Source organism: Malaya genurostris, chromosome 1, assembly GCF_030247185.1.
Source record: "Malaya genurostris strain Urasoe2022 chromosome 1, Malgen_1.1, whole genome shotgun sequence".
In the NCBI taxonomy this organism is placed as follows: domain Eukaryota; kingdom Metazoa; phylum Arthropoda; class Insecta; order Diptera; family Culicidae; genus Malaya; species Malaya genurostris.
Genome location: NC_080570.1, coordinates 121,862,830 through 122,751,013, shown reverse-complemented (window position 1 = coordinate 122,751,013; position 888,184 = coordinate 121,862,830). Strand labels below are relative to the sequence as shown.

The 888,184-nt window shown below is 38.5% G+C and overlaps 1 protein-coding gene across 1 annotated transcript; it reads left to right on the top strand.

Moving 5' to 3' along the window:
• The first annotated feature begins 97,235 nt into the window (after positions 1 to 97,235).
• Positions 97,236 to 805,272, top strand: LOC131425663 (alpha-2 adrenergic receptor). Its single transcript, XM_058587719.1, has 4 exons — positions 97,236 to 98,886; positions 192,657 to 194,595; positions 788,590 to 788,748; positions 799,062 to 805,272. Exons 2-4 carry the CDS (start codon positions 193,930 to 193,932, stop codon positions 800,094 to 800,096), a joined length of 1,860 nt encoding a protein of 619 aa, XP_058443702.1. The 5' UTR covers positions 97,236 to 98,886; positions 192,657 to 193,929; the 3' UTR covers positions 800,097 to 805,272.
• Positions 805,273 to 888,184: the final 82,912 nt, after the last annotated feature.

Below are 888,184 nucleotides of genomic sequence, written 5' to 3'. Positions count from 1 at the left end.
GTAACTATTTTTAAGCGTGAAAAAAAGTGTATGACAAGTATGTAAACAAAGAGTTGACCTGCGTCAGACTCTGTCATCTTGGAGCGAAATCAATCTTCAGTTCAGCAACGCCATCGCACGGCATCACATTCAACATATCATGTCACTTGTATGGGTGCGCAGTGCTGCTATTTTAGCGCGAACGACTTTGACATTTTTCTCTTCTTCTTCTTCTTCTATGTACGATATTGGATGCGGACTCGCCTGAGGGCGCCATGCTCGCAAAAAATGATGTTGCCAATGATTTGTTTGGGAAATGTCAGAGCTGGATATCTTGTTAATATGATGTTTTTGCCTGCATTGAGCAGTTGCAAAAAGAAATAAAACAGTAAAGAATTTTTCGATTTTGGAAGTCTCAAAATTTTCCTATGTTACAAAGTCAATTTTCACAAAAAAAAATTAAGTTTCACCAGATCTGGACATTTCACACATTTCTAAGATATTTGGAATCAAAATTTTGTTTTCTTTAGTTTGGAAGTTTCGGATTTCCGAAGTTACGCGATTTTTTAAGCGGACTTCCGAAGTTACGCGGTTTTTTTGCGCGGTACGTATCCCCCGCGTAAAAAGAGTCCTCAGTGTACTACGTTGACTGACAGTTTCTTATGTCAAAATAATGCTTTTCCAGATCTCGGCTAAACTTTTCTAATCCCATTCTAATCCATCCCTCCTAAACTTTTTACTCCCGGTAAAACTTGTTTTTTTTTTGTTATGATGTCATGGCTACTTTGACGGAGAACTGCTGTTGTCGAATAGCTTGTCAATTGAAATAGTCGAAAAGTGACAGAAAATGCTAGCAGGGTTGTGCTTGACTGGCAATCATATCATTATTATTTTTTCGTTTCGTCTTTGACTTATCAGTGCAGAGCATTGCACTTCGTTGCAAAACAAAAAGTGTTCTGTAAGTAGCAGAAACTCTACGCCTGCTTAGCGGTTCAAATTGAACTGCCGAGTTTAGCACTAAGCAGTTCAATTTAAACTGCTCTGCACTTATGAGTCAAAGACGAAACGTAAAAATAATAAAAACGGTTATGTGCCCTAGCACAAAATTTGGCTAACCCCTAAATGAATCATATCATGTTATTTAGGGAAAACATGTTTTAATGTGACGTTTCTGAATATGGAATAACACGGAAGAAAAACATGTTATTTCGATTGAAACAGTGAAATCAGAGTTAAAAGTTGATCCCCTGGAGTGAAGCGTGGTTCAAAGTCGAGAGCTAACTGGTCCAAACGGCCTTTTGCAGAACCTCAAAAGTAATGTAAAGAACTCATTTAACTGTCTTAAACTGCCTCCCTACTACCTAGATCACAAACGCAAACTTTTGAAACCAAATGGTCCTTTTCAGGACTACAAAAGCATAAACTGTCAAATGGTATCAAATCAATTAGTATCTATACACATCTCGAATGCAGTCCTACGTCAATCTCGTGGTTATGTGTCTGGCATAACCTATTCCAAGTTTTTTTTCCTTTTGCCTTTCTCTATAGAAAGGTATTAGAATTGTTGGAAAAACCGACTTTCGAACGGAGCCTCGGAGACCCATAGTGTTATACACCATTCGACTCAGTTCGACGAGATCGGAAAATGTCTCTGTGTGTGTGCAATTTTAGAAGATATTTGAACGCGCTCAATTTTCTCAGAGATGACTGAACCGATTTTATCAAACTTGGGCTCGTTTGAAAGCTACTGTCGGGCCATTGATCAAGTTCGAAGATCAAATGGCTGTGACTTTTGGTTCCAGATATATGATGGTATATGTGACGTCACCGACAAAACTCGTTGATTTTCACCGCTCTTATATATATAAGGGTGCCAACATTTAGGGATCACCTCTATTTTTGTTAAGCTCTAGTGCTCAAAAGTTTAAGCACCTCGAAAAAAGCCTTCATGCAAAATTTGAGCTAAATCGGACATGCGTAAGGGGTGCTGCCTGGTGGTAAAGGTTTGACAATTTTCGATCTTGAAAAAGCACCATAGGGGGGAGTACATGAAATCTCCAAAATCGAAAATTTTTTTTGATGCCAAAACTCTTAAAACTGCATAAAACATCGAAATTTAGTGTCATCTAAAAAAATTTTGTCGTGAATACGACTTACTTTACTATGGGGTGCCTTTTCAAAATTTACCCTCTGAGAGTGATAAGTTTTTGATCGTGAATATCTTTTGTTGTATCTAACGAATCAACATAATTTTTGCTACATGCCATCGAAATTATGATCACAATTTTATGACAAAATTTTCAGTTGTGTGACATAATCTCAAATAATTCAAAATTAAACTTTTCTGAAATGTTTGGTATAAACGAGTATCAAAGAAGATAATTCATAAGGCGCGTTTACCTTTTTAGTATTTTGAAAGCTCATAGCTCAGTGATCTTTGGAAGGATTTATATAATCTAACTACCAATAGAATCGAAATTTTTCAACTTAAACGTGTATAGCAAAAGCATTGAAGTTTTTCAATAGTACACTATTGAAAAACCTGTCTCATTAGACCCATGTCAACACCAGCCAATCAGAACGCGTTCTGAGGAAGAGAAGAAAATAGCAGCTGCTGTACAACAAATCGTTCAAGAAAAATGTTCCGAAAAGTGGTGAATATCGTAGTGAGTTCCTCAATTTGGTCCTTCTGAATGCTAGAAACGAATCCCTACAGCATATTGATAGTTTCTTTCAATAAATTATGCAAATCCGAAATGAAATAATCGACATTAAAATTCTATATGCGGCTATTTTTATAGCCGTTAGGTCCGCCCATTAGTGAAAAAGCTACAAACGAAATCACATAAAAGTAAATCTCTTAACAAAAATTGAATCAGTTTGGATTCTATCGCCACTGCGAGCAGATGTATTTTGTGTCGTTTGCAAAGATGGTTTCGCTTTCGACAAGAGCGATTACGTCACAGCTGCCAGTCATTTGCATTGGTGAAAAAACAACGATGGAGAGCATTACACAAAATCAGCCGATTCTAATGGCTCTAAAAGTTTTCTAAAGAGCTATTAGGATTTGTTGTTCGCAAATCGAAAGAAAATATCCTCAGTTTAATGCAAATGTAGAACAGTTTGGTTAGATTTTTGCACTTTTCGCTGTGTGAAATTCACAGTAATCGAGAATAATCGAGATCAAGTGAAGCCTTCTTTGTTTTTGCGAAAAATGTGGAAAAGGGGAATGCTTGCATAATTCATACAATTGATCAACTAATTGATATTCGGAAGTGTTAAGGAACATGTCAGTTGTTTTCGTATTCACGACATCCAGTTATGTCTCTGACATTACCCACTCGCCTTTTTTTTGGAAAAATCAACTTTCTGCGAAATTTTGATATTTTGATAGTCCCAAAAAGTCGATTTTTTCAAAAAAAAATTTTTTCGAGATGACACTAAATCTCGACGTTTCATGAAATTATAAGCCTTTTGGCATTAAATTTTTTTTTTCGATTTCGAAAATTTCATGTACTTTTTTAAGATATATGAAAATTCCACTAAGTGGACTAAGAAGAGTTTTTTTTATTTTAGCATCACTGTTCTCATACAAATAGGCAACGCAAATGTCAAGCACTAGTTTGGAAAAATGATGCTGACTGTGTGACATAAACACTGAGGCATGCTTTTGTGAACTACTTGAATCAATCTAATCTATTGGTGTCAAAATTAATATCCGAAATTATTTAATAAATGTATGAAACATATTTTCATGAGACTGTTATGAAAGAAGAGAAAGGCATTATCACACCACTAGGTGGATAAAGAAGGGTTTTGCCTTTCTCATATAGAAAGGTTATGCAATCACTGTGAAAAACGACGGGCCGAGTGTCATATACCATTCGACTCAGTTCGTCGAGTACGCAAAATGTCTGTGTGTGTATGTGTGTGTATGTGTATGTGTTCCGGAATTATAGGGTAAAATGTGCAAAAAATTGTTAAAATAAGTGCACTAACTTTTTTCTCAGAGATGGCTGAACCGATTTTCACAAACTTAGGTTCAAATGAAATGTCTTGAGGTCCCATACAAAATTCCTGAATATTATTTGGATTCGACTTCTGGTTCGGGAGTTATGGGGTAAAATGTGGAAAAAAAAGAAAATATGTGTTCTAATTTTTCTCATAGATGGCGCGACCGATTTTCACAAACTTAGATTCAAATGAAAGGTCCTGTGGCCCCATGCGTAGTTCCTGAATTTCATGCGGAACCGTCTTTCGGATCCGAAAATATAGGGTAAAGTGTGTTAAAAATTGTATACCATCACTGAAAATGGGGAAAAACCTTGAAAAAATTTCTAAATCGACCTCAAATCTTTTCCAATTGATAGTTTTATCAGTAGGCGGTCAAACAAACCGATTTCGGTTATTCTTTCAAGAATAGAAGAGAATTATTTTGAAGAATACCACAGCATTATATATGATAGTATGATTGATATGAGAAAGGCATCATTACACCACTAGGTGGATTAAAACAGGTTTTTTAAGTTACGATCAATATCTTAAAAAGAAACAGTTCTAGGGTTCGAAAATTACTATAAAGTGCGTGTTAAATTCTAATGAAATCTAATTCTAATGGAAAATCTAGTTGCACTGGTTTTATTCCGATATATGTCAAAATAACGCTGTTAAGGGCATATTCAGCATTGTTCTAGTTCTGCATTGTTTATGTCAGTTACAAAATTTAAATCTGGATTTTATAACAAGAAAAACTGACAGCCCCAGCAGTGTTTTACTCGTGTTTGGAATATACAAAAAAATAGAACGGCATCGTAGACCAGTTTTAAATTTGACAGAAGAACTGGTCGAATGGGGATACGTTTGTTCCAGTTTCTGTTCTATTATAAATCTTCCATATAGAACTTCTAGCTGCTGAATTTGCTCTAAGTGTGTGTGTGTGTTTCATCGGCTGAGCATCCGATATTTTCATGTTTTTAAAAGGACTAATCCAGATAAGGCTAACCGTAAAATTATAAATTTACAATCGAAAGGAAACAAAAACGACCCAATAAATTTCAATAGTCGAATTGATTCCAAACTGGTTCTACAAATAGCGTGTTTTGTCTTACAGTTAGCATTAGACCCTTTTAAGATGAATTCTGACAAATTTAACCTGAGAGTGAAATAGTGCAATATTTTGTTTTGATAAATAAAAATCGATTGAGGTGAAATTAGGAACAGAGTAGTGAACATATTAGAAGTGTTTCTTAACTGGTTATTTTTTTATACAAGTTTAATTTCCAAGAAATGTGAATCAGTTCTCAATGTGGAGCAAGGCGAATTAAGCAGATATATGAAATAATTATAGTGATTTTAGTGAACAAATCAGATATTTGTGGTAACGTCCTAACAAATGAGATAAAAAAGGGAGCCATAACCCTCTATTTAAAAAAAAGAAGCATCTATCGGGAACTTATTCTTATTTTCCAGGAATATTCTGAATTCCGGACCAGCACAGGACAGAAGCCAATTTTGGAGTCCTCGATCGAGGTGAAACGTTCTGCATTGGCCGAAACAGGCTATAGTTAAATGGCACAAAATATGGACAATTATGTTGGTGAGACCTTATTTTTTCCATTAAATATTTCACCTAACGAATCAGTTTTCAGGTTTCAAAGCACTTTAAAGCAAGAAAGCCGGGCCTGTTTCGGTCATGACAATCGGTTTCACACATGTCATCACGGTATCGGCGCTAAAAAAAATGACAAACAAAAAAATCAACCGATATTTCAGGGGGCAGCTAACATCCCTCCCGAGAAGCTCCAGTCCATAATCGATCACGGTCCAACAGTATAGGGACCGTGCACGATAACAAGTAGCGCCATTAGTGGCGAATAGGCGAAAAAGCTCTACCATAGCTTTACACTGTTACCATATGTTCACGCTGAATAAAATAGTCAATTTTAATACAACCTAGTGGTGTAATGTAGTATAACCAACAGAATGAAACAGTTCTCCGACATCCATGAGAAAACGAAGTGAGTTCCACTATTTTAGGTATTCCGGGCACTGGAACCCGAGAACCAGTATAATCGAAGTTGGCTCGTATGGCTAACATGACCTACAAACAGTACTTGTTTTTATTCAAATTTTGAAGATTTTATACGATTTTGACATCCTACTCTAAACGACGAATTTAATTCCATCCAAAAAATATGCACAATTTTCGGTAGGAGCATAAGATCTTTCATTTGAACCTAAGATTAGGAATACCGGACTGCTATCTCTGAGAAAAGTAAGTGCGATCCTTTCTTGAGTATATGACTATTATTTGCCGTCGTTGTTCAAGAACCGGGAACTAGGATAGCCGGAATCGATTTGGTTGGCTGTCTACTGATAATGGCTACCGATTGGAATACATTCAAGACCAATTTAGAAAATTTTTACTTGTTTAGTTTCGACTCTTTAAGTGACAGTATACAATTTTTAACACACTTTATCCTATAATTCCGGAACCGAAAGTCGAATCCGGATGAAATTCAGGAACTCCATGAAAAACCACGAGACCTTTTATTTGAATATAAGTTGGTCAACATCGATTAAGTTTTTTTTTAGAAACACACACAGACATTGCCCAACTCGACGAACTGAGTGGAATAGCATATGACACTTGGTCAATTTTTACTAGTCGATTTTCAAGTGATTGTATAACCTTTCTATATGAGAAAGGCAAAACAGTTCAGCGTTTCAATAAAATGATTATTTGTTGTTAGCTTCGTGACTCGTATTTTCAATATACGTCAAACTGGCTATTGCTGAGATTGCTAGCATTTTTACGATTACAATTTATTTTCTTGCTATGGACCATCCTGTGAATTATTTGAACTTTTAGCTAAAATTTGACGGTCGGGCAGTTATTTTTTATCGAGTAGCTAAATTTATCTAAAACTGTGGCCCATTTCAAAGTTTGACGGATGGAAAATTATTTGGGTCTATTTTGCTCTGAAAATAAAGTAATAGCAAGTGGTGTAATGATTGCAATTCAGCGAAAGTAAGAACAACTTCGAGATAAACGTACTTCATTTAAAAACCCTTCTTAATCCACCTAGTGGTGTGATAATGCCTTTCTCTTCTTTCATAACAGTCTCATGAAAATATGTTTCATACTTTTATTAAATAATTTGGGATACTAATTTTGACACCAATTGATTCAGATTGATTCGAGTAGTTCACAAAAGCATGCTTCAGTGTTTATGTCACACAGTCAGCATCCTTTTTCCAAACTAGTGCTTGACATTTGCGTTGCCTATTTGTATGAGAACAGTGATGCTAATCTAAAATAAAAAACCCTTCTTAATCCACCTAGTGGTGCGATAATGCCTTTCTCTTCTTTCATAACAGTCTCATGAAAATATGTTTCATACTTTTATTAAATAATTTTGGATACTAATTTTGACACCAATTGATTCAGATTGATTCGAGTAGGTCACAAAAGCATGCTTCAGAGTTTATGTCACACAGTCAGCATCATTTTTCCAAACTAGTGCTTGACATTTGCGTTGCCTATTTGTATAAGAACAGTGATGCTAATCTAAAAAAAGCCTTCTTAGTCCACTTAGTGGGATTTTCATATATCTTGAAAAATCACCATAGGGGGGAGTACATGAAATTTTCGAAATCGAAAAAAAATTTTTGATGCCAAACGGCTTAGAATTGCATGAAACGTCAAAATATAGTGTCATCTCGAAAAAAAAATTTTTTGAAAATATCGACTTTTTGGGACTTAGAAAAAATATGAAAATTTTTCTCCCCAGAAAGTTGATTTTTTCAAAAAAATTTTTTTTTGAGATGACACTAAATTTCGATGTTTTATGCAGTTTTAAGAGTTTTGGCATCAAAAAAAATTTTCGATTTTGGAAATTTCATGTACTCCCCCCTATGGTGCTTTTTCAAGATCGATAATTGTCAAACCTTTACCACCGGGCAGCACCCCTTAAGCATGTCCGATTTAGGTCAAATTTTGCATGAAGGCTTTTTTCGAGGTGCTTAAACTTTTGAGCACTAGAACTTTACGAAAATAGAGTTGATCCCAAAATTTTGGCACCCTTATATATACAAGAGCGGTAAAAATCAACGTGTTTTGTCGGTTACGTCACTTATACCATCATATATCTGGAACCAAAAGTCACAACCATTTGATCTTCGAACTTGATCAACGGCCCGACAGTAGCTTTCAAACGAGCCCAAGTTTGTTAAAATCGGATCAGCCATCTCTGAGAAAATTGAGCGCGTTCAAATACAACGCTTTTTGTCGGTTACGTCACTTATACAATCATATCTCCGGAACCAAAAGTCACAACCATTTGATCTTCGAACTTGATCAATGGCCCGCCAGTAGCTTTCAAACGAGTCCAAGTTTGTTCAAATCGGTTCAGCCATCTCTGAGAAAATTGAGCGCGTTCAAATACAACGCTTTTTGTCGGTTACGTCACTTATACAATCATATCTCCGGAACCAAAAGTCACAGCCATTTTATCTTCGAACTTGATCAATGCCCCGATAGTAGCTTTCAAACGAGCCCAAGTTTGTTAAAATCGGTTGAGCCATCTCTGAGAAAATTGAGCGCGTTCAAATATCTTCGAAAAGTGCACACACATACACACATACACACATACACACACACACACACACACACACACACAGACATTTTCCGATCTCGTCGAGCTGAGTCGAATGGTATATAACACTATGGGTCTCCGAGGCTCCGTTCGAAAGTCGGTTTTTCCAGCAATTCTAATACCTTTCTATAGAGAAAGGCAAAAAGCCTTCTTAGTCCACTTAGTGGGATTTTCATATATCTTGAAAAATCACCATAGGGGGGAGTACATGAAATTTTCGAAATCGAAAAAAAATTTTTGATGCCAAACGGCTTAGAATTGCATGAAACGTCAAAATATAGTGTCATCTCGAAAAAAAAATTTTTTGAAAATATCGACTTTTTGGGACTTAGAAAAAATATGAAAATTTTTCTAAGTCCCAGAAAGTTGATTTTTTCAAAAAAATTTTTTTTTGAGATGACACTAAATTTCGATGTTTTATGCAGTTTTAAGAGTTTTGGCATCAAAAAAAATTTTCGATTTTGGAAATTTCATGTACTCCCCCCTATGGTGCTTTTTCAAGATCGATAATTGTCAAACCTTTACCACCGGGCAGCACCCCTTAAGCATGTCCGATTTAGGTCAAATTTTGCATGAAGGCTTTTTTCGAGGTGCTTAAACTTTTGAGCACTAGAACTTTACGAAAATAGAGTTGATCCCAAAATTTTGGCACCCTTATATATACAAGAGCGGTAAAAATCAACGTGTTTTGTCGGTTACGTCACTTATACCATCATATATCTGGAACCAAAAGTCACAACCATTTGATCTTCGAACTTGATCAACGGCCCGACAGTAGCTTTCAAACGAGCCCAAGTTTGTTAAAATCGGATCAGCCATCTCTGAGAAAATTGAGCGCGTTCAAATACAACGCTTTTTGTCGGTTACGTCACTTATACAATCATATCTCCGGAACCAAAAGTCACAACCATTTGATCTTCGAACTTGATCAATGGCCCGCCAGTAGCTTTCAAACGAGTCCAAGTTTGTTCAAATCGGTTCAGCCATCTCTGAGAAAATTGAGCGCGTTCAAATACAACGCTTTTTGTCGGTTACGTCACTTATACAATCATATCTCCGGAACCAAAAGTCACAGCCATTTTATCTTCGAACTTGATCAATGCCCCGATAGTAGCTTTCAAACGAGCCCAAGTTTGTTAAAATCGGTTGAGCCATCTCTGAGAAAATTGAGCGCGTTCAAATATCTTCGAAAAGTGCACACACATACACACATACACACATACACACACACACACACACACACACACAGACATTTTCCGATCTCGTCGAGCTGAGTCGAATGGTATATAACACTATGGGTCTCCGAGGCTCCGTTCGAAAGTCGGTTTTTCCAGCAATTCTAATACCTTTCTATAGAGAAAGGCAAAAAGCCTTCTTAGTCCACTTAGTGGGATTTTCATATATCTTGAAAAATCACCATAGGGGGGAGTACATGAAATTTTCGAAATCGAAAAAAAATTTTTGATGCCAAACGGCTTAGAATTGCATGAAACGTCAAAATATAGTGTCATCTCGAAAAAAAAATTTTTTGAAAATATCGACTTTTTGGGACTTAGAAAAAATATGAAAATTTTTCTAAGTCCCAGAAAGTTGATTTTTTCAAAAAAATTTTTTTTTGAGATGACACTAAATTTCGATGTTTTATGCAGTTTTAAGAGTTTTGGCATCAAAAAAAATTTTCGATTTTGGAAATTTCATGTACTCCCCCCTATGGTGCTTTTTCAAGATCGATAATTGTCAAACCTTTACCACCGGGCAGCACCCCTTAAGCATGTCCGATTTAGGTCAAATTTTGCATGAAGGCTTTTTTCGAGGTGCTTAAACTTTTGAGCACTAGAACTTTACGAAAATAGAGTTGATCCCAAAATTTTGGCACCCTTATATATACAAGAGCGGTAAAAATCAACGTGTTTTGTCGGTTACGTCACTTATACCATCATATATCTGGAACCAAAAGTCACAACCATTTGATCTTCGAACTTGATCAACGGCCCGACAGTAGCTTTCAAACGAGCCCAAGTTTGTTAAAATCGGATCAGCCATCTCTGAGAAAATTGAGCGCGTTCAAATACAACGCTTTTTGTCGGTTACGTCACTTATACAATCATATCTCCGGAACCAAAAGTCACAACCATTTGATCTTCGAACTTGATCAATGGCCCGCCAGTAGCTTTCAAACGAGTCCAAGTTTGTTCAAATCGGTTCAGCCATCTCTGAGAAAATTGAGCGCGTTCAAATACAACGCTTTTTGTCGGTTACGTCACTTATACAATCATATCTCCGGAACCAAAAGTCACAGCCATTTTATCTTCGAACTTGATCAATGCCCCGATAGTAGCTTTCAAACGAGCCCAAGTTTGTTAAAATCGGTTGAGCCATCTCTGAGAAAATTGAGCGCGTTCAAATATCTTCGAAAAGTGCACACACATACACACATACACACATACACACACACACACACACACACACACACAGACATTTTCCGATCTCGTCGAGCTGAGTCGAATGGTATATAACACTATGGGTCTCCGAGGCTCCGTTCGAAAGTCGGTTTTTCCAGCAATTCTAATACCTTTCTATAGAGAAAGGCAAAAAGCCTTCTTAGTCCACTTAGTGGGATTTTCATATATCTTGAAAAATCACCATAGGGGGGAGTACATGAAATTTTCGAAATCGAAAAAAAATTTTTGATGCCAAACGGCTTAGAATTGCATGAAACGTCAAAATATAGTGTCATCTCGAAAAAAAAATTTTTTGAAAATATCGACTTTTTGGGACTTAGAAAAAATATGAAAATTTTTCTAAGTCCCAGAAAGTTGATTTTTTCAAAAAAATTTTTTTTTGAGATGACACTAAATTTCGATGTTTTATGCAGTTTTAAGAGTTTTGGCATCAAAAAAAATTTTCGATTTTGGAAATTTCATGTACTCCCCCCTATGGTGCTTTTTCAAGATCGATAATTGTCAAACCTTTACCACCGGGCAGCACCCCTTAAGCATGTCCGATTTAGGTCAAATTTTGCATGAAGGCTTTTTTCGAGGTGCTTAAACTTTTGAGCACTAGAACTTTACGAAAATAGAGTTGATCCCAAAATTTTGGCACCCTTATATATACAAGAGCGGTAAAAATCAACGTGTTTTGTCGGTTACGTCACTTATACCATCATATATCTGGAACCAAAAGTCACAACCATTTGATCTTCGAACTTGATCAACGGCCCGACAGTAGCTTTCAAACGAGCCCAAGTTTGTTAAAATCGGATCAGCCATCTCTGAGAAAATTGAGCGCGTTCAAATACAACGCTTTTTGTCGGTTACGTCACTTATACAATCATATCTCCGGAACCAAAAGTCACAACCATTTGATCTTCGAACTTGATCAATGGCCCGCCAGTAGCTTTCAAACGAGTCCAAGTTTGTTCAAATCGGTTCAGCCATCTCTGAGAAAATTGAGCGCGTTCAAATACAACGCTTTTTGTCGGTTACGTCACTTATACAATCATATCTCCGGAACCAAAAGTCACAGCCATTTTATCTTCGAACTTGATCAATGCCCCGATAGTAGCTTTCAAACGAGCCCAAGTTTGTTAAAATCGGTTGAGCCATCTCTGAGAAAATTGAGCGCGTTCAAATATCTTCGAAAAGTGCACACACATACACACATACACACATACACACACACACACACACACACACACAGACATTTTCCGATCTCGTCGAGCTGAGTCGAATGGTATATAACACTATGGGTCTCCGAGGCTCCGTTCGAAAGTCGGTTTTTCCAGCAATTCTAATACCTTTCTATAGAGAAAGGCAAAAAGCCTTCTTAGTCCACTTAGTGGGATTTTCATATATCTTGAAAAATCACCATAGGGGGGAGTACATGAAATTTTCGAAATCGAAAAAAAATTTTTGATGCCAAACGGCTTAGAATTGCATGAAACGTCAAAATATAGTGTCATCTCGAAAAAAAAATTTTTTGAAAATATCGACTTTTTGGGACTTAGAAAAAATATGAAAATTTTTCTAAGTCCCAGAAAGTTGATTTTTTCAAAAAAATTTTTTTTTGAGATGACACTAAATTTCGATGTTTTATGCAGTTTTAAGAGTTTTGGCATCAAAAAAAATTTTCGATTTTGGAAATTTCATGTACTCCCCCCTATGGTGCTTTTTCAAGATCGATAATTGTCAAACCTTTACCACCGGGCAGCACCCCTTAAGCATGTCCGATTTAGGTCAAATTTTGCATGAAGGCTTTTTTCGAGGTGCTTAAACTTTTGAGCACTAGAACTTTACGAAAATAGAGTTGATCCCAAAATTTTGGCACCCTTATATATACAAGAGCGGTAAAAATCAACGTGTTTTGTCGGTTACGTCACTTATACCATCATATATCTGGAACCAAAAGTCACAACCATTTGATCTTCGAACTTGATCAACGGCCCGACAGTAGCTTTCAAACGAGCCCAAGTTTGTTAAAATCGGATCAGCCATCTCTGAGAAAATTGAGCGCGTTCAAATACAACGCTTTTTGTCGGTTACGTCACTTATACAATCATATCTCCGGAACCAAAAGTCACAACCATTTGATCTTCGAACTTGATCAATGGCCCGCCAGTAGCTTTCAAACGAGTCCAAGTTTGTTCAAATCGGTTCAGCCATCTCTGAGAAAATTGAGCGCGTTCAAATACAACGCTTTTTGTCGGTTACGTCACTTATACAATCATATCTCCGGAACCAAAAGTCACAGCCATTTTATCTTCGAACTTGATCAATGCCCCGATAGTAGCTTTCAAACGAGCCCAAGTTTGTTAAAATCGGTTGAGCCATCTCTGAGAAAATTGAGCGCGTTCAAATATCTTCGAAAAGTGCACACACATACACACATACACACATACACACACACACACACACACACACACAGACATTTTCCGATCTCGTCGAGCTGAGTCGAATGGTATATAACACTATGGGTCTCCGAGGCTCCGTTCGAAAGTCGGTTTTTCCAGCAATTCTAATACCTTTCTATAGAGAAAGGCAAAAAGCCTTCTTAGTCCACTTAGTGGGATTTTCATATATCTTGAAAAATCACCATAGGGGGGAGTACATGAAATTTTCGAAATCGAAAAAAAATTTTTGATGCCAAACGGCTTAGAATTGCATGAAACGTCAAAATATAGTGTCATCTCGAAAAAAAAATTTTTTGAAAATATCGACTTTTTGGGACTTAGAAAAAATATGAAAATTTTTCTAAGTCCCAGAAAGTTGATTTTTTCAAAAAAATTTTTTTTTGAGATGACACTAAATTTCGATGTTTTATGCAGTTTTAAGAGTTTTGGCATCAAAAAAAATTTTCGATTTTGGAAATTTCATGTACTCCCCCCTATGGTGCTTTTTCAAGATCGATAATTGTCAAACCTTTACCACCGGGCAGCACCCCTTAAGCATGTCCGATTTAGGTCAAATTTTGCATGAAGGCTTTTTTCGAGGTGCTTAAACTTTTGAGCACTAGAACTTTACGAAAATAGAGTTGATCCCAAAATTTTGGCACCCTTATATATACAAGAGCGGTAAAAATCAACGTGTTTTGTCGGTTACGTCACTTATACCATCATATATCTGGAACCAAAAGTCACAACCATTTGATCTTCGAACTTGATCAACGGCCCGACAGTAGCTTTCAAACGAGCCCAAGTTTGTTAAAATCGGATCAGCCATCTCTGAGAAAATTGAGCGCGTTCAAATACAACGCTTTTTGTCGGTTACGTCACTTATACAATCATATCTCCGGAACCAAAAGTCACAACCATTTGATCTTCGAACTTGATCAATGGCCCGCCAGTAGCTTTCAAACGAGTCCAAGTTTGTTCAAATCGGTTCAGCCATCTCTGAGAAAATTGAGCGCGTTCAAATACAACGCTTTTTGTCGGTTACGTCACTTATACAATCATATCTCCGGAACCAAAAGTCACAGCCATTTTATCTTCGAACTTGATCAATGCCCCGATAGTAGCTTTCAAACGAGCCCAAGTTTGTTAAAATCGGTTGAGCCATCTCTGAGAAAATTGAGCGCGTTCAAATATCTTCGAAAAGTGCACACACATACACACATACACACATACACACACACACACACACACACACACACACACAGACATTTTCCGATCTCGTCGAGCTGAGTCGAATGGTATATAACACTATGGGTCTCCGAGGCTCCGTTCGAAAGTCGGTTTTTCCAGCAATTCTAATACCTTTCTATAGAGAAAGGCAAAAAGCCTTCTTAGTCCACTTAGTGGGATTTTCATATATCTTGAAAAATCACCATAGGGGGGAGTACATGAAATTTTCGAAATCGAAAAAAAATTTTTGATGCCAAACGGCTTAGAATTGCATGAAACGTCAAAATATAGTGTCATCTCGAAAAAAAAATTTTTTGAAAATATCGACTTTTTGGGACTTAGAAAAAATATGAAAATTTTTCTAAGTCCCAGAAAGTTGATTTTTTCAAAAAAATTTTTTTTTGAGATGACACTAAATTTCGATGTTTTATGCAGTTTTAAGAGTTTTGGCATCAAAAAAAATTTTCGATTTTGGAAATTTCATGTACTCCCCCCTATGGTGCTTTTTCAAGATCGATAATTGTCAAACCTTTACCACCGGGCAGCACCCCTTAAGCATGTCCGATTTAGGTCAAATTTTGCATGAAGGCTTTTTTCGAGGTGCTTAAACTTTTGAGCACTAGAACTTTACGAAAATAGAGTTGATCCCAAAATTTTGGCACCCTTATATATACAAGAGCGGTAAAAATCAACGTGTTTTGTCGGTTACGTCACTTATACCATCATATATCTGGAACCAAAAGTCACAACCATTTGATCTTCGAACTTGATCAACGGCCCGACAGTAGCTTTCAAACGAGCCCAAGTTTGTTAAAATCGGATCAGCCATCTCTGAGAAAATTGAGCGCGTTCAAATACAACGCTTTTTGTCGGTTACGTCACTTATACAATCATATCTCCGGAACCAAAAGTCACAACCATTTGATCTTCGAACTTGATCAATGGCCCGCCAGTAGCTTTCAAACGAGTCCAAGTTTGTTCAAATCGGTTCAGCCATCTCTGAGAAAATTGAGCGCGTTCAAATACAACGCTTTTTGTCGGTTACGTCACTTATACAATCATATCTCCGGAACCAAAAGTCACAGCCATTTTATCTTCGAACTTGATCAATGCCCCGATAGTAGCTTTCAAACGAGCCCAAGTTTGTTAAAATCGGTTGAGCCATCTCTGAGAAAATTGAGCGCGTTCAAATATCTTCGAAAAGTGCACACACATACACACATACACACATACACACACACACACACACACACAGACATTTTCCGATCTCGTCGAGCTGAGTCGAATGGTATATAACACTATGGGTCTCCGAGGCTCCGTTCGAAAGTCGGTTTTTCCAGCAATTCTAATACCTTTCTATAGAGAAAGGCAAAAAGCCTTCTTAGTCCACTTAGTGGGATTTTCATATATCTTGAAAAATCACCATAGGGGGGAGTACATGAAATTTTCGAAATCGAAAAAAAATTTTTGATGCCAAACGGCTTAGAATTGCATGAAACGTCAAAATATAGTGTCATCTCGAAAAAAAAATTTTTTGAAAATATCGACTTTTTGGGACTTAGAAAAAATATGAAAATTTTTCTAAGTCCCAGAAAGTTGATTTTTTCAAAAAAATTTTTTTTTGAGATGACACTAAATTTCGATGTTTTATGCAGTTTTAAGAGTTTTGGCATCAAAAAAAATTTTCGATTTTGGAAATTTCATGTACTCCCCCCTATGGTGCTTTTTCAAGATCGATAATTGTCAAACCTTTACCACCGGGCAGCACCCCTTAAGCATGTCCGATTTAGGTCAAATTTTGCATGAAGGCTTTTTTCGAGGTGCTTAAACTTTTGAGCACTAGAACTTTACGAAAATAGAGTTGATCCCAAAATTTTGGCACCCTTATATATACAAGAGCGGTAAAAATCAACGTGTTTTGTCGGTTACGTCACTTATACCATCATATATCTGGAACCAAAAGTCACAACCATTTGATCTTCGAACTTGATCAACGGCCCGACAGTAGCTTTCAAACGAGCCCAAGTTTGTTAAAATCGGATCAGCCATCTCTGAGAAAATTGAGCGCGTTCAAATACAACGCTTTTTGTCGGTTACGTCACTTATACAATCATATCTCCGGAACCAAAAGTCACAACCATTTGATCTTCGAACTTGATCAATGGCCCGCCAGTAGCTTTCAAACGAGTCCAAGTTTGTTCAAATCGGTTCAGCCATCTCTGAGAAAATTGAGCGCGTTCAAATACAACGCTTTTTGTCGGTTACGTCACTTATACAATCATATCTCCGGAACCAAAAGTCACAGCCATTTTATCTTCGAACTTGATCAATGCCCCGATAGTAGCTTTCAAACGAGCCCAAGTTTGTTAAAATCGGTTGAGCCATCTCTGAGAAAATTGAGCGCGTTCAAATATCTTCGAAAAGTGCACACACATACACACATACACACATACACACACACACACACACACACACACACAGACATTTTCCGATCTCGTCGAGCTGAGTCGAATGGTATATAACACTATGGGTCTCCGAGGCTCCGTTCGAAAGTCGGTTTTTCCAGCAATTCTAATACCTTTCTATAGAGAAAGGCAAAAAGCCTTCTTAGTCCACTTAGTGGGATTTTCATATATCTTGAAAAATCACCATAGGGGGGAGTACATGAAATTTTCGAAATCGAAAAAAAATTTTTGATGCCAAACGGCTTAGAATTGCATGAAACGTCAAAATATAGTGTCATCTCGAAAAAAAAATTTTTTGAAAATATCGACTTTTTGGGACTTAGAAAAAATATGAAAATTTTTCTAAGTCCCAGAAAGTTGATTTTTTCAAAAAAATTTTTTTTTGAGATGACACTAAATTTCGATGTTTTATGCAGTTTTAAGAGTTTTGGCATCAAAAAAAATTTTCGATTTTGGAAATTTCATGTACTCCCCCCTATGGTGCTTTTTCAAGATCGATAATTGTCAAACCTTTACCACCGGGCAGCACCCCTTAAGCATGTCCGATTTAGGTCAAATTTTGCATGAAGGCTTTTTTCGAGGTGCTTAAACTTTTGAGCACTAGAACTTTACGAAAATAGAGTTGATCCCAAAATTTTGGCACCCTTATATATACAAGAGCGGTAAAAATCAACGTGTTTTGTCGGTTACGTCACTTATACCATCATATATCTGGAACCAAAAGTCACAACCATTTGATCTTCGAACTTGATCAACGGCCCGACAGTAGCTTTCAAACGAGCCCAAGTTTGTTAAAATCGGATCAGCCATCTCTGAGAAAATTGAGCGCGTTCAAATACAACGCTTTTTGTCGGTTACGTCACTTATACAATCATATCTCCGGAACCAAAAGTCACAACCATTTGATCTTCGAACTTGATCAATGGCCCGCCAGTAGCTTTCAAACGAGTCCAAGTTTGTTCAAATCGGTTCAGCCATCTCTGAGAAAATTGAGCGCGTTCAAATACAACGCTTTTTGTCGGTTACGTCACTTATACAATCATATCTCCGGAACCAAAAGTCACAGCCATTTTATCTTCGAACTTGATCAATGCCCCGATAGTAGCTTTCAAACGAGCCCAAGTTTGTTAAAATCGGTTGAGCCATCTCTGAGAAAATTGAGCGCGTTCAAATATCTTCGAAAAGTGCACACACATACACACATACACACATACACACACACACACACACACACACACAGACATTTTCCGATCTCGTCGAGCTGAGTCGAATGGTATATAACACTATGGGTCTCCGAGGCTCCGTTCGAAAGTCGGTTTTTCCAGCAATTCTAATACCTTTCTATAGAGAAAGGCAAAAAGCCTTCTTAGTCCACTTAGTGGGATTTTCATATATCTTGAAAAATCACCATAGGGGGGAGTACATGAAATTTTCGAAATCGAAAAAAAATTTTTGATGCCAAACGGCTTAGAATTGCATGAAACGTCAAAATATAGTGTCATCTCGAAAAAAAAATTTTTTGAAAATATCGACTTTTTGGGACTTAGAAAAAATATGAAAATTTTTCTAAGTCCCAGAAAGTTGATTTTTTCAAAAAAATTTTTTTTTGAGATGACACTAAATTTCGATGTTTTATGCAGTTTTAAGAGTTTTGGCATCAAAAAAAATTTTCGATTTTGGAAATTTCATGTACTCCCCCCTATGGTGCTTTTTCAAGATCGATAATTGTCAAACCTTTACCACCGGGCAGCACCCCTTAAGCATGTCCGATTTAGGTCAAATTTTGCATGAAGGCTTTTTTCGAGGTGCTTAAACTTTTGAGCACTAGAACTTTACGAAAATAGAGTTGATCCCAAAATTTTGGCACCCTTATATATACAAGAGCGGTAAAAATCAACGTGTTTTGTCGGTTACGTCACTTATACCATCATATATCTGGAACCAAAAGTCACAACCATTTGATCTTCGAACTTGATCAACGGCCCGACAGTAGCTTTCAAACGAGCCCAAGTTTGTTAAAATCGGATCAGCCATCTCTGAGAAAATTGAGCGCGTTCAAATACAACGCTTTTTGTCGGTTACGTCACTTATACAATCATATCTCCGGAACCAAAAGTCACAACCATTTGATCTTCGAACTTGATCAATGGCCCGCCAGTAGCTTTCAAACGAGTCCAAGTTTGTTCAAATCGGTTCAGCCATCTCTGAGAAAATTGAGCGCGTTCAAATACAACGCTTTTTGTCGGTTACGTCACTTATACAATCATATCTCCGGATCTCCGGAACCAAAAGTCACAGCCATTTTATCTTCGAACTTGATCAATGCCCCGATAGTAGCTTTCAAACGAGCCCAAGTTTGTTAAAATCGGTTGAGCCATCTCTGAGAAAATTGAGCGCGTTCAAATATCTTCGAAAAGTGCACACACATACACACATACACACATACACACACACACACACACACACACAGACATTTTCCGATCTCGTCGAGCTGAGTCGAATGGTATATAACACTATGGGTCTCCGAGGCTCCGTTCGAAAGTCGGTTTTTCCAGCAATTCTAATACCTTTCTATAGAGAAAGGCAAAAAGCCTTCTTAGTCCACTTAGTGGGATTTTCATATATCTTGAAAAATCACCATAGGGGGGAGTACATGAAATTTTCGAAATCGAAAAAAAATTTTTGATGCCAAACGGCTTAGAATTGCATGAAACGTCAAAATATAGTGTCATCTCGAAAAAAAAATTTTTTGAAAATATCGACTTTTTGGGACTTAGAAAAAATATGAAAATTTTTCTAAGTCCCAGAAAGTTGATTTTTTCAAAAAAATTTTTTTTTGAGATGACACTAAATTTCGATGTTTTATGCAGTTTTAAGAGTTTTGGCATCAAAAAAAATTTTCGATTTTGGAAATTTCATGTACTCCCCCCTATGGTGCTTTTTCAAGATCGATAATTGTCAAACCTTTACCACCGGGCAGCACCCCTTAAGCATGTCCGATTTAGGTCAAATTTTGCATGAAGGCTTTTTTCGAGGTGCTTAAACTTTTGAGCACTAGAACTTTACGAAAATAGAGTTGATCCCAAAATTTTGGCACCCTTATATATACAAGAGCGGTAAAAATCAACGTGTTTTGTCGGTTACGTCACTTATACCATCATATATCTGGAACCAAAAGTCACAACCATTTGATCTTCGAACTTGATCAACGGCCCGACAGTAGCTTTCAAACGAGCCCAAGTTTGTTAAAATCGGATCAGCCATCTCTGAGAAAATTGAGCGCGTTCAAATACAACGCTTTTTGTCGGTTACGTCACTTATACAATCATATCTCCGGAACCAAAAGTCACAACCATTTGATCTTCGAACTTGATCAATGGCCCGCCAGTAGCTTTCAAACGAGTCCAAGTTTGTTCAAATCGGTTCAGCCATCTCTGAGAAAATTGAGCGCGTTCAAATACAACGCTTTTTGTCGGTTACGTCACTTATACAATCATATCTCCGGAACCAAAAGTCACAGCCATTTTATCTTCGAACTTGATCAATGCCCCGATAGTAGCTTTCAAACGAGCCCAAGTTTGTTAAAATCGGTTGAGCCATCTCTGAGAAAATTGAGCGCGTTCAAATATCTTCGAAAAGTGCACACACATACACACATACACACATACACACACACACACACACACACACACACAGACATTTTCCGATCTCGTCGAGCTGAGTCGAATGGTATATAACACTATGGGTCTCCGAGGCTCCGTTCGAAAGTCGGTTTTTCCAGCAATTCTAATACCTTTCTATAGAGAAAGGCAAAAAGCCTTCTTAGTCCACTTAGTGGGATTTTCATATATCTTGAAAAATCACCATAGGGGGGAGTACATGAAATTTTCGAAATCGAAAAAAAATTTTTGATGCCAAACGGCTTAGAATTGCATGAAACGTCAAAATATAGTGTCATCTCGAAAAAAAAATTTTTTGAAAATATCGACTTTTTGGGACTTAGAAAAAATATGAAAATTTTTCTAAGTCCCAGAAAGTTGATTTTTTCAAAAAAATTTTTTTTTGAGATGACACTAAATTTCGATGTTTTATGCAGTTTTAAGAGTTTTGGCATCAAAAAAAATTTTCGATTTTGGAAATTTCATGTACTCCCCCCTATGGTGCTTTTTCAAGATCGATAATTGTCAAACCTTTACCACCGGGCAGCACCCCTTAAGCATGTCCGATTTAGGTCAAATTTTGCATGAAGGCTTTTTTCGAGGTGCTTAAACTTTTGAGCACTAGAACTTTACGAAAATAGAGTTGATCCCAAAATTTTGGCACCCTTATATATACAAGAGCGGTAAAAATCAACGTGTTTTGTCGGTTACGTCACTTATACCATCATATATCTGGAACCAAAAGTCACAACCATTTGATCTTCGAACTTGATCAACGGCCCGACAGTAGCTTTCAAACGAGCCCAAGTTTGTTAAAATCGGATCAGCCATCTCTGAGAAAATTGAGCGCGTTCAAATACAACGCTTTTTGTCGGTTACGTCACTTATACAATCATATCTCCGGAACCAAAAGTCACAACCATTTGATCTTCGAACTTGATCAATGGCCCGCCAGTAGCTTTCAAACGAGTCCAAGTTTGTTCAAATCGGTTCAGCCATCTCTGAGAAAATTGAGCGCGTTCAAATACAACGCTTTTTGTCGGTTACGTCACTTATACAATCATATCTCCGGAACCAAAAGTCACAGCCATTTTATCTTCGAACTTGATCAATGCCCCGATAGTAGCTTTCAAACGAGCCCAAGTTTGTTAAAATCGGTTGAGCCATCTCTGAGAAAATTGAGCGCGTTCAAATATCTTCGAAAAGTGCACACACATACACACATACACACATACACACACACACACACACACACACAGACATTTTCCGATCTCGTCGAGCTGAGTCGAATGGTATATAACACTATGGGTCTCCGAGGCTCCGTTCGAAAGTCGGTTTTTCCAGCAATTCTAATACCTTTCTATAGAGAAAGGCAAAAAGCCTTCTTAGTCCACTTAGTGGGATTTTCATATATCTTGAAAAATCACCATAGGGGGGAGTACATGAAATTTTCGAAATCGAAAAAAAATTTTTGATGCCAAACGGCTTAGAATTGCATGAAACGTCAAAATATAGTGTCATCTCGAAAAAAAAATTTTTTGAAAATATCGACTTTTTGGGACTTAGAAAAAATATGAAAATTTTTCTAAGTCCCAGAAAGTTGATTTTTTCAAAAAAATTTTTTTTTGAGATGACACTAAATTTCGATGTTTTATGCAGTTTTAAGAGTTTTGGCATCAAAAAAAATTTTCGATTTTGGAAATTTCATGTACTCCCCCCTATGGTGCTTTTTCAAGATCGATAATTGTCAAACCTTTACCACCGGGCAGCACCCCTTAAGCATGTCCGATTTAGGTCAAATTTTGCATGAAGGCTTTTTTCGAGGTGCTTAAACTTTTGAGCACTAGAACTTTACGAAAATAGAGTTGATCCCAAAATTTTGGCACCCTTATATATACAAGAGCGGTAAAAATCAACGTGTTTTGTCGGTTACGTCACTTATACCATCATATATCTGGAACCAAAAGTCACAACCATTTGATCTTCGAACTTGATCAACGGCCCGACAGTAGCTTTCAAACGAGCCCAAGTTTGTTAAAATCGGATCAGCCATCTCTGAGAAAATTGAGCGCGTTCAAATACAACGCTTTTTGTCGGTTACGTCACTTATACAATCATATCTCCGGAACCAAAAGTCACAACCATTTGATCTTCGAACTTGATCAATGGCCCGCCAGTAGCTTTCAAACGAGTCCAAGTTTGTTCAAATCGGTTCAGCCATCTCTGAGAAAATTGAGCGCGTTCAAATACAACGCTTTTTGTCGGTTACGTCACTTATACAATCATATCTCCGGAACCAAAAGTCACAGCCATTTTATCTTCGAACTTGATCAATGCCCCGATAGTAGCTTTCAAACGAGCCCAAGTTTGTTAAAATCGGTTGAGCCATCTCTGAGAAAATTGAGCGCGTTCAAATATCTTCGAAAAGTGCACACACATACACACATACACACATACACACACACACACACACACACACACAGACATTTTCCGATCTCGTCGAGCTGAGTCGAATGGTATATAACACTATGGGTCTCCGAGGCTCCGTTCGAAAGTCGGTTTTTCCAGCAATTCTAATACCTTTCTATAGAGAAAGGCAAAAAGCCTTCTTAGTCCACTTAGTGAAATTGTCATATATCTTGAAAAATCACCATAGGGGGGATTACATGAAATTTTCAAAATCGAAAAAAAAATTTTGATGCCAAAAGGCTTAGAATTGCATGAAACGTCGAGATTTAGTGTCATCTCAAAAAAAAATTTTTTTGAAAAAATCGACTTTTTGGGACTTAGAAAAAATATGAAAATTTTTCTAAGTCCCAGAAAGTTGATTTTTTCAAAAAAAATTTTTTTCGAGATGACACTAAATTTCGATGTTTTATGCAGTTTTAAGAGTTTTGGCATCAAAAAAAATTTTTTATTTTGGAAATTTCATGTACTCCCCCCTATGGTGCTTTTTCAAGATCGATAATTGTCAAACCTTTACCACCGGGCAGCACCCCTTAAGCATGTCCGATTTAGGTCAAATTTTGCATGAAGGCTTTTTTCGAGGTGCTTAAACTTTTGAGCACTAGAACTTTACGAAAATAGAGTTGATCCCAAAATTTTGGCACCCTTATATATACAAGAGCGGTAAAAATCAACGTGTTTTGTCGGTTACGTCACTTATACAATCATATTTCTGGAACCAAAAGTCACAACCATTTGATCTTCGAACTTGATCAATGGCACGACAGTAGCTTTCAAACGAGCCCAAGTTTGTTGAAATCGGATCAGCCATCTCTGAGAAAATTGAGCGCGTTCAAATACAACGCTTTTTGTCGGTTACGTCACTTATAGAATCATATCTCCGGAACCAAAAATCACAGCCATTTGATCTTCGAACTTGATCAATGGCCCGACAGTAGCTTTCAAACGAGCCCAAGTTTGTTCAAATCGGTTCAGCCATCTCTGAGAAAATTGAGCGCGTTCAAATACAACGCTTTTTGTCGGTTACGTCACTTATAGAATCATATCTCCTGAACCAAAAATCACAGCCATTTGATCTTCGAACTTGATCAATGGCCCGACAGTAGCTTTCAAACGAGCCCAAGTTTGTTCAAATCGGTTCAGCCATCTCTGAGAAAATTGAGCGCGTTCAAATATCTTCGAAAAGTGCACACACATACACACACACATACACACACACACAGACATTTTCCGATCTCGACGAACTGAGTCGAATGGTATATAACACTATGGGTCTCCGAGGCTCCGTTCGAAAGTCGGTTTTTCCAGCAATTCTAATACCTTTCTATAGAGAAAGGCAAAAAGCCTTCTTAGTCCACTTAGTGAAATTGTCATATATCTTGAAAAATCACCATAGGGGGGATTACATGAAATTTTCAAAATCGAAAAAAAAATTTTGATGCCAAAAGGCTTAGAATTGCATGAAACGTCGAGATTTAGTGTCATCTCAAAAAAAAATTTTTTTGAAAAAATCGACTTTTTGGGACTTAGAAAAAATATGAAAATTTTTCTAAGTCCCAGAAAGTTGATTTTTTCAAAAAAAATTTTTTTCGAGATGACACTAAATTTCGATGTTTTATGCAGTTTTAAGAGTTTTGGCATCAAAAAAAATTTTCGATTTTGGAAATTTCATGTACTCCCCCCTATGGTGCTTTTTCAAGATCGATAATTGTCAAACCTTTACCACCGGGCAGCACCCCTTAAGCATGTCCGATTTAGGTCAAATTTTGCATGAAGGCTTTTTTCGAGGTGCTTAAACTTTTGAGCACTAGAACTTTACGAAAATAGAGTTGATCCCAAAATTTTGGCACCCTTATATATATAAGAGCGGTAAAAATCAACGTGTTTTGTCGGTTACGTCATTTATACCATCATATATCTGGAACCAAAAGTCACAACCATTTGATCTTCGAACTTGATCAACGGCCCGACAGTAGCTTTCAAACGAGCCCAAGTTTGTTAAAATCGGATCAGCCATCTCTGAGAAAATTGAGCGCGTTCAAATACAACGCTTTTTGTCGGTTACGTCACTTATATGATCATATCTCCGGAACCAAAACTCACAACCATTTGATCTTCGAACTTGATCAATAACCCGATAGTAGCTTTCAAACGAGCCCAAGTTTGTTAAAATCGGTTCAGCCATCTCTGAGAAAATTGAGCGCGTTCAAATAGCACGATTTTTGTCGGTTACGTCACTTATACAATCATATCTCCGGAACCAAAAGTCACAGCCATTTGATCTTCGAACTTGATCAATGGCCCGCCAGTAGCTTTCAAACGAGTCCAAGTTTGTTCAAATCGGTTCAGCCATCTCTGAGAAAATTGAGCGCGTTCAAATACAACGCTTTTTGTCGGTTACGTCACTTATACAATCATATCTCCGGAACCAAAAGTCACAGCCATTTGATCTTCGAACTTGATCAATGGCCCGCCAGTAGCTTTCAAACGAGTCCAAGTTTGTTCAAATCGGTTCAGCCATCTCTGAGAAAATTGAGCGCGTTCAAATACAACGCTTTTTGTCGGTTACGTCACTTATACAATCATATCTCCGGAACCAAAAGTCACAGCCATTTTATCTTCGAACTTGATCAATGCCCCGATAGTAGCTTTCAAACGAGCCCAAGTTTGTTAAAATCGGTTGAGCCATCTCTGAGAAAATTGAGCGCGTTCAAATATCTTCGAAAAGTGCACACACATACACACACACACACATACACACACACACATACACACACACACAGACATTTTCCGATCTCGTCGAGCTGAGTCGAATGGTATATAACACTATGGGTCTCCGAGGCTCCGTTCGAAAGTCGGTTTTTCCAGCAATTCTAATACCTTTCTATAGAGAAAGGCAAAAAGCCTTCTTAGTCCACTTAGTGAAATTTTCATATATCTTGAAAAATCACCATAGGGGGGAGTACATGAAATTTTCGAAATCGAAAAAAAATTTTTGATGCCAAAAGGCTTAGAATTGCATGAAACGTCGAGATTTAGTGTCATCTCGAAAAAAAATTTTTTTGAAAAAATCGACTTTTTGGGACTTAGAAAAAATATGAAAATTTTTCTAAGTCCCAGAAAGTTGATTTTTTCAAAAAAATTTTTTTTCGAGATGACACTAAATTTCGATGTTTTATGCAGTTTTAAGAGTTTTGGCATCAAAAAAAATTTTCGATTTTGGAAATTTCATGTACTCCCCCCTATGGTGCTTTTTCAAGATCGAAAATTGCCAAACCTTTACCACCGGGCAGCACCCCTTAAGCATGTCCGATTTAGGTCAAATTTTGCATGAAGACTTTTTTCGAGGTGCTTAAACTTTTGAGCACTAGAACTTTACGAAAATAGAGTTGATCCCAAAATTTTGGCACCCTTATATATATAAGAGCGGTAAAAATCAACGTGTTTTGTCGGTTACGTCACTTATACCATCATATATCTGGAACCAAAAGTCACAACCATTTGATCTTCGAACTTGATCAACGGCCCGACAGTAGCTTTCAAACGAGCCCAAGTTTGTTAAAATCGGATCAGCCATCTCTGATAAAATTGAGCGCGTTCAAATACAACGCTTTTTGTCGGTTACGTCACTTATACGATCATATCTCCGGAACCAAAACTCACAACCATTTGATCTTCGAACTTGATCAATAGCCCGACAGTAGCTTTCAAACGAGCCCAAGTTTGTTAAAATCGGTTCAGCCATCTCTGAGAAAATTGAGCGCGTTCAAATAGCACGATTTTTGTCGGTTACGTCACTTATACCATCATATCTCCGGAACCAAAAGTCTCAGCCATTTGATCTTCGAACTTGATCAATGGCCCGACAGTAGCTTTCAAACGAGCCCAAGTTTGTTCAAATCGGTTCAGCCATCTCTGATAAAATTGAGCGCGTTCAAATACAACGCTTTTTGTCGGTTACGTCACTTATACGATCATATCTCCGGAACCAAAACTCACAACCATTTGATCTTCGAACTTGATCAATAGCCCGACAGTAGCTTTCAAACGAGCCCAAGTTTGTTAAAATCGGTTCAGCCATCTCTGAGAAAATTGAGCGCGTTCAAATAGCACGATTTTTGTCGGTTACGTCACTTATACCATCATATCTCCTGAACTAAAAATCACAGCCATTTGATCTTCGAACTTGATCAATGGCCCGACAGTAGCTTTCAAACGAGCCCAAGTTTGTTCAAATCGGTTCAGCCATCTCTGAGAAAATTGAGCGCGTTCAAATATCTTCGAAAAGTGCACACACATACACACACACACACATACACACACACACACATACACACACACACACAGACATTTTCCGATCTCGACGAACTGAGTCGAATGGTATATAACACTATGGGTCTCCGAGGCTCCGTTCGAAAGTCGGTTTTTCCAGCAATTCTAATACCTTTCTATAGAGAAAGGCAAAAATATTTAAACTTTTTATTGGGGTATTTTCTTTGAGTGAAAGTATAAAAAGAAATTACACAGAAGCAATTTTTACTAATGGTCTGAAATTAGAATGTTTTAGCAAGATATTTTTCAGTGTTTCCGGTCAAGTCGATTGAAAAATCATTTAATGTGCTGAGAATATCGTTCGAGTGTTTGAATTTGAGTGAATATGACAAATATTAGACACAAATCCAACTGCAATGACAGAAAATGACGTGGCCGTATTTAGATACAGAATGAATAATTCGATTCAAAATTTAATAGTCAGTCGATGTTGCACAATCGTTCGCACCACACGCGAATAATTCCATAGGGTTCGGAAAAAAAATCCCCAGAGAAAATACGCTAGAAAGTATTTTCAAACTCAGTTTACAAGTTTTGCTATGGTCGCATTATTTTATCCACTCGCCGCCTCGTGCGCTGTCGTCGCCGGCCACTAAACCACGCCCTCGTGCACGGTCCCTATAATAGTTCACATTATTCCTTTTGTTTGCTCCAGAACACACACACGTGAACAATAGACAGTCTCCAACGGGTTCGAACTGCGATGCTTCAGCTTTTCAGAATTTTAAAATAATAGATTTTGTTTGCAGGGCTTTCAGGTTTATATTTCCAGCATGATCGATGTCGGTCTTTTCAACAAACAAATGCACGTACGCACACACACACAGTTTCCCCATTCCGGAAATGTGAGCATAATGTGTTCCATTTGTTTGTCTCGCTGTGAAAACTGTTTGACTGTCAGTGTTTGTTGGTTGGTCCAATGTCCGGGGTCAAGTAAATCCGAGTTTTGTGTATGGGTTTTTTTTTGACGTTTTTCTCGCCTACTATTATGCAGAATGGATGGTTGGCCCGTTGTTTATCTTCGGTTGATGAATCGGGTTGGTGAGTGAGGTCGAGTTGGCCAATTTTGTGACAAGCTTTTGACGTGGTTGTGTCGAATTGTGTACGGTGGTTACCCCGTTGAATTATGTGAGTTTTTCACCTGAACGACTGCTGGCTGCTCTGGTTGCGTGTGTCGGTGTAAAGAGGCCAATAATAATTCAATTAACTCTCGCTGGTTCCCGTCGAGCGTGTGAATTTTCGATGTTGGGTTTGCCTGCTCCTCAGTTACCGCCACCCGATCAGATCGTTACTATCAGGATGTCGCTGATAGCGCACTGAATTTCCAGTACTAAATGCCGTTCGAAAATGAGCATTTTTTATGGTGTGAACATTTTAATAACCAACGCTCGTCTGGGAGCATCAACTTGCGATTATTTAGACGGTTCTGAGGGCGGTACCGTCACAACCCATCTTTTCGTTCTGCGTCAACACCTACTTAATGACTTGGAAATAAGCAACAAAACGGTCGTCCTCGTACATTCATTCTCCGGTCGGTGAAAAAGAATACACTTCACCTGGACCGAAACATCGGGTCCGGGTTCCCACTCTAGCGAGCTTCAAGTGTGATAATAATGATGATGGGTAATGACCCGGCCGGCACCACCAAAAGCACACTGACACCAGTCAGCAGTCCCTCTCGGATACGTGTCCTCTTTTCTACGAGAACTTCAGCTCATTTACCCGGCTGACAGCAGAAACGTATCCGTTTCGGGTTGACTCGCAACCAACTTGAAATGTTGGTTTTTCCTTCGAACGACGGAACACGAGTGTTAGCCGTCAGGGAAGAGGGGAGGCGAGAAACCGCATGGACACTGATAGCATTTCGAATCGCTTCGAAGACGAAACCAGCTTTGACACTCAGCTTCCATATTTCTCGTATTACATATCGTATTGTTATAATTAAAAGTTATGTTCGGGTGCGGTCAACCGGCAGCCGAACGAACTCATTTCGGACTGAACGTTGAAAGATTTCTCCAGGAAATGAGTGGCTGCTCTTTTCGAATGGGTGGGAGGGTCATTGAAGTTCAATAGAATACGAGACCGGAAGTTGTAAAGTGGAAACATGAAAATGATTGTACCATTTCTGTGAACAGCCTGTATTAACTTCTGCAAGAAATATATCTTTCGTTCATTCTTTGACACTTTCAGTTATCCTTCTTTAATCGATAAACAGATCACTGTAATCTAGTTCACTAAGTAGGCTAAGATACAATCAGGGTTGCCACTTTTGCAGATATTCAACGGATGTGGCCTAATTGTTTGTATTCGCCGATCTATGCTGTTTTTGTTTCTGCATAGTTTCCTCAGAGATGTATTTCTATAAACTTAGATTCAATTGATTCTTCAAACCACAAATAATCACAAATTCTGAAATAACAATGTGATTCGTTGAAATCTTTTTCATTTTGATGGTGTTTTTCATAATTGACTCTAGTTTGTAGTTCTTGTTGGCAAATGTCCCAATAATCTAACTAAGATCGACCGCTTCCGGTTCTGGAAGCATCGGAAATAGTGATCCAGTATTCCCAAACCGCGCTCACTCCAATTTCTTCGAAATGGCTAAGCCGATTTTCATAATCCTGGCTTCAAAAGATAGGTTTTATGGTAATATAGAAAACTCGCGAATTTTATCCGAATCCAACTTCCGGTTCCTAAGATACTCAACGTGTAGTTAAAATAATATTGCAAACTAACTTGTAATTGTTAAATTATATCGATATGATTACAAAGCAAGTCAACATTTTAATTTCGATATACTTGAAGCTTGGAGCGCTGAAACCAACGAAGCCATTTTGAATCCAAAACTTGCATGGAATTAACATGCTTCTTGTTTTTCGCTACCGACATTACCCACACACATTCAAAACGAAGCGGAGTTTCTGTAGTTGATAAGAAAACTGATCTCATTCATCGAAAAACTTATAAAGACTGTCCCAGAAAGTATGGACGCACTTTGTTTTGCTGTAAATAATTCACAAGTGTTAGATATTCAAATTTTATTCGATATACTGATAATATTAGACTACAACAACAGAATATTATTCTCAACATTTGCTACTTAGCCATTGTAGACTAGCTGGCGCACCTTCTTGCGAACGTTCCTCATTGAATTCCGTATAGACTTTTTGGTGACAAGTTTTGAAACTTTTTTCCAATCTTTTTCGAACTGTTGAATGGTTTCGGCTGCCGAGAGACATGTTTCCTAAGATGTGCCTTCGTTAATGCCCAAAATTCCTCAATTGGTCGAAGTTGTGGGAAATTTGGTGGATTCATGTCCTTTGGGACGATAGTGACAATTTTGGTAGTATACCATTCTACCATTGATTTCGAGTAGTGGCAGGAAGCAAGATCTGGCCAGAAGACAACAGGATCCTTGTGGCTTCGAATCATGGGTAGAAGTCGTTTTTGTAAACATTCCTTGATGTATATTTCGCTGTTCATTGAAGCAGTGGTGATGAAGGGTTTCGAAATCTTACCGCAGCTGCACATTGCTTGCTAGACTATAGCTTACTTAACAAAATTTTCGATTTTTCAATCGATGTATCGGACTGGTTCAACACTTGCCCTTCTCGCACTGTATAATATTGTGGTCCCGGCAAGGACTTGTAATCGAGTTTCACGTAGGTTTCGTCGTCCATGATTATGCAGTTCAAATTTCCAGCAAGAATCGTATTGTACAGCTTTCGAACCCTCGGCCTGATCGATGCTTCTTGTTTCGGACTACGTTTTGGTTGTTTCTGTTTCTTATAGGTTCGAAGATTCAAACGTTCTTTAGCACGAAGAACGTTTGACTTCGAAGTGCCCACTTTTGTCGTGAATACGACTTACTTTACTATGGGGCGCCTTTTCAAAATTTACTCTCTGAGAGAGGGATAAGTTTTTGATCATGAATATCTCTCGTTGCATCAACATCATTTTTGCTACATACCATCTTAAATATGATCATCAATTTATGGTAACATTTTCAGTTTTATGACATAATCAAAAATAATTCAAAACTAAAATTTTCTGAAATGTTTGGTATCAAAGAAGAAAACTTATGACGCGTGTTTGCCTTTCTCGTACCCGAAGCCGAAAGGTTTTGATGTAGTAAACAACATTTCATTTCTACGTTTCCTACTGGATAGGTAAGAAACGGTTAACACTTGGTATATTTCGTTCTTGTCTGCGCAGTTGACTGAACAGTAAGTGAAGCAAGTGCATCATTTCGGTTTGTTGAGGTCCACAGCTCAGTTCCCAGTACCAGTATCGAGAATTCAGTTTCTGAATAAAATTTCAGAATTTAGTTCCAGATACAGAATCAAGTGTTCAGTTCAGCTGCGTGGCGGTTTTTTTGTACATCGTTTGCAGTGTAAGTTTCACTTCAAACAAGAGCGATTGTGTCATCCAGCTACTGGTCGTTTGCATTGGAGAAACATACAACGAAAAGAGAACAAAAATTGGGAACATCCACAAATTCAGACCTTCAAAGGGTTCTAATTTGTCATCTAAAGAACTTTTAGAATAACGTATCTGTTGAAATATACAAATCGAACATAATTAGTTTAGTGAAAGTTTACAGTCTGATAGATTCAAATTAGAAAATTTTAGCATGAGGTAACCACAAATAATTCTAATTTTAATTGCATTTTTCCTAACTATTTCATAAGTGAAAAAGTGAATTCTGAATGTGTAGCTGAAACCGAGGTTTAGAACTTGATTCTGCGCCTGTATTCTGGAACTGAGATCATGGTCTCGATTTCAGGCCTGGGCTCTCGAACTAAATTTCAGAAATGAATTGTGGACATAGATCTGAATTTTGAAACTGAATTCTGGAGCTGAAGATGCGTATCAGGCCAGAATTCAGTTTCGAAATTTATGTCCGGAATTCAGAATACAGTATCAGAGTCCTGAAACTGGATTCAGAACCTTCAGACCGGAATTCTGTAGCTAACACTCAACTGTAGAGTATCGGTCCAGAGTACATTACTAGGATTCAGATTCTGTGCCAAGCCAAAATCCTGGTCTTGAATGTAGTTCCACAACACAGTGATCAGTTCAGCAATCCAGAATTTAGTTCTACAATTCAGCTTCGGAGCTCCGTTCCTGAACCTAGCATCAAATTTGAGAATTCATATTCAAAATCCAGTTCTAGCAGTCAACTTCTAAATTTGGTTCAGGAAAGTCCAAAATTTATATTCTTCAATATCAAAGAAACTGAATCATTCATTTCATTAGTATTCATGTCATCCGGTTGTGTCTCTGACATTACCCACCAGTGTTTTTTTTGGCCACATCTCGAACTGAAACCTCCTTCTTGTGCTCGAATGCCTTCAGTATACGTTTATCCAACTGAGGGTTAGCAGGACCTTTTTTTCGACCCGTTTTCGGTTTATCCTCAAAGGTGTTATCCTCACCGAACTTCCTGATTCCATTTCGCACGGCTTTTTCACTTACTCCTTCCATTTTTGCTATCTTTCCGCGTTCTGTGCACCATTTGTAAACAATGTTCTGCTGAAAGTCCACGCATTTCGAAACAAACTAATGAAGACGAATAAACAACTACACAAGTATCTAGAGAAGAGTGTAAACAACAAGACGCAGCCATTAAAATTGACAGATTCTGAACCATTGCGAAAGGGCAGCGGTTTTTGGTTGCGTCCATACTTTCTGGAACAGTCTTTTTACTTGTTCCGTTTGTAAATTGAATACCGGGTCCGGCACTCGAAGTGTAACCAATTAAAAAGGCCATAAATTGCAAAATTACTTTTACTTAATTCGAAATACAAAATGTGTAAAAATAATACAAAATTCAGAATCAATTCACTTTTGCTCGATATGACCACCTTTTGCCTTGACTATGGCCTTGAGACGGTCAAAAAACGAATCGCAAGCTGCCCGAATGTGACTTGCAGGTGTAATTTGGCCCACTCGCGGACAATAACTTTTTTCAGCGCCTCGAGACTGGTGTATCTTTTAGTTCGGACTTTGCTCTCCAAAATGGCCCAAAGAGAATAATCCATTGAATTTGCATCTGGTGAATTCGAGAGCCATTGTGTGGACGTGATGAAGTTCGGAACGTTGTTTTTCAGCCATTCTTGGTTCACTCGAGCTTTGTGAGACGGAGCCGAGTCCTGCTGAAACGTCCATGGTCTGCCACCGAAATGTTTGTCTGCGCACGGCTTCAAAGCAACCTCCAGAATACTTTCACGATAATATGTCGCCTTTACCTTGACGCCAGGCTCGAAGGTCTGAAGTTGGTTACACTTCGAGTGCCGGACCCTGTAAGCATCGTTGCAAAATAATTTCTAAATCATCCAGTGCTTTCCAATCGCTAGAAGTCAACGAAATCGATGGTATTGAAATTCGTTGAATTTCCATGAAAAGCGTAGGAAGCTTTCTCAACGAAGTGTTCGAATGTATTCCTCGCAGCCCAAATAAGGATTGCTTGAAAAAAATACAGGCGGGTAATGTCAGAGACATAACTGGATGATGTGGATACAAATAAATCTGACATGCTTTTCCACACTTTTTTCGTTAGTTTGAGCGAATTCTATGCATATTTATTATAAAGTAGTAAAACAAACATATTAGAAACACATTTATGTCCAATCTTACTAAAAATTTGGAATAGTTGCATTTTTCATGGTACTGTAAGTAAAATGATTTCGATGACCGACCTATGATATGTAAAAAATTAATTGAAAATATAAAAATTTTTAATTTACAACGCAAAATATTCGTATTTTTTTTTATTTTCTGGAATACCTGTCAAGAAGTGTCAGAACACATATAGCAATGTATAAACCATAAGTTGAAAACAAAAGGATGCAATAGTTCATGCCGAATTTTTTAGAAACTGCTCGGTTTTTTCTGTTTGAATTTGAAAACTCGAAATTCATAAGAATACTGATCGGATTCGTCAAATCATGATTCATGAGCAGAATGAGCGGTACACCGTAAGTTTTATTCTATAACAAGCCATGGACAATTTTGTTGTAGGCGAGAAAATCAATTATAGGAGCATTTTGGTTAATAATTGAATGACTAAATTGACCGTCTTAAACAACATGCACAAATATGTCTCTCTCTAATTATTCAACTAGGAATACCCATGATTTATAACCATCCATAGTGTCTTTTTTACTAGCGAACAAAACGTGTCGTAAGCCAACAGCACTCAATCGCTGAAAAAATTCCGTATTCCTGTGTCGGTTTTGCGCGATACGCTTTGTGCGATGATTCGTTCAATTCATGTGTTTGAAATTTCGCGCGTCCTATTTTTTCATCGAATTTCACCTTGATGCTCTTTTATACCAATTTTTCAGAAAACTTTAAATTATTTGTGGTTTTCGCAAACTACTGAAAATTTTATCAGAAATTGCTAAACATATTTTCGATAGTATGAAGAAGAAATTATGTTGCTGCCTTAAATACAACAATAGATATTCACGATTAGTACTAATAGTAAAAAAAACTTGCAGAAGTGTGTGCAAGATACGACCGATTGCGATAACATTAAAAATGCAATAATTGAAACATTAACGAAAATATATTAATGGTAGATGCTACGGTTCTTTGTTTTAGATTTAAGGAATAATAGTTTTCGTAGAATATTTCTACTGATTTATAGAACAATTCTAGTTTAAGCGTTTATCATTTGGATAGCGCGTACATTATTATAAAGAGCTATTGCTAATATTTCCTGTACTAATATTGATATTGTTTGGCACCAATTTCAACCTGTGTTTGTCGTTCGCCGAAGTTGATATCGGGCACAATTTCAGGTCAACGAGCCAATGTTGTTCGTATTCACTGCAATCCGATTATGTCTCTGACATTATTCACTCGTCTTTTTTCTATTCCATAGAACTGATATTAGCTTCCATTAATCTAGTAATTTTTTAAATTTTTAATATTTTTTTTGCTTAACTCGGGAAAATTGTGTTGATATTTTGACAGACAACCTCGCTTAAATGATGCCTGTTCTTTAATAAGCAATGTCGCATCCGAAAATAACATGACTGATACACAGTGAAAAATTATAAATTATAAACGATGCAGTTCATAACTACTTAACTTTTTAAATGACCCAAATTTCTGCTCGTAGAGACTTTTTAACAGAGTCCGAGTATAATTTGCACTGTATGAAATTATATGCACCATTCACCAGCCAGGCAGAAATGTGCTTCTGTGGTTCAGTCGATTAACTGACTTGCTGTGTGATCTAATGTTTCTCGGTTCAAGTCGCGCAGTTGTTATCGATTTTTTGTTTTTTATTCCAGTCGATTTGAAAACATGTATTGTTCAAAACGTACAATTTTATATGTTCTTGAATATAAATTTAAGAGAAATATGACGCTCCATTTATTGCATCAGATCTAACATCGCAAGAATTTTGCGAATTTTTGAATCACATCGATCACACAAAATCGGTAGTAATTTTAAGCAACAATTATTCCTGATTCCTCTAAGATCAATCACTGGATGATTCGATCAGTATTGATATTATTTTTAAAGCGGTGAGTGGTCTAGTGAATTATGATGGTCAATTTATATGCACGAGGATGCTCGAATTGATGAGAATTGTAAATTTGTAAGCTTCAGGAATGCTCCTCTAGCAAGTCTTATCACCAGAGTTGGGAAAACTACCGGTTTCGTTACGGCACGGTTTACGTGGTATGAACACATGTTCTCATTTGATGCTCACCTTGTTCAATTTCGCAACAGATTGTTTAAATTGAATATAGCTTTTTTGAAAATAATCAGTTTGAATCGTAATGACATTGATATTTTTAATTTTTTCAATTTTCACTTCACAATAGCAATACGAAATGCAAAGCTAATGAAAAAAAATTCTCTCCGAATAGTGACAGAGGACAGTTTTAACTCAAGCTGGTTGATTTACACTCTTGTACTATTTGGATTAAACCCAATAAAATGCAATTTAGCATGAGTTTGATTGATAAAAGTAACAGGAGCGCATAATATTGCATATCTCAAACACGTAGCAGTCAAAGCGTTCGAATGGCTCATTTGAATTGATGTAGTGTAATCCAATGCTACTATTACTTCTGTGTTTGATATTCAAGCTACGTTGGGAATTAGTGTTTAATCTGCTGCCCAATATGCTTGGTGACTGTAGTTTTATCAAAAAACTACAAAAAAAACAGAATATTATGCGGCACGGAAATGTTGGGGAGGCCTCAACATCGAAATTTTAGGGGAAGTAAAAATGGGCCTTGCCTTCCCTAATCCTCACGTCTGATTTTGATGCATGACGTCAATTCTGTTGCATGACTTTCCAGATAAACTCATTGAATTTTTTTTATTTTGACGAAAATACGTCTCACTTAAAAAAAAAATTCGCCCGGTGGAACAATGGGTGGAACTTAATACTAAATATCTCGAGCAGTACTAAACACAACGACTTAATGCTTTCTCCATGGCATCTGAAATATGACCAACAATTTACGTTTAAATTTTCAATTGCATGTGTGAGATATCCACAAATATATGTTTGGGGTTTGAGCGGTTAGTGGAATGAAACTGAAGGTCCCTCTAAATTCCACTATGAAGTTTTTCAGAGTGGAATTTAAGGGAACTTGATTTTTTTTTCAAAAACGGTTTATCCACAAATAGCTAAAAAAAATCAGTGTACCTAAACTTTTGGAAACGAAGTAGATGTTTAGAATTGAGAACTAAGACTCTGAAACTAAGTCCTAATTCGAGATTGCTTGGCTAGATTATTAGAACTGGTTTCTTCACTAGATTTTGTAACTAAAGCTTGCTTCATTTAGAATTGGAACAAACTTTTGCTCATATTGTGGCGCTCCTGGTGGACGGATTTGGAAGCTCTTGGCGCCCACGTGTCGGGAATTTTGTCAGCTTCACGTATGATTTTTGACATTCCGAAAATCGACTGTACTTTGTAAACAATCAACATGGAAGCCGAAAGAAGGAAAAAAAATTGTGCACAGTTATTTGGAAAATCCATTGTGGTCTGCATCTAGGCTAGCTAAACAGCTGGAATTGCCCAGAAATACGGTATGGCGCGTTATCAAACGGTATAAGAAAACATTGACGACGATTCGGAAGCCTCAAGCCAATCGTCGGAGTCGAACTGACGACCGGAAATTGCGTGGTAAGATTTTGAAGACGATTAAGAAGAATCCTAATCTGTCGGACCGTGATTTGGTCAGAAAATTCGGTGCTGCCCATAGTACCGTGAGAAGAACTCGACTCCAGAAGGAATCAAGTCTTATCGAGCTAGCAAACAGCCAAATCGGACCATGAAACAGAATAGTGTGGTCAAAATTCGTGCTCGGAAACTATATGACCAGGTGCTGACCAAGTTCAACGGGTGTCTTCTGATGGACGATGAAACCTGTGGCAAGGCTGACTTCGGTCAAATCCCAGGTCAAAAATTTTACTTGGCAACGGCTCGGGGGATGTTCCAGCCAATTTTAAATTTGTTTTTGCCGACAAATTTGCAAGAAAATTTATGATTTGGCCGGGCATTTGCAGCTGCGGCAAAAAAAACGAAAGTTTTTGTTACAAATAAGACAATGACATCGGAACTATACCGAAAAGAGTGTCTCCAAAAACGAATTTTGCCGTTCATTCGATCCCACGACCATCCTGTAATGTTTTGGCCAGATTTGGCAAGCTGTCATTACAGCAAAGCTGTTTAGGAATGGTATGCAGAGAAAGTGGTCCAGTTTGTTCCGAAAAACCTTAAACCACTCAACTGCCCCCAGTTCCGCCCTATTGAGAAATACTGGGCAATCATGAAGAGGAGACTCAAGGCAAAGGGAAACGTTGTCAAAGACATCAATCAGATGACGACCTGGTGGAATAAGATAGCTAAAACGATGGACGAAGAAGGTGTGCGCCGCCTACTGAGCCGTGTTACAGGAAAAATTCGAGAATTCCTTCAAAACCGTGACGAATAATTTTATCCGTATTTTTTCTTAAAAGTATGAAGAAAACGCTACATTTGTATAAAAAAAGATCTTGAATACAATAATAAATAACTGAAATACAGGCAATTGTCTTTGTTCCAATTCTATTTGAAGCAAGCTTTAAATTTAGTGTCTTAACTGGAACTAAGTTTGAGAACTGAGTTCCACATTAGAATTTTGAAACTTTAAACAGTAAAAGTTGCAAAATTCACACAATCAATCAACGATAATCGATATTAGGGAGAGTGCAAGGAGCATGTAAATTTTATTCGTATTCACGTCCTCCAGTTATGGCTGTGACATTACCTATCCGCTTTTTTTTCTGCCATACTTCCAGTAAATTGACTATGATTTTTCTCAACCATTACACCGTGTTCAATCAAAACCAAACACTGTAAAACTGACATACCGCGGTTTTGGTTTCTTCAATATGGTAGACAATTTGTGCACTTGGGCACTGTGTGCTCGGTTATGTTTTCCAAAGCCAAGTTTCGTTTTCTGCCAATTTTATAATTGATTAGACTTCTGTGGGAAAATTATTTCCACAGTCCATTTCCCTCACCACCAGTGATGCCACTTTTCGTTGAAGTCAAATCCGTAGATTTGGTTTCAAGTGTACTTATACTAGTACATTTTCATGAACTTAACAGCTTTAAGCTCTAATCCACAAAGCTAGGCTTCCAATAAAAACAGATCAATGGCTAATTTTTTTATTTCATTTTATTTGGGAGCAGGGAAAAGCCCGCTGGAGCTGAAATTTACAATCTCTCTCTCTCCAGCGGGCATAAAACCTCCTCATCGTTTTATATCAACGGATTACAAAGATCCAACAGATATACTGCTTAATACTAAGGGCTTAAAGTTAAATTACTCCCGGCGGGGGTCAAGAGTGACTGGACGGTGATGTTGAAGGCCGCATCCTGCTGTCCATGAGGGTCCGTGAGAGTCCGCAGGAAAACCCCCAAGTCACAAACACTCGGTGGGTGTTCGGCATGCTGAACATCAAAGAGAGTGGCCCTCGGAGAGCGGTGAATAATAGCAATACAGGAAAGAGAGGAGAGAAAAGGAGAGAAGTGAATATTGTAGTAAATGGAATTACGAAGGGGTTCGAAGGGGTAATAGTAATAATAGATGCATGATTACAATTTTTATTGAACAAGCCAAAAAAAAATGCAGGCGATATAACAATGTTTAATTATTTTCCGTTTAACAGTTCGGCTGAAAAGTTCGTATCGTTTAATAGAAACACACATTTTTTTGCCAAAATTCGTTCTTATTATTCAACATAATTGCCATCAGAGGCGATACAGCGATTATAGCGATCTTCCAACTTTTCGATACCATTTTTGTAGTACGATTTGTTCTTTGCCTCAAAATAGGCCTCAGTTTCAGCGATTACCTCTTCATTGCTTCTAAATTTTTTACCAGCGAGCATTCTCTTGAGGTCTGAGAACAGGAAAAAGTCACTGGGGGCCAAATCTGGAGAATACGGTGGATGAGGGAGCAATTCGAAGCCCAATTCGTTCAATTTCAGCATGGTTTTCATCGACTTGTGACACGGTGCATTGGCTTGATGAAACAAAACTTTTTCTTCTTCAAATGAGGCCGTTTTTTTTTTAAATTTCGTCCTGCAAACGCTCTAATAACGCTATAAAATAGTCACTGCTGATGGTTTTTCCCTTTTCAAGGTAGTCGATGAAAATTATACCATGCGAATCCCAAAATACAGACTCCATAACCATACCGGCCGATTGTTGAGTCTTTCTACGCTTTGGGTTCGGTTCATCGCGTGCAGTCCACTCAGCTGACTGTCGATTGGACTCCGGAGTGAAGTGATGGAGCCATGTTTCGTACATTGTTATATATCGACGAAAAAAATCGGTTTTATTTCGATATAACAGCTCCAAACACTGCTCAGAATCATCAATTCGTTGTTGTTTTTGATCGATTGTGAGCTCACGCGGCACCCATTTTGCACAAAGCTTTCTCATATCCAAATATTCGTGAATAATATGTCCAACACGTTCCTTTGATATCTTTAGGGTGTCAGCTATCTCGATCAACTTCACTTTGCGGTCATTGAAAATCATTTTTTGGATTTTTTTCACGTTTTCATCGGTAACAGCCTCTTTTGGACGTCCACTGCGTTCATCGTCTTCGGTGGTCATATGACCAGTACGAAATTTTGCAAACCACTTACGAATTGTTGCTTCGCCCGGTGCAGAGTCTGGATAACACTCATCAAGCCATTTTTGGTATCGGCGGCACTTTTTTTCATCAAAAAGTAGTGTTTCATCAACACACGAAATTCCTTTTTTTCCATTTTTTTCACAATAACAAAAGTAGCTTCACTCAAAATGCAATATCTAACAAACTAATAATCAGACAGCTGACAAATTTATACACGTATCTTTTGAAGATTAGTACTAACTGAAAATGGTATGGATTTAATTCTAGTGGCGCCCTCTCATAGAAACGATACGAACTTTTCAGCCGATCTGTTATATCTCTTGATATATAATGCTAGATCAGGAGATTTCTGGTAAAAGTATGCTAAATCCGTAGATCCGTAGAAAAGACAGAAAACCGTAGATCTACGGATAAATCCGTATGGTTGACATCACTGCTCACCACACATATACGAATACGCCCCGTGTATGAAAACCAGTGATGCCAGATTTGCAGATTCAATTCTAAATTTACTGATTTCTAAAGAACGCTGCAGATGTTTATTGATCCACAGTCCAAATTGACATTTTCAATCGATAAAATTGAAAAATGTCCGAAATTATTGTGTGAAATGTGTGGTTTATTTAATCGATTCAGACTTACTATCAGAGACATCTATTGGAAAACGGTGAAAGTTGTGCACTTAACATACAAACAAAAGAACGTTTTTCGTATCAGCTAGTGGATGTTCATTTGATACCAATGTTGAATGACATTCAGTAATAGCCGTTCAACCGAGAAGGTTGTGTATAGAAGCGTACAGTTTAATAACGCTGGTTAGTTTACACGCGTTAAATACGACAACGGTTGAACTACAGGTAGAGACCTGTTGGCAACAGCCGTTAAAACGTATAGTCGTGCTGCATAAGAGAGCCCTAGTGCTGGGCCAAGCTGGTGAAGGAAACAACAAAGGGCGTTTCCCAAGCTCTACCCAGGCCACAATATACAGCCACAAGTGCTGAGCAGGAGAGTGCAAAGGCACATTGAAGAAGAAGAGTGCAAAGGCACACAGAAGCTGGAGAGTGCAAAAGCACACCGGTGCGAAGGCACTTCGGTGCAGAAGCATATCGGTGCGGAGCACAAGGAAGAAGGAGACAAGACAACTCGGTCTTTCCACTGCCATACAACACGCAGGTATACACCGGTGACCTGCGCTGGTTGCAGCTGGCGAAGACAAAAGTAAATCGGAAATCGAGTGGTGCTGGATGTCAGGTAGCAGTAGCATCACATCCAACAATCAGCATCCAACAAGAACATCTAGAGCAACGAGGATCTACACGGCAGTGCAACGGAGATAGACAACAATTTCAAGGTAGAAGTTTTTTCTTTTCCTTTTGATTGAGTACTGTGTAGTATTGGTTTCATTTTTTACTTTAAAGTTTGATTAAAAATTTTAATGTGATGGATGAATCCATGGACGTAAATCCTAGCATGAATCCTATACCCCCACGAACGAAAAAATATCAGGAGAGCTCTTCTGGGCCTTGGATAGTCTTTTTTAGACGTATATCAAAGCCATTAAACATTTACCAAATTTCTAAAGGTTTGACATCACGATTCTCTTAAATCAAAGAGATCATAAAAGTAAATAACGATAAAATTCGTGTTGTGGTAAATAATTTGAAACACGCGAATGATATTGTCTCTTTGGAACATTTCAATAAAGAGTATAAAGTTTACATACCCTCCAAAGATGTCGAAATTGACGGTGTTGTTACCGAAGCGAGTCTTTCGGTAGATGATTTACTCAAGCATGGTGTTGGTCGTTTCAAGAACTCTATGCTTGAGGGTGTGAAAATACTGGAGTGCAAACAACTGTACTCAGTAGTTTATGAAGAGGGAAAAAAAGTTTATCGCCCATCAGACTCGTTTCGAGTGACATTTGCCGGATCTGCGTTGCCGTCCCATGTCTATGTCGATAAAATTCGCCTCCCTGTTCGGCTTTTTGTTCCAAATGTAATGAATTGTACGAACTGCAAAAAATTCGGACACACAGCTACTTACTGTAGCAATAAACCAAAATGTATTAAGTGTGAAGGACCTCATAAAGATAATGATTGCAACAAGGAAATTGAAAAATGTATTTATTGTGGGGAAAGTCCTCATGAGGATATTTCAGTATGCACTGCATTTAAAGTGCACAAAGACAAAATTAAGCTTTCTTTAAAAGCACGGTCTAAGCGCACATATGCAGAAATGCTTAAAACGGTCATTGATGTCCCCCCTTTGGAAACCGAAAACGGGTTTTCAAATCTAGAGGAAACAGAGGACTCTGACTCTGACGAAAATAGTGAAGGTAATTCGTTTATCACTACCCAAGGGTCAGTTAAGAGAAAGAAGTCTTCTTCCAAATTACCAAAAAAGACACCTAAAGTTTCATCTTCAAAAAAAGATCCCCGTGTTAAACAAAAAAAGTCAAAACCAAAGACTGTGCCTCCTGGTTTGTCAAATTCACAAACCAATCCAGGATCTAGCACAGAAAAAGGTAATAATCCTGTGGGCTCCATTTCACAGCCACCAACAGGATTACTGAAGTTTTCGGAAATTGTTGAATGGATTTTCTCAGCATTCAATATATCTGAACCCTTAAAGACCCTCATAATGGCATTCCTTCCAATAGCTAGAAATTTTTTGAAGCAGTTATCAGCTCAATGGCCAATTGTCTCAGGTTTTGTATCTTTTGATGGATAATTTATCACCCGCCGCAAATGATACAATCACTGTCCTGCAGTGGAATTGTCGAAGCATCATGCCAAAACTTGATTCATTTAAAATTTTATTGCATAGTCAAAAATGTGATGTATTTGCTTTATGCGAAACATGGCTTACTTCAAACATAGCTTTAAATTTTAATGATTTTAACATTATACGTCTCGATAGAGACTCTCCGTATGGTGGAGTGCTTTTGGGAATTAAGAAATGCTGTTCCTTTTATAGATTAAACATCCCTTCAACTTCTAGTATAGAAGTTGTTGCTTGCCAAATAAACATTAAAGGCAAAGATATTTGCATAGCTTCGGTTTATATTCCTCCAAAAGCACAAGTTGGACAGCGACAGCTTAATGAAATGGTTGAAGCCCTTCCTGCTCCACGATTGATTCTGGGGGATTTAAATTCGCACGGAATGATGTGGGGTTCCGTTTACAATGATAGCAGATCATCTTTAATACAAAACATTTGTGACAATTTTAGCATGACGGTATTAAATATGGGTAGCATGACACGGATCCCAAGACCTCCTGCACGCCCAAGTGCATTAGATCTATCTCTTTGCTCAACATCAATTCGACTAGATTGCACCTGGAAAATATTGCCTGATTTACACGGTAGCGATCATTTACCAATCATCATCTCAATTAGCTGTAACAAATGTATTGCTAATTCAGCTAGTATTCCATATGATTTGACAAAAAATATCGACTGGATTAAATACCAAAGTAGAATCTCTAGTATTTTGAATTCAATGGAAGAGCTCCCCCCACTTGAAGAATATGACTTCCTCGTTTGTTCGATTCTGGAGGCCGCAGAACAATCCCAAACTAAACGCTTTCCTGGGCCAACGACTAACAGAAGGCCTCCCAACCCCTGGTGGGACAAAGAGTGCTCAGAGGCTAAACTCGCAAAACAAAATGCTTGCAAGACGTTTCTAAAACGGGGAGGAGGAACTCCTCAGAATTTTGAAAAACTTATGGTTTTAGAAACAAAGTTCAAGAGCATACTACGGGCCAAGAAATGTAGCTATTCTAGACATTTTGTCGAAGGTTTGGCAAGAGAAACCTCAATGAGCACTCTTTGGAACACGGCCAGACGAATGAGGAATCGTAACGTGGGCAATGAGTGTGATGAATACTCGAACCGATGGATATTTGACTTTGCTAGGAAAGTTTGCCCAGATTCTGTTCCTACGCAGAGCATTATACGGGAATCTCCTCCAAATAATGGTTTTATTAATAACCCATTTTCAATGATGGAATTTTCTATAGCACTCTTGTCTTGTAACAATAACGCCCCTGGGTTGGACAGAATTAAATTCAACTTGGTGAAGAATCTGCCCGACCTCGCAAAAAGACGTTTGTTGGAATTGTTCAACAAGTTTCTTGAGCAAAATATTGTTCCACCTGACTGGAGACAAGTGAAAGTTATCGCCATTCAAAAGCCGGGGAAACCAGCTTCCAATCACAACTCATATAGACCCATTGCGATGTTGTCCTGCATCAGAAAATTGTTCGAAAAAATTATTCTACGACGTCTCGACACTTGGGTCGAGACGAACGGTTTGTTGTCAGATACTCAGTTTGGCTTCCGTAGAAATAAAGGGACGAATGATTGCCTTGCATTACTTTCGTCTGACATCCAAATTGCCTTCGCTCAAAAGCAACAAATGGCATCTGTATTTTTAGACATTAAAGGAGCATTTGATTCAGTTTCCATTGATGTTCTTTCAGACAAGCTCCACCAACATGGACTTCCAGCGGTTATAAATAATTATTTGCACAACCTTTTGTCAGAGAAGTGCATGTATTTTTCACATGGCGATTTGGCAACATTCAGAATTAGCTACATGGGTCTCCCGCAAGGCTCATGCCTCAGTCCGCTCCTCTATAATTTTTACGTGAATGACATTGACAGCTGTCTAGTAACCCCATGTACACTAAGACAATTGGCAGATGATGGCGTGGTTTCAGTTACTGGGCCCAAAGCTATTGATCTGCATAAACCATTGCAAGATACCTTAGATAACTTGTTCGTTTGGGCTGTTCATCTTGGTATCGAATTCTCTGCGGAGAAAACAGAGTTAGTCGTCTTTTCAAGAAAGCATGATCCCGCGCAGCTTCAGCTCCATATGATGGGAAGAATGATCCAACAGGTTTTAACTTTTAAATACCTCGGGGTGTGGTTCGATTCCAAATGCACGTGGGGAGGACACATTAGGTATCTGATAACGAAATGCCAACAAAGAGTAAATTTTCTTCGAACAATAACAGGATCTTGGTGGGGTGCTCATCCGGAAGATCTAATAAAATTGTATCAAACAACGATACTTTCAGTGATGGAATATGGATGCGTTTGTTTTCGTTCCGCTGCAAACTCTCATTTTATCAAACTTGAGCGAATTCAGTACCGTTGTTTGCGAATTGCCTTAGGCTGCATGCATTCGACACATACAATGAGTCTTGAAGTTCTGGCGGGAGTTCTTCCATTAAAAGATCGATTTTGGGAGCTTTCATCACGCCTGCTAATAAGATGTGAGGTGCTGAATCCCATGGTAATTAATAATTTCGAACGACTAGTCGAGCTTCGATCTCAAACAAAATTTATGACAGTATATTTTAACCATATGTCACAGGAAATCAACCCTTCAAGATATATTCCTATCCGTGTCAGCATCCTAAGTGCCCCTGACTCAACTTTATTTTTCGATACATCCATGCAGCGTGAAGTGCGTGGAATCCCGGATCATCTACGCTCGACGGAAATCCCAAAAATATTTTCAAGTAAGTTCAGGCATATTGACTCTGAGAAAATGTTTTATACGGACGGATCGCGAATTGAAGAAGCGACAGGGTTTGGTATGTTCAACAATAATGTTTCGGCCTCATTTAGGCTTCAAGAACCTGCATCTGTTTATATAGCAGAGCTAGCAGCAGTTCATTATAGTTTGAGTGTAATCGTCACATTATCTCCAAACCATTATTTCCTCTTCACAGATAGTCTGAGTGCAATTGAAGCCATTCGCTCAAACGCTGCTGGCAAAAATGAACCGTTTTTCCTGGGCAAAATAAAACAGTGCCTGAACGACATATTGAACAATAATTATCTAATCACTATAGTCTGGGCACAGACTAACAGACATGACAGTATGAGTAAATTCTTATAAAAATAATTTTTCGTGATGCACTAGTTCCACCTATATTGTACTGCGCGAACTATTTACTATCTGTACACCCCTTGTGTTATGTAAAAGTTTTTTTACTAGTTGGTTTCCCCTCGTTTGTCAACACCGATCAGCTGCTTGCAGGGATGCCTGATTTCATCGAAATATTTGAAAATGAATCGTCACAATAAATTATTGGATTACGTTGATAATATATTTAACTTTTTCGCGATGTTGGAAGGTAACCATTTATTTTTTCTCAACGTTGCTCATCTAGATTATTTTTTATTGTGTTGGTAATTTTCACCCGAAATCAAGTGGCGGCAGACAAGAAGCAAGTAAATATTGTAACAAAACGGGTTCGATTTTGTATTGCGTTGGAGGATGAGAAGTAGGCACAATTATGTATATAGTTTTAGCAATATGTATTAAATCTGTATCCTGCATGAAATTCGCATGGACGTATACAAATCAATACATTACAGGTAATTCTGTATGAATGGCAACTCTGTTGGTAAATGAAAAAAATAAACACAGTCTAGATGACAGACAGGATGTTTTTGATAGGGTAACGTGGCGCCATCATGACACATGTGAGTACTGTCCCAAATAAAGGAATATTCGAAATGACCGTTAAAATGATTGAAGAATCTAATTTGAGTGTCCTGTCTGTTAGTCTGTGGTCTGGGTCCCGGCTCATTGCTCCATTCCTGGCAATGAAAGAGCCGATATTTTAGCCAAACGTGGTGCAATTGAGGGTGAAATTTATGAGCGACCGATTGCTTTCAACGAATTCTATAGCTCGTCTCGCCAAAGAACACTTGCCAGCTGGCAAGCATCTTGGGATAGAGATGATCTGGGTCGGTGGATGCACTCAATTATTCCGAAAATATCGACAAAGGCATGGTTCAGGGGACTGGATGTGAGTAGAGATTTCATTCGTGTGATGTCTAGACTCATGTCCAATCACTACACGTTAGATGCACATCTCCTTCGAATTGGGTTCTCCGAGACTAATCATTGTGCTTGCGGAGAAGGTTATCGGGATATTGATCATGTCGTTTGGACATGCGTGGAGTATCGTGATGTCAGATCTCAACTAATAAATTCTTTGCGTACCCAAGGTAGACTATCCAATATCCCAGTTCGAGACATTCTTGCTTGTCGTGACCTTTCATACATGAATCTTATTTATCATTTCATAAAGAAAATTGGAGTTTCAATTTAATAAAGGCCCCTTTTAAGACTTAGTTCTGATCCCAGCTGCGTCCATGAGTTCAACCAATAGCTAAATTAGAATAAAAATTATGTAATGATACAAACAAACTCGAAACAGTTTATGAAATTATCAACAAAATGTCTGAAAATAACAGCTTATTTTATAATTTATAGAAGTTAATCGTTTGGTTCAAATAATATTTCCGAGTAGATTTCATAATTAATGACGAGTTACCTAAGATGATATTTAAGCTATAAGAGAATATGTTTTAATAAATTCAAAACGTTGTGACTATGTTAGAATTAAATTAGGATAAGAATATTATGTAAAAGTGATGCTACGGCGAAGAAAAACTTATGTAAACTGCCTTAAGAAATAAACGTATTTATGGAAAAAAAAACCAATGTTGAATTAGGTAAGATAATTCCTGTAATGAAAAAGTCAATTTCATTCAAATTCCCATTCTGAGAACACAAATTAACAACCTTTGAAAAAAAAAACCATCAATTCGATTAGACAACCTAGAACTGCTAATCTAATGAGAAGTTGTTTATGCAAGGCTTCCGATCAGAACAAATTTCTTTCAATTTATTCGAGTAGCTCTTAAACTAATTTCATTGAGTTCTGAGTATCTTTTTTTTTTCGTTCAACCGTACTGTGAGTGTGTATTTGTGTGTGTATGTGCGCGTACGAATGTGCGTTCGAACATGCAGGTATCCAGCAAAACCAAAAAGAAAAACCGAATGACAGGAACGACAAAACCCCAAACCGGTTTCAATCAACCTAATTCGAATCCCATGTTGTCTCCAATGGTTCCAAGCTCGGTTGCTTTCTTTCTGCTTGCCGGGTAGTTTTTTTTCTTTCCGATTGTGGAAAGCCGTGGAAAGAACGAGTGAGAGAGATAGAGAGAGAGAGTGTGGAGTCAATTTCCCTGCAATCAGTCACCACACTTCAGCTTAATGGGGGTAACGTTTTGTCGTAATGTCATATGTACACTGGCAGACACACGCACACACACACACACACACACACACACACACACACACACACACACACACACACACACACACACACACACACACATCAACAGAAGGCAAACCCGCATGAAGCGCACCTTTTTCGGCATTCAACATTGGAAACGGTACATTTTGGAGGATGGTAGAGGATGGAGGGCTCATAAATTTTCCAGGCTACATTCAGGAAGCCTTTCAGTTTTCGTCACTCTGTAATGATTACCTCTCAGATTCGTGGTGTGTGCAGTTGCCATTCCCGTTGAAATATGTATGCAATAATGGCATTGTAAGCTTTTTTTTTCGCCAGCCCTGTTTCGTTCAGACTACAGTTTAGTTAAAATGATTTGTGGGAAATGCGTTGAATGCTAAAGCAGTGGAAGACAAACAAAGGGCAAACATTTTCGGTTGCTGTTTTGGAATAAGTGATTTCAACGAATTTTCCTTTATTATTCAACAACTACACCAGCCGCAGATTTCAATTTTTTTGTTATAACAAATTGAATCCATTACTTCCCGTCTACCGTTCCGAAAGTTTCTTCGCTCCATTAGTCGAGATACCTCCACAGATTACCGGCACGAACGATGAATCAACTTTCTATTATCGCAAAACGCTCCTCCTCTGATCCTGATTACACTTGATGTGTAATAGAGCTCACTCACTTGCTCGCTCGCTCACTCACATGTAATGAATTGCAACGGGGATCCTTTAAGTGCAGTAAAGTTTTCGTCACGAAGGTGAAATAATAATGGATGATATCAGGTCGCAATCCTTCGGGCAGCATTTTATGCATGCAAGCGAAACAGCGTAATCTCGGTTCGGTCCTGCTGCTGCTGCTGCTTCTTTACTGGGGCGCGTGTGTGTGTGTGTAGCGACAAACGAGTTCCCGTCCTAGCTGGCCTGCTGGTACCAACCAGGGAGGGGCCATTCAAAAAATTATGAATTCACATCCAAGCACCAAATGATGATCTCTATGTTTTAAAGTTTGGCGCATCTTTTTCAATCTTTTAAACTCTAATTTTTTTTTCTAAAGATTATAAATCATTTTGGATTCCGCTGGAATCCCACTAAAATGATATAATGTATAATCTTTGTGATACTTTTAGCATGACAGTTTGGAATATGGGTAGTTTGATACGGACCACAAGACCTCTTGTACGTTTAAGAACATTAGATTCGTTAGATTAGACTTCAATTTTACTTGATTGCGCCAGGAAAGTATTTTATGATTTACATGGCAGCAATCGAATCAGTCGTTCAATCATATCGAGTCATTATTGACCGATATTCAATCGGAGCTGACCAAAATAAACAACATTAATACTGCAGCCGAAAAAAAATATCATTGGAATTTTCTAAGCTATCAGAAACCATATGTATGCCTGAATCTCTTGCTGAAGATTTGGGTAAATCAAGTAATACACTGGCAATTAATGCGCAGTCGGCAATCGAAAGATGCACTGCAGCTCTACTTCACAAATTTGACGAATTCAAAACAAGAACAAGACCCTAGTAATCTCAACATAGACACGAACAAAATCGTCTACCAAATTATGGACGAAGTTAAATTTTTATCGTCAGAATTTTCTAACCCAAGGCCAGAAAAGAAATTCGCCCATCCAAGCTTACAAGAAGAACTATTGGACTGTACTCCTGAACTCGACAGTACAACTTTAGAAACAGAGGAGGAAATTCAAGCATGCTACAGTGGCTGGCGCTTCATTGGAAGTAAAAAAATCGGGAAACGAGACTGGAATGAGTATGACAAGAAACAGCGCACTCGACGGCTGCAAGAAAAACAAGCAGACAAAGCAAACCTCAGACGGAAACATCGGAAGCGGAAACAACAAAACTCAGACATACGTAATTATAGAGGAATTTCCATTATCTCGGACATTCCAAAATTATCAATTGGAAAATATTTCAACAAGTAAAAAATTACATAACTCCAAAACAACATGGCTTTTTCAAAGGTCGTTCTACGTCAACAAATCTCCTGGAATTCATTACATTCACTTTGGAAGCTATGGACAATGGAAATTATGTCGAAACTCTCTATACTGACTTCAGCAAAGCTTTCGACAGAATTGACATACCATTATTACTATTCAAAATTAAAAAAATATGGCATTGAACAAAAACTTTTAGAATGGCTTGAATCATATCTCACAAAACGAAAACAAATTGTACGCTATCAAAACACATACTCCAAATCAATAAATGTCACTTCAGGTGTTCCCCAAGGTTCCCATTTAGGCCCTCTTCTTTCTATCTTGTACGTAAACGACACTTCCTTCTTACTCAAACATCTAAAAGTACTTGTATATGCAGACGACATGAAGCTCTTCATGGAAATAAAAAATGCTGTAGATGCTGAAGTATTCCAATATGAAATTAACGTATTCAACATTTGGTGCAATAGAAGCTTACTCCAACTAAACGTTAAAAAATGTAGTTCAGTAACGTTTAGTAGAAAAATCATGTCTCCTACTATTAACATATATTTTGGGAAACCAACCTGTACAAAATGTAAAATTATTAGAGACCTAGGCGTAATTTTAGACTCAAAACTTACTCTCGTGGAGCATTTTAATACAATTGTCAATAAAGCAAACAGTATGTTAGGCTTCATTAAACGTTTTAGTCATAATTTTCAGGACCCTTACACAATAAAATTATTATATACAACATACTTTAGGCCAATTTTGGAATACTGCAGCATAGTATGGAACCCATGTACCTCCGTACACGTCGAACGCATCGAATCTGTTCGAAAACAATTTCTGCTGTATGCGCTTCGTAGACTAAACTGGACTACATTTCCTCTTCCATCATATAAAGCGCGTTGTATGCTCATAAACTTACAAACACTCGAAGAACGTCGCCAAGCTACAACGACGTTATTTCTCAACGAGTACAATCTGAATCATTGCTTTCACAACTAAAATTTTATGCTCCTAGTCGCCATCTCAGAAGTCGTCAAATATTCTCGAAAAAAAACTAAAACAAATTATGCCAAGAATAATCCTATTAATCAAATGATGCGCTTTCATAACGAAAACTGCCAAAAAATCGAACTTACTATGTCCAGGAAACAAATAAAAGAAAAATTGAAATTAAATCGTAGAAATAATGTATAGCATATAAGAAACCATTGTAACTTTTTTTGTCGTGAATACGACTTACTTTACTATGGGGTGCCTTTTCAAAATTTACCCTCTGAGAGAGTGATAAGTTTTTGATCGTGAATATCTCTTGTTGTATCTAACAAATCAAGATAATTTTTGCTACATGCCATCAGGAATATGATCACATTTTTATGATAAAATTTTCAGTTGTGTGACACAATCTTAAATAATTCAAAATTAAACTTTTCTGAAATGTTTGGTATCAACGAGTAACAAAGAGGATAATTCATAAGGCGCGTTTGCCTTTCTCGTATTTTTCAAGCTCATAGCACAGTGATCTGTGAAAGGATTTATATAATCTAACTACCAATAAAATCGAAATTTTTCAACTTAAGCGTGTATAGAAAAAGCATTGAAGAATTTCAATAGTACACTATTGAAAAACCTATCTCATTTGACCCATGTCAACACCAGCCAATCAGAACGCGTTCTGAAAAAGAGAACCAAATATCTGCTGCTGTACAACAAATCGTTCGAGAAAAATGTTCCGAACAGTGTTTAATATCGTAGTGAGTTCCACAATTTGGTCCTTCTGAATGGCAGGGAATGAATCCCGTACAGCACCCTGATAGTTTCTTTCAATGAAATGCAAATTCGAAATGAAAAAATGACATTAAAATTCTGCATGCGGCTATTTTTATAGCCGTTAGGACCGCCTATTAGTGAAAAAGCTACAAACGAAATCACGTAAAAAGAAACCTCTTAACAAAAATTGAATCAGTTTAGATTCTATCGCCACTGCGAGCAGATGTGTTTTGTGTCGTCTGCACAGCTAGTTTCGCTTTCGACAAAAGCGATTACGTCACAGCTGGCAGTCATTAGCATTGGTGAAAAAACAACGGGAGCATTACACAAAATCAGCCGTTCTAATGGCTCAAAAGTTTTCTAAAGAACAATTAGGATTTGTTGCTCGCAAATCGAAGGTAAGTCCCCAGTTTAGTGCAAATCTAGAACAGTTTGGTTAGATTTGTTCACTTTTCGCTGTGTGAAATTCACAGTAATCGAGATCAAGTGAAGCCTTCTTTGTTTTTTGCGAAAAATGTTCCAGAGTTCAATGTTGAAGAGAATAACCCAATTTGACCCTTATGATTGCTAGAAACGAATCCCTACAGCATATTGATAGTTTCTATCAATAAACTATGCAAATCCGAAATTAAATAATCGACATTAAAATTCTGTATGCGGCTATTTTTATAGCCGTTAGGACCGCCCATTAGTGAAAAAGCTACAAACGAAATCAGGTAGAAACAAGCCTCTCAACAAAAAGTGAAGCTCTCTTTGTTTTTTGCGAAAAATGTGCAAAAGGGGAATGCTTGCATAATTCATACAATTGATCAACTAATTGATATTCGGAAGTGTTAAGGAACATGTCAGTTGTTTTCGTATTCACGACATCCAGTCATGTCTCTGACATTACCCACCAGCCTTTTTGTCTGTAGTCTACATTCGTTTGACGAATAAATAAATAAACACAGGTAACTTGTTTACCATTCTACTTCACATCACCTACTGGATATGTTTCGTTCATTCTAGCCCGCGCAGCAGAAAGTAAAGCAAGTACCCTACCCCAAACTGTTACAAACCCGGTGAACGACCAGAATTAGGTTAAAACCGGGGATAAATAAACGATATAATAATAATAATAATTACATAATCAGTTTCAGTATCAAGAGTTTAGTTCAACATGGAATCAATCTCACGGTGAGAGGTATTGCTGCGGGACGCTCTCAATGCGAGTTTTGCTTCAAACGAGAGCGATTGCGTCTTCTTGCTGCTGGTCGTTTGCATTGGAGCAAAAATACCACGAAAAGTGCACAACGATGGGAAACGTTATACAAAATCAGTTCTTTCAAGGGATCCAAATGTTATCTAAAGAACTACGAAGATAACTTATCTGCAAATCGAGGATTATTTTTTAGCTTTATGTACTCTTCGCAGTGAAAATAAAGCCAGCATTTGGCTGCTTCGTGTTCGAGAAACATACTCCGAACGATGTTTAATATAGTAGGGAATTCCACAATTGGTCCCTTCCGAAAGCCAGAACTGAATCCAAATCCGAAATGAAATTCAAAATTCTTTATGCTAATATTTTTGTTCGCCGTTAGGATCGCCTGTTTGTGAAAAAGTTGCAAACGAATTCACATAAATGGACTAATATGTTGTAATATGAGCCTTTAACACTGAATCTCCTCACATATTCCAGACCATGTAATATGAATATTTAAGACTAAATCTTTCACACACCCCAGACCACACGCACTTAACAAAAACCCGTAAAAGCACCCTTCCACGAAAACCTAGGTCTTGGTATTACATTCCTGTAGTGGAATTTGACCTTCTGTTTCAACAGACTTCGCAGCCGTTTCAGAGTGTACAGAACCATTGCATGGCTAGTGCTACGATTCTACTGACACTACGAATCCTTCCAGGTCGGGGCTCGAACATACGACAACTGGTTTGTAAGACCAGCGCCCTATGCATTAAACCGCCAACCCACGAAAAACTAGCAACCTACATGAAATAAAAACATTACCTACATGAAGGCAACTAAAATATCAACACTTGCACGTTTCGGTGATCCAGCGAAAAAACGCAGTGGTCATAAAACTCGACTACAGAAACAAGGAAGCATCAAGTTTCAAATCGTTATGTCATCGAAGTAACAGAAAACAAACAGCACAACAGCCTGTGTCACTTCCCTCTTCTTCACGTCCCTCATGTCCAACAATCGATACAAGTCAACACGACCTAAAATAACAGTAACTCAAGAACACACACACTAACTCAAACCGACACTCACGAGAATAACCCAACATGCTATCGGCTCTCCTCTCCGTATCACACCCGCTCACGCTCACCAAGAAGCTTTACTCACTCTTTTACCCACGAAATATACAATGGCCGACACGATACAACGAGTCCCATTGGTTAAGCCAGATTTACATTGCGCGTTCTAACTCCTCCTCCCGGATTCTCAGTGATCCCAATTGTAAACACTAATTAGCTAGGCTAGGAGAGAATAGACTATATAAGTTGAAGAACTGATAAAAATATAGCAATCTTAATCTCAACCTTAATCAATTCTCAATGTAAAATTCATGTTCAAATGTTTATTTGTTTTGGATAGCGCTTTTAAGAAGAATTATTTCTATTATTTCCAATACTTTCGTTGTATGTTATCACATTTGATATTGGTTTTATTATAATTATTTTCCAAATTAAGTCCTAATTTTAACCTGTATTTGTCGTTCACCGGAGTTTATATCGATCTTAATAAGGGTACAGATTCCTTTTCAGCGAGCCAATGTTATTCGTATTCATGTCAATTCGATTATGTCTATGACATTACCCACCCATATTTTTCAGTCTAGAGGCAACTGAACAAGCCTAAACCAAATGGTTTACATGAACAACGACAATTGGAAGATTACTTAATTCTTGGTAAAACAAAGCTTATACTATTCACGCGAAACAGATTGTAATATAATCCATCATAGTTGTGAAAGAAAACAGGTATTAGATAGCAAATACAATTGCTTTATCAGTGGTGGTTAATTGCGAATCGTACGTCAGTTTCAGAGTCAGATCTTTGAGCGAGTTATTAACCGAGACAGTGTCAGTTGCTCTCGGTGGTGGGGGTGATTCATCCATTTGAACAAGTCACCCGCACCAACGACCCAAATAGTGGTCGGCAAGCTTAACCTGGAAGTGTGTTAGGATGTCGGCAAAAAGGACTTCGGTCGTTAGCCTTTGCCTGCCTTAATGTCTACCGACGTAACCGATGCCATTGGTGAATTTATTTTTTGTGGTCAATACTCGTGACGACACATTAAATTGATGAAATCATTGAGATGAATTGTGAGCTAGTACTTGTTCATCCAAAAAACTATCTGAAGTATAGGCGTTAAGATCTACCGGAAGTACAAAGTACAATAATCTTCACACTTCATACTCGTGATTCACTGAAATCCTTGAATGACTGAAAATACTCCTGAAATATATCAGAACATTTTCCTTTTACGATTCGTCTTAGACTTGTCAATGCATAGCAGCTCATGTTGAACTGTAATACCTACCTAGTAGTCCAGCATTAATCGGTCAGTATAAGCCGAAAAAAAAACGTTTTCGTTCGGCACGTTAGTACACGGGCAGAATTCCGATTCTGCAAATGAGCGAAATGAGTCATGATTGCAGAAAACAGGGTGAATTTTCATGTTATGATTATACACCATGATCAAAAATTCTCGAATCATGAACTATTTGCTCTTTTTTGGGTGAAACTGAACGCATATTACATTAGTGAGTATAAATTCAGGATTATTGGTGTTATGACGGTCCTATCCTTGCAGTATAAACTTAGGCGTCGTTTCTAAAAATGTGCCAAATTCGGGTACGGGTTTAGGAATTCAAGAATCGTTTAATAACATATTTTTTGCCAGAAATGGACAAAAAACGTTGGCTATCAAAAGCCGATTGTTCCAAAACACAAATGTTTTTATCCGGTTTGTGCATTTAAATGTTTTTTTTATTGTTTTTTGCATTCACCAAAACTTAAACGGGTTTCCCAAACTAAGTTTTACTCATCCGATTGTTTCCTTCAACCGTTCAGATATGAAACAAAATGGTATTATGAACGCATTTTATACGTATGACTCCAACATTTTTCCTGAAATTTTGGCTTTTGAATAGCCAAGGAGCTAGTCTCTTCTAAAGCATAATTTGAATTTATAGTTTTTGAATCGTTTTCGGTAAAAAAATGTTTTGGTTTTGAGCAACGACGTAAAAGCACTGTGTGCTCTGAACAGTTAATTGTTTATTACTCCGGGTATGCTTCCATACTTTTTTTTTGTAGATAATAAAGAATCCAGTCAGACATATTTCATATTAAAATCTTTCAATTTTGTGAACCTGCGGCATAGTTTGTTTTGTTTTTCCAATTAACTGTTTGGAAAAAAATTTTATACGTAAATGATGTAGGTATACCTTAAATTAATTTTTTTATATCGATATATCCACAAGGTACCATGCAAAAGTTCGAGGAGTTTTTAATCAGCGCGGCTCCTAGTGCCACCATCCGTCTGAAATTTGTATCCGTCAATTGTGTTTCCTCCAGTGTTGTCGTATAAAATTTCCATGACATTTGGAGACGTAGAGAAGCTGAGATATCGCGCTAAGTGTAAAAAAGAGCAGCATTAAGATTTATTTTAAACTTGTTAAAACATTGATCGAAACTCATCAAACAAGTTTATTGCGATGATTGTCTATCCCGTAGCCGTATTCATGAGTGGAGTAAACGTTTTCAAAAGGGGAGGGAATGACTGGGAAGACGACGAACGTTCGGCCGGCCAAAGAATGTTGTGAACGAAAGGAATTTGTGCGTGAATACCTTAAAAAAGAGCCGCAATCATCGCTTAAATACATGGAATCGGAACTATCGATATTCCCAGCGTTGATTTATCTTATTTTAACAGAAAATTTGAATCCCAGAAAGGTTTGTGCTCGATTTGTTCCGCACACATTGAAACTACACGAAAAATACTTCAGAATTCAACATTCAAGAGACATAACTGAAAAGGCCAAAAAGGACCCAAACTTTTTTTTATTCGATTGTGACTGGTGACGAAACATGGTGCTTTGAATATGAGCCCGAAACCGAGCGTCAAAGTGCGAATCAGGAATCAGAACAAATTGGCTCAAATGGCACGTTCCCCTTGATATTTGGAGATTTGTGCCTAGCCATCAATTTGTTTTTAGCATCATTTTCCCGATATATAAGAGGGAAGGATTGAAAGGAAATGGTAAGGGTTGGACTAGGAGGATGGGAAAAATTGACGACACAAAAACACATAAAAGCAGAAGTAAATTCTGCACCCCTAAGGGATGCTGAACAATCTGCTGAGGATCACATTTAGTAGAAGCAGAAGTAAATTCTGAACCTCTACGAGGTCCCGAACAGTCTGCTATTAATAAAACCTCCAACCCCCGAGAGGATTTAGAGATTTTACAAAAGCGACACCATTCTGCACTCCCAGAAGAATGCAGAACGATTCGCAGTATGTACGAGCAGAAGTAAATTCGGTACCCCCTAAAGGATGCCAAACAATCTGCTAAACCCAATTTAATGTGAATACAGAAGGGATTCATTCACTCCAGGAAGAACGATGAACCGTTCTGACTATAGATCCATACCACATTGGGTGAGAGACGAGAGAATATCCTTCAATTTTAGCTCCGCATACACAGACTCAACCATGTATGGAGAACCAAAAACCCGGATACGTAACTGCGTCAAATCACACGAATAATACTCAGCACGTTGAATAGTAGCCATGTGATAATTGAGTTTGCAATGTCCAGTCAGAGCTCTGACCAGAATACTGCAATGATGCTTGGAGAAATGCAGTAGACACTTTGACATTTTCAGCTTTAAATCTGGTAGAAATGCTTTTGTCTGAGCGCAAGTTTGCAAGCTGCGCCAGTAGCTGGCATGTTTGGATGCAGCCCAAGAACGAATCTTGTGCTTTATCCAACTAGTTGAAATTGGTAAAGCTGGTTCAGGACCAACGAAATCATTCGTTGCACCAGCTCTAGCCAACTCATCAGCCCATTCATTTCCAGTAATACCAGAATGGCCGGGTACCCATAAGAAGTAAACAGCATTTGAAATGCTGATGTCTTCAATTTGAGTTCGACATGCGATCACTAGATTCGACCGTGAGTCATTCGAACTGAGTGCTTTTAAGGCTGCCTCACTGTCGGAACAAAAATAAATTCGTTTACCACAGATCCTCTGCTGAAGTGCCGATTGTAATCCACACAGAATTGCGTAGATTTCTGCTTGGAACGCAGTACAGTATCTACCAAGTGAAAGGGACTGCTTCAGCCTCATTTCACGACAGTAGACACCAGCACGACCATTCAACAGAGAACCGTCCGTATAACAATTTATGTGTTCATCAAGTTGTCGTTCCAGACAACCAGACAACCATTCCTCACGAAGAGGATAGCTCAAATTGAGTGTTTTGAAAGGAAAACTGCACGTGAGAGTTAGGTCACTAGGAGCGAGTAAATACTCATCCCACGTAACCATTTGAGACCACAAGCGAGTGTGGCTGGTAGCATAATCTAAGGGGTTACTGTTCCAAAGCCCTGTAACCTTAAGACGGTATGCACAAGATAATGCTTCTTGTTTTAGGAACACATGTAGTGGTTAAATACACAGCAGCAGTAGAAGTTGTCGTGAATGCTCCTGTCATCGCCATTAGGACCATCCTTTGGAGATGATTTAGCTTTGACTGAACTGTCGCGACTTCTCCTTTCTGCCACCATACAAGACAACCATATGCTAAAATTAGTCTAACAATAGTTGTGTAGATCCAATGAATATATCTGGGTTTGAGTCCCCATGATTTTCCGAAAGCTCGTCTGCATTGGCCGAAAGCCATGTAAGCTCTTCTAATCCTGAAGTCAATGTGAGCAGACTAATACAGTTTAGAGTCAAGAAGAATATCCCCGACGTATTTAACTTGATGGACCACAGTGACTTCTGACCAAAGAACTGCAACGGACGAGCTCCTGTGATTATCCTACGATGAGTGAAAAGCACCATTGATGTTTTGCCCGGATTTACAGATAATCCAACCTGACAACACCATTGTTCAACAGATCGCAGGGCTTGCTGCATTAAATCGAAGAGAGTGTTAATGCTTATACCGGTCATCAATATATGATAATCGTCGGCAAAACCATAAGTCGGAAATCCAAGGTTATTAAGTTTCCTTAACAAACCATCAGCGACTAGGTTCCATAAAAGTGGGGATAGTACACCACCTTGAGGACACCCACAGACACTCAGCTTTCTAATCTCTGCTTGCCGAAGCGATGAACAAAGAAGTCGATTGCTAAGCATTGCGTGTATCCAATTTGTGATACTTGAAGGTATGCCATGACCACGGGCTGCTTCCAGAATTGAATTGAAAGACACGCCAAAGGCACCTTCAATATCTAGGAAAACTCCCAAGCAAGATTGCTTTTGTGAGAAAGTTTTTTCAATGTTGTACACAACATCATGTAACAGGGTTGTAGTGGACTTTCCACGCTGGTAAGCATGTTGCATTCCATGTAGCGGTTGCACGCCCAGACTAACATTCCTGATATAGTGATCGACTATGCGTTCCACTGTTTTAAGAAGAAATGAGCTAAGACTGATAGGCCTGAAACTCTTCGCTTCCTCATAAGTGTCGCGACCGCCTTTGGGAATAAATTTGACAATTATTTCCTGCCAGGCTCTTGGAATATATCCAGTCGCAAGACTAAAAGTAAGTATTTTCTTCAAAACATGTTTGAAATGTTCATACCCTTTCTGCAGTAACACTGGGAAAACTCCATCCTTTCCAGGAGACTTGTGCGGAGCAAAACTCTCAACTGCCCATTTGACCGATTCAATCGTCACGACACTTCGAGCAAGGGCCCTAGAATCGTAACTACCTGAAAAAGTCTCGGAAAGAGCTGTCGGTGATGGATCCATACAACCTGGAAAGTGAGTGTTAAAAAGATAGTGAAGTACATCACCTTCATCAGACAAGTGTTCACCATCTGACGTTCTTAAGAAACTGACATTAAAGTCCTTAGACTTCGAAAGTAACTTATTTAATCTGCTAGCCTCGTTGAGACTAGAGACATTTGTGCAGAGGCTTTTCCAACCACTTCGCTCAGACGATCGAAGAGCATTTTTGTAAGCCCTTCGAGCCGACACGAATGCCCCCGACCCATCTCTGCGTCGGTGGTTCCAAGCTCTTCTGCATAGTTTCCTTAGTCTAGCAAGTTCAGCATTCCACCAAGGAGTTCCTCTAGTAGCTCGCACAATCCGAAGTGGACAAGCCTCTTCATATGCTGCAACTATGAGTGAGTTTGTCTCGTCGACAACATTTTCCAAATCAATTGGGGTTTCAATTGTTGGTTGGTATCCGTAAAATCTGGTCGCCAAGCCCTCTTCATAGAGGTCTCAGTTTGTAGATTTGGGATTACGATATGTGATAATATCAAATTTAACGTTTGAATGATCAAAGAATATGTACTTATGATCAGACAACGAAGGTTCGAGCTCATCGGAGACGAGCCAATTCACCAACTCATGCGCAATTCTATCAGAGCAGAGAGTTACGTCCAAAACCTCCTCTCTTCCAGATCTCGCAAAAGTTGGACGGTTTCCTGCATTGACTATGTGCAGGTTTGTACTGCTCACAAATTCCATCATATCAGAGCCTCTCGAATTTATATCTGTGCTGCCCCAAATGATATGGTGAGCATTGATGCCACTGCCGATTACAAGCGGTAAATCACTCTTGCATCAGTATGATACAAGTTTTTTGAAGTCATCGCTTGGCGAAGGTTGGTTATGCGGTAAATATGCCGAACAATAGACATATTTCCTGTCTATGCCATCAATAGTCATACCAACTGTGACAGCACAAATATCCCGAGTTCCGAGCTCCGATATGAGAGAAATATCGAGAGCACTGTTTGCAAGTATGCATGCTCGAGGCATTTCACGTGGATTAGTCATACCGGTCTTGTTAAAGGCAACAAAGACTGGGTTTAACAATTTTCCAACGTAGAAGTTTCCCTTTTGGAAATATGGTTCTTGTACCAAAGCTATAGAAGCTTTACCTTCTTGCAGAAGTCTGGATAGATTCATAGTTGCTGTACGTTTATGCTGAAGATTGATCTGTGCCACTCTAACTATTATCAATTAGAGTAACGAACATTTCACCTCCAGCACCAACCGTACAACAACTACAAGAAACCAAATATATTGGCTTATAATCGCCTATAGCGAACCATGCAAGGATTTTTTTAAATGTTTTAATCATTTAAATCCCACGAGTTGCGAAGAAAGAAGTCGTTCACTGTGCCAGAGCTTCGCTTAACACAGTAAGGGAAAACCCCAAGATATTCCGTTCACGACTGCATTGTTTAACCTCCTGCAGCCATTCAGCCATCGGCACGGAAATACACCTTGACTTAGGAGTTCCTATTTTTGTGGCCTTTTACGACATGGAACAGGAAACCAGTGGATCAATTCTTGGTAGAAAATAATTCCGCCGGATGCCACACGGCTTCCCTGTTTAGTGGACTTGTACCACCGGTACAGATGGACCGTACCGTTATTCTTAGCCAGTTGGGAAACCGCTACCGACACTACACGGCTATCTAGGCTGCTCAGAGAGGGAAGTTGACATTGATGGTTAACTTCCATGGATGGCCGAGTAGCCGTTAAAAAAAAGTGCGAAGTGACAGTCCTAATGTCGGCTCTTTGTTCGATGCTAATTTTCCAACCGACACTACAAATGTACTGTCATATTTAGCGCGATATCTCAGCTTCTCTACGTCTTCAAATGTCATGGAAATTTTATACAACACTGAAGGACACACTATTGACGGATACAAATTTTAGACAAATGGCGAACCTAGAAGCCGCACTGTTGAAAAAGTCCATGGACATGGTTTGATTTTCTACTGAAACATATAAACTATTTACACTCATTCTTATTCGACCAACTCGAATTTTGCTTGTAATACCACTTAATCTGTTTGTACATGCTCACTTTCATTTTCTTTCTCAGAAATCTGACAAGAATTGAATCAAACGCTCTTTTTATGTCCAAAAATACAGATGCCATTTGTTGTTTTTGAGCGAAGGCAATTTGGATGTCAGACGAAAGTAATGCAAGGCAATCATTCGTCGCTTTATTTCTACGGAAACCAAACTGCGTATCTGACAATCTTGCAATTTTGGATCGTTTGGTAGGGAACTTAATCACCTATCTTGGGGCAACAATTTATCCAAATCAATAATGGTAGTGTTTTGTGAATCGCTATAAAATTTTGAAAAAATTGGTTAAAAATATTTAGTCCTTTTAAAAAGACAGTCTGGATCAATTTTGGAAGAAAAAAAGTACGCAAAGTGATTGTTTCGGACAACAAATCAAATTGTGTCGATGTTTGCGAAAAATGTCAAATAACGCTATGTTTTATTTAATTTATGCGAAATTTAATTTACGCACCCCCAAACTTTGCGTGGTTATAATGTACAAATTTTTTAATGCACATATGACAGTTTTTCCAATCAGTACACTGAACCAAACAACTCCAAATATATGGAATATTTCTCGATATACACTGCACGAAAAAATAAGCTGTAAATACGGTTTAGAATCTGATACTAACTCGGATGAGTACATTTTGTTATTATAAAAATCCCTTTTCCTATAAATATGTGTGAAATGTGCACGCAGAACTAACATAATTAATCATAATGTTAGTTCCAGAATTTTACCAACGTTTGCCGAATTATGTACTACAATTTCTTGATTTGAAAAATTACGGTTACGGTGACAGAAATATACAATATTAGGTTGTTTAATAAATAAATAAATAAATAAATGCTTCAAAACAAAACAATTTAGTTTTTTTTTTATTACAAAATATCTAAATTATCTAATACAAACTGAAACCCTTATGCTACTAATCTTAGGCCAAATCGGCGAGTTTGATCTCCATCACGAAGCAGGGAATTAATTTTGATATGTTTAATGTGAATTCTGGGAGGTGCTCTGGTCCCTCCTGACATAGGTTGTGTCCATTCATTCGTGTCGAATACCCTGTGTCTCGGTTACTATAACGATAATATTTATATTCATTAAATTTTTTTTGCAATTGATAGTAAAAAATCATTAAGGATCTTGATGTAAGGTAAATCAAAGTTTCCCAGGATATCTCTTATGGGTATTGGTGTAGGTCGACCTATTTTCGATAATGATTTTATCAGTTCAGTTCTAGCATCCGCTAACAATTCGCATTTCCACACCACATGGTCAATGTCTTCATAATCACTGCCACATTCACAGATATTACTTTCTATTATATTCACACGATAGAGATGTCTTTTTGATCCATAATGATTCGACATTATTCGAGATATATTTCTAATACAGTTCCTTGTTAAATGAGTATCGGTAAACCAGGCTTTATTATTGCCGTTCGGATGTATAGAGTAACACCATCTGCCCTTCTCACTCTCATTCCAAGACCTTTGCCATTCTTTCAAATCTGGAAAGTACTCGGTTATTTCGACCGATCGACTGAATAGGGATAAGTTTGGTACACCTGATTTCGCTAATGCATCAGCCTGCTCATTACCGTATATCGAACAATGTGCAGGGATCCATAGGAAAAGTATTGAATAACCCAGTCGGATTAGGTGAGATGAAATATTACGGACTCTGAGGACCGTCAAGCTTGTATTCTTAATGTTCCGATTACTTTTAAGGGCCTCTAGTGCGCTTAAACTATCTGTACATATCACGTAATCAGATAGAGGAAGTTTCTTTATCATTTCACAGCAATGGAGTATGGCAGTTACTTCCGCTGTAAAAACAGAACATGGGTTTTGTAGATGAAAACTACATTTAGCGATAGTGTTGAAGACTCCAAATCCCGAGGTGTCGAATGATTTTGAACCATCCGTGTAAAAAATATTAATTTGATTATACTTTGTAAGTTTCTGTTGTACAATTGCTGTTGCTGTATGTGTTAAACAGTGTTTAGGGATTCCCCTAAGCTGGTCGTGAATGGATGTGTCTATTTTAAGGTAGAACGAGTGGTCTGTTATACCATACGAAAAATAGTTTTCGACAGCGATACTGTTTAGATCAACCGTAATACAGTGTATGTATGTTCTGAGAATTCTACAGGAAGGATTTAGCTCGAATAATGAATTCATTACATCAACTACGGGGTATTGGCATGAAAAACATTTGAGGATGAACCGGCAGTTGAGTTCAAAAAATCTAAGTTTCAAAGGTAGAATTCCCGCGAGCACTTCCAATGATTTGGTGTGGGTTGATTGCATCAAGCCCAAGGCAATGCGAATACATCGATTCTGAATTCTACACAATTTCATAACATGTATATCAGCTGCATGGCCGAAGACAAAACAATCATATTCTAATACGGAGAGTATTGTGGTTTTATAGAGTGTGAGCAAAAGCGATGGGTGCGCTCCCCACCACGTACCGGATATTGCTCTTAGGAAATTGATTCTTTTTTGGCATTTTCTATGAACGTAATTAATGTGGACCTTCCATGTTAGTCGGGTATCAAACCATACACCTAAATATTTATATTCAAAGACCATTTTAATTTGCATGCCGTACATTTTCAGATCAATGTTAGGGGTTGTCATTTTTCTGGAGAATACTATTAGTTCTGTTTTTGTAACCGAAAATTTAAGTCCGTTTATTTCTCCCCATTGTACTAGTCCATCCAAAGAGGATTGTAGTTTCGATCGCATTAGTTCTCTATCCTGGCCGGATATCTCGATCACAAAGTCATCGGCATATTGAGTCAACACACATTCACTTGCTACTGATTTCTCCACGTCACTGGTGTACAGATTGAACAGGAAAGGGCTAAGGCTTGAACCTTGGGGTAACCCGAAAAAACTGTGACGAATCGATTTTACCGAGTTGTTCACATCAAAATACATTATTTTTTTTGATAGCAGATTTAGTAGAAAATTTACTAGGCATGACGGAATACCGAATCTTTGCATTTTTGCACACAGTATTTCGATAATTACTGAGTCGTATGCTCCAGCAATATCAATGAACACTGTGACCATTTCTTCTTTTTTATTTAGCGAAAGTTCCGCTTCTACGGCTATGAGTGCAAGGCAGTATCGCGTACCTCTCCCTTGCCTGAATCCATACTGTCTCTTGGCCATGATCTTTTCCCTCTCAGCCCAAATTTCTAATCGGTACACGATAACATACATATGGGTCGGTAGGAGTTTTCTGAGCAAGGGTCCTTATCAGGCTTTAAAATGCACACAACTTTAATTTGCCTCCATTCTTCCGGACAAGAATTTTCAATGATAAAAGCATTGGACATTTCTAATAACATCTGTTTAAATTGCAGAGGCAATTTTGTCAGTACGATGAATCTCAGATTATCCAACCCCGCTGATGTGTTCTTTGTTGACGTGAGCGCAAATTCAAGTTCCTCTATAGTATACGGACAGGCTGACTCGGGAACCTGCTCTTCACTTTCCGAAAAGTTCAGATGTGGGTTGTTCTGAACATAGTCGGGAAAAATTTTGCTGCAAATCGTTCTACCCAGTCCTCAGAATTTTTATGTAATGGGGAAGTAGGGAATTTACTGTTACGTAAATGACGGGCAGTAGCCCATAAGGTAGACATGGCTGTGTCCTTGTTTAAGTTTTCTACGAAGCTCTTCCAGTAGCCGCGTTTCTTTGACTTCGTGAGACGACTAAATGACGCTTCAAGGCGTTTGTATTCAGGAAAATCCTCTCTGCGCCCAGTGACTCGAAACCGTTTGTATGCTTCCGACTTTATTAGTAGTTTTTCTGAGCACGAATGGTCCCACCATACCGTGGGAGGACGTTTTCTGGGGGGTTTGATTTGAGTAGATTTAGTTTGTGATTCGCTTAAGCATTCTATAATGATTTTTGAGAACGTCTGGTATTTTTCTTTCGTATTTTTAACGTTCGTAATTTCTTCAGCCCTTCCCTGTAGTTTTTGTGAAAACTGATTCCAGTTTACGTTTTTTGACAACTCGTGATTATATACTTTCTTGAAGAGCAAAATCGTATATATATTGGAAGATGATCACTACCAAATGGATCATTCAACACCTTCCAAGTACAGTCTACAGCAAGTGACGCTGAACATATAGAGAGATCAACACACGATGGTGCCACCGGAGGACAGGTCACTCTGGTAGCACTGCCGTCATTAAGCACCGATAGATGGAACTCATCTATTAGATCTCCGATAATATGAGCTCGGCCATCGTCCTTTGATGATCCCCACGCAATTCCATGGGAATTTAAATCTCCCAAAATTACACGGAACGACCGAAATTAGCTCTGCGCCTAATTCGTAACAACAAAATTTCCAAAATAACTATAAAATTAGTTAAAATGTAGAATTTACTGTGCTGAAAAAAACTCTTATTTTTAGAGAAAGTGTTTAGTTGGCGAATATTCTGGACACAAACCAGCAATATTTCAATCCAACACGAAATTCTCATTGACAACTAATTTCGTTATTAAAATCAGAAACTTTGATTCTATTTATCTATCACCGTCATTACTGAAGGACAGCAGTGTCAAAGCAAAACAATCCATTAAAAAGCTAAAAGGGACATTCTTGTTGAAACTGCTCGCAAATTGTTTAGATGTTTTTCGCATGTGTTACGATATATCCCTATATAATTTTCTAAACCGATATGTAAAAATGACGTAAACTGTTAGTGGAAAGTGTATTTATTCAGAATTTCTGCGCAGTTAAAGCGATTGTGCGTAATAATGTTTCTACGCGAAACAGTGAAGTGAGTTTTGAATGTTGCACTCTAATTGTACACGTCAAATGATTTTTTTTTGTATCTTCTCATTCCGGGCTACGCCGTCCGGTGTACTACTTGTATTCGGTTTGTGTTTTCCGAGTGCTCAAAGTTTTCAGTGAGAGAGTCGATTTCGCGAAGTCGAATGAAGAAAACAGCGATTTAGAAGTAAAATTTTCAAAAAGAAGTTTATGTCTCGCTTATGTCTTTTTCTCCAATACAACATCGTATTTATACCTTCAAATATAGAAAAGATAACCGCGACTGAAATTTTTTTCGTTAGTAGTGTGCCATCTAGTGGCTAGTAGTCATTACGGTGTTAACGAGCGCCATATAGCTGCTAATTGCAGAAACCAATTCAACCATTTATGTTGGTTGAAAACAACGTTTTATTTCTCTAATTCAACTAAAAAATTAGTTGAATGGATATGAAGCGTGCCTTAGCTAAGAAATGACAGCACGTTTCATTGGTGAATTCAACTAAAAAAATAGCCATTTCAAGAAATATTTTATTATTATTAAGAAAATTAGAATTAAAAAATCTAAATTGGCAAAAGTAAGATTTTTTTAGTTGTCTCAAAAAATAACTAACTAAAATCAGAAAATCAACTAATTTTTTCGCCAAAATGCTAATTTCGGCCTTTCCGTGTACGCATGGCTTTGGTATTTTTTCTAAAATCTCTCTAAAATCACTTCCCGAAAGCTCCTGTTTGGAGGAATATAAACTGAAACTATTGAGCAATCAAAGTTGTTCATCTTGATCCTACAACCCACGCACTCTAGATACCCTACACTAGGTAGCTTGAGGCACTCGAATTGAATGTTGTTTCGTATGCCGATTAACACTCCACCGTACGGTACTAATCGATCCTTGCGAATAATGTTGAAAGAGGCAATGGAAAGATAGTTTTCTTTAGTTAACCATGATTCACAAATACAAAAAATGTCTATATCATACTCGGTTATCATTGCACGCAGACCATCAAGTTTCGGTATTACACTTCGGCTATTCCACTGGAGAAACGAAATATTTTTCTTTGTGATTGTATTATTCATGTTTTTCTGAGAAAAGGTCAAAGAGGGGCAAATATGTCTTCACTTTCTCCCATACTATTTTTAGTACTGGGCTGATTTTGTCTACTAGGTTGCGCCAGAACACGTCGAGATTAAGGGCATCGCAAAACATTTTGAGAATTCCTGCTAACGACCAACTAGGGCAACGGCTCCCTATTTCATCTGAGCTCCTATTCCCATCTCATCCCTTCACCTCATAACTTTGAACATGAATAATATTTTACAACCTACCGGAAGCAAACTGTGAAATGTTTTAAAATGATTTGAAAAGCTATTGTCACACTTTCCTATTGAAAGAAATGGTTTTAAATTCTTCGGTGATCGTTTTTTTCATATAAAATAAACTCACTTTTCAATTTAGTACACACTTTCGTCTCAAGATTTACAGTTCGTCATGTTTCTGAATATCTACTAATCGATTCGTCTCAAAACATGATCACTATTTCGCACAATTACACTACCATTGAATGCTGGATGACTTCATAATTAGTTATGTTCACTTGCCACTTGTTTAGTTAACGATTAAAAACTTCAAAATTTACCCGACAAGCAATAAAAATCTTCAAAACTATGAGATGAAAGTTTTTCACTTCGTTCACTTGATTGCGCTTTGTTTTCATCTCATTTGGTTTCGCAAAGTTGCCAAGTTATCGTATAATGTTACAAAACAAAAATTGTTTTTCTTCTTCAAAATCTCATAAAAAAGTCTGTTTTTTGGTATCCGTGCCATTAGTTTAATTATATTAATGATATTAATATTTCAATAAAACTGTTTCTGCTTCGAATATTACCAGAAAGAACGTGTTAAATACTAATGAAATAACCATTGTGGCAAATCTAGTAGCACTGGTTTCATTCCGCTATACGCCAACATAACGCTGTGAAGTGTGTGTGTGTTTCATCGGCTGTGCACAGAGATGCCAGGTATTTTCATAGAAAATATGTATTACTTTTCATAGAAAGTCTATATCTGTTCTATCTGTTTTCACTAATAAAATGATGTTAAAAGATAGTTCTTTATATCTCCGTAAGTCATTGCCTCATTAATTAGATAATTCAACGAATAAATTTTTTACCAATAATAATAATATGGAAAAATACTGGTGGGTACGGTTGTATCGTTTGAGTTGTATATCTGGCAGCGGTAAGGCAGTCGGTCACCAGAATGTCTGCAAGCCATATTTTTCCAGCTGGCAGCCATGCTAATGCGGGTGAGTGGAATATTTTTTTTTGATTGCTGTCGCCATTGCTAATTTATAGGATGAATAAAAGATCAACGATAGGATGGATAAAAATCCATTGAGATGAAATTAGGAGCAGAGTAGTGGAAACATCATTAGTGTTTTTAGCTGTTTTATAAATATTAGTTGAATTTTCAAGAAATGTGAATCAATTTTCAACGTGGAGCAAAGCGAATGAAGCAGTAATATGAAATAGTTACAGTGATTTTAGTGGCTAAATCGGGGTTTGAAGGCGACGTCCTTACAAATGAGATGAAATAGGGAGCCCTTACCCTATTTGGTTTTAGTTCCGGAGCTTGACCACTATCAGTTTTACGGAACCCGGGAACGTCCCTCGTTCGCGGAAGCGGTGGAAAGGTCTGGTTTACCTTCTTCTGGTTATCTACTTTAGCGCGATCCAGTCTTTTGTTACTTTGTTCACCTCGTTTTCTTTTTCGCCACATATGCTATATCGTATTTTATTGGTACAGAATTTGTCAGTGTGACCCAGAGTAATTGGCATCTATTGCACATCATTACTTTTGGGGAATATAATCTCACTTTTATCAGTACGTTGCTAACACATACATACTCGGGTAACGCTGTTCCAGAAAACGTGACCCGTAGTGCATTAGATGGCATCAACCTAACCTCACTTTCGTTGTTTTCCTGTATAACAAGTCTTTCGCAATCTAAAATGGGTATCTGCGGAAGGCCTATCTTCTTAAATTTCCCTACTCCTGATTTCAGTATGTCCTCTGGCGTGACTTCACTGTCGTATATTACCCCGTCGATCTCTACCAGATCTGCAGGAATATATACTCGGTAAACATTTTCGAATCGCGGTAGTTAACCTATTTCATTTGCCTCCTCTCTTTTGGTTAAGGAAATTCTTATTTTGTTCAAATTCACTTCACGTATTTCTGTAATCGATTTGAAATGCTTATATAGTTCTGATGAGATTAAGAGCACATTTATGGGAGTCGAAGTGTCAAACAATTTAGTATATTCAGTGCCAAACAAATTTTCTATTTGTCGAATTTTGGAATGGTTCGTTTGTCGAAAGAAATTCAATTACTTTTTAGAAAATAAATATCGAAATTTCAAATTTTGACTTAAAATTTAAACTATTCGCAAAACAGTTCACAGCAAGGGGCATATCGCTTAGTAATATAGACTTTTAATTCATAGACAATTTATAAAACTGACAATTTTCTTTTACATTCAAGCTTTCCCTGAGAGAAAAGATAATTTGCAGTTAATTTAAATTCAATGTCATGAACGCAATGAAAAACAAAAAATCGCATCCAAAGTAACTTGTCATACACCGTTCATTTCATTTTAAATTTTTTGATATATTCTGTATATCAGAAGTGATCTGACAAAGATCGCCCTCACAAGTTTCGTGATGATAAGCGTTTCAGCACAATTCATAATATTCATGAGCAAAGTTCAATATTACTTTTTTTTTTTTTTTTTTTGTTTCAATTATAGAGGTTTTAACATAAATGTCATTCGCCTCTTCGGGCCAGAAAAACTTTCTGACCCTACGTGCGGGGTTGGGAATCGAACCCAGGCGGGCGGCGTGAAGGGCATCGACTTACCCATCACGCTATACCCGTCCCACATTCAATATTACTTCATAACTCTTGAAAGGGAAGACGATAGGTCTAAAGGAGCATAATTCTACATTATTTATAGGCGATATCTACCTTCGTCATCTATATGTGGGCATCATGCTCAATTATTTTCGACATTTCACTTCTGGGTGCACGCTGAACGCAAACTGTTAAACATGACGGAACTAATAGCCTTTTTCGTCACGAGATGATGTTACTGTGATGTCTTTTTCGTTATTATCGTGATGTCTTTTTCGTTATTATCCTTAAAACATCATTTGCTTCCGCAATTCTATGATTTTTTGTAGGGCAGATTGTAAACCTACTTGGCCCTATATTTATGAGTCTGTGTAACTTATTTGTACTAAGCCAGGGAGGACGCATCAAAATCATTTTGAGAATTCTATTTTGAATTTTTTGAAGCGTTTTCTTCAGCGTTTTCTTTTGGAACAACATTTTGACCAAATAGGTACTGCTCATAAAACTTGGCCGGTGTGAGAATTTGTTTATAAATTAATAAGTCGTTCTTTAAACCGAACTTGGAATTTTTGTTTTTAAAAGGGTATAAATGTTTAATTCATTTATTACACTTTGCCCGGATTCCTTCCAGGCGTTTTTTGTCATACGTTAAACTTAAGTACTTTGCTTGATCAGACGATGGAATTGATCCAAGCTATTTAAAAATTTGGAAACATTTCCGCGATCGATTTCGCGCAGCATTTTTTGAATTTGTCTGTTTCAAAGTCGGTAGGTTCAATGGACCAAACCGTGAGGAATAATCGAACGGATTTTCTTTTGGGTACGTAAATTATGAACGGCCCCCGAATGACCGAAATCCATTCCGGATTGGAAAACTGCGCTCTTTTTTCGCAGCATGATCCAACATTGTACAACACGCCGTTCGGTTCGTAACACTCTGGATCTGGATCTGGAAACCTGTAACCGTAACCGGTTGATGGAGCTGCGTTCTCAGCGGCAAGTTGGTACGTACATTCTTTTGCTGGACACCATTCCGTAATGAAGCACCATTTCATGCTTCGTTTGTCCGCACGTTTTGGCACCATTGCCGATGGCGGTCGTGTTCCGTAGATAGCGACGAACAGATCCACCGGTAGATTGCGTGTTCACAAATTCGTGTCACACCGAACGACTGGGCGGCTGGGCCAATGCTGAGTGAGTGAGGCGAGTGCATAAAAATACCCGATAATGAGTGCCCCGTAATTGCATTGGGCTTCACATTTGCATAGGCGCGTGTGTGTTTGGATGGAGTCGCATTAACCGGCTAAGAGAGTTAGCGAGACGCGTAGACCGCGAGACGATGTGATCGCGTTTTTCTTCGTTTCTTTCATCGCGCCAAGCTTGGGGCTGTGGGCTGTGGGCTGCGAATGCACGTACGCGCATAACTTCCCAGTCCGATATGGTGGCTGACGCGGGTGTGAGCATGCATGAGAAATTGCGCTATTGTTTGTGGCGCCCAAGCCGACACAACCGGCGAAGTGCATGCGGCGTAGGCAAGATTGTCCGAGCGGTTTGTTCCATTTTTAAAGAGGTTTTTACTCTGTTCTATTACGTTTAATTGAGCAGAAAAAAATTGTTACCGAATGAGTGTCGGGTTCTTTAATAGGTTTGTTGGCAGAACCATCAAAAAGTCGGACGCTGATTGGCGCCGCTTTGGATCAAACTGATTTTATTTGAAATTTTTCTTTATGGCACATTGCTTCCTGTGGTTTCATTTGTTGTAACTAGTTCCGTCGGTGGTGTGGTCATTTGCACAGTGGATCAATCTAGAATAAAAAGGGATTCCCGGTTAATAATCCAAAGTACAGCTGTGTTGTAAATTTTCTAAAAAAATGTTTATCAGTAATGCAACTTAAGTACGAAAAAAATAATTATTCCATCCGACAGCCCGACCGGTTCCAATGTGCAACTTGTACCTACCTGTTTTACCGTCCCGGCTGATATCCGGATAGGACCCGCGCGGACATCCCGTGCGGATTAAAATTGAAATGAGAAATATGGTAATTTGGCTAATGGTGAACACTGATTTAATCTTAGTAATTTATTTCATACGAATAATGAAAATAATCCCACTGGAATTGATTCTGATATGTTTGCGGCGGGTTACATAGTGTTCGGTTTTCGGAAATAAAACATTCGACTTGAACGTGGAACGTCCAAGTTTCAATTCAATGGAGTTCTCGGTGAACAAAATTGCAATTACAAAAAAAAAAACGGAGAGTTTCAATGTTTATTCCATAATTGATTAGATAATTTACTCTATCATAGGGACATGGCTGTTGGTCGGCCGAGAATATGAGTGATTATTTGGAGCCTCGCCAGCTTCGAGCTTTTGCAGTCCAACGTTTTCGCCATGTGCTTTTAGGTTATTCGGTCCTCGCATAACTTGGAATTAGGAAATCGCAGTATTTCGGTACTGCTACCGAAATACTGCCTATTTGCCTATTTGCCTATTTGCCTATTTGCCTATTTGCCTATTTGCCTATTTGCCTATTTGCCTATTTGCCTATTTGCCTATTTGCCTATTTGCCTATTTGCCTATTTGCCTATTTGCCTATTTGCCTATTTGCCTATTTGCCTATTTGCCTATTTGCCTATTTGCCTATTTGCCTATTTGCCTATTTGCCTATTTGCCTATTTGCCTATTTGCCTATTTGCCTATTTGCCTATTTGCCTATTTGCCTATTTGCCTATTTGCCTATTTGCCTATTTGCCTATTTGCCTATTTGCCTATTTGCCTATTTGCCTATTTGCCTATTTGCCTATTTGCCTATTTGCCTATTTGCCTATTTGCCTATTTGCCTATTTGCCTATTTGCCTATTTGCCTATTTGCCTATTTGCCTATTTGCCTATTTGCCTATTTGCCTATTTGCCTATTTGCCTATTTGCCTATTTGCCTATTTGCCTATTTGCCTATTTGCCTATTTGCCTATTTGCCTATTTGCCTATTTGCCTATTTGCCTATTTGCCTATTTGCCTATTTGCCTATTTGCCTATTTGCCTATTTGCCTATTTGCCTATTTGCCTATTTGCCTATTTGCCTATATGCCTTTTGCCTTTTGCCTTTTGCCTTTTGCCTTTTGCCTTTTGCCTTTTGCCTTTTGCCTTTTGCCTTTTGCCTTTTGCCTTTTGCCTTTTGCCTTTTGCCTTTTGCCTTTTGCCTTTTGCCTTTTGCCTTTTGCCTTTTGCCTTTTGCCTTTTGCCTTTTGCCTTTTGCCTTTTGCCTTTTGCCTTTTGCCTGATCCACTGCAATTTTGTTCTACTTTCTCCGGTTTTGTTGTCTCAAGTTCTGCTCTTCTGGTCTGATTTTTTTCTTAGTCTTTTGGACTACAAAACCTCTATTTTCTTCTTGCTCTTGTTTTTTCGCTCTCCTGATATTCTAGTTTTTCGTTCTCCAATCTTCAAGACTGTTGAAGTTCTGGACTTCGGGACATTAGTTTTTTGTTCTTCTGATTTCCAGGTTCTCTAGTTCTTGATCATAAATGATAATAAGTATTCTGATCTGACCTCTGACCTCTGTTTTTCGTGACTTGATGTGTACTGATTTCAATTTTTTCGTTGCTTCTGGTAATCTTTTTCTTCGCTCTCTTAATATTCTAGTTTTTGTTTTGTTTCCACCGATTTTCTGGTTTTCAAGAATATTGATCTTCTAGACTTCGAGACATCAGTTTTTTGTTTTTCCAATTTCCAGGTCCTCTCGTTCATGGTCATGTAGTCTTTTTTACCTCAGGTTTCTATGACTTTTCTTTTTTTCATTTAAATATTTTGTTTTACTTTTCTTCGATTCTGCTAGTCCTTTTTGGTTTCTGATTTTCTGTTAATCTGTTTTTTACGTTTACTTTTATCTGATGTTTTACGTTTTTTCACGTTTTACTCTCTTCTGATGTTTTGATACTCTGATTATTTTTTCTGTTTTCTGGGTTTCTTATCCCTTATTGTTCTACTCTTCTGTTTCTCAAGTTTCAAAATTTACCCTCTGGGATGATAATGATAAGTTTTTGATCGTGAATATCGCTGTTGTTTGTCTTCTATTACTTTTTTTTTACTTTCCTGAAAATTTGCCGCTCTTCTTGACTACTGGTTTTTCTGTTCATCTGGTCTTTTTTGTTTTACGTTCTTCTGTCCTTTGCATATTTGTTTTTACAGTGTTCTGAAGTTTTGTTTTCCCGGGTTTCCTATGTCCTAGAATTTTGCTCTTCTCTTTCTCAAGTTTTCTATTTGGATGGTTATGTTATTTTCCAGAATTGTCGTCTTCTGGTATTCTAGTATTGTGCTCTGTCGTTTTTCGGGCTTCTGATTTTCAGGTCTTCTGATCTTCTAGCTTTTTAGGCTTCGGTTTACATATTCTTTCAATTACCAGGTTTTCTGATTCTCCAGACATCTGCTTTTCAGGACTTTTGTTCTTCTTTTTTTTTGGTTTTTCATATTATGGTATTTATAAATATTAATTTGTCATATTGTTTCATTTTTCTTGTATCCTGTCAATCTGAGTTATATGGAATTATATTTTCTGGACTTCTTTTTCGGTAGTCTGCTGGACTTTTTATTTGACCTGCTTTTGTTATTTTGTTCTTTTGTTCTTTTGTTCTTTTGTTTTTTTGTTCTTTTGTTCTTTTGTTCTTTTGTTCTTTTGTTCTTTTGTTCTTTTGTTCTTTTGTTCTTTTGTTCTTTTGTTCTTTTGTTCTTTTGTTCTTTTGTTCTTTTGTTATTTTGTTCTTTTGTTCTTTTGTTCTTTTGTTCTTTTGTTCTTTTGTTTTTTTGTTCTTTTGTTCTTTTGTTCTTTTGTTCTTTTGTTCTTTTGTTTTTTTGTTCTTTTGTTCTTTTGTTCTTTTGTTCTTTTGTTCTTTTGTTCTTTTGTTCTTTTGTTCTTTTGTTCTTTTGTTCTTTTGTTCTTTTGTTCTTTTGTTCTTTTGTTCTTTTGTTCTTTTGTTCTTTTGTTCTTTTGTTCTTTTGTTCTTTTGTTCTTTTGTTCTTTTGTTCTTTTGTTCTTTTGTTCTTTTGTTCTTTTGTTCTTTTGTTCTTTTGTTCTTTTGTTCTTTTGTTCTTTTGTTCTTTTGTTCTTTTGTTCTTTTGTTCTTTTGTTCTTTTGTTCTTTTGTTCTTTTGTTCTTTTGTTCTTTTGTTCTTTTGTTCTTTTGTTCTTTTGTTCTTTTGTTCTTTTGTTCTTTTGTTCTTTTGTTCTTTTGTTCTTTTGTTCTTTTGTTCTTTTGTTCTTTTGTTCTTTTGTTCTTTTGTTCTTTTGTTCTTTTGTTCTTTTGTTCTTTTGTTCTTTTGTTCTTTTGTTCTTTTGTTCTTTTGTTCTTTTGTTCTTTTGTTCTTTTGTTCTTTTGTTCTTTTGTTCTTTTGTTCTTTTGTTCTTTTGTTCTTTTGTTCTTTTGTTCTTTTGTTCTTTTGTTCTTTTGTTCTTTTGTTCTTTTGTTCTTTTGTTCTTTTGTTCTTTTGTTCTTTTGTTCTTTTGTTCTTTTGTTCTTTTGTTCTTTTGTTCTTTTGTTCTTTTGTTCTTTTGTTCTTTTGTTCTTTTGTTCTTTTGTTCTTTTGTTCTTTTGTTCTTTTGTTCTTTTGTTCTTTTGTTCTTTTGTTCTTTTGTTCTTTTGTTCTTTTGTTCTTTTGTTCTTTTGTTCTTTTGTTCTTTTGTTCTTTTGTTCTTTTGTTCTTTTGTTCTTTTGTTCTTTTGTTCTTTTGTTCTTTTGTTCTTTTGTTCTTTTGTTCTTTTGTTCTTTCGTTCTTTTGTTCTTTTGTTCTTTTGTTCTTTTGTTCTTTTGTTCTTTTGTTCTTTCGTTCTTTTGTTCTTTTGTTCTTTTGTTCTTTTGTTCTTTTGTTCTTTTGTTCTTTTGTTCTTTTGTTCTTTTGTTCTTTTGTTCTTTTGTTCTTTTGTTCTTTTGTTCTTTTGTTCTTTTGTTCTTTTGTTCTTTTGTTCTTTTGTTCATTTGTTCTTTTGTTCTTTTGTTCTTATGTTGTTCGTCAATTATTCTGTTATTCTTAAACTTATATCTTGTTATTTTCGGTGTTTACTTTTCTGTGCTTTCGTCGTTATATTTCCTGATTCTCTGTTCTTTTCTATCATGTTTTTTCATCAGTTTATTTGTTGTTTTAACCTGTTTTATTTTATTTTCAGTTTCTTGTTCTTCTATCTGTTAACTGTTTTTTTTTTGTAATTTTATTCTAGTCAGTTTTTTTGTTTTTAGTTTTATATTATAGATATTCTCGTCAGTTTTTTTATCTTGGAGTTTTAAAACTTTTGTTATACATTTCCTTTTTCCAGATCTTAGTATATTTTTTAGTTCTTCTGGTCACTAACTATTGTTATATAATATTTTTTTAGTTTATCTGTTTTTGATTCTAATTTTAAGCTCTGGTGGCTTTTCAGTTTTTCTATTCCACAGTTTTTGTGTACATTTTTCTGATTAGTTTTCTGTTTGTCAGCTTTTGATAATCGTATTTGGGTTTCGAATGATAAAAAACGTTGAAAGCTGCAATTTCCCCGCTAGTAATGTCAAAGTTTCTGCGGTAAAACTTTAAGTAATCCGAGTAAATTTGACAATTAAAACAAAATGGGTATTAGTAACGCTATTCCAAACATTGCTTCCATGATACCGCCGAGGCAAGTGCAGTAAGTGCTTTGCTCTTCCTTCTTTCGGGACATAGCGGTAGTTAGTAAAACGAAGGAACAAGATCGGGTTACTTGAATCAACTTCGACTTTTGGCATCCGCCAAGCTTTGGTCTTCCGAGACGTCCACGGAAAGTTTGAAATCAGAAAAAACTAGCTTGCGAATGCGTAGGACTCGGAATTAAAATTTATGGGGCTGTGTTATTTCCAGACGTGTAAACATATTTTACTAAACTATTTTCCAACTTGCTTTGAATAGACGTGATGAGAATGAGTTATTACTTTCCGTGTTGCAGCGTTCCGATTACGCCTCAATGACGGCCAGAATCCGAAAGATAGCATCAGCTAGATTTAATTTTCCATAACTTTGCAGATTTTTTTCGCATCAGCGACCCGCACGAAGCGTAATAGTTAGCCCAGTTCCGTAAATAATACAGTATAGAATGTGTACATCAAATGGGGACTTTGAGGCCTGGTATGCGGTGTCGGGAGAAGGCGGAAAAACATCCCGAAACAAAAAAAAAAAATCCTTGCGTTTATTTACAGATTATTAAAATTTCCTAGCTGCAACGCAGCGCCAAACGACGAACGAGCGAACTCTGTTTTAGATCAGCAAGTACGAAAAATAAAAATAGACGAAATAAATTCGATTGTGTTTGATAAAATTTAGCAGTGCAACTCAATATTTTTTCATAGTAGTTTTTTTTTTCAAACGAGTTGTTGTGATGCGGAACGTAATCCGAAAAAAAAAGTTACCGGGTATTCCGGACGCGAAGAGTAGGAAATTTCGTTTGCCTCTTTTTCGTACATTCACATAAAATCCACACACACACACCTACATTCAAAGGACAAAAGTGCTGTGTAACGTGGCACCTTATTCACTATAAGCTACTCTGCGGTTGGTTACACGGTGGGAGGATAATAATTTAATAAATATTAAATGGCAACGCAAAAAGTTTTTCCTCTGTTGTCGTCGTCTCTCTTTTCGGATGTGCCAAGGAATGACTGCAAGGGCCAGTGAGGCCAGACTTGTTAACGGAAGGAGGATGGCGGCGGAAGAGACAGAATGAATTGAAAATGTGTTGACGTGCGAGTATAATATTACGTTGATGCCGTTGAACACGGGCACTTACCAGGGCACACACACACACACACACACACAGACACAAACCGTATGATCCAATTTATTTGAGGTAACTAATTTCTTTGTCGGCTTTGTGCTGTCCGGCCTGGATGTGATGTAATGTTGAAATGAGATGAAATATTTACTAACCTTTTGCCTTGGTTACAGACGAGGGCCCGTTTCCGTAAATAGCGATTTAGTGTGTAAATCATCAACAGCTCCTCGTATTTTAGTTGGACCGTTGTTGAACTGCAAAATAAATCAGACAAGCTGTGAGGCTTCTGGTCCAGCTCAAATCCATGTTCAAGTCCCAAGTCCCAAGTCCCAAGTCCCAAGTCCCAAGTCCCAAGTCCCAAGTCCCAAGTCCCAAGTCCCAAGTCCCAAGTCCCAAGTCCCAAGTCCCAAGTCCCAAGTCCCAAGTCCCAAGTCCCAAGTCCCAAGTCCCAAGTCCCAAGTCCCAAGTCCCAAGTCCCAAGTCCCAAGTCCCAAGTCCCAAGTCCCAAGTCCCAAGTCCCAAGTCCCAAGTCCCAAGTCCCAAGTCCCAAGTCCCAAGTCCCAAGTCCCAAGTCCCAAGTCCCAAGTCCCAAGTCCCAAGTCCCAAGTCCCAAGTCCCAAGTCCCAAGTCCCAAGTCCCAAGTCCCAAGTCCCAAGTCCCAAGTCCCAAGTCCCAAGTCCCAAGTCCCAAGTCCCAAGTCCCAAGTCCCAAGTCCCAAGTCCCAAGTCCCAAGTCCCAAGTCCCAAGTCCCAAGTCCCAAGTCCCAAGTCCCAAGTCCCAAGTCCCAAGTCCCAAGTCCCAAGTCCCAAGTCCCAAGTCCCAAGTCCCAAGTCCCAAGTCCCAAGTCCCAAGTCCCAAGTCCCAAGTCCCAAGTCCCAAGTCCCAAGTTTCTTTTTTTCATTCGATTTCTGAAGAATGCCCTTTGTGTTCTTGAAAGTAAGACACCAGTCTAGATTTATTTTCTCCAATACTAAATAATTGTACTTGTTTGGAGCGAAGATCTACATCTGACCTACATCTACATCTGACATTCTGACAATGACCTCCAAATTTGTGAATTCGGCGAACAAACTGTTTCAAATTGTGTAAGCGATTTGTCCCAAGCTTCATATTCATTTGAGCCCAATCGTTCTCAATTGGATTTGGCGACTGAGAGGGCCAATCCTAGGTCACGACACCATTTTGCTCCTTTGCTCATTCAAGACAAGTTTTTCACTCAACATCGGTTTTTGAAACGTACTTCGAAATTTCCAATTTTTTTCGATCAAATGTATGCGAACTGTTCCGTATGATATATTTGTACCTTTTTGGTCAATTTTTAAGCACCTTCGCGTAAAGGTAATGTCGGATTCTTCAAAAACAGGTCACAAATCACTTTATCGTCTTTTTCTGTCAATACACCGACAGAGCCGCGATTTGGAAAGTCGTCAACATTTATCACCTCTTTAAAACGATTCACCCACTTACTCGAAAACTGTTTCGTCTTTTTCATGTATTTTGCCGCAACAGCTTGTGTCATTTTGAAACCTTTCGGGTGCGAGCCCAAAAAAAAACTGCCTAGAAGCGCGTAGCCTTCTGCCCTCTGTGTTAAAAAGAAATATCACATCATTCCACTCTACCGATCTTGAATAATCGTGACCACGCTCTTATGTAACAGACTGTAAATTCCGAACTCGAATTTGAAAACTGAATTCAAAGCCTGGATAATCTGGAACTGAATTTCGGATCCTGATTTGAAAAGTAAGTTCTGGACCTGAAACTGGATTCGAAATCGGATTTCTTGACAAGCATTTTTCAGATTATAAATCGGATAGAGCTGGATCCTGAAACTAAATTCCAAAACACAATTCTGTCGCAGCTATCAAATCCAGAACTGAATGCTGACACGAAATTTAGTTTCAGAATTTAGAACCGGTTGCATAATGCCTGAACAGAAATCTCGAATTAGAAACTAAATTCAGTCCAAAATTCTCCGGACCAGAAACCCAAAACTTCTAATTCTAAAACTGAGATTCAAATTAGAAATTTTCAATTGAAATCTGCACCTGAATTCTGAACTCAAGTTCCGGAACAGTGTACATATTCAGAACTTAATGATTGTCTGAACCTAAGTTTCATAAAAATAGATAAAAGTCTTGAATATTGATCTGAAATTCGAAATTTCGGATCAGCAGCATTTAGTTCCAGACCAAAACTCTGGTCCGGAAACAATCCAAAACTCCGAATTAGAGTCAGAATTCGGGAAATGAATTTCGAATCAGCATCCTGTTTCAGAATTTAGAATTTCAAAATAATCAAATTCCGAAAACATTCATTTTCAAAACTGAACTATAGTCCGGAAATTAGTTCCAGAATTCGGGCATAGAATCCAGATTGAGAACTCTGGGACCAAATTCAGAATCAAATCTTATTTTTATTTTTTATCGTGAGAGGATAAAGACTATGAAAATTATAGAGCCATAGTACTCAAGGAAGAGTGAGGTTGTGAGTGTAAAGTGCAGAAAAGTGAAACGTGACAAGAGTCATTCAAGTAAGCAGAAAACTACTCGCATCTAAACTTTTATCTTCTAGCAGAGGAGTCGAACTTGAGCGAATCATCGGAGTCTTTGATACTTATGTCAGAAAGTAAAGGTACAGGTCGTTTTACCATTTACTATCTACTTCTGGATTCTGGAACTAAACTCCGGATCAGCATTCAGTTCCAAAACTGAGTTGTGGCTCGAAACAGCGTCTGTTCTCCATGTTAGGAGCGGCTGATTACCGGCCTTGTGTCAGTGTGGGACTCTAAACAGTACTGACACGATGGCCCTCCGGTGAGACAAGAGGTTGGTGCAGGCCTAACAAGTCGCCCGGAAAACACATGTTACGCACAATCAAGTAAGAAATACCACTTGGAATAATCAGCAAAGACCTATGCAACGAACAAAGAACTACATGGAACTGCAAATCGGTGGGTTTTCCAGGATACGATCGAATGCTGCATGATGAGCTTCAAATCCCCGGCTTCGATGTCGTAGCACTGCAGGAGCTTTGTTGAACGGTACAGAAGGTGTGGAAAAGTAGGCATCGAGCGGCTGCCTTCTACCAGAGCTGTGGCTCAACCAGCGTTCAAGGAACGGGATTTATAGTATTGGACAAGATGCGTCAGCGCGAGATTGGGTCGCAGCCATTCAGCGATAGGATGGGCGGATTGTCTCGGGTTGGCGGTTCAATGCATAGGGCACTGGTCTTACAAACCAGTTGTCGTATGTTCGAGTCCCAACCTGGAAGGATTCGTAGTGTCAGTAGGATCGTAGCACCAGCCATGCAATGGTTCAGTACACTCTGAATCGGCTGCGAAGTCTGTTGAAACAGAAGGTTAAATTCCACTACAGGAATGTCATACCAAAGCTTTTTATATGTGCGTATTGAAGATCAAGGGCCGTTTCTTCAATTACAGCATCATCAACGTGCACTGCCCACATGAGACGAGACCCGATGACGAGAAGGAAGCATTTTACGCGCACCCGGAACGAACCTACGACAGCTGTCCACGGCGGGATGTAAAACTCGTCATCGACGACATGAATGCTCAGGTAGGCTGGGAGGTAATGTACAGGCCTGTGATCGGGCTGGAGAGCATGGACGCGGCAACAAACGACAACGGCCAACGATGCGTGAACTTTGCAGCCTCCCGAGGAATGGAAGTTCGAAGAACCTTGTTCCCCCGAAAAGATTTTATCAAAGCCACCTAGAGATCCCTGAACAACATACGGAAAATCAAATCGACCACGTTCTCCCCACGGGCGACGTGGAAGTATTCGCTCAAAACTATCGACGGTGCACAACACTCGTCGCACAGGATCGCCGGGATTCAATCTCGAGCAGCTACGTAGCGTTCGTACTGCAGAGGAATACGCGCAACAACTGGAGCAAGTGCTACCAACGGAAGAGCAGCTTGGCGCGGCGACTCTTAAAGACGGCTGGAGGAACAACCGTGCATCCGTTCTAGGTGCGAGGTTATCGAATCGAGGAAATGACTGGTTTGACGGCGAATGTCAGCAGTTGGTCGAAGAGAAGAATGCAGCAAGGGCATCGCACTAGAGCGAACGAGGAATGATACAGACAAGCACGGAACAGACAGAACACGGTTTTCCGGAGGAAAAGCGCCACCAGGAAGACCAAGATCGCGAAGCGATGGAACAGATGTACCGCGCAAATAACACACGGATGTACTATGAGAGACTGAACCGCTCACGTAGAGGCTACACGCCACATGCCGAAATGTGCAGAGATACCTTCTCACGAACGGACGTGAGGTACTATGACGAGCATCTGAATGGCGAAGCACAAGATACAGAGCCGACGACAGTTTCCCAGCACCTGATTTGTCCGAGATAAATGAGGAGATCGGCAAGCTGAGGAACAACAAAGCCGCGGGCATTGACCAATTACCAGGCGAGCTGCTCCAAAAACATGGAGGAGAGGCTCTGACTAGAGCGCTGCGCTGGATCTGTATTGTGAGCCCTGGCACATTTCAGACAACGGCTTCTGACGTGACAGTGTCTAGCACCATGGTCATATTGGAGACAATTCGTGCATTAAATGACTTTTCGATGCATAGGCTTACATTTTTGCCATTTCACAATGATATGGAATAGCGATTTTATTGTCTTCAACTGGCTCATGGTTGTAGAGCTGGATTAAGTACAGCTGGTCACGACATCGGTGTTCCTTGTTATGCCGTTTTATCTTGTAGCCGTTCAACGGCTTTAATTTGACTTCATTTAGGGTTATTTTTAATTCCTCCTCCTGCATATCTGGCAGTCCACGGAGTACCACTTCCAGTGGTTTGTTGACAGCGAAGTTATGCGTGAAGAATTCCGTCTTCGTTTGCTTCAAACAGGACTGTACTGTCTTATAATGGTTCATTGCAGGCGGATTGTTGTTTGCAGACCTTTGCTTATCAAGGTGATGAAGTCCGCACGAATGGTAGGAGGAAACCCCTTCACGTATAAGGGCGACAGTATCTCTTTTTTCTCTACTACCTCTTCCGGGAGTATCCCGAGCGGTTTTTTTCTTTCAAGTAACTTCTTGGTACTACTGTCTTCGAATTTCGAAGATTCACGAGACAACGATCATAACATAACGTGATAAAAACGATAACTAATAAATGATTATACAACGAAAACTTGAAGTGGTAACAACCGAGAAAAGCACGTCCGACCGTAACGTTTGTTCGATCGAGAACGAATTGAATGGATGAAATAGGTTCTTTTTATAGCTACTCCGTAGCTATTGTGAGAACGATGCGTCGATCACTATCTCAAAACCGTCGTCCGAGGTAGAAAAAAGCAAGGAGGCATCATGAGTTTTCCTCTTCGATGCTCGAAACGACGCGACGGTCGAACGTGACATTATCCTAGCGAACGTCGTAGTCCTACGTCAAAGAGGCAACCGCACTGACACGTAGAGCAATTTTTCATCGTGCTAGAGGCCTAAATCGTAACGCGAGTTGCCTCATTTTGTCTTCGGTAAAAACATATTCCATGACCACGAACTGTTACGATACCCGCAAAAAAGCGTCACCTGGCAACCATGATTATATTTGTATACAACACAAACTTGGTGTAATGTGGCAAAATATCAAGGAAATCTTAGAAATGCATGAAAAGTCCTGATCTGGTGTAATCTAAAAAAAATTTTTGGTTCGATTTTGGGACTTTGAGAAGAGCGTAACTTCGAAAATCCGCGTAGAAAAAAACAAATCGAAAAAAAGATTTTTGATGTTAAATGTCTAAGAAATGCATGAATAGTCGAGATCTGGTGTAATCTAGAAAAAACATGTTTTGTGAATAATCGAACATTTTTAAGCGTCAGAGAGTTGACATAAAAATATTCGGGATAACACCAGATCTCGAAATTTCATGCATTTCTAAGACAAAACAAGAAAACCGCGTAATTTCGGAAATCCGCGTAAAAAAAGCATAATCTCAGTGTATTGCTGATCGTGTATTGTACTTTTACGATTCTGCACTATAATTAAACGTTTATAACAACAGAAATTACATCAAACATAGCCTTAAATTTTAATGACTCTAACATTATACGTCTCGATAGAGACTCCCCGTATGGCGGAGTCATTTTAGGAATAAGGAAATGTTATTCCTTTTATAGATTAAACATTCCTTCGACTTCTAGTATAGAAGTTGTTGCTTGTCAAATAAACATTAAAGGAAAAGATATTTGTATAGCTTCGGTTTATATTCCGCCAAAAGCACAAGTTGGACAGCGACAGCTTAATGAAATGGTTGAAGCCCTTCCTGCTCCACGATTGATTCTAGGGGATTTAAATTCGCACGGTATTATGTGGGGTTCCGTTTACAATGATAACAGATCATCTTTAATACAAAACATTTGTGACAGTTTTAACATGACAGTTTTTAATATGGGTAGCATGACACGGATCCCAAGACCTCCTGCACGCCCAAGTGCATTAGATCTATCTCTTTGCTCAACATCAATTCGACTAGATTGCACCTGGAAAATATTGCCTGATTTACACGGTAGCGATCATTTACCAATCACCATCTCAATTAGCAGTAACAAAGGCATTGCTAATTCAGTTAATATTCCATATGATTTGACAAAAAATGTTGACTGGATTAAATAACAAAGTAATATTTCAAGTGTCTTAACTTCAATGGAAGAGCTCCCCCCAGATGCTAAGCACGCGAAACAAAATGCTTTCAAGACGTTTTTGAAACGAGGAGAAGGAACTCCTCAGAATTTTGAAAAATTCTTGACTTTAGAAACAAAGTACAAGAGCATACTACGGGCCAAGAAATGTAGCTATTCTAGACATTTTGTCGAAGGTTTGGCAAGAGAAACCTCAATGAGCACTCTTTGGAACACGGCCAGACGAATGAGGAATCGTAACGTGGGCAATGAGAGTGATGAATACTTGAACCGATGGATATTTGACTTTGCTAGGAAAGTTTGCCCAGATTCTGTTCCTACGCAGAGCATTATTAGGGAATCTCCTCCAAATAATGGTTTTATTAATAACCCATTTTCAATGATGGAATTTTCTATAGCACTCTTGTCTTGTAACAATAACGCACCTGGGTTGGACAGAATTAAATTCAACTTGGTGAAGAATCTGCCCGACCTCGCAAAAAGACGTTTGTTGGAATTGTTCAACAAGTTTCTTGAGCAAAATATTGTCCCACCTGACTGGAGGCAAGTGAAAATTATCGCCATTCAAAAGCCGGGGAAACCAGCTCCCAATCACAACTCATATAGATCCATTGCGATGTTGTCCGAAAAAATTATTCTTCGACGTCTCGACACTTGGGTCGAGACGAACGGGTTGTTGTCTGATACTCAGTTTGGCTTCCGTAGAAATAAAGGGATGAATGATTGCCTTGCATTACTTGCGTCTGACATCCAAATTGCCTTCGCTCAAAAACAACAAATGGCATCTGTATTTTTAGACATAAAAGGAGCTTTTGATTCAGTTTCCATTGATGTTTTTTCAGACAAGCTCCACCAACATGGTCTTCCAGCGGTTATAAATAATTATTTGCATAACCTTTTGTCAGAGAAGTGCATGTATTTTTCACATGGCGATTTGGCAACAATCAGAATTAGCTACATGGGTCTCCCGCAAGGCTCATGCCTCAGTCCGCTTATCTATAATTTTTACGTGAATGACATTGACAGCTTTCTAGTGACCCCATGAACACTAAGACAATTGGTAGATGAAGGCGTGGTTTCAGTTACTGGAATACCCAAAGCTATGGATCTGCAAAAACCATTGCAAGATACCTTAGATAACTCGTCCGTTTGGGCTGTTCATCTGGGTATCGAATTCTCTGCGGAGAAAACAGAGCTGGTCGTCTTCTCAAGAAAGCATGATCCCGCGCAGCTTCAGCTTCATATGATGTCAAGAATGATCCAACAGGTTTTGACTTTCAAATACCTCGGGGTGTGGTTTGATTCCAAATGTACGTGGGGAGGACACATTATTTATCTGATAACAAAATGCCAACAAAGAGTAAATTTTCTTCGAACAATAACAGGATCTTGGTGGGGTGCTCATCCGGAAGATCTAATAAAATTGTATCAGACAACGATACTTTCAGTGATGAAATATGGATGCGTTTGCTTTCGTTTCGCTGCAAACTCTCATATTATCAAATTAGAGCGAATTCAATATCGTTGTTTGCGAATTGCTTTAGGCTGCATGCACTCGACACATACAATGAAGTTCTGGCGGGAGTTCTTCCATTGAAGGATCGTTTTTGGGAGCTTTCATCGCGACTGCTAATAAGATGTGAGATACTGAATCCCCTGGTTATTAATAACTTCGAAAGGCTAGTTGAGCTTCAATCTCAAACAAGATTCATGACAGTATATTTTAACCATATGTCACAGGAAATCGACCCTTCAAGATATTTTCCTATCCGTGACATCCTCCTAAATGTTCCTGACTCAACGTTATTTTTCGACACATCCATACAGCGCGAAGTGCGTGGAATTCCCGAACACCTATGTTCAATGGAAATCCCAACAATATTTACAAGTAAGTTCAGGCATATTGACTCTGAGAAAATGTTTTACACGGACGAATCACGAATCTGTTTATATAGCAGAGTTAGCAGCAGTTCATTATAGTTTGAAAGTAATCGTCACATTATCTCCAAACCATTATTTTCTCTTCACAGATAGTCTTAGTGCAATTGAAGCCATTCTCTCAAACGCTGCTGGCAAACATGAACCGTGTTTCTTGGGCAAAATAAAACAGTGCCTGAACGTCATGTTGAATAATAATTATCGAATCACAATAATTTGGGTCCCGGCTCATTGATCCATTCCAGGCAATAAAAGAGTCGTTATTTTAGCCAAACGTGGTGCTATTCATCGTGAAATTTATGAGAGACCGATTGCTTTCAACGAATTGTATAGCGCGTCTCGCCAAAGAACACTTGCCACCTGGCAAGCTTCTTGGGATAAAGATGATCTGGGTCGGTGGATGCACTCAATTATTCCTAAAATATCGACAAAGGCATGGTTCAGGGACTGGATGTAAGTAGGGACTTCGTTCGTGTGATGTTCAGACTCATGTCCAATCACTACACGTTAGATGCACATCTTCTTCGAATTGGACTTTCCGAGACTAATCATTGTGCTTGTGGCGAAGTTTACCGCGATATTGACCATGTTGTTTGGACACGGAGTATCGTGATGTCAGATCTCAATTAATAAATTCCTTGCGTACTCAAGGTAGACTATCCAATGTCCCAGTTCGCGACATTATTACTTGCCGTGACGTTCCTTTCATGAAACTTCTTTATCATTTCATTAAATCCATTGGAGTTCCAATTAAAATTTTATTTTATGTTAGACTGTTTTCTCTTCCATGAGTTCAACCAATAGCCAACTATATGATATTGAATAAAAGTGATGAACTGATACAAACAAACCTGAAATAGCTATAAGATCATGTACAAAACAAATGTATTTTATTTAATGTAACTTATAATAGCAACTCGCTTGATATAAACAGTGTTTAGATTAACTAATGAATACCATCATACTAATATGATATTCGAAATGTATTAGGTTTAAAGTACTATGTATTGTGGATGCCACGGCGAAGAAAAACTTATGTACATTGCCTATGAAATAAACGTATTTATGAAAAAAAACATAATAGAAATCGTTCTTTGGTTTAAAATTTTAGTTGCCTTGTTCTAGATCATCAGTTCGGACAATTTCAAGGGGCTGTTGCTTACAGTTTTTGAAACTGTTTTTTTTCTCAAGCACAACTAAACCTACATTCTAGAGTAGATGCTGACCGGCAACGACTTAACTTAAATTAACTACATGGAAAAGGTTATTGTATTAAATTCGATACTATTTATAAAAACCCAACTTGTCAAACTACGGGATACTCCGTTTCCAATGATTTTGAGTCGCGTTTGAATAAATTTTAGACTTCGATCGAGATTTGCACTCGGTTAGCTACTTCAAAACAATGAGAAAAAAATTTAAACAAAAAAAAAATTGAATGTGAACATTAAAAAATAATGAAATTATACGACATGTAAGTCAATAGTACTTCAAAATAGACCTCAGTTCAATCGAAATTCCTATTTAAAAGCATGATCGATGTAAAGTTAAACTGGAATGCATTGATTTTTCAATGAACAAGATTGCTAATTAAAAAAAAAACGCTTATTTTTGTTCTCAAAATATATGGAAAAACAAGGAACGGTAAATTACCTTTCCATTCAATTATCTGCTCCAAATACGTCATAAACATTTATGTAAATTCACAGAATAGTTTTATCTCTGTAGTACACAGTACATATCAGATTTGAATTATGGCTATTCTGGTTGAGAAATAAATTAATGAAAAAGGCAGAAAAACTAGTTTTTACTGGCTCGAATTAAAAAAATCATAAATATTCAAACAAAATGCTCCTCCCCAAGTCACATATTTGGATAGCTGCTTCAAATAGAATCACATCTTTTTAATTATAATTAGCCTCCCATTTTCATCCTTCCCCCTCTCCCTGTCTTTCTCGTTCCGACCATTGGACAACATTAAAGCGATGCCGCGTAAAGTAGCGGAAACCGCAAAAACACACATCGCTCGTAGGCGAATGTTTTCCGGATATAACGAACAACATACAGGTAAGCAAAAGAAGAAAAAAAAATGAGAAAAAAAACTCACGACCGTCTAGTAATGTTTACACACCTGAAAGGCAAAAAAAACATAAACTTCTACGGCACACACGGAAAAGTAACTCTTCGAAAAGTGAGAGAATAATTGCGAAGAGAGTCCACCAGACCACCAACGAGCGAGAGAGTTGAATTCATTCCCATCGCTGAGGACAGGAGTTGGATTTCGGTACACCCGTCTTGGCAGCAATCGTAGCAGGCGAGAGCGTCTCTCTCGCCTGCTCGTAGTCGTAGCAGCAGCAGTTGATCAACAGTTTTTGCCGGAAAACGTGAGTTTTTCCGTGTGGAAACTGAACTATCAGCGAGTATCGGGCGCGTCACTCACAGAGACCGTGCGGATGCTGTGAGCTCCGCTGGTCTCTCAATCACTCTCCTCTCCTCTCCTGTGCTGGCTCCGATGGCTGGCTTCAACTGTTGGTGGTTTCCACCGTGGGGTAGGACAAGTACGACTCTTCGTGGCAAGTGGAGCAGAAGGAAAATGTTTAAATTAGTGCTTGGGTGTTTCGAAGCGAATGTACTCGATTGCCGTTTAGTTTGCTGGAAGAGGTCATCAGTCGTAATAATGATTGAAGTCGGTCCACTTCGGCAGGAGGAGGAGGAGGTGGTAAGTAGATTTTGAGCAGGGAGCTCTGGAAGCTGTTTCCGGCTTGAAGTGACGACGGGAAGCCCGGAAACGCTAGCGATTATTTTTGGTAATCCTGCTTGAAAGTTGTGAAGAATAATAACCTTGATGTCTAACATAATCATGTCATTATTCAAAATGCTTCAATCCCTCGGCAGAATTTTAAGCATTTGGTTTGATAATCTTCTCAGTCGATTTTTGAGGTTGAAGATGGTTCGAAGGGAGCGTTAGAGATTCTTACATTGAATCAAAATACTTTTTTTTGCATTTTTAAAGATTTTATCTAACATTTATATTCCAATTTTTTGTATTCAAGGTTACAAATTAATGGAGTCTAAAGCAATCATAGTCCAACTAAATTTCCCGTTTGATCAAAGCCAATTCAGGATAACAATCAACTTCAATTTGAGCAGTGCACCCAAACCGAATCTTAGGTTTTGACTTTGTCTTTGATTCACCTGCCTCATAATTAATCCAAGGTGGTATCAATGATCGTTATTTAGCTTAAAAACTACTACTTTATCGAAGATATTTTGTATCTGTTTTTTACTAACCTGTTGGATTTTGATGATCTGTTGGTTTTTAAAACGTGCTTAATCCACCTAGCAGTGAGATGATACCTTTTTGACGTGATAACGTCTCACTTTACTATAGCGTACCTTTTCAAACTTCGTCCTATGAAAGAATGGGTAGAATTCAATCATAAATATCGCGCGTTGTACTAAACGTAGCAACATGATTCTTTTTACATGCCATCAGAAATATGATCAGCAATTTGTAATCAAATTTTCAATAGTCCGACCGTAAATAACTCATAAATCAAGTTTTCTCTAACTTTTGGAAACAATCGCCCTTATTCTGAATAACGTCGTATCGTTTTTTTCCTCGTATTTCATTTGTGTTCCCCATAACGCTAGCAAAATCAAAGGTAGTGTGAACAACTGGCAACACGGTCGTACATGACAGGTCGGTGCTGGAAAGAGATGCTACATCGGCAGCTAGAGCAAATGTCAAAATCAAACCACATGCAGGACGGAGCAGACGTAAAAAATAATCATTACTATTTTCTCACAATTTGATAACCTAAGTTTGCAAAATTTGTTACTCTATGAGTAAATTAATATCCTAAATTTGTTCTCTACTTATCTGCTAATAGTACGGAAGTAAGTAAAACTAAATTGATTAAATTTAAATGCTAATTAGTACGGTTACAGAGGTGATAGTACGGAACAAGTGAGGTTAAATACTGCAAGGAAGAGCAAGGAAGATAACCGAAATTTGTAAGCTTTATTGAATTTATTGAAACCTATATTAAATGAAATAAATTTGCAGCTAAAACCGTGCACCACCAATACAACTGTGGTCTGCTGTATTTGAGTTCGGTGAACTTGCTCGGACTGCGCCAACAGGTAGCTATGATTCGATCGAACCACATTCGATCGATAAATCAATACGTCGTTATTCAGAATAAGGGCGAATGAGTCAGTCAGTCTCGATTTTCTACTCGACGAGTATAAAAGGTAAACTTTGATCGAACATTTTTTTTTCTTCTTAGACGGAACTGGACGTCGTGGCGAGGATCTTCCACCAATATCAGTAACAATAAACTTTCTGCATGGTATAATCTCATTCGCATTTTGGACGTCGTGACGAGCATTCGCCTGAAACCAGCAGCACCAAAAGGAACTGAATTTTGGATTTAATTCTAGAGCTGAATACAGAACCCGTTCTGGTCTACCTGAATTCTAGACTTAAGTTCAGAATTTAGTTCCAGAGTAACAGATTCAGAACTAAAAACTATGACTCTGGAACTAAATCGCAATTTCTAACCCTGGAACTGATTTTTCGACTAGATTTTGGAACTGACTTCAGTTCCTTAATTTATGTTCGGAATTGAAATCTAGAGTTCTGATTTTGGATTTTAACCTAGGGAATCATGAGCAAAGTTCACGATATGAATTTTAGATCTGGATTTTTTAACTAAAGGTTACATTTGAATTTCTAAATTCAGTTTCAGAATCCATTTCCAGAATTCAGAGCCTGCATGTTACTAAATACGGAACATGGATTCTGGAGTTATATTTTGGAACTGAAAACTTTACTACGGTTTGCAATTCATGTTTGAAATTCTGTTCTAGACCTAAATTGGATTCTGAAAATGAGTTCAGATCGATAATTCTAAACTAAATTTATTGATCTAGATTCCAAACATGAATTTTGCTACTGAATTCCGAATCTGCCACAGATTTCGAATTTATTTATTGAATCCAGCTTCAGAATTCAGAAATTAAACTTAAAGATGCAAAATGACTCAACAGTTGTAAACATTAGATATGTTCCGCAAATCGCTTCTTTTAGAATTATTAGAATGTTCCCAAAGGATTATGTAAAACTTTATTCGTAGTAACGTCCTCCAGTTATGTTTGTGACATTATCCATCCGCCTTTTTTAATTAATCCACAGATTTTCTGCATCAATATTCGTTTGTCTCGTAAAAATTGAGACTAGAGAAACTGGTTATCGGCTGCTTTATTAAAATAAGTTGGACAATTCCAATATTCATACTTGCTAAAAACCAATCGAGCTAAAATATTATACTGCAGAGTACTGTCTTTAATCTTTAATTCACTTGGAAATGATTTTCAAGATCGGTTGGGACAGGTTTTATCGAAAAATGGCAAATTTTGACATAAAAGTTTGTAAAACTCAAAAAGTAAACAGCAGATCTAGAAACAAAAATAATAGCGACAACATATTTCCAGAGAGACCTTTCATTGGCAACTAGTTTTTGGTGAAAATCAGACCAACCATCTTTGAGAAATACGGCTGTTAATTTTGCGCACACACACACAGACGTTTGCTCAGTTCGTCGAGCTGAATCGATTGGTATATGACGCTCGGCCCTACTGGCTTTTCAAAGTTTCAACAAGCTTAGTCTTGTTTGAAAGCTACTATCAATGGCACACATTGATCAAGATCGAAGTTCGAATGGCTGCCGCTTTCGGTTCCGAATATAGAATGGTATAAGTGACAGAAGCGACAAAACGCGTTGTTTTTTACCACTCATTTTTTCAGATATGGCCTATCCGGTTTTAACAAGCCTAGCTACTGTTGAATTGTGGGTCAAGTTTGTATATCAAATGGCAGGCACTTCCGGTTCCGGAGATATAATGGTATAAGTGACATAAGCGACAAAACGCGTTATTTTTTACCCTTCAATTTACTCAGATATGACCAGCCCGATTCTAACAAGTCTAGGCTTGTTTGAGAGCTTCTATTTAATTGTGGATGAAATTCGTAGACCAATACCTTCTAGTTCTGAAGATATAATAGTATAAGTGACGTAACCGACTAACCGCACATTGTCCATCGGCTGAATTTTCTCGCAGATGACTCAACGAATTTCGATAAACTTATTCGCAGGCCAACAATGTCAATCAAATTTGGAAGGGTTTTGGTGAATATTTTCGGTTCGAGAGATGTAATGTTATATGTGACGTAACCGACAAATCCCAGTGTTTTTGAATGCAAGAAAACCTCCTGGAGATGGAAGAATCAATTTCGAAAGACTTAGACTCGTTTGAAACCTACTATTAGGTTATTTGATAAGGTCACCATACTTCTTTTCGATTATAGAGGTTTTAACCTTAAGGTCATTCGCCTCTTCGGACCAGAAAAATTTTCTGACCCTATGTGCGGGGTTGGGAATCGAACGCAGATGGGCTGCGTGAAAGGAATCGACCCATCACGCTATACCCGTCCCCGGTCACAATACTAATGAACGAGGCTAGAATATTGCAAATGTTTTTATGAGATTATTTAAATGGCAAGAGAAAGGCTTGTTCGCACCGTTAGGTGGATTAAGGAGGAGTTTTGAATATGCATCAGTCGATTTCGACAATTTTTGGCTACCTCGGTGGCTATTTATTTCATCTTACTGACTGAGATTGCTGAATTGACTTCTACACATCTGGAACAATTTTATACAATGGCATTAATGACTAAAGCGACAAATTGCACTTTTATCGATCCGATCAACTCATTCGGAGATGACTGAACTGATCCCGGCAATGTGGGGCTGATTTTAAAATCATTATCAAGCCATTGGTCAAGTTTTGAAGGCTCTTGGCTAACCCTCTTTTTTCGAAGATATAATCCCACAAGTGGCGTAATCGACAAATCACATTTTTCTCTATCGGTTCAATTTTCGTAAAGATCACTAAACCGATTCAGGTTCATTCATAGAAACAGAGTTCTCGAAGATCACTTACAAATGGGTTACGGCACATTATTCCTGTTTGGGATATATCATCAGAAAAATGACGTAACCGACATAGCGTCACATTTCCCTATTAGATCACTATGGCGAAGATGGCTCAACCTCATTATGGTCTAGTATCATTATCAAAATTATCCAGTTTGGTCTAGAACTTAATCATGAATCGACCTAGGAAGAAACAACACTTGCAAATTATTGAATTTTACTATCAAAATTCATGCTCCGTTAAGATAGTGTTAAAAATTGTGTTCAGCGACGAAGCTTATTGCTGGTTGAATGCATATGTCAACAAGCAAAATTGCCGCACAGTAAGTGAAGATCAGCCAGAAGCATTGCAAGAGCTACCAATACATCCCACAAAAGTCACTGTTTGGTGTGGAATATGTGAGACGGTGGTATCATCGAGCCGTACTTCTTCAAAGGCGATGATGGCCGGAACGTTACTGTGAATGGCGAGCGCTACCGTGCTCGATTTTTTTTTGCCCGAAATGGAAAAATTTGACATGCCTGACATGTGGTTTCAACAAGACGGTGCCACATCCCACACGGCACGTGAAACAATGACCAAATTCGGTGAGTAGTTTATCTCAAATGGCCGTCTAGATTATGCCATTTAACGCCTTTGGACATTTTTCTTGTGGGACCATGTTAAGGCTCATGTCCACAAGGATAAACCAGCAACGATTGACGCACTGAAAGCCAATATTAAATCATTTATTCACGAAATACCGGCCGATATATTGGAGAGAGAGTGTGCTAAAATTGGACTAAAGCGGAGCCGCGGCCAATGTTTGAAAGAAATCATCTTCAAACATTAAATTGCATTGATCATTCTATTGATTCTAATAAAGATTTCATCAATTTTCTCATTTTTTTGTTGTTTTGAAAATCAAATCGTATACCTCTTAAAAAATCACCCTTCAGTTCAATATGACAAAAAATGTAGTGCTCGGAAACCTAACTAACTATTTGGTTACTAATAATGTTATGGAGAAGCACCCGCCACCTTGTTTTAACCAGTACAAAACATCTTCGTACTATTGTTCCTACACAGTTTGGACTTAGTCTTATCAGAACTAACATAGTTGCGGATTGCAACTTGGTCTTAGGTCTTGGGTCTGGATCTTGGTCTTGGCTTTTGGGTTATGGGTTTTGGGTTTTGGGTTTTGGATTTTGAGTCTTGAGTCTTGAGTCTTGAGTCTTGAGTCTTGAGTCTCGAGTCTTGAGTCTTGAGTCTTGAGTCTTAAGTCTTGAGTCTTGAGTCTTGAGTCGTGAGTCTTGAGTCTTGAGTCTTGAGTCTTGAGTCTTGGGTCTTGAGTCTTGGGTCTTGGGTCGTGAGTCTAGGGTCTTAAAGATATGTCTGTACATTTTCACAATACTTCATAAAGCGGAGATAATGTATCTCTTGATTTTTCTCTTGATCTTGGTCTTGGTCTTGGTCTTGGTCTTGGTCTTGGTCTTGGTCTTGGTCTTGGTCTTGGTCTTGGTCTTGGTCTTGGTCTTGGTCTTGGTCTTGGTCTTGGTCTTGGTCTTGGTCTTGGTCTTGGTCTTGGTCTTGGTCTTGGTCTTGGTCTTAGGTCGGTACATGACTGACCTAACATTCCACCAAAAACGCTATAGATGACGCCACTGCACATAATAACATTTTCAGAAAAGTCACTCGGTCAACCAGTTCCGGGCTCTCCTCTATCATCGTATCGATTTTGAACTGAAAATTAAGTTTACCATAAATTGTAAGGATGCCAAAGATTAACATTCCAATAATTCAAACCAGAAAAAACTGCACTCTGGTCTAGTTAGGCAAGCTATCGCGGTATGTCATTTCAAGTTCATTCAAAACTTCTTTCGTTATTCAGATCGCGAAAGGGACCAAAACGAGTTGAACGTGTGCCAATATTGCTTCTCTCGCACCAGCGTGTCCTTGACTCTTTCGCTGTTGTAGTCCCGCTTGGATTGTGCACTGATATCTCGACTGTTGCTTATGTTTATCTAAATCATTTTTTTTTTTGAGCACGACACCACGACTAACAAATCGGGCTCCTTTCGGTCATTATTATCATCCATGCACGTTCGACCCACCCCGAAGGAGAAGCCCCAAGGAAGCTGAGAGCATGAGTTCCCTCTGTGGATGAACATTTCCGTCGTCACTCAGAGACCCCCGTGTTTGTTCGCTCTCGAGATTTTCTTCGCAAAGGGAAATTTTCATACAGGGAGAGACTCGGGAGCGACTCTCGAAAGCACGGCATGCTTGGATCATCGACGACCGACCAGCTGGAAAGAACACGTCGGAAAACGAATCGAGTCAGCGCGGGTTGCCTTCAGTACGGATTTCGACTCGTCCCGGGCAAGTAACGAAAAATCGACACGCGCGGTTAGTCGGGTTTCCCAGTTCCCAATTGTTGGGCTCCTTCTGCTGATATCTGTGAGTGAAGGGCTAAGCTTTGCTGCACTGTTTTTTTTTCTGGCTATCTCCATTTCACGAGTCCACTTCCCCCCACGTCCACACACCAACCATTCCCGTGGACCGTGGAAAGTGGCAATCATCGAAAGCATCGACCGGCGGTTCGGAGTTTCGGGATTTTTTTGTTTTTGGACCCTGTTGTTCGACACCGTCCGGACGGTGGAAAGACGGTGGTGTTAGCTGCTGGGGGCGACGGCGGTGGTCAACAAGTTATTGCATTCCCTTCTGTAGGACGCGTTGGACGGGCACCGTCGGGCGTCGCGGTGAGTAATGATTAGGCTACGCGATTTGAATCCTAATCCGAGCACGAACGATGACCGACGATGATGCGTTGAGCTGAAAACGACGATGAAGTTTTGGGCGACCGACCCACCGACGGAAAAAGGCAACGGAAATCGATCTCCTGAAATGTGTTGTTTTTTCCGGCTAGTTGATTCGGCGGGTGCAAAAAGCTATTCGAAGATGTAACGACGATGACAGTCGCGCCCTGAATAGGTAATAGGTTGTCTCCTGTATCTCTCTCTCTTTCTGTCGTCGTCTGTTTCTCGTGCTATCTGCCTGTCTGTCTATCCCTTGCATTTGCCGCTCCAGTCCAGAAGTGGTTGAAAGTCGTACGTTTTTATTATTCCATTGCTTCTCGCGCTCGGTCCGGGAGTGTAAGAAAATCTGTGGCAAATCGCGAGCTGCTGCGATTAAAGCGCCGCCTCAAACGTGCCAATTGGATCATGATGCCATCATAATCAGATTCGAAATCCGTGACGAAGACAATCGCCGACCGTTTCCAAAGGGTTTCGGGATCAGCCTGTTGTGCCGTGCCGTGCCGTTCGGAAACAACAACAACAACAAGAACGGAGAATAGCGCACGAGAAATACAGGAGGACGGTTTCAGTCGTCCATCTGAGAGGAAATTAAATTTTGATGTAAAGGAACTGATTTCTGGTGCGGCTAAGGGAAGAACCATTGCAGAATGACAGGTGGCAGAGGGACGAAATGGGCAGCACCGCCGAAGGTCCTTTTTTTTGCTCACCGTGAGCTCAGTTGAGGCGATACGGCGAAAAGCCAACAAGTGAAAGAACAACAACAACAACAACAATTGCTTGTCAGAAGCGAAGAAGCAGCGAAGTGATTGTCTGTGTGGTGATTCAAATGTGTGATACCGTAACCGTGAAGAAGATAAATGGAAATTATATAAACGCGGAGATAGCATTTCTGTGTTCGGGGTATTTTTTTCTTCCTCGCTACTGCTGCTGTTGAACAGCGAGAAGAATTAGAGAAATTGTTCGTGTGTCTGTGTTAACGTGCAAAGGATCTCCGCTGATAACGAGATAGATAGTAGAAAGAAGCAAAAAAAAAAACGGAACGAGATCGGAAGGCAACATTCGTCTAGCGTTTAGATTTTTTTTTCAACCAAAGTGAAACGATAACGAGAAGAAGAAAAAAAGCGCAGCAGGCGGCGCGAAGAACAGGAAACTTCTTGTTGGAAAGGATTCAACCTGGCGCAGGAATAATCATCTGCAGAATTCAACGGTAAGCGGAACCGAAAAGCATAACCAACCCCCCCCCCCCCCCCCCCACTCCCCCCCTCCGGGGAAAAAATGATGGTGATGGCTTGAAATATAGTTTCTCTTCTGCTAAAAATTATGATTGATAACAAGAACTTAGCTCTAGTATGTTATGCTGAACAATATTTAGTTTTGGTGGTATTTGTTAGAAGCAACAAACATATTGGATATATGAAAGGAAATTAGGTTATTCGGTTGTCGTAACCAATAACTGAAAACCAATATTTCGAATCTGCATGTTATCGAATCAGTTAGGAAAACTGATCCGGTAACATATCTCATCAGAGTGCTAGTACATCTTAAGCAGCCCAAGATTAACCAATAAGCCCAAGATTCAGTGGCCAAAAAGGTCGGAATGATGCTCACATCGCTTTCTAAGATATTGCTTGATCTATTTCACGAACTTATCTTCAAAGAAAAGGTGTTATTATCCCGTATGACATTTAATTTTCTCGAGATCCAGCTTCAATTTTCAGTCGTCGTTAGAAGTAACGACTCAACAAAACAGAAAAATCTTCTCCACTTGGTTCAAAACTGTTTCAATTTCAAGGTTTTGTATGTTGGTTTTATACAAACTTCGTCTTACCGATCTTCGGTTCCTGGAAGTAGTGGCCAAAAATTCCAAAACAGAACGTACAGAGATTTACCAGAGTTGACTTGGCCGATTTTCACAAATGATAGATAGATAGACAGGGTCAAATCCGAATCCGGCTTCTGGTTCCAGAATTTGGAGTGCTCAAAATCTCAAACAGTCATACATGTCAATTGAAGACGATTCAGTCAAGACCGTCGTGAACATGAGCCCAAATGGTAACTCTGTATTCAAGAATACTGTAAACTAGTTTCTTGAGGCGATAAACTTCTAAAAACCTCGCGCAAAGGCAGGCAGAGCTCGCGATCGAAAATGATGTTCGCACGGAAAGACCGAAATCAGAATTTTGGCGAAAAAATTAGTTGATTTTCTGATTTTAGTTAGTTATTTTTTGAGACAACTAAAAAATATCTTACTTTTGCTAATTTAGATTTTTTAATTCTCATTCCCTTATTTCAAATAAAATATTTGTTGAAATGGCTATTTTTATAGTTGAATTCACCAATTAAACGTGCTGTCATTTCTTATCTAAAGCACACTCCATTTCCATTCAACTAGTTTTTTAGTTGAATTAGAGAAATAAAACGTTGTTTACAACTAACATAAATAGTTGAATTGGCTTCTGCAATTCGCAGCTATATGGCGCACTGTCACCGAACAAACGTTAATACCGAAATGACTACTAGCCACTAGATGGTACACTACTATCTGAAAGAATTTTTCAGTCGCGGTTGTCTTTTCTATATTGGCAGGTATAAATACGATGTTGTATTGGAGAAAAAGACATAAACGAAACGTGAACTTCTTTTTGAAACTTTTTCTTCTAAATCGCTGTTTTCTTCATACGACTTCGCGAAATCGACTCTCTCACTGAAAACTTTTAGCACTCGGAAAACAAAAACCGAATACAAGTAGTACACCGGACGGCGTATCCCGGAGTTTGGAAGATACAAAAACATCATTTGACATATACAATTAGAGTGCAACATTCGGAACTCACTTCACTGTTCCGCGGAAAAACATTATTACGCACAATGAATAAATACACTTCCCACTGAGAGTTTACGTCATTTTTACAAATCGGTTTAGGAATTTATACATGGATATGTCGTAACCCATGCGAAAAACATCTAAACAATTTGCAAGCAGTTTCAATAAGACTGTCCTTTTAAGCTTTTCAATGGATTGTTTGGCTTTGACACTTTTCATGAGTTTTTGCTAATAAACTTTTTAATAAAACCAATTTAATTTTTGTTTTCTTTGTGCTGTACTTCAGTAATGATGGTGATAGATAAATAGAAACAAATTTTCTGATTTTAATAACAAAATTAGTTGTCAATGAGAATTTCGTGTTGGATTGAAGTATTGCTGGTTCATGTCCAGGATATTCGCCAACTAAACACATTCTCTAAAAATAAGAGTTTTTTCCAGCAAAGTAAATTCTCAATTTTAACTAATTTTATAGTTAGTTTGGAAATTTTGTTGTTACAATCAACTAATTCAAAAACAGTAATACGAATTAGGCGTAGAGCTAATTTCGCTCGTTCCGTGCGGTTTTTTTTACAGACAGAACTTTTCTAACCGTAGGGTTGTTACGAAAAATTTTGAAATCAAAACACGCGAGATCCGCGCGAAGTCAACAACTAAAACGCGCGAAGTTGTAATTTAAAACGCGCGATATTCGTACGAAGCATTTACACTATAAAAATTATACAGTTATTACTTTCCGCAGAACTTAAAAATCCACTTGAATATAATCTAAAACTCTGCATAAATTTTTTTTTTGAAAGAAGTTAACCAGATTTCAGCGAGGACATTTTTTTTTCAAGATCTTCTTGTTCGGCAGACTTTTCCTTCTCGGTAAGAAGAATTTTAAGAGCTGAGTGGTGGGTTTTTTGCTATTTTCCCGTTTCAAATTATATTTTCTTGGAAACGGTGCAGAATGTAGAAAAACCCACCAGACAATGTTTTCGAAATTTAGCTGAGAGTACTCTGTGAAATTTTCAGAATGATTCATTGAGTTTAGCGGTCGTGTTGTATTTTTTTCTGACTGAAGAACTGCTGAAAATTGGAACGCTCGGAAATGCATACCTCTACTTGTTCATCGAATATCTCGGCTTTGAATACTTGTATCATAAATCTACAGTGACAAAGTCTAGATAATTTAGTTTAGATGCGATTAGTACATAAAAACATATATGTTATCGCGATAAAAATAAAGTCTTGTATTTTTCTGTGAAACAAAGTCCGTTTCAATGCATCCGCCATTTTTTCGCTTTGGTTTCCTGAGGGCATTCTGAAAAAGGTGAGAGAAATAAAATCGGCTCGACAAGGTTGCCAAACACACAGACATTCAATCTTTGTGAAAGTTGAATACTTTTTCATTGTTCATTGGAATCCATGTAATGTCCAACCCATACGATAGATTAATGTGATAAAACTTCTCATCAAAATAATAAAATGTATGCTGGCAACCCGGTACAGTTCGCTCATATACGAGAGAGTATAAGAGAAATACGATGCGCAAAGGGAATTGAGCGAGCCACGTGGTCTATTTAAAAATCAACACGCGACCCTCTGTCCTCAGATCTTAAGGTAGACCACATCAGGATTATCTGATTTAATCTTTATAATTTCCATTTCAATTATTAATCACCTACTATTTAGTTTTTGTTTTCTGAGACAGCGCCTTTTCTTGTCGGACTTTATTCTGAATGTCTTTCTTTTCTTTTTTTGGAGCAGGGAAAAGCCTACTGGAGTTAGTTTCCCACAAACTTGCTATCCAGTAGGCATAAAACTTATTTATCTTTTGCATCAACAGATTACAATTATCCAAACTATACATTTCCTTAAATCTTGTACTTCAATAACATGAGGAACGATTTCTTGATAACATTACGTGATAAATGAAAGCCGGAACAACTGAAACATTTGTTAAATATGCGGTACATGCTAGTGATGGACTCATTATATTCATAATTAGTTTTAGCATAGGAAATCCGAAGAAAAAATAGGATCGAAAATTATGACGTCGAATGTCTAATTGTAACAATTGCAATAGCTCAGAGCAATCGATTCGCGACTGAAGTAGGTCTGCCACATAGCTAGCCTTACAATCATCGCGAAGGACTGATAATAAATCGAGACCAATGCAGCGGTCATGGTAACTCGGTAAGTTTAAAGGATATTTTAATGGAAGACGTCGAAGAGCGAATCGGACAAATTTGCGATGAATCGCTTCAATGCATTGGATACCGTTTTGGTGATAATGTGACCAGATGACAGAAGCATATCCGAGAGTTGAGCTTACTAAAGCGCAATATAGAGCCTTCAAGCAATGTGCATCAAAGAATTCTTTAGTAACGCGGAAAATAAATCCTAATAGCTTCGAGGCCTCGGAGATAGTAAATTCTATGAGCTTCTTAAAATTTAACTTGGAATCCAGAAGAACACCCGGGTCCTTCACAGAGGATGCGCGTTCGAGAGCAGTTTGTGAAATATTATAGTCGAACTTGAATACAGACTTTTTGCGACTAAAAGAGATGACGGAGAATTTAGTGGTATTCAAAACCATATAGTAAATGTTACACCAATTGATTAAATTATTGGTTAAACTAACTGCTCTTATAGGAACTCTGAGTCACTAGAACACTTGATAGAAAAATTTAGATCGTTGAGATACAATAAAAATATAAACGGTCCAAGGTGACTTCCTCGAGGAACTTCATAGGTAACCGTAAATGGTGAGGTTGTACAATCTTCTATTTTCAGTATCAGATATGATCGAAGCCAATTCAAAAACTATCCGTTAAATCCCAGTCTACTTAACTTGAAGATCGTTTTGGACTGATTGATTTTTTCGATCGTAACAGCGAAATCGATGTACACTAAGGTCTTTTTTGCGCGGTTTTTTATCCGATTTTTTACGCAGCTTTTTTACGCGGATTTCCGAAGCTACGCAATTTTTTAGATGGATTTCCGAAGTTACGCGGTATTCTTGTTTTGTCTTAGAAATGCATGAAACGTCGAGATCTGGCGTTTTCTGAATTTTTTTAAGTCAACTCTCTGACACTTTTTTTTCATATTAAATTTTTTTTTTTAATTTTTTTTCATGTTATCTCGTTTTTTCATATATTTCTAAGACAATTGGCTTAAAAAAATGATCGATTTTGGAAATCTGAAATTTTTCCTAAGTTCCTAAATCTGTTTTCACAAAAAAATTTTTTTTTGAGATTACAATCTGGACGTTTCATGCAATCAAACATCGAACAAAAAATTCTTTCATTCTGAGATTTTTTACGCGGATCTCCGAAGCTGCTTGTAAAAAAGGTATGATGAAGGAAATGTTGGTAACTAAATTTGTGGAAGTTGAACACTTTGGCATGAATCCATGCTGAGTCTCAGATATGTAGTCAGAGCAACTAAGTGTTATAAAATCCAGAACTATAATTCCAAACAACTTCGATACAGCGCACAAAGCTGCACGGTAGTTGGATACTTTTGTAAACTGGAAACACATAGGATTTCTTTCATATTTCACGAAAAATTCCAGAACACAAAGAGCAATTGAAAATGTTGGATAGTGGAACTATCAAACGATTAGAACAATTTATCACCACGGATGGAATCCTGTCGATTCCAGCATTAGATAAACGTTTTAACCTTTTCTCCTTCGTTTCTTTTCTTGCCCAACTCGAGATCGCAGAGTATGAAAACGAAGTTTTGTCCATTGAAGGAACTATTTGCCTCCTCGTAAATTTTTTCAAGGTTTTCACGGCCAACTCTACCAATTGCTGAAACTTTCTCCCACCTTTAGTGTTTTGGGGTTTCAAAACTGAGCTATTTTTTGTTAACAAATGATTCACAAATGTGAAACAATGTTTCTTGAAATTCGCGCGAAATCTGCGCCATCGTATCAAAATCTGAGCAGAAACCGCGCGAAATTTGCGCGACCGTAACAACCCTGCAACTGGAACTGTCATTATTGAGTGTTTAAATAAAAAAACCATTTCAATGTCCAATTTTAAATTAAACCATTTTAATGTCAATTTATAGAACACAACAATCCACATGACATGTGGATAGATTTTAAGAGGTGGAAATCCGATTCGTGATGAACGGAAAGAATCTTCTAAATTTGTAGGTCAGAGATGGCTTAGGGTTTGGGATCAGTTAATAGTTCGGGGGAGCCAAACCAGGTGAACAAGGTGGACGGGCAAATAATTGGAACTCTAAACCGTTTATTTTAACCATGGTACCGATGCACATATGCTTCAGATAAGGCCATTTCACGGCTCAATTGCTCCATTATTACACGCCAATACTTGCAGTATGTTTTGTAGTAGTCCTCCAAAAGCATACCATGACAATTCCTGAAAACCGACATCACGATTTTTTTCGACCAATTGAGCCTCCTTTGAGGCACTTATGCCGTTTCGAAGCGCTCGTTTCGACTTTAGTCCATCATCGGGTAATCTTTCTGTTATCTGGATCAAGCCAAAGAAGTGTTCGAAGTGCGCTCGCGTTCGTCTTTTTAGGGCTAAATGAGTATTTGCGGGATCCAGTGACAGGATATCTTTTTCATCTGCAGAATATTGCTCAACTATGATATGCTCGTGATTTTTCTCTTTCCGATCATCGAGAACAACTTTACGTTTTATCATTATTGTCATTTTTTCACCTGGTTTCAACCTTCATTTTATGTAAGTAGTTTTGACACTATCTGTGGCAATGGAGTTTCGACCATCAAGCAACTTTTAAAACCCCTGTTTCACGTGTTCAAACTTTTTTTTTATTCGGTTTCGGATTTTCATTATAAAAAAATTATTTCTTGTGCAAAGATCTTTCGACGTGAATACGTTTTACTTTACTGTGGACCGCTTTTAAAAAATCCACCTCATAGAAGAATGGGTAGAACTTAATCGTGAATATCTCGAGTTTTACTGAACACAACAACGCAATTCTTTCTCCATGTCGTCAGCAATATGATCAATAATTGATGATTAAATTTTCAACAGTGTAGAACTCCAAAATTTAATTTTCTCAAACTTATAACGAAAATTAAAAGGACAACTCATCACGCTTGTTTGCCTTTCTCGTACCCGCGACGACGGTTTTCAGGTACATAGACACTTATCAGTCGCCATGTTCAACTGAATGAGTATAGACGGTAAATCATGGTCGAAAATCGATCATTGCTTTTTGTGCTTTGCACGGAACTGGACGCGGTACGTTTTACAGTACACATTTTATATAAAAATGATGAATAAAACAAAATAAAGCTATTATCAGATGATATTTATTTATCATCTCATTTTTTTTTATTTCTCAGTGGAAATGAAATACATATTTCAATTAAATAAAAATAACAAAATATACGAATCAGGAATTAATCATCAATTGTATACATTTGTATCGTTTTAATTGCCTTCGATTACGATCTTTCTGCAGTTGCCGTCTCGTATTTTTCTTTTGATGAAATTTGACGAAGCAGTCCATGTTTTGTTTTGAGGTAATTCTAGAATTCAACGCATTCGTATCTTAAATTGCACTTCACAATCAGTATCGCTTCCACTGTATCCACTTCCAAGCATGTCTTATCTGTGGTCCAAGTTTTATTGACTGCAGAAAATATGCGTTCCACTGATGCTGATGTTCCTGGTAAGCATAAAATATACTCAACTAATATGGCAATGTCTTTGTACTCGCAATCTGCACTTTTGAGATGGTTGAATATTTCCACCCAGCGATTCGCAATTGAAACGTTGCCAATTCTCCATTTTGTGATATTTTCATCAGTGCAATAGTTTTTAAGATATCTGAATTGAGTGTGCAAATTTGTCGCATTTTCATTAGCATCGTACAAATTGTATTCGCTCAGCTTGTTCATAACAGCTTCGACATCATTCCATTTTGGCGTTTCTTTCAATGCTACCCACGCAAAAAGTTTCAGCGGCTCAAAGGCCCTGTCCAAATATCAAAGTAGGCATTTACAGCAGCTTCGTGTTTTTTCGCTTTAATATGACGTGCAATGGCGGCGTTACCACCACTTGCAGTGGAAAAAATTCTACCACATTTTTTGCACAACACTTCACCTTCTATTTTCGTTTTTTCGAGAAACGGATACTTTTGGCGAATATTCTGATTTAGCGTGTTCTTCCTTTTTGGTGGAGACATTTCTTTTCTGTTGTAAATCAACGCACTTTGAACTAGAATAAACAATAAACAGACCAGAGATACCAGGTACAAAATTCAAATATCTTCAGACAGGGTTGCTAAAGTCTGTATATCCGAAAAAAAAATCTGCAGTTAGCAAGTATGTCTTTATTTCTCTATAAAGTGTGATACGCTAAACTGACTTGACGAGCAAAAAAAAAGTCTGTCAATTTTGACGAAAGTCAGCGAGAAACTAGATTTTCAAAAGTCTGCACAACAAAAAATGTCTGCCGCACTATGTACGAAATCTGCAGATTTACAGACAAATCTGCAGATCTGGCATCTCTGGAACAGACCATGACGAAAAGGAGAGCGACAATTTTTTTGACATTCCCATTCGTTATGTTGCAGAGATGCCATTTATACAGATTTACCTGTATTATACAGATTAAAGCATGCGAATACAGATTTCCTAAACTTAATATAGATTTATACAGATTTCACAAAAAATTGGATCTCGAGACGAAAAAAAAGTTTCATAATCAATGGGGAAATCACAAACTGATCTGAAAACCTTGAAATGGTGTTGGTATTTGAAGTTGAGCGCTTAGATCCCACATCAACGAAATGAAAACGAAATTGTGTTTTGTTGATTATGATTGTTGATGAAAATTTGCCTACACTTAATTTCGTCGTATATTATTGAATTTCTCATTATAAAACCAAGAAATGTTGGGATAACATTATACATATATACAGATTTTTCATACAACGTAATACAGATTTTCTATGAAAATATATGGCATCTCTGTTATGATGTCATGAACAATACTATCGTCTCACAAAAAAGGGCCAAGCTATAAATGACAGATTCTCTTTGTTTATGTGGCGATTCGCAAAATACCAGATTGATTTAATATTTGATGATTATTAACACTTCGCATTAGTCTCAAGCAAAATCCTTAATCTTTCGAATATTATTAGAAACTGAGAAAATTACTATAAAATCGCAGCAATAATCGAAAAAGAACGTAAACAAAGAGAGGCTCTCATTTGAAAATATGCCCTTCTGTCGTGAAACGATCGAATTCATCGTTCGCTGTGTGCAGAAATGCCAGATTCACAGATGAATCCCTGGCTGTTTGCATCTATTTATATTCGCTATGTGATTGTGATATGCGTTGACATCAAATTGTATGGGATATTATCAATTATCAAGTATATCCGCATATCACTTGATATCAGGTATTATTTTTTATTACCACGGAACATAAACTATTTTCGGTACACCAAAATTTAAAGCGTCAAAGGAATAAAATCATGTATTTATTTATCTCTGTTTGAAAAAAACAAGACGTTTGAATGGCAAAATACAGTACAAAGAAAAATACAGTACATTTTATAGTGAAAAACAGTACGCAGTATTTGGGTCCAAAATACAGTACAATACTGTAAAATACAGTACGGATCCGAGCCTTAGGTATAATCCTTCAAACGCTCCGGTTGCGCTCTCATTTGCTCTTTGGATGGCGTGTCGACCAGCAACTATAGATTATCAGTAATCGCGATCTGCTTCTAAATAGTGGGTTTTGGATTCGGGATTTGACTTTTTTGAATTCTAGAAAAATCCTAATACTGAATTTCGGAGATGAATCCAGAACCTGGATTCTGCTTCACCTGAATCTGAGCTTAATTTCAGGTTTAGAAGTTCTAAGAGTCGGTTTCAGAATTTAGGGAGTGTATCGAAAATAACCTATCCACACTTTTTTCTTTTAAATTATAATATAAAACGATATTCTATTCAAACTAAAAATTGATCCTTTATTGTACGAGGTTAAACTTGAGCATAATGAAAACCGGATGAAATTTTAGTTATTCCTTCACGAATTTTCGAACTTTTAATCGAACGCTCTTCATCAAGTTCCGGACAAGTGTTGCATCGCATTTTTTGGACACTTGAGCCCAATTTTTTTTTACTCCTGCATGTTCCCAGCTCCCAGTCTTCTAGAAGACCCTCTTCACGATTGATTGACTTCAAACCACAAGAACATATTGCTTGCCATACCAGTACTTTTCGACCGAATTTCTCCACTTGAATCGACCTGTCCGCTTCGCTCACATCCTCCCCAACGACGACAGTAAAGTATTTTGGAAGGGTTTTTGAGTCCTTCTTCAAATAAGTCTCATCGTCCATCAAAACGCATGCATCCGGACACTGCAAAAGACGCGAATACAATTTTCGGGCCCTTGTTGCTGCTCGCGTCTTCTGTTCTACACTTTGTTTCGAGATTTTCTGATTCTTGTAGGTCTTCAGGTGATTTCGCCTCTTGATACGCTGGATCATTCCGACATTCGTTCTTGCTTTTTTAGCCAAATCACGTATTGACATTGATTTGTTCTTCATGATTATAGATACCACTTTTTGGTCCAGTTTCGGTTTGGAAGAACCGTGTTTTCTGCCTCTTCCTGGTAGCTCATCCAAAGAATAGTGTTCCCCAAACTTATTAATGATGGTTAAATTCCAAACCGCTTCGCCAAAACGATTTTAATTCTTTTTCCAATGCAAAAAAGCGTAAAGCTAGCGGATTAAAATGACCCGTAGCCAACAGAAGCAATAACCGTTCGGAACCTCTTTAACAACCGCGTTAATGGATCCGGTGGGATTTCCCGCCTAATGTGTTTTTTCCGTTTTGACAATGTTCAAGCAGGCGGAAACCAAGCCCGTCGGCGTCCCGGTGACACCACGAAGCCTGCCCTAGACCTGTCTCGGAATTTCGTTTCCATTTGGCCATTCATCTGTCAGTTAGTCTCTTTTGGGAAATCCCATTCATGTTGACCGACCGTTGCCTGAATGTGTCGTATATTTTGGTTCAGCTTTCGTCGGAAAAATGATGACATACGACCACATCACACTCACACTCACACACAAATCTCCGGGCTTCCTTTTTTTCTCTCGTCTGCCGAGTTCAAAACAGTAACCGCCTCCGGATGCAGAGTCCGAAGACCGAAGTCCAAGTACCGAAATTGGAAAAGGCCAAAGCAATTGCTCGAATATGCGGGCTCACTCACAACGTACAATGCCCAAACACATCTATAATCCATCAAACGGGGACCGCACCGCATTGGAACACCGGTCATGACAAATGATTCGAGTAGCTGGCGGGAAAGATAACTGGAACTGTTGAGCATGGAATTTTTTTTGGGTCGTCTACTATTTTTTCGGGTGCCAAAGGAAAACGCCTAAACGTTGTGAGATCTGAGCGGCTGTTCTGCTCAAATATTAAAGCTTGCAGTTTTAAACTCCCGTCTATCTGCCCATTATTAGAAGCGGAATTCCACCACCCCTTTTTTTGTTGACAAGCCCTAATCCTACCGCCTGGACCTAAACGTTACGAATTCCCTCAGGTGAATGATACCGAAATCCCTGGAGTGTTTGTTTTGAGCCTGACCCGATGGAACACCGACACGAACAAATAAAAAAAAATTGGCATGATTAGTCCGAGACTATGTAGCTTGATCGATCGATGTCATAATTGTCACTGGAATTATTTTCTGTTTCATCAGTTCACTGCCCAAAGACAATAACAACAACAACAACAACAACGGGACCAAAAAATAAATAACAGCCCATCAATCATATTCAAGCTTCAACAAAGGACCGTCCGACAAACAGCCATCGACACCCTCGGACCTGACTGAACACCGAACCTTGCCGGTGGAGGAGGAAGTGGCGATTTGACGTGACAAGGTATTAGAGTGGGATTGTCATCCGGGAAGATGGGGAGGATGGGAAATTGAGCCTCCAGTGGTTCCACAAGAGCGCAAATAATTAATGATTTTTAAGCGGCTTTCGGTTTGATCGGTTTCTTCGTATGGTGAAGCTTGGAAGAACAATCTTGTACCTATAGTTCATTGCTCTGAAAATTCCGACTCTTCAAATTAATTTCGTTTTGACGAAAAATCGTCAAACAACAGTAGGAAACACAAAAAATACCAATATATAGACCCATTGCGATGTTGTCCTGCATCAGAAAATTGTTCGAAAAAATTATTCTTCGACGTCTCGACACTGGGGTCGAGACGAACGGTTTGTTGTCAGATACTCAGTTTGGTTTCCGTAGAAATAAATGGACGAATGGTTGCCTTGCATTACTTTCGTCTGACATCCAAATTGCCTTCGCTCAAAAACAAAATAGCATCTCGGGGTGTGGTTTGATTCCAAATGCACGTGGGGAGGACACATTAGGTATCTGATAACGAAATGCCAACAAAGAGTAAATTTTCTTCGAACAATAACAGGATCTTGGTGGGGTGCTCATCCGGAAGATCTAATAAAATTGTATCAGACAACGATACTTCCAGTGATGGAATATGGATGCGTTTGCTTTCGTTCCGCTGCAAATTCTTATTTCATCAAACTGGAGCGAATTTAATATCATTGTTTGCGAATTGCTTTAGGCTGCATGCACTCGACACATACAATGAAGTTCTGGCGGGAGTTCTTCCATTGAAAGATCGTTTTTGGGAGCTTTCATCGCGACTGCAAATAAGATGTGAGGAATCCCCTGGTTATTAACAACTTCGAAAGGCTAGTTGAGCTTCAATCTCAAACAAGATTCATGACAGTATATTTTAACCATATGTCACAGGAAATCGACCCTTCAAGATATATTCCTATCCGTGACAGCCTCCTAAATGTTCCTGACTCAACTTTTTTTTTTTATTTATTTATTTCTTATTCCTTCATCTGACCTGTTATAGTTACCATGAAGCATTGGAAGGGGAAAAGCCCAATTGAAAATAATTCAATCGTCCAATTGGGCGTAAAAACCCCTTCGTCTTTTCTGACGGTTGACAATAATACAGTTCTACATACATTTTCATATTACATTGTGGGCTTACACTTATACATTACAATAATCTTCTTAGTCTATCTTTAAAAACATCACATGAAATGGAAAAATCAAAACGTTCATAGCCACTATTACACATTCCCCTAATGGGTTCGTTTTGTCCATAGTCAGTACGTTGATAGTCAAGTCTTAAAAAGTTCCGCGATCTTAAAGTTCTAGGTGGTACATTGATATTTACTTGAGAAAGGATATTAGGAGCGTCAATTTGTCCCATCAATAGTTTCCCTATAAATACAGCTCTGGAAATATTTCTCCTTTTTGAAAGTGTGTCCATACCCAGTAATCAACAACGATCAGTACAAGGTGGTAATTCTGTCGGGTTGCGCCAAGGTAAAGATCTGAGGGCGTAGCGGAGGAATTTAGCTTGTATTGATTCAATTCGGTTAATCCAAACGTCCGCGTAAGGACACCATATTACCGATGAAGCTTCAAGAACAGATCGGACAAGGGTGAAATACTATGATCTGAAACAGTAAGGGTCACTGAATTCTTTTGCTATTTTAAAGATAAATCCAAGATTCCGGTTAGCTTGTGCAATGATATGGGAGTAGTGGTCTCTGAACGACAGCTGAGAATCAAGTACTACACCTAAGTCCCTTACAATTGATACTCTCTCAAGGAATTCTCCAAAAATAGTGTATCTCCAGAGAATAGGTTCTTTCTTGCGTGTGAATGAAATAACGGAGCTTTTCGATATACTAAGCGTCAATCGGTTACGCGTACACCAGTCGCTGAAGACATCAACTTGTCGTTGTAAAGCCATGCAGTCTTCTTCAGATCTAATGATATGAAATAGCTTGAGATCGTCTGCATAAACAAGCCTACACCCTGGTGGCAAGGCAAAACAGATGTCGTTGTAGAACAAAGAAAATAGCATAGGTCCGAGATTGCTACCTTGAGGCACACCCGACAGATTCGAGAAGCTATTTGATTCACAATTTCCAAGCTTAACAGAAAGTGAACGGCCACCAAGATACGATTTGAGCCAATCTGTGAATGTTTCCGATGCACCTAGTATTCGAATTTTCGCAAGTAGCAGAGTATGGTCAACACAATCGAACGCTGCTTTAAGGTCTGTATAAACTGTATCAACCTGTGCTCTATCTTCAATGTTTCTGATGCAGTGTGACGTAAACTGAACTAAATTCGTAGCTGTTGATCTACCGGGGAAAAAACCATGTTGATCGGTCAATATGTATGATTTGTTTTTTTTTTAACAGAACATTGCTAACGAGAATTTCGAATAACTTAGAACCAGCACAAAGAGAAGTGATACCGCGGTAATTTGCTACGTCTTGCTTATTTCCTTTCCTGAACACAGGGAACATGTACGATTTTTTCCAGCATTGTGGAAATATTCCTTGCGACAGAGACTTATTGAAGATTATCTTTAGAGGAACACACAGTGCATTCGCGCATCGTTTGAGTATGATGGCAGGAATGCCATCTGGGCCAGTTGATGTTGATGACTTCAGTTTTTTCAACGCAAAAATGATTTCTTCGCATGTGAATTGAATGTTACCAAGACTTATAATATCGCAAGGAACATCTCTGAGCCCGAATTTCATCTGAGCAGGATCAATGAAATTGTTTCGAAGACACTTAAGAAATGTTTAGCGAACAAGTTGCAAATTCCAGAAGATGAATTTGAACATTCATTTCCAAGAGTCATAGTAGAAGGGAGGCCTACCTCCTTGCGTTTACTATTCACGAAAGACCAGAAACGTTTTGGATGTTGTTTAAGATCGGCTTGTGTTTGTAAAACATGTCTAGAATAAAGCATGCGGTTATAGACCTTCTAGTTGTTACTAGCGAGAGTGAATTCGTGCTTAGTTATAGGGTTGCGTCGATTTGTATAATGCCGAAGTGCAGCTGCTCTTACGCGTTTCAATGCACGAAGGTGCCGATTTGACCAAGGTGGTTTTGGGCGAGGTCGTGACGCTGGTACATGTAGATTAAACAAATATTTCAGCACATGTGTAAGCTTTTCTACCGCTACATTGACATCAGTTACATTATCCAAAAGAGATCCCCAATCAATTGACTCTAATGAGCTATTTAATCCGGTGAAATCGGTTTTCGAGAAGTTAAATTTCGAGTCTTCGACAGTATTGTTGAAGCAAACTTTTTGGTAGCATGTCAATTCAGCCAGAAGAGGTGGATGATGAGGATCAATCCCAACGAGAGGCTCGACAGCTTGACGCACGTGACAATTCGCTAATGCTTCCTCGTTTATGAACAGTAGAGATGGTCGGGTATCGGGTATTTTACCCGAAACCCGACCCGTACCCGTACCCGACGGGTTTTTGGTCGGGTACGGGTAAAAATTTTTATTTTCAATCGGGTACGGGTCGGTTACGGGTAAAAATTTTTACTGCTCACTCGGGTACGGGTCGGGTACGGGTAAAAAAATTTACCGCTCACTCGGGTACGGGTCGGGTACGGGTAAATTTTTTTTTTGATCGATTACCCGACCATTTGTACTTCACATAAATATGTTTATACGTTGACGAGATTTTTTCATTGCAAAACAGTTCTTCCGAAAAATAATGGTTTTGATTCGCGCCTAGGACCAGACCTGTCAACTGCCATCAACATCTTTTTCCAGAAAAAAACATTTTTTTCTTCATTTAAAAATAAGATCAATCATAGTTACGTGAAAAGTTATGTGAATATTTCCCGCCCTACTTTGTTTATAACATATTTAATAAGACACACTGCCTTAGCTCTATGATGTTGCGGTCGGAATCTGCTTTTCTCGTAGGTTTCAATGGACTGCCATTTTAAAGCTGTTTAATGCAAAATCCAGTAAAAATTATTTGATTCATATACTGCCCATACTCGCATATTAGTCTCATATCGATTTTCGCCAATTATGAGTTAGCTTGAGGAATGGAGTCTTTCCTCGATATACTCTCAGAAATTGCAATGAAAGTTGAGGGTTTGTTCAGTAAAATATAAAAAAATATCAACTCATTTCTGTGTCCCATATGCCAAAGTACCCGCATATCAGTCCCATTCAGTGCAAAATTTCAATAATTTCATTTGTTGCAATATTGGAACAGCAAAGGTGTATTAGCGATATTTCATGTAATAATACCCAGATTTAGCATTAGGGAGCAAAGCAAAGTCTTGGCATTACATTCCTTTCGTGGAATTTGGCCTTTCTGTTTCAACAGACTTCGCAGCCGATTCTTAGTGTACAGAATCATTGCATGGCTAGTACTATGGATCCTACTGACACTAAGAATCCTTCCAGGTCGGGGCTCGAACATACGACAGCTGGCTTGTAAGACCAGCGTCCTATGCATTGAACCGCCAACCTGGGACCAGCATTAGGGAGCACAATAAATAAAAAAAATCGGAAATAAACTTTTGATCGTCTTTTTCTCAACATGCCGATTTCCCATATGGGACTGATATGCAAGTATGTGCAGTATATAAAATGTAGTGTAGTTCTCATATCACATTCAGATACCAGAAAACTGTTATTTAAAATATTGGTTGGAGATTTTCAAAATTTTCATAAAAATCATTAGGATTCTTACCATAAAAACATGAACATTTATTTCAGAAAATCTGCATAGAAGTTCTTCTTATTCTGCACTTCTGGGTGGTGTCACCTCACTTGAAATGGCACCGATTGATGGCACAGCAAGTTGGGCTATATTGCCAGTTAATTTTCGTTTCTTTTCACTACAAGTGAAAATCTCGATGCGTGACAACGTGTAGTCGCAAAAGTAAGGGTGAAAATCTTTTCTCGCGAAATACTCAAATTTTCACCGTGTTCACTCGTTAAGGGTTCCACCGGAGATAACACAGAAGTTCAATGGCTGTAAAAACCACCAGCTACCGATAACATCGTGCGTGTGGGTTTGTGAGGCTTAGTTGGGTTTGTGAGGCATAGTTGACAGATTAATTTAAATCAAAATCATAATTCATTTTGCTTTGTAGTAAAAAATTGTAACCAAAAAAATTTCCTACGAATGTTCAAACTACTTACACTTGAAGGACTCACTGTTCACCATGTTCAAAATTGAATTTTTCACATCGGGAATACACGTACATTGTTTGATTCTTTGGTCAATTCACGTAAACGAACTGATAACACACTATTCATTCTAGAGGATGTTCGCATAACATTCATTTTCGTCACGTATAATACTCAATTTGACAGTTGGAACTATTTTACGTGATTTTTCAAGTGATTCGAATGTGAATTTTTATTTGTGTGTCAAGATAACGAGCACGCTTACTTGTGGTTCTAAAGAATTGGATCAAAAGTCGCATTGTTTCGTAAAAACCATACCTACCAAAAATTGAATACAACGGGTATTACGACATTTTGGGTAAATATGCTTCTCGAAAAATTTGAGTTGATATTACTCCCTTTTGTTGACATTTGTAAATGAGTATAATGTACCAAAGACATTGAAAATCTACAGGGTCCGCCATCTAATATTTATTTTTGAACTAGCGGTTATTTTGACAGAAACTTAGTTGTATCCTTCCGCTGAACGAAAATGGATGTGTATACGCTTGAGGACCGCGTGAAAATAGTGCAATTTTACTTTAAAAATCATGGTAATGTTGCGGAATGTGTGCAAAAAAATCATCTTCTCGGGTGAGGCACATTTTCATCTCGGCGGGTATGTTAATAAGCAAAATTGTCGCATCTGGGGACGGAAAACCCGCACGTCATCATTGAGAAGCCGATCTCAGAGAGTGACGGTTTGGTGCGGATTTTTGTCTGGCGGCATCATTGGGCCTTTTTTTCTTAGAAAATGAGGCAGGAGCCGCCGCCACGGTCAATGGTGAGCGGTACCGCGCCATGATTTGCGATTGTTTCTTCCCGTTACTTGAAGAGGAAGACTTGTACACCTTTTGGTTCCAACAAGACGGCGCACCGTGCCACACAGCCAACGCTACGATCGATCATCTGTGCACAGACTTCGAAGATCGAATTATCAGTCGAAATTCGGATGTCGTTTGGCCGCCTCGGAGTTGTGATTTGACACCGTTAGACTATTATCTTTGAGCGGCTGTCAAATATAAGTGTTATGTGGACAAGCCAGAGACAATTCAAGCCTTGAAGGATAACATTCGTGCATCCATAGCTGAAATAAAGCTGCATACAATCGAAAATGTATTAAAAAACTGGACCGACCGTATGGCGTACTGTAAGGCCAGCCGAGGCAGTCATTTGAATGAAATTATATTCCACAATTACCCGGAAGGATTGTACTTTAACATGAAAAAATAAACTTTGAATTCGGATGAACCGTTTGTATTTTTTTTACAAGTTTAAAAAAAAGTTACATTACATTATTCATGCTTCACAGTGTATTTATATGTTTAAAAGTAAACAAGCATTTTAATGTATTTTTCTTACCAACTAGAGCCTAATACGGCTCGATATCTAAAACACTTTATTTTTTCCATACTGAATTTTGGTAAAATTTTTACTACTCATTCGGGTCGGGTACGGGTACAGGTAATTTTTAATCGGGTACGGGTCGGGTACGGGTAAAATTTTTAATTTTTTTCGGGTACGGGTCGGGTACGGGTAATTTTTTAAATTTTTAATCGGATACGGGTCGGGTACGGGTAATTTTTTTTGCTGATCACTCGGGTACGGGTCGGGTTCGGGTATAAGAATTTCTATACCCGACCATCTCTAATGAACAGAAGATCTAGAGTACGATTCAATCTGTTTGTCACCATACTAATTTGGAACATATTTAAAAGAGACATCCCGTCTATTAGAGTGCAATTTGCTCCCGAAAGAGAGGAAGATGACGGATCGATGGTAGCATAACCGTAGGAAGTATTCTTCCATACAAGACCAGGTTGATTGAAATCTCCAAATAGCAAATGAGAAGTAGAAGGATCCAGTCCACTTGCAATATTCAATGCAGAATCAATATGCTGTTGTATCATGCTTGCGTTGCTTGCCATATCAGGTGGAATGTAGACCACACCCACGCAGACATTATAATCGCGACTACCTATATGAACCCAGAGCTGTTCTAAAATATTGTTACAGTTTGTGTTTGCTTTTGACATTAATCGGTTAGTAACAGCAATAAGTACACCACCGCCTCTTTTTTTACCAACACTTTTTGAGTCACGATCATTCTGGTAGACTGTGTAACCAGGACCAAACAACTGCAGCGAGGAGATGTCGTCGTTCAGCCATGTCTCCGATAGTACAATCACATCAAATTCCGCATCATAAACAGCAACAAAGAAGTCGTCGATTTTGGTGCGCAAACCTCGCACGTTTTGATAGTATATTTTTAGTTGTACAGTAGTAGCATCAGGATCCGGATCTGCGATGTCAGTCAGCAGGCGAGTGACGGAATCGGGATTGCAGACGTCATTCTCAGTCATTGGCTGCAAACAGGAGTTCTTTTGAGGAGGTGCAGTATCGAGTGTAGCTTCGAGAGGACATATACCCTCCCAAGCTTTACCTGGAGAAAAAAATATGGCGGCATCAGGAACTGGGGATAAATTCATAGCAGCATCAGGATCCGGATCTGCGATGTCAGTCAGCAGGCGAGTGACGGAATCGGGATTGCAGACGTCATTCTCAGTCATTGGCTGCAAACAGGAGTTCTTTTGAGGAGGTGCAGTATCGAGTGTAGCTTCGACACATCCATGCAGCGCGAAGTGCGTGGAATCCCGGAACACCTACGTTCGATGGAAATCCCAGAACTGATGGCAAATAAGTTCAGGCATATTAACTCTGAGAAAATATTTCACACGGACGGATCACGAATTGAAGAGGATACTGGGTTTGGTATATTCAACAATATTGTTTCGGTTTCATTTAGGCTCCAAGAACCTGCATCTGTTTATATAGCAGAGTTAGCAGCAGTTCATTATAGTTTGAAAGTAATCGTCACATTATCTCCAAACCATTATTTTCTTTTCACTGATAGTCTGAGTGCAATTGAAGCCATTCGCTCAAACGCTGCTGGCAAAAATGAACCGTTTTTCTTGGGCAAAATAAAACAGTGCCTGAACGACATTTTGAACAATAATTATCAAATCACAATAGTTTGGGTCCCGGCTCATTGCTCCATTCCAGGCAATGAAAGAGCCGATATTTTAGCCAAACGTGGTGCTATTGAGGGTGAAATTTATGAGAGACCGATTGCTTTCAACGAATTCTATAGCGCGTCTCGCCAAAGAACACTTGCCACCTGGCAAGCTTCTTGGGATAGAGATGATCTGGGTCGGTGGATGCACTCAATTATTCCGAATATATCGACAAAGGCATGGTTCAGGGGACTGGATGTGAGTAGGGATTTCATTCGTGTGATGTCCAGACTCATGTCCAATCACTACACGTTAGATGCGCATCTCCTTCGAATTGGACTTTCCGATACTAATCATTGTGCTTGTGGCGAAGGTTATCGCGATATTGATCATGTCGTTTGGATATGCGTGGAGTATCGTGATGTCAGATCTCAACTAATAAATTCCTTGCGTACCCAAGGTATACTATCCAATGTCCCAGTTCGCGACATTCTTGCTTGTCGTGACGTTCCTTACATGAAACTTCTTTATTATTTCATTAGGTCCATTGGAGTTCCAATTTAAATTTTATTTTATGTTAGATTGTTTTCTCTTCCATGAGTTCAACCAATAGCCAACTATATGATATTGAATAAAAGTGATGAACTGATACAAACAAACCTGAAATAGTTAAAAGATCATGTTCAAAATAAATGTATTTTATTTAATGTAATTTATAATAGCAACTCGCTTGATAAAAACAGTGTTTAGAATAACTAATGAATACCGATATACTAATATGATTATCGAAATGTATTAGGCTGAAAGTACTATGTATTGTGGATGACACGGCATAGAAAAACTTATGTATATTGCCTATGGAATAAACGCATTTATGAAAAAAAAAAATGTCTTTACCCGTCAAACGATACTGACGAAAGGGGGTTTGATGGTTGTGTATAGTTTAAAAAGTTGCTTGCGACGTGAGGCCAAAATGGAGACAAGCTTCTAATAAAACCTTACCAGCCATACTCGGAGTTCCATCTCACAATAAAAGTCTTAATGAATATACGGTCAAGTTAAAAAAATCGAGGATTGCGACACTTTCTGAACAAACTTATTCGATGATTCACCAAAATCGAATAAATTTTCAACTAGGGAGAAAGTTCGAACACACGCTGCAATAGGTTCGTTGGTTACAAACGATGTCCGATGGAATCTTCGTTGTAGCAAACCTGTTGATCGTAGAGTTTGATCAGGATCTCTGGAGAATCGTCAAAAAATTTACCGAACCACGGAATTGAATCTTAGTGTGTAAATTATATAATAATTCTAAAGACTACGAACCTAGAAAAAAATGTGTAAATTTAAATTCTCCGAGACTAGCTTTAAAATAGTCTCCGATAATCGAACACATGTTTAATGCATTCTGACATATTTTTATGTATTGAATCATTGTCTGAGTTGTCTGCTTGAAAGGCGGGATATGTTGGACATAATTTTTAATCATTCTTGAGAACATCAGTCATTCAATGAACTACGTTTTTATGAATCGTATCACATGTGGATTTGCGTGCCTGTAACTTTCGTAATTTTTTTTTGCAAAAACAAAACAAACAATCAAAAATTATCTATCTTAGGAAGTGATAAAACTGAGAGTACGGAAAGTGTTCTCGTTGAGGCTTTCTTTCTTTCATTTATATCTCGTTATTTTGGTAGTTCATCTACCAATGCTTTATTGAAAAGTTTTCAGACTTAAGCTAACCTACTGCCTGTTCTATAATGTACATAGAGGCGGGAGGAGCCAGTTGCAATTCTTTCGTTAAATAAATTGTTGGCGGGAGAGAGGAGAGCGTTTTACGACCTGTTACTAATTTGGATGCACGGTACTTGAAGGATAAAGGATGTAAGGATTGGTGTTTGGGATTTTAGTGCATGTTCGGTTTTAGTTTATGATCTGTGATCAGAGAAGGGTTGGTTAGAGATCGTGTGAATGCTGGAATGTGGGAAAGTATTTCGTTTGGGTTAGTCGGGTCAATATTATCATGCTACAAAAGGTTTGAACGAATAATCAAAAGTTCATAAATATATTAGAAATTGTTATTTTTTTTCATTTTACAATGAATTACGAGATGATATTTTCTATGAAAAACGCCTTACTCACAAAACGGAGGTTGTTATAGTTCTCAGAAAAAGAATATGAATTTTACCGGTGACATGATTCTACAAACGATACAATGCATAACTATTCAAAATGTCAAATGACGTAATATTCCATTCGTGCAGAATTTTACAGGCTCCGAGTGTAATTTGCACTTGGCTACTGAGTGCCGCTGTATATATGTATCAATTATTCATTATCCAGATATGTGTTTCGGTGGCTCAGTCGATTAACTGGTGTGCTTTGTGATCTAATGTTTCTCGGTTCAAGTAGCGCTGTTACCATCAATTTGTGTTTTATTCCATTCGATTTCAAGCCAAGTAATTTTCAAATCACACAATTTTACATGCTCTTGAATATAGGTTTGTGTGAAATACGACACAGCATTCATGTGCATCTTATAAGATGTAAAATCACAAGATTTTTACCTTTTTTATATATATAAAAAATAGGTACACCCGAACCTCCATTTACGTAGTAATCGGGACTACGTAAATCGAATTATGACGTAAAAAAAGTTTACGTTATTTGGAATTTTCGACGTAGAAAAAGTTTTCCTTATTTATATGTATTATTAGATATGTATAATATATTGGATAGTTATGGAACGAAAATTATGAGTATTTACAGGAAAAGGATGTTCTAAGCAGCATCAATTTCCAAGATGGTGACTTCCGGTTTATTGATATTCCTTGAAAACTCTTACAATATGGCTATTTTCGGAACGGGATTGATGAGTGGATGTCGGAAAACGATGTTTAAGGTGGTTCTGAATTCCAAGATGGCGACTTCCGGTTTATTGATATTCCTTGAAAACCCTTACAATATGGGTATTTTAGAAACGGGATTGATGAGTAGATGTCGGAAAATGATGTTTAAGGTGGTTCTGAATTCCAAGATGGCGACTTCCGGTTTATTGAAAACCATTACAATATGGGTATTTTCGGAACGGGTTTGATGAGTGGATGTCGGAAAACGATGTCTGAGGTGTTTCTGATTTTCAAGGTGGCGACTTCCGGTTTATTAATATTCCTTGAAAACCCTTACAATATGGGTATTTTAGAAACGGGATTGATGAGTAGATGTCGGAAAATGATGTTTAAGGTGGTTCTGATTTCCAAGATGGCGACTTCCGGTTTATTAATATTCCTTGAAAACCATTACAATATGGGTATTTTCGGAACGGGTTTGATGAGTAGATGTCGGAAAACGATGTTTGAGGTGGTTCTGAATTCCAAGATGGCGACTTCCGGTTTATTGAAAACCCTTACAATATGGCTATTTTCGGAACGGGATTGATGAGTGGATGTCGGAAAACGATGTTTAAGGTGGTTCTGAATTTCAAGATGGCGGCTTCCGGTTTATCGATATTCCTTGAAAACCCTTACAATATGGGTATTTTCGGAACGGGTTTGATGAGTGGATGTCGGAAAATGATGTTTAAGGTGGTTCTGATTTCCAAGATGGCGACTTCCGGTTTATTAATATTCCTTGAAAACCATTACAATATGGGTATTTTCGGAACGGGATTGATGAGTAGATGTCGGAAAACGATGTTTAAGGTGGTTCTGAATTCCAAGATGGCGGCTTCCGGTTTATCGATATTCCTTGAAAACCCTTACAATATGGGTATTTTCGGAACGGGTTTGATGAGTGGATGTCGGAAAATGATGTTTAAGGTGGTTCTGATTTCCAAGATGGCGACTTCCGATTTATTGATATTCCTTGAAAACTCTCATAATATAGGTATTTTTACGGATTACAGTATGTTTCATGACATTTTGTCTCGGACCGATTTTAGCACGATTCGTTTTTGGCAACATAATCGTTCGAATATGACATATTGGAAAGATGGCAGTACTTCCGAATTGAGAACGATTTCATAATTATATTGATTTAAACTGCTTACAGCAATAAATGCTGGAAGAACATAACACCCATATACCATTCGAATCAGTTCGTCGAGATCAGCAAATGCGTATGTGACAAATAATTTCACTCTATTTTTTACCTATTTTTCGAGGATGACTCAACCGTTTTCTACAAACTCAGATTCATATGAAAATTCGTATGCTCCTAAATAAGGTTCCTGAATTATGTTTGGATCCGACTTCTGGTTCCGGCACTACAGGATGATATGTGAAACGAAATTAAAGTTGTGTAACTCATTTTCCTCGTAGATGGCTGAACCGAGATTCAAATGAAATCTAAGAATCATCTAAGATTTGCTGATTTGAATAGTCGACAACCAAATAAACTTATTTCAGGTTTAGTGGTATTCAGTTTTTGATTGGGAAGGTACCCAACAATTTAACTCGTACTACGATTTCTCAAAGGTGTCTACACTGATTTTTAAAAATTTTGAAACAAATGTAAACTACTCGGTGAATTCATCTGCCTTCGGCTACACCAATTTTCGAATTCCGGCTCCAGTATCGAATCGTTTCTCAAAGCTCAATCGTTTTCTCAAATAAAGCCAAATCGAATTTGAGAAACAAAAATTCAAATTAAAATAAACGTATAGTCTCACAAAAAATTAATTAATTTTATCCAATTCTGACTTCCGATTCTGGAATTACAGGAGGATGAATTTTTAAAATTCAAACCGATATAGGAGATGACAATCCCGAAAAGCTTTAAAGTTGGATTCAAAATTATTGCAATTTATTCACTATACGAATCGGTTTGGGTTATGCTGGTTCCTGAATACCGGCTCTGGAAGTACCTTAAATTACCGTAAATTCTAAAGTGGAACTTACTTCGACATATCATGGAATGTTTAATCGATTGTCCCACTTTTAGATAGAGTAATGAGTGATCAAAATGTCAAATTGCAGCGTAAAACGAATGTCACCGATGTCATTAAAATAATGTCACGCCGAAGAATATTCATGAAAAAACACATGCGGATTAATAAAAAAAGGTATCATCTCACTGCTAAGTGGATTAAGCACGTTTTTTTAACTGAGTCTGATTGACTAAGATCTGACAAAAATTGTCTGTCCATGGACTAAGAATGTTTGATAAGGGATGAAAAAAAATCATTAGATTCAATTGAATGACAAAATTAGAGAGGAAGTGCATTGAGTTCGTCATCTGATTAACATCTAGTACTCAATATATAGGATTAGGCGGTTGGATTTTTTGAATAGTTGACGAAAAATTTACATTTGAATTATTTTAATTAGAAAGAACTTCGTTTTAGATACCTTTGATATGCGATTCGTCCTACAATTTACACTTCTTGATGATTTGAAAACAACATTCGGCACTTCAATTGTGAATAAAATGCTAAAGCCAGGGTTAACGTAGACCAACACCCGAAACAGCTTTGTAAAATCTAATCAACACGAAACGAATTCAATGTCCGAAACACGACCAAATCAAGTTAAATCACACCAAAAAGCTAATAATTTATCGACCATGGCTTTAATTTTCCAACGCCTACCTTGCTATCAGTTAGTCAGGCGAACGTAAATTTCCTATCAGAAATAGATCTTCTCTGGCAATAAATATTGTTTATGACTCAATTAGCGATAGGAAGGATTTCATTCCTGCCATAACTCCATTACAGCAATCAAGCCAGGGGTCTACCGTGTTCTCCGTGAATTCCTTCTCGTTTAGCAGTAACATTCCGGCTATGGCCGCCACCGTCACTCCAATCCCAGACTCGGACACATTGCGCGATTATCGGAAAAGCAGTAGAGAAGCGATTTCAATCTGTTACTGTTTTTGTGTTCGGCGCCCCCGTTTCCGCGAACACGTCACGCGAATTCTCACGTTACGTAGCGTTTAATTGCTCGACCCAATTGTTCATCGATTAGACGGAATCCGCTTGGACAAACGGCCGACTGCGCATCGGAAAACATCGACCTGCGAATGACAGGGTGGGAACTCGTTTACAGCATTATTATAATTAGACTATAAATTTAAACCAAACCGGGCTTGTTGATCCAAACGAATGCTGAAGGCTGCTTAGGGAGAAACTTTATCATACAATTAAATGTACAACAAATGCTAATGTAGTCGCGTATCGGGCGAACAAGATCGCCGAACATCACCGGTGGAAAATTGAAAAATAGTTCATTAAATGTTTACCCCAATCATTCAACGGGGATGCAATCTGTGTGGCGCACAGATTAGAAGTTTCGTGTTAAATTACGTTAAATATTCTGATCCGTGTCCATGGGTAAATTGTGTTATTTTTCCCGGGTTTTCAACATTCATTACAATTAAGCTCGTTAGAAAACAAGCGGCGTTGTTTTTGTTTTTCATGTTCTATTACGTTTTAGGGAAAAAACAGTGAGAAACTTACCAATGGAAGCAAGCCTTTATACCAAAAATATGTTTGTTCACTCAAAGTAATTTATATAAATTATGCAGAATTGTGCAGTAATCATATTTAATTCGATGCGATTAGATATAATTCTTACGTTTATCTCTACATTCATGATGAAAGTGAAAGCGCAATAAATATTTACATTTGGAGAAACCTCAAAATTTTTGTGATACGATTTTGTCGAAAATCGCTTTGCACAGTGCCATTATGCCGCAGACCATTTCAAAGTGGGAAATTTTCCTTGCAGTAATTTTTCCAAAGGTCATTTTAACAAAGTCCATATTGCTAAAAGCCCTTTTTTGTCAAAGGCAATTTTAGCAAAGGCCATTCTACAATACGTTTCATCAAAGGCCATTTATTTTCAAAGGCCTTTTTAGCTAAAAACCCTGTTTACCAAAAAACCTTTTTACCGAGGGCACTTTTGGTGAAAGCATTTTTTTTTTCAAATACAAATTTTCTAAAGGCCATTTTTTCGAAGGGCACTTTACCAAAGGGCATTTTTTTCCAAAGAGCCTTTTTGCCGAAAAACTTTTTTCCCAAAGAGCCTTTTTGCCAAAGGCATTTTTATTTTTCCCCATAGGCCCCCATTAGCCTCTTTCTCAGAAGCGCTTTAAACCACAGACACTTTTGCCAAGAGCTCATTCTGTCGACGGTCCTTATCACCAATGGCCGTTTTTGCCAAAGGATCTTTTTACCAAAGGACCCTTTTTTCCAAAGAGCCTTTTTGCCGAAAAACCTTTTTCCCAAAGAGCCTTTTTGCCAAAGGGTCTTTTTTCCAAAGAGATTTTGGCATTAAAAATGCCTTACTCTTCACTATATGTATGGGGCCGGGTGTCAATTAAAAGTTTCAAAAATAGTCGCGTAACCTTTTTGTGTCATAATTTTGAACGTTAATAACTCGGTCATTTTTTGATGGATTGTTATAATTTAACAATCAATCGATCCGGAAACTTTTAACTTAAACATGTATGACGACGTCGTTTCAGTATTTCAATAGCATACTATTGAAAAAATGGTTGGAATCGACCTATGTTTTCATCCACCAATCCCTGTTGTAGAAAATGACGTCAACTTCTTGTTCGGCATAGGAGGCTTTGCGTCATGCATAAAAACACCGCAACGTTATGCGTAGTATGAAGAGAAATCTATAAATATAGGCTGCACAATATTTCTTTGCCTAGTTGATGTTTGACTGTGAATGAACAAGTAGCTCGTCCAGTGAGCTGATGACTGGATTGTATATGCATTCACTTGCTGGATTGTCGCTTTTGCATTATGTGTTGGTGAAATTTCCTGTTGTCTGCGCAACACCGTGTTCGCTTGAGTATCTTATAGGGCAACGGCTCCCTATTTCATCTGAGCTCCTATTTCCATCTCATCCCTTCACCTCATAACTTTGAACATGAATAATATTTTACAACCTACCGGAAGCAAACTGTGAAATGTTTTAAAATGATTTGAAAAGCTATTGTCACACTTTCCTTTTGAAAGAAATGGTTTTAAATTCTTCGGTGATCGTTTTTTTCATATAAAATAAACTCACTTTTCAATTTAGGACACATTTTCGTCTCAAGATTTACAGTTCGTCATGTTTCTGAATATCTACTAATCGATTCGTCTCAAAACATGATCACTACTTCGCACAATTACACTACCATTGAATGCTGGATGACTTCTTAATTAGTTATGTTCACTTGCCACTTGTTTAGTTAACGATTAAAAACTTCAAAATTTACTCGACCAGCAATAAAAGTCTTCAAAAATATGAGATGAAAGTTTTTCACTTCGTTCACTTGATTTCGCTTTGTTTTCATCTCATTTGGTTTCGCAAAGTTGCCAAGTTATCTCATAATGTTACAAAACAAAAATTGTTTATCTTCTTCAAATTATTATCAAAAAGTATATTTTTGGTATCCGTGACATTAGTTTAATAATATTATTGATATTAATATTTCAATAAAACTGTTTCTGCTTCGAATATTACCAGAAAGAACGTGTTAAATACTAATGAAATAACCATTGTGGCAAATCTAGTAGCACTGGTTTCATTCCGCTATACGCCAACATAACGCTGTGAAGTGTGTGTGTGTTTCATCGGCTGTGCACAGAGATGCCAGGTATTTTCATAGAAAATATGTATTTGCATAGAAAGTCTATATCTGTTCTATCTGTTTTCACTAATAAAATGATGTTAAAAGATAGTTCTTTAGATCTCCGTAAGTCATTGCCCCATTAATTAGATAATTCAACGAATAAATTTTTTACCAATAATAATAATGTGGAAAAATCCTGGTGGGTACGGTTGTATCGTTTGAGTTGTATATCTGGCAGCGGTAAGGCAGTCGATCACCAGAATGTCTGCAAGCCATATTTTTTCTGCTGGCAGCGTTTAGTCAGCCATCTGGCAGCCATGCGAATGCGGGTGAGAGTGTAATAGTGGAATATTTTGTTTTGATTGCTGTCGCCATTGTTAATTTATAGGATGAATAAAAGATCAACGATAGGATGGATAAAAATCCATTGAGATGAAATTAGGAGCAGAGTAGTGAAAACATCATTAGTGTTTTTAGCTGTTTTATAAATATTAGTTGAATTTTCAAGAAATGTGAATCAATTTTCAACGTGGAGCAAGGCGAATGAAGCAGTAATATGAAATAAATCGGGGTTTGAAGGCGACGTCCTCACAAATGAGATGAAATAGGGAGCCCTTACCCTATATCATCTAGCTATTGAAGAACCGAATCAGCGTGGTTACCGATTCTTTTGAAATATCCCTTGTATTTAGCAAATTTTTGGTCGATTTTGCCATTAAAAATGCCTTACACTTCGCTTCCCGAGGCTGGGTGTCAATTTAAAACATGCAAAACTAATAGCGTAACATTTTTCTGTCATAATTTTGAACGCTTATAACTCAGTCATTTGTTGATGGATTTATATAATTCAACAACCAATCGATTCGGAAACATTTAACTTAAACTTATGAGATGACGTTATTTGAATATTTCAATTGCATACCATTGAAAAATTGGTTTGAATTGATTATTTCATTTTGGTTCTCTGGTAACTATCAGGCCAATTTAGAATTATCGGCGATAGATTTTTTGCGGATCTAATTTGCAGCGCTTGTTGCTCGATGATTTGTTAATGGATTTTCCTAATTTATATTATTCCAAAGCTTCAATATTGTAAGCTTAAAAATGTTTCAATTTGTCAATGGATCGGTTTGCATACTTAAATTTCAATTCCCATACGAACAAAACGTGACAATGTGACTGAAGAAGTTGTTGCCCCACCAGGAATTGAACGCTTCAAAAGATTCAAAATTAAATTCTGAAACTTCTAAAAGCGGCCTCCTCGGTTTGGTAGTATAAATGAGTTCCACAGGCTCACATATACAGTACAATTAGATGCAATATCATAGAGTATCAAAGATAAACTAAAGGTAAGTTTACCTGCGGTTTTACATGTATCCTTTGAATAAGAACCCTCGTAGAATTTGGTTAACCGCCAGTTTCAGTTTAATTATTATTTCCTTCAAAACAATAAACGTCTGATGACTACACGCGTTGTAACTATGACAATTTTCATTCATATGTTAATAACATCAGGTTACAATATTAACAAAATTTCGGAATTTTGTTGCGTATCCATTCCGTATATTCCTAATATGCCAAAGCGAAAATCAATGTAAGTAACTAAATATTTTATGCGGACTGTTTCACATGTTTTTTTTCTCGTATTGTTGCCATATTATTTACCGACATTTTCCGAAGATTATTGACGATTTTGAAGAAGGATTAATAAAATTACACTATTACTGAGTGTACCGGTACAACATCTTTCGTTAAAATAAATAAAATCGTTTCTTGGATCGATTAACTGTTTATAAAATTAATAAGTTTGTAAGTTTCTCGAAAATTATTATCATAAAATAAAAGTTTTATTTGTTCAGGTTTAAATGTTTAGGTTGTTTGTATCTAAAATTGAGCTTTCGAGTAACTTTGAATTCAACATAATTGACTTCTAGTTAAAGGACGTTATTCAAAAACTTAACAGTGTAAAAATTTGTGGAAAGGGATCAAAATTGAATAGAATCAATAATCAAGAAAGATTCTAATTGTCAATTTTATCATTCGCTAACAATCTCAGCGCTTAAACTAGAACAAGTTTGTAATTAGTCAATTGAATATGTTTTTAGTCTAGTGTATCATCATAGAAACGTTTCATTTTTAATGTTATTGTGCTCGGTCGTGTCTTGAATACAACCCTCTAATTTTTTTGCCATAGGGCTTTTTACCAAAGAACCTTTTGACAATTTTGCCAGAGAACATTTTACCAAAGGCATTTTTATTTTTTCCCCATAGGCTTTGTTTTTTAAAAGCCTCTTTTTCAGAAGTGCTTTAAACCACAGACACTTTTGCCAAGAGCTCATCCTGTCAACGGTCCTTATCACCAATGGCCCTTCTTGCCAAAGGATCTTCTTACCAAAGGATCTTATAGAAAAAGACCCTTCATACCAAAGGGTTCATTTTGCCAAAAGTCCTTTCAGTCAAAGGCACATTTTGCCAAGGGCCCTCTTTACCAAGGGTTTTTTAATCAAAGTCCCTTTTTGACTTTGTGATCAAAGTTCCTTTTGGTTGAAGGCCTTATTTGCCAATGGCCGTTTTTCCTAATGGCCTTTTAGCTGACTTTTATGCCAACGGTTTTTTATGGTAACAACCCTTTTTTCGCGAAAGGTCGTATTCCAAAAATTTGCTTTTTTGCCAAAAAGAACTTCTTTTTCAGAGGCATTTTTGGCCAAAGCTCTTGTTACCATAGGCTTTTTTGCCAAAATTCTTTTTATTAGAGGTTATTCTTGCTAAAGGCTCCTTTAACCAAAGGTCCTTTTCGAGAAAGGCTCTTTTTCCTGAAGGTCTTTTTAGTTAAAGTCCCTTTTTGTTGAAGGCATTTCTTTCCTAACACCCTTTTTGCCAAAAGCCGTTTTTTGCTAATGGCTCAATTTGCCGAAAGAAGAAGAGGAAGAGGCTCTTTTTGCAAAGTTGCTTTTTGTAATCGTTTTTTGCTAACGGCTTTTTATTGTCAGTGGATTTTTATGCCAACGGTGCCAACGACCTTTTAAGACTACGGCCTTTTATGTCAACGGTTTTTTTTCCAAAAGACCGTTTATCCGAATCCTTCTTTTATCAAATACATTTTATGACTTTTATGCCAACGGTTTATAAGCTAATGTATTTTTATGCCAATGGCTCTTGTAGATCAACGACCCTTTCTGCGAAAGGCTTTTCTTTGTCAAAGGGCTTTTTACAAAAAAGAACTTTTGTTTTCAGAGGCAGTTTTGGCCAAAGCTATTGTTACCATAGGCACCTTCACCAATTTTTGTTTGTTTTAACCAAAGGCTTTTTTACCTAGAGTCCTTTTCTAGAAAGGCCCTCTTTCAGAAGGTCAAAGTCCCTTTTTGTCGAAGGCTTTTCTTCCAAACACTATTATCAAAGGCTCTTTCTGCCAAAGGCTCTTTTTGCAAAGTTGCTTTAAAGCGCATCTGAGAAAGAGGCTTTTAAAAAACAAAGCCTATGGGGAAAAAATAAAAATGCCTTTGGTAAAATGTTCTCTGGCAAAATTGTCAAAAGGCTCTTTGGTAAAAAGCCCTATGACAAAAAATCTCTTTGGAAAAAAGACCCTTTGGCAAAAAGGCTCTTTGGGAAAAAGGTTTTTCGGCAAAAAGGCTCTTTGGAAAAAAATGCCCTTTGGTGAAGTGCCCTTCGAAAAAATGGCCTTTAGAAAATTTGTATTTGAAAAAAAAATGCTTTCACCAAAAGTGCCCTCGGTAAAAAGGTTTTTTGGTAAACAGGGTTTTTAGCTAAAAAGGCCTTTGAAAATAAATGGCCTTTGATGAAACGTATTGTAGAATGGCCTTTGCTAAAATTGCCTTTGATAAAAAAGGGCTTTTAGCAATATGGACTTTGTTAAAATGACCTTTGGAAAAATTACTTCAAGGAAAATTTCCCACTTTGAAATGGTCTGCGGCATAATGGCACTGTGCAAAGCGATTTTCGACAAAATCGTACCACAAAAATTTTGAGGTTTCTCCAAATGTAAATATTTATTGCGCTTTCACTTTCATCATGAATGTAGAGATAAACGTAAGAATTATATCTAATCGCATCGAATTAAATATGATTACTGCACAATTCTGCATAATTTATATAAATTACTTTGAGTGAACAAACATATTTTTGGTATAAAGGCTTGCTTCCATTGGTAAGTTTCTCACTGTTTTTTCCCCTAAAACGTAATAGAATATGAAAAACAAAAACAACGCCGCTTGTTTTCTAACGAGCTTAATTGTAATGAATGTTGAAAACCCGGGAAAAACAGCTTTTCTGCTAACGGATTTTCATTGCCAATGGCTTTTTATGCCAACGGTGCCAACGATCTTTTAGGACAACGGCCTTTTATGTCAGCGGGTTTTTTACGAACAAAGATTCTTTTTGCGAAAGCCAGTCTTTTCCGAAGGTTTTTTGCCAAATACCTTTTTTGTCAACTGACTTATATGGCCCTTTTATGTCGACGGCCTTTTTTGCGATAGGCTTAATTCCAAAAAATTGCTCTATATATATGTTCTTTTTGCCAAGAAAAACTTCTTTTTAGAGGCCTTTTTGTCAAAGCTCTTGTTACCATACGATTTTTTGCTGGAGGTCTTTTTTAAAAGGTCCGTTTTGACAAAGGTGGTACCTGACACATGCTCTTGCTGCCAGAGTTACTTTTTGTTTTATGTTTTTTTGGTATTGGCAATTTTTGATAGATTTCTTTTAACCAAAAGCCTTTCTTACAGAAACTATTTTTCGCGAAAGGTCCTTTTGTAAAAGGTGTTTTTGTGAAAGGCCCCTTTTCCTTATGGTCCTTTTTACCAAAGGCCTTTCTTGTAAGAAGGCCGTTTTGCCGTAAGACCACTTCACCAAAAGTCCACCTTGTCAAAAGACCATTTTGCCAATAATCTTGACACAATTTTGCCGCTGGTATTACAATTGTAGGCTATCCAGGAAAGGCAATTTTATCTATTTTTTTTCAAAGCTATTATGTCATAGGCAATTTTGTCGAACTTCCTCATTTCAATAACCAAACCCAAGTCATTTTGTAAAATTTTGCTGATGGGTGGTCGAGTTCTTGATATCATAGTCCCGAACATTGAGTACGTTTTTTATGACAATCACTGATATTTCGGGTTTGTGGGATTAACCGGAAAAATTTCACATCCAGTAAATGAAGCACGATAAAAAATCATGAAACAGCGGGCCGACTGTAATTCCTTCGCCTTCGAATCCTCCCACACTGTAGTGATTGAACTCCACACGACTGAACCTATTTGCTGTTTTAAAATGCGTCAACATCACACAGACTCAGTTTCAGTGAAATTTATTAATAGCATCAAATGAAAAGCTTCATGAAGTATGAAAAATACATCAAAAGGTTACGAGTTCTACATAACAGTTGGTTCGAGTTTCAATAAAGTACATTGGAAATACTCATATTGTTTGCTCAGGTAAAGCAAAAAATATTTTGTTTGAACTTACAGAAGCATCAACAGCAACAAAAAATGATGCATTTGTTTACTGATGTTACGAAGCAATGAACAAGTTTCAAATTAGGAAAAGATACCAATCCGGAAGGGTACAAATTAAACCCGATCTGATAAAACCCAGGCTAGTGATTTGAAGTCAAGATTGAAAATAGAGCATATCAAAGTCGAATGCGGGGCGGTGGTGAGCTGTTTGATGCACCCCCCCCCCCTAGTTGGTCCCTAGTGCTGAGTGAAACGACTGCCATCGTCGATACGAGAACCGACTTGTCATCATCACTAAGCTGGCAATCATTCTGTGTTTCGAGTGATGTAGCTGATTCAACATGAAACATCCGGTAAGCTTGCAAGTGGAAAGTTATCGTGAGAATCAAACTACATATCTGGCTTTATACGGGATCCGAGAGGATAATTCTTTTGACGTGAATACGTCAAAAGTTATACCATGGGAAAGAGTGATAAGGTTTTTTTTGATTGTGGATATGTTTCGTGAAGCAAGATTGGTGGAAGATTGCAGAAATAACCTATAAGTTGATAAGCCCTATAAATGCATAGGCTTTCGCAGTAACAAAAACAAAGTGGATACCGTTCTGATCACTTGGAAGTATAAGACCCTCTCAATGTCCAATTGTAGATATTTCATTTGCATTCACTACTTCAAATGACAACAATCCACTGCATAGATCATTAACGAATAGCATGAGAATAAGTGGTTCGAGATGGCTTCCTTGTTTAGATTCGTGAAGAACAAAAAAAAAAGTCTTTTTAAGTCGTAAATCACATCAAAAGTATCCCAATTTGTTGGCCTTATTAGTAGGCCATACATACTTACTTTGGTGGTTTCCGGTTCCGGAAGTAGCGGTTCGAACTTCAAAATGGAACTCGCACAATCCTCCCAAAAACCAACTTCATGACCTTTTCGCCTCATGCAGTCTCTCTAGACCATTTCGGACGACAATCTATTGTCGGGTAACCTTTCTGTTCCCTGTCGTATAATAATGGATCCAGGTTTCGTCAACAGTTTCCCACTGACATCAAAAGTCAAACCGAATCTAATCACCATAATCGAAAACGCTTCCGAAGTGTGCTCGCGCTCGTCTTTTTAGTCCTGAGTATTAGGGTGCCAATGTTTTACGGTTATCTCTAATTTCGTTAAGCGATAGTGCTCAAAAGTTTAAGCACCACAAAAAGTCCATATGCAAAATTTGAACGAAGTCGGATATTTATTATTTATTATTAAATTTATTCATGTGACAATAAAATGGTCTCAATGTATATGTTTTAGTCAAGTCATAAAATTGTAGATCGCTGTATTTTCTGCGCGAACTTGTGTGATGGGTTAGGGGTGCTGCCCAGCGGTCAAAATTGTGAATTTTACAGGTGACCTAATTCTACAAACGATTTAATTCATAGCTACTAAACTTTTCAAATAACCCAAACTTTCACTCGTATAGAATTTTACAGGCTCCTAGTATAATGTGCGACTGTATGAATTTATTTGCACCATTTACCGGCCGAGCAGATATGTGCATCTGTGGTTCAGTCGATTAACTGACTTGCTTTGTGATCTAATGTTTCTCGGTTCAAGTCGCGCAGTTGCTGTTAATCTTTTGTTTTTTATTTCATTCGAATTGAAGCCATGTATTGTATTGTTTGTAACGCGATAACTTCCGAACTACTGAACGGATTGCCACCAAACTTGGCACAGATACTTCTTGTATTTCAGGGATGGTTTAGGGAGTATATTGATAGGGGAGGGAGCTTAGCAAGTGTCATAAACAAGGGGGGGGTCAAGGAAAAATTCATATAACTTGACAAGAATCGATACGTTTTGAAGACCGTAGAAACCATTTTTCATACCTTGGATATGACTATAGGGGGGGGGGGAGTTGGTGGATGTAGCAAGTGCCTTCAAATAGGGGGGTCTAATGTTTAAAACGACATAATTCCGAAACTACTGAACGGATTGCCACCAAGCTTGGCACAGATACTTCTTGCTCTTCTGAGATGGTCATAAGCGTATTTATATGAGGGGAGGGAACGTAGTAAGTGTTCTTAACAGGGGGAGGTCATGAAAAAATTTGTCTAATTTGACGAGAATCGATAGTTTTTTTAAGACCATAGAAACATTTTGCATATATAAGATATGATTATATGGAGAGTGGATGTAGCAAGTGCCTTTAAAAAGGGGGGGTGTAATGTTTGTAATGGCATAACCCCAGAATCACTAAACGGTTTGCTATCAAATTTGGTACATGTACTTCTTGCTATTCAGAGATAGTCATAAGCGTATTTTTATGGGACGAGGGAGCGTAGCAAGTGTCATAATCAAGGAGGGGTCATGAAAAACTTCATATAACTTGATGAAAAACGATTGTTTTTTGAAGATCTTAGAAACATTTTGCATACCGTAGATTTAATTTAATGGGGGTTGGATGCAGCAGATGCCTTTAAAAAGGGGGGCGTCATGTTTGTAATGGCATAACTTCAAAACTACTTAACGGATTGCTATCGAACCTGGTACATGTACTTCTTGCTCTTCAGATATGGTTATAAGAATGTCTCCATGAGGGGAGGGAGCGTAGCAAGTGTCCTTAACAGAGGTGGTCATTAAAAATATCTAATTTGACGAGAATCGGTACTTCTTGAAGACACTTTTTGCACAACTTAGATAAGATTATAAGGATATTCTGTGGGGAGAGGGTGTAGTAAGTTCCTCTAAAAAAGGTGTGTAATGTTTGTAACGGCATAACTCCGGAACTATTGCACGAATTGCTATAAAATTTGGTACAGTTATTACTTGATCTTCAGAAATAGTCATAAAGGTATTTTTTATAGGGGAGGAAGCGTAGCAAGTATCATTAACAGGAGGGGCCATGAAAAACCTCATAAAATGGGGGATGTAACGGCATAGCTCCGACACTACTGAACGGATTGCTATCACACTTGGCATAGCTACTTTTTGCTCTTCAGGGATAGTTGTCAGATAGTTGTGGGGGAGAGAGCGTAGCATCTATCCTTAACAGGGGTCATGAAAAAAATTATTTAATTTGACGAAAATCGATACTTTTTGAAGACCATAGATACCATTTGAAGACCATAGATACTCTAAAAAGGGGATGTAATGTTTGTAACGGCGCAACTCCGGAACTACTGAACGGATTGCTATCAAATTTGGCACAAAGAAGCTCTTCAGAAATGATCATTAGGACATTTTCAGGGGGGAAAGTGTGTAGGAAGTGTCCTTAACAGGGGGGGGGGGAGAGGGTCAATGACGAAATTTGAAGAGAATCGACATTTAGACTAGAAGGAGGGGTTTTTGAAAATAAATCTTAATCTCCCATTTTTTATAAAACAAGAGAGTGGCAAGAATTTCAAGGTTGTATTTTTCTTTGAATAATTTAAAAAGATCTGTTTCCATTTTGCCGGGGAATTCAAAGAACTAAGGGAAAATAAACTTTGTCTGTCTATGAACGCGAGTGTATTTAAGTCTCTGCATAACTACAAAACAACTAAACGAATCGCCACCAAGTTTGGCAATTGTACCAAAGGTGGGAGTCGATATTTTTTGAAAAGCACAGATACATTACTCAGGGTAATCATGGAGAAGATCTGTAATAAGTTCACTGACAAAAAGGAAGTTAAATCAAAATAGATTATAAGGTTATTTTGAGGGTGAGAGAGTGCAGTAAGTGCCCCGAACATGGAAAATTGATCGGGTTTCACGACAAATTGCTACTTCTTCACGAGTACAGTATATTTCTAGCAACTAAGTGAGGTTCACAAAAATATTCACAAGAGTGAGGGGTAATAAGTATTCTCAAAATTGATCTGAATTGACGAAATCATACAATCAATGTGCATTTTTTTATGTAAATTGAGAAAACTGTCGACGCAAGGTGATGGAAATGAGATTACAACATTTGTATTAACTAAATCGTTATTCCATAAGTTTTTCTCCCCGATGAACGACCAAAATGGTTAAAGCCGTTGTAAAACAAAAGATATAAAAAAATTATTCTATAGTAGTTATAATGATAAATAGCCTTTCGTTATAAAATAATCATTATCAAATGGAAAATTTTGAGCAATTCATGATGTCATAAAACATTTTATAACGAGAAGGGAGTAGCAAGTGTTCATAGCCATGGAAGCCAAAGGTATTGTAGATCGAATGTGACGAGGAAGTACGGAAGTACGTTACAAGCACATATACATATGAAACTCGGAGGTTACTAAGAAGGTATTTTTAGAGAGAGATCGGTGAGATCTGATATGGGACACTGATCATTCGCAATCAGAACATGAACGGAGTATTATTCAATCGGGTTTCGTCTTAGTTGGGTTTCATTGCAATTAGAGTATCAATGGGGAGGACAATTTCTAGATTTTTTTTCGGCCTTGCCTTCACGAAACTTTTCCGAGCCACGCCGGGTAATTAAAAATAAAGCCCGTTTTCTTTATCTACATTAGTACTTCTGAAATATCTCATATGTAAAACAATGGATGAATTGTTTTTCCCCGCGTTTAATCCAGAAAGTCTACTCTTTTGAATAAGGATTGATTCAAGATTCTCATAACGGAGTTCCCAAAAAAAAAACTAGTTGACCTTATTAGCTACTACGCATCAAAGCATTTGCTTTAATCGAAACAGTCTCATTAAAATATTGTTTGACTTCTTATTAAGATAATTTTTAATTTAGGTTCATTTTTGACACCAATTTGATTCGAGTAGTCTACAAAAGCATGCTTCAGAGTTTATGTCACATACTCGGCATCATTTCTCAAATCAAACCCTTGATATTTGCGTTGCCTTTTTGTGTGAGAAGAATGATGTTAATCTAAAAAATTCGTTGAAAGGAATTGAAAGGACACTTTATATCAGTGGTTCCCAAACTTTTTTTTGCTGAATACTCATTTTGGATGTTTTATTTTTTCTACTACTTATTAAGTCGGAAGATTTTAAATTTCAATGCAGGGATTACCGTTTAGTTTTAAGTTAACATAAGTTTCAAATTTGGAGTAGAGAGAAAATGCTAGTTATTTTTTTAATCCTGCAATGTTAAAATAACATTATAATTAAAGATTCTATCGAACAAACATTCGGTATGAAAAAAACGCATCAAAATCTCACATATCATTGCCCAGCCGGCGAATCGAAGAGAGATTTGATTGGTAAGGAAAGGACTAGATAAGAGTTTGCGTATGGCGTGAGGTTTGAGGCTTGAAACTAATATTTTAACCAAACCAGTCGTGCTCAGTCAGATCTCACCGGGAAGTCTACTGAATTGTGTTTCATAATATCCAGAGTAGTTCAATTTACAGAGAGATTTTCCCGTATCGGGACAGGTTGAAAATTGAAAACTGTCTGAGAATTTGTGTCGCAAGGTGTCGTATGTCGATTAGGGATCGTACTCGGAAGGTAAAGTATTGATACCTAGGGTATCGGGATACCAAAATTTTGGGTATCGATACATGGTATCAAAAGGCAATAAAGTATCGATACCTGTAAGTATCAATTGATACTTGAGCAGCAGCAGGTTTTTTCATCAATTTGTTGTGAAACTAGTATACACATATTTCTTGCCACATAGATTGCACCTCACCTTTCGTGACTTTTGGTCCACTTCAAAGAATTTCACATTTCACTTATTTTCTCAAAAAATTTCATATCATAACCTTTATGTCGATACACGGATACTACACTAAAAGCCAATTCCTATTGAACATTTAGGAGTTTCGTTGGTTTGTGCAAAAGCACATATTCTTTTTCTTCGGTTAGTCAGTGCTAATTTTGCAGTTTAAATTGAACTACTATTATTATTACCACGGAACCAGGGACGGACGGAACGGAAGCACCAGGCTCGCGCATGTATTGGTATGACGTGGACTAGCGCTCGTTGAAATTCGTTCTCAACAATCTCGCGTCGTCCCACAGGCGCACTGAGAGAGACTGAGTGTGAAATATTGAAATGTTTGAATCCTCTGAGAGTATGGCCTTTATGTGCCTGTTTTGTTGATGGTTTTCGCTCAGTTCACTTTCTTTCAGTGCAAGAAGCGAGATTGTCGAGAACAAATTTCAACAACGGCTAGTCTACGTCATTCTAATCCATGCACGAGTCTGGCGCTTCGTAAAATCCGAAGAAAAAAAAAAGTTCAATTGGGGACGGGTATAGCGGAATGGGTTAGTCGATGCCTTTCACGCAGCCCACCTGGGTTCGATTCCCAACCCTGAACATAGTCTTAGAAAGTGTTTCTAGCCCGAAGAGGCGAATAACCTTAAGGTTAAAGCCTCTGTAATTGAAACAAAAAAAATTACGTCGTAATGGGAATTGACTTTCATCCGTTGCGATACTATAAGTATCGAGACCAAAAGTATCGATACTAACAGTATCGCTCTGATGGTATATCGATACCAGAAATACTCGATTCTTGAAAAAAAGTATCGATACCTCAAAGTATCGACTCGGTATCGGACATCCCTAATGTCGATCTTTTTATTTGACCAATGTGGTAAAACTGATCGAAATTGACGGGAGACAAAACTTCTTGAAAAGCACGGATATTTCTCGTTTTTCAGAGGTGTTTGTAGAATTTTAGGTACAGCATGAAGTCTGTGTCGGAAATGACCAATTTGAGACTCCTTTGAGCACATTGCACATAAGAAAGTTTATTCTCAATACCGATAAAATTCATTGTCATAACAAAAAATGTGTTATCGAAGTTTTGAATGTGCGAGTGCGCAATTATCGATCTTTTAGCAAAGGAAATTTGTGGCCAGTGGCATTATTTGGAAATATGTTGCACGTTTCTGTATTCAATGCATTTGGTAAATTTCAAAACTATATTCTATTCCTATTTATAGTTATAGTACGTTTCAATAGTATATTTCAAATTGATACATAAGAACCTATGTGTTACAATTTTTGAGAGACGGATGCGGGTTAATTAAATTGTTCGCGTTGCATTTGCAAGCTGACTTAACACATGGATCAATAAGTCCCGAGACTAAAGCAGAGATGGCACTCCTAGTAAACCAGTAACCACGACTTTCTAGAGTACTAACCTTTGCTTGAAACGGGTCAAAATTTTAAACAGAAACAGCTGAGTTATCGAGGTTGGAGTGAAGTCATTTTGTAGTTTGTTTAAAAAATGGAAAAAACCGAGTTTCGTGTTTCGATAAAACATTGTTTTTTAATGGGTAAAAACACCGTGCAAGCGAAACAATGGATTGAAAAATGTTATCCGGACTCTTGTCCATCAAAAGCAACGATTTGTCGGTGGTTCGCCGAGTTTGAACGTGGTCGTACCGACACAAATGTCGATGAAAACAATGGCGAAATTGAACGAATTGGGCTTTGATCTGCTTCCCCATCCCCCATACTCGCCAGATTTAGCCCCCAGTGACTACTAGCTCTTTGTTGATCTTAAAAAAATGCTCCAGGGAAAAAGATTTGGCTCAAATGAGGAGGTCATCGCTGAAACTGAAGCTTATTTTGAAGCGAAAGATAAATTTTTTTATAAACATGGTATTGAAAAATTGGAAAAACGTTGGAACCATTGTATCACCCTAAAATGTGATTATGTTGATGAATAAAAAAAAATTTTGCAAAAAAAATATTGTTTCCATTGTTAGTCTCGGGACTTATTGATCCATGTGTTACGTACTTAGAGTACACAATGTCGCATTCAACCCCAACAAGCATCTTACCTACTGTCTAATTTTAGTATTTACTTCTAGATTAGTTAAAAGTAGTAATGCGTCAAAATTTTGCTCGCATATCTCAAAAATTCAAGTTACTCGCACGGGAAGTAGTCGAAATTGATGAATGTGGCCAAAGTAACTGTTACTAATGTAATAAAAGTATTCAAAGAACGCTTGACCAAGCGAACTAAACTGGGGAGAAATCGAACGCCGTATGTCACAAAATCGTAGAAAAGAATAGCCCGGAACCCAGTTTTAGCACTTATACTTTCGACTAACGACTTGCGATTAGCAAATCAAGTCAGTCGGTTGAGCAAACAGATGGTGAAGTCTGATTACAACGTATAGGATTATAAAACCTCTAACAGAATTTTCAGAACAGGAAAATTCTACGGCTACTTAAAAAAGAGAGATTTTCAAATACTTTGAACTGTCGAAGTTCGCAAAGAAATTCCTTGAGTGGTGAGCCATTTGTTCCAATGGCTTGAAGAGCGATATTTGAGTCACAACAGGAATCATCAACCGGAAAATGTATGTACCGAAGCGTCTGGACAAACGTTTGCTTCCTTTCCTCAAGTAATGCAACTGCTTCATTCTGTTTTGGCGAGATTTTTGGATCTGGCATACTCAAGAAGAAGCACAGGCTGTTGTCAGTAAAATGCAGTTCAAGGCAAACAGACAAGATGCAGTTTTTTTTGGTGAGGAAAGTTGAACGAAACGGATAGTCGCATTTACTACAACGAAAGCATGAGTGAATATTATGTCTATAATGTATATGAATGGAACTTGGAATATTGAAATAGTTTGAATTTTATAATTGGATCTCTTTATACTCATTGTTGTCAGTTCAATGTTTGAAGGCAACACACTCTTCAAATAATTCCTTAATGTTTTTTGCAATGCTCACTTTAATTTTATTTCTTACTAGCTGACCCGTCGAACTTCGTCTCGCCTGAAATTATTTTTTTAAATTTGTGTTTTCGAACAGCAGAGTTGCCAAACGTTAATGTTTCTTTCCATTATTTTACTGATTACTTGGCTTACAATAAACGAATTACGACAAATTCATATCCAACACAATAACTTCGTCCCGAAGAAGAAATATCATCAAGAATTATTGTGGATATGTTCAATGCTTTTGTTACGCAAAAACTAAACAAATGCACCGTTTGCCATCTCATCCTTCGAGTCAGTGTATTGGACAGAGATTGTAGATCTCTCTTAAACTAAAGATTTGACATGTGGGATGATGGATTGGATTGAATCATATCTGACTGGTCGTAGTATGACCGTGAGAATTGGCGACTGCGTTACTCCATCATTCATCGTTAGCTCTGGCGTTCCTCAGGGAAGCCATCTAGAACCATTCATATTTCTGCTATATCTAAATGATCTGAATTTCGCTTTGCAATGCATGAAGCTATCATTCGCCGACGATTTCAAACTGTTTCATCTCATCAAATATCTGAAAGACTCAAACTTCTTGCAGTCACAGTTGGATGTATTTTTTAACTGGTGTAACGTCAACAGAATGGTTATAAACGCCTTCAAATGCTTCGTTATCTCCTTCTCTCGTAAACGAACCACGATCATGTATGATTACACTATTCCGCAAGCTGTACTAAAACGGGAGACATCAAATAAGGATCTAGGAGTGTTATTGGATTCAAAACTTAGTTTCAAAGATCACAAAGAATCTCTAACGCATTAAAGATGCTAGGATTCATCTTTCGCATCTCAAAAAATTTCAATAACATATACTGCCTGAAATCGTTATATTGCGCTCTAGTTCGTTCTACACTGGAGTATGCTGTTGTTGTTTGGGCACCATATTACCAAACTGATAAGCTGCGCATTGAAACTGTTCAGCGCAAGTTCATTCGTTTTGCTTTGCGTCGCCTGCCCTGGAGAGATCCATTTAATCTTCCAAGCTACGAAAATCGTTGTAGGCTCATACACTTCGATTTGCTATCTGTCCGCCGTGATACACAAAAAGCTGTTTCCGTCGCGGACCACATCCAATCTCGAATTGATAGTGCAGATCTCCTACAACAGCTAAGTTTTGACATTCTTCGGCGTAATTTGCGGTTTAACCCCTTTCTCAGAATTCCTCGTGCTAGAACTAACTATGGGTTCATTGAACCGTTTTCGAGTATGTTCCGCGTATTCAATACTTGCTCTGATGAATTTGATTTCAATTTATCTCGTAACACCATTAAAACCCGTTATCTCCGAATCTTTTCCCGCTAGTTTTATTTACATAATTAGACGATATGAATAGTTGTTAGTTAGCTTTGTAGTTTAAATAAGGGTAACTAAAGATTTCGTTATGTATCATTTGGTCAAATGTTATCTGTTGATACAAAAGATGAGAAGGTTTTATGCCTGCTGGAGAAGGAGAACCAAAATCTCAGCTCCAGCAGGCTTTTCCCTTGCTCCTAAATAAACAAATAAATAAATTAACAGATGGATGAAAAAGAGATGACCAAGATAAATACTTTAAATTGACCCCACAAATTTCTAAAAGCAGCCCTCGGGGATTGTTGTTTATCATTGAATATTAAGACTTATTTGTACTGAAGACGTTTAAAATTCAATAGCAAATCCTTAGGGATTATCGAAAGTAATCAACTAATTTTGAACGGTTGCCCATAACTTACTTCACCGCTAGTGATATTACTTAGTCGTGTTTGATGAATGTTCGTAGCAGGATAATGACAGGATCAATTTTCGATTAACGAATTAGCGATAAAATGAGAAATACTTGGACATTCGAAAGTTCAAATTACCCTTTTATTAAATACTGTGTCCATTAACTTTGACATGAACGCTATATTCGTTCAAGAATTGTATCAAAAGGCCTCTCATTCGTCGAGCCACCACATCGGTTTGCTTAGTATTCAGTCCTGAGAATCAATATTCGGTTCTAGCGGAGTGAACATGAGGAGTGATTATTCTTATCGTTAAAGCCAATGTATAAAACAGCAGATCTCACAACTAATGGTTCTTACATGCCACGATTTCTCCTTCAGATATGATATTCACGATTCGCATATGGTAATTCGTCAAGTCAAGTTCGGAAAATGAAATGATTTGGCTAAAGCAGCTTACAAATGTCATGAATACCATAAATATTTTCATCTGAACTCATTATTTCAACAGCAGAATCCTATCATTGATACGTAAAAAAATCATTACATAATTTGATTTGTTCAACTTACGCCCACGATGACCAACATAATTCATCTAACTACATCTACTGGTAAATGACATTAGAACTTGTGCTTCTGTTTACGGTATAGCTAAAACAGTCATTTGGCAAGTAATGATTTTGATACCCTATTAAGCACGTGTTTCCAAATGACGAATCAATCATGCATGTAAAATCTCCACCCAAATCTACTCGTTGCGCGCCAAACGATTTTCCAAAGATCTAGTATTCTTTTCTTCAACGGCGAAATACGGAGCATCTCCTTGCGCGCCAAACATCAATTGTAGATCTAGCAATCATTGGCGACTTTTGCAGTGGAAAATTCCATTGTCCATACAAAATAAGTTTATTGGTTTTTCCCACTTTTCCGGTAAGTTTTCCTAATTTTTTTGATGTACGAACCCGGTGGGGGTAAAAACTGATCAAACAAAAAAAAAGCATCTCAATCCGTCCATCCGTTCTTACGTGATGCGATTACAAAGAATGATCTCTGCATTTTATATATATAGATGAATCTCACAAGTATTTCAAAATTTACCCTGTTCATGAATGGGTAGAATTCAATCGCGAATATCTACTGGTGTATTTAACGCCTCAAACGGTGAAAATCGATCATTTCTTTTCGTGCGTTCGATGGAAGCAGACGTCGTGGGAGTTAAACCTTCAACCAGCAGCGACGGAGAGAGCGCCTTCTGCGTGGTTAAAACCTCAAACGCTCAGGTAGCAACTTTCATTCGCTTGCTGGTCTTCAAGGCGAGCAGACTGCCATCGCGAGAGTTAAACCATCAACCAGCAGCGACGGAGAGAGCGCCTTCTGCGTGGTTAAAACCTCAAACGCTCAGGTAGCAACTTTCATTCGCTTGCTGGCCTTCAAGGCGAGCAGACTGCCATCGCGAGAGTTAAACCATCAACCAGCAGCGACGGAGAGAGCGCCTTCTGCGTGGTTAAAACCTCAAACGCTCAGGTAGCAACTTTCATTCGCTTGCTGGTCTTCAAGGCGAGCAGACTGCCATCGCGAGAGTTAAACCATCAACCAGCAGCGACGGAGAGAGCGCCTTCTGCGTGGTTAAAACCTCAAACGCTCAGGTAGCAACTTTTATTCGCTTGCTGGCCTTCAAGGCGAGCAGACTGCCATCGCGAGAGTTAAACCATCAACCAGCAGCGACGGAGAGAGCGCCTTCTGCGTGGTTAAAACCTCAAACGCTCAGGTAGCAACTTTCATTCGCTTGCTGGCCTTCAAGGCGAGCAGACTGCCATCGCGAGAGTTAAACCATCAACCAGCAGCGACGGAGAGAGCGCCTTCTGCGTGGTTAAAACCTCAAACGCTCAGGTAGCAACTTTCATTCGCTTGCTGGTCTTCAAGGCGAGCAGACTGCCATCGCGAGAGTTAAACCATCAACCAGCAGCGACGGAGAGAGCGCCTTCTGCGTGGTTAAAACCTCAAACGCTCAGGTAGCAACTTTCATTCGCTTGCTGGCCATCAAAGCGAGAAGACTGCTATCGCGGGAGTCAAACCAGCAGCGACGAAGAGAGCACCTGCCATCATTAGGTTTTCGGTAGTCGTAACGAGAAGTTCAATTTTCAGATTTTAGTTCCGCAATATAGGTTCAGAATTCAGAGCCTGCGTGCTGAAACTGGATTCTGGAACTGTATTCCGGAACTAATTTGAGTTTCGAAATTGCAATTCTAGAATTGAAACTGGATTCTGAGTCTGTTATTGGTTCTAAATTTAGTTCTTGAACTCAGGATCCAGTTCTTTATTCCAGACTTCTTCTATTCGGTTCTTTTTAGAACCATAATAATACTCCTAAAGAATTATGCGGAAATTTATTTTACTGTACTCTATAAAACCCATTCTGGTAGTCATGGCGAAAAATCGTCTTCATGTTTTAGAGCTTAGTTCTGGAATATGGGTTTAGAATTTAGTCTGCGTGCTGAACTAACTCAAATCGTCACCATTTTTTCATTATAAAGAACTATACTCCTTATTTTATAATATTTAATTGCGTTTCAGAATGTTGAATGTAACTAATCTGTAATTTAGTCTAGGCGCATCGTTTAAATTTCTAATAATGAAAGAGGGGAAAGTTGCACAATTCAAACAATCGATGAGCTACCAATTCCAATTCGGAAGCATAAATGAAGCGTGTCATATTCGTATTCACGACATCCAGTTATGTCTCTGACATTACACACCCGTACTTTTTTCTAGACCCCAACGTTTCTGTATGATTTTTTTCTTAATTTTTAAATTTTTGGTGGTTGTTCAAAGTGAAAACTACGATTTTTCACGAAAAAATTCGCCATTTTGTGGCTGTTAAACCTCCCCAAAGTAACAAACAACGAAAAGAAAAACGTTGGGGTCTGGTTTTTATATGTAGAAATTGTGTGCAAAATTTGAAAAAAAATTGGTACAGTAGTTTTTGAATGACGATGGACACGGACCTTCAAAACCTGCTTTCGGGGAAAACGAGTTTAAAGGTTTTTTTTTCTATAAAATCATTGGAAACAATTAATTACTCCAGGGAGCCTTTTTTTTCTTTTATAATTTATTATAACGAAACATTTCAAGAATGTTTTATCAAGTTTTGAAGTCAATCGAAGTAGAAATCCTGGGCCTGTACGCCGAGCTCTTGCTTCTTCGTAGAATGAGATAGCCATAGATAAAGGTCCATAACTTCCAGACTTTCGTTCCAATAGGCTTGAAAATTTCTCAGAAAATTCTTCAAATGTTTTACTATACGAAAATATAGAGAAAATAATAAATGATTTTTCAAAAGTGTTTGACCCTACTCGCCCCTTAAATTTAAAATCAAATCGTTCTTATAATTGATTTTTACGCCTACTGTGAAATTGTTCATTCTTTGTTACGCATCAAAATCTTTGGAAAACTAGAAATATCTAGTTTGTGAAGAGCATATCATATCAGTGAATAAGTGAATAATATTTTTTTCCATTTCTCATGAACTTTTAAAATAATTATAGATACTTTTTGTCTACGCTTGGCTACTGGATTTAAATACACTAAGGTCTTTTTTATGCGGTCTTTTTATGCGACTTTTTATATGCGAATTTTCTGAGTTATGCGGTTTTTTATGCGGTACGTAAACTCACATAAAAAAAGACTTCGGTGTAATTTTTATTTTACATTTCTTAAATTCGGTTGGTGGACATTCTTTCAAATCGCAATACATTGTGTATTTTCGAGACGAGTTTGACAAGTAGGTTTTATAAAATAATGTCATAACAATTCTCAAATTAGAAATCCTAGAAGGCTAAAAACGATTTATTGTGGATTTCCCGATTTATGAATTAACAGTTCGGCTGAAAAGTTCGTATCGTTTAATAGAAACACACATTTTTTTTGCCAAAATTCGTTTCTATTATTCAACATAATTGCCATCAGAGGCGATGCAGCGATTATAGCGATCTTCCAACTTTTCGATACCATTTTTGTAGTACGATTTGTCCTTCGCCTCAAAATAGGCCTCAGTTTCAGCGATTACCTCTTCATTGCTTCTAAATTTTTTACCAGCGAGCATTCTCTTGAGGTCTGAGAACAGGAAAAAGTCACTGGGGGCCAAATCTGGAGAATACGGTGGATGAGGGAGCAATTCGAAGCCCAATTCGTTCAATTTCCGCATGGTTTTCATCGACTTGTGACACGGTGCATTGTCTTGATGAAACAAAACTTTTTTCTTCTTCAAATGAGGCCGTTTTTTTGAAATTTCGTCCTTCAAACGCTCTAATAACGCTATATAATAGTAGGTGTGATGGTTTTTCCCTTTTCAAAGTAGTCGATGAAAATTATACCATGCGAATCCCAAAATACAGACGCCATAACCTTACCGGCCGATTGTTGAGTCTTTCCACGCTTTGGGTTCGGTTCATCGCGTGCAGTCCACTCAGCTGACTGTCGATTGAACTCCGGAGTGAAGTGATGGAGCCATGTTTCGTCCATTGTTATATATCGACGAAAAAAATCGGTTTTATTTCGATATAACAGCTCCAAACACTGCTCAGAATCATCAATTCGTTGTTGTTTTTGATCGATTGTGAGCTCACGCGGCACCCATTTTGTACAAAGCTTTCTCATATCCAAATATTCGTGAATAATATGTCCAACACGTTCCTTTGATATCTTTAGGGTGTCAGCTATCTCGATCAACTTCACTTTACGGTCATTGAAAATCATTTTGTGGATTTTTTTCACGTTTTCATCGGTAACAGCCTCTTTTGGACGTCCACTGCATTCATCGTCTTCGGTGCTCATATGACCAGTACGAAATTTTGCAAACCACTTACGAATCGTTGCTTCGCCCGGTGCAGAGTCTGGATAACACTCATCAAGCCATTTTTTGGTATCGGCGGCACTTTTTTTCATCAAAAAGTAGTGTTTCATCAACACACGAAATTCCTTTTTTTCCATTTTTTTCACAATAACAAAAGTAGCTTCACTCAAAATGCAATATCTCACAAACTAATAATCAGACAGCTGTCAAATTTATACACGTATTTTTTGAAGGTTGGTACTAACTGAAAATGGTATGGATTTAATTCTAGTGGCGCCCTCTCATAGAAACGATACGAACTTTTCAGCCGATCTGTTAATTTGAACAGTGCATTTTTGATTGAATCGGTCTTGTCCCCTATGCCACATCGTAATTTTGTGCTCTTGTGTGTTCCGCCTTATAATTGTACGGTTTCAATTATGCAGGTTACGCATAGAAAGTTTGCAAAATTCACACAATTAAAAAAGGCGGGTGGGTAATGTCACAGACATAACTGGAGGACGTGAATACGAATAAAACTGACATATTTCTTTCTCACTTCCGGATGGAGATAATCATTCGTATTAGATTGTGTATATTGTGAAACTTTCGTTGCTTCGCTTCCAGAATTTTAAAGATGCATCTTTACTACAGTACGACTAATTGACGGTAAACATATTCTACCATACAATTAAATAACACGGAACAAATACAGTTTTGTTGATTTAGATACTAGTAGAAATACTCAAAATCCTTTGGAAATATTTTAGTGGTTCTAAAAAATCGCTTTGCGTAATTTGTTTAATGTTTATAACTGTTAAAATTCAAGAACTAATATAAAAATTTGGGGCACGCTGAATTCGGAATTCAGCTGCAAATTTTCAGAATCTAGATCAAAAACTCAGGTCTTAAATTTAGTTCTAGAAGTAAGGACCTGAAGTTAAATTTACAATTTTCCAAATTGCGCTATAGAACTAAATTCTTAACTTGAATTCCAAGTCTTAATATAGGAACTAAATTCAGTTCCAGTATCTAGTTCCAGAAATCATGTTCACAATTTAGTTCCAACGTGTAGGTTCTGAATTCTGGAAATTAATGCTGAGACTGAATTGATTAATTAAATTCTGAAACTTAATTCAGGAATTAAACTCTGGTTTTCAATTCAGTTTCGGTGTTCAGACCCAATATTTAATTTCAGAATTCTGATCTAAAATTCATATTCTGAATTTCGTGCATGAATTCTGAAAAATCCTAAATCATGTCTCTGGATTCGAAACCAAGAATAAGGAACTGAATTTGAAACCATTTTCAAAATCCTGAAATAGGATTCAGTTCTAGAGTCATAGTTTTAAATTCTGAATCTGTGATCTGAAACGAAATTTTGAAATAGAAGTACGAAACTAAATTCGGAACTTAAAACTACAAGGATCAGCCCCATGGGATTGTTGTTCGAGCCATTGGTGTTGAACAAGGCAACTAAAATTTCTAATGATCGACATTTTCAATTAATCGTCACACTTTTGAATCCGCAAATGCACGAGAGTCTGCTTAGATTAATCTTTATTAGGAACCAACACCGGACACGCGAACCCAGAATATAGACTCGATTTGTCGTGATTTGAATTTGTTTTGTAGCCGACGAAATTACATCAATAGCCCAAACGAATGCAATTATATGTTTGTACATGATTGCGTAACGGATATCGATATTTAAGCTTCTCTTCGCCAAGCTTGTGTTCAAGTTCTGTATGCAAGCAGTTATTTTTATAGCGTTTCTCTACCATTACTACCATTCTGCGATTTCGGTTGCAGCGATAAACTATTTCTCATTATCAATCGAGTTCATCTTATATAAATTAGAAATTAATCTTATGCACTCAAAATTTACCCTGGGGTAGTTGTCATTTTCTCAAGTGAAACGACATAACATGGGATTTCATCCAATCTTGCATGACACAAGATCAGAGCATACCAATTAAAGCTTCAAATCGTGTATGGCACTTTTTGTCCTGCTGTCTAGCAACAACCTACCTCTAGCATGTTACGCGTAGGACTGGAACGTTAGCTATAATTTTACTTATATTTATAGCTTCGCGTTCTTCCAACAGTTTCGCATTTGCATCGATTGACCAATCAGAGCCATGCTTTCCTTGATATATCGCTTACTCCTTCAAAACCGTCGACTATATCAGGTAAATCCGGTATGCTGGAGATTTTTTGCAGACAAAATTGGACACTGCTAGCTATTAATCAACATTTCAATGATATACAATTAAAAATACATGGCTATGAACATTCAAATCAATACGTAGAAATATTTCCAATCAAATGGTGACATAATATTAATAATTGATACAGAATTGACTAAGCTGTAATTGTTCAAAACCTGACCACATTTCTACGTGTTTTTCTTGAGTTTCTAATTTGCACCCCTATATAGAAAAAAATGTGTTCCACATTAAAATTAACTTCAGAATTCAGGTGGACCAGAATCTAGGTTCTGAGATTAGTTCTTGAATTTAACTAAAAATTTAGTTCTTTGCTACTGCTGGTTTACTGCTAGCCACGACATCTGAATGCGAAGACGAGCACCACTTGAGCATTTGAAGTTTTTATTACCTCATTATTGCTGATGGTGGTGAAGAACCTCAGCACGAGATCCAGTTCCGTCTAACGTACTAGAAAATATGAATAATTCTCGGCCAGAAGAACACCGGATCTGATATGTGCCTGACTACCTCAAAACCGTCGTCCTGGTGCCAAAAAGGCAAGCAAACGTGATGAGTTTTCCTCGTTGTTTCCAAAAGTTTGAAAAAAAAAGAGATTTTGAGTTATTTATGGTTTCTTTACACTGTTGAAAATTCAATCACAAATTCCTGATTATATTGCTGATAGCATGGAGAAAGTATTATGTTGTTGTGTTAAGTAAAACGAGAGATATTCACGATCAAAAACTTATCACTCTCCCAGAGGGTAAATTTTGAAAAGGCTCCCCTAGTAAAGTATGTCGTATTAACGACAAAATTAGATGGTTCATTACACGTGCGATTTTAAATATTCGGATGTGTGGGGAAAGTATATCAGTCTTATTCGCACTTGCGTCATTCGGTTATGTCTCTGACATTACCCTCTTGACTTTTTTTGTAAAAATTATCTTAATCTTATTATAATTATCTAACCATTGGCTTCATAAATATTTGTTCATGTAAACAGCATTATCATGCAATTTTAAAGAACATACTTGTTTAACAATGAATTCTTCTGTTGTTTTTTACACTGTCAATTACAGAAAAACGTCAATTCCGTAACTGATGAATGCTCAATCACCTTTAAATATATCAACATGAATGTTTCTGGTGAAAGAATCTTAAATATTTCAACCTGAAACGTTTTTAGCTTTTTTTTTGTTTTGCGTTTTGTTGTCATCGTTTTCAACCAACTGACAGCATTTTAAAGCAACATTTTTTTACCTATTGTTTATTGTTTATTTTATTGTTTGGTTACGGTAATATCAACAGATGTGATTGTTTAATCAATAACATTCTAGTTGTTACAACCCTGGGCGGGAAACAACATTCGCAGAAGTGTGATTTTGTGATCTCGAGGTTCTCCGTGTAACTTCGGGAGAAATGTTCAAGATGTTTTCGTGTAGCAGTTGCCACATACTTTTCAATTTACCGTCACAAAAATGAAAAATGCAAAAGTTTTCATTCGCTTCCGATGAATGAGTGCCCCTAAAAAGAACAGCCATTGCACCGAGCACTGAGGAAAAAAACAAGCTAAATGCGCTTAATACCTCATTTTAAATGGACTTTTCCACTGCAGCATCATCAAAACAAAAAAAAAAAAACTTCAGAAAAACTGCATTACAGTTTCCCCATCAATGGTTGTTTTCCGAACATTTTCAGTAGAATCTTAATGAGTGATGCGATGAGATGGTGAAACTGAGAGTTTCTTTAGCGTGAGGAAGCAAACTTTCGGCACGGTAATTTATTATTCTACGGGTGCCGACCACCGACCATTCGTCTAAATTCGAAACGTCCAACCGAGTGCTGTTTGAGGGTTTGACGGAGTCGATTGCATGAAATATCTGCAGTCATTTCGAAAGCAAAACAACTAGAGAGAGAGAGAGAGCGAAAATAAACAAAGTCATCTCTATTTGGGTCAAACATGAAACACGAATCGTCGAAGCTTTTAAATCATTTTCATGGCCGTCGTTTATCTTCATGATCATATTTTTCTGTTGGCAAACAATGAAAATCCCGAGCTATAGCCGAAGTAGAGGAAAACACGTGTCGAAATGATTGCAGCTAAAGCATCTATTAACTGATCGAAGCAAGCGCATCATAAATTATCTGTCATTCCTGAAATAGATTTTCGTGAAACCGTGCGCGAACCGGACAAAACAACAACAAACCCGAGCAGTGTCCGTTGAATTATTGGAAGACACCGTGAAATCTACGTCCACCACCACCATCGAACAACGCGTTCCTGACATTGTAACTTTGCGAAAGGTACAAATTATTCAAGCTTAGTTCCCAATGCCAGTAGTGCTTCGGAGAGTGAAAAACATGGTCCAAACGAAGAAGCATGCCATGGCTTCACCCGTCACGAAACCGATAGCTTGCAAACGTTTGTTCTGCTTTAATCGGTTGTTTCGAACTGAAACAAGTTTCCACCTGTTTTGTACGGTAAGTTTCCCTAGAACGAACAGTTTTTTTTTTGTCTGATGACGGTTTGGTAAAAAGGGCGGCAGCAGCTAAAACTCAGGTTGGTCAGTCTCCCCTACCGAAAGCAAACCCTCCGCTCAGCTAACTATAGCTAGGTGTTAGTAATGAGGTAGTAAGCAGCAGATACCAGTTGCTTCCCACGGCTCATTAGCACGCCACCACTCCGCTGGCTGAACATTACAAACCCCATTTCCCCCTCTGCTCTCCACCATCGTCATCGTCATCGTCATCGTAAATGAGAATATGCTCTCGCGGTACGGTGCGTCGCGGCGGGTAACTAAAACCAACTACTAATTGCAGGTGTCATTATCGATCCATCAAATCGCACATATTCGCACGCCATTACGAAATGGATATGAGCCGGGAATTTTACGTATTACTGTGTCATCTACAGATTTTCTTGTTCGGTCTCGAACGTTGGAGAGGGGGAGTGGAGAAAATTGCTTACTGCCGACGCCGGCAAACCTACAGCCTTTTCGTATTTACATATCAGATGGTAATGAGTTCTGTTTCGCCAGATTCGTACAGAGAGATCACATAAATTATGAAATAATAGCAGCTGGGTTTGTTGGCTTTTGGTTGGCAATTCGAAACGGAGCTCGCTGTGGTTTTGCATAACATGTTGCCCCCTCCCCTTCATTCTCCATTCGAACTCGCATTCGATGCGAAACATGAAAATTAGAAACGTTTTACTAAGTTGAGATGCAAATTTTCTAGGATTCAGAAAATGTTCTATACTTGGAGAAAAGTTTTGACATCGTTAGATTAATGGTGTTGATGCATTTAAATGAAGCTCCGGAGTGAAATTCATGTTTCGTCACACACACATACACACACACATTCGTGATTCATATTGACAAGAATTTGAAATTATCTCACATGTTTAGACAAAGCAAAAATGCAATGTGGCAAGGTTCGTTTTGTTGGGATACAAGAGTGTTAAATGATGTCTCAAATTGCAAGCATGAGAATCACGCCATTTGTATGGAAGTGAAATGATGAACAATTGAGTAACATGAAAACTTTTTACATAAAATGTGCTGTAGCACCTGATGCTAGAGACGTATCTGAGTACTTGTTTTATCTAATTTTTCCTCCATTGTTGGGAGTGTATATTTAACTATGAATCGGATTGTCGAAACCTAAACGATGCGTTTGGTATGCGCATTGTTTAGTCTAAGTGATCTGGTTTTTTGTCGTGAATACGACTTACTTCACTATGGGGTGCCTTTTCAAAATTAGCCATATGGAAGAATGGGCAGAACTTAATCGTGAATATCTCGACTTGTATTAATGGTAGCAACATAATTCTTTCACCATTTCATCAAAATTTTTGATCAGGAATTTAGGATAATATTTTGAACAGTGTGAGATAACCACAAACAACTCAAAAATTAGGTTTTCTCAAAATTTGAAAACAATGCGGAAAACTCTTCACTTTCGCTTGGGTTTTTCGCGCAAGGACGACGATTTTGAGGTAGTCAGGCACATATCTTCAACTGAATGCGTATAAAAGGGGAACCGTGGTGAAAATCGATCATTCGTCATCTAACACTCGATGTGGATAGACGAATAACCTACTACGACTAATTTCGATTTTGTTTTATTTTTTATTCGCAGTTGTCTACCTACCCAAGCTATAGGTAAAAACCGCCATAGATCCGAGAAGGATCCAAAGGATGCTAAGCGTCTGAAACCAAGTGATGTACAGGTAAACGACCGTTTGCTGAGTAAAAACCAATATGCTGATCTGCCAGTTGATGTCGAAGAGGAACTGCAGAAGAAGGAAAAAATGCCGCCTTTCTACCTGAAGGGCTTCCCACCAACTCTACGCTCGGATTTCAACACACTGATCAGCAAAGGACTACAGGCAACAATCCGTTTATGTACTGAAGGCTACAAAATAACTGTTCCGGCTTTGAACCACTACAAAGGAGTGGAATGTTATCTGAAGCAGACAAAAGCGGAATACTTCACACACGATATTGCCGCCAACAAACCTATGAAGGTTGTACTTCGAGGACTACCCGACATGATGGAAGCCGAACTAAAGCAGGCACTGTCGGAGGCTGGACTAAAGCCTTTGATGGTGTTCAAAATGAAGCGACATAATACGGACAAAAAGTTTAGAGATCAACTGTACCTGATTCATCTGGAGAAGGGCTCCATCACCATGAGTCAACTGAAAACGATTAAATCGTTATTTCACATAATCATCGAATGGCAAAAGTATAAACCGGTACATCGGGATGTCACACAGTGCACGAACTGTTTGAACTACGGCCATGGAGCGAGGAATTGCCACATGAAAAGTCGGTGCGGGAAATGTGCCGAACCACACAATACCAACGATTGCCTACTAGATGACATCGCTGTAAAATGTGTGAACTGTGATGGCGACCATCCATCTACTAGCAAATCGTGTCCCAAACGTGCTGAGTTCACAAAAAATCGACAACAGGCGTCCCGTAAACAATCAACGCGCAAGAATGTTCCACAGAAGGATTAAAATAATTTTTACAAGCAAAGGATGACTCTGGTGATTTATTCTCTGCTGAACAACTGATCGTCATTTTTGAAACAATGACAACAAAACTACGAAACTGCAGAACGCGGTTAGATCAAATCAACGCCTTAGGCAAATTCATCATCGAATATGCAATATAATGAGTTGGTTGTAGTAAATTGGAATGCTTGCTCACTCAGGAGCAAAACTGCTGAATTGTCCGACTTTCTTCAAGAGAAGAATGCCGATATTGCTATTTTAACTGAAACTCATCTTAAACCTGAAATTTCTATTTTTATTTCCAACTAGCTGACCCGTCGAACTTCGTCTCGCCTGAAATTATTTTTTTAAATTTGTGTTTTCGGACAGCATAGTTGTCAAACGTCAAACGACCATTCATATTTCTGCTATATCTAAAAGATCTGAATTTCGCATTGCAATGCATGAACTATTATTCGCCGACGATTTGAAGCTGTTTCATCTCATCGAAGATCTGAAAGACTCAAATTTCTTGCAGTCACAGTTGAATGAATTTTCTAACTGATGCAACGTCAACAGAATGGTCCTGATCGCTTCTAAATGGTCCGTTATCTTCTTCTCTCGTAAACGAACCACGATCATGTATGATTACATTAAAACGGGAGACATCAATTAAGGATCTAAGAGTGTTATTGGATTCAAAACTTAGTTTCAAAGATCACTTAGAATATACCCTTTCTAAAGCATTAAAGATGCTAGGTTTCATCTTTCGCCTCTCAAAAAATTTCAATAACATATACTGCCTGAAATCGTTATATTGCGCTCTAGTTCGCGAGTATGCTGTTGTTGTTTGGGCACCATATTATCAAACAGATAAGCTACGCATTGAAACTGTTCAGTGCAAGTTCATTCGGTTTGCTTTGCGTCGCCTGCCCTGGAGAGATCCATTGAATCATCCAAGCTACGAAAATCGTTGTAGGCTTATACACTTCGATTTGCTATCTGTCCGCCGTGATACACAAAAAGCTGTTTTATTTGTTTATTTGTTTATTTTATAGTTCATCTGACAATGTATGTCTGAAAGAATAAAAAATTTTAATGTCAAAGTAAAACTTAAAGTACATTATTACGGTAGACAACACGAAAACGGTCAAGTAATCTAAGATAAAAAACATTAGACGACACGTTGAAATTAAAATATTCGGCAAATTCATTGAATCGTAGGCAAACGGATCTGAATGGTTCATTTTGACCATATAGTGTGTTACGAGTTTCCAATAGCAGAAAAGGTCGTTGTCGAAGAGGCCTCTCAGGAGTATACAAATTTAGTCGCTCGAGTAAAGCAGGGCAGTCTACACTACCCAAAAGCAGTTTCGCAGCAAATGATGCTTGAGCATATGCTCTTCTCAATTCCAAAGGTTCAAGATTTAGTAAACGGCAACGGTCCTCGTATGACGGTAGCTGCGTTGGATCAGACCAAGGTAAAAACCGCAATGCGTATCTCACGAATTTTCGTTGAATTGCCTCAATCCTGGTAATCCAATTAGAGTGGAACGGGCACCATACAATCGCATTAGATTCGAGCGATGACCGAACCAGCGAGCAATATAGGGATCTCAAACATAACGGATCACGGAACTCGGACGAAATCTTAAAGATGAAGCCCAGTTGTCGGTTTGCTTTACGAATGATGTTGTCATAGTGTAACTTGAAAGTAACTTCACGATCCAGAATCACGCCAAGATCTTTAATGTGCTCTGTTCGGGCGAGGGAGCATCCTGAGATTTTGTAATCGAAAGCAACTGGAGCTTTTTTACGGTGGAAGGAAATAATCCTGCATTTTTCGACGCTTAAGTCCAAAAGGTTTCTAGAGCACCAATTTTGGAATACATTCAGCATTTTTTGTAATTCGATGCAGTCCGAAAGGCACTTGATGATTTGAAAAATTTTTGTATCGTCTGCGTAAAATAATCGACAATCCAGTGGCAAAAGCAGAGACACATCGTTGATGTAGATCGAGAACAGCAGCGGGCCGAGTATGCTACCTTGTGGAACTCCAGAAAGGTTCGAAAACTCATCCGACATAGCCGAGCCAATTAAAACTCGCACACAGCGTTGCGATAAATAGGATCTGAACCAACAAACTGCACGAGTAGAAACGCCAAGTAACTCCAATTTCTTTAGAAGGATTCCATGATCTACCCGATCGAATGCCGCCTTAAGATCGATGTAAGCCGCATCAATCTGCAACCCGCAGTCCAAATTCCGTAAACAGTTTGAAGTGAACTGCATGAGATTTGTCGAAACCGACCGTTTTGGAAAGAAGCCATGTTGTTGAGAATCTATATAATTTTTGCAACACGAAAACAAAATGTCGTTCACGATGATTTCAAACAGCTTGGAGCAAGCACACAATGACGTTATTCCTCGATAGTTAGCAACATTACGCTTGTCGTCTTTTTTGTGGACCGGAAACATATGGGATGACTTCCAACGCAAGGGAAACTCACTTCGTTGAACCGAGAGATTAAATAGTATTGCTAACGGACGGATTAGGGCTTCAGAACAACGTTTTAGCACACAAGATGGGATTCCATCCGGACCGACAGCAAACGATAACTTTAGTCGAAGTAAGGCAGCTGTAACCATGTCATCTGTGATGTGAGGTATGTCGAAATTAAACACGTCACGTGGCATACCAACTGTGGATTCTTCTATCTGTCTCGATGTGGCGCAATGATCGTGGAAAACATGTTTGAAGTGTTGCGCAAACAAAATGCATTTCTCATTATCATTGCTGGCTGTTTCCTGTTCTAAGAACATAGAGCGCGGTAAGCCGGTTTCGTTTCGTTTCGAGTTAACAAACGACCAAAAACGTTTTGGATTTCGGCGAAGGTTCTCCTCGGTTCGTCTTACATATTGAGTATAGAGAAAGCGATTGTAGTGGCGGTATCTATTACTGTGAAAATTTAGCTGGCGTTTAAAGTAAGCAGAACGGGAGTTGCAGTATTTTCGAAGAGCAGCAGATCGAGCACGCTTGAATGCACGTAACCGACTATTAGACCAAGGTGGCTTCTGTGTAGGTCGTTTAGGGGGAACAGCACAGGAAATAGCGAACTCAACTGCTTCGCTGAAATACTCTACAGCATCGTTAACATCGGAAATTGCATCAAGAGCGCGCCAATTTGTGTGAGAGAGTAAATCGTTCAAAACGTTGTAATCTGCTCGTCGAAAATCTGGGTAATGCAGTACAGCAGACTCTTCAAAGACGACTGGTGTCAGTATTCTGAGAGAAACTTCAATGGCGGGATGATCAGCGTCGAGGTCCGTAAGAGGTTCAATCGGCGATGAAACGGTGGTGATTGGTGTGGCAATATCATTGGCGAGAACAAGATCCAACAGGCGAGCATTTCGATTCAGCAGATCGTTGATTTGGTTGAACCCGTTTAGATTAAACCCGTCAAAAAGAGCGCTGCTGGCGGTTGACATATGCGAATGCAATAGATCAATGTACGGTAAGCCTTTCTCTGAGAAATGCCACTGAATACCGGATTGGTTGTAGTCGCCAAAAAGAAGTGCAGGAGTGTGAGGATCGAAACGTGATGAAATCGAGCACAATGAGTCTACATGTGCACATATGCTCATAAAATCATTTTTCCGATCTGGTGGCAGGTAAATCACACCAATACTGACAGCAACTTGTGGCAGCTTGACTACAATCCAAAGCTGTTCAATGGTGTCAGAGATCGGTGAGGGATCGATGTAACAATTCAATTTTTTAGACACAGCTATCAAGACACCACCTCCGCGAGTTTTATGACTGTTAGCCGGGGACCGATCGGTACGAAAAACGGTATACTGATGTCCGAAAAGTTGAGTGGAGAAAATTTGATCGTCGAGCCAGGTCTCTGTCAGAACGATGACGTCATGTACTGCTTCCATTACAGACAAAAAGAATCCATCTATTTTTGTCCGTAATCCACGCACGTTTTGGTAATAGATGCTGATGCACTCAGACGATGAAGTAGAGCAGGGTGGATGGCTAAAATGCATTTGAGTATCAGGAACAGCAGGATTAGAACAAACAAAATACTCGCCTGGAGTAGCAAGTCGAAAGTCCCCACTACCATCACCAACCACAGGACCGGGACGATGACGATGTTGGATGTCAGCGGAGAGCACGACTGGGCCGGGTGGTTGGGGGACTTCCTCAATGCTTGTTACAGGGTGTCCCGGAGCGTGTGATGAGAATGGGTTGACTAAAACATCTCTGAATTGGTGACTAAAGGGATGCTAGGTGTAACTCGTTCAGAAGCACGCATTCTTCGTTGATCGACGAATTCGCGGAACAAAATTCCACTAGGCCAGGTAGATGCATCCAGTGATTTTTCTTTTAACGCAGGGTCAAGTCCAATTTTGAACGAGATGAATGACATTTTAGAGACATCTGCTTCTTTCGGAACCAGCCGTACCACATCAACAGCATCGGACACATCCAGACAACGAGAGATGATTTTTTGTATATCATCGGGAGTAACCAAGGGCTGGAATCCCGATAAGTAAATCCAAAATTTCTGTGGCGCGGGTGGAGTAACGATGAACGGAACAGATAAATCACTCAAGTCGATAGACTTAGTTCCACGATCTGCGGTCACTTGCACGGGGCGACCGTTGTTTCCACGGCGCCGCTTCACTCCTAATTTTGGCCAATTATTACCGATAGAGGGATCAGAAGTCGAACGCTCAGACACTAAATGTTCGACTTGTTTGCTTAGCGATTGGACCAGATCAAATAGTTGACGAACCTGAGCAGATAGATTGGCCGAATTGGAAGGTTGGAACTCCTGATCATCCAAAGTGTCTTTAATGTAAACAGAAACGCTGCGACCATTCAACTCAACTCTGCATTTTGAGCAAACAAAAATCGCTTTATTCTGAGTGAACAGATCCCTGTTCGAGCGATTGTTAAAACCGCAGCACTGTTGACTAATGTGGAAGAAATCATCACAAAAGCCACAACGCACCGGCTCCAGATCGTTGATTAGCAAGTGACACTCTCCGCACAATTTTTTTCCATTTTTGCTTTGCACGGGTTTATTAGTGATAAAGTGCGGGAGCAAGCTGAGCAATAGGGCACAAAAAAAAACAAGGAGTGAAGTGTAAGATGTCGCGATACAAAGAAATTAGCCTTCACTATTAAGCACTCGTAGGGCACCAACCGAATTCAACTCCAGTCGAAAGCCGATCTTAATTAATTAGAGTCTCAGAACAGCTAACAATAATAACGAAAAAATTTGATTTTGCAGCCGAAAAAACGGTTAAAAATTCTCTAATAAAAGCGCGTCAGACTCACGAACAGTGTTGCGAGCTATTAAGTCGTCGTGGACTTAATCCAATCTCGAATTGATAGTGCAGATCTCCTACAACAGCTAAGTTTCTACATTCTTCTGCGTAATTTGCGTAATTAATCCCTTTCTCAGAATTCCTCGTGCTAGAACTAATTATGGCTTCATTGAACACATTTTCGAGTATGTGTCGCGTATTCAATACTTGCTCTGATGGATTTAATTTCAATTTATCTCGTAACGCCATTAAAACCCGTTTTCTCCAAATCTTTTCCCGCTAGTTTTATTAGGATAATTAGACAATATGAATAGTTGTTTGTTAGCTTTGTAGTTTAAATAAGGGTAATTAAAGATTTCGTTATGTATCATTTGGTCAAATGCTATCTGGTGATACAAAACATGAGAAGGTTTTATGCCTGCTGGAGAAGGAGAACCAAAATCTCAGCTCCAGCGGACTTTTCCCTTGCTCCTAAATAAACAAATTAACATTAACTGAAATTAACTGAAGATGTTTAAAAATTTAATAGCAAATCCTTAGGGATTATCGAAAGTAATAAACTAATTTTGAACGGTTGTCCATAACCTGCTTCACCGCTAGTGATATTATCGTTTTGCTTAGTATTCAGTTCTGAGAATCAATATTCTGTTCTAGCGGAGTGAAAGGAGGAGTGATTATACCAGTGTTCTTCTTATCGTTAAAGCCAATGTATAAAACAGCAGATCTCACAACTAATGGTTCTTACATGCCATGATTTATCCTTCAGATATGATATTCACGATTCGCATATGGTAATTCGTCAAGTAATCCAATGTTCGGAAAATGAAATGATTTGGCTGCAGCTTACAAATGTCATGAATACCATCCTAAGCAGACTGCTTTGAAGTAAACCACTCTTGAAAACTCACCCGAATCGGTTGAACAAACTTCAGCTTGCTAAATGCAAGGGAAATATTTTCATCTAAACTCATTATTTCAACAGCAGAATCCTATCATTGATACGTAAAAAAATCATTACATAATTTGATTTGTTCAACTCACGTCCACGATGGCCAACATTCTTCATCTACTTATACTGGTAAATGACATTAGAACTTGTGCTTCTGTTTACGGTATAGCTAAAACAGTCATTTGGCAAGTAATGATTTTGATACCCTATTAAGCACGTGCTTCCAAATGACGAATCAATCATGCATGTAAAATCTCCACCCAAATCTACTCGTTGCGCGCCAAACGATTTTCCAAAGATCTAGTATTCTTTTCTTCAACGGCGAAATACTGAGCGCGCCAAACATCAATTGTAGATCTAGCAATCATTGGCGACTTTTTCAGTGGAAAATTCCATTGTCCATACAAAATAACTTTGTTGGTTTTTCCCACTTTTCCGGTAAGTTTTCCTAATTTTTTGATGTACGAACCCGGTGGGGGTAAAAACTGATCAAACAAAAAAAAAGCATCTCAATCCGTCCATCCGTTCTTACGTGATGCGATTACAAAGAATGATCTCTGCATTTTTATATATATAGATTACAGGATTCACAGACTCGACAGGACAACTACCAGAGGAGGGGGAGTTGCCATTGCCGTTAAACGATCCATTCAGCACAGGCTTCTGTCAGCCTTTAAATTGCAACTTATAGAAGCCATCGGAATTGAGATTACAACGACGATGCGACCCATCATCATCATTGCAGCGTACTGCCCCAAACAAACAAATCTTCGAGATGGTACGTGTGCATCATTGAAGCGAGATCTAGCTATGCTCACTCGACGACAGAACAAATTCATCATTGCTGGGGACCTGAACGCACGGCATGAGCTGTGGGGAAACAGAAGACAGAATCGAAACGGATTCGTACTTGCCGAAGATTACGAAGCTGGACAATACAACATCTTCGCTCCGGATCAACCAACGCGACTTTCCAGATCGGGAGTTCATTCCATTTTGGATATATTTATCAGCAACATCGCCATAGACAGCTCTCCGGTTGTCTTCTACGAGCTCTCTTCTGACCACTTTCCAGTAATATTGACGTTGGGATCTTCACCAGAAACAGTGCCTATTCAACCTCGGAGGAACTATTATCGCACCGATTGGGTCCAATTTCAACAAATCGCCGACCAACTTATTAATATCGATCTGCCACTTGATTCCCCGATGGAAATCGATGCGGCCCTATCTTCCTTCCAGCATTCAATCACAGTCGCTCGTGATAGGACGGTTCCAGTACAACATATGCCGAGTTCCTCTCTTCAAATCGACAGTGTCACCAAGAAACTCATCCGACTTCGGAATATCTACCGGAGGCAGTATCAACGAACTGGCATTCTAGATAGGAAGACTACTTATAACAACTTAACTAGGATAATCCAGGAAAGGATATCTGAGCTTCGCAACAGGAACTTCCAGCAAAAGCTTCGAGAAATTCTCCCACATTCAAAGCCCTTCTGGTCCTTAACGAAGGTGCTTAAGAAAAACCGAAGCCTATTCCTCCTCTGATGTCACCCCAGGACGCAGCTGAAGGAATACCTTTAATCACACCAGTAGAGAAGGCAAATGTGCTAGGCCAGCAGTTTGTGTGTTCTCACAATTTAGGACTTAACATTGTTAGTCCATATGAAAGAGCCGTTGCTAATAGCGTAGCTGAGGTTGACCAATCAAACAGTTTAGTTCCTGAGGAAAGTAGAGTCACTGCGAATGAGCTGATGGCTATTGTGAAAAAATCCAAAAATATGGAGGCCCCCGGTTTCGACAACACATTCAACATTGAGCTGAAACATTTGAGTATTCGCTCATTTGTCTTCTTAGCTAAACTTTTTAACAGGTGCTGGGAGCTTGGTTACTTCCCTTCAATGTGGAAGTTAGCTAAAGTTATCCCAGTTTTGAAACCGGGGAAAGATCCTTCCTTTTCCAAGAGCTATCGGCCCATCAGCTTACTCTCTGCCCTATCCAAGCTGTTTGAAAAGTCAATACTAAGGCGAATTCTTGCTTTCGCAGATGAACAGTTTGGGTTCCGGAAAGGAAGATCCACCATCCACCAGCTCACAAGGGTTAACAACGTCATCCAGCAAAACAAATCAGTGTCCAAAACGACTGCCATGGCAATATTGGATATTGAAAAAGCATTCGATAATGTGTGGCACGATGGACTGGTGTTCAAACTGCATCGGTATAATTTTCCCATGTATCTTATTAAAATTATCTTGCAGATAGAGCATTCCAGGTTTCTCTGAATAATGCACTTTCAGAAAGATTTACTATTCCTGCTGGTGTACCCCAGGGAAGTATCCTAGGTCCCATTCTATACAACATTTTCACATCAGACATCCCACCTCTTCCAGGTGGTGGTGTTCTGTCACAATTTGCTGATGATACTGCCATTCTTTACAAAGGTCGTGTCATTAATGCTCTGAAAAATAAACTACAGACAGGTCTGGACGCTTTAACGGAATATTTTACAAGCTGGAAAATTGTGATCAATGCAGCAAAAACTCGGGTCATCTTGTTTCCACATTCAAGATCTCCAAAACTTGTTCCATCAGACGAAGGCAGAATACGATTCGGTGATGAGGTCATTCAATGGTCCGATGAAGTTATCTATCTAGGACTCACCGACGACACGACCAGACACTCCGAAGAAAAATCGGAATAAAAAGTGCGACCCCTTGAAAATGACAAAAACTAACTATTCGAGCAACACTGTTTAAGTTGCTATGAGCTAGTTACCAAGGAGCACCCAAATAAATAAACAAACAGTTTGAAACAGTTGTGGAAAAATTCCACATTTCATGATTATTCAAAATCATTTACAAAAAACTGCAAAAAATAATAATTCATTCGAGGGCTGAATTGTATATAAAGTTTGTCAAACGCCGATGCTTGGTGAGTGGTTATCTTCGTATAAATGGATTTCTAAACGCTTTGTGTTTTTTAGTTCGATCTCAGAAAAAGATATCATGATGGATTGGTTAGTATCATTACTAGTGAAGTTCTCTGGAGCGATTTGTCAAAAAGTCTACATTCAATCGGCTGACACCTAGCGAAGTCCGGACAATTCGTTGCGTTTTACAGGTAATTCAGATCCCCAACGCAAAAATGTTCTAGTACAGATACATTTTTATTAAATCTTAAGGCTGGACTTCAAAATAGACGACATAAAAGGTTGAAACTTTAAACGATGAATGTAAGTATTTCTGGGAACGTTATGAAAGTGATAAATGCTTAGTTAGATGAATATATTCCCTCTGAAGATAACACACGATAAGTTTTTTATTGCCTTAAACAACCGAAATCAATTTTTTGGTGGTGAATAATTTGCGTTGCCGGTTCGGTACGCCACTACGAATTACATATTCGTTATGAGACAAGTACTCCAGAAGTGTCGCGCCATTGACTTCAAAGCGGCATACGACACAATCGCTATGGCAGAATTTATTCTGAAAGAATAAATTTAATACCTATCAGCGGGCCAACTACACTCAACGGTTCCGTTTTAAGTGAGAAGCTCTTGTTTATGTTTACATTCAATATGTGGTTTCCAAGGATACTGGTAACTGTTTTTCAAAATCAATAATTTACCAACTTGTGTTGCCAGTTTCAACATTTTTTCAAGCGATTCCGTTTTGACATTACCAGTTACTGAGGGGTAGTTAGATTTGCGATACAGTTTTTATAGTCGAGTGGCAGGTCGTGTCGTCGGACTCACCTTTGACAGACATCTGATATTCAGGTCACATGTTGACAAAATCGTTCAAAAATGCAGCATACTCATTAGGTCTCTGTATCCGCTGATTTGTAGAACATCTAAACTATGCCTGAAGAATCAGATGGCTGTCTATAAACAAATCATCTACCCCGCAATTGAATACGCAGTCCCTGTTTGGCGGGGCTGTGCACGAACACACAAACTTAGGCTTCAGCGCATTCAAAGTAAGATCTTAAAGATGATTCTAAATCTACCCCCTTGGACAAGGACTAGTGAAGTACATGAGATGGCCTCCCTGGATATACTAGAACAAAAATTCGAACAATACTGCACGAAATTTGAAGAGAGGTGCTCAATCTCTGAAATACAAATAATTCAAAATTTGTACGTATTAGGTTAGGGATAGTTATAAGTAGGTAGATATTGTAATAATTAAAATAAATATTATGATTAAACATTAGTATGTAAAACAAGAGTAACTAAAACACCTATTATTAATAATGAATCGTATGAACAACAAAGATGAAAGGCCAAAGGGTCAAAACACTTGTACTGTAGAATGTTGATGTAATACACAAAAATAAGATTAATAAACAGATATTTATGCAAAAAAAAATGAAAATCGATCATTTCTTTTCATGCGTTCGATGGTAGCAGACGTAGTGGGAGTTAAACCTTCAACCAGCAGCGACGAAGAGAGCACCTTCTGCGTGGTTAAAACCTCAAACGCTCAGGTCGCAACTCTCATTTGCTTTTCGGTAGTCGTAACGAGAAGTTCAAGTTTCAGATTTTAGTTCCGCAATATAGTTTTAGAATTCAGAGCCTGCGTTCTGAACCTGGATTCTGGAACTGTATTCCGGAATTGATTTGAGTTTCGAAATTGCAGTTCTAGAATTGAAACTGAATTCTGAGTCTGTTATTGGTTCTATATTTAGTTCTTGAACTCAGGGTCCAGTTCTTTATTCCAGACTTCTTCTATTCGGTTCTTGAACTATAATAATACTCCTAAAGAATTATGCGGAATTTTACTTTACTGTACTCTATACAACCAATTCTGGTAGTCATGGCGAAAAATCGTCTTCAAGTTTCAGAGCTTACACGATCAACATCTGGGGTTGTTTCTATCTAAATTAGTCATAATCTTGTCCTCGCTTAATAGTTAAAATAACAAAAAATATAACTTAATTTAACCTAGGTGATAACAAAATTGTTACAAACCTTGATATGTAAATATCAATATTATATCAAAATTTGTTACAAATTTAGTACGACTATTCAGCTGTTATTACCCATTGTTTGCGGGGAAAGGCAAATCTAAAAATAGCTTTCGCGAATTAAGATTAAATTGCATACCTTTAGGCGATTTGATTTGCCATAAAAAAGTCATGCACAGTCAAGCGACTGGTTTCGAACCGGGAAGTTTTGAGTTGCCAACATACGCTACGATTGCATCGGGGCATGAGAACCAACTGAGGATGGAAGGATATATTTTCATCATATAATAACTAGTGTAAGTCCATATTGCTACAAAAATAATCTATCGCTATCCATCTCTTTCGTCGTTTCCTTTCAACCGGCATAGGAATGACAAAGGGGCTATTTTAGAACTATGAGCAAGCTTTTTTTTTTTGGTACTGAAGAATATTAGTAAATGAACGGAAATGATTAAATTTAGTGAAACAAACAAAACCTTATAAAATCTGAGGAAATTAACTAACGAATGATAGTTTTCAGTTCTTTCTTCTTTGTGCCAAGAGGGCCGACTTTCAAATAACATTCGAATCAGTTCGCAGTAGGGAATTGTCTGTACGTGTATGTGTGTCGATTGGCGTATGAATGACAAAGGGGCTATTTTAGAACTATGAGCAACCTTTTTTTTTGGTACTGAAGAATAGTTGATTGGAATAAAAATTCGAATTTAAATTGGAATAAAAATTCGTTTGAAAGACAGTGAAAAACCAGAAGAAGTGTATATAACATCGATTCGAATATCAAGTTTTTATGATTGATGATCAACCAATTGCCCATTAGTCACAAAAGTTTGCGATATCCGCAGCCAGAAGTCCCGCAAGTAATGTTTAAAAACCATCAAAATTGAACATTCATTCCGGTTTGATTGTGACTCAGAAAAATGATTCAAATGGAAAGTCTCCTAATGCGGGTCGGTTGCTTTCAACTCTACATTGCAAATTTCGAATCCCAGCTCATGGTTGGAAGTAATTAAAATACTACGATATGAGACTATCATAAATTTATCAGATATGGATAGATTGAACTTTTCAAATCGAAGGTATTATGATGCGATAAATCGTTTTTGTCTGATTCATGAATGTAAAAATGTTCATGCAATGATATAGATGACAACGGGCAAAATGCGATATCTGCAATTTGTAGATCTCATTGATGACCTAACCAACTCATTTCGATTTCACTTATTTTGGATCCAAAAATTGTGAAAATGATACGATATTACTTTAGTTTGCTTTAGGTCATGATGATATCATCAGCGCCACCAGTGAACATTTTTCAGTGTTATATTAACAAAGTTTTTTATTTAGAACTACGTAAAAATCATCAGATAAAGATAGTATAAAGTACAGCAAGAACTAAAGATAAATCGATACGAATTTTTTTCTCTATTTCCAGTACGTTCCAGAATGTCCGGTAAAACTAAAGTTGCTATATTCAATCTGAACTAGAAGACCTATGAATCGAAAAAGCATTGAGCTGAGTTTAGATTTTGAATTTCGTTTATTGCAATTGAAAAAAATGTTTGTTACTGCTCTTTATTGAAGCATAGTATTTTTCGGGTTGAAAGTCAAAAACATGATCGACAAAAGTGTTTGAACTCTTTTTTCTCATTTCTCTAGTATAGTTTTACCTTAAATATAACGGCCCTTAATATAATATCTGGACTTGATATAATCTTAATAAAATCTGATTGTTTGCTTCTGATTTGGAATCATATTTATAACATAACTAGCTGACCCGTCGAACTTCGTCTCGCCTGAAATCATTTTTTTTAATTTATGTTTTCGGACAGCAGAGTTGTCAAACGATAATGTTTCTTTCCATTATTTTACTGATTACTTGGCTTACAATAAACGAATTACGACAAATTCATATCCAACACATTAACTTCGTCCCGAAGAAGAAATATCATCAAGAATTATTGTGGAATTATATTCAATGCTTTTGTTAAGCAAAACCTAAACAAATGCACCGATTGCCATCTCATCCTTCGAGTCAGTGTATTGAACAGAGATTGTCGATCTAACTCAAACTAAAGGTTTGACATATGGGATGATGGATTGGATTGAATCATATCCGACTGGTCGTAGTACGACCGTGAAAATTGGCGACTGCGTTACTCCATCATTCATCGTGAGCTCTGGCGTTCCTCAGGGAAGCCATCTAGGACCATTCATATTTCTGCTATATCTAAATTATCTGAATTTCGTATTGCAATGTATGAAGCTATCATTCGTCGACGATTTCAAACTGTTTCATTCCATCAAAGATCTGAAAGACTCAAATTTCTTGCAATCACAGTTGGATGTATTTTCTAACTGGTACAACGTCAACAGAATGGTTATGAATGCCTCTAAATGCTTCGTTATCTCTTTCTATCGCAAGCTGTACTAAAACGGGAGACATCAATTAAGGATCTAGGAGTGTTATTGGATTCAAAACTTAGTTTCAAAGATCACATAGAATATACCCTCTCTAAGGCATGAAAGATGTTAGGTTTCATCTTTCGCATCTCAAAAAATTTCAATAACATATACTGCCTGAAATCGTTATACTGCGCTCTAGTTCGCGAGTATGCTGTTGTTGTTTGGGCACCATATTATCAAACAGATAAGCTACGCAAGTTTATTCGTTTTGCTTTGCGTCGCCTGCCCTGGAGAGATCCATTGTGATTCTTCCAAGCTACGAAAATCGATGTAGGCTCGTACACCTCGATTTGCTATCTGTCCGCCGTGATAAACTGAAAGCTGTTTTCGTCGCGGACCTCATTCAATCTCGAATTGATTGTTCAGATCTCCTACAACAGCTAAGTTTTGACATTCATCAGCGTAATTTGCGGTTTAATCCCTTTCTCAGAATTCCTCGTGCTAGAACTAACTATGGCTTTAATGAACCGTTTTCGAGTATGTTTCGCGTATTCAATACTTGCTCTGATGAATTTGATTTCAATTTATCTCGTAACTCCATTAAAACTCGTTTTCTTCGAATCTTTTCCCGCTAGTTTTATTATGATAATTAGACGATATCAATAATTGTTAGTTAGCTTTGTAGTTTAAATAAGGGTAATCTAAGATTTCGTTATGTATCATGTGGACAAATGTTATCTGTTGATACAAAAGATGAGAAGGTTTTATGCCTGCTGGAGAAGGAGAATAAAAATCTCAGCTCCAGCGGGCTTTTCCCTTGCTCCTAAATAAACAAATAAACAGATGGAGATGGAAAGAGATGACCAAGATAAGTACTTTAAATTTTTAAAAATTTAATAGCAAATCCTTAGGGATTATCGAAAGTAATAAATTGGTTTTGAACGGTTGTCCATAACCTGCTTCACCGCTAGTGATATGACTTAGTCGTGTTTGATGAATGTTCGTAGCATGATAATGACAGGATTAATTTTCGATTAACGAATTAGCGATAAAATGAAAAATTCTTGGACATTCGAAAGTTCAAATTACCCTTTTATTAAATATTGTTTCCATTAACTTTGACATGAACGCTGGATTCGTTCAAGAATTGTATCAAAAGGCCTCTTATTCGTCGAGCCACCACATCGTTTTGCTTAGTATTCAGTCCTGAGAATCAATATTCTGTTCTAGCGGAGTGAACATGATGAGTGATTATACCAGTATTCTTCTTATCGTTAAAGCCAGTGTACAAAACAGCAGATCTCACAACTAATGGTTCTTACATGTCACGATTTCTCCTTCAGATATGATATTCACGATTCGCATAAGGTAATTCTTCAAGTAATTAAAAGTTCGGAAAATTAAATGATTTGGCTTAAGCAGCTTACCAATCTGTATGAAATGTTCAAAACGACGAATGTAACAATGAGGGATTCTCTGAGTTTCGAATGTTGCACTCTAATTGTACACGTCAAATGATGTTTTTTGTATCTTCTCATTCCGGGCTACGCCGTCCGGTGTACTACTTGTATTCGGTTTTTGTTTTCCGAGTGCTCAAAGTTTTCAGTGAGAGAGTCGATTTTGCGAAGTCGAATGAAGAAAACAGCGATTTAGAAGTAAAATTTTCAAAAAGAAGTTTATGTTTCGCTTATGTCTTTTTCTCCAATACAACATCGTATTTATGCAAATATAGAAAAGATAACCGCGACTGAAATTTTTTCGGTAGTAGTGTGCCATCTAGTGGCTAGTAGTCATTACGGTGTTAACGAGCGCCATATAGCTGCTAATTGCAGAAACCAATTCAACCATTTATGTTGGTTGAAAACAACGTTTTATTTCTCTAATTCAACTAAAAAATTAGTTGAATGGATATGAAGCGTGCCTTAGCTAAGAAATGACGGCACGTTTAATTGGTGAATTCAACTTAAAAAGTAGCCATTTCAACAAATATTTTATTATTATTAAGAGAATTAGAATTAAAAAAATCTAAATTAGCAAAAGTATGATTTTTTTAGTTGTCTCAAAAACTAACTAACTAAAATCAGAAAATCAACTAATTTTTTCGCCAAAATGCTAATTTCGGTCTTTCCGTGCAGACGCAATAGGACTTTTCAACCTGAATGTTAAATCGTTTTAGATCACCAAGATAAAATTTTTTTTTATACTTCTCTTTTCTCTCACCGCTAGTCTAATACCATAACAAAGTCGTAGTGAATCGATATATGTAATTCATTAAGACTTAATTTGTCAAATGACGGAAAATTCCATTTGTAATTACTTAATGCTGGATGAGCCTGAATTTTACTGGTTCCGAATGTTATTTCTATTCGGCTAGCAAGTGCAACTGCTTGAATTTATGTGTCAGAAAAGCTGAGGCGTGCTTCCATGGCTCAGTTTATTAACGGACGTACTTTGCGATCCAATGATTATCGGATCAAGTCGCCGATTTCACTGTCAGTATTTTTCTTTTATTTCATTGAATTTCATGTACATGTTCTTGAACGTATATTTACGTGAAATGCGACGCTCCATTTATGTACATCGATAAGAGACCAGAGATCAATGTGCAAAAAGTGCAATACTTCTGTTACAGTAAAGCGAAAATGAGCAGTCAATGTACCAGTACTCGTATTATCATTTGAGCCAGTGTATTGAACAGGAACAGCAGATCTCATAAATAATGGTTTTAAGGTATCAGTATACAGACTCGTCTCGATAGATTCGTAGCAATAGAAAAAAAAAGTTTAAGTCATAGAACGAATCTTAAGTTAAACTCAAAAACAGTTCTGACTGTCTTCTTTTGAATGTTCAGTAAATGCGCTAAAACATTCAACTTTTTTTTACACATTGCATGTGACCGAATTGACCTGGTAGCTTGTGGGTAATATAAACTGTTACTAATGTTCACTACCTGCTACTCCGGCTATTCAAAAGATAAGCCCGAGTTTGTTATTGGAAAAATTAACACAATGTTGAAGAGGGATATATTTACGATTTGCACTTATGGTTATGAGACTCTGCATCTGCACTCATGGCAATGAAAATGAAGGCCCGCATTGATTTCAGTTTACTCCTAATTTGTCAACTTTGATGTTCTTCACAAACACCAAAAATTCTTATTTCATTACAAAAATCGTATTTCACAGTAGTATCTAATTAGCACTCATAATACGCGCCTTAATAAATTAATTCATGTGAAAGATAAATTCTTCCTTTCGTCAATTCGTTCAACAGTTTGCTGATTTGTTGACTGGTATACGATATTAGATTTTTTCCTCCTACCAATAATGGTTTTAATACAACATTTATTTGGTTAGCATTACGCAATTCTGTCATTTGTTCAATTATTTTGATACACCTTTAAGCACGTGGTTCGAAATGACGAATCACATCGATCAAGTACGCATGTGAAATCTCCACACAAAACTATTCGTTGCGCGCCAACAAATTTATTCGACGATCTAGTATTCTTTTCTTCCACGACCAAGCACTTATGCAACTCGTTGCGCGCCAAACATCAATCGTAAATCTAGCAATCATTGGCGACTTTTTCAGTGGAAAATTCCATTGTTCATACAATTGGTTTTTCCCACTTTTCCGATAAGTTTTCCTAATTTTTTTGATATACGAACCCGTGGGGGTAAAAACTGATCAAACAAAAAAAGAATTATCTCAATCCGTCCATCCATTCTTACGTGATGCGATTACAAAGAATGATCTCTGCATTTTTATATATATAGATGAGATATAAATATTAAGATCATATATAATTTTGATAGAATCCTGTTATGCTCTGTTGATCGAGTAGTTCCGGAATATGGGCTTAGAATTCAGAGTCTGCGTGCTGAACTAACTCAACTCGTCACTCTCCATCACGAACGCTTTCATAAACGCCCTTATTCTGAATAACGTCGTTTCGTTTTTTCCCTCGTATTTTATTTGTATTCCCAATAACACTAGCAAAATCAAAGGTAGCTATGATTCGATCGAACCACATTCGATCGAACCACATTCGATCGAAAAATCAATACGTCGTTATTCAGAATAAGGGCGAAAACGTTTTTTTCAGAGCCACCATTATTTTATTATAAAGAACTATACTGCTTATTTCTTAATATTTAATTGCGTTTCAGAATATTTAATGTAACTAATCTGTAATTTGTCTAGGCGCATCGTTTAAAATTCTAGTAATGAAAGAGGGGAAAGTTGCACAATTCAAACAATCGATCAACTACCAATTCGAATTCGGAAGCATAAATGAAGCGTGTCATATTCGTATTCACGACATCCAGTTATGTCTCTGACATTACACACCCGTACTTTTTTCTTAATAATATGAAGAAAACGCTACATTTGTATAAAACTCTTGAACTCAATAATAAATAACTGAAATACAGGCAATTGTCTTTGTTCCAATTCTATCTGAGGCTAGCATAAATATTCGATAATTGAACTAATCGAATAGTTTATAAAATTCAATAACAATAATCGAATAATTAATTAATAACACTGAAAATTGATTTAAATTTAATCGAATTGTTTGAAAATTATACTTGATTATTCAACAATCGAGTTATTTGAAAAATCCGACATTTCTACCCCAGACGACCGAAGTCCTAATGAGAGCACGACCTGAGCATTTGACGCTTTATGCCAAGTTTGCTGTTACTGATGTTGGTGGAACAACCTTACCATGACATCCAGTTCCGTCTAACGGACTAGAAGCAATGAACGATTTTCTATCACACTAACGATCACTCTACTGCAGTAAACCTCACTTTCTAGCACACAGCCTTCGCTGTCGCACCGAATGGGTATGCTCTGATCTTGTGTCATGTGAGTACGGATGAAATTCTATGTTATGTCGTTTTCGCCTGAGAAATTCGCAACTACCTCAGGGTAAATTTTGAGTGCTTAAGATTAATTTCTAATTTATATAAGATGAACTCGATTGACAATGAGAAAAAGTTTATCACTTCAACCGAAATCGCAGAATGGTAGAGAAACTTAACGCTATAAAAATAACTGCTTGCATACAAACACAACGAAGAGAAGCTTAAATATCGAAATTCGTATCGCAAGTATGTACAAAGATATAATTGCATACATTTGGGATATTGATGTGATTTCGTTAGCTATAAAACAAATACAAATCAAGGAAAACAATGTTCGGTGTTGGTTACTAATCAAGATCAATCTAAGCAGACTCTCGTGCAATGGCGGATTCAAAAGTGTGACGATTGATTAAACTGTTTGATTGCAGATCATTGGAAATTTTTGTTGCCTTGTTCCGCATTAATGGCTCGAATAACCCCATGGGGCTGATCTTTGTAGTTTTTAGTGTTGGAGTCGATTATGATTCTTTACCTTGTTTTTATTCGAAAACTTGACTAATTTTGGAAAAATCATACATACATCACTTTTTTTGTAGGATTTGTGAGTCTTCGACTACAGCCATTTGAAAAAAAAAATGGTAAAAAAAAGTTTGGCCCATTTCAAAAGTCAGTCTAGATCATTTTTGGATCAACAAAGTATGCAAAGTGGTCCTTTCTTGTGTCTAAGTTTTCATCTGCAGCAAGTTTTATGCAAATCTGAAAGGGTGCTGCCAATATTTGTTGGAGTTGGTGAGAAATTCGTTAAATGCATGTTACCGTCATCCAAGGATCAACTTCAGAAAATTAGTATACACTGAAAATAAAATGTACAAAGTTAAAAATTGCTTCACTTTTGTTATAAAAAGGAAATATATGTATCGTTCAATCTATTTAAAATTCGTAGAACATATTTTTGAAAATTATTTTTCAAGTTTTTTAAATTTGAGTTGTTGATGTTTCATGACATCTTAAGTAACAATAAACTCCTATATACATCATATAAACAAATATAAAGCATATATACGACTTGGTTGTCCTATATCTGTCTCGTGTGCATCCACAGGGTGTATATGAGATTTGATTGTCATTTGGGCTGCAATACTGTATTTCACCACTATTAGTCTTATAACTACCCATTTCAACTTTATATTCACATTATAAAAGTTCTTGAAATTTTATGCCATTTATACAGAGTCGCACTGAATCTATATAAGGTGGAATTAATGTAGGTATATAATGCGTTACGATTACTTGAGTTGCTTGTGCACAACAGCAAGTGGAGCTTCTACGGGTTTATTCTATGCGCCGTTCGCCTCACATGACCGGCATTGATTTCCAGTTTGTGTGTGTTTGGGTTCGCGTATAAGAAAATCGCTGAAATAAAATTAGAATCAATATCGAACCGACTTACATTCGGTGCGGTTCGAGAATGTCGTACAGAAGGTTTCTTCTGCATGTTTAATGTCATCGTGATTGGTCGTGTCCCTGAACATTTCTTAGGGGGTATTGTCCTCAGTATGTTCAAATTTACCTTTTCTGATAGAAAATTTGCCAGCTAACTTGTTATCTGGCAAGCAGTTTTCTGCTACTGAAAGTGAGTGCCTACTTTTCATAATTATCTTCAGCCTGATTTGGAATCCATGACAATTAGCCAGTGAGGTCAACAGTCAAATCGACGACACGACCAGACACTTCGAAGAAAAATTGCAATAAAAAGTGTTCGTGAGTGATTCACTACCAGTTACCACAGTATTGAGCGTCCCCTAGTTTATTATAAAAATAGTCTTCTCAAGCAACACTGTTCTGGTTGCTACGGACTGGTTACCAAGAAATTCCAGCGAAGTAAATAAACAAAAAAATGGACTTTCCTTTGCAGAGAAAATCAGAATTCATTCCTTTAGCGATTTCACGGTGAAAATGAAGTTCCAGTGCATAAATGTGACATGCGGGCGATGCACACGAGGAGCTCTTGAAGTAAACTACCTACTTAAGCGAAAGTATGAGCAAAATAAATAGCATTCATTTCAGGTTTGTTGAAAACAAATAGGTTATAACACCTACAACGACCGTTGTAATAACAAATCTTCGTGTTAAATGGGGCATAACCTTGGGATTACCTTTCTCTTTATGTATTATTAAAATTCACAATTGTTGGTACGGTTCTACAAATAAAATGTCAGTTGTGTGTTTGTATTAATGATAGAACGATTTCATTTGTACACTAAAATATATCACAGATTTTCTAATAGTTAATATATTTATCTAGTCTGGATTAGTTCTGATAAATAAACTGAATGTAATCCGAAATTATTATTATTCTGCATGTAGATCAAATTAGAATATTTCGGCTGAATGTAAAAATTTTCATTCTGCATTTCGATTGAGTGATGTTTTTTTATGGAAAATTCGAACTCGATAGAGAATACAAAATTTGGACCGAATAGGATTGTTACACGTCGTCGGTTACACAATCTTTAGTCCAGTTTGATTTCTAATAATCGAACCTAGTTTTGGTATATCTGCTTTTGGCATATAAACATATGTTATTAGAGAACTAACGCAGGCCATGGAGATTGAGCCTGGAACTTAGTTGGAACACGGAAACTGACAAAAGGAATCAAACTCCAACTCTTCTACAACGATCACACTTCCGTATACTCTTAATGTAGCTATCAAAAACAAGGTTCAGCAGCTATCGAGAAGGATTTGCGCTCAATCCGACGGTACAAGACATGTAAACAACACGTTAATCGAATCGTTGCTAGGATATTGGTAACTATTAGTCCAAAATAACAATTTATCGACCAAAGTTGCCAGTTTAAAAAAAATTATGCGAACTCATTTTGACATTACGAGTTACTGAGGGGTAGTTAAATTTACGATACAGTTTTGATAGACGAGTGGCAGGTCGTGTCGTCGGTCAAATGTACAGTAAATGATTGCGAGAATTTCAAAAAAAAATTCCTCGCACCACTGTAGTCATTTTACAGTATTATCAAGCAAATGTAATCAAATGTTTTTATTTCGACGAAATTGATTTTCCTTGCATGAATGAAACCAATTTAGGAAACCAACTCCGTTCGCGAAGTGTGCAGATTCTAAGCGAACCTGATTTTACGAAAACCCCTAATAAAAATCCCCACTTTGAGGAGGACACACTGCCGGTCCACTGTAAATCGCTCGCAACCGTTCCAAATGACCTGGCTTCGGCTACCGTTTTTCAATTTCTTCCTTGCCATCCTCTAAAACCAGCCGAAATATTGTCTGTTCCTCCGCCGTGATCACCTTCCTTCCCCTCAACAATCCTAATGAAATAAATCCATTCCGTCTGAATAGTAATCACGGCTGAGCGACCAATGAAAATATTTACAAAACCACAGCCAATGAAGGGAATAAATAAGCTGAGCTTCTCGCGCGCGCCGAGAGAGACTCAACACCGCATTGTCTGCTTGCGTCTCTGCGCCCTCCCTCCTCCCTGCCGGAAACAACAGCTGCAAAACTCATTTCGGAAAATTGTTGTGCCGGGATCGGGTGGGTGGTGCGATTTACTCGAGAGTTGTCAATGGGAGGTGCTTTTCGGTTGAGGTTCAAACCTCTATAGCCATCCCCCTAACTCCTGGCCCCCCGAGAACGCCAAACGGCAAACAGTGGCTTATTGTATTTACTAGTCATAGAATTTGATTCGCAGAATCTGGGGCATCTCGCCAAACGGATTTATTCAGGAGAACTAGGTTCGAGACGGGAGGCGAAACTGGGGAATGGACGGTTTGTTTATTTACATTCGTGAAGTGTGAGTACGGCCTTCGGTCGGAGTTCTTGTCAGGGATTTTAAAAATAGAATACTTGCCTACAGAGGCAAGAACAGTAGGCTTTGTTTATTTCGAATGACAGTTTGCAACTTGGCATTTCAGCCAACAATCGTAACAATCGGCCCTTCTTCCCTGTCCAGGGTAAGGTTTTCGCCAGTTTTCGAATGCGGAACTGTCAACCGAGTTTCGTGGCAGTTGCATTTCAAAAGGTGCCGATATTTTTCCCGTAGCGTACGCTAGATGGCGCCACGGTGATGGTGATGATGATGATGATGTTCGGCCAACCCACGCTCCACGTTTGCAGTGGTATTCCCTTTTTCTATGCCATTCAAATCGGTGGATTTGAATGGAAAAGCGAGTGAATGCAAAAATAGAATTTCAAAATTTGATGGATCTTTAAGCACAAACCGGACTCGGTCAAAGGAAGGGAAACGAAACCGACCGGGAAATGTGTTCTATTCCGCGTTTTGCTGCAGCCGTGTGCGGTGCGGTCTGGTGTAAATGGTAGAATTTATTTCCCAGCTCATTTTTTCCTTTTCATTTCTGTCTCTCTCTCTCTCGCTCGAGAAGGCAATAATAATAAAATGAAAGAACCACAGCGGGGAAAGCAGGACTCACAGCTGGAGTGGATGGAGTGTTTCGGCAGTGGATCCGATTTATGATGTTAGGAATTTGATTGACTGGTTGTTAGAGTTTAGAGCCCCAATGGGTTTTGCGCTTACGCTGATTAGGATCTCAATTTCGCAAATCGGGCGCTCGTTGGACTCGCGGTTGGGGCTGGTTTTGCTGCCAGAATGTCGATAGTCGTCCTGTAAGCCGGGCTGTATACATCGGATTTATTACCGAGCTTAGTTGGGCATTATGGCGACCCTTTTCGGTTGCCGTCACACTGATGAGGTGTTGATGGAGAGGTTTTGTAACGAACGATGCCTAGCCATTTCACTTACGGGAAGTTCTGAGAGAGTTCTGAGTGGAATGGTTAACTAACATTGCAGAACCTTAATCAATATGGATTGTGGACTAAGCTGAATTTATTGCACTCTATGGCGGATTTTAAAATAAGCGAATTAACTAAAGTATGAGCGAGGGGAAATGGAATCTTGAAATGTTTGGATGACTGCTTTACGACTTGGATTTATATTTCATCCATAATTATTAAATTTGTTAGTGGGCGATCAGTCTTCCGTTTCACTCATCTTGATTTGATTTTGAAACCGTACATACGTAAGGGAAGAGCAAAGCAAAGACTTGGCATTACATTCCTTTTGTGGAATTTGGCCTTTCTGTTTCAACAGACTTCGCAGTGTACAGAATCATTGCATCACTAGTACTTTGGATCCTACTGACACTAAGAATCCTTCCAGGTCGGGGCTCGAACATACGACAACTGGCTTTTAAGACCAGCGTCCTATGCATTGAACCGCCAACCCGGGACGGGAAGAGAGACATGGTCATTAAAGATGATGAAGTTCATGAGAAAGGGGTGGAACTGAAACTATCCTCACAAGAAAATGTTATTTTGTTGCTTAGTAATTTTTTTTTATAAGAATTTTTTGTTCAGGGCAATTTGCGTACAAGCTTTACGTAGCCGATTGAGCCATGTTTCTATTAGATAAAATAATTTTTTTACTATTGGATCTCGTTGTCACCCTTTTTCTAGGGGAAGAGGAGCTTCCATTTCTATCTGGCGATGATTGAGGGGCACTTTGTCCGTGGCTCATCTCCTCCTCCATTAGTGGTATCGCTGTTGGTTTCCGTTTTTTCTTCGTTTTCCTTGTAATTCTCAGTCTTGGGTTCGTTGTTAGTTGCTGTAGATGCGCCTTGTTGTGCATTGATGGCAGTTGCTGGTTGGTTTGATTGTGCACCAGGAGAACTTCGCTCACTAGTTTCCGTTGTTGGGCGGCTGTCCTTGTTTTTGTTTGAAGATGTCCTTTTCGTAGTTTCAGTGCAAGGTTTGCCGTAGTGCGCAGGTTGTTCACAAAACTGACATGTAGCCAGTTGATTTTCATACGTAATCAGCATTTTACACGGATGTATCCCGTCTTGATCACAAAAGATGTAAGATGGATTTATTTTACGTAGTTGCATACGTGCTACTCGCACGCCATTCCGGATACCCGGGAAAAAAATCCGCCATACTTCCTCACCGTACTGCGACATACTTTCCCGAACGAACTGATCGTTGGTCTGCGGGGGAAGGTCATGCATGCGTTATGACATACTAATGCCACGTTATGACAGCAAATAATCGCTAATTGGCATTTCAATCGCACTTGAGACTGAATTAAGGCCGACTTTGGCAAAACATACGGCTATTAATAGATAAAGCTTATTTATGGCTGGTGTGCATTCTGAAAACTGAGTTCTATTTGATTTACAACAGATGAGCTTTCAGATTGCATATAAAGAGCTATAAGCATTTTTGGTGCTCATAAAATGCTATTCTAATGCCATTATTAGTGCTTACTGGTTATCTGGGCAGTGATTATATATTTAACATTGTCATGATCAACACTATACACCCCGTTATTAACCGAAGCAAATGCAATTGCATCTCTTTCACGTTCGAACTTAATAGGAATACAGTTAAATGTCTTGTTGAATTGAATCTCACTTACATCATTAACGTTTAGATGCATTCGTTCCTTAAGCAAGATTTTAATTTCGTTTGCTGCTGGTCTAACTTTGCAGCGCTTGCAATCAATACAAATTGAATTTGGTCTTGTCAAGGTCAAGTTTCAGGCTTTTTTAAATCGTATTTGCCCATTTCGTACACTCTATTGTTCACTACACTGTATTGTCTTTGTTTCCGTCGTATCGACCGTAAGCAATTTTCGACTGTATCGGATGAGATGCGAGCACTAACTGAGCTTAGAAATTGATTCATCTGTAACGTAAATCTCGATCATTCGGAGAAAGTTACAAAAATTTCACTATATTAGAATTTTAATGATTAGAATTTAGGTGCTGTTGGGTTGTTCAAACATATATTACTCTACAATAAATTTCCATATACACTGAGATCTTTTTTTGTGCGGTCTTTTTTATACGGTTTTTTATGCGACTTTTTTATGCGAATTTTCAGAGTTATGCGGTTTTTTTTCATGCGGTACGTAAATTCGCATAAAAAAGACTTCAGTGTATTTAAGGTTGGTGTTGTTACTATTTAGAACATTTTATTATAAAAAAGTAACAAATATTGATTTTTTGCAAATTGAATCTATGACACATTTTTAACATGCCGCTTATATCAGGCGCGTATACGGGGAACAGTTTTAGGGGTTCAAATAACTCGACCAAAGCAGCACCCTCTCAGATTTGAATAAAACTTTCTAAACATGTTGAATTTGTCAAAAAAAAAACAGCCACTTTGCATACATTGTGTTTCCAAAATGGATGTCGATGGTCAAACTTTTTTAACTTTTTTCACCTTTCTTACATAGAAAGGCTAAGCAATCACTGTGAAAACCAACTTTTAAACGAAGGCCCGAAAGCAGAGTGCCATATACCATTCGACTCAGTTCGTCTAGATCACAAAATGTCTGTGTGTGTATGTATGTCTGTTTGTATGTGATTTATGTGTCACTCAATTTTCTCAGAGATGGCTGAAACGATTATCACAAACTCAGATTCAAATGACAGGTCTCGTGGTCCCGTAGATCCTTATTGAATTTCATCCCAATCCGACATCCGGTTCAAGAATTACAGGGTGATATGCACCAAAAAAATGAAAAAAATTGTCACTGACTTTTCTCAGTGATCGATTTTCACAAACTTAGATTCCAACGAAAGGTCTTATAGGGTCATAGCTCGCCATTGAATTTTATTATCATCAGACTTCTGGTTCCGGAATTCTAAGTTTAAAAAATGTCGAACTAAATTTTCTAAGAAATTTCTCATCCGATTTTTACAAACTGAGATGCAAACGAAAGGTCTTGAAATTCTTTAAAAAATACCTAAATTGTTGATCCAGAACCGACTTCCGGTTTCGATATTACAGCGGGGTAAGTGAAAAATGTTCAATTTCATAAGTATATTTTCAAAAGTGATGGCGAAACTTTTTATAAAACTTACTGATAAATTCATCTAGTTGGTAGGTCTTGTTAGCCAGATCCGAAAGCACGGAAAATAGTGATGAAAAGTTTCAAAAATGGAACTCACATCGATTTCTCTGCAACTATTGAACCGATTTTCACAAATCATGATTCAAATCAAAGCTCTCATTGTCTCAAAAGATACGGTACGATTCCATCCAGAGTGTCAAAACTTTCAAACCGTCATACCAAATGACGAGGCAAAACCGCTACGTGCTAATACGGAAGACGAAAACATATTGAAATCTATATTTTTAAAGAGAAAAGTCTGTAAATGTATATTTGGAGATCAAATTACAAATTCATTTAAGCTTTGTATATGAAAAGGTTAAGAAATTAAAGCGCAACGAAATGAAAAAGTTGGTCAATCGAATCTGAAAATGACAGCTGCTCTTTGTTTATAGATAGCGTTCAAACTGAGGTCTCTTTTAACCGCTTAGTTTCGGAAATCCGCGTAAAAAAAACGCAGAACTAATTTTTTTAAATGCTGAATACCTTAGAAATGCATGAAACGTCCGAATCTGGTTGGATCGAAAAAAATTTTTTTGAAAGAATTCGGCTTTAGAGTTTAGAAAAATTAGTAGATTTCCGAAATCGAAATTTTGTTTTAATACAAATGTCTTCGAAATGCATTTTCCAAGCATCGAAGAGTTGACTTAAAAAAATACTCGGAACAACACCAGATCTCGACGATTCATGCATTTCTAAGGCAAAACAAGAAAACCGGGTGACTTCGAAAATACGCGTAAAAAAACCGCGTAACTTCGGAAATCCTTGTAAAAAACTGCATAAAAAAGACCTCAGTGTATTGTAATGAAATTGGTAATCATTTTTTTACCATCATATACCATTCGACTCAGTTCGTCTAGATCACAAAATGTCTGTGTGTGTATGTATGTCTGTTTGTATGTGATTTATGTGTCACTCAATTTTCTCGGAGATGGCTGAAACGATTATCACAAACTCAGATTCAAATGACAGGTCTCGTGGTCCCGTAGATCCTTATTGAATTTCATCCCAATCCGACATCCGGTTCAAGAATTACAGGGTGATATGCACCAAAAAAATGAAAAAAATTGTCACTGACTTTTCTCAGTGATCGATTTTCACAAACTTAGATTCCAACGAAAGGTCTTATAGGGTCATAGCTCGCCATTGAATTTTATTATCATCAGACTTCTGGTTCCGGAATTCTAAGTTTAAAAAATGTCGAACTAAATTTTCTAAGAAATTTCTCATCCGATTTTTACAAACTGAGATGCAAACGAAAGGTCTTGAAATTCTTTAAAAAATACCTAAATTGTTGATCCAGAACCGACTTCCGGTTTCGATATTACAGCGGGGTAAGTGAAAAATGTTCAATTTCATAAGTATATTTTCAAAAGTGATGGCGAAACTTTTTATAAAACTTACTGATAAATTCATCTAGTTGGTAGGTCTTGTTAGCCAGATCCGAAAGCACGGAAAATAGTGATGAAAAGTTTCAAAAATGGAACTCACATCGATTTCTCTGCAACTATTGAACCGATTTTCACAAATCATGATTCAAATCAAAGCTCTCATTGTCTCAAAAGATACGGTACGATTCCATCCAGAGTGTCAAAACTTTCAAACCGTCATACCAAATGACGAGGCAAAACCGCTACGTGCTAATACGGAAGACGAAAACATATTGAAATCTATATTTTTAAAGAGAAAAGTCTGTAAATGTATATTTGGAGATCAAATTACAAATTCATTGTAGCTTTGTATATGAAAAGGTTAAGAAATTAAAGCGCAACGAAATGAAAAAGTTGGTCAATCGAATCTGAAAATGACAGCTGCTCTTTGTTTATAGATAGCGTTCAAACTGAGGTCTCTTTTAACCGCTTAGTTTCGGAAATCCGCGTAAAAAAAACGCAGAACTAATTTTTTTAAATGCTGAATACCTTAGAAATGCATGAAACGTCCGAATCTGGTTGGATCGAAAAAAATTTTTTTGAAAGAATTCGGCTTTAGAGTTTAGAAAAATTAGTAGATTTCCGAAATCGAAATTTTGTTTTAATACAAATGTCTTCGAAATGCATTTTCCAAGCATCGAAGAGTTGACTTAAAAAAATACTCGGAACAACACCAGATCTCGACGATTCATGCATTTCTAAGGCAAAACAAGAAAACCGGGTGACTTCGAAAATACGCGTAAAAAAACCGCGTAACTTCGGAAATCCTTGTAAAAAACTGCATAAAAAAGACCTCAGTGTATTGTAATGTAATTGGTAATCATTTTTTTACCATCTTACATTATGACCAAGACCACCATTTTTAATGTTTACCATCTTTGATATTCTCTTTTATTTATTTTTTGCGATGACTGAGCGGAAACATATATTGGAGAGTCCAAATGAAAGAAAAACTAACAGAAAAGATGATTTATTGGAAAAAGATACGCTCAGAGACAGGACTCGAACCTGCGTTCTTATGCATTCCGTGCATACGCGCTACAATTTCGCCACTCTGAATCTTGTTATAGACACTCTAAAACGCCAGTCAGACATGGTAGAACGTACATCGAACATGGACCCGACCGATACCATACATCCAAACATCTGCTCTGTCCATCAAACACTGGTGTTCTCGCTTTGTACCTATTTGTCGCTCAAGCATTTTCCAATTTCCAATATATCATCTTTTCCGTTAGTTTTCCATTCATTTGGCCTCTCCAATATATGTTTCCGCTTAGTCATTGCAAAAACTGAACATAGTTATGGCGGCTTTACGTCAAACCAACTAAAATTAATAAATCATCTTTTATTTAGTTTGTACTCATTTGTTAGTATTTTCACAAAATCATGATAACGATTCTAGGTATAAAAGTATACTTGTTGCCTTTATTATATAGATTTTCATAAACTTGGGCTCAAATAAAGGGTCTCATAGATCCATAGGTTGCCACTGCATTTCAATCAATGAATATGAATCCATCGAGTCGGTGTTGAACAGTCGTTCGCACCGCACGCGTATAGCTCTTGGCTCCTGGAATTTTTTTTCTGGCTACCTAGAGTTTCATTGATTCAAGGCTTCAGTCTTTTTCAAGGCTACCTGAATCACTAACTAAGTGACTAAGTGATACAAAGAGTGATATTAGAGTGACTAAGTGATACAAAGAGTGATATTAGAGTGACTAAGAAATTAATCAGCCTTTTTTAAGGCTAGCTAGGAGTCTAATCGAAGACTAATTTAGCCTAGTTAATTTAATTTAAAATTTCATTAATTTCAAAAATGCCTGCGTCCAACCGGAAAGGCAACAAGCCTAAGGCTAAAAATAATTCAATACGGAATAAATCACAATCCGTTATTCAACATTTTTCTAATAACATTCACGATCTTATAGAATCTGAATGTAAAAATAAAAGACAACGGACGGATTTCCCTTCCGTTGATCCTATGCCGTCTAACAATATTTACGAGATTCTACCTGAATCCGATTGTAGCGACATAGAAGAAAATTCTTCAAAAATTCCCAAAATGGACGCTTGTCGTTCTGGGAAGAAACATCAATCTATGCCACCAGTGACGGTGATGATTTCCGACTTCAAAGCATTCCGTACTGAGCTTTCTACTTTTCTCCTGGAAGTAAAAGTCTCATTTCAAATCGGACGAAGAGGTGAATGTCGAGTCTTGGTGGATGGATTGGAAGATTACGAACGTCTTATTCGATATTTGTCCGAAAAACTTCATAAATTTTATTCATATGATATAAAATCAGACAGACCCTTCAAGGCTGTCTTGAAAGGATTATCAAATGATCAAAGTATTGATGAAATTAAAAATGAACTAAAAAAATTGCTTGGTTTTGCCCCTTCCCAAGTAATACTTATGAAAAAAAAGAGCGAATGGTACTTCTAAACCACGCTCTGGAATTTCCCATGAACTTTACCTAATACACTTCAATCGAAGTGATGTAAACAATTTGAAAACTTTAGAAAAAGTACGTTTCATTTCCCACATTAAAATTCATTGGGAACATTATAAACGGCATAATCGTATTGCTAACTTAACGCAATGTCGTCGTTGCCAAGGCTTCGGTCATGGAACCAAAAATTGTCATATGGTGTTTGAATTGTGGTAAATCGCATTCGAAAGACGTTTGTCCAATGAATGAAACCACTGATAAATTTTCATGTTCAAATTGCAATGGAAATCATAAATCCAATTATTTGAAATGTCCTGTCAGGGAAAAAATTTTAAACGCTCGTTCGCTTAGACAACAAGTCAAATCAACGACCTTAAATTTACAGAATATACCTGAAAATTCTTCTAAGGCACCTGCCAATTCGTCTTCTAACGAAAACAATTTATTGACAGGTAAATCGACCTCGTCATCATCTTCTTCTAATGTCAGTTATGCTGGTATATTAGGTAGAAATCTATCTCCTATTTCTTCTAATGTAAATAATCAAAACACAGGACCGCCTTGCAGTTCTTCTTCTAACGAAAACAATTTATTAATAGGTAGACCGGCCAAATCATCTTCTTCTAATGGCAGTCTACCTACAAATATTCCTTCAATGCCATTCGCTTCTTTAAATGAAGTCGATTTAGGCGATATAACTGAAAATAAAATGATCTACCTACAAGATCAACTTTTTCAAATGATCATCCAAATGAATTCGACTTCATCACTTTTTGAAGCATTTCAAATCGGATGGAAAGTTGCAAATAATATTATAATGAATTTAAAATTTAACAGTGATGTTAAATAATTATTTGAATATTTTAAATTGGAATGCTCGATCTTTGAAATCGAGTGAAGATGAATTTTATAATTTTCTCAAAGTTCACAAAATTCATATTGCCATTGTGACAGAAACTTTTCTTAAACCAAATGTAAAATTGAAAAGTAATCCACATTATGTGGTTCATCGATTTGACAGGTTTACTGGAATTGGTGGTGGAGTTGCCATTTTTGTCCAACGGCAAATTAAACATCGAATTTTACCTTCTTTCAATACTAAAGTTATTGAAAGCTTGGGAATCGAAGTTGAAACCATTCATGGAATTTATTTCATCGCTGGAGCATATTTGCCATTCCAATGCACCGGCGAACAATTAAATTTCTTTAAAGGCGATTTGCAAAAACTTACAAGATATCGATCGAAATTTTTCGTAATAGGGGACTTAAATGCTAAGCATGTCCAGTGGAATTGTAGGCAAAATAACAGTAATGGTAAAATACTTCATAATCAACTCTCAGCTGGTTACTTTACAGTTCTTCATCCCAGTAATCCTACTTGTTTCTCTTCCGTGAAAAACCCGTCTACAATTGATCTGGTTCTAACAGATCAAAGTCACATTTGTAGTGAACCGATTACTCATGCTGATTTTGACTCGGATCATCTTCCTGTAACATTCAGACTTTCCAACGAAGCTATAATTAATCCAATTAGTTCTATTTTCAACTATCATAGAGCTAATTGGTTGGATTACAGATCTCACATTGAAAATCATGTGGATCATGAAACTATTTTAGAAAATTCTGCGGACATCGACACAGCAATTGATAATTTGAATCATTATATTATCGAAGCTAGAAATCTTTCAGTTCCCAAAGCTCAAACTAAATTAAATTCTCCTATCATCGATGACAATCTTCAACTGCTCATTCGGTTGAAGAATGTTCGTCGACGACAATATCAACGTTCTCGTGATCCTGCTATGAAAAACATAGTTAAGGATTTACAAAAAGAAATTAAACATAGATTTACTCTTTTGCGAAATGAAAATTTCGCTAAAGAAGTTGAACAAATTAAACCATATTCTAAACCTTTCTGGAAACTTTCTAAGGTTCTTAAGAAACCTCAGAAACCAATTCCTGCTCTCAAGGAAGGAAATCAAATACTTCTTACAAAAGGTGAAAAAGCTCAAAAACTTGCTCAGCAGTTCGAGAGTGTCCACAATTTTAATTTAAACGTTGTGAGTCCTATTGAAAATGAAGTCTCACTGAAGTATGATCATATTTCAACCCAAGTGTTATTACCAAATGACATTCTTGAGACCAATTTTGATGAAATTAAATCAATTATTAGGAAACTCAAAAACATGAAGGCTCCTGGTAATGATGGAATTTTTAATATTCTTATTAAAAATCTTCCCGATGTTGCCTTGAGACTCCTGGTTAAAATTTTCAACAAGTGTTTTTCATTAGCTTACTTCCCAAAAAGATGGAAAAACGCTAAAGTAATTCCTATCCTAAAACCTGATAAAAACCCAGCAGAAACATCAAGTTATCGCCCAATTAGTTTACTTTCTTCTATCAGTAAACTTTTTGAAAAAATTATCTTGTTAAGAATGATGACTCATATAAATGAGAATTCAATTTTTTTACCAGAGCAGTTTGGATTTCGTCATGAACATTCAACTACTCATCAACTTGTCAGAGTAACGAACATGATAAAATCAAATAAATCTTCTGGGTTATCCACTGGAGTTGCTTTTCTAGACATAGAAAAAGCATTCGACAGTGTTTGGCACAAAGGTTTAATAGCAAAAATGTCTGATTTCCAGTTTCCTATTTATTTGATCAAAATGATTCAAAATTATTTAACTGATCGTACTCTTCAGGTTAGCTATCAGAATTGTAAATCTGAATTGCTACCCGTACGAGCTGGTGTTCCGCAGGGTTCGAGTGTAGCTCCAATCTTGTATAATATTTTCACTTCTGATCTTCCAAATCTACCCGTTGGTTGTCAGAAATCGCTATTCTGTGACGACACAAGTCTGTTAGCCACAGGTAGAAATCTAAGAGTGATCTGCAGTCGCCTACAAAGAAGTTTAAATATTTTCAGTGATTATCTGTCAAAATGGAAAATTAAACCAAATGCAGCAAAAACGCAATTAATTATCTTTCCTCACAAGCCAAGAGCTTCTTTTCTAAAACCAAACAATAATCACATTCTCAAATTGAATGGCTTGGAATTGACATGGTCTGATCAAGCTAAATACTTAGGTTTAACGTATGACAAAAAACTCACTTTCAAGGATCACATTGAAGGAATCCAGGCAAAGTGTAATAAATATATTAAATGTTTATATCCTCTTATAAACAGAAATTCTAAGCTCTGTCTAAAAAACAAATTGTTAATTTATAAACAAATTTTCAGACCAGCCATGCTTTATGCGGTACCAATTTGGTCAAGCTGTTGTTCCACCAGGAAGAAAACGCTTCAAAGGATTCAGAATAAAATTATGAAAATGATTCTGAAGCGTCCTCCCTGGTTTAGTACAAATGAGTTACACAGACTCACAAATATAGAACCATTAGATGTAATGTCACATAATATTATAAGCAAATTCCGACAAAAATCGATGCAATCTTCAATTGAATCGATTCGCTCTCTGTATTAGTTAGTAAGTTAGTATATAAGTTCCTTTTCCCCATTACACAATACAAGTAGGTTTAGAATTTTCCCTACACAAAAATCTCAGAATTGCGGAAGCAAATGATGTCTTCATGGTAATAACCAAATCATATATATATATAACAGGGCTGAAAAGTCACCACTTGTGGCTGAACACCCAATTTAAATCTTAATAATTTAATTTTAACTCATATTCCAATAAATAGTTATTAAAAAAAAAAAAAAAAAAGAATATGAATCCATGTTTCGTCAATATGACCTACCAAAATTTGTTCATATTACCTGCAAAACATCTGTGACCAATTAAACACAATGGGAATGACAGTACTGGCCTGTTTAACCCGTTTTGCGGTTGATGAAAATCGATTGATATTACGAAGAAAGACCTGAAAATAGGATTACAAATGAATTCAATGACCGAACAAATCTTGTTATACCGTTTTACTCCAATTTATCATTTAAGTGAGTCTTAAGATTTTGCTCAACATTGAATCCATTTGTAATCCTACTTTCAGGTCTTTCTTCTTAATATCAATCGAGCCTGCTTTCGGTATGCGAGAGAAAGTTTAACAAGAAATACGACTTTTGATATAAATTGGGGTAAAAAGGGTTAAACAGGCTAGGTATAAAAAGGGAATTCGGGGTAAAATGAACATGATAGCGTTACGTGCGGTCCTTCTAAATACATAGAATCGATTTTACTGACCTTTTCACACCAAAAAAGTGCTTTGTCGTCAGCTGTGTCATGCCTCCAAAAAAATCGTCGCGTTTTTGGTCCATTTTCCCCACTGTGCATTGCTTCGCCTGAACGGTATATTTTACCCATAAAGAAGCCGTGTAAAATTAAAACAAGGAAGTGTTTTTGATCCTTTTTTCTGAAGCGTAACTCTTAGCATAATAACTTACAAACTAATGAATAGAATATCATGAAATTTTAACAGCTGTCTTTTAAAGGTTGATATTAACTGAAAAAAGATGACTGCAATAAAACTAGCGCCATCTATGTGTTAGGTCTGGGACTTTTCAGCTCATGTGTTAGCCATGCGAAAATTCTGTACGCTAAGAATCGGCTGCGAAATCTTTGGAAACAGAAAGACCAAATTCCACTACAGTAATGTAATTTCAGGACTCAATTGAATGTCATTTGTCTTCCAATGGTATATAAGTTCGCGAAATAGGCCAAACAACAAACCCTTATTCTGAATAACGACGTATTGATTTTTCTATCGTATTCCATTGTCTTCCCAATAACGCTAGCAAAAGCAAAGGTGGCTAGGATTCAATAGAAATACGTCGTTATTCATAATAAGGGTAAACATCTGAGTTATCGGTGTGAGTTCCATTCCGACGTTTCTGACTATCTTGAGAATTGATTGAAGTTGAGATTAAGATTGCTTTATTTTTATCAGTTCTTCAACTTATATAGTCTATTCTCTCCTAGCTTAGCGAATTAGTTTTTAAAATTGGGATCACTGAGAATCCGGGAGGAGCAGTTAGAACGCGCAATATAAATCTGGCTTAACCAATTGCCATTGTATATTTGGTGGGTAAGAGAGTGAGTAAAGCTTATTGATAAGCGTGAGCGGGTGTGATACGGAGAGGAGAGGGCGATAGCATGTTGGGTTATTCTCGTAAGTGTCGGTTTGAGTTAGTGTGTGTTCTTGAGTTACTGTTATTCTAGGTCGTGTGGACTTGTATCGATTGTGGGACATGAGGGACGTGAAGAAGAGGGAAGTGACACAGGCTGTTGTGTTTTTGTTTACTGTTACTTCGAAGACATAACGATTTGAAACTTGATGCTTCCTTGTTTCTGTAGTCAAATTTTATGACCACTGCGTTTTTTCGCTGGGTCACCGGAACGTGCAAGTGTTGATGTTTTAGTTGCCTTCATGTAGGTAATGTTTTTTATTTTATGTAGGTTTCTAGGTTTTCGTGGAAAGGTGCTTTTACGGGTTTTTGTTAAGTGCGTGTGTGAAAGATTTAGTCTTAAATATTCATATTACATGGTCTGGAATGTGTGAGGAGATTTAGTGTTAAAGGCTCATATTACAGTCTTTCCCAGCATAAAACAATGGGAGGGATGAAAGTGAGTGAAGTACGTACGCTAGGAAAGGTTATACTACTTGGCGTGTTTTGACGTAGGACTACATCTTTCTTCACTGTACTCATCTGGGTGCATTTTCAAAATTGTACAACAAGAAAGCGTAACGGAATCACTCCAGGTTTGAATTCCTAATAACTTTTTATATGTTTAACCTTTCTCTGATTGCTTCACGGAATGAATGGAAGAAGATGTACGATTGTGCCAGTTTCGCTTCAAACAAGAGCAATCGCGTCATCATGCTGCTGGTCGTTTGCATTGGAGAGAAATACAACGATTGTCTAAAGCAATGTTGCTCGAATATCAAAAATACAACGAATGTCTATGATCATCGTTCGCTTTCCTTCGCCTTTGTTCGATAATCGTTCTGGTATTCGGACTTGTCCGTATATTCGGGCGCGAACGAAGCCGACGCTGCTTCGTTACTTGCACGAATATCTATTCCTTGCAGTTGTTATTCGCATTGAACATACCCCCGAATGACTTAACGCGAATATCGAACGAATATTCATACAGCGATCATCGCCAAACCTCATTCGCGATGATCGCTCGTGCTGTCTTTGAAACATGCAAATTAAGATGTTTCCCCCCGCACTATTACTATAGTCTTATGTGTATGTGATGAACTATATTCCAGCATTCTACCATTACTGGTACCCAACGAGATAAGATGAATTTATTAGATGAAGAATGCTTTGCGAAGAATGGAAACCAACGATCTTCGCCGTGACGCTATTCGAACCAATTCGAAGAATAAAATAAATGAACGAATGACAAACGAATGTATAAAACGAACATGCACGATGTATACCAGCAGCGAAGAATGGATTAGTATATTCGGGTTCTCTACGATTATTGCTTATTCCTTTTGCACCCTTCTCTCTTTCGAGCAGTGAATAGTTCAACGTTGTTCGAGACTGGCATATTTGAAGGCAGTATAATCACAGCAAGGATGCGTGAATGAATTAGTTATACGAAGAATATTTGCAACATTGGTCTAAAGAACTAGAAAGATTACGTCTTTGCAAATCGAAGGCAAAAATAATCAGTTCAATGCAAATATAGAATAATTTAATTAGCTTCGTGCACTGTTCGCAGTTCGGTATTGTCAGCAAACGAGTGCAAATAATGCTAGCATTTGACTGCTTCACGTTCGAAAAAAATGTTCCGAACAGTGTTCAATATCGTTGAGAATTCCACAATTTGGTCATTCTGAAAGCCAGAAATAAATCCCGTACAGCATTTTGATAGTTTTTTTTTCACTAAAATATCGAGATATATGAAATATTGAAATATATGAGCGATCGTATAACTTGTGTTACATTATATTTATGTAATGACTATGAGTGTGTAATGACTAGTGCCCTTGTTTGTTTCTATCATTGCGATTGTATTTTTATGTTATCTTTTCGAAACAAATCAATTATATTTCTAAAGAAGGGAATTATATCACCATTTTTCATAGAATTTGTGTGCAAGATCCGTTTGGATTCAATACCAGTAGCACTATCTTATACATAACCATCAAAACTAGATTCTTCTTTAAATTCCTGAAACAGATTATCTAATCGCTGCCCGTTTCCTATCGTTTCAGATCACGAAACCACCGGTCGTTTCGCCGCCGTCTGACACATCGGTTCGCTACGCCGGGTAGCACCGTGTCTTCGCACGATCATCGGTCGTCGGTCGACTTTGGCAACGGGGCCACCAGTGGCCACCTTCGGAAGCGGCACAATCACGAACGAAGCTACCACCATTGGAGGAAACCGTAGTGGCAGTACTTCAACAACGCCAGTGTTGCCAGGGCGCCCAGTGCGAGTTCGGTGCGCTACCAGCAGTACGCCTACCATCCGATCGGCCGTGCGCCGGAAGAAGCGCCGGAGACGAAAGAAAAACAGCGACCACTATGGGCCACTACCGGGTGGCGTTAATGGCGTTAATTTACAATCCAACACCAACAGTAGCGTGAACAATTGTAGAGTAGAGAGTGATCGGTGGGGAACGTGGAATTGAATAAGAAGAAGAAGAATAAGAAGGAAAGGCGAGATCAGGAGTTGCCAGTCGATTTCTGTGTTTTGTGCGATCGTTTCCGTTCCGTTTCTTCAGTGTTTTGGTTCGAGTTTTCTAGATAAATAGTTATCGAAAGTTAATTGCGGTTTGACCGACGTTTTGACGGACGTCCTGTCGAACACACTTTTTCACAGCCGATTCCCCGGGGGCCGAGAGGAGCACACGACTGTAGCGGAAAATCGGAATTTCGGAGTAAAACGGGTATCCCAATCATTGTTGTTTCGTGTCGTACTACGTAGCAACAATACTCAAGTAATCAAACAAAAATTTAAAAAAAAGGAACAAAATTAAGCATACGCCACGCGCTTAAATTATCTTTGGCCGCACACGTGCACAAACAAAATGCAGTTGGCTATTGGGTTTCGCCACTAGGTAGTACATACGTAGCTTGTCAGTGTGAGTGTGTTTCGGTAAAGCAAATCAGCAGAAAGCATCCAGTGTGCGATAGTGTAAATAGGAAAAAAAATTTTCTATCATAGCCGTGTCTATCCGTAGCTTGCAAAAAAAACTCGCATTAGTGAGTCGGTCATTGAGATCTAAAATATTTAGCAAATCAAAATATAAATAAACACACATATTTAGTTTAATTCGTACATTACGAAAGCCAACAGAAAAAAAAAATCCAAACTGTCGGGAGATTGTGGGACCAGCCAATTACACTGTTTGTCACTCCGAATGTATTACCAAACGGCGAGGCTAGCCTAGACCCTCTAGCTTGCGCGCGTGTGTGTGTGTTTGTTTGTTGTAGTCATCCAATTCGGTAGGAAGAGAACACAAGACTACCAGCAGCCATCACGATGGATTATCCGTTGATTACGACGGGTAACATCTCGCAGGAGGACTTCCTGGCCATTGTCGGTGGGAACTCTTCGCTGGCGGGACTTATGCACGGTTCCGCGACGAATTCGTTGAATGATTCCCTGAACGGCGTGATGGCCACCGGCGGTGACAATCGGACTATCTTTACTGGCTACCCGAGCGGATACACACTGCCGCACATCATTATCGCATCAATTATCGTGACAATACTAATGATAGTCATCGTAGTCGGTAACATGCTGGTGATCATCGCGATCGCCACCGAGAAGGCCCTGAAGAACATCCAGAACTGGTTCATTGCGTCGCTAGCGGTGGCGGACTTCTTTCTCGGTCTGGTCATCATGCCGTTCTCGCTGGCCAACGAACTGATGGGTTACTGGATCTTCGGGAACTGGTGGTGCGATATCCATTCGGCCATGGACGTGCTGCTGTGCACGTCGTCGATTATGAACCTGTGTCTGATCTCACTCGATCGGTACTGGAGCATCACCAAAGCGATCGAATATCTCAAGTCTAGGACACCGGGCCGGGCGGCATTTATGATTGCGGCGGTGTGGATCATGTCGGCACTGGTTTGCATACCGCCGCTGCTGGGTTGGAAGGCACCCCGTCCGGAGGAGCACGTCGAGCTGCCACAGTGTCAGGTGAGTCGTGTTGAAAATGATTTTTGTATATTTAAACGCTACTTCGAAAATGATAAGAACTTTTTAGTTCATTTTTAATGAACTCAACTTATGATCATAGAACCTTCATTTTATTTAACCTCAATTTTTTACAATTCTTCAGAAAAAGCGGCTGTCTTAAAATGCAAACAAATGTCTTTTACTTTACATCGTTTCGATATTTGGTGAAGGTTGTGTTCATGGAAAACTGCAACTTACTGAAGTCTATCGTTTATGATCGAAATGTCTAAAGTGTTTATTTACGTATATTATGGGCAAGCGGTATGAAAAACTGCAATGACTATTGACTACATAACAAATACAGGGTTGCGCAATGGAACCTGGCACATTTTTACAAAGGTTATATTTATTTATTTCGTCAAGTAAATGTAGACTACTTATAAATTGTTTACAATGTTCACTTACATACAACGCATTATTTCTACGACAAAGCTGAGATTTTATTTCATTTTTGGATATAGTAAGGTCAAGATGTTCGCAGTATTGATTGTAATGGCGCATTATTCGATTGATTGGGCTATATTTTGCATAATTTGTTCTAGTGTTTTTTTCTAAAAATAATTTCCTGGTTCGTAATTGACGGCTAGGTATATGAAAATTTAATTTCGAAAATAAAGAAGGTGATTGAATGCGTTGAGCAATAATGTCGCTGATAAAATGAAGCATTGCAAAGTTGCGGCGTTCTTTAAGTGTTTGTATATTGATGAGCATGCAGCGTACTTCATATGATGGTAGAGGAAATGCTGTCCAGTTTAATTTACAAAGTGCATATGTAAGGACGCTGGTCTTACAAGCCAGTTGTCGTATGTTCGAGCCCCGACCTGGAAGGATTCTTAGTGTCAGTAGGATTCATAGTACTAGCCATGCAATAATTCTGTACACTAAGAATCGGCTGCGAAGTCTGTTGAAACAAAAAGGCCAAATTCCACAAAAGGAATGTGATACCAGGACTTTGCTTTGCTTATTGTAATATGAGCATTTAACGCTAAATCTCCGCACACATTTCAGATCATGTAATATGAATATTCAAGACTAAATCTTTCTCACACCCCAGACCACACGCACTTGACAAAATCCCGTAAAAACACTATTCCACGAAAACCTAGAGACCTACATAAAACAAATACATTACCTACATGAAGGCAACTAAAATATCAACACTTGCACTTCACGCTGACCCAAAGAAAGGTACGACGTAGACATAAATTTCGACTGCAGAAACAAGGAAGCATCAAGTTTTAATCATATGATATGCGAGTCAAAATGCCAGCAATCATGAATGCAAGTGTACGCAAAAATTGAAGACAAAAATTAGCGATGCGATGGAAGCAATTTTTTATTTTGCTTAGTTTAATTGTCTCGTAGATATTGCCCTGATAAAAAGTGTGCGTTGAACATCACAAATTAGTTTAGAAAACTTTAAACGTAATATCATTACTTATCATTGGAAGATGGCGAAACGATTGGGTTGGATAAAAATTAAACTGATAAATAAAACTGATAGTCCGCTTCAAAACGTCGTTTAAAATCGTATACTAATGTACATATAATGTACTTCCTACCTGCAATAAAACTAATGAAACAGTTTATTCAGATTTCACCGAATACTATTCTCACGTTCGTACTCCGTGCTGTTGAAATTTTGCGGCAAGTAATGGCAGATAGATTTTAAAAAAGCTGGGGTTGAATCACCTGAGGACAATCACTTTTGTAAAGTGAAAATTTTGCAGTTTATATTCTATTTCGGGTTGGTTTGATATTTATTTTATTTATGATTTTGAAAATGGACTGAAATATCTACAGTGATATTTTTTAAAATCACATATGATTATGAATGATCAAGTCCAATACGCAATATCAATATGCAATGCAAATAGAGTGACAAAAATATATTCTGAATATTGATTATAGAGGCAAGTCTAATCTTTTAATTCCAGGGATGATTTATTTTCTCATATTTTTATTATATTAAACACAATTTAACGCTTCTTCGCATAGATTTGATTTATAGAAGTAATAGGAGTGCAGGGTTTTCCACAACGTTTGAACTTACTGAGACGCCATGTAACTGCTTGCTTTGCAAAAATCAAAGCAATTAAGAAGAATGGCTAATCAGGAAATTAAGACTTTTAAATTCAGAATCACGGTTGTGGTTCCAGCCAACTGCCACAGGATGTCGAAGCATTTTGTAAAACGCAACATAAAATTGGAGGAATAGATGTTCCATTGAAATTTACTTTTGCATTTTTGTATCGCCTTATTAACTTAGTCCTATTTTAATGCATTCATTAAATTTTTGCATTTAATATTATCATTTTTGGAGTTTCACAAAACTATTGCCTCGTAAGTTTTTTTTCCAAAAGCAAACAGCAAAATAATAACGTAATGTGATATCAGTTGAGAAATTGATGAGCTGAAATCAAATTAAGATTACAATCTGATATTGCTGTCAAAAATGTGTTGAAAATAAAATGTTCTACAATTGACTCCCGAAGTGATCGGTTTAGCTTTTTTTTAAAAAAGAACATCCGCTAGAAGAAATTGTAAATTCAATTTCATAACATTTTTCAATATTCATATTACAGAGGAAACGATTTCAATTTGAAAAATAACACAATCCGCGTGGTTTATCAATTTGTCAGATAGTGCGATTTAGAATTTTTGTTACTCATATCACACATTCAGTTTTGAAACTACTCATTGCATTATTTACCTTAAAACTATGTTGAGCAACAAAATTTTTACGTGAATACTTAAAGGATCACATACAAAGAGTCCAAATGAAATATAATTCTGTTATCATATAATCAGGAGATAGTAGGAGAATATAGGATCAAGAAAAAAAAATATGCATTTAATTCCACTTTATTTAACGTCACTAATGTCACGAGACAGATAATTTTGTTGTGTTTGATTGTATGATACTTGATTTTTAGATATTTATTTCGTTATTGGAAACTGCGGAAGGTCTTCATTGCACGATTATCCATGGCACAGTTTCCACTGTAGAGAGTTTGTTTGTTTTTGATAATAATAGAAATATCATTCTTCAGTAAAATCTTATGTTGGCCTCCAAATTAGTGCCTTATACAAAATTATAGAAGTTCTATTTCGGTTTTAGTTTCTATTATATTGTAGCTCTAACGCCCTGTATATTGAATGTGACGGAATTATTTGGTGTTTATGGTTCTTCTTGTATTTGTAAGAACTAATAGTGTGTATCATCAAAGTTGGTCTCAATCTTTTTGGTAGTTGACTTGGTTCGACACAACTTGTCTCGAAGTCAATACAAATACTATTAGTTTATTATGAATGATTAACATGAAATTAGAAGCAATTATTAGTGTCATCACATATGTTTATAATTATTAAGTAAACGATCGTCGAATGGCTTTGTAATCGGTATATAAATAGTTTCACGATTATGAGAAACAATAATAATTGACAAAAACTTGTGACTATTACTTCTCAGGCATAATAAACAACCCTACATTCGACCGAATGAAAAATACCAATTTGGCATTTCGAATGAGGTATAATTTGTTTGGAAAAGTCGAACTCGATCGAAACACAAAATGAATTTATTATAGAACTACGGAATAGGAGTGAAAGTTATATATTTACGACACACAAAAACGCTCCATTAATAACCCTTTACAGTTTGATGATTAATCAATAACATATTCTGGCAGGTATCAAAGTTGTCCCTAACGCTACAAATCACGATTGAAGTATAGCAAACACCGAAGAAATGTGCAGTGAAGACAATTCAAAAAGATTCGACATCTTTCTTATAAGCTTTATACAGGAATAAAGTTTTATCCTGGGCGGTCATTCAGTTGTACCGCCATACGTCGCAGAGAACGAATCACCGTGAGTAGAAAATTCGACTCAACGCGAGTCATCAGCACCACCGAATAGCTTTCTACCTAAACGCTTCGAAACGAACTCACTGCGAGCGAACAGAGTGCATATATGATGCTTGCTTGCTTTGCCAAGCGGTACAATTCTCTGAGTGGAAGGAAATAATGAATGAAGCAGACACGGAATATATACAAACTGCTCGCCGCACGGGTAGAGCATCGCCGGTGAAAAGAATAGTTCACGAGTAATGTTTCATTGATAGGATCAGCAACCTTGCCGAACACACTAATACCGTTTTCGTTTATTGATCAGAGCAGCCCGAGAGCTGACCCAGAGTCGCCAAAACAACTTTTGATGAGTTTGTTTTAGCAACCTGGTGTCGCTCTAGATCGGACTCCAATCGCGTAGTTTCGCTCTGAAAATTTTCTCGGGTCGCACCACGCATCCATGCAAGTTTGTTTATTTTTTCTTTTTTATATGAGTTGTTGTCTAGGGCGCGTAACACGTGTTCGTTTTACTCGGATTCAGAGTTGCCCGCGTGTAGGTTCTAAAACGAAAACGGTATAAATAAACATGACATACTGTGTCACTTCCCCTTCTCGACGCCCCTCATGTCCACAACTGAATAGCAACCAGCACGACCTAGAATAACAGTAACTCAAGAACGCACACTAACTCAAACCGAAACTCACGAGAATAACCCAACATGCTATCGCCCGCTCCTCTCCGTATCACACCCGCTCACTCTCATCAAGAAGCTTATTTCCTCTCTTACTCACAAAATATACAATGGCCGACTCGATACAACTAGTCCCATTGGTTAAACCCGACTTACACTGCGCGTTCTAACTCCTTCCCCTAGATTCTCATCAATTGTAAAAAAAAGAGAAAACTAATTAACTGACTAGGAGAGGATAGGATATGAATTAAGGAACTGATAAAATAAAGAGGCATTCAGTCTTAATCACAACTCAACCTGTAATCTATTTATTTTAAACTTATGTAAAAGAAATTGTTTTTGTATAGATTCAATGCGTTCTTCGTGAATAATGTTATATGGATTCCATACTAGGCTGCAATATTCCAAGATTTTTTTTACATTGAGTTGAAGTAAACTTTCGCAGCACCAAATGTGGAAAAGATTAATTTCGTTCTGGAATATTGCAGCGTAGTTTTTAATTTCCATGAAGAGTTTCATGTCGTCTGCATATATAGGCACTTTTTAATTTTTGAGTATGAAGAAAATGTCGTTTATATTTAAAAGGAAAAGAAGAGGCCCTAGGTGAGAGCCCTGAGGTACGCCGGAGTTCATGTTTTGGAAGCGAACTACTTGTACACGATTCGTTAAGTATGTTTTAAGCCACTCTAGAAGGCTATGTTCTATGCCATATTTTTGTTGGTTGTATAGAAGTAATGGTGTGTCAGTCGGTGTAAAGAGTTTCTACGTAGTTGCCAGCGTCCATTGCGTTCAGAGTGAATGTCACTAATTCAAGGAGATTTGTTGTAGTTGAGCGGCCTTTGAAAAAGCCATGCTGTTTGTTAGTTATTACGTTCTTCAGTTGTTGAAAAAGTTTTTCGTTTACAATTTTTTCAAATAATTTTGGAATGCAAGAGACAATGGCTATTTCACGGTAGTTCCGAATGTTAGATTTTGAACCAGATTTAAAGATTGGTACGGTCACGGTCAGTTTCTGAATACGATGTATATACTTCCTGAAGAAAGTTTGCAAATTGTTTGCAGATTTCTGTACTATTGTTTCCTACATGTCCGTCGAGATGCATTTGAGATGGAAAATTGTTGATTTTTAGTTTAGTTTTTGTGTAGTTAAAAAAGTTCTTAGGGCAAGTCTTTATTTCGTTTTCAATTTTGCGGTTGTATTCTTCGTGTGCTGTGTTAATGGCTATTTTGAGTTGATTGCATGGGTTTAAGTAATTTTGAAGATGAGCATAACTTGTTCCTTGTTTGTAAGTTTTGTGTGCTTTTTGTTTTCTATTTTTCAAATGTTTCAGTTGTGAATTGAACCATACAGGTAATTTGCTGTTATGATTTTTTCTTCTTCTTTTCATGGGCAAAGTTTCGGCTAATATTTGATTATAATGTGATAGAATTTGTTTACTTCGATGTCGACATTTCCTTCTGTACTCAGTATGTTCCATCAATTTATTATACTTATCCTACACTTGACTTCTTCAAAGTCAATTTTATTGTATTCCGGCACTGCCTCATATTCCAAGTCGTAGAGAAGGGATGCATGGTGTTCGAATTTGTTTGCATTTTCGGGTGGGAAGTGAACAGAGCAGTAAATATGTTCTTCTCCCAATATTGAGACTTTTGCCCAAACATGCTCAAATTCTTTATATTTAGGAGTAATAATTTCTTCAGAAGTAAAGCAAGAGTTTATGGCTATGAGGACTCCACCTTCAGATTTTTTTCTGACAGAGAGATAAATTTCGGTCGTGCCGAAATACGTTAAAATTATTTCCAAATACTTCTTTTTGAAATTTTTTCTTCTAAATCGCTGCTTTCTTCATTCGACTTCGCGAAATCGACTCTCTCACTGAAAACTTTGAGCACTCGGAAAACAAAAACCGAATACAAGTAATACACCGGACAGTGTAGCCCAGAAGGTTGGAAGACACAAAGCTTTTTAATGGATTGTTTTGCTTTGACACTTCTCATGGGTTTTTGGCTAATAAACTTGTTAATTAAACCAATTTCATTTTTGTGTTCTTTGTGCTGTCCTTCAGTACTGATGGTGATAGAAAATAGAAATAAATTTTCTGATTTTAATAACAAATTAGTTGTCAATGAGAATTTCGTTTTGGATTGAAATATTGCTGGTTTTTGTCCAGGATATTCGCCAACTAAACAAATTCTCTAAAGATAAGAGTTTTTTTTTCAGGAAAGTAGATTCTCATTTTTAACTATTTTCATAGTTATTTTGGAAATTTTGTTGTTAAAATCAACTAATTCAAAAACAGTAATACGAATTATGCACAGAGCTAATTTCGGTCGTTCCGTGCATGGTAACGAATGTATACTGAAATCTGATCTGATATACAATGAACCTTATCATTGCAAATGTCAAGGAAAAGAACATATCTCACTTGTAGACGATCGCAGACGAGTAATTCAACTACGGTATGTAAGCTTTTTTGAAGTAGTTGAATATGTAAGTAGTCTCATCTGCACCTTTGTGCGTCTTTCGATGATAGACAAGTTAAAACAAAAAAAAAACAAGAAAAATGGCTCTATTTCATTAAATTGAAATGATAGCGGCATAGTATATTTGAGAAATTTATGTAGTTTCTAATGATAAAACACTTTGTCGAACATGAAAAACTCATATAAATTGAAAATGTGTATGTTTTCTAACAAAAACTGGTTTTAGGACACCCTTTTCAGAAAATACATTATATCATGAATTACACTCAAATTACGAGAATAGTACCTTTTGCCAATTTGTTTGAAATGACTTTCTGAACAACTTTGTCGAAGGAACTTATCCCCCAAAAATAATATTTTTATCTCACTTTTAGGGGGATGAATCTCATAAACAAAATTGATCAAAAAAAGGCGTCTTTCATTCTGAGTAACTTTGCTTAAAATACTGTACCTCAAAAAACCACGTTTCTATGAGTTATCAATTAGGAGCGTAAAATTGCGCTTCTGAACCACTGTGCACCGTTACAATTCTAAAAGCAAAGCAATTTAAAGGGGAAAAATTTACACAATTCATCAAATAATACGAACGACAATCGATATTCGGAAGTGAGAAAAAAGCATGTCAGTTTTATTCGTATTCACGCCCTCCGGTTATGTATGTGACATCACCCATCCGCCTGTTATCTCTTTAGAAAGCATTTTTTTTTCGTACGTTTCAATTTCTTCGGTCTAGTTAATTAATACCACGTGTAAACTTTCTTCTGCTGTTTTGATTCTCGGTTTCGGTCTCCGGTTTCGGAAGTAGTGGTCAAAAACTCCGAAACGAAAATCACATCGATTTCTCAGTTTCTGGTTGAAGAACACGGAATATTGTAGAATTTTGTGTGGGTCTGATTTTCGAATCTGGCATTCTAGATATGCGAAAAAGTGGACGAATTCTTCAAACTTCAATTTTATTTGTAGACCTTTTAGGTTGATGTACAAATAACACCTTAGCTTTAATATAACTCATACATTTGCAATTGTTACTTTGGAGCAATAATTAAACTCTTAAATTGTTCGATTTTCTCGATTGTTGTTGAACCAAAAAGTTGCTCTATTGAAATGATTGCAGTTTCCAGTAAGCTAGCATATAAATAACAAGCTAACATGAACCGTAATAAACTATATTTGAGTCCATAGAAGTTTGTAAAGTACCCTTGCAAAATAATACGATCTGATAAAAATCGACTCCAATCGACCACCGACAGAACACAGTGTTCCGAAGATGTTGAAACTATCTACGGACGGCTATTTCGGGGCAACACATTATCTGCAAACTTCATCATTTTCTCGGTATTATTTGCATTTGCAGAGAGTTTCCACCGAAGGAAGCCGAAGGAAGGTGGTCTATTTTCAGGATAATTCCTTTTTCACATCCTGCCACCGTGCCGCGAGTTTCGCACGTCCGGTGCCCGAAATTGGCGACTCCTTCCACCATTTCCATGGTTTGCAATTCCAACGCCTAGCATTTGGTAGCACTATGAGCTTTTTCAAAAGTTCCTTCAGCACAGCATCGTCACCGTGTTCTGCGGTGAAGGGACTTTTAATTGGAAACAATTTGCCATGTACTTCGGAGTGTGTTGACAAACGTGAGCTAGTTTACCTTGTTCGTGATGGTGGAAAACAGCCAACGATTGCATTCAATTCTTCTTCTTGTTCTTCTCTGTTCCGGCACATCCATCGGGTTTGTTTGCATTTAATTTGCGACGGTGTTTCTTGCTCTTAAGTGCGGGTGTGAATTCGTCCCGTGTATGTGAGCAGGACCAGTTCCGAACGATGAAACCTATCCAAACTTTGCTCTTGCCACGGTCGGTCGAGGACGTATCCTTTTTGGACGTCATTAAACCGGTGGTCTCCTACGAGAGTGACAGTTCCGTCGAAGTGTGTTCCACGTACAATTTTACGTGGAATGTACTGTTGAAAGGACGAAACTAATTCTCGTTTATAGTCACAATTTTAACCGAAAACCGTCGCGCGGCGACGGTAATTTGATCACGAGGACTCGTTTCCATGATTAGCTGCGTGCAATGCCGTAAATGCGTAAAAGAAAACCATGAAACAAAAACACTTTTCTGTGTAACGAAATAAAAAGCGAAGACCGACTGGTGCCCGAAATCTTTCGGCTGACAGCACAAAACACCCATCCGAGTGCGATGAGTAATAGAGCGGCCGATAAATTTTTATTAGTCATCTATAAAAAAATAACAAACTGGCAGGTGTCAGCGGATCCGTGCACTGAGCAGACCGTAGAACTGTAAGCACCTTACCGGACCGGATATATTCCAGCTTACACCCAAACACATACACACCCCTAAAGGACGAATCTTCCCGTTGGGCTGGGAAGCAGACTGGCGGCGTCTGGGAAGTGGTAAATTTAATAGCTCCGTAGTTTCCAGCTATGCACGGTGGAAAATTTGTTGTACACTGAGCACTCGGCACAGACACTTCGAACGGCAAAACGCACATCCTCACCGACATGTGCTGAGTAAATATATTTTCATGAACTTCCACCCCCCCAGCCGGTCGAACAGGTGGCCGCCATCGTTACCAGGCTCGATTGGATGCTGCAAGCTGGAAAGCAGCGTGTGTCGGCAGGTGAGTGTGGTGAAGATTATCAAAAAATAACCAGCGGCTGGGATAAGTTTATCAAACTGCGGATTGTTGTTTACGCGCTCTGGGAATGCTGTATGTTGCTTCGGTCGTTCCCATCCCAACCGACGATTCCAATCCAACCCAACCGAAGGGTGGGCTTGTGCTCAACAGAAAAAGCTATCTTCATGCAGTCAGGTAAATCGAAGGGGGATAGGTGGATAGAGCAGCCAACGCACGCTGGAATACTTTCCGCTTACGCTACATTTGGTTTTACTCAAATGAAACTTTTGAATTTATTTCGCGCGATGGTATTTTTTTTCGCTCGAGCCGGTGAGCATGGAAATTTGCGAAATTCAACCGGGAATGCTTGGGGGATTTGGTGTAACTTTGAAGTACGTGCACATTTGTTTCCACCGTAATCGTTGATAACAAATCGACGATTCGATTTGGCCTCCGGCTGATACGGTGCTGGCACCAGCGAAAGGTCGGTCGACATTTGACTACACGATTTTGCCATAAATATATCCAGTGTATTAGGGATTGCGAACGGAGTAGATGCGCGATACGCGATTGGTAGGCATAACACGGATTACACTTTTGCTAACCAACCGTCGAGTAACTGTTTGACATTTGGTGATAGCGTTTAATATTCCCGTGACATTTTTATATTTATTTGTTGTTATGCACAAACGCCCTTCACATTGAAGGGAGTGGATCCGAGATAAAACACATCATTCGAGTCCTCTAAAATCTATTTTACGTGAAAAGTAAATTGTTCATTTTATCTTACCTATTCTAAGCGCTTACTGAATTATCAATAATATCGATACTATTAATAAGCAGTGCCCTATCAAAATTTCCTCTGTACAAGAATGGGTAGAACTTAATCGCGAATATCTCTGGTTGTAATTTAGGCAGCAACATAAGTTCTTCTCCATACCATCAACAATATGTTCAACAATTTATGATAGAATTTTCAGTAGTATGAGATATCGAAAAATAACTAAAACTTGAAGTTTTCTAAAATGTTTGGTATGAACAAGCATTAAGTTGAAATTCAGTGTCAAAACGAGGCGCGTAAAATTTCAACCGCATGAATCGTACGAATCATCGCACAAAGCGTATCGTGCAAAACGGACACATAGAAATACGGAAAATTTTCCGTGGTTGAGGAGGGAATGGCAGTTCGATTTTAAGCACTGATGAGCCGAAAGTGAAACGCGACGAAATTGAGGGGCGGGTAGGGTCTAACACTTCTGAAAACTCAGCAATTTATGGGCATTTATCTTTGCCGATCTCATACTACGAAGAAATGAGAGCTGCGCGCACAGGCCCAAAACCAATTTTTGCCAGAACTTCTAGACTCATTGTAAGTGTCGAATGCATGCAGCCTAAGGCAATTCGCAAACAACGGTACTGAATTTGCTCCAGTTTGATAAAATGAGAGTTTACAGCGGAACGAAAGCAAACGCATCCATATTTCATCACTGAAAGTATCGTTGTCTGATACAATTTTATTAGATCTTCCGGATGAGCACCCCACCAAGATCCTGTTATTGTTCGAAGAAAATTTACTCTTTGTTGGCATTTTGTTATCAGATAAATACTGTGTCCTCCCCACGTACATTTGGAATCAAACCACACCCCGAGGTATTTAAAAGTTAAAACCTGTTGGATCATTCTTCCCATCATATGAAGCTGAAGCTGCGCGGGATCATGCTTTCTTGAAAAGACGACCAGCTCTGTTTTCTCCGCAGAGAATTCGACACCCAAATGAACAGCCCAATCGGACAAGTTATCTAAGGTATCTTGCAATGGTTTGTGCAGATCAATAGTTTTGGGTCCAGTAACTGAAACTACGCCATCATTTGCCAATTGTCTTAGTGTACATGGGGTTACTAGACAGCTGTCAATGTCGTTTACATAGAAATTATACAGGAGCGGACTGAGGCATGAGCCATGTAGCTAATTCTAATTGTTGCCAAATCGGCATATGAAAAATACATGCACTTCTCTGACAAAAGGTCGTCCCTTTATTTCTACGGAAACCAAACTGAGTATCTGTCAACAAACCGTTCGTCTCGACCCAAGTGTCAAGACGTCGAAGAATAATTTTTTCGAACAATTTTCTGATGCAGGACAACATTGCAATGGGTCTATAGGGACCGTGCACGGTTACAAGTAGCGCCATTAGTGGCGAATAGGCGAAAAAACTCTACCATAGCTTTACACTGTTACCATATGTTCACGCTGAATAAAATAGTCAAAAACCTGTTTTAATACAACATAGTGGTGTAATGATTCTTTTCTCACATCAATCATATTCTCATATATAATACTGTGGTATACTATTAAAAATATTTCTCTCCGATTCTTAAAATAAACCAACGAGATTGTTTGTGCATTAACTAGTAGAACCTACAGAATGAAACAGTTCTCTGACATCGATGAGAAAACGAAGGGAGTTCCATTATTGTAGGTATTTCGGGCACAAGAACCCGAGAACGTATAATCGAAGTTGGTTTGTATGTCCATCAACTAACATGATTTTAGTTGCACCCAAAAAATATGCTTAATTTTCGGTAGGAGCATAAGATCATTCATTTGAACCTAAGATTAGGAATACCGGACTAAGTGTAAAAGTAAGTGAGATCCTTTTTTGACTATTATCTGCCGTCGTTATTCGAAAACCGGGAATACTTTCGAGACCAATTTAGAAAACTTTTAACTTTTTTCGTTTCGACTCTTCAAGTGACGTACACAATTTTTAACACACTTTGCCGTATCATTCCGGAACCGAAAGTCGGATCCGGATGAAATTCAAAAACTCCGTGCAGAACCTTTCATTTGAGCATTTTCGAGAAACACACACACAAAGATAGATTGCTCAGCTCGACGAACTGAGTGGAATGGCATATGACACTTGGCCAATTTGTACTATTCAATTTTCAAGTAATTGTATAACCTTTCTATATGAGAAAGGCAAAACAGTTCAGCGTTTCAATAAAATGATTATTTGTTGTTAGCTTCGTGACTCGTATTTTCAATATACGTCAAACTGGCTACTCGTGTGATTGCTAGCTTTTTTACGATTACAATTTATATTCTTCCTCCATTCTAAGAGTATGGACCCTTCTTCGAATTATTTCAACTTTTAGTTAAAATTTGACAGTCGGGCAGTTATTTTTTATCGAGTAGTTAAATTTATCTAAAACTGTGGCCCATTTCAAAGTTTGACGGATGGAAAATTATTTGGGTCTATTTTGCTCTGAAAATAAAGTAATAGCAAGTGGTGTAATAATTGCAATTCAGCGAAAGTAAAAATAACTTCGAGATAAGCTTACTTCATTTAAAAAATATTTAAACTTTTTATTGGGGTATTTTCTTTGAGTGAAAGTATAAAAAGAAATTACACAGAAGCAATTTTTACTAATGGTCTGAAATTAGAATGTTTTAGCAAGATATTTTTCAGTGTTTCCGGTCAAGTCGATTAAAAAATAATTTAATGTGCTGAGAATATCGTTTGAGTGTTTGAATTTGAGTGAATATGACAAATATTAGACACAAATCCAACTGCAATGACAGAAAATGACGTGGCCGTATTTGGATACAGAATGAATAATTCGATTCAAAACTTAATAGTCAGTCGGTGTTGAACAATCGTTCGCACCACACGCGAATAATTCCATAGGGTTCGGAAAAAAAATCCGCAGAGAAAATACGCTAGATAGTATTTTCATACTCAGTTTACAAGTTTTGCAATGGTAGCTTTATTTTTTCTACTCGCCGCCTCGTGCGCTGTCGTCGCCGGCCACTAAACCACGCCCTCGTGCACGGTCCCTATATGAGTTGTTATTGGAAGCTGGATTCCCCGGCTTTTCAATGGCGATAACTTTCACTTGCCTCCAGTCAAGTGGAACAATATTTTGTTCAAGAAACTTGTTGAACAATTCCAACAAACGTCTTTTTGCAAGGTCGGACAGATTCTTCACCAAGTTGAGTTTATTTCTGTCCAACCCAGGAGCGTTATTGTTACAAGACATGAGTGCTATGGAAAATTCCATCATTGAAAAGGGGCTATCAATAGAATCATCATTTGGAGAAGACTCCCTAATAATGCTATGCATAGGAACAGAATCTGGACAAACGCTACATTTCTTGGCCCGAAGTATGCTCTTGTACTTGGTTTCTAAAGTCAAGAATTTTTCAAAATTCTGAGGAGTTTCTCCTCCGCGTTTTAAAAACGTCTTGAAAGCATTTTGTTTCGCGTGCTTAGCATCTGAGTACTCTTTGTCCCACCAAGGGTTTGGAGGCCTTCTGTTAGACGATGGACCAAGAAATCGTTTGGTTTGGGCTTGTTCTGCGACCTCCAGAATCGAACAAACGAGGAAGTCATATTCTTCAAGTGGAGGGAGCTTTTCCATTAAATTCAAAATACTAGAGATACTACTTTGGTATTTAATCCAGTCAATATTTTTTGTCAAATCATATGGAATATTAACTGAATCAGCAATGCCTTTGTTACTGCTAATTGATATGATGATTGGTAAATGATCGCTACCGTGTAAATCAGGAAATACTTTCCAGGTACAATCTAGTCGAATTGAAGTCGAACAAAGAGATAAATCTAATGCACTTGGACGTGCAGGAGGTCTTGGGATCCGTGTCATGCTACCCATATTTAGTACCGTCATGCTAAAATTGTTGCAAATATTCTATATTAAAGATGATCTGCTATCATTGTAAACGGAACCCCACATCATTCCGTGCGAAATGAAATCTCCTAAAATCAAACGTGGAGCAGGAAGGGCTTCGACAATTTCATAAGGCTGTCGCTGTCCAACTTGAGCTCTGGGAGGAATATATACCGAAGTAATGCAAATGTCCTTTCCTTTAATGTTTATTTGACAAGCAACAACTTCTATACTAGAAGTCGAAGGAATGTTTAATCTATAAAAGGAATAACATTTCTTAATTCCTAAAAACACTCCACCATACGGAGAGTCTCTATCGAGACGTATAATGTTAAAGTCATTAAAATTTAAGGCTATGTTTGATGTAAGCCATGTTTCGCACAAAGCAAATACATCACATTTTTGGCTATGCAACAAAACTTTAAATGAATCAAGTTTTGGCATGATGCTTCGACAATTCCACTGCAGGACAGTGATTGGATCATTTGCGGCGGAAGAAAAACTATCCATCAAATGATACAAAACCTGAGAAAACTGGCCATTGAGCTGATAACTGTTTCAAAAAAGTTCTAGCTATTGGTAGGAATGCTGTTATGATGGTCTTTAGAGGTTCAGAAATATTGAATGCTGTGAAAATCCATTCTACAATTTCCGAAAACTTCAGTAATCCTGATGGTCGCTGTGAAACGGAGCCCACTGGATTATTGTCTTTTCTTGTGCTAGTTCCTGGATTGGTTTGTGAATTTGACAAACCAGGAGGCACAGTTTTTGGTTTTAAATTTGGCTTTTTAGCTTTAACACGGGGATCTTTTTTTGAAGGTGTGATTTTAGGTGTCGTTTTTTGGTATTTTGTGGTTTGTTAATCTCCTCTTAACAGACCCTTAAGGAGTGACAAACGAGGTATCTTCACTATTTCCGTCAGAGTCAGATTCCTCTGGCTCCGCAAGATTTGAAAAACCGTTTTCGGTTTCCAAAGGTGGGACATCAATGATCGTTTTAAGCATTTCTGCATATGTGCGCTTAGACCGTGCTTTTAAAGAAAGCTTCATTTTGTCTTTACGCAACTTAAATGCAGCGCATACTGAAATATCATCATGAGGACTTTCCCCACAATAAATACATTTTTCAATTTCTTTATCGCAAAGATTTTCCTTATGAGGCCCTTGACATTTGATACATTTGGGCTTATGACTACAGTAAGTAGCCGTATACCCGAATATTTTACAGTTTGTGCAGTTCATAACATGCGGTACGAAAAGCCGAATAGGAAGACGAATTGGTTAGGCAACGCAGATCCGGCAAATGTTACTCGAAACGAATCTGAGGGCCGATAAGACTTTTTTCCATCGACAATAGATGCTGAGTACAATTGCTTGCACTCGAGTATCTTAACTCCCTCAAGCATGGAGTTTTTAAAAAAAGGCCTACTCCATTTTTAAGTAAATCATTCGATGGAATGTAAACTCTATATTCAACAGCAAATAATTTACTGGTTACAATATTGTTTGCCTGTTTCAAATCGCCAACAACAACTCGAATTTTATCTCTATTAACTTTAGAGATTTCCACAACTTTTGGATAATGTGATGTCAATTTCTTTGTAATTCGCATAAAATTTAATTCCTTTTCTTTTTTTCGAAAATATACTATCCATGGCCCAGTTGTACCCTGCGGATAATGTTTAGGCCTCGGAGTATTTAAGCTCTTACTAGTATCCGGAATCGGATTCGGATGATCTTCCATTAGATCATCCATTACATTAAATGTTTTTTTTTTGTAAATTAATAATATCAAAATGAAAACTTATGTATAGTAAAATTTCAGTTATAAGAGATATAAAAAAATTAAATTAAACTAAATCTACCTTGTTGCTGTTGTCTCTGTTCCTCTATCGTAAAGAACGACGTGAAGCTCGACCAACGATTTCCAATTGGCAGTCTTCTGTCGTTTTCTGCTATCTCAGTCGCTCTGCCGTCGTTGTGGACACCACAGAACTTGGTGTGCTGCCTGTACCTGACCCCCGGTACAGTGCTTTTGCTCTTGGTGGCGATCAAATGTGATCCTTGCAGTGCGACACTCACAATATATGTCGTCTCTTTCGATCCTACGCAGCGTACAAATTCTGGTACCCGGTAAATCATCACTGGGTTGCTTTAGCACCTCTGTGCCTTTGCACCCCTTCGTCTTCGCACCTTTATGCGATGGCACCTCTGTGACTCGTCACTTCTATGCGCTCGCACCTCTGTGTCTCTACACCTCTGTGCGTATGAACGGGATGGCCTTTGTTGTTAGCTTTCCAGTCGGGAAACACCCCGAATGTTGCCTTGGCTATTAGCATCAGCAGCTTTAACTACCTGCAACTGTTAACTCACGTGCAGCATAATCGAAACACAACCTCTTCGCTTGAATGTTTTTTACTGAATGAGTTTTACATGTTAATAGATGTAACATTATGTTATCATTGAAGAAATTACAGTATGCTTGAATTTACGTCATGCTTCCTTTTCATTTTTTCTAAAAGTGTAGCATCTATCTAAACTTATGTACCACTTTATAAAGTCTCTTCATTCAATGCAGGAAAAAACGGCAAAAATACAACATCTCCAGCTCTGCATCCAACAGAAAATGTCGACTGATTCACGACGACTCAAATATTACAATACGCTTATCGTGTAGTAGTCTCCACGTAAACAACTTACATCATCGAACAGCACCTCGCTACAGCTTTCCCCCCTTCTGACACCGGTTGGTAGATGCATTTATGAATGGATGGAACCACCAGCTTCAACGCAACCGGAAGAAATCAATCCGAACCATTTGCTTTCCATCGGGAAAGCGTTTTTTTATGCCCTGATCCCTGCAGCCAGAATCGTATGAGTGCACATTTGACTATCGGAAAAAAATATACACCCACGCAACCATTTCAGAGAGAGAGAGAGACCAGAAAAAAAACTCCTCCAACTCATTCTGCTCTATTGAACTCACGTCTATATATTTTTTTGCACCCACAATGATCGCCTTAGTTTAGAACATCACGCTTCACTAAAACCACCTTACTCGAAGGGATCCGGACCACAGGGAAGGAAGGGTGGGCCGGGTGGGGCAAACAATCTGTAGAATAGCCGTCTGTTGTTTTGCGCTTCGCTAGAAACCATAAGCCCACAAACACACTATTATTCATCCTTGGGACGTTGGGTGGGCGGGCGACGGCGGTGGGAGGCAAAGTCATCGGTTTAATATCAATTCAGGATCCAACGCCAACGTTCGCGCGTTGATGGCACTCCGGTCTTCATCGAAGTGCACAGTGGTTGGATGCGGCCATCGCGGCCAATTTGAAGCCTGCCTCGCGTGTTGCAGCCATGCCGGGTGCTCTTGGGTGCATTCCGTCCCATCGAATGAGCAGCCTCGGAGCGAACTAGCGAAAATGTGCTTGCGCTCTTTTTAATTGCTTGTGAATATTATTCATGACGAAACAATAGCAGCTAAACTGATCCGAACTACGGACGGACGGACCGGCAGTCGATGACGCTGCGGCGATTCCGGACCGCCTCGGAGAAGCCACCGACCGTACGCAGCAACAGCCCGGAGGGTTCCATCGTAGCCAGGATTCCAACAATCCGATGCTTTGAAATAATAATTTGTATGATTGCTCATCTCGCTGGTCGACCGACCGCGTTTTGCGTGTGCCATTGGCCTCCCGAAGATCCGGCTGCAAAAATGTTGACGATGCACAACCCCCCTCCTCCCACTCCGCAGAGGGGTCCCAGCGGGCCCAGTGCTAGTTTCGTGGTGCAGAGGTTTGTGCAATTATTCAGCCAATGTTTGGTTTACTGTTCTGATGAAACAGAGTGGGCCAGTGCCAGTGCCAAGTTTCAGTATATGAACCCCGAAGGACCCAGGAACTCAGGAGGAACCGGTGTCCATCGAGTATGTCTCGTGGCATGCGGCGGTATGCGCCGCGACACATCTGGTTGTGTGCAGTGAAATGTGCACGGGAGGCGTCGAAATTGTTCATTGGAAAAGGCTGTAGTAGTAGGAGTAGTAATAATAATAATAATAATAATAATAATAATAATAATAGTAATAATTGTTGTCGTTGCATTTCGAGCTGCAATGCTGGTCGTAATAATCGAACGCTAATGATCGGCGGCCTATGACCGGAAGGTACATTTGATTAGCCAAATTGGTATAATTGGAATCGCGCTGCTTCCAATTGATTGCCTAATTGAAATTGATCCCAAACGAGTTCTGGGCGACGTCATTAGGTTCGGTTCGAACCGAGTTATCTCGATGCCTGCCGATGCCATCATTTTTTTTTTTTGGTTTGGGACCCTTTCAGTTCCATCCGTTCCGTGTTTCTCCAGCCATTAGTAATTCGTTTATTTTGTTACAACGTTGGTATTTCCATTCAGGTATTCAATTCCAATTTCAGCTTACCAGCGAAGTGAATTCGAAATAACGAGATCTGTTTATTTGTTTATGAAGCACAATTATGTGCTTCGATTTTTTTGTTTCTGAAATCATCAAGTAGCAATTCACTTATACACCCAAACCTCCGTTTACGAACACTTTTTTACGTTACCTCTTTTTACGTAACTCTTTTTATGAACCAAATCCCAAATAACGTGAATCCAATGAAAACAATTTCCGGCTTCATGGAAATTACTACAATGTGGGTATTTTCGGAACGAGATTGATGAGTAGATGTCGGAAAACGATGTTTGAAGTGGTTCGGAAATCCAAGATGGCGACTTCCGGTTTGTCGATACACCGAAACCTCCATTTACGAACTAAACGGGGGTTCGTAAATGGAGGTAGTTCGTAAAAAAAGTTTACGTTATTTGGGATTTGGTTCGTGAAAAAAGTTTACGTTATTTGGAATTTGTGTAATGAATGTGGAAACCCCCAATCACATGGCCATTTTCGGAACGGATGTGATAAGTGGGTGCAAGAAAATTATGTTTGGGGTCGGTTCAAATTTCAAGATAGCGACTTCCGGTTTGTCGATATTCCTTAAAAACCCTTACAATGTGGGTATTTTCGGAAAAGGATTGATGAGTAGATGACGGAAAACGATGTTTGAAGTGATTAGTTACGGTTTTAAATTTCGACATTCTGAAAATTAATATTGAGTCGAACAGGTTCCTTTATCAGGAAGAAGACATTGCCATACTGAAAAGGTGTACATTGTTTCATCCGATTCGGAGAAAGTCGATCCTGCCAATTTATCAGCTATTTATTTCTAAAATCGCTCATAAATGTTAGAAATTCAGTGTCATGTGCCTGTCTAACTGAGTCTTACCACTTGAGCCAAATAATATTCCTTTTTCTCAATTGCTTACAAAATGTTAAATAATATTCCAGTCGACATGAGATTTTGACAAGTTTAAATAAAAACAAATGTGTCGTGATGAAAGTAACAGTACTTTTTGCGACTTTATCACGTACACTAAAACAACTGAAATTATAAAATGAAAAAAAAGGCGGGTGGGTAATGTCAGAGACATAACTGGTTGTCGTGAAAACGAAAACAACTGACATGTTCCTTAACACTTCCGAATATCAATTGGAATAATTATGCAAGCATTCCCCTTTTTCACATTTTTCCCAAAAACAAAGAAAGCTTCACTTGATCTCGATTACTGTGAATTTCACACAGCGAAAAGTGCACAAATCTAAGCAAACTGTTCTTGATTTGCAGTAAACTGAGGATATTTCCCTACGATTTGCGAACAACAAATCCTAATAGTTCTTTAGAAAACTTTTAGAGCCATTAGAACGGCTGATATTGTGTAATGCTCTCCATCGTTGTTTTTTTCCCAATGCAAATGACTGGCAGCTGTGACGGAATCGCTCTTGTCGAAAGCGAAACTAGCTGTGCAGACGACATAAAACACATCTGCTCGCAGTGGCGATTGAATCCAAACTGATTGAATTTTTGTTAAGAGATTTCCTTTTATGTGATTTCGTTTGTAGCTTTTTCACTAATGGGCGGTCCTAACGGCTATAAAAATAGCCGCATACAGAATTTTCATGTCGATTATTTCATTTCGGATTTGCATAATTTATTGAAAGAAACTATCAATATGCTGTAGGGATTCGTTTCTAGCATTCAGAAGGACCAAATTGAGGAACTCACTACGATATTCATCACTTTTCGGAACATTTTTCTCGATCGATTTGTTATACAGCAGCAGATATTTTGTTCTCTTCCTCAGAACGCGTTCTGATTGGCTGGTGTTGACATGGGTCAAGTGTACTATTGAAATACTTCAATGCTTTTGCTATACACGTTTAAATTGGAAAATTTCGATTCTATTGGTAGTTAGATTATATAAATCCTTTGACAGATCACTGAGCTATGAGCTTTATAAATACGAGAAAGGCAAACGCGCCTTATGAATTATCCTCTTCGATACTCGTTTATACCAAACATTTCAGAAAAGTTTAATTTTGAATTATTTGAGACTATGTCACAAAACTGAAAATTTTATCATAAAATTGTGATCATATTTCCGATGGCATGTCGCAAGAATTATGTTGATTCATTAGATACAACAATAGATATTCACGATCAAAAACTTATCACTCTCTCAGAGGGTAAATTTTGAAAAGGCACCCCATAGTAAAGTAAGTCGTATTCACGACAAAATTGGAGAACACGATCATTGATTTGAAACCAAATTTTAATGTTTGTGGAGGCTTCGAAATATTAGATTGTGACTTTCAGTTGTTCAATAAAATATTGAAAGCATACAATATAACTATAACAATATAAAATCTTTATCGTTTAGACGTCTACTTGTTATGGTGATTTCGAAAATATAGTACAATATTCAAACAATAATGATTAGCAGGAAACACCTTTGTCAGAAGCATAACTTTTTTTTAAACGATATATAATCATATCGTAATGATCGTCAAAGAATACCGATACAACTGAATTCACCATTTTGATTTTTTAAGCGCTTTCAAACATAATTACCCGGTATATACTCATCAAACCCGTCCCGAAAATATCCATATTGTAAATGTTTTTATGCAATATCAAAGAACCGGAAGCTGTCATCTTGGATTTCCGAACCACTTTAAACATCGTTTTCCGTCATCTACTCATCAAACCCGTTCCGAAAATACCCACATTGTAAAGGTTTTTAAGGAATATCGTCAAACCGGAAGTCGCCATCTTGGATTTCCGAACCACCTCAAACATCGTTTTCCGTCATCTACTCATCAAACTCGTTCCGAAAATACCCACATTGTAAAGGTTTTTAAGGATTATCGACAAACCGGAAGTCGCCATCTTGGATTTCCGAACCACTTCAAACATCGTTTTCCGTCATTTCCGGTCCGAAAATATCTACATTGTAAAGGTTTTTAAGGAATATCGTCAAACCGGAAGTCGCCATCTTGGATTTCCGAACAACCTCAAACATCGTTTTCCGTCATCTGCTCATCAATCCCGCTCCAAAAATACTTGTAAGGGTTTTTAAGCAATATCGGTAAATCATAAGTCGCCATCTTGGATTTCCGAACCACTTCAAACATCGTTTTCCGTCATTTCCGGTCCGAAAATATCTACATTGTAAAGGTTTTTAAGGAATATCGTCAAACCGGAAGTCGCCATCTTGGATTTCCGAACAACCTCAAACATCGTTTTCCGTCATCTACTCATCAAACCCGTTCCGAAAATACCCACATTGTAAAGGTTTTTAAGGAATATCGACAAACCGGAAGTCGCCATCTTGGATTTCCGAACCACTTTAAACATCGTTTTCCGTCATTTCCGGTCCGAAAATATCTACATTGTAAAGGTTTTTAAGGAATATCGTCAAACCGGAAGTCGCCATCTTGGATTTCCGAACCACTTTAAACATCATTTTCCGTCATCTGATCATCAATCCCGCTCCAAAAATACTTGTAAGGGTTTTTAAGCAATATCGGTAAATCATAAGTCGCCATCTTGGATTTCCGAACCACTTCAAACATCGTTTTCCGTCATTTCCGGTCCGAAAATATCTACATTGTAAAGGTTTTTAAGGAATATCGTCAAACCGGAAGTCGCCATCTTGGATTTCCGAACAACCTCAAACATCGTTTTCGTCATCTACTCATCAAACCCGTTCCGAAAATACCCACATTGTAAAGGTTTTTAAGGAATATCGACAAACCGGAAGTCGCCATCTTGGATTTCCGAACCACTTTAAACATCATTTTCCGTCATCTGCTCATCAATCCCGCTCCAAAAATACTTGTAAGGGTTTTTAAGCAATATCGGTATATCATAAGTCGCCATCTTGGATTTCCGAACCACTTCAAACATCGTTTTCCGTCATTTCCGGTCCGAAAATATCTACATTGTAAAGGTTTTTAAGGAATATCGTCAAACCGGAAGTCGCCATCTTGGATTTACGAACAACCTCAAACATCGTTTTCCGTCATCTACTCATCAAACCCGTTCCGAAAATACCCACATTGTAAAGGTTTTTAAGGAATATCGACAAACCGGAAGTCGCCATCTTGGATTTCCGAACCACTTTAAACATCATTTTCCGTCATCTGCTCATCAATCCCGCTCCAAAAATACCCATATTGTAAGGGTTTTTAAGCAATATCGGTAAATCATAAGTCGCCATCTTGGATTTCCGAACCACTTCAAACATCGTTTTCCGTCATTTCCGGTCCGAAAATATCTACATTGTAAAGGTTTTTAAGGAATATCGTCAAACCGGAAGTCGCCATCTTGGATTTCCGAACAACCTCAAACATCGTTTTCCGTCATCTACTCATCAAACCCGTTCCGAAAATACCCACATTGTAAAGGTTTTTAAGGAATATCGACAAACCGGAAGTCGCCATCTTGGATTTCCGAACCACTTTAAACATCATTTTCCGTCATCTGATCATCAATCCCGCTCCAAAAATACTTGTAAGGGTTTTTAAGCAATATCGGTAAATCATAAGTCGCCATCTTGGATTTCCGAACCACTTCAAACATCGTTTTCCGTCATTTCCGGTCCGAAAATATCTACATTGTAAAGGTTTTTAAGGAATATCGTCAAACCGGAAGTCGCCATATTGGATTTACGAACAACCTCAAACATCGTTTTCCGTCATCTACTCATCAAACCCGTTCCGAAAATACCCACATTGTAAAGGTTTTTAAGGAATATCGACAAACCGGAAGTCGCCATCTTGGATTTCCGAACCACTTTAAACATCATTTTCCGTCATCTGCTCATCAATCCCGCTCCAAAAATACCCACATTGCAAAGATTTTTAAGGAATATCGACAAACCGGAAGTCGCCATCTTGGATTTCCGAACCACTTTAAACATCATTTTCCGTCATCTGCTCATCAATCCCGCTCCAAAAATACCCATATTGTAAGGGTTTTTAAGCAATATCGGTAAATCATAAGTCGCCATCTTGGATTTCCGAACCACTTCAAACATCGTTTTTTACAGTTCCACTGCAACTATCGGGCTGATCGGACGCAAGTTCGTGTTTCTCCAGTGGTGCGGTAAATTGTTTTATTCCGCTTTCAAGGTCAGTTCGTATTCTATTGTCTGAATCAGTGCGGTCGAGTGATAGTTCGAATTAATCCGTCTTCAAGGTCAATTGTGAGTTGTGTAAAGAAGCACTGTGTGGTACCGTTAGCCAGCGCCCAGCTGGGCGCTGCTGCTATATTGTTAACAAATACATTGGACAGTGTATAGTGAAAAAACGTATAAGATTCCATTGTACAGTGCAGAAAGAGACTGCAAAAAAGTGCTTTTTCCTCTAGGAGGTTTTTTGCACTTTATTGATCAGGAATATCCACCGATTGCCTAGGACCGGGCCTTGTCTGCCGTTCACCCTTTGAGAGCTAAAGCTAAGTATTTTTGCCTTTTTCTTTTTTCCCCCTGTTCTTCAATACCACTACATTTGTCCTCCAATATTTACCCGCACGGACACATTTCCGTGCCATGACAGAAGGCACAGAATTGCCTGACCTCCCTCCAGATGACAAAATGGAATCATCTTATAGCCAAATATCTCGTGTAAAAAATTATCCCGATGGACTTGCACTCCCGGCCGGACCGTATGCGGTTTACATCCGGACCAAAGCCAACGGTAAAAAATTGAATCTTCTAAGACTTTCTGAAGACCTGTCCTCGCGATACAATACCGTACAAAAAATTGAAAAAGTACGCCCGGACAAGCTTAGGGTCTTGTTAGCCAGTGCAAAACAGGCTAATGAGATCGTTCAAAATGAGCATTTCACGCGGGAGTATCGCGTATACGTACCAGCTCGCGAAGTCGAGATAGACGGCGTGATCACCGATCCGAGTCTGACTTGCGAGGACGTTCTTAAGCATGGGGCAGGCGGTTTTAAAAACCCCCTACTCAAAAATGTTAAGATACAGGACTGCAAGCAATTGCGTTCAGTATCGACCACTGAGGATGGCACTAAGTCCTATATCCCATCAGACTCGTATCGGGTGACTTTCGTTGGCTCGGCTTTGCCTAACTACGTCCTCCTTGACCGAATTCGTTTACCTGTTCGCCTTTTTGTGCCGCGGGTCATGAACTGCACTAATTGCAAACAATTGGGACATACAGCTTCCCATTGTTGCAATAAATCCCGGTGTATAAAGTGTGGAGGGAGTCATGCGGATAACTCCTGCAGTGGAGACAATGAAAAGTGTCTCTACTGTAAGGAGGGGCCGCATGACCTCTCTGATTGTCCCGCGTACAAATTGCGCCAGGATAAGATGAGGCGTTCACTTAAGCAACATTCAAAGCGTTCTTTTGCTGAAATGTTGAAGAGTGCTACGCCTCCAGTAAACCTGTACGCTTGTTTGGCAACTGACGAGAGCGAATATGATGACCCCCTCGAAGGTACATCTTCGGCTGTCCCTCTTAGCTCATCATACAGAAAGAGAAGAAATAAATCTTTTCAAAAGCTCCCTAGTAAGGGTTCGAAGATGTCCTCTGATGGGTCTCGAAAAATTACAACAACTGGTAGTGATGGCAAAAAACCAGAGAAAAAAGCTCCAGGCCTTGGAAAATTAAATTCCGAGCAAGAATTTCCATCACTTCCTGGGACTTCAAAACCCCCGAAAGTCCCTAAAGATCAGTCAGAGAATTTACCAAATACTGGGTTTGTTAAATTCTCTGATATTGTGGACTGGATCATGTCTACTTTCAATATTTCTGAACCTCTTAAAAGCCTGATAATGGCTTTTATTCCTACAGTTAAAACATTCTTGAAGCAGTTGACTGCAAAATGGCCCCTTCTTTCAGCGATCGTATCCTTCGATGGCTAAGACACCCACCGAGGTCACGGATACAATCACTGTTATACAGTGGAATTGTAGAAGTATCATCCCAAAAATAGATCCTTTCAAATTTCTAGTAAATAATCTGAAATGTGACGCATTTGCATTGTGCGAAACTTGGCTAACTTCTGAAATACCCTTAAACCTCCACGATTTTAACATTATTCGTCTGGATCGAGATGATTCCTATGGAGGAGTACTTTTGGGGATCAAAAAGTGCTATTCTTTCTATCGCATTAACCTCCCCTCGATACCAGGTATTGAAGTTGTCGCATGTCATGTTACAATCAAAGGCAAAGACCTTTGCATTGCTTCCATCTACATTCCCCCAAGAGCCTCGGTTGGGCATCGGCGGCTGAATGATATCATAGAGCTTCTTCCCGCACCGACGTTGGTTTTAGGAGACTTTAACTCACACGGTACGGGATGGGGCTGTCTTCACGACGATAACAGATCAACTATGATCCATGATATCTGCGACAACTTCAATATGACAATCTTGAATACGGGAGAAATGACACGAATTCCTGCACCACCAGCAAGACCAAGTGCGCTAGACTTATCCCTTTGCTCGACATCGCTACGGTTGGATTGCACGTGGAAGGTAATCCCTGATCCCCACGGTAGCGATCATCTGCCTATCGTAATTTCAATCGCCACCGGATTAAGACCATCGGAAACAATCAATGTTTCGTATGACCTCACACGAAACATTGATTGGAAATGCTACGCAAATTTGATATCTGAGAATCTAGAAACAACACAAGAACTTCCTCCGGAGGAAGAGTACACGTTTTTGGCTGGCTTGATTCTCGACACCGCGACTCAGGAATCAGGAATCAGAACAAATTGGCTCAAATGGCACGTTCCCCTTGATATTTGGAGATTTGTGCCTTGCCATCAATTTGTTTTTAGCATCATTTTCCCGATATATAAGAGGGAAGGATTGAAAGGAAATGGTAAGGGTTGGACTAGGAGGATGGGAAAAATTGATGACACAAAAACACATAAAAGCAGAAGTAAATTCTGCACCCCTAAGGGATGCCGAACAATCTGCTGAGGATCACATTTAGTGGAAGCAGAAGTAAATTCTGAACCTCTACGAGGTCCCGAACAGTCTGCTGTTAATAAAACCTCCAACCCACGAGAGGATTTAGAGATCTTACAAAAGCGACACCATTCTGAACTCCCGGAAGAATGCAGAACGATTCGCAGTATGTACGAGCAGAAGTAAATTCGGCACCCCCTAAAGAATGCCAAACAATCTGCTAAACCCTATTTAAGGTGAATACAGAAGGGATTCATTCACTCCAGGAAGAACGATGAACCCTTCTGCCTATAGCTCCTTACCACATTGGGTGAGAAACGAGAGAATATCCTTCAATTTTAGCTCCGCATACACAGACTCAACCATGTATGGAGAACCAAAAACCCGGATACGTAGCTGCGTCAATGCGGGACAGTTACATATCAGATGATATGAAGTACCATAATCGCATTCACACAAATCACACGAATAATACTCAGCACGTTGAATAGTAGCCATGTGATAATTGAGTTTGCAATGTCCAGTCAGAGCTCTGACCAGAATACTGCAATGTTGCTTGGAGAAATGCAGTAGACACTTTGACATTTTCAGATTTAAATCTGGTAGAAATGCTTTTGTCTGAGCGCAAGTTTGCAAGCTGCGCCAGTAGCTGGCATGTTTGGATGCAGCCCAAGAACGAATCTTGTGATTTATCCAACTAGTTGAAAGTGGTAAAGCTGGTTCAGGACCAACGAAATCATTCGTTGCACCAGCTCTAGCCAACTCATCAGCCCATTCATTTCCAGTAATACCAGAATGGCCGGGTACCCATAAGAAGTAAACAGCATTTGAAATGCTGAGGTCTTCAATTTGAGTTCGACATGCGATCACTAGATTCGACCGTGAGTCATTCGAACTGAGTGCTTTTAAGGCTGCCTGACTGTCGGAACAAAAATAAATTCGTTTACCACAGATCCTCTGCTGAAGTGCCGATTGTACTCCACACAGAATCGCGTAGATTTCTGCTTGGAACACAGTACAGTATCTACCAAGTGAATGAGACTGCTCCAGCCTCATTTCACGACAGTAGACACCAGCACCAGCACGACCATTCAACAGAGAACCGTCCGTATAACAAACTATGTGTTCATCAAGTTGTCGTTCCAGACAACCAGACAACCATTCCTCACGAAGAGGATAGCTCACATGGAATGTTTTGAAAGGAAAACTGCATGTGAGAGTTAGGTCACTAGGAGCGAGTAAATACTCATCCCATGTAACCATTTGAGACCACAAGCGAGTGTGGCTGGTAGCATAATCTAATGGGTTACTGTTCCAAAGCCCTGTAACCTTAAGACGATATGCACAAGATAATGCTTCTTGTTTTAGGAACACATGTAGTGGTTTAATGCACAGTAGCGCCTCTAGAGCAGCAGTAGGAGTTGTCGTGAATGCTCCTGTCATCGCCATTAGGACCATCCTTTGGAGATGATTTAGCTTTGACTGAACTGTCGCGACTTCTCCTTTCTGCCACCATACAAGACAACCATATGCTAAAATTGGTCTAACAATAGTTGTGTAGATCCAATGAATATATCTGGGTTTGAGTCCCCATGATTTTCCAAAAGCTCGTCTGCATTGGCCGAAAGCCATACAAGCTCTCTTAATCCTGAAGTCAATGTGAGCAGACCAATTCAGTTTTGAGTCAAGAATAACCCCGACGTATTTAACTTGATCGACCACAGTGACCTCTGAACCGAAGAACTGTAACGGACGAGCTCCTGTGATTATCCTACGATGAGTGAAAAGCACCATTGATGTTTTGCCCGGATTTACAGACAATCCAACCTGACAACACCATTGTTCAACAGATCGCAGGGCTTGCTGCATTAAATCAAAGAGAGTGTTAATGCTTATACCGGTCATCAATATATGATAATCGTCGGCAAAACCATAAGTCGGAAATCCAAGGTTATTAAGTTTCCTTAACAAACCATCAGCGACTAGGTTCCATAAAAGTGGGGATAGTACACCACCTTGAGGACACCCACAGACACTCAGCTTTCTAATCTCTGCTTGCCGAAGCGATGAACAAAGTAGTCGATTGCTAAGCATTGCGTGTATCCAATTTGTGATACTTGAAGGTATGCCATGACCACGGGCTGCTTCCAGAATTGAATTGAAAGACACGTTATCAAAGGCACCTTCAATATCTAGGAAAACTCCCAAGCAAGATTGCTTTAGTGAGAAAGCTTTTTCAATGTTGTACACAACATCATGTAACAGGGTTGTAGTGGACTTTCCACGCTGGTAAGCATGTTGCATTCCATGTAGCGGTTGCACGCCCAGACTAACATTCCTGATATAGTGATCGACTATGCGTTCCACTGTTTTAAGAAGAAATGAGCTAAGACTGATAGGCCTGAAACTCTTCGCTTCCTCATAAGTGTCGCGACCGCCTTTGGGAATAAATTTGACAATTATTTCCTGCCAGGCTCTTGGAATATATCCAGTCGCAAGACTAAAAGTAAGTATTTTCTTCAAAACATGTTTGAAATGTTCATACCCTTTCTGCAGTAACACTGGGAAAACTCCATCCTTTCCAGGAGATTTGTACGGAGCAAAACTCTCAACTGCCCATTTGACCGATTCAATCGTCACAACGCTTCGAGCAAGGGCCCAAGAATCGTAACTACCTGAAAAAGTCTCGGGAAGAGCTGTCGGTGATGGATCCATACATCCTGGAAAGTGAGTGTTAAAAAGGCAGTGAAGTACATCACTTTCATCAGACAAGTGTTCACCATCTGAAGTTCTTAAGAAACTGACATTAAAGTCCTTAGACTTCGAAAGTAACTTATTTAATCTGCTAGCCTCGTTGAGACTAGAGACATTTGTGCAGAGGCTTTTCCGACCACTTCGCTCAGACGATCGAAGAGCATTTTTGTAAGCCCTTCGAGCCGACACGAATGCCCCCGACCCATCTCTGCGTCGGTGATTCCAAGCTCTTCTGCATAGTTTCCTTAGTCTAGCAAGTTCAGCATTCCACCAAGGAGTTCCTCTAGTAGCTCGCACAATCCGAAGTGGACAAGCCTCTTCATATGCTGCAACTATGAGTGAATTTGTCTCGTCGACAACATTTTCCAAATCAATTGGGGTTTCAATTGTTGGTTGGTACCCGTAAAATCTAGTCGCCAAGCCCTCTTCATAGAGGTCCCAGTTTGTAGATTTGGGATTACGATATGTGACAATATCAAATTTAACGTTTGAATGATCAAAGAATATGTACTTATGATCAGACAACGAAGGTTCGAGCTCATCGGAGACGAGCCAATTCACCAACTCATGCGCAATTCTATCAGAGCAGAGAGTTACGTCCAAAACCTCCTCTCTTCCAGATCTAGCAAAAGTTGGGCGGTTTCCTGCATTGACTATGTGCAGGTTTGTACTGCTCACGAATTCCATCATATCAGAGCCTCTCGAATTTATATCTGTGCTGCCCCAAATGATATGGTGAGCATTGATGTCACTGCCGATTACAAGCGGTAAATCACTCTTGCAGCAGTATGATACAACCTTTTTGAAGTCATCGCTTGGCGAAGGTTGGTTATGCGGTAAATATGCCGAACAATAGACACATTTCCTGTCTATGCCATCAATAGTCATACCAACTGTGACAGCACAAATATCCCGAGTTGAGAGCTCCGATATGAGAGAAACATCGAGAGCACTGTTTGCAAGTATGCATGCTCGAGGCATTTCACGTGGATTAGTCATACCGATCTTGTTGAAGGCAACAAAGACTGGGTTTAACAATTTTCCAACGTAGAAGTTTCCCTTTTGGAAATATGGTTCTTGAACCAAAGCTATAGAAGCTTTACCTTCTTGCAGAAGTCTGGATAGATTCATAGTTGCTGTACGTTTATGCTGAAGATTGATTTGTGCCACTCTAACCATTATAAATTAGAGTAACGAACATTCCACCTCCAGCACCAACCGTACAACAACTACAAGAAACCAAATATATTGGCTTATAATCGCCTATAGCGAACCATGTAAGGATTTTTTTAAATGTTATTATCATTTAAATCCCACGAGTTGCGAAGAAAGAAGTCGTCCACTGTGCCAGAGCTTCGCTTAACACAGTAAGGGAACACCCCAAGATATTCCGTTCACGACTGCATTGTTTAACCTCCTGCAGCCATTCAGCCATCGGCACGGAAATACACCTTGACTTAGGAGTTCCTATTTTTGTGGCCTTTTACGACATGGAACAGGAAACCAGTGGATCAATTCTTGGTAAAAAATAATTCCGCCGGATGCCACACGGCTTACCTGTTTGGTGGACTTATACCACCGGTACAGGTGGACCGTAGCGTTATTCTTAGCCAGTTGGGAAACCGCTACCGACACTACACAGCTATCTAGGCTGCTCAGAGAGGGAAGTTGCCATTGATGGTCAACTTCCATGGATGGCCGAGCAGTGACATCATTGATTGGAAATGCTACGCAAATTTGATATCTGAGAATCTAGAAACAACACAAGAACTTCCTCCGGAGGAAGAGTACACGTTTTTGGCTGGCTTGATTCTCGACACCGCGACTCAAGCTTAGACGAAACGTGTACCCGGCGCGAAAACTAACATCCGTCCCCCCAACCCGTGGTGGGACAAAGAGTGCTCAGAATTAAACGCGGAGAGAACTTCATCATTTGTCGAGTTTAGGAAAAACGGAACACCTGATAATTTTAGAAACTACGCGGCATTAGACGCTAAAATGAAAAGCTTGATTAAAGCGAAGAAAAGCGGTTATTGGCGTCGATTCGTAGACGGATTATCGAGAGAAACATCAATGAGCACTCTTTGGAACACAGCCCGACGAATGCGCAACAAAAACACCACAAACGAAAGCGAGGAATATTCTAACCGCTGGATATTCGATTTCGCTAAAAAAGTATGTCCTGACTCTGTTCCGGAACAGACAATCATGCGCGTCGCTTCATCAAACAGAAACGAAACACCTTTTTCGATGGTCGAGTTCTCACTTGCGCTTTTATCGTGTAACAATAAATCTCCGGGGTTAGACAAAATCAAATTCAACTTGTTGAAAAATTTGCCTGACTCTGCCAAAAGGCGTTTATTGAATTTATTCAATAGGCTTCTTGAGGATAATATTGTCCCACATGACTGGAGACAAGTAAGAGTTATCGCCATTCAAAAACCAGGGAAACCAGCCTCCGATCATAATTCGTATCGGCCGATTGCTATGCTTTCCTGTATCCGGAAATTGTTCGAAAAAATGATTCTGTTTCGTCTAGACAATCGGGTCGAAACTAATGGTTTGCTTTCAGATACACAATTCGGCTTCCGCAGGGGCAAAGGAACGAACGATTGTCTTGCGTTGCTCTCAACCGAAATTCAAATGGCATTTGCTCGTAAAGAACAAATGGCGTCAGTTTTCCTAGACATCAAGGGGGCTTTTGATTCAGTTTCCATAAACATCCTATCTGAGAAGTTGCATCAGCATGGTCTTTCACCAATTTTGAATAACTTTTTGTATAATCTGTTGTCCGAGAAATACATGTATTTCGCGCATGGTGATTTGTCGACAATACGATTCAGTTACATGGGTCTTCCTCAGGGCTCATGCTTAAGCCCCCTTTTATACAATTTTTACGTAAACAACATTGATGAATGTATCAACACATCCTGCACGCTTAGACAACTTGCCGACGACAGCGTTGTTTCTCTTATAGGACCAAAAGCTGCTGATCTTCAAGGACCATTACAAGATACCCTCGACAACTTGTCGACATGGGCTCTTCAAATGGGTATCGAGTTCTCTACGGAGAAAACTGAGCTAGTTGTATTTTCAAGGAAGCGAGATCCAGCACAATTACAGCTTCAACTAGGGGATGAAACCATAGCTCAGGTCTTCACATTTAAATATCTCGGGGTCTGGTTCGACTCTAAAGGCACCTGGGGATGTCACATTAGGTATCTGAAACAAAAATGCCAACAGAGAATCAATTTTCTTCGTACAATAACCGGATCATGGTGGGGTGCCCACCCAGGAGACCTGATCAGGTTATACCAAACAACGATATTGTCCGTGATGGAATACGGATGCTTTTGCTTCCGATCCGCGGCGAACACTCATTTCATCAAGCTGGAAAGAATTCAGTATCGTTGTTTGCGTATTGCCTTAGGTTGCATGCAGTCGACTCATACGATGAGTCTCGAAGTGCTCGCGGGCGTCTTACCGTTGAAAAACCGATTCTGGGATCTCTCATATCGATTGCTAATCCGATGCGACATCTTGAATCCGATGGTGATTGAAAACTTCGAAAGGCTTGTCGAGCTCAATTCTCAGACCCGTTTTATGTCCTTGTATTTTGATTACATGGCTCAGAATATTAATCCTTCTTCGTTTGTTTCCAATCGTGCTCATTTCTTGGATACTTCTGATTCTACTGTGTTTTTCGACACATCCATGAGAGAAGAAATTCGTGGAATCCCGGATCACGTGCGCCCTCAAGTGGCCCCAAATATTTTTTATAATAAATTTAGAACAGTCAACTGTGAAAAGGTGTTTTACACTGACGGTTCAAACATCAACAGGTCCACAGGCTTCGGCATCTTCAATCAAAACATCACCGCTTCTCACAAACTCAATGATCCGGCTTCAGTTTACGTCGCAGAATTAGCTGCTATTCAGTACACCCTTGAGATCATTGAAACCTTGCCCAAAGACCATTACTACATTGTCACGGACAGTCTAAGCTCAATAGAAGCTCTCCGGGCAATGAAGCCAGGAAAGTATCCCCAATATTTCCTGGGGAAAATACGGGAACACTTGCGAACTTTATCTGAACGGTCTTATTTAATATCGTTAGTCTGGGTCCCTTCGCATTGTTCCATTCCAGGCAATGAAAAGGCAGACTCATTGGCTAAGGTGGGCGCATTAGAAGGTGATATTTATGAAAGACCAATCTGCTTCAATGAATTTTTCAGTATCTCTCGTCAGAAAACTCTCGAAAGTTGGCAAACTTCATGGAGCAATGGCGAACTGGGACGATGGCTACATTCCATTATCCCTAGGGTATCGACGAAACCTTGGTTCAGGGGGATGAACGTGAGTCGCGATTTCATTCGTGTTATGTCGCGGCTCATGTCAAATCACTACACCTTCAACGCACATCTCCGGCGTGTTGAGCTTGCGGAGAGCGGTCTCTGCACCTGTGGCGACGGTTATCAGGACATCGAGCATGTCGTGTGGTCGTGCGTAGAGTATCGTGACGCCAGGTCGAAGCTACTGGAATCCCTTAGGGCCCGAGGTAGACCGCCTGAGGTTCCGGTTCGGGATGTGTTGGCGAGTCGGGATAGTTCATATATGCTTCTCATATACCAGTACCTCAAACACATTGATATACAAGTGTAATGTGTTATCCCTCGCTCAGAAAGTATAAACTCCACCTACAGGTTCGACACCAACATCCGCCCGATTCTCTCGATCCCCGTCCCTGTCCACCATCTTCATTGGAACTAACAAGATCTTTTTTTGTCACTAACTTTTTCGTTACCCCTTCCCTGTCTCTTCACCATCTCGATGGCAACTAATTAGATCTTTATCGTTTTCAAACATTTTGTTCCCACATCCCCTTTTTACCCCGTTTCCACAATATTTACTTTTTTTTCATTCTCTTCCGTAACAACACCATCATCGTCCACGGAAGGCCGCCCCAGTCGAAAACCAGCACGCGGGCCACCCGCCGGGCCTTCGTAGCCTGGGGGTGTTTCCCGCGGACCCACACGGACAGAATGATGCGGCCAACATGGATCTTCGCCAACGGCATATGGAAGACCCTCATGCAATATTCAATTCACCGGCCACTACCGATCGCTTCTCGAGAATCCGCTACCGCTACATTACATAATGATACTATTCTAGTTTTAAGTTAGTCGTAATTAAGATTAGTAAATACCCTTGGCATCTTAGAGCTTAAGCAGTGTGCCTTAAAATTATATTATAATATTGAAAAAAAAAAAAAAAAAACATCGTTTTCCGTCATCTACTCATCAATCCCGTTCCGAAAATACCCATATTGTAGTAATTTCCATGGAGCCGGAAATTGTTTTCATTGGATTCAAAAACCTCTTTTTACGAAGTTTGTTCGTAAAAAAAGTTTACTGTGCTTTAAGGAAAAAATATTAATAAAAATCATTACTTTTCATTTTTAATGAAAATTTGCACTTTCTTCTTGAATCCTCCCATCGAACACTGCGCATCTCCGGAGTCAACTTCCCCGGCACATTTGGTTCACATTTTTGTCATCTAAGTCGCGTCCCAAGCCGTTCTTACTTTTTTCTTAAGTTTTTACTTAATTTTTGCACAAAATCATTCGATGGGCAGTTGGTTGGATTTATATTTTTCTCGCTGAAAACTGTGTTATTATTGGCTGTAGTGGCAACTAGCCAAATCTCGCCAAAACTTCACGGGATCTTTATGGGCTTTAATGAAAGGTAGTAAAGATTGTCCCAGAAAGTATGGACGCAACCAAAAACCGCTGCCATTTCGCAATGGCTCAGAATTTGTCAATTTTTATGGCTGCGTTCTTTTGTTTATACTCTTCTCTAATCACTTGTGCAGTTGTTTATTCGTTTTCATTAGTTTGTTTCAAAATGCGTGGACTTTCAGCAGAACAGCGTCGAAAAATTGTGTACAAATAGTGCACAGAACGCGGACTGTCACTGAGAAACATAGCAAAAAATGGAAGGAGTAAGTGAAAAAGCCGTGCGAAATGCAATCAGGAAGTTTGGTGAGGATAACATCTTTTAGGATAAAACGGAAACGGTCCGAAAAAAAGGTCCTGCTAACCCTCAGTTGGATAAACCTATACTGAAGGCGTTCGAGCAAAAGAAGGAGGTTTCAGTTCGGGATGTGACCAAAGAAGTGGGCACTTCGAAGTCAAATGTTCTTCGTGCTAAAGAACGTTTGAATCGTCGAACCTATAATAAGCAGAAACAACCAAAACGTAGTCCGAAACGAGAAGCATCGATCAGGCCGAGGGTTCGAAAGCTGTAAAATACGATTCTTGCTGGAAGTTTGAAATGCATAATCATGGATGACGAAACCTACGTGAAACTCGATTACAAATCCTTGACGGGACCACAATATTATACGGTGCGAGAAGGGCCATTGTTAAACCAGTCCGAGACATCGATTGATGTCGAGAAATTTGGTGAGAAAGCTATGGTCTGGCAAGCAATTTGTAGCTGCGGTAAGATTTCGAAACCCTTCATCAGCACTGCTTCAATGAACAGCGAAATATACATCAAGGAATGTTTACTAAAACGACTTCTACCCACGATTCGAAGTCACAAGGATCCTTTTGTTTTCTGGCCAGATCTTGCTTTTTGCCACTACTCGAAATCAACGGTAGAATGGTATACTACCAAAAAAGTCACTTTCGTCCCAGAAGACATGAAATTGCTCACAACTTCGACTACCAAATTGCTCTTAACTTCGACCAATTAAGGAATTTTGCGCATTAACGAAGGCACATCTTAGGAAACATGTCTCGGCAGCCGAAACCATTCAACATTTCGAAAAAGATTGGAAAAAAGTGTCAAAAATAGTCGCCAAGAAGTCTGTACGGAATTTAATGAGGAACGTTCGCAAAAAGGTGCGCCAGCTAGTCTGCAATGGCTAAGTAGCAAATGTTGAGAATAATATTCTGTGGCGTAGTCTAATATTATCAGTATATCGAATAAAATTTGAATATCTAACACTTGTGAATTATTTACAGCGAAATCAAAGTGCGTCCATACTTTCTGAGACAGTCTTTATGAGTAAGTATTAGTAATAGTAATAGTAATAGTAATAGTAATAGTAATAGTAATAGTAATAGTAATAGTAATAGTAATAGTAATAGTAATAGTAATAGTAATAGTAATAGTAATAGTAATAGTAATAGTAATAGTAATAGTAATAGTAATAGTAATAGTAATAGTAATAGTAATAGTAATAGTAATAGTAATAGTAATAGTAATAGTAATAGTAATAGTAATAGTAATAGTAATAGTAATAGTAATAGTAATAGTAATAGTAATAGTAATAGTAATAGTATTAGTAATAGAGGATAGATAAATAAATAAATAGATTCAAAAAGTAGAAAAACTATAAAAACTTTCAAATTGGTCAAACACTCAGTTTGACAATGATAATAATCTGAGCTCAAGATGGGCCGGATAGAGCAAAACTATGATGCCATTAAAGAAACATTGTTGTAATAAAGATAAATTTCGCTGTTTGTGCCAAATGAATTGCAAACAACATTTTGTTTTACTTACAATTTTGCATGCTTCGCATTTTATTTTCTGTTATGCCGCAAGTTGTCTGCAATAGAAGAAGAAGAAGGGAAGCTGAAAGGATCAAAATCGGTAACTACGCGTATCCGGAGCGAATTTCCCAACGGCCAATTGAATGTTGGCGCTCACGAGGCACGCATCAAAGGCCCCTCGCTTCTTTATGGTGTGCATGCAATTGAAATCATAAATATTCGGCCGGCTAAATCGGGTCACCCCCGAAAAACCGACATTCGAGCTCAATGGAACGGATGCTGCTCGTTTGCTCGGCGGTTGCACATTAAAAGAGATTGCACGGAAATGCTTGAGCAGGACTTCATAATGGTAGAAATTAATATTTTTCAATTTTCTCTCACTCTTCCCACTCACCCGAGATTTGAGGCTGATGTTTCAGGGCCCGCCCCGGAAGTACAATCTAAATTTATTCCACACAGCAGCCTTTTCAAGGATGCTTATTCATTCTGTTTGGGAAAGACGAAGAATAAGAAGGGAAGGAGGAAAAACAGGATACGCCCAACAACAGCAACGACTTCCGAACTAGAACCGACATTTTTTTCCTCCGCTCCGTTCCTCGTCCCCCGTCTTAGCCAAGTCCGAGTCCTGGCCTCGTTTTGTGGAACGGAAGTCCTGCTTTTGCGGTTACTAATCCGCTAACGAAACCGAGTAGGATATTTCGTTTTTTTTTTCTTGTCTCCACTTCTGCTCACTTCCTCATATTTGCGAAATAAGTGACATAAACTCGCCTAGGGCGAGGTTTATTTTGAATGCTAGCGCGAAAAAGATCGCTTTGCGGAAATTGAGGGAAAACTTTTTTTTCCTTCCTTTGCTTGGCGCCAAGTTTTCATCCCGGCACAGATGAAAAATGGCCTTAGCATACCGACAAAAAAAAATACTGAAAAACGAAACGCTAAGCCTTGATGCTGAAATCCTACATCGAAGCGAATGAATATGGAACCGAGGCTTAAAAATTAATATGAGATGCGTCAGGCAGTGTGAATTATGTCTTGATTCTAATTTTCTGGGCGGTAGTCTCAAAATACGGTTTATAGAACCGTTGAAATTTAGTAGTAGTATACAAATATTTTTGCTGCTCTGTGTTCGACAAACTTTTGCAAGTTGACAGCGAGTAAAATGTTTTATCCTTATCGGAAATGACGACCGTTTTCATACCCTGAAATCGGATGTGCTTCTAATTTATTGTTGTATTTTTATAATTTATATTTAAATTTATATTTATAAATTCCTCAAAACATCGCGGCTTCCAGACATGCATTTCCCCATCTGTGCACCCGAACGAACAACTCGTCGCAGTCCGGGGTTTATTTTGCTCAATTTCATCGACTGACAGCCGTCACACGGTTTGTCCACGCTGTCTGTTTTTGGCCAGATTCCCGTGCCAGGTGTTTCGTCGTCCGTCGTCGTAGCGAACGAGGGGAGCGAAAAATAGAAGAAGAAGCTGATCGTTTTCGGGAAGCGAATCATGTCACATTTTGAATGGATTCCAAGTCGGCGTCTTACAGCACGGAAGAGGAGCACTAGCGAACAGCTGATGAGGTTTCTGGGAATGCAGTGCTTGTGTAAGGTTGGTAGAAAGACTTTTAGACATGTTTTTAATCTGTCCAACTGTGAAACGATGAAATACTTCTATGGTAATAGTAATATCACGAACAAAAGCTGCAATAAAACCATTCACCTTCATCATTACCATCGTCATCGAGAGGGAATGGTGGAAAAATTTTTTCGTGGTATTCTGAATGGTATGCGTGTCGTACGAATACGCTCAACGGAACCAATTCCATGTTATGTGACGTTTGATTACGACGCACAATGGACATGTGAATCGCAAGTCACCGACGAAAACCAAGAAGTCACTTGTCAAACTGCCTGTCAATTGTCCACTTTAGCCAGCCTAGCGAAAAATATGCAAAAATAGAACACCTTGACCATGGACAAAGGAACTTCTTTTACACAAATCACAAGTAACCACATTTCTTCTCATATAAATTATCCAGTTCAACCAACGAAACGAATACAAAACGGAGAGACTCAATTTTTGAAGGGCAATTCCGGATTTGAATTTGAATCTACTCATAAGACCATAAGACCATCCGATTAAAGCAAATTTTATGAAAACCGATTATGCCATGTTTTAGAAATTGCTATGAATGCCGGTTGGATGTTTTCGACTACCACTACCACAAAAAAAAAATCTGTGATAAATCATGCCGAAATAAGTTTTTTTTTAATAGCTTTCAATATCTGCACACTAGAAGAGTTCAATGACTAGTTTGAAGCAGTAAACTCCGCTTCGCATCATTACTTTCAAAAACAAACCTCTGAAATTGATTCTTTTTGTAATTCCGGTAATTGGATCTCCATAAAATTCAGCAGCAGTCTGCGGGATTGCAGAATCTTTTATTTGAATCTAAGTTTGTGAAAATCGGTCCAGCCATCTTCAAAAAAATCAAACACAAATTTTTGGCACATACTCATGCACCAATTTACCAAAAAACAAATAAACGAATAAACAAATAAAGCGAATGAGTAGAATAGATCAAATAATACCAATAAGTTGAATGAATCGAATGAAAATCAATTAAAGAAGCGAAGAAAACAATAAAAATCGTTTAAGAATAGAAAAATGAGTAATAATAAAATAAGACTCAAACAGAATAGAAATAAAATCGATTGAAAATCAAACAAAAATAGGTTGAAAGTTGAATGAAAAGCAAATAAAAATCGAATGAAAAACAAAGAACAATCGAACCAAAATCTTAAAAACAATTGAAATAATATGAAAAAGAATCGATTTTGAGATAACATAGAAAAAAATGATTAAAATCCATGAAAAATGAACAAATATTGAATACAAAGCGAATAAAAAGCGAATGACATTGGATGGAAAACGAATAAAAATCTAATGAAAATAGAACAAACAGTCAAATGGAAATCGAATGGATATTGAATAATCGCATACACATCAAATAAACTTCCAATCGAAGTCGAATAAAATATAAACATAAATAAAATAACAATAAAATAAAAAGTGAATAACATTCGAATAAAAATTGAAAAATATTTAAATTTTGATCGAATTAAAATCAAATAAAAATCGAATAAAGGTCGAATACAAATTTAATTAAAAAAATCAAATAAGAATCGCATAAAAATCGTGAAAAAACACCGAATAAAAATTGAATAAAAATTCTAATCGAATAAACATCAAATAAAACGCGAATAGAAATCCAAAAAAACATCCAATGAAAATTTAATAAAATTCAATTAAATTTGGAGTAAAAAATTAAATAAGAAGCGAAAGAAAATCGTGTAAAAATTAAATTGAAAGCTATTGAAATTTAATAAAAATTCAATGAAAATCGAAAGAAAATTGTAAAAAAATCGAATAAAATTTGTATAAACTCAAATGAAAATCGCATGAAAATCGAAAACACAATTGAATAAAAATCGACTGAGTATTGAGTATAATAAAAATCGAAAGAACGGCGAATAGAAATGAAATAAAAATCGAATAAAAATCGGATAAAAATCGGATGAACGCCACATAAAAATCGAATAAATTTAAATAATTTAATAATCATCGAATAAAAATCGAATAGAAATCAAAAAACCATCTAATGTAAATTCAGCAAAAATCAATTAAAAAACGAATGAGGATCGAATAAAAAGCGATTAAAAATCGAAATGAAATTGAACCAATAAAAATTGTATAAAAATCGAATAGAAATTAAATGAGAATCGAATACAAATCGAATAAAACTTGAACAAACATCGAATAAAAACCGAATAAATATCATCGAATAAAACATGAATAAAAATTTAATAAAAATTTAAAAAATATCACTTAAACAACGATTAAAAATGGAACAAAATTAAAATGGAACAGAAATTGAATAGAAATTGAATAAAAATTGAAAAAAATTAATCAAAAGTGAACAAAATTGATTAAAAATTGAATAAAAATTGAATGAGAATCGAAAATAAATCGAATAAAAACCGAATAAAAATCACGGAATAAAAACCGAATAACAATCGAACAAAAATCAAATAAAAATAGAATAAAAATCTAATTTAAATCTATTCAAAATCGAAAAAAAATTGAAAAAATATCACTGAAAAATCGATTAAAAATGGAACAAAATTTGAATAAAAATTGTGTAACAATGGAGTGAATATCGAATAAAAATCGAATGAAAACCGAAAAAATAGAATAAATATCGAATAAAAATCGAATAAAAATTGAAGAAAAATTGTATCAAAATTGAATCAAAATTTAATAAAAATCGAACAAAAATCGAATAAAAATGGAATAGAAATCGTCTGAAAATAAAAAAAAATCGAATTTACCGAATAAAAATATAATAATAATCTTATGCAAATCGATTCAAAATCGAATGAAAATTGAAATAAAATCACTTAAAAATCGATTGAAAATGGAACAAAATTGGACTTAAAATTGTGTCAAAATGGAGTACTGTTGAATAAAAATCGAATGAAAACCGAAAGAAAAATAGAATAAAAATCAAATGAAAATTGAAGAAAAAAATAAAAATTGTGTAAAAAGGTAGTGAATACCGAATAAAAATTTAAGAATTTTAAGAATTGAATAAAAATTAAATGAGAATCGAACATAAATGGAATGAAAACCAAAAAAAACCTAATAAAAAAACAAAAATCGAATTGAAAATGGAGCAAATTAAAAATGGAATAAAAATTGAATAGAAATTGAATAAAAATGGAATAAAAATTGAATCAAAAGTGAATAAAATTGAATAAAAATTGAATGAGAATCGAATATAAATCGAATAAAAACCGAGTAAAAATCACGGAATAAAAACCCAATAACAATCGAACAAAAACCGAATAAAAATCGAATTGAAAATGGAACAAATTAAATATGGATTAAAAATTGAATAGAAATTGAATAAAACTTGAATAAAAATTGAATCAAAAGTGAATAAAATTGAATAAAAATTGAATGAGAATCGAATATAAATCGAATAAAAACCGAATAAAAATCTAATAAAAATCGATTCAAAATCGAATAAAAAATTGAAATAAAAATCACTTAAAAATCGATTTATATTGGAACAAAATTGGAATAAAAATCATATGAAAATGAAGTGAATATCGAATAAAAATCGAATAAAAATCGAATAAAATAGGCATAAATGATAACCGAAAAAAATTATAATAAAAATCGAATAGAAATTGAATAGAAATTGAAGAGAAATAGAATAAAATTTGAATAAAAATTAAATAAAAATTGAATAAAAATTGAATTAAATTCGAATATAAATCGATTAAAAACCGAATAAAAGTCACCAAAAATAAAAATCGTATGAAACTATAGTGAAAATCGAATAAAAACCGAATTAAAATGAATACAAAATCGAATGAAAATTGAAAAAATATCACTTAAAAATCGAGAAAAAATGGAACAAAATTGGAATAAAAATCATATAAAAATGGAGTGAATATCGAATAAAAATCGAATGAAAACCGAAAAAAAAAATTATAATAAATATCGAAGAGAAATGGAATAAAAATTGAATGAGAATCGAATAAAATAAAATAAAAACTGGATAGAAATCACCGAATAAAAATCGAACAAAAATCGACTGAACATCAAATAAAAATCGAATAAAGATAGAATAGAGGTTGAATAAGAATCAAATGAACATAGAATAAAAATAGAATAGAGATCGAAAAAGCATCGAATCAAAACTGAACAAAAATCAATTGAGAATCGAATAAAAAGCGAATATAAATCGAATTGAAAAAGATTTAGAAACGAATGAAAATTTTAGAGAAATTGTATAAAAATCGAATAAAAATTGAATGAAAATCAAAAATAAATCGAATAAAATCTAATAAAAATCAAATAAACAACGAATTTAAAACGAATAACAAATTTAAAAAAATTAAATTAAAATCGAACATAAATTATGCCGAAATCAAATGAAAATCATACGATTTTCATTCGATTATAGAAATCAAATTAAAATCGATTGAAAATCGAAGAAAAATTAAAATAAAATCACTTGAAATCGAATAAAAATCTAACAAAATTGAAATAGAAATCGTATCAAAATTGAGTGAGTATCGAATAAAAATCGTACAAAATTGGAGTAAAAATAGAATGAAAATCTAATAAAAAAAATCGAATGAAAATACGAATGAAAATCAAATCGAAATTGAATGGAAATCGATGAAAAAAAATCTAATGAAAAACAAAATTAAAATAGCATAAAAATCGATTGAAAATCGAAAAAACTCAAAATAAATCGAATGAAAATCAAATAAAAATCGATTGCAAAATGTATAAAAATCGGAAAAGTATCGAATAAAATCATACGAAAATCGAAAAAAAAATCAGATAAAAATCGCATAAAATTCGACGAAAAAAATAAAAATGGAATAAAAGTGGAAAAAAGTGAGATAAAACCCGATTAAATATCGAATAAAAATCTAAGAAAATATTATAGAAATCATATAAAAATAGAGTAAAATTCGATTAAAATCTAAAAGTCGATTATAAAACGCATAGAATTTCAATATAATTCGAAAAAAAAAAATTTAATAAAAATAAAGTAACAATCAAATAAAAATTTAATGAAAATCATATGTAAATCGAATAAATATCGACAGAAAATTGAATGCAAATCGAATGCAATGATAAAAATCAAATAAAAAGCGATTAGAAAAAGAAATAAAACTCATTTATGAATCGAATAAAAACCGAATGAAAATCGAAAACAAAACGAACAAAACTCGAACGAAAATCAAATAAAAATCGAATGAAAATCCAATAAAAATCGAACAAAAGTCGAATAAAAATCTTATGAAAATCAAATAAAAATCGAAAATAAAACGAACAAAACTCGAACGAAAATCAAATAAAAATCGAATGAATATCGAATAAAACATCGAACAAAAGTCAAATAAAAATCTAATGAAAATCAAATGAAAATCGATCTAAAATCGAATAAAAGTAGAATTAAAATCGAATAAAAATCAATTAAAAAAAGAAAAAAACGAATAAATTTCTACTGAATCGAATGAATGAAATAAAAAATAAATCAATAAAGCAATGGGGTTATAAAGCAATGGCGTGATGATTTAGCACTCATTAGATCAATAAACAAACAAAAAAAACTCAATGAACCTACAAACTTAATCGAAAAACCTCAAAACAACAACAAAAAAACACAAACACATACAGAAACAAAGTAAAATGTAAACTCAAAAAGTAATAACTAAGAAAACAACCAAAATAAACAAAAATTCGAAAACCAGAAAATAATAAAACACAAAAAACGGATCGACAAACCAGTAGATCAAATACTGAAATTGAACAAAAAATAGAACAAAACCAGAAAATCATAAAACTATAAAATAACCAAAACATTATAAAAAATTTAAGTTCGAATGAAACTTAGAAAAAAAATCGATTTTAAATTATCAAATCCGAATCGAATAGAAATCGAATAAAAATCAAAGACTATATCGAATAAAAATCGAATGTAATGAATAGTATAAAAATGAAACGAATACTAAATAAAAAAACTGGATAAGAATCAAGAACAGGGACAAAAATCGAATGAAAATAAAATAAAAAGCGAATAAAAATCGAAAAAAATCGCATGAAAATCGAATAAAAATCAAATGAAAATTGAAAATGAAAATCGAATTAAAATCAAATATAATCGAACAAAAATTAAAAAAATAATAGAATGAAAACCGAATTAATATCGAATAAAAATGTTATAAAAAATGGCATAAAACTCGAATGAAAGTTGAACGAAAATCGAATCAAAATCGAATTTGAATCGAATAAAAATCGAATAAAAATCGGATGAAAATCGCATAAAAATCATAAAAATCGAAGCAAAATCGAAAAAAACGAATAAGGATTGAATAAAAATCGAATAACAATTACAGAAAAATAAAATAAAAATCGAATAAACTAGAAATACAAATCGAACAAAATTCAAATTCGATTTTCAATGAAAATTGAATGGAAACACATTCACACAAAAATCGATTGAAATTCGAATAGATAAATAAGTAATAAAAATCAAGTCAATCTAAATCAGAAAAAAAATATATATCGATAACAAATCGAATAGAAATCGAATGTGAATCGAAAAAGAATCGAATAAAAATCGAACAAACGTCGAATAAAAAGGGATTAACAATCGAAAAAGAATCGTACAAAAACGAAATGGAAATCAAATAAAAATTGAAGGAAAATTGGATAAAAATTAAATTTAAATGGAATGAAGACCGAAAAAAAATCGAGTAAAATAAGAACAAAAATGAAATGAAAATTGAATAAAAATCGAATGCAATTCGCACAAAAATCGAATAGAAATGGAATAAATTTCGAAAAAGAAATTGTAAAAATAAGTTATGAACATCGAATAAAAATCAAATAAAAATCGAAAAACAACCGTTTAAAATCGACTAAAAGACTAAAAAAATTGATAAAATCGGTTAGAAATTGAATAAAAATTGGAACAAAAAATGAAACTGAATGCAAGTCGAACAGAACTCGAAAAAATCTAAAAAAAAATCTAATAGAAATCAAACAAAATCCGAATCAAATCGAATAAATAACTAAACAAATAAACGGGTAAAGTAAGCATAAAAGAAATGAGATTATAGAAGAATGAAGGGATGATTTATTACTCAATAAATCAAAAAACAAGGAAAAAAACAATGAACCAACAAACTTGAAAAAACAGTACACCAACAAATTAGTAAACCAAAACAAATTCAAAATCAAGAAACCTGAAACCATAAACAAAACAATAAAAACGAGAACTAAGAAAAAGCGCACACACACCTAGAAACAAAGTAGAAAGTAAACCCAAAAAAACAGAAAACTAAGAAACTCAAAATAAACAAAAATCGAATACCAAAAAGTCAGCAAACAATAAGACCCAGAAATAAAAACAGATTGACAAACAGATAAATAAAAAAATCGAAAGTATAAAAAAGAACAAAAACCGCTTAGAAACCCGAAAATCTAAGTCTGTGGAAATAAAAAAATCGAATAATATTATGAACGAAAATGAAAGTTAAACAAACCGGCGGACGACTGCAACTAGGTTAAAGCCGGGTATAAATAGATGATGTACAAAAAATAAATTTAAAAATTTCAAGAACCGAAGCTCGCATGACTGTTTTTATTGTTTATTTCACGTGTCGTCTTCGACTCATCAGTGCATAGCAGTTCATGATGAACTGCCACGCTACTCAGCATTTCTAAGCATTTTCCGAAAATCTGCAGAAGGTTTGAATTCTAGAAACTCAACTCAACTCATGCAGATAAACCTTTTGGAATTTCACGAATCTTCTTACAACATGTGTGTCATTTGAATCAATTTTTCTGTCTTTGATGAGTGACCAACCATCTCCGAGGAAGGCAGCGAAGAACTTAGCATTGTTTTTACCCCACACCCACGCTTTCACGACGAGTGACGAGTGGAGCAGTGATAAATTGAAGTTGCACGCCTGCTGTCAAAATAACGCACTCGGATAAAATCAGAGGTAAATCATTTCCTCGCGCTTTTCGGGTTTTTCGTCATCGCCGTCGTCGTCATCGTCGTCTTCTACGCAATTATGGTCCGGCCCCTACTTCCGCCTGCTCCATCCGCATCCCCTCCGTTCGCCCCCTACGTGCACATGCCAAGCCATGCAGCATCGGATTGGAGTCGGACCGCCCGATGAAGATATTCGTGTTCTCACCGCAGCCAATTGACGTTTCACTTAACGCTTCTCGCTAACCGTAATTAGCGTTGGGTCGTCGAAAAAATTAATGATAGAAAAGTGCTACCGACAGGTCTCGTTAGTTTGACGGGGGTAATTGGATCCATGAATCAGCATCGGGCGTGTGCGTGGAAGTGGGCGGAGTGGGGGCGGTACTCTGAGAAGCGCGAAGGAATGTCAAGCGTAGATTCGAAAAACCACCGGAATTTGAATTGCCTATAACGAAGTTCCGTCGTTGACCAGCAGTAGCTAAAACAACGACAACAACAGCCAGAAGTGACGCAATTGGCAAACTGAAATCCTCTTTCTAATATCCGGACCGTGTTCAAGCAATTCATCCAACTTTCGGCACAGAGTCTACAGAAGCCGAAACTTTACATCTCATCAATCAAAAAGTTTCGAGCCTGGCTTCGATGCCCTACCAGAATTCCACAATAACCACCTTTACTTCCCCGGGGAGCCACGGTTCTCGGTCAATCCCCGGTGCCCTACCCCCTCATCCCCTCATGATTTTTCATTCTGTTTGCAGCAGCAGCAGCAGCCTCTGGTGATCCTGTTTTTAGTTCACAGATTTTCTTCTTCCAATTTCTTTTTTTTTATTCGAGAAATTTCCCATCAAATGAATCTTTTCGGGCCGCTCAAAGCCAAATACACCTGCTCAACTGGTTCCGTAACATTTCGGGCCAACAACCGGACGAAATCCTCCTGCTCGATGCAAATTCTCTTCTCACCGTAGAGAACTGGGCAAATCGATCTACCTTTCGATATTTAGGTGAGTGAGAGATTGATGACCGGAGCCGGAGCCCGAGAAAATTCCAGCCGAGGCACATTGTAATTCGGATCAGTGATTTTGGGAAGCTTTTGTTTCTCTTTTCGCCCGCTCTGTAAAGGTAACCAGCATTCGCCTCATTGGCCATTCGTTGGTTGGTTGGTTTGTTATTACTTTTCGGATTTTGCCTGTTCGCTCTTTTGCCATAAAATGAACCCTTTCGATTATTCAAAAGAAGCTTTTTTACCACCAATAGCCCCATCGCAACCCCAACCTTGGTTACCTTTGATGTTGCTTAGGATGCAGATAGGCAGATGACGATTCGCCGAACGGGGTTCATTTTTGATACTAATGAAGAGGATTTGAGGCCATTTTCGAAAGCGAATGGGATAGTGAAAAGGTTTCCGGTTGAGTTCTGAAGAAAGTATCTCTCATTAAGTATATTCGTGGCTTGAACGAGTAAAGCCGGCAATCGATTGAACTTGTGCTTAGGTTGGAAAAACGGAAATAATTTCCAACGTTTCATTTATATTGTTTTTAAGAAGCTTTAGTTAAATAGTATTTTTAAGTCGAATTTCAAGTAATATTGCGTTCCATCATGAAATTTCATCTTCAATGCCTTTGATTATTCATTAACTTATTTGATTTTCATTTGTAGTTTCGGATGACAAAAAAATTGTTCTCCGAATTTGATAGAAAAACTTCTTACTTCTAGAACTTTCTGCAATGAATGGAAAGTCCCGGGCCTCTCACTGAAAAGACGTGAATATTTTTGTTGAGAACAAGCCTCTAGATACTATCCACTTAGCACCTGATCGTGTCAGCCGAGTTCTAGTTTTCATAAAGCTATGGAAAAAAACGCAACGGTAAAATTGAATGATTTACGGTACGAATTGGTCCAGCATCCCCCGTATTTTCCAGACCGGGCCCCCAGCGACTATTATCTTTTTCCAAACCAGAAAAGGTTTCAACTGGGAAAATTTTTTTCGTCGAATGCTGAGGGCATTGCAGAAACCGAAGCCTATTTTAAAGAGCTTGACAAATATTTTTTTTTCGAAGGGTATCAAAATATTGGAGAGCTGATGGGTAAAGTGTATCGCTCTAGATGGAGAGTATACTGAAGAATACACCCAAACCTCCGTTTACGAACACTTTTATTTACGTTACCTCTTTTTACGTAACTCTTTTCACGAACCAAATCAAAAATAACGTAACCAACTTCGTAGAAAGAGGTTTTTGCATCCAATGAAAACAATTTCCGGTTCCATGGAAATTACTACAATATGGGTATTTTCGGACCGGAATCGATGAGTAGATGACGGAAAACGATGTTTGAAGTGGTTCGGAAATCCAAGATGGCGTCTTCCGGTTCGACGATATTCCTCAAAAACCTTTACAATGTGGGTATTTTCGGAACGGGTTCGATGAGTATATACCGGGAAATTATGTTTGAAAGCAATTCAAAAATCAAAATGGTGAGTTCAGTTGTATCGGTTTTCTTTGACGATCATTTCGATATGATTATATATCGTTTAAAAAAAAGTTATGCTTCTGACAAAGGTGTTTCCTGCTAATCATTATTGTTTGAATATTGTACTATATTTTCGAAATGATCATAACAAGAAGACGTCTGAACAGCTATAATAATTTTATATTGTTATAGTTATATTGTATGCTTTCAATATTTTATTGAACAACTGAAAGTTTCAATCTATATTAGATGGAAGATATGGAAGCAACCACAAACATTAAAATTTGGTTTCAAATCAATGACCGTGTTTTTCATTTTTTTATTTTCAGTGTTACACTTATAATTTCAGTTGTTTTAGTGTACGTGATAAAGTCGAAAAAAGTACTGTTACTCTCATCACGACTCATTTGTTTTTATTTAAACCTGTCAAAATCTCATGTCGGAATATGATTTAACATTTTGTAAGCCATTGAGAAAAAGGGATATTATTTGGCTCAAGTGGTAAGAGTCAGTTAGACAACAACATAACACTAAATTTTTAACATTTATGAGCAATTCCAGAAATAAATAGCAGATAAACTGGCAGGAACGACTTTCTCCGAATCGGATGAAACAATGTACACCTCTTCAGTATGGCAATCTCTTCTTCCTAATAAAGCAATCTTCTCGACTGAATATAATATTTTAGAATGTCGAAATTTAAAACCGTAACTAATCACTTCAAACATCGTTTTCCGTCATCTACTCATCAATTCCGTTTCGAAAATACCCACATTGTAAGGGTTTTTAGGAAAATTGATAAACCGGAAGTCGCCATCTTGGATTTACAAACCACTTCAAAAATCGTTTTCCGTCAACTTCCCATCAATCCCGTTCCGAAAATACCCACATTGTAAAGGTTTTTAAGGAATACCGACAAACCGGAAGTCGCCATCTTGGATTCACAAACCACTTCAAACATCGTTTTCCGTCAACTACTCATTAATTCCGGTTCGAAAATACACAAATAGTAAGGGTTTCTAGGAATATAGATAAACCGGAAGTCGCCATCTTGGATTTCCAAACCACTTCAAACATCGTTTTCCGTCAACTACTCATCAATTCTGGTTCGAAAATACCCACATTGTAAAGGTTTTTAGGAATATTGATAAACCGGAAGTCGCCATCCTGGAATTCCGAACTACTTCAAACATCGTTTTCCGTCATCTAGTCATCAATCTCGTTCCGAAAATACCCACATTGTAAAGGTTTTTAGGGAATACCGACAAACCGAAAGTCGCCATCTTGGATTTTGAACCGACCCCAAACATAATTTTCTTGCACCCACTTATCACATCCGTTCCGAAAATGGCCATGTGATTGGGGGTTTGCACATTCATTACACAAAACTTTTTTACGAACCAAATCCCAAATAACGTAAACTTTTTTTACGAACTATCTCCATTTACGGTGTAAAAAAGTTTCAACGGTAAGAAATTGACTTCTGCATACATGCATTCTCATGCAAAGAAAAGTATCTCTTCTGGAATCAATTTAAAATTATTTTTTTCAAATTAACTGGAATTCTGAAATAAATTCCTATTTCATAACTTGAAACAAAAAAAAATGGGTAATTTGTGACACTAAAACCAGATCGATTTAAAGTTTCAATTTGCATTGTATTTAAGTAGATATGTTATAAGTTGGGAGTCGGGACCGGAATTGTTCACTTTACATTCCAGTTTATTTTACATTTTTTGTAGTGACGTACAGCCTCTATCAAACTTAGAAATCTTACGGGAACGGTTCGTTATTCCGTGGAACTGCTCTGCCAGTGAGCTACCCAGGGAAGTATCGATTTAGTGATTCCTACGTAAAGTTTACCGGACATGTACACTTCGAACGGTTGTTTAAACTCAACTTCACTCCTATGTAGGTGATTAAGTAACTGAACGACAAATTTTTGTATAGTATTGGAGTTAGTTTCGTAAATGTGCGTAGTTTATACGATGTATTTAAAAATTTTCACTTTAAAGAATATTTCCGGTACAAACTAAAGATTTCAATCAATTTTTCAAACCCGAACCCGATCTAAAATGAAAAACTTTTAGCCAAGCTCGAGATAAATTTTTCTTCCAAACCCGAACCCGACCCTTACCCGATAAAAAATTTAAATCTTTATCCGTACCCGCTCGCACTCACAATAAGTTCCGAAACCTGAAAATAAACCCGAAACCCGACCATATTTTTACCCAGCAAACATATTTTTTCTGTACCCGAAACCGACAAATACCCAAATGGGCTTCAAATACAAATATCCAAGTTTTGTTGGTTTGTAACGAATATCGATGAACCGAAAGTCGCCATCTTAGATATTGAAACCACTTAGAACATGCTTTTATGATATATACTGGTCAGTATCTTTCCAAAAATATTATATAATATTATATATCGAACAATGCACATAAGCTAAAAAATTTTGTATTGAAAATTTGAGATCTTGCTTTTTCAATCAATTTTAGTGTTAATTTTTTTTCAAAAATTTAAAATATGCACTGGTTGGCAACCCTATGCATCTAGTAAATGTTTAAATGTTGTGATTTTCGATCGATATTCACTTCCTTTTCCATTCAAATCATGTTTGAATTTTTTTTCAAATTGTTAATCTTCGTTGATTGACAACACTAACACGCGATTTTTTATTGACATTGACATTCTCCTTTCACAATAATGGTATGAAATTTGACCATTTCGTGGAACAGTATCGAGATGAAAACAGCCACTAATGAATCCGTTTTGAATTTCTTCATGAAAGTTAATTACCAGCAATGAAATTGACTCCCAACTGAAAATGTAACCGATTCTATTGATGACTATCATTCTTTCGTTATATTCATCGCCAAATACGAGTAAGACTGTCGCCACTACATTCATGAAGCGATCGCTCATGACTGTCACATGCGACTTTCATCTGTACGGTTCGCGCGACATTCATGTGTGACTGCCCGGATAGTAGGCAACATGAAAATCTTCAGCACACGACATTCAAAGCAAACATCTACAGTTTTAGGTACCAACTTAGGAATTTCACTTAAAACTGTCACGTGAAGGGACCGTTTCCAGCACTGGTCTTATTAAAACATTTATAAGGTTCTATCCTCGGCGATTAGTATTGTGAGCTTATCAAATAACGTAATAGTAGCTTTCAAACTAGTCTAAGTATTCTGAAATCGTTTCTGAGAAGCTTTTTTGCATTGAAAAACACTGGGATTTGTCGGTTATAACATTACATCTCCCGTTCCGGAAATGTTCGCTATTTGATGGACATTGTTAACTTTCAAATAAGCCTAAGTTTATCGAAATTCGTTGAAAAAAAATTGTTCTTCGAAATTGATCCATGATTTTACGGTAGCTTTCAAACCTAGCCTAGACTTGTAGAAATCGGCTAAGCCATCTCTGAGAAAATTGAGCGGTGAAAGAACAACGCGTTTTGTCGGTTGATGCACATACACAGATACACTTTATTATCTCGTCGAGCTGAGTTGAGTGGTATATAACACTATGGTTTTCTGAGGCTCCGTTCGAAAGTCGCGTTCTCCAGTAATTCTATTACCTTTCTATAGAGCAAAAAACGATTCAGTGCAGAACAGCACATGGTGAGAAATTGAATTAATACTGACGCTAGTTTAATAAAAGTGCTCATTAAATGTTTTCGTCATTATAGGTTTACAATCAGTAAGGCGGGGCCAACGAGACCGTCAAATAAGTAATCTTCATCTTCATTGATTATTGTGTTGTGTATTCGTTTATTGCAACAGTAAAACCTCATTTAATGGTTTAATGGTACCATTTCGAGTGACAGTGGAAAGTTACTTTTTGGTGTTTTGGATCGTATTTTACGATATTCCCGATTCAAAGACGGCAGGAATTTTTCAAACTCATCACCCTGTTTTCCGTAACCGGAAGTCGGTTCCGAATACAATTCAACAATAGTCCATTTTCCTTTAGGTTAAGCAAAATCTCGAATGTTTTTCTAGAGAAATCATGCGAAATTGCAAAGCAAAGTCATGGTATAACATTCCTTTTGTGGAATTTGACAGAATAGAAAGGCTCATTTGAAATGTTTGCGTCATTACACGTTAACAGTGAATAACGGCTTCAAAAAATTTCATAATTTATTTTGAAATACATACTCTTTTTTTGCCCATTAGTTATTCTTTCACATTGCATTTTAATTTTCAGTCTGGCTAGTAATCTATGCAAAACCTCTGCGCTGAATATTGCAACGTTTTTCAGAGGGAATGACACACAAAGGCAATTCTCTAGCTGATCTAACAGATTATGGTTCTGTATGAGTATTGCATTAATGCAGATGCCACAATTCCAATGGTAGAAAATATCTAATGTTTCTTTAATATCGCTTTCATGTTCAACAAGGGTGTTTTTGCTGCTGAATATTGTTATCGTTACGAACGATGCCAAAAACGGTATCGGACAATGAACTACAGATGCTTTTTTATTGAGTTGAGCGCGTTTTCCTATGATGAAAAGGATTTTTTGACTTCACTGACCAAGTTTATATTGTGACTCATAACATTAAGACGATGACGGAAACATACCCATTGGACTGAAAAATGCAACAAGGTGCATCGGACGGACCTTTAGTTATTTAGTGTTATATAGAAGAATCAATACGTCTCCCGCATCGAATACCTTTTATCGTATTCGTTGAGCTGAATCATCTGCTCCTGAAGGAAAGTTTCAAATTTCTGTGTCGAAGGTCGAATTTTACACTGGTTGTAGTCCACAGCGATTGTATTTTTTTCGCCGTGGTATCAGTTTCTTTTGTTCACTAGGCTTACTCATTTCGAGATCGTCTTATTGTTCATAGCCCCTTCTATTTTCTTTGTTTCTGACATTCCGGCCGTAAGCGGTTTTTATATCGACTGAGTCTGATACGAAGATAGAAAGCGAACTGAGTCTCACGAACTGATCTCACCATAATTAGATTAAAACCCGGTCAAACAAAGAAATATCTTGAACCGATTACTTTCAATTAACATGTATTTCAATTAAAAAAAAAAATCACACTACTAACTGGCACACCTGGTAACGATAAATGGTGACGATTTCGAGCAGGTTGACGACTATACTGGTTTGGTTTTATCGATCGTTCTTGAATCTGAGGTAAAATTTCACTCTAATTTCTAAAATCAACCTTAAGATTGATTGCATAGTATTGCTATATGAAAAAGACAAAACACCTGGTAATTCGACTGCATGATAAAATTCACTTTTTTCAAAATGCGGTTTTTAACTATTTTTTTAGCACTGCAGCAGCATCCAGCAACGTTGCAACAATATCAATTCTCTATTTTCAATCGTCTTCGGTCTTCTTGCAATCGCCTGGCACGAATTCATTGCCTGGCACGAATCGAATGTGAACACATCTGAAATGAGAATTTTTTCTTCGTTAATATAAATAAATTAAAAAAAAACTTTTATACAGTCTTAATGAATATTGAACGGAAATTATCGTAATGCTGTATTAAACAACATTTTTTGTTTTTCCATTTTCGCTAAAAATATATGAAACCGATAGTTTTCCGACATGTGAACTGTGAAAAGTTTGAAAACTCCAAATTCACACCACAAACTGTTAACGATTGTCAAGCGGATGGAAAATTTGAAGAAACTTAAATTCAAACGACATATCAACGGGTACCATTGGAATGCGGTGAATAAAACCATTACTTAACCTTTGAATTTGACGGATAAAACTGTTGCCTCCCGAATAGTTGCCATTAACTTAACTTTTAGCTTCGTTTTACACTTGTTCCTGTACTTTCTGTACTTGCTGTATTTATTCCTGTACTGTTCTTGTTTAAATGCTTTCTGCATTTGTTCACTATACTTCCTGTTTCTGTTCCAGTACTCTATTCACCCTTTTGTACTCTCTGTACTTGATCCTGTACGCTCTGTGTCTGTTCCTGTTTCTATACTTTCTGCACCTGTTCTTGTACTTATTCCTGTACCTTCATTTTTTTAAGTGGATCTCGTTGTCACTCTTTTTCTAGGAGGAGAGGAGCTTCCATTTCCCTCCTGCGAGGGTTGAGGGTCACTTTGTTCGTGACTCGTCACGTCATCCATTGCCGCATCGATGGTTTTGTTGTTGATTTCCGTCTTCTTTTCGTTTTCCTTGATGTTCGCAGTCTTGAGCTCGTTGCTAGTTGCTGTAGATGCGCCTTGTTGTACATTGGTTGCAGTTGCTGGTTGGTTTGATGGTGAAACGGGAGTACTGAGCTCACTAGTTTCCATTGTTGAACGGTTGACCTTGTCTTTGGTTGGTTGATGTCCTTTTCGCAGTTTCGGTGCAAGGTTTACCGTAGTGTGCAGGTTGTTCACAAAACTGGCATGTAACCAGCTGATTTTCATAGGTAATCAGCGTTTTACACGGATGTGTCCCACCTTGACCACAATTGATGTAAGATGGAATAGCCTTACGTAGTTGCATACGTACCACTCGCACGCCATTCCGGATGCCGGGGAAAAAATTCCGCCATACTTCCCTTTCGATGGAAAGGATTTCACCGTACTGATCGGTGACCTGCGGGGGGAGGTCATGCACGCGTACTTCTATGGCATTGTCCACCATGTGCACAGGGATTTCGTATGTAATGTTATCACACTCAACACTGTGCATCTCGTTGTTAATCGAAGCGAATGCAATTGCATCTCTTTCACGTTTAAACATAATGTACACACAGTTAGACGCCTTGTTGAATAGAATCTCACTTACTTTATTAGCGTCTAGATGCATTTGTTCTTCAAGTAAGATTTCAATTTCATTTGCTGCTGGTCTAACTTTGCAACGCTTGAAATCTATACAAATTGAATTTGGTCTTGTAGGGCAAGATTCAGGCTTTGTTAAATCGTATTTGACCATTCCGTATACTCTATTGTTCACTGTACTGTATTGTCTTTGTTTCTGTTGTTTCGACCGTAAATGATTTTCGACCGTAAATGATTTTCGACTGTGTCGTGTGAGATGCGAGCACGAACTGAGCTTTCTGTACTTGTCTTGTGCTTTCTGCACCTATTCTGTACCTATTTGTCAAATCATATGGAATATTAACTGAATCAGCAATGCCTTTGTTACTGCTAATTGAGATGATGGTTGGTAAATGATCACTACCTTGTAAATCAGGAAATACTTTCCAGTTGCAATCTAGTCGAATTAAAGTCGAGCAAAGAGATAAATCTAATGCACTTGGACGTGCAGGAGGTCTTGGAACTTCAAAACTAGTCGAGTTCAAAATAAGCAATCGAAATTTTTCAAACTCAAACGCAATAATTATACACCTGTTATTGCCAATGTTATGAATGTTATGTTATGACTCTAACAGATCGGCTGAAAAGTTCGTATCGTTTCTATGAGAGGGCGCCACTAGAATTAAATCCATACCATTTTCAGTTAGTACCAACCTTCAAAAGATACGTGTAAAAATTTGACAGCTGTCTGATTATTAGTTTGTGAGATATTGCATTTTAAGTGTAGCTACTTTTGTTATTGTGAAAAAAATGGAAAAAAAGGAATTTCGTGTGTTGATGAAACACTACTTTTTGATGAAAAAAAGTGCCGCCGATACCAAAAAATGGCTTGATGAGTGTTATCCAGACTCTGCACCGGGTGAAGCAACAATTCGTAAGTGGTTTGCAGAATTTCGTACTGGTCATATGAGCACCGAAGACGATGAACGCAGTGGACGTCCAAAAGAGGCTGTTACCGATGAAAACGTGAAAAAAATCCACAAAATGATTTTCAATGACCGTAAAGTGAAGTTGATCGAGATAGCTGACACCCTAAAGATATCAAAGAAACGTGTTGGACATATTATTCACGAATATTTGGATATGAGAAAGTTTTGTGCAAAATGGGTGCCGCGTAAGCTCCTAATCGATCAAAAACAACAACGAAAACCATGCTGAAATTGAACGAATTGGGCTTCGAATTGCTCCCTCATCCACCGTATTCTCCAGATTTGGCCCCCAGTGACTTTTTCCTGTTCTCAGACCTCAAGAGAATGCTCGCTGGTAAAAAATTTAGAAGCAATGAAGAGGTAATCGACGAAACTGAGGCCTATTTTGAGGTAAAGGACAAATCGTACTACAAAAATGGTATCGAAAAGTTGGAAGATCGCTATAATCGCTGTATCACCTCTGATGGCAATTATGTTGAATACTAAAAACGAATTTTGGCAAAAAAATGTGTGTTTCTATTAAACGATACGAACTTTTCAGCCGAACTGTTAACAATTTAGACAGGAACTTTTTGCTCACACACCGATATTAGTACAAATGGCATATGCCGTGCTCACCAGGGATGCCAGGTTGAAATTTTGAGCAATTCTAAAACAGTTTCTGCAACTAAATTGTTGCAGTGACAGTGGAAAAATTATCGCATTTTATCGTGCAAATGTCCATTTAACATTTGATAATAAGTACAATCCTGAAAGTATTGTATTAGTGGCATCACTAGTTTTCATATACTGGACTTATTTGTATGTGTGAACTGCGGGAAAAGGGACTGTGCAAATGTCTTTTTTTTGCTGGAGTCTAATCAAGTTGCACAGAAATTAAATTTTTACTCTTAATTATTAAACTTTTTCCTTACCACGGATTTTCGGGTAATATCCGAATTCTTCACCACCGACGGTGTAAAAGGGTTTTTTTTCTACACCGAAAAGAGTTCATCTTAAGACAAAATACTTTCTCCACCCCCCAACATGATCAAATATCAACCACCTCATTTCAGTCTCCGCGGTCCGGCGGTGACTGAACATGAAACCAATCCCTAAATAGCACCTCAGCTCTCACGCTAAGGATCTCTCAGGACAAACCCGTATCATATTCCTTCCCGATTCCTGGGCGCTGGTGACACATGTCATCTCAGTGTGTTCCGTCATCGGGAAATAGTACCGAAGAAAAATGGACTCCGTTCGCTCAATCATCAAAATTGAATGCGTGTTCATGAATTTCCCTCCGGTCCCCTCCCGCTCCGGCCAACCGATCATATGACCGTCTTATGTTTGATTAATTCGTACCCCCGCGGTAACCCGGTGAACACCGGATACTACGCCCATACGAGAGCTTTCCGGCTCACATTCCATCAAACGTATGCCTTATTACGGACTGCTAAATCCTGTCAGTGAAGTGGCGGTTACTTGTTTTTGTGGTGACGCTATGTATGTGTGTGTGTGTGTTGGCGTTCTCTTATTTTCCGGCTGAAGTAGACATCCGACACTAGCAAAAGGGGAGACCGCAAAGAAAAGGATTAGCAACAATGGGGTTGAAACTAGCGCCAACCAGGATGCAACCGAATCCGCAACAGAGTGAACCGCAAACCAGAGGCCCCATTATTAAACCCGGACAGTCGTGGGTGCCGGGGTGAAGAAACGCTTCGCCGGGAGACTTGCCGAGCTTACCGAGATGGACTCCTCCGACTACTCCGACTCCTCCGACTTTGCCACGTAATTTGCGGAACACAAGCAACCTTGGCATGGTAAATTGCCCCAAAGGTGGAAGGTGTGTATGGCCGCCTTACAGCATTCGGTTTGAAGTTGCGTGGCATATTCTCTCTCTCTCGAGCACTGACGTCATTAGTACCTGCTGAGATTCGGGGAAGTGGAAAACTTAACATCTGATGTGAAACCTCATTAGCCATTGGAACGCCTGAACGGGAGGAAAGTTTACTTTTTTTTGCTAGACTACCGAGCCGAAAATAAGGCAATTCGTGGGCGCGATCCCGGCGAAACCAACCCCTCTTCCCCCCGGGAAATAGTTGGCAAATAGTTTCAGTACATTCTCACACGCTCGCACTTTTTTTTTTTGCTGTTCGACAAAATCCGGTTGCGGGTGGAATAAACAGCCGGCGGCTGCAGTGAACTAATGAGACCGCAAAGTGTTGAGCCGGAGCCGACTTCGCGTAGAATCTGTAACATTAAGTTTAAAATGAATGTGGTAAGCAAGCAACCCGAGAGAACGAGCGAGATGTAGAGAGAGAGGACACTGCCAATGTACCAATTGAAAAAAAAACCGTACAGTGCGAAGGGAGGAGGGTGAAAATCTCTGCTCAGCATATTCCGCTCCACGAAGCACCGAGAGCGTGTCCTGATCGACGACATACGATGGAACTGTGGCAAGGACAAGGACAAGGACGCGGGGGGGGGGGGGGGGGGGGTTGTTGGAAAGGCGGACACAGCGGACAGAGCTTAATTAAGGCTGTTCTCATTGTAGCATACATCTTCCCCCACAAACCACCTCCGCCACCATCACCATAGCAGCATTCATCTCCTCATTCGGAGCCGTCTGTTTCCGGCGGTCCGCTCGCTCTCTTTTTATTTGCCAATGAATAATTATCCTGTGTTGGTCGCGAACAATGCCCGTGATTCTTTAACAGGCTCAGTTTTCTCGTTGCCATCGCCGCAATCATCGTCGTCGTCGTCGTCGTTGTCGTCGCGATGGCGCCATATTTGACACTCATCATTTAGTAGTACAGGCTTTTGTTTACCAGGAGGCATCACTTCAGAGGGAGAATATTCGACTGATGCTGCTACTGCTGCTCCTGTCGTACGTGCAGTTGTTGAAGGTGGCGCTTCAGCAATTAATAAATGAACGACACACCAAATACATTTAAATTGGAAAATTAAGTCGGCAAACAACTGGCAGCATCAAGCACCAGTAAGAGGAGAGAGAGAGAGCTTGAAATCGAGCGGCGCTAATTGGGTTGACTGGCAGGAGGATCAGCGATGCACCGAGCCATCGAATATTACTGTCTGTTTGCCCCTCGAGGTAATGAGAACGAATTGTCAATACAAGTCGGGGCTTGGGAAGTGTCTTGCATTTCATTTTAAACGAAAAATTACAAGCAATTAGCGAAAGCATCTTTCGTGACGGTAGGAACCAGGTCGCTTTGAAGTTCATCGTTTTTTTTAAGTTCAATATTTGCCTTCTACGGGGTCGCATCCACGCTGCTAATGGGAATTGTGTCCGGTAAGGTGAATGGCAGCTTTAGTTTTTAGCAATTCCGTACTAAATCGAAAGTCGTTTTTTTCTTGTATTTTTTATTTGGCTTTTTGCATTCCTTATGATCAAAAGAGACAATTTGCAGAGTAAGTTTGTCATTTTTGGTATGGACTTACTTTTGAGAAAATCCCTTAAAAATATTCAATAATTATAGTATATATTTCAGAATCGGTGGATTTGATCGATTTGGTATCTTGTGCAATGTTTTAGGTAAATATGTTGGACTACAGCCGAACGGAATCGGATTATTTCGATCGTGTATGAAGGATTACATTCTGTATCTCGATTGAGTAGGAGTTTTCCACACAAAACCATCACTCGATCGAATTACAGGATACCAATTTTTACAGTTAACCGAATTACTGAATAAGGGGTGACTAGCTACGGATAGTAACAAAACATGAAAATTTTTCATTGACTAATATGAAGGAGACATAATTGTGCATGTTGTTTCAACACGGTCAATTTCGTCATTCAATTCATTAGCAAAATCCTTTTATAATTGCCGAATGGAAGTGTGGAATGTGGAAAAGTATGTCAGTTTTATTCGTATTCACGGCATCCAGTTATGACTCTGACATTGTTCACCCGACTTTTTGCCTTTCTTATATAGAAAGGCTATGCAATCGCTGTGAAAACCGACTTTACAACCGAGGCCCGGAAGGCCGAGTATCATATACCATTCGATTCAGTTCGTCGAGATCACAAAATGTCTGTGTGTTTTTTGTCGTGAATACGACTTTCTTTACTATGGGGTGCTTTTTCAAAATTTACCTTCTGAGAGAGTGATAAGTTTTTGATCGTGAATATCTCTTGTTGTATCTAACGAATCAACATTATTTTTGCTACATGCCATCGGAAATATGATCACCATTTTATGATAAAATTTTCAGTTGTGTGACATCAATCTTCAGTTGTGTGACATAATTTTGACATCTCAAATAATTCAAAATAAAACTTTTCCTGAAATGTTTTGTATAAACGAGTATCAAAGCTGCCAGTCGTATGCATTGGTGAAAAAACAACGAAAAGAGAACAGCGGTGGAGAGCATGATACAAAATCAGCCGTTCTAATGGCTCTAAAAGTTGTGTGACATAATTTTGACATCTCAAATAATTCAAAATAAAACTTTTCCTGAAATGTTTTGTATAAACGAGTATCAAAGCTGCCAGTCGTATGCATTGGTGAAAAAACAACGAAAAGAGAACAGCGGTGGAGAGCATGATACAAAATCAGCCGTTCTAATGGCTCTAAAAGTTTTTTAAAGAACTATTAGGATTTGTTGTTCGCAAATCGAAGGTAAATATCCTCAGTTTAGTGCAAATCTAGAACAGTTTGGTTAGATTTGTGCACTTTTCGCTGTGTGAAATTCACAGTAATCGAGATCAACTGAAGCCTTCTTTGTTTTTGCGAAAAATGTGAAAAAGGGGAATGCTTGCATAATTCATACAATTGATGAACTAATTGATACTCGGAAGTGTTAAGGAACATGTCAGTTTTATTCGTATTCACGGCATCCAGCTATGACTCTGGCATTACCCACCCGACTTTTTTTAATAGGAGGTGAAATCGCCGGATCATCATATAGGAGGTGAAATCGCCGGATCATCAAGCTATCTACACATAAGTGAACTTTTATGTGGGAGTCGAACCCGAGCTAAACCACCCCCTAAGCTTCGTTCCCTTCTTCCGGCCGGGACTACCATAAGGTATTACTTCGGCAGGGGGGACTACCCTGGACTGGTCTACGTCGCGAACTACTCTGCTAACGCCCGATGTTGGATCTAGCCTACACCGACGGAAAAGTTCCTCGACGATGGAAGTTTCCCCGGACCGACGTTCCCGAAACCCGTGAACGGTTCGAACGGCAGGGTGCTTGTGTCGGTCCAGTGATTCCGGTTGAAGGATGACTTCCGGTTCATTGGTGACCCGACGATCCACACCAGAGCTGCGTCGCAATCTACTCATCTAATCCCCATCGAAGGATCTAGACTACACCGACGGAGAGCTCCCTCCCGACACCGAATCTCGTTTTTCGCCACGCGGGACACTCGAATGAGTGCCGAGGTCGATCCGGTGATTCCGGATGGAGCCTGGCTTCCGGTTGACTGGCGCCCCGACGACTCGACTTTGGTGCTGTGGCTTCTACTCGGCTAGTCCCCGATGAAGGATCTATCCTACCCCGACGAAGAATTACCCGACGATAGAAGTTCTTCCGTAACCATCGCTTCCGATATCCGTGAACGGATCGATCGGCAGGATGCCTGACTGGCTCCAGTGATTTCGGTTGGAGGAAGGCTTCCGGTTCACTGGTGCTCAGAAGATCCATACCGGTGCTACGTCGCAATTTACTCATCTAAATTTAGACTACACCGACGGAAAAGTTCCCCGACGACTGTAAAACTCCCGAACCGACGCTTGTTCGCTGGTCCTTTAGCGGCCGGTGGTCGCGGCTGCCTGTTGCTCTGCGCTCCAATATGTGTTGCTACGGACGACTCAGTCATGTCCCCGGCGGTGGATCATTCCTACCAGGATCACTGTAGGGCGCTCTCTGGTCTTTGCGCCACTTTCTCTGCAGCGCGCACATCATCCCCGTTACTGCCCTGTCAACAACCTGTCACGTGTCTTCGTCGTGACACATCTCCTCGACAATGTTGTCGACTGTCACGCCGCACATATCGCTGCGTATCTCCGCGAACCTAGGGCATTCAAAGACGACGTACGTCGGTGTTTCCTCCACGTTCACACACGCCGGGCAAAAAGGGGAAGACGCGTGACCAAACCGAAACAGATACTTCCGGAAACAGCCATGCCCGAATAGAAAACTGCGTCAGCTGGAAGTTTACGTCTCCATGCTTCCTGCCGACACGTTTGGTAACAGTCGGTGGGACCACCTCCAGTTCGCCGCATCGTCCCACTCTTGTTGCCACTTCGCCATCGAGTCCGTTCTAGTAGCTGCTCTCGCATTCCTAGCGTTCCTCCGCCGGTAGCACTCGACGTCTTCTTCTAGGATGATGCGGATGGGCATCATCCCAGCGATAACGCATACAGCCTCCGACGAGATTGTTCTTTAGCCACTCGTAACTCTCATAGCCATGATCCGGAATGCACTGTTCAGCTTTCCACGGGTTCTCTTAGTTTTTAGCACCGCAGCCCAGGCTGGCACTCCATACCTAAGTATTGAGGTTGCAACGTTTGCCAAGAGGCGCCTCTCACTACATCTTGGACCGCCCACGTTTGGCATAATCCTCGCTACTGTATTAACCGCCTTCGCCGTCTTTCCGCAGGCATAGTCGACGTGCGCGTTAAAGTTTAGGCTGTCGTCGACCCAAGTGTTCCAAAGCGCGTTGCGATGAAATTCTCTCCTCCCCGATCGTGATCTCCCGCATTTGGACTGCTTTGCGGTTACTGACTACGAGCACTTCTGTCTTGTGATTGGCTATCTGCAGCCTCACTTCATTTATCCATCTTGCGACAGTATCTATTGACTCCGATACCAGCAATTCGACTTTATCGATTGATTCGCCAGATACCGCTAATACCAGTGTATGTGTGTGTATGTGACAAATAATGTCACTCAATTTTCTCACAGATGGCTAAAAGGTATTACGGCCGGCTGCTCGGCCATCCATGGAAGTTGACCATCAATGTTAACTTCCCTCTCTGAGCAGCCTAGATAGCCGTGTAGTGTCGGTAGCGGTTTCCCAACTGGCTAAGAATAACGCTACGGTCCACCTGTACCGGTGGTATAAGTCCACCAAACAGGTAAGCCGTGTGGCATCCGGCGGAATTATTTTTTACCAAGAATTGATCCACTGGTTTCCTGTTCCATGTCGTAAAAAGCCACAAAAATAGGAACTCCTAAGTCAAGGTGTATTTCCGTGCCGATGGCTGAATGGCTGCAGGAGGTTAAACATTGCAGTCGTGAACGGAATATCTTGGGTTTTTCCTCAAGGTGGTGTACTATCCCCACTTTTATGGAACCTAGTCGCTGATGGTTTGTTAAGGAAACTTAATAACCTTGGATTTCCGACTTATGGTTTTGCCGACGATTATCATATATTGATGACCGGTATAAGCATTAACACTCTCTTTGATTTAATGCAGCAAGCCCTGCGATCTGTTGAACAATGGTGTTGTCAGGTTGGATTATCTGTAAATCCGGGCAAAACATCAATGGTGCATTTCACTCATCGTAGGATAATTACAGGAGCTCGTCCGTTATAGTTCTTCGGTTCAGAGGTCACTGTGGTCGATCAAGTTAAATACGTCGGGGTTATTCTTGACTCAGAACTAAATTGGTCTGCTCACATTGACTTCAGGATTAAGAGAGCTTGCATGGCTTTCGGCCAATGCAGACGAGCTTTTGGAAAATCATGGGGACTCAAACCCAGATATATTCATTGGATCTACACAACTATTGTTAGACCAATTTTAGCATATGGATGTCTTGTATGGTGGCAGAAAGGAGAAGTCGCGACAGTTCAGTCAAAGCTAAATCATCTCCAAAGGATGGTCCTAATGGCGATGACAGGAGCATTCACGACAACTCCTAATGCTGCTCTAGAGGCGCTACTGTGTATTAATCCACTACATGTGTTCCTAAAACAAGAAGCATTATCTTGTGTATACCGTCTTAAGGTCACAGGGCTTTGGAACAGTAACCCATTAGATTATGCTACCAGCCACACTCGCTTGTAGTCTCAAATGGTTACGTGGGATAAGTATTTACTCGCTCCTAGTGACCTAACTCTCACATGCAGTTTTCCTTTTAAAACATTCAATGTGAGCTATCCTCTTCGTTAGGAATGGTTGTCTGGTTGTCTGGAACAACAACTTGATGAACACATAGTTTGTTATACGGACGGTTCTCTGTTGAATGATCGTGCTGATGCTGGTGTCTACTGTCGTGAAATGAGGCTGGAGCAGTCTCATTCACTTGGTAGATACTGTACTGTGTTCTAAGCAGAAATCTACGTAATTCTGTGTGGAGTACAATCGGCACTTCAGTAGAGGATCTGTGGTAAACGTATTTATTTTTGTTCCGACAGTCAGGCAGCCTTAAAAGCACTCAGTTCGAATGACTCACGGTCGAATCAAGTGATCGCATGTCGAACTCAAATTGAAGACCTCAGCATTTCAAATGCTGTTTACTTCTTATGGGTACCCGGCCATTCTGGTATTACTGGAAATGAATGGGCTGATGAGTTGGCTAGAGCTGGTGCAACGAATGATTTCGTTGGTCCTGAACCAGCTTTACCACTTTCAACTAGTTGGATAACGCACAAGATACGTTCTTGGGCTGCATCCAAACATGCCAGCTACTGACGCAGCTTGCTCAGACAAAAGCATTTCTACCAGATTTCAATCTGAAAATGTCAAAGTGTCTACTGCATTTTTCCAAGCATCATTGAAGTATTCTGGTCAGAGCTCTGACTGGACATAGCAAACTCAATTATCACATGGCTACTATTCAACGTGCTGAGTATTATTCGTGTGATTTGTGTAAATGCGATTATGGTACTTCATATCATCTGATGTGTAACTGTCCCGCATTGACGCAGCTACGTATCCGGGTTTTTGGTTCTCCATACATGGTTGAGTCTGTGTATGCGGAGCTAAAATTGAAGGATATTCTCGTTTCTCACCCAATGTGGTAAGGAGCTATAGTCAGAAGGGTTCATCGTTCTTCCTGGAGTGAATGAATCCCTTTTGTATTCACCTTAAATAGGGTTTAGCAGATTGTTTGGCATCCTTTGGGGGGTACCGAATTTACTTCTGCTCGTACATACTGCGAGTCGTTCTGCATTCTTCCGGGAGTGCAGAATGGTGTCGCTTTTGTAAGATCTCTAAATCCTCTCGGGGGTTGGAGGTTTTATCAACAGCAGACTGTTCGGGACCTCGTAGAGGTTCAGAATTTCCTTCTGCTTCCACTAAATGTGATCCTCAGCAGATTGTTCAGCATCCCTTAGGGGTGCAGAATTTACTTCTGCTTTTATGTGTTTTTGTGTCGTCAATTTTTCCCATCCTCCTAGTCCAACCCTTACCATTTCCTTTCAATCCTTCCCTCTTATATATCGGGAAAATGATGCTAAAAACAAATTGATGGCAAGGCACAAATCTCCAAATATCAAGGGGAACGTGCCATTTGAGCCAATTTGTTCTGATTTTGATTAGGCTGTCGTCGACCCAAGTGTTTCAAAGCGCGTTGCGATGAAATTCTCTCCTCCCCGATCGTGATCTCCCGCATTTGGACTGCTTTGCGGTTACTGACTACGAGCACTTCTGTCTTGTGATTGGCTATCTGCAGCCTCACTTCATTTATCCATCTTGCGACAGTATCTATTGACTCCGATACCAGCAATTCGACTTTATCGATTGATTCGCCAGATACCGCTAATACCAGTGTATGTGTGTGTATGTGACAAATAATGTCACTCAATTTTCTCACAGATGGCTACAAGGTATTACGGCCTCATACAATTTTCTTGAATTTCATTTTGATCCGACTTCTTGTTCCGAAATTACAAGGAAATATGTGTAAACTTATTAAAAAATGCGCACTCAATTTTCTTGGAAATTTCTTAACCTATTTTCACAAATTAAAAATCAAATAGAATGTCTTATATTTCTTTAAAAAGTCCTCGAAAAGTTCATCCAGATCCGACTCCCAGTTTCCGGTATTGCAATTAGTGAAAGATTTTAATTTCATGAGTATTTCTTCACAAGCAATTGCGAAACGAGGTGCTCATTTCTTACCTTACTTACTGCTAAATTTATCTAGTTGGTAGATCTTGTTAGTTATTGAATATATAAAACTACGTTGGGACTACTAATCCTCGGTTTCGCTTCCGAAAGACCCGATAATAGGGGAAAAATTCTCTAAAATCGGAACTCACTTCGATTTTTCAGCAACGGTTAAGCCGATTTTCCCGAATCATGATTCAAATTAAAGCTCTCATTGTCTTTAAATATACTGTGCAATTTCATCAAGGTCCGACTTCCGGTTCCGAAATTATAGGGCGATGAGTATCAAAACATTCAAATCGTCATTCAAAATGACGATGCAAAACTAGTTCACGACGGTACGTGCGGCTTTGATCCGTTCGCAGCGGGCTTTACATTTACATCTATATTTTTCAGGTGAAAAAAAAGCAAATTTCTAATTCTTTTATTCAATTTGTACCTATTTGTTAGTGTTATTAAAAGATCATGATAACGATGGTTTTCTATAAAAGTACACTTATTGCCTTCTTCATATAGAAAGTTTATGCCATCGTTGAAAAATTGACCCAGAGAGCTAAGTGTTCTACATCATTCGACACAGTTCATCAAGCTGAACAATGTATGTGTCGTGTGTGTGTGTGTTGAATATTGTCACTCATAAAATAAAAAATCGCATAGTCCTATAGCTTGCTATTGAATTTCACACCGTCTTTTGAGCGACGATGCAAAAAAGGGTCAAATTCTTCTAGATTTGGCGTAAAATTGATTCAATTTGTAGGCTATCGAATTTCCACAAACAGGCTCAAATAAAAATTCGTACAGTCTCATAGGTTGCTGTTTAATTTCATCCGAATCCGACTTCCGGTTCGAAAGCTATAGGGTAAAGTGTGTTCAATTATTTAGTGCGATGATGCTAAATGAAGATTTTTTTTTATTTACTTGACATAACTATTTACAAATTGAAAAGGTTATGTTAGTTCATGCCCAAAGAAAGTTTCTTATTTTATTCAAGATTGAAAAAAAAATCTTGACAGAATCTTTTAGTGATATTTTTGAAAATATAAGTACTCTGAGAAAGGCATCATTACACCACTAGGTGGATTAAAAAAAGTTTTAGGTACAATATTTGTCTCCCTGTGCATCCATGTTGCCAATGGGAATTGAGTTCGGCAATGGTTCACGCTAAATGGAAGCTGCAGTTTTTATGTAAAAATGAAGAACAAGAATAATACTATCAAATAAGTTTGAAGACTGCGAATCGCAAGCCGTATTGGATGAAGATGATACTTGTTGTCAAAAGCAATTGTAAATGTCCGACTGGTTAACGCTACGCGAAAAGTTCATAAATTCGGAAAATGGGTGCCACATGAATTGAATGGAAGACCGGATGGAATACCGACAAAAAAAACCTTGTGAAATTTTGTTTCAAAGAACCGAAAGAAAATCTTTTTTCCAAATCGCATTGTTACTGGCGATGAAAAATGGATTTGTTTTAAGAATTCTACACAAAAGAAACCATTGTTTTTGTCCGGGACAACCATTAATATTGACTGCACAGCTAGACTGATTCGACAAGAAGGCAACGCTGTGTGTTTGGTGGGATCAGAAAGGTGTGGTGTATCGTGAGCTTCTAAATCCTAATGAAACTATTAATACTAATCGCTACAGCCAACAAATGATTAATTTGAACCATGAATTTATCGAAAAACGACCAGAAATGGCCAGAATACGCGATAAAGTAATTTTGCTACCCGACAATGCACCTGCACACAACACAAACTCGGTTCAGAATCAATCAAAGCACTTGACCGCCGTATTCACCAGACTTGTTGGCCCCTTTCCGACAATCATTTGTTTTCATCGGGAAGCGCTTGAAACTCCGCGGAGTTGTCGAAAATTGTATGTCTAAACCCATGAAAACAAATGATAGTCGGAGGGGGCCAAGTCTGGGGAGTATGGCGTGTCGAACAAAAGTTTCCATCTGAGTTCAGAAATAATATTTCTGGCAGCTTTCGCTAAGTGTACACTTTCAGATTGCTTGTGGGGTATTTCGGTCATTTTTCGCTTGCTAATGCTTGTTTCAATTTCATTTTTTGCTGTCGGCAGCGATTAGTATCTACAGTTTCTCCCGGTTTGAGAAGTTTGTACTACAAGCTTTTAGATCTCCAATAAACCGATTTCGAAAAAGTCAAGCGTAGACTATCAATAGTAAATTAGATCTCTACAACTAACTGCATGTCAGTGTGGGTGATTGCCGATAATTTGGCAGAAAACGGCTCGATATTGCTCTACATTGTACACAACATTTTTAATCTGGTAGATGATGCTACAAGAACTCACTGCCTCTCAATGCATGAACCGTGAAAGAATTTTTCTACATTTTTTCGCTCTATCTCACACACTGAGTATTCCACGGCCCTTGCTAAAATAGATACAGTTTTGCAATGATCGGCGCTGTGTGAAATGTACCAAGAGAGAATCGCATGTTGACAATTATCGAACAAAATCGAATTGATAATTCGATTTGATGATACTTATACAAAGGTATAGAATCGGATCGCAAAACGAGAATGAGCATCCGTTTGTTGCTTCAGAGCGAATCTTCACAGCAGCGTGCTAACCCGTGATATTCATACGGGTCATCGAGAGAAATTCGCTAAGCATTGGTGACTACTCTATGTTAAATGAACCATGCCGGTTTTTTGTTGCTGAGATGATATCCGTCTCTCTTTGATGGCGCTGATTGAATCGTGTGAAAAGTTGGTATAGAGCGTTCTTAATACGATAAAAGCCATCTATGAGTATAAGATTGAAAAATCTGTCAGCATCAGCCAATCAGAACACGTTCTGAGGAAGAGAACAAAATATCTGCTACTGAACAACTGCATCAGCATAAAAGATGAATATTTCACTTTTTCCTATCATTTTCTAAGCAACGGTTGTCGAAGCAAGTCATACGGGAGAGCAATATCCTTTCTAAATAATATATTTTTTTATAATTATAATAATAAAAAGATTATTATTATTATTATTATTATTATTATTATTATTATTATTATTATAAAAAGATTATTATTATTATTTTTATTATTATTATTATTATTATTATTATTACTATTATTACCATTATTATTATTGTTATTACTATTAAAATTACTATTGCAAGATTGTCGATACATTTCAAAACAATCCATTGAAATTGTCTCGTACTAAAATTTTTTAAAGAATCAGATATCTTCGTACTTAAGTTTTCAAAAAATAAACTACAAGTTTGTTGTATCTAGCCCATATTAGCAAATTAAAAAGGAATTGTTTCAAATTTAGAATATACCATATTGGAATAGTAGCCTTTTCATATAACTAATCTGTGCTAGATGTAGGTAAAGCCAAGTCTTGGCATTACATTCCTTCCGTGGAATTTGGCCTTTCTGTTTCAACAGACTTCGCAGCCGGTTCTTCGCGTACAGAATCATTGCATGGCTAGTACTATGGATCCTTCTGACACTAAGAATCCTGCCAGGTCGGGGCTCGAACATACGACAGCTGGCTTGTAAGACCAGCGTCCTATGCATTGAACCGTCAACCCGGGACAGATGTAGGTGCATCGTTTCAAATTCTAGTAGAGAAAAAGGGGAAAGTTTGCGCAATTCATATAATCAATCAACTAACTAATATTCGGAAGAGTGATGGAAGCGTACCAGTTTTTTTTTCGTATTCACCACATCCAGTTATCTCGTAAAATATCACCCTCAAGGTTAAATGTAGTGGAATGCGCGCGTCGCGGTTTTGATCAATCATTCAAAAACTAGACCGATTTTCGAAAAACTAAAAACACTTAAGTTTTCGCCATTAAATTTATTACAGCTAAGTATTTTTTGAATTTTGAAATTTTGTTTTCCCGAGCCGTAATTGGTTTTTGAAATGTATAAACGGTTACTGTTTCGTTTCACGGGGATGGTTTTAGAACCGAAAAGTAGTGTTTGTAGCAGAATTTCACAAAGATTCTGAAAATACAACTCAAAATTATAAAAATCGCCAAAACAACCGAAATTTGAAAAAGTTTACCTTGGCCTTTCTGTTTCAACAGACTTCGCAGCCGATTCATAGCATAGCTCCGATTACATAGCTATAGTGCAACGATCCTATTGACACAAAGAAAAATAATAATATAATCACTTTCTACTTATTCGAAGATGACAATGAAAGTTAATTAGATCTGAATATATTGGCAGTAATTTCAGTCTAGTAATTTATTTTAACAGTGTTTTATTCGATAAGGAAGTTCGACCACACTCGATCATGCGTGTCAAGTGAATAAGGAGTGTATCTAAAATAAGCTATCCACATACATTTGTGTTGTACGCATGTATTTGTGATGGTTTTTTATGCTCAGATCCCAGCATGCTGTGCGTTTGGCTGTCAGCTTTCGTTTGTTTACTTGTTTGTGCGGTTGAAATTCTGCGTTTAAAAATGTCGCGTATTGAAAAGGAAGTGAACTTTAAGGTTTTGGAGACATGGCTAAGTGAGAAAGGTATTACTATGCGAAAATTGGCGAAGCGGTTTGGAATTCATCATGCCAGTGTTAAAACTATCCTTAAGGTGAAATGTAGCGTCATAAAATGCGCGCAAAATTTTATCCGCTTCAGTTGAACGAACCGTCGCACAAAGCATACCAAGAAAAACGGACACAAAGAAAGAAGAACTTTTTTCAATGATTGAGCGCAGTGGGTTTACCTCTCGTTATATTTGCTTGTAAAAAAGATTGGACGAAATGGATTTTTGAATCCTTCACACTTTGAATATACGCTAATTCAATCGTTATTGTTTGTGATTACTCTTAGTAATTATGAATGACTAACAATAGGTTATATGTTTATGTATTGATCAACCATGCTAACCATTGCTAACCATTGCTAACCATGTATATGCCTGTTGTTTTTCAATGTTTATCACATTGTATGTATCACGATAATACTTGGTTTGTATTTCATTCAGTAGCTTGTCAATTATGAAGTTATAGTTTTGCTATAAAAATTGCTACAATCTAAAATAATACCTGCTATACGATATCACACAGCCAGGCTTTATTGCTTCAGCAACATCAATGCATTGAACTCAGCAGAATTGGACATTATTAGCATTATAAATGACAGTTACTTAGAAAATAAACAATTTCTTACAATACCCATTTTATTGGATTCAACTCGTTTATATTTCAATACAAACCCAATGCTGCATAAATTCGCGTCATTAATTGATATGTAATTTTTGCTCACGATATAATGCCATCGTGCCCACCGTGCATTTCTCACACCACCTCAATACGAAACAGTAGCGCGCAAGCAATAAAAAATATGCGGAAAAGTTTAGGTAAACTTTTTCAAATTTCGGTTGTTTTAGCTAAAATTTTATAATTTTGAGTTGCATTTTCTGATTCTTTGTGAAATTCTGCTACAAACACTACTTTTCAGTTCTAAAATCATCCCCGTGAAACGAAACAGTAACCGTTTATACATTTCAAAAACCAATTACGGCTCGGCAAAGGAAAATATTAAAATTCTAAGAATACTTAGTTATGATAAATTTGATTTCGAAAACTTAAGTGTTTTTGGTTTTTCGAAAATCGGTCTAGTTTTTGAATAATTGAACAAAAACGCGATTTTCGCATTCCGCTACATTTCACCTTAATAAGTTTGGGGAACACTGTTCTTTGGATGAGCTACCAGGAAGAGGCAGAAAACCCGGTTCTTCCAACCCGAAACTGGACCAAAAAGTGGTATCTCTAATCATGAAGAACAAACCAATGTCAAAACGTGATTTGGCCAAAAAAGCAGGAACGAGTGTCGGAATGATCCAGCGTATCAAGAGGCGAAATCACCTGAAGACCTACAAGAAGCAGAAAATCACGAAATAAAGTGTGGAACAGAAGAAACAGCAGCAACAAGGACCCGGAAATTGTATTCGCGTCCTTTGGAGTGTCCCGATGCATGCGTTTTGATGTACGATGAGACTTATGTAAAGGAGGGCTCAAAAACCCTTCCAGGTCCACAATACTTTACTTTACTGGGGAGGATGTGAGCGATTCGAACAGGTGGATTCAAGTGGAGAAATTCGGTCAAAAGGTACTGGTATGGCAAGCAATATGTTCCTGTGGTTTGAAGTCAACCATTTTTTATACTACCGGAACTATAAATGCAGAAATCTATCGATCTGAGTGTCTCCAGAAGAGATTGCTGCCTTTATATAGAAAGCATAGTACACTTCCACTGTTTTGGCCGAATTTAGCGTAGGCTCACTATGCCAAAACCAGAAAAATATCAATCCACCAAATTGCCCTCGTGAAGAGGGTCTTCAAGAAGACTGGCAAGGCAGCTGGGAACATGCAGGAGTTCAAAAAAATTTGGGCTCAAGCGTCCAAAAAATGCGATGCAGCACTTGTCCGGAACTTGATGAAGAGCGTTCGATCAATAGCTGGAAATTCATGAAGGAATAACTTAAGTTTCATCCGGTTTTCAATATGCTCAAGTGTAACCTCGCACAATAAAGGATCAATTTTTAGTTTGAATAAAATATTGCTTTTTATCATAATTTGAAATAAAAATTTGTGGATAGCTTATTTTCGATACACTACTTACTTTTACCTCAATTCATCTCAACGACGCACAGTGGTTCGAATCAATAAAAACGTGGACATAAATCAGTAGCAGCCAAACCGTTCTTTTAATGCATATAGTTGCTTTTAAGAAATTATTTACAAATATATACCGCGTAATTTGATTCTATCCCTAATTGTTCATGGCCTACTTTGACAAAAAATTTAACCAAAAATTTTTTTTCTGAAGAGATAGAAATTTTTTCTCTTCGACAAGCTTTTATAACTGTTAAAAGTAATTTACTCTGTCAAATATACCAAAAGTGTAGGTCGCACCGTTTCGGATATACAAAGCGTTTTTTTGGCAACCCCCTTAAAATCAATTTTTTATTCATAACTTGTTTCAAGTTATTTTTTTATGCATACTTTGTTTGGAATAATTGAAGAAAATAAAAAATCCCATAATTTTGTTGAAGGTAGTGCATATGATTGTTGTTTCCTGGCAAACTTATATAACAGTTTACCTTTTTTTACCTATGATAAAACCTTACACCGAAGCGAAATATGCAACTTTATGCAGCTGATTTTTACAAAATTTATAGGAAAAGATATGCCCAACACTATAAAAAAATTCTAAGTGGAACTCGATGGAACTTTTTTTAGGCCATTCCAAAGTTAGTTTTAGTTATTGAATTATGAATACCCCCTTAAAACTAGTTTTCTAATCATAACTTGTTTCAATTTAGTTTTTTATACATACTTTATTCGGAATAATTGTAGACAATATAAAATCCAATAATTTTGTAGAAGGTAATGCATAGTTTTATTCTTTTCTGGAAAAGTTATACGAGGTCTGTTCAAAAAGTTCCCGGAATTTTTTAATTGCGCGCGTCTGGAGAGTCAGGTGGTCAAAATTTTTTTTTATTGTGTTGGTACATATGTCCCTAATGTATGATGAAATTTTTAGCTGTATTCATTGTTTACATTCTGTCTTGTAGCGGCTGGTGTAGACGTGTTTTTTTGAGCTCGGCGATTTTTGTTAGTTTAAACAATGGAAGAATTGAAGAGTCAAAGAATTTGTATTAAATTTTGCGTGAAAAATGAAATAAAGTGTAACCAAGTGTGCGAAATGTTACAGAGAGCCTACGGTGAGTCTGCTATGAACAAAAAAAAACAAGTGTTTACGAGTGGTATAAGCGTTTCCAAGATGGCCGCGAAGACGTTGAAGACGACGGGAGCGTTCGTCGTCTTCAACGTCTTCGACCCAGCACGTCAATAATCGATGAAAATATGGGAAAAGTGGAAAAAATGATTATGGATGATCGCCGAATCACTATTAGAGAAGTTGCTGATGAAGTTGGCATATCAGTTGGCTCATGCCATCATATTTTTTCAAATGTTTTGGGCATGAAACGAGTGGCAGCAAAATTCGTTCCAAAACTGCTGAATTTTGATCAAAAAAACAAACAAAAAATCATGCCCCAACCTCCTAATTCACCAGATATCGCTCCGTGTGATTTTTTCCTGTTCCCAAAGTTGAAGAGACCCATGAAAGGACAGCGTTTTCCATCGATTGAAGAGATAAAGGCAGAATCGCTGAGAGTGCTACAGAGCATTACAAAAAGTGACTATAAGGGGTGTTTCGAAGACTGGAAAAAACGCTGGCATAAGTGTATTATATCTAGGGGGGATTACTTTGAAGGGGACAATATAGATGTAGACGAATAAATAAATATTTTTTTTAGAAAAATGAGAATTCCTTGTACTTTTTCAACATCGTACATCATTTTACCTATTTTTACCTAGGAAACCTTGTACCGAAGCGAAATATGCAACTTAATGCAGCAAACTTTTACAATACTTATAGGAAAATATATTCCTAATCCAATTTATTTTCCAATGAGAATATCCTGGTACGATTCATGTGACTCATTTTCACTATGGCCATGCTGAAACCATGAATGGTTAAGAAACGGAGCGCGTCACGCGTATCTCTGTAACTCACTTTTGCAGTGAGCGTAGAGATGGGCAATTCGTTCCTGAGCCAGTGAATCGAATCTTTAAAAAGAGTTGATAGCTTACAGATCTTTTTAGTAGAACCGCAGCTCACCAGTTAACCGCACTAGTAAGCAGGGATGCCAGGTTCACAGATTAATCTGTGTTCCACAGATTTTCAACCTTTTGCAGAGATTTGAAAAATGGCACAGATTTTCACAGATTTCTGAAAATGGTCACAGATTTTTGAAATTGATCACAGTTTAGCACCAAAAATTACAGAGCGTTAGGAAATAGTGAGACCTTTTTTTGCTTACCAAAATGATTCCGATTAGTTATTATGGAAACGGGGAAACGTGCACAGATTTTGCACAGACAGGTTTTTGGCTTGATCATAGATTTTTCAAAAATGACCTCGCATCCCTGCTGGTAAGGTGGAAACAAGCTACAAGCTGACGGATTTTCGGCTCTTGAAGAGCGAGTTATAAATGAGAAGAAATGTGTGCATGAGCTTTAGTTCGTTTTTCCAAATGTGTATTTATCCTTCTTTAACAGATTGAATGAGCCTCTCACTCAGTAGGCTAAGGTACATTCAGGGATGCCACTTTTGCAGATATTCTCAAATATGACATAATAATAATTCGCAAACAAGTTAGTTCGCATAGCATTGTTCTCTATGCATCAATGATTTCGATCATGCATATGAAAGAAAAACGGCGCTCAAAACAAACCTTCAGTTCAATTTAAATGCGCTGATGAGCTGATACATTGAATCGATTTCCTTAAGTGAGCTCTTCGTAAAGGTTTGTACTTTTGCAATACTTTTCAATATTTTCATTTTTTTAACATGTGTTGAACTTTTGATAATTTTTCAGATTTTCAATATTTAAAACCCACTTTGAAAAGGCCTAAAAAAATTGCATCGAGTTCCACTTCGATTTTTTATAATATTGTTAATTGTCAAAAAGTAAACAAAATAAAAATTCCAACAATTTGCTTAAGTTTCGCGTGCAAGCATAAGCATGTTTACGCGTGTTTACGCGCACTTTGTAGTAGATACTAAGGTAATAGAGGTAGAATCTACGTAGATAAATAAAAAAAAAATGATTTTAAAATATATCTCAAAAAATAATTTTTTTACGCTATTTATATCTTCAGCAAAAATACTTCAAATGTTTTTTTCTTTAAAATGAGATAGAAAACAAAACTTTTTTTCTGTGAAAAAAAAATTTTTTTTTCGAAATTGGTGCTACCCCCTTAACAAAAATTAAGGTGCCACTTTCAAAAGAAGCGTAATATAATCTTGTAAAACTTCTTCGAAGACACGTTAGCTCTTAAAAATCAGTAAAAGTCAGTACAGACTTTTGACCGTCTTTTTCCAGTTTTGGACCACTGTGCGGCGTGAAGGGTCTGGTGAACTACTGTCAATGATACCTGTAATACTTGAATCGTTCTTTTGTCTTTAATCGTTCTTTTGTAGGAGAATCCATGCTTGCTACTTAACTCAGGCGTATACAAGGGAATCATGTTAGTCAATTATATTACTCATGATTCATAGTTCTAGTAGTAATCACTAACAATAATGAATGAATCAGAAAGTTGATAATAAATGGCTGAACTGATTGTCACAAACATATATTCAAATGAAAAGTGAAATTCGCATACGATTTTCTAGAATTTTATTTGGATCCGACTTCCGGTTCCGGAATAACAATTTTATGAAATAACGCGCACTTAATTTTCTCGGATATTATCTGTTAAGAAAACTTTCACAAACTAAGTAGCAAATGAAAGGTTTTGAAATTGTGTGAAAATGAAAATGAACTCATGAAGAGTGTTGTTTTCCCAAGCAATGACGAAACGAGGTGCACATTTTTATAAAACTTACTGCTAAATTCATCTAGTTAACAGATCTTGTTAGTTAGTGGATATATAAAACTACTTTGGGACTACTAGTCCCTGGTTTCCGCTTCCAAAAGCACCGATAATAGTGAAGAAAAGCTCCAAAAACAGAACTTACTTCAATGTCTCAGCCACGGTTAAAACCGATTTTCACGAATCATGAGCCTAAAATATACTATGCAATTTCATCCAGATCCGACTTCCGGTTCCGAAATTATAGGACGATGATGGTCAGAACATTCAACTCGTCATTCAAAATGACGATGCAAAACTGGTACGCGTCGGTACGTATTGCTGATTGCTCCGTTCGCGGCGTGCTTTGTTCAATTTCGTATAGCGTGCAGGGTTGCCACATTTAAATCTATATTTTTCAGGTGAGAAATGTGTAAATTTGTAGATCTTTTACTCAATTTGTGTTATTACAAAATCATGATAACGATGTTTTTCTATAAAAGTACACATATGTTATGAGAAAGGCAATAATCTCATATAGAAAGTTGATGCAATCACTTGAAAAATTGACTAGTGAAAATAGGTTCAAAGGGCTAAGTGTTCTATATCATTCGACACAGTTCATCAAGCTGAGCCATGTATGTGTCTGTGCGTGTATGTGTTGCTATTGAATTTCACATCATTATTTTGAACGACGATGCAAAAAAGGGTGAAATTAATCTAGATTTGGCTCAAAACTGAATCAATTTATGGGCTATTTTATGTACTTACTAATCGAACCGACTTCGGTTAGACTGGTTCCAAGTTCCCTGGTTCCAGAAGTACCGGAAATAATGGAAAAAGTCGCCTATGCTTACTAGATCATCGATAGGTGTTTAGCGCACAACGAGTTCCAGCGAGTGTTTGGCCGTCGAAGAAAAGGCTACTAGATCGTTGAAAAAATCGTTTGGCGCGCTACGAGTTGTTTTGTGTGAAGTTTTCACATGCACACTTGATCGATGTGATTCGTCATTACGTCGTACCACGTGCTCAATTGGGTATCAAAATTATTGCTTGCCAAATGATTTTATGACGGAATGCTATGTCATATGTTCTAGAAAGGCAGGAGAAAAAGTTCTGATATCATTTACCAGTTGATGAATTGTGTTCATTGGAATCAGATGGATACACAGAAAGAAATTATGAATTTTACAGGTGACATAATTCTACAAACGATACAATTCATAACTAGTTAACTTCTTAAATGACGCAATATTCCACTCGTACAGAAATTTACAGGTTCCGAGTATAATTTGCACTCGGCTAGCAAGTGAGAATGAATGAATTTATTTGCACGATTTACCAGCCAAGCAGATATGTGCTTCTGTGGCTCAGTCGGCTAACTGGTGTGCTTTGTGATCTGATGTTTTTCGGTTCGGGTCGCGTTGTTGCTGTCGATCTTTTGATTTTTGTTTCATTCGTTTTAAAGCCATGTAAATTTCAAATCACACAATTTTTCATTTTCTTGAATATAAATTTGTTTAAAATATGATGCTCCATTTATGTGTATCTGATGAGATGTAAAATCACAAGAATTTTTCGAACTGAGATTTTCCTTGCATTTTTCTTTCTAATGATTTAGATTAGACTATGCGCACACAGTAAGTGACTATTAGATATCAATGTTCAAGATGACTACCATAATGAATTGAGACTGCCATTTCATATTGCATATTCTGTGAAAAATGATCGAACTGGTAAGATCAATATCAAATTAAAATTTAAGCGTCGTCTCCAAGCAATAAATGTTCCGCAGTACCTAAAATATCGAGCTTTGTTAGAGCTCTAAAGTACACACGGATAACTTGAACGTACAGAACAGATTCTGGGAAAGCTTTCTCGCTGCTTAAAAACTGTACACACCGAATTTTTTTTACGGATGTTGGTACAGTTTTACTGACTTTCAAACAACTGAAAACATTCGGTAATCCGTTCAGTAGAAGTTTTATTTGCTGAATGAGAGAGTAGAGTTACACTGTACTTCGATCTGTCATAATTCTACTGACTTCATTCATCCACAGATAACAGATATACAGGCTCGAACAAAATTTTTCAAAATCCTGTGTAAATCCTGTCACCTACTCGACTGTTCGCCGCGTTCTTTTAAAACGTTCCACTACGTTCCGGAACGATAACAAAATCCTCCTGCCGGTAGAACTATTTCAACTACAACAATTTTAACACTTATCACACGATTTCCCTAAGTGTTAAGGACAGCTTTATCTCCATGTCGCATAAATTACACGAGAATCCGATCGAAATAAAACAAAAATAAACTTGTCATTTAACCAACAGCAAAACAACAATCAAGGATGAAGTGAATGTTGCACCCAAAATTGTGGTTCATGTGAAAGCAGCACCCAAATTGTGCTGGCAAATCGTGTCGATCGTGGTGACATCTACAAGTGTTCGCCACGCTGATTGAGCAAATTTTACACACAGTTCATATGTGAGCCTGTATATCTGTTATCTGTGATTTCGTTTATTTTAGCCTGCGCAGTTAACTGAGCAGGAAGTAAATCAAGTGCATCATTCCGGTTGGTTCAGGTCCAGAGCTCAGTTCCAGTTCTAATATCGAGAATTCAGTTCAACTTTCAATCAATTGCGGGCCGTTCGCAGAGCCAGTTTCGCTTCGAACAAGAGCGATTGCGTCAGCCTGCTGCTGGTCGTTTGCGTTGGAGCAAAATGGGGTGCATTACACAAAATCAACCATTCTAATTGATGCTTCATAAATTCTTGCTTACGTAGTTGACTCGTTCAGTCCAGATCAGAATCCAATTCTAGGGTTTAGTTCTTGAATTCAGTTTCAGAATTCAATACCTGATATTTTTTTTAATTTCCAGAACCCAGATTTAAAATTTGGTTTCTCGCCCAGAATCAAGTACCATAACTCTGGAACTGAGCCAGAATTTCAGAACTTGATTCTAAGCCGGGATTTTGAAACCGAATTCTGGATCTGAAATAGTGGTTCAGATCAGAATTCAGTTCTGCAATTCCTTGTCAGATTTCAGATTTAGAATATAGTTTAAGAATTTAGGTTCTGAATTCTGCACCAGAAATTCTGTTTCTTCAGACTGAAATTCAGGAACAGGACTCAGATCCAAAATTAAGTTGTATCTAATTAATTGAGTTCTACACTGCATTCCAAAGTCCAGGTTCGAAGTTCTAGACCAGAATGCAAGTCTAGAATTTGGTCACTAATTTGTCATTTGAGCGTTTAGTAGAATAATTTCACTCGAATAATATTTTAACACCATCCAATTCTACTATGTATTCTAGTAGAATTTGGTTCCAAAGTGCAGTTCTACAATTCTAGAAATATAACTAAACTTAGAAATTAGATGTGGTAGACCTTTGAACTAAATTCTGGCTCTTCTGAGCTGATTTCTGGATCCGAATTTGAAAATGAAATCCTCCATCGGAGTTCTGTAACTAAAACTCAGCTGCGGATCAGAATACAGGTCCAGAGTTTAGTGTTAGGATTGAGGTTCAGAATTCGGACCCGAAAAAGAATCCTGGTCTCGAATCCAGTTCCACAACACAGGTTCAGTGATGAGTTTAACTTATCAGAATGAAGTTACCGAATCTAGCATCGAAATTGAGTTTCAGAATTCAATTCTAGCATTCGTATTCATGTCATCCAGTTATGTCTCTGATATTACCCATCCGCCTTTTTATCAGACATCATCCATAGCATCTATTTCCAGTTGGACAGTAAGGATACAGACAAGCCCTGGAACCATGATTTAATCAGTCTGAAGGTTGCTAATGCCACGGGTACTACCAAGCGTTGAAGTTATCACAATAGAATTTGTTTTGATTTTTTATACTGCTAAAGTAGATTTCCCTACCGCAACCGCTCCAAATCAGACGCTGTTTCGAGTATAAGACGTGTATAACTGCTCAACGAGATTTCAATTTCTAGTTCTACCTTTCCAGAAGAACTCAATAATACTAAATAACCGAATGAGTTCAAATAACCCTATCATTACCCTATTACGAACTATTTCATTTCAACACTGTCGAAAATACGCACGGTGGGTTCATTCAACGAGACTCGGTGTGTGAAATCTCCATCGCTATTAAGGGACTTTCTCCTCTGCATGAGATCCATCACGTGCTAATAAATTGATTCGATGAGGTGACCTTTTTTGCTGCTATTTCAAAAAAAAATAACACCACGTACACTGACCGCCCTACAATTGGCTTGGCAGAAATTGAAGTCCCACCGAAAGAAGGTTGTCCACACTTCCGAGAAGGATTTTCCAGCCCTTCACCTTCTCCTACTACTTTCCAGGACAATCCGAACGTACTACACACGAACACGTAAGCAATGAATTGTGTGGATCCTTTTCAAATGGACTTAGGAGGATGGCTTGACTTTTGCCAACAGTTGGGTCATTTTTTTCGACAACGACTTCGTGTATGACGACGGGAGATTCAACGGCTCTGAACATTCCGGGCAAGGGCCTCTTTTTCCCTTCGATGCGGATCAGTGCTGATGAATGATGATTGGCGGTTTTCAGTTCCGATTGGGGGATTCCGTTCGTTATCGTCCGTGTACGTTTGTGGCCGGTGTCGTCGTTTTGAAATATTAGAAAGATTAATTTTCTGTCTGACCGTAGCGTTTTTTTTTGCTGTCTCCGACGGTGCAAAAAAACTGTCCAACACCCGGTCCCGGTGATGGAACTTTCGGAATGCTTGTTATATCGTCACAGATAGTAGTCAGTCGAACAGTGTTTGAATTATGACAGCTATTAGCTCGTCGTCGTCGTCGTCGTTGGAATCTAATTTTAGCGAAGCGTTTTGGCACACGATTCATCCGATGAAAGTAGTCGAATCGACAAGTGATTAAACCGCACCGAATGGCAATGAAATGGAACCGAAAATCGGGAATCGGGAACGAGGGGCGGGAAGTTTTTCCACTAAATTACTACCGAAAAGGCTCTCCGTCATCGTTTCAACGCGAACAGCCGAACAGCAGCAGCTCAACGGAGTGATTTTTAATTGGAAGTGATGCCTGCAGTCGGCAGACTGTAGACGAATATTCGAAGTGCGAAAATAGCTCACTTCAGCAGATCCAGTTTCATGCTCCATACCTCTCTCCCTCCCACCTAACACAGCTGGGGAAATATTTCGCCGGTTAGCATCGCTAATGTTTTTGCTTTGGCTGCCGCTGCTGGAAGGAACGGTTTCATTGACGCGGCATCTGAACTAGGGCTGAAGCCGACCGGCCGTCAAAAGGCACAGGCCGGACCGACCGGTATGAGATCAAAAATAGAACTCATAAAAAAAACAAATTCGTTCACGTTGCAAAATTCGCTGAGCAGCTCGGGGATGGATCCTATGTTGATGTTTTGCTGGCTGTCGTTCGGTCGGTCAATTTCGAAACACAGCCAATCAGTTGTAAGAGAATGTAGAGTTCTAATAACAAAAAAAAAAAGGAAAAAGAAAAAAAAAGATTGGTTCGATGGATGGCCGATTCTATCGAGATCGGTATTTCTTTTTTTTTTTTGCTCTGTTCACTTTCGATCAATCGTTCGCTGTCGGATGCTGTTGATGGGAGCGCATTTTTTTTCGCACATCGACACCCACTCTGTTATGAAGAATGATTAGCTGCGCGATTTTTTGACTGCAGTTTGAGTTTGCTGGTGGCAGCCATCAGCACAAAAACTGACGTGTTCTCCGGTTGCCACCTGCATTGAAGTGCAGTGCAAAAATTTAAAATTCGTTGTTATCCGCATAACTGGATTAGCTAGCGCGAGGAGACGCACGGCTCTTCACGAAACTACTCTTCAACCGAACATTCCGCCTGGCAAAGTGTTCAAGAGCACTCGAACAGAACTCCATCATCAAGAACGAAACTTGAATAAACATTCCTCGGGCAATCATTCCGGTCTCTCAGGTATAATCAATCCGCTTCAATTGCTGTCACAGCGCCAGATGGTACTTTCCAACTATAATTTGTTTGGAAATAGTTTCTCGTTTGGACCCACCGCAGGGCGAAGAAAACCCCGTCCCCGTCAGAGGGGAACCTGGCTGTTATAGTTTTCGATTTTCTCGAGCTTGGTGGCAGCAGAGATTTTTGATCGTCGTCGCCAATTTAACCGGCAGATTTCATGTCTAGGTTTGTTTGACCGAAACAGAAGGAAAAAACAACCCAACCCGGGGCAGAGGTTTATTTAAATATTCAATCTATTCAACGTTCACATATTGATCGTTGGGGTGCAAAGTTTCCCCATCGTGATGGACAGAGAGACGCATCCCACTTTGAAGTATGGCTCCGTCAAACCGGAAAATTAGTCATTTTCGGATGAGTTTCAAATGGTTGTGGACATTTTTGCATTCAAACTGGTTATAATTTTCATTGTCAAGCTTGGTAACTTTAACACAAATAACGCTCAGTTAGTTTTACTTCTTGAAGCATCGTCGATCCCGATCAACAAGGGAGAACAAAATTGTATCTGGGGTTGTTTGTTTTTTTCTATCTAAATTTGTCATAATCTTGGCCTCGTAAATAGTTAAAATAACAAAAATTATAACTCAATTCAACCTAGGTGATAACAAAATTGTTCTAAAACTTGATATGTAAATATCAATATTATATCTAAATTTGTTGCAAATTTAGTACGACTTTTCAGCGGTTATTTCCAGTGCACGGAACCACCCGCGATCCCATTTCAACCAGAATATTAGTTGATTTTCTGAATTCGATTGGTTAAAATTTGGTACAACTGTTCGATTGTTATTTTAACTAAACTGTCATTTTTGTTTTTCGATTAGCAAAAACGATGGTTGAAACAACTAATTCAATTGTTTGAAAAAAATTGCTGTCAATTAGTGAGGACACATACCTTTCAATTTCAACAAATATTTTAGTTGAAATAACTGGTGTTGTTATTGAAACAAAATTCTGTTAGTTGAAAAATAAATCGGTTTTATTTGTTTTAGACATTGCAAATAGTTGAATCAACTCGAACAATGATCATGATCATGTCAAGTCGAGATCAGTAAAGATCTAAATTCTAAAAAAATACTTCTGATTCGATCGGAAATGATTGATGTAGAAAAACGTTTTTAATCAGCCAAAGTGCCCGGAGGGGCGAGTAAATTAGCGAAATTTTTAAATTTACCTAAAATGAGTATTGGAAGATGATGCCTTCAAACGGTTGAACTAAAGTTATGCACTGATAATTTTAGTCAATTTATATGAGCTTGGGTGCATCAACCGCTGGGAATTGGAATTTTGCGACGGCAATTCAAACAGTCTGCTGGAAGTAAATCAATGATGGAATTTGAAGCATAAAATTTTTGCGCTTACCTGAAAGTTTACGAGATGATCATTCATTAACATTTTCTAACTTGTCACCAAATCTTTTTCGTCTTAAACAAGGTTAACTTTATCACAACACCGCTGTTAGATAAACACTTGTTATGGAATCATAAATTTCTCAAATCGAATGGACACAATTTCACCAAACGCTTTAACCATCGATGTTGTTTTCATTGACATTTTGAAGCAACGCGAACAGATTTCAACTAAAAAAGTTGTTGATTTTGCATTGCGATTATTGTTTTGCTTTCAACTGTCTCCGACATTTGACAGCAGTCAAAACAACATATTTTTCAACTACTTGAATATATGCAAATCAAAAACCATATTGGTTGAATCAAAAAGAAATTAGTTAAATCAACTATCGCAAAAATCACAAACTGCGATATCGCAATTTTATGATCGAAGGGTTCTCCGTGTGGTGGTAAATTGAGAACCGAACGCCGATGCTTCTGCAAACTTACTCAAATATGTTCACTGCATGCGATAGGTTCGAAAACTATTCCCTCGGTTAATGCGAAGGTGTTCTGTGCTCGGTGTTCGACGAAGCAATCTGATTCGAACCGTTCGGTTGGCGGACCATCGGCGAGGGCCGAGTAAACTGCGTTCGATACGATGGTTTGTTGATTTCAATTATCGCATCCTGGTTTTGAAATTATCAATGCACATGTGATCAGCACAAAAAAATTGTTTGTTCGATTGATAGATCGATCAATGGCAATTCAAATGGTATTATTTTGGACATTATCAGTGTGCGTAGGGTGGCTCGATATGGAAAATAGTAGGTTTTGAATCTTTTGAAAATTTTATGGTTTGGGTTATAGAATCTATAATAATAAGAATTGAATATTTTGGAACATTACAGCAATCGTAGAGTGGCTCAATATGAAAAGGGATTTTTTTTACTCTTGCAAACTCGATGTTTAATAAACTGGTGAGTCAATAGCAAAGAAAATTGAGTAACTTCAGGTATTTTCAACGAGCGTATTTGAATTTGATGTTCTATTGATTGTTGAATCAATAGCAGTTCAACTTGGATAATTTTAGACATTTTCAGAGAGCGTAGAGTGGCGAAATTTGAAAATTTGGATTTTTTTTACTAATTCGATGATTTATTAAATAGTAAAAAATCTTTGGAAATTATCTATTCGATGGTTTGCTGATTGTTGGATCAATAGCAGTTCGACTTGAATAATTTTGGGCATTTTCGGTGAGTGTAGGATGGCGCAATATGAAAACTTGTAAATATTTTGACTTTTGCTGATAAAATGTTTCGTATAATAGTGAATTAATAACAATTACAAATTGCTCATTTTTGAGATTTTCAGGGACCATAGGATGGTTCTATCCGTATAATTGTAAAGTTTTTGACTAATGTCAATTCGATGCTCTATTGATTGATGAATTACCAGCAGTTCAAATAAGATAATTTTCATGATGATGATAAGAACATTTTCAGCGATCGCAGGGGGGTTTAATATAAAAATTTGAAAATATTTTGATTTTTGCTATTTTAATGTTAAATTGATGAGCGAATCAGTAGCAGGTAGAATTGGATGATTTTGGACGTTTCTAGCGAGCGAGCGACGTTTGTTAATTTTGGATATTCTCAGCGAGCGCTGGATGGCTTAATATAGAAATTGTAATTTTTAAACTATTTACAATTCCATGCCAGTGGTAAAGCGAGAATCGGGAATGTTTAGAAATGTTTTCCTAGCAAAAATATGCAAAAGCTGTTCATTCGGTTTATGGTAAAGTTCGCTTGCTGTTCGGCGGAGCAATATGTACCAAACCAGACCATCGGCGAAGGTCAATTGAGCTCTATTCGATGCGTAGTTTTATTATTTATGGTTCGATGAAATTCCTACCTACATCATCAAAATTAAATTCTATTTAAAAATTACAAACAAAATCACAGGCACTTCGACGATCTGCATGTTTAAATCCGATGGTTCACCACCACTACTATTTATATATTAATCAATACAGCATCCGATTTGGAAAAATAGTTCACAATTTCTCATATAAAGCTACCTTACCACCGAACAAAATGCTTAAAATTCTAATATTCCAATTGCTATCTATTAAACATTGAATTAGCAAAAGGTAAAGTATTCCCAAATTTTTATATTAAGCCATTCCACGCCCACAAGAAATGTATAAAATTATCCTACTCGAATTTAATTCATTCACCAATCAATAAAGCATCGGATCTGCAAATTCAAATACTAACATTTTTCAAATAGGACAACACTACGCTCGCTGTAAATTGGAAATCCTATTCGAACTGCTATTGATTCACCAATTAATAGGACATTGAATCGACAATAGTCAAAAATTTAAAAATTTTCCAAATAGCACCACCCTACGCTCGATAAAAATGTAAAAAATTATCCAATTCGAACTGCTATTTATTCACTAATCAATAGCGCATTGAAATGAGATTAGTCAACAAAATTTCTATTTTCCATATACAGGCACCCTACGCTCGTTGTAAATGCCCAAAATTCCTCAATTTTAATTGCTATTGACTCACCAATTCATTCAATATCGAATTTGCAAAAGTTAAAACATTTTCAATTTATCATATTGAGCCACCCTACGCTCGCTGGAAATGTACAAAATTACCATACTCTGCTAAGCTACCGGAAAACTGAAACGTCCAGTCGCAGCTGACAAAGTTCGGTTCATCCGAAGCAACAGCCTATAGTACTCGAATCGGATGTTCATGAACATACTAGTAACGATAGGCTCACATTGCCGTTTCAACCTTCCGAGCGAACGGACGTGATTTGGATTTACTGCGAAAGCATTGAAAACCAGTTGTGTGTGTGTGATAAAGTGGTCGGACGATATTGTGTGATAGACAATAGTGCTTTTTCCTCTGAGAGGTTTTTTTTTTCGCATTATATAATAGAACAGTGCCTTATTGCGAGCGGTCGATCGAAACGGTACCGTTAGCCGATTATTGTTTCGCCGATCAAGGCCAAGTGTGCGGATTATAAACAAGCGGCCATTGTGTGAGGATTATAAATAAGTGTGCCTTTTCCTCTCGGAGGTTTTTTGCACACCATCAAAGCGGCGATACGCCGATCGACGAAGTCCAGCTTGGTGTCCCCCGTTGGATCTTAGTTAAGTACCTTTACTTCGTTTATTTTTATTTCTTTATTTGACCAGTATATTTCCCCCCGAATCATTTGTTTTTGCGCGAAAGTAGTTCCGCTATGTCTAATTTAAATCCTGCCCCCCCCCCCCGCTCCCGATGTTCAAATGGAGACTTCCCTTGTCAGTAAAAAGTCCCGCATAAAGAGCTATCCTGATGGGCTCGCACTACCGGCCGGGCCTTACGCGGTCTATTTCCGGACCAAATCAAAGGAAAGAAAACTGAATATTTTAAAAATATCGCGGGACCTGACTTCGCGATGTAATACCATTAAAAGTATTGATAGAATACGGCCAGACAAGCTCAGGGTCCTGTTTACCAGCTCAAAACAGGCTAATGAGCTTGTTCAAAAGGATCCTTTTACGCTGGAGTACCGCGTCTACGTGCCAGCTCGTGAAGTCGAAATCGACGGTGTGGTCACCGATTCGAGTTTGACTTGCGAGGATATTCTTAAGTACGGGGCGGGTTGTTTTAAAGACCCCTCACTTAAGAATGTCAAGATACTGGATTGCAAGCGATTGCATTCAGTATCGATCGCCGGGGATGGAACAAAGTCTTATCCCCAATCAGACTCTTATCGTGTGACCTTCGCCGGCTCGGCATTGCCCAACTACATCCTCTTGGACCGGGTTCGTTTGCCTGTTCGCCTATTCGTACCCCGAGTAATGAATTGTACTAATTGCAAACAACTGGGGCATACAGCTACCCATTGCAGCAATAAGCCACGTTGTGCTAACTGTGGGGAAGCTCATGCGGACGGCTCTTGCGGTAAGGATGCTGAATAGTTTCTCTACTGTAAGGAGGGTCCGCATGACCTCTCTGACTGTCCCGCTTACAAACTGCGAGGAGATCGGATGAAGCGTTCCCTGAAGGAACACTCCAAGCGTTCCTTTGCCGAGATGGTTAAGAGTGCCACCCCTCCTAAACAGGCAACGAATCCATATGCCTGCTTGTCAACTGACGAGAGCGATTCTGACGACCCTTTGGAAGGTCCATCTTCAGCGGTCCCTCATAGCTGTAGGAAAAGAATGAATAAATCTTCTCATAAGCTACCTAGTAAGGGTTCGAAGGTGTCTTCCGAAGGGCTTCGAAAAGTTACAGCTAACGGGAATCGGGAAAAATCACCGAAGCAAAAAGCTCCTGGTCTCGGAAAACTCAATTCCGAGATGGAATTCCCACCGCTTCCAGGGACTAAAAAATCCCCAAGCGTCCCTGAAAATCCACCAGAGAACCAACTAGGTGCTGGACTTATAAAGTTCTCTGATGTTGTGGACTGGATTTTTACAACTTTCAATATTTCAGACCCTCTTAGAAGCATTTTAATTGCTTTCATGCCAACAGTAAAAACATATTTGAAGCAGTTGACTGCAAATTGGCCCCTTCTTTCAGCGATTGTATCTTTCGATGGCTAAATCATCCACCGAGGTCACGGATCTAATCACTGTTTTACAGTGGAATTGCAGAAGTATTATCCCAAAAATAGATTCATTTAAATTTCTAGTAAACAATCTGAAATGTGACGCATTTGCATTGTGCGAAACTTGGCTAACTTCTGAAATACCCTTAAACTTTCACGATTTTAACATTATTCGTCTGGATCGAGATAATCCCTTTGGAGGAGTACTTTTGGGGATCAAAAAGTGCTATTCTTTCTATCGCATTAACCTCCCCTCGATACCAGGTATTGAAGTTGTCGCATGTCATGTTACAATCAAAGGTAAGGACCTTTGCATTGCTTCCATCTACATTCCCCCAAGAGCCTCGGTTGGGCATCGATGGCTCAGTGATATCGTAGAGCTCCTTCCTGCACCGACGTTGGTTTTAGGAGACTTTAACTCACACGGTACGGGATGGGGCTGTCTTCACGATGATAACAGATCAACTATGATCCATGATATCTGCGACAACTTCAATATGACAATCTTGAATACGGGAGAAATGACACGGATTCCTGCACCACCAGCAAGACCAAGTGCGCTGGATTTATCCCTTTGCTCGACATCGCTACGGTTGGATTGCACGTGGGAGGTAATTCCTGATCCCCACGGTAGTGATCATCTACCGATCGTAATATAAATCACCAGCGGCTCAAAACCATCGAAGACAATCAATGTTTCGTATGACCTCACACGAAATATTGATTGGAATAGCTATGCGACCTCGATATCTGAGAAACTTGAAAGAACTCAACAACTTCCTCCGGAGGAAGAGTACACGTTTTTGGCTGGCTTGAATCTCGACACCGCGACTCAAGCTCAGACGAAACGTGTACCCGGCGCGAAAACTAACATCCGTCCTCCCAACCCGTGGTGGGACAAAGAGTGCACAAATTTAAACGCGGAGAGAGCCTCCGCGTATAAAATATCCAGAAAAAATGGAACACCTGATAAATACCGGAATTACGCGGCGTTAGACGTTAAAACTAAGAACTTGATTAGAGCCAAGAAACGCGGTTACTGGCGTCGGTTTATAGACGGCTTAACGAAAGAAACATCTATGAGCACTCTTTGGAACACAGTCCGACGAATGCGCAATCATAACACCACGAATGAAAGCGAGGAATATTCCAACCGCTGGATATTCGATTTCGCTAAAAAAGTATGCCCAGACTCTGTTCCGGAACAGAAGATCACCAGCGCCGCGACACCAAATACAAACGAAACACCGTTTTCGATGGTAGAGCTCTCACTTGCACTCTTGTCATGTAACAATAAAGCCCCGGGATTAGACAGAATAAAATTCAACTTGTTGAAAAATCTGCCAGACCCCGCCAAAAGGCGCTTGTTGAGTTTATTCAATAAGTTCCTTGAGGACAACATTGTTCCACATGACTGGAGACAAGTGAAAGTGATCGCCATTCAAAAACCAGGAAAATCAGCCTCCGATCACAATTCGTATCGGCCGATTGCTATGCTTTCCTGTATCCGGAAATTGTTCGAAAAAATGATTCTGTTTCGTCTAGACAATTGGGTCGAGACTAATGGCTTACTTTCAGATACACAATTTGGTTTCCGCAGGGGTAAAGGAATTCGATTGTCTTGCGTTGCTCTCAACAGAAATTCAAATGGCATTTGCTCGTAAAGAACAAATGGCGTCAGTTTTCCTAGACATCAAGGGGGCTTTTGACTCAGTTTCTATAAATATCCTATCTGAGAAGCTGCATCTGCATGGTCTTTCGCCAGTTTTGAACAACTTTTTACATAATCTATTGTCTGAGAAACACATGTATTTCGCGCATGGTGATTTGTCGACAATACGATTCAGTTACATGGGTCTTCCTCAGGGCTTATGCTTAAGCCCCCTTGTATACTATTTTTACGTAAACGACATCGATAAATGTATCAACACATCTTGCACGCTAAGACAACTTGCCGACGACAGCGTTGTGTCTATTATAGGACCCAAAGCTGGCGATCTGCAAGGGCCGTTACAAGATACTCTTGTCAACTTATCCACATGGGCTCTTCAAATGGGTATCGAATTCTCTACGGAGAAAACTGAGCTGGTTGTATTTTCGAGAAAGCGAGAACCAGCACAATTACAGCTTCAACTAGGGGGTGAAACCATAGCTCAGGTCTTCACATTTAAATATCTCGGGGTCTGGTTCGACTCCAAAGGCACCTGGGGATGCCACATTAGGTATCTGAAATAAAAATGCCAACAAAGAATCAACTTTCTTCGTACAATAACCGGGTCGTGGTGGGGTGCCCATCCAGGAGACCTGATCAGGCTGTACCAAACAACGATATTGTCCGTGATGGAATACGGATCCTATTGCTTCCGATCCGCGGCGAACACTCATTTCATCAAGCTGGAAAGAATTCAGTATCGTTGTTTGCGTATTGCCTTGGGTTGCATGCAATCGACTCATACGATGAGCCTCGAAGTGCTGGCGGGTGTTGTCCCATTGAAAAACCGGTTCTGGGATCTCTCATATCGTTTGCTCATTCGATGCGACATTTTGAATTCTCTGGTGATTGAAAATTTCGAAAGGTTAGTTGAGCTTAATTCTCAAACCCGTTTTATGTCCTTGTATTTTGATCACATGGCTCAGAATATTAATCCTTCTTCGTTTGTTTCCAACCGTGCTCATTTCTTGGATACTTCTGTTTCTACTGTGTTTTTCGACACATCCATGAGAGAAGAAATTCGTGGAATTCCGGCTCACGTGCGCCCTCAAGTGGCCCCAAATATTTTTTATAATGAATTTAGAACAGTCAACTGTGAAAAGGTGTTTTACACTGACGGTTCAGACATCAACGAGTCCACAGGCTTCGGTATCTTCAATCAGAACATCACCGCTTCGTACAAACTCAGTGATCCGGCTTCAGTTTACGTCGCAGAATTAGCTGCTATTCAGTACACCCTCGAGATCATTGAAACGTTGCCCAAAGACCATTACTTCATTGTCACGGACAGTCTAAGCTCAATAGAAGCTCTCCGGGCAATGAAGCCAGGAAAGTATCCTCCATATTTCCTGGGGAAAATACGGGAACATTTGAGTACTTTATCTGAACGGTCTTATTTAATATCGTTAGTCTGGGTCCCTTCGCATTGTTACATTCCGGGCAATGAAAAGGCAGACTCATTGGCTAAAGTGGGCGCATTAGAAGGTGATATTTATGAAAGACCAATCTGCTTCAATGAATTTTTTAGTATCTCTCGTCAGAAAACTCTCGAAAGTTGGCAAACTTCATGGAGCAATGGCGAACTGGGACGATGGCTACATTTCATTATCCCTAGGGTATCGACGAAACCTTGGTTCAGGGGGATGAACGTGAGTCGCGATTTCATTCGTGTTATGTCGCGGCTCATGTCAAATCACTACACCTTCAACGCACATCTCCGGCGTATCGGGATCGTGGAGAACGGGCTCTGCACCTGTGGCGACGGTTATCAGGACATCGAGCATGTCGTGTGGTCGTGTGTAGAGTATCGCAACGCCAGGTCGAAGCTTCTGGAATCCCTCAGGGCCCGAGGTAGACCGCCTGAGGTTCCGGTTCGGGATGTGTTGGCGAGTCGGGATAGTTCATATATGCTTCTCATATACCAGTTTCTCAAACACATTAATATACAAGTGTAATCTGTTACATCTGGCTTAGAAAGTTCCTCCTATTTATCGACGTTGTTTCAACTGTGGCTAAGAATTATTTCTCAACTGCAGGTTCGACACTAACTTCCGCCGATTATCCCGATTCCTCATCTGTCCACCATCTTCATCGGAACTAACAAGATCTTTTTGCTGTCACTAACCTTCGCTTCCCCCCTCCCCGTCTCTTCACCATCTCGATGTCAACTAATTAGATCTCTGTCGTTTTAGTCATTTCATTCCCATATCCCCTTTTTACTCCGTTTTCCGCAATATTTACTTCGCTATATTTTTTTTCATTTTCTTCTGTAACAACGCCATCATCGCCCACGGAAACTTATCAACAGCATGCGGGCCACCCGCCGGGTATTCGTAACCTGGGGGTGTTTCCCGCGGACCCACACGGACCGAAGAATGCGGCCAACATGAATATTCACCAACGCCATATGGAAGACTCTCATGAAATATTCAATTCACCGGCCGATCACCACATGAAGGCTGGATCTGCCAAAGTCAACCACTGCGACCCAAATATGACATTACTTAATGATACAACCCTAGTTTTAAGTTAGTCGTAAATTTTAAATTAGTAAAAGCCCTTGGCATCTTAGAGCTTAAGCAGTGTGCCTTAAACATTATATTCTTGAATAAAAAAACGATAGGCTCACAAACTAAAGCATCGGTTCTTTCACCATCAGCCTCGCTTCTTGGTTCGGCGATGCTTGCTCGAACGATGGTATCGGCAAATTCATACTCGCGATGGTGGTTCGCTTTTTAGTTCGGAACGAACACGATTTGCGTGTTCGGAATCGATGCTTTACCACCACTGGTTATTACCCATTTTTTTGGGGAAAAGGCTTTACCGTGCAAATTTAAAAATAGATTTCGCGAAGTAAGATGAAATTGCAAATCGCCTAAAGGTATTTGATTTGCCATAAAAAAGTCATGCACAGTTAAGCGACTGGTTCCGAACCGGGAAGTTTGGAGTTGCCAACATACGCTACGATTGCATCGGAGCATGAGAACCAATTGAGGTTGGAAGGATATACATATTGGCATCATATAATAACTAGTGTAAGTCCATATTGCTACAAAAATTATCTAGCGCTCTCCACCTCTTTCGTCTAAGATTATATAAATCTATCTAGTATAAAGTGCAGCAAGAAGTAAAAATAAATCGATACGAATTTTTTTAAGATTTTTTTTATCTATTTCCAGTACATCCGGGGTCCGGGTAGACTAAAGTCGCTATTTTCAATCTGCAACAAAAAGACCTAAAAATCGAAAGAGTATTGAGCTGAGTTTAGATTTTGTTTTTCGTTTATTGCAGTGTCACTTTCGAAGACGTTTTGCAATTTTTAACACTAACAGGGTTGTTACGGTCTGCGGATTTCGCGGTTTTCGCGGATTTCGCGATTTTCGCGGATTTGGCGCGGTTTCTGCTAAGATTTGGATGCTATGGCGCGGATTTCGCGCGAATTTCAAAAAAACATCATTCCACAAAATTCTTTGCAAATTTGTTAAGCTTGTGAGTTTTAAGAAACCCTAAAAAATTAAAGATGGGCGAACGTTTCAGCAATTGGTCGAGATGGCCGAATTTTCACCTTGATGATACTAAAATTTACTAGAAGGCGGTTCTAGCCAATATTTTCTTCAGTGGACAAAATTTCGATTTTATGCTTTTCGATCTCGAGTGAAACAAGTTGCTATTTCAACATTTTGCACTCAAGGTTATTGATGTCAGATGGAAGATATCGTCTCAGTGATAATACATTTAATAATGCAATAAATGTAATAAATGGAATGCGATTCTTCAATAATATGGTAACAAATTTTGTGTATGATAAAAATCGCATTATTAAAGCAAAATTTACACGGCATGCTTACGAAGCGAAGTCTGACAATAAAAGAAACGAAGAAGTTCTGGGACTCCATCCGTGGTGATAAGAAAGTGTTCTAATAGTTTGTTGGTTCCACTATCCAATTTTTTCAATTGTTCTTTGCGTTCTGGAATTTTTCCTGAAATATGGAAGAAATCCTATGTGAACAAGGGTTTAGTATACAACTACCGTGGAATTGTTGCTTTGTGCGCTGTATCGAAGCTGTTTGAAATTATAGTTCTGGATTTTATAACACATAGTTGCTCTGACTACATATCAGAGACTCAGCTTGTATGCCAAAGCTTTCAACTTCCCCTGCTGCTTTCGACGAAATCAATCATCACATAACGATCTCCAAGGTAAGTAGGCTGGGATTAAACGGATCATTTTTTAATTGGTTTCGATCATATCTAACTGGTAATGAAACGATAGTGAAAATAGGAGCCTGTACAACCTCACCATGTGCTGTTACATCTGGAGTTCCTCACCTTGGACCGTTCGTAATTTTATTGTATCTCAACGATCTAAATTTTTCGATCAAGTTTATGAAACTATCGTTCGCCGATGATATATTTCAAAATGATTTAAATGCCACTAAATACTCCGTCGTCTCTCTTTGTAGCCAAAAATCTGCATTCAAGTTCGACTATAATATGCCACAAACTGTTCTCCAACGCGCATCGCCCTTTTAAGGAGCTGGGTGTTCTGGAAACCAAGATAAATTTTAAAGAGCACATAGAGCTTTCAATTGTTACAATTTGACATTCGACGTCGTAGTTTTCCTATTTTTTTCTTCGGATTCCCTATGTTAGAACTAATTATGGATATAACGAGCCCATTGCTAGCTACCATGTGCCGCATATTTAACAAATGTTTAAATTTTTTCGACTTTCATTTATCACGTAATGTTATCAAGAAATCGTTTCTTATGCTACTGTCTCATTAGATTTAGTTACTATAGAAGAACTAGATTTAAGGAAATGTATCATTTGGATGGTTTTAATCTATTAATGCAAAAAATGAGGAGGTTTTATGCCTGTTGAAGAACAAGTTTGACAGAAACTAATTACAGTGGGCTTTCCCTGATCCTAATAAAAGAACAAAAGATGAGGAGGAAAAGAAAGACATTCAGAGTAAAATCTGACAACAGAAGAAGGCGCTATTATAATTGAAACTGAAATTAAAAAGAGTGAATCAGATCATCATGATGTGGTCTACCTTAAAATTCTTCTAACCAAGAAGGAAATGTTTGCCGAGCAAAAAGAAGCAAAGAGCAAAAAAATATCTTCGATGAAATTTGTTTAACTTCTTTCAAAGTCACAATTGTAAGCATTTTTATTTTTTCTGTAACATTTTCCGTACATCAGAGAGTATTAATTAAGGATCAAGAGTAAACCAAGTTAACTTGTGTTGGTAATTTGTGTATTACGTACATTTTATTCAGTACATATGTCATAGATTGATATATGCAGTGCAACGAGTTTATTAAAGTGACTTGCAGCATTGAGTTTCAAACAATCTTTTTTAACAATAATTTATTCTCAAATGAATGTTAAGCCTGACATTTTGTATGAAATATCAGTTTTGAACAATTTTTCACCAACGTTTGATGGAAAATTGCTTACATTTTATGAATGTAGATTATAATTCCCTAACAAAAAAAGTTGGCAACACTGCTTCGAAGCATTTGTATTAGATTGCGCTACACAAAATAAGCAAAACTGAATATTTTCTGTTACAAAAGTAGTTTTCCGGAAAAATAAATAGTTTTACGACAACATGCCATTTCCATTGCCTTTGGGGTGTTAAATTAAAGGTTCCTATTTTACGGATTTACTTATAGAAGCTACGAAAAAAAAAATTCAGCAAAAGGAAATCCATATAGGAATGTGTTTGTTGCTAATCAAATGTGTCGGTGGAAGTAAGCTGAAACTGAGATAATTTTTCTCGAGCAGTTTTAAGGAAAACCGAAGAGTTCTAGACTAAGACACTTTTCTTGTATTGCAATTTTAAGCAGAATTAACTGATTGGTTTATTTTTCAACCATATGGAAGATTTATTGATTAAAATCAGGAAAAGAAGCGCCGGAATTTGTTTTTACGCACATATTGTTGACATTACTCATACGCTTGCAAAAGGTTTTGCTCCTTACCTAAGGGCATCGAAAAAGATGGAGAATAAAAATGAAATCGTTCGCATGGGGTTTCTCGAAGCGACGTGCTGTATGCGGACTAATTTATTGTGTTCATAAGACAAACTTATGCAGATTTTTAAATTATATTTAAGTGAGTTTTCAAGTACTGTGTAAAGTATCACCCGCATAAAATTAGTTGTCTAACGCTTCACTCAAATATCGCGCGTTTTAGTTTTCGACTTCGCGCGAATTTCGCGCGTTTTGATTTTGAATTTTTTCGTAACAACCCTGCACTTATCACTCTGTGTTTTCGGAAAACAAAAATCGGTCACCGATAAAATTGAAGAATTCAAGCATTCATTTGACTTCAATCTTGTGAAAATCATATCTGAGGAAACATTGCAGAATTCAATGAACTGAGTCGAATGCTATATAACTTTTTCCAATATTTATTAGTCGAGTTTCAAATATTTTTCCTTACCTTTCTTTGTACGTAAGAGAAAAAGCGCAAAATCAACTAGTAAAATATTTATTTTCAATTTAAAAATATAATTTGAACAAAATTTTGCACAAATTGAGTAGAATTTACTTAGGAACATTCTAAAATTTAAAATTTAGCCCGTCACTTCAAAATCAAATATCAAATTATTGTTTTCAAAAGCATCTTCAGGTATGTGAAATTGGAAAAAAATGTTTGTTACTGCTCTTTATTGAAGCATAGCATTTTTCGGGTTGAAAGTCAAAAACATGATCGACAAAAGTGTTTGAACTTATTTTTTTCTCAATTCTCTAGTATAGTTTTACCTGAAATATAACGGCCCTTAATATAATATCGGGCTATAATCTTTAAAAAATCTAAATGTTTGCATCTGATTTGGAATCATATTCATAACATAATGAGATATAAATATTAAGTTCATATAGAATTGTGATAGAATCCTGCTATGCTCTGTTGATCGGGATCAGCTTTGAATTGGTTTTAAATTTTATCTTAAATTTTTTTGCCGCCGATTTCTTGAGCAGGTTTTCAGGTTGAGACGTATTTATAGAAAGTCTTCCTCGTTGTCACGGCACCACTGAAGTGTTTCTCGACTTAAGTAGAATTTATGAAAATCTTGTAAAAAGTTTAACATGGTCTTTGTGTGTTTAATGATACAAACAAAAACTATGCAATCACTATGAAAACTGCGGCTCGGAGTGCCGAATGTTCCATGTACCATTCAACTCAGCTCGACGAACTGAGCAAATATCTGTGTGAAATAGGCACTCACTTTTTTCCGAGATAACTGAACCGAGTTTCACAAACTTAGATTGAAATAAAAGGACTTGTAGTCTCATAGCCTGCTATTGAATTTTATTTGGATCCGACTTTTGGTTCCGGAGTTATAGGGTAATAAGTAAAAGTTTCAGTATAAAATATGCACTCGATTTTTATCCGAAATGGCTCAACCGATTTTCAAAAGGTCTTGAAATTATTTGGAATTTTCTAGAACATTTTATCCGAACTCGACTTTCGGTTTCGGAGTTAGAATGCGATCAGTGGAAAATTATATATTTCTTGAGTGTTTTTTGCTTTTCTCATATAGAAAGGTTATGCAATCAATGTGAAAACCGACTTTTGAACCGAGTCCCCGAGGGCCGAGTGTCATATACCATTCGACTCAGTTCGTCGAATACGCAAAGTGTGTGTGTGTGTATGTGCGTTAGTGTGTATGTAACATTTTGTTGCACTAACTTTTCTCGGTTTCGGTTCCGGAGTTATGGGGTAAAATGTGCAAAAAAAATGAAAATATGTGTTCTAACTTTTCTCATAGATAGCGCGACCGATTTTCACACACTTATCTTTAAATGAAAGGTCCTGTGGTCCTAAAAAATAAAAAAAAATTAAAATTTTAAACCATCACTGAAAAGGGCGAAAAACCGTAAAAAGTTATCTAAATCGACCTCAAATCTTCTCCAATCGATAGTTTTTATCAGTAGACGGTCAAACAAACCAATTCCGGTTATTGTTTTAAGAATCGAAGAAAATTATTTTGAAGAATACCACAGTATTATATATGATAGTATGATTGGTACGAGAAAGACATCATTACTAGGTGGACCAACGATGGCAAAAACAGGTTCCAATCCCATGAAATAGACTGATGAATTCTTCTTGTTTGCAGAACTTATTAGTTTGTTGACATATAAACTTGATTCGGCTCTAACAGTTTCCCATTTCCTGTTCCGGAAGAGCCGAAGCCAGTGAAGATAAACTCAAAAAGTAGAACTCACTTCGATTTCTCAGCGATGCTTGAACCGATTTTCTCAAATCTTGATTTCAATTAAAGCCAATTTTGTCTCAAAAGCTACAGTGAAATTTCATCTGGATCTGACTTTCGGTTCCGCAGTTACAGGGCGATGAAAAGTGTCAAAGCTTTCAAACCACCACATAAAATGACGATACAAAACCGGTACGCACCGGTACGAGCTGTCCCGGGAGAAGAAAAAACAACTTGCCTTTTCAAAAAATGCATATAGTGGATTTGTTTTAAATTTTGTACACGCTATAAAGAAAACGAAAACGAACACTCAACCTGATTACTTACTCACTTTCCTCACATAGAGCGTAACCGATTTTCATGAACTGAGGTTAAAAAAATCTTATGATGATATGAGTCGTGTTTTAGAACTCAGGTTCAGCATTCAGCTTTAGCATTCGGCTCTAAAATACGGTTCCAGAATTGAGATTCTCACGCTTAGAAAAAACTTTACCATCCATTTTATTCGTATTCACGTCATCAGGTTATGTTTCATGACATTACCTACTCGCCTTTTCATGGATTTATTTGTTTATCTGGAGCAGAGAAAAGCGCACTGGCGTTAGTTTCTGTCAAACTTGTTTTCCAGCAAGCATAAAACCTTCCCATATATCGTTGTTCCGTTTTTTTTTTATCATTATTGATATTAGGATTTTTGATCATTTGTTTCTTCAAATATTCATTTCTCGTTAATTGCCAACGTTTCGAAGACCCTTTGTTTCACATTCTAGGCATCTTCTTTTAGTAAGTTTGACCTGATGAAGATGAAGCGACAAATCGTCGAAACGTTGCCCATCAAAACCATCGTTTTAATGCCTTGCTAGATTACATGAATTGAGGGGATTCCGGTCCAAGCTTGATAGACAGGTATTTCATTAATTACCTTTTACGTTTCGTCTTTGACTCATCAGTGCAGAGCAGTTCCAATTGAACTGTTTGGTGCTAAACTCGGCAGTTCAATTTGAACCGCTAAGCAGACGTAAAGTTTCTGCTACTTACAGAATACTTGTTATTTCCCAAAGGAGTGCAATGTCTTTTCTGACGTACCGAACGAAAACGTGTTTTCGACTATTTCTGGCCTAATTTGGCTAACCCCTATATGACCAAACCTCTTTCGGCCATGCATGCAGCGTGCTTCATATGGTGGTAAAGGAAATGCTGTCCAGTTTAATTTACAAAGTGCATATTAAAGAAAATGTTTTTGAATAGATTCGATGCGTTTTTCGTGAATAATATTGTATGGTGGCTCCCAGGTGAACATAGGAAAGAAACCTTTGAGTATTCTAAAACTTGACTCAAAGCTTTTTATAAATCGAAAGTTTGTTTATGCCCAAATTAACATTTTTGCTTTTATTTAAGATTCAAAGAAAAGTGTTTTAAAGAATTCTATTTTCTTAGTGCTTCGTAGGAAGATCGGAAATTTAAGGAGTGTATCGAAAATAAGCTATCCAAAAATTTTTCTTTCAAATTATGATAAAAAGCAATATTTTATTCAAACTAAAAATTGATCCATTATTGTGCGAGGTTAAACTTGAGCATAATGAAAACCGGCTGAAACTTAAGTTATTCCTTCACGAATTTCCGAACTTTTGATCGAACGCTCTTCATCAAGTTCCGGACAAGTGTTGCATCGCATTTTTCGGACGCTTGAGCCCAAAATTTTTCGAACTCCTGCATGTTTCCAACTGCCTTACCAGTCTTCTAGGAGACCCTCTACACGATTGCCCAGTAACGTTCAATGGGTCGAAGCTGAGGGCAATTTGGTGGATTGATATTTTTCTCAACGAAATTTATACCCTTTTCCGCAAGCCAATTGAGAGTGGTTTTGGCATAGTGAGCCGATGCAAAATCCGGCCAAAACAGTGGAGGTGTACTATGCTTCTCATATAAAAGCAGTAATCTCTTCTGGGGACACTCAGATCGATAGATTTCTGCATTTATACACGGAGAACCCGCAGATCACAAAATTACAATACTGCAATTGTTGTTTCACGCCCTGGTTGTTTCAACTAAAATGTAGTTGATTTAACTAACATATCTGTTGATTTTGTCATAACCATTCAGGTAACCAAAATTGTTGTATTCAAATGCTGTCACTTGACGGAGAACAAAGGCAGCAAAACGCAGATCAAAATACCTCTTCATTTCACCAGAAGCGTTTCATATTGAAAATTTTCAATGATAAATGAACGTCATTTATCTTAGTTACGTAGTGGTAGTTTTATGTAAGCGAAAGTATGCAGAAGAATATAACAGTTAATTGTAAAACAAGTTTTCCATGTGTTAAATAGATATTCTTACAGTATAAATGTATTATTTTATCTGAGAGTAATGTATTCTACGACAGTTCATGTCAATGTTATTAAAACCGCTTATCGCTTAAAAATTTGCTACTAAAGTGAAGTGGTACTATTTGTATTTTCTTGAAAGTGTATCTGTAGCATTAGGTTTACCAGCGAGCCATTCTGCAAGTGAAGGAAAAATTTCCTAATTCCCTGTGCCCATTTTTCTGGTGAGTTCCCTTTTGAGAATTGTAATCTTTTGATTCATTTCCATATCCTTTGTGAGTTTAGTGATAAAGATATAAGCAGTTAATTAGGTAAAATTTCGTTGTTAAAGTAGTGAACGATTAGCTACCCCGAAGAGGCTAACAGTAAAAAATATTTATTGCAATTGGCGTTTGAAATAACTGGCGTTTTATTGCAATTGGCGTTCCAAATAACTGAATAATTGATTGAAACAACTGAGACATTTTTTTTGCTTTCATGCATACAAGTAACTTTGCTGGGATTATGTCTTTGCTCAATTGCACGAGTGACACCTCATTGGAACGTTTCATTGTTCGCTCAGGGTGTTTGGCATTGCTCAACTGAAACGTTTCATTACTTGTTTGTGGTGCGTGTCTTTGCTGGGTGTCGTTGCTAAGCTTGCTGATTAGTTAAAACCAGTTGTACCAAATTTTAACCAATCAAAATCAGTAAAACAACTAATATTTTAGTTGTTTTGCGATCGCTGGCTTTTCCGTGTAGTTCCGGTAATGTGACAAATGGTTGACTTCAAACCACATAAACATATTGCTTGCCATACCAGTACCTTTCGACCAAATTTCTCCACTTGAATCGACCTGTCCGCATCGCTCACATCCTCTCCAACGACGACAGTAAAGTTTATTTGTTTATTTGTTTATTTGGAGCAGAGAAAAGCCCACTAGAGCTGAGCATCACCATATTTTAGCTCTCTCTCCAGCAGTCATAAAACCTCTCATCTTTTGTACCAACAGATTATAATTATCCAAATGGTACATTTCCTTAAATTACTTTGGTTACTACTACACACAGCACCATTGTTATCTCTAATACTAATACTAATAATAATACAATAATAATAGCTAGCGAGACAAAAATCATAGAAACAAATTCTTTATGCTGTTATGAGTTAAGTGAAAATCGAAAACATTTGAGCAACGATAAAATAGACGGCACATACTAACGAAAGGCTCGTTGTGACCGTAATTGGTTCTAGCGGAAGGAAGACGGAGAAAAGTATGAGTTCGAAGAACACGACGGCGAATATTGAAGTCTAGTGAGCGTAAGAGTTCAGAACAATCGATTCGAGATTGAAACAGATCTACGACGAAGGTTGCCTTGAACACGTCTCTACGAACAGACAATAGATCGAGACCTATGAGCTTGCAACGGTCTGAGTAAGTCGGAAGATTTAGGGGATCTCTCCAAGGAAGTTTACGAAGCGTGAACCGAATGAATTTATGTTGGATGGCTTCTATACGTTGAATATCATTTTGATAATAAGGTGACCAAACAACAGCTGCGTATTCGAGTGTAGAACGAACCAGAGCACAATATAGCGCTTTCAGACAATGTATATTCTCGAAACATTTCGTAACACGAAAAATAAATCCGAGTAACTTAGAAGCTTTGTTGATTGTGTAATCCACATACTGCTTGAAGTACATTTTTGAATCCAGGATAACTCCTAAGTCTTTAACGAACGATTCTCTTTTAAGAACGGTTTGTGAAATAGAGTAGTAGAATTTTACCACTGAGTGTTTTCGTGTGAACGACATAATTGAACATTTCGAGGCGTTTATAATCATTCTATTTACTCTGAACCAATTTGTAAAGATGTCTAATGTGATGTGTGACTGCAGAAATATAGCATCATTGGTAGTTTTGATTAGATGGAAGAGTTTGAAATCGTCAGCAAAGGATAATTTCCTGCATTTCAGCAAAGTATTTAAATCTTTTAAGTAGAGCAAAAATATGAATGGTCCTAGATGACTACCCTGTGGAACTACGGAGCTGACAGCAAACGATGATGTAAAGTAGTCACCACTTCTCACTGACATTTTGCGCCCTATTAGGTATGAGCTAAGCCAGCTCAGAAAAGAGCCATTGAAACCAAGTCTACTTAGTTTGGAAATGGTAATCTGATGATTTATCGTATCAAAAGCCGCAGAGAAATCGATGTATATGGCATCTACTTGTAGTCGTGCTTGTAAGGATTGAATGATAAACGAAGTATATGATACAAGATTCGGCATAAAACCGTGTTGGCTTTCGGATATATAGTTTGAGCAGTTATGCGTTATAAAGTCCAAGACAATCCGTTCGAATAATTTAGATACTGCACATAACGCCGCTATTCCTCGGTAATTGGAAATTTCGTTTCTGCGTCCTTTTTTTAAAAACTGGGAAGATGTATGATTCTTTCCATAAGTCGGGGAAAATTCTTTCTCTTAAGTAGTTGTTAAATAATAGTATCGATAATGGAACTAGCAGACTGCTAGAACATTTTTTCAGTAAAACAGATGGAATGCAGTCTGGACCCACACTGAAAGATGATTTCAGCTTAGAACATGCTTTGCTCACTACAGCCGTCGTAATGTTGGGATGAGGACCTATGGGAGTAAGCAGAGGAACGTTACGGGACGCTTCGGCGGTCTGTTCGTCAGAGAAAACACTGCTGAAGTGTTTGCGGAAGAGATCACAAATAGCAGGTGACGATGTTCCTTGAACACCATCGATTGACATGTGAGTTGGGAATCCCGTTTCTTTACGCTGGTCATTAACGTAGTGCCAAAAGCTTTTTGGGTTTGTCCTAAGACTACTCTGTATCCGATGTTGATATGCTTGGTAGAGAGTCTTATTCAACCGTTTATAGCGATGATTTAGATACGTCAATGGCGTATACAATAATGTGTGTCCAAATCGATACTGCAGAATTACAATCGCTGTTTGATAGTAGAGACATTCAGTCCAATGATGAGAGAAAAGTGTCCATTGCAATGTAATCTCCTTTTTTGAAATCATTGTAGATTGATTCAACGATGTTTGTAAAAGTAACAGTTGGTTGGTCACGAATATTGATTAGAAGAGGAGGATGATGGTTACAAACTTTGACCAGTTTTGTTGGAGCGCTGGTTAGAGTAAGGGAATCTGTGGACCTGGAAGGGTTTTTGAGTCCTCCTTTACATAAATCTCATCGTCCATCAAAACGCATGCATCCGAACACTGCAAACGACGCGAATACAATTTTCGGGCCCTTGTTGCTGCTCGCTTCTTCTGTTCCACACTTTGTTTCGAGATTTTCCGATTCTTGTAGCTTTTCAGGTGATTTCGCCTCTTGATACACTGAATCATTCCGACATTCGTGCCTGCTTTTTTGGCCAAATCACGTATTGACATTGATTTGTTCTTCATGATTAGAGATACCACTTTCTGGTCCAGTTTCGGGTTGGAAGAACCGGGTTTTCTGCCTCTTCCTGGTAGCTCATCCAAAGAATAGTGTTCTCTAAACTTATTAACGATGGACATACATGCGTACAACACAAATGTATGTGGATAGCTTATTTTCGATACACTCCTTAAACAATCTTGGATGAACAACCCTTTCTTTGCAAGCAACTGATAATGAGAATTTGAGTAGGGACGTTGCATGCCCCTTTACTTACAAAACTTCATGATGCGTTCGGTGAAGTCTTCAAGTAGCACAGTGTTGAGTAAAGATAGTAGGTTCATTGTTGGTACGTTTACAAGCAACGGCTTTGAACTTTTTTTTTGTGTTACAATTATTAAGGTTTTAACTTTGAGTTCATTTTTTGCTCGATTGGTCAGTATAGATTTATTTGTTGGGAATGCCGAATCCTGTGTAAGAATCAAGAATCCAGGAGTTTTCGATAAGTTGTTGTTTTCTGAGTTTTGCCTCGATGAACGGAGTCTCATATTCGTAGTTGACTGAAGCACCGGTTGAATAATGCCTGGTGCGGTTCCACTGTTTTGACGTAGATGGCGGTCTGTGCACTCGATGTGCCTCTTTTAATAGATTCATCATCATATAATGAAGCTAGCAAACGTGCAACAGGATCTATTAATAGATTCGGTTGATTTTGATGTTTCGTGTTTGGGCTTATTTTTGCACTATTTAAACAATGTTTTCGTAATAATTAGTAGTAAGGAGTGTATCGATAAGTAGTTAGCAACATTCAAACAGTTATTACTCTGAAATGGCTTAATTTTTTGCAGCGTGTTTTGCGGTGGTATGTTTTTTTACATGTCAATAACAGCTGCGCAATCGATTGGAATCGGTACGGTTTATCGTTTCAATGATGAGTCGAATTGATCCGGAAACGCGAAAGAAAATTCTGCACACTTGGTGCTCAGAAAGTGGTGTCACGTACAACGAAATTGCAAAACGGGCGAAAGTGCACCACACCAATGTCAAAAATATTATCGAGAAGTTCGGTAAGACCCTTCCCATGAAGGATTTGCCTCGATCCGGTAGGAAAACGGGTCCCAGCCAGCCCGGCCGGACTTAAAAGTGGTTGAGTACATCAGGAAAAACCCATCGGCGTCGACGCGGGATTTGGCCCAGCAGTTCAACACCAGTATCGGAATGATTCAACGGATCAAAGTTCGGAACTCCCTTAAAACGTACAAGAAACAGAAGGTGCCGAAAGACTCTCGAGCGCTGTCCGGACCGCAATATTATACGAAATCGGTGTACCAGGACCTGAACGACGCTGACACCACGGTGGCGATGGAAAAGTTTGGGTAGAAGGTGTTGGTCTGGCAAGCAATTTGTACCTGTGGTTTGCGGTCGTCGATTTTCTTCACGAAGGGCACAATTAACGCCAAGGTGTACGAGGAAGAATGTTTGAAAAAGAGAATTCTGCCACTGTACAGAAAGCATAAGGCTCCTTCTCTCTTCTGGCCGGATTTGGCTTCAGCCCACTACACCAACTCCGTTCTACAGTGGTTTTAAAAAAATAATGTACAATTCGTGGAAAAGGACATCAACCCACCGAACTGCCCGGATCTTCGGCCAATTGAAAGGTATTGGGCAATTGTCAAGGGGCACTTTCGGAAGGAAGGTACAGTGTCCCAAAACATGCAGGAGTTAAAAAAAAACTGGACAGCTGCCACCAGGAAAGTCACAAAAGTAACTGTGCGGAATTTAATGAAGAATGTCAACTCCAAAGTGCGAGCGTTTCACAGAAACTAGGATTTTCTTCAATATAATCAGTGAAATGCATAAAAATGTAATTTCTCTACAATATATCGAAAACTGATGTCAAAATATTTTTTTTTTCGCTTTTTTATTCAATAATCAATGTTGCTAACTACTTTTCGATATATTCCGTATTAACAACAATCTTACACCTCCTTAGAGAATTAGAGAATTAGAGAAAACACTAAAACAGTGGAAAAGTTTTTGAGAAATCAAATCTGAAGTAGTTTCGGTACACTTTCGTGATGTGAAATTTTAAAAATGCTCCCAGGTGAGCATAGTAAAGAAAACGTTGAACTCTTCTAGACTTGGCTCGAAATCTGTTTTAAATTTGAAAAGGTTATGCTGGTTAATGTTCAAACTAACATTTTTGATCTTATTCAAGATTCAAAGAAAAGTGTTTTAAAGAACTCGTTTAACAGTACATCTTCGCAGGAAGAGTGTAAATTTGAACGTTCTTTTACAAGCAAATGAAAATGAGAACTTAGGTAGGGACGTTGCATGCCCCTTTACTTACGAAACCTTCAAGTAGGTAGCAAAGTGTTGAGTAAAGCTAGTAGGTTCATTGTTGGTAATTTCACAAGCAACGGCTTTGAACTTTTTTTTTTGTGTTCCAATTATGAAGGTTTTAACCTTGAGTTCATTTTTTCCTCGAATGGTCAATATAGATTTTTTTTGGAAACGCCGAATCCTGCAAGAATCAAGAATCCAGAAGTTTTTGATAACATTTTGAGTTCATTTGTAGTTAAAATTACAATAATAGTTAGGTGTGTTCTGAACGTGAATCGAGTGTCTAGTCATGGAGCTAGCTGTTTACACAAAAGGATCACCGCAATTAGTTTCATTGTTCTTTATTTTCTACGTCAAATTCAATATCTTTCGTGCACCATCTGTGACCAATACAGTCGAAATTGCTTGAACAATTACACAATCGGAACCCAGGAATAATTCAACCCGACAAAATTGACCAACCGTCCGGTCCTCTTCACAGGAATCTAATAAAACCTTTCATCGCTTGCTGACTAATTTTCCACCGGTAATTTCATCGTCTGCTCTCTGCTAAACGGTTCATTCCCTTCCAATGCCCGCAAACAGAACCGTTCAGGATTCCATTTACGTAGAGCATCAGGATCCCATTACAGCAAAACCCAATTGGCTGTACCCGATTGAAGCGCACTTGTTCGCCCACTGCTTGGAAAGTGGAAACAAATGGCAACATGAAAACCTCTCGAGAGCGAACATCTTTCGCCCGTTTGTCAGTCATCAGTCAGTCAGTGGCACCGACATCACCGGCAGTAGTCAGTATTACACCGGAGAAAAGCCCAACAGCAAGTTCCTAAGTAAGCAGAAAGACCCCATCCGTCAGTCAGTCCGTCCGTCCGTCCGTCCGATCGAATGGAGCACGTCGAACAGTCGGTTGGCGAACAAGTGTCATAATATTTATAGTTGAGTGTTAGTTAAGACCCCCCCCCCCCCCCCCATTTCTGAATCCATTCTGAATGAAATATTCAAATATATATTTCTTTCGAGATGAGATAATACCGAACGAGCGGTTCTCTTCCTTCTTCTACCTGTGCGGGATGAGATCAGCAGCCAGCTGAAGTGGAACGCCTGACGAAGAGGTACTCATCTTCCCCGAGGCCCCACGCAATCGACGGATGACGAGGCCAAACGGGGGGAAACGTTGGAGTTGGCTTAAGACCTATGGGAAGTGAGTCGGAACGAATTGGTTGATTTACTTTCTGAATTATGTGAATCTATTTTTTTTTTGCTTCGGCTTCATAGACTACGACGTCACCGCTATTTCTCTCGGCAGTCGTCGAAAGGCCAAAACCAGCTCCGGTGCTGATGATCCGAGAGCCACACAGACAGGGATGAGCCCCGTGAGTTATGAGGTGAGCTTAAAAGGCATTCTATTTCTGAGCCTGAACCTCTTGGGGACCTGCACTCCCAAGCATGAGGGGGTGGAATCCGGAGAGCAGTGCGTGTTAATTGATATTATTTTTTTCTGTTCTTGCATCATGAAGCAGATCTGGGTCAAGGATTTCCACTGGGATGGTTTGCTATGAGTTTGCCGTGATGGGGGAAGCCGAAGTGATTCACCGGAATTGCTGGAATGCTGGAATGATATTGTTTTCGCGGATTCTGAATGTGGATGTGTTTTCACACGTTTGAGTGCTAATTCTAATACACTTTCAGCTTCCTGTTTTGTTTCGTTAAGTCATTCACTTTTTTGAAACAGAAATGTGTCGAGTCAGTCAATCGAATAGGCATCGTACAGGAAAACTATGTTTCTGTTTTGCAAAATAATCTAATTCACGCAACACTCGGCGTCCTTTGTTTGTCTGAAAATAGATGTACCCAAAAGTTTGTAACACATTCTAGTTGGAAACACACGTTTTATATTTGGTAACGAACTGAAACCGATTTGACATGTACTGCGGTTTGTTTATTTCGTGCCAGCACCGTACTCCGCAGCTTGAACACATGACAAAAAGGCAGCTTAGTTTCCTGTTTTGGTGCTTGTCGACACAACTTATCCCTGAATGGGCGCGCGCTCGCACACACACATAATAGAAACAGAGTTCCGACAGAAAACTGCAATTGCCTGTCACAACAAATAAATTTCCATTCAGAATCACCAAGCCAAGCCAAGCCGGATACAGCAGGCAGTGCCAGAGTTTTCCAGCCCCACTGCCAAGGCTTAACAACCGAACAGGCCGATTCTTCTCGGGGCCGCTGAAGGACACATTAGATCGAGTTCAGCAACTGCCAACAAAGTGAAGAACGGCCGACCGGGGCTGATAGAGTGAAATTTATCGACTTTAATTCCTTCGTCGCTTTCGAATGGCGATGCCGTTTTTTTTTATTTGGCCGAATCCCATTTGGCAAAGTTGCCGAATTGTGACAAAAACTGCCAAAAATATTATCAAAATACCAAACGAACAGGCGAAAAAATTGCAAAAAAATACCAAAATCGACTAAACAAATAAATAATCTCACACTATTGCTGTACGTTTCTGGAGAAAACAAAAAATTTTTTGATTAAAAAAATGCGGAAGGGTAATGTCAGTGACATAACCCGTACGTGAATACGAATAAAACTGGCATTCTGTTTTCCACACTCCCTAATATCAATAATCGCACGTACTAGTTGATTGATTGACACTTGCATAATTGTAGCGATACAATTATAAGGCTAAACACACGGAAGTAAAAGTTACGAGGATGTGTATGGGACAAGACCGAATAAATTAAAAATACAATGTTCAAATCTAGGGTTTCAAAATATAAGTTAGAAATCAATATGACATTAATTTCAATAAATTACTTGTCAAGCCGGTCTCTGATATACAAATTGAATTGCGATTCAAGAGAAATGGTAAAATATTATTATCAAACAATTTCGCAATATACGAGGAAACCAATTATAAGAGCATATTGATTTTAAAATTGAATGACCAAATTGTTCATGTTAAGCAACATGTACAAAGGTGTCAACTAGCTGAGTTACCCGGCGTTGCTCGGAAATTTTTCGTGAAGGCAAAGCCGAAAAAAGTTCTAGAAATTGTCCTCCTCATTGATACTCTGATTGTAATGAAACTCACAACCCGATTGAACAATACTCCGTTCATGTTCAGATTGCGAATGATCAGTGTCCCATCTTAGATCTCACAATAATCATTTGTTTTATATTTGAAACTTTTATTTGGAACATTTAAAACACAGTTCTTTCTATAAATACCTTCTTAGTAACCTCTGTTCCAAAAAGTATGTGATCGTAGCGTACCCGAATTAACGTTCCACATTACATCCTATCTACAATACCTGAGTTTTCTCAATTCACTTAAAAATGCACCTTGATTGTATGATTTCGTCAATTCAGATCAATGTTGAGAATACCTATTCCCCCTCCCTCTTGTGAGTATTTTTGTGAATCTCACTTAGTTGTTAGAAATATGCTATACACTTTCAATGTTCGGGGCACTTGCTACACTCCCTCACCCTCAAAATAACCCTATAATCTACTTTGATTTAACTTTTTTTTGTTAGTGAACTTACTACAGATCTCCTCCATGATAACCGAGAGTAGTGTAGAAAGTATCTGTTTTTTTAAAAAAATATCGATTGCCACCTTTGGTACATGTGCCAAACTTGGTGGCGATTTGTTTAGTTGTTTCGTAGTTATGCTGAGACTTAAATACACTCGCGTTCATAGACAGAAAAATATTGTTTTCCTTAGTTCATTGAATTCCTCGGTAAAATGGAACCAGATCTTTTGAAATTATTTAAAGAAAATTGCTTTGCATTCAAATTAACAACAGCAATACTATCTTTTACGACCTTTAAATTCTTGCAACTTTCTTGATTTTCAAAAAATGAGAGATAAAAATTCATTTTCAAAAATCTCTCCTTCTAGTCTAAATGTCGATTCTCTTCAAATTATATAAATATCTTCATTCACCCCCTCCCCCCATGTTAAATACATTTACTACACATTCTTCCTTTTGAAAATTTCCTAATGATCATCTCTGGAGAGCAAGAAGTATCTGTGCCAAATTTGATAGCCATACGTTCAGTAGTTTCGGAGTTATGCCGTTACAAACAATTCACTCTCTTTTTAGAGGCACGTACTACATCCACCCCACACGAATACCCTTTAATCATATTTAAGTTGGGCAAAAAGTACCGATTCTCGTCAAATTAGATAATGTTTTAAATAACCCCCTTTGTTAAGCACACTTGCAACGCTCCCTTCCTCATAAAAAAAATTTATAACCATCTCTAAAGCGCAAGAAGAACATGTGCCACGTTTGATAGCAATCCGTTAAATAATGTCGGAGTGATGCCATTTCAAACAATATACCCCATTTTTAAAGACACTTGCTACATCCAACTCCCATATAATCATATATAAGGTATGCGAAATGTTTCTAAGGTCTTTAAAAAATATGGATTTTCGTCAAGTTATATGAATTTTTTCATAACCCCCCTGTTGATAACACTTGCTACGCTCCCTCCCCCAAAAAAAATCTTATAACTAACTCTGAAGAGCAAGAAGTATATGTGCCAGGTTCGATAGCAATCCGTACGGTACTTTCGGAGTTATGGCGTTACAAACATTACACCCCCCTATTTAAAGACAGTTGCTACATCCACCCCCGTATAGTCATACCTTAGGTATGCAAAATGATTCTGTTGTCTTCAAAACGTATCGATTCTCGACAAGTTATATGAATTATTTGTTGAACCCCCTCCCCCCTTTTGATGACACTTGCTACGCTCTCTCCCCCCATGAAAATATTCTTATAACCATCTCTGAAGAGCAAGTAGCACATGTGCCAGGTTTGATAGAAATCCGTTAAGTAGTCCCGGAGTTATGCCATTACAAACATTACACCCCCCTTTTTAAAGGCACTTGCTACATCCACCCCTCATATAATCGTATCTAATATATGCAAAATGTCTCTATGGTCTTAAAAAATATCGATTCTTGTCAAATTAGACAATTTTTTTCAAGACCCCTCCTGTTGAGGACACTTACTACGCTCTGTCCCTCATTATAATACCCTTGTGACCTTCTCAGAAGAGCAAGAAGTATCTGTGCCAAGTTTGGTGGCAATCCGTTCAGTAGTTTCGGAGTTATGCTGTTTAAAACATTACACCCCCCTTTTTAAAGGCACTTGCTACATCCACCCTCCGTATAGTCATATCTAAGGTATGGAAAATGCTTATATGGTCTTCAAAACGTATCGATTCTTGTCAAGTTACATGAATTTTTTCACGACCCCCCCTTGTTTATGACACTTTCTACGCTCCCTCTCCTATCAAAATACTCCTAAAACTATCTCTGAAATACAAGAAGTACGTGTGCCAAATTTGGTGGCAATCCGTTTAGTAGTTCCGAAGTTATGGCGTTACAAACATACTAACTTACAAACATCAATTTTTATATATATAGATATATTGATTAAAAATAATCATGGCTTACATGGCTCATACAGAGTTAGTGTCCGTTTAATAGCGAACAAAAAGTGTCGAAAGCAGTGCGTACTCAATCACTGAAACTATACCGTTTTTCTATGTGACGGTTTTGCACGATACGCTTTGTGCGATGATTCGTTCAATTCGTGCAGTTGAAATTTTACGCGCCTTATTTTGGGACTGAATTTCACCTTCAAGCTCGTTCCTACGAAAAACTTCAATTTTGAGTTATTTGTAGTTATCTCATAGTACTGAAAATATTATCATAAATTGCTAGCCATATTATCGAAGATATGGAGAAAAAATATATTACAGCGTTAAATAAAGAATTGCGCTAGGGATCCTGAGTCCTGACACATTTTGTTCTCCGGTTTCATTGGGAGGAAAAAACTGAACACGACATCGGAATGTAAAAGAATGAAGATTTATTTTCGTCTAGTAGTTTACCATCGTGAAGCACCGGAGTTTCGCTCATCATGTTTTTATTTACAACTCGTTTTTAAAGAATTAGTCATACGTTACAACTTTTCGTGTGGCTAAAATTTTTTTTATCGTTTCCACTACCCGATCAACAAGTCGTAACAAGTCTATAACAAAAATATGTTTTTGTAGCAAGTTCTTATATAGGTCTGGTCTCGTTAGTAGTTAAAATATCAAAATTTTTTAACAAGTATCAAAAAGAGAAATAATTTAGATACGGTGTGTTGATCGGGTATGGAGGTCATTCGCCTCTTCGGACCAGAAAATCTTTCCATCACGCTACACCCGTACCCTATTCCATCACGCTACACCCGTACCCTATTCCATCGGACTATTCCATCACGCTACACCCGTACCCTAGAAAACATTTTCAAAAAGGCGGGTGGGTAATGTCAGAGACATTACTGGATGACGTGAATACGAATAAAACTGGCTTCACACTTCCAAATATCAGTTAGTTAATCGAATGTTTGAATTGTGCAAGCTTTCTCCCTCTACACTACTAGAATTTTAAACGATGTACCTACACTAAAGTACGGCTCACGTTAGTTACATCAAACATTCTGACATACAATTAAATATTACGAAATAATTTGTACAGTTCTTTATAATAAAATATGATACTATGGGTCTCCGAGACTCCGTTCGATAGTCGGTTTTTCCCAGCATTTCTAATACCTTCCTATAGAGAAATGCACAAAAGACATACACGTTAAAAGAATTTTTATTCGATATCGTACGAAAAATGTCCTCTAATTGAATGTTAATGTAACAATAAAATATTTGACACCACTTGCACTCTCGGAAGTCAACAAAACGTATTCAAACTAATACACACAAAATCCACATTTCTAATTATAACCTATCAGACTGTAAACCTCCACTAAACTGATTATATTCACTGCCGATTTACATATTGATTTTCCATAATGTTCCCCATCGTTGTCCACTTTTCGTTTGACGCAATCGATCTTGTTGGAAGAAAAACTGGCTCTGCGAACGTCCCGTAACAGAACTGCTCACAGTACCAATTGGTTCCATACTGAACCAATTTTGGTTAAGAGCTTTCTTTTTGCACTGAGGTCTCTCTTTACGCGTGACATACGTACCGCGTAAAACAAAATCCGCGAAAAAAAACGCGTTACTTCGGAAATCCGTGTACAAAAAACGCGAAGCTAAAGAATTTTTTTTAAATCAAACATTCAAACAATCAAAAATCAAACATCTTAGAAATGCATAAAACGTCCAAATTTGGTGTAATCTCAAATAAAAAAAATATTTCAAATCGATTTTGGGAAAAATTTGAAGTTATCCGACATTGAATGTTTTTTTTTGGTGCCAAGCGTCTAACGAATGTTTGAAACGTTTAGATATGGTGTAATGTAAAAAAATGGTAAAAAACGACCTTGGGACTTGGAGAATTTGAGATCACGTAACTTCGGAAATCCGCGTAGAAAACAACCGCAAAATAGAAGAATTTGTTTTTTGATGCCAAATGTCCTTCAAATACATGAAACGTCAAGATCTGGTGTAATCTCCAAAAAATCTTTTTTTTATTTAATTGACATTGGAACCTTTTATTAAATTGACTTTGAAAATTTTGAAATTACCGAAATCGTTTTATTTTTTATGTCAAACGTCTTACAAATGCATGAAACGTCTAGATCTAATGCAATATAAAAAAAAAATTTTTTTGAAAAAAATCGAAAATTCTCTGTTAGAGAAGTTGACTTAAAATAATTCGGGACGACACCCGATCTCGATATATCATGCATTTCTATGACAAAACAAGAAAACCGGATAACTTTTAAAATTTGCGTAACTTCGGAAATACGCATAAGAAACCGAACAAATAAACCGGGAAAAAAAGACCTCAATATACGTGATTTCGTTTGTAGCTTTTTCACAAATAGGCGGTCCAAACGGCTACAAAAATGGCAACATATAGAATTTTGATGTTATTAGTTTATATCGGATTTGCATATTTCAGTGAAAGAAATTATCAATATGCTGTACGGGATTGATTTCCAGTATTCAAAAGGGCCAAATTGTGTAATTTTCCATGATATTAAACACTTTTTAGAACCTTTTACTCGCGAAGCACTCAAATGCTGGCACTCGTTTGGTGCGAATTCCGCACTGCGAGAACTGCACAAAGGTAAATAAGTCGTACTAGATTGGCATTGAACTAACAATGTTCACCTCCAATTTGCAAAATAGTAATCTTTGTAGTTTTTTAGATAACATTTGGAGCCTTTAGAAGAGCTGATTTTGTATAATGTTTCCCATAGTTGTCCACTTTTCGTTGTATTTTTCTCAATTGCAAACGACCAGCAGCAGGAAGACGCAGTCGCTCTTGTTTGAAGCGAGGCTCGCACTGCGAACGTCCCTCTGCAGAACTACTCACAGTGCCGATTGATTCAGTACTGAACTGAATTCTTGATACTGAAACTGAGCTTTGGACCTGACCCTTCAGCAGTGGCGTACCTAGGAATGGGGGCATTCGGGGCACAACATTTGAAGGGGGCGGCAAAGTCATCTTTTTTTTGGTCGTCGAAGATCTTTGTGGATTTCCGGATTTTGGTTCACCTTTTGTCGTGAATACGACTTGCTTTACTATGGGGTGCCTTTTCAAAATTTACGCTCTGAGAGAGTGATAAGTTTTTGATCGTGAATGTCTCTTGTTGTGTCTAACGAATCAACATATTTTTTGCTACATGCCATCGGAAATATGATCACAATTTTATGATAAAATATTCAATTGTGTGACATAATCTCAAATAATTCAAAATTAAGCTTTTCTGAAATATTTGCTATAAACGAGTATCAAAGAGGATACTTCATAAGGCGCGTTTGCCTTTCTCGTATTTTTAATGCTCATAGGAAAAGGATGTGAAAGGATTTATATAATCTAACTACCAATAGAATCGAAATTTTTCAACTTAAGCGTGTATAGAAAAAGCATTGAAGTATTTCAATAGTACACTATTGAAAAACCTGTCTCATTTGACCCATGTCAACACCAGCCAATCAGAACGCGTTCTGAAGAAGAGAACAAAATATCTGCTGCTGTACAACAAATCGTTCGAGAAAAATGTTCCGAACGGTGCTTAATATCGTAGTGAATTCTACAATTTGGTCCTTCTGAGAGGCCGAAATGAATCCCGTACAACATCCTGATAGTTTCTTTCAATGAAATGCAAATCCGAAATGAAATAATCGAAATTAAAATTCTATATACTGCTATTTTCATAGCCGTTAGAACCGTCCATTAATGAAAAAGCTACAAACGAAACCAGGTAAAAACAAACCTCTCAACAAAAATTGGATCAGTTTGGATTCTATCGCCACTGCGAGCAGATGTATTTTGTGTCGTTTGCAAAGCTAGTTTCGCTTCCGACAAGAGCGATTACGTCACAGCTGCCAGTCATTTGCATTGGTGAAAAAGCAACGGTGGAGAGCATTACACAAAATCAGCCGTTCTAATGGCTCTAAAAGTTTCTGAAGAACTATTAGGATTTCTTCTTCGCTAATCGAAGGTAAAAAATCTCAGCTTAGTGCAAATCTAGAACTGTTTGATAAGATTTGTGCACTTTTCGCTGTGTGAAATTCACAGTAATCGAGATCAAGTGAAGCCTTCTTTGTTTTGCAAAAAATGTGGAAAAGGGGAATGCTTGCATAATTCATACAATTGATCAACTAATTGATATTTGGAAGTGTTAAGGAACATGTCAGTTGTTTTCGTATTCACGACATCCAGTTATGTCTCTGACATTACCCACCCGTCTTTTTTTTTCTCCGAAGATCTTTGCAAATGTCCGAATTTTTGTTTTTTGCTCACAAATTCAACGATGGGAGCGCAAAACTCTTGTTTTGCCCCGGGCGCCAAATTTCCTCGGTAACCAACGGCCTTTCAGAGTTGGCAAAAAAAAAACATTTGTGAAAGTTACGAACTGTGAATTTTCACCAATTTGAGCATCCTCACATATATAAATTGACATGGTACATTGATTTGCATGTTCCTTCAATATTCCTTATTACTTATCATTAGATTACCGGAGGATACGAAATACAGGTTTCCATACTGAGCCACCCTATGCTCATAGAGAATGTCTAAAATTATCACATTCAAAACTTTGACTCACTTGTTCCATCGAAAATATCCCTGTTTCTCAGTAGCGATTCAGCTGCGAATTTATTCAGCAGAGATTTTTTCGTTGATGAGAAAATTGGATCAGGGTTATTTCGCCGAATGCCATTTCGCCGAAAGCCATTTTACCGAAAGCCATTTCGCCGAAAGGGTCATTTCGCCGAATCCAAAAAATCGTAATTAGAGTTGATTTAAAACAAAGACAAATGAAAGATGATAGCGTTAACCTACAATTGTACTTCTTGATTGATTCTTGTACTCTTGAATAAAGATTGATTCATGAACCTCAGAACGGAGTTCTCAAGAAAACTTGTTGAATATTAGCTACTAAGCATCAAGGCAAGTGCATAGGTGTATCTACAAGGCAAATGTATGTGGTATTTTCCGTTTATTAAGTGAAAATGAAAAAAATAGCTAATGCGGCTACGCCACATCGTTTTGGTTCATGCGCTGTCCGACCTCGCTACCGCTCGTTCGGACCTAACTAAAGCAAAGAAACCTAGCTTTGAGTAGGCCGGGCAAACGAGGCGGTTACAGGTTTGTTTGCAAGAGGCCGCGGCTTCGGTTATGTGGCTGCGCCACATCAGTTATACAGGAGACATAACATGCAGGAGATATGCCCCTAACGGCGAAATTACCCTTTCGGCGAAATGACCCTTTCGGCGAAACGACTTTCGGCGAAATGACCCGCTCCCGAGAAAATGCGGTGTCCTACTGAAGCGTAGTGGAAATTCAGCATTGAAATATCATCGGGGACTCTTCTTTCTTTCGATTATCTTTTAAGCAATATTTCTGTGCATGAAAATTCGTCTTCATGTTTTTTTCTGTGCATGAAAATTCGTCTTTTGTTGTTCTGACACAAAAAATCATTTACGAACTTCGAGGTTCGGAGTTATGTTTCATGAATGAAATTTTCGGAAGTGATATTTTCAGTCACTGATTTTTTTCAAACCTCTTGAACTGATTTTTTCACGAGTGATTTTTTTTTATTTTTCATAGGCCCAGAACACGACAAAAAAAACGATGATTTATGAAAATTATATTAAATAATCATGAAAAAAGTATTATTCAATCAATTAGCACACTTTGGAGCTCGACAACGTCGAATATGTTTAATCATTTGCTCTAATTAACTGCCACCTTTGATACAGAAAGAGTAGAAAATCACTGATGAGTGCTGAAAGATCAGAATCTCTTAACACCAACGTCAGCCGGTCAAAAGAATTTCTATAACAAATGTTAGAGGCAATCGTTATGCGTAATGTGCGTAATCGAAATTATTATTGTTACTAATTAGTTTTTCTCTTTTCAAAATACTCACCTCTCGGAACCCAAAATGACGTCAAATTTAAGTTCATTGGAGATGTGAAATGGAATCAAAATTCTTCAATTTGTCCAATAATAGTTGCATAAATAACCTTTGCTATCGCGATTCAATTTCCTACCGAATGCTTTTCTAATATCCACTTGATCCCGGCGGGGGTCTCCAGTCTCCGAAGCCCACCTCAACCGATTAACCGGTTTTGGACCGACGATCGACACCGAAGTTTTTAATTACATCCCGCCGTTTCCAGGAGGCTCGATGTTCGCTCGGCACAGTTCGTTGAATTTTTCCGATACAAAATGTTGCTGGTCGAACCAGAAGGAAACCATCTCGCGAATCCCTGGCGGCTCGAAAGTACCGGAAAAAGTTCATTTATTAGCCCTCCGCAGCCGCCCTCCCCCATCGCCATTGGCTTCCGCATCGTCTTCGCGTTGTTATCGTCGATAGCGAAAAGAGTGTTCAACGATAACACGCAAGTGGTTTCGAAAAGGTGAGCGGATTGTCTCGAGCCGGAACTAACCGACCGACCGACCGGCGCGACTCGACGGCAAAGAGATGCTTTTACGGATCAGAAACTCACTCCCACCGTCGCCGCATCCGCGGGTTATTATCGGAGTTTTCCTTCCCTCGCCGCCAAAAACTGATAACGCTAATCGGGAAAGGTGGATCTCTCGATTGGAGATGCCACACTGCCGGGAGGCTCGAATTAGCATTCTCCCGTCTTTGGTTGGGTGGTGGTGTTCGGAAGGTGATTCCGCAGGGCTAGGGAATAGGGTTTATAAATCGTATTACTTTGTGCTTGACTTTGACGGTGGGATCAACGCGGGGGTAATTAATTTCCGCGCTCGATGCGGGAGATGGAGCCTCTCGGGATTCATTTTCGTCGGAACGTGAAATAGAAAATAAACGAAAGAAATGGGTTTTCGGTGAGTGTTTGGTAGAAAATGATGTTTGTGTTTGGGGCGGTTTGAGTGCAGCGAAATTGATGAGAAAATAGGAATTTGAAATATTAAATGTTCGCGAAAATTTGTGATGGCGGCAGGGCCGCTTTTACAAAATGGGCAGTGGTGGCACTTGACCCTGGGCTCACGGTCCTAGGGGGTCTTGTCATTCATTTAGTTAGGGCACACAAATAAATCCTGCCCTCGGGCCCAAAAATACGTAGAAGCGGCGCTGGAAGGCCTTAAAAATTTTCAAAAAGCAAATGAACAAAATTGGTAAATTGTATGAGCTGTGATGTACTGTTACCAGCCAATTTAATGTAATTGATGCGTTTAAGATGGACTCAAGGAGAAACGATCGCAATTCAAAGAAAGATAGGAAAAAGTAACTTTTTTGCACGACAACGCTCGACTCGCCGTCGCAAATGTGGCTTATTTGTACGTGGACTCGTTGAAATAGTAGATTATCCCATACCCACTAAACTTTCTAGTCGTTGCTCCAACTGATTACTATTTGCTCTGATTATTGGCACCAGGACTGTCTATCGAGTCGTTCCGGGTTGGCGGTTCAATGCATATGGCACTGGTCTTACAAGCCAGTTGTCGTATGATCGAATCCCGGCCTGTAAGGATTCTTAGTGTCAGTAGGATCAATAGTACTAGCCATTCAATGATTCTGTACGCTAAAAATCGGCTGCGAAGTCTATTGAAACAGAAGGTCGAATTCCACTACAGCTATGTAATACCAAGGCTTTGCTTTGCTGTCTATCGATCACTTCTCGTCGTGAAAAAATCGTTAAGTTTTTTCCGTTGTGGAATCCGCGTGCTGACCAAATTGTGGGTAAAAAAGTAGCCAAGAGCCTAGAACTATTTTTCTCAATCTGTACTACTTCTACTATATTATAATTTTTTCAATTATTTCAATTTTGAAAATTGTGCTAATTTTTCTAGTTTTGCTATTTTTTTTGGATTTTCAATATTTGCAATACTGGTTTTGCAAGATTTTGCATCTTTTAGTAACTTTTAGCAATTTTTAACCATTTTTAACCAACTTTAGCGATTTTAACGACTTTTAATAATTTTTAGCAGCTTTCAGTATTTTTAGCGACTCTCAGAAATTTTTTAAATTGTTGAAAATTTTTGCAACTTTCAATGTGATATAAATTTTTTTTTTAATTTTCAGAAATTTTTGCACTTCTCAGAAATTTTTCCATTGTTCAGAAAAGTTTAAAATCTTCAAATATTTTATCATTTTTCAGAAATTTTTGCTAATTTTCCGAAATGTTGGAAATTTTTAGATATTTTTGTTCCATTTTCGGAAATTTTTGTCATATTTAGAAATTTTTCAATCTGCAAAAATATTTCGCTATTTTATAGAATTTTAGCATCTTCAGACAATATGTCAATTTTCAGGAATTTTTACAATGTTCAGAAATTTTAACAATTTTAAATTTTTTTTGCCATAATCAGAGATTTTTGCAATTTTCAGAAATTTTCACAATTTTTAATAATTTTTATTTTGTAATCATCAGACATTTTTTGCAAATATCAGAAATTTTTGCAAATATTTTTGTTTCCAGAAATAATGTCAATTTTCAGGAATTTTCACAATTTTCAGAAATTTTTACAATTTTCAATTTTTGTTTTGCAATAATCACAAAATTTTTGCAAATATCTGAAATTTTTTGCAATTTTCTGGAATTTAGGCGAATATCAGAGTTTTTGTACTTTTAAGAAATTTTTCTAATGTTCAGAAAATTCAGAAAATTCAGAAAATTCAGAAAATTTTACAATCTTTAAATATTTTATCAATTTTTAGAAATTTAGGATAATTTTCCGAAATTGTGGCAATTTTTAGATATTTTTGTTCCATTTTCGGAAAATGTTTGTCATATTTAGAAATTTTTTAATTTGCGAAAATGTTTCGCTATATTAGAGAATTGTAGCATTTTCAGAAAATATGTCAATTTTCAGAAATTTTTAAAATTTTCAATATTTAGTTTGCAATTATCAGAAATTTTTTGCAAATATCAGAATTTTTTGCAAATATCGGAAATTTTTCGCAATTTTCAGAAATTTTTACAATTTTCAAACATTTTTATAATCTTAAGTTTTTTTTGCAATTTTCAGAATTTTTTGCAATTTTGAAATGTGTTTTTTTTTTTGGAATTTTCTGGAATTTTGGCAATTATCAGAAATTTCAGCAATTTTCAGAAATTTTCACAATTTTCAATATTTTTATTGCAATTATCAGAATTGTTTTGCAAATATCTGAAATTTTTGCTATTTTCAGCAAGTTTCAGAAATTTTTGCAATTTTCCTTTTTTTGCAAGTATCAGAAAGTTTTGCAATTATCAGAATTTTTTTGCAATTTTCAGACATTTTTATAATTTTCAGACATTTTAACAATTTTTAGATATTTTTTTCCAATGTTTATATTTTTTTACAATTTTGTACATTTTTTTACAGCTTTTTACAATTTTTTACAAATTTTCCATAATTTTTTATAATTTTTCACAATTTTCTACAGTTTTTTACAATTATTAATTTATTACTCTTTTTTACAATTTTTTACATTTTTTTAAATTTTTTTACATTTCTATAAGTTTTAAAAATTTGTACAATTTTTTAAAGTTTTTTTCAATTTTTTACAGTTTTTTACAATTTTTCACAATTATTTACAATTTTTTACAATTTTTTACAATTTTTTACAATTTTTTACAATTTTTTACAATTTTTTACAATTTTTTACAATTTTTTACAATTTTTTACAATTTTTTACAGTTTTTTACTATTTTTTACAATTTTTTACAATTTTTTACAATTTTGTACAATTTTTTACAATTTTTTACAATTTTTTACAATTTTTTACAATTTTTTACAATTTTTTACAATTTTTTACAATTTTTTACAATTTTTTACAATTTTTTACAATTTTTTACAATTTTTTACAATTTTTTACAATTTTTTACAATTTTTTACAATTTTTTACAATTTTTTACAATTTTTTACATTTTTTACATTTTTTTATAATTTTTTACATTTTTTTACAATTTTTTACAATTTTTTACAATTTTTTACAATTTTTTACAATTTTTTTACAATTTTTTACAATTTTTTACAATTTTTTACAATTTTTTACAATTTTTTTACAATTTTTTACAATTTTTTACATTTTTTTACAATATTTTACAATTTTTTACAATTTTTTACAATTTTTTTACAATTTTTTACAATTTTTTTACAATTTTTTACAATTTTTTACAATTTTTTACAATTTTTTACAATTTTTTACAATTGTTTACAATTTTGTACAATTTTTTACAATTTTTTACAATTTTTTACAATTTTTTACAATTTTTTACAATTTTTTACAATTTTTTACAATTTTTTACAATTTTTTACAATTTTTTACAATTTTTTACAATTTTTTACAATTTTTTACAATTTTTTACAATTTTTTACAATTTTTTACAATTTTTTACAATTTTTTACAATTTTTTACAATTTTTTACAATTTTTTACAATTTTTTACAATTTTTTACAATTTTTTACAATTTTTTACAATTTTTTACAATTTTTTACAATTTTTTACAATTTTTTACAATTTTTTACAATTTTTTACAATTTTTTACAATTTTTTACCATTTTCTACAATATTTTACAATTTTGTAAAATTTTTTACAATTTTTTACAATTTTTTACAATTTTGTAGAATTTTGTGCAGTTTTGTACAATTTTGTACAATTTGGTACAATTTTGTACAATTTTGTACATTTTTTTACAATTTTTTACAATTTCTTACAATTTTTTACAATTTTTTACAATATTTTACAATTTTGTACAATTTTTTACAATTTTTTACAATTTTTTACAATTTTTTACAATTTTTTACAATTTTTTACAATTTTTTACAATTTTTTACAATTTTTTTCAATTTTGTAGAATTTTGTGCAGTTTTGTACAATTTTGTACAATTTGGTACAATTTTGTACATTTTTTTACAATTTTTTACAATTTCTTACAATTTTTTACAATTTTTTACAATTTTTTACAATTTTTCACAATTTTTCACAATTTTTCACAATTTTGTACATTTTTGTACAATTTTTTACAATTTTTTACAATTTTTTACAATTTTTTACCATTTTTTACAATATTTTACAATTTTGTACAATTTTTTACAATTTTTTACAATTTTTTACAATTTTTTACAATTTTTTACAATTTTTTACAATTTTTTACAATTTTTTACAATTTTTTACAATTTTTTACAATTTTTTACAATTTTTTACAATTTTTTACAATTTTTTACAATTTTGTAGAATTTTGTGCAGTTTTGTACAATTTTGTACAATTTGGTACAATTTTGTGCAATTTTGTACATTTTTTTACAATTTTTTACAATTTCTTACAATTTTTTACAATTTTTTACAATTTTTTACAATTTTTTACAATTTTTTACAATTTTTCACAATTTTGTACATTTTTGTACAATTTTGTACAATTTTTTACAATTTTTTACAATTTTTTACAATTTTTTACAATTTTATACAATTTTTTACAATTTTTTACAATTTTATACAATTTTTTACAATTTTTTACAATTTTTTACAATTTTTTACAATTTTTTACAATTTTTTACAATTTTTTACAATTTTTTACAATTTTTACAATTTTTTACAATTTTTTACAATTTTTTACAATTTTTTACAATTTTTTACAATTTTTTACAATTTTATACAATTTTTTACAATTTTTTACAATTTTTTACAATTTTTTACAATTTTTTACAATTTTTTACAATTTTTTACAATTTTTTACAATTTTTTACAATTTTTCACAATTTTTTACAATTTTGTACAATTTTTTACAATTTTTTACATTTTTTTAACATTTTTTTAACATTTTTTTACAATTTTTTACAATTTTTTACAATTTTTTACAATTTTTTACAATTTTTTACAATTTTTTACAATATTATACAATTTTTTACAATTTTTTACAATTTTTTACAATTTTTAACAATTTTTTACAATTTTTTACAATTTTTTACAATTTTTTACAATTTTTTACAATTTTTTACAATATTTTCCAATTTTTTACAATTTTTTACAATTTTTTAAAATTTTTTACAATTTTTTACAATTTTTTACAATTTTTTACAATTTTTTACAATTTTTTACAATTTTTTACAATTTTTTACAATTTTTTACAATTTTTTACAATTTTTTACAATTTTTTACCATTTTTTACAATATTTTCCAATTTTTTACAATTTTTTACAATTTTTTACAATTTTTTACAATTTTTTACAATTTTTTACAATTTTCCACAATTTTTTACAATTTTGTACAATTTTTTACAATTTTTTACATTTTTTTAACATTTTTTTACAATTTTTTACAATTTTTTAAATTTTTTACAATTTTTTACAATTTTTTACAATTTTTTACAATATTATACAATTTTTTACAATTTTTTACAATTTTTTACAATTTTTTACAATTTTTTACAATTTTTTACAATTTTTTACAATTTTTTACAATTTTTTACAATTTTTTACAATTTTTTACAATTTTTTACAATTTTTTACAATTTTTTACAATTTTTCACAATTTTTTACAATTTTTTACAATTTTTTACAATTTTTTACAATTTTTTACAATTTTTTACAATTTTTTACAATTTTTTACAATTTTTTACAATTTTTTACAATTTTTTACAATTTTTTACAATTTTTTACAATTTTTTACAATTTTTTACAATTTTTTACAATTTTTTACCATTTTTTACAATATTTTCCAATTTTTCACAATTTTTTACAATTTTTTACAATTTTTTACAATTTTATACAATTTTTTACAATTTTTTACAATTTTTTACAATTTTTTACAATTTTTTACAATTTTTTACAATTTTTTACAATTTTTTACAATTTTTTACAATTTTTTACCATTTTTTACCATTTTTTACAATTTTTTACAATTTTTTACAATTTTTTACAATTTTTTACAATTTTTTACAATTTTTTACAATTTTTCACAATTTTTTACAATTTTGTACAATTTTTTACAATTTTTTACATTTTTTTACTTTTTTTACAATTTTTTACAATTTTTTACAATTTTTTACAATTTTTTACAATTTTTTACAATTTTTTAAAATTTTTCACAATTTTCTACAATATTTTACAATTTTTTACAATTTTTTACAATTTTTTACAATTTTTTACAATTTTTTACAATTTTTTACAATTTTTCACAATTTTTTACAATTTTGTACAATTTTTTACAATTTTTTACATTTTTTTATATTTTTTTACAATTTTTTACAATTTTTTAAATTTTTTACAATTTTTTACAATTTTTTACAATTTTTTACAATTTTTTACAATTTTTTACAATTTTTTACAATTTTTTACAATTTTTTACAATTTTTTACAATTTTTTACAATTTTTTACAATTTTTTACAATTTTTTACAATTTTTTACAATTTTTTACAATTTTTCACAATTTTTTACCATTTTTTACAATATTTTCCAATTTTTTACAATTTTTTACAATTTTTTACAATTTTTTACAATTTTTTACAATTTTTTACAATTTTTTACAATTTTTTACAATTTTTTACAATTTTTTACAATTTTTTACAATTTTTTACAATTTTGTAGAATTTTGTGCAGTTTTGTACAATTTTGTACAATTTGGTACAATTTTGTACAATTTTGTACATTTTTTTACAATTTTTTACAATTTCTTACAATTTTTTACAATTTTTTACAATTTTTTACAATTTTTCACAATTTTGTACATTTTTGTACAATTTTGTACAATTTTTTACAATTTTTTACATTTTTTTACAATTTTTTACAATTTTTTACAATTTTTTACAATTTTATACAATTTTTTACAATTTTTTACAATTTTTTACAATTTTTTACAATTTTTTACAATTTTTCACAATTTTTTACAATTTTTTACAATTTTTTACAATTTTTTACAATTTTTCACAATTTTTTACAATTTTGTACAATTTTTTACAATTTTTTACATTTTTTTATATTTTTTTACAATTTTTTACAATTTTTTAAATTTTTTACAATTTTTTACAATTTTTTACAATTTTTTACAATTTTTTACAATTTTTTACAATTTTTTACAATTTTTCACAATTTTTTACAATTTTTTACAATTTTTTACAATTTTTTACAATTTTTTACAATTTTTTACAATTTTTTTACATTTTTTTACATTTTTTTACAATTTTCACTGTTTTTTTGTAATTAGTAATTACGATCTATGCTATTTTATGTTATTTGTCGATAACTTCAAAATTATTTTTTTTTATGTTTGAGAATTTTACTCTGCACTATTTGCACTTGGCATACTGTTTTTCATGGATTTCATCTCGATTTGTAGTTTGGCGTTTTTGATAGTCATATTCGATTTTACAGTCAGATTTTGTTTTATGTTGTTTTGTCTTCATTCGCAGTTTTATAGTATTGTTTTTTCTTTTTTTTTGTTTATTAAAATTTTATTATTTTTATATTCGTTCAATATGTTTTATTCATTTATTTAGTAGTAAGGGAAAAGCTCACTGGAGCTGAGATTCTTTCATTCACCTTCTCATCTTCTATTAGTAATGTTTGCAGGAAACGATTCATGTTAAGTACATTATTATTTTACTGTTCTTGGTATGTTCTTTTCTTAGGCTATTTTTGATTAATTTTTGTCCTCTTGTTAATTTGAAATTTGGTTCTTTTGTTGTTGTTGTTATTATTTATAATTATCTTAAATTAGGTAGGTTATAGGTTGTTGTTATCTCCGCACTGAAACAGAAAAATGTAGTTTATTCTTCGTTTTTAATGGTAGCATGTATTTCCTATATTTTTTTTGCATTCTTTCACGCTATGAATCGACTGCGAAATCTGTTGAAAAATAAAAGTTGGCCAACTCCATGAAAGAAATGTCATGGCAAGAGTTGGTGGCATTAGCTTTTTATTTTTTATGTTGTATTCGAATTTGTCCCTAGTCGCAGTTTCAATTTTATTGCTCTTCTGTGTATTATAACTTGTACATAAGTTTTCGATAGCTGTAACATCACAATTATCTAATTTCAAAAAATTTTGACGATGTTATATTCGTTTCATATGTGTCCTGTAATATTTTAATCTTTACTTATGTTATTATCAATTTTTGTTATTCCTATTGTTTGTTTGAAATTTGGTTATATTTTTGTTGTTATTTTTGAATAACTCAATTTATGTTATTTTTGAATAATTAAATTTATGATATTATTGTATTCTTGTAATTTCCTCAAAAAAACAGCAAAAATAGTTAATATTTCTGTTCATTTGATAGCATTTATTTGCTATGTTTTAGTAGTTTTGATTATTTCGTTTGTTTTGTAATTGTAATTGTAATTGTTAATTCTATTTCTTAAAATTTGATTCTATTCAAGTGTTTCAACTCTTATCGACTTATTTTGTATCACTTTTATTGATTTCCTACGATATTCTATTTGTTTCCGTTATTTTTGCTATGTTTTTTTTTCAAATACAATTTTTTTTCAATTTCAATTTTTCAATTTATTATGATTTTAGGTTTCAATGCTTTTCTATCTATAAATGCTGTATGTGTATGATTTTATTAGTAAAATTTTTTACTACTACTCAATTATGTGCTATTTTCATTGTTCTTAAGGAGTGTATCGAAAATAAACTATTCACATACATTTGTGTTTTACGAACGAAGGTCCCCTTAATCCTCGCAGTAGAGAAATGGAAGCTTCTCTTCCCCTAGAAAAAAGGGTGACAATGAGATCCAATACAAACAAATTTTTGTTCAAAAAATCGGCTCAATCGGCCACGTAAAGCTTGTACGCAAATAGGCCTGAATAAAAATATCTTTTAAAAATAAGTCAAAAGTAGGATACTTTTTGACATGTAAAATTGAGTAAAATAGTACCCACATCCATGTTATTGGTCAACGAAATAAATGGGTCAAATAATACCCAAAACTGATTGAAAATGTTTGAATGCTTCTTGAAAGCGAGAGAATGGTATTTTGAAAATTAACCGAATTTGTGCATAGCTTTTTATTATTCTAATTTAGGTTCCGATTTATCATATGCGATTATTATTTCAGCAGTTTACTGATTTTCTTAAAAAGAAGTTCGCACTAATTACAGAGCTAGGCGAACAACTAATAAAATTGAAGGCATAGGTAAATATTTCAATTAATGGTTCTAATAATTCTCACACACTTTGTTTTTTTTCTAACCAATCCGAAAAAATACAGCATATAAAATTTCTGAATCTTTTAGAAAATGGCTAATTAATTCTCTTATCCAGTTTCGGTTATTACTATGCGAAAATTGGCGAAGCGGTTTGGAATTCATCATGCCAGTGTTAAAACCATCATTAATATGTTTGTGGAACACTATTCTTTGTATGAGCTACCAGAAAAGACAGAAAACCCGGTTCTTCCAACCCGAAACTGGACCAGAAAGTGGTATCTCTAATCATGAAGAACAAATCAATGTCAATACGTGATTTGGCCAAAAAAGCAGGAACGAGGGTCGGAATGATCCAGCGTATCAAGAGGCGAAATCACCTGAAGACCTACGAGAAGCAGAAAATCTCGAAACAAAGTGTAGAACAGAAGAAGTGAGCAGCAACAAAGGCCCGGAAATTGTATTCGCGTCTTTTGCAGTGTCCTGATGGATGCGTTTTGATGGACGATGAGATCTATGTAAAGGAGGAATAAAAAACCCTCCCAGGTCCACAATACTTTACTATCGTCGTTGGGGAGGATGTGAGCGATGCGGACAAGTCGATTCAAGTGGAGAAATTCAGTCGAAAGGTACTGGTATGGCTATATGTTCCTGTGGTTTGAAGTCATCCATTTTTTACACTACCAGAACTATAAATGCAGAAATCTATCGATCTGAGTGTCTCCAGAAGAGATTGGTGCCTTTATATAAGAAGCACAGTACACATTCACTGTTTTGGCCGGATTTAGCGTCGGCTCACTATGCCAAAACCATTCTCAATTGGCTTGCGGAAAAGGGTATAAATTTCGTTGAGAAAAATATCAATCCACCAAATTGCCTCAGCTTCGACCAATCGAACATTGCTGGGCAATCGCGAAGAGGGTCTTCAAGAAGGCAGGTAAGGCAGCTGGGAACATGTTGGAGTTCAAAAAATTTGAGCTCAAGCGTCCGGAACTTGATGAAGAGCGTTCGATCAAAGCTGGAAAATTCGTGAAGGAATAACTTAAATTTCATCCGATTTTCATTATGCTCAAGTTTAACCTCGTACAATAAAGGATCAATTTTTAGTTTGAATAAAATATCGTTTTTTATCATAATTTGAAAGAACAATTTGTGGATGGCTTATTTTTGATACACTTCTTAATTTAACTCTACAGTCTTGTTTTTGGGTTTGAAAAAGTCACAGCGAGATTTTTTGATGTGCGGTCAGCAGCAGGTAGTGACACTGTATGAATCTCAACCGATTCGTGCACAGTATCATGTACGTGTTCAATCGGGTTGCTTTCTAGAATCTGTTCTTTCGGTAAGGAGAAGGTTTCGAAGGGAATCCTTGTCGCGTTCGTTAGGAGAAGGAAGAATATTAAATTCAAAAATCGGTAGCAATCGATCGCAAATCGCAAAAAATTGCATATCCAATCCTCCACCACGGAACGGGTGTTTACCTCCGTATCAATCAATTTGCTCTACAACTGATCGAATCCAATCACAACAATGTGCCAAACGGTCTACTACAAACCGCTACTGAAACTGAAACACACACACACACACCGAGAGGCCCCTTTCCTTTTCGCAAAAACATTTATGCCAAACAGGTGAAAACTGATTTCGGCACGTGTTTCTCCAGAGTAAATGTAAAACCCTGTAAAAATGCGGAAAAACGTGCATATCGGAACGGGAACGGGAACGGTGCGGTTCGCTCCGGTGATCACGGAACAAGACACCGTAGCACTGCCGTGGGACCCATTTTTCCCCGAATCAACCGAGCCAACATCCGCAACGGTTTGAGGTTTCGGATTTTTGTTTCGAAACACTCTCCGAGGTGGAATCCTGGAAATTAAGGGGAAAGATTTACATTAGGATCGAGTTTGAGATATCCAATATTTACTTCGGAGAATCGAACCGGTCGTTGCGGAAAGCTACATGCTGCGTCAGCGAATGACACCCTGGAAAAGAAGTAACAACAAAAAAATAGCGGTGAAAAATTTACGGATAGATGCGTCGGATAAACATTTTCCTTTCCGCTCGGATGCTCTTATTTCGCTCGGTTTTCAGGGGACTTCGATACCGGGTTTTTTTTTCTTCTGTGGAGCCGACGAAAGCGCGGGGAAGTGTGTTTGTTGCGCGCGCCCCAAAGAAACCATCTCGATTGGAACCACTTTCCGACCTGGGTTCCGGGTCCGGGTTGTGGTGGTGGTGGTGGGAGCCTCGGGCGCGTTGGTGATCAATATCCCATTCAGTAGATGAGGTGAAAAGATATGCGCTAAGTTGAGCATCAGGTGGTGAATAAAACATTTTTTTCCGGGGGAATTCGATTTCCTGGCTCAAGCGGAACGAGATAACTTCTGCCACAGGCTGATGAATTGAGTCCCTTAATTCAGCTGGCTTTTTAAAACGCCTTTTTTTTGGGCCAAACCTCCAAAGCAATGCAGATCCTGGGCTTAGTAATAACAAAAGAAGTTACAGTTTATGTTTTTCTTCTCTTTTCTTCCATTGCAGGTAAATACTATTTAACGGCGAAAGAATGCAACACAATTGGAGCTTGGAAATTGGAGTAATAATTTTTTAGGTAACTCGAACAGAATGAGCATTGTGTGACTTCAATTCAATTCCAGCGAGGGCATTGTGCTATTCTGGTTTTTTTTTGCCATTCTTCGGTGCACAAAAGCTGGTCACCCGCCAAATCAGTTTACCGCTGTTCAGCAAATTTTCGCCATCCAAACCATTTTCCACTTTTTCAGATTATTTCCACTTTTGCGTTTTTTTTTCCCACAAGAAGTATAAATAACGGATACGATCAAGCGTCCCTCTCCCATTTGCTGCACCAACAAAACAAAGAAGAAGAAAAAAAGGGTTGACGCGGGACAGCACCAGAACAATGTGTGCGATGCATGGCCGCCCAAGGACACATTGCTTTGTAGGATGCGAATTCGTTGTGTCATGCAGCAGCACCAAACGGCGGGAGTCCACACATGCAGCAGCAGCTTCAGCAGGAGACCGGACCCCGAATCCGTTGTCAGTTTTTACGGTCGATTCACTGGGACAACTTCCAGCCGTCCGTGAGGCATTCCATTAGTGACCTTTACATTTTTTTTTCTACAAGCGTAACTTCCAAACCCTTTCCACCCCGGGAGGCTGCAGTTCTGGGCAATATCAAATCGTCCAAACGACTTCGAACTGGAAACCTTTTACACACTCTCACACACACACACACACACACACACACAGCTAAGCTGATGCTACTCAACCGTCTAGTCGTTTGAGAGCTCGAAGGTCCTTTCTAGGATGAACGCAGGGAGCAAGGCACAAAAAAAACACGAAATGCTACTGCCAAAATTGAAAACTACTCCCCGGCGAGAACAATCGGCCCGACAACAAATGAGGGTCGAGTTAAGTGTTTTCCATCAGCACTTCTTGGTAATGTTTTTTTTATTTCTGTTTTTTGGATTCTTTCACCAATGGATGGTAATTCCTGGCACGGCTGTTGATTGCCACCACTTGGACTCCCTTCAGCTCCCCAGCGCACCTTCAGGTTGTTCGAATCCCGTCTCTGATGTCGGTTCTGTGTGATGTTGGTCTCGGTGAAAATGCAAATTTTCTAAATACAATGTCTGTTTTAAGTACCCTACGGACGGACTCCCGACCGATTTCAGTCCGCTGAGCCTCGCCTCTGAGGTCGAGGTTTTCAGGTTTTCCTTTCTCTTCAATGACTTCAATGTTTCTCGAAAGGATTGTTTCTTGATTTTGTTTTGCTTGGGGTACAGAGCCTACAGATTATCATTATCGGCTACATTACCAGTTGGGATACTGATTCCGACGGCTAACGGTATATAAGTTAGAAACTTTTCGCTCTGAAACTTTAGCATCCCTTTCATATTTTTATCTGAACTCAGAGTTATCACTGGACTTCAGAACACAGTTGGAAATTGCTGATGACGTTCGCAGTGTGAGTTTCGTTTCAAACAAAAGCGATTGCGTCATCTTGCTGCTGGTCGTTTCCATTGAAAAAAAAAACCCTTCTTAATTCACCTAGTGGTGTGATAATGCCTTTCTCTTCTTTCATAACAGTCTCATGAAAATATGTTTCATACTTTTATTAAATAAATTTAGATACTAATTTTGACACCAATTGATTCAGATTGATTCGAGTAGTTTACAAAAGCATGCTTCAGTTTTTATGTCACACAGTCAGCATCATTTTTCCAAACTAGTGCTTGACATTTGCGTTTCCTATTTGTATGCTAATCTAAAAAACCCTTCTTAGTCCACTTGGTGGAATTTTCATATATCTTGAAAAATCACCATTGGGAGGAGTACATGAAATTTTCGAAATCGAAAAAAAAAAATTTGATGCCAAAAGGCTTAGAATTGCATGAAACGTCGAGATTTAGTGTCATCTCGAAAAAAAATTTTTTTGAAAAAATCGACTTTTTGGGACTTAGAAAAAATATGAAAATTTTTTTGAAAGTCCCAGAAAGTTGATTTTTTCAAAAAAAAATTTTTTGAGATGACACTAAATTTCGATGTTTTATGCAGTTTTAAGAGTTTTGGCATCAAAAAAAATTTTCGATTTTGGAAATTTCATGTACTCCCCCCTATGGTGCTTTTTCAAGATCGAAAATTGTCAAAGCTTTACCACCGGGCAGCACCCTTTACGCATGTCTGATTTAGGTCAAATTTTGCATGAAGGCTTTTTTTCGAGATGCTCAAACGTTTGAGCACTAGAACTTTACGAAAATAGAGTTGATCCCAAAATTTTGGCTCCTCATATATATAAGAGCGGTAAAAATCAACGTGTTTTGTCGGTTACGTCACTTATACCATCATATATCTGGAACCAAAAGTCACAACCATTTGATCTTCGAACTTGATCAACGGCCCGACAGTAGCTTCCAAACGAGCCCAAGTTTGTTAAAATCGGATCAGCCATCTCTGAGAAAATTGAGCGCGTTCAAATACAACGCTTTTTGTCGGTTACGTCACTTATACCATCATATTTCCGGAACAAAAAGTCACAGCCGTTTGATATTTGAACTTGATCAATGGCCCGACAGTAGCTTTCAAACGAGCCCAAGTTTGTTAAAATCGGTTTCAGCCATCTCTGAGAAAATTGAGCACGTTCAAATATCTTCTAAAAGTGCACACACACACGTAACATACACACATACAGACATTTTCCGATCTCGTCGAACTGAGTCGAATGGTATATAACACTATGAGTCTCCGAGTCACCGTTCGAAAGTAGGTTTTTCCAGCAATTCTAATACCTTTCTATAGAGAAAGGCAAAAAAGACTACGAAAAGTGGACAACGATGGGAAACATTATACAAAATCAGCCGCTCTAATGCACAGTGGGGAAAAAACGATCAAAAACGCGACTTTGCTCAATCCATATTGTATATATAAATAAAAATGGATGGAAGCGTGTATGTTTGTAACGCCATAACTTCGGAACTACTAAACGGATTGCCACCAAACTTGGCACAGGTACTACTTGCATTTCAGAGATAGTTTAAAGAGCATTTTTATAGGGGAGGGAGCGTAGCAAGTGTAATTAACAGGAGGGGGTCATGCAAAATTCATATAACTTGACAAGAATCGATATGTTTTGAAAACCATAGAAACATTTTGCATACATTAGATATGATTGGTGGATGTAGCAAGTGCCTTTAAAAAGGGGGGGGGGGGGGTGTAATGTTCGTAATGTTATAACTCTGGAACTAATTAACGGATTGCTATCAAACTTGGTACAGATACTTATAGCTCTAAGGGGGGGAGGGTTTGTATTTGATTTTTTGAAAACCATATGGGTGTTAGATGTACCTTTAAAAAGGGGGGTGTAATGTTTTTAATGCCATAACTCCAAAACTACTGATCGTATTGCAATCAAACTTGGCATAGGTACTTCTTGCTCTTCAGAGATGATCATTAGAACATCCTCAGGGGAGAGAGTGTGTAGCAAGTGCTCTTCATTTGAGGACGCCATGTCGAAATTTATCTTATATAAAGAGAATTGATACTTTTTAAAACCATACAAACATTTTGAAAAACTCAAATATGGTTTCAAGGATTTTTGTGGTGGGGTGGTGTATATAATGAGTGCCTCTAAAAAAGGAACTTTAATGTGAAATTTATGGAATTTTCCATAAAACAATATTTCTTGCTGAGCGGGTGGATAAAGTAAGTCTCATTCAAGGAGGGAGCAAAGTTCAAATCTATATCTATATCTATATATATATAAAAATGCAGAGATCATTCTTTGTAATCGCATCACGTAAGAACGGATGGACGGATTGAGATGCTTTTTTTTTTGTTTGATCAGTTTTTACCCCCACCGGGTTCGTACATCAAAAAAATAAGGAAAACTTACCGGAAAAGTGGGAAAAATCATTAAAGTTATTTTGTATGGACAATGGAATTTTCCACTGAAAAAGTCGCCAATGATTGCTAGATCTACAATTGATGTTTGGCGCGCAACGAGTTGCATAAGTGTTTGGCCGTCGAAGGAAAGAATACTAGATCGTTGAAAGAATCTTTTGGCGCGCAACGAGTTGTGTGCCTGTGAAAACTTGATTCATGTGGTTCTTCATTTCGAGCCACGTGCTTAATTGGGTATCTAAATTATTGCTTGCCGAATGACTCAATGACGGAATGCATATGACTGTTCTAGAAGACCGCTGTTGGCAGGAGAAAATGGTCTGATGTCATTTACCAGTTCATTGGTCATCGCGGGCACGAGTTTAATAAATCAGAAAATTTTTGAATGAATCAATAAAAAGATTGTGCTATAGAAGCGCTAAGGTCACACTAAGAAATTTTCCTTGCGTTTTTCTTTCTAATAATTTAGATTAGACTAAGCGCACAATTCTGTGAAGAATGTTCAAATTGGTATAATATCAAATTAAAATTTTAGCGTAGTCTCTCTAAGCAACCAAAAATTCCGAAGTACCTGAAAAATATCCACTTTATTAGAGCTCTAAAGTACGCGTAGCACTTTATGGCAACTTGAACATACAGAACAAGTTCTGAGAACTTCCTCGCTGCATAAAATCTGTACAAAGAACTGCTTTGAATTTTTTTCTGTTGCGTCGGGTGAACATTCAAGTATTCCCTAAAAACGGACTATTCAGAATGCTTTGTATGCTGCTTAAGGGGGGGGGGGGTAGGATTTGAATGATGCAAAAAATAATTATATTTGAGAATTTTTTTTTCAGAATTATCGTGCATCAAAATAAATTCAAATGTTTTGCTTGATAAAAAATATCATTAGAACAACGTTTTGTAATTTTTTCGTGGAAAACTATTGAGAAATAAGCGAAAAGTACGATTTTTAACGAAAAAATCCACCATTTTGCAACTGTAAAACCTCCCAAAAATAACAAAAAACGAAAAGGAAAACGTGAAAAAATTGGTGCAGTAGTTTTTGAATGACCATGGACACGAATTTTCAAAACCTGCTTTCGAGAAAAACGCGTTTAAAGTTTTATGTCTATAAAATTGAAGGAAACAATTTATTACTCTAGGGATCCCGTAGGGTCTAACATTTTCCAAAAATCATGATTTTTCTTTTATAATTTGTTATAATGAAACATATCAAGAATGTTTTGTAAAGTTTTTAGGTCAATCGAAGCAGAAATAATGGACCTGTGCGTCGAACTCTCACTTCTTCGCAGTATGAAATAAGCATAAATTTTTGGTGATATTTCGTTTTGAGATAAAGCGAATGTGTGTCGAATTCCGTTGATTGTAGGTTAAGTAATCAGAAAAATAAGGAAGAGAAACATTAACCGTTTAGTCGTTTGACAATTCTGCTGTCCGAAAACATAAATTCGAACAAATAATTTGTGGGCGAGACGGAGTTCGACGGGTCAGCTTATTATAATCGAACGTAACTCCAAAACAACTCAAACTCACCACACCTAACTAGGTTGAATAATTTATGGTGGGGAGAGTGAGGGGGGGGGGGGCTAAGTTCCTAAACAACTCAGTAAATTATCGCCAAACTTTGCACAGGCACTTTTTACTATTCAGAGGTGTTCACGACAAGCTTCGATATTCATGACAAAGGTTTATGGTAACATTTTCTTATTCGTCATCAAACAAGATAGGGGGGCGGACTCAGACTAGGAGAAGGGGATCTTGAATATCAATTTTTATAAAATAAGAGAGGGGCAAAAATGTCAAGATTGTGCTAGACAGTATTGCTATCGTTAATTTGAATTGAGTAGTACTGCTATTGTTAATTTTATTGAATTAATCGATATTTTTTGAAGAGCACAGATACTTCGTACGCTACTAAGAGGTGGTCATAAGGGTTATCTCTCCTCCATGCTGTAGTAAGTTCACTAATAAAAGGGCAGTTCAATATAAAATTTATTCTACGAGAAACGATGCATCTTGACAAATACAGATACTACTTTTATGTCAATGTAGATTAAAAGGTTATTTTAAGGGAGAGGGGGTGCAGCAAGTGCCCCAAACATGGGAAGTGTAAGGTTAAATTGATTGAATAGCATCATGAAACTACTCAGAGTATTACACTAAGTAGGACAACTTCGGGAATTTTGTTCGGCCTTTTCTTCCAGAAACATATCCGAGCAACGCCGGGTCATTCAGCTAGTAATTTTATAAAAATCTAAGCAAATATTTTCAAAGTTAGTATTTCTTATGCAAATTTTTCCGTAGAATCGATTTATGATAGTTAGAAGATCCGCAAAATTCACTATCATGCCCGTTTTGCTCCAATTCCTTTTTTTTCTGACTTTACTTCGAAAACTAACTGTGAAACTCAGGAAAAAATTCAATTCGACCAATCGGAAGGTATTCCTGATATGCTCATAAATTATATAAATGGATTGTTTTTAGTAAGATTGACCACAAATAACTATATTCTGTTTTACCCCCAGTCATCTTCTTTCATGGATTTACAAAAAAAAAAGTTCTACTGATCGGTGTTTGGACCAATATTGGTTAAACAAGACAGTTCTATGTTTCGCATATAACCTCAAATAATAATTAACAGATAGTCTCCATGATCGCATGCGTCGTGTTACATCGTTTTACCCTAATTTTCCCACAAATATAATTTTATGTTGAACTCAGATTTACAATCCCGAAGCAGATCCAATATGACCTACCGATATTGGTTCATATCACGTACAAAAGATCTGTAATCCAATCAAACAGGATGTTCTTAGAACAGGAAACAGTCAGCAATGATAATGAGAAATGCATTTTGTTTGTGCAACACTTCAAACATGTTTTTCACGATCATTGCGCCACATCGAGACAGATAGAAGAATCCACAGTCGGTATGCCACGTGACGTGTTTAATTTCGACATACCTCACATCACAGATGACATGGTTACAGCTGCCTTACTTCGACTAAAGTTATCGTTTGCTGTCGGTCCGGATGGAATCCCATCTTGTGTGCTAAAACGTTGTTCTGAAGCCCTAATCCGTCCGTTAGCAATACTATTTAATCTCTCGGTTCAGCGAAGCGAGTTTCCCCTGCGTTGGAAGTCATCCCATATGTTTCCGGTCCACAAAAAAGACGACAAGCGTAATGTTGCTAACTATCGAGGAATAGCATCATTGTGTGCTTGCTCCAAGCTGTTTGAAATCATCGTGAACGACATTTTGTTTTCGTGTTGCAAAAATTATATAGATTCTCAACAACATGGCTTCTTTCCAAAACGATCGGTTTCGACAAATCTCATGCAGTTCACTTCAAACTGTTTACGAAATATGGACTGCGGGTTGCAGATTGATGCGGCTTACATCGATCTTAAGGCGGCATTCGACCGGGTAGATCATGGAGTCCTTCTGAAGAAATTGGAGTTACTTGGCGTTTCTAATCGTGCAGTTTGTTGGTTCAGATCCTATTTATCGCAACGCTGTGTGCGAATTTTAATTGGCTCAGCTATGTCGGATGAGTTTTCGAACCGTTCTGGAGTTCCACAAGGTAGCATACTCGGCCCGCTGCTGTTTTCGATCTACATAAACGATGTGTCTCTGCTTTTGCCACTGGATTGTCGATTATTTTACTCAGACGATACAAACATTTTCAAAACCATCAAGTGCCTTTCGGACTGCATCGAATTACAAAAAATGCTCTAACAACCTTTTGGACTTAAGTGTCGAAAAATGCAGGATTATTTCCTTCCACCGTAAAAAAAGCGCTAATTGGCTTACCAGGATTGAGGCAATTCAACGAAAATTCGTGAGATACGCATTGCGATTTTTACCTTGGTCTGATCCAACGCAGCTACCGTCATACGAGGACCGTTGCCGTTTACTAAATCTTGAACCTTTGGAATTGAGGAGAGCATATGCTCAAGCATCATTTGCTGCGAAACTGCTTATGGGTAGTGTAGACTGCCCTGCTTTACTCGAGCGACTAAATTTTTGTATACTCCTGAGAGGCCTCTTCGACAACGACCTTTTCTGCTATTGGAAACTCGTAACACACTATATGGTCAAAATGAACCATTCAGATCCGTTTGCCCACGATTCAATGAACTTGCCGAATATTTTAATTTCAACGTGTCGTCTAATGTTTTTTATCTTAGATTACTTGATCGTTTTCGTGTTGTCTACCGTAATAATGTACTTTAAGTTTTACTTTTACAATAATTTTTTATTCATTAAGACATACATTGTCAGATGAACTATAAAATAAACCACAATAACAACAACAACACAATGGAAATGACAATACTAGCTTGTTTAACTCGTTTTACCCCAATTTATTTCATAAGTCGTTTTTCTGGTTAAACGTTCTTCTGCATACCGTAAGCAGGCTGATTGCGGTTGATGAAAATCGATTGATATTACGAAGAAAGACCTGAAAATAGGATTACAAATGAATTCAATGACCGCACGAATTTTGATATACCGTTCTACCCCAATTTATCCTTTAACTGAGTCTTAAGATTTTGCTCCACATTTGGAAAATAGTTCGTAATATAAATCGATTTTCATCAACTGCAATCATCCTGCTATCGGTATGCGAAAGAAAGTTTAACCAGAAATACGACTTATGATATAAATTGGGGTAAAACGGGTTAAACAGGCTAGTATTGTCATTCCCATTGTGTTTAATTGGATCACAGATGTTTTGCACGTATTATGAACCAATATTAATAGATCGCAAATATTATAACTAGAAAAGAAATGGGGTAAAACGGTACAATGAGTTTTCTGCTGTCAATAAAACTATATGCAATCGATTTGTAAGACTTTTTTACATCGGAAACACTCTATTCGCTCTTCTGCATGTTCTTTGGTTTCATGTTATATAGTGAAGCTTGAATACAATGCAGTATAAAAAGGGAAGTTGGGGTAAAATGAACATGATAGCGTTTCGTGCGGTCCTTCTAAATACAAGGAATCGATTTTACGGACCATTTTACACCAAAAAAGTGCTTTGTGGTCAGCTGTATCATGCCTCCAAAACAATCGTCGCGTTTTTGGTCCTTTTTTTCCCACTGTGCAATGGCTCAAAATGTTATCGAAAGAACTACGAAGATTACTTCTTTGCAAATCGGAGGTAAAAATCATCAGCTTAGTTCAAATCGAGAATAATTTGAATAGCTTTGTGCACTTTTCGCTGTGCGAAATTCGCACCAAACGAGCATTTGGCTACATCGCATTCGAGAAAAATGTTCGCAACGGTGTTCAATATCGTAAAGAATTCCACAATTTGACCCTCCTGAATGCCAGAAATGAACACCGTACAGCGTTTTGATAGTTTCTTTCACTGAAATATGCAAATCCGAAATGAAATAAACGACATTAAAATTCTGTACGTTGCTATTTTTGTGCCAGTTAGGACCGCCCATTTGTGAAAAAGCTAGAAAATAAATCAAGTAAAACAAAGCTCTAAATCAAAATGGGTTTATTATTAAATCAATCGGCGCTGTGAGCAGTTCAAACGATTGCGTCATCCTGCTGCTGGTCGTTTAAAGACTGTCCCAGAATGTATGGACGCACTTTGATTTCGCTGTAAATAATTCACAAGTGTTAGATATTCAAATTTTATTCGATATACTGATGATATTAGACTACAACAACAGAATATTATTCTCAACATTTGCTGCTAAGCCATTGTAGACCAGATGGCGCACCTTCTTGCGAACGTTCCTCATTAAATTCCGTACAGACTTATTGGCGACAAGTTTTGACACTTTTGTCCAATCTTTTTCGAACTGTTGAATGGTTTCGGCTGCTGAGACATGTTTCCTTATGATGTGCCTTCGTTAATGCCCACAATTCCTCAATTGGTGGAAGTGGTGGGCAATTTCGTGGATTCATGTATTTTGGGACGAAAGTGACATTTTTGGTAGTATACCATTCTACCGTTGATTTCGAGTAGTGGCAAGAAGCAAGATCTCGCCAGAACACAACAGGATCCTTGTGGCATGGGTAGAAGTCGTTTTTGTAAACATTCCTTGATGTATATTTCGCTGTTCATTGAAGAAGTGGTGATGAAGGGTTTCGAAATCATACTGCAGCTACAAATTTCTTACCAGACCATAGCTTTCTTGCCAAATTTTTCGACTTCAATCGATGTCTCGGATTGGTTTAACACTTGCCCTTCTCGCACCGTATAATATTGTGGTCCCGGCAAGGATTTGTAATCGAGTTTCACGTCGGTTTCGTCTTCCATGATTATGCAGTTCAAATTTGCAGCAAGAATCGTATTGTACAGCTTTCGAACCCTCGGCCTGATCGATGCTTCTTGTTTCGGACTACGTTTTGGTTGTTTCTGCTTTTTATAGGTTCGAAGATTCAAACGTTCCTTAGGACGAAGAACATTTGACTTCGAAGTGCCCACTTTTTTGGCCATATCCCGAACCGAAACCTCCTTCTTTTGCTCCAACGCCTTCAATATACGTTTATCCAACTGAGGGTTAGCAGGACCTTTTTTTCGACCCGTTTTCGGTTTATCCTCTAAGGTGTTATCCTCACTGAACTTCCTGATTGCATTTCGCACGGCTTTTTCACTTACTCCTTTCATTTTTGCTATCTTTCTCAGTGACAGTCCGCGTTCTGTGCACCATTTGTACACAATTTTTCGACGTTGTTCTGCTGAAAGTCCACGCATTTCGAAACAAACTAATGAAAACGAATAAACAACTGCACAAGTGGTTAGAGAAGAGTGTAAACAACAGGACGCAGCCATAATAATTGACAGATTCCGAACTATTGCGAAATGGCAGCGGTTTTTGGTTGCGTCCATACTTTGTGGGACTGGAGAAAGGCAAAAACTGTTATTTTAAGAAGCACTCTAACCTAAGATATTGGAATCGTACCGAAAAAGTAACGGTTCGCGATATAAATTTCGCATCTTCCATAAAGTTGTTCAGAATTGTTTCATCTAATATATTACTGAAGAAAGTATTTCTTTTATCTCGTTGAGATTTTGAAATAATTATTTTTAAAAATTTAGTTATTTGTAATGAATTGGTGCATCTTTTGATGTAAGAGGTCGTAAGGGTGGTCCAAATTTGGACTGATATCTGGAATCTAACTTTTTCATTGTACTTATTTAAATTATTGTACTTCACAGCAAGGTTATAAAAAATTTTACTTAGAGCAACTTGGCTGAAAAAGCCACTTTTCAAGCTCTTCATTTGATTGAGTTAAAACAATTTTTTGTGAGCAGTTTTATGAGAAAATTGAATTCTGAAGAGTTGTCAAATTATTTATTACGCACAATTTTGCTTTACTAAGTTTTTTTAATATGAGCTACCATTAAAAAGTTGAGATTGGTTTTTCATTGAAAAAACTAGTCAACTTTATTATATCAATATTTAACAGATCCCAGATCGATAAAAGATACGGTTTCTGATAGGTCAAGGAATAAAGAATGTTTGAAAAGTAATCTATGAGGGTGTTATTTTTTGACTCATTCAAATTAATATTTAAATTCCCTTATTAGGAATCGAAAAAGTTCAATATCTTTTCAACGCCAAAACGTAGAAACAAAATGATGGCATCATATAAGCCCGTGAAGCATTTTCTAACATACAATCTTTTTTCGAAAAATGATAAAAAAATTAAAATTTACGAAAAATTTAAAACAATTGATCAAAAATTTTAAATAAAATCAACTAATATTCTGGTTGAATTCGAATCGTGGCTGGTTCCGTGTACGTACACAAACTTGGAAGAGTCTAAGAACCCGCAGAAAATTCCTGAAATTAACTTAGATCCGATTCAGAGTTCAGAAATTAGATGGTTATGGGTGCTGAAATTTCAATTTCGAGAGGATTTTTTTTTCTATAAGTGATCATATGAAGAGTGAATAATATTTTGTTTGGCAAGCGCTCTGTTCATGTGGATGAACATTTCAGGTTTCAACGGTGATCTAAATCAACAACAGTGCTTACAGCATTTTTCTGAGCCGATACATCTAGCCGTTATTATACTAATGATAGACTAAGGTTTCTAGAAAGTAATCATTCACCAACCTAAACCTTGACCTGAGGGTCTAGGAGCTATGAAAAATTACATAAAAACTTCGTGCAATGATTAATGGAAAGAGTAAAAATAAAAGTATGCTTCACATTGATAAAAATTCATTCCCAATACCATTAATGAACAAGCATGATGCATGTCTTCTCATGAGATCACGCCTAACATTCATGATTTCATGAGCAAAATGATTCATATCACGAACAATAACTAATCTTCCATGAAAACTTTCATGATATTACTTATTTTGGCATGATCTCATGAGAAGAAATGTTTCAGGATTTCATGATTTTTTAATCATGTAATGGCAATGGATTTTTTTCTATGCGCAGCTTGTGAAACACAATCTTTAAGACTCATTATAAACTTGTACTCAGTCTTACGATCACTTTAAATATAAAGTAACAGAAACCCTCAAAAATTTTATGTGTGTCAGAATTTTGAATAAACGATCTTTAAATTGAAAAAAAATTACCCGATCCATGGCGTATTTTGTGGTGGTTGCTAAACTTTTATGCAGCTCACCAGAATTCGATTTGCTACTCCAGCAGTTTTTATCCAACAGACCATCAAATTAATCCCGCTTCTATTGAAACAAAAAAAAATCCAATACACATGCGGTAATATTTGCCCAACGTCAAATCCTAACGGAACCCAGCTTCTTTCAGTAGATTAAACTTTTGAATTGATTCAAACCACTAATCTAATGGATCTAATGCACTTTTCCTATGCGGTTCCCTTGTTAAACTCTACACCGCATAAAGGTAAGTCAACAAGCTGATTCCAACCATTCTCCGGTAGTGACCTTGGACCTGCGATTCCCACTTGAATCTATTCAAAAAATGACTTCCATTCAGCAGCTCGATACCGCGTACACATTGAGAGTGAACTCGATTGGCATATCCCTCCTTCCAATCGTTCCGTCGATGTTGGAACCACTGAAGAGGGCGGCGTAGATGCCAGGCTCCGCATCGTCCACAGATTGCGTGCGCCTCTGTTCGTGTTCTCGGTTGGGAACACTTCTCCATCCAATCGAAACGGCAGCACACATGCACATAGACACAGACAGACACACATGGGCCGGGCGGGCGCGCGCTCCCATATCAGATCACCACACCAGTCGACTGATTCGTTTGATTGAAATTGATTGAATTTATTTATTGTATAATCCGGTGGGTCTCCTCCACATTGCGGGGTGGCGCTTGCCGATGGATGGCTGGATGGATGGATGGATGAATCGATGCATCCGGCTCCGGTTAACTCTTTCTAATCTCGGCGCGATACTTTCCGTTCGGTGCTCGCACGGCCCTGGGTATTAGATGTCATATGGAAACTGGAGTGGAGTGCCACAGTTCAGTTCCTGGAATCTGATTGCGCCAGCTGGAAGGGATTTCATTTCAAAATTGTGTTTGGCTTTCGATTGAGGGACATGTATCTGGAATCGAGCTTTTTTTTTCATTTTTTTTTTGCTGTCAATTTTTCCCCCGACTGACTGACGGACAGACGTTCTCCGGTTACCTCTCGGCTTGGTTTTTGGCTGTTTCTAAACGTCGTCAAATCGTGCATTTTACCATGGAATTGATGGATTTGTGAGGAGTGTACAGAGATCTGAATGAGGAATGAATTGGCTTTTGTGTGCTGAATATTCCGACGCGAAGAGTGTCGTTTTTTTTTATTTCTTTTAGATGGTATTTATTCGTCATACGAACAATACCAACTAGACATTCATTCTTGATTAAATGGCAAATGAAACGAATAGACACTGTCGACCAAATGTATCAAATGTTCTAAGTTTGGTTATTCGATATGATACTGATTGATGATCCAATTGTCAATTGATCTCTATTTTAGTTTGTAGGTTATGTTTGTTTACGCCTCAACAAACTTTTTTGTTTTTATTCATGGATCTTTGAAAAGTTTCTTAAGTGTAAACATCATATTCAAGAGTTTATCTTTTTTTAATTCAATTTTATAATATAATTTTTAGGCACACTGTTTAAGCTCTAAGATGCCAAGGGTATTTACTAATCTTAATTACGACTAGCTTAAAACTAGAATAGTATCATTATGTAATGTAGTATCGGGGTAGCGGATTCTCGACAATTCAGCTTTCAGTTGGCGATCGGCAGTGGCCGGTGAATTGAATATTGCATGAGGGTCTTCCATATAGCGTTGGCGAATATCCATGTTGGCCGCATCCACCGGTCCGTGTGGGTCCGCGGGAAACACCCCCAGGCTACGAAGGCCCGGCGGGTGGCCCGCATGCTGGTTTTCGACTGGAGCGGTCTTCCGTGGACGATGATGGTGATGTTGCGGAAAAGAATGAAAAAACCTATTTTAATCCACCTAGTGGTGTAATGATGCCTTTCTCATACTACTTATTACATCATAAATATAACCGTGAAATTCGCAAAAACAACTGTTCATTGAATAGGAATAGGATAATTTGTTCGGATCTAATCTCACAAACCCTATGAATCCTGTTTAACCTGTAGTTCCGGAACCGAAAGTAGTATCCACAACAAATTAAGGAATTCCGTATGAAACTGTAAGACTTTTCTTTTGAACCTATAAGTTTGTGAAAATCTATTCGGCCATCTCCAAGAAAAGTGAGTGAGATCCTTTTTGCAGTTTCTAATCACTATTTCCAATTCTCCCGAAACCGGATTCAGATGAACGGCATAGCCGAAGTTGGTTTGTTTGCTACCAACAAATATGACCTACAAATTGGAACAGTTTTGAACGTAGTTAAACTTATACTTACTATCTCATGCTCTATTTCGTTTAAACCAATTAAACTGAATCTAACGAAACGAACCTAGTTTTCTGTTATTACTGCATGCTAAACAGCATGAATCAGCAGCATGAAACATGTAGTAGGATTGTTATTATTATTATTGACATCACTACACAACGTGTACGAAATAGAACAAAGCACGCCTTGTTCGTTTTGTGTTTTCTTCTTCTTTCGGTGTTGTACATATTGTCATTCTATATGGCGATTTGAAAACTTTGACACTCATCGCCCTGTAATTGCGGAACCGGAAGTCGGATCCAGATGAAATTTCACAGTAGCTTTAAAGACAGCATGAATTTTAATTCAAATCAAGATTTGTGAAAATCGGTTCAAGCATCGCAGAGAAATCGAAGTTGATTTAGTTTTAGGAGTTTTTCTTCTCCACTTTCGGTGCTCTCGGAACAGGAAAAGAGGGGACCAGTATTGCCGAATTAAGTTTTTATGCCCACAAACTAACAAGCTCTGCAAACTGGAAGAATTTATCAGACAGTTTTATGGGATTTGTACCTGTTTTTAACCATCGTTCGTGGAAACATACTAATAAAATTGGTATTTTTTCACTTATCATGCTTTAGTTCCGGAACCGGAAGTCGGATACAGATAAAAAGTTCCACAAATTTTTAGGGTATTATAAGACCTTTCATTTGAATCTGAGTTTGCGAAAATCGGTTTGGCCATCTCTGAGAAAAGTGAGTGCATATTTTTGTTACATACACACACACATACACACACACACACACGGACGGACACACACACAGACATTTGCTCAGTTCGTCGAGCTGAGTCGAATGGTATATGACATGACCTCGGTTAAAAAGTCGATTTTCACAGTGATTGCATAGCCTTTCTATAAGAAAAAGGCAAAAAGTAAATATTGTGGAAACGGGGTAAAAAGGGGATGTTGGAACAAAATGTCTGAAAACGATAAAGATCTAATTAGTTGTCATCGAGATGGTGAAGAGACAGAGAAGGGGGAACGAACAAGTTAGTGACAAAAAAAGATCTTGTTAGTTCCAATGAAGATGGTGGACAGGGACGGGGATCGAGAGAATCGGGCGGATGTTAGTGTCGAACCTGTAGGTAGAGTTTGTACTTTCTGAGCGAGGAATAACACATTACACTTGTATATCAATGTGTTTAAGGTTAGGGTATATGAGAAGCATATATGAACTATCCCGACTCGCCAACACATCCCGAACCGGAACCTCAGGCGGTCTACCTCGGGCCCTGAGGGATTCCAGTAGCTTCGACCTGGCGTCGCGATACTCTACGCACGACCACACGACATGCTCGATGTCCTGATAACCGTCGCCACAGGTGCAGAGACCGCTTTCCGCAAGCCCAACACGCCGGAGATGTGCGTTGAAGGTGTAGTGATTTGACATGAGTCGTGACATAACGCGAATGAAATCACGACTCACGTTCATCCCCTTGAACCAAGGTTTCGTCGATACCTTAGGAATAATGGAGTGTAGCCATCGTCCCAGTTCGTCATTCGTCCATGAAGTTTGCCAACTTTCGAGAGTTTTCTGACGAGAGATACTGAAAAATTCATTAAAGCAGATTGGTCTTTCATAAATATCACCTTCTAATGCGCCCACTTTAGCCAATGAGTCTGCCTTTTCATTGCCCGGAATGGAACAATGCGAAGGGACCCAGACTAACGATATTAAATAAGACCGTTCAGATAAAGTACTCAAATGTTCCCGTATTTTCCCCAGGAAATATGGGGGATACTTTCCTGGCTTCATTGCCCGGAGAGCTTCTATTGAACTTAGACTGTCCGTGACAATGAAGTAATGGTCTTTGGGCAAGGTTTCAATGATCTCGAGGGTGTACTGAATAGCAGCTATTTCTGCGACGTAAACTGAAGCCGGATCATTGAGTTTGTACGAAGCGGTGATGTTTTGATTGAAGATGCCGAAGCCTGTGGACTCGTTGATGTTTGATCCGTCAGTGTAAGACATCTTTTCACAGTTGACTGTTCTAAATTTATTATAAAAAATATTCGGGACCACTTGAGGGCGCACGTGATCCGGAATTCCACGAATCTCTTCTCTCATGGATGTGTCGAAAAACACAGCAGAATCAAAAGTATCCAAGAAATGAGCACGGTTGGAAGCAAACGAAGAAGGATTAATATTCTGAGCCATGTAATCAAAATACAAGGACATAAAACGGGTTTGAGAATTAAGCTCAACTAACCTTTCGAAGTTTTCAATCACCAGAGGATTCAAGATTTCGCATCGGATTAGCAATCGATATGAGAGGTCCCAGAATCGGTTTTTCAACGGTAAGACGCCCGCCAACACTTCGAGACTCATCGTATGAGTTGACTGCATGCAACCTAAGGAAATACGCAAGCAACGATACTGGATTCTTTCCAGCTTGATGAAATGAGTGTTGGCCGCGGATCGGAAGCAGAAGCATCCATATTCCATTACGGACAATATCGTTGTTTGGTACAATCTGATCAATTCTCCTGGGTGGGCACCCCACCACGCTCCGGTTATCGTACGAAGAAAGTTGATTCTCCGTTGGCATTTTTGTTTCAGATACCTAATGTGACATCCCCAGGCGCCTTTGGAGTCGAACCAGACCCCGAGATATTTAAATGTGAAGACCTGAGCTATGGTTTCACCCCTTAGTTGAAGCTGTAATTGTGCTGGTTCTCGCTTCCTTGAAAATACAACTAGCTCAGTTTTCTCCGTAGAGAACTAGATACCCATTTGAAGAGCCCATGTCGACAAGTTGTCGAGGGTATCTTGTAATGGTCCTTGGAGATCAGCAGCTTTTGGTCCTATAACAGAAACAACGCTGTCGTCGGCAAGTTGTCCTAGCGAGCAAGATGTGTTGATACATTTATCGATGTCGTTTACGTAAAAATTGTATAAAAGGAACCCGTGTAACTGAATCGTATTGTCGACAAATCACCATGCGCGAAGTACATGTGTTTCTCAGACAATAGATTATGTAAAAAGTTGTTCAAAACTGGCGAAAGACCATGCTGATGCAGCTTCTCAGATAGGATATTTATAGAAACTGAGTCAAAAGCCCCCTTAATGTCTAGGAAAACTGACACCATTTGTTCTTTACGATCAAATGCCATTTGAATTTCTGTTGAGAGCAACGCAAGACAATCGTTCGTTCCTTCGCCCCTGCGGAAACCAAATTGTGTATCTGAAAGCAAACCATTAGTTTCGACCCGATTGTCTAGACGAAACAGAATCATTTTTTCGAACAATTTCCGGATACAGGAAAGCATAGCAATCGGCCGATACGAATTATGATCGGAGGCTGATTTTCCTGGTTTTTGAATGGCGATCACTTTCACTTGTCTCCAGTCATGTGGAACAATGTTGTCCTCAAGGAACTTATTGAATAAACTCAACAAGCGCCTTTTGGCGGGGTCAGGCAGATTTTTCAACAAGTTGAATTTTATTCTGTCTAATCCCGGGGCTTTATTGTTACATGACAAGAGTGCAAGTGAGAGCTCTACCATCGAAAACGGTGTTTCGTTTGTACTTGGTGTCGCGGCGCGGATGATCTTCTGTTCCGGAACAGAGTCTGGACATAATTTTTTAGCGAAATCGAATATCCAGCGGTTGGAATATTCCTCGCTTTCATTCGTGGTGTTATGATTGCGCATTCGTCGGGCTGTGTTCCAAAGAGTGCTCATGGATGTTTCTTTCGTTAAGCCGTCTATAAACCGACGCCAGTAACCGCGTTTCTTGGCTTTAATCAAGTTCTTAGTTTTAACGTCTAACGCCGCGTAATTCCGGTAATTATCAGATGTTCCATTTTTCCTGAATTTTTTATACGCGGAGGCTCTCTCCGCGTTCAAATTTGTGCACTCTTTGTCCCACCACGGGTTGGGAGGACGGATGTTAGTTTTCGCGCCGGGTACGCGTTTCGTCTGAGCTTGGGTCGCGGTGTCGAGAATCAAGCCAGCCAAAAACGTGTACTCTTCCTCCGGAGGAAGTTGTTGAGTTCTTTCAAGTTTCTCAGATATCGAGGTCGCATAGCTATTCCAATCAATATTTCGTGTGAGGTCATACGAAACATTGATTGTCTCCGATGGTCTCAATCCCCTGGCGACTGAAATTACGATAGGTAGATGATCGCTACCATGGGGATCAGGGATCGCCTTCCACTTGCAATCCAACCGTAGCGATGTCGAGCAAAGGGATAAATCCAGCGCGCTTGGTCTTGCTGGTGGTGCAGGAATCCGTGTCATTTCTCCCGCATTCAAAAGTGTCATATTGAAGTTGTCGCAAATATCATAAATCATAGCTGATCTGTTATCATCGTGAAGACAACCCCAACCCATACCGTGTGAGTTAAAGTCGCCTAAAACCAACGTCGGTGCGGGAAGGAGCTCCATGATATCACTGAGCCGCCGATGCCCAACCAAGGCTCTAGGAGGTATGTAGATGGAAGCAAAACAAAGGTCTTTACTTTTGATTGTAACATGACATGCGACAACTTCAATACCTGGTATCGAGGGGGAGGTTAATGCGATAGAAAGATTAGCACTTTTTGATCCCCAAAAGTACTCCTCCGTAGGGATCATCTCGCTCCAGGCGAATAATGTTAAAATCGTGGAAGTTTAAGGGTATTTCAGAAGTTAGCCAAGTTTCGCACAATGAAAATGCGTCACATTTCAGATTATTTACTTGAAATTTAAATGAATCTATTTTTGGGATGATACTTCTGCAATTCCACTGTAAAACAGTGATTAGATCCGTGACCTCGGTGGATAATTTAGCCATCGAAGGATACAATCGCTGAGAGAAGGGGCCAATTTGCAGTCAACTGCTTCAAATATGTTTTTACTGTTGGCATGAAAGCAATTAAAATGCTTCTAAGAGGGTCAGAAATATTGAAAATTGTAAAAATCCAGTCCACAACATCAGAGAACTTTATAAGTCCAGCACCTAGTTGGTTCTCTGGTAGATTTTCAGGGACGCTTGGGGATTTTGTAGTCCCTGGAAGTGGTGGGAATTCCATCTCGGAATTGAGTTTTCCGAGACCAGGAGCTTTTTGCTTCGGTGGTTTGTCACGATTTCCGTTAGCAGTAATCTTTCGAAGCCCTTCGGAAGACACCTTCGAACCCTTACTAGGGAGCTTATGATAGGATTTGTTTGCTCTTTTCCTACAGCTATGAGGGACCGCCGAAGATGGTCCTTCCAAAGGGTCGTCGGAATCGTTCTCGTTAGTTGACAAGCAGGCATATGGGTTCGTTGTCTGTTTAGGAGGGGTGGCACTCTTAACCATCTCGGCAAAGGAACGCTTGGAGTGTTCCTTCAGGGAACGCTTCATCCGATCTCCTCGCAGTTTGTAAGCGGGACAATCAGAGAGGTCATGCGGATCCTCCTTACAGTAGAGACACTTTTCAGCATCCTTACCGCAAGAGCCGTCCGCATGAGCTTCCCCACAGTTAGCGCAACGTGGCTTATTGCTGCAAAGGGTAGCTGTATGCCCTAGTTGTTTGCAATTAGTACAATTCATTACTCGGGGTACGAATAGGCGAACAGGCAAACGAACCCGGTCCAAGAGGATGTAGTTGGGCAAAGCAGAGCCGGCGAAGGTCACACGATAAGAGTCTGATTGGAGATAGGACTTTGTTCCATCCCCGGCGATCGATACTGAATGCAATCGCTTGCAGTCCAGTATCTTGACGTTCTTAAGTGAGGGGTCTTTAAAACAGCCCGCCCCGTACTTAAGAACGTCCTCGCAAGTCAAACTCGAATCGATGACCACACCGTCGATTTCTACTTCACCACTTTATCACACACACACAACTGGTTTTCAATGCTTTCGCAGTACATCCAAATCACGTCCGTTCGCTCGAAAGGTTGAAACGGCGATGAAGAGTTTATTTCTCGAACAAGTGACAGAAATTTCGATAGTAGAATTGATACACCAAACTTTTTGTTCTTCGAGAATATGAGAATCGATTTGGCATTTTTACAGTAGTTCAGTAGTTCAGTTGGTAGAACGATTTCCTTGGATTGGAAAAGGCTACGTATTAATAACTGTCTGTCTTTCCGTTAGGTAATGGAGAAAATATGATATTGTTCTAAAGTTTTCGAAGTGTTTTATTCCTGGTAGGACAAGAACTTGTTCAAATCGACACAGCATCACGATATGCATTACATTGCATTGTTTTTGCTTGTTTTTTTCACACGACCCGTTGACAAACTAAAACATCTTTAAGCGTACAATCGAATCAAGTTAAATAAGGCCAATCCATCAACGAATCACCAAGATACAAATTCTTCAAATTAGATCCGAAAATCTATCGCCGATAGTTCTAAACTGGCCTACTAGTCACCGGAGAATAAAAATAAACAGCTTACTGGTATTCAATATACTCAAGTGAAAATGGCATCAACACACCACACACATTCATAAGCGGCTATCTAGCGAGCGAATGGAGGTAGCTTTCACTTTCGTCATCCACTGGCTACTCAAACATCTTCCTCACTCGCATCTGCACGGGGTTAACAAAATCAGAAATGTGTGTGAGCATATATTTATAGATTGCAATAGTTCACCTTTCATGCAATAGTTAATACTGCGTGAATCGGACTAGAGAATGACATTATTATAGCCTGCTGTGATTGGCTCGTGAAAACATAGGTCAATTCTAACCAATTTGTTATACCATTGAAATACTGAAACGACGTTGCCATACATGTTTAAGTTAAATGTTTCCGAATCGATTGGTTGTTAAATTATATCAATCCATCAACAAATGCAAAGCAAAGCCTTGGTATTACATTCCTGTAGTGGAATTTGACCTTCTGTTTCAACATACTTCGCAGCCGATTCAGAGTGTACAGAACCATTACATGACTAGTGCTACGACTCTACTGACACTAGGAATCCTTCCAGGTTGGGGCTCGAAATCAACAAATGACTGAGCTATTATTGTTAAAAATTATGACAAAAAAAGGCTATGCGGTTATTTTTAAAACTTTTTATTGACACCCGACCCCGTATAGTGAAGAGTAAGGCAGTTTATTTGAGATTAATTAGTTTTAAAATTAAAAATAAGGTCACGAACTCTAGTATAACTGGTGTGCCTGATCGTGTTTATTAATTTTGTTAGTATTTGCTTCTCAATGTTCCACTCAATAATTAAGCGATTTCACAGCGAGTTTGGTAATCTACATTGCAAAAGTCAAAAATTTAGAAAATCTCGTTTAAACATAGGCATAAATTTTAAAGTTTCCGATCAAACTCAATCAACTTGTCTTGTAATTGTTATTCTGGTTTGCTCAAATTTGCGAACGGATCCAAACAGGAATATCAAAATTTAAAATAGTATCAAATCTCGATAATCCTTTGGAAGAAATGTCGTTGGGCGAAATACGCAGCCTGTGTAAACTTCCAGTATCTCATGCAACATTTTAACTTCGAACGTTTTTTTTTGCGAAGCTCAAAAGTTTTTGTCTTAAATAAACTCTTCGCGTTTCAATAACAAGCTTACTTGATTGAATTTAGAGCGCAAATTTATTGATGTTTGACCTCAGCAAGCATCGTGCCTACTTCTTGGTAGTGAAATGACATCGACGCAAGAGTAGCGAGCCGTCAACATCTTGCTTGTGCATCACGAAAATCCATGCTACTCGCTAGAGATCAAAATGGAAAAAATCGAAAAGAAAGTCGATTTTTTCAATTTTGTTTTTTTTGAGATGACACTGAATCTCGATGTTTCAAACAATTTTAAGACTTTTGGCATCAAAAAAAATTTTTTCGATTTCCCATGTCCGATTTAGCTCGAATTTTGCATGAGTACTTTTTTCGAAGTGCTTAAACTTTTTGAGCACTAGCGCTTTACGAAATTTGAGCAATCCCAAAATATTATCACCCTTATATATATGAGCGGTGAAAACCAACGTGTTTTGTCGGTTACGTCACTTATACCATTATATCTTTGGATCCAGAAGTCACAGCCATTTGATCTTCGAACTTAATCAATGGCCCGATAATAGCTTTCAAACGAGCTAAGTTTGTTAAAATCGGTTCAGATATCTCTAAAAAAATTGAGCGGTAAAATATCTTCGAAAAAGCACTCTCTCACACACACACACACAGATATTTTCCGATCTCGTCGAACTGAGTCGAATGGTATATAACACTATGGGTCTCCCCGTTCGAAAGTCGGGTTTTCCAGCAATTCTAATACCTTTCTATAGAGAACGACAAAACTCAAAAACTTATTTCTCTCAAACTTTTGGAAACAATGAGGAAAACTCATTACGCTTGGATTTTGGAGCTGAATTTTGAACTTAATTTTAATTTTTTAAATTTAGTTACCAAATAAGGGGTTCAAAAGTTAAAACTTAGACTCCGAAACTGAATCCTAATTCTAGATTCTGGAGCTAGGTTTTTGGAACTGGCTTCTTGACTAAATTTGAAACTAAATTGAGTGACTTTATTTGAGTTCAGAATTCTCATTCTGGAACACAAATTGATTTGAATTCTTGATCTGGATTTTGGAACAAAATTTTAGATCTAAACTAGAGTTTTGAAATTGAGTTCAGAACCTGAATTTAACTCCTGATTCCAGTTTCTAAGCTCATTACCCTTATTCAGATTAAGCATGCTGGAATTGTATTCAGGAACTTGGGTTCTGGAAAAAGATTTTGGGACTGGATGAAGAGTAAGTGCAAGAAAATGGTGTTTGGGCTCGTTTCAAAATCCAACATGGCGACTTCCGGTTGATTGATATTCCTTGAAAACCCTTACAATATGGGTATTTCGTAACGGGATTGATGAGTACATGTCGGAAAACGATGTTTGAGGTAGTTCTGAAATGCAAAACAGTGACCCCCGGTTTATTAGTATTTCTTGAAAGTTTTTGCCGTATTCCTTGAACTTGATATTCCTTGAAAACACTATACCGTCACTTCATTGAATTTTGAAACGAGCTCAAACATCATTTATTGGTATCCAATATGTTCCAGAAATTTCTTTGTTTTATGGGTTTTAAGGACATATCGATAAAACGGAGGATGTTATATTGGAACTCGTGACGAAACCAAACCGCAAGTCGATATTTTGAACTTTAGAACCACCTCAAACATCGTTTTTCGACACCTACTCATCAACCCCGTCCGAAAATGCCCATATTGTAAGGGTTTTCAAGGAATATCAATCAACCGGAAGTCGCCATCTCGGATTTCCGAACCATTTCAAACATCGTTTTCCGTCATGTACTCATCAATCCTTTTCTGTAATTACGTACATTGTAAGGGATGCCACAAAAAGTAAGCATCCAGCGAGCGAAAAGCTATCTGCTTCGTTCGCGGCTGGCTGCCGATTGAAGTTAAATTTGCAAGATGGCATATATTTATAGATTCCCTTCTGTGCATGACGTAAATACTCTCTATACTGAAACACATTATATGAAATTCTAAGTGCATACCAACGATCGAAAACGTCGGCCGTGCACGAAAAATCAATAGGATTATCAATAGGAATACATTTGTTGATACATATTGGGACTACAAATTAGTTCGGTTCTTTTTTAAAAGATGGCTCTGACTGTTATGAATATTGAACAGTAAAAGCTGATGTCGATAGTTTCAAGATCAAACCCAAGAGACGCTTGCAGAATCATTGGAAGTGACTCAAAAAGAAGTTAATGTACGATTAAAATCCATGGGAATGATTAAAAAGCAAAGCAGTTGGGTGCCTTATGAACTGAAACCGAGAGACTTTGAAAAGAGATTTTTTATTCGCGAGCATCTGGTTTAAAAGCAACCAAGAAAGGAATTTTCACATCGAATTGTTACTGGGGATGAAAAATAGATGATCGATGATAGCCCCAAGAAAAAAAATACTACGGTATGCCCGGTCAGTTGCTGCCATCAACCTCAACATCAACACCAAAGCCAAATATTCATGATTCGAAGATCATATTGTGCATCTGGTGGGACCAGAAGGATCTTGTGTACTATGAGCTACTACAAACGGGTGATACTATAACGGGCAAACGGTAAAGGGTGGCATGGATGCCTTTTAGCCGTGCATCACGGGAAGAACGGCCGGAATACAAGCAAATATATGATAATGTTATTTTCCTGCATGACAACGCTCGGCCTCATGTCGCAAAGGTCGTGAAAAAATATTTGGAAACGCTAAAGCGGGACATTTTACCGCATCCGTCGTATTTTCCTGATATTACTCCTTCTGATTACTGGTTGTTCCGAGCATGATCGGACAGAAAATTGGCTTCAAACTTAGATCGCCTAGAAAGACGAGACATTTTTGACTTTCTCTAAGCAATCGCTGTGAAAACCGACTTTACAACCGAGGCCCGGAGGTTCGAGTGTCATACCATTCGACTCAGTTCGTCGAGATCACAAAATATCTGTTTGTGTGTGTGTGTGTGTGTGTGTGTGTGTGTGTGTGTGTGTGTGTGTGTGTGTGTGTGTGTGTGTGTGTGTGTGTGTGTGTGTGTGTGTGTGTGTGTGTGACAAATAATGTCACTCAATTTTCTCAGCGATACAAACAGTGCTCAGGTTGTGAACATGTATATCTCAATCATTTTTAATTGATTTACCATATCATTACATAAATGCATTAGAAATATTGCTACACTTTGATTGGAGTAGGTGAATCTATATCTATAAAATCATATTTCAGATAATTGGTGATCGAAGCTTCAGTTAGTAACGAAAATCTTTGTCATGGTTTTCTCTAATAAATACGACAGTTTTGTATACATAAGTTTGCTTTTAAGAAAATCACTCATTCAAACCAAGATTCTGTATCGAATAGACTTGTACACTTTGTGGTTCAGAAAAGAGGAAAAAGTTGCTAACACATCGTTCAAAAAAATCTAGGAACTAACCAGGAAAACATAATTTCGTGTGCAGGAGTATGTTTTATTCACAATTATTTTCAAATGACATACAATCGTTCTAGCACTTTAATAATTTTTCAATACCATCCTTATGGAATGATTTGTCAATGGCCTAAACATCGGCTTCAGTTGCGGCGATGACTGTTTTATTCGAACCAAATATTTTGCCCTGGCGTGTCTTTTCCTGATCAGCAAAGAACAAGCAATCGCTGGGGGCTAGGTAATTGTGAATAACGCGGGTGAGGAAAGAGATCGCAGCCCAATTCGTTTAATTTCTTTATTGTTTTCATCGACTTATGGCACGGTGCATTGTCTTGGTTAACGGTGATTTCTTTGTTATTCTTATGATGCCGTTTTTTACGACTTCGCTCTTCAATCGCATCACTAACTCAATGTAATAATCACTTTTGATGGTACTTTCCTGTTCAAGATAGTTGATGTTTATTATACCTTGAACATCTTGAAAACTGATGCCATGACTATTCCAGCTACCTGTTACGTTTTCAGATGGCTTTCCCAGTCCCGGATAAAAATAATGGATCCATGTTTCGTCCACTGTTTAATACCAACGCATTCCATTTTATTGCGGCTGCACATATAATGTCACAAATTTTGATTTTGCGTTCATACATCAAAAGCAGAGCTTTGGTATTACATTTCTGTAGTGAAATTTGACCTTCTGTTTCACCAGACTTCGCAGCCGATTCAGAGTGTACAGAACGATTTCATGGCTGATGCTACGATTCTATTGACACTACGAATCCTTCCAGGTCGGGGCTCGAACATACGACAGCTGGTTTGTAAAACCAGTGCCTTATGCATTGAACCGCCACCCCGGGACTTCATACATAACGATTATCAAAACTTGCTTATTTTTTCCGGTTGACCGTTTCATTTGGCCACGTTCAAAATCAGAATACCACAAACCTTTATTTTGAATGGATCCTAGTGGAGAACACACTTATCATTTTTCATAAATTCGTCACTTATATGTCGGTAGATTCAGTGTTCGTGGTGCTATCCATGTTAAATTTTGACATATGTTCTTTGAACGTGATCTCCGAGTCAGTCCAGTGACTTTTTGATTAATTTGATCAGTATAACAAAAATTCTCAAAGAAATAATTTTGAAAATTCGCAGACACAAATAAGTTAAAACGGATCACAAAAGACTGCTGCCTCAATATTGAAAACAAATATTAGAAGTGATCTTGAAACCAGCTTAAACCTTAGATGCGAAATTTTGTTTCAAAACTTTGTGCCGAAAACTCTTCAAACTTCAAACTAATTTACGCGTTTCATGAAAAGTTTTATAGAAACAATTTTTTATTTAAAAAACGACTTTGAAGTTTTTAGGGATAAATATCATTTCCATTAGAATAGAGGAATACATACTTCAAAATAGTGGGTCTTTCTCCCCGGTATGAAAAATTACCCACCTGGGTTTAACATGTTTCGCCGGCCCTGACTTTGCTGATTTATTCATCTAAAAAAACGAGCATCGCTCGCCTCGTGCAAGAAAACAAAAAATTGACTAAACATGGAAGAAAATTTCAATAATTTATATTGACTCTAAACTTCGAACTCAATGCCATCACCCGATTATAGTAATATACTTAAACATTAAGATGATTTCGATAAGGAATAAACTCTAAAAAGTGCTCTGCACGAGAACATTGTAAAATGACGGCTACCCCAAAAAAAAAACCCCACCCACCTATTTGCGCTAATCGGATCGATCACAGATTTCCATATCCATTTCCAATTCCGGCAACAAAATTTGCCAAAAGTATCCTATTACCTCGGTGTCTCTCTCTCTCTGTCTACCCAATTGCAGCACTCTCCGGACAGGGGGAAACTGATATGAATCGACTGATAGATTTGGAAATGAACGTCGATTTACCATGTCGTCGTCTGGCAACACAAAAGGCAAAATGTTCGTTCGATTGAGGACATTTCCTACGGTTTTTTTCTCGCTACTACTGCTACTGCTGCTTCTGCTACTTCTCTAAACAGCAAAAGGAAAAGGCTCCAGCAGATGAACCACCGCAAAGCGGACTTTCCTTGATGTTGTTATCGTCGTAGGCAGTCGTAAGAAAAAACGGATATTACGAGACCGGCTGATAAGACACGTTCGCCCGGAACGAAGCCCGAACCAGCCGTTTTCGCCAGCCTCTGAGTGTGAAAGTAGTAGAGTAAGAAGTTGAAAAGAAAGGAACGGAAGCCGCGCGGTGGGGGAAGTGTAATGTCGCTATAGTTGCTACATCGGAGCTCCCCAAGGGGGAGCCTTGGCTCTGCCGTCCGGACAGCAATTGCCTTTGATTCAGACTCAAGTTTGACTTGACGTCTGCTAGAAAGGTAATACCGAAGTCCGAAGGGCGATTCTACAGGGGATTCCCTTGGGGACGAGCCAACGAACCAACCAACACCGAGGTCGAGTTGTTTTTTTTTCTTCGTTGCTTCCAGAAATTCCACTGTCTGTTCAAGCAGCACCTAATCCAGAGCAGAAGGTTGGTTGGTTGGTTATTCCGATGGAATTTATGAACTTGTGGATCGCGACGCTACTGCGCTGAAGTTCATTCGCCGATAACGAAAAAGTCACTCGCCATCACATTTCTCCCGGAGCCGATAGTAGATATTAAGTGTCTAGAAATGATTGCTGCTGCTGCTGACTCCTTATCTTTTCGGAGCTCTCAACTCAAAAGTTCTCGTTCCCCGGGAAAATGCAAACGGCATCTCGCCTACGCCCGGAGTTGGTGGTTGGGTATTTCAATGGGTTGGAAAATGTTCAATCCGCTGGGTCCGCTTTCCTTGCTGGTATAGTATTGTTATTACTGCAACTACTTCCACTACTGTCACTGTCACTACTGCTCTCACTTACTCAGGATAATATTATTTGAATTGGCTTGGTGCGAACTACAAACCCCCTCAGCGTCTGCTGAGTTCAGGCAAGCAAGCAAGCAAATGCGAACAAGACATTTTACGATTATTTAGAATTGCTAGTGGAAGATAGTCTGCGGGGGAAAAAAAAGTTCAAAAAGAAAACATGTGCTTTCACATGAAGAAATTTGAATTCAGTTGGTCTATGCAAGTAAGATTACTAGCCCCTTTCTACGTTAGGACTTAAATGTGAGTGAGTGTCAATGCGACGCCGTTTGAGTAGGGTGAATTTTATGCCTATTCAGCATGATTTACGAGTTCAAACGCAACATCTGAATTTAGTAGTACTCGCGAAATAAATATCACTTCGGTAAGCCCGTTTCAAACACGGTTGATGATTCAGCAAATCAGGACTGTGAAGGTTTTTTCATTGCCGAAGATTATTTACCTTCGTGGAGCAAAACGATCCGAGATTGTCACCAGGAACTTCTTCAGGTTGTCCAGCATTTCTCTAACATCAAAGTTATTGAATGGCTTGAAGTCCATTTCGATTAAAGCTATCTCCGTACCACTTAAATGACTTTCGACTTTAATGGCAGCATATCAAATCTGGTGGAAATTTCCCACAGCCTTTTCACAGGCATTCTTCAGCGAGCTTCAATTTCATACGCTCATTTACGGTAGATATTTGGTTTTTTGACCGCAGCTGCAAATCGCTTGCCAATCTTTATAGTGAAAATCAAATCATTCGCTTTTGTTTCAGGGTCCAGTTTGGCTGACTACTGGCAGATGATGCACTTTTTGAACTATTTGAAAAATTTCCGATCAAAACTTCGGCTTTAAAATTACCTAAAACGTCAGTTTTAAAATTGAACCTTTCTTAAAAATATCTATTTTTCAGGTTTCTGATCGATTTTAATTCAAAGGCCGATTGAGTTTTGTATTATTTTATTTCGGCTCACATTTTGTATTGATAACCTAAAATTCACATCATCAGTTTTCCATTTTAATTCTAGCGTTACTGTGAGATAAATCTATATCTAATAAACGATTTGCTAGATTGATTTGGTGTTCTCGGAAATGTTTTATATAAAATAATATACAGAATCACTACTAGCATTAAAAATACATAATTATCACTAGTATAGAAATAAAAAACTGCTTACTCTTTCAGTAATAAATATATTGCTAAGTTAACAAGACTCAAGAAACATTCGAAAACGACCGAAAGTTATTGATTTCCAATAATCGTTAATTCAAATTCGCTGTATCTTGAACATGGTAGCATTTATCAGAATTTTGTTTGACACAATTTTGATTGAAAATTTTTCGCCTTCCACTAAATTCTATTGGGAGGGAATGAAAAAGTGTTTGAACTGTTTTATTTAAAAGATATTTTTTATTCAGGCCTATTTGCGTACAAGCTTTACGTGGCCGATTGAGCTGGGTTTTTAGATAATTTTTTTTGTATTGGATCTCGTTGTCACCCTTTTTCTAGGGGGAGAGGAGCTTCCATTTCCCTCCAGCGAGGATTGAGGGGCAGTTTGTTCGTGGTTCGTCTCGTCATCCATTGCCGCATCGGTGGTATTGTTGTTGATTTCGTTGCTAGTAGCTGTAGATGCGTCTTGTTATACATTGTTTGCAGTTGCTGGTTGGTTGGATGGTAAGTTGTTAACTGCAGCTGGTGTACATTGTTCCATAGGGGATACGTTGGATGGTTTCGTTGAAGGGAATGCTTCACTGTTGTTGGTGACTGTCACAGGTGTACTGGGGTTGCTTGGGGTTGGTGTGAAGGAAGCACCGTTATCCTTTGGTGTTGTTGTCTCCTTGTCCAGTTTATCACATGGCTTACCGTAGTGAATAGCTTTTTGGCAACATTGACATGTGGTCATCTGATTGTCATAGGTAACAAGTGATTTGCACGGGATTCTTGTATCCTGACCGAAAATCACATAAGAAGGTATAGGCTTCTTCAAGTGTATGCGTAATAAACGTACGCCATTTAGAATACCGGGGAAAAAGTTCTTCCACTTTTATTTTTCGATAGAGAGAATCTCTCCGTATTGGGACATAGTTTTGAGAATATAAGAATCGATGACGCTTGAGGGAAGATCATGAACACGCACTTCTATAGCACTATCATCCATATATACTGGAATGTTGTACCTAATGTTCTCGTGCTCCACATAGTGCACATTGTTATTGTCTTTTGCGAATTGAATTTCCTCCAACTCTTTATAAAACTGAATGTAAACAACATTATTCGTCTTATTGCATTGAAGTAAATGCACACGTTTAATGTCAAGATGCATTTGCTCCTTAAGCAAACCTTCAAGTTCTCGTATCGAAGGTCGAATTTTGCACTGCCTGAAGTCAACAACAATTGTATTCTTTCGTGTCGGCGGTAGCTTTTGTTCGTTTGGTTCAATCATTATGAGATCGTTCTATTATTAACTACACAATACTGTACTTGGGTTCTTCCGTCCCGAACGTAAGCGGTTTTGTTATAGCGACTGACTTGGATGAGATGTAAAACCGAACTGATGCAAAAGAGATTGTTTTCCATAGTAAAAATCATCCAAAATCGAAGCAAGTCGATCCCGATTTTTTTCTACTTTTCTGATGTTGCTCTTTTAGAAGTATCTATATGGTTTGGAAGTAAGTTTCTTGTATAAACTAAATAAAGTAATGAGATGGAAGCAAGAGAATCGGTCAACTCCATTGCATCGGTATCTAATGATTTTCAACTGTTTCATTTTAAACGAGCGTTAAAGTGGAAATGAACAGAACAAAAATTCTGACATGAGCTTGTAATTTTTCTTCACCACAAAACACGGCCACTTGTTGGCATACTCTCGAGACAAAAGACTCCCTCGGCTAGAAATCTAGAAAATACACATCTCTGCTGAATTAGGCTAGGTTTCCATTCATGAATAAATAATACTATAAGTTCATGAGTCTCGCATCCAGCCAACGCTCGTAAAATGAATCTTTCACATCTAAAGAATGAGAATTGCCTTTAAAACACGAAAGTTTTGACGTAAATTGATCACCATTATGAAGTGATGAAAGTATGACAGTCTCTCAAATTTACGGCTTATGTCAATGGAAATCTCGTACCCATCCACACTAAGGAACTAAGAATATGATACCAATCAATTTTTATGTACGTGACATGACACTAAGAGTGCTTTCAGTATTTCAAACGCACTGAAAATGCGATAATCGTTCCAGTTATGCAAGAAAGATGAACCGCGCAGCTTCTTAAATCAACTCATTATGGTTTATCATTTTTTTCCATCTGGCCCCATCAAGAAACTTTTCGCTCCACAAGATCACTCTCCTGTTCATTCGTTTTATTTCCAAAACCTTTCTGTTTTTTTTATCCTTTGCAAACCAAATTCCAGCCGTAGTTCGGTTGGTGGACCCGTTGGCGGTTTATTATCTTGAACCGCACTGATGTGTGCCAGTTTTGGTGGGGAGAAGGTTGAAGGTAGAAGGACATGGGGAATCAGTGAAACAGCAGACAGAATGCAACCACACGAACCCGAGCAGCCTCTTGCCGCGTACCTTTCCTCGGAGCTACCGCTGCTCAACCAAATGAAATGAGTTTTTGGCTGTCTGTCGTTATCACCCTTCCACTACTTGTTCTTTTTCTTTTACTGCTTTTGGTCCTGCTGGTGTTGTTGCTGCTGGGACTGTCAAGTGAAGTTCATATAAAGTTTTATTTCAGACACTAATCCTTTATTTTACTTTCTACTTAAATCTACCGGCGGGAACCGTCATCTTCTTCGTCGTCTGTAAAGGCAGGGAAAGTCACCACCATCCGACTCGCTGAGCCACCGCCAGTGGGTGAAAGAGTCGTCAGTCGAAAAGCAAGGATTGGATTAGCTTCCCGGAACAGTGGCAGATGAGTGCACCCGCATATATATGAAGAACAAAAAAAAAAAGTTTTCCTCCTAGGCTTTGACTTTAGGACCTTCGGGTGACAGTGATTTTAGTTTCGGTTCTGGCAGACTTTTTCAACCGTGACTGAAAGATAAAGACCAAAAAAAAAACCGGAGGAAAAACAATCTTTGAGGCATGACGGATGACCCTAATCAATTCGATTCCGAACCATTTGAGCTGGACACGTTTCACTAGGATGGAGGTTGATGGGCTCCAATCGGACTTGGCTTGACCTAGATTTCAGGCAAAGGGAAATTTAATCGAAATTGATTTTACAGTCTCATTCAAATCGCACATGAGCATGCAAACGCGCACACACACGCACACGTACGCATAAACAAACGCACGTAATTCAACACAAAAACATAAACTTTTAGATTGCAATCAATCACTTCCTGGTCCTGATTCTGGTTCCTCACGTGTTACGCATCCCGTAATAGTGAAGGTTAGGGGTGGAAAAACCGGATAAAATTTGTATTCGTTTACCGTACGGAAGGTTAACTTTGACGAGGAAATGCGTGAAATATTTACCTGCGTGAAACTCATGGGGTCGGGGGGAGTGAAATGGACTTCGATTATTGCTCTTTTTCCTGTTTGCAAAGCTCGTCAATGGAATTATCCCAAAACAATCTCCCCTCACAACAGACGGACTGACTGACTGACTCCACGCCTCCGGTACGAACCTTGCTCAACTTCAATCTAAAATTGAATTTAAATTCCATCGAGCAACGGCTGTCCGCCATTTGCCAGATAATTTGTTACCCGATCCGATATTGGATTCGTGCGTTTTGCCACTATAAACAACCGATCGATGTCGAGAATGCGATTAGATCGATTACCGTTACCTGAAATTTGCCCGAATCGACACAATCGGAAAACCAGAAACAATGCAAGCAGGGAGGAGCACTGATTCATGCTCCGTTGGGTTTGATTAATCGCTTCATCGAACCGGATTTCTTGCCGTCACGTGGCCAGAGTGGGAAGCCGGTTTCGAATGGGGGTCGTTAGAAAGGTTCGGTTTTGGCAACTATAAAAGAAATTTATAATTGTCAAAACCTAACCGAATCCATTCGTTTATTTTGAGCAAATATTATAATACTTTAAATAGAGTAGAACTGGAAAACAGAAAAATTAAATTTATGAAAAAACGAGGCATTTTCAAAAGTCGGTAAATTTTGACGAAAGTCTAAAAAAAAAACTCTGTTTTCAAAAGTCTGAAACAAACAATGTCTGCAGCACATTGCCGTTTCAACCTTCCGAGCGAACGGACGTGATTTGGATTTACTGCGAAAGCATTGAAAACCAGTTGTGTGTGTGTGATAAAGTGGTCGGACGATATTGTGTGATAGACAATAGTGCTTTTTCCTCTGAGAGGTTTTTTTTTCGCATTATATAATAGAACAGTGCCTTATTGCGAGCGGTCGATCGAAACGGTACCGTTAGCCAATTATTGTTTCGCCGATCAAGGCCAAGTGTGAGGATTATAAACAAGCGGCCATTGTGTGAGGATTATAAATAAGTGTGCCTTTTCCTCTCGGAGGTTTTTTGCACACCATCAAAGCGGCGATACGCCGATCGACGAAGTCCAGCTTGGTGTCCCCCGTTGGATCTTAGTTAAGTACCTTTACGTCGTTTATTTTTATTTCTTTATTTGACCATTATATTTCCCCCCGAATCATTTGTTTTTGCGCGGAAGTAGTTCCGCTATGCCTATTTTAAATCCTGCCCCCCCCCGCTCCCGATGTTCAAATGGAGACTTCCCTTGTCAGTAAAAAGTCCCGCATAAAGAGCTATCCTGATGGGCTCGCACTACCGGCCGGGCCTTACGCGGTCTATTTCCGGACCAAATCAAAGGAAAAAAAGCTGAATATTTTAAAAATTACGCGGGACCTGACTTCGAGATATAATACCATTAAAAGTATTGATAGAATACGGCCAGACAAGCTCAGGGTCCTGTTTACCAGCTCAAAACAGACTAATGAGCTTGTTCAAAAGGATCCTTTTACGCTGGAGTACCGCGTCTACGTGCCAGCTCGTGAAGTCGAAATCGACGGTGAAGACGAAATCGACCGATTCGAGTTTGACTTGCGAGGATATTCTTAAGTACGGGGCGGGTTGTTTTAAAGACCCCTCACTTAAGAATGTCAAGATACTGGATTGCAAGCGATTGCATTCAGTATCGATCGCCGGGGATGGAACAAAGTCTTATCCCCAATCAGACTCTTATCGTGTGACCTTCGCCGGCTCGGCATTGCCCAACTACATCCTCTTGGACCGGGTTCGTTTGCCTGTTCGCCTATTCGTACCCCGAGTAATGAATTGTACTAATTGCAAACAACTGGGGCATACAGCTACCCATTGCAGCAATAAGCCACGTTGTGCTAACTGTGGGGAAGCTCATGCGGACGGCTCTTGCGGTAAGGATGCTGAAAAGTGTCTCTACTGTAAGGAGGGTCCGCATGACCTCTCTGACTGTCCCGCTTACAAACTGCGAGGAGATCGGATGAAGCGTTCCCTGAAGGAACACTCCAAGCGTTCCTTTGCCGAGATGGTTAAGAGTGCCACCCCTCCTAAACAGGCAACGAATCCATATGCCTGCTTGTCAACTGACGAGAGCGATTCTGACGACCCTTTGGAAGGTCCATCTTCAGCGGTCCCTCATAGCTGTAGGAAAAGAATGAATAAATCTTCTCATAAGCTACCTAGTAAGGGTTCGAAGGTGTCTTCCGAAGGGCTTCGAAAAGTTACAGCTAACGGGAATCGTGACACACCACCGAAGCAAAAAGCTCCTGGTCTCGGAAAGCTCAATTCCGAGATGGAATTCCCACCGCTTCCAGGGACTAAAAAATCCCCAAGCGTCCCTGAAAATCCACCAGAGAACCAACTAGGTGCTGGACTTATAAAGTTCTCTGATGCTGTCGACTGGATTTTTACAACTTACAATATTTCAGACCCTCTTAGAAGCATTTTAATTGCTTTCATGCCAACAGTAAAAACATATTTGAAGCAGTTGACTGCAAATTGGCCCCTTCTTTCAGCGATTGTATCTTTCGATGGCTAAATCATCCACCGAGGTCACGGATCTAATCACTGTTTTACAGTGGAATTGCAGAAGTATCATCCCAAAAATAGATTCATTTAAATTTCTAGTAAACAATCTGAAATGTGACGCATATGCATTGTGCGAAACTTGGCTAACTTCTGAAATACCCTTAAACTTCCACGATTTTAACATTATTCGTCTGGATCGAGATGATTCCTATGGAGGAGTACTTTTGGGGATCAAAAAGTGCTAATCTTTCTATCGCATTAACCTCCCCTTCGATACCAGGTATTGAAGTTGTCGCATGTCATGTTACAATCAAAGGTAAGGACCTTTGCATTGCTTCCATCTACATTCCCCCAAGAGCCTCGGTTGGGCATCGGTGGCTCAGTGATATCGTAGAGCTCCTTCCTGCACCGACGTTGGTTTTAGGAGACTTTAACTCACACGGTACGGGATGGGGCTGTCTTCACGACGATAACAGATCAACTATGATCCATGATATCTGCGACAACTTCAATATGACAATCTTGAATACGGGAGAAATGACACGAATTCCTGCACCACCAGCAAGACCAAGTGCGCTAGACTTATCCCTTTGCTCGACATCGCTACGGTTGGATTGCACGTGGAAGGTAATCCCTGATCCCCACGGTAGCGATCATCTGCCTATCGTAATTTCAATCGCCACCGGATTAAGACCATCGGAAACAATCAATGTTTCGTATGACCTCACACGAAACATTGATTGGAAATGCTACGCAAATTTGATATCTGAGAATCTAGAAACAACACAAGAACTTCCTCCGGAGGAAGAGTACACGTTTTTGGCTGGCTTGATTCTCGACACCGCGACTCAAGCTCAGACGAACCGTGTACCCGGCGCGAAAACTAACATCCGTCCTCCCAACCCGTGGTGGGACAAAGAGTGCACAAATTTAAACGCGGAGAGAGCCTCCGCGTATAAAATATTCAGAAAAAATGGAACACCTGATAATTACCGGAATTACGCGGCGTTAGACGTTAAAACTAAGAACTTGATTAGAGCCAAGAAACGCGGTTACTGGCGTCGGTTTATAGACGGCTTAACGAAAGAAACATCCATGAGTACTCTTTGGAACACAGCCCGACGAATGCGCAATCATAACACCACGAATGAAAGCGAGGAATATTCCAACCGCTGGATATTCGATTTCGCTAAAAAAGTATGCCCAGACTCTGTTCCGGAACAGAAGATCACCCGCGCCGCGACACCAAATACAAACGAAACACCGTTTTCGATGGTAGAGCTCTCACTTGCACTCTTGTCATGTAACAATAAAGCCCCGGGATTAGACAGAATAAAATTCAACTTGTTGAAAAATCTGCCAGACCCCGCCAAAAGGCGCTTGTTGAGTTTATTCAATAAGTTCCTTGAGGACAACATTGTTCCACATGACTGGAGACAAGTGAAAGTGATCGCCATTCAAAAACCAGGAAAATCAGCCTCCGATCACAATTCGTATCGGCCGATTGCTATGCTTTCCTGTATCCGGAAATTGTTCGAAAAAATGATTCTCTTCCGTCTAGACAATTGGGTCGAAACTAATGGCTTACTTTCAGATACACAATTTGGTTTCCGCAGGGATAAAGGAACGAACGATTGTCTTGCGTTGCTCTCAACAGAAATTCAAATGGCATTTGCTCGTAAAGAACAAATGGTGTCAGTTTTCCTAGACATTAAGGGGGCTTTTGACTCAGTTTCTATAAATATCCTATCTGAGAAGCTGCATCAGCATGGTCTTTCGCCAGTTTTGAACAACTTTTTACATAATCTATTGTCTGAGAAACACATGTACTTCGCGCATGGTGATTTGTCGACAATACGATTCAGTTACATGGGTCTTCCTCAGGGCTCATGCTTAAGCCCCCTTCTATACAATTTTTACGTAAACGACATCGATAAATGTATCAACACATCTTGCACGCTAAGACAACTTGCCGACGACAGCGTTGTGTCTATTATAGGACCCAAAGCTGGCGATCTGCAAGGGCCGTTACAAGATACTCTTGTCAACTTATCCACATGGGCTCTTCAAATGGGTATCGAATTCTCTACGGAGAAAACTGAGCTGGTTATATTTTCGAGAAAGCGAGAACCAGCACAATTACAGCTTCAACTAGGGGGTGAAACCATAGCTCAGGTCTTCACATTTAAATATCTCGGGGTCTGGTTCGACTCCAAAGGCACCTGGGGATGTCACATTAGGTATCTGAAAAGAAAATGCCAACAAAGAATCAACTTTCTTCGTACAATAACCGGGTCGTGGTGGGGTGCCCATCCAGGAGACCTGATCAGGCTGTACCAAACAACGATATTGTCCGTGATGGAATACGGATGCTTTTGCTTCCGATCCGCGGCGAACACTCATTTCATCATGCTGGAAAGAATTCAGTATCGTTGTTTGCGTATTGCCTTGGGTTGCATGCAATCGACTCATACGATGAGCCTCGAAGTGCTGGCGGGTGTTCTCCCATTGAAAAACCGGTTCTGGGATCTCTCATATCGTTTGCTCATTCGATGCGACATTTTGAATCCTCTGGTGATTGAAAACTTCGAAAGGTTAGTTGAGCTTAACTCTCAAACCCGTTTTATGTCCTTGTATTTTGATTACATGGCTCAGAATATTAATCCTTCTTTGTTTGTTTCCAACCGTGCTCATTTCTTGGATACTTCTGATTCTACTGTGTTTTTCGACACATCCATGAGAGAAGAAATTCGTGGAATTCCGGCTCACGTGCGCCCTCAAGTGGCCCCAAATATTTTTTATAATAAATTTAGAACAATGAACTGTGAAAAGATGTCTTACACTGACGGATCAAACATAAACGAGTCCACAGGCTTCGGCATCTTCAATCAAAACATCACCGCTTCGTACAAACTCAGTGATCCGGCTTCAGTTTACGTCGCAGAATTAGCTGCTATTCAGTACACCCTCGAGATCATTGAAACGTTGCCCAAAGACCATTACTTCATTGTCACGGACAGTCTAAGCTCAATAGAAGCTCTCCGGGCAATGAAGCCAGGAAAGTATCCTCCATATTTCCTGGGGAAAATACGGGAACATTTGAGTACTTTATCTGAACGGTCTTATTTAATATCGTTAGTCTGGGTCCCTTCGCATTGTTACATTCCGGGCAATGAAAAGGCAGACTCATTGGCTAAAGTGGGCGCATTAGAAGGTGATATTTATGAAAGACCAATCTGCTTTAATGAATTTTTCAGTATCTCTCGTCAGAAAACTCTCGAAAGTTGGCAAACTTCATGGACGAATGACGAACTGGGACGATGGCTACACTCCATTATCCCTAAGGTATCGACGAAACCTTGGTTCAAGGGGATGAACGTGAGTCGTGATTTCATTCGCGTTATGTCGCGGCTCATGCCAAATCACTACACCTTCAACGCACATCTCCGGCGTGTTGGGCTTGCGGAGAGCGGTCTCTGCACCTGTGGCGACTGTTATCAGGACATCGAGCATGTCGTGTGGTCGTGCGTAGAGTATCGCGACGCCAGGTCGAAGCTACTGGAATCCCTCAGGGCCCGAGGTAGTCCGCCTGAGGTTCCGGTTCGGGATGTGTTGGCGAGTCGGGATAGTTCATATATGCTTCTCATATACCAGTTTCTCAAACACATTAATATACAAGTGTAATCTGTTACATCTGGCTTAGAAAGTTCCTCCTATTTATCGACGTTGTTTCAACTGTGGCTAAGAATTATTTCTCAACTGCAGGTTCGACACTAACTTCCGCCGATTATCCCGATTCCTCATCTGTCCACCATCTTCATCGGAACTAACAAGATCTTTTTGCTGTCACTAACCTTCGCTTCCCCCCTCCCCGTCTCTTCGCCATCTCGATGTCAACTAATTAGATCTCTGTCGTTTTAGTCATTTCATTCCCATATCCCCTTTTTACTCCGTTTTCCGCAATATTTTTTTTTTCATTTTCTTCTGTAACAACACCATCATCGCCCACGGAAACTTATCAACAGCATGCGGGCCACCCGCCGGGTATTCGTAACCTGGGGGTGTTTCCCGCGGACCCACACGGACCGAAGAATGCGGCCAACATGAATATTCACCAACGCCATATGGAAGACTCTCATGAAATATTCAATTCACCGGCCGATCACCACATGAAGGCTGGATCTGCCAAAGTCAACCACTGCGACCCAAATATGACATTACTTAATGATACAACCCTAGTTTTAAGTTAGTCGTAAATTTTAAATTAGTAAAAGCCCTTGGCATCTTAGAGCTTAAGCAGTGTGCCTTAAACATTATATTCTTGAATAAAAAAAAAATCCATTGGAATGTCTGCAGCACTATATAAGAAATCAGCACATTTGCAGACAAATCTGCAGACCTGGCATCTCTGCCCTCAGTACACATATGCAAATATGCTCAGTATATGAAATCCAGTGATGCCACATTTGTAGATTTATCTCTGAATTTACATATTTCTAAATAACGTTGCAGGCTTTTTTTTGTACCGCCGATTTTTTAAAGATTTTGCTTACTATCAAAGGTTAAATGGATGTTTTTGAGATTTTAAAAATTCATCATCCTACAATTCCAGAATCGGTAGTCAGAATTATATTTATTTCAATTTGAACTTTTGTTTCTGAAATTCGATTTGGCTTTTTTGAGAAAACGATTGAGATTTGAAAAACGATTCGATACAGGAACCGGAATTCGAAATTCGGTGTGGCCGAAGTCAGACAAATTCACCTGAGTAGCTGTATAGTTTACATTTGTTTCAGAATGTTTGAAAATCATTGTAGACATCTTCGAGGAATCGTAGTGCGAATTAAATTTTTGGATGCCTTCCGAAACGAAAACTGAATACAACCAAAAATTAAATAATTTATTTGGTTATCGACTATCCAAATCTGCTAACCCGATAAACCTGATTAATTTATGTGAAATAGACTTTAGTATAGTCACCCTGTATCTCCGAAACCGGAAGTTGGATCTGACTGAAAAACAAGATGTTTTATAGAATCTTAAAACTTTTCATTTGAATCTTAGATCGGCTCAGCCATCTACGAGAGAAATGAGTTACACTGTTTTAATTTCGTTTCACATATCATCCTGTAGTTCCGGAACCAGAGGTCGGAACCAAACATACTTCAGGAACCTTGTTTGGGAGTATACGACATTTCATATGAATCTGAGTTTGTAGAAAACGGTTGATTCATCTCCGAAAAAATTGAGTGAAATTATTTGTCACACACGCATTTGCTGATCTCGACGAACTGATTCGAATGGTATATGGCTGTTATGTTCTTCCAGCATTTATTGCTGTAAGTAATTTAAATCAATATAATTATGGAATTGCTTTCAACTCGAAAATTCTGCCATCATCTGGTTTACATATTGCATATTCGAACAATTTTGTTGCCAAAAACGAACCGTGCTAAAATCGGTCCGAGGCAAAACATCATGCTGTACACAGTTTTTTGGTCACTTAGAAACAAATGTATGTAACAGTATAAAAAAAGTCGGGTGGGTAATGTCACAGACATAACTGGAGGACGTGAATACGAATAAAACTGATATATTATATATCAATGGTTCATTAAAGACTTAATAGTTTTAACAACAACTGTTACTACCCTGTTATTTTTGTATCAAAATATTGTTTTCACCATTTCCAGTTTGCTATAAAAGGAAGTTGACGCTTGATCAGGCGCATTTGACGCAGGATTGACTAACAACAAAGTTATGACTCGGTGAAATTGAAGTGTTCAATATTTTCTAAGCGACGTTTATGCCAAAGGAAAGAAAATTGGAAAGTAGATAGGGCATATTAGGCGCGTGAAAAAAAACTAGGAACGGGAAAAATCAAATTTTCATTGGTTCTCCTTTACCAATCGTCTGCTTCAAAGTTTTGGAATTAATCTACGAACTTCACAAAATTCGAGGGTGTAAAATTTATTGAGATTCGTTGAAAAACAGCTGAGCTATGACAGCTCAAAGTTACCGTTCCAACTTTTTTTGAGGCTTGGTATTTGGAGTGTTAAAAGTTATTCAATATTTACATATCGACTTAAAAAATGGAGCACCCTGCACCGTTCGAATCAGTTTGTTGAGTACGCAAAATTTCATTTCTCGGAGATGGCTGAATCGATTTTCTCAACTTTAGAATCAAATAAAAGATGCTATGTAAAATTTCAGAATTACAAATTCTTCTTACTTTCAGTTTCGGAATTACAGGGTGACTAGTGTAAAAAATTGAATGCAAAAAAATTCGGCACCGGAATCACAGGGTGAAGGGTATAAAAAAATTTATATCGTCACTTACAGGGGCGAAAAAAACCTTAACTGGGCTCGCAACTATTCCAATTGTTAGTCATTTTTAACAAGTAGGTGACCTAAAAAATTACCTTCGCTATCCTGGCTCCCGATTACCGATTCCGGAAGCACCGGGAATAATGATCAAATTTAATTTCGGTTTAAATGATATATCTTCTAAAATTAGCATCATCATTTCGTTGCTCACCGGGGCAGATTCAATGAATTTCAAGCAATATCAAATTCTCGCTTGAGCCTTCTGTCTTCCACCTCCTCCCCCAGGCTCTGGCAAGAGATGTAATTAATTTCACCATAATTGGTTGTTTGCGATGTTCGACGTCGGGCCCAATTCAAGTACCAGATAGAAATGTATCAAAAACAATTTCCAGTTTCCCTGGAAAACGTCATCAGTGTCAACAGCTCCCATTCACTCATGCTCGAATTGTTCCACCACCGTCGGTTCCGTCGTTTCGAAGCGTCCTCCTCTTCCCTAGGCCGAAGGAGGCACCACATCATCACGGATTTTAACATTCACATTATGAACAATCACAGCCACCAGATTCTTTGCTCGCTCGTCTCATGTCCTCCAGGACAGATATTATTTTGCCGAGGTCTATTTTCGTGCGCCGAGCTTCAATTGGTAGTGTGGAATGGAAGTGTTATTTACACACGATTATTTTTTGTTGTTGTCAGTGTCTTCATTCGAGCTCCTTGGAAAGTGAGAAACGAAACAAATCCTTATGATACTCGGAATCCCGGTGTCTTGTCAACCACCAAGTCTACCAATCTGTGTTCCCAGTCGGTCGGTGTGCCTTGGAAGATACTAGAAGCAGAGAATGTCGGTGTCGGTTTTTCGCAGAATACTGAAACACACACACACCCAGTCTCAGACACAGACACAGACGCAGAGCCACCCATAAAAGCAAATTGCTACGAAAATGATACCCACAATTAATTGAAAACAAGATTCATTCTTTCCTTTTTTGTTTCCCCATTGTTTTCCATCGCAAGAACCGAGCACAGAGGGTGAAGATTTCTCTATTGTTACTGTGGCTGAGAGCTAGATCCCATTGTTTTTTCTGTGCCCAAGAATGGAAAGGAGGCAGTAAGTACACAGTCATTTCTGATGATGAGCGCAATCACCCGAAGGGAGATATTATTCACCTGCCTCCTTCTGCTCCGTTTCCCCCGTTCCTTAAAGGAATCCAGTTTTTTTTCTATCTCTCCTTCTCTCGGAAACGACTGGGTTCGAAGTGTGGCCACCGCAACACAGTCATTGAACGTAATTACTATCACCCGAGTTGAGGTTCGAACGCAGGAAGCAAAGCATCGGTACACACCGTTTCGGCACACACACACACACACCGGATAACGAAAAAGAACAAGGAAAAAAAAAACCTTGTCCTATCTTGGATGACTGTTTTCTGACCGTTGCGAGATAATTTGTAACTAGTCGGGGACGGTGACGATGGCCGCCTAATTGCTGGAGGATTCTGGTAATTGCTCTCTATCTCGGCGATTGCCGTTGGTTAAACATGCCAAAGGAAGCCGAAGGAAGGAAGTGTGTTTTTTGCTGGTCGACAATAGCCCCTCTAGGAGGAAAGCTTCTTCACAGGAGTACCTGCAATCAGTTACGGTAGGAATCTACAACTTGCTGGTTGGGAAGGGGGGTGGGTCGAAGTTCATACCTGGAGGGAAATAAATTTAAGTTTATTTTCCGTGGGTAAAGTCATGAAGTGCAGGGTGTCATTAAATTACGGTCAGGATTTATTGTCACAATCGTGATCTGGGCCCCCGTGAACATTCGTAATTATGCTCAAATGCGCTGCGGTACGTTGCAAACTTTGTTTCATTCGAGAAGTTAAAATAGACACCCACTCCCTGGAATACCTACTGTTTTATGTTTCATTACATTTTTGGGGTAGTTCAATTGGTAGAGCATTTCCATTTGTAGTATTGTAGTCGAACTCGAAAGAGCGATGTTTTGTTTTTTTTATTTTCGCAATTTCATTCGTTCACGTTCTTTAGATCTAAAATTCAAAGACTCAAGAACTCAAGAACTCAAGAACTCAAGAACTCAAGAACTCAAGAACTCAAGAACTCAAGAACTCAAGAACTCAAGAACTCAAGAACTCAAGATTTCTAAAACTCAAGAACTCAAGAACTCAAGAACTCAAGAACTCAAGAACTCAAGAACTCAAGAACTCAAGAACTCAAGAACTCAAGAACTCAAGAACTCAAGAACTCAAGAACTCAAGAACTCAAGAACTCAAGAACTCAAGAACTCAAGAACTCAAGAACTCAAGAACTCAAGAACTCAAGAACTCAAGATTTCTAAAACTCAAGAACTCAAGAACTCAAGAACTCAAGAACTCAAGAACTCAAGAACTCAAGAACTCAAGAACTCAAGAACTCAAGAACTCAAGAACTCAAGAACTCAAGAACTCAAGAACTCAAGAACTCAAGAACTCAAGAACTCAAGAACTCAAGAACTCAAGAACTCAAGAACTCAAGAACTCAAGAACTCAAGAACTCAAGAACTCAAGAACTCAAGAACTCAAGAACTCAAGAACTCAAGAACTCAAGAACTCAAGAACTCAAGAACTCAAGAACTCAAGAACTCAAGAACTCAAGAACTCAAGAACTCAAGAACTCAAGAACTCAAGAACTCAAGAACTCAAGAACTCAAGAACTCAAGAACTCAAGAACTCAAGAACTCAAGAACTCAAGAACTCAAGAACTCAAGAACTCAAGAACTCAAGAACTCAAGAACTCAAGAACTCAAGAACTCAAGAACTCAAGAACTCAAGAACTCAAGAACTCAAGAACTCAAGAACTCAAGAACTCAAGAACTCAAGAACTCAAGAACTCAAGAACTCAAGAACTCAAGAACTCAAGAACTCAAGAACTCAAGAACTCAAGAACTCAAGAACTCAAGAACTCAAGAACTCAAGAACTCAAGAACTCAAGAACTCAAGAACTCAAGAACTCAAGAACTCAAGAACTCAAGAACTCAAGAACTCAAGAACTCAAGAACTCAAGAACTCAAGAACTCAAGAACTCAAGAACTCAGGAACTCAAAAACTCTAAAACTCTAAAACTCTAGAACTCTAAAACTCTAAAACTCTAAAACTCTAAAACTCTAAAACTCTAACACTCTAAAACTCCAAAACTCTAAAACTCTAAAACTCTAAAACTCTAAAACTCTAAAACTCTAAAACTCTAAAACTCTAAAACTCTAAAACTCTAAAACTCTAAAACTCTAAAACTCTAAAACTCTAAAACTCTAAAACTCTAAAACTCTAAAACTCTAAAACTCTAAAACTCTAAAACTCTAAAACTCTAAAACTCTAAAACTCTAAAACTCTAAAACTCTAAAACTCTAAAACTCTAAAACTCTAAAACTCTAAAACTCTAAAACTCTAAAACTCTAAAACACTAAAACTCTAAAACTCTAAAACTCTAAAACTCTAAAACTCTAACACTCTAAAACTCTAAAACTCTAAAACTCTAAAACTCTAAAACTCTAAAACTCTAAAACTCTAAAACTCTAAAACTCTAAAACTCTAAAACTCTAAAACTCTAAAACTCTAAAACTCTAAAACTCTAAAACTCTAAAACTCTAAAACTCTAAAACTCTAAAACTCTAAAACTCTAAAACTCTAAAACTCTAAAACTCTAAAACTCTAAAACTCTAAAACTCTAAAACTCTAAAACTCAAAAACTCTAAAACTCTAAAACTCTAAAACTCTAAAACTCTAAAACTCTGAAACTCTAAAACTCTAAAACTCTAAAACTCTAAAACTCTAAAACTCTGAAACTCTGAAACTCTTGAAAACATAAAAACATAAAAACATAAAAACATGAAAATATAAAAACATAAAAACATAAAAACATAAAAACATAAAAACATAAAAACATAAAAACATAAAAACATAAGAACATAAAAACATAAAAACATAAAAACATAAAAACATAAAAACATGAAAACATAAAAACATAAAAACATAAAAACATAAAAACATAAAAACATAAAAACATAAAAACATAAAAACATTGAAACATTGAAACATTAAAACATTAAAACATTAAAACATTAAAACATTAAAACATTAGAACATTAAAACATTAAAACATTGAAACATTGAAACATTAAAACATTAAAACATTAAAACATCAAAACATTAAAACATTAAAATATTAAAACATTAAAACATAAAAACATAAAAACATTAAAACATTAAAACATAAAAACATAAAAACATAAAAACATAAAAACATAAAAACATAAAAACATAAAAACATAAAAACATAAAAACATAAAAACATAAAAACATAGAAACATAGAAACATTAAAACATAGAAACATTAAAACATAGAAACATTAAAACATAGAAACATTAAAACATTAAAACATTAAAAAATTGAAACATTAAAACATTAAAACATTAAAACATTAAAACATTAAAACATTAAAACAATAAAACATTAAAACAATAAAACATTAAAGCATTGAAACATTAAAACATTAAAACATTAAAACATTGAAACATTAAAACATTAAAACATTAAAACATTAAAACATTAAAACATTAAAACATTAAAACATTAAAACATTAAAACATTAAAACATTAAAACATTAGAACATTAAAACATTAAAACATTGAAACATTGAAACATTAAAACATTAAAACATTAAAACATCAAAACATTAAAACATTAAAATATTAAAACATTAAAACATAAAAACATAAAAACATTAAAACATTAAAACATAAAAACATAAAAACATAAAAACATAAAAACATAAAAACATAAAAACATAAAAACATAAAAACATAAAAACATAAAAACATAAAAACATAGAAACATAGAAACATTAAAACATAGAAACATTAAAACATAGAAACATTAAAACATAGAAACATTAAAACATTAAAACATTAAAAAATTGAAACATTAAAACATTAAAACATTAAAACATTAAAACATTAAAACATTAAAACAATAAAACATTAAAACAATAAAACATTAAAGCATTGAAACATTAAAACATTAAAACATTAAAACATTGAAACATTAAAACATTAAAACATTAAAACATTAAAACATTAAAACATTAAAACATTAAAACATTAAAACATTAAAACATTAAAACATTAAAACATTAAAACATTAAAACATTAAAACATTAAAACATTAAAACATTAAAACATTAAAACATTAAAACATTAAAACATTAAAACATTAAAACATTAAAACATTAAAACATTAAAACATTAAAACATTAAAACATTAAAACATTAAAACATTAAAACATTAAAACATTAAAACATTAAAACATTAAAACATTAAAACATTAAAACATTAAAACATTAAAACATTAAAACATTAAAACATTAAAACATTAAAACATTAAAACATTAAAACATTAAAACATTAAAACATTAAAACATTAAAACATTAAAACATTAAAACATTAAAACATTAAAACATTAAAACATTAAAACATTAAAACATTAAAACATTAAAACATTAAAACATTAAAACATTAAAACATTAAAACATTAAAACATTAAAACATTAAAACATTAAAACATTAAAACATTAAAACATTAAAACATTAAAACATTAAAACATTAAAACATTAAAACATTAAAACATTAAAACATTAAAACATTAAAACATTAAAACATTAAAACATTAAAACATTAAAACATTAAAACATTAAAACATTAAAACATTAAAACATTAAAACATTAAAACATTAAAACATTAAAACATTAAAACATTAAAACATTAAAACATTAAAACATTGAAACATTAAAACATTAAAACATTAAAACATTAAAACATTAAAACATTAAAAAATTAAAACATTAAAACATTAAAACATTAAAACATTAAAACATTAAAACATTAAAACATTAAAACATTAAAACATTACAACATTAGAACATTAAAACATTAAAACATTAAAACATTAAAACATTAAAACATTGAAACATTAAAACATTAAAACATTGAAACATTAAAACATTAAAACATTAAAACATTAAAACATTAAAACATTAAAACATTAAAACATTAAAACATTAAAACATTAAAACATTAAAACATTAAAACATTAAAACATTAAAACATTAAAACATTAAAACATTAAAACATTAAAACATTAAAACATTAAAACATTAAAACATTAAAACATTAAAACATTAAAACATTAAAACATTAAAACATTAAAACATTAAAACATTAAAACATTAAAACATTAAAACATTAAAACATTAAAACATTAAAACATTAAAACATTAAAACATTAAAACATTAAAACATTAAAACATTAAAACATTAAAACATTAAAACATTAAAACATTAAAACATTAAAACATTAAAACATTAAAACATTAAAACATTAAAACATTAAAACATTAAAACATTAAAACATTAAAACATTAAAACATTAAAACATTAAAACATTAAAACATTAAAACATTAAAACATTAAAACATTAAAACATTAAAACATTAAAACATTAAAACATTAAAACATTAAAACATTAAAATATTAAAACATTAAAACATTAAAACATTAAAACATTAAAACATTAAAACATTAAAACATTAAAACATTAAAACATTAAAACATTAAAACATTAAAACATTAAAACATTAAAACATTAAAACATTAAAACATTAAAACATTAAAACATTAAAACATTAAAACATTAAAAATGAAAACATGAAAACATGAAAACATAAAAACATGAAAACGAAAAAAAATCACAGTTTTAAAAACAATAACATTTGAGTAGTGGCGCGAATAATCGAAGTTAAAAAAAAGAAACACAAAATAACCCTTGGACGCTAACGATTCTTTAACACAAAAACTTGAATAAACGCGAAAAAACACAGCACATAAGAAATATTTAAAGTATAAAATGCTATATCACAAAAAGCTAGGACGGAATAATTGGTAAATAGAAAAAAAATACACAAACTCTTGATTGGAAAACAGAACCAGTAAATTGCAAAAAAACACATAAAAAATATAAAACACGAAAAAGAAAACATTGAAATCTAAAGACAACCAAACAGAAAAAAGAACGCTATAACACGAAACACTGTTACATAACACAAACTCTAAAACATAAGAGAAAAACTTGAATGCAGAAAAGACAAAAGGAAGCCACATTGCGCTCAAAATACAACGAAACACAAAAAAAGCAGTGAACCACAAAAAAACATTAACACAAGAAACCGTTGAACAGGGGACGGGTATAGCCTGATGAGTTAGTCGATGCCTTTCACGCCCCAATCCCGCAAATACGGTCGGAAAGCTGTTCTGGCCCGAAGAGGCAAATGATCTTAAGGATAAAACCTCCATAATATTTTGTTGTCAGACAAACGTAAGGTAATGAAATTTTCCTACCGCGGAACTGCATACGGTGCAAAATGCGTTAATATTGATTAGCCAGCTTTCCATTTCCTTTTAAATATTTGTGTCATTACACAGTTTACAGTGAAAAAGGCGGGGCTGACGAAACCAAACGAAGCAAAGATGGAATTGCGATCATGGTTTTTAAATAGAAATCTCCAGTGAAACAGCTGTGTAAACAGTGAATTATCAGGATTGTTTGATTTGAAGTTGGAACTTTTTTCTTTCATCAAGATGCATTTGCATTGAGAGCTAAAACATCTCATTCATGCTAAAGCTTTTTTTTTTTCGCGGAATCGATTTGACTGTTGAATATTGAAACAAAACTTATAAAAAAAGTAATCAGCGATTCGTTAGGTAAAATTTTGCCGTCAACGAGCTTTTATCGCCAAAACAGAAAGTACGAAAATAGCTGCTTATCACAATTCAAGTTCCCCTCTTGTTTAACAAGTTCGTGCCAATTTTTCGGTCTTTTCATCTTCTCGTATTTGCATTTTCATCATCCATCAGAAGTAGTTTTCCGGTTAGTTTCCAACTATTATGGGACAAATATTTTTAACGAGCTCCAACGTCGTCAAGGAGTTTTCCCTTTACCTCTCTCTTTCTCTTTCCCCCTTTCCCACCGAGCGCTGCGCGCTGTCCGGTGACAAAAATGAACAATTGTCAGTTTTGTGGAATGAGAACAAAAAAAAAACACATCCAAACTGGTCGGTCGCATTCCCCCCTACTTTTGTCGCACGGATACCAGAACCAGACAACAGCGAAACTTTTAACTTTAAATAAAACAATCTGCCAACCGTTGCAACTTCATTGTTTCCCAAAACAAAAATGTTTGCCTTTCGTTTACTTTTGTTTCTTACTTCCTACCTTCAACCAACCAACCTACGAACCTTCGTATCTTTTGCCGTTGAACCAAACAACTTCATTTCGGCTTCTGCCACTGCTGCTGTTATAACGCTTCGTACGCGCGATCGGAAAAGTTTTTTGAAATCTTTGACAGAGAGAGAGAAAAAAAAGCGAGCGGAAACGGCAAAACGGAATTCATCGACAAAGGACACCCGGAACGATGCCGCCTATCCCAGAAGCCAGAAGGGAATCGACGTGGCAGGGAAAAGTGGGAACAATACTTCACTTTCGGTTCCGCTTCTGCGGATTTCGACAATGGCCGGGACGGGCAGACAAACAACGGGAACCGGCCGGACGCGCTCCATTGGCACGAAAGGAATGTCATACCGGACGGACTGGCTGGGATAGCGCAGACCATCGAAGGAGGTTCCGTCGATGACCTTGGCAGGGTGAATCAAGTTTTTTCTCAATGCGGAATTTGTTGCAATCGAGGAATGTTCGAAGAGTTGGTATTTTTCCCCCCGAAAATGTCCGGATATTGGGAATTCAATCACAGTTTCTAAGCTTATCAGTAAAAGACCCAAAGTTTTTTTTGTCGGCCACCCAAATCATCCGCCTCCCTCCCTTTCGATGCACCAGAACAACAGACCCTTTCGGACCCGGTCGGATGCGGCAGCTTAAAATGCAATTTTGCTGTCGTTCATTTATCTATCCATCTCCGGAGCAAGCATCAGCTCAAAAGCTTTAAAAGGCTCTCTGGATGGTGGCGGTCCTCTGCTGCATATTCTTTTTACGATGATCACCTCCGTAAATGTCCACCATCCCAGCTACCTACCATAGCAAACGTACCAGCTGGCAACTGATGGATCCAAACCAGCAGCAGGCCACAGGAGCTGTGCTTCGCAAAATCAAGGAAATATACTTTTTTGCTTCGGACATAAATCATTTCTATCCATCCAACCGACCGACCGACCGACCGACGGACCGGGCCTGGTTCGGTCTCTTGGGTCACTATCGTTTAAGCTTTGGGAGCGGGAACGAAGTGGGCGTGCGGGCGGGCGTAGAAGGAAGCTAAACCCATTCAGTCTGGGGGACTTATCATCCACAATTGTTTCGTACTTCTGTGCGGTTTGGTTTTCCCTTTCCTAGAGGTGCGGTCCATCCTGCCTTCTTCATATGTGCCTGCGACCTGAACCGGATTTGTCGGAGCGGTGCGGTGCGGTGCGGAAGCTACTCCGGACTTCGGTTAGCAATCTGCATTGTGTGGGCTCCGGTACGATACTCTGGACTGGTTGGTCACCTAATAAAAAACAGCAGTTCAAAGATGACCTGTTTCAGCCAGTGAAGTACACTAATGGGAACTGTACTCGTTTTCCTATGTGCTCACAATAAAATGTATTAAAATAGCTTATTTAGTGTTTTATGGAAGCACACACATTCACACACACAGCTCCACCGGGGGGCCATGAATAGTAGGGACATTAGAATGGAGTGAAACACACGTAAATTGCTGACTAACATAATGTCTATTTAAAAACGGTAACATTTCTCTATCGAGGGTCAGGTTAGTTCTATCTATTCTTATCTCTTGGCATGTTGTAATGATACTATTTGCACTTTAATCATTGCAGGTTGTACCATTGAAGTTATTTTAAGTTTAAACAAAATTGCTCCTAGAAAAGCAAACAACCGCGCTTCTCCATTAAACGTCTTTGTGAAGAATTCGCATGGTACCTTTTATCGATGTGACAATTTTAAGAATCTAACTTGGATAAAGGATTCATGCTAGATTTTCGAAATCATTTTTGTCAGTCACAATTCATAATAAAAAATATATTTATATTTTGGTAGTAAGGGTAGTGTGGTCTTTGGGTACCACAACCACGGTGTTCGCATCGTACCACTCGATTGCCTTTTTCCCGTAGTGGTAGCTCGCCAAGTCCGTCCAGAACCGCCCAGGTCTATTATGTTACATCAGAAATGGTAGCAGCCGCTCCAGAAGTTTCTGAATTCTGGACGTAGATCTCTTGGTTTTTTTTTTTTTATTCAATAATATAATATAATATCAAGGCACACTGCTTAAGCTCTAAGATGCCAAGGGTATTTACTAATCTTAATTATCGTCTAACTTAAAACTAGAATAGTATCATTATATAATGTAGTATCGGGGTCGCGGATTCTCGAGAATCCAGCTTTCAGCTGGCGATCGGTAGTGGCCGGTGAATTGAATTTAGGATGAGAAGATTCCAGATGGCGTTGGTAATTTTCTATGTTGGCCGCATTCTTCGGTCCGTGTGGGTCAGCGGGAAACACCCCCAGGCTACGAAGGCCCGGCGGGTGGCCCGCAAGCTGGTCATCGACTGGAGCGGTCTTCCGCAGGCGGTGATGGTGATGTTACGGAAGAGAATGAAAAAAGTAAATATTGTGGGAAACGGGGTAAAAAGGGGGTGTGGGAACAAAATGTTTGGAAACGACGAAGATCTAATTAGTTGCCATCGAGATGGAAGGGAAGGGGTAACGAAAAAGTTAGTGACAAAAAAAGATCTTGTTAGTTCCAATGAAGATGGTGGACAGGGACGGGGATCGAGAGAATCGGGCGGATGTTAGTGTCGAACCTGTAGGTGGAGATTATACTTTCTGAGCGAGGAATAACACATTATACTGGTATGTCAATGTGTTTAAGGTACTGGTATATGAGAAGCATATAAAAACTATCCCGACTTGCCAACACATCCCGAACCGGAACCTCAGGCGGTCTACCTCGGGCCCTGAGGGATTCCAGTAGCTTCGACCTGGCGTCGCGATACACTACGCACGACCACACGACATGCTCGATGTCCTGATAACAGTCGCCACAGGTGCAGAGACCGCTCTCCGCAAGCCCAACACGCCGGAGATGTGCGTTGAAGGTGTAGTGATTTGACATGAGCCGCGACATAACGCGAATGAAATCACGACTCACGTTCATCCCCTTGAACCAAGGTTTCGTCGATACCTTAGGGATAATGGAGTGTAGCCATCGTCCCAGTTCGTCATTCGTCCATGAAGTTTGCCAACTTTCGAGAGTTTTCTGACGAGAGATACTGAAAAATTCATTAAAGCAGATTGGTCTTTCATAAATATCACCTTCTAATGCGCCCACTTTAGCCAATGAGTCTGCCTTTTCATTGCCCGGAATGTAACAATGCGAAGGGACCCAGACTAACGATATTAAATAAGACCGTTCAGATAAAGTACTCAAATGTTCCCGTATTTTCCCCAGGAAATATGGAGGATACTTTCCTGGCTTCATTGCCCGGAGAGCTTCTATTGAGCTTAGACTGTCCGTGACAATGAAGTAATGGTCTTTGGGCAACGTTTCAATGATCTCGAGGGTGTACTGAATAGCAGCTAATTCTGCGACGTAGACTGAAGCCGGATCACTGAGTTTGTACGAAGCGGTGATGTTCTGATTGAAGATGCCGAAGCCTGTGGACTTGTTGATGTTTGATCCGTCAGTTTAAAACATATTTTCACAGTTGACTGATCTAAACTTGTTATTAAAGATATTAGGGGCCACTTGAGGGCGTACGTGATCCGGAATTCCATAAATCTCTTCCTTCATGGATGTGTCGAAAAACACAGCAGAATCAAAAGTATCCAAGAAATGAGCACGGTTGGAAGCAAACGAAGAAGGATTAATATTCTGAGCCATGTAATCAAAATACAAGGACATAAAACGGGTTTGAGAGTTAAGCTCAACTAACCTTTCGAAGTTTTCAATCACCAGAGGATTCAAAATGTCGCATCGAATGAGCAAACGATATGAGAGATCCCAGAACCGGTTTTTCAATGGAAGAACGCCAGCCAGCACTTCGAGGCTCATCGTATGAGTCGATTAAATGCAACCCAAGGCAATACGCAAACAACGATACTGTATTCTTTCCAGCTTGATGAAATGAGTGTTCGCCACGGATCGGAAGCAGAAGCATCCGTATTCCATCACGGACAATATCGTTGTTTGGTACAACCTGATCAGGTCTCCTGGGTGGGCACCCCACCATGATCCGGTTATTGTACGAAGAAAGTTGATTCTTTGCTGGCATTTTCGTTTCAGATACCTAATGTGACATCCCCAGGTGCCTTTGGAGTCGAACCAGACCCCGAGATATTTGAATGTGAAGACCTGAGCTATGGTTTCACCCCTTAGTTGAAGCTGTAATTGTGCTGGTTCTCGCTTCCTTGTAAATACAACCAGCTCAGTTTTCTCCGTAGAGAATTCGATACCCATTTGAAGAGCCCATGTCGACAAGTTGTCGAGAGCATCTTGTAATGGTCCTTGGAGATCGGCAGCTTTGGGTCCTATAATGGACACAACGCTGTCGTCGGCAAGTTGTCTTAGCGTGCAAGATGTGTTGATACATTCATCGATATTACTTACGTAAAAATTGTATAAAAGGGGGCTTAAGCATGAGCCCTGAGGAAGACCCATGTAGCTGAATCGTATTGTCGACAAATCACCATGCGCGAAGTACATGTGTTTCTCAGACAATAGATTATGTAAAAAGTTGTTCAAAACTGGCGAAAGACCATGCTGATGCAACTTCTCAGATAGGATATTTATAGAAACTGAGTCAAAAGCCCCCTTAATGTCTAGGAAAACTGACGCCATTTGTTCTTTACGAGCAAATGCCATTTGAATTTCTGTTGAGAGCAACGCAACACAATCGTTCGTTCCTTTGCCCCTGCGGAAGCCAAATTGTATATCTGAAAGTAAGCCATTAATCTCGACCCAATTGTCTAGACGAAACAGAATCATTTTTTCGAACAATTTCCGGATACAGGAAAGCATAGCAATCGGCCGATACGAATTGTAATCGGAGGCTGGTTTCCCTGGTTTTTTAATGGCGATAACTCTGACTTGTCTCCAGTCGTGTGGGACAATATTACCCGTGAGGAACTTGTTGAATAAATTCAGCAAGCGCCTTTTGGCAGGGTCAGGCAGATTTTTCAACAAGTTGAATTTTATTCTGTCTAATCCCGGGGCTTTATTGTTACATGACAAAAGTGCAAGTGAGAGCTCTACCATCGAAAACGGTGTTTCGTTTGTACTTGGTGTCGCGGCGCGGATGATCTTCTGTTCCGGAACAGAGTCTGGACATAATTTTTTAGCGAAATCGAATATCCAGCGGTTGGAATATTCCTCGCTTTCATTCGTGGTGTTATGATTGCGCATTCGTCGGACTGTGTTCCAAAGAGTGCTCATAGATGTTTCTTTCGTTAAGCCGTCTATAAACCGACGCCAGTAACCTCGTTTCTTAGCTCTAATCAAGTTCTTAGTTTTAACGTCTAACGCCGCGTAATTCCGGTAATTATCAGGTGTTCCATTTTTTCTAAATACTTTATACGCGGAGGCTCTCTCCGCGTTTAAATTTGTGCACTCTTTGTCCCACCACGGGTTGGGAGGACGGATGTTAGTTTTTGCGCCGGGTACACGTTTCGTCTGAGCTTGAATCGCAGTATCGAGAATCAAGCCAGCCAAAAACGTGTACTCTTCCTCCGGAGGAAGTTGTTGAGTTCTTTCAAGTTTCTCAGATATCGAGGTCGCATAGCTATTCCAATCAATATTTCGTGTGAGGTCATACGAAACGTTGATTGTCTTCGATGGTTTTGAGCCGCTGGTGATTGATATTACGATCGGTAGATGATCGCTACCGTGGGGATCAGGAATTACCTCCCACGTGCAATCCAACCGTAGCGATGTCGAGCAAAGGGATAAATCCAGCGCACTTGGTCTTGCTGGTGGTGCAGGAATCCGTGTCATTTCTCCCGTATTCAATATTGTCATATTGAAGTTGACGCAAATATCATGGATCATAGCTGATCTGCTATCGTCGTGAAGACAGCCCCATCCCGTACCGTGTAAGTTAAAGTCTCCTAAAACCAACGTCGGTGCGGGAAGGAGCTCAATGATATCACTGAGCCACCGATGCCCAACCGAGGCTCTTGGGGGAATATAGATTGAAGCAATGCAAAGATCCTTGCCTTTGATTGTAACATGACATGCGACAGTTTCAATACCTGGTATCGAGGGGAGGTTAATTCGATAAAAAGAATAGCACTTTTTGATCCCCAAAAGTACTCCTCCGTAGGGATCATCTCGATCCAGGCGAATAATGTTAAAATCGTGGAAGTTTAAGGATATTTCAGAAGTTAGCCAAGTTTCGCACAATTCAAATGCGTCACATTTCAGATTATTTACTAGAAATTTAAAAGAATCTATTTTTGGGATGATACTTCTGCAATTCCACTGTAAAACAGTGATTAGATCCGTGACCTCGGTGGATGATTTAGCCATCGAAGGATACAATCGCTAAGAGAAGGGGCCAATTTGCAGTCAACTGCTTCAAATATGTTTTTACTGTTGGCATGAAAGCAATTAAAATGCTTCTAAGAGGGTCAGAAATATTGAAAGTTGTAAAAATCCAGTCCACAACATCAGAGAACTTGATAAGTCCAGCACCTAGTTGGTTCTCTGGTAGATTTTCTGGGACGCTTGGGGATTTTGTAGTCCCTGGAAGTCGTGGGAATTCCATCTCGGAATTGAGCTTTCCGAGACCAGGAGCTTTTTGCTTCGGTGGTGTGTCCCGAATCCCGTTAGCTGTAACTTTTCGAAGCCCTTCGGAAGACACCTTCGAACCCTTACTAGGTAGCTTATGAGAGGATTTATTGATTCTTTTCCTACAGCTATGAGGGACCGCCGAAGATGGCCCTTCCAAAGGGTCGTCAGAATCGCTCTCGTCAGTTGACAAGCAGGCATATGGGTTCGTTGTCTGTTTAGGAGGAGTGGCACTTTTAAGCATCTTGGCGAAGGAACGCTTGGAGTGCTCCTTTAGGGAACGCTTCATTCGATCACCTCGCAGTTTGTACGCAGGACATGCCATTATGTCATGTGGACCCTCCTTGCAGTAGAGACACTTTTCAGCATCCTTACCGCAAGAGCCGTCCGCATGAGCCTCCCCACAGTTAGCACAACGTGGCTTATTGCTGCAATGGGTAGCTGTATGCCCCAATTGTTTGCAATTAGTACAATTCATTACTCGAGGTACAAACAGACGAACAGGCAGACGAACGCGGTCCAAGAGGATGAAGTTAGGCAAAGCCGATCCGGCGAAGGTCACACGATAAGAGTCTGATTGGGGATAAGACTTTGTTCCTTCCCCTGCGATCGATACTGAATGCAATCGCTTGCAGTCCAGTATCTTGACGTTCTTAAGTGAGGGGTCCTTAAAACAACCCGCCCCGTACTTTAGAATGTCCTCGCAAGTCAAACTCGAATCGGTGACCACACTGTCGATTTCGACTTTGCGAGCTGGCACGTAGACGCGGTACTCCAGCGTAAAAGGATCCTTTTGTACAAGCTCATTAGCCTGTTTTGAGCTAGTAAACAAGACCCTGAGCTTGTCTGGCCGTATTTTATCAATACTTTTTATAGTATTATATCGCGAATTCAGGTCCCGCGATATTTTTAGGATATTTAATTTTTTTTCCTTGGACTTGGTCCGGAAATAAACCGCGTAAGGCCCGGCCGGGAGTGCAAGCCCATCGGGATAACTCTTTATGCGAGACTTATTGCTGCCAACAGAGGTCTCCATCTGATTATCGAGAAAGGGGGGGTCGGGATTTACATTTAACATGTTGCGGAGCTACCTCCGCGCAGAAATAAATTTATCGGGGAGAAACAGAACAGTCGAATGCAGGGAGGAAAAAAAACTAAATAATAATACTTAACTTAAATCTAACGGGGCCACAAAGGCACAGCCCTCGTCGATCGGCGTATCGCCGCTTCGGTGGTGTGCAAAAAACCTCCGAGAGGAAAAAGCACACTCTTTTGTAATCCGCTCAGTGATATCACTTACACCGCTGGAACTGTTCTGATCGATCAAATAATCACCGGCTAACGGTACTGTTTCGATCGTCCGCTCACAACAATGCACTGCTTCAAATGTTCAAATGCTTAGATTCAAATGAAAGGTCTCATGGTCCCATACGAAGTTCCTGAATTTCATTAGCATCCGACTTCCGGTTCCGGAGCTACAGGGTGATATGTACCAAAAATGTGAAAATAATGTCACTCACTTTTCTCGGAGATGGCTAAACAGATTTTCTCAAACTGTACAATATTGAACACACTTTACCCTATAATTCCGGAACCGGAAGTCGTATCCGGATGAAATTCAGGAATTCCGTATTGGACCACGAGACCTTTCACTTGAATCTAAGTTTGTCAAAATCGGTTCAGCCATCTCCGAGAAAACCTAGTGAGCGTATTTGACACATACACTCAGACACACACATAGACACTGCTCAGCTCGATGAACTGAGTCGAATGGTATATGACACTTGTCCTCCGGGCCAATTTTCACTAGTCGGTTTTTCAAGTGATTGCACAACCTTTCGATATGAGAAAGGCAAAAATGTGATAATAATGTCACTCACATTACTCTGGGATGGTTAAACCGAAAGTTCCGAAATAACATGCGGATCCGACTTCCCGTTCAGTAATTACAGGGTGAAGTGTGAAAATAATGACACTCGTTTTGCCTTTCTCTTTAGAAAGGAATTGGAATTGCTGGAAAAACCGACTTTCGAACGGAGCCTCGGAGACCCATAGTGTTATATACCATTCGACTCAGTTCGTCGAGATCGGAAAATGTCTGTGTGTGTGTATGTATGTGTGTGTGTGTGTGTGTGTGTGTGTGTGTGTGTGTGTGTGTGTGTGTGTGTGTGTGTGTGTGTACTTTTAGAAGATATTTGAACGCGCTCAATTTTCTCAGAGATGGCTGCACCGATTTTAACAAACTTGGGCTCGTTTGAAAGCTACTGTCGGGCCATTGATCAAGTTCGAAGATCAAATGGTTGTGACTTTTGGTTCCAGATATATGATGGTATAAGTGACGTAACCGACAAAACACGTTGATTTTTACCGCTCTTATATATATGAGGGTGCCAAAATTTTGGGATCACCTCTATTTTCGTTAAGTTCTAGTGCTCAAAAGTTTAAGCACCTCGAAAAAAGCCTTCATGCAAAATTGGACCTAAATTGGACATGCTTAAGGGGTGCTGCCCGGTGGTAAAGGTTTGACAATTTTCGATCTTGAAAAAGCACCATAGGGGAGACTACATGAAATTTCCAAAATCGAAATTTTTTTTGATGCCGAAACTCTTAAAACTGCATGAAATATCGAAATTTAGTGTCATATCAAAAAAATTTTTTTTTTGAAAAAATCAACTCTCTGGGACTTAGAAAATTTTTTATATATTTTCTAAGTCCCAAAAAGTCGACTTATTCAAAAAAATTTTTTTTCGAGATGACACTAAATCTCGACGTTTCATGCAATTCTAAGCCTTTTGGCATCAAAAATTTTTTTTCGATTTCGAAAATTTCATGTACTCCCCCCTATGGTGATTTTTCAAGATATATGGAAATTCCACTAAGTGGACTAAGAAGGCTTTTTAGATTAGCATCACTGTTCTCATACAAATAGGCAACGCAAATGTCAAGCACTAGTTTGAAAAAATGATGCTGACTGTGTGACATAAACACTGAAGCATGCTTTTGTGAACTACTCGAATCAATCTGAATCAATTGGCGTCTAAAATTATTTAATAAATGTATGAAACATATTTTCATGAGACTGTTATGAAAGAAGAGAAAGGCATTATTACACCACTAGGTGGATTAAGAAGGGTTTTTTGGAAAAAGATACGATCTGAGGCAGGACTCGAACCTGCGTTCTTATGCATTCCGTGCATTCTGCGTTACCATTTCGCCATCCCTACATCGAACATGGTATAAATCCTAGGCCGCCTCACGACCGGTATCCCATATCCAAACAGTATTTTTTTGTCAAAATTGTAGCCCAGAATTCAGGAAATAGAAATGAATTGAAAAACCACATTGGAAATTTGGGACAGACTGTGAATTTAATTAATAAATTTAGTACTAGAATTATGGAACTAAACTCATTTTCAGAACCCAGGTTCCGAATTTTGGAATTAAATTCTGAAGCCGAGCTCAGGAATTATTCTGGTTCAGGAATCGTTTCTAAAATCCAAGTTCGGAGTTCAGATCTAACGTTTAGTTCCAGAATCCAGATCTAGAATTTACGTTATGAATTCCGTTCCCGAAAACTGAAGTTGAATTCCTAAATCAGGATTTTGGATTCGAATTACAAACATACAACTACTAAATTCAGTTCCAAAATCTAGTGAAGAATCCAGTTCCAGAATTCAGAAATATGGTTCAGTACCAGATTCATGGTAACTAACAACTAACTTCTGAAACGGAATTCTGAACCTAAATTCTAAATCTGAAAAAATGTTCAGAATCCCAATTCTGAATTTAGTCCCGAATTTAGCCCTTAGAACCTAGATATACTATTCAAAAGCTGAATGCGATTACAGTTAATTTTTTTTTACTATTGGTCCAAGAATCTCAACACGACGTCCAATTTCGTTTGTTCAGAACATGTTTTTAAATTTCCATACGGATTTAAATATGTGTAAAGGATTACCCAAATTATCTCTACCGTTGTGTATATTCAACCTCCAGCTAGGCCGCTCTTCGTCAACCACTCAAGGCCCAGATTCTTCGTAAATCCCCGTCCAATTGATTGATCTACCCTGCTCGCAGTGCTCCGCGGGCTTTTTTTTTTTGGGCATTCGCCGTCAAACCAATCAATTCCTCATAACCTCGTTCGTACGGCTGTGACAGTGCTACTTATGGAGGATCTCCAACCATCTTCAAAAGTCGCCGCGCCAAGCTGCTGTTCCGTTGGTTGCACTAACTCCAGCTGATACGCATATTCCTCTACAGCACGATCACTACGAAGCTGCTCTAGATTGAATCTCAGCGATCGTGGGTGAAGAGTGTTGTGTTATTCCTTCTTTTCATCGGATCTCGTCTCATGCGAGCAGTGTACGTTGACAATGCTGTAGTTGAAGAAACGGCTTTTAATGTTCAACACACACACACATCCTATAGGTGACGCCAACCACGCGCTGGCGCATCTTGCCCAACACTATGAAACCAGTTCCGGTTGCCGCTCGATGTCCGCTTTTCCACTTTCAACACATTTTGAAACCTTGAACCCGTGTACGCACCTGAGTTCAGCAATCATACTATGGCTATGGAACTGAATCCTAATTCTAGAATCTGAAACTGTTCGGAATTCGATTCCAGAATTCTGAAAAATAATCTCAGTTTCAGAATTCTGGATCAAAATTCAAGATATTAATTTTACACCCGTATTCTTAACGAAACGTTTAGATCTGAGCTGCTAACCTGAATTTCGGGATCGACTACTGAGCCGGAATTCAATTTCTCCAAAATGGATAATACGAAGTTTCCCTTCTCTGAGTATGCAAATTAAAAAATAACATAATTTTTTTCCATATCATCGAAAATATGGTCAGCAATTTATGATACAATTTTCAGTAGTATGAGATAACCACAATAAACTCAAAATTGAAGTTTTCAAAAAGGTTTGGTATGAACGGGCACTAAGGTGAAATTCAGTGCCGAAATAAAACGCGCAAAGTTCCTACCGCATAAATCGATGTTTTCGAAACGCCTGCTTCATAATAGTCGTAGTTCCACCGTTCGTTCGAGGGATTGAAGTTTTTCGGTACGAAGTTAATCTCATTAGCCGTGTACCACTCCAAACGATTATTTGATTATTGGACTTGTGTAGAAAGTACCGTGTGTAAGTATATTTCAAACTTGTACGCGGGTTCGAACACAGCTTTACTGCCATCCTGAACATCGTGTATCGGAAATGAACATAACAGTGAGCTTAAGTTTTGAACATATGTTTAAAAATCGACTTAGCGCACGAGTCATTCGAGAGCATTCAAAGATATGATTAAAAACTGGTTTGAAGTATTGCTTATCATCTATGCTTAAAGACTGTACCAGAAAGTATGGACGCACTTTTAGTTTGCTGTAAATAATTCACAAGTGTTCAAATATTCAAATTTTATTCGATATACTTATAAAATTAGACTACAACAAACGAATATTATTCTCAACATTTGCTACTTAGCCATTGTAGACTAGCTAGCGCACCTTCTTGCGTACGTTCTTCATTAAATTCCGTACAGACTTCTTGGCGACAAGTTTTGACACGTTTTTCCAATCTTTTTCGAACTGTTGAATGGTTTCGGCTGCCGAGACATGTTTTCTAAGATGTGCCTTCGTTAATGCCCAAAATTCCTCAATTGGTCGAAGTTATGGGCAATTTGGTGGATTCATGTCTTTTGGGACGAAAGTGACATTTTTGGTAGTCTAACATGCTTCCGTTGATTTCGAGTAGTGGCAAGTAGCAAAAGACAACCAGAAGACAACAGGATCCTTGTGGTTTCGAATCATGGGTAGAAGTCGTTTTTGTAAACATTCCTTGATGTATATTTCGCTTTTCATTGAAGCAGTGGTGATGAAGGGTTTCGAAATCTTACCGCAGCTACAAATTGCTTGCCAGACCATAGCTTTCATACTAAATTTTTCGATTTCAATCGATGTCTCGGACTGGTTTAACACTTGCCCTTCTCGCACCGTATAATATTTTGGTCCAGGCAAGGATTTGTAATCGAGTTTCACTTAGGTTTCGTCGTCCATGATTAGGCAGTTCAAATTTCCAGCAAGAATCGTATAGTACAGCTTTCGAACCCTCGGCCTGATCGATGCTTCTTGTTTTGGACTACGTTTTGGTTGTTTCTGTTTCGTATAGGTTCGAAGATTCAAACGTTCTTTAGCACGAAGAACATTTGACTTCGAAGTGCCCACTTTTTTTGGCCACATGCCAAACTGAAACCTCCTTCTTTTACTCGAACGCTTTCAGTATACGTTCATCCAACTGAGGGTTAGTAGGACCTTTTTTTCGACCCGTTTTCTGTTTATCCTCAAAGGTGTTATCCTCACCGAACTTCCTTTTTTTTTATTCAATAGTATAATATATATTTTTAGTCACACTGCTTAAGCTCTAAGATGCCAAGGGTATTTCCTAATCTTAATTAACGACTAACTTAAAACTAGAATAGTATCATTAGATTATGTCGTCTAGAATTTTTGGAAAAAGCTTTTAGCTGGCGTTCGGCAGTGGTCGGTGAATTGAATATTACATGACTTCCAGTTGGTGCTATCTATGGCCGCTTCCTTTCAGTTCGTGTGGGTCCGCGGGAAACACCCCCAGGCTACGAAGGCCCGGCGGGTGGCCCGCATGCTGGTCATCGACTGGAGCGTAGGACCGTAGGCGGTGATGGTGATGTTACGAAGAGATGAAAAAATAAAAAAAGTAAATATTGTGGAAACCGAGGTAAATAGGGGGTATGGAAACAAAATGTCTGAAAACTACAGAGATCTAATTAGTTGCCATCGAGATGGTGAAGAGACGGGGGAAGGGGGAACGCAAAGTTAGTGACAAAAAAAAGATCTTGTTAGTTCCAATAAAGATGGTGGACAGGGACGGTGATCGAGAGAATCGGGCGGATGTTAGTGTCGAACCTGTAGGTGGAGATTACACTTTCTGAGCGAGGTATAACAGATTACATTTGGATATTAATGTGTTTGAGGTACTGGTATATAAGAAGCATATAAGAGATATCCAGACTAGCCAACACATCTCGGACCGGAACTTCAGGTGGTCTACCTCGGGCCCTTAGAGAGTCCTTTAATAAAGACCTGGCGTCACGATACTCCGTACACGTCCATACGACGTGCTCGATGTCCTGATAACCGTCACCACAAGCGCAGAGACCGCTCTCCACGATTCCAATACGCCGGAGATGCGCGTTGAATGTGTAATGGTTTGACATGAGCCGAGACATCACACGAATGAAGCCACGACTCACGTTCATCCCCCTGAACCAAGGTTTCGTCGATACCCTAGGGATGATGGAATGCAGCCATCGTCCCAGTTCGCCATTGCTCCATGAAGTCTGCCAACTTTCGAGAGTTTTCTGACGAGAGATACTGAAAAATTCATTGAAGCAGATTGGTCTTTCGTAAATATCACCTTCTAATGCGCCCACCTTAGCCAATGAGACTGCCTTTTCATTGCCCGGAATGGAACAATGCGAAGGGACCCAGACTAACGATATTAAATAAGACCGTTCAGATAAAGTACTCAAATGTTCCCGTATTTTCCCCAGGAAATATGGGGGATACTTTCCTGGCTTCATTGCCCGGAGAGCTTCTATTGAACTTAGACTGTCCGTGACAATGAAGTAATGGTCTTTGGGCAAGGTTTCAATGATCTCGAGGGTGTACTGAATAGCAGCTAATTCTGCGACGTAGACTGAAGCCGGATCACTGAGTTTGTACGAAGCGGTGATGTTCTGATTGAAGATTCCGAAGCCTGTGGACCTGTTGATGTTTGATCCGTCAGTGTAAAACATCTTTTCACAGTTGACTGTTCTGAATTTATTATAAAAAATATTTGGGGCCACTTGAGGGCGTACGTGATCCGGAATTCCACGAATCTCTTCTCTCATGGATGTGTCGAAAAACACAGCAGAATCAAAAGTATCCAAGAAATGAGCACGGTTGAAAACAAACGAAGAAGGATTAATATTCTGAGCCATGTAATCAAAATACAAGGACATAAAACGGGTCTGAGAATTGAGCTCGATAAGCCTTTCGAAGTTTTCAATCACCATTGGATTCAAGATATCGCATCGAATTAGCAATCGATATGAGAGGTCCCAGAATCGGTTTTTCAACGGTAAGACGCCCGCGAGCACTTCGAGCAACCTAAGGCAATACGCAAACAACGATACTGAATTCTTTCCAGTTTAATGAAATGGGTGTTCGCGGCGGATCGGAAGCAGAAGCATCCATATTCCATTACGGACAATATCGTTGTTTGGTACAGCCTGATCAGATCTCCTGGGTGGGCACCCCACCAAGTTCCGGTTATTGTGCGAAGAAAATTGATTCTCTGCTGGCATTTTTGTTTCAGAAACCTAATGTGACATCCCTAGGTGCCTTTGGAGTCGAACCAGACCCCGAGATATTTAAATGTGAAGACCTGAGCTATGGTTTCACCCCCTAGTTGAAGCTGTATTTGTGCTGGTTCTCGCTTTCTTGAAAATACGACCAGCTCAGTTTTCTCCGTAGAGAACTCGATACCCATTTGAAGAGCCCACGTCGACAAGTTGTCGAGGGTATCTTGCAATGGTCCTTGGAGATCGGCAGCTTTGGGTCCTATAATGGACACAACGCTGTCGTCGGCAAGTTGTCTTAGCGTGCAAGATGTGTTGATACATTCATCAATGTTGTTTACGTAAAAATTGTATAAAAGGGGGCTTAAACATGAGCCCTGAGGAAGACCCATGTAACTGAATCGTATTGTCGACAAATCACCATGTGCAAAATACATGTGTTTCTCGGACAATAGATTATATAAAAAGGTGTTCAAAACCGGCGAAAGACCATGCTGGTGCAGCTTCTTAGATAGGATATTTATAGAAACTGAATCAAAAGCCCCCTTGATATCTAGAAATACTGATGCCATTTGTTCTTTACGAGCAAATGCCATTTGAATTTCGGTTGAGAGCAACGCAAGACAATCGTTCGTTCCTTTACCCCTGCGGAAGCCGAATTGTGTATCTGAAAGTAAACCATTAGTCTCGACCCAATTGTCTAGACGGAAGAGAATCATTTTTTCGAACAACTTCCAGATACAGGAAAGCATAGCAATCGGCCGATACGAATTGTGATCGGAAGCTGGTTTCCCAGGTTTTTGAATGGCGATAACTCTCACTTGTCTCCAGTCGTGTGGAACAATATTACCCTCGAGGAACTTGTTAAATAAATTCAGCAAGCGCCTTTTGGCAGAGTCAGGAAGATTTTTCAACAAGTTGAATTTAATGCTGTCTAACCCCGGGGCTTTATTGTTACACGACAAGAGCGCAAGTGAGAACTCTACCATCGAAAACGGTGTTTCGTTTGTATTCGAAGTCGCGGCGCGGGATATCTTCTGTTCCGGAACAGAATCAGGACATACTTTTTTAGCGAAATCGAATATCCAGCGGTTAGAATATTCCTCGCTTTCGTCGGGCTGTGTTCCAAAGAGTGCTCATCGATGTTTCTTTTGTTAATCCGTCAACAAACCGTCGCCAGTAACCTAGTTTCTTTGCTTTAACTAAGTTTTTCATTTGCTTATCTAGTGCTGCGTAATTTCTATAATTATCATGTGTTCCATATTTTCTGAACTTTTTGAATGCTAAAGATCTTTCCGCGTTCAGTGATGAGCACTCTTTGTCCCACCACGGGTTGGGAGGACGAATGTTGGTATTCGCACCGGGTACACGTTTCGTCTGAGCTTGAATCGCAGTGTCGAGAATCAAGCCAGTCATAAACGTATACTCTTCCTCCGGAGGAAGTTCTTGTGTTGTTTCTAGTTTCTCAGATATCGATATTGCGTAGCATTTCCAATCAATATTTCGTGTGAGGTCATACAAAACATTGATTGTTTCCGATGGTCTTAATCCGCTGGCGATTGAAATTACGATAGGCAGATGATCGCTACCGTGGGGATCAGGGATTACCTTCCACGTGCAATCCAACCGTAGCGATGTCGAGCAAAGGGATAAGTCCAGCGCACTTGGTCTTGCTGGTGGTGCGGGAATTCGTGTCATTTCTCCCGTATTCAAGATTGTCATATTGAAGTTGTCGCAAATATCATGGATCATAGCTGATCTGTTATCATCATGAAGACAACCCCATCCCGTACCGTGAGAGTTAAAGTCTCCTAGAACTAACGTCGGTGCGGGAAGAAGTTGCATGATACTGCTGAGCCAGTGGTACCCAACTGAGGCTCTAGGGGGAATATAGATGGAAGCAATACAAAGGTCCTTGCCTTTAATTGTGACATGACATGCGACAACTTCAATACCTGATATCGAGGGGAGGTTAATTCGAAAGAAGGAATAGCACTTTTTTATCCCCAAAAGTACTCCTCCGTAGGGATTATCTCGATCCAGGCGAATAATGTTAAAATCGTGGAAATTTAGTGATACATCAGAAGTTAACCAAGTTTCGCACAATGCAAATGCGTCACATTTCAGATTATTTACTAAGTATTTAAAAGGATCTATTTTCGGGATGATACTTCTACAGTTCCACTGTAAAACAGTGATCGAATCCTTTACCTCGTTCGAAAAATTAGCCATCGAAGGAAACGATTGCTGAGAGGAGGGGCCATTTTGCAGTCAGCTGCATCAAAAACATTTTAACTTTTGGCAGGAAAGTCATCAAAATACCTTTTAGGGGGTCAGAAATGTTGAAGACGGAAAATATAAAGTCCACAATGTCACTGAATTTTACAAGTCCAGCACTTGATGTGTTTTCTGGTTCCTTGGGGACTTTCGGGGTTTTGGGTGTCCCCGGAAGTGTTGGATATTCTTTCTCCGATTTCAAGTCTCCGGAACTAGGAGCTTTTGGCTTCTTCTTTTCGTTTTTTTTACCAACACTTCCTTCTGCTGTTACTTTTGGAGGGCCTTCAAGAGATATCTTCGAACCCTTTCTAGGGAGTTTAGGAGATGATATATTTTTCCTCTTCCTAAAACTACGAGGGACAGTTGAAGATGTACCTTCTTGAGGATCGTCAGAGTCGCAATCGTCCGCAGACAAACAGGTGTAGGGGTTCTGTTCAGGTGGTGTGGCGATTTTCAGCATTTCTGCGAACGAGCGGTTTGATCGTTGCTTGAGAGATCGTTTCAAATGATCTCCACGCAATTTATACGCAGAACATGCTGTGAGGTCATGCGGGGCCGCCCCACAGTAAAGAAACTTTTCAATGTCTCTGTCGCAAACGCCATCCGCATGACTCTCTCCACACTTCGAGCAGCGGGGCCGATTTCCACAATGGGAAGCTGTGTGTCCTAGTTGTTGACAACTAGTGCAATTCATTACCCGTGGTACGAAAAGTCGTACAGGTAGACGAACCCTGTCCAGGAGAACGAATTTCGGCAAAGCCTAGCCGGAGAAGGTCACCCGATACGAGTCCGAGTGGTGATAAGACTTTGTCCCATCCGCGGCGATCGATACTGAATGCAAACGTTTGCAGTCCAGTATCTTGACATTCTTAAGCAAGGGATCTTTAAAACATCCGACCCCATGTTTGAGAATGTCCTCGCATGTCAGACTGGGATCCGTGATCACTCCGTCTATCTCGACTTCGCGAGCTGGTATATAAACGCGGTAGTCCCGCGTAAAGTGATCGTTTCGAGCGATCTCATTAGCATGTTTCAGACTGGTCAACGAGACCCTGAGCTTATCGGGACGAATTTTTGAGATAAATTTCAATGTTGGATATTTCGACGTCAAGTCATTAGATATTTTCAAAATATTAAGCGGTTTATTCTTCTCTTTGGTCCGAAAATAAACCACATAAAGGCCGGCCGAGGGTGAAGGCTCTTCGGGATACTGTTTAACCCGGTGAGTCTTACTATTTGGAGCAGATTTAGAATCTGTTTCCATTTTATCTTCGGGTGGCAGGGTAGAATTTAATGGACTTGCCATAGCGCGGTTGAGGTTCCGCGCAAATTATAGGGGGAGTCAAAATATAAGACGATAAAGGGACACGAAGGAAAAAAAATATAATACTTAGCTAATGATCCGTAGCAACTCGGCCGCTGAGGCCAAGCGTTAGTTACAACGGCCTCTGAGAATTAATATGCACACAGCACCGGTTCACGGCACCACACTAAACGTCCGTTCACTGTTCGTATTGTTTTAACACAATAGCACCCGGCACTGTCTAACTGTATTTATTGTTTATACTGTATTGATCTACTGCACAAGCTCGCGAATACAAAAGATTTGATATTAAATGACCTTGAAACGGATTAGAATGGATTAACGCACAGCTGCTCTAATGCAAACTACCATCCGATCGATACGACGGTCACGAAAGGAATGACCGAACTTCCTGTTTGCATTTCGCACGGCTTTTTCACTTACTCCTTCCATTTTTACTATCTTTCTCAGTGACAGTCCGCGTTCTGTGCACCTTTTGTAAACAATTTTTCGACGTTGTTCAGCTGAAAGTTCACGCATTTCGAACCAAACTAATGAAAACGAATAAACAATAGCCCAAGTGGTTAGAGAAGAGTGTAAATAACAGGACGCAGCCAAAAAATTGACAGATTCTGAACCATTGCGAAATGGCAGCGGTTTTTGGTTGCGTCCATACTTTCTGGGACAGTCTTTACTGTGCAGTTCGATTTGGTGTGAACTTTGAAAAAAAAGGTCCGGTTCAACATTGCACCCTGTTTGCACAATTCAGAAAATTATAGAAAACCACTGCATTCTGAAATTGGCTTTGTTCACGAGTTTAAACACGATGTTCAAACGTGTACCTAACAAACACTTGTGTATAAACTTTAGCACGATTTAGCGTGTACAAGCTTAAACATAGGAGGCGGCGTTCAAGTAAGTGCAAAATCTTTCATGCGCATTGTGTCGCACGTGTCGTGCTTCGGTTTCCAATTCAGTGCTTATCATCAGGAAGAAAAAAATTGGGACACCAAAATATCTTTCAATTGTGCTCCTCGATCTGTACTTTCCACGGTGAAAATAATACTAATCTTTACTTGGATATCTGTTCTCTGTGTTACCACGATGCTACCAGTAATCTCAATTTGACATAATTGATTTGATTTTGCGGAATGTTGCTGCCACTACCTAGTGGAAAAAGATAAGAAGAAGAAATAAAAGATATCTATCGTTCTTGCTTCTGCGAATTCGGCTTTATCCTCCTTGTAGTCTAAATTGAGCACCATCCGACTATCGCTTGTTTCAATCGTTACAGAATGATCTCACTCGAATTGCATCGGTCTAGTATTTGAAAATATATCGGGAAGTCTTTATTTAATTTCGAAGCATGTCAGAGTTAATCAAGAATCCCATTTAGTGTGGGTCAGTTTCAACTAGGGCGTGGTTCCGGTGATTTGTAGTGAGCAAGTTTTTCGGTGTTTCGTTTCCAATATAACAATTGGACTGAATTTCATATGTTTCACCAGATTGAGTTTCTTAAACAAGCAAATTAATCTTGGTTGAGCAATTCAACAAATTCTCACTGCAAAGACTTTGTCCTAACCATTCCGCATGACCTAGGGGCGTGGTCACCTGGCATCGTTTCCGCCAAATGTGTTCACCGAGAATTGATACCATTTGATGTTGCCAGTCATAAACGAAATCCAAATATTTGTGCCGATACAAATTCACTGTTCGACCATAAAGACACAACGCGCACGGTATAAAAAGCCGGAAACCAAAAAAAAAACACACAATTACTTTCCGTGGTGACGTTTCGATCGGCTGCTATTTGGGAGTCAGCTCGTTTGGAAAGTGCCACTTGCAGGCGAATAAAATTCATCGCCGATAGGGCCGTTAAACCGGCTCACACCCACATACAGAAGAAGAAGAAGCATAAAAATATTGCCAGACCGGCCCCGACCAGGTATCCGAGATGATGGGAAACTCAGCCAAGATCGAATCGAACTTGGCTGCCGGGTTTTACTGCCAAGTTGCGCTTTATGGCCATCGAACAGCAACGCCGGGCGGTGGCACGTTCCGGTCATTTTATGTTCGATGGCGAAGTGGTTGTCATTACGATTATCCTCCTCCTCCCTCTTGAACCAATTCGCCATGTACTGGTGACCTTGGACGAACGGACGAACTGCTACAGTTACAGAAGGTCAACGAATCACAGCGCCCGGTGGTAGATTTGCTTCAATCGAAGCAACTTTTCCAGCGCAGTAGTTGTCATGGAAAATGTCTTTGATTTAAGTCCTGCTAGCCTACCTTGACGGTGTTTTCCAGTTTTTATGTTTGACGATTTTTATTGCCTACATCAATTTATTACCGACTGTCTTTAAAATTATTTTATCGTTGCTGAAACGGTTACCATAAAAATTGTTCACGTGCGTTTTTTTTTACGATTGTTGGCCTGTCGTTTTTCTAAGTGAATAACAATTTTCCAGTAAATCATACTCAACTCACGACGCAACATTTCGTGTTTTATTTTGCACTCGAAAAAAGCTGATTTCCATGATTAAATGATGATCACAGTAAACACATTAACTTAACAACCGGCTTTGGTTCTAAACGTTTAAGAGTAATTGGTTTCGTTTTTGAATGAACCCTCTAACCGGCGGTCACTTGAGAGCACGGCAAAGTATAACTCAACTAACCGAAGCAATTTAGCACGATAAATCCGTGCCGCACTTTTGCCGCTTCCGATCCTCCAGTAACGAACGGAACGGTTCCGAACCGAAAAACCGCACTTCGGACCAGCACTGCCGTGTGGATTAGGTCCTCCCGTGGCCGCGTCATAATTCACTCACTCGAGTGGGCTAAGAGTAATCACTTCAACTGTTGAGTTTTAATCGCGATCCGATTGTACTTCATTCGTGTTATTTCCGTTTTTCTGTAGTTGTTGTTGTTGTTGTTGTTCGGACTCATTCGATTTGCTGACTTGAATCAACACAGCCGTGAAAACCTCGAATACCCAATTTTGAGGTTCGTTTGATTTTACCATTTTCGACCACCGGGTGAGTAGAAAGGGGGAGCGAGGGGGCTCAATCAGTTGAAGCGCTCTGTGAATGTTAGTTTTTGGTCATCGTTTTTGGGAAAAACGCCAGTACAAAGGTAAATAATTACTTAACTGGATCGGTGTTTGTTTTCGGCGATCGGTTTTCCGTTTCAAAAAGGGTTTTTCTGGCAGGTTTTCTGTTTTTTCCTCACTCTACAAATCATGTGGCTTTGACTACCAATTGGATGGCCGGAAATGAATTAGTTTTCGGGGGGTTTAATGTGTTTTATATGCTGGTCGGGGACTCGCGACTCAACCTTGAACTGCTGCATTTCTAGCTGGGCTGGTCGTTTACGGAATCAACATTCGACATTAGTCTACGTGAATTGCAAATTGAAATGCAAACATTGCATTCACAGTTCGCCGGAGATTACCTCCATTAGCATTAACACTAACCGACGGCTTTCCCTGCCCTGTGGTTCCCAATTAGAACTCATCCATCATGCATCGCTGCCTCGGTGGTGGCTGCTGTTGTTGTTGTTGTTGCTATTTTCTCCGTTAGGGTTACCATTCATTCTAAGCAACTTGTTTGATTTTGACACAATTTTTTTTATTAATCTCTAAATGCCAAAACAAACAAACAAACAAACAAACAAACAAACAAACAAACAAACAAACAAACAAACAAACAAACAAACAAACAAACAAACAAACAAACAAACAAACAAACAAACAAACAAACAAACAAACAAACAAACAAACAAACAAACAAACAAACAAACAAACAAACAAACAAACAAACAAACAAACAAACAAACAAACAAACAAACAAACAAACAAACAAACAAACAAACAAACAAACAAACAAACAAACAAACAAACAAACAAACAAACAAACAAACAAACAAACAAACAAACAAACAAACAAACAAACAAACAAACAAACAAACAAACAAACAAACAAACAAACAAACAAACAAACAAACAAACAAACAAACAAACAAACAAACAAACAAACAAACAAACAAACAAACAAACAAACAAACAAACAAACAAACAAACAAACAAACAAACAAACAAACAAACAAACAAACAAACAAACAAACAAACAAACAAACAAACAAACAAACAAACAAACAAACAAACAAACAAACAAACAAACAAACAAACAAACAAACAAACAAACAAACAAACAAACAAACAAACAAACAAACAAACAAACAAACAAACAAACAAACAAACAAACAAACAAACAAACAAACAAACAAACAAACAAACAAACAAACAAACAAACAAACAAACAAACAAACAAACAAACAAACAAACAAACAAACAAACAAACAAACAAACAAACAAACAAACAAACAAACAAACAAACAAACAAACAAACAAACAAACAAACAAACAAACAAACAAACAAACAAACAAACAAACAAACAAACAAACAAACAAACAAACAAACAAACAAACAAACAAACAAACAAACAAACAAACAAACAATTAAATATATAAATAAATTATTGAAAATCAAACGAATTAACAATTAATTTAAACAGCAAATAAATAAATGAACAAGTAAATAATTTAATAAATAAATAATTAAATAAACATGAATCATGAAACAGATGAATAGGAAATATATAAACAAATGAATTAACGAATAGTAGAATGAATAAATAAAACGAAATAAATCAATTTGTTTATTTGTTTATTTGAAGCAGAGAAAAGACCGGTGGAGTTAGTTTCTGTCAAACTTGCTCTCCAACAGGCATAAAACCTTCTCATCTTTTGCATCAACAGAATACAATCATCCAAATGATACATTTCACTTGAACATAGTCTTTCTAAAGTAACTAAAACTAATACTTATTCGATAGTAACCCTTGGAACAATTTCTTGACAACGTTTCGTGCTAGATTAAAGTCGAATGAATTGGAACAGTGGTTGAATACTGGCAAAAGACTCGTTATACCCATAATTAGTTGTAGCACAGAGAAACATAAGAAAAAAATAGTTTCTAAGATTACGGCGATGGATATCAATTTGTAAATGCTTTAAGAGCTGGGAGCAGTCTATTCTTGATTGGAGGAGGTCAGTCACAAAAGAAGTCTTGCTGACATCGCGACGGACAGATAACAAATCGAGGTCATGGTAACTTGAAAGGTTCCAAGGGTTTCTCCAAGGAAGCCGACGCAGAGCAAATCGAACAAATTTCCTTTGGATTGCTTCAATGCGTTGGATATCGTTTTGGTAGTACGGTGACCAGACAGCCGATGCTTTTAAACAATGTACATCATCGAATTCTTTAGTGACGCGGAAAATAAATCCTAGCAGCTTGGAGGCTTTGGAGATAGTAAACTCAGTGTGCTCCTTTAAATTTAACTCACAGCCCAAGATGACACCAAGGTCCTTCACAGACGATGTACGTTCCAGAACAATTTGTGAAATATTATAGTCAAAACTGACTACAGGCTGTTTGCGACTAAAAGAGATGACGGAGCATTTGGATGCGTTTGAAACAATTTTGTTGATATTACATCAATTAGTCAAATTATTCGACTGCTCTTGTAGGAACTCTGCGTCAGCTGTGGATTTGATGACATGAAATAATTTGAAGTCATCGGCGAACGATAGTTTCATGCAATTGATCCAAAAATTTAGATCGTTGAGATAAAGTAGAAATATAAACGGTCCAAGGTGACTTCCTTGAGGAACTCCAGAGGTAACAGAGAATGGTCCAGTTGTACAGTCTCCTATTTTCACTGTCATTTCGCGACCAGTAAGATATGAGTTCCTGATGAATTCTAAATTGAATGGCAAAGCAAAGTCCTGGCATTACATTCCTGTTGTGGAATTTGACCTTTCTGTTTCAACAGACTTCGCAGCCGATTCTTAGTGTACAGAATCATTGCATGGCTAGTACTATGGATCCTACTGACACTAAGAATCTGCATAACATGAATACGAATTAAACTAGTTAAACCAGGGCTCTAGAACAGAGTTCTGAATCGTCATATTGGACCCAAATTCTGTAACTGAATTTGGAATCAGTATTTTAGACCTAAATCCTGAACCTTGATGCTGGAACTGAATTTGAGAACAGATTTCTGGACCTTGAGTCTTGAAATTAATCCTACGACTGAATTAAAGATCTTGATTTTGAATTTACATTCTAAAACTACATTTAAGGTCCAAATCATGCTGAATTCTTAAACAGTGTTTTTGATCTGGATTCTGGAACTGAATTCTGAATCGATGCTGAATTCACGAACTAAATTGGGAACTTGAGCTCTGGAGTTGGATTTCAAAACTGAATCAAGGACCTAGATTTTAGGACTGGATTCTGAAGGTTGAAGGAGGAACCGGAGACTCACTGTACCTAGACTCAGAAGACAAATTAATGCATTGAGTCATGGGGTTGGAATTCTCATTCTGAATTTTGAGAACATAATTTAAAAACAGACTTCTGGATCTGGATTCTGGAGTTGAATTCTGTAACCGAATCCTAGACCTGCGTTGTGGAATTGAATTGTGGACCAATTCGGTGAAACGGAATTTAAAAGTTTGATTTGGACCTGAACTGAATTTAAAACCAGATTTGAAGGCCAAAATTGTGGAACTGAATCATGGAACTCGATAATGAAACTGAACTTATATTCAAGAGTTGCATTCTGGAACGTAATTTTGCACCTTTATTTTGAACCTGCATTCAAAACCTGGACTCTGTAACCGAGTTCCAGAGCAGAATTATGGACGAGGATTTTGGACCAGAGTTCTGGAGCTGGATTATGAAAATGAATTCTGAATCGTTGGGACTTGGTATCAGGAATAAAACTTTGAGTAAGTTCATTCAGAATTTGGATTCGGAAGTAGACTTCCGGACCTAAAATCATAAAATGAATTCTGGAATTGAATTGTGGACTACGATTTTAAATTTGTATCCTGCAACTAAAATGGAGAGGGAACTTATGGAGCTGGATTCTTAATATGGACTGTAAAGTTGGACTCTTAAAAATTGTTTTTGTTCTAGATTCTGAAACTGATTCCGGAACTGCATCAATGACTTGAACTTTTGGCCTGGATTCTGAAACTTGAAGGTGGAACTGAATTTTGAACCGGAAACCTATACTTGGATTCAGATCCTGAATTCTGAACCTAGATTTAGGCGCTTGGAATCTGAATCTGAAACCTCCTGGTTTTGAATCTGGTCATTGTTAGAAAAGAAACTTCAATCTGGACCCAGATTCTCGACCTGAATTCCGGAACATAATCATTGATCAGGAACAGATTTCCTGCTCTGAATTGAGTTGTCCTAAACCAGAATTTGGGACCGAAAATCTATGATTAAATTCTTGTATCGAGTTCTGGAGCTGGATTCTGAAACTTCATTCTGGACTTGAAATCTGGAACTGAATTATGGACCATGACTTTTAATCTGTATTATGCAACTAAATTGGAGAGTAAAATCATGGAGCTGGATTCTTCAACATTTTTTTGGAGTTGGATTCTGAAACTGAATTATGAACAAAGATTTTGGATCTGAACTCTGGACTTGGATCTTGGAACTGAATTCTGCAGTGAAGCTGGAATCAGGAATTCAATTGGAAACCTGTATTCTAAACCTTGAGGGTGGATCTAAATTTCGTATTCGGAATACTGGATTTGGTTTCAGGAAGTGAATTCTTGAACTAAATCATGGTACTGGATTCTAGTTAGCATCTTCGTGGACATGAAACGGTTTCACTTTCGACTTTTGATACAAAAACCTTCAAATAGTAAATGTTGTCCCTGTCCACCATCTTCATTGGAACTAACAAGATCTTTTTTTGTCACTAACTTTTTCGTTACCCCTTCCCTGTCTCTTCACCATCTCGATGGCAACTAATTAGATCTTTATCGTTTTCAAACATTTTGTTCCCACATCCCCTTTTTACCCCGTTTCCACAATATTTATTTTTTTTTCATTCTCTTCCGTAACATCACCATCATCGTCCACGGAAGGCCGCCCCAGTCGAAAACCAGCATGCGGGCCACCCGCCGGGCCTTCGTAGCCTGGGGGTGTTTCCCGCGGACCCACACGGACCGAAGGATGCGGCCAACATGGATCTTCGCCAACGGCATATGGAAGACCCTCATGCAACATTCAATTCACCGGCCACTACCGATCGCTTCTCGAGAATCCGCTACCGCTACATTACATAATGATACTATTCTAGTTTTAAGTTAGTCGTAATTAAGATTAGTAAATACCCTTGGCATCTTAGAGCTTAAGCAGTGTGCCTTAAAAATTATATTATAATATTGAATAAAAAAATAGTAAATGCACCTCGATCCAAAGCATGTGCATTCGCTACAAACGAATGAAACAAACAGTGTTATCTATTTTCATTTCCATGGGAAGTACAAAGTACAACATACAACATACCATTGGTTATGGGGGATTGTGCTTAGGAAATTCATGTACATGATGAATTTATTTCAAAAATAATTTCACTGTACGGAGAAATTCTTTCCGTTGAAAAGGAGTTTTATTTCTGGTCTTCTCAGCGGCGTAAGTTTATTACGACTTTGCTTCAAAAACCCTATATCCTATTAAGTGACTTTCAAATCAGTTTGATTTTTAGAGTTTTTAACAAAATAATATATTGGATCAACCTTGGATCCAACATGAAATCATCGCAAACTGCAATTGAAAACCTTTTATCAGAACTCATAGATCTTTCGACAAAAGGCTGTCAGTAAAAGTGATAAAAATCTCACACAAATAGATAGAAACCAAATCGTATGCGGAATTTGCAGCACCTAGCTTTTGAACTTTTTGAACCCGAAGACTTTGTCACGAAAAGTCGCTTTGCATATTCTGTTTTTCTCAAAATTGAAAAAAAAAGTTTTGTAGAAGTAAACAAAAGTTTTTTTTTCGTCCACCATTTGCAGTAACGATATCTCATATCAGTCATATTTCCATGAATTTTACTGAAGGATTCTTCAAAAAACTTTAACTCATTTAATCGTGCATGAAAACATGAAAGGTTATTTTGGCACAAACTAGTCAAATTTAGAAGAATTTTTCCATTTTTTTGCATCTTCTCTCTGTGAAATTGGGCTCATCCGCAAGTGAAAAAATATACGGTTTCTGCGTCTTTGTTCATTATTTCCGGTACTTTCGGATCCGAAAACTGAAGACCGATATATCTGAAGTAAGATTATTTGGTCATTTGCAAACAAGATCTACAAACTATACAAATTTATGAAAAAATTTCATGGAAATTGTAGTGATGAACTTTTTCCCAAATTTCCGAAAAAAAACCGAAACGCTACTGAGCTAGTGCGTAGGCCCAACGAGGCCCCAAAAGAGATAGTAGTCGGATGGGACTAGATCTGGTGAGTAAGCCGTATGGACAAGAACTTGCCACTGGAGATTTCCTAGTGTGTCACGAACGTCTTTCGACTTGTGCGAATCACTTTTTTTCCGGATTCTCCCTATAAAATCTCACGTATTGAGCAAAAGATAGAAGGTGCACTAGGCTGACAATAGTTTTTGTAGTTCTTCGAGTTGACATATATGGAATTTGAATATGACTCGAAGAATTTCGATAAAATTAGGCTTTTCACATTATCAAGTAGATTAAGAAGGTTTTTTTTAGATTCAACCAACCCAAATTTTCCGAACCAGACTCTTCGCTTGAGAAGCTGGTAACCCTGGCAATCATCCGCGCCAGTCAGACTCGTTAGTCTGTGACACATTAGATGACAGATGAGGGTTCGCGGTAGGCGGCGTTGGCGTTGGACACACCGGCACTCATCGTTGTTGATTTTGTTGTTTGAGTACAGACACACACACACACACACACGTAGCAGTACGGGACACGGCAACGAATCAACATTATTAATTTTCCTCTTCAATGTGAATCCCATTAAATTCGATTTCAGCTATTAGTGGCAGCTCCCGAGGAATCCGGGAATGTGCACTCAGCTGTTGACAGTTCTACGCTCGAACGAACACATCGGGATCATTTGAGTCGCTGCTGAGATCTGTTGGACCGACCAGCGCGCGGAGGGGCCCCTTCATCAACTAATGGCAAGGACAACAATGAGGGTTCTCCAGTGTCACGTGCCGCATCACCGTCATCCGCCAGGTTTCAATAATGATTTTCAATTCTCAATTTAGCATCAAGCTCTTTTGTTCGTGATGGCACAAATGATGCCAACAACGCATCCCGGCACTGGATGGCTACCAGTCAGAGTCCGTCCGTCATGACCTCGCCGTCATCCGTTGGGGGATATTTGCATCAGCAACCGGCCATCATCATACTCGGTAGATCCTTGCCATCCGGTCGTCTGTCATCTACTCATTGTTTCGACTCCCGCGGCCGGTTTGTGCTCAAATCTCATCAACGGAAAACATGAACAGTTCTCGTATTTCCACTCCCTCCAATCTCCCCGGTGAAGATCCTCCGGTCAGGCTCAAAGATACACATTCATATGCACATAAAAACAAGGCAATGGCCACCATCGAATGCTCCAATTAAATTCAATTATCAGACTTCGCCAGAGTTAGCTCGATTGGGAAATCGGACCGGCCCACAGTGGTTCGAATCAATGAAAACGTGGACATAAATCAGTAGCTGCCAAACCGTTCTTTTAATGCATATAGTTGCTTTGAAGAAATTATTTACAAATATATACAGCGTATTTTGATCCTATCATTAATTGTTCATGGCCTACTTTGACAAAAAATGTAACCATAACTTTTTTTTCTGAAGAGATAGAAATTTTTTTTCTTCTACAAAGTTTTAGAACTATTCAAAATAATTTACTTTGTCAAATATACCAAAAGTCTAGGTCGCACCGTTTCGGATATACAAAGCGTTTTTATGGCAACCCCCTTAAAATCAGTTTTTTCTTCATAAATTGTTTCGAGTTATTTTGTTATGCATACTTTGTTTGGAATAATTGTAGAATTTATAAAATCGCATATTTTTGTTGAAGATAGTGCATAGGTTTGTTCTTTCCTGGCAAAGTTATGCAACATTTTACCTTTTTTTTTACCTAGGATAAAACCTTGCACCGAAGCAAAATATGCAACTTTATGCAGCTGATTTTTACAAAATTTGTAGGAAAAGATGTGCCCAATATCATAAAAAAAAATCTAAGTGGAACTCGGTGGAACTTTTTTTTAGGTCTTTTCAAAGTTAGTTTTAATTACTGAATTATGGCAACCCCCTTAAAACTAGTTTTCTAGTCATAACTTGTTTCGAGTTATTTTTTTATGCATACTTCGTTTGGAATAATTGTAGAAAATATAAAATTTCATAAATTGTAGAAGCTAATGCATAAGTTTATTATTTTCTGGAAAATTTATGCATAATTTTACTTCTTACCTAGAAAACCTTGTGTCGAAGCGAAATATGCAACTTAATGCAGCAAACTTTTATAATACTTATAGGAGAACATGTACCTCATCAAATTTATTTTCCAATGAGAATATCTTGAGTAATATTCGTGTGACTCATTTTCACTATGGCCATGCTGAAACCATGAATGGTTAAGAAACAGAGGGCGCCACGCGTCTGCTATTTCTGTAACTTACTTTTGCAGTGAGCGTCGCCCGATCAACATCTCGTCTTAAAAATCGTATTGCTTCGCGATAACTCAATTTATTTACAGGTTTAAACATGAAATCTCTTCGTAAAGGTTTGTACTTTAACAATACTTTATCATATTTTGTCTAGAAAACCTTTTTCCATTTTTTAAATATGTGTTGAACTTTTGATAATTTTTCAATAATTAAAACTAAATTTGAAAAGGCCTAAAATTGCATCTAGTTCCACTTAGATTTATTCTAATATTGTCAATTGTAAAAAGTAACAAAATAAAAATCGCAACAATTTTGAACTTGTTTATGCGTGTTTACGCGCGTCCAGACTGGTAGTCGGAAATAGGATAGAAATATCTTTAATAGATTTGCATACGTGCATAGCATGTATAGTAATAATTTATGGGGTATTTCACACAAAGCCTTTTTTCAACAGCCTGTAAAATATAACAAAGATACAAAAATTCGTCCAAGGCATGAATGTACGGTTTTTTCTTAGGTTTCAAATAAGCGATTCCATAAAACAACCTTTATAGTTTATTGAATGAAAAATGTTAAAAATTAATAAACAAATAAAAAAATCCAAACTTGGGCACGAGGAAAAACAGCAGTGAAAAAACGATGACAGATGTTTTTTGTAGACTCCTAGTAGCGTCTGACCCACTGATTTCGAATATTTATTACAAACCTATCAAAACTGGAAAGAAATTGTCACTGGAAGCAATTGATATGCTAGAACTTACAGCAGAACAAGAAATTAGCGATACGGAAAACTCGGACGATAGCGTGACTGATACTGACTGATCGAATGCAATGCGACTAAGTGACATATTGTAATGATTTATTAGGTAACATTAACTACCTAGTTGATTGATTAGGTTGTGAAAAGTATTGGGAAAAGTTACTCATTTAAATGCTAACTTTGTAGTAGATACTTAGGTAATAGAGATAAATTCTACGTAGGTAAATCCAAAAAAAACTGTTTTTAAAATAAAGCGAATATCTCAAAAAATATTTTTTTTTACATTATTCATATCTTCAGCAAAAATACTTGAAATGTTTTTTTCTTTGAAATGAGATAGAAAAAAAAATTTTTTTCGTCAAAAACAAAATTATTTTTTTTCGAAATCGGTACTACCCCCTTAACAAAAATTAAGGTGCTACTTTCAAAAGAAGCGTTATATAATTTTGTAAAACTTCTTCGAAGACACGTTAGCTCTTAAAAATCAGTGAAAGTCTGTACAGACTTGTGACCGTCTTTTCCCAGTTTTGGACCACTGTGCGCCCTCTGTTTCTTAACCATTCATGGTTTCAGCATGGCCATAGTGAAAATGAGTCACACGAATATTACTCAAGATATTCTCATTGGAAAATAAATTTGATAAGGTACATGTTCTCCTATAAGTATTATAAAAGTTTGCTGCATTAAGTTGCATATTTCGCTTCGGCACAAGGTTTTCTAGGTAAGAAGTAAAATTATGCATAAATTTTCCAGAAAATAATAAACTTATGCATTAGCTTCTACAAAATTATGAAATTTTATATTTTCTACAATTATTCCAAACGAAGTATGCAAGGGGCTGGGGTCCACTAGGAGATTGATAGTACCTATTAGCTCTCTCCGGACTGTACCAGCCTAGATGCCGTGTGGAATCCGGCGGAAAAAAATGAACCAAGAATAGATCCACTGGGTTCCTGCTTCCATGTCGTAAAAGGCGACAATTGCAGGAGTTTCTTTTTCCTTTCAGTTATCAGATATTTTCAATGTTTTACTTCTGATTACTCTATTTTACTAAATCATCTCTATTCAATCTATCAATTTCCGTCTAGCTTCGGAGAAAAGTTTCATTGGGAATGATTTCTTCTTCCATGTTATTGATTGTCTTTCAGGATTATAAAATGAATGATAAAAATAAACCATTGCGCAAATCCGTTTATATTACAAAGTTAATAACAGAGATAACATATATCGGTATATTGAATACATAGTAAAAAACACTTGATATTAATATTTCAAACAGTAAATTAATATTTTTCTCGGTAGCCGGCTGCCCAGATCAATTAATATAACCAATTAATAATTTCAATAAATAATTAAAATAATAAAGCGGAAATAATAAAGAATCAAGACGCGCGTGAAAACTGTTGACCTTTGTTTGGTGATTTAAAATGATTTTATAATAACTGTTTAGAATATTTCAATGCAATGAATCAACTTTTTTGTCTAAATCCTATTCGCTCGTTTATTTTGATTCACGTAGTTTCATTTATAAAAACGTGCTTAATCCACCTAGCAGTGAGATGATACCTTTTTTTTATCAATCCGCATGTGTTTTTTTGCATGACTAAAAAAAACGCGAAAGGTAGATGCATAAACGAGTGACTGCATACTCGACAGCCAGCTGTCCGGAGTTTTGTCAATTTCGGAGATTGACTGTTTCGTGCATTATATTGCCAGCACAAAGTAACACATAAAACGATAATACTTTAAAACATTCTTGGTAGCCGGCTACCCAGAGCAATAAACACATGATAACATTATTAAAACATTTACTAACAAAGTATCCTCTCCTGTGATGCATATGGGAATGCAGAGGACTCCTCGGTTCTTAGTAGCAACATGCATCGAACTAACAATCCTTTCCCTCCCAAGTAGATCTGCATTCGGACGTGGCCGGCGTCGGTATTGATCAGCATGCATGGTTCAATACAGTTTGCACAGTGTGAAACAATGTGTTATTCCCAAACATGTTACTTCAAAAAATCATTTTGCAATCTCAATTGGTCCAGATCAATAACGGAGTAGCAACACACGGGCGGTCTCTAATGCTAATGCTAATGCTAATTATTCCAAACGAAGTATGCATAAAAAAATAACTCGAAACAAGTTATGACTAGAAAACTAGTTTTAAGGGGGTTGCCATAATTCAGTAATTAAAACTAACTTTGAAAAGACCTAAAAAAAAAGTTCCACCGAGTTCCACTTAGATTTTTTTTATGATATTGGGCACATCTTTTCCTACAAATTTTGTAAAAATCAGCTGCATAAAGTTGCATATTTTGCTTCGGTGCAAGGTTTTATCCTAGGTAAAAAAAAGGTAAATTCTACAATTATTCCAAACTAAGTATGCATAACAAAATAACTCGAAACAATTTATGAAGAAAAAACTGATTTTAAGGAGGTTGCCATAAAAACGCTTTGTATATCCGAAACGGTGCGACCTAGACTTTTAGTATGTTTGACAAAGTAAATTATTTTTAATAGTTCTAAAACTTTGTAGAAGAAAAAAAATTTCTATCTGTTCAGAAAAAAAAAGTTATGGTTACATTTTTTGTCAAAGTAGGCCATGAACAATTAATGGTAGGATCAAATTACGCGTTATATATTTGTAAATAATTTCTTCAAAGCAACTATATGCATTAAAAGAACGGTTTGGCAGCTACTGATTTATGTCCACGTTTTCATTGATTCGAACCACTGTGCGGCCGGTGGAATCGGAAGGAGGCAAAGGTTGGAGTTGGAGTTTGACAACGGTCGCCCCGCCGCAGCGCCGGCCGCCTCACCACGCACAAGGCGGAATGATGGTTAACCGAAATGTTATTGTTTTAGATGGATGCTTCGGCTGTCGTCGCTTTCAGTGCCTGCCAGTGTTTGTTTTGTTTTCTAGAGATGTGCTCGGCTGAATCCATGGAAACAAATGTGGCATGCATTATCCAAGGATGAATAGTAGGTTAGATTACGCCGTACGATGTGAATGAAGATCAACGAACCAATTAGGATATATTTCAAGGTTTAACTGATCGGATGCCTTAATCAAAACGGATTTATTAATATAAATATTGCTCATAGTTGGTGTTCCAAGAATTTGAGGAATCCATTCCAGGAATTTGAGAGCCCTAATGTTTGAATGGACAAAAATAAGAGGGTGTTAAGAGTTCTAATAGTCCAAATCTCAAACCGTTATGGAGTTGAAATAATCCTAAAATAAGAGAATCTAAAAGATCGAAAGTCCATAGAGGAGAAGTAAAGAGTTTGAAGTTTCAATTTTCGGATCCCCGCTCGAAAAAAGTTCTCTTTTGACGCTATCCATGAAGCAATCCATTTTTCCAATTCTTCGAAGGATTGAAAATGTTGATCTGCCAGGCCGTGTGCCATCGAACGGAATAGGTGGAAGTCAGAAGGGGCGACTTCGGGGGGAATACGGCGGATGGGGCAAGACTTCCCATTTCAGCGTTTCCAGGTACTTTTTGATCACTTTTGCGACCTGAGGCCGCTCTTGATATTGTGGCCGCTTTTCTTTTAACGCCCGACTAAGACGCATCAGTTGCGTTCAGTAGCGATCTCCTGTGATGGTTTCACCCGGTTTTAAGAACTCATGGTAAATCACACCGAGCTGATCCCACCAAATACAAATCATAACCCTGGCGCCGTGAATATTCGGTTTTGCCTTCGACGAAGTAGCATGCTCGGGCTTTCCCCATGATTTTCTGCGTTTAGGATTATCGTATCGAACCCACTTTTTATCACTGGTTACGATTCGATGTAGAAACCCCTCACGATTTTGTCTTTAAAGCAGTTGCTCACACACAAATAGACGGCGCTCAATGTAGCTCGGTTTCAACTCGTACGGCACCCAGTTTCCTTCTTTCTGAATCATGCCCAGGGCCTTGAGACGTTTGGAAATGGCTTGCTGACTCAATCACACATCACACAGTGATGGCATAATTTTTGAGTGTGTTTAAACACTCTCTCTTTCGTTTATGATATTGTTCTTAACTATTCATGCGTTCAAATTTGAAGTTGGAACTCAATACGACGGAATTTGAATTTTATATGAATTCTTAAAGTTGGTCATTTAGCACTTTTAGCATTTTTTTTTTTCGAAAAAAACACGGTAACGAAAGTCGTCCCCCTGGATCCTCAACAGTCGCTCCAATTTTAGTAGCACCCGGGAATGAGTTATTTGGAATAACAACATATTTACCAAATCTGTTTCATTGAAATGGGTAAAATACTTTCGGAGCACGTTAAAATTTCAGTTTAATTTATAAAATTGTAATAATATACCTTCGAAATAAAGCTTAAAAACTATGAAGTGATTCGCAAACTAATAACAAATTTTATTATTAAAACCAAACATCTCAACGCACAGTGGGTCTAAATCCCAATTTCACGCTCTTAATTTATAATTCATTAAAAACGTAGTTTCGAAGTACGCTATTTTCAGCAAAGTTACTCAGAATGAAGGGCGCCATCTTTAAAAAAAGTTTTTTGATTGATCCCCCTAAAAGTTAGATTTAAATATTATTTATAACTACGAAACTTTGACAAAGTTGTGCAGAAAGTCATTTCAAACAAATTTGCTGAAGGTACTATTCCCTTGATTTGAGTTTAATTCATGATATAATTTTCAGAAAAGGGTTCCCTAAAATCAGTTTTTGTAAGAAAAAATATATATAGTTTCAACTTATATGAGATTTTTATGTTTTACAAAATGTTTCATCATTAAAAACTACACTCAAACATACTATGCTGCTATTGTGTACAACTTTGCTTCCGCCGTTTCCCGATAGGTGGCTGTACCGGATGAGGTTGTTCAAAATACATAGATGATAATGCCTTTAAAGTGAGTGTGTACAGTGCCTAACGAATTGTCATCGCCGTTTCAGTGACAGTTGTTCTTGTTTTCGTATTATTCACGCTCGAAAATGTCTGTTTATGTGCCCAATTCTCGCCATTTACGGGAAGTTTTACTTTTCTGTTACAATTCGATAAAAATGCAACTGAAGCGCATCGAATGCTCTCAGAAACTTACGGTGATGCTGCTGAGAGTAAAAGAACGTGTCGGGAGTGGTTTCAACGTTTTAAAAATGGTGATTTCGATGTCGAAGACAGACATTGTGGTGGAAGAGAAAAAACCTTCAAAGATGAATAACAATTTACTACGAGCTCTTAAAACCGGATGAAACCATCACAAGAGATCGCTACCGAACGCAACTGATGCGCCTTAGCCGCGCGCTAAAAGAAAAGCGGCCACAACATCAACAGCGGCGTGACAAAGTCATCCTCCATAAACGACAATGCTCGGCCTCACGTCGCAAAAGTGATCAAAAAGTACCTGGAAACGCTGAAATGGGAAGTCTTACCCCACCCGCCGTATTCCCCAGATGTCGCCCCTTCTGACTTCCACCTATTCCATTCGATGGCACACGGCCTGGCAGATCAACATTTTCAATCCTTCGAAGAGTTGGAAAAATGGACTGCTTCATGGATAGCGTCAAAGGAAAAATTATTATTCGAAATTGGTACTACCCTCTTAACAAAAATTAAGGTGCCACTTTCAAAAGAAGCGTAATATAATCTTGTAAAACTTCTTCGAAGAAACGTTAGCTCTTAAAAATCAGAGAAAGTCAGTACAGACTTTTGACCGTCTTATTCCAGTTTTGGACCACTGTGCGACGTCTGAAAAGCGAATGAGAGCACGATCTGTGCGTTTGGGGCGTAACACCAAGATCTGTTTGTTGCTGCTGTTGGTGGAAGGTCCTGATCAAGACATCCAGGTTCGTCCAAAAGCCCAAGAAGAAATGATAGATATTCGATCATGGTTTACTGTGCCTGACTATCTTGAAATCGTCGTCGCGGGTACGAGAAAGGCAAGCAAGCATGATGAGTGTTCCTCATTGTTTCAGAAAATATGAGAAAACCTAATTTTTAAGTTATTTGTGGTTATCTCACACTGTTGAAAATTTTATCATAAATTGCTGATGACATTTCCGATGACATGAAACAAGAACAATGTTGTTGCGATTAGTACAACTCGAGCTGTCCACGATAAAGTTCTACTCATTCTTTTCCAGGGTGAATTTTAAAAAGGCGTTCCGTAGTACATTAAGACGTATTCACGTCATAATGGCAACAAATACTGTTATAGTAGTTATTTTCCGATTTATTTACTTCAAGAATATTTTGATGGTTCGATTAAGAACCAATTTACGAAATTTATCCAATGCTTATGCTTATGGAACTGAAACTGAATTTAAGAACTAAACTCGAAATATGATCCACATTTTTCTTCTCTCTCACCTTTTAAGCAAGAGCGCTATTACTGCCCTGTAATGCTTGGTGTCATCAACTAGTTAGAGATATGGTTAAAGATTTAGTTTTAATTGTCAGTGTTAAGCCCAAACGTATCTGTTGGACGATTGTAACCTGTTGATACAAATGATGAGGAGGTTTTATGCCTGCTGGGGAGAGAAAGAATGGCAAATTTCATCTCCACCGGGCTTTTCTCTGCTCCAAAATAAATAAATAAATGAAACAGGTTCAGAATTCAGTTGTGAAATTCTGGTTCGAAATCCAGATCAAGTGGGGTTGTTTGAGCCATTGATGTGGTACAAGGCAACCAAAATTTCTAATGATATACAGTCAAACAGTTCAATCAATCGTCACTCTTTTGAATCCGCAATTGCACGAGAGTCTGCTACATCAATATCCCAAATGTATGCAATTCATACTTGCGATACGAATTTCCATATTTAAGCTTCTCTTCGACAAGCTTGTGTTCAAGCTTTGTATACAAGCAGTTATTTTTATTGCGTTAAGTTTCTCTACCATTCTGCGATTTCGTTTGAAGCGATAAACTTTTTCTCATTATCAATCGAGTTTATCTTATATAAAGTAGAAAATAATCTTAAGCACTCAAAATTTATCCTGGGTGGTTGTCAATTTCTGAGGCGAAACGACATAACATGAAATTTCATCCAAGCTTGTATGACACAAAATCAGAGCACACCAATTAAAGCTTCAAATCGTTTCATGGCATGTTTTATTTTTATTTTCGTCTTTCTGTCTCGCAACAACCTACCTCTGGCATGCTACACGCTGGACTGAAACGTTAGTTATAGATTCGCGTGCTTCATACAGCTTCGCTTTTGCATCGATTGACCAATCAGAGCGATGCTTTCCCTTTGATATATCGCTGACTCCTTCAAAACCGTCGTCTATGGCAGGGAAACCCGGTAGGCCAGAGATTTTTGGCAGACAAAATAGGACACTGCTCGCTACTAATTAAAAGTTCAATCATTTTTTATTGAAAATACGTGGCTTGATACATTCAAATCGAAACTGAGAAATATTTCCAATCAAATGATGAAATAACAGATTGGCTGAAAAGTTCGTATCGTTTCTATGAGAGGGCGCCACTAGAATTAAATCCATACCATTTTCAGTTAGTACCAACCTTCAAAAGATACGTGTATAAATTTGACAGCTGTCTGATTATTAGTTTGTGAGATAATGCATTTTGAGTGTAGCTACTTTTGTTATTGTGAAAAAAATGGAAAAAAAGGAATTTCGTGTGTTGATGAAACACTACTTTTTGATGAAAAAAAGTTCCGCCGATACCAAAAAATGGCTTGAAGAGTGTTATCCAGACTCTGCACCGGGCGAAGCAACTATTCGTAAGTGGTTTGCAAAATTTCGTACTGGTCATATGAACACCGAAGACGATGAACGCAGTTGACGTCCAAAATAGGCTGTTACCGATGAAAACGTGAAAAAAATCCACAAAATGATTTTCAATGACCGTAAAGTGAAGTTGATCGACCCTAAAGATATCAAAGGAACGTGTTGAACATATTATTCACGAATATTTGGATATGAGAAAGCTTTGTGCAAAATGGGTGCCGCGTGAGCTCACAATCGATCAAAAACAACAACGAATTGATGATTCTGAGCAGTGTTTGGAACTGTTATATCGAAATAAAACCGATTTTTTTCGTCGATATATAACAATGGACGAAACATGGCTCCATCACTTCACTCCGGAGTCCAATCGACAGTCAGCTGAGTGGACTGCACGCGATGAACCGAACCCAAAGCGTGGAAAGACTCAACAATCGGCCGGTAAGGTTATGGCGACTGTATTTTGGGATTCGCATGGTATAATTTTCATCGACTACCTTGAAAAGAGAAAAACCATTGACAGTGACTGTTATATAGCGTTATTAGAGCGTTTGAGGGACGAAATTAAAAAAAACGGCCTCATTTGAAGAAGAAAAAAGTTTTGTTTCATCAAGACAATGCACCGTGTCACAAGTCGATGAAAACCATGCTGAAATTGAACGAATTGGGCTTCGAATTGCTCCCTCATCCACCGTATTCTCCAGATTTGGCCCCCAGTGACTTTTTCCTGTTCTCAGACCTCAAGAGAATGCTCGCTGGTAAAAAATTTAGAAGCAATGAAGAGGTAATCGCTGAAACTGAGGCCTATTTTGAGGCAAATGACAAATCGTACTACAAAAATGGTATCGAAAAGTTGGAAGATCGCTATAATCGCTGTATCGCCTCTGATGGCCAGAGATGTCTATCTCCTCTGTGTGACGAAGAGCAAGCAAAATTTCTCCCCTCGCACTGACAACTTCAACGAGAGCTCTTCTCTTTCACATTTATACACCGCTGTTGTGTAAGTGTGCACGCATCATGAGTGCGTTTGTTTATTTCCTCTTACCTCTTCCACTGAATCGCACCAAAGTGCTAGAGCATTAGCTAATAAATTCTCTGAGGAGGATGCAGATACTTTCACAGAGGTGTACACGCCGGTGAGCACTCTGCTGTATGGTTTTCGTAGATGAAGCGTGGACACGCAAAATCAGCAAAATAAAACAATTTATCGTAAAATTTTCGGTTTTCGTTGCAAATTTTTCATAGCAAGGCCAGATCTACTCTTTATTAATTGAAGTTCACAGAAGTGTTCGCTCACAATCACGCGCCAGTGGTCACTTGGGTGTATTTAGACGAGAGCGCGTGTGAGCGATTTATGCGAAGAGAATGTGTTTCACTCGCGCCAGCTGCTTTAACCACAAGCACACACTCAAATGCTGTCTATTCGACACTGAGAAGAAGTGCGCTTTCCTCTTTGTGCGGTGCTTCGTTTTTTTCATCCTTGGTGTGGCAAAAATCTGACTCTAGCGTGTATAACTCTGGTGAAATGCCATCTCTGCTGATGGCAATTATGTTGAATAATAAAAACGAATTTTGACAAAAAAATGTGTGTTTCTATTAAACGATACGAACTTTTCAGCCGAATGTTAATATTAATAATTGATACAAAATAGACTGCGCTGTATGTGTTTAAAACCTGACCACATTTCTACGTGTATTTTTCCTTGAGTTTCTGATTTGAACCCCTATATAGAAAATAAAGATGTGTTCCACACATCAATAAAGGAACTGAATTAAGCATAAAAATGTGTTCTGAATCTGAATTTAGAGATTATATTCTTGAACTGAGTTCTGGTTTCGAAGTCAGTTTCAAAATTCAGGGTGGTCGCAGTTCAAATCTATCATTCAAATCAAGAATTCAGGTTATGAAATTGGTACAATTATGAAACTGAGCTCATTTTCAGAATCCAGATGTTCTGGAACTGAGTTCCGAACTTGAATTCCAAACCTAAATAAAGGAACTGAATTCAGTTCCAAAATCTAGTCAAGAAACCAGTTCCCGAACCCAGAGTTCAGGAACTGGTTTATTGACTAGAGTAATCTGGAACTAAATTCTGAAAAAAAATTCCAAAGCTGCAATTCAGGGTTCTGATTTCAGTACCGAAATTCGGTGTTAGTATTTTGTTCAAGAATCCAATCAATAATTCAGTTCCCGATTCCAGGTCCAGTATTAAAAAGCTGAAAGCGATTACTGATAATCTCGTTGAAACTAGACGCCAATATATACGATTGACACATTTAAAATCTTGCATTAAGGACTATTCACACATATCCGGTCCGGTTCAGTGCCGGCACGACACCGTGCACGGATACTGATATTATTTCATTCGTTTTCTATGCGCGCATTCACACCTATCCAGCACAGTGCCGTTTCAGTGCAGCTCGCCGTCAGTGTAGCGTCCGCCCGGCAAACACAAATTCGTCGTCACCGATATTTTTTTATTTTCACTGAAGTCGGTATGTCACTGCATTTGCTGTGCCGGAACGTATACAGCACGGAAACAGAACGGAAGGATTCCGACAAAAAAAGAACACTGACGGCGCACTGAAGGCACATTCACTGAACTGTCACGGAACTGAAATGTGTGAATAGTCCTTTAGAGTGTAACACAAGTCAAGTTGGAAAGTGTTTTAAAGTAATCTGAATTACTACTGACATTCCAATCGGCACACAAACAACCCTCTTTAATACGCAAAACCAATTCATCCTTCGGCCCCAAATGGCTTCATTCGTGGCGCCAATTTCTGGGAAGCAAAAACCGATTGTTCCGAGGTGTGAAATTCCGTTTGTCGTTGCGAAATCAGACCGGACTAAAATTACAACCTCGCAAACCGGTTTTCGCCCGGCTCTCCGGTAGCAATTTTATTCACACCGATACGCACCTACGCACCTCTAGGGTTTTGTGGCTGCCGGAGAAGGAGCCACCCCCCCCCCCCCCTGTAAAGGTATTTCGTTCGAATTTTATGGCCCCGCACGTGCGGTTTGCAGATGGCGTGAAAGGAATCCGAAGCCCTGTCGGAGGTAAATTCTTCCAAGGTTGAGAAAATTACGTTACGTAAACGGGAGATTTTGCATTGTTTTGCAAACAATTTTAAGTATTTTGTTTCTTCCCGACGGTTGAGTCCCAGCTGTAGGAAAAACCCGGATGACAATTCATGGTGGCGAAATGGGTCTCACAAGAGACGAGGGTTCACCAGTGCCGGCGTTCATTGGACGGATCGGAGGACAGTTTGAAGCCCTACAGCTTTTTGCCAATCGGTTGAATATTGTTCACTGCACTCATTAAAGGAGTCAGTTTAGAAATTCCTGGTACGGTCCAGTTGTCCCAATGTTGCACGAGTTCGTTCGCAGCAATTTCATTGAATTCCACAATTCCATTGTCTGCACATTGAGGCGAAACCAAGAAAGTCGTCGCTCGCTCGCTGACAGCCCAGTAGGCCCTTGTTGTGTAACCCAACTCGCAGCTAAGAAACAGAAATTCCTTCACGACGCCCCCCTCCTCTTCCCTTCCTCGGCACCCTTTCCTGGACTGGATATCACTTCGTCGAAGGCCGTTCAGCGTGCATAACATTTCTTCATAAAATTCTATTTCCTTCCACTAGCGGAGCGGGCGGATCGTTGTCCTGTGCGAGGAAACTCCATTTTCGGCTTCATCTGCTTGAGCAGAAGTACATTTTTCCGACAGACGGGAAGGGGTCCGGATCCGGGCGGCGCAAAACGGAAAAGGACTGGTAAAATAGTTTCCCATGGTCCAGGTTTTCTGTCTGGCACAAGTTCTGGTATGAGTCTTGAGTGCGGTCTTTTAGAGGTGCACAACCAAAGCAGACTTCAGTGTCAGAAGAGCTCCGACTTTACTTGCTTGCTTAGTTGGTTGGTTCACGGCACTGTTCACCGCTGCTGCTTCTCTGAAGTGCGGTGGTAAGCTTCTGCCAACCTGGCAGCGCAACAATCGCAACAACAAGCTGCTGGCTGGGATGGGATTATTACTGATGAGGAAAATGGCCCCAGGGCGCTCGTTGCCACGGAATTGTTGCGCATTTCGTATCCAACCTTCTGCTGATGATGGTGGTGGAGGTGGTGGTGGTAGTGGCATTCATCGCCAGTGGTAAGACAAACGCCGCTGCCAACTGTTTGATGCGATGCAAAGGCATTCCACGAAATGCTACAGATGTTTGGAGCATAAACTGCTGTTGGAGGCACTTTGACATGCTAAATCAGGATTAAAGCAGCTCGTCACACTACTATTCGGATGCCGGCTGCTCTTGGGAGCTTTTCAGTACCAGAAGCTTGTTGTAACGATGCTGGAAAGAAGATAGCCGGAAGTGCAACTAAAATTTATTCCTTTTTAGAACAATAATTTATAGCTGCTTTTGGTTATGACACCGGTGCAACTTAATTCTGTCACAATAGGAAATGATGTCTTAAGACCAAGTCATCAGTCTTCGAAGCTGAAAACGTTTCAATGTTTGCAAAGCCGGCGAAGACGCTTACGAATTTCATAGTTTCAAAATTATTCCAACGTGAAACGAAAATTCTTAATCAAGACTTCGACTATACAGATGCTACTGTGCATCTCAGAATAACTCTATGGGCTCTAGGATTCGCTAGACCTTCGAACCCTAGATTCAAGAATTCTAGAATTTTGAAACTATTGAATTTTTGAACTCTGGAACTTTGATACTTTGGAATTGTGTCGCTCTGGACCTCTGAGACTCTGGTACTCATTGCTAGCATTTGGCTGCATCGCATTCGAGAAAAATGTTCCAAATTGTGTTTAATATCGTAAAGAGTTCCACAATTTGACTCTTCTAAAAGCCGGAAATGAATCCCGTACAGCGTTTTGATATTTTCTTTCACCTCAATATTGAGATCAGAGATGTCTATCTCCTCTGTGTGACGAAGAGCAAGCAAAATTTCTCCCCTCGCACTGACAACTTCAACGAGAGCTCTTCTCTTTCACATTTATACACCACTGTTGTGTAAAGTGTGCACGCATCATGAGTGCGTTTGTTTATTTCCTTTTACCTCTTCCACTGAATCGCACCAAAGTGCTAGAGCATTAGCTAATAAATTCTCTGAGGTGGATGCAGATACTTTCACAAAGGTGTACACGCCGGTGAGCACTCTGCTGTATGGTTTTCGTAGATGAAGCGTGGACACGCAAAATCAGCAAAATAAAACAATTTATCGTAAAATTTTCGGTTTTCCTTGCAAATTTTTCATAGCAAGGCCAGATCTACTCTCTATTAATTGAAGTTCACAGAAGTGTTCGCTCACCATCACGCGCCAGTGGTCATTTGGGTGTATTTAGACGAGAGCGCGTGTGAGCGATTTATGCGAAGAGAATGTGTTTCACTCGCGCCAGCTGCTTTAACCACAAGCACACACTCAAATGCTGTCTATTCGACACTGAGAAGAAGTGCGCCTTTTTCTTTGTGCGGTGCTTCGTTTTTTGCATCCTCGGTGTGGCAAAAATCTGACTCTAGCGTGTATCACTCTGGTGAAATGCCATCTCTGATTGAGATGTATCAAATATTGAAATATATGAGCGATTGTACGACTTGTGTTACAATTATAGCTGAGTAATGATTTCTTCTAGTTTAAGGTTTAAACTTACAAATGACTTAGAATGGCACCATACTTCCTGGAACATAAACGTAATCATCCGTAGGCAAATAGTCTTTTCCGGGACTCCAAGGCCGCTAACGGTTCTTTTCGGGGCCCCAAAAGTAACAAGAAGAACAAATTTAGAAAACTGCTTAAAATTGCCACCCTATTTCCCAGAATACGAACGCAATCTTATGAAACCAAATGGTCCATTTCAGTACTGAGTAGACGAAAAAGTGACAAAATCAGAATCGACCTTCTCCGATTTGGATGAAACTTTGCACGTGGCTTCAGTATGGCAAACCATAAGTTTTGAACCGATGGAGAGGTCATCTATTATCTTTATCTTTATTATCTAAGAAATCTAAGAGAACAATTATACTTTCGAAAAATCATATTTTTTCTTTGTATTTTGTCATAATAAATCATGTCAAGCATGTTTTGTCAAACTTTCAAATCAATTGAAACAGAACTCTAGGGCCTGTACGCCGAGCTCTTGTTTCTTCACAGTATGAGATAAGCAAAGATAAAGTCCCATTACTTCCAGAGTTTTGTTCCGTTAGGCTTGAACATTTGTCATAACATTCTAGAAATTTTCTTTACGTTTCGTCTTAAACTCACCAGTGCAGAGTAGTTCAAATTGAACTGCTTAGTGCAAACTTAAACAGCTCAAATTGAACCGCTAAGCAGACGTAAAGTTAATGCTGTCTGCAAAACACTTTTTAATTGGCACCGAAGTGTCATGTCTGCAGAAAATGACGTTTTCGTTCGGCACATCAGCAAAGACTGGAACTTCGGTGCCAATAGAGGATAGAGCGCTATGTCACACGACAAATGAGATCAGTCAACATTTGCCAATAGTTATTTTGAAGTTTTTGCCTAGAGAAGCAGTTGACAGTAGGATCTAAAAGAATTGCCAACCAGCTTTGCATTTTTTCTGCCACACCTTGTATTAGAGATTGCACACACTTTATTTCTTCGATTTATTCTTCATGATTTATTCTGACAACAAACGAGATCACACTTAATCAACATATTGGCAACCCTGTCCGAACACAGCCTTGAGTAAAAGCCAGCCAGCCGAAGTATGGCCTTCGTGGAAGGAAACCACTTTGTCGCGTATCCTACTAACCTTTGTACTTCAGAAGCTGTTTTTTCTTCTTCTCTTTCTTCTCCTCCTTTGAATCCTCTAGAATCCTCTTTAAGCAGTTGGGGACCCGTAAAACGTTCAACCAGTACGCCTTCGGTGTGTCATTTCGAGCAGTACAACACCACTGTCATGCCGGTCGGTATCTACTTTTTGTGTTAGCCTCGTCGTCCTCGGGAAACTCCTTTGATGGTGCGAACGTGTTTCACTGGGTATAGTTTTATCACCGGTACCTACTTCTTGATGACCTGCCTGCCTCAATTCGTCCGGACACATTCGGGGTACAAAAGCCGTACAGCGTCGTCCAAAAGCTAAAGCTACATAAACATCCCGACGACGGCCGACCGGCCGTGAACCCGGGAGCGTGAGGGCGGGTTGATGGACGTGCCACTCACGGTGGTACTCAAAGGACAAATAATGACACTGATTACTAGGCGCGCGTCTTGTCAGCCTTGTCTGCTGATGAGGAACGGGAAATGTAGCTCTCTGGAGATATTACCGGCTGCATCGTTCGGGATTGCCGTGGTCGGTCAGTAATTGGAGAACAACGACGACATTCAAAATAGTTGAGATCTAAATGGACGGAATAAAACCCGAAAACAAAACAAAAAAAATCAAAGAAAGAAAAATACTGCAAAAGTACTTGCTTTAAATTGAACCTCAGCAGTTAAGTGGATCCAAAATGGACTCATTGTTCGGAATGTTCTGGTGCAGAAGCACTTGGTATATTATCCGACCGCACCCGTCCCCCCGTCAATGGACGTTTCCATCACTGCTGATGGATGAATGTGGCCACATGGTCGTCTCTCTCTCTGCGTTGTGTACGAGCAGATACAACGTGCAACACATCATCTATCGTTACATCACTTTATTCTTCTGTGAAATATGGATTGCATACATTCAGGTTCTTCGTTTGTTTGGTTAGTCACGCAACAGAGGTTCGTTTGTTTAGCGGTGCGGTGAGACTGAGAGCAGTATGCTCTGAGTACGTGCCAAACATGTTGATATACACGTTGATTCTGCTTCGTCCTCGACATGTTGGAGCCATGGGAGCAAGGGGGCTTGGAAACTTGGTTGGAAGATGGAAAGAGTTTCCTGTGGTGTGGCGACGGTTGGAACAAATTGCCATCAAAGGAACCCAGAATATTATGCACCGGAATATTAACATACCAGCAGTCAGTGGAGCAATTATTTCAACGTTCAGCCATCTGTCCTAGCAGGCTGTTGAAAAGTGTGGGTGTGTGTGTGTTTGTTGTCTTCCGACAAAAATTCCAGAAAATGGTCGACCAAACCAAGTTTTTCGTGTGTGGGGAAGGAATTTAACTGGAAGCTTTGAAACAATGTCGGTAAAAGGCTTTTTTTGTGCTGATGCGAACTGTTAGGATTCATTTCAAGGATGCTTGCTTGGGAACTTACTTGTGATAATGACGAGTACGAGTTTGAGTGGGAAATGGTGCCGTTCTGGTTTGGAAGTTGGTGGCCTAAATTGGGCAGAAATATTTAAGGTAATCATGTCCGTTTGTATTTCTGGCTCTAGAGATTCATTTTAATGTTCTGAAATGAGAACAGCAAACATCCAGGTTGCTACTGTCAGTTTAATCGAAGTATGCTGTGACACTAAATAGCTAGTGAAGTTTGATAGCGAAAATCTATTTTTGCGTCCGTTCAGTCATGGAAGAAACTAAGTTCACTAAACACCAACAAAACAGCTCCGGGTTCAGTTAAGGCTACCAACTTGGATGCATTCCTCGTCGGGCAGCCAAAAAATCTTGTATTTTATTATTCTAACTTTGTTCAGAGTGTTTATAACAATAGACCTTATTACAATAAATTTGGCAATGCGTGGGAAATGCGCATTGTTTTATACAAGTGAGCTGGTTCCTAATAAAGTATAATGAGAACTCAGTTACGCTTCTTATACAACAATGTTTCAACTGATGAATAATCTGCTTATTGGTGAAGACCTACGACTCTCGAATTCTGAGATCTGATTCCACATTTGAACGGAGGCTTTACATAAAATACAATGACCGTTTGCTTCAATCCAGATGCAATAAAGTCAATATCAATATTTAGAACAAGTTTCGCTTTCAAATCTTTCAAGAACGAAAAAAAAGTACGGGTGTGTAATGTCAGAGACATAACTGGATGTCGTGAATACGACTATGACACGCTTTATTTATGCTTCCGAATTCGAATTGGTAGTTCATCGATTGTTTGAATTGTGCAACTTTCCCCTCTTTCATTACTAGAAATTTAAACGATGCGCCTAGACTAAATTACATATTAGTTACATTAAACATTCTGAAACGCAATTAAATATTATGAAATAAGCAGTATAGTTCTTTATAATAAAAAAATGGTGACGATTTGAGTTAGTTCAGCACGCAGACTCTGAATTCTAAACCCATATTCCAGAACTAAGCTCTAAAACATGAAGACGATTTTTTGCCATGACTACCAGAATGGGTTTTATAGAGTACAGTAAAGTAAATTTCCGCATAATTCTTTAGGAGTATTATTATGGTTCTAAAAAGAACCGAATAGAAGAAGTCTGGAATAAAGAACTGGATCCTGAGTTCAAGAACTAAATTTAGAACCAATAACAGACTCAGAATCCAGTTTTAATTCTAGAATTGCAATTTCGAAACTCAAATTAGTTCCGGAATACAGTTCCAGAATCCAGTTTCAGCACGCAGGCTCTGAATTCTAAACCTATATTGCGGAACTAAAATCTGAAAATTGAACTTCTCGTTACGACTACCGAAAACCAAATGATGGCAGGTGCTCTCTCCGTCGCTGCTGGTTTAACTCTCGCGATGGCAGTCTGCTCGCCTTGAAGGCCAGCAAGCGAATGAAAGTTGCTACCTGAGCGTTTGAGGTTTTAACCACGCAGAAGGCGCTCTCTCCGTCGCTGCTGGTTGGTGGTTTAACTCCCACGACGTCTGCTTCCATCGAACGCATGAAAAGAAATGATCGATTTTCACCACGGTTCCCCTTTTATACGCATTCAGTTGAAGATATGTGCCTGACTACCTCACAATCGTAGTCCTTGCGCGAAAAACCCAAGCGAAAGTAAAGAGTTTTCCGCATTATTTTGAAATTTTGAGAAAACTTAATTTTTGAGTTGTTCAAAATATTATCCTAAATTCCTGATCATATTTTTGATGAAATGGTGAAAGAATTATGTTGCTACCATTAATACAAGTCGAGATATTCACGATTAAGTTCTGCCCATTCTTCCATATGGCTAATTTTGAAAAGGCACCCCATAGTAAAGTAAGTCGTATTCACGACAAAATGGGCTGTATAGAGTACAGAAAAGTAAAATTTCGCTTAATTCTTTGGGAGTATTATTATGGTTCTAAAAAGAACCGATTTGGAGAATTCTGAAATTAATAACTGGATCTGAGTTCAAGAAATAAATTTAGAACATAGAACAGACTCAGAACTCAGTTGGATTTTAGTTCTAGAACTACAATTTCGAATCTGAAATCAGTTCTGGAATCATTTTCCAGAATCCAGTTCAGCACGCAGACTCTGAATTCTAAACTCATATTCCGGAGCTAAGCTCTGAAATTTGAAGACGATTTTTCGCCATGAATAAAAAATGGGTTGTATAGAGGTACAGTAAAGTAAATTCCGCATAATTCTTTAGGAGTATTATTATGGTTTTAAGAAGAACCGAATAGAAGTCTGGAATAGAGAACTGGACCCTGAGTTCAAGACCTAAATTTAGATCCAATAACAGACTCAGAATCCAGTTTCAGTCACTGCTGGTTCTCGCCTTGATGGCCAGCAAGCGAATGAGAGATGCGACCTTTTTTTTTGCATAAATATCTGTTTATTAATCTTATTTTTGTGTATTACATCAATATTTTACAGTACAAGTGTTTTGACCCTTTGGCCTTTCATCTTTGTTGTTCATACGATTCGTTATTAATATTAGGTGTTTTAGTTACTCTTGTTTTACATACTAATGTTTAATCATAATATTTATTTTAATTATTTATAAAATATCTACCTACTTATAACTATCCCTAACCTAATACGTACAAATTTTGAATTATTTGTATTTCAGAGATTGAGCACCTCTCTTCAAATTTCGTGCAGTATTGTTCGAATTTTTGTTCTAGTATATCCAGTGAGGCCATCTCATGTACTTCACTAGTCCTTGTCCAAGGGGGTAGATTTAGAATCATCTTTAAGATCTTACTTTGAATGCGTTGAAGCCTAAGTTTGTGTGTTCGTGCACAACCCCGCCAAACAAGGACTGCGTATTCAATTGCGGGGTAGATGATTTGTTTATAGACAGCCATCTGATTCTTCAGGCATAGTTTAGATGTTCTACAAATCAGCGGATACAGAGACCTAATGAGTATGCTGCATTTTTGAACGATTTTGTCAACATGTGACCTGAATATCAGATGTCTGTCAAAGGTGAGTCCTAGATAGATAACTTCGTCGGACCATTGGATGACCTCATCACTGAATCGTATTCTGCATTCGTCTGATGGAACAAGTTTTGGAGATCTTGAATGTGGAAACAAGATGACCTGAGTTTTTGCTGCATTGATCACAATTTTCCAGCTTGTAAAATATTCAGTTAGAGCGTCCAGACCGGTCTGTAGTTTATTCTTCAGAGCATTAATGACACGACCTTTGTAAAGAATGGCAGTATCATCAGCAAATTGTGACAGAACACCACCACCTGGAAGAGGTGGGATGTCTGATGTGAAAATGTTGTATAGAATGGGACCTAGGATACTTCCCTGGGGTACACCAGCAGGAATAGTAAATCTTTCTGAAAGTGCATTATTCAGAGAAACCTGGAATGCTCTATCTGCAAGATAATTTTTGATAATTTTAATAAGATACATGGGAAAATTATACCGATGCAGTTTAAACACCAGTCCATCGTGCCACACATTATCGAATGCCTTTTCAATATCCAATATTGCCATGGCCGTCATTTTGGACACTGATTTGTTTTGCTAGATGACGTTGTTAACCCTTGTGAGTTGGTGGATGGTGGATCTTCCTTTCCGGAACCCAAACTGTTCTTCCAGAAATATATCCTGTTCATCTGCGAAAGCAAGAATTTGCCTTTGTATTGACTTTTCAAACAGTTTGGATAGGGCAGAGAGTAAGCTGATGGGCCGATAGCTCTTGGAAAAGGAAGGATCTTTCCCCGGTTTCAAAACTGGGATAACTTTAGCTAATTTCCACATTGAAGGGAAGTAACCAAGCTCCCAGCACCTGTTAAAAATTTTAGCTAAGAAGACAAATGAGCGAATACTCAAATGTTTCAGCTCAATGTTGAATGTGTTGTCGAAACCGGGGGCCTTCATATTTTTGGATTTTTTCCCAAAAGCCATCAGCTCATTCGCAGTGACTCTACTTTCCTCAGGAACCAAGCTGTCTGATTGGTCAACCTCAGCTACGCTATCAGCAACGGCTCTTTCATATGGACTAACAATGTTAAGTTCTAAATTGTGAGAACACACAAACTGCTGGCCTAGCGCATTTGCCTTCTCTACTGGTGTGATTAAAGGTATTCCTCCAGCTGCGTCCTGGGGTGACATCAGAGGAGGAATAGGCTTCGGTTTTTTTTCTTAAGCACCTTCGTTAAGGACCAGAAGGGCTTTGAATGTGGGAGAATTTCTCGAAGCTTTTGCTGGAAGTTCCTGTTGCGAAGCTCAGATATCCGTTCCTGGATTATCCTAGTTAAGTTGTTATAAGTAGTCTTCCTATCTAGGATGCCAGTTCGTTGATACTGCCTCCGGTAGATATTCCGAAGTCGGATGAGTTTCTTGGTGACACTGTCGATTTGAAGAGAGGAACTCGGCATATGTTGTACTGGAACCGTCCTATCACGAGCGACTGTGATTGAATGCTGGAAGGAAGATAGGGCTGCATCGATTTCCATCGGGGAATCAAGTGGCAAATCGATATTAATAAGTTGGTCGGCGATTTGTTGAAATTGGACCCAATCGGTGCGATAATAGTTCCTCCGAGGTTGAATAGGCACTGTTTCTGGTGAAGATCCCAACGTCAATATTACTGGAAAGTGATCAGAAGAGAGCTCGTTGAAGACAACCGGAGAACTGTCTATGGCGATGTTGCTGATGAATATATCCAAAATGGAATGAACTCCCGATCTGGAAAGTCGCGTTGGTTGATCGGAAGCGAGGATGTTGTATTGTCCAGCTTCGTAATCTTCGGCAAGTACGAATCCGTTTCGATTCTGTCTTCTGTTTCCCCACAGCTCATGCCGTGCGTTCAGGTCCCCAGCAATGATGTATTTGTTCTGTCGTCGAGTGAGCATAGCCAGATCTCGCTTCAATGATGCACACGTACCATCTCGAAGATTTGTTTGTTTGGGGCAGTACGCTGCAATGATGATGATGGGTCCCATCGTCGTTGTAATCTCAATTCCGATGGCTTCTATGAGTTGCAATTTAAAGGCTGACAGAAGCCTGTGCTGAATGGATCGTTTAATGGCAATGGCAACTCCCCCTCCTGTGGTAGTTGTCCTGTCGAGCCTGTGAATCCTGTAATTGGAAATAAAAATAGAAATTTCAGGTTTAAGATGAGTTTCAGTTAAAATAGCAATATCGGCATTCTTCTCTTGAATAAAGTCGGACAATTCAGCAGTTTTGCTCCTGAGTGAGCAAGCATTCCAATTGACTATAACCAACTCATTATATTGCATATTCGATGATGAATTTGCCTAAGGCGTTGATTTGATCTAACCGCGTTCTGCAGTTTCGTAGTTTTGTTGTCATTGTTTCAAAAATGACGATCAGTTGTTCAGCAGAAAATAAATCACCAGAGTCATCCTTTGCTTGTGGTTGATTATTGCCCCATTCAGGAGGGATTTTTGAGGAAGATTCTTTTTGTGATCCAGCGGCTGAATCTTTTGGATTGCTGCGAGGAAGTGGCGGCAAATTCGGAATATCCCTCTTCGGTGGGAGCAGTGGGAAATTAATTTCATCCTTCTGTGGAACATTATTGCGCGTTGAATGTTTACGGGACGCCTGTTGTCGAATTTTTGTGAACTCAGCACGTTTGGGACACGATTTGCTAGTAGATGGATGGTCGCCATCACAGTTCACACATTTTACAGCGATGTCATCTAGTAAGCAATCGTTGGTATTGTGTGGTTCGGCACATTTCCCGCACCGACTTTTCATGTGGCAATTCCTCGCTCCATGGCCGTAGTTCAAACAGTTCGTGCACTGTGTGACATCCCGATGTACCGGTTTATACTTTTGCCATTCGATGATTATGTGAAATAACGATTTAATCGTTTTCAGTTGACTCATGGTGATGGAGCCCTTCTCCAGATGAATCAGGTACAGTTGATCTCTAAACTTTTTGTCCGTATTATGGCGCTTCATTTTAAATACCATCAAAGGCTTTAGTCCAGCCTCAGACAGTGCCTGCTTTAGTTCGGCTTCCATCATGTCGGGTAGTCCTCGAAGTACAACCTTCATAGGTTTGTTGGCGGCAATATCGTGTGTGAAGTATTCCGCTTTTGTCTGCTTCAGATAGCATTCCACTCCTTTGTAGTGGTTCAAAGCCGGAACAGTTATTTTGTAGCCTTCAGTACATAAACGGATTGTTGCCTGTAGTCCTTTGCTGATCAGTGTGTTGAAATCCGAGCGTAGAGTTGGTGGGAAGCCCTTCAGGTAGAAAGGCGGCATTTTTTCCTTCTTCTGCAGTTCCTCTTCGACATCTACTGGCAGATCAGCATATTGGTTTTTACTCAGCAAACGGTCGTTTACCTGTACATCACTTGGCTTCAGACGCTTAGCATCCTTTGGATCCTTCTTGGATCTATGGCGGTTTTTACACATAGCTTGGATAGGTAGACAACTGCGAATAAAAAATAAAACAAAATCGAAATTAGTCGTAGTAGGTTATTCGTCTATCCACATCGGGTGTTAGATGACGAATGATCTATTTTCGACCACGGTTCCCTTTTTATACGCATTCAGTTGAAGATATGTGCCTGACTACCTCAAAGTCGTCGTCCTTGCGCGAAAAACCCAAGCGAAAGTAAGGAGATTTCCGCGTTGTTTTCAAATTTTGAGAAAACCTAATTTTTGAGTTGTTTGTGGTTATCTCACACTGTTCAAAATATTATCCTAAATTCCTGATTAAAAATTTTGATGAAATGGTGAATGAATTATGTTGCTACCATTAATACAAGTCCAGATATTCACGATTAAGTTCTGCCCATTCTTCCATATGGCTAATTTTGAAAAGGCGCCCCATAGTAAAGTAAGTCGTATTCACGACGAAAAAATCTTGCAAAATGTCAGTAAATCATTGTCTTTTGTAAAGAGAAGTAATGAAATGCCAATTTTGCACTATATTAGACTAGTGTATTCTCCATTTTATCGATTTTTTCATCAAAAAGTGTATCGAAAATAAGCTATCCACATACATTTGTGTTGTACGCATGTATTTGTGATGGTTTTTTCTGCTGTCAGCTTTTGTTTTTTGGCTGTCAGCTTTCGTTTGTTTACTTGTTGAAATTCTGAGTTTTCAAAATGTCGCATATTGAAAAGGAAGTGAAAATTAAGGTTCTGGACACATGGCTAAGTGAGATTGGCGAAGCGGTTTGGAATTCATTATGCCAGTGTTAAAACCATCATTAATAAGTTCGGGGAACACTATTCTTTGGAAGAGCTACCAGGAAGAGAAAGAAAACCCGGTTCTTTCAACCCGAAACTGGACCAAAAAGTGGTATCTCTAATCATGAAGAACAAATCAATGTCAATACGTGATATGGCCAGAAAAGCAAGAACGAGTGTCGGAATGATCCTGCGTATCAAGAGGCGAAATAACCTGAAGACCTACAAGAAGCAGAAAATCTCGAAACAAAGTGTGGAACAGAAGAAGCGAGCAGCAACAAGGGCCCGGAAATTGTATTCGCGTCTTTTGCAGTGTCCTGATGCATGCGTTTTGATGGACGATGAGACATATATAAAGGAGGGCTCAAAAACCCTTCCACAATACTTTACTGTCGTCGTTGGGGAGGATGTGAGCGATGCGAACAGGTCGATTCAAGTGGAGAAATTCGGTCGAAAGGTAGTGGTATGGCAAGCAATATGTTCCTGTGGTTTGAAGTCAACCATTTTTGTCGTGAATACGACTTACTTTACTATGGGGCGCCTTTTCAAAATTAGCCATATGGAAGAATGGGCAGAACTTAATCGTGAATATCTCGACTTGTATTAATGGTAGCAACATAATTCTTTCACCATTTCATCAAAAATATGATCAGGAATTCAGGATAATATTTTGAACAGTGTGCGATAACCACAAACAACTCAAAAATTAAGTTTTCTTAAAATTTGAAAACAACTCGGAAAACACCTTACTTTCGCTTGGGTTTTTCGCGCAAGGACGACGATTTTGAGGTAGTCAGGCACATATCTTCAACTGAATGCGTATAAAAGGGGAACCGTGGTCGAAAATCGATCATTTCTTTTCGTGCGTTCGATGGAAGCAGACGTCGTGGGAGTGGAATCATCAACCAGCAGCGACGGGCCAAATAGAGTTCCTCAATTTGGTCCTTGTGAATGCTAGAACCGAATCCCTACAGCATATTGATAATTTCTTTCAATAAATTATGCAAATCCGAAATGAAATAATCGACAATAAAATTCTGTATGCGGCTATTTTTATAGCCGTTAGGACCGCCCATTAGTGAAAAAGCTACAAACGAAATCACATAAAAGGAAATCTCTTAACAAAAATTCAATCAGTTTGGATTCAATCGCCACTGCGAGCAGATGTGTTTTGTGTCGACAAGAGCGATTACGTCACAGCTGCCAGTCATTAGCAGTGGGAAAAAACAACGGTGGAGAGCATTGCACAATATCAGCCGTTCTAATGGCTCTAAAAGTTTTCTAAAGAACTATTAGGATTTGTTGTTCGCAAATCGTAGGGAAATATCCTCAGTTTACTGCAAATCAAGAACAGTTTGCTTAGATTTGTGCACTTTTCGCTGTGTGAAATTCACAGTAATCGAGATCAAGTGAAGCCTTTTTTTTGCGAAAAATGTTCCAGAGTTTAATGTCGTAGAGAATTACGCAATTTGACTCTTCTGAATGCTGGAAACGAATCCCTACAGCATATTGATAGTTTCTTTCAATAAAATATGCAAATCCGAAATGAAATAATCGACATTTAAATTCTGTATGCGGCTATTTTTATAGCCGTTAGGACCGCCCATTATTGAAAAAGCTACAAACGAAATCAGGTAGAAACAAGCCTCTCAACAAAACTTGAATCAGTTTGGATTGTATCGCCACTGCGAGCAGATGTGTTTTGTGTCGTCTGCACGCTTTCGACAAGAGCGATTACGTCACAGCTGCCAGTCATTAGCAGTGGGAAAAAAACAACAGTGGAGAGCATTGCACAATATCAGCCGTTCTAATGGCTCTAAAAGTTTTCTAAAGAACTATTAGGATTTGTTGTTCGCAAATCGTAGGGAAATATCCTCAGTTTACTGCAAATCAAGAACAGTTTGCTTAGATTTGTGCACTTTTCGCTGTGTGAAATTCACAGTAATCGAGATCAAGTGAAGCCTTTTTTTGCGAAAAATGTTCCAGAGTTTAATGTCATAGAGAATTACGCAATTTGACTCTTCTGAATGCTGGAAACGAATCCCTACAGCATATTGATAGTTTCTTTCAATAAAATATGCAAATCCGAAATGAAATAATCGACATTTAAATTCTGTATGCGGCTATTTTTATAGCCGTTAGGACCGCCCATTATTGAAAAAGCTACAAACGAAATCAGGTAGAAACAAGCCTCTCAACAAAACTTGAATCAGTTTGGATTGTATCGCCACTGCGAGCAGATGTGTTTTGTGTCGTCTGCACGCTTTCGACAAGAGCGATTACGTCACAGCTGCCAGTCATTAGCATTGGGAAAAAAAAACAACGGTGGAGAGCATTGCACAGTATCAGCCGTTCTAATGGCTCTTAAAAGTTTTCTAAATAACTATTAGGATTTGTTGTTTGCAAATCGTAGGGAAATATCCTCAGTTTACTGCAAATTAAGAATAGTTTGCTTAGATTTGTGCACTTTTCGCTGTGTGAAATTCACAGTAATCGAGATCAAGTGAAGCTTTCTTTGTTTTTGCGAAAAATGTGAAAAAGGGAAATGCGTGCATAGTTCATACAATTGATATTCGGAAGTGTTAAGGAACATGTCAGTTGTTTTCGTATTCACGACATCCAGTTATGTCTCTGACATTACCCACCCGCCTTTTTTATACTACCGGAACTATAAATGCAGAAATCTATCATTCTGAGTGTCTCCAGAAGAGAATACTTTATATAAGAAGCATAGTACACCTCCACTGTTTTGGCCGGATTTAGTGTCGGCTCACTATGCCAAAACCACTCTCAATTGGCTTGCGGAAAAGGGTATAAATTTGGGTTTTGAGAAAAAATATCAATCCACCAAATTGTCCTCAGCTTCGACCCATTGAACGTTACTGGGCAATCGTGAAGAGAGTCTTCAAGAAGACTGGCAACACTTGTCCGGAACTTGATGAGGAGCAGCTGTTCAGCATCAAAATAAGTTATTATATATTGTTTCGTTATTGATGAGTTATTCAAATTTCATAAAGTTCAATTGATTCATGAGTTCTATCTTTAAATAAAAAACTATTGAATAAACTGCATCAGAATCAGATACGATCAATGCATATCATTAGCATTCTATCCTGAATTTAAGAATATCAAAAGACTAAAAAAATCGTATTCTACTAATAATTTGTTCTTGCTTCAATATTACAATGAAAGAATTTTAAATTTTATTGCTATTTTCTCATCCAGACTTTGTTATGATTATTGATATTTCAACTCTTATATCAAACTAAATAATGTCAATTTATACCATTGAGAACATTGTTTGGTTTCAATATTACACTTTGTTATTGGTTTGTAAATCATTTCATAGTTTTTAATATTTGTATCGATGAGAAAACCACAATTTTGTAAATTAAACTGAAATCTCAACCTACTACGACAATTTTATACCCATTTCAATGAAACAGATATGATAAGGATCAAGAGTAAACCAAGTTAACTTGTGTTGGTAATTTGTGTATTACGTACATTTTATGCAGTGCAACCAGTTTATCAAAGTTAGGGTCTAAGCGATGAAAAAAATCATCATATTTGCGAATTTTTTTCAGAATTATCGTTCAACAAAATAAATTCAAATGTTTTGCATGATCGAACAACATTTTGTAATTTTTTCGTGGAAAAATATTGAGAAATAAGTCGGTGAAGAGGTATTTTCGAGAACGCTTCTTAAAAATCATGATTTGCGGTGTCCACTGTATCTCAGCGCAGACTAATCAGAATTGAACAAACGAACGTAGCATAGTTAGAGTAGAAGTTTATCTAGACCCCAACGTTTCTGTTTGATTTTTTTTAATTTTTTTAATTTTTGGTGGTTGTTCAAAGTGAAAACTACAATTTTTCACGAAAAAAACGCCATTTTTAGCTGTAAAACCTCCCCAAAGTAACAAACAACGAAAACGGAAAACGTTATGGTCTGGTTTTTTATATGTAGAAAGTGTGTGAAAAATTTGAAAAAAATTGATGTAGTAGTTTTTGAATGACAATGGACACGGACCTTCAGAACCTGCTTTCGTGGAAAACGCGTTTAAAGGTTTTTTTTCTATAAAATCATTGGAAACAATTAATTACTCCAGGGAGCCTTTTTTTTTCTTTTATAATTTATTATAACGAAACATTTCAAGAATGTTTTATCAAGTTTTGAAGTCAATCGAAGTAGAAATCTTGGCCCTGAGCGCCGAGCTCTTGCTTCTTCCTAGAATGAGATAGCCATTGTTAAAGGTCCATAACATCCAGAATTTCGTTCCAATAGGCTTGAAAATTTCACAGAAAATTCTTCAAATGTTTTACTATAAGGAAATATAAAAAAAATTAATAAATGTTTTTTCAAAAGTGTTAGACCTTACGCGCCCCTTTATTCGGTTTGTGAATGTTTTTTTTTTTCAAATCAAATTCAAAATTCAAAACTATACAGTTTGCATTTTCGAGACGGGTTTTACAAGTGAGTTATTAAAATTAATGTCGTATTCATACCCAACTTGAATTTATAAATCCCACTTTTGTCGTGAATACGACTTACTTTACTATGGGGCGCCTTTTCAAAACTTACCCCCTGAGAGAGTGATAAGTTTTTGATCGTGAATATTTCTTGTTATATCTAACGAATCAACATGTTTTTTGCTACACGCCATCGGAAATATCATCACAATTTTATGATTAAATTTTCAGTTGTGTGACATAATCTCAAATAATTCAAAATTAAACTTTTCTGAAATGTCTGGTATAAACGAGTATCAAAGAGGATAATTCATAAGGCGCGTTTGCCTTTCTCGTATTTTGAAAGCTCATAGCTCAGTGATCTGTGAAAGAATTTATATAATCTAACTACCAATAGAATCGAACTATTTCAACTTAAACGTGTGTAGCAACAGCATTGAAGTATTTCAATAGTACACAATTGAAAAATCTGTCTCATTTGACCCATGTCAACACCAGCCAATCAGAACGCGTTCTGAGGAAGAGAACAAAATATCTGCAGCTGTACAACAAATCGACAAACGTCCGAGAAAAATGTTCCAAACAGTGCTTTATATCGTAGTGAGTTCCACAATTTGACCCTTCTGAATACTAGAAACGAAATAGATATCCGAAATGAAATAATCGACATTAAAATTCTATATGCTGCTATTTTTATAGCCGTTAGGATCGCCCATTAGTGAAAAAACTCCAAACGAAATCATGTAAAAAGAAACCTCTTAATATAAATTGGATCAGTTTGGATTCTATCGCCACTGCGAGCAGATGTATTGTGCGTCATTTGCAAAGCTAGTTTCGCTTCCGATCAGAGTGATTCTGTCACAGCCGCTAGTCGTTTGCATTGGAGAAAAAACAACGAAAAGAGGACAACGGTGGAGAGCATCACACAAAATCAGCCGTTCTAATGGCTCTAAAAGTTTTCTAAAGAACTATTAGGATTTCTTCTTCGCAAATCGAAGGTAAATATCCTCAGTTTAGTGCAAATCTAGAACTGTTTGATTAGATTTGTGCACTTTTCGCTGTGTGAAATTCACAGTAATCGAGAAGCGTTCTTTGTTTTTGCGGAAAATGTGAAAAGGTGAATGCTTACATAATTCATACAATTGATCCACTAATTGATATTCGGAAGTGTTAAGAAACGACATCACGACATCCAGTTATGTCTCTGACATTACCCATCCGCTTTTTTTGCAGGATCTGTCGGTTTTTTCATTAAACAATTTCAAAAAAGCTAGGTTAAAAGGTTGAACCATTTTCAAAAGGCAGCCTAGATCAGCATTGGAAAAATAAAGATCGGTTGTTTTGTATCAAAGTCTACATAGTTTTATTGAAATCGAAGAAACTGCTTCCCATTTCGAAGACTCCCCAGGGGTGGACTCGTTTGATGTAAAAAGCTTTGCATTCTTGCTTTTCTCATATGACAACTGTCTTCGATTATCGACTCGAATTTTTATTCAGAAAGATTTGAAAAGTTCGTGAATGTCTATTGTTGAAAAAAAAAAATGGTTTGCGATATGGAACCGAACTAACGTGTACTTGCAGCTCCTGGTCCTGCCTCTCGGAGACACTTTTTTGTTGATCTCTTGTTTGCAATTTTCTTGGCAATTTTTCATTCTTGACATCAGTCGAATGTAAAGTTCAATTAAAAACCACCATCGATGTAAAACTGAATTAGAATGTGTCAATGTTGCAATTAATGATCAAGAATAAACCAAGTTAACTTGTGTTGGTAATTTGTGTATTACGTACATTTTATTTGGTAAGTATGCCATAGATCTGTGTATCCGTATATGCAGTGCACCGAGTTTATCAAAGTGGATTGCACGATTGAGATTCGAACAATCTTTTTTCACAACAATTTATTCTCAAATGAATGTTAAGCCTGACATCTTGGATGAAATATCAGTTTGATACGTTTGATGGAAAATTGCTTACATTTTATGAATGTAGATTTTAATTCCCTAATAAAAAAGTTAGCAACACTGCTTTAATGCATTTGTATTAGATTGCGCTACACAAAATAAACAAAACTAAATATTTTCTGTTACAAAAGCAGTTTGCCGAAAAAATAAATAGTTTAACGACAACATTCCATATCCATTGCTTTTCGCGTGTTAAATTTAAGGTTCCTTTTTGACGGATTACTAATAGAAGGTACGTAAATCTTTATATCGCAATAATTTCTGCAAGAGGAACTCCATATAGGAATGTGTTTGTTGCTAATCAAATGTGTCAGTGGAAGTAAGCTGAAACTGAAATATTTTTTCTCGAGCAGTTTTAAGGAAAACGGAAGAGTTTTAGACTAAGATTTTCGTTTTTCTTGAATTGCAATTTTAAGCAGTATGAACCGATTGGTTTATTTTTCAACCATATGGAAAATTTATTGAGCAAAATCAGGAGAACCAGCGCCGGAATTTGTTTTTACGCACACATTGTTGGCATTACTTATACGCTTGCAAAGAGTCTTGCTCCTTAATATGACTGTACATTTAAATTATTATTGTCGTTTTAGCTTGAGAAAACTTAAACTGACCCAGGGTAGTTTCATCAAACAAACACTTTTAACGAAACTGTTTGGGCTTGGCAACGGGGATCTGAGCAAACCTCGATTTTCAGTTCAACAATGTTAAAACTAGGTTCGACACTACCTTCAAATAAACGGTTTGACAGCAGTTAGGGTTAGGTTTGCCATCAATCGAGAACGACATATGGCAAAGTATTTTGTAGAATAAAGAACTTTCTTTTCAATTTCTTTATTCAAATAGGTACATGTAAATATATGTTAATTTTACAAAATATTTTTAATCTGTTTATCTTCCCTCGTTGAGTATTGTTAGTGACTTAATGTTATTGAATAAATAATTAAGACATTGTTGAACACCTAAACTCAATGTTTTGTTTAAATAATTTCAACTTGAAATCTGACCAGTTGAAGAAAGGTAGGCCGCCATTCTCACACGATTCAATACACTGAAGTGAAAAACAAAATAAAAATCGCCTGGAAGATTCTACATTCCGTGGCTACTTTGTTTTTTTGGCATTAAAAATGCCTTACTCTTCACTATATGGGGCCGGGTGTCAATTAAAAGTTTCAAAAATAGTCGCGTAACCTTTTTGTGTCATAATTTTGAACGTTAATAACTCGGTCATTTGTTTATGGATTGTTATAATTTAACAACCAATCGATTCGGAAACTTTTAACTTAAACATGTATGACGACGTCGTTTCAGTATTTTAATAGCATACTATTGAAAAAATGGTTGGAATCGACCTATGTTTTCATCCACTAATCCCTGTTGCACAAAATGACGTCAACTTCTTGTTCGGCATAGGAGGCTTTGCGTCATGTATAAAAAACACCGCATCGTTCTGCGTAGTATGAAGAGAAATCTATAAATATAGGCTGCACAATATTTCTTTGCCTAGTTGATGTTTGACTGTGAATGAAACAAGTAGCTCGTCGTCAGCTCACTAGCTGATGACTGGATTGTATATGCGTTCACTTGCTGGATTGTCGCTTTTGCATTATGTGTTGGTGAAATTTCCTGTTGTCTGCGCAACACCGTGTTCGCTTGAGTATCTTATATATCATCTAGATATTGAAGAACCAAATCAGCGTGTTTATCGATTCTTTAGAAATATCCCATGCATTTAGCAAATTTTTGGTCGATTTTACCATTAAAAATGCCTATTATGAGATAACGACATTTAAATATTTCAATTGCATCCCATTGAAAAATTGGTTTGAATTGAGTATTTTATTTTGGTTATCTGGGAACTAACAGGCCAATTTAGAATTATCGACGATTGATTTTTCGGATCTAATTTGCAGCGCTTGTTTCTCGATGATTTGTTAATGGATTTTCTTAATTTAAATGATTCCAAAGCTTCAATATTGTAAATTTAAAAATGTTTTAATTTGCCAACGGATCGGTTTGCATACTTAAATCTCAATTCCCATACAAACAAAACGTGACATTGTGACTGAACAAATTGTTGTCCCACCAGGAATTAAACACTTCAAATAATTCAAAATTAAATTCTGAAACTAAGCTAAAATCTAAAAGCGACCTTATTGGTTTAGTAGTATACTGCCCATACTCGCATATCAGTCCCATATCGATTTTCGCCAATTTTTAGTTAGCTTGAGTAATGAAATCTATCCTTAATATACTCTCAGAGATTGCAATTAAAGTTGAGGGTTTGTTCAGTAAAATGTGAAAAAAATATCAACTCATGTCTGTCCCATATACAAAGTACCCGCATATCAGTCCCATTTAGTGCAAATTTCAAATATTTCATTTGTTGCAATATTGGAATAGCAAAGGTTTATTACCGATATTTCATTAAATAATACCATGATTTAGCATTAGGGAGCACAATAAATCAAACAATTCGGAAATAAAATTTTGTTCGTCTTTTTCTCGACATGCCGATTTTCCATATGGGACTGATATGCAAGTATGGGCAGTATAAATGAGTTCCACCGACTCACATATACGATACAATTAGATGCAATATCGTATAGTTTCAAAGATAAATTCAAGGTAAGCTTACCTGCGATTTTACATGTATCGTTTGAGTAGGAACCCTCGTAGAATTTGGTTAATCACCAGTTTCAGTTTAATTATTATTTGCTTCAAAACAATAAGCGTCTGATGGCTACACGCGTTGTAACTATGATAATGTTCATTCATGTGTTACAATATGAACAAAATTTCGGAATTTTGTTGCGTATCCATTCCGTATATTCCTAATATGCCAAAGCGAAATTCAATGTAAGTAACTAAATATTTTATGCGGACTGTTTCACATGTTTTCTTCCTCGTATTGATGCCATATTATTTACCGACACTTTCCGAAGATTATCGACGATTTTGAAGAAGGATTAATAAAATTACACTATTACTGAGTTTACTAAAACAACATTTTTCGTTAAAATAAATAAAATCTTCTCTTGGATTTAGTAACTGTTTATAAAATTAATAAGTTTGTACGTTTCTCGAAAATTATTATCATAAAGTAAAATAGTTTTATTAGTTCAGGTTCAAATCTTTAGGTTGTTTGTATATAAAATTGAGATTTCGAGTAACTTTGAATTCATCATAATTGACTTCTAGTTAAAGGACGTTATTCAAAAACTTAACAATGTAAAAATTTGTGCAAAGGGATCAAAATTGAATAGAATCAATTATCAAGAAAGAATCTAATTGTCAATTTTATCATTCACTAACAATCTAAGCGCTTAAACTAGAGCAAGTTTGTAAATAGTCAATTGAATAAGTTTTTAGTTAAGTGTATCATCATCATTATCATCTTTATTTTCGTATTTATTATGGGAACCCTAGAAACATTTCATTTTTAATGTTATTGTGCTCGGTCGTGTCTTAAATACAACCCTCTAATTTTTTTATTCAATAATATAATTATTTTTAAGGCACACTGCTTTAGCTCTAAGGTGCCAAGGACTTTTGCGTGTGGAGTGTTATCATTGAAACAAGACAAAAAAATTGATGTGTGGAGGTTTGGAGAATTGGAATGTTGGTTTCTGAGATGTGTTTCATCCAGTCTTAGAGGTGCAGTCTTTGCACTCATTTGAACACCACTACCTTTTGTTCAAGCATGTACACACATTTTGTACCACAACATCGTGTTTCGAACTCATGTTTGTACCTCAGTGTGCCCTTTCATGCGAGCAATTCGCTCTTTCCAAAAATATTTTAACTAAAATTTCAAAACATATTATTCGAGTGAAATTAGAAACATAGGGATGTGACGTAAATCTTTAAAATAAACCTGGTTTCAATTCACGTAGCGGTTTATTGATGCCTTTGTCATATTACACCCAAACCTCCGTTTACGAACACTTTTTATACGCTACCTCTTTTAACGTAATTCTTTTTACGAACCAAATTCCAAATAACGTAAACTTTTTTTACGAACCTACTTCGTAAAAAGAGGTTTTGGCATACATCGAAAGCGATTTCCGACTCCATGTAAACTACTACAGTATGGGTATTTTTGGAACGGGTTTAAAGAGTAGATTCCGGAGAATGATGTTTGAGGTATTTTGGAAATCCATGATGGCGACTTTCGGTTGATTCATATTCCTTGGAAATCCTTGCAATATGGGTATTTTAGGAACGGAATTAATGAGCAGATGTCGGAAAATGATGTTCTAGGTGATTCTGAAATACAAGATGGCGACTTCCGGTTGATTGATATTCCTTGGAAATCTCTGCAATATGGGTATTTTAGGAACGGAATTGATGCGTAGATGTCAGAAAACGACGTTTGAGCTTTTTCCAAAATACAAGATGGCGACTTCCGGTATATCGATATTCCTTGAAAACCTTAACATTATGGATATTTTTGGAAAGTATTTAATAAACAGATGCCGCAAAACTATGTTTGGTGTCGTCTCGAATTCCAATATAACATCCTCCGGTTTATCGATATGCCTTATAAACCCTTAAAACAAAGAAATTTCCGAAAAATTTTGGGTACCAATAAACGATGTTTGAGCTCGTTTTAAAAATCAATGAGGTGACTTCCGGTATAGTGTTTTAAAGGAATACCAAGTTCAAGGAAAATGGCAAAAACTTTCAAAAAATACTAATAAATCTACTTATCAATCCCGTTCCGAAGATACCCATATTGGTAGGGGTTTTAAGCAATCTCAATATACCGGAAGCCGCCATCTTTGAACGAACAAAACATCATTTTCTTGCACTTACTTTTCACATCCGTTCCGAAAATAACCATAAGATACGCGCTTTCCATATTAATTACACAAAACTTGTTTTACAACGTAAATTTCAAATAACGTAAACTTTTTCTACGAACACCCGTTCAGTTCGTAATTGGAGGTTTCCGTATGTATATTTAATACTTTTTCTTGAATTCTGAGACAAAAAGGCGGGTGGGTAATGCCAGAGACATACGTAAACGTCGTGAATACGAAAACAACTGACATGTTCCTTAACACTTCCGAACATCAATTAGTTGACCAATTGTATGAATTATGCAAGCATTCCCCTTTTTCACATTTTTCGCAAAAACAACGAAGGCTTTACTTGATCTCGATTACTGTGAATTTCACACAGCGAAAAGTGCACAAATCTAACCAAACTGTTCTAGATTTGCACTAAACTGAGGATATTTACCTTCGATTTGCGAAGAAGAAATCCTAATAGTTCTTTAGAAAACTTTTAGAGCAATTAGAACGGCTGATTTTGTGTAATGCTCTCCACCGTTGTCCAATTTTCGTTGTTTTTCGCTAATGCAAACGACTGGCATCTGTGACGCAATCGCTCTTGTCGGAAGCGAAACTAACTTTGCAAACAACTTTCAATACATCTGCTCGCAGTGGCGAAAGAATCCAAACTGATCCAATTTTTGTTGAGAGGCTTGTTTTTACCTGATTTCGTTTGTAGCTTTTTCACTAATGGGCGGTCCTGACGGCTATAAAAAAAGCCGCATACAGAATTTTAATGTCGAATTTGCATTTCGTTGAAAGAAACTATCAGTGTGCTGTACGGGATTCATTCCTGCCTTTCAGAAGGACCAAATTGTGGAACTCACTACGATATTAAACACTTTTCGGAATATTTTCCTCGAATGATTTGTTGTACAGCAGCAGATATTTTGTTCTCTTCCTCAGAACGCGTTCTGCTTGGCTGGTGTTGACATGGGTCAAATGAGACAGGTTTTTCAATAGTGTACTATTGAAATACTTCAATGCTGTTGATTTTCGATTCTATTGGTAGTTAGATTATATAAATCCTTTCACAGATCACTGAGCTATGAGCTTTCAAAATACGAGCAAGGCAAACGCGCCTTACGGATTATCCCCTTTGATACTCGTTTATACCAAACATTTCAGAAAAGTTTTATTTTGAATTATTTGAAATTATGTCACACAACTGATAATTTTGTCACAAAATTGTGATCAGATTTCCGATGACATGTAGCAAAAATTATGTTGATTCGTTAGATACAACAATAGATATTCGAGATCAAAAACTTATCACTCTTTCAGAGTGTAAATTTTGAAAAGGCACCCCATAGTAAAGTAAGTCGTATTCACGACTAAAACTGGACAGCTGCCACCACGAAAGTCACAAAAGTAACTGTGCAGAATTTAATGAAGAATGTCAAGTCCAAAGTGCGAGCGTTTCACAGAAACTAGGATTTTCTTCAATATAATGAAATCCATAAAAAAGTAATTTTTCTACAATATATCGAAAACTGATGTCAAAATATGTTTTTTTTCGCTTTTTTTTTTCAATAATCAATGTTGCTAACTACTTTTCGATACACTCCTTACTTGCGTTACAGTTTCGCTCGCGCACCGCGAAAATCCGTGCTACTAGTGCTCTTTATTGTGTTTACGGTTAAATTAAACGGCCCATTGGCCCTTTTTCAATGAATTGTGAATGAAAAAAACAGTTCGAAAGAGAATGCAAGATTCACGATTAATATACATGAAATTTTAGCACCGGTTTGAATATTCCACGATACCTATTTCGATATTATTACCTCGATAAGGCCGATGTCGAACGTGACTCACATGCTAGGATGACACACAGAAAACAAATGCATTGAATTGGCCTATTTTCGGCCTCACATCTTAGTGGGAGATGTAGTTTTGACCGCCTGACTACTCTGGTTTATCATAACAGTCAGACGAACCATAGATGTCAACTTTGAGGAGCGACTCGAATCATCTACCGTTTGTAGCTTGTGTCACATTTCAACACTAACAGACAGGACTCTTCTTGAGAACCGTGGCTCTAATATTTTGAAGAATCGAATTCACTTGTTGCTACGAACTGGTTCACGGCTTGTGAGCGCTCGTCCATCACTAGCAACACATTTTTTCCCTTCTATTTTGGTCGAATTTAGCACCTTACCATCACGAAAGTTGATGTTGGAGTGCTATGCTGCGAACCATGTCTTCACACCAGAAATGTCCGTTGGTTTTTAATTTGACGCTTATCTTGCACTCTTAAATGCGTTAGCAGGTTATGTTGAGCTGCTAACCCCACCTAATCTCGAATCGACAACAAATTTAGAGTTTTCAGTAAATTTTGTTTTTGTACCACTGTTTTTCATGATCAGCATTAAATAGCAAAATATTATTTACAGCTTTTTTAACAGAAAATTTTGTTAATATTCGTGACAGTGAACAAGTTTTAAAAACAAATTTTTATAATTTTCAGTAGTCCACCTTTTTGAGATAATTGGTTTAAAATACTTTTTTTATATACTCGATTTATAAGTTACATTTTCAAAATATAAGTTAAATACTACATGCTTTTCCCATAATATTGCTGAAAAAAATCAATTGCATCAACTGTTTTGGAGCATTTTAAAAGTCCAGCAAGGCCCATTGCCGAAACAAGTCACACACGAGAACCATCTCAGATCTCAATATTTCCTACCAAAAGATTCATCAAGATGGAAGTTAAATTAATTTGCATCGTCACTAACACATTCAATTACGAACGGCAATGCGAAAGCGAAAGTGATAATTTCGAACACATATTTATACTAGTATACAAATATGCCGTGCGAAACAGAGTTGAACAAATTGAACAAATGAAAGAGATGAACAAATGTTTCCACTTGATTTGCGCATTCTACTTTTCAGGCGTATCAGAACTGGCTAAACTTAGAGCAATCCTAAATATTTCTTTATCACAGTGATGTGGTCGTCCTGAAAAGGACGGGGTTTTCAACTCCTCATCGTTACGGATGGCCAGCTGCAGATGGCGAGGGATAATTTTCGTTTTCTTGTTGTCACGGGCATTACCGGCCAATTCCAACACTTCGGCAGCCAAGTACTCCATCACTGCCGCCAGATAGACCGATGCACCGGCAACGACACGCTCTGCGTAGTTTCCGTTTCGGAGCAGACGATGGATTTTGCCAACTGGGAACTGCAGACCAGCACGGTTCGAGTGGGACTTTGCCTTGCCCTTAACTCTTCTTCTTGTGTGCGTGTTTCTGCGTAAAAATTCCACAAGATGCTGTTAACAGCTCGACAGCCAATTCAGTATTACTGGCTGCTGCTTTTTTTTGCGTAAATTTAATTTTTATTAAAACAGTTTGACGGTTTACAATGTGCTATTTTACATATAGAGGGATTCAACAATTGGTTTTTCATCTCAGTTTTTGTAGTAATTTTTTTAACAAATTTTTGATTTTCTGCAGTTTGCTAGTTTACATTTTAACTTTGTAGTTGATGTTTTAATTTGATAACCTACGAATTTAATATAAGACCTAAGAAAACAATTCACGAATGATGTGATGTTCAGATACACTTGCTGCTTGCTGGTAGCGATTGTAGACTTCAACCATTTGTTCGTTGATCATTTTGATGTTGGCCAGTTCGTGGATATCCGAGATTCGCGTGGACAGCGGGACCTGGAGTATCATCCGAAGATATTTATTCTGGATCACTTGAACTTTTCTCCTGTATGTTGGGGCACAGTTCATCCAGATGGGCGAAGCATACAGCAGCATCGGACGGACGATTTGCATGTAAACTGCAAGACGGTTAATGATGGACAGTTTCGACTTCCTATTTATCAACGGGTAGAGCTTTTTAAGCAAGAGCAAGCTTTTTTGCCCAACCCCAAGTACAGTACTGAGTCTGACCATGCGATGTTCACTCCTTGGACCTGGATGTTTTTCGGTGGATTTAGCAACCGCTGCGTGTTCCGGTGAGGGAAGATGATGACCTGTGTCTTGGAAGCATTCACGCGAATCTTCCAGTCCGACAGGTAGCTGGTGTAGCAGTCAATTCCTTTCTGAAGATTGCTTATTAGTTGATTGACCACTCGGCCGCTGTACGACAACGATGAATCATTCCGAGGAAGAACGGGGGCATCGGCAGTGAATATATTGTACAGAACAGGCCCAAGGATGCTTCCCTGGGGGACTCCGGCTGGAACGTCGAATTCGTCAGAAAGCGTTCCTTGGAGGAACACTCGGGAGCTACGCTGTTTCAGGTAACTGTTAACCATTTTAACCAGGTACATTGGAAAGTTGAAGGTAACCAATTTGTGGATGAGACCATTATGCCAAACACTGTCGAAAGCCTTCTCGATGTCCAGGAAGGCCATTATGGTTGATTTAGAGACGGTTTTGTTACGGTTGATTTCATTTGTCACACGAAGCAGTTGGTGCACTGTCGAGTGACCTTTGCGGAAGCCGAACTGTTCATCCGGGAGAATGCGGTGATCATCCACATGCATTAGAATGCGACTGTAGATGGAGCGTTCAAACAGTTTGCTGAGTGAAGACAGCAAGCTAATTGGTCGATAGCTTGACGGTGATGTCGGATCTTTTCCGGGCTTGAGGATAGGAACAACTTTTGCAAGTTTCCATTGCGACGGGAAATAGCTCAAGGCAAGGCAACTGTTGAAAATTTTACAGAGCAACTCCAAAGATTTGGGACCCAGTTTTTTCAGGAAAACGTTAAAAAGCCCATCAAAACCGGGCGCCTTCATATTTCGAGTAAACTTGATGTTTTTCTTTATTTCATCAACGGTAATACGGGCTTCGGGGGAAACTTCGATGGTAGCACGATCAGTGTGCAAGATTGACTCCTGGACTAAGTCTTCTTTCGGACTGACGATATTAATACCGAGACAGTGCGACGATTTAAAGTGCAGAGCAATTGAATTAGCCTTTTCTAAGGGAGTAATGAGCAAAGCATCATTATCCTTCAACGGAGGAATCGGTTTCGGCTTCTCTTTCAGTACCTTGGCCAGCCGCCAGAAGGGACGAGAGTAGTCCGGAAGATGTTTAATATCTTTGGAAAATTTCCTATTTCGAATTTTTTCCAGTCTGATTTTTACAATCCGAGATAGTGCTTTGAAAAGAACTTTTCGACTGTTATTCAGAGTTCGCTGATACTGCCGCCTCAGCGAATTTTTTAGAGAAATCAATTGCTTGGTTTTCTGATCAAGCTGAATAAACTTACATGTGATCGGCACCACCGGAACATGTAGATCCTCAGATTCCTGCACTAACTTGGTAAATCTTTCTAATACACTGTCGACGTCTTCGCAGGTCACGATGGAAGTGGTATCATCAATGCGGCTTTCGATGTGATTTACCAACCGATCCCAGTTAGCACGATGAAAGTTTTTACGGGAACGAACGTATTCAGCAACGATCTCCAACATCACCGGAAGGTGGTCAGACGATAGTGCAGTTTTTGTTTCCGGAATAGATAAACCGACAACCATGTTTGTCAGAAATAGGTCGAGCGTAGATCCAACACCCGCATGTGAATAAAACGTGGGTTCATCCGGGTTTGCGATAATATAATGTCCACACTGAGCATCTTCATGGAGAATTTTGCCATTTCTGTTCGTCGTTGTGCAGCCCCAGGAACCGGAGCGAGCATTTAAATCACCAGCAATAATAAATTTGATATTTCTGCGTGTCAGCTTCTGAAGATCATTCTGGAACTGATTGCTCCCGTTAGCACGGGCACTGAACTGCTTAGGACAGTAAACTGTTATAAACACTATTTCACCGATTGATGTTGTAACTATGATGCCAAGCGCTTCGATGGTCGTTGTGTTGAAACTAGGCAGTAGCTTAAAGGGAATCCCTTTACGAATTGCTATCGCCACACCACCCCCTCCGGACGATGTGCGATCTAAGCGGACGAATGTGAAGTCAGGAAGACTGAAGGTATCATTTGGATTTAGATGCGTCTCGGTGATTGCAGCTATGTCGATTTTTTCGGCTTCTAGGAACTCGCTGAATTCCAGTTTTTTTGGTGCCACACTCCTGGCATTCCAATTAAGGACTCGGATTGAAGAACTGTCCATGGTTATAATAAAACTTCATCATAACAGCCACCTGGTCTTGGGCTGTACGGCAAGCACGGGTTTGCTTATCCAATTCAAGAAAAAGGAAAGCAAGTTGATCCATGGAGTACATGCCACCGGATTGGGTAGCACCTGTCACTTGAGCGTATGACCGAAATCCTGGAGGGGTAGGATTAATCGGATTTGGATTTGATACCTGCGGAGCTGATGGCCGACCGGGAAGTACAGGGTTCAAGGGAGGGAAATCATTGATGTCGAATTCCACCTCCTTTTTGCGTTTCGGTTGATTCTTGTTGGATGTTCGTTTACGAAAATCGATGAACTCCTTACGCTTGGGGCACGTACGGCTGGTGGACAAGTGATCACCTCCACAATTGTGACACTTAACTATGTCTATTTCTTCTTCCATCTGGCATTCATCTGGTTTGTGGTCAGCACCGCGTTTCAGGCATCGAGGGCGAATATGGCAGTTTCTGGTTCCATGTCCAAAATTCAGACAATTGGAACATTGCGTGACATCACGATGTACGGGCTTGTACCGCTCCCATTGAACGGCAATATTATGAAGTGTGCGGAGTGACTTCAGTTCGGCTAAAGTGATTGAACCACGTTTCAAATGGATCAGATACAGCTGGTCGCGATATTTAGCTTCCTTGTTGTGACGCATGATTTTGTAAATTGATTCTGGGACCAATTTTACATTTTCCAGTGCTTGCTTCAACACCTCCACTTCCATTTAAGGCAACCCACGCAACACCACTTTGAACGGCTTGTTCGCAGCGATGTCATGAGTGAAATATTCCATTTTTCGTAATTCCAGATATTTTTCCACTGCTTTGAAATGACGAGTGGAAGGAACGGTGATTTTGTATCCATCAGAGCACAGTCTGATCGATGCTTGAAGGCCTTTGTTAACAAGGTCGGTAATATCCGTGATAAGATGTTCCGGTTTTCCTTTCACATAGAACGGGGGAAGTTTCTCTTTCCTTTCTAATCCCTCTTCCGGAAGAATGGAGTACTGGTTGCTTGCCAAAAGCTTCTTGGAACTCGTTGTTTCAGTTTCCCCATCGGCTGGGCGTTTTTTAGTTTGCCCTTTCGAAGAGCTCTTTTTACCCATGTCGGGTTGCTTCCTTTCGCGAGACAACGCGATGAAAACGACAACGATTTACTAACGATTTCAAATAAACTAACGGTGGTACACCCGGGAATAAGACACGTCCGAACTTAACAGAAGTACGATCGAGAATGTTGTTGGCTGCTGCTATACTAACTCTCTCTTTTATATCGTTTCACTGTTTCCCGTTCTGCCTACAGGAAAGGAATTCTAACAAAGGGGCTGTCCATGCCAGTAGCAGGTATAAAATGAAATGTGATGTGAGAAATAGCGTCATTTAAGTTAAAGCAGCTACTCTGAACGTACGAGACACCGTCAGCTAGATGGCACCGAGGCAAAGGCAGATTTGTACCGTCACTAACACATTCAATTACGAACGGCAATGCGAAAGCGAAAGTGATGATGTTGAACACATCTTTATACTAGTATGGGGTCGTGTGAAAATATGCCATGCGATACAGGGTTGCCATATATACAGGTTAATCTGTATTTTATTTATATATACATATATGTACAGATTAATCTGTACAGGGTCCGGCACTCGAAGTGTAACCAACTTCATACCTTCGAGCCTGGCGTCAAGGTAAATGCGACATATTATCGGGAAAGTATTCTGGAGGTTGCTTTGAAGCCGTTGGCAGACAAACATTTCGGTGGCAGACCATGGACGTTTCAGCAGGACTCAGCACCGTCTCACAAAGCTCGAGTGAACCAAGAACGGCTGAAAAACAACGTTCCGAACTTCATCACGTCCACACAATGGCTCTCGAATTCACCAGATGCGAATCCAATGGATTATTCTCTTTGGGCCATTTTGGAGAGCAAAGTCCGAACTAAAAGATACACCAGTCTCGAGGCGCTAAAAAAAGTTATTATCCGCGAGTGGGCCAAAATACCTGCAAGTCACATTCGGCCAAACGAAGCAACTCCTTCGCTCTCTCAAGTCATCAAGTCAAGGCAAAAGGTGGTCATATCGAGCAAAAGTGAATTGATTCTGAATTTTGTATTATTTTTACAAATTTTGTACTTTGAATTAAGTAAAAATAATTTTCCAAACTGAATTTATGGCCTTTTTAATTGGTTACACTTCGAGTGCCGGACCCTGTATTATTATTATTATCATTATTATTATTATCATTATTATTACTATCATTATTATTATTAAAATGACTCTTGCATACCGAAGATCGTCGATACATTTCAGACCAGGCCATTGCAATAGTTTCGTACTGAAATTTCGAGAAGAATCAGATATCTTCGAACTTCATAGCTTCAATAAAAATAAACTACAAATTTGTCGTACCTAGCCTCCTATATTAGCAAATTAAAAAGGAATTGTTTCAAGTTTGGAATATATACCTGTAGAATAGTAGCTGTTTAATGTAACTAATCTGTACTTTAATGTAGGTGCATCGCTTCAAACTCTATTAGTTAAAAAGAGGAAAGGTTGCACAATTCATACAATCAATAAACTAACTGATATTCGGAAAAGTGATGGGAGTGTGTCGGTTTTTTCGTATTCACGACATCAAGTTATGTCTCTGACATTATCCACCCGCCTTTTTTTTTAATTCAACTCTAACACTAAAAAAAATTCCGATCTTTCATAATTTGATTTTTCAGATTACCCCAGATGAAACGTCATGCATTTCTAAAATATTTGTCATCAAAAAATATTTTGTTTTGTTTTGCGGATTTTTACGTGCATTTCCGAAGCTAAGAGGTTTTTTACGCAGCGCGTATATCCCGCAAAAAGAGATCTCAATGTAGTGTCAAAACTGTGAGTTTATGATGAAAATTTTCCGTTTTGATTATGAGGAATGCAAAAGCAAAATTGGAAACAAATAAAAATGTTCATAAAATATATTAAAAAAAAACAACTGTGATTTCAGGAATTAAGAATCAAATTTGAGCAACTTTGAAATAGTATTGAATGAATTTTAGCCACATGACGAAAAACTGACCTACTTGACTCATTTGAACTTTGTCAATTTCGCAATTTGAAGTTAGCTATAAGTCACAAACTGATTTGCATGCTCTCATTCAACTACTAACGGTGGAGGGGTAAAGTACCCAGACGATGCCGCTTCATTGACCAAATGTCATTCTAGACACACCGATAATCTGAAAAGTTGAATAAGGAAAATTTCTTTTCAGATAAATTTTCAGCTTAGTCCTGTGCAGATTTATGGAATTCAATTTCAATACCAGAACCCATATCTAGCACTCATGCTGAATATTCGTTTCGAGATTTGAGGCAGAGCGGTCTGTTTCCAGCTTATAATTTCAGAGTCCTGGTCCCGAATCCATATCCAGAATTCAGTTCCAGAATGCGGGTCCATAATTCAAGTTCACAAACCAAGTCTAGGTCCAGAATTTAGGTTCAGAACTCTAAACTTACGAACTTGAAGTTGGATTTAGACCTGATCCTAAGCTTACCCTATTACTGGTCTCGGTGCAGATCCTCGTCATGGACTTGGCCCTAAAATGTTACCACACCCTGGAAGCTCCAGCTCCAGACGATTCTGAACCACAATCTGGACTCAGTATATTACCGACGGGATCAGATCCAGTAATATGGAAAGACTAGGTTTAGTTTAAGTCCTAGGATCTTGATCAGGATTTCGACCAGTAATTTGGTGAATTCAGATCCAACGGCCTCTCTTGCTTTCTAGACAAATACCCACCCAACAGTATTAAAACTCGTAAAACTTGAACGAACCTTCTATTTATATTTACGCCATCCGGTTATAACCTCAAAATTAGCCATCCGTCTTTTATAAAATATGTTATTGTTCATTTATTCATTGCACACCACTCAAATTCATGAAAGCTGCCATAGCAGGTATGTTTTATTACATTGTATTTAATTAAAATCAACAAAACTCTGTCACACTGAATTTCGTTTGAACTCTTTTTATTGGACGAGAGGCGCTCTCATTACTGTCCAGCAATGTTTTAAAAATGTTTACAGCATTTTTTTCATTCCAGTTAGTTCACAGTAGTTCTACTTCAAGTACTAAATCGAAATTCCTCGCAGCTCAGCTAATGACTCAATTATTACCAGACCAAATAAAGTGTACTGTTGTGATTTTTTAACTCAGTCTTGATGGAAACATCAGAAGTTTGTGCTGGACTTTCATATCTCAATCTCCTGTGGTTCATTTCAAACGAAGGGCTTGAATTTTGCCTCCGCCCTCCAACCACCACCCAATTATTAATGAAAATTGTTCACATTGCACTTCCCGTAAATGGTTTACCGGCACGCGAAACTTTCGCGCTCCGCCTCGAACTGTAGTTCTATATTCTCTCACGAAACCAACGCCTCACGCCGCCTGCATACCAAATGACAATAACGGACCGAAGAATTCGTGTCCGGAATGCACATTGGTGCAATGATGCATACTGCAATCGAGTGCTGGGGGCGGGTGGGCCGGTACGGGGCATGCTACGAATGAACAGTACAAAACAGCGAAACATATTTCGCCCAGCTAGTGGTGGAACCGTTTCGTGCACTAAGAAAGCCGAGAGCATTTATTGGATTATCTTCTCCTGAGGACTCCGAGCTGAGGACTAAGCCGGAGTAGAGTTTCGGCATCTGGTGCCGGCGACGATTCAAACTCCAAACACCGGTGCCGGCTGCATTAATTCCCGAATGTGTAATTTCAGTGTGCTCAATGTTTGAAACTTTGAAATATGCTGAAAACGGGAACTTTTGCCATTGGAAAATGTTTTGTGGAATGCAATATTCTGGATGGAGATAACCAACTGAGACCGAAGACTCAAACAATAGATAGCTGACCATTTCGTTTATTAGATTATGGTTTCTTGTTTTGGTCTAAAATCAACTAAAGTAGCACACGTTATTACATTCCAATGACAGTAACTTACATGTATCAGGAATCAGAACAAATTGGCTCAAATGGCACGTTCTCCTTGATATTTGGAGATTTGTGCCTTGCCATCAATTTGTTTTTAGCATCATTTTCCCGATATATAAGAGGGAAGGATTGAAAGGAAATGGTAAGGGTTGGACTAGGAGGATGGGAAAAATTGACGACACAAAAACACATAAAAGCAGAAGTAAATTCTGCACCCCTAAGGGATGCCGAACAATCTGCTGAGGATCACATTTAGTGGAAGCAGAAGTAAATTCTGAACCTCTACGAGGTCCCGAACAGTCCGCTGTTAATAAAACCTCCAACCCCCGAGAGGATTTGAAGATCTTACAAAAGCGACACCATTCTGCACTCCCGGAAGAATGCAAAACGATTCGCAGTATGTACGAGCAGAAGTAAATTCGGCACCCCCTAAAAGATGCCAAACAATCTGCTAAACCTTATTTAAGGTAAATACAGAAGGGATTCATTCACTCCAGGAAGAACGATGAACCCTTCTGACTATAGCTCCTTACCACATTGGGTAAGAAACGAGAGAATATCCTTCAATTTTAGCTCCGCATACACAGACTCAACCATGTATGGAGAACCAAAAACCCGGATACGTAGCTGCGTCAATGCGGGACAGTTACATATCAGATGATATGAAGTACCATAATCGCATTCACACAAATCACACGAATAATACTCAGCACGTTGAATAGTAGCCATGTGATAATTGAGTTTGCAATGTCCAGTCAGAGCTCTGACCAGAATACTGCAATGATGCTTGGAGAAATGCAGTAGACACTTTGACATTTTCAGATTTAAATCTGGTAGATATGCTTTTGTCTGAGCGCAAGTTTGCAAGCTGCGCCAGTAGCTGGCATGTTTGGATACAGCCCAAGAACGAATCTTGTGCTTTATCCAACTAGTTGAAAGTGGTAAAGCTGGTTCAGGACCAACGAAATCATTCGTTGCACCAGCTCTAGCCAACTCATCAGCCCATTCATTTCCAGTAATACCAGAATGGCCGGGTACCCATAAGAAGTAAACAGCATTTGAAATGCTGAGGTCTTCAATTTGAGTTCGACATGCGATCACTAGATTCGACCGTGAGTCATTCGAACTGAGTGCTTTTAAGGCTGCCTGACTGTCGGAACAAAAATAAATTCGCTTACCACAGATCCTCTGCTGAAGTGCCGATTGTACTCCACACAGAATCGCGTAGATTTCTGCTTGAAACACAGTACAGTATCTACCAAGTGAATGAGACTGCTCCAGCCTCATTTCACGACAGTAGACACCAGCACCATGGGGCAGCAGGGACTATGTCTAAGGGCTTGACGACCCCTCCCCCGGCAACTGCGAGTTGTAGGGCTTGCCTAGGATGCGGTGGGGTTTGGCAGTGGGCTCTGCTAATCCTCTACAAAAAGCTGCATGTATCCGCAAGCAAGTCCTACCAAAGCGATCGTGTGCCGCTCAAAGTGCACAAGCCCAACGGGAGTGCCGACTCGGCACGTTAGGACTAACGCCAGTGAGGTCCTAACTATGGTATACTGGCTACCACACCATCCATGGATACGACACGGTAGATCGGAATATATAGAGAAACTAGGGCTGACAGCTGCGGTATTCTACTCCTTCAGTAAAGCAGGGTGGAACCGGCTTGAAATGGCGAGTAGGCTAATGCCGCAGCTGCCTTCCGTCCCATAAAACCGTGGCAGGCCTTATGGCACGCCGTCTCACCTTCAGCCACCTGGTTGGGATGACTGGGTGGAAGTAGGTTCAGATGCCCTTTTCCTGATTTGCGCTGATCCGGCTCTGAGCGTAAAGCCAACCCTCGCATGGCCTCACTGCACCGCATAGGTAACCATGGGATCATGATAGCGACTACTTTCGGCTGGGTTTGACGGCAGCCATAAGGGGGACCCATATAAAATCATGAGTTCAACACCATCAACATCGGCGTCGAGTGAGGAGGTAAACCCTTTCGCAAGAGGGGGTTTGAGGAGGTCTCCATCCAGAACGGGTGCGAGAAAGGAGAGCGAAGCAGTAGCTGAGGAGACGAGCGACAGCAATGTCCACGTCAAACCAGTGAACCAGCCTGAGTCCCAGGAGCGAGCGAAGGAAATAATCAAGCCGAGTATGACAGCGGTCATAGAACAGCTCGACGCGATTATTGAATTCGCGCAGGAGAAATCCAACATCAGCAAGGAGCTGAAGGCGAACTTGCTGAAGCTACGTAAGGCCGTGAACGTAGCTAAAAGGGACCAAGAGGCGTTGATAGTGCGGCTAGAGGGTGGCGGAAAGTCGGAGAAGTGTTCTCAAACAGAGCCCTTCATCTTCGATACCGACAAAAAACAGGAGGCGGTCGACTATGCGCTCCGGCTCACGATTGAGCGGAATAAACAGCGCCGGAAACGCGCCAGGGATTCTCCAGGCAGTAAACGCCTGACTCCCAAGGCCAAAAGGAGCAAAGACCATGGCGGAATTGATGGGGCGAAGGAACGTGGCGAGGGGCTCAACCCAAACCTCGGCACTCGAACCCCGGATCCGAGCCATGTAAGCGAACCCGGCGAGAATCCATGGGTGAAGGTCGCCAAAAAGAAAAAGGTCCCAAAAGAGGCCGGGCCCATTCCCGCGAGGAAGGCAAGGGACAAAGGAGAGGCTTTGTTGGTTAAGGCCGACAAAGAAAAGTACGCCGATGTGCTCAAGGCCATGCGGAGCGAGGCAAAGCTTGCTGAGCTTGGCAAAGAGGTTCGCAGCATTCGTCGTACGAAGACGGGAGAGATGCTGCTCGAGCTTAAAAAGGGAGCTCAGGGCGGAACGGAGCTTGTTGCGCTTGCCCAACAAGTCCTGGGCGATACGGCCGAAGTTAGAGCCCTGCGTAACGAGGTTGCACTCCAGTGCAAACGGTTGGACGAAATCGCCACCGCAGAAGAACTTGCCATGGCCATCAAGGAGCAAGGAGGTGTGGATGTCTCACGGGAATCCATCCGCATGAGGAAAGGACCACAGGGCACCCAGATAGCTACATTTAAGCTATCGGCCACGGATGCCAATAAGGTCCTCAAAGTGGGCAGGCTAAAGGTCGGATGGTCGGTATGCCCAGTGACCGCTTACCAACCGCCGGTGGTCGACATGTGCTTCAGGTGTTTCGAACCTGGCCACAAGTCGTGGAATTGCAAAGGCCCAGACCGGAGCAACCTCTGCAAGCGTTGCGGCGGCGAGGGGCACAAGGCGTATGCATGCGAAAGAACGCCACGTTGCATGCTATGCGCGAGCAAGAAGAAGGCCACAAACCACGTCATGGGCGGACCTACTTGCTCAACAAGTGGAGGGAGTAAATCAGCATGCAAGTAATACAGCTGAACCTTAATCACTGTGCAGCTGGCCAGCAATTGCTGCACCAGTCAGTGACGGAATGGGGCATTGATGTCGCGATTCTTTCGGATCCCTATCACACACCGGTAGATAACGGGAACTGGGTGTCTGACGAAGCCAAGACGGTGGCGATCTTGACGACTGGTCGATACCCAGTGCAAGAGGTGGTGAAAACACAAGCGGAGGGAGTAGCCATAGCTAAGGTAAACGGAGTTTACTATTGTAGCTGCTACGCACCACCGAGATGGTCAATAGACCAGTTCACTCGGATGGTCGACATGTTGACCGCAGACCTGGTGAGTCGGAAGCCGGTGGTGATAGCCGGAGACTTCAATGCCTGGGCAACGGCTTGGGGCAGCCGCTTCACCAATAGGAGAGGACAGACGTTACTGGAGGCCCTCGCCAAGTTGGACGTCATGTTAGCGAATGATGGACTGAAAAGTACCTTCCAGCGGAACGGAGTCGAGTCGTTTATCGACCTGACTTTCTGTAGTCCCGGCCTAGCTGGAGATCTTAATTGGAGAGTTGATGATGGCTACACCCATAGCGACCATCTAGCCATTCGCTACACGATCGGCCAATTGGCGAGAAACACAAGGAGGAGTAATACTCCCAAAACTCTTGCGTGGAAGGTGGCTAACTTCGACCGCGAAACGTTTTGCGCTGCCCTCGAATTAGAGGAGCACAACGCGAACCTGAGAGGGGACGAGTTGGTCGCTATCTTGTCACGGGCGTGTGACGCGACCATGCCTAGAAAGGCTCAACCGAGGACCAATAGACCACCGGTCTACTGGTGGAACGAGCAAATTGCACGCCTTCGCGCATCCTGCCTCAGGGCTAGAAGAAGGATGCAAAGAGCTCGATCAGCGGAGATGAGGATGGAGAGGAACACGGCGTTCAAAGCGGCGAAGCTAGCACTAAACAAGGCCATCAGCGCAAGCAAAAGAGCCTGTTTCGACAAGCTATGCGAGGGAGCCAACTCCAACCCATGGGGCGATGCCTACAGGATGGTGATGGCCAAAACGAGAGGGGCGCTAGCACCCCCTGAACGTAGTCCGGCGAGGTTGAAGGAGATCATAACGGTCCTCTTTCCCCACCACGACACGTCCCCCTGGCAGCCAGCTCCGCTACCAGCGAATGAAGTCGTAAAGGTGACGAACGAGGAGTTGCTCACTGCGGCGAGATCGCTCGATACAAAGAAAGCCCCGGGGCCAGACGGTATCCCGAACGTGGCTCTAAAGGCGGCTATAATGACTAAACCGGACATGTTCAGGGAGGTCATACAGAGATGTCTGGACGAACGTATGTTCCCAGACATTTGGAAAAGACAAAGGTTGGTACTATTACCGAAACCTGGGAAACCCCCAGGCGATCCTTCGGCGTATAGACCAATCTGTCTGATAGACACTGTGGGTAAGCTCCTTGAGAAAATCATCCTCAACAGGCTAGCCCCCTTCATAGAGGAGGCAGGAGGACTGTCCGGTCAACAGTACGGGTTCCGCAGAGGCAGGTCGACGGTGGACGCCATAACATCGGTGGTAACCACGGCGGAGGTAGCTATACAGCGCAAACGACGAGGGATCCGCTACTGTGCGGTAGTAACGCTAGACGTCAAGAACGCGTTCAATAGTGCTTGCTGGGCAGACATTGCTGATTCCCTACTTCGACTAGGAGTACCGGAAGGGCTGTACAAGATTCTGGAAAGCTACTTCCAGAACCGAGTATTGCTCTATGAGACCGACGAAGGCACACGTAGCACTCCAATCACGGCTGGAGTACCACAGGGATCTATCTTGGGCCCGATCCTGTGGAATATAATGTACGATGGAGTACTGAGGTTGAGGCTCCCTCCGGGTGTCAAGATAGTCGGGTTCGCGGACGACGTCACGCTGACAGTCTACGGCGAATCCATCGAAGAGGTCGAACTGAGTGCATCACACTCAATCTGCTTGGTGGAGGACTGGCTGCGTAGCAGGAAACTGCAACTCGCGCACCACAAAACAGAAGTGATGGTGGTAAATAACCGCAAATCGGAACAGGAGGCGCTGGTACATGCCGGAGACTGCGTGATCCCCTCCAAGAGATCACTGAAGCAATTGGGTGTGATGCTTGACGACAAACTCAGTTTCAGCAAGCACGTTGAATACGCCTGCAAGCGCGCATCAACAGCGATCGCGGCGCTCTCTCGTTTGATGGCCAACAGCTCGCCTGTGCGCTCCAGTAAACGAAGGTTACTGGCAAGAGTGGCAGTTTCGATCCTCAGGTACGGCAGCCCGGTATGGGCGTCGGCACTGAATGTGGAACGCAACGCACAGATGCTGGAGAGTACGCATAGACTGATGTGTCTTCGCGTAATCAGTGCATACCGCACTGTATCGAGGGATGCGGCCTGCGTGGTTGCAAGCATGATGCCTATCAGTCTGATAGTGAAGGAAGACGCGGAGCGCTACAGCATGCGAGGAGACAGGAACGCCCGTAGGGCCTCCAAAGCCGCTTCTCTACGCAGATGGCAACAAGAGTGGGACACCTCAACCAAGGGCAGGTGGACACATCGGCTCATACCTAGGGTCTCGAGCTGGTTAGATAGACCTCACGGAGAAGTGAACTTCGGCCTGACGCAGTTCCTCACAGGGCACGGGTGCTTCAGATGGTACCTCCACAGGTTCGGCCACGCGACATCCCCTGTATGTCCTGGCTGCCCAGACGAGATCGAGACGGCTGAACACGTCTTGTTCGCATGTTCCCGTTTCGCGGCTCAAAGGAGTGAGCTACTGGAGGCATGCGGCAGGGACACCACACCGGAAAACCTGATCCAGAGAATGTGCCACTGCGTAGAGAACTGGAACGCAGTGTCGACCGCGGCATCCCAAATTGCGGGAATATTGCAGCGGAAATGGAGTGCGGATCAACAACAGGTCAGCCGCGTACCGTAGCAGGCTCAAGAGGGATCAGCGAATAAACGTCGGTCCGGGAGAACCTTCTTCGTCGGGAAGCTCTTCGTCGGAGTAGTCTAGATCCATCGTCGGGGACTAGACGAGTAGTACAAAAAACTGTTAGGATCGTCGGGGCGCCAGTGAACCGGAAGCTTTCCTCCAACCGGAATCACTGGATCGACCCAGGCATCCTCTCGGTCGGGCGTTGACGGGTATCGAAGGCGTCGGTTTCGGGAGGGCCTCCTTCGTCGGGGAACTCTCCGTCGGTGTAGGCTAGATCCTTCGGCGGGGGCTAGTCGAGTAGCCGCCACAACACCGATTCGAGTCGTCGAGGCGCCAGCGAACCGGAAGCCATGCTCCAACCGGAATCGCGGGACCGACCTCGGCACTCCATCGGGTGTCCCGTGTGGTGTAAGAGACTCGGTGTCGGGAGATTCTCCTTCGCCGGGGAAATCTCCGTCGGAGTAGTCTAGATCCTTCGTCGGGGACTAGACGAGTAAATCGTGGTGTAATACCGCTAGGATCGTCAGGGCGCCAGTGAACCGGAAGCTTTCCTCCAACCGGAATCACTGGACCGACCCAGGCATCCTCTCGGTCGGGCGTTGACGGGAATCGAAGCGTCGGTTTCGGGAGGGCCTCCTTCGTCGGGGAACTCTCCGTCGGTGTAGGCTAGATCCTTCGGCGGGGGCTAGTCGAGTAGCCGCCACAACACCGATTTGAGTCGTCGAGGCGCCAGCGAACCGGAAGCCATGCTCCAACCGGAATCGCAGGACCGACCTCGGCACTCCATCGGGTGTCCCGTGTGGTGTAAGAGACTCGGTGTCGGGAGATTCTCCTTCGCCGGGGAAATCTCCGTCGGAGTAGCCTAGATCCTTTGTCGGGGACTAGATGAGTAGATCGTCGCGTGATACCGATAGGATCGTCTGAGCGCCAGTGAACCGGAAGCCACGCTCCAACCGGAATCATTGGATCGACTTAGGCATCCTTTCGGTCGGGTCGTAGACGCGTACCGTAAGCGTCGGTTCGGGAGGACTTCCCTCGTCGGGGAACCCTCCGTCGGTGTAGACTAGATCTTTCGGCGGAGACTAGTCGAGTAGTTCCGCGACGTAGCATCAGTTTTGGGTCGTCGAGGCGCCAGTGAACCGGAAGTTACCCTCCAGCCGGCATCACTGGACCGACCTCGTCATCCAACTGGTCGATCCCTTGAGAGCAGGATGCTGATCCCCATTCTGCATAAATCTGGGGAGGGTGCTGTGAGCACCAATAGCCTTCCACCCCGAAGTAATACCTAGCGGTGGTGCCGGGGAGGTAGGGTTGGAGATCCAAGGTGTTTTAGTGGGTAGTTCCAATCAACAGTTGGGTAGTCCTGTGGAGAGTCCCACACTCCGTGCGTAAATGCATTTCACCTTGTAAAAAAAAAAAAAAAAAAAAAAAAAAAAAAAAAAAAAAAAAAAAAAAAAAAAAAAAAGACACCAGCACCAGCACGACCATTCAACAGAGAACCGTCCGTATAACAAACTATGTGTTCATCAAGTTGTCGTTCCAGACAACCAGACAACCATTCCTCACGAAGAGGATAGCTCACATGGAATGTTTTGAAAGGAAAACTGCATGTGAGAGTTAGGTCACTAGGAGCGAGTAAATACTCATCCCATGTAACCATTTGAGACCACAAGCGAGTGTGGCTGGTAGCATAATCTAATGGGTTACTGTTCCAAAGCCCTGTAACCTTAAGACGATATGCACAAGATAATGCTTCTTGTTTTAGGAACACATGTAGTGGTTTAATGCACAGTAGCGCCTCTAGAGCAGCAGTAGGAGTTGTCGTGAATGCTCCTGTCATCGCCATTAGGACCATCCTTTGGAGATGATTTAGCTTTGACTGAACTGTCGCGACTTCTCCTTTCTGCCACCATACAAGACATCCATATGCTAAAATTGGTCTAACAATAGTTGTGTAGATCCAATGAATATATCTGGGTTTGAGTCCCCATGATTTTCCAAAAGCTCGTCTACATTGGCCGAAAGCCATGCAAGCTCTTTTAATTCTGAAGTCAATGTGAGCAGACCAATTCAGTTTTGAGTCAAGAATAACCCCGACGTATTTAACTTGTTCGACCACAGTGACCTCTGAACCAAAGAACTGCAACGGACGAGCTCCTGTGATTATCCTACGATGAGTGAAAAGCACCATTGATGTTTTGCCCGGATTTACAGATAATCCAACCTGACAACACCATTGTTCAACAGATCGCAGGGCTTGCTGCATTAAATCAAAGAGAGTGTTAATGCTTATACCGGTCATCAATATATGATAATCGTCGGCAAAACCATAAGTCGGAAATCCAAGGTTATTAAGTTTCCTTAACAAACCATCAGCGACAAGGTTCCATAAAAGTGGGGATAGTACACCACCTTGAGGACACCCACAGACACTTAGCTTTCTAATCTCTGCTTGCCGAAGCGATGAACAAAGAAGTCGATTGCTAAGCATTGCGTGTATCCAATTTGTGATACTTGAAGGTATGCCATGACCACGGGCTGCTTCCAGAATTGAATTGAAAGACACGTTATCAAAGGCACCTTCAATATCTAGGAAAACTCCCAAGCAGGATTGCTTTTGTGAGAAAGCTTTTTCAATGTTGTACACAACATCATGTAACAGGGTTGTAGTGGACTTTCCACGCTGGTAAGCATGTTGCATTCCATGTAGCGGATGCAGGCCCAAACTAACATTTCTGATATAGTGATCGACTATGCGTTCCACTGTTTTAAGAAGAAATGAGCTTAGACTGATAGGCCTGAAACTCTTCGCTTCCTCATAAGTGTCGCGACCGCCTTTGGGAATAAATTTGACAATTATTTCCTGCCAGGCTCTTGGAATATATCCTGTCGCAAGACTAAAAGTAAGTATTTTCTTCAAAACATGTTTGAAATGTTCATACCCTTTCTGCAGTAACACTGGGAAAACTCCATCCTTTCCAGGAGACTTGTACGGAGCAAAACTCTCAACTGCCCATTTGACCGATTCAATCGTCACAACGCTTCGAGCAAGGGCCCAAGAATCGTAACTACCTGAAAAAGTCTCGGGAAGAGCTGTCGGTGATGGATCCATACATCCTGGAAAGTGAGTGTTAAAAAGATAGTGAAGTACATCACCTTCATCAGACAAGTGTTCACCATCTGAAGTTCTTAAGAAACTGACATTAAAGTCCTTAGACTTCGAAAGTAACTTATTTAATCTGCTAGCCTCGTTGAGACTAGAGACATTTGTGCAGAGGCTTTTCCAACCACTTCGCTCAGACGATCGAAGAGCATTTTTGTAAGCCCTTCGAGCCAACACGAATGCCTCCGACCCATTTCTGCGACGGTGGTTCCAAGCTCTTCTGCATAGTTTCCTTAGTCTAGCAAGTTCAGCATTCCACCAAGGAGTTCCTCTAGTAGCTCGCACAATCCGAAGTGGACAAGCCTCTTCATATGCTGCAACTATGAGTGAGTTTGTCTCGTCGACAACATTTTCCAAATCAATTGGGGTTTCAATTGTTGGTTGGTACCCGTAAAATCTAGTCGCCAAGCCCTCTTCATAGAGGTCCCAGTTTGTAGATTTGGGATTACGATATGTGATAATATCAAATTTAACGTTTGAATGATCAAAGAATATGTACTTATGATCAGACAACGAAGGTTCGAGCTCATCGGAGACGAGCCAATTCACCAACTCATGCGCAATTCTATCAGAGCAGAGAGTTACGTCCAAAACCTCCTCTCTGCCAGATCTCGCAAAAGTTGGACGGTTTCCTGCATTGACTATGTGCAGGTTTGTACTGCTCACAAATTCCATCATATCAGAGCCTCTCGAATTTATATCTGTGCTGCCCCAAATGATATGGTGAGCATTTATGTCACTGCCGATTACAAGCGGTAAATCACTTTTGCAGCAGTATGATACAACCTTTTTGAAGTCATCGCTTGGCGAAGGTTGGTTATGCGGCAAATATGCCGAACAATAGACATATTTCCTGTCTATGCCATCAGTAGTCATACCAACTGTGACAGCACAAATATCCCGAGTTGTGAGCTCCGATATGAGAGAGACATCGAGAGCACTATTTGCAAGTATGCATGCTCGAGGCATTTCACGTGGATTAGTCATTCCGGTCTTGTTAAAGGCAACAAAGACTGGGTTTAACAATTTTCCAACGTAGAAGTTTCCCTTTTGGAAATATGGTTCTTGAACCAAAGCTAAAGAAGCTTTACCTTCTTGCAGAAGTCTGGATAGATTCATAGTTGCTGTACGTTTATGCTGGAGATTGATTTGTGCTACTCTAACCATTATCAATTAAAGTAACGAACACTCCACCTCCAGCACTTACCGTACAACATCTACAAGAAACCAAATATATTGGCTTATAATCGCCTATAGCGAACCATGTAAGGATTTTTTTAAATGTTTTAATCATTTAAATCCCACGAGTTGCGAAGAAAGAAGTCGTCAACTGTGCCAGAGCTTCGCTTAACACAGTAAGGGAAAATCCCAAGATATTCCGTTCACGACTGCATTGTTTAACCTCCTGCAGCCATTCAGCCATCGGCACGGAAATACACCTTGACTTAGGAGTTCCTATTTTTTGTGGCCTTTTACGACATGGAACAGGAAACCAGTGGATCAATTCTTGGTAAAAAATAATTCCGCCGGATGCCACACGGCTTACCTGTTTGGTGGACTTATACCACCGGTACAGGTGGACCGTAGCGTTATTCTTAGCCAGTTGGGAAACCGCTACCGACACTACACGGCTATCTAGGCTGCTCAGAGAGGGAAATTGACATTGATGGTCAACTTCCATGGATGGCCGAGCAGCCGAAAAATGTAGTAACTTACATGTAACAAATCCATTGAACAAGTTGATGTTACTGCATCAACGTGGATTATATCTGCTATGTAACTCAACAAGCCTAAGAGGCGGAGCTTGTGGGACTTTCGAATAATTTTCGAACAAATTTTCCGTTTCAACTTGTGTCAAGTTGCAATTTGTTGATATTTTTTAAATTGGACCGTCTTAACAGCTGGAAGTTCTATGAAAACATTATAAACAACGAAAACAAATGAACGATACACGTTAATGATGCTACATTTGAACAAAAAGCCTTTGATTTTTCTGCGGAGAACTTTTCCGTCAGTATAACTGACTGACTGACTGACAGGAGAAAACTAGCTCTTTTTTAAACTTTTAATTAACACTCACTGAGCCGAGTGAAGAGTAAGGCATTTTAAATTTCGAAAATGGATCAAAACTAAATGCGCCAATACTTTCTATCAAACAACTGATTTCGATTTTTCTCATTGTTACCAAGAAACAATGCTCTTATTAGTTTGTTATATTTTGCTTTCCGTTAGCTCCGCCCTTATGGATGTAAATGTGAAGTGTCACGAATATTAAACGAGAGACTTTTTATGAAACAAGCATCAGAATGAAACAAATTCGCATGATCTACAGTTAATTGGAAGGCCAATTTTGTCACTTTGCTGAGGATTACAAAGTAGTCTTAAAATACGCAGTCAGAATCAAATAAGTTTGCTTCTTCTAAGCGGTTTAAATTAAGTGGACTTTATCTCAACTGCTAAAGCACCGATGAATCGAAACACAAACTTCAAAACGGTTTTTGAACATAATTTTATAGTTAATATGAATTATTCTTTTTTTTTCTCAATATTTCATGTTTGACCCATCAGTTAAACTAAACCCAGTTGTACAGTGCTGAAGAAAAGTGTGCCTCATTTTTTTAACATATTCAAGATACTCATTTTCAAACCACACAGGAATTATCATTTTAACAGAATGAATGACTTGTTATAGTTGTTCATGCTGAACCCAATTCACGATAAAATGACATACCAAACTGATAGTTTAAGTTTTTGACTCATGGCACAAAACACTTAATTAAATCCAAGTTAACAACAAATAAAACATCGTTTATACGAGACACTGTTAGTCCGTGATAAATTCAAATCACATTCGATTCCAGGTAGTACCGTGTTGGATCTAAGGTGAGCAAAATTTTGCTATAAGTAAAAGGCACTTTAACGAAAGGAAAATGAATGAAATTCAGTTCAACAAAGCTAATGCTTCGGTGCTCATCCGGTTCGTTCAGCAATACGATATAGGAAAATTTTCTTTTTGAATAGTTGGTTACGAAATTACGGTAAAGAATTCAAACTGAAATTTTCGGTTTGCATTATCATACTACTTTTTAAATCTGACTTAAGTAACTTTACTAGTATTCGGATTTTCGTCTAAGAATGTACTTAAATAAAAAAAAAGATGTGCTTTTGAGCATGATTCGAAACTATATACTTTAAACATTTTTCAGCTGACCCGACAAAAAAAATCAATACAAGAACCGGATCCAGCATTTGTTTCGGAAGAACCGGAACCGTTTTGTCGTGAATGCGACTTAGTTTAAAATGGGGAGTCATTTCAAAATTTACCCTGCACAAGCATGGGTAGAACCTAATTGTGAAAATTTCTTGTTGTATTCAAGGAAGCAACATAACTTGTTTTCCATACCAACGGAAATATGTTTAGCAAATTATGATAAAATTTCTAAAATGTTTGGTATGAACAAGGTTTAAGGTGAAATGCAGTACCAAAATAAGGCGCTCAAAATTTCAAACACGCTCAAATCGTATCGTGCAAAACCGATACAGAAATACACTGAGGTATCTTTTTACTCTGAAATTTTTTTTTATTGAAAAAAACCGACTTAGAAACTTTGAGAATTGAGATTTCCGAGATCAAAAATTGTTTTTTGATGCCAAATGTATTAGAAATGCACGAAACCTCGAGATCAGATGTAATCTAAAAAAAATATTTTTAAAAAACCAAAAATTCAAGTGTCAGAGATTTGACTTGTAAAAAAAAATTCGAGAGAACACCAGATCTCGACAATTCATACATTTCTAAGACCAACCAAGAAAACCGTGTAACTTCGGATATCTGCGTAAAAAAGAACTTCAGTGGACGGAATATTTTCAGTGATTGAGGCGGCCAATTGAGAGATTCTATCTATAACCAAAATGTTCTTATAATTATTTTCTCGCCTATAGGAAAATTGTTATATTTTTTCCTCTTATTATTCATTCTTGACTAACGCTCCTATCCGTACTGTATTTTACAGTATTGTACTGGATTTTTGACCCAGATACTGCGTACTTTTTTTAAAATTTGTACTGTATTTTCCTATTAAATTTCATACTGTATTTTTTATATAAAAAGTAATATAGAATTTTAAATTTTCATCGCATTGAATTTCAATTCGCTGCAGTTCAAAACGTCAGAAAGAACAGTGAAAACGAATATACATAGGGAATATAAATAGGGGAGACCGGGGGCGAAAATCGCAAGTTTTCGAACACTAAATGTCACATACAAATCGATCGATTTTATCGGAAATAGTAAAATTTTCTTGTTTCAGAGTTTTTGGGTTGTAGAATATATTCCCTGGAACAAATCATGTTCGAAGAGTGTTTTTAGCAGAGATGCCAGATCTGCAGAATTGTCTGTAAATCGGCAGATTTCGCATATAGTGCTGCAGACACTGTTTGTTGCAGACTTTTGAAAATCAAGTTTTTCGCAGACTTTCGTCAAAATTTACAGACTTTTGAAATTGATGCGACCTTTTTGTTTTTTTGCTCGTCAAGTTAGTTTAGCGTATCATACTTTATAGAGAAATTGCTGACATTTTTTTGGATTTACTGACTTTTGCAACCCTGATATTTGAAATTTTTACCTGGCATCTCTTGTTTTTAGCTTGTTATCTTTAGACCTCGCCAAATCGAAACAGAGGGGTGAGGCGAAAATTGCCACTTTTTAGTGGGGCGAAATGGCCACTAGACTCGGTCTGAGTAGTAAATTTGTTAATTTTTTTACAAAAACCAGCAAAACTCCCAAATCGCATGCATAAATGATATTCACAAATTACCGACAACGTGTGCACGTTTCTAAACGTTTTCCAAAGCACATTCTCCATCAGCAGAACAAAAGATGAACGAAGATTTCAAACCTTCGAATAATTTCGACCGACGCTGAGTTTACCAGAACAAATTGCGCATTAATCTGCACTACAAAAATTTCCATTGTATATTGCGAAAATCCAGAAGTGACCATTTTCGCCCCTGTCTTCCCTACATTCAAACAGTAAATGGTTTTATCTTCTTCTCTGCTTCTCTGCTTCTCTGCTTCTCTTATTTTCTTCTTCTCTTCTTCTCTTCTTCTCTTCTTCTCTTCTTCTCTTCTTCTTTTCTTCTCTTCCTCTCTTCTTCTCTTCTTCTCTTCTTCTATTCTTCTCTTCTTCTCTTCTTCTCTTCTTCTTAGGGTAGCGAAATTGTAAATTGCATAAGAACGCAGGTTCAAGTCTTGTCTCTGAGCGTATCTTATTCCAAAAAAAAAACATCTTTTCTCATTCATTTTCCTTCTCCAATATATGTTTCCACTGAGTCATTGCAAAAATTGAACTTAGTTATGGCGATTTTACGCCAAACCAGCTAAAAAACTACAAGGATCAGCCCCATGGGGTTGTTCGAGCCATTGATGTGAAACAAGGCAACCAAAATTTCTAATGATCTGCGATACGATTTTGATATTGAAGCTTCTCTTCGTCAAGCTTGTATTCAAGTTTTGTATGCAAGAAGTTATTTTTATAGCTATAAGTTTCTCTAAACATTCTGCGATTTCGGTTGAAGCGATAAACTTTTTCTCATTATCAATCGAGTTCATCTTATATAAATTTGAAATTAATCTTAAGCACTCAAAATTTACCCTGGGGTAGATGTCAATTTCTCAGGCGAAACGAATTTCATCCGAATGGAATTTCATCCGAGTTTGCATGACACAAGATCAGAGTATACCAATTAAAGCTTCAAATCGTTTTATGGCACTTCTTGTCTTGCTGTCTAGCAACAACCTACCTCTAGCATGCTACGCGTAAGACTGAAACGTTAGCTATAATTTTGATTCTATTTATAGATTTGCGTGCTTCCAACAGCTTCGCTTTTGCATCGATTGACCAATCAGAGCGATGCTTTCCTATATCACTTACTCCTTCAAACCCGTCGTCTATGGCAGGGAAATCCGGTATGCCGGTGATTTTTAGCATATAAAATAGGATACTGCTCGCTACTAATCAAAATTTCAATCATTTAAAATTGAAAATACGTGGCTTGATACATGCAAATCGACTCGTAGAAATATTTCCAATCAAATAATGAAATTATATTTATAATTGATACAAAATAGACTGCGCTGTAAGTGTTTAAAACCTGACCACATTTCTACGTGTATTTTTCCTTGAGTTTCTAAATTGCACCCCTATATAGAAAATAAAGATGTGTTCCACATCAAAATCGCAGTCCAAGTTATCAGGTGACCGTCGCACTCGAAAATACCGCGCTTTTAATTGTTTAGCATCGTTAAAAGTCTTACAAGTGATTCTTTTCAGAATCGTAGATATTTCTATCAGTGCGGTAAAATTTCATTTCAATCGAATATTATTGTATGAAAATTATTGCTCCCAGAATTCATCGTCAATTGAATAACCATACCTAGTCACTAGAAGTTTTGTTTGCTCAATTTGTAGTGTCAAGTAGCAAATATATTATATATCAATATGGATCACTTTTACGAATCCAATACAAAAAAAAAATCGAAAAAGGCATCACAGTAACATCATCTCGTGATGAAAAAGACTATCAGTTTAGTCATGTTAAACAGTTTGCGTTTAGCGTGCACCCAGAAGCGAAATGTCAAAAATAATTGAGCATGCCACGCTTAGAAAAAGTTACTCAGAGTTTGAGTACTAGTTACTCATTTTCAAATGATACATGGAAACGTCAAAATTTGAGTAGTTACCCGTGATTATTATGAGTAAGTTTTACTCTAAATTTGAGTTTTACGTATCGAATTTTAGGATTAATATTTCAGCGAACCGTCGAAAAATCGAACGAAAAATTTTGTGGTATCATTCCCTATTTTCTATTGCTCAAATTACGTATCTGTGATTAACTTCGTTGGTAATTTTGTGGAAATTTCTATGGCTGCAATAATACAATGCAGAAAATATTTGATGAAATTGACGCTACAACGGCGAGGAAATTGCGAGGTAAAGATTAAGAAATAATTTTGAAATCTAGAATAAGGAGTACGTTTTTAGGGTGTTCGAGCCATTCATTGTAGAATCACGCTTTTTTAGACCTGTTGACTTCACTTTCAAGAGTTATAGAGTAGTATTCAACTTTGCCCATGATTGTTATGAATAGTGCTGAAACGCTTATCTTCACGAAACCTGTGAATACATCAACAAAATTAAAATGATATGGACGATATATTATAAGTTACTTTGGTTGCGATATTTTTTTTCATTGCGTTCATGACATTGCATTTAAATTAACTGCACATTATTTTTTTTTCTCGGGGACTGTTAAAATTTAAAAGAAAATTGTCATTTTTATATATTGTCTATGAATTAAAAGTGCATACACTAAGCGATCTGCGCCTTGCTGGGAACTGTTTTGCGAATAGTTTTAACTTTTCTATCACCGTTACCGTAATTTTTCAAATCAAAAAATTGTAGTACATAATTAGAAAATATTGGTAAAATTCTAGAACTAATATTAAAATTAATTTGTTCAGTTCTGCGTTAACATTTCACACACATTTATATAAAAAGGAATTTTTCTATAACAATGTGTTCTATTCCGAGTTAGTATCAGATTGCAATTCTAAACCGTACTCACAACTAATTTTTCCTTGCAGGGTATGTCGTGAAATATTCCGTATATTTGGGGCTGTTTGTTGGTTCATTGTACTGATTGGGGAAGCTATCATATGTGCATTAAAAAAAATTGTACTGTCTTAGTAACCTTTTTGCCACTGCACTTTACTGTGATGTCCCTCGTGAATCGCAAGAGTGGTCCACATTGATATATACACGGAACCGCAAAACAACCTAATTTTAAGTACATTCCACCCAATTTGGGGGTTCCGTTCAATAACCTATTTTTTGGGAAAGTGGCTCTAGGTAGTTTCCGTAAAGCACATGGAAAAAAATACTTAAAGATTAGTTATATCTACTCAATGGTAGGTTATATTTACTCTACAGTTGAGTCGTATTGACTCAATTTCAAGGCTTACTTAATTTTGGCTTATTGAACGAAACTCTCGCTGTTGGGTGGTTTTGTTCTTTGTATTTTGACGACAATGGAAGGAGCGAACGGAATAAAAGATTCAAAAGAACTCAAAGTTAAGTAAAAAGAACTCAAATAATAGGTAGTTTTTATTTTTCGTGTAGTATATTTGCAAGTAGTCTACCTGATTCATTGTCTTCACTGTGGGTAGTGAGCAAGTGCGAACGAATAGGCATAAACATCAACTCGATAACACCGAACTCTCTTCGACCATAATGATAAATAGAGGGTGGCGGTTCTCATTTTAGTTTTCAATAAAGTAAAGTAAAAAAATCGATAATTTCGACTGTTTGAAAAGTAATTTAGATGTATTTTGAAATATTAAAAATTATCAAGTAAAAGAGGGGACTGTTAATTTATGTTTATTTTGTATTTGATATTTCAGTTATCAAGACTGGTTTACCTTTTATCCATTGTCTTGAACCAATTCGAAAGTTCTCTCTCATTCAATCGTAAGAAATATTTTGTTACTTCAAGAGATGAACTCACGGTGGTTAAATTGAGCTTCGCTAGAAAGAGAAACGAATGAAGGACGGTGATGATGCCCATTCGGTGCGACAGCGAAGGTTGGCGTACGTACATCAAAATATCAAAAAAGGATTTTTGTCAATTGATGAGGGTTGATCTTTAGATCTCGATAGAAAGGGCCACTTTGGGAATCCCTGCTGTACTTCATCAGTACAGTTCTATGTAGAATTTTCGAGTCAGTTTGATTGACTGACAACGGAAAACTAATCGTAGAATCGTTTCAGACAATCTGCACCCAAAATTTCTCACTTCATGACCACTGCAATCAAGTAGATTTCGTTTACTTTTTTTTCATGAATCAATCTCGAAACATCCAGTAACAGCATTCCATTTTTCTTTTTCCAATTTCAGGTAATGCCATCTTCAGCAACTGATTTAGATTGGATTGTGAAGCATAAGCAGTCTCCGTACGCTCGAACCGCAGGCTCAGGTATTCCAAAGATAGCAATCTCCCAGTCGGAATCCTTCGGAACATAATCTCGCGGCTTGACGGGGCGACAAATAAAATTTCAGTGCACAGCTTTCAACTTCGCTGAAAACAATTCTACAAATAATCTGGCTTTCAAAGCAGAAACATAAACTCAAAACCCCAGCTACCAGGCAGCTCGGGTCGGGTTGTTTCGTTTATTTTTTTTTTTGCTTCGCCTCGCCGGTCGTGCGACAGCTGCTGCTTGCACGGTCGGTTCGTGAAATTTCCCCGCCTGGCGTTGATTCGTGACCGCCGTGACCTGGCCCCGACCCGGCCCGGCACACAGAAACACCACAGCGCGGAACGGAACTATCCGGATTCGAATTTGGCTGCGGCCAGCCTCCAGCCCTCCACAACGCGCGCGGCTCTCTGTGTCAGCTCGACCGACGTCGGGCTGTTTTGTTTTGCAACACGCCCTACTGGTATTTGTCCACATGATGATGGTTATTTTTTGTTTTGTTTTATTCAGAGGTTTTTCACACACACCCGGACACGGACACATGCAACAGCCGTCGGTGAAGGTGGCTGTGCCCGGAACCTATGCTGTGGTGAACCACGTTTTTGTTCGTTGTTGTTTAATTATTTTACTTTTTTTTTTCGATGGTGGTAACCGGGAGCAGCAACAGGAAAGATTATTCCAGAGATGATCAGTTGGTAGTCGCCATTTTCTGGCAGGTTGTTTTGTCTATTAATATTGCAAAAGTAACATATGGCCCTGAATTAGGCGAACTGAGCGAAATAAAGCCCAAACACACCCCGCTCACTCTGCTCTGCTCTGCTCTTCGGCTCTGCAACCTGATGCTTGTTTTGGAGAGTTTTTGGCGAGTTATATTTTATGAATGAGGCGTTGAAAGTTTCGGAGCCACATTCATTTTGCGAGTGGTTTTGCCGTTTGTTGTTGGAATTACTGCGGACAAGCAAAACATCTGACATTTTAATTATGTACCATCTGTACACGTTATTCCCATTTCTGGTCGACACTTTTTCGTGGTTAATGATTGTGTAACAAGTTTCGGATGTTGTGCATTTTATATTCAGTACTGTTGATAAACTTCACCAACCAACCAACCAGACAGTGCTCCCGAAGCCACCTCCAATGATAACCGATAAACCACATCCGTTCATCATCCAAGCAAATATGGGGGGGGGGGCGAAAAATTTTAGCTCCTGGCTGTTATGCACTGCAGATGGCACAGCCACATAAAAAAATTTGTTTGCTTGTTGCATGTGTTACACTTCGCCAGGCACTTTGCAGTTTGCTGTGTGTTCCACCGGAAATGTGCCACCAGATAGGTTATCAAAATTTTCCACAACTTTTCTCAACTGATGCAAAAAAGGATGTGTGTGTGTTGTCGGAAACTTCATTCTCAAGATGGTGCTGGGTGTTTCAAATAATCATAAGCATCGCTTTGCTTTGAAATTTGAAATTCGAACATCGTTACCAAAGTTGGTAAAATCAAATATCGATCGAAAAATGATAAATACTGTAATGCCACATACGACATTGGTAGCATAAAAAGCAATTAATTCTTAAGTAACCATCAATAATAGCAAAAATTGTTCACTTCACAGAATGTAGAAATTTGGAAAGTAAAATAACTGTAAAACGGACAGTAAAATAACTGCAACAATAACAAAAGATGTCGTGAATACGAATATGACATGCTTTATTTATGCGTCCGAATTCGAATTGGTAGTTGATCGATTGTTTGAATTGTGCAACTTTTCCCTCTTTCATTACTAGATATTTAAACGATGCGCCTAGACTAAATTTCAGATTAGTTACATTAAACATTCTGAAACGCAATTAAATATTATTAAATAACCAGTATAGTTCTTTATAATAAAATAATGGTGGCTCTGAAAAGAACTTTTTATTGAAGCGTTCGTGATGGAGAGTAACGAGTTGAGTTAGTTCAGCACGCAGACTCTGAATTCTAAACCCATATTCCGGAACTAAGCTCTGAAAATTGAAGATGATTTTTCGCCATGACTACCAGCATGGGTTGTATAGAGTACAGTAAAGTAAATTTTCGCATAATTCTTTAGTATTATTATGGTTCTAAAAAGAACCGAATAGAAGAAGTCTGGAATAAAGAACTGGATCCTCAGTTCAAGAACTAAATTTAGAACCAATAACAGACTCAGAATCCAGTTTCAATTCTAGAATTGCAATTTCAGTTCCGAAATACAGTTCCAAAATCCAGTTTCAGAACGCAGGCTCTGAATTCTAAACCTATATTGCGGAACTAAAATCTGAAACTTGAACTTCCCCGTTACGACTACCGAAAAGCAAATAAGAGAACTGAGCGTTTGAGGTTTTAACCACGCAGAAGGTGCTCTCTCCGTCGCTGCTGGTTGAAGGTTTAACTCCCACGACGTCTGCAAACATCGAACGCACGAAAAGAAATGATCGATTTTCGACCACGGTTCCCCTTTCATACGCATTCAGTTGAAGATATGTGCTTGAATACCTCAAAATCGTCGTCCTTGCGCGAAAAACCCTAGCGAACGTAAAGAGTTTTCCGCATTGTTTTCAAATTATGAGAAAACTTCATTTTTGAGTTGCTTGTGGTTATCTCACACAATTCACAATATTATCCTAAATTCCTGATCATATTTTTGTTGAAATGGTGAAAGAATTATGTTTTTACCATTAATGTAAATCGAGATATTCACGATTAGTTTCTGCCCATTCTTCCATTTGGCTAAATTTGAAAAGGCACCCCATAGTAAAGTAAGTCGTATTCACGACAAAATTACTACATATACCTTAATCATGAAATAGTAAAAATAACGAATACAACTGTATTAGATAAAATGCAAAATAAAATAGAATGATAAATAAATAAAAAAGGCGGGTGGGTAATGTCAGAGACATAACTGGATGTCGTGAATACGAAAACAACTGACATGTTCCTTAACACTTCCGAATATCAATTAGTTGATCAATTGTATGAATTATGCAAGCATTCCCCTTTTTCACATTTTTCGCAAAAACAAAGAAGCCTTCACTTGATCTCGATTACTGTGAATTTCGCACAGCGAAAAGTGCACAAATCTAATCAAACTGTTCTAGATTTGCACTAAACTGAGGATATTTACCTTCGATTAGCGAGCAAAAAATCCTAATAGTTCTTTAGAAAGCTTTTAGAGCCATTAGAACGGCTGATTTTGTGTGAAGCTCTCCACCTTTGTCCTCTTTTCGTTGTTTTTTCATCAATGCAAATGACTGGCAGCTGTGACGTAATAGCTCTTGTCGGAGGCGAAACTAGCTTTGCAAACGACACAAAATACATCTGCTCGCAGTGGCGATAGAATCCAAACTGATCCAGTTTGAATTAAGAGCTTTCTTTTACGTGATTTCGTTTGTAGCTTTTTCACTAATGGGCGGTCCTAACGGCTATAAAAATAGCAGCTTATAGAATTTTAATTTCGATTATTTCATTTCGGATTTGCATTTCATTGAAAGAATTTATCAGGATGCTGTACGGGATTAATTCCTGCCTTTCAGAAGGACCAAATTGTAGAACTCGCTACGATATTCACCACTTTTCGGAACATTTTTCTCGAAGGATTTGTTGTACAGCAGCAGATCTTTTGTTCTCTTCCTCAGAACGCGTTCTGATTGGCTGGTGTTGACATGGGTCAAATGAGACAGGTTTTTCAATAGTTTACTATTGAAATACTTCAATGCTGTTTCTATACACGTTTGAGTTGAAAAATTTCGATTCTATTGGTAGTTAGATTCTATAAATCCTTTCAGCTTTAAAAATACGAGAAAGTCAAACGCGTCTTATGAATTATCCTCTTTGATACTCGTTTATACCAAACATTTCAGAAAAGTTTAATTTTGAATTATTTGAGTTTATGTCACTCAACTGAATATTTTATCACAAAATTGTGATCATATTTCCGATGGCATGTAGCAAAAATTATGTTGATTCGTTAGATACAACAAGAGATATTCACGATCAAAAACTTATCACTCTCTCAGAGGGTAAATTTTGAAAAGGCACCCCATAGTAAAGTAAGTCGTATTCACGACAAAAGATTCAGATTTTACAATGACTGAGTGGAAACATATATTGGAGAAACCAAATGAAGGAGAAACTCACAGAAGAGATGATTCGTTTGGAAAAAGATACGCTCAGAGACAGGACTCGAACCCTAGTCCTAGCTGCCTCAAGACCGGTATCATATATCCAAACATCCTTTCTGTTTATCAGACAACAAGCTGAACTTAAATTTAGATCATGTTCGATGTACGCTTTACCCTTACCCAGTCGTGTGTTAGAACCGTGTCTATCACAAGGCCTAGGGTGGCGAAATGGTAGCGCGTATGCAAGGAATGCATAAGAACGCAGGTACGAGTCCTGTCTCTGAGCGTGTCTTTAAAAAAAAAATCATCTTTTCTGTGCGTTTCTTATTCATTTGGCTTCTCCAATACATGTTTCCACACAGTCATTGCAAAAACTGAACTTAGTTATGGCGACTTTACGTCAAACCAACTAAAATTAATAAATCGTAAAAAAAAAGATTTCAAACATTACTAGAAATATAGTAAACAATGTAGTTTGTCACCAAAGCATGAAATTAAGAATCTCTTACAGAAATGATGCATATTGAAATATATGAAACAATAGCAAAAGTTAAAATTCTAACATCATAACTTCCAAAACAGCTAAGGAAATATTTAAACATTGAAAAAAGAGCCTAGCAAACGTACTAGAAAATATCTAAAATTAAACAAATATTACAATAGGAATACCATCGACAAGAGCGTCATAACGATAAAAAGGCTTTAAACACATAATGAAAAATAAGAAAAAGCTTGCAAAAAGGCCCAATAAAAAAAATGCCAAATGAAGGGCAATTAAGGCAAAATTTTCTTATACACTAAGGTCTTTTTTATGCGGTTTTTTATGCGACTATTTTTATGTGAATTTTCAGAGTTATGCGGTTTTTTTTATGCGAATATTCAGAGTTATGCGGTGTTTTTATGCGTTTTTTTTATGCGGTACGTAAACTCGCATAAAAAAGACTTCAGTGTATTTCAAAAACAGCTAAAACGAAACTAATTAATTTTTTTTACGTTTCGTCTTAGACTCGTCAGTGCAGAGCAGTTCAAATTGAGCTGCTTCGTGGAAACTTAAGCAGTTCAACTTGAATCGCTAAGCAGACGTAAAGCTAATGCTATTTGCAAAGCACATCGGCCAGTATAAGCCGAAAACAACGTTTCCGTTTGGCACGTTAGTAAAGACGTTTGCAGTTTGCACGAAGCAGTTCAATTTGAACTGCTCTGCACTGACGATTCTAAGACGAAACGTAAAGAAAATTATTTACGGTTATGTGCCCTAAGCACAAACATAGGCTAACCCATAAATGAAACTAAATGGTTATCACAACTTTAATTACGAAAAGGGCGGATGGAAAATGTCAGAGACATAGCCGGATGACGTGAATACGAATAAAATGGAACTGAATTCTGAAACTGGATTGTTGATTTCCAGGATTCACATTTCATATTTGGATTCATAATTTAGCTTCGAAACTGAGTTTGTAATTCGGATCCGGAATTTAGTTTATAAGTCTTCAGAATCAAGTTTCTGAATTCAGTTACACTTTTAGAATTGTGAAAGTGAACTTTAGAACCGAGTTCCAGACCTGCATTCCGGAGCTGAATTCTTAACCTTAATTCTTCCGGAATACATTTTAGAACCGAATTCTTGAAATATAACTAAATTTTGGATTTTCATTCTGGTCTTGGATGGCAGTCTAAAGTTCTAGAACTTCAGGTTCAGTACTAATTCTAAATTCCGGACAGCAGTTTTAGAACTGAGTTCTAGTCTGAGTCTCAATTTCTATTCCGGAATTCTGTTGCAAAATTCAGATCCAAATCCAGAATTTATCCCCGAAATTTAGTTGAAGAATTCAGGTCTAGTCTACTTTCCTTCGACTCTTGAAAGAAGACAGAAAAGTTTGATTGGCATCAACTAGCTTCTTCTGTAGAACCGAACGGTTTGAAATTTAAAACAAAATTCCTCCTGTAATTGTGGAATTCGGATCCGAAAGAAATTCATTATGTGCCACTGAAATGGTCAACTCTGCTAAATTCAAATTAGTTCTTTTTTTTTTCGTTTGACTCGTCAGAAAAGATTCTTACACAAAAAGCTCCGTTTACGAACACTTTTTTTACGTTACCTTTTTTACGTAACTCTTTTTACGAACCAAATCCCAAATAACGCACTTTTTTTATGAACCTACTTCGTAAAATGAGGTTTTGGCATACAATGAAAACGATTTCCGGCTCATTTATGTTCCATGGAAACTATTACAATATGAATAGTTTTGGAACGGGTTCAAAGAATAGATTCCGGATAATACTGTTTGAGGAATTTGGAAATGTAAGATGGCAACTTTCGGTTTCTTGATATTCCGTAAAAACAATTCGAATATGGGTATTTACGGAACGGGATTGATGTTTGATGTGGTTCTAAAATCCAAGATGGCGACTTCCGTTTTCTTGATATTCCTTAAAAACCCTTAGAATATGGGTATTTTCAGAACAGGATTGATGAGAAGATGTCGGAAAACGATGTTTGATGTGGTTCTGAAATCCAAGATGGCGACTTCCGGTTTCTTGATATTCCGTAAAAACCCTTAGAATATGGGTATTTTCGGAACGGGATTGATGAGTAGATGTCGGAAAACGATGTTTGATGTGGTTCTGAAATTCAAGATGACGACTTCCGGTTTCTTGATATTCCTTAAAAACCCTTAGAATATGGGTATTTTCGGAACGGGATTGATGAGTAGATGTAGGAAAACGATGTTTGAGGTCGTTCTGAAATTCAAGATGGCGACTTCCGGTTTCTTGATATTCCTTAAAAACCCTTAGAATATGGGTATTTTCGGAACAGGATTGATGAGTAGATGTCGGAAAACGATGTTTGAGGTCGTTCTGAAATTCAAGATGGCGACTTCCGATTTCTTGATATTCCTTAAAAATCCTTAGAATATGGGTATTTTCGGAACGGGATTGATGAGTAGATGTCGGAAAACGATGTTTGATGTGGTTCTGAAATTCAAGATGACGACTTCCGGTTTCTTGATATTCCTTAAAAACCCTTAGAATATGGGTATTTGCGGAACGGGATTGATGAGTAGATGTAGGAAAACGATGTTTGAGGTCGTTCTGAAATTCAAGATGGCGACTTCCGGGTTCTTGATATTCCTTAAAAACCCTTAGAATATGGGTATTTTTGGAACGGGATTGATGAGTAGATGTTGCAAAACGATGTTTGATGTGGTTCTAAAATCCAAGATGGCGACTTCCGGTTTCTTGATATTCCGTAAAAACCCTTAGAATATGGGTATTTTCGGAACGGGATTGATGAGTAGATGTCGGAAAACGATGTTTGATGTGGTTCTGAAATTCAAGATGACGACTTCCGGTTTCTTGATATTCCTTAAAAACCCTTAGAATATGGGTATTTTCGGAACGGGATTGATGAGTAGATGTAGGAAAACGATGTTTGAGGTCGTTCTGAAATTCAAGATGGCGACTTCCGGTTTCTTGATATTCCTTAAAAACCCTTAGAATATGGGTATTTTCGGAACGGGATTGATGAGTAGATGTCGGAAAACGATGTTTGATGTGGTTCTAAAATCTAAGATGGCGACTTCCGGTTTCTTGATATTCCTTAAAAACCCTTAGAATATGGGTATTTTCGGAACGGGATTGATGAGTAGATGTCGAAAAACGATGTTTGATGTGGTTCTAAAATCCAAGATGGCGACTTCCGGTTTCTTGATATTCCGTAAAAACCCTTAGAATATGGGTATTTTCGGAACGGGATTGATGAGTAGATGTTGCAAAACGATGTTTGATGTGGTTCTAAAATCCAAGATGGCGACTTCCGGTTTCTTGATATTCCGTAAAAACCCTTAGAATATGGGTATTTTCGGAACGGGATTGATGAGTAGATGTCGGAAAACGATGTTTGATGTGGTTCTGAAATTCAAGATGACGACTTCCGGTTTCTTGATATTCCTTAAAAACCCTTAGAATATGGGTATTTTCGGAACGGGATTGATGAGTAGATGTTGCAAAACGATGTTTGATGTGGTTCTAAAATCCAAGATGGCGACTTCCGGTTTCTTGATATTCCTTAAAAACCCTTAGAATATGGGTATTTTCGGAACGGGATTGATGAGTAGATGTCGGAAAACGATGTTTGATGTGGTTCTAAAATCTAAGATGGCGACTTCCGGTTTCTTGATATTCCTTAAAAACCCTTAGAATATGGGTATTTTCGGAACGGGATTGATGAGTAGATGTCGAAAAACGATGTTTGATGTGGTTCTAAAATCCAAGATGGCGACTTCCGGTTTCTTGATATTCCGTAAAAACCCTTAGAATATGGGTATTTTCGGAACGGGATTGATGAGTAGATGTCGGAAAACGATGTTTGAGGTGGTTCTGAAATTCAAGATGGCGACTTCCGGTTTCTTGATGTTCCTTAAAAACCCTTAGAATATGAGATTTTCGGAACGGGATTGATGAGTAGATGTCGGAAAACGATGTTTGATGTGGTTCTAAAATCCAAGATAGCGACTTCCGGTTTCTTGATATTCCGTAAAAACCCTAAGAATATGGGTATTTTCGGAACGAGATTGATGAGTAGATGTTGCAAAACGATGTTTGATGTGGTTCTAAAATCCAAGATGGCGACTTCCGGTTTCTTGATATTCCTTAAAAACCCTTAGAATATGGGTATTTTCGGAACGGGATTGATGAGTAGATGTAGGAAAACGATGTTTGAGGTCGTTCTGAAATTCAAGATGGCGACTTCCGGTTTCTTGATATTCCTTAAAAACCCTTAGAATATGGGTATTTTCGGAACGGGATTGATGAGTAGATGTTGCAAAACGATGTTTGATGTGGTTCTAAAATCCAAGATGGCGACTTCCGGTTTCTTGATATTCCTTAAAAACCCTTAGAATATGGGTATTTTCGGAACGGGATTGATGAGTAGATGTCGGAAAACGATGTTTGATGTGGTTCTAAAATCCAAGATGGCGACTTCCGGTTTCTTGATATTCCTTAAAAACCCTTAGAATATGGGTATTTTCGGAACGGGATTGATGAGTAGATGTCGGAAAACGATGTTTGATGTGGTTCTAAAATCTAAGATGGCGACTTCCGGTTTCTTGATATTCCTTAAAAACCCTTAGAATATGGGTATTTTCGGAACGGGATTGATGAGTAGATGTCGAAAAACGATGTTTGATGTGGTTCTAAAATCCAAGATGGCGACTTCCGGTTTCTTGATATTCCGTAAAAACCCTTAGAATATGGGTATTTTCGGAACGGGATTGATGAGTAGATGTCGGAAAACGATGTTTGAGGTGGTTCTGAAATTCAAGATGGCGACTTCCGGTTTCTTGATGTTCCTTAAAAACCCTTAGAATATGAGATTTTCGGAACGAGATTGATGAGTAGATGTCGGAAAACGATGTTTGATGTGGTTCTAAAATCCAAGATGGCGACTTCCGGTTTCTTGATATTCCTTAAAAACCCTTAGAATATGGGTATTTTCGGAACGGGATTGATGAGTAGATGTCGGAAAACGATGTTTGATGTGGTTCTAAAATCCAAGATGGCGACTTCCGGTTTTTTGATATTCCTTAAAAACCCTTAGAATATGGGTATTTTCGGAACGGGATTGATGAGTAGATGTCACAAAACGATGTTTGATGTGGTTCTAAAACCCAAGATGGCAACTTCCGGTTTGTTGATATTCCTTAAAAACCCTTAGAATATGGGTATTTTCGGAACGGGATTTATGAGTAGATGTCGCAAAACGATGTTTGATGTGGTTCTAAAATCCAAGATGGCAACTTCCGGTTTGTTGATATTCCTTAAAAACCCTTAGAATATGGGTATTTTCGGAACGGGATTGATGAGTTGATGTCGGAAAACGATGTTTAAGGTGGTTCTGAAATTCAAGATGGCGACTTCCGGATCCTTGATATTCCTTGAAAATCCTTAGAATATGGGTATTTTCGGAACGAGATTGATGAGTAGATTTTGAAAAACGATGTTTGAGGTAGTTCTAAAATCCAAGATGGCGACTTCCGGATTCTTGATATTCCTTGAAAATCCTTAGAATATGGGTATTTTCGGAACGAGATTGATGAGTAGATTTTGAAAAACGATGTTTCATGTGGTTCTGAAATCCAAGATGGCGACTTCCGGTCTCTTGATATTCCTAAAAACCCCTTAGAATATGAGTATTTTCGGAACGGGATTGATGAGTAGATGTCGGAAAACGATGTTTGATGTGGTTCTGAAATTCAAGATGGCGATTTCTGGTTTATCGATTTACAATATTTTTCTAATTCGATCCAAAACTACCCATGTTGTCAGGGTTTTTAAGGAATATCATTAAACCGGAAGCCGCCACCTTGAATTCTGAAACGACCCCAAACATCGTTTTCTTGCACCTGGTCTTCACATCCGTTTCGAAAATAGCCATGGAGGGTTCCGACAGTTATTTCACAAAACTTTTTTTACGAACCCCCGTTTAGTTCGTAAATGGTGGTTTCGGTGTATGAAAAAGAAAGAACAGTGTTAATTTGTTTGTTTTGTGCATCTAGATAATGAATGGCTCAAGTCATAAATCAATCTAAAAACGAAACAAAAACGCTTACCGTTAATAACGACCTCCTCATCTGTAGCCAGGTCTTGGTCTGGCGAAACTAGAAAGCTTTCCCGTTTAAGTTAAGACGTTGTAAATACATTGTTTTTGATTACGGAAAGCAACAATTTGTTCGATGCTATGCCAGTCTCTAGAGTGCAGATTCCATTATGGCACAACAATTAAATAATAGTTTCAAAAGACTTCTGACCGAACCTTTGAACTCGATCACAAACATCACATCACAAATGAGAGTAAGTAGCATATCTTTACAGGAACCTAACCTCACTCTTTCTAATGGTTGAAAAACAATCATGTTGTGCTGAATAATAAACAAACACTCTCATAATTTATCCCTTTCCAGGAAAACAAGCTTGGAACAGCCACTCGGCACTGGTTGGTTAGCAAGGAAGGAAAAACGAAAGCTTCACCTGCTGTGTTGGAATCTGATCTGACGCAAATCAATACGGAAAAAGAAAAATCTAAGTTCAATGTGAAACCTCTAGTTTCCTCTAGGAATCCGGAGAGATTCGTTTTGTTCCGTGTACCGATTATCGAACTTGAAACAGTATTGTGTCTGATTGAAGAAAGGCAACTCGAAACGGGATTCGAAAGCCAAAGCCAAAGCCAGTGAATGTAATCGGAAGGATATTACACTTAATCCTATTCCGTGTACAACAGCAAGTGGACTATTTACTTCCCTGTCTGGATGCGACTTATCGATACGAATCGATCCCCCTCTCTGTCCGACACTGTCGGGTCTCTCCATACGAATGCCAGGCAAATCCGTGTCCATGTGGAGGAGGAAAGGAAGCAGCAGCACTTTATTGCTTTCTGGCCGGTGGTGCCCCCTTGGAAATGGAAACTCGTGAGAGAAATCGCATCTTGTTTCAAAGTTATTTACCTCAGCTGTTTTTTTTTATGTGGTTGTAAGGAGCCAAAGATACCCGGCTTCCCCGGAACAGCTGGAGGGCTTTCCACAACGGATAAAACAGTCAGGAAAAGTCCCTTTCTCATATGTATGTATGTATGTATGTATGTATGTATATGCCGGTAAGCTGCTTTTCCGCATTAATAAACATGATGCTTTTCCGATGGCTTTTCCGGGGAGTAAGTCATTAAAATGTGGTTACGATTTCAACATTATAAATTATTACTGTGTGGGTTTGGTGTACGCGCGCGGTTAGCTGGAATTCGGGGTTTTGAATGCGAAACAGGTTCGTTATTATTCCGAAACAATGAGTTTCAAGAGCCGTTTTGGCTAGCTGTCTACAACAAATAGGTAATCATCCATCCGGAATTGTAAAAACAAAATAATTTTGAAACATAATCTGCCTTGAGATGTTTCTCATGTTTGCTACAATCGAACTCGTTCTACCGAAACAGGATGCATCCCGAGTCCGAGTTTTCATCGGAAAGTTTGTTTCCAATCAGCAGAAACTTATCGAGCTAATCTGTTTTGAGAGACCGGAGAAATATTCGGGGGCATGTTTTCTGTTTTTGCATTTGCTAATCTTCCTGACGCGGTAGTTATCCTGAACAAACAGACAGGTACATTCGGACCCGAAAGCCAACTTTATTTTCTTCCACTTGACTGACCGATCCTCTGGATCCGTGCTTTGTCTGAATTTAATCGTTCTGATGAATGAAACTTGGCCTGGTTGAATACCGACCGGCACGAATTTTCTCCGTCTATTTTCGGCATCGCCAAAAGTAAATAGCCGCATTCATCATTCACTGGAATTGGGAGGCAGTTGGAAAACACTGAGACTTCACCCCCAAAGATTGATGAGCAGACGCATTCCGCTTGTAGCAAAAGAATTAGCAAAGTTTTCCTTTTCTCGAGGGCGTTCATCACCATCCGACAGACGGGAGAGACAAGCAGAAAAAAAACCTCCGGCCTTCAAAGGTCCAAAGGAAAAAAAATTCACGATCGAGACGAATCAAACGAAAAAACTTCGCAACCGAAAAGAATGGAAATTTACTAGAAGCAAATTTCCACGCACACACTCGCGAACGCAAGGCTTCATCGGCCACCTGTTTTTTTTTTGGAGGGCCAAATTTGACCGGCCGTCGGTGGGTGAGGTTTCCTAATTGCCACTTTGTTTCCCATTCCAAATTCAAATGGCGTTGGCTAGACAGACCGAACCGATAATGAATTGGAAAGGCGGCCGGAACTATTCCACAACAGAAATGGAAACGGAAAACGTTGCGTGATCAGCTGTGAAAATGTTATGAGCTCACGCCTTTCCAAAATAATAACGACAAAACGACGACGTCAATCTGTTATCTGAACGGCGAATTTGATATGCCACGCAAATTGCCCATAATTGGTTTGTTTGTTTTTACTGTCATGGAACGCATGATTTCTGTTTCAAGTTTGATCAACAGGTCTCATAAATTCGGTTACTGTTTTACAGTACCATAAATGTGACTCGTAGACATTTTTAGGGCTGAGGACAGTACGTTTACGACGCACGTTGTTTTTCAATGTTTTCCCATTTCAAATCAATTTTTTGCGGTTTTTTTTTGGTAACCAGCGATTTACAAGGATGCCTTTCATTCGTGCCGTAACTATTGGACCGATCGGACGTAAATTCGCGTTTCTCCAATCGTGTACACCCGAACCTCCATTTACGTAATAATCGGGACTACGTAAATCGAATTATGACGTAAAAAAAGTTTACGTTATTTGGAATTTTCGACGTAAAAAAAGTTTACGTTATTTGGAATTTTCAACGTAAAAAAAGTTTTCCTTATGTATATGTATTATTAGATAATATATTGGATAGTTATGGAACAAAAATTACGAGTATTTACAGGAAAAGGATGTTCTAAGCAGCATAAATTTCCAAGATGGCTACTTCCGGTTTATTGATATTCCTTGAAAACCCTTACAATATGGGAATTTTCGGTGCGGGTTTGATGAATAGGTGTCGAAAAATGATGTTTGAGGTGGTTCTAAATTCCAAGATGGCGACTTCCGGTTAATTGATATTCCTTGAAAACCCTTACAATATGGGTATTTTCGGTACGGATTTGATGAATAGGTGTCGAAAAATGATGTTTGAGGTGGTTCTAAATTCCAAGATGGCGACTTCCGGTTTATTGATATTCCTTGAAAACCCTTACAATATGGGAATTTTCGGTGCGGGTTTGATGAGTAGTTGTCGAAAAATGCTGTTCAAGGTGGTTCTGAATTCCAAGATGGCGACTTCCGGTTTATTGATATTTCTTGAAAACCCTTACAATATGGGAATTTTCGGTGCGGGTTTGATGAGTAGTTGTCGAAAAATGATGTTTAAGGTGGTTCTGAATTCCAAGATGGCGACTTCCGGTTTATTGATATTCCTTGAAAACCCTTACAATATGGGTATTTTCGGTACGGATTTGATGAATAGGTGTCGAAAAATGATGTTTGAGGTGGTGCTAAATTCCAAGATGGCGATTTCTGGTTTATTGATATTCCTTGAAAACCCTTACAATATGGGAATTTTCGGTGCGGGTTTGATGAGTAGTTGTCGAAAAATGATGTTTAAGGTGGTTCTGAATTCCAAGATGGCGACTTCCGGTTTATTGATATTTCTTTAAAACCCTTACAATATGGGAATTTTCGGTGCGGGTTTGATGAGTAGTTGTCGAAAAATGATGTTTAAGGTGGTTCTGAATTCCAAGATGGCGACTTCCGGTTTATTGATATTCCTTGAAAACCCTTACAATATGGGTATTTTCGGTACGGATTTGATGAATAGGTGTCGAAAAATGATGTTTGAGGTGGTTCTAAATTCCAAGATGGCGACTTCCGGTTTATTGATATTTCTTGAAAACCCTTACAATATGGGAATTTTCGGTGCGGGTTTGATGAGTAGTTGTCGAAAAATGATGTTTAAGGTGGTTCTGAATTCCAAGATGGCGACTTCCGGTTTATTGATAATCCTTGAAAACCCTTACAATATGGGTATTTTCGGTACGGATTTGATGAATAGGTGTCGAAAAATGATGTTTGAGGTGGTTCTAAATTCCAAGATGGCGATTTCTGGTTTATTGATATTCCTTGAAAACCCTTACAATATGGGAATTTTCGGTGCGGGTTTGATGAGTAGTTGTCGAAAAATGATGTTTAAGGTGGTTCTGAATTCCAAGATGGCGACTTCCGGTTTATTGATATTCCTTGAAAACCCTTACAATATGGGTATTTTCGGTACTGATTTGATGAATAGGTGTCGAAAAATGATGTTTGAGGTGGTTCTAAATTCCAAGATGGCGACTTCCGGTTTATTGATATTTCTTGAAAACCCTTACAATATGGGAATTTTCGGTGCGGGTTTGATGAGTAGTTGTCGAAAAATGATGTTTAAGGTGGTTCTGAATTCCAAGATGGCGACTTCCGGTTTATTGATATTCCTTGAAAACCCTTACAATATGAGTATTTTCGGAACGGATTTGATGAATAGGTGTCGGAAATGATGATTGAGGTGGTTCTGAATTCCAAGATGGCGACTTCCGGTTTATTGATATTCCTTGAAAACCCTTACAATATGGGTATTTTCGGTACGGGTTTGATGAGCAGATGTCGGAAATGATGATTGAGGTGGTTCTGAATTCCAAGATGGCGACTTCCGGTTTATTGATATTTCTTGAAAACCCTTACAATATGGAAATTTTCGGTGCGGGTTTGATGAGTAGTTGTCGAAAAATGATGTTTAAGGTGGTTCTGAATTCCAAGATGGCGACTTCCGGTTTATTGATATTCCTTGAAAACCCTTACAATATGAGTATTTTCGGAACGGATTTGATGAATAGGTGTCGGAAATGATGATTGAGGTGGTTCTGAATTCCAAGATGGCGACTTCCGGTTTATTGATATTCCTTGAAAACCCTTACAATATGGGTATTTTCGGTACGGGTTTGATGAGCAGATGTCGGAAATGATGATTGAGGTGGTTCTGAATTCCAAGATGGCGACTTCCGGTTTATTGATATTCCTTGAAAACCTTTACAATATGAGTATTTTCGGAACGGATTTGATGAATAGGTGTCGGAAATGATGATTGAGGTGGTTCTGAATTCCAAGATGGCGACTTCCGGTTTATTGATATTCCTTGAAAACCCTTACAATATGGGTATTTTCGGTGCGGGTTTGATGAGTAGTTGTCAGAAAATGATGATTGAGGTGGTTCTGAATTCCAAGATGGCGACTTCCGGTTTATTGATATTCCTTGAAAACCTTTACAATATGAGTATTTTCGGAACGGATTTGATGAATAGGTGTCGGAAATGATGATTGAGGTGGTTCTGAATTCCAAGATGGCGACTTCCGGTTTATTGATATTCCTTGAAAACCCTTACAATATGAGTATTTTCGGAACGGATTTGATGAATAGGTGTCGGAAAATGATGTTTGAGGTGGTTCTAAATTCCAAGATGGCGACTTCCGGTTTATTGATATTTCTTGAAAACCCTTACAATATGAGTATTTTCGGAACGGATTTGATGAATAGGTGTCGGAAATGATGATTGAGGTGGTTCTGAATTCCAAGATGGCGACTTCCGGTTTATTGATATTCCTTGAAAACCTTTACAATATGAGTATTTTCGGAACGGATTTGATGAATAGGTGTCGGAAATGATGATTGAGGTGGTTCTGAATTCCAAGATGGCGACTTCCGGTTTATTGATATTCCTTGAAAACCCTTACAATATGGGTATTTTCGGTGCGGGTTTGATGAGTAGTTGTCAGAAAATGATGATTGAGGTGGTTCTGAATTCCAAGATGGCGACTTCCGGTTTATTGATATTCCTTGAAAACCTTTACAATATGAGTATTTTCGGAACGGATTTGATGAATAGGTGTCGGAAATGATGATTGAGGTGGTTCTGAATTCCAAGATGGCGACTTCCGGTTTATTGATATTCCTTGAAAACCCTTACAATATGGGTATTTTCGGTACGGGTTTGATGAGCAGATGTCGGAAATGATGATTGAGGTGGTTCTGAATTCCAAGATGGCGACTTCCGGTTTATTGATATTCCTTGAAAACCTTTACAATATGAGTATTTTCGGAACGGATTTGATGAATAGGTGTCGGAAATGATGATTGAGGTGGTTCTGAATTCCAAGATGGCGACTTCCGGTTTATTGATATTCCTTGAAAACCCTTACAATATGGGTATTTTCGGTGCGGGTTTGATGAGTAGTTGTCAGAAAATGATGATTGAGGTGGTTCTGAATTCCAAGATGGCGACTTCCGGTTTATTGATATTCCTTGAAAACCTTTACAATATGAGTATTTTCGGAACGGATTTGATGAATAGGTGTCGGAAATGATGATTGAGGTGGTTCTGAATTCCAAGATGGCGACTTCCGGTTTATTGATATTCCTTGAAAACCTTTACAATATGAGTATTTTCGGAACGGATTTGATGAATAGGTGTCGGAAATGATGATTGAGGTGGTTCTGAATTCCAAGATGGCGACTTCCGGTTTATTGATATTCCTTGAAAACCCTTACAATATGGGTATTTTCGGTGCGGGTTTGATGAGTAGTTGTCAGAAAATGATGATTGAGGTGGTTCTGAATTCCAAGATGGCGACTTCCGGTTTATTGATATTCCTTGAAAACCTTTACAATATGAGTATTTTCGGAACGGATTTGATGAATAGGTGTCGGAAATGATGATTGAGGTGGTTCTGAATTCCAAGATGGCGACTTCCGGTTTATTGATATTCCTTGAAAACCCTTACAATATGGGTATTTTCGGTACGGGTTTGATGAGCAGATGTCGGAAATGATGATTGAGGTGGTTCTGAATTCCAAGATGGCGACTTCCGGTTTATTGATATTCCTTGAAAACCTTTACAATATGAGTATTTTCGGAACGGATTTGATGAATAGGTGTCGGAAATGATGATTGAGGTGGTTCTGAATTCCAAGATGGCGACTTCCGGTTTATTGATATTCCTTGAAAACCCTTACAATATGGGTATTTTCGGTGCGGGTTTGATGAGTAGTTGTCAGAAAATGATGATTGAGGTGGTTCTGAATTCCAAGATGGCGACTTCCGGTTTATTGATATTCCTTGAAAACCTTTACAATATGAGTATTTTCGGAACGGATTTGATGAATAGGTGTCGGAAATGATGATTGAGGTGGTTCTGAATTCCAAGATGGCGACTTCCGGTTTATTGATATTCCTTGAAAACCTTTACAATATGAGTATTTTCGGAACGGATTTGATGAATAGGTGTCGGAAATGATGATTGAGGTGGTTCTGAATTCCAAGATGGCGACTTCCGGTTTATTGATATTCCTTGAAAACCCTTACAATATGGGTATTTTCGGTGCGGGTTTGATGAGTAGTTGTCAGAAAATGATGATTGAGGTGGTTCTGAATGCCAAGATGGCGACTTCCGGTTTATTGATATTCCTTGAAAACCTTTACAATATGAGTATTTTCGGAACGGATTTGATGAATAGGTGTCGGAAATGATGATTGAGGTGGTTCTGAATTCCAAGATGGCGACTTCCGGTTTATTGATATTCCTTGAAAACCTTTACAATATGAGTATTTTCGGAACGGATTTGATGAATAGGTGTCGGAAATGATGATTGAGGTGGTTCTGAATTCCAAGATGGCGACTTCCGGTTTATTGATATTCCTTGAAAACCTTTACAATATGAGTATTTTCGGAACGGATTTGATGAATAGGTGTCGGAAATGATGATTGAGGTGGTTCTGAATTCCAAGATGGCGACTTCTGGTTTATTGATATTCCTTGAAAACCTTTACAATATGAGTATTTTCGGAACGGATTTGATGAATAGGTGTCGGAAATGATGATTGAGGTGGTTCTGAATTGCAAGATGGCGACTTCCGGTTTATTGATATTCCTTGAAAACCCTTACAATATGAGTATTTTCGGAACGGATTTGATGAATAGGTGTCGGAAAATGATGTTTGAGGTGGTTCTAAATTCCAAGATGGCGACTTCTGGTTTATTGATATTCCTTGAAAACCCTTACAATATGGGTGTTTTCGGTACGGGTTTGATGAGTAGACGTCGGAAATCTCACAAGTACATTTACTACACTTAAACAATAAAGCTCCGGTTTAGACTGACCGATTTAAGAAAACGTACATCATATGGTTTGGCACTGTCAACCATATTCAACATCTATTTCGATTTTGATCACTGTTGAGTCGTGTACATTCCATTATTTTTGCATTTCCCTATAGAAAGAATAAAGATTGGAATGAAAATAAAAATTTGTTTAAAGCTCGGAGACACTTATCGTTATCAACTCAGCTCGATGAATGAAGAACTAAGACATTTTAGTTCTATTTTCAAATAACCACAGTTTTCCATCCAAAAGCGTTCGGTATATGTTTGAAACGTCGACGACCGTATTAGAGAGTAAACACAATAATCAAATTGATTTTGGCAAAAACTCATTGAGGATGATTTTCGGACCTACCTTTCTGTACAAATTTTGGCTATATAAAAGGTTTACTATGACCTCTTTTCGGGTGTAACACCTATTACCAGTCACCATGTCTTACATATATAGATAGTGGAAGGTTTCAAAGGAGGACTATGACTTAAGCAATGAAAAACCTTAGCTATTCAATAAATTGAGAATTAAATTAAATAATATTTGCAAAATATAGCCAATATAATTTTACATTACATTGGACGGATTACAATAAATTTTTTATTCATCAAGTGTGAAAGTACTGGAGTACAGAGTGAAACACTTGGACTCACAGTATATCACGTGATTTTTAGAGGCACAACATAGTTTGTTTTAAGCGACTCTTCCCATTTCGAAAGTATTTTAACAATATAGGATACGATCAGCAATCCACTAATATTCAAACATTATTTTCTACGTAATATGCACTAAACCAGCTCCAAAAATACCCATATTGTAAGGGGTTTCAAGAAATATAAATAAACCGGAAGTCGCCATCTTGGAATTCAGAACCACCTCAAACATCGTTTTCCGACATCTACTTATCAAACCCGTTCCAAAAATACCCATATTGTAAGGGTTTTCAAGGAATATCAATAAACCGGAAGTCGCCATCTTGGAATTCAGAACCACCTCAAACATCGTTTTCCGACATCTACTCATCAAACCCGTTCCGAAAATACCCATATTGTAAGGGTTTTCAGGGAATATCAATGAACCGGAAGTCGCCATCTTGATATCCAGAACCACCTCAAACATCGTTTTCCGACAACTACTCATCAAACCCGTTCCGAAAATACCTATATTGTACTAATTTCCATGGAATATAAATGAGCCGGAAACGATTTTCATTGTATGCAAAAACCTCTTTTTACGAAGTATTTTCAACGTAAAAAAAGATTACGTTATTTGGAATTTATGTCGTAAAAAGAGTTACGTAAAAAGAGGTAACGTAAAAAAAGTTCACGTAAACGGAGGTTTGGGTGTATTGAGTTTTATTTTTGTTTTTTTATTTTTATTTTATTTTTATTTTATTTCTGGAGCAGGGCAAAGCCCACTGGAGATAAGTTATTATCAATCTAACACTATGTCTCCAGTAGGCATAAAACCTCCTCATCCTTTGTACCAACAGATTACAGAATATCCAAATGATACATTTCATATTAATAACTATTATAACATGTTGCATATCATTAACTATTATAACTACATAGCTAAGTACTTAGAACAAACGATAAACTTCTAAAGAGATAGTGTTCGGCTAAACAATTTCCTGATAGTATCACGAGTTAGATGAAAGTCGAACTGACTTGAACAGCTATTGAACACTCGGCACATACTAACAAATGACTCGTTGTGGCCATAGTTGGTTTTGGCGGCAGGAATGCATAGGAAAGGATGAGTTCGAAGACAACGACGACGAATATCAAAATCTAGCAAACGTAACAGCTCCGAGCAATCAATTCGTGACTGGAGAAGATCAGCAATGAAAACTGTCTTGAACACATTTCTGCGAACGGACAGTAGATCGAGATCTATGAGCTTGCAGCGATCTTGGTAACTCGGAAGATTTAGGGGGTCTCTCCATGGTAGTTAGCGAAGCGCAAAACGAATAAATTTATGTTGAATATTTTCTATGCGTTGAATGTCGTTTTGATAGTAGGGTGACCAAACCACAGCTGCATATTCTAGTGTAGAACGGACCAAAGAACAATATAATGCTTTGAGGCAATATATGTTTTTGAAGTCATTCGTCACACGGCCCAAGTAGCAATTCGCAACTAGTTCTGATACGACAAAGTCCAAACTATGTTGAAACAAGAGCACGAATATGTTTTTTATGTTATACTGGTTGAAACATGGTGACAGCAATGTTTCATCATAACATAACTAGTTACGAAATAGTTATTTAGGTTTCTAATCATAACATCTTTGTGTCATATTGAATTAAACATAATTTATAAGCCAGCGTTACTTAATCCAAACATATCTTTAATCACAACTATGCTTCTAGCTACTAGTTGAAAATAAGTTTATTTGACTTCAAAAGTAGCAACCCGTAACTAGTTTTGATACCACTTAACCCAACTGTGTTGCAACAAGAGCACGAACATGTTTTTTATGTTATACTGGTTAAAATAAGGTTACAGCAGTGTTTCTTTGTAATGTAAACATTGAACTAACTATCATTTGTAAGTTATCGTTACTTGATTCTAACATATCTTTAATCACAGCTATGTTTTTAGCTACTAGTTGAAAAAAGGTTTATTTTCCGTTGTGAAACCATTATAAATACGTAAACGTATATGTGAATCGTTACTGTGAATTGATATAGCAACAACTTAGATATTATAAGATTACAACATAATGTCTTCATTGATTCAGATAGTTATCGGTAGGTTTTCCCAACGTTATGATAACGAAAATGCAAACAAAACAACTTTTGTTGGCTCGAATATGGCGAACACAATATGGAGTCTCAAGAAGTGTATGAAACATAAATAAAACCAGGATAATACTTGTTTCAAAACTACTTTTTGACGAAAATAGTGAAAGGCAGAATAGTCATTTTTGTTCCATGCACTGTCATAAACACGAAGAAAATAATATAGGGATTGAACATCGATTGTGATAATATTATAATTCTCATGATATATGAATTTAAAATGATGAGAAATCACTCTAATTGGAATAATTTTGAGCATTCTGACCATAGGGTTATTTCGTTGTTCATTTTTTATATCTTTATAAACAGATTTTGATTGAAGGCGCATAAAAAACAGTTGAGTAAAATTGAATTTCGCTCGACAGTTTTTGGATCGTTGTGAAATTTGTACCTTGTATCAAGTTTGTGATTTAAAGTACTCTTCTGCTTTTTTATTGATGATAGAAAACTATTCTGGATTCATTCAATGTTTATTTTGTCGATGGTGACTAAGTTTCAACTAGTTTACTTGAAAACAAGTTATTTTCAAGTTATGAAAAGATAAGTTATTTCAGTATGGCATTACAACCTAACGACAACTTATTTTTAGCCAACTTAACAACTAGTAGAAACTGCGCTTTTTGAGTCATGCAAGTGGTTAGATGTTAGTAACAATCACTCAAATATCTGGTTGCAAACTAGTCACAAACTAGCTAGCGTAACAAAAATTGTTACTTGGGGGAAGACGAACCCTAACAGTTTCGAGGCTTTATTGATGGTATATTCAATGTGCTGTTTGTAATTCATTTTCGAATCCAAGATAACTCCCAAGCCTTTAATACACGATTCTCGTCTAAGAACAGTTTGTAAGATCGTGTAATCGAATTCAATCATAGAATGTTTGCGAGTGAATGAAATAACAGAACATTTTAAAGCATTAACGGTCATTCGGTTTACTCTACACCAATTTGTAAAAATGTCCAGTTGTGACTGCAAGAATCTGGCGTCTTCGATGATTTTGATAAGGTGAAAGAATTTGAAATCATCAGCATACGATAACTTCATGCATTTTAGCAAAATGTTTAAATCGTTTAGGTAGAGTAGGAATATGAACGGTCCAAGATGACTGCCTTGAGGAACCCCGGAACTGACCGTAAATGGAGACGTAGTGCAATCTTCTATTTTCACTGACATGTCGCGATCGGTTAAATATGAGCACAGCCAATTAAGAAAAGGTCCGTTGAATCCAAGTCTACTCAATTTCGAAATTGTGATCCGGTGATTGATCTTGTCGAAAGCAGCAGAGAAATCGGTATATATAGCATACTTGCAGTCGCACTTGCAGGGATTTTATGAAAAATGAAGTTTAAGATACGAGATTTGTAGTAGTAGATCGTTTCGGCATAAAACCGTGTTGACTTTCAGATATATAGTTTGAGCAATTATGTGTGATGAAGTCCAAGACGATTAGTTAGAATAATTTGGATACTGCGCATAACGCCGCTATTCCACGATACTTTGATATCTCGTTTTTACTGCCTTTCTTTAAGACGGGAAAAATGTATGATTTTTTCCATATATCCGAAAAATGTCCTCCTTTCAAAGAACTATTAAACAGTATCGATAGTGGAATCGAAATACCATTTGAACATCTTTTTAGTAATATAGATGGGATCCCATCAGGACCAGCACTGAATGATGACTTAAGCTTGGAGCACGCTTTGCTAACTTCAGTGGTCGTAGTAATTGGATGAGAGCCGAAGGGAGTACGCAGAGGAACGTTACCGGTCGCTTCATGAATTTGATCATCAGTTAAAAAAAAACACTGCTAAAATGCTTACGAAACAGATCACAGATTTCAGGAGATGTTGATGCTTGAACTCCATCAAGTGACATTTGAGTTGGAAAGCCCGTTTCTTTACGTTGTTCGTTGACGTAACTCCAGAAGCTTTTCGGGTTCGTTCTAAGACTTCTCTGGATCCGCTGTTGGTAGTTATGGTAGAGAGTCTTATTTAGACGTTTATAACGGTAGTTTAAACGCGAATAGTGCAATCTGAGATGTAGCGAAGGATATTTGGACAACTTCTTCAAGGCAGATTGCTTAGCACTTTTATAGTTTTTCAAGGTGAAATTAGACCATGGTGGGTGGATTGCTTTACGAGGTATCTTTTGTCGTGAATACGACTTACTTTACTATGGGGTGCCTTTTCAAAACTTACCCTCTGAGAGAGTGATAAGTTTTTGATCGTGAATATCTATTGTTGTATCTAATGAATCAACATAATTCTTGCGACATGCCATCGAAAATATGATCACAATTTTATGATAAAATTTTCAGTTTTGTGACATAGTCTCAAATAATTCAAAATTAAACTTTTCTGAAATATTTGGTATAAACGAGTATCAAAGAGGATAATTCATAAGGCGCGTTTGCCTTTCTCGTATTTTTAAAGCTCATAGCTCAGTGATCTGTGAAAGGATTTATATAATCTAACTACCAATAGAATCGAAATTTTTCAATTTAAACGTGTATAGCAAAAGCATTGAAGTATTTCAATAGTACACTATTGAAAAACCTGTCTCATTTGCTCCATGTCAACACCAGCCAATCAGAATGCGTTCTAAGGAAGAGAACAAAATATCTGCTGCTGTACAACAAATCGTCCGGGAAAAATGTTCCGAAAAGTGGTGAATATCGCAGTGAGTTCCTCAATTTGGTCCTTGTGAATGCTAGAAACGAATCCCTACAGCATATTGATAGTTTCTTTCAATAAATTATGCAAATCCGAAATGAAATAATCGACAATAAAATTCTGTATGCGGCTATTTTTATAGCCGTTAGGACCGCCCCTTAGTGAAAAAGCTACAAACGAAATCAGGTAGAAACAAGCCTCTCAACAAAACTTGAATCAGTTTGGATTCTATCGCCACTGCGAGCAGATGTATTTTGTGTCGTTTGCAAAGATGGTTTCGCTTTCGACAAGAGCGATTACGTCACAGCTGCCAGTCATTAGCATTGGGAAAAAAACAACGGTGGAGAGCATTGCACAAGATCAGCCGTGCTAATGGCTCTAAAAGTTTTCTAAAGAACTATTAAGATTTGTTGTTTGCAAATCGTAGGGAAATATCCTCAGTTTAATGCAAATCAAGAACAGTTTGCTTAGATTTGTGCACTTTTCGCTGTGTGAAATTCACAGTAATCGAGATCAAGTGAAGCTTTCTTTGTTTTTGCGAAAAATGTGAAAAAGGGAATGCGTGCATAATTCATACAATTGATATTCGGAAGTGTTAAGGAACATGTCAGTTGTTTTCGTATTCACGACATCCAGTTATGTCTCTGACATTACCCACCCGCCTTTTTTGGTATGAACTGATCCATGGCGTATAACACGACATGAGTCCATGTTACTGCAGCTGAGTTGCATTCATTGGATAATATAGAGTTCCAATTTAAAGATGAGAAAAAATTACTCATAGCAGTGAGGTCTCCTTTTTTAAAGTTGTAGTATGTTGATTCAGCGATGTTCTTGAATCTGATAGGTGGTTGGTCACGGATATATATTCGAAGCGGTGGGTGATGGTTTCAAATTTTAACAAGTGTTGCTGGAGCTTCCGTTAGTGTTATCGAGGCAGAAAGTTCTTGACTGACGAAGCAAAGATCCAGCAGGCGTCCATTGCTATTATAAACGCCATTTAATTGGACTAAACCGGCTGTGTTGTAGTCATCCAATAATTTTAAAGCTGTAGAAGATAACGACGAGCTTGTAGAATCAGGGTACAGCGGGTCCACTTGATACGAGGAATGTTGAAATCACCGATCACAATAATCCTATCGTTCAAGGATACTTGTGCCGTTATAAGTGAGAGAGACTTTAAGTGTTGATCGATTAGAACAGAATCCTTGACACGATCAGGCGGCAAGTACAGCACGCAGAGGTAAAGTGTGTGATTCTTGAAACTGATAGCAACCCAAATTTGCTCAACACAGTTGCAGTTCGGTATAAATAGCTGGCGTGATTTGAATTCTGACCGGCAGGCGACTAGGACTCCACCTCCAGTTTTTTTAACGCTGTTATGTGAGTTTCTATCCGGTCGGAAAATTGTATACACATTACCAAAAATCTGTTTCGATAATGTTTGGTCATTGAGCCATGTTTCAGTGAGTATATATAGATCGTAAACACAATCAGAGCAAGCAAGGTTATAGTCGATAAGAGAGTTATTAAACCCCCTATACGTTTTGATAAAACATTATCAAATCAGGGCTGTTTGATTTGGTCCGATTGTTCGATTTGAGCGATGTGACTGTCGAGTATGATTGTTCAAATGGTACAGGTTGCTCGGACGAATTGATCGAGATGCTATTGTGGACTGACTGTGCGTTCAAGAAATCGAGCTGGTTCTGTGAAAATTCTAAACGAGTGTGGACTGGTTTGACCGACGAATCTGCGGATAAGCTGATGCGAGGGGAACGAAGTATCCCACTTCCGAAAACGTTGAGTATTCCTCGGTGTGAGTGTCAATGGAGACTCTCGGTTGAGTGTCATTCGCTTGAATGAGTTCGATCTGCGCTCCAAAAAAGGAGTGATTGAAATACCTTCGGGCCAGAAGTTGAATGAAAGTATACGTTTTTCAATGTCTTCCGGAACGTTGAGTTTGAATGAAACGTATGAGAGAGGACGTATGTAAGAGTCTTGACGTGCCAGCCTATGGCAGCGGATGAGGTTTGGATTACAATTAACATAACGAACAATATTTGACTCAAATTCGTAAGGAAGAAATCGAGTAACATAGAACCACTTCTCGTTATTGAATTGCATGGCTACGGCTAGAGTCGATGTCACGTCAGAGCTAACAAGTGATGTAGTGGTAGTAGGTTGTACATTCGCTGGCCTGATAACAGTATCAGAATACTGTGATGGCAGCATTATTGTTATTAGAGCCAGTAATTAGAGTGGTGAGAGGCTTGTGGGCAGTGTGTCGTATTTTTAATTTGTTGTGTCTTTCCTAAAACTGGAGTATTGCCTTCATTGCGCATACCTGACTGGTTACTAGCAGTATGAATAGATGATGTTTGCATGAACGGAGCGGCAAATCGTTGATGGTGATGTACATTGTTGATTGGCGGTTCATGGTAACTAGACGATGTGTAACAGTGTTGGCTCGATGAAGCGTCGAAGTTTGAACGATGGGTGGTGGCGTTGATCGAGTTGAGGTGATTAGTAGCTGCAGAGACAGTGTGAACAGCAGTAGTAGCTAGATGAGCGTTGTTTACGGCAGAGATGCGGTGGCGGTGAGGGCGGTAGCGGTCGTGAAGTTTGCGGCGGTGGTGAATGTAGCAGTAGCAGGTGATGCGGTGGGAGGAAGTGTAGTAGTGGCAATCGTGGTGGTGGTGTTGAATGCAACGTTTTTTGTGTTTGGTTCAGCAGAAGGTGGAGCAAATGTAATTTCAGCGGAAACAAGTATTCCACATTAGGTATCTGAAACAAAAATGCCAGCAGAGAATAAATTTTCTTCGTACAATAACTGGAACTTGGTGGGGAGCTCACCCAGGAGACTTAATAAGGCTGTACAAAACAACGGTACTGTCTGTAATGGAATATGGATGCTTCTGCTTCCGATCCGCCGCGAACACCCATGCCATTAAACTGGAAAGAATTCAGTATCGTTGTTTGCGTATTGCCTTAGGTTGCATGCAGTCGACTCACACGATGAGTCTCGAAGTGCTCGCGGGCGTCTTACCGTTGAAAAATCGATTCTGGGATCTCTCATATCGATTGCTAATCCGATGCGACATCTTGAATCCGATGGTGATTGAAAACTTCGAAAGGCTTATCGAGCTCAATTCTCAGACCCGTTTCATGTCCTTGTACTTTAATTTCATGGCTCAAAATATCAATCCTTCTTCATATATTCCAAACCGTGCTCATTTCTTGGATACTTCTAATTCTACTGTGTTTTTCGATACATCCATGAAAGAAGAAATTCGTGGAATCCCGGATCACGTACGCCCTCAAGTGGCCCCAAATATTTTTAATAACAAATTCAGAACAGTCAACTGTGAAAAGATGTTTTACACTGACGGATCAAACATCAACAGGTCCACTGGCTTTGGAATCTTCAATCAGAACATCACCGCTTCTTACAAACTCAGTGATCCGGCTTCAGTTTACGTCGCAGAATTAGCTGCTATTCAGTACACCCTCGAGATCATTGAAACCTTGCCCAAAGACCATTACTTCATCGTCACGGACAGTCTAAGCTCAATAGAAGCTTTCCGGGCGATGAAACCAGGAAAGTATCCCCCATATTTCCTGGGGAAAATAAGGGAACATTTAAGAGCTTTATCTGAGCGGTCTTATTTAATATCGTTAGTCTGGGTCCCTTCGCATTGCTCTATTCCGGGCAATGAAAAGGCAGACTCATTGGCTAAAGTGGGCGCATTGGAAGGTGATATTTACGAAAGACCAATCTGCTTCAACGAATTTTTCAGCATTTCTCGTCAGAAGACACTCGAAAGTTGGCAAGCTTCATGGAGCAATGGAGACCTAGGACGTTGGCTATACTCTATAATTCCAAAGGTATCGACGAAGCCTTGGTTTGAGGGGATGAAAGTGGGTCGCGATTTCATTCGTGTGATGTCCCGACTTATGTCTAATCACTCCGAGTTGGGTACGCATCTCTGGCGAATTGGCCTCGCTGAAAATGGTATCTGCGCTTGTGGCAATGGTTACCACGACATCGAGCATATTGTGTGGTCATGTGCCCTGAATCGTTTCGCAAGATTACAGTTAAGAGACTCCCTTTGGGCCCGAGACAGGCCACCAAATGTGCCGGTGCGAGATGTACTAGCAAGTCGCGATTGCACTTATATGTACTCGATTTACATCTTTCTGAAAAATATTGGTTTATCAATCTAGTTACTGCTTTTCTTTATTTACATCCTTTACAGTTCACCTTTCCCCAAAATGCCATATGGTGACGTACTGATTGGTTTTTGGTAATCACACATCGGAAATTTTGAGCCAAAATGAAACGAAGATTACACGAAGACTTTGAAGTTATTACATTATTATTATCTGTTTTTTGTTGTTGTATATTGTTTGAGTGTGTATGTAACTATTTGTTTTTTCCATACTAACCTGGAGTAACCGCCAGTAATTCGGCTCCCTTTTTCAACACTAACCTTAAATTTTCTATAGTTTAACCATAAATGTATTCCCCACTCTTTAACTCTCCCACCAACCTTGTATGTGTATGTATATATGTTAAAAAATAATTGTAATTATATTGTACGAAAAAATACAATACAGACTTTGGCACCTCTGAGCTAAAGCTATGTGCCATATCAAATAAACGATCTGAAGAAAAAAAAAAAAGTATTCCAGATGGCTGTTGAGCTATGTGATCAGCGACGGTGGCGGAGGTGGCAACAGGCAGGTGATTAGATGTAGTGACACCTAAAATGGTAGGATCTGTAATATGTGTCGAGATATGATTGGTTACTGGAACGTCGACTTTCGGTATTTTGTCAGGCTGCGTTAGAGATGGTCTGCTAGTGCTGCTAGTACGGGGACGCTTATTGGTTGCATCGACGATTGAATCGAATAGATTGCTCATATCAAAGTGTAATTCGTCAATACGATCCTTGAAGGGGCCAGCACTATCATTGTTTTGGAATAGCGAGCAATTTGGTCGAGAGAAAGATAATGAATAAACTTTGCAAAACCACTGCAGTGTATCCATAACTGATCCGACGAGTTTAAGCGTAGATGTAGTGCGTTGTAAAATCAGATCAATTGTTTCAGTATACGACGAAGAGCGATTATCCCTAACACGGCAACCGGTGCAGAGCCAACAAACACCAGGCCAGTCACGAAGCTGCAGAATTGCTAAGATTTACGCACTTGTGGTGAAACCATTTAGCACAGAATTCACAACAAATCTTTTGACTGCGTGAGCCGGAGGAACCGTGACAGGAGTCAGAGTCGCACTTATTGTTTTTTGACATTGTCACCGAAAGGCACTGAAGCTAAACAATGGTAGCAACCGAATAGCAAGTCTCGTGGGCAACGATGAATATAAAATCACTGACAAATCGTTCGATAAAGAATAGAATCGTCGAAATAGCACTTATCCGTTATACATTAGAAGTAGTTTATCACTTTGAAAGCTATGTCAACTACAGATTATTCGGTAATCGTAAATTAATCAACAAAATTGAGCACGAAATTCACAGCACTATGCCAACTAGCCAATATTCCATAACTGTGTCTGCATAAGTGCGGTCGAGTGATAATTCGAATTAATCCGTTCTCAAGTCCGACTGTGAGCTTGTGTAAAGCAGCACTGCGCGTGGTACCATTAAGGACTATTCACACATATCCGGTCCGGTTCAGTGCCGGCACAACACCGTGCACGGATACTGATATTATTTCATTCGTTTTCTATGCGCGCATTCACACCTATCCAGCACAGTGCCGTTTCAGTGCAGCTCGCCGTCAGTGTCGCGTCCGTCCGGCAAACTCAAATTCGTCGTCATCGATATTTTTCATTTTCACTGAAGTCGGTATGTCATTGCATTGGCTGTGCCGGAACGGAAACAGCACGGAAACGGAACGGAAGGGTACCGATAAAAAAGAACACTGACGGCGCATTGAAGGCACTTTCACTGAACCGTCACGGAACTGAAATGTGTGAATAGTCCTTTAGTCAGCGCCTTCTGATATATCTGCTTTTTCCTCAAGAAGGTTTTTGCACTCTACTGGAAGGAATATTTACCGTTTGTAGCAACAAGCTAAGTATAACTTTCTTTTCCCTGTTTTACCTTTTTTTATATATATAAAAAAATAGGTATAGAATTCGCTCAAACTTTCGAAAAATTTTCCGAGGCCCGGAGGGCCGAATGTCATATACCAATCGATTCAGCTCGACGAACTGAGCAAATGTCTGTGTGTGTGTGTATGTGTGTGTGTCTGTATGTGTGTTGTCAACTAAGAGGTCGAGATCTCAGAGATGGCTGGACCGATTTTGATCAAACTAGTCGCAAATGAAAGGTCTCCCCGTCACCCAGAACGCTATTGAATGGTTTTGAGATCGGATGTTTACTTTTTGAGTTATACGAAGTTTTATGTCAAAATTTTCAGTTTTTTGACAGTATCTGTCACAATTGACCTTGAAAACAGAATATGTTTTCAGACTTAGATTCCGCACGGTAATAGCTATCCAACAAGCCATAGATTGTTAAAATCCGTCCATTTTTAACGGAGATATCGAATTTTTTGTGTAAGCGACTTTTCCCCCATATTCCAGCAGTAGAAGTTCTGAGCGCTGTATGGCAAAGAAAGGCTTGGGAGCAACGTAAAACACGATTTTTTATACTGTTACATCAATAGTTTCTAAGTACCAAAAATACTGTGAACAGCATTATTTTTCATGACATTTTGCCTCGGACCAATTTTAGCACGGCTCGTTTTTGGCAACATAATCGTTCGAATATGACATATTGGAAAAATGGCAGTACTTCCGAATTCTGAACAATTTCATAATTATATTGATTTAAACTGCTTACAGCAATAAATGCTGGAAGAACAAAACACCCATATACCATTTGAATCAGTTCGTCGAGATCAGCAAATGCGTATGTGACAAATAATTTCACTCAATTTTTTACCTTATTTTCGAAGATGACTCAACCGTTTTCTACAAACTCAGATTCATATGAAAATTCGTATGCTCCTAAACAAGGTTCCTGAATTATGTTTGGATCCGACTTCTGGTTCCGGAACTACAGGATGATATGTGAAACGAAATTAAAATTGTGTAACTTATTTTCCTCGTAGATGGCTGAACCGATCTAAGATTCAAATGATATCTAAGAATCATCTAAGATTTGCTGATTTGAATAGTCGACAACCAAATAAACTTATTTCAGTTTTAGTGGTATTCAGTTTTCGATTCGGAAGGCACCCAACAATTTAACTCGCACTACTATTTCTCAAAGATGTCTATACTGATTTTTAAACATATTGAAACAAATGTAAACTAATCAGGTGAATTTGTCTGACTTCGGCTACACCGATTTTCGAATTCCGGCTCCAGTATCGAATCGTTTCTCAAAGCTCAATCGTTTTCTCAAATAAAGCCAAATCGAATTTCAGAAAAAAATTCAAATTAAAATAAACTTATAGTCCCACACAAAATTAATTAATTTTATTCAATGCTGACTTCCGATTCTGGAATTACAGGAGGATGAATTTTTAAAATTCAAATCGATATAGAAGATGATAATCCCGAAAAGCTTGAAAGTTGGACTCAAAACTATTGCAATTTATTCGTCATATGGCCATACGAAGCGGTTTGGATTATGCTGATTCCTGAATACCGGCTCTGGAAGTACCTTAAATTACCGTAAATTCTAAAGTGGAACTCACTTCGACATATCATGAAAAGTTTAATCGATTGTAACCTTTTTAGATAGAGTAATGAGTGATTAAAATGTTAAATTGCAGCTTAAAACGACGGTCATTAAAATAATGTCATGAAAACCGATGAATATTCATGAAAAAAGGGAAAACACATGCGGATTGATAAAAAAAGGTATCATCTCACTGATAGGTGGATTAAGCACGTTTTTTAATACCACTTCATTTACACTCCGATTTTGACCGCACGGACACCTGTCCGTGACATGACAAGCAATTACCTTACCTTCCCCCAGATGATCAAATGGATGCTTCTGATGGCAATAAATCTCGCATTAAAGGCTATCCCGATGGGGTTGGACTCCCGGCCGGACCGTATGCGGTTTACATCCGGATCAAAGCCAACGGAAAAAAATTAAACCTTTTTAGACTATCAAAGGACCTGACCTCGCGATATAATACAGTACAAAAAATTGAAAAAGTACGCCCGGACAAGCTTAGGGTCTTGTTAGCCAGTGCAAAACAGGCTAATGAGATCGTTCAAAGTGAGAATTTCACGCGGGAGTATCGCGTATACGTACCAGCTCGCGAAGTCGAGATAGACGGCGTGATCACCGATCCGAGTCTGACTTGCGAGGACGTTCTTAAGCATGGGGCAGGCGGTTTTAAAAACCCCCTACTCAAAAATGTTAAGATACAGGACTGCAAGCAATTGCGTTCAGTATCGACCGCTGAGGATAGGACTAAGTCCTACATCCCATCAGACTCGTATCAAGTGACTTTCGCTGGCTCGGCTTTGCCTAACTACGTCCTCCTGGACCGAGTGCGTTGGTAAACGACTGGACAATGCGCAATTCAGGCCCCAATGTAGTTCTTAGCCTCTTGTCCAGTAACTCCTATCCCTACCTCCCCGCGGTGCCGGCTGGGGTACGAGTAACCATAGCAAAGATCGGGTTATTAACCCCGGTGGGACCTTGGTCGTGTGCTGACCCGAGCGTCTGTTCCCCATGTTGGGGCGACTCGAAACGGCGTCTGTTCTCCATGTTCGGAGCGGCTGATTACCGTCCTTGTGCCAGTGTAGGACTCTAAACATTGCTGACACGATGGCCCTCCGGCTTGTGCAGGCCTAACAAGCCGCCCGGGAAAAGGAAATGACGAACAATCAAGAAAGAAATACGATTCGGAATAATCGGAAAAGACCTACGCAACGAACAAAGGACTACGATTGGAAGCTTGGCACATGGAACTGCAAATCGCATGGAACTGCAAATGGAAAAGTGGGCATCGAGCGGCTACCCTTCTACCAGAGCTGTGGCACAACCAACGTTCTAGGAACGGGATTCGTAGTGTTGGGCAAGAAGCGCCAGCGCGTGATTGGATGGCAGCCAATCAGTGATAGAATGTGCGTATTGAAGATCAAGGGCCGTTTCTGCAATTACAGCATCATCAACGTGCACTGCCCACATGAGACGAGACCCGATGACGAGAAGGAAGCATTCTACGCGCAGCTGGAACAAACCTACGACAGCTGTCCACGGCGGGATGTAAAACTCGTCATCGGCGACATGAATGCTCAGGTAGGCCGGGAGGCAATGTACAGGCACGTGATCGGGCTGGAAAGCCTGCAAACGGTAACAAACGACAACGGTCAACGATGCGTAAACTTTGCAGCTTCCCGAGGAATGGTAGCTCGAAGCACCTTCTTCCCCCGCAAAGATATCCACAAAGCCACCTGGAGATCGCCTGATCAACATACGGAAAATCAAATCGACCACGTTCTCATCGACGGGCGATTCTTCACCGACGTCTTCAATGTCCGCACTTACCGCAGTGCCAAAATTGATTCTGACCACTACCTTGTTGCAGTTTGTATGCGCTCAAAACTATCAACGGTGCACAATACTCGTCGCACAGGTACGCCGGGACTCAATCTCGAGCAGCTATGTAGCATTCGTACTGCAGAGGAATACGCGCAACAACTGGAGCTAGTGCTACCAACGGAAGAGCAGCTTGGCGCGGCAACTCTTGAAGACGGCTGGAAGAACATAAGGTCCGCCGTGAGTAGCACTGCTGCAACCGTTCTAGGTACGAGGATATCGAATCGAGGAAATGACTGGTTTGACGGCGAATGTCAGCAGTTGGTTGAAGAGAAGAATGCAGCAAGGGCGAAGATGCTGCAACACCGCACGAGGGCGAACGAGGAACGATACAGACAGGCGCGGAACAAACAGAACACGGTTTTCCGGAGGAAAAAGCGCAACCAGGAAGTCCAAGATCGCGAAGCGATGGAACAGCTGTACCGCGCAAAGTTCTATTAAAAGGTGAGCCGCTCACGTAGAGACTACACGCCACAGGCCGAAATGTGCAGAGATACCAGTGGTAACCTTCTCACGAACGAACGTGAGGTGATCGACAGGTGAAAGCAGTACTATGACGAGCATCTGAATGGCGAAGCACAAGATACAGAGAACGGTACAGGAATCAATCTGGGTGCACGTTCAGCCGACGACAGATTCCCAGCACCTGATCTGACTGAAATAAGTGAGGAGATCGGCAAGCTGAGGAACAACAAAGCAACGGGCAATGACCAGTTGCCAGGCGAGCTGCTCAAACATGGAGGAGAGGCACTGGCTAGAGCGCTGCACTGGATGATTTCCAAGATTTGGGAGGAGGAGATTCTACCGCAGGAATGGATGGATGAAGTGGTATATCCCGTCTACAAAAAGGGCGATAAGCTAGATTGTTGCAATTACCGCGCAATCTCATTGCTGAACGCCGCCTCCAAGGTACTCTCCCAAATCCTTTGCCGTCGTCTATCACCAATAACTAAGGAATTCGTAGGGCCGTACCAAGCGGGATTTACTGGAGTCCGCATCACTACGGATCACATATTCGCGATAAGACAAGTACTCCAGAAGTGTCGTGAATACAACGTACCCACGCATTAATTATTCATTAACTTCAAAGCGGCATACGACACAATCGATCGAGAACAGCTATGGCAGACAGAGATGGCATTTCACCAGAGTTATACACGCTAGAGTCAGATTTTTGCCACACCGAGGTGCAAAAAACGAATCACCGCACAAAGAGGAAAGCGCACTTCTTCTCAGTGTCGAATAGACAGCATTTGAGTGTGTGCTTGTGGTTAAAGCAGCCGGCGCGAGTGAAACACATTCTCTTCGCATGAATCGCTCACACGCGCTCTCGTCTAAATACACCCAAGTGACCACTGGCGCGTGATTGTGAGCGAACACTTCTGTGAACTTCAATTAATAAAGAGTAGATCTGGCCTTGCTATGAAAAATTTGCAACGAAAACCGAAAATTTTACGATAAATTGTTTTATTTTGCTGATTTTGCGTGTCCACGCTTCATCTACGAAAACCATACAGCAGAGTGCTCACCGGCGTGTACACCTCTGTGAAAGTATCTGCATCCACCTCAGAGAATTTATTAGCTAATGCTCTAGCACTTTGGTGCGATTCAGTGGAAGAGGTAAAAAGAAATAAACAAACGTACTCATGATGCGTGCACACTTACACAACAGCGGTGTATAAATGTGAAAGAGAAGAGCTCTCGTTGAAGTTGTCAGTGCGAGGGGAGAAATTTTGCTTGCTCTTCGTCACACAGAGGAGATAGACATCTCTGATGGCAGATAATGCACGAATACGGTTTCCCGGATAAACTGACGCGATTGGTCAAAGCAATGATGGATAGAGTGATGTGCTACGTCCGAGTATCTGGAACGCTCTCGTGTCCCTTCGAATCTCGGAGAGGGCTACGGCAAGGTGATGGACTCTCTTGTATCTTGTTCAATATTGCCTTGGAAGGTGTGATTCGAAGAGCGAGGATCGACACGAGTGGCACGATCTTCCGAATGTCCGTACAACTTTTTGGCTTCGCTCACGATATTGTTATTGTGACACCTTGAGAAGATGACGGAAACCTACATCGGACTGAAAGCTAAAGCTAGGCGTATCGGACTGGTCATAAATGCGTCGAAAACAAAATACATGAGTGGAAGAGGCTCTAGAGAAGAAACACTACGCCTCCCACCACGAATATTGATAGACGGTGACGATATCGAGGTGGTTGACGAGTTCGTGTATTTGGGCTCACTGGTGACCGCCGACAATGACACCAGCAAAGAAATACAGAGACGTATTTTGGCAGCGAATCAGGCGTACTTTGGACTCAAAAAAACCCTTCGATCGAGAAAAGTACACCACCGCACGAAATTGACCATCTACAAAACGCTAATTAGACCGGTTGTTCTCTATGGCCACGAGATCTGGACTACGTTGGCAGAGGACCAACGCGTCCTCAGTGTTTTCGAAAGAAAGGTACTGAGGACCATCTATGGCGGAGTGCAGATGGAAGACGGAACGTGGAGACGGCGTATGAATCACGAATTGCAACAGCTGCTAGGAGAACCACCCATCGTACGGACAGCTGAAATCGGACGTCTACGACAGGCTGGGCATGTCATAAGGATGTCGGACGACAGCCCAGTTCTTGAATCTAATCCGACTGGTACAAGAAGAAGAGGAGCGCAGCGAGCAAGGTGAATCGGTCAAGTGGAGGGTGATCTCAGAAGCGTCCGTGCCTTGAATGGCTGGCGACAAGCAGCCATAAATCGAGTTGTGTGGAGACGTAGGCTTGATACAGCAAAAGACACCCCAGGCCTATAGCTGTTAGGTAAGGTAAGTGGACCGAGTTCGTTTGCCTGTTCGCCTTTTTGTGCCGCGGGTCATGAACTGCACCTATTGCAAACAATCGGGACATACAGCATCCCATTGTTGCCAAAAATCCCGTTGTATCAAATGTGGAGCAAGTCATGTGGATAACTCCTGCGGCGGAGACATTGAAAAGTGTCTCTACTGTAGGGAGGGACCGCATGATATCTCGGTATGCCCCGCGTACAAATTGCGCAAGGATAGGATGAGACGTTCACTCAAGCAACATTCAAAGAGTTCTTTTGCCGAAATGTTGAAAAGTGCTACGCCTCCAGTGAATGTTTTCGCTTGTTTGTCAGCTGACGAGAGCGATGCTGATGATCCCCTTGAAGGTACATCTTCGGCGGTCCCTCATAGCTTCAGAAAGAGAAGAAATAAATCTTCCAGTTAGCTCCCTAGTAAGGGTTCGAAGGTATCTTCTGGTGGGTCTCAAAAAAATAAAACAACTGGAAGTGATGGCAAAACACCGGAGAAAAAAGCTCCAGGCCTTGGAAAATTAAATTCTGAGCCAGAATTTCCATCACTTTCTGGGACTTCAAAACCCCCGAAAGTCCCTAAAGATCAGTCAGAAAATTTACCAGATACTGGGTTTGTTGAATTCTCTGATATTGTGGACTTGATTATGTCTACTTCCAATATTTCTGAACCTCTTAAAAGCCTGATAATGACTTGTAGTCCTACAGTTAAAACATTCTTGAAGCAGTTGACTGCAAAATGGCCCCTTCTTTCAGCGATCGTATTCTTCGATGGCTAAGTCACCCCCCGAGGTCACGGATACAATCACTGTTATTCAGTGGAATTGCAGAAGTATCATCCCAAAAATAGACCCTTTCAAACTATTAGTAAACAATCTGAAATGTGATGCATTTGCATTGTGCGAAACTTGGCTAACTTCAGAAATACCCTTAAATATCCACGATTTTAACATTATTCGTATCGCATTAACCTCCACTCAATACCAGGTATTGAAGTTGTGGCATGTCATGTTATAATCAAAGGCAAGGACCTTTGCATTGCTTCCATCTACATTCCCCCTAGAGCCTTGGTTGGGCATCGGCGGCTCAGTGATATCATTGAGCTCCTTCCCGCACCGACGTTGATTTTAGGAGACTTTAACTCACACGGTACGGGATGGGGCTGTCTTCACGACGATAGCAGATCAGCTATGATCCATGATATCTGCGACATCTTCAATATGACAATCTTGAATACGGGAGAAATGACACGAATTCCTGCACCACCAGCAAGACCAAGCGCGCTGGATTTATCCTTATGCTCGACATCGCTACGGTTGGATGGCAAGTGGAAGGTGAAACAATCAATGTTTCGTATGACCTCACACGAAATATTGATTGGAAATGCTACGCAAATTCGATATCTGAGATACTAGAAACAACACAAGAACTTCCTCCGGAGGAAGAGTACACGTTTTTGGCTGGCTTGATTCTCGACTCCGCGATTCAAGCTCAGACGAAACGTGTACCCGGCGCGAAAACTAACATCCGTTCTCCCAAATCCGTTGTGGGACAAAGAGTGCGCGGAAAGAACCAAAGCGTTCAAACAGTTTAGAGCCAATGGAACACCTGATAATTATCGTAATCACGCGACGTTAGACACGCAAATAAAAAACTTATTTAAAGCAAAAAAAAACGCGGTTACTGGCGCCGGTTTGTTGACGGATCAACAAAAAAACATCGATGAGAACTCTTTGGAACACAGCCCGAAAGCGACGATTATTCCAACCGTTGGATATTCGATTTCGCTAAAAAAGTATGTCCAGACTCTGCTCCGGAAAAGAGAGATCTCCCGCGTCGCGACATCAAATACAAATGAAAAACCGTTTTCGATGGAAGAGTTCTCACTTGCACTCTTGTCGTGTAACAATAAAGCCCCGGGGCTAGACAGAATTAAATTCAACTTGTTGAAAAATCTACCTGACCCTGCCAAAAGGCGCTTGCTGAATTTATTCAACAAGTTCCTCGATGCTAATATTGTCCGACACGACTGGAGACAAGCGCGAGTAATCGCCATTCAAAAACCAAGAAAACCAGCCTCCGATCACAATTCGTATCGGTCGATTGCTAGGCTGCATCCGGAAATTGTTTGAAAAAATGATTCTCTTTCGCCTAGACAATTGGGTCAAGACTAATGGCTTACCTTTAGATACACAATTCGGCTTCCGCAGAGGCAAAGAAACGAACGATTGTCTTGCGTTGCTCTCAACCGAAATTCAAATGGCATTCGCTCGTAAAGAGCAAATGGTGTCAGTTTTCCTAGACTTCCAGGGGTCTTTCGGCTCAGTTTCCATAAACATCCTATCTGAGAAGTTGCATCAGCATGGTCTTTCACTATTTTAACGAAATTAACAAATCTCTAGATCTTCTACAAAAATGTAAATTTAGAAATTTTTTATGGGACCACAAACAAAAAATCGTAAAACAGTTGATTCAACAATTAAAGAATGATAGTACTCAAGGTAGAGAAATGCCAATCACCACAGTTTCTGGTTTAATTGTACTCGCAAACTCCTGAATTTCATTCGGATCTGACTTCCGGTTCTGAAACTACACGATGATAAATGTGTAAAATTTTAAACTGTTTTTCAAGTACGATGTCAAACACACAGAACAGTTAAAATCATTTCGTTTTCGCATAGGAAGCCTAACCGACATTGGAATTGTTTAACTTTGTGTTGATGTACAAATGAACATATTAATTTTTGTCGTATTCGGAATAAACGAAAAGGTTATTTATTTACGTCTTTATTGGCAATATCCCCACTCAACTGTTCCATTCGTGCGGCACTCGATTACCAACCCTTAGGATAGACTCGTTGAAAGTCGTTTGTTGTACTTGATAAGTGTTAACATGAAGAAAAACCTCCAACGACGGTCTGATCTTCCACGTAAACTAACGATGGATCGATTTAGTATTGTATTCCGTCTCATAAGTTTCCAAGAGAAAATAATTGGCCTCAACCGCACGATTCTTTTATTTGAAGAATAGAAGAAGCGCTTTCCGTTGAGGATCCTTATTCGACATAGCACTTGCCTTAATTTGCTTCGAGAAAAATAGGTGACATCCATAGAATGGCACAAAAATAATTAATAAATGATTTTTGAAGATTTTTTTTTGTTTCCATTATAGAGGTTTTAACATTGTGGTCATTCACCTCTTCGGACCAGAAAAGTTTTCTGACATTATGTGCGGGGTTGGGAATCGAACCCAGGTGGGCTGCGTGAAAGGCATCGACTTATCCATCACGCTATACCCGTTCCCCGATTTTTGAAGATGTTCAACTTTATTTCATGAAATCTGATAACTCAGCACTAAATCAAATGGTGGCGCCATCTTTTGTGTATCGCCGGAAGTCTTAATTTTACACCCATTATATCACGCTTTTGGAATCAAATAATTGAAAGTAAGCGCATTCAAGCCAATGTATTCAGAAAGTAGAAACGAAAATTATTATCGTAACGTTATTCGCATCCACTTCCGTTTCGGCAGTTTCAAATAACTTAATTCAGAATAATAATTAAGAACTTTCCTTTTTTTCAATTCGAGCAATTCATCTTGTTTCATTGAGCACGTTTAAAATTCACCAACTCAAGTATCCATAATCATAATATTTTTTCATGTCGGCGGCAGCAAAAAAAGACACAATCATCTTCAGCCGAACTGCCACAAAGATGGCGACAAAAATACCCACTTAACTGCTGCTTTCATTGTTTTTTTTTTTTCCATTTCCATCCTATCCTAGCAGCAGTAAAAAACGAAACGCAAAACGTTTTTAATTAAGCCACTTTATCTGTTCGCCGTTGAACGAAAGGCAGGCTTTTCCATCGTTATCGTAAGCTCCGGGGCTCAATAATTATGCATGTCCAAACAAATTAAAGCTGCTAAGCGTTCCGTCTGCCGCTGTACGTCAGGACCGCCTTCACCCGAAAGCAGCTTCAGCTTCAGCACGGGAAGGTAATTCGAAAACGTGTTGGCGTTTGAAGCGACCAAATGAAATATAAATCCACAACCTTATTCCGGCTCATTCCACGCCTGCCATCCACGTTTCAAGCAGAACGACTGTGGAGGCGTGTGATATTAGCGTACCGAAGAACCACGTAAAAAATATGATTCACTGGGGCCATTGAGGGAGGGGGGTGGTGCTCGCATGCTTCCGGGTGGGGGACTCCATGGCCCTGTGCAGTGACCTCGTGTGCCACCAGCAAGGACGTCCGGACATCTTCGGCTTGAACCTTGGCTTATCCCGTCAACTGGGCTGGGCTGGGCTGGGCCAACAAACGAATATTACCACCCTCGACAGTTGAACGGAATACGAAAGGAAAATACAATATTCCATTTCTCTCGCACTCATGCATAATATTGAATGCAAGATGAGCGAATTTAATGAGCTTTTTCGCTCCCGGCGGCCGGTTTTCCCAGTGCACAAGCAACCGGCTGGCTCCCGGGTTCCCTGGGGGCGGATTGTAGTACCGAGTATGCAGAACCGGGAAACCCGGTGCGACGAACCTTTCCCCATACATTAGAGTAGTTTTCCGATGTGTTCGCAGTGTTTCTGCCTGTCGGTTGGATAGAATAAAAAAAAATAAAAACATTAAATAAAAAGACACACCGCACCGTTTGTGTGCAGCGCCGGGATTCCTGTTCCGGTCCGGTGGAAATCCGCCAGTCGAAGCAACACCTTGTCGGCAGGTGGTTAGTGGTTCAGTTTGGTTTAATATTTAATAAACTTGTTGCTTCGAAGTCGTCGACAACGGCGGCGACGACGACGACGACGACGGCAATGATTTTACGGATATGCCCACTTGGACAGAGAAATGTGAAGCAATTCCGGTACCGTACCGGACGAATTTGGTGATTTCCCTTAACACCAAATTTGTTTTGCCGGGGCACATAGGCCAGCCACCAGGTTTATGGGATTTGGCGGCGGCTAAATGATATTCATTAGTTCGTTATGTTACAGCAAAACAGTTTAAAGGGTGATTTTTTGCTGGCAACACTGTTTTTGACAGATCACGCGTGAACCGGGCCTTGTGTCATTGTCAAACGTGTTCAGTTTGGTCTATAATTGAATCATGAATCGACTTTCGAACGAACAACGCTTGCAAATTATTGCTTTTAACAATCAAAACTCATGCTCGGTTAAGAGAGTGTTTATCAAAAAATTGTGTTGTGTTGTGACATTATTCGTGAAAACTGGCCGATATGTTGCAGAGAGTGCATGGCCATTGCATGAAATTATCTTCAAACATTAAATTATTTTATTCGTTCAATCGAATCCTATAAAGGTTTCATAAATTTTCTCAATTTTTGTCGTGAATACGACTTACTTTACTATGGGGTGCCTTTTCAAAATTTACCCTCTGAGAGAGTGATAAGTTTTTGATCGTGAATATCTCTTGTTGTATCTAACGAATCAACATAATTTTTGCTACATGCCATCGGAAATATGATCACAATTTTATGATAAAATTTTCAGTTGTGTGACATAATATCAAACAATTCAAAATTTAACTTTTCTAAAATTTTTGGTATAAACGAGTATCAAAGGGGATAATCCATAAGGCGCGTTTGCCTTTCTCGTATTTTGAAAGCTCATAGCTCAGTGATCTGTGGAAGGATTTATATAATCTAACAACCAATAGAATCGAAATTTTTCAACTTAAACGTGTATAGCAAAAGCATTGAAGTATTTCAATAGTACACTATTGAAAAACATGTCTCATTTGACCCATGTCAACACCAGCCAATCAGAACGCGTTCTGAGGAAGAGAAGAAAATAGCTGCTGCTGTACAACAAATCGTTCGAGAAAAATGTTCCGAAAAGTAATGAATATCGTAGTGAGTTCCTCAATTTGGTCCTTCTGAATGCTAGAAACGAATCCCTACAGCATATTGATAGTTTCTTTCAATAAATTATGCAAATCCGAAATGAAATAATCGACATTAAAATTCTGTATGCGGCTATTTTTATAGCCGTTAGGACCGCCCATTAGTGAAAAAGCTACAAACAAAATCACATAAAAGGAAATCTCTTAACAAAATTTGAATCAGTTTGGATTCTATCGCCACTGCGAGCAGATGGGTTTTGTGTCGTTTGCAAAGCTAGTTTCGTTTTCGATAAGAGCGATTACGTCACAGCTGCCAGTCATTTGTATGGATGAAAAACGTTGGAAAGCATTATAAAAAATCAGCCGTTCTAATGGCGCTAAAAGTTTTCTGAAGAACTATTAGGATGTGTTGTTCGCAAATCGAAAGAAAATATCCTCAGTTTAGTGCAAATGTAGAACAGTTTGGTTAGATTTTTGCACTTTTCGCTGTGTAAAATTCACAGTAATCGAAATCAAGTGAAGCCTTCTTTGTTTTTGCGAAAAATGTGGAAAAGGGGAATGCTTGCATAATTCATACAATTGATTAACTAATTGATATTCGGAAGTGTTAAGGAACATGTCATTTGTTTTCGTATTCACGACATCCAGTTATGTCTCTGACATTACCCACCCGCCTTTTTTATGTATATTTTTTTAAATCAAATCCAATACCACTAAAAAAAATCATTTTTTTTGACTACTTTCGCGCTAAATCATATTCGCAGTTGACAGAACTATCACGGTTTTGTCCCGAAAATGTCACATTGTATACTTTGTTTTTTTTTTCTTCAAAATTGATCTAGGCTGTCTTTCAAAAAGGGCTAAACGTATTTAACTGTTTCGTTTCAAATAGTTGACGAAAAATGACAAAGCCTATAAAAAAGTATTATACTAGTGATTTTCACAAAATTAGTCGAATTTTCAAACAAACCTGTTTTAATTCACTTAGTGGTGTAATGATGCTTTTTTCATATTATTTCATAAATATAACTGTGGAATTCGCCAAAAGAAATGTTCATTGAATAAAAATAGCAAGGGTTTCCAACAGCTTTGATTACTTGCCAGTCTCGAAATGGATTACTTCGATTACTTACATTATTACTCTGATTGTTTCTGGATACTCATTTACTTTTACTTGGTTACTCTCGTTTACTCGAGATTACTCGAGATTACTTCTTATATATGATAATATTTCTTCTGGATTACTGCATTACTTTGAATACACTATATTTCAAAAGAGGAATACGTCAATATACAATTTTTCTAAAGAGCTCAAAACAAGAAATTTAACTTTTTCGCATTGTTCGATTGTTTCCATTTTGTTTGTTGTATGAAAAGTTAACACAACCCTGTGGAAACAGCACGTTATTTACGTAAAACCATTTATCCAATATAAGGGTTGAGATAATGTCTCCTTACAAAGCTCCTACATTGCATCAAGATTCGACTTCCAGTTGCGGAATTACTGGATGAAGAGTGTTGAAAATTTTAAACAGTTGTATGTAGTAGCGATACAAAACAGAAAAGAAAAACTTTGAATCTTCACTCAAATCAAATCTAATCGATAGGCCTTGTCAGTTGAAGTCCAAACAAACCGACTTCGGCTGTACTAGTCCCCAGCTTCCGACACCAGAAGCATTGGAAATATTGGGTGAAACATTAAAAACAAACACACTTTTCTCAGTCATAGCTTGAACTACTTTTACATATTTATGTTTAAATGAATGTTCACATGAAACTCCTTTAGTTCATCCGAATATGAATTCTGGCAGCGAGATTACAAGGTGATGAGAGTGAAAATGTTCAAATTAACATGGAAAATGCACCCCAAAAAAAAACACGAAATGTAAATCAATAGTATTATACATAAAATAAATATCAGTTGAATCGAGAATCTGATTTAAAACAATGATTGATGTAATAATAATTTGCATGCAATGATTTTTCAATAAATAATATTGTATGTTTACAAAAATCGCTTAGTTTTGATTTCAAAGAACTTTGAAAAATGAAGAACTTTCCATTCAATTGTGTTCTCCAAATATGTGCATGAAAATTGATGTAAATTCATAAAATATTTTTATCTGTGCAGTACGAACATGTGCTCGTACGCATAAAGAAAACACAACACATGCACATAGACGGCCATGTTGAATTCGCGCACGCGATAAAAAAAAACGAAACCCTAAGCTCGGATTTGAAACACCAACCGAGTTCATTGGCATCGAGCCCACATGTGCACGTGCTTCCAACCGTGTTGAAGAACCAAGCGCACGGTGCAGATATATCGGAATTACATGCTTTGCGATGCAGAGGAATTGTGGGTAAGCACAAAATAACTTTTTTCTAGAACATATTTACAACGCACTTTATTCCAACATTTCTGCTTTTCAAACACTTCGCAATGCACTGATCTCACTGTATGCTTTCGAATGTCAAGTAAAAAACTCACTTGATATTCTCAGAAACAACTGAATTTCCACAAACTTTTACCCAAATGAAAGGTCTTATAGTCCCTTAATCTACTGTTGAATTTTGTCTGGATTCGACTTCCGGTTCTGGATCTACAGTGTTAGGCGTGTTTGAGTCTTCATGCTGGCATTTAGAGCGAAGCTGCAAAAACAGAAAAAAAATCTTCTAATTTCGACTCCAATCTCGAATCTAAGTTCGACTCAAATTGAACAGGTTGAACTTTTGAAGAGTCCCTTGGTAATATTTTTTGCGGGTATATGGATCATATTAAAAAGGAATAATAACACCACTAGGTAGATTAAAACAGGTTTTTGTTTCTAAATTTGTCCACAATAAGAAAGTTTAGTAATGATCTCTCTGTAAATTATATTGTAGGTAACTTGATGGCTCGGGGTAGGACATCTCTTTACCCTTGTCAACATCTGCCCAATTAATGAACATGGACATCCGATTGGCGAGATAACAAACGAAGATCGTATGAACTTCAAACTAGTTTAAAAGCGAATCCATCCAAAATTTTCCAAGGTATTAATAAAGAGAGTATTTTGTATATGGTATGACATGTGGTTTCTCAGATTTTGGTTTGAAAAGAAGGTAGAAATGAATTTTACCGTTCATGATTTTTCGTTACTATAACAATTAAAATTTATGCATTGAGTTGAATGGACACGAAACGATCAAAATTATTATTTGTTGTAATCAAAATAACTGTCCCTAGATATTCTTACCTCAACAAGCAATGGAACCAGAACTTTCTTTCTGAAACCTTAGATTAAGCGGACACTGTATGAAAAATAGAATTTCAAAGTCAAACATCGAAAACTTCTGAAGATATAGTTCTTCGAATCTATTCGTGCCATTCCATTTCTTTGAAGCTTTAAAATTTAAAAGCGCGTTTTTATATTACACATATTTCTGTTTACACGGTTTTATTTTGTTGAATATAAAACAGAGAAATGCGTGAACAATAACTCAAATTTCATGTATGGGGACCGGAAGATCAAGTTTGAAACATTCGCAGTGCAATGGATCGTCTGAAAGAACAGTTCGATAAGAATTAGCAAAGAATAAATTTCCGTCCAAGAAAATTTCTGATTTCCATTGATGATTTTTAGTAAGAATATCATGAAGTCAGATTTATTTACTCTGCGCTTCCAAATGGGTCCCGATTATCTTGTTCTAAATATTTACAAGGAAGAACATGCTCAGAATAACTATTTATCTCCTAGTTGATGGTACTGGAAAAAAAACAGTACGTGCTGGATGGCGTAGTACAGGATAACTAATGGCCGATATAGTACTTGCTGGATGGTATGGTACTGGATACATCAAGTTTTTCGATTGTTCTTGTTCTTGAAACGTCGGAACCATAGGTCGTTCCGACGTTTCAAGAACAAAAAAAATCGAATCGAAGACAGTTGTAGCCTTGCTGAAGTTCCGAATCAAATGCAAGAGAAGCTTGCAGAAACAGTGCAAGTAACTCAGCAAGCACTTTCTGTACGATTGAAATCAATGGTAATGATTCAAAAGCAAAAGGCATGATTCCCTATGAACTGAAACCGAGAGACGTTCGGCCACATGTCGCAAAAGTCGTGAAAAAATAAAAAAGTGGAAATTTTGTTGCACCAGCCGTATTCTCTTGACATTGCTCCTTCTGATTACGACGGATGCAGCACGATCTGGCAGGACATTTTTTCGAGATAGAAAATTTCCTGAGAGGTGGGAAAAATTATGGACTGCGATGGACGGTAAGTTGAATAATCATTAAATTCTTTTTAATTTTAATTAAATGCATTTTTGACTCCAAAAAACCGTACCGGGTTAAATGGTACTCCCAATACATTCTGAGCGCTTACGGTATGCTTTCCACGAAAGGATTTGCATCGGGCAATGCCGAAGGCCTATCAAGTGTCACAATGCATTTTTCCCGTTTTCATTCAGTACAGTACGGCTCCGGTGTCATTATCTTCTTCCAGGTCTTTTTGTGGTTAAATGTGTTTCAGTAGTTAATAATAGAATTTTCTTATAGTTTCAACCAACTTGGGCATTTGAAGTAAGGACAAATTAGGATTACAAGCCAGTTGTCTTACATCCAGTTGTCCCGGTCTGTAAGGCTGCGAAGTCTGTTGAAACAGAAAGACCAGATTCCACAAGAGGAATGTAATGCCAAGACTTTGCTTTCAAGGATTGTGCGAAAACGACTCGTTTTTCGTCCTTTTTAGTCATTTTTTCTAACGATCCACGATTTGAAAGGCCATCGACGTCACAAAAACGGTATTGTGTGTAACTGGTTCAGATTAGAAGATAACGAGTAGATACGCTCTATTGCACAAAAATACTTGGGTCATCTGTAAAACTATCCGAAATGGTTTAAATAGAAAACTACTCACAAACCTCTAATAATGTTACTTTGAATCAAAACGAAAAAATACGTTCAGATTATTTGATGATTACTTTATGATTACTAGATTATTTCGAGATAGTTCCTGATTACTCGGATTACTTTGAGAAATAAAATGTGATTACTCAGATTACTTAGAATTAGCAATGATTACTTTTGAATTCTGTAAGACTTTTCCTTTTTGAAACTGTAAGACTTTTGCTTTGAACTTATAGGTTTGTGAGAATCGATTTCCCCATCATGAAGGAAAGCGAGTGAGATCCTTTCTGCAGTTTTTATTCACCAGTTCCGATTCTTCCAAAGCCGGAACTGGAACGGTATTTATGTATTACCGGCTGTGAAAATTGCATATTTTTTCAATTAAATTTGAATTCATTGACATTCGTTTAGTCTTTCGGTCGCACTTATCATAGAATAACTAAAATTTTTATCAACAGCAGCACCGTCGTTTACCAATATCACACAGCAGCGGCAGACATCCGTAACCGTTGCTTCATAGCGTGTACGAAATAGAACAAAGCACGCATCGTTCGTTTTGTTTGTTCTTCTTCTTCCGGCGTTGTACATATTGTCAATCTATATGCCAGTTTGAACGCTTCGACACTCATCGCCGGAATGGATGTTGGATCCGGCCGAAATGTCACAGTAGCTTTGAAGATAATATGAGATTTAATTTAAATCATGATTTGTGAAAATCGGTTCAAGCATCGCAGAGAAATCGAAGTTAATTCTATTGTTGGAGTTTTTCATCACCACTTCCGGTGCTTCCGGAACAGGAAATAATTCATAATTCAGTTCCAGAATGCTGATCTAGAGTTTGATTCCAAAATTCAGTTCCACAATTCTAGAAATCTAGAAACTGACTTTTGGATTCTAAAGATTTTGCACTATATTTCGGATCAAGATTCTAGAACTGGAGCTGAGTTCTGGATCCGAATTCTGGTCCAGAGTTCGGTGTTCAGTCCCGAATCAAAATCCTTGTCTCGAATTCAGTTCCAGAACACAGATTCAGTGATCAGTTCTACAATCCATATCTAGAATTCAGTTCTAGAAATCATAATTCAGTTCCAGAACAGAGCGTCAAAATTGAGTTTCAAGCATTCGGCTTCAAAATTCAGCTCCAGAATTCCAGGTCCAGAGTCCAATTAACTTTTCGATTTCGCTTTTGGGGAGAAAAAAGTTTTCAAAAGATGGCGCCTATTACGATTTGCTGTAGGTACTGTTGCTCGAAAACCACGTTTTTAACATATTATCAATTAAGATCGTAAAATTGGGCATTTGAATCTCTGAAGTAAATGGCAAAATAGTTTGAAATTGATTTATTTCTCTAATCACCTTCCAATCACCTCGGAACCGAAGGTCAGATTTCAATAAAATTCAGGTTTTTTGTCGTGAATACGACTTGGGGGGGCTTTTCAAAATTTACCCTCTGAGAGAGTGATAAGTTATTGATCGTGAATATCTCTTGTTGTATCTAATGAATCAACATAATTCTTGCTACATGCCATCGGAAATATGATCACAATTTTATGATAAAATTTTCAGTTGTGTGACATAATCTCTTATAGTTCAAAATTAAACTTTTCTGAAAAGTTTGGTATAAACGAGTATCAAAGAAGGTAATTCATAAGGCGCGTTTGCCTTTCTCGTATTTTGAAAGCTCATAGCTCAGTGATCTGTAGATGGATTCATATAATCAAACTACCAATAGAATCGAAAATCTTCAACTTGAACGTGTATTACAACAATATTGAAGTTTTTCAATAGTACACTATTGAAAAACCTGTTTGATTTAACCCATGACAGCACCAGCCAATCAGAACGCGAGATATCTGCATGTATACAAGAGCATCCATATAAAAGTGGAGTGGTTCATTTTTCCTACCATTTGCTGAGCATCTGTTCCCGAAACAAGAGACACACGAAAGCAACATCGAGGACCTGTCGTCTCACTGTTTCCCGTTCTGCGAACAGGAAAGGAATTTTAGCGAAGGGGCTATCCGTACACCGTGCCAGTAGCAGGTATAAAATGAAATGTGATGTGAGAAATAGTTAAATATTTAAGTTAAAGTAGCTACTCTGAACGTACGAGACACCGTCAGCACGATGGCACCGAAAACCTGTAGAAAGGCAGCCAAAAAGGCCAGCAAGGCCCATTCAAAGCACTTTTCAGTGATTTTCGAACAATTCAAAGCACTTTTCAGTGTTAAAGATCATTATAAAGAACTAGTTGAATTTTGTCGCTTTCCTACCATTTTCTGAGCAACTGTTGCCGAAACAAGACACACAGGAGAAGTTAAAATAATTTGCGCCGTCACTTACACATTTAATTACGAACGGCAATGCGAAAATGGAAGTGATGATGTTGAATACATCTTTATTCTAGTATGGGGTCGTGTGAAAATATGCCATGCAAAACAGGGTTGCCATATGTACAGAATAATCTTTATAATAATAATAATAATAATAATAATAATAATAATAATAATAATAATAATAATAATAATAATAATAAAAATGATAATAATAATAATAATAATAATAATAATAATAATATTATTATTATTATTATTATTATTATAATCTATATCTATCTATATATATATATAAAAATGCAGAGATCATTCTTTGTAATCGCATCACGTATGAACGGATGGACGGATTGAGATGCTTTTTTTTTGTTTGATCAGTTTTTACCCCCACCCGGTACATCAAAAAAATTAGGAAAACTTACCGGAAAAGTGGGAAAAACCAATAAAGTTATTTTGTATGGACAATGGAATTTTCCACTGAAAAAGTCGCCAATGCACAGTGGTTCAAAAGCGCAATTTCACGCTCTTAATTGATAACTCATAGGATCGTGGTTTTTGAGGTACAGCATCTTGAGCAAAGTTGCTCAGAATAATAGACGCCATCTTTAACAAATTTCATTTATGTGATTAATCCCCCTAAAAGTGAGATAAACATTTTATTTTAGCTCAGAGCCAACATAAGGGCTAAGTTGCTTCGACAAAGTTGTACAGAAAATTATTTCAAACAAGTTTGTGGAAGGTACTATTCCCGTAACTTGAGTGTAATTCAAGATATAATGTATTTTCTGAAAAGGGTGTCCAAAAACCAGTTTTTGTAAGAAAACATAAATATTTTCAATTAATATGAGTTTTTCATGTTATACAAAGTTTTTCATTTTTAAAAACTACACAACTTTCTCGAACATACTATGCTGCTATCATTTCAGTTTAATGAAATAGAGCTATTTTTTATGTTTTTTTGAATAAAATTTTAACTTGTATATTATCAAAAGGCGCAGGAAGGTGCAGATGAGACTACTTACATATTAAACTACTTCAAAAGAGCTTTCATACCGTGGTTGAATTACTCGTCTGCGATCGTCTGCAGGCGAGATATGTTCTTTTCAAATATCCTTGTCCTTGACATTTTCAATGATAAGGTTATTTGTATTTCAGATCAGATTTCAGTATATATTCATTACTATGGTACTTGCCACAAAATATTATTTTTTGTGCACATTGAAGTCTATAAATTGAATAGTTTAGTAACTGTTTTGTCACGACTTTTAAAAAAGTCATCATCAAATCGAATTAAGTTATGTCATCTTCTGGTAGAGAAAAGTATGATCAAAACTCATTTTTTAGTTATTTGTATTTATTTTATGATAGCTGACAATGTTCTTAACCAGCTAAAAGACTCTTAGCATCGTTTGACAGATTCTTCTTGGACTGTTTTGGCCATTCACGAATATTTGTAACCAAAGGATCCAATGAAACTAGTTACCAATTCATGGGATCCCGATTCTTAAGTGATCTGGATTGCTCGCGTGTATAATACTCCCGACATCTGTATAAAAGAAACTTCTTAATCATTATGAACAGTACAATATAGCAAGCGTTTAACGATCTCCACTTTAATTGATGAATAGAGGATATTTATCCGCAGAGCTTTTCTAAAGAAAAAAAACTTACCAAAAAATGACATAACGTAATTCGACATGATAATTGCCTTTTTTCAAAGTCGTGGCTTTTTATCTCACTTTTAAAAAAGGTCGGACAGTTACTTTCAAAAAAACCGTCTGTAATTATTACTAAACTTTTCTATTTGTAGACTTCGATGTCCATAAAAACCTTTTATTGTGAGAGTTTCCATGGTAACGAATATATACTGAAATCTGATCTGAAATACAATGAATCTTATCATTGAAAATGTCAAGGATAAGAATATTTGAAAAGAACATATCTCGCCTGCAGACGATTGCAGACGAGTAATTCAACCACGGTATGAAAGCTCTTTTGAAGTAGTTTAATATGTAAGTAGTCTCGTCTGCACCTTCCTGCGCCTTTTGATAATATACAAGTTAAAATTTTATTTAAAAAAACATAAAAAATAGCTTTTTTTCATTAAACTGAAATGATAGCAGCATAGTATGTTCGAGAAAGTTGTGTAGTTTTTAAGGATGAAAAACTTTGTATAACATGAAAAACTCATATAAATTGAAAATATATATGTTTTCTTACAAAAACTGGTTTTTGGACACCCTTTTCAGAAAATACATTATATCTTGAATTACACTCAAGTTACGGGAATAGTACCTTCAGCAAACTTGTTTGAAATAACTTTCTGCAAAACTTTGTCGAAGCAACTTAGCCCCTATGTTGGCTCTGAACTAAAATAAAATGTTTATCTCACTTTTAGGGGGATTAATCACATAAATGAAATTTATTAAAAGATGGCGTCTATCATTCTGAGCAACTTTGCTGAAGATGCTGTACCTCAAAAACCACGATCCTATGAGTTATCAATTAAGAGCGTGAAATTGCGCTTTTGAACCACTGTGCAATGATTGCTAGATCTACGATTGATGTTTGGCGCGCAACGAGTTCCAACGAGTGTTTGGCCGTCCAAGAAAAGAATACTAGATCATTGAAAAAATCGTTTGGCGCGCTACGAGTTGTTTTACCTTTTTTTATATATATAAAAAATAGGTATAGAATTCGCTCAAACTTTCGAAAAATTTTCCGAGGCCCGGAGGGCCGAATGACATATACCAATCGATTCAGCTCGACGAACTGAACAAATGTCTGTGTGTGTGTGTGTCTGTATGTGTGTTGTCAACTAAGAGGTCGAGATCTCCGAGATGGCTGGACCGATTTTGATCAAACTAGTCGCAAATGAAAGGTCTCCCCGTCACCCAAAACGCTATTGAATGGTTTTGAGATCGGATGTTTACTTTTTGAGTTATTCGAAATTTTATGTCAAAATTTTCAGTTTTTTGACAGTATCTGTCACAATTGACATTGAAAACAGAATATGTTTTCAGACTTAGATTCCGCACGATAATACCTATTCAACAAGCCATAGATTGTTAAAATCCGTCCATTTTTAACGGAGATATCGATATTTTTGTGTAAACGATTTTTCCCCCTATTCCAGCAGTAGGAGTTTTGAGCGCTGTATGACAAAGCAATGCTTGGGAGCAACGGAAAACACGATTTTTTATTCTGTTACATACAATTGTTTCTAGGTACCAAAAAGACTGTGTACAGCATCCTTTTTCATGACAATTTGCCTCGGACCGATTTTAGCACGGCTTGTTTTTGGCAACATAATCGTTCGAATATGACATATATAAACCAGATGATGGCAGATTTTTTTTTAATTATATTGTTTTAAACTACTTACAGCAATAAATGCTGGAAGAACATAACATCCATATACCATTCGAATCAGTTCGTCGAGATCAGCAAATGCGTGTGTGACAAATAATTTCACTCAATTTTCTCTGAAAATTTCTTTTCTACAAATTCATATTCATACGAAAATTCGTATGCTCCCAAACAAAGTTCCTGAATTATGTTTGGTTCCGACCTCTGGTTCCGGAACTACAGGATGATATATGAAACGAAATCAAAATTGTGTAACTCATTCTTCACGTAGATGGCTGAACCGATCTAAGATTCAAATGAAATCTAAGAATCATCTAAGATGCAAATGAAAAGTTTCAAGATTCTTGAAAAAATCTTGCTCTTTAGTCCGATCCAACTTCCGGTTTCGGGGATACAGGGTGATTAGTATAAAAATGTCTATTCCACATAAATTAATCAGGTTTATCGGGTTAGCAGATTTGGATAGTCGATAAAAAAATTTAACTTTTTTCAGTTTTAGTGGTATTCAGTTGTCGATTCAGAAGGCACCTAAAAATTTATTTCGTGCTATGATTTTCCAAAGATGTCTTCACTGATTTTCAAATATTTTGAAACAAATGTAAACTATACAGCTATTCAGGAGAATTTATCTGACCTCGGCCATACCGATTTTAGAATTCCGGTTCCAGTATAAAATCGTTTCTCAAAGCTCAATCGTTTTCTCAAAAAAAGCCTAATCAAATATCAGAAACAAAAATTCAAATTAAAATAAACTTATATACAAAATTAATTAATTTTATCCAATTATGACTTCCGGTTCTCGAATTACATGATGATGAATTTTTAAAATTCAAACCGATATAGAAGATGGGATTGAGCTTCAAAGTTGGACTCAAAACTGTTGTAATTTATTCGTCATATGGCCATACGAATCGGTTTGGGTTATGCTATTTCCTGAATACCGGCTCTGGAAGTACCTTAAATTACCGTAAACTCTAAAGTGGAACTTACATATCATGGCATGTTTAATCGATTATCACACTTCTAGATTTAAATTCGATTGTATTTGCAGTTTCGACATTACAGAGTAATGAGTGATTACAATCTCAAATTGTCGCTTAAAACGACGGTCATTAAAATAATGTAATGAAAACTTAAACACCGAAGAATATTCATGCAAAAAACACATGCGGATTGATAAAAAAAGGTATCATCTCACTGTTAGGTGGATTAATCACGTTTTTTGTGAAGATTTCACATGCATATTTGATTCATGTGGTTCGTCATTCCGAGCTACGTGCTTAATTTGGTATCAACATTATTGCTTGCCAAATGATTTAATGATGGAACGCATATGAATGTTCCTTCTAAAACAGGTTTTAAGAGTCCGTGTCCATCGTCTTTCAAAAACTACTGCATCAATATATTTCAAATTTTGCATACACTTTTTACATATAAAAAACCAGACCCCAACGTTTTGCTTTTCGTTGTTTGGTACTTTGGAAGGTTTTATAACTACAAATCGGCGGATTTTTTCGTAAAAAATCATAGTTTTCACTTTAAACAATAACCAAAATTTCAAAAAATTGGGGTCTAGAACAACTTCTACTCTAACTATGCTGCTTTGATTTGTTCACTTCTGATTAGTCTGCGCTGAAATACAGAGGACACCGCAAATCATGATTTTTAAGAAGCGTCCTAAAAAATACCTCTTCACCGACTTATTTCTCAATATTTTTCCACGGAAAAATTACAAAATGTTGTTCGAATGATGCTTTTTAACATGCCAAACATTTGAATTTATTTTGTTGTACGATAATTCTGAAAAAAAAAATCGCAAAAATGATGATATTTTTCATCGTTTAGACCCTTTCCGCTCACCACCCTCCCTTAAGTAAGGAGAAGGTTTCTCACATCTAAACTTTTACCTTCTGTCAGAGGAGTCGAACTTAGCGATGCGAAACATCCGAGTCTCTGATATGTCAACAATATTAGTAATTACTAAATAATTACTGACTGACCAGAAGTCCTAAATTAAAAGTAAAAATAAAGTTTTATCGCTACATTGTTAATCGAAATTGTCACGCTACGCACATTCATCAAACACGATTAAATAATATCACCAGACTAGCGAGAAGTGACGAACTACAAGTCGCGAGGGCAGCTTTTGTAAATTTGTGGAATCAATTTAAAGAAGTCATCTTAGCTATTTTTGCTTCACTTTTTGTTCCATATGTCGAAACCATAGTTTGTGAGAGATCTACAATCGCTATTCGATGCACTGACTTAAAAGATGATATGGTGCATTCGCTTAATTTTTGCGAAATAAAAGCTTTTAACATATTTACATTTTTTTTAAGAATTCATCGCTGCCAAGTAATCAGTAAAATAAAGGAAAAATACATTAACAGCATAAGAGGTTTTACAATTCTACTGTCCGAAAACATAAATTCAAAACAATCGGGCGAGACGAAGTTCGACGGGTCAGCTAGTTATTATTATAAAAATTACTCTTGCATACCGAAGATCGTCGATATATTTCAGACCAGGTCATTCCAATTGTCTCGTACTGAAATTTCGAGAAGAATCTGATATCTTCGAACTTTATAACTTCAACAAAAATAAACTACAGCAAATTAAAAAGGAATTGTTTCAAGTTTGGAATATATAGTTGTAGAATAATGGATGTTTAATGTAACTAATCTGTACTTTAATGTAGGTGCATCGCTTCAAACTCTATTAGTGAAAAAGGAGAAAGCTTGCACAATTCATACAATCAATCAACTAACTGATATTCGGAAAAGTGATGGGAGCGTGTCAGTTTTTGCGTATTCACGACATCCAGTTATGTCTCTGACATTACCCACCCGCCTTTTTTTGTATGGGAATATACGAATTTTCATTTGAATCTAGGTTTGTTAAGATCGGCGCAGTCATTTCTGAGAAAGTTGAATACTCAAAAATGTTACACACATTCATACACATACAGACATTTTGCGTACTCGACGAACTGAGTCGAATGGTGTAAAAAAGTCTGTTTTCACAGTGAATGCATAACCTTTCTACATGAGAAAGGCAAAACGCTTTTAGATCAACTGTATCATGCCACCGAAAAACCAATGGCATTTTTGGGTCCATCAACCCCCCCCCCCCCCCCCCCACCTCCCTTTGTACATTATCATGCGTTGCGCTTAACAGAAATTCAAATGGCATTCGCTCGAAACGAACATCAGTTTTCTTAGACTGAGTTGGCTAAAAGTACGCAATTACGAATCACATATGCTCGCATCCCATCCAACTATCAAAAGCCTCGTTGGCCCAGATTTCCAACCATTAGAATAGCCCACAATCTCATTGAGGATATTATCCACACGATATGATGCTCGAATCATCGGAATATGCAGTTTTTTTTTCGCCACGCTCTCACAACCACACCCACCCACACACTCTTAATCCGTGCAGTTAGGGCTAGCCATTCCCGGCGCCCAAGCGGCCTCCAATCTATTTTTGCTCTCTATATCATAACTCAATCTTCCAAATGGATCGATCGTTGCGTTTTTCCCTCACTCTCTTACCAGCGGACCCCGCCGCCCTTTTCGTCACCCGAACGGGCTGCAGTACAAGTAGATGACGAAACGAAAAAAAAAAAGTTGTACACGACACACTTCCACTTCATTCGATATGTTTATGTAGATACAAAATCTGCTTCTTTGCGTCACCAAGCGGAACCAGCCCTTTCGAAGTCACACATGTACTGACTGCCGGCTAGGATAAGATCAGGTAGACCGTCGCACCCCTCCCCACCCACTAGCAGAGCCCAACACATGCCACATGGCCTTCACGTAAAGCGGTGGGTTATTTTCAAACCGTAAAGGACTGCCAAGTGGCACGAGGAATCTCGGCAAAGTTAGCGAGATAAAAAACTGTAAACTAACTAGCACTTTCTATGCACATATTCACCGAGCCCAGTAACGAAACGAGCACATTTTCCGGGAAAATGTGCTTTTCATATTTCCGGATGGATCCTAGTCTTGTGCTGGTTTTTTTTTCTCTTCTCTGTACTCTATCTCTCTCCATTCCCGGACGGACGATGCGATACGGATTGTGACAAGTTGCATACTAAACCAACTGGGGCCGAAAGGTGACAGGATTCACTTCCAGATTTCATCGAAAAACTCCGCAAAAATATTTACGTTTACATATCATTCCGTTCGGAGGAGTGACAGCTGCCTCGGAAGGGTGGGCTAGGCGAGGCAGTTTGCTTTAGGAATTTTGCTGACTGCCGGCTGCCGCAGGTTTCCTTTCGTTACTCTTTCGGTCTTCTCCTCAAGTGGAGTTGGGCGTGAAGCTTTACGGGCAATTTTTACCTGCCAGCAATGGTGAATAATGTACAGTGTACAAGCTATCGTCTCCTTGAAAGACTCTTCTATTGTTTGAATGCAAGCTAGGGTTGATCAAAATGTAGAAAAAAATAGACAATTTTCGGTGGAATGATAAAGACTGTCCCAGAAAGCATGGACGCAACCAAAAACCGCTGCCATTTCGCAATGGTTCAGAATCTGTCAAGTTTTATGGGTGCGTCCTGTTGTTTACACTCTTCTCTAACCACTTGTGTAGTTGTTTATTCGTTTTCATTAGTTTCTTTCGAAATGCGTGGACTTTCAGCAGAACAACGTTGAAAAATTGTGTACAAATGGTGCACAGAACGCGGACTGTCACTGAGAAAGATAGCAAAAATGGAAGTAGTAAGTGAAAAAGCCGTGCGAAATGCAATCAGGAAGTTCGGTGAGGATAATACCTTTGTGGATAAACCGAAAACGGGTCGAAAAAAAGGTCCTGCTAACCCTCAGTTGGATAAACGTATATTGAAGGCGTTGGAGCAAAAGAAGGAGGTTTCGGTTCGGGATGTGGCCAAAAATGTGGGCACTTCGAAGTCAAATGTTCTTCGTGCTAAAGAACGTTTGAATCTTCGAACCTATAACAAGCAGAAACAACCAAAACGTAGTCCGAAACAAGAAGCATCGATCAGGCCGAGGGTTCTAAAGCTGTACAATACGATTCTTGCTGGAAATTTGAACTGCATAATCATGGACGACGAAACCTACGTGAAACCCGATTACAAATCCTTGCCGGGACCATAATATTATACGGTGCGAGAAGGGCAAGTGTTGAACCAATCCGAGACATCGATTGAAGTCGAAAAATTTGGCAAGAAAACTATGGTCTGGCAAGCAATTTGTAGCTGCGGTAAGATTTCGAAACCCTTCATCACCACTGCTTCAATGAAAAGCGAAACAAACATCAAGTAATGTCTACAAAAACGACTTCTACCCATGATTCGAAGCCACAAGGATCCTGTTATCTTCTGGCGAGATCTTGCTTCTTGCCACTACTCGAAATCAACGGTAGAATAATATACTACCAAAAATATCACTTTTGTCCCAAAAGACATGAATCCACCAAATTGCCCACAACCTCGACCAATTGATGAATTTTGGGCATTAACGAAGGCACATCTTAGGAAACATGTCTCGGCAGCCGAAACCATTCAACAGTTCGAAAAAGATTGGGAAAAAGTGTCAAAACTTGTCTGTACGGAATTTAATGAGGAACGTTCGCAAAAAGATGCGCCAGCTAGTCTACAATGGCTTAGTAGCAAATGTTGAGAATAATATTCTGATGTTGTAGTCTAATATTATCAGTATATCGAATAAAATTTGAATATCTAACACTTGTGAATTATTTACAGCGAAATCAAAGTGCGTCCATACTTTCTGGGACAGCCTTTATAACCTTAAGGTGACCATGGAAGCGAGCCACAAATGGCAACCAAGAAACCACCTACCCTCCCACTCCACCTTCCGCTATTTTGCCATGCTCTTGATGTAAACAAACCATGAAACATATTTTTTCTACGCGTAGGGGTAAATATGTTGCGTAGAATTGCTACTGCAGTTTGGTGACATAATCACTCATCGTATTGATATATGTTTATGATAAATTATCAACTCTGAAGAATGATTTGTGCAAAACTTTTTCGGACCTTTATTAGATGGTTTCTTCGTAGAATGTTATTATTTTTTACTCACCTCAAGATTTCAACTGCTGTTTATAGCTCTGTGCAGGGCTGGCAATAATCAACTCAGTACTTCATCATCACCGAGTTCAACTCACCTGCAAATCGGTTTCAAAAGCATCGCTGAACGAGTTGAGTAACTGCACGGAACGACCGAAATTAGCTCTGCGCCTAATTCGTATTACTGTTTTTGAATTAGTTGATTTTAACAACAAAATTTCCAAAATAACTATAAAATTAGTTAAAATTGAGAATTTACTTTGCTGAAAAAACTCTTAGTTTTAGAGAATGTGTTTAGTTGGTGAATATCCTGGACTCAAACCAGCAATATTTCAATCCAACACGAAATTCTCATTGACAACTAATTTTGTTATTAAAATCAGAAAATTTGTTTCTATTTATCTAACACCATCATTACCGAAGGCCAGCATAAAGAAAACAAAACTGAAATGGGTATTATTAACAAGTTTATTAGCCAAAAACTCATGAGAAGTGTCAAAGCAAAACAATCCATTAAAAAGCTAAGAAGGAGAATCTTATTGAAACTGCTTGGAAATTGTTTTGATGTTTTTCGCATGTGTTCGATATATCTTTATTTAAATTTCTAAACCGATATGTAAAAATGTCGTAAACTGTTAGAGGAAATCGTATTTATTCAGAATTTGTGCGCACTTGAAGCGATTGTGCGTAATAATGTTTTTACGCGGAACAGTGAAGTGAATTTAAAATGTTTCACTCTAATTATGATGAAGTTTTTTTGTATCTTCAAACCTTCCGAGCTGCGCCGTCCGGTGTACTACTTGTATTCGGTTTTTGTTTTCCGAGTGCTAAAAGTTTTCAGTGAGAATGAAGAAAACAGTGATTCAGAAGAAAAAAATTCAAAAAGATGTTTATGTTTCGTTTATGTCTTTTTCTTAAATACAACATCGTATTTATACCTGCCAATATAGAAAAGACAACCGCGTCTGAAATTTTTTCGGCAGTAGTGTACCATCTAGTGGCTAGTAGTCATTATGGTGTTACCGTTTTTTTCGGTAACAGGGCGCCATATAGCTGCAGATTGCAGAAGCCAATTCATCCATTCATATTGGTTGAAAACAACATTTTATTTCTTTAATTCAACTAAAAAATTAGTTGAATGGAAATGAAATGTGCCTTAGCTAAGAAATGACAGCACGTTTAATTTGTGAATTCAACTAAAAAAATAGTCATTTCAATAAATATTTTATTATTATTATTAAGGGAATGAGAATAAAAAATCTAAATTAGCAAAAGTAAGATTTTTTTAGTTGTCTCAAAAAATAACTAGCTAAAATCAGCAAATCAACTAAATTTTTCTCGAAAATGCTGATTTCGGTCGTTCCGTGTGGGTAACCATTTGTTTAGAGAAAACTTCGTCTCAACATCGTAGTGTCAAGCAATTAGCAGATAAGCGCTGAGTGCACATCAAAACTACTGAGAGACGATTTGTGAGTTGTGATTTGATGTGTTTGTACATCAACACATTGAATCAGATTCTTATGACACTGTCTCGCTTGTATTCCCCACCCACCAGAGTTGCCATGTTCGAATCGATGCCATTTCAATCCATTTCTCTGGACATGTTCTCGTATGCTGGAAAACGCATTCGGTTCAGTATCCAGTTGTGTTTAGCTTGAGACATGAAATTCAATCGTTTATGGTATACATCATACTACGGTTCGACATTTGTTTTCGTACATTAATGCTCGTGTTCGTTTTGAGTACCAGCAAAAACAAAACCGAAAATCTGGGTTGTGTTGGCAGCTCTGTGGTTTAAGCATACACTCACCGGTGTAGCTCGACACGATGATGCCAAACTCAGTACTCACTTTTTAAAACTAGGAATGAGAGTTAAATGCTATGAAATCAAAACTGAGAACCATCAAAACCATCATAATTTGATGTCAGCGGTGCTCTGTATAGGTGAGTGTGTTTGTTTAGATTCGCGATGATTTTCATCTTTACCATCATTTTTCGGATTGCATCGTAAATCATGTGGTGAGCTGATGAACAGAAAAAATCAAATCTTATGAGCGAGTTTTTGCCACCCTTGGCTCTGTGACATAAGTAAGCTTTATGGAACTCTTTTGAGTTGTTCTTCACCGGTAAAATTATTCTCTGATCTAAATATTTTATTATAAAACCTTTGAATAACTCACAGTTCTGGTTTTGAAATTTTTCCAAAAATCCACGATAAAAAGTTTGTCGGCCTGCTTTAGTATTGGTAATACCCAGAGATGCCATTTATACAGATTTATCTGTATTATACAGATTTTTACAACCTCATACAGATCTAATACAGAATACAGATTTTATACAGATTCCCTAAATTAGTTAAATAAAGAAGTTATAAAGAAAAATTAAACTGTTTTCGTCTGCGCTATCTTTTAGTATTTGATTGCAGTGACGAGATGAAAGTTTATTAATCAACGGACAAATCACAAATTGAAGTAAAAATTGGTGTGCAGATATTTGATGATCAACACGAAAAAAAACATTTAGACAGAAAGAGCACAGATGGAAAGCTGAGCAGATTTATCGCTTGCACTCTAACAGGGCCCTTTGGCTTGCTGAATTAGCAGGGCCCTTTGGCTTGCTGACATTAGCAGACCAAAAGAGGGAAGCATACCCCCTCTTTTGGTCTGCTAATGTCATTCACCAGCTCGATTCAGCTTTTCGTGTTTATTCTGTCTGCGGCCTGAGAGTTGTATGACCTGACTTGAAGTTGCATATTATGTCAACTTGTAAATTTAGAAAAGTATATGGAATTGACATTTGATTGTGGTTGAAAAAACATTCATATTAAATTTCGTCTTTACATATTTCTGTGAACTACGAAGATATGAAAAATAAATGCTCATTGAAAATCTCATTCTTTAACCATAATCTGTTGAGATAGCGTTCAACATCATTTCATAGTAGAAATTTCATTTTATTAGTGAATACAGATATATACAGATTTTTATACAGGGTAATACAGATTTTCTTTGAAAATATCTGGCATCTCTGGTAATACCACTCTTTTATATTGGCAGTGATGCCATACATAATTAGAGAAAAAAAACCTTGCAATGCACTAAAAATGACAATATTTTCAATTAGTCGCACATTGATATAGTTAAAATTACGGATCAAAACTACTTTCGTACGTCACCATCTAAAATTTCAAGATTTATAAATAAAAACGATAACATTTGCCTAATTTCCATTTCAAACACTGCTTCCCCTCCTAGTTATCCGCAACCCTGTTGACTTATTTACCGTCGCTATGGAATGCAAAAAATAAACAAAAGTTCAAGTATTGCAATCTTTTAAAAATGCCTCGTCCATCTAAGAAAAAGAAAGCAGCGCTGATATGATGATTGATAGAGTGTGTTTTGGGTAGTGAGTATGTGCGGGACTCATCAGTTCAAGCAGTGGAAGAACTGCCAGAAGTGCCAGTTCAAAACAATACCACAGAATTTAGAAACTGTACTGGTATCAATAGGCAAAGTTCTAAAATATTTTCGTCAATATATGAAATTATATCTTCAAATTTGCATGATAAATCTTTTCAGAGCAAATAGCCGATTCATCATCAAGCCCTCTCGTCAAGTGCCACTTGACTATTCTCTGGTTGAGGTTGCTTCCCTATCCGAAAACGATGATGTTGTCGACAAAATGGAAAATGAAGAATTGGTTGGTTTGTATTTTTTGAATATGTGAGCTTCATATTCAAAAATTGAAATTAATACAAAAAGCCATTGCAACAGAGTTTGTTCAGATTTCGTGTGGTGTTACTATATTAAATCCATCAATGTAAAAGCTTCCTTTTTACTTTGTAATGTAAGAAAAATGCCAAGAACCAAACGAAGGCAAATAGTAAACTATCTTCTTTGGCACAATCATTATATTCTTTTAGTCGCATGATTGCAATTTGTTAACTACAGAATTAGCATGAAGATGAGATATGTCCATTCTGTTCTGCTAAGTGATTTGAATAGTTTTAATGTTTACATTTTGTTCTTGCAACTGTATTCCTTTCAGCACACAAATATTATTATTTCATTCTTCTCTACTCACAAATACAGGGTGATTTTTTAAGAGCTTGAGAACTTTTTTAAACAATAAAACGCATAAAATTTGCAAAATCTCATCGGTTCTTTATTTTAAACGTTAGATTGGTACATGACATTTACTTTTTGAAGATAATTTCATTTAAATGTTGACCGCGGCTGCGTCTTAGGTGGTCCATTCGGAAAATCCGCTTTTTTATCGACAAATTTTGTTCAGCGATGAGGCTCATTTCTGGTTGAATGGCTACGTAAATAAGCAAAATTGCCGCATTTGGAGTGAAGAGCAACCAGAAGCCGTTCAAGAACTGCCCATGCATCCCGAAAAATGCACTGTTTGGTGTGGTTTGTACGCTGGTGGAATCATTGGACCGTATTTTTTCAAAGATGCTGTTGGACGCAACGTTACAGTGAATGGCGATCGCTATCGTTCGATGCTAACAAACTTTTTGTTGCCAAAAATGGAAGAACTGAACTTGGTTGACATGTGGTTTCAACAAGATGGCGCTACATGCCACACAGCTCGCGATTCTATGGCCATTTTGAGGGAAAACTTCGGAGAACAATTCATCTCAAGAAATGGACCGGTAAGTTGGCCACCAAGATCATGCGATTTGACGCCTTTAGACTATTTTTTGTGGGGCTACGTCAAGTCTAAAGTCTACAGAAATAAGCCAGTAACTATTCCAGCTTTGGAAGACAACATTTCCGAAGAAATTCGGGCTATTCCGGCCGAAATGCTCGAAAAAGTTGCCCAAAATTGGACTTTCCGAATGGACCACCTAAGACGCAGCCGCGGTCAACATTTAAATGAAATTATCTTCAAAAAGTAAATGTCATGTACCAATCTAACGTTTAAAATAAAGAACCGATGAGATTTTGCAAATTTTATGCGTTTTATTGTTTAAAAAAGTTCTCAAGCTCTTAAAAAATCACCCTATACTATTACTATATGAAAAAGTATTGTTTCACCATTACTTTTACATTTATTTTCCTTGGCTTCTTTCCACGGTCACCTTAAAAAGATACCGTTCTCATGCTAAGATGAGTAAAGGTCCCGAGATCGGCACACGAATTCAGATTCGAAATTCAAATGATTTCATTTTCAGATTTCTTTTCCCGGATCCGGAGCTTAGTTCCTCAATTCACAACCAGACTTTAAAAACAGAGAATGAATAAACGAAAGAATTTCGTGCTAAATTGAACAGTTTTTGACCCTCTGAAATTTTAAAGGCGACTTTGTCACAAAAAACAAATCTAGACTGTCTTTTGAAAAGGACTAAACTTTTTCTACCCTTTTTTTTCAAATGGCTGTAGTCGAAAAATGACGAGTTCTTCAAAAAAGTATAGTATGAGTAGCTTTTAAAAAATTAGTCATTGAAAGATGATAGTGTTAACGCCCATTTTGTTGACCTACAATTGTACTTTTTGAATAAAGATTGATTCATGAACCTCAGAACGGAGCTCCCAAGAAAACTTGTTGACTATTAGCTACTAAGCATCAGAGCAATTACATAGGTGTATCTACCTTAAGGCCCGCTAACTTTTTTCGGGAATGAGTTGAACGGTTTTCACGAACGTGGATTCAAATGAAATGTCTCATACAAAAATTTGAATTTCGTCCGGATTCAGTTTCGGAATTAAAAGGTGAACAATAGTAAATTTTTCCTACGGTCGCTCGAAGTGATGAGACAGAAAACGTAACAAAAACCTTTCTAAACAAGTCTCAAATTTATCCAACTGGATAGTCTATTCCAGTAGAAAGCCAAACAAAGCGAGTCCAACTATCCTGGTTTCCGATTCCCGAAGCACCGGAATTAGTGGAAAAACTTCCTTTTTGTAGGTTGTACTAGTTGAAACACAAAAAAAATCAGTTTTTGCAATGACTGAGCGGAAATATATATTGGAGAAGCCAAGTGAAAGAAAAACTAACAGAAAAGATGAATTTTCTGGAAAAAGATACGCTCAGAGACAGGACTCGAACCTGCGTTCTTATGCATTCCGTGCATACGCGCTACCACCAGTCATTGCAAAAAACTGAACTTAGTCATGGCAGCTTCACGTCAAACTAACATTAATAAATCGACAAAATAAATTGTTTGTGTTCTTTCATGAATTTAAAAAAAAGAAAGAAAATTATTCCGAAGAATACCGTATGAGTGATATGAGAAAAATATCATGTCCACACAGGGTAAATTAAAACAAGGTTTTCGATATAAAAAATCTCTTCCACACGTCTATTTTTTATTTATTTTTCAATGTAAACTACCTTCAGTTTATGATAATCCATAAACGGAGACACATCAAGTGCGGAGACCGCCATCTACGCCAAATTGTACAACTACACCCGGCATTATCCAACTGGTGCTTAAGTCAATGGCGAACATAAGGCTTTGTTCCTTAAGCCTAAAAACAGCAGAAAAACTGGCTCTTCTGTGAGCAGCTCTGCTGCGAGACGTTCGCAATGCGAATTTCGCTTCAAAAATGAACTTCAAACATCAGCGGCAAAATTTACTCAAATCAGCCCTTCTGAGGGCTGTAAATGTTTACTAAAAGAATTAAAAAAAAACACAACTGTAGAAATTTGCGGATTGGAAATTATTGCAAAAGAAAATAAACATTCAGCTGCTTTACGCTACAGCCAAATTCTGTTGCTACAGTTCCGTATAGCATTATGATAGTTTCTTTCGTTGTAATATGCAAGTCCGAAATTAACTAAGCAGCATCGAAATTCCGTGTATTGATATTTCTCTAGTCGTTAGGACTGCCCATTTGCCAAAAAGCTGCGAACGAAATGACGTAAATAGAAAACCGTTCACTTCAGTATTGAATCAATCCGCATTGCGAACAGTTCTGCTGCGAGACATTTGCTGTGATAGCTTCGCTTCAGACAGGAGCGACTCATTCAGCAGCTGGTCGTTCACATTCGAGAAGTGACCAACCATGGAGAAACAAGCACCAATCAGCCCTGCTTACGGCTATAAATGTGTACAAAAGAGCTATAAAAATTATTCAACTGTTGAAATTAGCGGAATTGAAATGAAAATCGTAATTTTAGTCCACCGGTTGCGGTGCGAACTTCACATCAAATTAGTGCCAAAAAATAAACTTTCAGCTGCTTTGTGCTACAGAGAAAAATCATTTCTACAGTTCCGTTTAGCATTATGATAGTTTATTTCGCTGCTAAGCCGAAATAAATAATCAGCATCAAAATTCTGTGTGGTGATATTTCTCAAGCCGTTAGGACTGCCCATATGCCAAATAGCTGCCACTGAAATGACGTAAATAGAAAACCGTTCATAAAAATTACCTCTATTACTTTTCTTTACGTTTCGTCTTAGACTCGTCAGTGCAGAGCAGTTCAAATTGAACTGCTTAGTGCAAACTTAAACAGTACCAGTGACCATACTTGAATCGGCCAGTATTAGTCGAAAAAGACGTTTTCGTTCGGCACGTCAGAAAAAAACATGACACTTCGGTGCCAATTGAAAAAGTGTATTGCAAGTAGCATTAACTTTACGTCTGCTTAGCTGTTCAAATTGAACTGTTTAGGTTTCCACTAAGCAGTTCAATTTGAACTGCTCTGCACTGACGAGTCTAAGACGAAACGTAAAGAAAAGTAAAAACGGTTATGTGCCCAAATCACAAACATAGGATAACCCCTAAATGAATTACCTCTGTATTGAATCAATCCGCATTGTGAGCAATTCTGCTACGAGACACTCGTAGTGCGCTTCAAACTAAAGCAATTGCGACATCCAGCTGCTGGTCGTTCGCATTCGAGAAAAATACACCGAAAAGTGAGCAACGATGGGAAAAATTGTCCCTAAATGTAATCTGAAAAGTTCTAGAGATACGTATGTTGGTTGTAACGACTGGAAGATGAGTTTTTATAAGTATTGATTTCTCAGACACAAATCACTGAGCAAACGATTTCGGTAATTTTCCGACTTTTCGTCCGTTTTTGATGACCTAGAGTTTTTTTTCTCTGTAAATTGAAAGTAAAAATAATTAGTACGGTGCATAACTAGAAGAATTTAGGTAGGCTCGTAAAAATTTCGCTACTCAAGACTTTATTTTTATCGCGATAACATATATGTTTTTATGTACAAATCGCATCTAAACTAAATTATCTAGACTTTGTCCCGTTAGTTTATGGTACAAGCCTTCAAAGCCGAGATATTCGATGAGCAAGTAGATGTATGCATTTCCGAGCGTTCCAATTTTCAGCAGTTCTTCAGTCAGAAAAAAATACAACACGATCGCAAAACTCAATGAATCATTCTGAAAATTTTTACAAAATTTTCTCAACTAAATTTCGAAGACATTGTCAGGTGGGTTTTTCTATATTCTACACCGTTTCCAAGAAAATTTAATTTGAAACAGGAAAATAGCAAAAAACCTACCACTTTACGGTACTGTCCTCAGCCCTTGAACGAATCCCGTACCGCATTTTGAAAGTTTGTTTCAAAACATATCAAAATTCTGTTTGTTGATATATTTCTAACCGTTGGACTTCTCTTTTGACAAAAACCTGCAAAAAAATTTAGGAAAATAGAAAACCGTTAAATTCAATATTGATTCAATCCGCATTACAAGCAGTTCTGCTGTGGGACACTCGTAGTGCGAATTTCGCTTCAAACAAAAGCGATTGCATCATCCAACTGCTGATCGTTCGCATTCGAGAAAATAGAACACCGATAAGTGAACAACGATGGCAAACGTTCTCCAAAATCGGCCCTTCTAAGGGCTCTAAATGTTAACTAAAGATTAATAGAGTTTATTTCTGTACAAATCGGGAGTCAAAATGATCAGTTAAGTGCATATCTGAAATAATTTAATAAACTTTGTGCATTTTATGCGAATAAAGCAAACACTTGGCTGCTTTGCGTTCGAAAAAAAATGCTCCCAACAGTGTTCAATATTTTAAAGAATACCACAATTCAGCCCCGCTGAAAGTTTGAAATGAGTCCGGTATATAATTTTGATAATTTTATTTTCGCTAAAATATGCAAATCCAAAATGAAATAATCGACACCAAAAATTCTGTATGTTGCTATATTTGTGGCCGTTAGAACCGTCCATATGGAACTGCAACTGCAACACGGTACGACCGAAATTAGCTCTGTGCCTAATTCGTATTACTGTTTTTGAATTAGTTGATTTTAACAAAAAAATTTCCAAAATAACTATGAAATTAGTTAAAATTGAGAATTTACTTTGCTGGAAAAAACTCTTACTTTTAGAGAATTTGTTCAGTTGGCGAATATTCGGGACAAAAACCAGCAATATTTCAATCCAACACGAAATTCTTATTGACAACTAATTTGTTATTAAAATCAGATAATTTCTTTTATCTATTACCATCATTACTGAAGTACAGCGCAAAGAAAACAAAAATGAAATTGGTTTTATTAACAAGATTATTAGCTAAAAACTCATGAGAAGTGTCAAAGCAAAACAATCCATTAAAAAGCTAAAAGGGACAGTCTTGTTGAAACTGCTTGAAAATTGTTTTGATGTTTTTCGCATGTGTTACGATATATCCATATATAAATTTCTAAACCGATATGTAAAAATGACGTAAACTCTTAGTGGAAAGTGTATTTATTCAGAATTTGTGCGCATTTGAAGCGATTGTGGGTAATAATGTTTTTATGCGGAACAGTGAAGTGAGTTTCGAATGTTGCACTCTAATTGTACACGTCAAATGATGTTTTTTGTATCTTCCAACATTCCGGGCTACGCCGTCCGGTGTACTACTAGTATTCGGTTTTTGTTTTGCGAGTGCTCAAAGTTTTCAGTGAGAGAGTCGATTTCGCGAAGTCGAATGAAGAATACAGCGATTTAGAAGTAAAATTTTCGAAAAGAAGTTTATGTTTCGCTTATGGCTTTTTCTCCAATACAACATCGTATTTATACCTGCCAATATTGAAAAGAATTTTCGGCAGTAGTGTGCCATCTAGTGGCTAGTAGTCATTACGGTGTTAACGTTTTTTTCGGTGACAGTGCGCCACATAGCTGCAAATTGCAGAAGCCAATTCAACCGTTTATGTTGGTTGCAAACAACGTTTTAATTCTCTAATTCAACTAAAAAATTAGTTAAATGGAAATGAAGTGTGCCTTAGCTAAGAAATGACAGCACGTTGAATTGGTGAATTCAACTAAAAAAATAGCCATTTAAACAAATATTTTATTATTATTAAGGAAATCAGAAATAAAAAATCTAAATTAGCAAAAGTAAGATTTTTTTAGTTGTCTCAAAAAATAACTAACTAAAATCAGAAAATCAACTAATTTTTTCGCCAAAATGCTGATTTCGGTCTTTCCGTGAAACAAAATCACGTAAAGTCTTTTAATTCTTCACAAAATTGCTGCAGTATTGAATTAATCCGAGCTGCGCGCAGTTCTGCTGCCGGGCGGATGAGAAAAATGAGCTGTAAGCACTTCCCTGGCTTACTGCGTTAGCAGGAAACGGACGATTTGAATCTGCTTCATTACTTCATTTAAATCTGCTTCATCACTTCTATCGTTTAGTTCTGTTCAGAGTTACCAGATTTCTTATGAAGTGCTGCAGACATCATTTGTTGCAGACTTTTTTCGCAGACTTTCGTCAAAATTAACAGGCTTTTCAACTGGCCACGATGATTTTTTCTTTTGTTTGTCAAGCCCGTCTAATCGATTACTCAATTAACTTTTCGATTATTGTTATTGAATTTTTCAAATGATTCAATTAGTTTAGTAATCGAATATTACACAGCAAAAATTTATGAAATTGTAGTTTCAAACTAATCGATTAAATATTACACGATTATCTTTGCTATTAATCGATTACTCGATTAATCGATTGATATGGCGACATCCCTAGTTTCAAGGTGATTACATAATTGTTCTGGCAGGTGTACGTTTGTAGTCTAGTAAAATTCACCGGAAAGTGAACGACAACAGAAAACATTCAATTAATCAGCTTTTACCAGAGCTTTTTTACAGAGTTTTACCAAAGAGCTATAAGAGATATTCTTACATTGAAATATTATTAGTTTAGTGCGTCATATTATTATCAATTTAGTGAACCGTTCACAATGCGAACTTTGCATCAACAAAAGCAAATTAATCCTACATTCAGCTGCTTAGCGTTTAAGAAAAATGTACCGACGAAAATTCCACAATTCAGTGCTTCTAAGAGCCAGAAGCAGTGTCAAACATTGGAAAAATAAAATTTACTACATTACGATATTATCAATTAATATAATAAATAGCCCACAAATAGATCTTCAAATCCTCAAACGGTCAAATTTTCAGAACCCCAAAAATATCATAAAGACCCAGGCCCGTGCGCAGGAATCATCCATGGGGGGGGTTTCAAGGGGAGAGGGGGGTGTCCAAAAATGTAAAACGAATTCTGACAGGATCGTGCGGGGGGGTTTCAAATTATGTCAGTTTATAAATTGATAAAAAATTGATAAAAAAATATGAATTGTCAAGTTATTTGCACTTTAATAAAATAAGTAATCCATTGTTCATGAAACTTAATTTTTAAAAAATTCTTCATGGGGGGGGGGTTAAAACCCCCAAAACCCCCCCCTGCGCACGGGCCTGTAAAGACCGTATTTGGAGAATTCAAAGTGTCAGTCGCAGGATTTTGAGTAGTAAAGGGTGATTTTTTGCTGGTATCTTTTTGGCAACACTGTTTTTGACAGATCACGCGTAAATCGTGTCTTGTGTCATTATCAAATTTGCTCAATTTGATCTATAATTTAATCATGAATAGTCGTTTGGTCTACAATTTAATCATGAATGGGTGTTGGCATAGTTGAAGGAAGATCCAGTTAAAAAGATATTAGGAAATCACCGTTTAGAATTTTTATTTAGCTCGACAGCAGTCCTCCGTCAATCTCGCGGTTATGTCTGTGACATTACCTACTTCAAGTATTTTTTTTTTTTTTGCTTGAAAACATGACCCGATTAGTGAGCAAACAGATTTTATTGCCAATTACAGCACTTCCTGTGGAAGCTTTCGGAAGTTTCTGACGTCCAATCCGTCCAAGAGAAGCGTTGCCGTTTCGCCAAAAGCAACAAGAATAGAATTCTTTGGAAAGTTAGTTGACTTTGATAACTACAAACGTTAAAACGTTTATTTTTATGTATCAAAAAGACATTTTTTTTGCAATTCCTTTAACTGAACGCAAATAAAAAATATACTAATACGTGTTTGGTCGTATGCTGTCCGACCTCGCTGCCGCTCGTTCACTCCTAACCAATCCAAAGGGACCTTGCTATGTAGAATTTTTTTTTTATTTAAAAGATATTTTATTCAGGCCAAGCTTTACGTGGCCAATTTAGCTGAGTTTTTAGATAAATTTTTTTTGTATTGGATCTCTTTGTCAGCCTTCTTCTAGGGGGAGAGGAGCTTCCATTTTCCTCCTCTGAGGATTGAGGGGCGGTTTGTTCGCGGTTCGTCTCGTCATTCATTGCCGCATCGGTGGTATTGTTGTTGATTTCGTTGCTAGTTGCTGTAGATGCGTCTTGTTGTACATTGTTTGCAGTTGCTGGTTGGTTGGATGGTAAGTTGTTAACTGCAGCTGGTGTACTTTGTTCTATAGGGGATACGTTGGATGGTTTCGTAGAAGGGGATGCTTCACTGTTGTTGGTGACTGTCACAGGTGTACTGGGGTTGCTTGAGGTTGGTGTGAAGGAAGCACCGTTGTCCTTTGGTGTAGTTGTCTCCTTGTCCAATTTATCACATGGCTTACCGTAGTGAACAGCTTTTTAGCAATATTGACATGTGGCCATCTGATTGTCATAGGTAACAAGTGATTTGCAAGGGATTCTTGTATCCTGACCGAATGTCACATAAGAAGGTATAGGCCTCCTCCTGCGTAACAAACGTACGTCATTTAGAATACCGGGGAAAAAATTCTTCCACTTTTCTTTTTAGATAGTGAGAATCTCTCCGTATTGGGACATAGTTTTGCGAGTATATGAATCGGTGACGCTTGAGGGAAGATCATGCACACGCACTTCTATAGCACTATCTTCCATATATACTGGAATGTTGTACTTAATGTTCTCGTGTTCCACATAGTGCACATTGTTATTGTCTTTTGCGAATTGAATTGCATCTTACTCTTTATAAAACTGAATGTAAACAACATTATTCGTCTTATTGCATTGAAGTAAATGCACACGTTTAATGTCAAGATGCATTTGCTCCTTAAGCAAACCTTCAAGTTCTCGTATCGAAGGTCGAATTTTGCACTGTCTGAAGTCAACAACAATTGTATTCTTTCGTGTCGGCGGTAACTTTTGTTCGTTTGGTTTACTCATTTTCGAGGTCGTTCTATTGTTCAATACACAATACGCGTAAGCGGTTTTGTTTTATCGACTGACTTGGATGAGATGAGAAAGCGAACTGATATGTAGAATTGTTTTATATTCGAATCTAGCGGCCTCTTAAATGAGAACAGCGATTTCTTTGTCCATCATTTTAACTACAGCTTTTAGTCTTTATCAGTCAGTCCTAATTTTTATACACATGAAACTGGCACATGCATTTTTCATCGAAACGTTACGTTATTGATTGACCGATTCAGTAGAACTACTTTTCAAATACTCCATAAGAACCCGTTGTGTGGTTGAACGAAACCGTCGTCTCAAAAAAGGCTGTATGCATGATTTTTTATTTTTTTCCGGGAAACTTGCTTTTCATTCCACTGCACTGCCAAGCCGGCCATCATCCCATCAATCAAATGTGACCTCTATCGGCAATATTGGAAAAGAAGAAAAAACTCCTTTGTCAGTGTCCTACCCCTCTTTAATTTCCCATCAATTTCGGCATCCGCCGGCCGCTTTAGGTCCAACAGAAACGATAAAACTTTTACTGTGTACACCACAAAATCCTCTGTCCTCCTTCCCCAAAGGGTTAATAAAAGACACATCTCCCGGATCGGAAGCCAGCTTAACCTTCCTCCTTCTCCACGGTTTCCGAATATCCAGGCTCCTAGGAATCCTAGGCTCCAGCGCATGACGTTGCTTTCTGCCCTGCCCCGATTTCTTCATTATTCAGCAAGGAATAATGTTTCATCCGATGATAGCATCTACGCTTGGACGCTCCTTCGGATGTGTAAAGCTAGTAGCTAGTACCGAACCGGAGGATGGGGTTATATAATTTATTCAGACTGCACTGCCCTCTCCGATTCAGCCCGCTTGGAGTCAGCCGCTCATTCATTCATAGTCAACGGCTCTAATTCAACTAGAATGTATGCTGACCGAGGTTTACGCCGTTCGGAATTGCTATATCGATGAAATATTGAAAAGTTTCCGAGCGAAAGAGAGACAGAAACAGAGACGCTTCCAAGGGATCCTCGGCCCCGGCTGGCCGGCAGTGGACCAAGGTAGGATGAAATATTGGCTGCGACGATTCAATTTCTCGTTTTCCCAGCCACACTAACTGGGCCCGAGAAGGTACTCTGGCTTTTCCAAACAGAATAATGGTTCGATTTATAGTAAATCCCTGTTCTGCCGCACCCTCGACACCATCCAATCCGGCTAACCAATCGGCCAGGCCATTTCTGGGCCACCTTGGCTGCCTGGTGAATGGCGTCCTCATTCTCTTATCAACGTCATCTCATCGCCGGATTCGTCCGGATCGGGCTCGGACCAGAGATCGTCGGTCGTCGGTCGCATCCTTTCCGAGCGAACGGACTATTTATGAATATTTCCATTCTGGTGGTTTCCATGATTTATTGTTGTCTCTAGCCACGGGTGCACGGTGGACACATTCCTAGAGCCGCGGACGGACTGCGCCGGCAAAATCGAATCGTTGACAGTTTTAGTTGGAATTGGATGGTTGGATTTTTTTTTCGAAGAATTTCTGACAGGTATGATGGATTGATCTGTGGGAGATGCTTCGGGATTTTTTTTTCTTTACGTGACGAATCCGTACTATTAGAGTAAAATAACGTTGCATCGGGAATTTCAACTAACTAGAATTCAAAACTGGAAAATCTGTGGGTCCGTACCTTGAATAGTCATTGCAAAAAAATCCTTTTCTTTTGTTCGAAGCAGACGAATGTGTCAAAACTCCGCAGCGGATTGAATTTTCGTTTCCCCAGAATTTGGTTTCAGAACAAATGTTACATTTTCAATTTGAAACCGAAACTCCAAGTATGATGAGTAATACCGAAGTATTGCTAATACATTAGGCTCAGTTATGTACTACGAATTTGACTCCAATCAAGCGCTTAAAAAAAAACTAGAAATCAGCTACTACAAAATTTAGTACTTGAAAATCTGAAGCAAGGTTATTCGAAATAAGAACCAGTTGGTGGCATCCAAATTCCAAAGAAACTATAAAAAAATATTTCAATGAACCAGCTCTCAGGAACATGAACTGAATATTAGGGCTCAGGTACTGGTTTCGAGAATTCTCTTGTTGTCTCTTCACATGTCCGGGTTAGCTCAATTGATAGAGTGGTTCCATGAAGTGGAAATAGTGGACCATGAGAATTTTTTAATTTCGATACGACCACACAGCACTAGCCACATGCAATTTTACTGTATGCAAATAAGGAAAGACTCAAGCCCAATTTCGTATGTCTCCACCCTATAAATGGTAGAGAAAAAGTTAAGATGAGATTGCGAGAAGCTCAGACTGTAAATTGTCACTGCCAACTGCGTATAGTGCACAGTTTCTAGCTCAATTGGCTTAGAGCAACTCTACGGAGAAAGCTTGTAGTTTGTAGTGATAGATTCGTTCAGAAAATTGTCGATTAATCCCGATGGGCATTGATAAAAACACTAAATATTTGAATAACTTTTTCAGAATTGAATGAAAAACAGGCGGGCAATAAATGAATTTGTAAGGAAGGTTACTGAAAACACATACCTGTAGAATATTTGCTGATAAATTGATGGGGTTAATTTGTCAGAACTCATCCTCAAAATCTTACTCGCCTGAAGACTAAGTCTCCGGAAGGCTAACTCTCTGTGGAAGGAACAAGGGAATAGAAATTAGACAATAGGAAATCGTAAGCACTCAAGTTTCTTTTAATGCGATTTTTTGTATGCGGTTTCATGCAATTTTTCAAGCGAATTTTAGAAGTTGTGCGGTTTTTAAATGCGAATTTTACAAATTATGCAGTTTTTTCTGGTTTTCCAAAGTCACACATAGTTTGTTAAGCGGGTTTACAAAGCTTTGCAGATCTTTTAGGCAAATTTTCAAAGTTTTGGAGTATGTTTTTTAAATTATGCGGGTTTTTTATGCAAATTATCAAATTCATGCGGTTATTTCTGCAAGTTTTCAAAGTTCTGCAGTATTCTCATGCGAATTCTCAAAAGTTTGCAGTTTTTTGTGCAAATTCACAAAGTTTTGTAGTTTGTTTTTTTATGCAAACTGTTAAAGTTTAAAGTTTGCGGGTTTTTATGCGAATTTTTAAAGTTTTGCAGTTTTTTAAGCGAATTTCCAAAGTTTTCAATTTTTACGTGAATTTCCAAATTTTTATAATTTTTAGGCGAATTTTCAATGTTTTGTAGTATTTTTTTCTATTATGTGGGTTCGTTACTGTATTTTGTTTGAAGCTTTACGAGTTTTTCATTCGAATTTTCAATGTTTTTCAGTTATTTTTACTGCAAATTTTACATTTTTATGTAAACTGTTTAAGTTACGTGAGTTTTTTGTGCGAATTTCCTCTGTTTTGCAGTTTTTTATGCGAATTTTCAAAGTTATACAGTATTTTACAGGTGAATTTTGAAAGTTTTGCAGTTTTTTATTTATTTTTAAGCCATGCGGCTTTTTCTGAGAATTTTCAAAGCTATGCTCTACTTTCAAAAAATATTCAGAGTTTTTCAATTCTTTTTATGCAAATCTTCAAAGTTATGCAGTTTTTTAAGCGAATTTTCAAAGTTTTCAATTTTTACGTGAATTTCCAATTTTTTGCAGTTTTTTAGGCGAATTTCAAAGTTTTGCAGTTTTTTCAAAGATTGTTCAAAAGTTACGCATTTTTTCTGCAAATTTTCAAGTTATCCAGTATTGTTAAACGATGTTTCAAAGTTTTGCTTTTGCAATCTATTAAAGTTATGCGGGTTTTTATGTGAATGTTCAATGTTTTGAAGTATTTCTTTTATTATGTGGGTTCGTTACTCGAATTATCAAATTTATGCGGTTAGTTCTGAAAGTTTTCAAAGTTATGAATTTTTTTTTTCTAATGTTTTTTATGCAAATTTACAAAGTTTTGCAGTTTTTTATGCAAACTTTTGGATTTTTGCGGATTTTTCATGAGAATTTATAAAGTTTTTCTGTTTTTTTTTTATACTAATTTTCAGAATTTTGTAGTTTTTAATGGAATTTTTAATAAAAAGTTGTGCGGTTTTATTAAAGCGAGTTTTTCAAAGATTCTTATGCAAACTTCATGATTTTTGTGGATTTTGCATGAGAATTTATAAAGTTTTTCAGTTTTTTTATGCTAATTTTCAAAATTTTGCGGTTTTGAATGGAATTTTTAATAAAAAGTTTTGCGGTTTTATTAAAGCGAGTTTTTCAAAGTTTGGCAGTCTCTTTATGCGAACTTTAAATTTTTTGTATTTTGTTTGAAGCTTTACGAATTTTTCATTCGAATTTTCAATGTTTTTCAGTTATTTTTATTGCGAATTTTCAAAGTTTTACATGGTTAATGTAAACTGTTTTAGTTATGTGAGTTTTTTGTGCGAATTTCCTCTGTTTTGCACTTTTTTATGCGAATTTTCCAAGTTATACAATATTTTACAGGTGAATTTTGAAAGTTTTGCATTTTTTTTTATTTATTTTCAAGCTATGCGGTATTTTCTGAGAATTTTTGAATTGATGCGATTATTTCCGCACGTTTTCAAATTTATGCAGTTTTTTTTCTATGCGAATTTTCAAAATTTTGCAGTTTTTTATGCTAATTTAAAAAAAATCGATTTTTAAAGTTATACCGTCTTTTTATGGGAGTTTCCAAATTTTGCAGTGTTTTACGCGAGTTTTTTATGCAAACTTTTGATGTAATGCGGGATTTTCATGCAAATTTTCAAAGTTTTTTATGCAAACTTCTCATGTAATGCGTGAAAATCCCGCATTTCATCAAAAGTTTGCATAAAAAGCTTTGGAAACTCGCGTAAAACACTGCAAACTTTGGAAATTCGCATAAAAACACGGTATAACTTCATTCCGTGTATGAATTTCGTACCGTAATACACGATCGGGCCTGGGTCATTTCACTTTACCGAATGCACACAATTGTCTCAAAATCTCGCTGTGGAAATTATTTCAAATAATGGAAACTGATAGACATTGAATGCTCATGGACTCAAATAATTTCAGTAGGTCAAAGCCGGGTGTAAATAAACGATACAAATTAAACATTAAATTGATTCCAAAGCACTATTGCGATTGCTTTGGTGAATTAACCGAGAAAATTTTCTGCAGTACTTTTCCGTTAGCTGAGCGCAAGCGAAAAATCTACTAGTGCGTTTTTACTGCACTGCTGTTATTCGGCAGCGGTCTGACCTTAATGGCTCTGTAAAATCTTGATTTTAATCTTCCTCAAACTTTTGGTTGCGGAATTATCGAATTATTAGTGTCGTAATAATCTATAGCCGTATTAATTGATGTCGAAACGAACCGCTTTGCAGATTCCGACTCCGAAAGTACCGAGAGCAGTGGTCAAAAACTCCATTACAAAACTTTTTGTTTTCCAAGCGATAGCTGAACCGATATTTTTTTTCAAACTCAGATCCAAATAAAAGAACTTATTGTGTCAAACAAAAGTTCCATTTGGAATTCATCCGAACTCGACTGACGTATCCGGAAGTACCGGATGCAGTCTTTAGAATAGGTTTTTAAATTGTTAGCATTGATATGAATTCTAAATCGATGTTATTTAAGTTAAGTTAAGTTAAGTTAAGTTAAGTTAAGTTAAGTTAAGTTAAGTTAAGTTAAGTTAAGTTAAGTTAAGTTAAGTTAAGTTAAGTTAAGTTAAGTTAAGTTAAGTTAAGTTAAGTTAAGTTAAGTTAAGTTAAGTTAAGTTAAGTTAAGTTAAGTTAAGTTAAGTTAAGTTAAGTTAAGTTAAGTTAAGTTAAGTTAAGTTAAGTTAAGTTAAGTTAAGTTAAGTTAAGTTAAGTTAAGTTAAGTTAAGTTAAGTTAAGTTAAGTTAAGTTAAGTTAAGTTAAGTTAAGTTAAGTTAAGTTAAGTTAAGTTAAGTTAAGTTAAGTTAAGTTAAGTTAAGTTAAGTTAAGTTAAGTTAAGTTAAGTTAAGTTAAGTTAAGTTAAGTTAAGTTAAGTTAAGTTAAGTTAAGTTAAGTTAAGTTAAGTTAAGTTAAGTTAAGTTAAGTTAAGTTAAGTTAAGTTAAGTTAAGTTAAGTTAAGTTAAGTTAAGTTAAGTTAAGTTAAGTTAAGTTAAGTTAAGTTAAGTTAAGTTAAGTTAAGTTAAGTTAAGTTAAGTTAAGTTAAGTTAAGTTAAGTTAAGTTAAGTTAAGTTAAGTTAAGTTAAGTTAAGTTAAGTTAAGTTAAGTTAAGTTAAGTTAAGTTAAGTTAAGTTAAGTTAAGTTAAGTTAAGTTAAGTTAAGTTAAGTTAAGTTAAGTTAAGTTAAGTTAAGTTAAGTTAAGTTAAGTTAAGTTAAGTTAAGTTAAGTTAAGTTAAGTTAAGTTAAGTTAAGTTAAGTTAAGTTAAGTTAAGTTAAGTTAAGTTAAGTTAAGTTAAGTTAAGTTAAGTTAAGTTAAGTTAAGTTAAGTTAAGTTAAGTTAAGTTTACTTAATTCAAAGTACAAAATGTGTAAAAATAATACAAAATTCAGAATCAATTCACTTTTGCTCGGTATGACCACCTTTTGCCTTGACTATGGCCTTGAGACGGTCAAAAAACGAATCGCAAGCTGCCCGAATGTGACTTGCAGGTGTATTTTGGCCCACTCGCGGACAATAACTTTTTTCAGCGCCTCGAGACTGGTGTATCTTTTAGTTCGGACTTTGCTCTCCAAAATGGCCCAAAGAGAATAATCCATTGGATTCGCATCTGGTGAATTCGAGAGCCATTGTGTGGACGTGATGAAGTTCGGAACGTTGTTTTTCAGCCATTCTTGGTTCACTCGAGCTTTGTGAGACGGTGCCGAGTCCTGCTGAAACGTCCATGGTCTGCCACCGAAATGTTTGTCTGCCCACGGATTCAAAGCAACCTCCAGAATACTTTCCCGATAATATGTCGCATTTACCTTGACGCCAGGCTCGATGAAAACGATTGGAGAGCGCCCATCTGCGGTTACAGCGGCCCAAACCATTATCTGGCCTCCTGGTGGCCAATCGATGACTCAAATTCTCGTATGAACGGTCGGTCAAGTAAACCCTATCGTTTTGAGAGTTTACGAATTGCTCAATTGGAAAAATTTTCTCGTCAGAAAATACAATGTTCGGAAATTGACCGCTTTCGGCCAAACGAAGCAACTCCTTCGCTCTCTCAAGTCTAACTTGTTGCTGCTTCGGTGTGAGATCATGCGCCTTTTGGATCTTGTAAGGCTTGACCTTCAGATCATTTTTCAGTATGCGGCGGATGCTACGGTCGGATATTTTCAGTTCTTTTGCCATTTGATTGGCACTTCGTCGAGGATTTCGTTCAAGTCGCTTCTTCACTTTTTGAACCATCTCACGTGACGTTGCAGTCTTTTGATGACCACCTCCATGACGTTTAGCGATGCTACCAGTATTATTGTAACGAGTTATGGTGCGCTAAACAAAAACTTTATTCACTTTAAGGTGTTTGAGCTCACGAACAATCGCTAGTTGTGATTTTCCGTCTAAATATAAAGCAATCACACTATTACGTTTTAAATCCAGAACTGATTTTTTTTCGCGTTCACTTTTGGCAAAATGCTTTCTTGCGCTTGTAAACAATACAACTCCGAACTGTCATTTAGCAAATTTCTAGAGAGCTGATGCCCGTGCGTCAGCTGCGTGAGCGGTCTGAAGTTGGTTACACTTCGAGTGCCGGACCCTGTAGTAATTGGGCTCACGATATTTAGCTCACGAATAAGTTAGATGAATGAAAATAACGAACATGTTAAGAACCAAGAATATAATTAGAATCTATCTTCAATATGTGACCAATAAGTAGACCAGTAATGTGATTAATCAAATACAAGGATATATAGTCGGGCAGAACAGCGTACCGTACTTGTATACTGAGGGCTGTGTGAGCTAACATTGTAAACAACATTCACAAAATTTCTATCACTCGTCGGGTAGAGACATTTGAGATTTATTGTCAGATCAATGAAGCAAGTTTTTCACTTCCCCTTCTAAGTAATAACTCTAGCAAATTTGCAAAATTGTTATTACATCCACCATCGGATCTCACTATCATTCGTTTTCGAACGACCGTTTTCGCTTTTCGATTTGTTACGAAATTTATTGAGCACTCGAGTCACTTCCATCATAGCATTCTGACATCAGTCAGCACCAATTTTTAGCACGACAACGATCGTCGGAAAGTTACCTAACTTGGCATTCATCTTCCTTCCCTCTCCCACCATGTCGTCGCAAAATTTTCCAGTAGCAACGAGAAATATCCCATTTCAAAACAACCTCTTTCGGCTGACTTTGTCCCGGTTGTACGACAGACGTTGACAGTGCGACGACGAGTGATTGGTTTTTCGTCCCGGGCAACGACGACGACGATTTTGCCAACGGTAGGACACGTAACAATCGAACATTACACCCCGACGGGTGGTGATCACAAATGGGCAACCGGTATTCATAGTCAGTCCCCTTCTGGCTGACCGGTTGGTCCGAACCGGTCCCTACCGACCGGGGATAGAACGGGAACGGAATTTACGATGTAATTCTCGATGATACGACGAAAATCCCGTCCATCACCGGCAATCTGCAACCGGCAGGCGGGTATGATGTCAGTGTACGTGTGTGGGCTCTTGTGTTCTGTGCCCAGCAGGCCAGTCGAAATGACCAAAACCCATCGATCCGGTATTGTCGTAAAACCATTATCCAGTTATGGTATTCGCGGTGAGAATGGGTTGTGGAATCGATACATCAGTGTGACTCGATGGTTTGAGTGCATTTATCTTCTGGCCAAACTGAGGTGGAACCGAAATATCTGTAACCGGTGCGAATTTGTTGAATGTGGTGCCATCGGGCTATCGCCCAGTTCTTGTGGGAATGTATAACTCCCTATCATAATATTATTATTAACAATAATAATACACATTCCACTGAATTAATACGCAATAAATGCTCGCAAAAGTACATTATTTCCAACACACAGCGCATGACCATTTGTGAACTCTAAAGTAAATACGGTAATCTATTTGAATTGAATACTCCCGCCCCCTCACACAACCTCGGGCCCCCCACCTTCAGCGATGAATAAGCAATTTTCGGTCGGGTGTTCTGGTTATTGAAATACACACAATCGAAAACCCTCGAACCATGAATGGGGTGTGCAACTGCCTTCGTCTCCTCCGCTGACGACTTGTTCATACACACACATATCACGGCGGCGGCACTGAATTTTACATAACAATGGATTTCAAAAAAAAAATTTTTTTAATACCACCGTCGCTTCCTGCACCAACCCCCCAGCCGGTTTATTTTTCCTTTGAAATCTTTTCGCTCCACTTCCGACGGCAACCCCCATCTCGGTTCTCGGCATTGTTCTCGCTGCTGGTTCCGGAAGTCATCGGTACGGGATCCGACTTAACACCCCCCCTCCCGATAGGTACAGTATTGAAACGGGGCTTTATTTGAAGAATTTAATAAACATATTTATGACTCGTTACCTTGCAGTTGACTGACTAAAGTTGGCTGGCTGACTGACTGTCTTCCGTTCAATGAACCGGTGCGTTTGGTGGGCGGGAAAAACGTTGACACCTTGCGGAGTTGTTTAGGGTGTTGATCTCTGAAGCTCGGAGCCACGAAGACACAAAATCCTGACACTAGGAAGATAACAAAGCAAGGAATTCTGCACATTTTTATACAGTTCATGATTCAGAATGTTTCTTCCGTATTGAAATTGAAAGGTGAAATCACACATTTGGCCAACGGCGGTTTTTTAAATACTAAGCAAAGGAAAGTTTGCGGGTATGTTAGGGGTAATGACCCCCCCGGGCGGGCTTGACAGTAGCCAATCCGATGAAACCAATTTTTGAGTACATATTCAATTGTTTTAATTGTCATCATCAGCTACTTGAATTTCGTTCTTAAGTTCTTCAATTGTTTTGCGGATTTGCGGATTTATCTTTAACTGCTCGCCAAAAAAAATAATCCAGTGGCGTCAAATTGCACAATTTATTAATTTTTTAAAACCATATAACTAAGTTCAGTTTTTGCAATGACTGAGTGGAAACATATATTGGAGAAACCAAATGAATGAAAAACTGATTTTTTTTTGGAAAAGATGCTCTCATAGACAGGACACGGAACTGCGTTCTTATGCATTCCGTACATACGCGCTACGATTTCGCCACTTTGAAACATGTGATAGACGCAGCTCTAAAACACGGTTAGACATGATAGAACGTAAATCGAAAATGGTCTACATCCGGCTATCATTCGACCGGTACCATACATCCAAACATCTTTCTCTGTTCATCAACCACTAGTCTTTTCGCTCTATGCCTATTTTCCGCTCAAGCACTGAGTAGGAGAGTGTATTTAAAATCGCTTGTCACCTTCTCCACTGGTGGCTATCGCTGGATGGACCTTTTCTGTTAAGTTTGGTTAAGTTCATTTGGCTTCTTCAATAGATGTTTCCACTCAGTCAGTGCAAAAACTGTCCGATTGCAGCTTCTCGGAGAACAATTCACATCACCATTTCTGCTGACCGTTCAATTTTCAGAGATTGCGTCCTTTCGAAACCTAACATTTTTCATAAATAAATTTAATAAATCAACCTTTCAAAAAAATGTATAATCATTGAAATCTATCAAACCGTTATTTTAATATTGCATTTTTAAATTCGAAATTTTTCGTGGGAGACCCTGTATTAGTCGCCCACTTTCTTCGAATCATTGTAACTTGGAGACTGAAAAGTTGAATTTTTTTTTTCAAGAATAAAAATAGTTAACAATAAAACGAATTAATTCCGCTAATCAAAAGCCGAGCAGTGTAATTGAAGATTAAATGGACACCTGTCAGTTAGTGAAGGGTGTATTCGACAAAAATGGAACACCATGGAACAATCTTCTATACATTTTAATCGTAAGAGTGAAATCATATTTTTATTCAAATTATTAACAATTTTATGCTAGTCTCGAAATATCGTAGTAAATTTTTCCCCTGAGATATTTTTTCATGCGGGGAAAACGTGCCACGTAAAAAAACAATGAAACGTCCAGATCTGGTGTAATCTCGAAAAAAAATTTTTTTTAGATCGACTTTTGGAAATTTTGAGATTTCTAAATAAAAAAAAATTTTTTTAATGTGCTAAATGCCGTGAAAATGTATAAAACTTTTAGATTTTGTGTAATTTGAAAAAAATTTAAAAAAATCGACTGTGAAATTTTGGAAAAAAAGACTGGGATTTTTTTTTCATTAAAAATACCTTATGCATGCATGAAAAGTTCAGATCTGGCTTAATAAAATTTTTTTTCAAATTTCAAGAATTTGAGATCATAAAAGTAAAGAATTTTTTTCTGATGCCAAATATCTTGAAATGCAAGAAACATTCAAATTTGGTTTAATCTCAAAAAAATTGCTGAAATAAATCTACTTTGGGAAATTTTGAAAAAAAGAACGATTTTGGGACTAGAAAAATTTGGAGATTTTTGAAATCGTTTTTTTTAATGCCAAATGCCTTAGAAATGCATGAAAAATTCAGATTTGGTGTAATCTAAACAAATTTTTTGTTTTGATAAACATCGACTTTGAAAATTTTGAAAAAAAAACAACTTTGGGACTAGAAAATTTTTGAGGTTTCCGAAATCAAAAAAGAAAATAATGTCGAATGCCTTAGAAATGCATGAAACGTTGAGATATGATGTAATCTCTAAAAAAAAATTTTTGGACAAAACGACTTTGGAGCTTGGAGAATTTGAGACCACAAAACTAAAAAATTTTTTTTTGGTAGCAAATATCTTAGGAATGCATGAAGCGTTCAGATTTGGTCTAATCTGACATTTTTTTTTTGGAAAAAATCGTCTGGGAAAATTTTGAGATTTTCGAAATGGAAAAATATTTTTTATGCTTAATGAAACGTTGAGATATGGTCTAATCTCAAAAAACAAAATTAAAAAAAAACGACTTTAGAAAATTTAAGACCGTGTAGAACAAATTTTTGTTTTATGCCAAATATCACGAAAATGCATGAATCGTCCAGATCAAGTGCTTATAAATTTTTTTTTTAAATATGTTTGGAAAAATTTTGAAATTTTCCAAATCGATTTTTTTAAGCAAAATACCATAGAAATGCATGAAACATTAAGTTATGGAGTAATCTCAAAAAATTTTTTTTTGAGCCGAAAGCCATTGAGCCGAAAGCTATTTAGCCAAAAGTCATTTAACCGAAAGTCATTTAGCCGAAAGCCATTTAGCCGAAAGCCATTTAGCAGAAAGCCATTTAGCCGAAAGCCATTTAGCCGAAAGCCATTTAGCCGAAAGCCATTTAGCCGAAAGCCATTTAGCCGAAAGCCATTTAACCGAAAGCCATTCAGCCGAAAGCCATTCAGCCGAAAGCCATTGAGCCGAAAGCCATTGAGCCGAAAGCCATTGAGCCGAAAGCCATTGAGCCGAAAGCCATTGAGCCGAAAGCCATTGAGCCGAAAGCCATTGAGCCGAAAGCCATTGAGCCGAAAGCCATTGAGCCGAAAGCCGTTTAGCCGAAAGTCATTTAACCGAAAGTCATTTAGCCGAAAGTCATTTAGCCGAAAGCCATTTAACAGAAAGTCATCTAGCCGAAAGCCATTTAGCCGAAAGCCATTGAGCCGAAAGCCATTGAGCCGAAAGCCATTGATCCGAAAGCCATTGAGCCGAAAGCCATTGAGCCGAAAGCCATTGAGCCGAAAGCCGTTTAGCCGAAAGTCATTTAACCGAAAGTCATTTAGCCGAAAGTCATTTAGCCGAAAGCGATTTAACCGAAAGTCATCTAGCCGAAAGCCATTTAGCCGAAAGGCGTTTTTTTTTGAGAAAACGATTGAGCATTGAGAAACGATTCGATACTGGAACCGGAATTCGAATTTCGGTGTAGCCGAAGTCAGACAAATTCACCTGAGTAGCTGTATAGTTTACATTTGTTTCAAAACGTCTGGAAATCAATGTAGACATCTTTGAAAAATCGTGGTGCGAATTAAATTTTTGGGTGCTTTCCGAAACGAAAACTGAATACAACCAAAAATGAAATAAGTTTATTTGATTATCGACTATCCAAATTTGCAAACCCTATAAACCTGATCAATTTATGTGAAATAGACATTTTTATACTAATGATCCTGTATCTCCGAAACCGGATCTGACTGAAAAACAAGATGTTTTATAGAATTTTAAAACTTTTCATTTGAATCTTAGATCGGTTCCGCCATCTACGAGGAGAATGAGTTACACAGTTTTAATTTCGTTTCACAAATCATTCTGTAGTTCCGGAACCAGAGGTCGGAACCAAACATAATTCAGGAACCTTGTTTGGGAGCATACGACTTTTCATATGAATCTGAGTTTGTAGAAAACGGTTTAGCCATCTCCGAAAAAAATTAACAAACGCATTTGCTGATCTCGACGAACTGATTCAAATGGTATATGGGAGTTATATTCTTCCTGCATTTATTGCTGTAAGTAGCTTAAATCAATATAATTATGGAATTGCTTTCAACTCGAAAACTCTACCATCACCTGGTTTTCATATGGCATATTTGAACGATTATGTTGCCAAAAACGAACCGTGCTAAAATCGGTCCGAGATAAAATATCATGCTGTACACAGTCTTTTGGGTACTTAGAAACAAATGTATGTAACAGTATAAAAAATCGTGTTTTACGTTGCTCCCAAGCATTTATTTGCCATACAGCGCTCAAAACTTCTACTGCTGGAATAGAGGGAAAGGTCGTTTACACAAAAATTTCGATATCTCCGTTAAAAATGGACGGATTTTAACAATCTATGGCTTGTTGGATAGCTATTACCGTGCGGAATCTAAGTCTGAAAACATATTCTGTTTTCAAGGTCAATTGTGACAGATACTGTCAAAAAACTGAAAATGTGACATAAAACTTCGTATAACTTAAAAATTAAACATCCGATCTCAAAATCATTCAATAGCGTTCTGGGTGACGGGGAGACCTTTCATTTGCGACTAGTTTGATCAAAATCGGTCCAGTCATCTCTGAGATCTCGACCTCTTAGTTGACAACACACATACAGACACACACATACACACACACACACACGGACATTTGCTCAGTTCGTCGAGCTGAATCGATTGGTATATGTCATTCGGCCCTCCGGGCCTCGGAAAATTTTCTAAAGTTTGAGCGAATTCTATACCTATTTTTTATATATATAAAAAAAGGTACAAAAATTAGGATAACAGCAGACCTCGATCTTTCATGCATTTCTGAGACAAAACAAGAAAACCAGATAACTTTGAAAAGTCGCGTAACAATACCGCGTAACTTCGAATATCCGCGTAAAAAACCACGAAACTTCGGAAATCCGCTTTAAAAAGATTTCAGTGTACAATATAAAATCTTATCAGTTAGATACGTTACTTATTTTCTTTGGGTCCGTCCAGAAACGAAATCCTGGGTTCAGTCTTTCACAGGGCTAGTAGTTGGTAAGAGGAGATTGGCACTAAACAAATACGTATTTATGTCAAAAACGCGAAAAATTTACACATACATTAGGTAACAAATCTCGCGACAGCCGGCTGTCTAGAGTTCCGAAATCGAATCGTAACGTGAACAATACTTTCTGTTAATGTCGTGTGGTTTGCTAAGACATATCTGGATCTTCATCGAAGATCCTATTTTTCTTACTGCAAAATATTTACGTTTGCTTAGCGGTTGATATTGAACCGCGAGGTGACATTAGTAGTTTTTCAATATAAGCTGCTAATGCACTGGTGAGTCTAAGACGAAACGCAAAAAAACGAGCGACTGATTTGCTTCTCTCAAGTTCAGTTCAGCTACAGACTCAATTACTCATCTTTTGTCAGCATTAGCTCGCATGATACCCAATTCCTTCTAACAACAGTACCGAATAAAGAGTAGTAGATCATGACCTTCATAAAGTTCCTATTCATCACCCAACTGCAAAGGGCAAACACAGCATCAAACTTCTTACTAAAATACTTCCCTATCCTAAAATGTGAGCACGAATCATGGCATTCAAGTGTTCCAAGTTATGGCTAGCTAACAAACTTGTCCATCTTTGTACCAGAAATCCTGACGCACGGTCGCATTGAACGTGACACTGCCATTCGCTCTCGAAGGTCATAACTTTCCGCCGGGAAGCGCTACTGGCGATGAAAGTTTACTATTTTACTGCCAGCAGCTTCCTGTTTCCGTTGGTTTTTTTTTTGTTTTTGGGTGTCGGAGGGGCCATATGCAGTTCTCAACTAGTAAACCGAACAGTAAACATCCGCACAGTACGGGGCTGAATTGAATCTCATCCACACACATTTTTTTCACCGGGATGTGCAAGCATAGTCTGCAATTACCCGTCTCCTCCACACCAACCCGAGACTGAAACCGTAAAAACAAACGTAGTAAAATTGGCATGGTTTTTCAATTTGCCGCACTGCTCCTATAAATTTGCAGAGCAACTTCAGCTCGGCAGCCTTCGACATCGGAGCCTTCGAACAGAGCGCAAATGTATCGGATCGGAGCAGAAAGCAAGACCAGCATAGAGTGAAAATTTATGAACGCGATAAAAACTTCTTCTCCCTTCCACATTCTTTGTCCGGCTTCCGATATCCAGGGCCATCCAGAACCCAGTACGGCACGGCTGCCGAAACAGGAACTACTCTTTTGTATTTTGCCATTTCCGGTCGTTTTCGGTTGACTGTACCTAACTGATGGTGGTGGCGCAAAATGAACCGAGTAAAAGTCGTCCCGACGGCATGTCGATGGCAGGAGGAGGCAGGGGGAAGCGTCGTTGGCAAAAACTCAGAACAAAAGTGAAACCCTGGGATTCAATTTAATCTCATAATTATCGCATATTTCGAGCACAGTTTATAGCCTGTTAGTAGCTGCCAGGCAGGTCGGTGAAATAATTCCTCGCGGAGAGGCAGAAGCGAAATCTCCGGCTTCGGCTTCGGCTCCGGCCAGTCTGATGCGGTCTGAAGCATCGCCGGAGCATTCGCCGGAGAGCACGTGCCGACTGTCAACCGTGAATCTTGGTTTCGGCATCGAGAACCGTAAAACCTACGGTTTCACTGTAGGCCATTCGAACCGTACCACTTGAGAGCGCTGAAATATTCACTTGCTCCGACCGACCGACCGACCGGGACCTCGGCTGCTTTTCTTCGGCTTCTGCTGGCACTGACCGAGACCATAAACTAGCTGCAATTTGTGTGCGTTGTCAGTCAGACAGTGAAAGTGTTTAGTGAAGCGAGACTTCTTCCGGTTGACTACTTTTTGCTTCTTTTTGCAAAAGGAATTTTGCTTTCGTCTTTTCTTTTCTGTGCTCGGACGGGAAAAGCGCGCTGCTGGACCGACGGACGACCGACGGCAGCTGCGATACCATAAATTGTTGTAAACGAATCAATGGCGGAATGGGGATATCAGGCGGTGGGAGACTGCAGGGGAACGAGCGAACGGGAAAAATCACTTCGCTAAACATGGTGTTCTGACCGTGACTTGCCGAATAAGAATATTTGGGTTTTGTTGAAATCTTTTTTTTTTTTTGCTACAGAAATTTGCCGTCTTCTGGAGTGTTCTGTTTCGGAATCAACAGCTCGTCTAACGCCTTCGGTTCGATCGTTCATATGGCAGAGCACTGACAGCATCGTACACGAAACTATGTAGAGTTTTATTTTGTAAATAGATGTTGTTTACGCTGTTTCTGATCAAAGAAGTCTCGGAGCTTGTGCCCTAATTAAGTTCATATCCTGAACACGTCAGAGGTTCCACAAGGTAGTTATCTGGAACCTTTGATTTTCGTGTTGTTTCGTAATGATGTCTCATTTAATTTGGTTGCCCTAGAACTGTTCGCAGAATTGTTTATCAGGAACAAATGCCAAGGTTCTGATTATTTGCAAAGTTTACTTATTCCCCTGAATCGTGTCCCAAAGTAAATATCCATCCGAATACAAAGTTTTACCTTTTCGCAGCGAAGATGTCATAGAACTCGTTTTGGATTTAACGATAACTGATAACCGATAGCTTCCATTCGAACTTTTTGCCTTTCTCATATAGAAAGGTTATGCAATCACTGTGAAAACTGAATTTTGAATCGAGGCCCGGAGGGTGTGTGTGTGTGTGTGTGTATGTGCGTGTGTGTGTATGTAACGTTTTTTGCACTAACTTTTCTCGGAGATGGCTGAACCGATTTTCACAAACTTAGGTTCAAATGAAGGTCTTGTGGTCCAATACAAAATTCTTGAATATTATTTGGATCCGACTTCTGGTTCGGGAGCTATGGGGTAAAATGTGCAAAAAGAAGAAAATATGTGTTCTAATTTTTCTCATAGATGGCGCGACCAATTTTCACAAACTTTAATTCGAATGAAAGGTCCCGTTGTCCCAAGCGTAATTCCTTAATTTCATGCGAATCCGACTTCCGGATCCGGAAATATAGGGTAAAGTGTTTTAAAAATTGTATACCATCACTGAAAATGGGAAAAAAACTTTTAAAAATATTCTAAATCGACCTCAAATCATTTCCAATTGATAGTTTTTATCAGTAGACGGTCAAACAAACCGATTTCGTTTATTCTTTCAAGAATCGCAGAGAATTATTTTGAAGAATACCACAGTATTATATATGATAGTATTATTGATATGAGAAAGGCATCATTACACCACTAGGTGGATTAAAACAGGTTTTTTTATATTCATCTACTTCTGTGTGAGCGATAAAGTTAACAAGCAAAAGACTGACAGCATCATCGGCAAAATCTATGAAGCAGCACACCACCAGAAGTGCCCGTTGGCCTTCTTTCGGTTTCATGCATGTGACACTTTTTTTGGCGGAATCTGGTATCGTGCCATTGCTCACTACCATCGATGGAGTGTTACGAAAAGTGGTTATGTACCGAATGAGGGCCAAACCCGCCAAACACGTCAGAACAGTCCCAGTCCCAGTCCCAGTCCCAGTCCCAGTCCCAGTCCCAGTCCCAGTCCCAGTCCCAGTCCCAGTCCCAGTCCCAGTCCCAGTCCCAGTCCCAGTCCCAGTCCCAGTCCCAGTCCCAGTCCCAGTCCCAGTCCCAGTCCCAGTCCCAGTCCCAGTCCCAGTCCCAGTCCCAGTCCCAGTCCCAGTCCCAGTCCCAGTCCCAGTCCCAGTCCCAGTCCCAGTCCCAGTCCCAGTCCCAGTCCCAGTCCCAGTCCCAGTCCCAGTCCCAGTCCCAGTCCCAGTCCCAGTCCCAGTCCCAGTCCCAGTCCCAGTCCCAGTCCCAGTCCCAGTCCCAGTCCCAGTCCCAGTCCCAGTCCCAGTCCCAGTCCCAGTCCCAGTCCCAGTCCCAGTCCCAGTCCCAGTCCCAGTCCCAGTCCCAGTCCCAGTCCCAGTCCCAGTCCCAGTCCCAGTCCCAGTCCCAGTCCCAGTCCCAGTCCCAGTCCCAGTCCCAGTCCCAGTCCCAGTCCCAGTCCCAGTCCCAGTCCCAGTCCCAGTCCCAGTCCCAGTCCCAGTCCCAGTCCCAGTCCCAGTCCCAGTCCCAGTCCCAGTCCCAGTCCCAGTCCCAGTCCCAGTCCCAGTCCCAGTCCCAGTCCCAGTCCCAGTCCCAGTCCCAGTCCCAGTCCCAGTCCCAGTCCCAGTCCCAGTCCCAGTCCCAGTCCCAGTCCCAGTCCCAGTCCCAGTCCCAGTCCCAGTCCCAGTCCCAGTCCCAGTCCCAGTCCCAGTCCCAGTCCCAGTCCCAGTCCCAGTCCCAGTCCCAGTCCCAGTCCCAGTCCCAGTCCCAGTCCCAGTCCCAGTCCCAGTCCCAGTCCCAGTCCCAGTCCCAGTCCCAGTCCCAGTCCCAGTCCCAGTCCCAGTCCCAGTCCCAGTCCCAGTCCCAGTCCCAGTCCCAGTCCCAGTCCCAGTCCCAGTCCCAGTCCCAGTCCCAGTCCCAGTCCCAGTCCCAGTCCCAGTCCCAGTCCCAGTCCCAGTCCCAGTCCCAGTCCCAGTCCCAGTCCCAGTCCCAGTCCCAGTCCCAGTCCCAGTCCCAGTCCCAGTCCCAGTCCCAGTCCCAGTCCCAGTCCCAGTCCCAGTCCCAGTCCCAGTCCCAGTCCCAGTCCCAGTCCCAGTCCCAGTCCCAGTCCCAGTCCCAGTCCCAGTCCCAGTCCCAGTCCCAGTCCCAGTCCCAGTCCCAGTCCCAGTCCCAGTCCCAGTCCCAGTCCCAGTCCCAGTCCCAGTCCCAGTCCCAGTCCCAGTCCCAGTCCCAGTCCCAGTCCCAGTCCCAGTCCCAGTCCCAGTCCCAGTCCCAGTCCCAGTCCCAGTCCCAGTCCCAGTCCCAGTCCCAGTCCCAGTCCCAGTCCCAGTCCCAGTCCCAGTCCCAGTCCCAGTCCCAGTCTCAGTCCCAGTCCCAGTCCCAGTCCCAGTCCAAGTACCATTCATGCAAAATTTCTTACCGGCGAGCATTTTTTTCAGGTCTGCAAACAGCCAATAGTCGCTGGGAGCTAAATCTAGCGAATACGGTGGATGTCACATTGTCACAGTCGATTTAAAAGAAAACAATTTTTCTAAGACAATTTGCGTCAACAAAAATTCGATTTCGGATATCTCAAGTCCCAAAATCTATTTTTGTTCTAAAATTTTTCGTGATCCCAAAGTCCACAAGTCGTTTTTTTCGATTTCGAATATCTTTGAACGTTTTTAAAACCGAAGTATTGACCCATTTTTTCAAAAGTTTTTCGTGGTCCCAAAGTCCAAAAGTCGATTTTTTTTCAATTTTTTTTTTCGTTGTCCCAAAGTCTAAAAATCGATTTTTGCCAAAAACTGTTTGTCAAACAAAAAACTTTTCTAAGACGCAAAATAAATTTTTTTCAAAAGTTTTTTCGTGGTCCCAAAATCCAAGAAAGTCGATGTAAAAATAATTTTTTTTTGAGATTACGCCCGATCTGGACGTTTCATGCGTTTCCAAGACATTTGGCGTAAAAAAATACTCGATTTCGGAAATCTCAAGTCCCAAAGTCGATTTTTTCCAAATTTTTTTCGATGTCCTAAAGTCCAAAAATTGATTTTTTTTTCGATTGGTTCGATTTTGGAAATCTTAAAACTTTTCTAAGACCCAATTTTTTTCAAAATTTTCTCCGTGGTCCTTAAGTTCAAAATGTCGATTGAAAAAAAAAATGTTTTTTTGAGATTACACCCGATCTGAACAACTTTCTAAGACACTCGGCATGAAGAAATTTCTTTAGTTTGCGGTTTTTCACACGGATTTCCAAAGTTACGCGGTATTTTTTGCACGTTTGGTATTTTTTGCACGTTTTTTTACGCGATGCGTATCCCTCGCGTTAAAAAAGATCTCAGTGTACGTGCGTTAATCGATGTTCGAAAGTGTGGAAATAGCTTGACCGCTTTATTCGTATTCACGTTATCCAGTTATGCCTCTGGCATTACCCACCCGCCTTTTTTCATGCATTAAAATTTAGATTGAAGTAATGAACGATTATCGCTTGAAAAACGAGAACAAGTCCATAAAATTTTATCCAATGGATACGCAAGGTACTTTGATGGTGTATGGGCGAAATTGGTAAAACAGTTCATTTTAAAGAACCGTTCAGAACCGATGTTGATAGTTCTACTGAAAGAGTTAGTTCTCCTGAACCTTTATTCATTCGTTCTTCTGAAATTTTCGAATGTTTCGCAAAAAAGCGTACAAGAGCAAATGATTATTTTTTTTCTAATTTGTTTCTAATTACTCGACTAAATTTTCCTTGAAAAAGTCTATCGAAATCGGCCGAAACGTCGGGCAGTTTTAGAAAAAAAATCGTTTGCCAATTGAAAACTGACTGAGAAAATCGTGAATAATCATTGAAAAACCTCAAATGTTGAAATGCAGTAGCTTTTCGCATGTATATGAAGTAGCAAACGCTTGACTTTTGTGCACTTTTTTCTTAGGACGCTAATATATACAATTTCTGGATAGTTTGGAGAACTATCGCTCTTCAACAAAGAACTGTTGTTCACTGATTCTTCCAGAAAAACTAGTTGTTTTGAACCGCGCGATAGGATGGCCCATCTTTGGTAAAGGGGGATTTTTCTGCCTGTATCTTTTTAGCAACACTGTTTTTGACAGATCACACGTGAATCGTGTCTTGTGTCATTGTCAAACTAGTTCAGTTTGGTCTATAATTTAATCATGAGTTGGAGGAGTCCACTTTTTGTCGTGAATACGACTTACTTTACTATGAGGCGCCTTTTAAAAATTTATCCTCTGAGAGAGTGATAAGTCAACATAATTTTTGCTACATGCCATGCTGAACATATGATCAGCAATTTATGATAAAATTTTCAGTTTCATATCATAACCACAAATAGTTCAAAATTAAATTTCTTAAATGTTTGGTTTCAACGAATATGAACGAATAACGATTTTCTCGTACCTGGGTCGTGCACTTGATTCACTTGATGCAGAGCTCAGTTCCAGTTCTAGTATCAAGAATTCAGTTCGGTATTGATTCAATTACGGGACGAGCGATTGCGTCATCTTACTGCTGGTCGTTTGCATTGGAGCAACAAAAAAAGGTGAAAACGATGGGGAACATTATACCAGCCCTTCTAATTGATACTTCACACTCCTGCCTACGTAGTTGAATCGTTTAGTTCAGATCAGAATCCAATTCTAGGGTTCAGTTCTGAAAATAGTGTTTCAGAATTCAATACCTGATATTTTTTCATTCCCAGAAGCCAGATCTAAAATTCGTTTCCTCGTCCAAAATCCAAGGCCGGATTCTGAAGCAGAATCCGAATTTCATAACTTGATTCTAAGCTGGGATTTTGGAACTCAATTCTGGATCTGAGATCAGGGTTGATTCGAGACCTGGACTTTGGGTCTGAATTTTGAAACTGAATTCTGAAACTGAAATAAAGGTTCAGATCAGAATTCAGTTCATAAATTCCTGGCCGGAATTCAGATTTAGAATATAGTTTCAGAAATCAGGTTCACAATTCGGAACCTGCATTCCACAGTACAGGTTTGGAATTCTAGACCAGAATGCAAGTCTAGAATTTGGTCACTAATTTGGTCACTTGAGCGTTTAGTAGAATAATTTCACTAGAATAATAATTAAACAACATTCAATTCTGCTATATATAGTGGAATTGAAAAGTGTTAAAAGATTATTCTATTAGAATTTGGTTCCAAAGTTCAGTGCTACAATTTTGGAAGTGTAACATAATTTAGAAACTAAATTTGGAAGATCTTTGAACTATATTCTTCGTCCCGGGTTGGCGGTTCAATGCGTAGGGCGCTGGTCTTACAAACCAGTTGTCGTATGTTCGAGCCCCAACCTGGAAGTATTCGTAGTGTCAGTAGAATCGTAGCACCAGCCATGCATTGGTTCTGTACACTCTGAATCGGCTGCGAAGTCTGTTGAAACAGAAGGTCAAATTCCGCTACAGGAATGTAATTCCAAGGCTTTGCTTTGCTATGAACTATATTCCGGATCTTCTGAGCTGAATTCTGGATCTGAATTTGAAAACGAAATCCTGCTTCGGAATCCTGTAATTAAAATTCAGCTGCGGATCAGAATCCAGGTTCAGAGTTCAGTACTAGGATTCAGGTTCAGAGTTCAGAGCCGGAAAAGAATTCTGGTTTCGAAATCAGTTCCACAAGTTTAATTCCCGAATCTAGCATAACGAAATTTGAGTTTCAGAATTCAATTCTAGCATTCGGATTAATAATTCGGTTCCGGATTCAGAATCTTTAACATCAAAAAAACTGAACGATCCGTATTTTATGCGTACTCACGTCATCCAGTTATTTCTCTGACATTACCCATCCGCTTTTGTTTCAGTTGGGGAATCCACTTTTGTCGTGAATACGACTTACTTTACTATGGGGCGCCTTTTCAAAATTTACCCTCTGGGAGAGTGATAAGTTTTTGATCGTGAATATCTCTTGTTATACTTAACGCAGCAACATAATTTTTTCTCCATGCTATCAGAAATATAATCAGGAATTTGTCATTAAATTTTCAACACTGTAAAATAACCATCAATAACTCAAAAAACTAACTTTTCTCAGACTTTTGGAAACAACGAGGAAAACTCATCACATTTGCTTGCCCTTTTCGCACCAGAACGACGGTTTTGAGGTAGTCAGGCACATATCAGTTCCAATGTTCTACTGGCCGAGTGTAATAGGTAAATCTTGACCGATTCGCATGCTAGCAGTAGCAGAGAACTGAATTTTTAGTTAAATTCAAGAACTAATCTCAGAACATAAATTCTGGTCCACCTGAATTCTGAAGTTAGTGTTAAGTTCCGAATTTAGTTTCATACTTCTATTTCAAAATTTAGTTCCATATTACTGGTTCAGAATTGAAAACTATGACTAGAACTGAATCCTGTTTCAGGATTTTGAAACTGGTTTCAAATTTAGTTCCTTATTCAGGGATTCGTATCCAGAGATATCATTTATGATTTTATCATCAGAATTCATGAACAAATTTCAGGATATGAATTTTAGATCTGTATTCTGACACTAAATATTAGGTCGCCGAACCTTCATTTAAAAACTGAATTCAAAACCAGAGTTTAATTCCTGAATTAATTTTCAAAATTTAATTCATCAAACCAGTTTCAGCATTTGTTTCTAGAATTCAGAACCTAAATGTAGGAACTAAATTGTTAACATGATTTCTGGAACTAGATGCTGGAACTGAATTTAGTTCCTATATTAAGACTTGATGTTAAAGTTCAAAATTTAGTTTCATAACGCAATTCGGAAAATTCTAAAAATATCTACAGTTCCTTACTCTTAGAACTAAATTTTTGAACTGAGTTTATGATCTAGATTCCGAAAATTTGCAGTTGAATTTGGAGCGTGTCCCAGATTTCTATATTAGTTCTTAAATTTTACCAGTTTTAAACATTGGACAAATTACGCGAAGCGGTTTTTTTAGAACTACTAAAATATTTCCAAAGGATTTTTAGAAGTTTATTTCTAATAGTATCTAAATCTACAAAACTGTATTTGTCCCGTGTTATTTAATTGTATGGTAGAATGTGTTTGTAGTCAATTATTCGTACTGTAGTACAGATGCATCGTTAAAATTCTAAAAGCGAAGCAATGAAAGTTGCAAAATATACACAATCTTATACGAATGATTATCTTTATCCGGAAGTGAGAAAGAAACATGTCAGTTTTAGTCGTATTCATGTCCTCCAGTTATGTCTGTGACATTACCCACCCGCCTTTTTTGTCGTGAATACGACTTACTTTTTTATGGGGTGACTTTTCAAAATTTACCCTCTGAGAGAGTGATAAGTTTTTGATCGTGAATATCTCTTGTTGTATCTAACGAATCAACATAATTTTTGCTACATGCCATCGGAAACATGATCACAATTTTATGATAAAATTTTCAGTTGTGTGACATAATCTCAAATAGTTCAAAATTAAACTTTTCTGAAATGTTTGGTATAAACGAGTATCAAAGAGGATAATTCATAAGGCGCATTTGCCTTTCTCGTATTTTGAAAGCTCATAGCTCAGTGATCTGTGGAAGGATTTACGTAATCTAACTACCAATAGAATCGAAATTTTTCATCTTAAACGTGTATAGCAAAAGCATTGAAGTATTTCAATAGTACACTATTGAAAAACCTGCCTCATTAGATCCATGTCAACACCAGCCAATCAGAACGCGTTCTGAGGAAGAGAACAAAATATCTGCTGCTGTACAACAAATCGTTCGAGAAAAATGTTCCAAAAAAATAATGAAAATCGTAGTTAGTTTCTCAATTTGGTCCTTCTGAATGCTAGAAACGAATCCATACAGCATATTGATAGTTTCTTTCAATAAATTATGCAAATCCGGAATGAAATAATCGACATTAAAATCCTGTATGCGGCTATTTTTATAGCCGTTAGGACCGCCCATTAGTGAAAAAGCTACAACAACAAAGATGAAAGGCCGAAGGGTCAAAACACTTGTACTGTAAAACGTTAATGTAATACACAAAATATAAGATTAATTAACAGATATATATGCAAAAAAAAATGAAAAAGCTACAAACGACATCGCGTAAAAGAAAGCTCCTAACAAAAATTGAATCAGTTTGGATTCTATCGCCAATGCGAGCAGATGTATTTTGTGCCGTTTGCAAAGCTAGTTTCGCTTCCGACAAGAGCGATTACGTCACAGCTGCCAGTCATTTGTATGAATGAAAAAGCAACGGTGGAGAGCATTACACCAAATCAGCCGTTCTAATGGCTCTAAAAGTTTTCTTAAGAACTATTAGGATTTGTTGTTCGCAAATCGAAGATAAATATCCTAAGTTTAGTGCAAATCTAGAACAGTTTAGTTAGATTTGTGCACTTTTCGCTGTGTGAAATTCACAGTAATCGAGATCAAGTGAAGCCTTCTTTGTTTTTGCGAAAAATGTGGAAAAGGGGAATGCTTGCATAATTCATACAATTGATCAACTAATTGATATTCGGAAGTGTTATGGAACATGTCAGTTGTTCTCGTATTCACGACATCCAGTTATGTCTCTGACATTACCCCCCCGCCTTTTATCGAAAAATTGTGCTCAGCGACGAAGCTCATTTCTGGTTGAATATTCCCGTAGATTAGATACAAAACCAGTAGGCATTGCATTTTGCCAAACCTATTCCTGTATACGTCGTGCAGAGCTAAAGCTGTCCCCATGCTTTTAAATCGTTAGTGACGTACAAAAAACATTGTATGAATGAGCTAAATGACGTGATTCAGCTGCTCGGAAAAATTAGTCCTATCACAAAATCCTGAAACAAATCATATTTTTCACCATACCGGAGGAGTTCAAAAGAAGAGAAATTGTCATCTGGGGTAATTTAATAACCAAGAGTTGTGATACTGTCGACTCTAGGCACTTTTTTCAGGTCGTACATCCAACATACCGCTATTGTCAAGCAAAAGTTGAACCTCTAAGGAGAACAATTGTACGAAATGAGTTTAAAAAGTTATTCTCTTGAAGATGAACTATCAATAGAAATTCATGAATCTGTTGTTTTGAATGTAGAATTCAGAATTTTAGTTTCAGGTGATTCGCATTTTCAACGAAAGTTTGCAACCCCAAACGTCTATAAATACTAGCATAACTGTTGATTTATGTACCCAGTTCTCGTTTTATCTCGTTGGTTTGCTTGAACTGACCTGCGGGTGGATCGCATCATATTTCATTCGAGACGGTTCTGCAGACTGTAAATAAATCTGTCGAAAGTTGCTGGTGCCCAGGCCAAAGCAACTCCGACATTGATGTCAGTCACTCATACCCAGGCAGGCAGGCAGGCAGGCCAGCGGAAACATTTCATGGACCGGTTGGTGGATTGTTGTTTCCTCTGTTGGCATCGGTATTCAATTCATCGCCATCGGTGTCTTCCCCGCAAAACGGCATCACCTCCACTCCGTCCTCACTGTATTCTGAGTTTCTGTATGCGTCCGTGCGTGTGTTTATTTCTTCATTTACCCCCATTTGATGAAATGTAAATCTAGCTCTCACTGCCAATTTGCGATTGTTTCCTTCTGCTTGAACGTACTAAATTCTCATTTCGCCGTTGATTTCTTCTCCTTCCAGGTAAGCAACAGCACATACATATTGCCATCTTCCAGGCTATTGAACCGCATCAGGAAATATTTTCGGATCGCACCGTGTAACGACTTCGCATTGATAACCAAAAAAAAGTCTGTGCTGTGCCGGCTTAGAGCCACGTCTCACGTCGCGCGTGTCCTCGCCAGAATGTCGCACGAGCGCAGAGGGGAAAAGATTTATTGGGTAAGCTTGTCGCTCTAATAAAAGCGTTGATTTATCACTGAAAGCTCCAGTTTCTTATTTTACACAGACTACATCGTAGAAATAATAATGAACGCGAAAGTCACGAGATGGTCGGTAAGGCACTGAATACTGCTGCTACCAAAGCAAATCCCTGTGTGACGGCATTAATCGTTCGACTTTCGACCTGCTCCGAAGGCTGACAATGGGCTGATGAGTAGAATTTATCGCTTAGCCGAGTGACTTCTACCGACAGGACCAGGCTCGCAGGGCTCGGGAGTGAAGCGAACGAAAATTTATTCCACACTGTTCCCGGCGAGATGTCAGAGGCCGGCTCCGTGCAAATGGAACGGTTTTATGGGCGTGTTGAGCCGAAGGAGAAAGAAGAGATGAATGGGCAGTGCCCATCTTGGCTGTAATAGCAATCATTTTCAGAAGTTTGAACCCGGACCGACCCGGCCGGACGGTCCCTGCTGGGTGTAAAAAAAAGTTGGATTAACATTTTTATGAGTTTTCAATGATTTGACATGGACAACACTCGAGGGCCCATTATTAAGCATAATCCTGCACGGCATGGCTTGTGATTTGCCACCGGCGTAAAGTGAGTGGCTCTCTTTTTGCTGTAAATAAATTAAGGAGGCTGCTGCTCACAACAAAAGTTGTCAAATCCACACCGGCTATTTATGCCGTCGCAATCACGTGAAGTGACGATGACGCGGTGAATGTGGTGGAAATTACTGGATGATGGGTTGCTGCTCCTTTACCATGATTATTATATTTTGCGCTACGAGAACGTAATACTGGATAGTGCAATTTCGCCTGAAGAATGAAAATTTGCAGCATGGATGACACCAGAAATGGTCGTTAGCTGATAATCCAAAGCGTTTGTAGCTGAAAAGTGTTCAAAGCTGATTTACTCTATCATATGGCAAGCAGCGTGAAACTTCTTGAAAATAATACTGACAATTAAGAGCCAAAAAGTCAGAGTTCAGAGTATAAATGTCCAAGAGTCCAAGAGTCCAAGAGTCCAAGAGTCCAAGAGTCCAAGAGTCCAAGAGTCCAAGAGTCCAAGAGTCCAAGAGTCCAAGAGTCCAAGAGTCCAAGAGTCCAAGAGTCCAAGAGTCCAAGAGTCCAAGAGTCCAAGAGTCCAAGAGTCCAAGAGTTCAAGAGTCCAAGAGTCCAAGAGTCCAAGAGTCCAAGAGTCCAAGAGTCCAAGAGTCCAAGAGTCCAAGAGTCCAAGAGTCCAAGAGTCCAAGAGTCCAAGAGTCCAAGAGTCCAAGAGTCCAAGAGTCCAAGAGTCCAAGAGTCCAAGAGTCCAAGAGTCCAAGAGTCCAAGAGTCCAAGAGTCCAAGAGACCAAGAGTCCAAGAGACCAAGAGTCCAAGAGTCCAAGAGTCCAAGAGTCCAAGAGTCCAAGAGTCCAAGAGTCCAAGAGTCCAAGAGTCCAAGAGTCCAAGAGTCCAAGAGTCCAAGAGTCCAAGAGTCTCCAAGAGTCCAAGAGTCCAAGAGTCCAAGAGTCCAAGAGTCCAAGAGTCCAAGAGTCCAAGAGTCCAAGAGTCCAAGAGTCCAAGAGTTCAAGAGTCCAAGAGTCCAAGAGTCCAAGAGTCCAAGAGTCCAAGAGTCCAAGAGTCCAAGAGTCCAAGAGTCCAAGAGTCCAAGAGTCTCCAAGAGTCCAAGAGTCCAAGAGTCCAAGAGTCCAAGAGTCCAAGAGTCCAAGAGTCCAAGAGTCCAAGAGTCCAAGAGTCCAAGAGTCCAAGAGTCCAAGAGTCCAAGAGTCCAAGAGTCCAAGAGTCCAAGAGTCCAAGAGTCCAAGAGTCCAAGAGTCCAAGAGTCCAAGAGTCCAAGAGTCCAAGAGTCCAAGAGTCCAAGAGTCCAAGAGTCCAAGAGTCCAAGAGTCCAAGAGTCCAAGAGTCCAAGAGTCCAAGAGTCCAAGAGTCCAAGAGTCCAAGAGTCCAAGAGTCCAAGAGTCCAATAGTCCAAGAGTCCAAGAGTCCAAGAGTCCAAGAGTCCAAGAGTCCAAGAGTCCAAGAGTCCAAGAGTCCAAGAGTCCGAAAGTCCAAGAGTCCAGAGTCCAGAATCCAGAGTCCATCAAAATTTCCAAAATAACTATTAATTTAGTTGAATTTCAGAGTTTACTGGAAAAAACTTTTGTTTTTTTAGAGAATGTGTTAAGTTGGCGAATATCCTGGCCACAAACCAGCAAAATTTCAATCCAACACGAAATTCTCATTGGCAACTAGTTTTGTGATTAAATCTAGAAAATTGACTAACTGTCACCATCACTGCTGAAAGACATCACCAAGAAAACAAAACTGAAATTGTTTTTTTTATCAAGTTTATTAGCCAAAAACTCATGAGAAGTGTGACACTGAATCTGGTTTTTGCTTTCCGAGTGCTCAAAGTTTTCACTGAGAGAGTCGATTTCGCTGAGTTGAATGAAGATTACACTGATTTAGAAGAAAAACAGTTACGCTGAAAGCCGATTGTCTAAGTTGATGTTTCGTTTATGCCTTTCCCTCAAATACAATACAACACGGAAAGTCGCTATCGTATTTATACCTGCCAATATAGAAAAAGACAACCGCGACTGAAAAATTCTTTTCGGTAATGATGTGTCATCTAATGACAAGTATCATTATAGTGTAGTTAACGTTTTTTCGGTAACACTGCGCGATATGGCTGCAGATTGTGGAAGCTAACTTTGGTTGTTATAGACGAATTTCGCGCTAAATCGTACTCAGCGTTGCTGTACGATTGTACAGCTCTTAAAAACTTTGTCACAAAACAAACAAGTTGCATACTTTGTTTTTCCGAAAAACGATCTAGACTATCTTTTGAAAAGGGCCAAACTTTTTTTTACCATTTTTTTTTTCATATGACTACACGGAACGACCGAAATTAGTTCTGCGCCTAATTCGTATTACTGTTTTTGAATTAGTTGATTTTAACAACAGAATTTCCAAAATAACTAAACAATTAGTTAAAATTGAGAATTTACTTTGCTAAAAAACTCATATTTTTAGAGAATGTGTTTAGTTGGCGAATATCCTGGACACAAACCAGCAATATTTCAATTCAACACGAAATTTTCATTGACAACTAATTTTGTTATTAAAATCAGAAAATTTGTTTCTATTTATCTATCACCATCATTACTGAAGGACAGCACAAAGAAAACAAAAATGAAATTGGTCTTATTAACAAGTTTATTAGCCAAAAACTCATGAGTAGTGTCAAATCAAAACAATCCATTAAAGGCTAAAAAGGACAGTCTTGTTGAAACTGCTTGCAAATTGTTTAGATGTTTTTCGAATGTGTTACGATATATCCATATATAAATTTCTAAAGCGATATGTAAAAATGACGTAAACTCTTAGTGGAAAGTGGATTTATTCAGAATTTGTGCGCATTTGAAGCTATTGTGCGTAATAATGTTTTTACGCGGAACAGTGAAGTGAGTCTCGAATGTTGCACTCTAATTATATGTTATATGTATTCGGTTTATGTTTTCCGAAAACTTTAATTCAGTGAGAGTCTATTTCATGAGTTGAATGAAGAAAACAGCGACTTAAATGAAAAATTTTCAAAAAGAAGTTGATGTTTCGTTTATGTCTTTTTCTCCAATACAACATTGTATTTATACCTGCCAATAAAGAAAAGGCAACCGCGACTGAAATTTTTTCCGATAGTAGTGTGCCATCTAGTGGCTAGTAGTCATTACGGTGTTAACGTTTTTTCGGTGACAGAGCGCCATATAGCTGCAAATTGCAGAAACCAATTCAACTATTTATGTTGGTTTAAAACAACGTTTTATTTCTCTAATTCAACTAAAAAATTAGTTGAATGGAAATAAAGTGTGCCTTAGCTAAGAAATGACAGAACGTTTAATTGGTGAATTCAAATAAAAAAAAAAAAGCCGTTCCAACAAATATTCTATAATTATTGAGGGAATTAGAATTAAAAAATCTAAATTAGCAAAAGTAAGATTTTTTAGTTGTCTCAAAAAATAACTAACTAAAATCAGAAATTCAACTAATTTTTTCGCCAAAATGCAGATTTCGGTCTTTCCGTGTAGTCAGTAAATGACAAATCCTACATCCTATCCTATTTACTGCCCTTTTTCTATTTTAACTGTTAGTTTCTATTTCTAACATTGATTGATAAAGTTAGTTTTTTTTATCTCGAATTATTATGCTGACGCGTCAATTAATCTAAAGTTGCGAGAATCAGAGAGTTAGTGAAGCAATTTCTATAATCGTCGAATCTCAAGACGGTAGTTTCAGCCGACCCAAATCGCTCCAGTAGCTGGAAAAGTCGAAAGTATTTTGATGATCTTCTTCCTCTCTTCTTCCAATTTCATTAACTCAAAATTAAAACTAAGTAATTTCTATATTATAACAAATGACAAAGATATTTCCTGGTCATTGAGTGTAATTTATAATTTGATTATTTTATAAATAAGAGATTACAAATTGATGACCGCATCAATTTTTTTGTTATATTACATTAAATTATATTATATTGTATTATATTATTTTAAAATCTCACACCATTATTTAGAGTGACGATGTACGATGACGGAAGTACGGATATTTTTTTACAAATTTGACTCAAGACTGTTTCAAATTCAACCCGATCTGACTCCCGAACCGTAAGTCGGAAGTACAGGAAGATATATGCATAAAAAAGGACAAAAAATATGCACTCACTGCTTTCAGAGATTGCAGAAATTTAGATGGAATGTCTTATGGCTCCATAGCCTGCTTTTGAATTTCATTTGGATTCGATTTCCGGCTCCAGAGTTATAGGATAATATGTGATACAAAACTAGTACGAGTACCGGTACGAGCTGGCACGGAAAAAGAAAACACAACTCACCTTTACAAACAATGCACAGGGCAGGCTTTGTTCATTTTTGTATACGATGTAAAGAAAACGAAAACCAACACCTAAACCGATTACTTACTCACTTTCCTCATAAACTTAGATTCAAATCAAAGGTCATAAGCTTTAAAATTTCACCCAAATACAACTTTCGGCCCCAGAATTACAGGGTGAAGAGTGTTATAGAATGTATAGCGTCAATATAAGCGGCGATGCCAAAACCGTAAGAAAAATTCTAAACTGGGCTCGAAACTGTTAGTAAATGGCTTATCTAACTAATTACGGCTATCCTGGTTCCCGATTTCCGATTCCGGAAGCATCGAAAATATTGTTCAAATACTCCAAAATGAAATTCAGACTATTTGCTCAGAGATGGCTTGGCCGATTTTCATGACCTTAGATTTAAGTAGAAGGTCTTTTAGTCCCAAATAAAATTCTTGAGATTCATTTGGATCCGAGTGCCGGTTTCAGAACTATTGGGTTAAGCGTTTAAAATTTTATAGCGTCACCTGAAGCGATGAAATGAAAGAAGGAATGATTTTAAAGTAGCTTCGATACTGTTCCAGTCTGTTGTGGGTCATGTTTGTTGCTGGCCATACGAACTAACTTCGGCGTTACCGGTTCCTGAAGTACTGTTTCTGAAGTATTGGAAATAATGGTACAAAACTGCACTTTTCACTTTTCTTCAAGGTGGCCAAATCGATTTCCACAAACTTTAAGATTCAAAGGAGAAGTCTTATGGTTTAAAAATTCCTGAATTCGTTGTGGATAATACTTCTAGTTCCGGAACCATAGGGTGTTTGTATCGTACACTTTGCTAGATTACTTTCAAACAAACTTTCCTGTTTGTTTTTAGAACTTCACAGTAATATATATGGTATGAGTATGAGTAATATGAGAAAGGCATCATTACACCACTAGGTGGATAAAAATAGGTTTTTTAATCGGAGCCGAAAATAATTTCTATGGCCATCAACTAACACGTTTAACGAAAGGAAATAGTTTGAAGCCAAGTTTAAAAGATGTATTCCTTTTTTTGTGTCGTTACCAGAGATGCCAGATATTTTCATAGAAAATCTGTATTGATTCGTATAAAATATCTGTATTTATCTGTATTCGCTAATAAAATGAAATTTTTACAATACAATTATGTTAAAAGGTGTTATTCCAATAGATTATGGTTATAGAGTGGTAGATTAAATTTCATATCTTATATTATATTCATCGACGAAATTTTATAGTTTTTTCCTATCAACAACAATTGAATTATGGTGCCATATACTTGTCTAATTTGAAAATGTTCACTTCATAAGTTGAGATGGATTTCCAAAACCCAATATGCAACGTCGAATCAGGTAATACAACTGTCAGTCTGGCAATAATGTTTCATGATGCCAAGACTTGTCTAACTTTTAAGTTCAATTTAGTTACAAATTTTAATATAAATGGATTTCAGTGTTCTTCATTAAATATCTGCACAAAAAATATATATTTTAAAAAGTGATTTGTACGTTGATTCCTAAACGTTTATCTCGTCATTGCAATCAAATACTAATAGATAGCTCAACTACTAATAGATAGTTTAATTTTTTCCTTAATACTTTTGGTGAAATCTGTATAAATCTGTATTAAATTTAAGAAATCTGTAAGAAATTTGTACTCTGTATTAAATCTGTATGCGCATGTAAAAATCTGTATAATACAGATAAATCTGTATAAATGGCATCTCTGGTCGTTACCTTAAACGGCTGGTTGAAATTTTTAACACTCTTCACTCAGTAGCTCCGAAACTGGAAGTCGGATCCAGATAATATGCAAACTTATTACTTATAAAACCTTATAACTTCGCTACCAATGACGGATATCTATAGTAGCATGTCCGAAAAACGTGAAACTTTGGAACACCTGAGGTACAGATCCAAAGCTCTGGTAAGGGAGGATGGTTTTGATGGCTATGATCGTGGTCATCACATAAAACACAAGCGAACAGCAAGTGCTGCTTCGTGCCAGCATTGAGGAGACAGCCCCCCCCTCAGTATGATGCAGGTAGCGCAATCCTGGTAAGGTAGCCTACCGAAATTTTTACCAACCACGAAAGGCAATAGTAGAGCAAACGGATTGATTCAACGGCAACAGACCCGGCAACGAAATAAGGACAACGATTGGAGAGTCGGATCTTGGAACGTGAGAACTTTGAATGAACCCGTACGTGTTGGGGTCCTAGCTCGTGAATTGCAGAATGTGGACGTGAGTGTGGCAGCCATTCAAGAAATTCGCTGTCCCAGAATCGGAGAACGCGAAATCCGATCGGTGGATCCCATCACCAACACTTCATTCAAGTACCACATCTACGGCGATAGAGCAGAACGTGGAGTTGACTTCATAGTGATCGGGAAGCAGATGAAGCGAGTCATTCGGTGGAAGCCGATAAGCGACCTAACCCGATAACATGAATAACATGACCAAACCCGATAACATGAAGGATGCGTTCTATGAGTGCCTGGACGAGGCCTACGGTGAGTGCTTAGAACAAGACGTAAAGATAGTCATCGGAGATCGGAGTGACCATCGCTGCTGCTAGGGGAATGGCAATCAGCAGTACCTACTTCGCACGCAAGAATATCCGCAAACACACCTGGCGACACCCGAGTGGTGACACCTGCTCCCAGATAGACCACGTGCTGGTCGACTGTCGATATTTCTCGGACGTTATAGATTTGAGGTCTGTCAGAAGTCCGAACGTCGACTCCGATTATTATCTTGTAGTTGCAAAAATTCGGGCGCGATTATCCAGCGATTGACGAGTTCACGAAACAACAGAACGATGCGTTTCAATATCCAACGCTTGTCAACTGAAGGAGTAACCGCAGAGTACAGCCAGAAGTTGGATGAGATAATAGGAGGCACCATGCGGGACTGGGAATATCAATAGTTTGTGGGACTACAACAGCGCAAGATGTGATTTGTACCTCTCAGCGACGCCAACGAAATGGCTGGTTCGATGAGGAGTGCCAGTGAGTGACGGATGAGAAAAACGCTGCCAGATGCCGAATGCTAGTGGCTGGTACCCGTCTCAATAGAGAACGGTACAGGGTAGCAAGATCAGAGGAGAAACGAATCCACCGCAGGAAGAAAATGGTGGAAAATAATAGGATATTTTCAAACGTATTTATCGGTTTATTATTCCAGTGAAGCCTTGGCATGATCAGACTTGTTCTGACGGGCCAACTAACGATTATCTTCTGATATTTTATATCACGAATTGATGACTTTTTGTTTAACGATTTGAAAAATAGCTTAAGATAAAATAGGAAATGAAATTAATAAATCATTTCAATCCAATCGTAAAACTCGTAAAGCGTTCTCCTGCCAGGCCCAACCCAGAACTACGGAAAAGTTGGTTCCTTGTTACCAAAAATAAAGAACACATTTGACGGGATCAGTTGCAATATTCCTTCCCGTTTCTATTTCAAAGTTGAGTGGTTGAAAAAAATTACCAGACGAACAATCTTCATCCCGTTTTGTCAGTCATCCGGCAAATTGCGATAAAACCCTTCAATGAGACATGCGGTCGCCAGAACGGCCACACACACACTCACCGCACCGGAAACGAACGAAGAAATGGCAAAACCCCGTAACATATGCCATCGTTTGACTGATAATTGATGCGTGTTTGTTTGTCAGGACCCTTATCGGCTTTCCTGTGGGCAGATCTCGTCTTGCCGCCCTGGGCCCTACCGAAACAACCGTCATTCATCTCGGGTTTCGAGCCAGATGCGACCAAGGGATTCTGGAAGGAAGAAGCTGCTCTGGAATGAAGAAAGACACGGACGGAGTTCGATTTGCAAAGTTCTACTACCGTGACGTTGTGGGTTTCGGACGGTTGAAGGATTTGCGGGTGAGATTGACAGTGGAATTGAAGAAATTTTATGTTGAGTACTGTTTTGAAAATCGCATTTATCCTGCTGATTAAATGTTTATAAGAGGTGCTTCGAATAAAACGAGGACCTTTTGTTTCAATGAACGATGATTTAGCACCACTGGCCTTACATTAGTTTCCAACAAGAAAATCAGTTTGAAAAGTTTTTTTTTACTTCATTAAAAAATTAAATTATTTTGTTTTTTTAAGAACTGAAAATCGACGCCGAAGAAATATTCGGTTTGATATTCTATTGAGTTCTTTCTATTTGTTGTACTATGACTTCATTAGCCCCGCTTTATTGTCTATAAACGTGTGATGACGCATAGATTTAAAGTGATCACTTTTATTCACGTAGCGTCAGCAATAATGTTATTTCCACCGCGTGTAGTTTTGTGATCGAGAAATTTAGTAACTCTGCGTTCATCAGTCCGAAACGAGTTGATCAGTAGGAAGATTGTATCGAACCAGCGACTATAAGTTTACTCAACATTCAGAAGTAGTAGTTTCTTTGGAGAACAAAGCAACGACGTTTCTACATTTCTGAACCACTTTTAAGCGAAGATTTTTCCTTAGCCTCAAAAACTAGTTCAGTCTTAGCGATGAATAATATTCAAATCTCTTTCCAAATCTTTTTCCAGTACGCTCCTTTTCTTTAGTCTGAGAGCTACTGTGAGCTAAATCTAGCGAATATAGTGGATGCGGTAATAATTTGAATTTCAATTCGTTTGCATTGAAGCAAAATACCCAGAAACATAAACAAAGACCATGACAATTGTAGAGATCAGCCTAAAATAAGGTCTATAAATGTTCACAATACTCATCTGTTGTAATTGCTAATCCGAAGAAAGAATATCAATTTTGATGCACCAAACGAGTCCAAATAAAACCAGCATTTGATTGATTCGCGTTCGAGCAAAATGCTCCGAACGATGCTTAATATCGTAGATAATTTCTAAAATCCGGCCCTTCTGAAAGCCACAGAAATGAGTGCGAAACAGAAAAGAAATAATCAACATCAAAATTCAGTATGCTACCATTTTGCTAGGATCGCCCATTTGTGAAAAAAGCTGCAAACAATATCATGCAAAAGGAAATCCAGTCACAAAAATTGATTCAGCATTGAGTTAATCCGCACAGGAAGCAGTTTTGTTCGCAGTGCGCGTTTCGCTTCAAACAAGAGAGAGCTGGTCGTTTGCATTGGAGCAAAACAACAACCATGCCAATCGAGCAAATCGGCCCTTTCATTCGAAATTTTAGTTTGTGACAATCAGTCCAGCTATCTCTGACAAATCGTCGTGAGATTCGTTATAAGTTTTATGCTTTCGTTTTCCGCGATTCGGAGCCATACCACTGTTATTCGGGAGCTCCACAAGGGAGTCATCTCGGATCATTCCTGTTCATGCTATTCGTGAATGATCTTTACCGTGCAAAGTTGGTGAGTCCCGTTTTGAAGCCTTTAACCGCTACTTCTGGTAGTTTCCTATTTTTAACACTCATCGCTCTGTAAGCCCGAAACCCGAAGTCGAGTTCGGAAAAAATGGCGTATTTGTAATGTCATAGACATCACTGGATTTGTAAAATTCATCCGATGTTTATTTATACACTGGCTTCGAATCTAGCTGCAAATTTTGTATTTGAATTCTGGAATTGTATTCAGGGATTTAATTAGGGAACAAAAATCTGATTTAGTGAACTGAGTTCAATACCAAAATCTAGCTGCAGTCTCAAGTTCCAAATTCAATTCCAGCATGGAGGTTCTGGGAACGACTTCTGAAACTGAATTAAGGAATTGATTTCTGAGACTGAATCCAGGAAAGATTTCGTGCCAGAATCCAGATCTAGAATTTATATCTTGAATTTTGTTCCAGAATTCTGACGTTGAATTTCTGAATCATAATTCTGAATACGAATTTCGCACTTGAATTAAGACATCAAATTCAGTTTCAGAATCTAGTCAAGAAACCAGTTTAAAAAATATAGTTCTAGAATTTTGAAATTATGATTTAGTTCCTAGTTTTAACATTTGAATCTATATTCTAAATAAAAATTCTGAAACTGAAATTTGAACTGAATTCTACACTTCAAAATAGTTCAGAATTCGGGTGAACCAGATTCCAAGTGCTGAGTTCAGTTCCCAAATACAGTTTCAGATTTCTGTTTTTTTTTCACTACGCAGAATGTCTCTTGTTGTTGCTGTTGGTGGAAGGTTCTCTCCTCGACGCCCAGTTCTGTCTAACAAAAGAATTACGTTGTTGCGTTTGGATCAGGGTCATTTCGCCGAAAGCCATTTCGCCGAAAGACGTTTCTCCGAATGCCATTTCGCCGAAAGAGTCATTTCACCGAAAGCCATTTCGCCGAAAGGGTAATTTTGCCGAATTCGTCTATAGTCCTAATATCGTAATTGGAATTGATAAAAAAAAGACAAATAAAAAATGATTATGTTTACTCCCGTTTTGTTGACCTACAATCGTGCTTCTGATATGATCCGGAGACTAATTTTTGTAGGTTTATTCATGATCCTCAGAGCGGAATTCCCAAAATAACTTGTTGACGCCCCGTAGTAAAGTAAGCAGTATTCTCGTCAAAATTTGGCAATATAAGGTCATTCATTTAAATCTAAGCTTGTGAAAATCGGGTCCCTCAATTGATGGAATGTTATTTTAATTTTTGGTATCTAGCACACAGTAACCCAGGAACAGGATATCGGATCTGTATGAAATTCAATAGTAGGCTATGGAACCACAAGACTTATCATTTAAATCTTAAAAAAACACATATATGCCCATGCATAAGTGCGCAACGAAAAATACGTACATAAGCAATCTCGAGCAAAATTATTTTTGTCATGAATACGACTTACTTCACTATTGGATTCCCTTTCAAAATTTAACCTGTACAAAGTTGAGTAGAACTTAATCATGAATATCTCTTGTTGTATTTAAGGCATTAACATAAATTCTATGATAATTTATGATAAAATATTCAGTAGTATGAGATATCCAAAAATCACTCAAAGTTCATGTTTTTTTGTCGTGAATACGACTTACTTTACTATGGGGTGCCTTTTCAAAATTAGCCATATGGAAGAATGGGCAGAACTTAATCGTGAATATCTCGACTTGTATTAATGGTAGCAACATAATTCTTTCGCCATTTCATCAAAAATATGATCAGGAATTTGGGATAATATTTTGAACAGTGTGAGATACCCACAAACAACTCAAAAATTATGTTTTCTCAAAATTTCAAAATAATGCGGAAAACTCTTTACTTTCGCTTGGGTTTTTCGCGCAAGGACGACGATTTTGAGGTAGTCAGGCACATATCTTCAACTGAATGCGTATAAAAGGGGAACCGTGGTGAAAATCGATCATTTCTTTTTGTGCGTTCGATGGGAGCAGACGTCGTGGGAGTTAAACCATCAACCAGCAGCGACGGAGAGAGCGCCTTTTGCGTGGTTAAAACCTCAAACGCTCAGGTAGCAACTCTCATTCGCTTGCTGGCCATCAAGGCGAGAAGACTGCCATCGCGGGAGTTAAACCAGCAGCGACGGAGAGAGCGCCTTCTGCGTGGTTAAAATCTCAAACGCTCAGGTAGCAACTTTCATTCGCTTGCTGGCCTTCAAGGCGAGCAGACTGCCATCGCAAGAGTTAAACCAGCAGCGACGGAGAGAGCACTTGCCATCATTTGGTTTTCGGTAGTCGTAACGAGAAGTTCAATTTTCAGATTTTAGTTCCGCAATATAGGTTTAGAATTCAGAGCCTGCGTTCTGAAACTGGATTCTGGAACTGTATTCCGGAACTAATTTGAGTTTCGAAATTGCAATTCTAGAATTGAAACTGGATTCTGAGTCTGTTATTGGTTCTAAATTTAGTTCTTGAACTCAGGATCTAGTTCGTTATTCCAGACTTCTTCTATTCGGTTCTTTTTAGAATCATAATAATATTCCTAAAGAATTATGCGGAAATTTACTTTACTGTACTCTATAAAACCCATTCTGGTAGTCATGGCGAAAAATCGTCTTCATGTTTTAGAGCTTAGTTCTGGAATATGGGTTTAGAATTCAGAGTCTGCGTGCTGAACTAACTCAAATCGTCACCATTTTTTTATTATAAAGAACTATACTGCTTATTTCATAGTATTTAAGTGCGTTTCAGAATGTTTAATGTAACTAATCTGTAATTTAGTCTAGGCGCATCGTTTAAATTTCTAGTAATGAAAGAGGGGAAAGTTGCACAATTCAAACAATCGATGAACTACCAATTCGAATTCGGAAGCATAAATAAAGTGTGTCATATTCGTATTCACGACATCCAGTTATGTCTCTGACATTACACAGCCGTACTTTTTTTAAATGTTTGGTATGAACGAGAATGAATTCCAAACACTTGAATTGAACGAATCATCGCACAAAGCTTATCGTACAAAACCGACGTCGGTTCGTCGAGCTGAATCGATTGGTATATGACATTCGGCCCTCCGGGTTTCTGTCAGTGCTCACTCGTTGCGTCGCTTCCATCCCGCATCCATCATGAAGAACAGTGCGGCTATTTGAGCACAGTATAAAAATGTTCTTTTTGTCCTTCTCATACCCAAAGCTGTAGCATTCAAACATTATAACATTGAATTGAGTTATCTACTTGATCCCACACAACTCGCACGTGTAATCACTTTGAAATTCCAATTTTAGAGGCTCTGAAGACTGAACGTTTAAAAGTGAATTTGGAATCCGGCAATAAGGTATCCCAGATCATTTGTTTTTTCGCCTAATTGGGACAATGAACGATTATCTCGCTTCTGACCACAGATTGAATCATAATGTCTTCAATAAATTTTTAGTTCTTGTACAGACTTATAATTTACGATCATTTGATGCAGAATTAGTCCTGTGACTCAAAATTATGAAGATTTAGTTAGACGGGTTCTTTAGAAAAGTATATTAAAGTTCCAAGATCTATTAGATGATTGATAAAATACTTCTCATAGTATCTAGCGTTAGAGAGTATATGAAGTTCTAAGCATTTATAACTAGGAATGAGAATTGTTTTGACGAGTGTCTTCGACGCAATTTGTGGACTACCTAGGAATAGACAAATTAAACATATATTTTCTTGGTGGCTCCTATAAGCCACTAAATTATTATTAAGAATTATCTCTAGGTTCTAAAAACAATGTAAACAATGAATTTTTCCATACTGTTGGATATAAAGTTATGGGTGTTTTCAGAACGGGTTTTGGCAAGTAGATTATTTTCGCCATCCAGGTTCCCGATTTCTGGATACGCTGAAAATAATGGTCTAAAAACTTTGGAATTAACTTCGCGACGTCGTATGATTACAAATATCGAAACATTTTTTTTTAAACTGAACGCAAAAATTGTTACAGGATCGGATACTTAACGCATCTAGAAATCGAAGACGTCAAATATATTTCTCATATCAAATTCTGAAATTAGCTCCTTCGACGGCAGATGATCAGCGAGATGGGAATTCCAAAGCCACTATTCAGATTGACCTGCTTCAGACAAACGTGGTACCGTTGATCGCCAACTTATCTAATGCCTCACAGACGTGTGGTTTGACACCAATATTCTCGTGGTCAAAAAGAAGAAGCATTATTTGCGTAAAAGCTGAAAAACTGTTGAAAAAATCGTTTCTTCGCGGTTACGGTTGCGGTCAACTACAGTATCTCGGCAGGATGTCAAAGCATTTTTGTAAAAGGCAACAAAGGATTGAAGGAATAATTCTTCCATTGAAACTTAACTTTGTATTTTTATGCTGCCATTTGAAATTTGCTCAATTTCAATGGATTCACTAAGTTATTGATATTGATATTTTCATTTTTCTAGTTTCACAAAACTTTTGCCTAACTGACTTTTGATAGTCGGAAGTGTAATGAAAGCAACTCAATTAAATTCACGCTCACGTTACCCGGTTATGTCTCTGACATTACCCATCCGCCTTGTATTAATTTGAGTGATATCGATTCGATCAATCAATGCCTCGTTGCAAATGGGAAAAAAATTGGCTCAGCTTTTAGAATATCTCCTCGACCGGATATCGAACCTGCACAGTATTCGATTTTCATGTAGAGAAAAGATTCGGAAAAGGTTAGCCCTCGTCATCGTCGTCGTCACCGTCGTTGCCGTTCAAAGAAAACGGGAACCTGGAATTTACGTGGTAGATAGGCAGACAACCAGCCAACCAACCAACCAAACAAGATACGGCAGGAAGGCAAGCAGTCAAACCGGCTGGCTGCCTCAAAATATGTGTGGAACGATAAAAGCGGCATCTAATTTAATTTCCGCCCGGTTTGGTTTCGACGACAAAACGAGGCAACATGGTAAAATAGAGCAGGCGCTCCCTTGTCCTTTTCCAACACCATTGCGGGTTTTCAAGTAGGGATTTATAGATTTTGGGGTTTTCTAGGACTCCTACCGAAACACGGTTTGGCAAACGTTCAGCCTCCTACGATGTGATAGGTTCGATGTTTTTTTTTCGTATCTCTCTCTCCCTCCTTCCCTAGTTTGATGATAGCGAAAACAGGCACATGCAAACACAAGCTGCAAGATTCGATACCTCCTCTCGCATCTATCGACAGCACTGAGGCGACCGAGCGGAACCGCATGAAATTCAGCGCACAATGGCACGTTTGGGAAGAAGTGGTTTTTTACTAAATGAAACGAAAACATATGCTTCGTTACGTGGAATGTGAGAGAAAAAAAACGTGGGATTAGGCTTGGATGGATGCAATTTGCTAGAGGACTTAAAATTGTTGCCGGATTAAGTGGGTTGACATTTGCGGGCGTGTAGGATTTAGAGAGATTCTATTAATTATGGCAATGGATTGTTTGACAATGAAAATGGCTTTCGAAAGCATTTCATTCGTCCCTTTTTTCAGTTATGATGGAAACTCATGTCCGACTGTTCGATGCCATGATAAAATGCGAACGCTTCGGACTGGTCGTGTTGACCCCCATTACTCATTTTAATTGACCATCGGCGCTGCCATTAACGGAACTGTACTCCGGTTGTCAGTAGCTGGTGTACACGGCGAACGCTTTAACCAACCGCCGACGGTTCTGTTTTTTTTTTGTCCGGTAAGCCCACTCGGTTCAGCTTTAATGTGACCATTAAACCGCAAAAAGCAATTCAGCAATTCGGGAAAACAACTTTGGCCGGCATCCGAGGCAAAATAACATCCGCTCCTTTGATGAATGGGAGACAACAAAAACGGTAGAAGGACACTGATCGGACACGCCTGTTCGAGCGGAACATATACTCTTACAAGATTTGGAATTTCGGGTGCTTTCGAAAGGAAAGAATGAAGAAACAGAAAAAAAAACTTTCCACACGGAGGTAGTCCTGGACGGAAAACTGTCCGCTTTGAAATTGAGCCGAACGGAAGAAGAATGGATATCATTTCTCCTAGCAGCAACACAAAAAAAAAACATCGACACAGACACCGAAGAACACCGGATGTGGGTAGGAAAAAAGTTTCGCTTTGACAGGGAAAATGGATGAGACACACTCCGGACCCTCTTGAAATTTGAATGCGTCCGTCCAACCGTCGAGCGGTTTTTGAGCGCGAAAGATTGTTTTGTGATATGTTCAAAGTGTGTGCGGCGCCACTTTTTCCTTGTAGGTCGCCTTGATTTCGGTCTCAACTTACAAACGGTAGGTCACCGAACGGAATCCCATTAATTTAAAAAGCGTCGCGCCAGGACAGAAAAATTCCATTCCAATGGCAAACGACAAAAGTATCATAGCGTAACATCACAAGCACAAACACACACACACACATGTTACTTTTTTATCATATTGTCAACTGATGCCTGATGACTGATTGACGGAGCGAGTGAGTGACGGTTCGAGCCTCGTGCAGCCTTTTCCGTCGGGACTCGCGGGCTCTGCTGTCGAAATGGGGAAAGGGGGGGAAACGCGCACTTCAATCAGATTCAACTCCGGCTTCCGCTGGCTGATTGGATAAATCAACATCCAAACAACTCGGTGTAACAAATCTCCAGACATGCAGACATGCACGTCGTCGACGGACGGGTTGGGTCGGGTCGGGTGCTGTTGGGTCGGATCTTTTGTTGTTTCACCAGGGAAGCCACCCGGGGTAGGGTTATGTTTCGGCGAACCTGGAGGCAGGCAAGCAATCAGCATGAACTTTCGCCGATTTATTCGATTATTTCACTCTGGATTATATGCCGTGTTTGTTTCGGCATAAGGCTACAGACAGCATGTTGGTAGATGGAGCACATACGTGAAGTAAATCTTTAGGCGTGGGCTTGAGTTCTTTGATCATTTTCAGAGATAATTGCAATATAAGTGGCTCTAATTAAGTTAGAATCAAGTCATGGAAACTTGCAGCGGCTGTTTCTCCACCATCTTGTATTTTTCGAAGCATCCCGAAAGACTCTATAAATTGACAACAACCCAATATTTGTAACGACAAATTGATTTTTTATGTCCGCAGTTGCAAATCGCCTGCCAAATCAACGAATTTCTAACGAACCCACTATGGTAGACGAATTTATAATTAACGATTTGTTCAAGTCTTGTTAGGACGTAGAGCCGCCTTGAGCTAGTTTTAAATTTGACCAGTATCTAACGAGAAAACGAATTAGAAAATGACATTCGAATACAATTATGAGATGAAAACTGAGAAGAGACTCGAACCCGTAGCCAAACTGTAGGTCTATTCGGGGAAATCGTTTTACTAATTAATCTATGCTGTGTGTGAAACACACGAAGAAAAACAGTCTAATTGAATAGAAGAACCGAGCATGTTCAGCTGTGCTCGGTCGCCACTCAATTCAATTATAGTCATATGGTAACCACTCCGCAGGCCTAGGTCTATTTTCACTCTTCGCTTCGCCGTCAGACGCTGAATTGCGGTCTTTGTTTGTCTCTCTTGCTGCCTCTGGGGAACTCATGAAAAGTGATTTTTTAAGATATATAAGATTTGATTAAAAAAAATACACAACAAAAATTACAAAACTGTTGGTCTTCTCTCCTGATTTTGCTTGTTGACGTATCAATTCAACCATTTCACCATTTGACTTTGTTTCAGTGTCCGGATTGCCACGATACAAGCGACTGGATTCGCATAGACGGATCTCATAGACTATATTCCGAAAGATAGTTTTTCGATGACGGCGTAGATAGTTCAAAACTAACGATTTCATCATTGTCATTTTCGTGGGGTACACTGGACTCTTGACTTAGGATTCTGGACTCTGGATTCTGGACTCTGAACTCTGGACTCTGAACTCTGGACTCTTGACTTAGGATTCTGGACTCTGGACTCTGAACCCTGGACTCTTGACTTAGGATTCTGGACTCTGGACTCTGGACTCTGGACTCTTGACTTAGGATTCTGGACTCTGGACTCTGGACTCTGGACTCTGGACTCTGGACTCTGGACTCTGGATTCTGGACTCTGAACTCTGGACTCTGGACTCTGGACTCTTGACTTAGGACTCTGGACTCTGGACTCTGGACTCTGGACTCTGGACTCTGGATTCTGGACTCTGAACTCTGGACTCTGGACTCTGGACTCTTGACTTAGGATTCTGGTCTCTGAACTCTGAACTCTGGACTCTTGACTTAGGATTCTGAACTCTGAACTCTGGACTCTGGACTCTGGACTCTGGACTCTGGACTCTGGACTCTGGACTCTGGACTCTGGACTCTGGACTCTGGACTCTGGACTCTGGACTCTGGACTCTGGACTCTGGACTCTGGACTCTGGACTCTGGACTCTGGACTCTGGACTCTGGACTCTGGACTCTGTACTCTGGACTCTGGACTCTGGACTCTGGACTCTGGACTCTGGACTCTGGACTCTGGACTCTGGACTCTGGACTCTGGACTCTGGACTCTGGACTCTGGACTCTGGACTCTGGACTCTGTACTCTGGACTCTGGACTCTGGACTCTGGACTCTGGACTCTGGACTCTGGACTCTGGACTCTGGACTCTGGACTCTGGACTCTGGACTCTGGACTCTGGACTCTGGACTCTGGACTCTGGACTCTGGACATTTGACTTTGTTTCAGTGTCCGGATTGCCACGATACAAGCGACTGACTTCGCATAGACGGATCTTATAGACTATATTCCGAAAGATAGTTTTTCGATGACGGCGTAGATAGTTCAAAACTAACGATTTCATCATTGTCATTTTCGTGGGGTACACTGGACTCTTGACTTAGGATTCTGGACTCTGGATTCTGGACTCTGAACTCTGGACTCTGAACTCTGGACTCTTGACTTAGGATTCTGGACTCTGGACTCTGAACTCTGGACTCTTGACTTAGGATTCTGGACTCTGGACTCTGGACTCTGGACTCTGGACTCTTGACTTAGGATTCTGGACTCTGGACTCTGGACTCTGGACTCTGGACTCTGGACTCTGGACTCTGGACTCTGGACTCTGGACTCTGGATTCTGGACTCTGAACTCTGGACTCTGGACTCTGGACTCTTGACTTAGGATTCTGGACTCTGGACTCTGGACTCTGGACTCTGGACTCTGGACTCTGGATTCTGGACTCTGAGCTCTGGACTCTGGACTCTGGACTCTGAACTCTGGACTCTGGACTCTGGACTCTGGACTCTGGACTCTGGACTCTGGACTCTGGACTCTGGACTCTGGACTCTGGACTCTGGACTCTGGACTCTGGACTCTGGACTCTGGACTCTGAACTCTGGACTCTGGACTCTGGACTCTGGACTCTGGACTCTGGACTCTGGACTCTGGACTCTGGACTCTGAACTCTGGACTCTGGACTCTGGACTCTGGACTCTTGACTTAGGATTCTGGACTCTGGACTCTGGACTCTGGACTCTGGACTCTGGACTCTGAACTCTGGACTCTGGACTCTGGACTCTGGACTCTGGACTCTGGACTCTTGACTTAGGATTCTGGACTCTGGACTCTGGACTCTGGACTCTGGACTCTGAACTCTGGACTCTGGACTCTGGACTCTGGACTCTGAACTCGGGACTCTGGACTCTGGACTCTGGACTCTGGACTCTGGACTCTGGACTCTGGACTCTGGACTCTGGACTCTGGACTCTGGACTCTGGACTCTGGACTCTGGACTCTGGACTCTGGACTCTGGACTCTGGACTCTGGACTCTGGACTCTGGACTCTGGACTCTGGACTCTGGACTCTGGACTCTGGACTCTGGACTCTGGACTCTGGACTCTGGACTCTGGACTCTGGACTCTGGACTCTGGACTCTGGTCTCTGAACTCTGAACTCTGGACTCTTGACTAAGGATTCTGAACTCTGAACTCTGGACTCTGGACTCTGGACTCTGGACTCTGGACTCTGGACTCTGGACTCTGGACTCTGGACTCTGGACTCTGGACTCTGGACTCTGGACTCTGGACTCTGGACTCTGGACTCTGGACTCTGGACTCTGGACTCTGGACTCTGGACTCTGGACTCTGGACTCTGGACTCTGGACTCTGGACTCTGGACTCTGGACTCTGGACTCTGGACTCTGGACTCTGGACTCTGGACTCTGGACTCTGGACTCTGGACTCTGGACTCTGGACTCTGGACTCTGGACTCTGGACTCTGGACTCTGGACTCTGGTCTCTGAACTCTGAACTCTGGACTCTTGACTTAGGATTCTGAACTCTGAACTCTGGACTCTGGACTCTGGACTCTGGACTCTGGACTCTGGACTCTGGACTCTGGACTCTGGACTCTGGACTCTGGACTCTGGACTCTGGACTCTGGACTCTGGACTCTGGACTTTGGACTCTGGACTCTGGACTCTGGACTCTGGACTCTGGACTCTGGACTCTGGACTCTGGACTCTGGACTCTGGACTCTGGACTCTGGACTCTGGACTCTGGACTCTGGACTCTGGACTCTGGACTCTGGACTCTGGACTCTGGACATTTGACTTTGTTTCAGTGTCCGGATTGCCACGATACAAGCGACTGACTTCGCATAGACGGATCTTATAGACTAAATTCCGAAAGATAGTTTTTCGATGACGGCGTAGATAGTTCAAAACTAACGATTTCATCATTGTCATTTTCGTGGGGTACACTGGACTCTTGACTTAGGATTCTGGACTCTGGATTCTGGACTCTGAACTCTGGACTCTGAACTCTGGACTCTTGACTTAGGATTCTGGACTCTGGACTCTGAACTCTGGACTCTTGACTTAGGATTCTGGACTCTGGACTCTGGACTCTGGACTCTGGACTCTTGACTTAGGATTCTGGACTCTGGACTCTGGACTCTGGACTCTGGACTCTGGACTCTGGACTCTGGACTCTGGATTCTGGACTCTGAACTCTGGACTCTGGACTCTGGACTCTTGACTTAGGATTCTGGACTCTGGACTCTGGACTCTGGACTCTGGACTCTGGATTCTGGACTCTGAGCTCTGGACTCTGGACTCTGGACTCTGAACTCTGGACTCTGGACTCTGGACTCTGGACTCTGGACTCTGGACTCTGGACTCTGGACTCTGGACTCTGAACTCTGGACTCTGGACTCTGGACTCTGGACTCTGAACTCTGGACTCTGGACTCTGGACTCTGGACTCTTGACTTAGGATTCTGGACTCTGGACTCTGGACTCTGGACTCTGAACTCTGGACTCTGGACTCTGGACTCTGGACTCTTGACTTAGGATTCTGGACTCTGGACTCTGGACTCTGGACTCTGGACTCTGAACTCTGGACTCTGGACTCTGGACTCTGAACTCGGGACTCTGGACTCTGGACTCTGGACTCTGGACTCTGGACTCTGGACTCTGGACTCTGGACTCTGGACTCTGGACTCTGGACTCTGGACTCTGGACTCTGGACTCTGGACTCTGGACTCTGGACTCTGGACTCTGGACTCTGGACTCTGGACTCTGGACTCTGGACTCTGGACTCTGGACTCTGGACTCTGGACTCTGGACTCTGGACTCTGGACTCTGGTCTCTGAACTCTGAACTCTGGACTCTTGACTAAGGATTCTGAACTCTGAACTCTGGACTCTGGACTCTGGACTCTGGACTCTGGACTCTGGACTCTGGACTCTGGACTCTGGACTCTGGACTCTGGACTCTGGACTCTGGACTCTGGTCTCTGAACTCTGAACTCTGGACTCTTGACTAAGGATTCTGAACTCTGAACTCTGGACTCTGGACTCTGGACTCTGGACTCTGGACTCTGGACTCTGGACTCTTTACTCTGGACTCTGGACTCTGGACTCTGGACTCTGGACTCTGGACTCTGGACTCTGGACTCTGGACTCTGGTCTCTGAACTCTGAACTCTGGACTCTTGACTAAGGATTCTGAACTCTGAACTCTGGACTCTGGACTCTGGACTCTGGACTCTGGACTCTGGACTCTGGACTCTGGACTCTGGACTCTGGACTCTGGACTCTGGACTCTGGACTCTGGACTCTGGACTCTGGACTCTGGACTCTGGACTCTGGACTCTGGACTCTGGACTCTGGACTCTGGACTCTGGACTCTGGACTCTGGACTCTGGACTCTGGACTCTGGACTCTGGACTCTGGACTCTGGACTCTGGACTCTGGACTCTGGACTCTGGACTCTGGACTCTGGACTCTGGACTCTGGACTCTGGACTCTGGACTCTGGACTCTGGACTCTGGTCTCTGAACTCTGAACTCTGGACTCTTGACTTAGGATTCTGAACTCTGAACTCTGGACTCTGGACTCTGGACTCTGGACTCTGGACTCTGGACTCTGGACTCTGGACTCTGGACTCTGGACTCTGGACTCTGGACTTTGGACTCTGGACTCTGGACTCTGGACTCTGGACTCTGGACTCTGGACTCTGGACTCTGGACTCTGGACTCTGGACTCTGGACTCTGGACTCTGGACTCTGGACTCTGGACTCTGGACTCTGGACTCTGGACTCTGGACTCTGGACTCTGGACTCTGGACTCTGGACTCTGGACTCTTGACTTAGGATTCTGGACTCTGGACTCTGGACTCTGGACTCTGGACTCTGGACTCTGGACTCTGGACTCTGGATTCTGGACTCTGAACTCTGGACTCTGGACTCTGGACTCTTGACTTAGGACTCTGGACTCTGGACTCTGGACTCTGGACTCTGGACTCTGGACTCTGGACTCTGGATTCTGGACTCTGAACTCTGGACTCTGGACTCTGGACTCTTGACTTAGGATTCTGGTCTCTGAACTCTGAACTCTGGACTCTTGACTTAGGATTCTGAACTCTGAACTCTGGACTCTGGACTCTGGACTCTGGACTCTGGACTCTGGACTCTGGACTCTGGACTCTGGACTCTGGACTCTGGACTCTGGACTCTGGACTCTGGACTCTGGACTCTGGACTCTGGACTCTGGACTCTGGACTCTGGACTCTGGACTCTGGACTCTGGACTCTGGACTCTGGACTCTGGACTCTGGACTCTGGACTCTGGACTCTGTACTCTGGACTCTGGACTCTGGACTCTGGACTCTGGACTCTGGACTCTGGACTCTGGACTCTGGACTCTGGACTCTGGACTCTGGACTCTGGACTCTGGACTCTGGACTCTGGACTCTGGACTCTGGACTCTGGACTCTGGACTCTGGACTCTGGACTCTGGACTCTGGACTCTGGACTCTGGACTCTGGACTCTGGACTCTGGACTCTGGACTCTGGACTCTGGACTCTGGACTCTGGACTCTGGACTCTGGACTCTGGACTCTGGACTCTGGACTCTGGACTCTGGACTCTGGACTCTGGACTCTGGACTCTGGACTCTGGACTCTGGACTCTGGACTCTGGACTCTGGACTCTGGACTCTGGACTCTGGACTCTGGACTCTGGACTCTGGACATTTGACTTTGTTTCAGTGTCCGGATTGCCACGATACAAGCGACTGACTTCGCATAGACGGATCTTATAGACTATATTCCGAAAGATAGTTTTTCGATGACGGCGTAGATAGTTCAAAACTAACGATTTCATCATTGTCATTTTCGTGGGGTACACTGGACTCTTGACTTAGGATTCTGGACTCTGGATTCTGGACTCTGAACTCTGGACTCTGAACTCTGGACTCTTGACTTAGGATTCTGGACTCTGGACTCTGAACTCTGGACTCTTGACTTAGGATTCTGGACTCTGGACTCTGGACTCTGGACTCTGGACTCTTGACTTAGGATTCTGGACTCTGGACTCTGGACTCTGGACTCTGGACTCTGGACTCTGGACTCTGGACTCTGGACTCTGGACTCTGGATTCTGGACTCTGAACTCTGGACTCTGGACTCTGGACTCTTGACTTAGGATTCTGGACTCTGGACTCTGGACTCTGGATTCTGGACTCTGAGCTCTGGACTCTGGACTCTGGACTCTGAACTCTGGACTCTGGACTCTGGACTCTGGACTCTGGACTCTGGACTCTGGACTCTGGACTCTGGACTCTGGACTCTGGACTCTGGACTCTGGACTCTGGACTCTGGACTCTGGACTCTGAACTCTGGACTCTGGACTCTGGACTCTGGACTCTGGACTCTGGACTCTGGACTCTGGACTCTGGACTCTGAACTCTGGACTCTGGACTCTGGACTCTGGACTCTTGACTTAGGATTCTGGACTCTGGACTCTGGACTCTGGACTCTGGACTCTGGACTCTGAACTCTGGACTCTGGACTCTGGACTCTGGACTCTGGACTCTGGACTCTTGACTTAGGATTCTGGACTCTGGACTCTGGACTCTGGACTCTGAACTCTGGACTCTGGACTCTGGACTCTGGACTCTGAACTCTGGACTCTGGACTCTGGACTCTGGACTCTGGACTCTGGACTCTGGACTCTGGACTCTGGACTCTGGACTCTGGACTCTGGACTCTGGACTCTGGACTCTGGACTCTGGACTCTGGACTCTGGACTCTGGACTCTGGACTCTGGACTCTGGACTCTGGACTCTGGACTCTGGACTCTGGACTCTGGACTCTGGACTCTGGACTCTGGACTCTGGACTCTGGACTCTGGACTCTGGTCTCTGAACTCTGAACTCTGGACTCTTGACTAAGGATTCTGAACTCTGAACTCTGGACTCTGGACTCTGGACTCTGGACTCTGGAACCTGGACTCTGGACTCTGGACTCTGGACTCTGGACTCTGGACTCTGGACTCTGGACTCTGGACTCTGGACTCTGGTCTCTGGACTCTGGACTCTGGACTCTGGACTCTGGACTCTGGACTCTGGACTCTGGACTCTGGACTCTGGACTCTGGACTCTGGACTCTGGACTCTGGACTCTGGACTCTGGACTCTGGACTCTGGACTCTGGACTCTGGACTCTGGACTCTGGACTCTGGACTCTGGACTCTGGACTCTGGACTCTGGACTCAGGACTCTGGACTCTGGACTCTGGACTCTGGACTCTGGACTCTGGACTCTGGACTCTGGACTCTGGACTCTGGACTCTGGACTCTGGACTCTGGACTCTGGACTCTGGACTCTGGACTCTGGACTCTGGACTCTGGACTCTGGACTCTGGACTCTGGACTCTGGACTCTGGACTCTGGACTCTGGACTCTGGTCTCTGAACTCTGAACTCTGGACTCTTGACTAAGGATTCTGAACTCTGGACTCTGGACTCTGGAACCTGGACTCTGAACTCTGGACTCTGGACTCTGGACTCTGGACTCTGGACTCTGGACTCTGGACTCTGGACTCTGGACTCTGGACTCTGGACTCTGGACTCTGGACTCTGGACTCTGGACTCTGGACTCTGGACTCTGGACTCTGGACTCTGGACTCTGGACTCTGGACTCTGGACTCTGGACTCTGGACTCTGGACTCTGGACTCTGGACTCTGGACTCTGGACTCTGGACTCTGGACTCTGGACTCTGGACTCTGGACTCTGGACTCTGGACTCTGGACTCTGGACTCTGGACTCTGGTCTCTGAACTCTGAACTCTGGACTCTTGACTAAGGATTCTGAACTCTGAACTCTGGACTCTGGACTCTGGACTCTGGACTCTGGAACCTGGACTCTGGACTCTGGACTCTGGACTCTGGACTCTGGACTCTGGACTCTGGACTCTGGACTCTGGACTCTGGACTCTGGACTCTGGACTCTGGACTCTGGACTCTGGACTCTGGACTCTGGACTCTGGACTCTGGACTCTGGACTCTGGACTCTGGACTCTGGACTCTGGACTCTGGACTCTGGACTCTGGACTCTGGACTCTGGACATTTGACTTTGTTTCAGTGTCCGGATTGCCACGATACAAGCGACTGACTTCGCATAGACGGATCTTATAGACTATATTCCGAAAGATAGTTTTTCGATGACGGCGTAGATAGTTCAAAACTAACGATTTCATCAATGTCATTTTCGTGGGGTACACTGGACTCTTGACTTAGGATTCTGGACTCTGGATTCTGGACTCTGAACTCTGGACTCTGAACTCTGGACTCTTGACTTAGGATTCTGGACTCTGGACTCTGAACTCTGGACTCTTGACTTAGGATTCTGGACTCTGGACTCTGGACTCTGGACTCTGGACTCTTGACTTAGGATTCTGGACTCTGGACTCTGGACTCTGGACTCTGGACTCTGGACTCTGGACTCTGGACTCTGGATTCTGGACTCTGAACTCTGGACTCTGGACTCTGGACTCTGGACTCTTGACTTAGGATTCTGGACTCTGGACTCTGGACTCTGGACTCTGGACTCTGGACTCTGGACTCTGGACTCTGGATTCTGGACTCTGAGCTCTGGACTCTGGACTCTGGACTCTGAACTCTGGACTCTGGACTCTGGACTCTGGACTCTGGACTCTGGACTCTGGACTCTGGACTCTGGACTCTGGACTCTGAACTCTGGACTCTGGACTCTGGACTCTGGACTCTGAACTCTGGACTCTGGACTCTGGACTCTGGACTCTTGACTTAGGATTCTGGACTCTGGACTCTGGACTCTGGACTCTGAACTCTGGACTCTGGACTCTGGACTCTGGACTCTTGACTTAGGATTCTGGACTCTGGACTCTGGACTCTGGACTCTGGACTCTGAACTCTGGACTCTGGACTCTGGACTCTGAACTCTGGACTCTGGACTCTGGACTCTGGACTCTGGACTCTGGACTCTGGACTCTGGACTCTGGACTCTGGACTCTGGACTCTGGACTCTGGACTCTGGACTCTGGACTCTGGACTCTGGACTCTGGACTCTGGACTCTGGACTCTGGACTCTGGACTCTGGACTCTGGACTCTGGACTCTGGACTCTGGACTCTGGACTCTGGACTCTGGACTCTGGACTCTGGACTCTGGACTCTGGACTCTGGACTCTGGACTCTGGACTCTGGACTCTGGACTCTGGACTCTGGACTCTGGACTCTGGACTCTGGACTCTGGACTCTGGACTCTGGACTCTGGACTCTTGACTTAGGATTCTGGACTCTGGACTCTGGACTCTGGACTCTGAACTCTGGACTCTGGACTCTGGACTCTGGACTCTTGACTTAGGATTCTGGACTCTGGACTCTGGACTCTGGACTCTGGACTCTGAACTCTGGACTCTGGACTCTGGACTCTGAACTCGGGACTCTGGACTCTGGACTCTGGACTCTGGACTCTGGACTCTGGACTCTGGACTCTGGACTCTGGACTCTGGACTCTGGACTCTGGACTCTGGACTCTGGACTCTGGACTCTGGACTCTGGACTCTGGACTCTGGACTCTGGACTCTGGACTCTGGACTCTGGACTCTGGACTCTGGACTCTGGACTCTGGACTCTGGACTCTGGACTCTGGACTCTGGTCTCTGAACTCTGAACTCTGGACTCTTGACTAAGGATTCTGAACTCTGAACTCTGGACTCTGGACTCTGGACTCTGGACTCTGGACTCTGGACTCTGGACTCTGGACTCTGGACTCTGGACTCTGGACTCTGGACTCTTGACTCTGGACTCTGGTCTCTGAACTCTGAACTCTGGACTCTTGACTAAGGATTCTGAACTCTGAACTCTGGACTCTGGACTCTGGACTCTGGACTCTGGACTCTGGACTCTGGACTCTTTACTCTGGACTCTGGACTCTGGACTCTGGACTCTGGACTCTGGACTCTGGACTCTGGACTCTGGACTCTGGTCTCTGAACTCTGAACTCTGGACTCTTGACTAAGGATTCTGAACTCTGAACTCTGGACTCTGGACTCTGGACTCTGGACTCTGGACTCTGGACTCTGGACTCTGGACTCTGGACTCTGGACTCTGGACTCTGGACTCTGGACTCTGGACTCTGGACTCTGGACTCTGGACTCTGGACTCTGGACTCTGGACTCTGGACTCTGGACTCTGGACTCTGGACTCTGGACTCTGGACTCTGGACTCTGGACTCTGGACTCTGGACTCTGGACTCTGGACTCTGGACTCTGGACTCTGGACTCTGGACTCTGGACTCTGGACTCTGGACTCTGGACTCTGGACTCTGGACTCTGGACTCTGGACTCTGGACTCTGGACTCTGGACTCTGGACTCTGGTCTCTGAACTCTGAACTCTGGACTCTTGACTTAGGATTCTGAACTCTGAACTCTGGACTCTGGACTCTGGACTCTGGACTCTGGACTCTGGACTCTGGACTCTGGACTCTGGACTCTGGACTCTGGACTCTGGACTTTGGACTCTGGACTCTGGACTCTGGACTCTGGACTCTGGACTCTGGACTCTGGACTCTGGACTCTGGACTCTGGACTCTGGACTCTGGACTCTGGACTCTGGACTCTGGACTCTGGACTCTGGACTCTGGACTCTGGACTCTGGACTCTGGACTCTGGACTCTGGACTCTGGACTCTGGACTCTTGACTTAGGATTCTGGACTCTGGACTCTGGACTCTGGACTCTGGACTCTGGACTCTGGACTCTGGACTCTGGATTCTGGACTCTGAACTCTGGACTCTGGACTCTGGACTCTTGACTTAGGACTCTGGACTCTGGACTCTGGACTCTGGACTCTGGACTCTGGACTCTGGACTCTGGATTCTGGACTCTGAACTCTGGACTCTGGACTCTGGACTCTTGACTTAGGATTCTGGTCTCTGAACTCTGAACTCTGGACTCTTGACTTAGGATTCTGAACTCTGAACTCTGGACTCTGGACTCTGGACTCTGGACTCTGGACTCTGGACTCTGGACTCTGGACTCTGGACTCTGGACTCTGGACTCTGGACTCTGGACTCTGGACTCTGGACTCTGGACTCTGGACTCTGGACTCTGGACTCTGGACTCTGGACTCTGGACTCTGGACTCTGGACTCTGGACTCTGGACTCTGGACTCTGGACTCTGGACTCTGTACTCTGGACTCTGGACTCTGGACTCTGGACTCTGGACTCTGGACTCTGGACTCTGGACTCTGGACTCTGGACTCTGGACTCTGGACTCTGGACTCTGGACTCTGGACTCTGGACTCTGGACTCTGGACTCTGGACTCTGGACTCTGGACTCTGGACTCTGGACTCTGGACTCTGGACTCTGGACTCTGGACTCTGGACTCTGGACTCTGGACTCTGGACTCTGGACTCTGGACTCTGGACTCTGGACTCTGGACTCTGGACTCTGGACTCTGGACTCTGGACTCTGGACTCTGGACTCTGGACTCTGGACTCTGGACTCTGGACTCTGGACTCTGGACTCTGGACTCTGGACTCTGGACTCTGGACTCTGGACTCTGGACTCTGGACTCTGGACTCTGGACTCTGGACTCTGGACTCTGGACATTTGACTTTGTTTCAGTGTCCGGATTGCCACGATACAAGCGACTGACTTCGCATAGACGGATCTTATAGACTATATTCCGAAAGATAGTTTTTCGATGACGGCGTAGATAGTTCAAAACTAACGATTTCATCATTGTCATTTTCGTGGGGTACACTGGACTCTTGACTTAGGATTCTGGACTCTGGATTCTGGACTCTGAACTCTGGACTCTGAACTCTGGACTCTTGACTTAGGATTCTGGACTCTGGACTCTGAACTCTGGACTCTTGACTTAGGATTCTGGACTCTGGACTCTGGACTCTGGACTCTGGACTCTTGACTTAGGATTCTGGACTCTGGACTCTGGACTCTGGACTCTGGACTCTGGACTCTGGACTCTGGACTCTGGACTCTGGACTCTGGATTCTGGACTCTGAACTCTGGACTCTGGACTCTGGACTCTTGACTTAGGATTCTGGACTCTGGACTCTGGACTCTGGATTCTGGACTCTGAGCTCAGGACTCTGGACTCTGGACTCTGAACTCTGGACTCTGGACTCTGGACTCTGGACTCTGGACTCTGGACTCTGGACTCTGGACTCTGGACTCTGGACTCTGGACTCTGGACTCTGGACTCTGGACTCTGGACTCTGGACTCTGAACTCTGGACTCTGGACTCTGGACTCTGGACTCTGGACTCTGGACTCTGGACTCTGGACTCTGGACTCTGAACTCTGGACTCTGGACTCTGGACTCTGGACTCTTGACTTAGGATTCTGGACTCTGGACTCTGGACTCTGGACTCTGGACTCTGGACTCTGAACTCTGGACTCTGGACTCTGGACTCTGGACTCTGGACTCTGGACTCTTGACTTAGGATTCTGGACTCTGGACTCTGGACTCTGGACTCTGGACTCTGAACTCTGGACTCTGGACTCTGGACTCTGGACTCTGAACTCTGGACTCTGGACTCTGGACTCTGGACTCTGGACTCTGGACTCTGGACTCTGGACTCTGGACTCTGGACTCTGGACTCTGGACTCTGGACTCTGGACTCTGGACTCTGGACTCTGGACTCTGGACTCTGGACTCTGGACTCTGGACTCTGGACTCTGGACTCTGGACTCTGGACTCTGGACTCTGGACTCTGGACTCTGGACTCTGGACTCTGGACTCTGGACTCTGGACTCTGGACTCTGGTCTCTGAACTCTGAACTCTGGACTCTTGACTAAGGATTCTGAACTCTGAACTCTGGACTCTGGACTCTGGACTCTGGACTCTGGAACCTGGACTCTGGACTCTGGACTCTGGACTCTGGACTCTGGACTCTGGACTCTGGACTCTGGACTCTGGACTCTGGACTCTGGACTCTGGACTCTGGACTCTGGACTCTGGACTCTGGACTCTGGACTCTGGACTCTGGACTCTGGACTCTGGACTCTGGACTCTGGACTCTGGACTCTGGACTCTGGACTCTGGACTCTGGACTCTGGACTCTGGACTCTGGACTCTGGACTCTGGACTCTGGACTCTGGACTCTGGACTCTGGACTCTGGACTCTGGACTCTGGTCTCTGAACTCTGAACTCTGGACTCTTGACTAAGGATTCTGAACTCTGAACTCTGGACTCTGGACTCTGGACTCTGGACTCTGGACTCTGGACTCTGGACTCTGGACTCTGGACTCTGGACTCTGGACTCTGGACTCTGGACTCTGGACTCTGGACTCTGGACTCTGGACTCTGGACTCTGGACTCTGGACTCTGGACTCTGGACTCTGGACTCTGGACTCTGGACTCTGGACTCTGGACTCTGGACTCTGGACTCTGGACTCTGGACTCTGGACTCTGGACTCTGGACTCTGGACTCTGGACTCTGGACTCTGGACTCTGGACTCTGGACTCTGGACTCTGGACTCTGGACTCTGGACTCTGGACTCTGGACTCTGGACTCTGAACTCTGAACTCTGGACTCTGGACTCTGGACTCTGGACTCTGGACTCTGGACTCTGGACTCTGGACTCTGAACTCTGGACTCTGGACTCTGGACTCTGGACTCTTGACTTAGGATTCTGGACTCTGGACTCTGGACTCTGGACTCTGGACTCTGGACTCTGAACTCTGGACTCTGGACTCTGGACTCTGGACTCTGGACTCTGGACTCTTGACTTAGGATTCTGGACTCTGGACTCTGGACTCTGGACTCTGGACTCTGAACTCTGGACTCTGGACTCTGGACTCTGGACTCTGAACTCTGGACTCTGGACTCTGGACTCTGGACTCTGGACTCTGGACTCTGGACTCTGGACTCTGGACTCTGGACTCTGGACTCTGGACTCTGGACTCTGGACTCTGGACTCTGGACTCTGGACTCTGGACTCTGGACTCTGGACTCTGGACTCTGGACTCTGGACTCTGGACTCTGGACTCTGGACTCTGGACTCTGGACTCTGGACTCTGGACTCTGGACTCTGGACTCTGGACTCTGGACTCTGGACTCTGGACTCTGGACTCTGGACTCTGGACTCTGGACTCTGGACTCTGGACTCTGGTCTCTGAACTCTGAACTCTGGACTCTTGACTAAGGATTCTGAACTCTGGACTCTGGACTCTGGAACCTGGACTCTGGACTCTGGACTCTGGACTCTGGACTCTGGACTCTGGACTCTGGACTCTGGACTCTGGACTCTGGACTCTGGACTCTGGACTCTGGACTCTGGACTCTGGACTCTGGACTCTGGACTCTGGACTCTGGACTCTGGACTCTGGACTCTGGACTCTGGACTCTGGACTCTGGACTCTGGACTCTGGACTCTGGACTCTGGACTCTGGACTCTGGACTCTGGACTCTGGACTCTGGACTCTGGACTCTGGACTCTGGACTCTGGACTCTGGACTCTGGACTCTGGACTCTGGACTCTGGACTCTGGTCTCTGAACTCTGAACTCTGGACTCTTGACTAAGGATTCTGAACTCTGAACTCTGGACTCTGGACTCTGGACTCTGGACTCTGGACTCTGGACTCTGGACTCTGGACTCTGGACTCTGGACTCTGGACTCTGGACTCTGGACTCTGGACTCTGGACTCTGGACTCTGGACTCTGGACTCTGGACTCTGGACTCTGGACTCTGGACTCTGGACTCTGGACTCTGGACTCTGGACTCTGGACTCTGGACTCTGGACTCTGGACTCTGGACTCTGGACTCTGGACTCTGGACATTTGACTTTGTTTCAGTGTCCGGATTGCCACGATACAAGCGACTGACTTCGCATAGACGGATCTTATAGACTATATTCCGAAAGATAGTTTTTCGATGACGGCGTAGATAGTTCAAAACTAACGATTTCATCAATGTCATTTTCGTGGGGTACACTGGACTCTTGACTTAGGATTCTGGACTCTGGATTCTGGACTCTGAACTCTGGACTCTGAACTCTGGACTCTTGACTTAGGATTCTGGACTCTGGACTCTGAACTCTGGACTCTTGACTTAGGATTCTGGACTCTGGACTCTGGACTCTGGACTCTGGACTCTTGACTTAGGATTCTGGACTCTGGACTCTGGACTCTGGACTCTGGACTCTGGACTCTGGACTCTGGACTCTGGATTCTGGACTCTGAACTCTGGACTCTGGACTCTGGACTCTGGACTCTTGACTTAGGATTCTGGACTCTGGACTCTGGACTCTGGACTCTGGACTCTGGATTCTGGACTCTGAGCTCTGGACTCTGGACTCTGGACTCTGAACTCTGGACTCTGGACTCTGGACTCTGGACTCTGGACTCTGGACTCTGGACTCTGGACTCTGGACTCTGGACTCTGAACTCTGGACTCTGGACTCTGGACTCTGGACTCTGAACTCTGGACTCTGGACTCTGGACTCTTGACTTAGGATTCTGGACTCTGGACTCTGGACTCTGGACTCTGAACTCTGGACTCTGGACTCTGGACTCTGGACTCTTGACTTAGGATTCTGGACTCTGGACTCTGGACTCTGGACTCTGGACTCTGAACTCTGGACTCTGGACTCTGGACTCTGAACTCTGGACTCTGGACTCTGGACTCTGGACTCTGGACTCTGGACTCTGGACTCTGGACTCTGGACTCTGGACTCTGGACTCTGGACTCTGGACTCTGGACTCTGGACTCTGGACTCTGGACTCTGGACTCTGGACTCTGGACTCTGGACTCTGGACTCTGGACTCTGGACTCTGGACTCTGGACTCTGGACTCTGGACTCTGGACTCTGGACTCTGGACTCTGGACTCTGGACTCTGGACTCTGGACTCTGGTCTCTGAACTCTGAACTCTGGACTCTTGACTAAGGATTCTGAACTCTGAACTCTGGACTCTGGACTCTGGACTCTGGACTCTGGACTCTGGACTCTGGACTCTGGACTCTGGACTCTGGACTCTGGACTCTGGACTCTGGACTCTGGTCTCTGAACTCTGAACTCTGGACTCTTGACTAAGGATTCTGAACTCTGAACTCTGGACTCTGGACTCTGGACTCTGGACTCTGGACTCTGGACTCTGGACTCTGGACTCTGGACTCTGGACTCTGGACTCTGGACTCTGGACTCTGGACTCTGGACTCTGGACTCTGGACTCTGGACTCTGGTCTCTGAACTCTGAACTCTGGACTCTTGACTAAGGATTCTGAACTCTGAACTCTGGACTCTGGACTCTGGACTCTGGACTCTGGACTCTGGACTCTGGACTCTGGACTCTGGACTCTGGACTCTGGACTCTGGACTCTGGACTCTGGACTCTGGACTCTGGACTCTGGACTCTGGACTCTGGACTCTGGACTCTGGACTCTGGACTCTGGACTCTGGACTCTGGACTCTGGACTCTGGACTCTGGACTCTGGACTCTGGACTCTGGACTCTGGACTCTGGACTCTGGTCTCTGAACTCTGAACTCTGGACTCTTGACTTAGGATTCTGAACTCTGAACTCTGGACTCTGGACTCTGGACTCTGGACTCTGGACTCTGGACTCTGGACTCTGGACTCTGGACTCTGGACTCTGGACTCTGGACTCTGGACTTTGGACTCTGGACTCTGGACTCTGGACTCTGGACTCTGGACTCTAGACTCTGGACTCTGGACTCTGGACTCTGGACTCTGGACTCTGGACTCTGGACTCTGGACTCTGGACTCTGGACTCTGGACTCTGGACTCTGGACTCTGGACTCTGGACTCTGGACTCTGGACTCTGGACTCTGGACTCTGGACTCTGGACTCTGGACTCTTTGACTCTTTGACTCTTTGACTCTTTGACTCTTTGACTCTTTGACTCTTTGACTCTTTGACTCTTTGACTCTGGACTCTTTGACTCTTTGACTCTTTGACTCTTTGACTCTTTGACTCTTTGACTCTTTGACTCTTTGACTCTTTGACTCTTTGACTCTTTGACTCTTTGACTCTTTGACTCTTTGACTCTTTGACTCTTTGACTCTTTGACTCTTTGACTCTTTGACTCTTTGACTCTTTGATTCTTTGACTCTTTGACTCTTTGACTCTTTGACTCTTTGACTCTTTGACTCTTTGACTCTTTGACTCTTTGACTCTTTGACTCTTTGACTCTTTGACTCTTTGACTCTTTGACTCTTTGACTCTTTGACTCTTTGACTCTTTGACTCTTTGACTCTTTGACTCTTTGACTCTTTGACTCTTTGACTCTTTGACTCTTTGACTCTTTGACTCTTTGACTCTTTGACTCTTTGACTCTTTGACTCTTTGACTCTTTGACTCTTTGACTCTTTGACTCTTTGACTCTTTGACTCTTTGACTCTTTGACTCTTTGACTCTTTGACTCTTTGACTCTTTGACTCTTTGACTCTTTGACTCTTTGACTCTTTGACTCTTTGACTCTTTGACTCTTTGACTCTTTGACTCTTTGACTCTTTGACTCTTTGACTCTTTGACTCTTTGACTCTTTGACTCTTTGACTCTTTGACTCTTTGACTCTTTGACTCTTTGACTCTTTGACTCTTTGACTCTTTGACTCTTTGACTCTTTGACTCTTTGACTCTTTGACTCTTTGACTCTTTGACTCTTTGACTGTTTGACTCTTTGACTCTTTGACTCTTTGACTCTTTGACTCTTTGGCTCTTTGACTCTTTGACTCTTTGACTCTTTGACTCTTTGACTCTTTGACTCTTTGACTCTTTGACTCTTTGACTCTTTGACTCTTTGACTCTTTGACTCTTTGACTCTTTGACTCTTTGACTCTTTGACTCTTTGACTCTTTGACTCTTTGACTCTTTGACTCTTTGACTCTTTGACTCTTTGACTCTTTGACTCTTTGACTCTTTGACTCTTTGACTCTTTGACTCTTTGACTCTTTGACTCTTTGACTCTTTCACAAAGAGTTTTACTAGCTACGAATTCAGTTGCAAAATTCATGTTCGGAATCCAGATCAAGAATTCAGTTCTTCAATTTAGTTTTAGAATTCTGGAACTGAACTCATTTTCAGTTCCAAAATCTTGTTCCAGAACCCAAGTTTCTAAATTCAATTCCAGCATGAATAAGGGTAATGAAGTTGGAAAATGGAATCAGGTGTTAAATTCAGGTTTTGAAATCGTGTTCGAAATTCTGGCCCAGATCTGAAATTTTGTTTCAAAATCCAGATCTAGAATTTATATCATGAATTTTGTTTCGGAATTCTGAATTTTTGTTCCAGAATGAGCTGCCACCAGAATTCTGTTCTCCGAGCTTTTGATAGAGTTTCTGAAACTAAACTTTTTTTTCTGTGTGTTTCTCGAAAATGATTAAATCAATGATGACCAACGTAGATTCAAATGACAGGTCGGGTGGTTCTACACGGAATTCCTGAATTTCATCCGGATCCGATTTCCGGTTCCGGAATGATAGGGTAAAGTTAGTTGAAAATTGTGTACCGTAACTTAAAAAGTCGAAACGAAAAAAGTAAAAAGTATTCTAAATTGGTCGCGAAAGAATCGGTAGTCATTAGCAATAGACAACTAAACAAACCGATTTCAACTATCCTGGTTCCCGGTTTTCGAATAACGACGGCAGATAATAGTCACATAAAAAGGGATCTCAATTACTTTTCTCAGAGATGGCAGTTCGGTATTCTAAATAATAGGTTCAAATGAGAGATCTTATGCTCCTACCGAAAATTAAGCATATATTTCGGATGCAATTAAAATCGTCGTTTAGAGTACGATGTCAAAATCGTGTGATATCTTCAAAATTTTAATAAAAACTAGTAGAGTTTGTAGGTTATGTTAGTTGATGGCCATTCGAATCAACTTCGATTATACCGGTTCTCGGGTTCCAATGCCCGAAGTACCTACAATAGTGGAACTCACTTCGTTTTCTCATGGATGTCAAAGAACTGTTTAATTCTCTAGGTTATACTAGTTAATGCACAAACAGTCTCTTTGGTTTATTTTAAGAATCGAAGAGAAATATTTTTAATAGAATACCACAGTATTATATATAAGAATATGATTGATATGAGAAAGGCATCATTACACCACAAGGTGGATTAAAACGGGTTTTTGACTATTTTATTGTTATCGTGCACGGTCCCTATATTGGCAGGTATAAATACGATAGCGACTTTCCGTGTTGTATTTGCGGAAAACACATAAACGAAACATCAACTTAGACAATCGGCTATCAGCGTACCTATTTTTCTTCTAAATCGCTGTAATCTTCATTCAACTAAGCGAAATCGACTCTCTCAGTGAAACAGTTTTCACTCGGAGATTCGAAGATCAAAAACTGGATACAACTACGAACTTGTGCGTATTCAATTCGTTTCTGCAATCTCCAATTCGTTTCTGCAATCTCCAAACGCCTGCTAGAACTAGGCACCATACGTTTCCTTCTAAATGGATATGAATGGGACGCATTGGTAGTTTATACAACTTTCATTAGTTAAAAGTCAAATTACCTTCGGAAATTTAGGCATTGACATCCATCGATAAACATATCAATAACGCGATACACGGTAGCGAAATGATTGAACATTTTTTTGACATTTCATTTCGTTTCACTCATGCCACACTTTCTGTCGAAATGTTTACAGCAAAACAATTCTCGCGCTCCATCAAGCGGTGAGTGTGGTCACTTTAGAAAGTACCGGGTATGAACCATGTTTTTTTTTCGTAAGAACTTTCACGTCTTGTTTAGTTTTAGTTCTACCAAATACAAATTATAATACGGAATACTTCGACAAATTTTCAAGGACACATTTTGCATCGTGCGGTACACTGTCATGATACACTGTCAGAGTGACAATGTATTTTAACGAGTTTTCTATAAAACTAGCAACACTGAAGGGTAAGAACAAGTTCACCATAGTTACTGTTTATTATAATGAAAAATAAATAAACAAACAGTTTTTATCTGATAATCAAGATCACAAGCGAAATGTAAGTTAAACAATAATCTAGAATGGTTAAGCCACCATGAATACTACTAGCTGTATTGATATTTGTAAATTCGTGGGTGTTTGTGTTCATTTTTCATCTTTTGTGCTAGTGCCGGTGATATTTAGACTGATTGTTGCAGTTTAATACAGCAACGATAAACATAAACAAACAAGTTTGTTTTGCACCGTAGCAACTAGCATAAAGCGTTGCCAGAAACGATCTCCTTCCACATTTTCTAACTATCGCAATGAAAGGGAGTAATTTGCTAGGCTTACTTGTTCAGGCTGTGAACAAAACATTGGCGGTTCGTTTGTATGGGACTTAGGGGTATTATTATTTGTATTTGGTTCTACTGTCAAATTGAAAGCTATTTGAAACACGAGTAAAATCGCTGCTCGGGTTGCCAGTTTTTCTTGTTCTAGAATTCTAAATTCAAAATTTAAAACAGACATAAATTATGCATCTACAACTAGAACATTCCCTAAGGGCATTAAATTGCCATTGTTTTACATTAAGACAACAATAAACAGCAGGCGCCTGTCAGGTGCCATGATGAATTAACATAGCAAACTGTTTATGCTTATGTACTCTAATCTGTTTATTAAACATAGTTCAATCACCGTAATGAAGTGCTTATTTAGCAATCACCTGAACACCAGCCCTTCCAGGAACCGAGTCGAGATTTACCCGGCGGCCTTCGGGTACCTTTCCAGTGATGCGTTATTTACTCAGTAATCCTTCGCACTGCATCAACCACCAGCTGACTGCATCGAAGTCAAGGTTACGGTAATGGTTCTCGGCAATCCAGGGTAGTTCACCTTTAGCCATCCGCGGAGGTTCATTAAGGCCAGTGATGCAAGCAACCAACCTGCCTGCCTGATCGAGTGTGTGATTGTGAGTGTTTTGTCAGTCAATATGACTGGCAAAGCTGCTGATAATTATAGCGAGTGCTGGAATTTGCAGCGGTGGCGCGTGGGCATCGTTTCGCCTGGTTTCGCACGGTGGTGACGATGCCCGAGGCTGTCTCTAATGGTGCGGAAATTGTGATGCGGCTAAAAAGGAAGTCCACCGATGGACCTCATCGTGGCAGTTCACCGCCAGAGTGCACCGCCCTTACACCAGTGCATATCCCGGGCATTCCGGGCGCGGATGGAGATGATAATAGTGATGATGACTTTGTTATTATAGCTCACTGCGAACCCCACATTCGTAACACATTGACTATAAGCACCGGAAGAGGTTAGCCCATGGTTGTGGAGAAAAAAAAACTGTTCAACATCTCCCCTCAGCACTTTTACCACTGATAAACACTTCAAAAATAGTTACTGGAATACGGCACAAACGCTCGAACCGGTTTCGTCCGTCGGCTTTCACGATATCGCGCGTTTCAAATCTGCATCAGCTGCACTAGGACCTAAAGGAACTACTTTCGCTTTTTTTTTGTTCGTTCGTTCATGCAAACTATACTCCATCCTATCCTTAGTGGTTTAGCGTTCGATTCTCTTCCCATCCGTGACTACGGGTGTGTGTGTTTGAGTGTATTCCGTGGATAGTCACTGATGCCGTTGAAGTACGCGATAGGCCTTATCGTTCCCACGGTCTGCACGGTGCTGGCGCTGGATCTGCATGTGCTACTAAGGAGCGTATCAGGCAAAATAAAGAGTGCTCCTTCCCCACAGTCACATTCACCGCAGCATCCGGATCCATTAGAAACCGGGTGGCCTACACGAATGAAAGCAACGACGCCGTGAATGGGTTTGAAAGCCGACCTCCATCGGATTCGGATAGAAATCCGCAATCTTTGATGTTTTTATTGATTTTTTTCGTTGGTTTAACTGAAAGCATTCTGATTCGTTGCATTCGGAAGTCAAGGTCCGGTAAAGTGAAAATCTGTGTTCTAATTCTTGGCCCGGGAATGGCTTTTTCGCTCTGCCTGAGAAATCATTAATCATTTCAAGAGAGAAATCGTACTGAAACCTCATTTTAATCCTTCCATTGAGGCATTTATAATCATTTTTAGAAGAAATCTTTGCCATGTCCATGTCGGAGTCTTTGAACACTAATTCCGGTTGTGTGTGTGTGATTGTGGATATCAGGAACCGGAGTAACTGTGTTTTTTCTACCACCAATTAATATTACATTTAATACAGTAATTTCGGAAGTTCGATTCGAATGAAATTAAATAAGGTAATTCCAGAAAAGAATAACAGGTCATGAGATTTGGATGGAAATTTGCTCCCGTTTTCAGTAGAGCTGGCTGCACGGAGAATTCCCGGTGGTCACAAAATTCCATATTGCAATTGCTGTTTCACGCCCTGGTTGTTTCAACTAAAATGTTCTTGATTCAACAAACATATCGGTTAATTTTGCCATAACTACATATTTAGGTAAACAAAATTGTTGTTTTCGAATTCACCTGAAATATTTCATTTTTACATGGCAACTGATAGTCATTTATAATAGTTACGTACTTGGCATTTCATGGAAACGACAGTATACAAAACAACAATCAATTTCTGCTGATGTGAACTAATAGTATTTTAATTTTCTCAAAAGAGAACTGTTTGAATCAGGCTAATCAATAATATACTGGGAATCGAAATTAGCAATGTTCTTCCAGTGAGCCATCTATCTATCTATCTATCTATATATAAAAAAATGCAGAGATCATTCTTTGTAATCGCAACACGTAAGAACGGATGGACGCATTTACAAAAATTTGGGAAATTTACCGGAAAAGTAGGAAAAATCCAAAAAGCTATTTTATATGGAAAATGGATTTTTCCGTTGAAAAAGTCGTCAATGATTGCTAGATTTACGATTGATGTTTGGCGCGCAACGAGTTGCATAAGTGCTTGACCGTCAAAGAAAAGAATACTAGATCGTTGCAAAAATCGTTTGGCGCTCAACGAGTAGTTTTGTCTTGAGATTTCACATGCATGCTTGAATCATGTGATTCGTCATTTCGAGCCACGTGCTTAATTGGGTATCAACATTATTGTTTGCCAATGACTCAATAACGGAATGAATATGTCTGTTCTAGAAAACCGCTGTAGGCAGGAGAAAAGGTTCTGATATCGTTTACCAGTTGATGGATTGTGTGTAATGGAGTTAGATAAATAATATTGGTCATTGTGAGCGCGAGTTTACCAATTAGAAAATTTTTGAATGAATATATGAAAAGATTGTTCTATAGAAGCGTCAAACTAATAGATTTTCTTTGCATTTTGCATTTAGCGCACACAATAAGTGGCAATTAGATATCAATGATCAATATGATTATCATAATGGATTTATGCTGCCATTTTATATTTCATATTCTGAGAAGAATGTTCAAATTTAAGCGACGTCTCTCTAAGCAACCAAAGTTCCACAGTACCTGACAGGCCCGTGTGGGGTTTCAAGAGACGGTTCAGGGGAGGGTTCAAAAGAGGGGAGACCGGGGGCGGTTCAAGAGGGGGGGGGGATCAAGGAGAGTGGAAACTCAAGGGTGTTGAAGGCGCACAAATTTGAAAGAAAAGTTAAGTTATTTTCACTTTTATATAAAAAGTATTGTTCATGGAACCTAATGTTGAAAAATCTTCCATTGTGGGTATGGGGGGAGGGGAATTTAAAACCCCTAAACCCCCCCCCCCCCCTGCGCACGGGCCTGGTACCTGAACAATATCCACTTTATTAGAGCCCTAAAGTGCGCGTGGCACTTTTTGGCAACTTGAATATACAGAACAAGTTCTGAGAAAACTTTCTTGCTGCTCAAAAACTGTACAAGAAACTGTTTTGAAAGTTCATTCTGTTGCGTCGGGCGAACATTCAAGTATGAGTAATTCCTTAAAACGGACTGTTCAGAGTGGTTTGTATGCTTTGTATGTATGTGTTAAGTTTATCAATACAAAATTCTGGTTAGGGAGCTTTTTTATCCATTACCGAAAGCAAGAATCACATCTGGAAGAGAAAGCGTGGCACCTTATATCCATAATGTCGAAGCCATTAGAGAGAGATTCTTTATTAACTCAAAGGATGGGAAAAACATATCATGATAGACAGAGATGCCAGGTAAAAATTTCGAATATCTTCAGACTTGGTGGAAAAAGTCTGTAAATCCGAAAAATAATCTTCAGTCAGCAAGTATGTCTTGCTGGCAGCAGTTGCTCTATAAAGTATGATACGCAAAACTGACTTGGCGAGTCATTTCAAAAGTCTGTAAATTTTGCCCAAAGTCTGCAAAACTCTCCATTTTCAACAGTCTGCACAACAAAAAATGTCTGCAGCACTACACACGAAATTTGCAAATTTACAGACAAATCTGCAGATCTGGCATCTCTGATGATAGATCTCACATGACAATGAACTTTGATAAAATAAATAAAGTACAAGTTTCTTAGTGCCCTGTGAACTGTGGGCTGATTCATCATATCATCTGTGAGTTTGGTAATAAAACTATGAGCAGCAAACTTAAGCAAGTTTATTTGCTGTATTTACCAATCTAAAGCAAAAATTATCCTGATTCAAAGGAAGTGTTTAGCCGGGTATGCATATAAAAACTGCTTCCAAACATAAATTAAATTGATATGAGCTGTTTGCAAGGATTTGTATTGGAAATGATTTTCCTTAAGTTTTAACCCTTTAACTGCCATATTTGTGGAACTAGAGGGTGGTTCTTTTGATTTTCATTTCATTCAAATTTTTCAAAAACGTTTTTTAAAAAAATCAGAAATATTTTAGGCATTATGGAAGACCCTTTCTGATTTTTTCAGAATGCATTTCATGTGAAAAAAAAATTTCAGAATTTTCGATTTTTTTTTACTCGCGCTTAGAATTTTGGTATCACTCTAGATTTAACATAAAAAACTAAATCATTTATGAGAACATTACGCTGTATTATATTTATATTTAAAAAAAATGTGGACGGGTATAATATCAGACTTTGAAAAAAATAAATTATTCGAAAAATCATGCGTCTCCATCAAATTATCATCAGATGGAGACGCATTGTATTTAGATCTGAAATCATACATCACTCACCTTCAGAATTGAATACGATACGTTTTCATTTACAACTTTGACGGTTGTAATTCATAAGGGATTTAGAACGAATGAATTATTTAGTTTTTAATATACGGTTTAAAGTTTTTATTTATACTGAACTGATAAGTCATTTTACATTTATTGTAAGGTAAGGGCTCCATATTTCATCTCAGCTCCAATTTTCATCTCATTCCTCCACCTCATAACTTTGAACATTAATCATATCTTTAAACGTACCTGAACAAAACTGTGGAACGTTTTAAAACATTTATTCTAGGTTTTGCCGCACTTTCCAATTGAAAAAAAAATAGTTAAACAACCTTCAACGATCGCTTTTTTCATTTAAAATAAGCTCATTTTTTGATTTAGGAACCACTTTCGTCTGAAGTTTTACAATTCATCATGTTTCTGAATATTTACTAATCAATTCGTCTCAAAACATGATCACTATTTCACATAATTACATCACTATTCAATGTTGGATGACTTTATAGTTAGTAATGTTCACTTTCCACTTGTTTATTTAACGATTAAAGACTTCTGAAATTACAAATTACAACAAAACCAATGAAAAATATGAGATGAAAATTTGCACTTGATTGCACTTTGTTTTCATCTCATTTCGTATCGCAAGGTTGCCAAGTTTTCTCATAATGTTAAATAAAAAAAATTATTTTTTCTTCTTTAAATTATCATCAACAAGTATTTTTTGGCATCCGTGACATTAGTTTAATTATATCATTGGTATTTATATATAAATAAAACTGTTTCGGATTCTAATATTAACAAATAGATCGTGTTAAATACTAATCAAATAGCCATTGTGGCAAATCTAGTAGCACTGGTTTCTTTCCGCTATACGTCACCATAACACTGTTAAATGTGTGTGTTTCATCGGCTGTGCACAGAGATGCCAGATATTTTCATAAAAAATATGTATCTGCTCTATCTGTTTTCACTAATAAAATGAATCTAATCCAAATTCAAATTGGTTTTAAATTTTAATATAAATGTTTATCAGTGTTCATCATCAAACATTTGCACAAAAGATTTCCATTTAGCATGTGATTTGTCCGTTGATTAATAAACTTTTAAAGAAGTGCTGCAATCAAATACTAATATATAGTCAGAGAGAAAAGTCTAATTCTTTAATCTGATTTAACGAACGCGAACGCAAAAATCTATACAATACAGATAAATCTGTATGAATGGCATCTCTGATTGTGCATTTTGTTTTAAGAAGGGCTAATGCCTAAATAGTAACAATTCCTATTTTGTGTTTTTAAGTTCTCCAAATTAATTGCAGAGTAAAATTTTAAATTTGAAGCGAAAGGTAATAAAAACGATCCAAAAAATTTTAAACGTCGAAATGATTCCAAACTGTTTCTAAAAATATCATGTGTTGTCTCATAGTTGACATTAGGCCCTTTTTAAGGAAAATTATGACATTTTGAACTTGAGAGTGTAATAGTGCAATATTTTGGTTTCGTTTGCTGTCGCCATTGCTAATTTATGGGATGAATAAAGGACCAACGATAGGATGAATATAAAACCTTTGAAATGATATTATTTTTAAATTATTATTTTAATTTCCAAGGAATGTGATTCAATTCCCATTATGGAGCAAGGCGAATTAAGCAGAAATATGAAAAAATCGTAGTGATTTTGGTGGCTGAATCAGGTTTTTAAGGTAACGTCCTTACAAATGAGGTGAAATAGGGAGCCCTTACCCTATTCAAATCAAATAAATCAACAAATTTGATGTGGGTGCGACCAGTTAATATTGTTTCAAATAAAGAGATGGCTTTTTGGTCAATTGGTTTCTCGTCAAAACATTTATTTTTCGTTAAAGGCCAACGTTTCGAAAAATAAATGTTTTGACGAGAAACCAATTGACCAAAAAGCCATCTATTTATTTGAAATAAATCAACAAATACATTGTAGTCAGTCTTAATTTGACATTTTTGCTATATTGAGTAAAAGCTTTAAAGAACATTAAAAATATAGTTACATTACAAAACCGACGGATAAACTTTTGACGAAAGTCTGCGGAAAACTCGATGTTCAAATGTCTGTATATATGAAATCTGCAAATCTGCAGACCTGGCATCTCTGTAAATGACGATCAATTGACACTAAACATTTTCAACATGAAACATTTCGCGTGAAACATTTTTAAATATTTCAATGTGAAACATTTCCACGCTTTCAGCCAACTGACAGCATTCGAACAGAAATCTTGGTTATCTAAATGGAATTGACAAAAAAAAATAACAAATATGTTAGTTGAATCAATAATATTTTAGCTGTAATAACCAGAGCTTAGATATTTTAACGAACACACTCGATGGCTATCAATGGCGGTAATGGAGGAATAAAATTTTCGCTGAAACTCATGAACTGAGTGTCAAAGTATGGATGCAAGGTTTAAAGGAAAATTAGGCAAATCGGAATTAAACTGTTGATGTTTTCTTCTGACAATGTAAATAAAATACTTTATTCTAACCTGTTTCATTTTGTGATTGAAAAAAGGGTTGGTTTATTCCGTCCAGATACTAAATGAAAAGAACTTTAGACGTAAAGCTGTCATCTTTCAAACCTTAATCAGATCCGTTTTTATTTAAAACAAAAATCGTAACTCAAACGTACATTTCTGTATTATTCAACGATGAAATACAAATGAAAGTTTCGATTTGTATCGTCATCGGAGTTTTAATTTTTTAAGTTACTGTACTACCGGGTAATGATTCAACTTCGACGAAGCAACTCGGACTCGACTGCGTACGGACACATTATTTATGGATGAAGGAACTGGTAAATTTACGACGGTCCATCAATTTCCCGATGTTGATAAATAGCCGGCATCACATTTACCAAGTGCAAATAACATGAATTTTATTGCACCCCGTTTTTAATCGGTTTTGGATGTGGGTGCAAGAAAAAACAAAACGAAATGAGCCCGGCGATGTATGATATATGGATCTGGTTTGTCGATATATCATGTTTTCGGGGGTATTACTTCTCAAAGTAATATATTCAATGTTGCTTTGAATACTAGGTCGGCTGTGGGGTTTGTACGAGGTTATAAATTAAATAAATTAAACTTCGAAATTATGGCTCTCTTGATTTCATCAAAGTCAGATTTTTATGGGTTAAACATTGTAGGTAAGAGAATAGTAATTTAAGATTCTTTTGTATATGATATTTTCTGTCAAAATAATCTCAAATACCCGAAGCACTACAACAGACGAGAGATGCCTCGATAGTGAATATGCATGCACGAAGTATTTCACGTTAAAACGAATTGTATAGTATCAAACAAATTATTTTTTTAAAACGTTTGCGGAACATTTGAAAGAGATTTTTCGCTTATCAATATGATCTTATTTAGGTGGAATTACGGTTCAGACTACGAACAATCCCCGTTGACATAAAAATTTCAACTTACAACATAAAAAGCTCTTCCTCCCACTTACAAACCATTCGCAGTCAGTTGATATTAAAATAAATCGTTTTCCCAGGCAGAAGCAGATCGTTCATCACCATCAGGATTAAAACAAAAAAAAAAAAAAGAAGCGCGCTAAACCCTTTGACGCTTTCGGGTTCTCGTCCTTGAACCTCACTTTTTCGGAAAACATCCAACCGAATCGTTTCCCGCTTGGTTGAGCTCGCAGGAGCGAACCAAAAAACCAAAAAAATCGGCAGCATCACAGGAAGCGGAAAATGGAGAAGTAACAGAGCCGCTGCCGCGCATAGCTCACAAATCACACTTTTTAGAGTGCACATTCTCCTGATCTGATGACCGGGTAAGCTGCTGGAAAAACTCATCCTAGGCCAGCCTGTGTGTCTGCCATTTAAACCGTTGTCGCGTTGGTTCGTTCGTTCCGTGGGTCGTTCTTTCTGAGAGCGTTGATGGCGGTGACGTTTAAGGAAGAAGGCGAAAAAAAACCTCGGTTGTCAACTCTAGCCGGGGCTTTCAACCTGGTCTCAGTGAAGACGCACCCCGGGTTGACGACGGTTTCGGAACACATCGCAGTTGAACGAACCGAACAATCAGGTGCCGTTTCGGACGGTGGACCTGGATATTGAAATTAATTGCAACTTTTTTTTCGGTGCTCCACATCCTTCGGATCACGATGGGATCTGCAGGTGCAGCCACTCACCGCCGCTTGGCCTCAGATAGAACCAGTCAGGGACGGTGAAACGGAGAAAATTTCCATGTTCATTAGGCCATCGGGCAGGGAATAAATCAACCAACCTGTCATCCTGGTCCTTATCCAGCGTGACCGGGCTATCGTAGTGGGATTTTCGGCCGACAGGAGAGCTCACGAGGAAACAAAACAAAAAAAAAATTCGTTCATTTTTCAAACCGTTGAACAAAGTTGGTAACTGCGTGCTGTCACTCGACCGCGTTTATTCCGCCGCGATGTCCTGCCACATCCTGGTCCTGGTCGTCTAATTTGATGATGGTTTTGTGTTGCGTTTTTTCAAACCCACCGCCTGTCACGAACTCCGGCCAGGTGTTCAAAATGCAAATTTGTTCTCGTTTTTTTCCCTTGTTTCGAGCAAAATCGGGTTAGGGCAGGGTTAGGAGTTATTACATTTTCGGTGGTCGAGTTGGTGGAACAGTTTTACCGTGGACGGAATTTATTTAATTTGAGATCTGTGAACGGATCGCGTCAAGAATTTACGAGTAATTTACATCTAAATTTGAGGAAATGCATTTAGCTGCCGTCGTTTGCGTGAAACTCGCACCGGAGTTCAGAGTGGAACCAATTCAATGTACATTTTTGCGTTCCGAGATAATCTATTTTAAAAATCGCAAAATTTGTTCAAAATTTATACGTTTGCGTTATGCTAGATGCACCTAGCCATTTTCAATTTTCAATACCCATTCGATAAAAAAAAGAAAGTTCCCTTAAAATTCACTATGAATAATTTTAACCATTTTGTTATAATACTAATGTAATAGTGACAATATTCATATGACTTTGATCTTTTAGAACCAGAACAATTATTGAGAGGTTTCTCACGGGAGAGAAACAAGTCGGATTACTGGGATAATGAACTGTAAAGTAACCAACAGAGAGTTGATAATGCATTACTCTTATTTTGCCTACAATTCCTCTGCTTTGCACTTAAGTTCCCAAAGTACGAAAAATTTCGGCCGATATCTTGTGAGTTTTTGTAAATCGCCTTTAAAGAAATTCAATTGTTCGCCGGTGCATTGGAATGGCAAATATGCTCCAGCGAAGAAATAAATTCCATGAATGGTTTCAACTTTGATTCCCAAACTTTCAATAACTTTATAGTATTGAAAGAAGGTATAATTCGATGTTCGATTTGCCGTTGGACAAAAATGGCAACTCCATCAAATCGATGAACCACACAATGTGGATTGTTTTTCAATTTGACATTTGGTTTAAAAAATGTTTCTGTCACAATGGCAATCTGAATTTTATGAGCTTTGAGAACATTATAAAATTCATCTTTACTTGATTTGAAGATCGAGTGTTCCAATTTAAGGTGTTTGAATAATTATTTAACATCATTGTTAAATTTCAAATTCATGAAAATATTATTGGTAAAGTGCCGCCCAACTTGAAATGAAATGCTTCAAAAAGTTATTAAATTGAATTCATTCCGGTGTTCATTTGAAAAAGTTGATCTTGTAGGTGGATCATTTTATTTTCCGTTATCTCGCCGCAATCGACTTTGTTTAAAGAAGCGAATGGCATTGTAGAATTACTGGTAGGTAGTTGTCTACCTGTCACGCTAGCATCACTGTCACCAGAAGAAGAAGATGATGGGACATATTTACCAGTAAATGATTTTTTTTTCGTTACAAGACGAATTGAAACACGTTCCTGTTTTTTGTTTATTTACATTCGAAGAAATAAGTGCAATAGAAGACTTAGGTGTGGTATTCGCATCGTTTTGATTTTCAGGTATATTCTGTAAATTGATTTGACTCGTCGGTATCTAAGCAAATGAGTGTTTCAATTTTTTTCTTGACAGTACATTTCAAATAATTAGATTCATGACTTCCAATGGTTTTCTCTAGTTTAAAAAATGTTTCTGTCACAATGGCAATCAGAATTTTATGAACTTTGAGAAAATTATAAAATTCATCTTTACTCAATTTTAAGGTGTTTGAATAATTGTTTAACATCATTGTTAAATTTCAATTTCATGATAATATTATTGGTAAAGTGCCGCCCAACTTGAAATGAAATGCTTCAAAAAGTTATTAAATTGAATTCATTCCGGTGTTCATTTGAAAAAGTTGATCTTGTAGGTGGATCATTTTATTTTCCGTTATCTCGCCGCAATCGACTTTGTTTAAAGAAGCGAATGGCATTGTAGAATTACTGGTAGGTAGTTGTCTACCTGTCACGCTAGCATCACTGTCACCAGAAGAAGAAGATGATGGGACATATTTACCAGTAAATGATTTTTTTTTTTCGTTACAAGACGAATTGAAACACGTTCCTGTTTTTTGTTTATTTACATTCGAAGAAATAAGTGCAATAGAAGACTTAGGTGTGGTATTCGCATCGTTTTGATTTTCAGGTATATTCTGTAAATTGATTTGACTCGTCGGTATCTAAGCAAATGAGTGTTTCAATTTTTTTCTTGACAGTACATTTCAAATAATTAGATTCATGACTTCCAATGGTTTTCTCTAGTTTAAAAAATGTTTCTGTCACAATGGCAATCAGAATTTTATGAACTTTGAGAAAATTATAAAATTCATCTTTACTCAATTTTAAGGTGTTTGAATAATTGTTTAACATCATTGTTAAATTTCAATTTCATGATAATATAGGGTGATTTTTTAAGAGCTTGAGAACTTTTTTAAACAATAAAACGCATAAAATTTGCAAAATCTCATCGGTTCTTTATTTTAAACGTTAGATTGGTACATGACATTTACTTTTTGAAGATAATTTCATTTAAATGTTGACCGCGGCTGCGTCTTAGGTGGTCCATTCGGAAAGTCCAATTTTGGGCAACTTTTTCGAGCATTTCGGCCGGAATAGCCCGAATTTCTTCGGAAATGTTGTCTTCCAAAGCTGGAATAGTTACTGGCTTATTTCTGTAGACTTTAGACTTGACGTAGCCCCACAAAAAATAGTCTAAAGGCGTCAAATCGCATGATCTTGGTGGCCAACTTACCGGTCCATTTCTTGAGATGAATTGTTCTCCGAAGTTTTCCCTCAAAATGGCCATAGAATCGCGAGCTGTGTGGCATGTAGCGCCATCTTGTTGAAACCACATGTCAACCAAGTTCAGTTCTTCCATTTTTGGCAACAAAAAGTTTGTTAGCATCGAACGATAGCGATCGCCATTCACTGTAACGTTGCGTCCAACAGCATCTTTGAAAAAATACGGTCCAATGATTCCACCAGCGTACAAACCACACCAAACAGTGCATTTTTCGGGATGCATGGGCAGTTCTTGAACGGCTTCTGGTTGCTCTTCACTCCAAATGCGGCAATTTTGCTTATTTACGTAGCCATTCAACCAGAAATGAGCCTCATCGCTGAACAAAATTTGTCGATAAAAAAGCGGATTTTCCGAATGGACCACCTAAGACGCAGCCGCGGTCAACATTTAAATGAAATTATCTTCAAAAAGTAAATGTCATGTACCAATCTAACGTTTAAAATAAAGAACCGATGAGATTTTGCAAATTTTATGCGTTTTATTGTTTAAAAAAGTTCTCAAGCTCTTAAAAAATCACCCTGTATTATTGGTAAAGTGCCACCCAACTTGAAATGAAATGCTTCAAAAAGTTATTAAATTGAACTCATTCCGGTGATCATTTGAAAAAGTTGATCTTGTAGGTGGATCATTTTATTTTCCGTTATCTCGCCTAAATGGACTTTGTTTAAAGAAGGCATTGAAAGATTACTGGTAGGTAGATGTATACCTGTTACGCTAGCGTAACTGTCACTAGAAGAAGTAGTGGGACAGATATACCGGTTAATAATTTTTTTTTTCGTTTGAAGACGAATTGGAACACGTTTCTGTTTTTTTGTTTATTTACATTCGAAGAAATAAGTGCAATAGAAGACTTAGGCGTGGCATTTGTATCGTTTTGATTTTCAGGTAGATTCTGTAAATTTAAGGTATTTGCTTTAACTCGTTGTTATCAAAGGATACAAGCGTTTAATCATTTAGGGGTTAGCCTATGTTAAAATTGAACTGCTTATTGCAAGCTTAAACAGTTCTACTTGAGCCGCTAAGCAGACGTAAAGTTAATGTTACTTGCAAAATCTCTTATTCATTTGGTACCGAAGTACCACGTCTTTCCTGACTTCGGTACCAAATAAATAAGTGTTTTGCAAGTAGCATTAACTTTACGTCTGCTCGGCCATCCATGGAAGTTGACCATCAATGTCAACTTCCCTCTCTGAGTAGCCTAGATAGCCGTGTAGTGTCGGTAGCGGTTTCTCAACTGGCTAAGAATAACGCTACGGTCCACCTGTACCGGTGGTATAAGTCCACCAAACAGGTAAGCCGTGTGGCATCCGGCGGAATTATTTTTTACCAAGAATTGATCCACTGGTTTCCTGTTCCATGTCGTAAAAGGCCACAAAAATAGGAACTCCTAAGTCAAGGTGTATTTCCGTGCCGATAGCTGAATGGCTGCAGGAGGTTAAACAATGCAGTCGTGAACGGAATATCTTGGGATTTTCCCTTACTGTGTTAAGCGGGAAGGCACAGTGGACGACTTCTTTCTTCGCAACTCGTGAGATTTAAATGATTAAAACATTTAAAAAATCCTTACATGGTTCGCTATAGGCGATTATAAGCCAATATATTTGGTTTCTTCTAGTTGTTGTACGATAAGTGCTGGAGGTGGAATGTTCGTTACTCTAATTGATAATGGTTAGAGTGGCACAAATCAATCTTCAGCATAAACGTACAGCAACTATGAATCTATCCAGACTTCTGCAAGAAGGTAAAGCTTCTATAGCTTTGGTTCAAGAACCATATTTCCAAAAGGGAAACTTCTACGTTGGAAAATTGTTAAACCCAGTCTTTGTTGCCTTTAACAAGACCGGTATGACTAATCCACGTGAAATGCCTCGAGCATGCATACTTGCAAACAGTGCTCTCGATATTTCTCTCATATCGGAACTCGGGATATTTGTGCTGTCACAGTTGGTATGACTGTTGATGGCATAGACAGGAAATATGTCTATTGTTCGGCATATTTACCGCATAACCAACCTTCGCCAAGCGATGACTTCAAAAAACTTGTATCATACTGATGCAAGAATGATTTACCGCTTGTAATCGGCAGTGGCATCAATGCTCACCATATCATTTGGGGCACCACAGATATAAATTCGAGAGGCTCTGATATGATGGAATTTGTGAGCAGTACATACCTGCACATAGTCAATGCAGGACACCGTCCAACTTTTGCGAGATCTGGAAGAAAGGAGGTTTTGGACGTAACTCTCTGCTCTGATAGAATTGCGCATGAGTTGGCGAATTGGGTCGTCTTCGATGAGCTCGAACCTTCGTTGTCTGATCATAAGTACATCTTCTTTGATCATTCAAACGTTAAATTTGATATTATCACATATCGTAATCCAAAATCTACAAACTGGGACCTCTATGAAGAGGGCTTGGCGACCAGATTTTACGGATACCAACCAACAATTGAAACCCCAATTGATTTGGAAAATGTTGTCGACGAGACAAACTCACTCATAGTTGCAGCATATGAAGAGGCTTGTCCACTTCGGATTGTGCGAGCTACCAGAGGAACTCCTTGGTGGAATGCTGAACTTGCTAGACTAAGGAAACTATGCAGAAGAGCTTGGAACCACCGACGCAGAGATGGGTCGGAGGCATTCGTGTCGGCTCGAAGGGCTTACAAAAATGCTCTTCGATCGTCTGAGCGAAGTGGTTGGAAAAGCCTCTGCACAAATGTCTCTAGTCTCAACGAGGCTAGCAGATTAAATAAGTTACTTTCGAAGTCTAAGGCCTATCAGTCTTAGCTCATTTCTTCTTAAAACAATGGAACGCATAGTCGATCACTATAACAGGAATGTTAGTTTGGGCGTGCATCCGCTACATGAAATGCAACATGCTTATCAGCGTGGAAAGTCCACTACAACCCTGTTACATGATGTTGTGTACAACATTGAAAAAGCTTTCTCACAAAAGCAATCTTGCTTGGGAGTTTTCCTAGATATTGAAGGTGCCTTTGATAACGTGTCTTTCAATTCAATTCTGGAAGCAGCCCGTGGTCATGGCATACCTTCAAGTATCACAAATTGGATACACGCAATGCTTAGCAATCGACTTCTTTGTTCATCGCTTCGGCAAGCAGAGATTAGAAAGCTGAGTGTATGTGGGTGTCCTCAAGGTGGTGTACTATCCCCACTTTTATGGAACCTAGTCACTGATGGTTTGTTAAGGAAACTTAATAACCTTGGATTTCCGACTTATGGTTTTGCCGACGATTATCATATATTGATGACCGGTATAAGCATTAACACTCTCTTCGATTTAATGTAGCAAGCCCTGCGATCTGTTGAACAATGGTGTTGTCAGGTTGGATTATCTGTAAATCCGGGCAAAACATCAATGGTGCTTTTCACTCATCGTAGGATAATCACAGGAGCTCGTCCGTTGCAGTTCTTTGGTCAGAAGTCACTGTGGTCGATCAAGTTAAAAACGTCGGGGTTATTCTTGACTCAAAACTGTATTGGTCTGCTCACATTGACTTCAGGATTAGAAGAGCTTACATGGTTTTCGGCCAATGCAGACGAGCTTTTGGAAAATCATGGGGACTCAAACCCAGATATATTCATTGGATCTACACAACTATTGTTAGACTAATTTTAGCATATGGTTGTCTTGTATGGTGGCAGAAAGGAGAAGTCGCGACAGTTCAGTCAAAGCTAAATCATCTCCAAAGGATGGTCCTAATGGCGATGACAGGAGCATTCACGACAACTCCTACTGCTGCTGTGTATTTAACCACTACATGTGTTCCTAAAACAAGAAGCATTATCTTGTGCATACCGTCTTAAGGTTACAGGGCTTTGGAACAGTAACCCCTTAGATTATGCTACCAGCCACACTCGCTTGTGGTCTCAAATGGTTACGTGGGATGAGTATTTACTCGCTCCTAGTGACCTAACTCTCACATGCAGTTTTCCTTTCAAAACATTCAATGTGAGCTATCCTCTTCGTGAGGAATGGTTGTCTGGTTGTCTGGAACGACAACTTGATGAACACATAAATTGTTATACGGACGGTTCTGTGTTGAATGGTCGTGCTGGTGCTGGTGTCTACTGTAGTGAAATGAGGCTGGAGCAGTCTCTTTCACTTGGTAGATACTGTACTGTGTTCCAAGCAGAAATCTACGCAATTCTGTGTGGATTACAATCGGCACTTCAGCAGAGGATCTGTGGTAAACGTATTTCTTTTTGTTCCGACAGTCAGGCAGCCTTAAAAGCACTCAGTTCGAATGACTCACGGTCTAATCTAGTGATCGCATGTCGAACTCAAATCGAAGACCTCAGCATTTCAAATGCTGTTTACTTCTTATGGGTACCCGGCCATTCCGGTATTATTGGAAATGAATGGGCTGATGAGTTGGCTAGGGCTGGTGCAACGAATGATTTCGTTGGTCCTGAACCAGCTTTACCACTTTCAACTAGTTGGATAAAGCACAAGATTCGTTCTTGGGCTGCATCCAAACATGCCAGCTACTGGCGCAGCTTGCAAACTTGCGCTCAGACAAAAGCATTTCTACCAGATTTAAATCTGAAAATGTCAAAGTGTCTACTGCATTTCTCCAAGTATCATTGCAGTATTCTGGTCAGAGCTCTGACTGGACATTGTAAACTCAATTATCACATGGCTACTATTCAACGTGCTGAGTATTATTCGTGTGATTCGTGTGAATGAGATTACGGTACTTCATATCATCTGATATGTAACTGTCCCGCATTGACGCAACCACGTATCCGGGTTTTTGGTTCTCCATACATGGTTGAGTCTGTGTATGGAGAGCTAAAATTAAAGGATATTCTCTCGTTTCTCACCCTATGTGGTAAGGAGCTATAGTCAGAAGGGTCCATCGTTCTTCCTGGAGTGAATGAATCCTTTCTGCATTCACCTTAAATAGGATTTAGCAGATTGTTTGGCATCCTTTATGGGGTACCGAATTTACTTCTGCTCGTAAATACTGCGAATCGTTCTACATTCTTTCGGGGGTGCAGAATGGTGTCGCTTTTGTAAAATCTCTAAATCCTCTCGGGGGTTTTTGGCGTTTTTTTTTTCGCCCAAAATGGAAGAATTGGAAATACCTTGCATCTGGTTTCAACAAGACGGTGCCACATCCCACACGGCACGCGAAACAATGACCAAATTGAGAGCCGCCTTCGTTGAACAGTCTATCTCACGTTTTTGGATCGTTTAACGCCTTTGGACCTTTTCTTGTCAGGCTATGACGAAAGAGAATCATTTCTTCGAACAACTTCTGTATACAGGAAAGCATAGCAATCAGCCGATACGAATTGTGATCGGAGGCTGGTTTCCCAGGTTTTAGAATGGCGATAACTCACTTGTTTCCAGTCATGTGTAACAATATTACCCTCGAGGAACTTGTTGAATAAATTCAGCAAGCGTCTTTTGGCAGAGTCAGGAAGATTTTTCAACAAGTTGAATTTAATTCTGTCTAACCCCGGGGCCTTATTGTTACACGACAAGAGCGCAAGTGAGAAATCTACCTCCTCCGGAGGAAGTTCTTGTGTTGTTTCTAGTTTCTCAGATATCGAATTTGCGTAGCATTTCCAATCAATGTTTCGTGTGAGGTCATACAAAACATTGATTGTTTCCGATGGTCTTAATCCGTTGACGATTGAAATTACGATAGGCAGATGATCGCTACCGTGGGGATCAGGGATTACCTTCCACGTGCAATCCAACCGTAGCGATGTCGAGCAAAGGGATAAGTCCAGCGCACTTGGTCTTACTGGTGGTGCAGGAATTCGTGTCATTTCTCCCGTATTCAAGATTGTCATATTGAGGTTGTCGCAAATATCAAGGATAAACCAGCAACGATTGACGCACTGCATTGGAAGCATTTATTTGTGGAATATCGGCCGATATGTTGGAGATAGTGTGCCAAAATTAGATCTAGCGCATGGGTCATCTAAAGCGGAGCCACGGCCAACATTTGCATGAAATCATCTTCAAACATTACGCTCTATGAATTCCAGTGAAGATTTCTTCAATTTTCTCAATTTTGTTGTGTTAAATTGTCAAATCCTATATCTTTTAAAATTCTCCCTTTAGTAGTTGTCTGCTAAGAATTTACACGCCTTCTCTCTCTCTAATTATATTTAGTTGAATCCCGATCACCTTCTTTCACTCAATGTACATTCGCTCCCTAAGCAAATTTTCTATTTCTAGCCACGAAGCTTGAATACTTCATTTGCAGCCGATGAAGATTGATCTTGGTTGCGGAATAAACGCCTATCTTTGTAGACTAAGTTTGCTCACTCCGAATCGTCTTTTTTATTGCACTATACTGTCCAACCCAATTATTCACTAAAATTTACCTACACAGAGGTACGAATCTGTCTGGGAAGAATACGAATTATATAATCTAAATAGAATGGACAAGTCTGAATTCTTTTTGATTTAACAGTTCGGCTAAAAAGTTCGTATCGTTTAATAGAAACACACATTTTTTTGCCAAAATTCGTTTTTATTATTCAACATAATTGCCATAAGAGGCGATACAGCGATTATAGCGATCTTCCAACTTTTCAGTACCATTTTTGTAGTACGATTTGTCCTTTGCCTCAAAATAGGCCTCAGTTTCAGCGATTACCTCTTCATTGCTTCTAATTTTTTTACCAGCGAGCATTCTCTTGAGGTCTGAGAACAGGAAAAAGTCACTGGGGCCAAATCTTGAGAATACGGTGGATGAGGGAGCAATTCGAAGCCCAATTCGTTCAATTTCAGCATGGTTTTCATCGACTTGTGACACGGTGCATTGTCTTGATGAAACAAAACTTTTTTTCTTCTTCAAATTAGGCCGTTTTTTTTGAAATTTCGTCCTTAAAACGCTCTAATAACAGTCACTGTTGATGGTTCTTCTCTTCTCAAGGTAGTCGATGAAAATTATACCATGCGAATCCCAAAATACAGACGCCATAACCTTACCGGCCGATTGTTGAGTCTTTCCACGCTTTTTTTCCACGGTTCATCGCGTGCAGTCCACTCAGCTGACTGTCGATTGGACTCCGGAGTGAAGGATGGAGCCATGTTTCGTCCATTGTTATATATCGCCGAAAAAAATCGGTTTTATTTCGATATAACAGCTCCAAACACTGCTCAGAATCATCAATTCGTTGTTGTTTTTGATCGATTGTGAGCTCACGCGGCACCCATTTTGCACAAAGCTTTCTCATATCCAAATATTCGTGAATAATATGTCCAACACGTTCCTTTGATATCTTTAGGGTGTGAGCTATCTCGATCAACTTCACTTTACGGTCATTGAAAATCATTTTGTGGATTTTTTTCACGTTTTCATCGGTAACAGCCTCTTTTGGACGTCCACTGCGTTCATCGTCTTCGGTGCTCATATGACCAGTACGAAATTTTGCGAACCACTTACGAATTGTTGCTTCGCCCGGTGCAGAGTCTGGATAACACTCATCAAGCCATTTTTTGGTATCGGCGGCACTTTTTTTCATCAAAAAGTAGTGTTTCATCAACACACGAAATTCCTTTTTTTCCATTTTTTTCACAATAACAAAAGTAGCTTCACTTAAAATGCAATATCTCACAAACTAATGATCAGACAGCTGTCAAATTTATACACGTATCTTTTGAAGGTTGGTACTAACTGAAAATGGTATGGATTTAATTCTAGTGGCGCCCTCTCATAGAAACGATACGAACTTTTCAGCCGATCTGTTAATCTAAATAGAATCGCCAAGTCTGAATTCTTTTTGATTTAGGCGTCTTGGTTGCCCTAGATAGTTTTAGTTGAAATGGTTGAACTGTCTTGGTATCTATTATGATAGCCAGATATGAGATACAAGATTTGGATAAAAAAGGTTCAGAATTTGTCTTGGAACTGTTAGGATGAGAATAGTTTTAAAACATAATTAAATGCGAAAATAATCAAATGTAAATTCCAATAGGATCATTTTACGTTATCATAGCATACCTCAGCTTGGGACTAATTAACCTTCAGTTAAAATAAATGCATATTTCTCTCTCGGTAACCGACTGCCTAGAGATTGAGGAGCAAAAACTATTATTAATAAACTAACGTCATTTTCATTTTTGTATAAATGTCGGTCAACTAAGCTAAGCTAAATTTGATGATATAGAATCTTTTGTCGAAAGGTAAAACACATGATAGTTCCATCACAAGTTTTGGAGTTCCAGTCAAGATGGTTTCATATCCAGAGAATGTAGAGAACACCGGCTGCCGCAAGCAAACTAGATGTTTTTATTTCGAGTATCGACTTTCAGTTCGATGACGAAGAACCTATTTTCGAAGAGTACTTCACACACACACACACCTCTTCTGCTGCTGGATTCGAAATCCAGTCGATTTTAGCCTCAAGCTCAGGCGACATCAGTACATACAGAACGATTAACTTGTCCTTTGCATGTCGGTCCCATTCTGTAGTCATCTTTTTTTTTGTTCAGTGCGCTATCCTTAAAAGCGATTCTTAAATCTCTACTATACATAGAGAGAGAGAGAGAGAGAGAGAGAGAGCATCACCGGAGCACTCTCGGAGCAGTGGAGCGACAATAAGAAGAAAAAAAACCTATTCGAATTCAGTGAAACTCTATCGAATCTTTTATTCAGTTCGTTCCGAAAGCTTTTAGCATGGAAGCATTCCATTTGCTAGTTTTGCTATCCGGACCTGTAGTAGAAAGTAGTGAAGAGTGGGACTCTTGAACCTTTCGTTTTTTTCCCACCCGACTTCCCCTGCCTTGGCAAACGTAGCTTGTCTGTCGAGCAGGTAACGAGCAGGAATATCTAGATTTATAGCGACTTCTGCAGACTCCTGGAGTCTGCCTCCTGCGAGACGGTGGACGGCACTAACACACCCCCAGTGAGTAACGGAAATTGTTTTCCTGCTGGTCCCGAACAATCTTCTTCGACAGCTTTTCGATACACGGGCTTCCCTGCTCACCTCCTCAGACATCGTCCTTCAGCTGATCTTGAATTATTGCTTCCTTTTTCCTATTGCAAATTAAAGTCAGAACTGATACAATCTGAGAAATCGAGAAGCGAAACGAGCAAGCTTCAACATAGTTTCAACCGGGTTTCGGTTTATCCGAACGTGAGGAAGGTGCTTTGACAGAACTTCACAACAAACAAACACACACACCGGTTGGTCGGTCGGTCGGTCGGTCGGTCGGTCGGTCGGTCGTTTTCAACAAGCCAGAGACAGAGTGTTGTTCCTGCGGGAGTCATTCCCCTTCGACCAATCGGGAAATCTTCCACTCACCGCGCACCGTTTTGCTGCCCGGGGAACTCCGGTGTGATAATTGACTTCGGTGCCAAACGTGTCGTAAAATCTCCAATTTGCAGTAAAAGCAATGCCCTGGTCCAATGAATGGCCCCAACAACAACAACAATGGCATCGATACGCAGCGGACGTACCACACATCGGTCGTCGTAAGCTCAGAAAGTTTACACAGGGAAAAAATGGTTTGTATTGTGGGAAACAAACCGACAGATTAAACAATCCATGATGGCTCGAAAAGAGATACGATGTTCGGAAGTGGAAGTGGAACTTGGACAACCGACCGGTAGAAACATAACAAAATAACGATTGTCTGGAAGGATCGATTATTTATCGACGGTACCATAAATAATTACCCGGTCGGAAACGAACGAATCCCCTTTCCCCATCGGCCAACCGGTTTGACTTCGTCCGCTCGTGCACTGCACACACGTACAGATTAACCAACAGATCCGGGAGCTCAGCTTGTTCAAAACTCCAAGACTATGTTGATTATAGTTTCAACACTCGGCCGAGCTCATTTTGCATGGAGCCGGCTGCCAGGTTTCTTAAGATCGACCATATTCCAGTGGTGACACGAGGACGGTTCATATTCGTTTAATTATTTTATTAGCTTCATTAGAAGCGACCAACATGGCTGAATGGGTTCCTTTTGCACCCGGACTTCTCCAGGCAGATGTGAATCACCCTTATCACCCACCCCTCCCAAAATGGCACAGGATGACCGTAAATTTTGTCCCCTAGAATCACTTGGAAGCTTGGGACTTTGGAAGGACGATCGATGCTCGGGCTGCACATTCGACAAGAGATAAACAACCGAACATTATTTGCTTCAGGGCTACTGCTCTGGCCGGAAGTGAGCACTCGAAAGCCCCTTTCGGTGATGACCATTCCGGGCTAGGTACCAGAAACATATTGAGTTCTTCTGTGTTGATACCAACAAAGGATAAATGTATGTATAACTGCGCACTTGGCATCGAATTACGGTAATAAAACAAAGCCAAGCTAGTCGAGTCGGCACTGAACACCGCAGGGAATCAATACCGCATGTTCGTTTGTGGTCGGTCCTTGCTTTACATTTTACCGTCACCATTTAAATCATAATATCTTGCCATTCGGATTGGTTTTTGTGGCAGTCCTTTCCTTGAGTCTTTTGTGCATCGTACTCGTGTTATTTACTGAATAATGCTGATTCGCGGAACTAAAAAATGGTAAAGACTGTCCTAGAAAGTATGGACGCACTTTGATTTCGCTGTCAATAATTCACAAGTGTTAGACATTAAAATTTTATTCGACAGCCTGATAATATTAGACTACAACAACATAATATTATTCTCAACATTTGCTACTTAGCCATTGTAGACTAGCTGCCGCACCTTCTTGCAAACGTTCCTCATCAAATTCCGTACAGACTTCTTGGTGACAACACTTGACACTTTTTTCCAATCTTTTTCGAATCGTTGAATGGTTTCGGCTGCCGAGACATGTTTCCTAAGATGTGCCTTCGTTAATACCCAAAACTCCTCAATTGGTCGAAGTTGTCAGCAATTTGGTGAATTTATGTCTTTTGGGACGAAAGTAACATTTTTGGTAGTATACCATTCTACTATTGATTTCGAGTAGTGGTAAGAAGCAAGATCTGGTCAGAAGACAACAGGATCCTTGTGGCTTCGAATCATGGGTAGAAGTCATTTTTGTAAACATTCCTTGATGTAAATTTCGTTGTTCATTGAAGCAGTGGTAAAGAATGGTTTCGAAATCTTACCGCAGCTACAAAATGCTTGCCAGACCATAGCTTTCTTACCAAATTTTTCGACTTCAATCGACGTCTCGGACTGGTTTAACACTTGCCCTTCTCGCACCGTATAATATTGTGGTCCCGGCAAGGATTTGTAATCGAATTTCACGTAGGTTTCGTCGTCCATGATTATGCAGTAGTTCAAATTTCCAGCAAGAATCTTATTGTACAACTTTAGAACCCTCGGTCTGATCGATGCTTCTTGTTTCGGATTACGTTTTGGTTGTTTCTGCTTCTTATAGGATCGAAGATTCAAACGTTCGTTAGCACGAAGAACATTTGACTTCGAAGTGGCCACTTTTTTGGCCACATCCCGAACTGAAACCTCCTTCTTTTACTCGAACGCCTTCAGTATACGTTTATCAAACTGAGGGTTAGCAGGACCTTTTGTCGTGAATACGACTTACTTTACTATGGGGTGCCTTTTCAAAATTTACCCTCTGAGAGAGTGATAAGTTTTTGATCGTGAATATCTCTTGTTGTATCTAATGAATCAACATAATTCTTGCGACATGCCATCGGAAATATGATCACAATTTTATGATAAAATTTTCAGTTTCGTGACATAGTCTCAAATAATTTAAAATTAAACTTTTCTGAAATGTTTGGTACAAACGAGTATCAAAGAGGATATTCATAAGGCGCGTTTGCCTTTCTCGTATTTTTAAAGCTCATAGCTCAGTGATCTGTGGAAGGATTTATATAATCTAAGTACCAATAGAATCGAAATTTTTCAATTTAAACGTGTATAGCAAAAGCATTGAAGTATTTCAATAGTACACTATTGAAAAACCTGTCTCATTTGACCCATGTCAACACCAGCTAATCAGAACGCGTTCTGAGGAACAAAATATCTGCTGCTGTACAACAAATCGTCCGAGAAAAATGTTCCGAAAAGTGGTGAATATCGCAGTGAGTTCCTCAATTTGGTCCTTCTGAATGCTAGAAACGAATCCCTACAGCATATTGATAGTTTCTTTCAATAAATTATGCAAATCCGAAATGAAATAATCGACATTAAAATTCTGTATGCAGCAACTTTTATAGCCGTTAGGACCGCCCATTAGTGAAAAAGCTACAAACGAAATCAGGTAAAAACAAACCTCTCAACAAAAATTGGATTAGTTTGGATTCTATCGCCACTACGAGCAGATGTATTTTGTGTCGTTTGCAAAGCTAGTTTCGCTTCCGACAAGAGCGATTACGTCACAGCTGCCAGTCATTAGCATTGGAAAAAAAAACAACGGTGGAGAGCATTACACAATATCAACCGTTCTAATGGCTCTAAAAGTTTTCTAAAGAACTATTAGAATTTGTTGTTCGCAAACCGAAGGTAATTATCCTTAGTGCAAATCAAGAACAGTTTGCTTAGATTTGTGCACTTTTCGCTGTGTGAAATTCCAGATCAAGTGAAGTTCTCTTTGTTTTTGCGAAAAATGTGAAAAAGGGGAATGCTTGCATGATTCATACAATTGATATTCGGAAGTGTTAAGGAACATGTCAGTTGTTTTCGTATTCACGACATCCAGTAATGTCTCTGACATTACCCACCCGCCTTTTTTTCGACCCGTTTTCGGTTTATCCTCAAAGGTGTTATCCTCTCCGAACTTCCTGATTGCATTTCGCACGCCTTTTTCTATTACTCCTTCCATTTTGCTATCTTTCTCAGTAACAGTCCGCGTTCTGTGCACCATTTGTAGACAATTTTTCGACGTTGTTCTGCTGAAAGTCCACGCATTTCGAAACAAACTAATGAAAACGAATAAACAACTGCACAAGTGGTTAGAGAAGAGTGTAAACAACAGGACACAGCCATAAAAATTGACAGATTCTGAACCATTGCGAAATGGCAGCGGTTTTTGGTTGCGTCCATACTTTCTGGGACAGTCTTCACTGCTAATTTACTGCTCAAAATTAAATTAAATCCGATTTTTATGGAATGTTTGAAAATTTACAAGTCAATCGTATGATTCAAGCTGGAAACCTTAAATTTTCGGGCAGTAAACCCATCCGTGAATGTTTAGTTTATTTTATTTTTTCAGTAAGGAGTGTATCGAAAATAAGCTATCCACATACATTTGTGTTGCACGCATATATTTGTGATGAGTTTTTAATGCTCAGATCACAGCATGCTGTGCGTTTGGCTGTCAGCTTTCGTTTGTTTACTTGTTTATGCGGTTGAAATTCTGCGTTTTCAAAATGTCGCATACTGAAAAGTAAGTGAAAATTAAAGTTCTGGACACATGACTAAGTGAAAAGAGTATTTCTATGCGAAAATTAGCGAAGTGGTTTGGAATTGATCATGCCAGAGTTAAAACCATCATTAATACGTTTGGGAAGCACTATTCTTTGGATGAGCTACTAGGAAGAGGTAGAAAACCCGGTTCTTCTAACCCGAAACTGGATCAGAAAGTGGAATTTCTAATCATGAAGAACAAATCAATGTCAATACGGTATTAGGCAAAAAAAAAAGCATAAACGAGTGTCGGAATGATCCAGCATATCAAGAGACGAAATCACCTGAAGACCTAAAAGAAGCAGAAAATCTCGAAACAAAGTGTAGAACAGAAGAAGCGAGCAGCAACAAGGGCCCAGAAATTGTATTCGCGTCTTCTGCAGTGTCCGGATGCATGCGTTTTGATGGACGATGAGACTTATGTAAAACAGAACTCAAAACCCCTTCCAGGTCCAAAATATTTTACTGTCTTCTTTGAGGAGGATGTGAGCGATGCGGACAGGTTGATTCAAGTGAAGAAATTCGGTTGAAAGGTACTAGTACGCCAAGCAACATGTTCCTGTGGTTTGAAGTCAATCATTTTTTACACTACCGGAACTATAACAACCGGAACACTTTCACTTTAGCGTCGGCTCACTATGCCAAAACCACTCTCAATTGGCTTGCGGAAAGGGTATAATTTTAGTTGAGAAAAATATAAATCCACCAAAAAATTGAAAAAAAAGAACACAATGAATTAAATGTATGAATTGATAGCGAATCTCCCGCAAGCCGACTGTCCGGAGTTTCACGAGTTTCGGAAGAAAACTCGTATTTTAGTAGAAAACACATATTAATACAAAACGCGATAAAATAGCAACGTATTCTCGGTAGCCGGCTACCCAGAGCATTAAGCACATGATAATATTTTTCGGAAATTTGCTAACAATCAACCCCTTTCTGTGTTGCATGTGGAAATGTAGAGTATTTCTTGATTTCCAGTAGTAACATGCCACAATCCTTCCTTTCCAAGCATTTGGACGTGGCCGGTGTCGTGTATTGATCAGCATGCCAGGGATCAATGTTGTTTACACAATGTGAAACTACGTGATATTTCCAAACCAGTTGTTTCAGAAAAAAACACTTTACATGCTTCATTGGTTCTGATCCATAACGGAGTAGGACTGCACTGGCGATCTCTAATTCTAATCCTAATGCCATTGGATTCGTTTGGTCGCTTGATGGTTCTGCCAGAAAAAAAATCATCTTGCCAAGGCAAAATTTTCCAATTGCATTCTACTAATGTCACAGAAAGGATGAAGATTATTACCTTGACTAAAAGCTAAAACATCAACATTTGCGTACGACTAGAAATAATAAACAGAAATTACTGGGTGTTAGGATTATCCAAACAAATGTTTTGTCAACATTGAATCATCCATTTATTGCTTCAGTTTCAAAGGAATATGGACTAGAGACAGATGAGGTGTGATTTGTGCAAGAGCTATTGCAGGTTATCATGTTGATTTAATTAGGCAAGCCCTTTCACCTTACGTTTCGTTTCCCATAACACAGAAGTGATATCGGATGTTGAATATGTCCAAAATCTTACTGATAGCATATTTCATAATTTCATGTTAATGAAAAAATTAATTTCGTTTTATTTTCACGAACCTTTTTATTCCTTAGAAACGATGACTATTCTTTGCAAATAAAGTCATGAGTTATAAGTTTGTCAATTTTATCAATAAGGTACGGAAAAAAATCATCAACAGGCTTGAGAATGGTTCCCAAATTACAGCGATCAGTATACAGCCATTGTGAAAAAAAAAGAATATCTTCTTTATCGTTTGATTCTATTCGCACTGTGAGTTCCTTTTCATTGTATTCCTTGGAAGCACAATTTTTACATGCACGAAAAATGTAATCACTTGTTCTAGTAGTTTTATCACCAAGCATTTGTTGCTATTATTTCTTCCAGTGACACAATTGCTAAACCGTTAACCATTAGATTGACATTTTCACGGATTGTGCATATACATGCATTGCGTATTCATGTGCGATCAAGCAAAATGCAATGTTTTGGTCGCAACTGTGTAAATACAGTGAAACCAATATACCGTACGCAGGAAACCGTCGAGATGGACACACTACCCAAGTGAACGTGACACGAAACGGCCTTTAGCAACGCACCGATCTGTCATCACATGACATGCCATGTCAATCGACAGCAGCGCTGCCTACTATACCGATTTCTCGGTATTTATACCGATTTTTGAACTCGATACAGGAATACAGATACAGATATGCTCTCTCAAACTACCGATATTTTAATTTTCATACAGATAAATACCGATTTTCAGTTTTTGTGTTGGATTCCATAGGGGTAGACCAGGTCGAGCGACCTTTTTTCCGCACTAAATCGATGTTTGATTTTTCGAGAAAGATATTGTACAGATAGATTTTTCCACCAAATACAAATTTTTGGAAAAAACAGTTGACAGCACTGATTGACAGCAGAGGGGAGAAAGTCATCATCAAAACCACGTTTTTGCGAAGATAATTTCACGCGTTTTTTTTTATCGGCCAATAAGCCATCCATCAACATTCACTTTGAAGAATAATTTCGAATCATTCGGCACTCGCTGAGAGTAAGTCATAATAGTAAAAGGCAGGGAAAAGTTTTCTATTTCGTCTGGTCTTAAATTATATACTCTATCTTTCATAGCTCGCTTGCAATTTCTTTCGAAAGTGGAAGTTGACAGGTGGCTTATTGGCAGTTCTAAAAAAACGCGTGATTTCTTTTCCAATCGTACGTTAGTTAAAGTTAAAGTGACTTTATTCTTACCTGTAAACTCCCGAAAAGGAAATGTAGGATTATCTAAAAAAAATTTATTCGAATTATTGAAATTTTTGGTATATAGTTTGCAGAAAGCAGTTTTAATAGGACGCACAGCAATAATATTGTCGCGACTAGAAAACCGAAATTATAGGTAAGCATATAATGGAAAAGTGAATTAACAAACTGTAAACCACTTTTAGTTTCCAGTGTCCGTTGATTCTATTCCGAATATATTTTTTTCACACCGCTTGCGTAATTTGCAATGATTTTTTTGATACGATAATCCTTTCTTCTCACATTCCTTGACTACACACTTAGAAAAAGTCTTGTATTTTTACATCATTTAAGACCGACATATGCAAGCGAAACAAATGACAGATCATTAAGTTCCTTTTTATTTTTACAAGAGAACATAAAACGCGGAATCACAAGTTTACATCGAACAACATGTAGAATTACGTTTCGTTTGTTTCCGCTTGTAAAATTGAACTGCGATGCATTTTTCAAATTGAATGTTAAATTTCATTTACCAATATGATTTTTGTCGCTATGGTTTGTAAAAGGCCTGAAATTAGTTATGATTGTAACAAGATTCTAAGCTCGTTTTCATTTCGACTCTATTTTTTTCTTCTTCCCTTTCCTTTTCCTCGGGGATACTCAAATTTTCTCCATTCGTGTCAAAAGATGCATCTCGAGTCTGAGGTAAATCATGCTTTGAATTAATAGAACCGGACGGCAGAAGTCCGCAAGTTGGATGTTTTTTTAGATTTCCTATTCTATGAAAATACATATTATGTATCCTTAATGCGTTGGGTGTACCAAATGGTTTTCCTGTTCGACACTTCAGTGGACAAAATACAGGTGTACCCTCTGTTATGTGATTTATCATATGTTTGGTCATAATTGCGAACTCTACTGCAGAAAAACCGCATAATATGACCGGACACTCCATTTCGACTGTATTTTTTTACTAATATGGCGTTGCCGGAGATGTGGTATAAACGCTTTCAACGATTTAAAAATTACTCCACATTTATCGAAGGGCACACGAATTTCGTTTCGCTTCTACGCAACCGAATATGTTTAATAAAAAAATCAACATTTTCAGCAGACAACCCGCAAAACTCACAAATTAACTTCATAAAACTCACTTCGATTACGATACACTCAACTCAAGTTATAAACGCTTTTGAATTTTAGTTTTCGTGCATGCCTCGCATGCTATATTATGTTTCGCGTCGTGTAATTTTAAGTTGTCTTACACTGAAAACTAAATCTTTTGCTTTAAAGTTTCGTTCGAACGAGTAGAATTAAGAATTTTTTTACAAAATAGTTTCTGTGACATTATTTTAAATGGTAAACAAAAGAATGTTACGAATATGTCGCTTATGACTTAAAAATGAAGCTTAATTTGGAATGTGTCATATATAATTGCGTCAGAGTTGTCAATTGTGTCATCTGTAATAATAGGATTTTTTTGGTGTGTACTTTCTGCATGTATCAGGTAACTAACAGTTAGGAAACCTGTGAAATCCACACACAAATTGAGTTCCACTTAATTCTGAGATGATTGTGACCTTCATTGGTTTTGTTTTCGATAAAATTATACTGGAAAAAATCAGTGTAGACAATGAAATTTTTTTTTTCAAATAACTTAAAAGTGCCGAACTTGAATTTTTGACTATAGAAAGGGAACATAATCACCTATCATGTAAAAAAGTTTCATCCAAAACGAAAATGTTTTTGTTTTTTTTTTTTGCAAATTGACTTTGAATTAGGATTAGAATTTTTTCATGTTTTTTATTCAAAAACTTAGTTATTTTTAAATCACTCATACAACATATTTTTGTTGGATTTGACAGTTTTCGACTACAGTCATTTGGAAAAAAATGGTAAATAAAAGCTTGACCCTTTTAAAAAAGGCAGTCTAGATCATTTTCAGAAGAAAAAAAAACAAAGTATGCAAAGTTTTTTTTTGTGACAAAGTCTTCATTAAAACCTGAGAGGGTATTGCCAAAATTTGTTCGAGTTAACGCGAAATTTGTCGTTTAGTAACTATCATTCTTATATTCGCTCTTTTGGAAAGTCAGCCTCGAATCGAATTGGTCTCTTCAGCTGTGCAAAATCAATGGTTTGTCATACAGCAGATGTGCGCTAAGTTTCATTCCGATCGGAGTCTAATGACTTGTTTCCGAATTGTGCAATTTCTCAATAACGAATTGATACTAAACCATGTTCGTAATGAATTGGTACATTGTCGCAAAACCGAAACCGATGAAAAATGGAATTGTCGCAAAACCGAAACCGATGAAAAATGGAAAAGAAGGGTTCTTTCAAAAATTTTCATATCGACAGCAGCGATTTGCAACGATTTTTTCGGTTATTCAATACTATAAATAGATATCAGCAATAAAAGTAAACTCGGATTAGAAGAAAGTCGATTTCAAAGTGATTACTACTACTTTTTTGTGTAAACTACACGCTTTAAAAAAAACCCTGTGATTATACATCTTATTAGATGCACATAAATGGAGCGTCGCAGCTCAAGCAACTTTACGTGGAAGAACATTTAATATTGTGTCTAAAACTCCATACATGAAATTCATTGAAATAAAATAAAAAGAATACTGACAGCAACCGTTGCGACTTGAACCGAGAATCATTGGATCGCAAGTACGTCTGTTAATCGACCGAGCCACAGAAGCAAACATCTGCTTGGCTGGCAAAAGGTGCATTTAAATTCATACAGTCGCACCTGCCAGCAGAACGCAAGTTACAGTCGAAACCAGTAAAGTTCAAACTCATCTAACATTAAGTGATTACAAATGAGATTTTTCGTCATTTGACAAATTAGGTCTTTATGAAATACATCTGGAGGGATGAGGGATTAAGTCACCTGCAAAATTCAATTTTTTTGGTGTGTACGATTACCCGCTTGTGAGGAATTCTGTCAACCTGGCTGCATTCCACCCAGCTTTGCCAGGTTGTCAGATTTGTCTGGCAAATGCCAAAAATATTTTTCGTTTCGCCAGACACTCAAACTAACCAGATCTTTTGCCAGATTTTCCAATTTTTCCCAGACTGGTTTTTTTGTTTGCTCACTTCATTTTCAGTGAGCCCAGCAAAAATTTCCTTGTATATAGTAGACCCAGACAAATCCAAATAAATTTTTGAGTTTTGACAGATTTTTGAAAAAATAACCTGGCAACTCTGATTCCATCTGCTGTCAAAAATGCCTACACGCTTAAAAATAGTTACTCAAAAATGAGTGAGATCTCACTCATCTACAGAAAAAGTGGAGCAACTCTAATTTAGAGTAACTCCTTAGTTACTCAAATTTGAGTTCTTCCACTGGAAACGATTTTTGGGTGAGATCTACTCATTTACAGAGTAACGCTTTATTTGCACCTGTTCCAAAAATAGAGTAATTAGTTAAATTCTGAGTGAAATTTTATTCCACATATTCCAAATTTACGTAAAATTGCTCTTTTTTAATTGTATTGTATTAAAATATTAAGTAATTGACACGCAATACATCAAATAACTATGCTGTGTTTATTTAGTATTCCGTTTATAATTGATTTCTAACTTCGAGATATCATAACAAGTGGCGGTCGCTTAGAGTAGTGTGTCATTCGTAGCTTAACATACATGTCAGTACTGCTCAGACACCAATCAGACACTTGTTCCTCATAAATGACACACTTGAGCATATTTGTTTCCATTCTGAAGCACAGTACGGATCCCTTCCATACCCAATAACTGCGTCGATGGCACAACCAAGAGGACAGTCTAAAACTTGTGGTTTTTGCAGACACAACACCGTGTGTGTTAAGCGACTCACTCTTGAAATACGCGATCTCACTAACAAAAAATAGAACCTGTTGCTACAAATGGTTATTACAAATTTTAGACTGATCTTGCGAATAGTAATATTAAAACGAGTTTTTGCGTTAAACTCAAATCTAGAGTAAGAGTTACTCATTATTATTGATTGTAACTACTCAATTTTTGACGTTTCCATGTATTAGCTGAAAAGGAGTAACTATTGCGCAAACTCTGAGTAACTTTTTCTAAGCGTGTAGGTGAAATTGCGTCATTCTCTCACCGTATATGTTTTGCTTATTTTGCTCATCTTTTTTTTTTCGTTCGACATCATTTAATATTTGTCAATCCCGCATATACATACAAAAAACGAATCTTGAGATGAGTTAAATCAAATTGGAATATAGATATCTAAGACAAGACCTGACAACTGGCTTCTTATTCTTCCTTCCGAATCATCCTTCTCATCATTTTCGCCCTGTGGAATAAATACCACCGTATCGGATACAGTGTAGCCATATTTGAAAATTTTTAATAACTTTATGCTACGAAAAAACTATTAAATTTAAATTTTCAGACTGAAAAATGTTTTGGTAAATGCATTTTTTTTTATTATATATGAATGCTTAAAAACAATCAATTGAGCTTTGATGAAAAACAAGAAATATCTCATGTTGGACGCAGAATCGAATCCATTGTTGACGTATTACCGGATCTTTTGGAAACCGGAAAAAGTCAAGTTTGGATAGAAATGCTTAGTGCGACCACAGTGTGGAACACAACAGTTCATTCTTCTTGTAAAACTGAACACACTTTCGAGTTTACACTAATTTAACAAATCTTTTTTGGTTACACTTTATTTTACTAAAAAGAAAAACGGCTTTATGTCTATTTCAATTACACAGTGCTGCCACTATAAACGTTTATTACCAATGAGATTGAAAAAAGTGAAACATTCTCCGAAAATTTTCATTTTCATTGGTGAGCTAAAGTTATACATTTTAATAAACTTGTTTTCTGATTTTCTTTATACTTGGCATCACTGCTCGCGTACCTTGCAAAATTTTTTCTTTACACAATGGGCGGGTAGGGATGTCGGAAATTTCGAATTACTCGATTATTTAATAATCGAGTATAATTTTGAAACTAATCGATTGTAATATATTCGATTATCTAGGTTATTAATCGATTACTCGATTATTCATTCGATTATTACTATGGGAATTTTTTAACTATTCGATCAGGCCAATAATCGAATATTAGTTTTATGCTAATCGATTAAATATTACTCGATTATCTGGGCTCTTAATCGATTACTCGATTAATCGATCGATATTACGACATACCTATGGGCGGGTAGCAACATCACAATCTGCTAATCAGAAACTGGTCCATTTTGGAACAAAAGCAGCCCCCCAGTGGGCAGGTCTTGTCTTAGATAGATAAAGGGTGATTTTTTAAGAGCTTGAGAACTTTTTTAAACAATAAAACGCATAAATTTTGCAAAATCTCATCGGTTCTTTATTTTAAACGTTAGATTGGTACATGACATTTACTTTTTGAAGATAATTTCATTTAAATGTTGACCGCGGCTGCGTCTTAGGTGGTCCATTCGGAAAATCCGCTTTTTTATCGACAAATTTTGTTCAGCGATGAGGCTCATTTCTGGTTGAATGGCTACGTAAATAAGCAAAATTGCCGCATTTGGAGTGAAGAGCAACCAGAAGCCGTTCAAGAACTGCCCATGCATCCCGAAAAATGCACTGTTTGGTGTGGTTTGTACGCTGGTGGAATCATTGGACCGTATTTTTTCAAAGATGCTGTTGGACGCAACGTTACAGTGAATGGCGATCGCTATCGTTCGATGCTAACAAACTTTTTGTTGCCAAAAATGGAAGAACTGAACTTGGTTGACATGTGGTTTCAACAAGATGGCGCTACATGCCACACAGCTCGCGATTCTATGGCCATTTTGAGGGAAAACTTCGGAGAACAATTCATCTCAAGAAATGGACCGGTAAGTTGGCCACCAAGATCATGCGATTTGACGCCTTTAGACTATTTTTTGTGGGGCTACGTCAAGTCTAAAGTCTACAGAAATAAGCCAGTAACTATTCCAGCTTTGGAAGACAACATTTCCGAAGAAATTCGGGCTATTCCGGCCGAAATGCTCGAAAAAGTTGCCCAAAATTGGACTTTCCGAATGGACCACCTAAGACGCAGCCGCGGTCAACATTTAAATGAAATTATCTTCAAAAAGTAAATGTCATGTACCAATCTAACGTTTAAAATAAAGAACCGATGAGATTTTGCAAATTTTATGCGTTTTATTGTTTAAAAAAGTTCTCAAGCTCTTAAAAAATCACCCTTTATGTTTGATAGTGAGAAAGTAATGTTATTGGCAATAACATTTTCTATAATAAGTATTTATGAAGGGTAATAACTTATTGCCCTTCAAATGTACTTTTTATTGAAGAAATAAAACCAAGGCACTCAAAATGTAGAACCGTACTCTTGTATGGCAAGAATCCGGCAGAAACAGAACCGTTAATAGCCTGAGGAAGAAAACAAAATGTCTGCTACTGTACAACTGCATCGATATAAAAGATGAATACTCCACTTTTTCGCATCATTTTCCGAGCAACATATGTCGAAGCGAGTCATACGGAGAAGCAACATTGAAGACCACACGCTGAAGCGAGCGCCGAACAGCAGTCACAATGAGTCGGAATTCATTATGAGTTCCAAATGCATCTACTGCTTCCGCCCGAAATGGAGTTCCGGACGAGTTTACCCAAGTAACAATTCGAATGCCTTATGGTTCGGGTTATAATTTATAGGAGTTTTGTAATTGATTTTTCAATCCCTATCTTATTTTTCCGACTACTATAATAAGTGTCTCTTTTGACAAGTAATACAATAATAATTTAAAGCTTTTATAAAACACTTTACTCAGACTAACAACTGGACTAAAAATAAAACAACTTGTACTAGAATAAAACCATACGTACACTCTCAATATTGCTTTCAAACATTTTCTTTAAAGCATTATTGCCAGCCCAATTCTTTCATAGATTTAGTTTTGAAGGTGTGCGTGTTCATTGGATGACAGTTTTACTTAGAGCAAATTTGATGGTTCTAAAGCACATTTATGACACATTTGTTGTGGGCTATTTGACAAAAATGACAATGAATCACATAAAATAATTTTCATAAAGAGAGGAGACTTTAACAGAAACCGCATTTCTTATAAGGCGATTAGTTATAATTCTTATTTTTATTCTTACATTCTCGATGTAGGTGCATCGTTTAAAATTCTTATAGTGAAGAAGGGAAATGCTTGCACAATTCACACAATCGATCAACTAATTGATATTCGGAAGTGTGCCAATTTTATGTGTATTCCCGGCGTCCAGTTATGTCTCTGACATTACCCACCCAACTATTTTTAAACAGAAACCAGAGTAATGTTTATTTCTGGAGTACAAGAATGCTTATAGATCGAGTATCATTGGTTTTGGATGCTTTATTAGTTATTTCTGTGCATTCTAAAAATGATATCGAACAAAGTATAATGCTCGTTTCAAAATAGTTTTCGTTAGTTTTCGAACCATAGATTAAGATCAACATTACCACCTCAGAACAAAAAAAGTTTCTTCCACTAAACAAAACAAGCAGTGCTTCTACATTTCATTGTGCCAATCAGAACAGATCAACGAAAAAATTAGTGCTCCCAGTTCATACTTTCAAAATAAATTGTGTCAGAACTAACTTCAACAGTTACTTTACAATACCCTAAATGATACCCAAAACAGGTTCTTCTAAGCACACAAAGTCAACATCCTCTCTCATGCATTCATTGCTGAAGTACCAAAACCGATTTCCCCACAACCACGGGGGAGTGGGAGTGTGAATATTTCCTACCTGTAACTTTATTCAGGTCATGCTTACTCACAGTAACTATTCTTCGCAAGCAAGCGGCAAAATCTACATTTGCATAGGCGAAATCTTAGACGCAAGCGTGCAGTACAGTGATGAGCGGATTTTGCAGGTTCCGTGTTAATTGTCAACATTTTAGGAAAAACAGAAACTGATTTTTGTAATAATGCATTGAAAGCATCATTCACCAATTAATGAGGGCATTCCTAAAGGGCATTTTTAAACGGAACACCTCAAGGTAGCCATCTCGGCCCACTGATTTTTCTCTTATATTTCAACAATATAAATTACTCGCTGGAAGACCCACTGGACTATGTTTTGTTGGTTTTCGTCAAAAATTACAAAATATCTTGTTTTCGTAGTTTTTTTTTTATTTTGATAGCTACTCGAATATGTTGCCAATTTGATTTTCATACGTTTCAAATGTTATCTGAGTACAAGAAACACAATCATTCGTGATCATTGATAATGGAATAAAATTCTGATTCTAGAATATGACAAAATTTAATTGGAAATTCCACGCTTCAGTGAACAACGGAACAACTATTTCGGTGCATTTTAGGCACATTCTACCCAACAGTAGCAACAGCCCTTAGCCAGAATCGGAAACCCAGAGCTGCCAAACAAACAGAGCTGCTAAACAATGGGGGCACTCTCCGTTCGCAAATTTAATCTCCCTTTCCGTTGCCATCCCTGCAGAACTGCAGAACTTTGTCGGGAATTTTCGCACCGAACTAAGCCGAGCCTCCTTCAGTGGAAAAGGGAGAGACCAACACATCAACGTATTGCTCACCGTAGATATGTATGTATGTCGGTCTGGTTTCTGGAAAAGGTAAACCCAAACGAACCAGGACTCGGAAAGCTCGGATGGGGGGGTGGGGACTGTGTCAAGCATTTCAAGGGACCATTTCTTCTCGCTGTGATGAAAGGACGTGTTTTTGACGCTCGGTAACTACTAGACACTGATGCGGATATGCATCTCTACTTCTTGTGATGGAAAGATAGCGGGCGGCCTTAGTCCTAGTCGCAGTACAAGTCGCAGCAGTCCTCTTCCAGTGTGCCCGCAATGGGTGGGCTGAAAGTCTGTGTGGGTGTAAGTGTGCTCTCGCTTCAAGGCTTTGTTAATTTCAATTGAATTTTCTGCTTACTTAAGGATGTTGATTTTGGCTGCAATTCAATTGAAAGGAACCTTTGAATGAAATTTTGATGTTTCGTTAACTTTCTGTCACCGGCGAAAAACGGAGCACCGCACTTCGGCGAAGGTTTTCTTTTTTTTTGTCTGCACTTTCTAGTAAAGTCTTTGTGAAGTTCTACTGCGAAGCCCCCCCCAGGATGGGAGGCATAATGAGAGTTCTCTGTCGAAAGCTAATTTGCATTAGCGATATCAGCAAACATCAGCTAGACAATATAATTAATTTAAAATGAACAAACGAGAGTAGAGCTAAGCTAAGAGAGGACAGAGCCCAATTTCCACGTTCACCGAATTGCGAATTTCGTTCAATAATAACAGTTTTTTTCTTGTTTATTTTCAGGTAAAACATCGAATATTTTACTAAGCGAGAGCTCAAACGTCATCGATAAACTTCGAGTTTCCACAGTGGGACTAATCGTAGTATGACAGTAGACTCAGGTATTCTCATTTATAATTTTGAATGAAGCCTCTGCGAAGGGAAATCGGACCAATCTATAATGAACACAAACAGACTAAAGATAAAGAAAATCAACCGAAATTCACTTGGTTGACTGTCACTAGCTAACTAAACATCAAAAAATCAGATCACCTAGAAATCCTCTACTTTAACACAATTCAATTATTGCTGAATTTCGAATAGCGGATGATTTACTTCAAGATCTGGACACACTGTTTATTCTACTGCAACGCTCGATGTTTCCGAATACGGGATGTTTGGAAATGTTTTCTTTTTAAGTGATAGCAAATTTTCGTTACTTTTTACGACTTTGTTTCAAAGAAGTTTTACTTGATGGAAGCTGTAAACTGGAAATTTGTTCAGAATACCCCTTTCGAAAATCCGACGCAATCGGAGTAAAAAATCGTCCAGGCAGAAGCCTGGCAAGATTTCAACAGCTGTCAAAAATTTGCTGGCGAAATTGTGTCATTTTCTCGCCAGGTAACGTCTTGCAAGATCGCTCTTTCTTCTTATTTTTCTGTTCGTCAATCCTGAATGTACATCTAAAATGAAAACGAGTCTTGCAACTAGGTGAATAAAATGAAAGTACTGCCATATTGACAGAAAAAGCTTCGAATATCGAGTTTGGTTGTGCAAAAGCTATGTTATTGCCAGTCTTGAATCGAAAAAATCCGACAGAAATAGAAACCGTTGATAACCGCTAGACGAAATTCTCTGTCGTAAACGGTTGTTGCATTGTTGCCAGACTCTTGCCGTAAAGACTGTCTCAGAAAGTATTGACGCACTTTGATTTCGCTGTAAATAATTCAAAGTGTTAGATATTCAAATTTTATTCGATATACTGATAATATTAGACTACAGCAACAGAATATTATTCTCAACATTTACTATTTAGCCGCTGTAGACTTGCTGGCACACCTTCTTGCGAACGTTCCTCATTAAATTCCGTGAAGACTTCCTGGCGACAAGTTTTGACACGTTTTTCCAATCTTTTTCGAGCTGGTGAATGGTTTCGGCGGCCGAGGCATGTTTCTTAAGTCGTTTCCATGTTCCATGTTTCCAACTGGTCGAAGTTGTGGGCAATTTAGTGGATTCATGTCATGTTCATGAGTAGTGGCAAGAAGCAAGATCTGGCCAGAAGACAACAGGATCCTTGTAGCTTCGAATCATGGGTAGAAGTCGTTCTTGTAAACATTCCTTGATGTATATTTCTCTGTTTATTGAAGCGGTCGTGATGAAGAGTTTCGAACCGCAGCTACAAATTGCTTGCCAGACCATAGCTTTCTTACCAAATTTTTCGACTTCGGTTTAACGCTTGCTCTTCTCGCACCGTATAATATTGTAGTCCCGGCAAGGATTTGTAATCGAGTTTCACGTAGGTTTCGTCGTCCATGATTATGCAGTTCAAATTTCCAGCAAGAATCGTATTGTATAGCTTTCGAACTCTCGGACTGATCGATGCTTCTTGTTTCGGACTACGTTTTGGTTGTTTCTGCTTCTTATAGGTTCGACGATTCAAACGTTCTTTAGCACGAAGAACATTTGGCTTCGAAGTGCCCACTTTTTTGGCCACATCCCGAACTGAAACCTCCTTCTTTTGCTCGAACGCCGTCAGTATACGTTTATCCAACTGAGGGTTAGCAGCACCTTTATTTAGACCCGTTTTCGGTTTATCCTCAAAGGTGTTATCCTCACCGAACTTCCTGATTGCATTTCGCATGGCTTTTTCACTTACTCCTTCCATTTTTGCTATCTTTCTCAGTGACAGTCCGCGTTCTGTGAACCATTTGTACACAATTTTTCGACGTTGTTCTGCTGAAAGTCCACGCATTTCGAAACAAACTAATGAAAACGAATAAACAACTGCACAACTGGTTAGAGAAGAGTGTAAACAACAGGACGCATAAAAATTGACAGATTATGAACCTTTGTGAAATGGCAGCTGTTTTCGATGCGTCCATACTTTCTGGGACAGTCTTTAATTCTGCCAGCATTTCAGCAAAACTTTTTGGCAGACGTTGCCAGGCCTCTGGGAGGGAAATCTGTCAGGCACATGTAAGCGGGTACCTGACGAGTTTCGTCTGTACTTACCGGCAACTCTGCTGCTGACAGTGACATGTATACGCTCTTTTAACATAACTCATGGTTTGAGTTGCAGTAACTCAAATTCATTAACTGGGACAATATGTCAAAATTTGATTATGCACAGCAAATACAGAATTGTAACAATCTCGATGTGATTATCAATCGATGTGAAAAAAATGTAGACGTACTGAACATTATACGCAAAAATTTTCTCTTTTTATTACATCGAAATAACGTATTGAGTATATTACAGCAGCTTAACTGAATACGATTTTGATCAGAATTTATGCTTTTTTTCGTGTAATATTACAACCTTTATAACGGCATCAACACATTTGTACTATTACATTAAAATTGCTGCAAATTACTACTCACTACTGATGTGAAGCGATTACGATATAACATCACAACAATTTCGATATCGTTCTAAAGGTTGTAATATCACACGAAAAAATACGTAATTTCACATCAGATTCATATACAGTATTCAGTTAAGGTGATGTAATGCCCTCAATACGTTGTTTCGATGTAATAACGTGTGATTTCTCTGCAAGATTTCTTGGAAACAGAAAATTTAATGTTTAATTTTAGGGGGACGGGCATAGCGTGATGGGTAAGCCGCTGCCTTTCACGCAGCCCACCTGGGTTCGATTCCCAACCCCGCACATAGGGACAGAAAGTTTTTCTGGCCCGAGGAGGCGAATGATTTAATTTTTTGCCTTTCTCATATAGAAAGGTTATGCAATCACTTGAAAAACCGATTAGTGAAAATTGGCCCGGAGGGCCAAGTGTCATATACCATTCGACTCAGTTCGTCTGAGTGCTGAGTAATGTCTCTGTGTGTGTGTGTGTGTGTGTGTGTGTGTGTGTGTGTGTGTGTGTGTGTGTGTGTGTGTGTGTGTGTGTGTGTGTGTGTGTGTGTGTGTGTGTGTGTGTGTGTGAGTGTGTGTGTGTGTGTGCGTGTGTGTGTATGTGTGTGTGTGTATGTGTCAAATAATCTCACTAGGTTTTCTCGGAGATGGCTGACTTCTGTGAAACGGCGGAGCATCAGATATGCCATTTATACAGATTTATCTGTATTATACAGATTTTTACATACGCATACAGAATACAGATTTCTTAAATTTAATACGAATTTCCAAAGAAGCAAAATAAAAACTTTTTCGTATGAGCAATCTATTAGTATTTGATTGCAGTCACGAGAAGCAAAGTCTTGGTCTCATTGAATCTACCATTCTACAGCAATAATGTGTTGAAATAACATCTTTTAACATAATTTTATTGTTGAAATTTAATTTTGTTAGTGAATACAACTACATACAGTTTTTTTTATAGAGAGTAATACAGATTCCCTATGAAAATATCTGGCCTCTCTGCAAGTCATACAAGTTCGATACAAGAAAGTCGGGAAACGCGTCGGAACTATAAAGTTAGGTTTTTTTTAGATTTTTATCATTGTTGGATAGATGTTAGATCCAACAAATATAAGGTAAAAACAGATGTAAGTTGAATCTAACATGCAAAACATTGTCGATTTTTCATGGATTTATCTTCACCCACACTGACGAAACAATTTGACAGTTCTAACAGTCGATCTCTAACCGTGATGGCAAAAACAGCGAAGCAACTCCGTTCAGAAATGTTCGCGTTCAAAGAAGTGTGCCGCGTCGAAAACCGGACATCGTCCGGCACTTTGTGGACGACGGATACGCCCGTTCCAATATCTACAACATCTTGGCACTACTAGACAACAATAAGAGAATCGAAAGAAAGCCTGGTTCCGGACGGCCGATGATTCTGAAAGACAAGAAACTCCAAAGGAACGGTTGTTTACATAATGCATGTGACTTTAATAACATTTGCTTTCTTATCGTTCATCCAGAGAAGCTGATTGAGATTTATTGTATATCTTTACCTCTTGAATATCAGGTTAAATAAGACTTTATGACAACGGTACTGGATCAGATTTTATTTAATCTTATTACAGAATGTAAACTATAAAAATCTATCAATGATTGAACACTTAGTAACCTTTCACTGAAAAATGATTAAAAAAATTGTTTTGTGTCAAAGAAAAGTTTACGTAGATTTTCTAAAGGGTTGGGGGGGGGGGACGATGAACGACGAGATCTAGCACACCCTGGATGCAACGACTGTCCGGGCACTTCGTATTTTAAGGAGTGTATCGAAAACAAGCTATCCACAAATTTTTCTTTCAAATTATGATAAAAAACGATATGTTATTCAAACTAAAAATTGATTCTTTATTGCACGAGGTTAAACTTGAGCATAATGAGAACCGGATGAAATTTAAGTTTTTCCAACTTATAATCGAACTCTCTTCATCAAGTTCCGGACAAGTGTTGCATCGCATTTTTTGGATGCTTGAGTCCAAATTTTGTGAACTCCTGCATGTTCCCAGCTGCCTTACCAGTCTTTTTGAAGACCCTCTTCACGATTGCCCTGTAACGTTCGATGGATCGAAGCTGAGGGCAAATTGCTGGATTGATATTTTTCTCTACGAAATTTATACCCTCTTTCGCAAGCCATTTGAGAGTGGTTTTGGCCGTGTGAGCCGATACTAAATGCCGCCAAAACAGTGGAGGTGTACTATGCTTCTTATATAAAGGCAGCAATCTCTTCCGGAGACACTCAGATCGATAGATTTCTGCATTTATAGTTCCGGTAGTGTGAAAAATGGTTGACTTCAAACCACAGGAACATATTGCTTACCATACCAGTACTTTTAGACTGAATTTCTCCACTTGAATCGACCTGTTCGCATCGCTCACATCCTCCCCAACGACGACAGTAAAGTATTGTGGAAGGGTTTTTGAGCCCTCCTTTATATAAGTCTCATCGTCCATCAAAACGCATGCATCAGGACACTGCAAAAGACGCGAATACAATTTCCGGGCCCTTGTTGCTGCTCGCTTCTTCTGTTCTACACATTGTTTCGAGATTTTCTGCTTCTTGTAGGTCTTCAGATGATTTCACCTTTCGATACGCTGGATCATTTCGACACTCGTTCCTGCTTTTTGGCCGAATCACGTGTTGACATTGATTTGTTCTTCATGATTAGAGATACCACTTTCTGGTGCAGTTTCGGGTTGGAAGAACCGGATTTTCTGCCTCTTCCTGGTAGCTCATCCAAAGAATAGTGTTCCCCAAACTTATTAATGATGGTTTTAACACTGGCATGATGAATTCCAAACCGCTTCTTCGCCAATTATCGCATAGTAATATCCTTCTCACTTAGCCATGTGTCCAGAACCTTAATTTTCACTTCCTTTTCCGTACGCGACATTTTGAAAACGCAGAATTTCAACCGCACAAACAAGTAAACAAACGAAAGCTGGCAGCCAAACGCACAGCATGCTCTGATCTGAGCATAAAAAACCATCACAAATACATGCGTATAACACAAATGTATGTGGATAGCTTATTTTCGATACACTCCTTACTTACCCCACGAAGGAAGTGAGCTCCGAGGTGAGGATCAGGGTCATTTCGACGAAGGCCATTTCGCCGAAAGCCGTTTCGCCGAATGCCATTTCGCCGAGAGCCGTTTCACCGAAAAAGTCATTTCACCGAAAGTCATTTCATCGAATAGATCATTTCGTCGAATTCTTCATTAGTCTTAATATCGTGATTGGAATTGACAGAAAAGACAAGTGTTTACTCCCGTTTTGTTGATCTACAATCGTACTTCTGATATGATCCCGAGACTTGAATAATTTTTAGAGGTTTATTCATGATCCTCATTACGGAATTCCCAAAGAAAAACTTGATGAAATTATTAGTGTGCCTATCAGACAATTGTTTGCGGTGTTTTCCGATAACTGAATGCAGATGAAAAAATATCTCATGCAGCTTCGCCACATCGTTTTGTTCGTATGCTATCCGACCTCGCTACCGCTCGTTCAGACCTAACTGAAGGAAAAAAAATCTAGCTATGAATAGACCGGGCAAACGAAGCGGTTACAGGTTTGTATGCAAGAGGCCGCCGCTTCCGACGGCGGGTCGGTGGCCAACTCAGCTGGTGTCGCCTTGGCGACTTTGTGCCTCCAAGCCATCTTATATTCGGTTATGTGGCTGCGCCACATCAATTATCCAGGAGATATAAAAACGAAAAGATATTTTTGACTCTAATAAATTACCCTTTCGGCGAAATGGCTTTCCGCAAAATGACCCGCTTCCCCGAGGTGAAGTTCATTTCGCATACCAAGTTCCTCAAGAAGGGGCTGCTGTGATTGACAATCAGCGAAAAGAAGATATCAAAGCCGCTCCTCTTTCGCTCCGGATTGGCCGTGAACGAGGAAATTTATAATACGAAATGCCTACCAGAAGTAGCGTGGTTCATCAAGAAATATCGTAAGGGCGAAGACGCAGTGTTCTGGCCGGATCTGATGTCGGTCCATTACTCGAAGCGATCGTTATAAGAGATGGGGCGGCTGAGTATCGATGTGGTACCTTAGTCGATGAACCCGTCCTACGCTATCAGAATACCGGATAAACCGGTAGTCGCCATATTGGATTTCGGAAGAAACTCAAATATCGTTTTATGATATCAATAATCCGGAAGTCGCCATCTTGGAATTTGGAACGACTCTTAACATTGTTTTCTAGTACCTAGTTGACGGTTCAATGCATAGGCGCTGATCTTACAAGCCAGTTGTCGTATGTTCGAGCCCCGACCTGGAAGGATTCTTAGTGTCAGTAGGATCCATAGTACTAGCCATGCAATGATTCTGTACACTAAGAATCGGCTGCGAAGTCTGTTGAAACAGAAAGGTCAAATTCCACAAAAGGAATGTAATGCCAGGACTTTGCTTGTCGGCGCAAAGTATAATAGATTTGTGATCAAGTTTGAGGTGTATGTTACTGTTGAATTTGTTTCCGTAGATCTAGGAGTGTAAAGATGAATGCCGCAGTGACCAGGTACAGCGAAGCATGCCTGGTTTCCGTCTAGTTAATTAGACTTTCTCTTCATGTGTTTTCATACGCAGGGTAATCGAATTTGTAAAACAATTTTTCCGGTTAGCAGTTAGCTACGGGTTCAACTCCCGTCTCTGTGGTAACACTTTCGCTGTTTTCATTACATAATTGCATTCACATGTCCATACTCAAATCTGCTTATCCGTAAGATACTGATCATATTTGAAACTAGCTCAAGACGCCCCTTTGTCTTAACAAAGACTAAAAAAAAACAAATTGTTGAGAAACGTTTACGTTTACGTTACGTAAGAAGAGGTAATGTAAAAAAAGTGTTCGCAAACAGAGGTTTGGGGGTATCGGAATTAGTGATCATAAACTGCAAAAAGGATCTGTCTCACTTTTCTTTCTAACAAACTTATAGATTAGAAGGAGAAGTCTTGCAGTTTCATGCGGAATTCGTGCATTTGTTGTTAAAATACAGTTGTTTTGTTGTAGTTGTTTTTATAATTCCGCATCAATATTTATGATGTTATGAGTAACAATGGGAATGGCTTCATTACACCACTAGTTGAATTAAAACATGTTTTAAAATTTCATCTCCAACTATTATCGATAGAGTAGTTCAAATTAAAATGCTGATTTCCAGCCCAGCAGACGTAAATTTTGAACTCGGCACTCTGGCCTCTAACTCTAAGTCAAAGTTTTACTAGATTAATTAAAGTTAGAAATTACTATTTTAAAAAGACACTGAAAAGCAATGTCATACTTCTCGAAACTATTCTCTTAGATCAAATCGAAACAAATTATGAACACAATTGCTGTCCACCCCCGGTCACAAGTTTCTCCAACTCGAAGAAAGTTCCAGCCTGCCAGTATGACGGTCGAAGTCCTCGGTGGCTACCGCCTACTATGTTAACCTAATTCAGCATTCATCGCACGATGGGCCACAGCACATTCGCAAATAGTTTCTTGCAACTGTGCTTTGGTCAATTATGCACTTTCTTGGGTCCACTTCCAACTGTCGAGGACCAGCACACATTCAGTATGTCTCTATGTGTGTGTATATTGACCACAGAACAAGCAAACCACTGAGTGGATGTGGCTTCAGTTAAGTATTTGGACGATGGAACATTGTTTCGAAATTAGGTTTTTACTGTTTTCCACTGGTCTCCGGAGAAGACAAGCAAATCCCAGCCGTCCGGAATCTTCTCTTTGAATTGGGAAACTGTTAGCTGAAACAGCACACCCCTGCATGTTTCAACAGGGGTGAGGACTTTCGTGAGTGTTTAGTTTTCTCTTCAATGGGCCAAGGAAAACATGGCCGTCTAATATATCTTCATTTCGTGCATTTCCGGAAAGCTAGATTTTTTTCTTCTTCTTTCTTGAGCTACCAAACCGAAGCAATTTCTACTGCAAAGAGCTTCTTAATTCATTTATTTTACGGTTCGTGGTACTCCTTGGATGCAAAACTGTCAACGGGATCAAGACGGGTCGGCATGCAAGTGTGTGTGTGTGTGCGTGTTAGCGTGTAAGCAAAGAAAAAAGGTGCAGTCTTGCAGTTCCACAGGCGGAACTAAACGTGAAGTTAAGTAAGAAACTCATTCCTGCCGATGTCGGGATATCAACTTCTAGCTTCCCGGTCTCGACGGGCTGAACTGAAGTCGCTGAAAGGCAAACGTCAAAAGTCAGAAGCCAACGCAACCGGAGCGGAACGCAAGTGGATGAAATTAACTTTTGAAGAGCGCTTTTGTTGGATTAGAATAATGGCGAAATGAAACAGCTCATGTGATCGTCACCCGCAACCTGTCGATGTCGATGGAGGTGGCGACGGTGGCGGCGGGTAACAGTGATGGTGAGGACCGGCAAGGAAATTGAAAAGTTTTTCCCGATTTTCACCGCTAGGCGCAGAATTGTATGACGGGACATCAGTAGCTCCGGCTTCTGGTGAAAGACTTTCTAATTAGCTCTGATGCGGAATTAATTTACGTCAGAAGTGGTTCACCAGTTTCACACATACGAAAGTCATTATTTTCTGCCGCAACGATTTGACAGTACGCGAGAGACTGCCGGGGCGATAATAGGCTACCGGGATAGACCCTTGAACAGGATGTGTTGTGTGCATGCTTCCGGGTTTCATGAGTAGTAGGCGGTGTCATGTCAACTGACGCAATCAACTATTCACGAAACACCCACTACAAAAAATAGCTCCCGTTAATTACGAATGTCAAGAAGGTGGAAGCAAATCCTACTGACACTAAGAATCCTTCCAGGTTGGGGCTCGAACATGCGACCACTGGCCTGTAAAGACTGTCCCAGAAAATATGGACGCAACCAAAAACCGCTGCTATTTTGCAATGGTGCAGAATCTGTCAATTTTTATGGCTGCGTCCTGGTATTTGCACTCTTCTCTAACCACTTGTGCAGTTGTTTATTCTTTTTCATTAGTTTGTTTCGAAATGCGTGGACTTTCAGCAGAACAACGTCGAAAAATTGTGTACAAATGGTGCACAGAACGCGGACTGCCACTGAGAAAGATAGCAAAAATGGAAGAAGTAAGTGAAAAAGCCGTGCGAAATGCAATCAGGATGTTCGGTGAGGATAGCACCTTTGAGGATCAACGGGTCGAAAAAAATGTCCTGCTAACCCTCAGTTGGATAAACGTATATTGAAGGCGTTCGAGCAAAAGATGGAGGTTTCAGTTCGGGATGTGGCAAAAAGTGGGCACTTCGAATTGTTCTTCGCGCTAAAGAACGTTTCAATCTTCGAACCAATAAGAAGTAGAAACAACCAAAACGTAGTACGAAACAAAAAGCATCGATCAGGCCGAGGGTTCGAAAGCTGTACAATACGATTCTTGCTGGAAATTTGAACTGCATAATCATGGACGACGAAACCTACGTGAAACTCGATTACAAATCCTTGCCGGGACCACAATATTATACGGTGCGAGAAGGGCAAGTGTTAAACCAGTCCGAGACATCGATTGAAGTCGAAAAATTTGGTGAGAAAGCTATGGTCTGGCAAGCAATTTGTAGCTGCGGTAAGATTTCGAATCCCTTCATCACCACTGTTTCAATGAACAGCGAAATATACATCAAAGAATGTTTACAAAAACGACTTCTACCCATGATTCGAAGCCACAAGGATCCTGTTGTCTTCTGGCCAGATCTTGCTTCTTGCCACTACTCGAAATCAACGGTAGAATGGTATACTACCAAAAATGTCACTTTCGTCCCAAAAGACATGAATCCACCAAATTGCCCACAACTTCGACCAATTGAGGAATTTTGGGCATTAACGAAGGCACATCTTAGGAAACATGTCTCGGCAGCCGAAACCATTCACCAGCTCGAAAAAGATTGGAAAAAAGTGTCAAAACTAATCGCCAAGCAGTCTGTACGGAATTTAATGAGGAACGTTCGTAAGAAAGTGCGGCAGCTAGTCTACAATGGCCAAGTAGCAAATGTTGAGAATAATATTCTGTTGCTGTAGTCTAATATTATCAGTATATCGAATAAAATTTGAATATCTAACACTTGTGAATTATTTACAGCGAAATCAAAGTGCGTCCATGCTTTCTGGGACAGTCTTTAAGACCAGCGTCCTATGCATTGAACCGCCAACCCGGGACAACTTAGATCAACTATACCTAAAATAAGGTGAACTGAACTCCAATGTTACGTTGAAAGTACTTAAAATTAACCTGTGTACCATCTGAAACAACCGTGACCTGTGAGAAACTGCGTTAGGCCGAAGATCACTTCGTGATGGAGTCTGACGATCCATCCGAAGAATCTTGGAATGAGCCTATGCGTCCACCTGTCCTTGGTTGAGCTATCCCAATTCCGTTGCCACTCGCATTGGCAGTCCTACGGGTGTTCCTGTCCCTTCGCATGTCATAGCACTCCGCGTCCACCTCGATGAGCAGTCCAATGGGTATCATGATCGCCATCATACAGGCTGCGTCTCCAGATACCATAGGGTACGGACCGATCACGCGAAGACGCATAAGTCTATGCGTACTCTCTAGCAATTGTGCATTGCATTTCACATGAAGTGCCGACACCTGAGGATCGAAACTGCCAGTAACTTGCGATTACTGGAGCGTATCGGCGAGCTGTTGGCTATCATTCGTGAGAACGCTGTAATTGCCATTGAAGCACTCTTGCAGGCGTATTCAACGTGTTTGCCGAAACGGAGCTTGTCGTAAAGCATCACACCCAATTTCTTCAACGATCTCTTGGAGGAGATCACGAAATCACCAACATGTATCGACGTCTCTTATCCGATTTTCGATTGAAGGGAGCCTCAGCCTCTGTATACCATCGCACATTATGTTCCACAGGAGTGGGCCTAGAATGGATCCCAGTGGTACTCCAGGCGTAAAAGGAGGGCAGCGTATGCCTTCCTCGGTCTCGAAAAGCAACATCCGGTTCTGAAAGTAGCTTTCCAGAATCTTTTACAGCCCTTCTATTATTCCCAGTTGAAGTAACGAATCAGCAATGTCCTACCACCGATTATTTGCACCCACCGTCGACCTGTCCTTGCGAAACCCGTATTGTTCGTAGAACAGCCCACCCGCCTTCTCTAAAAACGGGGCTAGCCTGTTCAGGACTATTCTCTCCAGGAACCTTCCCGTGGTGTCGATCAGGCAGATTGGTCTATACAACCCGGGAGGTTTTCCAGGTCTCGGTAACAGTATCAATCTTTGCCCTTTCCAAATGTCCGGGTACATGCGCTCATCCAGACATCTCTGCAAGACCTTCCTGAACATGTCCAGTTTTGAGGTTATAGCTAACTTTACAGTCGCGTTCGGGATACCATCTAGCCAGGGGGCTTCCTTAGTGTCGAGCGATCTCGCCGCTGACAACAACTCTTCGATTATCACTCTATCAACATCGTAGCAATGCTGGTAGCCACGGGGGTGAATCCTGGTGAGGAAAGAGCAACCTTATGATCTCCTTCAGTTTCGTTCTACGTTCAGGGGGTGCTAGTGCCCCTCTCGTATTGGCCATAACCATCGCCCCATGGATTGAAGTTGGCACTCTGACGCAGGTTATCTACTAGCTCTTCCTCTTCTAGGTTTGCTATGTGCTCCCGAAGTGCGAGGGCTACACTAAACGTTTCTCCATCGAAGTCTGCAACCTTTCAACGCTTGAGTTGCGGAGGCATTCCCCCTACTGTTGTGTCTCGCTATGCTATCTAGCGTGTAGCGAATGGCTAGGTGGTCACTGTGGGTATAACCATCTTCGACTCTCCGTTTTAAGTTCCTGGACAGAGACTGCAAAGAGTCAGGTCGATAAACGACTCGACCTCGTTCCACTGGAAGGTACTTTTAGCGCCGTCGCTCCCCAGTACCACGTCTAGCGTGGCGAGGGTCTCTAGTAGCGTCTACCCTCTCTGGTTGATGTGACGGCTGTCCCAGGCCGTTGCACATGCGAAGTCTCCTGCTATCACGAATGGTTTCTTACCCACCAGGCCTACGGTCAGCCTGTCGACCAATTTTGTGAACTGGTCTGTTGGCCACCGCAGTGGTGCGCTACGTCTACTCCCTCGGCTTGCGTTGTCACCACTTCCTGTATTGGATAGAGACTTGTGGTACAGATGGTCGCTGTCCAGGACTCGTCCGCAACCCAGTTGCTGCGCAGCCGCATAGTGGTTGAGATTAAGCTGCACTACGTTCAGACCGTTTTACTACCTCCGCCAAAAGAGCAGACGCAGCCGCTCATAGCGTGGGTTTGAGCCTTCTTCTTGCCCCACAGATCATGCCTTGCAGAGGTTACTTCGGTCTGGGTCTTTACATTCCCAAAACTTGAACTTGTAGCCAGACTCAAAACAACTGAAGTATATATCCACTACCGGCGGTTGGTATGCAGCCACTGGGTAAACCGATCAACCAACCAACTTTTGACTTGCTCACTTTTAGTACCTTATTAGCATTCATGGCTGATAGCTTGAATGTGACTATCTGAGTGCCCTGGGGTCTTTTCTCAGGCGAATTGATTCCTGTAAGACATACACACCTCTTATGACCGTAACGAGCTCTCCAGCGATCGTGATCTCATTCAGACGCTTACACTGGAGTGTAACCTTGTTTTGCACGGTTCACACTTCCACCTCATCGCCTAGAACTTGCTAAGCTATCGCTCCTAGTTCCCTTCCTACCGACTGTGCTCGCTTCTTTAGCACTAGCAGCATCTCGCCAATTCTGGTTCGTCGGACATTGCAAATCTCCTTCCCGAAGTCGGGTAGCTGTGTCTCGCTCCGCATAGACTCGAGGACGTCGGCGTGTTTCTCTTTGCCTGTCGTGACTAGCAGGGCTTCCCCTAGCCCTTATCTCGCGTTTTATGGTTACGTTCTTGTTCCCGGTCACCTTGAGCCAGCACCACTCCATATCGGATTGTCCCTTGTCAGGCTTCTCCTTATCGGGCTTCTCGAGCTTCTTTTTTCGGACTTCTCGGTCCGGGGAACGAGTATCCCATTTTGGATTGAGGCCTCTGCCACAATCCTTCTCTATACCGTCAACGACCGGGCCCATACGGCGTTCCATTTCCTATGCACTTTGTTCCTCTCCATTGCAAGGCGGAGTACGTAGCCGATTGTCGCCTGTCTGGAGCTACTTTGGAAAGAGAAGGGCTCCATTTGGGAGCACTTATCCATCCTTTCGCTTCCCTCAACCCGAACTATAAGAGCCTCCTGGTCCCTACACAGCTTTTCATAGCTTCGGCAAATTCAGCTTGACGTCCTTGCTGATGTTGCTCTTTTCGCTAGTGAAAGCGATGATCGCGTCAAGCTGTTCTAAGATCGCTGTCATAATCGGTAGAGCTTCGCTAGACTCTGGCTGGCTTTGCCTCGCTCCCTTTTGTCCCAAGCCCTTCTCTCGCGTTCTATGGGGACTTACTTCTTCTTCATCCCGGTCACCTTGAGCCACAGCCGCTCCTTCTCTCTATCGTCAACGACCAGACCCTTGAAACTTTTGATCGCGCGTTTGTGGCCTGGTGAATCCTTCTCTCCATTGTTAAGTGGAGTGTCGCAGTCGATCGTCCCCTGTCTCGAGCTATATTGGAAAGAGCAGGATTCCGTTCCATCCGGACTACATTAGAGCCTCCTGGTCCCTCTTGGCCACATTCACGGCTTTACGTAGCTCAGCATGAGGCCCTTGCCCCTTTCGCTGGTGAAAGCGATGATCGCGTCGAGCTGCTCTATGACCGCCGTCACACTCGATAGAGCTTCGCTAGGCCCCGACTCCAGGGTCTTTGGCTGGTCCACTGATTTGACGGGCGCATTGCAAACACCTTTTTTGCAAAGGGGTTTACTTCCGTATTAGTTGATGCTGTAGGTGAATTCATCGCGAACCAGTCGAAAGTAGTCGCCCTCGCGATCCCATAGTTATCTATGCAAGCAGTGAAGCCATGCGAGGATTAACTAAAAGCCAGAGCTAGATCAGCGTAAATCAGGGAACATGCACCTGAACCTACTCCCTTGCTGACCAGACAACAGAAGATAAGACGGTGTGCCATAAGGCCTGTCAATAGCCTTCTCGTGTCTGAACATTCCTTAGTTGCCAGTATACCGTAGTTAGGACTTCACTGGCATCAGTCCTAAAGTCTTAACGAATCAGTACTCCCACTGGGCGAGGGTTTGTGCACTTTGAGCGACACACGATCGCTTTGGTAGGACTTGCTTGCGGACACATGTAGCTTTTTATAGAGGTTTAACACTGCCAAACCTCACCACATCCATCACAGCATTTTTTGGACGTTTGAGACGAAATTTTTTTGAACTACTGCATGTTCCCAGCTGCCTTACTAGTCTTCTTGAAGACCCTCTTCACAATTGCCTGGTAACGTTCGATGGGTCGAAGCTGAGGGCAATTTGGTGGATTGATATTTTTCTCAACGAAATTTATATCCTTTGCCGCAAGAAAATTGAGAATGGTTTTGGCATAGTGAGCCGACGCTAAATTCGGCCAAAACAGTGGAGGTGTACTATGCTTCTTATAAAAAGGCAGCAATCTCTTCTGGACACACTCAGATCGATAGATTTCTGCATTTATAGTTCCGGTAGTGTAAAAATGGTTGGCTTCAAACCACAGAAACATACTGCTTGCCATACCAGTACCTTTGGACCGAATTTCTCCACTTGAATCGACCTGTCCGCATCGCTCACATCCTCTCCAACGACGACAGTAAAGTATTGTGGACCTGGAAGGGTTTTTGAGTGCTCCTTTACATAAGTCTCCTCGTCCATCAAAACGCATGCATCCGGACACTGCAAAAGACGCCAATACAATTTCCGGGCCCTTGTTGCTGCTCGCTTCTTCTGTTCTGCACTTTGTTTCGAGATTTTCTGCTTCTTGTAGGTCTTCAGGTGATTTCGTCTCTTGATATGCTGGATCATTCCGACACTCGCTTCTGCTTTTTTTTGCCTAATACCGTATTGACATTGATTTGTTCTTCATGATTAGAGATACCACTTTGTGGTCCAGTTTTGGGTTGAAAGAACCGGGTTTTCTGCTTCTTCCTGGTAGCTCATCCAAAGAACAGTGTTCCCCAAACTTATTAATGACGATTTTAACACTGGTATTATGAATTCCAAGCCACTTCGCCAATTTTCGCATAGTAATACCCTTCTCACTTAGTCAAGTGTCCAGAACCTTAATTTTCACTTCCTTTTCAATACGCGACATTTTGAAAACGCAGAATTTCAACCGCACAAACAAGTAAACAAACGAAAGCTAACAGCCAAACGCACAGCATGCTGTGATCTGATGATCCTTATGTCTTAAAATCACATGGCTCTTTGGAACTGTGTAGAAGACGATTTGTAAGACAAAATGAAATATCCTCAAACTGTCCTACCTTAAAAAGATACCAAGCATGAGGAATATGAAGACTGACGTTCGAGATAGCCAGGGCTATATTAGTGATATAAGATCTATCAGCTAGGGACAATGATATAGAGTGAACATCAACCGGTACGTGCAAAGTATTTTGCACGTGTCTTGCGTTACCTAAACAGGTTGCCTTCTGAAACGTATTCCTACATGTATCAGAGTAGTTTAGTTTGTAGAGCATTTCCATGATGAGTAGAAGATTGCTGGATTAACGAATAGTGAAAAGTATAATATAAACATCAAGATTTAAACTTGAAGTAGCTGAATGATTAAAGTTAAAAGACTTCAATTCAAAGTCAAAAACTTAAACACTGATTTTTCCGACACATTCGTAATCCACAAATCAGATTCCGTGTAAAAGCTTTAAGCCTAACCGAGACAATTCCGGGATTTTTCCGTTTCACTCGCACATAAGCCTAATTGTTGAGCACCCAACGAGCCGGAATTTTCCACAAAACCGTACTGTGTGTGTGTGCGCGCGAGCGGGGTTGAATTATGCAACACATCCAACAGGTTTCCATTTCACGTTCTGCTTATTTTAAATTCGCGTTTTATTATGAACGTGAATCATCGCCAGTCTTGTTGCGAAAAGTGCTGCACTCTTCCACCCGTTGAACAACTCGTTCGTTAAAATTTTCTTGGTACACTTTTGTCACAAAAAAACCGCGGAACGTTCTTCCAGAGTAAAATCATAAATTCAGTGTGTGACAGAATAAAAGAAGAAATGTTTTAACTTTAATAGCACTAGTTGGAAGCCTCAAAGCAAAGAAAAGTGCCGGTCTTGTTTGGTTCACACCATGAGACACCAAATAGAAAAATTACTTCATTTTCACTACATAAACCGTTTTAAGATTACAGAGCAGAACAAAACCCCAAACCAATTCGTCACATCATACTCGATTGAATCCGTGTCATTTCGACAGGTCAGATTAACTAACCCCCGTTTCGTTGTTCGGACGTGTCCCAAAGAACGACCATCATTCAGTTCGTGCCAAGCTCGCTTCAAAAAAGGACCGAGTCTGCCTGCCAGTGTCAGTTTGTCATTCTGTCACAGATAAGCTTGACCGAGAGATGAAAGAGGATCGTCTTCGTACCAACAAAGGGCAGCACGTTTTTTTTTCTGGTGTGTGTCATAAAACTAATTATTATCGCTGCTTTATTCTAATATAAAATCCTTTTCACCAAAGCCGGTGCACTTGGCTGCACGTGATCTACCACATCTCCATGCTTGGGGGAGGCTGCGGGGGGGGAGAGGGTATGATAAAAGATTTTTACATACCGAACACATCGGAGTCTGTGCGAGAGTGCAGTACAACAGCTCCGACGTTCTGAACATCCAAGACAAAGTTTTATTTTCTAGTATCCTTTTGTTGAGGTTTTCTCGGTTCTATCGGCTGCAGTAAAGCTGTTACTTTTTTTCGTTACCCCCCCCGTTCACTATGGAAATTGTAACGCAATTTGCACATGTTAATAAACTAACAGTGAAAAGGGTTTTGTGTTTGAAGGATCCTTCAGTTTATATTATTCGTAAAAGACGCAACCTTTGGTCGTTTTGTTTGCTTTGTTCTATCCACACTTGCCGGCGGCAGTTCACAACTTAACTGGTTGCGGTTTTAGCTACAGAAGATTTCTAATTGTCACAAAATACGGGGTTTTTGTAAGTAAAGAATTTGAACAATCTTCAATACAAAGTTTCCTTACTCGAAAGTAAAATTACTGCCTTCAGAATTAACATACCAGTTAGTGACCGTGACCTGCTTAATCTGAAGAAATAAAAGCAAACAGTCATAATTTCATAACACTGATCATGGTTTCCATTCACGGAACCAACAAACGGATATACTTCCCTATACACAGATGCAGATGTGTCTCTCGTCAACGATAGCTAGAAAATTACTAGGAAACTTTACCATAATGACAAAACGGGACGAATGATGGAAGCAGCAATCATCAAAGCAAAACCAAAGTCATATAATTTTATGGAAAGTAAATGCACGTGTTGAACAGTCGCCTCCTGGTTCGGTGAATCGGGCGTAATGACTGCAATTACGAGCGTATATTTTTAGCTGAAACCACGAATGTGTGATGCCATTTGCTAATGAAGCTCCAGTTTCCAGAAGGTCACGGTAAGGGAAAAAGTAAAGTAAATACGAATCGGAAACTTTTCCAATTCACTGTCCACAACGCGTGAGTGGACCGAAAATATAGTTTGACTGAAAACTGAGCATGAATCGTAAATGAGTGTATAATTGACATACTGAGTACCTAACCGATTGAAACGAAACTTTAGCCGAGCTGATTTTAATGAGATGAGTTATAAGTCGATTGTATTTATTGGTTTTTCTGGAATTTCATTTTTAGATTAAATTGATTAGATTCATTATTGGATCTAAATGATTTATTTTATTTAATATTAAAAGATTAGGAATTCCTTGAAAATTCAAAATCTTTGTATATTATAATTCCACATTTTCGGGATGATTCAGTAGCAGGAAATGCATAGTAAAACTGAAATTGCAACTAATGTATCTCAAGAAAGCCCTGAAAGTTTCATTTATTCAATCGGTTCGAATTTCCATATTTAAATTTTCAAAGACATAAACTATGCATCTAGAACTACTATTATCATTAATGTCATTTATTTAAAGCCAACTTTAATTTAGAATCTAGAACTCGAACACTGCTTAATATGCCCTCTTTTTACAAATTGTAAGTCAACTCAAGTCTGAATCGGAATCACACTTTATTCAAACTTTACTCTACTTTTTATACCTAACTTTCTCTTTTCCTGTTCTAACTTATTCTTTAATTTACATTTTCTTATGACGGTAGGGGAAGTACATAAGGATTAACCAATCGCGTGGCTTCGCGAGGCCATGTTTGATGACGAAAGGAGAGCGCGAGAGAAGAGTGTGAGAATCAGAAGAGAGTAATTTTAAGTTTGTTTAATCTGTGCTAAAGAGCGGGTGAGTGTCTTGTCGTGAGTGTACGTGTGTACTTGACCTGAATCGGTGAGTTACTGTCTTACGATACATGTTTTGTTATGCTCAGGGCAGCATTTCATACTTGACACCTGAAACCGTTGTATCTGCTTTAGGTCCGTATTTATTTTGTGTGTCAAGAAGGTTGTTTACAAGTGGTTTGTGATACATGCTTACATGGGTGCTTGGGAAAGTGTCCGCGTTTTGGTTTGTCTGTTTATCTTATATTATGCGAGAGTAGTCATCGCATAAATAAATACCATGAATTAACTATACTAAATATCGCCAAACGTTCAAGAATAAGGTTTTGATCATTTATTTATTTATTTATTTATTTATTTGGAGCAGGAAAAAGCCCAATGGAGCTGAAATAATTATCTCTCACTCCAGCAGGCATAAAACCTCCTCATCGTTTATATCAACAGATTACAACAATCCAACAGATACATGTATGTACTTAATACTATCAATTAAAACTACTCCTAGCTAACTAACTCTGACACTAAACCCATCGGGTAAACGTTGGTGATTTTGCATTAAAACTAAAGAAGAAAAGAAATATGCTTTAAAATGGGAGGTAGAAGGAGGGAGTGGTGAATGAGAGTTGGCGAACGAAACGGGCATGTAGATCTAATTAGTGGTCGAAAAGATGGTGGAAGACGGATAAAAAAAGAGGGCTAGCAAACGAGGTTAGAACCGACATATAGATCTAATTAGTGTTCAAAAAGATTAGAGAAGAACGATTAAGAGAGGAGAAAAAGAGATACAACAGGATTAGTTACAACGAGCGAATTTATTAGTTTTCAATGGAGATGGTGGAGAGAACGAAGGGATGATCGAGCGGAAAGAATTAACATTAGTATTATAACTGCAAAAATAAAGAATCATGGAATAATCGTTGTATCGCATTACGAGAGAGATGAAAATCAAATTCCTGTGAGCAACTATTGAATAAACGGCACATACTGGAAAAGGGTTCATTATATCCGTAATTGGTTCTAGCATGGGGAATTCGTATAAATGGATGAGAACGAAGACTTCGACGATGAATGTCAAAATCGATCAATTGTAGGAGATCAGGACTGTCAACACGTGATTGAATTAGATCAGCAATAAAGACAGCCTTGCATACGTTCCTACGTACAGACAACGGATCTAGCTCAATAAGCCGACAGCGATCTTTGTAACTAGGAAGGTTGAATGGGTCCCTCCATGGTAGATTGCAGAGTGCAAATCTTACGAATTTGCGTTGGACACTTTCGACACGATCAATGTCGATTTGATAATGAGGCGACCAAACGATAGCTGCGTATTCTAATGTTGATCGAACTTGCGCACAATAAAGAGTCTTCAGGCAGTGTATATTGATAAAGTTCTTAGTGATCCGAAATATGAAGCCTAAGAGTTTAGAAGCCTTCGAAATTACATAATCGACATGATTCTTGAAATCCAATTTGTGATCGAGAATAACACCTAAGTCCTTAACCGAGGATTCACGTTTGAGGACATTTTGCAAGAGATGATAGTCATATGTAATTATTGAGCGTTTACGGGAAAAAGATATAATGGAGCATTTGGAAGCGTTTAGTACCACCCTATTATTGTGGCACCATTTGGCGAATGTGTCAAACTGAGCTTGCAGAAAACGTGCGTCTTCTAGTTCCTTTATAGGATGATATAGTTTGAAATCATCAGCAAATGATAGTTTGAAACATTTCACGGAGAAGTTGAGATCATTGAGGTAGAGTAAAAATATAAACGGTCCTAAGTGGCTTCCTTGAGGTACTCCTGAACTAACAGTAAAAGGAACTGTTGTGAATTTTCCTATTTTCACCGACATCTCGCGACCAGTAAGATATGAACTCATCCAATCCAGTAAAGCGCCACTAAAGCCCAGTCTGTCGAGTTTAGCAATTGTTATTTGATGATTTATTTTATCGAATGCCGCTGAAAAATCTGTGTAGATAGCATCAACCTGTAGATGCGATTGTAGAGATCGGATGATAAAAGATGTGTAAGCTACAAGGTTTGTAGATGTTGACCTCTTAGGCATGAAACCGTGTTGAGTTTCAGATATGTAGTCCTTGCATTTGTGAGTTATAAAATCGAGAATAATTATTTCAAATAACTTGGACACAGCACATAGTGAAGCTATTCCACGGTAGTTAGTAATATCAGATTTGTTACCTTTCTTAAAAACCGGAAAAATATATGATTTCTTCCAGGGGTCTGGGAAAGTCCCCGCATTAAGGGAATCGTTGAACAATATAGTCAGTGGTGTTAAGAGTGAATTCAAGCATTTTTTTAGGACTATCGAAGGAATGGCATCGGGTCCTGCGTTAGTAGAGCTTTTTAGTTTTGAGCACGCCGTAATTATCATGGTCGAGGTAATAGGAGGATGAGCTCCAACAGGAGAACGGAGAGGAACGTTCACGATTGCCTCTGATACTTCTTCGCTACTAAGAACTTCATTGGAAAAAACGCTACTGAAGTGCCTTCGAAAAAGATAGCAGGTTTCAAGTATGGTGGATGACTGAACTTCACCAAGCGACATATGAGTAGGCATACCTATTTCCTTACGCTGTTTGTTTACGTGATGCCAAAAACTTTTTGGGTTGTTTCTTAAGTTCTGTTGAACGCGGTTTAAGTGAGTATAATATAAAATTTTGTTTAGTCGTTTATATCGATTGTTAAGAAACATGTACACGGAGAACCCTTCGATCATAAAATTGCGATATCGCAGTTTTTGATTTTTGCGATAGTTGATTTAACTAGTTTCTTTTTGATTCAACGAATATGGTTTTTGATTTGCATATATTCAAGTAGTTGAAAAATATGTTGTTTTGAATGCTGTCAAATGCCGGAGACAGTTGAAAGCAAAACAATAATTGCAATGCAAAATCAACAACTTTTTTAGAAATCTGTTCGCATCGCTTCAAAATGTCAATGAAAACAACATCGATGGTTAAAGCGTTTGGTGAAATTGTGTTAATTCGATTTGAGAAATTTATGATAACAAGTGTTTATCTAACAGCGGTGTTGTGATAAAGTTAACCTTGTTTAAGATGAAGAAGATTTGGTGACAAATTAGAAAATGTTAATGAATGATCATCTCGTAATCTTTCAGGTATGCGCAAAAATTTTATGCTTCAAATTCGATCATTGATTTACTTTCAGCAGACTGTTTTACTTCCAGCTGTTTGATACCGATGATGATGTTCATGCATTAGCATTAAAACGCTTTTTGACATGAATTTAATTTATGAAAGTAACAGGAGCAAAGGGTTTCAAACACACAGAACGCGCTGCGATTGAATGGCGCGTTTGAATTGCCGTCGCAAAATTCCAATTCCCAGCGGTTGATGCACCCAAGCTCATATAAATTGACTAAAATTTTCGCAAATCAATAACATTGTTCGAATGGATTCAACTATTTGCAATGTCTAAAACAAATAAAACCGATTTATTTTTCAACTAACAGAATTTTGTTTCAATAACAACACCAGTTATTTCAACTGAAATATTTGTTGAAATTGAAAGGTATGTGTCCTCACTAATTGACAGCATTTTTTTTTTCAAACAGTTAAATTAGTTGTTTCAACCATCGTTTCTGCTAATCGAAAAACAAAAATGACAGTTTAGTTAAAACAACAATCGATTAGTTGTACCAAATTTTAACCAATCGAATTAAGAAAATCAACTAATATTCTGGTTGAAAAGGGATCGCGGGTGGTTCCGTGTATTGAGACCTCAAATGAAGAGTGGGTCGCTTGGTGAGTTTTTTCAAAGCAGATCGTTTGACGCTTTTGTATCGCCTCAGAGTTTGATTAGACCAGGGAGGATAAACTGGTTGACGATGATTTTTTTTGGGGACAAACTGATCAACAGAGTATAACATAATATTTGTCCATAGTGTAGCAATAGAGTTTCCATCACACTCAGAAAATAGAGCTTCCCAGTTTAATGAGAACAGAAACTGATTCATTGCGTTGAAGTTAGCTTTTTTATAATCGTAGTAAGTAGTTTCAGCAATGATTTCATAAACAACAGGTTTGCATTCAGTTAAACTAAGTTGAAGCGGAGGGTGGTGGCGGCATGATTTAACAAGAGCGGATGGTGCAATAGTTACAACACAGTTGGGTACAAAATCTTGACTGACGAAACATAGATCAAGCATGCGATTGTTACTGTTGTAATTATCATTTAGTTGCACTAAACCAGCAGTGCTATACTCTTGACGTTGTAGGTGTTTTAGAAGAACGCGTAGCATCAGGATGTAAGTATCTGGAGGAGCAGGGAATCCATTTAATACCGGGAATGTTGAAATCACCGAGTACAACGATTTTGTCATTCAAACTCGTTTGATTCATAATCAGCGAGAGGGAAGATAAATGTTGTTCGATCATTGTAATTTCATTCACGCGGTCAGGCGGAAAGTAAAGAACACACATAAAAAGCGTAAATTGCAAGAAAGAGAGAGCAATCCAGAGTTGTTCTACACTGGTCGCGTTAGTGAGAGATATCAGGCGAGATTTAAATGTGCAATAAGAACTCCACCGCCGCTCTTTTTCTTGCTATTTTGATCGTTTCGATCTTGTCTGTGCAGTGTGTATGAGCTATCAAAAATTTGCTGGGATAAAGTGTTATTGTTTAACCAGGTTTCAGTCAATATATACATATCATAGGCCGAGTCAGAACAAGCGAGCTGATAATCTACGATAGAGCTATTCATTCCACCAACATTTTGATAATAAATGTCTAAACTAAGGTTGTTGTTGTCGTTCCTGGTGTTAGATACGATATTGGTATTGATGGATGTCTTACTGGAGCAGGGGGGGGCGAGATGACTGATGAGTTGAGGGGTGGCTGCATGCGGGCGTGGAGAATGAGTGTTGTTGCTGTGTATGACTTGCAACCGTTGGGGCAAGGGTCGGGATGATTTTAGATTGAATCGGGGTAAAATCTGTCGTTGCTTCGGAACTGGATTGCGTTCTAAAAAAGGCGGGTGGGTAATGTCAGAGACATAACTGGATGTCGTGAATACGAAAACAAATGACATGTTCCTTAACACTTATGTCGTTTTCGTTTTTAAATTGCACTACACTGGTGTAGCGAAAGCTGCACTGAAACCGTTCGTTTTTGCCAATTGCACTACACCAGTGCTACACTTTTTCTGCACCGATACCACTGGTGTAGCACTCATCAAAAGTTTGGTGTAGCTCTGTGCGATTCCACGTTTATTGTAGTCAATGGTTACTGTTTATGTTTTCGTCATTTTTGTTCGTTTATTCATGCCTCAGTGTAGCACTGCACCGGTGTAGTGCAAATTAAAAACGAAAACGCCATTAGTTGATCAATTGGTTGATCAATTGTATGAATTATGCAAGCATTCCCCTTTTCCACATTTTTCGCAAAAACAAAGAAGGCTTCACTTGATTTCGATTACTGTGAATTTCACACAGCGAAAAGTGCAAAAATCTAACCAAACTGTTCTACATTTGCACTAAACTGAGGATATTTTCTTTTGATTTGCGAACAACACATCCTAATAGTTCTTCAGAAAACTTTTAGAGCCATTAGAACGGCTAATTTTTTATAATGCTTTCCAACGTTGCTTTTTCATCCATCGAAATGACTGGCAGCTGTGACGTAATCGCTCTTGTCGAAAGCGAAACTAGCTGTGCAGACGACACAAAACACATCTGCTCGCAGTGGCGATAGAATCCAAACTGATTCAATTTTTGTTAAGAGATTTCCTTTTATGTGATTTCGTTTGTAGCTTTTTCACTAATGGGCGGTCCTAACGGCTATAAAAATAGCCGCATACAGAATTTTAATGTCGATTATTTCATTTCGGATTTGCATAATTTATTGAAAGAAACTATCAATATGCTGTAGGGATTCGTTTCTAGCATTCAGAAGGACCAAATTGAGGAACTCACTACGATATTCACCACTTTTCGGAACATTTTTCTTGAACGATTTGTTGTACAGCAGCAGCTATTTTCTTCTCTTCCTCAGAACGCGTTCTGATTGGCTGGTGTTGACATGGGTTAAATCAGTATTCACGACAAAAAAACATATTGATCTGTACGTGGCAACTCTTTCGCACGGCATATTTGTATACTAGTATAAAGATGTATTCAACATCATCACTTCTACTTTCGCATTGCCGTTCGTAATTGAATGTGTTAGTGACGGTGCAAATTAATTCAACTTCTCGTGTGTGCCTTGTTTCGGAAACAGTTGCTCGGAAAATGGTAGTAAAGCGACAAAATTCAACTAGTTCTTTATGATTATTTTTAGCACTTAAAAGTGCTATTTGAATGGGCCTTGCTTGCTGGAATTTTCGGCTTCCTTTCACCCGGTTTTCGCTATCATCGTGCTGACAGCGTCCCGTACGTTCAGAGTAGCTGCTTTAACTTAAATGATGCTATTTCTCATTTTTTTTTTTTTTTTGCATAAATATCTGTTTATTACTCTTATTTTTGTGTATTACATCAACATTTTACAGTACAAGTGTTTTGACCCTTTGGCCTTTCATCTTTGTTGTTCATACGATTCGTTATTAATATTAGGTGTTTTAGTTATTCTTGTTTTACATACTAATGTTTAATCATAATATTTATTTTAATTATTTATAAAATGTCTACCTACTTATAACTATCCCTAACCTAATACGTACAAATTTTGAATTATTTGTATTTCAGAGATTGAGCACCTCTCTTCAAATTTTATTTTTATTTTATTTGCAGTGCAGTATTGTTCGAATTTTTGTTCTAGTATATCCAGTGAGGCCATCTCATGTACTTCACTAGTCCTTGTCCAAGAGGGTAGATTTAGAATCATCTTTAAGATCTTACTTTGAATGCGCTGAAGCCTAAGTTTGTGTGTTCGTGCACAGCCCCGCCAAACAGGGACTGCGTATTCAATTGCGGGGTAGATGATTTGTTTATAGACAGCCATCTGATTCTTCAGGCAAAGTTTAGATGTTCTACAAATCAGCGGATACAGAGACCTAATGAGTATGCTGCATTTTTGAACGATTTTGTCAACATGTGCCCTGAATATCAGATGTCTGTCAAAGGTGAGTCCTAGATAGATAACTTCGTCGGACCATTGGATGACCTCATCACCGAATCGTATTCGGCATTCGTCTGATGGAACAAGTTTTGGAGATCTTGAATGTGGAAACAAGATGACCTGAGTTTTTGTTGCATTGATCACAATTTTCCAGCTTGTAAAATATTCAGTTAGAGCGTCCAGACCTGTCTGTAGTTTATTCTTCAGAGCATTAATGACACGACCTTTGTAAAGAATGGCAGTATCATCAGCAAATTGTGACAGAACACCACCACCTGGAAGAGGTGGGATGTCTGATGTGAAAATGTTGTATAGAATGGGACCTAGGATACTTCCCTGGGGTACACCAGCAGGAATAGTAAATCTTTCTGAAAGTGCATTATTCAGAGAAACCTGGAATGCTCTATCTGCAAGATAATTTTTGATAATTTTAATAAGATACATGGGAAAATTATACCGATGCAGTTTGAACACCAGTCCATCGTGCCACACATTATCGAATGCCTTTTCAATATCCAATATTGCCATGGCAGTCGTTTTGGACACTGATTTGTTTTGCTGGATGACGTTGTTAACCCTTGTGAGTTGGTGGATGGTGGATCTTCCTTTCCGGAACCCAAACTGTTCTTCCAGAAATATATCCTGTTCATCTGCGAAAGCAAGAATTCGCCTTTGTATTGACTTTTCAAACAGCTTGGATAGGGCAGAGAGTAAGCTGATGGGCCGATAGCTCTTGGAAAAGGAAGGATCTTTCCCCGGTTTCAAAACTGGGATAACTTTAGCTAACTTCCACATTGAAGGGAAGTAACCAAGCTCCCAGCACCTGTTAAAAAGTTTAGCTAAGAAGACAAATGAGCGAATACTCAAATGTTTCAGCTCAATGTTGAATGTGTTGTCGAAACCGGGGGCCTTCATATTTTTGGATTTTTTCACAATAGCCATCAGCTCATTCGCAGTGACTCTACTTTCCTCAGGAACTAAACTGTTTGATTGGTCAACCTCAGCTACGCTATTAGCAACGGCTCTTTCATATGGACTAACAATGTTAAGTCCTAAATTGTGAGAACACACAAACTGCTGGCCTAGCGCATTTGCCTTCTCTACTGGTGTGATTAAAGGTATTCCTTCAGCTGCGTCCTGGGGTGACATCAGAGGAGGAATAGGCTTCGGTTTTTCTTAAGCACCTTCGTTAAGGACCAGAAGGGCTTTGAATGTGGGAGAATTTCTCGAAGCTTTTGCTGGAAGTTCCTGTTGCGAAGCTCAGATATCCTTTCCTGGATTATCCTAGTTAAGTTGTTATAAGTAGTCTTCCTATCTAGAATGCCAGTTCGTTGATACTGCCTCCGGTAGATATTCCGAAGTCGGATGAGTTTCTTGGTGACACTGTCGATTTGAATAGAGGAACTCGGCATATGTTGTACTGGAACCGTCCTATCACGAGCGACTGTGATTGAATGCTGGAAGGAAGATAGGGCTGCATCGATTTCCATCGGGGAATCAAGTGGCAGATCGATATTAATATGTTGGTCGGCGATATGTTGAAATTGGACCCAATCGGTGCGATAATAGTTCCTCCGAGGTTGAATAGGCACTGTTTCTGGTGAAGATCCCAACGTCAATATTACTGGAAAGTGATCAGAAGAGAGCTCGTTGAAGACAACCGGAGAGCTGTCTATGGCGATGTTGCTGATGAATATATCCAAAATGGAATGAACTCCTGATCTGGAAAGTCGCGTTGGTTGATCCGGAGCGAAGATGTTGTATTGTCCAGCTTCGTAATCTTCGGCAAGTACGAATCCGTTTCGATTCTGTCTTCTGTTTCCCCACAGCTCATGCCGTGCGTTCAGGTCCCCAGCAATGAAGAATTTGTTCTGTCGTCGAGTGAGCATAGCCAGATCTCGCTTCAATGATGCACACGTACCATCTCGAAGATTTGTTTGTTTGGGGCAGTACGCTGCAATGATGATGATGGGTCCCATCGTCGTTGTAATCTCAATTCCGATGGCTTCTATGAGTTGCAATTTAAAGGCTGACAGAAGCCTGTGCTGAATGGATCGTTTAACGGCAATGGCAACTCCCCCTCCTCTGGTAGTTGTCCTGTCGAGCCTGTGAATCCTGTAATTGGAAATAAAAATAGAAATTTCAGGTTTAAGATGAGTTTCAGTTAAAATAGCAATATCGGCATTCTTCTCTTGAAGAAAGTTGACGGATAACTCAGCAGTTTTGCTCATGAGTTAGCAAGCATTGCAATTTACTACAATCAACTCATTATATTGCATATTCGATGATGATTTTGCCTAAGGCGTTGATTTGATCCAACCGCGTTCTGCAGTTTCGTAGTTTTGTTGTCATTGTTTCAAAAATGACGATCAGTTGTTCAGCAGAGAATAAATCACCAGAGTCATCCTTTGCTTGTGGTTGATTATTGCCCCATCCAGGAGGGATTTTTGAAGAAGATTCTTTTTGTGATGCAGCGGTTGAATCTTTTGGGTTGCTGCGAGGAAGTGGCGGCAAATTCGGAATATCCCTCTTCGGTGGGAGCCGTGGGAAATTAATTTCATCCTTCTGTGGAACATTCTTGCGCGTTGATTGTTTACGGGACGCCTGTTGTCGAATTTTTGTGAACTCAGCACGTTTGGGACACGATTTGCTAGTAGATGGATGGTCGCCATCACAGTTCACACATTTTACAGCGATGTCATCTAGTAGGCAATCGTTGGTATTGTGTGGTTCGGCACATTTCCCGCACCGACTTTTCATGTGGCAATTCCTCGCTCCATGGCCGTAGTTCAAACAGTTCGTGCACTGTGTGACATCCCGATGTACCGGTTTATACTTTTGCCATTCGACGATTATGTGAAATAACGATTTAATCGTTTTCAGTTGACTCATGGTGATCATGCTATTTCTCACATCACATTTTATTTTATACCTGCTATTGGTAATGGTGTAAGGACCACCCATATGTTAGAATTCCTTTCCTTTACGCAGAACGGGAAACAGTGAGACGATATAAAAGAGAGAGTTAGCAGAGCGGCAGCTAGTAATATTGAATTGACTGTCTAGCTCTTAACAGTATCTTGTGGGATTTCGACGCAGAAACACGCATACAGGAGGAACAGTTAAGGGCAAGGCAAAGTCCCGCTTAAACCGTGCTGGTCTTCAGTTCCCAGTTGGCAGAATTCATCGTCTGCTCCGGAAGGGAAACCTCGCCGAGCGTGTCGGTGCCGGTGCACTAGCCTATCTGGCGGCAGTGATGGAGTACTTGGCTGCCGAAGTGTTGGAATTAGCCGGTAACGCTGCCCGTGACAACAAGAAAACGAAAATCATCCCTCGCCATCTGCAGCTGGCCATCCGTAACGACGAGGAGTTGAAAACCCCGTCCTTTTCAGGACGATCACATTACTGTGATAAAGAAATATTTAGGATTGCTTTAAATTTAGCCAGTTCTGATACGCCTGGAAAGTAGAATGCGCAAATCAAGTGGAAACATTTGTTCTAACAATTTGTATAAAGTATACTAGTATAAAGATGTTTCTAAATCAAAATTTTCTTTTTCGTATTGCGAGACAGCGTTACTGTCGTAATTGAATGTGTTAGATATCACTATCAAAAAGCGCCCCATACTAAAGAATTCACGACAAAAAGAAACACATATTGATCTGTACGTGGCAACACTTTCGCACGGCATATTTGTCTACTAGTATAAAGATGTATTTAACATCATCACTTCTTCTTTCGCATTGCCGTTCGTAATTGAATGTGTTAGTGACGGTGCAAATTAATTTAACTTCTCGTGTGTGCCTTGTTTCGGCAACAGTTGCTCGGAAAATGGTAGGAAAGCGACAAAATTCAACTAGTTCTTTATGATTATTTTTAGCACTTTTTTTTTTTTTTTTTTTTTAAATAACTATTTATTGGAATATGAGTTAAAATTAAATTATTAAGATTTAAATTGGGTGTTCAGCCACAAGTGGTGACTTTTCAGCCCTGTTATATATATATGATTTGGTTATTACCATGAAGACGTCATTTGCTTCCGCAATTCTGAGATTTTTGTGTAGGGAAAATTCTAAACCTACTTGTATTGTGTAATGGGGATAAGGAACTTATATACTAACTTACTAACTAATACAGAGAGCGAATCGATTCAATTGAAGATTGCATCGATTTTTGTCGGAATTTGCTTATAATATTATGTGACATTACATCTAATGGTTCTATATATGTGAGTCTGTGTAACTCATTTGTACTAAACCAGGGAGGACGCTTCAGAATCATTTTCAGAAATTTTATTCTGAATCCTTTGAAGCGTTTTCTTCCTGATGGAACAACAGCTTGACCAAATTGGTACCGCATAAAGCATGGCTGGTCTGAAAATTTGTTTATAAATTAACAATTTGTTTTTTAGACAGAGCTTAGAATTTCTGTTTATAAGAGGATATAAACATTTAATATATTTATTACACTTTGCCTGGATTCCTTCAATGTGATCCTTGAAAGTGAGTTTTTTGTCATACGTTAAACCGAAGTATTTAGCTTGATCAAACCATGTCAATTCCAAGCCATTCAATTTGAGAATGTGATTATTGTTTGGTTTAAGAAAAGAAGCTCTTGGCTTGTGAGGAAAGATAATTAATTGCGTTTTTGCTGCATTTGGTTTAATTTTCCATTTTGACAGATAATCACTGAAAATATTTAAACTTCTTTGTAGGCGACTGCAGATCACTCTTAGATTTCTACCTGTGGCTAACAGACTTGTGTCGTCACAGAATAGCGATTTCTGACAACCAACGGGTAGATTTGGAAGATCAGAAGTGAAAATATTATACAAGATTGGAGCTACACTCGAACCCTGCGGAACACCGGCTCGTACGGGTAGCAATTCAGATTTACAATTCTGATAGCTAACCTGAAGAGTACGATCAGTTAAATAATTTTGAATCATTTTGATCAAATAAATAGGAAACTGGAAATCAGACATTTTTGCTATTAAACCTTTGTGCCAAACACTGTCGAATGCTTTTTCTATGTCTAGAAGAGCAACTCCAGTGGATAACCCAGAAGATTTATTTGCTTTTATCATGTTCGTTACTCTGACAAGTTGATGAGTAGTTGAATGTTCATGACGAAATCCAAACTGCTCTGGTAAAAAAATTGAATTCTCATTTATATGAGTCATCATTCTTAACAAGATAATTTTTTCAAAAAGTTTACTGATAGAAGAAAGTAAGCTAATTGGGCGATAACTTGATGTTTCTGCTGGGTTTTTATCAGGTTTTAGGATAGGAATTACTTTAGCGTTTTTCCATCTTTTTGGGAAGTAAGCTAATGAAAAACACTTGTTCAAAATTTTAACCAGGAGTCTCAAGGCAACATCGGGAAGATTTTCAATAAGAATATTAAAAATTCCATCATTACCAGGAGCCTTCATGTTTTTGAGTTTCCTAATAATTGATTTAATTCCATCAAAATTCGTCTCAATAATGTCATCGTGTGATAACACTTGGGTTGAAATATAATCATACTTAAGTGAGACTTCATTTTCAATAGGACTCACAACGTTTAAATTAAAATTGTGGACACTCTCGAACTGCTGAGCTAGCTTTTGAGCTTTTTCACCATTTGTAAGAAGTATTTGATTTCCTTCCTTGAGAGCAGGAATTGGTTTCTGAGGTTTCTTAAGAACCTTAGAAAGTTTCCAGAAAGGTTTAGAATATGGTTTAATTTGTTCAACTTCTATAGCGAAATTTTCATTTCGCAAAAGAGTAAATATATGTATAATTTCTTTTTGTAAATCCTTAACTATGTTTTTCATAGCAGGATCACGAGAACGTTGATATTGTCGTCGACGAACATTCTTCAACCGAATGAGCAGTTGAAGATTGTCATCGATGATAGGAGAATTTAATTTAGTTTGAGCTTTGGGAACTGAAAGATTTCTAGCTTCGATAATATAATGATTCAAATTATCAATTGCTGTGTCGATGTCCGCAGAATTTTCTAAAATAGTTTCATGATCCACATGATTTTCAATGTGAGATCTGTAATCCAACCAATTAGCTCTATGATAGTTGAAAATAGAACTAATTGGAATAATTATAGCTTCGTTAGAAAGTCTGAATGTTACAGGAAGATGATCTGAGTCAAAATCAGCATGAGTAATCGGTTCACTACAAATGTGACTTTGATCTGTTAGAACCAGATCAATTGTAGACGGGTTTTTCACGGAAGAGAAACAAGTAGGATTACTGGGATGAAGAACTGTAAAGTAACCAGCTGAGAGTTGATTATGAAGTATTTTACCATTACTGTTATTTTGCCTACAATTCCACTGGACATGCTTAGCATTTAAGTCCCCTATTACGAAAAATTTCGATCGATATCTTGTAAGTTTTTGCAAATCGCCTTTAAAGAAATTTAAATGTTCGCCGGTGCATTGGAATGGCAAATATGCTCCAGCAATGAAATGAATTCCATGAATGGTTTCAACTTCGATTCCCAAGCTTTCAATAACTTTAGTATTGAAAGAAGGTAAAATTCGATGTTTAATTTGCCGTTGGACAAAAATGGCAACTCCACCACCAATTCCAGTAAACCTGTCAAATCGATGAACCACATAATGTGGATTACTTTTCAATTTTACATTTGGTTTAAGAAAAGTTTCTGTCACAATGGCAATATGAATTTTGTGAACTTTGAGAAAATTATAAAATTCATCTTCACTCGATTTCAAAGATCGAGCATTCCAATTTAAAATATTCAAATAATTATTTAACATCACTGTTAAATTTTAAATTCATTATAATATTATTTGCAAATTTCCATCCGATTTGAAAGGCTTCAAAAAGTGATGAAGTCGAATTCATTTGGATGATCATTTGAAAAAGTTGATCTTGTAGGTAGATCATTTTATTTTCAGTTATATCGCCTAAATCGACTTCATTTAAAGAAGCGAATGGCATTGAAGGAATATTTGTAGGTAGACTGCCATTAGAAGAAGATGATTTGGCCGGTCTACCTATTAATAAATTGTTTTCGTTAGAAGAAGAACTGCAAGGCGGTCCTGTGTTTTGATTATTTACATTAGAAGAAATAGGAGATAGATTTCTACCTAATATACCAGCATAACTGACATTAGAAGAAGATGATGACGAGGTCGATCTACCTGTCAATAAATTGTTTTCGTTAGAAGACGAATTGGCAGGTGCCTTAGAAGAATTTTCAGGTATGTTCTGTAAATTTAAGGTCGTTGATTTGACTTGTTGTCTAAGCGAACGAGCGTTTAAAATTTTTTCCCTGACAGGACATTTCAAATAATTGGATTTATGATTTCCATTGCAATTTGAACATGAAAATTTATCAGTGGTTTCATTCATTGGACAAACGTCTTTCGAATGCGATTTACCACAATTCAAACACCGTATATCCATATGACAATTTTTGGTTCCATGGCCGAAGCCTTGGCAACGACGACATTGCGTTAAGTTTGCAATACGATTATGCCGTTTATAATGTTCCCAATGAATTTTAATGTGGGAAATGAAACGTACTTTTTCTAAAGTTTTCAAATTGTTTACATCACTTCGATTGAAGTGTATTAGGTAAAGTTCATGGGAAATTCCAGAGCGTGGTTTAGAAGTACCATTCGCTCTTTTTTTCATAAGTATTACTTGGGAAGGGGCAAAACCAAGCAATTCTTTTATTTCATTTTTAATTTCATCAATACTTTGATCATTTGATAATCCTTTCAAGACAGCCTTGAAGGGTCTGTCTGATTTTATATCATATGAATAAAATTTATGAAGTTTTTCGGACAAATATCGAATAAGACGTTCGTAATCTTCCAATCCATCCACCAAGACTCGACATTCTCCTCTTCGTCCGATTTGAAATGAGACTTTTACTTCCGGGAGAAAAGTAGAAAGCTCAGTACGGAATGCTTTGAAGTCGGAAATCATCACCGTGACTGGTGGCATAGATTGATGTTTCTTCCCAGAACGACAAGCGTCCATTTTGGGAATTTTTGAAGAATTTTCTTCTATGTCGCTACAATCGGATTCAGGAAGAATCTCGTAAATATTGTTAGACGGCATAGGATCAACGGAAGGGAAATCCGTCCGTTGTCTTTTATTTTTACATTCAGATTCTATAAGATCGTGAATGTTATTAGAAAAATGTTGAATAACGGATTGTGATTTATTCCGTATTGAATTATTTTTAGCCTTAGGCTTGTTGCCTTTCCGGTTGGACGCAGGCATTTTTGAAATTAATGAAATTTTAAATTAAATTAACTAGGCTAAATTAGTCTTCGATTAGACTCCTAGCTAGCCTTAAAAAAGGCTGATTAATTTCTTAGTCACTCTAATATCACTCTTTGTATCACTTAGTCACTCTAATATCACTCTTTGTATCACTTAGTCACTTAGTTAGTGATTCAGGTAGCCTTGAAAAAGACTGAAGCCTTGAATCAATGAAACTCTAGGTAGCCAGAAAAAAATTCCAGGAGCCAAGAGCTATACGCGTGCGGTGCGAACGACTGTTCAACACCGACTGGATTTTTAGCACTTAAAAGTGCTATTTGAATGGGCCTTGCTTGCTGGAATTTTCGGCTTCCTTTCACCCGGTTTTCGCTGTCATCGTTCCGTACGTTCAGAGTAGCTGCTTTAATTTAAATGCTATTTTTCACATCACCTTTGTTAGAATTCCTTTCCTGTACGCAGAACGGGAAACAGTGAGACGACAGGTCCACAATGTTGCTCTCGTGTGTCTTGTTTCGGGAACAGATGCTCAGCAAATGGTAGGAAAAATGAAGCACTCAACTTTTATATGGATGCTCTTGTATAGATGCAGACATCTCGCATTCCGATTGGCTGGTGCTGTCATGGGTTAAATCAAACAGGTTTTTCAATAGTGTACTATTGAAAAACTTCAATGTTGTTGCAATACACGTTCAAGTTGAAAATTTTCGATTCTATTGGTAGTTAGATTATAGAAATCCTTCCACAGATCACTGAGCTATGAGCTTTCAAAATACGAGAAAGGCAAACGCGCCATATGAATTATCCTCTTTGATACTCGTTTATACCAAACATTTTAGCAAAGTTTAATTTTGAACTATTTGAGATTATGTCACACAACTGAAAATTTCATCATAAAATTGTGATCATATTTCCGATGGCATGTAGCAAAAATTATGTTAATTCGTTTGATACAACAAGAGATATTCACGATCTAAAACTTATCACTCTCTCAGAGGGTAAATTTTGAAAAGGCACCCCATAGTAAAGTAAGTCGTATTCACGACAAAAGAAGCGATCGTCACACCGTTAGGCCAGAATTTGGGTGACGTTATTTGTTGCTCAAAGGCTGCAGGAACATTCAGTTTGAAAGATACAAAAGAAAGTGGCCTCTCCTGATATTGTCTTACTAGTTTGAAACATTGAATAAAGTTACGAGGACAGTTTGTACGTGATTCTACATAACTAATGATATTCTCCTCGGTTTCACTAGGTAAAAATCTGGTTAAATAATACCAATTACCATTATTGGCATCGATTAAGATCTGTCTTATAGGATGTGCTACTTGAAGGCTAGAGCTATGATTGTTAGGTTCTGTTCTGATATTTCTGGTGCTTACTGGTGAAATAATCTCGTTGCTAGTTGGTAAATGTGCACTTTTGGAAACTAAATTAACGGTAGGCCCTAGGTAAGGAACGTTAGAAATAATATTTACGTTGGCTTGCCTGGTGATGTTAGATGATATTTGCGGCGTATACACAGAGGTAGTATAAGTTGCTCTAGGTTGCGGTGGGATCATAGGGCATTGTGCAGCAAAAATATTGTTGGACGGTTCATTGTCACTGGTGGCATGTTGATTAACAGCGACGGTTTGTGGTGGCAAATAGTTGATGTTGGTGGTACATGAAGTAAAGGGTGCTGATGATAGTGGAAGATCAGTTTGTGCAGTATTGACAGTACAGGTAGCGAGCGGTGCTGGCAAAGTGGAAACAATTTGCGATGTTGGAATAGCGGTGTTAGAGTCGTCGATATTGGAAGTAGCAATGATAGTAGGTGAAGGATGCGCTACTGGAACAGGTATGATATCCGGATCAACGAATTCGCTAGCGGCAACATTGGTTAAATGAGTTGAATTTTCGTTGGAATTTGAGACTGAAACTATTGGAGCAGTAGAAATTGGTGTATATTGGTTAGATATTGGAACGTCGACTCGCCGTATTTTGTCAGGTTGAGGTATAGATGGTCTGCCAGTACTACTGGTGCGTGGTCGTTTGTTGTTGTCCTCGAGTATTGATTCAAACAGTTTAGTTAAATCAAGATGGAGATCGTCGAGCCGTTCGAAGAAACGAGTGCCATCATTAGCAGAGCGTTCAGTGTAATCATGATGTCCAGAGCGATGATTGCAGCTAGGTCTAGCACAACCGTTAGAATACATGCGACAAAAAACTGCATTGTATCAGTCAAAGCACCGATCGACTTCATACATGGAATAGATAATTACGCTTATCAAATGGTACTTCTACATGCGAGACGTTTTACGTTTTTTTTATTCGAGCACTTCTTCTTAAGGGTGCTAGATCATTTTTTTTTTTTTCAAAAATCTCTGTTTAATCCTATCTGTGTCATTTTTAAAATGTGTACAGCACAGATATATCAGGTAAAAATTTGCAATATTTACGAGTAGAGTAGGGAAAGCCTGTAAACAGACCTGAAACAGACTGTTAAAAAAACGTCTGTTCTACTGCAAGACGTTTCGATTGGTGTTTTGGTCCTTTATGAAGGAAAACATTTCAATGTATTTCGTCTGAAAGTCGCAAACTCCTAAAAGTGCATACAGAAACCCCATTCATCCGTTTTAAAAGTTAGTCTCAAGCCGGTGGTTTGTCATATTGAAGACGTGCACAAAGTTTCGTGCACAGTTAAATCGAAGTATGTGAAGTTTGATGACCTACTACACATTTTTCGAATTGAACCATCCATGAAAACCGCTCGTGGGCATATGATTTTAGGACGAGAAACTATTTCTTTGGATAACGATGAAAATCAGTGATCAAAATCAAATACTTCGATGCTAAGCAGACAATAAAGTCAACTAGCTTAATCTGAATTTCTTTCTGAGGATCATTTTTTTGATCTAGAAAATTCAATCCTTCTCTTAATAATACATGAAGATATGACCGCATCCGGTATTTTAATTGGATTATACTTCATATGTTTGATTTTGAGTCAACCAAATATACAATATACATAAGTTTTTCTTCGGCGTGGCATCCACAATACATAGTACTTTAAACCTAATACATTTCGAATATCATATTAGTATGTTGGTATCCATTAGTTAATCTAAACACTGTTTTTATCAAGCGAGTTGCTATTATAAATTACATTAAATAAAATACATTTATTTTGTATATGATCTTATAACTATTTCAGGTTTGTTTGTATCAGTTCATCACTTTTATTCAATATCATATAGTTGGCTATTGGTTGAACTCATGGAAGAGAAAACAGTCTAATATAAAATGAAATTTAAATTGGAACTCCAATGGACTTAATGAAATAATAAAGAAGTTTCATGTAAGGAACGTCACGACAAGCAAAAATGTCGCGAACTGGGACATTGGATAGTATACCTTGGGTACGCAAGGAATTTATTAGTTGAGATCTGACATCACGAAACTCCACGCATGTCCAAACAACATGGTCAATATCGCGGTAACCTTCGCCGCAAGCACAATGATTACTCTCGGAAAGTCCAATTCGAATAAGATGTGCATCTAAAGTGTAGTGACATGAGTCTGGACATCACACGAATGAAGTCCCTACTCACATCCAGTCACCTGAACCATGCCTTTGTCGATATTTTAGGAATAATTGAGTGCATCCACCGACCCAGATCATCTTTATCCCAAGAAGCTTGCCAGCTGGAAAGTGTTCTTTGGCGAGACGCGCTATAGAATTCGTTTAAAGCAATCGATCTCTCATAAATTTCACCCTCAATAGCGCCACGTTTGGCTAAAATATCGGCTTTTCCATTGCCTGGAATGGAGCAATGAACCGGGACCCGAACTATTGTGAATTGATAATTATTATTCAATATGACGTTCAGGCACTGTTTTATTTTGCCCAGGAAAAACGGTTCAGTCTTGCCAGTCATGTTTGAGCGAATGGCTTCAATTTTACTATCTGTAAAAAGAAAATAATGGTTTGGAGATAATGTGACGATTACACTCAAACTATAATGAACTGCTTCTAACTCTGTTATATAAACAGATGCAGGTTCTTGAAGCCTAAATGAGACCGAAACATTATTGTTGAATATACCAAATTCAGTAGCCTCTTCAATTCGTGATTCGTCCATGTAAAATATTTTCTCCGAGTCAATATGTCTGAACTTACTTGTAAATATTTTTGGGATTTACATCGACCGTAGGTGATGTATCCGGGATTCCCCGCACTTCGCACTGCATGGATGTGTCGAAAAATAAAGTTGAGTCAGGGACATTTAGGAGGCTGACACGGATAGGAATATATCTTGAAGGGTTGATTTCCTGTGACATATGGTTCAAATATACTGTCTTGGATCTTGTTTGAGATTGAAACTCAACTAGCCTTTCGAAGTTATTAATAACCAGGGGATTCAGTACCTCACATCTTATTAGCAGTCGCGATGAAAGCTCCCAAAAACGAACTTTCAATGGAAGAACTCCCGCCAGAACTTCAAGACTCATTGTATGTGTCGAATGTATGCAGCCTAAAGCAATTCGCAAACAACGATATTGAATTCGCTCTAATTTGATAATATGAGAGTTTGCAACGGAACGAAAGCAAACGCATCCATATTCCATCACTGAAAGTATCGTTGTCTGATACAATTTATTAGATCTTCCGGATGAGCACCCCACTAAGATCCTGTTATTGTTCGAAAAACAATTTCGTTATCAGATACCTAATGTGTCCTCCCCACGTGCATTTGGAATCAAACCACACCCCGAGGTATTTAAAAGTCAAAACCTGTTGGATCATTCTTCCCATCATATGAAGCTGAAGTTGCGCGGGATCATGCTTTCTTGAAAAGACGACCGGCTCTGTTTTCTCCGCAGAGAATTCGATACCCAGATGAACAGCCCAAACGGACAAGTTATCTAAGGTATCTTGCAATGGTTTTTGCAGATCAATAGCTTTGGGTCCAGAAACTGAAACTACGCCATCATCTGCCAATTGTCTTAGTGTACATGGGGTTACTAGACAGCTGTCAATGTCATTCACGTAAAAATTATAAAGGAGCGGACTGAGGCATGAGCCTTGCGGGACACCCATGTAGCTAATTCTGAATGTTGCCAAATCGCCATGTGAAAAATGCATGCACTTCTCTGACAAAAGGTTGTGCAAATAATTATTTATAACCCCTGGGAGTACATGTTGGTGGAGCTTGTCTGAAAGAACATCAATGGAAACTGAATCAAATACTCCTTTAATGTCTAAAAATACAGATGCCATTTGTTGTTTTTGAACGAAGGCAATTTGTATGTCAGACGATAGTAATGCAAGGCAATTATTCGTTCGGAAACCAAACTGAGTATCTGACAACAAACCTTTCGTCTCGACCCAATTGTCGAGACGTCGAAGAATAATTTTTTCGGACAACATCGCAATGGGTTTATATGAGTTGTGATTGGAAGCTGGTTTCCCCGGCTTTTGAATGGCGATAACTTTCACTTGTCTCCAGTCAGGTGGAACAATATTTTGCTCAAGAAACTTTTTGAACAATTCCAACAAACGTCTTTTTGCGAGGTCGGGCAGATTCTTCACCAAGTTGAATTTAATTCTGTCCAACCCAGGAGCGTTATTGTTACAAGACATGAGTGCTATGGAAAATTCCATCATTGAAAATGGGCTATCAATGGAACCATTATTTGGAAAAGATTCCCTAATAATGCTATGCGTAGGAACAGAATCTGGACAAACTCAAATATCCATCGGTTCGAGTATTCCTCACTCTCATTTCCTACGTTACGATTTCTCATTCGTCTGGCCGTATTCTAAAGAGTGCTCATTGAGGTTTCTCTTGACAAACCTTCGACAAAATGTCTCCAATAGCTACATTTCTTGCCCCGAAGTATGCTCTTGTACTTGGTTTCTAAAGTCAAGAATTTTTCAAAATTCTGAGGAGTTTCTCCCCCGCGTTTTAAAAACGTCTTGAAAGCATTTTGTTTCGCGTGCTTATCATCCGAGCACTCTTTGTCCCACCAAGGGTTTGGAGGCCTTCTGTTGGAGGATGGACCAAGAAATTGTTTGGTTTGGGCTTGTTCTGCGGCCTCCAGAATCGAACAAACGAGGAAGTCATATTCTTCAAGTGGAGGGAGCTCTTCCATTGATGTTAAGACATTTGAAATATTACTTTGGTATTCAATCCAGTCAATATTTTTTGTCAAATCATATGGAATATTAACTGAATTAGCAATGCCTTTGTTACTACTAATTGAGATGATGATTGGTGAATGATCGCTACCGTGTAAATCAGGAAATACTTTCCAGGTGTAATCTAGTCGAATTGAAGTCGAGCAAAGAGATAAATCTAATGCACTTGAACGTGCAGGAGGTCTTGGAATCCGCGTCATGCTACCCATATTCAATACTGTCATGTTGAAATTGTCACAAATGTTTTGTATTAAAGATAATCTGCTATCATTGTAAACGGAATCCCACATCATTCCGTGCGAATTGAAATCGCCTAAAATCAAACGTGGAGCAGGAAGGGCTTCAACAATTTCATTAAGCTGTCGCTGTCCAACTTGAGCTCTTGGAGGAATATATACCGAAGCAATGCAAATGTCCTTTCCTTTAATGTTTATTTGACAAGCAACAACTTCTATACTAGAAGTCGAAGGAATGTTTAATCTATAAAAGGAATAACATTTCTTAATTCCTAAAAGCACTCCACCATACGAAGGAGTCTCTGTCGAGACGTATAATGTTAAAGTCATTAAAATTTAAGGCTGTGTTTGATGTGAGCCGTGTTTCACACAAAGCAAATACATCACATTTTTGACTACGCAATAAAACTTTAAATGAATCAAGTTTTGGCATGATGCTTCGACAATTCCACTGCAGGACATTCATGCGGCGGATGATAAATTATCATCAAATGATACAAAACCTGAGACAGCTGGCCATTGAGCTGATAACTGTTTCAAAAAAGTTCTAGCTTTTGGAAGGAATACCGTTATGATGGTCTTTAGAGGTTCGGAAATATTGAATGCTGCGAGAATCCATTCTACAATTTCCGAAAACTTCAGTAATCCTGTTGGTGAATGTGAAACGGAGCCCACTGGATTATTGTCTTTTCTTGAGCTAGTTCCTGGATTGGTTTGTGAATTTGACAAACCAGGAGGCACAGTTTTTGGTTTTAAATTTGGCTTTTTAGCTTTAACACGGGGATCTTTTTTTGAAGATGTAATTTTAGGTGTCTTTTTAGGTATTTTGTGGTTTGTTAATCTCCTCTTAACAGACCCTTGAGGAGTGACAAACGAGGTATCTACACTATTTCCGTCAGAGTCAGATTCCTCTGGCTCCGCTAGATTTGAAAAACCGTTCTCGGTTTCCAAAGGTGGGACATAAATAATCGTTTTAAGCATTTCTGCATATGTGCGCTTAGACCGTGCTTTTAAAGAAAGCTTCATTTTGTCTTTACGCAACTTAAATGCAGCGCATACTGAGAGATCATCATGAGGACTCTCCCCACAATAAACACATTTTTATGAGTCAACCAAATGGTCAGGAGCACTATCATCTTTCATTTTTTTCATTTGAAGGAAATTTCAATATAACATTAGAACAATTAGCAAAGTGGTATTCGGCGAAATAGTACTTTTAGCACAATGACCTTAAGCGAAACGACTTTCGATTAAATGGTCCTCTCCCAGCAAAATAATTCAAGAGTGCAATTGCAACTTTTTAAAAAGTTTCACTAGCAGATCAATCTAATAAAAATGGATTTAATTTTTATTTGGGAAGCAGGGAAAAGCCCGATGGAGATTAAACTTAGCAATCTCGCTCTTCAGCAGGCATAAAACCTTCTCTTCTTTTTTTTATCAATATTTGAAAAAGAAGCATTTTGAAAAGAAATTGCTTCGAATGATGAGGTCACCGCTAAGACCGAAATGTTTGTTGAGGCTAAGGAAAAGTCGTGTTATAAAAGTGCTGAAGAAATGTAGGAACGCCGTTTGTATTGCTCTTCTAGGGAGAATACTTGATAAATAAAACCTAATTTAAAGAAAAAGTGTAGTTTTATTTGTCATACCATAGTACTCCGACAGATGTAAATGCAAAACTGTACGGATTGTGACGCTAACTTGAACTTATACAGCATTTCTACTGAGGATTCTCGTTAGAAACAATCAATATTCGCTGAAGTAGAAACCCTGTTCTAAGAAAACAGCTGAATTAACAATAGTTGAAAAGATAAAACTGACACCGCAACTCGCAGTACAAAGCTTAGTCGTTACCCTCAATCGAATCGACGGGAAGAACTGACACGGAAAAATGATACAAACGATGATTTGCCGCAGTACTTGCAGGGTACTCGTTATCCTTTGTTATCGAGATTTATGTAAATGTACAGTTGCTGGAAAAAAAACCTCCTCCACAATCCACACACTCACACACTGATTGGCTCATTTTCAATCGAACAAACAGATTCTTCCACAAGCTAGCCCTTCTCAAGCTGGGTAAACTTTTATTTCGTTCATGTCCTCGCTCTGTCAACTTTCTGCTTGTTCAGACCGAAACGTGTGTGTGTCATATCTTTTTTCCCATTGCCAAATAGAAAAACTTGTCCCTCAAGAATGTGTACACCGCAATAAGTAGGTATATGATGTTCAAGTTTTTTTTTTCTCACGGACGGTTGGTTTCCAATTAAGGTTTGCTCGGTACAGTGTTGACAACAGGATGGAGTTTTTCTGAATGTTGGAAAAACCAACAAATCTACAATTTTCGACGAATGAAACTCAAATGAAACAGCCAAAAAAGGCAATACTGGTTCGGTGTTTCACATTAATGCAACTTGAATTTGCGACAAAAGTTCTAATGAGTCCATTTATTGGACCCGTCACCACAGCTGCGTCATCAGCTCTTGATGACCCTTATCCTGGGGGTGTGATTCTTTCGATACACTTTGCTTGTGTTATCATAGAAATATGTGCGACTAATTGACAGAAGGAACAAGTGCTATATGTTGATGAATGCTTTCCAATAGGGGGCTCCTATCCTTAATGATATCCAATTAGGATGAGATCAATTGAATGGCTTCTCATGAGGTGACGAAGAACAAAACCACCTCTCATTCCGAGGTCGGTTATTGAAACTGTCCGCAAATTCTATGACAAGGAGCAATCTCACCAAACAGACAAGCAGACAGACAGGGATCATAACTCATGAAGACAACACTTTCGGTCGTTACGATTTGATGGCTCATTTAAATTCGGCTGAGCAACTTCTCAACCGTGGCCGCCGTCAGTACTTACCGAGCTTTAATGCCCAAAACGCTCCGGATTAAGCGCATTATGCGTAATGTCATTACCAACCAACGACGTTCTCATAGTCATCATAGTCGTCATCTCCATCGTTCAGACCTCGAAAACTGGTTCACCCCTCGAGGGTCGGGCGGGATTGTAGTAAAACTTTAATTATATCCATTCCATCCATTTGCGACTGTCGGAAACAGAGACGAAAATCCGTCCGAAAATACCGTTTTATCTCTCCGATTCCGAAAGTGCCGTATTACAATTCACCCGTTCGTCATTCCGGAACGATCAAATCCATGGTGTTACACTCCCACGCAACGCACGGTTCCCTATTTGCCTGAATGAGGGTGTCAATTTTCAGTGTACATACTCTCTTTCTCTCGCTATCTCTGTATCTCTCCAGTGATGATGATGGTGATGAGTAAACTGTGAATGAAGGCGTATCTGAATTCCTACAATAGCACCCATTAGAAGGAGGTGGTCGGCTTTAGGTTTCACCGATTTGTCACCTTTTTGGAGGGAAGGTCGTTGATGCTTTTTTTTCTCCCCACCCAGTTCGAATTTGAAACTCGCGAACGGATAATTTTGTTATTGCGAATGACTCTCAATTACGATTTGCTTTTGTGGATTGTCGTCCTATACTGTCAAATGAGTCGAATTGGAGATTGGTTTTTTCTTGACTGACAATTTGCCGAAATAAACCCAAAGGAAAACCGTTTTTGGTACTTTTTGTACAGTTTCGGTTAGTACTTTAATTTGAATCTAGATTTATGATAATTGGTTCAACCATTGCTTGAAAACCGACATGAGATCCATTGCAAAGTTTTGCGACACTATTTGGAATGCCTTCGGACCCAAAAACCGGAGAGTGGTAGTATCAAAATATGTTTATAGTGCCACGAATCGTCAAAATCTAGAATAATTTGACGAGAAACTATTATTATGTTTTACAATAAGCTTTTGGAATTTACTTCTCTTTCCAGTCTTACTTGTAAGAAAATAAACAAGAAATTGAAATTTTTATCACGATCGCACAAAACCTGGTTTGGACAAGCTTCTGCCAAAAGACAGGTAAGATAGTCTGTCTCTGGGTGCCTGGACTGAAAAAAACGAACGCAAGCGCACTTCGGAAGCATGTTTGGTTATGCTGATGCCGGTTCGGTTAGAGTTTTGGGTGTCAGTTAAGAACTGTTGACGAAATCTGGATTTATTATTACACATCAGTTCTGTTCCACGAGTTACTGTGATTCAACTGACGCTACTATTGTAATTTTCATTTAATGGATTCAAAACAATTTTAAAAGCAGATTTGTCAATTTTTTTTAACAGAAACTGGTTTGAAAAGTACCACGGGTATCATTTGTCGCTGCTATACTGGGTTTTGTCGTATTCATATATGGCAAAAAGTCATGAATAAAACAGTAAATGTGCACATATGTTAATAAATAAAGAATTAGAAGAATTAATAAATTTATGAATAAAAAGATCAAAAAACAAAAGTACAAAATAATAATTATGTGAATATTATGAATACGTAATTAAATTATTGAATGAATAAATAAATATATGAATAAACGCATTCATTTAATAATATTTTTTCTCTTAAATAATTAAATAAACAAATAATTAATAAATATATAAGTGCGTAAGAAAGTAAATAAGCAAAAACTAAATTAATAGAATGATAAATGAATTAAATAATGAACAAGCGATGTGATGGAAAAATAAAAAAAATCAATGAGGAAATTAACGAATCCATAAAAAAATAATATATAAATAAATAAACGAAAAGATATATAACTAAATATATAAACATATGAACGGATAAATAAACAAAGCAAAAATTCAATAAAAAAATAAATAAATGGACAAATTGAAAAATTTATATACGAATAATTGTATCAATAATTAAATAAAAGAACAAAGAAAAAAATAAATCAATGGTGAAATAAACGAAAAATAATAATTATTCAACCGAATAATCAATGAATAAATAAAGATAATAATAAATGAATGATCAAATTGATAAATGAAGAAATTAAGAAATAAATTAACAAAAGCATAAATAAATGAATTATTATATAAACACAAACATAAGTTATTGAATTAACATAAAAAACACTGAACAATAAATGAATAAATGATTTAATTAATATGTATATAAATGAATGAATAAATTAATAGAAAATTTAATAAGTAAATCAGGATATAAAATAATAAATCAATAAGTAAATAAATTAGTTAAAGTTTATTTATATTAATAAATAAATAAACAAAACAAATGGTTAAAATAATCAAATACATCGATCAATAAATAAGCTATGTATTTAAAAAAAATGAAAAAATAAATGAATGAATTTATGAACGAATGAATAAAAATTAAAAATGAGTGAATTGATAAACAAATGAATATGCTAATAAAAAATAGAAGTGCTATGAATAAATAATAAAAAACGAATAAATTTTTATTAAAAAGTTTATAATCAAATATCTAAGTACATAAATAAACACAATAATAAAACAAATAATTAAATTTATAAATAAACACACAGATGAATAAATGAATGAATAAATATGTTTATATAAATAAACGAATATATGAATAATTAAATAAAAAAGGATCAAAAAATATTTATTTAAACGAAAAAATAACTAAATAAATATATGAATAAATGGAAAGATAAATAGTTAAATAATTACAATTCATTGTATATTGTAATGAATAAACAATTAACTGAATAAATTGATAAATGAATCAATTATTTTTGAAATAGTTTAATCATAAATATATAAATAATTAAATAGATATAAACTTAAATGAAAACAAATATTGAGATAAGAGAGAATGAAATAATGAATAAAGAGACTAAGAATTAAATGAACAGGTGAATGAATCAATATATAGATATATTAATGAATAAGTCAATGAATTGATGAATAGCGAACAATGAATTCAATTAATAAAAGAATAATAAATATATAAATAAATGAATGAATCAATAAATAAATAAAAAATTCAATGAGTTCCTTTTCCCCATTACACAATACAAGTAGGTCTACAATTTTCCCTACACAAAAATCACAGAATTGCGAAAGCAAATGATGTCTTCATGGTAACAACCAAATCATGTATATAATAGGGCTGAAAAGGCACCACTTGTGGCTGAACACCCAATTCAAAACTTTGTAATATAATGTTAACTCATATTCCAATAAATTAATTAAAAATAAGAGAAATAATTCAATGAATACATAAATGAAGAGAAATTATTCAATTAAAGAGTCAATAAATACATATATAATAATATGAATGAATCAATAAATAAACAAGGAAATTAATGAATTGAAAAATAAATAATTGAATAGGTAATTAAATAATCGAATAAATAAACATATAGATAAATAAGAAAGTAAAAATGAACTATATAATAAATAAACAAATAAACATATGAACGAATATCTACAAATGTAATGACTAAATTAATAAATAAACAAAATTATAAGAAATAAATGAACTGATGAATATTAGGATATTTTTTTTTGTTTCGATTATAGAGGTTTTAACTTTAAGGTCAATCGCCTCTTCGAACCAGAAAATGCGTGGGCCGCGTGGTAGGCATCGATTTACACAACATAGCGTCCCTGGATCATAATTAATTAAATAAATATATTAGTAAATAAACCAATAAATAAAACTGAATTAATGAATGAATTGATGAAAAAGGAAATTAGTAAAATAATAAATGATCAAATGACTCAATATGTATAAATGAATTAATAAAAAAACGATCGAGTGTAGGTAAATAAATCAATATAAAAATACCGAAATGAATAAATCATGAACAAATAAATGAACAAAAGAATAATTGAAAAGACGAATACATTAGAGATAAATAAAGAATCAATTAAAGATAAAATACAATGAATAAGAAATAAAAAATAAATAAACTGAGTGGTAAGGTCATAAATAGTTCTATAAATAAATAAACCAATAAATAAAATTAAATCAGTGAATGAATTGACAAACAAATGAATAAATGATCAAATGAGTTCATAGGTATATATGAACGAGTGCAAATAAATGAAAAAATAAATGCATAAATGAAGAACTCAATGAATAAATTAATAACAAATGAAAAAATGAAAGAATACATGAGTAAACAAATAAATCAATAAATATTGGAAATTCTAAATATATAAACGTGTACAGAAATATTTAAATAAATGAAGAAGAAACAAAAAATGAACGAGTTAATGAAAGTATAATAAATTCTTTAAATAATTGAATGAATAAACAAGTGAATAAATAAATAAGTAAATAAATTAATAAATAAATAAATTGTAAAAATAAATAAATATATCAATCAATGTCTGAATAAATAATAAAGTTTATGAACAAATAAATAAACAAATAATCAACTTCATCAATGAATTGATAAATTTACATATAAAAAAAAATATTAAAATTGAAAATTTACAAAGAAAAACAATAAATGTACAAATAAATTTATAAATCAATAATCAAATGAATCAAAAAATAAATGTATGAATAAAGAAGAAATTTAATAGATAAATAAAAAAATGTATGAATAATTGAACGAAAAAACTAAACAAAAAATCATTAATATATGAATTAATTTAAAAATAAATAACTAAATATATACACGAATAAAAAATAATAAACTTTGGGATGCTCCTGGTAGTTTGCCTATGCCTTGAAAAAGATAATGCAATCATTGACGAACGTTATATTGGTCAATTGATGCATTTGAAGATCGAAATCGGTGAAAAACGACCCCAGACAAAACGGGCTTTTTCACCTACACAATGCGCCATGTCAATAGTCACTTTCTACTATAGTATAGCTGCATGAATTGCACTTCTAATTGCTGACGAATCCATCTTTTTCTCCGGATATAGCCCTCAGTTACTACCACCTGTTTGCAGGCTTCGAAAATTGCTTTAAGGAAAAAGATTCTACTCCAACGATGAAGTCATTGCAGAAACAAATATTGGGTAAAGCCGAAGTCAATCTATTCGGAAAATATCTAATGATATTTGCAAATTATCGGTATTTATTGTGTAGTTTTAGGGTATTTGCTTCTTTCTACACCGTCACTTATAAAAACACACTCATGAAATTGAAAGTTTTTACACTTGTCACTCCGCAATTGCGGAATTGAAGATAGAATTTGGATGAAATCAAAAGCAGATAAAAATTCATCTGTTCCCTTTATTACTGGAAACTTTTTGTGTAAATCGAAATCCGTACAAAATATATGGCTATCGAATTAAATTGCTAATTATTTTCTATGCGAATATGGAAATTTCTAACTAATTGACATGTACTTTTGTGTCATTTTTTCAAAAACCAAAAAGTACTAAATGCAAACCATGAATTAGGAACTTAAGCTAACATCAGTTAGATTGTTTTGTTTTGTATCCCGAAATTAATCCCGAAACTCCGGGTACGGGCCTAAATTCGAAATTAGGGCGATTGCGGATGCTTCTGTAGTCAAAGAACATTTCAAATATTTAGAAACCGTCGGCATGAGTTTGTTCTGCAAAAGTCACTGCAGAAATGCTAATGAAGATGGTGTTGATGAAGGCCAAAAAGATGATCGTCGGTGTCCTTGCGCATGCAGATAAAATTAGAGCCCGGTGAAATAAATTGAATTGTTATGATAATTATTTTGCACACAAACACCGGACCGAAGACTACTCCCCTGCTGTTTCACACCCCAAGCCCTAACTGATCCGACCGCAACGAAATTCCCGAACCCTTGGGGATAGGCTTGATCCGGCTAATATTTTTTTATCACCGCTTATCGTAAAGCCTCCGCTCCCCCTTCCCACCCGTTCAAATTATGGTTCCAGTTAGGGGAGGAAAAAAAACGCAGCGAGGCGCTGACCGCAGTTTTCTTGCTTTGGCTCAGTTCAAGTGGCAAATGCCGGCACACCTAGCGACAAGTGCCGGTAAAGTTTTTCCCGTTTTTGTTTGCCGAGCATTAAAGATTAAAAACAGCAGTCATAATTTGACTGCCGCATGGCACGCGAAAACCCCACCGGGAGGAGACGTTTCCGTTGGCGAGTTTGCAGTGTTTTTTTCTTTCTTTGGGTAGCGTCGGGGAAGCGGGATTTGATCCGCTCTGAGTTGATTACTTCTTTCGAGAGGTATTTTGTTAAGCCTTGGGAATTTCGGTACTTTTATTCAATTAGTACGGCAGTCGTATTCGGGATCTTCTTCAAAAGAGAAGGCTGTGCTAATGAAAACAAAAGTTGCCATTTTGACTGATGTGCTTCGTGACTATTCGTCAAATTGAAACATTAACAGTATTTATGTTAATTATAATAATTATCGCTCGCTTTGCCGGGGGTTTAGTCAGCAAAGTTTAATTAATTAAAAAGTTTCACACGACGCTCAACGCGACAGAAAATAACATGCAATGTGTTAAAATTAATTGTAAATTGATTAAAAAGAAATTCACTGAAAATGGAAAGGTCGAAATTGTTGTCATTTTGTCGATTGTATGGAAGGTTCTCGACTCTCAAAAAAATTATATTTTATGAACAAATCTCACCTAATGATGGTACGAAATTTTAGCTGTGTACGTTTCATCCAACCGTCAATATAAAATCTACACAAAAATGACATCATTCCGACCCCACGAAAGTTTTTTTGTGTATGAAAATAAATTCGATTTATGCGCTTAAATTTTGTCGCATCGTTTAGTCTTTGTAAATTTACTAATTTTGCTCAGCTAATTTTGTTTTTAAATTGGAAGCACCATGAACTATAACTGCAAACCGCTTGCCACATCAAAAGTATTGCTAAGCAAAGTCTTGGCATTACATTTCTTTTGTGGAATTTGACCTTTCTGTTTCAACAGACTTCGCAGCCGATTCATATAGCGTACAGAATCATTGCATGGCTAGTACTATGGATCCTCTACTCTAGTAATCTGTGATATCAGCCTTATCTGTAAATCGCTTCCCACAACACAAGTGTGTTGTTTGGTGTTAACAGAAAAATAAATTAGCCGTAAGGTCTATAGTTCTCGGAAAGTGTTCGGAAAGTTTATTAGCTCCATTGATGGTATTATTTAATATCTTCTTAAGCTCTGAAATTTTTCCCGAATCATGAAAGAAATTGTTCATCTTTCCTGTATTTGTAAACGGCGACCGCACCTTTTCTAACTAACTCGGGGGGCGGTACCTCAAGGTAGTCATTTAGGACCGTTTTTATTTTTACGGTATCTGAATGATTTGAGCCTTGCGCTGGAATGTCGCAAACTATCATTCACCGACGATTTTAAATTGTATCAACTTATTAAAGACCTAGAAAATGCGAGATTCCTGTAGAAACAGTTTGATATCTTATCCAGATGGTGCGATCGCAATAGAATGGTCTTCAATGTTACAAAATGTTCCGTAATTTCTTCTTCACATAAACGCTCAACAAACAAAACAACAAACTATTTTCAAACGAAAACCGACTGTAAAAGACTTAGCAGTCCAGTGGAATTCCAAAATTAATTTCAAGGATCACGTAAAATGTACAATCTCTCAGACCTTCAAGATGCTAGGATTTATATCGATGTTCTCACATATTCGATTTTCACCTATCTCGAAACACCGGAGAAAAATTGATTTCTAAATTCCTTCTCTAGCTCTTAAGTGTTATGGTTAGCAATAAGGTTGGTTTTAATCATTAGTAATAAGTATATGACCCAAGTAACAAATGTAACTTATTGAAATTTCAAGAGGTTCTACAATTGTTTTAGAATTGTTTTTTATGTTAGATATGTTCAAAAAGATTTTTAAATATATTAAAATCGGTTGTGCAACTTATACCTCTTAAGTTTTGCGATAATACCGGAAAAAAACACTATAGAACAATTTTAAGTATATCTAAAACAATTGTGCAGCAAATCACCAACTTGCCCTTATAGAACACACTAAAACAATTGTTCAACTTATCAAAAATTTTCCAAATGACTTTCATAATTGTATCCCAAGTAGCAATCCGCAACTAGTTCTGATACGACAAAGTCCAAACTATGTTGCAACAAGAGCACGAATATGTTTTTACCTATTTTTATATATATAAAAAATAGGTATAGAATTCGCTCAAACTTTCGAAAATTTTTCCGAGGCCCGGAGGGCCGAATGACATATACCAATCGATTCAGCTCGACGAACTGAGCAAATGTCTGTGTGTGTGTGTATGTGTGTGTGTCCGTATGTGTGTTGTCAACTAAGAGGTCGAGATCTCAGAGATGGCTGGACCGATTTTGATCAAACTAGTCGCAAATGAAAGGTCTCCCCGTCACCCAAAACGCTATTGAATGGTTTTGAGATCGGATGTTTACTTTTTGAGTTATACAAAGTTTTATGTCAAAATTTTCAGTTTTTTGACAGTATCTGTCACAATTGACCTTGAAAACAGAATATGTTTTCAGACTTAGATTCCGCACGGTAATACCTATCCAACAAGCCATAGATTGTTAAAATCCGTCCATTTTTAACGGAGATATCGAAATTTTTCTGTAAGCGACTTTTCCCCCTATTCCAGCAGTAGGAGTTTTGAGCGCTGTATGACAAAGAAATGCTTGGGAGCAACGGAAAACACGATTTTTTATACTGTTACATACAATTGTTTCTAAGAACCAAAAGGATTGTTTACAGCATTCTTTTTCATGACATTTAGCCTCGGACCGATTTTGGCACGGCTCGTTTTTGGCAACATAATCGTTCGAATATGACATATATAAACCAGATGATGGCAGATTTTTTTTAATTATATTGTTTTCAACTACATACAGCAATAAATGCTGGAAGAACATAACATCCATATACCATTCGAATCAGTTCGTCGAGATCAGCAAAGGCGTGTGTGACAAATAACTTCAATTAATTTTCTCGGAAAATTTCTTTTCTACAAATTCAGATTCATACGAAAAGTCGTATGCTCCCAAACAAAGTTCCTGCATTATGTTTGGTTCCGACCTCTGGTTTCAGAACTACAGGATGATATGTGAAACGAAATCAAAATTGTGTAACTCATTTTTCTTGAAGATGGCTGAACCGATCTAAGATGCAAATGAAATCTAAGAATCATCTAAGATTCAAATGAAAAGTTTCAAAGTTCTATAAAACATCTTGCTTTTCAGTCAGATCCAACTTCCGGTTTTGGGGATTGTATAAAAATGTCTATTCCACATAATTTAATCAGGTTTTTGGGTTAGCAGATTTGGATAGTCGATAAAAAAATTAACTTTTTTCAGTTTTAGTGGTATTCAGTTGTCGATCAGAAGGCACCTAAAAATTTAATTCGTGCTATGATCTCTCAAAGATGTCTTAACTGATTTTCAAATGTTTTGAAACAAATGTAAAGTGTACAGCTATTCAGGTGAATTTATCTGACTTCGGCCATACCGATTTTAGAATTCCGGTTTCAGTATAAAATCGTTTCTCAAAGCTCAATCGTTTTCTCAAAAAAAGCCTAATCAAATTTCTGAAACAAAAATTTTAATTAAAACAAACTTATATACAAAAATTAATTATTTTATCCAATTATGACTTCCGGTTCTCGAATTACATGATGATGAATTTTTAAAATTCAAACCGATATAGAAGATGACAATCCCGAAAAGCTTCAAAGTTGAACTCAAAACTGTTGTAATTTATTCGTCATATGGCCATACGAATCGGTTTGGGTTATGCTGGTTCCTGAATACCGGCTCTGGAAGTACCTTAAATTACCGTAAACTCTAGAGTGGAACTTACATATCATGGCATGTTCAATCGATTATCACACTTCTAGATTCAAATTCGATCCGATTTGCAGTTTCGACATTACAGAGTAATGAGTGATTAAAATCTCAAATTGTCGCTTAAAACGAGGGCCATTAAAATAATGTCATGAAAACTTAAACACCGAAGAATATTCATGCAAAAAACACATGCGGATTGATAAAAATAGGTATCATCTCACTGCTAGGTGGATTAAACACGTTTTTTATGTTATACTGGTTAAAACATGGTGACAGCAATGTTTCATCATAACATAACTAGTTACGAAATAGTTATTTAGGTTTCCAATAATAACATCTTTGTGTCATATTGAATTAAATATAATTTACAAGCTATCGTTACTTAATCCAAACATATCTTTAATCACAACAATGCTTCTAGCTACTAGTTGAAAATAAGTTTATTTGACTTCAATAGTAGCAACCCGTAACTAGTTTTGATACCACTTAACCCAACTGTGTTGCAACAAGAGCACGAACATGTTTTTTATGTTATACTGGTTAAAACAAGGTGACAGCAGTGTTTCTTTATAACGTAAACATTGAACTAACTATCATTTGTAAGTTATCGTTACTTGATTCTAACATATCTTTAATCACAGCTATGCTTTTAGCTACTAGTTGAAAAAAGGTTCATTTTCCGTTGCGAAATCATTATAAATACGTAAGCGTATATGTAAATCGTTACTGTGAATTGATGTAGTAATAACTTAGATATTATAAGATTATAACATATAATTTCTTCATTGATTCAGATAGTTATCGGTAGGTTTTCCCAACGTTATGATAACGAAAATGCAAACAAAACAACTTTTGTTGGCTCGAATATGGCGAACACAATATGGAGTCTCAAGAAGTGTATGAAACATAAATAAAACCAGGATAATACTTGTTTCAAAACTACTTTTTGCCGAAAATAGTGAAAGGCAGAATAGTCATTTTTGTTCTATGCACTGTCATAAACACGAAGAAAATAATATAGGGATTTTTTTTTTTTTTTTATTCAATATTATAATATAATTTTAAGGCACACTGCTTAAGCTCTAAGATGCCAAGGATATTTACTAATCTTAATTACGACTATATTAAAACTAGAATAGTATCATTATGTAATGCCGGTGAATTGGATATTGCATATGGGTCTTCCATATGGCGTTTGCAAATATCCATGTTGGCCGCATCCTTCGGTCCGTGTGGGTCCGCGGAAAACACCCCCAGGCTACGAAGGCCTGGCGGGTGGCCCGCATGCTGGTTTTCGACTGGAGCGGTCTTCCCTGGACGATGATGGTGATGTTACGGAAGAGATGAAGAAAAAAAAAATAAATATTGTGGAAACGGGGTAAAACAGGGGATGTGGGGACAAAATGTCTGAAAACGATAGAGATCTAATTAGTTGCCATCGAGATGGTGAAGAGACAGGGAAGGGGGAACGAAAAAGTTAGTGACAAAAAAAAAGATCTTGTTAGTTCCAATGAAGATGGTGGACAGGGACGGGGATCGAGAGAATCGGGCGGATGTTAGTGTCGAACCTGTAGGTGGAGTTTATACTTTCTGAACGAGGATAAACACATTACACTTGTATATCAATGTGTTTAAGGTACTGGTATATGAGAAGCATATATGAACTATCCCGACTCGCCAACACATCCCGAACCGGAACCTCAGGCGGTCTACCTCGGGCCCTAAGGGATTCCAGTAGCTTCGACCTGGCGTCACGATACTCTACGCACGACCACACGACATGCTCGATGTCCTGATAACCGTCACCACAGGTGCAGAGACCGCTCTCCGCAAGCCCAACACGCCGGAGATGTGCGTTGAAGGTGTAGTGATTTGACATGAGCCGCGACATAACACGAATGAAATCGCGACTCACGTTCATCCCCCTGAACCAAGGTTTCGTCGATACCCTAGGGATAATGGAATGCAGCCATCGTCCCAGTTCGCCATTGCTCCATGAAGTTTGCCAACTTTCGAGAGTTTTCTGACGAGAGATACTGAAAAATTCATTGAAGCAGATTGGTCTTTCATAAATATCACCTTCCAATGCGCCCACTTTAGCCAATGAGTCTGCCTTTTCATTGCCCGGAATGGAACAATGCGAAGGGACCCAGACTAACGATATTAAATAAGACCGTTCAGATAAAGTTCTCAAATGTTCCCGTATTTTCCCCAGGAAATATGGGGGATACTTTCCTGGCTTCATTGCCCGGAGAGCTTCTATTGAGCTTAGACTGTCCGTGACAATGAAGTAATGGTCTTTGGGCATGGTTTCAATGATCTCGAGGGTGTACTGAATAGCAGCTAATTCTGCGACGTAAACTGAAGCCGGATCACTGAGTTTGTAAGAAGCGGTGATGTTTTGATTGAAGATGCCGAAGCCTGTGGACCTGTCGATGTTTGATCCGTCAGTGTAAAACACCTTTTCACAGTTGACAGTTCTAAATTTATTATAGAAAATATTTGGGGCCACTTGAGGGCGCACGTGATCCGGAATTCCATGAATTTCTTCTCTCATGGATGTGTCGAAAAACACAGTAGAATCAGAAGTATCCAAGAAATGAGCACGGTTGGAAACAAACGAAGAAGGATTAATATTCTGAGCCATGTAATCAAAATACAAGGACATAAAACGGGTCTGAGAATTGAGCTCGACAAGCCTTTCGAAGTTTTCAATCACCATCGGATTCAAGATATCGCATCGGATAAGCAATCGATATGAGAGATCCCAGAATCGATTTTTCAACGGTAATACGCCCGCGAGCACTTCGAGACTCATCGTATGAGTCGACTGCATGCAACCTAAGGCAATACGCAAACAACGATACTGAATTCTTTCCAGTTTAATGAAATGGGTGTTCGCGGCGGATCGGAAGCAGAAGCATCCATATTCCATTACAGACAATATCGTTGTTTGGTACAGCCTGATCAGGTCTCCTGGGTTTGCACCCCACCAAGTTCCGGTTATTGTGCGAAGAAAATTGATTCTCTGCTGGCATTTTTGTTTCAGATACCTAATGTGACATCCCCAGTTGCCTTTGGAATCGAACCAGACCCCGAGATATTTAAATGTGAAGACCTGAGCTATGGTTTCACCCCCTAGTTGAAGCTGTAGTTGTGCTGGTTCTCGCTTCCTTGAAAATACAACCAGCTCAGTTTTCTCCGTAGAGAACTCGATACCCATTTGAAGAGCCCATGTCGACAAGTTGTCGAGGGTATCTTGCAATGGTCCTTGGAGATCGGCAGCTTTGGGTCCTATAATAGACACAACGCTGTCGTCGGCAAGTTGTCTTAGCGTGCAAGATGTGTTGATACATTCATCAATGTTGTTTACGTAAAAGTTGTATAAAAGGGGGCTTAAGCATGAGCCCTGAGGAAGACCCATGTAACTGAATCGTATTGTCGACAAATCACCATGTGCGAAATACATGTGTTTCTCGGACAACAGATTATACAAAAAGTTATTCAAAATTGGTGAAAGACCATGCTGATGCAACTTCTCAGATAGGATGTTTATGGAAACTGAATCAAAAGCCCCCTTGATGTCTAGGAAAACTGACGCCATTTGTTCTTTACGAGCAAATGCCATTTGAATTTCGGTTGAGAGCAACGCAAGACAATCGTTCGTTCCTTTGCCCCTGCGGAAGCCGAATTGTGTATCTGAAAGTAAGCCATTAGTCTCGACCCAATTGTCTAGACGAAACAGAATCATTTTTTCGAACAATTTCCGGATACAGGAAAGCATAGCAATCGGCCGATACGAATTGTGATCGGAGGCTGGTTTCCCTGGTTTTTGAATGGCGATAACTCTTACTTGTCTCCAGTCATGTGGGACAATATTATCCTCAAGAAGCCTATTGAATAAATTCAATAAGCGCCTTTTGGCAGAGTCAGGCAAATTTTTCAACAAGTTGAATTTGATTTTGTCTAACCCCGGAGCTTTATTGTTACACGATAAAAGCGCAAGTGAGAACTCGACCATCGAAAAAGGTGTTTCGTTTCTGTTAGATGAGGCGACGCGCATGATCGTCTGTTCCGGAGCAGAGTCAGGACATACTATTTTAGCGAAATCGAATATCCAGCGGTTAGAATATTCCTCGCTTTCGTTCGTGGTGTTTTTGTTGCGCATTCGTCGGGCTGTGTTCCAAAGAGTACTCATTGATGTTTCTCTCGATAATCCGTCTACGAATCGACGCCAATAACCGCTTTTCTTCGCTTTAATCAAGCTTTTCATCTTAGCGTCTAATGCCGCGTAGTTTCTAAAATTATCAGGTGTTCCGTTTTTCCTAAACTCGATAAATGATGAAGTTCTCTCCGCGTTTAATTCCGAGCACTCTTTGTCCCACCACGGGTTGGGAGGACGGATGTTAGTTTTCGCGCCGGGTACACGTTTCGTCTGAGCTTGAATCGCGGTGTCGAGAATCAAGCCAGCCAAAAACGTGTACTCTTCCTCCGGAGGAAGTTCTTGTGTTGTTTCTAGTTTCTCAGATATCGAATTTGTGTAGCATTTCCAATCAATATTTCGTGTGAGGTCATACGAAACATTGATTGTCTCCGATGGTCTTAATCCATAGGCGATTGAAATCACGATAGGCAGATGATCGCTACCGTGGGGATCAGGGATCACCTTCCACGTGCAGTCCAACCGTAGCGATGTCGAGCAAAGGGATAAATCCAGCGCACTTGGTCTTGCTGGTGGTGCAGGAATTCGTGTCATTTCTCCCGTATTCAAGATTGTCATATTGAAGTTGTCGCAGATATCAAGGATCATAGCTGATCTGTTATCGTCGTGAAGACAACCCCATCCCGTACCATGAGAGTTAAAGTCTCCTAAAACCAACTTCGGTGCGGGAAGGAGCTCAATGATATCACTGAGCCGCTGATGCCCAACCGAGGCTCTTGGTGGAATATATATGGAAGCAATGCAAAGGTCCTTGCCTTTGATTGTAACATGACATGCGACAACTTCAATACCTGGTATCGATGGGAGGTTAATGCGATAGAAAGAATAGCACTTTTTGATCCCTAAAAGTACTCCTCCATAGGGATCATCTCGATCCAGACGAATAATGTTGAAATCGTGGAAGTTTAAGTGTATTTCAGAAGTTAGCCAAGTTTCGCACAATGCAAATGCGTCACATTTCAGATTATTTACTAGAAATTTGAAAGGATCTATTTTTGGGATGATACTTCTACAATTCCACTGTATAACAGTGATTGTATCCGTGACCTCGGTGGGTGACTTAGCCATCGAAGGATACGATCGCTGAAAGAAGGGGCCATTTTGCAGTCAACTGCTTCAAGAATGTTTTAACTGTAGGAATAAAAGCCATTATCAGGCTTTTAAGAGGTTCAGAAATATTGAAAGTAGACATGATCCAGTCCACAATATCAGAGAATTTAACAAACCCAGTATTTGGTAAATTCTCTGACTGATCTTTAGGGACTTTCGGGGGTTTTGAAGTCCCAGGAAGTGATGGAAATTCTTGCTCGGAATTTAATTTTCCAAGGCCTGGAGCTTTTTTCTCTGGTTTTTTGCCATCACTACCAGTTGTTGTAATTTTTCGAGACCCATCAGAGGACATCTTCGAACCCTTACTAGGGAGCTTTTGAGAGGATTTATTTCTTCTCTTTCTAATTGATGAGCTATGAGGGACAGCCGAAGATGTACCTTCGAGGGGGTCATCATATTCGCTCTCGTCAGTTGACAAGTAAGCGTAAGGATTTTCGGTAGGTGGCGTAGCACATTTCAACATTTCCGCAAATGAGCGTTTGGAATGTTGCTTGAGTGAACGCTTCATTTTATCCTTACGCAATTTATACACGGGACAATCAGAGAGGTCATGCGGCCCCTCCTTACAGTAGAGACACTTTTCATTGTCTCCACTGCAGGAGTTATCCGCATGACTCCCTCCACACTTTATACACCGGAATTTATTGCAACAATGGGATGCTGTATGTCCCAATTGTTTGCAATTGGTGCAGTTCATGACCCGCGGTACATAAAGACGAACAGGTAAACGAACTCGGTCCAGGAGGACGTAATTAGGCAAAGCCGAGCCAGCGAAAGTCACCCGATACGAGTCTGATGGGATATAGGACTTAGTCCCATCCTCAGCGGTCGATACTGAACGCAATTGCTTGCAGTCCAGTATCTTAACGTTCTTGAGTAGGGGGTTTTTAAATCCGCCTGCCCCATGCTTAAGAACGTCCTCGCAAGTCAGACTCGGATCGGTGATCACGCCGTCTATCTCGACTTCGCGAGCTGGTACGTATACGCGATACTCCCGCGTGAAATTCTCACTTTGAACGATCTCATTAGCCTGTTTTGCACTGGCTAACAAGACCCTAAGCTTGTCCGGGCGTACTTTTTCAATTTTTTGTACAGTATTGTATCGCGAGGACAGGTCATTAGAAAGTTTTAGAAGGTTCAATTTTTTACCATTCGCTTTGGTCCGGATGTAAACCGCATACGGTCCGGCCGAGAGTGCAAGCCCATCGGGATAGCTTCTAATGCGCGATTTATTGCCATCTGAAGCATCCATCTGATCATCAAGGGGAAGGTCAGGCAATTTGATATCGCCTGTCATGTCACGGACTTGTGTCCGTGCGGTCAGATTCGGGGTGCAATTGAATTGGTATTAAACAACAGAGAAAATGAAGTTTTACTTAGCTTAAGCTCCAAAACGGTGAACGGCTGCCAATACCCAGTCCGAGGCAATGGGTAAATATTCCTTCCAGTAGAGTGCAAAAAACCTCTTTCAGGAAAAAGCACTTTTTTTGTCTCTCACTACACTGTCCAATGAAACGTTTCTCTTTTTATCACTATATATATTTATCACTGTTTCTAATGTACACGATATATACGCAGCGCCCAGCGCTGGCGCTGGCTAACGGTACCGCACGCAGTGCTGCTTCACACAGGCTCACAGTCGGCCTTGAGAACGGATTAATTCGAATTATCACTGATGCAAACAATAGAATACGGAATGACCTTGATAACGGAATAAAACAATTCACCACGCGATTGGAGAAAGCCGAATTTACGTCCGATCGATCCGATAGTCACGGCACGAATGGATATAGGGATTGAACATCGATTGTGATAATATTATAATTCTTATGATATATGATTTAAAAATGATGAGAAATCACTCTACTTGGAATAATTTTGAGCATTCTGAACATAGTGTTATTTTCCTGTTTTTTTGTTATATCTTTATAAACAGATTGATTGAAGGCGCATAAAAAACAGTTAAGTAAAATTTACATAATTCCGCTCGACAGTTTGAAAATCGTTGTGAAATTTGTACCTTGTATCAAGTTTGTGATTTAAAGTACTCTTCTGTTTTTTTATTGATGATAGAAAAGTGTTCTGTATTCATTCAATGTTTATAATGTCGATGGTGACTAAGTTTCAACTAGTTTAATTGAAAACAAGTTATTTTCAAGTTATGAAAAAATAAGTTCTTTCAGTATGACATTACAACGTAACGACAACTTATTTTTAGCCGACCTAACAACTAATAGAAACTGCGCTTTTTGAGTCATGCAAGTGGTTAGATATTAGTAACAATCACTCAAATATCTGGTTGCAAACTAGTCACAAACAAGCTAGCGTAACAAAAATTGTTACTTGGGATCCGACTCAATATATGCCGAAATGGCTGTATATCACTTGTGAAGAAAAAATTATGCTCTTCGCAAGGCAAAAACTGATAAGCCGAATTGAAAACCTCGCAGTAAAAACTATTCTGCTACCGAGTCCGCATTGTCTTGACTGCCTCATGAAATCTTAGGTCAGTGTTTGCAGTTTTCTTGTAACTTGTAACTAAGTTGTACCAGATTAATTTGCTTGAAAAGAAAGTAAATCTTACCGACATGAGAATATTATCATAAAAGTTTCAGAAATACAGCATTACATACGCATTGAAAACAAAATTCAAATCAAATAATTTGTATTCGGTTTTCATCTCGTGAAAAAATGAACAGACCTGACATCACTTTTCAAATATATTGAACAAAATGTTAAGTTCATCATAGTTACTCTCATAGTTATATATTACCGCTTGAGCAACTTGTTTTTGCAACTAAAGCACATGGGCTCACCAAAATAATACAGTGCGTATCACAAATGTCGGGTTCGCTAAGATGCATGACGAAACTGTATAAACAACAATACAGTTTCGTCAACTAGTTTGATAAAAATAAAAGCAACTATTTTGATAAAAATAAAAACAAAAATTTCTCTTTTCAATATTTACATTTTCATATTTCCTTTTATTTAGGTAATATAAATCATTATGTTGGGTGAACCATTTTCTTTTCAACACACTGTTACCCTCGATACCATATTGGAAAATATTGAAAAAAAATTCATTTCAAGATTTTTCAGATTAATTGAAACATCAATATGATTAAAATCGTCTGAAAAGGTGTACGAATGTTTGATAGCTTTCATATACATTTTTTGAACACTATTTCGATCATATTCATTGAAAAGAATAGATTGTTATTTCCATAGAAATTGATGAGCAATCATCAAAACACGTACATTCAAAGGCGCTCGAAAATTTCAGGCGTACGAAGACATGTTTCACCATAAAAATGCAATTCGTTGTCGATTTTCTATTTACTAAAACATAAAAGATCAATTCTACAATATGTAGTATTACCATTTATTTATGTGCAGAATATTTTTAAAGTTCCATGTTTGTGTTACGGGTAGTTGTATTAAAAATCAAATGTGAAACTTATTCATTAGAAATTATGTTTGCTATGTTTTTGTAAACATCAAATCAATTCTTGTTTACATTACGTAGTAGTTCCCATGAGTTTCACAATTGTTTTTTCGATGATTTAATTGCTGCATTTGTAATGGGATCGATGAATGAGTTTTTGTATCAGTTGCACAATAATTGTGAATAATTGTTTGTGACAAAGGAAGAACTCAAAGATATGTTGCACAATACAGAGAAATTGCGCTTTTTCCATAACACAACAGTTACTACTATAGTAATATGAAGTAATTTGATAAATTGCACAATCTGTAGAAAAATACAGGACAGCAACTTAACGTGCTACTTGGGGACGATGTATCTGTTGGATTATTGTAATCGGTTGATATAAAAAGATGAGGAGGTTTTATGCCTGATGGAGAAAGAGACTATGAGATTTCAGCTCCATTGGGCTTTTCCTTGCTCGTTATAAATAAATCAATAAATAAATCAGTTTAACCTTTTATCAATAACTAACGAAAACAAGAAGCACAGTCCTATGGAGTTGTTCGAACTGTTGACGTAGGACTACACAAGCAAGGCAAAGTCTTGGCATTACATTCCATTTGTAAAATTTGGCCTTGCTGTTTCAGCTGACTTCCCAGCCGATTCATAGCGTACAGAACAATTACATGGCTAGTACCACGATCCTACTGACACTGAGAATCCTTTCTGGACGGTGCTCGAAATTTGCATTGAACCGTCATTTGTCAACACGAAATAAATTTAGCCGTTATGCGTCATTTGCGTGAAGCTATTTGTCTCAAAAGACCAGAATTATGAGCCAACAACGACTGGTTTTTGAACCACCAAAAGGTGCCGTCTCACACGGCATTCATTTCACGTGAGTTTTTTTTACCAAAAAATCAACAAATTTCATTTCATAACCACCGTTTTCACCTGATTTGGCTCCGTGTGACTTTTGAGACTTTTCCAAATTCAAATTGTCACTTCGGGAAACGCGTTTTGTGTCAATTGAAGGGTCAATGACGAATGTGAGGCTCCGTTCTTCAATCCTAAACGCAGAAAACCAACAACTAGTTTTTTCTGTGAGCATATCTGTGTGAGTTTCGCTTCAAATAAGAGCGATTGCGTCATCCAGCTGCTGGTCTTTTGCATTTGTTACCGAACAATTTTCGTAACAATAAAATTCCATCCAAAGTTGTATATATGAAAATAGACAATAAGATTTAGCATTAGATTTTAAGATAATGTAAATTTTTGCTATTTTTTCTTTTGACTCTCTTTCATTGTTGTTAGCTTATAAAGTTTTCTTCAATTATATTTGTATTTTTTGTTTAACATAGAATAAGTTCAATACTAACCCGAACTAACATAAAACAAAAACCGATAAACTACGATGAGTTCTATTGAAATCTGCCTAGTTTGTCAGCATTCAGGGAGCTTCGAATATCCTGCTAGATGATTACGTTGGAGGTAAAAGAGGTCTTTAGTACCCACCCCGGAACGTCCATACCAGGCGTTGGGGCCTAGTACCAGTTCCCATCTGGAACGGTAGCCTATCCCAACGACGCAGTCGTTTCTTCCTGAATGGTGACAATCTAGGTAGATAATAATTACGCAACTGTTATAGGTGGTTACCCTAAATGTTTTCAACCGATAAAACCTACTAACCGATTCGACGATAGGATGGAGAGGATAAATTATCAGCAGAACCACTGTTTCCGGAATTAAGGATAGAGAGAGGGAGAGAGAGAACAAAAAAAAGAGAGAGATAGGTGATATGAAGGATAAGCTGGAGGGCTCGGGATCAGTCTGTAAGCGTCAGTACTAGCGAGAAGTTTGATTTATTAAGAAGCCTGACAGACCCTAGTAAGTGAACGGGCTGTAGGAAAGCCACACATCTCGTGTAATCATCAAAAATTTTGGATTTCGTCTTGCGTCGTGTGGACACTTCGGAACCTGCTGGGCCGTTTGTCGACGTCCTATTCGACTATCCGCCCGAAACCACATTCGACGTTCTCCGGACCCGCAAGTTGCTCTAAACCACTACCGGTATTCAAGTTACCACGTGCCGAGCAACTGGCTAGTATTCCTGGACACCGAACCGGCGAAACTGGAAAAAACCCCATCACTGGTCTTCGAGCCACCACGTACCGAGTAGCCAGCCAGGATTCCCGGACACCGAACTAGCGAAATTGGTTAAACCCACCCACCGCCTGACTTAGAGTCCCCACGTGCATTCAGCTGGTATTCTCGGAACCCAGACCCCGAGACAAACAGTCAACCCGGACACTCTCTGGAATTACCGTCACCAATGACACCTGCGAGTCAACGAACAAACCAGCAGTAACAAAGTATGTTACTCTCTCTATCTCTCCTTTCCTTGATCAACACCTCGGGAAGACCATCAAGGGCCCCAACGGTCAACGATCGGCGCCGCAACAGTGCAAATTTGGCCAGGCAATAAAATTGTAAAAATGATTTAGTTTTCTTTTTCTTAAAATAATCTAAGAGAGTCAATTCCTTTGATTTGGATGGTCTACTATTGTTCGGCGCGTGATCTCTTAAAGACAAAACCCCGGGTGAGTATGGTGTTCTGAGTCCTCTCGAGTACGTGGCCGACCCTGAGACAAAATAAGAGGTGAGCTAGCCGTGCGGTGTGTTCAACACAATTACTTTCACATTGAAGAAAAAGAGAAGTGGACAGCGATGGGGACGATTATACAAAATCATTATAAGATTACTTCTTTGCAAATCGAAGGTAAACATCATCAGTTTAGTGCAAATCTAACAGTTCGGCTGAAAAGTTCGTATCGTTCAATAGAAACACACATTTTTTTGCCAAAATTCGTTTTTATTATTCAACATAATTGCCATCAGAGGCGATACAGCGATTATAGCGATCTTCCAACTTTTCGATACCAATTTTGTAGTACGATTTGTCCTTTGCCTCATAATAGGCCTCAGTTTCAGCGATTACCACTTCATTGTTTCTAAATTTTTTACCAGCGAGCATTCTCTTGAGGCCTGAGAACAGGAAAAAGTCACTGGGGGCCAAATCTGGCGAATACGGTGGATGAGGGAGCAATTCGAAGCCCAATTCGTTCAATTTCAGCATGGTTTTTCGTTGTTGTTTTTGATCGATTGTGAGCTCACGCGGCACCCATTTTGCACAAAGCTTTCTCATATCAAAATATTCGTGAATAATATGTCCAACACGTTCCTTTGATATCTTTAGGGTGTCAGCTATCTCGATCAACTTCACTTTACGGTCATTGAAAATCATTTTGTGGATTTTTTTCACGTTTTCATCGATAACAGCCTCTTTTGGACGTCCACTGCATTCATCGTCTTCGGTACTCATATGACCAGTACGAAATTTTGCAAACCACTTACGAATTGTTGCTTCGCCCGGTGCAGAGTCTGGATAACACTCATCAAGCCATTTTTTGGTATCGGCGGCACTTTTTTTCATCAAAAAGTAGTGTTTCATCAACACACGAAATTCCTTTTTTTCCATTTTTTTCACAATAACAAAAGTAGCTTCACTGAAAATGCAATATCTCACAAACTAATAATCAGACCGCTGTCAAATTCATACACGTATCTTTTGAAGGTTGGTACTAACTGAAAATGGTATGGATTTAATTCTAGTGGCGCCCTCTCATAGAAACGATACGAACATTTCAGCCGATCTGTTAGAATAATTTGACGCACCAAACGAGCGCCAATGAATCTGGCATTTGATTGCATCGCATTCGAGAATAATGTTCCGAACAGTGTTAAATATCGTAGACAATTCCACGATTTGGGCCTTCTGAATACCAGAAATGAATCCCGCACAGCATTTTAATAGTTTCTTTCATTGAAATCTGCAAGTCCTGAATATCATCTTCGACATCAAAATTCTGTATGTTGCTATTTTTGTGGCCAGTACGAGCGCCCGTTTGTGAAAAAATCACGAAAAAAGAAAGTTCTTCGCCAAAATTGGTTTAGTATTCAATCAATCGGCATTGTGATCAGTCCGAGTAACTGCGTCATCCAGCTGCTGATCGTTTGCATTGGAGCAAAATGAAACGAAAGTTGGAAACAATGGGGAACATTATACAAAATTATCCGTTCTAATGAATCTGAATGTTTTCTAAGGAACTGTTAAGATTACTTCTTTGCGAATCGAACGTAAAAATCATCAGTTTAGTGCAAATCTAGAATAAGTTGATTGGCTTTGTGCTATTTTTGCAATGCGAAATTCGCACCAGCGCTAATAAAACTAGCATTTGACTGCATCTCGTTCGAGAAAAACGTTCGAAAAGTGTTCAATATCTTTGAATTCATTAGCAATTCTCGTAATAAAGCCAAGGTCTCTATTTGCCTGAGCTATGATATAGGAATAATGATCTATGAACGACAGTTGTGAGTCTAGAAGTACGCTCAAATCAGATCAGAGTCTTGAAGTACGCTCAAATAGATAGTGTTGTTTGGGTGCAAATGTGATTACGGAGCATTTAGATATACTCAGAGCTACCAAGTTGCGATTACACCAATTACAGAAGGCGTCCAAGTGTTGTTGTAGCTCAATGCAGTCCTCTGTAGACCGTAGATGTAAGAAATAGTTTGAGATCATCAGCGTGTCTGAGTTTACATCCAGACGGAATTATATAGGAGATGTTGTTAAAGAACAAGGAGAAAAGTAAAGGCCCAAGATTGCTCCCTTGCGGGACTCCAGGTGTGTTGATAAAACTGAAAGATTCATTATTGCCCAGCTTCACACACACACACACACACAGAGAGAGAGAGAGAGAGAGAGAGAGAGAGAGTAATCCGACCCAGATTAATCCCAATGAAATTTTGGTGGAGTGGGGATGTGCGTAAAACCCACCATCTTTCAAATCAAATGTGCGTAAAAACCCACCATCTTTCTAACATTTTACACATACTTGTTTTCATACCTACATTTCACAAACATAAGCCTAACTAATAAAAGTGTATACATTGTTCAGTACTGAAAAATTATGAAGTACTACTTATAATCTATCTGAGTCTCTTAGGCATATTCTTGAAAACGACACTAGATACAGAAAGGTCAAAAGGGTCGTACACACTGTTGAAAACCGTTCCATACTCCATTTTTTCAAAAGTTGAGTCACAAGAAATTTCACGCTCTAAGCTAAGTTCTTGGTGGGACATTAATAGGTAATTGTGAGAGAATCTCTGGAGCCTCAGTTGGTCCATTCAGCAAATTTGCTACAAATACAAATAGTATGACCATTTCGAGCAAACGATCTAAGAGCCAATCGTAAGAATCATGATTGTACCAGTGCGGTAAAACTTCATTTCAATCGAATATTATTGGATGAAAATGAAATTTATGGTCGTCAGGATATCCAGTGCTGTACCGAGGAAATTTGACGCCCGGAGCAAAATAAGATATTTGTCGCACCCATGGTTGGGTCGGCGAGCAAAAAAAACAAAGCTGAACTTCATCTCCGAAAAGCTGGCTTGGGCGAGCAAAAAAACAAGGTCCCAAGGATTACTTTGCGTACCCCCCCCCCCTCCCTCCCTCCTAGATACGCCACTGAGCATATCCCTTCTCATTCAATTCTTCTTCCGAAGCTCCCAGAATTCAAGCCTAGTCACTTGAAGTAGATGTTTTTCAAAATATTAAAATCGAAATCGAATGTTTGCATTATTTATCACAACATATGAAACATTTTGAAGGCATCAAGGTCTCACAAAACACTGAAAAGTGTATCTACAGTTGTAGCTACGCCGGCAGCATTATCCAATAGAGAGTTCCGCTCGATAACACACAGTGCGTTGTTAAGTTCTCGAAAAGTCAGTCAGCGTATCTTCAGACACATCGTCAAAACGCACATTGCTGAGGACAAGTCAGAGTGACGGCAAACGCAGGATGATTTACGTCATCGGCTACAAATGATTCAGTTGTGATACAATTCTTTGAAATTTACTCGTCTACGAAAAGGAGGTCTAACGTACCCATGCAGCATCAATCATAGTAACCCGTGAATCAGCAGAGAAAAACTTATAGCTCTATCAATCGAATTCTAACCGTGACTGCAAAAACAGTGAAGCAACTCCGTTTAGAAACGTTCAAAGAATGGCATTCCGCCGCGTCGGAAACGGACATCGTGTGGCACTTTGTGGACGCCAGATATGCCCGTTCCGGCATCTTCAACATTTTGGCACTATCAAACAATAATTGCAGCATCGATAAAAAGCCTTATACCGACGATCCTGAGCGACAAGAAGCACAAAATGAAGCTGAAAAGGCCTAAGGGCCGGATCTGGTGTCGACCCACTACTCGAAGCGATCGTCGGAAGAAATGGAGCGGCTACACGCATGTTTTCGTCGGCCAGGGTGAATGTCCCGGTTAACTGCCGGAAAGCCGCTAGAAGGGTGTAGAATTTTTTCACTATACGATCAGCAGTCAAAGCTTAAGAATAACACTACACTCAAGCTCGTACAGCAAATTGTCATTAACTGATAAAAACTTTAGTAAAGAACTAACGTGTAAACGGTTCATAAACGCAAATAATGCGACCTGCAAAAACACAACAAGCTTTATTCGAACAGTGTTGCCTGAAAAAAAAACATTCAAGCAACCAAAACAAAGAAGAAAATTTTTATCTCGCCATTGACAGACCGATTTTGACTTCTAAAAACTTATGTTCAAGAAACAAAAACAACTGAATGCCTGAATAATAGATTGACTTCCAGCAAGCTTGCTAATCATAAAACGATTATCGAATAATCTCCTCGTTACGAGATTCAGCAAAGCAAAGCAAAGATTTATCATCCCTGTAATGAAAACCTCGGTTGCTTGGATGCAGGAATTATATCCTCTGTGAAGCACACAAAAGCACCACCAGACTTCTGTTGAACGTTAAACAATCTCCTCTTCAAAGCTGGTAATGAATGTTTTTTTCGTCCTTCTGGATTTTTGATTCTTCGCAGCAAATATAAGTAGATAAGCGAGAGCGGCTTCACTTTCTCGGCCAAGCGAAAAAAACAAAGAAACGATCATGAATAAATGTATGTGCAGCGGCTAATCTTCGAAGGAATCTTCGCTGTTCATTGATTGTCCGGCCAGATATACAAATCACCCTCCGGGAAGAAGAGAAGTTCGAAGCGGTTCTGCTGTAAATCCACCGTTTCCGTTTCCGTCCTAGCCTAGCCTAGCCGCCTGCCGAGTAACGACCGAGTGCGAAGTGGAGCATGCGGTAATTTATTGCCAATCGAGATTAATATATGTCACTGTTTTATTGCTCTCTTGATCAACCTGGGGCGGCACTTTGTTTCGCTTCTTTTTTTTCTACGCTTGCTTTGTCTGCTCTGCTTTGTCTTTCTTTGCTCTTTACTCGGTAGAAAGACTGACTGCTCGAGAGTCGAAACACGCTACACGCTTGGTTCGTTCTGGTGATTTCAGAGTAATACTTTAACAGGGAACTTTACTGATTAGCGTCATCAATATTCTAATCACACGTGATATAAACTTAATTGCGTCACTAACTGGGTATAATTTTACTCTTTTATGTGCCGTGAAAGAATAGTGTGTATCCCATCATTAACCCGTGCGAACTCTCCAAACCCGGAAAGGAATACTGCGAGGAATGAGGTGACACCGATGGTGATGGGAAAAGTTTGTCTCTAGTGAAAATCGATTGATACCATCATAGGGTATTGATTTGTGAGCCATGGTGTCAGGAAAGGGAACGGCAATGTGACAATCGTTAATACAACGACTAGAAAGGTAGGAAGGAGGTTGAGAATGTTTCTGCTAGTGGCAAGGAATACCTTGACATGGACAAATCGTTCGATATGATCAATCAATGATTGGACTATTTTGACTCATTTAATGTTGTAATGAAGCCAATTTCGTTTATGAGAAGAACGATAAGCTAGGCAAGTCATATACAAGTTGTTTCCATCCTCTGTGAGGATACTTTAGGAGGCGCAAATTTTTACTTTGGATACCCATTTTTTTACTGAAACGGATTTTAATCAATTCGATGGTTTTAATAGACCACAGTTATCTCACTTATTTAATGCAGAAAGGAAATTGTTACATTTAACTTGTTTAATTAAATATGTTGTTAACGCTTTGTCAATACCCAACAAGCACTAGAATTAAAAAGGCCCATGAAATCCGTTGGAATCCAGTTTCTTGCAGTGCCGTAGTTGTTCAAATTTCATTGGTTATTCGTTGACTTTGTTGATGGGGCGCCTTGATTTCCGTGGTACAGGGGCGCATTGCAATTGATTGAAGTTAGATCTTTTTGACGGGGTTTGTTGTTTCTTCATCTTCGTATTTATGTATACAACATTTATATAGTTCTAGTATCAGACTTATTTGTTGCGAGCGGGGCGCCGCATTTTCCTCAACAACTCATTTTTAACTCTTTTGTAAGTTTCCTGAGGCTCCAGAATTGCCACACAAATCAACCATGAAGACTCATTTGCAACAGACATAAGTGTTATCCTAATCTGAATGGTTATGTTTCTAAGTACCCATGTGTTGAGATTTCCACTTTCTGTATTTATTATTCTTTCAAATAATAGTTCCGATTGTGTGATTTTGAGATAGAGTTCAAAATCTACTTCTTCAAAACTGCACAGAAAGAGATTATGAATTTTACAGGTGACATAATTCTACAAACGATTCAATTCATAACTACTTAATCTTTCAAATGACGCCGCTGTATGGATTTATATGTATCAATTATTCAATGAACAGATATGAGCTCTGTGGTTTAGTCGAGTAACCAATGTGCTTGTGATCTTATGTTTCTCTGTTCAAGTCGCGCTGCTGCTAACGATTTTTTGTTTTTTATTTCGTTAGTTTCAAGTCATGTGATTTTCAAATCACACAATTTTACATGTTTTTGAATAAAAATGTGTGTGAAATACGACGCTCCATTTATGTGCATCTTATAAGATGCAAAATCGTTTTTTAGAAGTAGGCAGATAAATCTTGCGTGCTTAAGATTAATTTCAAATTTGAATAAGATGATCTTGGTTAACCTGACATAACTGTTTACAAATTGAAAAGGTGATGGTAGTTTATACCGAAGAAAGTTTTTGATTTTATTCAAGTTTGGAAAAAAGAAACTTGACAGAATCTTCTAGTCATGTTTTTGAAAATATAAGTAATATAAAAAAGCCATCATTACACCATTAGGTTTTGCTTTAATTTTCACATATCACCCTGTAACTCCGAAATTCGGTTCCTGATGAAATTCAATAACAAGCTATGGGACCATAAGACCTTTCATTTGAATCTAAGTTGGTGAAAATCGGTTCGGCCACCTCTGAAAAAATGATTGCGGTGATGGCGATACCAAAAACCTGTTTTAATCCACCTAGTGGTGTAATTATGCCTTTCTCATACCAATCATACTATCATATATAGTACTGTAGTATTCTACAAAATAATTTTCTTCCATTCTTGAAATAATAACTAAAAACGGTTTGTTTGACCGTCTACTGATAAAAACTATCAATTGGAGAAAATTAGAGGTTGATTTAGAAAAATTTTTACGGGTTTTCGTCCTTTTTTCAGTGATGGTATAAAATTTTTAACCCACTTTATTCTATATTTCCGGATCCGGAAGTCTTCTTGGTAAGGAGATTTATCAGAAACCAAAGAATAAAGAACGCAATAGCTGTTTCAACGAATTGTATTTAGCCATGAACTAACAAGACCTGCAAATTGATTTTGCGTATTTTTGCACTATCACTTTCAAATAAAATATTCGTGGAAATTGAAATATTTAACACTTATCACCCTATTATCCCGCAATCAGTTGTTAGATTCGGATAAAATTCAATTGAAATTTCAGTTAAACTGTTAAAATACTTTTCGTTTGAATTGAAATTTATGCAAATTAGCCAAGCAATTATTGTGAAAAACTAGAACCATTCCTATTGCGCCCTTCCAAATTATTCTTACAAGATGTTATATATTTAGCTTGAAAACAAATAACAACCTGCGCCCTTAGTTGGATTAATTAATAAATTTAAAAATACTTTCATCCTGCGCATTGAAATCTGTTGTACCCTTTTCCATTTTCCTCTCGTGATTCTGCGCCCTGGAACTATTCCTAAGGCACCCTTCGAAATTATCCTTACAAGATGTTATGTATTTAGCTTGAGATAAGAAATAATTTTCGCCCTCACTACGATTATTTAGTGTATATAAAATACTTTCATCCTGCGCCCTGGAATTAATTAAATGGGCGCCTTTTTCAATTCTCTTACCGTGATTCTGCGCCCTAGAATCATTCCTATTGCGCCCTTCCAAATTGTCCTTTAAAGATTTTATTTATTTAGATTGAAAATAAATAATGATTTGCGCCCTAATAAGGATATTTTACTATGATCAAGATTACTTTCATCCTGCGTCCTGAGAGCAATTATATGGGCACCTTTTTAAATTGTATCATTACTTCTTTTGCACCCTTCAGGTTACTTGGATCAGTCATTATCAAAATTTCCAAAAACAAATTTTCTCGGTTGCAGTTTCAAGAGCGTGTTAGTCTGTTAGTCTGCCCCCGATGGCAAAAAACTAGGTGCGTTCAGTAAAAGTTGCGATCGAAGGTATTCACACTGGCAGAAAGCTGAATGATGAAGGGTTACTGACACTTTTGGCGGAAGCGGAAAGTATTGTCAACGCCCGACCATTGACTTACATCCCTTTGGATTCAGCAGAGCAAGAGGCGCTTACGCCAAATCATTTCATGCTTGGCAGTTCAACGGGCGTAAAACAACCTGCTGTGATTCCTGTGGACTATCGAGAAGCTATCAAAGGGAGCTGGAACCAGATACGTCATCAGTTAGACCTGTTCTGGCATCGTTGGCTCAAAGAGTACTTACCAATCATTTGTAGGCGTACTAAGTGGTTCAACGACACGAAGGCGTTAGAGGTGGGAGATCTAGTCGTGATTGCTGATAGCAACAAGCGGAACAACTGGGTGCGAGGACGAGTAATCGGAATCCAACCTGGGACTGACGGAAGGATACGTCGAGCAAGCGTTCAAACGTCGACGGGAGTAATGAAGCGACCAGTATCGAAGCTGGCCGTCTTAGATGTCGGCGATTCAGGTAAAACAGTGTAGCAAACGCGGTGTTACGGGGGGCGGAATGTCACCAAGCAGGCAACTCTGACAACACTGCAATTAAACGAGATTCGCTGAGAGAGAAAACGGCGATAGTTTCCTCTGTTATATCCAAGTGCGATAACCGCATCGTCGCTCATATCGAGTCAGTTGTCGGTCGGAGATTATTATGTATACTCAATAAGCGATTTCTCGTAGGTATATAAAGAAAGTGAAGAATTATAATAAAATATCAAATAATTAATTTGTAGGATTTAATGTTTCGGATTCATTGTTAGGAGTGAACTTAACCTAACACTTAAGAACCACACCAATATGTAAGCTTCTTTATAAAACCTTTGTTCCAACTGAAATAAATAATTATGCTTTACAGCTTGAGCTGATGAACAATAAGATTTCGTCTGCTACTAGATTGGTGTGAATGATGACTCCTGATACGCAGTAACACTGACTAACTGAGACTAACCGCAACTACAGCACTGGTTTCTAGAGCCTTTTGAAAGAGAGCTAAAACTCTTTCTGAAGAAGAATCAGAACCTGAAGAAGTTTCCCATCTCGTAGAATTGTTTTGTCATTTGGCTATCTTCACATCTTAGACGCAATTCAACGGAATTAAAACATTTGGATGCCAAAATAATGTTCAACTTTAGTTTTCCAAGCAGTAATATACAAATGCATCAAAACCTCAAAAACATCTATTTTTGTCGTGAATACGACTTACTTTACTATGGGGTGCCTTTCCAAATTAGCCATATGGAAGAATGGGCAGAACTTAATCGTGAATATCTCGACTTGTATTAATGGTGGCAACATAATTCTTCAACCTTCAACCTCAAACGCTCAGGTCGTAACTCTCATTCGCTTGCTGGCCATCAAAGCGAGCAGACTGCCATCGCGAGAGTTAAACCAGCAGCGACGGAGAGAGCACCTTCTGCGTGGTTAAAACCTCAACCGCTCAGGTAGCAACATTCATTCGCTTGCTGACCATCAAAGCGAGCAGACTGCCATCGCGAGAGTTAAACCATCAACAAGTAGTGACTGAGAGTGCGTGGTTAAAACCTCAAACGCTCAGGTCGCAACTTTCATTCGCTTGCAAGGCGAGAAGACTGCCATCATTTGTTTTTCGGTAGTCGTAACGAGAAGTTCAAATTTCAGATTTTAGTTCCGCAATATAGGTTTAGAATTCAGAGCCTGCGTGCTGAAACTGGATTCTGGAACTGTATTCCGAAACTAATTTGAGTTTCGAAATTGCAATTCTAGAATTGAAACTGAATTCTGAGTCTGTTATTGGTTCTAAATTTAGTTCTTGAACTCAGGATTCAGTTCTTTATTCCAGAATTCTTCTATTCCGTTCTTTTTAGAACCATAATAATACTTCTAAAGAATTATGCGGATATTCACTTTACTGTACTCTATGGCCCTTATTACCGGCGGCACTACACTGTGAAAACCAAGTGAAGTGACTGTGACCCTTATTATGGGTATCACTTCACGGTGGAAATCAAGTGAAGTGAATGTAGGTTCTCATTACGGAAGTCGCTTCTGAGACAAAAATAATTACTTGAATGAACTTGATGTCATTATGAGCATCACGCCACCAACACTTTGTTGAAAAAATTAGTTTTTTCCACCACAGTGATCACTTCACTATGCATGATACCGGTAATAGGTAAAATCAAGTGAAGTGACATGTAAGTGAAGTGAATGTGGAAGTGGAGTGAGAACGGTAATAAGGGCCTATAAAACCCATTCTGGTAGTCATGGCGAAAAATCGTCTTCAAGTTTCAGAGCTTAGTTCTGGAATATGGGTTTAGAATTCAGAGTCTGCGTGCTGAACTAACTCAAATCGTCACTCTGCATCACGCTTTCATAAAAATTTCTTTTCAGAGCCACCATTTTTTTTATTATAAAGAACTATACTATATTTCATAATATTTAATTGCGTTTCAGAATGTTGAATGTAACTAATCTGTAATTTAGTCTAGGCGCATCGTTAGTAATGAAAGAGGGGAAAGTTGCACAATTCAAACAATCGATGAACTACCAATTCGAATTCGGAAGCATAAATAAAGCGTGTCATATTCGTATTCACGACATCCAGTTATGTCTCTGACATTAAACACCCGTACTTTTTTTAACTGAGAATGAGTTTGATAAAAAAAATCTAAGGTGGTCTAAGAGATGTCTGAATATTATTGCGAACAACTTTTCCGAATTTTTTTTTCTAAAAAGATCCCATTTCAAACATTAGTTGCATTTCATTTCCAAAACTGCCGGAATCTATGTTTTTGAAACCCAAAACGTGAACTCAGTTCATGAACTGCTGAACCGTTGATCCGATACACACAGTTTCTTCGTAGAACTCATTCCAAGAAATATACCGCGTAATTTGATTACAACAAAACTGTGCAAAGCCTACTGCGATAAAAGTTGATTCGAACGACTATTTTCTCTTATGAGATAGAAAAAAAGGCGGTGGGTAATGTCAGAGACATAACTGGATGTCGTGAATACGAAAACAATTGACATGTTCCTTAACACTTCCGAATATCAATTGTATGAATTATGCACGCATTCCCCTTTTTCACATTTTTCGCAAAAACAAAGAAAGCTTCACTTGATCTCGATTACTGTGAATTTCACACAGCGAAAAGTGCACAAATCTAAGCAAACTGTTCTTGATTTGCAGTAAACTGAGGATATTTCCCACGATTTGCAAACAACAAATCCTAATAGTTCTTTAGAAAACTTTTAGAGCCATTAGAACGGCTGATATTGTGCAATACTCTCCACCGTTGTTTTTTTCCCAATGCTAATGACTGGCAGCTGTGACGTAATCGTTCTTGTCGGAAGCGTGCAGACGACACAAAACACATCTGCTCGCAGTGGCGATACAATCCAAACTGATTCAAGTTTTGTTGAGAGGCTTGTTTCTACCTGATTTCGTTTGTAGCTTTTTCACTAATGGGCGGTCCTAACGGCTATAAAAATAGCCGCATACAGAATTTTAATGTCGATTATTTCATTTCGGATTTGCATATTTTATTGAAAGAAACTATCAATATGCTGTAGGGATTCGTCTCTAGCATTCACAAGGACCAAATTGAGGAACTCACTGCGATATTCACCACTTTTCGGAACATTTTTCCCGGACGATTTGTTGTACAGCAGCAGATATTTTGTTCTCTTCCTTAGAACGCATTCTGATTGGCTGGTGTTGACATGGAGCAAATGAGACAGGTTTTTCAATAGTGTACTATTGAAATACTTCAATGCTTTTGCTATACACGTTTAAATTGAAAAATTTCGATTCTATTGGTAGTTAGATTATATAAATCCTTTCACAGATCACTGAGCTATGAGCTTTAAAAATACGAGAAAGGCAAACGCGCCTTATGAATTATCCTCTTTGATACTCGTTTATACCAAACATTTCAGAAAAGTTCAATTTTGAATTATTTGAGACTATGTCACAAAACTGAAAATTTTATCATAAAATTGTGATCATATTTCCGATGGCATGTCGCAAGAATTATGTTGATTCATTAGATACAACAATAGATATTCACGATCAAAAACTTATCACTCTCTCAGAGGGTAAATTTTGAAAAGGCACCCCATAGTAAAGTAAGTCGTATTCACGACAAAATGGGTTATACATATAGAGGTACAGTAAAGTAAATTCCGCATAATTCTTTAGGAGTATTATTATGGTTTTAAGAAGAACCGAATAGAAGTCTGGAATAGAGAGCTGGACCCTGAGTTCAAGACCTAAATTTAGATCCAATAACACTCAGAATCCAGTTTCAGTCGCTGCTGGTTCTCGCCTTGGTGGCCAGCAAGCGAATGAGAGATGCGACCTTTTTTTTTTTGCATAAATATCTGTTTATTAATCTTATTTTTCTGTATTACATCAACATTTTACAGTACAAGTGTTTTGACCCTTTGGCCTTTCATCTTTGTTGTTCATACGATTCGTTATTAATATTAGGTGTGTTAGTTACTCTTGTTTTACATACTAATGTTTAATCATAATATTTATTTTAATTATTTATAAAATGTCTACCTACTTATAACTATCCCTAACCTAATACGTACAAATTTTGAATTATTTGTATTTCAGAGATTGAGCACCTCTCTTCAAATTTCGTGCAGTATTGTTCGAATTTTTGTTCTAGTATATCCAGTGAGGCCATCTCATGTACTTCACTAGTCCTTGTCCAAGGGGGTAGATTTAGAATCATCTTTAAGATCTTACTTTGAATGCGTTGAAGCCTAAGTTTGTGTGTTCGTGCACAACCCCGCCAAACAGGGACTGCGTATTCAATTGCGGGGTAGATGATTTGTTTATAGACAGCCATCTGATTCTTCAGGCATAGTTTAGATGTTCTACAAATCAGCGGATACAGAGACCTAATGAGTATGCTGCATTTTTGAACGATTTTGTCAACATGTGCCCTGAATATCAGATGTCTGTCAAAGGTGAGTCCTAGATAGATAACTTCGTCGGACCATTGGATGACCTCATCACCGAATCGTATTCGGCATTCGTCTGATGGAACAAGTTTTGGAGATCTTGAATGTGGAAACAAGATGACCTGAGTTTTTGTTGCATTGATCACAATTTTCCAGCTTGTAAAATATTCAGTTAGAGCGTCCAGACCTGTCTGTAGTTTATTTTTCAGAGCATTAATGACACGACCTTTGTAAAGAATGGCAGTATCATCAGCAAATTGTGACAGAACACCACCACCTGGAAGAGGTGGGATGTCTGATGTGAAAATGTTGTATAGAATGGGACCTAGGATACTTCCCTGGGGTACACCAGCAGGAATAGTAAATCTTTCTGAAAGTGCATTATTCAGAGAAACCTGGAATGCTCTATCTGCAAGATAATTTTTGATAATTTTAATAAGATACATGGGAAAATTATACCGATGCAGTTTAAACACCAGTCCATCGTGCCACACATTATCGAATGCCTTTTCAATATCCAATATTGCCATGGCCGTCATTTTGGACACTGATTTGTTTTGCTAGATGACGTTGTTAACCCTTGTGAGTTGGTGGATGGTGGATCTTCCTTTCCGGAACCCAAACTGTTCTTCCAGAAATATATCCTGTTCATCTGCGAAAGCAAGAATTTGCCTTTGTATTGACTTTTCAAACAGTTTGGATAGGGCAGAGAGTAAGCTGATGGGCCGATAGCTCTTGGAAAAGGAAGGATCTTTCCCCGGTTTCAAAACTGGAATAACTTTAGCTAACTTCCACATTGAAGGGAAGTAACCAAGCTCCCAGCACCTGTTAAAAAGTTTAGCTAAGAAGACAAATGAGCGAATACTCAAATGTTTCAGCTCAATGTTGAATGTGTTGTCGAAACCGGGGGCCTTCATATTTTTGGATTTTTTCACAAAAGCCATCAGCTCATTCGCAGTGACTCTACTTTCCTCAGGAACTAAGCTGTCTGATTGGTCAACCTCAGCTACGCTATCAGCAACGGCTCTTTCATATGGACTAACAATGTTGAGTCCTAAATTGTGAGAACACACAAACTGCTGGCCTAGCGCATTTGCCTTCTCTACTGGTGTGATTAAAGGTATTCCTTCAGCTGCGTCCTGGGGTGACATCAGAGGAGGAATAGGCTTCGGTTTTTTCTTAAGCACCTTCGTTAAGGACCAGAAGGGCTTTGAATGTGGGAGAATTTTTCGAAGCTTTTGCTGGAAGTTCCTGTTGCGAAGCTCAGATATCCTTTCCTGGATTATCCTAGTTAAGTTGTTATAAGTAGTCTTCCTATCTAGGATGCCAGTTCGTTGATACTGCCTCCGGTAGATATTCCGAAGTCGGATGAGTTTCTTGGTGACACTGTCGATTTGAAGAGAGGAACTCGGCATATGTTGTACTGGAACCGTCCTATCACGAGCGACTGTGATTGAATGCTGGAAGGAAGATAGGGCCGCATCGATTTCCATCGGGGAATCTAGTGGAACATTGATATTAATAAGTTGGTCGGCGATTTGTTGAAATTGGACCCAATCGGTGCGATAATAGTTCCTCCGTGGTTGAATAGGCACTGTTTCTGGTGAAGATCCCAACGTCAATATTACTGGAAAGTGGTCAGAAGAGAGCTCGTAGAAGACAACCGGAGAGCTGTCTATGGCGATGTTGCTGATGAATATATCCAAAATGGAATGATCTCCCGATCTGGAAAGTCGCGTTGGTTGATCCGGAGCGAAGATGTTGTATTGTCCAGCTTCGTAATCTTCGGCAAGTACGAATCCGTTTCGATTCTGTCTTCTGTTTCCCCACAGCTCATGCCGTGCGTTCAGGTCCCCAGCAATGATGAATTTGTTCTGTCGTCGAGTGAGCATAGCCAGATCTCGCTTCAATGATGCACACGTACCATCTCGAAGATTGGTTTGTTTGGGGCAGTACGCTGCAATGATGATGATGGGTCCCATCGTCGTTGTAATCTCAATTCCGATGGCTTCTATGAGTTGCAATTTAAAGGCTGACAGAAGCCTGTGCTGAATGGATCGTTTAATGGCAATGGCAACTCCCCCTCCTCTGGTAGTTGCCCTGTCGAGCCTGTGAATCCTGTAATTGGAAATAAAAATAGAAATTTCAGGTTTAAGATGAGTTTCAGTTAAAATAGCAATATCGGCATTCTTCTCTTGAAGAAAGTCGGACAATTCAGCAGTTTTGCTCCTGAGTGAGCAAGCATTCCAATTTACTATAACCAACTCATTATATTGCATATTCGATGATGAATTTGCCTAAGGCGTTGATTTGCTCTAACCGCGTTCTGCAGTTTCGTAGTTTTGTTGTCATTGTTTCAAAAATGACGATCAGTTGTTCAGCAGAGAATAAATCACCAGAGTCATCCTTTGCTTGTGGTTGATTATTGCCCCATCCAGGAGGGATTCTTGAGGAAGATTCTTTTTGAGATCCAGCGACTGAAGTCTTTGGATTGCTGCGAGGAAGTGGCGGCAAATTCGGAATATCCCTCTTCGGTGGGAGCCGTGGGAAATTAACTTCATCCTTCTGTGGAACATTCTTGCGCGTTGATTGTTTGCGGGACGCCTGTTGTCGAATTTTTGTGAACTCAGCACGTTTGAGACACGATTTGCTAGTAGATGGATGGTCGCCATCACAGTTCACACATTTTACAGCGATGTCATCTAGTAGGCAATCGTTGGTATTGTGTGGTTCGGCACATTTCCCGCACCGACTTTTCATGTGGCAATTCCTCGCTCCATGGCCGTAGTTCAAACAGTTCGTGCACTGTGTGACATCCCGATGTACCGGTTTATACTTTTGCCATTCGATGATTATGTGAAATAACGATTTAATCGTTTTGAGTTGACTCATGGTGATGGAGCCCTTCTCCAGATGAATCAGGTACAGTTGATCTCTAAACTTTTTGTCCGTATTATGTCGCTTCATTTTAAACACCATCAAAGGCTTTAGTCCAGCCTCCGACAGTGCCTGCTTTAGTTCGGCTTCCATCATGTCGGGTAGTCCTCGAAGTACAACCTTCATAGGTTTGTTGGCGGCAATATCGTGTGTGAAGTATTCCGCTTTTGTCTGCTTCAGATAACATTCCACTCCTTTGTAGTGGTTCAAAGCCGGAACAGTTATTTTGTAGCCTTCAGTACATAAACGGATTGTTGCCTGTAGTCCTTTGCTGATCAGTGTGTTGAAATCCGAGCGTAGAGTTGGTGGGAAGCCCTTCAGGTAGAAAGGCGGCATTTTTTCCTTCTTCTGCAGTTCCTCTTCGACATCTACTGGCAGATCAGCATATTGGTTTTTACTCAGCAAACGGTCGTTTACCTGTACATCACTTGGCTTCAGACGCTTAGCATCCTTTGGATCCTTCTCGGATCTATGGCGGTTTTTACCCATAGCTTGGGTAGGTAGACAACTGCGAATAAAAAATAAAACAAAATCGAAATTAGTCGTAGTAGGTTATTCGTCTATCCACATCGAGTGTTATGTCGTTTTCGTTTTTAAATTGCACTACACCGGTGTAGCGAAAGCTGCACTGAAACCGTTCGTTTTTGCCAATTGCACTACACCAGTGCTACACTTTTTCTGCACCGATACCACTGGTGTAGCACTCATCAAAAGTTTGGTGTAGCTCTGTGCAATGGATTCGTTTATTGTAGTCAATGGTTACTGTTTATGTTTTCGTCATTTTTGTTCGTTTATTCATGCCTCAGTGTAGCACTGCACCGGTGTAGTGCAAATTAAAAACGAAAACGCCATTAGATGACGAATAGAGAGATGCGACCTGAGCGTTTGAGGTTTTTATTAACCACGCAGAAGGTGCATTCTCTCTCGCTGCTGCTGCTGGCTGGTCCTCGCGCCTCGATGGCCAGCAAGCGAATGAGAGATGCGACCTGAGCGTTTGAGGTTTTTATTAACCACGCAGAAGGTGCATTCTCTCTCGCTGCTGGTTGATGATTCCACTCCCACGACGTCTGCTTCCATCGAACGCACGAAAAGAAATGATCGATTTTCGACCACGGTTCCCCTTTTATACGTATTCAGTTGAAGATATGTGCCTGACTATCTCAAAATCGTCGTCTTTGCGCGAAAAACCCAAGCGAAAGTAAAAAGTTTTCCGCGTTGTTTTCAAATTTTAAGAAAACTTTATTTTTGAGTTGTTTGTGGTTATCGCACACTGTTCAAAATATCATCATGAATTCCTGATCATATTTTTGATGAAATGGTGAAAGAACTATGTTGCTACCATTAATACAAGTCGAGATATTCGCGATTAAGTTCTGCCCATTCTTCCATATGGCTAATTTTGAAAAGGCATCCCATAGTAAAGTAAGTCGTATTCACGACAAAAATGATATCTTTTACAAAGCTTTAGAACTTCTTACAAGAAAAGACTTTGTCGAAGTTACTAATAGTTTAACACGAAACATTTCAGATATAAAAAGCATTTTGGGTTGAAACCCCTTCAAACTCATTTTTTATGATACTTTGTTCCATTAAATTATTAATAATATAGAACTCCATATTTTTGTTGAAAACTGTGTATGATTTTGACATTTCCTTACAAAGTTATTTAACATTTTAACTTTTAAATACATAACCTTTAACTACACATATTAAGCAGGGTACATATACTTTTCGTAAAGCTTAAATCAAGTAGTATAAAGTTCGGAGAGACGTAACGTGATACTTTTAAATTTTTACTACATTTCGATTGCTACACACCGAAAAATTAGGCTAGTTTGAAATAACAAAACAATTGGTTGAACAGATAAAATCGGAACGATCATTAGGAAACAAACATCTTGTTTTGTTGTTTCCAAAAACAATATTTACAGCACCGAACCATTTTTTGTGTTAAGCTCAAGTTTAGTTAGTTTCACAATTTTTTCCCTGCGTGTACAAATCCGTATGATGTATATTGTTGTCATGAGCGAACGTTTTGTTTCGAGCAGCTTCGAGTAAAATTGCGAGCTGGAAATTGTTTTTACGATCTATCAAGAAATATAGTATAGTATGTGGACATAAGCGTCAATCAGAACGTTACCCTAAGTTTAGAATGCATATAATTTTTATTATTTTGTAAATATAGGAACAGGAACGCACTAATCGCCACCCCTTAATGGTTCTAAAACCAACAGTATCGTGAAAACAGAAAAACAAACCGAGATTTGACTGATGACCGGGCCAAGTACATGTCTAACAAAGATATAATCATTTCACGACAATCTGGGAATTCACGAGATTAGTGTTCAAGTGGTCGCGGTAAATTTTCTAGTTTGTCTGATAACTTATCAAGCAGTGTTGTTTAAAGTGGCACTACTTTAGTTTTGTTTGAGCGTTAACGTTCGAACGAATGATTCATGACACGGTGACACACTTAGTTGGATATTAGGGTTCAATGGAACCTCGAAAACGGAAGGAAAATTGGGTAGATGTTTAGCTCCGTGTAATGCTTTTTTTCACTAAACATAAAGCTTCGTTCAAAAAAAGAAATTCAGCAGATCTGCATCACCAAATCAAAGCACTTGAAGTATTGTCTTCGAAACATCATAATTATCGAAATATTTCTATTTTTTAAAACTTCAATCTTAGTTTGGTTTAGTAAATTTTCAAAACTTTGCAAAATGTTACAAAATTTCATCATATTTACAAAATTTTACCGTTTTGTAAAATATGGTACAATCGTGTAAATTTGGTATAATTCTTTAAATTTTGTAAAATTTTGTACTTTTGGTACAATTTTGTGAATTTCACAAAATTTACAAAAAGTTAATCAAATTTAAAAAATTTTACCTAATATATAAAATTTTACCAGATATCCATGATTTTACACAATTTACCACATTAACACAATTTTTCAAATCTACAAAATTTTACAGAATTTACTAATTCTTTAAATTTCGTAAAATTTTGTACTTTTGGTACAATTTTGTAAATTTCACAAAATTTACAAAATTTAATCAAATTTACAACAATTTATCAAATATAAAAAATTATACCAAATTTCGAAAATTTTACCAAATTTAGAATATTTTACCACATTTAGAAAATTTTACCATATTTAAAAAATTTTACCAAATATATAAAATTTTACCAAATATACAAGAGTTTATACAATTTACCAAATTTTACCAAATTAACACAATTTTTCAAATTTACAAAATTTTACTAAATTTACTAAATTTTACCAAATTTACAAAATTCTACAACATTTACTACATTTTACCAAATTTACAAACTTATATCAATTTCACAAAATTTAACCAAATTTACAAAATTTTACCAAATAAAGAAAATTTATATTTTGTTTATTTTTGTTTATTTTTGGGACCAGGGAAAAGCCCGATGGAGATGAAATTTGGCAATCTCTCTCTCCAGCAGGCATAAAACCTCTTCATCTTTCGTATCAACAGATTACAATGATCCAACAGATACAATAAGGCTTAACACTACCAATAAAAACTAATAATTAAAACTAAACCTATAACCCTAATTTACAAAATATAATCATATTTACAAAATTTCACCAAATACATAAAATTTTACCAAATTTATAAAATTTAACCTCATTTATAAAATTTAACCAAATTTACAAAATTTTACCAGATTTTCAAAATGTTACGAAACTTTTGAAATTTTATCACATTTACAAAGTTTTACAGAATATACAAAATATTAATAAATTTAGAAAATTTTACCAAATTTTGAAAAGATTACCAAATTTATGAAATTTTGCTAATATTACCAAATTTACAAAATTTCATACAATTTACAACATTTTACCAAAATTATACAATTTTACAAAACTTTTAAAATTTAACCAAATCTAGAAAAATCCTCCAAATCCTTTTATCCAGAGATGCTGCAATAAAAGAGAAAAACTTTATTTTCGAAATTGGAAAGCTCAATGGATATCCGGAGCGTTCAATCCAAACAATCCTCGACAAAAAATTAAGATTGTTGAAAACACAACCACTTACAACTCTGCCTTCCCCATCGGAAAATTTAAAAAGAATATCGGTGGACTTCAATCCAAACATTGCACATCCTTTGAAATCAAAAATAAATAAATTTTGTTTAGATTTAGTATTCAGCAGCAGGAACAAGTCAATTGAAAAATTTACTAGGTTCTACAAAAGATCCGACAAATAATTTGAAAAAATCTGGGGTATACAAAATCTCGTGTTCTCATTGTGATAAAATATATATTGGACAAACAAAGAGAATTCTAGACATCCGTTTCAAAGTTCACGTCGCTGAAATAGCGAAAGCATCTAAAGAATTAGAGAAAGGGCTACCACATCATTTCAAGTCAAAAGTAGCTGAACATGCTTTTTCTGAAGATCATGAACTCACTACCAACGACATAAAAATCATAAGACAAATTTCCAAACCCATGGAAATTGGACACAGCCGAAAGTTTAAAAATCTTCAAAAATAACTCTATTTCTTTATTAAATTGTCAGAATTTACAAAAATTCACCATGCTTAGAAAAGTTTACCAAATTTAGAAAATTTAGCCATACGTACAATATTAAAAATAATCACATGTTTACATTTTTTTTATTTACAAAATTCACTTAATATTGGTATTTACTAAATTACAAAAATTGACTATACTTGCCTAAAAAATTATTAAAATTAATAAAATTTACAAAATTTTACCAAACTCACAAAATTTTACCATATTTACCAAATTTACAAAATTTTACCAAATTTACAAAATTTTACCAAAGTTACAAAATTACCAAATTTTACAAAATGTAATCACATTTACAAAGTTTGACAGAAATTTTATCACATTTACAAAGTTTTACAGAATATACAAAAAATTAGCAAATTTGCATCATCATCATCAGATTTACAAAATTTTACCAAATTTTACAATTTACAGAATTTACAAAAGTTTTACCAAATTTACAAAATTTTACCAAATTTACAAAATTTTACCAAATTTACAAAATTTTACCAAATTTACAAAATTTTACCAAATTTACAAAATTTTACCAAATTTACAAAATTTTACCAAATTTATTAAATTTTACCAAATTTATAAAATTTTACCAAATTTACAAAATTTTACCAAATTTCAAAATTACCAAATTTACAAAATGTAATCACATTTACAAAGTTTGACAGAACTTTTATCACATTTACAAAGTTTAACAGAATATACAAAAAATTAGCATATTTGCAAAATTTCACCATATTTACAAAATTTCATCAGATTTAAAAAAATTTACCAAATTTTACAATATACAGAATTTAAAAAAATTTAACAAATTTAGACAATTTCACCAAATTTGGAAAATTTTACCAAAATTTTACCAAATTTTCAACACTTAACAATATTCTACCAAATTATAAAATGTTACCATAAGTACAATATTAACAATATTCACATACGGAGTGTATCGATTAGTAGTTAGCAACATTCAAACAGTTATTACTCTAAAATGGCTTAATTTTTTGCAGCGTGTTTTGCGGTGACATGTTTGTTTACATGTCAATAACAGCTGCGCAATCGATTGGTTTCGGTACGGTTTATCGTTTCAATGATGAGTCGAATTGATCCGGAAACGCGAAAGAAAATTCTGCACACTTGGTGCTCAGAAAGTGGTGTCACGTACAACGAAATTGCAAAACGGGTGAAATTGCACCACACCAGTGTCAAAAATATTATCGAGAAGTTCGGTAAGACCCTTTCCATGAAGGATTTGCCCCGATCCGATAGGAAAACGGGTCCCAGCCAACCCGGCCGGGACTTAAAAGTGGTTGAGTACATCAGGAAAAACCCATCGGCGCCGACGCGGGATTTGGCCAAGCAGTTCAACACTAGCATCGAGATGATTCAACGAATCAAAGTTCGGAACTCCCTGAAAACGTACAAGAAACAGAAGGTGCCGAAAAAATCCCTGGTACAGCAAGTTCAGGTCAAAACAAGAGCGCGAAAACTGTATAACCGGATTCTACAGAATAAAGACGGATGCATCCTGATCGACGACGAAACCCATGCCAAGGAAAACTCTCGAGCGCTGCCCGGACCGCAATAAATCGGTGTACCAGGACCTGGACGACGCTGACACCACGGTGGCGATGGAAAAGTTTGGGCAGAAGGTGTTGGTCTGGCATTAGCGCCAAGGTGTACGAGGAAGAATGTTTGAAGAAGAGAATGCTGCCACTGTACAGAAAGCATAAGGCTCCTCCTCTCTTCTGGTCGGATTTGGCTTCAGCCCACTACGCCAACTCCGTTCTACAGTGGTTGCCAAAAAGTAATGTACAATTCGTAGAAAAGGACATCAACCCACCGAACTGCCCGGATCTTCGGCCAATTGAAAGGTATTGGGCAATTGTCAAGCGGCACTTTCGGAAGTAAGGTACAGTGTCCCAAAACATGCAGGAGTGTAAGAAAAAAACAGCTGCCACCAGGAATGTCACAAAAGTAACTGTGCAGAATTTAATGAAGAATGTCAAGTCCAAAGTGCGAGCATTTCACAGCAACTAGGATTTTCTTCAATATAATCAGTGAAATGCATAAAAATGTAATTTTCCTACAATATATCGCAAACTGATGTCAAAATATGTTTTTTTTTCGCTTTTTTATTCAATAATCAATGTTGCTAACTACTTTTTGATACACTCCTTATTTACAAATTTTTTTATTTTCAAAATTCTTTTAATATGGGCTACTAAATTACAAAAAATTACTATACTTGCAACATATTTGAAAAATTATTAAAATTAACGAAATTTGCAACATTTACTCACAAAATTCACTACATTAACTACAATTAATAATTGTACTACATTTACTTTCTTCCTTAGTATTTCCTTAACGATTTTTTTTTAATTTTAAAAATTTCAAATCATCAAACGAAATTTTGAATGTGTTCATACATTGGTGCTAATCTGAAAAATTTTCGATTTCTGTCAAAAGAATATTTTTTTCAGAATTTTCCGTTTCCGCTCTATCGTTTATCCGGTTAAGACATTTTGAGATTTCATTTCGTCTTATTTACAACTTTGAAATGTGGTTTCCAGCAGCTTCATAGCCTTGATGAATGTTAAATTGTGAAGCTACGTCGAACGTAAAAAATGCCTAAATCTTGAGTTTAATCATTTAATAGATATATTTTAAAAAGGGTAAAATTAACGAATTTGACAGACCACCCGAGGACACGTTGTAGTTCCTTAACTAAACAGTTTCTACATACAGTCGTCATCTAGAAGACTCTTATAATATATTCAATCCACTGGCCGGTTCCGATCACCAGCTGAAGGCTGAATCTGCCACAGTCAACCACTACGACGACATTACCTAATGATACTACCGAGTCGACGACATTACCTAAGTTTTAAGTTAGTCGTTATTTAAAATTAGAAAAAGCCCTTGGCATCTTAGAGCTTAAACAGTGTGCCTTGAAAATTATATCGTTGAATAAAAAAAACTAAACAGCTTCAGTACTCCGCTAAACAGTATTAGTAAATGTTCAAATTTGAATTTTAAAATACCATCAAGTATCGTTTTTCAAAATCTTTCCTGACAGTTCGTTTTTAAAATCGTCAAGTACTTAGCATGGAAAATGGAAAGGTTTTCGTCGTTTTTTGGAGACGCATGGTAGTAGCACTAGAAATGCTTTAAATTGGGTAAAAAAGGGACATTTTCGAAAAGAAAAATGGCTCCCAAATTAAGATTCCAAATGCTGCTTACAAATCTTACGTAATATATTATACACTAAGGTCTTTTTATGCGGTTTTTTTATGTGACTTTTTGTATGCGAATTTTCAGAGTTATGCGGTTTTTTCATGCGAAGTTTCAGAGTTATGCGGTTATTTTATGCAAATTTTCAGAGTTATGCGGTTTTCTTCTATGCGGGTTTTTATGCAAATTTTCATAGTTATGCGGTTTTTTTATGCGAATTTTTAGAGTTATGCGGTTTTTTATACGATTTTTTAAGCGGTACGTAAACTCGCATAAAAAAAGACTTCAGTGTATATTGATTATTATTTATTAAATTTGGCTCTACCGCTCACATACGTCAACCTCGCGGTTTTCTCTAACATAACCTAATCCAGCTTTGCGGATTTATTTTCAAATCCGGTCACATCATGCAAAGAGCATGGGTTTTTAATGAAATACTACTGATTTCAGAGTTTGAAATTGTTACGCATGATCACATCCAAAACAAACGACGAGAGAGACGATCAGTCTTTCGTCTTCCACTGCAACGAAAGAGAGTATCAATGCCAACGTTACTCGTTCCACTACGATAAAAGGTTTCCCAAATAACGTCTGCAGATAGTTGAATTTCAATTCTCATTCTTTCATCGATTGGCTATAGAGAGAATCTAAAATATGATAAATTGAAGTAATTACACTACAGAACCAAAACTACTATATGCATGAGCAATAACAGGTAATAATAATTGTGAATCGTTTTCTGCCATTATCGATACTCGAAGCTTCGGTTCAATATCTACACTGCACAATATAGGGGAGAGTGGGGCTACTTGAAACACTTTTTTTGTTAATTGATATATCTTTTAAACTATTTGGGGTAAAACATGTTTTACCTACGGTTAATCAAAACAAACCTTTCTTTTCGATATTCAATGTAATCAATAAATGTAAGTTATCCCGTGGAAATACCATCGCATGTGGTAGAATACCTCCAGCAGCATTGACGAAAGTGGTTCATGTAACCCCACAAAAAGTGGTTCATATAACCCCACAAATCATTAACAAATTGGAAGTGTTTTCAAGACGGCAAGAAATTTTTTATCTTTTCAAACTTTTTGTGAAAATGAATGAATTTGTATGTATTTACGATAACAATTAATGTTATGCAGTTATGTACCACAGGTGGAACACAATAAACATTTTCCAGAATAAAGTGAGGTCGCGATTCGTGCAGTTTCATGCAGAGAATAACTTCTATAATTAATAACAGTAACAACAAACGTCAGAAGCGTGCACAAATATGTGTGAGGTTAGGTTACCGATAGGGTTACCGGTACACCTTATGATCGCAGAAAAGTATTTAGTCAGTGAAGAAATATCCCTAATGGTTCATGTATTCCCGTGGTTCAACTAACCCCACTCTCCCCTACAATTTGCGCTGAAAACCGAAAATAACTGAAAGGAGAAATGAAAGAAATAACACATTTTTGACAGTGACATTCATTTGTCGTGATTTTTGTCTTTTTTGAGCAATGAAAACAACTTTTTGATGTGGAACACATCTTTATTTTCTACATACATAGGGGCGCAAATCAAGGCAGCTCAAGGAAAAATACACGTAGAAATGTGGTCAGGTTTTAAACACTTACAGCTCAGTCTATTTTGTGTCAATTATTAATATTATTTCATCCTTTGATTGGAAATATTTCTAAGTTTCTATTTGAATGTATCAAGCCACGTATTTTCTATTATATATGATTGAAATTTTGATTAGTAGCGAGCGGTGTCCTATTTTGTCTGCTAAAAATCACCGGCATACCGGATTTCCCTGCAATAGACGACGGTTTTGAAGGAGTAAGCGATATAGGAAAGCATCGCTCTGATTGGTCAATCGATGCAAAAGCGAAGCTGTTGGAAGCACGCAAATCTATAAATAGAATCAAAATTATAGCTAACGTTTCAGTCCTACGCGTAGCATGCTAGAGGTAGGTAGTGGCTAGACAGCAAGACATAAAATTCCATAAAACTATTTGAAGCTTTAATTGGTATGCTCTGATCTTTTGTGTCATGCAAGTTGGGATGAAATTCCATGTTATGTCGTTTCGCCTGATAAATCGACAACTACTCCAGGATAATTTTGTAGTGCTTAAGATTAATTTCTAGTTTATATAAGATGAACTCGATTAACAATGAGAAACAGTCTATCACTTTAACCTAATTCGCAGAATGGTAGAGAAACGAAACGCTATAAAAATAACTGCTTGCATACAAAACTTGAACACAAGCTTGGCGAAGAGATGCTTAAATATCGAAATCCGTATCGCAAGTATGTACAAAGATATAATTGCATACATTTGGGGTATTGGTGTATTTCGTCGGCTATAAAACAAATACAAATCAAGACATACAATGTTCGATGTTGGTTCCTAATCAAGATCAATCTAAGCAGACTGCGTGCAATTGCGGATTCAAAAGTGTGACGATTGATTGAACTTTTTGATTGTAGATCATTAGAAAGTTTGGTTGCCTTGGTCCACATCAATGGCTCGAACAACCCCATGGGGCTGTAGTTTTTTAGCTCTGGCTGATTCTTCTCGGTCGAGACAATTGCCTTAAAAATTGTTAATCGTCGGAGAAACATGATAAATCCATTGCAGAAGCAACAAACTATTTTCCAATGTCCAATTAGAGCATTTATTGAAAAACTTCACCAACCGTACACAGTGAATAGGTACAGTGCACTGCACTATGGTTCGAAACGGGAAATTTATTTCTTTTATTTTTTATTTCGTCAAGCAAATGTAGACTACATATAAATGGTTTACAATGTTTAGTTAGATACTACGCATTATTTCTACGACTAAGCTGTAATTTCATTTAATTTTTGGACATACAAAAGTCAAGATGTTCGCAATATTGATTGTAGTGGCGCATTATACGATTGATTGGGCTATATTTTGCATAATTTGTTCTAGTGTTTCTTTCTAAAAATAATTTCCTGGTTCGTAATTGACGGCTAGGTATATAAAAATTTATTTGCGATTATAAAGAAGGTGATTGAATGCGTTGAGAAATAATGTCGCTGATAAAATACAGCATTGCAAGGTCGCGGCGTTCTTTAAGTGTTTGAATATTGATGAGGATGTAGCGTGCTTCATATGATGGTAGAGGAAATGCTGTCCAGTTTAATTTACGAAGTGAATATAAAAGAAAATGTTTTTGAATAGATTCGATGCGTTCTTCGTGAATAATATTATATGGATTCCATACTAGGCTGCAATATTCCAAAATAGGTCTGACATATGTACTGTATAAAATTTTAATTGTCGAAGGCTTTGCTAAAGTCAGTGTAAAGAGTTTCTACGTAGTTTCCGGCGTCCATTGCATTCAGAGTGAATGTCATAAATTCTAAGAGATTTGTTGTAGTTGAGCGGCCTTTAAAAAAGCCATGTTGTTTGTTTGTTATTACATTTTTAAGTTGATGAAAAAGTTTTTCGTTTACAATTTTTTCAAATAATTTTGGAATGCATGAGATAATGGCTATTCCACGGTAGTTCCGAATGTTAGATTTTGCACCAGATTTAAATATTGGTACAAGAAAAGAGGATTTCCATGCTTTAGGAAAAGTACATTTATTAAGTGATAAGTTAAAAAGTAGTTGTAGTGGTAGTGTAAGTTCTTCAGCAAGAATTTTTAAGAATATTGGTAGTGTTGCGTCGCACTAGTTTTACTGGCGACACTTTTTACCAACACTACCTTCTGCAGATAGTTGGTGCTACCGTTCATAGAATTATGTCAGTTTCTCAGGCCCTTCTGGCAACTCAGTTTTTCATTTTATCTTCTCGCTCTGTTCACAATCATCAGACCAGTCAGTCTCAAATAAACCTGCATTAGAATCGGACCGTTTTTGATCTATCATAAAGTCCGAAGTGTATCGAACAGCAGAAGTGAAATACACTAGCAATAGTCATTGAATAAAGTGACTCAAACGTTAAAATAGTGTAGTTTTTTTATTGGCAAGAGTCCGCCAAGGTTCATCCAGTTGTGAATTTTATCAGTGCAGCTGTTTGTTTGTGGCTGTTCGTCTTCTGCTCCTTTGGCTGCTTTGGTGACCGCTGTGGCTGTTTGCAGAACCCGTTAGTTGCATTGCTGTTCGCTACCGGTGTACTGCAGTGCGAATGCAAGTAAGGTCGACCGACAAATAGCTGCCATCGCTTCGCTGAAATATCCTGGTGAGGATTTAATTAAACACAACGTAGGGTCCCGGCTAGCGCCAACAGGTAGTATACTGTCAGGTCTGGGCCCTTTTGAGGCGTCTAAGTTTTTCAGTGCTGTCGAAATGTCATGTTCTGATAGCTAGTTTACAGAGATGGAGTTGGAAAATGCAGGTATGAAAGAGAAGTAGTCACGATCACGGTCAGTTTCTAAATAAGATGTATATACTTCTTGAAAAAAATTTGCAAATTGATTGCAGATTTCTGTATTATTTTGCCCTACATGTTCGTCGAGCTGCATTTGAGATGGAAAATTGTTGCTTTTTAGTTTGGTTTTTGTGTAGTTAAAAAAGTTCTTAGGGCAAGTCTTTATTTCCTTTTTTCATTTTGCGGTTGTATTCTTCATGTGCTGTGTTAATGGCTATTTTGAGTTGATTGCATAGATTTAAGTAATTTTGAAGATGAACATCACTTTTTTCTTGTTTGTATGTTTTGTGTGCTTTTTGTTTCCTATTTTTCAAATGTTTTAGTTGTGAATTGAACCATACAGGTAATTTGCTGTTATGATTTTTCTTCTTCATTTCATTATAATGTGATAGAATTTGTTTACTTCGACGTCGACATTTCCTTCTGTATTCAGTATGTTCCGCCAATTTACTATACTTAGGCTACACTTGACTTCTTCAAAGTCAATTTTATTGTATTCCGGCACTTCCTCATATTCCAAGTCGTAGGGAAGGGATGCATTGTGTGAAAATAATGATTATTCAATTGCGATGTGAAATGCTTCATTTTTCCATAATGGCAGGTTTGATGCGTTCACACAAAAGTCTTCTGTGCAATTTGTGAAAAGAAGGTCTAAATATGCGTTTTGTTGATTTTTTACGATAAAAATGTATCCTATGCGGTTCCTGAAAGGTCATAAATATAAGTAAAAATTTAAGAGAAAATTGTTATTTTTTTAACTTGTACAAATTAGTCTTAAAAATACTTCTAAAAATCTCAAAAATATTGCATAACTCTTAAACGCCTTAACGTATCAATATACTTCATTCAGCAAAATAATAGTATCAAATTAGTTCTACAAGTGTTCCATACATTATTTTTTCGAGAATTGAGGCACAACTTTTGTGAAGACACCAAGTACAAAAAACTAATATTTAATATTAAAAATATTTTTGTCACGCTAATTTCTCATTTCGGACCACTGTGCACTGTTTTTTGTCGGAAGCTCCCATTCTCCTCACCACCGCACATTATTCTGCGTCAAACCAAACCGAATCAAAATTGATCTGTAGCGATCCTTACCTGATTTATTGCTCTTTCCCTGTTTGTCTTGGGACAATTTTGAAATGTTTAACTGCATCGTGTCAAACAAACAAACTCCAAAACGTAAACAGCCAACGCATCTATCCGGGAATATTTATGTAAATCCGCAATACACGGAAAGCAATCGAGTAGACAAGCAGTCTGTCCTTCGGATTCATACAACCCGTTCCCTGCATCCTTTTTGACAAATGATCTTCCACGAGAGACAGCCAGGACGGTTGGTTGGTTGGTTGGTACGTGTTTGTCGAAACTCGAGACACAGAAAACACTCCCGTAGACCAAACACCGAGCATGTTGTTTGTTCAGGTTCTCTTTTCGCAGTAGGAAACTTATGCCTTCGATGATATTGAAACTGAGACGAACGGAGGTGAACAGAGGGGGGAAGGGGGAAACAAACCTAAGCTGGATCGGAGGAATATGCTCGGAAAACGAGTGACACAAAAACTTGAAATGACGCTCGGAAATTGCGAATGAGCGTCCTAATAAATAGGATTAGAAAAGGATATCACCAAACATCGGCCAAGAGGAAATGGACAACGGCAAACGGCGATGGATGGACGAACCGGAACCGTGCCGTTCGAGTTTCGGTTGAGTGCCGAAACTGGATCACCATAGACTTAAGGGGGATAGTCATTTTTTTCTTGGGCTCTTCAACCCCTCAGTTGAATGTAGCTGTAAATGAGCTCATTTCGGGTATTGACTACGACTACGATGGAGATTCCGTGCGGGCGCCCTGTTGTTTTTTTTGGTGGAGAACAGATTGCTCCTTCTTCCGTACGAGGTAACGAGACAATGATATGCTATTTATCGAAATCACTGGAACCGAGCGAAATATTGATAGGATTCGTTTTTGTGTGAGATTTTTTTTTTCGCTTTGGGTGCGTTCACCGAGTTGGAAGTTGCTTTCAATGTAATGAATACATCGCGGAACCGAACCACTGAACCGCTGAAGCGCTCCGGGTTCCATTGCTAATTGTAATAAAAGCAACAAGTTCGGTCTTTGGGATATGCGGGAGAAGGGAGCCGAACGAACGAACGAAATCTTAGCGCTGAAACGTAAATGGATGGATAAAATTCGCCATCCGTTTGTTCAAAAATAAACCTGTCTAGTAGATGGATGATATCTGTGCATCATTGCAAATTCGGTACGTCGAGGATTTGTTCGCAAAGACGGATGGAAGGACTGCATATCCGAAGTGAGCCTGTCGGGGGTTTGCTTTCACAGGCACATACTTACAACATATCCCAGTCCCAGTCCCAGCCGGTAAGAGCTTCATACATCACAAGCAGATGGATCTCGCGAATCGAACGAAAGGCTTCCATACGAAAGTCCGTCCCCATACTGGAAAGCCGGAAAGGAAGCCCCCGGTTGGGTGTGGGAAGAAGTAGTGTAAGCAGCGGCTGAATAAACTCAAACCCTGGGTGCGGGATTTGAATCGGTGCGACGTGAGTAGATCTTCGTGTTGGATTTCAACAGAAATTGAAGACAGTACGTACAACTGTTCGGAGACAAATTTATCAGCAGCACACATCACAGACACACACACATCCGAACGTATTTCAACATCAACAGCACACGGCCTACTAACGGATCCGATGCGATGATGGCGATGAAAAACGGTCGTGATGGAATTGCGGGTTTTGTCTGTCGTCGTCACAATGTTCCAATCTTAGCGGGTACCGCCTTGTACCGCCGCACCTGTCCGCACCATCGCGTCCTCCGCGGCACAAAACGAAACGACGAATAGTCAGGGATTTACAACGCAAAACCGAGTGTCTGCTTCGTAGAATGTAGTACTCCGCGACTGACAACGAACAAAGAACTGGGTTCCTTCGGTTGGTCTTTTGTCACCCTGGGTAAATGTTTTGCCGGTTTGTCTGCTGCTGCTGCTGATGATAGTACGGATTACTGCTTCCATCTCAATCTGCGGGGGAAACTTATTCGGAGATTTTGTTTTTCTTGTTGTATTTTTTTTTTATTCTTTTCGTTCCCAACGACGAGGGCACCCCATTTCTCCATCAACTGATTATCGTGCGGCGCGCGGTGGTGTGAGACAAACGAGCTAGTAGTTACTTTATGGGTTATAGAACCTGATAAATATACAGCTGACAATAATGTCACTTCTTTTTTTGACGATTTATGGGTTCAACGCTAAAAAATTGTTCTGAAAATGCAATAAAAATTAAACGATGTTTGAATGTGTTTTTTACCTTTTTTTATAAATATAAAAAATAGGTATAGAATACGCTCAAACTTTAGAAAAATTTACCGAGGCCCGGAGGGCCGAATGTCATATACCAATCGATTCAGCTCGACGAACTGAGCAAATATCCGTGTGTGTGTCTGTATATATCTTTCGTTAAGTTTGACTTTGTATACACCTTTCGTTTCGTGCTGAAGGTTTTTTAAAGTTAATTTGGTAAATACGTCTTGTTTGGAAGCGGTTACCTGTGATTCGTTTTGGCTAGACGTTTTGGAAGCATTTCCGTGTGGAGTTCTAACTGATCCAAGTTTTACGTGCCGGTAAACCCCGAGTAAACTCTATCAAAAGTGATTGGTTGCTTGCTTTGTGTTCGTATCCATTATCGTCGCTGACAGCAGCTTCATCGACTTCGTTAAGTTCTTCGGTATTCATCGGCGTGTGCTACGAATTTGAAGAGAGACGCAATGGACAAAAAACAATGCGGCGAGTGCCAAAATGAGATCAACGATCTCGAGCCCATGCGATGTGGTTTTTGCGATGCCTTTTTGCATATCAACCAAACCTGCTGCGGCATCAACACTAGGGGTTTGAAGGAAGCTTTTGCTCTCGGCAAAATTATACTGATATGCACCAAATGCAGAGAGGAGCTTCAAGGTCGTAGCATTCGCGCCTATATTGATGATCAACGTCAAGTAACTTCCAGTGAACCAGCTAATTCTAAAAGTTTGTTACCTGATTTAACAGCTCAAGTACAACAGCTTTCGGATGCGGTGGCTGTCCTGAACGATAAAATCATTAATATAACGGGAACAGTAAACCAGCCCGAATGGCCTAAACCGGACAATCCCACATGGCCTAGAAGCTCAAAACGCCGTCGTGTGGATGAAACGACTACCATTCAAGCCCCATCCGACCATGGAACCAGTCAGATCGATTTTAATGATCTTTCCGTGTCTTCTGTTAGTACCAACGTGGAAAAGTTCTGGTTGTACCTTTCAGGGTTAAACCCGTTAGTCTCGGACAGTGACGTCCAGAAAATCGTCGCTCGTTGCCTGGATTTGAATGATCCAATCAACTTAGTACGGCTTGTACCAAAAGGCAAGGTTGTCATGTCATTTGTGTCCTATAAAATTGAACTGAATCCTGACATGAAAACAAAGGCACTGGACCCATCGTGTTGGCCGGTTGGATTACTGTTTCGGGAATTTATTAATCAGCCAAAAAACTTCGACCGGCGAATGACTCCCCCCTGCTCGAACAGTTCGTAAGGAGGCACATTCCATTGCGATGCACTGCGGACGGTGGAAACCCTAGGGTTTCCACCAGAGGCGAGTATTTTTGTTTAAATCCAGATATTCCAGCACTTAATGACAACGCGTTCCAGCATGGCGATAACGATAATCAAATCTGGATCTATTACCAAAACGTACGAGGTTTAAGGACAAAGGTTGATGATATTTTCCTGGCTACGCATGACTGCTGTTACGACGTCATCATTCTGACGGAGACTGGACTTGACGACCGAATAAACTCGTTACAACTGTTTGGAAACTCATTTAACGTGTTGCGTTGTGATAGGAGTCCAGAAAATAGTAACAAAAGGAGTTTTGGCGGTGTTTTGATCGCCGTTTCACAAGCGTGCTCATTAATCGAAACTGTGAATGGTCGTTATCTAGAGCAAGTGTGTGCTAGTGCCACCGTGCGAGGCAGAAAACTGCAGATCTGTGCTGTTTACATTCCTCCCGATAAAAGTCAAGACATTGGTATTATTGATGCGCACATTTGTTCTGTATCGGAGATAATCAGTAAATCATCACCTAATGATATTGTCTTGGTGTGTGGTGATTTCGATCTGGTTTTTGGCCCTTCCGAGCAGCAATTGAATATAAATAATTGTACTGTTCCACTGCTACCCGTTGACCTTCATCACCCTCCCTTGACAATATCGTTTTCAATTAACTGTGATGAAGATATTAGTCGTGCTGCTCCTTTGAATAAACCGAGAGCATTAAACTACAGGAGAATTAATTTTGATGCTTTGATTGAGTTTCTTCGAAACATAAATTGGGAACCTCTCAAGGAGCTCGATCATGTGGATGATATGGCTGTGCAGTTTCGAGATCTTTTGTTGGAGTGGCTAAACTTAAATTTGCCTTTTGTAAAGTGTGCGATTTCTCCTCCGTGGGCCAATTCTCGTCTTCGAGCTCTGAAACGTGAATGGTATTCATGGCAGCGTAAACACCGTCGTTGGCGTTCTACTGAAACTAAGAAAAACTTCAAAAAGTCTAGCGATGAATATCGTTTACTGAATACCGGATTGTACAAAGCTTACGTTATGCGAGTGCAGAATGACTTACGACGCACCCTAAAAAATTCTGGAGCTTCGTCAACTCGAAACGAAAATGCTCGTCAATTCCTCCAAACGTTCGTTTTGATGGGGTAGAATCCACTTGTACGTTTGATTCTTGTGAACTGTTTGCAAGTTTCTTCGCATCTGTTTTTGCTAACAGTACCGCCTCTGCCACGCAGGCTGAAACCGCCGCAATGGACGTTCCTGTTAGTCTAGTGGATTTAAGCACATTTGCAATCACTCCGAATATGATCGTTACCGCTGCAAAAAGGTTGAAAAAGTCATACTCTACTGGACCTGATGGTATTCCAGCAGTAGTTTATAGTCGATGCGTGCACGTCTTGACTGATCCTTTGTGTGTGATATTCAATAAGTCGTTCGAGCAAGGCGTATTTCCGACAATCTAGAAACAGTCTTATATGTTCCCAGTATTCAAAAGTGGCGATCGCCTAAATGTACGAAGTTACCGTGGTATAACCAGTTTGTCAGCAGCGTCGAAGCTTTTTGAATTGGTAGTTAGCACTGTCGTACTTTCCAAAACTAAAACGTACATCTCTACTGATCAGCATGGTTTTATGCCTGGACGATCGGTGAACACGAACCTGTTGGATTTTACATCTACCTGTATCACTCGGATGGAAGAAAAATCTCAAATTGATGCAATTTATACTGATCTGAAAGCAGCGTTTGATCGAATAGATCATAAAATACTTGTAACAAAATTATCCCGACTAGGCGCTTCGGGAATGTTTGTTAAATGGCTGAGCTCTTATTTATGCGACAGAGTGCTACGTGTGCAGTTAGGCTCGTGTATTTCTTCTCCTTTCACGAATAAATCTGGTGTTCCTCAGGGTAGTAACCTAGGTCCACTATTGTTTGTGCTGTTCTTTAACGACGCTACTTTACTACTTGGCGTTGGATGCAGACTGGTTTACGCTGATGACCTGAAGCTGTATCTGGCAGTTCGACTGTGTTCGTCTCCAGGAACTTTTAAATATTTTCGTTGGCTGGTGTAGAAGAAATTTTTTTAATTATTAGTACCGTGAAATGTCAAGTTATAACATTCCATCGCAAAACCAACCCCATAATATTCGACTATCAAATCGATGGACAAACTCTTGGAAGAGTCGACGTTGTCAATGACCTCGGCGTTTTGCTGGATGCTTAGCTTACCTTTAACCAACACCGATCAACTTTGATTTCCAAAGCAACACGACAACTCGGCTTCATAGCGAAAATTAGCCGAGACTTCAAAGACCCGTACTGTCTAAAAGCGCTATACTGTTCGTTGGTGCGTCCATTACTCGAAAATGCGTGTTTGATTTGGAGCCCGTACCAACTCGTTTGGAACTTACGAATAGAACGTGTACAGAAGAGATTCGTCCGGTTGGCTCTGCGGCACCTCCCATGGTAAAACCCTCTGGATTTACCACCATACCCTGACCGCTGTCGTCTGATTGGCCTGGAATCTTTAGAGCGACGAAGAAAGATGCAGCAAGCGTTACTTGTGGCTAAAGTAATCAATGGCGATATTGATTCACCAAAATTGTTATCTCTTCTTGACTTCCGTGCTTCTCAGCGATCTCTACGCTCGACGAGTCTAGTTCAACCAAGATTTCATCGTACTACTTTCGGACAACATGAACCAATGACAGCATGCATACGTGCATTTTCCAAAGTTGAGCATCTCTTTGAATTTGGTGAGCCGACGCACTCACAGAAATTATTAAGTGTATCCTTGTTATAAGTTTGTTCGTTGTACTTCGTGTTATTCATTAGGACTTTTAATTGTCAGATGGATTATTTTAACAAATAAACAAATAAACAAATAAACAAATGTGTGTTGTCAACTAAGAGGTCGAGATCTCAGAGATTTCTGGACCGATTTTGATCAAACTCAAATGAAAAGGTATTCCCGTCACCCTGAACGCTATTGAATGATTTTAAGATATGATGTTTGCTTTTTGAGTTATACGAAGTTTTATGTGAAAATTTTCAGTTTTTTTACAGTATCTGTCACAATTGACCTTGCAAACGGAATATATTTTCAGACTTAGATTCCGCACGGTAATACCTATCTAACAAGCCATAGATTGTTAAAATCCGTCCATTTTTAACGGAGATATCGATAATTTTGTGTAAGCGGCTTTTTCCCCTATCCCAGCAGTAGAAGTTTTGAGCGCTGTCTGGCAAAAAAATGCTTGGGAGCAACATAAAACACGATTTTTCATACTGTTACATACATTTGTTTCTAAGTACCCAAAAGACTGTGTACAGCATGATATTTTGCCTCGGGCCGATTTTAGCACGGTTCGTTTTTGGCAACATAATCGTTCGAATATGCCATATGTAAACCAGATGATGGCAGCATTTTCGAGTTGAAAGCAAATCCATAATTATATTGTTTTAAACTACGTACAGCAATAAATGCTAGAAGAACACAACACCCATATACCATTCGAATCAGTTCGTCGAGACCAGCAAATGCATGTGTGACAAATAATTTCACTCAATTTTTTTCGGAGATGACAGAACCGTTTTCTACAAACTCAGATTCATATGAAAAGTCGTATGCTCCCAAACAAGGTTTCTGAATTATGTTTGGTTCCGACCTCTGGTTCCGGAGCTACAGGAAAAATTTGTGAAACGAAATCAAAACTGTGTAACTCATTCAGGGGTTTAGATACCTCATGGGTACCGGTTTGTGCAAAAGTACACATGACTAATTTCAATTTTTTACGTTTCGCCTTCGGCTCATCAGTGCAATTAGCAGATGATGTTGATCTGCTAATGCCACGTCACGGGAAAACAAAAATAAATATTTGGAACATACTTTATGTTTCGTCTTCGACTCGTCAGTATATAACAGTTTCTGTTGAACTGTTATGTGCCCTGTGCACAAAAAAAAGGTTAACTTCTAAAGTGACCAAAACCTGAATCGGCTAGTAGGGTAAGGGCTCCCTATTTCATCTCATTTGTAAGGACGTCGCCTTCAAACCCCGATTTAGCCACTAAAATCACTATAACTATTTCATATTACTGCTTCATTCGCCTTGCTCCACATTGAGAATTGATTCACATTTCTTGAAAATTTAACAAATATTCATGAAATAGCTAAAAACACTTATGATGTGTTCACTACTCTGCTCCTAATTCCATCTCCATGGATTTTTATGCATCCTATCGTTGATCCTATATTCATCTTATAAATTAGCAATGCCGACAGCAATCAAAACAAAATATTCCGCTATTACACTCTCAGGTTCAAAATGTCAGAATTCTTCTTAAAAACGGCCTAATACCAACTATGAGACAACATTAAGATATTTTTAGAACCAGTTTGAAATCATCTCAACGTTCAAAATTTTTTCGGTCGTTTCCATTACCTTTCGCTTTAAATTTAAAATTTTACTGTAAAGTTAATTTGGTGAACTTTAAATAAAAACTAAAATGTAATTGTTACTATTTTTTCATTAGCCCTTCTTAAAACAAAGTGTAGAGCCAGAGATGCCATTTATACAGTTTTATCTGTATTGCATAGATTTTTGCGTTCGCATACTTATTTAAATCAAAGTACAGATTTTATATAGATTTTCTTTAATTTAATACAGATTTGTACAGGTTCATAGAAAGTGAGAAGTAAAAAATTAGACTTTTCTCTCTGAGTATCTATTAGTATTTGATTGCAGTGATTCTTTAAAAGTTTATTAATCAACGGACAAATCACATGTTAAAGTGGAAATCTTTTATGCAGATAATTGATTATGATTAACATCATTTTATTAGTGAAAACAGATAGAGTAGATATAAATTTTCTATGCAACGTAATACATATTTTCTATGAAAATATCTGGCATCTCTGTGCACAGCCGGTGAAACACACACACTTCACAGCGTTATGTTGACGTATAGCGGAATGAAACCAGTGCTACTAGATTTGCCACAATGGTTATTTCATTAATATTTAACACTTTCTTTCTGGTAATATTCGAAGCCGAAACAGTTTTATTGAAAAATAAATATCAACAAAATAATTAAACTAATGTCACGGATACCAAAAACATACTTTTTGATAATAATTTCAAGAAGAAAAACAATTTATTTTTTGTAACAATATGAGATAACTTGGCAACTTTGCGAAACCAAATGAGATGAAAACAAAGCGCAATCAAGTGAACTAAGTGAAAAACTTTCATCTCATATTTTTAAAGACTTTTATTGTTTGTCGGGTTATTTTTGAAGTTTTAAATCGTTAGTTAAACAAGTGGCAAGTGAACATTACTAATTATAAAGCCATCCAGCATTCAATGGTAGTGTAATTTTGCGAAATAGTGATCATGTTTTGAAACGAATCGATTAGTAGATATTCAGAAGCATAACGAACTGTAAATCTTGAGACGAAAATGTATCCTAAATTGAAAAGTGAGTTTATTTTAAATGAAAAAAAACGATAACCGAAAAGCATAAAACCATTTCTTTCAATAGGAAAGTGTGACAATAGCTTTTATAATAATTTTAAAACATTTCACAGTTTGGTTCAGGTAGGTTGTAAAATATTATTCATGTTCAAAGTAATGAGGTGAAGGGATGAGATGGAAATAGGAGCTCAGATGAAATAGGGAGCCGTTACCCTATATGCCGAAAATCGTTTACGTTGGGCACGTCTGGTAAGATGTTGCACTTCGGTGCAAATATAATAAGTATTCTGCAAGTCTGCCTAGCGGTTAATGTTGGACTAAGGGATCACATAACAGTTCACTGTTATGTACTGACGAGTCGAAACATAAAGTATATAAAAATGGTTTTGTTCCAAAATGCACAAAAATAGATTAACTCCCAAAATGAATATTTGGAAGTTTTTCCTCTGAAAATCGTATGCACACGATCTATTTCTTTGCATAAGAAAAATTCAACAGGCGCTATTATTTCTATAAAAAATAATAGTACCTGTTGAATTTTTCTTTTCTATAAAAATGGTTCACACACTTATCTATAAACTTTTTCAACGGTCTTCGGTGGCATTCGATTTTTCTGTCGAGTAATACTAAGATATTTTTCTTCATAAAGAACAAAATCAGTAGTAGAAACGCTGGCCAATAAAACAGTCGTTTTTATTCTAAAGACTGTTGGACTCTCTCGAAATACTAAGGAGTGTATCGAAAAGTAGTTTGCAACATTGTTTATTGAATAAAAAAGCGAAAAAAAAACTATTTTGACTTCAGTTTTCGATATATTGTAGAAAAATTTCATATTTATGCATTTCACTGATTATATTGAAGAAAATCTTAGTTTCTGTCGAACGCTCGCACTTTGGACTTGACATTCTGCATGTTTTGGGACACTGTCCCTTCCTTCCGAAAGTGCCGCTTGACAATTACCCAATACCTTTCAATTGGCCACAGATCCGGGCAGTTCGGTGGGTTGATGTCTTTTTCCACGAATTGTACATTATTTTTTGACAACCACTGTAGAACGGAGTTGGCGTAGTGGGCTGAAGCCAAATCCGGCCAGAAGAGAGGAGGAGCCTTATGCTTTCTGTACAGTGGCAGCATTCTCTTCTTCAAACATTCTACCTCGTACACCTTGCCGTTAATTGTGCCCTTCGTGAAGAAAATCGACGACCGCAAACCAAAGGTACAAATTGTTTGCCAGACCAACACCTTCTGCCAAAACTTTTCAATCGCCATCGTGGTGTCAGCGTCGTCCAGGTCCTGGTACACCGATTTCGTATAATATTGCAATTTCGTTGTACGTGACACCACTTTCTGAGCACCAAGTGTGCAGAATTTTCTTTCGCGTTTCCGGATCAATTCGACTAATCATTGAAACGATAAACCGTACCGAAACCAATCGATTGCGCAGCTGTTATTGACACACAAACAAACATGTCACCGCAAGACACGCTGCAAAAAAAATAAGCCATTTCAGAGTAATAACTGGATTGATTGTGGCTAACTACTTATTGATACACTCCTTACATTGCATTTAAGATCGTTTTATTAATGGTCTACCACAGCTTAGCACGGTTCAACGTTAATAGTTTGAAATAATTAAATTCCGGTAACCCCAAGAAATTTTTATCAGCAAACCTGCCACAGTCGATGTCACGTGGCTAATCTCGACGCGGTCAAGAGCAGTCAAAAGCAATAAAAACACCCGACCCGGTAGTATCTTAACTCCCGTGGCCTTTTTGACGGTGGGTACCTTTTTTTCTCCTTCAATCGCCAAATGATATCTCAATGAGCCATTTGTTCATCACTTCGAAGGTAAACCCCACCGGTCTCGTTACCGCACCGGACTGCAGTCCTCTCAGCCGCTCCGTTTCATACCGGAACGATATCAGGACAGAAAAAAATACGGAGCTGCCATCACGATTCCTTTTTTGAGTGCTTGTTGATTTCCGATATCCGCGAAGAGCTTCGTTTGGGTGTTTGTCAACATCGAAGGGTGCCAAGACACAGTCGGAAAGCTTATCTGATGTTTTGGATGCCTACACACACAAAGACTTACACATCCTTTTCCAGGACAGACAGGCTGGGAATCTACAGGCCTTGCCTAGGGCAGAAAAGGATGGAGCGCCAGGTGTGCAATCGTGCGATACCATTCAGGAGTCATCTTCGCATTAATGGCTGTGCCGTCAGATGTTTGAGTCAATCAAGCAGGACCAGGAGCTGGATGGGAGGAGGATGAATAGGAAAATCTCCCGTTAGATAGTCAAAATCAAAGGCCTTCCGTTTGACATGCGGAGTAAATTTCCTCCAAGGTGTGCTGCCTGGTTTCGACTGGAATCGATGACGATGCGGCCGATGATAGCTGCTGGAAACTGCCTTCGGCGCGTGAGCTTCTGAAGATAGGGATTTTCGAAGACGGGCGACTTCTTGGAAAGGATCCGGAAGGCTGCATGCTGTATGCTGAATATGAATGTTTAGGGATAGGGCGATGAGATTCCACAAGTGATATTTCCGGTTGAATTCGCACACAAAGGAACCTTTTCTTGTGTCGCTTGCTGATTATTACTGATGGTACGGAAGCTTTGAATTGAATGGCGCATTTTTCGCAATATTTGACTGGCACTTACAGCACATCTTTTTATAATGTCGCAATCTTCTTCGATGGAAAAAATATCACACAAACGATGACCATTCATGGATGAGATGAGACAGTGAACTGCAAAGTAACAATTTATATTTTTCGAGAATTAAAAATGACGATCCTCGTAAGCAAGAAGATGTTTTGTTTTTAAATTGGTCCTAAAACTAAGGATACAGTTTAATAACACTCTCAGTTTTTTAACTGATTTCTGGTTTGATTTCTAATAATCCGCGGAACATGCAATCCGGGCAAAATTTTTCTGATTTTTTATTTTAATCGGAATAGGATTCTGAAGTTATCTAAAATGTTAAACATTTGATTACAGAAAAATCTGAAAAAGGCGCTAGAAAACAAATGCTATGACATCTTTCTATTCAGTAGATTGCTTTTTGAAAAGATTATACATTGTACATTGCCATGGTGGCTCAATTGAGTAATAATGATTAAAAAAAACGCTATAAACTAAGTACAGAGAAATATGGTACTTAAATATTCACTTCCGATTTTAAAACAAGATAAAATCCTAGAAAAAAAAGCGGGAGAGTAATGTCAAAGACATAACCGAACTGACGTGAACGAATAACATTGGATCGTTAAAAATAATTTGATTTTGAATGCCGTTCACTTCAAAACTCCAGGACTCGCTTCGCGCTTCCACATTATCGCTGGATACTGCTCCATCTCAAAAAGACGACTCGGCTCCGGTTCTGTAGTTTGCGATGGTTAGCAAGTGATCACACCACACTTTCAATGAGAGTGCTATCAAGAATGCGAAATCGCTACTTCGGCACTATGTATTTTTTGCTCAAGTTAATAAAAACTACACATTTTAATATATTTACGCTTCGTCTTTGACGTTGATGCAAAACAAAAAAGTGTTCTGCAAATGGCAGAAACTTTACGTTTGCTTTCAATTGAACTGTCGAGTTTTGCATAAAGCAGTTCAAATTGAACTGCTATGCACTGATGAGTCAAAGACGAAACGTTAATATATTGAAAACGGTCATGTGCCCTAGCACAAAATTAGGCTAACCCCTGAATACACATTTTAATTAATTTATTTATTTAGTAGCAAGGGAAAAGCCCGCTGAAGCTGAGATCTTTCGTTCCCCTTCTCCACCAGGCATAGAACCTTCCCATTTGTCATTTGTCAGCAACCGTTGTTTTTAATCGATGCTGTCTACCATCATATAAAAATTTTCGGAAAAAAAACGGAACGGAAAAACCCTTTCTTATTCAATATTATACGAAAATTTTCCTCTAATTTAATGCATGATGTAATGAACAATAAAATATCTGACACCACTTGCACAACTTGATGTCAACAAAACGCATTCAAACCAATACGCAAAAAGCCAATTTAAAAAAGCCGAGAAAATACTGTAAGCCTTCATCAAACCGTTTATTTTCACTTCCGTTCAACATACAAGTAACTCTAATAGTTCCTTTGTAAACATTTGAAGCCCTTAAAAGGGTTGATTTGTAGAATTTTCACTTTTCGGTGCATTTTGCTCCAATGCAAACGACCAGCAGCTGGAAGGCGCTGGTTCGCTCTTGTTTCAACGCGCCAAACGCGCACTGCTAATTGAATTATGGTTGAGAAGTTGGTTCCGAAAATCCGGTTCGGAGATTAGATCTAAAATTTTATTTTAGAATCCAGATCTACAGTTCATCACTTTAACCCATTTTTAAAATCAAGTCAAGAAACCAGTTTAAAAGAATTTATTCTAGAGTCATAGTGGCAACCCTGCTTCTTCTACAGTTTCGAGATATTTAATTAATTTTATTTGAACCATATTATTTCCTGAAGAAGGCGCATTCCAAATGCGTCGAAACGTTGAATTTTAAAACTAAAATATTCTGCACTGTAATTTTGGTAACTCATGCTAATATTGCCTCGCGGATTAACAAAATTCGCTAGGCAGACGTCAAGTTATTGCTATACCGAAGTAATAGCTAACCCTCGAGGTAACATTAGCAGTACAACTTAATCTGCTAATGCACTGTCGTAAAAGAAATAAAATATTCCTTTCAATCCATTGCTGCCTGAAAACTCAGCAAAATAACTCAACATTCATAAAAATCTAGCCGGAGATTTTATAAATTATACCTCTCCTATGGCTTAGTCTAGTAGGCGTAAGCTGCGGTAAAAGCGTACCCTTCAAACTTGTGTTTTGGTGTTCAGTAATTATTTTTAAAATATGAAATAGTGAAATCTGTCATATCAATTTATTGAATTGCAATTTAGTCCATTGGTTAGCGTATTATTGGTTAGGTCTTGAACAAAATGGCTAACTGGATCCGGACTACCGACGGTGGTTCCGAAATTGTATGAGTTGTATTTTGTATACTAATTATATTCATTATGGAACAGTTATTAACTGCAATTCTAAATAATTGAACTTGTTAAACGAAAAACATTTTATAAGATGTTTTTTTTTTCATTTGCTTCTTTAATTTTACCGATTAGCGGTAAAATTTACCGAAAAATGGATATATTTTTCAGTTTACGTAATTCTTACATTTACCGATTATTTGTAAATTTTACCGATCGTCGGTAATGAATGATGAACGAATCAGTATAATCATGACAGGAAGATCGCTCGGCAAAGGAAACTTCTAATGAACTGATTACTGAATGTTTAGCTATTTGAAAGCCAGTGAAATTTTTCCAACATCCGTAAAAATGATTTGCTGAGGGTCCCTTTTGAAAGCCATGACCAGGTGGGGAATCTACTGCTGTGATCAGAAGGTAAAATATTTCCTCTTAGAAAACATTGAATTTGGAGGCTGTTTCAAATTTTCATTGGGTATGTTTAGTAAACAAACGATTTGTTACATTTTTTTCCATTTTGGTTTCATTTAGTGATAATTGACAGAATTGACATGACAATCTGGTATCACTAGCAAAGCACTCTTATGTAATGTCCGAAACCATTGAAAGCTGCATTGAAAATAAAAGAATTCCACAACTTTATGCGTTCATAAAATTTTGTAGTCTACAGTAAACATTCTCAGTGACGAAAACAATCCTTCACTCCTATAAAATGACATAAAAAACAGTAAGCAGCCCATCGCCCTTCTGCACAATGCCTATAAATGAATGCCGTCCTGTGGCTTCCGGGTGGGTTCCGCAAATGTCACGTATGGTGAAGATATGTGACCTTCAACAGCCTGCCGGTCCGCTATTCAATTAATACCTATTTTCTCGAGATGCACTTTAAACAAATGAGCTCCCCCCCCTGCATGGCTGTGTTCGGAATGTTAACGACGTCGGAAATTTCAACCCACCATCGTCGTCGTCCTGCTTCGGTGGGAAGAGCAAGGAAAATGGTCCTTTGTTCGGAGCTGTCCGGCATCCGTAACCCCGTCACGATCTTGCTTATTATTCGGCTTGGACATGAGCAGTAAAAACTATCGCAAACAGTGTGTTATCGCCTTCTGCGCGTTCAATGAGACGGAAAATGGTTCAAACGTGACTGAATCTGCCGGGTTGTTGTCGTCGTCGTCGTCCTCGTCGGAACATGTAAGTCGTTGTGCTGCTTTTCGGGCTTTGTGTTCTCTGCGGAAAAGAACAGAAATGCGGTCAAGCTTTGTGGTCCGATATCGAGTAAACCTACGGGCTAATGAGTAGAGCAAACGACGCAGAGAATGCAGTCGGAATTTTTTTTCTGTTCCAATAATTGATTTACATCTGGCAGCACTGGCTGTGTCTGTTTGTCTGCGGGAACGGCAGTTATTGGGAAAATTTAATTAAAGCCCCATCTAATTAACATTCAGCGGCAATCCTTCGTGTGGTGAAGTTTCATATGCGTTCGGTGGTCGGATGTTCGTCTTTTCCCACCTTCCCAGGACGCATTTTCAGAGTCAGAGTCAGAGTCAGCCGGGGAGCGTAAAAGAAGGCACTACTACTTCGTGTAAATGATAATGGAAGATCCGCAGATTGCCTTCGAGTCACTGTACTTTTATGTGCGGGAAGAAGAGGAGAGTGGGTCAAAATCAGCACTTTCGTAGAGTATTTTTGACAGTTGTCACTGCACAGTAGTTTGAATCGATAAAATCTGATTGTACTGAAAACTGTTCATGGCCTACTATAACCAAACCACTGTGCTTAGGTTTATTGTTCCGGATTTTTTATGACAGTGACATTAGTCACTGAAGGGGACTGAATTTCTCCGTCAACTTAACTGTCACAGATGAGAGAAACACGCTCCACGGTGTTGGAATCCTTTACTCCACCTCACTCAAAAAACCCGGTGCACGTGTGTAATGAATGCTCGAAGTGATGATGGGAACGAAAAACAACTTCGTACGATAAGAGTTGGAAAAGTTTTCATTTCCGTCAACCCATCGCCACCAGGCTTGTCTCGTTCCGGCGAAGATCACGGATGCTACTTCGCAGGACGCCATTAGTGCGAATGTTGGGTGTGTGTGTGTTAGCAGGCACCGCATATCGACAACAGCGCGTCAACATCTGCTGAGAAAATTGGTGTCAAACGGCTATTGCGGAAGATATCCCAACTTAATATTCTTCAATGCATACACCGTATCTTTCCGTGATTTTAGCTCCGTCTTAAAACAATATAATTCCATAAATTGGAATTGATAAAAAAAATAACAATAATCCGAAAAAAAAATTTGATCAAATCAACCAAAAGCCACAAATACTGCGAATTTCCACATGTTTTTCTTACCCTCAGCGCGAATTGTCAAGCAGTAAAAGTATGCAACTGTGAAGCAACTTTGAAATACACGTTATTCTTTTCCATCAAAAGTAAATGGATCGTTAAATGAGAATGTGTGTGTGTGTGTGAGTTTGCATGTTTGCTTAAGTTTGTACGTACGTGTATGTCAGTTTTGAAGGTATATGTATGTGCGAACAGCAGAATTTCTGTTGGGTACGAATGTTGACGAAAACTGTACTTTTGGTTGCACCACCAGCATGGTTAATTTGCAAGTGCCATTTGTGTAATCCTCCTCTAGGAAGTTTATGCAGGAAACGTCTCGGAAACTAATTTCATATAAACTTTATCCGAGGGAGGGCAGAAGTTTATTTGACGTTTTATCTGAGTCCCGGTTGACGTGTTCTTAAATGGTAGAAAATTTTGACGATTATATAAGTATTTCTGACAGACGGTTTGTGGTTTGACGAAAGAAAGAAACTTTCAAATGGAAGCCGAAAAACTTTGCTGATTCGTCACCGTCAAAATTGAACCAATTACGTTTCTGACAGGTAACTAAGTAAAAAGACGTAGGTCACAAAATGTCGTCGCTTTTTACGTGCATTTTAAGGTTATGACTATAGTTCCCAAGTAGCACGTTATGTTGGTGTCCTGTTGTTTCATACTCTGAACGTGCAACTTATCAAATGAGTTTATATTACTCATCTGGTAACTATTGTATTATACCTAAAGTGGACCTATTCGGTGTTGTGATGCGAATAACAACTGTGCCACTTGTACATTTCATAATATTCAAAAAATCGACAATCAATGATACACTGAGCTAAATTCTCATTTTCACATTATATGAAATACTAATGATTTTTCACTATTAGCATTTCAATTGATAGCTACAAAGTGTATTCAACATCATGTCAAATATATAAGATAATCTTATGAAACATAAAACTCTTCGTAACGATATTTTTACAAGATTTTCATATAACGAATGAAATTTCCAGTCTGAGTCAAATTTATGAATGAAATTTCCAGTCTGAGTCAAATTTTTCTTGAGATCTGAGAACAGGAAAAAGTCACTGGGGGCCAAATCTGGAGAATACGGTGGATGAGGGAGCAATTCAACAGCTTCAAACACTGCTCAGAATCATCAATTCGTTGTTGTTTTTGATCGATTGTGAGCTCACGCGGCACCCATTTTGCACAAAGCTTTCTCATATCCAAATATTCGTGAATAATATGTCCAACACGTTCCTTTGATATTTTTAGGGTGTCAGCTATCTCGATCAACTTCACTTTATGGTCACTGAAAATCATTTTGTGGATTTTTTTCACGTTTTCATCGGTAACAGCCTCTTTTGGACGTCCACTGCGTTCATCGTCTTCGGTACTCATATGACCAGTACGAAATTTTGCAAACCACTTACGAATTGTTGCTTCGCCCGGTGCAGATTCTGGATAACACTCATCAAGCCATTTTTTGGTATCGGCGGCACTTTTTTTCATCAAAAAGTAGTGTTTCATCAGCACACGAAATTCCTTTTTTTCCATTTTTTTCACAATAACAAAAGTAGCTTCACTCAAAATGCAATATCTCACAAACTAATAATCAGACAGCTGTCAAATTTATACACGTATCTTTTGAAGGTTGGTACTAACTGAAAATGGTATGGATTTAATTCTAGTGGCGCCCTCTCATAGAAACGATACGAACTTTTCAGCCGATCTGTTATAGATCAAATGATTGCTATTTGATTGACATATAAGATTCAAATTAATTAAAATACTGGGATAATGGTCCTTAAGGGAATCAAAAACAATGAAAGTAATTGTCTTATCAAAAACTTGTTGTATTTTTCGTATGTAAAGAGTTTCATAATAAAAATTTATTTTAATATTTCGACTACACTTACTTCTTTTGAACTGGCTGATTTCATCGGATATTTACTATTACCAGACGAATCAGATGCACAACGAATCGGAAACTACTTTTTTTCTCGAGGATTTGAGCTATACTAGTCGTTAGTTTTGCAAGGGAGCACCTCCTGATATTTGCGAAGGAGAAGTAGAATCCTGAAACTATAAATAAAAAATTTAAATCCTCTTATTAGACAGACAGAGTGATGAGACGTACCGGGTATTTATTTCATAATTCGTTAGGGCATATCCACGAACGAAATTGAATGAGCTGTCTTGTCAGCGATTTAAAACAGCAGAACTTCCTAAAAAAACTGTTTGGAGCAGTTGATGAATATCGAGGACACAACTCCTTCTTCAGCTTCAAGCAGTACGATTCACAACTATTCTTTCGTAAAAACAAATTCCATTTTATATCTAAGTTAAAAAATTATTTCTTGTTATGTACGCTTCCAATGAAAATTATAAGTTTTCACATGACTTTTATTAAACATAATCAGCATGCGATTAATAGAAAAATGTAATGAATATTAAAATTATATTGGCTTAAGTTTTATCGACTTTTCGCATAACTTGTATATGGTATTTTTATCAATATCATAAAGATTAAGAAGAAATAAAATTTATTGAACATGATTTAGATTTTATGTAGAGTTCCATTAAAGGTCATAAGTTGTCATATGTCTTTTGTGAAATACCATCTGCGTACGATTCATAAGATGTATAAATTATGTAACGAGTTAGGTTTCATCGGATTTCCATATACATTATATGGGATATTCTTATAACTTTCATTATGGTAATGTCTATTTAGATTTAACGTACACTTTAAATAAAGATTATAAGTTTTCATATAACCTCTATAAATTATATTCTGCATACGATTCATATGACAAATTTAATGATTATAAATAAGATTTTCATTTCAGTGTAGGTCACTTGAGAGTACGTGAATATGTAATTACGTTTCAATAATTGTATGTTCTACGAACGTTTTTTATGAGCTTGGTAAGATCACAGATCACAGATATACAGACTCGAACAAAATTTTTCAAAATCCTGTGTAAATTTCAAATTTGCTATTCGTTGGAAACACTACTGCCACCTACTATAGACTATTCGCCGCGATTTTTCAAAACGTTCCACTCCGTTCCGGAACGATAACAATCCTTAAGCCTGTTATAGAAATTCCCCAACTACAACAGTTTGAACACTTATCACGTGATTTCTCTAAGCGTTAAATACAACTTTATTTCCATTTATGTGATCACACGATAATTCGATCGTAATGAAACAAAAATAAACTTGTCATTTTAACCAACAGCAAAACAAAAATCTAGCGTGAAGTGAATGTAGCACCCAAAATAGTGTCTCATGTGAAAGCGGCACCCAAATCGTAGTGGCACTCCGTGTCGATAGTGGTGACATCTGCAACTGTTCGCCACGCAGATTGAGCAAATTTTACACATAGCTCATTTGTGAACCTGTATATCTGTTTTCTGTGGTAAAATTGAATGGGAAATTTTCTGAAATGATAAACAAAATCATACTAAGATAATAGTTGCTCAGATGTGTCTGAAAAATCGATTGTAAGAAAGGTTAGAAATGGATTCTCAAAGCTTCAATTTTAATGACTAAAAATAGACTTATCATTTTCGTCATTTATCAATATAAATGTCACTGTCAGCTCCGCTTGAAAATTTCGCGAACGACATCTATGTCCGGTCAACGACAAAAGCGGAATAGTGATACACTGAGGTCTCTTTTTACACGTGGGATACGTTTGCGTAAAAAAAAAACGCACAACTTCCGCACGCAGAACCCGAAGATCACAAAATTTCAATATTGCCATTGTTTTTTGCACGCCCTGGTTGTTTCAGCTAGAATGTCGTTGATTTAACTAGCATATCTGTTGATTTTTGTCATAACCATTCAGGTAAACGAAATTTCCGTATTCAAATGCTGTCACTTGACGGAGAACGAAGACAGCAAAGCGCAAAAAAACGTCTTCGTTTCAACAGAAACGTCTAATATTGACAATGGAAAATGAACGTCATTCATGTCATTTACGTAGTAGCCGTTTCATGTAAGTAAAAATATGCAGAAGAATTTTAAAACAAGTTTTCCATGTATTAAATAGATATTCCTACAGTATAAATATTTTAATTTCATCTGCCAGTAATGTATTTTTGGACAGTTCATGTCAATGTAATTCAAAGCGCTTAACTCCTAAAAATTGCTGCCAAAGTAAAGAGATAGTATTTGTATTTTCTTGAAAATGCATCTGTAGCATTGCCTTGTCAGTAACATTTTTGAAAACGGAATCTGCACCTGGAAAATATTTCCTGATTTACACGGTAGCGATCATTTACCAATCATCATCTCAATTAGCAGTTACAAAGGCATTCCATATGATTTGACAAAAAATATTGACTGGATTAAATACCAAAGTAATATTTCAAGTGTCTTAACTTCAATGGAAGAGCTCCCCCCACTTAAAGAATATGACTTCCCCTTCCTAGCCCCTTTTCAATGATGGAATTTTCCATAGCACTCATGTCTTGAAACAATAACGCTCCTGGGTTGGACAGAATTAAATTCAACTTAGTGAAGAATCTGCCTGACCTTGCAAAAAGACGTTTGTTGGAATTGTTCAACAAGTTTCTTGAGCAAAATATTGTCCCACCTTACTGGAGGCAAGTGAAAGTTATCGCCATTCAAAAGCCGGGGAAACCAGCTTCCAATCACAGCTCATATAGACCCATCGCAATGTTGTCCTGCATCAGAAAATTGATGATTGCCTTGCATTACTTTCGTCTGACATCCAAATTGCCTTCGCTCAAAAATAACAAATGGCATCTGTATTTTTGGACATAAAAGGAGCATTTGATTCAGTTTCCATTGATGTTTTTTCAGACAAGCTCCACCAACATGGTCTTCCAGCGGTTATAAATAATTATTTGCATAACCTTTTGTCAGAAAAGCACATGCATTTTTCATATGGCGACTTAGCATCATTCAGAATTAGCTACATGGGTCTCCCGCAAGGTTCATGCCCCAGTCCGCTCCTTTATAATTTTTACGTGAATGACATTGACAGCTGTCTAGTAACCCCCTGCAAACTAAGACGATTGGCAGATGATGGCGTGGTTTCAGTTACTGGACCCAAAGCTGTTGAACTGCAAAAACCATTGCAAGATACCTTAGATAACTTGTCCGTTTGGGCTGTTCATCTGGGAATCGAATTCTCTGCGGAGAAAACAGAGTTAGTCGTCTTTTCAAGAAAGCATGATCCCGCGCAGCTTCAGCTCCATATGATGGGAAGAATGATCCAACAGGTTTTAACTTTTAAATACCTCGGGGTGTGGTTCGATTCCAAATGCACGTGGGGAGGACACATTAGGTTTCTGATAACAAAATGCCAACAAAGAGTAAATTTTCTTCGAACAATAACAGGATCTTGGTGGGGTGCTCATCCGGAAGATCTAATAAAATTGTATCAGACAACGATACTTTCAGTGATAGAATATGGATGCGTTTGCTTTCGTGAAATAATGCTCTACTGTAACGTTTTATTACTCGTTTTTGGTGTGTGTCTTTGCTGAGTGTCATTGCCATACTGCCAGCACGATAACTAAAAATCGACAATTTATTCGAAACTACTTCCAAATTTTATCCAATCAAATTAAAAAAAAAAAACAACATTTTAGTTGTTTTGTGATCGCTGGATTTTGCATGTTCGAAAAAAACCGTGTAACTTCAGATATCCCCGTAAAATTAAACCGTGTAACTTCGGAAATCGGCATAAAAACCGCGGTAAAAATAATGCGGGTCAGTAATGTCAGAGACATAACTGGATGTCGTGAATACGAAAACAACTGACATGTTCCTTAACACTTCCGAATATCAATTAGTTGATCAATTGTATGAATTATGCAACCATTCCCCTTTTTCAGATTTTTCGCAAAAACAAAGAAGACTTCACTTGATCTAGATTACTGTGAATTTCACACAGCGAAAAGTGCACAAATCTAATCAAACTGTTCTAGATTTGCACTAAACTGAGGATATTTACCTTCGATTTGCGAAGAAGAAATCCTAATAGTTCTTTAGAAAACTTTTAAATCCATTAGAACGGCTGATTTTGTGTGATGATGACCGTTGTCCTCTTTTCGTTGTTTTTTCACCAATGCAAACGACTGGCAGCTGTGTCGTAATCGCTCTTGTCGAAAGCGAAACTAGCTTTGCAAACGACACACAATACATCTGCTCGCAGTGGCGATAGAATCCAAACTGATCCAACTTTTGTTAAGAGGTTTCTTTTTACGTGATTTCGTTTGTAGCCTTTTCACTAATGGGCGGTCCTAGCGGTTATAAAAATAGCAGCAAATAGAAATTTAATTTCGATTATTTCATTTCGGATTTACATTTCATTGAAAGAAACTATCAGGAAAGCTGTACGGAATTCATTCCTGCCTTTCGGAAGGACCAAATTATGAAACTCACTACGATATTAAGCACTGTTCGGAACATTTTTCTCGAACGATTTGTTGCACAGCAGCAGATATTTTGTTCTCTTCCTCAGAACGCGTTCTGATTGGCTGGTGTTTTTTTTTATTTATAACAATTTTTATTCAGGCCAATTTGCGTATAGCTTTACGTGGCCGATTTACCCATGTTTTTGTTACATAAAATTATTTTTTTATTGTTGGATCTCGTTGTCACCCTTCTTCTAGGGGGAGAGGAGCTTCCATTTCCTTCTAGCGAAGATTGTCCGTCATTCTGTCCGTTGCTCATATCATCCATTGCTACATCGTTGGAATTGTGAGTGGTTTCCGTTTCCTTGTTTTCATTGTTGATCGCAGTCTTGGGTTCATTTGCAGTTGCTGTAGATGCGCTTTGTACATTGATTGCCGTTGATAGTTGGTTAGATGGTGAAGGTGCTTTTGAAACAGGAGCACTGCATTCACTAGTTTCCGTTGTCGGGTGGTTGTCCTTGTTTTTGTTTGTTTTGTTTGTTTTCGTAGTTTCAGTGCATGGTTTGCCGTAGTGTGCAGGTTGTTCACAAAACTGACATGTAACCAATTGATTTTCTTACGTAATCAACGTTTTACACGGATGTATCCCGTCTTGACCACAAATGATGTAAGATGGAATTGCTTTACGTAGTTGCATACGTACCACTCGCACGCCATTCCGGATACCCGGAAAAAAATTCCGCCATACTTCCTTTTCGATGGAAAGAACTTCACCGTACTGCGACATACATTCCCGAACATACCCCTCGCTGGTCTGCGGGGGAAGGTCATGCACGCGTACTTCTATGGCATTGTCCACCATGAACACAGGGATTTTATATTTAACATTGTCATGATCAATACTGTGCACCCCGTTATTACCCGAAGCAAATGCAATTGCATCTTTTTCACGTTTAAACATAATGTACACACAGTTCGACGCCTTGTTGAATTGAATCTCACTTACATCATTAACGTTTAGATGCATTCGTTCCTTAAGCAAGATTTTAATTTCGGTTGCTGCAGGTCTAACTTTGCAGCGCTTGAAATCAATACAAATTGAATTTGGCCTTGTAGGCCAAGTTTCAGGCTTTGTTAAATCGTATTTGCCCATTTCGTACACTCTATTGTTCACTGCACTGTATTGTCTTTGTTTCTGTCGTCGCGACCGTAAGAAATTTTCGACTGTGTCGTTTGCGATGCGAGCACGAACTGATTGGCTGGTGTTGACATGGGTCAAATGAGACAGGTTTTTCAATAGTGTACTATTGAAATACTTTAATGCTTTTTCTTTACACGCTTAAGTTGAAAAATTTCGATTCTATTGGTAGTTAGATTATATAAATCCATTCACAGATCACTGAGCTATGACCATTAAAAATACGAGAAAGGCAAACGGGCCTTATGAATTATCCTCTTTGATACTCGTTTATTCCAAACATATCAGGAAAGTGTAATTTTGAATTATTTGAGATTATGTCACACAACTGAAAATTTTATCATAAAATTGTGATCATATTTCCGATGGCATGTAGCAAAATTTATGTTGATTCGTTAGATACAACAAGAGATATTCACGATCAAAAACTTATCACTCTCTCAGAGGGTAAATTTTGAAAAGGCGTCCCATAGTAAAGTAAGTCGTATTCACGACAAAAAAACTCAATGTATCGAAATTGTGTTCTTTCCTTCGTTTACCATTCTCGGTTTTCAGTGAAAACCGTATACTATTGCAGCGTCAATATTCAACCGAAGCTTCAAGAACCGATAATCACAGAAAACGTTACACAACGATTTTTACATACTGATTCTTGTATCTAGTTTTGGTATTGGAGACTGATTTGGCTTAAGCAGCTCTCAAAGTTCATCAATAGCGTTCTAAGCAGCCCATTTTTCAAATAATTATCCACACTTGAAAGTTCACGCGGAATTCGATCGTACTTTCAAGTTCTCAAAAGTTCCGCGTGTACTTTTAAGTAGCAAGAAAGTGGACTTTTTAGGTAGTTGTGGAACTTCTGGTTGCTTGGGTCTTTATAGCCAAATTTCACAAATTTCCATTCTATCATAGAAAGAATTAGAATGGAAATTCGACTGATTCTTCCTACAGACGTTATTTTGGCTTTATTTGGTCGGAGGGAAACGAGTGACGCTTTGTTGCAGTGAGAGACGAAAATGGTGTGTATGCGTTACGCACTTCATAAATTTATATTACTTGATTTAAGTTTTCCAAAGAGTAGGATAACGGAGATATTTAGGCCACTTCATATATGACAAACTTACTGGCCACATAGCAAACTTAGTGAATTTAATCGATGTTAAGTAACCCATGTTGCATCAATTTATTTATTTATTTATTTATTCATTTTGGAGCAGGGAAAACCCCGGTGGAGATGAAATTTGGCAATTACTCTCTCCAGCAGGCATAAAACCTCCTCATCATTTGTATCAACAGATTACAATGATCCAACAGATACATTTGGCCTTAACACTAACAATTAAAACTAAATCTATAACCCTATCTATAAGCATTACAGGGCAGTAATAAGGCAGTTAGAATCGGCATAAAGATTGAAGGTTAGTGATCGGAAAAAGGATGGTGGATGACAAAGAAAAAGTAGAAGGGACGATCGAGTTAATTTCGACGAGCAAATCTAGTTAGTTTCCAATGGAGATTGTGGAGAGATGGAGTGGGAAAGATCACAATAATCCAGCAGATACCATGTCATATTCTTATTACTGATAATTTAAACTACCCCTATTACTAACCTTAATACTTAAGAAGTAGAGAGGTAATTCAAAAACAATTTTTTTTTTAATTTGAACCTAATCACATTAAATTACCTATTGCGGAAGGGGTTTTCAAAGATATTACAGCATTTGGTGGACATTTTTACAAAGTTGGCCAAAATAAAACCAATCCTAAAGTGGGCCAAAATACCTCTGTTACCCTTAATGTACGTGTAGTTTGGTCTGCCATCCTGCTTTCTATAAGTACTTAAAGTTGTTCCATATAAAAGTTAAAATTTTAGATGTTTTTGTACTGAAAAGGCCAAATCGTGCACAATTTTCAACAAAAATCTGTAATTTTTCGTTTTTAGTGATTATCTCGAACACAGTAAACATTAAAAACAATTAGCAAAAAAGTTCCTTGAGGCACTTTTCAAGCAACATTTAAACGATTTCGCATTTTTTATTTCAATACTTCCTGCACCGGGTCCACTCGATATCTTCGGCAGTCCATTCCCGTCTTCTTCGTCGTTGCTGTTGGTTTACCCGAAAGCCATTCAACAGAGAATACACGTGAAACTAGCAGAATATACAAGCATCCTAGTTTGGATGCTCTGGAAGTTGACAAACTCTGGAAGTCGATTTTCTTCTTTCTATCTATCTATCTGTCTATCTATCGATGGCCATGTTTGCCGGTAAAGTTGATTCTTGTCTCGCACCTAATAAAACCCATGTTGGTCGGGTTGAACATCAACGAGAATCTGTCCCACAGACACGCACACACACCCACAAACAGATACTCAATAGCACTACTATGTTCTATCGCAAGCGAACGCCATAATCAAACACTATTATCATAATAATTTAATATAAAGTCAAAAAGTTTTCCTCTCCATCGCCCATTGGAACCGAATCCTGGTCTGGTCCATCGAACGTGTGCGTCGTATATCCTAGTGAAACCGTTCGTCAGGTCTGGTTCTCGTTTTAGCAAAATTTAATTCCCTCATCTCCACTTCAGTATAGAGTGATAAAGTTTTGAAGCATATCCATTTTGCCTTCTAATACATATTTGACACCATGTTCGATACCGGGATCGAATGGAGCTGAATGTGAGGAACTCGAACTGATGCGAAGAGAGATTTGTGTATTCATCTTTCATCTAAAATTTCCGCCCGGGGATTGAACATTTAAAAACTGTTGATTCTTGATTTTCAGCAGACAAGCAGAGCAACTTTTCACAGAATTTAATATATTTGCTTTGTTTTAGTGCAACTTGAACTCAATCATCGGAATTGAATTAGGTGATTGGTGATATGGACAGGACTAGGACAGGACTAGGACAGGACTAGGACAGGACTAGGACAGGACTAGGACAGGACTAGGACAGGACTAGGACAGGACTAGGACAGGACTAGGACAGGACTAGGACAGGACTAGGACAGGACTAGGACAGGACTAGGACAGGACTAGGACAGGACTAGGACAGGACTAGGACAGGACTAGGACAGGACTAGGACAGGACTAGGACAGGACTAGGACAGGACTAGGACAGGACTAGGACAGGACTAGGACAGGACTAGGACAGGACTAGGACAGGACTAGGACAGGACTAGGACAGGACTAGGACGGGACTAGGACAGGACTAGGACAGGACTAGGACAGGACTAGGACAGGACTAGGACAGGACTAGGACAGGACTAGGACAGGACTAGGACAGGACTAGGACAGGACTAGGACAGGACTAGGACAGGACTAGGACAGGACTAGGACAGGACTAGGACAGGACTAGGACAGGACTAGGACAGGACTAGGACAGGACTAGGACAGGACTAGGACAGGACTAGGACAGGACTAGGACAGGACAGGACTAGGACAGGACTAGGACAGGACTAGGACAGGACTAGGACAGGACTAGGACAGGACTAGGACAGGACTAGGACAGGACTAGGACAGGACTAGGACAGGACTAGGACAGGACTAGGACAGGACTAGGACAGGACTAGGACAGGACTAGGACAGGACTAGGACAGGACTAGGACAGGACTAGGACAGGACTAGGACAGGACTAGGACAGGACTAGGACAGGACTAGGACAGGACTAGGACAGGACTAGGACAGGACTAGGACAGGACTAGGACAGGACAAGGACAGGACTAGGACAGGACTAGGACAGGACTAGGACAGGACTAGGACAGGACTAGGACAGGACTAGGACAGGACTAGGACAGGACTAGGACAGGACTAGGACAGGACTAGGACAGGACTAGGACAGGACTAGGACAGGACTAGGACAGGACTAGGACAGGACTAGGACAGGACTAGGACAGGACTAGGACAGGACTAGGACAGGACTAGGACAGGACTAGGACAGGACTAGGACAGGACTAGGACAGGACTAGGACAGGACTAGGACAGGACTAGGACAGGACTAGGACAGGACTAGGACAGGACTAGGACAGGACTAGGACAGGACTAGGACAGGACTAGGACAGGACTAGGACAGGACTAGGACAGGACTAGGACAGGACTGGGACAGGACTAGGACAGGACTAGGACAGGACTAGGACAGGACTAGGACAGGACTAGGACAGGACTAGGACAGGACTAGGACAGGACTAGGACAGGACTAGGACAGGACTAGGACAGGACTAGGACAGGACTAGGACAGGACTAGGACAGGACTAGGACAGGACTAGGACAGGACTAGGACAGGACTAGGACAGGACTAGGACAGGACTAGGACAGGACTAGGACAGGACTAGGACAGGACTAGGACAGGACTAGGACAGGACTAGGACAGGACTAGGACAGGACTAGGACAGGACTAGGACAGGACTAGGACAGGACTAGGACAGGGCTAAAACAGGAAATATTTGAATCATCAATCTGATTACGACTTCTAAGGTCTTCTTAAACGTGGATTATTACGCGGAGTTCGGAACACTTCTGAAGCAGTTTTGTTATGGGGACTTCAGAACTTACGCGGATTTCCTAAGTTGCGCGTTATTTTTTAATGCCGATTTCCGATTTTTCGAAGCAGCTTTTTATGCGAATTCCCAAAGTAACGCGGTTTTTTATATACGGATATCCGAAGTTACGCATTTGTTTCACGCTGATTTCTGAACTTCCGAAGCAATTTTTTACGTCGATCTCCAGAGCTACGCAGTTTTTAAGCGGTTTTAAAAAGTTGCGCGTTTTTTAACGCGGATTAACGAACTTCAGAAGAAATTTCTCACGCGGATTTCCGAAGCAGTTTTTTCCGCTGATTTCCGAATTTCCAGAGCAATTTTTTCACACGGATTTCCGAATTTCCGTAGTCGTTTTTTACGAGGGTTTCCGAAGCACTTTTTACGCGGATTTCCGTATTTCCGAAGCAATTATTTCACACGAATTTTCGAATGTTCGAAGCAGGTTTTCACGAGGATTTCCGAGTTTTCGAAACACTTTTTTACGCGGATTTCAGAATTTCCGAAGCAATTATTTCACACTGGTTTTCGAATTTACGAATCATTTTTTTTACGAGGATTTCCGAATTTCCGAAGTTGTTTTTTTTCACGGACTTCACACGGATTTTAGAATTTCCAAAAAAATTTTTTTACTCGGATTTCTGAATTCCCGAAGCAGTTTTGTATGCGGATTTCCGAGTTTCCAAAGCACTTTTTCAACCCGGATTTTCGAATTTCCGAAGCAATTTTTTCACACGGATTTTCGAATTTCCGAATCAATTTTTTACAAGGATTTCCGAATTTCCGAAGTTGTTTTTTTCACGGACTTCACACGGATTTTAGAATTTCCAAAGCAAATTTTTTACTCTGATTTCCGAATTCCCGAAGCAGTTTTTTACGCGGATTTTCGAGTTTCCAAAGCACTTTTTACGCGGATTTCAGAATTTCCGAAGCAATTATTTCACACGGGTTTTGGAATTTCCGAATCATTTTTTTACGAGGATTTCCGAATTTCCGAAGTAGTTTTTTTCACGGATTTCACACGGATTTTAGAATTTCCAGAGCAATTTTTTTACTCGGATTTCCGAATTCCCGAAGCCGTTTTTTACGAGGGTTTCCGAAGCACTTTTTAAGCGGATTTCCGAATTTCCGAAGCAATTATTTCACACGAATTTTCGAATGTTCGAAGCCGTTTTTTACGAGGATTTCTGAATTTCCGAAGCACTTTTTTAACACGGATTTTCGAATTTCCGAAGCAATTTTTTCACACGGATTTTCGAATGTTTGAAGCAGTTTTTTACGAAGATTTCCGAGTTTCCGAAGCACTTTTTTACGCGGATTTCAGAATTTCCGAAGTTGTTTTTTTCACGGATTTCACACGGATTTTAGAATTTCCAAAGCAAATTTTTTACTCGGATTTCCGAATTCCCGAAGCAGTTTTGTACGCGGATTTCCGAATTTACAAAGCCGTGTTTTTTACACAGATTTTTGCAATTTTTAGGCGGATTTCCGAAGTTACACGTTTTTTAAACAGATTTTCGGATTTATGATCAGTTTTTAACCGGATCTCCGAATTTCGGAAGAAGTTTTTTTATGCGGCATTCAGAATTTACGCGGATTTCAGAAGTTGTGCATTATGTTTTGACGCGGATTTCTGAATTTCCGAAGAAGTTTTTTTTACAGGTTTTATACGGGGATCTCCAAAGTTACGCATTTTTACGAGATTTTCCAAAGTTACGCGTTTTTACGCCGATTTGCGAAATTCCGAAGCAGTATTTCACACTCATTTACTCATTTTACATCAGGTTTTTTTTTAACATGGATTTCCAAATTTCCGAAGCAGTTTTTTTATGCGGATCTCCGAAGTTGCGCTTTTTTCTACACGTATTTTCGAATTTCCAAAGCTGTGTTTTTTACATGGATTTCCGCGTTTTCGAAGCAGTTTTTTACACGGATTTTCGAAGAAGTTTTTTACAAGTTGTTCCAAGGATCTCCGAATTTCCGAAACAGCTTTTCTACGCGGAGCTTTGAATTTCCGAAGCCGATTTTTTACACGGATTTCTGAATTTCCGAAGCAATATTTCTTTTCACGGGTTTTCGATTTTCCGAAGCAGTTTTCAACACGGATTTCGCGGTTTTTTTTACACAAACTTCCGATTTCCCGAAGAAAGTTTTTACGCGGATTTCCGAACTTCTGAAGAAGTTTTTTACCCGGACTTTTTTACGCGTGTTTCCAAAGTTGTACCTTTTTTACGCGAATTTCCGAATTTCCTAAGCAGTTTTTTGTGCGGATCTCCAAATTTCCGAAGTAATGGATGAAAAAGCGAAAGCGCTCCTAGTGGCTTTCATAGCGGATAGGCGAAAGAAATGTGGACGTCACTAGGCAACCCTTTGCGAAAAAGGGTTTTGCGACACAAACATACATCCGTCGGTTCCTCGCCCTGATGAAAATGGAGCAAGGAATGCTGCCGGAAGACCATTTCCGGCGAGTCGACGAACTTGTTCGGCAGCTGAAAGATGCAGGAGCCGTTTCGACGGAACTCGGCCATGGAAAACCTTCATGATGACGGTAAAAAAGGAATGGGCGCGAAAATTGTAGGCCACGAAACAAGGACCAAAATCAGGAGTTCCAGCAAAGTTTTCCGGAAAATGCTATGGCTGTGGATCATTTAGGCAAAAGTGATCGTCTTGCCCGAAGGAAAAGCGTCAAAATGTTCGAGCACAGACAGCGGAAGTACCAGTTGATCGTAGGGTTGCGTTGGTCAATCCGACCGGATCATCAAGTAGCAGTTATTCGGTTGAATGGATACTGGGTTCCGCAGCCAGCAGCAATATGGTGAGTGACGGAAAACTCCGCTCAGAAGTCAGCATGATCATCGGAAGCGCTAAAGATCAACAAAGCATGGCTGGTGTAAAAGAAAGACCAGTCAGAGGAAAAGTTCAAACGAAGGAAGGAGGAATCATCTGGAGTAATCTTCCGTCGGTTGCTGCTTTATTGAAGGTTGGAGTTGATTTCCAGTTCATGCCAAAATTTAAAAAAATCGCCTGAAAATTAGCGCCTTTCTTAATCTTATATTTCATACAAAAACAAAAAGCAAATTACTCAGACGTTGCAAAGCCAATCGAAGTCTGACCGGAATCCATTTCTAATGTAACCATCTCTATAATCTTTTATCCCATTTGCCTTAATGTACGTAATGAATACCGGTAAAATAAAACGCTGTTTAGCTGCTTTGGCAATGAATCAGGATCTAAGTTTCGGTATAAAGAGTAGTGCCATTCGACGACAACAAAAAGCTAGTTGAATAGAAATTTATGGCATCCAATTTATTTCCTTTGAAAATGTGTGTCGTTTCTTTTGTTCCGGAACATACAATCTGAAGATTTCGAAACATTGGAATCAGTTTTTCCTGCCGCCAGCGGACCAGCTTTCGCAATCGCAATCAACGCTCGAATATTTACTCCGCGTATTACCGGCGAGAACGAGAATTTATTACAACGGCTGGTCACCGCTTGGCCATCGATTCCGGGCCCCATCCGGGCTCATCCTGTGTGCCCGCCGGAAAGCGAAACAGTTGAAGGCACGTTTCATCTAGCACACCTTCTCCCCCTACACCCCTCGAGCAGCAACATCCACCGTATACCGACTCTTGTGTCACGGGAGGTGGAAGAGTAAAAAAAACAACCAGAATTACGTGTTTTCCCAAGGGGGCGGGGGAATCGTATTCTTTTCGAGCGAAATCCCCCCCTCCCCTCGTTTCTGGCCGGATCAAATCGTCGATGATGATCGAACTTGTACCTTTCCGAAGCAGAACCCACAGCCGGCAGCGGCGGAGCACGAAAATGAAACGACGAGAAAAAAATCCGGCCACCGGACGAACCGTTCGTCATTCCCGATCAGTCTGGCGGAAGATATGTGAGTGTTTGGATAATCTCTTATCTCGTTTATTATTCAAACAAAATTTCGCTATTTTCTTCGGCTGGTGGCGTGGGAGGAAGACACTGATGCCCTCCCACAGCCTATCTTGTAAGTCATGTTCGTTGGTGGTGGAAGGAAAAAAAACGAAACGTCTCCGGCGAACAAGAAGCAAATGGATGTTTGCTCTCAGTTGAATTGTGTGTGCGTGCGTGCGAGTGTATGTTTTGTATGTACTTGGTAAACGAAACACATTTAGAAAAAAATAGAACTTTCAGAAAAGCCAATACAATCCTTACTGTACTTTTGGTTGGTTTGGCTTTTGCAATAGTGAAATCCGTTGAAAGATTTGAATCGGAAGGCACTTTTTGTCATTGCGTAATTAGTTCTGTTAGAACTCAACTAATTTTAAAATTTAAATTTTCTCAATAATCATGACCGGTCTTTCAAGCGTCACCGATTCATATATTCGCAAAACTATGTCCCAATACGGAGAGATTCTCTCTATCGAAAAAGAAAAGTGGTGGAAGAATTTTTCCCCCGGTATTTTAAATGGCGTACGTTTATTACGCATACACTTGAAGAGGCCTATACCTTCTTATTTGATTTTCGGCCAAGATACAAGAATTCCGTGCAAATCACTTGTTACCTATGACAATCAGATGGCCACGTGTCAATATTGCCAAAAAGCTGTTCACTATGGTAAGTCATGTGATAAACTGGACAAGGAGACAACTACACCAAAGGACAACGGTGCTTTCTTCCACAAACCCCAAGCAACCCCAGTACACCTGTGACAGCCGCCAACAACAATGAAGCATCCCCTTCAACGAAACCATCCAACGTATTCCCTATAGAACAAAGTACACCACCTGCAATTAGCAACTTACCCTCCAACCAACCAGCAATTGCAACCAATGTACAACAAGGCGCATCTACAGCAACTAGCAATGAAAAGAAGACGGAAATCGACAACAATACCATCGATGCGGCAATGGATGACGAGACGAACCACGAACGAAGTGCCCCTCAATCCTCGCAGGAGGGAAATGGAAGCTCCTCTCCCCCTAGAAAAAGGGTGACAACGAGATCCAACTCAAAAAAAAATTATTTAAAAAATCGGCTCAATCGGCCACGTAAAGCTTGTACGCAAATAGGCCTGAATAAAAAATATCTTTTAAAATAAAACAAAAAATGACCGGTCTTATTTGGTTTTTTTTAAAATTTTAGGTAGTTTTGCTAGCTAAGACGAATCCAAATAATGTTCCTCCTCCTTCAGTACCAACAATTTGAATATTGGATTTATTCCATTGTCGTTCCGATTGTCCTCGAAACTGGAAACTGGTTTCTCCCTTAAATTCAAATTTTCTTCAAACTTTGAGCTAGAGTTTTTAAATTGGATCACCACCTATTATGACCGGACCTTGTCCATGCCATCACTCGTAAGCTTTCGAGCAATGAAAGGTCTGACTTCTATTGATAATCAATAAAGCATTAAAGTGAAGACCCATAATTTCTCCAACGGATGAAGTTCTGGTGAGTTCAATGGATTTTATTAACAGTGTAACTGTCCACTACCAGAGCTAGACGTAGTGACAGGATACCAAATCCGACCAAGCTCGAATCTCATCTTCACAAAATTGTAGGAAAGAAATGAGGGGCTTCCGGAAACACTTATATCGTCAGATGTATAGTGAATAGTATCTGTATACGTATATAGTATACGATGCAAGGCGGAAACAATATTCCGTTAGATCGCTTACCAGCTTTTCTTTATCCTTAACTTCCCAACTTGGCCAACCGTTATATAGCAACGTAAAATTTAAAAGATTCATGACAAATTATTTAACGATGTAACCAACAAACCGAACTCTCTTCTATACGCACACCTTTTCGTATGTATTGGGCACAAATCGTTAAAAATATCTTCGGAAGACCCCCAAGGAAGTCAACTTGCACCAAACTTTTTGTTCTACACTGTGATATTTTGTTTACGTGGGGGTACATTCGGCCTATTTTCCGAAAACCGCGTGGAGAAAACCCGCAAAACTAAAGAAATTTTGTTTTGTTTTGTGCCAAATGTCATGAAATGCATCAAACGTCTAGATCTGGCGTAATCTCAATAAACCTTAAGAAAATTCGCGTAAAAAAACATCGGAAATTGGGAAATCCGCGTAAAAAAATGCTCCAGAAATTTGGAAATCCGCGTAAAAAACTGCTTAGAAAATTCGAAAACCCGCGTAACTTCGTAAATTTGCATAAAAAATTACTTCGAAAATTCATGTAAAAAACTGATTCGGAAATCCGTGTGAAAAATGCTCCAGAAATTTGGAAATCCGAGTAAAAAACTGCTTAGAAAATTCGGAAATCCACGTAAAAAACGCGCAACTTCGGACATCCGCGTAAAATAACGAGCAACTTCGGAAATTCGCATGAAAAACCTGCTTCGAAAATGCGCGTAAAACTTCTGCTTCGGAGATTCGGAAATCCGCGTAAAAATACTGCTTCGGAAATTTAGAAATATGTGCACGGAGAGACCGAAATCAGCATTTTGGCGAAAAAATTAGTTGATTTTCTGATTTTAGTTAGTTATATTTAGAGACAACTAAAAAAATCTTACTTTTACTAATTTAGATTTTTTAATTCTCATTCCCTTAATAATAATAAAATATTTGTTGAAATGGCTATTTTTTTAGTTGAATTCACCAATTAAACGTGCTGTCATTTCTTAGCTAAGGCACACTTCATTTCCATTTTTTTATTCGCTCGTTATTTTACGCTAATTTTTTAGTTGAATTAGAGAAATAAAACGTTGTTTTCAACCAACATAAAAGGTTGAATTGGTTTCTGCAATTTGCAGCTATGTGGCGCACTGTCACCGAAAAAACGTCAACACCGTAATGACTATTAGCCACTAGATGGCACAATACAACCGAAAAAAATTTCAGTCTTTGTCTTTTCTATATTGGCAGGTATAAATATGATGTTGTATTGGAGAAAAAGACATAAACGAAACATAAACTTCTTTTTGAAAAGTTTTCTTCTAACTCACTGTTCTCTTCATTCGAATTTGCGAAATCGACTCTCTCACTGAAAACTTTGAGCACTCGGAGAACAGAAACCATATACAAGTAATACACCAGACGGCGTAGCCCGGAAGGTTGGAAAATACAAAAAAACATCATTTGACATATACAATTATTACGCACAAACGCTTCAAATGCACACAAATTCTGAACAACTACACTTTCCACTAAGAGTTCACGTCATTTTTACATATCGGTTTAGAAATTTATATATGGATAACAATATCGTAACACATGCGAAAAACATCAAAACAATTTGCAAGCAGTTTCAACAAGACTGTCCTTTTTAGCTTTTTAATGAATTGTTTGTTTCAATGGTCTGTTCATGAGTTTTTGGCTAATAAACTTGTTAATAAAACCAATTTCATTTTTGTTATCTTTGTGCTGTCCTTCAGTAATGATGGTGATAGATAAATAGAAACACATTTTCTGATTTTGATAACAAAATTAGTTGTGAATGAGAATTTCTTGTTGGTTTGAAATATTGATGGTTTGTGTCCAGGATATTCTCCAACTAAACACATTCTCTAAAAATAAGAGTTTTTTTTAAGCAAAGTAAATTCTCAATTTTAACTAATTTCATAGTTATTTTGGAAATTTTGTTGTTAAAATCAACTAACTCAAAAACAGTAAAACAAATTAGGCGCAGAGCTAATTTCGGTCGTTCCGTCTGTAAAAAAACTTCTTCGGAAATCCGCGTAGAAAATAAGTGCAACTTTGAATATCCGCGTAACTTTGAAAATCCGCATAAAAATCTGCTTTGTAAATTCATGAAAAGAAATATTGCTACGGAAATTAAGAGATCAGTGTAAAAAACTTCTTCGGAAATTCGGAAAACTGCGTTAAAAAATTGCTTCGAGAATTCGGAAATCCTTGCTTTCCAAAATCGGAAAACCGAGTGAAAAACTGCTTTGCAAATTCTGAAATCCGCGTAAAAACACGTGCAACCTACGATCTCCGCATATAAAAACCGTAACTTCGGAAATCAGTGTATAAAGCTGTTTCGGAAATTCGAACATCCGCGTAAAACAGTGCTTCGGAAACTCGGAAATCCTCGTAGAAAACTGCTTAAGAAATTTGGAAATCCCCGTAAAAAAAAACCGAAAATTCGCAAATCCGCTTATTCATTTGAATCTAAGCTTATGAATATCGGCTCAACCATCTCCGAGAAAAGTGAGTGCAAAGAAAATGAATTTTTCTCAAAATTTCGTAATATTTGAAAGAAATGGTCTCCATCGAAAAATTTTAGACTCTTTTTTTGTCACCCTATACGCATATACAAGAGGGTGTTTCAGCAGTTCAAACCCCCTCCGAAAACAAAAAAAAAAGCTTGTTATGAAAACTTCTCTTCAACTATTTAAGCGAATTAAATATTGAAAAAATTTTCCACAATCAGGAATCAGAACAAATTGGCTCAAATGGCATGTTTTCCTTGATATTTGGATATATTTGATATTTTCAAGTAATTTTATACATATTTCCATACCTATGGAAACTGATCAACATGTTCTGGAAGAGCCCCTCCGAAAAAAAATGTTCTGGGTACGCGCCTGAGCGTGACCATTTCCTTGTTATGGTGGATCGAAAAATCGATTATTTTCGATTTTCCTAAAAAAAACATTTTTTTAATCATAACTTTCAAACCACTCCGTCGATTCTGTTTGAAGTTTTTTAGGGAAATTATGCGAATATTGTAAAGTAAAAGTTTTATGTTTGAAAAAGTCAATTGTATAACTTTTCATCGGTTTTCATGGTTTGCGACCAATGGGCACTATGTCATTTTATATTTTTTCCTGAACGCTGAAACAATTTCACATAACATATCCAAACATTGGCGATGTGTATTGTTTTTTGTTTTGTTTTTGAGTTATAATTTTTTGAAAATTTTTAAATTTTCGTTGGTTCCGTGTTTTTTCGATTTTCTTCAAAAAAGATGTTATTGATAAATTTATAACTTTTGAACCACTCGACCGATTCCGCTAATTTTTGGATATGTTCTGTAAGAATGTTTAAGCTTTCAAAGAAAAATATAAAATTATGAAGAGCCCATTGGTCCGTTAAAAAGTTACGAATGACGTTCTAAAACACAAATCTTCAACTTTGTAATATTCACATATTTTTCTTAAAAACTGCAGACATTTCATGACCGAATATCCACAAATGGACGGAATCGAACGAGTGGTTCAAAAGTTATAAATATATCAACATCTCTTTGAAAGAAAATCGAAAAAACACGGAAACGACGAAAATTTGAAATTATCAAAAAAAATTAACTCAAAAACAAACAAAAAATATGTCGCCGATTTTTTGATATGTTATGTAAAAATGTTTCAGTTTTCAGAAAAAATATAAAATGGCATAGTGCTTATTGGTTACAAACCATGAAAACCGTTAAAAAGTTATACAATTGAGTTCTTCAAACACAAATCTTCAACTTTACAATATTTGCATATTTTTCATAATATAACAGACAATTATTGACAACATATTCAAAAGTGGTTAAAAAGTTATAATTGAAAAAAACCTATTTTAATCCACCTAGTGGTGTAATGATGCCTTTCTCATATTACTCGTTACATCATATATATATATAACCGTGAAATTCTCTAAAACAACTGTTTATTGAGTAGAAATAGGAAAATTTGTTCGGACCTAATCTCAAAAACTCTTCAAATTCTGTTTAACCTGTAGTTCCGGAACCGAAAGTAGTATCCACAACAAATTAAATAATAAGTTTGTGAAAATCGATTTTGGCCATCTCCAAGAAAAGTGAGTGAGATCCTTTTTGCAGTTTTTAATCACCATTTCCAATTCTTCCGAAACCGGATTCAGATGAACGGAATAGCCGAAGTTGGTTCGCTTGCCACCAACAAATATGACCTACAAATTGGAACAGTTTTGAACGTAGTTAAATATATACTTACTATCTCATGCTACATTTCGATTTAACCAATTAAACGAAATCTAACAAACGAAACGAACCTGCGTTTCTGTTACTTCTGCATATGTAAGTCAAGCAAAACAGCGTAAATCAGCAGTATAAAACATGTAGTAAGATTATTATTATTATTATTATTATTATCCACTCATCGCCCTGCAACTGCGGAACCGGAAGTCGGATCCGGATGAAATTTCAAGTAGGTTTCAAGACAGTATGAACTTTAATTCAAATCAAGATTTGTGAAAATCGGTTCAAGCATCGCAGAGAAATCGAAGTGAATTTAGTTTTAGGAGTTTTTCTTCTTCACTTCCGGTGCTCTCGGAACAGGAAAAGAGGGGACCAGTAGTCCCGGATTAAGTTTTCATGCCCACAAACTAACAAGCTCTGAAAACTAGAAGAATTCATCGGACATTTTATGGGATTTGTACCTGTTTTTAACCATCGTTCGTGGAAAAATACTAATAAAATTGGTAATTTTCCACTTATCACGCTTTAGTTCCGAAACCGGAAGTCGAATTCTGATAAAATGTTCCACAAATTTTTAGGATATTATAACACCTTTCATTTGAATCTTAGTTTGCAAAAATCGGTTGAGTTGTTCCAGAGATAATTGAGTGTAAACTTTTTCTCAAATTTTCACATATTACCATATAACTCCGGAACCGGAAGTCACATTCAAATGAAATTCAATAGGAAACTATGGGACCATGATACCATTTATTTGTATCTTATTTTTTTTTTTTCAATTATATAATTTATTAAGGCACACTGCTTAAGCTCTAAGATGCCAAGGGCTTTTTCTAATTTTAATTAACAAATAACTTAAAACTAGGATAGTATATTAAGATAATGTAATGACTTTGGCAGATCCCGCCTTCAGCTGGCAATCGGCACCGGCCGGCGTACTGAATGTAACACGTTGGTAAGTATCTTGGTATTAGCCGCTTTTTTCTGTCCGTGTGGGTTCGCGGGGAACACCCCCAGGCTACGAATACCAGGCGGGTGGCCCATATTCATCTCATAGACTACAGCGGCCGTCCGTGGGCAATGATGATGATGTTACGGAGGAAAATGAAAAAAAAGAAATATATACAGAGAAGTAAATATTACGGAGAACAGAGTAAAAAGGGGATATGGGAACAAAATGACTAAGAACGACAAAGATCTAATTAGTTGACATCGAGATGGTGAAAAAACGTGGGAGGGGGAAGCAGAAAATTTAGTGACAGCAGGAAGATCTTGTTAGTTCCAATGAAGATGGTGGACAGACGAGGGATGGGGAGATTCGGGCGGATGTTAGTGTCGAACCTGTGGGTGGAGTTTCTTCTTAGCATCAGTCGAGGAACAGGGGTAACTAACGCAGATTACACTTGTATATTAATGTGTTTAAGGAATTTATATATGAGCAACATATATGAAATATCCCGACTCGCCAACACATCTCGAACCGGAACATCAGGTGGTCTACCTCGGGCCCTGAGGGAGTCCTTTAAAACAGACCTGGCGTCACAATACCCCACACATGACCATACGACATGCTCGATGTCCTGATAACCGTCGCCACAGGTGCAGAGCCCGTTCTCCACGATCCCGATACGCCGAAGATGTGCGTTGAATGTGTAGTGATTAAACATGAGCCGAGACATAACACGAATGAAATCGCGACTCACGTTCATCCTCCTGAACCAAGGTTTCGTCGATACCCTAGGGATAATGAAATGTAGCCATCGTCCCAGTTCGTCATTACTCCATGTAGTTTGCCAACTTTCAAGTGCTCTTCGACGAGAAATACTGAAAAATTCATTGAAGCAGATTGGTCTTTCATAAATATCACCTTCTAATGCGCCCACTTTAGCCAATGAGTCTGCCTTTTCATTTCCCGGAATGGAACAATGTGAAGGGACCCAGACTAACGATATTGAATAAGACCGTTCAGATAAAGTTCGCAAGTGTTCCCGTATTTTCCCCAGGAAATATGGGGGATACTTTCCTGGCTTCATTGCCCGGAGAGCTTCTATTGAGCTTAGACTGTCCGTGACAATGAAGTAATGGTCTTTGGGCAACGTTTCAATGATCTCGAGGGTGTACTGAATAGCAGCTAATTCTGCGACGTAAACTGAAGCCGGATCACTGAGTTTGTACGAAGCGGTGATGTTCTGATTGAAGATGCCGAAGCCTGTGGACTCGTTGATGTTTGATCCGTCAGTGTAAAACATCTTTTCATAGTTGACTGTTCTAAATTTATTATAAAAAATATTTGGGGCCACTTGAGGGCGCACGTGTTCCGGAATTCCACGAATCTCTTCTCTCATGGATGTGTCGAAAAACACAGTAGAATCAGAAGTATCCAAGAAATGAGCACGGTTGGAAACAAACGAAGAAGGATTAATATTCTGAGCCATGTAATCAAAATACAAGGACATAAAACGGGTCTGAGAATTGAGCTCGACAAGCCTTTCGAAGTTTTCAATCACCATCGGATTTAAGATATCGCATCGGATTAGCAATCGATATGAGAGATCCCAGAATCGATTTTTCAACGGTAAGACGCCCGCAAGCACTTCGAGACTCATCGTATGAGTCGACTGCATGCAACCTAAGGCAATACGCAAACAACGATACTGAATTCTTTCCAGTTTAATGAAATGGGTGTTCGCGGCGGATCGGAAGCAGAAGCATCCATATTCCATTACGGACAATATCGTTGTTTGGTACAGCCTGATCAGGTCTCCTGAGTGGGCACCCCACCATGATCCGGTTATTGTACGAAGAAAGTTAATTCTCTGTTGGCATTTTTGTTTCAGATACCTAATATGACATCCCCAGGTGCCTTTGAAGTCGAACCAGACCCCGAGATATTTGAATGTGAAGACCTGAGCTATGGTTTCACCCCTTAGTTGAAGCTGTAGTTGTGCTGGTTCTCGCTTCCTTGAAAATACAACCAGCTCAGTTTTCTCCGTAGAGAAGTCGATACCAAGTTGAAGAGCCCACGTGGACAAGTTGTGGAGTGTATCTTGTAATGGTCCTTGCAGATCGGCAGTTTTGGATCCTATAATGGACACAACGCTGTCGTCGGCAAGTTGTCTTAGCGTGCAAGATGTGTTGATATATTCATCGATATCTTTTACGTAAAAATTGTATAAAAGGGGGCTTAAGCATGAGCCCTGAGGAAGACCCATGTAGCTAAATCGTATTGTCGACAAATCACCATGTGCGAAATACATGTGTTTCTCGGACAATAGATTATATAAAAAGGTGTTCAAAACCGGCGAAAGACCATGCTGGTGCAGCTTCTTAGATAGGATATTTATAGAAACTGAATCAAAAGCCCCCTTGATGTCTAGAAATACTGATGCCATTTGTTCTTTACGAGCAAATGTAATTTGAATTTCTGTTGAGAGCAACGCAAGACAATCGTTCGTTCCTTTACCCCTGCGGAAACCAAATTGTGTATCTGAAAGAAAGCCATTAGTTTCGACCCAATTGTCTAGACGGAAGAGAATCATTTTTTCGAACAACTTCCGGATACAGGAAAGCATAGCAATCGGCCGATACGAATTGTGATCGGAGGCTGGTTTCCCAGGTTTTTGAATGGCGATAACTCTCACTTGTCTCCAGTCGTGTGGGACAATATTACCCTCGAGGAACTTGTTGAATAAATTCAGCAAGCGTCTTTTGGCGGTGTCAGGCAGATTCTTCAACAAGTTGAATTTGATTCTGTCTAACCCCGGGGCCTTATTGTTACATGACAAGAGCGCAAGTGAGAACTCTACCATCGAAAACGGTGTTTCGTTTGTATTTGATGTCGCGGCGCGGGAGATCTTCTGTTCCGGAACAGAGTCTGGACATACTTTTTTAGCGAAATCGAATATCCAACGGTTGGAATATTCGTCGCTTTCGTTCGTGGTGTTTTGGTTTCGCATTCGTCGGGCTGTGTTCCAAAGAGTGCTCATCGATGTTTCTTTTGTTAATCCGTCAACAAACCGTCGCCAGTAACCTAGTTTCTTTGCTTTAACTAAGTTCTTCATTTGCTTATCTAGCGCTGCGTAATTTCTATAATTATCAGGTGTTCCATATTTTCTGAACTTTTTGAATGCTAAAGATCTTTCCGCGTTCAGTGATGAGCACTCTTTGTCCCACCACGGATTGGGGGGAAGGATGTTAGTTTTCGCGCCGGGTACACGTTTCGTCTGAGCTTGAATCGCGGAGTCGAGAATCAAGCCAGCAAAAAGCGTGTACTCTTCCTCCGGAGGAAGTTCTTGTGTTGTTTCCAGTTTCTCAGACATCGAATTTGCGTAATATTTCCAATCAATATTTCGTGTGAGGTCATACGAAACATTGATTGTCTCCGATGGTCTTAATCCGTTGGCGATTGAAATTACGATAGGTAGATGATCGCTACCGTGGGGATCGGGGATTACCTTCCACTTGCAATCCAACCGTAGCGATGTCGAGCAAAGGGATAAGTCTAGCGCACTTGGTCTTGCTGGTGGTGCAGGAATCCGTGTCATTTCTCCCGTATTCAATATTGTCATATTGAAGTTGTCACAAATATCATGGATCATAGCTGATCTGTTATCGTCATGAAGACAACCCCATCCCGTACCGTGTGAGTTAAAGTCTCCTAAAACCAACGTTGGTGCGGGAAGGAGTTCTATGATATCACTGAGCCGCTGATGCCCAACCGAGGCTCTAGGGGGAATGTAGATGGAAGCAATACAAAGGTCCTTACCTTTGATTGTAACATGACATGCGACAACTTCAATACCTGGTATCGAGAGGAGGTTAATTCGATAAAAGGAATAGCACTTTTTGATTCCCAAAAGTACTCCTCCATAGGGGGTTTCTCGATCCAAACGAATAATATTAAAATTGTGGAAGTTGAGAGATATTTCAGAAGTTAACCAAGTTTCGCACAATGCAAATGCATCGCAATTCGTGGTATATAATAAATGTTTGAAGGAATCAATTTTTGGGATGATACTTCTGCAATTCCATTGTAAAACAGTGATCAAATCCTTGACCTCATTGGATAAATTAGCCATCGAAGGATACAATCGCTGAAAGAAGGGGCCATTTTACAGTCAACTGTTTCAAAAACGTCTCAGCTACGGGTACAAAGGTCATCAAAATACCTTTCAAGGGGTCAGAGATATTGAAAGTTTTAAAAATCCAGTCCACTATATCAGAGAATTTAATAAATCCAGCATTTGGTTGATTCTTTGACTGGTCTTTAGGGGCAATTGAGTTTTTGTTTGTCTTAGGAAGTGTTGGAAACTCCTTATCAGATCTCAGTTTTTCTAGATCAGGAGCTATTCTTTGCTTCGGTGTTTTACTAACACTACCATTAGCTGTTACTTTTGGAGGCCCCTCAAGGGCAACCTTCGAACCCTTACTAGGTAGCTTATGAGAGGAAATATTTCTCCTTTTCCTGTTGCTACGAGGGATGGCCGAAGATGTGCCTTCGAGAGGGTCGTCTGAATCGCACTCGTCTGTTGACAAGCAAGCATAGGGATTTGCAGATGGGCTTGGTGGTGTAGCACTCTTTAGCATTTCTGCAAATGTGCGCTTGGAGCGTTCCCTCAAAGAGTGCTTTAGCTTATCTCCACGCAATTTGTAGGTGGGACATGCTGAGAGATCATGCGGACCCTCACTGCAGTAGAGACACTTTTCAATGTCTCTTCCGCAAGAGCCATCCGCATGACGCTCTCCACACTTCGAACAACGAGGCCGATTCGCACAATGGGAGGCTGTGTGTCCTAATTGCTGGCAATTAGTACAGTTCATAACCCGCGGCACGAAGAGACGTACGGGTAGACGAACCCTGTCCAGAAGGACATAATTTGGCAAAGCCGAACCAGCGAAGGTCACACGATACGAGTTCGATTGAGGATAAGATTTTGACCCATCCTCGGCGATCGATACTGAATGCAAGCGTTTGCAATCCAGTATCTTCAGATTCTTGAGTAAGGGGTTTTTGAAACCGCCAACCCCGTGCTCAAGAATATCTGCGCAAGTCAAACCTGCATCTGTGACCACGCCGTCTATTTCGACTTCGCGGGCTGGTACATATACGCGATAATCCCGCGTAAAGAGCTCATTTCGAACGATCTCATTAGCCTGCTTTAAGCTGGTCAACGAGACCCTGAGTTTGTCGGAGCGCATTTTTACTATTTGTGTGATAGTCGGGTAATGTGACGTCAGGTTCTTATTTAATGTCAATAAATTCAATGTTTTATCTTTAGATTTGGTCCGGAAGTACACCACATATGGACCGGTCGATAGCGAGGGTTCATCGGAATATTCCTTAATCCGGGGGGTTTTATTACTGTCAACAACAGGCGGATTAGGATCTGTCTTCATTTCTTCGTCTGGAGGGGGAGGACTCATTGTGCTTACTGTAGCACGAGGTTATATTTAGGCAAGTGGTAAATTATAAGAGGGATGCAACAATAAACTGTAATAAGGGCAGAATAAAGAAAAAAAGCAATACTTAGCTTGTTGTACAGTTGCAAGGAACGGTCGCCAAAAAACCTCTACGAGGAAAAGCACAAAGCACCAGCTAACGGTTCGGTGCGAAGGTGCAAAAAACCTCACCGAGGAAAAGGCACAAATAAACTGTTTATAGTTTGTATGGACTAACGGTATCACTTCACTTCAATGTTCGATCACAATCGACACAGGGAACAATGGCCGCTTGTTTATAATCCGCACACTTGGCCTTGATCGGCGGAACAATAACCGGCTAACGGTACCGTTTCGATCGACCGCTCACAATAAGGCACTGTTCTATTATATAATGCGAAAAAAAACCTCTCAGAGGAAAAAGCACTATTGTCTATCACACAATATCGTCCGACCACTTTATCACACACACACAACTGGTTTTCAATGCTTTCGCAGTAAATCCAAATCACGTCTGTTCGCTCGGAAGGTTGAAACGGCAATGATTTGTATCTTAGTTTGTGATCGGTTCAGCCATCTCGAAAAAAAGTGAGTACATATTTTTTTTATTTTTTTGGGTACATATCATCCTATATCTCCTGAACCGAAAGTCAGATCGGAATGAAATTCAATAGCAGGCTATGGGACTATGAGACCTTTCATTTGAATCTTTGTTTGTGAAAATCGGTTCAGCCATCTCTGAGAAAAGTGAGTGCATATTTTTGTTACATACACACACATACATTTGCTCAGTTCGTCGAGCGGAGTGAATGGTATATGACATTCGGCCCTCTGGGCCTCGGTTGAAAAGTCGATTTTCACAGTGATTGCATAGCCTTTTTATATGAGAAAGGCAAAAATGTATTTTTTGAAGAAAAACAAAAATAATCGATTTTTTTATCCACCCTAACAAGAAAATGGTCACCCCAATGGTAAAATTAGGAAAATCACGAGTCTAATATTTTTCGATGGAGAACTATTCTTTCAAAAAGTACGAAATTCTGAAAGATTGTATATCAGTTTCCCATGGAATTGCTGATATGAGAAAGGCAAAAAGGTTCAAAGAAAAGCAAAATTTGAAACAAAGTTCACAATCTCCAATCCATTATTTTTCCAACACTCGAGTTATTCTTAAATATCATGAAATATTCACTAAAATATATTTGAATTGATAGAAAATGCTGACAGCGGCACTTAAATACATACATACATTTCCGACGAAACGTGCTAACATTCTAAATTTATTCATTATTTTCATGTTTGCAGGAATTCCTTAAACATTTTTCAATCCATTATAATAGCTAAACAAGCAATGATAACTAAATAAACTATTGTTATGACATAAGCTTTTTTTCTTCCCTTTCTGATCGGGAAGTTTGACGCTAAACTCTGCTAAAGTTGGCATCAGCAATTAGTTATCGGAAGTCTCCGATAGAGATCCGATTTGCCATAAATTCTACAATCTGTTGCAAACCAATTTTCTGACAAATAAATCCCGAATAAGCGAAATCTTCGATCTACAAACGTGGTCGATTCCGTTTAAACTTTCGATGTAAATCTGAACTCCTATGGATCCTGGATCCATCCCCCGGAATCGAATGGGTGTTGGCCCCGAAAGTTTCATTGATTTCAACCGACCGGAAATCGATCGGATCCACGGAACAGATTTTGTTTGGGCTGCTGCGATAGTCACTTCCACGGTGGTTCGTTTCGAGTGAAGCGCATGCAGAGGAGCACGAGGTGAGCAGCGAGTCAGTCACTAACGGCGAATCGATAGCGATAAAATTTTAATAGTGGAACCAACGTGAACATCAAATCGACTGCAACTCAACAGTTTTTGGCTCTCGAACGAGGTGGTGCCCCCAGGGTAGTTTAGGAAAACTGCTATCCAATCCTGGGTGTACGGCAAAGCTGTTCGAACGAACCCGGCCGAAATGCCGCGGCAATGGACGGAACGAGCTCTCCGATAGGCAGCCATCGTTTCAATTACCATTACCAGAAACGAGCGCTATCGCGAGAGAATGCAGCAGCACTGCAACGTTGCGCCGGGTAAAAGTTTTTTTTTCTCGTTTTTTTTTCGGAACGAACGCTCGAAATAACGTTAACTAAGCTGTTATTCGATGGAGAGAGTTAATAGAAGGAGAAACCGCTGAAACTGGTTCTGAAGAGCGAACGTACGTGATTTTGCTGAAATCAGTGTTTGTAATTGATAGTAGGGAATTTATCGTTTCGATTCTGGCTGGTTTTGATCTTTATTTTTGATCGATTCTAGGGAAAAAATTTAATTCGTGTTTATTTGAAATTGAATCGAAATCAAATAAAATAACAATTGAATCATAATTTATAGTGTGTGCTCCGAATCACTTCCGTATTTTCCCCTCGTGTTATTTTTTTTTTTTTGTTATCGTCCTTGCTAAGTACACTAATGAACGTTGAAATGTGCGTAATTTCAATTCATTCGTTCATCACAACATGATTGTTTGGCGTAATTTCCCTTGTGCTGTGCCAAACCTGAATCAATTCCTGAACGCCGCCAGGCGCGCCAAAATCCAATTGAAAAACACTGAAAAACCATTTAAATGATTGCATTACAAACAACTGTCACTCGCAGCAGGTGCCGGGGTTACAGATAATTTCCGGCGACGATGAAGCCACCTAACAGCATTAAGTACCCTGGGGATTATATCATGTTTCCCATAAATCTCAATCCCGTCAACCGAAGTGAAAACATTCCGTCCGACTGCTTGTGTTGTTGTTGTTGTTGGGGCCAGGCGTTTGCAGCTGTCCCTGGCCGTGCCATTAATTAAATTTAATTTAGTCCCATCCTTTCGGATTCGTTCGCACTTCTCGACCGAAGTCCCCCTGGCACTCACTTCCAAAACCGACCATTGAATTGTAAACTATAATTCTGGAGGGAACTGCAGTCGTAGAGAAGCACCGAAATCTCCCGGGCGGATCAACCCGCCAATCACGTTTTGCATCCCTCCTTCCCCTCGATCCACCGCAACACGATCCACACGGCTCCTGTTTATGGTCGAACAAATAAATTACAGTCTAGAAAATGAAAATTAATTCTATCAAATTAAGACAATTAGAGAAAGAGTGCTCGACGGCGTTGGTGCCCCCGGACGACGACGACGACGACGACGAGGACGAACGGGTTGAAAGATTAATAAAATTATGTATCTCAACTTCTGCCAACCGACTTGTTCTGCTGTCCGACAACCAGCAGAGGCTCATTCAATTGCAACTACTAATGGACTTTTGAAACACAAACTCGTACTAGTGATAAAGAAAAAAACGAAAAAAAAACTCAGAGGCAAAAGATTTCCTAACGTCTTTTATTTTTATGTTTCTCTCCCGTCTCCTGTTTGCAGCTGAGTCAGGACATTGGCTACGTACTCTACTCGGCGCTCGGGTCGTTCTACATACCGAGCTGCATCATGGTGTTCGTGTACATTAGGATCTACTATGCGGCGAAGGCACGAGCCCGCCGGGGGATACGGAAAAAGCCTCTGAAGCCACCCAGTGAACAGGTGAGTAGCCGGGTTGCCGGGTTTTATTTACTGATTTTTCTATCTATTTTTGTACAAACAGTTTCACATTCGAACTAGCTTGTCAAATTTCAATGAAATTTTGTTTCTCCTAAATTCATTTAGATTGTCTTTCGAAAAGGGCCAACACTGATTTCATTCGAGAAAGCTTTTTATAGGTGGTTTTTACCAAGTTAAAGCTTGCTTCATTTAGAATTGGAACAAACTTTTGCTCATATTGTGGCGCTCCTGGTGGACGGATTTGGAAGTTCTTGGCGCCCGCATGTCGGGATTTTTGTCAGCTTCACGTATGACTTTTGACATTCGCAAATCTACTGTACTTTGTAAAGAATCAACATGGAAACCGAAAGAAGGGAAAAAATTGTGCACAGTTATTTGGAAAATCCATTGTGGTCTGCATCTGCAGCTATCCGATCTCGCCACCGCTCGTTCGGTCCTAACTGAATTAAAGAAACCTAGCTTAAAATAGACCGGGCAAACGAGGCGATTACAGGTTTGTATGCAAGAGGCTGCCGCTTCCGATTCAGCTTGCGTCGCCTTGGGGGCTTTGTGCCGCCAAGCCATCTTGGCTTCGGTCATGTGGCTGTACAACATCAGTTATACTGGAGACATAACATGCAGGAGACATGACCCTTCCGGCGAAATGGTTTTCGGTGTGAAATGACCGGCTCCCATTTTTGTTCATCCAAGGACTTCCGTGAATCACGAGTATGGAGCAGGAAGATTCGGTTTGTGAATTCACTGTGTTATTCTGGTAGATCTTACGGTGTGAGCTGCAGATAGGTTTTGGACGGCGTAGATCATTCGCAATAGGCGTATTAAGTGCATGTGGTATCACAAGTACACGAGTGATCAATGAGTTCATTATTTCACTTGGTTACGCTGGTAGATCTTAAGGCCTATACTCCAAGTAGTTTTTGGATGAACAAGCACTACCTCATAGCTCATCACAATGATCCAATAAATGAATGTGATACCACGAGTATGGGCCACAAATCAGAAACTCACTAATTTCATCGGTTAACATGGTAGACCACAAATCCTATATTCCAAGGAGGTTTTGGATGGATGATCGTTGTTCGGAAGATTCCCGGACCTGTATTGCTAGAAGTCAACTTCGGCTGTACCACCTATTACTGGAACTGCTAGCTTTGCCACCGGCCGATCTTATGCTCCTAAAATGGTTGTCATCACTGCAGCTTTCCTCACTCCGTTCCGTCACGTTCTGGATATACTCGTACCATTCGTCCTCTTCAGCTAACCATTTCGAACCCGATTCTACCACTACCACAACCAAAGCATCCACCTGTAATGATTTGTCACTTCGTCCACGTACTGATGGTCGGCAGATATTCTCTAATCCAGCAACTGTTGGCATAGTGTCCAATTGCAATGTGCCAACTTTTTTTTACAAGTTAAAACGCATTTACGCACAGAGTGTGGTACTCTCCACAGGACTACCACTGTATTTTTGGAACTACCCACTAAAACACCTTGGATCTCCAACCCTACCTCCCCGGAACTACCGTTAGGTATTAGTTCGGAGTGGAAGGCTATCGGTGCTCAATGCACCCTTCCCGGACTTATGCATCGTCATGGACGTCTGCAACGTTCTCTCCTACTTTTTGCCATTTATCTCTCGATTTTGAGCCACTCATTTCGCTACAGGGGATCGACCAGGAGGATGTCGAGGTCGGTCCGGCGATTCCGGTTGGAGCTTAGCTTCCGGTTCGCTGACGCCTCGACAACCCAGGACTGGTAGACCATTCCTTTGTGTCGCAAAGCGGGGACAGGCACACAGAACGTGTTCTGCAGTCTTAAGCCCCTTTGATCAGCCAGGGCCAGCTGGAGATGCCGAACCTGTGGAGGTACCACCTAAAACAACCGTGACCTGTGAGGAACTGTGCCAGGCCAAAGTGTCAACTTGTTTATAGTAACATAGTTTGTTCTCTATCTGGTTAGTTCACCCCGCTGGTGCTCAACCTCACGAAACAGTTTGGAGTGAGCGCTTCTTGTTCTCCCGATTGTATTGGAAGATACAGGAAAGGTCGCGAATTTACCGTGGACTCCGCCTCTATGGGCAACGTTTGAAGTGTCTCACTATTCGGGTTACGTACAACTTATCTTCCCTCTTCACGATTGCCCAATAACATTCGATGGGTCGAAGCTGAGGGCAATTTGGTGTCTTTTCCGCAAGCCAATTGAGAGTGGTTTTGGCATAGTGAGCCGACGCTAAATCCTGCCAAGACAGTGGAGGTGTACTATGCTTCTTATAGAAAGGCAGCAATCTTTTCTGGAGACACTCAGATCGATAGATTTCTGCATTTATAGTTTCGGTAGTGTAAAAAATGGTTGACTTTAATCCACAGGAACATATTGCTTGCCATACCAGTATCTTTCGACCGAGTTTCTCTACTTGAATCGACCTGTCCGCATCGCTCAATCGATGCGAATGCGATGCGATGCGCATCGAAATCGATGCGCATCGCGAATACAATTTCCGGGCCCTTGTTGCTGCTCGCTTCTTCTGTTCTACACTTTGTTTCGAGATTTTCTGCTTCTTGTAGGTCTTCAGGTGATTTCGCCTCGTGATATGCTGGATCATTCCGACACTCGTTCCTGCTTTTTTGGCCAAATCACGTGTTGACATTGATTTTTTCTTCAAGACTAGAGATATCACTTTCTGGACTAGTTTCGGGTTGGAAAACCCGGGTTTTCTGTCTCTTCCTGGTAGCTCATCCAAAGAACAGTGTTCCCCAAACTTATTGATGATGGTTTTACCACTGGCATGATGAATTGCAAACCGCTTCGCCAATTTTCGCATAGTAACACCCTTCTCACTTAGCCATGTGTCCAGAACCTCAATTTTCACTTCCTTTTCAATACGCGACATTTTGAAAACGCGGAATTTCAACCGCACAAACAAGTAAACAAACAAAAATTGACAGCCAAACGCACAGCATGCTTTGATCTCAGCATAAAAAACCATCACAAATACATGCGTACAACACAAATGTATGTGAATAGCTTATTTTCGATACACTCCTTAAAACTGCTCGAGAAAAATTATCTCAGTTTCAGCTTACTTCTACTAACACATTTGACTAGCAACAAACACATTCCTGTATAGATTTCCTCTTGCAGGAATTATTGCGATATAAAGATTTACGTATCTTCTTTCAGTAAACCCGCAAAATAGGAACACGCGAAAGGCAATGGATATGGAATGTTGTCGTAAAACTATTTATTTTTCCGGAAAACTACTTTTGTAACAGAAAATATTTAGTTTTGCTTATTTTGTGTAGCGCAATCTAATACAAATGCATTGAAGCAGTGCTGCCAACTATGTTTATTACGGAATTGAAATCTACATTCATAAAATGTAAGCAATTTTCCATCAAACGTTGATGAAAAATTGTTCAAAACTGATATTTCATACATGTCAGGCTTAGCATTTATTTGATAATAAATTATTGTTAAAAAAGATTTTTTGAAACTCAATCCTGCAAGTCACTTTAATAAACTCGTTCCACTGCATATATCAATCTATGACATACGTACTGAATAAAATGTACGTAATACATAAATTACCAAATCAAGTTAACTTGGTTTACTTTTAATCCTTAATTAATACACTCAGATGTACGGAAAATGTTACAGTAAAAATAAAAATGCCTACAATTGTGATTTTGAAAGAAGTGAAACAGATTTCATCGAAGATATTTTTTCTATTTCGACATCTTTTTGCTCGGCAAACATTTCCTTCTTGGTAAGAAGAATTTTAAGGTAGACCACATCAGGATGATCTGATTCACTCTTTTTAATTTTAGTTTCAATTATAATAGCGCCTACTTCTGTTGTCAGATTTTACTTTGAATGTCTTTCTTTGCCTCCTCATCTTTTATTATTTTATTTGGATCAGGGAAAAGCCCAATTCTGTCAAACTTGTTCTCCAGCAGGCATTCAACCTCCTCATCTTTTGCATCAATAGATCAAAATCATCCAAATGATCATTTTCCTTAGATCTAGTGTTTCTATAGTAACTAAATCTAATGAGAAAGTAATATAAGAAACGGTTTTTTTACGTGATAAATGGAAGTAGAAAGGATTGAAACATTTGTTAAATATGCGACACATGCTAGCAATGAGCTCGTTATATCCATAATTATTTCTAGCATAGGGAATCCGAAGAAAAAAATAGGAAAACTACGACGTCGAATGTCAAATTGAAGCAATTTAAAGCTCTATGTGCTCTTTAAAACTTAACTTGGTTTCCAGAACACCCAGGTCCTTCTTAACAGAAGGTGCGCGGCCGCATGTCGGGATTTTTGTCAGCTTCACGTATGACTTTTGACATTCGCAAATCGACTGTACTTTGTAAAGAATCAACATGGAAACCGAAAGAAGGGAAAAAATTGTGCACAGTTATTTGGAAAATCCATTGTGGTCTGCATCTGCAGCTATCCGATCTCGCCACCGCTCGTTCGGTCCTAACTGAATTAAAGAAACCTAGCTTAAAATAGACCGGGCAAACGAGGCGATTACAGGTTTGTATGCAAGAGGCTGCCGCTTCCGATTCAGCTTGCGTCGCCTTGGGGGCTTTGTGCCGCCAAGCCATCTTGGCTTCGGTCATGTGGCTGTACAACATCAGTTATACTGGAGACATAACATGCAGGAGACATGACCCTTCCGGCGAAATGGTTTTCGGTGTGAAATGACCGGCTCCCATTTTTGTTCATCCAAGGACTTCCGTGAATCACGAGTATGGAGCAGGAAGATTCGGTTTGTGAATTCACTGTGTTATTCTGGTAGATCTTACGGTGTGAGCTGCAGATAGGTTTTGGACGGCGTAGATCATTCGCAATAGGCGTATTAAGTGCATGTGGTATCACAAGTACACGAGTGATCAATGAGTTCATTATTTCACTTGGTTACGCTGGTAGATCTTAAGGCCTATACTCCAAGTAGTTTTTGGATGAACAAGCACTACCTCATAGCTCATCACAATGATCCAATAAATGAATGTGATACCACGAGTATGGGCCACAAATCAGAAACTCACTAATTTCATCGGTTAACATGGTAGACCACAAATCCTATATTCCAAGGAGGTTTTGGATGGATGATCGTTGTTCGGAAGATTCCCGGACCTGTATTGCTAGAAGTCAACTTCGGCTGTACCACCTATTACTGGAACTGCTAGCTTTGCCACCGGCCGATCTTATGCTCCTAAAATGGTTGTCATCACTGCAGCTTTCCTCACTCCGTTCCGTCACGTTCTGGATATACTCGTACCATTCGTCCTCTTCAGCTAACCATTTCGAACCCGATTCTACCACTACCACAACCAAAGCATCCACCTGTAATGATTTGTCACTTCGTCCACGTACTGATGGTCGGCAGATATTCTCTAATCCAGCAACTGTTGGCATAGTGTCCAATTGCAATGTGCCAACTTTTTTTTACAAGTTAAAACGCATTTACGCACAGAGTGTGGTACTCTCCACAGGACTACCACTGTATTTTTGGAACTACCCACTAAAACACCTTGGATCTCCAACCCTACCTCCCCGGAACTACCGTTAGGTATTAGTTCGGAGTGGAAGGCTATCGGTGCTCAATGCACCCTTCCCGGACTTATGCATCGTCATGGACGTCTGCAACGTTCTCTCCTACTTTTTGCCATTTATCTCTCGATTTTGAGCCACTCATTTCGCTACAGGGGATCGACCAGGAGGATGTCGAGGTCGGTCCGGCGATTCCGGTTGGAGCTTAGCTTCCGGTTCGCTGACGCCTCGACAACCCAGGACTGGTAGACCATTCCTTTGTGTCGCAAAGCGGGGACAGGCACACAGAACGTGTTCTGCAGTCTTAAGCCCCTTTGATCAGCCAGGGCCAGCTGGAGATGCCGAACCTGTGGAGGTACCACCTAAAACAACCGTGACCTGTGAGGAACTGTGCCAGGCCAAAGTGTCAACTTGTTTATAGTAACATAGTTTGTTCTCTATCTGGTTAGTTCACCCCGCTGGTGCTCAACCTCACGAAACAGTTTGGAGTGAGCGCTTCTTGTTCTCCCGATTGTATTGGAAGATACAGGAAAGGTCGCGAATTTACCGTGGACTCCGCCTCTATGGGCAACGTTTGAAGTGTCTCACTATTCGGGTTACGTACAACTTATCTTCCCTCTTCACGATTGCCCAATAACATTCGATGGGTCGAAGCTGAGGGCAATTTGGTGTCTTTTCCGCAAGCCAATTGAGAGTGGTTTTGGCATAGTGAGCCGACGCTAAATCCTGCCAAGACAGTGGAGGTGTACTATGCTTCTTATAGAAAGGCAGCAATCTTTTCTGGAGACACTCAGATCGATAGATTTCTGCATTTATAGTTTCGGTAGTGTAAAAAATGGTTGACTTTAATCCACAGGAACATATTGCTTGCCATACCAGTATCTTTCGACCGAGTTTCTCTACTTGAATCGACCTGTCCGCATCGCTCAATCGATGCGAATGCGATGCGATGCGCATCGAAATCGATGCGCATCGCGAATACAATTTCCGGGCCCTTGTTGCTGCTCGCTTCTTCTGTTCTACACTTTGTTTCGAGATTTTCTGCTTCTTGTAGGTCTTCAGGTGATTTCGCCTCGTGATATGCTGGATCATTCCGACACTCGTTCCTGCTTTTTTGGCCAAATCACGTGTTGACATTGATTTTTTCTTCAAGACTAGAGATATCACTTTCTGGACTAGTTTCGGGTTGGAAAACCCGGGTTTTCTGTCTCTTCCTGGTAGCTCATCCAAAGAACAGTGTTCCCCAAACTTATTGATGATGGTTTTACCACTGGCATGATGAATTGCAAACCGCTTCGCCAATTTTCGCATAGTAACACCCTTCTCACTTAGCCATGTGTCCAGAACCTCAATTTTCACTTCCTTTTCAATACGCGACATTTTGAAAACGCGGAATTTCAACCGCACAAACAAGTAAACAAACAAAAATTGACAGCCAAACGCACAGCATGCTTTGATCTCAGCATAAAAAACCATCACAAATACATGCGTACAACACAAATGTATGTGAATAGCTTATTTTCGATACACTCCTTAAAACTGCTCGAGAAAAATTATCTCAGTTTCAGCTTACTTCTACTAACACATTTGACTAGCAACAAACACATTCCTGTATAGATTTCCTCTTGCAGGAATTATTGCGATATAAAGATTTACGTATCTTCTTTCAGTAAACCCGCAAAATAGGAACACGCGAAAGGCAATGGATATGGAATGTTGTCGTAAAACTATTTATTTTTCCGGAAAACTACTTTTGTAACAGAAAATATTTAGTTTTGCTTATTTTGTGTAGCGCAATCTAATACAAATGCATTGAAGCAGTGCTGCCAACTATGTTTATTACGGAATTGAAATCTACATTCATAAAATGTAAGCAATTTTCCATCAAACGTTGATGAAAAATTGTTCAAAACTGATATTTCATACATGTCAGGCTTAGCATTTATTTGATAATAAATTATTGTTAAAAAAGATTTTTTGAAACTCAATCCTGCAAGTCACTTTAATAAACTCGTTCCACTGCATATATCAATCTATGACATACGTACTGAATAAAATGTACGTAATACATAAATTACCAAATCAAGTTAACTTGGTTTACTTTTAATCCTTAATTAATACACTCAGATGTACGGAAAATGTTACAGTAAAAATAAAAATGCCTACAATTGTGATTTTGAAAGAAGTGAAACAGATTTCATCGAAGATATTTTTTCTATTTCGACATCTTTTTGCTCGGCAAACATTTCCTTCTTGGTAAGAAGAATTTTAAGGTAGACCACATCAGGATGATCTGATTCACTCTTTTTAATTTTAGTTTCAATTATAATAGCGCCTACTTCTGTTGTCAGATTTTACTTTGAATGTCTTTCTTTGCCTCCTCATCTTTTATTATTTTATTTGGATCAGGGAAAAGCCCAATTCTGTCAAACTTGTTCTCCAGCAGGCATTCAACCTCCTCATCTTTTGCATCAATAGATCAAAATCATCCAAATGATCATTTTCCTTAGATCTAGTGTTTCTATAGTAACTAAATCTAATGAGAAAGTAATATAAGAAACGGTTTTTTTACGTGATAAATGGAAGTAGAAAGGATTGAAACATTTGTTAAATATGCGACACATGCTAGCAATGAGCTCGTTATATCCATAATTATTTCTAGCATAGGGAATCCGAAGAAAAAAATAGGAAAACTACGACGTCGAATGTCAAATTGAAGCAATTTAAAGCTCTATGTGCTCTTTAAAACTTAACTTGGTTTCCAGAACACCCAGGTCCTTCTTAACAGAAGGTGCGCGTTCGAGAACAGTTTGTGGCATATTATAGTCGAACTTGAATACAGACTTTTTGCTACAAAAAGAGACGACGGAGCATTTAGTGGTATATAAACCATTTTGAAATATGAAATACGAAAGCCATCGGCGAACGATAGTTTCATGCACTTGATCGAAAAATTTAGATCGTTGAGATACAAAAAAATTATGAACGGTCCAAGGTGACTTCCTTGAGGAACTCCAGATGTAACAGCACGTGGTGAGGTTGTACAGGCTCCTATTTTCCAATTAGATATGATCGAAGCCAATTAAAAAATGATCCGTTTAATGCCAGTCTACTTGACTTGGAGATCGTTATGTGATGATTGATTTCGTCGAACGCAGCAGGGGAAGTTGAAAGCTTTGGCATGGATTCAAGCTGAGTCACTGATATGTAGTCAGAGCAACTATGTGTTATAACATCCAGAACTATAATTTCAAACAGCTTCGATACAACGTACAAAGCAACAATTCCAAGGTAGTTGGATACTATACCCTTGTTAACATAGGATTTCTTCCATATTTCAGGAAAAATTCCAGAACGCAAAGAACAATTGAAAATGTTGGATAGTGGAACCAACAAACTGTTAGAACACTTTCTTATCACCACGGATGGAATCCCAGAACTTCTTCGTTTCTTTTATTGTCAGACTTCGCTTCGTAAGCATGTCGTGTGAATTTTGCTTTAAGAATTCGATTTTTATCATACACAAAATTTGTTACCATATTATACTTATTACATTCTTTGCATTATTGAATCACTGAGACGATATCTTCCATCAATATCCTTGATTGCAAAATGTTGAAAAAGCAACTTGTATCACTCGAAATCGAAAAGCTTTTTGTCCACTGAAGAAATTATTGGCTAGAACCGCCTTCTAGTAAATTTTAGTTTTATCAAGGTGAAAATCTCGACCAATTGCTGAAACGTTCGCCCGTCTTTCATTTTTTAAGGTTTCACAAAATTCACAAGCTTCAAAAATTTGCAAAGAATTTTGTGGAATGATTTTAAATTCCAAATCTTAGCAGAAACCGCGCCAAATCCACGAAATCCGCGCGATCGTAACAACCCTGGAATTCAAACTGAAGGCGATTACGCATTGACGTCATCAGGAGTCGCGGTACTTGGGGCGTACTAAGCTTCGTGGCAAACATGAACGTGGTTACTGGGACTCGTCTTTGATTTGTTAGTACTTTTTTCAAGCTGTCGTGTTTTGTGGCCTTCTTTTTGTTTTTTTCTGGACGAGGTGGTGCCTTCGGAACTGGTGACAGATCTTCTAAGGTACCATTTAGAAGTGGTACAGACAAAGTGGCAGACTGAATTGAACGATCCATTGCGATTCCGATGTCACCCTTTACCTCCTGCACTTCTTTCGCCGCCGTAGCGCTGGAAAGATCTACGGGATACGAAAGATCCATTGTGGAGCTCGTCAAAAAGGCGATATCTTGGAAGATATCGGAATCCATTGGCCAAATTTTCGTTACTCCAAAGCCCGATTTGATATTTACTTCGGTGACAGTATCTTATAATGCTCGGGAAACTATCGATGTGTCGTAGATCTGAACTGTGCTGTCGACCGAAGTAACCACGAATTCGTATATATGCTTTATAGATGCATATAGAGCAGATTTGAGGTACCGGTGTCTTATACCTGCCTTATATGCGCATGTAAAGCAAATACGGGATTTGGTGGTTACTTGGGGACTGTAGTAGATGGGAACGGCAAAATAGGAACGACAGAATTACTCCAACCGGATGGATTCGCACCTCCACTGCAGCTAACGGAACCTCAGTTGAGAAAATGTTGATGGAAGGTTTGCGAATGAGAGGGCACCCTAGAAATTTTTTTAAATGTCCAATTCACCAATAAACAATTTATGATTAATAGAAACAACCTTATTTTCTCTGTTACAGGATACCAGCTTTACGCGAACGAACCCGATGCCATCGCTACCCAGTGCCTCATCAGTATCGGTCGGTGCCGTGGCCACTAGTGCCAATGGTCAGCATCCGACCAGCGCTGCCAACAGTAACATCAACAACAACAATAATAACAGTTTGAGCAACAACACCGGCCAACCGCCACAGCAGCAGCAGCAAATAGCGACAATAGAACCGCCACCACGAGGACTAGCCGGTGGTGGTGGTGGTGGTGCTGGATGTGGCACGACTATGTCCATCCCGGTGGTGACCTGCGATTTTGCCTCGGACATGTCGACCAGTGAGGCAGCGGATCACGACCACGCAGCAGCAATACAGGAAATGAAAGATACGCTCAAGGTGGGGACACCGATGAGCGGCTTGACCTCACTGCCTTTGCTCCGGGGGAATAACGGAGCGGCGGCGAACTCCGGTGCGGCAGTCAGTCCGGGGATTTCGCCGCGAAACCGGGCCCTCTCGGTAGGCATCGAGACGGACATGGTGAGTGAGTTCGATCCGTCCAGTTCGGATTCCGGTGTGGTCAGTAGGTGTGCGGTGGTGAAACCGCTCAAGTTCAGGCTGTGTCAACCGATATTCGGACAACGGGGTAGGGGTAGAAATAAGACTAAAGCCATGGTGAACTGTGCGGGTGCGGGTGGGGCTGGCATGGGACAGCAAACGATTTCCATATCGGCCCGGCAGACCGATAGTGCTTGTAGCGAGATGGAACCGGCACTGCCCAAAGCCAAACCACGGGATCCGGAGAAAGAGAAACGGCGGATAGCGAGAAAGAAGGAAAAACGGGCCACTTTGATCCTTGGACTGATCATGGGCAGTTTCATAGCCTGCTGGTTGCCGTTTTTCTTTCTCTACATTCTGGTGCCGGTTTGTAAGGACTGTCACATACCGGACATTGCATTTTCGCTAGCATTCTGGCTAGGCTACATGAACTCGGCCCTGAATCCGGCCATCTACACCATCTTCAACAAGGACTTCCGGCGGGCTTTCCGACGGATCCTGTTCAAGTGATGTTTGGCGTACGTGTGCTGCTACCGCTGCGTTTCCCGAAGCATCGAGAAAGCTACGGAACGGGCAGTCAGTGGCGCACAACTCGGCGGTGGAGGCTACCGGGGCGGTTACCTGCGATAACCCCATTCAGTTGTATTGACCAAAAAATCTTGCCAGTTCTTCGTCAAAACATCGGAATCCCTAGCACCGACATCGTGTCTAATAATCTAAGACTTTAACACCAAGTGTCCACAAGCACAACATAACACTCACACTCACACTGACACTCTCACACAGAGACTCCAGGAAACACGAAAAAATCTTCTAGCACACCGCAAATACATCACACACACATACATAGAATCGAGTCCCACCCGAAACGAGGGCTGATGAATTTAACTGTTAGAAAGACTTATTGTAAACGAACTCGCAAATTTTATACCAAGCACTATCTATACTTTCAAGTTTAGATGTCGAAACGTCGTCTACTAGCTCCCACCTCACTCACCCGCAACCCCACCAACATCTAGCAGCAGGGCTGGACCCGGTTCGAAAGACATTCGGTGGGATGTTCTCCGTTCCCTCCCTTTCGAACACAAGAGTTAGAGAGAGCAAAAGTTGGAGAGTACAGGGGAATAATTAACAAAAAAAAAACGATAGCGTAAGCAATAATTGTAATCTCAAATCTTGAGTTTCAAATTATTAGCAATAGGTTTCGATTAATATTTAGTGAAGAAAGAAAAAAAAGTCAAGTCAAAATATACTAGCGTAGAAACTTTTTTGAGGTTAGAATCAAACCGAACAGTAACGTATAGGAATCGTGTAAAAAAGAAGCATAACAAACTCTAGGAGATAAATACCGGTAAAACACTAAAAACTAGCTACAATTTGTATGACCTGGGCCACAGCCGGTCGTCTGGTGCGAAAATTAGCCCCCTATTTAGTACGCCACCGGACGAACGACTCCGCCCAGCTGTAAATAGTGTAAATATCTTCAACTCATCTCGGCACTCATAATCACTCACACACTCACTCACATGTTCTATAGATCAAATATTCATTCAAACGAACAATGTTTTAATCAAGCAATAAATCCACGCCTTTGCGGCGATTCCGATGGGTCGTGGGTCACCAAACTGTGTGTGTACATAACCTACAAACTAAACAAAAAAAAAACACCTAAAGAAATTGAAAAATATTGTTAGTGTTCTATGAAATTTTAAAAAAGTGGTAATCAAAAGCTCGTTCTGTACATGGGTGTTATTTTCCTAGTGGGATAGTGTTGATTCTTATACAAGCAGAAAGCAGCAAAACAAAACAAAAATACAGAAAACAGGTGAAACGTCTGTCAAATGCCCACTATATAGTTTTGATATATTCTAATAACTGTTGCCAGAGTATTAATATGTATGAAAATTTACACTTTTTACAAATCCATCTCGCGCGGTACACAGCGAAAACGTTTGCGCGACTAACCTATGACCTCGTCAAACGGCAAACGGGAAAATTAGAAAGAAAAAAAAACTAAAACAAAAACCAATATGAAAGAAATCAAGTGAAAATTCTTCGCCCTCCCTTCGCCGCAGCGTTGCCAGATGCAATCGGAAGGGAAATGATAAAAAAGAAATTTGCAAAACAGCTGCCCATCCCGGTGTTCCCGGGGCACTCCGAACTTCTCTACCTGCATTCTACACTGTAAAGAATATACCGACAGCCCGGGGGCCGAGCCGGTGGTGCCAGCTGTTCTCTTCCTTGTACAGTCGGATCGTTTCCCCTAGTCTGGCATCCAAGGAGGCCGAGGGCGCATAAATTTAGGCAGTTGTGTCCGAACCCCCGCGAACCGAACGCGGAAAATGCAACCGTACATACACATGAAGTTAGTTCAGAATGTTTAGTATTCTAAATTCATACGATTAGTAATCAAACAGCTAGGTGTATATTTTTCTTCCCACGAATTCAAACACTAGCGGTAACCTCGCTCGTCGGCGGATAATCCGGCGGTTTTTTTGGTGTTTTAAAGCGAGCGATTCATTAGTGTCTATCGAAATTCAAAAGTCGCCCCAAAAGTGGAGGAACTGGAAGAGTAAAAAAAAAACATCCAGTAAGTAGATTATTCGAATAAAAAAAAGTAAATATTTTTATACAATTACAATTGATGTTGTTAGGTAAAGTAAAACTAAAACAAACAAAATCAAAAAATAAACAAAAATTGTGGCGTAAAGTTACTACTTAGTTACCAACTCCAATTTGCACGCACCATCTAAGGGAAGTCACAGTTATCACCAACACCATCACCTCATTACTACTCATCGCTACACACACAGAAAAAAAAAACGCATATAAATTGAATGTTGAATTTTGTCGGATACTACAGTTATTGTATACAACTACTGAGCGTGTGTGCATAGAAAAAAGGAGAAAAAACAAGAACAAACGGCAAAGGTTTCTATATTATTGAATGATTATTATTATTGTTCTAATTATTATCATCTTGATTGTTATTATCCGAACAAAATCATTAAACAAGCGCGTGAACTAAATCTCGTAGCATTAGAGTAAGTCAGACTAAACGTGAATTACGAATTGTACATCCTTCTCATGAACAAACAAACTACAGCCCTTCGACCGATTCGGAATCGACTAGCATTCGGCAGACTTTGTACATTTGGGAAACAGTACTACCTTCAAAGTAAAACCGAAAAACCAGTGGAAGAAGTGGTTTGGTTTACTCGATTTGAAACCACCTGCGACGGGTAGCTGTGTCGATAAAGTAGATACGCGATATAGTAGAGCTAACCGAAGAGAAACAGTGCGTATTTCGTCCGCAGCTCTGGTCGGAGTTTGTCGGGAAAAGTCAATTATTCGATACAAATAAGAACATTCCTTTTTTCTCGTACAATGATTAGTTATTACAACTTGAAACTACCGCAAGCTTAAGTGAATTGAATTTGCGTTTGTGACACGACTATTTGCTTGATTTTTTGACGATAATATTTATGAAGTATTCAACGCATCAACATAATTCTTTCTCCATGCCATCAGAAATATTTTTATTTTCAAGCTTCTGAATATTTTTGGAACTATTTTCTTGACTAAATTTTGGAACTGGATTCAGTTCCTTAATTTGTAATCGAAATTCCAGAATTCTGATTCAGAAACTCAATTTCAAAATTCCGTTTCAGAAATTCAATTTCAGAATTTTGGAAACAAGTGACTTTTAGAAAGACTTTAAGATCTGAACTCCGAATCTGAATTTTGGAACTGACTTCTGAAGAAGAATTTAATTCCTGTTGTGGAACTAAGTTCGGAACTTGAATTATGCGACTAGATTTTTGAACTTATTTTAGTTAAGCTAAATTTTATACAGAATTAGGGTTAACACCTCGAATACCTCTCTCGCACGGCATCAATTTTATTCGGGGAAAAACAGATCCTTATATATGCATAACCATAGATCTAACTACCGGAAACCAGACGATACGTGGGATATGCTCATTGTTTTGTCTCATTCCTCTCATGATTCTTTGGTCAAAAGTAATGTGTCAGTCAACAGATGGTATGTTAAGATCTGATTTTTCATTGAAACGGAGGCTGATCAAAATTAAACTAAGAACGCAGGTTCGAGTCCTGTCTCTGAGCGTATCTTTTTCCAATAATTCATTTTCTGTTAGTTTTTCATTCATTTGGCTTCTCCAATAAGAAGTGTATCGAAAAGTAGTTAGCAACATTGATTATTGAATAAAAAAGCGAAAACAAAACATATTTTGACATCAGTTTTTGATATATTGTAGAAAAAAAACATTTTTATGCATTTCACTGATTATATTGAAGAAAATCATAGTTTCTGTGAAACGCTCAAACTTTGGACTTGACATTCTTCATTAAATTCTGCACAGTTACTTTTGTGGCTTTCCTGGTGGCAGCTGTCCAGTTTTTTTTTTGATCTCCTGCATGTTTTGGGACACTGTACCTTCCTTCCGAAAGTGCCGCTTGACAATTGCCCAATACCTTTCAATTGGCCAAAGATCCCGGCAGTTCGGTGGGTTGATGTCCTTTTCCACGAATTGTACATTATTTTTTGACAACCACTGTATAACGGAGCTGGCGTAGTGGGCTGAAGCCAAATCCGGCCAGAAGAGAGGAGGAGTCTTATGCTTTCTGTACAGTGGCAACATTCTCTTCTTCAAACATTCTTCCTCGTACACCTTGGCGCTAATGCCAGACCAACACCTTCTGCCCAAACTTTTCCATCGCCACCGTGGTGTCAGCGTCGTCCAGGTCCTGGTACACCGATTTATTGCGGTCCGGGCAGCGCTCGAGAGTCTTCCTTGGCGTAGGTTACGTCGTCGATGCATCCGTCTTTATTCTGTAGAATCCGGTTATACAGTTTTCGCGCTCTTGTTTTGGCCTGAACTTGCTGTACCAGGGACTTTTTCGGCACCTTCTGTTTCTTGTACGTTTTCAGGGAGTTCCGAACTTTGATCCGTTGAATCATCCCGATGCTGGTGTTGAACTGCTTGGCCAAATCCCGCGTCGACGCCGATGGGTTTTTCCTGATGTACTCAACCACTTTTAAGTCCCGGCCGGGCTGGCTTGGACCCGTTTTCCTACCGGATCGGGGCAAATCCTCCATGGAAAGGGTCTTACCGAACTTCTCGATAATATTTTTGACACTGGTGTGGTGTACTTTCACCCGTTTTGCAATTTCGTTGTACGTGGCACCACTTTCTGAGCTCCAAGTGTGCAGAATTTTCTTTCGCGTTTCCGGATCAATTCGACTCATCATTGAAACGATAAACCGTACCGAAACCGATCGATTGCGAAGCGCTCGATTGCGATTACGCTGCAAAAAAATTAAGCCATTTCAGAGTAATAACTGTTTGAATGTTGCTAACTATTTATCGATACACTCCTTAAGTATCAAAATTGTGTTCTTTCATTCGTTTGCCCTTTTAGTCATTTGCTGTTTTCAGTGAAAATCCTACAGTATGCAGTGTCGGTATTCAACCGAAGCTTTGAGAATCGAAAATGACAGAAAAAGGTTTCACAATGGCTTTTACCTGTTGGTGCTCGAATTTGTAGTAGTTTTGGTTTCCAAAGAGGTTCTGGGATTTAATTACTTCGATTTGTCATATTTTAGTCACTCTTTATTGCCAAGTGTCACAGATTTTCAATACTTCCTGCAGACGTTTATCGTTTATCGTTTATCGTTTATCGTTTATCGTTTATCGTTTATCGTTTATCGTTTATCGTTGATCGTTTATCGTTTATCGTTTATCGTTTATCGTTTATCGTTTATCGTTTATCGTTTATCGTTTATCGTTTATCGTTTATCGTTTATCGTTTATCGTTTATCGTTTATCGTTTATCGTTTATCGTTTATCGTTTATCGTTTATCGTTTATCGTTTATCGTTTATCGTTTATCGTTTATCGTTTATCGTTTATCGTTTATCGTTTATCGTTTATCGTTTATCGTTTATCGTTTATCGTTTATCGTTTATCGTTTATCGTTTATCGTTTATCGTTTATCGTTTATCGTTTATCGTTTATCGTTTATCGTTTATCGTTTATCGTTTATCGTTTATCGTTTATCGTTTATCGTTTATCGTTTATCGTTTATCGTTTATCGTTTATCGTTTATCGTTTATCGTTTATCGTTTATCGTTTATCGTTTATCGTTTATCGTTTATCGTTTATCGTTTATCGTTTATCGTTTATCGTTTATCGTTAATCGTAAATCGTTCATTGTTTATTGTTTATCAGTCACAAATGGTTCAGAACAAATTGGCTCAAATGGCACGTTTTCTGTTCCAGATGTGGCTCTTACTTCCGGTAATCGATAAAAAAGCTAACCACTAACCATAATGTTGGATTGATAAACTTAACACAATGTTGCAGAGTTTCTCTTCGAGAACTGATCATTCGGTAGAGTAAGATATATCCACAATTTGTTTTTAGCCCAAGTAACCAAAAGTTCGTAAAAAAGGATTTGGCTTAAGTAGCATACAAATCATTCCCAACAGTCCGTTTTTAAGGAATTACTCAAACGTGAATGTTCACCCGACTCATCAAAACAAACTTTGCACAAGTTCCTTGTACAGCTTTAAAGCAGAGAGAAAGTTTTTTGGGAATATTTTCTGTACGTTCTAGTTATTGAAAAGTGCGTACATTAAGGCTCTAATAAAGTCGATACTTTTCAGGTACTGTGGTACGTTTGGTTGCTTGTAGAGACGACGCTTAAATTTTAATTTGATATTTATCTTACCAATTTTAACATTAGTCAAAGAATTGAAATAGAAAATGGCAGATTCAATCCATTATGGTAATCATCTTGAACATTGATCTAATTGCCACTTATTATGTGAGCTTAGTGTAGGTGCAGGGAAGATCTCTTAGTTTGACCTTAGCGCTTCTACAGCACAATCTTTTCATCGATTTATTCAAAATTTTTCTGATTTTTTTACCTCGCGCTCACAATGATCAATATTATTCATCTGATTTCATTACACACAATTCTTCAACTGGATATCAGAATTTTTCTTCTACCTGCATCTCGTTGCGCGCCAACAAATTTATTCGACGATCTAGTATTCCTTTCTTCGACGGCCAAACACTTATGCAACTCGTTATGCGCCAAACACCTACCAATGATCTAGTAATCATTTGCGACTTTTCCAGTGGAAAATTCCATTGTCCATACAAAACAACTTAATGGATTTTCCCACTTTTCCGGCAAGTTTTCTTAATTATTTTGATGTACGAACCCCGTGGGAGTAAAAATGGATCAAACAAAAAAAGAATCATGTAAATCCGTCCATCCGTTCTTACGTGATGCGATTACAAAGAATGATCTCTGCATTTATATATACTAGCTGACCCGTCGAACTTCGTCTCGCCCAAAAACTATTTGTTCGCATTTATGTGTTCGAAGAGCAGAATGGTCAAACGACTAAGTGGTTAACGTTTTTCTCCAATATTTTGCTGATTACTTAACCTACAATCAACGGAATTTGACACACATTCGCTTTAGCCCTAAAAAAATTAGAGGGTTGTATTCAAGACACGACCGAGCACAATAACATTAAAAATGAAACGTTTCTAGGGTCTTCAACATAATAAATACAAAAATTAAGATGATAATGATGATGATACACTAAACTTCACTACACTTCAAAGCTACTTGAAAGCTCAATTTTAGATACAAACAACCTAAAGATTTAAACCTGAACAAATGAAACTATTTTATTTTACGATGATAATTTTCGAGAAACGTACAAACTTATTAATTTGATTTGATTTATATCGTTTATTTACCCCCAGTTTTAACATAATAATGGTCGTTCACAGTCCGCATAAAATATTTAGTTACTTACATTGATTTTCGCTTTGGCATGTTAGGAATATACGAAATGGATACGCAACAAAATTCCGAAATCTTGTTCATATTGTAACTTGATGTTATTAACACATGAATGAACATTGTCATAGTTACAACGCGTGTAACCATCAGACGCTCATTGTTTTGAAGCAAATAATAATTTAACTTAACTGGCGGTTAACCAAATTCTACGAGGGTTCCTATTCAAACGATACATGTAAAATCGCAAATAAACTTACCTTGAGCTTATCTTTGATACTATATGATATTGCATCTAATTGTTCTGTATATGAGAGCCTGTGGAACTTATTTATACTACTAAACCGAGGATTCCGCTTTTAGATAAGTTTCAGAATTTAATTTTGAATCTTTTGAAGCGTTTAATTCCTGGTGGGACAAAACTTGTTCAGTCACATTCAATGAAAAAGATGAATACAACTGTATACTGAATCCATTTGCGCGCCACCGTTTTGTTCGTATGGTAATGGAGATTTAAGGTGAAATGTAGCGGAATGCGAAAATCGCGTTTTTGATCAATTATTCAAAAACTAGACCGATTTTCGAAAAACCAAAAACACTTAAGTTTTCGAAATCAAATTTATCATAACTAAGTATTCTTAGAATTTTGAAATTTTGCTTTGCCGAGCCGTAATTGGTTTTTGAAAAGTATAAACGGTAACTGTTCCGTTCCACGGGGATGATTTTAGAACTGAAAAGTAGTGTTTGTAGCAGAATTTCACAAAGAATCTGAAAATGCAACTCAAAATTATAAAATTTTAGCTAAAGCAACCAAAATTTGAAAAAGTTTACATAAACTTTTCCGCATTTTTTTTATTGCTTGCGCGCTGCTGTTTCGTATTGAGGTGGTGTGAGAAATGCACGGTGGGCACGGTGGCATTATATCACAGACTAACAGACATGACAGTATGAGTAAATTCTTATCAAAATAATTTTTCGTGATTCACTAGTTCCACCTATATTGTACTGCGCGAACTATTTACTATCGGTACACCCCTTGTGTTATGTGAAAGTTTTTTTACTAGTTGGTTTCCCCTCGTTTGTCAACACCGATCAGCTGCTTGCAGGGATGCCTGATTTCATCATAATATTTGAAAATGAATCATCATAATAAATTATTGGATTACGTTGATAATATACTTAACTTTTTCAGCGATCTTGGAAGGTAACCATTTATTTTTCTCAACGTTGCTCATCTAGATTATTTTTTATTGTGTTGGTAATTTTCATCCGAAATTAAGTGGCGGTAGACCAGAAGCAAGTAAATATTGTAACAAAACGGGTTCGATTTTGTACTGCGTTGGAGGATGAGAAGTAGCACAATTATGTATATAGTTTTGGCAATATGTATTAAATCTGTATCCTGCATGAAATTCGCATGGACGTAGACAAATCAATACATTACAAGTAATTCTGTATGAATGGCAACTCTGTTGGTAAATGAAAAAATAAACACAGTCTAGATGACAGAAAGGATATTTTTGATAGGGTAACGTGGCGCCATCATGACACAGGTGAGTACTGTCCCAAATAAAGGAATATTCGAAATGACCGTTAAAATGATTGACGAATCTAATTTGAGTGTCCTGTCTGTTAGTCTGTGATTATATCGTGAGCAAAAATTACATGTAAAATTATGACGCGAATTTATGCAGCATTGGGCTTTGTGTTGAAATAAAAACGAGTTGAATACAATAAAATGGGTATTGTAAGAAATTGTTTATTTTCTAAGTAACTGTCATTTATAATGCTAATAATGTCCAATTCTGTTGAGTTCAATGCATTGATGTTGCTGAAGCAATAAAACTTGGCTGTGTGATATCGTATAACAGGTATTATTTTAGATTGTAGCAATTTTTATAGCAAAACTATAACTTCATCATTGACAAGCTACTGAATGAAATACAAACCAAGTATTATCGTGATATAAACAATGTGATAAACATTGATAAACAACAGGCATAAACATGGTTATCAAGTTGGTTAATACATATACATATAACCTCATGTTAGTCATTCATAATTGCTCATGATTTATAGCTCTAGTGTAAGAGTAATCACTAACAATAACGATTGTATTAGCATATATTCAAAGTGTGAAGGATTCAAAATCCATTACGTTCAGTCTTTTTTACAAGCCAATATAACGAGAGGTAAACCCACTGCGCTCAATCATTGAAAAAAGTTCTTGTTTCTATGTGTCCGTTTTTCTTGGTATGCTTTGTGCGACGGTTCGTTCAACTGAAGCGGATAAAATTTTGCGCGCATTTTACGACGCTACATTTCACCTTAAGTATGCAAACCGATCCGCTGCCAAATTAAAACATTTTGAAGCTTACAATATTGAATCTTTGGAATCATTTAAATTAGGAAAATCCATTAACAAATCATCGAGAAACAAGCGCTGCACATTAGATCCGAAAAATCTATCGCCGATAATTCTAAATTGGCCTGACAGTTACCAGGAAACCAAAATAAAATACTCAATTCAAACCAATTTTTCAATGGTATGCAATTGAATTATTCAAATGACGTTATCTCATAAGTTTAAGTTAAATGTTTCCAAATCGATTGGTTGTTGAATTATATAAATCCATCAACAAATGACTGAATTATAAGCGTTAGAAATTATGACAGAAAAATGTTACGCGATTAGTTTTGCATGTTTTAAATTGACACCCAGCCTCGGGAAGCGAAGTGTAAGGCATTTTTAATGGCAAAATCGACCAAAAATTTGCTAAATACATGGGATATTTCAAAAGAATCGGAAACCACGCTGATTTGGTTCTTCAATATCTAGATGATATATAAGATACTCAAGCGAACACGGTGTTGCGCAGACAACAGGAAATTTCACCAACGCATAATGCAAAAGCGACAATCCAACAAGTGAACGCATATACAATCCAGTCATCAGCTAGTGAGCTGACGACGAGCTACTTGTTTCATTCACAGTCAAACATCAACTAGGCAAAGAAATATTGTGCAGCCTATATTTATATGGCGTTTTCGTTTTTAATTTGCACTACACCGGTGCAGTGCTACACTGAGGCATGAATAAACGAACAAAAATGACGAAAACATAAACAGTAACCATTGACTACAATAAACGATTCCATTGCACAGAGCTACACCAAACTTTTGATGAGTGCTACACCAGTGGTATCGGTGCTGAAAAAGTGTAGCACTGGTGTAGTGCAATTGGTAAAAACGAACGGTTTAGGTGCAACTTTCGCTACACCGGTGTAGTGCAATTTAAAAACGAAAACGACAATAGATTTCTCTTCATACTACGCATAACGATACGGTGTTTTTTATGCATGACGCAAAGCCTCCTATGTCGAACAAGCAGTTGACGTCATTTTGCACAACAGGGATTGGTGGATAAAAACATAGGTCGGTTCCAACCACTTTTTCAATAGTATGCTATTGAAATACTGAAAAGACGTCGTCATACATGTTTAAGTTAAAAGTTTCCGAATCGATTGGTTGTTAAATTATAACAATCCATCAACAAATGACCGAGTTATTAACGTTCAAAATTATGACACAAAAAGGTTACGCGACTATTTTTGAAACTTTTAATTGACACCCGGCCCCATATAGTGAAGAGTAAGGCATTTTTAATGCCAAAAGAAACATCACCCAAAATTAATGTGAACATGTGCACAACTTTTAAGCATCGATAATGTTTTCTAAAAACTTGTTCTGTACGTTCAAGTTGCCAAAAAGTACCACACGTACTCTAGAGTTCTAATAAAGTGGATATTTTTAGATACGAAGGAACTTCTGGTGCCTTGGAGAGACGACGCTTACATTTTAAGTTGATATTGAGCTTACCAATTTGAGCATTCTTCTCAGCAAGAATGGCTTTTAACGTATCAAAGAACGCTCTCTAGCAACTCTTCACACGATTCAATCACACGATGCCATCAAAGAGAGACGAATATCATCTCAGTAACAAAACACCTGCATGGTCCATTTAACACAGAATGGACACCAGAGCGAAAACGATTTTCTCTCGACAACCCTTCTGAACATCACGGGTTAGCACGTTGGGGTAGGGATTCGCTCTGAAGCAATTCTCGTTTTCCGATCCGATTCTATACGGGCAGTGGATAATTGTGATAGAATCATTTTACTATTGTCGCCTATTCTAACTATGTACATATAACTTCGGCATAAGTTGTGTCTATGAAAATATCTGTGAATGCTCAACACAAAGGTTTCGAAATACTGTAACCTAGTATTAGAATCATCAAGTTGATTCATCGGTTCGATTTTCTGGGATAATTGTCAAATTGCGATTATCCCTTGTTAAATTCCACACAGCGCCGATTATTGCAATACTGTATCTATTTTGGTAAGGGCCGTGAAATACTCAAAGTATGAGATATAGCGAAAAAATGTAGAAAAAATCTTTCACGGTTCATGCATTGAGAGGCAGTGAGTTCTTGTAGCATCATCTACCAGATTGACGATGTTGTATACAATTTAGAGAAATAGTATCAATCCATCTTGAATAACGATATCTAATTGCCACTTATTATGTGCGCTTCGTGTAATCTAAAATTCAATAATCATTCGAAAGCAAAATGCAAGGAAAATCTCTTAGTTTGACTTTAGCGTTTCTAGAGCACAAACTTTTTGTTGATTCACAATGACCAATATTATTCATCTGACTCCATTACACACATTCTGGAATTCTGCCAATCATTTAGTAAGCGACAATGTTGATACCCAATTAGGCACGTGGCACTCAAGTATGCACTTCACACAAATCAACTTATTGCGCGCCAAAAGATTCTTTCAACGATCTAGTTTTCCTTTCTTCGACGGCCAAACACTCATGCAACTCGTTATGCGCCAAACACCTACCAATGATCTAGTAATCATTTGCGACTTTTCCAGTGGAAAATTCCATTGTCCATACAAAACAACTTAATGGATTTTCCCACTTTTCCGGCAAGTTTTCTTAATTTTTTTGATGTACGAACCCGGTGGGGCTAAAAACTGATCAAACAAAAAAAGAAATGTAAATCCGTCCATCCGTTCTTAAGCGATGCGATTACAAAGAATGATCTCTGCATTTATATATATATATATATATATATATATATATATATATATATATATATATATATATATATATATATATATATATATATATATATATATATATATATATATATATATATATATATATATATATATATATATATATATATATATATATATATATATATATATATATATATATATATATATATATATATATATATATATATATATATATATATATATATATATATATATATATATATATATATATATATATATATATATATATATATATATATATATATATATATATATATATATATATATATATATATATATATATATATATATATATATATATATATATATATATATATATATATATATATATATATATATATATATATATATATATATATATATATATATATATATATATATATATATATATATATATATATATATATATATATATATATATATATATATATATATATATATATATATATATATATATAGAAAAATCGAACAAGACATCACAGTTACACCATCCTGTGACGGAAAAGGTTACTAATTCAAAATTGTTTAATAGTTTGCGTTTAGCATGCATCAAAATCTGAAATGTCAAAACTAATCGAGCACAGAGATGCCATTTATACAGATATATCTGTATTATACAGATTCTTACATACGCATACATAATACAGATTTGGTACAGATTTTCTAAATTTAATACGGATTTCATAAGAAGCAACAAAAAAAGGCGGGTGGGTAATGTCAGAGACATAACTGGATGTCGTGAATACGAAAACAACTGACATGTTCCTTAACACTTCCGAATATCAATTGTATGAATTATGCACGCATTCCCCTTTTTCACATTTTTCGCAAAAACAAAGAAAGCTTCACTTGATCTCGATTACTGTGAATTTCACACAGCGAAAAGTGCACAAATCTAAGCAAACTGTTCTTGATTTGCCGTAAACTGAGGATATTTCCCTACGATTTGCGAACAACAAATCCTAATAGTTCTTTAGAAAACTTTTAGAGCCATTAGAACGGCTGATATTGTGCAATGCTCTCCATCGTTGTTTTTTTCCCAATGCTAATGACTGGCAGCTGTGACGTAATCGCTCTTGTCGAAAGCGTGCAGACGACACAAAACACATCTGCTCGCAGTGGCGATACAATCCAAACTGATTCAAGTTTTGTTGAGAGGCTTGTTTCTACCTGATTTCGTTTGTAGCTTTTTCACTAATGGGCGGTCCTAACGGCTATAAAAATAGCCGCATACAGAATTTTAATGTCGATTATTTCATTTCGGATTTGCATATTTTATTGAAAGAAACTATCAATATGCTGAAGGGACTCGTTTCTAGCATTCACAAGGACCAAATTGAGGAACTCACTGCGATATTCACCACTTTTCGGAACATTTTTCCCGGACGATTTGTTGTACAGCAGCAGATATTTTGTTCTCTTCCTTAGAACGCGTTCTGATTCTTATCACTCTCTCAGAGGGTAAATTTTGAAAAGGCACCCCATAGTAAAGTAAGTCGTATTCACGACAAAAATGGGTTGTATAGAGGTACAGTAAAGTAAATTCCGCATAATTCTTTAGGAGTATTATTATGGTTTTAAGAACAACCGAATAGAAGTCTGGAATAGAGAACTGGACCCTGAGTTCAAGACCTAAATTTAGATCCAATAACACTCAGAATCCAGTTTCAGTCGCTGCTGGTTCTCGCCTTGGTGGCCAGCAAGCGAATGAGAGATGCGACCTGAGCGTTTGAGGATTTAAACCACGCAGAAGGTGCATTCTCCGTCGCTGCTGGTTAACTCTCGCTGCTGCTGCTGGCTGGTCCTCGCGCCTCGATGGCCAGCAAGCGAATGAGAGATGCGACCTGAGCGTTTGAGGTTTTTATTAACCACGCAGAAGGTGCATTCTCTTTCGCTGCTGGTGGAAAGTTTAACTCCCGCTGCTGCTGCTGGCTGGTCCTCGCGCCTCGATGGCCAGCAAGCGAATGAGAGATGCGACCTGAGCGTTTGAGGTTTTTATTAACCACGCAGAAGGTGCATTCTCTCTCGCTGCTGGTGGAAAGTTTAACTCCCGCTGCTGCTGCTGGCTGGTCCTCGCGCCTCGATGGCCAGCAAGCGAATGAGAGATGCGACCTGAGCGTTTGAGGTTTTTATTAACCACGCAGAAGGTGCATTCTCTCTCGCTGCTGGTGGAAAGTTTAACTCCCGCTGCTGCTGCTGGCTGGTCCTCGCGCCTCGATGGCCAGCAAGCGAATGAGAGATGCGACCTGATCGTTTGAGGTTTTTATTAACCACGCAGAAGGTGCATTCTCTCGCGCTGCTGGTGGAAAGTTTAACTCCCGCTGCTGCTGCTGGCTGGTCCTCGCGCCTCGATGGCCAGCAAGCGAATGAGAGATGCGACCTGAGCGTTTGAGGTTTTTATTAACCACGCAGAAGGTGCATTCTCTCTCGCTGCTGGTTGATGATTCCACTCCCACGACGTCTGCTTCCATCGAACGCACAAGAAGAAATGATCGATTTTCGACCACGGTTCCCCTTTTATACGCATTCAGTTGAAGATATGTGCCTGACTATCTCAAAATCGTCGTCCTTGCGCGAAAAACCCAAGCGAAAGTAAAAAGTTTTCCGCGTTGTTTTCAAATTTTAAGAAAACTTAATTTTTGAGTTGTTTGTGGTTATCGCACACTGTTCAAAATATTATCCTGAATTCCTGATCATATTTTTGATGAAATGGTGAAAGAATTATGTTGCTACCATTAATACAAGTCGAGATATTCGCGAGTAAGTTCTGCCCATTCTTCCATATGGCTAATTTTGAAAAGGCGCCCCATAGTAAAGTAAGTCGTATTCACGACAAAAAAGCTTTTTCGTATGAGCAAACTATTAGTATATGATTGCAGTGACCAGAAGCAAAGTCTTGGCATTTCATTCCTCTTGTAGAATTTAACCTTTCTGTTCCAACAGGCAGATGCAAAGAATTATTGCTCATCGAATCTACAATTCTACAGCCATAATGTGTTGGACTAACATCTTTGAACATCATTTTATTGTTGATATTTAATTTTATTAGAGAAAACAGATAATACAGATTTTTTATACAGAGTATCTGGCATCTCTGATCGACTATTAGGTTTTGCACAAACATAACATAACCTCACAAAAATGAACAAAATGAATCAATTTTGACAGCTATCAGTGGTTTGTTTATGTATTCATTGCGTTCATTCTAATTTGAATACGTGTTAATAGATACGTAAATAAACCACTGATAGCTGTCAAAAGGTGAACTTGATTCATCGGCAGTTCATTGGTAGTTCATTCGAGTGGTCATAGTGCAAAACCTAATGATGTACGCTTAGAGATGGGAACTTTTCTATATTTCAAATTTTTTTTTCTGATGAAATAAAATTTCGCCTATAAAAAATGCGACAATCAAAGTAACAAACCGTTCAAAGTTCGGTGCAGAATTAGAATTAAGCTCATCGTCTTTGCATTCTAGTGATGAAATTATGTTTAATTTTTCTGAAAATCATCATCTTTGAGCCATATTTACATTTTTTTCGTACAGTGCATACGGAAAAATGTTTTATATATTTGGGGTTGTTTGATTCAGTGTACTGATTGGAAAAGCTGTCATGTGTTTAAAAAAATTGTTGTCTATAAGTAACCTTTTTTGTCACCGCAATGTTACCGTGATGTCCCTCTTGAATCGCAAGACTGACCCATATTGATATATAATACGCCCTTATTCTGAATAACGACGTATTGATTTTTCGATCGAATATGGTTCGATCGAATCATAGCTACCTTTGATTTTGCTAGCGTTATGGGGAAAACAAATGAAATACGAGCGAAAAAACGATACGACGTTATTCAGAATAAGGGCGATAATATATTTGAAAGAAACTAACTCAGTAAGAGCAAATTCAGCAGCTGCAAGATTCATATGGGTGGTCTATAATGTAAATGAAACTGAAACAAACGTATCTCCAGCAATCCGTTTTAGTTTTATTTATTCGACCAGTTCTACTGTCAAATTTAAAACTGGTCAACGATGCCGTTCTATGTTTTGCATATTTGAAACACGAGTAAAACACTGCTGGGGCTGCCAGTTTTTCTTGTTTTAAAATCCAGATTTAAATTTTGTAACTGGCATAAATTATGCAATATGCCCTAACTAATGCAATAAGGAATTAGAACAAATTGATTCAGGTGACACGTTCCTCTAATCATCTGGAACGAATCGATTCAATTGAAGAGATTGCATCGATTTTTGTCGGGAGCATTAATCAAGTTATTGTACCTGAACTGATAAGGTATTCACTCACTTCCCGCGCATAAAATGTACACTGTTTTTCAAATAAAGCAATGCATTCTCATTCTATTATGCAGCTCTTAAGTGGTCTAATTCCGAGTGCACTTAGCATAGTCAGCTATCGTTTTTTTTCTCGCAGTTCTAATGTGCTGCAATCCCAATGCAGTCAACTTGCGAAAACCCCCGAAAAAAAGCTGCATCATGACTCTTGACCACAATTATCTTGCTAATTTCCCATTCTGTCCGAGCCGTAGCCGGAAGCCACAACATCCTCTATCGACCACTGCTGGGCAACTTTTATTGTGGTTTTCTAGTTGGGAAAGTGTCCGGACGGCAAATAATGGCAAAGTCAGTTACGAAAAAAGCTAGCCCGAAGATGAAAAACCACATTTGACAGTTGCAATTTTCCGCGTCATTCGTCAGAACATTTTTTGCGCACTTTTACATCAGCTGGGAAGAATGATGATCGGTTTTCTTTGTTTTTTTTCTTCAGCTTCTTATTTCCTCTAGTGCCCCATCAGGACAGCGGCGAACAACTGATGCGAAAGTGTGGAAACAGCTGCTAGGAACCAACCTAATCTAATTTTCAGTTCCATTATGTTCTACGATTTCGGTAGCTTTAGCACGCCAAGTTGACCAGCGTCTGTTGAAATAAAGGGATTTATCACACTCCCCCCCAGGAACCGAAGGCGATCATCACGCCTCGACTGGTCGGTTGAATGCTGGGTGCCAACCGACGGTGAATCAGCGACCAAACCAGATCAGACCAAGACCAAGACCAGAGGGGAATGATTTGAATAAAATAACGTTTCATTTGGATTCGACCGAAGTTGATGTGAAACTGCCGAGAAAATGATGCCGGTTGATGAACTTTTTTTTCTCCTCATTCGGCTGGCAGCAAGCAAGCATTTGTCACTTTTTATTGGCCTCGATAGCATCTTGGCGAAAATTGTTTTGCACTCAGCAGAAAAACGATCTGTCAAAGAAGCTTTGCTTTGGTTGCCTGCCGGCTCTCGATTGGTCCGGTGTGCGGGATTTCCTTTTTGGACAGGTCGGCGAGGGACACAGTTTCCGAACTGAAATCCATTTATAATTGGATTGGAGTCGAAGAGAATAAGCAACTTTTTATCCTGCATAACCAGAGAGCCAAAAAAAAACTTGAAAAACAAAGTTCAAATAAAAACTTGCCCGTGCCAGCGCCTGCTCGTCTGGATCTTTCCGAAGCGAACTGCCAACATTTCCAATTAGACCGAACTCGACCGACATGAGGAGTGCCAAAAAAGAAACAAAAAAAGCCCACTTCGGTAAGCCCTGCCGGATAGCATTTGTGTGCTTTGGCAAGTTAAATCTCTATACACTGCAGTTCCATGTTTCAATGTGAAAAAAATATAACTGCCTAATATGAAATATGGTTATAGAAATTCTTGAAAGCGCACATTCATTTTCTATACTAGCCATTAGTTAGGCAGAAAGAAACAGACATCCAAACTAATATAAATTTTCTTCAAAAAAAAAAAACGTGCAGAGAATATCGAGAAATGACCATTTCTAGCGAACTAGCAACCATTTACTTGTCAAATATATTTTCATCTGCATTCTGCAATCACAATCGATTATTTGAAAGACAGTTCCGACATTCTCGGTTGATTTTTCAGAAGGCCGTAAGAGCAAGTGACAGTTTCTGTTTGTTTACTTTCTCTTCTGAATATTGTCATGTGATTATAAAGATTTGCTTGGGATCCACAATTCTATCCGACAGTCAAAAATTTCGGGTATCATTTTATGCAGAGTTGAGTGATAAACGTGGAAACCGCTTGGTAATTAATAAAAGAGAAAGAATACAAAAGGAACTGCCACTTGCTCTAACGGCCTAATGTACGATTCAGACGATCCGGCTTCTTCCGTCACCGTCACCGGAACGTAAGCCTCCGTCAAAATTATGTACGATTCAGACGATCCGGCTTCTTCCGTCACCGTCACCGGAACGTCAGCCTCCGTCAAAATTAGTCAAATGAGTTTTCCCTTTGCGTATTCACACGATCCAGCAGAGATCCGGAACGTCAACGTCCGTCAACGGCAAGCTTCGTCAACATTTCTCCGAAAGAATATTTGACGGACTGTGATTATCGCACACATGCACGATTCATATGATTACGTTATTGAGCTGACGTTTGTTATGTATGTATTCGGTGTCAAGATCCCACTCTTAAACGAAATATACCACATATAAGTAATTAAATTTATCAGTAGATTTGCAAAGTACGTTAAGTTGTTGAGTGGAACTGATTGTATTGTTTTTTCCTCTTTCTAGTTAATTTTGAAAGTTATTTATTTGATTAAAAGGTAGGAAAACAACAGATCGATTGGCTTCAAAAGCTCCCAGATTTTGTATTAGTGGAATAAAATTGTGCGAAACTAAGTTCTTCAAATTGAACGTGTTAGAAAATGACATGACGGACACGGATAGGAAACCGGATCGTGTGAACTAGAATGACGGTGACGGACGTTGACGTTCCGGTGACGGTGACGGAAGAATCAACCGAGATGTCGGAACTGTCTTTCAAATAATCGATTATGATTCGATTTTTGAGCAATTTCACACACACACCGATGCAGAATGCACAGATCTGTTCATATACGAAATTAGAATGTGTGCAAGCCGAAGTCAAAGTTTGTTGGAGGCAGCGTTGCCAGGTTGCCAGATTTGGCTGGCAAATGCCAGATTTTCCTCGTTTCGCCAGACACTCAAACTAACCAGATCTTTTGCCAGATTTTCCAAATTTTCCCAGACTTTTCATTTTTTCCTAGATCTTTACGGTTTTGGCCTGTATACAATAGGTGGGAAAACCTTTTTTTTTGTTTTGCTCACTGAAAATGAAGCCCGGCAAAAATTTCCTTGTATATAGTTTTTGAGTTTTGTCAGATTTTTGAAAATATAACCTGGCAACTCTGGTTGGAGGTTCAATTTTACACTGAGATAAAATCATTTTTAACTCATAATCATACACTGCGGAAAAAGCATATCATTGACCATAACTCAAAATTGAGTGACACATCACTCAAATTCATAAAAGGTGCACGTACTCTAAACTTGAGTTACCACCTATCTACTCATTTTTGCGTTAAGGGACGAAATTGTCAAAACTTGAGTAATTTTTACTCAAAATAAGAAAAAAATATTTTGTTCAAAATTTGAGTAAGTTCAACTCAAAATTTGAGTTGTTCTTCTTGCTTTTGAATGCGCAAAGTAGTGATTCAAAACCGTTTCCTTTGGAACGGTTTGGGGTACAAATTGAATTGTTTTGATATCCTTATGTTGCGCTTTTCACTAAGCATAATTGAAACCACAAAACATCTATGATTAACGTTGATTCATGTTTTTAAAACCGGATCTAGAAACGGCAATGGAAAACGACGTATTCTTGCATTCTTTATTTCGATAAGAATATTCCGAGAATGGAAACGCACTGAACTGCAAGAAGTAATTTTTTCACTCAAATGTTCAAAAACTCAACGCTTACTCTAATGTAGGACTAAATGCGAGAGAACTCATGGCAACGAGTTTATTTTACTCAAATCCATACTCAAATTTTGACATATTGTTCCAGTTTATGAATTTGAGTAATCGCAACTCAAACCATGAGTTATGTTCAAAGAGCGTGTAGAGTTTCGTAAGCTATGAACTTACGAACCGAGCAGACAACATTACGTGTTATAGAGTTGATAAACGTCTTTCTCAATTCTCGGTTAATTTTTCAGAAGGGCGTATAAGCAAGTGACAGTTTCTCTTTTTTTACTTTCTCTTTTATTGATTACCAAGCGGTTTCCACGTTTATCATTCAACTCTTTGCGTGAAATGATACCCGATACTTTCCACTTTCAAACTTTCAAACAAAAGAAAATCTTTTTAATCACATCACAATAATCGAAAGAGAGAGTGATTAAAGAGAAACTGTAACTTGCTTATACGCCCTTTTGAAAAATTAACCGAGAATTGTTCTCTTGGCATTGCAGTGTTTTTTTTGCATACACTCAGAAAAATAAAATGGTAACAGCTACCATAAGGGAGGTTAGGTTAACCATATGAGTATAGTGGTTTTCAGCGCACAATAAAATCAGATGATGTTAACAATATGCAAGCTCACTTTTACTATGAATGGTTTTGGCTCTAGAATAGTAATATTGAACTGTATATGGTATGAATAACTACTACAATTGGAATGTTTAGCATAACCGTGAAAGCATCTTATTTTTACATTATACTTATTGTTTGAACTAGTGCTATGGTATTTTTGACATATCACTTCTAGTTCGTTCGAAACACAAAATTATGGTTAATTTGACAATGGTGAAGATCATTCGAACATGCGAAAATGTTCAAAAGTCATATTAATGGAACTTTCGATGCAAGAATTAAAAGAATACATTTAAACCTGCTTTATTTTCCTAATACATTTTACACTGATTCAACATTATATAAAAACCGCTTCTCGTGCCCACTCTGCCTTCGGCCTAAGAGTCTATTTTTTGATCACCAACTCGTTAGTCTCTCTAACGATTTAATGTTTTCTTTTTGTTTCTGTTATGAAATCTATCATAAAAAAACAGACGGGTTTTTACCATCGAGTTTCTTGGGGAATAATACAGTTCCTATGAAAGTGTAGAAAAAAAGGTTATATAGAAATTACTAATAGAAGTATTTACACTGAAACTTAACGTCGCAATTTCGTCGTTGGGATATGAAATCTGCCGCTCTAATGAAGCATTATGCGACACTAAAAAAAGCAGACGCGTTAATTGACCATTTGTATAGTCACACTAAGAAAATACATAGTCGGTTGAAAAACACCATACGACGATGTTCTTTCTAAATAAATTATGTTGATATGAATAATCTGTATAGTGCTTTCAAACTTGACAATCTCTATCCAACTATATGTTTATTCATGGTAACATTATTATATTCTGAAGAAAAACTTACTCACATGGTAGTCATAACTATATCACTTCTCAACTTTATGGTGACCGAAAGCTCAATTTCACCTTACTTGTAATTGTCATTGGGACTTTTTCGTTCCTATTTTAATGATTGTCAGAATTACCACGCCAGAAATGTCATAAAGACAAATAGTATAGTCAAGTAGTAGATTTTTTATTCTAGTGGTTATTACAATACAGATGGTAAATAATCTTATATCATGGTCGTTACTATTATTTGAGTGCATAGTTGAAATGACTATGAGGAACAGGTTGCAATTACTGTAATATTTTTCTGAGTGTATATGTCCTCAATAATTGGCACGATGCGGCACGACAAAATTAACTGGGTTATTTCGACATACTCACCCTAGCATTCGCCACACAACCGCTGAAAATAGCCACACCAACACATTCACACGTGGATTGGACAATCGACCTTTGAATCGATTATTGAAATCGAGTTATTAAAAAAAATCGACATCTCTAGCAGCAACACCTATGCTTTGGTTTTTATTCCTGGGAACACAGTCGTAGTTGGGATGTTGAATCAATTGGCACATTGTCGCAAAGCTGATTTACCTGTAGCGACACCTTCCAATGAAAAATGGAACCAAGAAAAGGAGGATTCTTTCGGAAATTTTCATATCGACAGTAGTGATTTGCAACATTTTTATCGTTTATTCAAGAGTACAAATAGATCTCAACAATAAAAGTGCACTCGGAGTGATTACTACTACTTTTTTAGTGTAAACTACGATTAAATATGGAAAATCTTCAGAAATTTGTGAAATTGGGTAAGGTTAGGTTTTTTCGAATCAACATTTTTTTAAACAGAAACCAGTGGAATGTTGATTTCTAGAGTACTATTTATTTTGGATACTTTATTAGTTATTTCCAGGCATTTGAAAAATGGTATCAAACCAAGTTTAATGCTCTATTCTGAATAAACGATAGATTTCGCACAATGAACTAAGATCAACATTACCACCTCAGAATAAAAACTTTTTCTTCAACTTCTACTATGATTTTTCAAATGAATTTGCCCGTTTTCGAAACAAATCGTTGAAAAGGTGGAATAATTAGAAATTTTCCTACCGATTTGACAGCTCTTGTTGAAAGTATCATCTCTAAACAAGCAGCGCCTCTACATTTCAGTTTTGCGACAATATGCCAATAGTTATCGCATTAGTATAGTCCAGAGAGGCCAGATCTGCAGATTTGTCTGTAAATTTGCAGATTTCTTACATAGTGCTGCAGACATTTTGTGCAGTTCTTCGCAGACTTTCGTCAAAATTTACAGACTTTTGAAATTGTCGCGACCTTTTCTTGTTTTGCTCGCCAAGTCAGTTTAGTGTATCATACCTAAGGCCATCGTCCAAGTACCATGCGCGCGGGTGGTTTTAGGAAATTTTCGATGGAAATTTTGAAAAATTTGCCAGAACGAAAAACATACAGACCTTTGAAAAGCTTCTAACTATCTGCAGGGCAAAAATGGCTGAAAAATTCGGAGCATTTTCCGAGTCTTTACAAAAATAGCAATGAAAAAATGAGCTTTTTTTGTGATCTTTCACAATTATTTGAAAAATTAATTCGATGGCATGAATTTTTTTTCTAAAAAACCATAATTTCAACGAAATCGGTTATATGAAATTCGTTGATTTTCCATGAAAAACGTGAAAAGGTTTCCCAAAAATGTGTCCGAATGTGATCCTTTTTGCCAGCATAAGATTTTTTTGAAAAAAAAATTTATGTCATCGCATTATTTTTCCAGATAATTGTGAAAGCTCACAAAACACTAATTTTTTCAGAGCTATTTTTGACAAGACTCGGAAAATCCTCCGAATTTTCTAGCTTATTACTGTTCGCACTCCACTTTTACATTCACTTCACTTACATGTCACTTCACTTGATTTTACCTATTACCGGTATCATGCATAGTAAAGTGATCACTGTGGTGAAAAAAACTAGTTTTTTCAACAAAATGTTGGTGGCGTGATGTTCATAATGACATCAAGTTCATTCAAGTAATTACTTTTGTCTCAGAAGCGACTTTCGTAATATGTACCTACATTAACTTCACTTGGTTTTCACCGTGTAGTGACACCGGTAATAAGGGCCCATATGTTTTTCGGCTGAAGTATGATTCACACGTTACATCAGGTGATCGTTACAGGCAAAAAATAGCCATGGAAAGGAGTTTTTGAACTAATATCTTATCATACAGGATAGATAAATCGCCAAATGCATACATCTAATGAGTAAAGCCACCAGCTAAACCGAACAGAACTCAATCCAAAATATCATGTTCGAATCTACTCCGACTAAATGATGCGTGTTTCCCCGCATCATGGATTCCTATTCTACAGCAAAGAACCTTACAACCTTCCGAAGCGGAAAAACATAAGCAAATTGACTGATCTTCCGTCTTGTTTCCCCGGATATTTTTAGATTTCTGCACTTGGTGCTCCTGTGCAATAATCAAACCAAACAGAATCCATCATGTGGAAACCAAACAAACCTCAAACCGTGAGGTCAAGGATCAAAAAAACATTTACCGACAAGTAGCAAGCGAACTGTAATATATTTTCACCCAGAAGTCCCTCGGTAGCAGGAAAACTTAGTGGGCTTTGATGAATGAAAGTAAAACAATTAAAAACAAGTAAAACTTTTCATGATTCTTCGTCGTGCACTTGACGAAGATACACAATTGGGTTATCATCTCCCGGGCGGAACAGTAGCGAACTCAGGAACCGGTAGATCTTTGTTCAATCGGTACTTGTGATGGATAACTTTGTGAGTTTTTAGCTGCAGTAGTGATCTGGATCGCAAACAAGTTTAATAATGTTACACGGAAGAAATACAGCGAGAAAATACTGATAGTGCATCAATCTCGTTTTTTCCACAGATAACAGACGAACGAATGCGGTTTTCAATGTATATAAAACATGGAATTGATCGTCTGAAAAAAAATTACAAACAGACGCTTTGATTGGTACAGCAGGAATCAAAATGAAAATGCAACGTTGATTTGTAATGAATTTCAATTTGACACAGTTGGCCTGAGGAAATTTTTTCACTATTTCCGTTTTCTTTGATTGCACATTAAAAAGCAAACCATGTTCCGTGATTCGTTGAAGCCCGGTGTCAGTTCCCTTGACGGCAGCCACCAACCGACCGACCGACGGACCGACCAACGTAAAAGTTTGATTTCACTTGCTTGTAATCTCACAACTGAATAGTGTTGCAGTCCTCAGCTTTTCGGCTTCCTCCTATTGACTAGAGAAAAGCTGGCAAGCTTGTTTCGTGGGTTGACCATTTATTTTTTTGTTTCCTTTTGTTGTTGTGGTAAATAAAACTTGTATCGCTTTGGTGTTGCCATTCCGTCCGACCCCACTCCCCGAAGGAAAAGATATGAAAAATGGAATTTTTAATTTGATTTTCCGGCTTTCTTCGCTTTTTCATTCGTTCTGGCGTGATGAATGTTGTGTTCGATGTATTGTTTTTATATTTCGTGTTCCCCTGCGTCCAATGGTCACTGGATGAGAGAAACGTCATTGTTGCTCAAGTCGTAGCCTACTAGAATGATACTTGGGCAAGCTTTCGAAATATGTCGTCCTCGCAGAGATGCCAGGTAAAAATTTCAAATATCTTCAGACCGGAAAAAGTCTGTATACCCGAAAAAAAATCTGCAGTCAGCAAGTATGTCTTGCTGTTTGCCATTTCTCTATAAAGTATGATACGCTAAACTGATATGGCGAGCAAAAAAAAAGGTCGCGACAATTTCAAAAGTCTGTTAATTTTGACGAAAGTCTGCGAAAATCGCGATTTTCAAAAGTCTGCAAAACAAAAAAAAGTACAGATGTGTAATGTCAGAGACATAACTGGATGTCGTGAATACTGATAAAACTGACACTCTTTTTTATACTTCCGAAAATCAATTAGTTGATCGATTGTGTGAATTGTGCAAGTTTTGCCCTTTTACACTACTAGAATTTGAAACGATACACCTGAACTACAGTACAGATTAGTTACATTAAACATTCTGACACACAAATATTACGAAATAACCAGTATAGTTCTTTATGATAAAATAATAGTGGTTCTGAAAAGAACCTTTTATGAAGGCGTTCGTGATGGAGAGTGACGAGTTGAGTTCTACAGCTACAACTGGTTGAAAAATAGGCCGTATACAGTATAGTGAAGTAAAATTTCGCATAATTCTTTGGGTATAAAATTATGGTTCTAAACGGCATCGTAGAGAATTTTTTCATTTCGGATTTCAAAATTTTAGTAAAAGAAACTATTAAAATGCTGTACGGGATTAATTTCTGGCATCCCAGAACGGCCAAATTGTATAATTCTGTAAGATATTAAACACTGGTTGGATATAAACGATTTTATACACAGTTGAGAATTTAGAACTGTGAAAATTGCAAAAAAAAACTGATCAAATTATCTTAGATTTGCAGTGTAGTTAATTTTCGATTTACAAAAAAGCAATCTTCACACTTAAAACCATTTCTTGAGCTCGGCATAATAAAATGCCGAAACTGATCAGCAACACCTAAATTTGCTGATTGCTCAGTAATCAATACGCATGTTTCTGAACTTCGTTAAATGCATTCACTGATATTTCGGTAAAGTGCTTCACTTTGCCGAAATTTGGCATAATTGCTTGCTGAATTTATCAGTAAACAACAGATATGCCGACATCAGCAGAGACGTTTGCCGAGATTTCGTAATATGCGCTAGCTGTTGCCGAGATTCAGCACGACAGCTGTCATTTATTGCCACGTTACATTTTTGCTACGCATTGCGCGATTATTTTCTGATGAAATTCTCGAGGGAAAAAATGGATAATCTTCGAAGAAACGTGGAACCACTTGCAAGTAAAAATATTGAATAAATATAGTGACATGTTTCGCTTTATAAAAAGCGACTTTATCAGATCACATTATAAGGAAAAAACACCCAACACGGGGCTCAAAGAGTCCTCGAGACAAAACTTTGGGGGATATGCGAAAAAATAACCCAATGCATGGACAAATTCAATAGGTCAAAGTAAATTTATTTTTGAACAATACCGTATAGTCGTCGGTATATGCATCATTAAATATTGAAAATTTTTGTATATTTATTTTTATTTTCATATTTCCAGCTCGACTCAAGGTGGCCGCATCCGGAAACGCCGCTTTTTATTATGCTACATGTTTTAAGGTAGAGGCTTTAAGCACTACTGGCAACAAATTTGTAAGCCTCCTTTAAGTTAATAAAATGAATTTTTGATCCTGAATGGTGTGTTTATAATGTTTAGAAATTACAAACAAAATTAATTGACTAGATTTTTAATTACTTATGATTCGGTAATTTGTTTTTTTCATTTTTTCGTTTTATTGGATTGCCGAATATTCAGCGAACGTTTCACTGAGCAAACAGTAAATCTTATGCTGGCGATTTCGGCAATATTTGACGTTTGTCAAATTTGAGGGTGCCGAGACGCTCAGTTATTTTATTTTTGCCGAGATGATTGCTGATTACTCGGCTGTGCGAATCTCGGCATTTTTTTGCCGAGATTCAGCTAAAAAATTTAAGTGTGTTCATAGTGCTTTAGGTAACATTTAGAGCCATTAGAAAGGCTAATTTGCATAATGTTCCACATTGTTGTCCATTTTCCGTTGTATTTTGCTCCAATGCAAAGACGACCAACAAGATGATGTAATCGATCTTCTTCGAAGGGAAACTGGCTCTGCGACCTGACGACTGCTCCACCTGATGACCGAAGCCCAAATAAAAGCATTGATGACTGCTCCACTGGACGACTGAAGTCCAAATGAGAGTTGCGACCTGAGCGTTTGAGGTTTTTAACCACGCAGAAGGTGCACTCTCCGAAGCTGCTGGTTGATTAAATCATTCCCACGACGTCTGCTTCCATCCAACGCACAAAAAGAAATGATCGGTTTTCGACCACGGTTCCGCTTTTATACGCAGTCAGTTGAAGATATGTGCCTGACTACCTCAAAATCGTCGTCCTTGCGCGAAGAAGCCAGGCAAAAGTAAAGAGTTTTCCGCGTTGTTTTCAAAGTTTGAGAAAACTTAATTTTTGAGTTATTTGTGGTTATCTCACACTGTTCAAAATATTATCCTAAATTCTTGATCATATTTTTGATGAAATGATGAAAGAATTATGTTGCTGCCGTTAATACAGGTCGAGATATTCACGATTAAGTTCTGCCCATTCTTCCATATGACTACTTTTGAAAAGGCACCCCATAGTAAAGTAAGTCGTATTCACGACAAAATGTCTGCAGCACTATGTACGACAGATCTGCAGATCTGGCTTCTCTGCGTTCTCGTAACATACCTCAGACATGTAATACTACACGGAACCGCAAAACAACCTAATTTTAGGTACATTCCACCCAATTTGGGGGTTCCGTTCAATAACCTATTTTTTGGTAAACTGGCTCTAGGTAGTATCCGTAAGGCACGTGGAAAAAAATACTTAAAGATTAGTTATATCTACTCAATGGTAAGTTATATTTACTCTACAGTTAAGTCGTATTGACTCAATTTCAAGTTGGTACGGTTTACTTAATTTTGGCTTATTGAACGAAACTCTCGCTGTTGAGTGGTTTTGCTCTTTGTATTTTGACACCAATGGAAAGAGGAGGAAGAAAAGATTCAAAAGAACTCAAAATTAAGTAAGAAGAACTCAAATAATAGGTAGTTTTTATTTTCCGTGTATTGTGCGTACCATGTGAGCAGTGTTGCCAGGTTATTTTTTTATAAATCTTTACATTATATAAAATTTATCTGGATTTGTCTGGGTCTACTATAAGGAAATTTATGTCGGGCTTCATTTTCCGTGAGCCAGAAAAAAGGTCTCCCACCTAGGGATGTCCGATACCGAGTCGATACTTTGAGGTATCGATACTTTCTTTCAAGAATCGGGTATTTTTGGTATCGATATCGCATCAGAGCGATACCGTTAGTATCGATACTTTTGGTCTCGATACTTACAGTATCGGAACAGATTAAAGTCAATTCCCATTACAACGGATTTTTTTATTATAGAGGCTTCAACCTTAAGGTCATTCGCCTCTTCGGGCCAGAAAAACTTTCTAAGGCTATGTGCGGGGTTAGGAATCAAACCCAGGTGAGCTGCCTGAAAGACATCGATTAACCCATCCCGCTATACCCGCCCCCAATGTAACTTTTTTTTTCTTCGGATTCGACAAAGTGCCAGGCGCGTGAATAGATTGGTATGACGTAGACTAACCGTCGTTTAAATTCGTTCTCGACAATCTCGCTTCGTCCCACAAGTGCACTGAAAGAGAGTGAAATGAGCGAAAACCATCAACAAAATACGCACATAAAGGCCATACTCTCAGAGGATTCAATCATTTCATTTTTTCTCACACATTGCACTCTCTCTCAGTGCGCCTGTGGGATGACGCGAGATTGTCGAGTACGAATTTCAACGACGGCTAGTCCACGTCATACCAATACATGCGCGAGCCTGGTCCCGTCGTAATAGCAATAGCAATTGTTTCTATTTCTTTGCGTTTTGCCTTCGGCTCATCAGTGCTTAAAGCAGTTCAAATTGAACGGTCATCTTGCGCCTAGTAGTTCAATTTAAACCGTAAGCTTAGCACTGATGAGCCGAAGAAATAGAAACAAAATATGTGCTTTTTACACAAACCAACAAAACTCCTAAATGTTCAATAGGAATTGGCTTTTAGTGTAGTATCCGTGTACTGACATAAGGGTTAGTACATGAAAATTTTTGAGAAAAAAAAAGTGAAATGTGAAATCATGATGGCTCCAACACTCCAACAGTGGCTTGCGAAAATTCTTTTAAGTGGACCAAAAGTCACGGAAGGCGAAGTGCAATCTATGTGGCAAGTAATATGCGTATACTAGTGGCACAACAAATTTATGGAGAAACCTTTCTGTACATCATAAAATAATGCCAAAGTCGACAATTTTATTTTATTTCGAAATGATTGCTGCGTAAGTATCAATTGATACTTACAGGTATCGATACTTTATTGCCTTTTGATACCATGTATCGATACCCATAATTTTGGTATCCCGATACCCTAGGTATCGATACTTGACCTTCCGAGTACCATCCCTACTCCCACCTATCGTATAGAGGCCAAAACCGTGAAGATCTAGCAAGATCTGACAAAATCTAGGAAAATTCGGAAATTTGGAATATCTGGCAAAAGATCTGGTTAGTTTGAGTGTCTGGCGAAACGAGAAAAATCTGGCATTTGTCGGACAAATCTGGCAACCTGGCAACGCTGCATGTTAGAGTCGAATCTAGAAAAAGCTGCCGGGTTGCTAGACTTACAAAACAAACGTCGAGCCGCAGTACATGAAAATTCCGAAATTGAAAATTATTTTTTGATGTCAAAAGACTTAAAATTGAATGAAACGTCGCGATTTAGTGTCATTTTGAAAAAAAGTATGTTTGAAAGATCAATTCCCTGGGACTTTTTTGATGCGAAAAATCTTAGAATTGCAAAAAAAAAACGTCGATATTTAGTGTCATATCGAAAAGTGTATTTTGTTCAATCGGATTTCTTGGACTTAAACAAAAATGAAGATTTTCGAAATCTTGCTGCTACTTGAAATTACGGAAATCAAAATTTTTTTTAGTGCAAAAAGTCGCATGAAACGACAAGATTTTGTGTTATCTCAACTTTTTTTTGAGACAGAAACATTTTGAGATTTCTTAAATCGAAATTTTTTTATGCCGAATGTCTTAGAATTGCATGAAACCTGGTGATCTGGTGTTATCTCGAAAACATTTCATGCAATTCTAAGACATACGAAAACAAAAATAAATCTAATCTCAAAATATTCCTAAGTCACAAAGAATTGAGTTTCTCAAAAAAAAACAAAAAATTCGAGATGACACCAAATCTCGACGTTTCACGCAATTCTAAGTCTGTTGGCATAAAAACAAAAACGATTTAGGAAATTTCACGTATGGTGATTTTTTATGATTTGGTTATTTTTCATGATCGAAATTTTTCAAACTTTGACTGCCGGGTGGCATCCCTTACCCATATTCGATTTAGCTCAAATTTTGTGGGACTTAACGAAATTAGAGATGACCTTAAAATATTGGCACACTAATGTCCATATATATGAACTTTCTTATCTATCGTTTGTCGGATTAAGATATTTCACGTCCTCCAGTGATGTCTCTGACATTACCCATCCACACTTTTCAATTTCCCCGATATTTCGGCCGTTTTTGATGGCCTTTTTCAAAAGGAAAATTACTGCTGTCGTCTTTGTCAATTTCGTTTGTATCAAACAGTAAAATGTTGATTGCAATCAGATTTGTGAAAATAGTTAACGTATTTCGTATCAGCAGCATTGGATTTTCTAAAACCGTTTTTCGATGGAAACAGCACTATTAAAATCGTCACGGTGTTTTCTTTTTTTTTTTCACACACTAAACCAAACTCGAGTCCGCAGACTTTTTCAACCCTGCTTAAAGATATTTGATTTCTTCTTATCTTGCATCTCTGATGCTCACATATGAACTATTCGTTCTATTTTGACGTCTTACTGTACTATGAGACGCCTTTTCAAAGTTTAGAGAAAGTGTTTTCGATTGTGAATATCTCTTGTTGTATTTAACGTATCAGCATAATTTCCAGTTGTATGACATAACTGCAAATACTTAAAAAATTCTAATACTTGAATACTATGTTTACCTTTCTCGTACCTGGGACGACGGAGTGGCCGGGTATTCATAAGAAGTAAACAGTACATGAAATCTTTGATTTGAGTTAGACATGCGATCACTAGATTCAACCGTGAATCATTCGAGCTGAGTGTCTTTGAAGCTTACCACAGATTCTCTGCTGAACTATCGATTTCTGCTCGAAACACAGTACAGTATCCATCAAATGAACGAGACTACTCTAGTCTCATATCACGACAGTAGACACCAGCAGCAGCAGCAGCAACAGCACAATTATCCAATAGCCACAGTCGTCGCTGAATGGTGGTTGTGTATTCTAAATAGCTTCGGAGTTGCGATTTCATGTAAATAAATGATTATGATTGCCGTGGCATCTTATCGGATTTATATAACAGTACAATTCTTGTTTTTTCTGTTGCATTTTTTTTCAAACTCATTCAGTTGAACTGCATTGCACGAAGGATAGACCCATCTGTGGTGGTTCGGATCGAGTAAACCAACGACTCAACGTTTCAAAATATGTGGAAGCAAATCATCACTAAAACTGTCATTCTACTGAATGGATTCTACTGAACGGAGGTATACTAATGACCTATTCATCCCAAACAAGACGAAAATACGATAATAAATTATCAAGACAGAAACCGTTAATGTTAGTCGAAACTACCGATTCTATCGTCACTCATTAAAAAAACAGGCCCATAGTTAGCGAGCACAATTCAATTTCTTCGAATCACCGACAACTCATAGTCATACTCAAACACAGACAAAAATACACATAAAGTCAAACAACGAATTAAAGTGGTGCTATTTAAACAGAGAAAAATCGTCGTTGCCATTTGATAATAAAAGCCCCTTCCCCCTCCCCCCCCCCCCCACCCCTCGCTGGGCACCAACAACCCCAGCCAGTTTCGAAAGTCGTTATACACAAAAAGCAAAGCAGAATTCGTTAGTGGTCCCGATAAGACGAATAATAAAATCCTTTCGAGCGAACTCACCGAATTCGCTCATTCAAATACCCTGAAGCGAGGAAAAATGTAGGAATAGGCACAAAGCACGGTCTAAATAGACAACAAAGAGCCCAGTTGTCCTTTTAGACCGGTCCGACCTTCCTTCCGGGTGGGTGAAATGCAGAGAGAGAACGGAAAAAAAACCCTAAACAAACGGATCAACTTCGTCTGCTCCGTCATTCAATCAAGTATTAGAAATCCTTTAATTACTGTTGAGCGAATAATGTCAGAGTTTAAAGTTATTTTTAGCATTATTTAAACGTGAAAACAAAAGAAGAAGAAACACACTCTCAAAGAGAAAACGTCTCTACCTGTTTCAAAACACTCAAATACACACAATACAAAAATTAACAAAGACCAATCAAAACGGTAGAGTAAAGGAAAACTGAACATAATTTAATGGTTAAATGTTTGAAATCAAAATAACTCCCATCAGAAAATGCCAAAAGCCGAGCCTCGGCGGTGAACAAATCTAATTAGTTACAATAATAGTTGAAAAAAACACACACACACACACAATTGAGCGACAAACGTATTGTAATTGACTAAATTCTAACTTTTGTAAGTAACCAAACAGAACAGAAGCATAGCTAAACAAAAAAAAAAACAAAACAACAGAACAAAGATAGGCAAGTCTCTAAATTAGCTAATAATTACTTGAAATTGAACTAAGGAAATGAACACTACTCTAGGAAGAGAACAACAAACACAATTTTAGCAGTTTTGTACTTTACGTGGAGAGAAGAAACAAGTACAGAAAAGGATATATAATCGAAATGTGAAGCCCAAAAGGCCGTAGTCTAATTTCAAATTTTCTATTGAGGTCATGAGTTTTTGAAGTTTTATAACAAGCAAACAAGCAAACAAACAAACAACTTACCACGAAGTAAAAGTCTCTAAAAGTAGTCTATGAAGCAAAGTAAAATGATGTATATTGTTACTTAATTACGTGATAATAAAATGTGTACCAAAACAGATCATCTTTCATTGAACTAACTCACACGCGCGCGCGCAACAATGATGGAATTTATCAAGACAAAACATAAAGTGAACAAAACACTAGCAAATCATAAAGAAGTCCATGCGTCATTTGAAATTACACATCCCTATAAAAAAACAAACAAACAAACAAACTCGCTGTCGTTTATTAATAACTCAAATTAATTGAGAAAGTAGAACAAAAAACTAAACTAGTGAATAAAAAAAAACGTTGACTTATTTAAGATGTCGAAAACTGTGTCAGAGAAAAAAAAAGAAAAACAAAACATCTGTGCGAAACGTTTCTCACACTCACAATAGGGGGCAAAAACCCAATCAGCGAAAACTCGGTAAACGTCAGAAGCATCTGCGGTCTGTCCTTTTCCATTCCTCTCTTTCTCTCAACCGCACGCAACGCACGCACTCACTCACGCACGCACGTACATACGGGGAAAGCAGGAACCGTTGAAACGAAGAAAAAACAAAGCAAAACAAAAGAACAACACAACTGAAACAGGGGTATTCAAACAACAACAACAAGAAGAAGAAACAAAAACTAGACAAAAAAACAATACCGAAAACAGAGCAAAAATACAGAAAAAAACGGGAAACGATTTTGCAGGTGTGTGTGTTTGGTTGTTGTTAGCGCAGTTAGCGCAGTCAAATCGGATATTGATTACGAGGCGGGAAGAAATCGCAGTCAGTCGTTTCAGTGTCAGGTTGGTGAAGGATTAAACAGAGGAAGAAAAAATACACTCACTGAAAATAATTTCAAACCAAAGCGGAGGTCTTTTCTTTTGTGGTTTCGTCAACAATCCGAACAGCCATTTTTGTTTTTCAGCTGATGCGTAGCAAATTCATTGCCTACTGCGATGGGACAGAAGTGTGGCTATGTTCGTTTGAGTTTTTATTGTGAAAGTTGTTGAAACATTGCAAACCTTTTCAGTGGATCCGAATATCATCCAGTGTTCTGTTTCGTTGAATCGAAAAAGTGCTCGTAAAACTGATGGTGTGACATCGAGTGATAATCAGATGGAGCAATATACAGAGATTACGACAGGTGAGGTACGATCTTCCAATTCACACTTTCCAGCTTTTATTAACCATTTTGCGACGTGGAACAAACAGAATGCCGGAGAATGACATGACCATGCTTTTCTCTGTATTGTAATGTCTTACTTTGCTATGAGGCGTCACAGAATACAGGTCCAAAACTCAGTTCAAGAACTTAGGTCGCAAACTAAGAAATTGAAATTCGGGTTCTGAAATCAGATCTAGAAAAAATCTAGAACTCAGTTCCAGAATCCAGGTCCCGAACTCTGAAATTAGCAGTTGAGTTTATAATTCGTAAAATAGATCGTGTGATATTGAATGATAATCAGATGGAGCAATATACAGAGAGTACGACCGGTGAGGAACGATTTTCAATTTTACTGTTTCCAACTATTATTAACCGAATTTGTGGTGTCGGTCAATCAACGCCATGCTGAATAATGACACGAGCATGTATTTCTCTGCATTGTAGCCGTTTTTGGCTTGAATAGTCCTTACTTCACACCGGTCCAAATTTCAGTTCAAGAACCCAGGTCGCAAACTCAGAAACTAGAATCCGGGTACTGAAATCTGATCGAGAATTTCGTTCCAGATGTCAGGTCCCGATCTAGAATTCTGGTTGAGGTCTATAATTCGAGAACGATATTCAGGTGCAGAATCCAGGCCAATTCAAATCCAGAATCCAAATTCTGGTCTAAAATAAAAATACTGACATAAGATCCAGGTATAAACATCAGGTCTAGGATTCCGGATCCGAACACAGGTCCAGAACTCAATTCAAGAATCCAAGTATCAAACTCAGAAATTAGAATCTAGATTCTGAACTCAGGTTTCAGAATCCAGAAGCGGATCCAGAATTAGAATCCGAATGGTGTTCCAGGTCCAGGTCAAGAATTCTTTCAGAATCAAGGAGCGGATCCAGTATTTATATCCAAAATTAGATCCACAGCCAGATCCCGAATCCTGGTTCTGTTCAATTCCAGAATTTAGGTTAGGAATCAATTTTAGATCCAAAATAGAAGTACTGCAATCAGGTGTAGAATTAGGCTCAGTATCCAGGTTCAGAACTCAGTTCCAGAACCTAGGTCCCAAACTAAGAAATCAGCAGTCGAGTTTAGAATTCAGGTCTCGAATTAAATTACAGAATTCAGGAGCGGGTCCAGAACTGAAGTCCAGAATTAATTCCAGAATCCAGGTTATATCTAGATTTTGGGCCCGAAACTCAGCTCCAGAATCCAGATCCCGTACTCAGAAATTGGAAGCAGAACTTTGAATTCAGGTCTAGAGTTTGTTCCAGAATCCAAGCGCGGGTCCAAAATTATACTCCGGAAATTGTTCCAGGTCTAAAATAGCGGTCCGGAATTTGATCAAATGTTTGATATCGTCATATGAATTAAGTGATCATAAAACAAACCGTGTGACATCGAGTGATAATCAGACGGAGCAATATACAAAGAGTACGGTAGGTGCGGTACGATCTTTCCAATTTCACACTTTCCAACTATTATTAACCAATTTTGTGACATGGATCAATCAATGTCAAGCTGAATAAGCATGTATTTCTCTGTATTGTAACCGTTTTTGGCTTGAATAGTTCTCACTTCATCATGGGGAGTCACAGAATACAGGTCCAAAATTCAGTTCAAGAACTCAGGTCGAACACTCGGATATTAGAATCCGGGTTCTGGAATCAGATCTAGAATCCTGGTTTAGGTCCAGAAACCTGATTCAGGTCGATAATTCGGGTAGAAAAATTCAGGTGCAGAATCCAGGCTTATTCAATTCCTAGGTGCAGAACTTCATGGTCCACGTCTAGAACTTAGTTCCAGAAGTACTGAAACCAGATCCAAATCTGGTCCGGGATTCAGGCCTTGGATACAGGTCCAGAATTCAAGTGCAAGAGCAGAATCCAGATTATGAATTTAGGTTCTGATTCTAGTTCAAATACAGATTCAGAGACCAGGTCCAGAATTCAGGCTAGGAATCAAAGTCCAAGTCCAAATTCGAGCGGGTCCAGAATTTAGCTCCAGAACTAGTTCCAGAAACATGCTCCGAATCTTGGTTCAGGTTTAGAATCCGGGTCCAAAATTCAGGTCCAGAATCCAGGATCAGAATTCAATTTCAGAATCCAAATTCATAATCCAACTCCAGGTTCCGGGACCAGGTACAGAACTTCGTGGTCCATTTCTGGAACTCAGTTCCAGAATTCAGGTTTAGAATTAATTTTAGGTCCTGAATAAAAGTACTGAAATCAGATCCAAGTTTAAAAATCTGGTCCGGGACTTATTCCTAAAATCCAGACCATGAATTCAAGTGCAAAATCCAGATTATGAAATCAGGTTCTGATCCTAAGATAATAATTCAAATCCAGATTCAGAAACCAGACCAAGAGTTCAGGCCTTGAATTAAGTTCGAGAATTCAGGCTTAGAATCAAGGTCCAAGTCCAAATTTTGGCCTAAAATAGAAGTACTGACATAAGATTCAGGTCTAAACATCAGATCCAGGATTCCGGATCCGAACACAGGCGTATGATTTAAGCTCAGAATCCAGGTCCAGAACTCATTTCCCGAATCCAAGTATCAAACTCAAATTTAGAAATCAGATTCTGAACTCAGGTTTCAGAATCCAGAAGCGGATCAAGAATTAAGATCTGAAAATTGTTACAGGTCCAGGTCCAGAATCCAGGCACAGAATACAGAATGCAGAACTCAAATCCAAACTCCAAATCCAGGTTCCAGAACTCCGATCCTGAGTTCAGGTCAATAATTCCATCCCAGAATTTAGATATAGAATCAACGTTCAAATCTAAATTCAGTTTCAAATAGAAGTACTGGACTCAGATCCGACTACAAAAATCAGGTCCTGAATTCAAGCTCAGAATTCAGGTCCTGCAACTCAGAAATTGAAATCCAGTTTCTGAACTCAGGTTTAGAATGTAATTCCAGAATCCCGGAGTGGATCCAGAATTAGGATCTGGAATTAGTATCAGAAACAGGTTCCGAATCCTGGTTCAGTTCAGTTCCAGAATTAAGGTTAATAATCAATTTTAGGTCCAAAATAAAAGTACTGAAATCAGGTGAAAAATTAGGTTAAACATTCATGTTCAGAACTCAGTTCTGGAATCCAGTCCCGAAATTATCAGCCGAGTTTTGAATTCAGAATCCAGGGGCGGGTCCGAAATTGAGGTCAGAAATTAGTTCCAGAATTCTGGTTTAGATCTAGATTTCGGATCCAGAACTTAGCTCCTGAATCCAGATTTCGTGCCCAGACATTGGAAGCAGAGCTTTACATTCAGGTCTAGAATTTAGTTCCAGAATTCCATGTGTAGGTTCTGAATTGTAATTCGGAATTAGTTTCTGGTTCAGATCTAGATTTCGGGTTGCAAAATTCAGGTTCCGAACTCAGAAATTAGAGGCCGAGAACTCAGGTTTTGAATCAACATTCAAGTTTAGATGCAGGTCCAGAATAGAAGCACTTAAATCAGATTTTAGTCCAACAATCTGGTCCAGGATTCGAGCCTCGAATACCTACTCGAAGGATTCAGGTCCAGAATCCAGGTCCAAAACTCAGAAATTAAAATCCAGGTTCTGAACACAGGTTTAGAATGTGGTTTCAAAATCCAAGAGTGGGTCCAGAATTGAGATGCGGAATTAGTTCCAGAACCATGTTCCGAATCCTGGCTCAGGTTTACAATCCGGGTTCAGAACCCAGAAATTAGGAATCTAGAATACAAATACATAACCCAAATCCGGGTTCAGAAACCAAGTTAGGAATTCCGTGATCCACTCTAGAATTTAGGTTGAGAGTTATTTTATTTTGCTTCAGAATCAATTTTAGCTCTAAAATAGAAGTACTGAAATCAGGTTCAGAAACCAGGTTCATATTTCAGTTCCAGAATCCAGGTCCCGAACTCAGAATTCAGGCCCCGAGCTTCCAGAATTCGGCTCTCGAACTCAGAACAGAGAACTGAGATCCGGAATCAGTGCCAAAACCAGGCCTCGAATCCTGGTTCAGGTCTAGAAGCCGGGTCTAGAATTCAGGCTCCAGAATCCGAATCCGGGTTCAGAAACCAGGTTCAATACTCCGTGGTCCACGTCTGGATTCCAGAATTCAGGTTAAGAATAAATTTTAGGTCCAAAATAGTAATACTGAAATCAGGATCCAGAGTTTAGGTCTAGAATTCAGTTCCAGAATTCAAGGTTTAGAATCTACGCCCAAATCTAAATTCAGTTCCAATATAAAAGTATTGGACTCAGATCCAACCAGAAAAATCAGGGCTTGAATTCAAGCCCCGAATTCAGGTCCAGAACTTAGAAATTTAAGTTCTGGTTCTGAGCTCAGGTTTAGAATTTAGAATCCAGGAGCGGATCCAGAATTAGTTCCAGAAACAGGTACCAAACCTGGTTCAGTTCAGTTACAGAATTCAGGTTAAGAATCAATTTTAGGTCCAAAATAGAAGTACTGAAATCAGGTGAAGAATTAGGCTCAGAATCCTGGTTTAGAACTCAAGTCCAGGATTCAGGTCCAGAATCCAAGTTCGAAATTCACATCCAAACTATAAATCCAGGTTCAAAAACCAAGATCTGAATTCCAGTCCAGAGCCCGAAACTTGAATTCAGTTCCAGAATTCAGAACTTAATTCTGGAATGCTGATTGAGAATCTGTTTTAGGTCCAAAATAGAAGTACTGAAACCAGGTGTACAATCAGGTTCAGAACTCAAAAATAAGGAAAATAAATAAGGTTCAGAACTCAGTTCCAGAATGCAGATCCCGAACTCAGAGATTTTTAACCGAATTTTGAATTCAGGTCTAGAATCTAGTTCCATGATTGAGATGCGGGTCCAGGAATTTATTCCAAAATCCCGGTTCAGATCTAGATTTCTGGTTTCAGCTCCTCAGAAATTCAGGTCCTGAACTCAGAAAATGGAAGCCGAGTTTTGAATTTAAATCGAGAATCCATGTGCGCAATTGAGGTTCGGAATGAGTTTAACATCCAGGTTTAGCATTCAGGTCCAAGTCCAGAATACTGATTCAGTTCTAGAATTCTAGTCCATATTTCAGGTCAAGAATGCAGGCTTAGGATTCAAATCCAAACCCCAAATCCAAGTTCAGAAAAAAACTATCTGAATCTGAGCTCCGGTTTAGAGTCCAAGTCTAGTATTCAGTTCAAGAATTCAGGCTTAGAATCAACATCCAAGTTTAGATTCAGGTCCAGAATAGAAGAAATGAAATCAGATTCAAGTCCAACAATCTGGTACAGGATTCGAGAACCGAATACAGGTGTAGGATTCAGGTCCAGAATCCAGGTCCAGAATACAGAAATTAAAATGCAGGTTCTAAACCCAGGTTTACAGTGTAGTTCCAGAATTCAGAATTGAGATCCGAAACTAGTTCCAGAACCAGGTTCCGAATCCTGGTTCAGGTCTAGAATCGGGGTTCAGAATTCAGGTCCAGAATTCAGGTTCAGAATTGAAATCTAGAACACAAATACAGAATCCAAATCCGACTTCACAAACCAAGTTAAGAACTCCGTGATACGCTCTAGAATTTAGTTTCGGAATTTTGGTTAAGAATCAATTTTCGGTCTAAAATAGAAGTACTGCAATCAAGTGTAGCATTACGTCCAGAATCCCAGTTCAGAACTCAGTTTCTGAATCCAGGTTACGATCTTAGAAATAAACAGCCAAGCTAAGAATGCAGGTCTAAAATTTATTTCTAGAATCCAGGTGCGGGTCCAGAATCGAGTTCTGAAATTCGTTCCAGTTCCAGAAGCCTGGTCCAGGTCTAGATCTCGGATCCAGAACTCAATTCCAGAATCCAGGTCCCGAACTCAGAAATTAGCAGCCGAGTTTAGAATTAAGGTCTAGATTCTAGTTTCGAAATTTAGGTGCTGATCCAGAATTGAAGTCTGAAGTGACCTCCAGGTCCAGAATCCAGATCCCGGTTCAGAATCCAGATCTTGAATTCGTGTCCTGAATTCAGGTCCAGAATCCAGGTTTAGAATTAAAATCCAGAATCCAACACCAAATATCGAAGCCCGGTTCAGAACTCTGTGGTCCTGAGTTCAGATTTAGAATCAATTTTAGGTCGAAAATGGATGTACTGAAATCAGAACCATATTCAAATCAGATACTAGTGTAGGCTTCAGGTCCACAATCCAGGACCAGAACTCAGAAATTGAAATCCAGACTCTAAACTCAGGTCCAGAATCGAGAAGCCTAAAATTCTGGTTTAGGTCTAGAAACCGGGTCCAGCATTCAGGTCAAGAGTCCAGGCTCAGAATTCAAATACAGAATCCAAATCGGAAACCAATTTGAGAACTCCGTAGTCCAGCCTAGAATTCAGTTCTAGAATTTAGTTCAATTTAAGAATCAGGTCCAGAATCCAGGTCCAGAACTCAGAGTCTAGAGTTTAGTTCCAGAATTCAGACGCGGGTCCAGCATTGAGGTCCGGAATTAGCTCCAGGACCAGGATTCAGATCCGGGTTCATAATCCAGGTCTTGAATTTGGTTTCTGAATTCAGGTCCAGAATCCAGAATCCAAATCTAAAATCCAAATCCAGAATCCAACTCCAGGTTCCGTAACCAGGTTCAGAACTCAGTGGTCCACGTCTGGAATTCAGTTTCAGAATTCAGAATTAGAATCAATTGAAGGTCCAAAAATCATTGAAATCCGCAATAAGTTCCAGAGCCAGGTCCCGAAACCATATTTAGTTCTAGAATCCAGATCCAGAATTCAGATCCAGAATTCAGATCCAGAATTCAGATCCAGAATACAGGCTTAGAATCCAAATCGGGGTTCAGAAACCAAGTTAAGAACTCCGTGGTCCACGTTTAGAATTCAGTTCCTAGAAGTACTGAAAGCAGGTCCAGAGTCCAGGTTCAGATCCCAGCTCCAGAATCCAGGTCCCGAACTCAGAATTGAGGCCCCGAGCTTCCAGAATACATCTCTCGAACTCAGAACAGAGAACTGAGATCCGGAATCAGTACCAAAAACAGGTCCCGAATCCAGGTTCAGGTCTAGAATTCAGGCTCCAGAATCCAAATCCGGGTTCAGAAACCAGGATCAATACTCCGTGGTCCACGTCTGTAATTCAATTCCAGAATTCAGGTTAAGAATCAATTTTAGGTCCAAAATAGAAGTACTGAAATCAGAACCAAGTCCCAAAAACCTGTTTTAATCCACCTAGTGGTGTAATGATGCCTTTCTCATATCAATCAAACTATCATATATAATACAGTGGTATTCTTCAAAATTATTTTTCTTCGAATCTTAAAAGAATAATCGAAATAGATTTGTTTGACCGTCAACTGATGAAAAATGTCAATTGGAAAAGATTTGAGGTCGATTTAGAAAACTTTTTACGGTTTTTCGCTCTTTTCAGTGATGGTATAAAATTTTTAACACACTTTACCCTATATTTGCGGATCCGGAAGTCGGATCCTGATGAAATTCAGGAATTACGTATGGGACCTCAAGACCTTTCATTTGAATCTAAGTTTGTGAAAATCGATTCAGCCATCTCTGAGAAAAGTTAGTGCAAAAAAACGTTACATACACACATACGCACACACACACACACACACACACACACACACACACACACACACACACACACACACACACACACACACACACACACACACACACACACACACACACACACACACATACACACACATACACACACAGACATTTTGCGTACTCGACGAACTGAGTCGAATGGTATATGACACTCGGCCCTCCGGGCCTCGATTCAAAAGTCGGTTTTCACAGTGATTGCATAACCTTTCTATATGAGAAAGGCAAAACAGTTTCGAATAGGATTCAGGTCCCAAATTCAGAGTCAGAACACAAAAATTGAAATCCAGGTTCGGAATGTGGTTCCAGAATCCAGGAGCGGGTCCAGAATTGAGATCCAGAATTAGTTCTAGAAGTTAGAAGTTAAAATTAGTTCTCGAATTCTGGTTTAGGTCCAGAATCCAGGCTTTGAGTTCAAATCCAGAATCCAACTCCAGGTTCCGTAACCAGGTTCAGAACTCCGTGATCCACGTCTAGAATTCAGTTCTAGAATTTAGGTTTGGAATTAATTTTAGGTCCATAGTAATCAGGTGTAGAATTAGGTCCGGAACCAGGTTCAGAACTCAGTTCAAGAATCCAAGTCCCTTAACAAGAAATTAGAATCCTGAGCGGACTCTGAGCTCAGCTTAAGAATATAGTTCCCGAATCCAAGAGCGGATCCAGAATTAGTTATGGGTCCATGTCTCGAATCCTGGATTTAGAGTTCAGGTTTAAAATCCGCGTATAGAACTTTGGTCCAGAGTCCAAATCTAAACTTCAGTTCCAGAATTCAGGTATAGAATCCACGTCCAAGTCCAGATTCAGAATAGAAGCTTTGAAATCAGATCCTCAGTCTGGTCCCGGATTCAGACCCAGATATCAGCTGTGGAATTTAGGTCCAGAACTCAGTTCAAAAATGCAGTTTTCAAATTTAAAAACTAGAATCCATGCTCTGAATTTATTTGTAGAATTGGATATCAGAATCCCGTTGCGAATCCAGAATTGAGGTCCCGGTTTCGGCATTGAAGTCCTGGGTCATAATCGAGGTGCAGGCCTGGAATTCGGATCCTGAATTCAGGTCCAGAATTCAAATCCTGGTTCGGAACTCTGGACTGTACTCCACGTCCAGGATACAGGTCTGTTTGGAAGCAACACAGATAAAAATATTTCATGAATTTACATCTATTTTCATGCACATAAAGGGTGATTTTTTAAGAGCTTGAGAACTTTTTTAAACAATAAAACGCATAAAATTTGCAAAATCTCATCGGTTCTTTATTTTAAACGTTAGATTGGTACATGACATTTACTTTTTGAAGATAATTTCATTTAAATGTTGACCGCGGCTGCGTCTTAGGTGGTCCATTCGGAAAATCCGCTTTTTTATCGACAAATTTTGTTCAGCGATGAGGCTCATTTCTGGTTGAATGGCTACGTAAATAAGCAAAATTGCCGCATTTGGAGTGAAGAGCAACCAGAAGCCGTTCAAGAACTGCCCATGCATCCCGAAAAATGCAACCTCAAATAAATAAGAGAGACTCTTGCTAATCGGGAATACTTTTCAATTCAGCTCAACTTCGATGGCGAGCTATAATCAAATTCCCGACCAATTTTTTCTCACTGCAATCGTTTCAACGGTATAAAAGCAGCCACTTAAACATTTTCGTAAGAAACATTCCGGACTAACTTTTTCTCCCGAGTGAGGTTTTATTTCCCTTCGGCTACTTCAGCTTGTTTCATTTTTTTTTTTTGTTTTGTTTCTGAAATATATTCTCGGTTCTATCCTTCGGGTTTAGAGAACAGCTGTTGCCAATATTTTAATTCCAACAAACTCGAAAGTTTCCGAACAGATGATGCAAAGTTGTCTGGATGTAAATCAGGCAATCGATGTGAACCTTTTGCTTCGCCCCGCCACATCTGGTTCCACCTAATCATCTTTCGGTGGTAGGTTATTTGCATAGTCCGTGGTGATTAGCACGTGACGAAACTGTGTGTATCAAATATTTCCCAGTAACATTTATCGACTAATCGAAACACAGTGGACACACCGCAGCATGAAAAGGAGGATTTTCCAAAAATCGAAGGAGAATATATTAAATTCCTGTATTTCCCTGTCCCGTTTGCATAAAACCTATATTTTCTTTGCAGCTGTGGGTTCTCCGAAAAGTATGCAAAAAAGATAGGTTTTATGTTGACGAGTTGATTTGGTTCAGTCATTCACCTTCATCTATGCGGCAGGAATGAATACAGATTAAAGTTGTCACGTATTTTCAATGGAAGAATTCAATCCAACCGCCTCATATACGTTTTTACTGTCTCTTTCGTCTATGATCGCATCTAAAACATAAGAAGAGAGGCAGAAGAGAGTGTCAACATTAACGTCACTCATTAGCTTATGACAAGACGAAACCAAAAAATAACGTCTGCAGGCATTCTTTCTTCGATATAATGAAAATCTGTAAAGTTTGACTGTAGAGAGTGTCTGAAACGTGATAAATCAATCTCTTTGGAAACAAAAATACTGTAGATACCAGCTCCAATAGGTAAAAATCATTATGAATGTGTTCTGTCATTTTCGATTATCGACGCTTTGGTTTGAATATCAATACTGCACAGTATACGATTCTCACTGAAAACCGAAAACTATTGAAATGGTATACGAAAGAAAGAACACAATTTTGAAACTATTATTCCGCTTTTGCTGTTGACTGGACATGGATCCCGTTCTCCTAATTTGCGAGCAGAGCTGAGAGTGACATTTATACATTCGTCATTTTCGTCTTTCTTGAGTCAATGAAATTGACTTTTATTAGCTCTGGGAATGACCTGACAAACGAAGTTGTAATTTAATGAGATTTGCGATTTATTTAGATTTAGTTGGCATAAGTTAATAGGTAAAACTAAAAAATCTCAATGTTAATCCTCTGAGTATTCACAGCCGCTTGTTAAATACAAATTTAACGGCTCGAATCGATGTATCTGAATCATTTCACCGAAAATACTTACGGATGTTTCGGAGAAAGTTTTAAGAATCTTAAGTATCGGGAATTCGAAGATCAGAATTCTTCCATAGAAGGAAGTCTATTTCTTCAAGAAACAAAAAAAATACTATAGATACCAATAGGTAAAAATCATTGTGAACTGTTTTCTGTCGTTTTCAATTTTCGAAGCTTCAGTTGAATATCGATACTGCACAGTATGCGATTTCTCAATGAAAACCGAAAACGACTGAAAGGCTATACGGAAGATGGAACACAATTTTGAAACTACAAATCCGTTTTTACCGATTACTGGACATGGATCTGGTTCTCAAAATTTTAAAGCGGAACTAAGAGTGACATTTGTTATTTTCGTCTATTTTGAGTCATTGAAAATGACTTTCATTAGCTCTGGGAATGACAGGACGAGCAAAGTTGTAATTTAATGTGAAATGTTAATTTTAAAGCCGCCGATATAAACTTCTGACTAGTGATGCAGGAGGTGAAACTAAGTCCATCCTTTTCGTCGCTTCAATATCCAAGTCCAAGTTCATCCTAGAGCTGCGAAAATCGAATGCCTTCAGAACTAAGCATCATGCGTTTTCTTCTAATAGGACTTGAATGGAGCCGCATGGTTGTTTCTGAGCGATGCCATTTAGGCGTGAACAATTATTTATTCATTTATTTATTTATTTATTTATTTATTTGGGAGCAGGGAAAAGCCCGATGGAGATGAAATTTAGCAATCTCTCTCTCCAGCAGGCATAAAACCTCCTCATCAGTATCAACAGATTACAATGATCCAACAGATACATTTGGACTTAACACTAACAATTAGAACTAACAATTAAAACTAACAATGAAAACTTAATCTATAATCTTATAAGAAAAAAGTGGGTAGGCTCAAGGGGCTGGGGTCCACTAGGAGATTGATAGTACCTATTAGCTCTCTCCGGACTGTACCAGCCTAGATACCGTGTGGAATCCGGCGGAAAAAAATGAACCAAGAATAGATCCACTGGGTTCCTGCTTCCATGTCGTAAAAGGCGACCATTGCAGGAGTTTCTTTTTCCTTTCAGTTATCAGATATTTTCAATGTTTCACTTCTGAGTACTCTATTTTACTAAATCATCTCGTTATGCAACCTATCAATTTCCGTCTAGCTTCGTAGAAAAGTTTTATTAGGAATGATTTCTTCTTCCATGTTATTGATTGTCTTTCAGGATTATAAAATGAATGATAAAAATCAACCATTGCGCAAATCCGTTTATATTACAAAGTTAATAACAGAGATGACATGTATCGGTATATTGAATACATAGTAAAAAACACTTGATATTAATATTTCAAACAGTAAATTAATATTTTTCTCGGTAGCCGGCTGCCCAGATCAACTAATATAACCAATTAATAATTTTAATAAATAATTAAAATAATAAAGCGGAAATAATAAAGAATCAAGACGCGTGTGAAATCTGTTGACCTTTGTTTGGTGATTTAAAATGATTTTATAATAACTGTTTAGAATATTTCCATGCAATGAATCAACTTTTTTGTCTAAATCCTATTCGCTCGTTTATTTTGTATCACGTAGTTTCATTTATAAAAACGTGCTTAATCCACCTAGCAGTGAGATGATACCTTTTTTTTATCAATCCGAATGTGTTTTTTTTGCATGACTAAAAAAACGCGAAAGGTAGATGCATAAATGAGTGACTGCATACTCGACAGCCGGCTGTCCGGAGTTTTGTCAATTTCGGAGATTGACTGTTTCGTGCATTATATTGCCAGCACAAAGTAACACATAAAACGATAATACTTTAAAACATTCTTGGTAGCCGGCTACCCAGAGCTATAAACACATGATAACATTATTAAAACATTTACTAACAAAGTATCCTCTCCTGTGATGCATGTGGGAATGCAGAGGATTCCTCGGTTCTTAGTAGCAACATGCATCGAACTAACAATCCTTTCCCTCCCAAGTAGATCTGCATTCGGACGTGGCCGGCGTCGGTATTGATCAGCATGCATGGTTCAATACAGTTTGCACAGTGTGAAACAATGTGTTATTCCCAAACATGTTACTTCAAAAAATCATTTTGCAATCTCAATTGGTCTAGATCAATAACGGAGTAGCAACACACGGGCGGTCTCTAATGCTAATGCTAATGCTAATCTTATAAGAAAAAAGTGGGTAGGCGAATGGAGTACCAGGGTTGGTGGAGGAGGTGGTAAAGGAGCGTGGACTAACGACGATGTTAGAATCGGCATGTAGATCTAATTAGTGACTAAAAAGGTGGTGGAAGGAAAAGAAAACGACGATGTTAGAATCGGCATGTAGATCTAATTAGTGATCGAAGAAAGCATGGTGATAGACAAAGAAAAAGAGGAAGGGACGACCGGATTAATTCTGCGAGCAAATCTAGTTAGTGTCCAATGAAGATGCTGGAGAGACGAAGTGGGGGTTGAACGAAAAAACAATATTGTCGGTTACAAAACAAATACTGATCGTAAGGCTAATCTGACAAGTGTTTACGAAACAATAGTTTAATCATATTTCGAGATAAATGAAAATCGAAAACATTGGAACAGTTGTTGAAAGTTCGGCACATACTGGAGAATGGCTCATTGTACCCATAATTTGTTCTTGCAATAGGTAATCTGAGAAAGGGGTGGGAACGTAGATTACGTCGATGAATGTCGAGATTAATCAACTGCAAAAGCTCGGGACAGTCGATATGTGATTGAAGTAAATCAGCAACGAAAGTTGCCTTGGAGATATTTCGACGAACAAATAACCGATCCAAGTCAATAAGCTTACAGCGATCGATGTAACTAGGAAGATTAGCAGGATCTCTCCAAGGTAGGTTACGCAGGGCAAATCTAACAAATTTATGCTGAATGGCTTCAATCCGCTCTATGTCGATTTGATAATGAGGTGACCAGACAACAGCTGAATATTCAAGTGTCGAGCGGACTAAAGAACAATATAATGCTTTTAGACAATGTACATTGACAAAGCTCTTGGTGATGCGGAAAACGAAACCTAAAAGCTTGGATGCCTTAGAAATCACATAGTCGATATGACTTTTGAAATCTAGCTTGATATCAAGAATGATACCTAGATCTTTAACGATAGACTCACGTTTGAGTACATTCTGCGAAATGTTATAGTCGAACCTAATTAACGAGCGTTTGCGAGTAAACGACATAACGGAACATTTCGAGGCATTTAAAACCATTTTATTGCTAATACACCAGTTCACGAATATATCAAGCTGTGACTGCAAAAATATGGTGTCGTCAGGTGATTTTATTGGATAATATAGTTTAAAATCATCTGCGAAAGATAGTTTGTGGCATTTCAATATAAAATTGAGATCGTTGAGGTAGAGCAAGAATAAAAATGGCCCCAAGTGACTGCCTTGAGGGACTCCAGAGCAGACTGCGAAAGGTGTTGTAATGCAGTCTCCAGTTTTTACTGACATTTCACGACCAATTAGATAAGACTGCAGCCATTTAAGTAGTGATCCGCCGAATCCAAGCCTATTGAGTTTTGCAACTGTTATTTGATGGTTTATTTTGTCGAAAGCAGCGGAGAAATCAGTATATATAGCGTCAACTTGTCGACGTGCTTGTAGACATCGAATAATGAAGGATGTGTAAGATAATAAGTTCGTTGAGGTTGATCGATTTGGCATAAAACTGTGTTGACTTTCAGAGATGTAGTTGTTGCAGTTATGCGTAACGAATTCGAGAACAATAATTTCAAGTAATTTGGATACGGCGCATAGTGCGGCTATCCCACGATAATTAGAAACATCAGATTTGTTTCCCTTTTTGAACACAGGGAAAATGAATGATTTCTTCCAGATGTCGGGAAACGTACCTGAATTAAGTGATAAGTTGAACAGTATCGATAGTGGAATTAATAGGCTGCTCGAGCATTTTCTTAAAACTAAAGAGGGAATTCCATCCGGACCAGCATTCGAGGATGATTTCAATTTAGAGCACGCTTTTGCAATCATAGTATCAGTAATTAAAGGGTGCGGGCCAATTGGAGAACGACGAGGAACGTTGATAATAGCTTTGGATATTTGATCATCGGATAAGATTTCGTGCGAAAATACACTGCTAAAATGTCGTTGAAATAGGTTACAAATATCAATTAAAGCCGATGATTCAGTATCGCCAAGAAACATCTGGTTTGGTAGTCCTGCTTCTTCCCTCTGTTCGTTCACATGATTCCAGAAGCGTTTCGGGTTTATTCTTAGATTATTTTGTATACGAAGAAGATGGTTTTGATGTAATATTTTGTTCAATCGTTTATAGCGGTTGTTAAGGTGCATATAATGAGATCGTAATTGGATCGAGGGACGCTTAGTTAATTTTCTCAGCGCAGACCGCTTATCGCGCTTATAACGTTTCAAAGTCATATTAGACCATGGAGGATGGACCGATTCTCGTCGAATTTTTTTGGGTATGAATTGTTCGATGGAGTACGACATTATATGAGCCCATAACGTAGCAACGGAATTGCAATCGCTATTAGAAAATAGGCTCATCCAATTCAATGATAGTAAGAACTGATTCATAGAATCGAAGTTTCCATTTTTAAAGTCGTAGTAAGTGGTTTCAGAGGTTTTACTGAATACAGTTGGTGAATGTTCCGGTATATTGAACAGAAGAGGGGGGTGATGACGACACAATTTAACTAGTGGCGAAGGTGCGATGGTTATGGAACAAGTACTAGACAATTCATGACTGGCAAAGCATAGATGTAGGAGGCGATTGTTACTGTTGTAGTTATCGTTCAACTGAACTAGACCAGCAGTGTTATAATCATCGAGCAGTCGTACTGAAGTATGCGATTTTGTAGTGCACGTAGCATCCGGATAGAGATAATCGCAAGAACCTCGAGTCCATTTAATACCGGGTTGATTGGAATCACCCAAGATAACGATTTTATCATTTAAACGCATAGTATCGCTTATCAATGAAAGTGAACTCAAGTGCTGTTCGATCAGGTTTAGATCATTCACTCGATCAGGAGGGAGGTAAAGCACACACAAGTATAGCGTAAAATGAGGGAACGTGATAGCGATCCAAATTTGCTCGAGATTGTCGCAGTTCAAGGTAGGCACCAAACGAGAATTGAATTTTGAGCGACAGGCAATCAAGATTCCACCGCCGCTCTTTTTGCAACTATTTCGACAGTTTCGGTCCTGCCGGTATACGGAGTAAGAACGATCGAAGATCTGCGTGTTTAACGTATTCTCATTCAGCCAGGTTTCCGTAAAGGCATATACATCGTATTCTGCGTCAGTACAGGCAAGATGGTAGTCATTGATAGAGCGGTTCATTCCCCCAATATTCTGGTAGTAAATATTCAAACCAGTGTCTCTGTGGATGTGCGGTGCGGAATTGGTGATAACGAGTTCATTATTGGAGTACGGGGGGCAGTTTGACGAAAGAGACGTGAAGCGGGTAGAAACAATCGAGGTGATTGGTTTTGTGTACTGGTTCTGTGCAAATTTTGTTGTTTGTACGGGGGCCGAGAGGGGATTGATCTGCGTAGAGGTAGGGAAAGATAAGTTTGTTCTGCTCTCTGTTCGGGTTTGCGCTCTAAAAAAGAAGTGATTGTTACTCCGTTCGGCCAAAAATTTGGTGACGTAATCTGTTGCTCGTAAGCTTGCGGAACACTTAATTTAAACGAGATGAATGATAGTGGTCTATCTTGGTACTGACTGACGAGCTTGTAGCACAAAATTTGGCTACGATCACATTTTGTTTTGGAAAGAACGTACAGTATGATATTTTCTTCTGACTCACTCGGTAAAAATTTGGTAAGATAGTACCAATTTCTGTTGTTTATGTTGCTAAGAGTCTGAGGTAAAAAAAAAATAAAAGCGAATAACAGATTCCCTTTGTTTCTCTTTCAATTATTTTTACCTTATTATACGAATGTTTGTTAACTATCTAATACTAATGGCAAAATGAAGCTGTTGGATCCCATACAAACGAATCGCTATTATTTGGTTAACCAAACAATAAATTTATCCAAGCCTGTTCTTCCATTCAGCCTTGACATGTGAAAACTATCACAAATGTTCATAATTGGCAACTTTTGACTTGAATACTTGTTGCTTTACTATTGGGCGCCTTTTCAAAATTCATTTTGGAACTTAATCGTGAATTTTTTGTCCATAACATCGAATATATGGTCAGTAATTTATGATAAAATTTTCAGTTGTAGATAATCACAAACATCTCAAAATCGAAGTTTTCTCAAATGTTTGGTATGAACGAGATCAAGTGTTTACCTTCTATACCTATCCAGTAGGTAACGCAGAAATAAAATTCCACTTACTTCCTCAAAACCGTCGTCACGGGTACGAGAAAGGCGAACGCCCATCACGAGTTTTCCGCTTTGATACACGTTGATACCAAACATTTGAGAAATCTTTAATTTTGAATTATTTGTTGCTATGTCATACAACAGAAAATTTTATCATAAATTTATGATCGGATTTCCGATAGCATGTAGCAAAAAGTATGCCGGCATGCTAGATACAACATAGAAATTCCCGATCAAAAACTTGTCACTCTCCCAGAGGGTAAATAAACTGTTAAAAGGCGTTCCATAGTAATGTCAGAAATTACATTTGTCTATGTCTCTTTAATAAGAGACGATGGTTTATAGAGATTTTGTGATTTCTTCGCATTTAGTAAATATTTTAAGTTTTTATGTTGTAAGACTCGAATAAAATATTTATTCTGAATATCGTCAGTAAAGGTTATTGTTGTTAAGTTATTCTTTCGAAATAAAGCACAATATACTCTGTTCACTAATTTTTCCTTTGCGAGTAGATCGAATTATTCGATCAATGCTTGATCAGTAGGATCACAGTCATGGCAAATTATTTGAAGCTTTCAATTCCTCAATTTAAGAGTCATAAGTCTTCACTAATAAGCAGATTACTCATCGACTGAAACATTTTTTTTTAAATAACTATTTATTGGAATATGAATTAAAATTAAATTTTAAGATTTAAATTGGGTGTTTAGCCACAAGTGGTGACTTTTCAGCCCTATTGTATATATGATTTGGTTATTACCATGAGGACATTATTTGCTTCCGCAATTCTGAGATTTTTGTGTAGGGAAAATTCTAAACCTACTTGTATTGTGTAATGGGGAAAAGGAACTTATATACTAACTTACTAACTAATAGAGAGAGCGAATCGATTCAATTGAAGATTGCATGGTTCTAGATTTGAGAGTCTGTGTAACTCATTTGTACTAAACCAGGGAGGACGCTTCAAAATCACTTTCAGAATTTTATTCTGAATCCTTTGAAGCGTTTTTTTCCTGGTGGAACAACAACGTAACCAAATTGGTACTATATAAAGCATGGCTGGTCTGAAAATTTGTTTATAAATTAACAATTTGTTTTTTAGACAGAGCTTAGAATTTCTGTTTATAAGAGGATATACACATTTAATATATTTATTACACTTTGCCTGGATTCCTTCAATGTGATCCTTGAAAGTGAGTTTTTTGTCATACGTTAAACCTAAGTATTTAGCTTGATCAGACCATGTCAATTCCAAGCCATTCAATTTTAGAATGTGATTATTGTTTGGTTTAATAAAAGAAGCTCTTGGCTTATGAGGGAAGATAATTAATTGCGTTTTTGCTGCATTTGGTTGAAATTTTCCATTTTGACAGATAATCACTGAAAATATTTAAACTTCCTTGTAGGCGACTGCAGATCACTCTTTGATTTCTACCTGTGGCTAACAGACTTGTGTCGTCACAGAATAGCGATTTCTGACAATCAACGGGTAGATTTGGAAGATCAGAAGTGAAAATATTATACAAGATTGGAGCTACGCTCGAACCCTGCGGAACACCGGCTCGTACGGGTTGCAATTCAGATTTACAATTCTGATAGCTAACCTGAAGAGTACGATCAGTTCGACTGAAACATTACTGATCCGCTCACTTTGACAAAACGAGGCGCATTTCCTACGCATTGTTGAGTTTACTACAAACACAGTGTTGATAATCAGGTATATTTAGTACTCTTTTTTCCTCAATTAAAATTACTGCCGGAAGAGGGAAACATCCACGGTGGCGACCCTATTTTTTCGGTCCGGATGTGAATAAATAAATAAAATAAATATTTATTCAGGTTCACAATAACAATGCCGTTCGTTGTCGATTTGTCGTCGTTGTTTGTCGAGTAGCATATTTTATTTCTCTCAAGCAAACATCAGTGATTGCCGGACATACGAAAGTTATCAAAATATTAGAAGAGTTGTACTGAAGAAGTTTAAGAGTTGTTATACAACACCGGAAAAGTGCACATTCACAGTAACAATGGTTTCAAGAAAAGTAATGTACACTCATTTAATAGTTTGTATGATCCGTTTTTATCTCAGTAGGATCGTAGCACCAGCCTGTACACTCTGAATCGGCTGTGAAGTCTGTTGAAACAGAAGGTCAAGTTCCATTACAGGAATGTAATACCAAGGCTTTGATTTTGGCTTGAATTATCAAATTGTTTTGACGATAAAGTTGGAATCCATTAGACAGGCTGCATCCGTTACAAAGTTCTCGGTGTTACATAATACGAACAACGAATTTGGTCGAAATTAACCGAATTTGGCCGAAATTAACCATAACATTTATTAGTCTGATTGCTTTCCTCTATTCGTTCATTTATCTCTACTGAAGGTGATCTTTTTTTTTCCAAAATAGTTTTTCCTTGTCACGTGAAAACATGTCGCAACTTGGCTTTCTTCAACGAAACATTCGCAGCCACAGTAAAACGGTAAAACTCTTATTCCCATTCTTGCATGCACTCCTGCTGGCATCGATTGTACGCATCATCACGCAAAAAGCTCTCGAAAAACATTTCCATCATTTTCATACCACCGGTTATTATCCGGACCGACTGCCGTTATTTCTGATGTGTCTGAAGACGCATGTTTTTCCGCACATATCCGAGTTTTTCGTCTGACAAAACCCCAATCGCAACCTGTAGAACCGCACTTCCAGAGAGCCTGTCTTCGCAATCACTTTACAATTGACTCAAGAAAGAAACAGCGCGGAAGAAAGGTTGGCGTGAAGAAAGTGGGAAAAACGGTGACTTAATGACGACATGAGCTGCCAGCAGGTTGCGGCCGTAGAATTCCTCCTTCGCTGAGATCTTTCCTCGAAGGCATGAATAGAAATGATTTACCTACCGATACGAGACATAAAGCATAAAGAGGAGCTAACAATAATCAAGTGAAATGTATGCAAATAGTAGGATAATTCTTCGATTTCCCCGCCTCACCAACCAAGGAGTGTCAATGCATGACTGTAGGGATATTCGGTTCTTGTGCCGAAATTGAGTCAATTTTTGTGAGAGTGGAAGAACCACCCCCCTTTCGAGGACGATGAAATGTTTTCACTTACAGTTTCCCGGCCACCTACGTTCGAAGTTGATTTATTCTACTTTTTTTGAAAATTGTCCCGGCCTTTCACTTTTTTTTTCACTTGAGCCAGGCGCTTGTTCTCTCCCCCGGTACGCGGAAGACACATGCCGATCAGGGAGACGGGATTTGCAATCAGGGTAATTGAATTTGTTTTATCGTTTCCCGAAATCGATGGATAATGGCTGGGAATCTAATTTTGTAAAATCTTTTCTGGGTAACTACAGTCTAATAGTCTCGGTGTGATGATATCGTGGTGAGACTTTCCGGAGAAACTTTTTCCTTTTAGCTTTTAATTCTAGATTCTTGTGATTTGATTTTTATGCACGCCGTCAAGCATATAAAATGGAATTTTAGGTGGGCGCCGCCTACTTGGATTTAATTAACAAGCTTCTCTATTAGGAACTATGTTCGACAGGATAAAATTATTCTTACAAAAGCAATGAGTTGATCATATATTGATCAAATCGCTGGATTTTCTTAAGGTGACCATGGAAGCGAGCCACAAATGGCAACCAAGAAACCCACTCCACCTTCCGCTATTTTGCCCTGCCTTAGATGTAAACAAACCATAAAACATTTTTTTCTACGCGTAGCGGTAAATATGTTGCATAGAATTGCTACTGCAATTTGGTGACATAATCACTCATATATTGATATATGTTTACGAAAAACTATCAACTCTGAAGAATGATTTGTGAAAAACTTTTTCGGACCTTCATTAGAAGGTTTCTTCTTAGAATGTTATTGTTTTTCACTCACCTCAAGATTTCAACTGCTGTTTATAGCTCTATGACATAAGTAAGCTTCATGAAACACTTTTGAGTTGTTCTTCACTGGTGAATTTATCATCTGCTGTAAGCATTTTATTATAAAACCTTTGAATAACTCACAGTTCTGGTTTTGAAAATTTTCCGAAAATCCACGATAAAAAGTTTGCCGGCCTGCTTTAGTATTGGTAATACCACCCCAGCGCTGCCAACTATACCGATTTCTCGGTAATTATACCGATTTTTGGACTCGATACATGAATACAGATATGCTCTCTCAAAATACCGATATTTCAATTGTGATACAGATAAATACCGATTTTCAGTTTTTGTGTTGGATTCCATAGGGGTACACCAGGTTGAGCGACCTTTTTTTTTGGCTGCAAAATCTGTTTCTGCACTAAATCGATGTTTGATTTTTCGAGAAAGATATTGTACAGTTAGATTTTTCCGCCAAATACAGATTTTTGGAAAAAAACAGTTGACAGCACTGTACCACCCTTTTGTATTGGCAGTGTTGCCATACATAATTAGAGAGAAAAAAACCTGTTTTAATCCACCTAGTGGTGTAATGATGCCTTTCTCATGTACATATAATGTTGAGGTATTCTATTCAAAAATTTTCTTTTCGATTTTTTAAAGAAACCAAGAGAATGTTTATGCATAACATACAGAATAAAACAGTGCTTTGATTGCGTAAGCCATCCTTTAGAAAACGAAATGGGATCACTATTATATGCACTTCCGGCACAGGAACCCGAGAACCGGCATAATCAAAGTCGGTTCGTACGGCCACCAACTAACATGACACACAAACTCTTCTAGTACGCGCCCTATAATTCCGGAACCGGAAGTCGGATCCGGATGAAATTCAGGAATTCCGTATGGGACTACGAGACCTTTCATTTGAATCCTAGTTTGTCAAAATTGGTTCAGCCATCTCCGAGAAAACCTAGTGAGATTATTTGACACACACACACACAGACATTGCTCAGCTCGATGAACTAAGTCGAATGGTATATGACACTTGGCCCTCCGGGCCAATTTTCACTGGTCGGTTTTTCAAGCGATTGCATAACCTTTCTATATGAGAAAGGCAAAAACTTACAATACACTAAAAAAGGAATTATTTTCAATTAGTCGCACATTGATATAGTTAAAATTACGGACCAAAATTACTTTCGTACGTCTGCATCTAAAATTTCAATATATTTTTAAATAAAACTATAACATTTCACTTATTTCCATTTAAAACATTGCTTCCCCTCCAAGTTATCCGCAACCCTGTTATCTTATTTACCGTTGCTATGGAATGCAAAAATAAACAAACAGTTCAAGTATTGCAATCTTTTCAAAATGCCTCGTCCATCCAAGAAGAGGAAAACAGCGCTCATTCGCGAAAATCAATAGAAAAATTGATGGAATATGTTGATAAAGTGTGTTTTGGGTAGTGAGTATGTGCGGGACTCATCAGTTCAAACAGTGGAAGAACTGCCAGATGTGCCGGTTCAAAACAATACCCCGGAATTTAGAAACTGTACTCGATCCAATAATTTGGTATCAATAGGTAAAGTTCTAAAATGTTTTCGTCGATATATGAAATTATATCATCTAATTTGCATGATAAATCCTTTCAGAGCAAATAGCCGATTTGTCATCAAGCTCTCTCGTCAAGTACCACTTGATTGTTCTCTGGGTGAGGTTGCTTTCCTATCCGAAAACGATGATGTTGTCGACAAAATGGAAAATGTAGAATTTGTTGGTTTGTATTTTTTGAATATGGGAGCTTCATATTCAAAACCTAAAGTTAATATAAAAAGCCATTGTAACAGAGTTTGTTCTGATTTCGTGTTACTATACTTAATCCATCAATGTAAAAGCTTTCTTTTGTCGTGAAGACGACTTACTTTACTATGGGGTGCCTTTTCAAAATTTACCCTCTGAGAGAGTGATAAGTTTTTGATCGTGAATATCTCTTGTTGTATCTAACGAATCAACATAATTTTTGCTACATGCCATCGGAAATATGATCACAATTTTATGATAAAATTTTCAGTTGTGTGACATAATCTCAAATAGTTCAAAATTAAACTTTTCTGAAATGTTTGGTATAAACGAGTATCAAAGAGGATAATTCATATGGCGCGTTTGCCTTTCTCGTACTTTGAAAGCTCATAGCTCAGTGATCTGTGAAAGGATTTATATAATCTAACTACCAATAAAATTGAAATTTTTCAATTTAAACGTGTATAGCAAAAGCATTGAAGTATTTCAATAGTACACTATTAAAAACCTGTCTCATTTGCTCCATGTCAACACCAGCCAATCAGAACGCGTTCTAAGGAAGAGAATAAAATATCTGCTGCTGTACAACAAATCGTCCGGGAAAAATGTTCCGAACAGTGCTTAATATCGTAGCGAGTTCCACAATTTGGTCGTTCTGAAAGGCATGGATGAATCCCATACAGCATCCTGATAGTTTCTTTCAATGAAATGCAAATCCGAAATAATCGACAATAAAATTCTGTATGCAGCTACTTTTATAGCCGTTAGGACCGCCCATTAGTGAAAAAGCTACAAACGAAATCACATAAAAAGAAATCTCTTAACAAAAATTGAATCAGTTTGGATTCTATCGCCACTGCGAGCAGATGTGTTTTGTGTCGTCTGCACGCTTTCGACAAGAGCGATTACGTCACAGCTGCCAGTCATTTCGATGGATGAAAAAGCAACGTTGGAAAGCATTATAAAAAAGGCGGGTGGGTAATGTCAGAGACATAACTGGATGTCGTGAATACGAAAACAAATGACATGTTCCTTAACACTTCCGAATATCAATTAGTTGATCAATTGTATGAATTATGCAAGCATTCCCCTTTTTCGCAAAAACAAAGAAGGCTTCGCTTGATCTCGATTACTGTGAATTTCACACAGCGAAAAGTGCAAAAATCTAACCAAACTGTTCTACATTTGCACTAAACTCAGTTCCAAATCAACAGTCGATGTGATCGAATGCGTATTTACGTTCCTCTTAACATTTGTCCAGTCGAGCTTTTTAATCCATTCTCAAGGTCATTTTGCTCTCTCTGTGTGCTAGCGAGTGTTAGTATCAATAGGCACAGTTGGCCAGTGCCGGGTGCTATTGTGATATCACTGTATATTGTGTTCTGGTGAAAAGTGCCGTTATACGTTGAACATTATAGACAATTGTGTTTTTTTTCCTCGTGGAGGATTTTTACACACCATCTGCGGTGATACACCGATCTGCAAAAGCGAGAACTTGGTGGACGATCAGCCGGATTTTAAGATAAGTACTGTCTTCTCATTGTTTATTCTCCCGCCTTTCTATTATCGGTTCCTCATCATTTTATCCTCACAACTATCCGTGAGGACATGAGCAACTCTGAACCTGATCCTCCCCCTCCCGATGATAAGATGGAGACTTCTGCTGACAGCAGTAAGATTCGCATTAAGAGCTATCCGGATGGGCTTGCACTCCCGGTCGGACCTTATGCTGTATATTTCCGGACCAAATCAAACGACAAAAAATTGAATACTTTGAAAATATCTCGTGACCTGTCCTCGCGATATTCTACTATAAAAAGAATAGATAAAGTACGACCAGACAAGCTCAGGGTCTTACTAACCAGCTCTCAGCAGGCAAACGAGATTGTTCGAAATGAGCACTTTACGCGGGACTACCGCGTGTACATACCAGCTCGTGAAGTCGAAATAGACGGCGTGGTAACCGATTCGACTCTGACTTGTGAGGACATTCTTAAGTACGGAGCAGGTTGTTTTAAAGACCCCTTACTTAAGAATGTCAAGATACTGGATTGCAAACGCTTGCATTCAGTATCGATCGCCGGGGATGGAACAAAATCTTATCCCCAATCAGATTCTTATCGAGTTACCTTTGCTGGCTCGGCTTTACCCAACTACGTCCTCTTGGACCGGGTTCGTCTGCCCGTTCGTCTCTTTGTACCGCGAGTAATGAACTGTACCAACTGTAAACAATTGGGGCATACAGCTTCTCATTGCTGCAATAAGCCCCGGTGCGCCAACTGTGGGGGAGGACATGCGGATGGCTCTTGCGGTAAGGATACTGAAAAGTGCCTCTATTGTAAGGAGGGTCCGCATGACCTCTTGGCATGTCCCGCGTATAGACTTCGCGGTGACAGAATGAAGCGTTCTCTGAAAGAACATTCTAAACGCTCCTTCGCCGATATGCTGAAGAGTGCCACTCCCCCCAAACAAATAACGAACCCATATGCCTGCTTGTCAAATGACGAGAGTGATTATGACGACCCTTTGGAAGGTACATCTTCGGCTTTCCATCAAAGCTATAGAAAGAGAAGAAATATATCCTCCCACAAGCTTCCTAGTAAGGGTTCGAAGATATCCTCAGAAGGGCCTCTAAAAGTTACAGCTAGAGGAAGTGGTGCTAAAGCAAAACCGAAGCAAAACGCTCCTGGTCTAGGAAATCTAAATTCTACGAAAGAATTCCCACCACTTCCTGGGACATCAAACCCCCCAAGCGTCCCCGAAAATCTATCTGAGAACCAACTCAGTGCTGGACTTATCAAGTTCTCAGATATTGTGGACTGGATTTTCAAAAATTTCAACATATCTGACCCTCTTAAAAGCATTTTAATTGCATTCATGCCTACAGTGAAAACATATTTGAAGCAGATGACTGCAAATTGGCCCCTTCTTTCAGCGATCGTATCCTTCGATGGCTAAGTCACCCTTTGAGGTTAAGGATTCAATCACTGTTTTACAGTGGAATTGTAGAAGTATCACCCCGACAATAGATCCTTTCAAAATTCTAGTGAATAATCTGAAATGTGACGCATTTGCATTATGCGAAACTTGGCTAACTTCTGATGTACCCCTAAACTTCCACGATTTTAACATTATTCGTCTGGATCGAGATGATCCCTATGGAGGAGTACTTTTGGGGATCAAAAAGTGCTATTCTTTCTATCGAATTAACCTCCCATCGATACCAGGCATTGAAGTTGTCGCATGTCAAATAACAGTAAAAGGCAAGGATCTTTGCATTGCTTCAATCTATATTCCCCCAAGAGCCTCGGTTGGGCATCGGTGGCTCAGTGATATCATTGAGCTCCTTCCCGCACCGACGTTGGTTTTAGGAGACTTTAACTTACACGGTACGGGATGGGGCTGTCTTCACGACGATAGCAGATCAGCTATGATCCATGATATTTGCGACAACTTCAATATGACACTCTTGAATACGGGAGAAATGACACGGATCCCTGCACCACCAGCAAGACCAAGTGCGCTGGATTTATCCCTTTGCTCGACATCGCTACGGTTAGATTGCAAGTGGAAGGTGATCCCTGATCCCCACGGTAGCGATCATCTACCTATCGTAATCTCAATCACCTGCGGATTAAGACCATCGGAGACAATCAATGTTTTGTATGACCTCACACGAAATATTGATTGGAAAGACTACGCAAATTCGATATCTGAGAAACTCAAAACAACACAAGAACTTCCTCCGGAGGAAGAGTACACGTTTATGGCTGGCTTGATTCTCGATACTGCGATTCAAGCTCAGACGAAACGTGTACCTGGCGCGAAAACTAACATCCGTCCTCCCAATCCGTGGTGGGACAAAGAGTGCTCATCACTGAACGCTGATAGAGCCTCCGCGTTCAAACAGTTTAGAGCCAATGGAACACATGATAATTATCGTAATTACGCAACGTTAGGCACGCAAATGAAGAACTTAATTAAAGCAAAAAAACGCGGTTACTGGCGCCGGTTTGTTGACGGATTAACAAAAGATACATCGATGAGCACTCTTTGGAACACAGCCCGACGAATGCGCAACAAAAACACCACAAACGAAAGCGAGGAATATTCTAACCGCTGGATATTCGATTTCGCTAAAAAAGTATGCCCAGACTCTGCTCCGGACCAGAGGATCTCCCGCGCCGCGACGTCAAATGCAAACGAAATACCGTTTTCGATGGTAGAGTTCTCACTTGCGCTTTTATCGTGTATCAATAAATCTCCGGGGTTAGACAAAATCAAATTCAACTTGTTGAAAAATTTACCTGACTCTGCCAAAAGGCGCTTATTGAATTTATTCAATAGGCTTCTTGAGGATAATATTGTCCCACATGACTGGAGACAAGTAAGAGTTATTGCCATTCAAAAACCAGGGAAACCAGCCTCCGATCACAATTCGTATCGGCCGATTGCTATGCTTTCCTGTATCCGAAAATTGTTCGAAAAAATGATTCTGTTTCGTCTAGACAATTGGGTCGAGACTAATGGCTTACTTTCAGATACACAATTCGGCTTCCGCAGAGGAAAAGGAACGAACGATTGTCTTGCGTTGCTCTCAACCGAAATTCAAATGGCATTTGCTCGTAAAGAACAAATGGCGTCAGTTTTCCTAGACATCAAGGGGGCTTTTGATTCAGTTTCCATAAACATCCTATCTGAGAAGTTGCATCAGCATGGTCTTTCACCAATTTTGAATAACTTTTTGTACAATCTATTGTCCGAGAAATACATGTATTTCGCGCATGGTGATTTGTCGACAATACGATTCAGTTACATGGGTCTTCCTCAGGGCTCATGCTTAAGCCCCCTTTTATACAATTTTTACGTAAACGACATCGATAAATGTATCAATACATCTTGTACGCTAAGACAACTTGCCGACGACAGCGTTGTGTCTATTATAGGACCCAAAGCTGGCGATCTGCAAGGGCCGTTACAAGATACTCTTGCCAACTTATCTATATGGGTTCTTCAAATGGGTATCGAGTTCTCTACGGAGGAAACTGAGTTGGTTGTATTTTCAAGGAAGCGAGAACCAGCACAACTACAGCTTCAACTAGGGGGTGAAACCATAGCTCAGGTCTTCACATTCAAATATCTCGGGGTCTGGTTCGACTCCAAAGGCACCTGGGGATGTCACATTAGGTATCTGAAACAAAAATGCCAACAGAGAATCAATTTTCTTCGCACAATAACCGGAACTTGGTGGGGTGCCCACCCAGGAGACTTGATCAGGCTTTACCAAACAACGATATTGTCCGTAATGGAATATGGATGCTTCTGCTTCCGATCCGCCGCGAACACCCATTTCATTAAACTGGAAAGAATTCAGTATCGTTGTTTGCGTATTGCCCTAGGTTGCATGCAATCGACTCATACGATGAGTCTCGAAGTGCTCGCGGGCGTCTTACCGTTGAAAAATCGATTCTGGGATCTCTCATACCGATTGCTTATCCGATGCGATATCTTGAATCCGATGGTGATTGAAAACTTCGAAAGGTTAGTTGAGCTTAATTCTCAAACCCGTTTTATGTCCTTATATTTTGATTACATGGCTCAGAATATTAATCCTTCTTCGTTTGTTTCCAACCGTGCTCATTTCCTGGATACTTCTGATTCTACTGTGTTTTTCGACACATCCATGAGAGAAGAGATTCGTGGAATTCCGGATCACATACGCCCTCAAGTGGCCCCTAATATTTTTTATAATAAACTAAGAACAGTCAACTGTGAAAAAGTGTTTTACACTGACGGATCAAACATCAACGAGTCCACAGGCTTCGGTATCTTCAATCAGAACATCACCGCTTCGTACAAACTCAGTGATCCGGCTTCAGTTTACGTCGCAGAATTAGCTGCCATTCAGTACACCCTCGAGATCATTGAAACCTTGCCCAAAGACCATTACTTCATTGTCACGGACAGTCTAAGCTCAATAGAAGCTCTCCGGGCAATGAAGCCAGGAAAGTATCCCCCATATTTCCTGGGGAAAATACGGGAACATTTGAGAACTTTATCTGGACGGTCTTATTCAATATCGTTAGTCTGGGTCCCTTCGCATTGTTCCATTCCGGGAAATGAAAAGGCAGACTCATTGGCTAAAGTGGGCGCATTAGAAGGTGATATTTATGAAAGACCAATCTGCTTCAATGAATTTTTCAGCATTTCTCGTCAGAAAACTCTCGAAAGTTGGCAAACTTCATGGACGAATGACGAACTGGGACGATGGCTACACGCCATTATCCCTAAGGTATCGACGAAACCTTGGTTCAAGGGGATGAACGTGAGTCGCGATTTCATTCGTGTGATGTCGCGGCTCATGTCAAATCACTATACATTCAACGCACATCTCCGGCGTATCGGGATCGTGGAGAGCGGTCTCTGCACCTGTGGCGACGGTTATCAGGACATCGAGCATGTCGTGTGGTCGTGCGTAGAGTATCGTGACGCCAGGTCGAAGCTACTGGAATCCCTTAGGGCCCGAGGTAGACCGCCTGAGGTTCCGGTTCGGGATGTGTTGGCGAGTCGGGATAGTTCATACATGCTTCTCATATACCAATTCCTTAAACACATTCGTATACAAGTGTAATCTATTATATCTTGCAGAGAAAGTTCCTCCCATTCCTCGACGATATTTTAACTATGGCTAAGAATAATCTCCAACTGCAGGTTCGACACTAACATCCGCCCGATTCTATCGACCCCTCGTCCTGTCCACCATCTTCATTGGAACTAACTAGATCTTTTTGTTGTCACTAACTTTTCTGTTCTCCCTTTCCCCGTCTCTTCACCATCTCGTTGTCAACTAATTAGATCTCTGTCGTTTTCTAGGCATTTCGTTCCCATATCCCCTTTTTACCCCGTTTTTCTACAATATTTACTAGTCTATGTCTCTTTTATTCTCTTCCGTAACATAACAATCAACCCCAATAGAAGACCGCTCCAATCGATGACCAGCATGCGGGCCACCCGCCGGGTCTTCGTAGCCTGGGGGTGTTTTCCGCGGACCCAAACGGACCAAAGGATGCGGCCAGCATAAATATTTACCAACGTCATCTGGAAGACACACACTATATTCAGTTCATCAACCAATGCGCATTGCCAGCTGTAGGCTGGATTCTCGAGAATAGACAATTTCAACACCAATATTACAGTTTTATGTTAGTCGTTAACTAAAATTAGAAAAAGCCGGCATCTTAGAGCTTAAGCAGTGTGCCTAAAAAATTATATTATATTGTTGAATAAAAAAAAAATTTGCACTAAACTGAGGATATTTTCTTTCGATTTGCGAACAACACATCCTAATAGTTCTTCAGAAAACTTTTAGAGCCATTAGAACGGCTGATTTTTTATAATGCTTGCCAACGATGCTTTTTCATCCATCGAAATGACTGGCAGCTGTGACGTAATCGCTCTTGTCGGAAGCGAAACTAGCTGTGCAGACGACACAAAACACATCTGCTCGCAGTGGCGATAGAATCCAAACTGATTCAATTTTTGTTAAGAGATTTCTTTTTATGTGATTTCGTTTGTAGCTTTTTCACTAATGGGCGGACCTAACGGCTATAAAAATAGCCGCATACAGAATTTTATTGTCGATTATTTCATTTCGGATTTGCATAATTTATTGAAAGAAACTATCAATATGCTGTAGGGATTCGTTTCTAGCATTCACAAGGACCAAATTGAGGAACTCACTGCGATATTCACCACTTTTCGGAACATTTTTCCCGGACGATTTGTTGTACTGCAGCAGATATTTTGTTCTCTTCCTTAGAACGCGTTCTGATTGGCTGGTGTTGACATGGGTCAAATGAGACAGGTTTTTCAATAGTGTACTATTGAAATACTTCGATGCTTTTGCTATACACGTTTAAATTGAAAAATTTCGATTCTATTGGTAGTTAGATTATATAAATCCTTTCACAGATCACTGAGCTATGAGCTTTCAAAGTACGAGAAAGGCAAACGCGCCTTATGAATTATCCTCTTTGATACTCGTTTATACCAAACATTTCAGAAAAGTTTAATTTTGAACTATTTGAGATTATGTCACACAACTGAAAATTTTATCATAAAATTGTGATCATATTTCCGATGGCATGTAGCAAAAATTATGTTGATTCGTTAGATACAACAAGAGATATTCACGATCAAAAACTTATCACTCTCTCAGAGGGTAAATTTTGAAAAGGCACCCCATAGTAAAGTAAGTCGTCTTCATGACAAAATCAGCCGTTCTAATGGCTCTAAAAGTTTTCTGAAGAACTATTAGGATGTGTTGTTCGCAAATCGAAAGAAAATATCCTCAGTTTAGTGCAAATGTAGAACAGTTTGGTTAGATTTTTGCACTTTTCGCTGTGTGAAATTCACAGTAATCGAGATCAAGTGAAGCCTTCTTTGTTTTTGCGGAAAATGGGAATGCTTGCATAATTCATACAATTGATCAACTAATTGATATTCGGAAGTGTTAAGGAACATGTCATTTGTTTTCGTATTCACGACATCCAGTTATGTCTCTGACATTACCCACCCGCCTTTTTACTTTGTAATGTAAGCAAAATGCCAAGAACCAAGCGAGGGCAAACAGTAAACTATCTTCTTTGGCACAATCATTATGTTCTTTTGGTCACATGATTGCAATTTGTTAAATTCAGAATGAACATGAAGATGAGATAAGTCCACTCTGTTCTGCTAGGTGTTTTGAATAGTTTCAATGTATACATTTTTTTCTTGCACCTGTATTCCTTTCAGCACACAAATATTATTATTTCATTCCTCTCTACTCACAAATACTATTACTATATGGGAAAGTATTTTTTCACCAATATTTTACATTTATTTTCCTTGGCTTCTGTCCACGGTCACCTTAACGAATTTTCAAATACTTTTCCGCTTAGAAAATCCAATTAGGTTACGAAATAAATTATTATTCCTTCTAATAGTTTAAGTAGTTTGGTTTTTACCATGAAAAGCGAACACATGAAATAAAAATTAAAACAATCTCACCAATTACAGCATTCATATCGAATCGGGTGTAATCATCTTTTATTGACACACATAGAATCGGTGGTGACAAAATGATTTCATGAGCCAGTCTGATTGAATGCAATATAGGTTTCGTAAATTTTCCGTCGAATCGCACATCTTCATACGAAAAATGATCTTTAATTCAACATGAAGACTCACTCATTACATTTAAAAAAACATTTTTCATCCACCTAGTGGTGTAATGATGCCTTTCTCATATTACTTATATTTTCAAAAATATAACCAGAAGATTTTGCGAAGAGTTTTTTTTTAAATCTCGAATAAAATATGAAAACTTTCTTTGGGTATAAACTAACATAATCTTTTCAATTTGTAAACTGTTATGTCAAGTTGAAAAGATTTTTTTTTATTTTGCATCGTTGCACTAAATGATTAAATACACTTTACCCAGGAACTTTACTTATAGGAACTTTCATTTGAGCCTGTTTGTGGAAATCGATCAAATCATCTCTGTGAAAATTGAGTGAGTCTCGTTTCAGACTTTTTGATCACTATTTCCGGTACTTCTGAGACCGGAAACTTGGAACCAGTTTAACTGAAGTCGGATCGTTTAGTAAGTAACTAATATAGCCCACAAATTGAATCAGTCTTAAGCCAAATCTAGAAGAATTTTGTCCTTTTTTGCAACGTCGCTCTAAATGACGGTGAAATTCAATAGCAACCTTGGGGGACGGGTATAGCGTGATGGGTAAGTCGATGCCTTTCACGCAGCCCGCCTGGGTTCGTTTCCCAACCCCGCACATAGGGTCAGAAAGTTTTTCTGGCCCGAAGAGGCGAATGACATTAATGTTAAAGCCTCTATAATTGAAACAAAAAAAAAAAAAAAAAAAATAGCAACCTATGATTTTTTATTTTATGAGTGACATTATTTGACACATACTCACACACACATACACGCACAGGCACATACATTTCTCAGCTTGATGAACTGTGTCGAATGATATAGAACACTTAGCTCTCCGGACCAATTTCACTATGAGAAAGGAAATAAATGTACTTTTATAGAAAAAAGCATCGTTATCATGTACGGGCAGAATTCCGATTCTAGAAATGAGCAAAACGAGTCATGATTTAGAGAAAATAATATATTTTCATGTTATGATAATACACCATGAATAAGACTTCTCAGATCATGATCCATTTGGATTAATTTCGCTGAAATTTAAACGTAACGCACTTGACGTTGATGGGTATAACTTCAGGCGTGTTTCTGCTACGATGGTAATTTCTGCAACATAAATTCAGGTGTAATGTTATAAAATATGAAGATTCCAAATATGATTTAAATGGAATGGTGAGATGACCGTATTTTTTACGTGTTACGTGATTTTAACGAATGTCTCAAATGATGTACAATTCAATAGCAAAACAGTGAAAAGAACGACGAACTTCTTTTGACCAGAATCATTAATGATTAAAATATTATGTTTTTGAAAAACGACGACGCCTAAAATAACGTGTTTACTTGCGTTCATTGCTCCAGTTTTGATTTTGTGTTTCAGAATTTAAACACTTAAACGAACGACATGAAAAAACACCTGTAAATCAAACCTCTTAAAAAGAAACTCTAGGTCGAATTCTTTCAAATACCGCGGAGTAGTTTTTTCTTTCATGTTTTCAAAACATCGTTTGCAAAATCGTCTTATTTAAAATACAGCTTGTTATATCTAAGCGTAGCGTAGTGTAGCCGTGCTTAGTCTCTTATGATGTCAATTTTCGGTTCATTATCTTTATATTGTCAATTCTCTATCAGCCGGTGGGTAAAACAACACGATTATTAAATATCAATACAGATTATTAATATGCTTCAGGATCAAGTAAACATTTTCAGTAATTCTTGCATTTCAATGTCTGCTTTTTGCCTTACCATTAATCTATTAAGCAATCTATCACATCACTTGAGGCAGAGGGTTCAAAGTGATATCCGGGTAGAAAATTGGAGTTACGAGCTTTGAAAGAAATACAAACCTCAAGTAACGCATTTTCGGACCATGAATAATTTTCATGGGAGAAGAGTTATTGCTCATGGTTTTATGCGCAGTTAAAATGGTTTCATGAGCAGTGTTAAACGGATATCTTTCCGTGTGGTTTTGTAATAACACTAACAAGTGATGTGATGTGATGTGATGTGAAGTGAAGCCACCATCAGTTCAAGGACTTGCCAGTGGATGCGGGTAGACTTACAGTAGCCCCGATATGACTCATCCATTCACCTTCTTACTAAAGCTGTTACCGAAAAGCGAACAAAAAGGGTTGGGCGGATACGTAAGTAGAGTCACTTACTCGTATTCCGCGGGAATAAAAGATGCTCTTCCAACCATAATATCCAGTGCATGGATGAAGCATATCGCTATACATGCTTGAACCCGCCTGATGGTTTGTTTGAGAAGGGCGCGTCAGACTCATGTCAAACCTTCAGAAGGAAACAAGTTTCCTTCAAGTGACTTGGGCTGGCTATCCACAATCCCTCGTCCAGTCATCAATTCGTCCGATGCCCTGATGCTCCCTCCTCTTTACGCCCCCGTGCAAAATGTTTTATATTGATTAATACAATGAAATTAATATAACATAAAATGATATAAAAGATTACAAAATAATATAATATAACATAATATACTATAATATATTTTAATTAATTATAATATAATACAATGTCATACAATATAATATAATATATTACAAAACATGATATAAAATAACAGTTAATGTAGAGTGTCAGTTATGCTCTTCTATCTTCGCAATACTGCAGGAAGTAGAATATTTCTCTTCTAATAACAATAATAATATCTACATCTATAAAAATAATATATGTTATTATTATTGATGACAAATTAATAATAATAACAATAAATATAATTATGAAAATAACAATAAAAAACAATATAATATAGTACAATGAATTATATAATAAATAATAGAATAAATAAAATGATATGTTGCGATATGCTATGATATTATATTACTTGAATTTATATGTCATTTCTCATCCTCTCATTCTGCCATCAACGCATTCCATAGACCATTTGTCACCACAGACACACGTGTAGGCATGAAACTGGAACCAGTGAGAACCAAGCTCACCTTGTGATGACCTTGATATTTAGTTGAAAGTTACTTTAAAAATGATAACTTATAAGGAAAACAAATTTATATTTTGCGCAGAGGTACGTAGTAGTACTCATAATAAAACCTATAATATAATATAATATAATAAAATAAAATATAATATGATATAATACAATGCAGTATAATACCATACAACATGTTATATAATAACATAAAATAGTGTAAGACGATAATATATGAAATAATATGCTATGATACAATATAACAGTTGATGTCGTAATGTAAGTTACGCTCATCTAATAATAATAATAATAATAATAATAATAATAATAATGATAATAATAATAAAAATAATAATACTAATAATAATAATAATAATAATTAAAATAATAACAATAATACATGATGTAATAAACAACAGAATTATATGTTGTAATATACTATGATAAACACTGCATTTTAGGATGGGCTTCAACCTACATGTCATTTCGCACCCTCTCATCTGCTACTAACGCAGAAGGCGATAGCACCCAGTCGACGCCGTTCTATTGATCAAATGTCATCATAGACGCTCGGGGAGGCATGAGATAGGGACTTGTGAGGACTTAGTTATCTCACCATTTGACGACCGTTTTGTAATAACACTAACAAGTAGGTACAAATTTAATAAAAAAATTTTAAATTTACATACTTTGCGCCTGAAAAATATAGATTTAAACGTGACAACCATTCACGCTATACGAAATTGAACAAAACACACGGCGAATGGATCAAAGTTGTACGTACCGACGCGTACTAGTTTTGCATCGTCATTTTGAATGACGATTTAAATGATTTGGCACTCATCGCCCTATAATTTCGGAACCGGAATTCGAATCTGGATGAAATTGCACATTATATTTTTAGACAATGAGAGCTTTAATTTGAATTATGATTCGTGAAAATCGGTTTAACCGTTACGAGAAATCGTAGAGAGTTCCGTTTTTGAGCTTTTCTTCACTATTATCGGAAGCGGAAACCGGGGACTAGTAGTCCCAAAGTAGTTTTATATATTCACTAACTAACAAGCTCAGCAAACTAAAATAATTTAGCAGTAAGTTTCATCAAAATGTGCACCTCGTTTCGACATCGCTTGGGAAAAAATGCTGATGCAAATGAAAATTTTCCGGAAGCCGGATCTGGATCAACATTTCAGAAACTTTTTAAAGAATTTCAAGACCTTTTATTTGCTTCTTAGCTTGTGCAAATCCGAGAAAATTGAGTAAGCATTTTTTCATAGATTTTCACATATTTTCTTGTAACTCCGAAACCAGAAGTCAGATTCAAATTGAAATTCAGGAAAATTGTATGAGGCCAGAGGATCTTTCATTTGAATCTAAGTATGAGAACAGCGGTTCAGCCATCTCTGGAATCAGAAATCCAAACAAATTGGCTCAAATGGCACGTTTCCCTTGATATTTGGAGATTCGTGCCTTGCCATCAATTTGTTTTTAGCATCATTTTCCTGATATATAAGAGGGAATGATTGAAAGGAAATGGTAAGGGTTGGACTAGGAGGATGGGAAAAATTGACGACACAAAAACACATAAAAGCAGAAGTAAATTCTGCACCCCTAAGGGATGCTCAACAATCTGCTGGGGATCACATTTAGTGGAAGCAGAATTAAATTCTGAACCTCTACGAGGTCCCGAACAGTCTGCTGTTAATAAAACCTCCAACCCCCGAGAGGATTTAGAGATCTTACAAAAGCGACACCATTCTGCACTCCCGGAAGAATGCAGAACGATTCGCAGGATAAATTATTCGTCACGGTTTCGAAGGAATTCTCGATTTTTTCCTGTAACACGGCTCATTAGGCCATTTTTCGTCCATCATTTTAGCTATCTTATTCCACCAGGTCGTCATCTGATTGATGCCCTTGACAACCTTTCCCTTAAATCTCCTCTTCATGATTGCCCAGTATTTCTCAATAGGGCGGAGCTGGGGGCAGTTGGGTGGGATAAGGTTTCTCGGAACAAAACGGACCCCTTCTCTGCATACCATTCTTAAACGACTTTGCTGTAATGACAGCATGCCAAATCCTCCCAAAACATTACAGGATGGTCGTGGGATCGAATGAACGGCAAAATTCGTTTTTGGAGACACTCTTTTTGGCATAGTTCCGATGTCATTGTCTTATTTGTAACGAAAACTTTCGTTTTTTTTGCCACAGCTGCAAATGCCCTGCTAAATCATAAATTTTCTTGCTAATTTGTCGGCAAAAACAAATTTAAATTTGGCTGGAACATCCCCCCGAGCTGTTGCCAAGTAAAATTTTTTACCTGGGATTTGCCCGAAGTCAGCCTTGACATCGTCCATCAGAAGACACCCGTCGAACTTAGTCAGCACCTGGTCATATAGTTTCCGAGCACGAATTTTGACCACACTATTCTGTTTTATGGTACGATTTGGCTGTTTGCTAGCTCGATACGACTTGATTCCTTCCCGGAGTCTAGTTCTCCTCACGGTACTATGGGCAGCACCGAATTTTCTGACCAAATCACGGTCCGACAGATTAGGATTCCTCGTAATCGTTTTTAAAATCTTACCACGCAGTTTCCGGTCGACAGTTCCACTCCGACGATTGGCTTGAGGCTTCCGAATCGTCGTCAATGTTTCCTTATACCATTTGATAACGCGCCATACGGTATTTCTGGGCAATTTCAGTTGTTTAGCTAGCCTAGATGCAGACCACAATGGATTTTCCAAATAACTGTGCACAATTTTTTCCCTTCTTTCGGCTTCCATGTTGATTGTTTACAAAGTGCAATCGATTTGCGAAATATCAAAAATCATACGTGAAGCTGACAAAATTCCCGACACGTGGGCGCCAAGAACTTTCCAAATCCGTCCACCAGGAGCGCCACAATATGAGCAAAAGTTTGTTCCAATTCTAAATGAAGCAAGCTTTATACTTCTTCGGGTCTAACACTTTTGAAAAATCATTTATTATTTTCTTTATATTTTCTAATAGTGAAATATTTGAAGAATTTTCCGTGAAATTTTCAAGCCTATTGGAACGAAACTCTGTAAGTTATGGACCTTTATCTATGGCTAGCTCATTCTACGGCGCACAGGCCCAAGATTTCTACTTCGATTGAATTTTAAACTTGACAAAAACTTCTTGAAATGTTTCATTATAATAAAATATAAAAGAAAAATATGATTCTTTGAAAATGTTAGACCCTACGGGATCCCTGGAGTAATTAATTGTTTCCATTGATTTTATAGACAAAAATCTTTAAACGCGTTTTCCTCGAAAGCAGGTATTGAAAGTCCGTGTCCATCGTCATTCAAAAACTACTGCACCAATTTTTCTCAAATTTTGCACACACTTTCTACATATAAAAAACCAGACCCCAACGTTTTTCTTTTCGTTGTTTGTAACTTTGTGGAGGTTTAACAGCTACAAAATGGCGGATTTGTGAAAAATCGTAGTTTTCAATTTGAACAACCACCAAAAATTAAAAAAAAAATTAAAAAAATCAAACAGAAACGTTGAGGTCTAGAAAAACTTCTACTCTAAATATGCTGCGTTCGTTTGTTCACTTCTGATTAGTCTGCGCTGAGATACAGTGGACATCGAAGGTCGAATTTGGCACTGTCTGAAGTCAACAACAATTGTATTCTTTCGTATTGGCTTTTGTTCATTTGTTTCACTCATTTCGAGATCGTTCTCTTGTTAACTACACAATACTGTACTGGGTCTCTGCCGTTCCGAACGTAAACGGTTTTGTTTTGTCGACTGGCTTGGATAAGATGTGAAAGTATTTCTCAACTCAAGAACTCAAGTATTTCTCTTTGATGCTCGTTGATGACAAATATAGCAGAAAATTTTAAATTTGAATTATTTGTGTTCATGTCATACTACTGAAAATGTCATTATGTCGATACGTTAGATTCAAGAAGAGATATTCATGATCAAAAACATATCACTCTCCTAGAGGATAAATTTTGAAAAGGCTGCCCATAGTAAAGTAAGACGTATTCACAATAGAAAGTTTGAGAATCGCTGGAATAACTGTATCGGCCGGAAAGAGGACTACACAGAACAAAATGAAAGAAGGAAACATTATTTCAATCCCAACGAATTTACTTTTCATCCCACCGAATTTTATTGAAGAATATACTAGTCTAATGCTATCCGAGAATCAGTTACTTGAGTAACTCACATTCTACGGTAAAATTCCTTTCGTGGAAAAAAGCGAAATCATGAAAATGATCAAACACAAAATATCTACCGAAGGGAAAGAAGCGGGACACCGTCTTGTGGTCCTTCACCACGAAACTTATAAATAATAGCAATTTTATTCACATCAGAATCCCTCGGACGTCGCCTCCAAGTTTTTTGAGGGATAATCGTGGCACGCCAAACCACATTTTACACGGTAGGAAAGAATTGGTCTCGGTTTGTGGCATCCATAAAGTTTTGCGAGCCAAATTTTCGGAAAAAGATATGATTTATAAAGGTACGCGGCTTGCGAAAAGCGGTCCGCTTATCCAGTTTATATACCGCGAAATTGCGGCCGGTTTCGGGGTCTCTCCGGCAACTGCCGGCAGCTGCTTCGGATATGCTAATGGAAGGGTTCCGGCCGGTGCTTGTTTGACAGGATGCTGAGATGAGATTTAACTGAGTGGTGCAATTTGTCTACACGGTCTACGCGAGGTCCTTCTTCCATTTATTTACTCAGAAGCTGCTCAGTAAAGCGAGGCAAAGTGTGCCCGTTTAGCAGGCGTTATTTGTTATTTGCTCTCAATCATCCAATTAAAAATTAAACATCCTCTTTGATTGCGCCAGTTCGAATCGGAAACTGGCAGTCGCGCGGTCCTCATCCATCCATCCATCCATTCCTAGCAGCCGAGTTCTAATGCTTGAATCGCGCAGCAGCTCGTAAATTGACTGTTTAACTGAACTTAATCAAAAGCTACTAACGATGAGAAATCACTGCCGAGCTGGCAGGATTCGGAACGAAGTCGGATGTCTTCATAATACCGGTGGGGGATTACTGGAATGAAGTACAAGGCTCCGAAAGCGGTTTCTCTTTCTTTCATCTTGTGACCGAATCGACAGATCCGAGTCAAGGCCAGCTCCGAGCTCCGGTGCTATATTTCTCCGATGACAGACAATTTGGCACTGCTCCGAATGGGTTAAATTATCATGATTTATTCCGGGCTGGTGCCTCGTACGAAAACACTTTCCACTAAGTTCGAGCATGGAACAAAGTTTCAAAATCGCCAGCCACGCATATGGTAAACAAGTATTTTATTGAGGCATAAATCTGTCCAAAACTACCACCGACACCGGCTTTCTGCCAGAGTTGCAACCCAACGATGAGCCAACACCTCGTCCTGCACCAACACCGGCAGAGGTCGGGGTCAATTTTTGCTATGATTTAAGGTTTCCCTGTCCCGTGAGCGTTGGAAGAATGAACTACTAATAACTTCTGATGCACTTAACAGAGTGGCAGGATTTTAGCAAACACCCGCAGATCGGAAAATGGCAAGTGTATTAATTTTGCTACAAACTTTGGAAATGATCCACATAATTGATTACTCACTAATTGCACTGTTAAAATAGTTTCACATTTGGCTCTCGCTTCCACTCTTTAGTAGAGATTAAAAAGTGTTTTGCAAACAGCATTAACTTTACGTCTACTTAGCGGTTCATAATGAATCATTAGGTGGCGTTAGTAGATAAAAATAAACTGTTAGTGCACTGATGAATCCAAGAAGAAAAAGTTAGATCCCATCCCGATCAGAAGAGAATGTTTAAAGAATATCATAATATGTAATTTATTTCAGAATGGCAAAATAGATTTATTTGGTATTGGTTAGGTTGAACTAAGAGCTAAAATACCAAAAACTTACTCCATTCATACCAGATTCAAAAAGAGTTGAGCTATTTAATATGTCAAAACAATACCACAAAAATATTAGTTCATACCAAATTTGTTTGTTGATGTCTGTTTGTACCCAATCTTAATAACTACGATTTCATCGTGCTGATCTTAAAATAGAATCACAGACATAAACTATTCAAAATTTAAGAGTATGGAATTTGCTAAACGAAATTAATTAGGAGAAGCTTAATTGCGTACTTGTAAAGCTAATTTAATTGCGAAATTTCTTGAACATGTGTGTTATAGATTAAACGCACCCCAACGCATTTTGAAGGTAGATTTCGGCGGTTTCAATACAAGGAATCAGAACAATTTGGGTCAAATGGCACGTTCCCCGTGATATTTGGAGATTTGTGCCTTGCCATCAATTTGGTTTTAGCATCATTTTCTCGATATATAAGAGGGAAGGATTGAAGGGAAATGGTAAGGTTTGGACTAGGAGGATGGGGAAAATTGACGACACAAAAACACAAAAAAGCAGAAGTAAATTCTGCACCCTTAAGGGATGCTGAACAATCTGCTGGGCATTTGGTGGAAGCAGAAGTAAATTCTGAACCTCTGCGAGGTCCCGAACAGTCTGCTGTAAAACCTATTTAGGTTTGTTACTATGTGCATTTCTTCTGATGAACGATGCACAGTTAATCAAACCTCTAACCCCCGAGAGGATTTATAGATTTTACAAAAGCGACACCATTTTGCACTCCCGGAAGAATGCAGAACGATTCGCAGTATGTACGAGCAGAAGTAAAATCGATACCGTTAAGTACGTTTCATTTCCCACATTAAAATTCATTGGGAACATTATACACGGTATAATCGTATTGCAAACTTAACGCAATGTCGTCGTTGCCAAGGCTTCGGCCATGGAACCAAAAATTGTCATATAAATCTACGGTGCTTGAATTGTGGTAAATCGCATTCGAAAGACGTTTGTCCAATGAATAAAACCACTGATAAATTTACATGTTCAAATTGTGATGGAAATCATAAATCCAATTATTTAAAATGTCCTGTCAGGGAAAAATTTTCAAACGCTCATTCGCTTAGACAACAAGTCAAATCAACGACCTTAAATTTACAGAACATACCTGAAAATCAAAAAACCGTTACAAATGCCACGCCTAATTCATCTAAGGCACTTATTTCTTCGAATTTAAAACCAAAAACAGGTACGCCTTCTTCTAACGAAAACAATTCATTGACAGGTAGATCGACCTCGTCATCATCTTCTTCTAATGTCAGTTACGCTAGTGTAAAAGGTAAAAATCTTCCACTTAATTCTTCTAATGTAAATAATCAAAACACAGGAACGCCGTAACAGGTAGAGGTAGAAATACACCACTTAATTCTTCTAATGTAAATAATCGGATCAAATCGGATGACAATTTGCAAATAATTTTATAATGAATTCAAAATTTAACAGTGATGTTAAATAATTATTTGAATATTTTAAATTGGAATGCTCGATCATTGAAATCGAGTGAAGATGAATTTTATAATTTCCTCAAAGTTCACAAAATTCATATTGCCATTATGACAGAAACTTTTCTTAAACCAAATGTCAAATTGAAAAGCAATCCACATTATATGGTTCATCGATTTGACAGGTTTACTGGAATGGGTGGTGGAGTTGCCATTTTTGTCCAACGGCAAATTAAACATCGAATTTTACCTTCTTTCAATACTAAAGTTATTGAAAGCTTGGGAATCGAAGTTGAAACCATTCATGGAATTTATTTCATCGCTGGAGCATATTTGCCATTTCAATGCACCGGCGAACAATGAAATTTCTTTAAAGGCGATTTACAAAAACTTACAAGATATCGATCGAAATTTTTCGTAATAGGGGACTTAAATGCTAAGCATGTCCAGTGGAATTGTAGGCAAAATAACAGTAATGGTAAAATACTTCATAATCAACTCTCAGCTGGTTACTTTACAGTTCTTCATCCCAGTAATCCGACTTGTTTCTCTTCAGTGAAAAACCCGTCTACAATTGATCTGGTTCTAACAGATCAAAGTCACATTTGTAGTGAACCGATTACACATGCTGACTTTGACTCAGATCATCTTCCAGTAACATTCAGACTTTCCAACGAAGCTATAATTAATCCAATTAGTTCTATTTTCAACTATCATAGAGCTAATTGGTTGGATTACAGATCTCACATTGGAAATCATGTGGATCATGAAACTATTTTAGAAAATACTGCGGACATCGACACAGCAATTGATAATTTGAATCATTACATTATCGAAGCAAGAAATCTTTCAGTTCCCAAAGCGCAAACTAAATTTAATTCTCCTATCATCGATGACAATCTTCAACTGCCCATTCGGTTGAAGAATGTTCGTCGACGACAATATCAACGTTCTCGTGATCCTGCTATGAAAACATAGTTAAGGATTTACAAAAAGAAATTAAACATAGATTTACTCTTTTGCGAAATGAAAATTTCGCTAAAGAAGTTGAAAAAATTATACCATATTCTAAACCTTTCTGGAAACTTTCTAAGGTTCTTAAGAAACCTCAGAAACCAATTCCTGCTCTCAAGGAAGGAAATCAAATACTTCTTACAAATGGCGAAAAAGCTCAAAAACTTGCTCAGCAGTTCGAGAGTGTCCACAATTTAAATTTGAACGTTGTGAGTCCTATTGAAAATGAAGTCTCACTGAAATATGAGCATATTTCAACCCAATTGTTATCACAAGATGACATTATTGAGACGAATTTTGTTGAAATTAAATCAATTATTAGGAAACTCAAAAACATGAAGGCTCCTGGTAATGATGGAATTTTTAATATTCTTATTAAAAATCTTCCCGATGTTGCCTTGAGACTCCTGGTTAAATTTTTCAACAAGTGTTTTTCATTAGCTTACTTCCCAAAAAGATAGAAAAACGCTAAAGTAATTCCTATCCTGAAACCTGATAAAAACCCAGCAGAAACATCAAGTTATCGACCAATTAGCTTACTTTCTTCTATCAGTAAACTTTTTGAAAAAAATAACTTGTTCAGAACGATGTCTTATATAAATGAGAATTCAATTTTTTACCAGAGCAGTTTGGATTTCGTCATAAACATTTAACTACTCATCAACTTGTCAGAGTAACGAACATGATAAAAGCAAATAAATATTCTGGGTTATCCACTGGAGTTGCTCTTCTAGACATAGAAAAAGCATTCGACAGTGTTTGGCACAAAGGTTTAATAGCAAAAATGTCTAATTTCCAGTATCCTATTTATTTGATCAAAATGATTCAAAATTATTTAATTGATCGTACTCTTCAGGTTAGCTATCAGAATTGTAAATCTGAATTGCTACCCGTACGAGCCGGTGTTCCGCAGGGTTCGAGCGTAGTTCCAATCTTGTATAATATTTTCACTTCTGATCAATGGAATTGACATGATCTGATCAAGCTAAATACTTAGGATTAACGTATGACAAAAAACTCACTTTCAAGGATCACATTGAAGGAATCCAGGCAAAGTGTAATAAATATATTAAATGTTTATATCCTCTTATAAACAGAAATTCTAAGCTCTGTCTAAAAAACAAATTGTTAATTTATAAACAAATTTTCAGACCAGCCATGCTTTATGCAGTACCAATTTGGTCAAGTTGTTGTTCCACCAGGAAGAAAACGCTTCAAAGGATTCAGAATAAAATTCTGAAAATGATTCTGAAGCGTCCTCCCTAGTTTAATACAAATGAGTTACACAGACTCACAAATATAGAACCATTAGATGTAATGTCACATAATATTATAAGCAAATTCCGACAAAAATCGATGCAATCTTCAATTGAATCGATTCGCTCTCTCTATTAGTTAGTAAGTTAGTATATAAGTTCCTTTTCCCCATTACACAATACAAGTAGGTTTAGAATTTTCCCTACACAAAAATCTCAGAATTGCGGAAGCAAATGATGTCTTCATGGTAATAACCAAATCATACATATAATAGGGCTGAAAAGTCACCACTTGTGGCTGAACACCCAATTTAAATCTTAATAATTTAATCTTAGCTTATATTCCAATAAATAGTTATTTAATAATAAGGAAATTGTGCGGACTTAGTTATCTCACCATATGACAACCACACAAAATTGAAAAATAATTCGGGAAAAAATCTGTCAAGCATCGTTACATGAGTCTTCAGTGTCATGAAAAATACTAAGGGTTAAATTCGTTAGTAAAAAGTGAAATTTGAAAAAGGATTTACAATCTTCAATCCATTATTTTACCAACATTTATTCATTATTTTACTATTATCAGGATTTCATGCAACATTTTACAACCCATTATGATAGCTAAATAAACTATTGCTATGATGATGGTTTGCTCTTCCCTACTGGTCGGGATGCAGTACCACAGCCCGCTAGAAATCTATTTGACCTTCCAAGTTGACTTCCTGTTCCGCAGAGCTCTACGCTACTGAAATTACGACCTTCAAATGATGCCTTTAATTACATTTATTTATGGCGCGAACATGCAAATTATCGTAGAACAAAAAAAAACACAACGCCTTAAATTACACCCTTCGTTCAATCGTCGAATCAATGCAATGTCAATGCCGACACGACTGAGAGGCCTGGCGAATTTCATGGAGGCTCCCGGGGGGGCCTGGGTAAATGGCGCTCACTAAACAGCAGCACTGCCGACGTGTCCGTTGTCGTAAACCAGCGAACCAAGTAGTAATGGATGTCTTCGCTTTCAGCTGCCAAAATGTCCTTTGTCTGCCCACAGGCAGACTATCGGAAGCAATTCCCGTCTCCAAAGTACGATTGCGATAAGGGTTCTGTGCGTTCGGGGACGACGTATAAAATTGATACTACGCCAATAATGTGCACAGGCAAAAGAACTGGAATGCGGGGCCATCGTCGAAGTGCAAGACCCCTGCCATTCTCTCTGTCGTCGTCGTCGTCCTATGTTAGTTGTTGATGGTACCAATTTACGGTTTCCCGGGCTAATAATAGGTTCATTCGAAAGATTTATGACAGTGTAGATTCGCAGCGAGAAAGTGCTTTAGTGGGCTGCATGTTCGCCAATCGGTGTTAGGTTCGAATGTCGTCCGAGAAAACATCCGAGGATGTCGTTTTATGCACGACGAACGCAGATTAAAACTCCATTCCTGGGTAAATTGCTTTGTGTTGGACGTTAAGCTCTAGGACCGTTTCGAGAGTGGACCGCTCAAGATAAAAAAAAATAAAAGACAATGACGTTTCTCAGTGACGCACGTTAATTGGGTGTCGCAGGAAATTGGATCGTATTACGTTTTTATGGGCTTAGCTGTAAATCATTCTTCAATTTACTGATACGGGACGGCATCAAACGACGGATACGAATTAAAGCTTTTGATCAACTAAAGCTGCCAATTAATTCACTCTGCCGGTACTGGAAATTGTATAATTGAGTAGCTTTAATTGCCTGCTTAGTTTGCGGATGTATGACACAAACATTTATCTACTGACAAATCTATTGGTTAATTGATTAATTTTATTCCTGAGCAATTCACGTGATAAGAATATCATGTTTTAATTCAGGATCTTTACTCAAATACTAACAGCCCGTTTTTCATAGATGTACTGGAAACAATTCCTGTTGAACTTGAATTTACACAGTAAAAGTATCTGAAAATTAAATGTGACGAAATCTCCATTTTCCATTCAATGTAACATAAATTTCCGAATATTTATTCACATACCATTACAAAGTCCGTTTCCAATTTATTTCCTATTCAGCATTAACTAACTAATAGATAAAACGTATTTTTCTGCCTGCCGACTGTAATTCTCGTCAAGACTGATTGAGTTTTACATGCTTCTCACTTAATTTTCACATACCGCTTCATCACAGCCAGTGTTGGTGATTGCCGAAAATTTGACAGAAGCTGCTATATCGCTATCTATATTGTATACAACATTTTCAATCCGGTAGAAGATGCTATAAGAACACGAGTCTCCCAATGCATGAACCGCGAGAGAATTTTTCTACATTCCTTCGCTCCACTTCATACTCTGAGTATTTCACGGCCCTTAAAAAAAATCACAGTCCCCCTATGTCACATGTCACGAATTCAAAATAAATAAAATTTATCTCAATACATTCTCAATATGTATGAAAAGCCATACAAATATGAGAGAAAAATCGATTTATTACATGCTGTCATTAGATTTAAAAATATCCCTAAAACTACAAAATCATCGGAATCATTTTATTAATATCAATTATATAAATTAACAAAAGTATTTGGTTGGAATTGATTAAACATTTAAATCATCTGTTTTATTCCTCCAAGGGGTACACAGATATATTATTGTTTTAGGTAAAGAATAATATTTCCTTAGAATATCATACTGGGCTGAGAAAATAAAGACCAAAACCTCATCAAAACGAGATCACTGCCGGAGAATCTTTTCATGATCAGTTGATCAGTGAATTTTAAATCACATCGATCAATATCCGTACTGATTTTCCGTCACACAATGGGTAGTGATTTTGAGCTAAAATGATTCTTAATTTATGTAAGTTCAATCATTGGATGATTCGATAGGCTTTTATGTTGGTGGAGGAAAATCACATATGATCAAGATAAGACATGACATGATCTACGTCTGAAATCGTTGATCTCCCGCCCTTTTTCAAATGGAGTACAATTGAATAAACTGCATCAGAATCAGATAAGAGAAATTCTTATGATATACTATTATCAATGATAGAAAATCAAATTACTGAAAAAATTGTCAGTGCATAACTTGAGTTAAACCGTTTGAAGGCATCTTTTTCTTATTTACTCATATTAGGCAAAATTTATTAATTTCGCTAATTTACTCGCTCCTCCGTGCACTTTTGCTGATCACAACAGAAATGATTTCCTGCAACATTCATTTCCAAATTTACAAGAAGAAGCTTTTACATCAACAAATACACGTTTTCCTATAGAATGTAAACGTTTATTGTGGAGATTTTTTCAGGAAATAGAGCAAAGCAGTAATATAATTAGGTTTTGCCTTTCTCATATAGAAAGGTTATGCAATCACTGTGAAAACCGACTTTTGAACCGAGGCCCGGAGGGCCGAGTGTCATATACCATTCGACTCAGTTCGTCGAGTACGCAAAATGTATGTGTGTGTGTGTATGTGTGTGTGTATGTGCGTATGTGTGTATGTAACGTTTTTTTGCACAAACTTTTCTCGGAGATGGCTGAACCGATTTTCACAAACTTAGATTCAAATGAAAGGTCTTGTGATCCCATACAAAATTCCTGAATATTATTTGGATCCGACTTCCGGTTCCGGAATTATGGGGTAAAATGTGCAAAAAATTGTGAAAATAAGTGCACTAACTTTTCTCAGAGATGGCTATATCGATTTTCACAAACTTAGATTCAAATGAAAGGTCTTGAGGTCCCATACAAAATTCCAGAATATTATTTGGATCCGACTTCCGGTTCGAGAGTTATGGGGTAAAATGTGCAAAAATAAGAAAATATGTATTTTAACTTTTCTCATAGATGGCGTGACCGATTTTCACAAACTTAGGTTCAAATGAAAGGTCCTGTGGTCCCATGCGTTATTCCTGAATTTCATGCGGATCCGACTTCCGGATCCGGAAATATAGGGTAAAGTGTGTTAAAAATTGTACACCAACACTGAAAATGGGGAAAAACCTTAAAAAAATTTCTAAATCGACCTCAAATCTTTTCCAATTTGATGGTTTTTATCAGTAGACGGTCAAGCAAACCGATTTCGGTTATTCTTTTAAGAATCGAAGAAAATTTTTTTTTGCCTTTCTCATATAGAAAGGTTATGCAATCACTGTGAAAACCGACGATTGAACCGAGGCCCGGAGGGCCGAGTGTCATATACCATTCGACTCAGTTCGTCGAGTACGCAAAATGTCTGTGTGTGTGTTTGTGTGTGTGTGCGAATGTGTGTATGTAACGTTTTTTGCACTAACTTTATGGGGTAAAATGCGCAAAAAAATGAAAATATGTGTTCTAACTTTTCTCATAGATGGCGCGGCCGATTTTCACCAACTTAGTTTCAAATGAAAGGTCCTGTGGTCCCATACGTAATTGCTGAATTTCATCCGGATCCGACTTCCGGATTCGGAAATATAGGGTAAAGTGTGTTAAACATTTTATACCATCACTGAAAAGAGCGAAAAACCGTAAAAAGTTTTCTAAATCGACCTTTTCCAATTTCTTTTCCAATTGATAGTTTTTATCAGTAGACGATCAAACAAATCTATTTCGATTATTCTTTTAAGAATCGAAGAAAAATAATTTTGAAGAATACCACAGTATTATATATGATAGTTTGATTGATATGAGAAAGGCATCATTACACCACTAGGTGGATTAAAACAGGTTTTTCAAAAATGCGCTCATTGAAAATATTGGACATCACGTTCCAAAAACCTCCCCCCCTTCCCCCTGTCACAAAAGGTCACGTTTTATGAAACACCCCCCTCCCCCATGCGGCGTGACGTCTTTTATGGACAGCCCCTAATGATCGTTGCTGTGTGGAATTTCCCAAGAGAGAATCGCAAGTTGTCAATTATCGCAGAAAATCGAATCGATGGTTCAACTTGATGTTTCTCATACTAGGTTGCAATATTTCAAAAGCCTTGTGTGGAGCATTCACATACATTTTCATAGACACAACTTATACAAAGATTATATGCACATAGTTAGAATAAGCGGCAATAGTAAAATGATTCTATCGCAATTATCAACTGCCTGTATAGAATCGGATCGCGAAACGAGAATAAGCGACCGTTTGATGCTTCAGAGAAGATCTCCACAGCGGCGTGCTAACCTTTGATTCTCAGAAATGTCATCGAAAGAAATCAGAAATGTCGCTCTTGCACTGGTGTCTATTCTATGTTAAATGAGCCATGCCGGGTTTTTGTTGTTGCGATGATTTCCAACTCTCTTTGATGGCACTGATTCAATCGTTGAAGAGTTGCCAGCGAACGTTCTTTGATACGATAAAAGCCATCCTTGATCACAGCTACACACTTCGAAAAAATGTGATTTTACATCCTATAAGATACACATAAATTGAATGTTGTAGTTCACGTAAATATACTTGCAAGAACATGTACATGACAAAAAACCAAAAAACCCTCATACACCCGACCCGTCCTGATGCGAGTCCATGTTAAACTACAAGAAAATCGTCGAAAGCAGGAAAACGGTTGACTTAGTCTTATAATACAAACGAATGTTGTTTACTGTCCGACGTTTCGGCCTTTGGTATAGATTTTATTCAAGGAAAATAAATTCTATCGTTCATAGTTAAAATGTCGATGTCTGACATTTAACTACAAGAAAATATAAAAAAAACGACACCTCTCTTAACACCCTCCACCCGTAATTCCTCCTCCTCCCGACCCCTTTCAAAGATATAATTTTTACAGTTTCCAATGAAAACTCAAATTAGCTACGGTAGCACTTGGTAGAGCGCCCTTCCACCGGACTGGTTTGAACGCATGTTTATGTTAGCTCTAGTGTTGCCCTGCGCCTCTGTTACTTGACTGTATGAAATTCAAGTAATTAGTGTTAATCTTTTTAAAACTGCTACATGAAACGTGCTTTGTGGTGGGATTTTTATTATAGTCATTATAATTGTGTTTTCAATCACAGCATGACATATTAAGCTTAGTTTGACATTGATTTTCAATACATCACCCACCATATTGAATATAGTCATTTTAAATGTATTTAAAAGCAACGAAATATTGTGTAGCTGAAAGCAAACGATTGTTAATAACTAGTTTTGTCGTGAATACGACTTACTTTACTATGGGGCGCCTTTTCAAAGTTTACCCTTTGAGAGAGTGATAAGTTTTTGACCGTGAATATCTCTTGTTGTATCTAACGAATCATCATAATTTTTGCTAAACGCTATGATCACAATTTTATGATAAAATTTTCAGTTTTGTGACATCTCAATCTCAAATAATTCAAAATTAAACTTTCCTGAAATGTTTGGTATAAACGAGTATCAAAGAGAATAATTCACAAGGCGCGTTTGCCTTTCTCGTATTTTTTAAGCTCATAGCTCATAGCATTGAAGTATGTCAATAGTACACTATTGAAAAACCTGTCTCATTTGACCCATGTCAACACCAGCCAATCAGAACGCGTTCTGAGGAAGAGAAGAAAATAGCTGCTGCTGTACAACAAATCGTTCAAGAAAAATGTTCCGAAAAGTGGTGAATATCGTAGTGAGTTCCTCAATTTGATCCTTTTGAATGCTAGAAACGAATCCCTACAGCATATTGATAGTTTCTTTCAAATAATTATGCAAATCCGAAATGAAATAATCGACAATAAAATTCTGTATGCGGCTATTTTTATAGCCGTTAGGACCGCCCATTAGTGAAAAAGGTACAAACGAAATCACGTGAAAAGAAAGCTCCTTACAAAAATTGGATCAGTTTGGATTATATCGCCACTGCGAGCAGATGTATTTTGTGTCGTTTGCAAAGCTAGTTTCACTTCCGACAAGAGCGATTACGTCACTGCTGCCAGTCATTTGCATTGATGAAAAAACAACGGTGAAGAGCATAACACAAAATCAGCCGTTCTAATGGCTCTAAAAGTTTTCTAAAGAACTATTAGGATTTTTTGCTCGCAAATCGAAGGGAAACATCCTCAGTTTAGTGCGAATCTAGAACAGTTTGGTTAGATTTGTGCACTTTTCGCTTTGTGAAATTCACAGTAATCGAGATCAAGTGAAGCCTACTTTGTTTTCGCGAAAAATGTTCCAGAGTTTAATGTCGTAGAGAATTACGCAATTTGACCCTTCTGAATGCTTCGAATCCCAATAGCATATTGATAGTTTCATTCAATAAATTAGGCCTATTGTATCATTGATTAACCAGCGAATTAATGTTTTCTTTATTGGAAGATTATAATCGGTTGTAAACGCTACACCTACACCAACCATATCGGTATCGCACCCACGTACAACAGTTCAGCCTGGAATTAGATGACGGAAGTCAGCGGCAACCATCGGAATTCGAATTCAACTCATCACTCTCCATCACAAACGCTTTCATAAAAGGTTCTTTTCAGAGCCACCATTATTTTATTATAAAGAACTATACTGGTTATTTCATAATATTTGTGTTTCAGAATGTTAAATGTAACTAATCTGTACTTTAGTTTAGGTGCATCGTTTCAAATTCTACATACAATTTCATACAATTGATCAACTAATTGATATTCGGTAGTGGTAAGGAACATGTCAGTTGTTTTCGTATTCACGACATCCAGTTATGTCTCTGACATTACCCACACGCCTTTTTTTAATCAAGTCTTACACCTTTTGAAAAAATCACCCTTTTATGACAAAAATATTTTCGAAGTGAAATTTTTCTTGTTTTAATGACAAATTATTTTCAAAAAAAACCAAATTTCCAAACAGATTTTATTTCCGTATAGTATTGTGGAAATTATTCTGCTTGTTCGGATTTATTTTTTGCTTAATTTATTTTTGCTTAACTTTTGATCTAGACGTCACATTTTTGGGTTGGTAACAGGGTTTACCTTACTTTTGCGATTCGATTCATTAAAACTATAAAATCGACTAAGCAGATTTTCGCAGTATGCATCATATCAGCTATATGGTATTTTATACATGCTAATTAAGGTTAACCATGGTGTTAATGGTATTAACGACAGGCTTCTTGAAATTCTACTAACACTTTCACTAACTTTTTTCCGCATATTTCAGTCCGAAACGAAATATTCCGCCATTTAAAATTTATGGGTTAATGATATCAAGTAGAATAATTTTTGCAATCCAGAGAACATAAGAGAATTACTTCGATTGACTGAATATTCTTACTTACATAACGTTTGATTTTTAAATTTTGTTCACCTATACAAGCAAGTCGCCATCTTGGATGCCAAAATAACTTCCGACATTCGACACCCGTCCATCAACCCTGTTCTGAAAATGCTCATATACCGCTTTCAGATTTAGTTTTTTAGAAACTCTCTCACCTCACTGAATATCAGCCTATTCAGTGAAAATCGCTGCCCGGGTGATAATCGTGAGAATGATGTTCAATAATTATTATCATGTGTGACGGAACAGCACTATAGTGTTTTTGAACCGGATAAGATTTTTCACATGATCATAATTATCATTGATTTTGCGGATAGTGACAATCGATGTCAAAAATCGCGCATGATTTTTATCATCGGTGATATTTTATTATTTGATACTAGTGTTTTAATCGTGTTCCAAATATAGAAAAACCTGTTTAATCCACTTAGTGGTGTAATGATGCCTTTCTCATGTACATATAATATTGAGGTATTCTATTCAAAATATTTCTCTTCGATTTTTGAAAGAAACGTAAGTTATCCCGAGAACCGGTATAATCAAAGTCGGTTCGTACGGCCACCAACTAACATGACATACAAATTCAACTAGTACGCACTCTAAATTACGATTTAAATGTTTGTTGCATTCGAAATTGTTTTATGTGACATGGGAGCACGAGACCTTTCATTAGAATGTAAGTTTATTGAAATCGGTTCACTCATCTCAGAAAAAAACTTGTGAGATTATTTGTCACATACGCACACACACATAAACAAACAAACACACACACACACACACTCACACACACCCATACACACACACACACACACACACACACACACACACACACACACACACACACACACTACACACACACACACACACACACACACACACACACACACTCACTCACACACACACACACAGAGAGAGAGAGAGAGAGAGAGAGAGAGAGAGAGAGAGAGAGAGAGAGAGAGAGAGAGAGAGAGAGAGAGAGAGAGAGAGAGAGAGAA

Bases quoted from the DNA above. Each gene is read 5' to 3' on its own strand.
- LOC131425663 (XM_058587719.1), top strand. From the start codon at position 193,930: ATGGATTATCCGTTGATTACGACGGGTAACATCTCGCAGGAGGACTTC. The intron at 194,596-788,589 runs GTGAGTCGTGTT...TCCTGTTTGCAG, and splicing joins TCGAGCTGCCACAGTGTCAG to CTGAGTCAGGACATTGGCTA. The intron at 788,749-799,061 runs GTGAGTAGCCGG...TCTCTGTTACAG, and splicing joins TGAAGCCACCCAGTGAACAG to GATACCAGCTTTACGCGAAC.